This window comes from Nomascus leucogenys, chromosome 6 (assembly GCF_006542625.1).
Source record: "Nomascus leucogenys isolate Asia chromosome 6, Asia_NLE_v1, whole genome shotgun sequence".
In the NCBI taxonomy this organism is placed as follows: domain Eukaryota; kingdom Metazoa; phylum Chordata; class Mammalia; order Primates; family Hylobatidae; genus Nomascus; species Nomascus leucogenys.
This window is the reverse complement of record NC_044386.1, coordinates 70,300,945-71,334,560: the sequence shown is the minus strand read 5'-3', so window position 1 is coordinate 71,334,560 and position 1,033,616 is coordinate 70,300,945. Positions and strand designations below refer to the sequence as shown.

At 45.1% G+C, this 1,033,616-nt stretch overlaps 6 protein-coding genes and 3 pseudogenes across 12 annotated transcripts; 5 read left to right on the top strand and 4 right to left on the bottom strand.

The window, feature by feature from the left end:
- Positions 1-136,071: 136,071 nt before the first annotated feature.
- FAM189A1 (family with sequence similarity 189 member A1) lies at positions 136,072-591,517 on the top strand. 3 transcript variants are annotated; one of them, XM_003280653.4, is made up of 11 exons: positions 136,072-136,404; positions 332,664-332,720; positions 465,605-465,715; positions 520,920-521,054; positions 559,732-559,839; positions 573,863-574,023; positions 574,538-574,673; positions 582,904-582,979; positions 585,298-585,522; positions 587,020-587,094; positions 588,117-591,517. In XM_003280653.4, the coding sequence occupies exons 1-11, from the start codon at positions 136,186-136,188 to the stop codon at positions 588,431-588,433; spliced, it is 1,620 nt and encodes a 539-aa protein (XP_003280701.2). In that variant the 5' UTR covers positions 136,072-136,185; the 3' UTR covers positions 588,434-591,517. The 3 variants fall into 3 exon arrangements, with proteins under 3 accessions (XP_003280701.2, XP_030670265.1, XP_030670264.1); XM_030814405.1 differs by lacking the exon at positions 520,920-521,054; XM_030814404.1 differs by lacking the exon at positions 559,732-559,839.
- NSMCE3 (NSE3 homolog, SMC5-SMC6 complex component) lies at positions 447,851-449,546 on the top strand. The gene has a single exon (XM_012507470.2). The coding sequence runs from the start codon at positions 447,983-447,985 to the stop codon at positions 448,898-448,900; it is 918 nt and encodes a 305-aa protein (XP_012362924.1). The 5' UTR covers positions 447,851-447,982; the 3' UTR covers positions 448,901-449,546.
- On the top strand, positions 483,251-484,718 carry LOC105739864 (annotated as a pseudogene).
- A 1,509-nt stretch (positions 591,518-593,026) lies between the features above and the next one.
- APBA2 (amyloid beta precursor protein binding family A member 2) lies at positions 593,027-822,237 on the bottom strand. Of its 5 annotated transcripts, XM_030814400.1 has the most exons (16): positions 821,916-822,228; positions 785,185-785,294; positions 782,023-782,118; positions 710,748-710,800; positions 651,576-652,566; positions 636,135-636,215; positions 635,037-635,073; positions 617,858-618,003; positions 616,767-616,802; positions 612,512-612,598; positions 609,326-609,511; positions 605,537-605,716; positions 604,270-604,482; positions 602,726-602,845; positions 596,999-597,139; positions 593,628-594,277 (listed from the first exon to the last, which is right to left on the bottom strand). In XM_030814400.1, the coding sequence occupies exons 5-16, from the start codon at positions 652,524-652,526 to the stop codon at positions 594,206-594,208; spliced, it is 2,250 nt and encodes a 749-aa protein (XP_030670260.1). In that variant the 5' UTR covers positions 652,527-652,566; positions 710,748-710,800; positions 782,023-782,118; positions 785,185-785,294; positions 821,916-822,228; the 3' UTR covers positions 593,628-594,205. The 5 variants fall into 5 exon arrangements, with proteins under 5 accessions (XP_030670259.1, XP_030670262.1, XP_030670260.1 ...); XM_030814399.1 differs by lacking the exon at positions 782,023-782,118 and having other exon boundaries at positions 593,027-594,277; positions 821,916-822,237; XM_030814402.1 differs by lacking the exons at positions 616,767-616,802; positions 782,023-782,118 and having other exon boundaries at positions 593,027-594,277; positions 821,916-822,237.
- A 24,928-nt stretch (positions 822,238-847,165) lies between these two features.
- On the bottom strand, positions 847,166-848,654 carry LOC115835496 (annotated as a pseudogene).
- Positions 848,655-855,115: 6,461 nt separating this feature from the next.
- On the bottom strand, positions 855,116-868,858 carry LOC115835563 (E3 ubiquitin-protein ligase HERC2-like). Its single transcript, XM_030815115.1, has 6 exons — positions 868,738-868,858; positions 865,107-865,300; positions 860,561-860,761; positions 858,145-858,373; positions 857,923-858,052; positions 855,116-856,562 (listed from the first exon to the last, which is right to left on the bottom strand). The coding sequence occupies exons 1-6, from the start codon at positions 868,856-868,858 to the stop codon at positions 856,529-856,531; spliced, it is 909 nt and encodes a 302-aa protein (XP_030670975.1). The 3' UTR covers positions 855,116-856,528.
- A 64,138-nt stretch (positions 868,859-932,996) lies between these two features.
- Positions 932,997-934,817, bottom strand: LOC105739874 (dynamin-1). Its single transcript, XM_030815114.1, has 3 exons — positions 934,557-934,817; positions 934,058-934,195; positions 932,997-933,287 (listed from the first exon to the last, which is right to left on the bottom strand). Exons 2-3 carry the CDS (start codon positions 934,124-934,126, stop codon positions 932,997-932,999), a joined length of 360 nt encoding a protein of 119 aa, XP_030670974.1. The 5' UTR covers positions 934,127-934,195; positions 934,557-934,817.
- Positions 934,818-935,518: 701 nt separating this feature from the next.
- Positions 935,519-936,485, top strand: LOC115835562 (annotated as a pseudogene).
- Positions 936,486-937,433: 948 nt separating this feature from the next.
- On the top strand, positions 937,434-978,889 carry LOC100589158 (golgin subfamily A member 8K-like; the record flags this gene model as incomplete). Its single annotated transcript, XM_030815113.1, has 19 exons — positions 937,434-937,480; positions 946,363-946,441; positions 969,507-969,626; positions 970,531-970,590; positions 970,771-970,851; positions 971,703-971,741; positions 972,004-972,051; positions 972,140-972,224; positions 972,318-972,424; positions 973,465-973,551; positions 973,659-973,766; positions 973,962-974,040; positions 974,420-974,655; positions 976,539-976,614; positions 977,046-977,110; positions 977,679-977,779; positions 977,862-977,962; positions 978,058-978,213; positions 978,299-978,889. Coding segments are annotated over 19 exons (1,851 nt in total), but the record flags the coding sequence as incomplete, so codon positions are not given.
- Positions 978,890-1,033,616: the final 54,727 nt, after the last annotated feature.

Sequence of the window (1,033,616 nt, the reverse complement as noted above, 5' to 3'; positions counted from 1 at the left end):
TTATTCTGTTTTAAATGTGTCCTTATTGTAAACACAGACACATATATAAGGCCTAAATAAGACAGTTTTCATTTAAATAGGGAAACAATTTATTGTGAAAGGGACACAACTCAGTAAGTCTGTTTTTTGTACCCCTACCTTTTAGTATGTGGCATGAACACCTGGTCAGGTGTAGATACCTAGAGCTCCTTCCTAAGGACATTTCTGTTGCCTAACCATCTTCCCACAGCACTGAGCATGGTGCAGTGAGTTCATTCAGATGGCCAAGCTTTAGGGTCAGAATTCTGCTTTTGCCCTTCCCCTATACTAACGTTACGATCAACAGAAGGCTTAGTGAACATCCACTAATGCTGCGTGAGTCAGTTCCTCCTCTTGACCTCTGAGCAAATACTTAATGCAGTACACAAGGCACTGTGCAGATGGAGATGACTCAGGTGAGGAGACACAGACGTTGACACTGGGTGGCTTCCGTCTAGACAGGGAGCAGTTGGCTAGGAAGGGATGTGGCAGCAAATGCAGGAAGGCCATCAACAGGCAGATGGGGAGTAAGTTTTCGGTTTTCCTTGACTCGCAGTTTGAAAACCATTTACTGGATAGGAAGCCAGGCTGTTTTCTGTCCAATTTGCAGAAAGCAAACCAGAGAGCTGTGTGCAGATGCATTCTGGGACGTTACTGTGGCTGCCCAGCAGCCCTACATGTAGAGAGTGACCCGGCACTCTGTTTCCCGGCTGCTTAGCCGGGTTTCCCCAGATGGAGTGTGGCAGACCCACTGTTGATGTGCTGATATTTACAGAACCACATTGTTGTCTCCTGATCAATTTGATCACAGCAAAAACTCGGGCACTTACCTACTCGTGTGCTTTCCTTTGGAACTACTTGACAGTGAAGGAGCTATTGCCCAAGATGCAGGAATACCATTTGGTTTAGGGGTGGGGTTTTTTGTTTTTGGCAGGGGAATTCACTAAAGTATATATTAAACTTGGAAGATTTCTGGTTCAAAACTAAAATGGATAAAACTTTAAATGTTTTCCATTTCTATTTTGTAGATAATTAGGGCTTTCTTTACCAGTGGCCATGAAGGTGTCCCCTAGTGCTTGTTTCTCCCAGCTGATGGGTGTTCATTCAGGTTAGCCAGAAGTTGACACAAACAAGGTGCTCAGAAGAGAGGTCTGTAACCAACTACGACAAGCCTTCCACATTCTGGCACTCTCCCTTCCCTCCCTTTGCACCATAGGCTGTTCTGAGGGAATTGTGTCCACAGTTGTCTAGGAAACTACATGCCAATAAAGACTAAAAATTGAGTTTTGTTGCACCAAGTTTTCTGCCTACTGGCACAATGCCAGGCAGGGAAGATGTGTAAGGTTTTCTCTTGGTGCATGAGAGAAGTGCACCTCGTGAGACACAGCAGAGCCCCCATGTGGAACGCCCTCCTCTGGCACCCGCCCGCGGAAAAATCGGAAGAGGTGGGTGCACGGGTGGTAATTTTAGCGTGCTTGTACCTTGGCTTGATTGTCACCATAAAGTTTTGAGATAATTTGACCTATTTGTCCACATACCACCTCCTGGTCTTAAGTGGATTTGAAAACATTCAGGTATAAATCATTTTATACCCCCTTAAAAACAGAGAAGGAAAGAAAATGTGGACACTGACATGTGGTCAGTATGTTGCTGCTGTTTAGTGTTGAGGGGCGTGCCAAGTATTCACCCTAGCAACTCTACATTTCTTGTCAATGGGGGTGTGGCAGAAACCGGCTGGAACGATGGCAGTGGGGTTCCTAGAGAAGACTTTGAGGACGTGGGGTTTCCCACAGCACTTCTGAGAATGAGTGTCTTCCATGTTGGATAAGGACAGCTTGAGGATGAGTGGGAACAAGTGGAAAGGACGAAGGTTGAGACCCAGGGAGCAGCCCCAGTCTTGATACCTACCAAGCAGCAGTTGCAGTTGTAGTGGGAAGCTGAGGGTTTTCAGAAACATTTGAAACCGAGTGCATTAAAGCAAAATTGAGTTTCTTTGCAGCCTGCTTTCTAGTAGAGGACACATGCACCAAACAGTCCCAGGGCTTCATTGGTTTTTTTTCCTGGAGACAGAGTCTCGCTCTGTCACCCAGGCTGGAGGGCAGTGGGGCAATCTCGGCTCACTGCCCCACCATGCCTGGCTAATTTTTGTATTTTTAGTAGAGACGGTTTCACCATGTTGGCCAGGCTGGTCTCAAACTCCTGGCCTCAAGTGATCCGCCCACCTCGGCCTCCCAAAGTGCCCGGATTAATTACAAGCATGAGCCACTGCGTCCAGCCCATTGGTTTCTTCTTGATAGGCCCAGGGAGGAGCGTGGAAGCTTGGTCAGTAGGATCCAGTGCTGCTGCCGCTGGGGGACAGGATTTGGTTGTTAACGTTTTTGAATATTTAAACTCAGTTGAAATGCTCCCACCAAGCCTTAAGGAGTTGCTCCCCCGTTTTAGCAACCATTAATGTGCCACATTTATGACACCACAAACTGCAAATTTTCCAAGGAAGCATCTTGGACCTGAGTCCTCTTGAAACACTTTTGTGGCCTTTCCAAGGAGGACCACAGGAAACACAGGGCAGGCACCAGGAGGAAGCAGAAAGTGCATCTGCGTCCACCGTCCTGACGACTTTGTGGGATAGAGGCAAAAAGAACCCTGTGCAGGGAGGGCAGGACTAAACCAAAGGCCCTCACCTCAGTCAGGGAACCAGGAGAGCACAGCCTCCAGCCCATCACAGCCCAGCAACTTAAGTGTCCACCACCTAGGCAGGGGAAGGTTTAGTTTTTATTTTTTTTTTAGCATATTTTCACACTTAGTTGCAATAACACAGCATTTGCGAGAATAACACAGAGAACTTCCCTTCTCCCCTTGACCTAGACTCCCTGAGTATTGCCAATTTTCCACCTGTGCGGTGCACTCTAGGTAGGTAGGGAGGTAGTCAACTTGGGCTATGGTAACAAAATACCGTAGACTGAGTGGCTTAAACTGAGTGGCTTAGATAAGGTCCAAGATGCTTCCTTGGAAAATGTGCAGTTTGTGCTGTCATTTATTTATTTTCTCATCGTTTTGGAGGCTAGAAGGTGCCAGCATGGTCAGTTTCTGTTAAGGGTTCTCTTCCTGACTTGTAAACAGCCACCATCTATGTGTCCTCGGTGGCCTGTCCTTGATACATGCACATGGAGAGAGCAGACACGCCCTCTGGTGTCTCGTGAGGATCCTAATCCTATCAGATCAGTGCCCACCCTTAGAGCCTCATTCAACCTCAGTTACTTCCTTAGAGACCCCATGTCTAAATGCACCCACAGTGGGGGTTACGAATTTTAGGGGACATAAACATTTCTGCCCATAACAGTATTCTTCTGAATCATCCGAGCATAAGGTTGAAGACATGATGCATATTACCTAAGAACAAGGGTATTCTCTTATATAACTACACTACACAACCTCATAAAGCAGTACAAGAATTGACTTTGGCTTCATCTATTTTCTTCTATTGGCTCTCTGTTTTTCATTGTGTGGAATTTGCACTAGTCTTTATTATTTCTTTCCTTCTCCTTGCTTTGGGTTCAGTTTGTTCTTTTTCTAATTTTTGAAGGAGGAAGCTTGGTTTAGTGATTTCAGATATTTTTTAAATAGGCATTTTAAAGCTATAAATTTCCTCTAGACACTGTTTAGCTGTACTTCATAAATGTTGATATTTTTACATTTTCATTTAGTTCAAAATATTTTCTATTTTCCTTGTGATTTAACCCCTGGGTTATTTAGAAGTAATTTTTAAACTTTTCAAATATTCGGGGCTTTCCCAAATATCTTTCTGTTGTTTTTAATTAATTTTATTCTGATGTGAAAACATACTTTGTGTTATTTGAATCCTCTTCATTGAGGCCTTTTTTGTGGTCGAGTACAAGGTCTGTCTGGAGAGTGCTGCATGTGCTCTTGAAGAGAATGTGTATTCTGTTGTTGGGTGGGGTGTTTTATAGATAGAGGAGAAGTCAGGTTGGTTGCTGCTGTTCTTCAGGTCTTCTATATCCTTGCTTGTTTTCTGTCTAGTTCTCTCAGTTACTGAGAGTGGGGTATCGAAGGCTCCAACTATTATTGAATTGCCTTTTTCTCCCTTCAATTCTGTCAGTTGGGTTTTACATATTTTGGAGCTCTGTTGTTAGAAACATGTATGTTTATAGTTGCTATATCTTCCTTATGACCATTATGAAATATCCCTCTTTGTTTCTAGCAATATTATCTGTCTTAAAGTCTATTTTAACTGATATTAGAATATCAGTTAAATTTTCTTATGGTCCCTGTTTGTATGGTATATCTTTTTTCATTCTTACTTAGTTTTAAGGTATTTGTGTCTTTTAATCTAAATGGTGTCTCTTTATACAAAGCATGTAGTTGGATCTTGTTTTATTACTATCAATTTCTGCCTTTTGATTGGAGTGTTTAATCTCATTTACATTTAATCTAACTATTGATATGGTTTAATTTCTTCCTGCCACTTCTCTATTTAATGATTATATGACTTAGGCTTTTTTGTTCTTCTTTCTCCTTCATTGCTCTCTTTATTCCTAGAGCAACCAATTACAACAAAAAAGTAAGAATGAAGCAATAAAAAAGGAATTAAAAGCATACTAGAAAATATCTATATAGAGCATATAAGAAATATAGATATTTTCTACTATGCTTGGGTTAAATGCAGGTTATCTTCTGGTGTCATTTCTTTTCAGCCTGAAGGAATTCCTTTAGTATGTTTTATAAGACAGATTTGCTTGCATTTAATTTCTTCAGTTTTTGTTTATTTTGTCTTCACTTTTGAAGGATAGTTTTGCTAGCTAAAGAATTCTTGGTTAATAAATATTTTTCCTACAGCACTTTGAATATGTCATTTTAATGTCTTCTTCACTTGAGACAGCTGTTAAACATAGTTCTTCCCTTGTATGTGATAAGGTTGTGGGTTTTTTATTTCTTTGCTGTTTTGAAATTTTATCTTTGTCCGTCAACTCTATATGCATCTAGCTATAGATCTCTTTCTGTTAATCCTATTTGAAGTTTGTTGTGCTTCACTGGTGTATTTTTCATCAAATTTTGGACTTTCTTGCTATTATTTTTCAAATATTTCTTCCCTTTTCTCTCCTTTCCTTCTGGGACTTCTATAACATGTATTTGGTATGTGTGATGAGTCTCAAATTTAGGTCTGTTTTTCAGTTGATTTTTCTTCATTTTCTTTTCTTTCTACAATTTGGATGGGTTTTATTAATCTCCTTTCAAGTTCACTGATTCTTTCTCCTGCCAAATCAAATCTGCTATTAAACCCCTCTAGTAAATATTTCAGTTATTGTACTTTTCAACTCCAGAATTTCCATTTGATTTTTTTTTTTTTACAATACCTATCTTTTTATTGATAGTCTGTATTTGATGAGTCATTGCTCTTAAAAATGGGCTGGATGCAGTGGCTCATGCCTGTAATCCCAGGACTTTGGGAGGCTGAGGCAGATGGATCACCTCTCAGTTGTTTGAGACCAGCCTGACCAACATGGTGAAACCCCGTATCTACTAAAAATACAAAAAAATAGCCTGATGTGGTGGCATGTGCCTGTAGTCCCAGCTACTCGGGAGGCTGAGGCACGAGAATCACTTGAACCCAGGGGGCAGAGGTTGCAGTGAGCCGAGATCGTGCCACTGCACTCTAGCCTGGGTGACAGAGTGAGACTGTGTCACTCCAAGAAAAAAAAAAAAAGTCAAATCAAATTAAACAGTTTATTTTAGGTCTTTAAACATTTTATCATAGCTGCTTTGAAATCTTTGTCTACTAAATTCAAACATCTGGGCCCCATCAGACAGTGTCTATTGACAGCTTCCTCCCCACTTACCACCCAAATAGGGATCACACTTTCCTGTTTCTTTGCATGTCTCATAATTTTTAAAACTGGACACTTTACGTAATATTGTAGCAACTCTGGATTCTGCTCCTTCCCCTTACCCCCAAGGGACTGTTGCTGTATTTTTGTTTTAGTGACTTCACTGAATAAATCCTACACAATCAGTCTCAACCTCAGTGTGCAGCCACTGATGTATCTGTTCAGTTTGGGGTTTTCATTGTTGTTGTTGTTATTTTCAACTCTAGCTTCCTAGTGGTTGCCTGTGGGTTAGCATATGTGGTCAGCCAATGATTGGTCAAATGTACTTAAACACCTTTAACCACTAAGGCTTCCACGCTTCGCCAGTTTATTTGTGTGTGGTTTAGGGAATGAATTTTGAGTTGAGGCAGTGTACAAATGTGCCCCAACTTTCACAGTTTGTCAGGTTTCGCAACTCCTCTGCACAGGCACAAGGCCTCATGTTCAGCCAGAGATATATAGTCAACTCCTGGCATCGACAGGGGATTTGTTCCAGGACCCAAAATTTGATTCCACAGTCATTAAAACTCACAGATGCTCAATTTCCTTACATAAAATAGAATAGTATTTGTATATAACTTGTGCAGTTCTCTCACAGACTTTAAATCATCACTATGTTACTTATCATACCTAATACAATGTAAATGCTATATAAGTAGTTGTTACACTGTATTTTGTATTTGTATTTTTATTTTTATGGGTACTTAGGTGTATATATTTATGAAGTACATGAGACATTTTGATACAGGCATGCAATCTGTAATAATCACATCAGGGTAAATGGGATATCCATCACCTCAAGCATTCATTGTTTCTTCATGTTGTAAACATTCCAATTATGCTCCCTCAGTTATTCTAAAATGTACAACTAATTATTGCTGGCTATAGTCACCCTGTTGTTCTATCAAATACTAGATCTTATTCGTTGTATCTAACTATATTTTTGTACCCATTAACCTTTCCCATTTTCCATGCTCTCCCACCACCCCATGTATTATTATTATTTTTCATTGATTTTTGAGGCAGAGTCTCACTCTGTCACCCAGGCTGGAGTGCAGTGGCACCATTTCGGCTCACTGCAACCTCCCCATCCCAGGCTCAAGCGATTCTCCTGCTTCAGCCTCCCTAGTAGCTGGGACTACAGGCGCCTGCCATCACACCCAGCTAATTTTTTATATTTCATGTAGAAACCGGGTTTCACCATATTGGCCAGCCTGGTTTTGAACTCCTGGGCTCAAGTGACCCGCTCATCTTGACCTCCGAAAGTGCGGAGACTACAGGTGTGAGCCACCTCCCCTGGCCATTTTTTAATATTTTCAATCCATGGTTGGTTGAATCTGCAAATACAAGGCTGACTCAATGGATAGCTGGGACTCTGCAGTCTCTCCTGGGTGTTGTGCACAGCCCTGCACATGCACCTGGTCTTCCAGACTGCCATGGACATGCGGGCACTTATCAAGGCCCACTATGGTTCTCATTCTCCAAATCTCCCAAATTTCTGGCTAGTCTACTGGTCTGATGTTTGTCCAACTCAGATTACCACATCAGGCTAGCTACAATATTCACCTTTCCCAAGATTGCTACTATTCCTGCTTCAGATCCAGCCAGCCCCACAGGGCAGTAAAGCTGCTGGGCTCCATGGCATGCCCTGCCTAGCAGATCTACACAACTGGGGTGGGAAGTGGGGCTATGAGAAGCCCAGGCAAAAATGCCATTTCTCATGCAGGGGGTTTTTCCTTAAGTAAACATGTCTCTACATGCTGTCTGCTTCTGACTGTTTTCCACAGTCCTGGAATGATGGTTTTGACCATTTTATCCAGTTTTGCTGTTACCTTTTAGGGAGAGGATTTGCCAAACTCCTTACTCTGCCGTTCCAACTCCAGCCTTAGGAGATGTAACATGCATGCATGCATCTGGTCTCCTACCCATATTCCAGTTAGTCGTTTGACCCACTGACACCCTGTAGAGCACTTCCCCTCATTGAGACCCAGCGCAGGGCCCATGTTGCCTGCACGTGCCACATGTCTTCACTCTCCTTCACCTGAGCCAATTTCTCAGGCCAGGCGGGGTTTCAACAGTGATGAATTCAATTACTCTAGGAGCAATAGGTTATTAAAACTCATTTGATGTACATTTTGCATATGGTCCAATTCAGAAACACTTCAGGAGCACCTGCTATCCTCTAGACAATGTGGTGACAGGACCCTGACCTGCCTAGGGAAGGACAAATTCCAATGGTCTGCACAGTCAGCACACAGTACGACCCTCAGCAGGGAATGTGGGGTCTTTCCAGGCTGTGGGTGCCAGGGGCTGCAAACCACAGGAAGAGGTGGGGCCAAATGTCCTGGGGAAGCACCTTCCTCCAACTTCCTTCAGAAAGGCAGGTTCCTATGGGGTTCAGTTCATGGGATACCAGCTTGAGATCTCAGTCCAGTGTCAGGGTCCATTTAAAAATGAGAAACTTTTGGGAGGCCAAGGCAGGGGGATTGCTTGAGCCCAGGGGTTCAAGACCAGCCTGCACAACAGAGAGAGACCCTGTCTCTAAAAAAAAAAAAAAATTTTTTTTTAGATGAAGTTTCGATCTTGTGGCCCGGGCTGAAGTGCAATGGCACCATCTCGGTTCACTGCAACCTCTGCCTGCAAGGTTCAAGCGATTCTCCTGCCTCAGCCTCCCGAGTAGCTGGGATTACAGGCACCCACCACAATGCCCAGCTAATTTTTTAAAGATTTTTAGTAGAGGCAGGGTTTCACCATGTTGGCCAGGCTGCTTTCGAACTCCTGACCTCAAGTGATCCAACTGCCTTAGCCTCCCAAAGTGCTAAGATTACAGGCGTGAGGCACCATGCCTGGCTCCCCCCAAAAAAATTTTTAATTAGCCAGGTGTGGTGGCACATACCTGTAGTCCCAGCTACTCAGGAGGCTGAGGCAGGATCATCGATTGAGCCCAGCAGGTCGAGGCTGTAGTGAGCCGTGATCGTGCCACTTCACTCCAGCCTGGGCAACAGAATGAGACCCTGTCTCCAAAAATAAATAAATAAAGACGAGAAACTGAGAAACAGAGAGTCCCATTGGCTGACACGCACATAGAGGTGGGCAGAGCCAGGGCAGGCACCAGGATCCCCTGACTGCCAGTATTCTTCTCAAGATGCCAATCAGGGCAACAGCTCCAGAAGCACAAAAGGGACACCACACGTGTGCTTCATGTCATAACCAGGCAGGATTCCTTAGGGAACACTGAGGCAGGGCAAGACTTAAAACACAACTTCCCAGTCCCAGGGCAGGGCCCAGGTGGAGCTGGCAGGGGGACGCGGTCTCGCAGTGGGAGCAGGACCCATCAGTGTCCACCCAAGCGAAAAGTCTCTGTCTCTGTGGCCATGGGATGGGGCCGTGAGCCCTGAAGGGCCTGGTCTTCCCCTGGTCGTGTACCCCTCTGGCCCTTGCTGTGGGTGATGTGTTCTACAGCCTTACCAGCCTCAGTTTCCCCAAGCACACACTGGGAGGCCATGAAGGAAAAATATGTGGAAATACTCCAAGGTCTGGTCACTTGAGCTCCCCAGTGGATGCAAGGACAGATCACCATGAGGGTGGCAGGGAGCCAGGGGACCTGGAGCCCATGAGTGCCCTAGGCTCCTCCCTCCCCACTCCAGGGTGCACTTGAGGAGGGAACTCTGCAGCTGCGCGGGCAGCCTGTGCCCACACTCCCACCTTCTAGAAAGACAGGCCCCTGGCAGCACAGGGCTGGGCTGGCATGGCGGGTACATTCCCTGACTCCTTACAGAGGGCCGGGCTCACTCAAGAGCAGGAGGTATCCACATACCACCTCTCACAGGACAGGGCCGTGTCCATCCCAGAGAGGGAGGGCTCCAGCCCGTGCAGACCCAAGGCTCGGAGGAAAGTGGAGCAGGACAATATGGTGCTGGACCACCAGGCTCACGCCCTCCCTTCCTCTTCCCCTCATCCACGCATGCTCCAGCACAGTCACTCCTCTCTCCCCAGTGTCCCCATCGTAGAACTGCCGAGACCATGATGATGGCTTCTACTTCACGGAGCAGCCGCGTGGCATGGATGCTGTGTCACAGGTCAAGCGTTTAGAACCGGCCTACTCTCGGGGGGTGCTGTTAACCATCTGTCATCCCTGTGTCAGTGGCTTTATCATCTCAGGAACCAATTCCCAGCAGAGTCACTAAAAATGCCATCTGCAGAATCAGAGTCATGCCAACCTGGCCTGTCCCCGAACCGGTGCTGGGCCCTGGCATGGGTGAGGCCCTTCGGAGTCACATGGCATTGGTGAAGCACAGCAAACCCAAGCCAGCGGCCCTGTCCCAAGAAACAGGCAGCCAGGCCCGGAGAGTGTCTGTAGCTGCCTCTTGGAAGAAGTGAGGCCAAAAGCTTCAGCGATTTTCTTCAAAAGGAAGTTTGAGGCCAGGAGCTGAGAGCAACAGAGCCAGGCACATGTCAATGATCAAAGCCAGGAACGTGGCATGCAGGTTGACGCAGCCAAGCGGCCACTGCTTTGAAAACTTAGACCAAGCCACCTCCTCTGCAGGAGCAGCCCCCGCGTGGCTTCAGCTCCTCTTTTCCACGTGTGTGCCTGCTTCAGGCCAACTTCTCGGTCGTCTTGGTTGGAATTTGGAGGAGCAATGCAACTCCATTTAGTGTGAGGCCAGGAGAGGTCAATGGGGTCCCGGAGCCAAGTTCAGTCTCACCAAAGGCACGTGATTGCTGTGGCAGGGTGGGGCTCTTTCACGTGCTTCAATAAATTCCCCAACAGTTGCCAGCCAGTAGCGACACCGCGTGGCAGGGCGTGCCTTCCTCCCAGGCCATACCTGCCTGCCAGGGGACACAACTCACCTACAGGTGCAGCGTGGCTCCCTACCCACAGGGAAGCCCAGCCCATGCTCGCAGATACCCAAGGGCCTGGGGCGCTGCGTGGCGGGGCGCTGCGTGGCGGGGCTCCCCTTCCTCCTAGGAGGGCACAGCCGGACCTCTCTCCTCCCCTCTGGCCCTTAGTGGTGTCAGGTGATCCATGTCACCCCCTCACTGTACCCCATTCCCAGGCCCGGCCCTGAGAAAGCCTCCCATGCTGTCCTCCCTGCTTTTCTTTCCCCAACAGCAGCCCCACCTGACAGCAGGAAGGGAAGAGACAGGAAGTGTTGGGCTTGGTTCCGGTGGGAGCACACTGACACCACACTTGAGCCTCCACCCCGAACACTGCTCTGGGGTGCTGCTAAGCACACTAGCCTGGCCCGCGCCTCCTTCCAGGGAGTGTCAGCCAACCAAGAAAAACGCCCCCCTACAGACCACATCAGCAGGTTCTGCTCGGGCAACATGAACCCTGAGCTGGGGTTTGCTTAGGGTTGTCTGTCAGTTTCTGGTGACCTTTGGCCACATAGAAACTCTCACCTGGGGAAACCAGCAGATCCGTGCCAGGGGCTCACCCTGCCACAAGCCACACCTGCCTGCCAGGGGTACAAGACTCACCCACAGGTGCAGGGTGGCTCCTTCCCGACAGGGAAGCCCCAGCCCACACTGGCAGCTGCCCGAAGGCCTGGGGCGCTCGTGTGCACAGGCCCCTAATGTCACGCAATGCCAGCCAGCCTTCATGAAAATTACCATGTGCTCAACTGAGATACTGGGTCCATGACCCCAAGGGGAACTCATTCTGGTTGCTGTGGGCACACAGTAACTGAACCACCCTGCCACCTAAAGGGATGACAATGTCGGTTCCCACACTGTGAGAAAAGACCCTCACGTGGCCCTCGCGCTGCCTTCTCCAGCCTTTGCACAAAGAATTTAGAGCTTTTGAGTAAAACCCACAACTCATAGGAGCTTCGAACCAAAATTCGCGTCTGGAGCAATTATCAGACTGCTGCTGGGCGCCACACTTCCTGTATGCCTTTCTTATTATTTGAACAACTGCTGTCAGCTGGAAGGGTTATTCCCTCTTACCGCCCAGGCATTCCTTTCCCTGGATCTGGAACTAGACTGACCAGAAGTGTCCAGATTTGATTGCTGCCCTGGGGTTCACAGTTTTGCTGACTTCAATAATGAAGCCATGGACCTTCCCGGTGAGTGTTACAGCTCTCAAAGGTGGCACGGACCCAAACAATGAGCAGCAGAAACATTTATTGTGAAAAGTGAAAAAATAACCTTCCACAGCGTCAAAAGCAGCCCCGCAGGTTGCCGCTGCTGGCTGACGTGGTGCTTAGGAGGGGGCCAGCTTTTATTCCCTTATTTGTCCCCGCCCATGTTCCATTTCTGTCCTATCAGAGTGTGCTTTTTTCAATCCTCCCTGTGATTGGCTACTTTTAGGATCCTGCTGATTGGTGCATTTTACAGAGCACTGATTGGTGCATTTTACAGAGTGCTGATTGGTGCATTTTACAGAGCACTGATTGGTGCATTTTGCAATCCTCTTGCTAGCAACAGAGAGCTGATTGGTGTGTTTTACAATCCTAGCTACAGAATGCTGATTGGTGTGCTTTACAATCCTCTTATAAGACAGAAAAGTTCTCCAAATCCCCACTCGACCCAGGAAGTCCAGCTGGCTTGACGTCTCACAGGGGCGTCAGGCCCAGAGAGGTCATTTTGGAATGACCAAAGAGTATCATTGGTGGCCCCTTTAAGAAAATATTCTGTTTCCAGAAGGCCCTAGAAACTTCCCTTCCCATGCACAGTCAACTAAATTGGCAAGAATTCTGCCTACTTGGCTGATACTTTCTTGGAAGATGACTCTTATTTGCAGGGGTGCTCTCTCCCCACCTTCCTGCTTTCTCTGTCTTATTTAATGTCCAGGAACAAGAAGGGTGGAAAAAATTAAGAGGTGGCCTCAGTCCTGTCCACTCTGGGCAAGGTGGTCAGACCCTGCTGGCGACTGCAGCCATTTCTCTCAGGTGACGGGGGCTTCCTGCAGGACCACTTCAGCCTCCTAGATGAGAATTTCTGCAAACATTATAATTCTTGTCAAAGTACTGCAATTTGAATTTCATGGCAGTCCTACATTTTATGCTAAAATGACTCATTTCCCCACTGCAGGAGGATGATGAATACCCTACAGATGGCAGCTGCTCCTGTTCTCAGGAGCCTTGTCATTAGGAAGAAAAGGATAAAAACCCCAAACCTGTTATCTACTGAGCAATTCTGAGCTGCTCTGGAAATTTGAAAGGCACTGGGAAGAAAAGTGTCACCGGGCCGGGCGCAGTGGCTCACGCCTGTAATCCCAGCACTTTGGGAGGCCGAGGCGGGCGGATCACGAGGTCAGGAGATCGAGACCATCCTGGCTAACACGGTGAAACCCCGTCTCTACTAAAAATACAAAAAATTAGCAGGGCGTGGGCGCCTGTAGTCCCCTCAGGAGGCTGAGGCAGGAGAATCGCGTGAACCTGGGAGGCGGAGCTTGCAGTGAGCCGAGATTGCCCCACTGCACTCCAGCCTGGGAGACAGAGCGAGACTCCGTCTCAAAAAAAAAAAAAAAAAGTGTCACCAGTTCTGCTGGGAAGGGGCCAGGGTGTGGGTGGGGGATGCGGGCAGGGCTGGCTGCTCACTCACCCCCTCCCTCCCTGGCGGGCCCACTCTGCACTCCTGCCCTTCCTCCTTCTTCTTATCTTCAGATCTTCCTTCTGCTCCTCTACAGCTGAGCCTTCCTGAGGAGGTAAAGGAGTGTCCCTGGTGCTTGGGCAAATGGAGTCAGTTCAGCCCATGCTGTCACCACGTGCAGGGCCCTCTCTCAGTGTGACTGGTGTGACAGGAGGAAGAAGGGCAGTGAGCCGTGGCCCAGCTATTGCAGTGAGAGGGAAGCCAGCCGTGTCCCTTGGTACATGGTCACCACCAACCCTAAGGCCGCAGCCTAGCCCAGACCCACCACCTCGCCATAAGCCAGCTGCCCGCTCCCGCCGGCCCATTCACCGCCCTTGTTCACAGGGACCAGCGGCTCCCACGGGTTTCTCCTCCACATCAATGGAAAAAGTCATTCAAGCTGGAGCTGGAGGCTCCCAACAGCTCTTGTCTTGTTGTCCACACATCACAACTCTCTTCTCTACTCAAGGACAGCAAGAGCAGGTTCCTGCAGTGCAAGCCCTGCCTGACGCCCTTCTGCCTTTCTCATCGGGTCTCAGCTCGTCCTGGCCACACTTGTCCAGGCCTTTCTGCAGGAAATGAACTTTTGCTCAACCATTCATTTTGAAAGTGGAGACTATATCTCCATTCTAACGCTCCTTTTCTTTTAGATTTTTATAAACTTTTTTTTTAAATAGAGACAGAGTCTCGCTCTGTTGCCCAGGCTGGAGTGCAATGGTGCGATCTCGGCTCACTGCCAAACCCCCGCCGCCCGGGTTCAAGCTATTCTCTTGCCTCAGCCTCCCAAGTAGCTGGGACTACAGGCATGTGCCACCACATCTGGCTAATTTTTTTTTGTATTTTTAGTAGAGACAGGGTTTCACCATGTTGGCCGGGCTGTCCTTGAACTCCTGACCTCAGGTGATTCGGCCTCCCAGAGTTCTGGGATTACAGGCGTGAGCCACTGCGCCTGGCCTAAACACAATTTCATTGTGAAAACCAAACTGGAAACTAGATGGTGTAATGATCTCCTATATACAGTCATACCACAGTATTTGTAGGGGATTGACTCCGGGACCCCCAAAGATAATAAAATCTGAAAAGACTCAAATCCTTGATAAAATGGTACAGTATTTGCATGTAACCTCCACGCACCATCCTAAATACTTTAAATCATCTTCAGTTTTCTTGTAATATCTAATACCATGTAAATGCTATGAAATAGTTGTTATGCTATATTGGTTTTTATTTGCATTATTTTTTATGATTGTACTTAACAAATTTTTTTTCTGGAGTATTTTCAATCTGCAGTTGGTTGAATGGGCAGATAGATGCAGAACCCGTGGGTAATGAAGGCCAAATGCACTATCTTGATTCAATAATTGCTATGTTAACATTTCTCCACATTTGATTTAATTTCAACACACACACACTGTAAGTATGTTTGTTGCGCTACCATTTGAGATTAAGTTGCAGACATTGTAGTAAAGTTGGCATTTCAGATGGGCAGAGAAAAGATGGGCTCTTTAGTGAATTATATCGGGACAGCTGTCCCTCCTCTTCAGGGAAAAATAAATTGCAACCCTATTGAACTTTGACCAAAATTAATTCCGGATGAAACAAAAATTTAAATCTGCAAAGTGAAATAATAAAAATGCTAGAGGAGAGTATAGGTGACTATTTTTCTAATCCTGGAACAAGAAAAGCCTTTCTAAACATGCCACAAAAATCACAAGTCATGAAAAAAAAAACCAGATAAATATGACAATAAAAATAAATACATGTGAGCCAGGTGCAGTGGCTCACGCCTGTAATGTCAGCACGTGGGTAAACTGAGGTGAGCAGATCGCTTGATTCTAGAAGTTTGAGACCAGCCTGGGCAACATGGCAAGACCCCGTCTCTACAAAAAATTTTTAAGAAGTAGGCACGGCACGCGCGCCTGTGGTTCCATCTACTCAGGAGGCTGAGGTGGAAGGATCGCTTGGAGCCAGGGAGGTGGATGCTGGAGTGACCCAAGATCATGCCACTGTACTCCAGCCTGGGTGGCAGAGCAAGAATCTATTGCAAAAAATAAATACATATATACACCCATACGTATATATGGGTACGTAAAGTGTAAACTGTGCCTCTTTACTGACTTTAGACAAAAAGCAACACAGACTTTAAACAAAAAGCAATAGTCATGTGTCACTTAACAACAGGGACACAGTCCAAGAAATGTGGTGTTAGGTGATTTCATTACTATGAGAACATCATAGAGGGCACTTACACAAGCCTAGATGGTCCAGCCTCCAACACACCTAGGCTGTATGGTGTAGCCTGTGGCTCCTAGGCTACATACCTATACAGCATGGCACTGTGCTGGATGCAGTAGGCAGCTGTAACACAGCCATGAGTATTGGTGCATCTAAATGCATGTAAACGTAGAAAAGGTACAGTAAAAATGTGATATTATAATTTTATGGGACCAGTGTTATATACGATCTGTTGTTGACCAAAATGTGGTTATGTGGTTCATGACTATATTTATGGATGGCACATCAAGTCAATGGGGAGAATATTTTGTCACGCATTAATAGTAAAAGTAGTTCTCTTAATATACAAAGAGCTCTTGCAGATAGTTTTTAGAAGATGACAAATCTAAGGTCAGAGCTCAGTAACTGACAGTTCCTGGAAGAACAATGGCCAATAAGCATAAAGACATACTCAACTTCACCACCACCAAAGAAATGTCTGGAAAACAGCGAGTCATCAGTTCCCCTCATGAATTGTCTCAGATTGGCCAAGACTAAAATGAGGGATAATCCCTGGGGCTGGGCAGGTGTTGAGAAGCACATTCTCATCTGCCACTGGAAGAGAGTAAAGTGATTCTGCCCTCTTAAAGGACAATTGAGAAAAAAAAAATTGAAAATAAAACTTTGAAATCCTTTAGACTCAGCTCAGCAATCCTGCTGCTGAAGATTTATCTCACAGAAAAAAAATGCAAGCAAGTGTGTGAATTGCGGCCTACAGGGATGTTTGCTGCAGCACTGGGGGGAGACCTGGAAATGGCGCCCTATTCACTGGATGCAAGTAGCAGGCGAGCTCTCACAGTGGGGCTTAGCCCCCGAGGGTTGTTGGCTTCACCCAGGAAAGAATGCAAGGGCCAGCTGGTGGCATTAGGCAGCCACTTTTCCTGAACTGGGCCAGGGCTGACTCCTCAGCAGTGCACCCAGAGTCAGCAGCATGTAGGCCGAGGCAGCTGCACTCACAGCCACCTATACTGACTTCTAATGACATACATGTTAGGGGCAGGGTATTCGGAAATCTCTAGGAAAAAGGCAGCAACTTCCAGGTCTTTGCCGGGGCGTTTGTAAACCGTCATGGCGCTGGTGGGAGTGTCTTGTGCTAATGGACAATGAGGGCAAGGAGAGGTTGCTTTCAGGGCCATGTGCTAGTTCCCACGGGTTTCCTCCTTCATCCCGTGGGGACCAGGAAATACGTCCTGCAGGCCTCCGACCTCACACTAAGATGGGAATAACGGACAAAGGGTGGAGAAAACCCCAGCCTGGCCGTGATGCGTGGTCACAAAGCACAAAGCAGAGGCACACAGTGACCCCTGCAGCTCAGCACAGGGCCTGGGGCTCAGAGACAGGATCCTAGGGTCTGGGTTCCTGCTGTGCGTTCTGACTCCACGGCACCGTCTCTCACTGTGACCTCGTATGGGCTGCTTTGCCTCTGTGTGTTCACATTCTCATCTCGATGAAGGGAGCACAAGTATCCAGCTTGCCATGGGCTGAAGTGTACCCCTCAAATTCGTATGCTGAAGCCCCAATCCCTAACGGGATGGTACTGAAACCTGCCCCAGGATTAGACAGGATTTGTTAACCAGCAAAATTTCTTGAGCTCATTTTGCAGGACAGTGGAGAAGATGACGATTTGCTACAATCCCCTCTATTTGCAACTAAGTGGGCTGCCAGGAGGGACCAGTTGGAGCCAACATGGCTGACTAGAGTCTGCAGAGTGCACTGACTCACCCACGAGCCACCTTTTGATGTCAGAGGGCCCAAAACCCCACTTCCAGGTCATGCTAACGCCAACATTGTTTTTAAACATGCAACCCACGAAGCAGCAGGTAGCGCAACAGTGAGTGCCCGAGGGACTCAACAAAGCTCCTTCCAGCCAATCATCCTGCCCCGAGAACCCACCCTCAAAATCTCTCCCTTACATCTATGGTGGCAAGGCCAGTGGGAAGACAGATAGATAGGAATATTTCCTCCGGCCTCCATGTCAATCAACTGGCAATAGAGCCTTCCTATTGCAAAAACTTGGTGCTTCGGTGTTTGGCTTCCGTTCCTTGAGGGCAAGTGGACCCAGTTTGGTTGGGTGACAGGAGGGGCCCCCAGTCCCTGGGCCACGGACCAGTACCTCTCCATGGCCTGTTAGTAACTGGGCCGCACAGCAGGAGGGGCGCAGCAGGTGGGCGGGTGAGCATGACCACCTGAGCTCTGCCTCCTGTTAGATCAGCAGTAGCATTAGTTCTCATAGCAGCGTGAACTCTATTGTGAACTGCGCATGTGAGGAATCTGGGTTGCACGCTCCTTATGAGAATCTAACTAATGCCTGATAATCTGAGGTGGAGCTGAGGCGGCGATGCTAGCGCTTGGGAGTGGCTGCAAATACAGATAAACATTAGCAGAGAGGTTTGACAGCACAGAGACCATCATAAATCAATTGCTTGCAGAGTCATATCAAAACCCTGTCTGTGAGTGGCAAGTGACAATGAAGCTGCATGCAGTGGCAGGCTTTATCGAGGCGAGTGAGCTTTTGGACTTCAATTGTACAGCTGCATCTGGTGGCCTTCAAAGTATGTTTGCGACAACTTCAAATCTCCATACGTTCTGCATTACAGTCAAGGCAGTATCTCTTGTGATTGTTCCCAAAGCACTGAAAAGCCCACTTCCATTTCCAACACGCTGTCTTTGTGAAGCAGGGTTTTCTGCAATGACATCGACCAAAACAAGATTACAGAGCAGACTGGACATTAGCAACACACTTCGGGTGTCATCGTCTTCCATCACCACCAGATGGGACCGTCTAGTTGCAGGAAAACAAGCTCAGGGCTCCCACTGATTCTACATTATGGTGAGTTGTATAATTATTTGATTATACATTGCAGTGTAATAATAATAAAGTGCACAATAAATGTAATGCGCTTCAATCATCCTGAAGCCATCCCCGCAACCCAGTCCATGGAAAAATTGTCTTCCACAAAACCAGTTCCTGGTGCCAAAAAAGGTTGGGGACTGCTGAGTAACAGTACCAGGAGGCGGGGCCTTTGGAAAGTGATCAGGGTTCAGGAGGCAGTGAGGGTCTGGCCCATGATGGGATTGGCGCTCTTAGAGTGACAGCAGAGGGCTTGTTCTCTCCCTCTCCCTCCCTTTCCCCTCTCCCCCTCCCTCCCTTTCCCCTCTCGCCTCCTCCTGGTCCCCACAGAGGGACTAACCATGTTCCCAACTATCCCATGAAGAGCTTTTTCTTCAACAAAACTTGCCACTTTGAAGTTGCCTCAAGAAATTCTCTCCGAAGCAAGCCTGTCGTCCAGCTCTAGATTCCAGGCTTTGAGGAATCCAAAGATAGAAGAGGTTTCCCTTATTAAAAGAAAAGCCCCTGGTCCTGGTGCCTGATAGCCCAGCCTCTGATGGACGAGATTCATCCTCACTTATCCGTCTGTAGTTGCTTGAATGACACTGATCCATATAAAGGGGCAATGTACAAACTCACCATTTTCAGGAGTAAGGAAAGTGTTTTCCTTCTCTTTGGGTTAAAAAACAAAACAAAACAGTAAATCCTGTGCACCCATCCCCCACCCCGAAAAAAAAAAAAAAAACTATGAGTTCATTGTTGAGAGGGGAAAAATGTATTTCTTTTTATTTAAAAATAATGTTTTGGATATTTAAAAACAATGTTTTGGTTTGTTTACCACATGGAGCCAGCACCCCAATGCACTGGCTAAAGCTTTCTTTTAGTCTCAAAGGAGAAATTCCTATTCCTGATTTCCTTCTGAACGACAGAGTTTTAAAGTTTTTTTCTTACACCACGATTGGGCTTGTAGATTTCTTTATCTGTGAAACGATTTTCATCCCAACCATTTGGACTACGGCCATAAGCGAAAGATAAAAACCTTGAGTTGAGAGGGAAACGTCACAGAGCTCACGACCGACTTCACAGTGGAACAGACACGATCACTGATGGCACCGCCCGTGGAAAAAAACTTCCTCCATTTCAGAAATCCTTTTTTTTTTTTTTTTTTTGAGACAGAGTCTTGCTCTGTCGCCATGGCTGGAGTGCAGTGGTATGATCTTGGCTCACTGCAACCTCCGCCTCCTAGGTTCAAGCAATTCTCCTGCCTCAGCCTCCCAAGTAAGCTGGGATTACACGGGCCCGCCACCACTCCTGGCTGATTTTTGTATTTTTAGTAGAGACAGGGTTTCACCATGTTGGCCAGGCTGGTCTCCAACTCCTGACCTCAGGTGATCTGCCCACCTCGGTCTCCCAAAGTGCTGGGATTACAGGCATGAGCCAGTGTGCCCGGCCTCACTTTTCTCTTTTTAAGTGACCGTTTCTTAGTTGACAATTTGGAGCTTGAGAATGCAGGGACAGCACAGGTAATATCTGACAGCCTCAAGAGTGGCAGGAGGCCATGACAACCCCCTCACCAGGTGCCTACACAGGAGCAGGGAAGTGTGAGCTACATTTAGAGGGAGGATCATAAAAACAGGCCCAAGAACAAAGGGCTCAGAGCTCTGCTGACCTTACAGGCTTCCCCTGCTTCTGTGTTTCCTGTGCAATGCCCTTCACATGGCCTGCTTGAGACCTTCCATCAGCCCAGTCTGAGGTCCCTTAGGGGACGGTGTAGACCCCAGGAGGGAAGGGCTGGCTCTTCTCTGGGATCGTGTCAGGAGGACCAGAGCTGCTGGGGCCCCACCTCGTCTGAAAACAACACAGAGCAGGGCAGAGCCAAGCCAAGGTGAGGAAGGAAAGTGGAGTCCTAATCACACTATTTAAGGATGCCTGGATCCAGCTGCACCTGAAGCATTCCTCAAGTGTGCGGGTTTTGCAGGACAGGCCTTTCCTCTTCTAGGGCCTAGATTTCTATCACTGAGCTCCAAGCAAGCAGACATAAAACCCAAAGGCTGCCCAGCAGTCTGGGCTTGGAAATCGACTCTGCCTCCAGTCTCTGTCTTGGGGATTCCAATGTGGAGACACACATAAGCCCTACTGCTGATGTGTTTACATGATAAGCTTTCGTTTTCCTGCTCCCTGAGGTTAGGTAAGAGCACAGATACTCAAACACCTGCACATGTATTTGCTCCCAAGCCACACTGGAGATTTCACTGTAAGCTTGACGTTTTTATGATATGACAGCAATTGCCACCTCCACCCCCCAGGCCACAAAGGCTGGCCTGGCAGGGAGCCCTGAGCTCTGGGACTGCTGCCCTATGCTGACCCTCCCTTCCTGTCACTGCCAGCCACTGTCTTCCTCCCCCCACAGGCCTCCTCAGCTCCCGGATGCTCCTGTCACTGTGTGTTTGGCAGTCCCCGGTCTCACTCTGCAGCAGGCGTCACCTTCCCTGCTGCCACCGTCTCCTCCCTGCTCCTCACCCTGGGACCTCTCCCTTCACCTTCTGACTCCTGGTGGGTTTGACCTTGTGTGGCAGGGTGAGGAGTGAGGGGAGCTGCAGGAGGCCGAGAGCAGGAGAGCAAGGCGACTAACCCCATGCCACTCCCGGCTCCCTCCGCACGGGGTCCCTGCCATGAGGTCCTCAGCTCCCTGTTTTTGCTACAGGGACCCTGGCCGACACACCTGTTGGTCAGGCAGCCCTCTGGCCTGCAGCCATGGCTGCACCAGCAGTCCGCCTCCCCACCAGAGCAGGCCTCCTGTCAATGGAACCTGTTATTTTCCCTGGGGTCTCTCTGCCTCCCACATGAGCCACCACCATACCAGCCCCTGCCAGGTGATGCCTCTGGTCTTCCCAGAAGCAGTCTCCTCTCCCTGGATGCTCTTCCCTCTCTTTTTTTTTTTTTTTTTTTTTTTTGAGACGGAGTCTCGCTCTGTCACCCAGGCTGGAGTGCACTGGCGCGATCTCGGCTCACTGCAAGCTCCGCCTCCCGGGTTCACGCCATTCTCCTGCCTCAGCCTCTCTGAGTAGCTGGGACTACAGGCGCCCGCCACCACGCCCGGCTAATTTTTTTATATTTTTAGTTGAGACGGGGTTTCACCATGGTCTCGATCTCCTGACCTCGTGATCCGCCCGCCTCGGCCTCCCAAAGTGCTGGGATTACAAGCGTGAGCCACCACGCCCGGCAGATGCTCTTCCCTCTTACCTGGGGACCACTTTCTCACTCAACTCTCCCTTCCTCCACGAAGCCCTCCCAAACTGCTGCCAGGGGCCGACCCCCTGTGGACTTGACCCCACCCCTTCATGTACACCCAAGAGACCTCCATCCTCTATGTTTCCCAGTCACCAGCATCCCCTGCCTGACCTGCACACAGACGGTGCCCAAGCAATGCTCAAGTCAACGGACTCATCTGTTTGCTAAGGCCAAAACTGTAAAGAAAAGCAGTTGGGTTGGTTTTAGAAATGATTATTCTAAGATTAAGGTGCCAAATCAACACATTACCTATGAAGGAGAAGAAATGTTCACATATCAAAACTCATTAGCTCTGATAGGAAAAGAAGACATGGCCACCAGCAGTTTTAAAATAACTATCTCTGAAATGCCACGCAGCTTTCTCCTGTCCCTCTGAATCAACCTTCGTTCATTCTTCCTGGCTGCCTTGGGCTGAGTGCTGAGGAGGTCTAGCAACATCAGAGTGGCAGGAGCGGCTGTCCATTAGCAGCGTTTGGCACGCTGGAGGGAGCTGCAATTAGATTGAGCTATCAGAGGGGGTTTCCATAAATCTCCCAGCATTCTGCTTAATGATTCTCAGCTATCCTTTCTTCCCTTTGCAGGCAAGAGCTGGGAGGCATTTTGTGGACCAAAAGCACTTTGTTCTGCAGAGCACTTTCAGCCTGTGTCGGAGGATGCCCTGGCACATGGGGAGAGGCCATGGGTGTGTGTTCATTATGCACTTTCTCCTGCAGACCTCTAAGAGTCCGGAGCCTCCCCCGCCAGTTTCCATTTGCAGAGACCCCATTCACACGTAGCTATTTTTTACATGCTCCTTGATAATCAAACCAGAACTGCTTGGACATCTGCATGGCTATTTTGGGGCTTCTAGGAGACTGAGGAAAACAACCTTATTTTCAACAGTCTACAAAGATGTGACATCATTCTGAACAGTAAGGCTGGCTGGGCTCGGTGACTCATGTCTGTAATCCCAACACTTTGGGAGGCCAAGGCTGGACGAACACTTGAGCCCAGGAGTTTGAGACTAGCCTGACCTGCATAGTGAGACCCCCGTTGCTAAAAAAAAAAAAAAAAAATTTTTTTCTTTTTCTTTTTTTGAGACGGAGTTTCGCTCTTGTTGCCCAGGCTGGAGTGCAATGGGGCCATCTCGGCTCACTTGCAACCTCCGCCTCCTGGCTTCAAGCAATTCTCCTGCCTCAGCCTCCTGAGTAGCTAGGATTACAGGCATGAACCACCACGCCCGGCTAATTTTGTATTTTTAGTAGAGACGGGGGTTTCTCCACGTTGGTCAGGCTGGTCTCCAACTCCCGACCTCAGGTGATCCGCCCGCCTGGGCCTCCCGAAGTGCTGGGATTACAGGTGTGAGCCACTGCACCAGGCCAAAAAAAAATTGTTTTTAATTATAAAAAGAGAGTAAGGCTTTCTAGGAGGCCAAGCAAGTGTGGTGATTGCTCTGTGAACCATGAGAGACCAATTCCGCGGCATTTAGAAAACCCCCGCTGGGACTCAGGCCCTTCCTCAAAACCTCAACTCCCGCAGGGGTAGAAGCAAGGGACCTGTGAGGCGCATCACTTTGGACACACCACTTGGGTTTGTTTGCTTTGGTTTGACCCCAGGCGGGAAAATCCCAGCCTGGTTCTCCTCCTCTTCCTCTCCTCCTCAGCTCTCCTCAGGACTCCCCTCCTCTCAGCTCTTTCCTGGAAACCGGTCGGGACAAAGCCAGGTCCCCGCTGGGCGTGCAACCTCCCAGACCCTCCCCGCCGGCCTCCCTCGCCCCGCGGGCAGCCTCGGCGCTCACGCACCCTGCAAACCCCTATCCCTCAGGGCCGGAACACCCCAGCTCTACGGCTGAGGGTGCAGGGGCGCCGAGGGCTGGGCGCCCGGGAGTTCCACAGCTCCCTGCACTTGATGATCTTCTGCAGTGGTTCCAGAAGTAAACCGCCGCCTTCTTCATTTTTGCTTTGTTACGGGGTCTGGGCTCTGTCGCCCAGGCTGGCGTGCAGTGGCGCAATCTCGGCTTACTGCAGCCTCGACCGTCCCGGGCTCAGGTGATCCTCCCACCTCAGCCTCCCCGAAAGTGCTGGGACCACAGGCGCGCGCCACTACGCCAGGCTAACTTTTAAATTTATTGTAGAGATGGTGGGCGTGGGGTGGGGGGGCGTCTTCTATGTTGCCAAGGCGGGTCTCGAACTCCTGGGCTCCAGCGATCCTCCCGCCTCGGCCTCCCCAGGTGCCAGCCGCCTCCCTAATTGCTGTTTGTCTGGGGCTTTGCCCTCTGGCGGGCTCCGTAGCAGTGACCCGCCCCCCTCGCTGCGGGTGGACCTGCTCGTGCGAGTCGCGCGGGCTCGCGGCGGCCAGGAGCCTGTGGGACGCTGCGTGGGAGCTCCCATCCCGCGGTCCCAGGACTCCCGGCAGCAGCTGCCAGGCTCAGGGCGGAAAGTGCCTGGGTGGCCAGAGCAGGGGCTTGGGGAGAGAGCCACCCCCGAGAGGACGGCACTGCAGAGGCGTCCAGGAGGTAGGGGCGGCTCGGCTACCCGGGCAGGCGCTGCGGGACGCCGAGGGCGGGGGCGGGGGCGGCGCGCTGGAGACCCCGTGGCCAATCGTGGGGTGAGCAAAGGAGGAGGGGAGGGAGCGGCCGAGGGGCCCAGAGCTGCAGCAGGAGGTCGGGGAAGCGAAAGGCAGCCGCGCCCGGGCCCCGGCGGGGGAGGGGAGGTTCTGAGTCCGGGGCTGCAGAGAGGGGAGGCCAGCGGGGCGGAGGCTGGCGGAGGGGCGGATCCCACGGGAAGGGGCGGAGAGGGCGGGGGACTCGGGGCGAGGAGGCCGGGGGACTGGGCGGAGCAGAGGCGCCACAGGTGCGGGGCGCTAGTGCGAGAGGCGGGGGCAGCGGGGAAGGAAAGGAGGCCGGCAGGGGGAAGCCCGCCCCGTCCTCCGCGCCCCCTCCTCCCTCTCCCTTTTCCCTCCTCCACACCCCCTCCTTCCCTCTGCGCCCCCTCCCTCCATGCCTCCCTTTCCGTAGGGAAAAGTGCCCCTTCTTTTACTCTCCCTTCCATCTCTCGATATTCTTAATCCCTCAGGCGGCTGGTCTCACAGGAATTTAAAGAAAGAAAAATTCTGACTAAAAGTCTGTGCTCAAGCCGGGCGCGGTGGCTCACGCCGGTAATCCCCGCACTTTGGGAGGCCGAGGCGGGCGGATCATGAGGTTAGGGGTTCGAGAACATCCTGGCCAACATGGTGAAACTCTGTCTGAACTAAAAATACAAAAATTAGCTGGGCATGGTGGTGGGCGCCTGTAGTCCCAGCTACTCGGGAGGCTGAGGCAGGAGAATCGCTTGAGCCCGGGAGGCAGATGTTGCAGTGAGCTGAGATTGCACCACTGCACTCCAGCCTGGGCGACAGAATGAGACTGTCTGAAAACAAAAACAAAAAATACAACTCTGCCAATCAGGCAGCAGGACAGGGTGGAGCGTTTGCTGCTTCTGGCTGGGGTAGCGAGGAGTTGATAGAGGCTTCCTGGCCCCTTGGGGCACAGACGTTGACCGCTGGCACAGCCCCCCCCCCCCCCCCGCAGGCTGGGGAAGGGCGGAGTCCCACACACCCTGGGAGGCAGGAAGTATCCCAGGACACATTTCCTCAGTCACCCTCCTGCCTGACCCACTAGAGGAAGGGGGGGCCACACGCTCTGGTTTCTCCAGATTTCCTGGATTGCCTGAACACACACACAGCAACAGGACGGGTACTCAAAGGCTACCACATCCCAAACTCAACCTTCAGAGAAATGGTAGATCTTACCAAAGCAATGTCCATGATACACCTTTGCAAAATTATAACAGACAACTATGACAGTGAAAGAGATCTGACCTAACTGACTCCATCTTGCTTCCAACCCCCAAGCGGTCCTTGTTCATTCCTGGGCATGAACTAACTTTGGGAGGAACTTGGTTTATTGTTTTACTTTGAAACGAAGACAATAACAGCCCTTTCCCAAAACAAACTCCCTTCCTGCCTGGGGACTCCACTGCCTTTGCAGGACTAACAAATTAGCTACAAGGTTACAAATTAGGGTTTAGGAGTCATGCAGCTGGAGACTGCAAGATTTCTGAGCCATCCCGAATTGCTCCTGAGAATAAACTCACTATGGTAAGGCCTAAGATCAGTGCTTGAGATAATTTGTAGACCCTGCACATGATGAGCGATGATTAGCTGGCACCACATGGGGTCTTGTGGCCTCTACCCAGGAGCTGACTCAGCAAAAGAGGACAGCTTCGACTTTCTGTGATTTTGTCAGAGGTGTTTGAACTACAGCGACTCCATCTTGAATAGGGGCTGGGTAAAATATGGCTGAGACCTACTGGGCTGCATCCCCAGGAGGTTAGGCATTCTTAGTCACAGGATGAGGTAGAGGTCAGTACAAAATACAGGTCATAAAGACCTTGCTGATAAAACAGGATGTGGTAAAGAAGCCAGCCAAAACCCACCAAAACCAAGATGGCGATGTCTTTTAATAATTAGAGCAGGCCGGGTGCGGTGGCTCACGCCTGTAATCCCAGCACTTTGGGAGGCCGAGGCAGGCGGATCACGAGGTCGGGAGATGGAGACCATCCTGGCTAACATGGTGAAACCCCGTCTCTACTAAAAATACAAAAAATTAGCCGGGCGTGGTGGTGGGCACCTGTAATCCCAGCTACTCGGGAGGCTGAGGCAGGAGAATGGCGTGAACCCGGGAGGCGGAGCTTGCAGTGAGCCGGGATAGCGCCACTGCAGTCCGGCCTGGGCGAAAGAGTGAGACTCCATCTCAAAAATAATAATAATAATAATAATAATTAGAGTATAATGAGCTGTGGTCGTCCTCACTGCTTATTATACTCTAATTATAATGTTTAGCATGCTAAAAGACACTCCTACCGGCACCGTTACGGTTCACAAATGCCATGGCAACGTCCAGAAGTTACCCCATATGGTCTAAAAGAGGGTGTAACCTTCAGTTCCTGGAATTGCCTGCCCCTTTCCTGGAAAACTCATGTATTATCTATCCCTTGTTTAGCATATAATCAAGAAATAACTAAGTATACTCCCTCAAGCAGCTCATGCCACTGCCCTGCCTATGGAGTCGCCAACTTTATGGACTCGCCCTGAATTCTTTCTTGCGTGAGATCCAAGAACCCTCTCTTGGTGTCTGGATTGGGACCTTTCCAGTAACAATTTTGTCTTCTACCCAACCAGTCAGCATTCCTCATTTTCCAACCCCCACAACCCACCAAATTATCCTTAAACACCCAGATTCCCAAGTTTCCAGGGAGACTGGTTTGAGTAGTAATAAAACTCCAGTCTCCTGTGCAGCCAGCTCTGCGTGAATTAAACTCTCGACTGCAATTCCCCTGTCTTGATAAATCAGCTCTGTCTAGGCGGTGGGCATGGAGAGCCCGTTGGGTGATTACACATGGACCGTGTGTGGTGACTCCATGTTCAAGCGGCCAGAAACTCCCTGGTTGAGGCACCCTGGATAACTGGAATTTCCCATACTTGATTTGACTTTTAGAAAAAAAAAAATAGAGAATGCAACAGTGTTTTTCTTTATTTTTCACCTGGAAATCATTTTTCACCTTTGAGGGTAGTCAAGGACCCATTTGAAAATCGGACAACTGATTTCCTCAGAAAAGCAGACATTAAAAATAAAAATTGTACATGCCATTTTGGGATCCATAGGCCCTCGGATAAGAATCCCTGTAGTAAACGGGGCGCGGTGGCTCATGCCTATAATCCCAGCACTTTGGGAGGCCAAGGCAGTTGAATCACTTGAGGCCAGTAGTTTGAGATCAGCCTGGCCAACATGGCAAAACCTCGTCTCTACTAAAAATACAAAAAACTAGCCAGGTGTGGTGACGTGTGCCTGTAATCCCAGCTACTCGGGAGGCTGAGGCATGAAAATCATTTGAACCCAGGAGGCAGAGGTTGCAGTGAGCCAAGATCGCGCCACTGCACTCCAGCCTGGGCAGCAGAGTGAGATGCTGTTTCAAACAAACAAACAAAAAAAGAATCCCGCAGTCAGCCGTCCCCTTCCAGCCCCTGGAAGCCATGGCAGCCAGCTGTGCCCACTGCCAATTCTGTGCCACTGTAGGTGGAATTCAAGGCAGACGGAGGCTCCTTGGGGGACACTGTGGTGTGTGCTGCCTTTGATGGGGATCACAGCCTCTCAGCCTCTGAAGCTGGGAGAATCGCTGGGATCACCTGTCCAAACAGAGAGCCCACGAGGACCCCAGAGAGGTTCAGGGGAAATGAGTGGCTCAGATCTGGAGCCAATTTTTATGTTAAAAGGTTTCTCTTCTTAATAAAGGCCCATTGGGACCCAGATGAGTAATGAAATGTTGGAACAGCAAAGCAAACAAAAGCCACCCTGCTGAGAAATGAAGAATGGGCTTGAGCTGTTTTTACTCAAACACTCCTCACACCAAATGTGGGATTTTTCCCGCACCAGCCAGTTCTCAGTACCAGCTGAGTGTCCTATGATTCAATTCATTTCTGACACTAATTAATGTCAGACTGAACAGGTTCAAGGGCTCAGTCCCACAAGATCGCCTACACTGCAGACGCCAGTCCCAAGTCTTAGGTACTCAGAGAACCTACACTTCTGTCCGACTTGGCTACAAAGTCAGGAGGTTCTCGTTCAGGTCAATAATTGTCTAGAACAGCTCACAGAAACCAAGGAAACACTTATTTACTATTACCAGTTTATTACCATGGACACAGACGAACAGCCAGGGCTAGGTCTGGAAGGGTCCCGAGCCCAGGAGTTTCTGTCCCCATGGAGTCGGGGTGTGCCGCCCTGTCAGCACATGGGTGTGTCTGCCAACCTGGAAGTTCTCCAGACTTCGTTGTTCAGGAATGTTTAGGGAGTTTTCATGACATGGGCATGATTCATTAATCATTGACCACTGCTGATTAACCCAATCTCCAGCCTGTCTCCTCTCCCCAGAGGAGGTTTGCGGGGAGTGGGGCTGAAAGTTCCAACCCCCTAATCCTGCCTTGGTCTTTCTGGGACCAGCCCTCATCCTGAAGCTGTTCAGGGGTTCCCAGCCACCAGTCATCTCATTAGTACACAAAAAACATTCATTCTTCTCACTGCAGAGATTCCAAAGGTCTTAGGCCCTCTGTGCCAGGAACGGGGACAAGGACCAAATCTATGTGTCTTATTGTATCACCGTGCTTCACATCTTAGCTTTCCCCAGGCATGAGGCCCTGGGCAGCTCATGGTCCTCTGTGTCTAGGGTACTGGGACCCCTCACTGCAGGCCCTTTGTGTAGGCTCCTTGGAGGGACCCGAGCAATTCTCTACCACAATTTTTGTTTTCTTTTTCTTTAAAGAGGGCTCCCGAGTGGCATAAACCTCAGGCCCCACACATCCGCTTCAGCGTGTAATAATTTGGCTTTTCTCATCCCAGAAGTGACAACAGTGCCCTGAATGAGTAACCCCCAGCCCAACAACCTCTTAAGTGGTGACATTGTAAGTCGAGAGCATATTCAATTTCCAACACTGGCCTGTGTTCACAAATACCTAGTCCTCAAAAGGCCTGAAACATCTTGTGACTCAAGCTTCCCCACCCTTCAGGGTTTCCATAGTTCCCTGGGAATCACAGCTGGAACCACTGTTCTGGGCGAGACCCTTCATGCGTCCTGCTCCAGAGCCATCTCACTTCTAGGCAGAGTGGACTTGGCTCTGGAACCCTGTTTGGGAACCCAGGCACCTTTCTCTGTTGCTTACCTTCCCTCTCCCGTCTGCCAACCGCACTGCTGTCGCCTCCCTTCAGTCCCCCGCCCCCACCGTGGATCCTGCCTTACAGGGGAATTTGACAGGCTGCATTTAGCCTAGATTAAAATGGCTTTAGAATAAGATATTAAAAATCTACATGTCACTCAAGTTTATCATAAATGCAAGATGCAATAAACTTTCTTATCTTGACAGCTGAGCTGACATGGCTTCGGAATGAATAGTATCTTGAAGTTCTGACTCATGATGAAAGCGCATGGGGATTGCAAGGACAGGCTGGAGTGTCATTTTTAAGCACAGCCAACATGCTTTTGACAGGGCAGACACACTGTGGGATCGGCTCTTTGCTGCTCCAGACAGCCACTGCCACGTACAGCTAATGCTTCATTATTTATGGTAATAGGGACAGGGATGACATGGATCATTGAAATCAGCATGTCATTAACAAATAAGATGCACTGAGGAAGTAATTCCATCACCTCTCTCCAGGCTCCTTTTAAGGGAGCTGCTGGAAAACCCTCCACAGGTCTTCCCTTTGGGCCCTGCATCCAATGAATGGGGTGGTGGACAGCATCCATTCCTTTCCTCCAGGAGCCTCCTGGGGAACCAGACAAGGATCACCTCTGGATAAGCCTCGGATGTGATGGGGAATTCCTTAAGAATTCTGTCCATTCTCTGTTGCATATAATAGAATATTTGAAGCTGAGTAATTGCTAAGAAATGAAATTTATTTCTTACACTTCTGGAGGCTGGGAAGTCCAAGGTTGAGTGGCTGCATCTGGTGAGGGCATCTTGCTGGTGGGAACTCTCTGCAGAGTCCCAAGGTGGTGCTGGGCATCACATGGCAAGACGGCTGAGCATGCTGGCCCATGTTTCTTCCTCTTCTTATAAAGCCACCAGTTCCACTCTGTGATAACACATTAATCCATTAATCCACCAGTCTATTAGTTCGTGAATGGGTTAATCTATTCACAAAGACAGAGCCCCCATGACCGAATTACCTGTTTTTTGTTTTTGTTTTGATTTGTTTTTTGAGATGGAGTCTTACTCTGTTGCCCAGGCTGGAGTGCAGTGGTACAATCTCGGCTTACTGCAACCTCTCCATCTCCTGGGTTCAATCAAATCTCATGCCTCAGCCTCCCAAGTAGCTGGAATTACAGGCATGTGCCACCACGCTCAGCTAATTTTTGTATTTTCAGCCCTTTGAATCTTCCCTGGTCATAGTTATGGGAGCGGGAGAAAAGGAATTCTGGGGAGGGGCAATAAATGATGACTAGGGAATATTCAAAGGGCTTGAAGAACACACCATGGTCTGTGGTAAAGTCTGTTGGGCCTGCAGAGCAGACAATGATTTGTGACAAAAGTCTGTCCAGGTGTGTTGACAGACTTTAGTTTTCCTTCCTGAGATATGGGTGCAGTTAATGAAAAGTCAGGGAAGTGACTGGAGGTGATTGTTTTTCTTTCGTAGGCCCAGAATTTAGACAGATAAGGGAATGTCAGGGAAGCCTATGCTTTGGGGTGGGAGGGAGGAGAGAGACCTTGAAGCTCCTTTTTCAGTTCAGCATGTACAAAGCATCAAATTTGGGGCATCAGCTTCCGAGCCCCAGCAATGTTTTCAAAGTTAATCCATGTTGTAGTATCAATCAGTATGTCATCCCTATTTACCACAAATAGTCTCTTGTTGTATCGATATATGCCACAACGTGTTCACCTATTCATCAGTTGAGGGGCGTTTGAGTGGTTTCCATCTTTTGGCTCTTACGGAGTAATATTGCTAGGAACATTCATGTACAAGTTTCTGTGTGGACATGTTTTCATTTGTCTTGGGTATACCTAGGAGTGGAATTGCTGGGTCATAGTAATTATATGTTTAATTTTCTGAGGACTCACCAAACTGTTTTCCAAAGTGGCTCCATCTGCCAGAAAGTATGGTTCTCCTTTTCTGCTTTGTTCTTGTTTATTTCTGTTGCGTTTCCCCGGACTGGCAAGAGAAGACAATACAGTGGAGGCTTAGGGGCCCGAGCGGCCTATTGGTTGTGCAGATCAACTGCTCCCTCTTCTGTTGCTAGAGTGAAGGGCAGTTTCTTTAATCAGCGACACCCTTTTCTTCTGTGATTGATTGCTAGGGCGCTCTCTTGCTGGGTCCTTATTATTAGTTTTTTAAGACACTTTTTCCTTTCTCTGCCTTCTAGATGTGGTGTAGACATGAGCAATGGGTGTCTTCTCTCCTTGATCACCTGTACAGTTTTAAGGAGAATGGGTTGGGAGATCCTAATTTAGACAGCTGCCACTATCCTTTGGGGCATAGTTTCAGGAAGTGGAAAATGACATGGGGTGAAGAAAACAGGCCAAGATGTAGAGCAAATAGCGACTCTACATCTATAGGATATACGATGTTTTTATGCATTGAAGTGTGTCTCCCAAAAAGATATGTTGAAGACGGCCGGTCATAGTGGATCACTCCCATAATCCTAGCACTTTGGGAGGCTGAGGTGGGTGGATCACCTGAGGTCAGGAGTTTGAGACCAGCCTGGCCAACATGGTGAAACCATGTCTCTGCTAAAAAAAAAAAATACAAAAATTAGCTGGATGTGGCGGTGGGCGCCTGTAATCCCAGCTACTTGGGAGGCTGAGGCAGGAGAATCGCTTGAACCTTGGAGGCAGAGGTTGCAGTGAGCTGAGACCACACGCCATTGCACTCTAGCCTAGGTGACAAGAGCAAAACTCTATCTCCAAAAAAAAAAAAAAAAAAAAAAAGGCCGGGCGCAGTGGCTCACACCTGTAATCCCAGAACTTTGGGAGGCCGAGACAGGCAGATCATGAGGTCAGGAGATCAAGACCATCCTGGCTAACAACAGTGAAACCCCGTCTCTATTAAAAATACAAAAAAATTAGCTGGGCGTGGTGGCGGGTGCCTGTAGTCCCAGCTACTCGGGAGGCTGAGGCAGGAGAATGGCGTGAACCCGGGAGGCGGAGCTTGCAGTGAGCCGAGATCGCGCCACTGCACTCTAGCCTGAGAGACGGAGTGAGACTCTGCCTCAAAAAAAAAAAAGAAAAGAAAATATATGTTGAAGCCCTAACCTGGTACCTGTGAATGTGACTTTATTTGGAAATAGGGTCTTCACAGAAGTAATCAAGTTAACATGAGGTCATGGTGAATTAGAGTGGGCCCTAATCCAGTGTGACTGGTGTCTTTATAAGAAAAGAAGGTTCACAGACACATAGTGGGAGTGCCAGGTGACAATGGAGGCAGAGATTGGAATGACACGTTTATAAACTAAGGAGCATCAAGGGTTTATGGGAACCACCAGAAGCTGAGAAAGATAAGTAAGAGAGATTCTTTCTCCGAGCTTTCAGAGCAAGAGGGCATGGTCCTGCAGACACCTTGATTTTGGGTTTCTGGCTCCAAAACTGTGAGACACTACATTTCTATTGTTTACACCATCCAGTCTGTGGTTACTGCAGCCCCGGGAAACTAAGATGTCAAGGAGGGCCACTCCAGGAAATGAAAACTCAGGGAAGAGCTTTCTTGGCAGAGGATGTAGCAAGTTCAAAAGTCCTGGGGTGGGGACTGGCCTGGCAGGCCCAAGAAACAGGGATGCTGGAGGGCTGGTGCAGGCATGGCAAGGACTTCAGATTTGATTCCACAAGGGAGAGGAGGTTATTGTAAGCAGGGAGCAGCACAGTGAGATTTTCATGATCAAAATAGTCTAGCTTGTCTATGGAAAATAGAATTCGGGAGAGAAAACAATGGGGGAGACATGACCTGTAGAAGGCCACTGTAACTGTCCAGGAAAGATGGTGGCAGTCTGGGCGAGGGTGGGGGTGAGTGAGGTGTAATGAGGGTGGATTTGGAAAGCAGAATCAGTAATATTGCTGATTGGTTAGATGGGTGAGAGAGCATGAGCAGAGTCAAGTCTGACTGCTGGATCATTGGCCTGAGCTGCTGGTGACACCCCTGCTGGGATGAAGGTGGCTGGGGAGGAGGGATACTGAGAATTTAGTTTTGGGCATGTTACCTTTGAAACGCTGATTAGACATTCAAGTGTATAAACAATTTTTTTTTTTTCACAAAAGATGATGTAGGCCAGGTGGGGTGACTCACACCTGTAATCCCAGCACTTTGGGTTCAGAGGCTGGAGGATCACCTGAAGTCAGGAGTTCGAGACCAGCCTGGCCAACGTGGTGAAACCCCATCTCTACTAAAAATACACAAAAAGTTAGCTGGGTGTGGTGGTGTGTGCCTGCAATCCCAACGACTCAGGAGGCTGAGGCACAAGAATTATTTGAACCCGGGAGGCGAAGGTTGTAGTGAGCCAAGATCGCACCACTGCACTCCGGCCTGGGTGACAGAGCGAGACTCTGGCTCAAAAAAAAGAAGGTGATGTAAACAGGTTCCTTGCATTCCTAACATACACGTGCTTATGATTTGCATAATGCAGAGAGGAACATAGGAACTTTCAAAACAGGTCCTCTAAATGTGTTTAACCACAGAAGCAGGAAAAAAATCATTACGTTAGAGTCCAAGATGTGGCCTCTCAGCTTTCTCCTGTGCTGCCTGGATGAGGAATGGTTGCATGGCAGCTGCATGCTGTTTAGGAAGAAAGAGATCTCAGCCAGCAACTCAGAGTGAGCGCAGCTCTCCAAATATGACTTTAATGACATTTCAGACCACAACCCAGTTTTCCTCCCACGAGGAGATTCAGAGGGGTGTAAGGGTGCCCTGGAAGGTCTCCATCACCAGCAAGAAAACAAGTGGTAGCGATTGATGTCTGCTACCCACCATGAATGATGTGTGTCACCCCTCTAGAGAGAGCCATGTTAGCTAGGGGAGCGTGATGGCTAGTTAACAGACACCAGGAGAGTTGAGCAAGATCTGCATTTTGCCTCTATTGCAAGTACCCAGCAGCTGCTCTGTAAGTGGTATTCAGGGCATGAAACCTATGGTGAATTTTTTTTTAACTGTTGAACTAGGCTCTGCTGATAGAGAACTTCTACACAGCCAGATACACAGAAGAAAGGCACTAGCAGAGAGGAAGGTGCAGGAAAGAGAGGGCATGAGATGGGGCACTGCCCCTGCAGAGGTCTCTCGCTGGGAGCCAGTGCCCAGAGGGCAGGGCTAGCCATGAACTCCGAAGGTGTGGGAGAGGATGGGAGGGTGGGCACAGTTGCTCCTTACTCGGAGCAAGTTCCCAACCAATGACTGCAATGTTCTTTTTGAAGTGGAAAGAGAGACTTAAGGGCTTCAGAAAACCAGAGACTTGAAATAGCCACTCCAGAAGGTGGCAGAGAAAGTTGGATTGGGGACACAACCAGGATTGCTGGGCACAGCTGCATCCCAGACAATGTAACGTCTGACTTTGAGATTTCTCTCTGGCAGTGCCCAACAGTGCCTGCCCAGAAACAGAAAAGGCAGAAGTTTGGTCCATTCAGGCCAAATTTGGCCAGATAAGTATCAAAAGACAAAGGGCCAAGAGAGTTCCAAATATTGCCAAAGACCCTGAGACTGGCTGAGGACCCCGTCAATGCAGGCTGTTATAACCATCACAAAACCCACATTTTAGGGAGTCTTCCCAAGTCCCACAGTCCAATGCGGGTCCGAGTCAGTGGGCGGGTTTGTGTTGGGGATAATGACTCCCTCGGCCCCATCATGCGAGCACCCAGGCCATACCCGCACTGTCATCTTCCACACGCGGCTTCCGAGTCTCCCAGCATCGGCATCCAGCCCAGGGAGGGAACATCAGGCAGTACGCAGGAGCGCTACAAAAAAAAAAAAAAAGAAAAGAAAGAGAAAAATAAAGAGTCACTTTCCACTACAGAAAATTATAGTTGGCTTGCAAACCAACCTCAGATACTGCCCAGACCCATTGAGAAACAGCAGCTGTGGGTTCTCCAGTTTGGTGCAGTGAAGTTTAAAGAGATAGAGGAATTTAGCTGTTGACCACAGACCAGAGTGCACCTCTCACATCTAAGGTGTGGAATGACCACGTGCACATCAACACAGCTGTCCCTACTCACAATCACAGTCACAGAGCCATGCTGCAGAATTAAAAGCTCACAGCATTGAGAAAACGTGGCACTTAACGTTTATAGCACAAAGAAATTCACATTTAAGAATGCATCAGATTGTAATATATGCTGGGAGGAATTTATTGTCAAAATATGAGGCTTCATCCCCCCATGCTATTTTTTTTTTTTTTTTCTTGAGATGGAGTTTCACTCTTGTTGCCCAGGCTGGAGTGCAATGGCGCGATCTCGGCTCACTGCAACCTCTGCCTCCTGGGTTCAAGTGATTCTCCTGCCTTAGCCTCTCAAGTAGCTGGGATTATAGTCGCACACCACCATGCCCAGCTAATTTTTAATTTTTTTAATTTTTTTAAATTATACTTTAAGTTCTAAGGTACGTGTGCACAACGTGAAGGTTTGTTACATATGTATACATGTGCCATGTTGGTGTGCTGCACCCATTAACTTGTCATTTACATTGGGTATATCTCCTAATGCTATCCCTCCCCCCTCCCGCCACCCCACAACAGGCCCTGGTGTGTGATGTTCCCCTTCCTGTGTCCAAGTGTTCTCATTGTTCAATTCCCACCTATGAGTGAGAACATGCGGTGTTTGGTTTTTTGTCCTTGCGATAGTTTACTGAGAATGATGGTTTCCAGCTTCATCCATGTCCCTACAAAGGACATGAACTCATTCTTTTCTTATGGCTGCATAGTATTCCATGGTGTATATGTGCCACATTTTCTTAATCCAGTCTATCATTGATGGGCATTTGGGTTGGTTCCAAGTCTTTGCTATTGTGAATAGTGCTGCAATAAACATACGTGTGCATGTGTCTTTATAGCAGCATGATTTATAATCCAGCTAGTTTTGTATTTTTAGTAGAGATGGGGTTTCTCCATGTTGGTCAGGCTGGTCTCGAACTCCTGACCGCAGGTGATCCGCCCGCCTCGGCCTCCCAAAGTGCTGAGATTACAGGCGTGAGCCACTGCACCCGCTACCCCACCATGCTATTTATTACTAAAAATGATTCTTAGAAGACAAGTCTGCCTCTCCTAAAGCTCTCCCTATATCCTTGTGAAGCACACCGAGCGTGTGTGTGTGTGCTGCATGGAGAGGCTGAGGCCCAGAGCAATTACAGCAGATCAAGTACCCTGGTGGGTACAGAGTTCAGCTGGGCCGGGCATGGGGTTCTGGGCAACTGTTAGAATCAGGAGCCAGTCCTGGCCAGGCGCGGTGGCTCACGCCTGCAATCCCAGCACTTTGGGAGGTCAAGGCGGGCGGATCACCTGAGGTTGGGAGTTTGAGACCAGCCTGACCAACATGGAGAAACCCTGTCTCTACTAAGAAAAATACAAAAATTAGCCAGCCATGGTGGCGCATGCCTGTAATCCCAGCTACTCAGGAGGCTGAGGCAGGAGAATTGCTTGAACCCAGGAGGCAGAGGTTGCGGTGAGCAGAGATCACGCCATTGCACTCCAGCCTGGGCAACATGAGAGAAACTCCAGCTCAAAAAAAAAACAAAAAAACAAAAAAAGAATCGGGAGCCAGTCCTTATGGACTCGTGTGCGTGGCATGGATGGAGAGGGGCAGCAGAGAGCCGACAGACAGAGTTGTGAACACTGCTGGGCGAGGTGCCCCTGTGCAGCCCAGGCAGGCTTCTGAGAAGAAGAGGCAGTCTTCTGCCTGGAGCCAGGTTGCAGGGCGTAATCCACTAAAATGGTGGACCTGTCAAGAATGTCACAAAGACCATACAAAGGAGGGGCGAGGATGGTCATGAATATCACTATGCTGGGATATAACTTTATCCTATTATAAAAAATATTTTTATTTGGGGAAAATCCTCACATCTGATTTTTTAAAAGCATGCACAATAAGACTGCAGCAAAACCAAAACTTTTGGATGTATACACTGTTTCTTCTCCCAGAGTCTCCATTTTCCTGTAGTAACCCATGGTAGAGTAGCTTTGTGAGCACTCAGTTATGCAGCTGCATTTTATTTCTTTTTTTTTTTTTTTTTTTTTTTTTTTGAGACAGGGTTTCACTCCCATGCACCTATCACTGCATCGTGCAATGCAGTTGCACGATATTGGCTCACCACAACCTCCACCTCCTGGGCTCAAGCAATCCTCCGGCCTCAGCCTCCCCAGTAGCTGGGATTACAGGCACCCACCACCACTGCCAGCTAATTTTTGTATTTTTAGTAGAGACGGGGTTTCCCCATGTTGCCCAGGCTAGTCTCGAACTCCTGGCCTCAAGTGATCTGCCTGCCTCGGCCTCCCAAAGTGTTGGGATTACAGGCGTGACACACCATGCCTGGCCCATTTTCTTTAAGTAAATAGTTTTCTGATGTCTTACGTAGACACAGACATGGAAAACATGGGTGTTTTAAAGGTTAATGTGTGTGTCACTGACTACATTTGTATTCAAATGCAAAAGAACAGTTATTCCATTGGGCAACAGTTTTCACACTACTTTAATAATGACCCTTAGAGTAAACAGTAATAATGAAGTGGAGACTGTAAGCCATTGGTTTTATGATTTCTGTGTATTATAGCCTTGGATATTTGTAAATGTGTGTGTATGTGTGTAGCTCATTAAATATTCTACTGAATTGTAATATTCAACCTAATATTACATACCTCTTTTTTGTTTATACTCAGGTTTTAAAGTATAATCTCAGATAAATTAGTCAGCTGAATTAAAACACAATGAGGGTATCTGAATTTTATGAGATAAAATTACATCTTCTCAGCCGGGTGTGGTGGCTCACACCTGTAATGCCAGCACTTTGGGAAGCCGAGGCAGGCAGATCACGAGGTCAGGAGTTCGTGACCAGCCTGGCCAACATGGTGAAACCCCATTTCTACTAAAAATACAAAAATTAGCCGAGCATGGTGGTGTGCGCCTGTAATCCCAGCTACTTGGGACACTGAGGCAGGACAATCACTTGAACCCAGGAGACGGAAGTTGCAGTGAGCAGAGATCTCACCATTGCACTCCAGCCTGGGCAACAGAGTGAGAGTCCGTCTCAAAACAAAACAAAACAAACAAACAAAAAAATCTTCTCAGAGGATGCAATTGTCTGATTCTTTCAAATGAACCTTTAATTTCCTCTTTCAGTTAAAACATCTTTGGCCTTGTTTACTAATTTTCATTAAATGGAGAATTCTTTACAAATCAGCAAAAAATGCTATAATTACAACCACACTCTTAATTCATGTAAATATCATCAATGCTTTGCAATAATTATAGAGTTGTCCCTTGGTATCTGAGAGGGATTGGTTCCAGGACTGCCAGAGGATACCGAAATCTGTGCATCTTTAAATCTTGCAGTTGGCCTTCTGGAACCCACCTATAAGAAAAGTTGGCTCTTCGTGTATGCAGGTTTCACATCCCATGAATACTGTATTTTCAATCCTCGTTGGGTTGGAAAAAGTCCTCATAGAAGTGGACCCACACAGTTCAAACCCATGTTGTTCAAGGGTCAACTGTAATTACTGGATTCTAATTGCGAATGATAACAAAGTGCTACTTTAAAACTACTTTTCACACAGAGTGTATTTACACTACTACTTGTCAGAAAGAAATCCAAAGAAATGCTCACTGAATTTGTTCATTACTTTACAATTTTAATTTGATTCAATTTTGAAGAGGTAATATAGTCACATGGTTTGAAACCCAAAAGATACACATCTAAAAGGTACATGTCTTAGTCAATTTTGTGCTGCTGTGAGAGAATACCTAAGACTGAGTAATTTATAAAGAAAAAGAATTTATTCTCTCAGTTCTGGAGGCTGGGAAGTCAAAGATCAAGCCACTGGCATCTGCTGAGGGCATTTGTGTGTGTGTCCTCACAGGATGGACAGCAGAAGGGCAAGAGAGAGCAAAGCCCTCCATCAAGTCCCTCTGGAAGGGCACCTAATTTCAGTTAGAAAAAGGAGCCCTCATGGTTGAATCACATTTTAAAGGTCCCATCTCTTAATACTATCACATTGGCAATACTTGAATTTTGGAGGGGGCACATTTGAACCATGGCGTAATGGAAAGATCCTTGCATTTATTTATCCTTGCACGTTATTTATAATAGCTCAAGCCAAAAACAATTTAAATGTTCACTGATAGCAGGTACATAAACATAGTGGTGGCTGGGTGTGGTGGCTCATGCCTATAATCCTAGCACTTTGGGAAGCCAAGGCAGGCGGATTGCTTGAGCTCAGGAGTTCGAGACCAGTGTGGGCAACATGGTGAAACCTTGTCTCTACTAAAAATACAAAAAAATTACCCAGGCATGGTGGTGCACACCTGTAATCCCAGCTACTCGGGAGGCTGAGGCACAAGAATCACTTGAACCCAGGAGGCGGAGGTTGCAGTGAGCTGACATAGCACCACTGCACTCCAGCCTGGGCGAAAGAGCAAGACTCTGTCTCAAAAAAAAAAAAAATGTAGTGGCATATTCATGCAATGGAATATCATATGGTAATAAAAATGAACAGCTACTTATGCATGCTGTAATATGGACAACTCCCACAAGCATAAGGTTGAGGCATAAAATTATTTATACTATATGGTTCAAATTACATAATGCTACAAAAAAGGCAAAACTAGTCTATGGTGTTAAAAGTATGATAGTGGTTACCTTTAGGGAGGCAGGAATGTAATATTTTGGGAAAATGCATTATTACCGTGGTTCCAGTCTGTTCTGTTTCATGACCTAGATAGTGGTGATAGTGGTTTTCTGGGTGTATTATTATTATTATTATTTTTTTTTTATTTTTATTTATTTATTTATTTTTTGAGATGGAGTCTTGCACTGTCTCCTAGGCTGGAGGGCAATGGTGCAATCTCGGCTCACTGCAACCTCTGCTTCCCAGGTTCAAGCAACTCTTCCGCCTCAGCCTCCCAAGTAGCCAGGATTACAGGTGAACACCACCACGCCTGGCTAATTTTTTTGTATTTTTAGTAGAGACGAGGTTTCGCCGTGTTAGCCAGGATGGCCTCGGTCTGCTGACCTCGTGATCTGCCAGCCTCAGCCTTCCAAAGTTCTGGGATTACAGGCATGAGCCACTGTGCCTGGCCTCTGGGTGTATTATTAAAGGAAAGATAAGGACCACCTACTGACTGAAAATGTGAGCACTATATTTATTTCAATTGAGTGGATCCCCAAAGGGAAAAAAATGTCAGGAATTTTATGTGCTAGAAAGGAGAGGTTCATTGTGATTTTGCCAGTTAACAATTGCAGCTCACATCCTGGACTGGGCAGAATGCATCCGTCTGTATGTTGTGTGAAGTGAGTCTCATTGCTCTTTAGTTGGGAAAGAGTTTTCAGTTAGGTTGGGTGAGGATCACCTCTTGGTTGTTTATCGCCTTTGCTAGTGTATTGCTCAAAATTTGTAGTCATTTAACAGCTTTGGCTGGTCAAAATAATATTGATGTTTGATTAAACCCCAGGCAAGTATTGCTATAATTATAAAGTTTTTTTTATAGTCTTTTATAATGGCCTTACCTTATTCAGAGATGAAAGGTTGACCTGAAAGGATAAGAAAATTATCAAGCTTTCAGATTCACATCACATTCAGATCAGTCTTGGGTGTTGTATTGAGTAGATTGTTTTTGTTTTATTGATTTGTTTTATATTTAATGAAGTGTGATTTATATACGGTAAAATTCTTGTTAGTATACAATTCTATGAGATTTGAATCTTATACAGTTGTGTAACCATCCACACAAGATACACAATGATTCTATCACCCCTAAAAATTCCACCTTCCCCCATTCCGCTTTTCGATAACCACCTCCTCCTAAATTCCCAGTTGTATTAGTCAATTATCCCTCTGCTATAAGGACATACTCGAGACTGGGTAATTTATAAAGGAAAGAGATTTAATTGACTCACAGTTCCACAAGGCTAGGGAGGCTAAGACCTCAGGAAATTTACAACCATGGCAGAAGGAAGTAAACATGTCTTTCTTCACAAGGTGGCAGGAGAGAAAAAAATGAGTGCCCAGTGAAGGGGGAAACCCCTTATAAAACCATCAGATCTCATGAGAACTCACTCACTATCACAAGAACAGGATGGGGGAAACTGCTCCATGATTCAATTATCTCCACCTGGTCCCCCCATGACATGTGGGGATTATGGAAATTATAATTCAAGATAAGATTTGGATGAGGACGGGGGTGGAGCCAAGATGGCCGAATAGGAACAGCTCCGGTCTCCAGCTCCCAGCCCCAGCGACACAGAAGACGGGTGATTTCTGCATTTCTGCTTGAGGTACTGGTTTCATCTCACTAGGGAGTGCCTAACAGTGGGTGCAGGACAGTCGGTGAAGCGCACTGTGCGCGAGCCGAAGCAGGGCGAGGCATTGACTCACTCGGGAAGCGCAAGGGGTCAGGGAGTTCCCTTTCCTAGTCAAAGAAAGGGGAAGCAGACGGCACCTGGAATATCGGGTCAGTCCCACCCTAACTGCGCTTTTCCAACGGGCCTGGAAAACGGCACACTAGGAGATTGTGTCCCGCACCTGGCTCGGAGGGTCCTATGCCCACGGAGTCTCGCTAATTGCTAGCACAGCAGTCTGAGATCAAGCTGCGAGGCGGCAGCGAGGCTGGGGGAGGGGCGCCCGCCATTGCCCAGGCTTGCTTAGGTAAACAAAGCAGCCAGGAAGCTCGAACTGGGTGGAGCCCACCACAGCTCAAGGAGGCCTGCCTGCCTCTCTAGGCTCCACCTCTGGGGGCAGGGCACAGACAAACAAAAACTCTGCAAGAACTTCCACAGACTTAAATGTCCCTGTCTGACTGACAGCTTTGAAGAGAGTAGTGGTTCTCCCAGCACGCAGCTGGAGATCTGAGAACGGTCAGACTGCCTCCTAAAGTGGGTCCCTCACCCCTGAGCAGCCTAACTGGGAGGCACCCCCCCAGTAGAGACAGACTGACACCTCATTCAACCCGGTACTTCTCTGAGACAAAACTTTCAGAGGAACTATCAGACAGCTGAATTTGTGGTCTCACGAAAATCCGCTGTTCTGCAGCCACCGCTGCTGACACCCAGCCAAACAGGGTCTGGAGTGCACCTCTAGTAAACTCCAACAGACCTGCAGCTGAGGGTCCTGTCTGGTAGAAGGAAAACTAACAAACAGAAAGGACATCCACACCAAAAACCCATCTGTACATCACCATCATCAAAGACAAAAAGTAGATAAAACCACAAAGATGGGGAAAAAACAGACCAAAAAAAACTGGAAACTCTAAAAAACAGAGCACCTCTCCTCCTCCAAAGGAACGCAGTTCCTCACCAGCAATGGAACAAAGCTGGATGGAGGATGACTTTGATGAGTTGAGAGAAGAAGGCTTCAGACGATCAAACTACTCTGAGCTACGAGAGGAAATTCAAAACAACAGCAAAGAAGTTAAAAACTTTGAAAAAAAATTAGAAGAATGGATAACTAGAATAACCAATGGAGAGAAGGGCTTCAAGGAGCCGATGGAGCTGAAAGCCAAGTTTCGAGAACTACGCGAAGATTGCAGAAGCCTCAGTAGCAGATGCGATCAACTGGAAGAAAGGGTATCGCTGATGGAAGATGAAATGAATGAAATGAAAAGAGAAGGGAAGTTTAGAGAAAAAAGGATAAAAAGAAATGAACAAAGCCTCCAAGAAATTTGGGACTATGTGAAAAGACCAAACCTACGTCTGATTGGTGTACCTGAAAATGATGGGGAGAATGGAACCAAGTTGGAAAACACTCTGCAAGATATTATCCAGGAGAACTTCCCCAATCTAGCAAGGCAGGCCAGCATTCAGATTCAGGAAATACAGAGAACGCCACAAAGATACTCCTCGAGAAGGGCAACTCCAAGACACATTATTGTCAGATTCACCAAAGTTGAAATGAAAGAAAAAATGTTAAGGGCAGCCAAAGAGAAAGGTCGGGTTACACACAAAGGGAAGCCCATCAGACTAACAGCTGATCTCTCAGCAGAAACTCTACAAGCCAGAAGAGAGTGGGGGCCGATATTCAACATTCTTAAAGAAAAGAATTTTCAACCCAGAATCTCCTATCCCGCCAAACTAAGCTTCATAAGTGAAGGAGAAATAAAACACTTTACAGACAAGCAAACGCTGAGTGATTTTGTCACCACCAGGCCTGCCCTAAAAGAGCTCCTGAAGGAAGCACTAAACATGGAAAGGAACAACCGGTACCAGCCACTGCAAAAACATGCCAAATTGTAAAGACCATCGAGACTAGGAAGAAACTATAGCAACTAACGAGCAAAATAACCAACTAACATCATAATGACAGGATCAGATTCACACATAACAATATTAACGTTAAATGTAAATGGGCTAAATGCTCCAATCAAAAGACACAGACTGGCAAACTGGATAAGGAGTCAGGACCCATCAGTGTGCTGTATTCAGGAAACCCATCTCACGTGCAGAGACACACATAGACTCAAAATAAAGGGATGGAGGAAGATCTATCAAGCAACTGGAAAACAAAAAAAGGCAGGGGTTGCAATCCTAGTCTCTGATAAAATAGACTTTAAACCAACAAAGATCAAAAGAGACAAAGAAGGCCATTACATAATGGTAAAGGGATCAATTCAACAAGAAGAGCTAACTATCCTAAATATATATGCACCCAACACAGGAGCACCCAGATTCATAAAGCAAGTCCTGAGTGACCTACAAAGGGACTTAAACTCCCACACAATAATAATGGGAGATTTTAACACCCCACTGTCAGCATTAGACAGATCAACGAGACAGAAAGTTAACAAGGATATCCAGGAATTGAACTCAGCTCTACATAAAGTGGACCTAATAGACATCTACAGAACTCTCCACCCCAAGTCAACAGAATATACATTTTTTTCAGCACCACACCACACCTATTCCAAAATTGACCACATAGTTGGAAGTAAAGCTCTCCTCAGCAAATGTAAAAGAACAGAAATTATAACAAACTGTCTCTCAGACCACAGTGCAATCAAACTAGAACTCAGGATTAAGAAACTCACTCAAAACCGCTCTACTACATGGAAACTGAACAACCTGCTCCTGAATGACTATTGGGTACATAATGAAATGAAGGCAGAAATAAAGATGTTCTTTGAAACCAACGAGAACAAAGACACAACATACCAGAATCTCTGGGACACATTCAAAGCAGTGTGTAGAGGGAAATTTATAGCACTAAATACCCACAAGAGAAAGCAGGAAAGATCCAAAATTGACTCCCTAACATCACAATTAAAAGAACTAGAAAAGCAAGAGCAAACACATTCAAAAGCTAGAAGAAGGCTAGAAATAACTAAAATCAGAGCAGAACTGAAGGAAATAGAGACACAAAAAACCCTTCAAAAAATTAATGAATCCAGGAGCTGGTTTTTTGAAAAGATCAACAAAATTGATGGACCGCTAGCAAGACTAATAAAGAAGAAAAGAGAGAAGAATCAAATAGATGCAATAAAAAACGAAAAAGGGGATATCACAACCGATCCCACAGAAATACAATCTACCATCAGAGAATACTACAAACACCTCTATGCAAATAAACTAGAAAATCTAGAAGAAATGGATAAATTCCTTGACAAATACACCCTCCCAAGACTAAACCAGGAAGAAGTCGAATCTCTGAATAGACCAATAACAGGTTCTGAAATTGTGGCAATAATCAATAGCTTACCAACCAAAAAGAGTCCAGGACCTGATGGATTCACAGCCGAATTCTACCAGAGGTACAAGGAGGAACTGGTACCATTCCTTCTGAAACTATTCCAATCGATAGAAAAAGAGGGAATCCTCCCTAACACATTTTATGAAGCCAGCATCGTCCTGATACCAAAACCTGGCAGAGACATAACCAAAAAAGAGAATTTCAGACCAATATCCTTGATGAACATTGATGCAAAAATCCTCAATAAAATACTGGCAAACCGAATCCAGCAGCACATCAAAAAGCTTATCCACCATGATCAAGTGGGCTTCATCCCTGGGATGCAAGGCTGGTTCAACATACGCAAATCAATAAATGTAATCCAACATATAAACAGAACCAAAGACAAAAACCACATGATTATCTCAATAGATGCAGAAAAGGCCTTTGACAAAATTCAACAACCCTTCATGCTAAAAACTCTCAATAAATTAGGTATTGATGGGACGTATCTCAAAATCATAAGAGCTATCTACGACAAACCCACAGCCAATATCATACTGAATGGGCAAAAACTGGAAGCATTCCCTCTGAAAACTGGCACAAGACAGGGATGCCCTCTCTCACCGCTCCTGTTCAACATAGTGCTGGAAGTTCTGGCCAGAGCAATCAGGCAGGAGAAGGAAATAAAAGGTATTCAATTAGGAAAAGAGGAAGTCAAATTGTCCCTGTTTGCAGATGACATGATGGTATATCTAGAAAACCCCATTGTCTCAGCCCAAAATCTCCTTAAGCTGATTAGCAACTTCAGCGAAGTCTCAGGATACAAAATTAATGTACAAAAATCACAAGCATTCTTGTACACCAATAACAGACAAACAGAGAGCCAAATCATGAGTGAACTCCCATTCACAATTGCTTCAAAGAGAATAAAATACCTAGGAATCCAACTTACAAGGGATGTGAAGGACCTCTTCAAGGAGAACTACAAACCACTGCTCAATGAAATAAAAGAGGATACAAACAAATGGAAGAACATTCCATGCTCATGGGTTGGAAGAATCAATATCGTGAAAATGGCCATACTGCCCAAGGTAATTTATAGATTCAATGCCATCCCCATCAAGCTACCAATGACTTTCTTCACAGAATTGGAAAAAACTACTTTAAAGTTCATATGGAACCAAAAAAGAGCCCGCATCGCCAAGTCAATCCTAAGCCAAAAGAACAAAGCTGGAGGCATCACGCTACCTGACTTTAAACTATACTACAAGGCTACAGTAACCAAAACAGCATGGTACTGGTACCACAACAGAGACATAGATCAATGGAACAGAACAGAGCCCTCAGAAATGATGCCGCATAGCTACAACTATCTGATCTTTGACAAACCTGACAAAAACAAGAAATGGGGAAAGGATTCCCTATTTAATAAATGGTGCTGGGAAAACTGGCTAGCCATATGTAGAAAGCTGCAACTGGATCCCTTCCTTACACCTTATACAAAAATTAATTCAAGATGGATTAAAGACTTATATGTTAGACCTAAAACCATTAAAATCCTACAAGAAAACCTAGGCAATACCATTCAGGACATAGGCGTGGGCAAGGACTTCATGTCTAAAACACCAAAAGCAATGGCAACAAAAGCCAAAATCGACAAATGGGATCTCATTAAACTAAAGAGCTTCTGCACAGCAAAAGAAACTATCATCAGAATGAACAGGCAACCTACAGAATGGGAGAAAATTTTTGCAACCTACTCATCTGACAAAGGGCTAATATCCAGAATCTATAATGAACTCAAACAAATTTACAAGAAAAAAACAAACAACCCCATCAAAAAGTGGGCAAAGGACATGAACAGACACTTCTCAAAAGAAGACATTTATGCAGCCAGAAAACACATGAAGAAATGCTCATCATCACTGGCCATCAGAGAAATGCAAATCAAAACCACAGTGAGATACCATCTCACACCAGTTAGAATGGCCATCATTAAAAAATCAGGAAACAACAGGTGCTGGAGAGGATGTGGAGAAATAGGAACACTTTTACACTGTTGGTGGGACTGTAAACTAGTTCAACCATTGTGGAAGTCAGTGTGGCGATTCCTCAGGGATCTCGAACTAGAAATACCATTTGACCCAGCCATCCCATTACTGGGTATATACCCAAAGGACTATAAATCATGCTGCTATAAAGACACATGCACACGTATGTTTATTGCGGCACTATTCACAATAGCAAAGAGCTGGAACCAACCCAAATGTCCAACAACGATAGACTGGATTAAGAAAATGTGGCACATATACACCATGGAATACTATGCAGCCATAAAAAATGATGAGTTCGTGTCCTTTGTAGGGACATGGATGAAACTGGAAAACATCATTCTCAGTAAACTATCGCAAGGACAAAAAACCAAACACCGCATGTTCTCACTCATAGGTGGGAATTGAACAATGAGAACTCATGGACACAGGAAGGGGAACATCACACTCCGGGGACTGTTGTGGGGTGGGGGGAGGGGGGAGGGACAGCATTAGGAGATACACCTAATGACGAGTTAATGGGTGCAGGAAATCAACATGGCACATGGATACATATGTAACAATGCACATTGGCACATACCCCCTAGTATAATATTATGATTTTTATAACCGATTTTTTTACCCCATTCTACCATATCATATGGCCTTTAGAATCTGACTTCTTTCACGTATTAATAGCACAAGGCATTTGAGATTCATTCATGCTGTTATGTGTATCTGTAGTTCATTCCTTTTTACTGCTAAGTAATATTTCATTATACATATATACATACACACACTATAGATAGTATTTCATACATATATGTCACAATTTGGTTATCTAATTGAGAGGTAAGGCCAGTTGGACTTCCAGGGTCGAGTGGAGACTTGGGGAACTTTTCTGTCTCACAAGAGGATTGTAAAATGCACCAATCAGCGCTCTGTAAAACACACCAATCAGCACTCTGTAAAACTCACCAATCAACGCTCTGTAAAACACACCAATCAGCAGGATTCTAAAAGTAGCCAATCACGGGGAGGATTGAAAAAAGGGCACTCTGATAGGACAGAAACAGAATATGGGTGGGGACAATAAGGGAATAAAAGCTGGCCACCCCCCACCCAACACGCACAATCTGCTGGGGTCCATTTCCATGCTGTGGAAGCTTTGTCCTTTGGCTCTTTAAAATTGCTACTGTTTGCTTTTTGGGTCTGTGCCATCTTTAAGAGCAGTAACACTGCTGGACACTTTGGGAGGCTGAGGTGGGTGGATCATGAGGTGAAGAGATTGAGACCGTCATGGCTAATGTGGTGAAACCCTGTATCCATTAAAAAGAAAAAAAAAATTAGCCAGGAGTGGTGGGGGGGGCGCTTGTAGTCCCAGCTACTCAGGAGGAAGGAGAATGGCCCAAACGCGGGAGGTGGCGCTTGCAGTGTGCCAGGACCGTGTCACTGCCTTTCAGGCGCGGGAACAGCAGGAGAATCGGTCTCAAAAAAAAGAGCTGTAACAGTGACCACGAGAGTTAGGATTCATTCTTGCAGTCAGCAAGACCACGAACCCAGTGGTAGGAACCAACTCCAGACACACAATCACAAGGTGATGGACCTTTGGGCTATTTCTGGAGTTTTGTGATCATGAAAAGCTGCTTTAAACGTTTATGTACAGGTTTTTGTGTGAAGATGAGTTTTCATTTCACTTGGCTAATACCTAGCAGTGAGATTACAGGGTCATATGGTAAGTACCTGCTTAACTTTAAAAGAAACGAACTGTTTTTCAGAGTGGTTTTACCATTTTACTTTCCTTCAATCAAGATATGAGAGTGTGTGTTGCACCAGGTCCTTGCTAGCATTTGGTGGTGTCAGTTTTTTAGCTATTCTAATAGGTGTGTAATGGAATCTTGCTGTGGTTATAATTTGCACTTCCCTGGCAAATAATGGTAAATTATGTTGAGCCTGTTTCCATTTGCTGTGCTGGCCCAAGTTTGTGTCTGCTATCAGAATTCTTCTACTTTAAAAATTTGCTTGCCAGGCGCAGTGGCCCACGCCTGTAATCGTAGCACCTTGGGAGGCTGAGGCAGGCAGATTGCCTGCGCCCAGAAGTTCAAGACCAGCCTGGGCAACATGGTGAAATCTCGTCTCTATTAAAAATACGAAAAATTACCTGGCTGTGGTGGTGGATGTCTCTAGTCCCAGCTACTGGGGAGGCTAAGACATGAGAATTGCTTGAAGCTGGGGGGTGGAGGTTGCAGTGAGCTGAAATCGTGCCACTGCACTCCAGCATGGGTGACAGAGTGAGACTCTGTCTCAAAAAAAAAAAAAAAAATTTCCGTTAACAATTCTTATATTAATAGTACAGATTTTCTGGTAATGCATTCTCACAATTTTTGTTGATATGAAAAAGTCTTTATTCTTTATAAGATATTTTCGCTGGGTATAGAATTCAAAGGTGGGAGCTTTTTTTTTTCTGCACTTTAAAAATGTTATGCCTTTGGCCTACATAGATTTTTTTTTTTAATGGAGTCTTGTTTTGTCACCCAGGCTGGAGTGCAGTGGCATGATCTCAGCTCACTGCAACCTCCGCTTCCCAGGTTCAAGCGATTCTCATGCCTCAGCATCCTGAGTAGCTGGGATTACAGGCGTACACTGCTGCACCCAGCTAATTTTTGTACTTTTACTAGAGACAGAGTTTTGCCGTGTTGGCCAGGTGGTGTCAAACTCCTGGCCTCAAGTGATCCACCCCCCTTGGCCTCCCCAAGTGCTGGGATTACAGGTGTGGGCCACTGTGCCCGTTTTTTTTTTTTTTTTTTTTTTTTTAATTCTAGCATTTCCATCTGATTCTTTCTCATAGTTTTTATTTTTTAGTTGAAATTCCTCACCTGCTCATGTATGTGGTGAACTTTTCCACAAGCCTTTAACATATTAATCATAGTTATCTTAAATTTCCTGTCTGACAGTCCCAACATCCAGTCATATCTAAGTCTGGCTCTCTTGATTGCTGTGTTTGACTGGGGATTGCTTTTTCTTGCTTGCTTGTGTGTCTTGTAATTTTTAGTTGAAAGCCAAACGTTGTGTTGCACAGTAAAGGCTAAAATGAACGGCGTTTTACATAGAGATGGGAACACATCCTCTTCTGCTAGGCGTTTAGTGTGGGGAGCTGAGTCAATATAGGTGATATTTGAGTTGGGCTTGGGTTCTGTTGTTGCTATGGTGACTCTCAGTGAACCACAAGATTCAAAATTCTCTAGTTTTACCTTGTGCATAGATTAGGGTTGTGCTACCAGAGAGTTTTTCCTGTTACACTCTCAGCTGTAGTCCTGTGGTCCTGTGTCTCAAAGAGAAAGGGCACATGGAAAAAGCTGAGGCTACTGGAGGGATGGAGAATTGAGGCCATCATCACGCTCTACCAAAGGTGCTAATTTTTCAGTTGTGTTTTTTCAGAGTCACTTTAGAATCTTTTCAATTTAGGATCATTTGATGTTTGTTGAGATGGTGCAGCAGCATTTCAGAAGCTGTTTACAAATCATTTGACAACAGCAATGATTAGAAACAGAGATAGAAACAGCATAACTAATAGATACAAAGTACCCCTCCTTTTGTCAAACTCAAGCCATGAGACTGGGTTTCAACTGTATGCATTATCCCACTTTGGACAACCTGTTGGCTTGTCCTTGAATTTTATGTAAGGAACTCTCATTGATCCAGCTGCAACAGGAGGTATTAGTCAGGACACAAATATCACCTTGCTCTGCTAGTGTATAATCAAAGGCAATTCTGTTGTCTAGTAACACTTCATCAAGAAAGTTCAGGCTCATTTTTTTAGCCTATAGTGCAAATATAGTTTTATTTGAAATGATTACCATGGCAATAGAAATTTTGTATACTGCAAGATAAGGAAAGATATGGATAGAGATATGGATCTCACCAGCTCTATTTCCTCCAAGTAGATCTGCATTCCATTGAGAGCATAGGATGGGTGTAAAACATGCTTGATAGAAATGGGGAATTTAAAAATTCATGTAAGTTCTTATTAATGCAAGTCTTTCCACAAATTAAAAACTGACCAGATTCAGTACAACTTTTATATGAAATCTTTCTGTCAAAGCGTATGTTCTACTTTCAGTATATAATGAATGTTAATTGTTTAATATATATGAATTCTCAAACTGCACAAACATGTTTGCCTTCCTCTGTGTAGTATTGGCACAAAATTTGGTAATTGGTCCAAATTTTAGTTTCCAGTTTTGATTTGGGCCTGATGAAATTTTCCATGATATGAATGAGAAAGTCTGAGAAAATAATTTTACCGTTAGTCACAGAATTTAGTGTACAATTACAAAAATTTAGGTAGAAACATCAAAAACAATTAGAGAAAACCTGATCAGGTTCTCAGTTCAAACTTTGGAAAAGATTTTAGGCCTTGAATGGGTCTAATATTTAAGATAAGTATAATTATAGCAATATTATAAATATTTAAGATAAGTATAGTTATACTGATGTGTATAAATATGTTCAATCCACATGATTGAACAGCATCTTAAGCTTGGAAATCTTGTGCAGAAATGTGGAATGCTTGATATCCAGTGATAAGGGATACATTAGGGGTCAGAAATGCATTTAAAAATCCAGAGTCTTTCCGATTTCTGGAGCTTTACACTGTTAGATGGAAAATGCCCGGGTAAGCATAAGCTCTCCCTGGACCACGTGTATTAAGGACAAGAATAAAAAACATGAGTAAGTCATTGTTGGTGTGTGTATTAGTCCGTTTTCACACTGCTGTAAAGAACTGCCCAAGGCTGGGTAACTTATAAAGGAAAGGGGTTTAATTGACTCACAGTTCAGCATGGCTGGGGAGGCCTCAGGAAACTTAGAGTCATGTCAGAAGGCAAACGGGAAGCAAGGCACCTTCTTCACAAGGTGGCAGCAAGGAGAAGGAATGCAGGAGGAACTACCAAACACTTATCAAACCATAGGATCTCATGACATCTCACTCACTATCATGAGAACAGCATCGGGGAAACTGCCCCATGATTCAGTTACCTCCACCTGGTCTCTCCCTTCATGTGTGGGGATTATGGGGATTACAACTCAAGATGAGATTTTGGGTGGGACACGGCCAAACTGTATCAGTGTACTATCAGCCAGTTTAAATCAACAAAAAGGAATCCAAATCGATATAAGGATTAGAGACAGAAGCAAGAAACAAGAAGAAAAAAGAAAGAAAAGAAAATTTGTGGTTTTGGTCATTGGGTCTTATTCTGATGATCTTGAGTGGAAGCTGCTTCAAGTATTCATCAGTGTGGTGCAAAGTACTTGGGTAGCTGCTGTCAACCTTCAGACAGTTTTCTTCATCTGGAGTTTTTTGTTTTGTTTTGCTTTAAGGTGCAGTTTGAGATACCCAGTGATATGGACTCCCAGTTGGCCCTTGCTACCAAATCAATTTCTTTGTCCATCTTTTTGCACAGGGGATACATGGATCCAAGGATACACTCCTTGCAGTTTTACTGATATCTGTTATTAAGAACCTTTGTTATGGGATCTTTTGGGTGTCATTTTTCTGGCCAGAAACCTCTGTGGTTGGTGGTGCCTTTGTCTGACTTTTGATCTGGTCCATTCGGCTTGTTCCTCCCACTCAGCCTGGCAGGATGCACTTGGCTCATGCTACTGGCCTGGATCCACCCCTGCCAAGTGTTAGCCAGGTGTGGAGTGACAAGGTGCATGAGCAAGTGAGTGTGGGGTCCGGCCGCTGCACACTGTCAAGCAGGCCGGCTCCTGAAGTAGCAGGAGCAGTTTCCAGGTGCTAGTACAGGCAGCAGCTCTCTGCAAGGCTGCAGCTGGACCAGGAACACCATAAGCAGCTTTGGCTGGCCCTGGGGGGAATGCAGGGGTGCCTGGAAGCTCAGAGACTCCAAGAACTGCAGGGTCTCAAAGAGGGAGTCACAGCCCTGGCTTGGGGAGCCCCCAGGTCTGGGCTCCCCAAAGGGCCTCAGCTCTTCTCTCCCACTCTTCACCTGCAATGTGGAGAGCAAGGGGCATATTTCAGCCCTGTTTATGTTACAGCACTTCTAGACTTGCCATTTGGTGCCTTGAGTTCTTGTCCTGCAACCAGGAAGAATGAGGCATGCAGACAAGTAGAGGGTGAGCAAGATGAAGAGGAGCTTTATTGAGCAGTAGAATAGCTCAGGGACCCACTGTGGGTAGCTCCTTTCTGCAGCCAGGGTGTCGTGACGAGTATTCAGCCCTCAGCAGAGAGGAGGAGGCCCTGGGGTGGGTGGCCCCTCTCTGCTGGCAGGTTGTCCTGTCATCTCCACAGCTTTTAGCAGAAAGGAGGCCTTGGAGTGTGTTGCTCCTCTCTGCGGGTAGTTCATTGCTGGAGTGGGAAGGCCCTCTCTGCATCTGGTTGTCCCATTGTCTCTCCTGCTCTGGCTGAACCTGGGGCTTTTATGGGCCTCAGAGTGGGGAAGTGCATGCTGATTGTTCCATGGGCAGCCATGGGTGGGCCCAGGAAAAAGCACCATGAGTTCCCCTTCCAGTCCACAGGACTGGCAGCCTGGCCCCCAGGCTTCAGATCTTCTCCAGCCAGAAGGTGGGGCTTCACTGGGGACCCACCCCCTTCCACCCGGGTTCAAGAACCTGTCTGCCTCCTGCTGCTGTCCATGATGCCCAGGCTGCTTGAACTAAGGGGCACCTGCAGGCCAGCACCAAGCTGCCCTCAGCCCCTCCTTGGCTTACCCTCCCATGCTCGTGGGTGCCCAAAGCCTGTAGGGGGCTGAGGCAGTAGGGAGCTGGTGTGTCGGTGCTGCCCCGAGTGTGTATACACCCAGCTGGGCTGTGACAGTGCCCGGGCTTGACCCCAACCATGCTCCAAGATCAGAGTGGGCGCTGAGCTGGGAGAGGCCAGGCAGCAGAGCAGACACCCCTGAGCCTGTGGAGACGGGGCCTTCCCAGGCCCCCAAGGGTACAGACTGCAGAGATGTCTGGGTCTTGCACCTGGGAGGGCAGCTGCAGAGGTACCTGGGGAGGGCGGGGCTTCAGCCTACCCCAGGAATGGGAGGCCTAGGCCTGCCTCTCTGCTGCAGCTGGCATCTTGGTAGCTGCCATTCTAGATGGGCCGCTTCTGCCATCACCTTCCTAGGATCCTTTCCAGAATGTGTCTAGAGAATATTTCCAATTGGTGTCTTTTCCAGAATACCTAATATCTAGGTTGAGGGAGTGTAGAGGTTCTGAAGGTGAAGTTTTTGAAAATCTAGTTTGCACTCACAGAAGATAAGAATGATTATTGAATCTCTCTTTGACAGTATTTAGCTAGGTCTGCCTGAAGCAAGGTCCAATCAATTACGAGTGGTAAAACTTACAGGTGCATGGGTCTTCTAGCTGTTAATTCATGAGGTTACAATCTATAAGTTCTAGAACAGGCTGACTTGATGGCCACTGAGTAAGATTCTCAGCCACGGATGTTTAAGAGCTTCAGATAACTTAACCAGTTTTATTATTTTTATGTTTTAGAGACAAAGGTCTCTGTCTGTTGCCCAGGCTGGCATGCAGTATTGCAATCATAGCTCACTGCAGTCTCAAACTCCTGGGCTCAAGCAATCCTCCCACCTGAGCCTCCCAAGTAGTTAGGACTACAGGTACACGACATCATCCCTGGCTAATGTATTTTCCACTTTTTTGGAAACAGGGTCTTGCTATGTTGCTCAGGCTGCTCTTGAACTCCTGGCCTCAAGCAATCCTCTTGCCTCAGAAGTAGGACAGAAAGCAAGAAGCAATAAGAAAGAAAAATGAAAAGCTTCCAAGTGGCTGGGATCATAGACACACATTACCACCAATTTAAGTTGTGTACCTACATTTGTACCTCTACCTTTCCTGGAAACCGTGGAGAGTAAGGGTAACAAGAATTTTTTTTTTTTTTTTTTTTTTTTTTGAGATAGAGTCTCACTCTGTTACCCAGGATAGACTGCAATGGCATGATCTCAGCTCACTGCAGCCTCCGCCTCCCAGGGTCAAGTGATTCTCCTGTCTCAGCCTCCCGAGTAGCTGGGACTATAAGTGTACCACCACGCCTAGCTAATTTTTGTATTTTTAGTAGACGTGGGGTTTCACCATGTTGTCCAGGCTGGTCTTGAACTCCTGACCTCAGGTGATCCACCCACCTCAGCCTCCCAAAGTGTTGGGATTACAGGTGTGAGCCACTGCGCCTGGCCTAGATTTTTGATGAAGTAGTAACACCTCGCCAAGTCCCTTTATGACTGCTCCAGTAAATGAGTACCTTTAACATTAGTGAGTATGATTGGCTTCCCAGGTGGGAAAAAACATTGTCTAACTTTATTTTTATTATTTTTTTTTAGTTTAGTTATTGCAGTGGCTTTTCTACTTGAGAAGAGCTCACCTCCAGAGAATTTACAGGCAACCTCTAGCACATATGCATAATCTCATGACTTGGGAAAGTGGATAAAGCCCATTTTCAAGTGTTTAAAAATCCTCTGGGATATGGCTCAGACCTGTGTCCCACCATCACAATTTTTTTGTGGGGGGTGGTTATGATAGTACAGATGAGGCATACGCCTTTCACATCTCTAGTTACCAAGGGGAAACGTCTCCACTAACTCTTATCCATAGTGGAAGCCTTGTTGTGTATTTTGGTCAATTTTTACCTCAGTTTTTTTGGTGTAAACAAGAGGCCATCCTTGCTCCATTAGAGACCACTGAAATGGACAGAACAACCTGATTTTAGCCAGCATTTCTATTTTCTTTTTTCTTCCTTTCTTTTTTTTTTTTTTTTTTTTGTTGTTGTTGAGACGGAGTCTTGCTCTGTCACTCAGGCTGGAGTGCAGTGGCTCGATCTTGCTCACTGCAACTTCCATCTCCCAGGTTCAATCGATTCTCCTGCCTCAGCCTCTGAGTAGCTGGGATTACAGGCACACATCACCACGTCTGGCTAGTTTTTGTATCTTTAGTAGAGACAGGGTTTCACCATGTTGGCCAGGCTGGTCTCGAACTCCTGACCTCAGGTGATCTACCCGCCTCAGCCTCTCAAAGTGCTGAGATTATGGGTGTGAGCCATTGCGTCTGGCCCAGTGTTTCTGTTTCTTGAATCTAGGGCTAAATACTCTGTCTGAAATAAATTGTAGATAAAAAAATCTATTCATGTTTTTACATTTCCTTCATCATAAATAACTCCTAAGAACAAGGAGAAAAGTGCACTTCCTTTGTTTAATATCTGCCAATGCACTCCCGTCACCTTCTTTATTATCACTTGTACTATGTGCCTTCACGTTTAATTGTATGCCTCTTTTGAGAGCATCAGTGCTTCTAACAAATCTATTTTTTTCTCCATTTTTTTAGGCCTCCCTGATGAGGTCAGCTGTTCCTTCAGTCCCATAGCATCACCAAATTATATACAATACCAAAGGCATAATAGCTCTGTGTGTGTGTGTGTACGTACATGTGTCCCTTTTGGCACCAGCTTTGGTAAGGGCTACTAGTTCTACTATTTGAGCTGGCTCAACTTTGGGTGAAAGGTTATCGTCTAGTACAGTTTTGTTTTGTTTTGTTTTGTTTGAGACAGAGTTTTTGCTTTGTTGCCCAAGCTGGAGTGCAATGGTGCTGTCTTGGCTCACTGCAACCTCTGCCTCCCTAGTTCAAGCAATTCTCCTGCCTCAGCCTCCCAAGTAGCTGGGACTACAGGCACGTGCCACCACGCCCAGCTAATTTTTTGTATTTTTAGTAGAGATGGAGTTTCACCATGTTGGCCAGACTGGTCTTGAACTCCTGACCTCAGGTGATCCGCCCACCTTGGCCTCCCAAAGTTCTGGGATTACAGGCATGAGCCACTGTGCCCGGCCCTAATACAGTTTTATGTAGTCACTGCATAACTTCAATGGTATTGACCTTGATCATTTAAAAAGAACACTTGCTCCAGATTCTCTAGGAGAACATCAACTAGATCTTCCTTGGAGATACTCGACTTCATGTTTGCCGTACTACAGTCCTGGGGCTCTTCTTCAGGTAGTGGAAGCAATACTGCAAGACTGAGATGATAACACTGACACATGGTAGGTAACATGAGAGACCAACAACAGCAGCCAGCCTGAGCTAATGGGCTTGCAGAGCAGTACTGGCTGTTGCTTGTCAGTAGTAAGGACTGAACAGCCTGTGCAACCCATGGAGTTAATGGTGCTACAAGGATAATATCTACAGAAGCATTGACCGTTTTGCAACCACTGTTATGGCACATAACAAGGAAGAAAACCCTAGCCACTGAGTCTAGAGAAGTGCCTAAATCAGGAGTGGTTTCTGGTACTTCCCATGTTGTTGAGCTAAAGCCTCTTTTTGGCACCCCATGGCACCTCCTTTTTGCTTCAGCTAAAGGAAATGTGCCAAAAGGGTGTAAGGTAAATGATGATGTTGTTCAGGTAGAGCTGGTATTGGGGCCTGCTGTGATTTAGATTTCAAAGTGACAAGGTCAGTTTCATCAAGGAAGTTTTCTGGTTGTGTGTTTTTGGTAAGTTCGTGGAGGAGTCAAGTTATGCTGGAAAAATTGGGAATCCGTTGCTTTTCATACCTCTTTAAGTTTCCCAAATCCTATGAGTGTCCAATTTTTGGGTAGAGTGTGCCTGTCGGTGGAGAGGTCACTTCCTAAATCATGTCCCACCTCTTGGCAAAATGGTCATTTTTGCTTTGAGGCTTTATCGTATTTAGCCACTTGCTCCTTTAAAAGGTGGATTGAGTCCTCTGGAGGGTTTTCCGGGAGAGGTATATATGAGGCAAAGTCTTCCATATTGAATGAAATTGTACCCTTTTGGGAGTATGTCCTTTAAATCGTGATGTAAAGACTGGAAGTAATATAAGGTGTTTCTGAGGTATTACTGCCCAAATACCTGTATACTGTTAGTCATTCCAAATAAAGAAAATACCTATCGACTATATTTACAGAGATTGCCAAAGAAGGCTGAGAAAGGTCTACCACAGTGAACTATTTGCCTGTAAGTGAAACTGGGGATAGAATAGCATTAGAGTGGGGCACTGTGGGAAACCTAGGGATAACTTTAGGAATGTTTCTTAAGTGTTGAACAAATGAACATCCCATCCCTTTCCATTAGCTTTGTAAAAAGGCAATACATAGACTTCTGTGAGACACTTTTGATTTGAGAATGTATAATTGGTTTTATTCCTTGAATAACTTCTGCTTTCAGAGGACATTAGAGTGGCTTAGGCAAGGACTTGAGAGGATCTACCTGTGTGTTTTTAGGCTCCATTCCTATTGTATGTCCTCCATTAACAGAGCTTTTGCTCTGTACCAACCAGAGTAAGTTATCTACAGTTTCAAGAGTCATGGTCTAGGCAAGTTTAGGAAAGTCAAGTGTAGAAATAGCATGCTGTGAAATTGGGTGGTTCTTGCAGGTGGGCACTTAATCTGACAGCTGCATTTATATAAAGGGCCTCTGCCAGGTGGGTGCAGAGGCATGAAACCAGGGAGGAGAAATCAATGTTTTCTTCTGTTGGTCCTCATATGGTGGTCAAGGCTATGGAGAGAGAAGTGGGTTTGAAATACCCACTGTAGTAACCCATTGATTTCTCTGAGTGACTGATTATTTTATTGCAGTGGGGTTCGGGATAGACAGAGTGGCCCTTGTGTCAACTAGAAATAGGTCTTTGTGTCTCTTTATGTCTATAGATATGGTAGGCCATGTCCTAAAAGTGCCTCCGTTCCCCAAGATTTCCATCCCTGGTTATTCCATCAAATGTTCATCTAGGTACTGCCAACAAGGGATTTTGCAGTTATAATTAAGGTCCCCAGTCAGCTGAACTTAAGATTCAGAGATTAACCTGTGAGATTATCTGTGTGAGCCTAATCTAATTACACGAGTCCTTAAATGTAGAGGACTTTCCCTAGCTGATGGGAGAAGAGGCAGGTAGAAGAGAAGGCAGAAGGAGAAAGAGCCCAACCACAAGAAGGAACTGAAGTGCCATCACTGGTTTGAAGACACAGAGGGCCTCACACAGAGGAGGACAGTGGCTCTTCACCCCTAGCTGACAACCAGAAAGGAAACAAGGTCCTCAGTCCTACAACTGCATGGAACAGAACTCTGCCAGCATCCCGAGTAAGCACAAAATGGGTTATTCCTCGAGCCTTCAGATAAAAACCCAGCCTGGCCAACACCTCAATATCAGCCTCGTGAGACCTTGAGCAGAGAAGCCTGTCAAGCCACATGGACTTCTGACCTCCAGAGTGGTGAGGTGATCAACAGGTGCTGTTTTAAACTGCTAATTTTGAGGTAATTTGTTAGGCATCAATAGAAAGCTAATACAATCAATGATTTCTTTTCTTCTGAATAAGAGAACAGAAGACATAGCCGAGCACTCTTATGGCCTTTGGAATTATGCCAGCAAGAGCTCTGTTGGCTACAACCAGCCTTTTGCTTTCAAGACAAGACCAAAAGCATAAATCTGACATTTGCCCTGCTTCCAGTGTGACCTGCCACAGTCAGGAAAAACCTCACATATTTCACTCTGAAATAAATCACGTCTTATTCTAGTACCCTGAATCAATAAAATACAGAGCATTTCCCACAAAACTATTATGTCTTTCAGAAATATGGTAATCACAGCCGGGCGCAGTGTCTCATGCCTATAATCCCAGCACTTTGGGAGGCTGAGGCGGGTGGATCACGAGGTCAGGAGATCGAGACCATCCTGGCTAACATGGTGAAACCCCCGTCTGTACTAAAAAAATACAAAAAATTAGCCAGGCATGGTGGTGGGTACCTGTAGTCCCAGCTACTCGGGAGGCTGAGGCAGGAGAATGGCATAAACCTGGGAGGCAGAGCTTGCAGTGAGCCGAGACCATGCCACTGCACTCCAGCCTGGGCAACAGAGTGAGACTCCGTCTCAAAATAAACAAATAAATAAATAAATAAGGTAATCACATGAGAAAACGACTGGTTCCCCACCACGAATAAGCTACTGTAATGTGGCAACTTTGGTGAGGTTGCAGGGAGGCATCGTTGCTGTGGTTTTCAACATTCGTGCTTTATGATTTGGTGGGTAAATGCTCCTGATGTCTGACTGCCTTGCATTCTTTGCCTTTTCTTTTCAAAATACTTTTGCCTTTGAGTCCTCCTTTGATAGCTGGACACATTTTTCCAAAGTCCCTGCTGTTGGCAGGATCTACATCTATTTTTTTCACCATTTAGACTTAATTCTAGGTTAACTGAGAAACAGAATTCTCACATGTCTCATCATCCCTGGCTTTAAGGTTTGGAGTGAGCTCTGCAGATTGGAGGGCCATGGATTTCTTTTCTTTCCCATATGCTCCATTTCTAAGAAGTCTCTGATAATGTCCTGCTATAGTGTGCATTTGGTGTTCCTCTAAGTTGGCGGTCTCCCAGTGAACTCGATTTCTTTCTCTTTTTTCAGAGACGGCACCTCGCCGTGTTTCCCAGTCTGGTCTTGAATTCCTGGGCTCAAGCAATCTTCTTGCCTTGGCCTCCCAAAGAGCTGGAATTATGGGATTACAAGCATGAGCTACCATGCCTGGCTGATCCCAATTTCTTCTGATTGGGTTAGTAACTTTGGGACTCACTTCTTTTTTTTTATTTTTCTTCTTTACTTTTCTTTCTTTTTTCTTTTTTTTATGGAGATAGAGTCTTGGAGTCTCACTCTGTTGCCCAGGCTGGAGGGCAGTGGCGTGATCTCAGCTCACTGCAACCTCCACCTCCCAGGTTCAAGCAATTCTCCTACCTCAGCCTCCGAATTTTTTGTATGTTAGTAGAGACGGGGTTTCACCATGTTACCCAGCTGGTCTTAAAACTCCTGAGCTCAGGCAATCTGCCCACCTCGGCCTCCCAAAGTGCTGGGATTACAGGCCTGGGCCACCGCGCCCGGCCAGGACTCACTTCTATGATGAGGAATTCAGGCAGAACCCTTTCAGTGTTTACTTCCCTGTCTGTATATGACTCCTTTCGATAACCGGCTTTATTGAGAGATCATTTATATACTGGCAATCTGCCCATGTAAAGTGCACAATTAAATGGCTTTTAATATATATTCATAGGGTTATCACATAATCCATTTTAGAACGTTTTTATTTTCCCAGGAAGGATCTTTGCACCCCTTTGTCATTGTCCCATCAGCCCTTGGCAATCAGCAATCTACTTTCTATCTGTAAAGACCTGCCGATTCTGGACACATCACAAAAGTAAAATCATAGAACATATGGTCTTTTGGAACGAGTTTCCTTCACTTAGCCTACTGTTTCCAGGGTTCATTCATGCTGAAGCATGTATCAGTTCATTTATTCTTCTTGACAAATGATATCCAATAAAATGTATACCACATTTTATTTGTATTCATACATCAGTTGGTGGACATTTGGGTTGTTTCCACTTTTTGGATATTATGAATAATGCTGCTTTGAACATTCACATACAAGCTTTTATGCAGGCATATGTTTTTATTTATCTTCAGTATATGCCTACAAATGGAATTACTGGGGTATACGGTAACCATTTGAGGAATGGCCAGTCTGTTCTCCAAAGTGACTGTACCAATTTACATTCTCATCAGTAGTGTATGAAAGTTACAATTTCTTCACGTCTTTTTCTTTTTTCTTTTTTTTTGAGACGGAGTCTCGCTCTGTCGCCCAGGCTGGAGTGCAGTGGCCCGATCTCGGCTCACTGCAAGCTCCACCTCCCGGGTTCACGCCATTCTTCTGCCTCAGCCTCCAGAGTAGCTGGGACTACAGGCCTTCCACCATGCCTGGCTAATTTTTTGTATTTTTAGTAGAGATGGGGTTTCACCGTGTTAGCCAGGATGGTCTCAATCTGACCTTGTGATCTGCCCACCTCAGCCTCCCAAAGTGCTGGGATTACAGGCGTGAGCCACCGCGTCCAGCGCCTTCATGTCTTTTTCGATGCTTGTTACCACTTGTATTTTCGAGTCTAGATTTTCTGTTGGATGTGAAGTGCCGTCTCATGTGGTTTAGATTTGCATTTCCCTGGTGGCTAATGATGTTGAACATCTTTTTGTGTGCTTATTGGTCCATTTGTATATGTTGGAGAAATGTCTATTCTAATCCTTTGTCCACTTTTCAGTCGTGTTACTTGTGTTTTTATTGTTGAGTTGATAGGATAATTTGCAAATATTTTCTCCCATTCTGTGCTTGTATTTTAACTTTCTTAATGTTGTCCTTTGAAATAGAGAAATTTTAGTTTTAGTGAAGTCCAATTTATCTACTTTTGGTTTTGCTTCTTGTGCTTTTGGTGTCATCTCTAAGAAAATGTTGCCTAATCCAAGGTTATGAAGATTTAAGTCCATGTGTTCTTCTAAGAATTCCATAGTTTTAACTCTTACGTTTAGGTCCTTAATTAACTTCTACTTGCCTTTCAGTTTTGCATGTGGCATGAGATAGGGGTTCAATTTAATGCTTTTGCATGTAGACATCCAGTTGTCCCAGCACCATTTGTTGAAAAGAATATTATTGGCCAGGTGCGATGGCTCATGCCTGTAATCCCAGTACCTTGGGAGGCCAAGGTGGGTGGATCACAAGGTCAAGAGATCGAGATCATCCTGGCCAGCATGGTGAAATCCCATCTGTACTAAAAATACAAAAAATTAGCCATGTGTTGTGACGTGTGCCTATAGTCCCAGCTACTCGGCAGTCTGAGGCAGAAGAATCGCTCGAACCTAGGAGGCAGAGATTGCAGTGAGCCGAGATCGTGCCACTGCACTTCTGCCTGGTGACAGAGCAAGACACCGTCTCAAAAATATATATATATATATATACACACATATATATATGTATATGTATATAATTGTTATTCCCCACACCCAGTTGAAAAGATTATTCTCTCCCCCCTATTGAATGGTTTTGGCACCATTAATGAAAATCAGTTGAATACAGAGATACACAGGTTCATTTCTAGATTCTTTTTTTTTTTTTTTTTTTTTTTTTTTTTTGAGACGGAGTCTCGCTCTGTCACCCAGGCTGGAGTGCAGTGGCGCAATCTCGGCTCACTGCAAGCTCCGCCTCCCAGGTTCACGCCATTCTCCTGCCTCAGCCTCTCTGAGTAGCTGGGACTACAGGTGCCCACCACCATGCCCGGCTAATTTTTTTTTTATATTTTTAGTAGAGACGGGGTTTCACCATGGTCTCGATCTCCTGACCTCGTGATCCGCCCGCCTTGGCCTCCCAAAGTGCTGGGATTACAAGCATGAGTCACTGTGCCCGGCCCATTTCTAGACTCTTAATTCTATTCCACTGATCTATATATCTATCCTTATGCCAATACCACGCTGTCTTGATTATTGTTAACTTTGCATTAAGTTATGAAATTGGGAATTTTAAGTGCTACAGATTTTTTCTTCTTTTTCAAAATGTTTTCTTTTTTGCTATTTTGGGTCCATGAGTTTCTATATGAATTTTAGAATCAGCTTGTCAATTTTTGCAAATAAGTCAGCTGGGATTTTGATAGGAACTGCTTTAATTTTGTAGATCAATTTGGGTAATACTACTGTGTTAACATTATTAAGTCTTTGAATACATGAACATGGGATATGTTTTTGCATATATTTAGAGTTTCTTTAATTTCTTTCAACAATGTTTTATGGTATTCAGAGCATAAATTATGCACTTCTTTTGTCAAATTTACTCCTAGGTATTTTATTTCTTTTAATGATCTCATAAATGAATTTTTTTTTCTAATTTTTTTTTTTTTTTTTTTGAGACAGAGTCTTACTCTGTTGCCCAGGGTGGAGTGCAGTGGTGCAATCTTGGCTCACTTCAACCTCTGCCTCCCGTGTTCAAGAGATTCTTGTGCCTCAGCCTTCTGAGTAGCTGGGACTACAGATGCGCACCACCATGCCCGGCTAATTTTTGTACTTTTAGTAGAGACAGGGTTTCACCATCTTGGCCAGGCTGATCTGGAACTCCTGACCTCTAGTGATCCGCCCACCTCAGCCTTGCAAAGTGCTGGGATTACAGGTGTGAGCCACCGTGCCCAGCCTGTTTTTCTAATTTCATTTTTTGATTGTGCATGCTGATGTATAGAACTACAACTGATTTTTTGATATTGATCTTGTATCCTGAAACTTGGCTGAACTCATTTATTAGTTCTAATACTAATTTTTTTCTTAGACCCCTTAGGATTTTCTATAGATAGGATTAGATAATCTGCAAATAGTGATGGTTTTATTTTTTTCTTTGCAATTTTGATGGCTTTTGTTTCATTTTCTTGCCTGATTTTGCTGGCTGGAACTTTCGGTACAATATTGAGTAGAGGTGGCAAGAACAGACATCTTGATCTTAGGGGAAAAGTAGGCAGTCTCTCTACTAAGTATGATATTAGCTGTAAATTTTTCATAGATGCTTTTTGTCAGGCTTAGGAGCTTCTATTGCTAGTTTTTAAAAGTGATTTTTTTAATTATGAAAGAGTATTAAATTTTACCAAGTGCTTTTTTTGCATCTATTAAGATTGTTGTGTGTTTTTTCCTTTATTGTAAAGGCATGGTGTACTAAAATAATCTATTGTTAGATATTAAGCCAACTTTCCATTCCTGGGATAAATCCCACTTGATTATGGTGTAAATCCTTTTTACACATTGCTGGATTCAATTTGGTAGTAATTTGTTCAGGATTTTTGCATCTGTACTCATAAGACATACTGGTCTATAGTTTTCTTTTCTTGTGATATCTTTGTTTTTGGTATTGGGCTATTATCAGGCTCATAGGAAAAGTTGGACGGTATTGCCTTCTCTTGTATTTTTTGGAAGATTTTGTGAGAGGTTAGTATAATTCTTCAGTAAATGTTTGGTAGAGTTCCTCAGTGCTGTGCTTTTCTTTGTGGGAATCTTTTTTCTTTTCTTTTCTTTTCTTTTCGGTTTTTTTGTTTTGTTTTGTTTTGTTTGAGACAGGCCCTAACTCTGTTGCCCAGACTGGAGTGCAGTCTCACTGCAGCCTTGAAATCCTGGGCTCAAGCAGTCTTTCCACCTCCATCTCCCAGAGTAGCTGGGCCTACAGGCACACACCACTGAACCTGGCTAATTTTTTTTTTGTATTTGTAGAGATGGGGTTTCACCATGTTGCCCAGGCTAGTCTCAAACTTCTGAGCTCAAACCATCCACCCACCTCAGCCTCCCAAAGTGCTGGGATTACAAGCTTATACCACTGCACCTGGCCTAGATTTTTTCTTTTATTACTAATTCAATCTCTTTTCTATGACTATTTATATGTTCTATGTTTTCCTAGAATCAGTTTTGGAGTTTGTGTCTTTCTAGGAATTTGTCCATTTCACCTAAGTTATCTAATTTGTTGGCATACAGATGTCCATAGTATTTCCTCACAATTATTTTTTATTTCTGTAAGTTGGTGGCAATGGCCTCTCATTCATTTCTGATTTTAGTAATTTGATTCATCTCTTTTTTTTGTCAGTCAGGTTGGCCAACTTTGTTGATCTTTTAGAAGAACCAACTTTTGGCCAGGCGCGGTGGCTCACACCTGTAATCACAGCACTTTGGGAGGCCAAGGCGGGCAGACTGCCTGAGGTCAGGAGTTTGTGACCAGCCTGGCCAACGTGGTGACATCCCGTCTCTACTAAAAATGCAAAAATTAGCCGGGCGTGGTGGCATGCACCTGTAATCCCAGCTACTCGGGAGGCTGAGGCAGGAGAATGGCATGAACCCGGGAGGCAGAGCTTGCAGTGAGCCGAGATTGCGCCACTGCTCTCCAGCCTGGGCGACAGAGTGAGACTCCATCTCAAAAAAAAAAAAAAAAAGAAAAAGAAACTGACAAGGCCAGATTCCCTTTTGATTTCCCTTTCCCCTTCCTTCCTTGCAGAAAGGACTGAGCCAATTCTGATCAGCAGGCAGCAGCCATTACCCTCCGAAGGTCAATGCAGTTAGGTGCAGTGACAGACACACTTGGAGGTGCCACAGCCTCCTGCGTGTCCTTGTACTCTGTGCCCATTTGGTCTTCTTCACTGTGGGGCATCCTCCTGGCCAACAATAACTCCAGACCGTCTTCAGGTGCTTGGCTGAAAACCCACAGAAGAAATAGCTTGCTGTAGATGTCTCCTCTGCCGTCACGGACCAGCTTTGGCAGTGTGACGAGCTTGATATCTCAGACCAGCTAGTTGGTGACTCCTCCACTCTGCAAACTTCCCTCTCATACCTTCACTTCTCTAGCTCCTCCCGCAACTGTCAAGGTCTCGTTCCCATAATAGATCTCTCATCCCATGACCCACTCTGGTTCTGCCCACCTGACGAACCCTGGAGGATGCCCCTGAATATTACCATCTGCAGTGGGCACTGTTTTCTGTCCCTTGAGGTTATGAAATTTCCATCTTATTCCACTTCAGAGAAGTAGACTATGTTCTAACCCAGGAAGGACACTCACTCTCTCACTCACTCTGCTTTTGGCAGGTTCTAAATCTGTCATAACCTCACACATCCAGTTATTCATGGACAAGGGAACATGAGCTCAATCTGACTTTACGTTCTGCTTTTGGAGAGAAAGTGGGTGACCTGATGTGTTTCTGAGAAACGAGTCTAGGGAGGTGTGTGCCCCACTCTCTGCTCACTGCATATGTCCCCATTGCAAGCACATTTGTACCCTAGTGCTCACCTTTACCTTTATGATGTCCTCCCAGGTGAGAAATCACCCAAGTGGTCATTGCCACCTCCCACTATTTCAGTGTTTGGGGTTTTGGAAATGATTTACTGACATTGTATCACAGCATAGTAACATTTAATCAGGGGCTGGCTTTCTCAAGGACAAATATTTTCTGCCATCAGTTCCTAAGCAGAAGAGGCCAACAGCATCTGAGGATCCCTTTGCTGGGTTTCTGGCAGTTACCTCCCTTCCCAGGGTGAACAGTGACTCTGCTGTGAGGATTTACTTATCTTCCTGTCCTGTGTTTTTGACATTCTGAACAAAGTTTCTGGGGAAGTAAACTTTATGTTTAAACCATGTTTATGTTAAGCTTTATCTGTTCAAAAATCAAGTGTATGCAGCTGATCATAAAATAATGACTTATTATAGAAAATGTGAACAAATATAGAAATGTTTTCGGTGGAACATAAGTCACTCTAAATCTCTCAACCCAGAAATACTGCTGTCACCATCTTGAGCATTTCAGTCTCATCTCTGGAATATATTTAGATATATTCATGTCTTACAAAATTAGGGTCAAATTACATATACTGAGGAGGCAGCAAACTTTAAAAATAAAATAACCCCTGACTCACAGACTGAGGGAATAATATAATTTGAAGATGTGAGAGAAAAAAAATTATGTTGGCGTCCGGGTTGTTTTTCAGATAATTCTGAGATGGTGGCAGGAGTGTCGTATTAGGGTCTTGCTTCTCTAAAGTCCCGGATGTGGTGACGGACTATTGGCACAATAATGCTGTGTAACAGACAACTTCACAATTTCAGTGGCTTGTAGCAACCAATGTTCATTCTTCATGCACAGCTGTGCAGGCCACTGGGCTCAGCTGCACTGGGCTCTAAGTTGCAGGGTGGCCTCTGATGTGCCCCACGGGTTCCTCCTCCTTTGATCAGCAGCACCTGGACGTGTTTTCATGGTGAAGGGCCAGAGCCCAGGAGCTGAGCCAACTGTACGCACAAGCACATTCCAGGCCTTTGCCCACACCTCACTGCTAACGTTCCATTGGCCAAAGCAACAGTTGCGGCGTGAGGAAACACCCCTCGTCCACAGCAGGCGTGAGGGGAGGAGAAAATCATCCCGATGGCCACACGCGACGAGATTGCTTTTCCATCCCCATGAAGAGCTACAGCTTTGGTGAGAGTTGCAGGAGCTGGTTTAGGCTTGGAATGAGCTGCAAAGAGGGCCTGCTTTAGCACCAGGCAGAGTTTCTCTTTCTTACTGTCCTTGAAGACAGAACCAGCTCCTCTTTTTCTGTGTCTGTATCTCTGGCTCCTGCATAGGGGGATTTGGCTCACCATGAGAAGGAGACATTTGTTGTCAAATAGATTTATGTTCTGGAGGCCTTTTTCTTCCAGAGCAGGCTTACCTCATCAGAATGTGGAAGGGACCTGGCTCAAGAGGTCCCAGTATCGACGACAGCAGCCAATATTTTAGACAAATCTTTTCCTTGCCTCAGCAGTGGAGGCTCCATCCTGATTTTATAAGACAGGAGCAGGTCTGCAATTAAAGCCCGTAAATCACAGGTGGCTGGAGCAGACACCTCTGTTTCGATTCATGGATAGGCTGTGGTCTCAAATCATCAACAGCGCATGGCCAGAGCTCGAACGATCAGTCTCAGATGACCTGAACTCACAGGGAGAGGCCTACACGGGGTCTGCTTCCGTGAACCCACTAGGTGTGCTGTGGCTGCACCCTGGGGAGCCTTCTCTCGCTATTCCTTGGCAGGAGAGTGGGTCATCGTGGCCTAGTCCTGCCACACCTCTGAGCTCCCCCGTGTCCTCTTTGGCCCCTGTCCCATGCGTGGGGTGCACATCCCGCCCTACAGTGCAGGACTCCTGAGCACACTATGGACAAGGCTGGGTGTCTCAGGCTCATGGGAGCCCCAGCATGGCCCCTGTGATATTGTGAACCCCGTTTCCTGGCACATGACTCTTGAAATCCTTAGCAACTCCACAATGATGTCTTTTTGCACACGAATGAACTGACTGCTGGCTGGCAGCACCTAGGAAGGATGGGGCTGGTTACGAGAAACACCTAGGCAGGATTAGAGGGTTAGGACTTTCAGCCGCACCCCCCAACCTGGAGGTTGAATTGATCACCAATGGCCAGTGGTTTAATCAGTCATGAAGCTTCCATAAAAACCCTAAGGAGGCTGGGTGCGGTGGCTCATGCCTGTAATCCCAGCACTTTGGGAGGCCGAGGCAGGCGGATCATGAGGTCAGGAGATCGAGAACATCCTGGCTAACACGGTGAAGCCCCACTCTACTAAAAATACAAAAAATAGCTGGGTGTGGTGGCGGGCGCCTGTAGTCCCAGCTACTCGGGAGGCTAGATTCCAGGAGCTTTTGGATGGCTGAACACAGGGAGCTTCTTGGAGGGTGGTCCCTGGGGAGGGCATAGAAGCTTTGTGCTCCCTCTTCCACGCCTCACCCTATGCATCTCTTCATTTGTATTCTTTGTAATCAATCACTAAAGGTAAGTTAAGTGTTTCCCTGAGTTGTGTGAGCTGCTCCAGCAAATTAATCAAACCAAAAGAAGAGCCATGGGGACCCCAACTTGAAGCCAGTCAGGCAGGAGTTCTGGAGGCCCCGGACTTGTTCCTGGTATCTAGCGGGGCTGGGGAGGGCGGTTGTCTTGGGCACGGAGCCCTCACCCTCTGGGATCTGATACTATCTCCAGGTAGACAGTATCGGAACTGAAGTGGGGGATACCCAGCTGGTGTCCGCTGCAGAACCAATTGCTTGTTTACTTTTGGGGAGAAATCCCCGCACATTTGGCCATAGAAGTCTTCTGTGTTGATTTTTGTGGGGTGACAGAATAGAAAAAACATTTTGGGTTTTATTGGAGTTTTTTTCTACTTTTACAGCCCCAAACAGGAGTGGGGTTGTAGGAAAGAGGTGGGCGGAGCCTACTGCAAGTTGCAGGGCTATGTCCAAGCAGTGCTGGGAGGGGATTGGGTGCACTTGTCCTGGGAGGGGGTCCTGGCACAGGAGCCAGCACCAAAGGGTGACAGTTCTTACCCTTTACCCCACAGGGCAGGGATGCTCTAAGCTTGTCTGGCAAACCGGCTAATCCTCCTGCACACTGAACCTTAGGGTCTCCACCACCCTCCCCTACAGCAGGTACTCGGCATCTGGGGCACATGAAGGGGCATCTGAAGGCCTCATCTCCCGGGCATCCCCAGCCACCACTCCAGAGGTGCCAGGTGTGGCCAGCTCGGTGCGGCTGCCAGTGAAAAGTAACAGCCCCACCACTGGCAGAACCCAGGCAAGACCCCGAGCAGTGAGCCCCTCATGAGACCCCCCACCCCGTTTTCTTTTTCTTGTTTTTTGAGATGAAGTCTCCACCCAGGCTGGAGTGCAGAGGCACGATCTTTACTCACTGCAACCTCCACCTCCCGGGTTCAAGCGATTCTCTTGCCTCAGCCTCCTGAGTAGCTGGGATTACAGGCACCCGTCACCATGCCCAGCGAATTTTTGTATTTGTAGTAGAGACAGAGTTTCACCATTTTGGCCAGGCTGGTGTTGAACTCCTGAGCTCAGGTGATCCTCCTACGTCGGCCTCCCAAAGTGCTGGGATTACAGGTGTGAGCCACCGCGCCCGGCCCCCTCACCCCATTTAACAAAACTTAAGTGTGTGGACACTAAAATAGTTTCCTTCTGACATTTCTGATTGCAAAATTGTGCATGAACTGATTGAAGCTGATCTTTTCCCTCCCCACCCTTCTATTTTTGTCCCTGCTTTCCTGGTTCAACTGGGCCCTTTTAAAAACACTGAAGGCTGCACTCCATGTCATACCAAATACATTTCAATGCCCCCCCAACATCAAATGCAATTTTATATTCCTACATGTGAGTTGAATTACAATGGATTATTTGACATAAAATACATCTTATAGAGCTATGAATGTTGATGTTGATTTTCTTTTCTTTCAAAAGTTGGAGTCAATACTTTCTCCAACCCCTCCCTCTCCCTCAAGCCTCGGGGACCTTGGAAAGCTGGTACATGTGCTTATTCAGCCTTTTGGGCAATTCAGGGGGACCTGAAACGTGGTCATCCTGCCCTGGAGAAGGCTAACAGTTGGTGGTGCCAGTCTCTGCACTTTCACAGAATCCTGGGGCACCCTGAAGGCAGTTTTCTGAAGAACTTACTCCCACGGGAGTCTGGAGTGGAAATGTTCCTCCAACTGAAGGTTTACTCATTCAGCAATCACAATTCATTCATGCTGGATGCAATCCTAATGCCAACGTTTGTCTCCTTCCTGACATCGCACCTGAATCAGGGTCAGGCCAGACCTCTGAAGCCTTATCCTCATGCAACTTGTCTCACAGTGGAGAGTGGCTGGTCTGTCTGCATTACAGTCCAAAATCACCTGTACCTCCTGCAAGACTGGGCTTCCAGGAAGAAACCAGGTGAGAAACCTGATGTAAAACCAACAGGTAGAGGCAGCAGAGGGAGGATCCAGCCACGGGCTGAGACTTGCCAGGGACCTTTGTGGCTTGCTCTTGGGATCTGCCCAGGCTGGAGCACAGTGGTGGGATCTCGGCTCACTGCAACCTCTGCCTCCTGGGTTCAAGCAATTCTCCCTGCTTCAGCCTAGCGAGTAGCTGGGATTACAGGTGCCTACCACCACTCCTAGCTAATTTTTGCATTTTTTAGTAGAGACAGGGTTTTGCCATGTTGGCCAGGCTGGTCTTGAACTCCTGACGTGAGGTGATCCAACTGCCTCAGCTTCCCAAAGTGCTGGGATTACAGGCATGAGCCACCGTGCCTGGCCTCTGTTAACCTGATTCTTTATCATTTTAGTAAACAGGTTATAAGATATTTCTGTATTTGAAAATCAAAGAAACATTGATTGACTCCAATATCCTGAGGAAAAAAATCCAGGAGTTTCTAGCTACCAAATAAAAGACAGCATAAGAAAGCAGCTGGCTTTCTGGTCCTAGACAAGTAGATTCACTTCCCTCTGCTCCTTTCTGTTAAGTAAAACTAAAAACCCTGGAAATAATTTAATGGATAATCATAAGGACCCTTGGAAAAGTAAAAAGAGACAGGCAGCCTGGCTTGAGAACTCAAGACTTGAGGACTGAGGTGGTGGCGAAACTCTGGGTTTTCTTTTTATCTTTGCTATATTCTGGACTGGGTGCCAGAGAAGCCTGCAATCCAGAACCACCGTAAGGCACAGATGGAAAATAAAGCTTGAAGAAAAGCCTTATTTCTCTAGCAGAGACAGGGAAATGGGCAGCCCACAGGACAGAAGTCCTTTTTGATAATATCCACTTTACCTCCAGCTAAGTGAACACCTCAGCAACTCCAGCACTGCAGTGAAGTCTCAAAGGAGAGTCTAGACTCCCATGCCTCGCCCAGCAGCAGCAGGCAGCCTGGGCTGGTGACATCGGCAGAGGCCAGGGAGGGGGTGTGGACTCCCACTCCCACCCACCAGGGCCAGGGGACTGTTGGCAGCAAGTTCCTTCCCTACTGGCATGGTGTCCACAGAGATGGAGTGGGGAGTCTGGACTTCTGTCCCCACCCCCAGCTAGACATGGGGAAGAGGATCTCAGATAGGAAAAAGCTGGAGAAAATGATTCTTTAAGCCTGCATAGAAGGTCTGGAGCAGACAGCTGATCAACCCAAAGGTAAAACTGACCAGTTCAACACATCAAAAGATTAGAACTGGACCAGTGTGAAAGTTTCACACATGCAGATGTACATACACATTGCAGAATGCCCTGCAAGTAGCACGCTAACAAACTTGACTACAATAGCACTACAAGGGCTCTGAAAACTCAATAGTCATTGGAACCACAGCCTAAGGGACTTGCATCCTAAATCTAAATGGGGAGACTGCCTGCTAAAATGGAAACTTTAAAGAAGACAGACTGAGTCTTCTAACATAGTACCCAAAATATCCAAGATACAATCAAAGACCACTTGTCATGCCAAGAACACAGAAAATAACTTGAATGGCAACAGACAACAAACAAAAGCACACACGAAGATGATTCAGCAGTTGAAATTCGCTGATGAAGATTTTGAAGCAGCCATCACAAAAAGTTTCAACAAGCAATTACAAATACTCCTGAAACAAAAATAGAAAGTCTCAGCAAAGAAATAGAAGATGTAAAAAAAGAACTAAATGAAAATTATAGAACTAAAAATACAGGAACTGAAATAAACAATTTGCTGAATGAGCTCCGTACTAGCTTAGAGATGATAGGGAATAAAATTAAAGTGAATGTGAGAATAGAGAAATAAAATTTACTCAATCTAAATAATACAGGCTTACGCCTGTAATACCAGCATTTTGAGAGGCTGAGGCGGGGGATCACCTGAAGTCAGGAGTTTGAAAACAGCCTGGCCAACATGGTGAAACCCCATCTGTACTAAAAATAAAAAAATTAGCCAGGCATGGTGGTGAGCACCTGTAATCCCAACTACTCAAGAGGCTGAGGCAGGAGAATCACTTGAACCCAGGAGGTGGAGGTTGCGGTGAGCTGAGATCACGCCACTGCACTCCAGCCTGGGTGACAGAGCAAGACTGTGTCTCAAAAACTAAGTAAATAAATAAATAGAGAAAATAGCCTGGGGAAAAAAAATGAACAAAGTCTCATAACCTGCAGGACAATGACAAAAGAACTAGCGTTTATGTCATCGGAGTTCCAGGATAGGAGAAAATTTGTGAAGCTGAAAAGGTGCCAGAAGAAATAATGGCTGAAAATTCCCCAACTTTGGTGAAAGGCATAAACTTAGATTCAAAAAGCTAAGTGAATCTCAAACAGAATAAAACCAAAAGAATCCACATCAAGATACATTATAATAAAACTTCTGAAAACTGAAGACAAAAATCCCCAAAAAACACAACTGAAAGCAGCTAGAAAGAAACGATGAATTAGTTACAGGGGAACAATGATTTGAATGACAGAGTATTTATCATCTGAAACCATGGAGACCAGGAGGAAGTAGCCCAACATTTTTCAAGGGCTGAAAAATAAAGAATTATAAACCCTATGTCCTAAAACTAGTGAAAGTACCATTCATTTCTGAAGGATAAAGACATTCACAGACAAAGGAATAGAATTTGTTGCCATCAGATTTACTCTTTTTAAAAATTTTATTTATTCACTTTAATTTTTGAGACAGGGTCTCACTGTGTCACCCAGGCTGGAGTGCAGTGGCATGCTCTCGTCTCACTGCACCCTCCGCCTCCTGGATTCAAGCATTCTGCTGCTTCAGTCTCCCGAGTAGCTGGGATTACAGGTGTGCACCACCATGCCCCGCTAATTTTTGTATTTTTAGTAGAGATGGGGTTTCACGATGTTGGTCAGGCTGGTCTCAAATTCCTGGCCTCAAGTGATCCACCTGCCTTGGCCTCCTAAAGTGCTGGGATTACAGGCTTGAGCCACCACGCCCAGCCAAATCTACTCTTAAAGAACAGCTAAAGAAACAAAATGCAAATGATAGCAGATGGAGATGACAGAAAGAGGAAAGGAAATACAGAATGAAAGAAAAAAAAATAGAACAAGTAAAAACAAGGGCAAACGTAATAGACTATCCTTCTTATACAATTATATTTGATGGTTAAAACAAACATTATAATGCTGTCTGATATGGTACTCAATGTATATAGAAGAAGTACTTAAAACAATGATATTTAAAAATTGGAGAGGGCAAAGGGAAATAAAGGGAAGTAAAGTTTCTACACTTCACGATGGTAAATGTCAATACCGGTAGACTGTGATATGCTTCATATATTTTTTGTATACCTAGAGCAACCACTAAGAAAATTATTCAAATGAATAAAAAACATTATGAACAAATCAAAATGAAATTCTAAATAACATTCAGGTAATCCACAAGAAATCAAGAAAAGGTACGCAGAGGAACAAGAACTGGAGACAACATACAGAATAACAGTAACAAAATGGAAGACTTAAAGCCCTAATCTATTAATAATTATTTTTAATATAAATGGTCTCTGTAAAATATAATTAGTGACCAACTGAAAAACAGAGATTGGAAGAATGGATTAAAAAATGACCCATCTATGTGATGCCCATAAGAAACTCACTATAGTGACATAAGTAGATTGAATATAAAAGGATGGAAAAGATATGCCAATGCCAACTGGAGTGGCTTCATAACAGATATAGTAGACTTCCAAGAGAAAATTACCAGGGACATTACATAATGATAAAAGATGCAAACTGGCTGAGCACAGTGGCTTACACATGTAATCCCAGCCCTTTGGGAGGCCAAGGCGGGTAGAGCACTTGAGGTCAGGAGTTCAAGACCAGCCTGGCCAACACGGTGAAACCCTGTCTCTACTAAAATTACAAAAATTAGCCGGGTGTGTTGGCGCCCACTTGTAATCCCAGCTACTTGGGAGGCTGAGGCAGGAGAATCACTTGAACCCAGGAGGTGGAGGTTGCAGTGAGCCGAGATGGTGCCATTGCACTCCAGCCTGGGTGACAGAGTGAGGATCTGTCTTAAATAAATAAATAAAGATGCAACCCTCCAAAAACACACAGCGATCTTAAATGTGCATGTACCAAACACCAAAGGACAGAACATCAAAATGCATGAAGTAAAAACAGAACTGAAAAAAGAACTAGACAAATCCCCAATTATGGTTGGGTACTTGAATTCCCCTCTGTCAGCAATTGATAGAAATATTAGATAGAAAATCAGCAAAGATACAGATGAACTAAACATCACCATCAACCAACATGATCTAATGGACATTGATAGAATATTCTAAATGACAACAGCATAATATACATTCTTTTCAAGCACCATGGAACATTTAAGATAGATGAAAACCTGGATCATAAAACAAACCTTCACAAATGTAAAGAGAGTAAAATCACATAGAATAATTTCCTGAATATATAAAGAACTCCTGCAACTCAACAACAATAGTAACAAACCACAAGCAACTCAATTTAAAAATGGGCAAAGGACATGAATAGACATTTCTCCAAAGGAGCTGTACAAATGGCCAATAAACACATCAAAGATGTTAAACATTATTACTAGAGAAATGCAAATGAAAATGTGATATTACTTCGTACCCATTAGGATGACTATTATCCTCCCAAATTGAAAATGACAAGTGTTGGTGAGGATGTGAAGAAATTTAACCCTTGTGCACTGCTGGTGGGAATGTAAAATGATGCAGTCGCTGCGGAAAACAGTTTGAGTTGTGCAAAAAATTAAACATAGAATTACCTTACAATCCAGTCATTTAACTTCTGGGTATATACTTACACGGAATGGAAAGCAGAGAATAAATAGGTAGTTGTTCATTGCTGTTCACAGCAGCATTATTCACAATAGGTGAAAAAAACCCAAGAGCCCACCAATGGATGGATGAATAAACGAAATATGGCACATACATACGATGAACTGAATTATTATCCAGTCTTAAAAAGGAAGGAAATTCTGACATGTGCTACAACATGTGATGAACCTTGAAAACATGTGCAAAGTGAAATAAGCCAGACTCAAAAAGGCAAAGTGTATGATTTCACTTGTATGAAGCACCTAGGACTGGCAAATGTATAGACAGAGAGTAGAATAGAGGTTACTAGGAACTAGCAAAAGGGGGAATAAGGACTTATATTTAATGGATAGAGTTTCAGTTTGGGATAATGAAAAAAATTCTGGAGATGGATACTGGTAATGGTAACATGACTTTTTTTTTTTTTTTTTTTTTTTTTTAAGACAGTCTTGCTCTGTTGCCAGGCTGGAGTGCAGTAGCGAGATCTTGGCTCACTGCAACCTCCGCCTCTCAGGTTCAAGCAATTCTCCTGCCTCAGCCTCCCGAGTAGCTGGGACTACAGGCGTGCACCACCATGGCTGGCTAATTTTTGTATTTTTAGTAGAGACTAAGTTTCACCATGTTGCCCAGGATGGTCTTGATGTCTTGACCTCATGATCCACCCACCTTGGCCTCCCAAAGTGCTGGGATTACAGGCGTGAGTCACCGTGCCCCGTCTAACATGACATTTTGAATGCACTAATACTCACTGAATTGTATACTTCAAAATGGTTTAAAAAGTCAATTAAAAAAATAAAAGTACACATAGCTGCATGAAAACGGAAACACATCACATCGAAATTTGTGACATGCGGCTAAAGCAGTGCACAGAGGGAAATTTACAGCACCAAATACTTATGTTAGAAAAGAAGAAAAATCCTAAGGTCAAAAATTAAGCACCCACCTCAGGAAACCAGAAAAAGACGGAAAAAATAACACAAAACAAGCAGAAGAAAAAAATAACAAAGAGAAGAGCAGAAATCAAAGAAAAAGCTGGCTCTTTGAAAATATCAGTAAAAATGACAAATTTATCGCAAGACTGGCAACAATAAAGAGAGTAAAGACACAAATTAACAGTATTAAAAATGAAAAAGGGACCATCAGTATGGCACCTGCATTCACTAAAAGGATAATAGGAAATACTACAGACATCTCTACGCACTTAAATTTAACAAGTTAGATAAAATGGACACATTCCTTGAAAATCACAAATTACCAAATGCAACCAATTTGAAACAGATAATATGGGTAGTCTTATAACTATTAAAAATTGAATTAATGAATTAAGAGCTTCTGAAAAAATTCCAGATCCTGATGGTTTCACTGGAGATTCTGCCAAACATTTAAGTAAGAAAAAGCACTAATTGTACACAATATTGTCCAGAAAATTGAAGAGGAAGGAACACTTCCTATCTATTTTATGAGGCCAGTATTATCCTAATTCTAAAACGAAACCCACACAAAGATGAAAGAAAAGAAGAAAGGAAGGAAGGAAGGAAGCAAGGAAGGAAGGGGAAGGAAGAGAAAGGAAGAAAGGAAGGAAGAAAGAGAAAAGAGAAAGAAAGAAAAAGAAAGAAAGAAAGGAAAGAAAGAAGGAAAGAGAAAACTACAGACCATTATGTTTCATGAAATTAGATACAAAAATATTTTACGAAATATTGGCAGATCAAACCTAGCAATGTATAGAAAGAATAATACACCATGAGCAATGTATGCAGCTATGCAAGGCTGGTTCAACACTAAATCAATCAATCTAATCCACCATATCAACAGAAGAAAAATCATATGATCATAACAATTGATTTGATCATGCTAAAATTGACATGATCATTTTTAATATGGTTTGATGTAATCAGAATTAATATCATCATTGACAAAATTCAACATCATTTTATGATAAAAACCCTCAGCAAACTAGGTATGAAGGGGAACCTCCTAAACTTGATTAAGATCATCTACAGAAAAACCTACAGTTGACAGCATCTCAATGGTGAAAGCTCATTTTTTTCTTACAAGATATGGAACACGATAAGGATGCATCCTCTCAAGTTTTCAGTCAGTAAAATAAGGCAAGAAAAGAAAATAAAAAGCATACAGCTCAAAAAGGAAGAAATAAAACTGTCCATATTTTCAGATGACCTGATTAGGTAAAAAATGCTAAGTAAGATATTGTAGTAGTCTGTTCTCCCGCTGCTAATAAGGACATACCCAAGACTGGGTAATTTATAAAGGAAAGAGGTTTAATGGACTCACAGTTCTACATGGCTGGGAGGCCTCACAATTGTGGCAGAAGGCGAATGAGGAGCAAAGTCACATCCTACATGGAGGCAGGCAAGAGAGATTATGCAGGGGAACTCCCATTTATAAAACCATCAAATCTCATGAGACTTATTCACTACCACAAGAACAGTATGGGGGAAACCACCCCCATGATTCAATTATCTCCACTTGGCCCTGCCTTTGACATGTCGGGATTATTGCAATTCAGGGTGAGATTTGGGTGGGGACACAGCCAACCCTATCACAAATCTAGGAAAACTCCTAGAGCTAAGTGAGTATAGCAAAGTTTCAAGATACGAGATCAACACAGAAAAATCAATTGTATTTTTATGTACTAGCAACAACATGAAGAAACCATTCTAAGTTTGGGAGGCCGAGGCGGGTTGATCATATAGGTCATGAGTTTGAGACCAGCCTGGCCAACATGGCAAAACCCTGTCTCTACTAAAATACAAAAAAATTAGCCGAGTGTGGTGGCACATGCCTGTAATTCCAGCTACTTGGGAGGCTGAGGCAGGAGAATCACTTGAACGGGGGAGGCGGAGGTTGCAGTGAGTGGAGATCATGCCACTGTACTCCAGCCTGGGCACAGAGCAAAAAATAAAAAACAAAATAAGAAAAGAAAAAAAATTTGTTTTAAATAGCTAAAATATAAAAATAGGCATAACATGAAATCTTGGCAAGGATGTTGAGAAACTGGAATTCTCACACATAGCTAGTGGAAGTGTAAAAATGGTATAACCACTCTGGAAAATAAGTTTCTTTAAAAACTAGGCATGTACAACCAGGTGTGGAGGCTCATGCCTGTAATCCTAGCACTTTGGGAGGCTGAGGTGGGTGGATCACTTGAGGTCAGGAGTTCAAGACCAGCCTGGCCGACATGGCAAAACCCTGTCTCCACTAAAAATACAAAAGTTAGCCGGGCGTGGTGGCAAGTACATGTAGTCCCAGCTACTCGGGAGGCTGAGGCAGGAGAACTGCTTGAGCCTGGGAGGCGGAGGTTGCAGTGAGCCGAGATGGTGCCACTGCACTCCAGCCTGAGCGACAGAGCCAGGCTCCATCTCAAAAAGAGAAAAACAACAAACTAGGCACGTACTAACAATACAACCCAGTAGTGAAATGGAAAGTTATATTCACACAAAAACTTGTACACTCACAGCGATTTTATTCATAATAACCAAACAGTGGAAACAATCCAAATGTCCTTCAAAGGGTGAAGGGTTGAACAAACTCTGGTTCATCCATAAAATAAAATACTACTCAGCAGTGAAAACTATTGATGCATGCAGTAGCTTCGATGGATCCTAAGGGCATTATACTTAGTAAAAACAGCCAATTTGAAATGTTTTTTTTAAATATGGTACAAGTTCATTTCAAAACATCCTCAAAATGACAAAACTGTAGAGATAGAGAACAGGTTAGTGGTTGCTGATAGGGACAGGAGTGGGTGGGTGGGTGAGCCTGGATAGGATGGGTATGAGATAGTTCCCTAGAGATGATAGAATGGTTCCATATCCTGATCCTGACATTACATAAATCTATACATAGGGTAAAATTGCATAAAACTATACACACACACACACACCACCACACACACACACAAATTAATGCAGGGTAAAAATAAGTGAAAACCGAGTAAGGTTGTAGTGTAATGTAGCAGTGTTAATTTCTTGGTCCTTGGCTCTCATGTTGCAATAGAGTTATAAAAGATGTCACCACTGGAGGAAGTAAGGTGAGGGAGGGCTCAACAAACTCTGTTTCTTATTTTTACAAGTCCCTGTGAGTCTGCAATCATTTTGAAATAAATAGTTTTTTAAGAGCCAGCACCGATGCTTGTTTTTCTCCTTTAATGTAGAATTTCTTAAATTCTGTAGTTAGAGCTCATGCAGTTCTCCAAAATAACATCACTGAACTACAGCTAAATCATGTGCTGTACTGGTTGGAGACAGAGTGGCATTTACATAAATCCAACATTTGTAGAGAGACATAACCCTGATCAGATGGAGACATATTGCTTTAAACATAGCACAGGATCAAGAAAATGCATCCTTACACTACTCACACATTCGGTTAAGGGCCAGAAAACCGAGCTAGATGAACATTTTCTAGAAACTATATTGTATGTATGTATGTGTGTGTGTGCGTGTGTGTGTGTGCACACATGCGCGTTATTGGGAGACAGAAGGAAAGAGATAAATCATTTTGATTTTCTGTTATCGCAAAGTTAGAAAAGGTTGAAGTTAAATTTGGTCATAAGAAATGAGAGAATGGATATTGTGTGAATCGTAGAATAACTATCATAGGATATAGACTAAGAAGACACAGAGCGCACGAAAATGTGGATAAACCAAGTCGAAAGTACCAGTGGGCAAAGGGAACTTATATCCTGGATATTTCATGGTTACAATTACCTTTATAACTGGAGGCCAAAAGAAGGGACTGGAAACCTGGCGCGGTGGCTCACGCCTGTAATCCCAGCACTTTGGGAGGCCGAGGCGGGTGGATCACCTGAGGTCAGGAGTTCGAGACCAGCCTGACCAACATGGTGAAACCGTCTCTACTAAAAATACAAAACTTAGCTGGGCGTAGTGGTGGGCGCCTGTAATCCCAGCTACTTGGGAGGCTGAGGCAGGAGAATCACTTGAACCCAGGAGGAGGGAGAGGGTGAGTTGAGGGTCTGGTGGAGATACCTTACCCTCCCTCCTTCCTGTCCCTGCAGGCTCATGCATGTCCCCCAACCTGGTAGTGACGTTTTTTCCCCTAATATCTGATTGCCTCCTTTTAGCACCTTCTTGATTTTAAAACAAAACCAGTGTGACACCTTCTGACACTGTGGTGTCCTCAACATCCTATCTGGAACTGGAGCTTTCATGAGTTCTGTATTCTGATGGTGTTGACATCTCTGCCACCAGAGCCCAAGCTGCATGTAGTGAAGTCTTCAGCCTCTAGACCCAGATTGCCTGGGTTCAAACCTCATTTTTCACATTTACTTGCTGCATGACCTTGAGCAAAACCTAACTCTGTATCTAAACCCCGGTTCCCCCGCTGGAAAATGGTGCTAACTACAGTGTTCATGTCCTCAGCTTTGTGAGGATGAAGCTGAGTTAATTACAGTTAGCTATGGTAACATCTGAAACTTTGGCTGCCTGTAGCTTGGGCACCATGGCCTTGGAAACCTGAACTTGAGCCCATTCAGGACATGGGGGTGCCAAGCTTTTCCTCGCTCAGTTGCTGGTTCTGCAAGAACATGCGTGTGTTTCAGCGCTGAGAAACATTGTTAGGAGAAGACGGCCCCAGGAGCTACCGAAAAACACTGATGCACGCTTTTTATTGTGTTTCAGAAAGGAATCCTTCATTCTTCACCTTCTCCCATAACTCTTTGTCCAAAGATAATTTAACAAAGTGTAAAGGAGCATTATAGCTTTTGCTGTAAAATTTAACTGTTACACTAGGAACTCAAACATCATCATAAAACCACTGATGATGATGTTTGGGGTGGAAGTGTTCACAGATGGTCACCCAGCTTCCCAAAGGAAGTTCTCAGCTTCAGAGTTCAGGGGCATCGCACATCACTATGACAAGCCTCAGCCTCACACCGCTCTCTGCCATCTGGAAGGACTCGTTCATCTCCATGGCCACCTCGTCAGCCTCTGGTGCTGACTTGGCAGAACTAATGAGAATGGTGAACGCCTGGCTACACAATTAGGACAAAATAAAACACATGCCGGGGTTTCAGTAAACCTCCATTTTCCTTTTCACAGAAGTGAACCTTGAAACAATTGGAGAGGGGAGGCTTGAGGTCAGGGCAGCCCCTCTCACCTGCTCCAGTTGACCAAAGAGGACCAACAGGTCTCGGCAGATGGAGTTTATTCTCAGTAACACCTTCTCCTTGGTAGTTTCAACATTTCTCTTTAGGTTTTTTATAAAAGTTGTGGTGAAAAACACATATAATAAAATTTACCATTTTGGCTGGGCGTGGTAGCTCACGCTTGTAATCTTAGCACTTTGGGAGGCCGAGGCCAGCAGAGCACTTGAGGTCAGGAGTTCAAAACCAGCCTGGCCAACATGGTGAAACCCTGTCTCTACTAAAAATACAGAAAAAAATTAGCCGGGCGTGGTCATGGGTGCCTGTAATCCCAGCTACTTGGGAGGCTGAGGCAGGAGAATTGCTTGAACCTGGGAGGCAGAGGTTGCAGTGAGCCGAGATCATGCCATTGCCCTCCAGCCTGGGCAACAGAGCGAGACTCCATTTCAAAATAAAATAAACCATTTTAACCATTTTAAGTGTACAGTTTAGTAGTGTTAAATACATTCACAGTGTTGTGCAGCCATCCCCACCATCTATCTCCAGGACTGTTTTCATCTTGCAAAACTGAAACTGTGTACCCATCCCCTCCCCACTGCATGGCCCCTGGCAACCACCATCTTACTTTCTGTCTTTGTGAATTTGATGACTCTAGGCACCTCATGTAAGTGGAATAATGTGGTATTTGTTCTTTTGTGATTAGCTCATTTCACTTAGTAGAAATATTGTCCTCAATAATATTCCATTGTATGAATCCACCACATTTTGTTTACACACTTGTCTGTGGATGGACACTTGGCTTGCTTCCACTTTTTGGTTAATGTGAATAATACTGCCATGAACGCGGTGTACAAATATCACTTCAAGACCCTGCTTTCTTTGGCATATATACTCAACAGTGGAATTTTTGGATCATATGGTAATTCTATTTTTAAGTTTTTGAGGAACTGCCATCCTGTTATACATAGCGGCTGCACCATTTTACATTCCTACCAACAGTGCAGAAGGGTTCCAATTTTTCCACATCCTCACCAATACTTATTTTCTGGGTTTTTTTGTTTTGTTCGTTTGTTTGTTTTTTGATAGTAGCCATCCTAATGGTGCGAGCTGCCCCCTTACTTTTTTTTTTTTTTTGAGACAGTCTCGCTCTGTCGCCCAGGCTGGAGGGCAGTGGCGTCATCTTGGCTCACTGCAAGCTCTGCCTCCCGGGTTCATGCCATTCTCCTGCCTCAGCCTCCCTAGTAGCTGGGACTACAGGCGTCCACCACCACGCCTGGCTAATATTTTGGATTTTTAGTAGAGATGAGGTTTCACCATGTTAGCCAGGATGGTCTGGATCTCCTGAGCTCGTGATCCGCCCGTCTCGGCCTCCCATAGTGCTGGGATTACAGGCGTAAGCCACTGTGCCCGGCCTATTTTTTGTATTTTCAGTAGAGACGGGGTTTCACCGTGTTAACCAGGATGGTCTCGATCTCCTGACCTCGTGATCTGCCCACCTCGGCCTCCCAAAGTGCTGGGATTACAGGCCTGAGCCACTGTGCCCGGCTGCCCCCTCACATTTTAAGCAGGAGCAACTACTGCCAGAGCCATTTCTCAAATGCAGTAATGGTGGTGCCTAAGGCAAGACCTGGGAGAGCAGCACAATGAGACCCTGAGAGTCCAGCCGGCTCCTCCCACATGCCTAGGATAATCGATACTGTCTGCTTCCAGAGGTTTAGGCTGCATTTTTTGCATGTCTTTATTCTCAGCTTCTAACAAGAAACATCCAATAAATGAACTGATCAAATGAGAGGGATTTGTTCTTCCTTTCTCTCCCTTTCCTGCCCTTTTCCCCACCTCTCAGGAAGATGAACTGCCCTCTGTCTGCCCAAGCAAAGCCTCTGGGACAGGGGACAGTGGCTTAGAAACAGCCAGGCAGTTTCCATGAACTCCTTCTTCCCACTTATTTCTTTGGCCTCATCAGTCAGTGTGGAAAAGAGCCTAGCAAAACCATTATTTTTCCTTTTCATTTATTTATTTTTAGAGACATGTCTCACTCTGTCGCCCAGGCTGGAGTGCAGTGGTGCGATCATAGTTCTTTGGAGCCTGGAACTCCTGAGCTCAAATGATCCTCCTGCCTCAGCCTCCCAAGTAGCTGAGACTACAGGTGTGAGCCACTGCACCTGGCCCAGACCCATTCTGGAGATTTGCAAGGTGGAGGGAAAACAGCAGCCACTTTGCTCAGAATGTCAGTGTAGGCACCATGAGTTCCACAGCCCAGGTGCGCTGTCCCTGACCTGCTGGCCCACCTCCTGGGCATGGGAGAGCAACCCGGCCTGCAGCAACCAACTCCCCCCAGTTTCTCCCAATTCCCTGTCTGCTGGGCCAGGTAGTACATGCTCAGCTCCATGGGAAAGGCACCAGCTTCTCCTGCAAGTCACCTGACAGGTGCTTCCCAGAGGTAGGGAGAAGCCCAGGAGGGTTCCAAACTCATTCTCCAGGGTGAGTTTGTCCTTCTCCTCACTTCACGTCCATCTGTCCTTCCTCACAGCTGACCAGACACAGAAGCAAAAAACGTACATAAACTCTAACCAGTTCCCACATTTGCACGAGATCAAATTCCTATAATAAACCCCCACATTCTGTATCATCCCATTGGTTCTGCTTCTGAGGCTTCACAGACACAGAACCACTCACTGGGACTGAGATACGGGAAAGCTGGGATGGATCCTCCAGTTAGAGTCTGAGGGTGAGATTCAGGGAGCGAACTGTGAGTCATGGGAGGACAGGGCTCACAGAGGCCATGAGAGATGGCCCAGAAACCAGAAACGCCACCTACGGCAGAGACAGGAGAACCTCCGGGCACGTGGCCAGGGGTCGGAGGATGAGCCTGGTGATGAGGTTGGGGTACGGCCAGGAGGGTGGGTGTCAGGAAATCTGTAGCCTCTACCCTGCACCTGCATGGGACAAGTGAGTGAAGCTCCAAAAGCACCAACCTCTCCTTTCCTGAGCAGTCAGAACTCCATTTGTCCGCTACTGCAATGAGACAGATGACACTTTGTCCTTCACAGGCACTTTTCAGTACTGTGTCTCTGTCCCCCTGGAGGCAGTGGATAAGCGCGTAGGCACTGGAGTTGATAGGCCTGGGTTTGTGTGTGTCCCAGCTACACCATGACCAGCCATGGGATATTTAGCGAGTTATTTAACCCTTAGTGTCTCAGTTTCCCCATCTGTAAGTAAGGATGTCTACCTCATGAGGTTGTTGTGACTTATTTATTTATTTATTTTTGAGATGGAGTCGCGCTCTGTCGCCCAGGCTGGTGTGCAGTGGTGCAATCTCGGCTCACTGCAACCTCTGCCTCCCGGGTTCAAGCAATTTTCCTGCCTCAGCCTCCCAAGTAGCTGGGATTACAGGCGCCCATCACCACACCTGGCTAATTTTTTGTATTTTTAGTAGAGACGGGGTTTCACCATGTTAGCCAGGATGGTCTCGATCTCCTAACCTTGTGATCCACCCACCTCGGCCTTCCAAAGTACTGGGATTACAGGCGTGAGCCACGACGCCCAGCCATGCATGCAAAACAGCTAGCACATGCCCGACACACAGAGAGTACTCAGAAAGGGTGATTTCGCTTCGAAACTCAAATGGGGCCCCTGCCAGGTGGCTCTGCACTGGGAGTGTGGTCCTCCTTCACTCCAGTGGCAGCCAGGGGAATCTTCCAGCTCTTGTCTGCTCAGGCTCTGTTTCCTGCATGTAACTTTCTTCCTTTGGTTTCTCCCGGGGTTGTCTTAGCGTCTTCTGTGCTTTCTCACCAATGGTGTTTTGGCCCTTTCTTGAGAGCCAGGCTGAGTCACCCTCCTCTGTGTCTCTCCTAAGTCTGTGGGTGCTGCCACTCTGGGGTGGGAGGACCATGTGACCAGATCAGTCTCCTTCTTCAGGGCACACTGCTGGCAGCCGCCACCCATCAGGGCAGCCTCTGGGGACCTGTTTTCTAGATTGCATTTCAGAGAAGAATGATATTGATAATCATTAGCAGAGAACATATGCTTATCTTACCTAGGACATGTCTGTAAGTTTTGTAAGAAGAACATAGCAACAAAGATTTTCGCATTGATTTCTGTGTTTCTCTATTCTATTACCGGCTGGCAACCTGCTGAGAACTTCAGATTCACAAGAGGCTCACGGGAGGGAAAGCAGATTTAGGACCCTTCAAAGTGCGTTTCCTGGATCATATGTGAAAACATTTTTTTTTTTTTTTGAGACAGAGTCTCATGCTGTCGCCTGAGCTGGAGTGCAATGGCGTGGTCTCAGCTCACTGCAACCTCCGCCTCCTGGGTTCAATCGATTCTCCTGTTTTAGCCTCCCGAGTAGCTGGGATTACAGGGGTCTGCCACCACGCCCAGCTAATTTTTTGTATTTTTAGTAGCGACAGGGTTTCACTATGTTGGTCAGGCTGGTCTCGAACTCCTGACCTTGTGATCTGCCTGACTTGCCTCCCAAAGTGCTGGAATTACAGGCATGAGCCACCACGCCCAGCCTCTGTGAAAACATTTTTAAACCGATAGACGCTATAGACATGGCTACAGACAGATGAACTAGCCGTTATTTCTAAGACTCTAGGAAAGAGATAGGCAGCCCATAAAAATTAGGAAATAGAAACAGAGGTGGGAGTGGAGGAAGCCCAACCTTGGTCAGGAACTAACCAGCTAGTTAGAGAGTCCAGACCAGGACATGAGACCAAGAGGATGAGGATAAAGGGCTCTGGAAATCAAGATGCCATGCTGCCTGGTCCTAAACTTCTGTCCAAGAGGGCTGAGACACAGGCCCTCTGTCAGGCTGCCCTGGGCCTCAGGCTCAGCAAGCATCCCCCTCACCCACCACCTTGTGCAGCCATCGGGATGGGACCCTGCAGAGCTCTCTGAGAGATGTCACACAAGAGCGCCTCCTACCCAATGTCCACCCACTGACCTGAAATTCTACTTTTGGTGACAAGTAGGGCTTGGTGGTTTGAATATCTTCCCCTAAAGCCTCATCTTTTCACTGAAGTTGCACCTGTGTTGATGAATCCTGATGGCGTGGGTTGATGGATTCCATCATGGTTCTTAATATACCAGCTGAAGACATGAAATAAAGAGCTGCAGCAGCTTATGTCACAGGTCAACTTGACTGGATTAAGGGATACCCAGATGGCCTGTAGAGCAGTCTTTCTGGGTGTGTGTGAGGGTGTTTCTGAAAGGGATTGGCATTTGAATCCATTGACTAAGTAAAGATTACCCTCACCAATGTGGGTGGGCATATCGCATCCACTGAGAACCCAGACGAAACAAAAGAGGAGGCAAAGGGAATTCTCTCTCTCTCTTTCTGGATCTGGGACCTGCATTTTCTCCAGCCCTTGGACGTCTGCATTCCTGGTGCTCAGGCCTTTGGACTACAGGACTTACACCATAAGCTCCCCAGGTTCTCTGGCCTTTGGACTCAGGCTGCAGTACACCCCTGGCTTTCCCGGGCCTCCAGCCTGCAGACAGCCTTCCGTGGGACTTCCCAGCCTCCATAATCACATGAACCAGTTCCTATAATAAATCTCATCTTATTTATTTATTTTTATTTATTTTAATTTGAGAGAGCGTCTCACTCTGTTGCCCAGGCTGGAGCACAGTGGCATGATCTCGGCTCACTGCAACCTCCGCCTCCCAGGTTCAAGTGATTCTCCTGCCTCAGCCTCCGGAATAGCTGAGATTACAGGCACGTGCCACCAAGCCTGGCTAATTTTTGTATTTTTAGTAGAGACGGGCCAGGCTGGTCTCAAACTCCTGACCTCAAGTGCTCTGCCTGCCTCAGCCTCCCAAAGTGCTGGGTTTACAGGTGTGAGGCACCATGTCCAGCCCCTAAATTTCCTCTTATTTATCTCTATATAGCCTATTGAGTCTGTTTCTCTGGAGAATCCTGACTAATATAAAAGTTGAGTCATAGGAAGCAAAACACTTGTCTGTAAAGGGGAAATGAGATCCAATGTATTTTAGAAGTTTCCTTTCCCTTTTTGTTATACTTAATGCAGTATGAAAAAAGGAAAAGGCAAACAATCAAAAATTCAACCAATCAAATCATCAAGTCATACACCTTAAATATATGCAATGCAGAAAACACAGCCAGGTTAACATTTTGTGAAGCAAATTTAAAAGCTTCCATAAAAGCTTCTAAAGAGACACTCTGTGAGTGTGACTGTCTCACAGAGCAGGGGAATTGGAAAAGAATCTGCCTCTGAGTGTGGAGTCGTGAGCCCTCTGATAGCCATCAGCCCTGACCGGATCTGTCTCAGCCCCTTGATGTGGTGTCAGAGGCCTTGTCTTCTCACACTGCAGGCTAACTGCCACATCCTGGTAAAAGGAAGGCTGACCAAGAGGTCATCGTCCCCTTGGTTTGTCCAAAGATCTGCCTTAAAAGGAGCTTTTTATAAAGGGTGAGGGAAATGCTCTGTTGCACAAAGGATTTATTCCAAATTGAGGGTAAAACATCAAAAATGACTTTTGTCTGCTCTGATGTTTGCAAAACTGCTGTATATTCGCATTGTTCAAGGTACATTGTCTAGCAACAACATATGTGTGATCCTCCAACAGATACTGCTGCCTGCAGGCTCCAGGTTAGCCTGGGCGATGGCAGCTGCTATGTGAACCGGGGTGGGCGCTGCTCTCCCACCAGGTCCTCTGGTGCCATGGCGTGTGCATGAGGGCCCTCTCTCAGGAGTGCCCACACTTTGAGCTTCTAGGCTCTTAACAAAGGTGGTATTGGACGCTGCTTCCATTTTATCATCCCTGCCGGGTAGGGAAGAAAGACAATCTGCACAGTGGATTTTTTTTCCAATTCCCATTTAATTTTGGCTGTTGGGGCAATGTCACCTTTTCAATATGAGGAAAAAGCAGCAAGTTCAACCCAAAATAGAAATCTTAAGTGTAGGGTAGGACAAAACCAAGAGCAGGGGAAAAAAAGGGAATAGCAAAAGGAAGAGAAGAGATGTTGCCCCATCCCCTCTCATCTGGGGAATGACTCAAACATTTAGGTGGGGGAACACACCTTCCCACATACGTCAGGGATGTTACTCCTTTTAGGGGGTAAGACAAAGTGGGAAGGGAGAGGGCATTTCTAGAGGCTAAGGGACCCAGGCAGATCTGTCCCTCTTAATCTCCTTTACTGATTAGGGAAAAGGAACGGATCCAAAATGTGAGAGGGGGCCAGGCATTGTGGCTCACGTCTAATCCCAGCACTTTGGGAGGCAGAGGTGGGCAGATCACCTGAGGTCAGGAGTTCGAGACCAGACTGGCCAACATGGTAAAAACCCAGCTCCATTAAAAATACAAGAATTAGCCGAGCATGGTGGCTTGTGCCTGTGATCCCAGCTACTCAGGAAGCTGAGGCAGCAGAATCGCTTGAACCTAGGAGGCGGAGGTTGCAGTGAGCCGAGATCGCACCATTGCACTCCAGCCTGGGCAATGGAGGGAGACTCCATCTCAAAAAAAAAAAAAAAAAAAAAAAAATTATGAGGGAGGAGGAGTGGTGGGAGAAGGAAAGACCTCACTTGGTGAAGCAGGGCGACTCCTCCAAAGGAAACTGAAAATGGGATAATGCTGTTACCACCTCTCCTGAAGCTGAGAATTGGAGCACAGAAATACCTGGGAATTATGGCTTTATGGGCCTGGATTTCCCTCTCCAAAACCGTTCTAGAATGGAAAATCCCATCCTCTTCCTTGCAGTAACTTCTTTTTTTTATTTTTACTTAAAAAAATAATAGAGACACGGTCTTGCTATGCTGCCCAGGCTGATTTCAAACATCTAAGGTCAAGCAATCTTCCAGCCTCAGCCTCTCAAAGTGCTGGGATTATCGGCATGAGCCACCATGCCCAGCCCCTTGCAGTAACTTCTTCCTGCCACCTTCTACCTTCCCGGTGTTGGCTACTACCTGGACATAGAATGGTGCACATTATCTGGGTTTTCAGCACCTGGTTGGTTCTAAATGGGATCTGAGTGGGTCCCAGCTTCCTGGAGAATTATTTTGAAAACAGAGGGACATATTAATTGGGCAGATGGGAGGAGGGTACTACAAGGAAGTACACGGTTACCCAGATCGGCAGAAATCTAGGTTTCCTGGAGTGGAAGGAGAGAGGAGAGGCCGGGCGCGGTGGCTCACGCCTGTAATCCCAGCACTTTGGGAGGCCGAGGCGGGCGGATCACGAGGTCAGCAGATCGAGACCATCCTGGACACGGTGAAACCCCGTTTCTACTAAAAATACAAAAAATTAGCCGGGCGAGTGGTGGGCGCCTGTAGTCCCAGCTACGGGGGAGGCTGAGGCAGGAGAATGGCGTGAACCCCGGGGGGCGGAGCCTGCAGTGAGCCGAGATTGCGCCACTGCACTCCAGCCTGGGTGACAGAGCGAGACTCCTTCTCGAAAAAAAAAAAAAAAAAAAGGGAGAGAGACAGGAGACATTCAGCAGACAAATGAGCGCTTACTATGTACCAGGCACTGCTCTAGACCCTCCATCTCCCCAGATAAACAAGGTAAAGGCAGCAAACACGACTACTGAGGGAGAAGAAAGGGGCAGCCAAAGAAGAAGGCTGAGGGAATTGAGATGCCTGAGGTGATGGGAGCTCTGCCTTAGGCCTCCCACTGGGCTTCCTCACTGAGTCCTCCCCCTCTTCTGTGGTGGCATCCTAGACTGTCAATGTTTAGAGATGAAGTCATTCATGTTGTTCTCGGCCTCAGCGAACTCCATCTCGTTCATGCCCTCCCCTGCATACCAGTGGACAGCCTTCCAGCACAATACAGCATGGAACTGCCCTGAGAGGCCATGGAGAGCTTCTGGGTGGCCATGCTGTTGCCGACGAAGGTGACCGCCATCTTGTGGCCATGAGGAAGGATGTCCCACATGGCTGCCTTGACGTTGTTAGCATCCATTCCATGCAGTAGCTGCTGGCGACTCTTGCTCTGCACACTGAGCATCTGCTCACTGACGTCCTTCATGAATGGATGGATATTCATGGAAGAAGGCAGTCCTGGTGGGGCAGCCATCATGTTCTTGGCATCAAAGACCTGCTGGGTGAGTTTGGGCATGGTGAGAGCCCTATACAGCTGGCTTCCACAACTGGTGAGAGGGGCAAAGGTAGCCATGAAGAACTGGAGGCGTGGGAAGGACACTGTATTGACTGCTAGCTTGCAGAGGTCCGAATTGAGCTGGTGAGGGAAACAGAGGCAGGTGGTGACCCCACGCAGATTAGCTGAGACAGGTGGGTCAGGGGTCCTCATAGTTTTGTGTGGTCAGCTCGAGGGTGCGGAAGCAAATATTATAAGGAGCCTCAATGTCTGTGCCACAGGTCTCATCAGTGTTCTCTGCCAGTGGATGGATGGGGTGGGGGCACTGCAGAGCTCAGCTACAGTGCCAAACACTTTGAGTGAGGGCATTACACTGGAGGTGTTCATGATGCGCTCAGGATCCTCTTCTTGGATCTTGCTGTGGAGGAGGGTGCCCATTCCAGAGCCTGTGCCCTCACCCAATGAATGGGTCCGCTGGAAGCCCTGCAGGCAGTCACAGCTCTCGGCTCCCTTCTGCACATATCCAAGAATGAATCAACCAGCCCAGCCCCACTGTGTACTGCTGCCTGCCCCAAACTGACCGAAAGCAAAGTGGTCTGGTCTGGAGATCTGAGGAAAAGTGCTCACTACCTGATGCGCTAGAAGCCAACGCTATGACACTGGGTTTTTGAGAAAAGAAATGCTTTTTATTGCAGGTCTATCAACAAGGAGATAGCAGTCTAGCTCAAATCAGTCTCCCCGTGCTGGGCATAAGGCTGTACTTTTGTTAGAAAAGGTTCAGGGAGTGAAAAGGGTGGTCTGCAAAGTCCTTGGGCATGGGCAATTATCTCTTCCTGCCTTTTTATGGGGCCCACGTGCAAATTCTGGGGGAATTAGGATGAAACATGCAGAGGAAATTCAGGTCGTAGCATCACCAGTCTCGTTCTGCATATACTCCAGTGGGCTGTATTGGTTTCAACTGATTTCAGCCTGTTTTGTTACCTTATAGTTAGCTGTTTCTTTTCTTAGCTGCCATCCTGCAGGCTTAAGAATTTCTGTGAGTCACTGGTTTCTTTAACTCTTTGGGGCACGGTTTCAAAAGCATCTGAGCAGAGTCCATGATCCCAGGTTCTGGATCCACCAGGATAGTGGGAGGAACATATGTGTCCCCACTGCCTTCACTGTGGCACACCGAGATGTGGTCCAGCTACAGATCGTGGTCCCTGGGCAGGTACTGGTGGGGTCCATGCTGTGACCATCACTGATAACTTCCCAGAATTTGGCACTGATCTGACTGCCACACTGTCCTGTTTGGATGTGCACAGTTTCCTCCATGGTTAACATTTAATTTTTTTGCACACCTCAAGGATATATGGAGCAAGAAAATATGTCTTTTTTTTTTTCCCTGCTGGTAGCAGGCTGAAGGTGCACCAGAGGCTGGAGGAATAAGATTTGAATGCGGTGGTAGGAAGGTTCTAAGAGGGGCCACGCTGGGATGTTGCAACAACCCAGAGCCAAACTCACGCCGTCATCTCCTCTCTAGCTGAGCGTCACAGACCAGTGAGAGTAGCTTCTCCTTGTGGGCCAGCTTCAAGGAAATGCCTGGAATTTCATTAGAGCTGAGGAACCCACAAAACATCCTTGTAGCAGAGCTTCATGTAATGAAAGAGGGAAGGACAAAGCCCAGTATTCTGACTGTGGAATGCACGTGAGGAAGACAGCAAAAAATGTCAGAAGGCAAGGACAACAGTCAACAGTGTAAAGCACAAGGCCCTATCTACTGACTCCGAAGGAGGAAAAACACAGAGATGCAGAAAAGCTGGCATCTGATTAAAAATTCCACAGAGTTGCCACGTTTATGAAATAGGAATGCAATCTTCTCTTTTACACATATTTTGGGAATTTGATTGCCCAGATAAAATTAGAGAACAGAAGTCATCAATCCAAGCTTGAAGGAGTGGAGGTGCGGCAAAGGCAGACAGAATGCAGAGGCAGAAATGGTAGCCTTGGTTTAAAGGCAACGAAATAAGCTAAGAAAATGCCTGTTAGTTGCTCAAAGAAGCTTCCTGAATGATGCGATTCCTGTACCAGAGAAGGACACGAAGTGAGGGCTTCATTCATTCACCGAACAAACTCTTATGAAGAGTCAGAAGGCTTGGGAGGTTTGGAGGAGCAGAAAACATCAAACCCTGGAATAAAGCCACTTGAGATAACACTGGAAGGAAAATCAGGAATTGGATGGGGAAGCAGAGAGGAGCCAGAATGCTGGGATCTTGGTGGTGTGGTCAGGGACAGCAGATAAAGTGGCTGGAAAGGGCAGAGGGGTAAGGCTGGGAGGCAGTAGAGATGCTTGAGACATAAGTTAAGGGCACACGTGGAGGGTCTTGACTCCCAGGCCAGGAGCGTGGACTCTATCCATTAGATGCTAGGGGATGATAGGAAAATCTGTGTCAAGGAGCAGAAAAAATTATACATTTACAAAGTGTTTTTCTTTTTTAAGAGTTTTTTTTTTTTTTTATGTGTTTTAATATGCCTCTGTCTGTCCGACTAAAAGAGTTTCCCCACCAGGTTTCTTTCCCCAAGCTCTCTAAGCAAGGCTGGGTCATTTCCCTGCTGACTCTTTGGGCTTTTGTGATGCAAAGACCAGGGAAGGGGAAGGGGTGGAGTGAGAAGTGTCTCAGAGGGGATAGGGGGAGTTTAGAAAAGAAAGCCCATGAGAAGCCCCAGGAAGTGATGGGAGTAGGGGACAGACAAAGAGGGTGTTTGAGGAATGTTTCTATAGGCAAAGTATCCCCTGCATGGGGCTAAAGAGACATAAAGGACAGGAGCAATTTTTAAAAATACAAGTGGATGCTGGACTGCGTTTCTTTGAACATCACATCAGCCTGAGACCAGCCCACATGAATCATGGCTTCAAAGGGGCGACAGATTAATCCGGCAGCAGAACTTATGGAGGATGATCAGAAAGAGTAGAGGAAATATAGAGGTGAAGGGATCATCGGAATAGACTTGGACTTGGGAACTGATTCACTGCAGAGGAATAAAGAAGGAGGAAGAGTCCCAAGTTTCAGTGCAGAGTAGTCACATAGGGGATGGGTGATGAGATTCAGCTTGGATGCCTTCACCTATTTGTAGAGGTTGTCCAGAGCACTATGTTGAAAAACATTACGGAGCCAGTCTGGGAAAATGTTATGGCCAAATGGAGATCATTGCCATGAGCTGAAGAGCTAGCTCTGCATTTATTGACCCCGAACTTAGGGAATAACAGCATTGTTGATGGCATTGATGGCGTTAAGGACATCAGCATGGAAGCTGGGTTTCTGGAAAAGAGAATGAACTTGGATGAAACTGAAGCAATGCACACCACTTTTGCTATTTGTTTTTGTTTTGTTTTTTTTCTTTTTTTCCACCATCGAGGCATTTTAAAATTCCCAGATTTGTACTCCAGTACCAACAGGAATGAAGCATCACAGTGTACCCCTGAAGCAGCCTCATCTGTTTACAGAAAACCTTGGGTGCCTTCTAAAGAGGAGGTTGTAGACTGACTCTCAGAAATGGCATATGACCAAATGGACAGCTGACATCTAAGTATTTATCCTGGACAGCTTTTCTCCCTGTGCTGTGCACTGAAGTTTACCCTGAAGTTTTTCTAGGTGTAGACAAAGATTGTATGGTACGTTTTACGAAGTATTACTCAATTGTGAGTATGAAGAGCAATCATTTAATTCTCAAAGTTGCTCAAACAACAAAGGCATCTCCACTCTGAACTGTGAGCTCCAACAGGGCTAGGACCTCTGCTATATCCCCAAGCCCCAGTAGAGTCTGTAGTACATGAGGCAACACCTGATTGCTAACTACAGGAATGAATCAATGTCTTTTTTTGTTTCCTCTTTCTTCTGCTCAAGGAGCCCCAAAGTTGTACTTAACAGTATTTAAGTACATTGTTCTCAGTAGAAGTCTACCTGGGCTGTGGGCCAGAACAAATTTTATTACTGTTGTGGCAAAAACATTTTCTAACTCAAATTAGCAAATATTTTTGAGCACCTACTGTGTTCATATCCTTTGATTTAACTATTCCACCTCTAGAAATGTATCCTACAGATGTACCTGCTCATATGCACTTGTGTAAAGGGTATGACTTGGTCTATTTTGTGCTGCAATAACTGAATATCACAGATTGGGTAATATATAATGAACAGATTATTATTATTATTATAGATTGAGTATTAGTAATAATTGGGTAACAATAATTATTAATATTATAGATTGGGTAATCTATAATAAACATATGACTGGTGCACAGTTCTGGGAACTGTGTATGGGGTGAAGGCCTTCTTTTTTTTTTTTTTTTAAACAAAATGGGGTTTATGTTTCTCATACAGCAAGATGTCTAGAGGTAGGTATTTGCTAACAACACTGCAGTGATTTTACAGCTAATGTCTCTGCAATTCTCCTAGCCTTTTCCTCCCTCATAATGGCAAGACAGCTGCTGTATCTCCAGTGATTGTATCCACATTCAAGACCAAATGAAAGAGGGAGGCCAAGTGCTAGTTGTATTCCCTACTGTTTATCAAGAAAGTGAACTCTTTCCCAGAACATATGCACCTACACATACCCAGCAGACTTTATTTAAGACCTTGTTGAATAGACTGGGTCACAAGGCCCACATCCAGCCATTAAAAATGCAGAGAAAGCATGTGAAAATCAATTAATGTAATCCATCGTATCAACAGGCTAAAGAAGAGAAATCACAATGATGTAAAACGTTTGACAAAATCTAACACCCACTCATGATAAAAACTCTCAGCAAACTAAGAGTCAAGGAAAACTTCCCAACTGGACAAAGAACATTATCTACAAAAACCCTACCGCTAACATCATTCTTAATAATGAGATATTAGAAGGTTTCCTGATAAGATCAGGAACAAGACAAAGATATATGTTTTCGCACTCCTTTTCTTTTTTTATATTTTTATATTTTTATTTTTTATTATTTTTATTTATTTACTTTTTTATTTGTTTTTTTTGTATTTCTTTTTTTATTAATTTTTTTTGCACACAAAACAAACATTTTCTAAAAATACATACAAACAAAAAGATGCATATCAAACATATTAGGAAGGTTGCACATGGGAAGACGGGGAATAGAAATGGGGGGTGGGAATTAAAGAAAATATATGAGAGAGGGACTTTGTATGGATCAATGATAATAACTCAATCCTCTATTTGACAAAGAAGAGGGAGAAGGAAGAGGAAGAAAAAGAAAGTGGGATAAAGGATCAGAAAGGGAGGAAAATAGAAAACATTAGAGTATGACTCCAGGGTAGACCTGTTTTGTTGTCGCTGGGTTGGTTGGTTGGTTTGTCTGTTGTATTTTTCACATGTTTCGCCATGTTGGCCAGGCTGGTCTCGAACTCCTAGCCTCAAGTGATCAACCCACCTTGGCCTCCCAGAGTGCTGGGACTACAGGCGTGAGCCACCACGTCCAGCCCCCACATTGCGTCTGGCCTCCGTGGTAGACCTCCCAGACAGGGCGGCCGGGCAGAGGCGCTCTGGGGTGAGGGCCTTCTCGATCAGTCATAATATGGCAGAAGGGCAAAGAGAGATGAGAGAGAGATGAACGGGGGTGAACCCACTCCCATAATAACAGTATTAATCCATTCATGAGGGCAGAGCCCTCATGACCTAATCACCTCTTAGAGGTCCCACCTCTTAATACTGTTACAATGGTAATTACCTTTCAACGTGAGTTTGGGAGGGGGCAAACATTCAAACAATAATAGGGCACATTGATTGATTGTGATAGCAAAATTCAGAAACAACCCACATGTCCATCAATAGGGGACTGATTAGATAAATACAGTGCCCCTGTTATAAAGAATAAACCAGATCCCAGGCAAAGGGGTCTAAGTTTTCAGTTTTTCCAAGTCCCCATGGAGACACAGAGAAACATGACAGCAAACCCCACAACCCAAGGAAAATATTTATGACAAAACTAGGTGACAAATTATTCCCACTAATCTAGCATATATAAATGGCCAACAGCCTCAAGATTTGCATGGTATCCGGGTTTGAGGGGTTGAAAGAAGTTAGAAAGCAAAGGGGTGGGGCATGATAGACCTGAGAACAGAAGAACCCCAGATATACCAGGTATTCGCTAGAAAGTATTGTGGGCCAATTTGAGACGAGCAGGTGGAGCTGGAAGAGTTGCCTCTTTAGTGCGAGGTAGTTCAGGTGCCCACAGTAAGAAGGCAGGAGGAGGCCAGGCACGGTGGCTCAAGCCTGTAATCCCAGCACTTTGGGAGGCTGAGGCGGGCGCATCACGAGGTCGGGAGATCGAGACCATACTGGCTAACACAGTGAAACCCCGTCTCTACTAAAAATACAAAAAAATTAGCCAGGCGTGGTGGCGGGTGTCTGTAGTCCCAGCTACTCGGGAGGCTGAGGCAGGACAGTGGGTGAACCCGGGAGGCGGAGCTTGCAGTGAGCCGAGATCATGCCACTGCTCTCCAGCCTGGGTGACAGAGTGAGACTCTGTCTCAAAAAATAATAATAATAAATAAATAATAATAATAAAGAAGGCAGGAGGAGGCAGGAGCAGTCGGGCCCCTAGGAATTCCCAAGACTGATAAGGACAGGGCTCCACACTCAGGAGAAAGCACTGGGAGAGGAATCAAGATTGAGCAAGACAAGGATGAAAGAAAGGAAGGAAGGAGCAGTTTCAGCTTGTACTGGGGGAAAGAAACAGCTAGCAAATCCCAGAAAGCAGGTGGCTCTATTTTTGAACACAGAAGTAGGAGCCCTGTGAAGTTTGAAAAGCATTCCTTAACATGGGCTTTGTGATGCTTAATACTGAGTGTCAACTTGATTGGATTGAAGGATGCAAAGTATTGATCCTGGGTGTGTCTGTGAGGTGTTGCCAAAGAAGATTAACATTTGAGTCAGTGGGCTTGGAGAGGTAGACCCACCCTTAATCTGGTGGGCACAATCTAATCAGCTGCCAGCAAATATAAAGCAGGCAGAAAAACGTCAAAAGGCAAGACTGGCCTAGCCTCCCAGCCTACATCTTTCTCCCATGCTGGACGCTTCCTGTCCTCAAACATCGGACTCCAAGTTCTTCAGTTTTGAGACTCAGACTGGCACTCCTTGCTCCTCAGGCTTGCAGACAGCCTATTGTGGGACCTGGTGACCATGTAATTTAATATTTAATACTTAATAAACTCCCCTTTATCTGTCTATCTCTATCTATCTATCTATCTATCTATCTATCTATCATCTATCTATCTATTCTATTAGTTCTGTCCCACTAGGGAACCCTGACTTGTTCTAAAAGTTTAGGAAAACTTGATTTCACATGAAAAAACAAGCACTAGAAGAGTATCAAGTTCAATCTTATGCAAAGTGATTTTAAAAACTAGAGAGAATAAAGAACAGGATAACACTGTAACTGACAAAGAAGTCATGGCAGAGAGACATAGTCATAAAACAGCAAGCTTCTGTTTGATCTGTTTCAGAAAAAGACATTAAGTACATGATAGACATGGCAGAACAGCATCAATCAGAATTAGAGAAATTTGGAAATGAAGTGACAACTCAGGAAAAAAGTAGAACTAAAAAATAATTATTCTGTAAGGTAGACTAATTATTATGAATCCATGGATTTAAATACATTTGATGGATGTCAATACCTGTGTTCCTGGAAGGAACACAAAAGTAAACAAATACAAAGGGTAATGCCTCAAGAGACATAGAAGGTGAAATAAGAGAAAAAAATAAAAAAGAGATGAAGAGAGAAGGATTTAAGAGAAAGTAATGAACATTGAAGGCTACTGTACATATGAATAATAGGTTTTCCTCATGAAGAAAACCAATGCAAGAGAACAGAGGAAGTACAAAGAGCTATAATCCAAGAAAACTTCCTTGAAATAAAAGATTTGATAATGTATATTGAGATGTGAATGCGGTGGCTCATGCCTGTAATCTCAGCACCTTGGGAGGCTGATGTGAGCAGATCACTTGAGGCCAGGAATTCGAGACCAGCCTGGCCAACATGGTGAAATCTCATTTCTATAATAATACAAAAATTAGCTGGGTGCGGTGGCTTGCACCTGTAATCTCAGCTACTCAGGAAGGTGGGGCACTAGAATTGCATGAACCCGGGAGGCAGAAGTTGTAGTTATCTGAGGTACCACTGTACTTACTCCAGCCTGGGTGACAGAGCAAGAACCTGTCTCAAAAAAAAAAAAAAAAAAAAGAAAGAAAGAAAAGGTTCAATTCACACTTGAGAATATCAGCCCAGGATGACTGCTGTCAAGATATATCCTACTGAAATTATTAGTACTTAAGAAAAAAAAATCGTTTGTACCTCTAGAGAAATTCTTTGGACATCTTGAAAAAGTCTTGTGTGACTTATAAGGAAAAGAAAAATAGACTATCATCAGGATTTTTTGAGAAAAATGCTTTATACCAAAGGAGAATGGATTAGCATATTTAACATACTCAAGGAAAGAAAGTGTAAGCCAAAAATTTTATACCCAGAAGAACTGACCCTTAAGTGTAAAGGGCATAGGAAATTGCTACCAACATGCAATTTGGGAGGTCGAGGCAGGTGGATCACGAGGTCAGGAGATCAAGACCATCCTGGATAACATGGTGAAACTCCGTCTCTACTAAAATTACAAAAAAATTAGCCAGGCGTGGTGGCACACGCTTGTAGTCCCACCTATTCAGGAGGCTAAGGCAGGATAATCGCTTGAACCCAGGAGGTGGAGGTTGCAGTGAGCCGAGATTGCACCACTGCACTCCAGTTTGGGCAACAGAGTGAGACCGTGTCTAAAGAAAGAAAAGAAAAGAAAAAGACAGACATGGGAAATTTGACTAGCCCAGATTTGTCAGCAGATAAGTTGTAAAGAAATGAAATGGGTGGAGGAGGAACCATGTAGGTTAAAAGACACTTAAAAGACGTAGCACACATTTTTTAGAATAGGTAGGACTAAAGTTACAAGGTCTAGGGGAGCAAATTTGGGTAATAAAGCTATAAAAATAAGAATGAAAACAAGTCAGAATAACGTCACTTATGGTGGGAGGGAGAAAACAGGGATTAGGTAGGGGATATGGAGGCGCTTCTGGGGTGGCTGGCAAAGTTCTGTTTCTTGTCCTAGGTAGTGTTTACCTTCAAATAATTCGTTAAGCCATATATTTTATTTGCATTGTTTTCTGAATCCGCATTTTATTTTTTTCTTTTGATATGGTGTCTTGCTCTGTCGCCCAAGCTGGAGTGCAATGGTGCTCTAGGCTCACTGCAACCTCTGCCTCCCAGGTTCAAGCAATTCTCCTACCTCAGCCTCCCAAGTAGCTGGGATTATAGGCACCCACCATCATGCCCAGCTAGTTTTTGTATTTTTGTAAAGATGGGGTTTCACCATGTTGGCCAGGCTGGTCTTGAACTCCTGATCTCAGGTGATCTGTCTGCCTTGGTCTCCCAAAGTGCTGGGATTACAGGCGTGTGCTACCATGCCCTGCCCTGAATCCACATTTTATTTAAAATAAAATGACTTTTAAAAAATAAGTCAGATTTAGAAATACAGATATGGATCAATTTCCAAAGTATATGGTTAAGTGAAATAAGACAAAAGCAGAAGAGTGTGAATAACATGCCACTAACATTTACACATAGAGGAGGTATTTGTGGGTGCATAGACTGTCCTGGGAGGACACACAAGGAATTCAAAGCAAGTTCAGAGGGTGGGAGGCCAACTGACTTTTGATATATACCTTTGAACTTCCACTGGGCCTATGATTATCTCTCAAAAGAATAATTAATTAACTATATTTTAGAAAAAGTAATATTCTCAAAGAGCCTGACAATCTCTTTGCTCCAGTTTTACATTTGCCATTTGCCATACCACATTTTGGTCCACCATTTGTTCACTGCGGAGGATACACAGGCTGGTGGATGGGTGGGCCAGGAAACAGAGCGGCTTCAGCAGCATTTGAGCGTCACATAGACTGCAAAGCTTTTTCTCAGTTTAAACGTTATCTATCGGTACATTTCTAAGCCGAGAGTGTTTGAGGTTAGCCTGTCTTTGAATACTATAAATACCACGGTTTGTGTCACCTGTTCATGTCACCCTGTGTAGACCCCAGAGCACCACCTGCAGGTGCCCACCTTTCTCACCTGCCCTTACTCTGGTGCCAGTAAGGGCTCTTCCACCCTTTGGGGGCCAAGTCACATCATCTTCACGGGACAGCACTACTGAGCTCAGTTCTCCTTCCTAATCAGCTTCTTTAGAATGGACTTGATTTCTTAGGGAATAAAAGGTTTTCTTTTTTTCCTAGGCAAATAGCTCTCTGTTGAGATACTTTGCCAAGAGAAATAAAAAAATATTTTGGTTAAGTTCCACGTTGAATTTCAAAATAAAATATTCAAAATCTGCTAAGCAGATTACTCCTTTTCAATGTATTTTTGTTATTGGTAGATACTATAATTCCTCGGGTGAGATGTATAATGACTTCGGGGATTTATAACTTTGAAAGTAAATTGAGAATTACTTGGTATAACATGTTATGAATAAGATGGTATCTACGTAGAAATTAAACTGTCTTAGTTTATTTTATCACTTTCAAAAATTATTGTTATAGAAATTCTTTTTTTCTGCTCATTTTCAGAGAATGAGCATTTTTAAGTTTTATAAGACACCATCAAATTACCATCACCAAAGAATGTACCAATTTCTATTCTCAGCCACAATGTGGAATATGATCCACTGGATGTTATTTAGTCTAAAAAATTCTTGTGGCCATCTGATAGGCAGAAATCTCATTGCCACTTTAATTTGCATTGCCTTGGTTACTAAGGAGACTGATGATCTTTTTATTCATTATCGGTATTTCTTCATTTTGTGAAATGCCCACTCACATTCTTTATCCAATTTTCTGTCGAGTTTCCTCATGGACTCCTTTGCATATTAGGGATAGTGACCATTTCCCTCGTCATAAATGTTACAAGTGTCTCCTCTCTCTCTTCTGTTCATCTAAATTCTTGATGAGAAATCTACCATATAGATATATTTAATTCATATGTTGTCAAATGTGTCCTTCAAATTAAAATTGGAGTTTCAGGCCAGGCGTGTTGGCTCATTCCTATAATTGGAGTACTTTGGGAGACCAAGGCAGGCGGATCACCTGAGGTCAGGAGTTCAAGACCAGCTTGGCCAACATAGTGAAACCCCATCTCTACTAAAAATATGAAAGTTAGCCAGGCATGGTGGTGCTCACCTGTAATCCCAGCTACTTGGGAGGCTGAGGCAGAATCGCTTGAACCCGGGAGGCAGAGGTTGCAGTGAGCTGAGATCGTGCCACTGCACTCCAGCCTGGATGACAGAGCGAGGCTCTGTCTCAAATAAATAAATTAAATTAAATTAAATTAAATTAAATTAAATTGGAGTTTCACACCATTTTTTGGAGGGGCTTTGCTGTCTGCTTCTCAGTGCTTCCCAGGGTTCTCTCTTGCCCCGGAAGAGCACTCGCTGACACCCAGGCCCTGTGGGAGAGCCCCCTTGCTCAGGAGTCATCTTCGCAGGTTCTTTTCTGTTTCTATCACCTCGTCCAGTAGACCTCACACTTAAGCAAGAGGCAGACTCCCGCAGAGGGCTTGAGAAACCCCAATTGTTCCGAAATCTCAGTTTCTGATTCAGGAAGTCTACGGTGGGCCTGAGAATTCGTATTCTAACAAGTTCCCAGCAGATGCTGATGCTGCTGTTCTGGGACCACACATGGACCACCTGCCTCAAACACTGGTTTGACATCTTGACCTCTCTGGAAGCTATTCCTTTGTTCCTATCTCCCTTGCTTCCACCCAGGGCCAGGTCACGCTACTTCTCTTCTGGCATCCTTTCACAGCTTCTTCCCCCGCATCCTTTGTGACTCTTCTGCCATCCACTCACCACACTGCAGCCAGAGGGATTTCAACAGGGGCTCATGGCACTCCCTCCCAGCTCTTCCCTTGTCGTCATCGGACCATCTCGTGATGCTTTTCACATCTTTCTGCCCTCTGTGCTCTCCTGCATATGGGCTTTTGGTAGCTATGAAATGCCAGGTTCTTTCTTGCCCCAGGGTCTTTGCACATGCATATTCTCTTGGCCTGGAAACCCTTCCTTTGCAGTGATATTGGTCATTTTGGTGAAATCACATTGGCTGTTAGGCTGGTGTGTGGATCAGATCACTTAGTTCTGAATGAATGCAGCTGACAGCCAGCATTCTCCGTCAGAATGGCTTTGTGTTTTGGCTCATTAAGGAGCTCCCAGGAACACTGAAAGAGGGAATATATCCTTTGCAAAAAATGGCCTCCAAAAGAAAGGCATTTTCTAATGGTGGTGATAAAAGTGCAGAGAATATGAAGAGCCTAAGAATCCATAGCTAGGATACTGTAGATGTAGATAAATCAATCATTTATAAAATGAATGAACCTACTGCATGCCTTATATGAAAAGAAGAAAAAAAATCCTCACTATTTTTAAAAACCTTATTTTTGCAGTCAGATAAATTCATAATCAATATTATTCAGTGGTGATATAGTATAAGGTTTATTTCATTAATAGAATCTTTTAATAGCTTTATAAAATATAAAATACTTTATTCCAATATTTATAGACTTGCTGAGGATCTCTGAAAAAGCCACTTGAAATTTCCAGTTATAATTTTAATATTTTAGGGGGGAAATTATATGCCTTCGTGCCACTTTTGGCCCTAAACTGGAGATTTATAAAGATTTCAAGCTCTGTGCCTCATAAATGTTAAGGCTCTAGACAGTCTTTTGAGCAGAACTCTTTTCCTTCTGTACTGGGGGAAGAAATAGAGTACGTATGGTATGGGTTAAAGGGATAGGGATTAAGAGACTAGATGAGTAATACAAAATCGATGGAGAATGGAAAGAGGCCAAATTGTGCCATCTCACAAAGTTCAGGCTCACATAAATGTGCATGCAAGAGAGAACGGGGTCTGCCAGAATGGATGCGGCTGACCGTTTGGATGCATCTTTCAAAGTTCCAACAGGAGAATAAACTGTAAAGCAAAGGCCTGACTGGGCACGGTGGCTCAGGCCTGCAATCCCAGCACTTTGGGAGGCTGAGGTGGGTGGATCGCTTGAGGTCAGAAATTCAAGATCAGCCTGAACAACATGGTGAAACCCCATCTCTGATACAAATACAAAAATTAGCCGGGCATGTTGGTGCACGCCTGTAATCCCAGCTACTCGGGAGGCTGAGGCATGAGAATTGCATGAATCCAGGAGGTGGAGGTTGCAATGAGCTGAGATCGCGCCACTGCACTCCAGACTGGGCAACAAAGCAAGACTCCATCTCAAAAAATAATAAAATAATATAAATAATACAATAATAAAATAAAATAAAACAATTTTTTTCCATCTTGAATATGACTAAGACACAATAGTTTTTAGAATTCTGATTATATCCTTACCATAGGTAGAGATTGTGCTTAAAATACATTTTTTTAAAGAGATAGTGTCTGAAAAATCATACTCAATTAGTTCCAGACCCAGACCAAGGATTGAACTCTCTTGACTTTCAATACTGTGTTACATCTACACAGTTCTTTCTCTGGTGAAGAAAATAAAATTCAGTAAATATTTATCAAGTATTTTTTCATACACAAGGTACTGTAGTAGGTGCTTGGGGTGAGCATGGGGAATATGTGCAGATAACTTCTTGAGTCATGGGTCCCGCCCTCATGGGGCTCACAGTGGACTTGTGAAGACAGAATACAAATACAGGCAGGCTTTGCTTCTCGTGGTTCTGATTAAGCATGAAACGAACTCATTTACCATGGTTTCATTAAATAACTCAGTCTCCCAACAACATGGTTCAAATTACAGTTACTGTGGCATATTAACTGTGAGTCATTGCATGGAGTACAAATTGGGCTGCTAGCTCTTCAGTCCACAAATCACTATGTAAGTAACAGATGTGCACCACAATCAGTTACCAATCATGACATTTCTTCCAACACCTGCAGTGCTTGGTGACCAATCGCAGCAAGTTCTTTCGAAATCTGCAGTAATTGGTCATTGTGCATATGTCATTCAATTCATGCACTGCCAGCCAATTGTGCAGTTGTGCTGCCTCCGTGATTCTCAGTGATAAACCCAGGTGGCATTTTATAAAAACAGATAATCGGTAGGTCAAATTGGCCAACAAAGATGAAAGTACACCAAAGAAACAAAAAGTGTTAAAGATGGAAGTGAAATTTGAATGGGATGTAAATGGAGTTATAGAAGAAGTAGCTGACCATGTGGAGTTATGGAAGACATAGCTGATCATGTGAATGCTGACCCTGCCACCTTTGGAGAAACTCTAGATATACAGCCAGAAGGACTTATTGACAATAAACGTACAGACATAAATGAGGGAAAAGGTCATGACAAAAAGAATGAAGAAGATACCCCAGAGGAAGTAACTCTAGCAAAAAAAAAAAAAAAAGAAAAAGTGGTGGTGGGGAAACACTCTAAGTTAACAGAACTCTCAGATATATTTTATGACATTGAAAGCACAAAGGGGAAAATGTTGGAAGTGATGCAATCTTAGAAAAGAGTATGCCAATTCACCAAGGCATAAACAAATATCAGTTTTACTATTCCTTTTCATTTTCCTTTTGTTTATAACTGCCAGTAAGACAGATTTTAATGTTTTTACAAGCATTAGAACGTATAATTGAAAAATCATATTTTCCCCATTGATTATTAATATTTCTTTGCAAGGTTTCAGATTGCATGGTGATTTTTACAGTTCCACAGTACCATGCAAAGCGAATACTACCTGTATATGAATAATTAAGTCATAAGCTGGGTGTGGTGGCTCATGCCTGTAGTCTCAGCTACTTGAAAGGCTGAGGTGGGAGGATCACTTGAGGCCAGGGGTTTGAGACCAGTCCCGGCAATATAGTAAGACCCTGTCTCTACAAAAGAATCAAATAAATTATAGGTTATACAATAAGACATCATGATACGATAGAACAGGTTTCAAAGCAACATGTGACTCATTGCCAGTTAATTTTTATAGATAGTAATTTCCCTAAGAGGTCAAGTGAGAGAGAGATCATCATCATCATATCTATGATGATGAGATGATGATAATGATGATTGATGATGATGATGATGATGGGAGAGAACTGGGATGGGCTTTGGAGTTTCCAATTTGGACAGACCCAGTGAAAGAAAGGTGATGTTCCAGGAAAGTGGGCAGTTGCTCATAGCAGCCCATATAATATTACTGCCCTGAATGATGTCAGTAAGGCAGACTACTTGACTCTGGAATTTCAAGCATCTTTTTTTTTTGACAAATTGTTTTATTATATCAAAGTGTGTGCCTAAAAAGTGTTTCTCAAGCCATGCATGCTCAGATTACAAAGACTGAAGAATGAAGCACAGTTAAAGTTTTTAAAGGAAGCCATAAATCTTGGCTTAATATGAACTTGAAAAAGTTGACTCAAACTTTTAAAACATATATCATCTAGCAGGGTAAATGGCCTGTCCCTGTGCCTGATCTGGCTGCCAGTTTGTAACTGCTTTGTAAGACAATGGTGCTGTCTTACACACAGTGTTCATCTAATTTGGACAAAGTAGGGATTATAATGCGATTGTTATGACCAATTTTCACCTGAGAAAGTAGGCTTAAGGAGCTTAAGTAACTTGTCCAAGGAAGCACTGGTATTAGGTAGTGGACCCAGGAAGCTGATGCCTAACTTGATGCTTTTTCTCCTCTATATCAGCTTCTTAAAGTTTGCTCTATCAACTGTGAGAATCAAATGAAAACTTCAACCACCAGCCCTCAGAAGGTCCTGGACCAGGAGAGTTCTAGGGAACTGGGAAGCAGAGCCTCATGGTCTGTCTCTTTAGAGCATCAACATTGTGATCAATTTGAATCCATCTCCATCCTTATTAGTCTAAATGAACAGATGGTCAATACAGCCTTCAAGTAATCCTGCATCGTTATTATTTCTCTTAAGCTTTCTGTGCACGCTCAGCAGCAATACATTTGAGCCTATCTTCCCTGACATGTCCTGTGATGCACATTGCCTATTAAGTTCATAGTCACATGAGTTAACATCCAGTAGAGCTGAGAATATGGTTTAAAAATCCTCAAGAAAAATGATGGACTTGCTATCAACATGTTCTAAAAAGATGAACATTCCCTGCATGGAGATGGGATGAGGAAGTACCCTTGGACCGGGTCAAGATTTTAGGTCACTTCAGCCAGGCGCGGTGGCTCACGCCTGTAATCCCAGCACTTTGGGAGGCCAAGGTGGCCGGATCACGAGGTCAGGAGATTGAGACCATCCTGACTAACACAGTGAAACCCCGTCTCTACTAAAAATACAAAAAATTAGCCGGGCGTGGTGGCGGGCACCTGTAGTCCTAGCTACTCCGGAGGCTGAGGCAGGAGAATGGCGTGAACCCAAGAGGCGGAGCTTGCAGTGAGCCAAGACCACGCCACTGCACTCCAGCCTGGGCAACAGAGCGAGACTCCATCTCAAAAAAAGAAAAGAAAGAAAGAAGAAAAAGATTTTAGGTCACTTCAACAATGGATGAATGGAAGCCTCAAAATTTGTTACCATACATTTAGTAGTTTTAGTTTGAAAATTTTAAAACAGATACAATCTTAGTGATAAAATATCTCATTAGTGCAATGATAAAATATCTCATCAGTGCAGTGATAAAATAGCTTTAAACCATGTCATGACCTGATGAACACCTCAAGCAAAACTAGCTGCAAAATGTTCTCTTAAATAACTGACTAAATAAAATTTCTGAATCAATATTATTATTACTGTTAAGCCAGTTAAATAATGGGCATTGGCCCAAAATGATGATTTTAGAATACTTAATCTGTAGTTAAACATAATTTGTTATTAGAGAATTGCAAATCACAACAATAATGACATACCCCCACACATCTACTAGAATGGCGGACATCCAAAAACCAACAATACCAACTGCTGGAGGGGAGGTGGAGCAACAGGAATGTTCATTCATTGGTGGGAATGCAAAAATTGTACAGCCACTTTGGAAGAGAATTTGCGCTTTCTTACAAAACTGAACCTAGTCTTTTTCTTTTTTTTGAGACAGGGGTCTCATTCTCTTGCCCCGGCTAGAGTGCAGTGGTGTGATCTTACCTCACTGCAACCTCTGCCTCCCAGGCTCAACAGATCCTCCATCCTCAGCCTCCTTAATATCTGGGACTACAGGGTGCATGCCATGAGGCCTGGCTAATTTTTGTATATTTTGGAGACACAGGGTTTCATCATGTTGCCCAGGCTGGTCTTGAACTCCTGGGCTCAAGCAGTCCACACTCCCCCGCCTCCCAAAATGCTGAGATTACAGACATGAGCCACTGTGCCCAGCCTAAATATAGTCTTACTATCAATTCAGCAATCACACTCAGGTGATTTGGAACTGATTTGGAAGCATATGTCCCTACATAAAGCAGCATGCCAATGTTTATAGCAGCTCTATTCATAATGGTCCAAAATTAGAAGAAACCAACATATCCTTCAATAGGTGAGTGGATGAACATACTATGGTACATTCATACAATAGAATATTATTCAGCAACTAGACCTGAGCTATCAAGCCACACAAAGTTATGGATGAATTTTTTTTTTTTTTTTTTTGTCCAGGCTGGAGTGCAATGGCACGATCTCAACTCACCGCAACCTCCGCCTCCTGGGTTCAAGTGATTCTCCTGCCTCAGCCTACCAAGTAGCTGGGACTACAGGCATTCACCACCAGGCCTGGCTAATTTTGTATTTTTAGTAGAGACGGGGTTTCTCCATGTTGATCAGGCTGGTCTTGAACTCCTGACCTCAGCTAATCCACCTGCCTCAGCCTCCCAAAATGCTGGGATTACAGGCATGAGCCACCGTGCCCGACTCTAGTTATGGATGAATCTTAAATGCATACTGCTAAATGAAATAAGCTAGTCTGAAAAAGCAATATACTGTATGAGTCCAACTATATGAAATTCTGGAAAAAGCAAGCGACAGAGACAGTAAACAGATCAGTGTTTGCCAAGAGGTTAGAAGCTGAGGGGATGATTGAATAGGTGAAGCACAGGGATTTTTTTTTTTTTTTTTTGTATGAGTGATACTATAACTGTGTATACAAGGATTTGGCAAAACCCTATAGAGGATTTCTATGAACTTTACAGTGCAGAGAGCAAACCCTAATCAGGTAAATTAAAAAAAAAAATTAGGAGCCAGTTGCAGTGGCTCACGCCTGTAATCCCAGCACTTTGGGAGGCTGAGATGGGAGGATCATCTGAGGTCAGGAGTTCAAGACCAGTCTGTCTGGTCAGCATGGCGAAAGCCCGTCTCTACTAAAAAATACAAAAATTAGCTGGGCATGGTGGCGGGCGCCTGTAATCCCAGCTACTTGGGAAGCTGAGGCAGGGAGAATGGCTTGAACCCAGGAAACAGAGGTTGCAGTGAGCCGAAATCACACCACTGCACTCCAGCCTGAATGACAGCAAGACTCTGTCTAAAAAAAAAGTAAAAAAAAAAAAAATAATAATAATAATTAGGATGTTGGGGAACCCAGAATGAGAGGCAGAATGTGACAAAAGGGTCTGAGTGTACTATAAATGTATGAAACAATCTTGTTGAAGGAGATGAGGAATAAAGTGCTGGCTTAGGTATCTTTGGAAATGAATGACTAAAGGCACAGGAAATGTACATACACACTCTATTCTAGCTGACAAAGTTGTGCCCCATAGGGATATGAGCTAACAATTCTGAAACCACTGTACACGTATACTGGGATTAAAGAATTAACTAAAGTAAGTAAATGATGGAAGCTAGGCTCCTCACTGCAGGCATGGGAGATTCCAGATAAACAAGGAGAGCAGTCTGGAAGGATCTATGTGGTAATGGATTAGAGGTGAAGGCTTCAGTAGGAACTCATGCTTCTCAATATAGATGCAGATGGTTACACACAGCATTATATATATGCACAGGTATATCTATAAATGGTTACATATAGAATTATAGCTGCAGACAGTTACATTAAAAGTAACAGCAAAACCGCAATTACTTTTGCACAAACCTAATATGTTTTGCTCTTCTGCCAGCTGAGCAGGCCTACAAGCAATGAAGCAACGACTCCCCAGTAGCAATGAGCATACCTACTGCTCAGAGCTTGGTTTCTAATACCATTTTCAGTAGAAGGAACCAGGGCTTTTTGGAGAAAGGTTGAACCTAGGACTCAGGTTGGAAATATACAGGATAAGCAGGGAGCATCTTTTAGTGCCAGAAAATAAGGAAGTGCTCACAAAATAAATTCCCACAAAGATGGGGTTATGTTAAAGGGACACATAGGCCAACTGAAAGAGCCCCCGATGTCCAAAGCTAGAACAATTTGAACACCAAAATAAAGGAGGCTATAACCCAAAACATAAATATCCATGAGACCATATTTATATAAATAAATATATGTCCAAAATGTCCTTCAATAGGTGAATGAGGGATAGATTAATTTATATAAATAAATAGTCCAGTAAATAAGTAAAGACACAGTGAAGAGACAAACCCGAGCAGAAGAACTTCAATCTGTGTAGCTGCTCTTAAGAAGGTGAAGCATAGATAAGAATTTAGATAAGGAATGCCTGAGAAGCTGACACACCACGAGGAGCTGTAGGAGACGCAACTAATTATACTGTGGACGTGTGTTCTGGATGGGATCCCAAAAAGAACATTAGGGAGAAAAACTGAGGAATTCTGGACAAAGTATGGACTCCAGTGAATAATAATGTGTCAATATTGTTTCATTGATTGTGACAAATCTACCAGATTAATGTAAGATGTTAATAATAATAGGCGAAAATGGATGTGGAACATTTGGGAACCCTATGCTACTTCAGTAATTATTCTGTAATTCTATAGCTACCCTAAAACACAAAAGCTTATTTTATTTTATTTTATTTTATTTTATTTTATTTTATTTTATTTTATTTTATTTTATTTTTGAGATGGAGTTTCACTCTGCCGCCCAGGCTGGAGTGCAGTGGTGCCAACTCAGCTCACTGCAACCTCCGCCTCCCAGGTTCAAGAGATTCTCCTGCCTCAGTTGCCTCCCCGCTGGGATTACAGGTGTGCGCCACCACGCCTGGCTAATTTTTAATTTTTTTTTTTTTTTTTTTTTTTTGAGACAGAGTCTCACTCTGTCGCCCAGGCTGGAGTGCAGTGGCGTGATCTCGGCTCACTGCAAGCTCCACCTCCTGGGTTCACGCCATTCTCCTGCCTCAGCCTCCCCAGTAGCTGGGACTACAGGGGCCCACCACCACACCTGGCTAATTTTTTGTATTTTTAGTAGAGCCAGGGTTTCACCGTGTTAGCCAGGATGATCTCGATCTACTGACCTCGTGATCCGCCTGCCTCGGCCTCCCAAAGTGGCTAATTTTTAAATTTTTAGTAGAGAGGGGGCTTCACCTCATTGGTCATGCTGGTCTCAAATTCCTGACCTCAAGTGATTTGTCCACCTTGGCCTCCCAAAGTGCTGGGATTACAGGCATGAGCTACTGTGCCCGGCCACACAAAAGTTTATTCTTTAAAAAGCAAATCAGATTGCATTATCCTCTGCTTAAAGCCCTTTCAGTCATTCACTCATTCAAAAAATTCATGAGTGACTCCCATGTTCTGGCCACCGTGTACGTTGCTGAGGATTTAATCATGAGCAACGAAAACATCGATTCTTATAGTTTAATAGGGGAGATTAGATCTATTGCACCTCTGGAGAAGAGGTCCAAGGAGCTGGCAGAGCCTGTACAGGGACCTGACCAGGTTCGGAGCACAGGGGAGGCTGCTCCCAGGTGAGACTTGGGAGGCATGTCCGGGAGGAAGCTCCTACACGCTAGAAAACTTGTAAAAGCCAAGGTGGTTAGTGAAGAACAGTAGGAGGTGAGGCTGCCAGGATTGGCAGGGCCCATTAGGGGTACTAACAGACCTTATTTAGGATCCTGGCTTGTCCCAAGAGTGATGAGAACCACAATTTATCCTCCCTATCTGTTTTAATCATATGAGTCTAGAGATACAGCCTGTTTTGCTCATAGCTACATCCTCACCACCTAGCAGAAGGTCAGGAAGAAATTTTGATTTCCTTTTTTTTAAACCTTTTTGGAAAACGATTACAGATTTACTAGAAGTTGCAAAAAAATGTGCAGGAAAGTCCTCTGTACCCTTCATCCAGTTTCCCCCACCATAGCATCTTGTATAACTACAGTACAATATCAAAACTGAGACATTAACATTGATACAATCCATAGAGCTCATTGAGATTTCAGCAGTTTCACAGTATTTATTTGTGTGTATATTAGTTCTATGCAATTCTGCCACATTTGCAGATTTATGTAACCACCACAATCAAGATACTGTTCCATCACTGCAAGCCACACTCACCACGCCTTTCCTTAACAGCCATTATTATGATTCCCTGGTAACCATCAGTCTGTGCCCTTTCTATATACATTATATTGATAATTGACATGCACAGAGTGACCTGATGCAATGTGAAAAGCATTCCCTGTTTTTGATGCATAAAGTAGATTGGAGCAGGCAAGGACAAATATAAGAATATCAGCCAAGGGAAGAAATGATAGTCAAAGGGTGAACATTGCTGAGTGAGCAAGCTGGAAGCCATGGACAGGGCATGGGCTGTTTGTGGATTTGCTATTTTGGAGGTAGGACAGCTTCTGGTGAAGACAAAATCCTAGGTATGCCTATGGGAGGGGGCAGCTGAGATGGAGTGGACTGGGACATAGAGAGGAGGAGTCAAGAGGCTGTCACTGGTGGGGGAGTTGTCATGGGGATGTTACTCAGGGTGACGCAGGCTTGAGTGGAGAAGCCATCAGGAATGAATGAGGGCATACCAGCCACAAAGAGCAGAGAATAGAAGAGTGGATTTTGCCTTGACCTTGGCTTGTTAACTGGCATAGGAGGTGAGCCGAGTGACACAGTGGGAGAGTATGTTACAGCTAAACGGCAGGCTTTAACTATACATATAGTTATATGACGTAGGTGTAGAAACATAGACACAAGGAACAAACAGAAGGAAAGTTCTAGAGCAGTGCTAGTAAGTAACAGATCTGGACTGCAGAGAGATTTGCTATGGCTCAAATGTGTCCCTCTGTCTTAGTCTATTTGTGTTTCTGTAATGAATATCTGAGGCTGGAGAATTTCTAAAAAAAAGAGGTTTATTATTTGGCTAATGGTTCTGCAGGGTATTACAAGAAGCATGGTGCCAGCATCTGCTTCTAGTGAGGGCCTCAGGGAGCTTCCACTCATGGTGTAAGGTGAAGGGGAGCTGCTGTGTGCAGAGATTACAGAGATCACGTAACAATAGAGGAGGCAAGAGAGAAGGGAGATGCCCGTTCTTTTGAACATCCAGCTTTTGCAGCAACAAAGTAGGGCGAGAATTCACTCAGTTCTCCCCCACCCCCCACCTGGGACAGCATTAATGTATTCATGAGGGATCCATCCTCGCAACCCAAACACCTCCCATGAGACCCCAGCTTCAACACTGAGGATCAAATTTCAATGTGAGGTTTGAAGAGGTGAAACATCCAAACTATAGCACCCCCAAGAAGCATGTGTTGTAAATGGAATCCCCAGTGCAACAGTGTTAACAGGTGGGACCTTTAAGAGGGAATTAGGCCCTGAGGGCTCCGCCCCCACAAATGGATTAACGTTATCATGGGAGTGAGCTTGAATTTGGCCTTCTTGCTTTCTCTCACCCTCTCATCATCCACCGTAGGATGACGCGGTAAGAAGGCCCTTATCAGACGTCAGCCCCTCAGTCTTGGACTTCCTAGCTTCCAGAGCCATGAGCCAATGTATTTCTTTGTAAGTTACTCAGTTTCAGGCATTCTGTTATAGCAACACAAAACAAACTAAGACAGGCCCCTTGTCTCCCTCCCTGAACCTAGACCTATAGGAATTTCATGAGCATGACTTACCTGGTTTTGGCACAGATGAGAGATGGGTTGGAAAGATCATACCTGGCTTGAGCAAGCCCTCGCCATGCCTGGGTGCCAGCAGAACCAGGGGGCAGAGAGAGCAAGGATGGTGTATTCATCTGTGAAGGCAGCCGTAACAAAGTACCCTAAACCGGGTGGTTTAACAACAGAAATTTGTCACTTCACAGTTGTGGAACCTAGAAGTCCAAGATCAAGGCATCAGGAGGGCCACACTTTCTCTGAAATTTGTTGGGGAGAATCCTTCCTTCTCTTCTAGTTTCTGTGTTTGCCAGCCATCCTTGGCATTGCTTGGCTTGAAGATACACACTTGATTTGTAGAAACATCTGTGTTTTCTCTCTTCTTCTTCTTCTTTTCTTTTGAGATGGGGTCTCACTCTGTCACTAGGCTGGAGTGCAATGGTGTGATCAATGCTTGAATTCCTGGGTTTCAAATGATCCTCCCACCTCAGCCTCCTGAGTAGCTAGGACTACAGGTGTGCACCACCATGCCTGGCTGTATTTTTTTATTTTTTGCAGAGATGGGGTCTCCCTCTCAAAGTTCTGAGATTGCTGGTGTGAACCACCGCACCCAGCCTTCTCTTTTTATGAGGATACCAGTCATTTTGGATTAGGGCTCACTGTAGTGACCTCATTTTAACCTGATTCTATCTGCAAAGATCCTATTTCAAAACAAAGACACATTCACGGTTACAGGAGATTTGGATTTCAACGTACTTTTTAGGAGGCATAATTCAACCCATAACAGGTAGCAGGTAGGATGGGGGTCACTGCCCTACATATGGGGTCTATTCATCCATGAAATAAGTCACTCCTTTTGAGGAAGAAGTAAGTGAGGAGTAGAGAAGCCTGAGCTGTGTATTCTAATACTGCCCCTTCCAGGGCATGAAAACAGGAAATAAGTTTTCCCTTAACAATAATCTTCTAAAATTGAGTGAGTTCTTTAAAAGAAAATGCAAAACTAATTAGGCATTGATCTCAAGAAAATTAATTATTTAGAAGGAATTGATTTGCCACAGCATCTCCCAGAAAAGACAAGTTTTCTCAAATCTTTCGGTACATTACAGCGTTTTTTAAAGATTTCAGGAAAAAAAGGATGTTTTTAGCTAGAAAGAAATGAGAAATTGTATTTAATAATGTTTGACAGAAGATTGGCGAAAGAACAACTGACAGTAATGTTTGAAGGTTTAATTAACATGTAAGATGAATGCAGAAAGTATTAATAGCTACTAGTTTACACAGCAGTTTGTTAAACTTCTGAAGAGAATCACATTATAGATCCCCTGGGGCGTTATTTGCATATTAACAGGGAGTTATGTTAGAACATTTATAAAGCACAGGCTTCTTATCAGTGTTTATGAATATTTGACTCCCTTAAAAACCTTTTGTGTTGTGTCTTTAAACATACCATTATATCAATCATGTAAAATTTCCCTTCCTTCCCTCTTTCTCCCCTTCAAGTGTACTTTTTTTTCTTTTTCTTTTCTTTTTTTTTTTTTGAGACCGAGTCTTGCTCTCTCGCCCAGGCTGGAGTACAGTGGTGCAATCTCCGCTCACTGCAACCTCTGCTTCCTGGGTTCAAGCAATTCTCCTGCCTCAGCCTCCTGAGTAGCTGGGACTACAGATGCCTGCCACCACGCCTGGCTAATTTTTTGTATTTTTAGTAGAGACGGGGTTTTTCCGTGTTGGTCAGGCTGGTCTGGTCTCGAACTCCTGACCTCAGGTGATCTGCCCACCTCGGCCTCCCAAAGTGCTAGGATTACAGGCATGAGCCACCGCGCCTAGCCTTGAACTCGTACTTGTTGTTGCTGCTGTTGTTTTCAGAACCTGTGAAGTGAACTCTTACTTACAAATGCGCCAGGATGTGGATTGGATAAGGCAGAGCTGCTCTGAAGAGGCAGGGGTGAGGGTCAGAGTGGCCGATATCTACTTCCTGACCCTAAGGTGGTCGCTGAACTTGGCCATGGAACCCCAGGCTCCTCAGAAGGGACACAAGAGAACACACAGGGAACCAGACAGCTCTGAGACCCCCTGAGGCCTTCCCATTCCAACACCATATCTCTTCAAACCTCAGTGGCCCAGCGGCCCCTGCTGCAAGGGCATTCAAAGGACAATAAGCTCTTCTGATCATTTTTTGTGTTGGATGGGGCAGCATGATAATGTGACCCATTACTGTGGGTAATGACATAGAGAAAGAAATTCACTGGGAGTGAGCTGTGTGAGGATACTGAAGACCTCTGAACGGTGAGAGTGCATTTCAAAGTTCACAAGTTGCTTTTTCACGCATCACCTCCCTCACAACAATCCCGTGTATAATCCCCACCTTCCGGATGAGGAAACGGATGCAGGAATATTGAGCAGCCCGTCCCAGGTTACAGAGCTGGAAGGAGTTGACAGTGGGGGCCAGGTGTCTTGATTCCAAGCCTACTGTTTTTCCTACTGTCTGTATCACAGCTGCCTGCCTTGACTAATCTGATGCAGACAAAGTCTGGGAGGAATAGAGTTGACGTCTGAATAGCTATAAATCCGCAGCGGGGCAGGCAGTCTATGTTAGCATCTAAAAGGCTGCAGAGGTAGCGGAGGGAAAGCTGAATGCGGTGTTCATGGCCATGGTGTCCTTTCCTTCTACAAAGAGTGTGCTTGTCAAGCACCATCTGGAAGATGGTATGCAGCCCCTTCTCCGTGACGAATGAAGACACGCAGAGGCAGATTCCAAAACAGCATCTACATCTTTGTTCATTGATGTCAGACACAAAATTGAGTTGTTTAAAAACTTGCTCTCAAATACAGGCACAAAAGTCATGGTGCAGGAAGGTCATATGGAACTTGGACAGGCCAAGAAGGCGAGGTTTTAATGTGAAATTGTAAACAAACATGCTCTGGGAGAGATTTTAAAAACCTTTTTATGGAAAGACAAAACAGACACAGAAATCCACCCAAATCAAGTGTGGAGCTGGATAAGTTATTGTGAGGTGAGTGGGCTTGTAATCACCCTCTCTGGTCAAGAAATTAAACTTTGCCAGATGCCCCAGAATCTCCTCCATGTGCCTGGGCCCAATGACAATCCTCTTCCTTCTCTTTCAAAGTAGTCACTCTCTGATTTGTAGTAATCACTTCCTTTCATTTCTGTATGGTTTTATCACTCAAGCAGCTATCCCTAGACACTGTAGTTTAGCCTTTTCTTTTCTTTTCTTTTCTTTTTCTGAGACAAGGTCTCGCTCTGTCACCCAGGCTGAAGTGCAGCGGCACTATCATGGATCATGGCAGCCTCAACTTCCCAGGGCTCAAGTGATCCTCTCACTTCGTCCTCCTGAGTAGCTGGGATTACAGGTGCGTCCCACCATGCCAGGCTAATTTTTTTGTATTTTTTGTAGAGACAGGGTTTCATTATGTTGCCCAGAACTCTAGGCTCAAGCGATCTGCCTGCCTCAGCCTTCCAAAGTGCTAGGATTACAGACATGAGTCACAGCCCCAGCCTATAGTTTAGTCTTGTCCATTAAAAATTTGTACTATGTCATAAAGTCTCTTTTAATGTACAGGTTTCCTCTTTCTCCCTTCCTTCCTTCCTTCCTTCCTTCCTTCCTTCCTTCCTTCCTTCCTTCCTCTGTCTTTCTGTCTTTTTTTCTTCCTTCCTTCCTTCCTTCCTTCCTTCCTTCCTTCCTTCCTTCCTTCCTCCCTTCCCTCCCTCCCTTCTCCTTCTCTCCTTCTCTCTCTCTTTCTCTTTCTTTTCTTTTCTTTCTTTCTCTTTCTCTTTCCTTTGTTTTCTTCTTTCTCTTCCTTCCTCCCTCCCTCCCTCCCTCTCTCTCTCTCTCAATCTTTCTTTTCTTTTCTTTTTGATACAGTCTTGCTCTGCTGCCCAGGCTGGAATACAGTGGCACAATATCCACTCACTGCAACCCCCGCCTCCCAGGTTCAAGCAATTCTCCTGCCTCAGCCTCCCAGGTAGCTGGGATTACAGGCGCCCACCACCCTCTATCCCTTTCTTTTCCCTGCAAGTTACATGTTGAAGTGCCTAGGACATTTGGAGTCTGGAGTTTGCCAAGTGTACCCTCTTGGTGCAGTTCAACATGATTACTCTGTCTTCTGAGTTTCCTGAAAATTGGTACCTGGAACTGGTCCTGAAAATTGGTACCTGGAACTGGACTGAATTGGAGTGTGGCTTGATCCCCATTGCAGGATATAAATGGCGTGTTCTTTCATCAGGAGGCCTTCATGTCTTGTTTGAATTCATGTCTTTTTTCAATGTTAGCCGCTGTCGATGCTCAGTGCCTGTATCTGTTAACTAATTGTGATTTGCAAAATGATGACATTTTAATTCAATATCTTTTTCAATTATTGTTTGCAGTATTATTACAAAAAGACACTCCCAGCCAGGCGTGGTGGCTCACACCTGTAATCCCAGCACTTTGGGAGGCTGAGGCAGGCAGATCACTTGAGATTAAGAATTTGAGACCAGCCTGGCCAACATGGTGAAACCCTGTCTCTACTAAAAATACAAAAATTAGCCAGGCATGGTGGTGCATGCCTGTAGTCCCAGCTACTCGGGAGACTGAGGCCAGCGGATTGCTAGAACCAGGCGACAGAGGTTGCAGCGAGCTGAGATCATACCACTGCTCTCCAGCCTGGGTGACAGAGCGAGACTCTCTCTCAAAAAAAAAAAAAAAAAAAAAAAAAAAAGACACTTCCTCTCAGCTACTAACTGGTTTCCCAATGATATACTTTGTATAGGAAGGCAAGATAATTGTTTTCTAATTTGCCAGGTTTTAAGATAATGAGTTGTTTTCCTGTCATCCTCTGGGGGCAACCAATGAGTTTCAAAAATATGATTATAAACTTCTGAATTTAAACATATTTGGTAGGTTTGAATGCATTGCAATGAGTATTCTTATTGGCACTCAGAAAAAAATTTTTTTAATCTTTGACAAATAAGAACATCTAAAGTGGGCTCCTGAACCCTTTTGTCATCGCTCTAGTATAACAGTCTTTCACAGCTCTTTTGCAGTCCTGTATGATCCCAAACTTCAGCTCAGTCATTTCTCTTATTGAGAAATGGTGTAATATTTCAGGACCATAGTCGGGGCCCTTGGGATGTTCATTGCTACTGGGTTGGTCGTTGTTTCTAGATTTTTTCAGTAGACAGAGCTATGAAACACACACACACACACACACACACACACACACACACACACACACACACGGTTAGCTACACAGATAGCCTATCTCATGAATTCATATTCCCATTTCTAGTTCAAATTCAGGACTACAGAGTTCTGTATGTAACCTAGCCTGGGTATGTCTCCAACTTCTTTCCTCTACCTCGAGAATTCGGTTTTCAAGAACATAAGGGATGATAGAATATCCCATAATACCTCATTTGCTTAATCTTGTATTATGCTAAGTATCTCCCCATGCTAATACTAACACTACCAGAATCAATTGATTACTGCAAGTAGTTCCCAGTTTTACATATGCTTTCCCCATTCAACTCATTTTTAAAAATAGCCAAATTACATCTACATTGTCAGAGCATATAACCAGAGCATACTATAGTTTCTTTTCTTTTTTTCTTTTCTTTTTTTTTTGAGACAGCATGTTGCTCTGTTGCCCAGGCTGGAGTGCAGTGGTGCAATCTCGGCTCACTGCAACCTCCCACTTCTGGGTTCAAGTGATCAAGTGATTCTCCTGTCTCAGCCTCCTGAGTAGCTGGGATTACAGGTGTGCACCACCACTCTCAGCTAATTCTCCTCACCTAAAGTGATCCACCCACCCCAGCCTCCCAAAGTGCTGGAATTACAGGTGTCAGCCACTGTGGCCGGCCTATACTTTCTTTTTAACCCTCCATTGGTCTTTTAGGAAAATAACACCTTTACGAAATATAATTCACATACCATAAAATTCACTCTTTTAAAGTGTACAATTCATTGTTTTTTAGTATAGTCATAGAGTTCTGCAACCATCACCACTATCCAATTTTAGAACTTTTTTGTCACCTGAAAAAGAAACCTCTACCCATTAGCAGAGATTCCCATTCCTCCTCCTTCCAGCCCTGACAGCCACTAATCTATTTTCCTTCTCTCTGTGGATTTGCCTCTTCTGGGCATTTCATAGCAATAGAATCGTGGCCTTTTGTGACTGGCTTTTTTCACTTAGCATAATATTTTCAAAATTCATCTATGTTATAGCGTGTATCAATACTTACTTTCTGTGGCTGAAAATACTGTCTAGTTGGGATATACCACATTTTGTCTGTTCATTAATCTGTTGAGGGATATATAGGTTGTTACTATTTTTGGCTATTATGAATCATAGTGCTGTCAATATTTGTATATGAGTTTTTGTGTGAAAATACATTTTCAGTTCTCTTGGGTATATACCTATGACTGGAATTGCTGAGTCATATGGTAAATCAAAGTTTAACATGTTGAGAAATTGCCAGACTGTTTTCCAAAGTGGTTGTGCCATTTTTTTTTTTTTTTTTTTTTGAGACAGAGTCTCACTCTGTCGCCCACACTGGCCTGCAATGGCGGGATCTAGGCTCACTGTGAGCTCTGCCTTCTGGGTTCACGCCATTCTCCTGCCTCAGCCTCCCGAGTAGCTGGGACTACAGGTACCCACCACCATGCCTGGCTAATTTTTTGTATTTTTAGTAGAGACAGGGTTTCACTGTGTTAGCCACGATGGTCTCGATCTCCTGACCTCGTGATCCGCCTGCCTCGGCCTCCCAAAATTCTGGCATTACAGGCGTGAGCCACTGCGCCCGGCCTGTGGTTGTGCCATTTTATGTTCCACTGGCTGTATAAAGGCTCCACTTTCTCCATATCCTCACCCACACTTTCTCTCGTCCATAGTTTTGATTATGATCATCTTTTTGTGTGTGTGTGAAGAGGTGTCTCACCATGGTTTTGATTTGCATTTCCCTAATGACTGATGATGTTGAGCATCTCTGCATGTGCTTATTGGCTATTTCTTTTTCTAGAGGGTTTCACACAATTCAATATGATTTCAAAATGATCAGAGATAAATTTCAGTGAATCAATAATTTTGAAAATGGATGTGATTCTCTGAAAAATTAGGAACGATGCTGAAACTCCTATTTAAGTGTATATAGGCGTATAAAAGTATATAAGGATTTCCCAGTTAGCTTCAATCCTTGTTGTCTTATAAAGCACTCATTTTCACGTATTTTTCTGAGGTACATATTAGCTCTCTGATGTAATTAGGTGTATATAAGAGGAATGCAACGTAATTTGTATTCATCTTTAACTTTACATTAAATGGGCAAACAACTAAATCATTCTATCCATCATCTATCTATCTATCTATCTATCTATCTATCTATCTATCTATCCATCCATCGATCTTTGAGTTTACTGTTTATATTTTTCCAGCTTTATTGAAGTATAATTGACAAAATTGTATATATTTAAGATATACAATGTGATGATATACATATACATTATGAAATTGTTTCCACGAGTAAGTAAATTAATACATCCATCATCTCACATAATTACCATTCTTTGTGTGTGTGAACACTGAAGATCTGTCTTAGCAAATTTCAAATATAAAATACAGTGTTATTAACAATAGACAGCATGCTGTACATTAGATTCTCAGAGCTTACTCATCTTATAAGTGAAAGTTTTTGCCCTTTGACCAACATCTCCCCATTTCCCCCACCTGAAAGTCCCTGGCAGCCACTATTCTACTCTGTTTTTGTGAGTTTAACTTTTTTAGATTCCACATGTAAGTGAGATCATACAGTTTGTCCTTCTCTGCTTGGTTTATTTCATTTAGCATAATGTCTTCTGTGTTCATATATGTTGTTGCAAATGACAGGACTTCCTTCTTTTTTATGGCAGAATAATATTCCATTTCTCACATACACACACACACACACACACACACACATACACACATGCACACACACACATACCACATTAAAAAAATTCCTTCATCCATCAATGGACACTTAGGTTGATTCCATAACTTGACTATTGTGAATAATGCTGCAATGAAGATGAAGTGCAGATATCTCTTCAAGATATAGATTTTGTTTTCTTTAGCAGCCATTTCTTTCCTTTGTTGGAGAAATATCACTTCAGACCTTTTGCCCACTTTTTAATTGGGTTATTTATTTCTTTACTGTTGAGCTGCAACAGTTTACAAATATATATGTTTACTGTATTTGTAGGATAAATATATACATTTATTTTCTGATATTAGACCCTTAAGAGATAAATGATTTGCAAACATTTTCTCCCTATCTGTGCATTGTCTTTTCATTTTCTTGATAGTGTCTTTTGAAAAAAGTTTTAATTTTGATGAAGTCCAATTTATCTATTTTTTTCTTTGGTTGCTTGTGATTTAGGTTTCATAGCTAAGAAACCACTTCCAATCCAGGGTCAAGTACATGTACACCTATATTTTCTTCAAAGAGTTTCACAGTTTTAGTTCTCACATTAAGCCTTTCATGGATTTTGAGTTAATTGTTGTATATGGTGTGAGGAAAGGGCCTTCATTTACTCTCAGTTCTAAAAGGAGCAATATATTAATGCTCATCATCTATACTTATGTCAATGCCTGTCTAGTTATTTTGGTTGTTTGAAGCACATTAACACAATTCTTCAGAAAGGGATTATGGGGAACAAGATTCCTTGAATTTTTGCACATTGATGATAGTTTATCTGCATCCTTACTTTTTAAAAAAATTATTAGTAGTAGTTTTTAAGTTCCAGGGTACATGTGTAGGATGTGCAGGTTTGTTACATAGGTAAACGTGTGCCATGGTGGTTTGCTTCACCTATCAACCCATCACCTAGGTATTAAGCCCAGCATGTATTAGCTCTTTTCCCTAATGCTCTCCCCGCATTGCTCTCCCCTGACATGCCCCAGGAAGTGTTGTTCCCCTCCCTGTGTCCATGTGTTCTCATTGTTCAGCTCCCACTTGTAAGTAAGAACATGCGTGCTTGGTTTTCTGTTCTTGCATTAGTTTGCTGAGGATAATGGCTTCCAGCTTCATCCATGTCCCTGCAAAGAACATGATCTTGTTCCTTTTTATGGCTGCATAGTATTCCCTGGTGTATATGTACCACATTTTCTTTATTCAGTCTATCTGTGTCCTTTCTACTTGAAATTTAGTTTTACTGGATATAAAATCTTTGAGTAATATTTTCTTGATTTTCCTTAAAATGCTTTCACATCAGTTTTCTGGCATAACGAATTATTGTCCAATATTTTGTTTCCCTCTTTTTTTTTTTTTTTTTTTTTTTTTTTGAGACGGAGTCTCGCTCTATCGCCCAGGCTGGAGTGCAATGGCGCAATCTCGGCTCACTGCAAGCTCTGCCTCCCGGGTTCACGCCATTCTCCTGCCTCAGCCTCTCCGAGTAGCTGGGACTACAGGCGCCCACCACCACGCCTGGCTAATTTTTTGTATTTTTAGTAGAGACGGGGTTTCACTGTGGTCTCGATCTCCTGACCTCGTGATCCGCCCGCCTCGGCCTCCCAAAGTGCTGGGATTACAAGCGTGAGCCACCGCGCCCGGCCTTCCCTCTTAAGTCACCTGGTCTTTTTGCCTTGATCCCCCAAAATATCTTCTTTTTCTTTAGAGCTCAGAAATTTTATTCCAATATATTTTGGTCATGACCATTCTGGTTTGATATTGTCTGGTACAGAGTATCCTCCTTTAATATGCAGTTTCAAATCTTTTTAAAAATTCAGGGCTGGGCGCGGTGGCTCATGCCTGTAATCCCAGCACTTTGGGAGGCCAAGGGGGCGGATCACGAGGTCAGGAGTTCGAGACCAGCCTGACCAACATGGAGAAACCCCATCTCTACTAAAAATACAAAAATTAGCTGGGCTTGGTGGCACCTGCCTGTAGTCCCAGCTACTCAGGAGGCTGAGGCAGGAGAATCGCTTGAACCTGGGAGGCAGAGGTTGCAGCGAGCCGAGATTGTGCCACTGCACTCCAGCCTGAGAGATAGAGTGAGACTTCATCTCAAAAAAAAAAAAAATAAAATAAAATAAATTCAGCATTATTTTCTTGAGAGACAGTTGTTAATATTTGTTTTGTTCCCTTGCTTTGGTTTCCCTTTTCAGAAACTCCTTTCAGCCACATGTTGGATCTTCTTTAACACTCTTCAAATATGTCACTATCTGAAATCTTTTCTATCTTTTTAATTTCTTTATGATCTTAAAAATTTTCCTCCTTTTTGCTTTTTATTGCTCCTCAGGTTTTTATTTATTGTGTTATTCACTCTTGTATTGCTTTTTGTTTAGTCTTTATTTCTGAAATTCTTTTTTCCTTTCATTTCTGTTTTACATGTAAGTCCATCCATGATTCATTTTGAATACATTGTTGTATAAAGTGTGAGGTTTAAATAGAAGTTGTTATTTATTTGTTTTTGCTTATAGATGTCCATTTGCTCCAATACCATTTGTTGAAACAGTTATTTTGTTCCTGTATTGAACTGCTTTTGCACCTTTGTCAGAAATCAATTAGCCAGTCTGGCCAAGATGGTGAAACCCATCTCTACTAAAAATACAAAAAATTTAGCCGGGCATGGTGGTGCATGCCTATAATCCCAGCTACTCAGGAGGCTGAAGCATGAGAATCTCTTGAACCCAGGGGCAGAGGTTGCAGTGAGCTGAGACCGTGCCACTGCACTCCAGCTTCGGCAACAGAGCAAGCCTCTATCTAAAAAAAAAAAAAAAAACAACAGCATATTTTGGGGGTCTATTTCTGGGTGCTCTATTCAGTTACATTGAACTGTGTGTCTATTCTTCTGCCAACACCACAATATATTGATTACTCTATCTCTATAGTAAGCCTTAATATCAAGTAATTACTCCCACTTAATTCTTTTCCCAGATTATTTTAGCTATTCTAGAGCCTGTGCCTTTTTGCATACATTTAAAAATAAATGTACATATGTCTTTAAAAAAAAAACCACTTTGCTGGGATTTTGATAGGAATTGCAGTAAACCTATCAGGAAATTTGGGGAGAATTTACATCTTTACTATGTCGACTCTTGCAATTCATGAATACATTATGCCTCTCCATTCGTTTAGGAGTTTCAAAAAAATTTCATCATTGTGGTGATTAATTTTATGTGTCAACTTTGCTGGGCCACAGTACCCAGATATTTGGCCAAATATTATTTTGGGTGTTTCTGTGAAGGTGTTTATGGATGAGATGGAAATTTAGCCCAGTGGACTTTAAGTGAAGTAGATTCCCCTCCATAATGTGGGTGGCCCTCACTCATCTAATCAGTTGATCTATTTTGTGGTTATGTCTTTCTGGTATGTTCTCATTGTCTATAGGGATGTTATTGTATTTCTTATTGCCTTTTTTCAATATCCTTCTCAAGAATCTAATGATACTTAATCCCTACAAGAAAAGAGTAGAAAAAGGATTTCTACATCCTTTCCAGGTTAGGAGATGATTATAATCAAATCTGAAACCTCCTAGAAAGTTGTTTTTGTTTAGACCCCACACTTACATCACTAAATCATTTCTGAAATTTCATTACTTGGTCTGTTTATTCTAAAGATATTGAAATAATGATATAATTAGAAGACTAAAACTAATAAAGGCATTACAATAATGACTATTGAATTATAGGTAGTAATTAGCCCATAAGAAATATGAGGTCTGGTGCAAGGTCTTAGTGATCTTTACATGGCTTAGGGCAATGTCTTGTATATTATTTCACTCAATAGATATTTATAGAATAGATGGCTTAAAATGGGGAGCATTTTAAATACTTTCTTAATTTTAAGACATCAATATACAAATATTTACTATAGCTTTTATTCTAATAAGGTGTTATTCCGTGCACTGTGGGAAATTCAAATAAATACCCATTGTGAAGTCTCTTCTCAGTTATACCATATTTGAGGAAACAGCCTAACCTCTTTTGCCTTATGCTGACCTAGAAGATGGCTGTCAGGTACCAAGCCACCTTTGCTGAGTATCTGTACTCTGCTCTTAGTCTACCAATGGTGTTAGATCTCACCTTTCCTCCTATTTTGGTTCAGTCTTGCATTTGAGGTTCTAATATAACTTCGTCTTCTGGATGCAGACCCTGTGGGCCTAATTTTCCTTTTGGTCTTTTCCAGCATAATCTGTTCTGCCGCTATAGGCCAGGGAAAGCTAGACCTAATGGGGGTATTTTCAAATAGAAGTACTGACACAATAATAGAAAAATAACTGGCACTTCGTGTTTGCTATAAGCCAGGTGCTGCTCTAAGAACTCTAGATAAATGAAATCATTTAATCCTCACAAGAAATTTATAAGATAGGTATTATTATTACCTTCATTAGGAAGGAGAGTTGGGGTTTTTACTAAGGCAGTGTGACACTAACATGGGTGCCCTAACCATTCTGCTGCCCTGACTTTTAGATGTGAGAGAAGACCTAAGGGAGGGATAGAATTTGCAAAGGTGATGAAGAAAGTCATTCTCAGCAGAAGTGACCCATTACTGTCCAGAAGCTTAGAAATCAAAGGCCAGGCTAGGCGTGGTGGCTCACACCTTTAATCCCCGCACTGTGGGAGGCTGAGGTGGGCCAACTGCCTGAGCTCAGGAGTTTAGAGACCAGCCTCAGCAACATGGAAAAACCCCGTCTCTCCTAAAAATAGAAAAAATTGGCCGGGCGCAGTGGTTCACGCCTGTAATCCCAGCACTTTGGGAGGCCAAGACAGGCGGATCACGAGGTCAGGAGATTGAGACCATCCTGGCTAACATGGTGAAACTCCGTCTGTACTAAAAATACAAAAAATTAGCTGGGCATGGTGGCAGGCGCCTGTAGTCCCAGCTACTCTGGAGGCTGAGGCAGGAGAATCACTTGAATCCAGGAGGTGGAGACTGCAGTGAGTTGAGATCATGCCACTGCACTCCAGCCTGGGGGATAGAGCGAGACTCTATCTCAAAAAAAAACAAACCAAAGGCCAGTATTTTGCTGGAGCAGAGGATTAGAGAAACATGTTGGAGAGAGTGAAGAGAGAAATGGGTTTTGCTGAATGGTCCAGGTTACCACTGAACATATTGCTTGCTTGCATGAAAAAAGCCAACATACGCCATAAGAATTATGTCTCAGCAATTTGCTGCTGCTGCTCTTGCTGTTGCTATAAAAACATGGGGCCAATCACATAATCGATACCAAAAATGAGTGCATCCTAATGCTTATTTCTCTAAGCGACTTTCCATTTATCCATAGGCAAAGTGTTTTACTTTTGCTTCTTACTAAAAAAAAGTGAAGGAGTTCTGGTTGAAGGTGACTCATACTTTAGAGCCAAATGATAAATTTTACTCCAGTATTTTCTGTTCAGTTGATGGATGAGAATTATCAAATCTCATGAGGCTTGACTCATAATTTTCATAGTTTTTCCCTAAAGGCAAAACATTTCTTTCATGTATAAGTTTGTTTGAGTCTGAGCATATGAATAACTGCTTATTCTAATGAAACCATTAGAATGCATAGGTTTCTAATAACCTGACTTAATAGTGCTAGTTGAGTTAACTGGAACTCACTTCTTAGCCTTATTACCCTCCTTCAATAATTAAGTCATTTACTTCTCAGGGGTTTTTCACAAAATTCTAGTCAATACTATCCCAGAAGTGTTAAAAACTTCAATTTTAACATAGTTTAAGATACAGAATTAGCTTGAATAAATAGTAATTGAATACCACTATCTGCTAAGGACTGTGCTAAGTGCATTAGGATACTGCAAACGTGAATGATTCCTGTCTGTAAGGAACTTACTACTAACGGAATAAGGCCAGCATTCATAAAGTGCATAACGTTTGAAAAATACTTTTCTATATTCATGATCTAACTTAAATCTCATCACAAAACCTATGAAGTAATAAGTATTTCAAGGCCTGTCAAATTAGATTTCTTCTCTCCCTGCACTTAGTTGACCTTTAATTATTTTGGTAGCAACGAGACAGACATTTTAAACCTAAGGAACAAAGACAAGTCAAAATTCTATATGTGCCTGATTCTCCATCAGCGTCCAGGGAGTCCAGCTTGCTTCTAGCCCTCCAATGACAATCACCTGAACAAACATGCTCCAGGACACTGGTGCACACGTATCTGTTCTAGTCACTGCTTTCACTTCCTTTGGGTATATACCTAGGAGTGGAACTACTGGGTCATGTGGAAATACTACGTTTATTTTTGAGGAACAGCCAGACTGTTTTCCACTTTGGCTGCAGCATTTTACATTCATTCCAGCAACGTACAAGTGTTTCAATTTCTCCACATCCTCTCCAACACTTGTTATTTTCGTTTTTTTATTATAGCCATCCTCGTGGATTTGAGAATTTCATTGTTTTTTTCTTATTGTGGTAAAATACACATAATATAAAATTTACCATTTTAACAAATTTAAGTGTGCAATTCTGTGGCATTAAGCACATTCCCATAGTTGTGCAAGTAGCACTACCAACCATCTCCAGGAACTCTTCATCTTCCGCAACTGAAACTGTACCCACCAAACGCTAACTCCCCATTCCCACCACCCCTCTGCCCCTAGCAACTACCACCCTGCTTTCTGTCATTATGAATTTGACTACTCTAGGTACTTCATAAGGTGGATCAGAACAGTATTTATCCTTTTGTGACTGCCTTATTTCACTTAGCCTAATGTTCATGGTTTGTTCATGTTGTAGCATGCGTCAGAATTTCCTTCCTTATAAAGGCTGAATAAGATTCCAATGTATGTATAGACCACATTTTGTTTATCCATGCATCCAAGGATGGACACTTGGTTTGCTTCCACCTTTGGAATAATGATGCTATGAACATGGGTATTATGCCTGTAATCCCAGCACTTCAGGAGGCCAAAGCAGGTGGATTGCTTGAGCTCAGGAGTTTGAGACCAACCAGGGCAACACGGCAAAACCCCATCTCTACAAAAAATACAAAAATTAGTCAGGCACGGTGGTGCGCACCTGTAGTCCAAGCTACCTAAGAGGCTGAGGTGAGAGGATTGCCTGAGTCTGGGAGGTCCAGGCTGCAATGAGCCGTCTTTGTGCCACTGCACTCCAGCCTGGGTGACAGAGTAACATCCTGTCACACACGTTCTCTTTCTCTCTCTCTCACACACATACATACACACACACACACACACATACACACCTCTTTGAGTCCCTGCTTTCAATTCATTTGGGTATTTATCCAGAAGTAGAATTTGTTTGATTTTTTTGAGGGGTCACCATGCCATTTTCCACAGTGGCTGCACCATCTTACATTCCCACCAGAAATGCACAAAGGTTCTAATTTCTCCATATCTTGACTAACACTTGCTCCTTTCTTTTTTTCTTTTTTTTTTAAATAATATAGCTGGCCGGGTCTGGTGGCTCACGCCTGTAATCCCAGCACTTTGGGAGGCTGAGGCGGGCAGATCATGAGGTCAGGAGATCGAGACCATCCTGGCTAACATGGTGAAACCCCATCTCCATTAAAAATACAAAAAAATTAGCCGGGCGTGGTGGCGGGCGCCTGTAGTCCCAGCTACTCGGGAGGCTGAGTCAGGAGAATGGCATGAACCCGGGAGGTGGAGCTTGCAGTGAGCCGAGATCATGCCACTGCACTCCAGCCTGGATGACAGAGCGAGACTCCGTCTCAAAAACAAAACAAAAAAAGTTAATAATATAGCTATCCTGATGGATGTGAAGTGGTATCACATTATGGTTTTAATTTGCATTTCCCCAATGATGAATGATGAGTATCTTTTCAGGTGTTCACAGGACACTCGTTTATCTTCTTAGGAGAAATGTCTATTCAAGTCATTTTCCCACTTTTAAATTGGGTTCTTTGTCATTTTGTTTTGAGTAGTTCTATTCATAATCTGAATACATAGCATATATCTCTGGTCAAGATAAATGCTTTGCATATATTTCTTTCCATGTTATAGTTTGTCTTTTCACTTTCTTGACAATGTGCTTTGATGTACAAAAGTGTTTAACTTTGATGAACTATAATTTGTTTATTTTTTCTTTCATTGCTCATACTTTTGTTGTCATATCTAAGAATCTACAGCCAGAGCCGAGGTCATAAAGGTTTATGCCTATGTTTTCTTATAAGACTTTCATAGTTTTTGCTCTTTTATTTAGGTCCATTTTGAGTTAACTTTTGATTATGATATGAACTTGGGGTCCAACTTCTTTCTTTTTGTAAGTACAAGTCCAGTTGTCCCAGCACCATCTGTTGAAGATTATTCTTTCTCCCATTGAATGAACTTGGCACCCTTGTTAAAGATCAGTTGTCCTTAGATGTGTGGATTTATTTGTGGACCTTCAATTATATTCCAATGGTCTAGATGTCTACTCTTATGCCATTACCATGCTGTTTAGATTACTATATCTTTGTGGTAAGTTTTGAAATCTAGAAGTATGAGTCTTTCAACTTTGTTCTTTTTCAAGACCCTTTGGCTATCTGGGGACCCTTGGAATTCCATATGATTTTGAAGATTGGCTTTTCCATTTCCGCAAAAAGGGCTGTTGGAGTTTTGATAGGGATTGCTTTGAATCTGTAGAGAATTTGGGGTGTTGTCATCTTAATATTGTCTTTCTATGCATGAACATAGCATGTCTTTTCATTTATTTAGGTCTTTAATTTATTTGAGCAATGTTTTCAGTGTACAAGTCTTTCACTTACTTGGTTAAATTTATTCCCAGGTATTTCATTCTTTTAGATATTATTGTAATTGTCTTATTGTTTTCCTTTTCAGATTGTTCATTATTGGTGTATAGAAACACAACTAATTTCTATGTGCTGATCTTGTACCTGGTAACTTTGCTGAATTTGTTTATTAGTTCTAGTAGCTTTCTTGTGAATTCTTTGAGATTTTCTATATATCAAATCATGTCATCTGCAAATAGAGATAGTTTTGCTTCTTCCTTTGCAATTTGGATGTCCTTTATTTCCTTTTCTTGTCTAATTGTTCTGGCTGAACTTCTAGTAAAATATTGAACAGTGGTGGTGAATGTGGACATTCACCACATGTCAAGTTCCTGATCTTGGGAAGAAGCTTTCAGTCTCTCACCATTGATTATGATGTTAGTGGTGGGTCTTTCATAAATGTCCTTTATCATGTTGAGGAAGTTAAGGGAAAGTGAGTTTTAAAAATGCTATTCATAGAAATAATTGGAGGCCTAGAATGATAATATCTTTCTTTAGAGAGAATTTTCTATTGCTTTTGCCAGCTCCTAGGGGCTTGTGCAATGCAGGATTGGGGTTTCTGGGCACCTGCAAAAAGAGGGAAGTTTGACTTATTTCCTGCTCCAGGGGTGCAGCCATTTGGGGTTCTGTCACGAGGCAGGGGACTGGTTTACTGGGTCCCCACCTTTGGAGACTCGTGGACTCAAATTCATCTGATTCTGTGTGCAGCTGTCAGAGCTAGAAAGGCAGCCCACGTGCTGCATACACCTCTCCGCATTCCTTCTCCTATTGCATCTAGGCCTGGTGTTCCCTCATTATCTCCATAATCTTTGATACTTTTAAGGAGATACTTAAAAAAAAATCCCCCTGGTTTCTAAGTTGTCTTTAGTAGGAGAAGTAGCTGGTCTGCCATTCCTAGAAGTAGAGTTTCTCCCCTATTACTCTTCCAGAGGCAGAAATTGTGAGATCCAAGCACAACTCGCTACTGTGTTAGAGAGGCTAGATTCTTTCTCATCCATTATGTATGGAGAGGTACAGGTCAAAAAGAGCAGGAATCTGAAACAAGCATGTGGTGACTGAGGCATTTGTAAGTGTTCCTCATCTCCCCATGGTGCAAGCAGCCCTGAAACCTGTCTTTCAGCAAGAAGCTCAGCCACCTTGTCATGCTTTGCTTAAGAACAATGGTCTTGGGCGGGTGTGGTGGCTCACATCTGTAATCCCAGCACTTCGGGAGGCCAAGGCAAGTGGATCACAAAGTCAAGAGATCTAGACCATCCTGGTCAACATGGTGAAACCCTGTCTCTACTAAAAATACAAAAATTAGCTGGGCATGGGGGCACGCGCCTGTAGTCCCAGCTACTCAGGAGGCTGAGGCAGGAGAATCGCTTGAACCCAGGAGGCAGAGGTTGCAGTGAGCTGAGATCGTGCCACTGCACTCCAGCCTGATGACAGAGTGAGGTCTTTAAAAAAAAGCAAAAACAAACAAAACCCAAAAGAACAGTGGTTTTGTCTATTAGTCCCATCTGATCTAGGGAGAAGAAAAGCCATAACTTGGTTCGAGGGGTCTCCAAGAATCTTCTGTAACACTAGGACATGTATGATTATAATGCTTTTATAAGAGACAAACACTGAAGATCAAAGAGTCAATGAGTTGTCGTGATCAGTGCCAGGGAGGCTAAGCTCAGGTCAGCACCCTCTCTCCCTACCTTTCTCCTTCCCTTCTTTCTGTTCTTTTCCTCCCTTCCCTTTCATTCTTCTTTCCTTTCTTTATGATTCACTCCCATGAAATCAACTCACTTTAACTACTTTTATCTCCCTATTTATATCTCCAAATTACAAGTGTTCATCAAGGTAACTTTGGCTGTTGCATTTAATACAACAGGATTAAAAAATTCTGTAAAACATAGTATGAAATAAAATTTTTTGGAGGCCATTGATTTGGACAGAGCTCCTGCCAACAGGCCAAATTAAAATGGAGTCAGTCATGTTAAAGTCCTAATCCACCAAGCTGAAATTCAGTTGTTTAGCTGACTTTATGAGAAATCAGGAGAAGGAGAGGAAGAGGGGTAGGGGAAAGACAGACACAGAGAGAAAGAGAGAGAGAGAGAGACAGGGAGACAGAAAGAGAGAAGAGAGAGAGAGGGAAAGAGAGAGAGAGAGAAGAGAGAGAATAGACAAATATCCAAAAAGGCCAGTTTGAGCAGACATGATAAGGAAGTTCCCTGTTTTAACCATTATGGGGAAAGTAACTTTGAAACAACTAATCTGCTTTTTGTTCCTCATTTCTACTTTCTTCAATCTTTTTCTGTCTATACATACTCACTGCCCACATGGCAGAGTGGAGTTCTTTGAACCTCTTATGATTCTGAGGGCTGCCTTATTCATGAATTGTTCATTGTTTAAGTAAACTCTGTTAAATTTATTTGTCTAAAGTTTTCATTTTCTCAATAGAACTGCTTATCGATAGAAATGCAAAGTAATTTTAATTTCTAGATCAGTCTCTCCCTCTGGATGCAAACGAAATTTTACAGCGAAGGTAGATCCCTCTCCTAACCCACCTTCACCAAAATCTCCTGCTGTGCTGCTTGGAGCTCTCTTTCCGTACCTTTCATAAATAAATAAATAAAACAAATCAATTCACATATATTTTGGAAGCATTTCTCATTCGTAAATGGGAGATCACTGGAGGTCACCAACTGGCTCCCCCCTCTATTTAACTCATCACTGACACCTCCGAAACATCTCCCAAACACACCCAATTCTCGACATCTCCACTATCCCCACTTTAATCCAAAACACTATCATCTCTTGCCAGCTGACAGTAACAGCCTCTGAACACTCTTTCACTTGGGCACCCCTCAACCCATTTTTGGTATTGTGGTCAGAAAACTCTTTTCAAATCTCCTTATCATCTGATTCTTTTTTTTTTGGCGGGGGGGTGGGGTGGGCGGGTGGGTGGGGGGGCACTGTGTAGTCTCCATAACACTGAACCCAGTGTGCCGCCAGTCTTCCCACTAGACCGAAAGTTCTCTGAGTACAGGGGGCTTGCAACTCATTCTTCGATCTTCAGTGCCTGGCACATAGTGGGTGTATACTATTTTTTGAATAGTATACAATGTCAATAAACTGTAATTCACTGATTTGTTAGGCTATTGTCTGTTTCTCTCTGAGTCCCTTAAAGGCAGGGATTTTTGTCTGTTTGTTCACTGATGTACCCTAAGAACGTAAAAAAAAAAAGCCTTATGATTAGAGAGCTCTTTATGAACTTTTGTTGGAAGAATGAATGAACGGATGAATGAATTAATGAGTGAATGAATGAATGAGGGAGATGATCACAATGCAAACCTAACTTCCTGCCAGTCCAGGGTCATGCCTTGTATTGTTTCAAGCTCTTAAAAAGTGCTGCACTGCGAACTTCTAGGCAGAAAATGTCTCCAGGAAATTGGAATTTGTACTGGAGTGCTTTAAACAATGGCTGCCAGAGGCTTAGTCCCGTTACAGATAAGAACTGGGGGAGAAGGCAGCGTTTGGCCACGGGCCAGCATTTTGAGATCAGCCACTCTATCTGTGGAATTCCCTACCCCCTATTCATCCCTTGGCCATCTCGTTAAATTGGAAAATAAATCCCATCCCTGCTAAGGTGTTGGCTGATAAAGGCTTGAGCTATAGCCCCTTCAAGGGGAATTTGCATTTTAATAGAGGATCGTCAAGCCCCAAAGGAATCAATATCTCTAACGGTGAAATTTCAAGCACCAGCAACCGAGATATTTTGGGACTACACTCTCCAGCGTTTCTCATCAACAGTAAGGTCTGCCAGAAAGCCACGGAAGAATGGTCTCAGGAAATGACCGGCCGTTTCCCTTTATTACTCTAACTTTGCCTTTTCAGGTCTGGTCCCTTCAGACTCCCTAACGCTGGTGATCTCTTAATCTGTCAGTGCAGCCCTTTTCAACACAAGCAGAGTCTTAAAGTTGGCTCATCAACAGGGCCACAAAGGAATTATGGCAATCAAAACTTGCAGGTTTTCCTGGTATTCCAAGGGAGCCAGTACTTAGATATTTTAAACTCTATGTTGGCAAGAGGGAGTGGAGATGGTTTAATCGGTTATTAATGATATTGCGCATTTAAATTCGTTTTGTACAATTTTTTTTTAAAGCCCAAACTTTTAACTTGTATCAAAAGCATGCAAACCAAAGGTGGGTAAGAGACATCGTGTGTGTCCTGGTAATGTTCTCGGAATGTCCTCCAGAGCTGAGTTCTCGGCGGATGGCTTGGGAGATTCTCGAACTGCAGAAAAGCAGCATCTTGGATCTTGGATTTCTGCATTCGAGAGGCTCCTGTCCGCCACACCTGCGGCCCAGCGCTCGGAATTTCCCTCCTGTCTGCTCCCAGCCCGTCTCCCCGTCCTCAGCGCCCAGCGCGCCCATCCCGAGCCGTCCCCAGGCTCTGAGGGCTCGGCTGGCCCGCTGCCGCTCCCGGGCCCCTCCGCGCCGCCGACCCAGGGCTCCGCCGCGGAGGCTGATGCCCTTGCCCTTGATGCGCTGCCGCCCCCGCTCTCCTTCCGCAGACCTGCAGCCGCCAGGGCGCGAGGCGTGAGCGCCGAGGCTGGGCCGCGAGGACCGCACCTGCGCCTTCCCCGCCCCTCTCGGGTCCAGGCTCCCGCTCCCGCCCCAGCTGGGGCCCAGCGCACGGCGGCGGGGCTCGCGCCCGGGGACGGCAGCGGCTCGCGCCCGGTACGGCAGCAGCGGCGGCGGCTCGCGCCCGCGCTCGGGCCGGGGAGCGCGCGGGGCGGGCGGGGGAGGGCGCAGCGCGGCGCGGCCGGCGGACGGGCGGCGCGGCGGCGGCGGCATGGGCGCGGGCACCGGCGGGGGCTGCGGGCGCCCGGCTCCCCGCCCGGCCCGGCCGGCTCCCGGCGCGCGGCCGCCGCAGCCGCCGCAGCCCCCGCAGCCGGCTGGGAGGCCGTGCCTGCACCCGGCGCAACTTGCCTCGGACCCTCTGTGAGGAGAGGCGGCGGCGGCGCGCGCCGGGCCGGGCGGGAGCGGGCGAGGCGTGCGGGCGCCCGGCGCGATGCCTCCGGCCAGCGGCCCCCGAGCGCCGCGTCCAGCCGCGCTGCCCCGCAGCCTGTCCCGCCTGCGCGAGTGCCCGGGCCGCTCCCGCATCGTGCTGGCGCTCGGGGCCACGCAGATGGCGCTCGGATGCCTCATCGTGGCAGTGAGCTTCGCCGCGCTGGCGCTCACCACCTCGGCCCGCGTCCGCCACTCCTGCCCCTTCTGGGCTGGCTTCTCGGTGAGTGTCTGCGACCAGGCGGGGACGGGCTCCGGGGACTGCGCCGGCCGGGGGGCTAGGCGCTGCGGCCGCCGGGACGCCACCGCGGGCGGCAAGTTCCGGGCGCCAACGCCGGGGTCGAGTAGCTGCAGCGCAGGGCGCAGTTCGAAACTCCGAGCAGAATAACTCCAGGGCCCGGCTCGCCGCTCTCGGAGCATCGCGTTCCCGCTCCTATTGCGCTGATTCCCGGAGTTACTTTTCTTGGAGGAAACAGCAGCCAGGCGCCCGCCGTCCTCTGAGCCCGCAGCGGCCGGAGGGAGCGCCGGGGACACGACCTCGCCAGCCAAGCGGCCGCGGCCGAGGCGAGGAGGTGGGATCCGAACCCGGAGCGGAGCAGCGTGTGGGCGCGCCTCTCGCATTCGCTGCGGCTCTGGCCGTGGGGCGGGGCGGGGGAGAGGCGCGTCCCGTCGGGTTTTGGGTCAGCCCGGATATCGGGGACGGGCCGGGCAGCCCCTGTGGCTGCTCGCTGACTTGGCTTCGGGACTTCTGGTTTCCCGCGTCCGCCCAGTACGGCGTGGTTTGTGGGCGACGGGACTGGGCAGGCGACCCGCATCTGGCGTCCTGGGGCAGGGGGCGGGCAAGGGGGGGCGGCGTGCTTTCTGAGCTCCAGACCTTAAGGATGACCGATTTTCAGACTCTTAATCACCAAATCAGAGAAGCCAGTGGTGAACAAATCTCCATAGAAGAAAGACATCTCTACTAAAGTGACTGTCCCCAAGAGTTAATTTTTGGCGTTTTGTAGCATTTTGATGAAAGTTGGTTTTTTTCCTATATTAACAAAGAATGGACGTTATGGGAATGGGAGAGATATATATGTAGAGCAGATATTTATGAAGAGAGGCACTTGTTCTGAGAACTCTTGACATCTGTAACTGCATTTGGTGGATCGTGCTGAAATACATCGCATAGGCTTGTAAACTCGGTATGTTTTACTTCCATCTACAGAAATCCAAACGAATCCTTTATAAGTAATGTTTGCTATTTGTTCTTGAGTTTTAAAATTTGAAAAATTCGTCCAGCTTTGCTTATTTGTTTATTTCATAATGGTCTTTGTTCTTTAAGTTCATTGCATGGCTTTTACCATAAGATCTGAGCAAAATTGCCTCTGGAACACCTCGATCGATACAGGTGTGGTTGTTCATCCTAATGGGAGTATTAATTTTCAAAGTGTATTTCAGATCAAGGGTGAGCCTTGGAGAGCTGAATAGGAACAACAGACTGTGTGGTCATAGCTGGGAGTATTCAAAGAGAGGAGGTTGGAGGCAAGCACACGGGGGCCATGATTTAAATGCCCCTCTCTATAGTTTTCACACATCTGTTGCTCAGTTTTTACCATTATTTGATATGCATTGTTCTCATGTCTGTCTAGCGGGCACTGAGGTTTAAGTCTGCTGGAACCAGCCTACAGGTGGCAGAGTGGTGAATTAGCTCCACTTCCTGGCTCCTCCCTGAGCCCACCCTTCCTGGTTTAGCCTTGGGTTCCCAAGGGTGTGGAGAGAGAACTGCCTTTTAATAATAAACCTAAAGGGGAAAACATTAATTGGACACAGTAGAAAAGCTTATTTATGTGAAAAATGCACATCCCCTACATTTTAGTTTAAAGAGTTAAATAAATGTGTAAAACAGTTAATTCAGTTTGCGTTTGCAGTGTTACTCTCTTCAACAGCTCTAACCTATTTTTTTTTTTTTTTTTTGCCTTAAGAGGCAGGATCTCGCTCTTTTGCCCGGGCTGGAGTGCAGTGACACTATCATGGCTCACGGCAGCCTGGAACTCCTGGGCTGAAGCGATCCTCCTGCCTCTGCCTTGCAAGTAGCTAGGACTACAGGTGTGTACCACCATGCCTGGCTAATAGTAAAAACATTTATTTTTAAGACGTGGGGTCTCGTTATGTTGCCCAGGCTGGATTCAAACTCAAACTCCTTATGTCAGGGGATACTCCTGCCTCAGCCTCCCAAAGCACTGAGATTACAAGCTTGAGCCACTGTGCCCGGCCTATAACCTGTTAGTTCTAACTTCCTATGATTCTGAGTAATTCCACACAGTTCTCCTATGTATGGGCATTCCTCTAGGCTCTGGGAATCAACAATGAACACAGCACACTCTGCTTACATTTTAGAGATTATAAGATGACTTCTGTCCCGGGTCCTCCATCTCCTACCCTCCTGTTTTTTCATGGGCTTCTTTTCTGTCTTCAAACTTACTTTGCTGCAAGCACCTTGAAAGTTCTTTCAGTATGGTACAGTGTATACCATTTTTCACCTGTTGTCTACAACCCTTTGCAGAAATGATTATTGGTTCCTGCTGTGTTGAGACAGGTTTGCATGTTAACATGATTGTGAGTGGGGAACACTGACCCATTGCCATGTATATGCCTGTCATCTGAGATTGGTGCAACTGCCTTGCCAAGGTTGTTCTTCATTTAAGAATGGCAGCTGGGATGGCTGGGCTGGTTTCATACAGAAATCCACACTGTGGGGCTTAGGGCTGCCCTCTGGTTCTCTAAATCTTCTAAAATGAGACCTATGTGCTCTTTAGCAACATATGGCTTTCTAGGCCCTCTCTGTGGTTTGCACATGGTGAAAACCCATTGTAAAAACAACTCTCCTAGATTTAAGAAACAAAATTATTAGCTAAGACAGATAGCCCATGCTTAGTGAGCACTTACTTATTGTGTGTGTAATAGCCTGTTACTCTGGTGGCCTCTGCCTGCTGGTGCTCAGGGTTTTGTGTGGTTCCCTCTCCCTGAGTTTGGACTGGGCCTCTGATTTGCCTTAGCCAGTGGAACACAGCCAAACTGAGCCTGACTCTGTTCCAAGCCAAAGCCTCAAGAAATCTTGGTGCTTCTGCTGAGTAAACTGAGGGGAAGAGGGATGAGTGACTTATCCAAGGTCACTCAGCTATGAAGTAGCTTTGAACTTAGTTGCTCTGACTTTTTTTTTTTTTTTATTATACTTTAGGTTTTAGGGTACATGTGCACAATGTGCAGGTTTGTTACATATGTATCCATGTGCCATGTTGATTTCCTGCACCCATTAACTCGTCATTTAGCATTAGGTGTATCTCCTAATGCTGTCCCTCCCCCCTCCCCCAACCCCACAACAGTCCCCGGAGTGTGATGTTCCCCTTCCTGTGTCCATGAGTTCTCATTGTTCAATTCCCACCTATGAGTGAGAACATGCGGTGTTTGGTTTTTTGTCCTTGCGATAGTTTACTGAGAATGATGTTTTCCAGTTTCATCCATGTCCCTACAAAGGACATGAACTCATCATTTTTTATGGCTGCATAGTATTCCATGGTGTATATGTGCCACATTTTCTTAATCCAGTCTATCATTGTTGGACATTTGGGTTGGTTCCAACTCTTCGCTACTGTGAATAGTGCCGCAATAAACATACGTGTGCATGTGTCTTTATAGCAGCATGATTTATAGTCCTTTGGGTCTATACCCAGTAATGGGATGGCTGGGTCAAACGGTATTTCTAGTTCTAGATCCCTGAGGAATCGCCACACTGACTTCCACAATGGTTGAACTAGTTTACAGTCCCACCAACAGTGTAAAAGTGTTTCTATTTCTCCACATCCTCTCCAGCACCTGTTGTTTCCTGATTTTTTAATGATGGCCATTCTAACTGGTGTGAGATGGTATCTCACTGTGGTTTTGATTTGCATTTCTCTGATGGCCAGTGATGATGAGCATTTCTTCATGTGTTTTTTGGCTGCATAAATGTCTTCTTTTGAGAAGTGTCTGTTCATGTCCTTTGCCCACTTTTTGATGGGGTTGTTTGTTTTTTTCTTGTAAATTTGTTTGAGTTCATTGTAGATTCTGGATATTAGCCCTTTGTCAGATGAGTAGGTTGCAAAAATTTTCTCCCATTCTGTAGGTTGCCTGTTCACTCTGATGGTAGTTTTTTTTGCTGTGCAGAAGCTCTTTAGTTTAATTAGATCCCATTTGTCAATTTTGGCTTTTGTTGCCATTGCTTTTGGTGTTTTAGACATGAGTCCTTGCCCAGCCTATGTCCTGAATGGTATTGCCTAGGTTTTCTTGTAGGATTTTAATGGTTTTAGGTCTAACATTTAAGTCTTTAATCCATCTTGAATTAATTTTTGTATAAGGTGTAAGGAAGGGATCCAGTTTCAGCTTTCTACATATGGCTAGCCAGTTTTCCCAGCACCATTTATTAAATAGGGAATCCTTTCTCCATTTCTTGTTTTTGTCAGGTTTGTCAAAGATCAGATAGTTGTAGATATGCGGCATCATTTCTGAGGGCTCTGTTCTGTTCCATTGATCTATGTCTCTGTTGTGGTACCAGTACCATGCTGTTCTGGTTACTGTAGCCTTGTAGTATAATTTGAAGTCAGGTAGTGTGATGCCTCCAGCTTTGTTCTTTTGGCTTAGGATTGACTTGGCGATGCGGGCTCTTTTTTGGTTCCATATGAACTTTAAAGTAGTTTTTTCCAATTCTGTGAAGAAAGTAATTGGTAGCTTGATGGGAATGGCATTGAATCTATAAATTACCTTGGGCAGTATGGCCATTTTCACGATATTGATTCTTCCAACCCATGAGCATGGAATGTTCTTCCATTTGTTTGTATCCTCTTTTATTTCATTGAGCAGTGGTTTGTAGTTCTCCTTGAAGAGGTCCTTCACATCCCTTGTAAGTTGGATTCCTAGGTATTTTATTCTCTTTGAAGCAATTGTGAATGGGAGTTCACTCATGATTTGGCTCTCTGTTTGTCTGTGATTGGTGTACAAGAATGCTTGTGATTTTTGTACATTGATTTTGTATCCTGAGACTTCGTTGAAGTTGCTAATCAGCTTAAGGAGATTTTGGGCTGAGACAATGGGGTTTTCTAGATATACAATCATGTCATCTGCAAACAGGGACAGTTTGACTTCCTCTTTTCCTAATTGAATACCCTTTATTTCCTTCTCCTGCCTGATTGCTCTGGCCAGAACTTCCAGCACAAGACAGGGATGCCCTCTCTCACCGCTCCTATTCAACATAGTGCTGGAAGTTCTGGCCAGTGCTCTGACTTTTTAGAGGCCAAACTCCTGCTAACCATTAGGCAGAAGGGGATGAAATAAAGCATGCTGGTAAAGGGGTCCACTTCAGCAAGGAGGCTCTCTCGTTCTTAGGAAAAGCATAAAACATGCCTGGAAAGGTGAAGATACAAGAGAAATTTAAGGAGCCATTCTATTGGGCCAAGTTGAAGAAGTTTAAGGTTGCAAGGGGAGGACTCGGCAAGGTTGGAGACAGGAGTGGGTGGCAGGCCTGGCCGGAGGTCTGTGATGAACACAGAGCTGTGCAGTTTCCATTGTTTGAGGACCCCCTGCGGGTGGTTTTCCTGTGCCAGGCTGTGCCAGCCAGTGAGTCAGCAGGTGGATCAGTTCCCTTGTGGATAGACGTCCTGCCCATTTTGAGAGGTAATGAGCTGTGTTCATAGTTTAGAAGACCAAGAGAGCTGGATGGAGGTCTTGAATAGTTATCCTTTAATAGAGTAGTTTCTAATTTTTCTTGGAGATTTTATTAATGCCCAGAACTCAGAGGCAAACAGCTACATTGTGAGTTATCCACATTACCAGTTACATATGTTGGTAAAGACATAGCCACTGGGAGCTGACTCTGTGTGTCTGTGTGTGTGTGTGTGTGTGTGTGTGTGTGTATTTTTCCTTTGAAAAGCAACTCCACTGGATTTTTTTCATACTCTGAAATTAATATATAAAAAATAAAAATAACTGAAAATAAAAAAGTGGCTGGGCACGGTGGCTCACGCCTGTAATCCTAACACTTTGGGAGACTGAGGTGGGCAGACCACTGGAGGTCAGGAGTTGGACAACAGCCTGGCCAACATGGTGAAACCCTGTCTCTACTAAAAATACAAAAAATAGCCAGGTGTGATGGTGGGCGCCTGTAATTCCAGGTACTTGGGAGGCTGAGGCAGGAAAATTGCTTGAGCCCAGGAGGCGGAGGTTGCAGTGAGCCAAGGTCACTCCATTGCACTCCAGCCTGGGGGATAAGAGTGAAACTACATCTCAAAAAAAAATGGGCCGAGCGCAGTGGCTCCTGCCTGTAATCCCAGCACTTTGGGAGGCCAAGGCGGGCTGATCACAAGGTCAGGAGATCGAGACCATCCTGGCTAACACGGTGAAACCCTGTCTCTACTAAAAAAAAAATACAAAAAATTAGCTGGGCATAGTGGCAGGTGCCTGTAGTCCCAGCTACTCGGGAGGCTGAGGCAGGAGAATGGTGTGAACCTAGGAGGCGGAGCTTGGAGTGAGTGAGATCGTGCCACTGCACTCCAGCCTGAGTGACGGAACGAGACTCTGTCTCAAAAAAAAAAAAAAAAAAAAAAAAAATATATATATATATATATATATATATACACATATATATACACACACGCACACAAACAATGTATAGCTTTTGCCTACCCCAATTCTCTACCCATAGACCACCAACATTACCAGTGTTGTTTAATGCAGTCCTTCCATGCTTCCGTTTACAATCATAAAATGTATTAGAATTTGTATATATATGTATGGAAAATGTTTCTTTTCTTTCCTTTTTTTATTGAGACAGAGCCTCGCACTATCATCCAGGCTGGAGTGCAGTGGTGCGATCTCGGCTCACTGCAAACTCCGCCTCCCGGGTTCACACCATTCTCCTGCCTCAGCCTCCTGAGTAGCTGGGACTACAGGCGCCTGCCACCACACCCTGCTAATTTTTTTGTATTTTTAGTAGAGACGGGGTTTCACTGTGTTAGCCAGGATGGTCTTGATCTCCTGACCTCGTGATCCACCTGCCTCGGCCTCCCAAAGTGCTGAGATTACAGGCGTGAGCCACCGCACCCGGCTGGAAAATGTTTCTTTTCGTTTTAAAAACAATTTACAAAAATGACATTATACCACCCATATTACTCTGTAACTTCTTTTAAAAATTTAATGTATAACGAATATTCCCAGCCATAACTCTATTATTATTTTTTAACACATTATTTTTAATGGCTGTAGAGTAGTCCAAAGTATGAATTATTGCAAGTTATTCAGTTATTCTCCTGCTTGGAATAATCTCTACCAGTTCTATGTCTCTACAAACAATGCTGCTTATCCAGCCTGAGATGCCACTTCTTTTTTTTTTTTTTTTTGAGGATAGATTCCCCAAAGTGGAATTGCTAGTCGACAAGTATTCAAATTGGGAGTTTTGTTAGCTATTTCTGGATTAATTTTCACAAAAGAATGTAGGCACATCCACCCACAGAAACCTACAGTGTGTGCCCCTTTTCCTGTCCTCTTGCAGTGTGGGATATTAGCAATGCTGAGCATTTTTATTAATTTGATAGAAGCAGAAAGATATTTCATTGGATCTGAATTTCCATGGATACTTTATTATGTGTTGCAAATATTTTCTCATTTTGCTTAATTTTTGGTGTCTTGCCAGATAGAAAATTTTAAAACTTTTAATATAGTGCATCAATTTTGGGAGTATTGACAGTTTTATCATACTAAATCTTCCAATTCAGAAACAGAGTATGTCTCTTCATTTCTTTGTTCCTTGTTTTATGCCCTTCAGAACATGTTTTATGGGGATGTATTCATGGTGGCAAAGTAGTTTTTCAGTCTCTCCTGAACTCCTCCTGGAAGCTAAACCAATCAGCAAGACAGCCATAGATAAAGCTCAAAGAGGATAAGTCAACAAAAGTGATGGGGACTCTCTCCCCACCCCTTTATTCCCAGCACTGGGTGGGTGTGGCCAAACCACCAGCATCAGAAGGACCTGGAGAAGAGCCACAGTGGCCTCAGGGGAGTGATGTGAAATGAAAGGAACTATTGACAGGTGGTGGAACTCAAAAACTACCATGAGCTGCTCACCCTTTAAAGTAGGATGGAAGTCGGGTGGGCAGACCTGAGAGCAACTGGCAAAACTGGAAAGGGGCTCCCAGGCTTCTGGCAACAGGTGAGAGCAACCAACTGTGTGTGGACCTGGGAGAATCAGCGTCGATATGGTGGCACAGGCCTTGGAGAATCTCAGAAACGTACAGTAAGTCCTCCTTCTAGAAGGACAGCACCTCACCTTGAGCAGAAATTACTGGAAACATACACTAAGTTAAGCAGAAGACAGATGGCGAGAGAAGAAAGGTTCAGATGGTGGAGGTATGGAAGGGGACCCCCAAGGAAAAAGATCTCAAAAACTGCTTTAACAGCAAAAGATAACATCAAAAGCTGAGAGCATATAGCCTTGGAAAAGAAAGACTTCGAAGTTCTAGAGCTGGAGCAAAGGACTAGAGGCAAGAGATCTTTCTGAGCTTTACAAAGGTTCTGGGCTTGATGCTGGGAAACAAGTGGGTACCTGGAGAATTCCTATTTGAGTCTTTCACAGATCACTAGAGCCAAATGGGAAAGCAATCCTAGTCCATATCTTCATGAGGAACTTTCCTGATCTATTAGGTACTTCCTCCTAATAGATCAGGAAAATCCACCTTATTTAATCATGGGCAACAAAAAAGGAATATGATCCAACCTCATGCAACATTTATTCAGTGAAAACATGATGAAAATGAACATAATGGCACTACTGAAAATGAGAGCACACCAGAAAAATTATAAATTAATATTTCAATATAAGCTAAAAGAAAATAAAGTTTCATAAAAGTAGTATGAATCAGAAACTTTATTTTACTTATTTATTTATTTACTTTTATTTATTTATTTTTGAGACAGAGTCTCGCTGTGTTGCTCAGGCTGGAGTCCAATGAAGCAATCTTGGCTCACTACAACCTCGGCCTCCCGGGTTCAAGTGATTCTCCTGCCTCAGCCTCAGCATCCTGAGTAGCTGGGATTACAGGCGCTTTCCACCACACCCAGCTAATTTTTGTATTTTTAGTAGAGACATGGTTTTGCCATGTTAGCCAGGCTGGTCTTCAACTCCTGACCTCAGATGATCCACCAGCCTCGGCCTCCCAAAGTGTTGGGATTATAGGCATGAGCCACTGTTCCCATCCTGAATCAGAAGTTATAAAAACTACAAAAGATATGGCTAGATAACAGGAAATTATGAAAGGAGAACAGAGAGATATCAGAAAAGAATTTGGAAAAGTGAGTTTCAAAAATGAAGACTAAATTAGAAGGAACACGGGAGCAAATAGACATTCTTAGGAAGCACAGAAATAAAAATAGAGGGTGGAAAGGAGAAAAATAATAAAAAAAAGAAGAGGATATAGTGAATTAAAGGAATGTAGGACACAGGCAAAGGAGGTCCAATATATGTATAATTAGTGTCCAGGCACAGAAAAACAAAGCAATAGAATAGCATAAATATTTAGAACTATAATGCAAGAAAACTTTCCTAAAATAAAAGAAGACTTGAAAGGTTACATTGTGTAACTGGGAAAAATCAATGGAGAATAGTCAGCATTGACATGTTTCCCTGTAAAATAATGGATTTTAAAGATAAGGAAAAAAACCTGACAGGGTGTGGTGGCTCACACCTGTAATCTCAGCACTTCGGGAGGCTGACGCAGGTGGATCACATGAGCCAGGAGTTGAAGACCAGCCTGGACAATGTGGCAAAACCCCGTTTCTACTGAAAATACAAAAAATTAGCTGGGCATGGTGGCACACAGCTGTAGTTCCAACTACTCGGGAGGCTGAGGTGGGAGGATCACCTGAGTCTGGGAGGTTGAGGCTACAGTGAGCTGAGATTGCACCATTGCACTCCAGTCTGGGTGACAGAGAGACCCTATCTCAAAAACAAAAACAAAAACAAAGAACAAAAACAAAACAAAACAAAACAAAACACACCAAAAAAACCAACAACAAAACACACACACACACACACACAGAACCCTCCCTTGGGCACGAGGTCAAAAGTCCTAGTCATTTGACGATATGGTACACTGGAGCACTCCTAGCCAAATTCTATGCTGAAAAACAATGAAACTCTATCTTAATATTGTTTTCTGCAAATTTATTGAAATAATTTCTAACTTATAGAAAAGTTACAGAACAGAACCAAGAATTCCTGTGTCTCTTCTCTTAAATTCCCGAATTGTAAACATTTTATTGCATTTACCCCATGGCTTGAGCTTGTGCACATTCTCTTTCTCAAGGTAAAAAATTTCTCAATTATCATTAGTCTTTTTCTCAGTGTTTTGGGAGAAAGCTGTGGACGTGATGTTGCTTCACCCCTAAAAAACTCAGTGTATATTCTCACCACTCATAGATGCTCTTTATGTACTCATCATAAACCTCTCCAAATTAGGAAATTAACATTGGAAGAACATTGTTATCCAATCTGTAGACCCCATTCCAATTTCATCACCTGCCCAAATAGTGTTTCTTTTTCCTCTCTGGCCCAGGGTCCTACCCAGGAACAGGAGTATTTTTCATGTGTCTTCACTCTCCTCAGCCTTCCTCTCTGTTTCACGTTTTCCACAGTTTTGAAGGGCACAGGCCTTGCATTCTGTAGGATGACCCTGAACCTGGATCCATCTGATTTATCCTCATGGCCAGACTTGGCTCATGTATTCTTGGCAGGACAATCCCAAAGATGATGCCATGCTTTTCTCAGTGCATCACATCAGGAGGCGTTGATGTCAGCCCTTCCCACCATTGGTGATATTCACCTTGATCACCTAACATTATTGCTGTCCACCAGGTGTTATCATTTTAAATTCACCATTTCCCCTTTAATTATAATTTGTGTAAGGAAGTCTCAGATTATGCCAATATCCTGTTTCTGGTCAAACCTCTATCTTTCAACTTCACATCTGTTGATGATTGCCACCCGAACCAGCCTCCTCTATGATGATTGCCAAGTCATAATTTTTCTATTTCCATTCCTTGTACATTTATTTATTTATTTATTTTATTATTATTATTATAATTTTGAGACGGAGTCTCGCTCTGTCGCCCAGGCTGGAGTGCAGTGGCGTGATCTCGGCTCACTGCAAGCTCCGCCTGCTGAGTTCACGCCATTCTCCTGCCTCAGCCTCCCGAGTAGCTGGGACTATAGGCGCCTGCCACCATGCCTGGCTAATTCTTTTGTATTTTTAGTAGAGATGGGGTTTCACCATGTTAGCCAGGATGGTCTTGATCTCCTGACCTTGTGATCGGCCCGCCTCGGCCTCCCAAAGTGCTGGGATTACAGGCGTGAGCCACCACACCTGGCCCATTCCTTCTACATTTATTGTTATTCTACTGTAGGAAGAGCTTTTCCATTCTCTCCTATGTATGTATGTATATATGTATGGATTTATGAATTCATTTTAGAACATGGGGGTGCAGATATCTCTTCATTCATACTGGTTTCATTTCCTTTGGATATATACCCAAAGGTGGAATTGCTACGTGGGATAGTTCTATTTTTAAGTTTTAAAGGAGCTTTCGTACTGTTTTCCATAATGGCTGTACTAACTTACCTTCCCACCAGCAGAGAAATTTTTCCCCTTTTCTCCATATCTTTGCCAACATTTGCTGTCTTTTGTCTTTGTGAGAATAGCCATTCTAACAGGTGCGAGATGATATCTCATTGTGGTTTAGATTTGCATTTCCCTGATGATTAGTGATGTTGAGCATTTTTTCATATACCTGTTTGCCATTCGTATGCCTTCTTTTAAAAAATGTGTATTCGTGAACTCCAACCACTCTCTCCTTTGTGTCTACATTCTTCTAGTGGTTACACTTTCCTCTTTAACAATCTATTTAAATCTGTGTTTTCTGTTAGTACACCAGACTAAATGACAGCTGTGATCACAATCCCCCTTGCTCAAGCCAAATGGTTTCTTTATACTTTCACCCCCTCCCCCCTTGTCATCTTCTACTCTGTAGCCCCACAGGAAGAATCCCTGGCCCGGTTCATTTAAAAATAATTCTTCAAAAGAAAACGGACCTTGAACATTATGCCAGGGTCTACATAATTTGAGTGTATGAAAGAGATTTTTTTTCCTTTGTATTTCACCTTTTTGTTTGGGGAGATTTCAAACTGGAATTTTGAAAGGGTCAAAAGTACTGTGTCTGATAGTTTTATTGAAGACTAAGGATATTATAATAAAACCTAGGATGGTTTCTTCAGACTCTGTTGTTTCCATGTTTGATAGTGAGTTTAAACCATGTAGTTCTTTTTTTTTTTTTTTTTTGTCATCACAGAGCTCTTCTCAGGCTGACAGTCAAGGAAGGAAGGATGCTGACAGACAGCAAAGGCTAGAACATGGCTTCCTCTCAGTCCCCAGGACCTCTCCCTCATTGGTTCCCCATAGGCACGTACTGCTAGGAGAATCGCCTGATGAGGGGAGGGGGTCCTCTCAGGGCCTTTGAGAAGCCTACTCTGCCTTTGTGGTGGAGGTGGGATATGCAGTCGCTTCTCTGAGCTTTTCTGGAGCTCTGGCTACATGCCTGCCTATGTGTTGGCCAGGTGCAGCCCAGCCTTGCTCTCTGGAGGCCAGGTGAATCTAAGGTGTGGTTCCTAGGCCCACTGTCCCCTGGCATGCTTGAGCTTCAGGCCTACCTGAATTCTATTCCTGCATTTAGGCATTTTAAATTTTTTCCCCATTTTTTTTTTTTGAGACAGAGTTTTACTCTGTCACCCAAGCTGGAGTGCAATGGTGTGGTCTCTCCTCACTGCAACCTCCGCCTCCCGTGTTCAAGCGATTCTCCTGTCTCAGCCTCCTGAGTAGCTGGGTGCCATCATGCTCGGTTAATTTTTGTATTTTCGTAAAGACGGGGTTTTACCATGTTGGCCAGGCTGTTCTCAAACTCCTGACCTTGTAATCTGCCTGCCTCAGCCTCCCAAAGTGCTGGGATTACAGGTGTGAGCCACTATGCCTGGCCTTTCTTCAGTTTTATTGAGGTATGATGATTGACAAATAAAAAATTTGTCATCCTTAAGGTATACAGCATGGTGTTTTGATGTAAGTATACCTGTGTAATGATTCCCACAATCAAGCTAATTAACATATCCATCACCTGACATAGTTACCTGTATGTGTGTGTGTGAACATTTACAATCTACTCCCTTAACCGACTTCAAGTATACAAGACAATATTATTAACTGTACTTGACAGGCTGTACATTAGAACCCCAGTATGGATTCATCTTTTAACTGAAAACGTGCACACTTTGACCAACGTGTCCCCATTTTTGATATCATGTTTTGGAATTATAGTTTCAATTTATAAGCTTGGACTGCTCTTATCTCCACTTCCAACTGCTGATAAAAGTGTCATGATTTACCTGAAGGACATGGTACAGTGAGATGGAGGGTGATGTAGGCAGCCCACAGGAATGGAGGGTGTTAAAACACTGGCATTTGCGGGGGAAGAAGGGGTGTTGGTGAGTCTAGTATTTAGGGCATAATAAATGTAAACAAACTACTTCTTTTGCATCCCAGCTACTAGAGCCTATGACATAATTATTACACAAACATTCAAGTTATTTGTTCTTAAATAAATCCTTAAAGTTTAAGCTCACTCTTTTGCAGAGAAAACAGAGAACATGTGGAACTTCATGAAAAAGCAAATTTTTATTTGAAAAGTAAACCTCGAAGTTAACTAATTATAAGAGATGTGCTGGCTTCTCATCTGTAATGAGAAATTATAGATAATGGCTTTGGTAGTGAATAGGGATAGTGATTTTGAAAGACAGTTTTGGAACCCTCAGCAGAATTTGAAAGGATTATGATAATGATACCTACTTAACATGTTAATAAGCAACTTAGCCACAATGAGCATATCCTCATCAGTCTCTTGATTTTTAAAAAAACCACATCTTTTTTCAATTATACCCAAGTTCTTTTCTACCATTTGCAAAGGGATACTATGTTTTTAGAAACTGATTTCTGACCCAGTGTCAGAAAAAAGCACAGGAACATAGCATCTGCTTTGCACCTGCCAATTCATTAAATCCAGCATTGGTGACACCCAGGTCCTCTCTCTGGGCCTGCCCCTGTCTTTGGTGCCTTGAGAGGGTATGAGACACCCCAGAGTGGACTCTTCCAGAAGAGGAAGTAACACCTAAGAAATGTGAGCAGGTTAACAGGGCTGTGAGTCTGTCATAACACAGTCAATAGCTGCTCCTCAAGATTGGCTTTCTCTTTGGAAAAAAGAGAATGTGTTTAAAAAGTATACATATAATTGTATGTACATTTCATGATACTTTATTGCTTTATTGCCATATCATCAATAACAACAACAATAAAAAAACAGAGAAGAAAACAACCTTTGAAACCCCCTGAGCAAGGCAACTGCCCAGTGACTTCAAAAGTTCTACCTGTGGTTGCTCCCAGTGGCCCAGATGCATGCCTCTTTGTGAGTGGGGTGACATCTGGGAGAGTTTAAGGAGGTAGAGAAGCACTGTGTCTGTGTGGAGAAAGAGCCCCGCTGTGACATGCTCCCCTGGTACTCAAAGCCCATTATATGTATGTATGTGTATATATATATATGTGTGTATATATATTTGTGTGTATATGTATATGTGTGTGTATATATATGTGTGTGTATATATATATGTGTGTGTGTATATATATGTGTGTGTGTGTATATATATATATATGATGTCTGGATGTGGGCAGAGCATGTCAGCTGGCGGCCTCACCTTTGGATGCTTGGGCTGGGCATAGGTGAGCTGCCTCTCCTGCCATATCTTGGGCTAATATGAAGAGTGTCTGCTCTGGGGCATGACTTCTCAGTTTGAAAGCAGAAGAGGCCGATGGCTCATTTCTTTGGGGAGTGCAGCATTCTTTTTCTTCTGCCTGAGAATGCATACTAGTGCTGTGTGTGTGTGTGTATATATATATATAGTAATGTGTATTATATATAATGTGTGTTTAATATATGTATATTATATATTATATAATGTACTTTTCATATATTCTGTTATCTTTTTTCATATATAACTAATTTTTCTTTTCATATATTACTGATTGTTTTCATATATTACTGTTAGCATCATCATCACCATCATGAAACATACATATACGTATTAAAATATGTATGTATGTATCTGTGCATAAAACCATATATATATGTGTGCTTTACGATGATGATGATGATGATGATGATGATGACGATGATGATGACAGCAATATGTGTTCATGGAAATAAACATTCAGACAGTATGGAAAGGTACAGAATGAAAGGCAAAACCTACTCCTCAGCTCCTGCCCTCCCTATTCCTCAGAGTTAAATATTTCAACCCTCTGTTGTTACTTCTTTGGTGGCAAGCACACCATTGTCTTCATAACCGACACCACTGAAGAAGCATCTAATGCTAATCTGGTTCATCTTCTTTTGCTGGTAACCTAACCTGCTTTTCTGGAAGCTGCTAGGGTCTACTCTTTGTTCTTGGTTTTCTGATATTTTGCAGAACTTAGTGATGGGTCTTAGCTACTCAATGTGTTCTTTCTTTCATGCTGAAAATTTTGTTCCTTGAGTATTTCCTCAACTCTCATTTCTCTTTTATGGAACTCCTGTTAGTTAGGTGTCTGACTTTTTTGTTGTTGCTGTTTTTTGAGATGGAGTCTCGCTCTGTCGCCAGGCTGGAGTGCAGTGCACAATCTCTCTCGGCTCACTGAAACCTCCGCCTCCTGGGTTCAAGTGATTCCCCTGCCCCAGCCTCCTGAGTAGCTGGGACTACAGGTGCCCACCACAACGCCTGGCTAATTTGTTGTATTTTAGTATAGATGGAGTTTCACCATGTTGGCCAAGATGGTCTTGATCTCCTGACCTCAGGCCTCCCAAAGTGCTGGGATTACAGGTGTGAGCCACTGTGCCTGGCCAGGTATCTGAGTTTCTGTGTTAATCTTCCAGGTGTCTTAACTTCTCTCTCACAGTTTCCACTGCTGTGCTTTTTGCTTTATAATCCAAGAGATTTCTTTAATTCCATCTTCTGGACCACCTACTGAATTTTAATTTTTATTTATTTACTTTCAGTTGTATAGATTTATGGGGTAGAAGTATAATTTTGTTACACGCACAGATCGTATAGTGGTGAAGTCAGGGCTTTTAGGGTATCCGTCACCCAAATACTGAACATTGTACCCGTTAAATACATCAGTGACACAGGGTTGGACAGCTGGAAGGACTCTGAGACTCCCCAGGGTATACTTGGGTAAGGCTTTCTTTTTTTTAAGAGTTGGGGTTTCACTGTGTCACCCAGGCTGGAATGCAGTGGTGTGATCACATTTTACTATAGCTTCAGACTCCTGGGCTCAAGCGATCCTCCCGAGTAGCTGGGACTACAGGCACTCAGGAGCATGCCCAGCTAATTTTTAATTTTTTTGTAGAGATGGGTTCTTGCTGTGTTGACCAGGCTGGTCTCAAAACTCCTGGCCTCTAGCAACCCTCCCACCTCGGCCTCCCAAAGTGTTGGGATTACAGGCATGAGCCACTTTGCCTGGCTCTAAGGCTTTCAGAAAGGGAAATGGTGCAGGGCAGGAGGAGGAAGGTCACACAGGCCAGTACCAGAGAGGTCCAGCCCACCCATGTGCTGCTCCCAGAGGTCTTTCTTTCTCTGTCACACAGGATGCACTTTGTCTTCAGATTGTGAATCATTAAGATATTGGTGAGACTCTTGGCTTTGGGAGCAACAGGCTCATTGGAGGAGGAATCTTTCCTACCCCTTTGGTCAGGTATCTAGAACCAGGATGCATGATGAGTTCAATAACAAAAACTCAGAAAACCAGGTGCAGACCATTATGCTGAACATTTTGTATAAACAATCTGACCGTGCAGGTTGCCCCCGGTCAGTCTTGGACCCAAGCATGGGTTGACATTAGTTGCTAGTTGTTACATTTCATCCTGGTTTGGCTGAAGATCTGAGTGGCGGTTCTAAGCCTCCTGGAGACTTAGCACAGGGTTGAAACAGAACAGGTGAGATTAACTTGTTATTTTACACATTTTTTATTCTCATTTATATTTCCTGCTACTTTTTCTTAGTATTTGTCTTATCTTTTGGTTGCATATTTTTTTCGTTTCTACCTGAGGGTACTAATTGGAATTAAGTAAGACACGTTTTCTAGTTTGCTCCAGAGTCAGTTTTTCTGTGTATTGCTCTAAATCTTTATCTTTGATAGTTTTGGTTTTCCTTAACAGACTGGTGGCCCTTGGTTGTCCTTTGATGTTTATAGGGTTGATTAAAGGTGCTTGGCATGTTCTATGTCCCTGACCTCCCCATCAAATGAGGGAGTGGCCTAGCTCTGTCTGGATGTGGGCAGAGCATGTCAGCTGGCGGCCTCACCTTTGGATGCTTGGGCTGGGCATAGATGAGCTGCCCCTCCTGTCGTATCTTGGCTAATATGAAGAGTGTCTGCTCTGGGGGGCATGACTTCCCAGTTTGAAAGCAGAAGAGGCCAATGGCTCATTTCTTTGGGGAGTGCGGCGTTCTTTTTTCCTCTGCCTGAGAATGCATACTGGTGCTGTTAAGTGCTGGTGTGAGACATAGGGGTCTGGAGGCCCAGGGTTAATCTATATTTCTGCAGGTAGCCTTTCGTCACCTGTTTTTTTTATCCCATTTTTTGCTTTAGCTATTGGAACTTGTAGACTCTGAGAGTTCCTAGGTGCAGCTCATCTTATCACTCTAAAGCCTCTCTCCTTCATGTGCTGAGTTGAGACTCTTCTTTCTGTTTCCTCTGCCAGTAACTGATCTTAACTTTTATTCCTAACTCTCAATGGCCGTCTTTCTCTCCTCTTCCACCCAAATGAACTCCATCAGCAGGAGAACTCCAAGGGAGCAGCTCACAGTCTCAGAGACTGATTAGCAGGGCCCATCTCCAGCTGGCTCTCTCTTGAGTTCTGACCTAGTTTTCCAAGTTTCATGCTATATCTGTCTTTCCATAGCCTGGTGGAAACTTTTTGGACCTCAGTCTAGTTATTACAAGAATAATAGTTTTGAAAATTTAAATTGACCTTTTTTTTTCTTTCTGTGAATCATATTACCCTGCAGCTCTCCCACCCATTAAATCAAGGGTGTTCTTATCTTTGGGGGAAGAGTAAGCACTATCTAGAACAAAGAGCTCATTACTCAGCTTGGAGTCCCGGCACTGACTTTCTTCAGTCTCAAGGGGGACTACAGTCGTGAAAACTAGGCTTTGTGGCAAGAGAAAAAGAATCATATTCCAGAAAGTTTCTTTTATATACTGAGAGCAAAGCTAGGAGGCCTGAAAATGGTTTTATTCTTAAGTTCCAAGGTGGTAGGATGGAGGAGATGATTCCCAGGAGAGAAGTTCCCCTCCATCAGGGATTGGAAAGGAAGGGGAAGGAGAAAGCCACATGAGTCTGGGAGGAAGGACTCTGAGCAGGTGGAGAGATTTGGAAGTGAAGAAGCTTCTTGGGTCCCCAAAAAGGGACATAGCACCGTAGCACCCTGTACTACCCCACATGATTGAATGAATGAGGACTGGACATTGGCCATCTGTCCCCTTGCCCTCCATGTCTTCCACTATCATGGAGGAGCCATAAGATAGCACTGGGGGAGGAAAACGTGTAGACCAGAGATGGACCAACTTTTTCTATACAGAAGAGTCAGTGTTTAGGCTTTGTGGTCATATGGTCTTCTGTGGCAACTACTCAACTCTGCCGTCATTGTGTGGAGGCAACCATAGACCATTCATAAATGAATGGGTATAGCTGTTTTCCAGTATAACTTTGTTTATAAAAGCAGCAGGCCAGATTTGGCCCAGGGATCATAGTTTGTTGACCTCTGGTCTAGAAGATTGGGTCTGAAATTTCCCATGGACAGTGTGTGGAATAAAGACATCTGCTAGTTTCCATGTTGCTGTGGGACATGTTGAACATAGCAGAGAGGGAAGAGCCAGGTGCCGCCACAGGGCTCCTCAATGGTGGGCAAACAGACTTCCCTAGATGAGGCTGTGGGGCAGACATCCATAGCTGGAACTTATGGAGACTGTAACCCAGTCTCAGAGCATCCTCAGGGCCACCTAAAACAGAGGTGTGGTGGAGCAGCAAGGGGAAGTGGCCACGCTCCCTGGGAATGATGACTGTGCAGTGAGTGCCCCTGCAGGGGACACCCTGGCAGTGGACACAGCAAGGGCAGGGCTGACACTGAGAGATGGGGCCAGCGGAGCTTCACTGCAGCTGGTCAGCAGGAGGACATTCCTGGGCCCAGACTCCTCTCTCTCTGTCCCACTGGGCACTTCTGTCACTCACACAGGTCTCTGCATTTGAAGCTGTTACCTCTCTCCTCTTGACATACACCATTGCTGACTTTATATCTGCACTTGGACAAGTCATAGACACTTAAAATTCAGGATATCCCCAATCAGGTTGCTCACTTCCCCTCCAAGTAAGTGTCTTCTCCTCTGTTTTCAGGGAGTGGAACCACCATTCACCCATTTCCTCCAACCAGACACCATCGGTCCTTCCTAACATAGCCTCTTGTCATCCTACTGATTCTTCTTCAAAAATACTGACTTCTGCCCGTGGTGTCTCTCTTACCCAGATTATTCTGGTAGCCCCGTAATTGGCTTCTCCACTTCTACTCTTGTGCTTTCAATCTCCCCTTCACAGAGCATCCAGAGAATCTTTGTGATGCAAATGTGAAATGTCATATTCAGTTCCAGTTTTGTGGACCAGGTATTGGGACTAACCCGATGTCTAAGAGCTAGCAAAGCTGGATAGGTTGAATATTGGTTAGGTCAGTGTGATAGGCGGAATTGTGGTCCCCCAGAGGAGTCCACATCCTAATCCCTAGAAGCTGTGAATCTGTGTCTCACATGGCAGAAAGGGACTTTGCGGATGTGATTCAGTTAAGGATCTTGAGAGAGGGAGACTGTCCTGGATTATGTAGGCAGGCCCTGTGTAATCACAGGGGTCCTCCTAAGAGGGAGACAGAAGTAGGAGGTGGGATGATGAACGCAGCGACTGGAATGATGTGAGGAAGAGAGTTATGAGCCAAGGAAGGAAGGTGGCCTCTGGAAGCCCGGAAGGCAGGGAAGCAGATTCTCCCCTGGAGCCCCCAGGAGGAGCCAGGCCTGTGACCCCTTAAATTTATCTCGGTGAGACAGATTTGCACCTCTGATTTCCAGAATGTAGGATGATAGCTGTCTGTTGCTATAAGTCACCAGGTCTGTGGCAATTTGTTACAGCAGCAATAGGAAACAAATGCCACTCAGGCATTCGGGGGACACAGGAGGGGAGGGTTGTTGACCTGCTGGTGGTCCAAAGATGTTAGTCAGAAATCCAGGGGGGCTCAGCCACCTTGCACACAGGACTGTGTGTGGTGAGAGGAGCAGGCGTGGCTTCCACGCTGTTTAGATCCAAGGGCCCCCTCTGGTGAGTGCCGGTGAGGTGGGTATAGTCATCTGTATGTGAAACTGTAACTGGATCGATCACAAGAACTAAGGAATGCTTACTTTTTTGGCAGGCACGATTCTAACAGTGTTTCATATCAACTCATTTAAACCTAGCGGTAACCCCTGAGGACTGAGTACTACGGCTTGTCCTCATTTTGTACAGCTGACCCTTGAACAGTACAGGGTTAGGGGCCCCGACTCCCTCTGCAGTTGAAAATCCACGTATAACTTTTGACTCCCCCAAAATGTAACTACTAGTAGCCGCATATTGACAGGAAACCTTACTGATCACATAAATAGATGATTAATACATCTTTTGTATATGTGTTATATGCTGTGTTCTTACAATACAGTAAGCTGGAGGAAAGAAATACCATTAAGAAACTCATAAGGAAGAGAAAAATGCATTTACTATTCATTAAGTGGAGGTGAATCATCATAAAGATCTTCATCTTTGTCATCTTCCCACTGAGTGGGCTGAGGAGGAGGAAGAAGAGGAGGGCTTAGTTTTGCTGTGTCGTGGTGGCAGAGAAGGAAGAGGTGGAGGAGGAGTTGGAGGAGGTGGAAGAGGGAGGAGGAGGTGGAGGACCAGGTGGAGGAGGTGGAGGAGGGGGTGGAAGACAACAGGGAGGAGGAGGTGGTGGAAGTGGAGGACAAGGTGGAGGAAGTAAAGGAGGTGGAAGAGGAAGTGGAGGAGGAGGTGGAAGAGGAGGTGGAGGAGGAGATGGAGGATGAGGTGGAGGACGAGGTGGAGGAGGTGGAGGGAGGTGGAGGAGGAGGTGGAAAGGTGGAGGAGGTGGAGGAGGAGGTGGAGGATGGGTGGAGGAGGAGGAGGTGAAGGAGTGGAGGATGAGGTGGAGGAGGAGGTGAAGGAGTGGAGGAGGAGGAGGTGAAGGAGTGGAGGATGAGGAGGAGGAGGTAGAGGAGGTGGAGGAGGAGGTGGAGGAAGTGAAGGAGGTGGAGGAGGTGAAGGAGGTAGAGGAGGAGGTGGAGAAGGTGGAGGACAAAGTGGAGGACAAGGTGGAGGAGGCGGAGGTGGAGGAGGAGGTGGAGCGGGAGGTGGAGGAGGGTGGAAGAGGAGGTGGAGGAGGTGGAAGAGGTTGAAGAGGTGGAAGAGGTGGAGGAGGTAGAGGAGGAGGTGCAGGAAGTGGAGGAGGAGGTGGGAGGGGAGTCAGGAGAGGCTGGTACACTTGGCGTAACTTTGACTGAAAAAAATACATATATAAATGCACCTATACAATTCAAACCTGGATTGTTCAAGGTCAGCCATAGATTGGAGATTTCCTGGGAAGCCCCACCTGGGTGAAGTGTTTGAGGGGAGGTTGGGGAGGGATGTGTGCAGAGGATGGGTGGATGGCCGGGCTGGTCTGGGAGGTCGTGAAGAGGGCAGGCATGTACTGAGCCTGGGTGCTGGGGGCCAGCTTGGGCCCTATGCCGTGGTCTGCAGAGGTTAAGCATGTTCGGAAGTCCATGTGGCATCACTCATCCTACCTGGCGGGCTGGGATGCTGGAGTGGGAGAGGGAGACCCCAGGCGTGGGAAACAGCGGACTTATTCTCCCATGGGGTGGCTTCAGAGGCCTGCTAGGCAGCGCGAGCAGTGATCATGTGATGACAGGCTGCTCCTCTCTGAGCACCCTCACACCTCTTTCTCTCCTTTTTCCCTTACCCTTCTTGTTTCCAGGAGCAAGAAGCCCCACCCCCAAATCTTTTGGGAGGTGGGTATTTTATGAGGGGCAGGCATCCCCTGGCACAGGTGGGTGTTGAAGAAAAGTTTGTAGAATGACTGAAGAATGACTGCCTAATTCTTTAACCTCTCTGAGCCTCATTTGATCATTTGTGAAAAGGGGGATTGACTCTTATTGCTGTTTCCAAACCATACTGCACTGTGGCTTAGGAGAGCTAGAGAAAGTTGTTACTTTACCCATTGCAGTTATCCAGGTATCTCATAGTGTGATGCTCCACGATAGGCATGAGCGGTTGGCACAGGCTTCTGGGAATAATGGCTGGGGACAATTCCTGAGAGTTCCCAGTGAGGGGAAACAGAGGAACTTGGTAAGGGCAGGATGAGCTCAAAGGGGAGAACGGGCACCTCCCTAAAGATCCAGGTGGTGAAACAAGGTCCTACTAGGTATTTTTACAACAGATCCTGTAAACAAGTTGTCATTTATTCTTTTTTGGCCCCAAATGAGTGCTACACAGTGCCTGTTAGGGCGAACGTGAAGTAGGTGTGGGTTTGAAGCAGTCCCATCACTTCTCCCCTCCCGTGTCTCCGATGGGGACCCTACGTCACCCAGGTAGGCAGCTTCTTTGTTCCAGCAGCGGTCTCCTGAATGGGCTCTCTGAATTACGCAGATGCAGCAGGTGGCACTTTTGGGGAGGGTGGAGAGAGGGGCCTGTGATCAGAATTGTTTGCATCTCAACCCCTGCTCTGCTTCCTGGGATCCTCAACTGTGGAGCTCGTCCCTGGGAATGAGGTGGAGCAGCTGGCATCTGCGCTTTGGGCTGTCAGAGAGAAGACACTAAAACCCCATCGCTCCTCCCTGAGGGAGAGTCAAAGTTCGGGTCACCTAAGGTAGTATTGATCTAAGTCTCTTGACCTGAAAGAGCCCTTGAAAGCACCATGGGAACTCATCAGGCAGGAGAGGAGCCTGGGCCAGAGACCCAGCATTAACACAAGGGCCTGAGACAGGGCTGGGGTCAGCCAGATTTGCTGGTGAGGGGCTGTTGTAGATTGCTGACACATGATTGGCAGTGTTTGAGAAAGACTAATCTTTTACATCTGTGCTCTAAGTCAGTCAGGCTAGCTGTGTATGCACTGGCTGCCCTTGCAGAGGAACTAGTGGATTATTTGCTCATAGACAAACTTATCAGCTTCAAAGAAAGAATACCTTGAGCATTATGCACTCCCAGGTGTCTCAGGGCAGAATGTCCACCCCTTTGGCCTTGGGATGGAGCGCTCTGGGTCCTGAGGTGGCTGCCCCATCCTGCACCCAGTCACATTGTGCCCCAGTCAACTGGCAGTGGGCGATGAGAGCTGGAGTTGGAGTAGAACAATCATGGGGACCACAGGTGGGGAACTGAATCCACATGTGGGGGGGGGGCACCTGCATGGGACTGAAGCCAAGGGAGAGAGAACTTTAGAGGACAGAGCCTTGCATGGAAGAAGAGACACTGATGGAGACAGCGAGATTTGAGAAGGCAGGAGAGACAGAAATGTGCAGCGGTCAGCTGGCTGTTACCCTGAGAGATCTTGCAAGAAAGGCTCAGAGTCAGTATCCGTTTTTATTATTCTTGGCAAAACTTGTTGTTGACATTTTTTGGGCATGAAAATACTGAGTAAACTAATGAGTAAGGAAACATTTAAAAATGTTCTCTGTTCTTTGGGAATTTCACAAGAAATTTTCCTCCCTCCCTCCCTCCCTTCCTTCTGAAGAATGACTGCCTAATTCGTTAATCTCTCTGAGCCTCATTTGTTCCTTTGTGAAAAGGGGGATTGACTCTTATTGCTGTTTCCAAACCATACTGCACTGTGGCTTAGGAGAGCTAGAGAAAGTTGTCACTTTACCCATTGCAGTTATCCAGGAGATAACTGTTGGAGAGATCCTTCCAACAGGGTCTCTTTCTATAGCCCAGGCTGGAGTGCAGTGGCAGGATCACGGCTCACTGCAGCCTCAACCTCATGGGCTCAAACGATCCTCCCACCTCAGTCTCCCAAGTAGCTGGGGCTACTGGCATGCCACCACTCCCGGCTAATTTTTTAATTTTAATTTTTGTAGAGAGGAGGTCTCGTTATGTTGCCCAGACTGGTCTCAAACTCCTGGGCTCAAGCGATCCACCCGCCTTGGCCTTTCAAAGTGTTGGGATTATAAGCGTGAGCACTGTGCCTGGCCAGGAATTTCTCTTCTTCAGGAAGAAGTTGTCCTACCCATGCAGGAGATTCAGAGGTGGGTGCGGGGGAGCTTTGACAGGGGGTGTGGGCACAGATGGTGGTGAAGAATGAATGGTTCCATTTGTGTACAGAAGTGTGTCTGACTCTGACCCCCAGGTCGTGGGGGGACCCAGAGCACAGTGGGCTCTGTAGAGAGGAAAGAGGTAAGAAAGAAGGATGCAACTCTCAGAGGGGAGTTAGGGAGGGCTTGGTGCCTTTCTTCCTGGTGCCCATCTTTTCTAGTTCTGAGCTGATCTGGCGTATGCCTGCCTGGCGCAGGTGGGGGATCTGGGAATATGTGAGTAGCCAGCTCATTGAGGTGGGTCGCCCTGAGCAGCGTGGAAGGGCTGCGTTTACAGAGAGTGCTGCTCGTCACGGTGGCTGCTGCGGTGAGACCACGCAGGCTTTCTTATAATTCCAATAGAATGAAAATATTTTAACACAGTTTAATACTTTGTGGTTAGAGGGCTTTATTCTTTCAAATTATTTTATTAAAAAAATACCATTCAGTTATTTTTGGAAATACAGAGTACCAAAAGAGAAAACCAACCTTGTCTGGTCTAGTGGTCCCAACTCTTTCTTTGGGGAGAAGCTGTCATACACTGATTCATGGTCCAGGTAACCCTAGTGGGCATTTAAAGGACACAAGTAAAACTTGTACAGCATCTTGTTAGAAAATTCAGGTGCTACGGAGAGGCACCAAATGAAAAACCCAAATCTCTCTCCTCTCCCCAGAGGTGTTCCCCAAGGAAAGGAGGATTTCTTCCAGATCATAGATGAGTATCCTTCCCTCCTCCCCTGGTTCCTTCTCTCTCTACGAGTCAGAAGAGGCGATACTGTGCACACAGTTCCAGCCTTTCTTATTGTCACCTAACAGTGTCTCATGTAGCTAACTGTTTGTCAGTGGACATAGCTCATGTAATTTTTAAAAAGTCTTATGGTGCTCTATTGAATGACTATAATGTAATTTATTTAATAAGCTCTCATTGAGCTGACATTTTTGTGTATCTCATTTTTGTCATAACATACTTGGAAGTATTGCTAACGTTTGTAAGAATGTTCATGGGGTAATTTCCTAGTCAAGAGGTACATGCGTTTTAGATGGAAATAGATTTTTCAAATTGCCCCAAGGACAGGCTGAACCGTTTGCAAACCCCACAGCAGTAGGTGAGAATACCCGGGCCCTTCCCTGTCTCAGCGCCATAGCCACCTCCTCCAAGAGGCCTCTCTGAGCACTCTTATTTTAAGGAGCACTTTCTCTTATCCTGATTTTTATTTTCCTTCAGCACACTTAATACTATCTTAAATTTGTCTTTTTCACTAAAATCTAAATCCCATAAGGACAAAGATTTTGCACAACACAGTGTCTCTCTAATGCCTAGCTTGTGGTGGACCTGTAGATCTTCAATATTTGTTAAATGAATTTATGAATGGATTTTGATTCATTATGTTGTAAAATGTGATAGGGCCAATCCCCTTCAGCTCTCCTTCCCCCTTCCCTCCCCTTTCTTTCCTTCCTTCCCTCCTTTCCTCCCTCTGTGCCTCCCTTCCTCCCCCCATCCTTTCCTTCCTTACCTTCCTCACTTCCTTCCTTTTTTTTTTTTTTTTTTTTTTTTTTTAAGATGGCGTCTCGCTCTGTCGCCCAGGCTGGAGTGCAGTGGTGTGATCTCGGCTCACTGCAACCTTCTGCCTCCTGGGTTCAAGCAATTCTCCTGCCTCAGCCTCCTGAGTACCTGGGATTACAGGCAATGCACCACCACACACAGCTAATTTTTGTATTTTTAGTAGAGACAGGGTTTCAACATGTTGGTCAGGCTGGTCTCAAACTCCTGACCTCGTGATCTGCCTGCCTCAGTCTCCCAAAGTGCTGGGATTACAGGCATGAGCCACCATGCACGGCCCCCTTCCTTCCTTTTAAATGGAATTCCAGTTAGTGTTGTGACGTCACAAGTTATCTTTAAACTTAGCAGTTTAAAACAGATGTTTTGTTTTGTTTATGATCTTGTTGGTGAGGAATTTGGATACAGCTCTGCTGGGTGATTCTTGCTTGAGGTCTCATGTGATTGTGTCGGATATTGGCTGGGGTTGTAACTCATCTGAGGACTCGACAGGGTGGGTCATCCCAGATGCCCCACTCACATGGCTGGCAGTCGTGGCCTGCTGGCAGCTGGGGCCTCAGCCACGTGTATACTTGTAGCTCCTCCAGCACTGTGGTTTCAGGGCAGTTGGACTTCCTACATGATGGCTGCTTCCCCCATAGCTAGTATCCCAAGAGCACTAGGTGGAAACTGCTGGCTTTTTCCAGCCTAGGCTCACAAGTCTCATGGGGCCATTTCCTCTGTACTCAGTTGGCTGAAGCAGTCACAGACCTGCCAGCATTTGAGGGGAGGGGACATGGGCCCTACCTCTTGATGGGAGGAAGGCAAGGGTCACACTGCAGAAAAGCATGTGGAAAATACAAACGGCCACACCTGGTAATTCTTGTGTATTTTTTCATATTACTATTAGTATCATTTTGCTGAGTTCCAAAGTAAGTTCCCAAATCCTCCTGGTATTTTAATTGGTTTGCAGTAAATTTATGAATTGATTTAGGGAGAATTAACAACTTTACAGGTTTTTTTTTTTTTTTTGACAGAGTCTTGCTGTGTTGCCCAGGCAGGAGTACAGTGGTGCGATCTCAGCTCACTGCAACCTCTGCCTCCTGGGTTCAGGCAATTTTCATGCCTCAGCCTCCCAAGCAGCTGGGATTACAGGCATGTGCCACCATAAGTGGCTAATTTTTGTATTTTTAGTAGAGACGGGGTTTCGCCATGTTGGCTAGGTTGATCTCGAACTCCTGGCCTCAAACGATCTGCCCGCCTCGGCCTCCCAAAGTGTTGGGATTACAGGTGTGAGCCCCGCCCCCGGCCAAGTTTACAGTATGAAACATTCCAGTCGGAGCACATGGTGCTACTTTTAATTTCTCCTTTTTGCCTCATTGGAGAACTTTCCAGTTTTCTTCATGTAGGTTCTGCCCACGTTTGGTTCAGATGTGCTGTTCTTTTCAGGAGTTACTGTGAGTGGGGTCTTTTCAGCTGTTTTCTCAATGGTTTTGCTTGTTTATAGGAAAAAGATACTTTAAAATTCTGCAAACGGTCAACTCGCTAACTACTCTAATTCTTTCTAATAATTTAAAAATTGGATTCTCTTGTTTTCTAGATGTGTAACATATCATTTTCCAATAATAATAATAATAATAATTTCTCTCATCTGCATCTATTGTTATCACAGATATTTTAAGTCCTAATTCTTTATAATCTAGTTTGTGGGTTTTTTTGTTGTTGTTGTTGTTGCCAATTTTCCTCGTTTTTTGTTACTATTATTATTTTTAGAGATGGGGTCTTGTTATGTTGCCCAGGCTGGCCTTGAACTCCTGGGCTCAAGTGATCCTGCGACCTTGGCTTCCCGAATAGCTGGGACTACAGGTGTATACTCTGGAGCCCTGCTTCCTTTTTTGTTATTTGAGTGTGTGCATGTACTGTTTCCCTTCTGGTGCTTTGGATGGTTTAGAGTCTACCAGTGGTTACTCATATAACTCTGTATATTTGTTATGTATAACCTTCTATTTCTTGATTTAGCAACTCTTAAATTATATCTATTGTTCACTTGCTATGAAAAATGAAAAAATTATCACATTTCCCCTTCTGTCTCCTGAGTTTTTTTGTTTTGTTTTTGGCTACATTTTCGCTTTAAATCCCAGGCCACCTCTGTTTCTAGGTTTATGAATTTTAGGCCGTATCTTGAGGACTGCTCATCAAGATGGGGAGAGGAAAGGAAGGCCCTTATGTGTCTTTCCATTTCCCACTCCATGCTGTCCAATTTAGGAGACTGTTCCTTTGACATTGTCACGTTTAAGCATTTACCATCTGTAACCACAGGGAAGCGTTTCTTGCTTTCCTTCCAGCAGGGAGTCACAGCATTTTTTCCATCTCTGGAAAAAATGGATGACATGAAGGTTTTGGGGAAAATGCCACTTATTTTCTGGAAGCTGCCTGCCTTCAGCTCTTTCCCTTCTGTTATTCTCTAAGATGGGAGCTGTTAGGGAAATGGTTCAGTATTTTGTTTACTTGCTTCTCCCTTGCTTCTTGCTTCCAAAGAGCCACGAGGACCTGCTGTGTGCTGCAGAGGCTTGGAACCGGCTTTGCTTTGCTTTGCTGTTAGATTTTGGTGAAGGAGTATTTTGATACTGGGATTTGCTCTGCCACCTTCTTGATCTTTTTTTTTTTTTTTTAAAATAGGCATTTGATAATTCAGCATATATTGTTAAAAGTGAAGTAGTCCCGTCATTGTCTTATTTTTTAATAGAAAAGAACCATTTATTTTTTAAAAAGTCGTAAGACTCATATCTTCACTGTGTATCTTATGATGCACAGTGAAGTTTTGAGCAGAGGCTCCCTTTATTTTGTATATAGCTCCAGGCATATGTATTGAGCATGTAATAATGAAGCACAGAGGTCAGGGTTCTTAGATGCAACCCCCACCCCAGAGTCCATTTAACCAGTTTCACAGAATTCTGTATAGCCAGGATCAGTGCCCAAACCTCACCACTGGGCAGTGACAAGTGAAGACAGCTCTGTGACCATCGCTCAGCACAGAAGTGCCAGCTCCCTGCAGGTCAAACACTAGAAGCTTTGCCACTGCTGCCTACCCTGCTTGTGCCCACTACGTCACACTGCTCCCCTGATTGGCAAAGCCAAGCCATATGCCTGAGCTCTAGCTGCAAGGAGGATTGGATGAGCTTTTGCCTCTACGTTTCAGGAGAAGGAACTCATATGGGAGATCTTCCAGTTGTAGGAAGGGTGTTCAGACTATGCTGGGTGGCCATAAATTTGACACCTATTGATATTTACTACAGTAGTGTTCTCTGCTGGAGGCCGATTGCATCAGAGGCCTGCTGTAGCCAAGGAAACATGGCAGGGTGGAGAATGGGTCAGGCCAGAGGTGAGGAAATCTGATTGCACCCATGGATTCTCATATTTGCTGTGTGACTGTGGGCAGATCACTTGCTCTCTCTGACCTCACTCTCCTAATCTGTAAAGGAAGAGCTCAGGAAGGATGATGTGTGAGGTCCCTTCAGGCATGTTTAGAGCACTTACTAAATGTTTGCTGCATGAGTGACTGAATGAATCTGTTATTGATTGGGCTTCAAAGAAGATAAATGACACAAGGAAACATTGTGTTTAGGTGGGTTAACTTTTGGTTATGAATTTTATTTTAAATTAGAATGTCTTTATATTCTAATGGTTTTAAGGTCCTGGAAATTCTTTAGATTTTAGCTTTTTAAAAACAGTTAATTTATGGCAAGAACAAGGAAGCAACAGTTGCCAAGAAAGTTTCAGTTTGGATAAATTATTGATGATTTTCCCAGCATGGAAAGCATCAGGATTTTTACTCGCTTTGGTAACTGTCAGACTTCAGAACATCAAGATAACATTCAGATAAAATAATGGAGAAGATCCTTTCCTAAGTGAGTTAAATTATTTACAATTCTTGGCTTTGCAATAAATGGAATAAATGAGCATTTATTGAGTAAGTTCCTAGAGGACCTTTTCAGCTTCTCTGCCATCTTTGATGGGACTTGCTCATTGGTGATCAACTCTGTTTTAATATGCACTTGCTTTCCCTTAGGTTTTTTTTTTTTTTTTTTTTTTTTTTTTGTGAGTGTTAGGAAGTGAGGGATGATTATTTCTAATTTGTTCTCTTTCTCAGATGAGTGCTATCAAGGTTGTCCTATCTGTGAAGAACCTTGTGCCTTTTAGATGGAAGTCACTATACATATTTGACAGAGTCGGGGCCTAGATATGTCCCCACAGCAAGTCCAGATGAGTCTGATCATGTCTGGAGGGTTTGAAGGAGCTCAGCAGAGGGACAGTGTCTGGAGGGTGAGAAACAGCCACCAGAACTGTGGTCTCTGCTGTCCTTGTTGTGGGTGCCTCACAGAATCCATTTCTCCTTCATTCACCTCAGTTTCCTTTTTCCATTCTTAGGGTTGACTCCACCCCAACTCACTCTGGCTCTGAATCATTGAATCTCACTGTCTTGACACAGGAATTGTTTCAGGACCCAATTTCAGTCAGCCTGAGAGAGAGAGTTCCAGGAGCCTGAATGGGAGTTTCTAGAAGCAATGCCCTTGCTTACTCTGGTTTGAGGATTTAGGCTGGGACTGCTATAGACATTTAATCATGGTCATAGGAGAGCCTGAGGGGTTCTGTGAGGAGTCCAGGGATGAACTTGGCAGAGCAGAAAGTGAAGAAGAATTGGGACTAGGTGATATTGAGCTCCTGGCTCAAGCTTTGCCCCAACAACAGCACTAGTCTTTGAACTCTTCAATTATGGAAACTGCTAAAAGATGAATGAGGCCAGGTGCGGTGGCTCACGCCTGTAATCCCAGCACTTTGGGAGGCCGAGGCGGGCGGATCACGAGGTCAGGAGATCGAGACCATCTTAGCTAACACGGTGAAACCCTGTCTCTACTAAAAATATCAAAAAATTAGCCAGGTGTGTTGGCGGGCACCTGTAGTCCCAGCTACTCGGGAGGCTGAGGCAGGAGAATGGTGTGAACCTGGGAGGCGGAGCTTGCAGTGAGCGGATATTACACCACTGCACTCCAGCCTGGGCAACAGAGCGAGACTCCGTCTCAAAAAAAAAAAAAAAAAAAAAAAAGAATGTATAACAAATCTAGTTTTGCAGATTTTAATTGCCTTTTATTTGTGATTCTAGAATCAGGCAGCCCTCAGAACCAGGGACAGGTTCAGAGAACTCCAGGGCTGCAACGTGGTCTAAAAGCATTTGTGGATAGCAGGGAAGTGAGGTACAGAAACAGAAGTGAGGTAGAGAGACAGCTGATGGCTAATGGCTCAGCGTTCGTCTTACATGAACAGGATTGGAACAGTTGTCCTGCTGCCTGCAGTTAACTGGAGCTCAGCTGCTATGATTGCCTGAGACTCAGCAATTTGTTCCCAAAGTATCCTCCTGAGTTAGGCTTTTCGTTAGTTTGCATACTAAGTTAAGTTGCAGTTCATTACACAAGCACCTCCTCAGCCCAAATTTAGTTTAATTTAACAGAGCCAGTAGGTTCCCTTAATCGTTTGTGGGAATGTGTGATCAAATATTACAAGTGTATAGACAAGTATAGAGGATAATATAACAAATCCTCACTTATGCACCTCTTATGATGAAAAATACAACTCTTTCTTATGTGCTTCATGGTACAGTTGTTTCCCTCTAAAGGATTGAAGCATAACAAATAGTGCTGGAAGTCTCTTATGATTTTGTGGTCCCATTATCCTTTCTTTAATAATTTTACTAGAATATGTCTTGTTATGGCTTCTCTGGATTGTTTTTCTTAGGTATGTGATGTACCTTTTCAATATATAGCTTAATTCAATTTTTAAAAATTGTGGTAAAATACACTTAACATAAAGTTTACTATCTTAACTTTTTTTTTTTTTTTTTTAGACAGAATCTCGCCCTGTCACCCAGGCTGGAGTGCAGTGGCATGATCTCAGCTCATTGCACCTCTGCCTCCCAAGTTTAAGCAATTCTCGTGCCTCAGCCTCTGAGTAGCTAGGACTACAGGCATGCACCACAATGCCTGGCTAATTTTTTGTATTTTTTTTAGCAGAGATGAGGTTTTGCCATATTGACCAGGCTGGTCTTGAATCCTGGACCCAAGATATCTGCCCACCTTGGCCTCCCAAAGCGCTGGGACTACAGATGTGAGCCACCCGGCCCCATCTTATCCATTTTAAGTGTACAGTTCAATATTATTAAGTATATTCACACTGTTGTGCAACTAACCCCCAGAACTTTTTCATCTTGAGAAACTTTTACCCCCAACCCAGCCCCTGATAACTCCCCTTCTACTTTCTGTTTCTATGAATTTGGTTATTTTACATACCTCATAGAAGTGGAAGCATACAGTATTTGTCCTTTTGTGACTGCCTTATTTCACTTAGCCTCGTCAAGATTCATCCATGTTTAGCGTGTATCAGAATCTCCTTCCTTGTAAAGGTTGAATTCCATTGTATGTCTATACCACATTTTATTTATTCATCTAACAGTGAATACTTGGGCTGCTTTCACCTCTTGGCTGTTGTGAATAGTGCTGCTATGAACATGGGTGTACAAATATCTCTCTTGGACCCCGATTTCCATCCTTTTCGATATATACCCAGAGATGGAAGTGCTGGATCTTATGGCAATCCTAATTTTAATTTTTTGAGGAAGAGACAAATTGTTTTCCACAGTGGCTGCACCATTTTTTATTCCTACCAGGAGTGTATAAGGGTTTGAATTTTTCTACATCCTCTCCAACACTTGTTATTATGTTTTATTATTGTTGTTGTTAATGATAGCCATCCTGATGAGGGTGAGATGATACCTTGTTGTGGCTTTGATTTGCATTTCCCTAATGATGAATGATGTTGAACATCTTTTCATATGCTTGTTGACCATTTTATATTTTCTTTTGAGAAATGTCTATTCAAGTCTTTTACTCATTTTTTTTTTTTTTGAGACGGAGTCTCGCTTTGTCCCCCAGGCTGGAGTGCAGTGGCACAATCTCGGCTCACTGCAAGCTCCACCTCCCGGGTTCACGCCATTCTCCTGCCTCAGCCTCCTGAGTAGCTGGGACTACAGGCGCCCACCACCATGCCCAGCTAATTTTTTTGTATTTTTAGTAGAGACGGGGTTTCACCGTGTTAGCCAGGATGATCTCGATCTCCTGACCTCGTGATCCGCCCGCCTCGGCCTCCCAAAGTGCTGGGATTACAGGCGTGAGCCACCGTGCCCGGCCCTTTTACTCATTTTTAAAAATGGAATCAATGTGGGCCAGGTCTGGTGGCTCACGCCTGTAATCCCAGCACTCTGGGAGGCTGAGGCAGGTGGATCACAATGTCAGGAGTTCGAGACCAGCCTAGCTAATATGGTGAAACCCTGTCTCTACTAAAAATACAAAAAAATTAGCCAGGTGTGGTGGCATGCACCTGTAATCCCAGCTACTTGGGAGGCTGAGGCAGGAGAATTGCTTGGACCTGGGAGTGGAGGTTGTAGTGAGCCAAGATTGCGCCACTGCACTCCAGCCTCGGTGACAGAGTGAGACTCCATCTCAAAAAAAAAAAAAAAAAAAATTGATTCAATATGTAGTTTTCAGTGGTTGTTCTGTTTCTTTCTTTGCAGAATTCCTTTTATACATATGTTGAGCCCTCTTTACCTGTCTTCTTTATCCCTTTCTCTTGAATGCTCCATATCTCTTTTTTATTATTAAAATTTTCTATCTTTTCATCTTCTAATTGTATCCGTTTTTTTTTTTTTGAGATGGAGTCTCGCTCTGTCACCTCACCCAGGCTGGAGTGCAGTGGCGTGATCTTGGCTCACTGCAAGTTCCGCCTCCCGGGTTCACGCCATTCTTCTGCCTCAGCCTCCCGAGTAGCTGTGACTACAGGCACCCGCCACCACGCCCAGCTAATTTGTTTGTATTTTTAGTAGAGACAGGGTTTCACCATGTTAGCCAGGATGGTCTCGATCTCCTGACCTCGTGATCTGCCCACCTCGGCCTCCCAAAGTGCTGGGATTACAGGCATGAGCCACTGTGCCTGGCCAATTTTATCTGTTTATATATAGGATAGATTCCTAGTTTCATAGCTCTGGCACACATTCTCGTTATTTTCACAAAGTGGCGATTGGTTTGGCCATGTACTTTTTAAATCTGGCTCCTCTTCTCTAGTCTGACACTTGTTTCATCCTTTTCCTTCTTTTTTTTGCCCCATGACCTATGTTCTTCCCAAGTTGGTTTCTACTCCCAGTAGTTTTATTTTGCAAATTGGACTCTGCATTTTTATACTGGCTCCAGCACTTTGCACTGATTGTCTATTGGTGATTTTGGAGTTCTTTTGTTCTCAGGGTCTGCAGATGTTTTATTGCTTTCCTTCCACTGTGTAGTAATTTTATCTTAAAGAAGATGCTTGCTTTAATATTACAGTGTCACAGGATAGGGCTTTCCCTTGTGTATTAGAGCTGTCAATTTTGGTACCATTTCAGGCTTTCTATTTTGAGTGTCCGACATAAAGTGATCTCCCAATGTGTCGTATCAGAATTCTCCTAAGTTTCATTGTTGAGATAGAAGGTTCTGTGGCAAAGGCAGCAGTAGCTTCCTCAAGTTGTTGAATCTCTTTGTGAAATTTAAATGTCTAGTGGTGATATAGAATTATTACATATCCTTTGAGTCCTTCCTTTGGTTAATCACATGTTTTCTTCTCAGCTAAGCATAGTCAATGACATCAATCTTAAACATTAAACCTTTCTTAGTGTTTATTTAGGATTAACATTACAAGGGGTTTTCCATTGCTTATCCATAGTACTAGAGGTTAGATTTATAGTGCCCACATTTGACTAACTTAAAAAAAGGTATTCTAACTTCATCAGAAGAGTTTGCTTTGGTTTAATAATGAAAAGTGAGAGACAAGGATGGCCTTCAGCAGCTGTTGTACACTGTGGCAAAAATGACGTGGCTCATCACAAACTAAATCACTGCAGCAAAAGACTAGTCATGTACCTACTCTTATAAAGCCTACCCTCCATTAAGCAGCATTGTTTTAGAAAAAAGAAATATTACAATAAACATAGCTTTCATAAAATATCTAACCAGTGGCAGCTACATTTATCCCATACATCATACTGTTTTACTCAAGATCACAAAACTGGACTCTTAAGCTTTCTTTTTCATTCATAGGATAATGTTTTCGTTATCTCTTTTGGCCATTGATAGCTTTGCCTGACAGCTTTAATACTGTTCATATTCCATGCTCATGTTCTTGACCTTTTGTTTCCTTTTAGCATTGACAGCATAATTTCAAGGCATATTAAAAACTACCAGATGTCTGCATTTTTTCTTCGGTAAATATCGGATTTTCACTTTTTCCATAATTGCATGATGTATCTGTGGAAATTAAACAACTGTCATGGAAAGTCAGCTGGAACTTAGGACAGAAGAATGTTCAGTGATAGTCCTTACGGTGTGTGAGTCAGTCTCACCAGCCTGTCCTGACTTTGAACATTTTATGATCTGCCCAAAAGATTTGGCAGTTTTTACTTATTTTAATTGTGGAGCTTAGCCCGATGGAAGGCAACCTTCTGTCCACACAATAGTGTTTAGTCTCAGTTGTATATCATCATGAAATCTTTTTGGAGACATTTACGGGACAATTCAGATTCAACCACATGGCAGTACCAGAGTACTGCCATGCAGATACATGTCACTAGGAACCCTTTATGCCTGGTTAAGTTTATGCATTCATAGGCAGACACAGCTGTTTCTCAGTTTGTTTCTTTGCTTGGCAGATAGCATATTTCTTTTGACATTGCTTGTGTGAGGCACCTGAACATCAGAACTGTTAGCATGTGAAGAATGTCAGTGTTAGACCTGAAGAAATTCAGAACCTAAATCAGTGCTGCACCACTTCTGCTCTGAGGCAGATGTAGCACCTCCCTCTAGTAAAAGATCTCTTTGTTTATTTGCCTGAGGGGTTATGAAGGCTTTCCTTACCCTCAGCCACCTTTGGAGCAGCTTTTTCCTGCTGACCAGTCCTGCCTAGCATTAGTTATTCAAATAACTACCGAATTTTTTATTTGAAAACATTAAGAAAAAAATGTTAATTGTGGTAAAATACATGTATAAAATTTACCATGTTAACAATTTTAAAGCGTACAGTTCAGTAGTAGGTACATTCACATGGCTGTGCAGCCATCAACATCATACACCTCCAGAACTTCTCATCTTGCAAAACTGAAGCTCTGTACCCCTTCAACATTTGCCTATTCTCTGCCCCCAGCTGCTGGCAACTGTTCTGCCTCCTATCTCTATCAATCTGACTACTAACTGTGACTTATTCTGCTCCAAGTATCAATTAATATTGAATGTGGAAATGTCCTTACTCTAATGCCTATTTTTCTGTCTTGGAGAATGTTCTTAACAGTAAAACTTCTTATGTCTTTCTTCTGCAGTGTTACTGTATTTTGTAAAATTATTAAATTCCTTAAAGGGCCATGTAGCAATTTTTTATATTTACATGTATGGAATACAATTATTCAGAGCAAAAATACTTTTAATAAAATCTGTTTTATAAATACAAATTTATATAAGATAAAAATAAAAGAAAATATAAAATACAGTTGTATTTAATAGAATGTGTTTTGTAAACAGCTCTAGTAAAAGTTCAATTTCATTTACATAAAATCTGAGTGGAAATAAAAAGTAAAGAACAAAGAAAGATAATGGAAAATTTGACATTATTTTGGTAACAGACCAAGTCAATCTTTGTTGATCACCTTCTTTATGAAATTTAAAGTCAGATTGTGGGTTTGAAAAAGTTTTTTGGGGGATTTTTTTTTTTTGCTTTTTTTTTTTTTTTTTTTTTTTTGAGATACAGTCTTGCTCTGTTGCCCAGGCTGGAGTGCAGTGGCGCGATCTTGGCTCACTGTAACCTCTGCCTCCCAGGTTCAAGCGATTCTCCTGCCTCAGCCTCCTGGATAGCTGGGACCACAGGTGCCCACTACCACACCTTGCCAATCTTTGTATTTTTAGTAAAGACAGGGTTTTGCCACATTGGCCAGGCTGGTCTTGACTCCTGACCTCAAATGATCCACCTGCCTCAGCCTCCCAAAATGCTGGGATTACAGGCGTGAGCCACCGCACCTGTCCAATTTTGCTGTCTTTTTTTAAGCCTGAGATATGTAATTGGTTTCTGAAGCTAATTTAAAAATTCTTCCATCAAACATGACATTCTTTCTCTGCTAGGTGTCTTTGGAGGAAAAATGGAAACTCTCCTCACTAAGTTCCTGAGACCAAATTATGTTACGTGTTAGAATGGAGGTAGTGATCTATGTCTGCAGTGGTGAGTTTTGTGTGGTCCTGGGAGCAGGTGTCTGCTCCTTTGTTCACTGGCACCGTAGGAGTCCTCTGTGTACGTACAGCATTAATGGACACTATTATGATTCACCCAGCCTGCTCTTACCTCCTGTTGTAAATCACATATGACTGACATGTAGAGAGTCTCATTAAAAGCAAGAAGTTAACATGTAGAGAGTCTCATTAAAAGCAAGTCTGGGTATATACCCAAAGAATTAAAAGCAGGGACTTGAAGAGATATTTGTTTATCCATGTTCATAACTGCATCAACCAAAATAGTTAAGAGGTGGAAGCAACCCAGGAACCCATCCTTGGATGAATGGATCAACAAAATGGGGCCTCTCCATACCATGGAATATTATTCATTCTTAAAAAGGAAGGAAATTCTGACACATACTATGACATGGATAGACTTTGAAGATATTATGCTAAGTGAAATAAGCCAGTTCCCAAAGGACAAATACTGTGTGATTCCACTTATATGAGGTACCCAGAGGAGCCAGACTCATAGAAGCAGGAAGTAGAATGGTGGTTGCCAGGGGCAGCAGGGGAGCAGTGTTCAGTGGGAGCAGTTTCAGTTTTGCCTGATAAAGAGAGTTCTGTGCATGTTTGGTGGTGATGGTTGCACAACAATGTGAATGTACGTTGTGTCGTAGAACCGTAACTTAAAAATGGCTAAGGAGGTAAGTTTTTTGTTGCTTCTATTGTGACACCATTTAAAAATTTTTAAAAATTAACAATAAAAAATTACCAATAATTTTTTTAAAAGCAAGAAGTTAGGAACATTTCCTGGATGGAATGAAATACAGTAAACCGGCAGTGTGTGCTGGCTCACGCCTGTAATCCCAGCACTTAGGGAGGCCAAGGCAGGCGGATCACCTGAGGTCAGGAGTTTGAGACAAGCCTGGCCAACATGGTGAAACCCCATCCCTTCTTAAAAAATATAAAGATTAGCTGAGCATGGTGGCACACGCCTGTAATCCCAGCTACTCTGGAGGCTGAATGAGGCAGGAGAATCGCTTGAACCTGGGAGACAGAGGTTGCAGTGAGCCGAGATCGCACCACTGCCCTCCAGTCTGGCAAAAGAGCGAGACTCTGTCAAACAAAACAAAACCAAACCAATAAACCCTACCAATTCAAGCCAAAAAATAGACTAAACCCTACCACTTCAAGCCAAAACAGGAGAACCACCTAATTCAGAAAAGCATAAAAGATAGGCTTATTTGGAAGAAGAAAGGCCTGTTACACTTTTCTGTGTGTGTTGTAGTTCTGACTGTGTCAGCCCCAGCAGCTTAAAGCCCTTCCCCTTCTTCCCCAGGACCTCGCTGTCCTGGCTCTGCGGCTACCAGCAGACCTGTCTTGTGCAGCTCCTGTGTGTTCTCTGTGCCCAGCCACAGTGGCCTCTCGCAGTCACCTGAACTCTGCCTGTTCCCTCCCATTGTAAGCACGGGTGCCTTTTCTTCCCTGTCTAGAAAACTTCTCATTCCTTTTTTCTAAGACAAGGATGTGAGATTCTGCCCTTATGCTGACTCTGAGGTCCCAGTAATGCATTCGTATGCTTCAGGTCTCACCCAGCAGTCTCTTTCAGAGAAGGCTCTCCCCGCCCCTCCTCTGGATGGCAGGCCCCTCTCCCAGCCCGCATTCCTGCCCTGCATCCTCCCTGCTTGCTCTTTTCTTCTGTTACATGCTCCTCACTATCTGAAATTAAATTCTGTTTCTCATCTGTCTTCCCTCCTGGAACATGGGCTCCCTCAGGCTGAGGCTGAGGCCACGGTAGCTGTGTCCATCCTGTTTGTAGGACCATGCTTGGCCTACAGCAGGTGCTCAGTACCGATTTACGGAAGGAGCGAGTGAACAGATGAGATGAACTGAAATTTCCGCAGTGTGCTCTGGGTCAGTTGTTAGGTCCTCCAAGGTGGATCTGGTGAGTCTTTCTCAGCTTGCTGTGCCTTTTATTAACCATCCACATTATGTCCAAATGCCTGACATAGGGAGGGAGGGAGGGATGCTTTCTGGTCAGTGCAGACCCGGTGAATACCTGGAGGTTTGTGATCCCTAGGCCCCGAGCCATAGCGATGACAAAGAACTGCTCTGGCTCTGTCATTTTGAGAAGGCAGCTGGATTCTTTTAATGGGCGTTGTTATTTTAAAAAATATTTCCCTCATTTCCACAGATAGAGTCTATTTTTAGTTCACTAGGCACTAGGACATCATCTAGGATAAATACTCAAGGCTATAGGACTAACTTGTCTACTTTTCATTTATTTTAAGATAGCTTTTTGATGCTTTTGTTTAGAGAAAGCTTTTTAAAATTCCAGTGGTATTAACTGTGTGATCCCTGGTTGGTGCTGGCACTTTCTCAGATCACACTGTTTAGGGAAGATCCCATGTGCCATTGGTAGTGTTACATCACTTTATCAATGCTTGAGAATAAGATGATGGGACAGTTGTCAGTTACATGATCAGTTATGCTGTCAAGCAATTATAGATGGCAGGCAAAGTGTTAGGTTTTCGTCTCCTGACGTGGTATAGCACCCTTTCTATTTCTATTCAGATAGCCAGATCACCATAAAGTTAGCCGTATGTTTACCTGTCTCGGCGTGTTTATGTCGTGAACTTGTCAGTTTTCCTTCTCTCTTGTGTGATGCCTGAGAAGAGTTTCACTGAGCCCTGTGGGCGAAAACAGAGTTGTCAGTTTTGTGTTTTGTTTTGGAATGCCTTCCATTGGCCTCTTTCTTTCTTTCTTTTTTTTTTTTTTTTGGTACATTATATTTGTACATATTTATGGGGTATAATCATACAGTTGGATAGAAAAAAATAAGTTTTAATGTTTGATAGCAGAGTAGAGGGGCTATAGTTAACAACAGTGTGTATAATACATTTCAACATAGCTAGAAGAGAGTTGAAATGTACCTAACACATAGAAATGGGAAACCTGGCCGGGCACAGTGGCTCAAGCCTGTAATCCCAGCACTTTGGGAGGCCGGGGTGGGCAGATCACGAGGTCAGGAGATCGAGACCATTCTGGCTAACACGGTGAAACCCCGTCTCTACGAAAAATACAAAAAAATCAGCCAGGTGTGGTGGTGGGCGCCTGTAGTCCCAGCTACTCGGGAGGCTGAGGCAGGAGAGTGGCGTGAACCTGGGAGGCGGAGCTTGCAGTGAGCCAAGATCGCGCCACTGCACTCTAGCCTGGGCTACAGAGCGAGACTCCGTTTCAAAAAAAAAAAAAAAAAAAAGAAATGGGAAACCCTAGGGTGATGGATACCCTGGCTTGATTATTATACATTCAATGCACTGGCCTGTCTTTGAGGTCTACTTTCTTTCATTTAAACTGGAAGACTGTGGATAAGGGTCCCAGAAAGGCTGGGATGTCAGGAGTATGGGGTGCAGGGAGGCAATGGGCTGTGATATGATCCAAGCTGAATGATCCCCATACATCCTGGGTGCATGGGAGCCACTGGCCTGCCTGGGCCACATCTGCCTAGACTTTGTCTCTCGGGAGGCAGTGAGGCAAACAAAGTGAGAGAGCTGGTGGTGGCCACGTTTGCAGCTAGGTGGGCTTCCTGGGCAGCCCTGGCATGGTGTGAGGACTCGCCAGGGCTTGGCTTGGAGTGTCATCCGTCATCTGTCATTTGTCACTCAGGGGATTTTGGCTGCTCTGGGCAGGACGTGGGACACTGTTCTTGGCTCTGTAGCCTTCAGCCTTTCCTTTTGCCCTCCTAGCGATTCTAGGCCCTCTCCAACATTGTTTAGGTAAATGCCATTTTCCACCTTGCTCTGCCAACTTGATTCTGTTGCTTGGAAGTCAAAACCCAGAATAAGGCAGGATTGGAATAAGGAGTGGAGGCAGGCGTTAGACACTCCAGGAAATAGGGGCAGGGCATCTGGGACTGGTAATTCGCCCAGTTTAAGGGCAGAGCTAGTGAAAGTACAGCCAGGGTTGAGTGGTGGGCCCCTCACCGTCCATGGCAGACAGTGGGGAATCAGTTATTCAGGGGCTCCCTCTGAACAGCTTAAAGAAAAAGAATGCAGAGCCTAGATTCTGAAACTTTCAGCTCCCGGCATGTCCTGAACATGAAAGGCTTGCAGTGATTGCACTGAAACAAAGGGTGGGGGCAACAAGAAAGGAGCTTCTGAAAGGGTGTCAGAGTATGATCCTTCTGGTTGCAGTTGTGTTCATGGCCTTGCCTGGTTCCTGAACACTGTCGTTGATTTAGGAAGCATGAGGTCTGACACTCTGGTGGATGCTGGTGGGGGTGGGGGTGGGGGGGTGGGGAGAGGATTCAGAAGACTCAGGATCCCTCTCAACTGTGCTTGCCAACCCAGGCAGGCTGGGACCTCTGTCGGGTGCAGCGTTTCCACCCGGCCCCAGTATCTCACCTGGGAAGGCAGTTTCCCGATGTTTCTCCCTCACCACCCCTTGTCATATCCAGACTGAAGTCAGACCCCAGCAGGGAAGGTGCAGCTGCCATTATAAAGTCCACAGGGAGAAAGCTTCCATGCCATGTGCCACTTGAACCGAGATTTTGCTAATTTACATGGATGCAAATTTGGCTAATATATATGCTGGTGGAACCTGAGGGTGTTAGACCAAGGAGGAACAAGCACAATTTTAGATTACACAAAAATTATCAATGTAGGTGTACCTACTCCAGAAAGTTTTTTTTTTTTTTTTTTTTTTGAGACAGAGTTTTACTCTGTCACCCAGGCTGGAGTGCAGTGGCATGATCTCGGCTCACTGCAAGTTCAGCCTCCCAGGTTCACGCCATTCTCCTGCCTCAGCCTCCCAAGTAGCTGGGACTATAGGCGCCCGCCACCATGCCCAGCCAATTTTTTTTTTTTTGTATTTTTAGTAGAGACGGGGTTTCACCATGTTAGCCAGGATGGTCTCGATCTCTTGATCTTGTGATCCACCCATGTCGGCCTCCCAAAGTGCTAGGATTACAGGCGTGAGCCACCACACCTGGCCCAGAAAGATCTTAAACCCCACACTGAACTATAATCCTTTGATTATCTTTTCATGTCCTCCTCTCTTCATGCCCTCTTCCTTCTTTACCTAACTTATAATAATTTCTGAGTTCAGCCATTATGATCAATCATCGTTTGCCTCTTCAGCTCTCTGGCTCTTCTCTTCCTTCCTTATACTCTGTTGGCAAAACTCCAGCCCTGCTGAATTGAACTCTCTGCTTCCTCCAGGCCTGTAGCTGCCCAGCTGAACATGACTGGGACAAAACACAAGGCCATGCTAAGTGACCTAACCAACCACGTGCATAGTCACCTACCTCTTCTTTCCTCTCTTTCTCCCTCATTCAAGCATGCGGCAGACCCTATCCCAGACACTGCTGTGGGATGTAGCAGGGTTGTCAAAAATTCCCACCTTCCTACAGCATGCATTCTAGTGGACAATGAACATGACACATAAATAAAACGTATAGTTTTAAATCCAGGAGAAGGGGTGTGAAGGGTCAGTGGAAAGGGGTTGGGAAGGCCCCTTTGTAGAAAGGATGGCTAGGGAAGCCCTCATTAATGAGGTGATTTTTCAGTAGCGACCTGCAGAAGTGTGGAGAAGGGCAGAGCAAGTGCAGAGGCCAAGGCAGGAACTGCCTTGGGATGTTCACGAGACAGCAAGGAGGCCAGCGGGGTGCAGTGAGGAAGAGGGGGAGCAATGGGAAACGATGACGGGACAGGGATCCCCATGAGCAGGGGCCTCCTGAGTCACTGGGAGGACGGTGGCTTTTTCTCTGAATGAAACAGGAGCTACTGGAGGGTTTTGAGCAGAGGAGTGAACTGACCTAACTTAGATTCTAACGGGATCATCCTGGCAGCTCTGTAGAGTGCTTTGAAGGAGGGCCAGGGCCGCAAAGCAGAGATACCAGTTAGGAGGCTAATGCAATGATCCAGGGAGAGACGGTGGTGCCCTGGGCCAGGCCACGGGTTTGAGGAGAAATAGTTGCATTTGCATGTACTGTATATAGGGTGTGTGGCTGGTCCTCAGCTTTACAGTTTAATCTCTATGTTAGACTAAAAGAAGAATCAGGAGGAAACCCAAGGGGAAGTGGACCTCTCCTGAGGTCCTGCACTTGTTCTGGAATTTGTGGTGTGTGCTTTTGGTTGTATATATAAGGATAATGGCATGCTGTGTGGAGCAGCAATTTGTGTTTGTGTCTGGCAGTGTGAGTTTGGGATGAAGGAAGAATGTTGGTGCTGGCTGGTTAAAGGGGTGTGTGGACTCTAGTGGCCATTGGCTCCTCTAGGACCCTTTCTCTGCTTGGTAGTCCCCTCCCTTGGGACCAGTTGATCACGTTGCTTTCAGTCGCAAGTACTGACATCATCACTCAAAGTGGCTTAAGCAGAAGGAAAATTTATTAATTTACATAATATACATGTATTATGTTACGTATACATAAAAAGGTCCAGAAGAAGGAAGGTGTATTAGCTTGCTAGAGCTGCCCAGATTGGGTGGCTTAAAGCAACAGAAATTTCTTCTCTCACAGTTCTGGAGGCTGGAAGTCCAACCCAAAGGCGTCAGCAGAGCTGCGCTCCCTCTGAGACTCCAGGTAGATAGATCCCTTCCTCCCCTTTCTCCTGGCTTCTGGTGGTGGCCGGCAGTCCTGGGCATTCCTTGGCTTGCAGTCTCAGCAGTCCAGTCTCTGCCTCCGTCTTCACGTGGGCTCTCCTGTGTGTCTTCGCCACGTCCTTCTGTGGTATGTGTGTCCAAATTTCCCCTTTTTATAAGGACACCAGTCATCTTGGGTTAGAGCCCACCCAATGACCTCATCTTAATTTGGTTAAATCTGCAAAGACCTTCTTTCCAAATAAACTCCGAATCTGAGATTTTGAGGTACTAGGGGTTAGAACTTTGACTCTTTTTTTGTTTTTTTTTTTTTTTTGAGACAGAGTCAGGCTCTGTTGCTCAGGCTGGAGTGCAGTGGCATGATCTTGGCTCACTGCAACCTCCACCTCCTGGGTTCAAGCGATTCACCTGCCTCAGCCTCCTGAGTAGCTGGGATTACAGGCATATGTCACCATGCCTGGCTAATTCTTTGATGTATCTTTTGTGGGGGACAGAATTCAACCATAACAGGTTTCCAGTTGGTTAATGTAGTGCCTCGGTGACATCATCAAGTACCCATGTGTTTTCCATCTTTCTGCTCTGCTGGTAAGAGTATCTTAATTTAACCTGAATCCAGCTAGAAGTCTGTGTAGTTTTAGGCACCGGAATCAGAGGACACATGTACACAAAAGAAGAGGGGTTACTGATCCCTGTGTCTCTTCTTAGTGGCAAGGAAATCTTTCCCAGAAGCCCCCCACCAGACTTCCCCTCAGTGGTCAGACCTAAGTCATGTGATCATCCCTGAGCCAATCACTGGCAAGGGGAATTAGCTAATACTGACCTTTTCTTAGAGTCTGAGGCAGAGTCACTTGACCTTGAGTCACATGGGAAAAGGATCCTCTAACAAAGCTGGGGATCTGTCCGAGGGAAGAGGGAACGTGGCTGTTGGGCAGGCTGCTCTGCCGCCTGGGTCTGCCTCCCTGTCTTCAGGGAATGTTTTCCGGCTAGCCCCTGTGTCTTGGATTTCCACTCTTCTTCCTGGGATTGTAGCCAGTGCTTCAAGCAGTGGTTCTCACACTGTCAGATTTTGTAGTTAAAGTGAAAGTTTGAGAATATTTGGGGTTCTGGTGAGCCAAGATCACAGCACTGCACTCCAGCCTGGCCGATACAGTGAGACTCTTGTCTCAAAAAAGAAAAAAAATATAAAAGAATAGTTGGGGTTCGGACATAAAACTGCTAACTTTTTGGGTAGTTTGTTTTTTGAGACAGGGTCTTGCTTCATCACCCAGGTTAGAGTGCAGTGACACAATCACGGCTCACTGTATCCTGCACTCCCAGGTTCAAGTGATCTTCCTGCTTCAGCTTCCCGACCAGCTGGGACTATAGGTGCTTATCACCATACCTGGCTAATTAAAATTTTTTTTTTTTTTTTTTTTTTTTTGTAGAGACAGGGTCTCTCCAGGCTAGTCTTGAACTCCTGGGCTCAGGGCTCAAGCAGTCCCCCTGCCCTAGCCTCCCAAAGTTGTGGGATTACAAGCATAAGCCACCATGCCTGGCCTTACTGTTTAGTTTTTATTCACACTGAAACTATTGTCTTTTATCACACCATTTTATTATATAAAGAAAAAGATTTTATTAGGAGAATATTATAAGGGACACTCTCAGGTTCAGCTTTAGCTTTTTACTTTATTTTTATTATTATTTTTTAGAGATGATGTCTTGCTCTGTTGCCCAGGCTGGAGTCCAAGTGGCACAATCATAGCCCACTGTAGCCTTGAACTCCTGGGCTCAAGCAATTGTCCTGCCTTAGCCTCCTGAGTAGCTGGGACTACAGGCTTGCCCCACTATGCCCGGCTGGTTTTTAAGTTGTTTTTTTTTTTATAGAGACAAGGTCTCTCTGTGTTGCCCAGGCTGTCTCAAACTCCTGACCTCAAGTGATCTTCCTGCATCAGCCTCCCAAAATGCTGGGATTACAGGTGTGAGCCACCATGCCTGACCCCAGCTTTATTTTTAAGGATTGTTCTTCATATGTAATAAATTATCTCTTGACTTTTGAAAAGTATACAGTATCAGTCATTTACTTATCAGTCCATCAGTCTACAGATACTTATTGGTGCCTTTTTTTGTGCTGGGAACTATTCTTATTTTTGTCTTGGCCAGTGAAAACTTTGTACCTGGCCACAGTGTGGTAACAAGGTCTCAGGAATTGGCACCACTGAGGTAGAATTCAGGGTCCATTCCATGATGCGTCGCCCTGGGCTTGCCACGTTTTTATAGGGTGCCTCTGTGGACCAAGAGTACCAGAGGCTTAGCTCATCTCCTACTTAACAATAAGTAAGCCCTCATGCCCTCAAAAGAATTTTTGGAATTTCCTCTTATCTTGGCATTTCATTGCTGAAAGAGATTAAGTATTTTACAAACTTGGAGACTAATCTGGGTCATTTATAGACATTTAAGAAGTATACTTGTTTGCCCTGTTGCTAAAGCAACCCTTTTTTCTTGGTGAAATAAAACCTGTTAAATATTCTTCAGAACCAGGAGGGGTATAAATAAAGTAGCTAAGTACAAAACAGTATAATATCCTGGAAGCCCAGTTTTCCATTTTGGGTGTTGGAATTCATGAGCCACATTTATAAAGTCTAAATCCAATATCTCCACGGAACCCTTTTTAGTGTGTATTTCTCCATCCTCTCAAAGACTCCACCGAGAAAATAGATTCCCAGTAGTTAGGGTTGTAAAAGCTGGAACCAGAGTTTGGTTTGGTTGGCTCCCACATTCCGGTGAGCTCCTGATTAGGAAGGAGAGCAAGGCTACATATCCTTCTTTTTTTTTTTTTTTTTTTTGCCAAGGGGCACTTGCACATGTGACCCACTAGTGTGGTGTTAGGTTGGACATATGACACTCTTTTTGTGGGTCACATATCGTTCCTATAGGCAGCAGCACATGTTACCACCTAATGCGTCTCCATACGTTCCTGAGCCGTGGGGAGTCCTGGGGCCCTGGCATTTCACAATGGAATAGATGTAAAGCAGACCCAAACTCTGTCCTGTTTCTCATTGTTTGGGCCCACTGGGTTCTGCTGCTGGCTCATTGCAGGCATGAGTGGTATTTCCCTTCTTCTTTTCTAAGAGAGTGTTGAATCTTGGTCTGCCAGAATGGGAGGTTCCCTTTCTACAGGGGAGAAATGCCTGACTTCTGTTTTTTACTGATGTCAGACTGGCTCGTCTAAGAAGGGGAAATTCCATGGTGAGGATGGCCACAGATGTCTAAAGACAGAACACTTGCCAGGGTCAGGGCCTCTAGAATGGACCTTATGGGCAGGGAGCTCAATGGTGATCATCATGGACCTTTTGCCAAATTTTCTGGGTTGCATATACCACTTAAGACTCTTGTACTCCGTGAAGAAATGCAATTTCTCACCAGGTGAACAGGTGGAAGCTTAGAAATATTTAATTCTGGGGAAAAATAGAGAAGTATTTCTTATCCCCGAGTCTAGTCCAGCTGCTGTGTCCTGGTCACTTTTCAAGCTATTGCATTCCATGCCCCTTCATCCCACCATTGCAAGTGCAGCATCTGCTTTGCAGAGAGCCTCTTTCTGGTCATAAGTCTACTCCAACCAAAATGCATAATTTTTATGAAACAAGAAAAATATAGAGAGGGTGACTGGACATTTTCTGGAGAGTTGAAGTTGTGTGTGCTGTGGCTTTTAGAGTGGATAGACATGGCACACTGCAAGAGGATGTAGGCCTCGTCAGACCCGCTGGGCGGGTGCTTCCTGGCTGGGCAGCCTTTAGGGGAGTTGGCAGGCCTCAGTTTCCCCAACTGTAGAGTGCTGCTAAGAAGCCTATCCTGTGGGAAATCCAGAGTCAGAGAAAATTGAATAAAGTAGCCTGTGTACAGTCCCTGGATTGGAACACACACTCAGCACATGGCCATCTCCCCTTCCACCTGTAGAGGCTCCAGCACATGGAGGGTCTGCTGTCTTTGGGTGGTAAATATGGAACCGAGTTTCAGTTGGGTAGTTGAGAGTCTTGGCTGTAATCTTTGTCTTGCTGTTTAATGCTTTATATTTATTTTCTGTGAAATGCCATTGAAATTTGTATGTTTTATAAATATTTCAACCTGAGAATTGCCTTTAATTCTTGGGGAGATCTCAGGTTTTGTAGATTTTAAAATCTAGCAGGAATCAATTCTATTGGCAGTCTCTCCTTTTTGTGTTAAAATCAGATAAATCCACATTTGCTAGTATAGCATATACAGAAAGTTTTAAAAATTGGAACTTAGACTTAAGCATTGGTTTAGCTAATTTAACTTGGACAACCCATTTATCAAAGTGAGATTTTCATTTCTGGTTAGAAGATGATGCTGTTTGGCACATCAGTGACCAGGAGTCAGTCTGCAGTTGCAGCTTCTCTCGGTAGATGCTAGAACAGCTGGTGTTGTAATTACTCAAACAACTGTGTGGGATGCACCAGTTTTGTGTCTGCCAGTAGGAAGGTATGATCATGTTTTATCCTTATGATTTTGAATAAATGCCTAAATCAAGTGCATTTTTAAATAGTGTATCTCGGCCATGAATGCTGCAAATCAGAAAACACTGTCTCTTTGTATAACTACATTTTAATCAGATTTTAATGCAGAATATGTGTAAAATATATTTCAAAGTTTTAGTAAACACAGATCACTTCTTGAGCTGTTTGTTTACCAGTGATGTCTTCTGAATGAAATATTTTCTCTAGGTCACAGTTTAGTGAAATAAATTCAGAATTGCTCTGTGTAATATAGGGTAAAAATTAGAAACCGAGGCATACAAAATTTCAGTTCGATAGGAGGAGGAAGTTAAAGAGATCTCTTGTACAACATGGTGACTATAGTTAATAGCATTGTCTTCTTGAAAATTGCTGAGTAGATTTTAAGTGATCTTACTACAAAAAATAAGGATGCAAAGTAATGCATATGCTTATTAGCTCAGTTTAGCCTTCCAAGCCGGGGGGCGGTGGCTCATGCCTGTAATCCTAGCCCTTTGGGAAGTAGGGGCAGGTGGATCACCTGAGGTCAGGGGTTTGAGACCAGCCTGGCCAACATAGTGAAACCCCATCTCTACTAAAAATACAAAAATTAGCCAGGCGTGGTGGTAGGTGCCTTTAGTCCCAGCTTCTCCCCAGGCTGAGGCAGGAGAATCGCTTGAACCTGGGAGGCAGAGGTTGCAGTGAGCCGAGATTGCGCCACTGTGCTGCAGTCTGGGTGACAGAGTGAGACTCCGCCTCAGAAACAATTTTGCCTTCCATAATGTTTACATATTTCAAACAACATGTTGAAGTACGTGCAGTTGTACAAATTGTACAATAAGTATGTACAATTTTTGTCAATTAAAAATGAATTAAAAAATTTAAAAATGGGTTTCCCTCAGCATTTTGCCTTCCGTCCCCATGGTTGGCTCTCCCCAGGGCTGCCCTTCATGTTCTGCCCGGTTTCAGACCTCAGACAGGAGTCGGCCTGTCTTCTAGGCCCTTGTCAGCGTGGGACCTGGCCCTCCCCCACACCAGCCCACTTTCAGTTACCAAAAGCTTCTAATGTGAAATCCTGAAAGACGTTAAATGATGATGGCTAGTTTGAAATCAGTCTGGTGTGTCTGCAAAGAGCCCTGGTAAAATGAATAGTAGGCATTCAGATTGTGTTTCTTGAATGAATCATTGGTGGGTAAAATTGCTGGCTTCCCGTCCCCTACCTCCCTGTCTTCTCAAGACGAGACTGTCACGCATACAGGATTTGCAAAGACAGGAGAAATCAAGAGCCCATGTAGGTAAGAAGAAAACTGGGGGGAAGGTAGAACACAGCCTACCTGAGGCTGAGAACAGTGCACAGGGTAGCCCACGACTCCACGTGTGACCAGAGCCACTGAGGGGAAGAATGCAGGCAGGTGCCTCCCTCTTCTCTCCGTCATTGGTCCCAGACTTGTGTGCAGCACCATTTTGGGATGGGTCTGTGTTTGAACCTTGAAATGCTAACCGGATCGAGATCAAGGACAGGGCTCAAAGGAAAGGCTGCAGGAGGTGTCTGGCCAGAGCCTGCTCTGGGCCTGTGGTTGGAACTCTGTCAGATCCACAGCCCTTTGTCGTGATGTTTTTGCTATATCCCCAAATGGAAGTCATAGAAAGTGCACTGTATTCTCATTTACGATTCCAAAAAGCATTACAAAGCGCTAAATGTAATTTTCACCAAAAATAATGTATGTTTCTGTGCTTAGGCATGTTGACCACTGGGAGACACGGAACGGCTGGGTGCTTGCACCTCCACCCGTCACCACAGACATGACGGCAGCCACACAGCAGGACAGGATGTTGCACTGGAGTGTCCTTGTCAATGGGGACATGATTTTCCAAAGTGGTGAACCGCTCTTGGTAGAGTTCCAGACACGTTGGAGTTCCCTTGATCGATCTGGTGGTTGCAGTGCCGGGCACCTTAGTGTATATAAAAACAATGAGAAAACCCCTGGGGGTTAAAAGTGGAAGCAAGTTTTAGGTTGTGATTATTATAAGTTGGTGTTTCACCTACATTAACATGTAAAGGTTAACACTCCTTGCATTGATGGATGGCTACCATCCCTGGCCACTTTTCCCCAAAGGTCAGGAACTGCACAGCCATTATGACAACCCAGCACCCCCACAGATTCCCAGAGAACCAGTGCTCTGGGTGAGGCTGAGGGAGCACCTAAGTTGTTCAGTCAGGTTCCCTAGGGTGAGAAGGCAGCTGCAGGTGGAATGTAAAGCCTTGTTCTGAAGAGCTTTGCATTTTCTGGAGCATCCCCTCCCCACCTAGGCGCCTTCCGCACATCCGAGCATGGGAGATGTGAGCAGGAAAGACCACCCCAACCAAGACTTATAAGCACGAGGGGCCTTGGGCTTCATCTGTCAGAATGGAGCTTTAGGTGGGGCCCGAGGTCTGCAGAGGCAGTGTGGTGAAGAACCCACGCAAAAGGCTAGACAAGAAGATGTAGCTTCATTTTAGCTCAGTTAGTCTTAAGTCAGACGACTAAAGAAATGCCGCTTCGATTCTCTGAGCTTCGGTTTTCCTGAGATTCAGAATGGCCATAAACCTGTGATGTTTTAGAGTTTTTGCTAGATCTAAAATGAGGTAGTTTGTAAGTGCTGTGTAAACCCTAAGGTAGAGATTTTATTAGCTCATTTGAGCTTGGTCAAGTCAATTAGCCACTCTAGGTGTCATTCTGTGTGAGACAAGGTTTTGGTGTGTGTTCATTGTGCCCTTTTATTTTCTATATTTGGGTGCTCTGGCATCTGGGGCCTTGGCTGATGCTGGAGGGTCTGCCCCTCCCAGGCTAGCTGATTCCTGCAGGTGGTAATGACTCGCCTGTGAGTGAGCCTTTCAGAATGCAAACCAGCCAGCCCAGAGCCCAGTTCCCCAGCACTTCTTCTGGCTCTCACCTTCTGGGCCACGGTCCACCGGCCCTAAACACCTCAGAGCCAAGTACCAGACAACTCAGGACAGCCCCTCCAGCCTAGAGGCTGCTGGATTCTTCAAACTAGCCAATCCTAACCGTGCTTAACCTGCCTCACCAATGGCACTGATCATCCTCAAACTTCTTTTGACTTCATAGAGAAGATACTCAGAAACTGAGTGAGGCGTAGCCTTCCTGTGCCTTTACTGGATCAGCTACCACACACCCCTCCACACCCTCACACACCCCTCCACACCCTCACACACCCCTCCACACCCTCACACACCCCTCCACACCCTCACACACCCCTCCACACCCTCACACACCCCTCCACGCCCCCCATGCCCCCACACACCCCTCCACGCCCCCCACACCCCTCTACGCCCCTTCCACACTCCTCCATGCCCCCCCATACCCCTCCACGCCCCCCCATACCCCTCCACGCCCTCACACACCCCTCCACGCACTCACACACTCCTCCACACCCTCACACACCCCACCTTTATGTGGACCCTCTGCCACTTGCAGCTCTTGCGGGCTTATGTGCCCACAGCTCCTTGACCAGACATGCAAGAGGCTTTTGTTTTGCAGGTTGGAGAATCCCAGGGAAGACTCAGATAGGCTGGTTTCATGTCATGATCCTATCTCTGGACTAGCCACAGTGGCTGGGGAGGGGCTAGAAAGAGGATAATTGGAAGTTTCAAGTACAATCACACGGGACAAAGGAGAATTTACAAGAATAATAGTGTTTTAGGCAGATAAAACAATACATATCACTTGAGTAACATAGTTTTACCCAGTTATTTTTAATGGTTGTATATACAAAATTTTATGAACATAATCTATATAACTGTTCTGTGATTGATGGAGTTTAGATAGTTCCATTTGAAACAAAAAAGTGATTTTCAAGTGCAGAGATCTGAAATTAAGTGAATTACCTGTGAGTGGGCCTTTAAATGAATTACAAAGGAGCGTTGGCATATAGATTTCATGGTGGAGCTAATCCTCCTACTATCTAGAATTACAGTTCTTTGTAATGAGACCTCTGGACTTGATTTGCTATCAGAAGATGTGTTTGGTGAGGAAGTATCATTTGACTCATTTCAGGGGCTCTGTTTTTACATCTTTATTTTTGGGTTCCTTTATCATTGGAAACTGGCTTGTTATCTTTCAAGTGGGCACAAGGCCAGTGGACCAGATGGTCTGTACTGTAGGCTTGCTAGGCAGGGATGTGTCACTCTCACTTGGGTACTAGCGGCTGGATTTCTACCGGGAGTGGGGAGCCAAGAGGAGGAGCATCACTTCATTAGTTTAGAAGGACATGTAGCTTCTCTTCCAACTCATCCTATTTTTTTTTTTTTTTTTTTTTTTGGTCAGCCCTTAACATTGAGACTGTATCTTCTTATTTTGAAGGACTTTGAGGTTTTACAAATCTTGATGGGATTTTTATGGAATGCAATCTCAGATGCTGTCAAATGATACTACTGACTGCCCAATATCAAGGATCTGACCCTGTCAGATGACCCCTTGAATTTTGGTGTAATGCCATCACAACCTGTCATTTGTTGTGCTTATTGTTTGCGTCCGTTCACCAGGAGGTCTGCTTCCCAGGGCAAGGATCATGGAGTTTGTCACCTTCACCTAGTCACCTTCACCTAGCACAGCACCTGGAATGTAGGGAAGCTCAGTGAGTGTTTGCCAAACGGATGAATGCACGGTGTCTGCAGGGCAGATGTGTGCAGAGAGGCCTCAGTTATGATGCACTGGTGTGTTGCTGGAGTGAAGCAAGGTCTCATCAGCCCAGTTTGTCATAATCTTAGCAGCTAACCCAGGAAGCCTGTGAGAATGGAGGCCCTGTGAATCAGAGGGGTCCGCTGAAGCATCCTTACTGAGGGGGGCTTAGTTTGAATTCATGGACCCTGAGGTGAATTTCCTGGGGTGGGACTTTGAGATTACATACAGATCCTTGTGTGTTGTGTGTCTGTTTATTTTTCTGGGGAGAGGAGTCCGGCTTCCATCAGCTTCTCCATGGTTCATGAAGAATTGTGGTGGCAAGATTACAGGGTCTTCAGTGCATGCCTTCTGTTGGCACGTCTCTGATTTCGTGCCCTGGGGGAGGAAGTGAGGCAGGTGATCTTGGGAATTACCTAGGAGTAAAGTAGTAAATTCTGTGTTTCATTTCACACGAGACTAAATTTCAGTGGGGAAGATGAGAAGGATTTTGTTAAATACCTGAGCCTACAACAGGGACACAAACTATTCATTGTTGGGATTATTTTTCTAGGAATGTTTTAGACAGATTTGTTTTTCTAAAGACTCGTCACCTGATCGTGGGGTGGGTGGGGGGCATCATGTGAAGCAGTGTTTCTCAAAGGTATTTTCCCATGGAACCCCCTTTTTAATGGGACATCTACTTAGATCTCACAGACCGATTAGAAAATGTCCTCAAACCCAGCAAAGGTTGGGCCGATGAAACAAAGTGAGCAGGTGCATACAGGTGGCATTGGGTGCAGGCAGGCAACAAATTGAAGAGTGTGGAGAAACGGGGGCATGGCCTGGCCATGAGGAATTTCCTCAGTATTTAGAAGCTTAGGAGAGCAGGCTAAGCTGCCACAGGAAACCAAGAAAGTGTGGCCAGATCTGGGGGAAAAGCAGCAGGATGTGGTGTCAAGGATGTTGAAAGCAGAAAATATCAGCAGAAGGAAAGTGTGGCCAAATGGGTTGGTGACAACTGAGAAGCTGAGCAAATGGACAAACACGTGTCCCCCAGATTCCACAGGATGGAGATCGTTAGTGACCATTTGAGGACAGGTTTTGTGGAAGATCAGTGAGGAGGCCAGATGGGAGTGATGGAAGGGAGAGTGGGAGTGTGGAGGCAGACATGGTTCTCTGGGGGTGTTAGGTTGGCACGATTGGAAAGATGGGAAGCTGTGGGGCAAACATGATCCTTTCCAGGCTGGGCACAGTGGCTCAGACCTGTAATCCCAGCACTTTGGGAGGCTGAGGCGGGAAGATTGCTATGGCCCAGGAGTTTGAGACCAGCCTGGGCAATATCGTTAAGACCCCATCTTTTAAAAAAAAATTATTTTTTATAGTAGCCAGGTGTGGTGACATGTGCCTATAGTCTGTTACTCAGGAGGCTGAGGTGGGAGGATTGCTTGAACCCAGGAGTTTGAGGCTGCAGTGAGCTATGATCACACTATTGCACTCTAGTCTGGGTGATGGAATGAAACCCTGTCTCTGAAAAAAGAAAATACTCTGTACAGGGGGGAGATTAAGAAGTAGCAGTCTGCGGGCTGGGGCTTGCCTCCAAGGTGGGAATTTATCAGTGGGGGTTGGAGGAAAGAGGGAATGATGTGGAGAGTCAGAGGCTGTCCAAGAGGGACACCATCTTTGAGAAGCGTGAGGGGAGCACTTGGTTTTTGGAAGATGGACACTTTCCCTGTAACAAGAGAGAGTTGTGATGCTATTTTTTCTTTTCTTTTTGAACCAGATGATTGAGTTGTTTGCAAGTGCCTTTCAGTTCACTCTACAGAAAAGCTTTTTGCCAGGTGTAGCACTATATCACATACATGGAATTTTAATTTTACTTTTTGCATCCAAGCTTGCACAATCAATTCTTGTACTTCAGGGTATAGAATGTACCTTTCTCCTGCCATAGCATATTAAATCTACCCATTGGAAGTATTTACATTTAATAAATACAGAATTGATTAGCTCATTCTTGAAATGAATCAGTTAAACTTTTCCTTTTTGGAGTTGAAGAAATTACTTTCGTAGTTACTGAAGAATGTGCATGTCAGGAAAGGAGGCCTTATTTCTGTGTTTTTACTTTCTGTTTGTGGTTGGGTTTTTATTTTTGTTTTCTGGGTATACAGTTCTGAGAATTGTAATACATGTATCCATTCCTGTTACCATCACCAAAATCAGGTTAGAGACCAGTTTTATTACCTTGTAAAATGGCTTCGTCTTGTGATACCCCTCTCAAACCCATGCCAGCCACCAACTACTGACCTGTTCTGCATACTATAGTTTTGTCTTTTGGGGAATATCATGTGAATGGAATTATGCCGCATAAAACCTTTTGAGACTGGCCTTTTTCACTCAGCATAAAGCCTTTGAGATTCATCCATGTAGTTTCATGTGCCTAGTTTAGCCCCTTTAATTGCCTAGTAGTATCCCAGTGGGTGGTGGCTCACCACAGTTTGTTACTCATTTACCTCTTGAAAGAATTTTGGTAGTGGTCTGTTTTCTTAACATTTAGCAAAATGTTTTTGAGGTTCGTCCATGTTGTAAGCATCTAATAATACTTTATTTCATTTTATGGCTGAATAGTATTCCAGTAAACAATTGTATATTCCATTGTTTATCCATGCATCGCATGATGGACATTGGTTGTTATGAGTGATGCTGCTGTGAACATTCCTGTACAAGTTTTGAAGTGAACACGTTTTCAGTTCTTGGGTATGTACCGAGGAATAGAATTACTGGATCATACGTAACTCTGGGTTTAACCATTTGAGGAACTCCCAAATTGTTTTCTAAAGTGTCTTCATCATTTTGCATTCTTACTGAGAGACAGGACTAGCTGGATTTCCTAGGCCAACTAAGAATTCCTAAGCCCAGCTGGGAAAGGTTACTGCACCTACCTACCTTTAAACACGGGGCTTGTAACTCAGCTCACACCCAACCAATCAGGTAGTAAAGAGGGCTCACTAAAATACAAATTAGGCTAAAGCAGGAGGTAAAGAAATAGTCAAATCATATATCGCCTGAGAGCACAGTGGGAGGGACAATGATCGGGATATAAACCCAGGCATTCGAGCAGAGAGTGGGCAACCCCCTTTGGGTCCCCTCCCTTATATGGGAGCTCTGTTTTCACTCTATTAAATCTTGCAACTGCACACTCTTCTGGTCCGTGTTTGTTATGGCTTGAGCTGAGCTTTCACAAGCTGTCCACCACTGCTGTTTGCTGTCATTGCAGACCTGCCATTGACTGACACCCCTCCAGATCTGGCAGGGTGTCCCCTGTGCTCCTGATCCAGCGAGGCACCCATTGCCGCTTCCGATTGGGCTAAAGGCTCACCATTGTTCCTGCATGGCCAAGTGCCCAGGTTCGTCCTAATCGAGCTGAACACTAGTCGCTGGGTTCCATGGTTCTCTTCCGTGACCCACGGCTTCTAATAGAGCTATAAAACTTTGGAATCCTTGAGGCCAAGAACCCCAGGTCAGAGAACAAAAGGCTTGCTGCCGTCTTGGGAGCGGCCTGTCACATCTTGGGAGCTCTAAGAACAAAGACCTGCCCATAACATTACCAACAATGTATGAGGCGCTCTACTTCACATCCTCACCAACACATGTATTTTCTAGTTTTTTTTTTTTTTTTTTATTACAGCCATCCTTGTGGTTGTGATGTACTTTCTTGCTATGGTTTTGATGTGCTTTTCCCTCATGACTAGAGATGTTGAGCATCTTTTCATGGCTTATTGGTCCTTCAAATCTCTTTTTGGAGAAATGTCTATTCAAATCCTTGGCTCATTTTCCAATTGAGTTGTCTTTTTATTATTGAGTTGTAACAGTTATTTATGTATTTTGGATACTAGACCTGTATAGACATATGATTTACAATTTTTTTCTCCCAGTCTGTAGATTGTCTTTCACTTTCTTGATGGTGTCCATTGAAGCACAACATTTGTAATTTTGATGATGTCCAATCTATTTTTTTGTTTGCTTGTTCTTCTGGTATCATAGCTAAGAAAGCATTGCCTAATCCAACATCATGAAAATTTACATCTATATCTTTTTCTAAGAGTTTCATAGTTTTACCTTTTATATATTTAGGTCTTTGATCAATTTTGACTTAAATTTTGTATATGATGTGAGACAAGGGTTCAATTTTATTCTTTCACGTGTGGCCATCTAGTTGTCCCAGCACCATTTGCTGAAAAGACTGTTCCTTTTGCATTATACTGACTTGACACTCTTGTTGAAAATCAATTGACTATAAATGTATGGGCTTATTACAGTAGCTTTGTAGTAAGTTTTGAAATCAGGAAATGTGAGTCTTCCAACTTTGATTTCCCAAGATTGTTTTGGCTATTCTGGATCCAAGCATTTCCATATGAATTACAGGATCAACTTGTCCATTTTTGCAAAAAAAAAAAAAAAAATCCAGCTGGGATTTTTATAAGGGTTGTGTTGAATTTGTAGAACATTTTGGAGAGTATTGCCATCCAAACAATATTGTCTTCCAGCTCAGAAGCGTGGGATGTCCTTTCATTTCTTTAAGCTTTCTTCAGTTCATTTCAATGATCTTTTCTAGTTTTTAGTGTACAAGTTATATCTCTTTTGTTAAGTTTATTCCTAAGTATTGTATTTTTTATGCTGTTATAAATGGAATTGTTTTCTTTGCTTTAGTTTTTGATTGTTTATTGCACATGTACAGGAATCTCAGATTTCTGTGTATTGATTTTTGTACCCTTAAACCTTGCTGAACTCATGTATTATCTCTAACAGTATTTTTGTGGATTCCTTAAGATTTTCTAAGGAAGTCATCTGCAAATATTACTTTACTACTCAGCCAGGCAGTTGACAGCCCTGCCTTCGTCTTCGCTTCCTGCTTGTGAAAAGCCTCAAGGTCAGTCAGAGATGAGAGCTTAGGGCCTTCACAGGCCTTTCCTGAGCATGAACACAGCCCTGGGCATGTGCACAGCCCTTTGCGTGCATGTGGCCTTTTAATTTTCAGCACTTTATTGGAGTTTTTCAAAGGACCTACAGACTTTTCATTCCATGGCTTTTTCCTTTAAGCTTTTTGGTTAGCCTCTTTTTGCCCTTTTGTTAACCACCACCTCTAGCAGCTGTTGTGGTTCATGATCACCTTCAACCGTTTTTCAGCAAATGCCCCAAGGCTAAAGACATGTCACACTGAGCAAGGTCTGAGTCAGGTCAAATAAAGACAGCCTTCTAGGTGGTTTCTTCTAAAGAAACATCAGACAGGTCATTTCATGTCAGTTCTCTGGGAATGAGAATTTGAAGGAGCTCCAGCCATGTTTTGCCAGGGTTCTGACATGCACTGTGATTGTGGGCTGTTGGTTTGCAAGGCTCCTGCCGAGATGGGGAGGTAGGAAGGGAATGGCACCAAGCTAATGTGCCACAAAGCTCACCTGTTCTTACCAAGATTCAGACGTTTTTCCTGAGGAAGCACTCATCAGATTGCTGCAATCTGTTTTTAATTTCTAGGGTTCTGCAAAAGTTGATTCTGACACTTTCTGCCAGTTTTCTCATTGATTTTATGGAAGAGAGAATTTTCATTGGTCTTTAACTCTGGCATTTTTGTTGACATCATTTTTATTAAAGTTTGAGGATTCTTTTTATGTTCTAGGTACAAGACCTGTATCAGCTATATGCTTTGTAAATATTTTCTCCTGGAATGTGTCTTGTATTTTCATTCCCTTTACAGTGTCTCCTGAAGATGCCACATTTAAAATTTTGTTGTCATATGTAATCTTTGCCTAATCCAGAGTTATAAAGATTTGTTTCCATTCTTTCCTCTACAGATTTTATAGTTTTATGTTTTACATTTATGTCTGTGATTCATTTGAAACTAACTCTTTTATGTGGTATGAGATATGGATTGAGGTTTATTTCATCTTTTCCCCAGATGGATATCCAGTTTTTCCAGCACCATTTGTTGAAAAGACTATCCTTTCCTCACAGAATTGCTTTTGCACCTCTGTCAAAAGATTTTTTTCTGTATATGTGTGGATCTATTTCTGCAGTAGAGATTATGCTGTATTGGTCTACTTGTCTGTCTTGATGCCAACACCACACTGTCTTAATTAATGTGTTTAAAAAATGTGTGTGTGTGTGTGTGTGTGTTTGAGTGTATGTATATATTCTGATGGGGAACAGTATCTCTGGATCAGAGGAAATATTTTATATTCACAGTGCACCTAGTGTCAGTTACCTATGGAAAAGTGTGGTCAGTGCCACTTACTCCCCTGTGCATGCAGTGCTGTTCAGGAGAGGCCCTTGAATTGCTATAGGGTGTCTAATAACTTTGCCCTTTTTCTGCCCCAGAGACAAACAGGGAGAGACTCTTACTCTGCAATCTAAACAAATCCTCTCTAGGGAGAGGAGGAAAGTTCCCTAGTTTTGTTTTACTGAAAGGTAGCAAATGGTTGCAAGAGAGATATGTCTCTAAATCTCTGCTGGGCGGTATACTACTTCTAGCTTTCAACGCATTCAAATCCTTTATCCTTATTTTTACAGTGCTGCTTGTTTAGAAAAACCACATATGCAGAAGTTCATGGAGAATTGTCTGTTAACATACTTTGACTTAATTCTTGAAACCTCTTGAAAGGTTATGTTAATTCTCTAACTTTGTTCCTCTTCTTCAAAGTTGTTGCGGCTATGCTATGTCCTTTGAATTTCCGTGCGAATTTTAGGATTAGTTTGTCAGTTTTAGAACAAAGCCTGCTGGGATGTTGATTGGAATTGTACTAAATCTGTACATCAGGATTTTTCCACCTCAGCACTGGGAGTGTTGACATTTTGGGCTGGGTAATTCTTTGTTGTGGGGCTGTCTTCTGCATTGTAGGGTGGGTAGCAGCATCCCATCCTTTACTCATTAGATGCCAACAGTACCTTCTGCCACCAAGTAGGGACAACCAACAGTGCCTCTGGACATTACCACATATTTCCCGGAGGGACAAAATCACCCCTGGTTGAAAAGCACTTCTACAGATCAACTTGGGGAGAGTTGATGTTGTAAAGGAATATTGAGTCTTCTGCCCTACGAATACATTATATCTTCCCAATTATTTGGTCTTTAATCTTTCTCTACAGTAGTTTATAGTTTACAGTGTACAGGAGTTACTTATCTTTTGTCAGATTTCTTCCTATTTATTTTACAGACTTTGATGCTATTGTAAATGGTATTGTTTTTAAATTTAACTTTCTGATTACTTACTACTAGTGTATAGAAATACAGTTGCGTCTTGTATATTGCTCTTGTATTCTGCAGCCCTGCTAACCTAAACTCACTTACTAGTTCTTGTAGGTTTTCACAAAATACTTCAATTTTGTTTTTTATTCCAATGCAGTTTTTTAGCTTTACATTGTATGTGGATTACTCTTTTATTCTTCTATTTTTTTTATAGGAAACATGGGCAGTGTTTTGTAGAATTGATGGGTACAATTTAATATAGGGTCAGGTGACCAGACTCAGGATTCCATTGTTTTTTGGTGAAAAATATTGATAGTGAGTAATCTAGATAATTTTGGAAGCATGAAGGTAGAAAGTGAATTCATAGGCCACATATCACAGGTTGAATGGGTCTCTGACCATCAGTTTGCTATTTGATCACCTAAATAAATGGTTGTTTAGATTGGTCAGCTTTAGTTGAGACTTTTAAAAATCTGTATCTGCCTGCTATTTTTATGAAGAATATTATTTTTGTTCTTCAATAACATTTCAGATGAAGCTAGAACTATTCTTCAATTTGTAGGTTGTAGACTTTGCCATTTAGAAAAACATTAATTTTTATCCATGTCACAGAATGCACATTTGGCCCTTGAACAATGCAGGGGTTAGGGGACCTGTCATGCATGTCCGTGTGAAGAGAGTCCACCAACAGGCTTTGTGTGAGCAACAAGGCTGTTTATTTTACTTGAATGCAAGTGGGCTGAGTCCGAAAAGAGTCAGCAAAGGAAGATAGGGGTGGGGCAGTTTTATAGGATTTGGGTAGGTAGTGGAAAATTACAGTTAAAGGTGGTTATCTCTTGCAGGCAGGGATGGGGGTCACAAGGTGCAGGGTGGGGAGATTTTGAGACTCATTGTCCAGGGGAGGAATGTCACAAGGTCGATTGATTAGTTGGGGTGGGGCAGGAACAAATCACAATGGTGGAATGTCATCAGTTAAGGCAGGAACTGCCTATTTTCACTTGTTTTGTGGTTCTTCATTTTGCCTCAGGCCATCTGGATGTATACTGCAGGTCACAGGGCATATGGTGGCTTAGCCTGGGCTCGGAGGCCTGACGAGACCCAGCCTCCCTCACAGTCAGAAATCCATGTATAACTTTTGACTTCCCCCAAACTTAACTACTAATAGCCTATTGTTGACTGGAAGCCTTACCAATAAATACAGTCAATTAACACATTATGTAGGTTACATGTATTACATACTGTATTTTTGCAATAAAGTAAGCTAGAGAAAAGAAATGTTAATATGAAAATCATAAGGAAGAGAAAATATATTTATTATTTATAAGTGGAGGTGGGTCATCATAAAGGTCTTTATCTTCGTTGTAGTCTTCATATTGATTGGGCTGAGTAGGAGAGGGAAGAGGAGGGCTTGGTCTTGCTATGTCAGGGGTGGCAGAGGAGGAAGAGGTAGAGGAAGTAGGAGGGGAGGCAGGAGAGGCAGGCACACTCAGTGTAACTTTGATGGAAAAAAATCCACATATAAGTGGACTCGCACAGTTCAAACCTGTGTTGTTCCAAGGTCAGCTGTATATTTATTGATAATCCTGAAGTTGTACTTGAGCTCCCAACTTTAGCTTAAAGGGGACTTTTTATGTACTCTGTGTGTGTGTGTGTGTGTGTGTGTGTGAGAGAGAGAGAGAGAGAGAGAGAGAGAGAGGTGTATATTATTTTAGAATACCAAGAAATGTAGTGCTCCAAATAAATATGCAGGCTTGTTTTACTGACTTGGTAAGAGGACTTGGTGCTTTTACTGAGAACAGCTTGGGGAGCATTTCAGGCAGTCTCTGAAGTACTCGCTGGTGGAGAGGGATTTTCTTCCACAGAGCAAGGGTCTGCTTTTGTGCTGCAGTAGTGCACACCTTTCTTTGGAAAAGAGTTAGCAGTTCCTCTTGAAACGCCCTTGATCTCTGTTGTCCTTGTCATCTGTGACCTTCCTCTCTGTTCTTGCCATAAGAGGCTTTGTCGGGTGGTGGTCTTTTTCGTTTTGACATTCTGGGAGAATTTCTGAAGCTTTCCCCTGTGTCACTAGTTTGGTTTTCCAGGGCGTAGTTTCTGATTTTTACTTCCTTCAGCATGGGTTTTTCCCCTGGTTATAGCATGTTGTCTCCACAGCATTCCTGTTGACCTCATCTGGCTCCATGCCTGTGGCCTTCCTCCTGCCCTTCCAGGCTCTCTGCCCTGGATTCAGGGAGGTGCTGCCTGCCTGCAGTCCTCAGGGTTGCGGGTCTAGAAAGACTGTCCTGGGTCCTACAGATAATTTTAGAGATGTGTTCTCCCTCCTCATGTCCATGGCACGCCTCCTTTTCCTTGTGTTTCTATAGGAGGTGCATGTATTGGTATTTTCTTTTTTATTTGTTCTTTTAGAAATGTCATTAACTGAACATTTGTTGTATTTTCATAATGAAAATGATTTCAAAAATCATGAATACCTGCTATAAAACATTCCAGCAATACTGAAAAGTAGAAAGAATAAAAATACTAAGTGCCGGCTATGCAGGAGGAATGAGTTCTGAAGATCTAATGTACAGCATGGTTGCTATAGTTGAGAATGCTGTGTTGTGGACTTGAAATATGCCAAGAGAGTAGTTTTTTGTTGTTGTTGTTTGGTTTTGTTTTGAGGCTAGGTCTCACTCTTTCACCCAGGCTGGAGTGTAGCAATCAGAGCTCACTGCAGCCTCCAACTCCTGGGCTCAAGTTATCTGTTTCCTCAGTCTCCCTGCTACAGGCATGTGCCACTACGCCTGTCTAATTAGATAGGGTCTTGCTGTGTTGCCCAGGCTGGTCTTGAACTCCTGGCTTCAACCCATCCTCCTGCCTCAGCCTCCCAAAATGTTAGAATTACAAACATAAACCACCGCACCCAGCAGTGTGGTTCTCACCCCATGTACAAAACGTCAGAGCTATGTGAGGTAATGGACATGTTAATTAGCGTGATTATGGTAATTATTTTGCAAGGTGAATATAAAAACATCACCTTGTACACCTTAAATACATGGAATTTTTATTTGTCAAGTGTACCTCAATAAAGGCAGAGAAAAACAGAAGAAGAAAAATCACATAAAATGTCACCTTTCACAAATAACCCCTCATTGACATTGGTGAGCAGGATTTCTGACATCACACTGTTCATGGATGTAAAGGGAGGATGTGTGTCCAAAGAGTTATATATTATACATTTTACTTTCAGGATAAATGGTAAGTTTGAAATTTACTTTAACAAGAAAAAGAATATGAATATGCTTCACAGTCAAGTAGAAAAGGCTGTAGAATTTTTTCAGTGGTTGGAGTCCTTTTTTTACAACTGGAAGTTCAAGTGTAGAAGTGCAGAGGACATTAGTGCAGGCATACCTAAGGCATACCTAATTTCAAAGAACAGTATAATGTAGGGGTTAACATTTGGGACCCAGGCAGCCTGGGTTCAAATCCCATCTTAGCCACTTGACCTTAGGCTAATCACCGAACTTGCTGTGACTCAGTTTCCCTCTGTTGCGTCTCAGATAGAAGTAATAGCAGTATCTTGTAGAATTATTCTAACAGTTGAGTTATTATAATTTATAATGTAAAGCACTTAGGGCAGTGTCTGGCACACTAATATTATCATTTCCCTCCCGTGGCTAGATGGTTGCAAATTGTTGCATGTGTGGGATGAGGTTGATAGCATTTGCTCTCTGCTGCTCCCCCGCTTCCTGTGGTATTTCCTCATAGTCCTGTGTTTAAGTGCTCAGAGAACCTGCCGACCTGCCTCTCCTCCTCCTGAGCTGCTGCCATGCTGCCTTTACTAAGGCCATTTCTAACTTCTTTATTTTGCCTGACTCACCTTTGGCCAGATTTTGTTGTCCAGTAGTTCTTTTTTTTTTTTTTTTTGGCTCATAATTGTTTTATTCCCTTAAATTCTGGAAGACAATTGGCTTTCCATTTGAAGGAAAACCTGCTAGGAATAAATTCCTCAATATGACATAGCCTAACTCACTCCAGAGAGCCACCATCCTCTGTGCTGCCCGCCCTGGGATAAACTCTTCCTGCCTGGAGACCCATATGTTGGTCTCTTTTGTTATTATGAAAAATGTTGTACACCCAGAAAAGAATAGAGAAAATATGACAACACACTTGTGTTCATAACATGGAGCTACAACAAATAATACCACGTTACCATAATTGCTTCACTTCTTCTAAAGTGAAATAAATTGCTGCATGAAAGTGAAGCTCTTTGTACCTGCGCCCCCCCACCCCCTCCTTTGCTCTCATTTCCCAGCAGGTTTCCCCCAGCCTGCAGTTGGTGTGTGTTCTTCTTGCCCAAGTTTTTATGCTTTTTACTATATGTGTTTATAGTCAACATGTAGTATTGTTGTGTACACTTCAAAGTTCATAGACATGATATTGTACAGTTACTAGTGTTTCTGCTCCTTTCTTAAGTCAACTTTGTGTTTTCTGTATTTACCATTGTTGGTATGTGTAGATCCATGCATTTATTTTAATTGCTGTGGACATTCTATTCCATTGCATGAATGGAAACCTTAGAGTTTGCCATTTGTTGACATTCCAAGGCAGGGGTTCAGTTACCATCCATGTATCTGACTGTGTATACCCTGTGTGACTGTTTCCCTGGGTCACTGGGTCACTGAATCTCAAACTTGGCTGAATGTTGGAACCCCTGGAGAGTTTTAAATATACCAATGCCTGGGTCCTATCCCCTAAGTGCAATCTGATTTAATCGATCTGGGAGGCAGCCTGGGCATCAGCATTAAAACAAAATCTCTCCAGGAAATCCTCATATGCAGCAACATTTAAGAACCTCTACTTGAGGCTCTGCTGTTCATTGTAGGAGCCACAGATCACCTGTGGCTATTCAAGTTTAAGGTAATTAAGATGACCTGTATTATAAATTCATTTCCTTAGTTGCACTAGCCATATTTCAAGGGCTTAACAGCCACAAGTGGCTACCATATTTGACGGCATAGGTATAGTACATTCCTACCACTGCAGAGAGTTCGGTTGGACAGTGATGCTGTCGGTCACACACCTGGGGATATGGCCGGGGATACATCCCCCATCAGTTGTACTAGCCACCTGGGCTGCTCATTAAAGTGGCTGTATTAGTTCCTGCTGCTGCTGTTACAAATGACCACACATTGAACAGCTTAAAGCAACACACATTTATTTTCTTTCCTTTTTTTTTTTTTTTTTTTGAGACAGAGTCTCGCTCTGTCGCCCAGGCTGGAGTGCAGTGGTGCAGTCTTGGCTCACTGCAAGCTCCGCCTCCCGGGTTCATGCCATTCTCCTGCCTCAGCCTCTCCGAGTAGCTGGGACTACAGGTGCCTGCCACCACGCCTGGCTAATTTTTTGTATTTTTTAGTAGAGAAGGGGTTTCACTGTGGTCTTGATCTCCTGACCTCATGATCCACCCGCCTCGGCCTCCCAAAGTGCTGGGATTACAAGCGTGAGCCACCGTGCCCGGCCTCACACATTTATTTTCTTTCAGTTCCGTTGATTAGAATTCCAACACAGGACTCACTGGATTACAGTCAAGGTCTTGTTCCTTCCTGCAGGCTCTTGGGAGGAATCCATTTCCTTGCTCATTCAGGTGCCAGCAGAATTCATTCCTTGTGGTTTGTCATGGTAACTTTATGTGACTGGGCTAACAGATGCCCAGATAGCTGGTGTTTCTGGAAGAGATGAGCATTTGAATCAGCGGATGGAGTAGAGAAGATCATCCTCACCAATGCAGGTGGGCATCATCCGATTTGTTGCCAGTCTTAAAGAACAGAGAGTCAGAGGAAGGGTGTCTTCTGTCTCTCTTCTTGAATTGGGACATCCATCATCCCTCCGACCTTTGGACATCAGCACTCCTGGTTCCTGGGTCCCTAGCGCATCTTGTTCATATTTGGGGTCTCATATCTACCTCCAGAAAGCAGTCCTTGGGTCAGGACTCAGGTCTGACCCACACTGGCTGCTCTGCACTGTCTAGCTGGGGGTCCTGCTCCGCAGTCAGGATTTGTTCCATGGTTGAGTAGGTTGTGTCATGATTATTTGAGACTTTGGGAAGTCCCCACTTAATTTTGAATTCTTGAGATTCCTTTAACAGGTGTCAAAACTGTTCTTTCCAAAACTTCGAAGAAAGTGTTCATGGTAGGTTTTCATGCAGAGACAGATTCCATCAAGGGGCCATTCTTTCCTAGGCAGTAAGGACAGGGGGGCCCTTGGGAGCATGGGTGACATTGTCCTGTCTATCCTGCCGTGTTGAAGGACATGATGGGGGCTGTCTTTTGGGGGAACCGACAAGTGCCTCTGAAAACAGAGCCAACTGCTCACGTTCATGATTCATGTTTTCATTCTCCATTCCTCACTCTTTTATTGCACTCTGGCCCAAACAGCCCTGTGCTTTGAAGAAATCCATCTTTAGAAAATAGGTGATATTGAGTCCTCTGCAGTCTGTGGGAGTCGTTCTGAAAATTCAGGTGTGGGTTGCATAGCTACTGACAAAATAGTGCCAGGAAATAGACTAAAGTGGGAATTTCCCCCTACACAGAAGGTGGACAGAGGGCTGCAGAGGAAAGGAAAGGCATGGAACCACATTGACAGCTCTGTTTAAAACTAGGTCTTCACTGAAAGCAGGGAATCAAACAGATGTTTGCACACCTATGTTCATGGAAGCCTTGTTTACAATAGCCAAAAGGTGGGAGCTACCCAAGTGTCCATCAATAGATGAGTGGATAAACAAAATGTGGTCTATATACACAGTGGAAGATTGTTCAGTCTTCAAAAGGAAGGAAATTCTGACACAGGCTACAACATGGATGAACTTTGAGGACACTATGCTAAGTGAAATAAGCCAGCCACAAAAAGACAAATACTGAATGATTCCACTCATACGAGGCACCTAGAGACAGAAAGCAGAATGGTGGTTGCCAGGGGCTGGAGGGAGGGGGAAAAGGAGAGTTGTTCACTGGATATAGAGTTTCAGTTTTGCAAGATGAAGACGTTCTAGAGATCTGTTGTCAAACAGGGCACATGTAGTTAACACTATAGTACTGTACACTTAAAAATGGCTAAGATGGTAAATCTTACATTTTTTTTACCACATAAAAACCAAAACAGAAGCAAAACACTTGCCCCAGCACTCCCTGCTCCCCCTATCTGGGCTCTGTTTTTCCCCCGGAGCACTCGTCATTCATTTGTGCCCAATTTAATTACTTAGGAGGTCTCTCCCCTCTAGAATGTAGACACTGCAAGGGTGAGATTGTTGTTTCTTTTGTTCACGGATGGTCAAGAACAGCGCCAGGTATTGATGAGGCACTTTATAAATGTGTTGAATACAAGAATGTGCTCCAAATCTGGCTGGGGCCATACTGCAGAGATGTGGACATGGACTCAGAGGTGCTCCTGGCGAGAGCCTCCTTAATGTGTCCATGAAGCTGAGAGCTTGCATTGGGGTGGGGATGCTCCTTGTGGAATAGGGACGGAGAGTCAGGGATGAGACAAGGCTGCCTTTTGTTTTTAAAGTGGAGTACATGTTCATCATTGGCTGAATGAAGATTCTAACAGTCTTGCTAAAATGCGAATTGCCTGTTCACCCCACGCCTTTTTAAATGTGTGTCATGCACTCTCCCCTGTATCATGGCGGTATGCGTATCAACACTGTGTGTGTCTTCCCTCCATGGAAAGGGTGGAGGGGACATGGCTTTTGCAGAGGGAAAAATTCCTCATTTTGTTTGCTTCTTGCTAACGTTGACCAGTAGTTTTCAAACTAGATTCCATGGAACCTTAGGGTTTTTAAATTCCTTTTCAAATAGAGCACATCCACTTTTAGTGGCTTCGTATTTTGATGCAGCCTAATAATTAATTTGACAAAGTGTTCTGTTGCGTTTGGCTTTAGGGTGCTTTGGACTGGGTGTACCGACTAGCTTTGTCACTTGGCCCCTTTACTGCTGGGTAGTTCAAAGCAGGTGGCCCTCGTGGTCCCTAAGATTCTTTATTTTGCCATTTTGAAAGCTCAGGGAGAGCATATCTAAAACAAGGCAGTGAGTGGAAAACAGCTTTTCTTTAAGGCTCAGTACTTGAGGCTAAGACGTCACACAAAAGGTGTGTTTAAAGAAGGATTTAGAGAGAAAATCTCACTGCAGATGAAAAGAGGCTGACTTTTTAAAGAACATGAGAGATTTTAAAGAAAAGAAACAATCCTTGGGTGAATATTCCCCATAGCATTGATACAACATTGGCAGTTCATTATTTACTTATAAAACTTCAATAGAACCAAACTATAGAGTGTGGTGGTGGCTTCAATATCTGAGAGTTGACCAGTGGATTTGTGCATTACCAGCTATAATCACTAGAGATGGAGTATGGGGGTATTTTAGTCAGTTTGGGCTGCTCTCTAACAGGATACCATAAACTGGGTGGCTTAAACAATAGACATTTATTTCTCACAATTCTGGAGGCTGAGAAGTCCCAGGTCAAAGTGCTCGCAGATTCAATTCCTGGTGAGGGCTCATATCCTGGTTTGCAGATGGCCACCTTCTTGCTGTGTCCTTGCATGGTGGAGACAGAAAGCTCTGGTGTTTCTTCCTGTTCTTATAAGGTCACTAATCCCAACATGGGGCCTCCACACTCATGGCTTCATCTATCCCTGATCACCTCCCCATCTCCTAATACCATCCCACTGGGGTTAGTGCTTCAACATATGAATTTTGGTGGGACACAGTTCAGTCCATAGCAGCAGGAGTGATAATTAGGAAAGGGAGAGGGATTATTGGTCTTGTTGCCTTGGTGTGGTTATCTGGGCTTGCTTGTGTCCTCACTTAAGCTGAAATGTTTCTGTTTCTCTCTATCTTTTAATGCAGTCCACGTGGACTTGTTAGGTACCCCATATTTGTTGAATCCAAGAGGGATCATAGCTTTATGGGGCCTGAAGCTTGTGTAGTTTGAGGGGTTGTTTTTATGACAAATAACAAAAAATACAAATACAAACAAACTAGGGCTTCTTTCAGGGGCCTTTGGAAGGCCACAAAGCTTTAGTTTCATTAGGTTCATGGTAGTTCTGGTTGGCTCATTTCACTTTTTTCTTTAAAATAACGTTTATTTACAATTTTTCAAATATTGGCAGTGATATCGTTCACCATAGAAAGTTTAGAAAATACAGATGAGCCAAAGCACTGGCCCTGATTTCATAATTCTGAAACAATCTCTGTTAATATTGTAGTATGCATGAGGTGTTTTGATTGCTGGATGTGCATATTTTCACATTTCAACACTGCCAGGGCCTGCATGCTTCTTTACAATAGATAACACGTCAGCATTTATTGGCAGCATACGTTTTCTCTTGTGGTGTGCCTTACAGTTGTTGGCATCCTAGATATGCTGGGTTAAGGGGTTTGTTATGCATATACTAAGCTCTGGGAGCACCCTTCAAGGCTGGAAGTGATGGAAGACCAGAAACCAATGGTGCAGAAGTGACAGGTCAGTTTTTATCTTTCAGAAGTGACCTGTGAGGTTTCAGGCCAGGATACTTACAGGCCCTTTGACAAATCTCTGACACTCTCAGCCAGGTGTGGTGGCTCACACCTGTAATCCCAGCACTTTGGGAGGCCAAGGCAGGCAGATCACTTGAGGCCAGGAGTTGGAGACCAGCCTGGCCAACACGGTGAAACCCCGTCTCTACTAAAACTACAAAAAAAAACACACACAAAAAAAATCAGCTGGGCGTGGTGGCACACGCCTGTAATCCCAGTTACTTGGGAGGCTGAGGAGAGAGAATCACTTGAACTCAGGAGGTAGAGGTTGCAGTGAGCTGAGATCACGCCACTGGGCAACAGAGCAAGACTCTATCTCAAAAAAAGAAAAAAGAAGAAGAAAAAAAGTAAAATCTCCGACACTCTGGATATAAGGAGGCTGCTTTGGGATTCTTATGTCAAAATGAGCCCTCCTCTGCAGGAAACCCACTTAACACATGGGAGCATGTTTTCTTTTTTTTTTCTTTCTTTTATTTTAAAATTATACTCTTAAGTTCTGGGATACATGTGCAGACCTGCAGGTTTGTTACATAGGTATACATGTGCCATGGTGGTTTGCTGCACCCATCAACCCGTCATCTACGTTAGTTATTTCTCCTAATGCTCTCCCTCCCCTTGCCCCCCACCCCCCCGACAGGCCCCTGTGTGTGATATTCCCCTCCCTGTGCCCATATGTTCTCATTGTTCACCTCCCACTTATGAGTGAGAACATGTGGTGTTTGGTTTTCTCTTCCCATGTTAGTTTGTTGATAATGATGGTTTCCAGCTTCATCCATGTCCCTGCAAAGGACATGAACTCATTCTTTTTTATGGCTGCATAGTATTCCATGGTGTATATGTGCCACATTTTCTTTTTTTTTGAGATGGAGTCTCACTCTGTTGCCCAGGCTGGAGTGCAGTGGCGTGATCTCGGCTCACTGCAAGCTCTGCCTCCCGGGTTCACCCATTCTCCTGCCTCAGTCTCCTGAGTAGCTGGGACTACAGGTGCCAGCCACCATGCCTGGCTAATTTTTTTTGTATTTTTAGTAGAGACGGGGTTTCACCGTGTTAGCCAGGATGGTCTCGATCTCCTGACCTCGTGATCCGCCCGCCTCAGCCTCCCAAAGTGCTGGATTACAGGTGTATATGTGCCACATTTTTATCCAGTCTAACATTGATGGGCATTTGGGTTGGTTCCAAGTTTTTGCTGTTGTGAGTAATGCTGCAATAAACATACGTGTGCATGTATCTTTATAGTAGAATGATTTATAATCCTTTGGGTATATACCCAGTAATGGGATTGCTAGTTCAAATAGTATTTCTAGTTCTAGATCCTTGAGCAATTGCCACACTATCTTCCACAGTGGGTGAACTAATTTACACTCCCACCAATGGTGTAAAAGTGTTCCTGTTTCTCCACATCCTCTCCAGCATCTTTTGTTTCCTGACTTTTTAATGATCGCCATTCTAACTGGCATGAGATGGCATCTCATCGTGGTTTTGATTTGCATTTCTCTAATGACCAGTGATAATTTTTTTTTTCATATGTTTGCTGGCTACATAAATGTCTTCTTTTGAAAAGTGTCTGTTCATATCCTTCACCCACTTTTTGATGGGGTTGTTTGTTTTTTGTTGTAAATTTAAGTTCCTTGTAGATTCTGGATATTACCCCTTTGTCAGATGAATAGATTGCAAAAATTTTCTTCCATTTTATAGGTTGCCTGTTCACTCTGATGATAGTTTCTTTTGCTGTGCAGAAGCTCTTTAGTTTAATTAGATTCCATTTGTCAATTTTGGCTTTTGTTGCCATTGCTTTTGGTGTTTTAGTCATGAAGTCTTTGCTCATGCTTGTGTCCTGAATGGTATTGCATAGGTTTTATTCTGGGGTTTTTATGGTTTTAGGTCTTATGTTAAAATCTTTAATCCATCTCAAGTTGATTTTTGTATAAGATAAAAGGAAGGGGTCCAGTTTCAGTTTTCTGCATATGGCTAGCCAGTTTTCCCAACACCATTTAGTAAATATGGAATCCTTTCCCCATTGCTTATTTTTGTCAGGTCTGTCAAAGATCATTTGGTTGTAGATGTGTGGTGTCATTTCTGAGGCCTCTGTTCTGTTCCATTGGCCTGTATGTCTGTTTTGGTACCAGTACCATGCTGTTTTGGTTACTGTAGTCTTGCAGTATAGTTTGAAGTCAGGTAGTGTGATGCCCTCCAGCTTTGTTCTTTTTGCCTGGGATTGTCTTGGCTGTACAGGCTCTTTTTTGGTTCCATATGAAATTTAAAGTAATTTTTTTTCTAATTTTGTGAAGAAAGTCAATGGTAGCTTGATGGGAATAGCATTGAATCTATAAATTACTTTGGGCAATATGGACATTTTCATGATATTGATTCTCCCTATCCATGAGTGTGGAATGTTTTTCCATTTGTTTGTGTCCTCTCTTATTTCCCTGAGCAGTGGTTTGTAGTTCTCCTTGAAGAGGTCCTACGCATCCCTTGTAAATTGTATTCCTAGGTATTTTATTCTCTTTGTAGCAATTGTGAATGGGAGTTTGCTCATGATTTGGCTCTCTGTTTATCTATTATTGGTGTATAGGCATATTGATTTTGTATCCTGAGACTTTGCTGAAGTTACTTATCAGCTTAAGGAGTTTTTGGGCTGAGATGATGGGGTTTTCTAAATATACAATCATGTCACCTGCAAACAGAGATAATTTGACTTCCTCTTTTCCTACTTGAATACCCTTTATTTCTTTCTCTTGCCTGATTGCCCTGGCCAGAACTTCCAGTACTCTGTTGAATAGGAGTGGTGAGAGAGGGCATCCTTGTCTTGTGCCAGTTTCAAAGGGAATGCTTCCAGCTTTTGCCCAGTCAGTATGATATTGGCTGTGGGTTTGTCATAAATAGCTCTTATTATCTTGAGATGTGTTCCATCAATACCTAGTTTATTGACAGTTTTTAGCATGAAGGGGTGTTGAATTTTATCGAAGACCTTTTTCTGCATCTATTGAGATAATCATGTGGTTTTTGTCATTGGTTCTGTTTATGTGATGAATTACATTTATTGATTTGTGTATATCGAACCAGCCTTGCATCCCAGGGATGAAGCCAACTTGATTGTGGTGGATAAGCTTTTTAATGTGCTGCTGCTTCGGTTTGCCAGTATTTTACTGAGGATTTTCGCATTCGTGTTCATCAGGGATGTTGGCCTGAAATTTTCTTTTTTTGTTGTGTCTCCGCCAGGTTTTGGTATCAGGATGATGCTGGCCTCATAAAATGAGTTAGGGAGGAGTCCCTCTTTTTCTGTTGTTTGGAATAGTTTCAGAAGGAGCAGTACCAGCTCCTCTTTGTGCCTCTGGTAGAATCTGGCTGTAAATCCGTCTGGTCCTGGGCTTTTTTTGGTTGGTAGGCTATTAATTACTGCCTCAATTTCAGAACTTGTTATTGGTCTATTCAGGGATTTGACTTCTTCCTGGTTTAGTTTGGGAGGGTGTGTCCAGGAATTTATCCATTTCTTCTAGATTTTCTAGCTTATTTGCGTAGCGGTGTTTATAGTATTCTCTGATTGTAGTTTGTGTTTCTGTGGGGTCAGTGGTAATCTCCCCTTTATCATTTTTTATTGTGTCTGTTTGAGTTTTCTCTCTTTTCTTCTTTATTAGTCTGGCTAGCGGCCTATTTTGTTAATCTTTTCAAAAAACCTGCTCCTGGATTCACTGATTTTTTGAAGGGTTTTTCATGTCTCTATCTCCTTCAGTTCTGCTTTGATCTTAGTTATTTCTTGTCTTCTGCTAGCTGTTGAATTTATTTGCTCTTGCTTCTCTAGTTCTTTTCATTGTGATGTTAGGGTATTGATTTTAGATCTTTCCCACTTTCTCCTGTGGGCATTTTAGTGCTATAAATTTCCCTCTAAACACTACTTTAGCTGTCCCAGAGATTCCGGTACGTTGTGTCTTTGTTCTCATTGGTTTCTGCGTTAATTTCGTTATTTACCCAGTAGTCATTCAGTAGCAGGTTGTTCAGTTTCCATGTAGTTGTGCAGTTCTGAGTGAGTTTCTTAATCCTGAGTTCTAATTTGATTGCACTGTGGTCTGAGAGACTGTTTGTTATGATTTCTGTTCTTTAGCATTTGCTGAGGAGTGTTTTACTTCCAATTATGTGGTCAATTTTAGAATAAGTCCTATGTAGTCCTGGGAAGAATGTATACTCTGTTGATTTGGGGTGGAGAGTTCTGTAGATGTCTATTAGGTCTGCTTGGTGCAGAGCTGAGTTCAAGTCCTGAATGTCCTTGTCAATTTTCTGTCTCGTTGATCTGTCTAATATCAACAGTGGGGTGTTAAATTCTCCCACTATTATTGTGTGGGAATCTAAGCCTCTTTGTAGGTCTCTAAGAACTTGCTTTATGAATCTGGGTGCTCCTGTATTGTGTGCATCTGTATTTAGGATAGTTAGCTCTTCTTGTTGCATTGATTGTTTTACCATTATGTAATACCCTTGTTTGTCTTTTTTGATTTTTGTTGGTTTAAAGTCTGTTTTATCAGAGACTAGGATTGCAACCCCTACTTTTTTTTTTGCTTTCCATTTGCTTGGTAAATCTTCCTCCATCCCTTTATTTTGAGCCTAGTATATCTTTGCATGTGAGATGGGTCTCCTAAATACAGCACACGGATGGGTCTTGACTCTTTATCCAATTTGCCAGTCTTTGCCTTTTAATTGGGGGCATTTAGCCCATTTACATTTAAGGTAATATTATGTGGGAATTTGATCCTGTCATTATGATCCTAGCTGGTTATTTTGCCCATTATTGATGCAGTTTCTTCATAGTGTTGACAATCTTTACATTTTGGTTTGTTTTTGCAGTGGCTGTACCAGTTTTTCCTTTCCATATTTAGTGCTTCCTTCAGGAGGTCTTGTAAGGCAGGCCTGGTGGTGACAAAATCCCTCAGCATTTGCTTGTCTGTAAAAGATTCTGTTTCTCCTTCACTTATGAAGCTTAGTTTGGCTGGATATGAAATTCTGGGTTGAAAATTCTGTTCTTTAAGAACATTGAATATTGGCCCCTACTCACATCTGGCTTGTAGGGTTTCTGCAGAGAGATCTGCCGTTAGTCTGATGGGCTTCCCTTTGTTGGTAGCTTGACCTTTCTCTCTGGCTGCCCTTAACATTTTTTCCTTCATTTCAATCTTGGTGAATCTGATGATTATGTGTCTTGGGGTTGCTCTTCTCAAGGAATATCTTTGTGATGGTCTCTCTAGTTCCTGAATTTGAATGTTGGCTTGTCTTGCTAGGTTGGGGAAATTCTCCTGGATGATATCCTGAAGTGTGTTTTCCAACTTGGTTCCATTCTCCCTGTCACTTTCAGGTACACCAATCAATCATAGGTTTGGTCTTTTCACATAGTCCCATATTTCTTGGAGGCTTTGTTCCTTTTCATTCTTTTTTCTCTAATCTTGTCTTCACGCTTTATTTCATTAAGTTAATCTTCAATCTCTGGTATCTTTTCTTTTGCTTGATAGGTTGGGCTACTGATACTTGTGTATGCTTCATGAAGTTCTCGTGCTGTGTTTTTCAGCTCCATCAGGTTGTTTATGTTCTTCTCTAAACTGGCTATTCTAGTTAGCAATTCCTCTAACCTTTTTCAAGGCTCTTAGCTTCCTTGCATTGGGTGAGAACATGCTTCTTTAGCTAGGAGGAGTTTGTTATTACTCATTTTCTGAAGCCTACTTCTGTCAGTTCATCAAACTCATTCTCTGTCCGGTTTTGTTTTCTTGTTGGCAAGGAGTTGTGATCCTTTGGAGGAGAAGAGGTATTCTGGTTTTTGGAATTTTCAGCCTTTTTGCTCTGGTTTTTCCTCATCTTCATGGATTTATCTACCTTTGGTCTTTGCTGTTGGTGACCTTCGGATGGTGTTTTTGCTTGGTCGTCCTTTTTGTTGATGTTGATGCTATTGCTTTCTGTTTGTTAGTTTTCCTTCTAATGGTCATCAGGCCTCTCATCTTCAGGTCTTCTGGAGTTTGCTGGAGGTCCACTCCAGACCCTGTTTGCCTGGGTATCATCAGTGGAGGCTGCAGAACAGCAAAGATTGCTGCCTGCTCCTTCCTCTGGAAGCTTCATCTCAGAGGGGCACCTGCCAGATGCCAGCCAGAGCTCTCCTGTATGAGGTGTCTGTCAACCCCTGCTGGGAGGTGTCTCCCCATCAGGAGGCACTGGGGTCAGGGACCCGCTAGAGGAGGCAGTCTGTCCCTTAGCAGAGCTCGAGTGCTGTGCTGGAAGATCCACTGCTCGCTTCAGAGCTGGCAGGCAGGAATATTTAAGTCTGCTGAAGCTGTGCCCACAGCTGCCCCGTCCCCCAGGTGCTCTGTCCAAGGGAGATGGGAGTTTTATCCATAAGCCCCTGACTGGCACTGCTGTTTTTCTTTCCGAGATGCCTTGCCCACAGACGAAGAACCTAGAGAGGCAGTCTGGCTACAATGGCTTTGTGGCACTGGGGGTGAGCTCTGCCCAGGGGGAGCATGTTTTCTAAACACTTAAACGTTCTCCATGCCGTTTTTGTTGCTTTATAAGTATCCACTCTATGTTTATGGTTTGTCTAAGATATTCCAATTTAACAAACAGTTGTTGGACATTTTTTCTCCTTTTTCTCTTGTCATCTACAAGGTGACTTGGCATTGTGCATCCTTGTATCAAAATCTTTGCACAACTTCAGGAGAATATCCTTATGAGAAGTAACCAGATTAGACCTGCTTTTGCAAAGGGATAAATATGTTTTCAAGGCTTTCTAATGACCTAACATGACAGTGCCAGCCCTGGGTATCATCATGGAAGACACAAGAGCTTCTAGTTTGATAGATGAAAAATGTTATGAATGCATTATTATTTTACTTAGCATTTCATGAATTACTCATGATTGCTTTCCACACTTCTTTGTTGGTGAGTTTGATCTTTAAGATTCAACGATTTCCTCCACTCATGTAAATAGTCTGAATCCAGCTTCAAATAGAAAAGGTCAGAGAGTGAGCCTAAGAATCCTAAGAAGTATAAAAGCACGATGCAGAATTCATGGATGCCTAAACTTGGAAACACACGCTTCAGTTCTTCTTCACGGTGTCTCACAATATCACAGATCAAGTTACAGTCTCTCATGTCCTTTTCCAACCTGTCTATTCCCTCTGTAAATGAAGAGGAATTTCTTTTTTACTTCATTTCTCTGTTTCTGGAATCAATATGTAGTACTTGTGTGCATGTTTCAAAACATCACACAAATGGTCTTAACTGTGCATGTCATTCTGAAACTTGCTTTTCACAGTTGATATTGTTTTCCACTTCCATGTGGGTTGATCTGCATAAAGTCATTTAACTCCTCTAGAGTGCCCTTCTGAGAACATATCCCAATCTTCTGTGTTGTGTTGTTGCTGACCATTTAGCCTGTTTCTGGTGTTCTGCCTTTACAACATGCTGCAGGGTTGCATAGGTAGAAACATGTTGGTAGAGCCTGTCTCTAGAAGTAGAGTTCCTGGGGCACCTTAATGTCACTATAGTCTGCAAACTGCTCTTCAAATTGTTTAAATCAATCTGTACTCCTAGTAAGGCCAAGGAGGTTAACATTCATCTACTTTCTCTCCAATACCAAGTATTATTAGACTTTTTAATTTTAGCTACTGTGGTGGTTGTGAAAAGATATCTCCAGTGGAGGATTCAAGTTTTGTAGGGCCCATCTCAGTTCTTTTAACAGAAAGAATACAAAATTGTAAATACAAATTTAGTCATTACAGTGGGTATTTATTTGGAATGAAGAAACAAATCACAACGAATTATAAACTTAAAAATGCTTTAAATGCATGAAATATACCACACAGTCAAGAAAAATAACATTTATAAATTAAAGAATTGCATGACCCATCTTTGTAATAGTTTTTTGCTGCATACTCATTAATTGTCTGTTAGTATGATAATTTTGTAATTTTATTTTCTCTAGATCCTAAAAAGATAATTAGCTTTATTTGCTCTAGCATAGCTGGCTGATTAAGATCATCTTATTACTCTTACTTCTTTTAATTATTGAGGTATTATTCACATAATATACAAGTCACCATTTTGAAGTATACAGGTTAGTGTTTTTTTTTAGTATAGTCACAGTGTTACGTTTATCATCATGACCTAATTCTGGAATATTTCCATCACCCCAAAAAGAAGTCTCATACCTGTTAGCAGTCACCTCCAATTGCCCAATCCTCTAACCCTTGGCACCTCAAATCTACTTTCTGTTTCTATGATTTTGCCTATTCTGGACATTTCATATAACTGGAATCATACAATATGTGGCCTTTTGTATTTGGCTTCTTTTACTTAGTGTAATGTTTACAAGGTTCATCCATGTTATAGCATGCAGTAGCACTTCCTTTGTGTGGAAAAGGACGTTCCATATGTATATACCACATTTTGTTTAACCATTTATCAATTGATGAACGTTTGGTTTCTTTCCACTTTTAGACTATTACGATTGCCGCTGTGAACATTTAGTGTACCGGATTTTGTGTGAACATATCTTTTCAATACTGTTAGGTATATATGTAAGGGTAGAATTACAGAGTCATATGGTAATTCAGTGTTTAACTACCAGACTGTTTTCCAAAGCAACTGCAACATTTTGCATTCCTATCAGCAACGTATGAGTTCCAGTTTCTTCATATTCTTGCCAACACTTCTTTTCTGTTTTTTTTTCTCTTTATTCTAGCCATCCTAGTAGGTGTGAAATTGGTATGTCATTGTGGTTTTGGTCTGTATTTTCCTAATGGCCAATGATGTTGAACTTCCCTAAAGATCTTTTCATGCATTTATTGGCCATTTGTGTATCTTCTTAGGAGAAATTTTTGTTCAAATCCTTAGCCCTTTTCCTAGTTGAGTTATTTGACTTCTTGTTGTTGAGTGCTAGGAGTCCTTTATATATGCTGGTTACTAGACCTTTATCAGACATATGATTTGTAAATGTCTTCTCTCATTCTATGGGTTGTCTTTTCATTTTGTGGATAGGGCTGATTGAAACATAAAAGTTTTAAATTTCGATGAGGTTCAATTCATCTATTTTTTTCTTTGGTCATACGTGCTTTCAGTGTCCTTTCCAAAAAACTTTTCCTTAACTCAAAAGTTGCACAGATTTATATCTATGCTTTTTTTTTCTAGGATTTTATAGTTATAGCTCTTACATTTAGGCCTTTGATTCATTTTGCATTAATTTTGGTATATGGTATAAGGTGGGGTCCAACTTCATTCCTTTGTATGTGCATATCTAGTTTTAGAACCATTTCTTGAGAAAATTACTCTTTCCTTATTGAATGGTCTTGGCGCTCTTGTTGAAAGTTACTTGGCCATAGATCTGTTTCACTGATCTATTTGACTGTCTTATACCAGTATCACACTGTCTTGATTACTGTATTATTGTAGTAAATTTGGAAATCAGAAAGTGTGATTCCTCTCACTTTGTTCTTTTTCAAGATTGTTTTGACTTGTCTGGGTTTCAGGAATTTCCATGTGAATTGTAGGATTAGTTTGTTGATCCTTGCAAAAAAAAATCTCGAGATTTTTGATAGGAATTGCTTTGAATCTGTCCATTAACATTAGATATATTTTCATTTATTTCAGTCTTTAATTTATTTCAACAATGTTTTATGGTTTTTAGTGTATATGTCTTGCACTTCTTTAGTTAGATTTTTTCTGAATATTTTATTCTTTTTACTGGTATTGTTGATGGAATTGTCTTCTTCATTTCATTTTAAAATTTTTCATTGTGTGTATACAAATACAACTGATTTTTGTACATTGAACTTATATCCTGTCACCTTACCGAATTTATTAGCTTTAATATGTATGTGGGTTTATTATTTAGGGTTTTTTCTATATAAAATTAGGTCATCTGTGAACAGAGATACTTTTACTTCTTCCTTTTCAGTATGGATGCATTTTATTTCATCTTCTTGCCTACAACATTCTTTTTTGCCCTGGCTGTAACCTCCAGTAAAATGTCGAATAGAAGTGGTGAGAAGTAGACATCCTTGTCTTCTTTCTGATCTTAGGAGCAAAGCTTTCAGTCTTTCCCTGTTAAGTATGATGTTAGCTATTGGTTTTTCACGGATGCCCTTTGTCAGGTTGAGAAATTTTCTTTTCTGTTTCTAATTTGTTGAGAATTTTTATCATGAAAAGATGCTGGAATTTGTCAAATACTTTTTCTGCATGTATTGAGATGATCATGTGGGTTTGTGCTAATATGCTTTATTATGTTGATTAATTTTTATATGTTGAACCAACCTCACATTTCTGGGATAAACTCTACTTGGTCATGGTGAATGACCCCTTTCATATGCTGTTAGATTCCATTTGCTAATGTTTTGTTGAGAATGTTTGCATCTGTAGTCACAATGGTTATTGATCTGTAGTTTTTACTTTTGATGTGTTTCACTTCCACAGAATGAATTAGGAAGTATTCCCTTCTCTTCTACTCTTTGTAAGAGTTTGAGAAATAATGTTGTTAATTTTTCTTTAAACATTTTGTAGAGTACCCCAATGAAACCATCTGGTCGAGGCTTTCCTCATTGGGAGATTTTTTTTTTTTAGAGAAGTTGACTCATTTCTTTATTAGCTACAGGTCTATTTCTCCTTGAGTCAATTTTGGTAGATTGTGTGTTTCTAAGAATTTGTCCATTTCATCTAGGGTAACTAATTTGATGGTATCCAGCTTTCATAGTATTTTCTTAGAATTCCGATATCTTCTCTTTCATTCCTGATTTTAGTAATTGGAGTCTTCTATTTTTTCTTTGCTCAGCCTAGCTAAAGTTTGTCAATATTGTTGATCTTTTCAAAGAACCAACTTTGGTTTTGTTGATTTTTTATGTTGTTTTTCTATTCTCTAATATATTTTGGCTCCAGTCTCTTTTTTGTGTGTGTTTGATTTAGATTAGTTTGCTCTTTTTTAAGTTTCTTATGGTGGAAGGTTAGATTATTGATTTGAGAGTTTTTTATTTTATTAGTGAAGGCATTTACAGATACAAATTTCCCTCTGAACACTGCTTTTATTCAAATGGATTAAACTCTGATATGAAATATTAAGCTTTAGTATGTTGTATTTTATTTTTATTTTATCTCAAAGTATTTTCTAAGTTCTCTTGTAAATTCTTCTTTGACCCATTGGCCAGTGGAATGTGTTGTTAATTTGCATGTATTTGTGAATTTCCAGTTTTCCTTTTGTGATTGATTTCTTAATTTATTCTTTTGTGATCAGAGAACATGTTTTGCATTATTTGAATCTTTAAAGATTTACAGAGACTTGTTTTTTGGCCCAATATATGTTTCATCAGGAAAATGTTCCATGTACGCTTGAGAATAATGTGTATGCTGCTGCTGTTGGGTTGAGTGTTCTATAGATTGGTTTATAGTGTTGTTCAAGTCTTCTGTTTCCTTGCTGTTACTCTATTTGTTCTATTCATTATTGAAATTGAGGTATTTAATTCTCCAGCAATTATTGTTGAATTCCCTGTTTTGTATTTCAATTCTGTCAATTTTTTGCTTCAGATATTTTTAGGACTCTGTTGGGTAGGTGTGGTATATTTATAATTGCAGTATTTTCCTAATGACTTGACCATTTTATTAGTGTATATTGTGCTGCTTTATTTTTAGTAGCAATTTTTGTCTTAACGTGTATTTCATCTGATATTAATGTGTACACTCCAGCTCTATTTTGGTTTCTGTTCACATGAAATATCTTTTTCTGTCCTTTTACTTTCAACCTGTTTTTGTCTTTTAATCTAAAGTGAGTCTCTTGTAGACAGCATATAGTTCCACAAGTTTCTAATTTATTCTGCCAATCTCTGCCTTTCTCTAAGAGAGTTTAGTTCATTTACACAATATGTAATTACTAATTAGGAAGAATTTACTTACACTTCACTATCAGAAAGTAGTGTAGAGTTTTTGTGTGTTATCAAAGTTAAGTTTTTGGCTAGGCATGGTGGCTCACACTTGTAATCCCAGCACTTTGAGAGGACAAAGCAAGAGGATTGCTTGAGCCTAGGTGTTTGACGTCAGCCTGGACAACATAGTGAGACCTCATTTCTCAAAAAAAAAAAAAAAAAATAGCCCAGTGTGTGCACCAGTAGTCCCAGGTACCCAGGAGGCTTGGGTGAGAGGATCACCTCTCAATAAGTTAGAAGCTGCAGTGAGTTATGATCATGCCACTGCACTCCAGCCTGGGCAACAGAGCAAGCGTCTGTCTCAAAACAAACAAACAAGTTAAGTTTTTATCAGCTTAAACTGTTATAACTATAATATGCTTTATGTAAGCCTCATGGTAATGACAAAGCAAACACATATAGTAGATACAAAAAAGATGAAGAGAAAGGAATCAAAGCATACTGCTACAGAAAATTGTCAAGTCACAAAGGAAGACAGCAAGGGAGGAAGAAAGGATTGAGGCATCCTGGAAACATCCAGAAACAAATTAACAAAATGACAATTGAAAGTTCTTATCTATCAATAATTACCTTGAATGTAAATGCATTAAATTATCCAATCAAAAGACAGATTGGCTGAATAGATTTAAAAACAAGACTCAACAATATGCTGCCGTAAGAAAATCACTTCAACTTTAAAGATGTACATAAACCGAATGTGAAGGAATTAAGATATTTCTTGCAAATGGAAACCAAAAGAGAGCAGGGGTAGCTATGTTTATATCAGACAAAATATAGTTTGACTACAAAACTTTAAAAGAGATCAAAAAGGTCATTATGTAATGAAAAAGGGATCAATTCATTAAGAGGATACAATAATCATATATGTACCCAACATCAGACCACCTAAATAATATACAGCAAATATTAATAGATCTGAAAGGAGAAATAGACAGCAATACAGTAATAATGAGGGACCTCATTACCTAACTTTCAACTACAGACAGGATATCCAGAGAGAAAATCAGTAAGGAAACATTAGACATTACACTTTATACCAAGTAGACCTAACAGATATATACAAAACATTCTATTCAACAGCAGCAGAGTACAAATTCTCCTCAAGTATACATGGAGCATTCTTCAGGATAGGTTATACGTTGGGCCACAAAACAAGTCTTAATGTATTTAAGCAGATTGAAATTATATTTTAATTATATATCAAATGATATAATATTTCTTTCTGATCATAGTGTTATGAAACTAGAAATAAATAATGGAAGGAAATTGGGAAAATTACAAATATGTGGAAATCAAACAACATACTCCCAACCAATGGAGCAGAAGAAATCAGTAGGAAAATTAAAAAATATCTTGAGACAAATGAAAATGAAAACACAGTGTACCAAAACTTAGGGTATATTAGTCCATTCTCACACTGTTATAGAGATACTGAGACTGGGTAATTTATAAAGAAAAGAGGTTAAATTGACTCCCAGTTCCACATGGGTGGGGAGGCCTCAAGAAACTTAACAATCATGGCAGAAGGTGAAGGGGAAACAAGGCACATCTTCATAAGGCAGCAGGAGAGAGTGAGGAAGTGCCACACTTAGAAGCCATCAGCTCTCATGAGAACTCAGTCACTAACACGAGAACAGCATGGGGCAAACCACCTCTGTGATCCAGTCACTTCCCACCAGTTCCCTCCCTCAACACATGGGGATTACAATTTGAGGTAAGATTTGCATGGGGACACAGAGCCAAACCATATCATAGGTGATGCAGCAAAAGCAGTTTTAAGAGGAAAGTTTATAGTGAAAAATGCCTACATGAAGAAAAATGAAAGATCTCAAATAAACAGCCTATCATTACATATTGAGAAACTAGAAAAAGAAGAACAAACTAAACCTAAAGTTAGTAGAAGGAAGGATATAGTAAAGATCAGAGAAGAAGTACATGAAATAGAATTTAGAAAAATAATAGAAAAGATCAGCAAAACTAAGAGTTGGTTTTTTGAAAAGATAAATGAAATTGACATACTGTTAGACTAAGTAAAAAGAAGACTAAAATCAGAAATGAAAGGGAAGACATTACAATTGATACCACAGGATTACAAAGGATCCTAAGAGAGTACTACAAACACTTATATGCCAATAAATTAGCCCAGAAGTAATGGATAAATTCCTAGAAACACACAACCTACAAAGACTTAGTCGTGAAGAAAAAGAAGTCTTGGACTTAATCGTGAAGAAAAAGAAGTCTTAACAGGCTAATAATGAGTAAGAAGTTTGAATCAGTAACAAAAATCTTTCTGTCAAAGAAAAGTCCAGGATCCGATGGCTTCACTGATGAATTCTACCAAACATTTAAAGAAGAATTAATACCAGTGCTTCTCAAACTCTTCCGAAAAAAATTGAAGAGAAAATGTCTTAGTCTGTTTTGTGTTGCTGTAACAAAATACCACAGACTTGGTAATTTACACAGAAAATAAATTAATTTCTTACAGTTTTGGAGACTGGGAAGTCCAAGATCTAGGGGCCCACATCTGGTGAGGACCCTCTTGCTATGTCATTGCATAGCAGAAGGCAGAAGAGAAAAAGAGGGTGAGAGAGCAAGAGATGGAACTCACAGCTTCAAGCCCTTTTATAATCAGCATTAATGCATTCATAAGGATTGAACCCTCATGACCTAAGCACCTCCCATTAGGCCCTACTTCCTAACACTGTTGCATTGGGGATTAAGTTTCTAACACATTAACTTTGGGGGGCATATTCAAACCATAGCAAGAAGGAACACCTTCCAACTTGTTTTATGAGGCTAGCATTACCCTGAGAGCAAAGCCAGGCAAAAATTCTACAAGGAAAGAAAATTACAAGCCAATATCCCTGATGAATATATGCGCAGAAATCTTTAGCACAATACTAGAAAGCTGAATTCAACTGCATGTTAAACAAATAAGTGGGATTTATCCCTGGGATACAAAGATGGTTCAATATAAATAATCAATAAGTGTGGTACAACACATTAACAGAAAGAATGAAGGACAAAAATTATATGATTATCTCAAATATTTAAACCAACATTTGACAAAATTCTACAATCTTTTATGACAAAAACTCTAAACAAATTTAGGTATAGAAATAATATGCCTCAACACAATAAAGGTCATATTTCACAAGCTACCATCATAGTCAACCATAAATGGTTGAAAGCTTTTTCTCTAAAATCAGGAACAAGACAAGGATGCCCACTCTCACCACTTTTATTTAAAGTAGTAGTGGAAATCCTAGTCACAGCAATTAGGCAGTAAAAATAATTTTATTATTTTATTTTATTTTATTTGTTTATTTTATTAGTCATCCAAATTGGGAAGGAGGAAATTGTTTCTGATTGCAGGAGATGTGATCTTGTAATAGAAATTCCTAAAGCCACCACCCCAAAACTAATTAGAACTATAAATGAATTCAGTAAAGTTGCAGGATATAAAAAGCAGCTGTGTTTCTGTACACTAATAACACATTATCTGAAAAAGAAGAAATCAGTCTGATTTACAATAGCATCAAAAATAATAACATAAATAAACTTAAATAAGGAGATGCAAGATCTATACACCAAAAACTATGAAACATTGATGAAAGAAATGGAATGATACACAAATGGGAAGATACCCCATGTTCATGGATCAGAATAATCAATATTATAAAAATATTCATAATACCCAAAGTGATCTACAGATTCAATGCAGTCTATCAAAATTTCATTGGCATTTTTCTCAGAAATAGAAAAAACAATCCTAAAATTCATAGGGAACCACAAAAGACTCCGAATAGCCCAAGCAATTTTTAACAGGAAGAACAAAAATGAAGTCATCACATCTCCTGATTTTAAATTATATTACAAAGCTATAGTAGCCAAAAAACCATGGTACTGGCATAAAAACAGACACATAGACCAATGGAACAGAATAGGAAGCCCATAAATAAACCCATGCATATATGGTCAACTAATCTTTGACAAAGGTGCCATGAATACACAGTGGGAAAAGGATCATTGTTTTCAGTTAATGGTGTTGGGAAAACTGGATATCCTCATTCAAAAAAGAAAAAATATGAAAGGAAACGAAATTGGAGAGTTATCTGACACTGTACACAAAAATCAAATTAAAATTGATTAAAGATTTAAAGGAAAGGCCTGAAGCCACAAAACTCCTAGAAGAAAAGAGAGAGAGAAAGCTCAATAAGATGGATCTTAGAAGTGATGTTTTGAATATTACACCAAAAACACAAGCAACAAAAGTAAAAACAAATAATTGGGCTACACCATACTAAAATATTTCTTTAGAGCAAAGGAAACAATGAAATGTAAAGGCAACTCACAGAAGACATACAAATGGCAACAAGTATGTGAAAAAGTGCTCAACATCACCAATCATCAGGGAAATACAAATCAGAACTACAATGAGATGTGATCTCCCACCTGTGAGAATGGCTATTCTCAAAATACCAACAGATAACAAGAGTTGGTGAGGTTGTGGAGAAAAGGGAACCCTTATACATTGATGCTGGGAATGTAAATTGGTACTGCCATTACGGTAAACAGTATAGAGTTTCCTCAAAAAATTATAGAACGACCATATGATCCAACAATTCTACTTCTGGGTATATATCCAAAGTAATTGAAATCAGTGTTTTGAAGATAAATCTACACCCCCATGTACATTGCAGCATTAGTCACAATAGCCAAGATATGGGAACAACCTAATGTCCATCAATGGATAAACTGATAAAATGTGATACACATACAAACACACATCCAGACACACACACACATGCACACAAACACACAGGCAGAGGAGTATTAGCCAGCCTTCAAAGAAAGGAAATCCTGCCTTTTTGAACAACATGGATAAGCCTGGAGGACATTACGCTAAGTGAAATAAGCAAGGCAGGGAATGATAAATACCACATGGTCTCACTTATATGTGGAATCTAAAAACATGGGTCACAGAAACAGAGAGTGGAATGATGGCTGCAGGGGCTGGGCCTGTGGGAAATGGGTAGGTGTTGGTCAAAGGGAACAAACTTTCAGTTACACAATGAGTTAGTTTTGGAGACCTAATGTCGCTATAACTAAAATAATGTTTTGTATACTTGAAATTTGCTAAGAGAGTAGATTTTAAGTATTCTTACCACAAGGATAAAAATGGTAACTACGTGAGGTGATGGATATGTTAATTGGCCTGATTGTGGTAATCATTTTACAGTGTATATGTGTATCAACTTATGTTGTTCACCTAAAATATATACAATTTTTATTTCTCACTTATACCGCAATAAAGCTGGAAGAGTTGAATACATTTTAATGTATTTTGGCACAATTTTATGTGTATAAAGTTCTTGTGTCTTAGTTTTTTTCTAGGTACCTGGTAGAGTTTATTGCTAATTCTAAAAATTGTTTTTAATTGATTGTTATTGAAATATTGGAAAGCGTTTTTAAAGTTTTTTTTTTCCTATAATCTTTCCAAACTCTTATTAGGTCTGATACTTTGTATATGTTTTTGAATCATTATATGTAATCATTCTGTCAGTAAAGAATGATAATATTGTCTCTTTTCGATCCTTGTTACTTATTTTCTTAATTGTGCTGGCTGGGAATTCCCATGAAATATTGAATAGTAATAGTGAAGGTGAGCATTTTTGCTGTGTCTTCATTGGGAATGCTTTCTTTAAATTTTTTGACACGGAGTCTCACTCTATTGGCCAGGCTGGAGTATAGTGGTGTGATCTTGGCTCTCTGCAACCTCTGCCTCCCGGGTTCAAGCAACTCTTCTGCCTCAGCCTCCCAAGTAGCTGGGATTACAGGCGTGAGCCACCACCCCGGCTAATTTTTTGTATTTTTAGTAGAGATGAGGTTTCACCATGTTGGCCAGGCTAGTCTTGAACTCCTGACCTCAGGCGATTCGCCCACCTCGGCCTCCGAAAGTGCTGGGATTACAGGCCTGAGCCACCACGCCTAGCCAGGAATGCTTTTATTATCTCTGTCTGTCTGTCTGTCTGTCTGTCTATCTATCTATCTATCTATCTATCTATCTATCTATCTATCTATCTATATTGTTTATTTCTATCTGATCTATTTATTTATTTTTAGAGACAGGATCTTACTCTGTCACACTGGCTGGAGTGCAGTGGTGTTATCATAGCTTACTGCATGCAGCCTTGAATTCCTGGGCTCAAGTGATCCTTCTGCCTGAGAATGCTTTTAAATGCTCAGCATTAAGCGTGCTGTTTGCCTCAGGATTTACATAGCTTCTCTTTATAAGGTAAAAAGAGTTGTAAGGGAAGCATTGGAAATACTATTATTGAATTATTAATAAGTTCACTAATTAGGATTTTAACTGAAGTCACTGTTATTTAAAATAATTTATTGCAACAAAAACTTTTTTTTTTTTTTAAGAGACAGAGTCTCACTCTGTCGCTCCAGCTGGAGTGCAGTGGTGTGATCTCAGCTCACTGCAACCTTTGCTTCCCATGTTCAAGCGATTCTCCTGCCGTTCCTGAATAGCTGAGATTACAGGTGCCCGCCACCAGGCCTGGCTAATTTTTGTATTTTTAGTAGAGACGGGGGGTTTCACCATGTTGGCCATGCTGGTCTCGAACTCCTGACCTCAGGTAATCTACCTGCTTTGGCCTCCCAAAGTGCTGGGATTACAGGCATGAGCCACCTCGCCCAGCCTCAAAAAAATTTTAACAATTATTTTAACAATTGGCAGTATGTTTGGTAGCATGTTGAAATAGTAATTGCCTTTTATTTCCTATCGGGAAAAGTTATACCTCTGTATTAACATTTTTAACACTTGAAGGTCATAACTGATAGTGAGCTCATAGAATTTAGCAACCTTCCTATTGAGTCCTCATGGCTCTTGAGGTATCTGCCTGGCTTCGTAGAGTTTTATAGAACACGATTTGTCGATCTGATGTAGAATGTACTTCTCCTTTTACAATGGTGATAATTATGACTTGCTCTCTAACACATGGAAATCATATGATATCATAATCATAATTAGAACCAAAGAATGTTAGACCAAGGTGTTACCCACTATACATATGTGAACTTATTCATCAATCTAAATAATGCCAGGTAATAATCAGTGCATTCCTAACATGAGCTGATGTTTTCCTCATGCTACTGCTAATCCTTACAATGACTTTGCAGTCTCTGAGTATTACTATGCCAGTTTTATACAGGTGATTAAACTGTGGGGTTGAGAAGTGAAGTAAGTTACATGCAATAAATGGGGATGTCTATGGTACAGCCTACTGGAGATTCTTTTTCTCCCTGAGACTTTTAGCTGCCTTTGTCTGCCCTGAAACCCACAAGCTAGGAAAAAAAAAAAAATCAAACCAACAATAGAAATAAAAGCAGTGAATCGTATGGCTTTGACAGATTGGGCCTTGCTATGTGATTGCAAAAAAGTTAAGTTTGACATCCTGAGTTTTTGAGCTTTTCATGGAGTGCAGGAAAAGGTCTGGCTGATGGAAACAGTTTTTTTCCCTCAGTTGAGTAACGAGATTGATACGTATAGTGTCAATCAGAAGGGTGTGGTTGTAAATTCTCTAACTTAACTTTAATGTGTACTGTGAGGCAGGGGATGACCATTACTGGAAACTTGTTTTCTAGTTGTTCTAAGTCAAAAAGGTAAATAATTTCCTCTCTGCTGGCTATCTCCATGAAATAAATCTTCATGTTTTTTCCTTTACCTTCTCCCAACAACTTTGGGCTGTGTGAGAGAAGTTGAAGGAAAATACAGAGATTTCTTTCTTGAATGCAGTCAGATAGCTGCTGTGGGAAACTTCCTGAGATTTACTTTGCCCTTCCATTTATCCAAAAACTCTTCAGATTTAAAGGCCTCTAGAATATGAAATCTAGGGACCCTAGGGCTCACCAGATTGGAACTTAAAATTGTAGGGAACAAAAGAATTGATGGTTTGTTCTAGAAAGTGCAGGTACTCACACTCAACAAGTCTAGATGAGAGGTGACAACATGCTAGCAGTGCTCGCTCGCTCTCTGCACCTCCTGGGTCTCGATGTCTGCTTTGGCCACGCTTGAGGAGCCCTTTAGCCTGCTGCTGCACTGTAGGAGCTCCTTTCTGGGCTGGAGAAGGCAGGAGCTGGCTCCCTCTGCTTGCGGGGAGGTGTGGAGGGAGGGGTGCGGGCGGGAACCAGGGCTGTGCACGGTGCTCGCGGGCCAGCCCAAGATCCGGGTGGGCGCGGGCAGCGGCCCCACACTCGGAGCAGCCAGCTGGCGCCACTTGCCCTGGGCAGTGAGGGGCGTAGTACCTGGGCCAGCAGCTGTGGAGAGGGCGCTGGGTCTCCCAACACTGCCGGCCCGCCTGCGCCACGCTCGAATTCTCGCGGGGTCTCAGCCGCCTCCCCGGGGGTCAGGGCTTGGGATCTGCAGCCTGCCATGCCACCCTCCCCCGCCCCCCGCGGTGGGCACCTGTGCTGCCCGAGCCTCCTGCCTGAGCCTCCCATAGACCCCCAAGGGCTGAGAAGAGCAGGTGCCTGGAGTGGGACTGGCGGGCAGCTCCCCTGTGGCCCTCATGCGGGGTCCACTAGTGGAAGCCAGCTGGGCTCCTGAGTCAGGTGGGGACTTGGAGAACTTTCATGTCTAGCCGGAGGATTGTATATGCACCAGTCAGCACTCTGTGTCTAGCTCAAGGTTTGTAAACGCACCAATCAGTACTCTGTGTCTAGCTAATCTAGTGGGGACTTGGAGAACTTTTACATCTAGCTAGAGGATTGTAAATACACCAATCAGCACTCTGTGTCTAGGTCAGCGATTGTAAATGCACCAATCAGCACCCTGTCAAAACGGACCAATTAGCTCTCTGTAAAACGGACCAATCAGCTCTCTGTAAAATGGACCAATCAGCTCTCTGTAAAATGGGCCAATCAGCAGGATGTGGGTGGGGTCGGATAAGGAAATAAAAGCAGGCTGCCCGCGGAGCAAGCAGCGGCAGCCTCTTTGGATTTTCTTTAAGCTGTGGAAGCTTTGTTCTTTCACTGTTTGCAATAAATTTTGCTGCTGCTCACTCTTAGGGTCTGCATTGTTCTTAAGAGCTGTAACACTCACAGCGAAGTTCTGCAACTTCGCTCCGGAGGCCAGCAAAACCACAAACCCATTGGGAGAGAAGGAAGAAACTCCCAACATGTCCGGACAATAAAGGAGCTAACGACTCCAGACACACCGCTTTTAAGAACTGTAAAACTAACCAGGGGTCCGTGGCTTCGTTCTTGGAGTCAGTGAGACGAAGAACCCACCAATTACGGACACACAGACATGTTCACTGGAGAGCCAGAATGGACCACCTTTGACTGTATAATTTATTTTCCATTGTTAAACTGCTTTGAACCCAATAGAATTACTGACTTTTATTGCTGGGCTATTTCGAGAAAGTTGTTTCATTTCAGAAGAATTAAAATATTTTGATGCTTGAACATTTTTGTGGTGATCTTTGTAGCAAAACTTCAGGATGCTAAAAAGCATCAACCATCTCGAGATCTCTGTCAGCATGGCTTAGTTGGAGGAACTGCACTTATCATGGCCTGTGGTTGTGAAGCTGAGTAATGGTACCCAGATGTGCAAATGTGCCTAGCTTTGTGGACGGCATCAGGCAGTGGCATGTTCACCTAGAGTGCTGTTAAGTTCTCCTTCACAGAGCTGCAGACGCTGATGGACAGGCACCATTGGGGTTGTGCATGGGCTACCCAGGCAGACTCAACATTGTATGTGTAAAATACATATGTTCTTATTTATTGGTTTGGAATTGATGCCAGTAATTGTCACTGGGATGCACCTATGTATAGAATGAATTCAATTAAAATAGTTTTTGAACTGCTCTTACATCCTTGTAAAATACGCACATACAAAATCAAAGAATCAAACTTCAGGTGGCCCTTACAGATGGAATTTTATCCTGTTGCTGACTGTTCATAAAGATCACCCCGCCATGTTTTCTCTCTGCACCCAAGGGCAACGTCTTACTTTGACTGGCAGGTAACTCATGTCCTTGGCAGTTCATGGTTCCATATGGATTAGTCTATATTACATTACTTTTTGATATTGCTACAAACACCCAGTTAGCATATTACCTTAAATCAGTACCCTCGCTCCATATTTATTTCCACCCGGCAGGGAAAGAAGGAAGGAAGAGATCTTAGGGTAATCCATGCTGCTTCTGCTGCTGCCTGTGATTCAGTACTTTGATCAGTTTGTCAGAAGCCATTTTTTTTCCATTTTTAAATTTTTCTTTACTGAGGTGAAATTAACAGTAATATTTTTTGTGTGAATAATTCTTTGACCTTTAGTATGTTCACACTGTTGTGTAACCACTCCCTCTATAAAAGTCCAAAATATTTTCATTATCTCCAGAGGAAATCCCATACTCATTAAATTGTTTCTCCCCATTTCCCATCTCCTAGCCCCTGGAAGCCATCAGTCTGAATTATGTCCCTGTGGATTGTTACCTGTTCCTGATATTTTATACAATTGGAGACATTTAATATGTGGGCGTAAATTTCTCCTTCATTTTTCAAGGGTATTTTTGTAGGATATATCATACAATGCTTGGTTGGAAGCATCACCCCCATCCTGCCCATCACTTTAAAGTGTCATTTCATTGCCTTTTGGTCCCCTGGTCTCTGATGTTAAGTCAGCTGTTAATCTGATGGAGGATCCCTTGTATGTGAATCAGTGGCTCCTCTCTCGCTGATTTCAAGATTTTTCTCTTTGCTCTTGGCTTTTTGACAGTTTGATTATAATGTGTCTCAGTGTGGATTTCTTTGTATTTATCTCACTTGAAATTCACTGAACTTCTTGTGTGTGTAGATTTGTATCTTTTATTACTTATGGGAAGTTTTGGCAATTATTTCTCCAAATATTCTTTGTGTTCCATTCACTCGCACCTCTCCTTCTGGGGTTCCTGTTATGTACATGGTGTACTTGGTGTTGGTATGCTTGGTGGCGTTTCATACCTGTTCATCTTTTTTCATTTGTGTTCTTACTCTCAGACTGGATAATTTTCATTGCCCTGTCTTTAAGTTCACTGGTTCTTTCTTCTGCCTAGTCAAGTCTGTTACTGAGATGCTCTAGTGATTTTTTAAAAAATTCAGTTGGTGTGCTTTTTGACCTTAGAATTTGACTCTCTTTTATAATTTCTATGTCTTTATTGCAATTCACTTATTTGTTCATACATTCTTATCCTGATTTCTTTTAGCTTCTTTTCCATTCTTTCCTTTAAGTCATTTAGCATATTTAGGGCAGTTGATTTAAAGTCTTTGTTTAGTAAGTCCAATGTGTGTTTCTTCAGGGACAATGTTTGTTAATTTCTTATGTGAATGAGCCATATTTTCTTGTTTCTTTACATGGTTCATAAGTTATTGAAAACTGAACATGCCAGGCACGGTGGCTCACACTTGTAGCACTTTAGGAGGTTAAGGTGGGCAGATCACTTGAGGTCAGGAGTTTGAGACCAGCCTGGCCAACATGGCAAAATCCCCTCTCTACTAAAAACAGAAAAATTAGCCAGGTGTGGTGGTGCATGCCTGTAATCCCAGCTGCTCTGGAGGCTGAGGCAAGATAATCAGTTGAATCCAGGAGGTGGAGGTTGCAGTGAGCTGAGATCGAGCTACCACACTCCACCCTGGGTGACAGAGTAAGACCCTGTCTCAAAACAAACGAACAAACACCTGGACATTTTGCATATTAAGCAGAGGTAACTCTGGAGATCAGATTCTTCCCCCACCTCAGCGTTTGTTGTTGCTTGCTATAGACTGTAGAGTTTTGCAAGATCTGTAATTCCTTACCGTGTGTGGCCTCTGAAGTCTCTGTTTAGTTGTTTGTTCAGCTAGTGCCGTCAAAAGAGATTTCCTTGAGCACCAGGTGCCAAAACATGATAGAGAGAGCGAGGGGGTTGGAGAGAGAGGCAGAGAAAAACAGAGAGAGAGAGAGAGAGAGAGAGACAGAGAGAGAGAGAGGAGACTGACTCTGCTTATCTGTATGGAGTGGCTCTGTGGTGGAGTCTTCCTTTAACATTTAGCCTGGCTGTTTACAGCTATGCCTTGACCTTCATTTCTTGTTTATACTGAACCTAGAGCTCATCCAGAGGTGAGAGACTGGGGTCTTCTCAGGCCTCTTCTGAGCATGCATTCTGCTCTGGGCATTCACATGGCTTTCTACATTCCCCCCCATATACATAGGTGCTTTGGGATGCCTGAATTTCTTTTTCTCTTTTATTTTTAGTTGTCAAATAATAACTGTACATATTTATGGGATACAGAGTGATATTTCAATATGTGTATACAATGTGTAATGATCAAATCAGGATAATTAGCATATCCATCACCTCATTTCTTTGTGCTGTGAACATTGAAAACCTCTATTCTAGCTTTTTGAGAATATATAACAAATTACAGTTAACCATATTCACCCTATAGTGCTACAGAACACCAGATTTCATGCTTCCTATCTAGCTGCAACTTTGTATCCATTAACCAATCTCTCACCATCCTCCCCTCCCTGGTACCCTTCCCAGACTCCGCACCCACGATTCTAATTCTCTATTTCCATGAGCTCATTTTTTTTTCAGCCCTCACATATGGTTGAGATCATGTGGTATTTGTCTTCCAGTGCCTGACTTACTTTGCTTAACATAATATCCTTCAGGCTGATCCGTGTTGCCATAAATGACAGGATTTCATTCTTTTTGTTTGTTTGCTTGTTTGTTTTGAGGCAGAGTCTCGCTCTGCCACCCAGGCTGGAGTGCAGAGGTGCATTCTGGGCTCACTGCAACCTCTGCCTCCCAGGTCCAAGCGATTCTCTTGCCTCTGCCTCCTGAGTAGCTGGATTACAGGCACACGCCACCACGCCAGGCTAATTTTTGTATCTTTAGTAGAGATGGGGTTTCACCATGTTGGCCAGGCTGGTCTTGAACTCCTGACCTCAAGTAATCTGCCAGCCTCGGCCTCCCAAAGTGCTGGGATTACAGGTGTGAGCCACTGTGCCCAGACAGGATTTCATTCTTTTTTTTTTTTTTTTTATGGCCAGATAGTATTCCATTTTCGTTCTATCTTATGGCCAAATAGTATATCATATGTACACCACATGGTATTTATCATTCTCTGGCTTGCTTATTTCACTTGGTGTAATGTCTTTCAGGCTTATCCATGTTATTAAAAAAGGCAGGATTTCCTTCTTTTTTAAGTCTAAACAGTACTCTATTGTGTGTGTGTGTGTGTGTGTCTCCCATTTTCTTTACCAATGTATCAGTTTATCATTTTATCAATTTCTTTATCCATTGATGGACACTGAGGTTGATTTCCTATCTTAGATATTGTGAATAATGCTGTAATGAACATGGGAGTACGGATATCTCTTCAACATACTGATTTCCTTTCCTTTGGATAAACATCCAGCAGTGGGATTGCTGGATCATATGGTAGTTCTGTTTTTACTTTTTAGAGAAATCTCCATACCGTTTTCCTTAGCAGCTGTACTAATTTACATTCTCACCAACAGTGTATAAGAGTTCCCCTTCCATCCTCGCCAGCATTTATTACGTTCTGTCTTTTTGATAATAGCCACTGCAACTGGGGTGGGATGGTATATATATCATTGTGGTTTTGATTTGCATTTCCCTGATGATTGGCGATGGATGTCGAGCATTCTTTCATATACTTCCTGGCCATTTGTATGTCTTCTTTTGAAAAATGTCTTTTCAGATCTTTTGCCCACTTTTTAATGGGATTATTTGTTCTTTGCTATTGAGATGTTTGAGTTCCTTGTGTTGAATGCCTGAATTTCTTAAACCCTGTCCCCAGCCTTTCCTTTCGTGGTTTTGGCACTCTCCCGTGTGCCTCAGTGGTAATCTTCTGTCCCAGGGGCTGCAGGTTGCTCATTTGCCTTCCAGTGTTTTCCAGGAGTGCCTGCCACTTTTCTGCCCTGAGTGCATTCTGAGTTACACAGAACAGAGAGGAGCCCCTTGAGTCAGTCCTTCAGCAGCCTCCAGGCAGGTTAGAAAAAACACAATTCTTTGTGAATCAAGTCTACTCTGCACCCTCGGGAATCAGGGGCCAGGTCCTGCACTGGGAACGCTGCTGCTGTCTTCAAGACCGTTGCACTGTGGAGCTGGAGAGGAGGGTGGATTTGGGCAGATGAAAACACCGCAGAGCCTTCCTCCTGCTTTTATTTTACCTTTCTCTCCATTCCATTTTTGCTTGGTTGCTGTGAACCATTTAGTGTTTCCATTATTCTGACAAAGTTGATTCTGACAGTTTTTGCTTGAATTTTCAATGGTTTTGTGGAGGATGGACCCTTGGAGCTGCCTACTCTGCCTTTTTGCTGATGTCCCAGGCCAGAAGCCAGAAATGCTTTAATGTTGCCAACAAAGTATGCTTTTGGCTTGCAGGGTGAGTCTTAGGGTTAAAGCTTTCATACTTCAAACAAGCTAAGTGCCCAATAAAACCCTGCAAGCAATAGACAAATAAAAATTCTAATTCATAACCAGATAACATTTTCTTTCCTGCTGTAGCCCTTAGTTCATATTCTGTATTTACATATGATAATACGTGCTTTTAAAAGGCTTTTTTTCCATATCATAGTCAATAGATACTTTGTGACTTAAGTTCATATTTCATTCAGTAAATAATTTATTCCACAAGTGAGCTCTATGGGTTAAGGTGTAGCAGGCCCTTAGGAAACAAGGTGTTTATAAATGAATAGAATAGCATCTTAGCTGAGTGTTTCTGTTATCATGATTACTTTAAAAAATCTTGTTTTTTACATATTATAATCCCTTTTTTCTCAGTAAAAGACAAATATAAAGTATGTGTATGAGAGTCTGTGCGTGTGTGTGTGTACACATGCATGTACCTATGGCATATGAATGATTATTTTCTGTTGGTAGTGTTTGTGTTTGTTGCAATGCATGTGTACACTGGATCTGACACTTAAAAGGAAGAGAAGTTTAATCTTCATGCAGTACTGCTTCTGGGCCATAGTCCTGTCCCTCCAGAACTAGCTGTGTTGTGGGTGGTGTGACAGATTTATTCCTTCTGCTAGGACAGTGGAGTGCCCTCTGAACCATTGAAGATGTTGAAAGGGACCCCCAAATCCACTTGCAGTCCATGCTGAGGCTCATGGATGGGTATTATGAATGGAAGGCCATAGGGTAGCTTTCTGTTTTAATTGAACATTCTTGTTATTAGATGTGAAGTTCAGTTGTTCTAGCTCTTGAAGGAGCTATTTGCTTTCAACCTGTATTGTGATAAATTAAAACATTTTTAAAAATCTTTAAAATTTTTGGTTCCTTCTGAGCTTTGACATCCTGGGAAAACACTGGCTGCCCTCCCGGGTTGCACGTGTCTACCTGTGCATGCAGCGTGTATCCTGCAGGAGCTCCAGGACTGCAGAGGAGGCTATCAGCAGTGAGGTCATCATAGTTTGAAAGCTTTTATATGAGGACTTGCAGATTTTATAACAGCTGAAATGTAGACTATAGCCAGATAGGCAGTTTCCAACAAACTAATAAAATCAATCATTTTGTAGTTATTTAAAAAATGTAATGATCACAAATCTCAGCAAGTTATTTTGAGGATTTGAATAAACTGATTCTGAAGTTTATGTGGAAAAGCAAAAGATTCAGAATAGTTGACACAATAGCGAAGGAGATCTACCAAGTTAGAGGACTAACAATACTCGACTTCAACACTTACTTAAAGTAATCAAGATAGTGTAGTCTTGATTAAATAATAGACAATTTATTTCTAACTAGTTAGACCACACAATATAGTTAGCTAATATCTGAAACATGGAACAAAAACAATTCAAGGGCAAAAGGATAGTGTGTTCAACAGATGGGGCTGGAACAGCTAGAGGCCAACCTGCAAACTCTTCCCAAAAATGCACTTTAAAATAGATCATAGACCTAAGTGTAAAACATAAAATTATCCAGCTCCTCATAAATTACACAGGAGAAAATCTAAATGACCCTGGGTTTGGTGATGGATTTTTTAGATACAACACCAGAGGGACAATACATGAAAGAAAAAATCGGTAAGCTGGACTTCCTTAAAATTAGAAACTTCTGTCTGCTGAAGACAGTGTCAAGAGAATGAAAAGACAAACCTAGGAGAAGATATTTGCAGAAGTTATATCTGATCAAGGACTTTTATTCAAAATATACAAATAACTCTTAAACCTTGATAATAAGAAAACAAGTAACCTGATTAAAAAATGGGCAAACAACCTGAACAGGCATTTCACTGAAGATATACAGTTGTCAAATAAGCATATGAAAAGATGTTCAACATCATATATCATTAGGAAAATGCAAATTAAAGCAACAGTGAGATACCAGTGCACACCTGTTAGAATGGCTAGAAGCCAAAACACTGATAGCATCAAATGCTGATGTGGAGGTGGAGCAACAGGAAGTCTCATTCATTGTTGGTGGGAACATTAAATGCTACAGCCACTTTGGAAGACAGTTGAGCAGCTTCTTACAAAATGAAACATACTCTTACCATATGAGCCTGCAGTCATACTCCTTGGTATTTACCTAAATGAATTAAAACCTTATGGCCCTACAAAAGCCTGCACTTGGATGTTTATAGCATCATTATTCATAATTGCCAAAACTTGGAAGCAGTGGAAATGTTCTTCTGTAGGTAAATTGATAAATAAACTGTGAGATATCCAAACAGTGGAATACTTTCAAGCACTAAAAAGAAATGAGCTATCAAGCTATGAAAAGATCTGGAACTTTAAATTAATATTACTAAGTGAAAGAAGCCAGTCTGAAGAGGCTACACACTGCTATGATTCCCAAGATATGACGTTCCAGATAAAGCAAGACTGTGGAAACAGTAAAAAGAACAGTGGTTGCCAGAGGTTTGGGGGAGGGAGAGATGAATAGGCGGGGCACAGAGGGCAATGAAACTGTCTCTTAAGATACTACAATGGTGGATACACGTTGTTATACATTTGTCCAAACCCACAGAATTTACAACATCAAGAGTGAACCCTAATGTATACCATGGACTTGGGTGATAATGATGTGTCAGTGTGTAGGTTCATTGATTGTAAGAAATGTACTGGCCAGGTATAGTGGCTCACGCCTGTAATCCCAGCACTTTGGGAGGCTGAAGCAGGCAGATCACCTGAGGTCAGGAGTTCGAGACCAGCCTGGCCAACATGGTGAAATCCTGTCTCTACTAAAAATACAAAAAAAAAAATTAGCTGCCTGTGGTGGCGGGCACCTGTAATCCCAGCTACTTGGGAGGCTGAGGCAGGAGAATTGCTTGAACCTGGAATGTGGAGATTGCAGCGAGCCAAGACACATCATTATCACCCAAGTCCATGGTATACATTAGGGTTCACTCTTGATGTTGTAAATTCTGTGGGTTTGGACAAATGTATAACAACGTGTATCCACCATTGTAGTATCTTAAGAGACAGTTTCATTGCCCTCTGTGCCCCGCCTATTCATCTCTCCCTCCCCCAAACCTCTGTATTCCAGCCTGGGCAACAAGAGCAAAACTCCATCTCAAAAAAAAGAAAAAGAAATATACCACTCTGATGGGGAAAGCTGTGCTTCGGGGGAGAGGGGGAGTATATGGCAACTCTCTGCCCTTTTTTGCTCCATTTTGCCATGAACTGGCAAATAATAATTGCCCTAAATAATAACGTGTATGAATTAAATAAACCTTAAAAACGTCATGTTTGGCAGTATGTGGGGGTAGAAGGCAGGATCCGCTTATTCATCAAGTCAGAGAACCATTGCAGTCCTAACAAGGCAAATGGTGTCTAGGACTAAGTGACTTGATTTATAGAGGAAGACCAAGGCACTGCTCTTTTATGTATGGCCTTATCCTTGCCTTCAACCCCCAGAGTGCACTTAGCCAGGCTATGTTAAGCATATAATTTAATATTTTTAATCTTTATGCCTTATAAATGTTTCCTTCAGAATTTTTATTAGATTATAAGTAGGTGTAGTGGAGTTGCAGAGTGCAGTATTCACACTGATCTCAGATGTGGAGGGTACGTGCGTCTTCCTTATTAATATTACTTTTTTGTGTAATGAGTCTGTCTTCTGCATGAATCTTGCATCTGCTTGAGAGTGGGAAGGGTGTTTTAATTGTTTCATTCACAGAGGTCCCTGAGGGCCTTACTACTCTGAGTGTGGCCCATCCATTAGGAGTCTCTGCATCACCTGGGAGCCGGTTAGAAATGCAGGGTCTCAGGCCCCACCCCAGATATTCTGAAGCAGGATCTGCAGTTTAACGGCATTCCCATGGGATTCCTGTGCACACTTCTAATTGAGAAGTGCCCCTGTAGGTAGTGCTGAACCTCTCAGATTTCTCAGCCTCTGCCTGCCTTGCAGGCTCCTCTTCAGAATGGCATCTGGGAGCGAGGATGGTGTAGCTGTCTGATGTCACTGGGGGCGAGGAGCAGAGACTCTGGGCACAGCATCCTTTGGTGCCATGGACCCCCAAGGCAGCACTCCTTCTCCACCTGCTTACTGCTGCCATCTGTTCTCCCATGCTTGGGTGTGGTCTGGGGACTTTCCCTTGCTGACTCAGTTCCCCTGGGTTCCTCTGCAGGATTCCTGAGTGTTTGATGCATTCCCCCATCTGGCCCTTGGGGGCCACCTCACCTCCTTGCCATGGTGGTCCCCTTGTCTCCCCTCCACGTTGCCCAGCTGTTACCTCCCAGACTCTCACCCCCCAGCTGCAGACATGAGGTTTTCTGGGTCCCACTCACACCTTCGGAAAGTCAGAGTGGCCCAGGAAATGGGCTATTCAGTGCCTCCAAACCAGTGTCCACCAGGTTTGCTCTGGCACAGGTTTGCTCTGAAAGCAGTCCAGGTTGGCAGGCTTTGCCCCCCGTCCCCATCCTAGACGCTCCTCTTCTCTGCTGGGACATGGGAGAGCGGGCCCCATGCTGCCTCCCCATGCCCTGCCTAACTCTCCACATGTTCCTTTCCTTCCACCACATCCGGCTCTTTTTCTCTGCATCACGTCCTTCTCTGACCGTGTTCTAGTGAGCCTGTGGCCTCCTTGTCCTACCAGGGTGCTGTCCACACAGGGAACAAAGGACGCTGCCCACTGGGGGGCCCTCTGTGCCAAAGGGAAGCTATCTCCTTAGGACTGGACACCCACTTATTTCTCAGTGTGCATTTGTGGTTTTTTTTGTTTTGTTTTTGCTATAGTGAATGGTCTTGTATACACATTTTTGGACACTTGTCTGGTTATTTTCGTAGGATGAGCCCTTGAAACTGAAATTGTAGCTTCAAAAGAAATTCAGTGTTTCGAGGCTTAGATATATTCAGACATGTTATTAAAAGCATACTAGTAACTTGAATCAGTAAGAAGAATTCAACAACAATATGAAACTTTAAAGTTGCTAGAAGGGAAAAAAAAGCAGAGATAATTAGAATAATGAGGTGTATTATCTAGTACTATTTTAATCACAGATCACATCAATGCAGCCCAAATTTGCGTAGTGAAAAAGCAAATTTTTTAGCTCATGAGACTGAAAAATCCAGGAGTAGGGGATATATCTGTTGATGCAGAGCTTCCAGCCATGTCCACAGAACCACATTGCTTTTCCTCTCTTCCTGGGCTCTGTTCTCCTCTCTGTGGCTCCATTCCTAGACAGCCTCTACCTCATGGCCTCAAGCAGCTGCTACAATTCCAGACCTACATCCTTTCTCTCACCTTCAGCCCAGTGGGAAGAGTGTTTCTTCTGCAAGATTCCCGGCAGATCTCTCATTGACTGGACCTCTGTGGCTAGAGGGATAGAACAGCTTATTCTGGGTCCCAGTGTGTGTGTGTGTGTGTGTGTGTGTGTGTGTGTGTGTGTGTGTGTGTGTGTTTGTGTGAGAGAGAGAGAGAAAGAGAGAGGGAGAGAGAGAGAGGGAAGGAGAGAGAGAGTGAGAGAGAGAGAGAATTGCAGCCAAAGCTATTCACAGTAGCCCTTAGGGGTGGAGAAGTGGGGAGCAGATACGCCTTCCCATAGCTGTGCTGTCCAGCTGGTTCCGGAGCACTGATGTGTGGCTGGTGCTGATTGCAATGTGCTGCTGTGTGTGTAAAACACCCACTGTATTAGGCCCTTCTTGTGTCACTATAAAGAAATACCTGAACCTGGGTAATTTATAAGAAAAGAGGTTTAATTGGCTCTTGGTTCTGCAGGCTGTACAGGAAGCATAGCGGCATCTGCTTCTGGGGAGGCCTCAGGGAGTTTATTCACAGTGGAAGGCAAAGCAAGAGCAGCCTCATACCATGGGGAGAGCAGGAGCAGGGGTCGGAGAGGTGCCACACACTTTTTTTTTTTTTTTTTTTGAGATGGAGTCTCGCTCTGTCACCCAGGCTGGAGTGCAGTGGCACGATCTCGGCTCACTGCAAGCTCTGCCTCCTGAGTTCACGCCATTCTCCCACCTCAGCCTCCCGAGTAGCTGGGACTACAGGCGCCCGCCACCACACCCGGCTAATTTTTTTTTTTTTTGTATTTTTTAGTAGAGATGGGGTTTCACCGTGTTAGCCAGGATGGTCTCGATCTCCCAACCTCGTGATCCGCCCGCCTTGGCCTCCCAAAGTGCTGGGATTACAGGTGTGAGCCACCACACCTGGCCTGCCACACACTTTTATTATTATTTTTAATTTTTTTTGAGACAAAGTCTCAAAAGATCTCAGCTCACTGCAACCTCCACCTCCCGGGTTCAAGAGATTCTCCTGCCTCAGCCTCCTGAGTAGCTGGGATCATAGGCGCCCACTACCACACCCAGCTAATTTTTGTATTTTTAGTAGAGACAGGGTTTTGCCATGTTTGCCAGGCTGGTCTTGAACTCCTGACCTCAAGTGATCCTCCTGCCTCGGCCTCCCAAAGTGCTGGGATTACAGGTGTGAGCCACTGCGCCTGCCCCACACACTTTTAAATGACCAGATCACGCAAGAACTCAATATGACAAAGACGGCATCAAGCCGTGAGGGATCTGCCCCCATGATCCAAACACCTCCCACCAGGCCCCACCTCCAGCATCAGGGATTATATCTCAACATGAAATCTGGGCAGGGACAAACATCCAAACTACATCGCACACGGACTTTAAAGACTTGAGATGCATGAAAGAATGTACAACATCTCATTAATATTTTTTATGTTGTTTACACATTGAAAGGATAATATTTTTAATGTATTGGGTTGAAGAAAATATATTATTAGGCTGGGCGTGGTGGCTCACGCCTGTAATCCCAGCTCTTTGAGAGGCTGAGGCGGGCAGATCACGAGGTCAGGAGATTGAGACCATCCTGGATAACATGGTGAAACCCTGTCTCTACTAAAAAATACAATAAAAATTAGCCAGGCGTGGTGGCGGGCGCCTGTAGTCCCAGCTACTCGGGAGGCTGAGGCAGGAGAATGGCATGAACCCAGGAGGTGGAGCTTGCAGTGAGCCGAGATCGCACCATTGCACTCCAGCCTAGGTGACAGAGCAAGACTCCGTCTCAAAAAAAAAAAAAAAGACAAAGAAAATATATTGTTAAATTTAATTTCTTTCTATTCTTTTTAATGTGACTATGAAGAAATTGTAAAGTACACCCAAGGCTTGTCTTATGCTTCTGCTGGACAGTGATTCACAGAGGGAAGCAGAACGTGATTTGCAGGACAGTGATTGACCAGTGAGGGCCATCCAGTCCATTCTTACCATGTGCACCTCGGGAATGCCCAGGCCCATGTGAAGTACACCCACCCCCTCCCCAAGTGGGTACAGCCTTGAGTTTGCCCTGTGTAGGGGGTGGGCATGGTCTGTATGGAGATCTCCCTGGACCATTTTCCCTGGCCATGTCTGAGATGGATAGGGTCCCCTCCCCAGGCCTGCAGCTTTTTCTCAGCTTTTTCTCAGACCCAGGTCTGGAGATTGGTAGCTGCAGAGTAATCAGAGACCACTGATGGCCAGGTTTGCTGTTTCTCTGGTCCTAAGATTCCTTGAAAAATTTAATGGGCTTTCAGTGTGTATCCACAGTTCTCCAAGCTCTAAGGGCTAATAACCAAAGCCAGAATCTTCATTTCTTTGTCTCCTAGCAACAGTTTCTCTCCTCAGCCCTTATTTTTTTTTGCACTTTTTGTTGAAGTCTAACATACATGCAGAGAACTGCACAAACAGTTGAGTGTATAGCTCAGTATGTTTTTTACAAACTGAATGTCTCTGTGTAGCCGGCACCCAAAGGCAGAACATCAGTTGTACCTCAAGGTCCCCCTTGTGCTCCCTTCTATTTACTGCGCCCAAAGGTGAACCTTTCTTCTGATTTTTAGCATCCTGTATTAATTTTTCTTGCTTTTGAACTTTATATAAGTGGATTCATACAACATGTATTATTTAGTGTCTGATCTCTTACACTTTCAACAGTGTGTTTGTGAAGAGCCATCTGTATTGTTGAATGGTTCATTCATGTTTATTGCTGTAGAGTGCTCTCTTGTGTGAGTGCACTTACTTACCAGTGTGCTGTTGATGGCACTAGGGTAGTTTCCAGTTTCGGGTCTTAGAGTCAATGCTGCCGACACATTCTCGTACGTGGCCTTGGTGAACATATGCGCCTGTTTGGATGGGTGTATGCCTAGGAGAGTGGAATTGCTGGGGCATGGGGTGTGCCTATGTTCAACTGTTGTCGTGGTTGGCAATCAGTTTTCCAGGGTGGCGGCATCGCTGTCCGCTCCTGCCAGCAGCGTGTGAGAGGTCTGGCCGCTCCTTGCTGGCACTTGGTGTTTCTCCACCCTCACTTCGGTGCCTCTGTGGCTTCTGCTCTAGGGAAGTGTGAAAGACTCACTTGTCCCCTGCTTCCAGGTAGCATTTCTGCCTCATCCTTGCAGTCGAGGGAAATGTCTGTCCTCAGGTCCAGAAGTGTCAGAAAGGACAAGGGTGGTCAGGAGCAGAGGTGGGGTATTGGGGACGCGTGTCCGGGTCTGGCCATGCCTGGTGGTGGTAAAACCTTGGTGGCTGGACCACGAAGAGGGATGTGTCTTTTCTCTTTGTGGGCCCCATGCTGACCTCCTTGGTGTCTGCAGCAGCAGCCACTGAGTAGCTGTTTGGTGAACGGGCATTCTAATGTCATTTTCTTCTCCCACTTTAGCTCAGAAGCCTAAAAATAATGAAGGGTCAGCTAATGGCTTCCCAGTGAGTCCAATAGAACTACAAATAGACTTTTTCCCTTTTATGGGGTGGCAGTGGCAGGTGGTCAACTTTATGGTGGCTTCTGAAGCAGTAAACATATAATAAAATACACAAAATGCTTTTCACGCTATTGAACGTGTTATGTAAATAGCCAGTTTCCTGTTAAAACATCGTTATTTGGGGGTCTAAAAAAGAATTGCAGATTTTAGTTATAAAAATTTAGAGCTAAAGTTTCCTTTTGAAGAATATAATTTGCTGTCTAAAATGTGTATGTGTGTATTATTGCTTTGCATTTCAGGCTGTTGGACTCTTGACATTTTGTAAGTTGGCCTTTGTTTTCACTTCAGATCTGTCACATTTTCCCCAAATGCAATTATCTTGTCTGTGAATATTTCTTAGTGGCTCTTGTCTCATGAGCAGTTCTTACTGTGAACAAGATACAGATGCCGACCACTTGGGCAGGGACGTCCTGAGAAGGGAAATAGGAGACCTGTCACCATGGGTCAGCTCGCCCTTCCGTAGATCCTGCTTCTCTGGAGGTCTCTCCTCTTGGGAAGGCTCGCCTGGAGAGGGTGTGCCATGGACCAGGGAGAGTGGACACTAGGGCTGGCATCAGAGGTGCTAACTAGCTTCTCAGGACCTATACCCCTCTCTGGGACAGCCTCATGTCCCCTCTGCGGGATGGTATGACCCTTCAAGGACCCTTCCTCCTCCTCCTCATTTCTTTCCATTTGGACATCCGGGGACGTGTCTGCCCTTGGTGTCCCCTTCTTTCTGCCCAGCACTGCCCCCTCACCCCCTACTCCTCCTCCCTCAGCCCCTCTTGCCCACTGGGTTGTGTTTTTTCCTCTGCCCTGGTGGGAGTCAGCTTCAGGCCACTGCCAAGTTGAATGCATTCCAAGGTGCGGTGAGTGAACGGTCCTTCCAGATCCTGCTCTGAGGTTGGGACCCTGTGAGGTTGCCAAGGGAGCCGGGTGGAGCACAGAGCATTTTTTAATGGGGCTGTGGTCACAGGACTCAGCCCTGTGCAGGGACCACTGTGGCAGGGTGGGCCTTCCTGCTCAGGCCAGCAGTAGTGATGACACCCAGAGTGTGCACAGATGCAGCCTGCTGTGAGCCTGGACTCTCTCAGCGTTCTATTTCCAGCTCACTCCTCAGAAGCAGCAGTGGTTATTGGCATCTGTGCAGTGAGGATTGAGGGCCCAGAAAGGCTGTCTGGGGTCCCACAGACCATTCTTGTCACCCCCTCCCACACACTCTCTGAGTGCCGCATGTCTCTGCTTGCTTTGGTGTGAACATGTGCTTTTTATGGTGGAGGGCCAGAATCTATTCTGGATCATACAATGTAGGGCACACAGGTTTCTGCAGGATAAAAATGTTCATACATTGCCTTATATAAGGAGGTGCTTCCACATTGGGAAAATGGGGTTTCTTTCCAAGAATAAAACTAGGAAAAATCAATATGTAATGAGCAAGATAAGACAGCTACACAAAAGATTCCCCGAAGAAATGACCTTGGCCGGGTGCGGTGGCTCACTCCTGTAATCCCAGCACTTTGGGAGGCTGAGGTGTGAGTACATCACTTGAGGTCAGGAGTTCGAGACCAGCCTGGCCAACATGGTGAAACCATGTCTCTTCTAACAATACAAAAATTAGCTGGGGGTGGTGGTACATGTCTATAATCCCAGCTACTTGGGAGGCTGAGGCACGAGAATCACTTGAACCTGGGAGGCGGAGGTTGCCATGAGCCAAGATTGTACCACTGCACTCCAGCCTGGGTGACAGAGTGAGACTCTGTCTCCGAAGGAAAAAAAAAAAACAGAAATGACCTTGAACTGTGTGGCCAAGGAGGTAGCTAAGTCCTCACACAGTGACCAGGACATACAGATTGTCAGGGAGAGATAACTGGAAGGACTGGACTTGACCACGAAACTGAAACGTAGTCATTTGTGTTTTAATGTGTTTGAGAAGCATGGCTGTGTTTTCTGAAGGGCTGATCTGTGTGAACTGTCATCTCAGGGCCCCTACCCAGGAGGGGTGCCCTGACCCCGGGCGCAGCCTTTCTGGGGACTCGCAGTAGCTTGGGGATGGCCCCCACCCCAGCCTGGATGGCCCATCTTTGCTGGTTTCCCTGAACCGTAGGTAGCCTCTCTTCTCGCCCACCAACTCTAAACTGGGTGATTTAGGCTTTCTCCCTCCGTTTCAGTGAGGTAGCAGGATGGGCACTGGTCTTTATACAGTGAGGGCCTCTGCTCTCACTCCTAGTAACAGTCGCAAGCCCGTCTGTAACTAGGTCATAGGGTAGGGCAGCACACACTGTGCTTCAGGGTTGCTATCGAAGGCTCTAGGTGGGGGTTTGAAGGTCGTTTCTAGAATCCATGGCTGGGTTCAGTGCTGTCCTCCAAGAGGCCCAGCTTGATGTGGGAGTCTGGACTGCCGTGGCCCACGGGGTGACCTTGGGTATGTTGTTGAACTGGAGCCTCCGGGGGCCTCCTAGCTTTGAGATGTCCTCGTTGTCATGACTGAGTGCTAGAGCAGTAGCATTCAGCCCAGGAGATGGGGCTGGGGCCGCGGCGGCACCCTGAGGTCCATTTGCCAGCAGCCTCAGGCGGTTTCTTGAACTGAGGACAGCTGGTGTCCGATGGTCACTTGCTGCTGTGCCTGGTATTGACGTGACATAAGTCAAGTGTAGACGTCTTTCTGACAAGTTATTATTTCTTTCAAAAACATATTTTTCTGTTCACCCTGAGCACTGAAGGCTATCTTTTTGTTCAGAGGTCCTAAAACCAAGACCACAGGTGGCCTTCCGCTCCCAGGTATGTTTTCTTTAGCTCATGCAGTGTTTAAAAATGTTTATTTGGTAACACTTAAAACTTGGGAGAGTTCACAGTACAGAATGGACTTTTTTTTTTTTTTTTTTTTTTGAGACGGAGTCTCGCTCTGTTGCCCAGGCTGGAGTGCAGTGGCGCAATCTCGGCTCACTGCAAGCTCCGTCTCCTGGGTTCACGCCATTCTCCTGCCTCAGCCTCTCCGAGTATCTGGGACTACAGGCACCCACCACCACGCCCGGCTAATTTTTTGTATTTTTAGTAGAGACGGGGTTTCACCGTGGTCTCGATCTCCTGACCTCGTGATCCGCCTGCCTCTGCCTCCCAAAGTGCTGGGATTACAAGCGTGAGCCACCGCGCCCGGCTCAGAATGGACTTTTAATTCCTTTGCAGAATTGGAAGATCCAGGCATGCTGGGTCTGGATTGCCGCAGGGAATCCTCTACGTGGGGGGAACTGCAGCTGCCACCATCCCTCGGTGGCCTCCTTATTTTGTTGGAAGTGTTATGGTTTTCCAGGAAAAGAGACACCAACGTTCAGCTATAGAAGAGGGCACATTCCAGCTGCCCAGGGACAGGTTACCCGGGTTAGTCAGAGCTGTAGCCAGAGAGGGGAAAGGAGGGGGTGGGAGCAGCCTGGGTATGGTGTGGCTGCAAGAAAGTCATACTTGTCATAGGGTGAAGCTGGGCCACCTGCTCCTTCTTCTTGCCCAAGTGAGATTGCTGGAAAAACACCATCCTGTCCAACAGGTAAACCAGCTGTCCAGTGAGTGCTGGTGAGCTGCTCCTCCCCTGCTTCCCCCACCCCCAAGAACCTACCCTGCCTCCTTTCCCACTTCCTAACTGGCCCCTTGGGATTACTGTGAAGACTTCTCTGGTGACTGAGTATACTGACCAGCCAGTGGCTGTTTTGTCATCCTTCAGCAGGTAGTTACAATCTATTTTTTATTCTCTTTCTAGTGGTCAAATGTAAGTACTTGTATGCTTAAACCTAAAATCTTTAAAAAATGGATAAAAGGGGGATTCTTTTATGTATATCACATGTATTATTACACTAATTTATAAAATAACTTATAATTGATTATAGGCCGGGTGCAGTGGCTCACACCTGTAATCTCAGCACTTTGGGAGGCCAAGGCAGATGGATCACATGAGGTCAGGAGTTGGAGACCAGCCTGGCCAACATGGTGAAACCTCATCTCTACTAAAAATACAAAAATTAGCTGGGCGTGGTGGGGGGAGCCTGTAATCCCAGCTACTTGGGAGGCTGAGGCAGGAGAATTGTTTGAACCCAGGAGGCAGAGGTTGCAGTGAGCCGAGATTGCACCATTGCACTCCAGCCTGGGCAACAGAGCGAGACTCTGTCTCAAATATATATCTGTGTGTGTGTTTGTATATGTATATATAATTAAATATTTTGTACACACACACACACACACTGAAGCCAGAGCTGCCTTGTCTGAACAGTTCATCATGGTGCCATTTTTAAGGTGGGTTTGGATTTTCGAGACCTACCCTTCCAGAGCTGTTTTCCTCCTGGTGCCACCTCTTCCTGAATTGTCCTTGCTGATGCTGGGTGAATTCCATGACAGGCCTGGCTTCAGCATTTAAGCTGTCCCCAGAGTTGGGAGAAGGTAATAAAGGCAACACCATCAGAAGAGCTTTGTTCTATAACATGAGTACATTGAGGCCTCATGATGATTCCTGCTTTGCACTTCTTGGGGGAAGATAGAGCAGGGTTAGGATGACGACGTCACTTGGATCCAGCTAGCCCCCTCCACTCTCCACACTGAGATGCCCTTGTTTTGGGGTGCTCCTCTCCCCAGCTTGTGGGAGCCCACTGCCCTGTTGCTTGGCCCAGTCCTTCCGGGCCCCCACCGTGTGCTGCTGTTCCACCCTCTGGTCCACCCCAGCCCTCAGGGCCACTCCCCCTTGGGTGACCACTGTCAGCATTGATCTTGAACCAGAGAGCTGTGCATCTGGCCTGCAGGTTCTGATTCTCCTGGTGCTACTGGATCAGGGCCCCCAAATCTCCATGTGTGCATGCGGGCTGCCTGCAGCTTGTTCAGAATCTTCTTTTTCAGAAGAAGGCATGAGGTAGAAAAAAGATTGAGAAACAATATGTTGTAGATCAATGTGATGAATTGTTTTCAAAGAGACACCCAGGGTCTTTGCACCAGAGGTGTGCTGTCCTACTGGCGGGGGCGGGGCTCATGTATTGCCCCGGTACATGCGTGCATTGCCTCTTGTGGCCCTTGGCCCCCGTGCTGCCGTGTGGGTTACGGTGGGCATATGGGCTCTGGTGAGCATTTGCTTGGAGCTTTGCTACTCCCTTTATTCCTAGGGATCTGCCAGCCCTTTGTCCCACTTTGTAGCCACTGTCCTGCCTCTGTGCTATCCCGGCACCTCCCGGGGTCTCTCTGTTTTCTGTGCTTGTCTTTCTGTTCTCTCCTGTGCCTACACTCAGCCACCTGTGCCCTCACTTTCTATCTGTAGCACATCCCAGTCCATGCTGGCTGCCCATGCAGCTCGAGGGGTCCCTGTGTGGTCAGAAGTCCTTGGAGCTTTTTCTATTTGCACATTCACTCTCTGCACAGTGCATTAGCCAATAGTTGGGAAACGTTTATACTCTTAGTGATGGAGCCTTTTCTACCAATGAAATTTTATGAGGAAGCTCAGTATGTGAAAATGGAGTTGATCTGGATGAAGATGGGGCCCAGGCATTACAACCCTCTCCACCTAGCAACTCCCCACCCAGGACCATCAACTGTCTCCTAGATCCTCTGGGGCTCTGTGGGGCACTATCAAAAACCAGTGCATTGGGTTGAGCTCTGCTTGATGAATTCAGGAGTTGGCAGGAAAATGTGGAGTAATTCCAATGCCCCACCTCTGTTTACTTAGCAGAGTCACTTTGAGCCATAGCCAGTATTTTGAGTTGGTGTAGTGAGATCACCTGTAATAGTGGTTGCTAATGTGAAACAAAGCATGACGTTTGTCAAATGACTGTGACTTGAGCAATTTTTAATTGTGACTTGGTATTAAGGAATGAACATTAATTACCAATTAAACAAAAAATTAATCTAGGAAGAGAATCAAGGAGGAACTGCTCACTGTCAGGGCTAGCGTATCTTTGAGGGACTGTCTCCTCTCAGACATCTTGAAGGCAGAGCATCCTTCAGCCTCATGAGCCCCGAGCTGGCCACTCTCAGGATGCTGTGGAAGAGTCACACGCATCACCTTGTCTGCCAATGCTTGTCAGTTGATGGTGGGTTCCGGCAGTGTTTGCAGGACTGGGAAGGATTTCCAAGTGCGTCTGGGCTTCCCTGGAAAAGACCATATGGTTGATTAGTAGCGGCAGCCGTGGTGAAGGATGGGCCCTGGTTGTCCGAGTGACGAGTATTTGCCTGCCCTGGATTGCAACAGAGGTGAATTTGGCAGGAAGGAGGGAGGCGTGAGTTGAATGAAGTTTGCAAGGGAGCTGGCAGGAGGCTCCCTGAGATGAAGCGGGAAAATGTACTCTCACCTGCTGATTGACGAGTGTCCTGTAGCCCTTGGCAGGGCCCAGGGCCTGTGGGCTTCACCTGTGACCTCAGTGGGCTGGCACTGCCTCAGGACCCTCCGGATGCTCAACCACACATAGAACAAATGTGGCAGTGGGGGGCACTGAGCAGCCCCTCTGCCAACCTCGAGTGGCTTTGCTGGATCCTGCCTGTGTTCACACACACGCTGTGACTGTCTGTGATATGTGTGTGAAGGTTTTCAGGTAATTTGGGATCCATTCTTTGATCTTGTCTTAGGCTCCTTTTAGTGATTTAAAGAAATCTATTCTGCGGTTTTTAAAGCTGTGTTGAAGATACACGATATTGAATCTCTGCGGCTTGCTTGTCAAAAAATCAGTGGTTTTAGCTCTTACTTCTGATGACCCAGGGGCACTGAATGTGGAAAAGGAGACAAAAGTACTTCTTTAGTGGTAAGGAAAATTCAAGTATAGATAGAAATATGGAGGTGGCCATTTACAACTTTAATGAGAGTCTTACAGGGGGACCTGCTGGGTCCCTTCCAGGAGGCTGTCTCGAAGGTAGCCTTTGGAGCTGGGAGACTTTTTAAAAAAAAATTAATTTATTAAAAAATGTTTAATTGTGGTAAAATACACATATGTGAAACTGATCATCTTAACCATGTTTAAGTGTACAGCTCAGTGGCATTGAGTGCGTTCACACTATTGCTCAACCATCACCACCATCCATCTCTATAACGTTTTCACCTTCTCAAGCTGAAACTCTGTACTCATTCAACACCAACTCCCTGTTTCTTCTCCCCCGCCATGGCAACCACCACTCTACTTCTCTGTGAATCTGACTACTCCAGGTACCACACAGAAGTGGAATCATGAGGCCGGGAGTGGTGGCTCACATCTGTAATCCTAGCACTTTGGGAGGCCGAGGCGAGTGGATCACTTGAGGTCAGGAGTTCGAGACCAGCCTGGCCAACATGGCGAAACCCCGTCTCTACTTAAAATACAAAAATTAGCTGGGCGTGGTGGCATGCGCCTGTAATTCCAACTACCCAGGAGGCTGAGGCAGGAGAATTGCTTGAACCCAGGAGGCGGAGCTTGCAGCGGGCCCAGATCACGCCACTGTACTCCAGCCTGGGCGACAGAGTGACACTCTGTCTCAAAAAAACAAACAAAACAAAACAAAAAAGAAGCGGAATCCCGCAGGATTTGTCCTCTGTGACTGGAGTATTTCCCTAAGCACCATGTCCTCAAGGTTCATCCATTGGTGGATGTTGCATATATCAGCATTTCTGGAAGGGGACTATTGGGATGGGGTGGAACCGCCTCAGATGCTCTTCTAGCCTTATCCTGAGCCGGAGCCCCAGGGAAGAAAGGCCACTGCATTTGGCTGCATGGGGCTGCTCTTGTGGCCTTTTTGCAGGTTTTGTGTGTGTTACCTTACGTTGGAAGAACTTTTTAAAAAATCATATTAATTTTTTTTTTTGTAGCTCCACAGTTGCTTGAAGCCCTGAAAACTGGGGTTACATAAGAAAAATTTCAACAGTTTCAAAACGGATTTAATTATCATATAATTGTTAAAAATGTATGTATTGGCTAATGATTAGAACTATATTTTAGAATCATATTCAGAAGTTTAACAAAAATGCATCCAAATTAATAATTGAAAAGCAACTTCAGACACTATTAAAGCTTTAATTAGTTTAATCAACTCTGCAAATGTTCATTTGGATTATCTGTCTTGTCTTTTTTTTTTTTTTTTTGAGATGGAGTTTTGCTCTTGTTGCGCAGGCTGGAGTACAATGGGGCAATCTCGGCTCACTGCAATCTCTGCCTCCTGGGTTCAAGCGATTCGCCTGCCTCAGCCTCCCGAGTAGCTGGGATTACAGGCATGCGCCACCACCCTGCCTAATTTTTGTATTTTTAGTGGAGACGAGGTTTCACTATGTTGGCCAGGCTGGTCTCGATCTCTGGATCTCAAGTGATCCGCCCACGTTGGCCTCCCAAAGTGCTAGGATTAGAGGCATGAGCCACCATGCCCAGCCTGTCTTTTCTTAATCACTCACATTTAAGTACCATTGGTGGTCTAGTGATGCAAGTTAGATCCCACCCCCAGAATCAGCTTATAAAATGAATATTTGCTGTCTTGGAATTTCTTAATTGTGTTCAATATACATTTAGAAATATTTATGGCTTTACAATCGATCACTATTGGAAGGAGGGTGCTCCCAGTATTGGAAACACTGTCCTAGGTTCTTTGGGGGAATAAAACAATGCACAATGATCTTGCTTTGAAGCAGCTTGTGTTCTGTCCATCAGGTACCATCTACTCACAGGAGAAAGAGCTGTGAGCCATGTGCTCTGGTGCAAGGTCTTTAGGCAGCGGTTTGTTTGGCATCTGGAGGCAGGAACAATGAGAAGAGACTTCAGGGAGGGGCAGAGCTGGAGCTAGCCATGATTGCTGGGCGGCGTTCATCCAGTGGATAACAGAGAAGGGCAGTGAGTTGTGGGTACCCCAAGTTAGGCACAGGGGAGCAGAAACAGAGTGTGATTGAAGGCTGGTAAGTCATGCTGCAGAAAGGCCAGTCTGGAAGGGGAACAGAGCTGGACAATGCCTTCGTGCCTGGCCATGGATGGTCTTAATTGGGCTACGGATGTTCAACTTCCTCAGAGTAACATGTGTTCCTCTAAGGAGTGATGTGATGAAAGCAGGGGGATGTGGTAGTTTCACCGGGTGGTCTCTGTGCATTGAATCTCTTTGACACAGCCTTGGAAGGGCCTATAACTAGGACAGCCCAACCACAAAGCACTGCAGCCTTCAAAAGCATCCTCTTAACCTGCATCTCACACTGTGTTCCCATCGAACACTCAGGTGGCCGTTTCCTTGGCATTTTAGCTGAGCCACCCTGGAAATGGAACAGTACTTTATTCTAGCCATTTAGTGTCTGAAGGGAACAGGCATGTTCTGCTTTTATTCATCCCTGTTTACTGATAGATGAACAGAGCACAAGTCTGGCAGTTTGCATTTTGCATTTTGGCAGTGACTTGGATTTGAACTTTGGGTGGAACACTACCTAAGCACATCTTCAAAACGTGGCTTCCTTTCTTGTCCATTGTTCACTCCAAAAGCCTGAGAGGCATCTTGATTTCTCCTTGTCCTTTAGCCCTGCCCATCGCTTTGCCTGCAGGACACACCCAGGCTGGCTTCCCTCCCTCCAACCCTGCTGCTGCTCCTCTGGAGGAGCTTGAGTTTGACTTGGGGGCTGCAGCGTCCTCCCCTGGACCCTCCCCTGGGGGCTGCAGCATCTTCACGTGGGCCCTCCCCTGGGGGCTACAGCGTCCTCCCCTGGGCCCTCCCCTGGGGGCTGCAGCATCTTCACCTGGGCCCCATCCTGGGGCCATCAGTATCCTCTCCTGGGCCCTCCCCTGGGGGCTGCAGTGTCCTCCCCTGGGCCCTCCCCTGGGGGCTGCAGCGTCTTCACCTGGGCCATCCGCTGGGGCCATCTGTATCCTCTCCTGGGCCCTCCCCTGGGGGCTGCAGTGTCCTCCCCTGGGCCCTCTCCTGGGGGCTGCAGCATCTTCACCTGGGCCCTCCCCTGGGGGCTGCAGCATCCTCTCCTGGGCTCTCCCCTGGGGGCTGCAGTGTCTTCCTTGCTGACTGGTCTCTTTTCTGTCTTTCCTGCCTCTCTGCTCACCACCTCCACTCAGTAGCCAGAGTGACTGTGACAGAAACATAAAGCAGACCTCATTGTTCTCTTGTGTAGTCTCTTTCACTGCTTTCTTGCCCTCCCCTCCTTTCTTCTTTAACTGCCCTTTGAGGCACTGATAGTCGGAGCTGCTCTCACTGGCCCTTCCTGCTGAACTCATGCCTCGCTCCATCATCCCATCATCTTGGTTTTCCTGGTCCTCAAACCATATTCTTCCAGCCTCAGGGGCTGGTTGCCCTCTCTGCCGGTACAGAGAACAGCACCTGGCACATAACTGGCACTCAGTAAATATTTGTTGGATAAATGAATGAACCTAGCAGTTCATCAGTATTTGGCAGAGCGAGGCCTGGCCCAATCTAGCTTCAGCAATGCCACATCCCAGGCCACAAACAAAGGAGCTACCTGCTTCCTTTTGACCTTATCAAATCTGAGCATTGTTAAGTATACCCTGACGTCTCGAAAGAAGAAGCCGGTGTTAGGTGTTAGGACTAATTAAATGTTAGTGTTAGGCAATTTTTATTATAAACTTGATAGATTCTTCCTTTTAAAGAATTATACAATTATTTATAACTGTCATCCCAAAGAACTAATGATTTATATTAAATATCTTTATTTTGGGGGGTTTGATTTTTGATTGTATTTATAATGGAACATACAATTTGGGAATCCAAGAATCAGAGTCAGGAAGCCTTTAGAGTACATCCAGTATTGCCTGGCGTTGGTCAGGACTTAGCAAATGGAAGTTGTTATTTTCATGGCTGTTACTCTTTTACTGTAGGGTATCAGAAGGTGTTTATGGTCCATTTAAGTCAATCCTCTGCAGAGTGCACAGTCCTTCAGTGGCATTTCTGGTATGTGGGCACTCCATTTCCCTGAGCTGGGGATGGGGAGCTTGCAGTGTCACGCGGCTCAGTTGTCAGGCAGCTCTAACTAGAGCCAAATCTATTTTTGGACAATGATTCTGTTTCCCTGGCTCTTCCTGGAGAACCAAGAAATGTCCTTACTTCCCTTCCAACATTGAAGTTCTGCAAATGGAGAAAACCACTTCTGCACCCCATTCCCTGCATAGCTCTTTTTTCTACTTGCACATTTGAAGGCTGGTCACCCAGTTTTCATCTGGTGGCTTCTGGGCATCTTGTCACTTTGGACATGGCACCAGTGCTCAGTGGGGTTTGTCGGGGGCAGACTTTGGGTGGTTTCCACTATGGCCTGGGCAGCTCCCAACCGCATCATCACTGCCTCAGGTGAAGGGGCTGCTCCTCCTCTAAAGCCCCATGCTTTTTTCCTTTCCACTATGTCCTACAGCTCATGGCAGTTAATGAATTGTGGTACCAAAATGCAGAACATTTGTAAGACTGATAAATTCATCTGTTCGCTTTAAAAGTTAGCATTCCAGCCTGTTGAGATGATCTCATCTCGACTGGGAGGCTTGTCTCTGAGGGTACAGGCCCGATGTTGTCAGCCTGTTTTAAACAAGTTCCCCGTCCTGCATCCAGGCTGGGCTGGAACTCTGTGGCTGGACCAACTGCTCCTGCTGTTTCCGAGGTTGTGCCATGAGCGGCCTCGCTGCCCTCTGCCCAGGGGGCCCCTCCACATCACTTCCTCTTCATAGGGTCCGCGAGAGACTGTGTTAACTTCTTGCTGAAATAAAGGCCCTCATCTGCTTAGCATTCCTCTAATATGCCAATCTCATAACCTTATTAAAAGAGAAATCGAGATGCATTTGGCCTGGCGCTTGCTTCCTGAAGTACTCACGAGCCTTCTGCTCTGATAATCCCCTCTTGGATCTGGCCCGTGATTGACATCGGGCTTATTGGTGTGTAGCTTCCATGATTTGATTTTCTCTTCATCTCCACCACTCTCCATCATGTTTTAAAATTAATGGTTAAAAATCTGTCTAGTATACAACAGAGTCAAAGTGAAATTGTGTTGAGAAGCTGGTAATGAAAGTGGCTGTTCTTGCCTCATGCTGTGCAGCTGCCCCCAGTTGCAGGGACACCCACTTCCACATTTCCCAGCTGTCCTTCATTTCCTTTATTCTTTTCTGTGCAAAAATAGCATTCCTTGTCTTTTTTTTAAATATCATGATGAAATATCTATAACATAACATTTACTGTCTTAGCCATTTTTAAGAGTACGTTTCAGTGGCATTAAATACATTCTCATTGCTGTGCAGCCACCACCACAATCCATCTCCAGAAGACTCCCTCTTCCTCAACTAAAACTGTCCCCATTGAACATGATCTCCCCTCTCCCCAGCCCCAGGAACCCCTATTCTCCTTTCCATCTCAATGAATTTGATGACTCTGGGCAACGCATATGAGTGGCATCTTGCAGTATGTGTCATTTCGTGGCTGGCTTATTTCACTCAGCATAACATCCTCAAGGTTTATCCATGTTGGAGCATGTGTCAATATTTCCCTCCTTTTATAGCAAAATAATATTCCATGGTGTGTCTGTGCCACATTTTGTGTATCTGTTCAGCCATTGACGGACACTTGGGTTATTTCCACCATACAGCTACTGTGAGTAATCCTGCTGTGAACATAGGTGCACAGATACCTGTTTGAGCTCCTGCTTTCAGTTATTTAGGGTATATGCCCAGAAGTGGAATTGCCGTGTCACATGGAAATCATTTCTTATTTTTTAAAATAATTCACCTTATCTTGTTCTCAGACTCATATTTTGTTGGGTAGCAGGAAAAAAAATCAAAAACTTGCCAAATTGATAGTACCTTGGTATTTTGGTTACTTCCGTCTCTCTCTTTCGCTTATCTGTGCATTTTTAAAGTTTTGTTGCTGTATAATTTACAGACTGTCCTATTCACCTATTGTAAATCTACAGCTCAATGATTTTTTAATACATTGTATAATTGTGCAGCCACATGCCCAGTTTAGAAAACTCCCATTCCCTAAGTAGCCCGTGGACCTGGTGAAGGTCGGTTGCTGAACTCAGCCCTGGGCTGCTGGACCTTTCCTGGTACTCTCCAGGGACTGGACTGGGTTTCAGTATCCTCTGAGGTGTGTGGTCACAGTGCTTCATGAGACAGATGGAAGCGCCTGGGCCAAGCCTTCTTTCCAACCCCTGGTTTTCAGCCTGGTGGGTGTCTCTGCAGCCTGCCTCCTGGAGCCCCAGTGGCTCCAACCCACAGGCTCCCAAGTTCTGCAGGGGAATCGGCCTGAGCCTCGTCACTCCCCCTCCATTTACCCACCATCTCAGTTGCCATTCCTATGTCCATGTTAAGGCTTTGAAACGGCTGTTGGACTCTTCTACCCCTGGAGGCATCTCCCCATCTCCTTGTCCAAGTGTGTCTACACCTGCGAGGTTTCAGGAGGGAGGAGAGAGGTAGGTGCACAAGATCCAGTTATCACCATTAGCTAGAACTTCCTACCCTTCATTATTTGTAAAAACTATCAACAGGAGTAGAAACTACATATCTTAGGAGTCTGTTTCTGATTTTATTGTAGAGGGTTCTCATTGGTGGAATTTCTTTTTTCTGTGATAAACTGCAGCCACCTGCCCAGAGCCTGGTTGGGCTGACACTGTCCTCTGGACATACGGGTCATGCCCAGAGAGAATATTGCTTTGCTGAAAAGGTTGCGATGGGACTCCTAGTGGTTCTCAGAACTTGCAGAGTACACCAGACACTTGGCCATCACTTTTCATCTTGAGGAATTTAATTGTATTATTATTATTATTATTTTTGAGATGGAATTTTGCTCTCGTTGCCTAAGCTGGAGTGCAGTGGTGTGACCTCGGCTCACTGCAACCTCCACCTCCTGGGTTCAAGCGATTTTCTTGCCTCAGCCTCCTGAGTAGCTGGCATTACAGGTGTGCGCCACCACACCTGGCTAATTTTTTGTATTTTTAGTAGAAACGGGGTTTCACCATGTCAGCCAGGCTGGTCTCATACTCCTGACCCGAGGTGATCTGCCCGCCTCGGCCTTCCAAAGTGCTGGGATTACAGGTGTGAGCCACTGAACAAATGAGAGTAGTAGTTCCCCAAAAAAATTAAAACAGAATTACCATGTGATCCAGCAATCCCACTTCTGGGTGTATACTCAAAGGATGGAAAGCAGAGGCTCAAAGAGATATTTGCACACCCATGTTCATAACAGCATGATTCACAATAGCTAAAATGTGGAAGCAACCCAAGCATCCACTGATGGAAGAATGGGTAAACAGAATGTGGTGTACACCTGTCATGAAATATTACTCCCAAGTGTCCATTGATGGAAGAATGGGTAAACAGAATGTGGTTTACACCTGTCATGAAATATTACTCAGCCTTAAAAAGGAAGGAGATTCTGACACGTACTACAACATGGATGAACCTTGACATAGTGCTGAGTGAAATAAGTCAGTCACAAAAGGACGAATAACTGTATGACTTCACTTCACATGAGGGACATAGAGTAGTCAAACCCACAGAGACAGAAAGTAGAATGGTGGTTGCCAGGGACAGGGCTAGGGAGGAACGGGGAGTTGTTCAGTGGGTGCAGAGTTTCAATCTTGGAAGATTTTCTGAAGATGGGTGGTGGTGACGGTTGCAAACACAGTAAATGTACTCAATGCTGCTGAACCATACACTTAAAAACCTGTGAAAATGATGGCCGGGAGCGGTGGCTCACACCTGTAATCCCAGCACTTTGGGACGCCGAAGCAGGTGGATCACAAGGTCGGGAATTCGAGACCAGCAGGGCCAAGATAGTGAAACCCCAGCTCTACCAAAAATACAAAAATTAGCCGGGCACAGTGGCGGGCGCCTGTACTACTCGGGAGGCTGAGGAAGAAGAATCTCTTGAACTTGGAAGGCGGAGGTTGCAGTGAGCCGAGATTGTGCCACTGCTCTCTAGCCTGGGTGACAGAGCAAGACTCCGTCTCAAAAAAAGATGAAAAAATAAAAAACTGGTGAAAATGGAAAATTTTATTTTCTGTGTATCTTGTCATAATAAAAAAACAACACTATCAAATGAAAAATTACCTTTCTTGAGCAAAATATTGGGATATTTTGGGCCTCAGAAATTTTTTTGAGAAGGAACTCATGTTTTCTGGTGTATTGATACTGATAGAAGCATTGCTTTAGAACAGTTTCAACAGTTGTATTTGGTTAACAAAGTCATGTGACAGTAGATTTAAATAAACTTGGCATTTATAAAATGAAGAGAAATAACAGTCATGGAGGCTTTCTGTGACAATACATTTATCACAAACATCACACAGAACTAGGCAATACATTTACAAAATGGGATAGTGTCAGGCCCATGTCCAACATCCATGAAAATAGATAAATATGGATGTCTTGCAGTCATCCTTGTGTTGATGCCGTAGTTATTGTCTTGAGAAAATCTGATTTGTATAGAATAAATGTTCTATAGTGAGGCACTATAAGAAAGTTGTAACTTGACAAGTTTTTTGTTACATGAAGACTAAAAACAGGTCAGAAGATAACTGTAAAGCTGAATCACTTTTTTTCCTGCTAGAGTTCGTAGAAAATTGACTTCTAGGTTTTATTCACACCACCAATGGCTTACTAATTGGAAAAGACGTGATAGTGGCTTGGATGTTATTCTCTGTTGTGGTAAGCCAGAACATTTGGTTTTGTAGTTAGAATTTAGAATTGTTAGCTTAGGGCCGGGCGCGGTGGCTCACGCTTGTAATCCCAGCACTTTGGGAGGCCAAGGCGGGCGGATCACAAGGTCAGGAGATCGAGACCACGGTGAAACCCTGTCTCTACTAAAAATACAAAAAATTAGCCGGGCGTGGTGGCGGGTGCCTGTAGTCCCAGCTACTCGGCAGGCTGAGGCAGAAGAATGGCGTGAACCTGGGAGGCGGAGCTTGCAGTGAGCCGAGATTGCGCCACTGCACTCCAGCCTGGGCGACAGAGCTAGACTCCGTCTCAAAAAAAAAAAAAAAAAAAAAAGAATTGTTAGCTTAGAAGAATCCTAATAATCTTTTCGTTATTGCTAAATTTCTCAAATGTGTTAATGACTTGACTCCAGTTAGACATGATGATTTAAGAATTGTGTTTTTTGTTGTTGTTGTTTTGTTTTGTTTTTGGAGACAGAGTCTCGCTCTGTCGCCCAGGCTGGAGTGCAGTGGCACAGTCTCAGGTCACTGCAGCCTCTGCCTCCGGGTTCAAGTGATTCTCCTGCCTCAGCCTCTTGAGTAGCTGGGATTACAGGCATGCACCACCATGCCCAGCTAATTTTTGTATTTTTAGTAGTGATGGGGTTTCACTGTGTTGGCCAGGCTGATCTCGAATTCCTGACCTCAAGGTGATCCACCCGCCTTGGCCTCCCAAAGTGTTGGTATTACAGGCATGAGCCACCGCACCCAGGCAGACATGATGATTTAAGAATTGTAACTGACACATACATTGTTTCGTATTTTTAAAGTTAAAGGCTTAGTCTGAAATAGCTGTCTTTGTTGTTGTTAAGAGATAGAGTCTTGCTCTGTCACCCAGGCTGGAGGGCAGAGGTGCGATCATGGCTCACTGCAGCCTCGAACTCCTGGGCTCACCAGATCCTCTTGCCTCAGCATCTTGAGTAGCTGGGACTACAGGTGCGCACCACCACACCTAGCTATTTAAAAAAAAATGTTTCTTGTTGTGACATGGTCTTGCTGTGTTGCCCAGGCTGGTCTTGAACTTCTGATCTCAAGCAACCCTCCTGTCTTGGCCTCCAAAAATGCTAGGATTTCAGGTGTAAGCCACCTCATCTGGCCTGAAATAGCTGTGTTTAGGTGTTTATACCTCTATTAGAAAGTAGATCACTTGATAACTTTTAATGAAGCATCATAATATTACCATAGCTTGCAGGTGTAGTGGTGTTTGTAGTAACAAAGGGAACTAACCTATCAAGTCAAGTAATTAACTGAATTAGAAGTTGTGTTAATGGAAGAGTCACCTCCCAAAGGTTGGATTCCCCACATAGAGTGTGAGAAGGGAGTCCGTGGGCCTCCTGGGCCAAGTTTGTGCTGCATGTGGGGCTCACAGGAGAAGGCCACGGTGCTATGCAAACCCCGGCTTCACTCCCTCCTGGCTTACAACCCTGCAGAGTTACCTAATGTTTCTCAATGTCAGTGTAGTTAGTCTCTGAGGGAGTTAGGGATAATAACTGGCTGTTGGCGATAATCTTTATATAACATCATGTACAACTTCTAGTTTGATTAAACTACTGTACCTGTGAAGACTGGAGAAATGAGGACCTCTTATAGTAAGGGTGAGAAATAATCTATGAGGATGCTGGAACTGGCCTTGCTTACATTGCTCCCTAGAGAAGAGTGCCTGTCCTCAGGGCAGATCATGGGACTCACTGTCCCCTCCCAGGAAATGTCACACCAACGATTTCATAGAGCTGAGCTGCCACTTCTCCACAGGCCATGGGCCAGATGACTGTCCTTGCACCCCATCTTTGAAGGTCTGCATTCTTAAGAAACAGCTGGGTTGACCAGAAGGACCAGGACTGATAGTCTGGCTAGGGATGCAGGGAGTGGCACGGGAGGCTGGCTGAGCCCCGCAGCAGGAAATAATGGAAATCTTAGCATCTTGGGACCCCTGTTGATTGGATGGGTCGGAGAAAGAATCAGTGGGTGCAGAACAATCCCTTGTCAACCCTGCGTGGCAGCTGGCCTGGTGAAGGTTGCCTGCCCTGGAGATTGGGTCTGTTCCTCTTGCTCTGCGCCTGGGAACATGTGGGAATCAGCACCGGACACCTGCTGAATCCACACCTGCCATTAGCAAGCCCTGGCTCTGGATAAGTCTCCTTTGTGTGAGGAAAAGCAAACTGAGAAAATGTACCAAGGAGTCCGTGGAAAAAATACTACCCCATTAAAGAAAGGGAATGGTTTCCTGAAGAGTCAGAGGAGATGTATTCTGCTGAAAGTGAACGTGAGTACAATCCAGAAAAAACGTTTGTGTTCAAGCATGTGTTATCCTCAGCATAGAATCCTCCCTTTTCATATAAAAATGTACTATTAGCTATGATTGTTTGACATTATGGTGCTGGAGAAGTTGGGTCGACTGAGGATCCAGAGGAGGCGTGACCATGACCTTGGCTTATCTCTAGTGCATCACTCCTGGGTCACCTCCAAGTCCAGGGCAGGGATCAGAAGCTTCAAAATTGGGACAAGGGGCAGGGTGGCTTTGAGAAGTACTGGAGGGGTTGGGTAGGAGGCTTGGTGGGCTCAGGATTGCTTTCCTTCTCTACCGTGCCCGAAGCTCTGTGATGGTTAATTTTACGTGTCAGTTTGCCTGGGCTAGGGGTGCTGGTAAAACATTATTCCTGGTTGTGTCTGTGAGGGTGTTTCAGGAAGAGATAAGCATTTGAATCAGACTGAGGAAAGAAGATCTGCCCTTGCCAGATGTGGGCATGCATCCTCCAGTCTGTGGAGGGCCCGGATAGATCAAGAAGGCACAGGAAGGGCAAATTTGCTGTCTCTACTTGAGTTGGGACATTCATTTTCTCCTGCCCTTGGACATTGGTGCTCCTGGTTCTTGGGCCTTTGGACCCTGTCCTCAGGCCTTTAGACTCAGACTGACTGACATGCTAGCTTTCCTGGGTCTTCCTCCTGCAGAGAGCAGATCATAAGACTTCTCAGCTTCTGTAATTGTGTGAGCCAATTCCCATAATGAATTTCCTCTGATATATGTGTCCTATCAGTTTTGTTTCTGTGGAGAGGCCTGACTCATACAGGCTCCAGCTCCTTGCCAGGCCTGGGCTCTGTGGGCTGAGACAGCTGGTCTTCTTGGTTCAGGTGTGCGGAAACCGTGCCTCATCCTGTAGGCCACAGGCAGTAGGTTCCCACTGGCCTGCAGTGTTCTTGTATGGAGTTTGGGGTTCGTGCGGTCCTTGATGGAGGCAAGCAAAATCAAACTGCAAATCTGGAACCCAAGGAGCAGCAGAAGTTTCTCTCGAGTGTGTCTCTCCCGTGTGACACTTTCGACTGTTTTGGGGGACACTTAGAAGCTTCATGCTGATGGGGAAGCGAGATGCCTCCACTGCTAGTTAGGCCCTCATTAACACAGCCAAAGGAACAGGCAGTATAACTGGGCCCTGGCAGCAGGTGCCAGCGCTGACAGGACAGGCTCTGTCCAAGGCTCAGGGCTGCTGTGACTGCAGCTGAGCCTCTGCCCCGAGCACCTGTCTCTCGTGATGCCCCTTTCCAGCAGGCACCAGAGCCAGGGCCTGCCCTCCTGCACAGTGTAGCCCCTTCCCACCATGGAAGGCTCTGCAAGGGACACGGAAGATGTTGCTGTCCTGAGAGCCGTGGATGGATCCTTAGACCAGGACCTTGCTCATGCTTGTATTTTCATTTCTAAACATTGAGGCTCAAAGCTGATATTCAGTATAATTTGAAAATAAGCAAAGACGTCATTTTCTTAGCTGGCCCATGCCTGCTCTGCACCAAGCGATGGCAGGGGCAGGGACATTCCGACTGGATGTGTGAGAGGGCTGGGGTCCCGCTGGCTTCTCAGGCATCTTCCCCTGGGAATCGTGCTGGCTTCTGTGCTTCCTTTCCTTTGGGAAGTCATGCTCCTTTTTGAGAGTTCTAGGGAAGGCAGTTCCTTATGCTGGAACCACTGGGGAATGCTGCATACGTCACAGAACCGTGTCAAGAACACGGGGCCCTGTGAAGGTGCACAACCTGTAGTTTCTTACTCTCGTTACCTAAAAACACACATCATTTGCTCATTTCTCTTGAAGACCAGACCTAACATTGAAGATCTTCCATCAGATTGGCCCCTGTGCCTTCATCAGCGTCACTGCATAGTGTACCTGTTTAGACTTTTTATGCTAACCAAGTAACTGATGAGTCCACATGAATTATGTGTTCCAGCCTCCTGCCTTTGCATACACCACTGTTTGCTGATCTTACTCCTCAGGATCTGAAAACTTTCCTCCAAGTAGCCATCCGTGATTGACCTGTGGGGCTTCTAAACTCTCCTTCCATTCTATATTATTTGTATTATATTAATTTGTGTTCATCTTGGTTTATACATATTTTCTCCAGGGTTTCGTAGGTGGCACTGTCTCCCCTCTGAAGCTGTGAACACCTGGGAGGGGGCACTGTCCCACATGCTCCTTGCACCTTGCCAACCCCTTCACAGGGCCTAGTGCCCTGCTCAGAATCAGCTTGTGGAATTTGGCAGCCAACTGACTTAGAAAGTTAGGGCAGGGTTTGTTTCTGTTTCAGACAAAAAATAGCCTTGACGTCACCCCCACGCCTTTGGTGACTGTGACCATGTCTGTCTCTTGATTCATGTTTCTGCTCTCCCTCTCCTCCTGCACCTGCCCCAGCAACTTCACTACCCCTCCTCTTCCATGCAGTCAGATTACTGAGCATTTCTCCTGCCATGCCTCAGGGGAAAGAACATGCAGTATTATCCTGACAAAATGAAAACAAACCAGCTGTATGGTATTGGGTCAAGATTTACTATTAATACTATACCAATAGAAATGATCACTGGAAATGATATCCCCAAATTCTCTACATCAGCAGTCCCCAGCCTTTTGGGCACCAGGGACTGGTTTCATGGAAGACAATTTTTCCATGGATGGGGAGGGGGTGGGGATGGTTTCAGGATGATTCAAACACGTTACATTTATTGTACACCTTATTTCTGTTATTATTACATTGTACTGTATAATGAAATAATTATGCAACTCACCATAATGTAGAATCAGTGGGAGCCCTGAGCTTGTTTTCCTGCAACTAGACAGTTTCATCTGGGGGTGATGGGAGACACTGACAGATCATCAGGCATTAGATTTTCATAAGGAGCCACAACCTAGATCCCTTACATGCACAGTTTACAATAGGGTTCACGCTCCTATGAGAATCTGATGCTGCTGCTGATCTGACAGGAGGCAAAGTTCAGGTGGTAACACAAGCAATGGGGAGCAGCCGTAAATACAGATGAAGCTTTGCTCACTTGCCCACTGCTCACCTCCTGAAGTGCGGCCTGGTTCCTAACAGGCCATGGACTGATACTGGTCTGTGGCCTGGGGGTTGGGAGCCCCTGCTCTGGATTCTAATATGTGAAAACAAGGTGTTGCAGTTTTATGGAGAAGGGAGAACTGGCTGTGTGGCAAAACATTGTTAGGTCCTCACCTAATATCGTACACAAAAATAAGTTTCCTGTGGATTAGTTAAAAAGCAAAAGCATAAATATACTGTTAAGAAATATGTATGACCATGTAACTGATCCCAAGACAATAATAGTGGTAATAATGGCAGCTGTATTAGATATCGAATGCTGTGTAACAAACTATTCCAGAACATAGTGGCTTCTACCAGCAACCACTTACTCAGTGGGTGATTTGGGTTGGAAATGCAGGCTGGGCTTGGCTTGGTGGCTCTCTTCGCTGAGCTCATTCATGGTCATGCATTGATGGCCTCACATGGTTAGCATGGCTGCCTGTAAACTGGGGTGGGCAGGGGTGATGGGCTGCATGGTTAGGATGGCTGCCTGTAAGCTGGGGTGGGCAGGGGTGATGGGCTGCATGGTTAGGATGGCTGCCTGTAAGCTGGGGTGAGCAGGCTGGGCTTCTTCACATGGAGGCAGCAGAGTTTCAGGAGTTGGAAGAGGCAGGCTCCTGTGTGTAGGCGACTTCACGTTTGCCACAGCTCTATTGGTCAGAGCAAATCACACAGTCAAGCTGAGCTACCCTAGGTGGAGAAGGATTTCCTTTTTCCATGGGAGAACTGTCAACGTGTTAGGCCTTTTTTGTGTGATCTGCCACAGCAACTGTTCTAAGTGCTTTACATGTATAATGCATTAGTAATCTCCTGCTGCACAACAAATCACCCTTAAACGTAGCAGTTAACAGCAACGAATGTGTATTACTTCCCAGTTTTGTGGGCCAGGAATCTTGGCACAGCTTTGCGGGTTGCCTCTGGCTGAGGATCTCACAAAGTGTTGGCTGGAGCTGCGTCATCTCCAGGGACCGCTGGGGAGTATCTGCCTCCAAGCTCATTCCATGGCTGTTCGCAGGCCCTGGTCCCTGCTGGCTGGACCTGCGGGGGTCACATGTGAATGCCATTATAGGAGGTGGGGGGGATTTGGGGCCATCTCTGAGGCTGTGTGCCACATACTAACTATATGGATTAAATGCACTCTCATTATCCTGCACTTTCAATCAAGGAAATTGAGGCAAAGAGAGGGTCACTGAGATAGTGAGTGGGGGAGCTGAGTCTGTATCCCAGGCTGAAGGGCCATGACACTCTACTTGCAATGGAAGTCATAATAAGGGGAAAGATTGATACAATTGACCACACATCCATTAGCATCCTGTGTGTGTCAAACAGCATCAACAGAATTGGTAAATCAGGACATATGCTGTCCACCTGCCAATCCATCCCTATTATACTAAAAGCAGTCATAAATCAATAAGAAAACATTAACATCAAATGGAACAAATCTGCAGTGGACTCTAGTTGGCAAGTCACTGAAGAAAAATAAAAGGCAAATAGAAAAGTACCAAACCTCACAAGTAATCAGAGAAATGCAAATTTAAAAAATTATTTTTTGTTTTTGGGTCCACCAAACTGGTGGAGTCTCATAATTATTCTCAGTATGGGTGAGTGCTGGAGGATAAATACGCTCATCCTCCAGTGGAGGAAATGTCAAGTGATGGAACCTTCTGGAAAACAAACGTTTGTGACCTTTGACTCAATCATCCTCTTTCTAAGGGTTATATTAAAATCTGAGATGTCAGTAACATTTGTGTGTAAAGAGACTCACTGAAGCTTTACTTATCATACTTGAAATTTGGATGCAGCTTGAATATCTTAATAATAGCAGGGTGGCTATACTATGTCATTCCCAGATTCTGTGGCCATTAAAACCGTGCTTTCAAAGAATATTCAGTGGCCTGGAGAAGGTCTCATGTTATTTTAAATGAACACAGCAAGATTCCTGTTATGCAGTAGGATTCCAATTTTGTACAATGTGCATGTACAAAAAAAAAGCCTGATTGGAAACACATCAAAATATTAGCAGCAGTGGTTATTTCCTGGTGATGATATATGTTATTTCTTTTCTTCTTTTCTGTGTGTTCTCCACTTCCTTTCTTGAGGATGTATTATTGATATAATTGGACAAGAAATCAACAGGAAGCATGCAGCCCAGCCTAGGGCACGCTGGCCAGTGGGGGTGCCTATGCTCTGTATTTGCTGGGGCAAAGCCAGCGGGTCCTCCCCAGGCCTTCTGTGCAGACCCCTGTGATGATTTCTGCTCAGCAGTAGATAGTTATTGTATTTTAATATCAGGGCCAAAAGCTACAGTTCACTTTTCAGTGAAGTAAATGTGTGCTTTTCATCCCTGAGTTAGTACATTGCTTGTGAGGCACAGTCCTCCTCCCCTCCGCCACTTCCAGGACATGGCTGTGAAACTGCCCTGCCGTGCCTTGCAGCACCGTGACCACTGCACCGTAGTAACAGTCCTACCGGCCTCTGAGGCTTAAGTGCAGATTCTTAAGAAGTTATTACATTCTCTCCCCCTGCACCGGCGTGTTCAGTGAAGGCCGGTGACTGTGGTGTGGTATTGGCAGGCCACTAAACAGCCGGGAAATTTCTGATCTCCTTTTTTATTGTGATAGAAGACTATGTGTGGTCAGTTGCCTCGAGGTGGTTTTAGGAAGGGCAGGAAGCAGGGAGGCATTTTCTTTCATGTTTGCTCATTACTTGGCTCTGCCTCCTCCAGTTTAATTTCCTCTCGGCCTCTCTCAGCTTTTCCATTCATTTCTGCGTGCTTGTCCTGCATCCCCTGCTGCTCAGCCGGCCTGACCGGGTCTCCTGAGGCCTTCTTTCTCTTCCTCCTGCCCCTCTGCTGGGATATGGCTGATCTTTCCTCCCCCCCACCCCCCACCCTCTGCTTTTGGGTTTTGCTTTAAGTGTTATGTTGAGACACCAGTTAAATATATTCCTTCAGATATGAGAAATGCATTCTGTATTTTAAAGATGAGAGAGCTCCCAGTAGCAGAAAAGACGTGGATTTGGGCAGCATGCTTGCAGAAGCATCTCTGGAGCCTGGAGCGTGGACTCACACCTACCCTGCGACGCTGAAGGATTCCCATCTGTTCTTAAGAATCTGCACTTAGGACTCAGAGGCAGGTAGGACGGTGACTGTGGTGTGGTATAATTGTCTCTGATAGGCCAGATACTACCAAGAAAACAGAAGCAGATGAAACAGCCAGGCAGCCCGTGTTCTGCTTATTCGCCACATCACATTAGTTGAGCCCCATTCCACGCCGTGTGGCATGAGGCCTCCTTCCTGGTGTTTCAGAGGCTTCTGGGAGCTGATGAGAGTGAAGGACTATTGGTTCCGTTCTCTGGTTACTGCTTGCCCCAAATCCCTTCTCTCTCAGGATTCCCCATATCCACTTCCCCTCTTGCCTGCTCCGGGATGGGGAATGGGAGAAGGGGGTGGGTGAGGGGCTGTTAGCACCGGGTGCCAGTGCTGCTGAGAAAGCAGATGGTTGTGGGTAAACACTCTAGGCCGCTCGTCATTTGTGCCTTAGTGTCAATAAAGTGTGTGTTAAACATTTCTGGTTTTGGCTTAGGGTATTAATTGAGAGTTGTCTATATAGAAAAGTGTGTAAAACGTGGCTTAGAAAACATGCATTTTAAAGCAGTAAAAGTTAACAATATAAAAAGTAGGCATTTGATAGTCTAGAACATTTTTTTCAGGAAAAAGGTTTTAAAACCCTTTACTGAAAACATATTTACTTAACTGAAAAGCGAACTGTAGCTTTTGGCCCTGATATTAAAATACAATAAATATCTACTGCTGAGCAGGATTCTTTGCAGGGGTCTGCACAGAAGGCCTGGGGAGGACCCGCTGGCTTTGCCCCCAGTGTTGCCTCCAAGATAGGCTTGCCAGTGAGCAGGACTTGCGGGGGTGTGGGGCCCCTAAGGTCACTGGGATGAGCAGGACAGTAGCTGTGATAGGAGTGGTGGCCCCTCGAGGGAGCCCTGCAAGGTTCCGGTGGGGAGGGGGCTTCGCTGCCTGCAGTCTTAGTTCCTCACTGATAGTGAGGACCCTCCCGTGGTGGGCAGAGGGGAGCTGCTGGGCTGCTCTTGAACCATCCTTTCATGCATTTCAGTCACGCCCCGAGTCATCCACAGCTGCCCTGACCTCTGCCTGCCCTCTGTGTCCCTGTATGGACTTGTCTGACTTGTGACTGGCCCCTCTCAGCCCCTCGCACCCCCGACATGAGCTCTCTGTAACAGTGGTCTGGGAGTGCCTTTTCTCTGTGGGATCTGTGTGCTGTGTCTGCAGATGCTCAGCTGAGCCACCTGCTGGCCTGGTCCTGCAGACTCCTGTGGGAGAGGTGAGAAGGGGTGGGGAAGGATGTGGAGAAGTCCAGGGTACCTAACAGGTGAGAGGCGAGGGCCGAGGGCTGGCCAGAGATATGGAGGGAGGGAACTGCCACCCCCTATCATCAGCGAAGGACCAGGGAGACCGGGGCACTCTTTCTAGACCCCATAGGGATTGGGGTGGGGCCACCAGAGGCTCAGTGGGAACAACTGCAGGGAGTGGGCAGTTACTCTTATTTATTTGGAGCTGTTAACACTTCTTTTTTTTTTAACCTTTATTTTAGGTTCAGGGGTACAAGTGCAGGTTTGTTATACAGGTAAATTCATGACTTGGGGGTTTGGTGTACAGATTATTTCCTCACCTAAGTACTAAGCCTAGTACCCAACAGTTTTTTTTTCCTGAATCTCTCTCTCCTCCTACCCTCTTCTCTCAACTAGGCCCCAGAGTCTGTTGTTCCCCTCTTTCTGTCCATGTGTTCTCATTGTTTAGCTCCCACTTTTAAGTGAGAACATACAGTATTTGGTTTTCTGTTCCTGCATTAATTTGCTAAGGATAATGGCCATCTATGTTCCTGCAAAGAACATGATCTCATTCTTTTTAATGGCCACATCGTATTCCGTGATGTATATGTACCACATTTTCTTCATCCAGTCTACCATTGATGGGCATTTAGGTTGATTCAGTGTCTTTGCTATTGTGAACAGTGTTGCAGAGAGCATAGGCGTGCATGTGTCTTTATGATAGAATGATTTTATTCCTTTGGGTTTATCCTCAGTACTAGGATTTCTGGGCTGAATGGTAGTTCTGCTTTTAGCTCTTTGAGGAATTGCCACACTGCTTTCCACAATGATTGAACTAATTTATACCCCCACCAGCAAAGCAAGCAATGGAGAAAGGGCCCCCTATTCAATAAATGGTGCTGGGATAGCTGGCTAACCATAGGCAGAAGACTGAAACTGGGCCCCTTCCCTTCATCATATACAAAAATCAACTGAAGATGGATTAAGGACTAAAATGTAAGAATCCAAAACTGTAAAAACTCTGGAAGATAACCCAGGAAATACCATTTTGGACATGGAAACTGGCAAAGATTTCTTGATACCACCACCAAAAGCAAAAATTGACAAATGGTACGTAATTAAGGAGCTTCTGCACAGAAAAGAAACTATCAATAGAGAAAACAAGCAGCCTACAGGATGGGAGAAAATATTTGCAAACTATACATCTGACAAAGGTCCAATATTCAGAATCTACAAGGAACTTAAACAAATGTACAAGCAAAAAAACTAAGAAACTCATTAAAAAGTGGGCAAAGGACATGAACAGACACTTTTCCAAAGACATACGTGCGGTCAACAAGCCTATGAAAAAATGCTCAATATCACTTATCATTAGAGAAATGCAAATCAAAACTACAATGAAATACCATATCACACCAGTCAGAATGGCTATTATTAAAAAGTAAAAAAAAAAAACAGATACCGGTGAGTTTGTAGAGGAAAGGGACCGCTTAAACACTTCTTAATACAAATAAATATTAGAATGTTCCCGATTTCACCATAATGTGAACGTGTATTTAAAAGATAGAGAATTATAGTACTCTACAAAATGTTTGTCTAATTAAAACCATGAAGTGGACCTTTGAGGATGAGAAAAATAATTAAAGTCTTGAGTCTTAAGCTACCATGTTGTGCTGTTAACAAGTTTGGTGTAACTTTTGTTGTAACAAACTTCTGTTTTCTTCTTTAATATTAAAGTTTTTGTCATGTTCATCTTACTTTGCTTATTCTTCTGTGCTTCAGAGTGGTTCTTTAGTGTGACTAACATGTTGGTTATTTATTCTGCTGAGGTTTTTGTCCTATAAAGGACTTAAAGGATGATCATTCACATTCATCACATTCTGAAAGCAGAGAAGGGTAGGTATTTGTGCCTGTACTTCACCTGCCAAGCTCCTTCTTCTTCCTGTCCCTGTCTTTCTTTTTTTTATTTTTATTTTTTTATTATTATACTTTAGGTTTTAGGGTACATGTGCACAATGTGCAGGTTTGTTACATATGTATCCACGTGCCATGTTGATTTGCTGCACCCATTAACTCGTCATTTAGCGTTAGGTATATCTCCTAATGCTGTCCCTCCCCCCTCCCCCCACCCCACAACAGTCCCCGGGGTGTGATGTTCCCCTTCCTGTGTCCATGAGTTCTCATTGTTCAATTCCCACCTATGAGTGAGAACATGCGGTGTTTGGTTTTTTGTCCTTGCGATAGTTTACTGAGAATGATGTTTTCCATTCAGTGATCAAGCCTTCATCTTCCGCCTCCCTGGACCTCCCCAAGCTGACCCCTGTCAGCACCATGGCCAGCACCTCAGCTCAAACACATCCGTTCATGGAGGTTGTCCTGTCCCTGGTTGCTTCTTTCTCTGAGCTTCTCCTAGTTTGGATGTCACACTTGCCTTCAGATGTCTCTTCATGCTGCCCTGCCTCCTTTGAGCTTGGCAGCTTCACAGAGACCCCTCTGTTCTCATAAGGTCAGTTTCCCTGATTAAGGGAAAAGCTAAGTCTGGCAATTAAGCTTTAAATGTCCACTATTTCTTTCTCATTCAGGCCATTCTTCAGTGATTGCAACATTCTCTCTTAACTCTTTTGAGCCATTTCATGTAGATGCAGTAACAGTGTTTGTTTCTATGGAAGGAGGTGCTCCACCCCAGGCTGGAGACCTTCAGGCCAGGGGTTGGGAAGAGACCCCTGGGTGGAGCTGCAGGAGAAACATGTTCTTGGAATCAGGCTCCTAGACCCAGGGGCTCCAAGACCCAGATTTCATTTGTGTCTTTTATACTTTCAGATTAATTTTTCAAAACTAATTTAAAATAATACAAGATATTTAGAAAACAGGATGGAAAAAACTGGATTAAATTTGATTCACCTGATTGAGGAGTCTAATTTCCATCTCTACCGATGTGATGTGATGTTTATCATATGGAAGAGTTTTCAAAAGCTCTTGCATGTAAACTGTGTTATTATCTATTTGAAAAAATTAGCCTCTGCATTATTGGTTCGTCTCAATTTGTTCTTGAAACAAATCTTGTGGTCGGTTGATGGTTTCTCTGCCTCACAGTAAGTATGACACTTAGTTTCATAGATTAGTGTCAACATTCAGTACTAGGACACTGTAGGAAACAGTAGCTTAAATGCGTTTAGGGTACGGTACAGAGAGGGCTTTATGACCTGGGTTCGGTTTTAAGCAGCAGGCAGTCAGAGCTGTCCCGGTACCCATCCTGACATTCTGGAAGTAGGTGAATTCCAGTTATGAAGACACTTGTATTAGGACTGAATGTTTGGGAGATATCTGCCAGGGAGATTCTTGAAGGTCAATGGTGTGTCTTCGTTTTAAATCCACAGAATCCCATCATACGTGAAGCGCTGGAGCCCATTGAGGCTCCCTCCCCGAGGTGCTGTTGTAGGAGGGCTTGTGTCAATGGAGAATGGTGACCCATATATAGGCCACTGTTTTTCAAGATGCTCACCTGGTAGCATTAATTAGAAAGGAGAAAGATCTTATTGGGCTTATTAAGTTCAAAAAATTTTAAATAATTGGAAATTGCTTAAGCCCATTTTTTTTTTTTTTGAGAGAGTGAGTCTCGCTCCGTCACCCAGGCTAGAGTGCAGCTCTAGAGTGCAGCGGCTCATTCCCACTCACTGCAGCCTCCATGTCCCGGGTTCAAGTGATTCTCCTGCCTCAGCCTCCCAAGTAGCCGGGATTACAGGCACCTGCCACCACGCCAGCTAATTTTTTTGTATTTTTAGTAGAGACGGGGTTTCACTATGTTGGCCAGGCTGGTCTTGAGCTCCTGACCTCAGGTAATCCACCCGCCTTGGCCTCCCAAAGTGCTGGGATTACAGGGGTGAGCCACCATGCCTGGCCAAGCCCATTTTTTAAAGTAAATTTAAAAATATTCAAAGCCAAGTGGGAAGATCACTTGTGCCCAGGAGTTTGAGACCAGCTTGGGCAACATGGCGAGACCCCCTATCTCTACAAAAAAAAAAAAAGAAAAATCAGCCAGGTCTAGTGGCATGCACCTGTAGTCCCAGCTACTCAGGAGGCTGAGGTGGGAGGACAGCTTGAGCCCAGAGGTTGAAGCTGCAGTGAGCTGTGATTGTGCCACTGTACTCCAGCCTGGGCAACAGAGTGAGACCCTGTCTCAAAGAAAATAAAAAAAATTCAACCTTTTGCATGGGATGTGAAGCACTAGCCCCGTCAGACACACAGGTGCTAGGAAGGAGCCTCAGCCTGGCGAAGACTGTGCTATGCAGAGCTCCCTGTACTGTTTTTCATGAGTAAAGGCACGCCCACTGATTAGCAGAGGTGGTAGAAGGGGCCTGTTCTCATCTAATCCCAGAATGACTTCTTTTCTCCATGGAAATCTTAGCATTCTTGATTCATTGTGCTTTAAAGGTTGGACTTTCTTTTTTGATTTATTGGATTACAGTCCCAATTTTTAATATTCAATTAAAAATTTTTAGTTAAAAATTATTTGATTTGTGTTTTAAATAATAAAAGGAGTTTGCTTGCTGTAAGAATTTGTGATTGGCAGAATACTGACCCCCCTCCACAAAGATGTCCATGCCTTAATCCCTGGAACATATTAGGTTACGTGGTAAAGGGGAATTAAGGTCGTGGATGGAATTGAGATTGCTGGTCAGTTGACCTCGAAAAGGGATGTAATCCTGGATTATCTGGGTGAGAAGAAAGTCCCATAAGTGGAAGAGGGAGGCAGAAGAGGAGAATTAGAAGGAGGTGTGACTGCAGAAGAATGGTCCAAGAGATACCATGCTCCTGGCTCTGGAGGTCAGGAATGGAGGAAGGTGGCTGACAGCCAAGGAATGTGGGTCACCTCTAGGAGTGGGAAAAGGCAGGACAATGGATTCACCCCTAGAGTCTCCACAGGGAGACCTGTGTGGGACTTCTAACCTACAGAAATGCAAGATCATAAATTTGTGTTGCTTTAAGCTGCTGAATTCAAGGTAATTTGTTGTGGCAGCCATACAAAACTAATGCAGAGGTGAAACAGTATCCACATATATCAAGAAGCCATGATCTCACTCCCCACCCCATGGTGCCACTGGGGACACAGGCTCCTCCTCCTATCTGCTGGCCAACTTTGGCATGTTGGCTTTGCTCTGTGCGTATTGTCTCAGGATTACTGCAGGGCTTCTATTTCTCCAAGTAGCCTGTCTGTCTTCCAGGCAGCAAGAATTGGAAACAGAAACGTGGGGAACCTGTTCCAGGAAATAAAAACCTTCCAAGAACCACCTAGCAGACTTCCCCCCTCACCTCTTTAGTCAGAATTGGGTCGCATGGCCACTCCTAAGCCAGTGTGGTCTGGGAAAGGAGCGTTAGTTGGTGTCTTAGTCTGTTTGGGGTTGCTATAACAAAATGCCTTAATGTCGGCGGCTTAAAAACAACAAGCATTTATTGCTCACAGTTCTGGAGCCAGAAGTCCAAGATCAAGGCGCTGGCAGATTCAGTGTCTGAGGAAGGCCTGCTTCCATGTGCATCATGCCTTCTTGCTGTGTCCTTACGTGGTGGAAGGGACGAACTAGCTCTCTTCGGCCTCTTAATTTATAAGGGCACTGTCTGAGATAGAGAAAAACACAGTTTTTCCAGCCCTCACTCTCAATAATTTAGAATGCTTCTCTGATCACACAGATGTGTGTGGGATGTTTTCCCATACAGCAAGCAATTCTCCAGCAGACATCAGATGGGTGTCCTCTAATTCAGTTCAGTCCTGACACCGTCTGCCTGGAATTAGCATCAGATCCCACAGGTTGAGGACTCAGATGCTTCCACTCTAGATGCCAGTTGCAAGTCCCAGGTTGTGACCTGTACCTCTGACTGATGGTCTATAAATTGCGGTTCTTACAACTCCTTCTCCAGGAGTGGGCTGGCTGGCATGGCTCAGGAACTCAGGGAATCATTTTTGCTTACATTTATCCAATTATTATAAAGGATATTACAAAGGATACAGATGAACGGCCTGATGGAGGAGATGCACAGGGTGACCTCTTATATGTGGAAAGGGGTGTGGAGCTTTCTCTGGGTGCCACCCTCCAGGAACCTCCATGTGCTCAGCAACTGGAAGCTCTCCAAACCCAGTTATTTTAGGTTTTTCTGGAGACATCATTGCATAGCTTAATTGATTACATCATTGGTTGTTGGCTAATCAACTCAACCTTTGGCTCCTCTTCCCTTGCTTGAGGTGAGGGGTGGTGGTGGGATTGTGGGCCTGAAAGTTCCAACACTCTAATCACAGGATTGGTTCACTTGGCAACCAGCCCCCATCCTGAGGCTGTCCAGAAGCCCCTCACTACCACTCATCTTATTAGCACACAAAAAGACACATCACTTTGGAGATTCCAAGTGTTAGGAGCTGCATGCCAGGAAACAAGAAGAGCAGATATATATTTCTTCTTGTAAATCCCAGTATCTCGCACTAATTTTATTCATGAGGCCTCCACTGTCATCACCAAATCACCTCCAAAAGCCCCACCTCCTAATACAATCATATTGGGGGTTAGGATTTCAACATAGGAATTTTGGGGGGACCCAAACATTTAGACCATAGCAGTTGGGCACATTGCCACCCCAACACATCTGCTATTCTATGAGGAAGCAAGGTGTCAGTATTGGGCTGGCAGCCCTGTTTCTTCTAGTCTTTGTCCACAGTCTGATACATCCATCCTTGAACCTTATTGGTACCTGCACTTCCTCCCTTTTCTACAGCCAGGGTCTCAGCCTGAGTGGCCGTGGACCGCCTGCCAGTGCCCCGCTCCAGGGACTGTGGAGCCTCTCTAGCCATCTTCATCTCAGGGCTTGCCCAGTGGACCACGCATTTGTGAAAGGAAAATGAAATCTGGGGGCCAGGTGTGGTGGCTCACACCTGTAATCCCAGCACGTTGGAGTCCGAGGCGGGCGGATCACAAGGTCAGGAGTTCGAGACCAGCCTGGCCAATATGGTGAAACCCTGTCTCTACTAAAAATACAAAAATTAGCCAGGCATGGTGGTGGGTACCTGTAGTGCTAGGTACTCGGGAGGCTGAGGCAGGAGAATCGCTTGAACCCGGGAGTCGGAGGTTGCAGTGAGCTGAGATCAAGCCACTGCATTCCAGCTTGGATGACAGAGTGAGACTCCATCTCAAAAAAAAAAAAAAAAAAAAAAAGCTGTGGACCCCAGACTCACTATGCCAAAGGGAAAGTTAAGCTTGAGAACTGAGTCATGCAAAAAACCACTTTCCTTTTTATCCCGCACCCCGCAATGGATAGCCATGATTTCACATGCTTGCTTATATAAAATGTAGATTTGCTGAGCCTGAGAAGAATGCATACTTGACTTTTCCCCTACCCCCTTCTTTTCTTTTATTTTCTCTTTCTTTCTTTCCTTCCTTCCTTCCTTCTTCCTTTTCTTTTCTTTTCTTTTTTTTTTTTGGACAGAGTCTTGCTCTGTTGCCCAGGCTGGAGTGCAGGGGCACAATCTCGGCTCAGTACAAGCTCCACCTCCCAGGTTCACGCCATTCTCCTGCCTCAGCCTCCCGAGTAGCTGGGACTACAGGTGCCCACCATCACGCCCGGCTAATGTTTTCTATTTTTAGTAGAGACAGGGTTTCACCATGTTAGCCAGGATGGTCTCGACCTCCTGACCTTGTGATCTACCCGCCTCCGCCTCCCAAAGTGCTGGGATTACAGGCGTGAGCCACCGTGCCCGGCCCCTTCTTTTCATATGTAAGATGCAGATTCACTAAATGTCAATCAAAGCCTCCGAGGATGTAACCACTTGCCTCATGGGCACCCCTCCCTTCTTTTCCCCTCCTGCTTGCTCTTTCCCAGACCCCTCTTTGGAGAAAAGCCCGAGCCGCAGACCCTACTGTAACCTGTGTTTCTTTTGCTTGGGTACATTCCAACCTTGGCAGAATAAGCCTCTAAAGGATTGAGCTCTGCCTCGGACACTTTTTGGTGCACACCCTCATGCTCACTTATCCATCCCCTAGTGGGCGAGAAACACCCGCCAGACCCGTGGTCCCCATGGGATGTTCAGTGTTGTGGTTTCCTGGAGTCTATTTTGGTGGGCTAGTGTATAATTACTTAATCCTGCTCCTTGGCTATTTCCTAATGTACTCATCCCCAAGGCAGGGCCTCTTCCCTGGATTTCTGGTGTTTGGGAACGCCGGGCATCTTTGGATGTCAGCACAGGGAGAGGTTCCTGGGCTTTGGAGTAGCTGGTAGGAACGATGGCTTCCCACTGCATAAGGTGGGTGGGGAGTGTCGGAAGGATTCCAACGACAGTGGTGCTGTAGGGCCCTTCATTTTGGCTTTTACATGTGGGACAAGGAGGCTGGTGAGCAGCTTCCACTGAAGAGTGACCACAGGAGAGGTGACAAATGTAGAGGCCAGGGGCCAGAACCTTTAGAAACCTGTTGCTCTGTCCCAGCAAGAGGTACCTGAGGAACTCACAGGTGCCGATCACAGATCTGCACTGTATCTCAGCATGAAAACATGCAGCTTCTTTCCTTTGCAGAGACGCTGTCTTTGGTTTGAAAGGGCTGGGACAGAGAGAGGATTGGTCCCGCCCCTGGTTTCTGTCCAGTGAGGACTGAGGCTTTGCCCTGACAGTGCTGTTTTGGGAGCAGGCACCTCTGGGGGCTCCTAAGGGAGGCTTTGTTATGTGAACAGATCAAGTGTGTGGTTTTAATTGGGGAGAGTAAAATATGGATAGTGAGTAGTGCCAGCATTGCTGACAAGTGCAAACAGCCTTTTCATCTTCTGTTTTTCCCATTCCAAGAGGCCCCGAGAGCGCCATCGCTGAGGCTGACTTTCCAGGTGGGGGGTTATGGGGACCCTCCGTGTCGTTGATGTACCCTCCAGTCAGGCCACTGGAGCCTCTTTGGCCAGGTGGGCTCTCGAGGGAATGAGAGGAAGTGACAGCATGCCCTGATTTGGGGCTTTGTGTGCCCTGATGGGGGCTTCCCTGGAACATGTGTTTTCCTGATGGTTGGGACAAGTTGCAGAACAGAACTGGTTCTCGGCAGAGTAGTCTGCCCACAGAGTTCCCCCTTTGATATGAAAAATAAAACGTGATTTCTCCAAGAAGAAAAATTAGAATCAGGGTTGTGTTCCCTTTTTACACTCCTTAGAGCCTCTGATCATTTCCAGCCAAGGAGCATGTGGCTGGGTTTCTCAAAGATAGTTGCACACGGTCTTCCCAAGTCAGAGTAGCTTGCTGGAGGCAGAACCCAGTCTTTACCCAGATGGCGATGGGGTGGTTCGGATAGTTGGTTTGGAAAATGATCTCCACTCTGACCCCATACCAGTTTTTACACCGCTTATCTGATTTTGAACATACTCTGTTCCTGGTGCTACCTACCCATCTATTAACAAGGGGCCCATGCTGGGAGGGTCACTGTGTGCAAATGCTTCCATTAGGAATCCCAGTGAGGAGGCTTTTCCTTTCCCTTGGTGCTTCAGGGGGACAGCAGCAACAGAGGTTATAAAACAAGGAGCATAGATGCTGGAGAGGAATTGGGAGGGAGGGATGGAGAGAGAATGGGGTTGGTATTGGCTGTCCTGACTCTGAGAGGCTCATAGGAAATGCTGGGTGGACACATGGGTGTGGTGTCTGGAGCTCAGCAGATGGGCCTGGACCGGAAAGGAAGACTCAGAGCCATCACCACAGAGATGGCGGTGAGCCATGAAAGTGCGTGAGCTCACCTGGGCAGATGAGGAGGGACAGAACCCCAAGGACTCCACCATATGACGATGCCAGCAAAGAAACCAAGAAAAAACTGGTGATGGTGTAGATGGAGTCAGGAAGCAATACAGGGCAATTTGGGGGGATTATATGGGATGATGCATGTAAATACTTGTGTAATATCTGATAATGGTAGTAGATGTTCAGTAAGTGGAAATATAAAAACATCTTCTATATGCATATATGTACATAAATGCACACCTGGTATAATTCATAACGTATATTCTCTCTCACACACACACACACATGCATAACTGTCCCTCAACAATTGCAGAACGAGAGCTGGGGAGCAGTGGGCTTAATGCTGTAGAAGTTGGTTAGCAGTGTCAAATGCCATGGAGTTCTGAGAATGGGTGATGGGATTGGGCATTTGGGGGATTATTAGTCACCTTAGTATGACCACCACCATCCATCCACAGAATGCTTTTCATCTTCCCCAACTGAAACTCTGTATCCAATTGCCATTCAACACGAATTCCACATTCCCTCCTCTCCCCAGGCTCTGGCAACCACCACTCTGCTTCCTGTCTCTAAGAATTTGACTACCGTAGGTACCTCACAGAAGTGGAGTCACACATATTTGTCCTTTTGTGATTGGCTTATTTTGCTCAGCACAGTGTCCTCAGGGTCCATCCATGTTGTGGCATGTGTCCGTATTTCCTTTCAAGGCTGAATAACACTCCATTGTGTGGAGGGACTCCATTTTGTCAATGCACGCATCTGTGGATGGACACTTGGTTTGCCTCCACCTTTTCACTATTGTGAGTAATGCTGCCGTGAACGTGGGGGTACACATGCCTCTCCCTTCTTTTATCCTTTTGGGTATATATCCAGAAGTGGAATTGCTGGATCATATGGTCATTCTGTGTTTAATGTTTTGAGGAACTGAGGAAGGTTCTTTTTTGGGATGGGGAGACAGTGTGGGTGTGTTTGCTCATGGGTGGGAGGACTGAGTAGAGACAGAGTGGAGGCAGGGGAGGGGATAACCCCTGGAGGGGGCCCTGGAGGAGCCAGTGGTGCTGGGATTCAGGAAAAGGAGGGAGAGCGATGATGGCAGCTCTGAGGCAGAGGATGGTGACAGTGGAAGAAACAGGGAGGCCCCTTGTCATCCTGGGCCCAGCCGACCCTGTGGTGAGAGGCAGGACGGGAACCACGGGTGAGTTGAGTATGACTGAGGAACAGGAACACACAGAATGGCAGCTGAGCTAACGTTGGAAACTGGATATTTGTGGTGACATTAATTGCGGTTTTCTCCAGTAAGATGGGGAAACCTGGGAGTAACCATTTTCTTCATGCTAATGTTGGAAACGAGTGAGGGTTTTAATTTTATAGGTGAAAGGTTAACTCAAGTCTATTGCAGAAAATTTTATGATTAATGCATACTATTCTATGATATGCAGAATAAAAAATATTTCCCCACATGTAGGATGATGCAAAAATGACGTGCTTTGGCTGGTATCTGGCATTAGAACAGGAAAAGGAAGTGAGGGGACTGCTATGTTAATCATTTAACACAGAAGCGGGGAGTTGCTCAAAAATCAGCATCTCATGTGTCCATCATACATTTGTCAAAACTAAAAATAACTAAACTACAGACTTTTTTGGGATTTCTCCAATTTTTCTACTAATGGTCTTTTTATCCAGGGTACCATGTTTCATTTAATCATCATACCTCTTGAATCTCCTCTAATCTCAGTTTATCAGTCTTTCCTTGTTTTTCATGACCTTGACACTTCGAAGTATATGGATCAGGTATTTTGTAGAATATCCCTCAATTTGGGTTTGTCTGATGCTTTCTCATTGTTAGACTGGAGTTACGAATATGAGGAAGACCACCACAGAGGTAAGCTACCCGCTTCATCACATCATATCATGATGTCAACATGTGACTTACTATTGGTGAGTTAACCTTGATCACCTGGCCAAGCTGGTGTCTGCCAGGTGTCTCCTCTGTGAAGTCACCATCTTTCCCTTCCCTTACTCCTTGTTAGAAGCCAGTCACTAAGTTCAGCCCACACTCAAGAGGAGGAGGATTAAGCTTTGCCTCCTGGAGGAGAGCGTGTCAAAGAATTAGTGGACATGAGTTAAAGCCATAGTGATTAATAAATATTCTGGTATTCTGGGGGAGATACTTCCAGGCCATGGAAATATCCTGTTTCTTCTTAAAATTTCAAGCACTGATGTTAGCATTCTAGAGTGGATCTGGGCTCAGCAGCGATCACCCTGGTATTCTGGGGGTGACTTTCTATTTCCTTTGTTTTTCACATTTCTGATTTGGAATTCTTCTTTAAGGAAAATTGGTCTCTTCCTCCATTGTTAATTTAGTCATTGTGACATTAATATGGACTCCTGTCTATTTATTTTGGCCTTTAGGTTGTAATTCAATAGTGTGGGTATTTATTTTGTTGCTCAAGTTATTTGACCTTTGGCCATTTGGCTCCTGCTTCATCTTCTCTCACCCTCTACTGTTTGTGTGTGTGTGTGTGTGTGTGTGTGTGTGTGTGTGTGTGTTTGTAATTCCAATTTTCTGGCACTATAAGATGCTCCTGGTTCATCTTACATTCTGATGCTTCCCCTGCCCCTATTGTCAGCTGCTTATGCATTTCTCCTTTTATCAGAGAATGGTATTAGAAAACCAGGGTGCTAGTTGAGCTCCTTACTATTGGGTATCATTGCCTCTATGCTCTCTTAGGGGACAGAACTAGGAAATATATGTATGGCCAGTTCTCATCATTTGCAGCAGTTTTATGAAGTCATCATGGATACTCCATAAGTGAATACTGAGCCATTGCCTTCAGGGGAAATACACATGTACATGGTTAAGTTCCTGTTGCCTCTGGCCTCATTTTCCTCAACTGGTTAGTACATAACCTTGTTTCATGTGTGTTTCTGTTTAACCTGTTCCTGTGTCTCATGGCATGCATTTCAGTCCTCCAATTCCATCTTCCCTTACAGGTGTTAACAAAAGACCAGTGAGATCTGTGGAGGCAGAAGGAGAACTTTATTTTCTAAAAGCAATCTGAAGATTGGGAGAGACAGCCTTCAGCACAAAACAAAAATGTACTCCAAGGAGAGACTGGGGATAGAAGGTCATAAAGGTGCAAACCATAGGATAGCTGGGGATTCAGGTGCAGGGGCTGGGTTGGATGGCCTTTAAGGAGGACATCACAAGTCTCTCTTCATGGGCTGGCCTCAGGGGGTCTCTGGGTGGTCAGCTGTGGCATTTCCAGCTACACTCTATCTCAGCACTGACAACAGGAACTGGTTTGACTGGATGGCAGAAAGGGAGGTCCTGTGACAGTTTTACAATATATTTCTGAGAACACAGAGAACATGACCTTTCCCTCACCCAACTATGGCCACCTGGCTCTGCTTTCGTTCTGCACACATCAGTTAGCCACGGGGAGTCCATTTTGCCTGTCCACTGAGGACATACTTTTAACATTGGGGAAGCTGCATCTGTGATCTTTGTAAAGCGGTAATTTGTGGAGGCCTGCTATGTGTTGGGGACAGTGCAAGGCACTTCCCCTTCATTATTTCTGTGATCTCCATCCCAGTCTCAGAACTGTGGATCATCTTTCCATTTCTGAAGATATAAACACCAAGCTCAGCTTGTGATGTGTAGGTCTACACAGCTGCCCAGGGCCGGAGGCAGGATGCAGATCCAGGTCTCTTGTGTTCAAGGTTGTGCTGCTCTTGTGTTCAAGGCTGAAGCTGCTGAGTTTGACTCTCCGGGTGGGGTCCTGGCAGCCATATTTTTAACTTACTGAGTAGCTGATACATTGGCTTTTAAAATTTGTGTTGAATTCTTTTGACTTGCACTCCTTGTTTGTAATTAAGTAACTGACATTCCTGAATACCAAGGTCAGGTCAAAGATGAAGCCAAACTGTGATGGTCATTTTCAGAATTGATGTTTAGGACTGGATGGGAGTGTGGGTTCTCTGCCATTCAGGAGGACACCACTTTTTTCACTAAAAAGCCAAGTTCTGATTGGAGCTGTCTTACTTGAAAATGTTCTGGGAATTCATGTCCTTGCTGGATTACCAAGGGGATTTGCATTTACTTTGGAAATTCAAGCACATTTTATCCAACCTACAGGCACTAATGAAAAGCTAATGAACCACTGAGACACTGTTTCAAATAAATGATTATAATCGACAAGAGAAGTACAAACATGACCCTGATGAAGGATAATCAAGAGCCAGAGGAAAGGGGTGATTTTATTAATTATCCAACCTCTCAGTCTAGTTTCAGAATGGTGAATAAGAATAGAAGTTGGAGATGGAATATTATATAAAGTGTTCTGTTACTTTTAAAACAGGCCAATTGATAGAAGACAGTGTTTTTAGGATCATCTTGAGCATGGTTACTGATCTCCTCTTAGAATCTAAATATCAGCTTATTTTTAGTAATTTAGATGTTTACTTTTTAAATTTTTACATTTTATAGCTAGTTGCAACAATATTGCAGTTGTGTTTTTTTTCTTTAAATGTGAGCCTTTGGCTTATATACTTGATGGAGAAAGCTTTATAGTCCATTGTAGACTTTAGGCTTTAAGAAATCATTGTTTACTGGAAAAAGCCATCATTTCTTTTCAACGACCTGATTCTTCATTGGCCTTTTGCACTAGTGGGAGATGTTCGGAAGGGGTAGGAAAAGTCAGGGACAGCTTCATGGGCTTCAGTTTTGGATAATTAATGAAGTGAAATGTAACGTCTAAAAGACAATTTAAGATTGAAGCAGGAAGTTGTATTGTCATTTTTGTTTGGCCCCCACCTCCTGTCCATTTGATCTTTTTGGGCCTTCTGAGTTCTTGGACAGGAGGTTAGGGGTCAGCATGGAAAACAAAGTAAATTTTGACCGTTTGAAATTTTGTCTAAAGACTGGATTGATATTTCAAAATATAACATTGTTGGAAATTCCATAATGTTAACAGATATGTTTGAAAAACATTTTCTCCCAAGTAATATTTAAACGAGTGGATAAGTCATTTATTGATTTCTCTTCATGATTCAGCATTGACATCAGTGTTCCCTTGTATTTTGTTTTCAAGCTTCTGCATGCATTTAATTTGAGGGTATCCTAAAATTACAAAGTAAAACCTGTTTTCAGAATTTTCTTGATACTGGGCAGCCAGAATTAAATTTAGAAGTAGATGACTTTTGTAGGCTGTTATGACTTCAACTGCCCTCTATAATGCCAGTTTCCAACCTTTTTGTTCTCTTGACTGAATATGTAATACATATTTTACATCTGAACTTATAAAAGAAATCTCTGCTCACAGAACACCACTTTTGTCTGTTTTATATATTACATTCTGCATGGGAATGTCTTTGGGGAATAAAAAGTTCTCTTAAAGTTTAAAAACGATTGACCCCAGTGCCAGCTGGGCAGTGCTGTTTTCCTTCAAGAAGTCCATGTCCTCTGGAGGGTGAGTAGAGGCGCTTCCTCAGCGATGGGACCCAGGGCTCTTTGCAGGTAGACGAGACCTGTGGAGTATTGCTAACATATACAAGATAATCTGAGTATGTTACACATTAATCAAACAGCTCCATTTTTCTTCTCCAGGTCAATGTCAGGTGTTTTACAATATGATTCCTGACATTGTAGAGAAAATGACAAATGGCAAGATCTCCAACATCTGAACTGCCCGATGGAATGGCAGGAACTCTGCATGTTCTCACCCCAGGAGTGAAATCACCAGATAGGATCATTTCTTGTACACCTGAGTTCTACTTTGCCCAGATCCCAGATCTTGCTTTGTCGCCATTGGCTGCTCTAGTACATTGGTTGACTCATTAGTAGCAAAGGGCTTAATGGTTCCCTCAATAGGTGCCTGTGCTCTGCTGTCATGTTTCATAAAAGTAGGGTAAGCAACCAGGCCTGAGGGACTGCCCAGGATGGAGGTCTTCCATCTTCCAGCGCTAACACCAGAAACTCCAGGGCAAACTGGGATGAGTTGCTTACCCAGATGTGATACTTACTTTCAACCACAGTGAAAGAGCATCTTTAGAGTTCCATTTACATTTTGTGTGTGTATATACACACACACGCACGTGTATATATGTACATATATGTTTGTGTATATATATATGTGTGTGTATAGATATACATATATATGTGTGTATCTATATATATATGTATATGAAGCTGTCCCTGACTTTTCCTATCCCTTCCGAACATCTCCCACTAGTGCATATATATATATATATATGCAGCAACATTCTCTTGAAAGAATCCAAGGGCCTTATTTTTATGTCCACCTTTCCCTCCCATAGAGTTTGATTAGAACCAAATAACAATTTATAAAACGACACTATAAAGATGGTTTGAAGGCTTGGGTAAGTTTTATCAGCCCCCAAAAAGGATATTAATAAACATAAAAATTAAACAAGCAGTGCTGAAAACTTGCCCCAAGCATCACCCAGGATGCACTATGCTGGTCAAGCATGGTCCCCACTGCTCATTCCTGGGAGTGCTGGGCAGATGTACCAAAATCTGGGTCCAGCTGCTGCTTTAGGAGGGTTTCGTCATTTGAAATTTTTTTTTTTTTTTTTTTTTTTTTTTTTTTTTTTGAGACGGAGTCTCGCTCTGTCGTCCGGGCTGGAGTGCAGTGGTGCAATCTCGGCTCACTGCAAGCTCCGCCTCCTGGGTTCACACCATTCTCCTGCCTCCGCTTCTCCGTGTAGCTGGGACTTCAGGCGCCCGCCACCACGCCCGGCTGATTTTTTTTTTGTATTTTTAGTAGAGACGGGGTTTCACCATGGTCTGGATCTCCTGACCTCATGATCCGCCCGCCTCGGCCTCCCAAAGTGCTGGGATTACAAGCGTGAGCCACCGTGCCCGGCCTGAAATTTATATTACTTCCCCTTTGAGGGTTTGCAGACTGGGAAGACTGCTCCCACCCCAGAGCCACTGGGGCGCACAGAGTGGATGCAGATCTCTGAGCTCACGTTTCTTGCTGTCTTAAAAACACAAGTGCCAGACAAAGGCAGACTTTCCAAAAAAGAAATTGGGAGGGAAAAATCACTGAAAGAAGCAAACACGTTTGTCAAGCAGGATGGAGTTAGTAGGGAGCAGCCTGGAGAGTGACAGGGAAGAGGGGAAAATGGGGAGGAAAGGAAAACAGGTGTCCAGTACTCTCGAAACAGACCACAGTTAAATAGTTGCAGGAAACAAGTCTCACTAGGTTTAGAGCAGTTTCTCAACCTGGATCATAGCTGAGATTCCCTGGGAGCCACAAACTCCCATTTTGAGAGACTCGAGTCTTGGAGTCTACCTAACACTCGGGCCATGGTCTGCCATGCTTTCTTGTTGATTGTTTTACCAAAATTCCATTTTGAAATGTTAGTTTTTAACACAAAACTTTTTTCACCGTCTAAGGCACTGTTTCTCAAGCTTCGTGAGACTCCATATGCACTGCCACCGCCCTGCGCTGCCCCAGTGTCCTCTGATCTCTGCTTGAGGAGCACAGATGGGCTGTAAGGTTTAACTCCAGTGGAAGTAGTTTGGTCATTCATGTATGCTCTATGTATGTATGTCATGTACGCTTCAGGTCAAACCTGCGGGAGCGAGATTCTTTTCTCCTTCACGGTTTATTTTGCACCACGTGGATGTGTCTGTGTGATCTGGATATTCTGTAATTTGCAGCACATGATCCTTCCAGAGACTCTGAGTCTGATTTATGATACATTGCACAGCTGTAGATTAGTGTGGGACACTGAACAGGTGAAGGGATGCTGAGGAAAGGCAAGGATGTGGTTTTAATCACCCAAACATCCAATAATCACATAGCTTCTTATGTGAGGCTTGTTTAGGAAGGCGAAGGAAACAATTTGCAATGTTGACCTATGCACCAGGGAACATCTTTTTGAAAGGCTTAATGAATACCAGACCTATTACAGAACAACAGTCTCTTCCAAAGCAGAAGCAATGAAATGCATAGATACTCGCTCATAGATTGCTGAATTCTGCAATCAGGGAAGCCCCATGACCCCTTTGAAAGATTGCAGGGAATTCCTGAATTCCTAAAACTCAAGATATATCCTAAAGTGGCATGCCAGCTAGAGCCACGGTAACCACACAGTCGTTAGTTCATTCAGCAGATTTCCTTGGTCATCCGTTTCTAGGTACTGTTGTATACTCTCAGCTCACATTCTCTAGGATAGACAGAGGGTAGACAGACAAACAAATTGACAATGTAATGCTGGGTAGTAAGAAGTCTTACAGCAACAAATGCATAGAAGCAGGGCATGGGAATAGAGTAACAGGGTTGGTGGTGTAGAGTCATCAGGTGAATGACGTGCTTTTTGGTTCTTTATGAGAGGATGAGGGTGGTTCGCTTTAGGAAAGGAGAATGCACAGATCCTAGGGCCAGAAGGTAGCTGTTTTTTTTTTTTTTTTTTCCTATGGAGGAGTCTGTGTTTGGTGTCTGAGAGACCTTGAGACCCCTTGAGGGACAGCCAGTGGCAGAGAAGGGGTCTGGGGAGGCTTCCCCTACTGGGAATCCCTACCAGCTGCCAGCGGGGGCCATGGGGCCAGCCTTTGAAGCCTATTATGGGGATTCTTTCTAGACTTGTCAAGAGCCAAATTTGACTAAAAGGGACATTCTGGGAATTATTTCATCTTGGCTTGAAAGAATGCATTTTTAACTAGCTGTTATGTGATGGGGAATAAGATTTGTACCATTAAGTAAATTGGTCTTTCTCTCATGGATATGTGAATTACTATCAGCAGGCTTAAGAATAAAATGTAGCTAAATCGCTGTTGGAGTTGAGTTTCTAGGGGTAAAGCGAATTTTCTACCATTAGTTCAAAAAGGAAAGGAGCAAACCGGGAAGGGGCACCTGTGGTCCATTTGAAACACGGCACAGCCCTTCATTGCATTATTCCATTCTGAGTATTTACTACCATGAAAATGCAACCTGAAGACACAGTGAACTGAGGTTGGCAGAGATGTACCCTCCTAGGCTAGACACTCGCCCACCCTGATGCTGTGGGGAGGAGACAGTCATAGCTACCAGTGCTGGGGCTGGGTCCAGTGCACAGAGTGCCAGGACCGTCGGGGGCTGGCCCAGGCAGATTCCTTGGCTCCTGACAGGGCAATGGTGTGATTGAGACCTGTTTGTGCTGGGATTCAGTTGTAAAAAAGATGCCTCTTATGTTCATGGAGAACTTTACCCAGGGGAGCCTTACACCATGATAGAGGCCTGCAGATGAAGGTGGGGGTGTGATGAGCAGGTAGAGAATAGGTGATTATACCTGGTGCCTCTTGGGGGTAGATGCACAGGAGTGAGGCCGGAGGCAGGAGCCAGGGCTGGACCCGCAGTGGAGCCAGCCAACTCCAGGCCTGCAGGGAGAGCTGAGGGCTCTTCACAGCTACGTGGATCCGAGGGCCTGGAGAGGCTGCAGCTGGGAGTTGGGGGAGGAGGGGAGGGGTGAAGCTGCGCTGGGACAGAGGTGTCTGCCGGGCCCTATAGGTGTGGGCTGCCATGCTGTTTCCAGCCGCTGGTCAGGGGCACTGCCTTGGGTGTGGGCTCCTGCACCCTCAATCACCAGCTGCGGCCGGATTCCCCCAGTGTGCACTGGGGACCCAGGGTCCTGATCCCAGCAAAGCTTACAGTGTTGGGGAGAGGGTCAGATGGGAACAGCACTAGCCAGTGAGAGTAAGATGATCAAATGTGGTGCAAATGTGGGGAAGACATCAGAGCAGTTCTTCAGGCCAAGCCGCTGGGAGGAGATGATGTTTAAGCCCAGGCCAGGATGGCGATGAGGCATCCATGATGTGGAAACCTGGCAAAGAGCCTCCTAGGCATCACAGACCTATGCTCAAGAGCTCAGACATGGCAGGTGTGCGGGGCAGACAGAGGGCCTGGGAGGCTGAGCCCGGTGTCTGGGGCAGAGGTGGGTGGGACCAAAGCCTAGGGCTGGAGGTGGGATTTATTTGAATTGCAGAAAATTGGAATTGAGGTTATAAACAGGAAGGAACAGGCACTGCCTGAAGTGAGCAGAAGTCTTTTGAATTAGAATTAGACTCCATGCGTTGAGAGAACATGTCGCTAATTTCATATTTAACACAATCCACTTTGCCTGCCTATTTAAAGGTAAGTGCATTTTGCAGTGATACGGCATATTACGGCCCGAGAGCCATTTTAGAGCAACAAAGGATGAAATCTCAGGCAATTTGTCCTGGTTTTGCTAACTATCAAAATAGCCTGTTCACATTGAAAGGGAACGCAAATGCCACTGCGTTTCCATTATTTCAGACTTCCTCATCAGAGTGGTTTTGTGTTCATTTCATTAATTTGAAGAATAGAAAATGAGGGTTCTTAGACCTGGAGTGAGAGGCAAATGGATTGATCTCTCTGTCTCCACCTCCCACTCCTTTCCCCTGTAAAAATTGTCATTTAAATTTTGAGTGTGTGAACATAGGCTAAGATTTATTTTACTTTTTAATTTGCTTACCGTTTTTCCTCAAGCTGAGTTCTCTGTGTTCTGTGCTTGCAGATGCCAGGGAGTATAAAATCATATTATGATCAGACTAATGAGTTTACCATTGCTTAGATCTAAAAATAATTTTAAGAAAAATGGTTATATATGTTATATAAATTTTGGGAGAGGGTTTCACAAAGTAACTTTTATTTTGTGGGTTATATTTTTGCTAAAAGCACGTCTGTAAAATGTCTCCGGGGCAAGTTATAAAATTATATTTTTAATTAATTTAAATATAATTTAAAATAAAATTACAGTTTTAGGAGAATGATTCAAAGCATCATCTAATAGTTGTACAAGATTCAAAATGACACAGGTGGATCCCACTCCAAGCAGACCTGTTTCATCAAAATTTTAGATTCATAAAAAATATAAATTATATAGGATTCTTTACTTATCACAATAAACCATACCTGCAGGGGCCAGCGTGGCATCGCAGCAGGGAAATTTATGGCCTGGGTGTAAACCGAGGCTCCCTTGTTATTGCCAGCGTGATTTTACCCGGGGTTACGTAATCCGGCCACTGGTATCCTTAAAATACCAGATTATAATTGCATTTCCCTCTTTAGGTCCTTGTGAGGATTAAACAGGTAGAGTGCCCAGATGTAAAGCTTGAAAAGTGTTTGGGCCCACAGTGTGCCTCAGCAACCCTGAATACATGCTCCTGGAATGGGGTATATTTGGGGCAAGCAGCAGAAGCCAGCTTTGGGTAGCTACGCACAAAGGAGTTACTAGAAAGACATCGGGGAGGGTGGGAGCTCATTGGAGCCATGTCAGTAAGACCAGGAACCTGGTAACCATGAGGATCCCTAGCACGGTTTCATTGGACACTGCCTTTCTCTCCTTATGTCAATCCATCTGACTCAGAGTGGTCATTGGCCCTTTTTTGGGGAGTGGGTGGTCTCCAGGAAAATTAAATCTAAGTCAGATTAGGCCTTGTTTTACCGAGCTTTGGGTGTACCTCCGTTCCTCCCTCCTTCCTCCCATCCCTCCCCCACCCATCTCTCAATGCATTCTTTTTGTTTGTTTGTTTGTTTGTTTTTGAGATGGAGTCTCACTCTGTTGCCCAGGCTGGAGTGCAGTGGCGTGACCTTGGCTCACTGCAACCTCTGCCTGCCTCCCGGGTTCAAGCGATTCTCCTGCCTTAGCCTTCCGAGTAGCTGCGATTACAGGGATGTGCCACCGTGCCCGGCCTCTCAATGCATTCATAATGATCATAGTCCCTGCTATGGGCCAGGCCTGTGCTGGGAGCTGGAGATACTGCTTTGGAGAAGACACACCAGGCCTCTGCCTGGCGAGTACACGTCCTGGAGCAGGAGAGACAGGCAAAAAATAAGGAAACCATTTCATACAGAGATACATGTTTGAGATAAAACTGCAAGGCCATTGAGAGGGACCAGGGCTGTGCTGTGGACTGGGGGCTCAGCAGGGACCTCTCTGAGCCTGTGGCCTTTGAACTGAGGCTGGCAGGATGGGTGGAGCCAGCCATGGGAGGAGCCTTTTATCAATGGGGGAGACAGGTAGTGTCTCTAACTCACCTTCTGAAAGAGAAAGCCTTCTTGCCTCTCCCCACTTCCCACTTTCTTGTTCCCGCTTCCTCCATTCCCAGGTTTTCCCCACGGAATTGATTTCTCCTTAGAGACAATGTGTACATGGTGGTTGAGGTCTGTAACACAGGCTTCTGGGTTTCAGAGGAAATAAAGGTTCAATAGGTATTTGAAAGTCTGCGCCCAGCCCTGTTGTACAGATGGGGTGTGTGGGTGGCTTTACATCAGGCATGGATGAATGAAGCCACCTGGCTCGCTAGGAGTGCCTTTTGGTAATGGCTTCTTGAACTGGGACTCCTTCCCTCATCCTCACCCCATCATGGAGGTGCCCTCACGCCGGCCCGGATCGGGCATTGCACAGCCCTGTTGGCATTCCATACCTGCTTCTCTGTATTCCTTTGAGAACTACGGGGTCCGTAGTTTCAGCTCATGGCTGTCCGTAGGTTTCAACCACAGACGAATTTGTCCCTTCTACCAGATCCTGTCAGAATTAGGACAGAGGGGAGGAAGGACTGCAACCAGCAAAGCAGGTGACATTTTTAATGAGTTACATGTGCTAGAGAGTATACATGCAAGTACAAAATCCCAGCTCCAACATGGGAGTCCCAGATTCAAAAATTAAATATTGGCTGGCCATGGTGGCTTATGCCTGTGATCCTAGCACTTTAGGAGGCCGAGGTGGGAGGATTGCTTGAGGCCAGAAGTTCTAGACCAGCCCTGGGAACATAGTGAGACTCTGTCTCTACAAAATTTTAAAAATTACCCAGGTGTGGTAGTGTGTGCCTGTGGTTCCAGCTACTTGTGGGGCTAAGGCAGGAAGATTGCTGGAGCCTGAAAGGTCGAGGCTGCACTGAGCCAAGATCGCACCACTGCATTCCAGCTTGGGCCACAGAGCAGCACCCCATCTCAAGATGGATGGATGGATGGATGGATAGATAGATAGACATCTCAAGATGGATAGATGGATGGATGGATGGATGGATGGATAGGTAGATAGATAGATAGATAATTAACGGTGCAGGCATAGGATGCAGGAGACCTATCATTTTGACAGCTAATGTAAAAACAGATCTGGGTATGTCAGTTGAGAGCAAGTTCAAAGTGGGCAGATCTCATCAGCCACCCAGCAAATCCTCAATGCTGCAAATTCTGCTGCCTCTCTGTGCAGCGAATGTTGTTGCTTGTGACACTGGTGATCCGTGACTATATTTAAAACCTTTTATTTGGCCAGCCTTAGGGATGACTGATAGCTGCATTTTTGTATTTCCTGGTTTCTAAATGGGATGCCGTTTCCTGACATTTTCATTACACTCACTTTTGTGTGTGCTGGTGAATGGCAGCACAGGAAACCCTGCATTATGAAGTCTGTCAGTGCTGGCGCTATTTATTATAGAAATAGTGACACATTTGGAATTTGTGCATGTACTAAGAAGACTGGCCTTTTAAGTTCTGTTTCCTAATAATGTATTTAAACAATTCAGAAATTTACTTTTTTTGGGGGGAAAAGAGCTTAAGACAAATGGAAAAGTGAAGCTTTAAAACATGGAAGTGGCTGGGCACGGTGGCTCACACCTATAATCCCCGCACTTTGGGAGTGCAAGGAGGGTGGATCACCTGAGGTCAGGAGTTCAAGACCAGCCTGGTCAACATGGTGAAACCCCATCTCTGCTAAAAATCCAAAAAAATAGCCGTGTGTGGTGGCAAGCACCTGTAATAACAACTACTCGGGAGGCTGAAGCAGGAGAATTGCTTGAACCCATGGGGCAGAGGTTGCAGTGAGCCAAGATCGCACCACTTCACTGCAGCCTGGGCGATAGAGCAAGACTCTGTCTCAAACAAACAAACATGGAAGTGTGTTTTTTGAGTGTATCAGAGTCTCCATAGGGTGTCATCTTGATTCTGCTGTAGAAAGCGGACTTGGCTTTTGGTTGGACTTTTTTTTTTCCCCAATGATTCTTAAACATTTCTGTTTTGTCATTTAACTTTCCACTTAAAAATGAATTCTGGGTAGGTCTAGGTACATACTGCAATATTTTATCTTAATAAATTGTCAAGGATGGCGTTTTGTTTATATTATGATATTCACCACTCTGTTGGTTTCGGACTTTTAAGGTGATGGGTCTGAGGAGTGTCCTAAAAGATAAAGCTCCAGCTACCATGTAGTGGGTGTGATTTGGTGTTTCTCACCAGGCAGTCTGCTGGTTCTTGTTCAAAGTGCAGGTTTCTAGGTGTATAGGGAGACTCGTACCCCCACCCCCACACTGATGTCCATGTCCTAATCCCTGGAACCTATTAATGTATTTCCTTACATGGCAAAAGGGACTTTGTAGATGTGGTGAAGTTATGGATTTGGAGATGGGGAGGTTATGCTGCGTATCTGAATGGGCTCAAGGTCACAAAAGTCTTCCTAAGGGAAAGAGGGAGGCAGGAGAGTCAGAGAAGGAGAGGCAAGGATGGAAGCAGAACTCAAGAATGCTGTGGGGCCACAAGCCAAGGGCTGAGGGCAGCCTCTGGAAGCTGGAGAAGGCAAGGAAAGGGACTCTTCCCTGGAGCTTCCAGAAGGAGCTCAGTCCTACCAACCCAACCCATTTTGAACTTTTGACCTCAAAAGCTGAAAGGTGATAATTTTGTATTGTTTTAAGCCACTGAGTTTTTGGTCATTGGTTGCAGCAGCAATAGGAAACTAACAGACAGGGCTATATCTCAGGTACCCCAAGTTGGACTCTGGGGGTTGAGGCTCAGGCAGTCTTCTTTTTCAACCCCACTTCTCCATGGTTCTTATGAACAGTGGAGGAGAGGAAATCATTGCTCTCACTTCTTTGAAAGTTGTGGCAGGATAACAATTAGGCCTGGAAAGCTTTGAGAATGGAAAAATAACAACAGCAATTAATAGTATATATACTCAGTGTTTATAAAGACATACAAATACTTTTAACTATAGAGCAGAAATTGCTAGTTTGCTTTAAATATAACCAAATAAATCACCTAGGATCAAAGAACAAAAAGAAACCAAGCACCCATCAGATAATAAGGTCCATCTGGAGGCCACATGGCTACAGTTTCCTTTGGCCTTCTCTCATCACTTATTTTCTGCAGACAGTAGGTCAAAGCCATCATGTTTAATCCTGATTGGACAATTATCTTCTACTTCTGTATGTAATGCACTGCCCCAAGCTTCGGGCATCACAGTGACCACTCGGCGCTCAGTGTGCATAGCATTTTGAAGCATTTGTGAATGTTTAGGATATATCACATACCAACTCCAAAAGCCAATGGAGTAAATGGCACACAATGAAACAGAGAAATGGAATAAAACTTCAAAACAACTCTGGCTCATGACCTGTGAGATCTGAGAGGTGCCACATTGCAGAAGAAGAGACTGTGAAGTACAGTGGAGGCAGACAGAAGACACGAAAATGTTACTGGGAGAAGGAAACCAGATGACCAACATTGGATTAGTGAATTAGGATATCACCTGGGGGATCTATTTTGCAACTGAGAGGAATGAGACAAGATGGGGAAATTATGAGAGAAAAGCTAAAGGTCGTGGAAAATACATGTAAGACATCAGACAGGCATATAGATGTTTTTGTTTTAGGTTTGATTCATGTAATAGAAAATTTTCTGAATTTCACTAATCAAAAAAATCAAAGATAAGCATTAAACAAGACAAAGCGGGCTAGAGAAAATAATCTGATTAATACTAGATTTTAATCCATAAAGTCAAATGCTAGAAGATAATGCAGCAACATTTGCATATTTTAGAAGGAATAGGTTGTTAAGCAAGAGTCCTCTAGGCTTTCTGTATGCAAGATTTCTAAACTCATTTATGTGAATGGGTACATGAAAGTCATTTTCAGAAATACAGTGGACTCCAAATTTCTGCATACCATTTCTGAATAAAGGAAATTACTTGTAGTGCACAAGCCAAATGAGGAAAATTATTATTAAATATTTAATAATGCCTTTGTTATTAAAATAAATCAATTGTTAAAATAATCAATTATCTTTATGTAATAATATATAAATTTAATAGTAATTATATTTAGTTATTAAAGATAAAAAACAGGAAGCATTGGTATAAATACTGCAGAAGTAAGCAATTAAACCAATGAAATGTAAAGTTAAGTTTGAATTGTTGATGCTAATGTGGTTGTTTTGATAAAATCTGGGGGGGTAGGTTGAGGTAGAAAATTTTGCCATGTTGCATAGAGACTATAGATGTCTATGCTATTGATATATACTTACTAGATATATAATTTTAAACATATTTAAAATTTTGGTTAGAAAATTGATATATAATTTCCAAATCATTAGAAAAAGCAAACAACAAACAAAAGTTGAACAAAATAGCAAAAGACAGGAAAATTAGAGAAACAAAAATTAAGGAAATATAGTAAATAAGCCAGGAAATAATTCAGTTATGTTAGCTACCACACTAAAGGTGTTACTTAATTTCCTCTATTAAAAGACAGTGCTTTTACATTGGGGTAAAAAGCAAAAATCAGACAGGTACTATTGGCAAACAAACAAACAAACAAACACAAATAGCTTAAAATAACAGACCAAGGCATTGGCAAAGAGATATCTGGCAATGGCCAAGTAAAGGAAAGTAGGACTGTCCACATATGATCAAATAGAATGCAATACAAAAATATAACTCCAAACAGGATAAAGAAGATTTAAAACTAGTCATAAAAGGGTAGATGTGGTGGCTCAGCCTGTAATCCCAGCACTTTGGGAGGCTGAGGCGGGCAGATCATGAGGTTAGGAGATCGAGACCATCCTGGCTAACACGGTGAAACCCCATGTCTACTAAAAAATACAAAAACAAAACAAAACAAAACCTGGGCGTGGTGGTGGGTGCCTGTAGTCCCAGCAACTTGAGAGGCTGAGGCAGGAGAATGGTGTGAACTTGGGAGGTGGAGCTTGCAGTGAGCGGAGATTGTGCCACTGCACTCCAGCCTGGGCAACAGAGTGAGACTCTGTCTCAAAAAAACAAAAACAAAACAAAACAACAACAAAAAAAACTAGTCATAAAAGTATAATCACCCTACTACGGTGTTTGCAGATCTGTCATCTCTCTGATGGGTTTTGATGATGGAAATAGAATGTACTGTGTCAGTAGAATTAGAAAACCATGACTTGGTCAGCAAGAACAAGATACTTGGAGACACAGACATGATAAGGACTTGCTGGTCTTGTGCCTGCAGTGAGAGAGACACTGGGGAGGATTTTGATAGCAATTTGTGCAGAAGACAACTTTCAGAAAGACTCCAGTTGTAAAGAAAAGGAAATGTGTTGAAAAAGCTGTGAGCTTGAGGATTTCTGGGGCACTGCCTGGCATGTCTCCTCTGCCTCATGGTTACCAATGGAATAAATAAACCAGGACTTTGCAGGGCCCCTCTCCGTACCTCTTCTCCCTGTTGTGGATGACCTGGTGTTGGGTCACTAGAGGTCAAGACAGCCTTTACCTTCTCTTGCACTCCTTTCACCTGAGAGGTTGGAGCCTACCCAGACTGGGCAGAATAGAGTCAATGGCAATATTGAGAGGTGAAGCCAGGCTGGGCTTCTGGGTCTGGTGGGGATTTGGAGAACTTTTGTGTCCAGCTAAAGGATTGTAAATGCACCAATCAGTGCTCTGTGTCTAGCTAAAGGATTGTAAATGCACGAATCGGCACTCTATAAAAACACAGCAATCAGCGCTCTGTAAAATGGACCAATCAGCAGGATGTGGGCGGGGCCAAATAAGGGAATAAAAGCCACCCCAGCCAGCAGTGGGAACCCAGTGGGGTCTGCTTACAGAGTGCGGCGGCTTTGTTTGTTTGCTGGCTCTTCGGAATAAAGCTTGCTGCTGCTCATTCTTTGGGTTTGCACTACCTTTATGAGCTATAACTCATCGTGAGGGTCTGCAGCTTCCTTCCCGAAGTCAGGGAGAGCACGCACCCATGGGAAGGAAGAAACTCCAGACACATCTGAACATATGAAGGAACAAACTCTAGACACACCATCTTTAAGAGCTGTAACACTCACCGTGAGGGTCCACGGCCTTATTCTTGAAGTCAGCAAGACCAAAACCCACAGGAAAGAATAAATTCTGGACACAGTATCAGCCTCATTTTTTTTTCCCATTGAGACAGTCTGAATGTCCATTATTGGAGGAGGGGTGTCCATATACATCTGTGATATATTTTTAAAGGAAAAACTGTGTACTGTGAACATAGTCCTTAGAAAAAATCAAAAATTTTTTTTTTTTTTTTTTTTTTTCTGAGATGGAGTCTGGCTGTCGCCGAGGTTGGAGTTCAGTGGCACGATCTCTGCTTACTGCAGGCGCAGGCTCCATCTCCCAGGTTCATGCCATTGTCCTGCCTCAGCCTCCCGCATAGCTGGGACTACAGGCGCCTGCCACCTCGGCGGCTAATTTTTTTTTTTTTTTGTATTTTTAGTAGAGACGGGGTTTCACCGTGTTAGCCAGGATGGTCTTGATCGCCTGACCTCGTGATCCGCCCGCCTTGGCCTCCCAAAGTGCTGGGATTACAGGCGTGAGCCACCGCGCCCAGCCCAAATAAACCTTATAAACAAAAAAATCTGGGTATGAATACATTTAAACATTGCCATTGGTTTATCTTTGTGTATGGTGGTGTGGGTGAATTTTACATTCTTCTCTAGAATTTTTCATGTTAACTAAATTTAGCAGCATTAGGGTGTACTGTTTATATGTATAGTCAGAAGAACGAATTTTCATTGTGAAGGAAAAAAACCCTAACTTATCTCTCTCTGAATTCCCACTATAATTTCCTATGCCAGCATTTTCACTAACATGTATAGTAAACAACTGTGTATACAAGATGTTAAATGCATATTCTGAGTTAAAAAGAAGATTCCAAGGTCACATTTGGGGCAGGCGGGGTTATTCAGGGTTGAAGCATTTTCTTTCCTGTGGTGTGCATTTTAACTTGACCGTGTTATTCTCATGTGCACTGTGACTCTGCTTGAAAAGGGTACACTATGTCATGTTTTCAGACCTCGTTGATGTGGAACTCATTTTTATATGTGTTCCTTGATAAACTAATGTTTTGTAAAAACATTAAAGACACACTCACCTATCCCGAAATTATCCATTAGATTCTGTATCTCAGATTCCATCTTGATCCGCTAGCCTTCTTAGGTGCACCAGTTCCATTGGCCACAATGTTCCAAGCTCTCTCCATACTTTCTTCTAATTCCATGGAGTATGAGTTCCATCCCCCTGGATCCGTCATGCTCAGGGGCTGTCTCAGCACTGTTCTTTCTCTCTTACCTAAGTTTCACACTCAAAACCTTTGTGAGTCCCTGTCACCTTCCCTCCACCCTGGTCTACTCTTACAAAGGTATCTTTGTCCAGATAAATTTACTGATGATTTTGTAGGTGACATGGTAGAAGGTGGGGGTAAGGTTACCTTGCATAGCAGAGAGCCAGCAACTTCCAACATTACAGAGCCTCAGGGTTCTTTGGCCTTACAGCCACTGGGATATGTCTCTTGTACTCTTCCCTTATTTAACACACAAACTTGCTGACTTTCCCTCTATAAACTCCTAGAGTTTACCCTGCCGTTCTCTTTATTCAAGTCCAAGAATTTAACCTTTCTTTCTGCTCTATAATTCAGTCCACTGTCACAGTGTTGCTAAGCCCCTGGAGAGGCAGGAGAGCAGATAATGCTATGGGGGGGTCCCCATCCTGGGTGAGAGATAACCTGCTCACCACCAGTCAGTGGCCATGTCCTCATTCTTTTTTTCTTTTTTTTTTTTTTGACACGGAGTTTCACTCTTGTTGCCCAGGCTGGAGTGCAATGGTGTGATCTTGGCTCACTGCAACCTCTGCTTCCTGTGTTCAAGCAATTCTCCTGCCTCAGCCTCCAGAGTAGCAAGGATTACAGGTGCCCACCACCATGCATGGCTAATTTTTTTGTAGTTTTAGTAGAGACAGGGTTCCACCATGTTGGCCAGGCTGGTCTCGAACTCCTGACCTCAGGTGATCCACCTGCTTCGGCCTCCCAAAGTGCTGGGATTACAGGCGTGAGCCACCATGCCCGGCCCCACGTCCTCATTCTGAGTTCTCTTGCAGGCCTCCACCATGCCGTCTTTAGCATCTGGCAGGATGTTGGCTGCTGTCCAGGACTTAGAGTCCATTACTCATGAAGTCATAATTGAAGAAATTAGCTGATCTTAATCCTTTTGGTGTTTTGAGGGTAGAAACATCAGATTTGCTTTTTCCCATGGCACCATGAAAAATTGAGAGATTTGGGAATTTTGGCTTAATTTAGGAGAGTAAGCTCTCTTTATATTAAAAAAATTAAATGTAAAATGATCAGCTGTTTTCCCGTAGGTTTTATAGATGCTGGTGTTAACGTAGTTTTAGCATTTTAAGTTTTATGTTACTACAAGGAAAAATACTCTTATCTATCTGTTTTTAAAGTTAATTTTTATGTCATCTAATAAAATGAAAACATAGTTCAAAAAGTCAAATAGCAAATAGGAAAACCCAGTAGTTCCCTGCTCTGACTTGTGCAGAGGCAACTACTTTTAATTCAGCTTTTTTCCCCGGGACATACTACATCTCCACATTTCTAAATAAGATACAAATTCTGCTATCTTTGATTAATTGGTTGTAGATATCATTGTAGGCTTCTGATTTTGGCAATGAGGATTTAGCTTTTCATTTTCTCTCTGGTTCCCCTTCCTCACCCTCCAGAGTGGGTATATTACAAGTTTAGTCAGTATTTGGATTTATACCTATGCAAATATTACTCACTGCAGAGCTGTGTAGGGTGGTATGTTCACTTTCACTAACTTACTCTTGAAGTCAGTACTTGCCTCGCCTTAATCAATAGCTCCTCTTGCAATAGCCTCCCAGTAATACTGACTCAGCTCAGCTCTAGTAGGTTATCTTTCTGTTCCCATTTTCTTCTCCAGGACTCATTTTCTTCTCTTGGGTTGGTGGCTTTCTAGGCCTGTACACAGCTGTCAGCCCGGGTTCCCTCTTGCTGTCATCTCTGGAATTCCACTGGGTCATTTTCTGGATCTCAGGTCTTCCTCGTTCTGACTTTGCTGCCTTGTTTTGTGGAGCACATTCTGCATTAGTTTCACCTAAAAAGATGCTGCAGGGGCAGAGGGCATGGTGGGACCAGCCTCAGAATGCCTTCTATTGCCTCATGTTGCTGTATTGTGGTATGGGGCTAGTCAGTCCACAGCACAGACCTGTTTTGATGTTTTTAGGGGAACGGTCCTTCAGAATTCTGCTAGGGTGCAGGGAGGGGAAATCTAACTGTTTTCAAGTAGCTGTCCAAGTTTCCATTCCTTATCTTAGCCCTCCTTCCCAAGTGTCATGTAGAGGCCAAAGGTGGCCGCTGTATATTGGCCTCTAGGTTGTTTATTTCTTCATAGCAGACTGAGATCTGTTAGCTCAGAAGCCCACTGGTACCAAACTCAAATTTTTACATGTCTTATTATTTTTTTCAAATAGCCTAAATTAGCAGACTTTTAGCCATTAAGAGCCTGCCTGCTTTGCATACCCAGTGAGCTGGCCTCTGGTAAGATAGAGCCTCGTGGTTGTAAAGCTCCAAGCCATTGCTACCCTCAAAGCTCTCTCACCCTGGGACCCCCTGCTGTGCTGCTACAGACTGTCACCTGGCTATGTCAGCCTTCTCTCTGACTCCCTTTTCCCCAGGAGTTCCCTTGTCCTCTTCCCCTTCTGGATAGACGCCTTGCTTGAAGCCTGTGGATGTGTCATACTGTGAGGGACTTCCCCTCCCACATAACTTTTTAAGAAATCTTGCGTGTGTTAACTGCTTCCTTTCACCATATCTACTTCCTTGATTAGCCCCCAAATCCCTCAAGCCTTCTACACCAAATAAGCCCCACTTCCAGAGGTGCCCACTGAGACTCGTGCCTGAATCTTCTGAGGGTTCTGAGGTGCACACTGGGTTGTTCTCTTTTCTCTGCTGCTGCCGCTGCTGTTGCTGCTTTAGGATCCATCTTTCTTAATTTGGCTAAATCGGTACCGCCTGTCTGTCCTTTTCATAACTTCCAAAGTTTGGTCGCAGTCCATATTCATTCATCCCTTTCATCAATCTTCATTTCTTCCTCCTTATTTGGGTTTTTCTCTGGGTCATTTTTCTTTAGTGTAAGTTTGCTGGTGACAAATTCTGCTGTGATTGTCTCAGAAACATTTTTATTTTAGCTTCCTTTTTGAAGGATATTTTCTTGGTGATAGAATTCTAGGTTGGCAGTTACTTCCTTTCAGGGCTTAAAAGGTGGCTTCCATCAATTTTGTTGGAAAATGACTACCAGTCTTTTTGTTACTTCTTTGAAGGTAATGTGTGTGTGTGTCCAGATCTACTCCTTCGCTGCTTTTAAGATTTTTCCTTTTATTTAGGTTTCTTTTTCTTTTGTGTAAATGGCCAGCTTAGCTTTGCAGCGCTTGGGAATGATTTGAGATTTGCTGTTTTGTTTGTTTTAGAAAATCCTTGGCCATCATTTCTTCTACTCTGTTCTCTTTTTCTCTGAATGGGACTTGAATCACATACACTGGGCCCATTCATTGTGTCCTACATCTCTCTAATACTCTTAAATTTTTTTTTCTCCTTAGATTTTAGTTTGGGTATTTGTTTTAATTGACCTGTCTTCCTGTTTACTAGTCCTATCTTCTGTATCTAATTTGCTGTTAAACCCATCTGTTGAGTTACTCATTTCAGATGTTGTATTTTTTAGTTTTATATTTTCTCTTTGATTATTAATTTTTACCGATTATAGTTATCTGGTGAAATTCTTCTTTTCATTTATTTTATTCATCTTTTTCTCTGTTTTCTTGGATGTAATAACTATAATTGTTTTGAAGTCAGCCAGCTAACTTTATTGTCCAGATTATCTGGTGTTCATCACCTTCACTGAAGCAAGAACTGTGCTGACTCAGAGCTGGTTTGCAGCCCTGGTAAGCTTCAGTCTTGCTGTTGTTTGTCCTTGCCTTTTAGGATTTTCAAATGAGAGTCTTCTATATTCTTCACAGCCCCTCCCTCTTGTGTTTCCCAATTACAATTTTTATTTTGAGGCTGCCTTCCAGTGGCTTTTTGTTAAAATTTAAGTCTCTTACCCTCCGAATTGGAAAGCTATCCCAAGGGAAAACCCAACTGTGTGCTTGGACCCCAAGTCTCCACCCATAGCCCTGCTGGGGTTTCCCTCAGAACTGGCATTCAGCAGGTACATAGCCAGAGTTCTCAGGCTGCTGCTTGTGGCCACAATTGGAACACTTCTAGGATAAAAGAAGCTTCAGAGTTTAGCTCCCTTCTTGGAGGGAGGTTCATTCCTCTCTCAAGCCTGTTTGAATTTTGTCACTCTCAGCCATTTCAGAGTTGATTTCCATATTTTATTGAGCTTTTCCTGTTGTTCTTACTGGGGACACTAATGAGCTGCTAACTACTCCATCCGATCTGGAAGCGAAAGACCTGTGCGACCATGAGCTGCCTTTTAGAATCGTGAATAAGACATGTAACTGCATTCCCCTAGCTGCCCTAGCCTACTTATATAGCGCCTTCGGGTAGGTGGGATCTGGCATGCCAACACAAATTCTAAGTCATGGTGCCTAGAATACTGTGTCAGAAGGATTCCAAGGTGGCTTCTGTACTCGGCATGGAGAGTGTGGTGACAGATGAGCATTGTCCCTCTGGGTCGAGGAAGGGAGTTGCCACCTGTTTGCCACTCCTCTGTTAGTTAAATGCTACCACTTTACTACTTTCTAGATGTCTGGATAAAGCCCTTAAAGAAAAGGAAAGCATATTACAGTAAATGCTAATGCATTTGTACATGGGGAGAGCTGGTAAGCAGGGGGTACTGGATAAAAGCTTTGGTTTTTAGTAGTGCTGATATTAACGTTTTGATAAAATACTGGGCTCCTTGTGCATTCGTAGTTTCTGATGTGCATAACTTGGACTTCACAGTGGACTCCACGATAGTGGGTCTTTAAAACACATTTGCTGTAAATTCTGAACAAATGACCTCAATCATTATTCTAAAATGTTCTAAATGGCTTCTATTCTTACAGTTGTTAATATGCAACATATTATTCCATTCTGATATTTTGCTGAGCAAAACATAATTGCTTTTGTGGAATATAGCTCTATTGATGGTATGATCAAATATTAAAAATAGAACTGCAGAGTTTTCCAGAAAATGCAATTAAAGAAGCAGTGAATGCCCATGACTTCACTCCTGTTCATAACTATACTTTTCAGACCGGATCTATTAGAGAAAATCAAATCTTGATTTGAGATGATTTATATGGAAAATAGCCATGAATTATATTTGCAAGATACATACGTATATATTTCAGCCACATCAACGTTTCTTTTTTACCCAGATTATTGAACATTTCCCTGGGCCATCATCATTTTAGGAAGTCCAGGCAAATTTCAAAGCTGTAAGAAAATTTGGTAGGAAGAGGGGAAGAGAGTTCACAAGCAAAATACCGTATGTATGTAGGGGTTGTGATGAATGAACCCTGGTCACAATGTAGTTTGGAAATTGTAGATTTTTGTGTAATTGTTTGGATGGGCAGATATCAACCAAAAGAATATTGGCAGAGCCATTTTAATATCAGACAAAATAGATTTTCAGTCAAAAAGCCTTGTTAGAGGCTCATTACATATAACAAATAGGTACAATTTTATGCTTATATACTTCTGATTAAACCACTGCAAAGTGTATAAAGAAAAAATAGATAAAAATGGAGGTAGAAATTGATCAATCTGTCATGAAAAGGGGAAATTTCAATACATATTGATTGTTGATGGATCTGTCAGACAGAAAATTAAAAATTATGTAATAATTTAAAGAACACAACCAGGTATAATTTACATATACAGAATTCTGCAGCTTTCAGAGATGTTCTCATGTAAACAGGGACTATCTTTAAAAAATTGATCTTGTGTTTTTTTAGTCTGTAGAGTAAACATCAAAACATTTCAAAGAATGAATATCAAGGAGATCACATTCTCTGACCACAATTTAATTAAGTTAGAAATAAATAACAAAAGGATAAATGGCCCTAACATATTTGGAAATTAAAAAAATTTTTAATAACTCATTAATCAAAGAAGCAATTGTAATGCAAATGAATAGCCTTAGGTACCTAGAAAGATTGACAATTGAAAATGAACGAAGTGATCAGATTTACTTAGAAAAAGAAGAATGAATAAATTTAAAGAACACAATAGATAAGAATAGAAATTAATGAAATAGAATATAAAGCTACAATAAAGAGGATAAACATAGCCAAAAGGTAGCTCCTTGAAAATTCTAACAAAATAGACAAATATGGTAAGAATGTACAAGAACGAAAAAGAGAAGGTACAAATAACCATTATTATGAATGAAAAGGAAGATGTAATTACAGAAGAGATCAAAAAGTTGATGAGAGACTACACATTTGATAACTCAGATGTAATGGGCAGATTTATAGAAAAACATAACAGAACTTAAGTTATAGAAAAAATACATATGCAAACTTAATAGAACTGTTTTATTCTTAATGAGGAAACATTGAAAGTATTCCCTTTAAAATCAGGAATAAGCCATCTACAATCAATTAGAAATAACGAGTTTGGCAAGGTGGTTAGCTAGAAGGTGTGAATATACCAAAAGTCAATTGTATCTTTATACTTCAGCCACAGACAGAAAACGTAAGTTGTTTAAGGATATTATTTACAATAGCACAAAAATAAGGAACTTAGAACTATATCTAAGAAAAAAATGTAAATTGTATATGCAGAAAAATGTAAAACTTTATTGAAAGACATTAAATAAAACCTAAATAAATGGAGGGATATACCATATTGAGAGAGCTAGTCTAGGCTAACTCAATACTGTGAAGATGGCTATTTTTTTTTTCCAAATCAGATTCAATTTATTTCATTAAAAATCCCGACAAACGTTTTTATTGGGAGGGTAAGACTTAACAACCTAATTGTAAAATTATATGAAAGAGCCATAGGCCAAGAAAAGTCAAGAGACTCCTGAATAATTTGGGGGGAATTTATGCCACCACGTATAAGACTCATTTTTAAGCTATAGACAGTAAGTGTAGGTGCAAAGGAAGACAACGCAATCGGCAAAACATAAGATAGAGCCTGAAGCATATATGAAATGACGCAGGGCAGGCCAGGAGCAGAATTGAGGGAGCCTACCATAAATGGTTCTGGGGTCATTGGCTATCCATACAAGAGAATCAGTGTCAGGTGGTTTAAACACTTAACTGTGAAAGCAAAACATTAGAACTTTACAGAATAAAATGTAAGATGTAAGAGATTTGGAAAGAATTTTTTAAACAAGACAGAGAAACGCCAAAGCTGAAAATATGTTTGAAAGGTAAGTACATTTAAACGTTCTTTTTATTGAAAGACATCACGAAGAAAGCAAAAACACGACTGGAAGGAGATGCTTGCAATACACATAACTGATTATGATTTCATGTAGTGAACTCCCACAAATCAATAGGATAAAGGCACAAAACTCAATAGAAAAGTGGACAAAATGCTTACATAGGCATTTCATGGAAGTGGGCATATGTAGGGTCAATAAACATGTCAACACATGCCCCAGTCGGCATGGAAATGTAAAATTCAACTGTGGAGAGAAAGTATTTACACCTACTAGATTGGCCACAATTAAGAAGTTTGACAATGCCAATTTGGACAGAATGTGGATCAGGAGAATTCCTGGTGGGAGTGGAAATGAGTGGGACCACTCAGGAATACAATGGAATACAACTTGGCATTCTTTTCTATAGCTGAACATGCACACATACCGTGACCTGCAATTCTACTCATAAGCATATACCTTGCAGAAACTCCTGCCCATGTGCACCAGAGTAGTCATCAACGAATAGTACATGATAGCAAAAACTGGAAACAGTACAGATGTTCATCAGCAGAAAAATGGGATGTTAATAAGTTCTATAGGCTGGGCGCAGTGGCTCACACCTGTAATCCCAGCACTTTGGGAGGCCAAGGTGGGCAGATCACCAGGTCAGGAATTTGAGACCAGCCTGATCAATATGGTGAAACCACGTCTCTACTAAAAATACAAAAATTAGCTGGGCGTGGTGGCACACGCCTGTAATCCCAGCTACTCAGGAGGCTGAGGCAGGAGAATTGCTTGAGCCCGGGAGGCGGAGGTTGCAGTGAGCTGAGATCATGCCACTGCACTCCAGCCTAGGCAACAGAGCAAGACTCCATCTCAAAAACAAACAAAATAAGTTCTATGGTCTAATGAAATGGACTGTTGTTATACCGCAGTGCAAGAGAATAAACTATAGCTGTGTGCGACAACATGATAAAGGAATCTTAGGAACGTGAATGTTCTTAGCCTGGATGACCCTGAAAGGAGAGATTGAGAGCAGGACTAGCAGGAAGCTCTCCTGTTTGCAGGGAGCACAGTCAGGTAGGCAGAGGGAGGCAGGGAGGAAGGATAGCCAGTCCAGATGTGTTATCCAGTTGGCTACAGCGGGTGATCGTGCTGGCTCCTGAGGGGACTGGAGTGCAGTTACCGAGCACATTTCAGACTTGCCTCCTGTCGCCTCAAGTCTCTGTTGCCTGAGGGCTGCTCCTGGGGCACTGGCTTCCACCAGAGCAGCCCCTGCAGAGGAGTGAGACCTGCAGCGCAGGAGCCAATTAGTTCTCTGCCTGTGAGACACACATGAAAAAATACTATGGTTTTTCTATGACACTGTTTCTGTAAAGTGCAAAAACAAGAAACACCAAGCACTGTCTTGCGGAGATGAGCTAAGTATGCCAGAAAAGTTCAGAGAGAAAGGGAAGGAAATTATCAGTGCAAATTCAAGAATGGGATTCCACAAGCATCTAGGTAGGAGACCTTATTTTCAGCAAAGCAAACACACAAACAAAGAGACAGGCCTTCGAGTTGTCAGCTGTGATAAAGCAGAGGGCAGGCACGCAGCATCTGCAGTGATTGAGGGGAAAGTCTGCGAATCCAGACCTGCACTAGGGTGACCTACTCTTCAGACGTGATGACAGCTGAGCAGGCGAGCAGTCCACATTGGTCCTGGGAGCCCTGAAGATATGCTCAGGTATTAGGGGCTTTGAGGACCCTCACAGGAGTCTCATGAAGATGTCATTCAATGTTGGAGCTATTAAGTCAGCAGCTTGAGTTGGTGGAATCATGGCTAAGCAGAACTAATGCAGAACACTGAAACTAGTTAAAACTTGAAAGTGGAACTTAAAAAAATATCAAAAGACACAGAATATACCAGGCGAGGTGGCTCATGCCTGAAGTCCCAGCTACTCGGAGGTTGTGGCAGGAGGATCGCTTCAGCCAGGGTGTTCAAGACCAGCCTGGGTAACACAGTGAGACCCTTTCTTAAAAAAAAAAAAAAAAAAAGAAAAATAGGTCGGGCATGGTGGCTCATGCCTGTAATCCCAGCACTTTGTGAGGCCAAGATGGGCAGATCACTTGAGGTCAGGAGTTCGAGACCGGCCTGGCCAACATGGTGAAACCTGTCTCTACTAAAAATACAAAAATTAGCTAGGCATGGTGGCAGCCACCTGTAATCCCAGCTACTCAGGAGGCCGAGGCATGAGAATTGCTTGAACTCGGGAGGTGGCGATTGCAGTGAGCCGAGATTGCCTGGGCAACAAAGCGAGACTCCATCTCCAAAAAAAGAAAAAAGAAAAATTAATTTTTAAAAAGGAAAAGATACTGAGTATAATATGAAAACAATGTAATATGAGTTTGAATCTAAAATTCTAGATTATACTAGCAAAGAAAAAGAGGTGGGATGTGTGAAGGGATGAAACCATAATTGTATTAAAACCCTTGCCTACCCTGAAAACCAGAGACATGTGGGTTAAAGAATAAGCTGAAAATTTAAAGCTACTTAACAAAATTACAACCATGTGGGCACATAACAAATTCCTAAGCATTGGAAGCTAGTTTGAACAAATTAACTGCAAGAAGTTATTTTGAGGACAATCTGGGAAATTTGAATAGGAATTGGGTATGAAATCATATGAAGATGATCTATTAATAGTAAATTTTAGATGTATTAATGGCCTCATAGGTTATACAGAAAAATGTCCTTGTATTTTAGGTATGCATATTGAAAAACTTAAAATGTCATGGTTTGTAATTTATCTTGAAAAGCAAAGAAAAAGAGATGAAGCAAATATAGTAAAATTGTTAATCAAGGTGACAGGCTAAGTAGATGGATTGAATATTCTTATTTTTGTACTTTTCTATTTGAAAAAATTCAAAATGTAAAGTTTAAAAATCATCAAAGGCTTGAAAGATGAAATTGGGGGAAATCTCCCAGAAAACTGAACAAAAAAAAAAAGACCAGGAAGTTGGAAATAGGGAAGACAGTAAATGAGAGGGTCAACCAGAGAATAGAAATAGGCTTTTCTGAGACCAAAGGACGTTGAGTCATCACTGCAAAGTGATACAGGAATTATTCTCAGAACTGAAAGGAGATTGCAGATTGAGATCAGTTTCTCATACTTCACCCAGTGAATAAAAACAAAGACCGTCTCACCCTTGTGGAGTCCTGTATATCCCCATCAGGAACTGGCATCCATCCCACCAGGGCCGTTCCTCATTTTGGGATCTGTTACCCCTACAAGCCCAGGATTCCCCAGCTCCTGAGCCCACACTTTCCCACCTTATTTTTCTTCATTCTGTGTAACATGCCATGTGGTTTCATTCTTATTTTTGTGTCTGTCTCCTCTGCTGCTCCCCAGGATGTCATGAGGGAGGCACTATGCGTGTCTTTTTTTTAAACTGCTGGATCCCCTGTGCCTAGAACAGTGCCTGGTAAACAGCTGGTCCTTGCCAATATCTGCTGATGAATCAGACCTCTCAGGAGCCGCCGTGGAGATCAGCACATATTAGATCATTGCCTAAAAAGTTCTGAGACAAAATAATCTGCAACATAAAATTTCTGTCCTTACATGTTAAACATGTAGGGTCCCTCAGATTTCACCTACTGTGAATCCTTTCTCCGAAAGTTATTGGAGGATATGGTCTATCAAAAAATGTGGGCCAGGTGCAGTGACTCAGGCCTGTAATCCCAGCACTTTGGGAGGCCTAGGTGGGTGGATCACCTGGAGGTCAGGAGTTCGAGACCAGCCTGGCCAACATGGTGAAACCCTATCTCCATTAAAAATACAAAAAAAAAAAAAAAAATTAGCGGGGCGTGCTGGTGGGTGCCTGTAGTCCCAGCTACTCGGGAGGCTGTGGCAGGAGAATCGCTTGAACCCGGGAGGTGGAGGTTGCAGTGAGCGGAGATCGAGCCACTGCACTCCAGCGTGGGTGACAGAGAAAGACTCGGTCTCCCCCTCAAAAAAAAAAAAAAAAAAACGGGGAGCAAACCACTCTGGTTTTCTGAGGCATGTCCTTCTTGGACCCAGGTCACCTGCTCCCTCCTTACCTCGCTGTGCCCTGGCCTGGCACACCATGGCTCCTAGGGACTTCCCTGGGTCTTCAACTCCCCTTCGCCTCTCTCCTGGGCTAGAGCTTCTGTTTTCTTGAGCCCATGTCTTCTCTTTTCTTGGTTTGCTCCCTCATTTTTTGATAGACTTCATGTGCTCATACATGATGAGGGAGACCTCAGGGCTATTGGAGAGCTAGGATGAATTTTTGATAGATATACAGTCATACACCACACACCAACGCTTCCCTCAACGGTGGACTGCGTATACAATGGTGGTCCCATAAGATTCTAATACCATGTTTTGACTGTACCTTTATTATGTTGAGATGTGTTAAATACACAAGTGCTCACCATTGTATTACAGTTGCCCACAGTGTTCAGGATAGTAACATGCTGCCCAGTTTTGTAGCCTGGGAGCAGTAGGCAGTACCATACAGCCTAAGTATGTAGTGGGCTTCGCCATCTAGGTTTGTGTAAGTGCATTCTGTGAGGTTCACACAGTGATGGACTCGCCTAAGGGTGCGCTTCCCAGAACATAGCTCCATTGTTAAGTCATGTGTGACTGTGTAGAAGATGTAAGTGAAAAATGAGGCAATTAACCCCAGTTACATATTGTGATGTGATTTTTTTTTTTAAAGGCACTGTAATTGTAGTACTCCTTGTGGCTCAGTTATGGATAACATTTTACATAGTTCTAATAATGCCAATAGTGAATGCTGAAATATCAAAAGGTGGGTTGTTGCTATATTTGGATTGGGAAAGTGAGGAGGAGAGGGAGAGCGAGTGTGTGCATTTGGCTGTGTCTGCTGTGTGTTGGAGGGGATAGTGAGAAACCTCAATTTTCATAGTCAGAAGTCAGTCAAAGCATCAAGTTTAGAAATGTGAAAGTAAATTGAAGAAACAAGCAAAACTATTTTTTGTAAGTGGCAGCTTCTCTACAGAACAATTTTGACTTCTCAGATTGTGTAAGAATGACTAGATCAGAAAAAATGAAATACTTTTTAAAATATATTCATATATTTAATATATTTTTTAATATTCTTTTTTAAAATTTTTGAGACAGAGTCTTGCTCTGTCGCCCAGGCTGGAGTGCAGTGGCATGATCTTGGCTCACTGCAAGCTCCGCCTCCCGGGTTCAAGTGATTCTCTTACCTCAGCTGTCCGAGTAGCTGAGATTAAAGGCATCTGCTACAGTGCCTGGCTAATTTTTTATATTTTTAGTAGAGATGCGGTTTCGCCATGTTGGCCAGGCTGGTCTTGAACTCCTGGCCTCAAGTGATTTGCCTGCCTTGGCCTTCCAAAGTGCTGGGATTACAGGCTTTTGTTTATCTTTTCATAAGCTTGTTAAAAAATATATTTTTCACATATGTTTGTGATTCCAAATGTTTATAGAATAATAGGTCATGAGTATTTTGTATTTTTATACAATGGAGTCCCATTCAGCCATTAAGGTGATGTCAGTGAATACCTACAGGGTGTGCCATCATGATCATGACACATTATATGGTAACGCGAAAAGGTTATCGACAACATGATGACCCAATTTTTATAAAAGCCGATTTATATAGAACCCAGCCACATGTTAACAGGAGTTAGAGGAGAAGCCGTGTGAATGTAGATGGTTTCATTATTTCCTTCAGCTTATCTGCCTTTCCTAACTTGTTATATATTTAATTTGCATTGCTTTGGTTATAAAATAAAGGGGAAAAGTCAGCGCACTGCCCCTCAGGACCATGCTGCCTCCGTGGGGCTGTGGAACTGGTCAGGAGCATGGGCACAAAGTCTCCCTCCCGGAGGTGGGCACTCGCCAACCTTGTGCGTGCTGAGAGCCTTCACTCTCATGTGTGCCATGGCGCCAGGCCCTTGCTCCGGTGGGCACTGTGCAGATGAAACAAGCGTGCTCTGGGCCCCCAGGACCTGCTGAGCAGCCGAAGGCAGGTGCATGAGTGAGCGGCACTGTGGGGTGCTGGTGCCGTAGCCCCGTGGTCCTGTAGCTGTTTGCTACCCATGCTGGGCAATTAGCTGTTTGGGGGTTGAGGGGGAGGCAGAGGTGACCCCACCCATGTAGTGACCTGGATGAGGCAGGAAGGGTGGGCAGGGACCTTCTGAGCTGGAAGATGTGGGACTTATTCCAAGGGATAAAGAAAGCCCCTAAAGGGCATAGTGTCATTGAGTGGGGTGAGTGACATGGTCAGATTTTTTTTTTTTTTTTTTTTTTTTTTTGAGACGGAGTCTTGCTCTGTCACCCAGGCTGGAGTGCAATGGTGCCATCTTGGCTCACTGCAACCTCCACCTCCCAGGTTCAAACGATTCATCTGCCTCAGCCTCCTGAGTAGCTGGGATTACAGGCACATGCCATCATGCCTGGCTAATTTTTATAGTTTTAGTAGTGGCAGGGTTTCACCATGTTGACCAGGCTGGTCTTGAACTCCTGACCTCAGGTGATCTGCCCGCCTCGGCCTCCCAAAGTGCTGGGATTACAGGTGTGAGCCACCATGCCCGGCCAGGTTTGCATTTTAAAAAGATGATTCTGCAGTGTGGAAAACAGGTTAGAAGTGACCAGGAGTCCGGGCAGGGAGGCCTTTGTAGGGCTCTTACAGTAGCTCTGGTGCCAGGTGGCAGCCAGGTACCAGGTGGAGGGAGGAACTAGGGGCCGGGGCCCGGGGTGATCTGGTCAGTAGATGTCCCTGATTTGGATGGATTTGAGCGTGAGATTGGGCGGGGGAGGGACGTGGGGTATCTGGGACCCTGACAGGCACATCTGGGTGAGTGGGGCCTCCTGTGGAGGTAGGGCAGGCTCCAGGAGCACTGGCTGTATTGAGTTAGGCTGCTGGGGAGGTGTCCGTCATGTTTCCATCAGGCCAGTGGGTGGACACAGGGATCTGGGAGGAAGAGAGGCTGAGAGAGGCTTAGGGTACCCTGGAGGATGGAGCCAGGGAGGGAACAGCCTCTCCCAGGATAGATACTGCGAGGAGGGGAGGGGAGGTATGGGGAGATGATGGGCTGAGGGAGTGCTTACTAAGGAGCAGCTGGGGAGCGTGAGTGGGGGAGGAAACAAGGGGGCGGCCAAGGCAGGAGGGTGTTCCTTCTGCAAAGCAGGAGTAAGATCAGTGTTAGCCTGCTGGGTGCTGAAGGGGGTTCCTGGGACTCAGCGACCCAGAACTGATCAGACAGGGGAGTTCTGCCTGTGCCAGTGAGGGGAAAGGGGAGCAGGACGGGGGAGTGGAGATGGCTGTTACAAGGGTGCTGGGACCACTTAGTCAGATGGGGGGGTTCCCTTCATGTCACCAGCATGGCACGGGTTGTCCAGATCCCTGCTGTGTTTGGGGATCCTAGAAGTGTCTAAACCCAGGGATGGACATATGTGATGAGTGAGGGACATATGTGATGAGACACCTGCCCCATGGTGTCTTTTCACCGGGGCTATCGTCAGCAGGAGTGGGTGGCACTGGATGTACTCCTGTGCCCTTGCAGGAATCCAGCCTCCTGCCCCCTTCCTCCCCTGTCCTGGTGGCCCTCTGCCTCCTCTCAGAACCTCGTGGGGACAGGAGATGGGCTCTGCACTCCAGTCTCTGTGTGTGGCGCTGCCTGGTGTGAGAACAGATGGCAGGAGGGCCACCTGGGTGCAGTACCTGCAGCAGGGAGGAGGGAGAGCAGCCTGCGGGCCCTGCAGTGGCCAGCCAGGGGCAGCAGAGCAGAGCACAGCTCCCAGGCTGGGGCAGAGGGCTGAGAGTGTGCGGATTCAGGCAACCCTTTGGGGGTGCAACCAGGCTCCCTTCAGGGTACAACTGGGCTCTCTGGGCAAAAATTCCGAGAAGGGAGCCTGCTTTGGGGCTAAGTCAGGAATGGGAGCACAACCTCTGGGTCTGAGAACAGGATGGTCCTGGGAAAAACCAGGCAGAGGCACCTCTAGGGAACAGTCCTGGATTTGAGAGTTTGCATAAATAGTGTGTGGTTTATGACATTAGTACAGTGGCCTTTATTAATAATGATTTGGAAAAGAAAGAGCAATTTGTCTACCAGACAGGTTCAGTTCCTATTGTATAGTTCCAGTGGATTTAAAAGTTGATGTGGGTCTGTGAATTTGCTTGCGTAATTATACTCTGATAGCTTTTCATTACACATAATGCAATTTTAATGGAATTAATGTTCTGTATCAACAAATACATTGTTTTTATTATTGTGCCATGAGGAGATTTCTAAAAGAAGAGAATAAAAGTCATTTGCAAATGGTTTATGTAATGCTCTTTTTCAAGCAGGGCAATCTACCTTCCCACTTCATACTTTTTTCTGACAATGGGTTGAGAAAGGGAGGGGGGCAGAGGCTCTTGAATATGTTTGGGTGCTGGTTGGAATTTATTCTTGTAGCTTGCATTTATGTCTGAAATTCCCATTATTCTCTATCAAGGAGCAGCAGCCCACATAGAATTGCACATGGCCACCTGGCTGACCACTTTCTGTGCAGATCAGGCCCCGTCCCTCCCCTACACACCTTGTTGGTCATCCTGCCACTCCGGACCCCATCACTGTGCAGGGATTCTGGTTTCCTGCCTCTCACTCAGACTGGCCGCCATTGTTTCCAGAGCCTTTCCATACCTGTTCTGAGGCCAACGGCCCTCACATTCAAGTGGTGGAATTTGTCTGGCCCCGTCCACCTCTCCCGCCTGCTGATGGGAACATTAGAAGGAGTTAGTGCCCACTGGTGTGGGTTATGCCTCCTCACTTAGGAGGCAGAACCAGCTGTCGCTGGCTTGGGTTTTAATAATGGGTTTTCTCTGTTACGTATCAACCATGGGAAATAGAAAAATACAGAGGAAGCCAAAATCTCACTGTCTGGAGATAACCATGGTAACTTTGAGATGTAGCTGCTGATTTTCTTTATGTATTTGTTTGCTTCTCAGAAGGGAAATTATGCACTTTCCAAACCATTTTGCAACCTGCTTTTCCTTCTTCTTCTTTCATTTAGTGTGAACATTTCTACATGGCATTAAATATTCTCCTGTGGCTGGGCACAGTGGTTCACGCCTTTAATCTCAGCACTTTGGGAGGCCACAGCGAGGGGATCACTTGAGCCAAGAGTTCGAGACCAGCCTGGGCAACATAGTGAAACCCTCTCTCTACAAAAGATACAAAAATCAGCCAGGTGATGCATGCCTGTATTCCCTGCTATTTGGGAGGCTGAAATGGGAGGATCACTTGAGCATGGGAGGTGGAAGTCACAGTGAGCTGTGATCATGCCACTGCACTCTAGCCTGGGCTACAGAGGGAGATATACACAATACAATATACATGTATATGTGTATATGTATATATTCTTCTATAATATGATTTAATGGCAGCAACTGGGAAGGACCCAATGAATATATGTAATTCCCTCTTGCTGCACACCTTGGTTGTTTCCAGTTTCCAAAATAAATAATCCTTTGGTTAATACTGGGAATTCTTAGAAGTAGAATTCTAGGTTCAATGGTATGCAGAGTTTTAAATATGCATAACATAATACATGCATGGATTAAAGGTTACTGTTACAGAAAGTTACACATTTAAAAGCAAGTTCCCCCTCGCCTCCTCCTTAATCTAGTTTCCCATTGTTAGGTTTCTTGTGCATCGTTCCAGAGAGCAATGTTTATGTAGTAAATGCATTCATCCATTCCTTCTTGTTTACACAGAGATCCTTCAGTGCACACTGGGTTATGTCTTGCTTGTCAGTTATTTATCTTCAAGATCTTTCCACAGTGGCATAAATAGATCTACTTCCAACTTTATAATGCATATATTCATGTTCTATGTAAATATCAAAGTCTATTTAACTAACCCTTTATTGCTACTCACTGGTTCAGGTTTTTGTAGTAAACGTCCTTGTGTAAATAGGCTGGCCTATTTCTGTGAGTATATCCACAGGTTAAATTCCCAGGATTGAAACCATTGAGTATGGGTATGTGCAGTTTTTATTTTGAGAGATGCTATGAAATTGTCCCCAAGGAAGGCTACATCAAATTATGCCAACATCAGAAATGTTTAAGAGGAACTTTCTTTCCCCTCTGCCCTTTGCCATCACTGGGTTTTACCAAAACTTCACCAAAATGTTTCCAGTCTGGTTGATAAAAATACTTATCTTATTGTTTTCACTTGCTTTAAAAAAAATTGAGTAGGTTTATGCATTCTGTTACATGTTTATTGTTCATTAAAAATCTAAACATCCTGTTCATCATATTCAGCCATTTTTTTCTGTTGTTTCTTTATTAATTTATATGAGCTCTTTGTAAATTAAGAAAATCAACCTTTTGTCTGTTTATGTATTATACATATTTTTCCTATTTGAAACCAGCCTTTGGTTTTATGGGTTTTTTTTAAACCAAAAATGTGTTCATTGGCCCTTTTCAAAATAATGCTACATTAAAAACCACACCAAAATGCAGTGCTTGACAGTAGCGAGCCATTATTTTCTCCTCTGGGTTTGCAGGTCAGCTGGGGTGGCTCCACTTTGGGTTGCAGGCTTCTCATGGGGTTTGTGTCTGTGCCATCTGTCCATTCTGGGGCCCAGGCTTGAAGGGGCAGTGGCCACCCGGGCGAGGGGGAGGGCAAGAGGTAGCACGTAATGCATCAGAAGGCCCAGGGACGATGGCACGTGCCACTTCCACTCACCACCGCCAGGCAAGTCCCATGGCCAAGTTCATTCTGGGATGGGGACGGAACTCCACCCACTCTGCAGGAGGCTGCAACCTCACATGTCAAAGGCACAGACTTGTTCTTCTAATGCAGATGCAGAGAGGCCCTGGGATTGAGAACACAAATTCCTCCTACCACAAACAAATGTGGGGTTTTTTTAGCCATAAACATATACATTTTAAATTCATTAATTGTTTCTATTGTGACTTAAAATTGTGTGGTGCCTCAAAGGGCTTACTTCCAGATTCTTTTACAAATTTCTCAAATATTTATGTTTTAATTTATATTTTACTCTTTGATTTCTCTGGAATTTATTTTAATGTTAAAATGTAGAGATTAAGTTTCATTTCTTTCCAAGTGGCTAGCCAGTTGCCCTAGCACTTCTTATTGCGTAGATTTTCTTTTCCCCTTTTTGGTATTTTAATTAGAATTGCACGGAACTTATACATTATTTAGTCTTTTTATTTAAAAAATGAATTTCCCTCCCATCTAATCATGAAGTCTTTTCGGTTCCCCAGTAAATGTTTAAGGATTCCTTGATATTGCTCCTGCTCACCTCTTGTTAAATCTGTTTATTCTAAGATATCCTGCCTTGCTGCTTACCATTATAAATGGAATTTTTAATTGTATTCTCTTTTCTAACCAGTCTTTGCTTGCACATATGTAGGAAAGCTATTTGTCTATAGTTTAAGAGCTTGTGTCCTAACCCTGCCCATCATCGTAACGTTGGGCAAGTCATTTAATCTCTTTGTGTTTTAATTTTCACATCTGTGCACGGGCACAAGAATCACACATACTAATTAGGGTTGTCAGGATAAAGTATAAAAACTTAGTAAGTATATCTGGCATATATATTCAGGGTACAATAAATATTGATCCTGTTGACCTTGAACAACATGCTAAGTTTAAACAGCATGGGTCCACTTACACGTGGATTTCCTTCCACCTCTGCCACCCTGAAATGGCAAGACTAAGCCCTCCTCTTCCTTCTCGTCCTCCTGAGCCTACTCAACGAGAAGATGACAAGGATGAAGGCCTTTATGACAACCCACTTCCACTTAATGAATAGTAAAATATATTTTCTTTTCCTTATGACTTTCTTAATAGCATTTTCTTTTCTCTTACTTTATTGTAAGAATACACCATATAATACATATGACATCCAAAATGTGTGTTAATCAACTGTTTATGTGATTGATAAGACTTCCAGTCAACATTAGGCTATTACCAGTTAAGTTTTGGAGGAGTCAAAAGGTTATACGTAGATTTTTGACTGCACAGGAGGCTGGCGCCCCTAACACCCCTCTTGTTCAAGGGACAAACTATATATGGTATTATAATTTTCAACATATTGGTTTTGTAACCAGATAACATGCTGAATTTTCTTATGATTTCTTATTCTTCTGAATCAATTCCATTGGGTTTTCTAGTTAGGTGATCACATTGTTTTCAAATAGTAATGATTTTGCTGCTTCTTTCCAATGTTTGTAACTTTCTTTTATTTTTTCCTTTTTAGTTTTATTAGCTAGATATATTAGTTTTCTATTGTTATGTGGCAAATTGCCACAAGCATAGCAAGTTCAAGCAGCTCAACCTTATTATTTCAGAGTTTCTAAGGGTTGGGACTCTGGAGTGTTTTAGTTGGGTCCTGTCCTCAGGGTCTGCAGGCTGAAATGCTGGTGAGGCTGGAAGCGTCTTCATCCAAAAGCTTGACGAGGGAAAGATCCACTTCCAAACTCCTTCAGGTTGTTGGCAGAATTCATTTTGGGGGTTGTGTGACTCAGCCCTGCTTCCTTGCAAGCTGTGGGTGGGGAAGCTCTCAGCACTTAGAGGCATCTCACCACACGGCAGCCCACTTCTTCAAGGCCAGCAGCAGAACTTCTTACACCTCAAATTGGGACTTCACCAAGGGCCCAGAACCAAAGGTCTTGCCTGATTAGGTCAGGCACACCCAAGAGAACTTCCCTTTTGATGAACTCAACAGCAAACTGATTTGGGACCTCCCACCCACCATTGTCACGTACCTATTCACAGTCCCACCCACAGCCCAAGGAAGAGGATTATATAGGGCAGGTACACCAGGGAGTGGGGACCTTGGGGGCCATCTCATAATTCTGCATACCACACGAGTACTTTCAGCATCATTTTGTTTTATTTTATTTTATTTTTGAGACAGAGTCTCGCTCTGTCACCCAGGCTGGAGTGCAGTGGCGTGATCTTGGCTCATTGCAACCTTCGTTTCCCAGGTTCCAGTAATTCTCCTGCCTCAGCCTCCTGAGTAGCTGAGACTATAGCCATGTGCCACCACACTCAGCTGATTTTTGTATTTTTAGTAGAGACAGGGTTTTACCATGTTGGCCAGACTAGTCTAGAACTCCTGACCTCAAGTGATCCACCTGCCTTGGCCTCCCAAAGTGCTGGGATTACAGGTGTGAGCCACTGCACCCAGCCCTAAGAGTTCTTTTTTAAAAGAGGAGATGGAAATCAAATTTTATTGGATGTCTTCCATGCATCTACTGAATGATCAAATTTTTTATTTTTGTCACATTAATATGCAGAACCATCTTTTCATTCCTGGCATGAACCCCCTATGTTCTTTATTCTTTTAAATGTACTGCTGAATTCTGTTTTCTAACCTTTTATTTAAAAATGATGTACCAGTAAAATTATCATTTTAATGCACTGTCCTATGAATTTTTAGCATTCAAATTTGTGTGTTTATATCTACTATGTGTAGTAAATGAGGAATGCTAAGTTTTTGAGTCTCTATCTTTCACGTTTGGTTTTCTTTGGATGTTGGCCCTTGAAGTCAGGGAGAACCTGCTTTGTGAGGGGAGGGAATAACTTAATGTAACTTTTACCAACCAAATAATGAGGGGGAAGGAGTTAAATGTCTGAAAGAGTCCAACAATGCCTGATACATGGGGGAAATTCATTAAATATTGATCCAGCACATGAAAAATAAAATAAAAACGATGTACTTCTGTTTAAAAGCCATTGGTCTGTTCCTTATTTTTGTGATGTTTTACAGGTTTGTGATTGTTATACTGACCTTTATAAAGAGAATTTGGAAGTTCCCCCTTTTTTCCCTCTGTGCTCAGAAAAAATTTAAACAGCTTTGGAAATCTTTGTACGTAGAAGTTTTTGAAGACTTTGCCTACAGCTGTTTGACCATATTTCCAATTTCTTGGTGTTTATAGGAACAGTTAGTGTTTTGGTCTTTTGGGGGATCAATTGTAGTAATTTAGCAAGTTATCTTTGTCATGCTGGGTTTTGAATTTATTTGCATAGAGCCCGTGCTTACTTTGTTTATTATACTTTTTGCCAGTTGACAGCGTCGCACCTCTTGATGATGTACATTCTCTACAGCCCTGTAAGTGAGGACCGCTGTTCTTTCTAACCACTGCTAGCTTGACAGGCAGCAAGGGACCTCTTATTCCACTTTGCATTTTATTGATTACTTGTAAGGTGTTTTTCTGAGTAAATTTTTTTTCTTTTTTTAAGACGGACTCTCACTCTGTCGCCCAGGCTGGAGTACAGTGGTGCAATCTCGGCTCACTGCAACCTCTGCCTCCTGGGTTCAAGAGATTCTCCTACCTCAGCCTCCTGAGTAGCTGGGACTACAGGTACATACCACCATGTCTGGCTAATTTTTTGTATTTTTAGTGGAGACAGGTTTCACCATGTTGGCCAGGCCGTCCTTGAGCTCCTGACCTCAAGTGATCTGCCCACCTTGGCCTCCCAAAGTGTTGGGACTGCAGGCGTGAGCCACCCACCGTGCCTGGCCTCTCAGTAAATTTTTTTGAGGGGCAGTTGCCTTTTTGTGAGTTTTAGCCAGTAACCTGGGTGGTTAATTATTTACGTTTAATATTTTAATCATCTTGTAATGTATTTTGGTTTGTGGGAGGGAACTAAGTTTAATTTCTCTATCTGCCTATTTATTTGCATTTAACAATTATCTCAGAACCATTTATTGAATAGCCTTTTCCCCTATCAGTTACTATGTCATTCCTTGTATAACTAAATTATATAAATTAAATTGTAAAAACTAATTTAATGTGTTCACATGCAAAAAAAAATGAAGTTGGACCCTTAACTAGCATCCTATACAAAAATTAACTCAAAATAGATTAAAGACCTAAACATAAGAGCTAAAATTATAAAACTCTTACAAGGAAGCTTAGGGGAAAAGCTTTACAACCCTGGGTTTGGCAGTGATTTCTTGGATATGATGCCAAAGGCATAGGCAACAAAAGAAAAGGAGGCAAACTGGACTTCATCAAAATTAAAAACTTGTGCATCAAAGGACACTATTAAGAGAGTAAATAGGCAACCCACAGAATGGGAGAAAGTACTGGAAAATCACATATTTAATCAGAAATTATTATCCAGAACTTATAGAAAATTCTTAAAACTCAACAACAAAAAAGTAAAGAACTCAGTTCAAAAATGGGCAAAGGATTTTTGGCAACATGGATGAACCCAGAGGACATTATGCTAAGTGAAATTAGCCAGACACAGAAAGATGAATACTGAATAATCTCACTTGTCCGTAGAATCTAAAAAAAGAAAAGTCAAACTCATGGTAACAGAGAGGAGAAGGGTAGTAGCCCAGGGCTGGGGGAGAGAGGGGAAAGGGGAGATGTTTGTCAAAGGGTATAAACTTTCAGTTATAAAAGAAATACATTCTGGCGACGTAATGTACAGCATAGTGACTATACTTAATAATAATGTGCTGTATATTTGAAATTTTCTGAAAGAGATTTCATATGTTCTTATCAAACACTCAGAAGAAATGGTAACTAGTGAGGTGATGGATATGGTTAACTTGATTGTGGTAATCATTTCACAGTATATGTATACCAGAATCATGTTGTACATTTTATATACAAGTTTTATTTGTCATACCTCAATAAAGCTGGGAGAAAAGCTTCAAAGATAGGCAAAAGACTTGACTAGGCCTTTCTCCGCAGAAGAGATACAGATGGCTAATAAGCACATGAAAAGATGCTCAACATCACTAATCCTTAAGGAGATGCAAATCAAAATCACAACAATGGCTGGCGTGGTGGCTCACACCTGTAATCCCAGCACTTTGGGAGGCCCAGGCAGGAGGATCGCTGGAGCCCAAGAGTTCAAGACCAGCCTGGGCAACATGGCGAAACCCCCATCTCTTGAAAAAAAAAAGAAAAAAGAAAACTAGCTGGATGTGGTGGCATGCACCTGTAGTCCCAACTACTTGGGAGGCTGAGTGGGGAGGATTGCTTGAGCCCAGGAGGTTGAAAGTGCAGTGAGCTGCGATCACGTCAGTGCACTCCAGCCTAGGCGAGAGTGAGACCCTGTCTCAAAAAAAAAAAAAAAAAAAAAAAGAGAAAAAATCAAAATGACTACCACTTCCTACACATTAGAATGGCTATTATAAGAATAATAGCTATATGGTAATTCTATTTGTAATTATTGAGGAGGTTTATACTGTTTTCCACTCTGTATTATTACCAATAGAATTACCATATTTCACTTCTGGGTACATACCCAAAAGAATTGAAAGAAGGGTCTCAAAGACATATTTGCACACCTGTGTTCATAGAAGCATTATCCTCATAGCTAAAAGGTGGAAGCAACCCAAGCACCATCTGTAGATGGGTGGCTCAACAGAATGAGGTCTATACGTACAGAATACTATTAGACTTAAAAAGTAAGGAGAGGCCGGGTGCGGTGGTCAGGCCTGTAATCCCAGCACTTTGGGAGGCCAAGGCGGGCGGATCATGAGGTCAGGAGATCAAGACCATCCTGGCTAACATGGTGAAACCCCATCTCTACTAAAAATACAAAAAATTAGCTGGGCGTGGTGGCGGGCGTCTGTAGTCCCAGCTACTCGGGAGGCTGAGGCAGGAGAATGGCGTGAACCTTGGAGGTGGAGCTTGCAGTGAGCCGAGATCGCACCACTGCACTCCAGCCTGGGCAACAGAGTGAGACTCTGTCTCAAAAAAAAAAAAAAAAGGGAAGGAGATTCTGACACATGCTACATATGGATGAACCTTGAAAACATTATCCTAAGTGATAGAAGCCTGTCACAAAAGGATAAAACTGTGATTCCACTCATATAGAGACAGGAAGCAGAATGGTGGTTGCCAGGGACTAGAGTGGGGGAGGGAATGGGGAATCAGTGTACATTAATGGATACGAAGTTTTAATTTTGCAAGATGAAAGGTTTTCTGGAGATGGATGAGGAGAATGTTTGCACAAGATGAATGGACTTAATGCTACTGAGTGTACACTTAAAAATGGTTAAATGGTAAATTTTATGTGTGTATATTTTACCACAACCTAAAAAATAAATAATTTTTAAAAATCCTAATATATGCCTAAGTCTCTTTCTGGACATCATATTCTGTTCTTTACATGTCTGTTTGTTCTTGAGCCACTTTTAACTATTGCGGCTTTCTAAACTGTTTTTGTTCCTGGGAATTTTTAACTTAAAATAATGAAGGGATGAAAATCATGTCCAGTAATACATAAACCTCTTTCCCTCCACATAGTTCAATGACATTGTTTCTTCTCTACTATCTGAAGGAAAAATTTTTGAATCATTTTGCCAACCTTCAAAGAAACCCATTGGGATTTTGATTGAGATTTCACTAAATTAATTTATGAATATAGAGAAATTAACATTTTTATTATCTTTAGGTTTCCTCATTTGGGAACATGTTATATACGTCCATTTACTAAAAATCTTCCTTCTTATGTCTCAGTAGAGTCTTGTAGTTGTCTTTTAAAAAAACCTTATACATTTATCATGAAGTTAATTCTTGGATAGTTTTTAATTTTTTTGCTTTTGTGAATGGAATCCTTGTCTTAACAGTTTCTTACCAGCATGTAGGAAAGCTACTGAATTAGAAAGGCTTTGGATGGGAGTAATATTTTTTTCCAAGGGAAAATGGAGGGAAAGAATAATTTGGGATAACATTTTGTTTTTTTGAAAGTAAAGTGATTTAAGAAATATAGTTGCTGGGGCTAAAAGAGAAAATAAATAATAGGATATGTGGAATACTTTGGAATTTATAAAGAATTTTATTAGCTAAATAAAGTTTCATATTTTGATAGCTTGTAACAGTTGTTAATTTAAAAAAAATAAAAGTAGCCTCTATTCACTGCTTTATTGGTGTACTTATGTGACCATTAAAAACAGCAGGAATGAGGGATTTCCTTCTGATTCTGGCATTTTGGCTGAGTAGGCACTTCGAAGGATGCTTCTGCTATGGAACGACTATACACCACAAAGGACATGCTCCTTGATGATGCATTGCAGATCTTCAAGGTCCACTGCCCTACTCCCAAACAAATAAATAATGAACTGAGGCCAGAGTGGCAGGTGGCTGGAGTCACAATGACAGGGAGCAGCGTCAGGCAGTATGTGGCTGGAGAAGGGACTTGCCCTGGGCATGAGTGCCCACCATAGCACTGTGGCTGAGCCTGGTGCCCACAGCAAGGTAGGGGCTTGGCCTGGGATTTCTACCGTGCTGTGAGCTGGGGCCCTCGAGGATCACAGTGTTTCCAAATCCTGGGTGCATTCCTGTTACTGGCAGAACTGTACCTCTCTAGGGAAAAGTTTTCCAACTTGGCTCCACAGAAGCTCACTGATGAACACCAAGAAATGCCTGCACAGTCAAACACTTCCAAGCGCTCAAGCATCAAAGAAAGCAAGTCACAATGAGACAACAAAGGGCAAACTTTGGTACCCTCCTGGGACAACATGTCTTGGAATCTAGAACATTAGTGTATGAAACATTTAAAGAAATTATCAACACAGTCATATAGATGAGCACACAACAAGGAACTACTTGAAATAAATAGTTACATTTGGAAATAAAAGTAGAATTTCTAGATATTTGAGATATAATCACTGAAATTTTCTAAACAAGTACAGTTATATAGTTCAACAGCTGATTAGACACAGTGCAGAGACAATTGATGATCTGGAAGATACAACTAAAGAAAGTAACCAGAATGAAGTCATACATGACATGTGTAGGGAATATGTAGAAGAAAAATTAAGACATTTGGAGGATGGAATGTGAAGGACAAACATACAGCTATTGGAGTCCCTGGCAAAGAGAATGACGAAGATACAATATTTGGAGAGATATTAGCTACAAAATTTCCAGAATGAATGAAAAATATAAATTCACAGATGCAGTAGCACAGTATCTCTCAAAGAAGATTAAAAAGAAATCCACACCTAACATACCATGCAGAAAGTTCAGAATACTAAAGGCACGGAGATGATCTCAAAAGTCTTTAGAGAATGAGGACAGCTGACTTTTGGCTGCAACAATGGAAGTCAGAAAACAGTGGAATAATAGTTTCAAACTGTTGAGAGATGCAACTGTCAACCTAGAGTGTTTCCAGAGTAACTATTTTTCAAGCATCAAGGAGAAGTAAGCTATTTACAGATAAACCAAAAATGGGAGTTTATCACCAAAAGATCTTCTCTAAAGGAACTTTAATCAGGCAGGGGGTGGTGGGGGGGTCATAACTTTTGGCATGACAATCTAGTGAAGCCTGTGGATCCCTTCTCAGAATAAGGTTTTTAAAAGCATGAAATAAAACTATTACAGGCCGGGCACAGTGGCTCATGTCTGTAATCCCTGCACTTTGGGAGGCCAAGGCAGGTGGATCACAAGGTCAGGAGATTGAGACCATCCTGGCTAACACGGTGAAACCCCATCTCCACTAAAAAATACAAAAAAAGGCCAGGCGTGGTTGCTCACACCTGTAATCCCAGCACTTTGGGAGGCCGAGGCGGGCAGATCACGAGGTCAGGAGATGAAGACTATCCTGGCTAACACAGTGAAACCCTGTCTCTACTAAAAAATAGAAAAAAAAATTATCTGGGCATGGTGGCAGGAGCCTGTAGTCCCAGCTACTCTGGAGGCTGAGGCAGGAGAATGGCGTGAACCTGGGAGGCGGAGCTTTCAGTGAGCCAAGATCACGCCACTGCACTCCAGCCTGGGCGATAGAGCGAGACTCCGTCTCAAAACAACACCAACAACACCAACAACAAAAACAAAACCAAAAAACCTATTACAAAGGAAACAAATTATTTTGAAATTTTTAAACTAAAAATATTTTTAAATGTATTATGATAATATATGTGCTACCTAATAACCCACTAAATAACAAAATCCAGCAGCTACCCTAATGTCAGAGTAGATACCTGTAAGAGGAGGCAGCATCTTACAGGGCAGGCCCTGGACAAATGAGTTTGTTACCAAGCACTTAAGAGAGAATGTGCATCAAAGAAGCATGCATTGCATCAGAACAGACCATGGTGTATTTCACCTTTCAGTTTCTTTTGACTCATGAGTTATTTAGAATATTTTAAAAACACTTTAACACAATGGAGTTTTTTTTCTTTCATGAGGTGATCTTTGTCATCAATTTATAGTTTTGCTTCTGCTTGAGAAGATAATGAAAGCTGCAGAGTTCTTTTTCTATCAGTAGGTTGAGAAGAAAGGTAACTTTTCTCAGGGACATTGTGAGTGTGATGTGTTGGTGCAGCCCCTGAAGGGAAATGGTGTGGAGGATGTTTGGACCACAGCCTGGGATGAAAGGCTGGGAGAGGGAATGGTGAGTTGGAAGTTGCCCTAAAGAGAGGGGGCAGAAAGCATGGACAGGGTGGAGGTAGCAATGAGTGTGTCCTCAAAGGTAGAGACAGATGGCAGAGGCCTGCATGCCTCAGCGAGCCTTCTGTGGCCCCAGCAAGACCCAGAGAAAGAAAGCCACACCCAGAGCAAGGAGAATTGACGGAGGGTGAAGTAGGAAGATCAGCTGCTCCAGGAGGCTGTAGGAGGAATATTGCACAGAGCTGCAGTCCAGGAGGTTTGGAAGATGGAGGGTTTGTGGACTCAGAATATTATTTGCTCTGTTTTTGCAACAATTCTTTCTACAGACACAGTGAATGCCGGCTTCTTAGTGGTAAATTGATATCACTGTAGCTATTGGGCACCCATCTGTCATATGTTTCATGAAAGTAATTTACTTGGCTTTCAAGACTATGTTCTAGAAGGACTTGCTTCACTGTCATTTGCCTTTGGACCAGACTTTATGATCTGAAGAACATTCTTGAATTTAGGAAGTGAAAGAACTTTTCGGTGTTAGAGGATAAGATTTAAAGAGCTAATTTATTCCAGGCCTCTGTGTCCAGGCAGGGTACCAATCAAATGGGCAGGTCTTTGACTCTAAGGATGCCATTATCTCCTGGCAGCCTGTTATCCGCTGTCATCAGCCTCAACAGCAGGAAATTCTGTCTCTGTTCTGATTTTATCTCTTGCCTCTGTTAGGCTGGGTGGGGAAGTGGAGAAAAGAGTGAGTTGGCGTCCTTGTGACAACTCATGGTGCTCACAAGGTTCGGCCTCCTCCCCTTGAGCAATATCATGCCTTTTCCAATCTATTTGGCTTTTTTTCCACAGCTATTTAATTCTATGTTACTCTTCCTCAACCCTCTTTGGTTTCTCTATATTCTTTGTGAACTGTGGACTCTGAATAATGATACCTGTAAATTAAACGGGATGAAGGTTTCGTGATGCAGTAATTTCATGGCTAACTAGATTCATGACCCTTTTTCTCATGAGAGTGGTGCAAAATCAACCTACAGGATTACTGAGATGTCAGAATGTGCAACATAATCCTTGCTGGTAGCTGGAATTGAGCAGAAACAGTTCAAGATCCGATGGTTTCAGAGCAGGGCCTCAGAGCTTCTTTTACACCAACCGCTCTTGGTCTCCAGTGGGCCAGAGCAGGCCTCTCCAGAAAGGAGGCACCCCAGCACCTGGGCAGTGAAAAGCCTCCCTCAAGCCATTCTGCAGGCCCTCTGTCATTAGGGTTAAGCCTCCTCTCCCCCAGCAATATCATGCCTTTCCCAATCTATTTGGCCTTGGTATTTGGACCTGTGTCAGTGTTTCCGGTATCAGGGAGGGGTGGGGCGAGTGAAGTCTGTGCTGCCCCTCCTGGAGAAGTCTGGGGAGAAAGCAGATGTTTTGAAAAAATAATCCAGTGTCCCACTCCCAAAAAAACAAGTAAACAAATAATGAACTGAGGCCAGAGTGGCAGGTGGCTGGAGTCATAATGACAGGGAGCAGCGTCAGGCGGTATGTGGCTGGAGAAGGCACTTGCCCTGGGCATGAGTGCCCACCATAGCACTGTGGCTGAGCCTGGTGCCCACAGCAAGGTAGGGGCTTGGCCTGGGATTTCTACCGTGCTGTGAGCTGAGGCCCTCGAGGATCACAGTGTTTCCAAATCCTGGGTGCATTCCTGTTACTGGCAGAACTATACCTCTCTAGGGAAAAGTTTTCCAACTTGGCTCCACAGAAGCTCACTGACGAACAGCAAGCAATGCCTGCACAGTCAAACACTTCCAAGCGCTCAAGCATTGGTGTTGGGAGCTGTGTCAGTGTTTCTGGGATTGGGGAGGGGTGTGGGGAGGGAAGCCTGTGCTGCCCCTCCTGGAGAAGCCTGGGGAGAAAGCAGATGTTTTGGAACAAAAATCCAGTGTTCCACTCGGGATGTCGTGGTGTCTTAGTCTACTTAGGCTGCCATAACAAAATAGCATAGACTGGGTGACCTAACAGAAATTTATTTTCTTGCAGTTGGTAAAGCTGGAAACTCTGAAATCAGGGTGTCAGCAAGCTTGGTTTCTGGTGAGGGCTCCTTCCTGACTTGCACTCTTTTTTTTTTTGTCATAGTTCCTGGATATTTTAATTATTATTATTGTTTTTTTGAATTATACTTTAAGTTCTAGGGTACGTGTGCACAACGTGCAGGTTTGTTCCATATGTATACATGTGCCATGTTGGTGTGCTGCACCTATTAACTCATCATTTACATTAGGTATATCTCCTAATGTTTTCCCTCCCCCCTCACCCAACCCCACAACAGGCCCCGGTGTGTGATGTTCCCCTTCCTGTGTCCAAGTGTTCTCATTGTTCAGTTCCCACCTATGAGTGAGAACATGTGGTGTTTGGTTTTTTGTTCTTGCAATAGTTTGCTGAGAATAATGCTTTCCAGCTTTATCCATGTCTCTACAAAGGACATGAACTCATCCTTTTTTATGGCTACATAGTATTCCATGGTGTATATGTGCCACATTTTCTTAATCCAGTCTATCATTGATGAACATTTGGGTTGGTTCCAAGTCTTTGCTATTGTGAATAGTGCCGCAATAAACATACGTGTGCATGTGCCTTTATAGCAGCATGATTTATAATCCTTTGGGTATATACCCAGTAATGGGATGGCTGGGTCAAATGGTATTTCTCATTCTAGATCCTTGAGGAATCGCCACCTTGTCTTCCACAATGGTTGAACTAGTTTACAGTCCCACTAACAGTGTAAAAGTGTTCCTATTTCTCCACATCCTCTCCAGCACCTGTTGTTTCCTGATTTTTTAATTATGGCCATTTTAACTGGTGTGAGATGGTATCTTATTGTGGTTTTGATTTGCATTTCTCTGATGGCCAGTGATGATGAGCATTTTTTCATGTGTCTGTTGGCTGCATAAATGTCTTCTTTTGAGAAGTGTCTGTTCATATCCTTCGCCCACTTGTTGATGGGGTTATTTGTTTTTTTCTTGTAAATTTGTTTGAGTTCTTTGTAGATTCTGGATATTAGCCCTTTGTCAGGTGAGTAGGTTGCAAAAATTTCCTCCCATTCTGTAGGTTGCCTGTTCACTCGGATGGTAGTTTCTTTTGCTGTGCAGAAGCTCTTTAGTTTAATTAGATCCCATTTGTCAATTTTGGCTTTTGTTGCCATTGCTTTTGGTGTTTTAGACATGAAGTCCTTGCCCATGCCTATGGCCTGAATGGTATTGCCTAGGTTTTCTTCTAGGGTTTTTATGGTTTTAGGTCTAACATTTAAGTCTTTAATCCATCTTGAATTAATTTTTGTATAAGGTGTAAGGAAGGGATCCAGTTTCAGCTTTCTACATATGGCTAGCCAGTTTTCCCAGCACCATTTATTAAATAGGGAATCCTTTCCCCATTTCTTGTTTTTGTCAGGTTTGTCAAAGATCAGATGGTTGTAGATGTGTGGTATTATTTCTGAGGGCTCTGTTCTGTTCCATTGGTCTGTATCTCTGTTTTGGTACCAGTATCTGCTGTTTTGGTTACTGTAGCCTTGTAGTATAGTTTGAAGTCAGGTAGCGTGATGCCTCCAGCTTTGTTCTTCTGGCTTAGGATTGACTTGGCAATGCGGACTCTTTTTTGGTTCCATATGAACTTTAAAGTAGTTTTTTCCAATTCTGTGAAGAAAGTCATTGGTAGCTTGATGGGGATGGCATTGAATCTACAAATTACCTTGGGCAGTATAGCCATTTTCATGATATTGATTCTTGCTGTTCATGATCATGGAATGTTCTTCCATTTGTTCGTATCCTCTTTTATTTCATTGAGCAATGGTTTGTAGTTCTCCTTGAAGAGATCCTTCACATCCCTTGTAAGTTGGATTCCTAGGTATTTTATTCTCTTTGAAGCAATTGTGAATGGGAGTTCACTGATGATTTGGCTCTCTTTTTGTCTGTTATTCAACGTGTACAAATCAATAAACGTAATCCAGCATATAAACAGAACCAAAGACAAAAACCACATGATTATCTCAATAGATGCAGAAAAGGCCTTTGACAAAATTCGGCAGCCCTTCATGCTAAAAACTCTCAATAAATTAGGTATTGATGGGATGTATCTCAAAATAATAAGAGCTATCTATGACAAACCCACAGCCAATATCATACTGAATGGGCAAAAACTGGAAGCATTCCCTTTGAAAACTGGCACAAAACAGGGATGCCCTCTCTCACCACTCCTATTCAACATAGTGTTGGAAGTTCTGGCCAGGGCAGTCAGGCAGGAGAAAGAAATAAAGGGTATTCAATTAGGAAAAGAGGAAGTCAAATTGTCCCTGTTTGCAAATGACATGATTGTATATTTAGAAAACCCCATCGTCTCAGCCCAAAATCTCCTTAAGCTGATAGGCAACTTCAGCAAAGTCTCAGGATACAAAATCAATGTGCAAAAATCACAAGCATTCTTATACACCAATAACTGACTTGCACTCTTAATGCTCTTCCTCATTGTGTGTGTGTAGAGAGCGTGAGAGCTCACTTTCTTCCTCGTATGGAGCTACCAGTCCCATCGCGAAGGTGTCATCCTCATGACCCAGTCTAATCCTAATCACCTCCCAGAGGACCCATCTCCAAATACCATTACATTGGGGGTTAGGGATTCAACATCTGCATTTTAGGGGGTCACATACATTTAGTCCATAACAATTGTTTTCTGTTGCTGTGTAGCAAATGACCATAAATTTTGCAGCTTGACACAACACTAACTTAATACCTCATAGTTTTCTTGGGTTAGGAGTCTGGACCTTGCTTAGTAGAGTTGAAACCAGAGGAGTTCCCTTATTCCCCTCACAGGGCATGTGACACGGGTGTGGTTCACTTCTTCGGTGCCCCGCTGTTCAAACTCCGAGGGGGAACATGAAGATGGGTAGGTTTTGGGGAGCGTTTTGGGGCTCCAACTCCACGGCAGTGTCTAGGGTTGAGTGTTTGCAGGTCCCAAAGCCCCAGTGGGTGTGTGTTACAGTGTGCTCTTTCAGTTTTGCTGTCTGCAGGTAGCTTGTGTTAATCAGCTCAGTTAGACCCTCTGCCTTATCATAAGGACAGAGGGCTTTCTGTATCCTGGTTCTTGCCCTAGTGTACAAGAAAAATCATATCACACATGGGCTTGGAGGATGGGTGCAAGGTTTCATTGAGTGGTGGAGGTAGCTCTCAGTGAAGTGGATGAGGAGCAAAAGAGGGATGGAGTGAGAAGGTGTCTTCCCCTGGAGTCAGGCCGGCCAGTGGCTGGACTCTCCTCTGACTGCCCTTGACCAAATTCTGTGTCATCCCGCCGCTGTCAGTGGCCTGCCAGTGTCTGCTGGTATCTGTTGGTGTGCTCTTCTCCTCCTTTCAACATGCAGCTGCTTGTGTCCGTGCCCACTATGGTCTCAGATGTTTATGGGCACAGGATGGGGGGCATGGGAGGCCAAAGTGGTCTTGGAAAATGCAACATTTGGGCATGAAAACAGGAGTGCCCGTTCTCACTTAGGTCCATGGGCACAGGCCTGAGGGTGGAGCCCTCGCCAGGCACCCCACCCTTCTCTACCCAGCATTTCCTTGCCCCCCTCCCATATAAGAGTCACCTGGCCAGGTTTCACAAGGCTGCAACCAGAGTGTTGCTGGGGCCACATTATTTGAACATGTCCCTGGGGGAAGACCACAAGAGTGACAGCCCATCATATTCTTACTCAGGGAGAGCATTCTGTAAGGCCAGGGGTCACCAGGGGTCATTTTAGAATTCTGCCTGCCACACCAAGTTCAATGGCTTTATTCTTTTGCCTTGTGTAGGAGAATTTGATCCATTCCTAGTTGTAGTTATTAATGATATCTGGAAATGCACATTGTCTTCAGTGAGCAAGTCACCCATGTTTGTTGAAAGTCACATTCTGTGAGGGGATTTGTGGAATGATAGCTTTGCTTACGGGAATGGGGAAGGTCAAGAACTCTCCCTGTAGCTTAATAAGATAAAAGCAATATTAACTTCCTTCAGGCTTAGAAGTAGGTGGAGCAGTGGCTACGATTTGGAGGTTTATGTAATTCCAGTGAAATTCCTGCTACAAGCGACTTAGTCACTGTAGAATTTTGATAGTTTAATACACTTCAGCTGAGAAGAGGTCAAGGCGTTCTGAGTTTATTAAAGATGCCTGCAGGACTCTGGTGGTAGTTTGGGGATCTGATGGGCCCCCTGTTCTCTTGAATTCCTAGGCTCTTCGTGAGTGAGGAGGGTGGGGCCATGGTTGAAGAACGGGTAAGGTTTCATCTGGTAGACATGGGAAGTAGAAGGCGCCATTTTCTAGGGGATATTTCTTCTCACCGTCTGTCCAGGCTTAGTCTGGGTGAGGCCAGTGTTGGGCGTGTGGAAAAACAGAAGACACTTTTTGGAAGTTTCATCCTAGGCAGATGGCAGGGTCAGAGCCAGAGCCCCGGAACGTGGCCCTCAACTTGAGGGATAAGAAGAGTCGGGGGCTGAGGCTGGGGCCGGGAGGGCTGGGGACAGGAAGGGAGTGCTGGAAGATGGGGGCTGTCTCGGAGGTTGGGTGTGGAGGGAAGACAGCCCACAGAGCTCTGTGGCTTGTGTGTGAGTCACACAGTGGCTGCTGTGCAGTTTCCTCCCTTGCCAGCCTCCCTGGAGGTGCCCAGAGTGGCCTGGACCGGAGTGGGGCCACCAAGGGAGGTGCCTCCAGTGCTGGAAAATCAGGGACCTAGCTTTGTGGTCTAAATTGTCAGGCCAGGGAGATGCGGTTTGTTTGGTGGAGGCATCCAGGATGGCTTCAGTGGGGAGGGAGGAGGTGGAGACAAGAGCGAGTGGACAAGGCTGTCATTGGGCAGGTGAAACAAGAGAGTGCCGGCAGAGGGGAGAGAGATGAACCGGGAAATGGAGGGTGCTGAGCAGAAGAATGGATCCTGCTTTGTGACGTAGTGGCCCCTGAACTATACCATAAGCTCAAAACATGATGGCATTATGGTCAGAAATTTTGAATTCACAAAAAGAAGGTGGGGGTGGAGGAGTGAAGTCAGGGTCTGAAATGTCAAACATGAAATGATGGTGAGAGCTCCAGCAGGAATGGTCAGCTCCTTCTAAGAAAGGCTGGTGTCCTCTGACTGTGAAATGACATGGGAACATGATGTGCCCACTGGGTTCAAATGTTGGGTACAGAAGGCAAGAGAGAGGTTTCAGGGGCATTTGGAAGGAGAGTTAGTGAGATGCAGCCCCAGAGAGACACGAGAGACATTGGTCAAGGACTTCCCTAGGGCTGGAACTGGACTGCGAGGCAAGGAGCCTGGGTGGCATGGACATGAGAGGGGACCTGGGAGGTGGGAAATGGCTGTAAATAATGTCTGTCGCCGGTAACTGTGTTTGGAGGACTTGTGTGCATTGCAGAAAAAATACACGTGAGAGGCTTGGGAGCAGAGCCCTGGTGTGCTCACTTTGGTTCATGTTTTTATTGTTGTTTTATTGTTTTGTGGCCAGATGTTTTTGAGACTAGACTAGCATGGTGCCGGGTGTGATAGAGGCTGCTGTGTCTGAGACCTGGTTCTGCCCCCTGCGGAGGTGATTGAGGGTGAACTGCAGTCTGTGACCAAGGGAACCTTGGTTTGTCAGCATCATGCCCTCCTCCCAGGTCTGGCCAGTGCTTTTGGAGTCCCAGGGGACATGCAGCCAAGCCGTTCCAGCCAGTGCCTGGATGCCTGGCTTGTGCCCACAGTGGCAAGCTTGAGCAGTTTGTCTTCACAGGAGACCTGGTCTGCAAACACCTTCCCTTTAATTCGGTCTTCTCACATGCTGCCCTGTTGAGTGAGCCTTAGCCTCCTGTTCCTCCCTGGTTGGACATGGGGGTGAGGGAGAGGGAAAGATCTCCAGGATTTGGGCTTGAGTGATCGGGAAGAAGGGGTACTCTTGTGGAGAGCAGAGGTTGCAAGAGGAAGTGTGGGCTTCCGAGGTGGAGGCTGCAGCTGCATTTTTGGACGGTGTGATGCCAGGAGCAGAGCCTGTGGACGGTGTGATGCCGTGGCCATGGCAAAGCCCTGGGCTGAGAATCAGCTGTGCAGACACCAGTGGATGGTACTCGAGGAGCCTCAGGACAGCCACCACAGAGCCCTGGGGAGAAGAGACAAAGGGCTCAGGAGACAGGTCTTGGGAAACCAGGAAGAGGTTGGGGAGAGGGAGGAGGCCAGGAGGGAGGCTGCGGAGGAGAGCGGCCCCCGGGAAGTGGGAAGAACCGCAGGGGAACGAGAAGCCACAGGAGCCCAGACAGGAGGGAGCCTCAGCCCTCAGCCAGGTGATGGGGACCGAGCTTTGTCTGTCGCACTTGGTGACTGCTGGGGAACCTTGGGAGAAGTTTCCTTGGAGTTGTGGGGCTGAAGCCAGTTAGAATGGTAGTGGGTGGGAAGTGACTGTGTCTTCATGATCCATTGGCCCTTCCTGGACACCAGGAAATCAGGAATGTGGGGATCAGAGCCAGTGTCATCCTCAGGGTGCCTGGCCTCAGGAGGCCGCCCAGGAGACAGGCAAGCCAGGAGCTGGACACAGGGCTAAGCAATGGTTCTTCTAAGGGAGAGAAGTCATAGCGTGTTCATGTGATAAGGACAGTAGGGAGGAGGCAGGAGAGGGGATGACTTCTGGTGGGACCTCAGGCAAGGTCAAGGGCAGGACTTGGCCTGGGAAAGGAGTGGGCCGCTTGGAGTGAGGGCCTAGAAAGTTCTGGAGCCTCATCAGAAGACACTGCCTATGTACGGGTGAGGTGGGAAGCTGTGATGAGTGAAGGGGAGGGGCTCGCAGGGGCTGGAGGGTAGAGAAGGGTGTGCATCAGGGGAGCCAAGTCTGTATAGGGGAGAAGGAGCCTGCAGGGTCTGCCGTGCCCAGGGTCCATGCAGCCATGGCAGGTGGCCAGGTGGCCCGTGGGTGGGGTTGCATTTGCCTTTTCCCCAAATAGTGTTCTCTGTGATTTTTTTTTTTGTTTTTTTTTGAGATGGAGTCTCGCTCTGCCTCCCAGGCTGGAGTGCAGTGGTGTGATCTTGGCTCACTGCAACCTCTGCCTCCCAGGTTCAAGTGATTCTCGTGCCTCAGCCTCCCGAGTAGCTAGGAATAGAGGCGTGTGCCTAGCACAGCCAAATCACGTCGAGGACCAGGGTGGGGTGTTTCAGAAAGCCTGTCACTCTCGGGCCACCTAGCGCAGTGCACAAAGTGACCCCTCTATAGCACCCTGGTGCCCTGAGAGACCAATGTGCCTCTCAGAGTGGGTGCAAGCTGTGAAAATGCAGTTCATGGTAGCCCCGCCACTGTGTGTGTGCCGTGTTCCACACATCCTTCTCCAGGTTGAAACGGTTCACAGTGTTTTGATTGCCCATGAAAGGTTTCGGAAGCATCTCACCTCCCTGTATCTTTTGTCCTTCCAGGTGCTGCTGTCGGGACTCATAGGTGTCGTCTCCTGGAAGAGGCCTCTCTCCCTTGTGGTAAGTGGCACCTGTGTCTCCAGGTGGCCTTGGAGCAGGGTTCCACCTTCAGATGCGTGAGCAGGATAGAAGCAATGGCGAAGAGAATTCCAGCTTCTTTTCAGGCAGCGGGAAGCACAGCTTGATAAAATCTCACTGCTGAATGCTGATGGGCTTGTGAGAAGCGCTGTGTTTCTCGTGGGAGGTGCTTCTGAGAGTGCCCTCAGTGTCTTGCTGAGATGCTCCGAGGGCATCCTCTTTGTGTTTGTTTGGTTTTGGTGTCCTCCTGTAAGGACCGAGTGTGAACCAAGGGCATTTTTTTTTTTTTTTTTTGAGATGGAGTCTCGCTCTGTCACCTAGGCAGGAGTGCAATGGCATGATCTCGGCTCACTGCAACCTCTGCCTCCTGGGTTCAAATGATTCTCTGCCTCAGCCTCCTGAATAGCTGGAATTACAGGCGCCTGCCACCACGCCTGGCTAATTTTTTTGTGTTTTTAGTAGAGACGGGGTTTCACCATCTTGGCCAGGCTGATCTGGAACTCCTGACCTCGTGATCCACCCACCTTGGCCTCCCAAAGTGCTGGGATTACAGGCGTGAGCCACTGCGCCCGGCCAACAAGGGCATTTTAAAAGTGTGGATGCAGCTTGACGCAGTGGCTCACGCCTGTAATCCCAGCACTTTGGGATGCCGAGGCAGGCAGATAATGAGGTCAGGAGCTCGAGACCAGCCTGGCCAGCATGGTGAAACCCCATCTCTACTAAAATTACAAAAATTAGCCGGGGAATGTTGGCGGGCGTCTGTAATCCCAGCTACTGGGGAGACTGAGGCAGGAGAATCGCTTGAACCCGGGAGGTGGAGGTTGCAGTGAGCCGAAATCGCACCACGCCACTGCACTCCAGCCTGGTGCAGAGAGAGTCCATCTCAAAAAAAAAAAAAAAAAAAAGTGTGGATGCATGCGTTTCCTCTAGACATTAAAGCCTGTTTATGCACTATGCGTGCATACGTATGATCGCACAAACAGAACATATTTTATCAGAGGTCAAGAAATGTTAGATTTTTGTGTTTTTGGGGGAACCCTAAAATTCTGTGAGTAAAATAAAGAGAGTTATTTGAATTGCTGTGGCATTGTGCTGAGGAGCAGACCACACGGGAGATGGAGAGAGGATAATGGTTTTTCCCTCGGAAAAACACCCTGAGCAGATTTGTGTCTATTGATTTGTATGCCTGTTCTTCTCAGTGTATGCATTAATATATGTATGTGTCTGTGTCAGGACTAGAGGAAGAGGTTTTCCAGGTTTTGATAGATGATGAAAAAGACAGCGTGGCATTTTTCTTCTTTTATATTAATAAATTATTTAAAATCTCCTCTTTAAGTGATTAGACTTGGAGATAATGACATGTAGTAAATATTAATGGGAATAGAAAAATAACCCACATTTGTCTATTGAAAACACCTCTTCCTTCATGAGAGTAACCATGACACCCTGAAATGGTATCAGGGAAGACAGGAGTGGCCTTAGAGTCAGGTGAGGCTCCTCTTCTGCTGTATCTTGGCTCATATAAGGAATTTGCTTTTAGAAAAATATTTTTATTTAGAACTTTTCAAACATACGTAAAAGTAAAGAGACTGCTGTCATGAACCCCTGTGTACTCCTCATCTGGCTTCAACAGATGTCAACATCTGGCCCATCTTGTTTTGTCACTATCTCCCCACCCCCCACATCCCCCCAGCCCCTTGCTGGGTTATTTTGAAGCTGGCTCTTGGTGCCAAGGGGAATGCAGTGAATAGGCTGACTGCGGGGTTGACATCCTTGGGGTATGCAATGTGGTGACTGCGCTGCCTTCAGTGACACGGGGACAGCTGCCTCCTCCCTCCACACCCACCTTCATGGTGCAGACAGATTAAGCTCTCTAAACAAAGGAAAAGCCACCTTCTGCAGAGTGGGTGTGTGGATGAAAAGACAAGAGAGAAATGACGTCCATCACCCAATCACCCCCGCACGCCACCCCCAGCCCTGGCCTCAGCATCAGGAATCTCACGGGGCTGGGCATTTTACCACACAGGATGCATAAGCTTATAGCTGACGAGGAGTTAGGACCCCTTATGGTGGTGGCTGAGGAGTGTCCCAGGGAAGCCAGGGGAGCAGGCTGGGGTCTCAGGACTCATCCCAGTGGGGTGATGTGGCAGAAGCTGGACCTACAGGAGCAGAGTGTTCAGAGCGCTCGCTCCCCAGCCCTGCCGCATGGTTGGAGCAGGGCCAGTCTGCTCTCTGGGAGTCGGTCAGCACTGACCTCCCATGGACTAATTTCCTCCCAAGCCCCAGGCAGAGGAGAAGGGGTTCATGTGGCTTGACTGATTTCCTTGCCTTATGTAGGGAGGTTAGGGTATCATTAGGGTGACACTAACTGCTGGAGCAACCTCCTGACTTTCAGTGGCTCAGTTCGGGGCAAGGCTACTCTGGCCTCTGTCCAGGTCAGGCGTAGCCCGTGATTGTGTCCCTCACAGAGGGGCTCAGGGACCTGGCTCCTTCCACCCAAGGCCCCAGTGTTTCCTAGGGCTGTGGGATCCACTGCAAGTCAATGTAAGGGAATAGAGAACAGAAAAGGAACCCTAGCAGTTTAATTTTCTTGGCCTGAAACTGACATTCATTGCTTGCCTTTCAAGCCATTCAGGAGAGCCTGTCATGAGGCCCCATCTAGGAACCCGTGGCAGGCACTGCCTCTCTGGACAGGCGCTTCCCAGAGGCAGTTCTGCACTGCAGATGGGAGTGTATGGATTTTGCTGGGTAGTTTTTTGTCTGTACCATGAGAATGTTCTTCTGTTGTGTTGACCACAAAAGTACAATCTTTTGATTCATTAGCAAAAACTCACTCTCTGAATCATGACCATTGAGATAGCCTCGGCTTTGGCTTTATGAGGAGTAAAGGCGTTCACAATAGATGCGAGGAAAATCTACAGTATAAAGATCTATTAGGGTGCTCTAGAAAAACGTAACCAATAGGAGATATACAGATACAGAGACAGATATAGATAGATATACGCATGCATACACAGATGTATATATACATATCTAGATTATAACTTTTATATATGTATGTATATGTATGTAGAGAGATTTGTTTATTTTAAAGAATTGGCTCACACAGTTGTGGGAATGGGCAATTCGAAAGTCTGTAGTGCTGGCCCGCAGGCTGGAGATGGAGGGAAGAGCTGAGGCTGCAGCTTTAGCCTGAAGGGAGGCAGCAGGCGGAATTCCCTCCTCCCTGGAGGAGTTCTGTCGTTTTCTCTTCTTTCCACTGACTGGTTGCAGCCCACCTACATTATGGAGGGTAATCTGCTTTGTTTAAAGTCTACTTAAAACTTAATCTCATCTACAAAAATACTTTCACAGCAACATCCAAACTAGTGTTTGACCCCATATCTGGGTACTGTGGTCTAGCCGAGTTGACACTTAACAGGAACCATCACCACAGAGTTTTGGAAATGTGACCAAAGATGTTCTATCCAGAATAATACCAAAGAAAATACTGTAAACAATGATGGTAACCGTTCATCGAGTGGGACCTGTATGTCCTTATCCTCACAACAGTCCTGGCAAGAGTAGGTTTTCCTACTCTTTTTTTTTTTTTTTTTAAAGAGTTTTTAAAGTTTAAAAGAGTTTTTTTAAAAAAGGTTTTTAAAGTGAGGCCAAGGCCTCCACACCTTAAGTAATGAGCTAGGACTTGAACCCAAAGTTCTCTGACTCCCAAATCCTCCTTTTTTCCAGCCAACTGTAGTCTGTGTGGACAGTATCTTTTTTCTCTAATTGTATATCACATGACTTACATTCCTTCAACCTCATCTTCTTGTCCCTTTGTATTTTCTGTCTCAGTTGATGACACCACCACCTACCCATTCTAGAAACTGGGGAGTCACTCAGACATCCTTCTCCCTCCTCACCCATCATACTTATTCACAAGCTCTCTCCTTGTGACTCATTTTATTATTATTACTATTTTTATTATTATTTTTGAGACAGAGTCTCACTCTGTTACCCAGGCTGGAGGGCAATGGTACGATCTTGGCTCACTGCAACCTCTGCCACCCGGGTTCAAGCGATTCTCTTGCCTCAGCTGCCTGAGTAGCTGGGATTACAGGTGTGCCCACCACACCCAGCTAATTTTTGTATTTTCATTACAGACAGGATTTCACCATGTTGGTCAGGCTTGTCTCGAACTCCTGACCTCGTGATCCGCCCACCTTGGCCTCCCAAAGTGCTGGAATTACAGGCGTAAACCCCTGTGCCTGGCCGTGACTCATTTTATTTGTATGCACCTACCTCTCTCTTCTCTCTGCCTTGAGCCACCATTCTAGGGCAGGTCTTGCCTGGCATCTCATGTAGTAGCCTCCTAACAGATCTGTGTGCCAAAAATCTGGCTCTTCTCCAATCCGTTCTCCACACACACAGATGCTGTGGGTGGTATGTAAAGTGTCTGCCGGCCTGTGTCACTCCCCTTCGTTAAGCCCTTCATGGTTCCCCAGGGCCCATAAAATGGAACTGAGGTTTTCCAGATGACATATGAGACCTTGTGCAAGGAAAGGAAGACCTAGGAAGCAAAGTACCCTGCCCTGAGACTTAGCACTAGCATGGCTTGAAGTCTTGATTTCAATGATTTTTAAAATAAAAGCTCCTGCTTTTATTGTCTGTGCTAATGTTTTTTCCTTCCTGGAGGTGTCAACTAAAGATGCAGCAGTGAGTTTTCTAGTTCATTCCCAGGGGGACACTCTGGCCAGTGTGACACAGTCAGTTGACCTCTCTGAAAGGAGAGTATGCCTCAGGATAGTGAGAAGAAGCAGTTTTGGGCCCGTGGCTCTAGGGTCTGTGCAGCCACTCCATTCGCCCTGCAGGCCTGGCTGGCTGAGGGCAGGCATGAGTGGCACCTGCTGCTGGAGCATTTCCTGGCAGCAGCTTTCCTCTGCAGGGCTCCCAAGCACAAGGCCATCCGGAGCCCTGCTGCAGCTCCTTCTTTTCATCATTCTGCACTTATAGACACACAGAGCGAGATGAAGGAGAGCTGTACAGTCCCTGCCGGAGTGACTGATGTGCGAGAGGGTAAAGAGAGGGGAGCAGCAGGCCCACTGTGAGCACTCGGTGAGGGAGGTCTCCCTTTGTAGGCTGGTGAATGCAATGTGAGAGGGAGGGGAAGAAGGGAAATGCTGTGTGTGTGTGTGTGTGTGTGTGTGTATGTGTGTGTTTACCATAGTGTTTTGTAAGTGCCTTTCTAAATGCTGGAAACTAGCAACATGAATAAAGAATATGTATTTTCACATTAGTGGGGTAGTTTTTTTTTTTAGATCTGTGCTTAGTGTCTTCTATGATTGAGATCATTGTCTTCCTTACATTAAACTATAACGGGTTCTATATTATGCTGGATGCCAATTAGAAACCAGATTATATAGCGCTGATTAGAGGATTTTTTGAAAGATTCAGTGAACCATCTTGTGATGGCTTATGTATCAATAATGGAAACAGTTTCCCATAATCACAGGTGGTATAAGTTTTAAAACCTTGAGTACAGTAGCACTGAACTGGATATTAGATTATTCATAATAATACTATGAGAATACTATTGAAACTTTTTTTTTTTATTTTTTTATTATAAAAAAAAAAAAAAAAAAAAAAAAAAAAAAAAAAAAAAAAAAATTACATAAATAAACAATGAGAGATAAATAACCATAAATTGATTGAAAACATTTTTTAGAGTTTATTTTTACCAATAACAAATTAGTTACAGTTTAGGACAGTTTTTTTTTTTTTTTTTTTTTTTTTTTTTTTTTTTTTTTTTTTTTTTTTTTTTTTTTTTTTTTTTTTTTTTTTTTTTTTTTTTTTTTTTTTTTTTTTTTTTTTTTTTTTTTTTTTTTTTTTAAATTAGTTACAGTTTAGGACAGTTTTTTTTTTTAAAGCAAAGTAAATCTACTTTAAGAAGCACTTATCTATGGGAATATGAGTACCATATAGATCCAATAACGTGTTTAGTATTGTTTGTATTTTATATTACATTGTTTGAGGGATCTGGCTTTTTGCCTTACTGAGATGGTGGTTTATTTTTATTGCTAAGCTTTATCAACCCAGACAGAAACGTGTATCCATCACGGCTCAATCAGAGAAACAGGGCTTCTTAGAGCCAACACCAAAGATCTCAGTGAGCCGGCCTACTCTGATCGCTGCTTTGGCTCTCTGTCCTTCACAGTAACCACATCCACCATGCCTTTGGCAATTAAGTGCTGCCACCTGGCCCCTGCAACCCTGGGGTCTCATCATGTTCATTGCATTTAGGGACCCTAGTTAGACGGTAGCACAGAAATTCCAACTGTAATTTGTGGCATCCAGGAAGAGTTCAGGGATGCTGAGGTTCCTCTCACATATTTATTTCTCATAACTGTAGAGAAAGGTGTGCCTCTGGATCCTCTGGGGATAGATGAGGTCAGACATGCCAAATCTACTCTAACATTCCAGTCTCCTTGAGTCTTTAGATCCCTTCGTCTGTGGTATACCAAGAAAGTCTGGCATTTCAACTTCACTTAATGTAGCCCACCTTCGGCTTTGTGTTTTAGCCAACCAAACAAGCTACTGTGGGTCCATAGCAATAAATGTGGCCTGATTCAACTATATATTTTCCTTACTTTGATCTCACACCATTAATGGTAAATCAGGATTGCCGCAGCCTCCTGTTGTGAGAAAGTTTCCGGGCCACAGCACAGGAACCTGGGAAGAGCCTGGCAGTCCTGCTGAGTTAAGGAGGCCATACTGAGCCTGGGAGTCCAAGGTGGCTAGAATTTGCAGAACAAAGTGCCAGAGAGGAAAGACTTACTCAGGCAGAGGGTTCTGGAGATTTGGAGAGGAAGCCCTGTGAATATTCAGCTGCTACTGATCAGCTCTTGCATGTAGGGAAACTGAGGCCATGAAAGAACTGAGAGGGCTAGAGAGAAAAGTGCCAGTCACAAAATTAGGGTTTTCCCACCATCCAGATTGGAAAACCTCATGATTCACTTGGGCATTGTATACAGTACACAGAAGAGTTTTACCTCAGTAGTGAATAACTAGCCTTGAGCTAAATGCTGTTCCAGTTTTGCCTAACAAATATTAAAAGCAAGATCCAAAGGAATCAGATAGTTTCCAACTAATTTACCTGTGTATGTTCATAGGAATACAAAAGTATCCAGCACCAACTAGATAACATTCCTGATGTCTACCATCTAATCAAAGATTACTAGGCATGCAAAGAAGCACGAAACTATGGTTCAAAGTGACAAGAAAAATAAACCCATCGAAACTGATACAAAATTGACACAGATATTAGAATTAGCAGACAAGGACATTAAAATAGTTATTAAAATTGTATGTTCCAAAAGTTAAGTAGACACATGGAGGTATAAAAAAAACCCAGTTGAACTTCTACTGATGAAAACTACAATGTAAGAGAGAAAAAATTCACTGGATGAGATTAATGGCAGATTTGAAACAAGAAAAAAGATTAGTGGACTTACAGGCATTGCAATGCAGTATACATTCTCCAAAATGAAGAACACAGAGAAAAAGCATTTTTTAAACAAAAATATGAAAAATATCAGAGAGCTTTGTGGGATAATTTCCAGAAACACTAATATATGTGGAATAAGGAGTGAGGGCAAACAGAAAAAATATTTGAAGAAATAGTAATTTTTTTTTCAAAATGGAATAAAAACTAGAAACCCACAGATTCAATAAGCTGAATGCATACAAAGAACCAAAAAAAGGAAAAAAAACCACACCAATGTATTGTGGAGTTTATAACATTTGTATAAGTAATTGTATGAAAATACTATAAAGGAGGGCAGATGGAAATATACAATGTAAGATTCTTAGACTATGCATGATGAAGTCTAATGTCACCTGAAGGTAAACTATGATAAATTAAAGTTGTCTACTGTAAAGCTTAAAGCAACCACTAAAATAAAACCAAAAACCCCAAAAGAGTTGGCTAAGAAGCCAACAAAGGAAATGGAATGGAATCATAAAAAATATCCAATTAATGCAAAAGAAGGCAGAAAACAGGAAAAAGGAAACAAAGAATAGATGGGACCGAAACGAAACAAATAGTAAGGTTCCATTACCTATTTGAATTTCTTCCATGACTTGCTTGTACATATTTTTTCTGTGAGGCTGTGTTACATTGATGTGTGAGATTTCTTTTTTTAATTTTTAAACTCTAGCATATTAAATATTCATTGTTTTGAATTTAGCAAATGCATAAAAACACAATAAGACAATTTTTAAAAATCATCCCAAATCCCAACACTTAGAGATAGACATAATTATATTTTGCTGTTTTGCCTTCCATTTTTCCCTGTGCATACACAGATGCATACATATTTTTATGAAAATTAGATTCATAGTGCACCTAACTATTTTGTAACATGCCTTTTTTTTCTGCTTAGGAGTATTTCATGACTGTCACTCCATTCACTAAATATTTCTTAGTACAAACTGTTTTAAACAGTTGCATATTATTTTGTTGTGTGAATGTATTAACATGTAAGCAATTAGAAAGGGACATTTTAAAAATTGCAAGGAAAGAAGTTGTTTTCTGATACCCTTAAGCAATTTGAAAATAACCATTTAAATCCAAACAATTAAAAAATTCTTATTTGTCTACAAAAGAAGATTCAATAAAGCAACTCAAGTAGGAGACAATAAAAATGAAAAAAGAAAGCAAAATAAAAAATAATAAAGAGAATGAAAAAGCAAAACAAAAACACAACACAATCTTATAATTTTTCACATGAAGTCTATAATTTAGTTTTTTGTTAACTCAAATGAATCTGCCTAGTGAGACTAAACTAGAGGAGCCTCCATGTTAGCATTTATCCTACAAGGACTCCAACTCAATCTACTCCAAACACAAACCAATTTCTTTCTGCTCCCCTATCTCATTAGGAATGTTTCTCCCTTTCCTTCAGTTGCCTTATTCTAAAACCTAAACTCAGGTTCCCTTGGTTCCTTCCTCACCCAGACCTGATTCAATATGTTGAACCAAATTATTAATGTATCATTTCCTTACCTTCTAGTCTTTCAAACCACTCCTCTCCTTCACCGTCACTGTCCCTCCTTGGGGGGGACCTCTCCTCATTTCCTTATTTTTTTTCTTAACATCATAATACTTTTCTGTTTCAAGTGACTAATATTTTATCCAAGTTTGTCTTGTTTGTCAGTTTCTTTGTCTTTTAATTTTTAACAAAGTGTCTTTTTAAAATAGACACTTTAAAAGATCTCTCTTGGACCATAATTCTGAAATTATTCACCTGTGTATTTCTAAAATGTTTAATTTTTTTTATGTTTAATTGAATCAAAACTTATTTTTACATATGGTATGAAGACTCTAACTTTATCTTTTTCTAATGGATGGCCATTTTCCCAATATTATTTTTTTGAACGATTCAGTATTTCTCCTGCCATTTGAAATGTTTTCCACCACCTCACTGCTAGATATGGGTCTGTTTGTTAATCTTTATTTTGTGTAATGAATCTATCAGTTCATTTCTAAGACAACACCACATTGTGTTAACTAGTCCAGCTTTATAATAAGTCGAATGACTTATTTTCACATATTTTTTGCTTTTCTGTGCATTCTTCAGTAAATTTAGAATGACTTTGTAAAGTTACACAGTGGTCATGATTTGACTTTTGTGATTGCATTGATTTTATAGATTAATTCCTGGAAAATAATATCTATAATATTTAGAGATGGGGATATACAGTTGGCCCTTGAACAACACGGCAGTTAGGGGCACTGACCCCTCTTGTAGTTGAAAATTTGCGTATAATGTGTGACTCCTCAAAAGCTTAACTACAAATAAGCAACTGCTGACTGGAAGCCTTACGGATCACATAGTCAATTAACATATATTTTGTATGTTAGATGTGTTATATACTGTATTCTTACAATAAAGTAAGCTAGAGAAAAGAAAATATCATTTCAAAAAGTCCTAAGAAATAGAAAATGCATTTACTATTAATTAAGTGGAAGTGGACCATCATAAAGGCCTTCATCCTCATCGTCATCAGTTGAGTAGGCTGAGGAGGAGGAGGAAGAGGAGGGGTTGGTCTTGCTGTCTCAGGGGTGGCAGAGGTAGAAGAAGATCCATGTATAAGTGGACCTATGCAGTCCAAACCTGTGTTGTTCAAGAACCAACTGTATTTTCTGCTATAATTTCTGGAAAAATTATGTATATTGATCTCATACTTGTTTATCACACACCATAGTGAATTATTAGACTAGTTCTAGTTATTTGTCTATTGGATAGTTCAAGAAAAATTGTTGGGGAAATTTCTTCCATTAATTCTTTGATTGTATCTCTTTATCTGTTTATCATCTATTTATTTATTAATTTTTGCCTTCTCTTACTTGAATTCCTAGTGGATAGATGCTCTACCTTCTAAATTGATCCTATGGGATTCTTAACATTTTCTAATTTTTTTTTCTCTTTTTCTTTACTTTCTGGGGCACTTCTATTTTATTTTCTAGATAACTACTTTGGATTTCAGCTGTATCCATTCTACTGTTTGATCCTTCTGTTGAATTTTTTATTTTGACAGCTATGTTATTTTCTAAGAACTGTGTTTTTCTCTAATTGCTTTTATTTCATAGCAATGTGTTCACATTTTATGAAACACTCATTTAATGGGTGCAATCTACCTCAAGTATATTAATTAGAATTCTGTTTATCAGATATTCTCACCTCCCCCACAGGTTAATTGGTCTCTTTAATCATCTAGGTCATTATTCATTCTATTTTTTCCCACTCAATATCAGGCCATCTTTCATTGTCCTATTTATATTTACAAAAGAAGGACTATGTTAATGAAGGTAGAAAGTTGGTGTTGTTGGATTAGTTGGTTTCTTGTGTGTGTGTGTGTGTGTGTTTTGCGGGGGCGTGGTGGTATGGGAGGGTGGCACAGTTTACCTTTCCTGAACTCCACCCTAGTATGCGTGGTCCAGAATGTGAAGGCCATCTTTGAAAGTGGGAGCTCTGTTGTGCTGACTGGCAGGATCCACTTTAGTCTTCCTGGGGGATGAAGCAGGCTCAAGAGGGAAGAGCTGAGCTTATTTTCCACCAGGTAAAGCTGCCATTTGTCTCTTTGTTCACCAACTTCAGTGTCCATTGTGAGGGTTCAGAGGTACCTCAAGTTGTGCCTGTCCTGGGCAAATGATGATGATGACAGATGATGATGATGATGACAACGACAGTAATGGCTAAGATTTATTAACATTCACTGTGTTCCAGACACTCTTCTGTGATGTGGGTACAGCAAGGTTCAGTCATGTTCAAGGTTTTTTGGAGCGAGTAAGAGGCAGAGCTCGGGTTGAAACCCAGGCTGTATGTTTCAGAGCCCATGCGCTCACACTCTAGGCCCATGTCTCCTTATCCTGCCTGAACTTCAGAACACCTGGGGCACTTTAAGAAATGTGACTTCAGACTCACTATATCAGGATTTCTTGGCATAGGGCCGGGGTATCTGTAGTTTTAGACTCCATGGATCATTTCGATATGTAGCCAGGATGGAAAACCTGTGTCTTTCCAGGGTGCACTTGATCTTGGTTGCAGTCTTCTGGTTGTCAATAGTTTAGGCAAATGACATTTCTCATTTTTCAGTATAGAGCTACCAGCTCAGCGGTTCAGTATGTTGTATCTTTGCTAATTCTTTGCTACTCTGGCACAATTGTTATGTACAAATATGTCTATAATTGTTCTGTATTCTTGAATGATTAACCCTTTATCATTATAAAATGTCCTTATTTGTTTCTAGTAATAATTTTTGTCTTAAAGATGATTTTGTCTAATACTAGGATAGTTACTCAAACTTCTTTTGGTTAGCATTTGCACAGTATATCATTTTCTACTTTTTACTGACAAACTCTAGTGAATCTCTTATAGATAGTGTGTAATTGGATCATGTTTTTAAAATCCATTCTGCAGGCCGGGCGCGGTGGCTCACGCCTGTAATCCCAGCACTTTGGGAGGCCTAGGCGGGCGGATCACCAGGTCAGGAGATCGAGACCATCCTGGCTAACACGGTGAAACCCTGTCTCTACTAAAAATACAAAAAAAAAAATTAGCCGGGTGTGATGGCGGGCGCCTGTAGTCCCAGCTATGCAGGAGGTTGAGGCAGGAGAATGACGTGAACCTGGGAGGCGGAGCTTGTAGTGAGCCAAGATCATGCCACTGCACGCCTGCCTGGGCGACAGAGCGAGGCTCCGTCTCAAAAAAAAAAAAAAAAAAAAAAAAAAAAATGAAATCCATTCTGCAATTTCTGCCTTTTAATTGGAGAGTTTAATTTTTTAATGTAATTACTGATGAGGAATTATTATGTCTCCCAGTATGCTGTTTTCTGTATGTCTTAACCTTTTTTTGTATGTTGCCATAACAGAATACCTGAGATTGGGTTATTTATTAAAAAAAAAGGTTTATTTAGCTCATGGTTCTGCAGGCTGGGATATTCAAGGTTGGACAATTGCATCTGCTGGCTTCTGGTGAGGGCCTTGTGCTTCCTCAAAACATGGCAAATAAAGGGAAAGGCAAAAAGGGAAAAACGTGAGAGGCAACCTCACTTTGTAACAATTAACTGTTATCAAAACTAATCCATTCTGCAGAGAACTAACCCAGTCTTGTGAGAAAGACATCAATCCAACTTAAGTTAATCATGTCTTAAAGACACCACCTCCAAACACTGTTGCATTGGCAATTAAATTTCAACCTGAGTTTTGACTGGGACAAACCACATCCAAACCATAGCATCTATGTAGTTATCTTTAATCATGCTTCTTATGTCTATGTGAGTTTAATTTACTATCTATCTAGTTTTGCACATGCTCGTGCACCTGGGTGTGTGTGTGTGTGTGTGTGTGTGTGTTTAATTTCAGCCTAAAAGACTTCCTTTACTATTTGTTGTAGGGCAGATTCCATAGAGACAAATTATCTCGGCATTGGCTTATCTGGTAATGTCTTGATTTTTTCTTCATTTTTGAGGGATAGTTTTGCTGGATATGGAATTCTTGGTTTACACTTTTTTTTTTCTTGCCATTGCACTGCCTTCTGTTCTGCATGTTTTCTAATGAGAAACTAGCTGTTAATCTTATTGGGACCCCTTGTATGTGGTAAGTCACTGATCTTTTGCCTTCAAGCTTCTCTCCTTGGCCTTGGCTTTTGACAGTTTGTTTATGACATGTCTAGGCATGGATCTCTTTGAGTTTATTCTACTTAGATTCCATTGAGCTTGGATGTGTAGATTCTTGTCTTTCATCAAATTTGAGAAGTCTTTGGCCGTAATTTCTTCAAAGGTATTTTCTGCCCTTTTCACTTTCTCTCCTCACCTGTTGATACTCCATTGCATGCACTTTGGTACACTATATGATGGCTCACACACTTCTTAGTATCTGTTCATTTTTCTTCATTGTTTAGTCTGCTGCTTAGACTGGATAACCTCAATTAACCTATTTTTAGGTTAACTGATGATTCTTTCTTCAGTCTACTCAAATCTGCTCTTTAACCCCTATAGAGAGTTTTTTATTTGAGTTATTGTACTTTTCAATCTATAATTTCTGTTTGGTTCTTTTTTTTTTTTCAGACAGAGTCTTGTTCTGTCTCTCAGGCTAGAGTGCAGTGGTATGATTGTAGCTCACTGCAGCTTTGAACTTTTGGGCTCAGGGGATCCTCCCTCCTGCCTCAGCCTCCTGAGTAGCTGAGATTACAGGTGCATACTACCACACCTGTCTAATTTTTGTGTATTTTTTTGGTAGTGATAGGATCTTGCTATGTTGTCCAGGCTGGTCTCAAACTCCTGGCCTCAAGCAGTTCTCCTCCCTCAGTCTCCCAAATTGCTGGGATTATAGGTATGAGCAACCATGCCCAGCCCTATTTGGTTCTTATAATTTCTATCTCTTTATTAATATTCTCTATTTGGTGAGATATCATTGTTGTCTTTTTCTTTAGTTCTTTAGAGAATTTGCTTTAGCTCTTTTAATATGTTTAAATAACTGATTTAAAGTCTTTGTCTTCTAAGTCCACCATGCCTTTCTCAGGGGTCATATGTGTGTGTGTGTGTGTATGTGTGTGTGTATGAGATATGTATATGTGAGATATATATGTATATATACACACACTGTGTATATATATATATATGTACACATATACATATATATGTACATATATGTTATTACATATATTTTTATATGTACACATATATGTATGTGTGTATATATGCACACATATATATGTGTACATATATATACACACATACATATATATATATACACACACACACACACATATATATATATATATATTTTTTTTTTTTTTTTGAGATGGAGTCTTAATCTGCTGCCCAGGCTGGAGTATAGTGCCATGATCTTGGCTCACTGTAGCCTTGCCTCCTGGCAGAGTTCAAGCAGTTCTCATGCCTTAGCCTCCTGAGTAGCTGGGATTACCAGCATGTGCCACCACACCCAGCTAATTTTTGTATTTTTGGTAGAGACGGATTTTCACCATGTCGGCCAGACAGGTCTCAAACTTCTGACCTCAGGAGTGATCTGCCCACTTCAGCCTCCCAAAATGCTGGGATTATAGGCATGAGCCACTGTGCCTGGCCAGGGATCACTTCTATTGATTGCTTTTTTTTTTGCCTGAATATGGGCCATGCTTTCTTGTATCTTCATATTTCTGATTTTTTTTTGTTGAAAACTGGGCATTTTCACTAATATAATATGGTGCCTCTAGAAAGCAAATTCTTCTTGTCCACTATAGTTTATTGTTGATGACTTTTCTGAACAAATTCTGTAAAGCCTATCCTTTGTCATGTGTGGCTACTGAATTGTCTACCAAGTTAGTTTAGGAGTTACCTAGTTATTGGACAGAGATTTCTTTAAATGCCTGGAGCTAGTACATCTCCCAGTCTTTGACAAGGGGATTTGTGTGAATCTTGGGGCACACCTTCAACATTCTGCAAGGCAGTTGTCATCTGAGAGCTTAGAGCCTTCTCAGGGCTTTCCTGGGCATATGCACAACCCTATGCATGCATGTGGTACTCTGCATTCCCAGAGATATGTTGGGGCATTTCAAAAGCCCTATGGGCATCTTATTCCTCAGGATTTTTCAAAGTGTTTAGATTAATACATTGTTTGCCCCAACTATTATCTACTGATTAGGCAGCTGCAAAGTGAAAACACTTGCCTATAAATGTATTTGACAGTCACCCCCAGGGAAAAGACTGTTCACACTGGGTGAGCTCAGGGTCCGGTCAAATATAACTAGGTTTGTAAGTATGGTCTTCTAGGGAATCACCGGAATGGTCACATCATGAGAATTATTTGGGAATGGGACTTTGGAAAAGATCCAGCTTTGTTCCCTTCCCTCAAGTGGCTTCCAGGCTGCACCAGGCATGTGAGCTGTTGTTTTTCAAGGGTACTGTAGAGATGAGGAATGGAGGATGGGACTAGGGCAAGCCAAAATGCCCCAAATCCTACTGTTCTTACCGATATTCAGCTCTTCATCTTGAAGAAATGCTTCCAAGGTTGCTGCAGGCCTTTGATTAATTTCCAGAGTTGTGAGCAACTTGATTCTAACCATTTCATTCAGTTATTTTTTCTTCTTATGGAGGAGTGAATTTTTAGGTCTTTGCCGCTTTTTCTGATGTCATCTCTCTCCAAATATCTTTAATGGTCTTTAGCTAGCAAGATATTTAAAAAATAAATTCATTGTATCTATCACTTAGCAATCTCCTTGCTATCCTAATATAGGAATCACTTGTTGTTCAAGGGTCTCATTTGAGAGGGGTGGAATACAGTTCTTAATCATCTCGGAGTGTTTTTCTACAGTAGCTTTTGCTGAATAGTTTTCTACTTTCCAGCCAGAGTATTTCTGGGGTTAAAAAGATTCTCCTTGTTGATACATGTAATGTGGGTGAATCTCAGAAGCAATTGGCTAAATAGAAGAAGCCAGACACAAAAGACTGCATACTGTATGATTCCATTTTTCTGAAATTCTAGTGATGGAGGAGAGATGAGTGGTCACCTGGTGCTGGAGTGTGGGAAGAGAATGGCTACAGGGAAGCCCAAGGGAAACTCTGGGGACATGGAATGTTCTGTAGTTTAATTGTGGTGGTGCTTCCATGGCCATATGAGTTTATCAGGCTGTACTTTGTCAGGAACTGTGTGCATTTTAAATGGTTGGATTTTCTTTTATGTAAATTATACTTCAATAAAGCTGATACAAATATCTCAGTTTAAATAATACATTAAATTTAATGAAGGTCGGGCGCAGTGGCTCACTCCTGTAATCCCAGCACTTTGGGATGCCAAGCCAGGTGAATCACCTGAGGCCAGGAGTTTGAGACCAGCCTGGCCAATATGGTGAAACCCCATCTCTACTAAAAATACAAAAAATGAGCCGGGCGTGGTGGCATGAACCTGTAGTCCCAGCTACTCAGGAGGCTGAGGCAGGAGAATCGCTTGAACCTGGGAGGCGGAGGTTGCAGTGAGTCAAGATCATGCTACTGCACTCCAGACTAGGCAACAGAGCAAGACTTTGTCTCAATAATAATAATAATAATAATAATAATAATAATAATAATATAGAACAGTATTTATTAGCCAAAACAAAATAGGTTTTATTCCAGTAGATGATAATGGAAGTCATCTAACAATCCATGTCAATGGCTGTTAGATTTGGGTCTACATCAGAGCACAGGACACGTGTTTCAGCGTGAATGCTGGGTTCTGCTGCACCTTGATTCGGGGGGTTGCTGGGTGGTGCTGAGGCCCTGGCTTCTGAGTCTTTAGCAAACAGAACCAACAAAGCTGTGGTCTTCTGGTGTGAAGGTACGCAAGATACCAAGTAAGCATGTTTAGGTTGCAGAAATGTCAGAAGCACCTTTATTAGATTCCGTTTTTTTTTTTTTCTGCAGACTTTTAAAGGACGAAGACAAATCAGAGCAGCCTTCAGAAATACTAAAAGCGGCTCTGTATTTTTTTATAATTTTTGGAAACTATATTCCCAGAGCAGTGGGGTAAAAAAAACACAACCCTGCTCTTTACTAGGTGAATGGATAAATAACTGTGGTACATTAGACAATAGAATATTAGTCAGTGCTAAAAAGAAATGAGCTTGTAATCCCAGCATTTTGGGAGCCGAGGCAGGTGGATCACTTGAGGTCAGGAGTTTGAGACCAGCCTGGCCAATGTGGTGAAATCCCATCTCTACTAAAAGTACAAAAATTAGCTGGGCATGGTGGCAGGCACCTGTAATCCCAGCTATTTGGGAGGCTGAGATGGAAGGATCTCTTGAACTCAGGAGGTGGAGGTTGCAGTGAGCCGAGATCACACCACTGCACTCCAGCCTGGGCAACAGAGCAAGACTCTGTCTCAAAATGAAAAAAAAAAAAAAATGAGCTATCTAGCCATGAAAAGACATGGAAGAAACTTTGCATATTACAGTGTGAAAGAAGTCAATCTGAAAAGGCTATAGACTGTATAGTTCCAACCATATGACATTCTGGAAAAGGCAAAACTGTGGAGGCGGTAAAAAGATAAGTGGTTGTCACAGGTTGGGGGAGAGGGATGAAGAGGTGGAACACAGAGGATTTTCAGGGCAGTGAAACTATTCTGTATAATATAATGGTGGATACAGGTCATTATGCATTTCACCAAACCCACAGTATGTACAACATGGAGAGTGGACCCTAATGTAAACCATGGACTCTGAGTGATAATGGTGTGGCAATGTAGTTTCACCAGTTGTTACAAATGCACCATTCTGCTGGGGGCTGGTGGTAGTGGCGGAGGCTGTGCCTCTGGGGAGGGAGGGAGTATATGGGAACTCTCTGTACCTTTTGCTAACTTTTGCTGTGAACCTAAAAGTGTTCTAAAAATAGAGTCAACTAAAAAAAATTTTAAATTGAAAAAAATTTAAAAGGCACCACCCCCAAACCAGGATACATTCAGTTTATTTGAAATGACTAACAATAGGTAAAGGCGTGATCTATCTCTGTCTCCCACACCAGTTATGACTCACGGCTTGCACTGTTATCCAAAACGGGAGTAAGTGTTCTGCCTTTCAGCTGGGTGAGGGAAGGCACTTAGAATGAAGCGTTTTACTGCAAGAGAGCTGAATGGAAGGACGTCACAGCAGAGAAATCCGACCATTTCTGTGTACCTTCCACAATAACAAGCATGGTGGGAAACTGCTATATGCTGGGCCCCGTTCAGATGCCTGCTGCACTTAGTTCTTATTACACCCCAGTGAGACACCTCCGTTATCATCCTAGCCAAAAGAGAAACTGAGGCACAGGGCAGGTGTGTGGCAGGCAAGTGGTGGGCAGGTTTCCAGCCCAGGCCAACCGGCTCTTAATCACTGCCTTACCTGAGACCTTAAAATATAACCAAAAAAACCTCTTTCCATGCCTTAGTAAGGCATAATCCATTCTCCTCTGCAGCTCATCCTAAGACTTAACTGCAGCACAACATAAGACGTAGTAAAATACGTTTAGGTGCAATTAATTCTTTCATGGTTTCCTTTTAATTAGAAGCTACAAAATAGAGGAAAGTTTTTTTCCTTCCATATTTCTTTTCTCAAAGAAAATAGGGTTTTGCATTTATCCTGCGGATGTTTGGGTGCTTCTTAGGTTACGGAGAGCAATTCTGGGCCTAATAAACCCAGGTATGTGGCACCAAAGGCCCTGGTAGTTCTCCTGTTATCCTGGACACTAGTCAGAGTATTTCTAGTCCCGTGTAGTTTGATTCATTGGTACTGTCCCCGGAGTGGTGGTAATAGGTGTCTGATAATTAGCCCTATTAGAGAAACCAGCCCTTACTTTATGCATAAGTATAAATGCTCGATTCTTGTCATAGCCTCAATTTTATTGGAAACCTATAGACAACTGTTGAAGAAAAATAGCTTCGATTGTCTTTCCATTTGAGTTGGATTCTCTTATTTTTGTTTTTCTCCACTGCAGTATTTAATGTAACATGCAGACGTCAAGGAATTGGAAGTGTGTGATGAATGAACTTCAGCCTGGATTAGTGGTTTTTTTATTTCTCTCTCTTCATTGCTATGCTGATCATTTTTCAATGTAAGAAAGCTTAAAATCTTATGCTGCATATATTAACTTCTTTTCAAAAGTGTCTTTGAATTTTTGCACTTACAGAAATGTTTCCTGCTGTGCCCATCAGAAATTCAGTCCCAGTCACACTACAAAGTCATATGTTTGCCATATTCTGTGGAAAAAAATTTATGAATCATCTTAACCTTTAATATGAGTTATAGGAAGCCTGCAAGGCTTTCTTTCGAAGCCATGAATTGAGCTCAAATATCATTTTAATATGCTATTAAAAATATAGGTGAGTTAAATGTTAATGTTTTTAATGTAAATGTATTTGGAGTCATTATTTATTCAGAAAATTCATTATAAATCCACTTTGGTTTCTTACAGTCAAGGTCGTGACCTTTTTTTTTAAGAGAATGTATTTTGCTTGGTCACGTTAAAGATGAAGCCTTCATGTAATGCAGAAGAAAAGAAGGAAGTAGGGTGAAAACATATTTGTACATATCCTTAAAACAATGCATAATTTTGCTGTGCTCATAAAGCAGCTTACGTATCCCAACCTCCCACCTTGTTTATGAAAATGGACTAATAACGCTTCTTTTAAATTTACTAACAGTATTAAATTTATCAGCAGGGAAAGATAGTCTAACCAGAAAAATGAGACTGAAACAGACTAAAGTATAACATAAGGAAATCACTCAAGACCAAGTGAAATTAAAAATAGTTGTTGATAAAATACTAATTTTTATTGAAACACAACAATTATTTTTTATTTGCTTAAGTCACTTCACTTGGAAGTATAAACTCTTTTAATCCATCAGGCACATTTTTTATTGAAAGTATATAAAAACTTAACTTTTTGCAAGTGACAGCGAGCTGGAATAGAAAGATGAAAAACAAGGGGCCGGGCACGGTGGCTCATGCCTGTAATCCTAGCACTTTGGAAGACCAAGGAGGGCATATTGCCTGAGCTCCGGAGTTCAAGACTAGCCTGGGCAACATGGTGAAACCCCGTCTCTACTAAAATACAAAAAATTAGCCGGGTGTAGCGGCGTGTGCCTGTAGTCCCAGCTACTCTGGAGGCTGAGGCAGGAGAATCTCTTGAACCTGGGAGGCAGAAGTTGCAGTGAGCCGAGATCGCACCACTGCATTCTAGCCTGGGTGACAAAGCGAGACTCTGTCTCCAAAAAAAAAAAAAAAAAGATTAAAAACAAGGTAGACAAAGATACCCAATAAGGTAATTATGTGCTCAAAAATCATAAAGAATTAAATGCGTCATCTTGAATTCACCTGGAAACAATTGTAATCAACTTTTCCCTGATTGCTGCTTCTGACTGGCTGAGAAGCTTCTGAGAAAGAGTGAGTTATTCTCATAGCCCAGTCTGGGTAATGTTACTCTCTTCCTGTGAAGGTAGAGACTGAGTGGGTGGTAAGGTCTGTGGAACAGCACTGAGTGGGGGCCGTCTCTGGGAGCTCAGAAGCCCTGGGATGTGCCTCTGGATGGAGTCCCAGACTCTGTATTTCTTTATGGCTGGAGTGATTTTCTTGTCATCCGTGTCTGTTGGTTAATGTGCTGTGAAGCGAGTTGCTTGTAGCTGGACCCCAAGACCATGATACATTTCTTGATTACAATAAACCACTTAGTATCTCCAGGTCTGGGCATCAGCAAAGCTTAAGGATGTTTCCAGAAAAGGGGAAGAGTTTGTCCAGCTGCTGCGAATGAAGGCTTGGTTACATGTTTCCTGGGGTGCTTCCCCATTGGACCTGTGAGTTTCTAACCCTGGGCTGATTCTGTAGCCTGCCTGGTCAGCAGTTCCTTGTTCTGTCTTTCCTGGATACATAAAGGACGCCATCAGCACACCGTGAGCACAGAGTGGTCGTCAGAATTGCCACAAAATGAGGCTCAGAGCCTGTTGTGCCGCAGTAATGGAAGGCATTGCACAGGGCCCAGGGCCGGTGCAATGACTTGGAAACTAACAAGGTTAAGATATGGTATTTAGGTTTAGGTTCTAGGTGAGGTTATGATATGAGTTGGGGAAATAAAAATATCAATAAAATGTTAAAGATACATAAAGTCATATAAGATAATGGGAGGAAATTGCTGCAAGTTAGAACTTAATAAATCGAGAAATGAATTATGTATACAATTTTTATTTAGAAAGATGAGAAGAAACTGGTGCCTACGTGGTGCTTTTTGTACATTGGCCCGAGACAAGTATTCACAGCTGCATTTGAAGATCATGTCCTTTTCAAAGGGATTATGTACTTGGGTAGTGTGACTACCTGAGCAGGCTGTTTGCTTATGAATGTATGCACTTAGGTAGGTAGGTAGGTAGGTAAATGTGTCTAAGCATGTATTCACATATGTGTATGAATCTATGTCTATGTGTGTATGTATGTTGCATGGAAGTACACACACTGTACCCAAATACTTGGGTAGCATAATACAAGGGTAATTGCTAAAGCTTGGATGGAGAAGTCTAGGTGTGTCTGATTTCAGAGGGCATGCTCTTTTCATTGTGTCATGCTGCTTCCACTAAGGTTGAAGTAGGAGAAAACTGATTCAGACTGAATCTTACAGTGAGAATGGGATTCGGCCCAAATATTATTGGATGGGTGGAGTTTGGGCGGGTAGATGAGAGAGTAGACTCCTTGCAGGCTAGCAGAACAACCAAGACAAAACCCAGGAAGCAGGAAAAGCACCAGGTGCAGGGGTCCAGGAGTAAATCGAGCTGTAGAAAGTTTTGGGAGAAAGGGACAGCCATGGTGGAGCCACCAATGGGTTGTTGAATCTTCTCTCCAGCCTTAGAGGCATCCTCAACCTGTGCTCCAGCACTCCTGGCTTCAGGAGATGGGTGACTGCCCCAAGGCAGCCCAGCCTGTCCAGGGAATAGCTTCTCGGAAGTGCTTCCTGGACATACTCTAGTATCTGGCTCTCGGACCAGAGGAGTGATAGGGACTCTTTTTGCCCCCACACTGAATAATCACCTGCTGCTATGGTCCAGGAGAGAGCAAGGCAGCTGTCAGGGTGAGAGGATCCTCGGTCTCCTGTTCCACGTGGTATAAGCAGGTACTCTGGTCAGCTGGAGTTGTCCAGGGAGGAGCTGTGCAGGGTGATGCCTCAACTGAGAGTGGGAGGTGCAGTGAGCAGTGACATACTTGATGTATGTTTTGCTATGTTAGGAATTTAATTCACTGCATTAATGATGAATATTGCAAATTTCATAATCTTGTTTGTACAGATATCAAAATTCATCTATAGTTCACAGGAAATGGAGGATCTCGTGTTCAGTCTATTGTTGACAAGAATTGTCTGATGTCTACCTTAGAAATTCCTGCCTCCTCTAAAATGCCCCCCTTTCCTAATGGACTTCCTTTGCCCTGGGGTCTTCATGGTCTCCTAATAGAAAAAAGTCATTAAGACAAAATCTAATATGCTGAGGTAGCTCTAATATAAGAAAAGTAATAAATGAAGTGTCACTAGATTCAAAATGCGTATTCTTTCAGAAAGAAGGCAATTACTGTTACAAAGCTATAGCATTAGAAAAAATTATTATAGCTGTGAAGTATGTGATATGTCTGTCTGTGGCACAGTTAATTTAAAAAGTATTACCAAGCATACAAATAAATCATCAGAATAAAATGCTGAACCATACTAATTGAAAGTGAATTTAATATACCATTCTGAGGACCTCTCTCTACGTACCCAGGTTTTAAAAAATTCTACCTTATAGGCTATTAGTTACCAGATTTTCTTTCAAACATCCACCCTCTTTTAATAAAGAATATTATTCATGAACCTTATCTTTGATTCCTGAATAATTTTATGATATACAATAAATAGTGGGATGAAGTTGAAACAATTTTATTTTACCCCGATTTTCATGTGTATTTAATCAAATTGCTGTAGATCTATGTTTCCTTGTCAAAATATAAAAATTCTGATTAGTAAGGGAAGGAAGACTCAAAGGTTTCAAATTTGTTTTGCTCTTTAGTTTGTGTGGTTCAACAATAGATAGAAAAATTGATTGAAATTGGCTGAGCACAGTGGCTCCCAGCACCTTGGGGGGCCGAGGCAGGCAGATCACGAGGTCAGGAGATCAAGACCATCCAGGCCAACATGGTGAAACCCTGCCTCTACTAAACACACAAAAATTAGCTGGGTGTGGTGGTGCATGCCCGTAATCCCAGCTACTAGGGAGGCTGAGGCAGGAGAATTGCTTGAACCCAGGAGGCGGAGCTTGCAGTGAGCTGAAATCGTGCCACTGTGCTCCAGCCTGGGGGACAGAGCAAGACTCCGTCTTGGGGGTCGGAATAAAAGTAGTTTTAAAAATCATGACTTTCAGCAGTGACTTTTGGAGGAAGAAAGGAGTCTGCCTTTCTTAAACGTGTGATATCCTCACCAAAACACAGATCTTTACAGTTATGTTTTTCCTGATAAGTGAGTATAGATGTGTATTACAGAACACCTGGAAAATGCAGGGAAACAGCTTAGAAAACACTCCTTCGTGTTCTGCCCTGGCCCACAGCTACTGTTAGCTTTTGCAGTTTTTTTCCACAACAGCTTTTTCCTACATGATCCATATTCATGTTCATATTCACTGCAGCTCTTTCTGTCACCTTTCGCTCTGTTTGGATGTTGGGATATTAGTGTTCATTCCCTGTAGATTATATCTTTTAATAATATAAAGTGGTCTTGTCTCAATTTAGTGTTTTATTGTCTTGAATTTGGCTTTGTTTAAATTAGAGCACTGAGCTTGCTTTCCTTTTGTTCGAATGTGCCTGATATTTTTGCCCATCAGTTTTTCTTTAATTTCTATCTGACATTTTCTTTCAGGTACATATCTTATTGAAATCAAATTGTTTAAAATAAGGGATTGAGTTATTACGAAATCTCTTTACTTATTTAGGGATTGTGTCAGTCGCTCTTTTTATCTTTTTGTTTTTACACGTTTCTTTGGCACTTCTGTCTTTTATTCTGTTTTTGTTTGTTTGTTTGTTTGTTTCCGATAAATACCACGTTGAGAGTGCTTTACTTTATGTAAATATTTAGACTGTAGGAAGCTAGCTTTTTTTTCTACTGACAGTTATGTTTAAAATGTATTTCATCTTTTCTGTTTTAAATTATGAAATATTTATTAATAAAACATTATTAAACATGAAGTATATGACATGTACAATGAAATTTGTGTATTGTTATGAAGCAGGCAATTGAAGGCCCCACCAATCAGCACCAGAAGTGTAAGCTGCCCACTCCAGGACCCTCCCGTGGGCTCCTTCCCATCTGGTCTCCTGCCTGTCTTCAGAGCAGAGATTCAAAGTTCATCATTCCTTTACACATATGTACACATCCCTAAATAATGTACTGCTTACTTTTGCTACTTTTGCTTTTGAACTTTGTGTAAATGGAATCGCACTTTATGTTCTTTGATTACTTGCTTTTTTTCATTCACCATGATATTTGTTGATTCATACGTGTTCATGTGTAGCTCTAGATCAATTATTTTGATTGTTGTTACAGTATTCCATGGTGTGAATAGATCACAATATATTTGTCTGTTCTCCTTCAGTGGCTACATGGGCCATGTATATAATATTTTGTTCCTGTGACCTGTGTTGCTGTGAATGTTTAAATGCCCGTCTCCTCAGGTACATAGGCATGGGTTCCTCCAGGGCACTCACTTGGACATGAAATTGCTGAGTCATGGGCAGTGTGATTGATGGAATGATGTCGCATGGTTTTCCCAAAGCAACTGTACTCATGTAGATGCCCCAAGTGTTCCGCATTCTTTAGGGCATGCCTTGAGAGGTTTGCCAGTCTGGTGAGTGTGCCACGGCATCTCCAGTCCCAGTTGGCGCTCTCCTTGTTCCTAATGAGATCAACCAGTTTTTTTTTTTTTTTTTTCCTTTCTTTTCTTTTCAGAGTCTCGCTCTCTCGCTCTGTCGCCCAGGCTGGAGTGCAGTGGCGTGATCTCGGCTCACCGCAAGCTCTGCCTCCCGGGTTCATGCCATTCTCCTGCCTCAGCCTCCTGAGTAGCTGGGACTACAGGCGCCCGCCACCACGCCTGGCTAATTTTTTTGTATTTTTTAGTAGAGACGAGGTTTCACCATGTTAGCCAGGATGGTCTCGATCTCCCGACCTCATGATCTGCCCGCCTCGGCCTCCCAAAGTGCTGGGATTACAGGCGTGAGCCACCGCGCCTGGCCGAGATCAACCAGTTTTATGTTGTGTTTCTTCTTCTGTAATATGTGAGTTTATGTGTTTTACCCATTTGTGTCATTTCTCTTTTTCTTACTAATTTATAAAAGTTATTTATACTATATCTTCTGGTGCTGATTTCTTGGTGGAATATGTGAAAATACCCCCTCCGAGGCTTTGACTTACCATGTCATTTTTCTTACGGTTATCTTTATTAATTTATGAATTCCTTCACTGGGGATACTTTCTGTGCATGTATGTGATTATCTTTTATTAAGAAATCCTTCCCTACCTGGAAGTTGTAAAAACATTTGCCTCTTTTTTTTTCTCCCCTACAGAATCAGAAGTGTTGCTTTTCACATTTAATCCTTTAATCTACTTGGAATTAAATTTTGTATATGCTGTGAGACAGGAATTCTCTTTTCTTCTTTTATGTGCGACCAATTGTAGTGGCACCAGAACCTATTTTTTACCGTGACCTGCAGTGCCCACTTTGTCGTAAATACACTTTCTGCCTCTCTGTGTGTCTGTTTCTAGGCACTCAGTTCTGCCCCTTTGGTCTGCTTTGGTAGTTCCTGTACAACAAGATACCTGTGAGGAGGAAGGGCCCCCAGCTTTCTCTTCCCTCCAAGGGCGTCTGGGCTTTTCTTGGCCCTTGCTCTACCATGGAGACTTGACAATCAGCTTGTCGGATTTTATGAAAGACTCCCTTATTGGGATGTTTATTGGAGTTGTGTTTTATCTGTGTATCATTTTAGGGAGAATTAACATCTGTGTGATCCTAAATGGCCGTGACCATGGAATACTATATCCCTCCATTTGTTTTGGTCTTTTACAGAGTATTTCATTGGAGTTTTATGATTTTCTCTGCAGAGGACTTGCATATCTTCTCATGCACTTATCCTTGGTACCTTATTTTTAACTTCTATATCAATATGTTTTTAAAAAATACATTTCAGGCTGGGCGCGGTGGCTCATGCCTGTAATCTCAGCACTTTGGGAGGCCGAGGCAGATGGATCACAAGGTCAGGAGATCAAGACCATCCTGGCTAACACAGTGAAACCCCGTCTCTACTAAAAATATAAAAAATTAGCCGGGTGTGGTAGTGGTCGCCTGTAGTCCCAGCTACTTGGTAGGCGAGGCGGGAGAACGGCGTGAACCCGGGAGGCGGAGCTTGCAGTGAGCCGAGATCGCACCACCGCACTCCAGCCTGGGCAACAGAGCGAGACTCCGTCTCAAAAAAAAAAAAAAATACTTTCATATCTTCTTCACTTCTGGACCATCTTGTTGATTTTTCAAAAGTATCCTCAATCCTACATTTATCAAATTACCAAAACCAAAGATAAAAATCTTCTCATCCTCACATCCTCACATAGAACAAGATGCACTTGTTTTAAGTATAGAGTTCAATGAGTTTCAGCAAATGTAAGCCCCTGGGTGACCACCATCGCTATTGGAACAGAGAACATTGCCTCATAGGTAAGTGATACTCCCAAAAAAAGTCAATTTTAACATCTTTTCCTTATAGAAAAATGAGTAAATTAGCATTTTTTATTCTGTGCATTTAAAACCCCCTTCACATTTTAATTTTACATAGGGAACTCAGGTTATAAAGCCTCCTCTTTGTGGGACCCCTTATTTAGCTCAGCCATTCCACTCTCCAGCATTTGCTTACTATCTGACTTCAGCTGTCTTACGTTCTGAATTTTCATTCATCTCTTCACCATGGGGACATCGGTGATATATATTTCCCACAGTGTATAAATGAAAGTAGCCATCTGTTACTTGCAATGTAAGAGTAATTTGGTTAGATTCAGAATTCTTGAGCAATCAGTTTTTCTGGCATTAGCAATTTGAGGAAAGGTCTGAAGCCAGTGTTAAGTTTCACTCCATAATGAGAACAGAATGATTTGTTCTGGGCTCTTCTCTGGAAGCATGCATTATTAATCATTTAAATCTCAGCTTCTGATCCTCCAAGTGTGAGGTTTTGTTTTTTTTATTTGTATCTGTCCCTTTTTTGGCATTCTCATGAATGCTTCTCAAATTTAAACTTCATCTTTGGTTTTTAAGCTTTTTTTTTAAAAAAAAAAAAAGCCAATGGGACCTTTAAAAACTCAAATTAGGCCGGGCGCGGTGGCTCACGCCTGTAATCCCAGCACTTTGGGAGGCCGAGGTGGGCAGATCACGAGGTCAGGAGATTGAGACCATCCTGGCTAACACGGTGAAACCCCATCTCTACTAAAAATACAAAAAATTAGCCGGGCGTGGTGGCGGGCACCTGTAGTCCCAGCTACTCCGGAGGCTGAGGCAGGAGAATGGCATGAACCCAGGAGGCAGAGGTTGCAGTGAGCAGAGATAGTGCCACTGCACTCCAGCCTGGGCAAGAGAGCGAGACTCTGTCTCAACAACAACAACAACAACAAAAAACTCAAATTACTGTCCAGAACTACAGTTATAAAACAGATCATGATACAGGGGCTCTGTCCTGGGGGGTGCCTGGAGCACTTCATACTCAGTATCCTAGCAGGAAGCAGGTGACATATTTAAATTGGGTAATGGGGAGACTTTACAAAGGTAGGGGCAGAAATGGTGAGGCTGTCAGGGCTAGCCATAGCTGAGAGCTGCCTTGGCTCCTGGACCTCAACAGCACAGGGAGGGAGTGGCTCTAGGGCCTGGAGTGAGACCTGAATTCATAGGATTCACCCTGAGACAGGGGTGGCCTTTGGTGAGAGAGTGCAGGCACTGGTCCTTTCCAGCAGAGAGGAAACAAATACCCCAGTTGCCAACCCTTGCCCACTCCAGTCTCCCCTCAGCGCCGCCCAAGTCTGAACCTGTGGAAAACAGGGAAGCCTCTTCAAGATCAGCCTCCAGGCAGCAGTAAAGGTGTATGGTGGATCTGGAGGGCAAACAGAAGAATCTAGCAGAATGAGGGGAAATGTAAAATACTGCTCTCCAGAAAATATTTTTACCAGTTTTTTCTTTTTTTGCAGTATCTGGCCTGCTCTTGACTATTTCCAGTGCAGAGTTTAACTGGGCCAGTCTCTCTTTCTGTTTTGGGGCAGTCTCCTTTTCTCTTGGTGTGTTTCCTTCTGGTCACTAGCTATTCTCATCTCTTCCTTTTCTATCATTGAAACTTGAGCATGTTTCATAGAGACGGTGTCTCTTTATCACCGTGAGACTCAGAAAATTTCTAAGAATTTACTCTGGTTTCATCAAAATATCTATTTTGGAGCCAGGCCCTCCCCCACCCCCGACCCCCCAGTGTCTTAGAACGTGTCTCCATTCTCTCATGATAGAAGGGTCTTAAATGAGCTGTGAATGTGTGTACACATATGTATGCCTTTTTATACATTCTTAAAAGGAAAGCGTATTAGGAGGATTCTCCAGAGAAACAGAACCAATGGGGTATACAGGACATTGATCATGGGAATGGGTTCATGCACTTGTGAAGGCCAAGAAGTCCCACGTTCTGCCATCTCCAGGCTGGAGACCCCAGAAGGCTGGTGGTGTGCTTCAGCCAAAGCCTGAAGGCCTGAGAACGGGAGGAGGGGTGGAGCTGCTGGTGTTAAGTCCTGGAGTCTGAAGGTGGGAGAAGCAGAAGCTCTGATGGTCAAGGACAGAAGATGGATGTTCCAGCTCAAGGGGAGAGAGACAGCGCCCTTCCTCTGCCTTTTTGTTCTATGTGGGCCTTCAGTGGATTGGATGAGGTGCACCCACATTGGTAAGGGTGATCTTCTCTACTCCAGTCTGTGGATTCAAATCCTAGCCTCTTCTGGAGACACCCCAACACACATACCCAGAAATGATGCTCAACCAGCTCTCTGGGTATCTTTTAGCCTTGTCAAGTTGGCTCGTAAAATTAAGCATCACAGAAGGTGATCTTTCTTTACTGGGAAGCAGTGTGCTGTGCTTAAGGGTACAGACTCTATTTCTTACTGTATGGCCTCGAGTGACTTTCTGAACTTCTCTGTGTCTCAGTCTCCCCACTGGTAACATGGGGATCATAAGAGCTCCTCCACTGGGTGAGTGACTCTATCCCCATGAGGCTCAGTTCATTCATTTATTTCATGGGGAAAATGATAGAACCTACCTCCCAGGTGGTGGCAAGGCTTAGAACACAGCCAGGCAAATGGGAACCAGTGAATATGGGTGGCCATTGGTATTTCTATTGCAAAGGCTGTTGTAATGACTAAATGAGCTATTGTGTCTTGGGAACATATTGCAGAGACTTGCACACAGTAAGTGTGATCAGTGTTAGCCTGCTGCATACATGTGTACTTCCATGCAACATACACACACGCATAGATATAGATTCATACACATATGTGAATACATGCTTAGACACATTTACCTACCTACCCACCTACCTAAGTGCATACATTCATAAGCAAACAGCCTGCTCAGGTGGGACCTTCAGGAATGAGCTCCTCTCCTTCCCAGGCAGACACACAGGGCTCTTGTCCAGCGGGTGGGTCCTCTTCATGGCTGGTTCTCTTTTGCGTGCAGTACTTAGTCCCGTCTTTTCTTCTGGATCCCCATCAAATGCACCAGTCCGTAAGAGACTAAAGAGAGAATCCTTTTCAATCACCTAGGAGAGAACATATTGCCATTCTGTGCAATGGAGAGAATAAATTATTTATATATTTTTAAACATTTTTAAAAATGCCGCTGTGTGTTACCTTTTAAAAGTCTGCTGCTATCCCACATTTTCTGACCTATGAAAGGGAATGGGAGTTTTATTACTGATATTCATGTGCCATAGTGAATATGCTCTAATGTAAGTGTCATCCTCATGCAAATTCTGAGTCACTTGGCACAGAGCAAGATCTGTATGGGTTTAACCTAATAAAAACAAGAGATAGAACTCACGTTATGTATGTTGACTAATAGAATCTGAAAAGCTGTCGAATGATGAGGGGTGAATAATATTGGGTGATAAGCAAATGAGCCAAGTGGTTGGCAGAGGAGAACAAGAAGAAAAAATTCTAAGAGATGTCTGAAGGGAAGTTAATAAGCAAAAAAGAATAAAATAATCTGACAAATGAGCTAATAGCAGCTCCTAAGAAAAGTATCGGTTTGGCTGGCAAACAGTGACAGGCGGCGGTATGTCAGAGTGAGCAGCAGCCAGGGTGTGGGGATGAATGCGGAAGGACAGGCTCATCCGTGGCTGCATGACGAGTGAGTTAGTAAATCTGCCAGGTGATGAATGAGCTGGTGATGCGCATCAGACAGATGACAGGGGAGCGGTTACAGGAAAGAGCGGAGGCAGCCGGGGAATGAGACTGAAGGGCTTCAGAATGTAATCTCATAAGCAGGAAGAAACCGTGTACCTAATCACAGTACCTGATCTGCTTTGGCAACTGTCAAAAACAATAAAACTTCCACTGAAGTTAAAACTAAGACTCTATAATGTGCTTGTGGCTATTAATAATGATTTGCATTATACACCACCCACTTGCTAGCTCTCACCACCTTCATTCCTGGGGATTTCATCTGTAAAGTGGGGAGAACAGTGTTAACCTCCATCATTCTATATGGGATCTTTTGAGGATTAAATTTCCTATGAAGCCAGGTGCAGTGGCTCACACCTGTAATCCCAGTGCTTTGGGAGGCCAAGGCAGGAGGATTGCTTGAAGCCAGGAGTTGGAGTCCAGCCCGAGCAACATAGTGAGACCCCCTCGCTACAAAAAATTTAAAAATTAGCCCAGTATGGTTGCACACACCTGTAGTCACAGCTACTCAGGAGGCTGAGGTGGGAGGATCGCTTGAGTCCAGGAGTTCAAGGTTATAGTTAACCTTGTATGATTAACAAGGTTATCAAGGTTATAGTTAACCTTGTATGATTGTGCCACTACACTGTTGCCTGGGCAACATAGCAAGACCCTGTCTACAGAAAATAAAATTAGTTGGACGTGGTGGCTCATGCTTGTAATCCCAGTGCTTTGGGAGGTGGAGGCAGGGGGATAGCTTGAGACCAAGAGTTGGCAACAAACAAAGTGATACCCCCTACCCCATCTCTACCAAAAAAAAAAAAAAAAAAAGTTGTGTGCAGTGGCATGTGCCTGTAGTCCCAGCAACTTGGGAGGCTGAGATGAGAGGATTGCTTGAGCCCAGGAGTTTGAGGCTGCAGTGAGCTATGATTGCAATGACTGCACTCCAGCCTGGGTGACAGAGTGAGACCCTGTCTCAAAATAAAATAAAATAAATAAATTTCATATGAAATAGTTAGAACATTACCTAGTATGTGAAAAGTAACCAAGAAATTATTTAGTTGCTATTGATATTGTTAATCATCTTATTGTTATTACTTTTAATTTTTCATTTCTGTTTCATTCTTGGAGTATAAACTTTTATCTTGCACATCCTCAGTTCCTAATTAGCATATCACTCATCCTGTTATTATTGATCACACACCTGTTATTATTGATTACAAAAATAAGAAGACTCCCACGTCATCTGTTGAATGAATAAAATACAGTTTTGTGCTGCATAATGATGTCTATAATGGTCCATCGATGACAGACCACATATAGGACAGTGGTATTATATCACATTTTATGCACTTTTTCTATGTTTAGATATGCTTAGATACACAAATACCATTGCATTACAGTTGCCTACAGTGTTTTGTACAGTACATGCTGTGTGTAGGTTTGTAGCCTAGGAGCAATAGGCTACACCATATAGCCTAGGCATGTATAGTAGGCTATGCCATCTAGGTTAGTGCAAGTGCAGTCTCTGAGGTTTGCACAATGATGAAGTTACCATTTGCATTGCTCAGAATGACATATTTCTCAGATTGTATCTTTGTCATTAAGTGACTCGTGACTGCATTGATGTGTTCTCTTATCTCTTATGAAATGTATATATGTATGTGTATTATATATTTATTTATTTATTTATTTATTTTAGATGGAGTCTCACTCTGTTGCTCAGGCTGGAGTGCAGTGGCGTGATCTTGGCTCACTGCAGCCTCTGCCTCCTGGGTTCAAGCAATTGCCCTGCCTCAGCCTCCCAAGTAGCTGGGACTACAGGCGCGCACCACCACGCCCAGCTAATTTTTGTATTTTTAGTAGAGAAAGAGTTTCACCATGTTGGCTAGGCTGGTCTCGAACTCCTGACCTCAGGTAATCCACCCAACTTGGCCTCCCAAAGTGCTGAGATTACAGGCGTGAGCCACCACACCTGCCCTCTCTTATGAAATATTAATAATTATTGCAAAACTTTTGGTGGGAGCTTTAGGAGTTTTTGTTTGTTTGTTTTTGCAGTTTTCAGTTACTTTTCACATCTCACAAACACCAGAGATAAACTTAAATTTCTGTTTGAAATTGTTTAAGTAAATGCATACATTCACAAAAAGAATAATTTAAGTAAGATTAAAGGAAAAGTAACGAAATGGATATCCAAGAAGCAATAGAGGCAATCAAAAATTCTTTGAAAAGAGTTATAAGTACACACACCTGTTATTGATTACAATAAAAGAGAAGAAACTTGAATAATGGAGAAATAGAAAAGGAAAATAATATAAACAAGAGATTTCAGACATGATAATCAGCAACCTTATGCCAATATATTTGAAGATGTAGATGAAATAGCTTAATTTATAGATAATATAGCCAAACTTAACCTAAGAATATAGAAAACCCAGACAGAGAAATAGTCGTTAAAGAACTCAAATTAGAGTTGAAAAATCTCCCTATTTCTTAATAGACACCAAGTTTAGATAGTTTTATAGGCAGATTTTAGCAAATTTTAAAGAAATAGCTAGTAGAAATAGGAATAGAAAGCAATATAATTTATAGATTGGTTGGTAGTGTTTGTATTTCAGGGTGTGGGAAGCCCGTAAATGGAGATGCCTGGAGGCAGGCATAAGATGGTTTTCAGTACCTGCAGGAAAGGGAAAACAGCCCCAATTAATTAATTAATTAATTATTTTTTATTTATTTAATTTATTTTGAGACGGAGTCTCGCTCTGTCACCCAGGTTGGAGTGCAGAGTGGTGCTGTCTCAGCTCACTGCAACCTCTGCCTCCTGGGTTCAAGCAATTCTCCTGCCTCAGCCTCCCAAGTAGCTGGGACTACAGGTGCGCACCTCCATGCCAGGCTAATTTTTTGTATTTTAGTAGAGATGGGGTTTCACTGTGTTGCCCAGGCTGGTCTCGAACTCCTGAGCTCAGGTAATCCACCTGCCTCAGCCTCCCAATCCTATTAATTCATTAAAGGTTAGTGTGCTGTCTTCTCCCCCTTACTATGAATTAGTTGGGTTATCACTATAAGTTTTCCATACTGTGGGAAACGAAAACACTGCCTTCTTCCTATTTCTGGCAGCTTGGGGATGCTTCTAATTTGCAATATCATTTATATTGTTCGTTTACATTCCAGTTTGCCAGTATGCCATGTAAATAAGTCCCATACATGAGATGCAAAAAGCCAAAATTCATTTATTCATGATTGATGCCAATTTGTATGCAATATAGCTTGTACACATTCCTGATTAAACTGTTCTGTTTGTTTCAGCAGATATGTTAACAGTCTGGAGTTCACATCTCTGACTTTTGTTTTGTTTTTGCAGTTGTGTAGACATAAAACTGAGTCTTCTCATTTTATTTTTTTTAATGCGGGAAGTACGTTAGGATTTTGCTTTTCACTGTACCGTGTAGGAAGGAGCCCACACGTTTCCTGACGGGAGCCGGTTTTGCAGGGCCACGGGAGTTGTGTGCATGTGTGAGAGTCTGTGAACTTTTGGGGGTCTGGAAAGAAGACACCGCCGTAGAGGCGGCAGCCCCAGATCAGCTGTGAATCGTTCATCATCCAGGCCCTGCTCTGCCAGCTGGACTTTTTGTTAATTGCAACTTCAGTTGATGAGATATTTGAGTTATGGTATCAAATTTGGTCTCAGATGCTGAGTGATCTTGTTGGCCAATGTTAAGTTATTTTATCAGAATTCAGAAGTTAGGCCACAATTCTGTGAAAGGGAAAAACATGATGATTACATTTTCATTTATACCATTTAACTTATAGGAGACAGGTCCCCACCTGGTGCTGAAATTGAACTGTGTGGTTTTACTCATATGACACCATGGGGCTGAAAATATTCTTCTGTGACTTCTTTATGGCCTTTGGCCATTTTCCTACTGGGGCTGGAGTTCCCAAGGTTGTGCCAAATCGCGGGTCACATTGCAGAAGCCACATACCCCACTTCTTCTGAGCTACTTTTGTGAACCTTTCAAAGCTCATTCCAAATCCTGTCACTCCTGTAGTGGAAATGCTCCAAAGACTCCACATTCTCTCAGGCTAAAAGCCAACTCCTCCATCTGCAACCACCCCTCCCACTCCTGAGCCGGTCTTCCTGGATTCTCCTCTCCAGCTCAGCTCCAGCCACACGCCTCCTCGCTGCTCCCTGAGTCGGGAACGTTCTTCCCCACGTAGCTGCAGCCCTGCGGCCCTCTTCTCGTTCTGTCGACATTTCAGTGAGGCCAGACCCATTCAACATTGCTGCTCCCTGTTCTAGCCCTCCCCATTTCTATTTCCCCCACTTAACCACCTTCTAATACCCTATCTGATGTATCAAGCCTCTTGCCCTCTCACTGTGTGAAATTTACTTGACAGTTTTATTCACTGCTGCATGCCCAAACTGAGAACAGTGCCTGGCACATTGAAGACATACACAGATATTTTTGGACTCAATAAATGCATTCAGGATTCAGCACTTAAAAGTTGATGTTTTTTCAAACCCTAGTGCAAGGTTGGACATGTATTCCTTATAGATTTCCCCTCACTCTGGTAAGCTCACCCACCCTTTGCACCCTGACGCAAAATCTGACAATACTCCCCACCCATCCCAGATGGTGCCCCTGTATATTTGTTACACCTGACTCTCTGTGCCCCCTGCTCCCCCGGAATGCCATGACAGTGAATGGAAGTTTGGTCTCCCAATACAAGGCTCTGGGCTGCAGGAGAGAAATTAAAAATCTGACTGACCTCTGCCTCACTGATACCCTGTGTCTACATGCCTTGATCCTGTCAGTGAGAGAGCAATGAGTGTTGCAGCTGCTGCTGTGTTCGCGAGCCTGCGTAGACTCCTGATGAGCCCTTCTAGGTGCTGACGGACTTCATGTGAATGCTTTGTTCCAGTTGCCCCTTATCTTCTTTTCAATCACAATCACTTTCGTCCATTGTTTCCTAGCACTTACCTTTCTCCATGATTTTTAAGGTAAAAACTATTTTCTTGTAGCAGGACATTGTATTTTTTTTTTATTTGTTTTCTGATTCTGAAGTCCTAAGTGTCTTTGTGACTATGTGTATCTATGTTAAATGAAATAATGATCTCATGTAGAAAAAATAGTGAAAAGAGATGAAAAATTTAAAAATTAAGATGCCATAGGCTCAGCGTGGTGGCTCACACCTGTAATTCCAAGCTTTTTGGGAGTCTGAGGTGGGAGGATTGCTCGAGGCCAGGAGTTGGAGACCAGCCTGGGCAACACAGCAAGACCTTGTCTCTACAAAAAATGAAATAAAATAAAATTAGCCAGGCATAATGGCATGGGCCTATAGTCCCAGCTATTCAGGAGGCTGAGGCAGAAGGACTGCATGAGTCAAGACAGTGAGCTATGATGGTGAAGCTGCGCTCTAGCCTGGGTGACAAAGCAAGATCTTGTCTCGAAAAAGAAAGAAAAAAAGGAAAGGAAACCATCTACAAGACAGGAAATGATTCCTTCTTTTAGAAGAAACATGGAAGGATCAGTTTGGATTGCATTTAAACAGGGCTTCTCTGGGACATTTCAGATGGCTGTGTGTATGAGGCGGTTCTGACATGAATCCAAACTTTTCTTTGGACCATGAATAAGTAGTTACAGATCACATTGGAAGCAAATCAGAAGCTATAGTTTTAACTCTTGGCCTATGGCTTAAAATTCCAATTTATGCCCAGAGAAGCTGGGGAGGACTAGATTTGATCAGAGCTTTCATTTAAGATGTGACTTGTGCCTTTTGGAGGTTAGCTTTAGCTTTAGTGTGTGGCCAAAAATCTTGAAAACGAATAACTGTGAAATTGGAGCATTTTCTGAAGTTTACTGTTATTTATAATTTAAAAAAAAGAAAACTCACTAAATAATGTCATCATAAATCTTCTTGGTTTACACAGAGGATAATAAGCTTTAATTGAAGATGAGAGGGAAGTGAAATATGAATTTGGAAGTCAGCAGAAAGGGCTGTTTAAAGCTAAATAAAAGTGCTCTTTTTGTGGAACCATTCCGTGAAATATCAAAAATTTAGTTATTGAGGATATTTGACTTTAATGGGAGTAATTTATGGAGAAAATGGGAACCAGCAGGCTTGACTTCCCTAGTAAACCAGAGGCTCTACCCACTGACCACAGCCCCTGCCTGGGTCCCTGGGTCCCTTCTCTGCTACTGTCTTGTGGTGGGGCTGAGATCCCAGGCCCTGCGGACAGAAAGAGCAAAGATTCGTGTTTTTGTGCCAGGACTCCTGGCTTGGAGCACAGGCCCACCTGGATTTCAGCCTGAGGCACCTTTAGAACAAGCAGTCCCTGGCCAGCGAGTGGCAGTTCTCAAACCCTCTCACTCAGAGCATGTCCCCAGTAATTGGTGACATGCTCTGCTTCCCTGGCTTCTGCCTTGGTGTTTGTCTGACTTTGTTCTTAGCTTTCGGCTTCCTCCTTGCCCTTGCCTTCCCTGATTTCTGCCAGCCCGGACCCTCCAGCTTCTCTTCTTGGCATCGCTGTGCAGCGCAGCTTCTGCCTTTGAGGGCATGGGCTCTGGAGCTCGTTCGCCGAGCGGGAAGCTTGGCTCTGCTGCTTACCAGCTGGGCAGCCTCAGAAAGTTAGCTTCTCTGTGCCCCAGTTTCCTCTTTTGGAAAACAAAGTCATAGTAATTTGTGGGGTTGGTGTGAGAATTAAAATAGTTAATAATAAGGTGCTTAGGTCGGTGTCTGGCAGGTAATAAATGTCCACTGCAGTCATCATCATCTTGCCTCCCGGGGACATGCTTTTGATGGGCAGTGTGGCCTGCACTCCTGGGGATGTAAGTGAGGTGATAGGAGGGGCCTGAAGTCCTTGGTCTCCTCTTTGCATTCCAAACAGCTCTCCCCACTGGGGTTGTTTTTAGCCCAGAAGCAGAGCCCAGGACAAGGAAGCTGGTGTGAGAAGCTGGGGGGCGGGGATGTGGGGCAGGAGAAGGAATCCCTGGGGGGTGTTATTAGGGCTGCCACTGTGAGCCTGGGGTGTGCCTGGAGCCATACAGAATGTCCCAGAACTGTCCCCCTGAAGAGGGCATGTGGGGCCTTGTTCCCATTCCCCCTGGTTGTTTCCTCTGGGGGCATCAACTCTCCTGTGTTCGGGGGGCCAGGTGGGCTTGCAGGGGTAGAAGGGGCCTTGGTGCAGAAAGCAGACAGCCTTGGTGGGGAGCAGAGGTGGGGTGTGCTTGCCCAGCAGCCCTGTCTGCCCCACCCCAGGGCTGTGCTTGTGCTCTGTCCCAGCCCCATCTCTGCTCCCCGCTAGCCCCACTCGGCTGAGCTGCTCACAGGAAGGACCCTGGCATCACTCCTGAAAGGCCTAAGGGTCACGAGGAACTTCATTCAAGAGATGATCCATGTGATATGTTTCCAAATACAGCCTCTAGAGACAGCTTTCAAGAACTATCCTAATATTCCCATCAGTTACGGAGGAGGAGCCAGCATTTAGTAAGCACTTACTACCTACAGTACGGGCACTTGTAGCCTTAGTGGTCATCATTGCATTAGGATTTCATGACAGTTCTTTATGGTGGGATTATATTGTTCCCACTTGATGCAGGGAAAGGCAGCCTTGGCAAAGGGAAACAACCTCCAGAAAGTTATGTAATAGAGCTGGGATTAAACACAGGCGTGTGTGTGTGTGTGTGTGTGTGTGTGTGTGTGTGTGTGTGTGTGTTTAATCCAAAACACAGACTCCTCACCATGAGTTTACCTGGCTCTATAATGCTGTGCATGCAGTTTCTTTTAGCAGGGCACTCCTCATTTCAATAAATAGCTCTGTCCTCTGCCTCTGTCAGCCCTGGGAGTCAGGCCTCTCTGTGGATGCTGCACTGTGGATGCTTGGGGACAGGCTGTCTGTCCCAGGACCGAATGCAGTCTGAGTGCCCAGTGTTTCTCTGTGGCACTGACCTTCCATCAGAGGACACTCCTCCCCACTCCACCTTTGGTGTGGAGCAGTAGCTGGGTCAACTAAGGCAACTTACTTGAAGAAATGTCATCAGGTGCCAGCTCAGCAGTCACTGGAGTGGTCCAGAAAGCCCCATGTGTTATGATCATCAGCAGGTGCATAGCAGGGTGCTGCTAATACAAGTAAAGACCCTTCTATAAAGTCCCTTCTTCTGAGAGTGAGAGGAGTGTGTCCCAGATGTGTCCCTTCAATCTAGCAGGGAGGAAGTTGCCTGCTACAAACGAGATTACATATGTTTAGGGTTTGAGTTTCCTGTAAAATGGTGTGTACTTCCAGGATGAAGCTCTTGTTATGCATTATTCTTAGGTTTTATCAAACATTTAGAGTTGGCTTAAAAAGTGTTGGTTTACCCTGGGCATCTCTGAATCCTTGCATGCAGCGTGAAGCATTTGGGGGAGGTGGCACCTGTTCCCTGGAAAGTCTCCCCAGCCACAGGCTGGCCACTGCAGCCCAGGTCATGGCCTGGCCTCTTTGCAGATTGCCACAAGTTATGTTTGCCCACCTGGTGGGGTCAGGAGTGGAAGAGTTGGTGGGAATTAAACCTTGTATCAAATGCAGGGAGGATACACCAGATTTGTAGAATATTATATGGATTTAAATATGGTATATAGGTTCATGTTTAAAAGAATTGCATCTCAGTGCTTATAAAAATTGTCTTCTTCCTGAGCAGTTCATCTTTTGAATAAACCTGGATAATTCTCTTTTTTTGTATCTCAAATTTCTATAAAACAAATAACCTTTATTGCTTAATTTATAGAACATTTATTTTATACCTAAAAGTTGATTTTGCCCCAAATTTTACTTTCTGTTTTGAGTAGGTGAGATATTTACATGGCTTAAAGTTTCTAACTATAACAAGGCCTAAACTGAGAATTCCCATTACCACCCTTCCCTCATCCTTCCCACACACAGTTACTGTACTCATTTTTTGTGGAATCCTCCAAGTGTTCCTGTGTTAATCAGGATTCTCTAGAGTAACAGAACCAATGAGAGGAAGAGACAGAGAGAGAGAGAGAAAGAGAGAGAGAGCGCCTGATTTTTTTTTAAAGGAACGGACTCACCTGATTGTGGGGGCTGGCAGGCCTGAAATCTGTAGGGCAGCAGGGAGGCTGGAGGTTAGGTAGGTGTTGAGGTTGCATTTGTGAGTCTGAATTCTGCAGGCTGGAAACTCAGCTGGGCTTTCTATGTCACAGACTTGAAAGGAATTCCTTCTACTTGGGGAACCTCAGTCTTTGCTCTGAGGGCCTTTGACTGATTGGATGAGGCCCCCCTCAGTATGGAGGGTAATCTGCTTAAGTGAGTCTATTTATTGTAGATATGAATTACATCTAAAAGGACAGCCACAGTAACATCTAGACTAGTGTTTAACCAAATGACCAGGCACCATAGCTTGGCCAAGCTGACATATAAAATAACCTATCATACTTCCTTTATGAAAATATAAACAAATAAGAACATATGCGCCCACTTACTTCTCTTTCTCAGAGAAAAAGGGGTAGAATATGTACCTTTGCCTTTTGCACTTCACAATACATTTGGAGATCTTTCTAAATCTGGGCCAAAGAACCACCCCCCCATTCCTTTTTACCAACTCATATAGGATTCTTTGCAGCTATCAAATTTTGATAAATATGACCATATCAAAGCAAAAACTTTTACGTGGCTAAATAAATAAAATAAAATTTCTAAGAAAGTATGCAAACTTAGAAGCAAAGTACCAAACTGGGAGAAGTATTTCTAATTCAGATCATGAATAGTTCCTGCATTCTAGAAGTTTATAAGAAAAAGACCACAAATATCCAAAAGAAAAATGGGCGGGGTCAGAGAGCTCATAGAAATGGCCTAATCACATGAAAACACTGTGAACCTCGTGGTAACAGAAATTACAATGAAAACAACAGTAAGATATTGTATGTCACCTGCCATGTCAGGCAAAAACCCACAAGCTGGAGAACATAATCTTTTACTGAGGCTGGGGTGAAGCAGACCTTTTCACATTTTGCTAAGAGGAGTGTAAAATGCCCCCCCCACCCGCCCCAGGAGGATAATTTTTCAGAATTAAGACAATTATAGGTTAATTCACACTTTCACTCAGGAATCCTGGTTCTGGAATTTGATCCTGCAGAGAGGCCTGTACATTTCGGAAGGGAGACTTCATCACACCATGGCACGTGATGCAGAAGACTGAGAACAACCAGGAATCTCTGGGAAGCACTTATCTCTGGCATGTGCGCGATGGGAAATCTGCAGTTGTTTAGCATTCCTATAGAGCTGAAAGCTTGCATTAGGGCCACAAAGATAATGGAATCAAGATGCATGGAACGCACAGCAGTCGCTTTCCCTCACCTCCCCGCCCATACACATACAAATCCCACCAGCTGTTCCTTCAGAAGTTACCTGCAGTCCATCCCCTCATCCCCATCTGTATGGCCACCTCTTTGGTTTCAATTGCCATCCCCCAACTTCTGCAGCAGCCAGAATCAGGGCACCTTCTGCCCTGCATGGCGGCCTGGCCAAGGGTTGGAATCTGCCTCATCACTTAGAGCAAGGGGTGGTCTTTTCTACTTGCAACATTACCCATCTATGGGCTTGAGGATCCAACCAGTATACTTCTTTAAAGATGTAAATAGGATTCTGTCAATAAAAAGTCGTCTGAAAGCTTTCAGTGGCTTCTTGACATATACAGGAAAAAATTAAAAAAATTTTCCTCCACCTGCAATGCTTTGCTGAAGCTGCTGACTTCATCTGACAATACCCTGTACTCCAGCACCACGGGCCTCCTGACAGTTTCTGTAACTTTCCATGGTTTCTCTCCGTGCTTGTAAGGTGCTTCCCCCGGTTCTTTTCCTGCAGGCTCCAGGCCCAGATGCCACCACCTTCTTCATAGAAGGCTCCCAAGACCCGGGAGCACTTCACTATTCCCTTCCACGGCGCTTGACACAAGATGCAGCCTTTGCTTCCTCGCCACTCCCCCTTTTGACTCTGACTTTCAAGGGGCAGGGGTCCTGTCTGCACGGCACCTGGAACATGTGAGCATGTGTTGCATATTATGTAAATGATCAGGTTTGCATGTTGTGGAATGATTCGCTAGCACTTGTCAGGGCCACTTCTGCAGAGCCTTCATCGAGCTGCCCAGACCAGTTCAGCTTTCACTGGCCAATGTGCCCGTAGCACCCTGGTTATGACCCGTGCAGTGTTCGTTAGCCTTGTTATGCCCCTGTGCCTTGTAGCTGAGCTGAGACAAGAGGGCCTGCCCTGTGAGTAATTAATGGATGAATAACTGATCGAATGTTGAAAGAATGAATGGGCAGTAAACAAAGGTATAAGCAAATGAATGAACAAACGAATAAACCGAAAAATGAATGAGGCAGAGTGAGTAGGGTGGAAATTAGGAATTCTAGATTTTAGTTGTAGCTCTGACACAAGCGACGAAGGTGTGATGGGCAGGACATGTCTACTGTATAAGCCTTCAGAGGCACCTGGCCTCTCCTTGGGAGTATGTGGCACAGTTGTACTTCCCTAACCAGCTGTGTGGTTACTGGTTCTCTCCTTCACTGGAAGGCGGGAGTGATAGTGTGGGATGGTGCTGGCTCCAGTTAATTCACTGTGTGTCCCAGCTCTCCCATGGTGCCTGGCATATTTGAGTCATAAATAAGTGAAATAGTAAATGGATAAAGGGAAAATAGAATGGAAATTAAAACCAGGGTTGGTGGGAGGATACAGAGAAACAGGAGTAGACAGTCCATGACTCTGAAGCTCTGGAAAGCTTGAAATGGCATGGATGCTTCTTGAAGGGGTTTGGGACTTTTTCATCCACCCATCTCTCATACATGTGATTTCCTCGGCCACCTTGCCAGATCTCCATTATCTATTTTTATTTTTTCAATGTATTAGCAACAGTCACACCAACACTGTTGGATGAGAGATAGTAGAAGCTTCCTACAATAATTGGTTTTCTGTTAAAATAAAAAGTTCCGATATTAGAATCATCACAGTTTCACGTATGCTTAGCATTATTAGAACAGCTCTTGTTCCAGGTAGTTTTTGGTGTAGGGTCTAACCCAGCATTCCCAGTGAGGCTACAAACACATTTGGTCTGAAAGCAATGTAGCATTCTTCTAAGTAGTCCCCTCCCCTGCACTGGCCCTCTGCTCATCCCTGCCCTGCTCCAAATCCACCCTCCCTGTTGTAGAACTCGTGACTTCACCACCTTGCTACGTCCCCTCTGATGCTTCCCCATTGTCTACAGAGGAAGCATGAAATTTATCAGCAAACTCCTATTCTTCCTGCAAAACCCACTGAGATGTCGTTCCTGATACCTCCCAAACTGGGCCAACTTCATAAGACATTTCTTCATGCCACTACAAAACCCAGTATATGTATTGTATTGGATACAGGGTGGTTTTGTCCTCATTTGGGGCAAAGTTGCAGAATTATGGCCATTTTGCAGTTTTCTTTGGTTACCATGGTTGCATCTGATTGACAGACTCCTTAAGGCAGTTTTATCTTGCAGCAACTTGGAAGCAGGCTTTAAGATAAACTGTGTTAAACACCAGTGCTTCAAGAGAATCTTAATATCTTATCCTAACACAAATACTAATTCTGAAATATACCCAGCTAGAAAATCAGAATTCAATAAAATGAAATAAGAACCTTGTATGGCAAAAATATCTATCTGGCGACTCCATCTGAAGGCGGAGGGATGGCCGTGGCCAGTGACATCAGGTGATGAATCAGCTGAGCCGCCTACTGGGCAGCATTATCACCCACGTCCCATCTTCAGGACCTCGTTTGACATAAGCAGTTTATTAAACGGGAAGGTTTTCATATGTTAATGAGTGACTTTAGAGTGATGAGATGACATGCCTTACAGTGACAGTTCTTTATATCTGGAAATCTTCTTAATTAGACATCTTTCTCGCAAGTCAAAAGATGTAATTTATCTCGAAGTTGTACATAAATTGGAGTGCTGCTGGGGGCCACTGCTGTTGTCATTAAAACATTATTTGGTAAATTAAATCTGTATTTAGTTCAGATCTAATGATTGAAATATTATGGTGACATACGGTAGAGAGAGCACTGAGCCTGTTACAGCGCACGAATTTTCTTTCTGTCTTCACTTCAAAGTTCATCACCACATCCCGAAGCTGCACACCTGTCCCAGTTAAACATGGGTCCTTGGATGGATCTCTTATATCATGCCTGTCTGTCCCCAGAAAGACCTGGTTACCTGTTCCATCTCCACCCAACTAGCCATTAGAATGTCTTTTCAATTTTCCCTGCTGATTCTCCCTTTACTTGACCCCTTCTCCCTCATGCTAAGAGCCACTCTGAAGGCCTGGGCCCACGGGTCTTGACTGTCACTGGCCCCAGCCCTCTCCCGTGGCATCGAAGCTGAATGGAGGGGTGGGCCGCTGGGCAGCTGCCAGGGGCCCTATCTCGTGCCAGCTCCACTAGTGCTGGGCACCAGCATATCGTTGGACTAAATCACTGAGATTTTGCAGGTGATGGACTTGCAGTAGAGCTGGTGAGTTAGGAGTCAGCACCTTCCTGTTGCTGAGATTGGCAGTGCCTTTGAGGGCAATGGAGAGACACATAAAAACCCACCCTGTCCAAGTGTTCCCTGGTCCCTGATGTAGAGGACTGGGCCTGGCACAGGCTCTAGGGCCCTGCTGCATTCAGCTGAAAATCTGAAACTGAGTGGGGAGTATTATTTGCTGGGAATCAATAATTCATTTTATGATGTAAATTTTAAACGTTTACTATGCCTCCCACAACTGTTTTATTTGGAAATGGTATTTTTAAAAACCTTACTTTGCAATTAAAAAGAAAGGCATAATATTTTTTATTAAAAGAAAACCAGTTTACTCCCATCCCTCCTCATGAGTGTTGAAGAGATATTGAAGGAACATCAAGCTGGGTGGTTGCAGGAGGGAGTGGGTGGAAAGTTAACCCAGTCAGCCAGCCATCTAAGTGATGGCTGGCCGAGGAAATCTTCCAGACACCAGTGCCCTATGGAGGTGACACAAAGAGACATCCGCTGTGTCCTCCAAGGCAGCTGCCTGCATCCATGCTCTTTGCCCAGGCTGTGGTCCAGAGCCCTCTCAGGGGCTGACCTCTCCCTGTGGCCATCTGTGCCTGCCTGTTTTTTTTGTTTGTTTTTTGTTTTTTTTTTTTTTAAGACGGAGTCTCGCTGTGTCACCCAGGCTGGAGTGCAGTGGCGCGATCTCGGCTCACTGCAAGCTCCACCTCCCGGGTTCAAGCGATTCTCCTGCCTCAGCCTCCCGAGCTGCCTGGTTTCTTAGTCTCATCTCCCATTCCAACCCTTGTCCTACCTCATCACCACCCTCCTCCTCACTCCTCAGATGCAGAGGGGCTGTGGCACATGCACTCCTCACTCTCTAAACTGTCCCTTATCAGTGGATTTGATGGCACCTTGCCCACACTCACCACTGCCCTCCCTGTCTCTGTGAGGTTGGTTGGGCACATAGCTCTGCAGTCCCCTGTCTGCAGGCACTGGGCGAGATGATATATGTACATGTATGATGATATAGATACATATGATAAAGATATGTAAGATTCCTTTTTGCAAAGGAATCTTTGCAAAAAGAGGGAGGTGTTGTTGTGACCTTCATTTGACAGATGAGAAAAATGACCCTCAAAGAGATTGAATTATTTGATAAAAGTCAACACAACTATGAAGTGTTGCAATATACCATTAGAGAGCTCAGGCTTTGGGATTCCTGGATGGGAATCCCAGCTGTACCTCTGATCACTTTAAGATCATAGGGAAATTGCTACTGTCTCTGTCCCTCAGTTTCTCACCTGTAACAGGGATGACACCTCATGGGGAAGTTGTGAAAACTGATTGACGTAATATAGGTAAAGAGCCCAGGCAGGGCCTGGCACGTGGAAGCTCTCAGCATTGCCAAACTCTGATTAGCCTCTGTCTTTAACTTTCTTCCTGACAGGATTGATCTCAAAGTCTGGGCATTCAGCCACAGGAGATGTGGAAATGTGGACACGGCCCTCTTGGACCACGCTCTCTAGGGATCTATTTCTCTTGCAGTTTGTGTGTTTCCCTTTCTGTAAATTACAAATGTAATACAATCTCACTGTAACCAGTCATTGTGCCTTCCCCTTCTGGAAATTACAAACGTAATAAAATCTCACTGTCACCAGTCAATCAGTAGGGGAACGTCTACAGAAAAAGGCAGGCAGCCCTCCCTGACTCCGCTTCCCTCCCAGCTCTCTGAGGTGGAGCTTTTTGCATCTCCACCCACACTGTTCTCCATGCCCCCACACAGATCCACAGGCAGGCTTTTCTGTTTTCCAGTGTGATTTCAGATGGAAATGGATTGACAGTCTGCACAGCACTCTTCAGCTCCATGCTTCCCCTTAGCATTTCCACATTCCTCCAGGTCAATAAACTGAGACCCAGCCAACTTGCTCTTAAGCTCCATGATACTCTTTGAACGGGGCAGGGAATTCATAATCTCAAATTAATTTTCCTTGCCACACATAATTTAAACACTGTTCTCTCCCAACACCAAGGTAACTGAAGTCTAACTTCACATCAAACAAACAAATGAACAACCTGAGACCTAGAATTCTGGCCATTTTGCGCGGGATCTGGGAAGGAGATCTGTAAGATGCTTACCCAGCTGCTGGGGTCAGAGAGGGGATGAGAAAAGCCATGCACACAGCACGGATGGAAGGACCTTGGCGCTGCTGGTGGCTGGGGGTGGAGGGGATATTAGGTTGGCACCATCCAGATCCTTCTCTCATGGGTGCTGGCATCTGGTAGATCTGGCTTTGACTGCTCTACCAGGAGCCAGCTGTGGGCCGGGGAGAGCTGCCTGACATTTCTGCCGAAATGAGCATGACATGGACTTGACCTGAGGCTTAAAGGAGATGGCATAGCTGAGCACATGAAAACGGTGAGCCTCCAAGTGCAGGCAGATTCAGGTCACTGTTAATACACTGTTTGCTTTTGAATTTTAAAACATACTAAGGCTGGGAGCGGTGGCTCACATCTGTAATCCCAGGACTTTGGGAGGCTGAGGCAGGAGGATCGCATGAACTCACGAGTTTCAGGCCAGCCTGGGCAACATAGCGAGACCTTGTCTCTACTAAAAAATAAAAAATAAAAGTTAGCTGAATGTGGTGGTGTGTGCCTGTAGTCCCAGCTGCTTGGGAGGCCAAGGTGGGAGGTTGTTTGAGCCTGGGAGATCAAGGCTGCAGTGAGCCGTGATCACGCCACTGCACTCCAGCCTGGGTGACAGAGTGAGACTCTGTCTCAAAACAACAACAACAACAAACCATATTAATGTTGGTTTTCTGTCTATTTGAAAACAGTTTGGCATAGGTTATCTACCCAGCAGAGGCCACGCATCCAAGTATCATTGGCTGTGAACTCACAGTTTGGACAAGTATGATGATAGGAAAAGGGTTTATGTCCCAGCAAGGAATTTTTTTTTTTTTTTTCGAGATGGAGTCTCGCTCTGTCGCCCAGGCTGGATTGCAGTGGCGTGATCTCGGCTCACTGCAAGCTCCGCCTCCTGGGCTCACGCCATTCTCCTGCCTCAGCCTCCCGAGTAGCTGGGACTACAGGTGCCCGCCACCACACCCGGCTAATTTTTTTTTATTTTTAGTGGAGACGGGGTTTCACCATGTTAGCCAGGATGGTCTCAATCTCCTGACCTTGTGACCCACCCGCCTCGGCCTCCCAAAGTGCTGGGATTACAGGCGTGAGCCACCGTGCCCAGCCCCAGCAAGGAATGTTTTTATGAGATAGGAGGAAGATATTTTTCCTCTGAAGTCTATACAGACAACCAACAGAAGTTGGGGCTGTTTCTCTGGAGAGACACAATGGAGAGCCAGCTCTCAGGTTCTGTGGGGACTGTCTTATCTGGGCATTGCCAGCGTGACTGACCCCAAGGTAGCTGACCTCTGGCTGGGGCAGTGACCCCTGGCCCTACTGAATCAGCAGAGCCCGTATTTCCAGGTCTTTGGCCACATTTTCTTTGGCATATCTGATACCTCTTGAAATCAGAGCTGTGAAACCCATAAATGACCCCAGAAGGTCATTTTTATTGGCATTTCTGACCTCTGCTGTGGGGTTGAATCCTGCTTTGCTTGCAAGCGTTGCAGTGACACTGTTCACCCCGACTAAGTCTCCATTTGATTCAGGGAGCTGTTAAAGAGTATGAACTTGGGGTACGTGTTGTACTGGATGACTTCACAGAGTATGTGGTTGGGCAAAGATAGTGCAGGCCTTGCAGTGGGAAGATATATTAGTCCTGCTTCCTTGTTCAAAAGCATCTTTAATGGAATTTCAATTACACCATAGTCTCTGGATAAACCCGTCTAACTGTTCGAGTCTGGAAAGAACATACTTCACAGAAAAGTGTGCTCCAGTTATCTGTGGCTGCACAATAAACCACCCCAAAATTTAGTGGCACTCAACAACCACTTTTCATGATTCTGTGAGTGAGGAATTTAGCAGGATGATGCAGAGACAGACCAGTGACTAGAACCCTCACTGATGGCTGGAGATGGCCGGGGCAGCTGTGCTGGGTCCATATGTTTGGGATCTTGGTTCTGGCTGTCGGCTGGGTTCCCTGGGTCTTCTGCATGTCGTTTCTGCTGTGGTGGAATGTCCAGAAAGGCTCCTTTACTCACATGCCTGGCTGGGATAGACAGAGCAGCCAGGGCTGGCCAGACACCTTTCTGTCTTCAGATGGCCTCTCCATGTGGGTACCTGGGCTTCCTCACAGCGTGAGTGATACTTGCTACATGGTGTCTGGCTTCTGCCAGAGCCAGCATTCTAAGAGGCTCCACGAGGCTTCTTACAACTCAGCCTCCCGTGTCCCAGGGTGTCACCTGTGTCACATTCGCTGGATCACGCAAGTCACAGGCCGGCCGGTGTGCGAGAGGCTAGGAATTAGACTCCACTTCCTTCAGGAGAAGAAGCCACCTTTAATTTACTACAAAAAGTTCCTTTTCAGTGTTAACCTTTAAGTATTTTAATACACTAAGTCAAAATTCAACCTAACGTTCTATTTGAATATTTAATAGGTTGTTCAAATGTTTAACCTAATAACAGAGACTTTCATCGTAGCCCTTAAAATCCTCGAACTATGAAAACATGCCTTTCAGAATTGATTGCGATGAGGAAGAAAACAGCTAGGAAATTCTTACTGCCTTGAAAGCCCTGCTGCTCATTAGAGATAAAGTGTTCTGCCTGCCCTGGGTTGTGTATCTTCCTGAGCTTCTAGTAAAAGTCGCATAGTCTCCGATGGAAGGCCTGGGGGCTCCCATGAGTCAGGCACAGGGACCTTGAAGTGTGATGACAGCAGGGTCCCCTGGGACCTTCTTCACTTGTTTTCTGGGTTATCATGTCCCAGGGAAGTTGCTGGAACATCTCCGTAAAACTGAAGTTCACATTACAGGCTGGATTCCCATCCTTGGGCTCCCATAACAAAGTACAATAGACAAGGTGGCTTAAGCAACAGAAATTTATTCCTTCACAGTTCTGCAGACTGGAAAGCTGAGATCAAGGTGTTGGCAGCGTGGATTTCTTCTGGAGGCCCTGAAGGAAAATCTGTTCCAGGCCTCCCTCCCAGCTTCCTGTGATTTGCTGATAATCTGTGACGTTCCTTGGCTTGTAGACACATCACCCCATCTCTGCCTCCTATTCACGTGGTGTCCTCCTCGTGTTCATGTCTCTGCGTTCAAATCCCCCTTTTCCTAGGGACACGGTCAGATTGGACTGCGGGCCTCCCCTACTGTCATACGACCTCATCTTAGTTAATAGAATCCGCAGTGACCCTATTTCCAATAAGGTCACAGTCTCAGGTATTGGAGGTTAGGAATTCCTGTGAATTTTGGGGGGAAGGACAAATTCAACCCATAACATAGGATAACCACCAAAACTAATAATTTTGATTATTTTTCCTTGGGGAGTAAGAGAAAATGGATAAGGCTATGGGGAAAATCTTATCACTAAACAGAATGCAAATGAGGAGGGCAGATCCTGCTGGAGGGATAGGGTCTGTGTGTAGCTCGCTGCCCACGTGTCCCCACAAAACCGGGTGCCCGGGAGGGCCATGCAGGTACCATCTGCACCAGGAGTGGGTATTCTCATCACAGGTGCTCGCCCTGATGTGCCTGTGTCAAGTGGGGCAGGGGGGTGCTGGATGTCTCTGAACTGCTGGCCAGGCTGCCTCCCGGGCACAGTGCTCCGTGGACAGTAGCCCCGCTCTTCTCTGTAGGCCCTTCTAAGGCCTTCATGAGCCCTGTGTGGACTCACTTTTCTCAGCTCAGAGGTCAGAGGTGGCATCAGCTTCTATTTTCTGCTTACGGTGGCGTTTGATGTTAATTCTAGTTCTGCTCTGCAGACAGACTGTGACCCCTCTCTGGCCTCTCCCTGGTTTCCCAGGACTGTGTCCATAGCCATTTCTTCATGTCACTTCACTCTTCGTGACCTCCAGTGGGTCTCCTCAGGCTCTGGCTGCTTTCTTAGGTCAGTTCTCTGAGGGGGGCATTTTTGGATCTCCCCAGTTTCTGCCAGTCACCCCTATCTAGCCCCATGTGCTCTAATTAGAATGCACTTTAGAAAGACTCGTGCTTAAAGTCCGAGTATGAAGGGTTTTTTGGTTTTGTTTTTTTTTTTTGAGATGGAGTTTCGCTTTTGTTACCCAGGCTGGAGTGCAATGGTGCGATCTCGGCTCACTGCAACCTCCGCCTTGCAGGTTCAAGTGATTCTCCTGCCTCAGCCTCCTGAGTAGCTGGGATTACAGGCGCCCACCACCACACCTGGCTAATTTTGTATTTTTACTAGAGACAGTTTTCCTCCATGTTGGTCAGGCTCATCTCGAACTTCCAACCTCAGGTGATCTGCCCGCCTCGGCCTCCCAAAGTGCTGGGATTACAGGCGTGAGCCACCCCACCCGGCTCCAAGTATGAAGTTTTTAGGAAAATGACTTACACCACATGTTTCATTTCTGACAATGGGCAATGCATTGGACACTATCGTCTGTGGTTTGGCTGCTAGCGTGCTTGCTTCTTACCACCGTTATTTATTCATGCCAGCACCCCAGGCTGCAGAGGAACTCAGGACACCACCTAATCTATTTTCTTCCCTTCAGGAAAAAAAAACTCAAAGCTTTTTAGCCAAATTAGAATTTATTCCTTTTTTTTCCTCTTTAGAAATATTCAATAATCAACTTCCATTAGAAGCTACCTATAAATAATCAGCATAAATAATTGAGTCTCAGTGGTCTAAAGTAACCAGATTTTGCATTTTAAATCCAGTGTTTACATGTAAAGCTACGGCTATAGAATTACACTGGAGTCATGATGATTTCATCATTTTGTTTGCTGAATTTTAAAACCACCTTCCTTTTGTAATTTCCTATTTAACTTTGTTATGTCTTTGAGGATGCGATGAGAAATTTAACAACTTTCTTCAACCTCTTATTTAGCTGGTACTAGCGTAAATTTTATTAAAGTATATTTTCTTTTGTCTGTAGATTTGCCTATTGAGCCGTGCACTTTATCTTACTGTACACCTAAATTATTGACATGGATTATTTATGCTTTAGGTGTTTATATTCAGTTAATCCTGGCAGAAGAATCAGGCTGACAGTGTTGGAGAGGTTCATAGAGACAATTCTGTTGTGGTTTTGGGGATGATTCCGTGTCTTTCCCCTTCGACTTCCCCTGATTCCATCACCTCAGCTGCACTGGTGAATCAATGCTGCAGGTGTGATGGGTGTGGAAACCAAATTCTTGGTCTGTCGGGTGCCTGCCGTTCCCCTGAGGAGCCTGCATTATCAGCCGTGGTTTCAAAGCTTTTGTGCTTCATTTTCTTTACTTATGTAGAATTGTTGGGGTGGGAAGACGGAGCCTGCAAGGGCAAGTGACTTGTCTTCCCAGCTGCTCAGCTTGCATTTTTGGCTGGTGGATTAACGATCGCGCTGTCATTGATGAATATCGGTGCACCAGTGTTCATACAGTATGCTCAGTTCATGGGGATGTTTAGATGTCACAAGGGAACCCTCTAATTCTGTCAGTTGCACATAGATAGATGAGTCCCTCCTGCTTGAAAGTGGATTAGGAGAGTCAGTTTCTAGAGGTATGAAAGACGTTTTGAGCATCAGTGCCAAGGACTCGTCTCAGATTCCTAGTGCCCATTGAGAGGCCCCGGACAGGTGTTCTGACCTGACCTCCCCATCTCCTGTGTTGCACTGTGGCCTTCATGACAGGGTAGTATGAGAGGTGTCCCCAGCCCATCGCTCAGTCCTCACTGGGTCCTTCATGTATGTCCAATGTGCTTTTCCCTCCTCCCTGTGGGCCTGCTGTCCAGCGGCACAGATGTCAGCTATTGATCCTCATGCCACCTGTTGCTGATTGAAAAGCTGCCCTCTTTGGTCCTTCTAAAGGTCATGCTCTAAAATTATTCCTCCCTACATCAGTGTTACACCAAGCAAACGTTAAGCCCTCATTCCGTCAGTGTAAAACTCACACCGCATGTAAAGTAATTTGGGTGAGGGATTAAATCCCCGGCAGTGGCAGCTCAGGGGCTTGCCCTGGGTATAGTGGGGACACAGCCCCTGAGCCTGGCCCTGGGGATTCTGCAGCAACCAGCAGCTGTTGGTTTATAAAAACAACTTACTGTGGGGTGGGGTCTGGTTGGCTGTGATATTTACAAGCTTTGCAATTGCCATTTGGATTTTTAAATAAAGTTCATCCTTTAGAATAGTTTTATAGGAACAGAAAAATTGCAAAGATAGTGTAAGGAATTCCCAGTTTCTTTGTTTGTGACATCTTACATTAGTATGGTGCATTTGTTAAAATGAATGAGCCAATATCGATACATTATGATTATTGAAAGTCCATGGTTATTCATATTTCCTTAGTTTTTACCTAATGTTTTTTGTCTGTCCCAGGATACCATCCAACCCCACATCACATTTCGTCGCCGTGTTGCCTTAGGCTCCTCGCAGTTGTGGCTTTTTCATACTTTCCTCACTTTTTATGACCTCGACAGTGTTGAGCAGTACTGGTCAGTGTTATGTAGGTTGCCCCTCTATTAGGATTTGTCTGATGTTTTTCTCATGATTAGACTGGGTTTGGAGGAAGAAGACCAGAGAGGTAAAGACCTTTTTTTTTTTTTTGAGATGGAGTCTCTCTTTGTCGCTCAGGCTGGAGTACAGTGGCATGATCTCAGCTCACTGCAGCCTCTGCCTCCCGGGTTCAAACGGTTCTCCTGCCTCAGCCTCCCAAGTAGCTGGGACTACAGGCTCATGCCACCACTCCCGGCTAATTTTTTATTTTATTTTTTGTATTTTTAGTAGAGGCTGGGTTTCACCATGTTGGCCAGGATGGTCTCGATCTCCTGACCTCATGATCCACATGCCTTGGCCTCCCAAAGTGCTAGGATTATAGGCGTGAGCCACTGCGCCTGGCCAAGACCATTCTTATCACATCACATCAAGGGTACATACTATCAGTAAGGCATCACTATTGATGTTGACTTGATCACCTGGCTGAGGGAGTGATTGGCAGTTTTCTCTACTGTGAAGTTCTACCTGCCCACCTTCCTATATTGTATTCTTTGGAAGGAAGTCACTATGTGCAGCCTCCACTTAAGGAGTGGGGAATCATGTTCCTCTTCCCTGAGGGTGCGGTATCTACATAAAGTATTTGGAATTTTTTCCCTTAGGAGATTTGTCCCCTCTTTACTATTTATTTACTTACATGTTCAATCATGTATTTATAGAAATATGGACTCATGGATATTTATTTTATACTCACGGTTATAGTCCAATGTTACTTTATTGTTAAAAGTTGGCTCCTGTGTCCCTTTGACACACCCCCATCATTGTGAGGTTATTGATATTTTTATCATGTTCTTACTTGCTGGCACCACAAGAGGCTCCTGACTCATTTTGTATGTTTCCTGCCCTAGTCCATGGGCAAATTGGCCATTTCTCCAAGAAAGCTCTGGTTCTTTTGGTTGGAGGTTGGCATTAGAAACCAAAATCTGGGTGGCAGGTGTGCTTGTTTTATTGGGTGGGGGAGAGGCCCTTGCTTCTAGGTTCACTCAGCTGACAAAACAAGGAAATACACTGGTTCCTCTTTATTTGCAGTTTTTATTTCCATGGTTTCAGTTACGTGCAGTCAACCATGGTCCAAAAATATTAAATAGCAAATTTTAGAGATAAACAATTCATACTTTTTGTTTGTTTGTTTGTTTGTTTTGGGACGGAGTCTTGCTCTGTCGCCCGGGCTGGATTGCAGTGGTAGGATCTCAGCTCACTACAAGCTGCGCCTCCTGGGTTCACACCATTCTCCTGCCTCAGCCTCCCGAGTAGCTGGGACTACAGGCTCCCGCCACCATGCCCAGCTAATTTTTTTGTATTTTTAGTAGAGACGGGGTTTCACCATGTTAGCCAGGATGGTCTCGAACTCCTGACCTCGTGATCTGCCTGCCTCGGCCTCCCAAAGTGCTGGGATTACAGGCGTGAGCCACCACGCCCGGCCAACAATTCATAAGTTTTAAACTGTGCACTGTGTGATAAAATGTCATGCAGTCCCGCTTCGTCCCTCCTGGGACCGGAATCATCCCCTGTCCAGTGTACCCGGGCTGTGCACGCTGCCTGACCTTTAGTCACTTAGCCTTCTCAGTCATCAGGCTGACTGTCACTCTAGCGCAGTGCTTGTGTTCAAGTAGCTCTTATTTTACCTAATCAGGGCCCCAAAGCCCAAGAGTTGTGATTCTGGCAATGCAGATATGCTGAAGAGAAGCCATAAAGTTCTTCATTTAAGTGAAAAAGTGAAAGTTCTTGACTTTATAAGAAAGAAGAAATCACATGTGGAGCTTGCTAAGATCCATGGTAAGAATGAATCTTCCATCCATGAAATTGTGAACAGTATATTGTTATAATTGTTCTCTTTTTTTTTTTTTTTTTTGAGATGGAGTTTTGCTGTTGTTGCCCAAGCTGGCATGCAATGGCATGATCTCGGTTAACTGCAACCTCCTCCTCCTGGGTTCAAGCGACTCTCCTGCCTCAGCCTCCTGAGTAGTTGGGACTGTAAGCGTGCACCACCACTCCTGGCTAATTGTTTTGTATTTTTGGTAGAGACGGGGTTTCACCATTTTGGCCAGGCAAGTCTCGAACTCCTGACCTCAGGTGATCCGCCCACCTCGGCCTCCCAAAGTGCTGGGGTTACAGGCATGAGCCACTGTATATAATTAACCATTAGGGTTCATTGTTAATCTCTTACTGTGCCTAATGATAAATTTTATCAAAGGTATGTATGTATAGGAAAACACATAGTGTACATAGGGTTCAGCATTAGCTGTTTTTTCAGGCATCTACAGGGGTGTTAGAATGTATTCCCCACATATAAGGGAGGACGACCGTATATGAGTGTATACCAACACATGTATCTACACATACCTGTAACTATTTCTATATATAACCATCAATATTCTGTTAAGCCAAACATGAGTTCATAGTGATGTCTTCAATGCCAATCCTTTACAGCGTGGATCAGTCCAGCCTCCTCCACTGTTCGCATTCCAGCAGTGAGAAACCTGGTTCTCACCATCTGCCATCCATTTACTTGATGGTCAGTTCCGGAATACGTGAGTGGTGTTATCAGACCTATTAACCACTACCCGCCTGGGAAACAACTTTATCAACTAGAGTTCAGCACTGATGTACAGCTTCTTTGGCCTTTAGTATTACAGACTCCATTTATTTTCAGAGTTACTTAAGTCAGCACCTTTTCCCCCCAACCCCTTTCAGTGAGGTTGTTTCATAGATTGTTTTTTGTCACATTTTGCAAAATCAGGATCCTGAGATCCTCCCACCTTTTAAATACCTTTTAAAAGTTAGCATGTCTGCAGATCAGCTCTTTGGCCTGTACAGTTCAATGGGTTTTGACAAATGCATAGTCATGTATCCACAATTACAGTACCATAAAAGTCGTTTCACCACCGTGAAAAATTCCCTGGACTTCACTTATTTAATCCTTCCCTCACTCCCTGAACTCTTACTGATCTTTTCACTATTACTACAGTTTTGCCCTTTCCAGAATGCCATGTCATTGGAATTGTGCAATATGTTACTTTTTCAGATCCACTTGTTTCACATAGCAATATGCATTTAAGATTCATCCATGTTGTTTTATGGCTGGATTCTTCATTTCTTTTTATGGCCAAATAACGTTTCATTATGTAGATGTACCACAGTTTGTTTATCCATTCGCCTATTTAAGGATACCTTGCTTGTTTACAGTTTTTGGCAATTAAAAATAAAGCTGCTATAAACATTCATGCACAGGTGTTTTCAAATCAGTTAGGTAAATACCTAGGAGTATGATTGCTGGATCATACAATAAGACTATGTCTCGTTTTGTAAGAAACTTCTAAACTGTTTTCCTAAGTGGCTGACTGTTTTACATTCCTACAAGCAATGAATAAAAATTCCTGTTGGTCTGCATCCTCACTAGCAATTGCATCCTCATCAGCAACTGACAACAAATACTGTCCATTTTTGGATTTTAGCCATTGTGATAGGTGTGTAATGGTATCTTATTGTTGCTTCAATTTGCAGTCCCCTACTGGCAAATGATATTGAACATTATGTCATATGTTTATTTGCTGTTCATATATCTTCTTTGGTGATGTTTGTTCAGATCTTTACCCTCTTTTTTTTTTTTTTTTTTTTTTTTGAGAGGAGTCTTGCTCTATTGCCCAGGCTGGAGAGCAGTGGTGCAATGTCGGCTCACTGCAAGCTCCGCCTCCTGGGTTAATGCCATTCTCCTGCCTCAGCCTCCTGAGGAGTTGGCACTACAGGTGCATGCCACCACACCCAGCTAATTTTGTATTTTTAGTAAAGACGGGGTTTCACCGTGTTAGCCAGGATAGTCTCGACCTCCTGACCTCATGATCTGCCCGCCTCAGCCTCCCAAAGTGCTGGAATTACAGGCTTGAGTCACCACGCCTGGCCACCCTCTTTTAAAGTTAGACTTTTTGTTTTCTTATTGTTGAGTCTTACTTTTGTTTATATATTTTGGATACAAATTCTTTATCAGGTATGTGTTTTACAAATATGTTCTTTTAGTCTGTGACTTTTCTTTTTCTTCTCTTAACAGTATCTTTGAAGAACAGAAACTTTTAATTTTTCTAAAGTCTAACTCAGCACTTTTTTCCTTACATGGATTGTGCTTTAGGTGTCATATCTAAGAATTCATCACCAAAACCCAAATCACCAAGATATTCTGTGTTTTCTTAAAGAACTTTTATAGCTCTGCATTTTACATTTAGGTGCATGATCCCTTTTGATTGAATTTTTTGAGTAAAGTGTAAGTTTTATGTCGGGGTTTCTTTTTTTTTTTTGCATATAGATGTCCAATTTTTCCAGCACCATTTGTTGAAAAGTCTTCTCTTTTTCCATTGAATAACTTTGCTTATATTTCAAAGATCAGTTAACTATATTCATGGGCTTTATTTCTGGGTTCTCAGTTCCTTTAAATTGATCTCTTTGTCTGTTCTTTTGCCAATACCATGTTGACTTGATTATACTATTTTTATTGTAAATCTTTAAATTGGGTATTGTTAGGGCTTCAACTTCTTTTTTCTTCTCCTTTAGCATTTTGTTGGCTATTCTAGGTCTTTGGCCTCTTCATATAAATTTGAGAATCAGCTTTTATCTACAAAATAGTTTTTGGATTTTGATTGGGGTTGCATTGAATTTATAGATCTAGTTGAGAAGAAGTGACATATTAACAATATTGTCTTTCAGTCCATGAACATGGAATATCTCTATATTTAGGTAATCTTTGAATTCTTTCATTTGAGTTTTCTAGTTCTCAGTGTTTAATGGTGCATTTTAAATTTCAAATTCCAATTTTTCATTGCTGGAATATAGGAAACCAATTGACTTTTGTATATTAACATGTATCCTGTGACCTATGCTAGCTTATTAGTTTGGGAGTTTCTTGACAGTTCTTTGGGATTTTGTACATGAACAATCATGTCATCTATGAACAAAGACAGTTTTATTTCTGACTTTTCAATCTATGTACCTTTTATTTCCTTTTCTTGTCTTACTGCACTCGCTAGGACTTCTAATATGATGTTGAACAGAAGTAGTGAGAGAGGATATCCTTGCCCTGTTCTTTTTTGGGGGAAAGTGTTCAGTATTTCATCATTAGGTATGATGTTAGCTTTTTATAAACATTTTTTATCAAGTTGAGGAAGATAATCTTTGTTCTTAGTTTGTAGAGAATTTTCTTTCATGAATGAGTGTTAGATTTTGCCAGATGTATTTTCTGCATCAATTGATGTGATATGAGTTTTCCTTATTAGCCTGTTGATGTGGTATATTGCATTGACTGATTTTCAAATATTATATCAGTCTTGCATACTTATAATAAATCCCATTGGGTTGAAGTATATAATTCTTTTCATACATTTTTAGTCTTGCTAATATTTTGTTGAGATTTTTGTGCTCATGAGAGATCTTGGTCTGTAGTTTCCCTTTTTTATGCTCTGTGTATCTGGTTTTGGCATTAGGATAATGCCGGCCTCATAGAATAAATTAGGAAGTGTTCCCTCTGCTTCTGTTTTGTAGAAGAAATTGCAGAAAATTGATACTATTTTTTCCCTCAGTGTTTAGTAGGATTCGTCAGTGAAATCACCTGGGCCTGGTGCTTTCTTTTTTGGAATATCATTAATTATTGATTCAGTTTCTTTAGTAGCTTTAGACCTGTTCAGACGATCTAGTTCTCCTTGTATGAGTTTTGGTCATTTGTATCTTTCAAGGAATTAGTCCTTTTTCTAATTTGTCAAGTTTACAGGTATAGAGTTCATAGTATTCCTTTGTTATTTTAATGTCCATGGATTAATATTGGTAATCCCTTAATTTATTTCTGATATTAATAATTTTTTTCTGAGTCTAATTTTCTCTATTATTTTTCAATTTTCTATTCAGATTTCTGCCTTAATTTTTAGTATTTTCTTTCTTCTGTTTGCTTTATGCTTGGATTGCTCTTCTCTCTCTAGTTTCCTAAGGTACACACTTATATTATTGGTTATAAACCTTTTTTCTTTTCTGTTATAGGCATTTAGTGCTGCAAATTCTCCTCGAGTATGGCTTTTGCTATACACACCAGTGATAAGTTGTATTTTCATTTTCATTTAGTTCAAAGTATATTTTCATTTCACTTGAGATTTCTTTAAACCATATGCTATTTAGAAATGTGTTTTAAAATCACAAATAATTGGGAATTTCCATCTTTTCCTGTTAGTGATTTCTAGTTTAATTCTACTGTTGTCTAAGAACATACTTCATATGGTTTCAATTCTTTTAAATTTGTCTGGGTGTGTTCTCTGGCCAAGAATGTGGTCAATCTTGGTGAATGTTTCCTGTGAGCTTGAGAAGAATGTGTATTCTGCTGTTGTTGGATGTAGTCTGTAGATGTTGATGATGTATCAATTACTAAGAAGAAAATGTTGCAGTCTTCAACTATAATAGTACATGTGTCATTTTTCCTTTCAGTTCTATCAGTTTTTGCCTCATGTATTTTGATGCTCTGTTTTTAGGTGCATACATGTTAAGGATTGTTGTGTCTTCTTGGAAACTGACCTTTATATCACTATGTGATGCTCCTATTGATCTCTGATAATTTCCCTTGTCCTAAAGTCTGCTTTCTCTGAAACTAATATTGGTACGCCAACTTCCTTTTGATTCGCATAGCACGCTATAACTTTCTTCATCCTTTCACTTCTAATCTGAGTCTTTATATATAAAGTGGATTTTTCATAGACTACGTATAGTTGGCTTTTTATTTTATCTACTCTGATAGTTTCTGTCTTTTAATTGGGATATTTAGGTTATTTACTTTAAAGTGATTATTGCATAGTTGGATTGATGTAGTTAAAAATATCTACATGGCTGAGCACAGTGGCTCATGCCTGTAATCCTAGCACTTTGGGAGGCCAAGGTAGGCCAATCACTTGATCCCAAGAGTTCAAGACCAGGCTCTAAAAAATAATAATAATAAAAATAAAAAAAATAGCTAGATGTGTGCCTGTAGTCTCAGCTACTCAGGAGGCTAAGATGGGAAGGCCACTTGAGCTCAGGAAGGTTGGGGCTGCAGTGAACCATGATCGTGCCACTGCCCTCTAGCCTGGGCCACAGTGTGAGACCCTGTATTAAAAAAAAAAAATTCTATTATGTTTGTAACATTTTTGTTGTTGTTCACTTCTTTCCCTTTTTTTCCCTGCCTTTTCTGGTTTGAATAGAGCATTTTTAAAGAATCCATTTTATCTCCTCTTTTAGCATGTCAATTACACTTCTTTTACAAATTATTTTAGTGGTTGCCCTAGAGTTTTCACTCTACATTTTCAACTACTCTATATTCACTCTCAAACAACATAATACTTGTTCATATCTAGAATAGGTACTGTTTGGGGAAAAAATTCTCAAACTGTGTTTTTCCTCTGCTCTCTCACCACAACAATAATCAACACAGAACCTTCTGTGACCTAAATTGTGGGGGTTTTCCCCACACAGCAAGGAGTGGCCACCAGGTGCTTATTCTCTAATTTTAACATCATCTACCTGGAAATAACCTCAGACCTCACTAGTGCAGGGCCTGGAACCCGTGGCTGCCCCCTCTCCCAACACTAGTCCTAAGTCCAGGCCTCTAGGACTTCTGACCAATCAGCTTTCATTTGGGGTTCCCACAGCTTTCTCTTTGGGTTTGATTAATTTGCTGGAGCAGCTCACGGAACTCAGGGAAACACTTAACATTTACTGGTTTGTTATAAAGGATATTAGAAAGGACACCGATGAGGAGGGTAAGATAGTAGGGTAAGATAGGAGGAAGGTGTACTTGGGTTCCATGCCCCCTTCGGGATGCCACCCTCCAGGAACCTCTGCGTGTTCAGTTATCAGGAAGCTCTCTGAACCCAGTCCTCTTGGGTTTTTATTGAGGCTTCATTGTGTAGGCATGATTGATTAAACCACTGGCTACTGGTGATCAACTTAGCCTTCAGGCCCTCTCCCCTCCCTGGGGTTAAGGGATTGGGCTGAAAGTCCCAACCCTCTAATCCTGCCTCTGTCTTTCCGGTGAGCAGCCCCATCCTGAAGCTGTCAGTCAACATTAGCATCATTAGCAAAAGGACTTTGGGGATTCCAAGGATTTTAGGAATTGTTTGCCAAAAAAAGAGGTCAAGACCAAATATTTCACAGTATCACAGGTACCTTATAAATGAGTATTCTCTGTTTCCTTCTTCCATTTCTTATGACATTGCTATCATTCATTGCATTTATCTATATGCTATAATCACTCAATAGATTTTGACTATTATTTTTTTTTTTTGTCTATTTTAGATATATTTGTGATTTGTGGACATTGCATTGCATCTAACAAGTCCCCCCAGTTCCATCTCTCCCACTTCCAATTGGTAGATTTTAGTGACAGGACCCCTTTCCCAGAAGCAGTAGCTCTCAAACTGTATTAGAAAACTGTATTAGAATATATATATATATATATATATATATATATATATATATATTTTTTTTTTTTTACCATTTTCTCTGCTTCTTAACTACTAACCCTGTTCAAGCCACACATTAACTAATACCTACTGAATAGGTATTAGTTCATTATCCCTATGTTTTCTCACCACACTTTAGGACCTTTATTGCTTTAGTATTGTAGACTTTAAATTTCTGGAACTGATTGCTAGAAGGAAAAGCAATCCTTTTTTCGTAGTTGATTTAAAAACATCTAAGGAAAGATCAATTTGAGGTTCTTTGATTCTTCTGATCTTTGGAAAGTTTAAAAGTGGTTTGTATAATCATAGTTCCTTGCAGTGATACAAAATAGAGTCTTCTCTTCTTTTCTGCAAGCTCTTATCCATTGCTTTCAGAAAACCGGGACTTTTTCTCTTCAACCACAGCTGTGGACTAAGGTCTACCCCATGGAATACTATGCAGCCATAAAAAATGATGAGTTCGTGTCCTTTGTAGGACATGGATGAAACTGGAAAACATCATTCTCAGTAAACTATCGCAAGGACAAAAAACCAAACACGCATGTTCTCTCATAGGTGGAATTGAACAATGAGAACTCATGGACACAGGAAGGGAAATCACACTCGGGGACTGTTGTGGGGTGGGGGGGGGGGAGGGACAGCATTAGGAGATACACCTAATGCTAAATAACGAGTTAATGGGTGCAGGAAATCAACATGACTATTATTACTGTAAACCAAAAGGTATCTGAGACAGGTCTCAAGCAATTTAGAGGTTTATTTAACCAAGGTTAAGGACGCATCTGGGAAAAAGGAACACAAAACCACAGGAACAAGCTGTGATCTGTACTTTTTCCCAAGAGGATTTTGAGGGCTTCAGTAGTTAAAGGAGAAAAGCAGGCAGGAAGGGAAGGAGGGTGGGTGTGGTCACATCACTGATTCAACGTGTTGCACGTGAAAAGGAGGGGACATAGGAATGGTCGATTATATATTCATCTAGTGCCCAGCAAGTCAACACTTTACACAAGATAAAGTAAACACAGAGCAGCACTTGTGGAGACAGCTGGCCTCTGTCTGGCCTTTTATCTTTAGCTGTCTGCTGGGCAACAAAAGGAAAGCCAGCTTCTTGTGTGACTCAGCTTCCAGCTTAATTTTTCCCTTTGCCGTAGTGAATTAGGGTCCTGGGATTTATTTTTCTTTCGTATTACTTTAAGCAAACAGTTATCTTTTAGATCAATTAAGAATAAGAAAATATATGAGGTGTTGAGGAGATGTTGGTCGGGGATAAAAAATTTATCTTAGATAAGAGGGATAGGTTCAAGAGATCTACTGTACAATGTGGTGACTATAGGTAATAACAATGTAGTGTATTCTCGAAAAATTGCTAATAGAATATATTTTAAGTGTTCTTAACACAAAAAATAAGTATGTGAGGCAGTACATGTGTTAATTAGCTCAGTTTAACCACTCAATAATGTATACATATTTCAAAACAACATGATGTACATAATACTTATATATAATTTTGTCAATTAAAAAATAAAATGTTTATATTTGAATTTTTAAAAAATTAAGAAAAATAAGACTTTATTTTACCTTCATTTATTCCTTCTTCAAATCTCTTTTCTTTGCTTATGTAGATCTGAGTTTCTGACCTATTTCATTTTGCTTTCTTCAAAGAACTCCTTTTTTTTTAATTTAAATTTTAATTTTTAGTTCTGGGGTACATGTGCAGGATGTGCAGGTTGGTTATATGGGTAAATGTGTGCCATAGTGGTTTGCTGCACCTATCAATCCATCACCTAGGTATTAAGCGCAGCATTCATTAGTGATGTTTCCTAATGCTCTCCCTCCCCGCCCACTCCCCCAAACAGGCCCCAGCGTGTGTTGTTCCCCTCCCTGTGTCCATATGTTCTCATTGCAAAGAACTACTTTTAACATTTTTTGCAGGTCACATTGCTGGTGACACATTTCCTCCATTTTCCTTTCTCCAAAAAAGTCTTTATTTCTTTTTCACTTTTTTTTTTTTTTTTTTTTTTTTTTTTGTGAGACAGAGTCTCACTGTTGTCACCCAGGCTGGAGTGCAGTGGCATCATCTCGGCTCACTGCAACCTCCGCCTCCCGGGTTCAAGCGATTCTCCTGCCTCAGCCTCCTAAGTAGCTGGGATTATAGGCGCCCGCCACCACGCCCAGCTAATTTTTTTGTTTGTTTGTTTAGTAGAGATGGGATTCCACCATCTTGGCCAGGCTGGTCTCGAACTGCTGACCTCGTGATCCATCCGCCTGAGCCTCCCGAAGTGCTGGGATTACAGGCATGAGCCACCACACCCAGCCTCTTTTTCACTTTTATGGGATAATTTTGCTGGATATAGATGTCTAGGTTGGTGGGATTTCTCCTTTCATCACTTTAAATACTCCACTCTCTTCATGCTTGCCTTTTGATGATAAATCTACTGTAATTCTTATATTTGTTCATCTATGGTAAGGTGTTATTTTTTTCTCTGGTTTCTTTCTAGATCTTCTCTTGGACTTTGGCTTTCTGCACTTTGAATGAGATGCCTCAGTCTAGAGTTTTTGGTAGTTATCCTGTTTGGGTTCTCCGAGCTTCTTTGATCTCTGGTTTGGGGTCTGTTCGGAAAGCTATCAGCTTATTTTATTAAATGAAATAAATTTAATTTATCATTATTAAATTACATTTGGAAAGTTTATCAGTTTACTTATATTACTTTAGATGTGTCATCTATTCCATTCTCTTTTTGCCTTTTAATATTCCTGTTATATTACACTTTCTGAAATTATACAACTGTCGTTGAGTGTTTTATGGTGGTTATTTTATTTTTATTTTTTCTCATTCTTTCTTGCACTTTAGTTTGGGACATTTGTGTTGACCTGTCTTCAAGCTCACTGTTTCTTTCCTCAGCTGTGTCTGGTCTACTTATGAGCCCATCAAAGGCAATTTTCATTTCTGTTACAGTGTTTTTGATTTCTAGCATTTCCTTTGATTTTTTTCTCAGACGTTCCATCTCTGCTTACACCACCCATCTGTTCTTGCATATTTGTCCATTTTTCCCATTGCAGCCCTTAGCATATTCATCACAGTGGTTTTAAATACCCCATTTAGTCATTCCAAATTCTCTGCTGTATCTCAGTCTGGTTCTGTTGCTTGCTCTGTCTCCTCAGACTTTTTTTCCTTGCCTTTTACCATGCCTTCTAATGTTTTGCTGAAAACCAAATATAGTGTATCAGATAATAAGAATTAAAGGAAATAGGCCTTACCTGTGAGGTTTTATATTAATATGGCTGGTATTAGGCTCTTAGTATTTGCTGTAGCGGTAGGTGCCAGAGGGTTCAAATTCACCTATTTCTCTTGTTTTTGTCCTTTCCTTGTCTTTGGATTTCCCTAAGAACGCTTTCTTGTGTCTAGCAGCTCCTCCAACTGTAATTTGTGGTAGTTATACTGCAGCCCTGTTGCTGTGGTGGGAAGGTATGTGTGTGGTGTGTTTTACTCTGATGATGAAATTGCAGTCTTTCAGTGGGCCTGTATCTCTGGGCCATCACCTTAACAAGCGTTTCTAGCCTTTTATTCCTGCCTTAGGTGGGACAGGAAGGCTGCAGGGGCATGGGGTCAGGAAAATGCCTTCCGCCAGATGGAATACTGTGTTGGAGAGCAGGCCTTTGTTATGGAGAAGGTTCTGTTCATTTGTCACTAGGACTAGCCTTTCCCTCCCCTGCTACGGCCATCAGGGCTCTTAACCCTGAGAATCTGGTGATGTTCTTAGAGGCAAAACACACAAAAGTGTAGGGGGTCCCCCTAAAACTGCAGCCCCAGCAGTCTCACTCTGAGGCTGGTCTACCCTCAGCCTCCAGCAATTTGTCAGAATTAACGTTTGGAGGCTCCAACCGGGGGCTGGCCCAGCAGCATCTCTAGGTGGGCAGATCTCAGCTGGGACCCTCTGCTTTCCCATCTCTTCAGATTTCCCAGTGGCAGTTTGTTCTGCAACCTCAGTTCTCTGAGGGGTCCAAGAAAGGTTGCTGAGTGTCTGTTTGTTCAGCTTTTTTCTTGTCATAAGGATGGGAATGACAACTCCAAGCTTTTTACGTGTTGGAACTGAAACTGGATGTCCTTGTTTGGCTTTTTAAAGATAAATTTGTTATTCCAGATGAATTTCTCACCCAGTGGCTTGTGTGTCAGAAATCTGGGCATCTCCGCATTCCTAGTCCAGGGGCACAGATGCTCTGCCGTTGGATTGATGGCAGCAATGAGTTTCAATAGGGAATTAGACGGCACTTGAACAACCCAGGACCTCTGTTCACTCAGCCTGCATTGACTTGCACTACTTCAGAGGAAACTGGGGCTGTCTGAGCTTCTTGTTCCAAAAGAATGGTCAGTGCTTTAAAGCAGGGGTCTGGCTTGCACTTTCTCTTTCTCTCCACTGGTCTCTAATGTGAAAACCCAAGAGTTTATAGAACATGGAAGCCTTCAGATTTCTATTCATCTGAAGTGAAGCAAGAAGCGGCCTGCCATTAACTATTTCTCGTGTCTTCAGTACCCATGGCGGTCATAAGGGTCTCCCTGGCACTTCCTCTCAGGGCTGTGCCTTGATTTGAGTATGCAGTGCAGATGTCAAAATGAGATGTTCTTGATTTTCATAGCTTTGTTTTGAATAGAGTAGGTACTTTAGGTGGTACACAGTTAATCGGTGCTTTTAATTTTACATATGACTGTAAACAAATTGGCTTCTGTTTGGTAACAGTTTTGTAGAGGAAATGGCTTTGTGATGGTAGATGTTCCTGGAGAAAGGGAGCGTTCAGTTTGAAGAAACTGGTTTCTACCTAATCTTTGCCAGTTTGGGTTCATCTTTTGCACTAAGCCAACCAATAGGAAAATGTATAGGCCTACCTTGGAGAGCTTGTGGGTTCTGTTGCAGACTATTGCAATAAGACGGGTATCACAATAAAGCAAGTCACACACATCCTTTGGTTTCCCAGTGCATATCAAAGTTACGATTACACTAAGCTGTAGTCTAGTAGGTGTGCAGTAGCACTGTATCTTTAAAAAGTGTACATACCTTAATTTGGCCAGGCGCAGTGGCTCACGCCTGTAATCTCAGCACTTTGGGAGGCCGAGGTGGGCGGATCACGAGGTCAGGATATCGAGACCATCCTGGCTAACAGTGAAACCCCATCTCTACTAAAAATACAAAAAATTAGCCGGGTGTGGTGGCGGGCGCCTGTAGTCCCAGCTACTTGGGAGGCTGAGGCAGGATAATGGCATGAACCCGGGAGGCAGAGCTTGCAGTGAGCTGAGATCGCGCCACTGCACTCCGGCCTGGGCAACACAGCAAGACTCCGTCTCAAAACAAAACAAGAAAAAGTGTACATACCTTAATTTAAAAATACTTCATTGCTAAAATATACCAACAGAGAGACATGAAGTGAGCACATGCTGTGAGAAAAATGATGCTGATAGACTTGCTCCTTGCAGGGTTGCCACAAACCTTCAATTTATAAACAGCGCAGTATCTGTGCAGTGCAATGCAACGAAGTGCAATAAAACACGGCCTGCCTGCAATTACTCCTGCAAGTTTGTTGCTGGGAATTTTCCATCAACATATGAAGAGCTCTCTGGAAACACGGAAAATTTACACCTCTAATCAGGAGTGTTTTGTTGCCTGTGAGAGCCAAGTTTGGGTGGACATTCAGAAACACTGTCATGAGTTTCAAAATCATCAATATTGCTATCGTGCAAAAGCCACACCCTCATCTCACCTTGAGAGCTAGCCAGAGTAGGCACTAGTCTGTTCATCTCACCACAGCCTCCCGCCTCCTTCTGTGGGTCAGTGCTGAGAATTCTTCTCTTCATCCCACCCGGGTCGGATGAAGGCCTCTGGACCTTGCTGCCATGACACTTTTTGCCTCTTTGAGGTGGGTTGGCCTCAACAGCCGTAAGTTCAATTCTGCATGAGCCTGTAGCAGCACTTTTTGCTTTAGGGCCATTCCCCATGTTTTCTAGATTAATATAGAAACATTATTGGAAGGGGAACATCACACTCCGGGGACTGTTGTGGGGTGGGGGAAGGGGGGAGGGACAGCATTAGGAGATATACCTAATGCTAAATGACGAGTTAAGGGGTGCAGCAAAACAGCATAGCAGATGGATACATATGTAACAAACCTGCACATTGTGCACATGTGCCCTAAAACCTAAAGTATAATAATAAAAAATAAACAAATAAATAAATAAATAAATAAAAAAGAAACATTATTGGAGTGATATTATATTGAATTTTTCTATGCTATGTCTAATGCACTCAAGCATTTTAATAAGCCAGCAGTTATGATAATTTTAATGGGAGATTCGTGTTCCATTTTGCATATGTGATGAACTTGAATTTGATTGAGTCTTTGAATGCAACTCTCGAGAGTATAAAGATCTAGTTCTTTAATGCTTTGAGGTCTGTTCCTGACTATTTTGATTCAAATATTTCTTCATTTTAAAATTATTCTGTTTACCAGGACATTTGAAAGGGAACAATGTTTTGCCTGTGGCTTTCTAATTGACCTAATATGATTACTGTGTGCTTTTTATGAAACAGTAGGCAGAATATGTCAGCAAAGTTTTAGGTACAGCAGGCTTAGCAACTGTGGTCTCACAAATTAAATGTTATTTATGGTAATAGCTATATGTAGTTTTATGGGTGTTACTTAGATTAACATCATTGTATCTGGTATTTGAATTGGGCAATAATTGAGGAATACATTTGGGCATAAATTTAGTTATATTCTAGTATTGCTATTTTGTGTAATTATAAAACCAAAAGTCTTCATTTGTTATTTCCTCTTTAAAGCTCCATGTGAAATCTTACTTTGATGTGATGTTTAGTAAAATATTTTTAGTAATTTGGCATAGTTAAATTTGTACCAAAATAAAAAATAACTGGCCTTTGTTTAGTTCTGCTATATGACAGGCTTTGTAATATGTAATAAGACAAATTTGTAATATTTGTTTCCCCCAATGATTTTAAGTGACCTCTTTATCATATACTAATTTGTCTTGTAACTTAGGTTTATGTGTCTTCTTTTTAAAAAGAAGGAATTGAGGTTCCCAAAACATAGGAAATTTTTACAAACTGGCTGTGTGACTAAGTAGCAGAGTTATTATCTGAACCCATATTTTCATATTTTTTGACATTTACATTGTGGATATCTCAACTATATACACAAGTAAAGAGAATGACATATTGAACCCTATGCATCCATCACTCGGCTATAGCTGCCAGCCACTCCTGGACATTCTTGCGTCATCAGTAGCGCTACCACTTCTCCCTTGGATGAAGAAAGCAAGCCTGAGACATCACATTTTATGTCAAAATACATACATGCGTCCCTCTAAAAGAGAAGGTGGCCCTTATTTTTTATTTTTAAAATGATACAGTCACAATGCCATGATCACAACTAATAGATACCAATAATTTGGTTTATCATCAAATATCTCATGTTCAAATTTCTGTGTGTCTGTCTGTTTCTCTCTTTTTGCATTGGGTTGTTATGTCTCTTAAGTCTCTCTGTCTCTCTTCTTTATTTACCCTTGCTGGCCCCAATGAGCAGAGGCCACCAGAGCTCCCATGTCTCTTGATTATCCTTCAGGAAATAAACCACTTGAGATATACAATTAAATGGTGATATGTTACAGTCAGTTTAAACCACTCTCTGTGGTTAAGGCACCTACCCATTATACTGGTTCACTTATTTCATTTTGCTTTTGATTTTAGGGATTTTAATTAATTTTTGATTTAATTTTGTTTCATAATTATATAAGACATTTACTGTTACAAAGTCAAATCTACGCAGTGAAGTGTTTTCCCCTGAAAATTCTAGTTATCATCTCTATACTGTTTGTATTCCTTGCCTCCCCACCCCCTGCCCCTATAGTAACTACTCTTAGATTTTCGCTTTGTCCTTTCATTTCTAAATTATAAGCAAGCACATGTGCTGTGCACATACTGCATGTACATGTGCCTACCCTGCAGATTGTTCCAGCCTTTGGTTTTATAACTTAGTGATATCGCGTGGGGCCAGTCCGTAGCGGTGTATAAAGACATTTCTTATTCCTGTTTACTGCATAATACGGTTTATCATTTGTCTTTCATTTGTCTTTTTTATTTGCTTCTGGTAGTATTCATATGTAAAGATTTGTATTTTATGTAGTTAAGTTCATCAGTCTTTCCCTTATTACTTTAGACTGTGAGTTATAGGAAATATTTCTCAACTTTCCGGTTAGAGAGGAATTCCATGTTTTCTTCTAATACTTAAGTGGGGTCTCTCTGTCTCCATTTAAGTTTCTAATCTATTTGGAATCAGTTCTGATATAACTGGTGAGAAACAGCTGTGTATTTTTCTTTTTCCATATGGCCATCCCATCTGGTTTTATCAGTACTACTTATTAAAAGTGTATGTTTCCCTTAATTATTTTAAATGACCCCTTTGTCATATACTAAATTACCACAGACAAATGTGTTTGTTTCTGGATATTTCCGTTTTATTTTATTGGTCTGTCAATTCATCGGCCAACAGGGGGGCTTTAAATACATTTTAATATCTGGAAGGGCTAGCCTTCCTTATTGATCTTTTATGGAGTTTCCTTTGTGATTCTTGCTTAGTTGTTCTTCCAAGAACTGTATAATCAGTTTGCCTAGCTTCTAGGAGACGACGATTTTTTTTAATCAATATGGCATTAAATTTATAGATTAACTTTAGGAGAATTAACATCTCTTTGCTGTTGTATCTTCTTATCCAAGAATATATTTCTTTCCATTTATTCAAAATACTCTTTACTTTCACAAGCATGTCACCATTTTCTTTCTTTTTTGAGACAGAGTCTCGCTCTGTCACCAGGCTGGAGTGCAGTGGCACGATCTCGGCTCACTGCAACCTCCGCCTGCCAGGCTCAAACAATTCTCCTGCCTCAGCCTCCCAAGTAGTTGGGACTACAGGTGTGCACCACCACACCTGGCTAATTTTTGTATTTTTGGTAGAGAAGGGGTTTCACCATGTTGCCCAGGATCATCTCAAACTCCTGAGCTCAAGCCATCACCCACCTCGGCCTCCCAAAGTGCTGGGATTACAGACATGAGCCACTGCACTTGGCCTTCTATTACATTTTCTAACTGGTTATCTATGTTATGGATAAACATTATTGATTTTTGTATACAGACATACCTCAGAGATATTGCAGGTTTAGTTCCAGACCAGTGCAATAAAGTGAACATCACAATAAAGCAAGTCACTAATTTTTTACTTTCCCAGCGCATATAAAACTATGATTACATTATACTGTTGCCTATTAAGTGTGCCACAGCATATGTCTAAAAAATTATATATATACCTTGATTAAAAATACTTTATTGCTGAAAAATGCTAACAGTCATCTGAGCCTTCAGCAAGTTGTCATCTGTTTGCTGGTGGAGGGTCTTGCCTAGATGCTGATGGCTGCTGACTGATTGGTGGTGGTTGCTGAAGGTTGGGGTGGCTGTGGCAATTTCTGAAAATAAGACAATGATGAAGTTTGCTGCGTTGATTGGCTCTTCCTTTTACAAAAGATTTCTCCATAGCATGCAATGCTGTTTGATAGCATTTTACCCACAGTAGAGCTTTTTTCAAAATTTGAGTCAGTCCTCTAACCCTGCTGCTGCTTTATCAACTAAGTTTATATCATATTCTAAACCCTTTGTTGTCATTTCAATAATGTCTGCAGTATCTTCACCAAGAGTAGATTGATTCCATCTCAAGAAACAGCTTTCCTTGCTCATCCTTAAGAAGCAGCTGCTTGTCCATTAAAGTTTTATCATGAGATTGCAACAATTTAGCCACATCTTTAGGCTCCACTTCTAATTCTAATTCTCCTGCTACTCCTACCACATCTGTGATTACTTCCTCCACAGAAATTTTGAAAACCTCAAGGTCACCTGTGAGGATTGGAATCCACTTCTTCCAAACTCCTGTTAATGTAGCTATTTTGACCTCCTCCCATGAATCACAAATGTTCTTCATGGCACCTAGAATGGTGAATTCTTTCCAGAAGGTTGTCAATTTACTCCACCCAGATTTATTACAGGATCACTATGTTTGGCATCTCTAGCTTTGTAAAATGCATTTCTTAAATAATAAGACTTGAAAGTGAGTTACTCCCTGACCCATGGGCTGTGGAGTAGATGTATTGGCTGGCAGAAAAATGACATTAACCTTCCTGTACATCTCCATCAGGGCTCTTAGGTAGATTGTCAATAAAAACAGTAATATTTTGAAAGGCATATTTTTTTTCTGAGCATTAGGTCTCAATAGCGGGCTTGAAATATTGAGTAAACCATGCTTTAAACAGTTATGTTGTCATCCAGGCTTTGTTGGGCTATTTCTAGTGCACAGGTGGAACAGATTTAGCATAATTCTTAAGGGCCCTAAGACTTTCAGAATGGTTGAGTATTGGCTTCAACTTTAAGTCACCAGCTGCATTAGCTCCTAGCAAGAGAGTCAGTCTGTCCTTTGAAGCTTTGAAGCCAGGCATCATCTTTTCCTCTTTAGCTATGAAAGTCCTAGATGGCATCTTCTTCCAATATAAGGCTGTTTTGTCTACACTGAAAATCTGTTGTTTCATGTATCCACCTTCATCAGTTATCTTAGCTGGATCTTCTGGACAACTTGCAGGTTATCAGCATTTGCTGCCTCAGCTTCTTAAACTTCAGGAACCAACCTCTGTTAGCTTCAAATTCTCGTCTGCAGCTTCCTCACCTCTCTCATCCTCATGGAATTGAACTGAAGAGAGTTCGGGCCTTGCTGTGGATCAGATTTTGGCTTAAGAGAATGTTGTGTCTGGTTTGATCTTCTATTAGACCACTCATAGTTTCTCCAAATCAGCGATAAGGCTGTTTTCTTGATCATTCGTGTGTTCACTGGAGTAGCACTTTTAATTTCCTTCAAGAAATTTTCCTCTGCATTCACAACTTGCTAACTGGTGCAAGAGGCCTAGCTTTTGGCTGGTCTTGTCTTTTAACATGCCTTCCTCACTAAGCTTAATCACTTCTAGCTTTGGATTTAAAATGAGAAATGTGTGACCCTTCCTTTCACTTGAACACTTAGAGACCACTGTAGAGTTATTAATTGGCCTAATTTCAATATTGTTGTGTCTCAGGGAACAGACAGGCAGGGGGACGGCCAGTCTAGGAAGCAATCAGAACACATGCATTTCTCAGTTAAGTTCACTGTCTTATATGGGCACAGTTCATGGAGCCCCAAAACAATTATAATAGTATCCTCAAGGGTCACTGATCACAGGCCACTATTATCAGATATAGTAATAATGAAAAAGTTTGAAATGTACTGAGAATTACCAAAATATGACTTAGAGACAAAGTAAGCACATGATGTTGGAAAAATGTTGCTCATAGACTTGCTCAGTGTAGGGCTGCCACAAACCTTCAATCCGTAAGAAAACTCAACATCTGTGAAGCATGATAAAGTGAAGAACAATAAAACAAGGTATGCCTATATTTATTGTACAACCAGCTTTCTTATTAGATTTTCTTTCTTTTTTTTCGTGCTTGTTTTGTGGGGATTCTTTTGTTTTTCCACATGTGAGTACATAAACATATGCTCTGCAAATAAAGATAATTTTAACTTCTTCTTTCACGAATGTTATTTCTACAGTTGATTTCTCTTGTCTAAGTATGTGGGCTAATACTTCAGACTCACTGTTAAAGAGTGAGTGCTTGTCTTGTTCCAGACTGTAGCAGGAAAAGTTAGTTTTTCTTTGTTAATTAAGATGCTGGCTTTTGAGGTTAGGTATGTGTTGCATAAATATGTATTTTCTATCTTGTTAGGCATGACTTTATCCTATCCCTCAGTTTCTGTTTTATTGAGTGTTTCTCATAGGAATGAATGCTGATTTTTTCACATACCTTTGGTGCATCTGTAGAGATGATCATGTAATTTTTCTCTTTAGCTCTGTTAACAGGATGGATTATATGCTAATGTTGAATCACTCTTGCATTTCTGGAATGAACTGTATTTGGATTAATGTTTGTCTTCCTGAATCTATAGCCTCCATGACTTTATCTGGAAGCTGGGCAAGGTCTTGGCCTAGCTCATAACACCAGTGCCTAAAATAGTGTTTAATATCTACTTATTGAAAGAATATTGAGTGGATTTTCTTCCCTTTAAAGATCATACTTTTTTTTTTTTTTTTTTTTTGAGATGGAGTCTCACTTGGTAACCCAGGCTGGAGTGCAGTGGCACGATCTCAGCTCACTGCAACCTCTACCTCCCAGGTTGTAGCAACTCTCCTGCCTCAGCCTCCTGAGTAGCTGGGATTACAAATGTGCACCACCACACCCTGCTAATTTTTGTATTTTTAGTAGAGACAGGGTTTCGCCATGTTGGCCAGGCTGGGCTGGAACTCCTGATCTCAAGTGATCTGCCCACCTCGCCCTCCCAAAGTGTTGGGATTACACGCGTGAGCCACCATATCTGGCCAAGATTATACTTTTAAAAATAAAAAACAATGCATGTTTCTCATAAATTATTTAAGCAAATACAGAAAAGTACAACAGCAAAGGCAATGAATTACCCAGAAGTATACCATCCAGAAACGATCAGACTATTATGTGGTCATAAATTCAGAAATCTATTGACCATATAATGATACAAGACACAAGCTATGGAAGAATAATGTGTATGTTTTAAAAAATTGTTTTTGTTTGAAATTAACAGGAGAATTGAAACTGAAGAGACAATACTAAATTTTAGATTACAAGTCTCTTATCACAAAGCACATTTGTTTCTAGAGTTAAAAAAAAAAAATTCCCAATCTCCTTACAGATCCTCTTCATTGTAATTTATCTCTTCCTTCTTCCACAAAATTACTGTGGAGATCTCACACCTTCCCCCATGCCATTACCTTGAATTTTCACTCATGTCTACTCTGTTCCTTGCTGTTTCTAAATTATTTACTAGATTTGCAGTGATGGGGTTTTAATTCTCACATTGTAATTGGTTTCCTTAGTTCTGTCTCTAGCTTTCTTTTCATCGTAGTCTTGTTTTTCTCACTTTGAGTCCTTCCTTTGTGGAGTTTATGTGTGTATTAGGTTCCATGAAGTTCTTGTGGGGAGTTTCGGCATCCGGTTGATGTTTCTTTCCCTGTTTTCAAGCTCTGTTTCTGCTGACCTTCTGTTTGTCGAATATGCTGTGGTGTGCTTCCATGCACCTTGATGTACCCACTCTCCTTGTGCTCCTGGGCTTGGCCCAGACAATTCTTCCCTGTCCCGACAGCCTTCAAACCCACCAGGGCCAGTTTCTCTTCTCCTGTCAGAGGTTCCATTTCAGACATGGATGTTGCCTTTGGCCTTGACTGTCTAACTTAGGACAGGGTGGGGAGATCCCCCAGGGGCTGAGCACATCCTTGCTAGGATGTGCTCTTGGGTTCTTGCTCTTCCCTCTGAGGACATCCCTGGGAGATGTCCCCTTGACCGAGCCGGGGCAGTTCCGCTCCAATGAGCGGCCCTTTCTTTCTTGGTTGAGCTCCTGAGTTGCTGCGTAGGAGCTTCTGTTTTAAAGAGATTTTAAAAAATTGCCCTAGAACTACCTGCGCCCAGCTCAGACCCCATCGCCCCAGACTTGAAGGTATTAGTGCGAATTCTCAGGTTCTGTCTGCTCACCTGTGTTCACATAGGTGAGGGCTGGGGAGGACATGGAGCCTTCAGGATCTCCTTTTCTCCACTTATTTCTGTCCTGCCCCCCCTTTCTAGTTCATGACAGGATGTGATGCCCCTTTCTTCCTGTCTTGATTGCTGCTGGTGACACTCATAAGATGTTTGTCTGGTTCATCTCATGGAAGAGTCAGGAGAGGGACCTTCAGTCCACATCACATGGAAGCAGACCCTCGGAGCATGCGGGGTCTACTCCCAGGCCCCGTGTTTCCCTCTGACAGTCTCAGCCCTATGCCCAGGTCGGTGTGCACATTTCCTGAGGGCCATGCGTGCCAGGCTTCATGCACAGGCGTGATATATGATTGTTCAAAATCTCACAATCGTCCTATGGGATAGGCATTACCACTGAGCACTTTTTTTTTTTTTTTTTTTTTTTTTTTTTGAGACAAAGTCTTACTCTATCTCCCAGGCTGGAGTGCAGTGGCATGATCTCAGCTCACTGCAACCTCTGCCTGCCAGGTTGAAGTAATTCTCCTGCATCAGCCTCCCAAGTAGCTGAGATTACAGATGCCCACCACCACGCCTGGCTAATTTTTTGTATTTTTAGTAGAGACGGGTTTTGCCATGTTGGCCGTGCTGGCCATGCTGGTCTCGAACTCCTGACCTCAAGTGATCCGCCAGCCTTGTCCTCCCAAAGTGCTGGAATTACACACGTGAGCCACTGTGCTTGGCCCACTGAGAGCTTTCTATAGAGAAGAAAGCCAGGGTTCAGGGAAGGTCATCAACACACACTCGACTTGGACCCTGGGAGACCTGGTCTAGAGCCTGCTCTTTTAGCATGTTGCTGCCTCTGTGGGAAAGCAAGTGAGGTGATTTTGTGTCATGGAAACTAATTACTGCGACAGTGGTAACAACACTACAACATGTGAGTGGGCCTTGGTATTACAGGAATTGAAACTATTTTAAAAGGGATTACTCTGATAGCTATCATTATCACTATACTCAAATTAATGACTTCTCTCTGAGTATATTTTTGTGTTATAATACATTCAATTATAGGGGAGACAGAATTTCACCTCTAATCTCCTAGGGTTTTCAGCTGGGCCTGTGAATTAAATTGACAAAAGACAGATTAATAGGAAAAAGCACACAGTTTATGTAAGTTTTATGTGACTCAGGAGCCCTCATAAGGAAATGAAGACCCAGAGAAGTAGCAAAACCCAAATGCTTTTGTACTAGGATGGACAGAGAGAGGCAGCTAGGGACAGGTACACTATGTGGGGAGGCTGAAGGAGTAAGAATCATTTTCACAAGGTCTCTTGGCTCTTCCTCCCCATCGAAGAATGTTTCATTCTCCTGGCGAGGGAGGACATCTTTCACATGGCAATGTTTATCTCCTATTTTCAGGAAGAAAAGGGGTAATTAGAATGTCCTTCTTGCCTCTGCTGTTTTTCAAGGGTCTTTAACTGAAAACAGTCAGTATGCCAGAGCTCCATATGTTGGGGTTGGGTATTCTGAACATCTTCAAAGTCATTCTAAAAATAATTCCTGTTATGTGCAAGGTACCCTGCAGCTGCTTTATATATGTGGATCATTCACTGCCTCCAGTCACCTGCAAGGGAGCTCCTATCCCTGTGTTGCTGAGGAAGAAACTAGGGGTGGGAGGAAATGCAGTGAGCGCTAGGGCCGCACCGCTGGTAAGGGGAGGCAGCTGACTCAGGGGCAGGTCCACTCGGCGCCCAGGCCAGGGTCCGCTGCGGCACTGTGCCGAGTCTCTGCTTTGCCTGGTCCTGTGAACTGTCATTATCAGTAGTGAAAGTGTATAAAACAAGTCACCACACTTTCTTTCTTTTTTTTTTTTTTTTCAGACAGAGTCTCACTCTATCAGCCAGGCTGGAGTGCAGTGGCACAATCTCCGCTTGCTGCAACCTCCGTCTCCCTGGCGCAAGCAATTCTCCTGCCTCAGCCTCCTGAGTAGCTGAGATTACAGGCGTGAGCCGCCACGCCTGGCTAATTTTTGTATTTTTAGTAGAGATGGGGTTTCACCATGTTGGCCAGGCTGGTCAAGCATCAAGACGGTTCGAAGTCCTGTTAGGAGTAATTGTTGAGGTCAGAGTTTATGGAAGAAGTAATCTGTAGACAGGCATCCTAGGGGGAGAAATTTACCAATTTAAAATTTTTCTTTCTCAGAAAAATCATAGAAATATATAAACACATTATTACTTATTTGTTGACATTACAACCCAACATATTGTTTCTCTTCTAAAATAATTTTTAAAAACTCATTAATAGATATTTTAGTCATCTTGGGGTATCATGGATTGACTGGGTGGATTAAACACAAAAATTTAGTTTTTCTCAGTTCTGGAGGCTGGGAAGTCCAAGATTAAGGTGGCAGCATGGTCTGGTTCTGGTGAGGACTTGCTTCCTGGCTTGCAGACGGCCGCCTTCCCACTGTGTCTTTACATGGCCTTTTCTCCATGTGTGTGCAGGTAGAGAGAGAGAGGTCTCTGTCTCTTCCTTCTTTTCTAAGGCCACCAATCCTTGTGGGTCAGGACCCTACCCTTGTGACCTTAGTTAGCCTGAAGACCCTATCTCCAAATATAGTCACATTGGTGGTTAAGGCTTCAACATATGAATGGAGAGGGCACAATTTAGTCCATAGCAATAAGTAAGTTAGTTTTTTCTCTAAATCTAATTTCTCCCTTTTAAATTTTTTGCTATGTTCATATTTCATCCAACATCTCTTGCAGTTGGATAGTAAACACCAATGGGAAGGATCTGTATCCAATGCCTGATCTACTTTAAACCACTAGCAAGTTCTTAATCTTTCAGTGTTAAAGTGATGATTATGATAGAAAGCAATGTTAATTATCAGCATGTTCAGGTTATTTAAACGTTGATTTTGACTTCAGATTTTTTTTATGTTAGCTGAAGCATGACATGATCAACTTTTAAAACATGGCTGTTTAAATTTTCCTGTTTCATCAGATAATTGTCATTTTTTTTGTATAAAAGGAAGGATAGAGCACCCTGTATGATTTTAGTAGAGAGATACATTTGAAATTAATGTTCTTATTTAGTTACAGAAAGCTAGAGAGAAATACCCTATAAACAATTGAGTTCTTGGCAAATGAACTTAAAAATAAAAAAGAATATTTGCCAGCTGGGTGCAGTGGCTCACTCCTGTAATCCCAGCATTTTGGGAGGCCGAGGAGGGTGGATTGCCTGAGCTCAGGAGATTGAGACCAGCCTGGGCAACATGGCAAAACCCTGTCTCTACTAAAATGTACAAAAGATTAGTCAGGCATGGTGGCATGCACCTGTAGTCCCAGCTACTCAGGAGGCTGAGGCTGGAGAACCACTTGAACCAGGTAGACGGAGGTTGCAGTGAGCTGCGATCGTGCCACTGCACTGCAGCCTGGGTGATCACACCACTGCACTGCAGCCTGGGTGGCAGAGCAAGACTCTGTCTCCAAAAAAAAAAAAAAATTGCCAATTATTTGTCTGTATATCTTAGATACACTACTATAACTTCCTCTTGAGAAAAAATATGAAACAAGTGTAAAAAGCTGGCATAGTATTATCAGAAATAAAAGTATATGCTTTTAAAAATGTGCTGAATTATAAAAGTTAATTAAAACTAAGACATTGTCATGTGGTATCCTAAACTTGTTACATATAGCCTTTTCCATGAGAAAAGCAAACCTTTTTCTTCTCTGTGAGTGTAACTCTCTTGGTGTCTTCAAGGCTTCCAGAATTATAGGCTGGCTATTTCCTTTCATATTCAGGTGCACCGCCTTGCACCCTAATGCCCCACATTTAGGAAACACAGCATGCTCAATCCCTTTCCCTCATCCTCCGCAAGGATCCTTGTGCCCAATTCGGGAGATTTTCCTTGTCATCCTGACTCCAAGTTCCTGTCTATGCTGAATGCTCAGGTTTCCCTGAGCACTGGGCCTCCCACAGTCAGCCTGTACCCACCCTACTTGCCCCAGTGGGCACTGCTTCCCATCCCGAAGGATCACCAACAACCCACTGGGGTATCGCAGCGCTGCCTGGGGCCCCGAGGCCCTCATATGGCCAAATCCAACAGTCAGTGATTAGATTCCTCTCACCTGACCCCACAGCAACATTTGAAACACATGCTCCATGTGGCTTCCAGTTCGGTAGAGCTGCTCAGCCCTTCGCTACCTCACTGGCTGCTTCTTTAGCCCCTCTTGCTGGCTTTTCTTCCGAAAGGGGAAGTGCTTCAGCACCAAGCTGAAGTCTTCCTCTCTATCCAGCTTCTTTCTCTAATGGGATTTCAACCAGACCCGTAGCTTTAAAAACTATCTTTAGTTCAGCTTCTTTTTTGAGCTCCAGACTCATGTATCCAACTGGCCAGTCAGCACCTCCATATGGATGTCTGGTAGGCATTTCCATTTTAACACATCCAAAGCAGAATTCTTGATTCCACTCCCAAGTCTGTTCTTCTCCCCTCTGTTCTGTCCCAGTAATGGATACTGCCATTTACTCAGTTTCTGAGGCCAAAACTTTAACAGTTACCCTTGACTCTCACCACTCCCTCTCTTCCTCTCCCTCTCAGCAAAATGCATCAACAAGACCTGTTAGCCCTGCCTTCGTGGTATATCCAGGGTCCAGCCACTTCTCATCACCTCCAGCACGACTTCTCTGGTCTGAACCACTGTAATCTCTTGCTGGACCAAGGCAGCTGAAATACTCTCCCTGGCGCCACTCCTGCCTTTGAATCCTGTGCACCACACAGAAGCCATGATGAACTTTTAAAAACCTGTAAGTCACCTCATGTCACTCCCCAGTTCAAAATTCTCATGTGTCTTCCAGTCTCACTCAGAATAGTCATCTGAACTCATCGTACTGTGCAAGCTCCAGTATGATTTGTCCTCTGCTCACCTTCTGGAACCAGAAACTCTGGCAGAGAATTTAAATGAAAAATTTGTCTTTGCGTTTGATAAGCCCTTTATTTGTTCATTCAACCAATATTTATTGAGTGCTTTTCAACTATTAACACTGTTCTGAGCATTTGAGATAGATCAAGGAACAAATCAGACCAAGACCTCAGCCCTCAATGGAGCTCACATCCTAATGAAGGTGTATAGTAATAGACTAAAAATGGTAATGTCTTCTAGGAAGTAGAATGTGGTACAGTTGGCTGAGGGAGTGATGGGGGCAGAAACTATCATTGTAAATAGGATGGGGACAGCAGAGCTGATTGAGCGTGTGACTCTTGAGCCAAGTGAGGGAGTGAGGAGGTGAAGGAGTTTGCCTTGCAATGTCTGAGGCAGAGGGAATAGTCAGTACAGAGGCCCTGAGTGGGACTGACAGTTCTAAGAGCAACCAGGAGGCCCTGTGGCTAGAGGGAAGTGAGCAGTGGGGAGGGAAGAGAGGGGATCATAGAGGAAGGGAGAGGGAAGGAAACTGCAGGGCCTTCTAAGTCAGTCTAAGTCCTCTGCCCTTTACTCTGTGTGCTGTAGGGAGCCACTGGGAAGTGTCAAGCAGAGAGTGTCATTGCCTGGGCTTAATATTTTAAAGGCCCATTCTGGTTGCTGAGTTGAGAGCAGGCTGCAAGGGAGGTCTTGAAGGAGGGAACAGGTAAGATGGCTGTAACAGTGTCATGGTTGTTGCCATGTAGTCATATGGTTTTGAGTGATTTTCTTAGTGTTAATTTCTATTTTTATTGCACTGTGGTCTGATAGTGTGGTGGCTGTGATTTCAGTTTTTTTGCATTTGCTGAGAATTGTTTTACGGCCAATTGTGTGGTCAATTTTAGAGTATGTGCCATGTGCAGATGAGAAGAATGTACATTCTCTTGATTTTGGGTGGAGAGTTCTGTAGATGTCTGTTAGGTCCATTTGGTCAAGTGTCAAGTTCAGGTCCCAAATATCTTTGTTAGTTTTCTGCCTTGATGATCTGTTCAATATTGTCAGTGGAGTGTTGATAAAGAAAATGTTGTACAGCTGGGTGCGGTGGCTCACACCTGTAATCCCAGCTCTTTGGGAGGCCAAAGCAGGCAGATCATCTGAGGTAAGAGGTTCAAGACCAGCCTAGCCAACATGGTGAAACCCCATCTTTACTAAAAATACACAAAAATTAGCCGGGCATGGTGGCAGCTGTCTGTAGTCCCAGCTACTTGGGAGGCTGAGGCAAGAGAATCGCCTGAACCTGGGAGGTGGAGGTTGCAGTGAGCCGAGATCACGCCACTGCACTCCGGCCTGGGTGACAGAGTGAGACTCCATCTCAAAAACAAAGAAAAAAGAAAGAAAATGTGGTACATATAAACCATAGAATACTATGCAGCCATAAGAAAGAATGAGCTCATGTCCTTTGCAGCAACATGGATGGAGCTGGAGGCCATTATCCTAAGCAAATTAATGCAAGAACAGAAAACCAAATACCACATGTTCTCACTTATAAATGGGAGCTAAACGTTGAGTACACATGGACACAAGGAAGGGAGTAATAGACACTGGGGCCTACTTCAGGGTGGAGGGTGGGGTGGGATTAGGATCAAAACACTACCTGTCAGGTACTGTGCTTAATCACCTGGGTGACAAAATAACCTGCACGACAACCCCCAACAACACGCCATTAGCTATATGACAGTGTACCCCTAAACCTAAAAAAAGTACCCCTATAACATGTATCCTTAAACCTAAAACAAAAAAAAAAAAAAGGCTAAAAAAAAACCCAGTGTCGTGGTTGGTTTTATGTGTCAGCATGGCCATGGGCTATCTGTCTGAAATCAAAGTCAGTTTGGTTGGAATCATCTGAGAAAAGCATTAAGCATTTCTGTGCAGCTGACTACATCAACTAAGAAAACAAATAGTAACTTGTTCAGAATGCATAATACAAATGTAAAAGTCTGAAATAGCTGCAAACAAATACGAACTAAGTGATGACATGAAAATGGACTCTTTCTGTCACCTTTTCAGCAGCTATGCCTGGGGCTGAGAAGGACAGAGCAGGTGCCAGCAGCCCCATATTTCAAGTGTCAGGCCAGGCCACCCAGTCCCTGTAAAGGAGTGTCATGTGGGCTCCGAAGTATCTTAGAAGCTTAGGGTGGAGTGGATGCAAAGTGGCTCCGAGTAGAAGCGGCCCCTTTGAGTCTGCTCAGACTGGCCTGCTCCTCCCTGGGTAATGCAGAGTTGGTCAGGTCTGGGGTCGCTGGGATCAGCCTCAGCTCATGAACCGGATCAGGATCCTCAGCAGGCGGCTGTGCAGCATAGAATCAATTCCAAATGTGATGCCAGTCTTCTATTATTGTTGCATTTGGAAATAAATGTTGTGTAATTGATTTGGAGAATAAACAATATGTAAACAAATAAACATAAAAACAGCGAACATTTCAAGACAGAATGTTCCAAAATTGACACGCCTTGCAGATTGCTCAAGGGTTCCAAAACTGTTCTTCTTTCTTGCAGGATACATCCCATTTGCACCAACCCCCTTTTTCTGTTTTCTGTGAAATGAGTTTAAATGGTTGGCAGAAAAAAATGGGATGTAATTATTTTTGGCAAGCAGGATAGGGTTATAAATATGCCCATTTTGAAGCTATTGTGAGAGCTCTTTTCTCCATTAATTTCTCATTCACTTGAAAATCTAATATAAAGTACTCTCGCTGTTAATGGACTTAAACTTTATCAACTTTCAGTGGAACTAATTTTTATTTTGCTTCAGCCGGCAAAGGATATTGCTGCAGTATGAGTGAGCTGCATCTTCCTTTAAAACATGGGACGCTATACCTCCTTAACTCACCAGCATCATTCTGCTTTTTAAAAAGTCAGTGAATGGGGATTTTCTGTATCAAATACCAAGATGATAAGTTGAATGAACAGCTTGGACTCATGATAAATTTAACAGGAATTTTTTTTAAATCTTGGTATGTACTTTTTAAATTGCTTTTTTCAAAATAGTTTTGGTTTTCCATTTTTGTTACATGGTCTTTTTGGAAGAGAAGCTTTCACTCGACTGTCATATCAGATATTTGCAATATGAAGATGAAGAGTGAAAATGGGCCACAAACTGAGCAAACATCAAAAATGAAAAAAACACAGGGAAATGGGCATGGGTTTAGAGCTTCAATATGCATAGTTAACAAAGACCCCGGTGTCTTAGTTTGTTCAGGCTGCTATAACAAAATACCATAGGCTAGGTAACTTATAAACCATAGACATTTATTGCTCACAGTTCAGGAGGCTTAGAAGTCCAAGATGAAGGCACAAGCAGATTTGGTGTCTGGCAAGGGCTCACCTTCTGCTTCATAGGTGGTACCTCCTCACTGTGTCCTCACGTGGTGGAAGGGGCTGGGAAGTTCTCTGGAGCCTCTTTTATAAGGACACTAATTCCATTCATTAAGGTTATGCCCTCATGATTTAATCACTTTCCAAAGACCTCACCTCTTAATACTATCATATTGGGAATTAGGTTTCTATATATCAATCTCATGGGCCACAAATGTTCAGATTACAGAACCAGGGTTTCCAAAATGCTACTTCCATTGGGACATTCCCAGGGAGCCATCATTGAATGGACAACCATGCCTCTACTTAGTCAAAGGTACTATCTGGAGACACAGAACCAGACATAAAACTTAGTATAAAAAGTTTTAAACCATATTTATTTACTAAGTGTTTTTCTGTCAACTCTGTTATACTGCCTATTACTGTAAAATTACAGAAAAGCAGATGGTGTAGAGAACAAAGTGCTCTGATTATCTGAAATTTTTGTTACTGAAAACTCTAAGGACATACATAAGTAAAAGTACTTCTGCCTTAGCAGATGGAAAATATAGAACATTATCTAATTCTTATGTGACAAAAGAAGACCTCTCAGTGATTCAAGGAAGTCCTTAAAAACTAGCATTGCTTTTCTTGATTCTGTTAAATAAAATTACCCTTATTTTTTATTTTATAACAAGTATTATTTCAGGTAGCAAGAATTGTAAAGAAAAACGGTTTTAAGTAGTCCATGATCATACTGTCAAAAAACTCCTGTTGATATTTTAAAATAAAAATACGAGTAGCATGGTTAGAAAATTCAAACTTTGCAGAAAAGTGCTAAGTAGAAAAGTAAGGCATCTTTCTCACCTGTATTTCTGTCCTCCCTAGAAATTCCATTATGAATAGTAATTTTTACTTCTTTCAGAAAACACTGATGATGCATATCCACACATATTTACCTGTATAGAAATTATTTTTTAAATGGAAATAAAAGGGGCATATTAAGACTATGTTCTGGCCGGGCACGGTGGCTCATGCCTGTAATCCCAGCACTTTGGGAGGCCCAGGCAGGTGGATCACGAGGTCAGGAGATTGAGACCATCTGGCTAACATGGTGAAACCCCGTCTCTACTAAAAATACAAAAAATTAGCCAGGCGTGGTGGCAGGTGCCTGTAGTCCCAGCTACTCGGGAGGCTGAGGCAGGAGAATGGTGTCAACCCAGGAGGTGGAGGTTGCAGTGAGCCGAGATCGCACCACTGCACTCTGGCCTGGCCTACAGAGCGAGACTCCATCTCGAAAGAAAAAAAAAAAAAAGACTATGTTCTGTACCTCGCTTCCTTCTCATAATAAATCTTGGTAATTGTTCGTACCAACACATAGTTTTAATTCATTCTTCCTAATAGCAACATATATTCCATTTTAACCCAGTGATTATCTACCATTGGTGATGCCATGCCTCACATCCATCCATCCCATCCACTCCTCCATCCATCCGTCCATCCATCCATCCATCCATCCATTTATCCATCCATCCATCCATCCATTTATCCATCCATCCATCCATCCATCCATCCACTTATCCATCTGTACATCCACCCACCCACCTACCCATCCATCCATCCATCCATCCATCCATTATCCATCCATTTACTCACCTACCCATTCATCCATTTATCCACTTACCCACCCATCCATTCATTTATCCATCCATCCATCCACCCACCTACCCACTCATCTATCCATCTATCTACCCATTCACCCATCCATCCATCCACGCATCCATCCATCCACCCACCCACATAGCCATCCATCCATCCATTCATCTACCCACCCATCCATCTACCCACCCACCCACCTACTCATCCATTCACCTACCCATCCACCCATCCATTCATCCATCCATCCACCCCCCCACCTACTCATCCATCTACCTACCCATTTGATCAACAGCTAATGTTTGGATGCTTTATTATATGCTAGATTATATGCTAGGCTCTGGGGATACAACAATGAATAAAATTAGACAAAATATACTTGCCTCATGAAGCTTACATCCTCATGAGGGAAGACATAGAATAAAAGTATAGTTAAATAAGTAAACTATATTATATATTATAAAGTGATAATTACATGCAGAAAGGGGGCCAGAGAGGGTCAGTGGGCACAGGATGGGGATTTTGATTTTTCATAGGGAGGCCAGAGAAATCCCACTGAGAAGTGACTTGAGAAAGAAGAGTGTCCAAGCCAGGTGGATGTCTGGTTAAGAAGGCCCCAGACAGAAGGAAGAGCAAGTAAGGTCTGTGATGCTGGAGCCTGGCTGGTGAGTTGAAGGAACAGTCAAGAAGCCAGTGTTCTGCAGCCACGTGACCTGGGGCTGAGTGGTAGGTAAAAGGTGACACCGAAGAGGCAGCAGGTCACCTCCACCACTGCATCTTTCCAGCAGAGGCCCAGACATCATGGAGCAGACACAAGCCATCTCCACTGTGCCTGGAGAATTCCTGACCCACAGACCTCATGACCATAGGAAAGTGGTTTTCAGCTGCTGAGGTCAAAGGAGTTTGTTAAGCACCAGTAAGCTGTAGCCAAAACTCCTAAACCAAGTATGCTAAGAGTTTTTAACATGAATACTTGTTGAACACAGTTCTGTAATTTTCTTCATCTGTCACATAATCATAAAATATTTCTTTAACCTGTTATGGGTAAACCAAGCTTCCTGGATCCAACCTTATGTGGTCATGGTGTGTTATCATTTTTATTTACTTCTAGTTTATTTCCATGGACATTACTCTTCTTTTTTCTTTTTTTCACTTTCAAGTCACGTTTGTTAAACTTTCGTTTAGGATCTTTGCATTTATGTTCATGAGAGAGATGGTTCCTATCATTTTCCTTCATGAAAGGTCTTATCAGAGGTTGGTACTAAGATTATGCTGCCTTTAGAAAACACAATGAATAGTTCTTTTTCTATTTTCTGGAAGAGTTCATGTAAGACTGGTAGTATCTCTTCCTTAAATGGTCATTAGAATTAATTCACTGTTGAAGTCATCTGGCTGTGGGATTTTATTTCATGGAAGGTGCTGAATTATGATTCAGTTTCTTTAATAGTTACAATATATTCAAATTCAGTGTTTCTTCTTCTTGTGTCGATTTTGGTGGGTTGTATTTTTCTAAGCAATCCTCCATTTTATCTAAATTTTCAAATGTATTCTTATAAATTTGTTGATAATATCCTCTTACTAGCTTTCCAATGCCTGTAGGAGAAGTGATACCTCCTTGCCATTTCTGATAGTAGTTATCTGTGCCTGTAGTTTGCTTTCTTCATCAATCTTACCTCAGATTTACCAATTTTATTAATTAGCAATGAATTGTTTTTCCCTTTTTATTGTATTTTGAAATTTTATTTCATTGCTTTCTATATTATTCCTTTTTTTCTCTTTTCTGAAGATTTAATTTGCAGTTCTTTTTCTAAATTCTTGAGATGAATGCTTAGGTCATTAATTTTCAGCTTTACTTCTCTAATAAATGCTCTCAGGGCTATAAATTCCCGCTAAACTAACAGCTTGACTTGTATCCTATTAGTTTTAATATGATCATTCTGTTCAAATTATTTTCTAATATTGATTATTATTTCTTCTTTGACTCATAGGTTACTTAGAAGGACATTAATTTGTGAACATAGGCTTTCTAGTATCTTTTTGTTATTTAGTCCTAGCTTAATTATACTGTTGTCAGAAACTGTATATTTTCTGTTTCAAACCTTTGACATTTGTTGAAGCTTGCTTTTCTGCCCCATGTGTGGTCAATTTTTGTCAATGTTCCACACGTTTAAGAACCATGTGCATTCAGCTGCTAGATTATTTTATTGTTTCAACACTAAATGTGCATCCTTAAGACACTGCAGTTTAGTTTTGTTTTGTTGGATTTTTTTTAAGTCTTTTTGTCTCCTTTTATCTTCATGGGTCCTTTTTCCTTATAGTCTAGCTGTTCAAGAGCCGAAGCATTTCACCTGTAGACCCCGCTTGGATTCACTGATTATCTACTTCTACTGCAGTTCAAAATGTTCCTGTGTTCTGTGTATTTCCTGTTAATAAGCAACAGGATTTAGAGGCCTTATCAGACTCCAGTTCTTTCTCTTTGGTAAGATGATAGGTGGGATTCTGTTCATTCATAAAGAGGCATGCCAAAGTCTGGTGTTCTCTGTGATGTTAGCAACTTTTAATGTGCAATGCCTAGATTCATTAATACACTGAAGGTTGCAAACTGGTGATATTCTAATTCTACAATTTCCTCATCATTTATTAGTTTGATTATTTGATACAGAGATGGTACTAGTTATCTACTGTGCTTTGTTATTTCCCTTTATCTGTCATCAGGAGAATACATTGGTTTTTGAGCATCCTCTGGAAGTGGCCAATTAGTGTTTTTGTAAAGATCATTATGAACTTCATAGACATGTTTTTACTCCCTGCAATTATTATTCCCTATGATGCATACACTGTTCTGTTTGGCCAGTGAGAACTTTCCATTTGTCTTTTGTCAGTGTCTCTTTGGTCATTTTGGTTGTCTGAAACTTATTCTCTAGTGAATTCATCTATTAAGTTTTGAGTGTATGCTGGACATTGTAAATGTGATATGGCTGAGTGTCTGGATTTTAGATTTTGTTTTCTTCAGAGAGTGTGGAATTTTGTTCTGGCAGGTAGTTAGTTCATTTATTTGTGGATCAGCTTGGTGCTTTTGAGTTTGTTTTTAAGATTTTTTATGGTAGATTTCCAGCAGGGGTTGGTAAACTTACTGTAAAGGACCAGGGTTTATGGGTCACAGATGGTCTGTGACATATATTTCTTCATTAAAATGTAAAAGTCATTCTTAGTTCACAGGCTATATGATAACAGGGCAGTAGGCCAGATTTGACCCATGTGTTACAGTTTGCCAACCAATGGCCTAGATTAATCCTTACTCTAGAGCTGAGATAGACCTGCTTTTAAGGGATGGCCTTTCTAGAAAGCCCTGATTTGACCAATTCTCTCCCTAATGGATGCTTTTTTGTTTTAAACCATTAGATATCCCAATCCAGTTGTTATTGTAACTAGGATTACTGGATTTATATGTTATTTTAGTAGAACTGACATCTTTATAGTATTCAATGTATGTAATGTTTAATTTTAAAAACATTAAGTTTTATGATTTTCTGTAGAGTTTCAGTTTTTACTTTGCTTTAGGTTCATAATATTTTCTGTCGATTTTAGGCCTAGTTATTTTGTAGTTTTGTAACAAGTTTTTAAAGGATCTCTTTTTCCAGTATTTGTTCTGAGGATTTCATGTGTTTTTTAAAATAGGTCTAATTCTGCTTTCTATAGCATCTTACATTTGCCCTTCTGTAGAGTCATTCTTAACCCTTATGTTCCTCTCAATCCTATAATCCAAACTTTCAGGAAACCTATAAATCACCCTGAATGTAACTATTTCTCATCATCTCCACTGCTACCCCCTCGTCCAAGACACCATCATCTCTTTTCCAGATTACTGTTTCTATTAATTGGGATTCTCTAGAGAAATAGAATCAGCAGGATGTGTATATATACATAGACAGAGATTGTTTTCAGGAACTGGCTCATGGGGTTGTGGAAACCTGCAGGGTAAGCCAGCAGACTGGAGACCCAGGGAAGAGTTACAGTTCGATCCAAAGCCCTTCTGCTGGCAGAATTCCTCCTTGCTCAGGGGAGGTCAGTCTTTGTTCCCTTGAGGCCTTCACGTGATTGGATGGAGCCCACACACATATGGAAAAGGTTTAAAAGTTTTTTATACAGCAGTCCCCTCTTCCCCAAGGTTTCATTTTCCACAGTTTCTGTTACCTTTGATCAACCATGGTCTGCAAATACCAAATGGAATATTCCAGAAATAGACAACTCCACTGTTCTGAGTCGCAGGATAAAAATCTCCTGCTGTCTTTCTTCGTCCCTTTGTCCAGCGTCTCCAGGCTGTCCACACTCCCCACACGGCCGTCACTTAGTAGCTGGGATGGTTATCAGACATACATCGCAGTGCTTGTGTTCAAGGAACCCTCATTTAATGGGGGCAAAACACAAGAGTAGTTATACTGGCATATTGTTATAATTGTTCTATTTTATTAAAAGCTATTGTTATTCTCCTATTTGCTTAATTTATAAACTGTATCATATGTATGTAAGCATAGGAAAAACTGCTGCGAAGGGTTTGGTACCATCTGCAGTTTCAGGTATCCACTGGGGGTCTTAGGATGTATCCCCCTAAGGATAAGGGATGAGTACTGTGCTGAGTTTTATGTCTGATTCTACATCTCCAGATGTTGCCCTTGACTCAGTAGAGGCCCGGCTGTCAATTCAGCAATGGCTTCCTGGGACTGACCAGGTGGGGGACACCAAGTGGGAAAGAGGTGCAGGGGAACCTGGCCCTCCCTGAGGCCATGCCACTCCTCTTGTCCCACTCCAGCTGTGCATCATCGTCAGCGCTGACTCCAGCTTCATGCTTTGAGGGAGGCAGCATTTCAGAGGGAGCACAGGCAGGGGTTTTCAGTAGACAGTTCCTTCATTATTTCCTCTGGAAGTTAGAATAAGCACATTCACGAAGTCCTGATTTACATGGGTTTTTCACTGTTCTTGGAATGAAATCCAATCCAAGGATCTTAATGAACTGACCCCTGTCACCCTGTTTTCTCCCTCCCGATGGTCTGGCTCAAACAAGCTTCTCTCAGTGCCTGGGCTCTGCACATCCCCCTCCATCCTTGCAGCACCACACAGCCTTCTCCCTGCAGCAGGAGACTGGTGGCTTGGAGCCTGCAATGAAGAAGGCTCCCCGCAGGGTCCCAGCCTCGGGACTTCGCTTTCCAAGATGCCAAATTGTCCCTCAGACACCTCTGACCTGTGTCTCTAGAATGCAGAGACTTAGCTACTTTCATCATTGTTTTCTGGGTAACTGTAAATAAGACACATTCAATCTCCTTGTGGAAAAGAAAGCACAATATTTTCTGTCAACCACGTTGCTGGAATCCTTTTCAGAAAGTCACGGCATTTTAATATCATCCTGGAAGTTATGGCACTTTCATTTCCTCTAAGATTTTCTAAGATTTACCCTTCTTGTTTATATATGGCTGTTTGGTTTCCCAGGTAACGAATAACAGTGAGTGGGTCTGCTGGAGGAAATGTTGTGTGAATGTCTCCTCTTTTGTCAACTAAACCTTTCTAGGACAGTGGACTTGGTCCTGTAGCAAAAGAGACACGTTTGCCTCATTTCCCCACTGTGGAGGCCCAGGGCAGGCTGTCTCCCTACTCATCCCACTGCTGACCTGCAGAGACCTAGGACAAGTGCAATTCTATGCCTGGGCCTCCTTCTGCCCCTCAGGCTCATCACCATCTCCCTCTGTTAGCAGGGAGTGGGCTGAGGTTGAAGACAAAGTTGGTTCCTTCTGGGCTCTGGCCACTAACGGGAGTCTGCCTATACATTGCCTGCTTCTTCGAATTTCCAGAACCTTTCAATAACGCTGCTTCCAGGATTGGTCAATGTGCTTTCCCCTCCCTGTTTCCTCATTCCCGGGCCCTAATCCCAGCTCCTGGTGCTGGGGCTCTGGCTGCCCATACCCACCCTAAGTCTCCTTGTGTTGACTGTCCCCCCAGAGGGCCCTGTTTGCTTCTGAGCACCAGACTTAATGGGCAGAGGCTCTTGCTGTCTGCCTTGGGCTGCAGGATTCCCTGGCAATGACATGGGGGGTGGAGGTTAGGCTGCAGGGAGCATCAGAATCGTAGGCCCAGCTGCTCTTCCCGGAGAATCTCCCCCCACCCTCAGTTTCCCAACAGTTACTGCAGGATGCGCTGTGAGGACAGTATGAAGGCACTGCCTTGGGCATGGCAGCCAACCCCGAAGAATTCCATTCCCTAGAATACCTGGACTTGGCGTGGTGTGCTGGCGGTGGAGAGGGGGTGGAGGGGGTGGAACCCACGCTCCATCTCTCCATTAAGAGAGTTGCTCAGCATGGCCAGCTTCCACGCTTCCCCGTGTGTGAAGTAAGCCATGCTGCGGGATTAGAGCAAAGCCAAGGACAGAGGGGACGGCCTGGACAGAGCGATGCCCACAGCAGCTCACACCTGCTTCTGGGCCTGCTTGCATCCCCGCTCTCTGCCTGGGACCTGGGGGAACCCTTCCTGGTTCTAAGAGTCAGTAAATTTGGCTGGGTGTGGTGGCTCACGCCTGTAATCCCAGCACTTTGGGAGGCCAAGGCGGGCGGATCACAAGGTCAGGAGATAGAGACCATCCTGGCTAACATGGTGAAACCCTGTCTCTACTAAAAAAAAAAAAAAAAAAAAAAAAAAAACCAAAAAATTAGCCAGGCATTGGTGGTGGGCGTCTGTAGTCCCAGCTACTCGGGAGGCTGAGGGAGAATGGCATGAACCTGTGAGGCGGAGCTTGCAGTGAGCTGAGATTGCGCCACTGCACCCCAGCCTGGGGACAGAGCAAGACTCCGTCTCAAAAAAAAAAAGTCAATAAATTCCCCTTTTTGTTTGAGGTAATGGGAGTTGAGTTTCTATCACTTACAACCCGAAGACCTCCCTACCTAGTGCATCTCTTCACTTTGGTTTTCTGTCCTCCTCCAGAGCCTTTGCCTGACTTCAAGATCTTAATTCAGAAAAAGCATCATGTTAAGCAGTGGATGTTGGGCCATGAGCCATATAGGCCCAGCCTTTTTGTGCCATTATCTTTGACACATGGCCACTCGAATAGATTCTTGTAACTACACAGCTGTAGTAGAGAATGCGGCATTGTGTTTTAATACTAAGCAGTATTGAGAAGCCATAAGTTTTGATTTTTATCTTTTTCTCCTGGCAAATGTGTTTGGCCTGCATCTGGTGTTCTTTATGACCACGTATGTAACAGTAGAAAAGAAGTCAGGAATGAAAGAAGCAACTGATTGGATTTATCTTCTCCCTAGCCCTCTCCTTTTAAAACCAAAGATGTACAGCTTCTAGATGGGGACCTTATAAATTTTCCAAGCCATATATATATCCATGGTCTTAGTATACACTTCTGTGTTTTGTGGAATATATGAAAATGCATTGCTGGGCACAGTGGCTCATGCCTGTAATCCCAGCACTTTGGGAGGCCGAGCAGGGCAGATCACCTGAGGTCAGGAGTTCAAGACCAGCCTGGACAACGTGGTGAAATCCCGTCTCTACTAAAAATACAAAAATTAGCCACGTGTAGTGGCACGTGCCTGTAATCGTAGCTACTCAGGAGGCTGAGGCAGGAGAATCGCTTGAACCCAGGAAGCGGAGGTTGCAGTGAGCTGAGACCGTGCCATTGTACTCTATCCTGGGCAACAAGAGCAAAACTCCATGAAAAAGAAGAAAGAAAGAAGGGAAGGAAGGAAGGAAGGAAGGAAGGAAGGAAGGAAGGAAGGAGGAGGGAAGGAGGAGGAGGGAGGAAGGAAGGAAGGAAGGATCATTGTACTCTATCCTGGGAGGGAGGAAGGATGGAAGGAAGGAAGGAGATTCATATATGAAATTATGTACTGAAAGAAAGATAAAGAAAAGAAAGAAAAAGAAAAGAGAAAGAAAGAGAGAGAGAAAGGAAGAAAGAAAAAAAGAAAGAAAAGAAAATTTAAAAAGGTCGATGAAGATTCATATATAAAATTATGTACTGAAGCCTGTCAGTGATGATCAGTAGTCAAACTGGTGAAATGCCTCGTTAAGATCATGAAAGTGCTGGCAAAGTTGCACTAAGTGTCAGGTCTCCAGCAGGTATTCTTTGGGTTATGCAGATAGAATTCCTATGAAAGGTGGGAAGATGGATATAAATGAGAGCACTCAGGATAGTGTCCACTAGTAGAAAATCAGATCATGAGATGGGAGCCTGGATTGTGTCCCAGCATTGGCAAACATTGGGTGGTGGGGCAGTTTTTCAGACCTCACAGGGCTTTATCTGATTTAAAATGGTAATAATAATATCTTCCTTTTGTTCTTTGAACTGATATTTTAAATGTACTCTGAACTTCTTGGAAGAAAAAAAAACCTATGCAAACCTGGAAGTTTTGCTGTTCTTAGCAGTGGTTACAATGAATATTCAAAATAAATAGGTATTCATGAAATATTTATTGTTTATCACTATTTCTCCTGAAGCACCATTAAAATGACAATAAAAGAATAAAAGAAAAAAGATTCAAACTCACAAAGAGGAGATGAACAGATGGGAAATGTCAGCAGCATTTTGGAAGCACGAGGAGCGTATCATTGTGTGGTTGGCTTCGATTTCCTTCTGCTTATCCACCGTGCTGAGAGCTGGGGGTCCAGGGTGGGGCAGGAAGAAACAAGCTGATTTGTGCCTCAGGGCCCTGCAAGGGCTCAGGAATTAGAGTCACCAGATGTCTTTGAAGGCAGGAATGTGGATGGGGCAAAAGGAGCACTGGTTTACAGTCTGTGATATGCAGGCAACCCCCTCAGAGTCCCAAATGGAGCCTGTGCAGCTTTGTAACTATCCCTCTGACCCCAGTAGCAGACAGAGGTTGAACCAGAGAGACATCAGAGTGCAAGGATGTCCAGTACAGCTAAGGCAAGAGTGGGGGTGCCTGATGGAAGATCATCAGGATGAGATAGTCTATGCTGCAGTAACAAAAAAACCCTTGAAATTTCAATGGCTTAACATAGCAAAGGTTTGTTTCTTGGTGACAAATGCATAGTGTGGACTGGATAGCTCTTCAGGCAGCTTTCCTCTGTGTGGGAAGGGGGGTAATGAGACCCCTTCCATGGCCCCCAGAATTGCTGTCTAGGGGGAAGAAAGGGATGGGGGAGGCACCTGATGGTAAGCACCTCAGGCCAGAGGGGACACACCCCTTCCACTCACATGTCCATTCACCAGACTCAGGCACATGGCCCATCCCAGCTGCAAGGGAGGCAGGAACTGCAGGGGGGCACATGGATGTTCTGTGAACACTGGGATTAAGTCACTTGGGATTAAGTGACAGCCTTTGAAGAGATGAGGCCGCATCTCCATTGGCCTCCTCAGCTTCGCTCCCTTTGGCTCCCACAATGCTGGCTGCTAGTCTCAACAATGCCCTGGCAGGAGCTGCAAGAGTCCCTTCTATAGAAATTCACGGCCTAGAGAAAGAAAATCACAGGCTTGTGGAGGAAGAGGAACCTACTGGTGAGTCCCACGGGTAGACAAGCTCTGTTGAAGCAGAGACAGGATCAGTCAGCATTCGTGTTTATGTCTTCTTATGTGGCCATTCTTTTAACAGAATTGTACTGAGCGCCTTCTATGTGTTAGAGGTGCTCTGGCTCCTACGGTTATAACAGTGAACAAAAGAGGCGAAATTCTCATTCTCCCAAAGCTGCATTCTTGTGCAGGGAGATTGATCATACAGAATGGGCAGATAAATCATATACCAGATGCAGGTAAGTGTTACGGTGAAAAAGTAAAACTCGTTCAAAACCTTGGGAGTATGGACATGGGGTGATACCTGAGTATAGAGTCATGGGAAAGGGCTCATCATCCCTAAGACCTGCAGGAGGCAAGGGAGTGAGCCACGTGATTCTTCAGGGGAAGAACTTTCCAGGCAGAGAGGACAACCCCTGCAGAGCCCTGAGGCGGAAGCATGCCTGGCACACTCAAGCAACAGACAGCGAGGAGAAGTTATGGCTCAGGAGAGTGCCCTCAGGGAAAGTAGGAGGTGAGGCTAGACAACGGGCTGCTCGGTGTGCAGACTGGTGGGGGATTTTAAAGAGTTTGACTTTTTTGAGGACCACTGTGGTGGTGAGGTGAGGAGGGACTTGCAGGAGGGTCCCTCCGGTACCTGTGCCCTGGGAGGCCAGGGCCAGATCCACAAAAGCAGTGAAAGAATGAGATCCATTCATGTTGCCGCATTGAGCCGTAGTTCCTCCTTCTTATTGCTGTACAGTGTTTTGCTGTATACATCCTGCATTTTATTTATGCATTTTGTTGTTGATGGACATTTAGATTATTTCAATTTGGTGACTATTACAAATAACGCTGCTGTGAACTTTCACATATATAAATATATATATATATATATATATATATATTTTTTTTTTGAGTTGGAGTCTCACTCTCACCCAGGCTGGAGTGCAGTGGTGCGATCTTGGCTCACTGAAACCTCCACCTCCCGGGTTCCAGTGATTCTCCTGCCTCAGCCTCCTGAGTAGCTGGGTTTACAGGTGCGCACCACCATGCCTGGCTAATTTTTGTATTTTTAGTAGAGACGGGGTTTTGCCATGTTGATCAGGCTGGTCTCAAACTCCTGACCCCAGGTGATCCACCCACCTCGGCCTCCCAAAGTGCTGGGATTACAGACATGAGCTACCACACCCTGCCTCATATCACATCTTTTTGTGCAATATCTAGGAGTGAAATTTTGGGGTGCATAGGTTCAACTTTAGTAGATAATGCCAGATCATTTTCCACAGTGGTTGGTCCAGCTTACATTACCCCACCAATGTTCCTGTTTTTCCCCGTTATCACCCACACTTGATGCTGTCAGTCATTTTCATCTTAGCCATAGGGTGGTGAGTCATGGTGTCTCATTAGTTTTGTTTTGCATCTCCTTGATTGCTAATAAGGTAGAGTGCCTTTTCATGTTTATTTGACATTTAGATGCTCTTTTTCTTGAAGCCCTTATGTTCCATTGTGTTATGTGCATTTTTCTTTTTTTTCTTTTTTCTTTTTTTTTTTGAGACAGGGCCTCCCTCTGTTACCCAGGCTGGAGTGCAGTGGCGTGATCTTGGCTTGCTGCAACCTCTGCCTCCTAGGCTCAAGCAATCCTCCCACCTCAGCCTTCAGAGTAGCTGGGACTACAGGCATACACCACAACACCCAGCTAATTTTTTCTAATTTTTTGTAGAGACAGAGTTTTGCCACGTTGCCCAGGCTGGTCTCAAACTCCCGAGCTTAAGCAATCTGCCCACAGCTTTCCAAAGTTCTGGAATTACAGGCGTGAGCCACTGTACCCCACCCATTTTTCTTATTTATTTTGTATGTTCTGGAAATGAACCCTTCACTGAGTTATTTGTGATTTGTTGGGTGGATATATACATATATGTGTGTATACATACACATGTACATATATAGTTATGTGTTATGTGCTTAACGACAAAGGTGTTCTGGGAAACGCATGTTGTGTAGACATCATAGAGAGTACTTACTCAAGCCTAGATTGGGGTACAGCCTACTACACACCTAGGCTATAGGGTACAGCCCGTTGCTCCTGGACCATAAACCTGTACAGCACGTTACTGTGCTGAATACGATAGGTGACTGTAACACAGTGGTGAGTATTTGTGCATCTAAACATACCTAAACACAGAAAAGGTACAGTAGAAATATTGTACTGTTAGTTACTATACTTAATATAGAGTTATGAGGGAAGATCTCGCCATTGCTGGGGACCTGAAGGAGGCAAGGGAGTGAGCCATGTGGGAAGAACTTTCCAGGCAGAGAGAACAGCCAGTGCAGAGGCCCTGACAACACCAAGTGTTGGTGATGATGGGGAAACAGGAGCAGGAGCACTGTGCTGGGCATTACAGTCAAATGAGACCACTGTCACATACGTGGCCCAGACTTGACTAAAACAGCATTGTGTGGCACATGACTGTATATGCACACACACACGTCTACAAATATACATACATAACAGTATGTGCTTCTTGCTTTCAGAGGCTTGCCTTTTCAATGGTCTTTTTGGTGTCTTGATTTAAAAAATATTTTTCCTACTTCAGGGTCACAGAGTTTTTCTCCTGTTATCATCAAATAGCTTTATTTTCCCACCTATATTTAGAACTACAGTTTACTGAAAGTAAATTTTTGTTAAAAAAAAATGTAATTTCATTTTTCTATATGAATATCCAGTTGATCCTGGGCTATTTATTCAAAAGACAGTCCCTTCCCCACAGCTGTGCAGTGCCATCTCTGTGACGAATGAGTGTCCTCCTAACCATGGGTCACTTTCTGGATTCTCTGTTCGATCTTGTTGGTCTTTTTGTCTATACTTGCATTAATACCAAATTGTCTTAATAACTATAGATTTATAAATAAGACTTGGTATCTATAACATCAGCATTTTGTTGTTCAGACTTGTTTTGGTATTCAGGGCCATTTGCATTTTCACATGAGTTTTTTAGTAAATTGGTCAAATTGTATAAAGAAACCCTGCTGGAATTTTTCATGGGATTATACTGAAGCTTTAGATTAATATGGGGAATATTGATATCTTTACCATAGCATGTCTGCTATGAACATGTATTTGGGTCTTACATAATTTATCTCCATATTGTTTGATAATGTTCTGAGTAGAGGCACTGCATATCTCTCATTAGATATATTTCTGCTTTAAACAAAATAAATGTGTGTGTGGTATTGTGATTGAGTATGGTGTTTCGTTTATCTATTGCTGTGCCACAAGCCACCTCAAAAGGTAATGGCTTAAAACAACAATAGTTTATCATTCATTCCTCAGGATTCCATGGATGTTTTGTTTTGTTTTGTTTTGTTTTGCTGGTCTTGCCTAGACTTTCTTCTGTGATTGCAGTATAGTTGGAGCAATCCAATTGTAACCAAATGCAGGCATGGCTTTTTGCCACTTGCAAAGCCGAGAACAAGGATGAGATACAGTGAAAGGAAAGTGACTTTATCCCAAAAGCTTTCTTTCCCATTCCATGGGGAAATGGCCAAGGATAGTGCCTGAAAGAAACCATTTCAGCTTTTTGGGTCAAGGGTAAGGGCTTAAAAAGGGTGTTTGGTATGAGGGGCATGCAGGAGTGATGAGGGAGGTGCCAGTCTACGTGACTTGTTCCTATGACTATCTTGTGTTATTGCCCCATCTGGCGAATGGGCTGGTGCCATCTTGGGTACAGCGCAGTTGCAAATTAACTGCAGCTCGGAAGTAATCTGCAGGTCAGGGAGAATCCCGTAGTGGCCCGATTGTTTCAAGATTTAGTCTCTGGAACTTCTAAACAAACACATAATTAGATGAGGGAAACATTGTGCCAGGGAGTGCCTGGTAGAAGGAGGGAGAGCAAAGACTATTATCTCATGCTAAGAGCAAGACAAGGAACAGGCAGGAAGGAGAAAAAAGAAATACTTTTAAAAACAGGACACTCAATTACATAATGGTCTAAACGACTTCACTCTTCTATTTGGAACTTTGATGCTGGCTGCTGAGCCTTTCCTGTCATCCCCAGTCAGTGGCGTGGGCTGAGCTCTGTCCGTGCAAGGAGAGCACTACAGTGGTGACCGTGGCCAGTGGATGGAAGCAGCGGTGCCAGCCTCTGAGGCTGGGGCTCCAGGACTCAGTGTCACTACTGCCGCATTCCATTGTTCAAAGCAGGTCACAAAAGGAGTTCACATTTGAGAGGGTGGACAGATAGTCCCTGTCCCTTGATGGAAGGTTCAGCCACCCACATTTTGGTACAGAAGGGCGTGTAGGGGGGAGATTGCGTTGCATCCATCTTTGGGAAAATGTAGCACATATGCTGTTATTTTCATTCTATTTTGTTATTGGAAAATAGAAATAAAACTGATATATGTCTATTAACCTTATGTCCAGCTACTTTGATAAACTCAGTGAGTCTATTAACTTATCTTTACATTCTTTTGAATTTTCTACATGTAGAATCACATCATTTGAAAATAAGATAACTTGGGGTTTTTCCCCAATCTTTGTAACTTTTCTTTCTTTTTTTCTAATTGCACTGACTGAGACTTCCAGTAAAATGATGAAGTGATGATGGCAGCTTTCTTTGTTATTTCTTATCTCTGAGGCAACATTTTCATTATTTCACATATGATGTTTAATGGAAGTTGTTGTAGTGATTGTTTAAGTTCCTTTCTATTTCCAGCCTGCTAAATTTTGTTTTGTTAGTTTAAAAAAAATCATGAATAAATACTGTATTTTATCATATGACTTTTCTTTTTGGGGGGAAGACCATATGAGAGAACTCTCTTATTCTGTTAATATGGTGAATTATCTTGAGTGGTTTTTGAATGTTGAACCAACCTTATTTCCTTGACTGAACTCAGCTTGCTTGAGCTGAATCTTTTGATTCTGTTTGTTAATGTTTTGTTCGGGATTTTTATATTGTATATTCATGAGGGAGATTGGCCTTTAATCTTCATTTTTCAAAATGTCCTTGTCAGATTTTTATATGGAGGTTACACTTCCTTGGTAAGACAATGGGGATTAGTCCCTCTTTTGCTTTTCTGGAAGCATTTATTTAAGGCTGGTGTTATTTCTTCTTCAAATGTTCAGTGGAATTTACTAGTGGAGTCATCTCGGCCTGAAGTTTTCTGGGAAGGAAAGTTTGGAATTCCAGATTCAGAAGCTCCTAGAATTATTCAAACTTTGTGATTCTTCTTGCATCAGTTTTTCTTGGTTGTGTTTTTCTAGGAATTTGCCCACTTTCTCTGTTTTTCAAATGTTTTGAGAAATGCTGTATATAGTATTCTCTTTCAGTCTTTTTCAAATCTGCAGGGAAGTGCTTTGCTATTGTTCATACTTCTGAGAGAGCACAAGAAAGCTGGTTTGGGAGTCCTGAGAGAGGCTGGAGCCCAGGGCAGGGATACTGCCAGGCTGGTACTGACATGGAGAGCAAGAGAAAAGGAAGAAGCAAGTTCATCTCCTGTCCCCACTTTTCAGGCTCCCTCTATTGCCTCTTATGGAAGAACCCAATAGAACACCATCTAACAAAAGAAAACCACAGCTTAAAGAGCCCCCACTCCAGCATCAGGGAGCAGTGGATTTGAAATTGAGAAAACTCAGCTTAATTACCAGCACACCCTTCTGCCTAAATATTTTCAGTGTCTTCTTCATCTCGTCCCACCTGGAGGAGAAACCCTGGGAATCATGTTTCTTTTCACTCCTTCGCCCTTGTCTTCTGCTTATTCCTGGAGTATGCTGAGACTGGAGTTAGGATCTAACTAAAATTTTCATTATTTCATTTCAAGCATCCTCAAGAACAATTGTGTTATAACTTGCATTGATGTTACCATTGTGCATGAAGATTTAAAAATAAATATTACGTGATTCACTCTCACTGTTGATCACTGCACGCTGTCTTCTCCCTTGGACCCTTGTTCTGATCTGGCTCTTTGGTAGCGTATCCTGGAGTATTCGCAGAGCATATGCAGGGAAGCTCTGCTTCCTGACTGCAGGTCCAATCATTGATTTCTCTGTAGTTGCCTGGTGGAGGATTCCTCCTCAGTTCTTTCTTCTCCCTAGCCACTAAATATTAGCCCATCATCTGTTACTTTCTATGATTGCAAGTGAGAAATGTTATATTAGACTGGTTATTTCTTTCTTTTTTTTTTTTTTTGAGATGGAGTCTCTCTCTGTCACCCAGGCTGGAGTGCAGTGGTGCAATCTTGACTCACTGCAACCTCTGCCACCTGGGTTCAAGTGATTCTCCTGCCTCAGCCTCCTGAGTAGCTGGGATTACAGGCCTGCGCCGCTACACCTGGCTAATTTTTGTATTTTTAGTAGAGACGGGTTTCACCATGTTGGCCAGGCTGGTCTTGAACTCTTGACCTCAAGTGATCTGCCCGCCTCAGCCTCTCAAAGTGCTGGGATTACAGGCATGAGCCACCATGCCCTGCCCCTAGACTGGTTATTTCTAAAAGCAACATGTTCTTTCTGTCTGGAAGCTTATATGATTTTCCTCCCTATTCTGGAAATTCAGCAACTTTGTGAGGATGTGTCTAAATTCAGCATTTTCAGAACCCTTTCAATCTTAAGACTCGATTGGTTTTGTTTCTTTGGCATTTCTTTGTTTATTCTCTCATAACTTTTGTTTTGTCCCTCAACTCCTAGTATTTACATAGGATGCCTCCTGCATCCACCCTCCATATCTTGATCTTTAACTCGTGATTCTTAGTTCATTAACTTTTTGTCTTGTGTTGTGGAATATGTCTTTCATTTTATCTTCCTAAAATAGTAATTTGGTTTTTAGTGGGGACTGTTCTTTTATACAGTACCTCTACTAAATTTTTAAATGGAAAAACTCGAGCATTTGGAGTTTCTCTTAGGATCCAGGAACAACAAAACAATAAAAAAATCAAGCATTTTTCTGTTCTGGCAGCATTTTTTGTGCTCTAATAGTATCTCCTTATGTGTTCTCATTGTTTATATTATATAGTCTATTTCTGTTTCTGTCATTAGTTCTGCTCCGTAGTAGCCATCTGTTCTAGAATTTGGCTGTCTCCTTCCTTCAAACCACTGTCCCTCTTAGGGGGCATGTGAGTTTGCTGTGCTGCATGGTTTTGGTGGGTGTGGAGTTTCCCCAGTGCTGGTTTTGGCCCAGCTGCAGGCTATGATAGCTAAAATCCCCCTGCAGGCCATGGTGGGTTGATAGAGATGGGGCTGGGCATGATGGCTTATGCTTGTAATCCCAGCTACTGGAAAGGCTGAGGCAGGAGAATTACTTGAGCCCAGAAGTTCGAGGTTACAGTGAGCTATGCTCACACCATTGCACTCTAGCCTGGGTGAGAGAGCAAGACTCTGTCTCCAAAATAAAGAAGAGATAGAGGCAGATAGGGTGGGATTGTTTTCCCTCCGCAGTTGCACTGGCAAACTACACTGTCTCTTCTCCTTATGGTGAGGGTGGGGATAGTCTTTTCAGAATCAAGTAGAGCTGAATTGTCCTCAGTACTACCTTGCAACTTCTCTTTCAAGTGTGCAGGACAGACTCCCTCTCATCTGCTCCAGAGCTCCCAGATTGGCCAGCTGACCCCACTCTGGCCTGGGGTAGCTGCTTCTCACCCTGGGGTCTGCCAGAGATGCAGACTGTCTCCAGACTGCCTGTCCTTTGGCCCAGAGATTCTTGCTGGACTCTGGTCTTTGGTCCCAGCTCCCTGTATGAGCATGGCCCTCTATCATAGGCCATGGGGAGCAACAGTGGGTCAACCTCTGGACACACCCCCATACCAGGCATCACCAGTGACCACTGGAGGAAAGAGAACATCTTGCTGGTTGGCCTGAGGCTTTCAAAGCTCATCTGTCCCCTGGCCATCACCATATTGAGACCAGTTGTAGCCAAGAAACGGTTAAAGGGCAGACTTGGATGTGCTGGAGGAGTCCAGGCAACAAGAACAGACTGGTATGCCTGAAGCCCTCTAGAGCCTCGGGTTAAAACTTCCTGTCTTCTTCCAAGCAAACACGGGACCAAGATTGTAGCACATAGTGGGGTCTCAAGAGTCAGGGATCAGCGACAGGCAATGTGGCAGGCATCTAAAACATTGAATTAATGAGGTGGGTGGAGAAGAGATGACTTGCTGAAAACAAGAACAATTTGAAGAGTGCTAGGGAGCTTGTGATAACCCCTGAGGTCCAGTGTGCAGTGGGAGAAAACTCCTTGTTGGATACTCAAAATGCACCACTCACTGAGGACAGGCATCATTCAAGTTAGGATGATGTATTAGTCTGTTTTTGTGCTGCTGATAAAGACATACCCAAGACTGGGTAATTTATAAAGAAAAAGAGGTTTAATGGACTCACAGTTTCACGCGCTGGGGAGGCCCCACAGTCATGGTAGGAGGCAAAAGGCACATCTTACATGGCAGCAGACAAGAGAGAATGAGAACCAACTGAAAGGGTTTCCCCTTATGAAACCATGAGATCTCGTGAGACTTACTCACCAGCATGAGAACAATACGGGGGAAATCTTCCCCATGATTCAGTTATATCCCATGGGGTCCCTCCCACAACACGTGGGAATTGTTGGAGCTACAAGTCAAGATGGGATTTGGGTGGGCACACAGCCAAACTATATCACATGATGTCCATGACATATGAGGATACATCTTTATAGCTTCCAAACAAATCCTGTCTTTCTAACCTACAGACTTTAGCTGTCTGGGCAAACCATAGACCTTCCCCCTTTCTCAGGTCCCAGGTAACATTGAAATATCTCTTTGCCTTAGAGAGGGAGGCAGACTACCAACCTGTAGTCTCGCATTCTTGAGCTGTAGTCTACCTGAACTTGAGCAGCATTTCACGCTCACATTCAAATATCTATAGATCTCAGAGACAGGTGGAGTGGGTTGGCACGGCTTCACCAGGTGAAGTCTGTTCCTCTTGTTGGGACTCCCTAGTCTACAGATGTCAGCTGGGAAGCTTTGGGGTGGCTTTTGGCTGCAAGTGGTATAAACCAATTCACACAAGCTTCAATAACAAAGGAAGTTATTACATCAAATGGCAAGTCCAGAGGGGGGCTGCCGCAGGGTTAGCTGGTTCAGCAGCCTCACAAATTCAAGGACCTAGAATCTTTCTAGCTTTCCCCTCTGCCAATTTCAGTGTGTTGATGTGGTGGCTTAGCTCTACTCAGTCATGAGACAGTTGCCCCTGCTTGAGGCAGTACATGCAGATGCCTGGTATGGGGGTCCAGTAGAACAGGAAAGTTTTCCTTCTTTTTTCCTATAAACTTCTTTTTTAAGAGCCAGTAAACATTTCTCAGATGCCCCCAAAAATACCCCTTGCAACTCATTGGCCAGAGCTGGGTCACATGTCCACTCCTAAACCTGTCACTTATTGTATAACCTCCATTTTAATAGGCTGCATCATTTATTTATACATTTAGAAAATATCATCCTTACGTAAGACTAATCAAGTAAAACTGCACATGGATAATAAATTACAATGAGTTCGGCAGAATTTCTATAAATTGCATCTAATAATCACACCTAGGCACAAAGGATTAAGCATAACAGGTGTATTCATATTACTGTGTGAAATTTCCCAATACACAGCTTTTAAATATCCAGAATAATAACCATGTTGAATTAGGTAATTTGCTTAGAGGTAAATGTGGAAGGAAAATAAATGCATGAGAGTATGAACCACTTGGATAATGATAAACAATTGAACAGCTCAAGAAAATTTCACAGGTACATTTTTAATGACTGGTTGAATCCTAGGAAGCAGTTAATTCATTAATACTTGCTTTCCCAACCAGAACTCTCAAACATGTGGGATTAATAAAGTCTTAAATAAAAAAGTACTGCTTCTCAAAAAGGATGCCCAGGTTTATCCATGCAGATGAAGGGATGGTGTTGCCAACTTCAAGGGGCAGCAAACCATCAGAAAACCAAGCTCCTCTGCCTTTCATGCATTTTGAGGAAACGCCTTCCCATGGCGGTTCCCTGGCTGCTGGAAGCAAAGCTGCAGCCAGGCCAGCTGAGACATCACCAGGCAGCAGAGTCCTTCTGCTCTCTTCCTTCCCGATGAATGTGATTCTCACCTGTGTGGGGGGCATTGGCTGGTCTGTCTTTCGTAATCCAGGTGCTGACATGTGTCTGCCAGGGAACATCTTTGTATTTATAAGGTCGCTATTTTTTCCTGAGGTTACAGAGTCCATTCTGTCTTCCCCATATCCTGCCTCTTCCTTCCCCAGGCCTTCTTTGTACCTCCTTCTGTCCAACTGAGATTAAGCTTGTTTATTTCCTGGAATGCCATTCTTCCTTATTTTCTCTGTTCAAGGCTTTTGACAGCTCCACATAGCAGTCAAAGCATATCATGCAAACTCAAGGAAAGCAGCTGGGGAGAAAACTGAAGTTTCCTTTCACATTAGGTTTCTGGGGGCTCCCCACTCAGGGGGCCAGGGACTTTGTAACAAATGAGTTGGTCAGCCTCTCCTAGTGGAGTTGTCACTATGCTGAGCATGATTTACACGTTTTCAGAGAATTCGAGTAGAGATATGTCTTTTAATGATCTAATAGAACTGAACATGGTAGATTGAAATATTTGTTTTTAATCATGGGTACTTCAGGATCACATATATACATAACTCAGGGTTTTTTTTACTGTGAAATGCAGATACATCAAAACAGAAATGTGAGAATTCTAGTTGAGCACAGGCTTTACTCATTTTAACAGTTTTTCATACTAAGGAAAGCAACTATCACATTTCTGCAATACCTCTTTTTTTTTTTTTTCCAGGCGAGCAAAAGAAAGTCTAGATAAGAAATTGGGTTGCCCATGTACAAAGGACACACCACCTGATTTTCTTGCTCCCTCCAGGTAGAAAGATACAACATCATTTCTCATGTTGATATAAAGTTTGTGAAAATAGTTTTTTGGAGGAGTAATAAATTCACTTGTCCACATTAACTAGCATCCCATGTATGTGGATCGGTAGACTTAATTTTAAGATGTCAATACTACCCAAATTGATCTGCAGACTCAAAACAAGCCCTATGAAAATCCCAACTGAGGCCAGGCGTGGTGGCTCATGCCTGTAATCCCAGCGCTTTGGGAGGCCGAGGTGGGCGGATCACGAGGTCAAGAGATCAAGACCATCCTGGCCAACGTGGTGAAACCCCGTCTCTACTAAAAATACAAAAATTAGCTGAGTGTGGTGGCAGGCGCCTGTAGTCCCAGCTACTCAGGAAGCTGAGGCAGGAGAATCACTTGAACCCGGGAGGTGGAGGTTGCAGTGAGGTGAGATTGCACCACTGCACTCCAGCCTAGTGACACAGTGAGGCTCCATCTCAAAAAAAAAAAAAAAAAAAAAAAAAAAAAAAAAAAAAAAATCCCAACGAAATTTTAGCAGGAATAAACAAGCTGATTCTAAAATTCGTATGGAGATGGAAGGGACCCAGAATAGCCCTAATAATCCTGAAAAATAACAGAACTGGAACACTTATACTTTCTAATTTCAAAACTTACTAACACTCTGCAGTAACCAGGCAGTGTAGCGGTGGCACACATCAACATACGTGATGGGCTGCAGTGTCTCCCCCAGAATTCAAAAGACTCAACCTCAGACTTACTGTGTGTGGAAATAAGTTATTTAAGTGGATTAAGTTAAAATGAGGACTTTACAGTGGGGCCCTGATCCAATAGGACTGGTATCCTTATAGTCAACAAAAGGAGGAAGAGACACCAGGGATGTGCATGCACAGAGAAGGGCCAGCTGAGAACACAGTGAGAACGTGGTCATCTGCAGGCCAAGGAGAGAAGCCTCAGGAGGAACCAAACATGCCGACTCCTTGATCTCAGACTTGGAGCCTCCAGAACTGTGAGGAATCACTTTGTTGTTTAAGCCCCCCAGTCTGTGGTATTCTGCTGTGGCAGCCCCAGGAAACCAGTGCACACATAGAGCAATGGATTAGAATTGAGGCTCTAGAAATAAATTCATACATCTGTGGTCAACAGATTTGCAGAAAAGAGGCCAAGGATATCCAGTGGCATAACTGGAATGAGGTCTGTGCTTCTCCCTTTCCTCTGTGGGTCATGTTGTTGGGAGTCACTGGAAAAGTATGAGGCTGGCAAGTAGCAAGAGGCCCAGCAGGTTTTGCTTTTATGGCCACGGTGCACCAGAGGGCACACTGTCTACATGCCTGTTGAAGTACTATGAAGGGCCTCTTGGAGCCCAGGCCTCACAGGGGGCAAACTGCTTGCTCTCCCAACCTTGAGCCCTGGCAGCACTTAGCCTGCCTGTGAGGCTCTCCCAAAGAACGACAGCCTGGGACAGGGTCTTGGAGGACTATTCTCAGAAAAGGGACAGCTGTGGACTCTCTCAGAAGGGAGACACGAGCTTCTGCCAGCACAGACCCCACAAGTACCACACAGTCCTTTCTTTTCCCAGGCCTTGGGAAGGGGCAAACCCTCTTCTCCGCATGAAGTTGCTAAGCTCTCACTTGTGTCTCAGGGAGGGAGGAACCCTGTACTGGATCTCTTCTGCAGATCTTGGAGAACCCATGGCCTCTGATTACCCTCCAGCCCTGAAAGCATGCTTGCTGTTGTTATTAGTCCAAGGGAGGGAGCTGCAGTGGGGTGGGGGTGGGATCAGAGAGGCGGGGCCTGTGTAAACCCAGCTCCCCAGGACTCCTACAGTCACCTGTTTCTCTCTTTATGGTTGTTATCTCCCTCAAGACCACCAGTTATGCATACATGGGGTCTTTCTTGTCTGCCTTGAATATTTTTATTTTTTCTCTAATTTATTTTTTTTTCCATTTCAATGTGTTCAGTTTTCTCATAACCTATCTGCATTGTCCCTGTCTGGATATTAGCTTTGTCAGCTCTCCTTGTGGACATACCTCTGTCCTGTGCATATAGCTCTACTTTAGGCTAAAGCGCAGTCTGGAAGAATGAGGTTTCTGTCATCTTGCGTGGTATAGCAAGTGGGGAAATGCTTTGGGTTAAATATGGAGAACACAGCCACTTTAGAGTAGCAGATGCTTTAAGACAGGGGTCCCCAAACCCTGGGCTGTGGACCAGTACCAGTCCGTGGCCTGTTAGGAACCTGGCCACACAGCAGTAGGTGAGTGGCAGGCGAGTGAGCATTACTGCCCAAGCTCCACCTCCTGTCAGATAAGCGGCAGCATTAGATTCTCAAAGGGATGTGAGCCCTACTGAGAACTGCGCAGGCAGGGATCCTGAAACCACCCTCCCACTCCCGCACCTTCCGTGGAAAAATTGTCTTCCGCAAAACTGGTCCCTAGTACCAAAAAGGTTGGGGACTGCTGCTTTAATTTATATTCCAAGTTGTATAAAACTCCTTTCTGCAAAGGTAAATCACCAGATTAGCTCATTTGTACTTTTTTTTTTTTTTTTTTGAGACGGAGTCTCGCTCTGTGGCCCAGACTAAAGTGCAGTGACACAATCTTGGCTCACTGTAAGCTCTGCCTCTTGAGTTCAAGCAATTCCTGCCTCAGCCTCCCGAGTAGATGGGACAGGCACCTGCCACCAGGCCTGGCTAATTTTTGTATTTTTAGTAGAGATGGGGTTCCGCCATGTTGGCCAGGCTGGTCTGGAACTCCTGACCTCAAGTGATCCGCCTGCCCCGACCTCCCAAAGTACTAGGATTACAGTCCTGAGCCACTGTGCCTGGCCCATATATACTTTCCATATGGAAAAGCACAGTTCTTCATAATTTGTCTCTCCCCTACCCCTGTTGCCACCAACTAAAATGATGAGCACATTCCCCAACCACAGAACACTGGGAAGAAACATAACAAAAATGTCAAATTGTTTTCAATTCACCTCTCATTATATTCAAAACTCCTCATTGGTTTTAACCTTCCTTAGCTCCAAAGTCTCATTTCTTACTGCCCTCTTTTCCCCTGAATAATAGGATTGGCTGCTGATTTAGCCAGACCTTGTTCACTTTCAAGTGACAGGAACCAACTCAAAGCAGATTAAGCAAAAGGAGATGCGCTAGCAATTCATTATCTCCAGGAGTCTGATCTTGAACTCAGCATCCAGGGATTCAAATGGCAGCGTTAAGATTGTTTCCCATCTCTTAGATCTCTTTTGAGTTGGCTTCACCCTGAGGCAGGTTTTTCAGAAGCAAGGGCACAAGTGGCTAGGCTTATATCACCCCTCAGCTTGTTAGCTCAGAGGAGCGAGAATCTGTCTGAATGTCCTGGAAGGATGCTGACTGAACTTCTGAACCAGTCACTGTGTCTGGCCTGAATCCTGTGCACTCAGGAAAAGAAGGCAGCCCTATACTAAGGTCTCCTAAAGGTAGGAAGAGGCTGTTTCTAAAGGGAAAGGATACAGAACAAAGGGGTGAGAAACCAAGCAAACGAAGAGAATCTTAGTGACCACTATCAAGACCTTGGATGTTTGTAATTTTATAACTTAATAGGCCCTAATGATTTTCATAAGTAAAGGGCCCTGGATAACTGGAAGATGCATTTCTTGAAAAGAGAGTGTGAGACCAGGCTTCTGGGCCAAATGGCTGCAGTGCTTGGAAAGCACTATCTTATCAAGGCCCACCTCTCCACCCGCTTCCTCCAGCCAAGGAAAACTCTGTTGCTGCTTCATCAAAATATTCATTTATGAGGGACAAAGTGTTATTAGGTAGTCTACCATGTGACCTAAGCAGGAGGGATCTTTGCTATGAATGAATGTGTATAACTGTTGTAAATGTGTGGACACGAGGGACTTTATTACAACCATTAAGATGTCTGGATTGCTTTTCCTGCTGTCTACCCACCAAAATAGTATTTGCCTCCCAACTCCCTTGCTCACATGCTGCACATTGGCCCACTTTCTTCCACTGGAAAAGGCAGAGAACATCTCATATGTGGTGGCTACATGCTTTGATCATTGCCTTTCTTCCTAAAAAGTCCTCACCTGCTTCTAGAACTGTGTTGCTGTTAGAAAAATTAAAGCCTTTTTCTGATTCACAAGAAATACCATGAATGAAGAGGAGAATCTAGTAGATAATAAAGATGATTAGAGCTTCTTGGCAGGCATTTGCTATCGAAAAGACAAAATAAAACATTTAATTACTATAAACATCTAAAGAGCAATTTGTAGTAGGCATTTCCTTGTTCTTTGCACTTGAAATCTTAGCTAGCTTAGCTTTTGCCTCAAAGACTTTTGATTTTTTCTTTTGGGTCTAGTAATAAAAGCATGAAGGTCATTAACATAAAGTGTTTGAAAATGTTTTGCTTTTTTAATGACTTGTCTTTGTGATTTCACTGCCTGAACAGAAAGTCACAAATGCCATATTCGAATCACACTGCATGTATTGAACATGTGAATGTGCATAGCTGCTATGGCATAGTGTCACTTTGAAGTTAAACTTCATTGAAAGTATATTTTTCATTCATCTCCCAAGCAAGAAAATCAGGGTTGATTTTTATTTTTAAAAGCAAATTAACTGTAATAGCACCTTGATATATATATTTCTTTCCAGCCCTTTTGATTTCTGTGTACATGTGTTTTGCTGCAGTGAACATCTTTCTCATCATTCTACTGAAAGATGGCAGAATATTCTGCCTGCCCAAAATATGCCACTCTGGCATAAGGATTACTTTGAGCTAAAGGCACTTGAAAAATAGCAGATGCAAGAAGGGCATTTGAATTTCCTCTTTTCTTCCTGAAAACAGGAGATAAAAACTCCCATGTGAAAAATAGCTTTACTGTACCAAGAGGAAAGAAACATTTCTCAATGAGGAGTCAAAGCCAAGTGAATTCTGTACAAACAACTTTGTTAAAATAATTATCTCCCTTTATCCTCCCCACATAATTGACTTTTCCCACAATTACCTCTCTTTGTTCAACCAAATATAAAAGCATTTAGGTTTTGCCACCTCTTTGGGTCTTCATTTCCCTAACAAGCGCTCCTATGTCATGTAAAACTTAAATGAAATTTGAATGCTTTTCTCCTGTTAATCTATTTTATATCAATTTAAGTCTCAGGTCCAGCTGGGGCCCTTCGAGGGTGGAGGGAAGGTCTTGCCTCCCCTGCAGTATATACAGCTTTGTGTAGTCCTCAAATATTTTCCTTAACAGAAATCCCTGGAAAGAAGCAAACTGTTATCAAACTACCCTGCCAGGCACTGTGCTAGGTACTGGGTAAACCTATCTCACTTAATCCTTTGATGCAGGTTTAGGCCTCATTTTGTTGACTTGGAGACTTAAACGTGGAGGAGTGTCAGTAACTTTCCCAGTATCATACAGGTTTCTAATGTTAGTCCATCGATCCCAAAGCCCTTACTTTTTCAAGGACACCATGTCTATGTTTGCTCTGAATCAGTATACAGTTAAAAGCCCAGTCTCTGGAGGCAGATTGGCTGTGTTCAGATCTCAGACCTACCACTTACTTGCTGTAGAGCCTCAAAACTTAATAATCTCCTGTGACAGTTTATTTGTGAGAAGAGAAACATAATAAATGCACATGCCTCATGGGTTTGTTGTGGGGATTAAATGAAGTCATACCTGTAAACCACCTGGAATAAGGTCTGACCCACCATTCACTTTGTATAGTAGTCCCCCCTTATCTGTGGAGGATGTGTTCCACGACCCTCAGTGGATGCCTGAAATCGTGGACAGCACCAAACCCTAAATACACAATGTTTTTCCCTATGCATGGATACATACTGTATTAGTCAGGGTTCTCTAGAGGGACAGAATTAATAGAAAAGATGTATATATGAAAGGGAGTTTACTAAGGAGTATTGACTCACATGATCACAAGGTGAAGCCCCACAATAGGCTGTCTGCAAGCTGAGGAGCAAGGAAGCCAGTCTGAGTCCCAAAACCTCAAAAGTAGGGAATCCAATAGTGCAGCCTTCAGTCTGTAGCTGAAGACCCTTGAGCCCCTGGCAAACCACTAGTGTAAGTCCAAGAATCCAAAAGCTGAAGAACTTGGAGTCTGACGTTCAAGGGCAGGAGGCATCCAGCATGAGAGAAAGATGAAGACCGGAAGACTCAGCAAGTCAAGTCCTTCCACGTTCTTCTGCCTGCTTTTATTCTAGCTGCACTGGCAGCTGATTAGATGGTGCCCACCTAGATTGAGTGTGGGTCTGCCTCTCCTAGTCCACTTACTGAAATGTTAATCTCCTTTGGCAACACCCTCACTGACACACCCAGGAACAATACTTTGCATCCTTCAATCCAATCAAGTTGACACTCAACATTAATCATCACACGAACCTATGATAAAATTTAATTTACACCAGGAGCGGTGGCTGACACCTGTAATCCTAGCACTTTGGGAGGCTGAGGTGGATGGATCACTTGAGGTCAGGAGTTCGAGACCAGCCTGGCTAACATGGTGAAACCCTATCTCTATTAAAAATACAAAAAAAGTAGCCAGGCGTGGTGGTACACACCTGTAATCCTAGCTACTCGGGAGGCTGAGATGGGAGGATCTCTTGAACCCAGGAGGCAGAGGTTGCAGTGAGCCAAGATTGTGACACTGCACTCCAGCCTGGGCAACAGAGCGCGACTCCATCTCAAAAAAAAAAAAAAAAAAAAAAAGTTTAATTTATAAATTAGTCATAGTGGAGATTCACAATAATTAATGAGAAATAAAAATGAAATCTTAAGCCCTCCAGCTGACTGAACAGACCCCCTCTTGGCCAAGGGGACCCCGAATAACCTTGGAAACCCTCACCTGCTCTAAATGCCATTAGGCTTTCTTCCCTAAGAGCTAAACAGAAATCAGCCCTTTCAAAAGACTCCACTGCTGGTATAAACTGGTATAAACCAACCACCTGATGCTGCCCCTCCCTTTTGCAGTTTTGGCACAACTGACCAGCAGTTCTTCCTGGTAAAAGACCACCAGCCATGGAGTAGTTCTGGCCAGTCTATGGAAGACATACAGTTGGGGTTTTCATGTCCTCTACTTCACCTTTTGATGTCAGAGGGCTGAAAACTCCTACCCTGGATCATGCTAACACTGCCAATTTTGGAATATGGGTCCCAGGGAGAGACATGAAGTGCAATTGCACACGTGCACATTTCTCCTTGCATAAATGTTCATGACTCCTCCTATAGCTTATTAAATGTGTATATTTGGCCACCCCATTCTGCATAGATTCCTGCTCCCTTTGCCCTCCCTTGAAGTGTCTGTTTCTGTCTTCTAGCATGAGGTTGTGCTTCCCAGCCTGTTGGAATGGCCACCCCAGAGACTGCAACCCTTTATGAGAAATAAAGCTGTTTCCAAATTTATGAACCTTGTCATCCTTCAGTTGACACTAACAATAAAATAGAACAAATATAGTGTAATAAGTTATATTGTGGTTTCTCTTTGAAAATATCTTAATATTTTCGGACTGTGGTTGACTGCAGGTAACTGAAACCACAGAAAGTGAAACTGCAGACATGGAGATGGAGCAGCAACTACTATATAATCATTGGCTGTTGTCGGTTATATATATTGTTACTAATGTTAGTATTGTTAGCACCACAGTTTCTCCCCAAATATCCATGACTTCCGGTATCAATCCAAGGTGGAATGTGGGTCTCGATGACTTCATGCAGGGCCTAAACTTCATTCTAATACTCTTATTTTATGTCTGCATTTTCTCACCTGCATTCCTCTGGACAGACTGTAGAGCGATGTTTTGAGACTTAAAAACTGGCATCTCTTTCCTCTATTTTGAGTAATGACAGTTGGCTATCTAGGTAAGAGTGCTGCTGGAGGACACTGCTGATTTTCACAGTAATGGGGGTAGTCTGACTGGTGGACTGCTTGGTAACGTACATGAATACCTTAGCAAGAAAGAGCACTGAAAAACCAGCCCAATTGTTGACAATAGCTTTTATCTAATTTTCCACTTTCCCCTTATATCTTGGTCACCGAACTTTTTTGACTCAAGGTACTGTAGCAGGACAAGCCACAGACAAAATCTCTCAGACACCGAGTTGTAGAAGGAAGGGCTTTATTCAGCTAGGAGCATCGGCAAGCTACTGCCTTAAAATCCGAGCTCCCCGAATGCACAATTTCTATCCCTTTTAAGGGCTCACAACACTAAAGATTTTACATGAAAGGGTCATGATTGATTTGAGCAAGCAGGCGGTACGTGACAGGGGCTGCATGCACCGGTGGTCAGAGAGAAACAGAACAGGGCAGGGAGTTCCACAATGTTATTCTATACAATGTCTGGAATCCATGAATAACATCGGTTTCTAAGTTATGAGTTAATTTTTAACTACTGGGTTTAGACCAGGCAGGCCCAGGCCTGGTTTCGGGCCTGGCACTGGGCTGCCTGTCTTTGGTTTTACTTCCTTGTTGTTTTTTCTTAAAACAGGTACTGCATATAAAACAATATAAAACAATATGAGAGGGTCTCTCTCTTCCCTCAGTACAACATCCACATCCTGCAGTAGGGACCTTTTGCAGAATTCTAGATGGCAGGAAGCTTCTATGAACCTAAGTCCAAATTTTAATTTGCAAGGAAACTGAAGCAGATGATTTTCTCACTGTAAAAAAACGAATGCCTTGATAATATATTTGTTTTTCGTAGTAGGCCTTTGTCATTAAGATTGATGCCTGAGGATATAGTTGTATCTTGTGTGGAACAGTAAGTTATTACTCATTGCATACCAGATTTTAGCATACTTGCATTAGTTCATGGAATATGATTTTACATTTACTATTGCAGTTCCAGTGCCATTATCAGATTGCATTTTCCTACTGAATTACAAACAAAAGTGTTATGCTACTAACATTTAACAAAATTTTAATAAGGTTGTGTTTGATGCTATTAGTTAGATAATGTGTTCTAAATTGCTTTTCTTTGAATATATTTGCATTAAAGAGGAACTCAATTTGGTTCTTTGAAGAGTTTATCCACTTTCTGGATAGCTTTAAAAAGACACAGAGGGAAATTCAGTTTCTTCTTTGCAAGTCAATAGAGAAGAAACAAATTCGCTAAGATCTATAGAAGTAATGGCAGCAGATTGCTGATAGTTTTAGTTAATGAAATGACTCATTTTGGCTACTTGAGTTGCACAATTAAAATAAACAGTAGAGACTGTATATCACATCATAGATGAGAGATAAATACCCCAGTGTTCTCTTTTCTTTCTCAAAGCTAATGTATTATGAAGAAATTAAAGAGCTCCACATTATTGCAATTCTTGATCAGTGATGCCCAAAATTAAGTGGTAATCTCTTGAGAGTGCACGCTTGTTTGCAGCATTCCTCTTACCCATTTCTGCTAAAATTGTGGTTGTGAGCCAAAGGCAGTTGTTTTCCAAAAGATAAACCCGTGTGACCAAGCGAAAACATTTACTTAATATTGACACGTTTTGTGTGGTCTTCTCATAGTTGTCTATCTAAAGGAGTTTAATGCAGAGAATATAAATACGGAAATAGTGAAACCGAAGTCCTGCTTGCGCGGAAAGCCTGCAGCCGACTTTGGTTTTTAACAGACTCCACGGGGCATTAGAGAAAGTAACTGGGGGCAATAGGATGGAGGGTATGAAATTGGGTGGCGGGACGAAAACTAAGAGCCCTCTGGGTCTTTTATGTCCTTCTACATTTTGTGTAGAAATAAATGCTTTTACTTTACTTCCACGGTCGGCCCTTCCTCTTCATCTTTTTTTTTTTTCTCTCACACATTCATCCTGTGAATTCTTTCCGTTTACAAATGCTTCCGATTTAGAAACTCATAATACTGTCTGTAAAACTTGCCTAAGCCTGTGTGGTCTGAATTTAGCGACACACTTGTTTAGGAGTTTCGGTTCTCGCTCTCTGCTTGCATGGTTTGGTAACAACACTTCTCTCTACTAAAAATCATCGCCCGGGCCAGCAGGGCTGCACAGAAAACGCTGGTCCTTTTGGTACCCGCCGCAGCCGCGCAGGCGCACCGCCCAGCCGCCCTGACGCAAGGCGCAGGCTTCATGACGCAGCACGCAGTCTCAGTCCCTCCTGGGGCCCCGCCCAGGTACGGGCGTTAGTGGGTCGCCCACCCACAATCCCCGCCGCGGCTGCTTGCCTACCGGAGTGTGCGCCAGTACCTGCCGCCGGGAACATGTTGCAAAAACCGAGGAACCGGGGCCGCTCTAGCGGCCAGACCGAGAGGGACAGAGACTGGAGCCATGGCCGAAACTCTGGGGCCTCGCGGGCCGGCGAAGACGCCCGGGCCCCCAGAGACTGCTTTGCCGAGGAGGCCCCAAGCACGTCCCGCGGGCCGGGCGGCTCGCAGGGGTCGCAGGGCCCCTCGCCTCAGGGCGCCCGCCGTTCCCAGGCCGCCCCCGCCGTGGAGCCCATGACCCAGAAGCAGCTGGAGCTGAAAGTGTCCGAGCTGGTGCAGTTCTTGCTGATTAAAGACCAGAAGAAGATTCCGATCAAGCGGGCCGACATAGTGAAGCACGTCATCGGGGACTACAAGGGCATCGTCTTCCCCGACCTCCTCAAACGGGCCGCCGAGCGCCTCCAGTACGTCTTCGGATATAAGCTGGTGGAACTTGAACCCAAGAGCAACACTTACATCCTCATCAACACCCTGGAGCCTGTGGAGGAGGATGCCGAGATGAGGGGTGACCAAGGCACGCCCATTACGGGCCTTCTGATGATCGTCTTAGGGCTCGTCTTTATGAAGGGCAACACCATCAAGGAGACTGAAGTGTGGGACTTTCTGCGGCGCTTAGGGGTCTACCCCACCAAGAAGCATTTAATTTTCGGAGATCCAAAGAAACTCATTACTGAGGACTTTGTGCGACAGCGTTACCTGGAATACCGGCGGATACCCCACACTGACCCCGTGGACTACGAATTCCAGTGGGGCCCGCGAACCAACCTGGAAACCAGCAAGATGAAAGTTCTTAAGTTTGTGGCCAAGGTCCATAATCAAGACCCCAAGGACTGGCCTGCGCAGTACTGTGAGGCTTTGGCAGATGAGGAGAACAGGGCCAGACCTCAGCCTAGTGGCCCAGCCCCATCCTCTTGAAAGGGGGATTCAGAAGGACCCCCGGGACAAGGGTCTGAGACCCAGAGGCACAGTGCAGAGGAATGGGGGAAGGAAGAACGAACCCAGGGAGCATATTGATGTAACGCTTCAATGTGTGTAGCTTCAGGATGTGTTTGCAAAGCTTTGTTTTTTTAATGTTGTGTTATTTGGTTCCAGATTTTCATCTATAAACAAAGGAGCATTTGTTTTGATTTTACTCTTTTTGGTATAAAAAATTTTGCTAGCTTAGTAAAATGAATTGGAAAACTTGACTATGATCTGGAACAGATAATGCAAAAAGGAACACATAAGTAAGTTGCTTTGATGCCAAGAAAATTAAAAAGTAGCTATTATCAGGTCTCCTAACTATTCCAGTTTGTAAGGAAAAATAAAAGTCTTTATAAAATTTGAAAAAACGTAATTGCCTATATCCTTATTATGTTAACCTGTTTTATTTTTCTATATTTCCTACATATATAAGTAGTATGCATGGTTCCAAGCAATAAATGTAATGTATTTTCTCAAAACAGCAATTGTTTATATTCATAATTACTCAGCTCTGTTGCTAAACACGTAGTTCCACTTAGTTTTTTTCTTCTTGCTACTCTAGTTATTTCAATAAATACTGTATTTTTGAAGCACTTAAGCATTGTGTGTTTTTTAAATCGTTAGTCATGAGAGAATTTCATGACTGGAAATCAGCATCTTAAAATTTTTGCTACATATTAAGGTCAATGTTGTTTTGTAGAAGTTGTTTCACTTGTGTGTGAAACAAAATCATGGATCATGAGGTAGAGCTTATGTTTTTGCGACATATTAAGGTCAATGTTGTTTTGTAGAAGTTGTTTCACTTTTGTGTGAAACAAAATCAGGATCATGAGGTGAAATATATTTCTCGCTGTAGATCTCAAAAAGGCTTATAAAACAGTAGCGTAACCATTAACCATGCCTGTTTGGGAATCGGACTGCCTGGGTTGAGATCCTGGCCCCACCATAACCAGTATATGAATTTACGTAGGTTCCTAAGTTTCTATGTAGATGTTTCTTGACCCGTAAAATGGTTTTAGTCCCTGATGTGGAGAATTTTACTTGTTATTCTTTAATGTTTTTATTTTTTATTCTCCTTGGTCTGGAGCTGCCACTTTTTAAATATAACTTTTATCTTTTTTCCAAATCATTCCTAGGAGAGCAATTCCTGGTTCAAAAGATGTATTCCTCTAGTCTGACTCTATTTTATGGGGAAATATAACGTGTATGGTTAGTATAGCCCCCATAGAACGTAATAGCAGGACATAAGATCTACCTCTTAGGGAGTTAGGTATAGGGAAAAGGGTATGGGTCTTGGGGCTGTCTGGCAAACTGAATTTGAATTACGACTCATGCTAACTTGTCAGCATGGTGGTTGTGGGAGTAGGTTTTAAGCTCTCTGAATCTCAATTTACCTGTAAAATGAGAAAAATAATAGCTATATAATAGTTTTATGCACTAAATGAACTAGAAGAGTTCATAGTCCCATTGTGTTCCTCCATTATGTGTAGCAGATGCTGTTTTTAATGCAGAGATTCAACACGTTTTATTCAGTGGGTAAATAAGTTAATTGTCTTAGGGGGAGGTGCTGCAAATTAACCTTGAAATAAGGCAAATACTTTTCACTCAGGGAAAAAAAGTGAACTTCATCAACACTGGACTGAATGTCATTTAAAAGAGTCTATAGTGAGTATGGAAGAATGTGATAGGTTACTGGGTTTTACTTCATTCTGTTGAATTGGGATTTGCATTTGTTTCATCAGTGGAATATGTTTGGCCCTTACAGGCATTTCTTCTTGATCTGCATTTTATTTCAGTGTATAAATTCCTTCCTGCCTCCTGGTCCCCTTACCTCCCTGACTCAGCTTTCTCCTCCTCATGCCCTCTGATACTCGCATTCTCACCTGTATAATAAAAATTATTACCCAGCAGTCACCACCAGTTATATCTGAGGCAAAATTCCCCCGCTTTTCTCAGAGGTGTTGGCAATTTACCATCGATAATCTTGTTTCAAATTTTAAAATGTGAAACATCAGAGGCCACATCAAGGCCTTATATCTTTTCCTTCTCACCCTCCCCAGAGGTAACAAAAGTCTGTGGCTATCGGGCTGTCGTATGACTTTATAATTTTACTATACATGTATATATACATAACCAATATAGAGTTTTATTTTGTGGGCTTTCATGATTTATATAAGCGGTGTTACATGTGTCCTTATGCAACTTGCTGTACTCACTCACCATTATGTATTTGAGATTCAGCCATGTAGATATATGTAGACCTGATTCACTCATTTTAATTGTTCTTTTATGGGGGAAAGATAACTATCCATTCCTTAATGTCTAGACAGTTAAGGTCTTTCCAGTTCTTTGAGATTTGCAGGCATTGTACAGTACTACTTTAGGCACATGTGTGAGTTTCTCCAGCCAGAAACAAATGGAGCAATCAGGGACTATTGCCAAGCTGCTCTTGAGCTTGTGTCAAGTTACACTCCCACCAACATTTTATACAGTTTTGTTTTGTTTTTGTTTGCCAATCCCTCAACCTTCACCCCCTGTGAACACTTGGCCTTTTCAGTATCTTTTCAGCCATTCTGGTACAGCGTGAAATGATAATTTATTACGGTATTAACTTATACCTGTTGCTTACTAGTGATGTTAAGTATCTGCCTATCTTTTGCTCTCCTTTTTTACTGTCAGATTTCATGTCTTAGACCTATTTCTATTGATTTGTAAGACATCTTTATATGTTCTACATGTTAATCCATGGTCTGCTCTATCTATCTAGTGCAAATACCTTCTCCCACGTTTTCACTTCTTTTGGTCATACAGATCATTTGACCTTAATGTGTTAATGATCATTAGTGTTTATAAGAGCTACATTTGTGTATAGTGCTTTAAAAAATTCCTCTAATCCTAAAATTGTAAATATGTTTTCTGCATTTTTTCCCTAAGTGTTCAAAGTTTTGATCTTCACATTTTATGCTTTTAATCTGCTTTTGTGTATGATGTGAGGTATGGAAATAATTTTTGTATTTTTCCTATATGGATAGCCTAGCACCAGTTTTTCGTCATTTATACTTTCCACACTGATTTATGACACTCAGTATTCTATAGCAATGTCCCATGTATAGATAAATTTGTGGCTAGGACTGAATTGGTTTATTTGCTATCCATTTGCAAATACCATACTATAATTCTTTTTTTTTTTTTTTTTTTTTGAGACACAGTCTTGCTCTTATCGCCCAGGCTGGAGTGCATTGGCACAATCTTGGCTCACTGCAATCTCTGCCTCACGGATTCAAGCGATTCTCCTGCCTCAGCCTCCTGAGTAGCTGGGATTACAGGCGCTCGCCACCACGTCCGGCTAATTTTTGTACTTTTAGTAGAGATGGGGTTTTGGCATGTTGGCCAGGGTGGTCTCGAACTCCTGACCTTAGGTGATCTGCCCCCCTCAGCCTCCTAAAGTGCTAGGATTACAGGCATGAGCCACCTTGCCCAGCCTATAATTCTTTAGCATCATATGCCTGTCTTCTTTTTCAATTCTTAAAGCCTTTTATTTTAGTCTTTTTTGCATTGGCTGAAAATGCAGTATATTATCGAAAAGAAGCAGTTACAGCAGGCTCTACGGATGTTTCTGATTCCTTATTCTTGATTTTAAAGGAAATAATTTTTAAGTTTTGCCATGGAGTGTGATGTTTGCTGTTAGAGTTTTTTTCCCCTATAAATACCTTTTATTGGCTATTTAGTTACCCCTTCAGTCCTAGCTTGCTTAGAGATGTTCAGAAAAAAAAAACTATGAATGAATTTGGATTTATATATGCTCTTTATTCACCTGCTAGTATGGTTAAAATGTCTTATTTACTCTGTAAATTTGTTTTTTGGGGCATATAATTTGGTGTAATAACACAGAGTTTTCTGAAATCTAAACATTCTTGCATTTTGGAGACAAACACTTGTTGATAAAATTTTTAAATACATATAGCTCAAAATGTATAATTTTGCATCTTTTGACATAAGGGGGGATTAGTCTTTAATTTCCCTATATTATCATTATTTTTGAGGTTATGCTAATTTACTTAGCGATAACCTTAAATTTACAGAAAAGTTGCAAGCCCAGTGCAAAATAATTTGTTCCCTGAACTATTTAGTTATGTTTCTTTAGTCTCCTTCCTATTGCCAGTAGTTACTCAGTCTTTCCTTGACCATCATGACCTTCACTTGAAGAATATGGGCCTGTTTTCTGTAGAACATCCTTCAGCTGGGGTTTGTCTGCTGTTTCTTCATGATTGGATTTGAATTATGCATCTTTCGGAAGAATATCACAGAAGCAATGCTGTGTTATTTTTGGATCCTATCAGGTGGCACAAAATTTCAATTTGTCCTGTTATTTTGACACTTTGATCACTTTGGTTAAGGTGGATTTCTGTCATGTGCCTCCACTGTGAAATTTTCTCCTTTAAGGTAAACAAATAACTTGTGTGGAGACACTTTGAGACTTTGTATAGACCCATGGGTCTCTTATTATCATTAACTTATTATCTAATCTTTTATTACCATTACATATTTCGATACTCAAATTGTCCCTGATTTGGCCAGTGGGAGCCCCTTAAAGCTGGCTTTTGCATCTTTAACATGCCCCCAACGTCATTTATTGAGCATTTCCTTACTTGATAGCACAAAAAGAGAGGGAGTTTTTTTTTTTTAGACGGAATCTCGCTTTGTCACCCAGGCTGTAGTGGATTGGTGCAATCTCGGCTCACTGCAATCTCTGCCTCCTGGGTTCAAGTGATTCTCCTGCCGCAGCCTCCTGAGTAGCTGGGACTACAGTCACCTGCCACCATGCCCGGCTGATTTTTTGTGTTTTTAGTAGAGACAGGGATTTCACCGTGTTAGCCAGGATGGTCTCAATCTCCTGACCTCATGATCCGCCCACTTCAGCCTCCCAAAGTGCTGGGAATTATAGGCATGAGCCACCACGCCTGCCCAGGAGTTCAGACTTTAACTCTCCCTGCCCTAGGCCTGTAGTTAATCCTTTTCCTAAAGAGATCTGGTTTCTTTTGGTGGAGAATGGAATTCAGAAACAAGATTGCTAGGTTTGCTCATGCCTCCTGGAAATATCATTGCTTCCAGCCTTCTAGGTGACGAAGTTATAGGATATTTATCTATCAGTCATCTACACAGCACTGAAGACTATGAGATTACATTGATACTGCCATTTGCATTACAGCACCACTGTGTGTATTCTGGTTTGAGAAACTCAGCACCTATTATCTTTACCATATTTACTTATTTGATTAATTCCCCTTGTAAATAACCAATCCACTATCCTCGCTGCCACACCATCCCACGTGGGTGCGCTTAGCTTCCCACCTGGGCTCCGATGTCCCACATAACTGGCTTGTCTGTGCAGTCACCCACTACCCATTGCTAGAGCTCTAATCCCACTCAGGTGACCTTGGCCTCTCCCAGGACATGAAAGTTGTTCTGTCCCACTTAACAGCTATTGCACTGAATTGTTCAGGAAATAGAAAAACTTCTGGTCTTATAAATGCATTGGGAAACTTGCCTTTTGCCCTATTACTGGAAGATTAGATGTTTTCGAAAGTTTGGAACAAATCTACCTGTGAAAGGCTGTGGGCCTGGTGTTTTTTGTGGGTAGATTTTTACTGATATTTTTGTCAAGATTATGTTCAGGTTTTCTGTTCTTTAGAAATTTGTTTTGGTCACTTGTATTTTCTAGATGTTTTCATATATTTTCTGATATAATTAGTGGAAAGCATTTCTTAGTATTGTCCTTTGATTTAAAAATAATTCTTTTACATCTTTTTTAGAGAAAAAACTCAAACTTCGTTTTTCCTCTGCTCTCACATCACAACAATCATCAACACAGAAGAAGACTTCTGTGATCAAATGTGTAGGTGGTTTCCCCTACGGAGGAAGCAGCAGACACCACCTGGGTGTCCTCCAATTCAGTTCCAACACTATCTACCTGGAGATAGTGTCAGATCCCACAGGATGGCTCAGTCCGCAAGACTGCCCACCCTCAAGACACTAGTCAAAAGTCCAGGCCTCCGGAACTTTTGACCAGTGGTCTTCAAGTTGGGGTTCTGATGATGTCCTCTTTGTCAATTAATTTGTCTTCTTTGTCCTCTTTGTCAATTAATTTGCAAGAGCAGTCCACACAACTCAGGAAACACGTTTACTGGTTTATTATAAAGGGTATTGCAAAAGATACAGATGAAGAGATGCATAGGGCAAGGTATGGGGAAGGCGTGTGGAGCTTCCACGCCCTCCCTGGGCATGCCACCCTACCGGAACCACCACATGTTCAGCAGTCTGGAAGCTCTCTGAACCCTGTCTTTTTGGGTTTTTATGGAAGCTTCATTACATAGGCATGACTGACAACTGTGCAGAAATGTGATTGGACAAAAACGCACACGAGCTAAAGCCAGCAAAGCCTGTCTGCTCAGAGTTTTCTTGGCCTCTCTGTGTAGTATTCCTTCCTCTAGGGTTTGGGGCAGGACTCTTTTCTGAAATGAGGGTCTTTTGACCCACAATCAGAGGCCTGACTGGGGCAGATGAAAGAAAGACAGGAGAAGGTCAGAAAGAGAGATTCTGTTGCCTGAGGCCTAAAGAACCCCAACAGTATAACGAAGATTATGGGAGTTAGGAAACAGGAACCATGGAAGGAAACCAATGTGTATATAGCATAACACCATGCATCTTTGCTTATAGATTCTCAGTCTTTCTTTTTGTACTCCCAGAATTATTTTTTGCCTTCACTCTTTTTTTTTTTTTTTTTCTTTCTGGAGCCATTTGTGCTGGGAGTTTATTTTATCAGTATTTTCAAGAAATTTTGTTGTATTGATCTTTTTTATTGTTTCCCTTTTTGATTTAATTACTTTATGTTTCCTTTCTTTTTACTTTCCTTGGGTTTACTTAGTGTTTCTTTTTTTTATTTCTGGAGTAGATACTTAGTCAATTGATTTTCATTTCTAATTCATTTAAGGCAATATATTTATCTTGACAATATTACTCATATTTGACAAATTCTCAGATGTATTTTTGTTATATTCAATTCTAAATATTTCCTAATATCTGTTTTGATTTGTCTTTGATTCTAATTGCAAGTGAGTGATCTTTTTAAATTTTCAAGTATTTGGATTTGAACTATGCTTTTTGTTGTTGGTCTTTGATTTTTTAAAAAATTGCTTTGAGTGGGATAAAATGTTGCATATAAAATCAGTTTTTAAAATATTTTAACGTGCTCTTTGGCCTAATATGTGGTTAGTTTTTTGTATGCTCCAAGTGTCCTTTAAAAAAGAAGTGAATTCAGTATGTTTTCTTTTTGTCTTTTCCTTTTTAGAGATAGAAGTTTGCTTGTTGCCCAGGGTAGAGTGAAGTAGATGCAGGCTCAAGTGAGCCTCCTGCCACAGCCTCCTAATTAGCTCAGACTACAGGCAAGCGCCACCATGCCTGGCTAATTTTTAAAAAACTTTTTAGAGATAGGATCTTGCTTGTTGCCCAGGCTAGAATGCAGTGGCACAATCGTAGCTCACAGCAGCCTCTAACTCTTGGGCTCAAGTGATCCTCCTTCCTCAGCCTCCTGATCAGCTGGGATTACAGGCAAGCACCACCATGCCTAGCTAATTTTTAAAACTATTTTTTTAGAGATGGGATCTTGCCATGTATCTCAGGCTGGTCTTGAGCTCCTTACCACAAGCAGTCCTCCCCCGCTAGCCTCCCAAGCAGCTGTGTATGTGTTTTTGATATGTTCACAGTATGTTTATTACCTAAAGCTTGTTAATTGTGTTGTTCAAATATTATATAGTCTATTTTTATTGCCTAATCTATTTCTGAGCAATGGGAAAGATCTCTCATTATGATTTTGTTAAGTCTTGTTTTTTATTTTATATATTTTCAGGCTATATTTGTAAAGGTGAAACAGGTTTAGCATCATTATCTCCTCCTGGTGAATCGTTGCTTTTAGACTCTGTTTATTCCTAATAATGCCTTTTAGTATTATATTAACATATTTCCAGTTTCCTTCCTGCCTTATTTTAAAAGTATCCTCTTAAAATGTCTTTTCTTCTGTTTTTAAATTTTTTATTTTAGAAAATTTCAAACGTGTGAAAGGAGAAAGATGAGCTACAAGATTCAGTATGTGGATAATCTTATTTCGTCTGTATCCCCACCCAGTTCAACTACTTTGTATTCCTCCCCTAGTCCAGATTACTTAGAAGCAAATGCCATATATGATTTTACCTGTAAATATTTTGGCACGTGTCTCTGCAAGATAAGAATTCTCAAATTGGGTCAAATGGTTTTTCTGTGTTGAGATGATGATGTGCTTTTTTTCTTCTTCAATGTATTGATGTTGTGTACTACATTGATCGACTTTCTTGCATTCCTGAAGTAAATCCCACTTGGTCACGGAGTAGAATCCAATTTCCTTTTGTTTCCTTCCAGTTTTCTTTCTGTTACTGATTTTTAACTTCACTTTATTTTGGTCAGAGTAGGTACTTGTATGATTTAATCTTCTGAAATGTATTGAGGATTTTCTGTATATATTCATAAGTGATATTAGTCTATGGTTTACTTTTCTTGTAGTGTCTTTGTCTGGCTTTGGTACCAGGGTAATCCTGCCTCATAAAATGAGTTAGGAAGTGCTCCCTCTCCTTCAGTTTTCGAGAGAGTTTGCGTAAGATTGGTGTTAATTCCTTAAATGTTTGAGAGTATTCACCAGAGACCCCAAATAGGCCCAGATTTTCTTTATTGGGAGGATTTTTGATTCCTGATTCAGTCTCTTTCCTTGATATACAGATATTGAGAATTTCTATTTTGTCTTGAATGACTTTTGTTAATTCATGTGTTTCTGCCAGAGATACACAAAGCTGGACACCAGTTAAAATGGAAAGGGCAGATTTTACTGAGTAATAAACTGTTACACTATGGAAAAGAGTCTGGTGTTGACTGAACTCAACTTCAATTTGTACAGAGGTTTCTGGGCTTTTGTTTTGATTTTTTAATAATTGCATTTTTTCTTCATATATATATATATATATACATGGGAATTCACCATGTTGCTCAGGCTGGTATCTAACTTCTGGGCTCAAGTGATCTGCCTGCCTTGGCCTCCTGAAGTGCTGGGATTGTAGGTGTGAGCCACTGTGCCAGGCCTCACTAGGTGTTTTAAAGGAAGAGTGAAGAATCAGGAGGGAGGGTGAGCAGGGTGTAGGGGGTGGTTAGTAAAGTCAAGGAAGTGAAAAATTACCAAAAGTGGAAAGTAGGGATTGGCCCATGTGAAACCCATCTGGGATTGTTAGCTAGTGCTTATCAGAGTTAGGCTCCTACCCTCCCACAGAGGCTGGGACACAGGGTGTCTTTAAGTGTTGGCTGGAACTAACAGTAAACTCTTCTGGCAGCTTTGAATTTTCTCAGGCAGGGATTTTGAGGGGAGCTAGAGCCATCCTAGGGATGTGGCCTCGAGCTGTTAGAATCTATGTTAATATTTTGTTCAAGTGCTAGAGATTGGTCAAGCAGGAAATATTTGAGAATTGGACATTTTGAATACTGTAATGTGGTGACTCTGAAATCAGACTATCTTCTCTCCTCAATGATGCCTGATAACTGCTTTTTGAGAGCTGTAGCCATCTGTTTCTTTAGTGACTTTTCCAACCTAATTTTGAGCAGATTTTATTCCTTATTGTGTGTGATCACTAAAGTCTCTATTCCATTATATCCATGGTCAGCCAATGACCTGACGGAGATTTCCTTGAATGCCAACCTTTCTTCATCAGATTATCCCTCTGGATGCTACAGGTATTCAGCCAGCTTCCAGAGTTATGAAATAGTTGATTCAAAGTTCTTGCCCACTCAGAAAAGTTGTTTCATTGGCAGGACCGATTTCTGGAACAATGGAATATTATTTGAATAGCCTTGAAATGGAAGGAAATTCTGACACACGCTACAATATGGATGAATCTTGAAGATATTATGCTATAAGTGAAATCAGCCAGTCACCAAAGGAAAAGTACTGTATGATTTCCCGTATGTAACATATCTAGAGTAATCAAATTTCAAGAGACAGAAAGTAGAATGGTGGTGATTGCTAGGGGCTAGGAGGTGGGAGGATAAGGAATGATTGTTTAATGGGTATGGAGTTTCAGTTTGAGAAGACAAAACATTCTCTGGAAATGGATAGTGATGATCATTCCACAACAATGTGAACATACTTAATGTTATTAAACTGCACACGTAAAAATGGTAATAAAGGTAAACTTCATGTTATGAATATTTTACCACAGTTTAAAAAACAAATTAGAAAATACAAGTACATTTTTATTATGGATATTTTACCACAATTAAAAAAAATAAACAGGCAAAAAGATCTTATTGTCTCTTACCTCCTTGACTTTTGCAACATCTGTGTTGTTCAGCACTTACTAAGTCTCAGGGTAGTCTCTTGTTGGCTTCTGTGTAGATTTGCTTTCATGATGTTTTCAGCAATTATTTTTTGACCTCAGTTTCGAAGCTGTGCAGGCCAGTTTATTTACACATCATTTGAATGATACTATGGGACTGCTGTAACTTCTAATATGAAAAATTAAAGTTGGCCCTTTCTTTTTTTTTTGAGACTGAGCCTTGCTCTGTCACCCAGTCTAGAATGCAGTGGCGCAATCTTGGCTCACTGCAGCCTCCACCTCCCGAGTTCAAGCGATTCTTCTGCCTCAGCCTCCTGAGCAGCTGGGATTACAGGCGCCTGCCACTGCGCCCGGCGAATTTTTTTGTATTTTTAGTAGAGATGAGGTTTTACCATCTTGATCAGGCTGGTCTGGAACTTCTGACCTCATGATCCACTCGCCTCGGCCTCCTGAAGTGCTGGGATTACAGGCGTGAGCCACTGTGCCTGGCCTAAAGTTGGCCCTTTTTTTTTTTTTTTTTTTTTTTTTTTTTTAAGACAGGGTCTTGCCGTCTCGCCCAGGCTGGAGTGCAGTAGCGGTATCTCTGCTCACTGCAAGCTCTGCCTCCCGGGTTCACGCCATGCTCCTGCCTCAGCCTCCTGAGTAGCTGGGACTACAGGCGCCCGCCACCACGCCCGGCTAATTTTTTGTATTTTTAGTAGAGACGGGGGTTTCACCGTGTTAGCCAGGATGGTCTCAATCTCCTGACCTCGTGATTCGCTCACCTCAGCCTCCCAAAGTGCTGGGATTACAGGTGTGAGCCACCACGCCCGGCAAAGTTGGCCCTTTCTATGTGACCTAACTTTTCCATGGGATGCCATAAGACTCTGCAGTTATTAAAAACCGTTGCTGAGATACTGCTAACATTATGAACTTGAAATAGTTCCTAAATGAACAAAATATCCTCTTATGAATTCTGTCTCCTGTGTACATTTTTAAGGAAAATAAATTTAACTACATCTGGGGGGTACACATTAGAGTTATGGTACAGAATGGTAATACCAGTTTTTTTCCTAAATTTAATTTAGCTAAAACATTTTTAAGGTATTAACAGAAAATGTAAGATCTTATCATTCTTATACATTGTTAGTGGGAATGAAAAATAGTACCCGTCGTATGATGAGGAATGTGGTAACGTCTAGCAAATTAAACAAACATTTATCCCTTGATCCAGCAATGCCACTTTTAAGAATATATCCCAAAGCCATGCTGGGAAACATATAAAAAGATACATGAACAAGGCTGTTCATTGCAACACTACTTATAATAAATAGCAAAGGACTAAAAATAACCCAAATGTTCATCCATAGGGACCTGGCTTAATAAATTGTGATTTGGCCAGGCGTGGTGGCTCACGCCTGTAATCCCAACATTTTGGGAGGCCGAGGCGGGTGGATCACCTGAGGTCGGTTGTTCCAGACCAGCCTGACCAACATGGAAAAACCCCGTCTCTACTAAAAATACAAAATTAGCCCGGTGCGGTGGCGCATGCCTGTAATCCCAGCTACTCGAGAGGCTGAGGCAGGAGAATCGCTTGAACCTGGGAGGAGGAGGGTGCGGTGAGCCTAGATCGCTGCATTGCACTCCAGCCTGGGCAACAAGAGTGAAACTCCATCTCTAAATAAATAAATAAATAAATAAATAAATAATAAATAAATAAATTGTGATTCATCTGTGCCATGAAGTATTAGGCAGTTGTAGAAGGGAATAGGGTTGTGTGTTCTTATTTCGAGTGATCTTCACTATATTAAGTGCAAAAAAAGTAAAGAAAATATGTGTATTATGCTACTATTATATACTTTTACTAAAAAATGATGGAAGGATAAAACATAAAATTAAAAAATAAATGCTTGCCTATTAATAAATGGGAGGAAATAGAGTGGAGCAACAGAATAAAAGCTAGACTTATGTGAAACTTCATTTATGGACCTGAGTTTGGAATCATTTTATATAATTAGAAATGAAACTCAGTTTTAGAAACAATTCTTACACAAGAAAAAATGAAATAAAAGAAATGAACCTGGGTTCCTGATCAGTAGCATAACCACATATAAAGGAACCATGTGAGTTTAAAACACCATAATTTGACTATTTCTGGTAGAATGTACTGTAAGAATAAAAATAAATATAAATCTTAAACTATTTTCAGTCATTTTTTACAGCAGTTGTATCGGTGTTATTTTGAGACTGTTGCGTGGATATTGTGAAATTAAATCCAACAGATTAATTATGTTGAGAAATAGTTTTTGGCATGGTTGAAAGGAGATACAGATGTAAAATTAATATGGTTACATAAAAACCTTATAGTTTTGTTTGTGGTTTTTTTTGGTTATGTATGACTATATTTATTTTAAGTTTTAGATTCAGGAGGTACATGTGCAGGTTTGTTACCTGGGTATGTTGCGTGATGCTGAAGCTTAGGCTTCTACTAATCCCATCACCCAGTTAGTGAGCACAGTACCCCAACAGGTGGTTTTTCAGCTCTTCCCACAACCCCCGGTTGCAGTCCTCAGTGCCTGTTGTCCCCATCTTTGTGTCTGTGTGTACCCAAAGTTTAGCTCCCACCCTGTAAGTGAGAATATAGAGTATTTGGTTTTGTTTCTGTGTTAATTCGTATAATATGGCCTCCAGCTGCATCCATGTTGCTGCAAAGGACATGATTGTGTTCTTTTTTTTTTTTGAGACGGACTCTCGCTGTGTCTCCCAGGCTGGAGTGCAGTAGTGTGATCTGGGCTCACTGCAAGCTCCGCCTCCCGGGTTCACGCCATTCTCCTGCCGCAGCATCCCGAGTAGCTGGTACTACAGGCGCCCACCACCATGCCTGGCTAACTTTTTGTATTTTTAGTAGAGACAGGGTTTCACTGTGTTAGCCAGGATGGTCTCGATCTCCTGACCTTTTGATCCGCCCGCCTCGATCCCCCAAAGTGCTGGGATTACAGGCGTGAGCCACCACGCCCGGCCATGATTGTGTTCTTTTTTATGGCTGTATAGTATTCCATGGTGTATACGTACCATGGAATTTTCCTTATCCAATCCACTATTGATGGGCATCTGGGTTGGTTCTATGACTTTGCTATTGTGAATAATGCGTGGTGAACATATGTGAAGGTGGGTTTTTTTTTTTTTTGGCAAAACAATGTATTTTCCTTTGGGTATATACCTAGTAATGGGATTGCTGGGTCGAATGGTCATTCTATTTTTAGTTATTTGAGAAATATTCACATTGCTTTCCACAGTGGCTGAACTAATTTACATTTCCACAAACAGTGTATAAGTGTTCCCTTTTCTCCACATCCTTGCTAACATGTTATTTTTTACTTTTTAGTAATAGCCTGGTGTGAGATGGTATTTCATTGTGAAAACTTAGTAGTGTGGAATTTAAATCAGAAACCTAATTGTGAACTCATGATACGTCTGACAACTGCAAACAGTGAAGCTCCAAGTAGCAAAGAGCACCTGTAGCACAAAAATTATGGTGTCTGAGTACCATTCTTATTTAAAGGAACCTGGACTTACTGGAGAAATGGCTGATTATAGGTCTCTTGGGTAGAAAACTGTAAGATGATCCTGTACTATCTTCTCATACAGAAAGCAAGACAGCTGTCGAGGTCTACTGGAGTTGTGTTGAAAGGACCCAGGTGTCAACTTGAGTGGACTCTGTCTAATGACACAGATGATTAAAACGTATCAAATGTGTTTAAGTGTTTAAGTTCTTGGCTCATAATGACTCAAACTCACTCCCCTCTCCACCAAACAGACAAAATACTATTTCATGATATTGTTAATTTTGGAGGATGCTAGAGAAACAGCTTCTTTTTTTTTTTTTTTTTTTTTTTTTGATGGAGTCTCGCTCTGTTACCCAGGCTGGAGATCTCGGCTCACTGCAACCTCCACCTCCCAGGTTCAAGCAATTCTCCTGCCTCAGCCTCCTGAGTAGCTGGGATTGCAGGCGCGCAGCACCATGCCCAGCTAATTTTTATATTTTTAGTAGAGATGGGCTTTCACCATGTTGGTCAGGCTGGTCTCAAACTCCTGATCTCATGATCCACCCACCTTGGCCTCCCAAAGTGCTGGGATTACAGGCATGAGCCACTGCGCCTGGCCAGGAATCAGCTTTTTTAAAAAATAGACATGTGTCAAAGACTATGTCTAACTCATTATTTAATGAGGAAATCAGTAAGATGTTACAAGCAGTTCAAAGGCTCATTCAAACACTGCACACATATAAGCAATCAGGAATGCTGAAATAAATTTACAAATAAATGTAAAAGTGGTCAATATCAGTGGGGCAATAATCAGTTACATTCTACCAGACAAAATTCCTTTACATTTGTATCGTCAAGAATCATCTGCACTACTATCAGTTTTATCCACTATCAGTCGATAAACTATCAGTTTTATCAGTTTTATGCAGAGTTTTGAAATAGCATAAAGACATTGAAAGGCAGAAATAACCCTGAAGTGTGCATTAGACAGAATATCCAGTGAATTTTTTTTTTTTTTTTTTTGCTCTTTAACAAGTTTTAATGCCAGTCTCCCCGCCTCTTGATCAGATTAATCTTAAAGGTTATTCTCCATCACAAAAAGGGTCTTTCTTCATTAGATTTGGCCTAATTATTTACATAGGTGCAGAAAGAGTGCTAATTAAGCATACCGACTTCCTTGAGTTTATTTTGCAAAATTTAAAATTATTTTAAAGCCTGGACAATGAACAGAAAGAGTCAAGTATATATCCTGCTTTTCCTATATGAACTATACCTCAGGGTAACAAAACAGTTGATGAGGAAAAGTCTCTGTCTCTATAAGTATTCTTATTCATAAAGAAAAAATGACAGAGTGAGACTAGCACTATTTTGGAAACCCTAATAAATTAATGAGTCTAAGTCATCATTAAAAATGGCCGCTAACATCACAAAAAGAGAGACAATATTGGCTGGGCGTGGTGGCTCATGCCTGTAATCCCAGCACTTTGGGAGGCCAAGGAGGGCAGATCATGAGGTCAAGAGATCGAGACCGACCTGGCCAACATGGTGAAATCCCATCTCTATTAAAAATACAAAAATTAGCTGGGTGTGGTTGTGCACACCTGTAGTCCCAGCTACTCAGGAGGCTGAGGCAAGATAATGGCTTGAACCCGGGAGGTGGAGATTGCAGTGAGCCAAGATTGTACCACTGCACTCCAGCGACAGAGTGAGACTCCATCCCAAAAAAAAAAAAAAAAAAAAAAAAGAGAAAGAGAGAGACAGTATTTGCCTTTTATTGATCTGAATTTGGCCAAACCTCTGTATTTAATCACCAAATTACAAGAAATAAGAGGCTAGAGAAATGTTAAATCATAGAGGATTATAATCAGAAAGTTTAGACTGTAAGAAACTCTATAGGACAAATGAACTGGTTTCTTCAGTAAATTTCACAGAGGAAAAAGTGGACAGGAAACCCACAGACTGTCTAAGATTCCTAACAGCCAGTTGTACCACATGGACCTGCTTTGTATCCTGTGTAGCCTGATTCAAAGTGTGAAAAAATTTAGACAATTAGGGAAATGTGAACTCAATATCTGATTATATTAATAAATTTTTATTTATTATAGATATGATGACTATTTTGGCTATGTTTTCAGAAAGCTTCTCAATTCCTTTAGAAAGATTTAAGGGTAAAATTATATGATGCCTGGTGTTAGTTGTGAAATAATCCAGATGGTAGGGGCTGTAAATGAAGCACAGTTGGCCATAAGTGGATTAATTATTGATGTTGGGTGATGGGCACATGTGACTTCATTATACTGTTTTCTTTGGTTTTGCATGTGTATGAAATGTTCTGTAATAAAAATTAAAACAAACCTAAAGGCCTTCTAATAAATATACTTCTTTCACTTGATTTCCCTTAATAATGTGTAACTTGTTACTGTTAAGAGTATATAATGCACAGTCTTTCAAGTTTAACTCCTTAAATATTTTATCATCATAGGTTTTAAACAAAATCATGGTACCTTGCTAAGGCTTCCTACAGATCTTACTTCTTCTATTTCAGATCATATGAATTTTGAAGTTTGAGAAATAACTTACCACTTTCCTTTAAAACACATACATGTTATTCATGTAATTATGTGATCAACTGTTGTATAATAAATGAAAGCTGTTGTAAAGCCATGTCATTTTTCCTTTGAGCCTCTCCAAGTGAATAATCAATTTTTTGTTTGGTTTGTTTCCAGATAACCTTTTTCATGCTGCTTTCTGCAGTGTGTGTAATGCTGAATTTGGCTGGTTCAATTCTCTCTTGTCAGAATGCTCAGCTAGTCAACTCCCTAGAAGGCTGCCAGTTGGTAAGTAATGAAATGCAAACCCTTTCATAAAGGTCATAGGATTTGATTTTGCACAAGAGCAATTTTAAAAATAATTTTATTGTACTCTTAAGTTCTCATGTACACTTTCAATTCATTCTGATGTTTTCTAGTTTAAGGTATTTAGGTTAAGCTGATTTATTTCTATAAGTTAGATAATTCGCTTACTGATTTATAAGTAGAACAATTAAAACTTTTTCTTCTTGTAAATCAGCTACTAGTAGTATATTTTTAAGGATCACAATGTAGTGCTATTTTGGAATAAATATCCTTAGTAACTATTATATTTTAGCATTTGTTGCATTGATTCTTATTTGTATTGAATTTTTAAAAATCAATTTGCAAGTCAATTTTAAGTGCTGATGTACATATTATGCTGGATGACGAATATATCAAAACAATATAGTTAGCATTTCTCAATTAAAAAGAATTTTCTTTCAGATCCAGGAAAATTGTAGACAGTGTGCTATGTACATTGCAGAACAGAGGTATTCAATCTTTTGGCTTCCCTGGGCCACATTAGAAGAATTGTCTTGGGCCACACATAAAATACACTAAAACTAGCGATAGCTGATGAGCTAAAAAAAAAAAAAAAAAAAAAAAAAAAAAAAAAAAAAAAAGTTGCAAAAAAACCTCATAATGTTTTAAGAAAGTTTACGAATTTGTGTTGGGCCACATTCAGAAAATTGTAGACAGCATGCTGTGTACATTGTAGAACAGAGGTATTCAGTCTTTTGGCTTCCTCGGGCCACGGTAGAAGAATTATCTTGGGCCACATATAAAATACACTAATACTAGCAATAGCTGATGAGCTAAAAAAAAAAGTCACAAAAAAAAATCTCATAATGTTTTAAGAAAGTTTACGAATTTGTGTTGGGCCTCATTCAAAGCCGTCCTGGGCTGCATGCAGCGTGGTGGGTCGGGCGAGCTTGTTGTAGAAGATCAACAACTTGCTTATTGGATAGAACTATCATTTCAAAATAACTTAGCTCATGGTACTGTAATAGGTACATCTGGCTGTGACAGAAATTGCAGTGTGTTTGGTTGCATTCTGGTATGAATATACTTAAACTCCCGATAGGACTGTGGCTCCTGGGTGTGGGGACATGGGCCTTTGTTTCTTTGTCTTGGAAGCAACAGCAGGCTACCTTTCAGAGCCATGTCCCTCCACAGTTGCTCTCTGCCTGCTCTGCCTGTGGCTATGATTCTGAAAAGTGATTGCTGAATTACCAGAAGCTTTTCTGCTGTGGGACCATGCCTGCTTGGCTTGGGACCATGTCGTTTGGATTCACAGGGGCAGCCACTGGAAAGCCTGCTGCTCTCTGCATTCTTATCTACGAAGGCCAGCAGGACCAGTGTCAGTTGGCACAGTTTCAATGCTGAAGCGCCCACTGAGTTACAAAAATGAATTGTTGGAGCTTCATCTTGTTATTGTCTGTTGAATGTGGCCTAGAGAGCATTGATCAGATTTCATCTCTATATGATGTGCACAGAAGTATTCTCGGTATGGTGTAGACCCCCTTATGATTGACAATTGACACAACCTGGATCCCCATCTCCATCGGTAAGGATAAATCGCCATCTTGTATCCATAACTTGGCCAGCCTCTTTATTCCTAAATACTAGGTGCTATGAGTATAGCAAAATCTGGTGACCTATGAGGAACTGGCCATTTTTTTCTTAGACTCTCATTTTCCAATGCAGGGCCCTGTGTGGAGGAGACAGAGTGATTGGGTGAAGGGAAACCACAGTGCCTGGAGGTTCACACCAAAAAGAAAGCCCACACACAGTGCACAAGCTTGAAGGGCTGACCCCTCCTGGTCTTAATCTCAGACCCTGTTTCCCCACATCGCAGACTGCATGGAAGTATAGGAAAGGGGAATTTGGTCTCCTCAATTTCTTACCGCTTTCTATACCTCCACAGATACATAAAAAGAACATCATATACCACAGATGTGTACTCTCACATACATCTGTTTGGTTGATAGTACCACGGAATCATCAATATTTACCTCACTTTAGAGCTTGATCCTAGGTGTCTCTCTGCCTTGGCTCATACAAAGCCAGAAATCTCAGAGCTACAAACCAGTGTCTTCATTTGCTTGGGGGCAATGTGTGCAGCACAAACAGTACTGGATTTGGAGTCAGCAATACACGATCAAAGCCATGCTTCACCACATCCTGGTTATGTGACTTAGGAAAAGTCACCCTCTGTCTCTCTCGGCCTCGCTTCCCTTTCCCGTTGATATGGTTTGGATTTGTGTCCCTGCCCAAATCTTATGTTCAGTTGTAATCCCCAATATTGGAGGTGGAGACTGCTGGGAGGTGATTGGATCATGGGGGCAGATTCTCATGAGTGGTTAGCACCATCCCCTCCGTGCTGCCCTCATGATAGTGAGGGAGTGAGTTCTCACGAGAACTGGTTGTTTAAAAGTGTGTGGCACCTCCCTTTCTTGCTTTCTCTCTGGCTCCTGCTCTGGCCACGTGACTTTCTGGCACCCCCCCCTTCACCTTCCACCATGATTGTAAGTTTCCTGAAACCTCCCCAGAAGTCAAGCAGGTGCTGGCATCATGCTTCCTGTACAGCCTGCATGAGCCAGTTAAACCTCTTTATAAATTACCCAATCTCAGATATTTCATTCTAGCAATGCAAGAATGGACTAATACACCTGTTCAGTGTGGACATGACCTACCCTGAGTTCTTCATAGAATATTGCAAAACCTATACAACACATAAAAGGTATGCTCCTTTCATATTATAAAAATTATACATTTACTATAGAAATTCAAAAAACAAAACACTTCACAATCCTACCACCCAGTTGATTATGTCCTTCCAGTCTTTTCTGTGCATAATGTGTGTGTATATGGATGTATGGGTATGCACGTATGTATACATATATATTTAATGTATTTAAATGTGCTATCCACTTTATGCTGCCTTGTGGTTTCTTTTTTAACTGATCACTTTGTTCCATGTTTTATTTGTTTATCTTTTGAGATGAAGTCTTGCTCAGTCGCCCTGGCTGGTGTGCGGTGGTGCAATCTCAGCTCACTGCAACCTCTACTTCCTGGGTTCAAGCGATTCTTCTGCCTCAGCCTCCCAAGTAGCTGGGACTATAGGCATGGGCCACCACGCCCAGCTAACTTTTGTACTTTAGTAGAGACAAGGTTTCACTATGTTGGCCAGACTGGTCTTGAACTCCTGACCTCAGGTGATCTGCCTGCCTTGGCGGGATTACAGGCATGAGCCACCATGCCTGGCCTGTTCCATGTTTTAAAATATTCTACAACTTTATTGGTAGTGACTACTCTATATGTATGAATGTTACATTGTTTATTTAACCATATCTCTGCTTTTCACAATTAGAGAGATGGCCATTATTCTTATACAAATTAAATCCTTTTTACAGCTCCTAAAATTAGATATACATGATAAAAATGAATGTATCTTTAGAGTATTTGGTGCATATTGACATACTGCCTTTTAGGAAAGTTTACCCATTTATATTCCCAATCTATGATAATGCTCTTCTCCTACACCTTTGCCAGCACTGAAAGTTGTTATTCTTTTTAATCCATGCTAATTTGAAAGATAGAAGATGATTTCATTGTTTAATTTGAATTTCTTTGAGTACTAGTAAGATTAAACTTTTTATTCATTTATAACTGCATATACATAAGCTTATATATATTTATACATATATGTGTAATTATGTCATATATTTATGTTTATGCACCATTTATATTTTATTTTCTTCTCTGTTTTGTCTGTATGTGTTCTGTACTCAGTTGTAGATTTAAATATTTATCTTAATGATTTATAAGAGCTCTTTATATATTATGGTTTTGAATCCTTTGACTTACATTGGGCAAATATATTCCCTGGATTGTTATTTGCCTTTTAATTTTTGTCAGAAAAAATAGAAAACTTTTTAATTTTTATACAAATTTACCAGTGTTTCTCTTTGTAATCTTACCTTAGAATTATGCTTAAAAAGATTTTCTCCTTTCCAAGATTATGCTACCCCAGTAACTTCCTGGTTATGGTGTGCTTTTTTTAATATAGTTAACTCTTTAGTATTTTGCAATCTACTTGATGAATTGAACTTTTTCTCTCTAAATAGTTTAGTAGTTTTCCTGAAACCATTTTCTGAATACTCCAGTATTTCCCTGCTGATTTGAAATGTTACCCAAATCATTAAGAGTCATTTGCAGCAAGTTACAATTATTAAGAAAGCCACAGGCCGTTTATTGTGAGGATAGTGGGGCCTATTGAATCATCAAGGAGGCTAGAGATCAGGCTTGGAAACTGGCTGGTTCTAAGGAAGCTGCTTCTGTTGGCTCAGAAATCTGACTCAGACTGGGGCCTACAGTGGGAACCCTGAACTTACCAGGGTACAGTTCTGCAGGAGTGGACAATTCCTGTGGTTCTTTACCTCTGGGTCTGTTTGCTTTAGAGTCAAAGTCCTGGGAGGGAGTGTTTAATTGGACACAGGATGATAATTTGCTTACCTGTCCTACCAGACTGAATTCAGTCACACATGGGCTACTTTTTTTTACAGACATAGGCTACTGACATGGGATTCAAGATGTAATACCTGAAACAAAGTTAGCTGCTATTAAGCAGGGTTGGGGGAGGAGAGAAGCTGGATATGTATGCTGGGTGGTGAAGAAACAACCAGTATCAACTCTACCAGCGTTATCATTGCATGCACACATGTGCACACAGATAGTAATGCCCATTTGTCTATTTCTGGACTTTTTATTCATATTCATTCGACATTCATATGTCTGTTTATTCATATTCCAGAACAATACCACTTAAATTACCTTGACTTTATAATCTATTTTTATACATGGTAGGACAAGTTCTACCCCTTATCCCATCCCGGACTTTTAATCTATTTCTTTAAAATGTTCTTGCCTGGTTTTAAATGTTTAGTCTTTTAGACGCACTTTGATTTTCTTTTGCCAAGACTTGGAAAGAATGGATTTGAGATTTGAATTGGCATCATATTAAATTTGTAGATTACTTTGAGGGAAAATTAAAACATCTAAACAATACCATGTCTTTCCATTCCAGAACATACGGTGTGTGCTTTGGTTTATCCAAATTCTTTTCAACTTCTTCACTCCAGTTTTTGTTTTTCTTTAGGATACCTACTACATTTCTGTATGCTTGTGTGGTGATTGTGTTTTTTCCTCTGCGTAATTTAAGATTAGCTAGTGTTCTCTGCATAAAAAGGATATCTAAACTAAAGTCAATCTTTTATTCTGGGCTCCTAGCACCTCCCCTTCCTGCTACAGGTGTGTGTGTGTCTGTGTGTGCGTGTGTGTGTGTGTGTGTGTGTGTGCCTTTCCAGTCATCATCTGCACATATTTTTGTTTATGGACTTTTTTTTTACACACATGGGCTACTCACATGGATTTTGTAGTCAACCATGCAGCCTGGTGACATTTTCACATCAGCACTTGGAGGTCTTCTCTGCTGTTAAACAGGGAGTAGTGGATAATTCCACTGGATGGATGTGTGATAATTCATATAACCACCTCTTAATGAAGGATAAGTTAAAAGGTGTTTCTAGTCTTTTGCTAAAATGAACATGGCAAATAATTTTTTTTTTTTTGAGATGGAGTTTCGCTCTTGTTGCCCAGGCTGGAGAAGTGCAATGGCGCAATCTCAGCTTACTGCAACCTTCACCTCCTGGGTTCAAGCGATTCTTCTGCCTCAGCCTCCTGAGTAGCTGGGATTACAGGCGCCTGCCACCACGCCCGGATAAATTTTTTTGGTATTTTTTGTAGAGATGGAGTTTCACTATGTTGGCCAGGCTGGTCTCAAACTCCTGACCTCAGGCGATCCACCTGCCTCAGCCTCCCAGAGTGCTGGGATTACAGGCATGGGAGCCACTGCGCCCAGCCTTTTTTTTTTTTTGGAAACAGGGTTTCACTCTGCTGCTTAGGCTGGAGTGCAGTGGTGCCATCACGGCTCACTGCAGCCTCAACCTCCCTGGGCTCAGGTGATCCTCCCAGCACAGCCTCCCAAGTAGCTGGGACTACAGGCATGTGCCACCACACCCAGCTAACTTTTTTTGTATTTTTTTGTGGAGAGTTTCACCATGTTGGCCAGGCTGGTCTCAAACTCCTGAACTCAAACTATCTACCTGCCTTGGCCTCCCAAAGTGCTGGAATTACAGGCATAAGCCACTGTGCCCGATTGAATAGTACTCTTTGTACACATTCATTACTCAACAGATACTGAGTGGCTGTTGCTGCAGCTTGGGGAACTGGCCTAAGTGCTGAGGGTGTAGCAGTGAACAAGGAAGGAATGCAAACAGATCTAGAGAAAAAAATCACTAAGACCGTCCCTGCAGTCAGAGCATGAGTGCACTTTAAATTTAGAATCTTATTCCTAAATTGCTCTCCAAACACGAGGCACCCTTTCACACCCTTGCCAGCAGTCTGAGCCTGTGCCTGGTTACCCAGATCCAAACTTGTGTGTTGTCAGAATTGTTTCTGTCTTCACCAGTCTGACAAAATTGTACAATTTTATTATGTAATTTTCATTTCTCTAATTAAAAGTGAAGTTGAGCATCTTTATATTTGTTTAAAAGTTGCTTATATTTCTTTATCTGTTAACTGCCACTTCACGTTTGTTACCTATTTTACTGTTATATTGTTGTTTTTATAATTTACATATTTTATATATATATATATACTTCCTTATGTTAAGGAAACTGGCTATTGTTATATTGGTTGCAAACATATATTTTTAGTAGTTTGTTATGCATCTTTTGACTTTTTGAATGGCATTCTTTGTGTGGGTATTTTCTGTACTCACATTGGTTTTATTCATTTATGTATTTTAACCCTTTTGGTTGCTGGGTTATGTGTTTTTCCTAGAAAAGCCTTTCCCACTCCAAGATTATAAATAATTTTCTACTATCCCCTCAGTATTTTAGGGTTTTATTTTTTAAATATTTATGTGTTTTATCGATCTAGGATTTATTTTGTTATAAATGTTACTACACTTTTATAGTTTTCTAAAATGTATGTATGAACTTTCCATGTTTCAAAGTTAGTCCTAGGTATTGTAAATATTTTCTTGCTCTGGTGGATGCCTGTTTTAATTATTATTTTATACTGAAGAGGCTACTCGCCACATGTAAGACTTTTTGCAGTTTTTTATTACTTGCATTGAACTGTACAAGCAGTTGAATGTACACCTGAATCTTTGATCCCATAGTTTGTTAGAGGAAATGATTACATTTTATTCTGCTTTCCAGTATCTGTACATCTTGTTTTGTTGTTCTGTGTAGTTGCTGTGGCTAAAACTGTTAAAATAACATTGGATAATGATGTTTTGTTAAAATAACATTAGCTGATGGTATTTCATCATCCACCTCTTGCTCCTGAATTTAATGAGAAGCTGTTAGTGACCCACCACCAAGCATGCTGCTGAGAGATGGTTTCTATTAGCAAATCTCCCCATTTGCTGAGCTTCATAGAAGGACACAGGACAGGAGACGCAGCAGGGACAGCGTGTTCACATCACTGGGCAGTCCCACAGCTCCATTTCCCTCTCACCCACACGCGGTGTTCACTGTCTGTGTGGGGGAGACTCTCACTGAGAAGCTACAGTTCACTTTTCCATCAGTTGTTTTTAAAACACTTTTGTCTTCACGGAGGCCCAAGGCCTGCAGACCACCATGCTGCTTCCCTGATCCAGGCGTCCTTCCCAGCACGTGAGATGGCTACAGCCTTCCACATCTATCTCAACACTGCAGTGTCCGAGAAAAGGAAGCAGTGACCTGAGAGGACAGAACTTTTGGGTCATTTTTCCAGGCGCACATGCGTCAGCCCAGACCCGATGTGACCCTTCACTCACAGTGAGGATTTACAGGGAAAAGGGTTGACTAAAACTGGAATTTTTTAACACCCTTATTTTATTCCTGGCTTTCACAGGATTGCTCCTAATGGGTTACCATTTAGAGTAATGTCTGCCGTCAGCTTCTGAGAGATGCCTTTATTAATGGGAGGTATTCGCTTCCATCCTGGCTTTCTAAGTTTTTTTTAATCAAGATGCATGTAAATTTTATCACCATCCTTTTAACATCTGTGAAGATGATCATATGGCTTTCCTCCTTTAGTTTATTAATGTAGTGATTTGCATTAATGGAATCACTTTTGCATTGCAGAAATAGGCAATGGTCCTGGTGCTGAGAAGGTATATACATTAGGTTGCATTCACTTTGTTAATATATTATTTAAGAGTTTTGCATCAAAATTCAGAAATGAGATAACCTACAGTTTACCTTGAGGTGCCCTCCTTGTCCAATTTCATCTTAGAATTATGCATACTTTAAAATGAAAGTGGAAGAATTTGATTTGACTTATGCTCTGAAACAGTTTATATAACCTGGGAATTATCTAGGTTTATTTTAATTTGGGGGAGGTAATTTGACTACTTTAACATATTTTCCCATGTTCATTATGTTATTCGTGTTTTCTTTCCTTTTGAGGATCATTTTTGTTAATGTCTTTCTAACATTGTATATTTCATCTGGTTTTTCCAATTTTTTGTTATAAAGCTACAGATAATATTCTTTTACAGTTTAAAAATAAACATTTTAGCAAATCTTCAGAGATTCAAAGTAGATTAATGGTTCCCTAGAGCTGGGGGTCTTGGGAGGAAATGGGGAATTTGAGGAAAGGGTTGACTATGTACGTTTTTATTTTATTAACCCCTTCTACTTTCTTAATTCACATATTGCTAATTTTCCACCTTTTATAGTTGAGTAACAGTAATAATACTGTATAGATTGGCATTGTTGATACACAGTGCTCTTGTGGACTTAGTTCCACTTGGTTTGTAATTTTCATTTTTGCTTTTCTCTTTAACCTAATCATTGTTCAAAGTGATGCCCTTAACTTTAGGTAGTTAGACTTTTTGGTTTTTTGCTTTCCTTTTACTGTTAATTTCTAATTTCATTGCATGAGAGCATGTGGCCCCTAATTTCTGCTTTTTACAATCCACTAAAATTTTCTGTCACTTTGTATGGGAATAGTTTTTGGATGTATTTTGTGGGTTTTTGTTAAATACAACAAAACATATATTCCCAGCTTGTTGTGATCAAAATTTATTCACATATTTGTGTGTCTGTGTGTGTGTGTTCGTGGCGAGAGAGCTTCTTACAACATAAACTCAGCTATGTGCTTCCCACTGGACGCGGAGCGCTGTCCAGCGTCCTTGCCGTGGCATGTGAGTGCCTGCTTTCATCTGGCCCCTCCAGCTTCGCTAGCCTGCAGTGATACTCCTGGGCGCCCCGTCCCTGCCTTGCCAGCTGTGCTAGAATCTCAGGGTCTTTCTACTTCAGGCTGCTCCTGCATGCTGCACCACAGCTGTTCTTCCTCCCAGCTGGTCTCTAGGTGGCTCCTTCTGGACCTCTAGATTCCGGAGTCGGTGGGACATCCATGCAAGGGCCTTCCCTCAGCCCTCGTCCAAGGGGCTCCCCACCTCTGCAGTTCTCTGAGCATTCTGTCTCTTTCTCCAAGCCCTGACATTTCCCCATCATTCCCTACTTGGCAAAGCAGCACAAGGGAGAAGGCCATGTCTGTGCTGCGCCTTGTCCCACATCCAGGGCCTGGCACCATTCCTGGAGGGAAGCACGTGGGTGAACCAGTGAGTGCCTCCCAACTGTTCCTGTCTGAAGAGCCCCTTAGGAAATTAAAAAGGCATTTTGAGATTTCAAGCAAACATGCTGTTTCACTTAAATTAATTAGAAAAGAGCATTATTGATTTCCAAATGCCCCTTAAAATGCCTCGTTATGTTTTAATTTGAGGCTCCATGCACATTAAAATATGACAGCAACAAAACTTTATTTAAAAAATGGATTTTTAAAAAATTTACATGTTTTTTAATTTAAAAAATTCTTTTGGCCAGGTGCAGTGGCTCACGCCTGTAATCCCAGCACTTTGGGAGGCCAAGGCAGGCAGATCACTTGAGGTCAAGAGTTTGAGACCAGCCTGGCCAACCTGGTGAAATCCCATCTCTACCAAAAAATACAAAAATTAAGTGTGAGTGGTGGCATGCACCTGTAATTCCAGCTACTTGAACCGGGGGGCAGGGGGATGCAGGGGGTGCAGTGGAGGTTGCAGTGAGCCAAGATCATGCCACTGCACTCCAGCCTGGGTGACAAAGTGGGACCATGTCTTCAAATAAATAAATCATAAAAATACAAATAAAACAATTTTTTAGAGACAGGGTCCAGGGTCTCACCTATTGCCCAGGCTGGAGTGCAGTGGTGCAGTCATAGCTCACTGTAGCTTCATACTCCTGGGCTCAAGTGATCCTCCCACGTCACTCTTCCAAGCAGCTGGGACTACAGGTATGCACCACCACACCCAGCTAATTTTTAAATTTTTTGTAAGGGTGGTGGTGGTGGTGGGGGTCTCACTGTATTGCACAGGCTAGTCTTGAACTCCTGGCCTCAACTGATCCTCCTGCCTTAGCCTCCCAAAGCACTGGGAAATAAACTGATTTTTAATGACCCAGTTATTTCAATTCATTCCGCAGAAGTTTGGGATTTCCCATCATACTTTTCTTACTGTATTTTTAAATGAAAGCATAACAGAGGATGCTTTTGAAATGCAATTTAATGTAATATAATGCATTATATGGCTTGATGAATATTTGGTTTTAAATGAATAGAACCATTTTCCCTTTCTTTTTAAATATGAAATGAAATAGTAATAGATTCTCATTGTAAAAGATGCGAGAAGTACACAAACTGGAGCAAAACAGTCTCCCTCCTCTCTCTGCCTCCTACTCCCTACCACACAGGCAATTGCTTTATGATGTATCCATTTTTTGTGTATGCACATATATATTTATGTACTTGTATGTGTACACAGTCATCCAACTGTATAGTTTTATTTTTAAGCAAATATGCTTATACTGTATGCATTTGTCTGCAATGTTTTCCCTACTCAAAGTTCCATTTCATACATTGCTGTATATCTAGGGGGCTGCTTCATCTTCGAAAGACAGCAGAGAGTACTTTACCCCTGCTGAGAAGCAGTTAGCCCATCCCCTCTGTTTTGCTATCACAGGCCTGACCTCACTGAATACACATTCTTTTTCTTCTGTAAATTTAGATATAGTCAGGCACTAATTTCATTATAAAGAAAACAAACAAAATCTTCATTATGATAGTATTGAATTAATTAAAATATTTTTCCTACTTAGTATCGTCACAGAAACTAGAAATTTAGGTGGAAAATTACATAAAAGGTACATATTTAACACATTTTAGTGTATGTTTGGACATAAGCTTAAAATGTGCTCTTTGATATTTTTATACAAACCTAATACTGACTGCATGATGATGATGATGATGATGATGATGATGATGATGATGATGATATGATGGTCGCTAACTTTCCTGAGCCCTTGCTGTGTGCAGGGCACTGCTTGAGCACATTCCGTACATTCATTCATTTACTTCTGACAACTATGAATGGGAGACAGGTAGGGAATCTGAGACCTTGGGAGTTAGGTAGCTCTTCCAAAGTCATGCAGCTAGCAGGTGCTGGCATCAGATTTCAACCTGTGCTGTTAGCCGCTCACAAATCATTATATTTTGGCTTGACAGTGCATCTTAGTCTGTTGTGTGCTGCTATAGAAGAATACCACAGACTGGGTAATTTATTTCTCACATTTTGGGAGGCTGGGAAGTCCAAGATTGACGGGCCAGCATCTAGCCTGGGCCTTTTTGCTGCAGTATCCCATGGCAGAAGGTGAAAGGGCAAGAGAGAGCCAAAGAAAGAGCAAGATATTGAACTCACAGCCTCAAGCCCTTTTATAATCAGCATTAATCCATTCCTGATGGTGGAGCCCTCCTGACCAAAGCACCTCCCATGGGCCCCGCCTCCCAACGCTGTTGCATTGAGGATTAAGTTTTCCTTTTCTTTCTTTCTTTCTTTTTTTTTTTTTCTGAGACGGAGTCTCGCTCTGTCGCTCAGACTGGAGTGAATGGCGCGATCTCTGCTCACCGCAACCTCCGCCTCCCGGGTTCAGGCGATTCTCCTGCCTCAGCCTCCTGAGTAGCTGGGATTACAGGCATGTGCCACCACGCCCAGCTAATTTTTTGTATTTTTAGTAGAGACAGGGTGTCTCCATGTTGGTCAGGCTGGTCTCGAACTCCTGACCTCAGGTGATCCGCCCACCTCGGCCTCCCAAAGTGCTGGGATTACAGGCGTGAGCCACCGTGCCTGGCCAAACTATAAGTTTTCAACACATGCTTTTTGGGGAGCTTATTCAAACCATAGCACATAGGAGTTTTACTCTAGAATTATACTGACAATTAAAAGAGGAGAGCATGAGAAACACCCGACAGTGGAAGGAAGGAATATATCTTATTTAGTTTTGGGAAAAGTCATTCTTTGAATAATGAGAGAAACTGTCCCATACAGATAATTTTAAAGAACCTAAACCAGAGGTTGTGTGTCACAACAAAGAGATGCAAAACTAGTGTGTAGTTTTGTACGAAGTGTGAGCTCTTCCTTCCTGGTCACGTCAAGCATGTAAACGGGAAAAGTATTATTTCCTGTAAGTAAACAGTAAAATGATTTCTGTTGTGCTTACCCATTATTACACCAGTGTTTTTCTGACCCTAAGTCCTTTTTAATTAGATTCAACACACTGCAGGGACAACATGATATATCCTTGTCAGCTGTTTATCCTTGAAAGTCTGGTTAGCCCTGATCCCAGCTGTGTTTGTAATCTGCATACTAATCAAATGTCTCTCTCGACTCGCTCCAGACCTTTCTGGATACACATATTTACCTATGTCCCCCCAAATTAAAGAGGGGTGTCCCTGGGAGATCCGACACCTGGCTGAGGGTTTTGATGGAAACTGATTGCTGCCTTCTTTTTCCTTGTCTGTTTATGTTTCTGATTGGTGAACTTGACCTCAGCCTCTTCCCTGGTGTGTGCCTCAAGTATGATGCATGGTTTCTGGGAGGTGAAGGCTAGAATGTAGCCCTTTTCCTAAAAGTAATTAGCAAAGGACTTTTTATGCAACCCAGGGGAACAGGTGTTAAAAAGAAGTACAAGCATTTGGTGGCAAGGGAAGGAGGCATGATGAGCTTGGTTTTTGTAATTTTCACCTTATCCTTATTTCCACGTCCACCTGAGGGATGTGGAAGGGATTGTGGTTTCCTCCCTTCACGTAGCATAAACATCTCCCGAAGCAGGGGTGTGCTGGAGCTGCCTTGTATTGCCTTTAGAGAGTGGCTTATTAAAATATTAGATTTTTTTTCAAAAAACAAAACAATTTTATATCTCTTTATTGACATGTAAGTCATTGATGTGATTTGGATATATGTCCCCACCCGAATCTCATATTCAGTTGTAATACCCAGTGTTGGAGGTGGGGCCTGGTGGGAGGTGATTGGATCATGGGGTGGTTTCTCATGGTTTAACACCATCCTTCTTGGAGCTGTCATCATGACAGTGAATTCTCATGAGATCTAGTTGTTTAAAAGTGTGTAGCACCTCCCTCCTCTCTGTCTGTCTCCTGCTCTGGCCATATAAGACGTGCCTGCTTCCCTTCACCTTCTGCCATGATTGGAAGCCCCCTGAGGCCTCCCCGGAAGCAGATGCTGCCATGTTTCCTGTATAACCTGTGGAACCGTGAGCCAATTAAACCTCTTTCTTTTTTTTTTTTCTGAGACCGAGTCTCACTCTGTCGCCCAGGCTGGACTGCAGTGGCATGATCTCGGCTCACTGCAACCTCCACCTCCGAGGTTCAAGCGATTCTCCTGCCTCAGCCTCCCGAGTAGCTGGGACTATAGGCACGTCCCACCAAGCCTGAATAATTTTTTGTATTTTTTTTTAGTAGAGATGGGGTTTCACCATGTTAGCCAGGATGGTCTCGATCTTCTGACCTTGTGATCTGCCCACCTCGGCCTCCCAAAGTGTTGGGATTACAGGCATGAGCTACCGCACCCAGCTCCAGACTAATACAGTCATGTATCACATAATTCACCCATTTAAGGTGTACTATTCAGTGGTTTCTAATATATTCACAGATGTATGTAAACATCACTGGAGTCAATTTCACCTTAAAAAGCAACCCTGCACCTTTAGCTCTCACTCTCCTTCCTTGCCCCCATCCCTGGGCTACCACTAGTCTACTTTCTGTCTTTATAAATTTCCCTGTTCTGGACCTTCATATGAATGGAATCACATAATATGTAGTCTTTTATGACTGGCTTCTTTCTTAGCGTAATGTTTTCAAGGTTCATACATATTGCAGCATGTATCAGTACTTCATTCTTTTTTATGTCTGAATAATATTCCATGGTATGGATTAACCACATTTTGTTTATCTGGTCTTCCATCAGTGGACATTTGGGTTGTTTCCACCTTTTGGCTATTATGAACAGTGCTGCTATAAACATTTATATACAAGTTTTTTTTTTTTTTTTTTTTTGAGATGGAGTCTCGCTCTGTCACTCAGGCTGGAGTGCAGTGGCGCAATCTTGGCTCACTGCAAGCTCCGCCTCCCGGGTTCACGCCATTCTCCTGCCTCAGCCTCTCCGAGTAGCTGGGACTACAGGTGCCCGCCACCACACCCGGCTAATTTTTTGTATTTTTAGTAGAGACGGGGTTTCACCATGGTCTTGATCTCCTGACCTCGTGTTCTGCCCGCCTCGGCCTCCCAAAGTGCTGGGATTACAAGCGTGAGCCACCGCGCCCAGCTATGTACAAGTTTTTAATTGCATATATTTTCATTTCTCTTGGGTATATCACTTTTAATGGCAAAAACCACAATTACTTTTGCATCAACTTAATACCTCGGAATAGAATTGCCAGGTTACTTGGTAACTCTAGTTGAATCATTTAAGAAAGTGCCAGACCATTTTCCAGAGCAGCTGCACCATTGTACATTTCCACCAGCAATGCATGAGGGTTCCAGTTTCTCTACCTCCTTGCCAACGTTTCTTTTCTGACTTTGTTTTAGGCCATCCTAGTGGGTACAAAGTAGTATCTCATGATGGTTTTGAATTGCATTTCCCCGATTACTAATGATTCCAAGCATCTTTTCATGTGCTCATCAATCATAGGCAAAACAGTGAACCTCAACCTAAACCTCATCCCTTTTATAAAAACCAACCTAATGGGATTAAATATAAAACGCAAAACTACAAAACTTTTAGAAAAAGCATAGGAGAAAAAATGTTGGAATCTAGTGCTAGGCAAAGAACTCTGAGACTTGACTCCAAAATCATCATCTATAAAAGGAAAAAGTTAAGAAAAATTAAAAACCAGTTCTCTGAAAATCCACCTGAAGAGGTTGAAAAGACAAGCTACAGACAGGGAGAAAATATTAGTGAGCCACATATATGCCAAAGGACTAGTATCTAAAATATATGAAGAACTCTCAAAATTCAACAGTGAAAAACAAGCCAATTAGAAAATGGGCAAAACACATTTCATTTTGTCAAAAGCTTCTTCCTTGTCAATTGATATAATCATGTAATTTTTCTTCTTTGGCTTGTTGATCTGGTGGATTTCATTGATTTTCAAATGTTAATCAGTTTTATATACCTAAAATAAATATCACTTGGCCATGGCATGTAGTAATTTTTACACATTGTTGGATTTGGTTTGTACATATTTTATTGTGGGTTTTTTGCTCTAAGTTCACAAAAGGTATTGGTTTATTGTTGTTTTTCTTTCTTCTTCCCTTCTTTCCTTCCTTCCTTCCTTTTTTTTTTCTTTCAACTATCTTTGTCTGGTTTCAGTATCAGAGTAATACTAGCTTCAGAAAATGTGTTGAGAAGTCTTCACTTCTAGTTTCTGGAAGAGATTATGTAGAATTGATGTTAATTATTCTTTAGGCATTTGGTAGAATTCTCCAGTGAAACTATCTAGGCCTGAAGGTTTTATTTTGGGGAATTTTAATGTTATGAATTCAGTTTCTCTTTTTTTATTTTAAATTTTCGAGACAGGATCTTGCTCTGTCACCCAGGGTAGAGTGCAGTGGCACAATCATAGCTCAGTGCAACCTTGAACTCCTGAGCTCAAGCAATCCTCCTGCCTCAGCCTCCTGAGTAGGCAGGATAACAGGTGCATGCCACAATGCCTGGCTATTTTTTTTTTTTTTAATGTTTGGTAGACAGAAGTCTCACTATGTTGCCCAGGCTGTTCTTGAACTCCTGGGATTCAAGTGATTCTCGCATCTCAGCCCCCAAAAGTGCTGGATTACAGGAACAAGCCATTGTGCCTGGCTCCCCAATTTCCTTAATGGTTACAGGGCTATTCAAATTATCTGTTTCATATTATGTGAATTATGGTAGTTTGTGTTTTTCAAGGAATTGATGCATTTTATCTAAGTTGTGAAGAGTCATTCATATTACTCACTTATTATCCTTTGGATGTCTGCAGGGTCTGTAGTTATATTTTTGTTTCATTCCAGATATTGATAATTTTTGTTTTCTAGCATTTTTCTTGCTAAAGTTCTGTCAGTGTTGTTGATCTTATTAAAGTACAAACTCCTTTTAAAAGTTTTCATACCAATTGTTTTTCTGTTTTTTATTTCATTGATTTGTACTTTTATCTTTGTGATTCCCTTTCTTCTGTTTGCTTTGGGTTGATTTTTTTTTTTTTTTTTTTTTGAGATGGAGTTTCACTCTGTCGCCCAGCTAGAGTGCAGTGGTGCAATCTCGGCTCACTGCAATCTCTGCCTCCTGGGTTCAAGCAATTCTCTGCCTCAGCCTCCCAAGTAGTTGGTATTACAGGCACCCGCCACCACACCCAGCTAATGTTTGTATTTTTGGTAGAGACAGGGTTTCACCATCTTGGCCAGGCTCATCTTGAATGCCTGACCTCGTGATCCACCTGCCTCAGCCTCCCAAAGTGCTAGGATTACAGGCATGAGCTAACACATCCAGCTGCTCTTTATCTAGTTTCCTGAGGTAGGAATTAGCTTACTGTTTTAAGAGCTTTCCTTGTTTCTTATGTAAGCGTCTAGTGCTATACATTTCCCTCTCAGTATTGCTTTAGCTACACTCCACATACTTTGATATGTTATGTTTTGTGTCCATTCAGTTCTCTTGATTTTTTCTTTGAGGCTTTCTCTTTGATCCATGAATTATTTAGAACTATGGTGTTTAATTTTCACATGTTTAGAGACTCTCTTTAAGGTAGCAAAGAAAAGCTAAGGTGCGGCCAGGACTTTCATGTTAAGGACAAGCAAGATGAAAAGACAATAGATGGCAACCACACAGATATCTTACAGCAAAAAAAGTTAAAAGAAGGAGTATACAAAATATCACAACCTATAAACAGGACCAATCATTATTATAGTGCTTTTGGAAAACAGAAGCTTTCCTTATTTTTTTAAATGTTCTATAATGATACCAAGACTATAGAACTATCTGTTTTATGACATTTTGAAAAGATTCACCAGTTAGGGTCTCCCCTCCCACCTGGCTCAGGCAGAGCCATGTCTCAGGGTGGCTCCTGCCCACATCTGTTGTGGGACATGAGGAAAAGGTCCCTTGGGCTGGAGGACCCGTCCCAGCCACTACCTGGGAAGAAGATAATTTATCCAAATATTGAAACTTGAAGCAACCCTAAATGTGCATGTTGGCTGTGTTAATACAATCTGTTGGAATGACACTGGAGAATATATTTTATCTGGCTCAGATGACACCAAATTAGTAATTAGTAATCCCTACAGCAGAAAGGTTTTGACAACAATTCATTCGGGGCACCAAGCAAACATATTTAGTTCAAAGTTCTTACCTTGCGCAAATGATAAACAGATTGTATCCTGCTCTGGAGATGGAGTAATATTTTATACCAATGTTGAGCAAGATGCAGAAACCAACAGACAATGCCAATTTACATGCCACTATGGAACTACTTATGAGATTATGACTGTACCCAATGACCCTTACACTTTTCTCTCTTGTGGTGAAGACAGAACTGGTAGGTGGTTTGATACACGCATCAAAACTAGCTGCACAAAAGAAGATTGTAAAGATGATATTTTAATTAACTGTTGATGTGCTGCCACATCTGTTGCTATTTGCCCACCAATACCATATTACTTTGTTGTTGGTTGTTCTTATAGCTCAGTACAAATATATGATTGGCGAATGCTGGGCACAAGAGCTACAGGGAATTATGCAGGTTGAGGGACTACTGGAATGGTTGTCCATTTTATTGCTTCCCATCTTAATAAGTCCTGCAGAGTGACATTTCTGTGTTACAGTGAAGATGGTCAAGAGATTCTCATTAGTTACTCTTCAGATTACATGTATCTTTTTGACCCGAAAGATGATACAGCACGAGAACTTAAAACTCCTTCTGCGGAAGAGAGAAGAGAAGAGTTACGACAATCACCAGTTAAGCGTTTGAGACTTCGTGGTGATTGGTCAGATACTGGACCCAGAGCAAGGCCTGAGAGTGAACGAGAATGACATGGAGAGCAGAGTCCCAATGTGTCATTGATGCAGAGAATGTCTGATATGTTATCAAGACGGTTCGAAGAAGCAAGTGAGGTTGCACAAAGCAATAGAGGATGAGGAAGATCTTGACCCAGAGGTGGAACAAGTCAATCAGATATTTCAACTCTTCCTATGGTCCCATCAAGTCCTAATTTGGAAGTGAGTGAAACTGCAATGGAAGTAGATACTCCAGCTGAACAATTTCTTCAGCCATCTACAACCTCTACAATGTCAGCTCAGGCTCATTCGGCATCATCTCCCACAGAAAGCCCTCATGCTACTCCTTTTTTATCTTCGCCAGACAGTGAACAACGGCAGTCTGTTGAGGCATCTGGACACCACACACATCATCAGACTGATTCACCTTCTTCTGTGGTTAACAAACAGCTCAGATCCATGTAACTTGACAAGCAACAGGGTGCGTGCAACAGGAGATGCGCTATGCCCATCCATCCATAGCTTTATTGCAGTGCATAAACTAAGCTCTCTCACACCTCATAGCATTTCATTTTGATTATGGTCTTATAGTCAGTATTTTGTGGACTAAATTACAGTAGGTGGTATTGTACACAAAAGGTCTATTTGGCCTATACAGATTATTTTCTATGTAAGCTAATTTCTACCTTTGACCCTTGATGCCAACTTTGAACTCTCTCTGTATAACAAAATTATGATGGATATAAGCTATATCCATTTTTTAAATCCTAGATATCTGTCATAAAATTGTGTAGAATTGTGGGTGTGAGGTTAACACTATCTCGTTGTTTATGTAGGATAAGTTATTTAAACACAGTAATATTCTGTATTACTAGATTGCTTTAGTAATGATACTTGGTTTTATATCTCACTTATCTGGTAGCCAAATTCCTGATAGCTTTAACTAAAGAATACAGTTACGAACCCAGAGGTAAGCTCAAAAGCTATCAATCAGAAGCTCCCACTTCCACTTGTACTTTTCAATGTGGGAAAGTTACAGAGACAATCTCCAAGCTTTAAATAGAGCCTGATGAAATAAACAGGTTACTTATTTATCAAGCTTTATTACTAGCAGATCAAATACAGCACAGAGAAGGATTAGTAGAGGAAGACATTCTGACATGAAGGGACATCTGAAAAGGTTGGAGATAGGAAGACTATTCAAAAACTAAAAAGGCTATTTAGTGTTAGCACAAATGGTTTACTATCTCACCTCAGAATTTAATGAAGAATTTTAAATATATTGTGACAAAGTATGATAAGTAATCTTAGTTAAGTCTTTAAGAATAACTTAACATGATATTCACTTCCTTTATTTAAAAAGGCAGATAGCTGGACGTGGTGGCACACCACCTGTAATCCTAGCTACTTGGGAAGCTGGGGCAGGAGGATCGCTTGAGCCCAGAAGTTTGAGACCAGCCTGGTCAATATAGTGAGACCCCGTGTCTTAAAAACAAACAAACAAACAAAAAACAATTTAATTAGCTGGGTGTGGTGGTGCATGCCTGTAGTCCCAGCTACTAAGGAGGCTGAGGCAGGAGGATTGCTTGAGCCCAGGAGTTCAAGGCTCCAGTGAGCTATGATTGTACCACTGCACTCCAGCGTGGGTGACCGAGTGAGACCCCCCGTCTCTATAAAAAAAAAAAAGGCAGATAAATGCCTTTATATATTTTACAAATTTTCCTTTCAAAAACATTTTTTTTAAATTGGCACTAAAGCCATAATATTTGGTTGGCTGAAAGTTTACATGTTAGATGACTCATATGTCAATAGTAATGCAGAAATTAAATATTGCTGTAGTACTTATTTGGTGTGAAATAGATCGAATTTAAACTATAGTCTTGGAGAAATATTCAGAAACTAATTTTAAAATGAATTAGAAAACTTCCTTTGTACTTCTGATCTTAAATTATTCCTTATGGGGCCAGGCGCGGTGGCTCACACTTGTAATCCCAGCACTTTTGGGGGCCAAGGAGGCAGATCACCTGAGGTCAGGAGTTCGAGACCAGCCTGGCCAACATGGCGAAACCCTGTCTCTACCAAAAACAAAAATTAGCCAGATGTGGTGGCCCACGCCTGTAATCCCAGCTACTCAGGAGGCTGAGGCAGGAGAATCGCTTGAACCGGGGAGGCGGAGGTTACCGTGAGCCAAGATTGCACCACTCACTCCAGCCTGGGCAGCAGAGTGAGACTCCGTCTCAAAAAAAAAAAAAAAAAAAAAAAAAAGAAAACTTATTCCTCATGGACCTAAGATGAATTTCTGATCTTACATTACTCTTTATGGACCTGAGATGAATTTCTGATCTTACATTACTCTTTATGGACCTGAGATGACCTGTATTGCTATAAGGTTTTCTGTTCTTGACAAAGAAAGAATGAATGAATTGGTAAATTAATTTGCAAACGAAGAAATTAAGCATGTTTTATTTTATATGTTTATTATAGAGATACTAACACTGAAGAATAATTAAGGCAAAACACAACTATAGCATATTATATTAGACTACTGTTTATAACTACTCTATAATTAAAGGGAATTTTTTCCTAAGGATATATGGATATAAATAATATATCACTATCAGAGATTTTATAGCCAGATTTATATTCTCATTAATCACATACAATAATTTTCATGGCATTACATTGAATATTATATTCAATTTAAGTTGATACTTAATTTACATATGATATGGGATATGAGAGGAAGAGAAAAATTATGATTAACTCCCAGATTGTTTACATCAGTGCCTGGGTAGGGTAAATGGTAAGGCCATTTACTGCGGAGTTGAGTAGCTTGGAAGTAGAAATCAGGTGGTTCTTTATCTTTTGACTATGTCAAGTATGATATGCATTTTAGTCATGTAAGTAGAGATGCTATGTAAGAGGTTAGTACTGAGTGGCTTTGGCAGAAGCTGCATCGTAGTAGACTATCAGAAATGTAGCTTTGTAATAAGACCTCTGAGCGGAAATGTTCTAATGATGGAAAATGTATCTAATTAATTAAATCCTGAGTTTTTACATACCTTTTTGTTCATCAGCATTATAACTTTTAAAGCACTAGGAACCTCACGTTGCAGGCTCACATTACCTAAAGATAACTTCTAAAAGTTAATAGAGACTGCCCACTACCATTTTTCTCTCCTAGACTAATGGAATAATCCCTTTACTAGTTCTTCTCACATCCACTCAGGCTATAATCTATTCTCTACCAGCAGCCATAGTGAAACTTTAAGATGTAAATATAACCATGTGATTCATCTGCCTAAAACTTTTTAATTGCTTCCCATAGCCTTTCAAAAGAACCCAAATCCATACCTTGGCTTACAAACGCTACATGACTTGGTTTCTATGTCAATAATCTTGTCTCAGGCCACTATCCCATCCTTCACTAAGCTCTTGCCAAATAGACTTACTTTCATTTCTTTTAACACTCTAACCTCCTTTCCCTTTCAGATCCCTTGTACATGCTGTTCCCTCTACCAAAACTACTTTTTTGTTGAGCAACTTCTACTCGTTTTTTAAACTCACCGAGATATTATTCCCTCAAAAATAATATAACTTCACAATCTCTAGTAGGTCTCCTCTTTTTCTTCCTTTGTGACTTGTTATTTTTCTTCATTGCATTTGTCAAATTTGTAATCATACATTTATTTAGGGGATTGTTTAATATCTACCTTTCTGCATATTCTCTAAATATTTTCATTTACTATAATTTCCTCTCTGCCTAAAATCATACGTTATGTGGTAAATAATATTTGTTAAATGAGTGAGTAAATGGATTAATTCTTTAAGCAACTAATTATTTAAGAGCTGTAGGGATTACTTCAGCTTGGGAGAAATGTGATCAGATTTACGTATTGGAAAGATCATTTTGACAACATTATAAGTGATTGATTGGAAGGAGTAAGATTGAAAACGCCAAGAACATGAGGCCATTGCTATAGTCCACCTCAGAGATTATGAGGGATCCAACCTAAGGCAATAGTGGTGAGAAGTGGGAATGGACAGATTTTAAAAATAGTTGAAAGGTTGAATTCACAGGACTTTGAGACTAAGTTAGAAATGAATGAGAGTATGATATCCAGGTGTCTTGACAGGGTGATAATGAACCATCAGCCAAGGTAGAGATTTTAGGAGGAACAGCTGATTTGAGGAGAGAAGAAGGTATGTGAGATTTTTTTTTAATGTTAAGTTTGAAGTGTCTTTGGATTTCCACATGGAGAAATCGCATAGATGGTTGGATGGCTGTATGATGCTGGAAGTCACCAAAGTGGTCTGAGGTAGAGATAAAGATAGTTTATAGATAGCAATTGAAACCATGGGAATGGATGAGATTGTCTAGAAAAAGAGGATAGAATGAGAAGAGCAGAGTCTGCACTACAGGAGCAAGTAGAGAAAAGGATCTAGCTAATGAGACCAAACAGGAATGATCAGAAAAGTATGCAGGGCAGAAAGAATGTCATATCCAAAGCCAGGAGAAAACAAGTACAAGGAGGGACAGGTTAGTAATGCCATGTGAAGCAATGATACCAACTCCCAAAAGGTCTGGGAAATCCTTTTTTAAATTTGGCAACGTGATTGCTTTGACATTTTAGTTTCAGATATGATGTAGTGGAAGCAGAAGCCAGACAGTAGTGGTTTGCAGAGAAAGGTTTGGGGAAAAAAGGTAGAGACATTGGTATGTCTCTTTCCATAAGCTCAATTAAGAATTGAAAGATAGAACAAAGATAATGTCAGGTATAGGGGGTGATAGGTTCAAAACTGAGCATGTTTACAGAGTAAATGGAAAGATTGTGTGTTCAAGATGTAAGGAATAGTTGATGTCCCCAGATACGCTATTATTTCAAAATTTTAACCTTTACCAAGATTCTCATTCTCAGTTTTACCATGGAGAATGAAAAAAGTAGTACATTTAATAAGTTTCCTTTTTGAATATATCTCTGACTAATGATTATTTAAGCATATTTTAAATATCTTTTTCATACTTTTAATGAAACACTAAAGCTTTTTAAAAATTGATAGTTCAGTTTTATATTTATGTCACAAAATATTTCTTCACCATCTTCCTGGTGCCCAAGTGATTTTATATGTTGTTTAATTTAATTTTCCATAGCATTTTCATAGATTTCTTTATTTGGAAGGATTACCAAGGACAAAAATGTTACTAATAAAAATTTTTTAATTTAAAAAAAAGAAAAGAAAAGATTCACCAATTAAACTGTCAGACTGATGATAGCTAAGGATATAGTTATTTGGCAATTTTTGCATTTCTTTTTACATTTGTGATCTATTTGGGCTTTGAATCATTGTTTAAGTCATGAGCATAAAATAGTTCATAGTATTATTTAGTATTTTACAATATTTTTATACATTTCTAATATTTTAAGTTCCTCTGTATGCAAGGTCTGTATCTCACTGATAATTTGTACCTTTTGACTTTTTTTCCTTTTTTGATTGGGCTTCTAAATTAATAATTAAACAGTATATTATTCTACTTAAGAAAGTGAGAGTCCTTTTTCTTTTTGGTTATGGTAAAATATACACAGTATAAAGTTAACTAAATTAACCATTTTAAGTGTGCAATTCAGTGGCACGAAGTACGTTCACGTTGTGTGAAACCATGACCAACATCCATTTCCAGAACTTTTTCATCATCCCTAATAGAAACTTTATACCCATCAAACAATAACTTTTCATTTCTCTGCTTCCGCAGCCCCTGATAACCAATATTCTACTTTCTGTCTCTATGAATTTATCCCATTCTAGGTCACTCATGTAAGTGGAAGCATACAGTATTTCTTTTTTTTTGTTTTGTTTTTTTTTTTTGAGACGGAGTCTTGCTGTGTTGCCCAGGCTGGAGTGCAGTGTTGTGATCTTGGCTCACTGCAACCTCCACCTCTCTGGTTCAAGTGATTCTCCTGCCTCAGCCTCCTGAGTAGCTGGAATTACAGGCGCCGCCACCATGCCCAGCTAATTTTTGTATTTTTAGTAGAGACGGGGTTTCACAATGTTGGCCGGGCTGGTCTCGAACTGATCCACCCGCCTCAGCCTCCCAAAGTGTTGGGATTACAGGTGTGAGCCACCACGCCCGGCACAGTGTTTGTCCTTTTGTGTCTGGCATCTTTCACTTAGCATCATGTTTTCAAGTTTCTTCTTTTTTCTCATCGGTAAATTTTGTCTACTTATGTTTATGAGAGATGTTTGGTCTCAATCCTGTTGACTTCTGTTATATGTGGTGTGATTAAAATTCTCATATCTTGACTCAGAACTGCAGAAATGTGTTCTTCATTTTCTGTAACTGATTTCTACTTGGCATGTAGAAGTGAGTTACTTCTGTAGCCACTGATTTAGAAAAATTGAATGCGACTGTTACCACTGCAGAGTGGTTCCCCCTTTACCAGTTTAAAACAGTCTCCCCAGGATTAACTTTGTCTCTTTCCAGAAGGCATTCAGCCCCTCCACTCCTCTTTTCCTTCCATCTTCTCCTTCTCTCCCTGGTGGCGGCTGGGTGTGGGGGAAGCGAATTTAGCCTCACAACAGCGGGAGGGGTGGGGGTCCCTGTTCTGTGCTCTGTCCTCCCAACCCTCTCTGGCCTGCAATGATGACCCAGCTGATGAGCCTGATGACCCTCATGGACTGTGGGTGTAGGTGTGAGGGCGACATCACAGACCCTCGCACCCTAAATCTGCCGGCCGCTCCTCTCCTTTTCCTGCCTTGCTCCCCACCCCCTGTAAATTCCAGGCGCCTTTAAGACCAGCCTGCAAACACAGGGCACAGATCCCCAGATGCTCAAAAACGTGTTTCAGATTTCTGGGACCCGATCACCTTTGTTTGCTATTCCCAGCCTGGTGGCAGAGCCATGAGGGTTCTGGGTGCCTGAGAAGGGCCCCTGGCTGAATTCCATTTTAATGAACTATATTCCAGTCCTATCTCCCTCTTCCTGCCTGTTCTCTGTATTACTGTCCCTTTCTCTTCGGAAAATCTGTTTCTTGGGCCACATCCCATGTCATTCCCCCTCCAGCCAGTCCTCCGAGCTGCTGTCCCCAGAGCTCTTCCTCCTCTGAGTGTCCAGCACGGGGCTGTGGCATTATATTCACAGCAGACTCTGCTCTCTCTGTGTGTGCAACCTAGTTCAGTCAGCTGAGATCATCTGGTTAAGCGTTTCATGATTCTGTTTGTTACTATTTTTAAAAGGCAATTATTATTTGAATGAGCCAATTATTTATTGTGGCTGAATCTGTCAGGACCACAGGTTAAGACAGTCAGTGGCACATTTTGGAGGAGGACCTTAATTTTGAGACTATCTCATTTTTTCCAAAGCCTGTTTGAATTTCTTCCTGAGGGGGTAGCCACCTCTATTACCAGCACTCTAATCTCAGAATTGAAAGCCTCAGTCTCCAAGCCAACACCAATTATGTCGCCAGGGTCCTCAGAAGAGCCCCATAGTAACCAGGGCAACGCTGATTTAGCTTCCTTATCCTGAGTGATAAATTACAGGAGGACATAGCCTCAGGCTGGGGCTGCTGGACTGTCTGGCTTGAAGTCTTTATCTCTGTTCCCATTGTTGCCCAAAGGCACAGCCTTTATTGTACTAATCACAGGTCAGGGATAGTTTTGGCCTCTCTTGGCTTCATGAGAAATTTAGCATTTGACAGCTATTTGTGCATTGTCATGATGGCCCAGAATTTTTCCCTTTGTAGGAACATCATTCTGTTTTCATTCTTCTTCATGTGAATTTGCTATTATTATAGATAAAGAGATTCCATGGCAAAAGCTGCAATTTGAAAGTTGATTCCAAACCCCCAAAGTTTCCTAGCAAAGTAAACTTTCCTAGCAAAGTAAACATTCCCAGCAAAATAAAAATTGGTATGTTTTAAGTAAGGTAACAGTGGTTCCATAGAAATATGTATCTGTCCATAGTATACATTCACTCATTCTTTGATTCAGTGGATTAATACATTTTGCGGAGGGAGCGCCCCGTGTCCGGCATGTTCTGAGTGCTAGGAACACGGCAGTGTCAAGACACGACAAGTCCTGGAGACAAGACAAGTCCTGGCTCCGCTCCCTTCTGGTGAGCAGCTCAGGCCCCAAAGAAAGACGTGGGGAGCTGTGGTGGACAGTTTCAGACAACAGGAAGTGCTCCGAGGAAAGACGTGGGGAGGTGCAGTGGACATGGCCAATACCTCTCTGAGCACCTGGCCTGCAAGCCGAGGCCTAAAGGATGCAGGGAAGTGGTTGGGTACAAGGCCCGGAGGCTAATTTCAGTTTGGAGAACAGGAAGGCGGGGGCGAGGTGCAGGGGCTGACGTGCTCAGAACTTGCAGCTTCAGCCCTTGCCATGTGTCCCACGGTTCCGTGGGCATTGTTCTCACCGCATGCTTGACTGTGATACTACTTCTCTCCACTGACTTTGCACCTGCCAGGCAGGGAGAGCAATGCGCTGGCCTCTGGTAGTTTTATTTCTGTGATTTCATGATCGGGGCACTTGGTGAGCCTCAGGTCTCCAGCCACCTGTTAGGGGATGCTTTTGTCATCCCTGTAGATAGGTCCTGGTAAGCTGTGGGTGGAAGTGATTCCCTGCCCGATTCCCACAGTTCCTCACCAAAATGCAACAAGATCTTGAAGGTTCATCATCTGTCACAGCTATGTGGACTCGGATGGATCATCTAATCATCTAGCATTCCTTGGGAGATCCCCGAAGGTCAGTGTGTATAGTTTTTATTTTCTCTTGGGCTGGACTCCTCCACAGCGTGCTGGCAGCCCTCACAGCCCTCGCTTGCTCTTGGCGCCTCCTTGGCCTTGGTGCCCACTCTGGCCGGCTTGAGGAGCCCTTCAGCCCACCGCTGCACTGTGGGAGCCCCTTCCTGGGCTGGCCAAGGCCAGAGCCAGTTCCTTCAGCTTGCGGGGAGGTGTGGAGGGAGAGGCGCAGGTGCTTGCGGGCCAGCGCAAGTTTGCGGTGGGCGTGGGCTCAGTGGCCCCGCACTTGGAACGGCTGGCTGGCTGGCCTTCCCACAGGCCCCGGGCAGTGAGGGGCTTAGCACCTGGGCCAGCAGCTGCTGTGCTCAATTTCTTGCCTGGCCTTAGCTGCCTTCCTGTGGGGCAGGGCTTGGGACCTGCAGCCCCTGCCATGCCTGAGCCTCCCCCACCTCCCTGGGCTCCTGTGTGGCCCACGCCTCCCTAATGAGCACTGCCCCCTGCTCCACAGCGCCCAGTCCCATCGACCACCCAAGGGCTGAGGAGTGCGGGCGCACGGCACAAGACTGGCAGGCAGCTCCACCTGCAGCCCCGGTGAGGTATCCACTGGGTGAAGCCAGCTGGGCTCCTGAGTCTGGTGGGGACTTGGAGAACCTTTATGTTTAGCTAAGGGATTGTAAATACACCAGTCAGCACCCTGTGTCTACCTCAGGGTTTGTGAATGCACCAATCAGCACTCTGTATGTAGTTACTCTGGTGGGGACTTGGAGAACCTTTATGTCCAGCTAAGGGATTGGAAATGCACCAATCGGCATTCTGTATCTAGCTGAAGGTTTGTAAACACACCAATCAGCACCCTGTGTCTAGCTCAGGGTTTGTAAATACACCAGTGGACACTCTGTATCTAGCTAATCTAGTGGGGAGGTGGAGAACTTTTGGGTCTAGCTCAGGGATTGTAAACGTACCAATCAGCACCCTGTCCAAGCAGACCCGTCAGCTCTCTGTAAAATAGACCAATCGGCTCTCTGTAAAATGGACCAATCAGCAGGATGTGGGTGGGGCCAGATAAGAGAATAAAAGCCGGCTGCCCGAGCCAGCAGTGGTAACCCGCTGTGGTCCCTTTCCCCAAATGTGGAAGCCTCATGTTCTCGCTCTTTGCAATAAATCTTGGTGCTGTTCACTCTGTGGGTCCACACTGCCTTTATGAGCTGTAACACTCACCGTGAAGGTCTGCAGCTTCACTCGTGAAGCCAGCGAGACCATGAACCCACCAGGAAGAACAAACAACTCCAGATGCGCTGCCTTAAAAGCTGTAACACTCACGTGAAGGTCTGCAGCTTCACTCCTGAGCCAGCAAGACCACGAACCCACCAGAAGGAAGAAACTCCGAACACATCCGAACATCAGAAGGAACAAACTCTGGATGTGCCGCATTTGAGAACTGTAACACTCACCGTGAGGGTCTGCGGCTTCATTCTTGAAGTTATTGAGACCAAGAACCCACCAATTCCGGATACACTTCTGAGTACATAGCTGGCGCTGTGTTCACAGGCAGAGCTGGGAGGGAGCTGGGGGCGGGCAAGCTTCAGACTTTACTTCATGTGCGCTGGGACTTCTCAATCCTCTGTCAGCTGAGCCCTCCCCAGAGAGTGCCTGCCTTTCTTCCTCTGGGATACTTGCGGTGTGGAAGGGTGAGGCCTGCCTGCTGCAGGGAATGGGGAAAGGGCTGCAGGCCCACGGACTCCAGGACCAGCCTCTCTGGCTACCTTTCCGTTCCCTCCACCCCCACCCTGGCCAGGAGTGCCACTACAGGAGGCCTACTGGGCCCGAATTGTATTTAGCAGGGCTTTAGTGTCTGCCAGAAGTGTGGTCTCCAGTGGGAAAAAGGACCATCCAAACTGTTTCTTGGATTTATAGCTCATTTTTAGGGGGTATTAGTGGCTAAACTGATACCCAGTTACACGTAGCTGCGTCAACCCACGCACGTGTGTCTGCGTCACTCCCCACTAGCATGTTTGCAAAGGAACAGGCTCACAGAGACAGATATGACAGAAGGAGAGGTGTCCCCACATGGAAGATGTAGAGCCATTGGAGCTGGGCACCTTTCTTTGCAGAGAGGAAGAAACAGAATCCCAGAGGCTGCCAGGAGCCAAGCCAGACACAAACTCTCTCCAGCCCAGAACCAGGAGGACTTGTCTGGAGGGAGCAGCTGCCACCCACGGCCGAGTGAACCTGGAACTTGAAACTTCTGAAGAGAAGCTAAGAATTGCGATTTTTTAATGTGACGTTCCCCAACTATACCCTCAAATACTATATGATCTCCCCCAAGAATAAAAGAAAGTAAACTTTAAAAGTCACTGTCCATTGGCCGTCAGGTGACCAGTCAGCAGCAGCCATGCCCAGCTTCTTTGTTTGATTTGTTCCTGTCATTGAAGTTGATCAACAGAGAGTAATTGGTTAAGGACTGACCCGGTGTCCAGTGCTGTATTCATGTTTTCAGTTTTGCCTAGAAACACACAACACTGCTATGAGCAGTTTTCTCTTGTATACCTCTGACAGTGATGAGATTGTATCACATGCTATTCTATTGGATTAGAGACCAGACAAAAACTTAAAACTCATAAAAACGTTATTCTTTATTGCTTTGTATTTATGGTATGTTCTAGGAAAGAACAAATACCAACTGGCAGGCATTTGCGTCTGTAAATAGAGTAATTCCTAGTGGGGCTAGCATGAGGGAGCTGGTGGCCCTGCAGGGCCCCCTCGGAAGCTGGAATGTCTGGAGAGTGAAGCAGGCCCCTGAGCCTCTCCTAAACATCTCATTCTGCACTTGTCACAGCACATTCTCCTGAGCATGAGTGACGGGAGATGCAAATGGTTGTTATTTTAAATGTAAGAAGGAAGAGGAGGAGGAAAATGTGGTCCACTCAGCATGCTCACCTCTCTTCTTGAAGAGTGACAGTGTTACTGAATAGGGGTCCCAATCCAGACCCCAAGAGAGGGCTGTTGGATCTCATGCAAGAAGGAATTTGAGGCGAGTCCGTAAAGTGAAAGTGAGTCTATTAAGAAAGTAAAGGAATAAAGAATGGCTCTCCATAGGCAGAGCAGCCCTAAGGGATGCTGGTTGCCCATTTTCATGGTAATTTTGTGATGATATGCTAAACAAGGGGAGGATTATTCATGCCTTTTCTTTTTGACCATATAGGGTAACTTCCTGACATTGCCATGGGATTTGTAAACTGTCATGGCGCTGATGGGAGTGTAGCAGTGAGGATGACCAGAGGTCACTCTTGTCACCATCTTGGTTTTGATGGGATTTGGCCGACTTCTTTACTGCAAACTGTTTTATCAGCAGGGTCTTTATGACCTGTATCTTGTGCTGACCTCCTATCTCATTAGAATGCCTAACCATCTGGGAATGCAGCCCAGTAGGTCTCAGCCTTATTTTACCCAGCCCCTATCCAAGATGGAGTTGCTGTGGTTCAAACACCTCTGACAACAACACCCACTGAAATATTACAAGTCGGAGAGGTCATGCAGGAGAGCTCCTAATTTAATGTTTTTGAAACACTATTTTCCCAAGTTAACTTGATGACAGAACCTCATGTCGATTCTTTCCAATCTTTTGTTATTCCAAGCACTGCTGCTGTGAACATTCTTGCTTGGGTCTCTGTGGTGAAAAATCGTGCGGTGTTCCTTATTTTCATGTTACCCAGCACGATTCTCTTTAGCCCTTTCTCCCTTTCTGTCAGCAAAGTGGAGCTCTACTTTGATGACCGTGCTAATTAATGAAATTTGTGAGTCGGGCCTAAAAGTACAAGTCTACATTATTAACAGAAGAGTCTCAGAAGGAGACGAAGGCAAGACAGGGAGGAGGAATCTCTAACTTATTCCATGTCTCTCGTGTGATAAGAGCGCCTCAGGAGTACCAGTCTTATTTAACTGTTCAAGAGGAGGCTTGTGTGAACGTTACTAACTCAGCAAGCTAAGCTGTCCTTGAAAGTGTCAGTCGTGGTGGCTCACACTTGTAATCCCAGCACTTTGAGAGGCCAAGGTGGGCAGATCATGAGGTCAGGAGTTCGAGACAAGCCTGGTCAACACAGTGAAACCCCGTCTCTACTAAAAATACAAAAATTAGCTGGGCGTGGTTTTGGGCACCTGTAATCCCAGCTACTTGGGAGTCTGAGGCAGGAGAATCACTTGAACCCGGGAGGCAGAGGTTGCAGTGAGCCAAAATGTGCCACTGCACTCCAGCCTGGGTGACAGAGCTAGACTGTGTCTCAAAAAAAAAAAAAAAAGTGTCATTTGCATTAAAAGGTGGTGTAAAAATTCCCAGGGCTGTAGAAAGTGTTGCTGTGTCCTAGGAAGACATGCTTTCAAAGAGAACCCCAGATTCTGGCGTGGTGCTCTCGCACTTGACAATTTCCTTCTTGGCAGGAGTTCCAATTGGCATCGCAGATTCCCACAGTCCTCAGATTTATTCTCATCCTGTCTCTCTCTCCCTGATCACGATGGCACACATGAAATGAAAAATTAAAAGCCTGTGACTCAGATCTACTATTTCACAAATAATTTGAGCATCTGTTGCAGAGCAAGAGATGAATTAGCAAACGGAATATGATGAAATGAAGACCAAAATAAAGGTGAAATATCTGATGCTAGAAATGAAAAGCAGGTAGTTGTTTTTTTTTTTCCCTAAAAGGTCAACAAATGTTATAAGACTTAATTGTATGGTTTATATAATAAAGGTTCTATTTTCTGGAATTAAATAACTTTTTCCTAAATGTTTTGTGTATACACATTCATGCACCAAACAAAACCCTAGATTCTCATCAGATTTGAGATTTAAAAGTTCTAAATTCCTTTAGATATATATTTTTTGATGTAAGTTTCCCACCATTCCTGTGGAGCAGGTAGAAACGCAATTAGCAGATAAAGCACAATTAGAAACAAAGAATGCGGCAGCTCCTCTCCTTCCTCAGCCACATGAGTGCATTTCCTGTGCCACGTGCCTGTGTTCTAATGGGATTTAACTGCATGAAAAGTGAAAATCACAAATACTGATCGGTCATAAAGGCCAGGCTTCTTTGCATAGAATATAATAATAAAAGCAATGCAGAGCCAAAAATAACGTGCGTTTAAAGGGACAGAATCATAACAGACCTGGTAGGAACCTTTCTGATCCTGGTTTCTCTGAATTCACATGTGCTAAATGAAAACTAGTAGGCCAGGCCTTGCACGGGCCAAGCCCCTGAAGGTTCTAGGCTGGGTGCTGGAGCCAGCCCATGCAGACCCCTGAGGCAGCCCAGCGGGTCTCTCCAGCCCACAGCTTCAAATAAGCCCTAGAAATCAAGCAGGCAGCCAGGGCTGCTGCCATTAAGCACAGCGGCTTCTGGCCTACTGTCTTGCCTCTCTACTTACAGCTTTAATTTCCAATTTTCTTTTTCATTTATTTTTATTTTTTATTTTTCCATAAGTTATTGGGGAACAGGTGGTATTTTGTTGCATGAGTAAGATCTTTAGGGGTGATTTGTGAGATTTTGGTGCACCTATCACCAGAGCAGCATAACTGCACCCTATTTGTAGTCCTTTATCCCTCACCCCCTTCCTACTTTTCCCCTCAAGTACCCACAGTCCATTGTATTATTCTTATGCCTTTGCATCCTCATAGCTTAGCTCCCACATATTAGTGAGAACATACAAAGTTTGGTTTTCCATTCCTGATTTACTTCACTTAGAATAATAGTCTCCAGTCTCATCCAGGTCACTGCAAATGCCATTAATTCATTCCTTCTTATGACTGAGTAGTATTCCATCATCCTCTCTCTGTCTCTCTCCCTCTCTCTCTCTATATATATATACCACAGTTCCTTTATCCACTCATTGACTGATGGGCATTTGGATTGCTTCCACAATTTTGCAGTTGCGAACTGTGCTGCTATAAACATGCGTGTGAAGTATCCTTTTCATATAATCACTTCTTTTCCTCTGCGTAGATAACCAGTAGTGGGATTGTTGGATCAAATGGTAGTTCTATTTTAGTTCTCTAAGGAATCTCCACAGTGCTTTCCATAGTGGCTGCATTAGTTTACATTCCCACCAGCAGCGTAGAAGTGTTCCCTGTTTACTGCATCCATGGCAACATCTACTATTTTTTTATTTTTTGATTATGGCCATTCTTGCAGGAGTAAGATGGTATTGCATTATGGTTTTGATTTGCCTTTTCCAGATGATTAATGATATTGAGCATTTTTTCATACGTTTCTTGGCCATTTGTATATCTTCTTTGGAGAATTCTCTATTCATGTCTTTAGCCCACTTTTTGATGGGATTCTTTGTTTTTTTTCTTACTGATTTGTTTGAGTTCGTTGTAGATTCTGGAAATTAGTCCTTTGTCAGATGTATAGATTGTGAAGATGTTCTGCCACCCTGTGGGTTGTCTGTTTACTCTGATGACTGTTCCTTTGGCCATGCAAAAGCTCTTTAGTTTAATTAAGTCCCAACTATCTTTGTTTTTATTGCATTTGTTTTTGGGTTCCTGGTCACGAAATCCTTGCCTAAGCCAACATCTAGAAGGGTTTCTCCGAAGTTATCTTCTATAATTTTTATAGTTTCATGTCTTAGATTTAAGTCTTTAATCCATCTTGAGTTGATTTTTGTATAAGGTGAGAGATGAGGATCCAGTTTCATTCTCCTACATGTGGCTAGCCAGTTATCCCAACACCATTTATTGAAAAGGGTGTCCTTTCCCCACTTTATGTTTTTGTTTGCTTTGTCAAAGATCAGTTGGCTGTAAATATTTAGGTTTGTTTCTGGGTTCTCTATTCTATTCCATTGGTCTGTTTGCCTATTTTTATGCCAGTACCATGCTGTTTTGGTGACTGTGGCCTTATAGTATAGTTTGAAAACAGGTAATGTGATGACTCCAGATTTGTTCTTTTTGCTTAGTCTTGCTTTGGCTATGTGGGCTCTTTTTTGGTTTTGTATGAATTTTTTAATTGTTTTTTCTAAACCTATGAAGAATGATGGTGGTATTTTGATGGGGATTGCCCTGAATTTGTAGAGTGCTTTTGGCAGTATGGTCATTTTCACAATATTGATTCTACCCATCCGTGAGCATGGGGTGTGAAGACAAAGGGCATATACTCTTGGGAGTTCTAGGGCCCTGCCCACCATGGGTTCCTCTCCACACCACCACAGCCAATGCTTTCTGGAAAGTGCCACCTACCGGCAGGAGGCCAACCAGCACAAAAATAGAGCATGAAACCACAAAAGCTAAGAACCCTCACATAGTCCATCGCACCCCGCTGCCACCTCCACCGGAACAGGCACTGATATCCATGCTGAGAGACCCATTGACGGTTGACATCACAGGACTCTGTGCAGACCACCCTGAGTACCAGCCTGGAGCCTGATAGAACTTGCTGGGTGGCCAGACCCAGAAGACAGACAACAATCACTGCAGTTCCGCTCATAGGAAGCCACATCCATAGGCAAAGAGGGAGATTACCACACCAAGGGAACACCCCCATGGGAAAAAAAGAATCTGAACAACAGCCTTCAGCCCCTAGACCTTCCCTCTGACAGAGCCTACCCAAATGAGAAGGAATCAGAAAACCAACCCTGGTAATAAGACTAAACTTTAACACCCCCAAAAAAATCACACTAGTTTACCAACAATGGATCCAAACCAAGAAGAAGTCCCTGATTTACCTGAAAAAGAATTCAGGAGGTTAGTTATTAAACAAATCAGGGAGGCACCAGAGAAAGGCAAAGCCCAATGCAAGGAAATCCAAAAGTGATAGAAGAAGTGAAGGGAGAAATATTTATGGAAATAGACAGCATAAGGAAAAAAACAATAAAAAATTCAGGAAACACTGGACACACTTACAGAAATGCAAAGTGCTCTGGAAAGTCTCAGGAATAGAATTCAATAAGTAGAAGAAAGAAATTCAGAGCTTGAAGACAAGGTCTTCAAATTAACCCAATCCAACATAGATAAAGAAAAAGAAAATATGAATGAAGCTTCCAAGAAGTCTGAGACTATGTTAAATGACCAACCCTAAGAATAATCAGTGTCCCTGAGGAAGAAGAGAATTCTAAAAGCTTGGAAAACATATTTGGGGGAATAATAGAGGAAATTTTCCCCAGCCTTGCTAGAGACCTAGATATCCAAGTACAAGAAGCACAAAGAATACCTGGGAAATCCATCACAAAAAGATCATCACCTAGGCACATTGTCATCAGGTTATCCAAAGTTAGACAAAGGAAAGAATCTTAGCTGTGACACAGAGGCACTAGGTAACCTATAAATGAAAACCTATCAGATTAACAGCAGATTTCTCAGCAGAAACCCTACAAGCTAGAAGGGATCGGGGCCCTATCTTCAGCCTCCTGAAACAAAACAATTATCAGCCAAGAATTTTGTATCCAGTGAAACTAAGCATCATATATGAAGGAAAGATACCATGTTTTTCAGACAAACAAATGCTGAGAGAATTCGCCACTACCAAGCCACCACTATGAGAATTGCTAAAAGGAGCTCTAAATCTTCAAACAAATCTTGGAAACACATCAAAACAGAACCTCTTTAAAGCATGAATCACACAGGACCTATAAAACAAAAATACAAGTTAAAAAGCAAAAACAAAAAAACCAAAGTACACAGGCAACAAATAGCACAGTGAATGCAATGGTACCTCACATCTCAATACTAACATTGAATGTAAATAGCCTAAATGCTCCACTTAAAAGATACAGAACCACAGAATAGATAAGAACTCCCCAACCCACTGCTGCCCTCAGGAAACTCTGAACTTGATGCTTCGGGAGCATCAGAACTCAACAACCATCTGCTGTCTTCAGGAGACTCACCTAACACATAAGGACTCACATAAACTTAAAGAGGTGGAAAAAGGCATTTCACGCAAATTGACACCAAAAGGGAGCAGGGGTAGCTATTCTTATATCAGACAAAACAAACTTTAAAGCAACAGCAGTTAAAAGAGACAAAGTGGGACATTTATATAATGGTGTATTAGTCTGAGTTCTCTAGAGGGACAGAACTAATGGAATATATATGTATATATATATATATATATATATGAGTTTATTATTAATTCACATTATTACAAGGTCTCACAATAGGCTGTCTGCAGGCTGAGGAGCAAGGAGAGCCAGTCCAAGTTCCAAAACTGAAGAACTCGGAGTCCGATGTTTGAGGGCAGGAAGCATCCAGCACAGGAGAAAGATGTAGGCTGGGAGGCTAGGCCAGGCTCTCATTTTCACATTTTTCTGCCTGCTTATATTCCATCTGCACTGGCAGCTGATTAGAGTATTCCCCCTCAGATTAAGGGTGGGTCTGCCTTTCCCAGCCCACTGACTCAAATGTTAATCTCCTTTGGCAACACCCTCACAGACACACTCAGGATCAATACTTTGTATCCTTCAATCCAATCAAGTTGACACTTTGTATTAATCATCACAAATGATAAAAGGCCTTGTGCAACAGGAAAATATCACAGTCCTAAACGTATATGCACCTAACACTGGAGCTCCAAAATTTATAAAACGATTACTAACAGACCGAACGAATGAGATAGACAGCAACACAATAATTGTGAGGGGCTTCAGTACTGTACTGACAGCACAAGACAAAGCCATCAAGACAAAAAGTCAACAAAGAAACAATGGATTTGAACTATACCTTGGAACAAATGGACTTAACAAATATATGCAGAACATTTCATCCAAGAACCACAGAATACACATTCTATTCAACAGCAAGTGGAACTTTCTCCAAGATAGCCCAACGATAGGCCATAAAATGAGCCTCCATAAATTTAAGAAAATTAAAATTATATCAAGCCATCTCTTAGACCACAGTAGAATAAAACTGGAAATCAACTCTAAAAGGAACCTTCAAAACCATGCAAATACATGGAAATTAAATAAGTTGCTCCTTTTTTTCTTTTTTTACATTTATTTTTTTTTTTATTATTATACTTTAAGTTCCAGGGTACATGTGCACAACGTGCAGGTTTGTTACATATGTATACACGTGCCATGTTGGTGTACTGCACCCATTAACTTGTCATTTACATTAGGTATATCTCCTACTGCTATCCCTCCCCTCTTCCCCCACCCCACAACAGGCCCTGGTGTGTGATGTTCCCCTTCCTGTGCCCAAGTGTTCTCATTGTTCAATTCCCACCTATATGTGAGAACATGCGGTGTTTGGTTTTTTCTCCTTGCGATAGTTTGCTGAGAATGATGGTTTCCAGCTTCGTCCATGTCCCTACAAAGGACATGAACTCATCCTTTTTTATGGCTGCATAGTATTCCATGGTGTATATGTGTCACATTTTCTTAATCCAGTCTATCACTGATGGACATTTGGGTTGGTTCTAAGTCTTTACTATTGTGAATAGTGTGCCACAATAAACATACATGTGCATGTGTCTTTATAGCAACATGATTTATAGTCCTTTGGGTATATACCCAGTAATGGGATGGCTGGGTCAAATGGTACTTCTAGTTCTAGATCCTTGAGGAATCGCCACACTGACTTCCACAATGGTTGAACTAGTTTACAGTCCCACCAAGAGTGTAAAAGTGTTCCTATTTCTCCACATCCTCTCCAGCACCTGTTGTTTACTGACTTTTTAATGATCGCCATTCTAACTGGTGTGAGATGGTATCTCATTGTGGTTTTGATTTGCATTTCTCTGATGGCCAGTGATGATGAGCATTTTTTCACGTATCTGTTGGCTACATAAATGTCTTCTTTTGAGAAGTGTCTGTTTATCTCCTTCGCCCACTTTTTAATGGGGTTGTTTGTTTTTTTCTTGTAAATTCGTTTGAGTTCTTTGTAGATTCTGGATATTAGCCCTTTGTCAGATGAGTAGATTGTAAAAATGTTCTCCCATTCTGTAGGTTGCCTGTTCTCTCTGATGGTAGTTTCTTTTGCTGTGATTGTATATCTAGAAAACCCCATCGTCTCAGCCCAAGATCTCCTTAAGTTGATAAGCAACTTCAGCAAAGTCTCAGGATACAAAATCAATGTGCAAAAATCACAAGCATTCTTATACACCAATCACAGACAAACAGAGAGCCAAATCATGAGTGAACTCCCATTCACAATTGCTTCAAAGAGAATAAAATACCTACGAATCCAACTTACAAGGGATGTGAAGGGCCTCTTCAAGGAGAACTACAAACCATTGCTCAACGAAATGAAAGAGGACACAAACAAATGGAAGAACATTCCATGCTCATGGATAGGAAGAATCAATATCGTGAAAATGGCCATACTGCCCAAGGTAATTTATAGATTCAATGCCATCCCCATCAAGCTACCAATGACTTTCTTCACAGAATTGGAAAAAACTACTTTAAAGTTCATATGGAACCAAAAAAGAGCCCACATTGCCAATTCGATCCTAAGCCAAAAAAACAAAACTGGAGGCATCAGGCTACCTGACTTCAAACTATACTACAAGGCTACAGTAACCAAAACAGCATGGTACTGGTACCAAAACAGAGATATAGACCAATGGAACAGAATAGAGCCTTCAGAAATAATACCTCACATCTACAGCCATCGGATCTTTGACAAACCTGACAAAACCAAGAAATGGGGAAAGGATTCCCTACTTAATAAATGGTGCTGGGAAAACTGGCTAACCATATGTAGAAAGCTGAAACTGGATCCCTTCCTTACACCTTATACAAAAATTAATTCAAGATGGATTAAAGACTTAAATGTTAGACCTAAAACCATAAAAACCCTAGAAGAAAACCTAGGCAATACCATTCAGGACATAGGCATGGGCAAGGACTTCATGTCTAAAACACTAAAAGCAATGGCAACAAAAGCCAAAATTGACAAATTGGATCTAGTTAAACTAAAGAGCTTCTGCACAGAATAACTTGCCCCTCAATGAGCATTGGATCAAAAACGAAATCAAGATGGAAATTTAAAAATTCTTGGAACTGAAAGACAATAATGACACAAACTATCAAAACCTCTGGGATACAGCAAAGGTGGTGCTAAGAGGCAAGTTCATAGCCCTAAACGCCTACATCAAAAAGACTGAAAGAGCACAAACGGACACTCTAGGGTCACATCTCAAGGAACTAGAGAAACAAGAACCAGCAAAAGAAAGGAAGTAACAAACCCAGCAAAAGAAAGGAAATAACCAAGATCAGAGCAGAACTAAATGAAATTGAAACAAAAAAATACAATAGATAGATGAAATAAAAAGCTGGTTCTTTGAAAAGATAAGTAAAATTGATAGACCATTAGCAAGATTAACCAAGAAAAGAAGAGAGAAAACCCAAATAAGCTCATTAAGAAATGACACAGGAGGTATTAAAACTGACACCACTGAAATACAAAAGATCATTCAAGGCTACTGTGAACAACTTTACACGCATAAACTAGAAAACCTAGAAGAGACGGATAAATTCCTGAAAAAATACAACCCTCCTAGCATAAGGCAGGAAGAATTAGATACCCTGAACAGACCAATAACCAGCAGTAAGATTGAAATGACAATTTAAAAATTACCAACCAAAAATGTCCAGGACCAGACGGATTCACAGCAGAATTCTACCAGATATTCAAAAAGGAATTGGTACCAATCCTTTTGAAACTGTTTCACAAGATAGAGAAAGAAGGGACCCTCCCTAATTCATTCTATGAAGCCAGCATCACCCTAATACCAAAACCAGGAAAGAACATAACCGAAAAACAAAACTACAGACCGATATTCTTGATGAACATAGATGCTAAATCCTTAACAAAATATTAGCTAACTGAATCCAACAACATATCCAAAAGATAATCCACCATGATCAAGTGGGTTTCATACCAGGGATGCAGGGATGGTTTAACATATGCAAGTCAATAAATGTGACACACCACATAAACAGAATTAAAAACAAAAATCACATGATCATCTCAATAGATGCAGGAAAAGCATTCAACAAAATCTAGCATCCCTTTATGATTAAAACTCTCAGCAAAATCGGGATACAAAGGACATATCTCACTGTAATAAAAGCCATCTATGACAAACCCGCAGCCAACATAATACCGAATGGGGAAAAGTTGAAAGCATCCCCTCTGAGAACTGGAACAAGACAAGGATGCCCACTCTGACCACTCCTCTTCAACATACTACTTGAGTCCTAGCCAGGGCAATCAGACAAGAGAAAGTAATTTCCCATATTCTGAGAACGATTTGTCCTAAAGAATTCCGAAGTGAAGTGAGACACAGATCTGAAGTCACTGGAGCAGGGGCTGGACCATGCTGGGAGGGGCTTGTGGAGCAGCCTCAGGGCTGCAGGGCACACACAGCAAGTGTGTCTGAGAGGTGGTTGGGTGCACTCTGCCGCACAGCACGATGGTCAGAGAACACCGTGACTCTCCACTGGCTTCACCGTAGAGGGGATGATGGGCAGATTTTCATCATTCTACTGTAGGACAAATGAGGCCTCCCTCATTTATAGCAGTAGCAAAAACAAAATGCAGAAATCTTCCTAGTAAAAGACTGAAGAAATAATTTGATTTTTTACTCTTTCCATTATTATGTAGTAACCTGAATAACTGCATATTTTACAGACGATCCCCTTCTATTAATCATCTGATCCTAAGTGTTAAGAGTAACATGTGGTACTTGCACAGTTCATACCCATGGATTGCATTCTGGGACGTATCTTAATGCATTTGAAGCACAGGTGTCTATTGAAAATATACATAGGAAAGAGATGAATTGGGATAAGAGATAGTTAGAGAAGGATGTATCATCTTTAAGTTGCAAGCCTATTTTAAAAGGTACCTGGGATCTGTGGTAGTCCATTATGATGGGATGCCAGACACAGAGACCACTGCTTTGAAAGAAGAGTTTATTACTCACAGTTTCCAAGAAGAAGGGCCGTGCTACCCAGGCAAGACCACACAGAGAAGCTCAGAGGGACCTAGGGCAGCAGTCCCCAACCGTATTGGCACCAGGGACCAGTTTTGTGGAAGACAATTTTTCCATAAACTGGGGGAGGGTGCAGGTCAGGGATGGTTTCAGATGAAACTGTTCAACCTCAGATCATCAGGCATTAGATTCTCATAAGGAGCATGCAACCTAGATCCCTTGCATGTGCAGTTCACAATAGGAATCTCTCTCCTATGAGAATATAATGCCGCTGCTGATCTGACAAGAGGCGGAGCTCAGGCAGTAATGCTCACCACTTGCCTCCTGCTGTAAGACCCAGTTCCTAACAGGTCAAGGACCGGTACTGGTCTGTGGCCAAGGGCTCGGGGACCCCTGATCTAGGAGACAGCATGGGCCAGATCCTTTATTGTGGTTTTTGTGGGGAAGAATGTGCAGGCATGTTTGAACCAGGTTAGAATTGGCGGGTTTGACCTGTTGGCTGTAGGAGTAGCCCCCAGTTGTCTAGTACCTTACCTGGCCCTGGGATGATTTAGGACAGGGGACATAGTGGCTTAGCTGTGAGAGTTAAATGAAGGGCGTGGTTGGAGGTGTGAGCTGTGGATTGGTTGGTCTGCATAGGAAAAGTGGGCTTGCAGGTGAGTTGCTTATTATCTGAAGGAATTAGCTAGCCCTGGGAGGGGCAGTCTCTTCTGGATTAGTAGACCCCAAGATGTCAAAGCATCTTAAAATGCAGAAAGTAAAATGCATTATACAAAACCTTCTTGAAACTTTTAAAATCCAGTTGAATTAACCCAGGTGACACTTTTGCATCCAACTTTTTACTTTTACATCCATCCAGTCATTTCAGAGTCAGTTGTGAGCAGCCACCACATGCCAGGGAGCAGTTTGTGCTCTGATGGGGTGATAGCTGGGTAGAGTGACCCTTCAGGGATACCAGGGCACAGAGAGACTCACAAGGAGAGGGAAACTCAGTCCCCAAGAGCAGAGGAAGATGCTTAGGCTGAGTCTTGGAAGAAGCCCACCTTTCCCTGTGTGAGACCTAACACGTTCTAGGCAGAGGAACCAAAATCAAAATGCAACGTTCTTTTTTGTTTCCAGCATCCCTGGAAGGTCTCCTTATGACTGTGGTCCTCCTCTCTCTGCAAGAAACTGAGGCAGGCCTTGAGGTCCACTCAGTCATAAGCAACAGACTCTCCCCTGGACTACTATGTATTTTTTATTTGTTTTTGTTTTTGTTTTGAGACGGAGTCTCTCTCTGTTGCCCAGGCTGGAGTGCATTGGGGTGATACCGGCCCACAGCAACCTCTGACTCCCGGGTTGAAGTGATAATCCTGCCTCAGCCTCCCAAGTAGCTGGGATTACAGGTGCCCGCCACCACGCCCAGCTAATTTTTGTATTTTTAGTAGAGAGAAGGTTTCACTATGTTAGCCAGGCTGGTCTCCAACTCCTGACCTCAGGCAGTCTGCGCACCTTGGCCTCCCAAAGTGCTGGGATTACAGGCGTGAGCCACCACGACCAGACAGATTTGTGTATTTTTTTAAAATTAATCCTCTGTGTTAGCTCAGACATAGCCAGAGAAGAAAACACACATTGTAAGTATTGAACGCAATAACTCTTGACAGGTGAACAAACCCATGGAACCGACACTTAGATCAGAAGTAAAACACCTCCAGCATCCCCGGGAGCCCCGCCCTTCCTTCTCCCAGTCACTCATACCACACTCCCCATGGGCACCTGCTATCCTAACTTCTAATGTCACAAAAGAATTCTTCCTGGCTTTCAGCTTTATAAATAGAATCATATGTAACTGACCCTTTTGTTTCTTGCTTTTTTCATTCAACATGTCGGTTAGATTCACTTACTGCAGGTATCTCTGGTTTCCAGTTTTCCATCATGTGAGTACATCCCAGTTTTGTTTTCCCCACTCTCCTCCCAGTGTGAGGCTATTGTGGATACACAGGCATGGCTGTCTCGTGTATTGCTTTGGATGAACATCCATCTGTTGGTTACACCAGAAGTGAAGTCTGTAGGTTATAGGATATAAGGTATACCTATAGGTATATAGGTATAGGTATGTTTAGCTTTGGTAGATACTGCCAAACTGTTTGTTTTCCGAAGTTGTTCGTATTAATTTTCACTCCCACCAGGGGTGTATGTGAGTTCTGTTTACTGAGGCATCTGATATCTGTTGTGTGTTGGCGCCTCCCTCAAACCTCAGCTGTCACTTCCTGCAGAAGCACAGAGAGAATTGCTTCCCCTGCCGCTGGGCAGAGGCTTGAGAGCACTCTGAGGCTGCCCTATTCGTCAGCATTTCTTGATCATTTCAAAGTAGATGGCACGTGTTTAAGGAGTCAGCTAGTTCCCTCCTAGCAAGCATCAACATTTTACAATGTCTTTATGTAAATTTTACATTTTATGTAACATTTTACAATGTCTGCCTGGCATTAAGTGCCCAGAACAGTATGTTGAGTAGGATTCTGAGGCTGTTATCTGGACTCATGGTGGAGGGAGGGGAGGGTGAAAGCAAAAGAGGGAAATGGTGGGACATGTGTTCTGTGTTTCCCATCCCTGCTGTAGGGGACACAAAAGGGAGTCTCAGTTCTCAGAAATCCCGGCATTTGTAGACCCCCCAGGGGAGAGGGGGGCTACAGGCTAGGAGGGGCCAGTGTGGGGGTTTGTGTCCCTAGCTTGGCAGGGAAGGTGGGGTGACCCCCACTGATGGCCGCATTCCCAACCTAGTGGGGAGGCTGGGGGGATCCCTGAGTGACACGCCCATCCACATGATTCCACGCCCATTGTGCAGAACAGGAAAACTCCCCAGTGATGAGCTGGCTTTGTCCCCAGGCCTGGCAGGGACTGGATTTAGTACCTCTCCAGGAACAAACAGGTGCCCAGTCCCTGGTGCTCCAGAGTAAGAAAGAGAGAGGTGAAGCCAGCTGGACTTCCTGGGTGGAGTGGGGACTTGGATAACTTTTCTGACTTACCAGGGGATTGTAAAATGCACCAATCAGCACCCTGTAGCTAGGTTTGTAAAATGCACCAATCAGCGCTCTGTAAAATGCACCAATCAGCAGGATTCTAAAAGTAGCCAATCGTGGGGGAGGATTGAGAAAAGGGCATTCTGATAGGACAGAAACAGGACATGGGTGGGGACAAATAAGGGAATAAAACCTGGCCACCCCCGCAGCCAGCAGCGGGAAATCGCTGGCAGGTTGTGGAAGCTTTGTTCTCTTGTTGTTCAGGCTAAATCTTGCTGCTGCTCACTCTTTGGGTGCGTGCCATCTTTAAGAGCTGTAACACTCACTGGGAAGGTCTGTGGCTGCGTTCCTGAAGTCAGTGAGACCATGAACTCACGGGCAGGAGCCAACTCTGGACAGGACACCAGTCCACATGCTTCCACGCCCATTGCGTAGCACAGCGGAAACCCCCCAATGATGGGCCGGTTTTGTTCCCAGGCCTGGCGGGGACCATATTCAGCATCTCTCCAGGAACAGACAGGTGCCCGGTCCTTGGTGCTCTGGAGTAAGGACGGGCTGGATGAGGGCACTGCTTCAGGAGCTGCTGCGGGAATAGATTTGAAGCCCACGAGGAAAAGCGACTCTCTGTCATGCAACTCATGGAGCACGTTTGTGCGAGCCTTGAGTTTCCACGGGGGAGATAGTGGTGAAGGTAGTTTTAATTGGTCTCCAACTTCCTATGTTGGAGACACACGTGTGACTGTAAAACGTTTAGGCAGAACATGGAAGGGATTAAAACCATCCAAACTAAATAAGTTAGTAATCACATGTGGTGGTAATTTTTTTTTGAAACACCTTTATTGTGATATAATTCACATATTATACAATTCATCCACTGAAAGTATAAAATTCAGTGGTTTTTAGTATATTTACCGAATGTGTGTCACAACCACAGTCAATTTTAGAGCATTTTCATCACCTCAAAAAGACTATACAATACCCTTTATGTCCCACCCCTGGATTGGCCACTGTCCCCGACCGAGTCACAGACAACTGCTAAGCTGGTGTCTGTCCCTCTGGGTTTTCCTGTTCTGGATGTTGAATGGAATCATGCGGGGTGTGATCTGTGGTATCTGGCCTCTTTGACTTAGCATAATGTCATCAGGGTCCACCCATGTTGCACTGTGATTACTGGAGTTTTTGGGGTCTTACCAGTGCCTTTAACATCACCAGCATGAGGGTTTTTGCTGTGGTCTGAATGTTTGTGTCTCTCCCCTGCCCCGAATTCCTGTGTTGAAATTCTAACCTCTAAGGTGATGGTATTAGGAGGTGGGGTCTTTGGGAGGTGATTAGGTCATGCGGGTGGATCCTGCATGAGTGGGTTAGTGCCTTTATAATAGAGGTCCCAGAAAACTGCCTTCTCTCTTCTGCCAGGTGAGGACACAGTGACCCATCTGTGAACCAGGATGTCACCATATACCAAATCTGCTGGTGTTTTAATCCTGGACTTCCCAGCCTCCAGAACTCTGAGAAATAAATGTCTACTATTTATAAGCCACCCTGTCTGTGGTATTTCTTATAGTAGTCCAGAGAAAGGCAGTTATGTCGTCCTGTGTCATTGGGGCTGGTGGTGTGGGGACCCTCTCCCGCCACCAGTGGGGATGCTGCAGGACAGTGGCATTCCTGAGAAAGCAGGACGAGGACTGAGTGAGGCAAGTGAGATGCTTACCTCTGCAGCAAGACTTAAGGTGGCTCATTCTTGAGACAAAGGAAGCAAAAATTACTGGGTTAGGGAGAAATCAACAGGTTACTGAGAGTTTTTGTGAAAGTGATGGCAACCTACAAGTATTCAAAACGTTGACTTCTGTTCGTCACAGAACACAATCAACAGAAGAGGCTCCATGGGTGAAAATATTTACTAATCGTATATTTGATAAGAGGTTACTATGCAGAATGTATAAAGAACTACAGCTCAACAAGAACACAAACAACCCAATTTAAAAACAGGCAAAGGACTTGAATAGATATTTCTCCAAAGAATATATACAAATGGCCAGTAAGCACATGAAAAGGTGTACAACATCACTAATGGTTAGGGAAATGCAAACCGAAACCAGAGTGAGATACCACCTGACACCCACTGCAATGACTATGATTTTTGAAAACCCAGAAAATAAGTGTTGGTGAGGATGTAGAGAAGTTGGAAGCCTTGTACACTCTTGGTGGAACATAAAACAGTACAGCTGCTGTGGAAAACATTATGACATTTTCTTAAATCTTTAAACAGAGAATTGCCACATGATCCAGCAATTCCACTTCTGGGAATTTACCCAAAGAATTGAAAGCAGGGACTCAAATAGATATTTGCACACCCATGTTCATAGCAGCATTATTCACAGCAGCCAAGAGCTGAAAACAACCCAGGTGTCCATCTACAGATGAATTATCAAGAAAATATGGTAGATGCATCTGATAGAACATTCTTCAGCCTTAAAAAGGAAGGAAATCCCGACACATGCTACAACATGGATGAACCTTGAAGACATGCTGAGTGAAATAGGCCAGCCACAAAAGGACAAATACTGCCTGATTCCACTTGCAGGAGGTACCTGGAGTAGTGAATCCACAGAGAGACAAAGTAGAATGGGAGTTGTTGGGGGCCTGTGGGAGAGGGAATAGGGATTTGTTTAGTGGGAACAGAGTTTCAGTTTGGAAAGATGAGAAAGTTGTGGAGGTGGATGGTGGTGATGGTAGCACAATGATGTGAATATGTTTAATGCCACTGAACTGTATGCCGACAAATGGTGAAGATGGTAAATCTTATGTTGTGTGTATTTTACCACAATTTAAAAATTAGGGTCTAGTTTTTGTAGCTTTGTTTGAACCTTTGGGAAGAAAAATTAGGGTCTAGTTTCTACAAATCTATTCTTTAATGAAAATAATAGCAACACCAATAACACCGGCAAATAGCGTTGGCACTTTGCATTTTTACCTGTCTAATCTCATTTGATCCTCACTGGGGTCCGGGAACCTGAAGCCCAGAGAGGTCACATGGCTTGTCCTGGGTCACTCCATGGCAGTTAGGACTGTGAGTAGTCTGACTCTGTCGTCCATGCTGCGCCGCCTTCCTCCTCGAAACAGGCACCTCACATCCAAGGATACTGGCCTTGGTGTGCCCACTGTAAGTTCTCGGGCTTGACACATGCCAGTCTTTTCCCAGCCCTCTGCCCTGCTCTGCATGCAGGCTCAGGCTTCCCACACTGCCTTCGCTTTGAGAATATCTGAAGGTCACATACCCATCCCATTTGTACTTCTGTAAGAGAATCTTGGGGGCATCCCCCTCTTTTTGTTGTATAAGCCCTTTCTACTCCCAGACAGGCTGATAGACCATAAATAAGGGGGACAGGCTAGCTGTTAAGTGCCCCAAAGAGATTTGTGAAAAATTACTGTGGCCTCATTTGCAAAGCTCTGCGGTGTCGTTCCCAATGACCCGAACACTGAGGGATACTCTTAAAATAAATCTGTCAGCCGCCTGCACACCCAGATGTCGAGGTCAGGGAACTAATCAGGAGGTTTTCAGAATTTTTCTAAGAATTAATCACAAACTCAGTGAAATAACTGATGGAAAGATTTATTTGGATGTCTATTCCCTGGGGTCATTGAAGGGTTATTTTATTTGATAAATCGTGCTTTCCAGCCAAGCTGATCTCCCCTCCCTTTCCCTGGACGATCCTTCAGACTGAGGAAAATGTCTTGCCATTCATGATAGCTACTTCAATCTTAATGCCTAGCCTAGAGATGTGATCATATGAGATAATTCCTTGCATGTTTTTGAGATGTGGGAGAGTAAACTGTTTCAGGAGAGCTGGACTCCTGTCCAGTTGATCACAGCAAAGGGAAACAGTTGAAGCCAAAGAGGATATAGATCAAAGGGTACGAAATTCCAGTTAGATTGGAGGAAGTTTTAGTGATCTGTTTCACAAAATGATGACTATAATAAATAGATAATGCATTGTATATTTCAAAATTGCTTAAGAGTAGATTTTAAATTTTTCACCACAAAAAGATAAATATGTCGGCCAACAAACATGCAAAAAAGCTCATAATCACTGATAGAGAAATGCAAATCAAAAACCACAATGAGATACCATCTCACGTCAGTTAGAATGGCAATTATTAAAAAGGCAGGAAACAACAGATGCTGGTGAGGCTGTGGAGAAACAGGAACAGTTTTTTTTTTGTTGTTGTTTTTGAGACAGTCTCTCTCTGTTGCCCAGGCTGGAGTGCAGTGGTGCGATCTCAGCTCACTGCAAGCTCTGCCTCCCGGGTTCACGCCATTCTCCTGCCTCAGCCTCCCCAGTAGCTGGGACTACAGGCGCCTGCCAAAACGCCTGGCTAATTTTTTGTATTTTTAGTAGAGACGGGGTTTCTCCGTGTTAGCCAGGATGGTTTCGATCTCCTGACCTCGTGATCCGCCTGCCTCGGCCTCCCAAAGTACCGGGATTACAGGCGTGAGCCACCGTGCCCAGCCCTAGGAATGGTTTTATACTGTTGATGGGAGTGTAAATTAGTTCAACCATTGTGGAAGACAGTGTGGCGATTCCTCAAGGTTCTAGAACCAGAAATACCATTTGACCCAGCAATCCCATTACTGGGTGTATACCTAAAGGATTATAAATCATTCTACCACAAAGACACATGGACATATATGTTTATTGCAGCACTGTTTACAATAGCAAAGACTTGGAACCAACCCAAATGCCCGTCAATGATAGACCGGATAAAGAAAATGTAGCACATATACACCATGGAATACTATGCAGCCATAAAAGAGAATAAGTTCATGCCTTTTGCAGGGACATGGAAGCCAGCATTCTCAGAAAACTAACACAGGAACAGAAAACCAAACACTGCATGTTCTCGCTCATAAGTAGGAGTAGAACAGTGAGAACAGGTGGACACAGGGAGGGGAATATCACACACCAGGGCCTGTCACGGGTTGGGGGCAAGGGGAGGGAGAACATTAGGACAAATACCTAATGCATGCGAGGCTTAAAACCTAGATGACGGGTTGACAGGTGCAGCAGACCACTATGGCACATATATACCTATGTAACAAACCTGTACATTCTGCACCTGTATCCCAGAACTTAAAGTAAAATTAAAAAATTTTTTTAAATGTGAGGTGATTTGTGAATTAGCTTGATTCAATCATTCTGCAATGTAAACATTACTAAGACATCACACTGTACCCCATAAATATGTAACATAGAATTATTTATCAATTAAAAATAAAATTAAAAAAGAAACTAGATAAAGAGCAGCATAATCAACCCAAAGCAAGTAGGTGGCAGGAAGTCGTAAATGAAAGAGCAGAAATCAATGAAATGGACAACAGAAAACCAATGGAGAAAAACCAATGAGAAAGGAGCTGATACTTTGACAACATCAACAACACTGACAAAACTCTAGCAAGAAAAAAAGTTAGAAGACACAAATTTCCAATGTCTGGGAAGAAACCGAGATATAACTACAGACCCAGCAGACATCAAAAAGGATACTAAGGGAATAATAGGAATGGCTTTACACAAATGAACTTCACAACTTAGATGAAATAGATCAATTTCTTGGAAAACACAAACTAACATAATTCGTACACTACGAAATAGAGAATTTGAATAGCCCTATAATTATTAAGGAAATTGAATTTATAATTCTAAAACTTCCAAAAACAAAATCTCCAGGTCCAGATGGTTTCACTGGAGAATTCTATTAAGCATTTATAGAATTAATACCATTTCTACACAATTTCTCTGAAAAAATAGAAGGACCATTTCCAAATTGATTTTTGTGAAAGTAATATTGCCATGCTACCAAAAACCAGACAAAGACAGTATAGAAAAATAAAATTACAGACCAGTATCCCTTATTAATCTAATATAGATACAAAAATCCTTAACAAAATAATAACGAATAAAATTCAACATATCTGAAAGGAGTTATACATCATTGCCAACAGGGATTTATTCCAGGGATTCAAGACTGGTTTGATATTCAAAAATCAGTCAATTTATTCTATCATATCAACAGGCTAAAGAAGAGAAACCACATGGTTGTATCAATTGATGCAGAAAAAGCATTTGACAAAATCAAACACCTTTTCATAACTAAAAAGGAAACTTAGAAAAATAGGCATAGAGAACGTCCTCAACTTGAAAAAGAGCATCTACAAAAGACCTACAGCTAACACACTTAATGGAGACTGAATGCTTTTTACCTAAGATCAGGAACAAGGCAAGCATGCTCATTCATACCATTTTTTTCAACATAGAACATAATGCCGTAATTTCAAGCCAATGTAGTATGGCAAGAAAATAAAATAAAAGGCATACAGATTAGAAAAGAAGAAATGTAACTAACTGTGTTTGTGGATGACATGAGTATCTATGTAGAAAATCCCAAAGAATCCTTGAAAAACAAACAGAACAAACAGGCCTCTTAGAATTAATAAGTGAGTTCAGCAAGGTTGTAGGATACAAGATAAACATACAAAATTCAATTGTATTTCTTGTGTATTAATAGTGAGGTGTATAGTAACAGTAATACTGCATATTAACAGTGAGCATATGGACACTGAAATTAAAAATCACTTAAAAAGATACATAAGTGTAAATCTAACAAAACACTGAAAACTACTTAACAATGAGGAAATAAATAAATTGGAAAATTCAGTGTAGTAAATATGTCAGGTTCCCCCCAGTTAATATGTGGGTTTGGGCCGGGTGCAGTGGCTCACACCTGTAATCCCAGCACTTCAGGAGGCCAAGGTGGGCAGATCACCTGAGGTCAGGAGTTCAAGACCAGCCTGGCCAACATGGCAAAACCCCATCTCTGCTAAAAATACAAAAAAAATTAACTGGGCCTGGTGGCAGGCACCTGTAATCCCAGGTACTCAGGAGGCTGAGGCAGGAGAATTGCTTGAACCCGGAACGCAGAAGTTTCAGTGAGCTGAGATCACACAATTGCACACCAGCCTGGGCAACAAGAGCAAAAATTCCATCTCAAAAAATATATATATATATGGGTTTGATTCAATCCCTATCAAAATCCCGCAACATTTTTTTTGTAGACAATGACAGTCTTATTCTAAAACGTATATGGAGACCAGGTGTGATGTCTCACGCCTGTACACCCAGCACACTTTGGAAGTCTGAGGTGGGAGGATCACTTGAGGCCAGGAATTCGAGACCAGCCTGGCCAACATGGCAAAACCTTGTCTCTACTAAAAATACAAAAATTAGCCAGGCATGGTGGTGTGTGCCTGTAATTCCAACTATCTGGGAGGCTGAGCCACGAGAATCGCTTGAACCCGGGAGGCGGAGGTTGCAGTGAGCCGAGATCATGCCACTGCACTCCAGCCTGGGTGACAGAGCAAGACCTGTCTCAAAAAAAAATGTATATGGAGAGACAAATAATTTTGAAAAATAAGAATTAAATGGGAGGAATTAATTTTTTGATTTCCAGACTTATAGCCACAGTAATCAAGACTTGGTGATTGGTGGAAAGATAGATCAGTGGAACAAAGAGAGAATCCAGATATAGACACATAAATATGCCCGACTAATTTTTGACAAAAGTCAAAAGGAATTAAGTGAAGAAAAGATAGATTTTTCAACAAATGTTGGAACAATTGGACATCTATAGGCAAAAATAACCCATCCCAAGTCTCATATCTTACACTAAAAGTGACTGAAAATGGGTCATGCAATCATATGTAAAAATAAAATTATAAAACATTTAGAAAAAACATAGGAGAAAGATCTAGGGCTAGGCAGAGTTCTTAGATCAACACCAAAAGTGTAGGAGCAAAAATATATAAGTTGGACTTCATCAAAATTTAAAACTTTTACTCTATGAATGATCCTTTTGAGAGGATAAAAAGATAAACTATAGACTGAGAAAATATTTACAAGCCGCATATATAACAAAACCATGAACTATATATGATTTGTCTTTTATGCTGAGTTAAAATTGTTTTATTATTTGTTTAGTGTCTCTGTTTCTAATTTACTCTCAAACTTCCCAGGAGAACTGAAAATCTCCTCTGAATACAGTCCTACCCATCAGGCGTTCTGTCCGCTTCATTTTCTTAGAGACGTTTCCATTGAGCCTCTGTTTCCTGCTTCAGTCTGGACAAGTCAGCCTATAGGCATCTATATATTTACCATGCTAGGACATCCTTTTCCCATTTTCTTAGAACTTCCTCTATCTCTTTTCTGTGTTAGATCCCATCTTCTCATTTTTTCTTGGCTTAGTCCCTCATTTCAGGGAAGAAGTACCTCTGCCAGTACTTTCTTGTCTAAAATTAAAAAGACTAAAACAAGCACAAGCCAGGATGTGGAGTAATGGGGACCCTCGAACAGTGCTGGTGAGTGTGTAAATTGGTACAACCACTTTGGAAAGTGGCTTTGTATTCTCTGATAAGCTGAAAATTCCCAGGGACCCAGCAGCTCTGATCAATAGGTATTTTGTTCCCAAAAGAAATATGCACATGTATGTACCAGCAGACCAGTACAGAATATCAAGCAGCATTAATCTTATTGCAAAAAAATTAGCAACAATCCAAACGTCCTGTGGCAAGAGAATAGATATGTAAATGGCAGCATATTCACACAATGTAATATACAACAGTGAACATGATCAACTATATTTATATGCAGTAAGGTAGATGAATCTTGTAATTTTGAATGAAAGAAGCCAAATACTAAAAATATTGTATGATTCTATTTGTATCAATTTAGAAAACCAGGTGAAACTAAACTATAGTGGTAAATGTATAAAGGTGGAAGCCTAGAAGTGATTATTTAAAAAGTAAGGAATGTGGTGAGCTTTTGGTGCAGTGAGGAGGAGGAATGACAGGGAATGAGGCATGGAAGCCCTTTTAGGAACATGGCCATGTGCCGGTGGGTGCTTGCTTAATGATAAATCATTGAACTGAATATGTTTGCTTTGTGCACTTTTTGTGTATGTGTGTTAGGTTTCACAATATGAATGGTTAAGAAAATGAGCAAAGATGAAAACAAACCCACCCACCCCCAAATTAGATACTATTATATCAGTTACTGCATGGACAAAAATGTCTTAAGTCCAACATTAGCAAGCATTGGTGAGGATGTGGATTAGCCTGAATTCACACCCTATTGGTGGGAGCATAATTTGTTTGAATTGTTTGAAAAATGGTTTGATCTTACCTAGTAATGTTGTGTGTGCATGTACCATAGGGCAGAACAGTTCTGTGGGGGTGCTCCATGGGTCTCCTGCTGGGGCTGGAGAGCTGGCAGCTCCCTGGAACCTGTTCTTTTCCTGCTGTATATTGGAAGTTCCAGGGAGAGGGTGCAGAAACATGAAGCCTGTGGGGGTCTTAAGTTCAGAACCTGCAAGCTGTCACCTCTACCCATACTCTCCTGCTGAAAGCCACTTGCAAAACCCACCTGACATGGATTGGAGCAGGGGGTGGCAAGGGCTAAGTCTTAAGCTAAGCTGAATTCCTCTGGTGAATATCAGCACATTTCTTGGCTCCGAGGATGCTGCATTACTCCTTCCCCAGTATTTAGGAGAGGCAGACACGTTGATACCTGGAGGTTTTATAAGTATTGCCTCAGTCTCAGCAATATTCATGCAATGAAAAATTATTTGTTATGGTTATAAATGGCCAATATTTGTCTGAAAAGTATTTGTACTTCGAGTTGGCTGCTGTTTAAACATATTATCTGTTGGAAAGTAGGGCACTTCTTAGTCTAAGGAAAATAACTTGTTTCATGTTCAGTGTTATTTTGAATAAAATTGCATAGATTTTACTGATTTTTTTTTTTTTTTTTTGAGATGGAGTCTTGCTCTGTCATCCAGGCTGGAGTGCAATGGCACGATCTCAGCTCACTGCAACCTCCGCCTCCTGGGTTCAAGCGATTCTCCTGCCTCAGCCTCCTGAGTAGCTGGGATTACAGGTGCATACCACCACGCCGAGCTAATTTTTGTATTTTTAGTAGAGACGGGGTTTCACTGTGTTGGTCAGACTGGTCTTGAACTCCTGACCTCGTGATCTGCCCGCCTCAGCCTCCCAAAGTGCTGGGATTACAGGTGTGAGCCACCACGCCTGGCCTGATTTTCTTTTTTGGTAGTTTTACATCTAGGACTTTATTATTTTTTATTTATGTATTTTTGAGACAGGGTCTTAGTATGTTACCCAGCCAGGCTGGTCTCAAACTCCTAGGCTCAAGCAATCCTCCTGCCCTGGCCTGCCGAGTAGCTGCAAATACAGGTGGTGTACCACCACACCTGGCTAGGACTTTACTTTTTTAAAGCTGCTTTTCTCCTAGGCACCGGTAACTCTGTTCTCTTCCCTCTCACTGAGACTCTCATACTCTGTCTTCGTCTAACACTGCTTTTTAAAATACTTGAAATGCATTTTTTTTCCTTCCATGGTTTTCCATTTTCCAAGCCGCTTTTATTCATTCAGCATTTATTGAACACGTACAACTTATTGCCATTGTCAATACTGTGGTGATAAGATGCACCTGTAGCTGGATAAAGTCAGTCTTCAGTAGCAGTGAGGCAGGAAAACCAGACAAGGCCTCGAGGGTGGCGCTGGAGTTGGGTCTTGATGGATGAGCAGGAGTTTGATAGGCCATGAAGTGAGGCAGGAAATGTCTGACTGTGGAAGGAGAATGAGCCAAGGCACAGAGCTAGGATAACACATCTCCGTGCATACATCAGCGTGAGTGATTTTCAGTTTATTTACCTTTATCTCATTTTGCAATCCACCTGCCATTTTCTCTAATGTATAGCTTAAGTTTCTTCAAATGTACTTTTGCTTTTTTTATACATTGCTGTTAAGATAGGAATTTGAAGTCCTCCTGATGGCCTGGGTCAATAGAAATTGTTTTTGCTTTACTACTTAAACACACTGAAACAGGCTCCTTTGAACTGAGCCATTTTCCTGTGTTCTGAATTGTGTCACTCACGCGTACCCTCGGGGGCCGAATGCCTGTTAACGGTGAGGTCTGTCTGTGTTCCTCTGTCTAGATTAAGTTTGACAGTGTGGAGGTGTGTGTCTGCTGTGAGCTGCAGCACCAGTCGTCCGGCTGCAGCAACCTCGGGGAGACGCTGAAGCTGAACCCGCTGCAGGAGAACTGCAACGCTGTGAGGCTGACCTTGAAGGTGACCCCGCTGGGCGCTGCTTGTGCATGCATTTCATTCCATGCCCTACAGAAAGTTTAGGAAGCCATATTAACATATAGATTCCTTTCAGCTCTTAACTTCCCGGGGTAGATTCAATGCAAGAGGGAATATCTTTCCAGAGAACATTTGAAAGGATTATATATTTTGATTTTGAAGGTGTTGCTTTCTGGATCTCGCTTTGCATTTTTGCCATTTCATTGTCCTACCTCTGACATCTGCAAAGTCGGGTGCAAATGGTTGAAAAAGGTCTTTACAAATGATAATGGGATCATTCTACGGCTTTTCTGATATTTTTGGCTGTTATACCATCAGGGAACAAATGGGGATTTATTTTGCTTTTTAAAAGATATTTGGAGGAAAAAAAATCAGACAATCTCCTGTGGCAGTCTGTTCTCATGTGTAGCATCTGATCTTTAAAAAAAAGTGATTTGGAAAAATCGTTTATATTATTTTATTTTTTCTTCTGAGTGTTTTATTCTGAAAAGCAAAATTGGCTACTTAAAAATATATAAGAAGAGTGAACCCAATTCTTCTGTTTCCCCTGAATAAAACTGTGCCAAAACTTTTTAAAAAGATGTGGCACAGGCCGGGTGCAGTGGCTCACGCCTGTAATCCCAGCACTTTGGGAGGCTGAGGCGGGCGGACCACTTGAGGTCAGGAGTTCGAGACCAGTCTGGCCAACATGGTGAAACCCCCTCTCTACTAAAAATACAAAAATTAGCCAGATGTGGTAGCGGGCGCCTGTAGTCCCAGCTACTTGGGAGGCTGAGGCAGGAGAATCATTTGAACCTGGGAGACAGAGGTTGCAGTGAGCCGAGATTGTGCCACTGCACTCCAGCCTGGTGACAGAGCAAGACTTCATCTCAAAAAAAAAAAAAAAGGATAAATAAATATAAAAAGATGTGGCACAGTCCAAGGAACTCTTAGTTGGTGGTAAAATTGTGTTTGCAGTATGGAGGGGGTTCTAGCATGTGTGTAGGGAATGCAGTATGCAGGGGATGGGAAACTGCAGAGAGCCACCTCAGATCTGGGGAGAGGAGGAAAGCGTTGACCTTGAGTGCCTGTGATTAGTCCTCCATGGGTGGTCTCCGGCTGGTAGACAAGCAAAGATATATATAGAGAGAGGATGCGGCTCATCTCCATGGTAGGACTGCGCCTGGCTCACAGCACCTGTCATGTTTTGCACGGAGGAATGGTCCAAGTTGAATGGTCCCAGCAGCTCACCAGAGTGACAGATGCAGTGGGGTTGGAGGAATCAAGCACTGCAGCACTCCAGGGCCCATCCCATCATGGGACCAGGTATTTCATGCTGCCCACATTACCTACACCCACATTCTACCTCACTGCATCCTGGGGCCTGCCTGGGTCAGTGCCTGAGGTCTGCTGTGGCCTTTCACAGCCCTCCTGGGAGGGGACACGGGCAGCCGTTGCTCACTCTGTGATCTCATTCTGACAACTGCTAAGTCACTTCTTCAACCTGGGAATGTTTTCTTGAGTATGGGGATGCATTTGGGCCTCACGTTACCTCCCGTTCCTCAGTTGGCTGGTTGGGGTGTTCAACCGGCTCCTCTGAGGTCCTTGTGTCCCCCTTGAAAGCCTTCACTCATGGGAAGCAGGACCCGGTTTTCATGACTCTCCAGCCCCTGCAGCAGTGACTGTGGCTTGAAAGGTAATGCTGGTGAAAAAACAACACTGTCTCTACGAATGCAGTCTCAGGCCTAGGGGGAGCTGGTGACCTTGCAGTCTCACTCTTATTCACTGTTCTGGTACATTGGTGAGAAAAGCCCTTGGTGTGAGGTGGCAAAAACGGCATAGAGTAAAGGCCACTGAAGTCAAGAAGTTCCAGGGAAGGCTGGGAGCCTAGCTGAATGCATGACACATCCCCATGGGTATTCAGATTGCCCAGGACACTGGTAAGAGTTGAAAGCAAAAGAAAGACTACACCATTTTAAACTCCTTAATGAATTTGTGTACAAAGCCTACTTAGAGGTAGGAACTATCAAAACCGGTGGCAGGAGGCTCAAAGGAGGCGGGAGTTGTGATTAAGGTACGAGGCCAATGGTTTGGAAGTGGCAGCAGTGGCTTAGGTGCTAGGAAAAGAGGCAGCCTGCCCCTGTCCCCCACCTGAGGGCCTGTGCAAGGAGCAACAGCCTTGGCAGGAACTGACTTTTATCTGAGATCAAGAGGACCAGGGACTGTTGGAAGTGAGTATCTGTTTATTGCTGTCGTCCAACTTTGTTGCTTTTCAGAATTGTCTTAGCTATCATTTCCTTTGTAATTCCATATAGATTTTAGAATCCACTTGTTCATTTTCTACTAGAATCCTGCTGGGATTTTAATTGAGATTGCATGGAGTCCACACATCACTTTGAAGAGACTGGACATATTCATGATATAGTTCTTCATTTATTTAAGTCATACTTCATTTCTTCAGTGTTTCTTTTTTTCATCAGTCTTGTGTAAATTTCAGTATATAGATCTTAACATATTTTATAATAGTTATGCTTAAAGTATTCCACATTTATTGGTGCTATCCTAATGTTATTTTTTAATGGTCTCTTATTCACTGCTAGCACATAGAAATTTGATTTTTGTTACCAATCTTATATCCTGTGGTCTTGGCTAAACTCACTTAGTTCTGGTAGCTCTTTTGCAGATTCTTTGGATTTTCTTATGTAGACAGTCATGTGCTATGCAAAGAGAGGCAATTTTACATCTTCCATTCTCCAGACAAACAGAGCCAATAGGACAGATACAGATAGGTGAGAGGGAATTTATTGAAAGAATTGTTCACATGACCACAGAGACTAAGAAGTCCTGTGACAGTCCCATCTGCAAGCTGGAGACCCTGGAAAGCTGGGAGTTTGGCTCAGTCCAAGTCAAAAGGCCTCAGAACCAGGGAAACCAATGGTGGAACTCTCAGTCCAAGGCCAAGAACCTGGGGGGAGTGGTTGCACCAGTGTGAGTCCCAGGGTCCAAAGGCCAGAGAGCCTGAAGTTCTGATGTCCAAGGGCAGGAAAGGGTGTCTTAGCTCCAGAAGAGCAAAAGAAAATAATTCACTTTTCCTCTGCCTTTTTGTTCTATCCAGGTCCCCAGCCGATCAGGTGGTGCCCCCAACATTGAGGGTGGATCTTCCCCACTCAGTCCACAGACTCACACACCAGTCTTCTCTGGAAACACCCTCACAGACACACCCAGAAATAATGCTTTGCCAGTTTTCAAGTATCCTTCATCCAGTCAAGTTGACACCTAAAATAAACCAGCACACATTGCAATCCGGATGCCTCTTACTTCTTTTCCCTGTTTTATTGCACTAACTAGACCGCCCCGTACAGTGTTGAATAGATGTGGTGAGAGCACATGTCCTTGTCTTGTTCCTGCTTTTAGGGATTAAGTATAATGTTAGCTCTAAGTTTTTCGTAGATGTTTATTATCAGGTTGTAGAAGTGCCCTCCTATTCCTAGTTTGCTGAGAGTGTTTTTTTGTTTGTTTGTTTTGTTTGTTTGTTTTTACCATGAATGGCTGTTGAATTTTATCAGTCTTTTACTGCATCTGCTTAGATGTTCCTATACATTATCTTCTTGAGTCCACTCAAATGGTGAATAACACTGACTTTTGAGTGGTAAGCCAGCCTTGCATTCCCAAGATAAACCCCACTTGGTCATTTTTTCCTCAACTGTGTCCAGTCCACTGCTGACCCTGTCTATCAAAGGCATTCTTCATCTCTGTGCCTGTTTTTAATTCCTAGTATTTGCATTTGACTCTTCCTCATTGCTTCCATCTCTCTGCCACCTTACCTCGGTGATCTTGCATCTTGTCCACCTTTTCCACTAGAGCTGGTGTCTGACTGCATACACCCCAGGTAAGTGCTCATGTCTCTCCTTGGACACTCTATATTTTCCTTAGAATTTGCTGCCCTGTGACCTCAGCTGTCTGATGGGTTCAACTTAAGTTGGGAATTTGCAGAACCCAGTGTCTTCTTCTTGTTGTCGTAATGGTGGGGCAATGTTCTTTCCAGCTTTCTCCATCCTCAGCAGAATCTGGAGTCATGTTCTACATCATTTTTCCCCCTGGGTGCAGAATTCTTGAGGAAACTTTCTCTTCGGGGTTTATAGGTGATATGTTATTCTCTTCTGCACTGAATATCTGTATAGGGAAAAATCTTAAAGTCAGCCAAATGCTTTCTGCCTTTTAGGTATGTGATGGTCACTAATGCTGTTTTAAAATATGTCTAGCTCTCCAACTTCCTTTTCCATGGTAAGATTGTACTTCCCTGTCCCCTCATGGTTGCTGGGGGCCATGTAAGCAAAACTGATATGTACCACTTTCAAGTCAGAATGTTTAAATGTGGTGTGAGGTCTTCCAGAGCTCTCTTTCCCACTGGCACAGTAATTGGCAGAGCAGAGGTGGTGGCAGTGTCATCAGCCTGGGTCACTACAATGAGCAGAGCCCCCTGCACCTTACCCACATTGCAAATGTAGCATGAATGACTTAACAAACTCTTTTGAGACAGGGTCTCACTCTGTTGCCCAGATTGAGTGCAGTGGCGTGATCACGGCTCACTGCAGCCTCAAACTCCTGGGCTCAAGAGATCCTCCCACCTTAGCCTCCCAAGTAGCTGGGACTGTAGGCATATGCCACCATGCCCAGCTAATTTTTTATTGTTTGTAGAGACAGGTCTCACTGGCCCAGGCTGGTCTCGAACTCCTGGGCTCAAGTGATCCTCCTGCCTTGACCTCCCAAAGTGCTGGGATTATGGGCATGAGCCACTGCCCCATCCCTGTTCGGTTTTTGTAAAGCTTCTCTTCCTAGCTGTTTTCTGTAGCAGGCATTACCTTTTTCCTCTGCTTGTGATGAGATCTTGAGTCCTGGCAACTCCATCCTCAGCTCCTTCTGTCTTTATCTTTTTTTTTTTTTTTTTCCATGAGCCCTTGTGTCTTTGCTTTTCTCTCTGAGATTGTAGCAGCCTTCTTCTCTCCTTGGTTACGGTTTGCACCCATGGATGTCTCTAGCTAGTTAATTACAGTGGAGTTTTCAGTGTATTTTATATCTTTTTCAGATCCCTTTTCTGAAGTATATAGATACTTCAAAGCACTAAGGCAGATTCCTGACCCTTAAATTCTGTCTCGAGCATTATGCTCTATTTAAATAGTTAGCATAATTAAGATTTTGTACTTCCTTCCCATAATTATAGATACTTCTTCCTCTGAGAGTCATGTGCCACATTATCTAGTTTTCTCATAATTAGTGGTGCAGTCATTTTTAATATAATCCTTACTCTTGAAAAGTCATCCAAGCCACGCTGTGCCTGATGACTTTGACTGCAGTGAAAGGATCTTCTGCAGGGATCCGGTGTTGCTTTATTAAAACTCTTGGGCAGCAGAACAAATATGGGCCATTGGAAATGCAGCCACTCTGGGAAGAGGCTGCCCTACTCTTTTGCACGGATATCCATGAGAGCCCCTTCCTATCACCTGCAAAATGTTCTTGACACTTAGCTAAAGAAGGAGCAAAGGAGAACGTTCCTTCGATTAGTTTCCCTTTTGCTTGCTTCTTTTTGGTTGGCAATTAGAGCAGGTCCATTGATCTTTTCCATAGTCTAATTTAAGGCTCTGTTTATCTGATTAGTAACACTCCATGTCTGAATTTTCCATGTTAAATTATGGATTATCTATACTTAGTATGTAATGAACTCAATTTGTGTGGGGGAAATCCTATATAATTGGCTTGGGAATCAAAGCACTTTGATTTTAGTTGTGTTTGAATTAACTGATACTGACTTAATGAGATTTGTCCAACTACTTGCTTCCTGTCAGGCACCCTCCCTCCTTCCTCCCCTCCCATACCTGGAAGGCTGTACAGGCACAGCCCATCCTCAGGGAAAAAAGCAGAAACCAACTTTCTTCATGGCCAAGGAGGAATAAATTTGGAATCCAGAAGAGCATGCAGATGTTGCTTCACTCATCCCTCAAATTGTCTTTTGTTGGTTTGGAGGCCCCAAAACCCCTTGATCTCTGTTCTGCCCTTCCTGACTGGTCCTGCTCCTAGAGATTCTCTGTTTTGTTTTTTTTGTTTTGTTTTGTTTTGTTTTTTTAGCAGAGAACCCCTGGGGGTCAACAAGCCTCTCTCTTGAGGATATTGATGGTTTCTTACCTCCTTATGGGGCTGAGCAAGGAGCAGGGCAGAGGGCACAGAGGGGACCTGGAACTCCACTGCACCGCACAGGGATTCACAGAATTGTAGAGCCAGAGGGAGGGTACATCCTGGGGTCCATTGACTGATGGTGCGGGTGTGAAGGCTGCAGCCCAGAGAGAGGGCAGGTGGCTCCTCCTGGGTCCCTGAGCAGGTCCTGATGGAGGGCAGGGACCCTCTGAGGGTCTGAGCCCTCCAGGACCCATGTCCCTGCTCCCTGACGACAGGGCCTGCCTCTGGGCATCTCATTATGAATAGTCAGGAAATAGGGTCTAAAAATTAGGATTTCAGTATCTGCTTTCTCAAAGCCTTTGACAGTGATGGACAAGTGCTACTGAAAAAGCAAGGCTACAGACCCCCATTCCTGATGAAACAGTGTCTCGGCTTTTGTAACAAAAAATGACATAATAAATGCTTAAACAATAAAAAGATGTTTAGGTAGATTGATGGCCATTTTTGCCAAATCAAACCCAGCACAAGACTGTGACATATTTTTGGACCAGTATTCACAGAATTTTTTTAAGTCACAAAAATCAGAACTGTTAACTGGTGAAATATGCTTCGTAACATGCTGACACTGCATCTAGCCACCTTTAGTGCTTTGCTGTATTCAACAATGTCCTTATAGTTTTATTATAGTGACCTAATTCAAATCAGAGTTAAAGATCTTATTCTTCTTTCATGTACCTGGTTTAATTTACTGAGCCACAATAAACCAAATTACCCAGAGAAACCTTATCAATGGACAAAGAGATAAAAGTTTCCCAAGAAATCAATCAGTTATTGAGTTTATGTGCTTGCTTATCTTTGTCTCTAAGAAAGTTAAAAAAAAAAAAAAAGCAAGACAATTTCCAGCCTCCAGTGCTCTACTCTCACACACCACTCAGCACGAGACTTCTGACACCAGATGTATTCATTTCCCCTATACACCAAACCATTCTCCAGCAGACACCAGCTGGGTGTGTTCATTTCAACTCAATTCTGACACTCTTTACCTGGAAACAGCATTGGATCCCACATGTTAAGGGCTCAGCCCCACAAGACCACACTCGCTTCTCATGCCAGTCACAAGCCCCAGGTCGTGACCTGTACTTCTGGCCAATGGGGTATAAACTGGGGCTTCCACAACCCCCTACTTGGGTTTGATTGAATTGCTAGAGTGGCTCACAGAACCCACAGAAAGGCTTTACTTCTATGCCCTTGTTGATTATAAAGGATATGAGGCAGGATGCAGGTGCACAGCCAGGTGGAGAGATGCATGTGGCGAGGTTGGGAGGGTCCCTAGCACAAGAGCCCCTGTCCCTGAGGAGCTAGGGTACGCCACCTTCCTGGCATGGGGATGTGTTTGCTGACACAGAAGCTCTCTGAACCCCTCTGTTCAGGGACTTTTATGTAGGCTGCATCATGTAGGCAGGATCGATTTTTAACTCCATTTCCAGCCTCTGTCCCTTCTCTGGAGAATGGGGAGTGGGGCTGAAAGCCCCAAGCTTGTCATCATGGCTTGGTCATTCTAGTGACCCAGCACCCATCTAGAATTCCATCAAGAGTCACCTCATTAGAACAAAAGACACTCCTATCACCCAGGAAATTCCAAGGGATTTCGGAGCTGGGGTCAAAGACCAAATACTAAAACAGAAGTTTCTCTACTATGCAGCTATAAAAAAAGAATGAGTTCATGTCCTTTGCAGGAAAATGGATGAAGCTGGAAACCATCATTCTCAGAAAACTAACACAGGAACAGAAAACCCAACACCGCAAGTTCTCACTTATAAGTGGGAGTTGAACAGTGAGAACACATGGACACAGAGGGGAACATCACACACCAGGGCCTGTCAGGGGGTGGGGGCAAGGGGAGGGAGAGCATTAGGACAAATACCTAATGCATGCAGGGCTTAAAACCTAGATGATGTGTTGATGGGTGCAGAAAACCACCATGGCACATGTATACACATGTAACAAACCTGCATGTTCTGCACATGTATCCCAGAACTTAAAGTATAATTAAAAAAAGAAAGAAAAACTAATTATAAACAACAACAAAAAGAAGATTATCTAGTGCCCCTGTCACTCAGGAAATGATAAGGATTTTAGCAGCTCTGTAGCAGAGACTGAGGAGCAGAGACCAAAGATATATAATATATATCTTATTATTAATATTTATCTTATTATTAATATTTCACACAGCCCCATGGTGAGTGCTCTCCAGCTTCAGCCAGACTCCACTGTGCAATACCGCTTCTCTCTGTATGCGTGAGCCATGTCCACTCGTTCAGCCATGCCTGGGCCAGTACCTGAGAGCTCCTTCTCATACTGCCTTTCTGTGGTGCCTCCCTGGCTAGCAGGCATCCCTGGATTAGCCCAAATATCTGCTCTCTGTTTGCATCCTGAGCAACAAGACCAGTGGAGCATACCGCACAGCCTGTGGGTGAGCAGCTTATGTGTCTGTGGTTGCCCGCCTGACCTGGCCTCCTCACTGCCCGGCATTTCTCCTGTCTTCTGGCTTACAGTGGGGGGCGTGGCACAAATTATACTCAGTAACTGTTTTTGAAATCAGTAAGAGTTTTTAATGTATTCATTCAGAGAAAATTTTTGAGCACCCCTTTTGTGTCTGGGTTGGGCACTGGATGTACAGAGATAAGAGACACTGACTCTGCCCTCCAAGTCTACTGGGGGAAAAAGACAAGAAAAACAGACAGTTGGCCAGGAGCAGTGGTTTCCATCTGTAATCCCAGCACTTTGGGAGGCTGAGGCAGGTGGATCACCTGAGGTCAAGAGTTCGAGACCAGCCTGGCCAAAATGGTGAAACCTCATCTCTATTAAAAATACAAAAATTAGCCAGGCATGGTGGCATGCACCTGTAATCCCAGCTACTCAGGAGGCTGAGGCAGGAGAATTGCTTGAACTCTGGAGGAGGAGGCTAAAGTGAGCAAAGATCGCACCACTGCACTCCAGCCTGGATGACAGAGTGAAACTCTGTCCCAAAAAGAAAAAAAAAGAAGAAAAGAAAGAAAGAAAAACAGACAGTGACAGTGTAGTACGTTGTGTTTTCACTATGACAGGAAATTAAAATATTAGAAGTATTTTCAATCCTTCCCTCTGTCTTGAAGGAGAGCCATTATTTTGTTGAGTAGGATGATGGATGCAGTTTTCAGTGGGTATGGGTGATATAGGGGTAGGTTAGCTATAGGAAAAGAACGGTAACATCTAAGAAGCTGAGGAAGTGGGAATATATGAAAAAAATCTGGGATTCTATTGCTGAATGATACCAAACACAGCTCTAGGTATGTGGTAATGGGAACACAGATGGTTGGCCACGTATACACACACCTCACCTCTAATCCTAGCTGAAATGACAGAAAACCTATGCAAAAATGGCTGAAGACCTATACCCTTCCTTAATGGCCAATGCATCATGTGCATTTTTCTAGAATGTTCTAGAATTTTCTGCCAGGCATATTGCATATAAGACCAGAACAAAGAAAGAGAACAACTTTCAACTCAGCTTTATGAGGCCTTCTGGGAGGTTACTGGAAGCCATACTAGGTCTCAAATGTGCCCTCATTTTGAAGAACAAGGAGTGATAGGTGTTTGGTGGGTCAGATGTGGAATCACCTATGGTGCCGGTGGTAATTTATGGGGAGGGTGGGTTCTAAAGGCCTTTATAATTTTTATAAGTAGCTCCCACTGTTTGAAATGGATGGTGGACATTTTTAAGGTCTAATGTAATGTGCTGTGCAAACACAGCTTTAAGATATCCCTCCTTCCCCTGCACACACAGCCTCCTTCCAGATTGCAGTCCCAGAGCCTCTGCTGAGTTGAAATTCTGGAGCCACCACTAAGGGAGGCGCTGCCTTTGGAGGTTTTTGGCAGCTGTGATGTGGCGGGATTTAGGGCAGCTTCTTGGGAGACTCTGGGACTCAGATGGCTATGCCGTACAGACTCCCTCCTTCCCCCAATGCAGGGACCCACAGTTCGGGGCATGTTCAGATAAAAGGAACTACAGAGAGACAGTCCCTCCTTCCTTCCAGCTGTGGGGTCTCTGCCATGCCAGCACAGGCTGGGTTTCAGGATCTTAGGAGAGGGTTCTATTTAGGGTTAGCACACACCGGATGGTCCAGGATGGTCCAGCATAGATATTAGTAGACCGATTTTCACACTCTAAAGTACCCCAGTCACTCTAGTGTCCAAACAGAAAATACGGGAGGAGCTCCACTGCCCCATTCGGGGGCCAAACACCAGACTGGAGAAAGTGCTGCAGATGGATGAGTAAACAAATGGGAGAGGACAGCATGGAGCCTACCTGGAGATCAAAGGTTATTTTTAAAGCATTTGGTAATTTCAGGGCTCTAAATGAGTATCAGAATGAGAGAGAGGAGAAGGAATATTGAACCATATGAGATGTTCTAGAATAAAGAGACCGTGGTGGCTCACACCTGTAATCCCAGCATTTTGGGAGGCCGAGGTCACCCAAAGGTTACCCGAGGTCAGGAGTTCGAGACCAGCCTGGCCAACATGGCAAAACCCTGTCTCTACTAAAAATACAAAAATTAGCCAGGCATGGTGGCGGGCGCCTGTAATCCCAGCTACTCGGGAGGCTGAGGCAGGAGAATCACTTGAACCTGAGAGGCAGAGGTTGCAGTGAGCCGAGATCACACCACTGCACTCCAGCCTGGGGACAGAGCGAAACTCTGTCTCTAAATAAATAAATAAAAAGGGACCATGGGACGAAGGGGCCGTGGAAAAGAATACCTAAAAATGGAGGCAGGGCAATTGAAAGCACAGAATGTGTACTGTGTGAAAACTCATCAGACTCATGCTTCAAATAGGTGCCCTTCGTTGTGTGCCAGTTTTACCTCAGTGAAGCTGTTGGAAGTTTTCATGACAGGTAAGTGAGCAGGGGAAGAAGAAAGGACAAAAGCAAAGGCAGGAAAGAGAGGACTGGAAGAAAGGACAAAAGCAAAGGCAGGAAAGATAGGACTGGAATAATGCATGAATTCAGAGATGCATGGAGGGCATTGGGTGTGATTCCGAAACTGACAGGCACTGGTTCCAGGAATCTGAGCAGGGAATCCTATAGTCACAGGGGAGTGGAGCACAATTGTTCTGAGCAATTTGATATTCTGAGGTGGGGAGTTCAAGACCAGCCTGGCCAACATGCTGGGACAATATCTGGAAGGTATTATATTATTCTCATATTTTCTGTATGTTGAACTAGCTAATAACTTTTTTTTTTTGAGACAGAGTCTTGTTCTGTTGCCCAGGCTGGAGTGCAGTGGCATCATCTTGGCTTACTGCATGCAGCCTCGACCTCTCAGGCTCAAGTGATTCTCCTCCCTCAGCCTCCTGAGTAGCTGGAACTACAGCCACACACCACCACACCCATGGTCTCATACTGTTCAATATTGCCTTCTCTCTCTCATTCTGGTACTCATTTAGAGCCCTGAAATAAACAAATGCTTTAAAAATAACCTCTGATCTCCAGGTAGGCTCCATGTCCCATGGCCCCCAAAGTGAGAGGGGCCACAGGACAGGGCACTGGACAAAGGAGCAGAGCGTCCATGGGAGAAATAAAACCTACTAGTATTATTTTGCGCTGGTCCCGGGCTGGTTTCTCTGCATAGGCATCCTTTGGGAACTGGTTTATGCAGCCCTTTTAAATCCAATGAGCTGTTTTCTCCACCACCACTCCAGCCTCAGTGAAGTCCATGAGGCGGACTTCATGATTTCCATGAGGAGATGGGAAAACGGAGGCCCCAGGACGAGCAGGGGCTGAGCTGCAGACTCATAACTGGTAGTAGATCCAGATTTCCATCTTTAATGCCAGATCCATTGCTTCCTCCACTTCCAACTTGATCCGCTTAGTAGGAGACGGAGACTAGGTGGTGCCTGAAGAATCGCAGCAGAGCAGGGGACAGCCAATGGGTCATTTCCGTGCCAATGACCAGCGGTGCCCTCAGCAGGTCCTTGTTCTGTGCATCTCCTGGCACATCTGAAAGTTGAGCACTGCACCCTTAAGTTGTCAGTGGCTGGGCGCGGTGGCCCACACCTGTAATCCCAGCACTTTGGGAGGCCAAGGCCGGCGGATCGCTTGAGCTCAGGAGTTTCAGACGAGCCTGGCCAATATGGCAAAACCCCATGTCTACTAAAAATACAAAAATTAGCTGGATGTGGTGGTGCGTGGCTGTAGTTCCAGCTACTCAGAAGGCTGAGGCAGGAGGATCACTTGAGCCTGAGAGGTCGAGGCTGCAGTAAGCCAAGATGATGCCACTGCACTCCAGCCTGGGCAACAGAACAAGACTCTATCTCAAAAAAAAAGTTACTAGCTAGTTCAACATGCAGAAAAGTATGAGAATAATATAATACCTTCCAGATTTATTCAATCTTACTATGTTTACAATATTTGCTTCTACTCTTTTTCTTTAAATAAGAAATATATTATCATACATTGTTGCAGACCCAGCTGAGTCCCCTCCACTGCCACAGCTCTCTCTCCCTCCCTCTGTCTGAAATTAGAGATTGTCCAGAAGCAGCCACTATCCTGAGGCCTCAAGGAGTTTTGCATTCCCCTGCAGAGTTGTCTGCTTCACTGAAACTTTACATTAAAGTTGACGCATTTGGTACCATAAGCCAGTTTCTATTCTCACCCCCATCAGGTTTGTGATACTGATCCATATAGATAAGGGTTGCCTTAGTCATCTTCATGTGGCTTCTGCGTGATCTTGCATTGAGCGAGTATTCCACAGGTTGCTTCTCCATCTCCTGTTCGTGGACACTGGGTTGTTCCCAGTTTCTCATTATTCTAACAGTGCTAGAATGCGGAGTGACGTGCATTCGGCAGCATGTGTGCACCTGCTGCATTTTCTCCAGCCTGCAGACTTGCCGGCTCACAGGGGAAGTGCATCTGCAGGACTTTAGTCACCACACTCCACAGTGATGGCAGGGATCCCCGCTCTCCTGGCCAGTGGAAAAGGCAGCCTTGCTTCTCCATGTCCTCAGGCTTTCTGTGTGACTGATGGCTGTTTGTTTTGATCTGTTAACTGCCTGGTTTTTTCTCTTTTCCTGCTGAGTTATTTGCTCTTTACTCTGAACATTTCCCTTTGTCATAAAAGTCTTCTCACTGGATTAAGAAAATGTGGCACATATACACCATGGAATACTATGCAGCCATAAAAAATGATGAGTTCATGTCCTTTGTAGGGACATGGATGAAACTGGAAAACATCATTCTCAGTAAACTATCGCAAGGGCAAAAAACCAAACACCGCATGTTCTCACTCATAGACGGGAATTGAACAATGAGAACTCATGGACACAGGAAGGGGAACATCACACTCCGGGGACTGTTGTGGGGTGGGGGGAGGTGGGAGGGACAGCATTAGGAGATATACCTAATGCTAAATGGTGAGTTAATGGGTGCAGGAAATCAACATGGCACATGGATACATATGTAACAAACCTGCACATTGTGCACATGTACCCTAAAACCTAAAGTATAATAAAAAAAAAAAAGTCTTCTCACTATCAGTGACTCATCACTCAAAGTTGTTTTGGGCATCATTTGTCATAGAGAAGTTTTCAGTTTTAATGCAGGCAAATTCATTTCCTGGATGGTGTGTCCTTTTAGTGTTGCATTTTAAGAACTATTTTTCCATCCCCAAGTGATAAAAATTTTCTGTATTTTTATGGAAGTTTTAAAACTTTGCCTCTCACACTGAGCTCAGTAATCCCCCTGGGGTTTAATTTTGTGTGTTGTGAGATACGGATCTAGTTGCATTTATTTTTTGTGTATGGATAGTCATCAGTTATTATAGCACCAATCTGTTTCTATATTTGAAGATGTCTATTTCTGAGGGCTCTTTTTTTTTTATTGGTCTATGGCTTGTCTCTCTTATTACCACATTACGGGAAATACTGGTTCTGTATTTGTCTTGTAGTTAATAGGGTAAATCTCTACTCTTCCCCTCTTTAGAACTGTCTTGGCCATTCTCAGTCCTCCAAGAGAGATGGAGAGAGAGTTCTCTTCTCTCTTCCTTCTCTCTCTCTCTCTCTCTCTTTCTTTCTCATATATACACACACACTGTCATTGTAACTGTATTGTATTTTTAGGTTAATTTGGGGAGAATTATCATTTTTGGTACATCTTTTCATTTATTTAGCCTTCTGTTTTTCAATAAAAATGTTATCATTTTTAATATACAGTCTTGATCATCTTGTGTTAAATATATTCCTAGGTGTCATATCATTTTGTTGTTATCAGAAAAGTAGGGAGTTTAAAATTTTTTTACTTTAAAATTTATATGCTCTAACAGTTTGCCTGTAAATTGTTTAGGATTTTTTATTTAGAGGGTTCCATCGTCTGGGAATAATGACAGTTTTGTTTCTTCTTTTCCAGTCTTTACATTGATTCTTAATTTTTCCCATCTTCCTGCACTGGTTAGGACTTTCAACACAATGGAGTGGAAGTTGAACCATTAGCCATCCTTGTCTTGTTTCTGATTTTAAAGGAAAGAGTTTAATAATTAAGAATAATGTTTGTTGAAAATTTATAATACTAAATAGTATCTGCCAGATGAAGGGAATCCCATTTTGTTCCCAATCTGCTAAGAGTTTGCCATGAGTTTTAAATTTTAGCAAATGCTGCATCTATTCAGATAAGAATATATGCATGTGTGTATATGTATGTATATATGTGTGTATATATATATATGTATGCACACATTCATACACATGACTGTATTCTGTTAATATAGTGAATACACATGAATCTACATGAAACTACATGAATATATATTCATGTAGAATGGATTTCTAATGTGGAACCATTCTTGTATTTCTGGGATAAAACTTAGGCACAATATTTTCATATAATTATGAAAATACTTTGCTTTTGTTTTATTAAGGATTTTTCATCATTATTCATAAATTATATGAATCACGCTTTCCCTTGTTCATACTGCAATTGCCTAATTTTATTTTATTTTTTAGTTTACACTAGCCTAGAAAGATGAGCTGGGAGGCATTCCCCTCCTCTTCCCTCTGAAAACAAAGATTGCAGAAGATTAAACTTATCTATTTCTTGAATTGAATGTTTGGTAAAAGTTATAAAATCACCAGGGCTTGGTAATTTCTTTTGTGGTCAGTAGATAGTTAAGTATTGATTCAGTGGATTTTAGGTTACTTGAATTTCCTCCTTCTTCTTGAGACTGTGTTAGAATGTTTTGCTTTTCTGGAATAAATTGTCCATTTTGTTTAGGTTTTCAAATTCACGTGTATGCTATGCCTAGTTATCTCTCTTAATTTTTAATATTTTAATTTATTCCTTTTCTTTCTTTGTTAATCAGCTTCTGCCAGAGACTTGCCTATTTTTGTCAGTTTTTTTTTTTCAAAGAACCAGCTTTATATTTATTGATCTTGTCATTGCTTTGTTTCTTATTTCATTAGTTTCTGCTCTCTTCTCCATTTTTTCCTTCCTTCCAAATTCATTTTTCTTTTTCTCACTTCTCTGGATGTGTGCTCTGTTACTAAATTCAGTCTTTCTTCCTCATATAAGCAGGCAAACTGCATACGCTAAGTTTTGATGTCTAGTAATTTTTTTATTCAGTTCTGAGACTTCTTTAATTTTCCCTATGATTTATTTTTCAATCCCTGAGTTATTTAGCAGTATTTTTTTAATTTTGCAGATATATGGAGGGTTTTTTGGTTACTTTTTTATTTTTATTTTATTTATTTATTTATTTTTGCTCTGTCACCCAGGCTGGAGTGCAGTGGCGCTATCTCGGCTCACCGCAACCTCCGTCTCCTGGGTTCAAGCAATTCTCCTGCCTCAGCCTCCCGAATAGCTGGGATCACAGCCGTGTGCCACCATACCTGGCTAATTTTTGTATTTTAGTAGAGACAGGGTTTCACCATGTTGGTCAGACTGGTCTTGAACTCCTGACCTCAGGTGATCCACCTGCCTCGGCTCCCAAAGTGCTGGGATTACAGGTGTGCGCCAGTGCACCTGGCCTACTTTTTATTATTTATAGCAAATTTAATTATACTGTAGTCAGGTAACCTGATTACAGTGTGTCTGATAACAAGTCTTTGGTGTTAGTTGAGATTTTGCTTTGCGCACGACTTTGTGGTGAGTTTTTTTAGTAAGTCCTACATATCTTTTTGAGGACAGGTAAATATATATATGGTACATGTCCATTAGATCTGGCACGTTCAGCTCTTCTCTGTCCTCACTAACTAGCTGTCTGCTGGACACGTTGAGACAAATGTGTTCCTATACTCCTGTGCTGGGTTTGTCCATGTGTCCTCCTGTTCTTGGTTTCCATCTTTCTCTCTGGTCATTCTCATCATGATCGTCTCTGTAGACTCTTCTTCCTGCTCCTGATTCTGGGTCCTTATCCAAACTCTCTTCTCGCTGTATTGAGCACAGCATCCTTGGGCAAATGCATCTGCTTCCATAGCATCAGTCCCATCTCTGCACTGGCCACTCCCAAATTTAAGACTCCAGCATTGATCCATGGAGTTACTGCGGAACGCCACGCAGACTCCAATGACTCAAACTAAGCTCATCCTCAGTACCCCTTTAGCTCCTGGCATTTCCATGCCCCTTCAGCCACCCCACTCTCAGAGAATGGCTTCCCATTGCTCAGACCATGGAATGGCTCTTTCCTCCCCTTTGCTCCCAAGTGCCATTATTCACTAAGTCTTCCTAAATATCTATCATATTCATCCTCTTCTCTTGCAGAAAAAAAGGGATGTGCATTGTGCATTTGCACATGACTCCTATAGTCACCACATTTTGTGTTCTTGCACTGTCCAGGAGGAAAATGAAATTGAGCGGAGAGCAGTTCCAAACCAGCAAGAATATTCATACTATTTACTTAGAGACTGGTTAGATCAAAGTAAAGCCATTACCATCCTATCCTGAAGAGTATTTATTACAAGGTTGGTGGGTAAATTCAATGTCCTAATGGCAAATTTAGCCTCTTATTTCAAGAGAAGAATGGTTCCCATAAACATATAACAAATATAACATCCTGCAGAAAACCTGCCTGCAGGCCACATAAATAGTTCAGTTCTGCAAAGATGATAGCAAAACCTTTCTAGTTTATAGCTCAGTATCACCAGACTGCTTCTTGCCCTTCTCAAGACACAAGATAGGAAGTCTCAAATACAAGATGATCTGATACTGATTAAGTATAGGTTTAATTTCAATAAGACCTTTCCCTTTTAAAAAATGTTCTTAGTTCTCTGTGTCCCTCTGGTCATTTGCATTGTCAAGCAAAACTAATCTTGTCTTAGATAAGGAGACGATTTATTCAAAAAGACTCTTGCAACTAACAGGGGAGAATCCTTGGAACTCAAGAACTGTAAACATCTCAAAATCAATCAGAAAAGGGCTTTTCTTTTATAGGGCAGGGAGGTCAGCAAATCTTAGCAGAAACTTAAGGGGAAGTTGGGTGAGCAAAGTAAGATGACCAGGATATGTGTCTCACTGTGGGATAAGCTAATTACTGGCGCATTCTCCTTTCTAGTGCTCGCCCAGGCCCCAGGGACAAGCAGAATTCAGGGGACTGTAGAGAGGAGAACAGCCTGAATAGCAATTAGTCCAGACAAAAAAAAAAAAAAAAAAACAGAGAGAAGGTAAGAAAGGTGCATTGTGAAAACAGAGAGATGCATTGTGAACACTTGGGCAGGATATAAATATTCTTTAGTTCTGTCTTCTCTAATTCATTGAGATGGTAACTGGTTCTTTTTTCTTTTCTTTTTCTTTCTTTTTTTTTTTTTAGACAGGGTCTTGCTCTGTTGCCCAGGCTGGAGTGCAGTGGTACAATCACAGCTCACGGCAGCCTTGACCTCCCAGGCTCAAGCCAACCTCCTGCCTCAGCCTCTGGAGTAGCTGGGACCATAGACACATGCCACCATATGCAACTAATTTTATTTTTATATTTGTAGAAACAGGCATCACTATGTTGCCCAGGCTGGTCCCCAACTCCTGGACTCAAGTGATCCTCCCGCCTCAACCTCCCTAAGTGCTGGGATTACAGGCATGTTACATTCTTAAAGAAACTGTGTTAACAAAGTTCATTTCTCCTTGAGTATTTTTAGGCACTTTAATTTTGTCACCACCCGGGTGTCCCTGCAGCACATCCACCCTTCTACCTGTATCCCTCCCGCCCTGCCTCCCCTCACCCACCCTCTTCCACTAAGCTCCCTTCACAGCGCTTTCTGCCCCCTCCTATCCCTACCCTCCACCTCTGCACTCAGCCTTCCCTCTCCCAGTAACACTGTCCCCACCAACCTCCGCCACCCTTGACTTGCCTCACTGCCTCATGCCGCCTGGATGTCCCTTCCTCTGGCCCCTGAGAGTGCTCCCTGTGCACCTTTCACAGGCAGCTCTGCCGTGGCTTGGTGCATCAGCCTCACAAGTCCAGATGCTGACCAGGGCATCCCTGTGTCCTTCTAGACTGAGTTTCGTTGGTGCAGACCCCGCGTCTATCTTCCTCTTTTCATCTCTGTGCTTGCTGCGTTGCGGGCTCCATCTGTGTGCACTGGAGGAAGGAAAGGAAGCAAGGAGGGCAGGAGGAAGATACATATTGAGCAAAGAATATATTCCTGAAAACTGATAGTCACACCTGTGAGAGCCCAAAATAAAGCAAGAAAACAACCACCAATATATTTTCTGACATTTGATTCATAGGATGCATTTATGTTCCATTCCAGAAAGCTCGTGCAGCCTTGCTGTTCAGTGTATTTTAAAATAGAAGCCCTGTCCTTCCCGTGGATGAGGATCCTGCCATACAGTTGCTTTTTTGCCAGCCATCACATGTGTACTCACATGACAGAATCCCATACACGAGAGCAGGACCCCTCGGATCACTCCCTGCCATCCTCCCCAATCTGCTCCCAGATGGAATCCATTGGCTCAGCTTCTGCTCCTCTTCCCAACCTTGTCGATGTTATCACCACCACCCCTAGCTGCTCAGCTCCCAGGTGGAGAGCTGGGCGTCCGTCCCTCCAACTCCTCCTTCTCCCACCCTTGGCTCTACCTCCTGAAAGTCCTGGGTCCTGCAGTATCAGAGATGCAGGCAATGTGGAGACACTGAATTGGGGTGTTTGGGGTAGCAGGGAAGAGAGGGCAGTGGCCAGATGCATTACAGAAATAGATCATCCAGCAGCAGCAGGGGACAGGACTGAGAGCCAGGCCCAGAGAGGGCACAGACACCAACCTGGGCAGAGATAATGGGACCAAAACTGCAGAGGCACATCAGAGTAGGAGGAGAGGGCATTGACTTGGTAAATATTTGGAAGATGAAATTAGCAAAGCCCGGCGACCTGGAGGGAAGGAGGGAAAGAGATCTAACCCCTCCTGGGGCCTGGCCTCAGCCTTCAGGTGCACGGTGCTGCCCCATCCAACAGGGTCTGCGGCCCATGGGCTTGGCAGGGATCTTGGCATGAAGTGGGGCCCGTGGCTCCTGCCCTGCATGTGCCACACTTCCTGGGGGCTTCTCTGGCAAAGGGTCCTGTGCCTTCCTCCATTTTATCCTTTGTCTGGTGAGATGGGGAGGGACACTCCTCTGATCTTCCACCCTCTTCTCTCCTCTGGCCTCTTCCCACTTCAAAGTACTGACCTCCCCGCTCTTAAAATTATTGTCACCATCCAGGAGAGCCTGCCCCTCGTGGCACCCAAACTGACTGTGCTGGAGGCCCACCCAGCTGCACACACTGAGAGCTACCGGCTGCATAAATCAGGAAAGGTGGGGGCTCCTTCTCCCACAGTCCAGCCAAATGAATGTGCCCCCCACCACTCATCCCCTATGTGCCATGGCCCTCAGGACATTTAAGGAGAATTGTTTAGTCTGTGAAGCCTGAGGAAAAGAGATGTGCCTGTATCTTTAAGGAAGAGTTAGAATATCAGTTAAATGCAGATTGGAGACATTACTTCTGGTTATGAACATTAACCAAGTACTCAAGAGGCGAAAGGCTAATAAGATCGTTGAAATTACTTCTGCATGTCAGCCAGTATCTCCCACCAGTGTCTCTTCATTCTTTATAGCTTCATCCTTAATCTGCCTGGGCTTTAATCAAACTACTTTCACTCACACTTTACCTTGATGGGAGTAAAGTAGTAGTCATGAGAAAGGACGATCAAGACCCAGAGAGTAGAGCAATGAAAGATGGACAGGCCAGGTATGGTGGCTCACACCTGTTATTGCCAGCACTTTGGGAGGCCGAGGTGGGTGGATCGCAAGGTCAGGAGTTCAAGACCAGACTGACCAATATGGTGAAACCCCGTCTCTACTAAAAATACAAAAGAAATTAGCTGGGCATGGTGGCGGACGCCTGTAATCTCAGCTACTTAGGAGGCTGAGGCAGGAGAATCACTTGAACCTGGGAGGTGGAGGTTGCAGTGAGCCGAGATCGTGCCACTGCATTCCAGCCTGGATGACAGAGCAAGACTCCGTCTCAAACAAAAAAAAAAAGAGATGGACAAACATCAGTGTTCCTGTCCCATCAGTTGAACACAAGGAGCACCCTGGAGAATCAGTTTAGACTGCAGAACGCATTCTTGGATGTTCTTGGATGGGCGTCTCATAATCTTTAGGGCTCTCTTCCTTAAGCATTCATGCATGAGGCCTGAAAGTCCTCTGCTGAATTTGTCTGCAGGAACTGTGTTTTCAATCTGATCAGACACTCAGATGATTAATCGTGTATAATAGTCATAGCTAATGTTGATTGAGCCTTGCTGTGTGCTAAGCATTACTGGAAGCACATTTGTGAAACTAATCTTACCCTTACAAGAACGCTGTGAGGTATAGGTATCATTTATTTCCATTTTACAGATGAGGATACTGACCACAGTGAAATTTAGTAACTCCCCAAGGTCATGCAGATTGTAAAGGTGGAGCCAGAATCCCAGGCCGGCAGTCTGGCTTCGGAGCGCTGGTTCTCACCGCCATATGCAGTGATACATACACCAGGCTGCTACCCAGGACACTGGCTTAGCTTCAGGACTGTGGACCTGAGTGCTCAGAACAAGCTGAGGCCCAGCGAGAAACTGATTACTGTCCGAACTACCAAAAATCAAAACATGTTTACTCTCATATATATTCAGTGTCTTTGTAAAAGATTATTTGAAAATTGATAAACCACAAATTCATGCATTATATATGTGCTTATACTCTGAGCAGAATATTTTGTGATGCATAAGTTTTCTATACCAAGCAGGCCAAGTCAAAGGTTTTAGTGTGTTATGAATTCTACCTATGAAATAGATAACTTGGGCAGGGAAAAGTTCTTGTTTTACAAAACAGTGGCAAAGCTTTATAGTTCCCAGTATGAGCTGTTTCTAGTTTTCTTTCTTTTTTTTTTTTTTTTTTTTTTGTTTAGTCAGAGTCTCACTCTGTCGCCCAGGCTAGAGTGCAGTGGCACAATCTCAGCTCACTGCAAGCCCCGCCTCCTGGGTTCACGCCATTCTCCTGCCTCAGCCTCCCGAGTAACTGGGAATACAGGGGCCCGCCACCATGCCTGGCTAAATTTTTTGTATTTTTAGTAGAGACGGGGTTTCACCACGTTAGCCAGGATGGTCTCGATCTCCTGATCTCATGATCCGCCCGCCTCGGCCTCCCAAAGTGCTGGGATTACAGGCGTGAGCCACCGCGCCCGGCCGTGTTTCTAGTTTTCATAGACTCCTGGGACAAGGCAGTTTGTCTCTTCCTTGTCAGCTGAATAAAATGTCATTGAGGTCTCCCTGCATTTCCACTCTGTTGTCATGCAAGGAATGAGTTGTCATTCTGATACATGGAGAAAAAAATGACATGGCATCTGCCATGAAAGAAACCTTGATGTACAAGGGATGCAGTGACCCAGGGGGATCTCTCATCAAGGGAAGAGACATGTCCCCAAAATCAAGAGTAATATCTGCAAGCAAGTCCCATCTGTAAATGGCCTATACTTAGGAATTGGCAATCATAGCAAGTATTCTTTGGAGTTTTTCCCCCCTAGGGTTAAGATTATATTATATTTCCTTCAAAACAATGCTTAAAATAGAGCCTGCTATTTCCTCGACTGTTCAATATTCCCGTCATCTAAATAAAAGAGTGGGATTTTTTGGCTTTTTTTTTTTTGGCTATCAAGAAATTAGTTTTCACTTACAGATAGTTACAATCAATTGCTTATATAATTGCTAATAAAAAGATTATAAGACATAAAGCAATTAAAATTTAGTTACCCTTCAAAAGTGACTTAGATATAGGTAATTATTACATCTGTTAAATGCCTGAAAATGCTTCATAATGTTTATAGATGAATAACTTACTTATTTTAGTCATTTTGGTCCTCTGGGGTGACTGAAATCAAACCAAATATGATAACCAATCAGAAGATGAATGGTGCCCCAACCCTCCCAGGTGCTGATGACCATCTCCCCCCCGATTCAGAACCTCCCAGTAATGAGATCACTCGCTATGACATGTGGCTCTGCACACCCTGGCGGAATCCTCCCAGGAGGGCTTCCCTTTACCAAGTGCCCCAGGGGTTCACCTACTTCAGTTTAAAGTCTAAGCCAGTCATCCCCTCACAGATGAGATCAAGGCTCAGAGCGATGAGGAAACCCTCAAAGCCACATCCCCAGAAATAAGAGAGCTGAGGCTTCCATCCAGGGGATCTTTTGTGGGGTGTGAGCCAGAAGTGACCAAAAGAAGATCCCAGAGCTTTCTCAGAGGGAGGGCTTCAGTGCCATCTTCTATCATAGTCACGTAGAAGCAGAGGGGCTAGGCAGTAGCCCCATGGTGAGTTGGCTCCCCAGTCACCCAGGTTGGCTTAGAAAGCACGCCCAGCTTACAGCACCCTCCTGTGCACCCTGCCCCGCCCATTCCTGCAGTGGACTGTCCTGGGAGTGGACACGTGCCCAGGCTGGTTCAGTGAGCCCCTTCCCTGGGCGGAGGACTGGGAAGCGGAGAGAGCTAGACCAGTGTGGAACTATGGTAGCACGGTGTGTACTTGGGGGCTGGTCTGCAGAGAAAATGGGAGACAGCTTCTGTGGAAATGAGGCAGAAATAAGCGCAGAGGGTGCCAGCCAGGGACAGGGGAAGGCACGGAGATTTTATCACTGTGGTGGGCCTCCCTGTAACCTGGGAGGGACAGGAGTTGACTTACGCTGAAACAGGTGCCCTGACAGGCAAGAGTAGACCTGAGGTGCTGGGAGGCCATCTCAGAGTCCAGGTGAGAGGGGGAGGTTCAGCCAGGGCAGGTGGAGCTGGAGCCCAGGGAGGATTGCAGGTGAGGTTGGTAGCCGGGTCAACACACCAGGGAGAATTTGGATGTGAGGTATGTGGGATGATCAAGGATGAGGTAGAGATATTGGCTCCACCAGCCACATCCATGGCATTTCCCTTCAACAAGAATCAAGGGCATTATGAAGGGCAAGGGACCCTGTGTTCCTCTCTGTCCTCCCTCCCTCTCCCTTCTCCCCCAGGCCTCTCATCACCCCGGGCTCTACTTATTCCACGCCAGCAATGGGCACCTGCTTAAATTTTTCTCTGTCCATCCCCACTGGCCTGCTCCAAGTCAGACCTCATTCCCCCTCCCCAAGAGTGTGGAGCCCTGTACAATTACTGGGCAAGACACTAGAAGACACTCTTCCCTTCCCTTCTGACACTTCCAACCATCTATGACTCCTGCTCCTTGGAATTGAATGAGAGAAGTGCTGATTGGATACTGGATTAATATGGTGGTTAGCAAGATAAATTACTCAATAAATTACTGTCCTTCACAATCAAAGTTAAATCAGTACATCACGATGGAACTGGAATTGGCTTTTTTGATCCTATTCCTGAAGTCCAGTTGGTCCCTGGCCTTAAGACTGTGTGGATTTTGGAGGGCCCACTAATGGATTCTTCAGTGATAAGATTTTCTTTCAAGCAGGCTCAAATCTAATTGGCTTCCAATTCCTAAGCAAAAGAGGTGCATTACGGGCTGTTTCATGAGTGAAAACACTCTACTACTCTTTGTTTCTTTGGGGAATTATTTTGCCATGGGAGATGAAGCACAGTAATTGAAGTCAATTAAGGTTAAAAGAAATGTGCCCCACATCACTGCAAGAGGAGCTGTTTGCACACCTCAGTCAATATTGGTTTCTCGACCTTACCGTTCAGGATTATAGATGACAGTAGTGTTTTTAACTCATGAAAAAAGATTCTAGGTGGCTTTTTGATAAGCACATCACATAGTGGCTAATGCAAAGCTGCTGACATTTTTCTTTTTTCTTTTTTCATGTATAATTTTCCTTGCCAATTATTCCACATGAAAACCAAGAAAACAGCTCATGGATCATTGTTATTAACCAGTGACTGATTTAGTTGGAGTACTTGAGACCTTTTATGAGTACCTAATCGCCTTTACATGAAATTGCTAATGGGGTATTGCTAATATAAATACAATATTTTCATTGTGTCAAAATTAGAAACTTGAAGGAAAAAAACAATACCTTAAAAAAAACACCTTCCTTGGGTTTTCTTGCTGGGGGCAGGAGGGAGACAGGACCCCACAGTAGACACTGCAGCTGTGCCTGAGTTGGGATCATCTTGCCTGTTACATCCTGGAATGCACAGGGGTGAACAGACAGTAGAGTGTCCAGGATGTGAGTGAGGGTGGCTCTGTCACAGGTATTGTTTATGAGTGAACCTGCATTCCTCAAAATATGAAATGTTGAACTGCTCAGGACAGCTGGACCTGCAATCAGAGGACTAATGGTGTTTTGGATGGTTTAATGATAGAAGATAGAAAAGCCCACTGTCTTAATCAGTTCAGGCTGTGCTGTGGTTTGAATAGTCCCCCAAAAGTTCTTATTTGGAAACATAACCCTCAATGCCACAGTCAGTGTTGGAGGTCGAACTTAATAATAAGTGATTGGGTCATGAGAGTGGAGCACTCATGTATGGATTGTCATTATCATGGGAGAGGTTAGTTATGGTGAGAGTGGGTTGTTATAAAGGAAGTCTGGCTTCTCTCTCTGTCTCACACACTCACTTCAGCTTTCTGCCTTTCACCTTCCACCACAGTAGGACCCCCACCAGATGCTGGCCCCATGCTCTAGGACTTCCCAGCCTCCAGAACTGTGGGCCAAATAAACTTATATTCTTTGTAAATTACCCAGTCTGTTATTCCGTTACAGCAGCAGAAAATAGACTAAGACAGGTTGCTGTAACAGAATGCTTTAGATGGGGTGGTGTAAACAGCAGACATTTATTTCTCACAGTCAGGAGGCTAGAAGTCTGAGATCAAAGTGCCAGCATGGTCGAGTTCTGGCGAGCACCGTCTTCCTGTTTTACAAAGGGAAGCCTTCTCACTGTGTCCTCACATGGTGTGGGGCGGTGGCGGGGAGAGAAGGGAGATGAGGAATTTAAAATTATCCTGTCACAGACTATGCACACACACACAGTCACACACACACACAAAGTCTTGTTGTGGTCGTTGTTGGAATTCCATTAGATTTATAAGTTGATTTGGAAAGAATTAATGTATTTATAGTATTGAATCTTCCTATTCATGACTACAGTGTCTCATTATTTATTTGTTCTCAACACATTTTTCCATCTTTTTCTATATTTATTCTTGGCTACTTCACATTTTTTGCTATTGTAAATCGTATCTTTAAAAAAATTCATACTTGCTGTTTGTTGCTAGTGAATGAATTTTGCATATTGATTTTTTTTTTTTTTTTTTTTTTTTTTTTGAGATGGAGTCTCGCTCTGTCACCCAGGCTGGAGTGCAGTGGCACGATCTCAGCTCACTGCAAGCTCCGCCTCCTGGGTTCACGCCATTCTTCTGCCTCAGCCTCCTGAGTAGCTGGGACTACAAGCACTCGCCACCACGCCCAGCTAATTTTTTTATTTTTAGCAGAGACGGGGTTTTACCATGTTAGCCAGGATGGTCTTGATCTTCTGACCTCGTAATCCCCCTGCCTCGGCCCCCCAAAGTGCTGGGATTACAGGCATGAGCCACCACGCCCGGCCTGCATATTGATTTTATATGCAGCAACACTGCACAACTATTATATTTAGCTCTAAATATTTGGAAATGTTATTGAGTTTTCTATATGAATAATTGTATCATCTTGGACAGTTTTTCTTCCTTCCCAGTTTGAACACACTTTACTTCTTTTGCCTGTCTTCTTCCAATGACTGGGACCTGTGTAGAATAGAAGTGATATTGGCAGCAATCCCCATCTCCTTCCAGATGTTTGCTGTAGGGTTTCTTGAGTTTTGGGAGCTCCTGTCTATTTCAAGTTTATTAGAGGCTTTTACACTAGTGTTGAAATACCAACTGCTATTTTGCATCTATTGAGATTGTCATATAGTTTTTCTCATTTAATGTAGTGAATTCCATTAATAAATTACATTATGTTAAAACATCCTTGCAATATAGGAATAAACCACATTTGGTCATAATATGTTTTTAAAAATGCTACTGTATTTAATTTGTCAATATTTTATTTAGGACTTTTGCATCTAGGTTCACGAGGAAGAATTTTCCTCTCTTCTTTTTATGTCTAGATCTGTCTTTCTTGTTTTTTAAAGACAGCCAATTATCCCAACACAAGTAATATGGTGTACTTCTTTTATTATAACAGGATCTCTATTCTATCCCTTTATTGATGCCACCCTATGCTATTATTGTAGATTTAGGGTGCATTTTGATGTGTGCAAAGCCTTTTTTTTTCCAAAATGTTCTTGACAATGCTTGTTTATTTTTTTCATTCCCATAAATTTAGGGTAAAGCCAAATATTTAAAAATGGTGTTTTGTTCAACATTGTTTTAAAGCTAGAGGCTCATTAAAATCACAGTGAGTTTTCAGAAATCCAGAATTTATAGGAAAGATTTCTGTATGTATATATGCACATATGTGTATAATCTATCTCATATATACACACACAAAGATACATACATGTATATACACACAGAAACTTTTTTTGCCTCATTACTTTGCCTTGAATATCAGAAAAATGGCAAATAGTTTTCTTAAAACTTTGTAGAACTGTAAGAAAATAATTAGTCTACGATTATTTACACAGATGATCGTGTAGGCAATTTACAGCCATCCACTAAAGAGTAAAAGCTATTGTTTTAGATGACAAAAGCCAGGTTTTCAATTATCAAATAGGGTGCAGTTCTGAACCCTTGCGGAAAGTGTGTGAACCCCCTCCTGGGTCCTTGCCCAGAGTTAAAAGTGCCATTGAGCAAACAGCAGGCACCATGTGGGGAGCAATCCTGCCTTCTTGGAGCAGCACTTATGTTACTGGTGGCGCCTGAGTGGCCATAGCAAGGCCAAAACCCATCGACATTTTTAGGGATTGTAAATGGATGTTTGCCTCTTGAAATTATAGCTTCACAGATTTCTCTATGAATCACTTACCTTCTCCATATGACAGCCTAATTTTAGCTCCTTTTGTAGGATCAGTATTTAAGCCAGCCACAGAGACCTCTGTAGACTATAACTGCTTTCTACAGAGACAAATTAAGCGGTCCTAGATCTGCCCCAGGATGTGTCTCATCACTCTAGAAATTTCACGGAAAATTTAAATTACAGATTTTGCACACACACACTGATTGTGCTACCAACAAGAGTCTTTGTGCAGTCTTGCTCTGCATTACTTTTATTTAGGGTTTGTAACTGTGTAGATTTTTTTCAATTCTTTTTTTTCCATAAATTATTGGGGTACAGGTGGTATTTGGTTATATAAGTAAGTTCTTTAGTGGTGATTTGTACCTAGGAGGATTATGGCTGCCTCTGCTGAGTCATGTAGGTTTTCAGGGAAGTGGTGGAAAGCTGGCAGTCACAGGCCTCACCCAGCTCCCAGGCAAACTGAAAGGCCAGTCTCACTCCCACCATGCCCCCATCCAACCGCCCCAAGTCTGTTTTCAGGCAGTGGGGGAGACAGGCTTGAGAACTTGCTGCAGGCTACCCACCTCCCAGCTGCAAAAGAAAGGGCTTGTTCTTCCCCGCCTGTGGAGAGTCTGCACACCAGATTTGCGCCCTCCCCCGAGTTCTGGCCAGGAGGCTTCTAACCCTGTTCAAATTGTTACAAATTTCAGCTAGAGATTTCCTTCTCCCTGTTGAGTTTTACCCTCGCTCCTCTGGCGGCCCTCCTGGTGGATCCCTGTGGTGCCAGACAGGAATGACCTGCTTGGGAACCCAGGGAGCTCCCAGGGCCTTTCCCGCTGCTTCCTCTACTTCTGTATTTCGCTCGACTCTCTAAATTGACTCAGCTCCAGGTAAGGTCGGAAACTTCTCCCGCAAACAGACCTTCATTTTCTCCAGTGGAGGTGTGTGTTTGGGAGAGGATGCTCTCCCTTTCCCACTTCCACAGTTTGGGCACTCACAGTATTTGGGGTGTCTCCCGGGTCCTGCAGGAGCAGTCTGCTTCCTTCAGAGGCCTGTAGGTCCTCTCGGGGTTGCTGGTTTGTTCTTGCAGTCGATCTGGAGCTAAAATTCACAATGCAAGCCTCTGCACATTGCTCTGTTCAGAGCTGCAGTCTAGTCCTGCCTCCCATCCGCCATGATCCTATGTGTGCTGCATTACTTTATTTAAAGGTGAAGGTGAATTTTCTGTGTGTGGTTAGAAACTTGGAAATTATGCATTTCCTTCTAGTCTGAACTTACAATTCAGAAGAGAACAATGAGCCTGTAAAATTTCAAATATTTAGCAGCCATCTATTTTGAATAAGATATTCTACTATACAGAGTAGCAAAAGACTTGGTCTCTGCTCTTGATGTTCTCACAAGATGGAGATGGAAATAAACTGCCAGGAACTGCAGGGTCTGAGCTTTTAACCTACTTTCAAGCTAACAAACTAGTCTGTTACTGTTTACTGTTGCTTTCCTGGCAAAAAGACATGAGATTCCTGGTTCAGAGACAAGGGACTTTATTACTCATGGCAAAAGCAGTAGCCAGAGCTCTAGGCTGGTGTGTGTCAGTTCCCCATGCCCTGGGGTCTCAGGGTGATGTTAAGGGCCCACCACGGATGCCTGCACATGTGTGGTGAGCTGCATTACAGGGCAGGAACACTGAGCTTGGGGAATCCCTGTCTTTGTAGTGAACCTACACTTTGTCTAGGGGAGACGTTACCTCCTTCCTCAAGGTTTCTTGGTGCAAACACAGCCCTGGGAAATGGGTCAGGTAAAGAGCAGTCAAGGCCTTACATTCTTGGCATACCCAGCAGGAACTTGAGGGCATGCTTAGGGCCCATGGCAGACTGCCTCTCCCAACATAGATCTGCACGGAACGTCAGGTCCATGACCAATGTCTACTATCACAAGGCAACAAAGAATAAATGGTGTCGGCATTTAAGATAATAATTCAGATAAAACCTAACACCCATCCCTTATAATTATTACCACGTATACAGCTATTGCTGGATATTTTCTCATCACTTGTGTTTTATGCTGTGGAACTCTCCTTATCATCATACCTTCTATCATTATATCTTGACTGATAATGGATTCCGATGAGACCTCTTTCCTATTCAAAGAGAGAAGACATAGGAAAAAAACTACTGAATGAACTAGCAGAAATAAATGTAAGACAGTTTGTCCTCATTTTGTCCAGCAAGCAAAGGTATCAATGTCCTGAATTTTTTTTTTTTTTTTTGAGGCAAGAGTCTCACTGTGTCACCCAGGCTGGAGTGCGGTGGTGTGATCTCGGCTCACTGCAACCTCTGCCTCCCAGGTTCAAGTGATTCTCCTGCCTCAGCCTCCTGAGTAGCTGGGATTACAGGTGCCTGCCACCACGCCTGGCTAATTTTTGTATTTTTAGTAGAGGCGGGGTTTCATCATGTTGGCCAGGCTGGTTTCGAACTCCTGACCTCAGATGATCTGTCCTTAGCCTCCCAAAATGCTGAGATTACAGGCGTGAGCTACTGAGAGGTGACAGCGTGCTGGCAGTCCTCACAGCTCTCGGTGCCTCCTCTGCCTGGGCTCCCACTTTGGCGGCACTTGAGGAGCCCTTCAGCCCGCCACTGCACTGTGGGAGCCCTTTTCTGGGCTGGCCAAGGCAGGAGCCGGCTCCCTCAGCTTGCGGGGAGGTGTGGAGGGAGAGGCACGGGCGGGAACCAGGGCTGCGAGCGGTGCTTGTGGGTGAGTTCCAGGTGGGCGTGGGCTTGGCGGCCCCACACTGGGAGCGGCCAGCCGGCCCCCACCGGCCCTGAGCAGTGAGGGGCTTAGCACCTGAGCCAGCAGCTGCTGTGTTCAGTTTCTCACCGGGCTTTAGCTGCCTTCCCTCTGGGCAGGGCTCGGGACCTGCAGCCCACCATGCCTGAGCCTCCCCCGCCTCCCGTGGGCTCCTGTGCGGCCGGAGCCTCCCCGACGAGTGCCGCCCCCTGCCCCACGGCGCCCAGTTCCATCCACCACCCAAGGGCTGAGGAGTGTAGGTGCACAGCGTGATACTGGCAGGCAGCTCCACCTGAGGGATCCACTGGGTGAAGCCAGCTGAGCTTCTGAGTCTGGTGGGGACTTGGAGAACCTTTATATCTAGCTAAGGGATTGTAAATACAGCAATCGGCACTCTGTATCTAGCTCAAGGTTTGTAAACACACCAATCAGCACCCTTTGTCTAGCTCAGGGTTTGTGAATGCACCAATCTACAGTCTGTATCTAGCTACTCTGGTGGAGACTTGGAGAACCTTTTGTGTCGACACTGTATCTAGCTGATCTAGTGGGGACATGGAGAACTTTTGTGTCTAACTCAGGAATTGTAAACGCACCAATCAGCACCCTGTCAAAACGGACCAATCAGCGCTCTGTAAAATGGACCAATCGGCTCTCTGTAAAATGGACCAATCAGCAGGATGAGGGTGGGGCCAGATAACAGAATAAAAGCAGGCTGCCCAAGCTCACGGTAGCAAGGTTGCTCCTGGCTTTTTCTATGCTGTGAAAGCTTTGTTCTTTTGCTGTTTGCAGTAAATGTCCTGGTAAGTTTTTGGGTCCACACTGCTTTTTATGAGCTGTAGCACTTACCATGAAGGTCTGCAGCTTCATTTCTGAAGCCAGCAAGACCACGAACCTGTTGGGAGGAATGAACAACTTCAGACACGCCGCCTTAACAGCTGTAACACTCACCGCGAAGGTCTGCAGCTTCAGTCGTGAGTGAGTGAGACCGCGAACCCACCAGGAGGAAGGAATTCCGAACATCAGAACGAACAAACTCCTGAGACGCCGCCTTTAAGAGCTGTAACACTCAGCGGGAGGGTCCACGGCTTCATTGTTGAAGTCAGTGAGACCAAGAACCCACCAATTCCAGGCGGACTACCACGACGGGTTCAATGTCTTGAACTCTTAATGTTCTTAACATGTAGGCACATGCACGTTGTCATTGCTGTCACTTTTCTCTGTTAATTATACTAATACTCCTAATTTACTTTGGAGATATTTTCAAAATAATTTGTCACTTGTAGCTTTGCGTAAGTACCTGAACCTGTTTTTTCACCTTATTTTTGTTATATACATCATTCACTGCACATAACTTCCTTAACTTTATCAGCATTAGTAACATCAAAATGCTAATAACAGCAGAATGTCCAGCAGCAAAACTCAGTACCAGCAATGAAAGACCCGCCTCTTTTACATATTTGCTGTTTTGAATGACCTTGTAAAGGGGTTTTATGGAATGTGGATTTCAGTGTTTGTAAAGGACTGTGATAAAACTTTTAAAAAGCAGAGATAGCCTAGCCAACATGGTGAAACCCTATCTCTACTAAAAAAAATATCAAAATTAGATGGGAGTGATGGCGTGTGCGGGTAGTCCAGCTACTTGGGAGGCTGAGGCAGGACAATCACTTGAACCCAGGAGGTGGAGGTTGCAGTGCGCCGAGATCACGCCACTGCACTCCAGCCTGGGAGATAGAGTGAGACTCCATCTCAAAAAAAAATAAAAAAGCAGAGATAAAGTCATTTAAGCCAAAGGAGAATTCTGAAGAAACACATAAACACAATACCAGGTGGTTTGGGGTTACTTAGAAAAACACCAAGACTTTTAACAGCTGGAGGGGAAAAGTCAGTCTGGCATGTGTTTCAAATGAATACCTTTCATGAGTCGTAAAGCAGGCTGCCTCATGATGCGTATGAAAACAGAGGTCAGAGTTGGTATTTCTGTCTGTGAGTAGTTTCATTTGGTAGCATATGCAAAATTAATATTTTTAGAAAGGCATTCATTTAAATGACAGTGGACTATGTGGTCAATAAAGTTGAAATTTCTAGATTGAGGACAAAGGTATTGCTTATATTTTAGCAATGGTACATTAAGAGATGTCACTATTGGCCAGGAGCAGTGGCTCATGTCTATAATCCCAGCACTTTGGGAGGCCAAGGCGGGTGGATTACCTGAGGTCATCCTGGCCAACATGGTGAAACCCCGTCTCTACTAAAAATTCAAAAATCAGCTGGGCGTGGTGGCGTATGCCTGTAATCCCAGCTACTCCGGAGACTGAGGCAGGAGAATCACTTGTACTTCGGAGGTGGAAGTTGCAGTGAGCCAATATCGCCCCACTGCATTCCAGCCTGGGCGACACAGCGAGACTCCATCTCAAAAAAAAAAGATGTCGCTATTTTAGTTATAACTTTGAATTGCCCTCTTGAGATACATAAAATATATACTGGAGTTCTAATTATGACTTCATTCACCAGCAGGATTGTTTTAAGACTACAATGAGTCCAACTTCCTGCTCAAAAATGTGCTAAAGCTTCTGGCTGAGCCTTAAGACATTTTAGAAGCTCTTCCTCACAGGAGAGAAAAGGCACCCAGCCAGCTACTGCACACATGGATAAATCTGTCAGTTATCTAGAATCCAGCACAAAATTCATGTCACTTAGAGGAAAACTATGCTGAGGTGTATCTTTAAGGTGAGAATGGTAATTTCATCAAAGAAACGCCCTCTTCTGTAGGGAGCCTGCGGAGGCCCCCAGACCCCTGAAGTCTGATGGATCTGGAGAGGGGATTGAGGACACACATGGGCCCGCAGATACATCAAGGACATCTGCAAGGTGAAGGCACATTTGAACTCTGTAGGGATGACTCCTGGTCCACACCCCCAGTTCTGATCTCCATCGTCAGCCCCAGCCCCCAATTTCCAACCATTTGCCAACATCTCAGTGGGTCAGGCCCACTGGTAATTCAGCCTCCACATGTCCCAGACCACTTCAGGTGTTTTTTGTGTGTTTGTTTGTTTTTCTTCCAGACAGACTCTCACTTTGTTGCCCAGGCTGGAATACAATGGCATGATCTTGGCTCACGGCTACCTCCACCTCCCAGGTTCAACCGATTCTCCTGCCTCAGCCTCCTGAGTAGCTGGGATTACAGGCATGCGCCACCACTCCCGGCTAAATTTTTTGTATTTTTAATGGAGACGGGGTTTCACCATGTTGGTCAGACTGGTCTCGAACTCCTGACCTCAAGTGATCCTCCCGCTTCGCGTGAGCCACTGCACCCAGCCTGCTGAGGTGTTAAGACTGCTTCTCTCCCACAGTCCCTGGCCCACGCGCAGGCCATGGGACTCATGTTTCCACTCACCAGACATCTTTCTACTATATCTGCACACTCATCCCTGTCTCCCCTACCCCAGTAAACAGCCACACCCTTTTGTTCTGAACTTCAGAGTCGCCCTCAGACCGGCATCTGCATGCCTCCTCCTGGGCTCTGCTTGACTCCTCTCCGGTACCGCCTCACGGGTCACTGCCCTGTGTCCAGTCTCACTTCAACCGATGTTTACTCCATCTGTAGTTCTGTGTTAGGCCCTCCCTGCAAAGGTGTCTTTCTCAATCAATTCTGAAAACAGATTGCATGGGCTGGGCACGGTGACTTGCACCTGTAATCCCAGCACTTTGGGAGGCCAAGGCGGGTGGATCACCTGAGGTCGGAGTTCAAGACCAGCCTGGCCAACATGGTGAAACCCCATCTCTACTAAAAATACAAAAAAATATATATATATATATCCAGGCGTGGTGGCGGGCGCCTGTAGACCCAGCTACTCAGGAGGCTGAGGCAGGAGAATTACTTGAACCTGGGAGATGGAGGTTGCAGTGAGCCAAGATCACACTACTGCACTCCAGCCTGGGTGACAGAGCGAGACTCCATCTCAAAAAAAAAACACCACCACCACCACAAACAACAACAACAACAACAACAAAAAACAGGTTGTATGACCTCTTTCCCAGCATTACACATCTTCGGTGGCATTCCGTCACCTGCAAAATACAATCTAGGCTCCTCAGCCTCCCTCCAGCCCCACCTGTGCCTGCTGTTTGCCACAACTAAGCCCCCATCCTGCTGCATGTCTAGCAGCTGTAGGAGCAGGGAGGGCAGTGGAGATGCTTATAGTAACATGCACAGGATCCCTAAGGCGGTCTGCCTAGTCCTGCTACAAACACCTAGAAAACGCAAACAAAAAAGCCACTGAGAGCTTCTGGCCAAGATGGAGTAGCAGGACACTGGATTTAACCTCCTGCCTGAAACAGCCCCCCAAAATGGACACAGTGTAGGAAGACACTATCAGGCAATGAAGGATCCTGATCCCTGAGGGGTGGGTGATAAGCAAGGTGAGCCCTTCGATTGCTCCAGCTTACTGCCTTGAGAGAGTTTCCAGGTTCAGTGCTGGAAAGGGAACTCAGCAGGGTCCTTGCAGACTCCCTGGGGTGGGCTTAGAGAGCTGAGAGTCTGAGGGGGATCAAGGCCTGGAGATGAGAGTTCTCAGGACAGAGCACCAGCGAGGGCAGAGCTGCACCAAGAGAGAACCAGGGGGGTCTTCAGAGGGTCTGCCTGGAGTTGTCAGTTGGATGCTGGTTAGCACGTGCATATGAAGAAACGACCTGAGCCTGGGAAAAGAACTGCCCGAAAGGATTAGTGATAATAGTGCCTGGTGCTCACACAGGAACAGTGCCTGTTCCCACATCATTCAGGGACTCGGATAGGCCTTACCTCCCAAGTAGGGAATAGTTAGTCCTAAACTGAGCCTTGCCTTGGTTCTGCCTAACGCTTCTTTTTTTTTTTTTCTTTTTATTAGACGGAGTCTCACTCTGTTGCCCAGGCTGGAGTCCAGTGGTGCAATCTTGGCTCACTGCAAGCTCCGCCTCCCGGGCTCATGCCATTCTCCTGCCTCAGCCTCCCGAGTAGCTGGGACTACAGGTGCCCACCACCACGCCCGACTAATTTTTTGTATTTTTAGTAGAGATGGGGTTTCACCGTGCTAGCCAGGATAGTCTTGATCTCCTGACCTCGTGATCTGCCCACCTTGGCCTCCCAAAGTGCTGGGGTTACAGGCGTGAGCCACCACGCCCGGCCGGTTCTGCCTAATGCTTCTTAAGTTCAGGACTCATTTTTCTGCCTTCACATGTGCACGGGGTTCTATAAACTTGGGAAAGTGTTTAAACACTGTATGTTAACCACATTCCATGATATTATCCTAATCACACTTCTTTACTGTTAGTGTGGGTTTGAGAACTGATGAGCAGGTTCTGAGGAAGAGGATTGGGCAGTGATGTCTGTAGGAGAACAGGGAATTGTCCAGAGGATGTTACAGGTGGAATACTACTCACATGGGCTCCTGTATGCATGAACAAGCCCTGAGGATGCTGCTAGACTCTGTGTGCCCACATCCTAGTGCACGCACAGGGCGTGTCAGTGAGGGCGGCATTCCTCATCTCCTCTTGAGCACTTGCCAACCCCTTGATTAGATAATTGAAACTAATCTGATTAACACCATAGCCTTTGTGGTGAAAGATTCATGTTTTCTGATAGCTTTTTGAGTGTGTACAGTATTTTGTACACTTGTATATGAAAAGATTTAATTGAAGGACATACTATCCTTCTAAATCTTTTTTTTTTCTATTTCTGTCATGGATTTGAGAGTAAGCTTCTCAATGAAGGATATATTGCACTTCGACTGTTAAAACTCCATCAAGTTTACCCTCTAAGATACAGCACAAGACAGAGATGTCTGCTTTCATTATCTTAGTCATCTTATATTTTTATTTATAATGCTCAAGGTTCTAGCTAGAGCTACAAGGCAAAAAAAAAGAACAACAACAATAATAAAATGTAATAAAATGGAAAGAAATCAATAAAACACTTGCAGATGGCCTGATTGTCTACATAGAAAATCCCCTGGCATCTTCAAAAAATTGTTAGAACTAATAATTTCAGCAAAGTCTCAAGATATCACATAGACATACAAAAATCAGTCACATTTCTATGTACTAGCAATGAACATTTGGAAAATGAAATTAAAAACATAAAAAGGAACCTCAACCTAAAACTCACATCTTATTCAAAATTTAACATAAAATGGATGATATTAGCTGGGCACAGTGGTATGCACGTGTGGTCTCAGTTACTGAGGAGGCTGAGGTGGGAGGATCACTGGAGCCCAGAAGGTCGAGGCTGCAGTGAGCCATGACTGTGCCACTGCACTCCAGCCTGGGCAACAGAGCGAGACCCTATCTCAAAACAAAAATGGAGCATAGACTTAAATGCAAACTATGAAACTATAAAAACCTTTAGAAAAAAATGGGAGAAACTGTTCACAATCTGGGGCTTGACAAAGTTTTAGACTTGACACCAAAAGTATGGAACAAAAGTTGATCAGTTGGATCTCAAGAACATTAAAATTTTTTGTTCTTTAAAAACTCAGATATAATGGACTTAATGCTTGTGTCCCTCCAAAATTCATATGTTGAAATTCTAATTCCCAATACGTTATTATTTAATAGGAGGCAGGGCCTTTGGGAGGTTGTTAGGTCATGAGGGTAGAGTCCACATGATGGGATTAGTACGCTTTTAAAAGAGGCACTAGAGAGCTCCCCTGCCCTATTTTCACTAAGCAAGGACACAGTGAGACATTATCCATCTTCAGCCAGGAAGCAGGCCCTTACCAGAATCCAACAGGCTGGCACCCTGATCTCAGACTTCCAGACTTCAGGACTGTGAGAAGTGACTGTTGTTAGAGCCACCTGGTCTATGGTACTTTTGTAATAGCAGCCTGAGCTGACTAAGACTCTATATGAAACATGAAAAGACAAGCTACAATCTGGGGGAAAATATTTGCAAACCACCTATCTGATAAAGAACTAGTACCTAGAATACATAAAGAACTCTCATAACTCAACACCACAAAAAAAAAGTGAGCATTACAATTAGAAAATGGGCAAAAGACATGAACAGACATTTTACCAAAGAGCATCTCTAGATGGCAAATAAGCACATGAAAAGATGTTTGACATCATTAGCATCAGGGAAATGCAAATTAAAACCTTTTATAAAGGAGTATCATTATGCACCTATGAGAATAGCTAAAACACAAACAGTGACACCAAATGTTGGCAATCATGCAGAGAAACCCAATCACTCATACACTGCTGGTGGGAATTAAAAATTGTTCAGCCACTCTGGAAGGCATTTTTGCAGTTTTTAAAATAAAACTAAACATGCAATTACTGTACAAATCAGCAATTGTACTCTTGGACATTTATCTCGGAGAAACAAACACTTATGTTCACACAAAAACCTATAAACAAACGTTCACAACAGCTTTATTTGTAATAGCCCACAACTGGAAAACTGGAATACCAAAAACCCAGATATTTTTCAGTTGTTGAGAATTAAACCAATGTGGTACATCCATACGGTGGAATACTACTCAGCAATAAAAAGGAGTCAACTACTGACACATGCAACAACCTGGATGAGTCTAAAGGGAATTATGCTGAGTGGAAAAAGCCAATTCTGAGAGGTCACATGCTGTGCAATCCACTTATGCAACATTCTTGAAATGACAAAATTATAAAAAATGGAGAACAGACTAATGATTGACAGGAGATCGGAACTGGGGGTTAAATGGGGAGCAGGGAAAGGGAGGTGAGTGTGTCTATAAAATGTCAACACTGGGGGGGACCCATGTGGTGATGGGACTGTTCTGCATCCTGACTATACCAATGTCAGTATTTGGCTGTGATATTGAACTACAGATTTGCCAGATGTTACCATTAAGGGAGAACGAATAAAGGGTACCCAGGATCTCTCTGTAGGATTTCTTACAATTGCATGTGAATATACAATTATCTCAAGATAAAAAGTTTCACTTGAGTTATAGGTTGTGATTGATAAAAATTGCCCACGTCCTTAAATGTTGGCCACCTTATGATTTTCTTAGACATGTTACTGACTACCTAATAATTATCAAAATTGTAAAACACATTGTTGAGTATTATGAATACTTTGATCATCATTGTAATGGAATAAACGAATGTGTTTCTATGAAAGGCCAATTTTGATTATGAGGAAAACACAGACACACACAAAACAAAACCTCCGTGAAGTGGATGGTCATCGACCTCGCCAATTCTGGGCCCTGGCAGGAGAGCTAAGGATTCTGCTATCTGGGATTTCGGGATGAGGCTGACATTCTCCTGCACCTTTCCTCGCAGGATCTCCTCTTCAGCGTGTGTGCCCTCAACGTCCTGTCCACTATCGTGTGTGCGCTGGCCACAGCCATGTGCTGTATGCAGATGGTCTCCTCCGACATCCTGCAGATGGTGAGTGGCCTAATCCCCTCCTCCTCTGCGCGGTTTGAAACCTGTGTAGGAGTGGACGCTTCTGGCTTCAGCCAGATGTGGTGAGGACAGTGGCCCCTGACAGTGCATGGCACCTGGAGGCCACCTTGTGTTGCCCTCTGGAAGACCAAGCATCTGTACACGTGGCGCCGCTGATGTATTTATTTTAGGTGTTGTTGGAGCTCCATATTGACAGGGTTCTACCACTGTCATGTTCTCTAGGATGGCCCCTGGCATGTGCCCTTGAGTCATGTAGTGAAATTCCTGCAGCCCTGGACATACCCTGGACCCAGCACCTCCAAAGCAAGGTGCCTTCCTTGGGCTTCATAATTCTCTTTTAATCTGGGAAGTTTAGAGGTGTTAGAAGATCAGTTCTTTTCCAATTGGAAAATTGCTAACCTGTGCATTTTTGATTTGCTAATGAACCCTCAGCTCATACTCCAGCAGCCAGTCACTGGCCATCATTTGACCCTTTGCCCAGGGTCGTACACAGGAAGACCTGCTACTTGCAGGGGCAGCGAGGAGGCCTGGAGCGTGGTTCACGAACACATATTATAATATGTGGGTTATTAATACACATTTATCAATACACATCTCATAAATAATGAACGCTCTTCCCCTTTCAATGTGAATGGAACACAGCCTACTGATCAGAATGCTACAGAGTACAACAAAGAGAAATTGATGAAAAAATATTTTTTTTCCATGGTAAGGGTAGGAATATCTATGTGCGCGTGCGTGTGTGTGTATGTGTGTGTGTCTGTCTGTCTCTCTCTGTCTCTGTGTGTGTCTTTCTGCCTCTGTCTCTGTCTCTCTGTCTCTCAATTTGCCCCTTTGAGACCTACCCTGCTTCCCACGCGATGTTTTATGCATCTTATGCAAGAAAAGGCAGCTGGTTCTTATAGTGGGTTTTTTTAATGTGCTCTTCTTTGTCATTCACCCTGTGGCAGTCAACATCAGTTAATGAAGATACAGGGCCAGAGAGCATCATTACCAAGACGTTAAAAATTCATTGGTCCTAATTGCATGCCACGGGAGTCTCTCCCTCCCGGTGTATATCCACACAGCTGTCACAGCCAGGCTGCCCTTTCTGGGAGGATGCAGTTTTCTGAAAGGTATCTAATTAAGCAGTTCTTCGGTAGCCATGAACTTCTGCCCTTGTTCATCGGGGCCTCATGTTGGCAATTTTCTCCAACGTGTTCTGTAAAGGAAAGGTTAAGTACCAGGGGCTTCTCCTCACCTCAGCAGATTTTACTATTGATCTGTAAGTATCACATCAATTTGACCAAACTTACAGAACTAAAGGCATGTAAATGCTAAAAGTTTGCATTCTCCTGGTTTTATGCATTAAAATGAAAATTGCCAACTAAATCAGAATAAAGTGAATTCTCTTTATGAGAGCATATACGATTATAACAGCAGTGTGCAGAGTCGTTCTGTAGTTGTGATGGGTGGGGCATGAGCAGGCGTGGAGCCATGCGTCTCGAACAGGCGTCGAGCCGTGCGTCTCAAGCCAGGCGCGCCAGGGTCTGAGTCCCACCTCTTCCGCATTCGAGGCAGGTGACTCTGGGTGTGTCACTGAACCTACCTGTGCGTCAGTTTCCTCACCTGTGAAGTGGAATGAATGGGATGCCTGGGGATCCCTAATACGTGTGATATGTTTGATTTGAAATGTGCAGGGAATATCAGTCTGTCACTGGGACGTCGCAGCAATGTCTGCAGACATGGTGGCTGAGGCTCTTTACCAGCAGAAAATACTGTGCAAGGGAAAGGCAGGCTGCGGCGACAGCGGCTGCCGTCAGAAGCTCTGTTGTTTCCTCGTTGAGTACTTTGTGGGTGAGTTTGCCTCACACCCCTGGCTTGGAAGCAGAAATACCGGGGTTCCTGCCAGCACATCCTTTCCGCTCTGTGACGGGTTCCGCGGGAGCCCAAGGCTCTGCTCTCCTGATGAGACCCCGGCTCTGCTGCCGGGCTTCAGAGTCATGGGCGAGGAAAAAGAGAGCTGGTGATGGGTGAATCCACACTTCCCTGATTCAGAGGGTGGCCATGGCGCCCTGTGGGACTGGCACAATCTTGGGCACATCACTGCCTGTGGGACCCCGTTTCCTCGGCTCTAAAAATGAAGTGTGTGCCCTGCTGTCCTCACAGAGCTGCTGACGGGATGAGTCCGCTCATCTGTGGGAATGGGATTTGAAGGAACGTGGTGGCCACATGGAGGTCGGCTCTTGCCATGTGGGCCGGATGCTTGAGCCAGGCTGACTGTGCGAACCATTCCCTACCAGTAGCTTCCGCAGTTCACCCCTGCGCCATTTCTGCTCCAGGAAGCTGGGCCATGAGCTTTCCAAGGGACAGTTGTAGCTATTCCTGACTACTTTATGCCAGTGATATTTGTTATAATTACATATTCTGGTACTATGTAAAGCCATGAAATATGAGTGCAGAAAGATAATTGTTTCTGGTACAGCACAGTCGAGTTCTTTGGAAAGGTTTGGTGAAAGGGTGCTGCTGAATATATTGCTGTCCATTAGATGCAAGTGAGACAACTATGGCGGTTGTGATAAATGCTGATAAAAATCTAGAGGAGTCAGGCCTGGTGGCTCATGCTTGTAATCCCAGCACTTTGGGAGGCTGGCAGATCACCTGAGGTCAGGAGTTCGAGACCAGCCTGGTCAACATGGTGAAACCCCATCTCTACTAAAAATACAAAAATTAGCCGGGCATGGTGGCACATGCCGATAATCCCAGCTACTCGGGAGGCTGAGGCAGGAAATTGGCTTGAACCTGGGAGGCGGAGGTTGCAGTGAGCCAAGATTGCGCCATTGCACTACAGCCTGGGCGACAGAGCGAGATTGAGACTCAAAAAAAAAAAAAAAAAAAATCTAGAGGGAGTCCACATACACATTGCTTGACAAGTGCCTTTCAGCTCTAACCCCACTTTAAAAACACAGAAAAGGGTTGTTAGATTGGATGCAGCTTATGCAGGAAAGACCACGAGGCACTCCACACAGCAGACTGACTCTCAGAAGAGGCTTTATTCAGGCAGAAAAAGGTCAGTCCATGTATGTACAGTCAGCCCCCATTAAGCCAACCATAGATCGACACTATTCAAAGAAAAAACACAATAAAAATAACAAAACAACAACAAAAATATAAATAAAAAACAATACAGTATAACAACTATTTCCATAGCATTTATAATGTATTAGGTGTTAGAAGTATTCTAGAGATGATTCAAAGTATACAGGAGGATGTGTGTAGGTTATGTCCAAATACAACACTATTTTATATAAAAGACGTCACCCTCCACTGATTTTAGTATCCAGTGGCAGAGGAGGTTGTCAAAGCAATTCCTTGTGGATTCAGAGGGACACTGTATAAATGTTTTTTTTCTTTTACCAGGGATCTGTGAGATGGGGGATTGGGTAACAGCTGTCTTGACATACAATTCTCCTATCATACAATTCCCCCATTTAAAATCCAGCGGTTTTAATATATTCACAGAGTTGTACAACCTTCACCACAATCCATTTTAGAACATTTTTTTAATCCCCAAGAGAGACCCTATAGCCTTTAGCAGTCACCCTATTTCCTTCCCAGCCCTCAGCCCTAGGAAACCACTAATCTACTTTCTGTATCCATGGATTTGCCTGTTCTGCACCTTCCATATAAATTGAATGCTACAATTTGTGGCCGTTTGTGTCTGGCTTCTTTCATTTAGCATGATGTTTTCAAGGTTCATTCATGTTTCTACATGTACCAACATTTCATTATTTTTTACGGCCCAACAGTATATCCCGTTGAATCACTATACTACATTTTGCTTGTTCATCCGTTGATGTTCATATGGGCTGTTTGCCTTCTTGGCTGTTATTAATAATGCTGTTATGAACATCCTTGTACAAGTTTTTGTGCTGACATATGTTTTAATTTATCTTGGGTGTATACCTTGGAGGGGAATTGCTGGGTCATAAGGATGATTCTATTTTTGAGGAACTGCAAGATGGTTTTCCAAAGCAGCTGTCCCATTTTACATTCCTACTGTGAGACCATGAGGGTTCGTTTCTTCACATCCACTCCAACACTTAGGATCTTTCTTTTAATTATAACCATCTTAGTGGTGGTGAAGTGGTATTTCATTGTGGTTTGGATTTGCATTTCCCTGATAATTAATGATGGTGAACATACTTTCATGCACGGTGGCTATTTGTATATTTTCCCTACAGAAATGTTTTTCAGACCTTTTGCCTATTTTTAAAATTGGGTTATTTGTCTTTTTATTACTGAGTTGTAAAAGTTATTTCTGTATTTCAGGCACAACCCCCTTATCAGATATATAATTTGTACATTTCTCTCCCACCCTATGGGTTATCTTTTCACTTGAAGCACAAAAGTTTCAGTTTGGATGAAGTTCAATTTCTCTGTTTTTTTCTTTAGTTGTTTGTGCTTCTGGTGTCACATCTAAGAAAGCAATGCCTAAGAGCTTTATAGTTTTACTGTTAGCTCTTACACTTAGGGTTTTTTTTTTTTTTTTCCCTGAGACAGAGTCTTGCTCTGTCACTCAGGCTGGAGTGCAGTGGTGTGATCACGGCTCACCACAACCTCCGCCTCCCAGGTTCAAGCAATTCTCCTGCCTCAGCCTCCCGAGTAGCAGAGATTACAGGCATGTGCCACCACCCCGGCTAATTTTTGTATTTTTAGTAGAGACGGGGTTTCACCACGTTGGCCAGGCTGGTCTCAAACTCCTGACCTTGTGATCAGCCCACCTTAGCCTCCCAAAGTGCTGGGATTACAGGCGTGAGCCACCACACCCGGCCTACACGTAGGTCTTTAGACCATTTTGAGTTCATTGTTATACACTGTGTGAGGTAGGGGTCCAGCTTTGTTCTGTTTCCAACACCATTTGTTGAAAAAATGAATCTTTCCCCATTGAATGGTCTTGGTAATATTAGTCAGAATCAATTGACCATAGATATACGTGTTTATTTCTGGACTCTCAATTCTATTCCCTTGACTTATGTCTGTCCTGATGCCAGTGCCACATAGTTTCAATTGCTGTAGCTTCATAGTAAGTTTTGACATTTGGACGTGTGAGCCCTCCAGTTCTGTAGTTTTTGAACATTGTTTTGGATATTCTGTGCCCTTTCATTTCATATGAACTTTAGGATGAGTTTGTCAACTTCTGCAAACAATCCAGCTGGTATTTTGATAAGGATTGTGGTTAATCTGTGGATCAGTTTCAGGAATATTGTCATCTTAACAATGGTAGGTCCTCCAACCTATGGACATGAGGTACCCTTCCATTCATTTAGATGTTCTTTAATTTCTTTCAGTTATATTTGCAGTTTTCAGTGTGCAACTTTTGCTTTTTTGTTAAATTTATTCCTGAGTATCTTATTCTTCTTGATGCTATCATAAATGGAATTACTATCTTGATTAAATTTTCAGATCATTCATTGCTAATATATAGAAGTACAAATGATTTTTTGTATTGATCTCATATCCTGAAACCATGCTGAACTCATTTTGAGCTTTATTGTTGTTGGGTTTTTCTCTGGATTCTTTCTATATGCAAAATCATGTCACCTGCAAATAGAAATCAGTTTAGTTCACTCTGGATGTCTTTTATTTTGTCTTCTTGCCTAATTGCCCTGGCTGGAACCTCCACTACAATGTTGAATAGAAGCGGTGAGAGTGGACTTTCTTAGCTTGTATCTAGGGGAAGCATCCAGTCTTTCACCATTAAGTAGTATGTTAGCTGTGGTTTTTCATAGATGCTGTTGATCAGATTCAGGAAGTTCCCTTCTATTCCTAGTTTGATGGGTCTTTTTTTTTTTTTATCAAAAAGTAAGTTAGATTTTGTCAAATGCTTTTTCTGCATCTATTGAGATGACCATGAGGTTTTTGTCCTCTGTTGTCTTAATATGTTGAATTACACAGATTGATTTTTCTGATATTAAGCCAACCTTGCATTCACAAGATAAATCCCACTTGGTCATGATATGTAATCCTTTTTATATTAATAGAAGAGTTGGGAAGTGTTTCTTCCTCTTCTATTTTTGGAAGATTGTTTTGAAGAATTGGTATTAATTATTCATTAAATTTTTTTTTTGAGATGGACTCTCACTCTGTCACCCAAACTAGAGTGCGGTGGTTCGATCTCAGCTCACTGCATCCTCCACCTCCCACGTTCAAGTGATTCTCCTGCCTCAGCCTCCTTAGTAGCTGGGATTACAGGCATGTGCCACCACATCCGGCTATTTTTTTTTTTTTTTTTGTATTTTTAGTAGAGATGGAGTTTCACCTTGTTGGGCAGGCTGGTCTTGGACTCCTGAACTCAGGTGGTCCACCCGCCTCAGCCTCCCAAAGTGCTGGGATAACAGGTGTGAGCCACTACACCCAGCTAAATGTTTTTTGTTTGTTTGTTTGTTTCTGAGACAAGGTCTCACTCTGTCCCCCTAGCTGGAGTGCAGAGGTGCAATCAGGGTTCACTGCAGCCTCTACCTCTTGGGCTCAAGCAATCCTCCCACTTCAGCCTCCCAAGTAGCTGAGACTACAGGCACACGTCACCATACCCAGCTAATTTTTTAATTTTTTTGTAAAGATGGGGGTCCCTCTATGATGCCCAGGCTGGTCTCGAACTCATAGGCTCAAGTGACCCTCTCTCCTTGGGCTCCCCAAGTGCTTGGATGATAGGCATGAGCCACCATGCGTGGCCCTTCTTTAAATATTTGATAGAGTTCACCAGTGAAGCCATCTGAGCCTGCACTTTTCCTTGTGGATAGTTGTATTATTACTAATTCAATCTCTTCTCACATTTTCTATTCTTCTCAAGTCTGTTTTGGTAGTTTGTGTCTTTCTATGAATTTGTCCACATATACGGGATTTAAGTTAAAGTAAAATGGGTTCAGTATGTATGTATTATGTTTGCATGTGTATGTGTGTGTGAAACTCCCCACTTTAAATAACTTTCTTATTCATTAACCAGGCAACCACTAGTCCCAGAGAAGAAGGCGTCTCTTGGCATCTGTGTGCCTTGGTGTTTGGTGCTTTCCTCAGCCTGACTTTCTTCTTACCCTGTCATTTCTTTGGAGTGTGTCACTTCCCTCCTCCTCCCACACCATGGCCAGCTTCTGGGTTTTCCTGCTGTGATTTAAGCCATTTAGTTCCAGGTGGAATGTGTTAGAGTGTAAGCTCTTTGGGATGTCCTGTCTATGTCACCCATCCTTAGCCCTTAAATCACAGCATCCCTTCACATCTTCATGACCCCTTTAGATTTAACCTTATAGAAGCTTTACCGCTCACTGCTGTTTCTGTGTTCTTTACCTTCCTCTATGTTGCCCTCTTTGTTCTGAGCGGGTTTTCATTTCTTGCATTCAGTTGTGGCTTTTGTTGTACTAACTCTTCTGGTGTTTATTTGTATCTGAGACCTTCAAAGTGAGAAGCACTAATTTATAAAGAGAGCATAATTAAGGAGGAAGGTCACTGTGGGCAAGTGTGTATAAGCCCTTCGGCCACCCTTTCCCAATCAACTAATTTCTTTTCTCAGAAAGAACCTGTGGGAAGCCCCCCCAGCCGCAGCTCCAGCCCCGACGGCCCTTCTCTGGTGCCCTGTTGTGCAGCGCCCTATAGAGGGGTGCTGGGCTGAGGGGATGACAGCCATGCCCTGGCCTCCCGCAGGAAGGAGCACCTCTTCCCAGTTTGCCCCTGAGGCAGCCCTGCAGCCTGGCAACTCTGCTCCACTGTGCGGGTCTCAGCCCCACTTCCCCAGCCCCTCTCCCTGCTCCTCCATGTTAGAAGGACGGACCCAGGCTGTGATTTCTACTGTGAGTGATGTGCTGACAACTTACACAATTGATCAAAATTCCAGCCATAACCCTTTTTCAGGAAGAGTCCCGGTTTTGTGTTTACTGATCTGTTCACTTCTTTGCTCACTCATTCATTCATTCAGTTAGTCAGCAATTATCTCAGGGGCCTTGCTACGTGTCCAGTCCTGGTGGGAATCTAAGAATAGCAAGAACAAGTCCTCCAAAGAACCTGAAACTCCCATCTTATTTCTGTGGATCAGCAATTTGGGATCATTAACTGCCGATGGAACTAACATAATGCATGCTTGTATCCATGAGAAGCAAAGCGTTCTGCCTGTTGTCAAAACTGATGAAGCTGAGGTACTCTAATATCTGTGGAAATCGTGGCAAAAGACATTCTGATGATACAATGTGGTTGATTGACATCATTTAGTGGAAAAAGGTTTTTGATCAGTTAAGTGTCTGTAATGTCATTTTTTTTTGTTTTTAGATGTTATCTCATTCTTCCACTTTTCTGTTACATTGTTTTCTTCTTCACTTACTTCCTTGCCAGCTGCTGCAGCCTCAGGAATATCATCTACTATGACATGTATCTCCATTAGGCATGCGCTTGTTAATTTCATCTTTCATTATTGTCATTTAGGTAGCTGTCCGCCCTCCCTACAGAGTTGACCTCCTTTAGACAGTGCAGAGGAGGCACTGTGCCTTCCATAGCGTGGTAACTGTGGGTTTGCCCATGGAGCTGGTTAAGCGGTGCTGGCTGGTCAGGGACATGACACCACCCCATGGGAGCCACAGCATCACCAAGTTCACCAGTATCTTCTCTCTGCCTCACCCCAGCACTGGCTGCACCTGCTGGAGAGGGCGCTCCAGGGACCCACAGTGACCTTGAGGTCCTTGAGGCCTGGGCTCCACAGAATTGTCTCTGGACAGTAGGTGCTACTTATCTATCAGACCAGGAACAACAGGCGGCTACTTCATCCAAACAGCTAATGCAGACAATCATAAAAATGATGTGGACACACCATCGTTTTTCTTTGACGTTAAATATGCTAATGAGCACCTCTCCACAGTCATCTCATTTGGGGCCATGGTCATCCCTTTGGTTATGGGTCTGTTGTCCTGTCTGGGTGTATTTCTTGCAGAAAGTTCATGGAAATCACACCATCAATGATTTTCAGATTCAGTTCCTCTAAAGTGGAGCCAGCCAGGGGAAGCCAGCCAGGGGAAACAGACCTTCCCTAGATTTTTATGATTCTTCTCTGCTCTTAGACCTGCCTTGCCTGGACTTGACTTGGCAGTGGTTTCTGCTTGGCTGCCCTCCTTTATCCAGTCTTTCCAAAGCATTCAACTTGGTTTTCACAGAACGAGCAGCTCTTCCTGTCTGCATTCCTATTTCCTTGTGCAATTACAGTAGTAATGAACACAGGCCTCACCCTGTGCAGTAAGGCACCCTGGAGCCCTGGGTGGGCATGGAACCTACCTGGGGGTGGCGGCAGGACCAGGGAGCCACAGGGCAGGCTCTCCCCAGGGTCTGGAGCACAGAGCAGGAGCTCCAGCTCATCTGCAGGGTTGTCCAGGAGGAAGTTGATTCAGCAAACTTCGGTAGTAACAAGCCTGCTGTTTCTACCAAGTCTAAGGAAGGCAGAGGGACAGGACCCTTCCCTGTAATTCTGAGTCGTTCTGGAAAAACTCAGAGGGGTGTGTGCTCCCTTCAGGAGCCAGGATGTGGCGAGGACATTGGTGGAGGGAGCAGGGAGATTGGGTGCTGGGCAGGAAACCACTAAATATAAAGGGAGGTGAGCAGACCTGGCTGGGACCTGGAGGAATGGGCAGCTCAGAGCTCCACGGTGTTTCTGGAAATCCCCGGCCCTTGTCCACAGACCCCTGACGCCTGCCCTGCCCCACCTTGTTCCTGATGGCAGGAGATGGAGGCATGGGCTGGATGAGCTCATACTGATGATCCAAGCCCTCCTTTCGGCCACACAGCACTGCTGTCTGGGTCTGTGTGAGCAATGGTGCTTCTCAGGGAAGGGGACTGAGACTCACAGGATCAGAAATGTGCTCACATCCTGTGGGGCCTCAGTGCCCAGGCAGGGCCCAGAGACAACTGACTTGCGGTCCGACTCCCGGTCCCAGGCAGGTTGACCTCTTCATGCTGTCCCTCAGATCCCAGACTCTGGGCTGTGTGGATAGACCGAACTGTTTGGGGCTCTGGGTTAAGTGGGCTTTGGGAAGCTGCCCAAAGCCAGGTAGCCTTAGTTCTTATCCTCCTTCACTTCCACATGCACCCAGAAGGACAGCACACACCTGAGTTCGGATCCCCTCTCCCCCGAGCAGACTGAGCAGGGGCTCTTCTCCAGCGGGGTCTCAAATCCTCACTCCTGTCGTGTGAGGACAGCCCTGGGCACTTGTGATGCCCACGTCAGGTGCGTGAGCCCCAGCTGGGCACCAGACACAGGTGTACATTTGTCACCACATGGATCAGAGAAAGCAGTTACAGATCAGGGCAAGCAGAGCCACCTGGGAAAGAAGGGACTGTTCAGAGCCCCTTTTTTGCCCTCCACCTCCAGGTGCAGAGTTGAGCTTTATACCTAGCAGTCAACATGCAGGTGAGGCTGCAGAGCCTGGAGCTTGGGCGGGGTGGGGGAGGGGTGGCTGCCCACTGGCTTTTCAGGGTCACAGGCATTTCCGCTGGTCCTGAAGGTGACTGGGAGGCGCCAGGTGAAAGGGAGGTGGGGAGCTGGAAAGAGGGGAACAATACGTGTTTGATAGTAGGGATTAGAGCAGGTTTGTTCGAAGAGCGGGGAGTTTGGGGGCGCTGGGTTAGGAAGCTGGAAACCAGATGGAGTTCAGTCAGCCAGGGTCTCATTAAAATCTTTTCAACTGCAGTGACCTCATCAGATTGATTTAAAAACAGCTGTGGTAGCAGGATGGTGACCAAATTACAGAGACAGAAAATCAAGGCAGAGAGGCACACAGGTTAGAAGCTCCTGCGAGGAGGAGGTGGACAGGGGCTGAGCGGAGGTGCCCCGCAAGGAGGCGTCTGCCCGTCTCCTCTGCAGAAGTTTACTGAGTACCCGCTGTGTGCGATTGTGAGAGGGCACAGAGGTGGGTAAAATAGATGTGCCCCAGATGGTCAGGAAAAGAAATTGCTCTTAGGATTTCAACACAGTTACGGGGAGCAGGTTACTTGGGTGTGGAAGGCTGAAGGAACAGAAGAGGGTGCTGAGGCTAAGGAGAGAGGAATAACTGCGGAGGGCAGCTCTCAGCCCGCAGAGCCGGGGAACTGAAGGGAGGAAGTGGGAAGGCGCAGGAAATCCGCAGCTCCCCGCCTCGCCCCGCAGGCCGGCCAGGTACCCTCTGGCGCCCCCTACAGGCAGAGCCCGCCCGCAGCCCGGGCAAGGTAGCCTGGGAAGCGTAGTCTGCAGACCTCCAGCCCAACCTTGCATAGCGGAGGACAAAGCTGGCCACCCTGGGCCGCGAGACACACCGTGACCTGATTAAACACACACTGGTGGTGGGGAAGAGAGGGGAGACGTCAAGCGCCACTTGCAAGATTCTCGCTGGGGAGGCTGAGGAGTCAAGGTCAAAGGATGCCTGGGAACGAGTCCAGGAAGGTGGGGCCAACATGCCCCCGAAAGGCGACCCGGAGCAGATGCAGCCGCGTCCTTTAACCTTTACATAGCCTCCAGTGTGTGGCAGCCTCTGCTCACTTGCACCTGCGGAGAGGGTCCCTTGCACCTCTGCCCCTCCTCAAATGCTTGTTCTCCTTCCTGGTGGAATGATGCCTTGGATTGGAAAGTGTTTTGGTGTCTGCATGTCATTAGTTTTGCTTGAGTATGTCATTGATTATTTTCTAATTTCTGATAGAGACTAATTGAAAATATTTCCTGATTAGACCTGAGGGCATTTGCCCTCGCCCTGCCTCTCAGCTCTGTGCAGCAGGCATTAGGACTGACAGCCTTCAAGGCGGAGGACGACAGACGCACATGGCGTCCTGTTCACAGCCGAGGATTCGCCTCTGTTTCGGACAATTAAACACACGCAGCCGTGGGTCGGTCCAGCCAGAGAGGCGAGGAGTGTGCTCTGTGTGTTAGGAGGCCCACGGGAGCCATTTTCCTGTGATGTGTTAGACCTTTAGACGTGGCCACCAGCCTTTCTCCGTCAACCTAGAGCATGCTTATTTCACAGCGCTTGACCCCGTTCAGAATCGTCACCTCACCCCTACCAGTGCAAAAGTGCTTCACGTCCTGGCTTCTGTCAGCTCCAGCCCACCCTACCCCTGCTGCCAGAAGGCACCTCCTACCACGCAGCTCCAGTCCCCCTGCTCCCCAGCTCCAACACCCTTACAGGCTCCCAGTGCCCCAGAATCAAGAATTGACTTCCTGAGCCTTATCTATTTGCTTTTCTTAAACACATCCTTCCCTGGCTCACCTGTTTTGGGGGTTGAGTGTCTCCCTGAGCACCCACTAGATGAAATCCCACCAATCTTTCAAGACCCGTTCAGATGCCTTCTTCATGAATGCTTTGGGGACCGCAGTCCCCACACAGTGCTTGGAGACCTCACTGTTTTCTAATGGAGCTGTCCTTGCTTGTGTAGGGTGATTCTGGGTCCCTGTCTTCCCCTCAACACACACACACACATGCATACACACACATACACATACACACAGAGACACACACACACATCTACATGCACATACACATACATACACATATACACATGCACACACACGCACATAACATACACATACATACAAACACACACATATATACACAGACACACACACACATAACATGCATATGCACACACACATATACACACATGCACACACACAAACATACACACATACACAACACACATACACATACAGACACACACACACACACACACACACTCACCCTTCCTCTCCTTACCTCACCTGCCCTGCGCCCAGAGCTTTTGCAGCATGGATCTTTTTGCTGGGTAGAGCCTCACAGGGCGGCATTGACTGGAGCTGGAGCAATGTCCCAGGCATCTCGCACCACAGGTGACCTCTGGGTAGCAGAGATGTGAAGGTGGAAAGAAAAGCAGTTGGCTGTTGGTTAGTCCTTCAGAAATGGAAAACTAGGCAGAAACAGGTTTCATTTTTGTTAAAGTGATTTCACCTCACTATTAAAGCAGCATCTCAGTGTTCAAGGTTGGCCAATAGAATGTTCTGGAACTCATGAAGTTGTCTGTCTTTCCTCAGAGCAGTGTTTTACAAACTGTGTCGAATCCTGAGAACTGCAAAATATTAATAGATACTATGTGTCCAAAGGGGCCCATTATGAAATATTTGAGAAATGCTGGGTTAAAGTGTTAAACAGCTAAATAAGTATTTCAGCACAGCCCTTCTCAGAGCCTTTAACACACAAATGCACAATGCAGGACTCCAAGAAGGGAGAATGTGGCATTTCCCACAGATTCACCACAGGAATTCTGGGGTGGGGTGGGGACATTTTGAGGGGAGGGTCTAGTGTTTTCTCATGAACACACTCAAGAAATGCCGTCTTTGTTTATTTGTTTGTTTTTTCAGACAGAGTCTCACTCTGTTGCCCAGGCTGGAGTACAATGGCACAATCTTGGCTCACTGCCACCTCCGCCTCCCAGGTTCAAGCAATTCTCCTGCCTCAGCCTCCCAAGTAGCTGGGATTACAGGCATGCACCACTATGCTCAGCTAATTTTTTGTATTTTTAGTAGAGACGGGTTTTCGCCATGTTGACCAAGCTGGTCTCGAACTCCTGACCACAGGTGATCCACCCGCCTCAGCTTCACAAAGTGCTGGGATTACAGGCATGAGCCACCACACCCAGCCGAAGTGCCGTCTTAAACCACAGACGTCAGACAGCCTTCCGTTCTGCAGTCTTTGAGTGCTGTCATCAGAGGGGCCAGGTGGAGCAGTAGGGACAGCATGAAAGACTTCCCAGACCATATGTTTTATTTAAAAAGAGGTATTCTGTATAACAGCGTGGGCAACAAAGCGTTTTGAGACTTCTGAGGCGAGGCGTTCCTCCTGGCGCCTTCGTTTTAAAGTGTGTGCTTAGCAGTCATGGCTTGACAGTTGAAATTACAGGCATTCCAAACTGATCATTAAAGCTTGTGTATAATTAGCTTAATGAGACACAAGCCACACAAGATGTCCCAGATAACTCTGTGGTTGTCTCTGTTTTCCAGTTCCTTCCGCAGAGGTCACATCCTGCCAACCCCGCCTGCGTGACTCCTCATGGCACCGTTCTCCACCAGACCCTGGATTTCGACGAGTTCATCCCCCCACTCCCGCCTCCACCCTATTACCCCCCAGAGTACACCTGCACACCGTCCACTGAGGCCCAGAGGTTGGTCTCCCGCGGCTGCCCCCATCTCGAAACCACTGAGATCGGCAGCAGTGTCTGGGAGGTGGGAGTTGCAGTGGTCCTGCAGGCATGGCGGTGAGAACAGAGGAGGGGCAGTGGAAGGAGAGGGTCTTAGACATAGAACATTCCCCGTGGCACCTTTGCAATGCAACCCGAAAGAAACCGGAGGCAGACAGGTGTTGCTGCCTTAAGTTCTCATGACATGCAAAGCTGCTGTCGCGTTGCAGTCATTCGTGTAACATGTACAGTTTAATGAAAGATGTAATCAGCTGTATGATTATTTGAATTTTAATGGACAGGTCGGTAGAGTTTATTGAAAATGTTGATGTCGTTCCAGAAAAAAAAACAAAAGTGCAAATCGCCCAGTGACTGAAGCTTTTATTTCACAATGATGGGAAGTATTAGAAGAGGTGAAGCCCTTCTAATGCTTTGAGAGCTGTCAGCACTTCTGCCTCCTTCTTCGGGCAATGACGATGTGATGATTCTCTCTTTTCAGGGGCCTCCACCTGGACTTTGCTCCGTCTCCATTCAGCACTTTGTATGACGTGGCCATCAACAGCCCCGGCCTGCTCTATCCTGCTGAGCTCCCCCCTCCGTACGAGGCGGTGGTGGGCCAGCCCCCTGCCAGCCAGGTGAGGCCCGGGGCCCCAGACAAGGCCAGTTCCCATGGGAATGCTAGGGACACCGTCCCAGCCTGCCCTCGGAAGGCACCTCACACCACGCCAGGTACAAGCTGGCTGTGGAGTGAACACTCATGAGCGCCCTGTGCTGAGGCCCCTGGATGCATTCATCTCTCTTGAAGCCTTTCAGCAAACCTGTGGGATGTTGGTCATATTAGCCCTGTGCTGTAGATGAGGCCACAGGCTCAGAGACGCCAGCCTGGGCCTGGGGCACCCAGTGTTGGTGCTTTTCCCCTTAGCTCCCCAGTTCTGTTTCTGCAGCCACAAGTAACAGCCCAGGTGCAGAGCTTCGTGCTGGTGGGTGGTCTGGGATCCAGGCAGAAGGACCTGGGACAGCTCCTGACCCAAGGGGAGAACCCCCAGGAGCAGAGCTGGGTTCATGGACTGAGTACCCAGGGCGCCCCAGCCTGTCTTGATCACACACTGCTGTCACCTCCCTCTGGGGTGGGGAGAAAGCAGCCCTGGGTCCCTGGTCCTGTCTGAGGCCAAGAAGCTTCAGGCCAGGGGAGCGCCTCAGCCGCCAGGTCCTTCCGGCCTTCTCTGAGCTGGGCATGCCAGGCACTCCTGCAGCCTCATGGTGCCTGACATGTGACAGGCAGTATGTTCATGGGGCCTCAGTTTCCTCATCTGTAAAATGGGGATCATAACAGTACCAAAGTTATGGGACGAAATGGGATGTTGTCTGTAATGGAGCCAACAGGACTTGGAACATGGTAAGTTCTAAATTCAGCAAAAGTCAGTCACCCTTTTGGGGTATTGTTTCCTCCTCCTCATCGTCGTTGTCATGACTCAGTGTGGAATGCTGCTAGCCAGGACAGAGAGATGGGGACATCTGGAAGAGTCACGTGGCCCATAGTGCAACGGGTCCTCCAAGGACCCACCCTCCAAGGAATATGGGGTTATGTAAATACACCAAATCGACAGCTCACTGGTGTCCCTGAAATACAGGCAGAGAAAGCAAGCGACTGGAAAACATATTTTAGGATATCATCCGTGAACATTTCCCCAATCCTGCTAGAGAGGCCAACAGTCCAATTTAGGAAATGCAGAGAACTCCTGTGACAGGTGGTCAGGGAGGTCCCGGAGGCCTCGGGGACTGGGGCATGGCTGGGGAACACAGCAGTGAGTTGGAGCAGAGGGCATGGGCAGGGGAGACTTGGAGATTCACCAGGGAGGGGCGGGGGTAGGGGCTGAAGCCAATTCTGAGCCCAAGCAACAAGCAGAGAAGAGCAGACGACAGCATGACCAGAAGCATCCAGGCCCACCCAGAACTGCACCCGCTTTGGGCTTCTCAGCAGCCGTGGAGCCCCGGACAGTTATCTCTACCCAGATCACTGGCCAGGCACTGGTACAGGGCATCAGATCAGGCGTGGCCGGCTGCTCGCTGTCTTTGCTGACTCCTGTAAAGACACCCTAGCACAGGGCTCAGACCTTTTGATGTCACCCCTAATGCTGTCCCTGTCACTTTGAGATCCCGAGAGCCCATGTGCACGCAAGCCAGGTGGCAATGCTGGTCCCTGTCCCAACCAGTGACCAAGGCAGCGCTGACCCTGAGGAGCCTCTGTGGGTGGAGGAGCAGTTTCCATGTTGGCTGAATAAGCTCACAAGCCCTTCTGACAATCACACCCACAAGGACTGGTCACCATTGCAGGCAGGGTGGTCTTAGGACAGGAAGAGATGCGACTTCCTGTGCCCTGTGGAGTCACATATGGACAGCGCATTCAGACGCTGTAAGGTGCCACACACCTGGGGAGTCATATATACCACAGGGACCTCCTTCAGGGTGGCTTCTGGTGGGCCAGATCAGTTTCCAGCTGGCCTGTGAGCCCCCAGCACATCCTCACACAAGCAGACAGTCCCTGAGCAGCCTCCCTGAAACGCCTGGAGCAGCTAGGCAAGCTGCAGACAGTGGCCCCCTGAGCCCCCGCCAGGACCCCCTTTTTACTGTGGGTACTAGAAGCAGATGTGTGGGAGCTGCCTGTGGAGAGGAATCCTTTAGTCAGGAGGCAGGCATGGCCCTGAAATCCCATTCCTGAACTTGCAGTAATGGAAGTGTTCTTAGATGTTTTTATAAAGCTGAGCTGAGACCTCTGCCTTCCCAGTGTTGTTTAGTTTTCCGTTTATGATAAAAATAATTCAAATCAATGTTACCAGTGGAGACAGTTGGCTGTGATAATAGTTGTCATCAGCACTGTGAGGGGAGCCCAGTGCACTGTGAGGCACCTGTCATGATGTCAGGCCCAATTTGGGGGTCCATGGAGGGTCTGGGAGGTCAGGCTGGATGGGCATCAGGCAGGTGAGGTGCAGGGAGTGGGGCTGGAAGGGCTCCTGAGAGAGGGAACAGCCTGTGCAAAGGCTCAGAGGGAAGAAGGACAGGCACAGCATATCCCCCAAACGGAAGGTCGTCCATAAAGAGTCTCAGATGAGTGTGCATGGGTGGTGACCTGTCTGGGTGTGGTGGGTTGAATTCTGAGTGTCCACCAGATGACAGGAGCTGTAGTTCATAGTGATCAGAGTTAGTTGCCGCTGTCACTGGAGCCTGGGAAATGGGAGAGAGGGAGCCCCACAGAATGACACCATTGCAGGTGGCAGGAGAAAGGCACCCCCACACACGACAGGCTACAGGGCACTAGGCAGGGCTCCCAGGAGCCTGGATTTGCCAAAACCAGCAGTTCCAGAAGAAAGCAATGGGCCAGATGCTGTCCAGAAGCTAACACCCAGGGCCACGTGGCTCACCGTGGAGGGGCTGCTGGTGACCTTGGCAGAGCAGCTTTGATGGGATGGAGGGCAGGGCTGGACTACGCCAGGTAAAGGAGTGGACGGCACGTGCGCAGGGGAGCGCAGGTGTGGCTCTGGTTTTCAGACACCAGTGGGTGCCCCCCTGGGGAACTTGATAATCAAATCCTAATGGCTGGGCCCACCCCCAGGGCTCCTGAGTCAGTAATTGGGGTATTGAAGTTGGGGGTATAAAAGCCTCAGCCCTGCTGCTGCTCCCACTTTGAGAGCAGGAGTAGATCACTCTCGCAGGATGTTCAGTAAATAGAAGAGAAGATGGGATGGTAGGTAGAGGGGAGTGTGGATCTAGGACATTGAGGAGGTTACCAGGCAGATGTGGAAGGACCTAGATGGTGGGGATGGCAGGCCCAGGACAGGGCCCTCTGTGAGGGAAGCCCCTGGGAAGGCAGAGGGGAGGCTGACCGAGGGTGCAAGGGGAAACTCCACGCTGTAGCCAGCAGGGGCACCGGGCAGGGCGGCGGGTGGGCCTGGAAACCCCTGAAGGCGGCAGGAGTGTGTGGTTCCCCATGGCTGCCTCGTGGCGAGGGGGCAGCTCTGTCCCCTCCACCGCCTCTGCTCAGTGACCCTGCCTGCTGCCATCACAATTCTAGCCCCACAATGGGACTGGCTCTGAGCCTGCTTCCCGGTTCTCCCTGCCCCTTGGACCCCTCTGCCTCCCGACGACAGGAACCCCTGTCCATGGAGCCCAGGCCCTGGCTTCCCAAGCGCCCTGCCTGCCGGAAGTAGCTTCTGGACCTGGGTGTACCATTCAATGCCCCACCCCACAGCGGCCCCCAGAAGGAATGGGTTCCTGTTGTGTTCACAATTTTACTGTTTTCTCTAAAGAATAGAATATATTGGAAGGGATCTGGCTTGTTCTGAAAGCAATGCGACACCCTTCTCCAAAACTCTGGGGAATTCTCTCAGTTGAGATTTCTTTCTCAGAACTGCAGTGAGAAAAGCTGAAAGGTCAGAGGCTGATCTCGAATTAGCATGTATTGGCTCGGAGACCCCCAGCTCCCAGCGCTGGCAGGGGCACAGCACGACCGCCTGCAGGGCCTGTCCCTGGGCACCTGCCTGGCTGGCAGCAGGGCAGCATCCGGTGATGAAGGGGCCTCTAGAGCCCTCAGGCCCACTCTCTTTGACCCCATGGCCTGGGAGCACTTTTCAATTCACAGCCGTGTCTGGGAGTCTGGAAGTCAAAGAAACCCATTACTGTCCACAGAAAGAAGGCCCTGCCGCCAGCTGCGCCGCCAGCTGTCCCCTCCCCGGGCAGCAAGGCCCCCCTGACTAGACAGCGAGGAGCGCCCCTTCACAGCACGACCCTGCATCCCGGGTGAGGCAGGCTGTTGCTCCTCCTTGTTAGGACAAATGGCGTAGAAAGTGCCCTCAGCACTCGTTTGGATAAAGAGAGGAGGCTGCAGAAGGCGGGCTCTGCAGGGGAGGAGCTGACTCTGGGGCGGGGCAGGGGATGTGCTGGGGAAGAGGTTTAACACAAAGGGGGCAGCCTCCACGAGGGTGGGCTCCGTGAGCACTCGCCTGGGTGATGGGCCGTGCACACTTCCCTTCCGGCTTAGGTCAGATGCCGGGTCAGGGTAGGATTAGGTCAGATGCCATTCTCTTTCCTGTGGTTTGAGGCTGTATTCTTCAGCCAGTGTTCAAGGAGTGAGTTTCTTTTGATAGCAGGAAAGTGATTGAGAAATTACCAATTGGATATTCTTGTCTGGGTGGCAAGTGTATGTTTCAGGGACCACTGATGACAGTGGTCCTCCACAGGATATAGGACAGAATCCCTGTGACGGCACTCTCATATGGAGACCGCACAGAGAAAAACCTCTTTGAGGCTTCTGCAGAGGAATCGGGCCTGGTGATCTGGGTGGGCTGGGGTGCGTGTAGAGGGGGAGGTGATATAGGGGGGCTTGTCGGGGGGCTGGGGTGTGTGAAGGAGGAGGTGATTTGGGGGACTGGGGTGTGGAGGGGGAGGTGATTTGGGGGACTGGGGTGTGTGGATGGGGAGATGATGTGGGGGGCTGGAGTGTGTGGAGGTAGAGGTGATGTTGGGGGGCTGGGGTGTGTGGAGGAGGGGGAGGTGATGTGGGGGACTGGGGTGTGTGTGGAGGGGGAGGTGATGTGGGGGCGCTGGGGTGTGTGGAGGAGGGGGAGGTGATGTGGGGGCTGGGGTGTGTGGAGGGGGAGGTGATGTGGGGGGCTGGGGTGTGTGGAGGGGGAGGTGATGTGGGGGGCTGGGGTGTGTGGAGGGGGAGGTGATGTGGGGGGCTGGGGTGTGTGGGAGGGGGAGGTGATGGGGGGCTGGGGTGTGTGGAGGGGGAGGTGATGGGGGCTGGGGTGTGTGGAGGGGGAGGTGATGCTGGGGGCTGGGGTGTGTGTGGAGGGGGGAGGTGATGTGGGGGCTGGGGTGTTGTGGAGGGGGGAGGTGATGTGGAGGGCTGGGGTGTGTAGAGGAGGGGGAGGTGATGTGGGGGGCTGGGGTGCGTGGAGGGAAGGTGATTTGGGGGGCTGGGGCGTGTGGAGGAGGGGGAGGTGATGTGGGGGGATGGAGTGTGTGAAGTGGGGAGGCAATTTGGGGGTTGGTGTGTGTGGAGGAGGGGGAGGTGATGTGGGGGGCTGGGGTGTGTGGAGGGGAGGTGATGGGGGGCTGGGGTGTGTGAAGGAGAGGGAGGTGGTGCAGGTGAAGGTCACAACACCAGCTAAGGCGCATGGCAGGACGGCCTGGAGCCTGGCTGTGGGAGCTTCAGCACCCCGGGGCTGAAATCGTTTGGGCAGATATTTTATGACCTTGGATGTCAAACTGTAGAAGTGCCCTCGAGGAGTTTGGCGTCTTGGGTGTGACCCAGTGGTGCTTTAGGAGTTTAATTTGGTGGAAGCATGCCGGGTGGAAGGGAACCTGAGTGCGAGACAAGGAGTCGTGAGAAGGGAGAGGGACCAGCAGAGTCCAGGAGCAGCATCAGGTCCTGACACTTACAATCTATATAAAATTTGTTAGCAAAGTGTCTTCAAAGTTTGCCTTGAGCCACCAGCCTGAAATTTTAACTCACATTTTCCATAATCGCTGGAATTGCCCCAAACGAAGAGCTCTTCATAAATCTGTTTCTAATGGTTGGCCTCACCCAGGAGTGGGAAACTACAGAATGGGGCAGAATTTCCATGCAAGTGTCTTAGCCACTGAACTTCATACAATTTGAATTATTTGTTGAAATGCCAACTGATTTTCCAATTATGATGACTGTTCAGAATAGCACATCTGCAAACCATTAAGACCCAGGTGAAGTGAATCCCGCAGCGTCTCCTGTCAACAGCCCTCTCCCTGCTCTCCTTCTGCAAGGAGCTGTGTTTATGAGCTTCCTCACTGAACTCAAATTTCAACTTAAATTCTATGCCACAAATGTATTTCTTCCCCACCCTTTTCTACTGCTGTTATAGTTCATGGAAAATGCTGTACGAAAGGAACCGCTATTTTCCCCATGGCTTAGCGTGGCAAGGTGGCTTCTGACATCAGGGAAGGGCCACATTTAAATTAAAGTCTTGACACTCTGCCTGTGAGAGGCGATAGATACGCTCCCAGGAGCTGCCTCCTCTGGAAACCAAATCTGACTGGGGGCCAGAGGGAAGTGAGTGATGCTCCTGCACAACATGAAGTGAATCCAATTTCCTCCTGACCTTGTCCCACTGTGTATTTTCTTTCTCTTGTTTTATTTATATTTCTTTATTACCAGAAGGTTTTCTTTTAGACAGCGGAGTTCTAAGTTAACCACCCATCTACGATCCAAAAGAAAAGCAAGTCTGAGAGAGGGTTAGATACGGGAGGGGAGACACAGGATGAAACAAACCGTTAGGACATTGTTCACTCCTTGTGATTCAGTGGAAGGTTCTGGACAGAGATTTCCAGAACTGGTTATTGGCACATAATGACTTCACTGAAAAAGCAGGTGGGTGCTGATGGTGGGATGAATTCTCCCTCACCGATTCCCTCCCAGCAGAATGAGAGGGCTAAGGAAGAAAAATAGTATGGACCGTATTATGCGAAAGCATCTTAGTGAGATCAAAGGATGCACTTGGGCAACTCTCCATCTTGTCTTTGTCTCGGAACCACCTCTCAAGCCCCACGCCGTGGGGGCAGCTCACACCCTTTGTGTGGGTGGGAAGGCTGCAGCCCCAACCCCCACCCTGGAGTCAGCCTGGTTGAAGAGGAGAGATGAAGGAGACCAGCTATCTGATTGAAGTGGCTGGAGATGAGGGAGGCAGAAATGTAATTACCTGAGCTGGAATCGGACCAAGTCGCAGGAGCCCCCCTCACTTTCCCAGTCTCCTCTGGAGCCCATTATTTGCAAGTGTATCCCCAAAGCAATTCTGAAATAACACAAGGATTCAAAAAAGTGTTTTCTGAGGTAGCATGGGGTGCATGGGGGTGCCCACGCAACACATGTATAGCTTGCATCACATCCAAACATCGCATCCGAGAGGCCCTAATGCCCTCTGAGGTGGAAACCATGGCCTATGCAGAATGGGCAACATGAAGATGGGGCAGAGAGCAGAGGAGGTATAGCCTTCCCCTTATTCCGAGGCCTCTCCAGGCGAAATCGGAGTACATCCAAGAAGAAAGCTGAAAAAGCAGGGCGTGGTAGCTCATGCATATAATACCAGCTATTCGGAAGGCTGAGGCCAGAGGATCACTTAACCCTGGGAGTTTGAGTCTGCAGTGAGCTACGATTGCACCACTGCACTCCAGCCTGGGCCATGGAGCGAGACCTTGTCTCTAAAATATATAAATAAAGAAAAGAAAAAGAAATCAAAAGCCACAAAAGCTTGATGACCGTGCAACTCAGGCTCAGGTGGCTCTGTGGCCCTGCCAGGCTCTCTGATTGCAAAAGTTCAGAAAAATAGGCTTTCGGCCAGGCGCAGTGGCTCACGCCTTGTAATCCCAGCACTTTGAGAGGCCGAAGCAGGCGGATCACCTGAGGTCAGGAGTTTGAGACCAGCTGGCCAAGATGGCAAAACCCCATCCCTACTAAAAATACAAAAAACTGGCTGGGCACAGTGGTGGACACCTGTAATCCCAGCTACTCAGGAGGCTGAAGCAGGAGAATCGCTTGAATCCGGGTGGCGGAGGTTGCAGTGAGCTGAGATCGTGCCATTGCACTTCAGCCTGGGCAACAGAGCAAGACTCCGTCTCAAAAGAAGAAAAAAGAAAACTAGGCTTTGGCCTTGGCAAGGGCAACTTGAACCCTCACACCCCACCTCATAAATGTAGGGAGAAGAGTGGAGCTGTGGGTGAAGGTCTCTCAGCGCTTCCCACCAGGAGACAAGTTTAAGCGCCTGCACTACTGGAGGCTGCTGTGCTGTGTTCCCACAGACGACCCGCCTTGACGCTTTCCGTTTCTTACTGTAGGTTACAAGTATAGATCAGCAGGTGGCCGACTCCAGCTCTGGGGACCCAAACACCAGTGCTGGCTTCAGCACTCCAGGTAAGCTTACCTCTTTCAGCTCCTGAAGTGGGGTGTTCCTGTTTTCAAATGTGTCTCTTTTCGTCCTCATCCTATTCTCTTCTCTTCTCTTCTCTTCTCTTCTCTTCTCTTCTCTTCTCTTCTCTTCTCTTCTCTTCTTCCTCCTCCTCCCTCCATTTCTTACTCTTTAAGAGGCTGGAGTTTGCAGCAGCGTTTTCCATTAATTTCTTCCCGTGCCTGCATCCACTACAGTCAGCATACCCGGGAGACCTCCCGCACTCTCCGGGGAGACCTTGTCCCCCTCTGCCCCACTTTCTCACTTGAGGGGTATGGATTTGAAGAAGAGCACGACTCCATCTTGGGTCCCCTTTCCAGAGCCAAAGTTGTACCTACTGGGCGAATGTCCACACGGCACCTCTCTCTGAAGAAGGTGGCTGGGCTGGGCGGCTGGCAGGAGGGCGCATGGAAGTCATGTCCTTGAGGGCATTGAAGGACATGTGTGCAAGGGTTAAATCCCCAAACACAGAGGGTGGAAGTCACCTGCAGAGCCGGGGCGGGGGAGGTGGTCTAAGGCTCCAGGAAAGCAGAAGGGCCCTTAGCATCAGAGGGAGCAAGGGCACGGAGGCCAGGTGAGCCAGAGAGCCACCGTCTTGAGGCCCCTGTGAGGGATCACATGGGCTGGCTTATTTGGAGAACAAAGTTAGATAACTCATGCGATCCCACAGAGGGCCAGCATGATCGTCCCAGGGTGCTCTGTCCCCTGCTGAACACTCACTCAACGTCTAAGAGAAACAGGAAAGGGCCGTCTTTCTGGGAGGCCACTTGGGGTTGTAGAGCGCAACGTCTTTGCAGTTGTGGGATTTGGAAGCAATCTTTTCCTTCCTTTGGTCACTCCAAGCCATCAGAGGCTGTTCAAGAAGGTGTTCAGTGACTTTCCCAGGGCCAACCCAGGGTACAGTGTATCTCAGCCACTGTCACAGGGCGGCCACACCTGCAGCATTCCAGGGTTTGGGCTCAGGGGGGCTGGTGCTACCGGAGCCCCTTCCTGTTTCCCATCTCAGGGCAGGTGGAAATAGACAGGGGTGCTCCTCACCCAGAATTCAGCAGGGCTGGATCTTCCTCCCTCCTGGGACCTGGGCGGTGAACTCTACAGCTGACCCAGGGACCAGCAGAGCTTCCAGCACCCAGGCTTCTGCTGGGGTACAGGGGTCAGAACTCTCCTGAGTAGAGGACCACCTTGGTGGCTGTGTGACCCTCAACCCTTCCCTGTCTAAGCCCATTTCTGCAGCTGTAGGGTGGGGGTAACCTGGGGCTGCCTCACAGATGGGCAGTGAGGATGAAGTGGGAGGTGGCCTGAAAAGCCTGTTGCCCATGGGCAAGCTCACAGACACAGGGAAAAACAGAAAGGGATGGCAGGAACAGACCTGAAGCCCCCACGCCTGGAGGAGTTCAGGCTTCCGTGATCTATGAAGTGTCCCCCATGCAGGCAACTCCACTCCGGCGCCAGGAGGGGGCTCTGAGGGCAACTGGTGATTGGAAGGGAGAGTGCAGGAGCAGCTTATCACACTGTCACGTACATGCAGACCCCGTGGAGATGGCATTAAAACAGACTCTGATCCAGCCCCCATAGAGTGGTTCCCGGCAGGAGCCCAGCCCTGACCAGCATCCTGGTCCAGACCAGCAGTTCTTACAGTTTGGAGGGCGTCAGAATTCCCTAGAGGGCTCGCTCCAACCCCGGTGGCTGGGCCCGGCACCAGGGTCTCTCTGCTTCCATGGGTCTGGGGTCCAGCTGAGAGTCTGCATTCCCAGCTCGTTCCCAGGGCAAGGCTGCTGCTGCTGCTGGCCTGGCGTCCACACGCTGAGAGCCAAGGCCAGTGTCTGGTGGGCGGAGTTTATCCCACCTGCCTGCACCACCCTGTCTGGCTGCACTCCAGGCCCGGGGCCGCACCCCTGCAAGGGCGGGCCAGATCTCAGGCCCACCGGGACCTGGTGGGGATGCCTTGATGTCCCTCGGAGCTGCTGTGTACCCCTGCACTGGCCCTGTTCACCCAGACCAAAGCGTATTGTGACCAAATCATCTGATTTCTGACTTTTAGTCTCTCGTGTAGTGTGAAGGGTCTAAGCCCCCGACCCATGCCATTCCTGGAATGATTTCTGGGAGCTCATCTGGTGCCCCCCACTTTCAACAGCATAGAGCAGCATTTGTCAATCTTATTCAGTGTTTCTGCACCCCCAGGGTTTCAGAGTTCATCTAGGTCTGGAGTTTGAGGGGCAGGCCCTGTCCCACGCCAGCGTCCCCTGCAGTCGCCCGCTCTAATGCCATGTCCCTTCTCTTGCAGTACCAGCTGACAGCACAAGCCTCCTGGTGTCCGAGGGCACTGCTACACCAGGTTCCAGCCCATCCCCCGATGGCCCTGTGGGCGCCCCAGCACCCTCCGAACCTGCCCTTCCCCCTGGCTGCGTGTCTCCAGAGGATCCTGGCATGGGCTCACAGGTGCAGCCAGGTCCCGGGCGTGTGTCCCGCTCCACCAGCGACCCCACCTTGTCCATATCTGGCATGGCAGGTAGGCTGGGCAGGCTCACCCATGTCCCCAGAGTGTGGCCAGCTTTCCCTGGATGCTGCAGGTCTCAGTGACCCCTGAGAGTGGAGGTCCGGCCCTGCAAATCCTGTCTGGGGCCACACTGGGAATGTGGTCTTGATGACCCCTGAGCGAGGGGTGGGTGGGGAGCAGCCTGTGGGCCCCTCTGCAGCCCACCAGGCTTGTCACTCTGGCAGGGGAGGAAGGATTCAAGGGGCCCAGGGCCCAGTCCAGGACATTAGCTGTGAGTGCTGCACACGTGCTCCAGGGCTCAGAGAAAGCCTAGAGTCTGGCACAGGACAGATGACCCCCGACAATAGCTCTGGGTATGGGGGTGTCATCGGCTGGAGCCACCCCAGGCAGACACAGGTGCGTTTTCAGCAGCATTGCCCAGGCAGCGTGGCTCTCCACACAGCCCAGAGCTTTCGAAAATTGCCCCCATGCGACTGTGTCCGCGGGCAGTGCCCTGGAGTCTAGGACCTGGCACCGGGTCCCTGTGGCCAGCAGCCCAGGAATTTGCATTTCACACTAGCTCCCCGGGAGTCTTGGGCACCCCTGGCGCTGGAGAACTCACACCCAGGCCTCATCGCTGTCTTTTGAGAGGAGGCACAGTTTCTGCCAATAAAGATTGGTGGACCTTTGACCTCCATGCCATTGCTGTGGGGACTTTTCATGAAGTGGAAGTGCAGGAACCCTGAAGAGGGCGCAGTGGGTCCCGGCTCAGTCTCCCCTTGATGGTCCCCCCTACTGGAGCCCGGAACCAAGTCCCTGTAAGGAACCAGGGCCCGCAGTGGCCAGTTGCCTGGAGGTGCCCTCCTGGTGGAAATACCAGGTTTGGCACGTGTGGACTCCCTAGCTTGGGTCATCTCTGTATTCCTCCTTCCTGCACCCCATTGCCGGCTCACAGGGAGAGAGTCCCGTCGAACCTTCTGAAACACCCCCCTCTGCTGGTTTCTTCAGAGCTCTGGAACCTCTCTCCACCATGCTCACATTCACTCACTGAGGGTTGGAGGAGGATGCCCTGTACTTGGAGGGGCTCATAGGTCCACTCTGTGGCCCCCTGATGGCTTTGTTTGGCCTGTCCCCTTCAGTGAAATTCACACCTCGGCACCCACACACCCACCTGACGCCTCTGTCCCCTCTTGGCTAGGCTGATCTGCACGCCACAGGCACGTGTCTTCCGGGGTGCCTGGAGCCCTTCAGGTGTGGGCAGGTATTCCCATGAAGGGTGCTGGGCTTTCTTTGAGCCACTGGCCCATTGCACTGTGTCGGGGTGGGACCTGGGACACCACTTGACCCACGGCAGGCCTGGCCAGCTGCAGGGCGGTTCCTGTCTGATCTGCCGCTGGATGGGCGTCAGCTCAGCAGGTTTCTCCTGCTTGCTCGCCATCTAAAATGTCTTAGTCGCAGGTGGGTTATGAAAGCTTTCTCAGGAATTCCTTTTTCCTTTCATGTGTTCACTGAATTCTCCTTCTGGTTAAGGCGATGCCTCTTCACACAGGCCATCGTGTAGCCAGGACCTGGAAGCGGGACTGTCCGAGGCTGTGCCTGGGAGCGGTGAGACGCTTCTTTTCTAAAGCGCTTTGACTGCACCTGTTGGGAGGTGGGGCGGGTGTTGGTGGGTCCTTGGCTACATTGTTTCCAAATGCAGCTCCTCACCCCATCCCTGGGAATGGGGGCTGCCCACTCTCTGGCTTTGAGGGCCCTTCTCTTCCTTTCTCTCTTGGTGGGCTTCTATCAAGGGCTAGCACTAATTGAACACGCATGTGACTGCTCAGCCCACTTTATGAGATTTCATCTGGGGTAGATGGGCCCCACCTGGGAGTTTCTTAATTTCTCATGTTTAATTGCTAGGCTTTCCAGTTGCCGCCAAACAAGACACCAGAACAGACCACCCAGAATGTGCCAACTTTGTGTGGCGTGAAGCTCAGGCTGGACAAGCCGGGCCTTCGCTGGTCCTTGTTGGCGTCCCTCGCCACTGACTGCCCAGAGCTGGCCTTCTTAGAGGGACCCTCAGCCCAGTGTCCAGCCTGTGGATCATGCAGAGAGGCTGTCAGCCCTGTGGGGAGCTGGAGCCAGGTCCCCAGCCTCTGCCTGGCAGGCAGTGGAGCAGGGCACTGGGTGGTGGCTGCCTGCACCTGGCATGACGGGGGCGTCTCATGTTCCCTCTGCCACCCCCAGTTCTGATCTTAAGGCAGACCCTGTCTCTAGATGCCATGATTCTGCCCCAGCAAGAGATCAGACCCAAAGGGGCAAAGGTCATGGAGGCGAGAAGACTGGGAAGGACCAGTCCCTGTGCCCTCGGGATTCTAGCAGAGGGCGGAAGTTGGTCCCTGCCTGCTGCGGTGGCCCTTCCCCCCAGGCCTTCGCTCCTGGAGGCTGCAGCCCCTGGAGGTTGACACTAGCTCAGCTTGGGGTTGCGAAGGAGAGGAGGGATGGGGACAGCAGGTGCCCATAGCGCCAGCCCCAGGAACACAGAAACCCCAGCAGGAGGCTCCTCCCGGGAGCAGGCTTTTCTTTGCATTTGAGTTAACTTATTTCAGTGAGTTTCGAATTGCATTTTTGCCCTTGATTTTTAGCTTCCATGTCTCGCTCTGCCACGGCTGCCTGTCGGGCCCAGCTTTCACCAGCGGGGGACCCAGATACCTGGAAAATTGACCGACGGCCAACACCAGAGCCCTTCCCGGCAGCCTCCAAAGAGCGGCCACGCTCTTTAGTGGACAGCAAGACCTATGCGGACGCCAGGGTTTTGGTGGCCAAGTTTTTGGAACACTCACACTGTGCCCTCCCCACCGAGGCACAGCACATGGTGGGTGCCATGCGCTTGGCTGTCACCAGCGAGGAGCGCCTCGAGGAGGAGGCCGGCTTCGGCGCTGGCGTTCTGGACCAGGTATGAAGGAGCCACATTTCTGACCGTGGACACCAACGCCTGGCGCCACAGATATTCTTGGCAGAAGCCATCATGCCTGACAAAGAGGCCTTCAGGCCCAGCTTGGCTGAGGACAAATGTAGGGGGGACACCCAGGATGATCTGGGGGCGGCATGGGCAGGGAACTGTTACCCCCTCTCTCGAGGAGAGCCGAGCAGTGTCTCCTTGGGGATTGCATTTCCTGCCTAGCCCAGTAATTCGGAAAGATGACTCTCATGTCCACAGTGAACTCTCTGGTTTTATCTGGCGTGCAGCACCTTGAACTGAGCAGCGTTGCACAAATGTGAATACAGCAACAGGCAACACTTATGTCACCTAAAGACTCAAAGTATCTCCAAAACCAGGGCCATCCAAAGCAGGAAGTCTCCCATCCCCCATTTAACTTAGTGTTCAGTGGACAGAGGGTGACATTGAGTCATGAAACATTTTCTCATGTGGCTCGATGGCTGTCATTAAATGTTCATCACACTCTAGCCTATTTCCTATGAAAGGAAATAGGTAGTGTTAGCACAGATGGCAGCCTGGGCCCAACTTTCTGTCCACAGGGCTATTGTGCAAACAAGTATACAGTGAGGGCCTCTGCCATAGCCCGGCCACCCCAGGGGACAGGCCGGTGTTGCGGGGGTTGGAGGAACCCACCATCTCCTGGGCCTCGAACTCAGCCTCCCTCCGTGGGGTGCCTCCCCCACCTCCTCGTGGGCCCCCTTTCTCCAGGCTCCCGTCCTCTCCCTGGAGCAGTTGTTTGGTCCGTAACAAAAGCGCCGATTCCCAGCTCCTTTGTGTCTGAGCTCACCTGATTGAGCTCAGTGGGTCACAGTTCTGCGGGAGAGAGGCCAGTTTCTCTGGGAAGTAGCCCCTCCTGATAAAGCAGGTCCCTTTGACCCAGAGCTGACCTTCCCCCGGGCATGCGGCAGCAGACACACCTGCGCAGGAGGATCATAAACCACTTACAAACCCACGCAAAAAGGGAAGCAGACACCCTCCGTGCTGCTTATGGAGAAGCAGACTCGCCCAGGTTGGGGACAGCCTGGGGGCCTTGGACTTTCTTGGCCCCCATCCCCTTGTTTTCTGGTGGCATCAGTGGCAGCTGCTCCCAACAATGGCCGTGGAACAGCGCCATCCACGAGAACTTTCTGCAGTGATGGAAATGCCTGTTCAGGGCCACTAGCAGCAACAGCCCCTGAGCTGCGTTGGGTGGGCCCTGCGGTGAACAAAACAGCCTAGAGCCCGAGGTCTCCCCAGAGAGCCCATGAGCCTGGCATGGGGGCATAGGGGGACCAGAGGGTGCCTTCCACTCCTGGGTGCCAGGGCAGGGGGCTCACGCTGCTCTTCCCTCGGCTTTGTGGGGCTTGTCCTTGAGCTCCCCCAATTCCCCAACACCACTGTGGCCAGTATGCTGGGGAGCTTCTGTGTGGCTGGAAGCTGGAAAGGGGGTGGGGTTCCAGTCCAGGTGCCCAGAGCCTTCCTCCAGTCCTTTATCCCTGCCCTGGGGGCTGCGGTGGAGGACTCCCCCAGCTGTGGTCGGCTGAAAAGGCTTCGATGGCTTTAGAGAGCTGAAAACACATAAACCAGGCCTTTTGATGACAACTTGCACTTTTCCAGGAGAGATGTACTAGAGATGAATTTATGAGCACTTTATTCAGACTATAAAATAGGAAATCTCTCTCTAATTTTCCTCAAGTGGGGGCTTTTGAATTCCCTCAAGGCAAGGCCCTTTGCAGGTGAAATTAATTGGTGGATTTTCAGAATGGCCGCCCTGGAGCTGAGCTTCAGCCACGCCTGACGCCCTGGCCTCCGAATCTCCGCTGTCTCTGAGGTGTGTTGGGGCCATGCCGCAGGGGTTTCACCTGCTTGGGGGGTCCCCGCTAGGGCTTGGGGGTTCACACAGCATTGTCCCTGGGCCGAGCCCTTGGGTGGGCTAGAGCTGCAGTCCTCAGACATGGCTGCAATTCCAGCGAGGCCAAGACCACCAGCCACCCAGTGGACTCGGCCTCTGGGGTGTTTTCCTCATGCAGCCGGGGTGGAGGCCTACTGGACCCCCCAGCCTGCTGCTCAGCATCCTTCCCTTCTCTGCAGCAGGGCCCAGTCCCAATGGCCAATGGGGCTCCTGTCCCAGCAGTGCCTCCCTGCGGGCCTCTCACCTGGACCCCCACCCTCACCCAGCTCTGGGTTTGCGCTGGTGGCAGCTCTGTTTTGTGGATACAGAAACTGTACCCAACTTGATGCCGCTGGGCTGGAACCTTCTGCCCCTTCGAAATGAGGCAGTCGGGGATGGGGTGGGGTGCCCCCATCAGCCCAGCTGCTCAGGGCCACTCATGGGCTCTAGGAGGGTCCAGGTTCTGGGCTTCCTGGGAAGGTCCCCAGAAGAGAGAGGTGCTGGTAGACTAGGGAATGTGCTAGCAACTTGACCCAGCAGCTGTGGTGCCCGTGGCCCTGGCTCCACGGCATCCGGGTACCAGCAGCAAGAGCCCAGGCCCCAGGCTGCACGTCGGCTCACAGCCAAGGAGAAAGCTGGCTGCTTCCCCTCCCTATGCGTCCTTCCGCCGCTCCAATCATGCTCTGTCTGGGATCTGAAACGGGCCAGCTATGGCTGCTTTGGGGGTGACACGCTCCTTCTCCAGCTCAGCTGGACCCCGGGCATCCCCTGCCCTCCCCGGAGACCCAAAGGGGGTTGGCACCTGCTGTGACACCACCATTGACCCCAGCCTGGGGGGCACGAGGTTGTTGAGTGGGGAGAACCTGGACCCCAACTCTATGGCAAGCGAGATCGGAGAAGGGGGAGCATCATCCGCAAGAACTTCACGTCTCCCTTGGCTGGAGATGAGGATCCACATTAAATGCTTGTAACACACCAGGCCACAGAAAGCTCGCTACACACAGATGCTTCTCCCCACCCATGCTGACTCTCAGAGGCTGCTAAGGCAGAATTTATAGGAAATTGTTTTCAAGCCACCAGAGACCTGTTTGTACAACTGGAAAGGCTGTATTTATTTAATGTACCTCAAGGTGTTTTAATAATGATCCGTGTTTTAATAAAAAGTATTTCTGGCCTCTGTGTCTCTGAGGTCTAACTGGGACAGAGGCAGGCTGAGAGCCTGTGTGCACCACTGGCCAGGGGCAGGGTCCTGAGAGGACCTTGCAGCAGCCAGCCGGGGAGCCTGAGAGACCCATGCCACTCAGCTGTGCTTCCAGGAGCCTTCCGGAGAGGGTCAACTCCAGGGCAGAGTGGGGAGGGCCAGGGCCTGGACACACACAGGCCCACCCACGCTGGCCATGGCAGCCCCTCCATGGACATGGCCTTCAAGGGCTGCTGGGAGGAATGCAGGCCATGGCTCAAATTTTTCCTTAAATACAGGTTTTTAAAAGAGGTGTATGATTTGGTGGGAGTCCTGCCTGCATGTCCTTAGCTAGCCAGGGCTCTCTCCCTGGGACCTGCTTCCCTGCCTTGTCCTGGGCACGGCAGGAATGTCCCCCTTGGCCTCCTGAGTGGAATCCCGTTCCCTCCAGCTTTGACTCAGGTGACATTTCTTTTCATTCCCCAAGGATGTGGCCATCCCTGGCATTCTTGTTTGTTGGCCAGGTCAAGAATTGTATTTACTTTTCATTCTTCAGCATATTCAGAGCGAGTGCATATACATTTCGGCATATACACAGCTCTCTGTGACAGTCTCCTACGGAACAGCTTTCTTTGCCTCTACCATGTATACTTTCTGGGAAGAGGGAGGCATGAAGCTGGAGTGCGCCTTGAAAGGCTGTCTCTTTCATATGCCCCTGATGGCCAAGGTCACACTGGAGCAAGCCCTTGGCCCACACCCTCTGGGCGGCCAGGTGAGAGTAAGTCTTCTCCTTACTCTGCAGTTCCCCAAGAATCCTGGGCCCTGAAGGTGGTCAGTGCCCACAGCGTGGAGCTCATGCCGCTGTGGGCAGGCCAGAGAGGAAGGCTCCTGCCCATCCAAGACCCACGGCCTAACCCTGCTGGACACCAGGCCGCCGCCTCTGACCAAAGCCCATGCTTGCTACCTGGCTTTCCCACACCATGTGATACCAGAACGGTGGCCATGAAGAAAGGTAAGTGCTGGCAGAGCTGCCAGAATTGTCACTCTAGACAGGCTGCAAAGGACCCACAGGGTGCAGACAGGGTGCTGGGATGGGCAGTCCGGCTTTTACACACGCACACGCATACGCATGCACACCTTTCCCAGGGGCCATTCACATTGAAATCCGAAGAAGCCCAAGGCTCCCTGATTCCATTAGTCAGTGCTCTGCGGACGTGTCTCCCCACTGGGGCAAGTGGGTCAAGAACCTGTCGCTGACCCTGTGACCTGTCAGCATTGCTGGCACCTCCAGTTGCAGCGGGGCATTGCCCAGCTGACACCTGGTGCCCAGAGCGCCCACCCACCGAACTCATTAGTGACAGCTTCCAAGTTTCAGGATCCAGGAGGAGCACAGAGCAGCCGCAGCTGCCACAGCATAGTGAATTTGCAGAGCTGCATCCAAGCTGTGAATGAGAGGACAGGCAGGCACCCGCCGCTCAGGTAACAGACCAGTCACACACACAGCTTTTCATCACGACTTCAGGTTTATTAGTGATATGCGCCAAGTCTTCCTACGGGTAGCTGCATGCAACACACGGCACTCCTCGAATACAGTCATCCTAAAGCTTTAGTTACTGCGTGGTAAGGCTTCTTAAGTCACAGTGTATTCTTCAAGGCCTGGGCCAAAAAAAGAGACTTCGAGACAGGATGACATCAGATTACATGGATCGCTAATGAACCAAGCTGGACTAGATCTGACTTGATCTACACACATGCCACTACTGCTCAGGGCCGCCGCGCCACGCTGGCCAAGGGGTCTGCACTCATGGCTGGCTGCCTTAGGCGCGGCCGAGGTCGCGTTTTCTAGAGCGGGTTTCGTTTCCTCGGGGGAGCATGTGTGTGGATGTGTGTAGATCGATTTTAAAGAGGGGGCAGATGCCTGTGCCCTCCTTGTCTCTGTGGGAGCCCTGCCCGGGGATACAGCCGGGTGGAAGGGTGCCCAGAAGAGACGACGGGAGAGGCAGGTGTGGTTATTGGTCACATTGGAAAACCCTAGAGTCTGAAAAGCAGCCTGCCAAAATAAAAGTCCAAACAGTAATAATATCTAAATCAATATGGAGTTTTCATGTTGTGGCCATCATCCTTTATTTACAATCAATCACATGTCCCCAAACTTACTTTCATTACAAGTCATGTCCTGGGAGCCGGGCTGCCCGTGTCCCTGCAGTCAGTGGCAGAGGCAGCTGTTTGGGACCATTGCAGGGGCCCCACAGGACCCCAGACGTCCCAGCCAAGGGGGTGGGAGGCAGGGGTGACGGCTGCCCTGCCCCGGGAGCCGCGTCCCTCGGAGGCGCCAGTTCGCTCCGCACAGCTTCAGGGAGGAAAGACACACACTCCACACCACGCACAGCTACCGAGACACACCCTGGCTGGTGCAGGGAGAAGACAGTCCAGAACGTGGCAAAATACTTGAACGCTTTACAAACATTTGTTCTGTGACTCTCCTTTGATAAAGACATACCCCTTTTTGGCAAAATGAAAACAAAAAAAAGAAATCAACTGGGTGGTGAGGGCACACCCTTTGGCAGCCAGCATCTGTGGCTGGGCTGTGGTGTCGGGGTCAAGTCTGCGGCCCAGCTCCCAGCTCCTCTGAGCCCGGGCGGCCCTGCCCAGTGTCCAGGCTGCATGGCCAGGCTGGGGGCACCTAGATGTACAGCGGGGTCTCCTGACCCGTGAGGAGCCTGAACATGGCGGCGGGCATGGTCTTCATGTGGATCTGCGGACAGAGACAGAAGGCTGAGCCGCTGCCCTCCCACAATCAGGTGAAAGCAAACGACAGAGGCAAACCCCCCAAGAGTTTTGCTTCAAATGCCCATCTCCTACAGTGAAGGAGGAAGGCCAGCCTGCCCAGGCCTGGGGGCACTTATGATGCCTTCCAGATGCGGCAGACTGAGACTCCGGGCCCCCACCCCTGGCTCCAGAGGAGTCAACACGGTTGAGTGCTAGTTTTGCTTCTAGTCCAACTGACACCCGGGGGTTGAGAAATTGGACTTCTAGTGGTGACAACAGTTTGCCCCTCCACTGGGGCTGGCTGGGGGTGGCCAGGCCTCGGCAGAAACTGCGAGAGGTGCACTCTGCTTCAGTGAGGAGGAGACCAACGGGGGAAGACACACACACCCCTTCTTACAAAACACACACCGGCCAGGCAAGTGTGCTGGGGGCTGGGAACAGGCTCGCTGGGGCGCAGGGCACCTCAAGTCCTTAGCCTTTGGGGATCGGTGAGCAAATGACCCTTTGGGGCCTGGCCTCGAGCCCTGACTCCAAAGGAGCTGGGTATACAAGCAAGGCCTCAGACCGCCCCAGGGAGACCAACCGTGTGAGTGGCACGCCTTTTAATCCTTCTTTGGGGACACTGGGAAGGAGCAGACTCCAAACGTCTGCTTCAAGAACAGAAGGGGAGCTCTGCTGCCCACTTCTCCTCCCCTGAGCACGACGCTCTCCCCTGTCCTGCTCCGGACTGTGCTGGGCTGCGGCCTCGGGATGGGGGCCCTTGCACTGTCAGGGTCGGCTGCCGCAGGCGCCGCTGGCCTCCCCACGGGGTACAGCCGCCGTGCATCTGCTCCTCCTCGAGCAAGCAGGTCTCCGGCCCTGGGCTGAGCAGCCCAGAAAGCCACATCGCGCAGCTCTGCTTCTGAAGTGTTGCCCGCCCTCCCCCGCCGGGATCTGTGTGGCCAGTGTAGGTTTCCGCTGCTCCTGCCCCCGGCACGGGCTTCCTCCATCAGTCTATTCCCCGGCGTTCCTCAACCGGAAACCCACCCCGAGGCCCCTCGCAACGGCAAGCCTTGTTTGTCAGTGACTCATGTTCCGCGTGGGCTCAGAGCTGCTGGAAACAGGCACCATAACCTCGGCAGGGCTGAAAGGATTCCAACGCCCCGGCCGCCTCCTGCCTCTTCCCCGTTCTCCCGCCCGCTCCTCCACGGGTGGATTTCCTCACAGGTGTAGGGCTCATGGCCGTGGGAGCGGCCGCTTCAAAGCATCTACTTGGGAACACTGGCTTTTCCTTTCTTTGAAGCCATCAAAGGGAGGCTGGTGTCCGCCTGGCCCCTCCTCCTCCTAAGCCAGACCCCTGCCCCCACCAGTCCAGGGAAAACACGCCTCCCAGCTCCCAGCCGACCCTGCAGTGCACAAAATACAAGTGTGCCGATGTGGCTCCGGGAGACCTCATCCGAAAAACAGGAACTAGAGATCCCTCCACCCACCCATCCACCCCACAGGCTGCAAGGATGGTCTCCACGCACTCAGCCTCACAGAGCCACCAGGGGGAGCACCACAGACCGCCCGGCCTGCCGCTGCTGTCCCCAGACCCAAACTCCCTGCCCGGTCCCCAGCGGGCCCCTCTGCAGGCCGGGCTCCTCAGCTCTCAGCCTCCCGCCTCGTGCGGCCACCACGCTTCCCAGAGAGCCTGCAGCCCCTTAGCGCTGACCACCCCTTCACACACCTCCCCCCACACACACACCCCCACTCACACTCTCCTCCACACCCCCATGCCTCACACCCACTCACAGACCCACAGCCACAGTCCCGCACACATACACACTCATGCTCGACACCCCATGCTCACACACGCCCACAGCCACACACCCCTGCACACACCCACACTCGCACTCCTACACACCCCATGCTCTCACACACACGTACATCCACATACACTCACCCCCACACACACACTCCTCCACATGCACACTCTCAGGTACATTCACACAGCCACGCACCCACACCCACCCACTCATGCACCCCTACACACCCACATGTGCACGCACACACTCATTTCCCACACCTGCCCACACTTACCCACACTCGTACATCACATCCCACACACACCCATGCTCTCACACGTCCACATGCACACACCCACACCTGCTCACACTACACACACACACCCCCGCAGCGCACTGGCCAGGCCTCCCCCGGTATATGTGCCACCCCCGCAGCACCATCTCCCCTCCCAATGATCCTGCCGCCTTGTGAGCTCTGGAGGAAAACCTGCACCTCCCCCACACCATCCTCGCACTGCCGTGGAAGCGACGCCAGAAAGAACTGGACTGCGGGGCGTTCAGCCAGTGAAGCGGGACAGGGCAAGCAGCCTGGCTGTGGGAGGGGATGGCCGGCAGGGGCAGAGAGGCAAGCCTGCCAGGGTGGCCATAGCTGTGTGCCCTGCAGAGCTTCTGAACTGGACGTACAGGTCCAGTCCCAAAAGTAGTGTCCAGGGAGCACCCCCAGCAGCCTGTGCCCTCCCGGCTGCCAAGTTAGAGCCAGACTGGGATGGACCCAAATCACCTGCCGCTCCATTCACCCTTGTCACAGCAGCCCCAGTGGGAGAGACAGCCTGGCTGACCTTCAGACGCCCTGTGTCCTCTGGAGCGGGGGAGGCTCATGGAGGGCAGGTGGGAGCACGTGGGCACCGGCATGCAGAGGCACACCCAAAGTCCCTGCTTACCTCTCCGACCGAGTTGGACAGAGCTTGGACTATCTTCTCATGGGCTGTAGCCACCACGCTCTGCCCGTTGATCTCGATGATGCGGTGGCCCACACGGACGCCCCCTCGCTCAGCAATGCCCCCTCTCATGAGGCTGCAGATCTAAGCAGACATGGCCAGGTCAGCACACATGTTCCCGCCACCCCCGACAGGCGCTCCACCATGTCCCCAAAGATGGGACATGCAGAAGGAAAAGCGCCACATGATGAATACGTGCACGTGCAATTCGCTGACTCACAGACAGCGACGCTTATGATCTGGAGTATGTTTCCTTAAAACAAAACACTCAATGCCATGGTGTGTGGGGAGCCAACAAGTTTTCTGACTCCCACAGTGGAACCTGCCCCCAGCTGCACCTCCCCCAGGGCCCCTCCCTTTGTGGTCAGGCTGGAGACTGGTGACACAGCCCAAGGCCACTGCCACCTGGCCTCCTACGGCAGAGCCTGGTTACCATCCTGGAAGACAGGCACTTAGCTGGTGGGCAGGAGGGAAAGGAGAGGCAGGCTGTCCCCTGGCCACCAGAAAGGTGGGGCATCTGTTCTGTCAAGGGAAGGCTCTCTTTGCCGGATGCCCAAATGCTGTACATAGACGGGGAAGAGTCACTTTACTCCTATATCCCCCCCAACAAGTGACATAAGGGCATTTTGTGCCAAACATATTGGTTCTGGTTTTTTTGGAGACAGGGTCTCATTCTGTCACCCAGGCTGGAGTGCAGTCGCGGGGGCTTCCATTCCAGCCTAAAAGTGACACCAAACAGATGGACAGGAGGGCCTGGGAGCACCTGTGACCACAAGACTGGACAGAACGGAAAACAGGCACCCTGCACACCCGTGTTTACGGCAGCAGTGTTCACGGCAGCAGTGTTCACAACAGCCAAGGGTGACAGCACGGACTAGCAGAGAAACAGAATGTGCTCTAGGCCTGCAGGGAAACAGTACTCAGCCCTGGAGAGGAAGGAGAGTCCAAAGTGTGCTACAACACGGACAGACCTCAGGGACACTGTGCTGCGTGACACAGGCCAGGCACACAAACAAACACTGTGTGATGCCACTGATGTGAGGTACCTGGGGTAGTCAGAATCACAGAGACAAAGTAGAAGTGGGGGCCACCAGGGGCTGGGAAGGAGAAATGGGCGGTGGTGCTTAGTGGGGACAAAGTTCTTATTGGGGAGGAGGAAGATGTGCAGGAGAGCGCGGTGGCCATGGCTGCCTGATATGCAGATGGACTGACTGCCACAGAACTCTGCACTTCAAAATGGCTATGATGCTCGATTTTATGTTATAGATATATTTTACCACAGTTATTTTTTAAATGAAAACAAAACCCAGAAAAATGGATGTCCAAGGAGAATTAGGACTAGAAGAGAAGGGGGTGGGGAGAGGCAGATTCCATACTGCAAGGCAGCTCTTTCGCCACCCCGGGGCCCTCTTATCCTGGAGAAAGGAGGCTGCGCTGAGCCCTGGAAAGAGGCGAGTGGCCTGGGATGGGAGAAGCACAGACTCACCTGTCCCAAACACACATGCATGCACACACACATGTGCAGACAGACAATTGTGAGGGGGCCTCCCCCTTTCCTACACACCAGCACCCAGATTTCTGCAGCAGGCCCAGATTTCTGCAGCAGGCCCAGATTTCTGCAGCAGGCCCAGATTTCTGCAGCAGGCCCATATCTCATCTGACTGCTCGCTCTGGGTGCTAAGCACTGCCACCTGCCACAGGGAATGTTTCTGTGGTCATCGGGGAGAACTGCTGCAGGTCGGGGCAGGAGCTGATAGACTCCTAGCCAGGTATCCTCCAGCGCCTGCACATGCTCCCCAGGTGGCTGGGTACGTGGAGGCTGAGGGGACCCCCCAGTCCCTGCCCACCAGCTCCCCGGGATACAAGGTGCCGAGTGGCTGCCCCAGGCCAGGTGGAGACAGGACTTCAGGCGAAGGGCCTGGCAAGGACGGGAGGACACTGGTGAGTGCTTCACTGGGGAAGGTGGGGATGGGGGTGCCCAGAGAGGTGACACCAAGGGAAGCGCCCCACTGCTGCAGGGCCGGGGGCAGCAGAAGCCCGGGGTTCCAGGCTCCTGAAAGTAGAGGCCAGGGCCCTTGGGACTGCAGGTCCCATCCTGAGCACGCTGTGAGGGATGAGGGGCTTGGACCAGAGTAGCCAGCACCCTCAGGTCTCCTGAACGTTATCCCAGGCTCATTGCTCCCTGGAGGTCCTGGCTGGGCAGTGGAGCCCCAGTGCACCTCAGCCAGGCAGATGCCTGGACATGGCCCTGGGGTGGATGAGCCCTGGCCTGCAGGGGCACACGTGGCAGGTGCTGTGACAGCCTCTGTGTCTAGGTGCACAGAGGGCCAAACGGGGACAGCCAGCCCCTACCCTCAACCCTCACCATGACCACGGGCACTCATGGAGCAGGTGCAGAGGAGCAGGTGCAGAGGGTGGGGTCCGCACCTGGGGGCCTGAAGGGCCCGGTGTTTACCGCCAGGCAGCCGAGCTATTCAGAGATAGATGGTGAGTGATCTGTATGGCCGCCTGCATGCCATTTTCTGGATCACTGGGGAGATGGATCATAACCGTGCCAATTCATTTGCTTCATCTAACCCTCCCTGGCACTCTCAGGGTGAGCTGTCCTGTATCCTGGAGAAAGCCCCTGAGAGCCAGCATTTGCCCCTCCCCTCAGCTGCCAGCCTCTCCCCTGCATCCTGAGCACTGGGGCCTCAAGGAAGTGGGACCCCATTTCACAGACAGGGAGGCAGAGGCCAGAGGGTGGAACAACAGCGCATCCACGAGCAGGGCTGGGACCTTCAGACCCTCCTCGTCCCCAGTCGTGACCCAGACCACCCCCCAAGTTTCACAGACGCTTGGCCCCCTCCATCACTCCGGAACTCAGACCCCGGACCCCGGGCAGAGACACCAAGCAGTGGGTGGCCCCTCTCTTTTGTATTGCCACCCCGGAGATTTTTTCTTCAGAATTGCACATGACCCCTTCCTCACTGCAGGCCCCGCAAGTCTGCTGCTGCCCTCAACCCTGCACCCCCTGATCTTCTGAGAAACCCCCGTCTGCACCACCACCCTCAGCTTCCTGGCCACTCAGACCCACATTGCCCCATCTTTGGGAGCTGCTCCAGACCCCTCTGCAGCTGCCCCAGAAGGCAGCTGGAGAGAGCCCTGGTGCCTGTCCGCTGCCCTCCACCCTGGCTTCACACCTGCCCATTGCACTCTCCAGCTCTCTGGGAAGGAAGGCACAGAACCCTGCATCTGGGCTTGGCTGGGCTGCTCCAGGCTGTCCCCTCATTTCCCATTCATGTTAATTTAGCCCCCACAAAACACAAACCAGAGTCCTCCCCTTCATCGTCTCTTCTCCCCTTCTCCCCACCAGTGCTCCACATGGCTGTGTGACCTGGGGCAAGTCACTAAACCCCTCTGTGCCCCAGCTCCTCCAGTTCCTGTGCTCCTCAAGGGGTTATAGTCTGGGGGAGACCAGCAGACTGAGGGGGCATCAAACTCATCCTGGGCAGTGCTATATTCACAGGCCCTAAGAGTAGGCAGCCCTCAGGCCACTCCATGGTGGGGAAAGCCAGCCTCTCCTGCAGGGCTCACAGCGACAGGGCTGTCAGTGAGCAGCACTGGCCACCAACCCAGGCCCACCTGCCTCCTAGGCTGGGCAAGAGGGTGCAGGAACAGGACAAGCAGCTCCCCAGTGCCACTCAGGAGGCAAAGGCGGTGTGGTCACCAGGTTTGGCCAGGCAGGGGCAGCCCTGGGGACACCACACAGCGCCCCAGGCTCTGCACAGCAGGGCTCCTCGTGAGGGCTGCAGGGCTGTCAGTCCCCAGCTTCCTCCACTGTCCCCAGTGCTGGGGTGGGAGGCACACAGGCAGGGCCTGGTGATGGTCGGGGGTGCAGGAGCCCAGAAGGCTGTCCCAGCCCTCCTCCCTGGGGCCCAGCCATGCCCATCCACAAAGTGCTCACAGCAGCTGCAGACAAGGGCCCCAGCTGATTTTCTGAAGAGCCCCCAAATTAGCTAGGGCAACTGCTTGTGCCCAGGTCATGTGTATGCAGAGCAGTCAGGCAGAGCCGGACCAGGCCAGACCACCAGCTGGCCAGCTCCTGCGGCAGGCACACTGTCCTGGACAGAAGTCCCAAGTGGGGTGCAGAAAACTCGTCCTGGCACCTGTGCCAGGTCCAGAGGCCACAGGGCCTCCTCCTTGGCAGAGACTAGGACCAGCGGGCCCACCCTGGATAGCTTGGGGTACCTCATGGATTTTCTCAGCTGATCTTCACAAGCACCTTTTGAGGGGAATCCAGTGAGCGTAAGTGACTTGCCAAGGGTCACACAGCAGGGAAGGTATGGCTGACACTGGTGATGCCCCTGTCCCTCTTCGTTCTGGGGACCGCCTGGTCCCCCCTTCCCAGCCTCCCCATGGGTCCGTGGCTGAGCTTTCTGGCCAGTGGGCTGTGGGCAGAAATGACAAGGGCCACTTCTGCCCTGGCTCTGAAAACCTTCACAAGGTCTTCTGAGCTGCCTTTCTTCCTGCAGTGCCAGCCAGACACAGAGCACCCAGTGGGGGCTGCCAAGGCCCAGCTGAGGGCAGAGCCTGGGCCCCTGAGTGGCTTTGTGGAGTGAAGTTCACCCCCACCACCCCCACTGCAAATTAGACTGCAGCATGAATAAGCAATAAGCTCTCAGTATATGGAGATTTGCAGAATCTTTTTTATAGCAGCAAATTTGCTCTGACACAGCAGGGTCAGAGATGGGCCCTGAGCCCAAGCCCTGGGACTCCACCCTGACGGTGGGTATACCCCTCCACGCTGCTTCACCAGAAAACAATGGAGAAGATTTGGTAGTCCTTCTAGAATGTTCTCCCACTGTCTTTCCTCTCTGGCTGTGGATGGGCACACACCCTCCCCATCATCTCCACATCACTCCCACTCCAGCCCGCAGTGTCTCTCCTCCTGGGCTCCTTCATACTCCGGGCTGGTTTAAACAATTTGGGTATCACCAGCCCTTTTTTTCTTTACTCCACTTAGTTGCCACATCTCTGCCCTCTGGGTCTTTTGCAGGAGGAAAAATAAAGGAAAAAGAATTCAGGCCACTCAAATGCAGGTCAATGAGAGGGTGGAAACTCTGGGCTAAAGAACTTTGGCCTGGGGAACTGGTACAGGTTTTTGGCCAGAACCACACTAACTCAAGCCCAGCATCACCTCCTCCAGGCAGCACTCCTGCCTTCCCATTGCCCGGCACAAAGCCTAACACAGAGCAGGTACTTCACAAATGTCTGCTGAACGGCTGAGTGAACAAGCGAATGATGAGTACATGAATGAATGAACGAGTGAACATCTGTTTGTTGAACACAGTAAATGATGCCACAATTGGCTGTGTCCAAGCTACAGTGGCTGGTGAAGTCTGCTGCCCTCCCTCTAAAGCAGGGGACAACCACCATGGGGACAAGGGAGCCTGGGAAAGGCTGGAGGGGCCCAATCCACAGCCATGCCCTGGCCCTCCCCTTCTACCCAGGACCTTCTGGAGAGCCCTGGAAAGTTCCTGCCCCGGGTGGCCTGGCTGTGGGCAGCTGCACCCACGGGCCAGGTCCTACCAGGCTGCCAGACATAGCCTGTCCCATTGGACGGGAGCTGCTCCCCCTCCCTGGGCCCTGCAGCGGTGGTGGTGGCCCAGGGCAGGAGGGGGAACTTACAATTCCATTCTGCACGCTGAAGCCCAGCTGGTACTTGAGGTCTGGCCGCTTGATGAGGACCGTGGTGACCGGGGGACAGCTGACAATGTTGAGCTTCACCTGTGTCTGGTTCTTCAGGCCCTGCAGAGCATGGGGACAGGAGTCACAGGCTGGGCCTTAGATATCAAGTCCGACCCAGGATGAGTGAGGCTGGCAGGGTGGAGGCCGGGGGCAGTGAGAACACACACCGGGTGAGGCAGGCAGTCCCCTCTCAGCCTCAGTAGCCCCTCTGTGCAGCGGGGAGGAGCCTCGCCCTGGCCCTTACCAGGGCTGCCAGGTTTCCAGGGTGGCACTGCGCCCTCTGTCCCACCATGCTCAGGGTGCCTCTGCCCTGGGAAAGATGAGCCGCTGCGGGAGCGAGCCCAGGCTCTGAGTGCCACTGGGCAGAACCAATGCGCCCAGCACCAGGTCACCCTCAGGGTGTCGAGGGGGCCATCATCCTGCCGAATTCAGGAAAGCTTCCTATGGAAGGATGTGGGGACACCTTCCTCAAAACCCAATGCCCTCCAAGGATGGACCTCCTGCAGGGCAGGGAGTGACCGCACAGCAAATCTCTGTGAGGACGCAATTGTCAGCGGGTGCGCCAGGCCGCCGGGGTCCGGTGGGGGTGAGGAGGCACAGGGAGGAACCCAGGCCTCCACCTGGGAGCTGCAGCCCTGGGAGGGGGGCCTCAGCTGCTGAGCCCTCTGGTGCCACTGGTGGAGGCCTATCCTGTGTCTCTCTGTGTGGCTGCCCAATGGACAGAAGCTCTGCCAGGCCAGCTCCTAGAGCAGTCTACGGGATGCCCTGGCCTGGGGAATGCCCTTCATCTCTCATGCTGAACAAAAAGGAGGAAGGTGCTCCCTCCAGCACCAAGACCACAGCAGGGTGGGGAGGAACATGCCACAGAGGGCTGGGGGCCAGGCCACAGCTGGGTCACAGGAGCCGCCAGCAGCAGGCAGAGCCCACTCCTTCGCAGGAGGCCAGTGTGAAGGCCCCCACCCCACGTGCCGGTGACCCTTCTGCCTGACCCCTCACAGTGACAGGCAGCACCTCCCAAAGCTGCAAGCTCACGAGTCTGATGGTCAGGGTGGCCTCCTTACTTAAGGGAACCTGCGTCCCAGCACCCAACCCATGCAGGGTGCCACACCTCCCCAGCCCAAGAGCACTGAGGGGGTTTCCCAGAAGCGGGACTTTCAGTGCTAACCTGGCAAAGTCCCAGGCAAAGCAGGATGAGCTGGTCACCCTATACTCACTGGTTCCTGGGCCCTTGCCCAGGGCCACATGGCTCGGTACAGGGTTCAGACAACCCCTCCCCTCCCACCCCAGGGCAGCCCGGGTCCACCTCTGATTCAGACATGGGGAATGGTCTTGAGTTCAAATTTTGATGCCATCATCGACCAGTCACCGGGTGGGTCTCCCTGGGCCTCAGTTTCCCCATGGGTGAAGTGGGGATTGCAGCAAAGTGGGGATCAAGTGAGGCAGGGCTGAGGCGACCCCTGGTTGGAGGGTCCCAGGGTGCCCACCTTGATGATGCCTTGGCAGGTGGCGAGGGGCAGCCCCACCAGGCTGGTGCCATTGATGGACATGATCTGGTCCCCGATGCTCAGCTTCCCCGAGCGGGCGGCCGGGCCGCCATTCATCATGTTGGCCAGGATCACCGTGGGCAGGATGGAGCCCCAGCCCGACTCCACCACCACCACGCCCAGGATCTCGCCCTTGTGCTTCTCCAGCTGCAGCTGCAAAGGGATCAGCAGTGTGAGAGGGGCTGGCGGCAGGGACCGGGGCCTCTGCCAAGGACCCACAGGAGGATGAGGCTGACCCTGTCCTGGCACATCCCGCCCTGCCCTGGGATCCAAGGCTGGCTCATCTCAGCCAGGAGAGGTCTTGGGCTGGGAGCCCTGCCCACCCACCCCCAGCCTCACCCACTCTGGCTCCCACACCTTCCTGGGGTCTACCCAGCAATCCTGGGAACCTGGAAGCACAGACCCCCTATCCCCACCCATGCCTGGCATTGACCCCATCCCCACCCATGCCCAACATTGACCTTCCTACCCCAAGAAGGGCTCCAGTGTCCTGGTTCCTGCTCCTTCCACCCCACCACACCCACAGATGCCAGAGGAATGTTCTCAGACTCCCATACCCATACCCTGTCCCTGGCCTTCATTCTTGTTGGAAAAGTCCTTCTACTTTTATTTCCTCTCAAAGGTCACTGTCTCAGAAACTGCCTGGAATGTCTTCAGCAAGAAACCAGGATCACGCATTCACCCATTCAACAAGCAGCAGAGACCATCCACTCATCCACAGCAGACAGAATCATTCAGCCATTTATCAAACAGTCCAGGTATGGGCCATCCCCTGGGAATTTGCTCCTCTGCCCATAACAATTTTCGAAAGTCTCCTGGGGGAAGCCACTGGGACTAGCTAAGGCCTCTGCTACTGGTGGCTTCCAGCCTCCCCTGCCAGAGTCCCCAAGCTCCCTTTAGAGATGCCACATGCTTTTCAGAAAACCTCCTGGGTGCTGAGCGCTGGTTGATGATAATAGCAGCATTAAAAGGTGCATTTTCGAGGTCATTAAAGCTGACTGTAATCAGCTTCTTTGTTACAAACACCTCATTTCACACTCAAGTGCTCAGCTGGAAGGCCGGAGCGAGGTGCACATTCTGGGCCATACTCGAGTCTGATAGGAAAGCAAGGGTGTGCGTGAGGACCCCGGGAGGGCTCGCTCTGCAGGAGCTCAGGGAGCAGAAGCTGGCAAATGCGGCCTCCCTGAGGTCGGTGGGTGTGGCTTACCTCCTTGCAGTTCTCCGAGTTTGAGAAGTGGATGAGGTCGTCGTTGTACATCTCCTGGGTGTTGATGATGTCACTGTACTCCTTCTGGCTCAAGTCTTCGGGGTTGATGCCATTGGCTCGCAGGAACTCCTGGTAGGCCACGCTGAAGGCCTGGCCGATGGACTGGGCGATGAGCTGGGCCTGTGCAGAGGGCAGGCCCGCTGGAGACAGGCACGTGGCACAGGCTCCCCGCAGCCTCCTCAACAGGGGCTGCGGCAGGGCTGGGTGCAGGATGCACCCGTAAGCCTTCAAGGGGGCCCTTGCTCGGGCTTAGAAGAACAAGAAAGAAACTGGGGGCCCTCCCTCATCTGATGAAGGCTGTCTCCCACCAGCATTCCACTGTGAGCGAACCCCAGTGTTGCCCTGAACCCCAAAGGGTCTGCTCCTGACTGTCCCTGCCTAAGCTGTGGCATGGCCCAGATGCTCCAGGTCAAAGCTGTTTCAAAGAAAGTCTGGGACAACAATGAATTATTTACTACATGTCATATTTTTGTTGCTTTTTTTTTCTTTTGAGATGAGGTCTGGCTCTGTTGCCCAGACTGGAGTGGGAATGTAGGTGAGCACAACCACATCCAGCTAATTAAAAAAAGTTTTCTTGTAGAGACAGGGGTCTTGCCATATTGCCCAGGCTGGTCTCAAACTTCTGGACATAAGTGATCCTCCTGCCTTGGCCTCCCAAAGCGTTGGCATTGCAGGTGTGAGCCACTGCACCTGGCCCCATCTGTATTTCCTTTCCACTCATCTGATGCCGAAAATGGACTTTCATTGTGTTTTCCGGGAGCATCGTGCTGCTAATTGTCTACCCTGCATGTATTTATCGGTAGCAGCAGAACCCAGTGCCCACTGGAAGCAGAGGGTGTGCCTGGCTGCTCTTCTAGGGACGTGTGGCTGTGCCAGGCCGGGCCTGCAAGACATGAGACCTAGGACTCTACACAGGCCCCATGGAGCACATCGCTTCTTTCTACTTCCGCTGAGCTGCTTCAGTGGACATCACCGACTCTGACATGGCAGACCTGAACATTGACACAGCACTCAGGGCCTGGCCGGCCGCCTGCTGGTGCGCAGACAGGAGACAGTGGGAGGTGAGAGAGGGCTGTACTGAGCTCCCGGAGGTCGCCAAGCAGGCTGGCAGCTGTGCAGCCCTGGGAGTGCGGAGGGGCTCTTGGCGGCCTCGGTGACTCCTCAGCCCACAGCAGGGCCTCCTGCCAGGCACTGGGCTGTGTGAGCCCTCCTTATGTGCTGTCCTGCTCCTCAACTGCCCTCAAGGGGGTTCTGCACGGGGCCCCCCCAGCAAACCCCTACTCAACGGTATCCCAAAACAAGTGAAAACAAGGGCTTTGGCCTCAATTCCCTTCCCACTCTCCACGTGGCAGAATGTAAGAGTGGCAGATGACTGAATGCATTGGGAAAGGCAAGCTGGGCCGGATTAGAAGCGCGCAGCAGGCGGCCTACCCTCTAGCAGGCGTGGAACTGCCCTGCCTAACGGGTCCTAAGCGGTTTCCAGGACTTGCCGGTTCCCACGCCCAGCATCTCTTCCGCGGCCAGACCCGGCTGGAGGCGCGACGCCCGGGGACCGCCAGATGGCGCCGCCGGGCTGGCCTGCGGAGTTGGTGAGCTGATGGGGCTCGGCGGGAGGGCCGGGGCAGCGCCCGCGCAGGAGAGGGTCGGGCCTCCGGGAGGAGCGGAGGGCTGTCGCCAGGCCTCTGCTTCTGTCTCCGCCTGACGAGGCCACCTGGCTGGGAAGGGCGGCCTGAGAGCACGGGAGCCCTGGAAGACCAGCTCCACCACCCACAGCCCTTGGACTCAACTTGGGCTCCCTCGGGCCACCCCCATTCTTCCTCCCCTTGGAGGACATCCTCCGCCCCCGCAGAAGCTGCAAGCCCAGGGAGCTAGCTCCGCGGGGCTGCGCCTCCTTCAGGCGTCATCCGGGCCGCTGGTGTGCCGCCAGCCGCCGCCTCCCTGTCACTCCACGCCGGGTCCCGGCTGCCTCCTGGGAGGTGTGGAGTTCAGGGGGCTCTCTCTGCGGCTGGCACTTCAGAGAAGGGGTCGCCCTGCCAGCCCCAGCTCGCAGCCAAGCCTGTGGGCGTTCACTAATGTGAGGCCAGGAGCGCCACCCAGGCCCCACCCAAGGGCTCAAGCGGCCTCCTGCAGGTGGGCTGCGGGCAGAGCCTGCAGGCGCTGGAGAGGTGGGGACCTGGAGGCTGCTGTGCGAGCAGGACCACCCTGAGGCCTCATCTACCCTGCCTCTCAGCCTCGCCTCATGTACCCAATACGGCATCCCCTGGCTTTAACCCTCCGCATTGGCTGCACCTGGAAGCTCTCAGTGCCCATCGGAAACTCTCAGCAGTTGACCGCCACCCTTCGCCACCGGGCCTGCTCCTGGCCTCATTCCGCCAGTACCTGTGGCCCACCCCCCATGCCAGGTCTCTCAGACATCCTCAGTCTCAGTCACACAGAAATGCCCATCCAGGTTTCAAGGGATGGAAGGAATGTGTGAGTGCGCTGTTGAAATGCTCTCTCCCTCCTGTAAATCTGCCATTGTGCCGAAGCATTTCAAGTGGACCCAACTTCTTAGAAAGAAGGTGACTGCGCCAGCCACAGGTTTGCACCCTGTCTTCAGTTTCCATGCTGTATGTAAGGATCATGACAATATGGGGACCCTTCCCTATTGCCCAGGTCCCTGAGACACCCTCAAGTCCTTATGAAAAAGAACGCCCTGGCCAACTGCCCATGAAGTATGTATCTTTTTTTTTTTTTTTTTTTTTTTTCCTGAGACGGAGTTTCACTCTTGTCGCCCAGGCTGGAATGCAATGGCGTGATCTCAGCTCACTGCAACCTCCACCTCCCAGGTTCAAGCAATTCTCCTGCCTCAGCCTCCCAAGTACCTGGGATTACAGGCACGCACCACCACGCTTGGCTAATTTTTTGTATCTTTAGTAGTGATGGGGTTTCACAATGTTGGCCAGGCTGGTTTTGAACTCCTGACCTCAGGTGATCCACCCACCTCGGCCTCCCAAAAGTGTTGGGATTACAGGCATGAGCTACTATGCCCAGCCATAGATCATTTTTTAAAATTTCACTCTGGCAACAGCCACAAAACGGGCTCACCATCAGTGCCCCCTGCTGGTCTGAGTAAGATCAGCCTCCAGGAAGGACAGTTCCTCTCTGAGTTCCCCTCTCCGCCCTGCTGCTCCTTCCTCAGCCCCTCTGTCCCCCTCCAGGCTAAAAACAATGCTCTTCTCCAGCCCATGGAGGGAGCCAAAGGGCCTGTGATCTTTTCCTGAGTCTCTGGTATCTTATACTTCAGAATCACTTTTTACTTGCTCGGAAGACATACCACACGCAAAGGCAGAACTAAGCCTCATGTGCAGATGTGCCTTCTTTATACAGCATGCCAGCGCCATGCGAAAATTTGCATTTTAGTAACAAAAGTTACGCAAAGATTAACTTCATTTTGAGTAGAGAAAATGTTTTGTAAAGGGATTTCTTCAAATAGCTCCCTCGTATATTTAACCATGGCTCAATTTATAAACAGCTCCTGAAGAACCTATTTCAAGAAGTAGAATAAGACTGTGTTCACTATCTTTGCAAACCCAGAGAGTAAGCAAAAGATCACTGATCCACAGGAAATGTCAATAACGGCACGGAGGAGGCTTTCCACCTGAGGGTGGTTTCCACAGCGCCTGGATTCTGGAGCCGCCCTGGGCTGTGAACTTTGGGAGGGGAGTGCCCTGGCAAGGGCTTACTTACATCCTCCGACTCGAACACGTGGCAGATCATCTTATACTGCTTCTTGCCTTCCTGGGCCCCAGGCGTGGTCTCGATGCAGTCCTGAGAGGCTGACCTGGGCATGCGGCGTCTGGCCATCAGCACCACAATGTTCCCAATGTCAGCGATATAGGAGATGGTACGCAAGGCGTGGTCCATCATGGTCTCCTGTCAGAAGGGAGATGTCGCCACGTCAGGGAACACTACTGGGACAAGCCATTGAAAAGCACTCCAGGGCCGGGCGCAGTGGCTCAAGCCTGTAATCCTAGCGCTTTGGGAGGCCGAGGCAGGCGGATCACCTGAGGTCAGGAGTTCAAGACCAGCCTGGCAAACATGGTGAAACCGCATCTCTACTAAAAATAAAAAATAAATAGTTGGGCGTGGTGGCGGGTGCCTGTAATCCCAGATACTTGGGAGGCTGAGGCAGGAGAATCGCTTGAACCGGGAAGGCAGAGGTAGCATCAAGCCAAGATTGCACCACTGCACTCCAGCCTGGGCAACAAGAGCAAAAATCCATCTCAAAAAAAAAAAAAGGCACTCCAATTATTTGGGTTTCACAACCCTGATTCTCCTGACATTTGGGGCCGGATCATTCTTTATTGTGGAGGGCTGTCACGTGCACTGCAAGGTGTTAGGAGCATTCCAAGCCTCTCCCCAGGAGATGCCAGTAGCACCTCCCCCTTCCCAAGTGTGAGAATGAAAATTATTTCCAGCCATTGCTAAGTGTCCCCTGGGGGACAAAAATCACACTGGTTGAGAACCACGGCCCTAGTTAACAGAGCGTTTTAGGGTAATGATTTACAGTCAAAGTCACTCTGCCTTCATCTCAGTCCCAGCTTCCAAAATGGACTGTGCAGAACCCAGGGACGTGTGATGTCAGGTGAGCTCTCGGGCTGTCTCTGCTGGAGCAGGGGCTTGCCATATAGTGAAACCCATACACTCCGGGTGAGAGGCCACCCATGGCTCTGGAGAAGGGTCCCTTCTGAACGAGGTGCTCTCCTATGGGCCCAGGAGTGGCCTGGCCTGGCCTTCCTGCCGTGCAGAAGAGGAAAGCATCAAGGCCAATGTTTGTCACTCAATGAGCTCTTCCCAGGGAGCCCAAACAGCCTGGGCCTGGGTCAAGAGACACCAAGGTAGCCCACCTGACTTCAATTCCCTCGGCCTCTGGCAGGCCCATGACTCTTGATGGTTTTTTGTCCTTGGACAAGAATCTCCAGCCAGCATCTTGCCCACAACCCCTACCTAACAAGACTGCACACAAAGCTCAAAAAAACTAATCCACTGGTCTTTTATGCTTTTGTCCTCTGTTCACAAAAGAAACTCGAATGTTTCTGCAACCTCTGCACCTCATTTCTTCCTCACAGAATCCACTTTGCAGTGGATGCTGCTTCACCTTTGTCTCAGCTGCTTATTTTTTTTCTGGCCAAAGCCATGAGGCTGTTTCATAACCATAAGAGTCACCTTCCAGGGAGGGACACTGAAAGGAAACAGCTGGAGTGGCTCTTCAGCATCTCCTGATTTCTGTCACTGAATCAATCCCCAGGTGTCAGAAACACGTTTCTTCCCCAGCTCCTATCAATGGCAGATCCCTCCTCCTCCTCACAGATAGAGGCTGCCTACCAACATGGCCGCATCTGCTCTCCTGCCCTGACTGGCTACTTTGGCCTTCCCAGTCTCTCTCACCTGTTCCCTCCTCTCCAGCTCCTCTGCCCCAACAGCTTTAATTTGCATGCCCTGTTCAGAATCCAAAGATCCAGGAGGGAAAGGAAAGGGAGGGAGAAGGGGCCAGTGGAGTGAACCCTGAACTGGGCCAGCCTAGGAGATTTCTCATCTCTCCTTCACAGGATCCAGTGGAAGAGTTACTCTTTCAGCTGGGGCTGTGGGTATTAGGAGGTTCAGAGATGTTCAGGAACTTGTTTAAGGCTATACAGCTCATGAGGATGGAGCCCAGCTTCAACCCCCAGGCCCATCCTCCCACCCCGGGTGTGGCACCCTCCATGTACACTGGCAAGAAGAGTTACCGGGGCAGGCCTGGCAGCTGTCCCCAGAAAGGCCCACCTGCAAGGCTGGCCCTCTCTGGCATCTGGGAACGTGGATCTCAGGAGGGTTCCCAGCACCCAAACTGACAAACATGGTTCCTTTTGCCTAAACCATTTGTGCAAACAACGTGGTCTAGGCTGGACACCTCTTTTCCCTCTGGGAGTCTGGAATATTGGTAGCTGCCAGGCAGAGGGTGCCTATGTGACCAGCTCCCAGTAAACACCTTGGGCTGAGTGTCTATGAGCTTCCCTGGTAGACACAACTTCATTCTGTTGTCACAGCCCCTTGCCAGGAAGTTCAGTGTGTCCTGTGTGACTGCGGGGAGGGATCTGGAAGCCTGCACCCGCTTTGCTGATTCTGCTCTGGAGCCATCTGCTGAAATAAATCTCAGCTGTGAGTGCACTGAGTCCTGTCAGTCCTCCGAAACCATCCAGGCTGTGGTGGTCTTGGGGACCCCCAGCACAGGTGGGTGGTGAGGCATGGGGCTCGGAGGGTTGGGGGGAATCTAGTCCAGATGGTTTGCCCACAAAAGATTAGAAAATGGAGTCCAAGTCTGTGAAGTGTTGCAAGCCCAGTGCCTGAGCCCTGGCACCTGTCTCCCTGAGTTATCACCAAGTGCCACGCTCCAGGAGGGGGCTGGTTCCAGGGTAGGGGGGTTCAGGACACAAACATCAGTGGGACAAGGCGCAAGCCTGGACACAGGACAGACATGTGACGAGGAAGGGCGCCACTGTGCCCATATCAGGGTATGTGAGGGCCTGGAGGGTGGTCAGCGCACAGCGATGGGTTGGGAATGGTGGGCTGCAGTGTAAGCCACATAGTGGAGGCTGCTGCCTCCTCTGTCCCCAGAGGTCAGGATCCCTGGGAGTGGGGAGCAGGGGAGGGCCCAGGTAGCCCAGCAGGTCTTCCCACCCACCTGCCGCCCGCAGAGCCCTGGGGTGACACCAGTACGACTGCTACCTGCTGTGCACTCCTTGGTCATCCCGCAGCCCGGGCTATGGGCCTTGGGTTGATGGGAGCAGAGGGCACAGGAGAGAAGCTGCTGAGAACCAGGGCCTATACCGTGGGACAAGAAGGAGTCGAACTTAGGAGTTTATCTGATTTTGAGCAACTGTCTTAAACGCTTACCTGCGTGTCTGCATTTAAAACCTTGATCCTCTGGGTGGAAATGAAGAGGTCCACTTCTGTCAGCGTCTGGGCATCCCCCTCAGAATTCTAAGAAAGGACAGTGGATATCGTTAAAGTCCAAAAACCAACTCGGAATAGAGGACACGCAAATAGCATTATGACAAAATGCTCAACATCCCTAATCACCAGATAAATCCAAATTAAAACCACAACAATATATCATTTCATACCTGTCAGAATGGCTCTTATGAAAAAGATAAAAGATAAGAAGCACTGGCGTGGGGTGGAGAAAAGGGAACCCTGGTACACTGTGGGAGGGGGTGAATTAGTGCAGCCACTGTGGAGAATAGAATGGCGGTTCCTCCAAAAATTCAAACTACAACCACCACGTGATCCAGCAATCCCACTGCTGGGCATAGTTCCAAAGGAAGTGAAATCAGCGTGTCTAGGAGACACCTGCACTCCCACGCTTACGGCAGCACTATCCACAACAGCCAAGACATGGGATCAACCCAAAGTCCATTCATGATGAATGGATAAAGAAATGTGGCGCGCAGACACACTGGAAGCCTACTCAGCCTTCACAAAGAAAAAGCCATGTCATGTCCAACACATGGATGACCTAGAGGACATGCTGTGAAGTGAAACCAGCCAGGCACAGAAAGATAAATACTGCACGATCTCACTCAGGTGGAAGCTACAAATGTCAATCTCACAGAAGTAGACAGCTGAATGGTGGTTACCAGGGACTGGGGCAAAGGAGTGAAGCGGGAAGTACTGGTCCATGGACTCAAAGCTCCTGCTAGACAGGAGAAATGAGTTCAAGAGATATATTGTGCATCATGGTGACTACTGTTAATAATATTTCATATTCTTAAAAATTGTTAAGATAGTGAATGTAGTGTTCTCATTACAAAAATTATAACTCTGTGATGTAATTAGCTAGATATAGTCATTTCACAATGTGTATATACTCCAAAATATTATGTTGTACATAGCAAATACAAAGAATTTTATCTGTCAGTGTAAAAAGTAGTAACTCGAAGGAAGGCTCGGCAATTTTAACAATTATGCAGAGTCCACGTAGAAGGAAATGCTGCTGGCCATCAGAAATCTACCTGCACGACACTGGCCACATGCATCATCTAGCTAAGTGTGAGTTCTCCAGGCAGTCTGTAAGAGGCACCCGGGAGGGAGGAGGGCCAGCCCCCAGGAGCTTGACTGAGATGGGGCGGGACGCCTGGGTCTGTCATCACAGCCCCTCCCGTCAGTGGCAAGCAAGGCCCTCTGGCTGACCCCTGTGGAATTTACAGACTCAGGTTACATTTCCTGGATTTGGGATTCTAAGTATCCTTAAGAAATGGGGAAGACATTGTCAGAGAAGCTGAATGAAAATGTCAGCCTTTCCTTCTGATTTAAACAGTCACCACCATGTCCACCCCACAGCGGCCTTGGGGGACTGAGCCCTGGGGCTGGCCTGAGTGCTGTCCTCACAGCAACAGAGAGAAGCCAAGAGAGGTGCCACACAAATGGCCTAATTCGTCACCTGTAGCCACTGTAGTATGCCTGGCATATGGCTGTCAGACGGGTTTCATGGGCTCTTCTGAGCTGAGTGAACTCTTCAGGGTCTGCCCCAAACTAGGATAGCCTTTAATTGGTTTTTACATTTGTAAGAATCCTAATTACCACTGCACAGTGGCAATGAATTTCAAGTTCTATTGGTTTGCCCACCGAGGTGAATAATTCTCCATGGTCACTGGGGAGCCCAGGGTGGTCTATCTTCCATTTCAAAACAGCAAAAACTATGATTTAATTATTCACTAGAAAATCTGAAATAAGAAATCTCCCTGCTGACAATTCCTCAAGAATTTTGAGTTGTAGAGAGGCCCGGTATTGTAATAATGAATGTGTATTTTAGCTCAATTTTCAAGGGAAAGGGTCTTTTGGGCTTTCTTTGCTTTTAACTCATTAGAAAGAGAAAGGAGTTGAAAGCAGCGCAGCTGACAATCTGCAGCCGCGGAGGAACTTTTTCTCTGTTTTTTAAAATTGGGTTAGATTCAGCATCAGCATGCATTTAAAGGTTTTATTCATGGATTGTGGCTCAAACCTCTTGCTAAAAAGTAGGTCAAGCCAGAAGTAAGTGAGAAAAGTTGCAGGTGGACCTTGGCATTAGTGACAATTGTGGAGGAAATCTGAGGCTGGGATCCCTGGATGGGAGAAGTGGGGCAGCCTGAAGCCACCCAGGCTCCAGAGGAAAACCCATCAGTAACAGGGCAGGGAGAGGACACTCGTCATCCTCCTTGGCGGAAGAAGGAAAGGTGTCAACAGTACAGATCCTACAGACACCAGAGAACAGGTCACAGGGTGGGCCTCGGCACGTCTGCGGATGGGGGGCATGACCTGCGGTCATCCCCATGGCTGTGGCCAGGCCAGGAAAGGGACCTTCAGCAATGACACTGAGCATCCCACTTTCCAAAAAGGAAGAACAAACCGTAATTAAATATAATCAGGCAGCCACCTGACTGGCCGCAGAGGCCTTTCTGAGCTGGGTCTGCCTGTACCAAGCCCTCTAGAGGTGACAGTGGCTCTATAGGATTGCTGGACCTGCAGGTCCCAGAAGCCAGCGACAGTCCGTAGGGACTCCCTGCTCCAGCTGGACTAGCAGGCTGCAAGCGAGGGCCCCTCTTTTTTGAGAAAAGCACACCCCAACTGCAAGTCTGCAATGTGTGGCACATTCTGCCTTGCCCGGAGGAAATCAGCCCGGGAAGAGGAGCATGAGCGCGATCCTTCCTCTCCTGCTCCTGAGCAGAATCAAACGAGACGCTGCTGGGCAACAAGTAGACGTCCTAGGTGGACCAAAGTCTCACTGCAGAAGAGGGAGTCCCCACATGTGGTCTTCTGGCCAAAGCGCCAGAAAATGGCATTACTTCAAAGCAGGGAGGGGGAACTAAATCTCCTGCTGTTTAAACAGAAGAAAACTGTGGGCAACAAGCCAGTGCCAAGGTCCCCAGGGTTTGCCCCAGGCCTTGTGACACCAACTATTTTGATATTTTCTGTATGAGGAGGATTAGAAAAGCTCTAGCATTTACTAAATGACCAGGTGACAAACAAATGACTCAATGTCAATCCTTTTTTTTTTTTTCTTTTGAGATGGAGTTTCACTCTTGTTGCCCAGGCTGGAGTGCAGTGGCACGATCTCAGCTCACCGCAACCTCTGCCTCCCGAGTTCAAGTGATTCTCCTGCCTCAGCCTCCCGAGTAGCTGGAATTACAGGCATGCACCACCATGCCCGGCTAATTTTTTGTATTTTTGGTAGAGACGGGGTTTCTCCATGTTGGTCAGGCTGATCTCAAACTCCCGACCTCAGGTGATCCGCCTGCCTCGGCCTCCCAAAGTGCTGGGATTACAGGCGTGAGCCATGGCGCCCGACCTCAATATCAACCCATTTTTAAAAGTCTGCCACTGTTTCAACACTTATTTTCTTTGTTTCTTTTTTTTTTTTCTTTAAGAGATAGGGTCTCACTCTGTCGCCCAGGCTGGAGTGCAGTGGTGCAAACACGGATCACTGCAGCCTCGAACTCCCAGGCTCAAGTGATCCTCCCACTTCAGCTTCCCAGGCAGCTGGGACTTCAGGCATGTGCCACCATGCCCAGCTAATTAAAAAAAAAAATTGTGGAGACAGGGGTCTCACTGTGTTGCCCAGGCCAGTCTCAAACTCCTAGGCTCAAATGATCCTCCTGCCTCTGTCTCCCAAAGTGCCGGGATTACATGTGTGAGCCACTGCACCCAGCCCAAAAACTCATTTCCAATAAAGAAAGCACCACATGGGCAAACTGAGCTACTCACCCTCCTGACTTAGTAAATTAAGCTTAAGGAATCTTTAACTATCAGAAAAATTCAGTAATACTGCACAGGAGGCCCAGGCCCTACTCCACCACGCTGTCATATCAACTAAATGTCATATCAATTTAAAATGTCCACGTAAAACAGGAACATCACAGCATTATCCATACAGTACACAGGAGATGCTAAGAAAGAGGAACTAATAAATCCTTCCATAAATGGGTGGTTAAAAAAATGAAGTGTCTGTAGTTTCATTTACAAACATCTAAAATTCACCTACCAAGGGAAGAGGAAAAGCTGCTTTGCAACATTATTTGGATCCCCAGGGGAACCCCCCGGCCCCCACCGCCCAGGACAAGCCACAGAAACACAAGCAAACAACACTGTCCCAGGGCCTCAAGGCCCTACACACCGCTTTTTTCTTGATCTTAGCAGCCTTTTGCATCCTCTGACAGCATGGAAGAGAAAAGAAAAACAAGTTGGCATGGAGAGAAGGAAGGTGTGTGAGGTTATGTCACTCTGGCGGTTGACGCCCCCACACTCAGGCCTGGTGTCTAGCAAAGCCCAGTAGGGACGGATGGACAGCCACTGCCCACTTCAAGCACACACAATGACCAAGAGAAGCCCACACAGGTGTCCCTGGAGTGCTAGAAATGACTGCCAACCACCCCATCTACAGAAGACGGGAAAGATGCCATCAGCTGGCAGGAAGGCGAGCTGAGCTCCAGGCAGCAGGGCAAGGCAAGGGTCTGGGGTGGGAGGGCCGGGCCTCTGCTGAGGGGCACTGGCTGGCAGGGCTCAGCACTGCCCTGGGTTACCTGGCTTTCTCCTGCCCACCCCAGATGGCCTCATGGTGATCCTCTGCTTCTGTTAGAGGAGGTTGTGTATGGTGAGGGCTGGGGAGGAGGTTGCCACCATTTCTCACCCCTGGGCTGGCGGGCCTCTGCAGATCCTGTCTTGCTCAGAGAGCTGAGACCTCAGATGGCTGCGCCCCCTCCCTCCCGACCCCATTTAGTTTTGCTGATGTGGCCTCATCTTCCCCTTGCCTGGCCTCACCCAATGTTCAAAACCAGACAATCCAATGAGCACTTAGAGCTACAAGCAGGTCAAAGTTTTTCTTGAGGTCCTGAATTTAAATAAAACGTGATTTATTTTTCACCCTTTCTTGAAGCACTCTGAATGGCACTAAAAATACACATACTGTTGAACTGGGATTTGGGACTGTTTTATGACTAGAATGCTTTGGAATGATGATCTTTAAAGGCCGTATTTCTGGGATTCTGTGGGCCTCTCATTAAGGAGCTTGTTGCCTCTGCCCAGCCAGCTTTCTCCCAGCCAAGGCGCAAGCCTGCCTCAGCCTCGTCGGCACCTAGGCCGCTCCTGCTCCGTGCCGAGGGCTGTGCAGTCAGAGCTGGAAGAGGGCCTACGCCCTGCTACATTCCCTCCTGCTAGTGCCCCCCAAAGTGTGTGGGCATCCCCGAGGGGCCCTCGAAGCACCTCTACCTTGACCCGACTGACAGCTTCCTGCGCTTGCATCATTCTGATGTTTTTGGAAGGGTTCCGTTCTGATAGCAGCTGGGTGGACCCCAGGTAATTGGCAGCAAAGATGATCCCATCGATGAGGTCTTCTGGTTCGCAGGGCCCTGGAACTGAAGGAGGGCACAGAGTCAGAGTCTTCCTAGAGTAGAAGTCCCCTGAACAAAGGACTTGTATGCCTGGCCACAGCACAAGGAACACAGCAGCCAGGATGCAGGGCAAACTAGAAGGGCCCAACCATCGCGATCTGCAGCCAGCCACGGCGGCCGGTCTACTTCCCTCACTACACCGTGCTGCAAGTAACTGAACAAAATCAACACTTGGGCCAGAAAACTCTGCACAGTGTCAGGAGGACAATGCCAGCATTCCAGTTGACTGTCACTCAAGATGACAATCACAGGCTGCAAATCCAGAAGGCTTCACATCCCAAACACGACAGCACTTTCCATGCCTTCCCCACAGCCCCAGAACTCATGCTGGTGACCTGAAACTGTGCCCTGGGCTTCTCCTTGGCCTGTCCCTGTGCATCTGTCCTGAGGGGCTCCTGCCTGTCTGTAGCCTCTCAGGACACCCGTGTAGCTCCTCGCACCCATCACACCGCAGGCCCAGGCTTGGCAACATCATGCTTGTTCCATCTGCTGCCCCTAGACCATCGTAGCTAGCCACAATGGAAGGTTCTATCTCTGCAGTGTCCAATACAGGATCCGCTACCCACATGTGGCTTTGAGCACTGGTACTGAGGCTCCTGCAGCTGAAGGACTGGACCCATTTCTTGTATGTAATTTTAATTAATTGAAATATAAAGAGCCACATGTTAGAGTCATATCCAACCAACCCCCAAGTCCTGTCCATGTTGCCCACAAACCAATCTTGAGTGGCTCCTATGCCAGACAATAAGGCTCCAGCTAGGGGTGGGCAAACCTTTCCTGTAAAGGGGGAGATGGTACATGTTTTAGGCTTTGTGGTCTCTGTTGCAACTATTCACCGTTGTACCTGAGGCTCAAAGGCGGCCGTAGACAATATGTAAAAGAGGAGGTGTGGCTGTGTGGCAAGAAAACTTTATATGCAAAATCAGGGGGCCAGGAGGATTTGCCATTGGGGCTGCAGTCAGCCGACCTCTGACCTATCTTAGACCAGGCTTGGCCGTCCTCTCAGACCCACGTTGGCCACGTCACCTGCCTTATCCCTCCCGACTGCCCACCTCCTGGCCAGAGCCCTTTTCGTCGGGGATTTTGGCCCTGGCTTCCTGGCTCCCCTCCTGCTCCAGCTGGCCCCTCCCTGAGTCCCTCCAGTGTCATGGTCACGGGCCCAGCCAACCTGCACTTCCCCAGCCCTCGTGCCAGCAACCTCCTGACCTCTTCCCTCCCTCAGCCAGCTGATCCCTGGTCTCACCTCTAACCTATTCCGTTGCTAAAATCATCAACTGGCCCAGCTTGGGCGCCGCCATCCACCACTTCAATAACATGTGCCCAGTATCCTCAGCTCCCTGACCCCAGTCCTGTATATGTGCCCACGGGAGTTCAGCAAATCTCCAACCTGTTTTCTCTGGACCTGAGGCTGGAAAAAGCTGCCCAAAAGGGCAAATGAGTGCCATGATAAATGTATTATAAATTCCTGACCCCAAATGCCCCCCAAACACCCTCACAACTCTCATCTATCTCTCTGGGAAGCTCAGACTCTTCCTCCATGCAAGAGTTATTCCAGACCCCTCCACTGCCTCAAACTCCTGGCTGCCCCTCCCTCACCTGCTCAGACAGACCAGGTGGGGAGCTTCGCCTCAGTGCCCAGCCCACTTGGCCATCCTTCCTGCTTTCCTGGGCAGTAGTGGGTCTGCGTGCCCCTAGGGTCAGAGGATCACCTGTGCTCCCAGCCATCTCTCCCCACAGGGCCCCCCTATCCCTCCCCTGTGTACCTGGGTCCTCTATCAATGGGGTCCTCCCACGGCTTTTAAATATCCTCCATTCACCCCTTGCCCTGGAGCCGATAAACCTTCTCCCAGCTGGGCAGGGCTGCAGGCACCAATGTGGGGGACTGCAGGATTCAGGGGTGGTAGCAGGGGAGGAACCCCTGCCCACCTGTCCCTCAGAGGGTACACTGGGGCCTGTCACCAGGGGAATCAGCGGCAGCCCCACAGAGGGAACAGGACCCATCTATCCCAATGCAGCACCCCCACCATACCCTGGCGCTTCTTCAGAGTGAAGTATGCACATCTGCCTAGCTGGGGGGCTTGGACAGCGTGTATGACAGCCCTGGCTGCCACAGGCTCACCAGACATGCCCTATGCTCCCTTTTATGGCATCTGGCTGTGGGGCTGGGAAGGCTCCCAGTGCCTGAGGTAGGCCTGTTTCTACTACCTCACACCACCTTGCCGTCCCCAGTGAGCATGGCTCAACAGGCACCCCCCAGTGAAGCCCCAGTCACCCAGTGGGGCCCAATGCAGTAGCTCTCACTGACCACTAGATGGCGTCACTTTGTTCTGCAGGAAAGCTCTGGTTCTTCCAGGCGCCCCAGGTACCACAGCCTCACAGCCCCAGCAGGTGACCAGGGCCTTGGGCAAGTGTCCTTATGTCCTCTCTGTGTCGGGAGCTGCCTGGCACCCTGTCGGCCCCAGGCCCTGGGGAGGCTGGGAGGCCAGCCTTCCCTTTGGAATCTGACTCCTACCTTCCCAGGTGCTGTCCCCTGGCTGCTCCCTCGCCAGCCCCCAGGGTGGCCCTGGTCAGCGCACCAGACCCTTCTGAGGTTCACATTTCCGTGTCAACCCATGTCCTTGAGTAGATTTAGGAAAGACTGGCCTCGTCTCCCCCTGAAGTGAGCGTCACCAGCTCTGGGACCCATCTGGGCACAGACTGCTGCGTGTGAAGGGTGCCCCATCCCAGACAGGGGGTCACCGCTGGCACCCACGGATGCCTGCTTCCAGGATGAGGCCAGTGAAGCACTCAAGGGCCTTGCTGCAACTCCAGCCACCACACACCTCTGCCTGGGGGCCTTCCATGCCTGCCTCGCTCCTTCGTTCAGCGGGAAACAATCCAGTCCAAGGTGGCCCCAGCATCCTGCCTCCCACTCACACGCACCACGGGAGGAGAACCCAGACCCAGAGAAGAGTCCAATGGCGGGGGTATGGTGTGGGGAGTATATCAGATTCATGGGCACAGCTCTCAACTTCCGCAGGAAATGCAGAACCCAAATCCAACAGCTTCGTTAGAAAATGAAAGCAGCTAGCCCTACATGTTTGGGTAGAAATTGCTGTTATTTTGCTCAAGTCTTGCACTGACCCTAAGCTGAGACCACCAGAGGGAGACAAAATGACAAGAGAATCAAGATACAGGTTTAAAGATCTTGTCCCCTCAGAGAGTGATTTCTCCTTTTCACACCGTATATCTTACTCACATAGGTGTATGCACAGTGTATCTGCACAGTCTAGAGAAGAATAAGACGCTCCAGGTTCTCCCCTGCCAGAAGAAGCCTCTGTTTGAAACACCACTTAGGAAAACCCTAGGCCCTCTGGACAGGGAAGGGGAGCGGAGTCCCACAGCTTCAAGCCTGAGGGTCTCCACTCCTGCCACCTTTGGAGAAAATTATCCTGAACATGGGTGGTGGACAGAGGCTTCTAAGGCACCAGTGTGTCCCCAGGGGGTCTCATTAGCTCCAAGACCTGTCCCTGTATCTCCTGGGGGTCTGGGAGGAGGCGGCTGGGTGGAGCTGGAGCACAGGTGTACATGGGAGTGTGGGCGTGCATCCGTAAGGCCCGCTGCTCTCTGCAAAGGTCTTGGAGTGCAGCTCTCATGCCCAACACACCAGACCTCTGTGCAACAATGGTACAGTTCCACCCAGTCCTCAACCATGCCATGAAGCAATCTCAGGGTCCCAATTTTACAAATAAGGACCATCTAAGTGGGTCACATGGCTTTGCCCAAGTTCACTGTCATGAGTTCAGGTGCTCAGCATTTCTGAACCCACTGTATAAAGACCAGTGTTAAGACAGAAACATGAAGCTCACAGGCTACACAGTGAGGCTGACATCAGTCCCACAGCCACAGAACAAATGCATCAGGATGGACCGTGGTGAATGCTCAGAAGGGAGGCTATAGCCCTGGGAAGGAAGGGACGGGGAGGCTGCTCTGGTGAGGAATTTGGGGGTGGCTGCTGTTTAAGCTGAGGTCTGGAGGAGGAGAAAGAATCAACAAGCCATAAAGGCAAAAGGAGGAGAAAGCTTTCCAGGCTGAGGCGGGAGCAGGTGCAAAGGCCCTAGGGTGCAGAGACAATGACACCTTACAAGAGCTATGGGACGTCTGGACTGCCGAGGCCCAGGGCATGGGCCAGCAGCTGAGACAAACCAAGGGTGGGGAGGAAGCGTGGGCCAGATGTGAGGACCCTGGGGCCACGGGTGACAGGCCATAAGGACTGTCACTCCAGGGTATCCATCAGGGAAGTGGCCCAACCACTCCTTTAGAAATGAACTCTGGCAGAGGGGCAGGCAGCAGAGAGGAAGAAGGGAGAGCAGCTGAGAGGCTACTGTAGCCGTCCCAGCACATGAGTGGCGATGATGGTGTGGACCAGGATGATGATGGAGACGGAGAAACAGCAACAGATGGGGATTTAGGGGTCTGTCAACAGGATGGGAAGTTGGACTGGAGTCTGTGAGAGGATGAGGAGGCTAGAAAATGGTTGCACAGCTCAATGGACAGACCTGCCCCTCACTGAGAAAGGGTGCCTGGAAGAGGACTGAGCTTGGGTTGGGGATTCCAGGCAAGTTTACTGGCAGGAGCCTGGACACTCAGTAGGCGGCTGGACTCAGGAGTCCCTGTTAGAAAAACAGATTTGGGAATGAACCATCTGCAGGTGCCAAGTGAAGCTGCAGGCACGGATGAGTCTGCAAGGGAAGGTCATGGGCAAGGGGGCAGGACGAAGCCCCAGGACTCTGTTTTGCTAAGTACCAGGAAAAGAAGGGGCTTAGAAAGGGAGGCCTGCCCATCTGCACCCATGCTAGCAGGAGGCCAACTACAAGGAGACCTCGTGTATTGGGCACAGTGTCAAGGAAGTCAGTCGTGACCTCAAAGAGCTGTTTCAGAGGAGTTGGGCAGGAGCCAGAGAGGGGGCTGAGAGGTGCAGGGGAGGTTCAGACAATGAGGCGGCCACTCCCAGATTCCAGCTGTGAAAGAAAAGGGGCAGGTAGAGCGGGGGGTGGGGTGGATAGATGCAGGGTGGGGCAGACGTGATCAAAAGCCAGTGAAGGGGTGAGTGAAAGGGACAGGAAACAAATGACATCAGATCCTGTGAGGTTCCAAAGCGCAGACAGGACCTGGCCTCAACTGCGAGGAGGGGCTGCAGCTCTAATGGGGCAGGACAGGACTGGGGGGAGGCGAGCCACCAGATCAGCAGGAGAGCCTGCCCCCCTGGAGTGCCCCCTGGGTCTGGAGTGAGGAGAGGAGGCAGGAGTGGGTGAGTATCAGAGTTGTGTAACTGGTGTCTCAAGTGAGACCTTCTGCTGCAGAGCTAAGGCGTGGCCTCCAGGCCCAACTCTCCATTACTGCCAGGGCCTGTGCCTTGAGAAGCTCCCACTGAAGGTGACCCTATAAGGCTGATACAAAAGAGAAGAGAAGACGCCATCTGAAAGCCACACCTATGGGACATTCACCAAGGAGTGGCCACAACTGGGCCTGCAGCACAGGCTTTGTTACTGATAAAAGGGATTTGGGGGTTCCACAGTGTTGAACTTTAGACACCCAATGAGCAAGATTAAGTCACTGGATGCTGGGAGGAAGAGAAGCCACAACAGAGAGTCAGGGAAGGAAGGTCAAAGTCAAGCTCAAGACAACACACAGAGTTGCCCAAGACAGATCCTAACCCTTGCAGCGGGGAGAATGACTTCCCAGAAAAAGCATAATAAATAAATTTTTTTTTAGATGACAAAAATGGGAAAAAGCATATGCATAGGCGGTTCACTGAGCAGCACTATTTGTAATAGCAAAAACCTGGAAACCACCCAAACGCTCCTGAATAGGAGACATCTATCCACACAGTGGAGTTCTGCAGAACATCCTCTCCATGCTCCTGTGAACAGCACAGAGCTGTGGCATCACTGCCAGGGTTTAGTGTGAAGTGAAGAAAGCAAGATGGAGATACGGGCGTCTAATCCACTACCATTTACCTAAGAAAGGGGAAGATATGCTTACAATAAAAATATGTAAAATGCTCAAAATGGTCACCTATAGTGGAAGGGAAGAAATTGGGAGGTGGGGGGACAAATAGGGGAAGAAACTGATCTCTTTGCATACACTCTGTGTTGTTTATTTGAATTTCATGCCATGTAAGTATTTTACATAATTACAAAACAAAATTAAATGCAAAAAGCAAATTCCAAATAACTAAGAGAAAAATGAAACAACTGAATCTAAAGTGTATCCAGTTGTGATCTATTCCAAAATATTTTAAAACACAGTTGTCTGACTGTACATCCCTTGTGGGATGCATTATAAAGACAACAGTAAATGCAAATAAATTGTAATCTGTATCTACAATCATGTGTCCTTGGCAGTGTTTGGTATTGTTATTCTGAGACTGTTGTAAGGTTAACGGAATAAAACCAATGCAAAATTATGCCGGTGTCCTTGAGAACAGGAATTTGGTGCACAGGAAAAAGAAACTACAAATGTTAGAACCTATAAACCTGACAAAGTATCATTAGAAATCATGACGTTATTTTAAATTAAAAATATGTTGTGTGTTAGTTATTGTTGGCTGCATAACAAATTACTCGGGAATTTAGTGGCTCAAAACAACAACCATGGATTATCCGAGAGTTTCTGTGGATCGGGAATCTGGGTGTGGCTCAGCTGGGTGACTCTGGCTCAGGACCTCTCATCTGTCACAGGCAGCGAGGTACTAAGTGGTACTGCAGCCATCTGAATGCCTGAAGGGGGGGCATCCAGTTCCAAGTTCTCTCACCAGGCCGCTGGCCAGAGACATCAGTCCTGTGCCACATGGGCCTCTGGATGGGGCAACTGCCAACCACACCAGGCTAGCTTGGTTCCTTCAGAGGGAACAAGTAAGAGAGAACAAGAAAGGGCAAGCTGAGACAGAAGCCATATCTGTTTGTAACGTGATCTTGGAAGCCATATCCCATCGCTTCTGCCATATTCTATTCAATAGAAGTGGGTCTATAAGTCCATCCCCCACACAAGGGGAGGGGAGGACTCACGGCCATGAATACCAAGAGGCAGGGGTCCCTGGGGGCCATTTAGGAGGCTGCCTTCCACATAGACATATACACTCTCACCAAATCTACAGCAATGAGCAACCGCACTACCCAGATTACAGTCTCTAAATGTTATTTCACAGGGCTCCTTGGAGGAAGAACCAACTGGTTCCAGACCTGGGGCAAGAAATATTTAAGATGATCCTGGAATACACCAGAAAGGAAGGAAACAATCAAAGACTACTGGGTTCACATTGACGGGACTCAGAAAACAACCTAAAGAAGCTCCTATTGGCCATAGAAAACTTGAGCACCAATAATCATGGTAACACACACAAAACACACCAACTGTGCTAACAACAACATACACAGCCTCACCGGTTATCTTCTAAAGGCTGTCAGGGAATTTTGTTTTTGTCATTAATTTTTTTTTTTTTTTTTTTTTTTTTTTGAGATGGAGTCTTACTCTGTCGCCCAGGCTGGAGTGCAGTGGCGTGATCTCGGCTCACTGCAAGCTCCGCCTCGGGTTCACGCCATTCTCCCGCCTCAGCCTCCTGAGTAGCCGGGACTACAGGCGCCCACCACACCTGGCTAATTTTTTGTATTTTTAGTAGAGACAGGGTTTCACCATGTTAGCCAGGATGGTCTTGATCTCCTGACCTTGTGATCCACCCGTCTTGGTCTCCCAAAGTGCTGGGATTAGAGGCGTGAGCCACTGTGCCTAGCCAACTCATTAATTTTTAAATTTTTCAATAAAGAGAAGAAATCAAGCATTTAATCTGCTTCTCTTATATGAACCATATTCGGGGTAACCAAATACTTAAGGGAAAGTGTCTCTACATAGAAGAATTCCAGCTAACTAATGAAGAGGAAATGTTGAAATTAGAACATCACCATTTGGCAACTTCTAATCAATTACTAGATCTAGACAATGATCATTAATGGTTGCTAATATCACCAAAAAAGAGATGACCAGATATCATGTGACTCAACAGAACAACACAATAATATGTATGAAAGTTTTTGCCCAATCAAACTGAATCTGATCAAGCCTCTATGTCTAAAAACAACCACTATTTTACAGGACACAGAGAATAGAGGAACACATTAAACAACACCATGAAGATGCAATCAGCAAAATCCACACTGCAGGAAAATCTACAGGATAAATGACAGATTCTTCCACAATAACACCAACAAAAATTTGTAACACAGAAAAAAGAGATGGACGGACAACCTAAAAGAGACATAAGAGAATTATGACAGGCATTGACCAATCTCAATAGACGGGTTTTGTTTGGATCCCCATTCAAACAGCACCCTGTAAACTGGGAAAATGCAAACACAAACAAATATTTAAAGGCATAAACAAATATTAATTTTACTTTAGTTGTGATAACAGAATTGAAATTATCTTTAAAAACAGAATTCCTATATTTTAGAGATATAATATGAAATATTTAAAGAGGCTATGATGTAAGATCTGACATTTGCTTTAGAATAACTGGGAAAGGGTCAGGGTGTAGATTAAATACCACTAGCCATGAATGGGTAAATACTGAAGCTATTTTTTCATATGCTTGAAGTTTTTATGATAAAATTAAAAGTATAGATCTTTCAAAAAGGTGTTATTTTTAGGAAGCCATATTCTACTATTATGTAAAATTGTTCCTTCTGTTCTACCCAATCTGATTAAGCAAGAAGAAGTAATAGAAAACAAGAAAGGAAGCAGCAAAAATCATTCTTGTTTGCAGATGGTATGATTGCATGCCAGGAAAAACTCAAGAAAACAACTAAAAATCTATTTTTAAAAAATAAGAGAATTCACTAAGGCAATGGTTTCAAATTTAATATATAAAAATCAATAGCTTTCTTTGTACCTACAAACAGCAACATGTTGAAAAATAATGAAATGAAAGTCAGCATTTACAAAAACAGTAAAAGGGATAAAACAACAAGAAACAGACAAACAAGATATGTGTTGAATTTTTATGAAAAAACTTTATTGATGAAGATAAATGAGCTTGAATAAATGGAAAGATAAATCCTTTGTTGTCTAGAAAGACTATGTTGTAAAGCTGACATTTTTTCTCCTAAATGGACAGACTTTAAGCATGCCTAATAAAAATACCAGTAAGAGTTTGTAGTGGGCCAGGCGTGGTGGCTCATGCCTGTAATCCCAGCACTTTGGGAGGCTGAGGTGGGTGGATCACCTGAGGTCAGGAGTTCAAGACCAGCCTGACCAACATGGCAAAACCCCATCTCTACTAAGAATACAAAAATTAGCCGGCCATGGTGGCGCACCCCTGTAATCCCAGCTACTTGGGAGGATGAGACAGGAGAATCGCTTGAACCCAGAAGGCGAAGGTTGCAGTGAGCCAAGATTGCACCATTACACTCCAGCCTGGGTGACAGAGTGAGACTCTGTCTCAAAACAAAACAAACAAAAGAGTTTGTAGTGAATAACCAGACAAGCTGGTTTTAAAGTTTCTATGGAAAAATAAAAGTGCAAAAATATCCAGGAAAAAAATCTGAAATGGAATGATGGCGGCAAGGTCTGAAAGTAGCCCTACCAGGTAATAAAATACACCATAAATCCCCAGTAAATAAAGCAGCCTGGATCTGGAACCTGAATGGACCATCCCTGTATCAGATCCAGAAACAGACCGAGACCCACATGACGATTTGGGTATGGTAAAGGCAGCATTTCAAACCTGCAAAGGAAAGATTCCTTGGATAGCTCTGGCATAACTGGCTAGCTATTGGGACAAAATGCCTAAAATGTAACTTTTCCTGTATCCATACACCAAGATAAATTCCAGATAAATCAATTATTTAAATAATTTAAAACAATACCAAAGTCCTGGAAGACAGCTTTTTATTTAATTTATTTATTTATTTATTTTTTTTTTTTTTGAGATGGTGTCTCACTCTGTTGCCCAGGCTGGAGCACAGTGGCATGATCTCGGGTCACTGCAACCTCTAACTCCCAGATTCAAGCAATTCTCCTGCCCCAGCCTCCCTAGTAGCTGGGATTACAGGCACGTGCTGCTGCACTCAGTTTATTTTTTGTACTGTTAGTAGAGACGGCGTTTCGCCATGTTGCCCAAGCTGGTCTTGAACTCCTGACCTCAGGTGACCTCAGGTGACCTGACCTCAGGAGACCACCTTGGCCTCCCAAAGTGCTGGGATTACAGGCATGAGCCACTGCACCTGGCCAACAACTTTATTTTTAAAAATAATCTTAGGAGTGTGATGGTCACACTAACCTTAAAAACTCAGTAAGCTCAAAGGAAAAAGACTGATATATTTGACTAAATGACGTTTAGCAAAGTAAAAAGCATACCAAAAAAAGAAGAAAAGAATGGTAAGCTGGGGTAAACTTTTACAGTACAAACCAAAGGGTTCATTTCCTTTATATGTAAAGAATAATACAAATCAGTAAGAAACACCCAAATTCCCAAGTGCCAGGGGCTGAGGGGTGGGGGAAATGGGGAGATATTGGTCAAATGGTACGAACCTTTAGTTATGAGATGAGTAAGTTCTGGGGATCCAGTGTGTAGCACAATGTCTGTAGTTAATAATCCTGTACTGTACACTAGTAATCTGCTAAGACAATCGATCTGAAGTGTTCTCACCACACACAAAAAAAGGTACCTGTGTGAAGTGATGGCTATGTTAATGCGCTTGGCTGTGGTAGTCATTTCACCATGTAAACTTCTGTCAATACATTACATTGTATGACTTAAATATACAAAACTTTTATTTGTCAATTATACGCCAATAAAGCTGGGGGTGAAAATCTAACAGAGGAATGAGCACAGGAAACAAATAGGCAGTGCAATGAAAAGAAAAACCACTTACGAACATATGAAATAGTGTTTGGCTTCACTTATTATGAAAGACACGTGAAATCAACAAGACATCTCTTTGCACCCATCGGCCTGGAGCTTACATCAAACAGCTGGTCATGCAGCGTTGGTGACCGTGTGGGAACCTCATACGTAACCAACTCTCATACACAACCAACAGCAGCATACACTGCCCCCCCTTGAGAAGGCATTCTGCCTGTGTCTATCAGAGTTGGTGTGCTCCTGGCCTGTACCCCTGCCATAGCCAGGAACCGCCTCTATAACAGAACCCACACCCAAACACAAAGGCATAGCCACAAGGCTGCTCACTGCTGCACTGACTGGAAATCTCCTAACCATCAGTCCAAGGGGGCTGGTTAATACCCCATCCCACATCCACTAAACCGATCCTGTGCTGCCACTTAAATAATCAGGTGGACCTACTGCTGTTTCCAAGATCTAGCAAGAAAGGAAAAAGCCAAGTACAGATCCATGTGGCCAGTGCAATGTCTAGTTAAGGAAAAGGGCCTATGGATGAGCCGATATAGGTCTAAGAAATTCCTGGAGAAATTCAAAAGAAATGTAAGTGGCTTCCACTATACAGAGGGACTAGGGATCTGGGATGTACAGGCAGAACAACAAGAGGTACTGTGGGGATTCCTCATTTTTAACTCTTGCAGCTCTTGGTCTGATACAAGCACTATTCTGAGAAATCTTTAACAACTACTAGTGAATAAAAGTTCATATTTTAAAACATGACTAATCTCTATTCCTGCTGACTGCATGTAGTACAGGAGAAACATGATCTTGTTTGTAAAAAAAAAAAAAGGAAAGTCATCTGGGTCTTCATAACCCGTCTTTGGAATGAACCACATCCCTTCTGGTCCCACAGGGTGACCTTCTTCCCCTCCATCCCCCACCCAAATACACCAAAGAGGAGGAGGTGGGAGATGTCTTCACTTTAAGAGTCTTATCTGAACAGGTTCACCCCAATTGCCTATTTTAAGAGCAAACTAACTCTCAGATCCCATGTGCCCACTCTATGAAACCAACAAAGCAGCTTTACCACTGTGAAGACCCCTGAGAGAAGGAAGGGGTGATAGGTGAGCTCAGCTCCAGGTCTGGGGAATGTAATCTCCATGCCTTCCACATGACCCGCACGGAGCTGGCAAGTTGATGAGCTATAGACAGGCTGTAAAGGACCCCAGGACCCTAAGGCCTGGCAGCATTTTGGCATAAGCCTCAAGCTGCCGATGGGGTGGTGGGTTTCGAAACATCCTGTATGAGCTTTGGTTGTTAGATGAGGAGAACAAAGTACAAAAAGCAGAGTAAGATTTACCAGTCTTTGTTATTTTGTACTGAAGCTGCCACTGTCAGGCCCCATTGCTTGGGACTAGCATCAGCCTTTTCGTTTTAATGAGCACGTGTTCATCTTTGTAGAAAAGCTGGTCATTCACATATAGTCATCCAGAGGCAGTGACCCTCTAAGCAGCTTGGGCTCAAGCTGCTGCCAGTCACCACATCCTGTAGGAGGGGACATCTTGAGGGTGGCTGCTTTCAGATTCCTCCCCGCAGGAGAGGCAGTGCATCCTCCGTGCAATCCGCACTTTCACAAGGAGGTTTTCTCTGCAGTGTTAACCTTCCCAGTCTGAGAGGGTCACTAGACCCCGAGAGCTTTCCACAGACAGTGATCGTGGCAGGTCCTTCTTCAAGATGCCTCTGCAGAGAGAAGGCTGTGATCCTGAGCCTGACGAGGCCAGGAGCTCTGGCATCTGGAACGTTCCCCTCCACTGAACTCTCTGGCACCTGCATGGTAGGTCTTCTCTAAGTGAAGGCTCTTCCTCACCCACTGCGTGAGGGTCACCAGGCAGTGCAGTGTGAAGGTGATGAGCTCAGATTCCAGACTGGTTCGAATCCTGGCTCTGCCACTTGCTACCTGGTGACCTTCGGCCCAGGATTCACTCTCCCTGAGCTGTGGATATAGTGATTGTTAAGTTGATATACTTAAAACACTTAGATCTGGGCCTGGCTCAAAGAAAGCACCTGACAGGTCTTACCTATTCCTGGTATATGAAGGCATGGTGGGTAGGGAGGAATTACCTTGGCTAAGAGTTTATGTGTCAAGCACCAAGACATGGGTCCAAGTCCAGGCTCTGTCCCCTACACAGCCATGGGACTGCACACAAGTGACTTTGGCCTCACTGTGCATCAGTTTTCTAACCTATCAGATGGGGGAAAGTACTTACTCCTCATGTGGTGGTTGACCAGGCAACATGAAATAGAGAGATGCTGCATGGCACAGGGAGTGGGACACCAAGCCCCAACAAGGGTTCAGAAGGTATCATTTGCATTGTTACTATTATTTTATTTTTCATTATTATCAACAATTATCTGATATGAAATAAGGCACAAGCTGAGACCAAATACTCATGCATACTCCCGGAACATTTCCCTCCGGGGCAATTTCTCAGACACAAATGGGGTGGAGGAGCTGCTCCTCCCTTACACAGGGGCTTCCCAGGAACTCACATACTCAGCCTCAGCACTGGACACGCCAGGAGGCTAGAAGGGCCCGCAGTGGGATGGGAAGAGGCGGCAGGCACCCAGGGCTGATTCCAGACCCGACCTGCCTTCATGAAAAGCCCAGGATTTGATTATCTGGCCAACACTAACATCTGAGAGGCTGGTCATGTGACACAGCTCTGGCCACAGAGAAATAAGCAGTGTGTTGAAGAGGCTTCTGGGTCTTTTAAGTAAGGTTCAACTAGATATTCAGAGGCACGCGGTGTCCTAAGGCTCAGCTAGACACGGGGCTGTCTACTCCAAGGGAACAAGGCAGACACCAGTTTGCCTCCTGGACTCTCTGATGGGAGTCCGCACTGCACCCACACAGCTAGTCTCATGGGCCCCGGGATGGGTCAGCTGCAAGGGTACAAAACTCCCACCAAGAAGGGCATGTGGAACCCATCTGGTCTAAGAGCCTCATGCTTCCAGCAGCCAGTATCTCTCACAGTCACCCCATGGGTGGGGCATAGCTTCCAGGTTCACCTTCAAGAGACATGCCAGTCACGAAAGTCACCACCGTGAGAAGCTCAAAGCCCTGGATGCCCTGCCCCGCAAGCATTAGAATTTTTCCATCTAGATACAGTTTATCAAAAAGAGCATCTCACCGTAAGCAACGTTGCCTGGAGACACAGCTGACACGCTGCCTTTCAGGTTACCCAGGGAGCACACTATGAAAGGTAACAGAGGGTCCGATTCTCATGCAGAGAAGTCATCACCTCTTAATCCACAGAAAACCTTTGCTTTCCTAATGTAAAGGGGAGGATGTCCAGCTGGTGTGGACTTCAGCCCTTCTCCTTTTTTCTTCCTGCCTAGAACAAGAAGCAATGGCTGGGGCTGCCTACACACTGTGTGACGATGAGGTGACAAGCCTGAAGAGGAGGCCAAGAGACACAGCAGTGCCGATCCTGACATCACAGAGCCATCGAACCAGTGGCCTCTTGCCTCTGACATCACAGAGCCATCGAACCAGTGGCCTCTTGCCTCTGGACTTTTTTTTTTTTTGAGATGGAGTCTTGCTCTGCCGCCCAGGCTGGAGTGCAGTGGCATGATCTTAACTCACTGCAAGCTCCGCCTCCCGGGTTCAAGTGATTCTCCTGCCTCAGCCTCCCAAGTAGCTGGGACTGCAGGCACACGTCACCATGGCTGGCTAATTTTTGTATTTTTAGTAGAGACAGGGTTTCACCATATTGGTCAGGCTTGTCTTGAACTCCTGACCTTGTGATCCGCCCACCTTGGCCTCCCAAAGTGCTGGGATTACAGGCATGAGCCACCATGCTGGGCCACCTCTAGACTTTTTTTTTTTTTTTTTTTTTTTTTGATACAGAGTTTCACTCTGTCGCCAGGCTGGAGTATAGTGGTGTGATCTTGGCTCATTGCAATCTCTGCCTCCTGGGTTCAAGCGATTCCCCTGCCTCAGCCTCCCAAATAGCATGACTACAGGCGCATAGCATCACGCCTGGCTAATTTTTTGTATTTTAGTACAGACGGGGTTTCACCATGTTGGCCAGGATGGTCTTGATCTCCTGACCTCATGATCCACCCGCCTCGGCCTCCCAAAGTGCTGGGATTACAGGCGTGAGCCACCACATCCAGCCCTGGCCTTCTTTATGTAAGACACACACCTCCTATTTGTGTAATGTTAGGTGGGGATTTTGATACTTGTGCCCAAATGCATTCAAACTGATAACGGTGTTTAATTTGGAGCAGCTTTTCCCAAATCCATTATATTCTAGGGTTTGACATCACCATGATGATGATCTCTTCCTGTTGCTGAGTAAGATTTTTGGTCCATGAAGGCCTCGCTGCATATAAATGCTGTAATAGTAAAGGATGTTGTTTTGCTTCAGTTTTCTATGTTTTCATAACAATCAAAGGGCTTCTCTCCTATAGAAGAAACTATAAATTCAGGTTTTCCACATTGGTTCCAGCTGGTCACAGCAGTTGTAGCCCGTCTGAATTGGTTTAAGGCATCCGGCCTTGTTTGGATTTGCTTTGGAACAGTCTGAGTGGTGCAGGGAACCGAGTCTTCTGGGATGCCAGGAGCTAGAGTCAGAGGTACCCCAGGCACTGACACTGCTTCCCGATCCCTCGCGATCCCACTCCCTGCAGATATGACATTGGTTCAAGGGTCGGGGCATTTAATGTCTAAATCACCTCCTAGTGTGAGAGTTCTGTCCAGATGACACCATGATACACTGAAAAGTGAGTTTCTTGGATCCAGGAGACCCTGCCTCACTGGAGCAGTGTGACTGGCAACCCCACCCTGGCTTCTGCCTGCCAAGGAAAATGGCACAGTGACGTACTGCATTCGCCCTGCTCATGAAGTGCCAGCTCCTATAAGTCAGGAACCTAATCAAACCCTACGAGCGGGAATGTGGGGAGTGTGGTCTCTTCCAGGAATCATCATAACCTTCTTTGGCCTGAAGAAAACCAGTTTGAGCCAGTTTGAACCAGATAAAATGTACCTAAAACCACATGTAAACTGCTGGGCAAAACCCATTTTAGCCTATTTGAATTGGTCAAAATGGAACCAAGTCTATCTCAATTGCATGATATTAATTCTGATGGTCTAAAACAGATTTTCACCCAATCTGAGCAGCATTAAGCCAGTTATAACAGTCCAAATTGATTTGAGCCAGTTAATCCAGTTTCAACCAATTGGAACTGGTTTAGCCTGGTTCAAACTAGTCCTCTAAAGGCGAATTTGGGGGCTTCAGTTCCCCAGGCTTTATTTGTTTGCTAAAAAAAGAAAAGCAGCATGGGAAGGGCTGAAAGTCATTTATTTCTGAAGACTAATTTACCTTGCTCCCATAAATATTTATAATAATTAATTACCAGCTTATTGAAAGAATTAATGAAATTCACACTGTTTATTGTAACACATTAGCAGGGGCAGGAAACATCCTCCTGGCAAAGAGAGAAATCATACGGAAGAAGCTCTTTACTCTGAGGTTGGAGCACTAAAAGCAAACCCAGTGGATCTCTTACAGGGGCCCCGCAAGGTCTCCAGATGCTCAGCTCCGTCAAAGCCAGGCAGGTGTGCTCTCCACCCCCAAGAGTGACACAGAACATATTGACCAGTTTCATTCTTTATTGAATGTTGAAATGCACTATTAACCTCCTCAAAAAGGGTGGAACAGTAAAGAAAAACAAAGGATCTGAAAAAAAAAAAAAAAGCCTGAATTTGAATGCCATTATATCCACCCTGATCAGAAGTGTTAGCTATAACCAGCTGCTTATAAAGACACATCTCAATCTATTCAGTCATCAGTGTTGTCTGTGATGCAATTAGCCAGGGTGTAATTAAAGGAGATGGTCTACTGTTCCTTGCATCAAAGCGGGCAGACCAGCTGGACCTCCCCTCCCCACTAAGTAGGCCTACACAGTGTTCAAACAGACAATGGCCAAGCACCTTGCTGGTAGGTAGGCACGCTTTGTAAACAAGTTTTGCAGGTGAACGCCCAAACTAAAAGCACCATTTGTTTTGACGTAAAATGCAACTGCCCCTTGAGAGATAAAATTCAAAGTCACTTACCAGCCACAAAACTTGGAAATGATGCCACCTTCTTTGTCTGTTAGGAAATATGGAAAAATAAAACACATATCAATTTTAAGTAGGTAGCCCACCAGGTGAAGGCTAAGCAGGGCTGTGATATGAGCCATAATGAGAAAACCATAATGTGAATACCCCCATGAGTGATGGTGTTCCCAAGATGTCAGCTCCGTACAGCAAACCAGTCTGGTGGAGGCAACATGATGTTGGAGAGTGACCCAAAAGCCCATCATCTAAAACTTAGGAACCCTCAGACTAGCATATCTTGACTAGAAGGGAGCCTAGAGATCATCCCACACAATGGTGCTCCAGCTGCGGGGCATGAGAGCCATCCAGACACATCTTTAAAAGCAAGATAAAGGAGACTGGATACCACTCCACTGGTGGCAATCGTTATTTCATCAAAGTTAAACAATCTCATCTAAACTATGTTACCAGAAAGGGGAAATAACTTCCATCATGGCACTGTTAGTTTATAGGAAATTGTTTGTTAAACCTGTTGTTGATTTAGAACAGTGGTTCTCAACTGGGATGATTTTTGTTCCCAAAGGGACATCATTAGGCAATGTCTGGAGACATTTTTGGTTACCACAAATCAGGGGTGGGGATGGGGTAGGTACAAGGATCTAGTGGGTTGAGGCCACAGATGCTGCTCAACTCCTACAATACACAGGACAGTCTCCAAAACAAAGAATTACCTAGGCCTCAATGTCAATGGTGTCATTGTTGAGAAACCCTAGTTTAGAACATGGTTATCAGACAATGAATAGAATGGCTTTTCATAAAATTAAGAAGTACCAATGGTCTCCACCCCCACACATACACCATCTGCAACACATAAGCACTCCATGGCATGGTCCTAACAACAGGGAGGCCCTCTTCTCCCTCCTCCCAGGCCAGCGTGCCCTCACCTCCTCACCATATGGTGACACCAACTTGGTCTGACCTGGACTCCCTCTCCCCCAGGCACCGGGTGGGACGAGAACATCATGGACAAAGTAAGCAGACCACAACTCAGTGGGCCACTCCATCATTAGATGAGTGTTCCGGCCCAGAACGCTCATCCTTGAGAAAAATTACCTCTGGAATGTTGTTATTGTCAACAGGTCCATTGAGATCAGAGCGCTGCTGCTTCCTTGGCTGCTCCAGACCATTGCAAACCTGGAAACGGGGAAGTTAAAGATCGTGATTTTATATGTTAGAGAAATGCAAGATGCAAAACCTGGATATGCAATGTGATACAATTTTGTAAAATGCATGTGTATGTCTGTATGTGTATAGGTGTGTGTGCAGACATCTATTTAATTATACTTAAACTGCTATGAACTTAATATTCTATTTTCATACTTCTAAAAAAGTTATTTTAAATCATTTTTAAATTTGTTATCTTTTGATTGCAGTAAAATGCACATAACATAAAGTTCACCATTTGACCATTTTTAAGTGTACAGTTTAGTGGCACTAAGTACATTCACACTGTCGTACAACCATGGTCACCATCCACCTTCAGAATGTCTTCCTCTTCCCAAAACTACAACTCTGTACCCATTAAACAAACCCCTCAATACCCCCCAACCCCAACCCCAACCTGAGCCCCTGCCAACCATCATTCTACTTTCTGTTTCTGTGAATTGGGCAGCTCTATGCCCCCCATGTAAGTGGAGTAATTAAGCAGTCAGTATGTGCCCTTTTGGAACTGGCTTATTGCACTCAGCAAAATGTCCTCAAGGGTCGTCCACATTGAAGCACATGGCAGAATTTCCTTCCTTTAAGGGCTGAATCACATTCTACTGTGTGTACATGCCACCTCTTGTTTATCCAGTCATCTATTGATGGACACTTGGGTTGCTTCCAATTCTTAGCTATTGTGAATGGTGCTGCTATGAACGTGGGTGTGCAAATATCTCTTGAGTCTTAGCTTCCACTTCCTTTACGTACATACCTGGAGGTGAAATCACTGGATCATAGGATAACTCTATTTTTCAGTTTTTAAGGACCTTCCATACTATTTTCCACAGCAGTAGTACCATTTATGTTCCCACCAAGAGTGCCCAAAAAGTTAAAAGCCATATTTTTAAAAAACCTAAATTCTTGGATGAGAATAAATGCAAATTAGCCAATCTATTACTACAAAATATAAAATGCCCCAAGTACATGTCATAAGTCTTCTTTTAAAGAAGACACCAAACTACAACTGCTTCTACTTCAATTAATAAAATTTAAGGTTAGGTATATTTTCTCTATTTAGTTCCTTATATCATCCAGAAGATAGAAGCCAGATCCATAGCCCTTAAAGCCCTGTCCACACCCCAAAGGAGGTTCCGGAGCCTGCATGGTAAGTCCAGTTCCAGAACTTTCTGGAAATAAATTATTGAGAAATAACAATATGATGATGGCAAGGAAGACACTGATGATAAAAGTTACATTTACCAGCTGGGTGCAGTAGCTCATGCCTCTAATCCCAGTACTTTGGGAGGCCAAGGCAGGCAGATCACTTGAGGTCAGGAGTTCGAGACCAGCCTGGCCAACATGGTGAAACTCTGTCTCTACTAAAAATACAAAAATTAGCTGGGCATGGTGGTGGGTGCCTGTAATCCCAGCTACTCGGGAGGCTGAGGCAGGAGAATCACCTGAGCCTGAGAGGCGGAGGTTGCAGTGAGCTGAGATGGCGCCATTGCACTCCAGCCTAGGCAACACAGTGAGATTCAGTCTCAAAAAAAAAAAAAATGTTACATTTACCTAATTTATCTAGCACCTTAGGGTGTATAAAAGCCTTTTGCGTACACAATGAATATTCTCCCCCCTGCTTGACAGGTGAGAAAACTGAGACCCCAAGTGTTGGGCCGGCTTCTCTCGGAGTCAGGTGACGCCACGAGGTGTGGCTGCCAGCTCTATCCCCTGTCCTAGTCTATCAGTGTGCTCTTTGATGGAACTCTGCCTCTCTGGGGGTTTGAGAAAAATTAAAGGACCTGGGCCCACCCTCCCAGCACTGATGGGGACAGACATGCCGTACCCCAGGCAGTTGGAATGATTGCTGGCTAAACCTCCCCTCCAGGATCACAGACACCACTGGATTTCAGAGGCAATGGGAGTAGGGGATGCAGGGGAGCAGGCACCAGGGCTGGGCTTTAAGGATGGCAAGGGAGAAGGGAGATCACTGCTGCTACATCTCAAGAAAGCTACACGGGGCTGCCCTTCCTAGAACTGAGGGGGTGCGGGGGTGCAGCTGGGACCCAGCAGTTCTGAAGTCTGGTTGGTCCCTGCCTCCCCCAGTCCTGCTGCCCCTACCCCTGAGCCCCATGAGCTCACAGGCCTAGCCAGACTGCAGCCTGCTGTCCTGGCATGACCGAAGGCCCGGCTCTGGTTTTTCTGGGACTGCTGGCACGCTGCCCTGCTTTTCAAAGCCTAGCATCCCAGGAGCAAAACCCATCCTTCCCCCTACAAGACGGCTGTGATCCACCTGGGACTCCACTGCAGTAGACCCTGCACTGACCAAGCTGAGCAGACAGTGCCCCTTTCTGCAGGGCTGAGACTGGCGCAGGTACCGCTCCTCCAAGGTTTCTTCCCCTCACCCATCCCCGGCACTGCTCTTCCTGCTATGGCCAAGGAACACCAGGCAAAAGCTTCCAAAGGATGCAACAAGAGAATCTCACCTCAGATGCTGCTCACGTTCTCCTAAAGTAAACCTTATTTGGGACATCCCCCAGAGAGCTCTGTTGAGGACACTTTGCTATTTCAAGGTGCACATAGCACACATCAGTATTTTACCCGCTTGTCTGAAAGTTCCCCAACACAGTGCCCTTCTGCATGGACTTGGTTTCCTGGAGGCCTTCCCTGCCTTACTAGTTGCTGGACAGGTGCTGGTCATCTCCAAAAAACCCCAAAGAAATCAACCAGCCCACCAGCAAATGAAATCAGGTTAACAACATCCCTCCTGCAAGCTGGGTGGGATTTAATTTGTCAGGCAGAGGGAGCGCCACAGATGTAGGGCGACAGACTCTCATCAGGCAGCCAGGTAAGTCAGGGTTTGGGGGACACAACCGGGGCTGCATCCACCATGGGTTAGGGCTGGGCCAGCCACTGTACCTTTGTGCAACTTCAAGCCAGGGCCCAAGGCTTGGCTGGGGACACAGACTGATGGCCGCACCCCCACGCCCTACCCATGGGACTCCCCAGTATGGGGGCCATAGTATGGGGTGTCCACAGGCAACACAAGGTTGTCTCTAGGGGTGACCTTTCCTCCACATCAGCGTTTCCTCTAACTCCCTTCCAAGCGGGTGTCCACTCATCACCATGACAACCACATCTCACAATAAACAGCCAGGGTTACTTTCCAAAGAGGCAGGAGGGTGAGCTTGTGATGCTTCTCCTTGGGAGAGCCCATCTGGTGCTATAATTTCCAACTCAGGGGTGGCGGGGTTGGGGGGCTGACAGCATCTGAAATTCACACAGTGGGAGGCCCACATGGATTTGGGGCTCCAGGCATCCTAGATAAAGATGCTATTTAAATCCTGTTATGCCCTCCCCAGAGTACAGCAGCCAGCCACCCCTCAAAACAAGATGCCAGCCAGGGTCACCTCAACTCCCCACAGCCAACAGGGGACACGGGGTCCCATCTCTCGCTGAGTAACTGTAGTGGGGCCTGAAACCCACATCAGCCATCCACTCGGAGCAGGCGGTGGGCACAGCATGAGAATCAGCATGTGTCCCCAGAGCTCTGAGGACAGAAAATTAATGTGTGGTGTGGCACAGACTCTTCGCAGCACATGGGACTCAGGGGCAACTGTTCAGGGCAGAGATAAATGCTTGTAATAAAAATACACTAATGCCAATAAATCTTTCCAATAAACACCTTGGCTCCAGTTGGTGAAACTAAAGCTTGGATTTTTAAAAGTGTCAATACTGATTTTGCCTGCTTGATGAAACTGAAAATACAGCAATATAACCACATTGCTTTGGATGAAACAGCACCCAACTAGTGCACACCCACTCCGCTCAGGCCATCTTCCACAAAGGCAGAATGCTTCCAAGCACTCTCTGGAATGACGGGCATGTCAGGAGTGAGGTTAGGGATAGAGGGCATCAGTGGAAAGCCAGGCTAGCCACAGCCATCCCCAGTGGCCTGTGAAAATTCTCCCCAAACATGACCCTGTGACAGAGAAGTCCTGGGTGGATGAATGACTCCGTTAGATGACAGTCTTCTCTGGGAATCACTTCATGCCTCCTGTTTTCAAAAGAGGCGATCATCCCTACTCATCTGATATTTCAACAGGGCCTTCTTCCTCCATCCAGCTCGGGAGGGGCGGCCGAGACCCGCTACGGCACCAGAGCTCCAAGCAAGACCAGTGAGGGCATGACCCCCTGGTCAGATGGAAGGTCTCACTCAGCAGCACGGAGGAAGGTCTCACTCAGCAGCAGGGACGTCTTCTTTCAGATGCCCTTGGATCCATCCCCTGACATCTGCGTGGCTCAGAAAACATTACGGTATTGTTCTTTTCCTTCCACTCGTCTTTACAATTCAGGTCACTCCTGTGATGTTTATCTTGAGGAGAATGGAAGCTTGGATAGAGTATCTGTTCTTATAACAGTTACTCCCCTGGGGGAGATCATATCTTTTCAAAGCAGATCTGTGGCTTAAAAGTATCATGACAAGACACACTGGGAAAACCAGCCAGTCAGTCTGTACTTAAAAATCTCTAGGCAGGCCTGTGAATGGGAGGAGGAAGGGGAGTCCCTCCTGCATCCCGGTATCCAGACATTTCATGGAACATATTTATGCTAAAAAAATTATTCACTATCTACCTGAAATACAACTTATTTTTTCAATTGCTTATTGTGGTAAAATATACATACAATAAAATATACTATCTTAACCATTTTTGAGTGTACAGTTCAGTGTTATTAAATTCATAATGTTGTACAACCCTCACCACTATAAGTTTTTTCATCTTGAAAAACCAAAATTCTATACCCATCTAAATTCGAATGTAACTGGGCACCCTATACTGTTATTTGCTGAGTCCATCAGCTCTAGGGGGCAGACAGGCTGATAGCACACTCTGGCCTAGCTTTATTCTCCGTGCTTGGACTGCTGAAATCTCTCCTCCATCACCGACCACTGGGGCCACCTGCACACGTCCTCCACTTCATTGTTCACTGTCTCTTCACAGAGCCCTGTAAAGGGCAGGCAGTGGATGGCTGTGTCCAGTGCAGCATTTCAGAACAGAATCATATTTATCTAAACTTGTCACTGCATTTTGAGGCTTTGTCAAGTACCATCCAAAGGTGGGCCCACATGGCCAGGCCTGAACAGGTGCCTGTTGTATGTCCCGTACGGCACAGGGCAGCTCTTGCTAAGGACAGGACGATGCATGCAACAAAGACCCTGACCTAGGACAGCTCACCTTCCAATGTGGAGACAGAACCCAGTGATCCTGCCAGCCTCAGACCCTCCACAGGATGAGCCAGGGTATAAACAGACACACACATGAACAAAAGCAGGCCCTGGGAGATCAGGCCAGAGGAGCTGAAGTGGTGAGGCCAGAGACCAAACCATCAAGGTGACAGGGCTGCTTAATTTTTTTCCTTTGAAAGTAATCAGAACCCTCATGCACTGCTGGTGAAAATGTAAAATGTTCTGTCACTGTGGAAAATATCTGCGGTCAGTGCAGGGTCTACTGCAGTGGAGTCCCAGGTGGATCACAGCCGTCCTGTAGGGGGAAGGATGGGTTTTGCTCCTGGGATGCTAGGCTTTGAAAAGCAGGGCAGAGTGCCAGCAGTCCCAGACACACACACACACACACACACACACACTATGAGCACCTCGGCTTGCCAGCACCTCCTTGGGCCCTCTGTGCAAGTCCCTATAGACACTGTCCATCTACCCTTCCCATGCCTCTGCCTTCCCAATCTACCAGAGCTGCTCAGGCTCAGGGGACCCTGCCAACAGGTGGCCACTGCCAACGGGTGCTTTCTTCCCCAGCAAGATATCTCCTAACTGCCCTGCTACATCTGCCTTCCTAATGTCCCTCCCCTCAGCTCCCCAATTCTCTCCTGGCTCCCCTCCATGCCCCCAGTGGAACCCTCTGTCTCTCTCTCATCACCATCCCCCAACCCATGTCCTTCGCCTTCCCCTTGTCTTGTTTCAGGGCTCAAAGCCACATCACAATTCCAGCCCCTTCCATGCTGAGGACACCCACACACCTCTATGTTGATCCCCACCTTGTCGGCTGCCTTCCCAAAGCCCCTCTCAAAGTCCCAGAGTCTCTCCGCCTGTCCCTAACTCTGGAGTCTGTCCCAGAAGCCTGACTGGAACTCATCTCGAGCCTGGCCACATGTGGATGGGGGCAGGGAGAGTCTCATGTATCCGTCCCCCTCTAGAATGAGTTTCAAATGCAGGATAATGCCACTTTCACCTTTGCAGTCCCAGTGCCTACCACATGGCAGGTGCCAATTTGCATGGGCCACGCAGGAGGGATGCAGGGAGGGCCAGCCCCCCACATCAGGAGCAGCCCAGCAGGGGGAGCTGGCTTTGAAGAGTGTGAATTCGAGGTGGAAACTGGAAAAAAGGTGCCCAAGGCTAAGAGAGGCTTGGCTATCATTTGGAGTCGGTGAGAGACAGGTGGTCCCAGGCCCAGCTTGTCTACCTGGAAGAAGAGGTGTGTGGGCTTCTCAGCTAACTTCCTATTAGATATTGGGTGTGAGAAAATCAGGGCAGCCCTTAGGGCTGTGCAGCTGTTGTCCCATCTCCCAAATCAGTGACTCTGGAGTAGAAAGAGGCGTGTGAGACTTCCCCAGCAGGGCACAAGCCACACTCAGGAGGGCCCTGCAGAGGGGACAGCGTGGGGGCACCTTGGGAGGCCCTTACCTGACCTCACCCTCAGCAGCTCCAGTGTGGCCCTGACCAGTCCTGGTACTCCTCTCATCCTGTCTCACAAGCAGGGCTCAACACCTCCTTTGTGTCACTCCCAAGGACAGGTCCACTAGTGTCCTCACCCCTGCCCAGCGTGGCCTGTGCCCAAACTGGGTGCAGGGCATTGCCCACCCACCTCCCTCCGACCCGATGAGCTTCCCATGGACTGAAAACTCATCATCATCATCATCTGCACAAGCACTCCATGCCCCGCACCATCCATATGGACACTGACCCAGATCAACTCCCCTCCCCACAGCCCCAGGAGATGGGGGGTTGCTGGCACAGGTGGCCCATCCAGAATGTTCCCGGGCCCCGAGCTGCTGCAGCCGGGTTGGATGCCGGCTTCCTGACTGTGGCTCCAGCATTCCTAACCACTGCACTCTGCTCTCTCCCCGAGGACTAGGGTGTGTTGAGGGCAGAGGTACTTTTTAGATCACTATTAGTGGGAGAGCTTTACATGCTCTGCCCCAACAATGTTTTAGAACAATGTTTTAGAAATCCTGGCTTTACCTAGATTTTAAAAGTACTCGAAGCAATCCCAGATCCTCAACTGCTCCCTGATAATAACAGCCACCCATGGTGACATGTCATCAACACATGTCATCAAAAACATGTCACCCATGGTGACATGTCATCAAAAGGCTTCATACAAATCAAAGAAGCCAGCTGTGCTGACTTAGAAAATGTGCCCTGAGCTTCTGAACATCAAGTTCAGAAGCTCATGCGGAGCCAGCCAGGGTTGAAACGTCAATGCACACCTGTAGGATTTTATTTTTCAAGGCAATCCTGGGAATCAGTAGCAGGAGGTGCGGTGTCCACCCTGTCACAGTGCTGGGAGCAGAGGTGCGTGGGAAGGGGTTCAGTACAGATGACAGGGGACACAGGAGCACCCCAAGAACCCTCCTGTGCAGCCTCCTCATGTGCAGAGCAGGAGTGCTAGGCCTGACACCATGGGTGGGCGGGGCAAGGGACACTGTAGAATCTGGGGCATGGCTGCAGAAAGGAGGGAGCCGACTACTCCACTGAGGCCTAGGGGGCTGCAGAGGACCTTCCCCTGCTCAGGCAGGCCATGCCCCAATGCCCCCCATAAGCCCCTGCCCTCAGCACCACCTACAGGCTCTTTCCCAAGTTCCATCCTACTGTGGGCCAGGTTTAGACAAACCCCAGACCACTCCCTCCTGGGCGCAGTGTAAGCCCCAAAGCCCCTCTGTGCAGGACCACCCCATCTGCACACCTGCTGCCCCACTGCACGCTGATGGAGGGAGGAAGCCTGGGTGCCAACAACCCCATGCCACTCCTGTCTCAGTCCTCTTCTGTAAAGCAGATACTGACACTCACTTCATATGCTGCCCAGCGGGGCATGTGTGTGAGGCCCCGGCTCAGAATACACATGGTGCCACTGCCTCCCACCTGGGGGTCACACCCAGTTACCTGTGCTTTTAGCACCTTCTCTCCCTTGGCACCAGACTCCTATCACACTCTCAGAAGGCTCTTTAAAAAACAAGCCTCTAACTGAATGCCAAGTCATGGCCAAAGCGTCTCTACAACGAGCAATGATGCACAATTCCACGTTTGATGTGGCCTTGAGGCCCTCGACCATGCTTCCATTTAACTGTTAATATATTAAGTTGGCTACGATGTACTGATTTTTCTTATTTTTTTCTATTGTCAGAAGGCTCTTTCTAGAAAGCACCAGCTGGGCCAGGGATAAACAGAAATCATGAATACCCCAAATAATCAAAACGTGTATTTGGTTTGCCATTCCAAGGTGTGGAGCTATTCTACACTTGCTGAGTAAATCAAATACCTCAACTCGGTAGCCATGGAGGTCCTGGACAAGGAATGCCTGCAACTCCAGAATCTCCAAGGTCCAAAGGAGTAAGTCTCTACAGGGAGAATTTCAGGCAGGGCTGACCTTTTCAGAGTATGTCCTGATAGACGTCACAAGGTAACAGGTGGGATGGGGCTCCAAAACAATCCGTCCAGCCCTCGCCAAACCCGTATGTTCCACAGGCCACCCAGAAGCATCCAGAGAACATGCCATCCAGGGCCACCCCACAGACCCACAGAACTAGGATCTTTGGTGCTGGACAAACACTCTATGGTTCCCCCCAGGAGTGTGGGTGAGTTGCCCCAGGGAAAGCACTGATCAGCAAACTACTCTCTTCAAGGGAAGGTACCAAGGATGTGCCAGGCCCACAGGCTCGTGGACCCGTGGAGCTCGTGGAGCTGTGAGACTGAGCCAGGCAACGGTGCCCAGCTGGGGTCCTCCCTCCACTCACACTTCACTGCCTGATAGTAGAGGGCCACATGGGTAGGTGTAGGAATACTGATTCCATCAGGTCACTCAATACGAGCCTGGCTGGACCCAACTCATGTATTCCTTAATCACTGCATGTAAAAAAAAAAAATCAATACTTTATGTCAACAAAGCTCAAAAAAATTAAGAAAAATGTCACATGAACAATCTTTACTTGACTTGTTTGATCTGTGGCTTGAGCCCTGGTGAACTCAGGACGTGTTAGCACTGAGATGGGGACATTTTACAGACCGGAGGCTTCCGTATCTACTGGTCACCTCACTGGCACCACATCCCACTCACTGAGAACAACAGAGCATGCCAAGCCTTTCAACAGCAAGGAAACAGACAACAGAGGAGAAGAGACCATCACTCTCCAGGAGGAACACTGCACAGTTCCCCCCACTGACTCACTCTCCACCAGGCAGGCTCAAATGTGGACTGCAAAGAACTGGATGCTTTCTCTTCTAAGGTTCTTCAAGGGCTGTGTTATGCACTGTTTAGAGGCATGGGTTTTGGCATAACACAGTCCATAGTCTATTCACAGAGGAGCTACTTAACTGTGCCATCTGCAACATGGGACTAACCCTAGCTCCCTCTCTCTGGGTTGTTCTAGGATTTACTGAGATCATATTCCTAACACCCCTAACATGGTTCCGGCAGTCACCACCAACACCACTGCCACCTCCACCAGCACCCACGGACTTTACACAAACCACAAAATAAGAAAGGTTAAATCTGCAGAAGCCAAGGGTCCTGATGGTAACACAATGACAACATTTCCATCATCACCATTTGGGGTTACTGAATCATCTTGGAACTGAAGCATACAGGGAGAGGTCTTGGGAGTTCACGTGTACTGGTCCTCTACTCCTCAGGGTGTAAAGCTTGGGTCTCTATTCTCCCATAGACCCTGCATGGAGGGAAAAGGGCTTGCTGATACACCATGTTTGGGAAGCACTGGCCAGGCTGGCTGGTGTCTCCGCTATAGCGAACATGGGACTTTATGCTGCTCGTGTGTGAGAAATCAGTAAACCCCCAAGAAGGGAAAAGCTTTGCAGCAAAGTTTCCCAAAGTCATTTGCCAAGCAAATACAACCAATTCTCATTCACATAGTTATGTTCTGTAAAGCTGCCCTGAGCACTGAGTTGATGAATACTGAATACATTGCTCCTAGGGGAGATACAGGGTTAGGTTCCTATGAGCCTCGGGACACATTTTTGTCAATGAATCAACACAGAACCTTGTTTTATGTGTGTTTATACACACCTTGTTTAATATAGATTTCTTACAAATAATTAATTATATGCAGTATTTCTTTATCATAAAACACTAGCTGAGAAGAGTTTAACATTTCCCTGACCCTAGATCACAAGACAGTAAAGTTCTTGGGTTTTCTACCTGTACACTGTGCGTTTTTTAATCGGTCATTGTCCCATGAATCTGCAAATTTAGCCATTCCTCCATCTTTTCCTTAACTTCATCATACACTACAGAAGTTACTTTAGCACCTCCCAGAGTGGCAGCATAGACGAGTCAGCACTGTTGCTCAGCCCTGAAGGAAGCTTCTCTAGCACATGTAAGGCACATGGCAGCCATTCTGTGCTTAGGATCACTAGGCTTCAGCACCACACTTGAGGGCCATTTTATCACCAACACACACACACACACACACACACACACACACACACATCAACAAAAATGCAAAGAACTCTACATAGATTGTGAAAAGAACAGTTGTTTACAGTATGAGAGCTGAAACAAGAAGGCAAAGCCTTGTTCAACCTCAGTTGGGAACGTTGAGAGTTGGGTGACTCAAATTCTTCCCCTCTCTGTACCTCCGCAAATGACTGGGAAAGTGCTATGAGTACTGATTTCAGGGTTACAAATCAATTTTAGCAAGTTAACAAAGTGGCAAATATGAAATCCATGAATAGTAAGGATCAAATGATACTTTGTTTACAGAACACCTCTAAGAGCGTGTTTTGGGAAATCCTGACCTAGGTTTGTCTCTTTGATTCGAAAACTCTATAGTGGAATTCTATAATGCCACATGGCAAAAGATTTTTTTGCCTGTATATTCCAAATTTTCCTCAGTAAACTTGCAGTGCTGTGAAATACCTTTTTTTATTTTACTAAAATAATTCATGTGTAGATCTCTGTTCCCCATCCTGTCTTCCTACAATTTTAGAAATTCTATTGCCTTTGTGTCTCTCATATCCCAGCCTCCGGGTAGACCTCTTGGTCTCAGCAGAGTTGCACAGGTAGGAGGGCTACCTGCAAACTGGAGCCTTTTCGAAATGAATGGCATCCTACAGCTCAGGAGGGCTCCAAAGGCCACACAACCTACTTCTTAGTACAGGCGCAACTCATTTTTCTTTTCTTTTTTTTTTTGGAGGTGGGGAGTCTCACTTTGTCGCCAAGGTTGGAGTGCAGTGGCACTATCTCGGCTCACTGCAGCTTCTGCCTCCCAGGCTCAAGCGATTCTCCTGCCTCAGCCTCCTGAGTAGCTGGGATTACTGGCGCACACCACCATGCCCAGCTAATTTTTATATTTTTAGCAGAGATGGGGTTTCACCATGTTGGCCAGGCTGGTCTCGAACTCCTGACCTCAGGTGATTTGCCCAGCTTGGCCTCCCAAAGTGCTGGGATTACAGGTGTGAGCCACCGCACCCAGCCGGCAACTCATTTTTCATATCGATCAGACCAAAGCAATGTCCTCTGTGAATACATCCACCAGACAGTGAAGAAGGAAACATCCAATTAAATCCCTCTGTACCCAAAGGAGGTGGAGGGGTCACAGATGAGTCATTAACATCTCAAAAATGCTGCAGAGATGATGAAAATAATATAACCAAAATTCAAAAGAAAATGTACTAAAGAAGAGGACATATGCAACAGAAAGTCACACCTACAGTGTAGAGAGTGCTTCTATGAGCTGGAAATGCATCCAAACCCCAGAAGATAAAGGGCATGCATCCAACATCCACAGAAGAAGGGAAACCATTAGGCAAGGCCATCGAGGGGAAATGGTCAACGCTGACGTACAGCATGGGGATTTATCCTCAGGTAATAAACCAAAGAAGGAAAACAAGATTTGTACAAAGATGTCTGTGGCAGCCTTACACCTAAGAGAAAATGCCACTCACAGTCTGCACGCTCAGTGGTAGAGTGTGTAGAGAGAAATATGTTATACGGCACATCATCGCCCAAATGGATCATGGAAAGGTCACTACAAATAATCATGAAAATTATACGGTGACATGGAGAAACATTTATCATACATCAGATTTTAAAAACTGTATGACAAAAATACATCTGGGTTATGATGACAGCTACGTACGTCATTTATGCTCAATGCTATGGTCTGAAAAGGCACACAGATGAAATAGCTCATCCGTTAGGGTAGTAGGGACCATGGAGAATACAACATTGTTCATCTTCCCATTTTTTTTTTTTGAGACGGAGTCTCGCTGTCGCCCAGGCTGGAGTGCAGTGGCGCAATCTCGGCTCACTGCAGGCTCTGCCCTCCGGGGTTCATGCCATTCTCCTGCCTCAGCCTCCCGAGTAGCTGGGACTACGGGCGCCCACCACCTCGCCCGGCTAATTTTTTGTATTTTAAGTAGAGACGGGGTTTCACCATGTTAGCCAGGATGGTCTCGATCTCCTGACCTCGTGATCCACCCGCCTCGGCCTCCCAAAGTGCTGGGATTACAGGCGTGAGCCACCGCGCCCGGCCTCATCTTCCCATTTTTTCTAACTCTATTTTACTATTGCCATTCGTGCAATGACTAAATGCTATTCAGTCCTCTTCAAAATATCCAGGACACAATTTTTCAAGCCGTAAAATGAGTAGAAGAGAGGGGAGGGTTGCTACACAATTTCCTCCAAGTGAGTCTCCTACAGCATAACAGCTGGAATGTGGCATCTTGTTGAAATGCAGATTCAGATTCAGCAATCTGGGGGCGGGGCTCCCCAGTAATGCCAATGCTGCTGGGTTAGGGTTAAAAAGCAAGAGTCTACAGCATCTAAGTGACCAATATCGCCCATTTCTCCCTTCAGATTTTTTTTTTTTTACTGCAGCCTCAACCATAGGGATCACTACACTATGTGGACAGCACTGGGAACAGAGAGGTGGGCATGGGACACACGGCACCCTGTGCATCTGTTTGAGGCCAGGCCTTTGTTGGCTCATGGTACAGCCTGGCTGTCCCCCAGGGGAGGAAGGGGATTGCTCTTAGGAAAGCGGGTTGTAATTTCAAGCAAGGCAGCACCAAATCTCCCAGTGCACATCCTTCATAAAAAATCTTGCTTTCAAGATGAATTCTACAGCTCTTTCTGGTCAGGTTTCAAAGAGGTCCTCATCCGGAATGGGGTACTCAAATCTAAGGATGTGGAGACCCTGCCCACGTGCAGCAGGCCTGGTAGAGTCTTCAGAAAGAGTAGTCAGGGCCCCTGGCACCAGGGTCCTTGTCAGCCTGGAACTCTGGAACTGGCAGGTGCTCCCCTTGACAGAATTAATTTGTGAATTGATAGAAAAGAAAGAAAGAGAGAGAGAGAGGAGGGAGGGAGGGAGGGAGGGAGGAAAGGAGGAAAAGATAGAAAGAAGGGAAGGAGAGAGGGTAAAAGAAAACAAAACAAAAGCTATACAATCATTAACCAGTTTGAATGAACTTTTCCAGTGTCTCGGACAAGAGCATTTCCTTCAAGGACACACTCTCCTTAGGGGGAGAAGCGACCTACTTTTTCATTCAATGCCTCTTCTGGGAAGAACAGACCTCCTCTTGATCCTCCACAATGGCTGGGGACTTCCCCCACCTCCACCTGCCCTTTTAAACAGCTACTATCATCCATCCATCCATTCATTCCCACTCATTTACCTCCCAGCATTCCAACCACAAGATCTCTGTGTTTTTACCCAAATTACCATATGGTTAGCATGAAGCACAAAACCAGAAAATATCAGGTCTTGCTTACTCCCCACCACACTCTAAAGATAATCTTCTTTGACAAGAACTTGGCTAGCGATGCCATTTGTCACAATAAGACGCAGCATGTCACACGTTCTGCACAGCCCACGTCAATCCTTGAGGTGCCTTCACTACTGTTGTGGGACAAGCCCAGGCCCTGCTAAAGACCAAAGAAACACTTTGCTTTGGCCTAAAGCCCAGACCCACGGTCCAGAGCCTCCTGGCCTTAGGGGTGAACTCTCCCAACATCCACTAGTACCATGGGAGCTCCTATGCAACCCACAGCCCCCTGTAAACATGGAATTGCTGTGAATGACAGGAACACCCCCAAAGCAAAGTCAACTGACACTTAACGTACTTTAGAGAGAATACAAGACATTAAAATACAAGTGCTGAAAATCCAAGAGTCAATTAAAATACAAGTGCTAAAAATCCAATGATTTCCATTCCAAACCCAAGCTCTCAGTACACACACACACACACACACACACACACTCAAATTCATGAACTCTTCTCAGAAAAAAAATATTTAATAGTAAAGGCTTTAAAAAAATATGACAGAAGTCCACATAATTGGCCAAATAGAAGTTCCTTCACACAAGTCCAATAATCACATCTTCTTTATATACTCACAGTGAGGGTCTTTTTGTTTTTTGGAAGGCAGCTTTTCAAATGTGTTTATTAGAATGCATGCTGACTTTGCTATAATTAAAATACAGTTATGCTGACATCCACTGCCCTCATTAGCATGCATTTCTTCCCGGAGGTTTTGTCAAACCTTCAAAAAATCCTTTTCCAAATAGTTATGCACAGCTGATTGCCCATCAGGCCAAGGCCCCTGGGCTTTCAGAGAGGCATCCACTGTGAAATGCACTCTGGCCCCGACCACAGGCACCAGGTCACCCACCACTGGCCGCAGCAGTGTGTGAGCACCAGCACCCCTACGTCTTTGCCACTGCCCTGCTCGCCTGAGTATACCCCTGAGGATTGAGGGGCTCTCCCACAGATACTGCCTCACCATGAGCAGACCCAGGGCAGTGGGCAAGAAATCGAACCTCTCTTCTAGGGTGGAAGGAGGGGTGTCTTCTACGAGACACGAGTCGCCACTCAGCCTTCAACTAGCTTTACTCCTGAGTCTGAGCGGTGAGTTTAAGAGCAGCCAGAGCATCCACATAACATGTCTCCCAACTGGACCAATGAAGAGCTCAGCCACCATTAGAACTGTAAGGCACCCAGCACCCCCCACCGCCTCGCTTCAGCATCTGCGAGGCCTGTACCCTGAGGTCCCTTGCTCTCGGGCCCCTCTGCTCCCTTCGCCGGGACAGCCAGAGTCCTACCTGCTCGTGGGGCCACTTCGGCCTCTCTTCTGGGGTCCTGGTCTTGGGCTTGAAGCCTCTCTGGGGGTCTCCGGGGTGCTTGGCCTCGGGAAGGAGGTTCAGCGACTTGGGCCTCGCCTCGTGCCTGCTGGGGCTGCAGCTGGCCTTGATGGGTGGGCAGGCCTCTGCAGAGTCCGCAGGGCCTGGCTCAGGCCCATGCTCGGGGCTGGCCTCACTGGCGCTGGTGATGCTGGTCATGCTCAGACTCATCTTGATCTCTGCCACGATCTGGTCGATGTCCTCCTCCTGGTCCTCCAGGTCCCCATCCCCGCGCCTCAGGCGGTAGGGGGAGGCACCGGTGTTCCCGTTGGCCTCCTCGGGGTAGTAGTCCTGGTAGCCCTCTTTGCTGGAACAGTAGTGACCGTCTTCTTCCTGGTCATGGGCCTCAAGGACGGAGGGCTCATCCTCTGGAATGGGCAGTTGGCCATCTGGGTAGTCCTGGCTGCCTTCAGCCTCGTGGCTGTGGGGGTGCGGGCCCGCCGAGTCCGTCCACTCCTCCACCGCCTCCTGGCACTCGTCAGTGTCCACAGGGTGCGCGCCGTGGGCCAGGTACTCCTCCCCGTTGCAGTCCATGCCCTCCAGGTAGCTGTCGTCCTCGGGGCAGTAGCGGATGTAGTAGGTGATGCCCTCCTCCTCCTCAGGGAGGCCCTCGTCATAGTCCTCCTCCTCAGAGGTGTTGTTCACGTAGTCGGAGCTGGAGTCCCCATCGGGGCTGTGGTTGTGGCACTCCCGTTCCTCTGGCGTGGGGCTCTCTGGCCGCAGGGCAGCCAGCTCCAGGCCCTCGGGCACATAGCCCTCCAAGGGCAACTCCACATCCTCGCTCTCGGCCTCCTGGCTGTGAGGGACAGGAGCCGGTCTCGCCCTATGGTCCAACATGCCGCTCCCCACGCTCTCAAGCTTCCGGTGGGCCATGGCAGTCGCTCACGCAGCCATCATCACCCAGAGGCAGCCACTGTGGGGAGGAACATTGGGAAGGGCAGAGTCAAAACCCCACAAAGCCCAGCCACGTGTGGGGCCACTTCACCACAGCACCTCCCACCACGTTCTCCCACAGCAATGTGAGGGCACATCCATTCAAACAGTACGCCATCCCCACCCTCGCTGACTCATCATCAGAACAACATGCATCCACACCAAGGAGAATGAGGGCACACAGAGCTCCAGGAAAAGCAGTCAAAGGAGGCACCAGCAACTCGCCAGGACACCTGCCTCTCCCCAAGAACCCACCGGCTGACTCCTGACTTCTCACTCAGTTTGGGTAGCCCAGGTGACCAAGACAAATGGTCATAAGATCAGGTTGTTTGCTCTCAAGAAGAAAACGAGCAGCTTTCATTCAGAAGACGTAATGAGGGCCGGGCGCGGTGGCTCACGCTTGTAATCCCAGCACTTTGGGAGGCAGAGGCGGGCAGATCATGAGGTCAGGAGATCGTGACCATCCTGGCTAACACGGTGAAACCCCGTCTCTACTAAAAATACAAAAAATTAGCCAGGCGCGGTGGCGGGCGCCTGTAGTCCCAGCTACTCGGGAGGCTGAGGCAGGAGAATGGTGTGAAGCCGGGAGGCGGAGCTTGCAGTGAGCCGAGATAGCGCCACTGCAGTCCGGCCCTGGGGGAAAGAGCGAGACTCCGTCTCAAAAAAAAAAAAAAAAAAAAAAAAAGAAGACGACATAATAAGGACCAATGAGGAAGGACATTAACTCTTCTAAATCCATGGCCCCTCAAAGACTATCTTGGGTCCCTTCCACTTCAGGCTTATCCCATCCTCTCCCTCCTCTTCCTCCTCAAACTGAACAATGTTCACAGAGGAACTGGATGTGCAAGAACCATCCAGGCTGAGCAATGTGCAGAATAGCTCAACACAAGTCCCCAGCATGGCAGGCTGGAGGGCTCAGGAGTGGGGACAGCACCGCTCAGCCATGGGGAGAAGAGGACAAAGGGTGAAGCTGCAGCCTGCAGGTATCGTGGGGTGACAGGGCAGCTGCAGAGACCTGGAAGGCCAAACTGGGAGAGGGCCTGGACACAGTGCCCAGGACTCTGAACTTTATCCCCCAAACCACACTGCTATGGCCTTAATATGTCCCCCAAAGTTCATGCATTGGAGACTTAATCCCTAATGCAACAGTGTTGAGAGGTGGGACCTTTAAGAGGTGATTAGGTCATGAGGGCTGTGCTCTCATGAATGGATTAATGTCTTTATCTTGGGAGGAAGTTCTTTATTGTGAGAGTGGGTTTGTTATAAAAGTGAGTTCAGCTCTCTCTTGCTCTCTCTCTCACTCTCCCTCACCTTCTCACCTCTGCCTTGGGATGACATAGCAAGAAGGCCCTTACCAGATGCTGACACCTTGACCTTGGACTTCCCAGGCTCCAGAACTGTGAGAAACAATCTGCATTCTTTATAATCACCCAGTCTCAGGTATTCTGTTATAGCAACAGAAAACAGACTAAGACGTACAGAGTCACTGAGCAATTTTCAACATTTTTTCTTTTAGCCCTGTCTCTCTGGGCCTGGCATGGGGACAGAGGCTAGAGGCAGGGAGACCAGTGAAAAGGCTATTCTCTCTTCTAGGGGAAAGCAAGGGGCTAGCATCAGGAAAGTGGCACAGAGGATGTCCAAAAGTTTGCTTAATGTTCTACTTCTTTTTTTTTTTTTTTTTTTTTTTTTGAGATGGAGTCTCACTCTGTCGCCCAGGCTGGAGTGCAGTGGCACCATCTCGGCTCACTGCAAGCTCCGCCTCCCGGGTTCACACCATTCTTCTGCCTCAGCCTCCCAAGTAGCTGGGACTACAGGCGCCCTCCCACCATGCCGAGCTAATTTTTCATATTCTTAGTAGAGACGGGGTTTCACCGTGTTAACCAGGATGGTCACGATCTCCTGACCTCGTGATCTGCCCGCCTTGGCCTCCCAAAGTGCTGGGATTACAGGCATGAGCCACCGCACCCAGCAACATTCTACTTCTTCAGCTAAGTGTTTCCCCAAATGTTTGTCATATTCTTTAAACTGTACTCTTACATTACACATGCCTTTTTGCTTGCATGATAGTTCAATTATTTAAAAAAACATATTCCAGTAGTCCAGTTAAGACCTTGCATACTTGAAAATGTTTAAAATGGTAAATTTTTTATGTCTATTTTACTGCAATTTTTAAAAAGATAAAAAAGGAGAGCTTAAACTAAAACAGTAGAGAGGACAGTGGAGAAGTGGCTCAGCGAGCACCTTAGGTGGCAGAAGCAAAGGGATCTGGGCTCAGATGGGAGCAGGGAGCGAAGATGAAAGAGGAGCTATCAGTGACCCTCAGCAGTCACTGTCCCGGCTCTGATCTTGCCTTCCTGTACCTCCTCTTCCCCTCTTGTCTCTTTAGTTTAGGCCACAAACTCAAGGCCTTCCATATTGTGTATCCCCCAGAGCTCCAAACACAGCACCTTGTTTGTAGTGGTGCCCAAAACACATCTTGTTATGAGACTGAGTGTACCAGATGGTCACAGTTACAGCAGTATGAATATTCCCAAAAGAATGAAGAAGGAGATAATTATTTCATCCAGTCCAGACACTCAGAGTGTGGGCACAATTACTGATGGAGCCACATGCTTCCAACGTGTGAATTCACTCCAAGGACACTTGACATCTAAAGAAGCAATGTTTACTCCACCACCTGCAAAGGCTTGTCCATGGCCGTGTGTCAGGAGCATCACTAGTATGCGGAGCAATTCACAGCACTCCCCCTAGAGTGGCCCACAGACAGCAAAGATGTCCCACACCAGGAAAACTGTCACTGAGATGGACCCTGCAGGGCCTGTCACCCCATTCCCAAACCCTGAAACAGGACAATTCGAAAGAGCTGTTCCCCAGAAGAGGGCAAGGGGCCAGCACTCACTAAGACATCTGCAACCCATATGTGTCAGAGGACACATCAAGAACACTGAGCTGCCTCAAAGACCACACATAACTTGTCACCAGATTTCTTATCTTCACAGAGGACAGCCAGCCACGAGAGACAGGCTGCAGGAGTGATGTCAGGGACTTAGCAACCACAACTCTCAGACACAATCTCCAGTAACTACATTCCTCAAGATGGTCTCTCAGAAGCATGTGCTGAATGCAGCTGCTAACATGCAACCAGACATCCATGTCTTGACTGTCAGGACAGCAAAGGACAGATGGTACATCACTGGCACATGAGCACACAGCTCCCATTCCTTGCATAGCGGTGCCATCTCTATGGCATCCCTGTATCTCGCCAGGCTCTGACACCAAGCTCTGCACATTGAAGGTATGCACATCCTTGTTAGAGAACAAACTAAAGTACACAGTACTCTTGCTATCTTAACTTCAAATTCTCTGTCATTCGGGGGGATAAAATCTGTAATACGCACATAGAAATATGTATACCAACACTAAATAAAACATTCTCTAGGCCAATATAAGACATAAGGACTAAAATACACATTACAGTAACATGGAACAGTCCCGATCCTATTAATATGTTATCCAAGTTTTCAAAAATGAAAACACTGAGGACATTGTAGGAGAACTGCAACAGAACCAGGAGTTTATTTTCCACTGGTGTTTCCCATTACCTCTCCAAGCCTTCAAATGATTTCACAAAAATTTATTCCAGATGTGTAACACTATGACAACCATATAATTTGGACTATAATTACTCAATTCATAACTTACCACTGCTTCCTATACTTTTTGCGTTTCTTTCTCTTGAACTATTTAGTGGGATTTCATTTTTATTTTGTAAAAATAATTGTTAGAGTCATTTTGTTTAGTTAGGAGGTAAGCCTTTTGTGTCTATAAAATGGCTCTGATCTCACATAGAATGATACCTTTGCTGGGTATAAGATTATTGCATTGTATCCTTTTCACAATAATTTGCTAACACTGTTCACTATCTTCTAGCTTACAGCCTCGCAGATGTGCACTTTAATACTGTTTAGATTCTTTTTACCTTGGTACAAAAATCTATTCCTTCTGTCTGGAAGCTGATACAATTACCTCTCCACTCTTAGAGCTCAGAAATTCCAGCAAACTATGTCTGGATAAGGGTCTTTTTTAATTTTATGAGGGTCTCATTAATTTTATGTGAGATTCATTTGGTGAGCCCTTTCCGAATCAAGTCCCACATCTTACTTTAGTTACAGGAAGATTCTTGCTATTTCTTTTTTATTTCTCTCCCTGATGGCCTTTTTCTCTTTCTGGAATATCTCTGAAATTTGCCCTCCAAATCACTTAACTTTACACTCATAGCACCCATTTCATATTTTTTTTCTGTGTGGTATAAATTAGTTCCTCCATTTGACCTTCCAAAACACTAACTCACTTTTCAGCAAGATGTGGCATGTGACCTGTCTTTGCTCTTGCTGGCAACAAAGGGCCCATGAGATACCAGTGCAGGTCTCTCAGCAACTGGTGGATAGCTGGGCAGTGTAAGATACAGTGGGAGATGATTTTATGGTGAGGTGGAGGCAGTCAGGGTGGTCATCTGGGACTTCACTGTTGAGATGTGAAGAGGTGCCTGTATTTTTTAGGTACGACAGAGATAGGCTGTCCTCAGCCAGATCTGCTTGCTTCCAGGGAAAATGTCCACCCTTCCTAGAGGCACAGGAATAAGGTGCTCCCCTGAAACTCCCTGAGTCGGTGTGCTGCACCTGCCCCTAGCTCCAGAAGTTCCAGACTTTTCATGCGAGGGGTCAAACCTCTTCCCTTGGAGCAAGCAAATCCAGTCGCTGTCTAGAATCCTTTATTCTTGACATGGAAATATTTAACCCATCAGAAAGTGTACACATACAAGGTAGGCAGCAGCTTCGTGTTCTCCACGATGGTTACCTCAGTGATTTTCAAGTTTTGTTACCCATTAAAAATCCTGATGCCCAGGTCACATCTCATACCAATGAACCTGGAATGTCTCAGATAGGAACTAGGCGTCAGTATTCATAAAAGTTTCCCAGGTGATTCCAATATACAGCAAAGTGTGGGCACCACAGCTTGACTCAGGTAACCCAATACCCTTTACTAAATAGACCATTCTGTTTCTCATGTTTTACAGTGACCAACCATCTCAGCTTTAACAATCAAAGTCTCATGTCCCAGGAAACCCTCAGTTCCAGAGGAACTGGGATGGCTGGTCACCCTGCATGTCATACACTAAATTCTTTTTTTTTTTTTTTTTTTTTGAGATTGAGCCTTGCTCTGTTGCCAGGCTGGAGTGCAGTGGTGTGATCTTGGCTCACTGAAACCTCCACCTCCCAGGTTCAAGTGGTTCTCCTGCCTCAGCCTCCCAAGTAGCTAGGACTACAGGTGTGCACCACCACACCCAGCTAATTTTTGTATTTTTTTTTTAGTAGAGATGGGGTTTCACCGTGTTAGGCAGGATGGTCTCGATCTCTTGACCTCGTGATCCACCTGCCTTGGTCTCCCAAAGTGCTGGGATTACAGGTGTGAGCCACCGTGCCCGGCCATCATACACTAAATTCTTACATAAACTTAGATCTGTCCCTGGACTTTCTAGTCTACATCGTTTCTATCTGCCCAGCAACAGTACCATGCCATTTTCATTATTATGACTTTAGAGCATATTTTAATATGACATAAGGCAAGTTCTCTCTCATTATTCTCATTTTTTCATCTTCCCCTACTATTTTCACATTTATTCTCCCAAAAGAACTTAGGAGTTAGTGGTTCCAAGTATTCCCAATATTCCATTGAAATTTTGGCTGGAGTAACTTTAGGTTATAAATTACTTTAGGGATTTTTTTTTCTTTTGAGACAAGGTCTCGCTCTGTCGCCCAGGCTGAAGTGCAGTAGCACGATCTGGGCTCATGGCAGTCTCTGCCTCCCGGGTTAAAGTGATTCTTATGCCTCAGCCTCCTGAGTGGCTGGGATTACAGGCATGTGTCACCACCCTCCGGCTAATTTTTGTATTTTTTGTAGAGATGAAGTTTTGCTATGTTGGCCAGGTTGGTGTCCAACTCCTGGCCTCAAGTAATCAGCCCACCTCAGTCTCCCAAAGTGCTGATTACAAGAGTGAGCCACCGCGCCCCGGCCTCAGAAATTATTCATACTCACAACACTGAGTCTTTTTACCCAATTTCACCCCAAAAAAATCTTCCTATTTATTCAAGCCTTAAATGTCTCTCAACAGCTTTGTAATTTTCTTTATAGCTGTAGACATCTCATATTAAGTTTTTTCTGAAATATAATATTTCTGTGGCTGTTGCGAATACATCTTCTCTTCCTTATATTTTTACCTGGTTATTGTTGGCATACAGAAAAAAAGATATTGATTTTGTAAAAATAGATTTTACTAAGCTATTTTTAAATCCTAATAGTTTTTAGTTGATAATGTTTTTCTAGGTAAATGATGTCACCTTCAGAAGTCACCATTTTGCTTCCCCTTTCCGGCATGTGGTCATCTTGTCCAACTACCCTGCCCTGCACTTCCCTGTGCAGTTAACAACGGCACTAAGAGGCACCATTGACTTATTCCTCATTGCAATGAAAATGCTTTCACTTTACGATGGCTGAACCAGGGGGAGACAAGGAATGCCCCAAAAACCCAAGAAATCAAAAAATAAATAATATTTTAATGCAATGCTTTAGAAATCAAAACTAATGCAAAATAAATCCATGATGAACAAAATATCAAAATTTTAAATGAAGATAGGATTGGTAATCTTGATTTTTCCTGTTGCCTCAGCCTGCAATATGGCTTGGCTGTGGACTAGTAATGATCCCGTTTTTCACCATGACTACATTGCTAGCGCTGGCTAACGGCAGCTCTTTTCCTGAGTTTGACACCACAGACATTCTGATCCAGTTCTCTTTCCCATGAGTACAAAGGGTAAGGGACCCACAGCAGCTGCCCAGGAAGGCAGCCACGTCTTCAAAGACTCCGCAGAATTACACTGAACCTACTGGGGCACTTTTGGTATAAGACAAAGAGCCCGCCTGTTAAAGATGAAAACTGAAGGTCCTTGTTTCAATTCAGACCTCTGTTTACTGTGAGGCCTGGGGCAAGATATTTAATGGAGAGATGGCCTTCCCCTCCTTAGGAAATTGAAAATGACAGTATGTGCCTGCAGGGCTTGAAGTGAGTTAAAGAAGAGAGTAACCAGTGCAGGCCTGAACTCCATAAACACTACATAAAGGGAGTTAAGGAAAATGTCAATGAAACGGTCCAGGAGAGATGCCTGATGAGGTGAATGTCTTGGATGGGAATGAGGAACTCTGCTGACACAGGTGGCTGGGAGTGACTGTGGCCAGGTGACACTGTCCCTGGCTGTGTATGCAAATTGCATCTCTGCAGTGGGATATGGGTGCATCTTGGAGGGACTGAGGAAAGCGGGGAGAGGTCCTTGTGGAAAGCCAAGAGTTACTCCTCCAATGCAGTGATTCGCCCACTTTGGTGGGCACAAGGCCCACCTGGAGAGTGTGCAGGTTCATGGCCCAAGATTCCAAGGTTGTGGGCCAAAGGCCAGGCAGGTCTAGAGCTGCAGGTGGTTCTCATGCTGGAGATCCAAAGACTGCACTTGAAAACTCTGCCCTAAGTAGATGCTTGCAGGTCTCTGATGACGGCCCAGGGAATCGATCTGACCTCCTTGTCAACAAATACAAGGCCCTCCCCGAGAAGCCTAGGCCCACCACATTCCAAGCCTTCTTCCCCTACTCCAGGGGGTGGACAGCAAGGACAACTGTCCCCAGCTTCTTCAAACAAGGGCAAAGGTGGGTGGCCTGGCAGGACGGGGCTATTCAGAGCACAGCAGATAACTGCCAAGACACAAAAGTGGGGTGTGGCCAAAGGGAGGTGAGAAGGAAAGGTGGGCAAAAACGTAGGTAGAAATAAGTGGTTCTTTCAAAGAAAGAGTTCTCCTACTGGATTTCTGGTATCTCATTTAGTTCACTAAAAGCATATTCCTGCAAGGAACTAACACATTGCCTTTTGCACAGAAGCAGTTTGCAGCCTGATGATAAAGAATTCCATTTAAGACACCTCAATGTATAAGCAACTTTTTCAGGAAGCCCTTTAGTGCCTGAAGGAAGGTCCCACATAGCTGCCAAATCCCACCTTTCCAGGCTGCCAGACTCTCAAAACGTCTGGTCAAAGAATCTCCAATTACTTTAACTGCATACTCCTTCTAGGGATACAACTGTTATATGGGGACAGCTGCCCTGTAGGAGGGCAGGAGAGAGCCGGAGATATGACTAATCATCTAGCACATCATTTGTGAAACTGATGTGGGCAGACTTCTGTACTCAGAGGGTGACTGCTTCTGAGGGTGCATTAATTCCCAGCAACGAGGACTATAATCTGTTTTGCTCTGTGTTCTTAACAGGAAATACAGAGAAGAATGGATGCCCACTCAGAGTTGTTCCACCCATAGAAAGCCAATGTTCGTTTGGTGGTTTCTTTCTTTCCAGTCTTTTATCTGTGCATCTCTTTTGCATAGCTGAGACCTTACTGTAAACACAGATCCATGTTTTTCTAACATGCGGTAAGCAACACAAGCTCTCCATAGGTATCATTTTAATGGCTACATCTTATTTCCCAGCTGAATAGATATCATCTGACCACTACAGACTGAATGTTTGCACCCCCCCCCCAAAATTTACATGTAGACATCCTGACCCCCAGTGTGATAGCATTAGGAGGTGGGGTCTTTGGGGAGTGATGAGGTCATGAGGGTGGAGCTCACGAGTGGAACTGTGCCCTTATGAAAGAGACTGCAGGCCGGGTGTGGTGGCTCACGCCTGTAATCCCAACACTTTGGGAGGCTGAGGCTGGCAGATCACAAGGTCTTGAGTTTGAGACCAGCCTGGCCAACACTGTGAAATCCCATCTCTACCAAAAATACAACAACAACAAAAAATAATTAGCCAGGCATGGTGGCATGTACCTGTAATCCCAGCTACTTGGGAGGCTGAGGCAAAGAGAATCACTCGAACCTGGAAGGCGGAGGTTGCAGTGAGCCGAGATCACGCCATTGCACTCCAGCCCAGGTGACAGTGTGAGACAAAGAAAGAGAGAGAGGGAGGGAGAGAGGAAGGAAGGGAGGAAGGGAGGAAGGGAGGAAGGAAGGAGGAAGGAAGGAAGGAAGGAAGGAAGGAAGGAAGGAAGGAAGGAAGGAAAAAAGAAAGAAGAAAAAGACCCCAGAGAGCTGCCTTGCCCCTTTCACCATGTGTGGACACAGAAAGAAGACGGCCACCTATGAACCAGAAAGCAGACAGACCTCACCAGACACTGAATCTGCCCATACCTTGATCACAGACTTCCCAGCCTCCAGAGCTGTGAGAAATAAATGTCTGCTGTTGGAGCCACCAAGTCTTTGGTGTTCTTTGATATAGCAGCCTGAGCTGACTAAGACACTAACTATTCCCCTGCTGAACCCACATTATGTCCTGGTTTTGCATAATAAGTAATGCTGTTTATTCTGTGTTTCCCTCAGAATATACTATAGGCCTTTTCTCCCCTCCCAGAGCCTTTATCCAGGACCCTTTGAAGCTGTCTTTGCTGCATACGTGTCAATCCAAGGCCCAGGTCCTCAGATGAGCCCAGGAGGGGTGTGGCCAGGAGAGAGTTCACCGTCTCTACAGTGGGGGCTGGGGGCTTTGCATTGCAGAGCATGTAATGCAAACATACTCAGGTCCTTTGCTTCTAGTCAATCATATTAAAAATAAATCCTGTACAACACACCATCTGGAAAGCAATTCAAATGTACAGGAGAAGCATGATTACCTGCTACATGTCCAAGAAAATGAGTCCCCATGTCCAGACTCAATTAATTCTACAACAGCACATAAATCAATAGCAAATGCGGCCCCCGACACCGTGCTCACCACTCGCCTCCTGAAACATTCTAATTAGATGTGAGACATAAAGGCTCACTGTCAACAATAAAGAGCTCCAGTGTCCTTATTCTAAACCATGTTTTTCTTTTGCATGGGAAAATAGCATTAGCTGGTGCTTAGAAGAGCTAGTAATATAGCAGACCAGATGAAAAATAGCTATTCAGTGACCACAATACAGGCTGGGTGAAAACGTATTATACAAATGAGAAACAGACTCAGCCAAATTGTTCCTGACACCAGTCTTGTCCCCCATTTGGTCTCACATGTTGTAAAGATAATATTATTTTGTTCCTTTCAAATATAATTTAGTTGCTTTCACTATACACTATACACGATGTGGGTCTGAACAATCCTGGAGAATGCTTGTATAATCATCCCAAATATTCCAGACAAAAGTCACCGAATAAGTATTTCACTTCAAGATCACAGGCAACCGCAAGCTCTGAAAGGACATTAATAAATTAATCTTCCAAAAACCATACTGATATCCAACACTGTCCAGCAAGGCTCTCTAACCTAGCTTAGGGTCACAAAGGGATGTGTTTCTCTTTGGAAAATGGCAGTGAAATGGACAAAAATATTGAGCACACACTAAACCTTCAATAACAGGATGCTAGATAAATCAGTGTTAGCACTTCCACAAGACAATTTTGTGGCATCTGAAATATTTACAAAAGGCTTAGCATGTAATATGCATTGTTATGATTTATTCACAACAAATAAAGATAGAATCAACTGTGAAGAAATGCATTAAGACGTTAGCAAGGGCTGCCTTCGAGTGATGGGACAATGGTACCTATTTCCTTCCTCTCGTCGTTCCTGGCTACGGTACTTCTACAGACAAATAACATAAAAAAGACGAGCACCGTGGACTGCAAGCCCTCTGCAGCCCGGGAAGCCTTGGGCAGCCATACCTGTCAGGTGACATTTCTGTGGTGGGAAGGGTGTTAAGTCTCAGCAGCCCTTGGAAGAGGCTTGGGGTTGATGTTGGGCCTAACTTCTTCCTTCTGGATATTCAATATGCTGGGACATCTGCCCCACTGCATCCTCATCTCAAAATAAGCAAAGGGCGATGATCTGCCCTTTAAATATCATTAAAATTGCTGTCAGACCTTCATCATCAATACTAGTCTCCAGGAAATGGCATTTTCAGTATCTCACAATGTAGTCCACACCTGAAAGCAGCATTAACGCTGTAACAGGAAAAGAGTAACTGTGTGCACTTCTGGCCTGGCAGGTATTTGCTGTTCTTCCTGGGTTACATCTAACAGTAAGAAGTCAACTCTCTCCCACAAGAACTTCTGGAAATAGTGGTGCCTTGGCAAAGTCTACCTCTGCATGCCATGTTTGCTCCTGGATGCCTCTAGGGGAAAAGCAGGGTCCAGATAAGAGTGCAACTGAACACCGAACATTACCAGCACTGACCTTTTTCTTAACATGCTGGAGAAAGGGGCACAGCTTCTGCAGCTGCCAGGACCCTGTGCGAAGAAGTACACTGCTAAATACACCCTCTACCAGATCCATCCTCAGAGACAAAGAAATCTGTCACCCCCAGAGAAGTGGCCACAAGACTCGAGGGGGAAAAATCTGTTTCTGCTTGTTGCCCTGTGATTTTCATACCTTTCTAGTCATTTCCAAGTGCATACAGTACTGTGTAAATTTAAAATAAGCCACATCCGTGTTATGGCTGAATTATGTCCCCTCAAAATTTGTATGTTTAAGTTCTGATCCCCCATACCTCAGAATATACTTTGTTTAGAAATAGGATCACTGTGGCTGGGTGTGGTGGCTCACTCCTGTAATCCCAGCACTTTGGGAGGCCGAGGGGGGCGGATCACGAGGTCAGGAGATAGAGACCATCCTCGCTAACACAGTGAAACCCCGTCTCTACTAAAAATACAGGTGGTGGCACGCACCTGTAGTCCCAGCTACTCAGGAGGCTGAGGCAGGAGACTCTCTTAAACCCGGGAGGCAGAGGTTGCAGTGAGCCGAGATCGGGCCACTGCACTCCAGCCTGGTGACAGAGTGAGACTCTTTCAAAAAAAAAAAAAAAAAAAAGAAAGAAAAGAAAAGAAAAGAGAAGGAAGGAAGGAAGGAAGGAAGAAAGAAAGAGGAAGGAAGAAGGAAAGGAAGGAAGGAAGAAAGAAAGAAAGAAAGAAAGAAAGAAAGAAAGAAAGAAAGAGAGAAAGGATTACTGCAGATATAATTAGTTGACATACAGTAATTTGGGTAGGCCCTAACCCAATAGGACTGGTGCCCTCTAAAGAGGGGAATTGTGGAGACAGCCACAGAAACAGGATAAAGGCAGGGCTCTAAAAGCTAGGGAACATCAAAGATCGCCAGCAAACCACCACAAGCAAATGGAGAAGCATGGGAGAGACTTTCCCTCACAGCCCTCATGAGGCACTAGTCCTGAGGACACCTCGATCCGGGACTTCCAGCCTCCAGAACTGAAACAGTAAGCTTCTGTTGTTTATGCCACCCAGTCTGTGGACTTCTTATAGCAGCCCTAGAGAGCTAAGGAAGTCCATAAGGATCATGTGCCCTTTATTCAAAGTTCAGAGTTCCCTTGTTTTTCATCTTCTGGGAAATTCTCCCAATCAGGAATATTTTTTCACCTGGGATCTAACCATTATTTGCACTATTGATCCCTTATTTTTCTATATAAATTTTAGAATCCCATTATCAATATTTATTTTTTTAATCCTGCTGGAAATTTGATTGGGATTGCAATGAATCTATAGGTAAATTTGGGGAGAATTCACAACTATACTGAATCTTCCAAAATATAAATATATCTTTCCATGAGTTGGGTCTTTGATTTCTCTCATCAGTATTCTTTAGTCTCCAGCATACAGATCTTGCATATTTTCTTATTTATACGTATTTCTTTCTTTTTGGGGGGGGATGCTATTGTAAATGATACCTTTTTTAAATAATTGTTGTTTTTTTTTTTTCTGAGACAGGGTCTTGCTCTGTCACCCAGGCTGGAGTGAAGTGGCACAAATATGGCACACTGCAGCCTCAACCTCTGGGGATCAAGTGATCCTCCTGCCTCAGCCTTCTGAGTAGGTGGCACTACAGGTGTGTGCCACCAGGCTCAGCAAAATTTTATTTATTTACTTATTTATTTAGTAGAGAAGAGGTCTTACCATATTGCCCATGCCGATCTTAAACTCCTGGCTCAATGATCCTCCCACCTTGGCCTCCCAAAGTGCTGAGATTACAGGCATGAGCCATCACACCTGACCTACTCATTTCTTAAACTCATTTTTCTTTTATTCAGGGTAACATTGATCTACTTAGAGCTAACTTAGATTCTTTCTTCTGTCATATACATTTGCTTTTGAGCTCATCCAGTAATATTTTTACTTCATTCTAAAATTCCTATTTTTTTCTTTTTTGTACATATTGCTCTGCTGCGAATTTCTATGTTTCTATTAATTTCAGAAGTGTCTATCTTTTACCTCATGGAACATGGTTATAACAGTCACTTTAAAGTCTTTGATAATTTCAACATCTATGTCATCTCAGGGTTGACATTTGTTAATTGCCTTTTCCCTTGAGAACTTGTCATTTCAAAAATATTTTTAATTGATTGAAGAATTGGTCAGATTTTTTTGCTTCTTTGTATCCCAAATAATTGTAGATTGCATCCCATACCGTTTTAATATGTACCTTTTAAAGCTAATTAAAAATGTTGAGTGAGAGAGAATGTTGAGAATGTAGAGCATGTTGATTTTCATGTGTCTGCTTCATCAGACGATCAATCCACTCAGGTTCAGAACACAAGCTCTGGCTCCCATTCGTTAGGGGATGGTGCTAATGTCAGTGCAGTTTCAAAACCCTTTGTTGTGCTCTGTGAGTTGGCTTCAAGCACGAGCTATTCGGGGATTAAGTCTGGGACCTGGGCCATGGTTTATATTGCAGCTTAATTCCAAAGCCTTTGCTATGGTTCTCTGGGTATATCCCATACATGGAGTTGGTTCAGAAACATAAATAAACCCTCTTTTCCAGATTTCCCCTCTCCAAGATTTCTTCCATATTCTTCTACTACCAGATGCCCCTTTTCCTGGTTCCTCTGCCCATAAAGTTGGGGCTCTCTCAGAGTTTTAGCCTAACACATCACACTCTTTCATAGTTTGTTGCAACTGCAGCCCCTGCTGAGGGAGAAAGAGAAAAAAATGGGGATTCTTCCCACCACCTTTATACAACAACCGGTTCCTCCACCCAGAGAGTTGGATTTTCGCTCAGGGTAGTAGGTGCAGGGTAGTAGGTGCTACTGCTCTGGATCTGGCAGGGCCAAGAGAGAGGAAAAGACAAAACAAAACAGTGATCCCTCCTACTCTTCGGCTTGCAGCGTTCCACTTTTCAACCCTCTGGCCACAAAGACGGGTTTCTCACAGAGTTTTGCTGCCTCTGCCCACTGTGCTATTTCCCAAATCAGTCAGCACTCAGATCAAAGGAGGGAAAAAAACCCAGCCACAGAAACTCAATTCTAATGTGCTGGGCGTTCAAGCTCCAACCCCCTTCCCAATGGGGTTGCTTTTCATTCTGTTCAGAGTTTTGAGTTCTAATCCGTGAGTGGAATGGGCGATAGTGGGCTTACTCCATCCTGGACAGCACCGATGTCCTCCATGGATCTCTTTACAGATTTTGGGAGGTACATTAAGTTAAAACCGCTTATTTTTACTTCATTCGATTCATCAGACACTGCCCATCAGTGTTCAGCTAGGCCTGACATCATCAGCATTATCATCGGCAGGAAAGGTCACACCACACGAAAACTGGCGGGCTCTGGTCCTCAGGCCTAAACCCCAGTTGGATGCTAGAATCAACCTGGGGAGTTTTAAAAAATATCAATTCCTGGATCCTGTCCCAGCTCCATGAGGTCAGAATTTCTGGGTGAGGAGAATTTGGACACTCTGGGTGGCTGACATGCAGCCAAGGCTGAGAACCACTATACTGAATATGACAAAAATGTGAAGGGTCCATGGCCCCATCATCTCTCAGGGTTCACAGTTTTTAATGGGGAGCTGGATGCCAGGAGGATAAGGAGGAACTGAGGAAGGAATGAGAGAGTTACGCTGTTAAGGGCTGGCCTGACAGCCTCTCCTCCACCACTCCCCACTGCAGGTATCCCAGGTCTTTGCGGTAATAAGATGAGACCTTCCTTAATAACACATAAAACCTCAAAGGCCCTGTCTGACCCCCTCACAGTCCCTGGTGGGCCTTAGGGAAGCAATGCAACTCCTCAGCAGCAACCCTGATACACATACACACACACACACACACACACACACACACACACACACACGGCTCTCCCTTCTTTTCACACCCTGACATGCAGCTGAAATAAGACTGCATGTTCAAAGGATACTTTCAAGGCAGCATATCTCCCCGCTTCATATTCTTCCTTCATCAACAATAGTAAATCATCTCAAGGTCCTTCTAAAAAATGTATGCGCCAGGCATAGCGGCTCACACCCGTAATCCCAGCACTTTGGGAGGCCAAGGCGGGCAGATCATGAGGTCAGGAGTTTGAGACCAGTCTGGCCAACATAGTGAAATCCTGTCCCTACTAAAAATCCAAAAATCAGCCAGGTGTGGTGGTGCACACCTGTAATCCCAGCTACTCAGGAGGCTGAGGCAGGAGAATCATTTGAACCCAGGAGGCGGAGGTTGCAGTGAGCCGAGATTGCTCCACTGCACTCCAGCTTGGGCAACAGAGGGAGACTTCATCTCAGAAAAAAAAAAAAAAATGCCTGCATATAGGACAGACCCAAGAAGGAAGTGGGTGCGTGTCCCTCCAGGGCCCCTACTCCAGACAGAGTCTGGGCTTCTGTCCCCACCGTTAACCTAATGCTTCAGTGCTATCTTGAGGGCTCTAATCGCAGACCAGGAAGCTCAACTGTCAAAGTTTCAAAGTGCAGCTTTGCTGATTTGGTTCAGCATTGTGGAGACAAGACACGAAACCAACCCATACCACGGAAAAATGCAAAATTTTTTTCAAAAGCTAACCATTCAAGGATGACCTATGATTTCAATTTCCCAATCCTCTGAGCTTCTCCATAGCTGAGGTTCTGTTAATTCCCAAGTATCCCTCAGAAGATAGGTCACTTGGAGCCAGAAAAGGGGATTTCCCAGGTGCTGTGGAGGGAAGTGCCTGGAGAGGAGCTCTGTGGTGAGCCAGAGTCCCCCAACACCAAAACAAAGAGGAGACCCTAGAGTTCAGACAGTGTGGGGAAGGCAGAAGTTGTTGTCAAAGCACAGAGCTGGCAAGCACAGCACCAGCTGCCTTGGCTAGAGCTCCCAGAGTCCTGGGGGGCAAAACCAGAGGTGCCAGCCAGAGAGTGGACTAGGCCCAGGGTGCAGGACACCAGGATCCATGGGGAAGGCAGTCCCTCTGCTATGGTTCAGAAGTCCCTACCAATACTCATGTGGAAACTTGATTGCCATTATAACAGTATTAAGAGACAGTATGCTGAAGAGGTGATTAGGCCATGAGGACTCTGCCCTCAGGAATGGATTAATGCCATTATCCAGGGAGAGGGCTCCTCATAAGAGGTTAAGTTCAGCCCCTATCTTGTCTCTCTGTCTCTTTGCCACGTGATGCCTTCCACCATGTTATGAGGCAGCACAAAGGCCCTCACCAGATGCTGGCACCATGCTCTTGGACTTTGCAGCCTCCAGAACTTTGAGCCAAATAAATTTGTTTTCTTTATAAATTACCCAGTCTGTGGTACTATGTTATAAGATGACAAAATGGACAAACACACCCTCTAACAAGGAGAGTCAAGGGTCCTAGTCACTCTGGCCTGATTTCTTCCAGCCCCACATAACTCTGGCTATCTCTCCCTGCTTGCCTCAGGTCCTCACCTACAAAAGACATATAAAGACCCTCCTCTCCTGAAAGGTCTGGAAGCTGCCCCTCTAATCCCAACAAACCCTCAGAGGCACTGGCCATGGTGATCGGCAACCTGTAATCTCACACAATGATTCACATCATCCTTCTGGCAACTCACCCCAGGCTGTTTGCCTGGTCCCTAGAACCATCTTTAACTTTCTGTACATGGTGGCTACACACCCACCCAGTCCATAAGCCAATGGAGGCAGGGGCTGCATCTCATATTTAAGTGTGCTTTGGAGCTACCAAGAGAGGTTCAATGATAGCTGCTAAAAGGGTAAACATGAAACTCAAATCCTGAAATTAAACTCAACTGGATAAATTACAGGTTACTCAATCACTTTGATAAATGATTATCTTCTGAATAAAAATTCTCCCAAAAGATGTCTTTAAGTAGCAAGTTTCTCCTAGTTTATTTTAAATAATTTAACTTTAATTTTAAATAATTTTATTTGAAATAATTTAACTTTATTTATGCAAAACTTTCTTTTTTTTTTTTTTTTTTGGAGACAGGGTCTCTCTGTGTCATCCAGGCTGGAGTGCACTGGTGTGATCTCAGCTCACTGCAACCTCCACCTCCCAGGTTCAAGCAATCCTCCTACCTTAGCCTCCAAAATAGCTGAGATTACAGGTACACACCACCTTGCCTGGCTAATTTTTGTATTTTTTATAGAAACAGGGTCTTACCATGTTGCCCAGGCTAGTCTCAAAGTCTTGAACTCAAGCGATCTGCCTGCCTCAGCCTCCCAAGGTGTTGGGATTTCAGGCGTGAACCACCATGCCTGGTCTATTTAATGCACAACTTCTCAACAAATGTTACCACTGTAAGAAGCAGGGAACTCTGGGGTGTTCAGTAAGAGATGATGTAAAAGAGGTGTGGGAGCCACCTGCTGGGCCTCTGGCCACCCCTCCTTTGAAGGCCACCTGAGGTCTCTGCACCCCAAACCCTCACACACAGTTCCCCAGTCCAGTGGGGAGGCCCCACATTGCTTGCTGGGGTGGAGGCTTCACCCCCCACCCCACCAGGTTTCTCCAGAGCTGCTCCCACCACCCCTCAGCTCAGCAGCACTGCCTCCTGTCCTAGCCATGCACCCTGTGGCTGCTAGTGAGGCTCACTTTGAAGTGAGCGTCTCTGCTGAAGCACCCCTTCCTCAATGCAGGTGATGCTCATCCTCCCTGAAGGAGACCTGGGGACATTTGTCTACTAAGCAACATTTTCTTCCCCAAGAAAAACCTAGTAAGGGGAGAGTCTGTAGATATTTTTTTCAAAAAAAAATAGTTTTTTAAGACAAAAAAACATGTATGTTTTCAGGCCATCTGTCAGGCACTGAGGCCTGGGCAAGGAGGTGTGGCTGGTGGGTGGTGGGAAAGCATAGCAGGGTGAGGGCTCTGCCTACAAGGACACAAGGGAGGGACAAGGCGGCCTCTGGCGATGAACCCTGGCACCTCTCCAGCCTCCTGGGCCCAGTCCTGAGCCAAAGGGCACAGCCAGGGTCAGGTGAGGGGGTCACCAGCGGTGGAATCCCTAGGCCTTGGCTTGCAACCGGGAAAGTTGCTAAAGCTTCCCCAGGTAGGAGGGTGCTCCGGGGTGACAGCTGGCACCCTGAGGGGTCCATATTCAGCCTCAGATCTTTGTCTGCTCCTGCCCTCTCTGGCCTGCTTTGCATCCCAACAGTTCCTTCCCATGCAGCAGAGCCACCTGTGGGGCTGGGTCCCACCCCTAGAGCTTCTGGCTCAGCAGGTCAGGGGGAGGCTGTGAGGCTGGGAGTGTGCACTGCTCACACATGCCCAGGGGATGCTGAGGCTGCTGGTCCAGGGCCCACACATCATGGAGAACCCCTGCTTCAAACGTGGAGCACCACATTGATTTCTTGTCACATAATGAGCCAGCAGTCTCACCGTTGAAATCAATAATAAAAATCCCACAATGACGTCCCAGGAAAACAGACTAGCAGCTTCCACAACTGAGACAGACTACAATTAATCATCACATGGCGCCCCCAAGGTCCCCACACATACCCCTAATTCCACCCTCACTGAACATGAGAGAAAACAGGATTTCCAGGCCACATGCACTGTCACTTAACTGGCCTGAGCAGGGTCCCCGCACCGGAGCCCCTACCTGAGATAGTAGTTGATTCATGCTTTCCCCTCAAACTAGGAAACCACACCCAACTGCCCTCCCAGGCTGCTCCTGAACCTACTTTTTTAAGCCCTGATGGCTATTTACTAAGTAATCCTAATGACCCCCTCAATTGCAATCATTCGATGTTTTCTGCCCCGGTGGCAAGCCCTCACACCCCTGCCTGCCTGGCAAGACTGAGGGAAGGGCAGTGGCCCCAGGTGACCAGGCTCCAAGCCTAGCAGCCCAAGTGGAGGCAGCACTCCCTCCCCCACAAGAACAGCCTGCACATGCCCACCAATTGCCATTAAAGTCCAGCCAAAATGTGAGACCTGGGACTTGAATGCTAGCTAGCTGCTACGCAGAGGCACCAGGCCAGGGCCCAGGAAAGAAGGACCTCCCCGGGAGCCTGTGGGTGGAAGTCATCTTTATTCCTGCCAAACTTCCCATTCTGTCATTGTAATGTAAAAACCTATGGCCAAGAATCCAAAGTTGAAACACCCACCATAGAGTCTATTCCAGGGCTTCTTGAAGTGTGGTCCCTGGGCCAGCAGCATCAGTGTTACCTGGGAACTCCAAAAACATGGAAACTCTTGGGCCCTCCCCCAGACCAATGAAAACTCAGGGGCAGGACCCTGAAGTCTGCATGTTAAAATATCTCCAGGAGATTCTGATGCCTGCAAGTCTGAGAGCCACTGCTCTAGGGTAACACCTCATTCATTCTGAATATGCACTTCACAGTCTGTGCCCCAGCAAGTCAGGGCAGCCTGTAAAACTGACATTGGTTCCAAGTGTCACTCTTCAAAGTAAACAAATAGCATGCATACACCCTTCCTAACACTTTCATTTCATGTAGTCTATATCCACCAAGGGGTTGTGTCAGGCCTGAAATCTAAAGGAACCCCAAGCCCCACTCTTTACACTCTTTATTAACCACTAAGTCATGGCAATCAGTTGGTGTATGATAAAGAACTTGGCTGGCCTTCTGGTACCTTGGAGGGAGCCTCTACATCCTTGGAATCTCCAAGTGATAGGAGAGTCCTTGTTATTCATGGTGGGTTCCAAAGTTTATGCAAAAGAGATGACTCAGGATGGAGGCTGGTCATGCCAGAGAGGCCAACTAGCTACTAGAGGGTTGGGGCTTTGAGACAGGAGACACGGGCTACCAGCCTGACTTCTGGGAAGGCTAGATATTGAGCTCAATCACATGGCCAACAATTTAATCAATTCACTGATTCAATTCATCATGCATCATACCTACAGAAAGAATCCCAAATAAAAACTCTAGACATTGAAACTCAGGTGAGTTTCCTTTTTCGGCAATACTCTTTGATTACTGTCACACTTGGATGCTGGGAGGATAATGCATCTCTGAGGATGCCAAAGCTTTGCATCTGGAAGCCTCCCAGACTTCACCCTAGGTGTCCCTTCTTCTTCTTTTTTTTCTTTTGTTTTTTGAGATGGAGTCTCACTCTGTCACCCAGGCTGGAGTGCAGTGGTGCCATCTCGGCTCACTGCAAGCTCCGCCTCCCGGGTTCACGCCATTCTCCTGCCTCAGCTTCCCGAGTAGCTGGGACTACAGGCGCCCGCCACCACGCTCGGCTAATTTTTTTAAAAATATTTTTAGTAGAGACGGGGTTTCACCATTATTAGCCAGGATGGTCTCGATCTCCTGACCTCATGATCCGCCTGCCTCGGCCTTCCAAAGTGCTGGGATTATAGGCGTGAGCCACCGCGCCTGGCCAGGTGTCCCTTCTTTTGTCTGGTTCCAGGTTGTAAATTTTTGCTATAATGAAACTGTCATTGTTAAGTATAGTGCTGTTCTGAGTTCTGTGAGTCATTCTAGCAAATTATCTAATTTAAGATTGGTCATGGGAACCCCCGACCAGCTGGTAAGAAGTAAGGATGGGCCTGAGGACCCCTGAATTTGTGGCTGGTGTCAGAAGTGAGAGCAGTCTTGTGGAAGACTGTGCCCATAACCTCTCACTTGGCTGATTTTGGAGAGCTGGGGAAGCAGGTTTTGAAACACGGATTTAAGGTGCAGGGAACTATTAATACATGGTAGGTGAAGAAGATGGATAAGACCATTCCTGTTGTGGACAGGGAGGTCTTACCACATAAACCAAGGAAAGGGAATGTCAAGAAGGGGTGTCAGGTGCAGAAAGGACATCAAAGAGGAGAGGGCTGGGCAGCAGACGTGGGCCTTGTCTAACCCTGATCCCAGATCGTCCTTCTGGAGGTGTCCAGTGCAGACCTTCTCAACCTGTAGCACATGCACAGATCACCCAGGCATCTGGCTGGTATGCCAATTCTCGTTCAGAGGCTGGGGTGGCGCCCACAGTGCAACCTCAGAGGGGCCAGCCCTGAGTGATGCAGCTTGGATAAGGATGGCAAACGCTCTCATTCCTCTGCACACAAGAAAGCCCAGATCTCACCACAGAGCCATCTCGCCACAGCTGTGGGCAGAGTCCATGCTCCCCATGCTGCAGCTGGCCAATCGGTGTGTCTGTCTGACCTGTCCACATGTACTGTCCGCCTTCTGTGTGATTTCCACAGCAGGGGTGGAGCAGCCCACAAAGTAAGGATCCGGGATCTGGTCTCAGAGGCACAGAACCCAGTGAGATGAAAAGTACTGAGCGCCACAGTCTTGTAGGAACTGGATCTCAGAAAACTGAACAGGGCTGGGCAGCGCTATTAACGTGAAGGCATATTTTGGCATGGGGCTGTGCTTTTGGGATGGAGGGTCCAAGAGACACATGGCTTCTGATTTTCAGGCTATCCCAACTCAGAAGTTAGTGAGATAGCCAAATGGATCACCAGATGAAAAAACTACAGTATTAGGAATTTTCAGAGAAAGAGAACCAATAGGATATATAAAAAGAGATTTATTTCAAGGAATTGGCTCACATGACTGCAGAGGCTGGCAAATCTGAAATCTGCAGGGCAGGCTGGCAGGCTGGGAACTCCAGCAGGAGTTGACATTCCAGTCTTGAGTCACAAGGGGATCTGGGGGCCGACCTTCCTCTTCGGGGAACCTCAGCCTTTGGTCTTAAGGCCTTCAACTGATCGAACTAGGCCCATCCAAATATGAAGGACAGTCTGCTTTACTCAAGGTCTACTATGTTCATCTTACCCAAAAATTACCTTTCCAGCAACATCCAGACTGCTGTTTGAGCAAAGCAGCTGGGCACCAGAGCTGAGCAAAGTTAACACACAAAATTAACCATCACGACCACACAGGAATGACTCTGCCCCTTTGACACACACCAGACACAGGCACTGGGGAGACAGGGGCAAAAAAGACAAAGTCCCTTTTCTTATGGAGGTGTCACCTCTTCCTATCCTGCCCAGAGTTACACACTCTTCTTCTAGGCAGCCTTTCCAAGGAGATCCCCTCTGCTACATAACTCTCACCTCTGGCCATGAAATTCTGTGGTTAACACCATCTTCCTTTTCTCAGTATCAAGACAGCATCCTGTGCATGGCCGGCCCTTCACCCTCAACTTCCTTGGGGTAGCTGTGAGAGGTGAAGCCAGCTGAACTTCCTGGGTTGAGTGGGGACTTGGAGAACTTTTCTGTCTTACAAGAAGATTGTAAAATGCACCAATCAGCACTCTGTAAAAAAAGCACCAACCAGCACTCTGTAGCTAGCAAGAGGATTGTAAAATGCACCGATCAGCACTCTGTAAAACACACCAATCAGCAATCTGTAAAATGCACCAATCAGCAGGATCCTAAAAGTAGCCAATGGCAGGGAGGATTGAAAAGGGCATTCTGCCAGAGGCTAAGGCAGAGAATCACTTGAACCTGGGAGGCAGAGGTTGCAGTGGGCCAAGATTGCGCCACTGCACTCCAGCCTGGGCAACAAGAGCAAAACTCTGTCTCAAAAAAAAAAAAGATAAATTGGGATACACAGAGAGACCCCAGGGGTGCACAACAGGTACAGACGGAAGAACACATGCAGGGGCATCAAGGCCAAGGAGAGACGGCCCCGAGGAGGCCAGCCCTGCTGACACCTTGATGGCAGACTCCCAGCCTCCAGAACTGTGAGGCAATACATTTCTGTGGATTCCGACACCAATTCTGTGGTGTTTTGTTACCACAGCCTGAGCAAATGAATACAGTGCTCTTTATACTCTCTTTTAGTCCATCTGTTGAAAAACATAGATTTTCAGATTATTTTAGAAAATTAAACCATGAGTTGCTTAGTCTCTTGTGATGACACCTGAAAAAAATGGCACGAAGACTGCTAAAAATAAAAGTATAGGAAAAGATACACCAGGCAAGTGCTAATAAAAAGAAGGCTCGTATGGAGATATTAATCGGACAAAATGAATGTAAACAACAAAGTATGCAAAGGCACAAAAAGAAAAATTCCCATTAATAACAAAAATAATCCACCAAGAGCATCATGTACCTTTATAAACTTCACAACATAGCGTCAAAATATAAACCAAGCAAATAATGATAAAAGGTGAAATTAATAGCCATGTTCATATTGAGATTAAAATCAAATTAATCAGACAAAAATAAGATATAAAAATTTAGATAACAATAAGATTTATTTAGAACCCCGTACCTAACAAATAGAGAAGGCAGAGGTTTTACACACACACACACACACACACACACGGTTTTAACCAAAACTGCCTATGTAACATTAGGCCACAAAAGAAATGTGACATTCTACAAAGAATCTGTACTGGCTATGCCCACTGACTACAATGCGACAATTAGAAAGGAATGACAAAAAGGTTGTGTCAGTTATCAATTTATTGCCTCCCAATTCTGAATGCACCCCTCAATATCTTCTCTGAATAAACAACAGAATTCCCTTAAGCATTTCTCCTTTATTTTTTATTATTATTATTGTTATTTATTTATTTATTTATTTTTTTGAGATGGAGTCTCACTCTGTCACCCAGGCTAGAGTGCAGTGGGGCGATCTCTGCTCACTGCAAGCTCCGCCTCCCAGGTTCACGCCATTCTCCTGCCTCAGCCTCTCCAGTAGCTGGGACTACAGGTGCCCGCCACCACGCCCGGCTAATTTATTTTAGTATTTTTAGTAGAGACGGGGGTTCCACCGTGTTATCCAGGATGGTCTCTACCTCCTGATTTCGTGATCCGCCCGCCTCTGCCTTCCAAAGTGCTGGGATTACAGGCATGAGCCACCGTGCCCGGCCACATTTCTCCTTTAAAGTGAGCACATTAAGCTTTCTGGGCAGAGGGTGATGGAGGAACATCGCTGGAGAAAAACGGTTCCTGCAGTTCCCGGCTCAGGCCACAGAGGCACCTAGTTCTTCTGCAACCCTGCAGCCTTGTTTGGGCCACCCGTTGGGCCTCGAACCCAGAGCTCCACATGGCCAGCCACCTCTGGACTCCCTCAACAAACCCCGTGTAGCCTGTGTGGTCTGGAGAGTCCTGCATTGAGCAATCATTCCTTCTGCATATCTGGCACCTCTGGACGTGCAGTGCCCGAACTCACACCGTGGGCCCAGCCTCAAGCCGCTGCTCCCCAGCCTGTACTCCAGAGGGTGGCCTAGTGTGACCAACAGCATCTCTACACCAGTGCTGGACTGCCTGAACCAGCAGCTGTTCCTGCTCTCCGATGCTGCACCACACCTTCCCTAACAAGCTGGTCCTTCCCTGGGGCTTTCTCAGGTCTGTCCTTGCTTAGGTCCCCTCCCTCCGCCCCCATGATACCACACAGAACTTCCACCTCTTAATAGCTACTCTCTCATCATCCCTAATAATTGTATTAAATATGATGCCCCCCCTGGGGTTCCCATCTCCTGAGTGGACCCAGACTGCTACAAAGATAGTTAAATAACAAAAACAAAACAAAATATGACATGCCTGGGAAATTCTTAAACATTAAATAACTGAGGCTTAGAAAGCATTCAAAATGTAAATGATGTATTTTTAGGCATGAACAAAAAATTGGATATCACAACTAGGGGATATGGCCAAATTAGTACTCATTAGGAAATATACACATTTACTACAGAGGGTTTTTTTTGGTAGAAAAGTGGGTTAATGTCATCTGATCTTCAACAGACCTGACAAAAACAAGCAATGGGGAAAGGATTCCCTGTTTATAAGTGGTGCTGGAAGAAGTGGCTAGCTATATGCAGAAAATTGAAACTGGACCCCTTCCTTACACCTCATACAAAAATTAACTCAAGATGGGTTAAAGACTTAAATGTAAAACCCAAAACTATAAAAATCCTAGAAGAAAATCTAGGCAATACCATTCAGGACATAGGCACCAGCAAAGATTTCATTATGAAATCGCCAAAAGCAACTGCATCAAAAGCAAAAATTGACAAATGAGATCTAATTAAACTAAAGAGCTTCTGCACAGCAAAAGAAACTATCATCACAGCAAACAGGCAACCTACAGAGTGGGAGAAAATTTTTGCAATCTAGCCACCTGGCAAAGGTCTAGTATCAAGAATCTACAAGGAACTTAAATTTACAAGAAAAACAAACAACCCCATTAAAAAGCAGGCAAAGAACATGAACAGACACTGCTCAAAAGAAGACATTTATGTGGCCATCAAACATATGAAAAAAAGCTCAACATCACTGATCATTAGAGACATGCAAATCAAAATCACAATGAGATATCACCTCATGCCAGTCAGGATGGTGATTATTAAAAAGTCAAGAAACAACAAATGCTGGCGAGGCTGTGGAGAAATAGGAATGCTTGCATACTGTTGGTGGGAATGCAAGTTAGTTCAACCACTGTGGAAGACAGTGTGGTAACTCCTCAAAGATCTGTAACCAGAAATATCATTTGACCCAGTGATCCCATTACTGGTTTATAGACTCAAAGGAAAATAAATCATTCTGTTACAAAGATACATGCACCCATATGTTCACTGCAGCACTACTCACAATAGCAAAGACATGGAATCAACCCAAATGCCCATCAATGAAAGACTGGATAAAGAAAGTGTGGTACATATACACCATAGAATACTATGTAGCCATACAAAGGAATGACATCATATCCTTTGCAGAAACATGGATGGAACTGGAAGCCATTATCCTCAGCAAACTAACAAAGGAACAGAAAACCAAACATCACATGTTCTCACTTATAAGTGGGAGCTGAACACTGAGAAAACATGGACACAGGGAGGGTAACAACAAACACTGGGGCCTGTCGGGGTGGGATGAGGGGGAGGGAGAACATTAGGAAAAACAGCTTATACGTGTAGGGCTTAATACCTAGGTGATGAGTTGATAGGTGCAGCAAACCACCATGGCACACGTTTACCTACCTAACAAACCTGCTGCACATCCTGCACATGTACACCGAAATTTAAAAATTAAATTAAAAAAAAAAACGAAAAGAGGGTTAATTATAAAATAAGTCTTAAGAAACGAAAGTGAAAATCAAAATGAAGGAATTAGAAAAACATAAGACTAGGCCGGGCGCAGTGGCTCACGCCTGTAATCCCAGCACTTTGGGAGGCCGAGGCGGGCGGATCACGAGGTCAGGAGATCGAGACCATCCTGGCTAACACGGTGAAACCCCATCTCTACTAAAAATACAAAAAATTAGACGGGCGTGGCGGCAGGCGCCTGTAGTCCCAGCTACTCGGGGGGCTGAGGCAGGAGAATGGCATGAACCTGGGAGGCGGAGGTTGCAGTCACGCCACTGCACTCCAGCTTGGGCAACAGAGCGAGACTGTCTCAAAAAGAAAAAAAAGATAAAAGACTAAAAAAAAATTAAGACAGAAATTAATTGAAAGTTGGCCCAGTATAAAAAGAATACATACCATAAGACAAATCAAGAAAAAGAAAGAAAACACAAACATTAGAACTGAAAAGCCCATAATTACAGATGCAGAAAAATTTATAAAATCATGAGAATACTTTTCAGAACTTTATGCCAATGAATTTGCAAATCTAACTGAATGAAATGTAAGATTTTCTAAGAAAATATAAATTACCACAATTGGCTCAATAAGTAGAAAAACTGAATAGCTATAGAAGATATTTTAAAATAACAAGTTAACCTAATAAAGGCCAGACCCAGATGAATTGACAAACAAGTTTTATTACATTTTCAAGGAATAGATTACCGCGATGTCACATCTCAGAAAAAGATGGAAAGCTGAAGCAATTTATTTTATGAAAGGATAAGCACAAACTAGTCTCCAACATGAGAGAGGCAAAGATCTTACCTAAAACTTTAACAAACAGGTTCAGTGTTAGCATTAAAAACTAACAAGTCATGACCAAAAATGGTTTGTATCATAAAGGGGAAGATGGCACACCCTGAGAATGTATCATACCATTAAAATTGGATATTGCCAACTTCTTATTCTGAAAATTAACAATTGAAGAGAAATAAGGATTTGGTTTTTTTTTGTTTTTGTTTTTTTGAGACAGAGTCTTGTTCTGTCACCCAGGCTAGAGTGCAGTGGCACGATCTCAGCTCACTGCAAGCTCCACCTCCCGGCTTCACGCCATTCTCCTGCCTCAGCCTCCCAAGTAGCTGGGAGTATGGGCGCCCACCACCACGCCCGGCTAATTTTTTTTTTCTATATTTTCAGTAGAGACAGGGTTTCACCGTGTTAGCCAGGATGGTCTCTATCTCCTGACCTCATGATCCGCTCGCCTCAGCCTCCCAAAGTGCTGGGATTACAGGCGTGAGCCACCACGCCTGGCCTGCTCTGTTTTAACGATACTGTATTTCAGGGTGGTCTAACAGCTCCAGGTGATGAGGAAAATCTCTTCTTTACAGAAGAGTAACAGCTAATAAATGAAAACAGTATGAGAGAATTGTGAAATCACCAATTTGCAACAACTAATGAATTAACTGATTCAGGCCAGGATCACCAATGGATAACAGAGAGTTAATTGGCCACTCATATACGTGGTGCCAAAGAACTAGCCACAGATTTCTTGTCAGTCTCAAGCATAAGAAACTTTATAAAAGAAGACTCAAGCTGTCACCAGCTATAGGGTAAACGCACCTGATAGCGGTAACTTAAGCCTACCCTCAGAAGGACCCTGTATGGCAGATGCACCTGAGTGTGTGCTCTGAGCTGGGGAATCAGGTGTGGCCAACCCAGAGATTCGTTCCTTGTCTATGAGGAACATTTGAGCCCCTGGAACATCCTATGGAACACAGGTCATACAGGGCATTGAGGCCCTGAGTTTTGGGGTAAATGAAGGTTGCTAGTAGGGGTCATTAAGAGGAGGGTGTTAAGTAGAAATGCTAAATAAACTGCATAAAGTTGGCAAGAAGTTGCAGCTTTCCTGCCCAGCCCACTGCCACAAGACTGTAGGAAGGCCGATGTCATCCAGCCCGCCATTGCTGGGCCATTTCTTTTCTTTTCTTTTGAGTCGGAGTCTCGCTCTGTCGCCCAGGCTGGAGTGCAGTGGTGCGATCTTGGCTCACTGCAACCTCTGCCTCCCAGGTTCAAGCTATTCTCCTGCCTCAGCCTCCCGAGTAGCTGGGATTATAGGCACCCACCACCATGCCTGGCTAATTTTTGTATTTTTGCAGAGATGGGGTTTTGCCATGGTGGCCAGCCTGGCCTCAAACTCCTGACCTCAGGTGATCTGCCCGCCTCGGCTTCCCAAAGTGCTGGGATTACAGGTGTGAGCCACCATGGCCGGCCCATCACTGGACAATCTCTGTACGTAAGGCAGTTCTCTGGTCCAATCTGCCACCATCCGTCTCCCCTGTATGCAAGCCCCTAATAAAATCCCAAGTCTTGGCCGGGCACAGTGCCTCACGCCTGTAATCCCAGCACTTTAGGAGGCCGAGGCAGGCGGATCACAAGGTCAGGAGATCGAGACCATCCTGGCTAACATGGTGAAACCCTGTCTCTACTAAAAATTACAAAAAAATTAGCTGGGCAGGGTGGCACGTGCCTGTAGTCCCAGCTTCTCGGGAGGCTGAGACAGGAAAATTGCTTGAACCCAGGTGGTGGAGATTGCAGTGAGCTAAGATGGCGCCACTGCACTCCAGCCTGGGCGACAGAACAAGATTCCGTCTCAAAAAAAAAAAAAAAAAAAAAAATCCCAAGTCTCGTTTCCTGGCTCTGGGTCTCTTCTTCAGCCTTGAACCTGGTGCTTTCCCCTTTTGAGGTTAACAGAAGTTCATCACAGCATCTTATTAATAAATGGTAACTAGTCAGATCAGTTGCTAATAATGAGACAACCACGTATTACATGTGAATTGTGACATGTTGCAACAGAATGCACACACCACCACTTATGAAGTATTCTTGCCAAGCACTTTTAGTCTGAATCTAAACATGCTTGGGTGGGTTGGATTTAATCATTCAGCAAATACCCCTTCCTCCTCCATGGGACAAGCATACTGCCCACTCCATTGATACTCGACAGTGGAATGTGAATCATCCACCTGCAAGCCCCAAGGCTACACCTCAGGCCATCTCCTGCTTCCGTCCACTCCTCCTGTGTTCCTCTGACTCACCATGGGCAACACGAGCCCCATGCAGCCCCTACCCTCTAGTTTGGGTCTCAGAATAAACATGTCAGGCAGAGCTACCCCAGCAGACCTGCAACCTGAACAAACCTGCCCTTTTACTGACCCTACCTACAAACAGGAAGAAAAATTCTCATCCTATGAGATTCTGCTGTTGTTCCACAGCAAAAACACACAAGCCTTTGGACTGAAATTCCCGTTTATTATACTTTTTTCTCTTTTATTGTGAATTAGAAAATGTTTACTTCCATGAAAAAGGTATAAGATGGGGCCAAGTGCAGTGGCTCATGCCTATAATCCCAGCACTTTAGGAGGCTGAGGCAGGTGGACCACTTGAGGTCAGGAGTTCAAGACCAGCCTGGCCAACATGGCAAAACTCCATCTCTACTAAAAATATAAAAATCAGCCAAGCATGGGGGCAGACGCCTGTATTCACAGTTACTCAGGAGGCTGAGGCAGGAGAATCGCTTGAACCTGCGAGGCAGAGGTTGCAGTGAGCCAACATCACACCACTATACTCCAGCCTAGGCAACAGAGCAAGACTCTGTCTCAAAACAAAAACAACAAAAAAAGGAAAAAGGTATAATGGCCATCAAATTTGACAATCCATTCCTGATTTAAAACAAACCTTAAAAGGTAGGCCAAGAAGCAAACTCCCTGAACTTGATAAAGGATATTTATCAGCCAAGTGCAGCAAAACATCTCATTTTATAGTGATGCCATAAAAGTATCCCCTGTAAATTTAGGGACAAGATTAGGAAGGCTGCTATCACTGTCACCTTTCAGTCTGGGGCTGGTTATGTAGAAGTACAAACACAAAGAGACATCTCAAGAGGTGTACAGTTTGAGAAGGAAGAGGGGAAGAAGGAGGCATTTTTTTCAGACAATATTCCTGTCTTTATAGAAAATCAAGAGAATCAACGGACAAATTATTAGGACTAAGAAAAAGGTTTAGCAAGGTGGCCAGGTATGAGTTTAACATATAAATCAATGGCTCTCCTAAGCACCAGCAACAACCAAATAGAAAATGTAATAATAAAAAAGATCTCATACACAATAGCAACAAAACTATAAAGCATCTAGGGAAAGAACATAACAAAAGTGTACAAAACTTTCAAGAAAAAATACACTGCATTCCCAGATAAAAACAAATAATACTGCATTTTAATATAGTAAAAATTTCAATTTTTAAGTATTTTAATTTGGTCCAAATCAACTTAGAAAGTCAGTGCAATTCCAAAAGAACCTCCAATGAGAATAATAAAATTCAGATGGCAGAGGAAACAATTGCAGAAACACTCTAGAAGAACAATGAAGAATATAATAATAAAATCATAGAACTTTTTATTCCACAAGAGTATACAAATAGACCAGCAGAAGAGTCCAGAACTCATCATCTATAATAATTTACCATATGATCTCTCTCTCTCTCTCTCTCTCTCTCTCCACCACGCCTGGCTGGTTTGTGTATTTTTCCTGGAGACGGGGTTTCGCCGTGTTGGCAAGGCTGCTCTCAAACTCCTGACCTCCAGTGATGGCCTGCCTCGGCCTCCCGAAGCGCTGGGATTACAGACGGAGTCTCGCTCACTCAATGCTCATTGTTGCCCAGGCTGGAGTGTGTAATCTCGGCTCGCTACAACCTCGACCTCCCAGCCGCCTGCCTTGGCTTCCGAAAGTGCTAACATTACAGCCTCTGCCCGGCCGCCCCATCTAGGAAGTGAGAAGGGCCTCTGCCCGGCCGCCCCGTCTGGGAAGTGAGGAGCACCTCTGCCCGGCCGCCCTGTCTGGGAAGTGAGGAGCGCCTGCCGCTGCCTGGCCGCTGTGCAACCTTCCAAGTGTGAAGTGACAGCCTTCGTTGTAGAATGAATGAAGACACTGGCACTGATTATATAACACCTTGGCAGCTATCTCAAGACGCTGATGGTGGAGGTATTGGAATTATAGAAGAAAGCAAACACACAAATTTGACTAAAGGCGATTTTGTGACTTCTATTGGCCCTGGCAAACCAAGGTTATTCTGGATGGAAATAGCCTTGAAAAGGTGATATATATATGAACGTATCTGATTTTTTTCCCCTTAAAAAAAAAATATATATATATATATATTCCTTTCAGAATATGCAAAGTACAAAAAATATATACATAAAAAAAGAAAGTTGAACAGGTTGTATGGAAACCTTTGGAGCAATCTAATTTTTCAATTAAAAAGGAAGAGAGAAACATACAGACCTACTACATTCACTCTGTATAGAAACATCATTAAAGAGATCCATAACCAGGAAAAAAAATAATAATTTACCATATGATAAAGGTAACATTTCAAATCAGTTGGTGGGGGGAAGGGGTTACAAACTTTGCAACTCATTTTTTAAAAGCTATATATATCCGTGAGTTACGCTATTCACAAAAATAAATTTCGAGAGGACTAAAGACTCATTGTAAAATAGGTGACTAAAAGGTTAGATACTCAGTGTAAGGAAGCCCTTCTTAAATAAGACAATAAAAAATCATCAAGGAAAAGACCAATCGGGGAAATGCAAACCACACCATTACCTGTAAGAATGGCTAGTGTCAAAAAGATGAAAGATAAGAAGCGTTGGTGAGAATGTGCAGAAAAGAAAATCCTTGTACACTGTTGATAGGAATATAAATTGGTATCACTATTATGGAAAATAGTATGGAGGTTCCTTAAAAAATTAAAAATAGAACTTCCGCATGATCCAGCAATCCTACTGCTGGGCATACATCCAAAGGAACTGAAATCGGTATTTGAGAGAGAAGTCTGCACTCCCACGCTCACTGCGGCATTATTCACAACACCCAAGATATGTGAATAATCTAAATGTCCTTTGAGGGATGAACAGATAAAGAAAACATGGTATATACTTATAATGGAGTGTTATTCAGCTTTTAAAAAGAAGGAAATCCTGCCATGTACAGCCACACGGATGAAACTGGAGGACATTAAGTGAAATAGGCCAGACACAGAAAGATAAATACTGCATGATCTCACTTATATTCCGAATCTAAAAAAGTCAACTCATAGAAGCAGAGAGTAGAATGGGGGTTTCCAGGAGCTGGGGGTAGGGGAAATGGAAAGGTGCTGGGCCGAGGGTACGCAGTGTCAGCTATCCGAGCTGGGTAAGTTCTGGAGATTTACTATAAAGCACAGTGCCTACAGCTAACAACACTGTATTGTACAGTTAAAAATCTGCTGAGAAGGTGGATCTTCTGTTAAGGTTCTCATCACAAATCATCATCATCATAATAAAGTAGGCAGGAGGAAACGTGAGCAGGTGACGGATCTGTTTACGGCACACACTGTGGCAATAGTTTCATGGGGGTTGGCTTAGCTCCAAACTCACAAAGTTGTACATTAAATATGTACAGCTTTTTGGAGTGCAGTGGCACGATCTCGGCTCACTGCAACCTGTGGCTCCTGGGTTCAAGTGATTCTCCTGCCTCAGCCTCCCGAGTAGCTGGCACTACAGGCGTGCGTCACCATGCCCAGCTAATTTTTGTATTTTTAGTAGAGATGGGGTTTCACCATGTTGGCCAGGCTGGTCTCAAACTCCTGACCTCAGGTGATCCATCCGCCTTGGCTTCCCAAAGTGCTGGGACTACAGGTATTAGCCACTGTGCCCGGCCCCCATCCTCTTTTTTTTATTTTTTAAATCTCTTCTCCCACCATAAAATTAATTTCTTTCGTACTTTTTGGTCAGTCAGAATTGGGAAAGTCCCACACTCTCCTGTTCTCCTATTACCTTAACATCCCAAGCTTCCTTTCCTTTTTGGTCTTTATGAATATATTTATATGGACAGAATTAAGATAAACAAAATTGATTTCCCCAGTCTCTCACTTCCCCATCTTGTCTTCCTAGACCCCACAGAGTTAAAACTTCGGACTCTCCTGACCCCCCAGAGCACTTATATATTGTCTGAGGTTCGTGCTGCAGTAACAGACACAGTATTGAATTGCACATACAAATGTTTGCTGGGTATATTCACTGTAAATTTTATTTAATCTGGTTTTTTGTTGTTTGGGGGTTATTTGGGAGGAGGTTGGTTTTGTTTTTTGTTTTTTGTTTTTTGAGACGGAGTCTCGCTCTTGCCCATGCTGGAGTGCAATGGCATGACCTCGGCTCATTGCAACCTCTGCCTCCGGGGTTCAAGCAATTCTCCTGCCCCAGCCTCCCGAGTAGCTGGGATTACAGGTACATGCCACCACACCCAGCTAATTTTTTTGTATTTTTAGTAGAGATCGGGTTTCACCATGTTGGTCAGGCTGGTCTCAAACTCCTGACCTCAGGTGATCCACCCACCTCGGCCTCCCAAAGTGCTGGGATTACAGGCGTGAGCCACAGCACCTGGCCGGTTTTGTTTTTAAATATATTAAAAAAAAAATCACTGTAAAAAAAATATGTACAGCTTTTGTATGGCAATCTTACCTCAACAGACTGGTTTTTTAAAAAAGAAATAAGTTTCATAATACTAAGAAAAAGGAAAAGAATGCAAATTTACTTTCTACATTTTCTTATAATCCCTAAATAAAGTGAATTATTTAGCTACAACAATAAAGAATGTTTAAACCTGGATGAGAAAAAAAAAAAAAAAAACACCTAAAACAGAAGACAACAGACTGGAAAAAAATAGTCGAAGTAAATGTATCAAAGAATGAGCGTCCAGGATGTATTAAACCTTTTTTTGCTTGTATACCCACACACCCACAAACACACACATGAACGCCAAAAAGACCTTCCTAGATATCAATAATAAAAAGATGAATAACCCCATGGGAAACTGAGCAAAAATTACAAAAGGGAAATTGACCAAAGAGAAAATACACGTGCCAGTAAACACAGGCAAATATACTTGACTTCACAAATAATCCAGGAAATGACAAAATAAAACGGAGATTTTCTCCCCATCACATCCGCAAAGTTATAATGTCAGGAACTGATGACACTGCAGGGACCAAACCACTCTGTAGCCATTTGGGAAGGGAACCTGACAGTATCTGGTAAACTGCAGAATGCAGATGACAGCCAGCACTTCCACTTCTTGCTCTCTCCCCTAGAGAAGCATTAACCCACCAGCATCACTGTTTGTGACAGCAAACATTAGGAAACAACCTAAATGTTCATCAGTAGGAAAGTGTTCATTAAACAGTATCTAGTACTGTACACACGGTCCCTGGAAACCTCTGCAGCAGTTAAAGCAAATGAGGCAGATCTCTAAGATAGACCTATGTGTACAGTCATGTGGTTCTCCACAATACCGTGTTCTGAACAACTCCGGCATCAGAACAATGAACAGAGATACCTTCTATGTGCATAAAAACAAAACACAGCCATCTACATCTACACATGCATACATGCTTATATAAGATAACAGAGGAAAACACACTAACCACAGAGTGGTTCTCTAGGGAGAGGAAGGTTGTAGATGCAGCCAAGGGAGAACTCTGCTTTATCTCTGATGTCTGAATTTTCTTCCAGAATGCACTCCTGTGTTGCACAATTCTTCAGATGATTTACAAAGAAAATGCAAATAATTTCTGCCTAACTATAATATCCTTAATCAAAAATAAGTGACAATAAGTAATGCACCAACAGGGAATGCAAAAGGCCACCTTCCTCCTTCGAAGAATGGCCGTGTGAGGCCCAGCCCTACAGAACAGGAGGGGGAAAGGGAGAGACACGCATAGGCAGGCGACCCCCTCCTGGGCCCTCACTCCAAGAGCACAAGTCACTGGGGGTGAGGGGCTGGCCTGCAGCGTGCCCTGTCCTCTGCTTACTTTTTTCCCTTTCCAGCCCTGGCCTTAGCCAGTCTGCAGGTTTAAGGGCAAACCTGATCCCTACAGCATGGGAGAAGGTTATACCATAAACTCTGAGAGTCAACTTGCTTCCTATGCCCCAGTCTTTACTGCCTCACAACACACATCAGCCCATTTCCTCTCCTGCTTAGCAGAGATGGTCAGGATCCTCACTTCCCAGTTAAAGAAGCCAAAACTCCAAGAGGAGGTGTGGCAGGTGCAAGGTCACTGGCAGCAAGTGGGGGCCCAAGTTCTGGCCACCTCTCTCAGGTACAGAGTATCGCTCACTGGCCTCCTGGTGTTGCCCCTCCTCGCTGCCCTCTCCAACTACAGGTTCCTCCTCCTATGGAGCTACCATATCCTGTCACTCCTGGACCCCACTGTTTTCTCAGAGCTTGGGAGAGGAACACTTGGCTTCATTAGAGCCCAAGAGCCAAGTTACCTGGCCTCAAACTTCCCTGGCAGCTCCAGCTCCATCCCTAGCCAGAGGCTGCTCAGTGGCCACACCTGCCACCAGGTGGCCCCTCCTGGATCCTGCTCTGCACAGCTGCCCTTCCCATGCTTCCTGTCCCAGCCCTGATGACTCCTCTGGCAGAAGGACTGCTGGCCCCTCCCCGGGAAGCCAGTTCATCCTTCTTGCTCATAGGTCCCTGAAACTTCATTCACTGAAGTCTCTGTAGGGATATATAATTCCTCCCAATCTGCAATTTGCCAAAGGCACAGAAAGAGAATCATATGGATGCAATCAAAGTCTCCCAGGTACCCAGCACAGTAAAACGCGGAGTGGTTTTGCTGCACGGTAATTACACCAACTCTCCAGAGGCCCAGCACTGTCACCCAAGACTATACAACGCTCAGCCCTGGTTGCACATTAGAATTGCTGAGGAGGGAAAATCTGTATTTCTACCTACCCATCTCTATCAATATCTCTATTTATCAACCAATCAATACGCAGACCCCAATCCAACAGATTTCATCCAGTGGCCCTGGGACAGTCCCCCAGGAGAGGTAGTTTTTAATGCTTCCAGGTGATGCTAATGTGCAGCCACATTGCAGACACTCCAGTCAATTTTCAGTGCTTCACTTCTCAATGGGAATTAACAACCACAGCTCACAGATCTGGGAGGAAGGTCTCAAACAAGAAGAAGAAAATCCAGGCAAGCAAATGCAAGGACAGCAAAGGAAAAATGATAGTGAAGGAAACAGAAGTAATTGTCAAAAAAGAAACAAAATAACAAATTAATACCTTTAAATAAATAGAAGAAGATATTGCCTCCAAAACACAAAGATACAGTGCTACAAAATAAGAAATTATGAAAAATAGAAAGAGCCCTCAGAGAGAACTCAGAGAGCCACAGTAAAAGCAAGCATAAACATTTCAATACAGGTATTTAAAGTCATTGAAGTATCCCAGAAAACAGAACAGAAAGAAAAGAAGATGGTGCCGGGCACATTGGCGCATGCCTGTAATCCCAGCACTTTGGGAGGCGAGGGTGGACGGATCACTTGAGGTCAGGAGTTCAAGACCAGCCTGGCCAACAAGGTGAAATGCCGTCTCTACTAAAAATACAAAAATTAGCCAGTCACAGTGGCGGGCTCCTGTAATCCCAGCTACTCTGGAGGCTGAGGCAGGAGAATTGCTTGAACCTAGGAGGCGGAGGTTGCAGTGGGCAACGGAGAGAGATTCCATCTCAAAAAAAAAAAAAAAAAGAAAGAAAAGAAGATGGAAAAATATGAAAGAAAAGAGAGACTTCAAAGATAGAATGAATAGGTCAAAAATCAGATAGATGGGAATTCCAGAAAGAGAGAAAAGAGAAAATGGAGAAATTAAAATAGAGAAAATAAGAGGAAACCTCCCAGAAGTGCGTGCAGCGAGCTCTGGGTACATCTGGCCTTGGTTCTGACCCTCTTCCCACCACAGCCCTTCAGATGCCCCAGAGCAGGGAGCAAGGGCCTCAAACTGCAAAGCCTCCTATCCTCAAGCAGGCAGGTACCACTCTATGCACAAACACCCACTGAATCGGGGGTACCCGGGACCCAACACTCCTTCCTCCAAAGCTGTGCCTGGCTGTCATCATTATTGTCTTTTCACAGACTAAACTTACACAGTTATTTTGATGAGCTTTCTTAGAAACAAAAATATAAATCACCAAATGTATTTAATAAGCATCATTTGATGAAAGGAACAGGTTAAAATTTGAAGATAAAAAAGAAAGGAAGAAGGAATAGAAAGAGATGAAATGCAGGGAAAGAGAAACAGAGACAGAAAAGCAAAGGAGAAACAGGCAAAGAAGGAATGGAGGGGAGAGAAAAGCCCAGACACCATCAGAGGAGACACCTGCAGCCAGTAACACACTGACAGGGGGTGACACATGGACAGAAAAAAAGAGCAGCCATTTCTCTCTCCCCGCCAGGCTCACTGCCTGAGTTACAAGGTGCACAAAATAATGACTCCCTTCTGAAGAGCCAGCCAGCTATTCCCAGTTTTCCCCTGGCTCTTGATTTCTAACCTTCCCTCCTAATAATCCAGGCCTGCACGTGTGTAGCACACTGCCAGTGTCACTTAGTCCCCACACTCCTGCAAGTCAGAGGCTGGGATTGTTGTCTCCATACTGGGAGGCCTTCCCTGACTCACCAAAGGTCCCACAGAGAATATCAGGACCAGGAAGTGAGGGATCTTCCCATAAAAATAATAAGGGTGAATTCGTGCTTCCTCGTGACATGCATGCTCATTAAGCTCTGTTGCTTTGTCTATCAAAGGGGATAATAAAAGCTTACCTCGTTTCTGGGTTGACCAGAGGTAGATATGTTTGGTTTGTTTGTTTGTTTTTTGAGACTGAGTCTCACTCTGTCTCCAGGCTGGAGTGCAGTGGCACCATCTCAGCTCACTGCAACCTTCGACTCCCTGGTTCATGTGATTCTCCTGTCTCAGCCTCCCAAGTAGCTGGGATTACAGGCATGCGCCACAATGCCCAGCTAATTTTTGTATTTTTAGTAGAGACAGGGTTTCACCCTGTTGGCCAGGATGGTCTCGATCTCTTGAACTTGTGATCCACCCGCCTTGGCCTCCCAAAGTGCTGGGATTACAAGCGTGAGCCACCGCACCCAGCCAACCAGAGGTAGATACGTTAACCCAGTTCCTGCACATACACGCACAGTTCCTCACAATAATTCTGGGAAGTGGGGGGCCGGGGGGCAGTGGCCAAAACCAAGACCTAGCACTGCAAGACCACCACACGGCTGGTGGCCAGGGTCCCTGCCTCCTGGCCCAGAGTGACTTCCTCCAGAACTCCTTTCACTCTTGTCCCCCCACACACCTGGCTCATGATCTACTATTTGGATGCAGTTGTCACTGAGAAAGCAAGTTTCCAAACAGTGGGTGGATTTTCAAAAATCCCATTAGCATGTGAGCAAGAAATCCCAAGTGCCTGACGAACACTTTCTTATCATTTTTTAAAATGTATTCACTCAACTAACAATGATTTTTCTTCTTCCTGACTTGATAATAAGCCCTCCACTAACAATGATATCCAGGATCTGGGTTCTAAAAGATTCTCTCCCTCTTATCATCCGCCAGCTGATCAAACTGGTGAGTGTGGCTCCTGGGAGACAGCAGGCAAACCACAGACAGGAGAGGGGCTGCCCCCTTAGGATGGGATTTAGCAACTGAGATTGTCAACCCCAGGAGAGCTGGGCACATTTTTTTTGTCTCTTAACACTGGAATTTTATTCTACTACAGATGCTGTAAAGAAATAAATGAAGGACCCCAGGCACTCATTGTACGGTGTGCTTACTCTGCAACTGCCCTGGACAACACCCACTCTGGAAAAGACAACTTGATGGCTGATTCTCCAACAGCATGCCTCTCACCTCCAACAGAACTCAGAAACAGGTATCCTGGGCCAAGCAACGTGGATCCCATTCATTTCTCCTTATTTCCCTTAACAATCATAGCAGTCATGTAAACATCAGCAAGACAGAAAGCACTGTTCTTCAAGCACAAATCCGACAATACCAAAGGTGGCTTCAGCTCATCTGCAACACAGCCTCATTAGAAACCAAAAAAAAGTCCACATCCAACACCTACACTGTAGACTGATTTGGGCAATACAGAAATGGAGTCACCTTCAAGGTGATTTTGAAGGAAATGGAGAAAAAGAGAAGTGACAGGAAAAACACATGTAAATGTTTCTTAAAGACTCAAATAATGGCCAGGACTGGTGGCATGTACCTGTAGTCCCAGCTACTCAGGAGACAGGCAGGAGGATCACTTGAGCTCAGGAGTTCAAGGCTACAGTGAGCTATGATGGCACCATTGCACTCCAGCCTAGACAACAAAGTGAGACCCTGTCTCTTTAAAAAAAAAAAAAAAAAAAAAAAACAGTCAAATGATGACTGAGTAATCTGCAGAAGGGTGAGCTCAAATCTGATTCTAAAACAAGGTTTTAGAACAGCTCTGTTCAACAGAAATTTCTGCAATGATAGAAGTGTTCTATCTGCACTGCCCAATATGGCAGGCATTGAACACTTGAAACATGGTTAGTCCAATAGAGAAACTGCATTTTTTTGTTTGCTTCATTTTAATTCATTCAAATTAAATTTAAATGGCCACATGTAGCAAGTAGCTGCCATTATGGACAGTGCAGTTCTAAAATGCATTTATTAAAGGATTGTTTTGGGATCACATCTAAGAAAAGTGGTAATTATTAGAGCTAAAAATGAATTCAGTAAGAATAAGTTTGTGAAATTAGCCTCATTTCTTTCTCCGATATAGAATCTGCAAAGGCAGTTAAGGGAGATCTGGAAGAGAGCATACCTGGACTTTAGCAAGGCAGGATTTTGGCAGGTCCTTCCCAATGTTCTTGTGGATCATCTGAAATATGTGAGCTGCAGGCAGCAAAGTGAGATGGAATAGGAGCTACCTGCATGAGCACACTAAGCAGGCATCGATTCAGGGAAAACTGTCAGTCTGTGGGGATTCTCCAATTATCTGGCTCTTTTCAGCCCTAGATGATGATAAAGCACATGGCAGCTCTTCAGAACTGTAGATTACACAAAACTGGGATGCAGACTTGAAGCGGATGTAAAAATATCAGGTCAAGTTCAGGGATGGCAGCAGTAAAGTTTACCAAAGCATACACAAAGATCTTAAATATCCTGCTTGATTGAAAAAGATACGCTTTCACTGCCAGATATGCTAATGTGAATCACAAACCTCATCTCAGAAGCAATCTTCTTACACAAGTCCATTATTAACCATATAGGAGGCTTAATTTCTTTAAGGCCTAACTAGAAATCTGCACCAGTAATTACACTGTCCCATTAGACTGAAAAGCCTATTTTACATAGTTCACTCCAATTGCTCCTTTCATCAAGCACTTTTATGATGAATACTATCTTCCAAGGTCATTATTTATTTCCTTACCTTAAAGAGAGGGTGGAAGCCAATTCTTTGCTAAAGCCCTTGTGACTAAGGACATAAATGAATGAAATGCAAAGAATGATTCATTTTCCTATATGACATAACATCTTCATTACTCAGGATAGTTGCTGTATGGGTGCAAAGCATCAGATATTAAAATATTATGAGGCACCATCAACCATGACATAGTGGGTGAAGTAAAAAAAAAATATTATGTCTGAAGAATTCCACCACTCGCTATGATGCACTAGCTTGTGTCAGACTAATCCTCTCACCAAGAACAACTAGAAACTCTTGACGACATTTTTTTAAATGATCTCTGTGGAAGCATCAGAGAGCTACCAAGGCAGCTAGGACTTGAGGGGCTGAGATCATGACAAGTAGATAATTACCCAGAAATAAGCTCTGCATTCTGTGCTGCTTTTCTCATCAAGGCATTTGGGGATTCATGAGTGATGGAAGCCAAAAGGTTAAAAACACGCACAGGAAGAAAGTAGTGGTTAAGAGGCAACAGGGCTAAGCAGAACTTTCAGTAGTCTCAGAGGACTGGGGAAATAAGAAACTGCAATTTATGGCTAATAAGGCAACAAGAACTTGAGGGTCCAAATTGGTAGAGTTGAAACAACACAGACGGGTGAGTCCGCTATCTTAGGAAAGGGCAAAAGCTGGAACTATCTGAACAACAAAATCAATAATGCATTACTGGTTTATAGCCCAAAGTATAAAATAAATATCTGTGAGTCCATACAAATATAAATAAATGAATGAGAAAATAAATGAGTGAGAACAGACCAATCTCCCTGTGCAGAATTGCAAGTAATTTGTGTAGATACTGTCCCCTCATGGAGATGGTACATAACACTCAGATGATTGAGGGTAACATCAGCAGTGATAAATTATGTAGCCCTGATGTGATAGGATAAGAATGGCGCTTTTTCAGATGGGATCTTCTGCCCCAAAGCCCATAGTCCCTATTGAACCATGAGAAAAATGCCAAGCAAACTCAAATTGAAAGATATCCTATAAAATACCTGAACAGTACTCTTCAAAATTGTCGTCATCGGAAACAAGGAAAGTCAGAGGAACTGTCACAGTCTAAAAGAACCTAAAGTGACATGATAACTGAACTCAAAGCAGTCTCCTAATAGAATCCTGGAACAGCAAAAGGATATTTGACAAAATCTAAGAAAATGTGAATGAAGCACGGACTTCAGTTAATAATAATGCATTGGCACTGGTTCATTAATTGCAACAAATGCACCATACTAATGTGAGATGTTAACAACAGGGAAAAGTAGGTACAGGATGTATGGGAACTCTCTCTACCATCTTCACAACATCTCTGTGAATTTAAACTAGTCTAAAGCGGTAAGTTAAAAAAGAAAGTTTATATACTTATATTGGCAATTAGACAAACTAGATTTTACGAAAAGAAGCATTCTTATGGAAAAGAAAGAATTCATAATTAAAAAGGGCAACCTACTATGAAGAAATTCTAAATTTATATGTATCTAGTTAAATGCACTCAGAATTTATAAAGGGAGAATTAACAGGACTATAGTAAGACAAATCTAAAGTATTAGACATTATGAAATTTATGTCTATTAGACATAATGAACAGCGGGATAATTTAACACACTTCTTGCAGTAAATGATAAAACAAAGAAGTAAAAATAAGAATGGAAATATAAGATTTGAACACCACAATTACCCATTTTCCCTCATGAATATATCTAAAGTACTGAACCGAGGAACTACACACAAGGGCACGTGGGATATTCTGTCAAAATTAATCATATGGTGGACAAGTCTAAAGCCAGTGTAAACAAATTTCAAAATGTTAACATTGTAAATAATCTGCTCCTGACTACGGGGTAAGCAAGCTAGAAGTAAATAACAAAAATATAACCAGAAAATATGGAGGCATTTGGAAATCAAACTACTTTAAAATAACCCACATTTCAAAGGAGAAATTTTAAAAAGTAAACACATTTTGAACTAATTAATAATAAAAATACAATGTATCCAAAAATGGTGCTGGACAGCCAGCCATGTTCACAGCAGAACTATTCATCATGGCCGAGGAATGAAAGCAACCCAATGTCTATCGATGGATGATGGATGAACAAAATGTGGTCTATTCATATCACATAATATTATTCAGCCTTAAAAAGGGAGAAAATCTTATCACACAACACAGCACAGATGAACCTTGAGGACATTATACTAAGCAAAATAAGCCAATCACAAAAAGACAAAAACTGTAGGATTCCACTTAACTGAGGTACCTAGAGTAGCCGGAAAGTAGAATGGTGGCTCCCAGAAGCTGAGGCAAGGAGAATGAGAAGTTGCTGTTTAATGGGTATAGATGTTCAGATTCGCAAGATGAAAAAGTTCTGGAGATCTGTTTGACAACATTATGAATTTACTTAACACTACCGAACTGTACACTTAAAAATGGTTAAGATGGTAAATTTTATGCTGTGTTTTTTTACTACAATTTTTTAAAATAGTGGATTACAGCTAAAGCAGGCTTAATAGGCTATTTATAACCCTAAAATCATATATTAGAAAACAAGAAAGGCTGGAAAAAAATAAATATGCTGTTGTTTTCATGTTCGTAGGTATGCACAGATTTCCTAAACAGGGCACGAAAAGCATTAACCTTAAAGGAAAAGATTGATAATCTGGGCCTTCTCATCAAAAGATACCACTGAATGTGAGAAAATATTTGTAATATGTACATCTAGCAAAGGTCTCAGGTACTAACTATATAAAGAACTCCCAGCCGGGCGTGGTGGCTCACACCTGTAATCCCAGCACTTTGGGAGGCCGAGTTGGGCAGATCACGAGGTCAGGAGATCGAGACCATCCTGGCTAACACGGTGAAACCCTGTCTCTACTAAAAAATACAAAAAATTAGCCAGGCTGGTGGCGGGTGCCTGTAGTCCCACCTACTTGGGAGGCTGAGGCAGAAGGGCATGAACCCACAAGGCGGAGCTTACAGTGAGCGGAGATCGCACCACTGCACTCCAGCCTGGGCGACAGAGCGAGACTCCATCTCATAAAATAAAAAAAGAACTACAAAGCACTAAGAAAGAAAATGCAACATAAAAATGAGCAAAAACTTGCACAAAAACTTCAAGAGAAGGTTTCGAAAAGCACAAGTATTCGAAAGAGATATTCAACAGTTTTCAGTGAACTGTAAATCATACCAGAGGATCCCACCATGCATCCACTAAAAGTCAAATTAAAATGACTAACACCACCAGTTATAAGCAAGGATGTGGAGCAAATGAAACTCCTATTTGCAGGTGGGAGTGTAATTGGGTACAATCACGTCAGAAAAAGGACTGGCAGTGTTCACTAAAATAGAAACATACCCAGACCCTGTGACCTATCCATTCCAATCCTGGATGTACCCTCAATAGAAACGCAATCATGTGTACACCAAATGTGTAACGGTGTTTCTAGCAGCAATCATGACCCAAAACTAGAAAAGATGCAAATGTCCATCAAACATAGAATGGATGAATTATTTGTATTTTTACAATGCTCTGTAACAGTGAGTCAATGAACTACTGTCACACTCACCACCTGTGACTCTCACAAACATAATGTTGCATAAAATAAGCTGACACAAAACAGTATATATTGTAGAAATTCATTTATTTAAAAAAAATTCAAACATTTGCAAAAATAACATTTGTTGCTAGGATTCTGATTACCTTTAGGTGGTGGTGGTAGTGGTGGGGGGTGGGTTATGGCTGGGAGAGGACCCTAGGGGAGATTCTTGGGTTGTGGTGATGTTTTGTTTCCCAGTCTGGGTGGTAGTTTCATGGATGTGTTCACTTTGAAAATATTCATGGCAATGAACACTTAGGATTTTTGTACTTTTCTGTTTACATTACGCTTGAATTAAGAAGCTTATTTTAAAATAAGTGGCTTATCATTTGCGCACTGTTCAATTCAAAACAGACTTCAAAAAGGTGACTCTCCAAAGCTTCCTCCCACTTTAGTCTCCGTGAACAACTCCAGGTGCTCGTTCTGAGGGTGTGGATTGTTACAGTGAGGGGAGGGGGTGCAATGTGCTATGAGACTAGAAAAGGCACCATAACTTGGGCAGGGGCTCGTCTTTTTAGAGTCTTTCCTCAGATTCTGCTTTGAACCCCAAGCTCTGCCTGCTGTCATGGTACTGTAAACACTGCCCTAACTTCTGTGAGTCAGATTTTCTGATGCCTTCTCAGTAGGATACCTTGGTGCACTAGGGGATCCAGGCTCTTGGGGAGGATCCCCATGTTAGTATCACGTTCCATAGTCCGGCATCCGGAAGGAAGAGCCTGCCGGCTTCTCTCCCCCGCACATACACACCCTCTGTCCTGGTTAACCCACACTAGAGAACAGCTTCCCACCTGGCCACACTGAAAGAACAGAAACAGTTTCAATTACCTTTGTCAGAGAGGAACAGGAGAAGGGAAGGAATGGAAACCAAGTCCCAGAGAATGGTGGGAAGGCAGACACTCAGGGGCACGAATGACAGTGGGTAGAATTCGTATGTATGGAGTGTCCCTGTGACTGGCTCTGTGCTTTTATTTTTTTGTTTGTTTTTGTTGTTGTTCTGAGACGGGGTCTTGCTCTGTTACCTAGGCTGGAATGCAGTGGTATGACCACAGCTCACTGCAGCCTCAAACTTCCAGTCTCAAAGGACCCTCCCACTTCAGCCTCCTGAGTAGCTAGGACACCTAGCTAATTTGTTATTTTAATTCTATGTAGAGATGGGAGTCTCCCAATGTTGCCCAGGCTGGTCTCGAACTCCTGGACTCAAGTGATCCTGTCATCTATGCTATCAATAATAACATTCAGTGTGTGTTTTACTAGATATGGTGTTGAGTCCCTTCTGTTGTAAAAAAAAAAAAAATTGTGGTAAAATACACATAACATAAAATTTACCATTGGAAGCATTTTTAAGAATACAGCTTAGTGGCACTAAGTACATTCACACTGCTGTGCTACCATTATGACCATCCATCTCCAGAACTCTTTTCACTTTGTAAAACTGAACCTCTGTCCTGATTAAAACACTGACCCCCCTTCCCTCTCCTTCCAGCCCCTGGCAACCACCATTCTACTTTCTGTCTCCATGAATTTGACTATTCTGAGTACCTCATGTCAGTGGAACCACACAGGATTTATGCTATTCTATCAGGCTTCTTTCATTTAGCATAATGACCTCAAGGTTCAAGCTTCATCCATGTTATAGCATGTGTCAGAATTTCCTTCCTTTTCAAGGCAAAATAGTATTCCATTCTGTGTAGACGCCACATTTTGTTGATCCATTCATCTGCCAATGGACTCCTGGGTTGCTTCCACCCCTTGACTATTGTGAATCACGCTGCATGAACATGAATGTACAGATATTTCCTTGAGCCCCTGGCTTTTACTTCCCCTGGGCATATGCCCAGAAGTGAAATCACGCCTAGATTACACAGCAATTCTATTTTCAGTTTTTTGAGGAACTATCATACTGTTTTCCGACGGGCTGCACCATTTACATTCCCACCTGAAGTGCACAATGGTTCCAATTCTGCCACATCCTCACAGACCCTTATTTTCTGTTTTGTTTTGTTTTGCAATAGCTGGCCTAATAGATGTGAGGTGGTATCTTGTGATTTTGATTTGCAATTCTCTAATGATTTGTGATGTTGAGCACGTTTTTCTGTGTTTACTGGCCATGTGTCTATATTCTGTGGAGAAATGTTTATTCAAACCCTTTGTTCATTTGTTAATCAGGTGGCTTCTTTTTATGTTAAATTCTAAGAATTCTTCACACATTCTGGCTATTAACCCTTTACCAGATGTATGAATTACAAAGATTTCCTTCCATTCTTTGGGTTGCCTTTTCACTGCTGACTGTGCCCTTTGAGGAGATTTTTATATTAGATGAAGTCCAACTTACCTATTTTTTCCTGTTGCTGCCTGTGCCTTTGGTGTCACATCCAAGAAGTCATTACCAAATCCAATGTCATGAAGTTGTACATCTGTTTTCTTTTGAGTTTTATGGTCTCAGCTCTTATGTTCAGGTCTTTGATCTATTTTGAGTTGATTTTTGTATTGTCTTCTGTTGTTTTTATATTGTTTTCAGTTTTTCCAACACCATTTGAAGAAACTGTCCTTTCCCCACTGAATGGCCTTGAAATCCTTGTCAAAAAATCATTTGCCCATGTATGTGAGGGTTTACTTGGGGGCTGTCTACTCAATTCCTTTCGTCTATATGTCTGTCTTTATGCAACTACTACATTGTTTTGATGACTGCAGCTTTGTAGCTAGTTTTGAAATTAGGAAGTGTGAGATCGCCAACTTTGTCCTTCTTTTAAGATTGCTATTACTATTCAGGGTCCCTTGAGATTGCATATGAATTTTAGGATGAATTTTCCTACTTCTACAAAAAGCGTCATTGGGATTTTGATAGGGATTGCAATGAATCTGTAGATTGCTTTGGATATGACACAGTTTGGCTATGTCCCATGCCAAATCTTGCCCTCAATTGCAATAATCCTCACGTCAAGGGTGGGGCCAGGTAGAGATAACTGAATCATGGGGGTGGTTCCCCCATGTATGTTCTTGTGGTAGTGAATAAATCTCATGAGATCTGATGGTTTTATAAATGAGAATTCCCCTGCACAAGCTCTCTTGCCTGCTGCCATTTAAAACGTGCCTTTGCTCTTCCTTCATCTTCTGCCATGATTGTGAGGCCTCCCCAGCCACGTGGAACTGTGAGTCCATTAAACCTCTTTCCTTTATAAATTACCCAGTCTCAGGTATGTCTGTATTAGCAACATGAGAATGGACTAATACAGGTAGTACTGACATCTTAACAATATTGTCTTCTAATCTAAAAACATGCCATGTCTTTCCATTTGCTGGTGTCTTCTTTAATTTCTCTCAGCAATGTTCGGTAGTTTTCTGTGTACAATTTTTTTGCTTCCTTGGTTAATGGAATTTTTTTCTTAACTCCCCTTCCAGATTGCTCATTGTTAGTGTATAGAAATGCAACTGATATTTGTGTGTTGATTTTGGATCCTGCAACTTTACTGAATTCATGTATTAGTTATAACAGCTTTGTGTGTGTGTGATGTCTTTAAGGCCTTCTACATACTGCATAAGACCATGACATGTGAAAAGAGAGAAAATTTCACCTCTTCCTTTCCAATTTGGATGCCTCTGATTTCTTTTTCTTGCCAAATTGTTCTGGCTAGAATTTCTAGTACCATGTTAAATAGAAGTGGTGAAAGGGGGCATCCCTGTCTTGTTTCTGATCTTAAGAGGAAAAGCCTTTGCAATTTTTCACCACTGGGTATGCTGTTGGCTGTGGGCTTTGCCTGTATGGTCTTTATTATGCTGCAGTATTAAACTCTTTTCTAACTGTCAAAGCAATATTTATTTATTTATTTATTTATTTATTTATTTATTTTGAGACAGAGTCTCGCTCTGTTGCCCAGGTTGGAGTGCAGTGGCATGATCTCGGCTCACTGCAACCTCTGCCTCTTGGGTTTAAGTGATTCTCCTGCCTCAGCCTCCCGAGTAGCTGGGATTACAGGGGCCTGCTACCACGACAGGTAATTTTTGTATTTTTAGTAGAGATGGGGGTTCACCATGTTGGCCAGGATGGTCTTGAACTCCTGACCTCAAGTGATCCACCCGCCTTGGCCTCCCAAAGCACTGGAATTGCTGGCGTGAGCCACTGCACCCGGCCAGCAATTTTTATTTAAAAAGCAGCAAGAGCAGTGACTCACGCCTGTAATCCCAGCACTTTCGGAGGCCAAGGAGGGAGGACTACCTGAGCTCAGGAGTTCAAGACCAGTCTGGGCAACACAATGAGACCCTGTCTCTAATTAAAAATTTAAAAATTAGCTGGGTGTGGTGGTGTGTGCCTGAGGTCCCAGCTACTTGGGAGACCAAGGTGGGAGGACTGCTTGAGCCCAGGCGGTTGAGGCTGCAGTGAGCTGAGACTGCAGCACTGCACTCCACCCTAGGCAACAGAGAGAGATGCTACCTCAAAAAAACAAAAAAGGCACATTATTCCCATTGTCCAGATGAGGAAATCAAGGCTTAGAGAGATCAAGCGATTTGCTCAGGGTAACACAGAGACAGTTAAGTGGTAGAGGCAGAATTCTGATGCAAGTCTGGGTAATTCTTAAGTGTTTAATTTCAGCCCCTATCTATGCCTTTGCTATTTAAGATGTGGTCTGAGGACTAGAAGCATCTGCACCACCAAATCACAGGATCCACCAAAAACCATGGAATCAGAATCTGCATTTAAACAAGGTCCCTGGCTGGGCGTGATGGCTCACGTCTGTAACCCCAGCACTTTGAGAGGCCAAGGTGGGTGGATCACCTGAGATCAGGAGTTTGAGACCAGCCTGGCCAACATGGAGAAACGCCATCTCTACTAAAAATACAAAAATTAGTCAGGCATGTTGGCACACGCCTGTAATCCCAGCTACTCGGGAGGCTGAGGCAGAAGAATTGCTTGAACCCAAGGGACGGAGGGTACAGTGAGCAGAGATCATGCCGTTGCACTCTAGTCTGGGCAACAAGAGTGATTCTCCGTCTCAAAAAATAAAAATAAAATACATGAGATCCCTAGGAGATTCCAGTGCACACTGGAGTTCAAGCAGCCGTGCGTTATGCCAGCGGTCCTCAACTTTGATGTAGGTCAGAACCACCAAGAAGGCTAATAAAGAACACAGAGGCCCAGGATGGAGGAAGCAGGACATGACCTGCATTTGTATTTTTACCAAGTTCCCCAGGTGATCCTGATACCAAACACAGTCTGAGAACCACGGTGCTACACCAACGTGGAAATGGCCTCTAGGTTTCAGGACTCAGAGTGCCACTAGGCTAAGCTAGGGCTGGGAATAGATTTCTGACAAAATTGTCCCCAGCACAGATCGTCTCTGGGGCATGGAGTGCAAAGAGGCAAAGAGCCCTCTGTCACACGAAGGGGGCAACCAGGGGTGAGACCTTCACTTCCAAGACTGAGCTCAGGAAGGAAGTCTGCTCAGAAGCCGTGTGGGGTCTCTCCAACCCTGAAAGGCCAGATTCTGTCTAGAACTTGGCTTTGAGAAGGGATCCTAAACATATCCCAAGTCTCCAAGACAAAAGCCTGGGCCTCAGTCTCCCTCCAGCATCCCTGAGAGCAGGTGTGGACCATGCTACAACCACCAGCCCACTGTGACCCTGAGGTTAGTGGGAGACAGGAAGTGACAATGCTGCCACCCCACGCATCTGCAGCACCAGCTTTTGGTCCTGGAGCCCCCACGTGTTACCAAGAGTGTGGTCTTTTTGAGGTACTGACTTGGCTAGGCAACCATGCCACTCTTCTAGATGTTGCTGTGAAAGTCTTCTGTCCATGTCATTAAAGTCCATAATGAGTTGACTTTTAGAAAGGAGATCATCCCAGACAATCTGGCTGGGTCCGGATCAATTTGTTGGGAGATCTTAAAAGTAAAGCCAAGGCTTCCTTCAGGAAGAAGAAATTCTGCCCGTGGACTGCAGCTGCAGCCATGCCTGGGAGTTCCAGCCTGCCCTTCCCCATGGCCTGCCCTGCGGGCTTCAGGCTTGCCTGGCCAGGTCCCAAAACCGCATGAGCAGATTCCTCACAATATATCTCCTCATATCCATCCCCTACTGCTTCTCTGGCTGAACCTGACTAATAGACCAAGCCTTTCTCCTATCCATCCCCTACTGTTTCAGTGCACCACTGAAAACTATTCCACCTCCATAGAGACTCTGCAGGTTGATGTCCTATCAGCCAGCTATGAGACCTGGAGCTAGTGGCTTAACTACTCTGAGCCTCTTTCCTCAAACAGCAAGAGTCTAGACTAATTGATGCACAGAAGGAACCCTCATGGTGGAAAAACATTCAGCACCTGCATTAGCTTTTGAAGAGCTATCTCCAGTAGCAGATGTTCTTTGGAGGGTAGATTTGACTCATCTTAAGTAGATTCTGAAGCAAGTTTCCGAAGACAACCTCCATGCCATGAAAACGCTAGCCTGGTCGTCTCTCTATAGAGACTATGAGGAGCCTCTGGTGCACGGGCCTCTACCCCATGCCGCCCCCTCCAAGGTCATCTATGGAAAGCATATATCCCTTCCTGTCAGTCCTCCAACGAAGACCTGCCAGGGCTTCTCCCAGGCCGTCTACACAGGTCAAGCTGGCCTCTGCCACCTCTTCTACCTCACCCCCTGGCTCCTCCATCAAGCCAGATCAAACAATTCCATTCCCGGACCCACCACGCTGCTTCCTCTGTCCCCACTTCAGTCACATATACACGCTTGTTTGCCTGGAATGCCCATCTTCCCCCTCTCTCGCAGAAATGTATATTCATCCTTCGAGATGAAAGATCAACCCTCACTCCCTCCTGGACAACCCACTGGACTGATGAGTCCGCCCTCCCCAGGGTGCACTCTTCGTCTCCCTTGACATTCACAGTGTGCAGCCACCAAGATGTCACCCTTTCCCGTAGTGGCTGACTCTCAAACTGAAGGTCAGGGGCTCTCTTTCCAGCCTCGCATTAACCCATGCCAAACATGCCTGTCTGCCACCATTCTCCTTTTCAACATAATAACTTTTGGATGAACAATGAATACAAATCCAACAATGGACAACACACAGTGCCCCCCACACGTGAGGCTCAGGAGGTAAGTGGTGGTCTCTCCCTGCAGTCCCCCACTCGCTGACCCCCCAAGACCAGCACATGGCAAATGACGTGAACTTTCTTGTAATGAGGGTCTCTTATGAGATGGTAACAGCCACCACTGCTAGGAGACCTCCCACCATCCAGGGTGGCATGCCATCACCCTTTCCTCTGCAGATGTATGAACTGATTGAAGGAGATTAAGCGATTTGCCCAAGAAAGGAGATTAGTTCACAGCAGCCCTAGACTGTATGGAAATGAAATTCTTTGCAGTATGCCCTGCTGCGATATAGGAGACCCCTGTTATGACTCTGGAAGACTTAGAAAATGTCTCCATGACATGTACATTGCTCATCAATTCATCCAAGCACACCTTGCGGTATGAGAGTTAAATTAGCATGTCCGTATGTGCCTAGCAGCACACATGGTGACAGTAAGTCTGGGAAATGACAGGTTAAAAGAAATTTAAATTGTTCCCTTTCTTGCAGGACTTCTGAAGGTCTTTTATATGGTGCTTTGGGAGTGTCCAAGACGGGCAGTACAGACAGCACTTCCCAACCTAATGTGACCGGGGACTATTATATTCAGGAACATCCGCTGGGAATCCTCAGAACACAGTTTGAGAATGCTGGCTTGCACACTAATGTCATTAATTAGAACTGGACATAATTAATTAGAGCTGAATATCATTAATCAAAAGTTACATACAGAAATGGCTAACTTCCCTTTCATCACACTAATTATGTTGGGCTCAACCTCGTAGCAGTTCCTCGTGCTACTTTCTTAACCCATTTTCCATCTTTAAAAAAAAAAAAAGGGTGTTGATGAATTTTTTTATCTTCTAAAGTACAACTTGAAACAAAAAAGAACTGGGTGTCAGAGCAGGAGCTTCCAATTTGAAAGCACACACCAAGTCTGCAAGCAAATGGTAACAGCCAGCTCCTCGTCCTCTCTTTGCTTCTTCCAGGGAAGGAAACCAGCAAGATCGGAAAACTCACATGTGCTACACAACCCCTCTTCATTATGTGGTTCATTCTCACAATCTACCCACCCCCAACTCATGAGTCTCCACTTTGCAGATGGGAAATTGAGCTTCTGAACATTTCTAAAGTCTAGGGGCAGTGGCTCATGCCTGCAATCCCAGCACTGCAGGGGGCCCACTTGAGGTCAGGAGTTCAAGACCAGTCTGAACAATATGGTGAAATGTCCTCTCTACAAAAGATTTTAAAATTAGCTGGGCATGGTGGCACTCACCTGTAGTCCTAGCTACTTGGGGCTGAGGTGGGAAGATTGCTTGAGCCCATTTCAAGGCTGCAGTGAGTTATGATCATGCCACTGCACTCCAGCCTGGGTGACAGAGTGAGACCCTGTCTCAAAAAAAATAAATAAATAAAAATAAAAATAAGAAACTAGAGCTATGTGATGACCACATACTTCTTGAGCATCCACTGTACATGAGGCACTGGGCCGGGCACTGGAGGATACGGGACAAGCAGGCCTGCAAATCCACAGAGACAGAAGCCAGGCAGGAGGGCTGTGGACTGAGATGTCCACCTAAGGTCCCAAAAAGTGAAGCCCATGAGCCTCGTCTGTGAAGATAAAAAGAAGCACCTGAGAGAGGAATCAGCCACACAGGCAGGGCCAGAAGGAGCCTCCCAAGTGAAGGCAGCAGTTCAAGAGGCAAAGCCAGGTCAATGTGCAAAGCCTGGCTCATTCAGAAATTCTACTCATTTCACACAGGGAATGGTGGCTTACACTTGTAATCCTAGCACTCTAGGGGCCAAGGAGTTCAAGACCAGCCTGGTCAACATGGCAAAATCCCACCTCTATTAAAAAAATATATAAAAATAAGCTGGGTGTGGTGGCACGTGCCTGTAGTCCCTGCTACTCAGGAGGCCAAGGAGGGAGGGCTGATTGAGCCCTGGATGTCAGGGTTGCAGTGTGCCATGATCACACCACTGCACTCCAGCCTGGGCAATAGAGCAAGACCCTGCCTCTAAATAAATCAATAAATCCCACCCATTTCAATGAAGAGACAAACAGAACCATCTGTACAAGGGTGAGGCCAGGTAGTCAGCCAAGGTGGAGGATGAACCAGCAAGACAGGAGCAAGACGGCCCCATCAGAGGGACCCACAGCACAGAACACTGGGGTCCGTGTGCCTACATCCAGGTGTTTACCACAACTTCTTTTCTCCTTAACTTTGCAAATACACAGAAGCATAGAAAACAATGTAGCAAACCTCCATTCAGGCTTAACCATCGCTGTCAGTCCCACCCCCTTGAAGTCCCCCTTCTCAGGATCACTATCATTCACTATGCAGAACAAACCCTGATATCTTCTGTTCTAATCCGGTTTATATTTTTAGAAAATGCTGGTTGTGACCCACTTGTGATGGTTAATTTTATGTATCAACCTGACTGGGCCACAAAGTGCCCATGCGTCTGGTTAAACACTGTTTCTGGATAGTCTGTGAGGTGTTTCTGGAAGAGGTTAGTGCTGGAATCGGCAGACTGAGTAAAGCAGATGGCCCTCCTCGGTGTACGTGGGCATCGTCCACTCCAGTGAGGACCTGCATAGAACAAAACAGCAGAGGAGGGTCGAATTCACTCTCTGCCTGACTGCTTGACTGGGACATTGGTCTTTGCTGCCCTCCATGCTGCTGGTTCTCAGGCCTTTTGGCCTGGACTGGAATCTGCACCAGTTCTCTGCTTCCCAGGCCTTTGCACTACAACAACAGGGAAGCTGGCTTCCCTGGGTCTCCAGCTTGCAGATGGCAGATTGTGAGACTTCCCAGATGCCATATCATGCAAGCCAATACCTTATATCAATTGACCAATCAATCAATTGATCGATACATAAACTCTAAGATAAACTGATCCTATTGGTTCTGTTTTCAAGAGAACTGACTAATACAACACTGAATCCCTTTCATGGCCTGCTAAGGTATCTATACCCAGGAGCGGAATTGCTGGGTCATGGGGCATCCACATCTCAACCTTACTAGATAACACCTAATTGTTCTCTAAAGGGGTTTTACTAATTTGCCCTTGATAAACAGGACATGAAGGCCCCCTTGCTTCACACTCTGGGCAACCCTTCGATTATCAGACTTTCTAATTTGCCAACATATGAGTGTGAAGTGGTATCTCATGGTCTCCCAGGCAGTTCCCTGATTAGAAGGCAGAGTTCATTTGTCTATTTGACATTTTCATTTTTTCTTCTTCATAGTATTTGCTCATTTTTCAATTCTATTGTCTTTTTAAAATTAATTTGAAAGAGTTCTTGATACAAACAGAATACCAATCTCTCACAGTAAATTCATCATGAATATTTATTCCAGCCTATAGTTCTCTTAAAGAAGTTGCTAATACTGATGTTTGATTAATCCATATTTTCTTTTATGATGTGTGTATGTTTCCCACCTCAAGAGCAGTTAGAAAAAATCTTCTATGTATTTTAACATTTTTGTCTTTATATTTTGCCTTTTAATTCTTTTTTTTTTTTTTTTTTTGAGACAGAGTCTCATTCTGTCACCCAGGCTGGAGTGCAGTGGCACAATCTTGCTCACTGCAACCTCCACCCCCCAGGTTCAAGCAATTCTTCTGCCTCAGCCTCCTGAGTAGCTGGGATTACAGGTGTCCGCTACCACACCCAGCTAATTTTTTATATTTTTAGTAGAGACGGGGTTTCGCCATGTTGGCCAGGTTTGTCTCGAACTCCCGACCTCCGGTGATCTGCCCACCTCGGCCTCCCAAAATGCTGGGATTACAGGTGTGAGCCACTGTGCCTGGCATAGGCCTTTAATTCTATGGCCATTTACTGGTACATATGCTGTGAGGTAGGGATCTCACTTTATCTTTTCTCTTTTCCTGTGTGGCCAATCAGCTGTCCTGCATCACTTCCCACCTGGTCCATAACACACCTCTGCCACCTCCTGGCTTCCTATACATGTGAGCACTTGCTCCTAGCCTTGCTACCCTGTCCCAGCCATTGCCGTGTCTCTCCCTGCACAAATCTCGCACAGTCTTCATCATCCTGGCTCTCCATCAGGAACCTCACTGCTTGGGGGTCTCATGGCCTCCTGCCTTAGTGCTCTGGCTTTGTGTTTTCTCTTCATGTCTCATAGCTTGGAATTTCCATGCCTTTCTTTGGATCTTATGTTTTAAAGAACACTTTGGGATAGGTTTTACACAGCATTTATATGCATCCATAGTGGGGTACATGCTAGTATCACATCAGCCCATCATTTTCAGGACGTGATGTCTTCTAACTTAATATACGTTCTGAGACTTGCTGTGATTTAAATACAGCTTATTATTCTTTTCTGCGTTCCTTCAGGATAATCACTGATTTTATACATTTCATTATTCACACATTTTATAGGATGGTTATCATAGGATATGGTGAGGCCTAGAATTTAATTCTCAAAAAAAAAAAGAAGAAGAGAGTAAGAAAAGAGCCTCAAACTTTTCCTGTAAGTGGAAGCACATTCACAAATTATCCTATGAAAAGACATCAGGCACACCACGGGTATTAGTAATCTGAAGCTACAGAATGATTCCATTTGCAGTAGAAAAATAAATAAACCCAGGCCCTTTCTTCTCTTTACAGATCTCCTCACAGAGACTCATTCTGGCATAATTGGCATTTAAAAATATCCATCTCCTTGCCGCCTTTCTCTCTGAGAAGGAATATGCTTTTCTGCTGGGAAGCTGCAGAGAATTGTGATGAGTATATTCACTTACATGATAGGCCTATTACACTGCAGATGAGTGAGAGCAATCGGGAAGAGAGCCCAGCACCTTCTCTATTGCAATTGATTTTGATCGTCTAATAGTATTTCAGGATACATAAAAATTCCAGTAGGTCTTTTCTAGACTCAGAAGAAAAAAATATCTTATACCTTACAGGCATAAACAAGACCACCCTATGACTCTATCAGAATGTAATGACACCCCAGGTTCCATAAGGAAAACATCAAGAAGCCAGTTTCACCGTGGATAGTCCCTAGAGGGTGGATGGGCTGAGACAGCTGCTTAACCCTGGGCTCCCTGAAGACTGGAATTTTATGGAATCATGAGCTGCGTCTCCATAAGTAACATCTCCTTTCATAAGCTGTCCTTACTGCTGGTGACAATCAAAATCTCCAGCATTTTCAGAGCTGAGAGTGGATGATGCATCTAATGTCATTATAGCTGAAGTATGTTTACAACCTTAAGTAGAAAGTTAAACAGAGCAGAAAAGGCCTTGTTGAGAGCACAAAAGTACATTCACAAACTTTGAAAACTGGCAACTGAGAAAAATTTCAGTAAACACTCCAGCTTATGTCCAAACCCATTAATAATCACGCAGCTCCTCTACGTTTCATCCTGTCTCATGGACGAGGGCTGATTGTCCTGCATCTCTTAAATGCCTTGTGAATGTGCTCCCTCCACGGAGAGCCACCGCGTAATTCACCCAGGACATTTGTGACAAGAATGCTCCCCAACTGGCTGCAAAGGAATTCCTGCCTCACCAGCAGAACAGGAGTGGTGAGTGGTTACCATGATATGGGAAAGATGCAGGGCAGAAAGTGAAATCAATAAAGCCGCCTTGCTTTACAAATAATGGCTTTTTGGGTGGCTTCAAATAGCCAGACCTGTGGCCTTGCACTGCCCTGGAAGAAAAACTGTGATTCTGAATCTGAGTCTTGACACTCCAGAATCCCATCCTCACCCCTGCTGGTCTTCATCCGTCCCCTCACACAACTGGCACAGAGATTCCCCACTGGGACACATAAAGTGTTCCTTGCCTTGGTCGGGCAGTGGGGGTGTTCCCAAGGCCACTGCTGCCTTGCATGTAACACTCTGAACTGCCTCCCTGTCCAAGCTTACCGCATGCTCCTTCCCAAGAATACATAAGAACCCCCAGAATCCATCAGAAGCTCAGGCCTGCTCTGGGCATCAGGACATGAAGACCATCCCTGGCTCTGCTTCTTTAACTCCAGCAACAATGCCCTCTGCTCCTCGTTCTCCAAACACGCCCCACCCCGTACACCGGCTTCCCTACAACGCCGCCGCCTTGTGTGTCTCCAGCCACAGAAGAAGAGAGCCAATTCATCTGCAGTGCAGAACCTGTCCTTTCCAAGTCTCCCCTGTGTGGAACACTCGGCTGGCACCAGGACTCTGTTCCTACCAGTCCTACGGGGCAAGGGCAAGCCAAATGCTGACCGTGGGGCAGTGTCATCAGGGCTGCAATACTGCTCTATGCGCAGGGAGGGAGGATGGGCCATGCTCCATCCCTGGCAAGATGAGGAGGTCTCTTTTTATCAAAGTTAGATTTCTTCTGCTCAGCTTCCTGGTATCTCACAATGGCTGGTCCCTTCTCAAAGTAGACCAGCCACTGCCCACACTGGAGAGTGAAAGTTCGAGTGCTACCTATTGTTGCCGATATACATGTGTCCGCTTTCGCTGTAACTAGGAACCTAGGTAGGAGTTACACAAATCCATGACTGAGTCTGCTGAGGACCATGGTTTACAGAAACACCAGTATGATGAGGAGAGGACAGATGGGGAGTGCGTGTCTTGCTGTGTTGTCACTGGGTGGCAGGCAGGTCTGTTCCAGGCAAGGTAAGTGCCAGCAGCGTCCCCAGTGTCCATCCACCCCTTGGCTGTGACTCAAACCCCAGCTTCAAACTCCCTGAGCTCACACACACAGGACCCCAGAAAACAAAGAACCATGGCAGTTGCCAGCTCTGCCTCCAGTGTAGCATTTTCCCTCCAGTGAAACAGTCCGCTCCCCACACGGCAAAAGCAAAACCTCATTCCATGCAACGCTGCCTTGTATTTCTTACCGAAAATGAGTGGTTTGGTATGTCCCGAAAAATCTCCTGGTGATCAAATCTTTCTGGAATAAAGCAGAAGAAAACAGAGAAAATTACTTCCGCTTCAGCAATGATACAGGTGCGCACATAGAGCTCCTTCAAGTATAAAAATGTAAATATGAGGCTTTGAATTACCTGTAAAAGTGAACAGATTATAATTCTAATGAGATAATCAGAAATTACCCTAAACAAATAATTAAAATGTTTCTTTAGCCATTCATCGCATAATTATTGCCTTAAGAACAATGTGTTGGGCAAATAAAGAGATGGCTTATGTACCATTTTGAAAGAAGAGACTCTCTGCATTTTAATGAGGCTCCTCAAAGCCCTCATGAATATGTATTTTCCCACAACAAAGCTTGACCCCACGGGTTTGCAGAGCTGGTGCTTTGCGGCACTTTCAGACTGCAGAGGGTGCGCACATGGGGTGGGCAGGGAGAGGACAGCAATGAAAGTGAAGAGAGGAAGGAGGATCACCTCTCCCTTCCAATGCCCAGGGTCTCAGCCCACCTTCTCCCAGGCAAGATGGTTTCATGAAAAGAATGAGAAAGAGGCCACCAGGTCTCAGACTTCCCTGAATAGAGGAAGCTCTGCACAGGAAGGCTGAAGAGGAAGCTACTGCTAGCAGGCTCGGGGACTTCAAGGCCAGGCCCTTGGGTTGCATCAGGAATTCAGGGCAAGGGCATTAGAAGGCTATGGGCAGGAAGCCGGGGTGGAACAGGAGGAGGGGTGTTCAATTGTCTGCAACATCACATCTGAATTCTGCCTCTCCCTCCATGTTGGCTACAGATAGAGAAAGTTACAAAGGGCTTTCTGTGTTCCTTTCAAAAAGGATAGTAATGCAGCCTCCTCCCGGGGGCGTCAGCTGTTGAGCCGGGCCAGGCTGCAAGCCCTTCACGAATGGCTGCACTGCTGGACAGGGCACCTGCAGTCTGGTCCTGGGGTCTGCAGTCGTAGGGAAGAGCCCTATTCACTGGGGAAGGAAACAGGACACAGGCAACACAGTGGCTTCGACTTCATCACAAAGGTTTAGTCTGTACTCAGCGTCTTCACTTCTCTAAGAAAGCGGCCAGTTGCTCTCACTTCCTAGGCAGACACTCCTAGCAGAGGGTTATAATTACGGAATTTCCTCCACCCAAAATGGCCCAGGGCAGATACTTCTGGTCCCCATGTAAAGGAGATGACCTGATGTCTCTGAGGAGGCTAAAGATGTTTCCATGTTGAACAAGCTACCCGTTAAGGGAGCTGCAGAGCTGTAACCTGCTTGCCTCTGCTCAGGGGAAACTGGCCGTTTGCACCGTTGTTCCATTTCTTTCCCAGGGTGTGGCGCTTCTGTGGCTTTTCACGGCCTGTTCTGTGAAGCAACATGGTGCTTCACAAATCCTGGCCCTTTGCAAGGAGGCCTCTTTATCACACCCAAAGTGAGCACCACACAAAAAGCATGTCAATCACACACACACTTTCCGCAGTGGAGTCAGCGTGGGCTGCTTGCTTCCTGTGTGAACCTCAGAAAATCCCTTCACACCATCTCTGTCAGTTTCATCGTGTGTAAAACTGGACAATAAGAACTACTTCAAAGGTGGCTGGGAAGGTGAACTGCAAGGAAACCTCTAGAATGTTGCCTGGAATCACATTAGCCTCGAATAGTATTCCCCTCTTCACTCCTAAGCTCGCCATCTGCGGTCCTCCAAAAATAAGTAATTTCTGGGTGAGTGCATGAACTAAAGGTTAGTCCAACAGCAAGAACCCTCCACAGGGAGTCCAGGGATGCGGCCTCAGTTCCTCGCTCTGTTACAGGTTGGCTCTGTGACCCCAAGCGGATCAGTGAGAAAGTCAGGCCTGCCAGCCCTTGTCCTCTCCAGGCACCCTAAACCCCAGCTCTGGGCAGCTGTCACTTGACCAAGCACTGCAGTCCAGCTTTTCCCACTTGCTCCTGGCCCAGAAGCGCCTCAGGAAACCCGGAGCCTGTCTCAGGACTGCTTCCCAGCCCTGGGAGGCCTGCCCATCGCCCACCGCCTCCTTCCCAGAGTCTGCAAGTCTCCAGAAAGGCCAGAGCTCATCCATCTGCATCCCCCAGCAGCCCCACAGGCTTCACACTGACTTCCAGCAAAGGCACAGAATCATCACACCGCCCAGGAGCAACAGCAGCACTGCACCTTATGTAAGGCCTTTCCATAAGAGGAAGCAGGCCCATGTCTTCACTCCATTTAGAACGGGTTTTGAGTGTTTATTTATAGGCATCACACACCCAGCCTTCGCGGAGGGTGGAGGAATCAGGCCTCTGGGCCCCTGTCCACCACCCTCATTTGCATTCTTTTCATGTTTCTTTTCTCTCATTTCCCAGCAGCATTTTCGCTCAAAAGCCAGGTCACCTACCACTTGGACCCAGCACCACTTTTCATTTTCTGCAGAGAAAAATATTCATTTTCGTTTCCATGAAGGAGTGCCCTGTCCTTGCCCTCTCCAGGGCCCCTGGCTAGCATTCGCTAAAGCACGGCTGTGTGATTCGAGTGACCTATGTCTCCCAGACAGAGGGCTCCCCTGAAAGTCATGCCCGGCAAGGTCACGAGAGCCGGGAAGGCCCTGGGGGCAGCTGACTCTGAGTCACCAGTGGGCCAGGCACATTTGGGGGGCGGGCTCCATCCCAGCGGGCAGAAGGAACACAGAGGATCAGATACTGCTTGGAAACCCTAGGCTTTTCCCACTGCCTGACCATTCCTGCATCTGCCAAGCACATCACTCCATCCTCTTCCTGCCCCTCCAGGGGCAGTGAGGACCAGGCCACTTCCCCAGTCCCCCTCGGCTGTTTCTGATCAGACAGAAAGGCTGGGGCCTGCTCTTTTCTCACCATTTTTGGAACAATTAAATCCTTCTCAATCTTCAGACCATAAATTAAGTACACAGGTCTCCCCATGATATCACAACACTCTGCTCTCTAAGTGTAGCCATTCACAGGTCTTTACTTTTGTTTGGAGGCTTGGGAGCTGGTTTATTCTGTAGCCCTGCAGCCCAGAGGGACACACAAATACAAGGCCAAAGAGGCTCAGGGACTCCCTCCTTCTCCAGGGTGCAGGGCCTCCCTGGGCCCCCAGCCCTGGGAGCCAGTCCAGAAGGAGAGGCAGGCCTTGCCTAGACTAGCCCAGAGTCCACAGCAGAACTCAGCCACAGAAACACGTCCAGTACACAGCCTCAGCTGCCTGACTTCAAACACCACGCACGAGGTTCGCTTCTCTCATGAATATTTTGCTGAGGCTGTTGGCATTTAATTTCAGGACTAATTAATTTTCTCACAGGATACCACAACTGCCATCATAGGCTCTGTATTATTCTATGTGCAAATTTCTGGCAGTAAATTGGACTTGTGATCTAACCGAGCCTTTGAAATACCATGTTTCCAGGGACTCTGGAATGAGCAGAAATGCTAAATATTCCTTAAAGAAGATGATTCATACATTTCCTGATTACCTTTGATTATTATGTCACAGGAGTTGGTGAGGGGGTCCAAGATCCAGAAGCGATCCTCAGGGACCCAAGGTGACCCAAATGGCTGGGGAGGGAGCCCGAGACAGGAAGCCGCTTAGGCTAATAGGGCAGCTCATGTGAGTGTCCCCTCCAAAGCAGGGGACACCAGCCCTGGAGCCAGAAAGGCACATGGGTAGAAGAATGGGTGAAGGAAGCCATCTCCCTAAGCATTTTCTTAGCAAAGCTAAGGCAACACTCACAACATCACAGACTCCCAGACCTGGAAGTTGTCCCGGGAAGGCACAATCACACTCCTTCCTCTAGCTGGCCCCAGAGCTATGGCTGCATTTCCCAGAGTGAAATGGGCAACGCTCCACTTGCTAAGGGGCTGGCACTGGGCACACAGGTTTGGGAAACCCTGGTATACTCTGCCTGGGTTGTAGAGCAAGTGGAATCTGGTGAACAATAATAACCCGAAGGCAGTGACACACTTGTTGACAGGATGCTCTGGCCACACTGAGCAGAGGCCCTGGGATGGGTTGCAAGGGGTCTATGCTGAGCGCCATGGTCAGAAGGATGGGGGAAGCATCAGGGTGCATCAAAGACAGAGCGTCGCCCCAGTGCCAGCTGGACCTGGCTCCTCCTGGTACCAGCCTAATGGCTGCAGCCCGTACCGAAAGGCAGGTATCCCCCAGACTGATCAGCGCCATCTCATGAGGGAAAGCTTGTAATGGGGGTTCACACTCACATGGCCTTTGTGGGCTGGCTGGGCTGCCAGCGAACTCACCTGCATGGGGCGGCCTCACAGTGGGGCCAGGCAGCTGGCAGAGCTCAACACCTGGCACAAGGTGAGCACCAGCACAAGGAGGCCTCCTGCGGCCTGGCCCTGTAGCTCAGCCAAGCTGCCGCAAGAGGGATGCAGTGAGATGGCGGTGTCCCCACAGCTGTGGCTGGAACCCCAGAACAACCAGGATGGGACTGGGGACATGGGGGATGGATGCGCCCCCAGACCAGGAGAGACGTTTTTACTGTGGGGCTTGGGGAGTTGTCTGTTGCTTCCTGATGAGACACACAGAGATGGTGCTGAGACAGGCAGAGCAGGGCCCTTCCAGGACAAGGAAGGCAAACGGTCCCCAGGAACCGCTCCAAGAAATGGCCAAAGACCAGTGACAGTAGGGGGGTGGGGTGGGGGCTCAGAGGGGCTCCAGGTCCTCAGAGCCAGTCAGGGAGGAGGACACCCAGGTTTTGGAGGGAAGGGTGGGAGGGACAGTGACAGTGAAGTTGGGGATGCCCCAGCTGGGGTGGATACCAAAGTGCTCTTTACAAGTAAAATGTTTAAATTCTGAATAACTGAGTCCCTAGGCTGGCTGCAATGTAAAGGACTCCAATGCCATAACTCTATTTATAAACATGAGCATGTATTATTTTTCTCCTGGGCAAGAAGCTGAGCCTTTAGAATAGAAAGCTCAAACCTCAAGACTCTCATTTGTGCAAATGTTTTGAGAAGAAACTGGATTAAAAGTTAAGTCTTCAAGAGTCTAACTGCCAAAAACAATTGTTTTGTTTGGGAAGGTGGCTTGTAAACATGGCATTAAAATTACTTAGTAATAATGTACAAATTGCTATCATGAAAATGGTCACAGAGCTCTGTTCTTGGAAACTTACCTTGAAGTCTAGCAGTGACAGGCCACATGTGATGAATAACATTCTGCCCCCAGGTCCTCACTTTTTACTCCAGATTTGAATTGGGAGACTCTTCATGGGTGATTAGTTCACCCATGGGGGACCAATTCTTTCAAGGAGACCATGGGGGCTCACACAGCCAAAGGCAGAGTTGGGAGTGCAGATATAGAGTATTTCAGCCTGTTTCCAGACTCACAGATGTTATCTAAAACCAAACTGGCTTTTAGAGCTCAGAAATTTGCCCTCAGGACAAATGTTCAATATACCTGACTTTATCACTTTTTACACATTTGCTTTCATGTAAAGTTATCTGAGGCTCACTTAAATAAACCCAGGAACTCCTTGCAGTGGGGCTGAGCTGACTTGTTTGTTTGCTTTGTTTTGTTTTTAAGACAGAGTTTCTGTTGCCCAGGCTGGAGTGCAGCTCACTGCAACCTCTCCCACCCGGGTTCAAGCAATTCTCCCACCTCAGCCTCCCGAGTAGCTGGGATTACAGGCATATGCCACCACGCCTGGTTAATTTTTGTATTTTTAGTAAAGACGCAGTTTCACCATGTTGGCCAGGCTCGTCTCGAACTCCTCACCTCAGGTGATCCATCCACCTCAGCCTCCCAAAGTGCCCACCGCGCCCAGTGGAGCTAAATTCTTCTGTGTGGGGTTGACATTAACCGTGCCCTCTTCCCCCTGGGCTGTAATCTTCGGTAAGTCTGTCCTTGTGTAGCCCACAGCATGAGGTAGACAGAAACGCAGTTCACTTCTCAGCAGGGCTCTGACACGGCTCTCCAGTGATTCTCGATATTAAACCAACCTTGTTTTCTGCAATTCCTGCCTGGCTTTGAGAAATCAGGGAACAGTGCGACACTGAGGTATTAAGAACTGGAACTTGGTGCCAAGACAGCCCACGTCCCAGGATGGACCCTGATGCCCACCGCAGAACAGGATGAAGGGGAAGGGAAGGTCTGCAGGCAGCTTAGCCACGTCTACGTCTGACCCCAGGGAGTGCGGGGACAAGCAGAGGGTGTACACAGCCCGCCAAGGCCGCCTCTGCTGGCTTGCTTCCTCGTCATTGTTCTCTCCTAAGCAAATGAGGCTTCTATTTTTGCTGTGAGGAGCCTGATGCCTTCCAATTCCCAGGCACCCCCTGGAGCGGGGCTGGGATTTCGTTTTCCGTTCAGGCAGCTCAGGGATGGAAGCAGGGCCACCCAGGAGACCGGAAGCCAGAGTGAAGCAGCATCTGCCAATCTTCTCAGACACATCTGAGCTCCAGCTCTGGCCATGGTGACGACACCTGTGCATACAGCCCCATGTGGCCACACAGGGCCCAGCACACCAAGTTGCATTAGTCTATCTTGTGCTTACTACGACAGGCACTAACTGCTTCACAGATACGAACCTGCTCATCCTCCCAGGCCCGCCATGGGGCGCCATCATCCCATGTTGCAGATGAGGACACTGAGGCACACACAGATTAAGCCTAAGGCTACACAGGAAGTGCTGAAGCAGGGATTTAACCCTGGCAATGTGGCCCCAGAATCCACACTCTTAGCTTCTACATTATGTTAGAAGGAAGAAAAGAAAAAAGATATTTATGGTACATAAACTCAACAACAGATCAGATTGATCAATAAGAAAATAGAAAAAAAGGTGCAAAAGATATGGCCAGTCATTCACAGAATACCAAATATATGAAAACAATATATAGGCCGGGTGCGGTGGCTCACGCCTGTAATCCCAGCACTTTGGGAGGCTGAGGCAGGCGGATCACGAGGTCAGGAGATCAAGACCATCCTGGCTAACACGGTGAAACCCCGTCTCCACTAAAAATACAAAAAATTAGCCGGGCGAGGTGGCGGGCGCCTGTAGTCCCAGCTACACGGGAGGCTGAGGCAGGAGAATGGCCTGAATCCCGGGGGGCGGAGCCTGCAGTGAGCTGAGATCGCGCCACTGCACTCCAGCCTGGGTGAAAGAGCGAGACTCCGTCTCAAAAAAAAAAAAAAAAAAAAAAAAAAATATATATATATATATATATATATATGAAAACAGATATATGGAAAGATGTTAGCCTCACTGGCACGCAGGGAAATGCAAATTAATACCTCACGTAGACAGCACTTTCACGCATTAGACAAAAATGTAAAATGTCTGACAACACCAAGTGCTGTCAAGAAAAAGGAGAAGAGGAAATTCATACGCTGTCAGCAGGACCATTCATGAGGACACCCACCCACTTTGGAATAAAATTTAGCTGTTTCTAGTACATTTGAAGATTACTGTACTCTCTTCCATAGCAATTCCAATCCTTGCTAAATATTCTGACAAATCCAGCTCACGTTCACAGAGAGACACATACCTGAGTACTCAAGACAGCCTTGTTTGTAGCAGCAAGTCATAGGAACCCAACTAAGAGTCCATTCATGGAGAACGACAAATAGTCTTATGTTTGTACAATGCAATACCACACAGCGGTGAAAATGCATGAAATACAGCCACCTGTTTTCACATGGATGAATCTCACAAACATAATGTTAAGCAAACAAGGCATGGGCGTGGTGGCTCAGGCCTGCAATCCTAGCATTTTAGGAGGCCGAGGCAGGCAGATCACTTGAGGCCAGGAGTTCGAGACCAGCCTGGCCATCATGCCGAAACCTCGTCTCTACTAAAAATACAAAAATTAGCCGCGTGCAGTGGCGGGCACCTGTAATCCCAGCTACTCGGTAGCCTGAGGCAGGAGAATCGCTTGAACCCAGCCGTTGCCGTGAGCTGAGATCGCGCCACTGCACTCCAGCCTGGGCGACAGAGCAAGACTCCATCTCAAAAAAAAAAAAAAAAAAGGCACACTACAGAAAAAAATACAAGGTGCTATCATTTACATAACGCTTATGGACAAAATGCAGAACTAACAGGGGTAGGAATACTTATACATGTACTAGGCCATAAACAAGGATCAAACTTCAACAGTAGTTACCTCTGTGTGAAAGACAAGATGCACCTGGGGAGGGGCTCTAGCTGCAATGGTGTTATGATGCTTTAAAATATATCCACAGGCTGGGCATGGTGGCTCATGCCTATAATCCTAGCACTTTGGGAGGCTGAGGCGGGCAGATCACTTGAGGTCAGGAATTCGAGACCAGTCTGGCCAACGTGGTGAAACCCTGTCTTATTAAAAATACCCAAATTAGCCAGGTGTGGTGGTGTGTGTCTGTAAATTCCAGCTACTTGGGAGGCTGAGGCAGGAGAATCACTTGAACCTGGGAGGCGGAGGTTGTGGTGAGCTGCGATCACATCACTGCACTTCAGCCTGGGTGACAGAGCAGTGAGACTCCATCTCAAAAAAAAAAAAGAATATATATATATATATATATATATATATATATATCCACAAATTCTTTGACACTCCCTTCAAAGAGTGGAACCTAATTCCTCTCTCTGAGTGTGGCCTGAATTTAGTGACTTGCTTCTAGTGAACAGACATAAGCAGAAATGACAGTGTATGACTAATGAGACCAGGTCATAAAAGGCACAGCAGCTTCCTCTCTACTCTCTCTGTACTCTCTTTTGAATCACTGAGGCTGGGGGAAGCCGCCTGCCATGTTGTGAGGACACTCAAGCAGCTCTGTGGAAAGGCCTATATGGCAAAGAACTGAGCCCTCTTGCCAGCCAACAGCCAGGTGAAGTCGATCTTGGACGTGGATCCTCCTGCCCCAGTCAAGCCTTCAGGTGCCCCAGCCCACATCTTTCCCCTCCACTAGAACCACCCAGCTCAGCTGCTTCCATATTCCTGGCCCACAGACTATGTGTGAGATAATAAATGTTTACTGTTTTATACCACTAAGTGTTGGCATAATATGTTACACAGAAATAGGTAACCAATACGGTAGTATTCTCCACCTTTAGCAGCTTGTGGATACCTAGCTGTTCATCACATTATTCTTGTTACATTTTTGTATGCTGCTACGGACTGAATGTTTGCACCTGCCCTTCTCCAACATGTCCTAATGCCCAAAGTGATGCTATTAGACAGTGGGCCTTTGGGAGGTGATTAATGGGATTTGTGCTTTTGTAAAAGAGACCCCAGAGAACTCTCCTGAGCCTTCCACCAACTGAGGATGTAGTGAGAAGATGGCCTTCTATGAACCAGGAAGCCCTCACCAGACAGCAAATCCGTTGGCGCCTTGATCTTGGACTTCCCACATCCAGAACTGTGAGAAATAAATGTCTGTTGTTTGTAAGCCACCTAGTTTATGGTATTTTGTGACAGTAACCTAAAGAGACTAAAATATATGCCAATTGTTTTGTAATAAATTTAACCCCAAAGACTAACATAAAAATAAGAAGGGGACCGGGAGCAGGAACTCATGCCTGTAATCTGAATACTTTGGGGGGCCGAGGCAGGCAGATCACCTGAGGTCAGGAGTTCAAGACCAGCCTGGCCAACACGGTGAAATCCCGTCTCTACTAAAAATACAAAAATTAGCCAGGCATGGTGGCACACACCTGTAATCCCAGCTACTAGGGAGGCTGAGACACAAGAACCCAGGAGGCAGAGGTGGCAGTGAGCCAAGATCATACCACTGCACTTCAGCTTGGACAACAGAGGGAAACTCTCAAAACAAATTTTTTTAATAATTAAAATTTTAAAAAGAAAAGCAGAGTGGTCAACAGTAGTGACCTGCTAAGTACAGGCTGAGAAGTGGTGCTCCTTCTTACGGAACAGGCTGAGTGTTCCTACGAAACAGGCATCCACTGCAACACTCAGGAGGGCTGGATGACAGGAAGTGACCTGCCAGCGCTGGCACAGGAAACGCTGTCTGTCACATTAACCAACTAGTGAGTCCTATACCTGAATGGGCTCAGCACTTTAGTTAATGTTTGCAGATGTTGGGCAGTGACAAGCAAGTACACACAGTGGGAACATACTTCATCCTTTTGGGTGATCGGGGAATGGCTTCTCTCCTCCAGGAGGTAGGAAACTTTGAGAAGCCTCCTCTACCGGCTAGAGAGCCACCGGGAATTGTAACTGGGCAGGGGAAGAGGAGGCAGAAGGATTTACTGCATTACGATATTAATTTTAATTAAGGAGACTTTTTTAGGCCAAATGAGCATATGCTTGTGCCTCAGAGGCCGGGAGGGCACCACATCCCCCAGGAGGATCTTGCTGGAATGGGGGTGTCTGGCAAGCCCAGGGCAGCCACCTGCTCTGCCGCTCCTCCCAGGTCCTGAAGCCATCAGGAAGGACTGTCCAGAAGCCAGGGTCCGGCCACCAACACATCTGTCCCTCTTTGTCTTTCTATCTCTCTCTTTCCTTCAGATTCCAGAAAGCAGAAGTGCGTTTCATTCCTTAGAACAAACCAGCTGAGCTGGTCAAACAGTCAACCCGATCCAGTTAAAGCAGCAAGAACTCGTTACATCCAGGAGACCCCATCTGTACCAGTCTCGAAGATCCGCTGTGGAACTACTGAAGACCACTTACTTTAAATCCTTTCTAAGAGCAGAAATTCAAAATCTCAACGTGTGCTATTTCCCTCAATTTACTCATTTCAAGAAAAACGAAGTCCAAAATCCATTTTAATTGAAACAACCCCTTTTCTGGCCATGATCTGACAACAGACATCGCCATAACACCTAAAACACACATCCCAACACGTGCTTTCCTTTTTGAAAAACACTCAGCTGAGGTGACAGAAGCACTTAGGCCTCCCTTTCAGTGCTCTCTGACCTCGGCTTGTTAGGAAAATGACCAGACGAATCTGGACCCGACGCTGTTTGTTCTCATTATTCACTGCCCTCTGGCTGGTAGACAAAAAGGGCAAAGAGTGAAGGGGCGTGTGGGGCGCTGGAGCCTAATCTGAAAGCATCGTGTGCCCTGGCCCAGCACATGCTCAGCCCGTGCCCCTGCAGTGCAGCCACAGAGCCACAGCAGCTGTGCTCAGCCTCAGGGCCTCCCAGACCCCCACCTCCTCCTCTTCTCCCAGCCAGTCAGAGCCTGGCTCAGACAGACGCAAGCCCGAAGGGTGTGACAACACCAAACCTTCCTGCCATAGCCACCCAAGCTCAGCCTCAGGATCCAATGTGTACAGACTGGACAGAGGCCAGCTCAACCACTGACGCATAGGGAGCACCAATCCAAGCCGCTCTGCATCCCAGGCAGCTCCCCCAACCTCCAGAGATGGCAGTGAGGGGAGGGGAAGGAGAGAGAGAGAGAGAGAGAGAGAGGAGAGAGAGAGAGAGACGAGAGAGGAGAGGGAGGAGAGAGAGAGAGAGAGAGAGAGAAGCTCCCCCAACCTCCAGAGATGGCAGTTGGGGGAGAGAGAGAGAGAGACACACAGAGAGACCCTGCCTCTCTTCTAATGAGCAGTAACCACAGCACACCCCTCCACTGGTCTGAGTTGCAAACAGGACCAGGAAGGATCCTGGCACTTCAGAGGAAACCACGGCAGAGAGAGTGAGTCAGGGGGCTGGAAGCTGATGCTGGCTCAGGACTGGGTGGCTCTGTGACACTAAGCCTAGGTTCTCCCAGTTGTGAAATGGGGATAATTATAGTCCCCTATAAGCCTATGTCATGGGGTTGCTACGTGGCTTAAATGAGGTGCCGGCAGGTACTCAGTGGGAAACGCACACTGGCTCTTGATCTAAAGCCCTCAGAGCCCTGCCCCCGCAGCTCCCCTGCCCTCACCCCCCAGCATTGCCCGGCATTCAGAGTCCTGAATTACGCCTGAGTTATTATGCCTCGAGAGCTTGCTTTCAACCCCACTGTGAGCCCCTCCAGGGCAGGACTCTACACCCAGACTAGCATCCCCGATCCCAGAATCCCCCACCTTGCCACCTGTGCACCCCACAGCAGCATAACTGATCAACCGAAGGCACGCCTCACACCAAAGTGTGAGCGTCTGCACGGCCTCTGGATACCTTCAGAGAGGACACTCATTAGCCCAAAGAAAGCCAGGTTCCTGGTGCAGGGCAGGGCAGGGCAGGGGTCTTCTAGCACCACTTATACCTCAGCAGGACCCAACCCCAGGGGTGGGGACCACAAAGTGGCCTGGGTGCTTGGGATCACAAATCCCATTAATCTACTCCTAAAACCCTTCCCGCAGATCCCGTGGCCCAACCTTCCCCAGAGGTGGGTTTCTTGGGAGAAGGCAATGTTCTGTCTTGGGCTACTAAGGAGTGCCCTCCACCCAGTGGGGGAAAGAGCCCAGCTGCCTACAGAGCTGACCCCAGGCCAGGTCTCTCCAACCCACTCTGACAGTGACTTGGTGGATCCTCCCACACTGTGAGGTGGGTGGGTGGGGCCCATGAGCCGACGGCGCTCCTGGAGGCCACCTTGTTCACTACATTACATGTCTTGGGAGCTTCGGCATGCCACACCAGCCTCGAAGAGAAAAGTCAAATTTGAATTTGGGGTTTTTCAGTATGCTGGGAGAGACTCCAGAAAACAATGTACTGGCAAACACTGAAAAGAAACACAGAATTGTCACGCATGGACCCAAAACAGGACCCTGGTGTCCTCCTTGTCAAAACCAAAGCCAATTACTCTCCCACCACACACACACCACAAATACATGTCTTTTCATCTGGAAAATGAAGGCAAGGAAATGAATTTCATTTTCAAAATCAGGCTCGACTCAGGCAAGGACCACCTTGCATGATGCCTCCCCAATGTGACGGCTGACTGAAGCACCCAGGGAGACGGCGGCTGGGCTGCAGGTGTTCATGGAAATGTTTACACCTTCCCAACCTCAGAATTCATGCAGGTGACCCAAGCCCACTGAACAAGGAAGACAGTGATGACTCTCCAGGGTCTGCACCAGGGGATCCCCCAGCCAACTCGGTCAGTGGAGACATGGGTGGGCAACAGGCAGTGACTTCCTGTTTCACCAAGTTACCTTCCACTCTGACACACTTGTGACCTCTGTTGGTGCCAGGACCTCAACCTAAATGCAAGCCTACCTTTGGTTTTAACTATGCATTTATTTCATTTCTACATAGACATCACTACAACCTGGGGTCATCATGGAAGCTGGCCCGTTACTGCGATCTCTAATTTGACTTCTATAGAGCAGGCTGGACACCAGCTTTACAGGCAGCCACGCCAGGCCCCCCAAGCTTGGGAAGGATACTTGCGCTGAAGACATCATCAACGTATCCTTGAATTGGTCATGCTGGTCCAATGCCTCTTCCTAGTCTTGCTTTGTCATGACAAATTGCTGCTTTATTTTCTTCAGGTCCATCCTTATCAACTTATTTTCCAATGACTAGACTTTAAATAGGACATGAGGACTTTGAGGATCGAATATAAATCCTCCATTGCCAAAGCAGAAATATATACCATCAGAATATCTTCCCTGAACCAGCCTTAGGATAAAGCTGATATAATACCAGGGAGGACTGAGGGAGAGAAACTGGACCTGTGCTAACAAGGTCAAGCTGCTAGATCAAGCCTTGCCTGCAACTAGGTATTCTGGACTTTCTAATGACATAAGAAAAAGTTTATGTCACCATAGGATGGGTACTTAGTTATATCAAATGTCTTCATGGATAAGGAAACAGCCCAGTGAGATAACCCGACTTAATTAGCCCAAAGGGCAACAAAATTAAAGCCTAGTGACACTGCACTAAGTCCTGCCTTGTGTCAATATGTTGGGCTGAGTTCAACACGGCTTAGAATAAACACAAAATCCTTAACTCTTTATAAGTTTGGGGGGGAAGGCCCAATTTTCCTTATTTTTTGACTAATTTCAACTTTTATTTTACATTCAGGGAGTCCATATGCAGGTTTGTTACCTGGGTATATTGTGTGATGCTAAGCTTTGGGGTATGATTAATCCCATTATCCAGGTAACAAGCACAGTACCCAATAGTTAGTTTTCAACCCTTGCCCCGCTGTCACCCTCTGCCCTCTAGTAGTCCTTGGTGTCTACTGTTGCCATCTTTATGAGTACCCAATATTTGACTCCCACTTATAAGTGAGAACATGTGGTATCTGGTTTTCTGTTCCTGTGTTAATTTGCTTAGGATAATGGCCTCCAGCTGCATCTATGTTGCTGTAAAGGACATGACTTTGTTCTTTTTTATGGCTCCATAGTATTCCATGGTGTATATGCACCATAATTTCTTTATCTAGTCCACTGCTGATGGGCACCTAGACTGCTTATGTGTCTTTGCCCTTGTGAATACCACAGTGATGAACATACAAGTGCATGTGTCTTTTTGATAGAATGATTTATTTTCTTTTGAAAATATACTGAGGAATGGGATTGCTGGGTCAAATGTAGTTCTGTTTTAAGTCCTTTGAGAAATCTCCAAACTGCTTTCCACAGTGGCTGAATAATTTACATTCCTTCCAATAGTGTATAAGAGTTCCCTTTTCCTCAGAGCCTTGCCAGCAACTGTTATTTTTTTTACTTTTGAGTAACAGCCATTCTGACTGATGTGAGATGGTATCTCATTGTGGTACTGATTTGCATTCTTCTGATGATTAGTGATGTTGACCATTTTTTCATATGCTTGTTGGCTTCTTATCTGTTTTCTTTTGAGAAGTGTCTGTTCATGTCCTTTGCCCATTTTTTAACAAGGTTATTTGGTTCTTGCTTGTTCAATTGTTTAAGCTCCTTGTAGAGTTGTGATATTAGACTTTTGTTGGATGCATAGTTTGTGAGTATTTTCTCCCATTCTGTAGGCTGTTTACTCTTTTGCTGTGCAGAAGCTCTTTAGTTAATTAGGTTCCACTTGTTGATTTTTGTTTTTGTTGCAATTTCTTTTGAGGACTTAGTTATAAATTCTTTCCCAAGGCCAATATCCAGAATGATGTTTCCCTAGGTTTTCTTCTAGGATTCTCATAGTTTGAATCTTTAATCCAACTGAGTTGATTTTTTACATGGTAAAAGGTGGGGATCCAGTTTCATTCTTCTGCATAAGGCTAGCCAGCTATCCCAGCACCATTTACTGAATAGGGAGTCCTCTCGCCATGGCTTATTTTTGGCAGCTTTGTCAAAGGGCAGATGGTTGTAGGTGTGTGGCTTTATTTCTGGGTTCTCTACTTGGTTCCATTGCTCTGTGTGTCTGCTTCTGTGTCAGTCCCATGCTGTTTTGGTTACTGTAGCCTCGTAGTATAGTTTGAAGTTCGGTAATTGGTGCCTCTGGCTTTGTTCTTTTTGCTAAGATTGCTTTGGCTATCTGGCTCTGTTTTGGTTCCATATGAATTTTAGAATAGTTTTTTCTAGCTCTGTGAAAAATGGCCTTGGTAGTTTGATAGGAACAGCACTGAATCTGTCAACTGCTCTGGGCAGTATGGTCATTTTAACAATATTGATTCTTTCAATCCATGAGGATAGAATGTTTTTCCGTTTGTTTGTATCATCTCTGATTTCTTTCACCTCCTTGGTTCGCTGTAGTCATAAGTATTTTTGTGTGTGGCGATTGTAAATGGGATTGTGCTCCTGATTTGGCTCTCAGCTTGAACATCATTGGTGTATAGAAATGCTACTGACTTTTCTACATTGATGTTGTATCTTGAAACTTTACTGAAGTTGTTTATCAGTTACAGGAGCCTTTTGGCAAGGTCTTTAGGGTTTTCTAGGTACAGAATCATAACATCAGTGAAGACAGATAGTTTGGCTTCTTTTCCTATTTGGATGCCTTTTATTTCTTTGTTACCTGATTGCTCTGGCTCGAGAAGGTTCACTTTTCAAATCTTACATGACCAAACTCTAGCAGAAATCAGATTAAATTCAATCAGATCTTTTCTGGTTCCCCCAAAACAAGCAGGACAAACCTACATGGTCAGTGCTGAATCTACCAAGTGTTTAGCTAAAAGGCACAATTTACATTGAACATTTCTGCACTTCCTTGTCTCTGAAAGACAGCTTTGACCCTGGCTCACATTATTGTGCTTACAGAAAATCTCCACGCAGCTTTCAAAAAGAAATTTTCTTTTAACTAGCCACATAAATAAGCCCTGCTCCACCAATCAGCTGAGTATGGTTGTGTTGGCTTGCTTTTCTCTTTTTTTAAAATAACTGATGCAAAGACCCAAAGAAGGATCAGAAAAATCATCTCTTAACTCCACTGTCTGTCTCATTTTGAACCTGAGCATGAAGACCCAGAGGTAAGTGACCTGCTCAGAGTCTCAGTCTAGGCCAAACCTATGGGGTCAGAGAGCCCTAGGTCCATCTCACCCCCCACTTGGCTGCCCTGCCAAGAGACTGCACACTCCGCCCAGAAGGCCATCTGCTCACACAGGGCCGGGGGCACTCTGCAAGGCCAAAAAGGGGCCAGGTGAGGACCTACGCTGGACATAGCACCCTGCCGACACAAATGGGGAGGAACTGACAGGAAGAAACTCTGGACTCCACCTCAAGAGAAGGATTCCAAACAGCTTCACCACCCTGCACCCCCAGGGAAGCTTCATTGTCCAAAACTCACAGGGTCTTAGAACCTCTGCCCCAGACAGGCAGGCAGCAGAGCCCTTTGCTGGATTAATCAAATGACGTTAGGAGGACCACACACACCGGCTCAAAACACAACAGAGGCCCGAAGCAAATTCCAGCAGATACCATTTGTTCTCACATGACAGGAGTGGACCAGGACCCAGGAGGACCATGTGATGCTGAGGAATATGGCTTGAGGGACGGAAGAAAATGGCAAGGAGAGGGCTTGGTGATAGGGCCCAAGAGAAAGAGCCACACATAGATGAGGAGGGGGACGAACGGGGAGAGGAGCCCGAGGCCCAGCCTGGAATCGGGGCAGGCCAGGCAGGGGGTGTGGATGGAGATGGCTGCAGGGCACCTGCAGTGCTCCAGGCACAGTGCTCAGGGATCAGCTTGCCTCCAGCACTTCTGGGAAGATAAGAAGGTCACAGCTATTGCGGCAACCCTGGGGACCCGTTGTAGCCAGAGAGAGCAGAAGGGGTCAGACCCATAGGATTTTAAGATCTTCTTGTCCCCTGACCTGCCAGGCATAGAGCCCTTTGGACTAATCAAATGCTTTCAGGCCCATTAAGCAGCTCAAGCTGCTTAAAATACTTAATGCATTTGGAAAAATACAATCCAACTCCTGGTGTGAGCAGAATCCTTTCAACTGCCTGCTGCATTTCAAGTCGTGGAACTCTGCGCCCACCCTCCTGCAGTCCTGGAGAAGAAAGTGACACAATGATTCCATGCCCTGGGAGGCACCTGCCGGATTACTGTGAAAGGACAGGAACTTCATGCCAAGACAACAAACAAAAATCCTCATGGGTGATTCTATTGCAGCTCAGAAGCCATCACGATAGCTCTATGATTTAAAGAAAGGTGAGGAAGAAACATTCCCCCTTTCACAGCATTCACCATCAAGGCTCCTGGAAGTACACTGCAAATGGGCTGCACAGCCCAGCAGCTGGACTCTGGGGAACACCTTGCTCTTCCTTCTGTCCTACCATTAAAGTCACCAGGCCCAGTCCTGGGTGTGCCACCGGCCTGGGGCAAGCCTCACCCCCTTAGCTCTGGCGGCCCAAAGCTCTACAGAACTCCAGAGCTCAGACCAAAGATGACCAAGGGCATCTTCTCATAGTCATCTGTGACAATGAAGGCAAACGCCACTGTGTGGAGGAGCCAGGCTGCAGGGCCAGGCTCACAGATCATGTGGCTTATGGCTTCTGCACTGCAACATGGTAACAGCAAACTGGGAAGCGACATGAATGAGCTGCTGGGTGTCCAGACCTTCCTTTGGCAAACGCCCATGAGGGACAGGGCCCTCATCTTGTAGTGAGAGGGAAGCTGGAAACAGAGCGAGGGAGAATGGAAACTAATCCATCCAAGCCACAGTACACCAGTCCTTTGCCTAAGCCCTCACCACACCCTTTTGAGAGATTGTTTGGTTTTCCCCGTGTTTGGCTTTGGACAATAGATGCAGCCTATCTGCACACACAGCCCCTGAGTGGCAGAGCTGGGATTTGAACCGAGGCCTGCCCAAGTCTACAGCCCAAGCTGTTCACTACCTTTCAGCTGAAGATGAGTGCAGATAGGTACGTGGGTCCAACTGCTCCACACCCGACTGTCTGGGAGAGACACAACAGCCAGTCAGTAGGGTTCTCACTCCTGTGCACCGCTCAGCATTTCTGTACTAGGCAATGAGGTACCTTCTGGAAAGGTTGTGTGCCTGTCACATACGAGAGCAGGAAGGTAGGCCCAGAAGTGTACACATTGGGAGGGTGGCTCACTTTCCGCGAATCCGGAATGCTTCAGGAGGTTTATGTGCTGGACAGAGGTCACCCAGAGGAACTGGAAGCAGCACCAGGCACCCTAGCAGCTGAGCGTGACTCATGTGTTCATCTTACTGGCAGGATGGCATGGGCCTGAATCACGGCCAATGGAATCAGTAAATTCCCATCTTAGCCAACCCCAGTCATGAGAAACCTCCTTCTAAAATGCTGTCAGAGGCCAGGAACAAGGCCGGGGGATGACTATTCATTCACTTAGGAAAATCTTGGGGGTGGGGTTCTGCTAAGGGCTGAATGTGCTCCTCCCAAATTCAGAGGTTGAAGCCTAATCCTTAATGTGATGCTATTATGATATGGGGCCTTTGGGAAGAAATTAGGCCCTCATGAATGGGATGAGAAGAAAAGTCACGAGAGAGATGCTCTCTCTCTCCCCAATGTGAGAGCACAGGAAGAAGGCGGCCATCTGCAAACCAAGCAGAGGGCCCTCACCAAGAATCACCAGCCTCTTGATGTTAGACTTCCCAGCTTTCAGAACTGTGAGGAATGAATGTCTGTTCTTTAAACTAATCTATGACATTTTTGTTGTAGCAGCCTGAACTAAGACGGACTCACATACTCACAAGAAAGAAGAAAAATGGTAGTGTTGAAGGAAGCCAACCGGTGAGGTAAGGTTTATTTCCTCATTGTGAATAGACTTTAAATGTTAAGGAAATTTAATTAGTCACTTAAAATCTGGCCACTAGTAATGCACTGGAACCAGAAGGTGTCACAGGTAAGTTTTAACAATACCAATGAGGAACATATCACCTCAGTCTTATATTAATTGCTCTCCAAAAGAGAAAAGGATGAGATGCTGAATGTTATGGGTCTAATAAAATCTCCATACTAAAACCAATGAAAGGCAGAATAAGAAAGGTAAATTATAGGCCAAACTCATTTATAAACAGGTGAAAAAACATCCTAAATAAAGTATTAGCCAAGTGAACCCAGCAATTTTTAAGAGACATATCATGATGAAATACGGGTTTATCCCAGGAATGTCAACTTGGTGTAACATTAGAAAAGCTACTGTCGCAATCACATAATTCATCACATTAACAGATCATCTCAATTGATGCCCAAAAACCATTTCGTAAAGTTCAACATGCATTCATAATTAAAGGGAGAAAAAACTCCTAGCAAATTAGGACCAGAAAGAGACTTCCTTAACAAAGTGAGGATCTACCACAAGCCCACAGCAAACTCCACATCTCATGGTGGACCATTAGAGATGGCCCTACAAGAAGGAATAAGACAAGAATTTGCAGTATCACTGCTTCTGCTTAACACTGTTCTGTCACTCCTAACCACAGAAGTAAGAAAACAAGAAGAAATTAAAGGATGAAGATTGCAATGGATGAATGAAAGCCAACTGTCATTATATGCAGGAGACATACTGTCCATAGAGAAAAGCCCCAAGCTGCTCTTCAGACTGTTCAACAAGGTTGCTGGATATCAAGTCAAAACACAAACTCAACAAAGGTCATTTCCAGAGAGCTGCCACCGGGACAGTAGCCAAAATTTCATACCTGGGAATCAATTTAATGTAAAAATGGAAGAACTCTATAGAAAAATATCTATTACTTTATTGAAAGACATAAAAGAAGACCTATTAATTTAAGATCCCCATATGCCATGAGCATGTTTGGATTTGGGGTATTGTCTTCCAGGTAAATTCAGGAAGGAGGCATGGCTGAGTCAGGGTCTATGCAGGTGCACCAAGTCCCAAGGCATCCTGTTTCCTCCAGGGGTGGAGCAATCTGAACGGCTGCTCCACAGCCTCACCAATAGAGGGCGCCATTAAACTTGTATTGCATTGTTTTGTGTTTTTTTTTTTTTTTCTCTCTGCTAATCTGGCCCATGAGAAATGGTATCTTGTTATAATCTATATTTTGAAGGAATGAGCTTTGTGATATAAGACGCAAATATTTTCTACTGGTTTATTACCTGGCTTTTTCACTTTGCTTATGGTGTCCCTCCCCCATCATGTGAAAGCAGTTTTTTTTTTCCTAATACAACCAAATTTCTCAATCTTTTTTACATTGCTTTTGGATTTTGAATCCACAGGTTATTTTAAAATTTACCCATTTTTTTGTGGTAGTTTTTCTGGTAACTACCTATCTACAGACATTTGAAATGTATGCTTGTAGATGATGAAAGATATCAACAAAATTTTATCTTTTTCCAAATGGCTATCCAGCTGTCTCAAAACCATTTTTAAAGGGTTCTCTCTACTACTGTTTTACTTAGGCATTTTACATCAATATTCCTAAGTGAGATTGGTGTGTGGTTTTCTTATTGAATAATCTTAAGGTTTCTTTTTCTATGTTCTAGAATAATGTAAGTAGCATTGAGATATCTGTTCTTTGAAGATTTGGTATAATTCTCTTGTGAAAATATACAGATTTGAATTTTTTTCCAGTAGAAATTTTTTTTTAAAGTTTATCTACTGGGGTCAATCTGAATAAATTATATTTTCCTAAAGAAGCTCCCTTTCTATCCAGGTCTTCATACTTATTTGCAAAGCACTATACAAAGTAAGCTTTTAATGATTTTTTTAAATATGCTCTGTTCTGTTAATGTCGTTTCTTATTCTGTGTGTTTGGGGTCTCTCTCCCTCCCCTTCATGATTAGCTTAAATAGAGGTTTGTCCACTTGATTCTTTTTCTAGGATGTAGTATTTTGTGTATTTATTAGTTTCATTTTTTTCTCATTCCTAAAACTCATGAATTTCCAATCTTACTTTTATTTTTTGTCATTCTACTCTCAGTTTATTTGGCTATTTTTATTTAACATTTTTAGTTAGATGATAAATCCATTAATTTGTCTGGTTTCATTTCTGAGGTTATAACCACAGCTTTATGTGTATTCCACAGAGCGATATATTTTAATTATCGTCAAATTCAAAAATTATGCACTTGGTTTGTGTATTTCCTTTCACCTGAAAACTTATTTGAGTTTAATCTTATAACTCTTCAAATTGAAGGGCCTTTTTGGTTTTTAATCTTATGATTAATTTTTAGTTTTATTGCATTGTGAGCACAGAATGTTGTTTGTATTATTTCTGTTATGGAACTCATTGAGGTTGTCTTTGTAAGCTAATATATGTCAACTTTCCTAAGTGTTCCAAGTAGTCTCGAAAGAAAGTTGTATTCCCTGTTATCACAGCACAAAGTCTGATACATTTGGAGGCGTATGTTTTGGTCCCCTTCACATGTCTCAGGCTGAGCAAGGGGGTCACAATGTCCTGGAACTGCGTGTCCCTCATGTCTCCCCGCTGCCCCTGTGGTTTCCACATCGTAGAGGTTCTGGTGGTTATGTGAAACAGACATAACCACACCTAGTGTATCTTCTCTGCAAATTGCAGCCTTTAGCATTGACAGCGGCCCTCTTTGTTTCCATTAATGCTTTTGGCCTGATACTAGCTTGGTTGCAGTCGGGATTAAAACTCCCCAGCTCTTTTTCTCTCTTCGTTGCTATACACCCTCCTGTCATTTTCAGCCTTCTTGGATCACTGTGTTTTGGATATGACTTCTTTATACAGCATAGAGTTGGGTGCCATTATGTGAATCAATCTGAAAATCAGTCTTGCCTTGTAATAAGTGGGTTAAATCCACTCTAATTTACTGATGCGGCTGCTAGGTTTGGTCTCATTCTATTCTTTGGTGTTATATTGACCGTGTGTATTTCACCATGTGGTCTGTTTGCTTCTTTAAAAGTTGTTTTGTTTTGTTTTTCCATTTCTTTGGGTATTTAAGAAGGTCTATATTTTTGTTTCAGTGGTCATTCTTATATACCAAACGATGTTACCACTTTCTTACCTGCAGGGCAATCAATGAGCTGATTCTCTGTTCCTCTTTTTCTCTTCCTACTCCAACTATTATTTGTATTCATTATTTCTATTTTGTCAGAATATATAATATTTATAGCCATTCCTCCATATTTATCCCTACCTTTCTTTCAGTCATACAGATACAATTTTTTAAACGTTTTAAAATACTTGTTTAAATGTAAAAATACTACCAGTGCCTTCGCCAAAGTTTCCCACATCATCTTTTCATTGGATGAAGCCTGTCCCCTGCTATGTGGCATACATAATGTGGCTAATTTTTAACACCTCCATCCTCTAAGTGACAACAGTGTTTTCAGTAATTATCACATCATAACCATTAATAATCACTATTTCCTTAATTGGATCTGTAATTTTAAAAACCATGGACAATTTTAAAAGATGAATTTCAGTCCTAATGGTACAGCTCATATTCAGTAAAATATTTCATGTGTCAACTAAAAGTTGCACCAAACAAAAATATCCAATCTCATCATCTGTGCTCTTACTCTTCAAATTTTACACACCAATAAAAACCCCTAGTGTTCACATAGAATGACAGAATTGAAGAAATCCAAGTTCGTTTCTTTGTCTTTACCTACTGCAATATCACTGGTTATTACTAATCTGCTATCCAAACAGAGGAATACACAGGGTCACAGGAGTCTGGACCTCAATGGAGTTTGCATGATTCTAGATTGCTGCAAACTTCCTCTCAAAATAAACACGTGTGCCTCAGTCTGCAGATGTCAGGGGCTGATTGTATACTTGGGAGTTCTCCAAATTAAATGCCATGTAGAATATAATGTTTATTAAAGCATAAGTAATGCAAATATGCTAATTTGAGGTTTACACATAACATTAAAATGCAATTGTAATAGGAAAAATTGCTTAGAAATTAGACCAACAATAGGTTTTTTTCAGGAGGAGTATTTTTTGGCTGACATTGTTTAAAAGTGTTGGATCACAGTGACATAAAAAGCAGACAGACTTTCAGTCAGTTTTATTACTGTTTTTAAATTATCGACAGATGATGAAACTCCTGATTGCCTGCAACCAGGGCAGACCATTTCTGCCGTCCAGCCCCTGATGCATCACTAATTCCAGCTGATTCTTTAAGTGCACCTGGTGGGCACAGTATTTTTGTTCCTGAATCACTTAAAGAACCATTGGCTGGGCATAAAATCCTTCACTCATGTTTTCTTTCCTTGAGTTTCTTAAAAGTGTTGTGCCATTGGTGTCTTGCTTTCTATGTTGTTATAAGTCTGACATCAGACTTTGCATATAACTTGTAACTTTGTAAACAACTCTGTAAATTTCCTTTGTAAATAACTTGGTCCTTTTGCCTGGAGGCCCTGCTGATATTCTCTTTAGAATTTAGTCTTCCCAGAACATAAGTCTTGAGTCAACCATTTCCGGAATGGCAGTGGACTATATTTCCATGTAGATCTGGGTCTTAATTTTATTTTAGGAAAGTTTTCTTGACTTGCAGTTTTAAATTTTTAGTTCTGTTCCATTGCCTTGTTTTAGTTCTTCAGGGTCACCAATTACAGGTAAATTGGATGTCTTTCCAACAGACACTGGTTTTGATCTTTTCTATTTCTTTCATTTCTATCCCTACTGTGCTTTTAGCTGTAACTGCTATCCCTTTGGGGCACCTTATCATTTACTATTAACTTCAGAGATTATCTTAGACTTTTCTTCATTTGCTTTACTTAATTAGCTCTCATTTCATATCTCCTGTTGTTTATCCACTTCCAGTCTTATTTTATGAAGAGCTGGCTCATGGTGTTTTTTCACATTTGCAATTGCCTATTACTTACATTTCATTTGTGCTTCTTGGCTGTTTTCATGTCCAGCATTTTGTTACACATTTTCTATTTCTTTTCTTACGGTAATATTGTATGGACGCTAGGTATGCTTGGGTTTATATTAATTTACTTAGACTCTCCAAAACTGATTAGTGCAGTCGGTAGGGAGGGAGAGATCTGAGTGGCTTGCTCAGGAACACAGTTCAGCCGTGCACTCTTCTCTTACTTCTCTAAAGTACAGTTTCTTTAATTAGGGAGAGAGATTTTCCTCTTCTTCCACCTCCTCCCGAGAGGAGCTCTTCTTTGTGGATGCTCAGTTGTTTTACTAAGTTCCTTTTCACCTAATTCTTCTCTTCCCTTTCACACCAAACCTCCAGGAAACATCTCCCAGGAGCAGACTCTCCCATCCCATGCACTTTCCAAGACCCTCTCTTTTATTCCTTCAAAAGCCAACACTGAGTGACATTTCAGATGTCTCTTATTATCTCCCGAGTGAGGGTGGGACCAGGCCACCCCTGCACTCTCCTGTGCCCGGTCCAGATGGCTCGGGGCTCTGGCCTGGCCCTGAAACCCTGTATCCTGGTCTTGGGTGGAAACAGAGGTTTGCTACATTAATTGTCCCCTAGTTGTGCTATAATCATGGACTATGGGCAACTATATTTTCCTCCTGATTAACTGTATGTTTTTCAGGGAGATTCTAATTTGGTGGGTGCTGTTATCTTGCAGGGATCCCCCCTTATCCAATCATGATTAAAAAAAAATGGCAAGCACAGACAGAAAAGAAATCGAATAAAAACAACTTCTTACCCATTATAAATAGACTAAGAAAGCACAGCGTTTTTATAAAGCCCTAGAATAATTACTTGTTGAAGAAAAGTGACATAAAATGAAATGAAAATAGAAAACGCAATTTACATGGTGAGAGTGAAATGCGCGTGCGGATTACTGCCTTGGTGTCCTGGGTGTCAGGCGTGGTCTGAGGGGATTCTATGTAGCTTAGGAGACATCAAGGCACAATAGCTGATGACATGCATTTGCCTGGTAACTCCAAGGGGACCCGGTGGTGTCTGTGAGCACGCACATGGGCACACATACGGGTGTGTGCATGGCAAAGAGTGGCACTGAGACTGGCAGGTGGGGGACTCCCTTTCCTCCTTCACCTACTTAACCCCAGCCCTGGGCTTTGTTTTTCTCTTGTTGTTGCTTTTTTTTTTTAATTCAGCAAGACAAAAAAAATGAGAATGTTGTTTTCCCTCATACCATATGAAATTTTCTCAAAGTAGCCTTCCTGTTGACTGTTAGAATTACAAGACACTAGGATGGATTTTCCAGGATGCTTTCAGGTGACAAAATGTAAACTCTTTGCTACACTAGAAAAAGTAAAGTGTGTTTCCAAAATTGTCCCTTAAAAATAGTAATAGGAATAATAATAATAAATTACTATTTTTTTTAGAAACACGGGGTCTCGCTGTGTTGCTCCAGGCTGGTCTCAGACTCCTCACCTCAAGCAACCCTCCTGCCTTGGCCTCCCAAAAGGGCTGAGATGACAAGCATGAACCACTGTGCCTGGCCAGTCATTTTCATTATAATAATTATAATATATTATAAATTATTATATAGTATGTATCATACATTATATCATACATCACTACATGCTAAATAATGTATAATATGTTACATTGTATACATGTATATTAACATAAGTTTTATTTTATAATTTAGAATAACATGATCTATAATAATACATAATAAAACAATCAGCGGATTCGGAAACGACACGTCCCTGTATTCCTTTCAGAACCACTGGCACATGCACCTGCAGTTGTTTTGGGCTGTGGGGTGTGTGCTGCACTATTTGTTTTTTGCAGCATCATGGGAAGGGTTTAATATTATCCTGGTACATAAAGGAAAACACAAGAACAGACAAGAGGCCAAGCTGTCCAGTCTGAAAATCATGTGTCACCTTGCACAAGCAGTGAAGGCTGGAATGTGTGTCTGAAACTTAGGAATTTCAAAGCCAGCAGGCAGCGAGGAGGCTCTGCCTGCCCGGCCTGGCCTGCGAGCAGCTGGCAGCGCCTTGGCAGGCTCCGTGAGTAGGCGCCACGCTCCCTCCAATTCTGGCTTCGGCACCTAAGTGGGAATATTCCAGGAACCAGGAAATGATTCAGACCCGAATCCGCCGCTCAGCCCTCACACAGAATTTTGTCAGCTTTTGGCCCCTTCAATCCTCAGTCTCCTCACCAGTCCTGGGGGCAACAGGATCCTCGGGCAGCGAGCCTCCCAGAGGCCACCTCTGACTCTAGACACCTTGCCAAAGCCCTTTCTGCTCGGCCGAGGGGTTGGGAACTGGCAGTCATGTGTGACATAGCAGGACACCTGCTGATCAGGGAGGGGCATGTTTCAAAACACTCTGTGTGTCCTTCTATCTTTACACTGAGAGCCCACACAGAATTCCAAGTTATCTCCTTTTTATTTGAAATGAAAGGTTAAGGCCAGGTGCGGTGGCTCACACCTGTAATCCCAGCACTTTGGGAGGCCGAGGTGGGCAGATGACCTGAGGTCAGGAGTTCGAGACCAGCCTGGCCAACAGGTGAAACCCCATCTCTACTAAAAACACAAAAATTAGCCAGGCCTGGTGGTGCATGCATGTAATCCCAGCTACTTGGGAGGCTGAGGCAGGAGAATCGCTTGAGCCCGGGAGACAGAGGTTGCAGTGAGCCGAGATTATGCCACCCGGTCCAGCCTGGCTGACAGAGGGAGACTCTGTCTCAAAAATAAAAAATAAAAAAAAGAAAGAAAGAAAGAAAAAGAAATGAAAGGTAAGGTTTTTGTGGACAGGGTCTCCCTATGTTGTGCAGACTGATCTCTAACTCCTGAGCTCTGGTGATCCTCCCGCCTTGACTGCCGAGAGTGCTGGCATTACAGGAGTGAGCCACTGTGGCTGACCCTTAAGACTTTTTGACAACCATGATTACCTCCAGAAAAAAAAAGAGTAGCCTATTTAAGACACTCAAGGATTTCCTGTCCAGCAAAGTGTTCAAGAATGAAGGGCAAGAGACAGCCGTGTTTATGTTCATGTGGAGTCACCACATCTTCCCATCCTCCCTCTGCACGTGTCTGCTTCCACATTTCCTCTTCTTGGAAGAGGCATACTGGATTAGGGCCTGCCGTAATGACCTCATTTTGCTTTGATAAGCTCTGTAAAGACCATTTCTCCAAATAAGGGCAGGTTCTGAGATGCTGGAGCTCAAGACTTCAACAAATGAATTTTAGGGAGACACAATTTTACCCAAAACAGGGGCATTGAGCATCAACAGCTGCCTGCTCACAGAAAGATGGGTGAACAGACATAGAGCACTTCCTCTAATCCTGCCAAAGAGACGGAACCAAGTCCAGCGAAGGTACTGGATCCAGCTGCCAATGTGCAGGAGAGAGAGGACAAAGGGACAGGCTGAACTTCACCAGGAGTGCACCCATCCAAAATAAGACAGGAGACGTTCCATAGGTCAGATGCCTCAAAGTCTTCCACAGGTGTTTGTAAGGAAAAGACAGGGACAGATAGTACAGCAGTTCCTCCAAAAATTAAAAACGTAAATTACCACATCATTCAGCAATCCCACTTCTGAGTATACACCCAAAAGAATGAAAAGCAGGGTCTATCTCAAAGAGATTATTTGTACACTCATGCTCATAGCAAATTATTCACAGTCCCCAAAACGTGGAAACAACTCAAGTGTCCATCATGGATGAATGGATAAACAAAATGTGGTCTACACATACGGTGGAGTATTATTCAGCCTTCACAGGGAAGGGAATTCTGACACTTACTACAATATTGTGAGAACACTATGCTAAGGGAAAGAAGTCAGTCACGCACAAAAATATTGTAGGATTCCACTTATGTGAGGTACCTAGAAGAGTCAAATTCACAGCCAGAAAGTAGAATGGTGGTTGCCAGGGAGTGTGGAAAGAGGGGAATGGACAATTACTGCTTAATGAGTGCAGAGGTTCAATTTGCGGAAGATGAAATCATTCTGGAGATGAATGGTAGTGATGGCTGGACAACAATGTGAATGTCCTTAACGTCACTGACCTGTACACTTAACGCTTAAAATGATACATTTGTATGTATCTCTTGCCACAATTAAGAACTAAAAATTAAAATACATTTTAAAAATAAAGAAAGGGGGCGCGGTGGCTCATGCCTGTAATCCTAGCACTTTGGGAGTCCGAGGCGGGCGGATCATGAGGTCAGGAGATCGAGACCATCCTGGCTAACATGGTGAAACCCCATTTATACTAAAAATACAAAAAGTTAGCCAAGCGTGGTGGCGGGTGCCTGGAGGCTGAGGCAGGAGAATGGTGTGAACCCGGGAGGCGGGGCTTGCAGTGAGCCGAAATCATGCCACTGCACTCCAGCCTAGGTGACAGAGCGAGACTCTGCCTCAAAATAAATAAATAAATAAATAAAATAAATAAATAAATAAATAAAAATAAAGGGATGGAGAGAGGAACCTGAAATTTATAAAACACTTGAAAAGACTATCAACTTCTAGTTCCAGAGCAAGATGGTATAGACTGCTTTTCCTCCTCCCCTCTATCATATGCAAAAAGCCATACTTATAATTTTATTACATTAGATTGTGGTTATGATTCAAAACTCTGTGAATACACTAAAAAACACTGAATTGTACAGTTTAAAGGTAATGAATTACATGGTATGTGAATTATGACTCAATAAATTTGCTGTCAAAAAAAGAAATAAAGGAGAAATGAAGATATTCTCAGGAGAAGAGAGGCAGAAGAATTTATTACTGGCAGACCCACCTTTAAAAAATGGCTAAAGAAATGTCTTCAAACAGAAAAAGAGACTAACAGAAGAAGACTAGACTGTCCTTCACCTCATGAGGTTCTTTAATCATACTTTAAGTTGAAGCAAAAGTTATGATGTCATACGATAAGGTACTCATTGGATATGGAGGAAATACTTAAGACAAATATATTTAAAAAGTGGTGAGGGTAAAGGGTCCAAAGTGGTAAAACTCTGACACCAGTAGGCTGACATAATATTTACAGCAACTATAAAGAACAATATCCAAAGCCGTACATTCAGACACAGTATAAATAAGGAAACACGGGACTCTAAAAAATGTTTGTCACCATAGGAAGGCAAGGAAAAAGAAACAGAGGAATGAGAAAGAGAAGGAAAAAAATCATAAAATGCAGACTTAAACCCTAACAAGTCAATAATCATTTTAAATATAAATGGTCTAACTACATCAAATAAAAGACATTGGCAGAATGGATTTTAAAAATAACCTACAGGCTACCTACAAGAAACTCATTTCAAACATAACAACATTGGTAGACTGAAAGTAAAGGATGGGAAAAGACATGTCATGCAAACATTAATCATGAGAAAGCAAAAGTGGCTATATTAATATCCAGGTAGACTTCAGAGTAAAGAAACTAAATAAAGACAAGGAATAATATTACATAATAATAAAATGCCCAACCTACCAAGAACATACAGAAATTCTAAATGTGTACCCACCAGACAACAAAACTCATACAACAAAAACAAATCTTGCCAAAGAGAAAAATAGACAAATTCACAATAATATTTGGGGATGTCAGTACCCACTCTGAGCAACTGACACAACTACTAGACAGAAAATCAGCAAAGATACAGAAGTGTGCAACACCATCCAACAAAAAGATCGAATTGACATTTATAGAACATTCGACCCAAAAACTGCAAAATACACATTCTTTTCAACTGTCCATGGAACATACACTCAGACCATACCCTGGGTCACAAAAAAAAGCCTTAATAAATTCAAAAAAATTAAAATCATGCAGAATATGTTGACCAAAATGGACTCTAACTAGAAATCAATGACAAAAAAGCTACAGGAAAATCTCCAAATACTTGGAAATTAACCAACACACTTCTAACTACTCCATAGGTCAAAGGGGAAATCTCAAGGGAAATTTCAAACTATATAGAACTGCACTAAAATGACAACATGACATACCAAGTTGGTAGGATGCAGCTCAGACAGTGCTGAGAGGAAAATACATAGTTCAGTAAGGTTTCAAGGTACAAGATCAACATTCAAAAACTGATTGCATGTCTATACACTAATAACAAAGAAGTGGAAATCAGGACTGTTAAATGTGACACCATTTGAAGTTGCTCTAAAGATAACAAGAGGATACTTACAAATATATCTAACAAAACATGTACAGGATCTATACAAAATAAAAATTACAAAATGACAAGGAAGGAAATCAAAGACCTAAATACTGAAGAGACATACTCATGGATTAGAACACTCGACATAGTTAAAAGGTCGATTCTGCCTAAATTGATTGACAGGCTTAACAAAAGTCCTGTCAAACTTTGTAAGGTATTTTGTAGATGCAAACAAACTTATTCCAAAATTTATTAGAAAGAGAAAATCCTGAGAATAGCCAAATAACTCTGAAAAAGAAGAATAAAATTGGGGAAATCACCCTGCCTGATATTAAGGCTTCCTACAGAGATACAGTAATCAAGACAGTGTGGTATAGGCAAAGGGAGAGACACAGAGATCAAATGGAATGGAGTAGATCGCCCAGGAAAAATGATCCCTACAAATATGCCCGACTGATTTGTCACAAGGAGCAAAAATAATTCCATGAAGGAGAGACAGCCTTTTCAATTAATGGCGCCGGAGTACATTTGCACATCCATAGGCAAAAAAAGAAAAAAGAAATTTGACATAAGTTTCATACCTTATACAAAAACTAACTCAAAATGAATCAAGGACTTAAATATAAAACTAGAAAACATGTAGAAAAAAAATCAAAGGAAAGAGCTTTGGGACCTTAATGATTAGGCAGAGAGTTCCTAGACATACACCAAACACAATATCCATAAAAGGAACAAACTTGATAAAACTTTGACCTCCTCAAAATTAAAAACTTTCATTCTGTCAAGGGTCAAGTTAAGATAACAGAAAAAAAAATTATAGTCTGGGAGAAATTATTTGCAAATCACGTACCTAACACAGGACTTGTATCTAGAATATATAAACAGCCCTCAAAACTCAACAGTAAAAAAAATAAATAAATAAAAAATCTAATTAGAAAATGAGCAAAAGTGGGCCAGGTGCAGTGGCTCATGCCTGTAATCCCAGCACCTTGGGAGGCCGAGGCAGGCTGATCACCTGAGGTCAGGAGTTCAAGACCAGCCTGGCCAACATGGTGAAACCCCATCTCTACTAAAAATACAAAAATTAGCCAGGCGTGGTGGCAGGCGCCTGTAATCCCAGCCATTCGGGAGGCTGAGGCAGAAGAATCACTTGAATCCAGGAGGCGGAGGTTGCAGTGAGCCGAGATCGTGCCACTGCACTCCAGCCTGGGGGACAAGAGCAAGACCTCATCTCAAAAAAAAAAAAAAATAAGCAAAAGTGATGAACAGACATTTCACCCACGAGGATACACAGATGGCAAATAATCATATGAAAAGATCCCCAACATTATTACGCATTAGAAAAATGCAATCTAAACCACAACTAGGTATCACTACACACCTATGAGAATAGCTAAAATAAGAAACAGTGACAACACCAAATGCTGGCAAGGATGTGGAGAAACTGATCATCCATACATTGCTAATGGGAATATAAAATGGTACAGCCACTCTGGAAAATAGTTTGGCAATTCCTTTAAAACTAAAAATGAATTTACCATGCAATCCAGCAGTTGTAGATCATAGAGGAATAAAAACTTGTTTTCACATAGAAACTTGTAAGTGAATGTTCATATAGCAGATCTGGGTTCATAACAGCCCCAGACTGGAAACTCCAAATGTCCTCTAGTGGTTGCCATAGGTTAGGAATGATGGAAGAGGGACTGTGCATGTGGCTACAATGGGGTAGCATTAGGCAGTCCTTTGCTGATGATACAATTAAATATCTTGATTGTGGTGGTGGTTACATCAAGTTGCACATGCAATTGGACTGAATCACACAGACACACACACACATTATAACTGCTGGAGTCTGAATAGTTTTTGTTGACTACGTCGCTATCAATTTCCTGGTTTGACTATTGTACTATCGTTATGCATAATGTTAACATTGAAGCGGGGCTAAGTGAAGAGTGTTCAGGATCTTCTTGAATATTTCTTTGCAACCTCCTGTGAATCTAAAAATATTTCAAAATAAAAAGTAAAAAACAAGAGTATATCAACTCCCCCCAAATTCCTTGAGATTTCTATTCTAAAATAAGCCTGTTTGTTGGATTATGTTGTCAAAGAGAACTTGGTCACAGCCCCTGTTTAGTGGACTGTGGCCGGCTTTCTCACCCGCTTCTGCTGGTAACAGAAGTGAGTCACAGCTGAGTTCAAATTCCGACTCTGACACCTGCCAGCTGTGTGGCTTGGAGAACCCATCTGGAAAGTCCTCATCAGTCCTCCACTTCTCATCTTTCAGGTGGGTGGGGAGGATGAAAGGACATCTTTCAGGCAAGGTCCTCGGCAATGTGCTGGGCACAGGGAAGGCGCCTCAGTGGCTGAGGATCTTCAACAATGCCCCTGCCAGGCCTGAGCTGCATGACTTTCTTTTCCATTCTTAAAGCACCTGAGTAACAGAAACATCTCCGACAGAAGGGCATCCCTCCTTCCCAACTCTAGGAAGACCTATACACTGAAAATACCACATCCCACATCAGGCCAGACCAAACAAACAAACAGAATTAGAAAAATATTCTTTAAAATATGAACCTGATAACCAGCTAAAAAATTCACACCAGGCCTTCTTCACTGAAGGCTTTGGGTTTGGTCCTCTCTCCTACAGCATCCCATCCAGTCCCCAGTGCACCTGCCACCCACCTAGTGCCCCACCCAGAGTTTTCAGCCTTGGATTGCCACCAAGGTCTCCAGGCAACTTTCAAAACATACTGACATCTGCGCAGGTGGTATAGTGATGAGTGTAGCTGCCTTCCACACCATACTGATATCTGTATGCAAAGTCCCTGCCTTGTCCAGGAAGCGGTTAAAGTACCAATTTAAAGAAGACCATCATCACTAGCATCTAATGAGTCTGCAGATCACAACCTCTAGGGCAACCTAAAATAATAAATTAACACATACTTAAAGCTAGTGGAAGAGCGATGGGAAATAAAACTGCTTCACTCTTAAAAGGCAAGGAAGTTAGGCTGGGCATGGTGGCTCACACTGTAATCCCAGCATTTTGGGAGGCTGAGGTAGGCAGATGGCTTGAGCCCAGGAGTTCGAGACAAGCCTGGGCAACATGGCAAAATCTGTCTTTATTATTACTATTATTTGAGATGGAGTCTCACTCTGTCACCAGGCTGGAGTGTAGTGGCGCGATCTCTGCTCACTGTAACCTCCGCCTCCTGGGTTCAAGCGATTCCCCTGCCTCAGCCTCCTGAGTAGCTGGGACTATAGGCGCCCGCCACCATGCCCAGTTAATTTAGTATTTTTAGTAGAGATGGGGTTTCACCATGTTGGCCAGAATGGTCTCGATCTCCTGACCTCCTGAACTGCCCATCTCGGCCTCCCAAAGTGCTGGGATTATAGGCGTGAGCAACCGCGCCCAGCCAAAACCCATCTTTATTATTAAAAAATATATACAATTATAATTTTTTAAAGAAAAGGAAATTACCAAAGATAACTAGAATCAGGTCAGAAGGTCTCAGAGGCCAAGCTGAAGACCCTACCACCAGCCACAATGAACCTCAATGAGGATAATGATTGCAGTGGTTTGAAACCTGTGAAACATGTTCACGACCCAGGAGTTCACGACGACAGATTAAAATAAATTTTAAAAAACCACCTTTGGAAGGTCATGGGAAACAAATTCATCATCTTCAAAACTGGTAAATGAAGTGGAAGAATCACATGTCACCCGGCCTTTTCTCTCTGAACTGTCCCACTGGGTGACCACAAAATGGATAAAGGGAGGTATCTCTTTAGAGAAGCAACAAGATGAGAAGTAAAAAGAAAATGACAGAATTAGAGTATCACTTCATTTAAAAATATGCTTAAAAATACTAACGTCTGGGATCTATACCCGAGACCGATTAAATCCAAACCTTCAGGAGTGGAGCCCAGGCACCTGTCCTTTAGAAATGGCAGCTGGAAATCTGCAGTCAGAGTTGAGAAGTGCTGGGTGTCCCTGCAGTTCCCTTCAATGCCCTCACCTTCGACAGGCTTCTCCTTCCATTCACGCCTCAGTGACCCACCCGGCCGCTCCCCTAGGATCCTGTTCCTCCACCAGGAGTCCCCTGCAGCTGTCTCTCCTTACCAAGGACACTCTGTCATTCACATCCAGCTCAGAGCCCGCTTCCTCCAAGAAGACTCTCTTGATTTTCACAAAGCTGAACTGAGTGGCTTCCTCAGCTTTCCTGAGATAGAACTTGGGCCCCACACAGTTCACCCTCCGTCAGCACAGAGGACTTCTAGTGAATGTCGCAGTGGCTCAGGCACACAATGCACTTTTAGAAGCCCCATCACCCCGAAGGCTCCTCATGGCTGCCTGCAGCCAATCCTCACTGACGCCCCAGACCCAGGCAGGCCCTCATCTGCTTTCCATCTCTGTCATTAGGCCCTTTCTAGAAACGTTCTATACATGGAATTGCACCACATATAGTCTTTCGTGTCTGGCTTCCGTCAGTCAGCACACTGTTTCTGAGTGAACTAGGTATTTTTAAGCGTATATGGGGATTTGGTATTTAAAGGAATCCTGGATGAACTTAACAGTAAGCAAATGAATCACTTCCCGGTGTGATTCATCATCTCCCTGGGTCTTCACTGTGTAAGAATGATAGGTGTAGGCCAGGCGCGCTGGCTCACGCCTGTAATCCCAGCACTCTGGGAGGCTGAGGCAGGCGAATCACCTGAGGTCGGGAGTTCGAAACCAGCCTGACCAACATGGAGAAACCCTGTCTCTACTAAAAATACAAAATTAGCCAGGCATGGTGGTGCACGCCTGTAATCCCAGCTACTCGGGAGGCTGAGACAGGAGAATCATTTGAACCCGGGAGGCGGAGGTTGTGGTGAGCTGAGATCACACCATTGCACTCCAGCCTGGGTGACAGTGTGACACTCCGTCTCAAAAACAAAAAAAAAAATGATGGGTGCATCCTGGTTCCTCTCCCAGGGGTGGTCTGAATCCTGGTCCCCATGATAGTTTGGCTCTGATGGGGGCAAAGCTGCTCAGGCCATGCTTCTCATTCCATTTTCATCCATTTACTCCACAAACCCTTCCCATACCTGAAGCCTCAGTTCCTAAAGGGGAACCTAGGAGGGTGTGAGAGTCCATCTGCCCCCCCGCAGACCACTGGCATTATGTGTGATGACCCACCAGCGAGAGTTTCTAAGGTAGACAGATGTCATATGATTATGATTATGAGAATTCAAAGTGCTTTTTTTTTCTTTTTTGAGACAAGATCTTGCTTTGTCACGCAGACTGGAATACAGTGGCATGATCATAGCTCACTGCAGCCTCAACCTCTCGGGCTCAGGCAATCCTCCTGCCTCAGCCTCTAAGTAGCTGGGACTACAGACATGCACCACCATGCCCAGCTAATTTTAATACATTTTTTTGTGGAGACAGGGGTCTTGCTGTGTTGCTCAGGCTGGTTCTGAACTCCTGGCCTCAAGCAGTACTCCTGCCTCTGCTTCCTGAACTGCTGGGATCACAGGCACAAGCCACTGTGCCCAGCCTCAAAGTGCCTTTTTTTTTTTTTTGAAACAAGGTCTCACTCTGTCGCCTGGGCTGACTGAAGTGCAGTGGTGCAATCTCAGCTCACTGTAACCTCTGCCTCCCGGGCTCAAGCAATCCTCCCACCTCAGCCTCCCGAGTAGCTGGGACTACAGGTGCCTGCCACCAGGCCCAACTAATTGTTTGTATTTTTAGTAGAGATGGTGTTTCACCATGTTGCCCAGGCCACTCTAAAACTTCTGGGTTCAAGTGATCCACCTGCCTCGGCCTCCCGAAGTGCTGGGATTATAGGCTCAAGCTCCCACACCCAGCCTCAAAGTGTTGTTAACTGAAGCTTGTCCTCATGAATTTTTCCAGTTTCCATAGAGTGTCAGTTTCACAAGGACAGGTGATGCCTAATTCTCTGCTATAGGCCCCATGCTCCCTGCACGTCGGGAGCAGTCCATGAAGATTGCTTAAAAACTGGAACTGCTGACACTGAACAATAGCACACAGGCACTGCATTAGTTTTCTAGGAATGCTATCACAAAGTACCACAGGCTAGGGGACTTAACAAACAGAAATGTATTTTCTTCCACTTCTGGCGACTGGAAGTCTGAGACCATGGTGTCAGCAGGGCTGGTTTCTCAGGAGGCCTCGCTCCTTGGCTCACATATGGCTGTCTTCCGCCATGTATGTTCACGGCCATCCTTCTGTGCCTGTCTGTGTCTGAATCTCTTCTTATAACGAGATCAGTCAGATTGGATTAAGCTACCTTGATGACATCATTTTAACTCAATTACCTCTTCAAAGACCCTCTCTCCAAATAGGGTCACATTCTGAGGTCCATTTCAACACATGAATTTTCAGGGATCACAATTCTCTCTGTTTTTATGTATATTTGAATGTGGTGGCTCACGCCTGTAATCCCAGCACTTTGGGAGGCCGAGGCGGACAGATCATGAGGTCAAGAGATCAAGACCGTCCTGGCCAACATGGTGAAACCCTGTCTCCACTAAAAATACAAAAATTAGCTGGGCATGGCGGCGTGCACCTGTAGTCCCAGCTACTCGGGAGGCTGAGGCAGGAGAATTGTTTTAACCCAGGAGGTGGAGGGTGCAGTGAGCCAAGGTCGCACCACTGCACTCCAGCCTGGTGACAGAAGAAGATTCTGTCTCGAAGAGAAGAGAAGAGAAGAGAAGAGAAGAGAAGAGAAGAGCAGAGCTCTGTAGAAGAAATAAACTTAAAATGAAGAGATTTGTTTAATGAATAGTTACTGAACCACCAAAGCAGTACTAAAAACAAGACTATAGCCAAGTAAAGAAAACTTGGAAATTTTCTGATATTAAAAAGGCATTTCTGCAGTCAAAAAAAAAAAAAAAAAAAGTCAGGAATAATGCTTAAAAACAACAACCCTCCTGCGGGCCGGGCGCGGTGGCTCACGCTTGTAATCCCAGCACTTTGGGAGGCCGAGGTGGGCGGATCACGAGGTCAGGAGATCGAGACCATGATGAAACCCTGTCTCTACTAAGAATACAAAAAGAAATTAGCCGGGCGTGGTGGCGGGTGCCTGTAGTCCCTGCTACTTGGAGAGGCTGAGGCAGAAGAACGGCGTGAACCTGGGAGGTGGAGCTTGCAGTGATCCGAGATCGCGCCACTGCACTCCAGCCTGGGTGACAGAGCGAGACGCCGTCTCAAAAAAAAAAAAAAAAAAAAAACAAACCCTCCTGCTTTGGAAGTATAATGAGGTCCACAGAGTCTGAAGTTGTCTCCTGAAATGTAAACGGCTCTGGATTTGATAAGCACTGGAAAACACAGAGGCCGTTAAAGCCAGGCAGAGATGCAGGGTTCATGAGTTCTCATTAGCTCCCTGCCCCAGTGGGGACAGGCCTCAGACACACACAAGCCAGAGCTCTGTGCCGCTGACAAAATGAAGCCATTACCAGCTGATAATGAACTCTTCAGCAAGAGATTTACCTACAGAAAAATGCAGCCCCTTCACCAAGTCTTGAAACTGTTGGAGATACTAAGAAGCATGCAGAATTATCCCAAAACGCTACACTTTCATCTTCACCTGTCTGTGCACTTAAAATACTTTTCGGGTTCCTCCTGGAGCAGTGAGGATAGGCTAGGCTGTGCTGCGGCAACAAACAGCTCCCACGCCACAGGGCCTGGGCCCAGTAATGGTTTCTGTCTTGCTCACTCAGAGTCCACTGTGAGTCCAAAGCAAACAACAGCGATGTTGCTATTATGGCCCCTCCTCCTCGGCATGTGCTTCTAGGACCGATGTGACTGGAGAAAGGACAGCATAGAAAGTCCCTTCCAGCTTCTACCCACAAGTCACTTCTGCTTACATGTCATTGGCTGAAGCAAGGCACATGGTCTTATCTAACTTTGAGAAAGCGTAGAGTGCAATCCGCTCATGTTCCCAGGAGCATCGAAAATACTACTGGGCAGTGCAAGTGCTGGCCACTTTTGCAAAGACACCACAGCAAGAGACACGTCCTCCAAATGCTCCCCCGCCTGTCTCCGCTCCTCTGACTTCAATCCAGTCACAGCAGGACACAGTCATAGGGCAAACGTGGTGGGCTTGGTGCAGCACAGGCCACACATCAAACCAGACGGTGCTCCCTTCTGCCTTGGGGATGGCACCCTGGACATATTGTGCTCCCACAGAAGCCACCAAAGTAGCATGGGGGAGGCCTGATGTGCAGGTGCAAGGGGCAGCATCCCCATCACCCCAAACCTGATGCACAGCACTACCCGTCGCCCTCTCCTACAGCCTTCGGCACGTGCCTCCCCACCACAGAGCCCCTGCTCACCAGGCCATAGTGCTCCCACACAGGAGAGGTGCTCCACACCACTGTGAATCAGGAAAACGCCATCCAAACCACAGAGAGCTGCTACCCCACTCCCATCAGGGTGGCCACGATTGAAAAACCAGAAAATAACAAGTGTTGGTGAGGATGTGGAGAAACTGGAACCCTTGTATACAGTGGGTAGGAATGCAAAATTATACAGCCCCTTTGGAAACTGCTATCCTTAAAATATTAAAAATAGAATTACCATATGACCTAGGAATGACTCCACTTCTGGGTGTATGCCCGAAGGAAGTGAAAATGAGAGCTCAGTCTGGGCGTGGTAGCTCATGCCTGTAACCCCAGCACTTTGGCAGGCCGAGGCGGGCAGATCACGAGGTCAGGAGATCGAGACCATCCTGGCTAACACGGTGAAACCCCGCCTCTACTAAAAACACAAAACATTAGCCGGGCATGGTGGCGGGCACCTATAGTCCCAGCTACTCGGGAGGCTGAGGCAGGAGAATGGCGTGAACCCGGGAGGCGGAGCTTGCAGTGAGCCAAGATCACGCCACTGCACTCCAGCCTGGGCGACAGAACGAGACTCTGTCTCAAAAAAAAAGAAAAAAAAAAAAGAAAACAGGAGCTCAAAGTGTACCCCCATGTTCACAGCAGCATGATTCACAACAGCCAAGAGGTAAAAGCAACCCAAGCGTCCTTCACCAGATGAACGATCAACAAAATGTGGTCTATTCATACAAGGAAGTATCCCTCGACCTTAACAGACAAGGAGACTCTAACACGTGCTACGACATGTGTGCACTGTGAGGACGTTGTAAGTGAAATATGCCAGTCACAAAATATAAATCCTATACAATTCCACTCATATGAGGCACCTGAAGTCATCAAAATCATAGACAGAAAGTACAGTGGTGGGTGCCAGGGGGTGAGGGGAGGAGGAATGGGAGTTAAGTGTTTAATGGGGACAGAGTTTCAGTTTTGCAGGATGAGGAGAGTTCTGGAGGTGGATGGGGGCAATGGCTGCACAACTGTGTAAATGTACTTAACGCAACTGAGCTCTACACTTAAACATGGTTCAAGAAGGTGAATTCTATGTTACGTGTATTTTACATAATTTTTAAAATAAAATAGTACTTAATTTTAAAAAGTTTATAGTAGCTTCCATGACCCACTGGATGAAGTCCAAATATCTAAACATGGGACTGAAAGCCTCCAAAACCTGGCCGTCGCCTGCTCCATTCTGACACTGGCTATTCCCTGACTGCATCTGCATCTCTCCAGCCTCCGAGCCTTTCCTCATGCAGTTCCTCCTACTTGGGACCCCACCCCATCTGTTTTCCCTCCTTGCATCTCAATCCAGCCCACCCCTGGGGTCCATGGCATTTGTGCTTTGTAAAACACCATGGTATGCAACTGCATACGCCAGCCCCTGCCTGCCCTGGAGACAGCAAGCCCCAGAGGGCCGGGAGGGCTATGCCCCACCCTTCTGTTACCACAGCACCTGGCATGATGCCCTGCACATGGTAACCAACCACACTCTCTACTGCTGAGGATGACCAGCTGGATGATAAAAACTAGAAACCACAGACCCCAGTCCTCAGGCCAGAGCTGGACCGGCTGTGATGTGCATACAAACCCCCAGTCTCGTTAACATGCAGGTTCCGAGTCAGCAGAGCCATGGTGGGGCCTGAGACTGCGCATTTCTCACAGCTCCTCCATGGTTGCTGAGCTATGGGTCCATGGCCCTGCCTGCAGGAGCAAGCAACCGAGGGCCAGAACCAACACCTACCTCCAAGCACAAGGTTCTGCCCCAAACACGCCCAATGCAATGGAACTGGCCCGAGGTCTTGGCCCTACCCTCGGGGAACCCACCAAGGCCCCCCACGCCTCCCTAGGCACCTGGGAGGGCCTTTGATGAACACCCTAATTCAAATCACTCATATGTTCCTGCAGATGGAACCAGCTTTTGTGTTTAACTTCATTCTTCTCTACAGTTAAATAAATGACTATCAAACCAGCTTCTTAGACCCTCTTAATTACTCAGAAGAAATCCCACAAAAGATGCATTTCCCTGAACAGAGCAGGTGAGCAACTATAGTAACATTTCTTGAACAGAGCTGATGTTCCTCCTGGGGTAATTTAAATAAGCCACAATGGTGCAATCATTAAAATTAATTACACAAGCCTAAAAAAGCCACAGTATGGGAATCAGAGGAGAGGACAGGGTTACAGTCCTGGCTGTTTGGTGAATTCACTGGTGTGACCTTAGCGAGACCCTTAGCTCTCTGCAGCTCAGGTTTCTCCTCCAGAACAGGAAGTATGGCTGAGAAAGCTGTGGCTTATGGACTGCTAGGGACCCACAGGCAGATGGCCAAGTGAGTTTATGGGCCATTGAAACCGAAGACCACAGAAAACGCATCACCTCTAATGAGAGTAAGAAACTCTCTCCTGAAACTTCTGCTTCAGGTCTGTAATATAGAGGTATCCTAGGTGGTTAAGTAAAATGTATTTTTTACGGGGTTGAAAATCAACCTATCTGACAAAGTCCTACAATTCTAGGCTGTGTTCACTGCAACAAATACAGATACACACAGCGTCAGAAAGGCCAGGGGACTGGGTGAAGTGTGAACGATGGGGCTGGAGGTGGGCTGGCTGTGCCTCTGGCCCGGCTCTCTGCATAGGAAACCAACCCTACCAGTTGGTGTTCACATGCACGTGGCCCTGAGGGCCAGAGTGAGGGACCCTCCTGGGCAGAAATCCACAGGACACACACATGGTCATCAAGCAGTCAGGTGTTAGAAAGGTCCCCAGGTTTGGAGGATGCCAAGGCAGATGGGGAAAGAAATTCCCTGTCCTCCAGGTGTGCCCAGGACTAGCAGGAGGCAGGTGAGAGGCCAGTGTGCAGCATGGCAGGAGGCCCTCACTCCTAGGTGTCAACTGTGAATTTGCTGCAGCCTGACCGTGAGCACCGTCTTCAAGCAGATGCCAGGACTGGGAGCCCAGGGCTGAAGAAGGCAGACCAAGCCCCCAACCCCCACAGGCTTCCTGTCTGGAGTGGCACAAACAACAATAAACAAATAAGCTAAAGAATTAATGTGGGGGTGCTTGTGCATGGTAGGGGGTTACCAGCGCAGGGATGTGGGCCAGTACCAAAATCCGCAGAAGCCACCTGGAGAAGGGAACGTTGGAACCAACACAAAGAAGGTGATAAAGTTATTAGCCAGGCAGGATTTTGCAGGATAGAGTTTTAAGAAATAAAGTCAGTTGAGGAGGGGCCTCCAGCATTTACTCTGAGTGGGATGGCCAGAGAATGGAGAGCTCTAGTCCGAGGAGCATTCTCATTTAAGTTTGTATGCAATAAACCAGCTGCTGAGCAGACACAGACTTGGGTGGGAAGGTATGCAGTCAGCGTGGAAACAGGAACCATCAGGAAACTGGCACAGCAATCCAGCAAGGAGATGACAGGCTCTCATCGCACGGCAGCGGTGCCGGTGTGACCAGGGGCAGCTTACCGAACAGATTCCATGTGGGGTTTGAGAGAGACAGGAGTCAAGTTTGGCTCCAAGTCTATGGTCTAGGCGTCCAGAAGCATGGAGCTGCCATTTACTGAGATGTGGAGATTGAGGTTGAGACAGCCAGGGACAGCTTGGTGCCTGTTGTGTGGGGACGTCAATTAGAACTCTAAGGGAAAGTGCTGGGTGGGGAACAGGGTGTACAGTCTGGAGGTCAGGAGAGAAATCAGAGCTAAAAGATAAATGTGAGATCCTTGTGCCACAAGTCGGAATGAGGTCAACCGTGGTGGGAGTGGGGACCGAGCGGAGAAGAGGGGCATGGACTGACCACAGAGACACTCTGACACTCACGGGTCAGTAAAGGGACTGAGCAAAGTCCAGTGAAGCAGGAAGAAAATCCCAGGCACAGAGTGCCCCACAAGCCAAGGGAAAAAGGTGTTTCCTAGGGGGGACGACTGTGGCAAACACTGCTGGCCAGTCACATGGGAAGGGACCAAGAGCTGACCACTGGATCTGGAGACTTGGAGTCTTAGAGATCTTGATCTCTAAGTGATGGGGTCAAAAGTGTCAGGAGAGGTGTCTGTGGAAGGGGCAAAAGTCCGACTGGAGTGGGTATAAGAGAGAACGGGAAGGGAGGAAATGGAGAAAGCCACTGCAGACAACTCTTTCCAGAAGTTCTACAGCAAAACAAAGCACAAAAATAGGCCAGCAGCAGGGGGTGGGGCGGGGGGGAGTGGGAGCAAGAGACTTCTGTTCTCTTTCCTACGATAGGAGCGGAAGGCAGCTGTTTCAATGCTGAGTGTGAAGGCCAAGATCCCATGGACCACAGGCAATGCTGCTGGAGGGCAGCGTGAAGCTGAGGGGCAGCATCTGGTGCTAAAATAAGGAGGGGCTGACTTTTAAGCCAACTATACATTATTTCCAACTCAGGAGGAGAGGAGGATTCTGCACAAACGCTGGTAGGGAGTGATGAGGGGGTGGGAGTCTCAACCAGCCATATGGGTCCTCATTTCATCAAAACTCCTGGAGCCTGCAAAACCCAGACGGAGCCTGGGATTCCAGGCTAAGGGAGACACCAGGACCTCCAGATCCCAGGGAAGCAACAGGGTCACAGAGTAACCAACAAGACCTGCTTGTTCTTCCTTTTCCTGATGAATCTCGACATTTACGTCATACAAAGAGCATGGACTAGGGCTCTGAAGATACGAATGTGAGTCGATCTTCATTAGCTGCTTGAAATTAGCAAAAATCATGTCATTGCTCTGCATTATCATTTTCTCTATCTGTACAATGGAGATAGTGACTCTTGCTTTTCTCAGGATTGCTAAGAAGATAAATACATGTAAAACGTCTCAGTTAATGAAAATTCAACTTGTAGGAACACAGTAAGATATCATTTCTACAAAGTTTGAAAATATCATAACAATAGGATATATCATTTAGGCATACATGCAGTGTAAAAATAAAACATACCTCCAAAAAACAAACAGTAAATTCAATTTACTGGGTTTCACAGGGGTGGCTGGGGAGGCATGCTCATGGAAGGCTGAATCATATTTGTACATGTCTTAAACTGGATAGCAGGTACCCCAGACACTCCTTTTTTCTTAAACAGAATCTTGCTCTGTGAGCCAGGATGGAATGCAGTGGTGCAATCATGGCTCACTGCAGCCTCAACTTCCCAGGCTCAAGTGATCCTCTTGCCTCAGCCTCCCATGGAGGTGGGACCACTGGTGCACATCACCACACCTGGCTTTTTTTTTTTTTTTTTTTTTGTAGAGACAAGGTCACCCTATGCTACCCAGACTGTTCTTGAACTCCTGGGCTCAAGCAATCCTCCTCCCTCGGGCTCTCAAAGTCATTCCTCTTATTATTCTCTGTATTTCTGTATACTTGGAAAATATTCTTTAAGCCTTCCAAGTCTGTCTTGTTGCTGCTGCTCCTGTCTACACAGTCAGTTGTCCAAGTTTTCCTTTCTACTATGTGACATGTGGTCATGGTTCCCATGAGTGATCAGGAGGCTAGGTCCAGGGCTTGGCCACCAGATGGGGTTGTGCATTCAAAAAAAAGCTATGGGATACAAAAATTAGCCAGGCGTGGTGGTGCATGCCTATAATCTCAGCTACTTGGGAGGCTGAGGCAGGAGAATCCCTTGAACCCATGAGGTGGAGATTACAGTGAGACAAGATTGTGCCATTCACTCCAGCTTGAACAACACAGTGAGACTCTGTCTTAAAAAAAAAAAAAAAAAAAAAAGGCCGGGTGCAGTGGCTCACGCCTGTAATCCCAGCACTTTGGGAGGCCAAGGCGGATGGATTATGAGGTCAAGAGATCGAGACCACCCTGGCCAACATGGTGAAACTCTGTCTCTACTAAAAGTACAAAAATTAGCTGGGCGTGGTGACACACACCTGTAGTCCCAGCTACTAAGGAGGCTGAGGCGGGAAAATTGCTTGAATTTGGGAGGCGGAGGTTGCAGTGAGTGGAGATCGTGCCACTGCACTCCAGCCTGGCAACAGAGCAAGACTCTGTCTCAAAAAATAAAAAAATAAAAAAAAAACTATGGGAGATACATATGTATACACAGATTAGCATACACACGTTTCCTAGCTCTGTCTGCTGAGAGGGCCTGGAAGCAATGTACCTCGGTGACAAGAAGAACCCTGTGTCCAGACCTTGGTTTCTAGATACCATTCTTTAATAAAATAAGGCAGGGATCCTTGCAGAAATAGCTGAGTCCAGGACCGGGTAGGAAAAATTCAAGATGAGCCTGAGTATCTTGTGCCAGAAAGAGGTACAGTTTTCTTTGGGTATCTGTAAGGGATTGGTTAGAATCTAGGCCCCCCTGCAGATACCATAATCCTCAATGCTCAAGTCCCTTCTATAAAATAGTGTAGAATCTGCATATAACCTATGCACATTCTTCAGTATATTTTGAATCCTTTCTAGATTATTTATAATACCTAGTACAATGTAAATGCTATGTAAATCGTTGTTATACTGTACTGTTTAAGGAATGATGACAAGACAAAAAGTCTGTTCAGTAGAGATGCAACCATCTATTTTTCCCCCAAATATTTCCCATCCAAGGTTGGTTGAATCCACAGATGCAGAACTCACGGCTACGGCCGACTGACTGTACTCAAAAAAACAAAAAGGTAGGGATCTCTCAAGGGGACACAGGAGGCCACCTAAAAGAGCTTCACATGGTCAAAGCTGGGACAGTTTGAGCAATAAAATAAATAACATAGCACTGGATTGCAAAGCAAGGTATAAATTATATATCCACAAATCCATATTGATGTAAATGTTTGAATAAATAAATGGGGGAGAATAGATAAGTCTCCCATATAGAAATATTCCAAATAATTTATACAGATATCCCCACCCCCATGAAGGAGGTGGAGTGTAACTCCACATTCCTTAAGCATGGGCTCCCCACCTCGACCTCCTTCCAGGGAGGACTATGGAAAGAAGGTGGGGTAATCTTTTTTTTTCTTTTTTTTTTTTGAGACAGAATCTCGCTCTGTCGCCTAGGTTGGAGTGCAGTGGCATGATAGCTCACTGCAAGCTCTGCCTCCCAGGTTCACGCCATTCTCCTGCCTCAGCCTCCCAAGTAGCTGGGACTACAGGCGCCTGCCACCACACCCGGCTAATTTTTTGTGTTTTTAGTAGAGACGGGGTTTCACCATGTTAGCCAGGATGGTCTCGATCTCCTGACCTCATGATCCACCCACCTCGGCCTCCCAAAGTTCTGGGATTACAGGCATGAGCCACCACACTCCACTGAAGGTGGGGTAATCTTACAGTGAGCAACTGGCAAATGCTACCTCAGCCAGGTGATCGAGGTCAACATCAATAGTGATGAGTCACGTTGCTATCATGTAACATTGATGTATGTTGAAAATGGCGCTTCACTTCTGTGGTTTTCCTCCCCCAAACCCGTAACTCCAGTCTAACCATGAGAAGAACAGCAGATAAACCCAAATTGAAGGACATTCCACAAAGACCTGTACTCTTGAAAACTATCAAGGTAATTAAAAACAAGGAAAGCTGAAAAACTGTCACAGACCAGAGGAGGCTAAGGAGACACAAGGACTATAGGTAATGTAGTGGCCTGGACAGGCTCCTGGGACAGAAAAAAAACATTAGGCAAAAACTAAGGAAATTGGTGTAAACTGCAGAGTTTAGTTCATAGCAATGGACCCATGTTGGTTCCTCAGTTATGCCAAATGCACCGTGTGATGTAAGATGTTAACAAGAGAGAAGACTGGAGGAAGAAAGCATGGGAATTCTCTGCAGTCTTTGCAACTTTTTTATAACTTTAAAGCTGTTCTAGAATTAAAAGTTTACTAACAACAACAAGAGGCTGGGCGTGGTAACTCACGACTGTAATCCCAGCACTTTGGGAGGTGGAGGCATGAGGATCACTTGAGCCCAGGAGTTCGAGAACAGTCTGGGCAATACAGTGAGACCCCGTTTCTACAAAACATTTAAAAACTAGCCAGGCATGGTGGTGCTCACCTGTAGTCCCAACTAATTGGGAGGCTGAGGTGGGAGGATGGCTTGAGCCTGGGAGGCAGAGGCTGCAGTGAGCTGAGATCGTGCCACTGCACTCCAGCCTAGGTGACAGAGCGAGACCCTGTCTCAAAAAAAACAACAGAAGCAATGGAATAGGCTCGGCTCCCAGGAGGGCAGGCACCTCTCCTCAGTGATATGTAGGAACTGGCTAGTTAACACATCCATCCATGCACCCTGGAAAGCGCTCTTCTGCAGATACCCCAGGGGCTTCTGCCTGGCCCTGACTTGCTGCCTCCACTGAATCTTGGTCTTCTGGAAGCTCTGCTCCTTGCAAGTATTCCTCTCCCTGATGCACACATAAATACACACCTGCCCAAGTCACTCTCTGGGTGGCTTGCTTTTCAGAAGGTTTCAGTAGCACAGCAGTTTGTATCACAGCAATGCAAACAACGGCACATGAACGGACAACCTGTCTGGGTGATTAATTCCTTTACCACCCTGCCATGACGCTCAGCCAGCCTCACTCTCCTCCCTTCTCGGTGTGCTCTCCTCACTTGAACAACTAACAAAACAACTAAAAGCGAAGCCAAACCTCTGCCATTTCTTACACAGAGCCCCTGGACCCCATGGTGTTTCCTTGAGCTGGACTTGCTGGCTGGCCCACCTCCCGCTTGACAACTCTGCGGCCTTGGACGCCCACCCCTGCCCATCCTCACCAACCCGCCGGCCTCTCACTAAGCAACATTTACTGAACAGCTGCTCTGTGCCTGGCCTGGGACATCCAAGATATCCCACCATGTGGCTCATTCCCAAACAACGGCTTCCTGCCCCTATTTGCAGTGAGCACTAGCAAAGATGCTGCAAGGCCCTAAAAACCACAACCGCAGGGCACACACTGTATCAGCATTTACAGTATCTGCCTATAGTAAAACAACGGGTACAGTAAGACCACAAAACACTGACACAGACAAAACAAGACAAAAGAAAGAAAAAAGAAATTGCTGGTAAATATTCCAGGGCGTAGCTGTAAGCAAAGGCTGTGGCTCTGACAGCCGGTGAAGCTGCGGGGACAAAACTGGACACACTAGGACTCTCCAACGGGCGTGTCCCCATCACCTGCCAAACTCTGAAGTTACACAGGGCAGAGAGCTAACATGTTAGTCCAAAAATCTGTACAAAAGGGGACTCTTCCTCAGTCTCAAGCTCCCAGAGTTTTAATTTTTTTTTTTTTTTTTTTTTTTCAAAAATAAACAGAACTCACCAGTGGCCAAAGGGAAGAAGGATATGGGGTAGAAGGAGGTGGCCATTATGGCAAAGAAAGGAAAAGGAGAATTTCTGTCTTGGAAGAAAGAAAGCGCCTTGGCCTCAGCCCAAAGGGCCGCTCTTAGGAGCTGGTGATCCAGCAAACCCTGAACCTCTGTGGGCCTCTGACTCCTTCTCTACATGAACTAACCCCTGTGGGGATGCTCTGAACATCGAATGAAACCACAGATGCAAACGCCCCCTGAAAACAGTAGACTCTATACATGGGAATAACCACATCATCACCTCTCTGGATGGTGCAAGGACCCAGAAGTCCATGGCCCTGGGATGGAGAACTGGCTCCCTAACACCCTGCGAGGCTGACCTAGAGCCACGACTTGGCTCTGAGTATCCTAACGCGAGGCACTGTTAGTTTGTTAATGCTCCTTGAAAAGCTGCTTTATTTATAAATAAGTTGCCTGACATCAAATCTTGAAGCAGAGGCATTAGTCAGTTTTGAAAATTTCCACTTCAAACATTAGCAGTTTAGAGGAAAAACCCATGAATGAGGTAGTATGTAGTCCTGGTACTGCGTAAAAAGTCAATCGTTCACTCCCAGTGAGATTTATAAGGTGGTTTGAGTCTCTAGAGGTGCTTTGCTGAGGCCTCCTGATTTTAAGGCTTAGTTCTGTGATGACCCAGGCAAGGAGCTCTGGCCCCCAGGAGGCTGCAGGGCTGCCTCTCCATTCTGGATGATGGGGCTGGGCTACAGGCCTCTCATGTCACAGATTCCAGTGGTAGAGCTGCTCCAAAGATATGAAGAAGCCTGCAGAAGCCAGGCCTGAGCACAGCCACCTCATCCCCTAGCCTGAGAGGCAGCTCGAGGAACACAGCATTCATGACAGGGCAGGTCAGGCCAGGACAGGTGATGGCTCCCTGATGGCTCTGGCTCCAACAGAAGCCGAGAGAAGGCATAGCCTCTCAAGGATACTCCGGCCTCCGTCTACCTGCACACACACCAGGCCACACCCATGAGGATGGCCAGTCAGCGTGCAGCCAATACACCCACAGAGGGACAGGGAGCAGCCCTCAGTGCCAGCTCCAAGAGGCCCGCTGCAGGTCCCATCACTGCCCCCAAAGAGCTGCCTTCCATTTCACCTGACATTTCCACTAAGGGCCCAGCGTTTATCATTCCAGAAGAGCAGCAGGCAGAACCTTCACCTCCCAAGAGCTGCGAGTGCACTGTGGCAGGAAAAGAAGATTTGGCATCTGAAGTCAGCTCCTGCTCTCCAGGAAAAGAGGGATGATGACATAGGACGTGAGCAAAATGAGAGCCCCATGATGGGAGAGAACAACTGATCAACCTTGCTGCAATGGAAAGGCTTGGTCCCTGAGTCTCTGTGTTAGCTTCCTACGGCAGCTGTGACAAGTCACCATAAATCTAGTGACTTCAAACAACACCAACTTACTATCTTACAATTCTATAGTTCAGAAATCTCACACAGGGCTGAGTGTGGTGGCTCACGCCTATAATCCCAGCACTTGGGGAGGCTGAGGCAGGTGGATCCCTTGAGTCCAGGAGTTCAAGAACAGCCTGGGCAATATAGCAAGACCTTATCTTTACAAAAAAATGCAAAAATTAGCCAGACATGGTGGCATGTGCCTGTATCCCAGCCACATGGGTGGCTGAGGCACGAAAATGGCTTGAACCTAGGAGGTGGAGGTTGCAGTGAGCTGAGATGGTGCCACTGCCCTCCAGCCTGGATGACACAGCAAGATCCTGTCTCAAAAAAAAAAAAAAAAAGAAAGAAAATAAAAAGAAAGGAATCCCATGCAGGTCTCATTGAGCTAAGGTCATGGTGTCAACTGGCCTGGTTCTTTACAGAAGCTCTAGGCAAGAATCTGTTTCCTTGCCTTTTCTGGCTTCTAGAAGCCACGTGCATTCCTTGGCTTGCAGCTGCTTCCTCCATCTTCAAGGTGCACCACTCCAATCTCCACTTCCATCGTCACAGCACCTTCTCCTCTGACAATTAACTCCTCCAGCTTCCTTCTTATAAGGGTCACCATAATTATAAGGGCCCACCTGAATAATCCAGAATAACCTCTCCATCTCAAGATCCATAACTTAATCAGATCTGCAAAGTCCTTTCTGTCATATAAAGTGACAGATTTACAGGCCCCACGGCTAGGGTGTGGATATCTCTGAAGACCATTTTCCTGTCTACCACAGTCTCTGAATGACATACTCTCTTTAAACTGGAATCCTATCTGCAACAAAATCAAGATCTAAATTAAGATTTTGAAACTCATTAGGAAGAGACACATGCATGAAGAATGCAACTGTGCCGCCCACATTTGCATAACAGTAATAGGCTTGTTATCCGCTGCTTCAACCCATCACACCCAGTGTGGGCACAAACACCAAACAGCCTTGTGAGGCGGAACCCTCATACACTGTCGGCCCAGAGTCCTCCTCCTCATCATGACTCTATCTAAGACGGCTGTAAACACAGGATCTCCTCTGTGGAGAGTGTATTTTCCCTCCATCAATCTTCCTGGCAACGGCAACAAAATTCAAGGAGTGGCACCCTGTAATCCCAGCACTTTGGGAGGCCAAGGTGGGCTGATCACCTGAGGTCAGGAGTCACCAGCCTGGCTAACATGGCAAAACCCTGGCTGTACTAAAAATACAAAAATTAGCCAGGCAGGGGGCAGGCGCCTATAATCCCAGTTACTCAGGAGGTTGAGGCGGGAGAATCACTTGAACTTGGGAGGCGGAGGTTGCAGTGAGCCAAGATGGGCCACTGCACTCTAGCCTGGGCAACAGAGCAAGACTCCATCTCAAAAAAAAAAAAAATCAATGAGTGGGGATCCTGATTTTCAGATGTCTAGCCACCAATAACCCTAAACACACAAAACTGCACTTCTCCCTTTTCTGTAATGTGAAATTTTCATATGAAACCCCCAAATCCTGAGTGTTGACAAAACCATCCCAACGACATCACCCAGAGTGGTTATTTCCAGTGCCTTGGACAGCTGCAAGAATCAATGTGATTTCAAACACGAACAACTGTGAGGGGCCAAGGTCACCCTGAGATGTCCTGAGTTTTGACTTACATTGCTTCTGACTTTCACTTTTTAATGATCGGCTGAATACTTATGCTCTACCAGTCTCCTTCCCTCTGGTCGTCCCCGCACCAAAGAGAAACCTCATTTTTCACAGAGTCCTGACAGTGGCGCCACGGCTGGCTGCGAGGTGCCAGATGGATCTCTGCATGCTCTGCCGCACCTCCTGCATGGCTGCGGTGTGCTTGGAAGAAGCCTCAGGCTCCCTACGAACAAGGAAGGCCCAGCTCTTCAGGGCAAAGTTCAAATGGAGGAAGCCCACTGCCTCCCTAGGCAAAGTGGGAGCAAGGCCTCCGCCAGCCCAGGACCCTCAGGTTCCCACCTTCTAGCAGCTTCCACTCCACCTGCTCTTCCAGGTGCCACCAGACTCCAGAACCCACGTGGGGCAAGCAGCGTGGCAGGGCTGCAGTGCTGCCCGGACCTTTCTGCAGGGCTTCATCCCAAACCACAAAGGAGCATCGGGCAACCACATTTCATGTTCTTTTCCAGTGTCTCTTTTTCACACTGAAGTCTGAAGTGGAGGCTTCCTCCTGCCCCTCTCTGCACGTATCTCTGCACAGTACAGCTGTTCCATTCATTTCCCAACATTGCCTTGGTTCCTTCAGCATGCCAAGCAGCACACCAGATTATAAAAGGCACAGGTTCTCCTGCTCACCAGGAACTCACACCCTAGGGGACATCGACTCTAAGAAACAGATGGGCTTGAGGGCATGTGGCCAGTACTGCGAGGAGCGAGTCCACATGGTGGTCCAGACCCAGCCTGGGAAGGCGTCTTGCGGAAGGGCTGAAGTAGATGCCATGTGCAGACAAAAAACGAGTGAGGTGGGTGATGGAGACCCAGGAGGCATCCCAGGCAGAGGGTACCGGATAGACAGTGACCCGGAGGTAAATCCAAGGGCCACAGCAATTTTCTGGGGTGACTGAGCATACAAAATAGAAGATGGCAAGAGGCAGGGTTGGCAGGTGAGCTAGGCTCCTGCACACCTTTCTGCATGGCTTAATCCCAAACCGCGAAAGAGCTCTGGGTGACCACAATTCGTGTTCTTTTCCAATGTCTCTTATCTGATGTCTCTTTTGGAAGAGACACAATTTGATCCTGAGAGCAGTCGCAGCCATCAGCAATACTCAAGACGTGCCGCTGGAAAAGATCACTTGGCTGCAGGGTGGAGAGTGGGCCAGGGTGGAGAGTGGGCCATGGTGGAGAGTGGGCCAGAGTGGAGAGTGGGCCAGAGGTGGCAGGATGCAAGGGTTAGGGCAGGAGGCTGTTCAAACATCCAGCAGACGCAGTAGGGAGTTGGGGAGCATGGGGGCCACGGCAGGGCACTGTGGAGGGGCCACCCCAGCCTCCCCAAGCAGGACAAAGGGGGCCCTCTGGGATCCATAAGAGCCTGTGGGCACACCATGTAGGGGCGGTGTCTGGTTGGCCCATGGGCCTTTGGGTCTGGAGTGGGTGGAGCCCAGGGTGCAGCCACAGCCCAAGGAGGGGCCAGAGCTGGAGGAGCCAGGGCTGGAGGAGCCGGGGCCATTGATGAGCATCCTGGGGAGAAGGGCCCCTGACTCCTGATGGAGGAGGCCAGGAACACCGTAGGCATCATGTACTCAGTGCTGAGTGAAAAGCTTCCCACCACCCAGAATGGACACGCTGGGGATGGCTGAGACATCTGCAACTCACAACTCTCACCTCCCAGCTGTGGCACTGAAAGCCTCCCTCAGAGCCTTGGTTTCCTAATCCATCAAACAGGATTAACTGCACTTGCCAGAAAGGGTTCGAGGTGGCGTTTCATAGGACAGTGCAGGCCGATGCTCTTTGGAAGTCGCAGATGCGGGGCATAGATGGGAGATGGCATGGACAGGTCCTGCTCGTCGAATAGCTGGGGAGTCTCCCATGCTTCTTGGCCTCCCCAGGCTGGGCCACATGGCAGCTCTGATCCGTAGCACGTGAGCAGAGGGGACCATGTCACTCCTGGGCAGAGGCAGGTCTGAGCTGTGAGCCCTGTAGCCTGGCCAGAACCGGTGTCCCAGGGCAAGGAAGAAGCCTTTAGTACGTTCACACTGGTGGGGCTCACCCAGCCTGACCAGCCAGAAATCAGTCAGACCACAGACAACCCTGTGGCCTCAGGTAGAGGGCCATTGTCTCATTCTGAATGGTAGTTTTCAAAAACTCAAGGAACCGCGTGAGGAAGGAAGGGGGATTTATAAATTCCTGATTCCATTAGCTTTGCTCTGTAATTTTGGGTGAGTCACAGCATGCACAAATTAGAGGGCTGAAAACATCTCCCAGACAGTCTGGTAGAAGCCCCCACTGAGAACGAGGAAACCAAGGCCCAGGAAGGAGCAGAGTCGCTCAGGAGCTGCTCCAGCGGCCACGGGCCTTGGGGAAAACGTAGGCCCAGCCCAGGGAGAAGCCCCACGCCAGCCTTCTCTCTCTCCCTGCAGGGAAGAGGCAGCCACACAACTGGGCGTGTCCTTCTGGCCTGCACACCTGGGAGTCTCCAACAGACGCTCACTCGGGTCCTGGGGTAAGGACGCCTCCCAGGTCACTTACTGGAGAAGGAGCCACACATGTCCCTGGGTCTGATGGTTGCAGGATGAAATGGAAAGTGTGGGATCCCGCGCTGTCAGGAAGACCCTGGCAGCCTGCACCAGGCAGGTGGGTCCAACAATCAACCTCAGGGTGGGCTCAGCCTGGAACAAACCACACCGAGTTCCTCCCCCAAGAAATACTGAAGACAGCAGCAATGAGTTCCACGTGCTCCCCATTCACTCCTCACAGGAAAGGCCAAAAAGCATGACCATGGAATCATCGGACAAACTATTCCCAGCACAGTTCCTTATGGGAAAGAACATGGAATGAAGTCACAGCCAACAACAGAACTCCAAGGTCCCCTAGTAAAGCACAGACCCCAGACAACAAAGATACGAGTGGGTCTGAGTCAAAACAGAAGACAGGATTACACGGGAAATGGCAGCAGTGAGCTGTGTGTGCTGCAGGAAGGCGCCGGGCCCGCAGTGGAGGGAGATGGCGCTCCCACGACGAAGCGCCACATCTTACACCGGCAGACTGTTCACAATTGCCCACTTGCAGCTTCAAGACCACTTCCAGCTTCAAGACCACTTCCAGGAACTTCTTTGACTTTTATGTTGTTAAAATAATTTTACTTTTTTAGAAAACATAGTGTAAATATTTAGCTTAATAAATGGCTATGAGGCCGGGCGCGGTGACTCACACCTGTAATCCCAGCACTTTGGGAAGCCGAGGCAGGTGGATCACGAGGTCAGGAGATCAAGACCATCCTGGCTAACATGGTGAAACCCCGTCCCTACTAAAAATACAAAAAAAAATTAGCCGGGCGTGGTGGCGGGCGCCCATAGTCCCAGCTACTAGGGAGGCTAAGGCAGGAGAATGGCGTGAACCCGGGAGGCGGAGCTTGCAGTGAGCTGAGATCGCGCCACTGCACTCCAGCCTGGGCGACAGAGTGAGACTCCATCTCTAAATAAATAAATAAATAAATAAATAAATAAATAAATGGCTATGAAACAACCTTTACAAACCTTAAGCAGGGAAGAGGGGCCCTACCGGCCGCTCCAGCCCTCGGGACCCGGCCTCCCTGTGTGCCCCTGATCATGTCCTGGTTGTGGGGTAATCACAGCCCCACCTTGCTCCGTGTAGCACATGTCCCTAAACACACACTATGTGTGCCTTTTATGTCCCCTTTAACCGTTGGTTGTGCTTCCATCTCTTTTTTTTTTTGCCTCCCAAGTTATTAACTGAAGAGTCGTTGGTCACACAGCATTTCCTGTGGTTTGGCTTTTGATGGCCAGGTGCCCGAAGCACAGCCAAACATCGTCCTCTGTCCTTTGTGCTCCTGCAAATCGGTGGTTGGATCTGGAAGTCGAATGAGATCCCCGTTAGAATCGGGGCAGACCAGCTCCTGGGCAGTGTGGCTCTTCCTCCCTTCCCAAGATGTCAGCAGGCACCAGGGCCACCAGCGCCCAGCTTGTGAATTCAGATGTGCTGGGACACTTCAGACACAGAGGTTCCATCCTCTATACATGGAACCTCCCAACCAGCCACCTGCTCACCCAGTAGTGCGGCCTGCATAAGAAAAGCAGGATACGTATTTCAGAGCTTTCCCTTATTTACCAATGTTCAAAAATAAATAATTGGTTCCCTAGCATTCTCCAAAGGTGACAGATTAGGTTTGTTTCCTGAGTATTGTTAAAAACTCATGGATTTAAACATACTGTATACATTTCAACCCACTGTGATTTTTACTCTTACTGATGTTCAAATTGTCCATCTCTGGCTTCATCAGGTGAGCTCACGAGTCCTTTTAACGCTATCCTCGTGGTCTTTGACTTTAATAGTTTTTTCCTTCTTTTAATGCTCTCTCTCAGCAGAATCACATCCTCACAGTCTAGGGCGGCTCCTTTATTATCTGCTATGAAAAAGCGTTTAGGTTCAACTTGTACATTTCCTGCCCCCAACCCGGTATCAACCATTTGTCCAAGTAGTCCCAGCTTCTTTCAGCAGAAAACTGAATTTCAAGACACTACCCGGGACTGGGGGTGCTCCGTGTGATTGGGTTGGCCACTGATTCCAGGCCTCTCCAGGGAACGCTCTAGGGTTATTTATGGATTTGTAGTTCTGGATTCCAGAGGCTTTTTCCTTTTCTTTTCTTTTTTTTTCTTTTTTTGATACAGAGTCTCGCTCTGTCGCCCAGGCTGGAGTGCAGTGGCGCGATCTCGGCTCACTGCAAGCTCCGCCTCCCAGGTTCACGCCATTCTCCTGCCTCAGGCTTCGGAGTAGCTGGGACTACAGGCGCCCGCCACCACGCCCTGCTAATTTTTTTTTTTTTTTTTTTTTTTTTTTTTTTTTTGTATTTTTAGTACAGACAGGGTTTCACCGTGTTAGCCAGAATGGTCTCGATCTCCTGACCTCGTGATCCACCTGCTTCGGCCTCCCAAAGCACTGGGATTACAGGCGTGAGCCACTGCGCCCAGCCTCCAGAGGCTTTCTTAACCCGCAGCACCTTTCCTCCATATCTCCTTTCTCCTCCCCACTGAAAATCCTGGTCAAGGTCCTCAGAGTTAAAAGATCACATCAGTAATCATTTGCTTCATCTCACATTACACACAAAACATGCTAGGAATAACAATGCTGAGACTCTCACTACCGACAGGATTCCGGGAAACCACACGGGACTTTTTCTCTCCTGTTTCTTCCATTCTCTTCCCATTTTGTAGGGCTGTAAGCACGGAGATGGAGCACACAGCCACGTACACTACACTCACCCCTCAGCTGCCTCCATGGATCGTGGTTCCACACGGAACTATGGACTGGACGTTCCTCCCAGTCCTTATGGCTCTGTTTCTGTGCTTATCTACCCGTCTGAAGCACAGTGTCTAGTTCCATGGTTCCCAAGCTGCACGGAGGCACCCTAGGGGCCCTGCTGCACCCACAGGGGCATTGCAGTATAGCCCAGATGTCCACGGGGAAGGCAGTAACCCTTGGCACCTGTCAGCACTGCATGCACCACTGCCTTGAGGCAGCTCTCGTTTCCAAGGTGAGATCACACTACATTCCTCTGAAAGACGTCTCGTGAGGCCAGAAGTAGCTGTAATTAAAAGCAAATTCCTGCTATCACACTTGTTGGGATAGTACCATTTAAAAAAGGAAGAAGAAAGAAAGAAAAGAAAAACAAAAAAAATGAAAACACAAGTGCTGGTGAGGATGTGGAGAAATTGGAGCCCTTGTACACTGTTGGCATAATAGAAATGTAAACGGGTACAACTGCTGTGGAAAATAGTATGGCACTTCAAAAAATTTTAAAAAGAGCTACCATATGGTCCAGTAATTCCACTTCTGGGTATATCCCAAAAGAACTGAAAGAAGGGACTCAAGGAGACATCTGTACGCCCCTGTTCACAGCAGCATTATCCACAGTATCCAAATGGCGGGACCAACCCCCGTGTCCAGCAGCAGAAGAACAGATCAACAAAATGTGGCATATTCACACAATGGAGTCTTATTCAGCACTAAAAAAGAAAGCAATTCTGACGCACGCCACAACGTGCATGACCCCTATGGACACCATGGGAAGTGAAATAAGTCACAAAAGAACAAATACTGCATGATTCCACTTACATAAGGTACCTAGAGAGGTGAATTCAGACCAAGGGAAAGTAGAGTGGTGGCTGGGAGGGGCTGGAGGAAGGGGGAAAGGAGAGGTACTGTTTCATGCGCACAATTTAAGTTTTGGGAAGATGAAAACGTTTTGGAGATAGCTGATGGTGATGATTGCAAAACAATGTTGATGTACTTAATTCCACTGAACTATACACTTAAAATGATTAAGATGGTATTTTATGTTATGTGTACTTTGCCACAATTAAAAATTTATATGCTTGTATTAAAATACCACATGTAGGCCAGGCGCGGTGGCTCCTGCCTGTAATTCCAGCACTTTGGGAGGCCTAGGCAGGCAGATCACTTGAGGCCAGGAGTTTGAGACCAGCCTGGACAATGTGGTGAAACCCCATCTCTACTAAAAATACAAAAATTAGCCAGGCAAGGTGGCACACCTCTGTAGTCCCAGCTACTTAAGAGGCTGAGACATGAAAATCGCTTGAACCAGGGAGGTGGAGGGTGCAGTGAGCCGAGATCACACCACTGCACTCCAGCCTGGGCTACAGAGGAAGACTCTGTCATGTTGCCTCAAGAAAAAAAATCACACGTACCTCCATAATATTATGACTGTGATATGTGTATAAAAATTAAAAATAAAAATAAACTTTTAAAAGCAAGTCCCACACAAGTCAGCATCAAACAGGAAATGAGAATGGTGCCAATCTCATTCAGCAGACACACTTCCGTTTGTAATTGTGGTTTAGGATGAAATACATTTGTTTCAACTTATGAGTATTATTTCTCATGCGGCTTTCCAAGTTGTTGGGACATAAATACCATGTGGTTTGGACCTAGCTACTTAAAAAGTAGAGTTGTTAGCTACATGTTTTGGTCTAGAAACACCATGAAATTGCTGAGATCCAGGGCACCGTGGTCTGAGAAAGTTTGGCAAACTCTGCTCTGGAGGCTCCTAAGGGTGCTGGTTGCTTTTTAATAACTAAGTCCAAATCCCTGATGACCTCAGGACACCTGCTTATCAGGTGGGGACATTCACACAGTGGCAAAGAGGCCACAGGATTGGCTGGAGCTAAAGAAACTAAGTCCAATATGCCGGGCGCAGTGGCTCACGCCTGTAATCCATCACTTTGGGAGGCCGAGGCGGGCGGATCACGAGGTCAGGAGATCGAGACCATCCTGGCTAATACGGTCAAACCCCGTCTCTACCAAAAATACAAAACAATTAGCCAGGCGTGGTGGTGGGCGCCTGTAGTCCCAGCTACTCGGGAGGCTGAGGCAGGAGGATGGCATGAACCCGGGAGGCGGAGCTTGCAGTGAGCCGAGACGGTGCCACTGCACTCCAGCCTGGGCAACAGAGTGAGACTCCATCTCAAAAGAAAAAAAAAAGAAACTAAGTCCAACACCCTCCCTCCTCAGTGGAATCCCTGAAGCCCGGAGGGGGAGAGGGGCCTAACTCTAGTGACCAGGCACTTCACAGTGGGGCAGAGTAAGCAGCCACCAGGAGGCCCTTTCTCCTGCAACCACTGGGCTTCAGGAATCCAGGGAACCTGGGCACAGCTCCCCAGAGCAGCCAGGCTCCACCTGACCTGCCAGCGATGTTCAGAGCCACACCCCAAGCGCACTCTGTGATGTGGGAATTCAATCACGGCAAAACTGTCGTGAGAGGGTTCTGTCCCTCAGAAGATGGCATACCTGAATGTGACCCTCTCAATACATCCTTAGGTACTGCCCTTCCTCCCCAGCACCATCTGAGCAAAGCGCCCCCGGCCCACAAGGAACTGGAAGAGGCAGGAAGTGCCTTGAATCCTAGCTCAGCATGCCACTGTATGACACCTCTTCTGGTGCCCCTCCTGGCAGCACACTGTCCCTGGTATACAGGGGTGGATGATGCCTCAGATGACCCTGAGACCAGCACCGGGCACATGGGAGGCCTGTGTCTTGTGAGATAGCAGAGGCATACGATCCTGGAGGTAGAGCCAGGAAGATCTGAATAATGCTTTGCAGTTGCAAACTGCTTTCTCTTTCTGCACAGATTAGTGAGATGCATCATTTCTATTATGACCATTTCGCAGACTGGAGGGAGGGAGACTAAGGCTCAGAGACACACAGGGCTCCCGGTGGAGGCCACCATCTGCATGAGGATAGGTCAAGGACCATTTCTGCCACTGGCCCCTGGTCTCCTGTCTGTCCCAGCAGGGCCCCTGCCTCCCATCCCCCACCAGGTCTCAGTTTCACCAGAGCCTCCAACTCACATCCTGTGCAGGCCCCACTGTGCTTCCCTTTAACTTTACTTGGGGTCTATCTGCCTGTCCCCGGGTGGCACAGCCCAGTCAGGGAGCCCTGGGGCTCTGTGGACACTGGCTGTTACCAGCCAACTCTCTGCCTCGCTCGCCTCAGCCAACTCTCTGCCTCGGCTCGCAGGGGAACAGCCGGGAATAGAGAGGAACAAAGGAGATGCTCAAGCAGGCACCCAGCACGTGCCTAACACGCTGGCACCAGTGCCTTGGGAATAAAGCTGCTATCACTTCTGCGAAATACACTGGGGACTACGCTGGCCTCCAAAACACAGAACCAGTGTATCCAAACCCCCTTCTGACCTGAACAGCCATTCACCAGGTCCACACGGCTCTGGGACAGACCTGGGCCTGGGTGCTCTGCTCCTGGCTGTGCACAGATGCTTTCCCTGCCCATGACTTTGTAGCCCAGTGGGAGGGGCTTATAGCTCCCTAAGCAAAGCTGGCTGGCGGGTCACAGAAGGACAGCAGGCTGGGGACTGAATGGACCATGGCTTCTATTTAGAACATCTCGCTCAAGAACTAAATGTGCAAGAGCGCTGGCAGAAAGAGAGCCACTGGGCACAACTGGAGGAGCAAATGCAAAACCATCACGTCTTCCACATTAAAATGTACAGGGCCGCTTCTGACACCGCAATCAATGCAAGCCAAACTCTGCGTCTATTTTCTACTAGATTGGAAAACCTCTCAGGAGAAAGAAAAATTTTCCAGAGGGCCAAAAAACTTCATTTTTCTGCAAGCAATCAAATAAACATGCAACAAAACAAAATCAAGACTTCAAAAATTGATCTGAACACACATGCACTGCATTTCACCACTCTGGTGTGGGAATAGGGCTTTCTGCCTAATCATACATTTTGATTAATAGAGATGAGCTCTGCATGAATAACCTATTGCTAAAGAACGTGAACTAAAGTAGTATAAAACTTAGCAAAACAGAAATTAGGCCTTTTCTTCTTCTCTTGGACAATTAGGGGACCCAAATTAGGAACAAACTCACTGGCCCTTGCCCTGACTCCCTTCCTGTAACCTCAGCCGAGACCAGATGGCTGTCCTCATGCAGACCTGGCCTTGAATCTATAGTGTCTGGAGAGAGGCTGAGGGGAGGGCTTGGCTGACTCCTCTGCCTCCTCATGCCAGTCCTCCAGATTGAACCCTGCCCTGCTAGGCTGGGCTTTGCAACCCTGAACTTCATGCTGCAACCTTGAACTTCAGCCCCAGATGCCTCTACTTCCTCTGTTCGCCCCCTAGTGTCCTACGCCCTGGACAGCCACTGTCCATTTCCAGAGGGGCTCCCCCAGCAGCTCACTGCCTGGAGGCCCAGACAGCAGCAGCACTGAGCTCTGCTGGCCCTAGAATCCCCCAGGGGCAAATTAAAATCCACCTGTCTGGACCCTAAACTGCAGGTTCCCACTCCACATTCCCATCCTTGCCATGCAGATGACACGTTTCCAAACCCACAGGAAGTGCTGTGCATGGTGAGCAGGTAAAGACTGGGCCACGAGGTGCATCGGATGGAGGGGGCCCTAAGGGTCCAGGCCACCGTGCAGGGCTCTTGCTCTCTTTAAGGCGACCTGTGATTTAGGGAGTATCAACCAGCACAAAAATCCAAAGAAACCTAGTGTTGGAGAAATACCAGTCTCTCCTCATTCCAGTTCACTCTGTGGGGAAGTGGAGACTCCCTGCTTTTTTCTCTTACAACAACGAGGCTACACTGAGCATGCCAGGAACTGTGTGGGAATCATTCATGGATTATAGTCACCATGCCATGGGAGCACCGAGAACCCCTGCCCTCATTTCATAAGCACGCAGCGGGTCAGTACAACAGAGCAGAGGACACCCAGGTCTCTGGGCTCTATCCCAGTTCAGGGACCTGCCTCCCCTCCCACCTGCTCTCCTGATGAGGAAACACTGCCAAAGTAACCACAGCAAGGTGTAAGTGGCAGGGCAGAAATCAGCTCAGCCCACGTGGTCCATAGCCCATCTCTGTGACAGCCCTGGGTGACCGAGCTTACCAGGCACAGCATGGGGCAGTCCTTCAGAGGTGAACCATCTCCTATGGCTCTGGGGAGGCCCCAGGGGATAAAACACTGAGACTGACAAGTGACTGCCCTGAGCCACCACCAAATTCAGCAATCAAAGCACCTAGAGCCAAGGCAGAGCCCAGTGTGGCATTTGTGGCTGGCTCCAAGCCCCTGGTTTCCCACCTTCCCACACAGGCGCCAACAGACCTCGCACACCTAGACCCTGTGGGGATGTCACTGGTCACTGAAAGGTCTTCATTCTGCCTCTAAAGTTTTCCCTTTTCATTATCTCAGAAAGACCAGCGTTTAGCTGCCAGACCTCGACAACAGGGTCTACAGACCAGACAAGGACAGCTGGACTCCAGGCAGATGGGCACCTATTTAGCCCAATCAGAACCTACACTGAGCCCTGGCACTGACCTGCAGAGAGGAGTCCACAGCTGCTTGTCCTGCCTCCCACCCCAAACCATTCCCCACACTCACAATCATACACAGCAAGTCCCACTGAGTCCCTCCTGGCTCCAAAGCCTGCAGTGGCACCAGCCCCAGGACATAGGACACAGCCCAAGCTCTTCACTCTGTTCCCAAGGCCGTGGAGGGCTGGCTGGCCTGCGAGTCCTGCTCTCCTCCACCCCCGTCTCTCCTCCCCAGCTCCCTCTTCACAGGTTTAGAGACCAGGCGGAAGGAGCTGCCCACTCCATGCCTTGTTTTCCCGTATGCAAGCTGCTCTCTCTGCCCGGAACCACCCCCACCCCCAGCCCATGCCCCCCTTTCTCCTGGGCTGCCTCTACTCCTGCAGCCTCGGCACAGTCACTTCTTCCTGGAACTTCCCCAGGCCCTCTGCTCCGCCCATGTGGGCAGCCCCTCCTTGGGCTCCAGCATCAAACCCCAGATCGTGGACTCCTGGAGGAGAGGAGCTGTGCCTGTCATTATTCTACCCTCAGTCCCTGCTGGGCCTGGCACAAGGCAGAGGGGATAGGGGTGCTCTGGAGAAAACTGCTCCACAGGCCAAGTGCGCAACCTGTGGGGCTCCAGCAGGCCCTGACTTTGGACCAATAAAACCTCAGGTCGAGGACTTCGCTCCTAACTCAATGATAAGGTCTGAAAATCCGAGCCAGTGTAGGCTTGCCATTACTCCTACAACTGTCTTTACTAGCAGACTGTGAGCCCCACACTCTCTTTCAAAGAGCGAGACATTTGTTTGAAGGGAGTCTTATTCCATTCAGGGTACTCTCACAAAATACCATAAACTGGGTAGATTATAAATGACAGAAAGTGCTTGTCTCACTTCGGGAGGCTGGGAAGTCCATGACCAGAGAGCCAGCAGATTCCGTGCCTGGTGAGCGCCCACGTGATGGCTCAGAGATGGCACCTTCTCACTCTGTCCTCACATGGTGGAGGGCGGGAGTCTCTCTCTGCAGCCTCTTTTAAAAGAGCATTGATCCCAGTATGAGGGCTCCACCATCAGGACCTGATCACCCACTGCTATAGTTGGAATGTGCCCCCCAAAGTTCATGTGTTGGAAACTTAATCCCTGATGCAACAATGTTGAGAAGTGAGACCTTTAAGAGGTGATTAGGTCCTGAAAGCTCTACCCTCATGAATGTATTAATGCCATTATCGCGAGAGTGGGTTAGCGACTGAGGAGCAGGTTCCTAATAAAACAATGAGTTTGGCCCCCTTCCCTCTCTCGCTCCCTATATGATGCCTTCCACCATGTTAGGATGCAGCAAGAAGGCCCTCAGCAGATGCAACCCTCAACCTTGGATTTCCCAGCCCCTAGAACTCTGAGCCAAATAATGTTCTGTTCATTATAAATTACCCAATCTGTGGTATTCTGTTTCAACAGCAGAATACAGATGAAGACACCTCCCTAAGGCCTCATCTCCTTGGGAATGCGAATTCCAAAGTCCCCCTCCCAAAGGTCCCATCACTTTGGGGATGAGAATTCCAACATATGGATTTGGTGGAACACAAGCATCAGATCACAGCAAAGAACCCCTCATTTTCATTCCCTCAGGAGCCATGATGGGACCTGGCTTTAAACAATCCACTACCACAATAGGCAGCACTGACTACTAAGGCCACACAGGTCACTTCTGCTGGCGAGATGGGACCAACCCCCCATGGGGCCATCCACCATCTCCACTGTCAGGGAACCCTGGCTGTCCTGCCACAGGCTTTGCAGGAGGCTAAGCCACCCTGGACGTTGCTTTTACTGCCCTGGTGGATAAAAAGCATGGCAGAAGCCCATGGATGTCTCTCAGACTGCAGCACTAGGCCCACCTGCATTGTCACATCCTGCATGTGCTCAGAGGAGAGGGTTTCTAAACACCATGGGGCTGTGCTCCAGGGAGGGCTGCCTTCTGGGTTTTAAACCCTACCCCACTGCAAGGGATGGGCACCTCATGGCACTGCACCTGCACTAGGATACAGAAGTCAGCACCCCATGCTATGGGCTGCAGAGGCACTCCAGGTGCCCCCCTCAGCTCTCCAGGGTTCAGAAAAACCCTCTCCCTGGTGAATGTGAACCTCTCTTCTGCCAGCATGAGGGTCTACTCCACCCTGTCACCCTCCTACCCCTCATCTCATTGGCTGGCTCCCTTCCCCTCCCAAGGACATCTTACCAAGGCAGAGACAGTGATTCTGACACCAGGTCAGTCTAGGCAACTGCGGCCTGTGTGGCTGTATTCCCTGGGACGCAGCAGCACAGAAAGGAGGGCTAGACTCAGCTGCAGCCATGCCCAGACCCAGCTGGGAGGGCCGCGTGCTGTGGACGCTGTCCTGGGTGCCCCTCTGCCAGGCCAAGGCTCACACACAGGGACCTTTCTCCACCTGAACGTCTGTGCATTGTAATATAACTTCCCAAAATATTACTCTGCAATTATTTCCAAAGACTTAAATGGGATCTCCAAATACATACAATTAAGACTAAAATTGTAATTTTAAATTACTGATAATGTGAATAAACATAAAACTTTCCTATCTCTAAGCCAAATGCAGACAATAACATCCCAATTAACCCTTAGGTACTGCCAAACTCCAGAAAACAACCACTTTGGACTCTCAGAGGGAGAAACAACTCCTGAGCTGCAGGAAGCCTGGCAACAGACTCTGGAAATAGTCATGATCTTCCACCTGTGCAAAGCCAGATGCTTCCCCAGCTGGACCCTGTGGAGCAGCGCTGCCTTGCTAAAAGGGCAGTGGATGTTTGGGCCCATGGTGGCAACAGCACCAGGTCCCAGTGAACAGGGGACAAGGATGCAAGGTCATCCCTCATCAGCCCCACTTTGCTAGGGGATGGGGGCACAGGAGGCAGTGGCGTGAGATTCCTTCTGAGTCACAGTGGCTTTAGCTAGCTCTGGAACCTCCTTGTGGCCTCCCATTCCCAGGCCCCCGCTAAGATCCAGGAGCTACAGGGGGACCGACTGGAGTAGTCTCTTACCAGAGGCCACCAGCGGTGGGACGAGATGTTCATGTAAGCTGTCCTGCTGCCCTGAGGGCCAGGAGAGGTGACAAGCATGCCTGCATCCCACATCAACAGATGGTCCCAGCTCCCCACCCCAGCATGGTTTCTGGCCTACAGGGGACCAGGAGAGGAGCAGGGACTTCCCGTGAAGGGCTGTGCCTCATGGAGGGGGCTGGGGAGGTGGCTTCACCTTGATTCCCAAACAGGGCTTCTAGCAGACCCCTACGATAGCTGTACCGAGTCCCCAGTGTCTGGGGATGCGGCACCCGAGTTTCCTGAGAATCCAGAGGCAGGAGGCCATGACCAGAGCTGCCTCACAGGGGAAGAGGAGGAGCTGCCCGAGGAGTTGCTGCCCATGGAGGAGCTGCCTGCTGCTCCCACCAGCGTGGGGCCAGCCTGGGGCTGCCTTGAAGGAACAGCCCAGAAGCACTCCCGAGGGGCATGGGGGAGGATAGGGGGAGCAGTCAAGGGCATCAGCCCAGCAAGGCCTCCCACAGGTCTCAGGGATGAGCTGCAAGTTCCCAGCAGGGTCATCTCTAAGAAACCTACCCGAGGGTTGCCGGAGACAGGAAGTCCAAGTGAAACCTCTGCTGGACCCCAGAAGTGCCATTCAGCCCACTTGTGGAGAGAATGCCCTCTCCCCAGACACTCCATCCCTCAGAGCGCTCCCTGGCCAGCAAAAACAGAGGCAAAGGAAGAAGGGGACACACAGCCCTCCCTCCCCAGTCGGCTCCAAGATGGGTCAGGCTCCAGCCAGGTGGGAGAAGCTCCAAAGAGTCTATAATTACTCACTCCTTTTCATGACTGACCAACACTGTTCCTGGGACTGAAAGTAACCAAAGAAGCTTTTATTGCCTTAGAACGACAGAAAGTTCCAGGGCCTGCCTGGAAGGTTCATTTGAGCAAAAAAAGAGCTCACCCCCAGGGCAGGCTCAGAGGGACCGCGAGGGTGAAGATGCTCATGTCTATCCTGCTCCCATCGTGGAGAGCTCAGCGCCCACCCAGATGGACCTTATGGTCCTTATGACTTCTGAGGAGAAGTCAAGCCTGAAACTGGGCCTTCTTCTGGAAACAGCCCTAGCAGCAGCAGGGACCACCACGATGCAGCCCTGCCAGCCCATTCCCACCTATATTGGCCGGGGGCTGGAAGGTCGGGGGGCTGCAGTATCACGGAGGGATGGGAGACAGCCTTTGGCCCCCTTCCACCTCCCCAACTCAGCTACTTCCACCTTTTTCTACCTTGTTTTTATAGAGATGCGAATGGGCCAGTTTTACCCTCTAGGTAAATAACTGCTCAACAGCTTTGAGGATGGGCAGAAGCAACCTTTCCTTTAGTAGGTGGGTGGCAGATCTACACTTCCTCATACAAGAACTGTGGTCTTCAGGAATACATATTCTCCCTCCCCTTGACAGAATTAGGAAAATAATACTTTTTACACTTGAAATTAAGAGCAGAACAGATGGTGATGGTTTAGAAATCTGTTCATGAGAACTGATGCTGGCAATGGGACCATCAACAAGACATGGATAATGGGGGCAAATTGGTTTTTTGTGATGTGCACCCAAGTCCCACTACTGCAATCCCAAAAGCCAAATACTGGGAATGTGGGAAAGGTATGGACAGAAGGTTTAGCCACAGTAAGAGGGCAAAACAACTGGCAACACAGAAGTGACCACAGAAAAGCCCCCTTCTTCTTCTGTGTCGACTGGGCCAACACTGTTGCCCCAGGGAAGCCTGGGCGCCAGCACCATACAAAGTGCCATGCTAAAGACAGTCCACCAGCTCCCAGTGACAGTCGGGAAGTGCTGCACCCTTGGATCTGAGCGGTCACTCCTCTATTTGTTGAGGACATCTGGGAGCCTCCCATTGGCAGCATCACTCATGTGTGTCTCAAATTCACTGAAACCACAAGGCACGAGAAATCCTACGGATTAGCAGCCACCCACAGCCAGGTGGCTTGGCCTCGTTGTTTATCCCTTTTGGTGTATTCATTCAGAATGTGCCAGGCTGTCTTGTGGGTGCAAGGACGCGAGGGAACACTGACACTCCAGTTCCCTGGAGCTTATGTTCTAATTAGGAAGACGGATGACAACTGAATAAACCATCAAATAACAAACACGATTCCCGGTTGGGGTGACAGGAAAATCAAAGCAGGGGAAGGACTGGAGTTTCTGCTCCAACACTTAAAAGAACTTGGAAGTCATCACTCCCATCCTCATGACAAGAAAATGGTGCACAAACTGAAAATCGATGACTTTCTTTAGACTCATCAGTGAATAGTTTGCAAACCACCCCCCTGAAATCTAGAGAGACAGCCAAATCCAAAGATCCACTGACCTGGACCAGAGCCTCCAGGGCCAAACCACAGTAGTTTGGGTAATTCTGACACATTGCTGCAGGCCAAGGGTGGACTCCCGTGACTGAGAAACTCCTAGAAGCCACAGCCTTAGGGGGGCCCAAAACTTTCATGGGCTTTTCCTCCAGGATCCCCACTAGGTTCTCACCATGAAAACCCAAGAGATATCTCCTGGTGACTCTGGCAGAGGAGGAGAAATATCCTGGTGAAATGCAGCCGGAGCCTTCTCTATGACAAAGGCCTGCTCCCCGCAGGGAAAGACTTTACCAGAACCTTGTTGCAGAGCCACGGAGGAAGGGCATTCCTGAGTCCAGCCCCCTCTGGCCTCCTATTTGGGGTCTGGAAAAGCTATATAAGAAGAAACAACCGTGACAGTCACAGCCCAGGGAAATGGGACCACAGAAAGACTGAGACGTAATCAGAAGACGACAGACAGCTGGCCCTCCCCACACCCTACAACCACACCAACAGGACTCCAGTGCACAACAGCAGGTGAAGGCTAGGAGAGCTGCACGACGCTCACTCACTCTCAGGAAGGGAACTTAGGGAAGCCCAGAGCCTGAGGACAAAAACAAGGGCACTGCAGGGATCGGAACACTCTGGCACTCACAGCTACAACAAACATTACACGTAGCCCATAGCCAGATTAACAGAAAACCTCACGTTAAAGGCCTGTTTACCCCAGTTCCTATCACCCTATACATCATATCTAGCTTCAAAAAACTTACAAGGCATGCTAGAAGGCAAAAAGGACAACATATTCTTTTTTTTTTTTTAGATGGAGTCTGGCTCTGTTGCCCAGGCTGGAGTGCAGTGGAGCGATCTAGGCTCACTGCAACCTCCGCCTCCCGGGTTCATGCCATTCTCCTGCTTCAGCCTCTCGAGTAGCTGGGACTACAGGTGCCTGCCACCATGCCCGGCTAATTTTGTATTTTTAATAAAGACAGGGGTTTCTCCATGTTGGTCAGGCTGGTCTCAAACACCCGACCTCAGGTGATCCACCCGCCTCAGCCTCCCAAAGTGCTGGGATTACGGGTGTGAGCCACTGCGCCCGGCCCAAAAGAACCTATTAACAGAAATGAAGAATGCCTTTGACAGGGTCATCAACACGGCTGAAAATAATCAGCCTGAAGACAGGTCAACAAGAACTTCTCAAACTGAAACACACATGCACACAAAGAATGGTGGGAAGGCCAGGCACAGCGGCTCACGCCTGTAAACCCAGCACTTTGGGAGGCTGAGGCGGGAGGATCGCCTGAGCTCACAAGTTGAAGATCAGCCTGGGCAACATGGCAAAGTCCTATCTCTACAAAAAAATAAAAATAAAAAAATAATAATGGGTCCGGGGGCGGGTGGGGGAACAGAACAAAGTATCCAAGAACTGTGGAACAACATCAAAGATGTTCAAAGATGTTACACGTGTAATTGGAATGCTAAAAGGGAACAAAAGAGACAATGGAGAAGAAAATCATTTGAGGTAATCATGGCCAAAATATTTTCAAAATTAATGACAGATCCAAGCCACAGACCATGGAAGCTCAAAGAACACCAAATAGAGTAAATACTAAGAACAAAACAAAACAAAACAAAAAGCAAAATACCCTACACCTAGGCACACCATATTTGAACTATAGAAAACCAAAGACAAAGAGAAAATGACCAAGGGAAATGACCAGCCGGGTGGGGAAACACCTTATCTATAGAGGAATAAAGATAAGAATTACAGCCCACTTCTCATCAGAAACAAGGAAAGAAGAGGGTGGATAGGCCAGGTGCGGTGGCTCACGTCTGTAATCCCAGCACTTGGGGAGGCTGAGGCAGGCAGATGATTTGAGGTCAGGAGTTCGAGGCCAGCCATGGACAACATGGTAAAACCCCATCTCTACTAAAAATACAAAAATTAGCCAGGCATGGTGGCAGGCACCTGTAATCCCAACTACTCAGGAGGCTGAGGCAGGAGAATAGCTTGAACCTGGGAGGTGGAGGCTGCAATGAGCCAAGATAGCACCACTGCACTCCAGCCTGGGCAACAGAGCGAGACTCTGTCTCAAAAAAAAAAAAAAAAAAAAAAAAAAAAAAAAGGAGAGTGGAGTGAAATCCTTAACATTTTGAAAGAAGAAACCACCAACCTAGTATTCCATGTCCAGAAAAAGTATCCTTCAAAAATGAAGGAGAAATAGTTTCTCAGGCAAACAAAACCAAGGAAATTCATCACTGGCAATATATACCCTGAAATAAATGTTAAAAGATTTTTCTTCATACAGACGAAAAATTACATAGGTTGAAAACTTTGATCTACATAAAAAAGGAGATACTCAAAAAGGAACAAATGACAGTGAAATAAAATTTTCTATTTTCCTTACTCTTATTTGATATAAAGATAAATTTATTTACTGCAATAATAGTAACTATACTGTATGACTACGACATATGGATAATTGAAATAATTAACAGCAATGTCACAAGGGACAGGAAGGAGGACTTGGAAGTATTCTGTTATAAGGTAGTTGTACTAAATGGGAAGAGGTATAGTGTTATTTGAAGGTGGGCTTAGATTATTTTGAAATACATATTGTAAACATATATTGTAAAACTTTTAAAAAGAAGTATGAGTGATATGCTAAGAAAGGAGATAAAATGGCATCACATAAAATGGTCCATTGAAACCAGAGGAGAGAGAAAAAGAAGTCTTTGGCAAGTACAGAAGACAGTTACTAAAAAGTCTGATATTAATCTAAGTACCTCAATAATCATTTAAGTGTGAATGATCAAAACACACCCATTGAAATGCAGAGATTTTCAGAGTGGATAAAAAACACAAGTCCCAGCTCCATGCTATCTACAAGATATCTACTTTAAATGTAGAGACACTGGTAGGTTAAAAGTAAAGGGATAGAGAAAGGTATACCACGCTAACTCTAATCAAAGTAAGTTGGAGTACCATTATTAATTTCAGACAAAGCAGACTACCAACCAAGCAAAATTATCAGGGATAAAGAGGCGACATTACATAATGAGAGAAAAATCGATTTTCAAGAGGATGTTACAATCCTCAAAGGCTAACAGATAATTGAAATATATGGGGCAAAATCTGATAGAATTTTAATTCGAAATGAGAAATTGGTAAATCCACTATTGAAGTGGAGACTTCAAGACCTGTCAGTAATTGATAGAACAAGCAGACAGAAAATCAACAAGGACAGTTCACTTGAATAGCACCATAAATCAACTCAATCGAACTGACATTTATAGAATATTCCATCCAACAACAGCAAAATACACATTCTTCTCAAGCTTGCACGGAACATTCACAAAGATAGACCACATTCTCAGCTATGAAGTACACCTTAACAAGTATTTTAAAAATAGAAATCATAAAAATATGTTCTCAGACTACAATAGAATTAAACTAAAAATCAGTAACAGGAAGATAGATTTCACTGGTGAATTCTACCAAACACTTAAGGGAGAAATTACACCAATTCTTTACAACTTATTCCAGAAATTGGAAGAGAAGAAACACTTCCTCACTTTATGAAGCTGGAATTATCCTAACATCGAAACCAAAGAAATTATAAGAAAATGACATACCACTGCCTCTCAGGAGCAAACAACTTAAAAATCCACAACAAATTATTAGCAAATCAAATCTAACAACGTTTAAAAAGAATTATACACTACAACCAAGTGGTATTTTTTCCAAGGCTGCAATGTTGGTTCAACATTAGAAAAACCAATGGCTATAATCTACCACATCAACAGACTAAAGAGACAAAATCATATGATCAGATCAATTGATGCAGAAAAAGCATCTGACAAAAATCCAACACCATTTCTGATTAAAAACCACTCACTAAATGAGGCAGAGACCATCCTCAGCTTGATAAACAACATCTACCAAAAAACTATTCAGGAAATGCCAATAAACAGTCAGATCCCACTTCCCACCCAGTAGGCTGGCCATAATGAAACAAAGAAACAAAAAACAGAAACTAACAAGTGTTGGCTAAGATGGCGGAATATGAGAATCCTCAGTCAGCGCTGGCGGGAATGTAAAATGGTGCAGCCGTGGTGGAAAACAGTTTGGCAGTTCCTGGAAAAGTGAAACAGAGTCACCACAGAATGCAACAATTCCACTCCTAAATACATACACAAAAGAGTTGAAAACAGATACGGAATATAACATTGTCCACACACACTCACAGCTGCATTATTCCTGACAGCCAAAAGGTGGAAACAACCCCAACGTCCATCAATTGAAGGCACAAACAAATGCGGTGTATCTGCAGAATGGAATATTGTTCAGCCTTAAAAAGGACTGAAGTTCTGACACATGTTGCAACATGGATGATCCCCATAAACTTTATGCTAAGCCAAAGAAGCCGGAAAGAAAAGGTCACAAATTATATGATGTCTAATTTTTGGGAAACTCAGAATATGTACGTCCATGGAGACAGAAAGCAGATTGAAGTTGCCAGAGACTGGGGTAGGGAGGCTGGGGAGTGACTGCTTAATGGAGTGTTTCCCTCTGGGATGATGAAAACGTGTTGGAACTAGACACAGACGGTGGGTGCCCAACACTGCAAATGCACTACATGTTACTGAATTACACACTTTCAAATGGTTAAAGGCTACTGTTATATGAATTTTACCTACCTTTTTTAAAAAAACCTACAGATGACATCATATCTCATGGTGAGAAACTGGACATTTTCCTCCTGAGACTGAGAGCAAGGAGGGGAGAGGGAAAGCAACAGCACCAGCACTGCTGGGCACTCAGGAAAGCAAGGACAGAAGTCCTGTGTTGAGTCTGTCCTCGTGGGACGCTGTCACAGCAGGGCAACAGGGCGGGAGGCCCACTAGAATAGGCTTAAGGGTGGCCAGGTTGACCGCTGGCTTTTAGAGGTGGGGTCACAGCCTTTCTGCTTCTCTTGAAATCACTCAAAACCAACAGAGAATGAGAAATGAAAACTGCACCTGCAAATCTTGCCAGATGAAGTGCTGAGGCAGCACAGGGATACGGAGCCCTGGGGGGACGGGAGGCAGAGAAGTCTTTTTGTGCCCAGCCTCACAGCCCACCTCTAAAACCCCAAAAGGCCCAAGCACTGAGACACCAGCACAGAAAGGGAGTGAGGCAGAAAGCAGGGGGCTACTCAATGGTCTAAATAGGGAGCAGTCAGACCCCCAGCCACTCAGAGGAGGACTATCCTGACCCCTTAGCAGGGATGCCCTGGCAAAAGGGCATCACGGGTTCCATATGAGAAGAGGGCAGGGAACATGATGACACCAGTGAGCACCTGTCTGCTAAGCACTGAGGCCCCTCCCCCCACCCCACACCTCCCCCAGACTCAGCACCCACCCCCAGGGCAGGAGGCTAGAGAAACGGAACTCTCTCAGCTCTGGGGATGCTTGTTCCTGCCTCATGAGGCAGCCTATCCTGACTGATACACACTGCATAAGGGTTCACCTAAATGATGACATAACTCTATATGTTAGAGTTAGGGTTAGGGTTAGATGGAGCAGCTCTCAGGAGGGAAATCTATGAGTTCAATCATCTTGACCACAACAGGAGACTAAGAAATAGCAGCGTGCCCATATTCTTTACAAACGTGGAGATAAATCCAGAGGAAGAAGCGACAAGAGCTAGAAGTGGTAATCTATGGGGAGTGGGCAGGGCAGGGGCTGTGGGGAGATGGTTTGGGAGGCCAGGGGCCTGCTATTTTTTTCCATAAAACTTATAAAACTATTTGACGTCTTAAAATATGCATATGTGTCATGCTGACAACATAAAAACTGTGTCTGAAAAGTAGACCAAGCCTTTGAGGTGCAAAGGGGGTGAGGGTGGGTGGTCTGGGTAAGCATCCCAAGGCACAGGCCGCTCCTAGCTGTCTGGTTTCCCCAGTGTCGTGCACAGGGCGTGGTGTGGTGACTGAGGCGTGGCTGAGGCTCTGAATTCCAGTTCTACCACATGGGCAACAACCTCAGTTTCCTCACCCCTAGTGACCATTAGGGGAGTGACCGTGGCTTCCTCAGCACAGTGCATGGTGCATGTGGGATAAATCCTGCTGTCCCTGCTTCTAAGGTCTCACCTAATACCTGAAGGACCTTCAGTGTTCTGGGTTGAGAGGCAGGAGCAGGACAGGCCGGGCAGGTTAGGATGTCCCCTGAGACAGGGTGTGGAACAGGATGGGGCTGAGCCAGCTCCTGGGAACAGGGTCTGGGTTACAGATCGAAACCATGGGGAGGCCAATGGGAGCAGGGTCATCGAGGGAGAGCAGTGTGTCAGAACACGCAGGTGGAACATGGCTCAGATGGCCCACTAAAGGACAAAGCATGGCTGTGACACAGCTGTGGCCCCATTGTGCACTGCACTGAGATATTCCACTGGGCACAGAGCTCCTGCGGGACAATTGCCGGCTGTTGAAGATGCTCCCGCTCTGCCGGAGGGGCTGAGCTGCTCCCATAACCAGACCCTGCAGGCAGCTCAAGAACGTGTCCTGCACAATCGCCTCATGGGGACTAACTGTGGTGGCCACCAGTGTCTTGGGCTGCCCTGCTGCTGCCCCTGGGGAGGGCCCTGCCCACACTGGCGATGCCTGGGACTGGCCACCTGGGTCAAGGCAAGCAGCCTGGGGTGCTGAACAATTTAGGAATTGTAATTGCCAGGTTGAGCGAAAAGAACCTGGCCACTTTCTGCCGGCCCCCCCTCCTGGGTCCCTGGGAAGAACTGACCACCGGGATGCCCCCGGCCCATCTGCACCCCATGGGGAAGGGAGGCTGCCCAAGAAAGCAGCACAGCTCCACCAGGAGGACGGAGGCACTCAGTGCAGCTGGGAAAAGGGACCTGGGGCGTCCCAGGGACAGGATCTCTGAGGTGAGACTGACGGGGTCACAGGGAATGCACAGTCTTCTCCTAGAAACTGGTCCCCTGTAAATGTCTGTTCTTCCCCTTTCGCCTCAAAATAAATTAAGTGTATGTGAAGTTTGTGAAAGCAGAAAGCAAAAATATTTAGCATAGCCGTGTTTAAGCTTTTGTTAGAGAAAGGTGAGGGCCATGGTGGCTATAACTCTTCTTACGGCCCCCAATTAGCACATCAGCCCAGACTCATGCATGAATGCCACATTAAGTGCAGTGGGGATCGTGACGAGTTCTACTCACTCAGAATCTCCAGACACAAGAAGAGGCTCACGCCGTCTGTCCGCAGGACAGTCCTGGCCTGTTGGTGGTTTGTCCACAGGAGATTCAGCAATGCGTAAATATTTAGGAGACTGTAAAGAAAAAGAACACAAACAAATGAAGTGTCAACCAGCTGAGAAAGGAAACCACTGATTCACCCACAGAGGGGCAGGTGTGGATGGCAACGATGGGCCACACGCTCATATGGGAGGCTAACCGCTCCCTCCCCAGAACCTCTAGAGCAGCTGGAACTCCAAGGCTCTCCAGAGCGGCCGAATATCTGAAAAACCAAGAGTCACAGGTTGACCGTGATTCTCCCCCAAGTCTTCAAGTGAACCTTCGTGTTTATTTCCAAAGGTCAGTGAGTATGGACAACTAGTGATTTCGGGCCACAGGTAGCAGAGCTGCATGCTAAGCTTGTGGGGAGTACATTTTTCAAGCCCTTTTGTAGGAAGATAAGGGAAATCTGGTGCCATTAATATTTCAGGTTTCATTTGCTCTGACAGGAAATGAAACACATTCATCAGGGTTCTGTTCCCAGCTTGTTTTTTCAAAGTACAAAATGCTGCATGAGATACAGAGCTTGTGGCATAGTGCATGCCACACCTAGTAGGCTGGGGGATGTTCTACCAAATACACGAAACAAACCCCTTGCAGAGAAAGGGCGATGGTGCCCACGTGCTGGTGCCCAGAGAATCCATCAGATTAGCAGGTGACACTGTTTCTCCTTGAGATGCAGGTGGCCATCAGTGCTCAGCCAGCAACCCTTACTGATCAGCACCATCTGCCTGGACTTCGCACAGAACTGAGCTGCAGAGACAGACACTTTGGTTCACATCCTAGCTCTGCCACTGACATCCTGAGAAGACTATGTAACCTGCCTGTGCCTCAGTTTCCTTACCGTGAAGGATGATGGCAGCACTGAGATAATGGGGGTTCAGGCTCCAGCTTCAGCACCTGCTCCCAACCCCCCTCACCCTCATCTTCCCACCACGTCAAACGAGGGAGCTGACACCCATTCCTTAAGAGGTTCCTCCAGCTTTAACATCCAGGGCTGCTGCCTTCTGACTTGCTACTTCTCTAATCTGTGTTTCCTGCCTGGGAGCAGGCCACCCAGCTGGAGGCCTCCTAAACCTAAACATTTATTCCTACCCCATGGGCCCACTCTGATACTGAAGCACAAGAGGGACTAGTGTCCATCTGGGGGAAACCCAGGCCAAACCCCACCTGCCTGCTCCTACCGTGGTGTGGGCATGAAAGGTACACCAAGAGCCAGGGACTCTAATGGGGCCCATGGAGGCACAGTGCTGCATGACAAGGCCATTGCCTTCAAGTCATGGCGTGCAAAGAGCCTGAGGTCCTGGGCCTAGGCCCTGCCCATTGCTGCCTTGCCTCATCACACCCCAAATCCCTGTGCCATCTGTGCCTCACCTCTTCTGTGCCCATATTTAAATTTTTTGTTGCTGTTGTTCCTCTAGAATCTTCCTGGCAAACACCTATTCATTCTTCAAAACCCAGCCAGTGCAGGCATCTCTGAATTCTGGGGGTAATCACGCTTTTCCCAGCCGTGTCTTCTTTCTGCAGTCCTCACAATCATTCATGACCACTTCTCCCATTCCCTCTCGGGCTCCTACCTGGCCCCAAGAGGGCACACAGTTTATAGACTGCACCTGACGCTGCTGGCCAGTAAACCCTCAAAGGCAGCCTTAAAGAAGGAAGATAAATGAAAGCAAATGAAAAAGCTAAGGAGGGGCCTCTGCTGGGTGAGGAGGGTGCATCGGGCTGGGAGTCAAAGGCATCAGGCTGCAGAGGAAGGAAGCTGCCACAGAACAAGCCACTGTTGCCACACAGAGCACCCACAGCCATGCTCAAGCCTGTTCTTAGGGACAAACGGGGCCTCCGGATGTTTCGGACTGAGGAGGGGATTATCACATCAATATGGAGCAGGATGACCTGGGGGAGCAGGGCTCATCTGGGGGCCCCCAGAAAGGAAATGTAGAGGTTGCCCTCAGGGCCGAACGTACACAGCCCCTCTGGGACAAGAGAGCTGCAGGATACTCACTGAGTCCCCGCTGCAGGGTGTGCTGATGAAGCTGTTCAGGAGACACAGGGAAAGAGCTCCTCCCTGACCTCTGCCACCTCTGGGAAGAACCAGCCCTGCATACTGAGCCAGAGAAAGCCTGGCCTGCCCAGCTGTGCCCCTGCTGGCCCCCACAGCACGCCACACTGCAAAACCACCGTTACCTGCCACGGGGCCATGGGCTGCCACCTGCCATGGGGCCGTGGGATGCCACCTGCCACATGTTCCTGAGGCTAAGCATACAGCCGGTTTGACCCGGAGCAGAGGTGCAGAGATGCGGCCGTCCAGGAACCAGGGAGTCAACAGTTGTTCATTCTCCCTCAACAACCGCAGGCGGGGCTCAGGCTCCTGGCTTTCTGCGTGTCGCAGTGCCCAGCAGATGACTCTCCCTGCAGGGCGTGTGTGGCATCCTGCCTCCTTCCCTTGGCTTGGCCTCTCTCCCGGCCCACCCAGGTAAAAAGTTCGCAGGGAAGTGCAGAACACTCCAGCAATTCTCAGATAATCCCCACAACTGGCCGGGCGTGGTGGCTCACGCCTGTAATCCCAGCACTTTGGGAGGCCGAGGCGGGCGGATCACGAGATCAGGAGATCAAGACCATCCTGGCTAACACAGTGAAACCCCGTCTCTACTAAAAAAAATACAAAAAATTAGCCGGGCGAGGTAGTGGGCGCCTGTAGTCCCAGCTACTCGGGAGGCTGAGGCAGGAGAATGGCGTGAACCCTGGGGGGCGGAGCCTGCAGTGAGCAGAGATGGCGCCACTGCACTCCAGCCTGGGCGACAGCGAGACTCGGTCTCAAAAAAAAAAAACGCAAAAAATTAGCCGGGCGTGGTGGCGGGCGCCTGTAGTCCCAGCTACTCGGGAGGCTGCGGCAGAAGAATGGCGTGAACTCGGGCGGCGGAGCTTGCAGTGAGCCGAGATCGCGCCACTGCACTCCAGCCTGGGCAACAGAGCGAGACTCCGTCTCAAAAAAAAAAAAAACGAACAAAAAATCCCCACAGTTAACTGGCAAGGGGCCCTGCCCAGCCTCACAGTGAGCGGGCAGGACAGGAACCTCTCACTGATGTGGACAACAACCCCAAGCAGGACGCCAAGCGACCGGTCGCCCGCTCTCCAGCTGCCATGGCGACACCAAGGCCAGCAGTAGCCTCTGCAGCCCCCTCCAACCGGGATCCTGCATAGGCCCCGCTGCAACCACCCCCAGCCCCACCCCCACCCGCACCCCCAGCCCCACCACACCCACACGCATCAGGCACTCCTTTAAAATACATCCCGCCCGAGTGTTCCCACATTCATGCGGAGGCCAGGGGGCGACAGAAGGGAAGGCTGGTGGAGAGGAGCACCGGGATTCCTCCTTGCAGTGGGGGAAGCCATCTGCTTCACCTCGCCCACCTGGGAGTCCTGCTTCCTCCAAGGACAGGGACTCGGGGTCTGGAGGGGGCGCAGCGCATCAAGGCTGCTCCTGTGTCCCTCTCCCTTCAGGAGTGAGCCACGCCTCCTTTCATGAGTTCTCCCTATGTGCCAGTTGGCCAGGTGGCCATTCCAAAATAAAGAAGGGGCTTGGCTGCCAAGGGCAGCGGCCTGGGTTGAGACCCGGCTCTGTCACTGACCGGCTCCGTGGCGCCAGGAACACTTCTGAACCTCCCTGTGCCTTTTCCCTCACCCACGGAGACCGCAGGCAACGCTGCAAAACTCAAAGCAGACCGCCTCAGCCTGCAGGCCTTCCCTTCCCGCCGATCCTGAGCCTCCCAAGCGCTCAGCAAACGCTCGCGGTGATTCTTATCCCTATCTGGGCAGAATCCTCGGGGACCGACTGAGGGCAGCTTCCTTGCCCCATAGTGGCATCTAAGCTGTGCTGGGGTAGGCAGGTGAAAAGAGCAAGGGAGGCTGCTGAGACCAGAGAGGAGCAGAATGCGGCAGGGGCAGGATGCAGTGAGTGTTGCTCTCCAGAGACCAGCTGGCCCCCAGCACCCCTGCCCCACGCCACAGTAAGCCAGGGTGCAAAAGGAGTGACAAAGGGGCTTCTCAAAACAGGAGTCAGCTAGTAAGACAAAAAGCAACTAATGATCTACTAAAACAAAGACATGGTAGCTGAGTCATTCCACATTTGTCAAAACCCATAAAATATACAACATGAAGAGTAAACCCTAATATGTTTTAACTATGAGCTCCAGTTAATAATAATACTGCCCCATCAATGCTAAAGAATGTACCACACCAATGTAAGATGTTAATAATGAGGAAACAGGGGAAATGGGGTGAGGGGGTACAGGAGAACTCCCTAAACTTTCTGCTGAATTTCTCCATAAACCCGAAACTGCTGAAAAAAATTAAATCTATTAATTTTTTAATATGGTGGTTGATTGATTCAAAGGGCTAAATGTGAGAATGGGATACCATTAAAGGGCCAATGGGTAAAGGGAAGATGGGGCTATGGGATTCTCCCAGAATGCAGTGCAAGCTGGACCCTAGGAAGGAGCCCTGGAGGGGAGCAGGTTTCTCCTGATGCTGGTGAGGGCCATCAGGTTCTGGGTACCATCTCAACTCCCCTCATCACAGTCCCTCTCTCTCCAAATTGAGGAGTGTTCATGAGAATTCTCAGGATTTTAGTTATTTACTGTCTTTCCCCAGTATTGCTTTCCTGGGAGTTTGGAGGGAGGGCAGGAAGGATGGGAACAGCAAAGGAAACGTTAGTAACCATGCCACCCTTTGCCCGGGTCCCTGGCTTCTCCCAGGCTGCCACATTTCCCACTTCATGGCCTCAGAGAGCCCCCCTCTCTCTATTCAGCTGTTGGCAGCGAATTGCTTTTTTGCTAGCTTTCCCTTTTTTTGAGAAGTGTATTTCTTTAGAATGAAGCCTTTCAGAAAGGCAATTCAGCATTCTGTATCAAAAATTTAAATAGGCATATCCTTGTGCCCAAAAACTCCATTTCCAGGAGGACTCACATATATAAAAAATGATGTCTGAAGATTTTCATTGCCTCAATCTTTTAAAAAACTGGAAACCTAAGTACTCATAAATAAGAGAAGGGTTAAATAAATGACGGCAGAGTTCATGTGCTGGAAGAGTCAAGGGCGTTTTTAAAGAGGCAGGGCAATGTGCACTACAGTGAGGGATCTTACAGGCCTGTTTTTGAGGGAAATGGTAAGTGAGCTACAGCGAGCGCACGTGTGTAGATCCCAGTTACAGGTCCATCAAGATGTCTAGAGAATATACACACTGCCCAGCCCATACACACACGCAAAGGCACACAGAAAGGGGAAACCCCCCAAAGGCTTGTCAGCCATGTCCTCTGGGGAGGGGAAGGGGGAGAGAGGTGGGAGAGGAGAGACAGGTGGGAGCAGAGGGGGCCTGGACATTTTACTTTATTAAAGATGTGTGTACTGGTTGAGTGTTTCACCAAAACGCATTTAATATTCAGCAGCATTATAATCAAACCCACCTGTGTGCCTTTGAGGGTCTCCCCTTAGATGTCAGCACTGAGACAAAATGACCTGTGGGGAAGGGCAGACAGCCAGGGGAGGAAGCAGGACTTCCCGCACGGGCCACTGCTCTGGGCATCAGGAGAGGTGGCAAACAGGCTGGTCTCCTCCAGGAAGGCGGCCACTGGAACAGAGGAGCCAGCCTCCCACGCAATCAGGACCTGAGCATGCCACAGGGCGTAGCCAGACACCCAAAACACAGGAGGCAGTGCTGACCCAAGGGAGGGCAGGACCAGAGGATGTGCCGGCCAGGACTGCCAGGGGAGTGCAGGCGGGGGCAGTATTAATTTGGGGAAAACAATCATTGTTTCATTCGTTGAGTAGTTTACGTGCAAATGTGTGTGGCGGGAGTGTGTGGTGTGTGCGTCAGATACAGAGTATGTGATGTGGTGGGTAGTGAGTGTGTGGTGTGTATGTGGTAACTGTGTAGTATGCTGTGGGTGTGTGGTGCATGTGTGTATGGTGGGGGATGTCCTGGAGGGTGTGGAGTGTGCTATGTATGGTGTGTGGTATGTGGTGTGTGTGATGTGAATGTGTTGTGTGTGTGGTGTGTGTGTGGAGTGTAATGCAGTGTGGAAGAGTTGAGTGTGTGTGTTTTGTGTGCATGGTGTAGTGTGTGGTATATGGTATGTATGGGGTGTGGTGTGTATGGGATGTGCATGGTGTGTGTATATATGCTATTGTGTGGTATGTGTATAGTGTGTGGGGTGTGTATAAGATGTCTGTGTGGAATGTGGTGTGTGGTATGGGTGCTGTGATATGTATATAGAGTATGGTGTGATGTGTGTATGCTGTCTATGGGTTGTGTGTGGTGTGTGGTATGTATGGAGGGGTGTGGTGTGTATGGGGTGTGTATGTATGGTATGTGGTGTGTGTGGTATGTGTGGTGTGGTAGGTATAAGGTGTGGGTGGTGTGTATGGTATGTGTGTGGTGTGTATAGGGTGAATGTGTGGTGTGTGAGGTGGGCATGGTATGTGTGTGGTGGGTGTGTGGTGTGTGGCATGTGTTTGGTGTGTATGGGGTATGTGTATGGTGGTGGTGTGTGGTGTGTGGTATATATGGGGTATGTGTGTGGTGTGGTATGTATGGGTATGTGTGTGGGTGTATGGGGTGTGTGGGTGGGGTGGTATGGGTATGTGTGGGTGTGGGGGTGTGGTGGTGGTGGTATGGGGTATGTGTGGGTGTGGGGTAGTGTGTGGTGTGTATGGGGGTGTGGTGTGTATGGGGTATGTGTGGTGTGTATGGGGTATGTGTGTGGTGTGTGGTGTGGGGTAGGTGTGGTGTGTGGTATATATGGGGTGTGTGTGTGTGGTGTGTATGTGATGTGTGTGTGTGGGTGTGTGGTGTGTGTGGTATGTGTTATGGGTATGTGTGGTGTGTGGTATGTATGGGTATGTGTGGTGTGTATGGGGTATGTGTGTGGTGTGTATGGGGTATGTGTGTGGTGTGTGGGGTGGTGGTGGTGGGTGTGTGTGGGTGGTATGGGGTATGTGTGGGTGGGGGTGTGTGGGTGTGGGGTATGTGTGGGTGTGGGGGTGTGTGGGTGTGGGTGTATGGGGTATGTGTGTGGTGGTGGTGTGTATGGGGTATGTGTGGTGTGTGGTGTATGGGGTATGTGTGTGGTGTGTATGGGGTATGTGTGTGGTGGTATGGGGTGTGTGTGTGATGTGTGGTGTGTATGTGTGGTGTGGTGTGTGGTGTGTATGGGGTATGTGTGTGGTGTGTGTGGTATGTGGTATATATGGGGTATGTGGTGGTGTGTGGTGTGTATGGGTATGTGTGGGTGTGGTGTGTATGGGGTATGTGTGTGGTGTGGTGTGAGGTGTGTATGATATGTGTGTGGTGTGTGGTATGTATGGGGTATGTGTGTGGTGTGTGTGAGGTGGATATGATATGTGTGGTATGTGGTGTGTATGGGGTATGTGTGGTGTGTGTGAGGTGGGTATGGTGTGTGGTGTGTGGTGTGCATGGGGTATGTGTGTGGTGTGTGTGAGGTGGTATGGTATGTGTGTGGTGTGTGGTATGTATGGGGTATGTGTGTGGTGTGTGTGAGGTGGATATGATATGTCTGTGGTGTGTGGTGGGTATGGGTATGTGTGTGGTGTGTGTGAGTGGGTATGGTATGTGTGTGGTGCGTGGTGTGTATGGGTATGTGTGTGGTGTGCGTGAGGTGTGTATGATATGTCTGTGGTGTGTGGTGGTATGGGGTATGTGTGTGGTGTGTGTAAGGTGGGTATGGTATGTGTGTGGTGTGTGGTGTGTATGGGGTATGTGTGGTGTGTGAGAGGTGTGTATGATATATGTGTGGTGTGTGGTATGTATGGGTATGTGTGTGGTGTGTGAGAGGTGGGTATGATATGTGTGTGGTGTGTGGTGTGTATGGGGTATGTGTGTGGTGTGTGAGAGGTGGGTATGATACGTGTGTGGTGTGTGGTGTATATGGGGTATGTGTGAGGTGGGCACGGTATGTGTGTGTTGTGTGTATTATGCACACACATGCACACCTGTGCACTGCAGATAACAGGCAGGCCAGCAGCCCGGGACACACAGTGATGACCAGCTCAGCCAAGGCCGGGCTCAGTTGGGGAGTGGCCAGGCCCCCATCAGCTCAGAACCCTGAATGCACGAAGGGTCCAGGAGGAAAGAACGAGCTGTGTCCCTATCTCCACCCAAAGCAGCTCTCACAAAGGGGCTGATCAGGGTCGTGCAGCCCAGGAATCCTGGGGAAGATATTTTCTGTAACTTTTCCTGGGCAGGGGAGGTCCGGGGTGCATAGGCAGGACCAGTCCTTTATGGGCTGTGCAGCTGAGCGGGGCGGCAGGACCCGGGATGTGCACTGCATGGGAGGAGGAGCAGTTTGTACAACAGCCAACCGAGCTGCAATCCGGGTGGAATATCCAGCCGCACTCTCAAGCCCCATGGGCGTCACAGAAGAACAAAGGCACTCCAAAAGGAAGCCATGTGCAAGATGGCCCCAAACCCCCAGCCATCCTTCAAACTTCTGCAATTCTGAATCCTTCATAGATGAAGGTCAAATAGACAATATTTTTGTATATACAGATCTTCTTCCAAAACCTGCTTTCCCTTCAAAAGTCACCTAATACCATTATGCTTTCATACACCAGGCTCGGAGGTGAGCTGCTTCCCCAAGGTCTACACTGCAAAGTAGCCCCTGCGAGGGCCCCTGGGACGAGGAGGGGGAGCCTGACCACTCCCCTCCCCTCTCTCAACTGCAGCACTAATGGAAAGTGCAAGGAGAACATTTCTGACCCTTCCATTAGGAAACATGTTCGCAGGATTAAAAAGCAAATAAGTTATTTTCAGAATAGACACAATAGAAGACTAAAATATTTTTTAAAAACCCAATGTTTCACCTCAAGGACTTCCACATGGAGGGAGAAATAGCCTGCCGTTGGCCTAAGTATCCAGGGCCCCAGTGTTCCTAGAAGGGTGTGCGTGAGTGTACCCCACCGGCCCGCAGCCTGTCACTGCAGCCCAGGACAGGAGGCTCTAGGGAGGGGCTGAAGCTACTCACTGACCCAGATGTCAGACCAGAGAAAGGACGATTCATGAAATAGAATCTACCAAACTGGCTTCAAAGTCACCAAACACAATGAAAGAAACTCAGTGATTGTAACAACTAGTAGAATTTCTTTTTAATTTAAACAAGTGCTAACGTTCTAAAGAAGATGAGACCCACAAGTGGGGGCTCCCCTGTCTCATGTGCTGCTGTGGCTCCAACCCCTAAGCCAGCACCAGCACATCTTGGGGCTCCGCAAGGATTTCCTGAATCCATTCAGACACTGTTGTGGAAAGACTGGAGGTCAGCAGACTGTCCCTTTCTACCTCCTGGTGGTGGACTACAGGAAGTAGACAGGCACAGATCCCGGAACAGCTTCCCAGGGAGTGGCTTGCAAACCTGGGCCCAGGGAATTGAAGTCAGAGACCCTAGGATCCTAGGGGAAGGGACAGGAGGTGGTACTGTGGCCTGACAGGTCCCGGAGGCGGAACAAGGCGGCAGATGCAGTGGTGGGCATGGGCCACTGCTGAGCAGCCTGGTGGTCCCAGCAAGGTGTGAAAGGGCACCAAGCCTCCAGATGCTGCCCCGCCTGCTCCTCGAGCTACTGTGAGGACAAACCCAGCTGACAGATGTGAAGGCTATGGTGTCACACACAATCAGCAAGGATCCCTGTATCAGGAGGGGTGGCACATGCTTTCACCTCAGCTACTGAGCAGCCTGACCCACGCCAGCCCCTTTTGGCCCAGAAGTTTTTGCATTCAATCCTTGCCCATCTACAGTGGACAAAACTGTAGTGCAGACACATGCTGCTTTATATATGACAAAACGCAATGGTCCCTGTCCCAGATAGTGCAGATGCGTGAAAGTAACTAGAATACTAGAATGCAAGCTCCTTGGAGCAACAAAGCCCTCTGGCTCTCCCACCGCAGTGCCTAGCACACAGCAGGTATTCAACAAGTATTTGCCGAATGACGAATGAATGGATCAATGCATGTCTTTAGAACCTTTTCCTTATAAACATTTAAATGTGTGCTTTCAAAGTGAATATACAAACAAGGTACTCAAGATATCTGCAAGTAAAAGGCCTAAGGAAAAAGAATAAAACAATCAAAATCAGGAGACATTAGGCTCCCCCTCTGACATCCCTGCAGCCTGGAGGATTGCTCAATAACAGTAGCCAGGTGCCTGCCAGAAATGAGGCCAGCTCCTCTCCTGCCTCCAGGGAACCCGAAGAGTAAGGAACAGAGACAACCACTGGAGGGTACTGGGCTATGTCCCCAGGCCTAAGCTCTAACATCCTGTAACAACCAGGCAGCCATCAGGACTCCCCAGCCCGAGCCCCGCTCACCCTGCCGCTCCAGGAGGTAAGTAGCCGACAGCTAGAGCCTGGGGCTTTTATGAGCTCCTTGCCTTAGCAATGCTGTCTAGGAATGGACATGGTACCCAAATACAAGATCCAGTCCTGATCATCTCCCTTGCATATTCTAAAACTCCTCCTCAGTGAGGCCACAGTTTCTACGTTTCAGATTTCAAAGCACAAAAGGACAGATCTTTGAATAACCCACATGTCCTAATCCATAGTATATTCTCAGAAACATAAAGTCTCTCCTCTGGCCCTTCCTTGAAATGGCCTGACTCTTACATGTCACAAAATGGATGGGAAGTAGCATCTCCATGACCCAAAATATGAAAACTGGGAACACTTCCTGGTCTTCCAAATAGCAATAAAAATTATTTAATATAATTTCACATTAAGCCTATTTAATAGAAATCAAAATATCTCAAGCATGTACACTATTAGAGGGAACTGATATGAAACTAAAAATCCAAACAGATACAGCAACATAAATAAAAATGAAAAAGTGAAAAAAAAATCACTTCATTGCTATATAGGATTTCCAAAGATGGTGCTCTTGAAATCGCTTTTAAAACAATATGTTCCAACTTCCCACTAATCCAAATTACTCTAGTGACGTCTGGCTTCAGCAGCTCACTGCAAATACGCAGCCTCATTATTTTACTTGGAATGGTAATAGCTAGGAAGCATCTATTTCCATCCCTCCATCACTAAGGCTAACATAAACCTATAATCTGCACTGAAACTGTTCCACTTCTGATTAGAATCAGAAACACTTCCAGATGGGCTCAGCACAGCCAAGGGGGGACTGTCCTACAAGGCCTTGGTGTAGGGGCGGCGAAGGAATCATGGCAGCAATTACCTTTTGTTTTTTAAAATGTGAAACATTTCTGAATGGCTTAAGCAACATCTATTTAATTTAAAAGCTCTATTGAGATGAACAAAGAAAAAGAACACATGCTCAGCTCCAGAGACATGTAAATGAGATTGGGGGACAGAAGGAAGTGCATTAATTCCCTCCACGACCCCTGAAGAGCAGCGGTGGGTCTCAGCATCTTATCTCCATGAAGCAGGCCAGCAGGCAAGCCAGCTGCCACCTCGTTCACCCTGTGCAAATCACAGGCACCGTCCCCAAAAGCAGGCAAATGACTATCTTATCTGTTCAGGGGAAGCAAAATGGTCCAGGGTTGGTAGCTGTGTTTTCTTCCCAACAAGACCTAACTGCTATCATCTTTCTCTGGGACCCAGCCTCCCTGAATAGAGTGAAAGGCAGCCAGCAGAACCCAAACTGTTCTGCCACAGGCTCCTCCCCGCAGAGCACAGCTCCATGCAACAGAGTCCCCAAATCCAAGATGCAGAATCCACGAAGAGAAAACCTTCTCTTCTCCAGAAGGTACTTACAGGAAGTCAAAATTAAAATCACATCTTCTTATGGTTCTTTTTTCTAACATAATCCATTATTTCTTACTGCAAAACCTAGAAGATGTTTACTATTTATAACCAGAAATAGTTTCTCATAAAATAACCATAAAATGTAAATTATTCAGTGACCCATCTATCTGGAAAAGAATAACACCGTATGAAATTGAGGTACTGCCCCAAAAATCAAGACGATGGGCCCTGAAACTCTAAATATTTGAATTTTTAAATAACTTCATATCAAGCCCATTTAACAGAAACTATGTCAAGCAGACACACTATTAGAACTGATATGAAAATAAAATTTCAAACTGACACAGCTGTATCAAAAAAAAAATGAAAAGAGAAAAATCGCTTCATTGCCTTTTAGGATTTCCAAAGATGATGTTAAGCCCAGCCATGCTTCTGATCTCCAGGAAAGCAATTGCTGTGGTACAAAAGGACAAGGGTTAAAAGAGAACGGTGGGAGCTCTCTTTCCCAACTAACCCAGGCGGTGTTGACACAGAGGCTTTCAGCACAGGCCAGGGTGCCCAGGACTGAAAACTCCTTCATCAACCCGCTCCATGGGTGGGAAATACTCGGATCTTCATTCCTGTGACACAAGACCTTGAAGGTTGCTGAAAAATGCTAGTCCCATCTGACTGGGGCAGCATTTTCATTTATTGCACACCATTAAGATTTTAGCAGGAATCATTGTGCTAGATACCATTATCCCACCAATCACTGAGCACTTCTCACTTCCTGCCCCTGGTGCTGTTGGATACCTTACGGCAAGCTGCCGTCCCTGCCCACCCACCTGAGGACAGAAACCTCCAACTCTGCCTTGCCAGAACTGACCAGTGTGTCTGACAGATGGTGAGTCCTTTGCTGTACATGGCCCTAAAAAAAGGAGACAATTCTTTCACTCAGATCAAAGTAAGCAAATGTTGAAAGGCCTTATAATGAAACATCACATTCCCCAATCTGGACTTCCCCACTCTGCTGGCCATCCTTGTCATTACTTCTGATTTTAATTCTACTGGTGGCTATTTTCCACCTCTCTAAATAATGTTTAAACTCTCTTTCTGGGTATACCAACTTCAGATAATAATTATCAGCATCCCATTATGACAGGTGATCTTTGCAAGCCACGACCTCCCAGGCTCTGGTGCAAGTGACCAGAGGATCGCACCAGCTACTGCAGTCACGCAGAGGGGCTTTCCATTCTTAGCAAGAGCACTGGGATAACAGAGAGCCTTCCAAGAGCTCCCACCTAACTCTAGGAACACAGAAGCATCCTTTAGATGCCCTGTGGTCACACAGCCTTCAGGATGGATACAGGCTCTTTTCTTAGCTTTATAAAGCCCCAGATAGGCTGGCACTAACGTGGCATGTTGCTGCTGCACTTTGGGGGCAGGAATTGGCTCCTGCTTCAGTTTGCATCCTCTGTGCCCAGCACCTGTGCCCAGCATCCAGCTCAATGCAGGATGAGTAGGTAGCTTTGGCCTGTCCACCCAACCCTCGCAGAGGCGATCAAGATGAAGTCCGCATTGGCTTCTTGGATTCTTTCTACTGCGTGAGACATTCTTGATGTCCAAGCGATGAACCGCAAACAAAACATGGTCTATCCATACAATGGGGGCAGTAGTCAGCCCTAAGAAGGAAGGAAGTTCTGACACACGCTACAACACAGATGGTCCTTGAGGACGTCACGTGAAGTGAAAGAAGCCAGCTAGAAAAAGACAAATGATTGTATGATTCCACTCACATGTGGCACCTGGAATCATCAAATTCACAGTGACAGAAAGTAGAATGGTGGTGGCCGGGCGCGGTGGCTCAAGCCTGTAATCCCAGCACTTTGGGAGGCTGAGGTGGGCGGATCACAAGGTCAGGAGATTGAGACCATCCTGGCTAACACGGTGAAACCCCATCTCTACTAAAAATACAAAAAAAATTAGCCAGGCCTGCTGGCAGGCGCCTGTAGTCCCAGCTACTTGGGAGGCTGAGGTAGGAGAATGGCGTGAACCTAGCAGGCAGAGCTTGCTGTGAGCCAAGATTGCACCACTGCACTCCAGCCTGGGCGACAGAGCAAGATTGCGTCTCAAAAAAAAAAGGAAGTAGAATGGTGGCAGCCAGGGGCTGGGGGAGGCGGAAGGAGGAGTTAGTGTTTAACAGACACAGAGTTTTAGATTGCAAGATGAAGAAAGTTCTGGAGATGGATGGTGGTGATGGGTGCACAACACTGAGTGTATTTAATGCCACAGAATCATATACTTAAAAGTATTTCAGATGGTAAATGTCATGTTATGTGTATTTATCACAATTTTCAAAAACTAAAAATATTAAGATATCCTTGATGTCAGATGCCAGGAGAGCGGTGTCAGGCATCTCACCAGCCGATTCTCTCAGAATGTTTCCTCTATCGGGTAACCAGGAGCCTGGGGTATCCCAAAGAGAAGCCTCAGTGTAAAATCAACAACAACCTCAGTGGGCCCGGCGCGGTGGCTCACACCTGTAATCCCAGCACTTTGACAGGCCGAGTTGGGCGGGTCACAAGGTCAGGAGATCGAGACCATCCTGGCTAACACGGTGAAACCCCATCTCCACTAAAAATACAAAAAATCAGCTGGGCATGGTGGCGGGCGCCCGTAGTCCCAGCTACTCGGGAGGCTGAGGCAGGAGAATGGCGTGAACCCGGGAGGCAGAGCTTGCAGTGAGCCGAGATCGCGCCACTGCACTCCAGCCTGGGTGACAGAGCAAGACTCTGTCTCAAAAAACAAACAAACAAACAAACAAACAAACAAAAAACAAAAACAACAACCTCAGCGGAGTGGCTCCATCAGGGAGTGACAGGGGCATGACTTACTATTGGAGGACAAGGCAGGAGTCAGGGAAGATGGCCCATGCCTGCTTTGAACTGTAAGGAGCATGCAAAACCTCTTATCCAGGCCCACAGGGCTGTCCTGTCTATAGCACAAGCAGCTCAGGGACAATGGCTCGGGAAAACCCCAGGTCCAGCCAGGTCACGGGCACAGGCCTGCACTCACAGGGTACTTCAGAGAGGACAGAGGTGCACTGCAAATGCGTAAGAGGATATTTTCACCAATGGTAAAGTGGATTTTTAAATAACATTAAGGTTTTTAAACAGATTTTAGAAATGAAAGGGTTCCCCCTGCATATGTCAAGAACCTCAGTTTTTCTGAAACTTGGGCAGGCCCCTTTAGAGTTGGTTCAAATAGAAAATACACCAGCAGCTGCCACTTCCCTGGGGAAAGCCAGCCTTTATGGCTGAAAGGGTCACCCAAGCGCTCCTGGTTTTCAGCATCACACGGAGTGGCTCAGGTGTCCATTCATTTTATGAGTCAGCCCGGGGAGAGTCCCCACAGATTCAGAGTCATATCTATGATGGGACACAAGCTCTACACTTCCCAAGCATTGATCCTGAGGTTGATCAATCCTGAGCATTGATGTCTAAGAAAACAAATCACTTAGGTGCAGAGACACCGCAATGACCATCCCGCCGGGGGCTCCCGCCTGATTCCTTCCACATCCTGGCCAACAGCTCTGGCCAACTGGGGAGCCCACGGACAGCTGCTCTGCCTGGCTCCTGCTGAAAGGATGATTCTAGTCAAAGGAATATAGAAGAAAGGTTAGGGGGAAAATGAAAAAAGAAGAGGAATGAAGAGGTAATGGCCCTTTAAGATAACAAAGTCTTACCAAAAGCCACAGTAACTTGCACAGTAGATATCGGCACAAGAATAAAGCAGTAAATTAGAATGGAGAATCCAGAAACACAGGAGAAACACTCAGAACACAGCAGCAACTTAACCCATGACAAATCTGCCAAAAGAGAGAGGTCAAAGTGGCTGACTAGGAAATTAGGTTGGAAAACTGAATACTCCTATAAAAAATCTACATCCCCAACTCACACCATATCTAAAATACATTTTAGATTGAATAAGAGATGTAAATGTGGAAAAATCTGGACTATCAAGTATTAGCAGAACATGCAGGAGGGTGCTTATATATCAGGGTAGAGAAACCCTTTCTCTAAGTAAGATACAAAATTCAGGGTAAATAAAGCAAGCTTGATAGATTTAACAATGTAGAAATTCCAAATTTTTGCATTGCCAAATACGTCTTTAAACAAAATCAAAGGACAAGTGGCATCTGAGAAAAAAATACCTGCAATGTATACAGCAAATAAGGAATAACCCTATGTACCAAGAACACCTATAAATCAACAAAAAAAACCTTCACAAGTCAAGAGGAAAAGAGGCAAGGATGAAAAAGAGAATTAGAAGGAGAAATTCAAATTAGTATTAAGCACGCAAGAAGCAGCTTGTTGTCATTCACAATTTTTCAAATACAAAATGAAATAAGCTCTCACTTTATACACACATGACTGAATGAAACCACAAAGACTGATCATGTACAGAGAGTGTCAATGTCCAGAGAGTGTCAGTGGGGACACTGCTGCCCCAGACACCAGCATCATTTAAAATGGCCACCACCTGTCCAGAGAGCAACTTGGCAATATCTGTTGATACTCTGAATGCCCAAACCATTCAGCCAAACAAGTCCACTTCTAGGAACCTATGCTATGAAAACAACCCCACACAGATGCAAGAGTTTAATGTATGAGACTCCACATGTCAGCATTCTCCGTGAGTGCGAAAAATGGGAACAACCCAAAAGTTCAATAAGTAAACGGTCACATATTGTGCAAGTGTCAGACAGAATAATGCTGCTTCCAGCTTCATCCAAGTCCCACCAAAGGACATGAACTCATTCTTTCTTATGGCTGCATAGTATTCCATGGTGCATATGTGCCACACTTTCTTTATACAGTCTATCATATGTTCTGCACATGTATCCCAGAGCTTAAAGTAAAATTTTTAAAAAAAAGAATAATGCTGCTATGCACAACAGACAAGGGACCATGGCTACGACACATGGCTGGGGGATCGAACTGCAAATCTTATTTACAATAGGATCTCATTTTGTTGAAAAATACTTCTAAAACATGTATTTGTGTAAAAGACAAGTAAAATATTTCCACAGACAGAAAGAAAAATGGGAGGAATCTCCACCAAATTGTGAATAATGATTATCCTTGTGGGCACTGAATGGGGCAGTGGTGAAACTTGGGGGGAAGCTTTCATTTTCTATTCTACATGATGCATTTCTGTAAAGTTCGAGTCCTTATAATTAGTACATTTTAATTTCATAATCAGAAAAAATATTTAAAGGATCTTAAGATCTAGCATGTTAGATACCAGCCCCCATTGATGGAGCCAGGGTCCTTCTCAGCCCCAAATTCCACTGCCAGAAAAATGGCACCTTTCTCCTCCAGAGATACAAGATAATTGCTAGAAGACGGGATTTTTTAAACAGAGATATCAAGCCAGGTGCAGTGGCATGTACCTGTAGTCCCAGCTACTCAGGAGACTGAGGCGGGAGGATTGCCTGAGCCCAGGAGTTCAAGTCCAGCCTAGAGAAAACATAGCAACACCTCCATCTCAAAATGCAAAACAAAAACCACAGATGGCAGATCTATTTGTTTTAATGATTAGCTCTGGTGGGGAGTGCTGCCCCTCAGACCTTGACCTACCCAGGCAGCCTCTAGTTGTTAAAGACTTATCAGTATTGGAGAACGAAAGAAAATAGACAAGCACTTTAAAATTCACCAGAAGTTCCCAAGGAATTTGCTTCCACGCACAGAAAATATCGAGTCCGTTTTTCCGAAAACTTGCTTCAAAGTCCAATTTTGGGGAATTGATGTAGATCGTTCCATTTTAACTTCTTCAGCCAGAGGAAATCTAAAAATTCCTCCTTCCAGCTCAACAGAGCAAATCCACCTATTGCTTCTGCAGAAGGAGGACAAAGATCCTCCTGGGGCCGTAGAATTCGGCAGCTTTTCCTTGGATTCCTGGGGCAACCAACAGCTCTGGGACACCAGGCCAAGCTTCAAAAGGCAGCCTGCCAGCCATTAGACTTCCAGGCACCTGTGCAGTCCCAGGCGGTTGAGCAACTGGGGGAGGGCTTGGTTTCAACCTACTTGCCAGATCACCAGCAAAATAAGACATGTTTAAAAGAAACAACTGCACATGAGCCAAGGCTCTGGTCCCCAGCCCATCAGGTCAGCGGCCCAGCCCCTCAGTGTGCTGATGAGCAGGACAATCAGAAAAGGCCTCTCTCCCCGGAGTAACTAACAGTCTCTCTCCAGCCCCACTCCCACTGCCTCGTGTGTCATGGGAAATCTCTGAAATTATCCATGGGCTTCCCCACACGTTCTTGATTTCCTCTCCGAACACCACCAGCCAGCCTAGGAAGCTGGGTCACAGGGAGTCTGCATGCTGCAGACACTGAGGGGTGCTGCAACGCTGTTTGCTGGACACAGGGAGTCTGCGTGCTGCAGATACCAAGGGGGGCCGCCAACACTGTTTGCTGGATGCTGCTCAATGGTGTACCATCAAATGGGTGTGAGGAGGAAGGGAAGAGGGAAAAAGAGGGGAGGGCAACCCTTCCCTCTCACTGTCAGTGGGCAATAAAACCTTTCCGGATGTCAATCAAAAGCCTTAACTTTTGCCCAGCAATTCTACTCTTGTAAATTTATCATAAAGGATCATGAATATCTGCCAATAAAAAACAAGAAACACAACTACAAGGATATTTATTACAGCATTCATTCATAGCAGAAAAACATTCTAAACAAATTCAATGTCCAACCCTGGGGTCCAGCTCCAGAAAGTACAAACTCGTATGGCTGGGTGTGGAAGAAACCGTCCATGATTGTGGAAAGGACTCCTCATATACCGTCCAGGAGAAGGAATGCTGGCAGCCTGGGTGCCCAGGCACAGGGAGGAATCATGGGCGAACAACAGGAGGGCCCCTGGCAGGTGGAGTCTGGCATCTCAAAGCTTCTTCCTTTCACTTTCTGCTATCTCTATTTTCCAATACAATGAATGAATTCATATGTGATAACTAAAAATAATGTTTTTTAAATAAAAGTGTTCTCTCTTGCCAAAAATCGCTGTAATGCTAAACTGCTGAGTTGAGGCATATGAAGTTGCCTATATTGGATCACTTTTTGACATACAGAAATAACAGTTTCATATGGTTCAACCTAATTTTGTCACAAAATCCGGATGAGTGGTAAGACCCATAGGAATCACTTCCTCTGACTTGTCCTTGTCCCTCCTCGGGGACAAGTGAAGAGGCTGTGACTTGCCCAGGGCCCTGGCAGTGTAGGTCTTCTGCCTTCCAGAGGGGTCCTTCCCACCACCGGCCCACCACGCAGCACTGCCTGTCCCTCACCCAGCACCTCCCCTGTGCCAGGTCCCGGCTCAGTCATGACTCACATCATCTTGCAAAGTAGATGTCATTGCCAGCGGCAAGCCGGACTGCAGGGAGCCAGTGGGGTCCCAGGAAGGCCCCTCTGACTCTCCACTAAACCGCAGCTGTCCCTGCTGACTCCACGAGACCACGGGGTCCCCGCCCATTTACAGGACAGCAGCTCTGCCCTCCCTGGGCAATATTTCACTTCATCCTGGGCCTCCACCACAAATACAGGCGCTGATGCTTATGTAAGTTGAAGCTGAAATGGCCACTTCAGTGGCCAGGGCTGTTTTTCTGTGTCCCCAGCAGGCCACCCTTTCTGCAGGAACAAAGTGGATCGACCAGCTACTCAGCTATGCCGTGGCCATAAATGCTCAGGTGCCAGCCCAGTTCATGAAGATGTTGGCTCTCTTTTGCCTCCTCACTGGACAGTCAACCACACTTACAACAGCTTTGGTCACCATCGTCTATCGTGACCAATATCACCCCCCAAAAAAACATGGCCTCTGTCACTGACTATAAGTAAGCCCAGGGGCTGACCTGGGGATTGAGCATCACAGGACATATTCTTCTTTTCTAGTGAACATAAGATAAAGCCAGAGGCCAGGGACACTGCTGCCGGCGTCACCAGACCCATGGAACCTGGCCGGCACCCCAGAAAGTGAACTGGGCCATAGGATGTCAGCAAACCAGGCTTTGATGTTTTGTTTTCAAAATCTTCCATGCTCAAGTCACTGGGCTTCTCTCTCTCCCAGGGATGGCCCCCAGCACCCAGGCAGGCTGCATCTGAGAAACCGGTCATTTTCAAGCACCCAGAAGCTTGGGGCACTAAAACATACACATTCTAAATACTAACATGAGCTTGCGCCCCCCAGTTTTCATGGGAACAGTAAAGAGGGACCGAAAAGGATGACAAAGCTGAGGGTCCTGAGACAGATGGGGAAACTGTGAGGTTTGGAGCCAAGGTCCCACCACCAGGGACATGGTGGAGGGACACAATCTGCCCTCCAACAGTCTTTAACAGACTTCATTTTTAGAACAGTTCTAGACTTACAGAAAAACTGAGCAGACTTCACAGAGTTCTCATGTGCCTACAGCCACCTTCCACGATTATTAACATCGCCATACATCAGCACAGCATATGAATCACAATTAATGAATCTCGATCCACTACTATTAACTAAAGTCCATACTTCATTGGCATTTCCATAGCTTCTCCCTAGCGCCCTCTTTCTGCTCCGGGACCCCCTGCAGGACAGCACATCATGTTCAGCTGTCGCATCTCCTCAGGCTCCCTCCACCTGAAAGGGGAAGAGGGCCCTCCTCTTGGCTGTGACAGCATCTCAGAGTGTCCTTAGTTTTGGTGGACTTGGTATTTTGGAGAGCATTGGCAAGGTATTTTGTAGAATGTGCCTCAACTGGAGTTTCTCTGGAGTTTTCCTCATAATTATGTAGTGATAACGGATTTGGGGGAGGACGGATACAGAAGGAAAGTGCCCTCCTCCCTCCACGGCACCCAGGGCACATGCCACCCACATGACTTGCTGTTGGTGCCAACTGTGGCCCCCAGGCTAAGGCGGTGTGTGTTGGGTTTCCGCTTCCCCTTTCTGCACTGGGCTCTGTGGACAGAAGTCACTGTGTGCAGCCCACATTAGAGGAGTGAGGATGGAAGTGTACCCCCCTTTACCTTCAGGTTTTTATGAGCCCCATCTGTGATGCCTGCTTCACTCAGGCCTGAATCTTCCCCCCATTGCCACACCTTGCTGGAGCCCCATCTGGCCCTTTATTCTTCCCCTCCTCCACCCCAGACCCCCAACGTACACACACACACACACACACACACACACACACACACACACACACATCAAAAGCTCCCCGAGAGTAGGGTCCAGGCTTCCCGATGCTGGTTTGTGCATGTGCCAGAATCCAGCATGATGCCCTCGGCACTGCAAACACTGGAATGCTCACTCCTGAGATGTCCCCAACCCCGCAGGGTGGCCAGGCAGCAGTCCACAGGCCAACATGGGCAGGGAGAGTCTCTGGCCAGTCCAGCTCCCACATCAATCATCCAGGGCAAAAACAGTCAGGGGTGTGGCCACGGCACAGGGAGATGAGAAGGGGCTGCATCCAGGACCACTCAACCCTCCTGCAGGTGCAATAAACAAAGCGCCACCCCCCAAACAAGAACGCGGGAGATGCAGCTGGCAAGCATGCAGGGCACAGAGAAGTCATGCGTCTGTGCTTCTGAACTACACACAGCACCACATACTGAAAACCCACCCCAAATCCCAGCTGTGCTGAAGGCAAGGACAGGCCCATAGGAAGAAAGGCTTTCCATAGTGCAAATGCCAGCCGGGAGACCATGGAGAGAGCCTGGCCCAAGCCACAGGGACCCGCCATGCCAGGCTGTCTCCCACTGGGTCTGGGAGGGTGGGGCGGGGCTCAGACAACCCCAAACCCCAGAGCTGGATGGGGGATGGGGGTAGGGGCAGCACCACCAGGCCCACTCCTCAGACACCCTTTCAGATCCTCAGGCCACAGTGATGGCTGATGAAGCCATTGTGCTACCCAAGCACCAGGACAGAGCCAAGTGTGCCTGCAGTATGGCTGGAGACACAAAATCTCTCTGAGACACAAAATCTCTCTGAGGTCCTAGAATGACCGCATCACATGACACCAGCTTGCTTCATGCACATCCCTGGGAATGACCACCGGAGCAGTGCTGGGCTTGGTACTCTAGTCTCTCTGACATGGGACGGGGTGTGGAGTTGTTGAAACCATTTGACCACTTTCCTGGAGCAGCTACCGAGTTCCAGATGCTGTGCCAGGTGCTGGGATCCAGGGGTCAGCCCCAGCCAGGGGTAGGGCAGTGGGCTGCATGCGTGTGGACGAGGGTAAGTTGTAAATATACAATTTACAATACATATTACAAGGAGGACCTGGGTGAGGGGGGGGTGTGTAAACGAGTGAGTGCCTGCTTCTCTGCCAGGCAGTCAGTCAGCCACAGGACAGAGACACAAGAGAAGTCCCTGCAGGGTGAAGAGGCTACAAATGGGACAGGACATCCTGACAGGGAAACAGGACACACAGGGCCGCCGCCCAGGCTAAAGGGCTCAAAACGCCGGGAAGCGGCCCCCGATGGCTCATCCTCACATTTGTAGAAGCAGCCACAGCAACAAAGGGCACAGCAAAAAAAATCACATTTACAAATGTCACCAAACACACTGCAGTAGTAAAATGCCAAGGTGATGGGGAGAGTCTGTCAGGACAGCTCCCTTGGCTGGAAAGAAGATGACGAAGCCACAGGGAGGCTTCAGTTTGAGCAACTACGATGTGTCACCAAGCATAAAGTGACCTGAGTGAGTGGCCAGGGCAGTGGATGCTGGTCTCTGTCATGTGGGACCCTCAGAGCCCCTGAGAGGGCACACGCGACATTCCCTGAAGATCCACCCGATGCTGCCATCACCACGACGCTGATGCATGGTGCCCAGCATTAGTGATTTGCACTGGGGAGAACGGCACCTGTCACCCATTCCCACACAGCCACACTGCCAGGCTGTTCCGGTCTGATGAGCCTGAAGAAGCCTGAGTCCAGCCGGAGGAGGCCGGGAAGGAGGGCTGGTAGGACCCACGGGGCACAGCGTCAGGGTCTGGTGCAAACAAAGGCTCTGCTTCTGCCGCCTGTGACCACGGCCCAGTCCCCCTGTCTGGGGTTCCAACTCCTCACCTAGAAAGGAACTGACACAACATTGAAGTCCTCTCCCCCAGGGGTCCCTCACCTCCTGCTCTCTGACCTCCACCCCTGCCCTGCCTCCTCCTCATCTCTCCCGACACCCTCCCACACTTCACACCACTGTGTCACAAACCATCTTGGGGGAAAGACTGGTTTTTTCCTAGTATATTACAGATCTCTACTTTTGCAAAATAAAATAAAACTAAATTACTACCTAAATGAATTTTTTTTAAAGACATTCCTCACTTTATTATCCGACCCAACACACAGAGGCAACCATGAAGGTCCCTACACGCTCATTCTGCATTTCTACACCCTTTGCCCTGTGAATCGGAAACAGCCCGCAGATAGCACGATTGCAGGAATGCCAAGAGCAGGCCTGCACGCGTGTCCAGTCCAAAGTCTCCCAGTGCCTCCGTGGGAGGCTGAGGAGGAAGTGAGCTCACATGCACAGATGAGCTGTGCAGAGCAAGGCTGGGCACACACGACGCCCTGAGCATAAGGAAGCCTCCAACCGGCTGCAACGCAACACGGCTTCCACGAAGCCTTAGGTGAACCCACGCCACAGCTGTGCTCACTCAAGCACACTGTGGCCCATGAAGCTGAGCGGTTACGAGGTCAACAGTCGTTGGACAAAGAGTCTCTCTCCTCTGAAGTCAGCGACATGGCCCTATCCTGGTGGGCTCACAGCCAGAACAAGAGCTCTGGGGGCAACCGGGAAGGGGCAAAGTAGAGACCAGAGGGATGAGAAGTTCAGAGGTGGATGAGGCAGGGAAGGCAGGGGGGGAGAGACGTGGGCAAAGGAGAGGGGGCGCCTCTGGAGACCTGAGGGGTTGGGCCCTTGCCTGGGGAGGCAAGTAGCCAGGTGGTGCCATAGAACCTCCACCCACAACTTCTGGGCTGCAAGGACATGGGGCTGCCCCCGAGGAGTTCTCCACATGCCGCATCTCCCCCCGACTACTCTTCTTAAAGCTCTTTGGTTTCCCACTCAACTGCAACCACATAACGTTTGATACTTAAACATTTGCTTACTTGTGTCTAGTTTTCTTTAAAAGCACAGCTTCTTTTATATGCAGAAATAAAAATACATTTCCTGCAGATAACTTATCCACACCAATTAAATCTATATAGATCTTAGCGTCCTACTCGGGTTTACATACCCTGATCTCACTTAGAAAATATAGTGTGCATCTAAATATTTAGTAGCATTTGTTGTAATGGCAAAATCTAATTATCTCACATTAAGTATAATCTCAATTTTGATAGTATTGTTCTAGCAGTAAAAGAAGCCATGACTCATTCCATTCAAATTTCACCTTGAAAACTCCAAGATCATGAACTGCTCTGTTTTTATACTTTTTCTTGAAATATATACATACAGAAAAGTTCCATAGCATAAATGGAACCTTCCCATGCAAACCGAGATGGAGAAAGGGGACATCATCAGCACCTCCAAAAGCTGCGCTTCCCTCCCCCTGGGCCTCCTCTAAGTACCGTCTCCCGAGGGCAACCTGATTTCCACACATGACAGTTGTCTGTTGCCCTTCCCAGACACAGAATCATGCAGTACGCACTCTAGCATCTGGGGTTTTTTGCTCAACATTACGTGGCAAACCCCATTCACACAGCTGCCACACTTGCAGAGTGCTCATTCTTGGCCTGCCGTACAGTGTGCCCTGTAAGAAGACCCTCGGGGTACTGATCTATTCTGCTGCTGATGGCCATCTGGTTTATTTGCACTTTGGCAGTTACCATCACGCTGCTGTGGACACTTTTGTGTGTCTCTTGATGGCTGTATCCATTTCCAACGGTTGCTGTGACAAATGACCACAAAACTGGGTAGCTGAAAACACATTTCTTCTCTCACAGTTCTGGAGGCTAGAAGTCTGCATGCAGTTTCACTGGGCTGAAATCAAGCTGTTGGCAAGGCCACATTCCCTCCAGAGGCACCAGGGGAGAATCCTTTCCCTGGCCCTGTCCAGTTTCTCCTGGTTGCCGGTGCTCCCTGAGCTGTGGCTGCATCACTCCAATTTCTGCCTCCTTGGTCACATCTCTCTCTGCCTCTTTCCTATACGATCCTTGAGGATGGCATTTAGGGCGCACCCAGATAATTCAAGACAATCTCTTCATTTCAAAATCCTTAAACACATCTTTAAAACTACTACGGTATAAAGTAACATTCAGAGGTTTCAGAGATTAGAACCTGATGTCATTTGAAGGCCACTAATGCCCATATGCCCATTTTACTCCATTTCATTTGGATTGAGACTGCTGGTCATAGAGTATATGTATGCTTAGCTTTAGTTAATTCTACAAAAAAGCTTCCCAAAGCAGTTGTACAAATGTCTACTCTGACCAACAATCAGAGGTCCATTTGTTCCACATCCTCACCGACACCTGCTATTTTCTGCTCTTTTTCTTTTTTTTTTTTTTTGAGACGGAATCTCGCTCTGTTGCCCAGGCTGGAGTGCAGTGGCACAATCTCGGCTCACTGCAACCTCCACCTCCCAGGTTCAGGTGATTCTGCCACCTCAGCCTCCCGAGTAGCTGGGGTTACAGGTGCCCGCCACCACGCCCACCTAATTATTTTGTATTTTTAGTAGAGAAAGGGTTTCACCATGTTGGTCAGGTTGGTCTCAAACTCCTGGCCTCAGGTGATCCACCCGCCTCAGCTTCCCAAAGTGCTGGGATTATAAGCATTGAGCCACTGCACCCAGCTTTTTCTGCTCTTTTGATGTTAGCCATTCTGGTGGGTGTGGAATGGTGTCCCATTTACAATTCATTTTGCATCTCCCTGATGACTAATGGAGTGGAGTACTTTTTCATCTCTTTAGTGGACGTGTGTGTGTGTGTGTGTGTGTGTGTGTGTGTGTCGTGTCTTTTGCCATTTTCCTACTGGGTGTTCTCTCATTTTCATGTTGATTACATAGTGCATTATTTTAAGATGAGTCATTTGTTAAAATAGATTCCCCTAAGACACTGGCAGATGGAGGCCTAGTTTCTGGTGTCAGGGCCGGAGACGTGAGGTCCAGTTGTGTTCAAGCAATCAGGTGACATGAATTCTGGACCTTGAACACCCATAATGGACTCTAAGCCTATGCCAGCCTGGAAGGTTCCAATAAGGAACATGATTAAGAGTTTGGGGACCACTGTCAGGGACTGGATGGGTGGGACAAAAATCAGTCCCAAATTAATGTATTATAACTCCAGTTACTTCCTTGAAACTAAATCTCACTGTACTTAAAAGGGTGGCCACTAGAAAGTAAACTCTATTTGGATTTCTACAAATAGAGATGGGTTTTATGGGACTTTTTGGGAGCATCCACTGCTGACCCAGTCAGCACAATGATAGCCCATCTCCATAATCAGGCACTGCCCCCACACCATAACAGGCGAGCCAGGCAGTGATCCCTGCTGTGAAACACAACGCATTAAATACACCAGAGTTTGGTTTCCTTACATCACAATAAAGAAAGAGGCCAGGCGCAGTGGCTCACGCCTGTAATCCCAGCACTTTGGGAGGCCAAGGTGGGCGGATCATGAGGTCAGGAGATCGAGACCATCCTGGCTAACACGGTGAAACCCTGTCTCTACTAAAAATACAAAAAATTAGCCGGGGGTGGTGGCGGGCGCCTATAGTCCCAGCTGCTGGGGAGGCTGAGGCAGGAGAATGGCGTGAACCCAGGAGGCAGAGCTTGCAGTGAGCTGAGATCGCACTACTGCACTCCAGTCTGGGCGACAGAATGAGACTCTGTCTCGAAGAGAAGAGAAGAGAAGAGAAGAGAAGAGAAGAGAAGAGAAGAGAAGAGAAGAGGAATGGGTTTGGGACATCAGTTGACGTGAACTACTAACATAATATTAGATATCTGATTAAAACCATCAAGATGATAGAAAGATCTACTCACAAAGGTGCTTTCCACCCCCAACCCCCGCATCAAATAGAGCTCTCTCTCCTTCAAATCAGGTATTTTTTTTGAGACAGGTTCTCACGGTCACCCAGGTTGGAGCAGAGTGGCACAGTCACAGCTCACTGCAGCCTCAACTTCCTGGGCTTAAGCGATCCTCCCACCTCAGCCTCCCAAGTAGCTAGGACCACACGTGTGAGCCACCACATCCGGCTAACTTTTCTATTTTTTGTAGAGATGGGGTCTCCTTACGTTACCCAGGCTGGTCTCAAACTCCAGGGCTTAAGCGAGCCTCCCTCCTCGGCTTCCCAAAGTGCTGGGATTACCGCATGAACCACCACACCCTGCCTTCAAATCAGAATTCTAAGGATCCTAACAAGCAGCAGGCCTTTCCAGTTATGGCGCATGAAAGTAACAAAGGCAGCCTCAGCCAGTGTCCAGCACAGTCCCAGCAGACAGGGATAATGAGGTGGACATGGGCCTCGTGGGAGGGAATACTGTCCCCCACCCCCATGTCATGACAGTGACAAAAACAGACTGACTGCAGCCCCAAAACATACAACAACTTACCCATGAAACAGGAACCTCTGATGCCTGACATGATCAGGTAAGAGATATTTCTGGCCCAGCAGCCCCCAGAGGATGAACAGCTCCCTCCACCTGAAAGGGGAAGAGGGCCCAAGCTGCAGGTGCCCTGGCATATAGAGGCCATGGACAGGAGGCACTCAAATGTCTCCCCAGACCACCCCTGCTGCAGAGGCCTCTGGAGCCCATCATCCTGCAGCACTGACGCTCCCGCTCCCTTTCCCAAGCCCTCTGCAGGCCCCTCTCCTGACGCAGGGCCAGAAAGTTACTGGGAGCCCCGTAAGGACAGCCTGCATGCCCAGCCAGGCTGAGGCCAGCCACCGGGGGCCAGCAGCAGGGAGGCCACACCTGCGCTGTCACCTGCAACCCTGCACACTGGAGCTGCCTGCAGGACCCAGGCCTCCCTGTGTGCCCAGGGTAAGTTGGCGGAGCTGCACAGGTCAAGGCTGGGTGAGCAAGTTAATAATGTGATGAACGGTTTGTCGTGGATTTTGTCGTTCTTGTAGAAAAACAGGGGCAAGTTAATCTAGAAATCCTGTAAATCTCTAAAGGGTAAAATTAAACGTCCTCACTAGCAAGGCTGGGACTTGGCAGCAGCCGCCGCCTCCTACAGAACACAGTAGGGAGCGGGCTCTGGAGCCCCCCAATGACGCAGGAGCTGCCTTGGCCAGACACCTGCCCCCGCCACCCTCCTGCGTCCTCACTGAGCCCCTTCCCACCCCATGCAGTGCATCTTCCACCAGCACCTCCCCGCACCCTCCCCTCGCTTCTAGATGCACCCCTGAACATGCCCCTGACGGCGTCCTTCTCCCACGCTCTGACCTGTCCGCTAGGGAAGCCAGCTGCAGAAATCACTCTCCTAGAGTTTGCTTGGTAAACTATGCATTGTTATTGGCCCATCTGCTTCACTCCCAACCCACAGCAAGGACTCTCTAGGGCCACCAAGCTCCTAATCGTCAGCAACTGCCCTCCAACCCCCATCTCCAGCTCTGACCTACACAAACCACATAGTCCTCCCTGTGCCCAGGGTGCCCCACTCCAGGCTGGCCCTTCTGCCTGGAGGGCTCTTCTGGCCTGGGCTCTGAAGGGGTAAACCCACCCACTCTTATAGGATGGGGTCCATGATCCACCCCAACCTACCATGGGGCTCTCACATCTGCCAGACTGTGCCTCTCTAGGAGGGCCTTGGACCCAGGGCCAGAATGGGGCTCTGATGCCACTGCACATTCTCCAGCAGCCCCCTCCATGTCCTCCCTCCTGATCCCACCCAGCTCTAAACTGGGAACAAGAAAGCTGGAATACAGTAGCTGCTCAGAAAATACCTACTGAGTAGATGGGTGGATGGATGGACAGAGCTCCAGGCAAAGGGACTCGGGGGTAAGAAAAGTGAAGGGTACCTGCCCCCGGTTCTACCACTGCAGAGTCCCTGAGAGTCAAAGGACTGAGAGGTGAATGATGGGCAAGGTGAGACCTACCACGTTAGTGTCCCGCACCCCTTTGTTTCCACTATTAGATTAAGCCACCCTACGTGACAGATAAAAGGAGCAACACATACAAGGAGTTAGGCCAGAGTTGCCAAAGTGAGGGGTGGGAATGCTGCCAGTCCAGGGGTCCCCCACGGCAGCTCCCCAGACGAAGTCAAGACAAGTTGGAGATGAGGCTGCCTCTGGGTGTATCAAATCAGCTGAAGTAGCACCAGTCCTCAGTGCTGATTAAGCACAGGCACGCCTGTGATCAAGAAGAAAACCATTACTTAATAAAATGCAATTAATTTAGAAGCTGAAATCTGCGAAAGCCCAAGGGAAAGACACAATCAGGAGTTCTTGGTCTGGAGGGGCTTCTGCTCTCAGAGCTTCCAACCCAAGACAGCACAAAGACGTCTTCCCCAACAACCGCACATCCAACCTGCAAAACGATGATATGCTCCTCTCCAGGTACCTGAACCTTAGGACTCAAAGAGTAGAGAAAGTTCACAGGCAGAATCTTCACAATACATGCACAAAAGAAAGGCACTTCCAGTAGGAGCTGTGGGTCAGGAAAACCTTGACTTCACCCAATGCCATTCCCGAGACAATCAGCCATCAATGTGACCCACTCAGTCCTTCCTCAGGGGCTCAGAATATAGCAGTAGGCCAGGTGGGAAGTGCAGGGACCTGTGGCCAAAATCGGTCCATTCATCGCTCAGCTGACAGCTTTCACGCGTACTAGCCAGAATCAGTTAGAGGCTGGAGGTAGGGCCAGGTGTCTGAAACCCAGCAGACAAGTTGGTAAAACACACACACACCCTAACCCTGGTGACTGCACTGACTGAGTGCTTTGCTACAGCAGAACAGTTGCACACATCTCATCTCCTCCATCCACAGTAACTCAGTGGCTGGTGAGGAATGGGACACAGATCTCCACATGCCCTTCTTGGGATGAGTCAAGACAAACTCTGAGCAGTGACGCTCTACAGCTGGCTCATGTGTGGAGGCAGAGCCTGGCTTCCCAGAGCTTCCAATTCCTAACACACGCCTGGCCCCACTGCACCACACTCGTGACGGCTGCCACCAGCTCCTGATAATCCAGACAGATGCTAGAGCACATGGCTCACTTATTACACCAAAAGACTGAGAAACAGAAACGATGTTTTATTTGCACAAGGCACACACTTGCTTCCAGAGAGACCTGAGAAATCCATCATCCCTAAATGCACGCGTTCACTCAATTAGTGGTTTTCCTGTTTTTGAAACAATGGATTTTTCCAAGACAGTTGACAATTAAACCAACTGTGGGAAACCATAAACTGTACTTTACTAAATTAACAATGCATACAACAGTTCAGAGGAATTCATATTTACAGCTGCCCTGCTGGAGAGTCAATTCCAGGAATGTAAAACCAGCCAAATAAAAAAAATTATATATGTGTATATATACACATATATACGTACACATACACACACACACGCACACACACACACACGCACACATACACACAGATATGCATCGCTTAATGACAGGGATGTGTTGAGAAATTTGTCATTAGGCAATTTCATCATTGTGCAAACATCATAGAGCATACTTTATACAAACCTACTCCACACCTTCGCTATAGGTTACAGGCCATTGCTCCCAGGCTACACACCTGGGCAGCATGTTACTGTGCTGAATACTGTGGGCAATTGTAACACAAGTATGTATCTAAACATAGAAAAGGCACAGTAAAAATATGGTATAAAAGATAAAACATGGGCCGGGCGTGGTGGCTGAAGCCTGTAATACCAGCACTTTGGGAGGCCGAGGCGGGCGGATCACGAAGTCAGGAGGTCGAGACCATTTTGGCTAACACGGTGAAACCCTGTCTCTACTAAAAATACAAAAAAATTAGCCAGGCGTGGTGGCAGGTGCCTGTAGTACCAGCTACTCTGTAGGCTGAGGCAGGAGAATGGCGTGAACCTGTGAGGCAGAGCTTGCAGTGAGCTGAGATTGCGCCACTGCACTCCAGCCTGGGTGACAGGGCGAGACTCCGTCTCTCTCTCTCTCTCTCTCTCTCTCTCTCTCTCTATATATATATATATATATATATACATAAAACACAGTACCCCATCTAGGGCACTAAGCATGAATGGAGCTTGCAAGACGGGAAATTTCTCTGGGTGAGTCCAACTGTACACTAGTGTTGACTTCATAAATATTGTACACTTAGGCTACATTAAATTTTTTAAAAAAACAAAGTAACTGCACTACAACTTTACGACAATGTCACTAAGCAATAGGAATTTTTCAGCTCCATAATAATCTTATGGGACCTCTGTCATATATGCTATCATTAACCAAAACATTGTCATGTGACGCATGACTGTACATATATATCTCAACTGAAAATGCCAAATATCAATAGTGTTCTCCAACTCACTATTTACTAATGAGAATTTCCTCAGAACTGTCCTTGCCTGAGAGTTTCAGAACCAAGCGTCTCTCTGCACAGTTGAATCTAGGGACAAGAAGTGCTAAGAATCCATGTTGGCTTCAAGTGCACAACGGAAAACACCTGCGTGTCTTACCAACCATGTCAGCCACCTTCCTGGAGGGCAAGCTCCCAGACCCCTTCCCCATCCCTGTGAAGGGCCCACGTCATCTGTGGCATTTCCATGACTCTCCAATGCCAGCCATCAGTCTCTCAGCACGTGTTGAAAATTAGCCCCTGTACATGCCCACCACTGGTCATGAGTCCTAGTCACGCCCACCCCGTTAAAAACAAATCTGATACAAAATGGGCCCCAGTAGGAGACAGGGAGAAAACACAGACCTCACACTCTCTCCAGCTCAGGCTCAAAGGCCAGCACTGCCCCGTCACAGCAGAGTGCTCTTAGGCAACCCACAGCTCAGCTACCTGTCCCCAGCCTCCTCGTTTCGAAGTTAAGACAAGACCTGCCTTCTGGATTTGTCGGGAAATTATTTAAAATGACAAACAAAGAGGGATGGAACTCAACACACAGAATTGCCCGATGATGTGCATTTCATTCCAGTGGTTTCGCCATCAAAACCATCTTCAAATGTTGGAGTGTTTCCATTTCCAGAAAACTAGAGATGAAAATATTTTCAGTCACTCAATGTAGGAAGGTCAACCACATATTTTTTTCTCTTAATTTTGATCCTTGAAACACAAAACAACAGACATAGCACCTTACATTAAAACAGCCCCTTAGAGTTTATGACGTGCCTCCTCTGCATTCTCTCACTAGGCCATAGCTGTAACTCACAAACCTGACCCTTAAAACTCTCAGGACAGTAAGAGAAGCCGCACAGGCCCGAGGCTACGTGGCCACACCAAATGATTTGCTGTCATAAAATATCTTGCATCAGTTGAATATCGCATCTCATTTGTGCCTCAAAACAACCACAGGCAAGAGGCCTCATGCGCGTATTGCAGATGCTGAGAAAGACTCTCAAGCCAGGTGACTGGTCCTGGGCCCCAGGGATTCGTGGCAGGGCCAGGCTGGAACTGAGCTCTTGTTACTCCAAATCCCATCCTCTTTTCCAACCTCCAAGTCCCTTTCTCAAAAAACCAAAGCATCTCCTCCAACCAGGCCAGGACACAAGCAAGAGAGAGTCAGGCAGGCGGAGGCTTCTGGAAGGTAAAGCAGAGTGGCTGGGAGCACTGGGACAGAGTCTGACATTAGGTACAAGACAAGTTTGGAAAGATCCAGATGGAGTGGGAAGGGAATCTGGGCGTGGGGGTGCCTCCTTCCAAAGTGCATCCACATCCGAGCTGACTGCAGGGAGACGCGGTGCTGACTTTCGCAGCAGGGACCGCCTGGGTGCAGAGAACCCAAACAACTGAAAATCCAAAAAGGAATCTCAGTGCAGAATCAGAAAGCTCATTCTTTGGGCTGGTTACCTTCCCAAACACATTCTCCTCTGGCCTATGTGAAACTGACGTTACACTGTACAACTCTGCAGCTCTTTCCTGACTGCCCACTGAGTGAGGGTCTGTGCTACATGCCAGGAGGATCCAAATGTCAACACAGCTAGGTTCCAGCTCTGGGACTCGGGGAAAGGCGGCGCAGGGAGCTGGACATGTGCTGCAAGGGAGACTAATGCTCCCGTGTCTCATTCACTCGCTCATCCAACGATAGCGCTAAGGCTCTACTGTGTGCCAGGCACTTTTCTAGCTACTGGGGATCCAGAGGTGAACAAAGTCTATTACAATTGAGTGGTAAGAGACTGACAATAAACAAACAAGTATATAAATAACACACTGAATGGTGAGTACTAAGGAGAAACACAAAGCAAGGTTAACAAGAGAAGGGGAAGTAATGGTAATTTATGTAGGGCTGTCAGGGAGCGGGCAATAAGTGAAGGAGCTGGCCAGGTGGGCATCTGGGGGTGGCTCACGCCAACGGGGTGGGAAGAGTAGGTGCAAAGGCCCTGAGGCAAGAGTGGCCTGGCAAATCTGAGGACCAAGGGATAAGAGGGAAAGAGCCCACATTCAGTTGGGATCTCCAGGATGGACATGGGCCAAGATGACAGGTGGGGATGGGGTGGGGACAACCCAGGGCAGATGTGGGCAGTGAACCTGTCTGCCTGGAGCCAGGGCAGCCTAGAGGGGCCATTCTTGGGAGCAAGTAGGGGAACTTGAGAAAATCCAGCCAAGTAACGTGGATATGGAGGAAGCACTGGAAAGCCACTGAAGGCCTGGACAATGGTGACACACTTGGCCTGGGCCAACTTGCAGAGTCAGGGGTACCCCACAGCCCCCAACCTGGGAAACCTCACAGCCAGCACAGAAATTATAATGCACACAGCAATGGCACCCCACCAGTACGTAGGGTTCCACGTACTGGCAGAGAGCCTGGCTGCATGATCTTGAGGTCACCTACCTCCCGGGGCTCCCTTGTGTGTCTGGACAGGGAGAGACGGGAAGATTGGCTTCAGGAGAGGCGAGAAAAGACGGTGCCCACGACAGCTGACTCAGCCTGTGCCAGCAGGCTGCTCTGAGACACGAGCTGGACCCAACCCAGGCGGTGGGCGGCAGGGGGGTGGGGAAGAACTCTGGGAAAGGAAGGAGCCAGAGAAGCCTCCCTGTGGGCGCTTGGCCCAACCACCATCCAAGGGAACAATGAGCACCCCCCGCCCCCGCCGGGCACACAGGCTGCCTCCTGGTGAGCAACCCTCTCAAACTTGACCTACATCGGGAAGGCCTGCCTGGTGGTCAGTGGCTACCTTACACCCTACCTGTGCCTCCACGTTCCCAGTCCTCACAGCCACCTGGCAAGGGTGAGGAACTGAGACTGCGCAGGGAGGGCACACAGCCTGTGAGTGGTACAGCCAGGACCACCACCCAGGCCCAGAGCTCTCTCCACTCTCTCCGTTTCTCTAAGGACCAGGCTGCAAGGCAGGGCATGTGATCTCTGCCGAAGACATTCAAGCCACCCAGTGATGTGTGCTGGGCCTCGATCCCCACCGACCACCAGTCCTCTCCTCCCCTGGACAGTAAAGGTTTCTCCAAGACTTCAGACCATGGTGTCACCTGAGGCCCACACCTGTTGAGTCACCGGGGCAGGTATGCTTGGCAGAGGACAGCAAGGAGCGTCGGAGAGGAGCTGAGGCCTGGAGGGGGTCTCTGAAGCCAGGCTCAGCCCCCACTCTCCCCACTCCAACAGCCCTCACCGCAGCCACCGCCACTCAATCCAAACAAAGCCCAGCCTGATGCCAACCTTATCATCAACTGTTTTTCCTCTGACTTCCGCAGTTTTGTCTAGGAAAAATCAAGGTGTCTTATCACTCCTCTCAGCTTCCAGGGGTGTGATCAGTGTCTTTTACAATTATCTCTTATTTTTCTCCAGTATTTCTTAGCTCAGTTGGCAAACTAGGTATTTATGCACCTCCATTTCACAATCCATCCCCACCAATTATGTCTGTAAAACTAACATTTTGTTGAAAAAAAAAAAAAAAAAGGTTAGAACTACTTAAAAAGGTTATGTAAACAAGTTAACTAGCAGGCCACAACTTGGGTCTAGGGTGTCAGAGAAAACATGCAAGGTGGAAGAGAATGAGGAGCTGATGGTCACCAGTTTCACCTCCATCCAGCGCCCACCCAACCCTCCTGCTCACACACACTCACACCCCGTGGGACTCAGACTGCAGCTTCTCCCATCCCAGGAGCCCAGGAGACCGACAGTAGGGAGGGGCACAGACCGCACTTCCTAACAAATGAGAGGGAAGACTCGGTGCCCCATCGCTAATGCCATCATCCAGTCCCAGCCCAGCCACGGAGCCCACTCCAAGGGCCCCCCTGACAGTGCTGCTAGAGCCCACCGAGGGAGGGCTGCCGGCACAGCCGCAAGCTCCAGCTTTATCCACTCACGCCCTGGACATTGCCCGGAGCCCCAGCGTTCCACATCCGTGTCACCCTGGCCCTCCTGCCCGGCAGATACTAAGCTCAAGAGACCCTCTCCAGCCCAGGCTGCAGGGGGAAGCAGCCCCCACGGTCACCCAGGAATCAGCGCAGAGAGCAGGGCATCCTGGACGCCCCGGCCTGGGAAACCCAGATCCTGTCCCCTGTGTAGCGGCCACACACAGTAGAAACCCTTGCCTCACCTCACTGGAGGGACCCTGACCCAGAGGCCTGAGAAAAAGCCACCTGCAGGCTCCTGGCACCTGCCAACCTGCACCTTAGGAAAACTTGTCCCACTTCAACCTGCAAAGCTCTCAGGTCATTATTTCTAAAACCACTGTCCTTTCTCAAAGAGGAAGGAAAATAGAAAAAAAAAAAAAAAAAAAAAAAAACCCAAAAACAGAAACAGGCACAGGAGGTTGAAGAGACCAGAGGCAGTTTAGCCCAAAAACAGTGCCAGACGTAAGATGCCCAGTTCGGGGTGCCTCACCCTCCACATGCCCATTTAGGAGCTGACTGCACTCAACCACAGATTGATGTCTGGTGCCTGCCAGGTCGTATCTGAATAGATCCGAAAAATTAAGCCTTCCTTCTGCCAGTAAATACGAAGTTAAGACTAGCAAGCCCCTCTAAGGCTCTGCTCTCCACGGGGGTCCTCGGCAGGTCTCGGGGAAAGGAAGTTCGCCCCCTCCCCGCCTGGGCACACCGAGGCCCGCTGCCCGGCCCATGGCCCCCTGCTTGGGGACCCGGGGCCTCGATGTTCTCCTTCACCATCTGCAGCCAGATCTCCCGCCAGCAGCCTTGCCAGGCAGTGCCTGCCATGGGGAAGGGGCCAGGCCGAGGGGCAGATCCGCGCTGTGCCACCAACCCGGCATCTACAGCCCAGGGGCAACGGGGTGTAGGGTTTTGAATTGATAAGTTTTTCCCTCTGGGCCTTATTATAAAGGGAAAGGGAAGGGGGCGAAGATCTGGGCTTGGGTTCTCCGGGGGCAGCGAACCCAGAGACGACCCCAAACTCAGTAGTTGCCGCCCTGCACGGGGACTTGATGCCGGTGCCAAGCGGCCCGGCCAGCCCAGCAGGACTCGAGCGGACAGCCCCGCCACACAGCGCCTCTTGCCCGCGCCGGGTCGCCCCTTGCCGTGGTGCCTCACGCCCGGGATGTGAAAGCCGCCGCCTGGTCCCCGGCCCGCCCGCCCACCCGTCGTGGGAGGGGAAAGAGGCCGGTTAGAGAGGAGTGGGGCCGCCGGGCTGTACCCCCAGATCCCAGCGGCGGCCGCCCCGCAGCCACGCTGAGTCGGGAGGGCAGCGCTCGGGAGCGCTCGGGCCGCAACCTCCGCGCCGCCCCCCACGCGTCCCGGTCCTCGCGGCGACCCGGGCGGCCCCAGGCTGCCGCCGCCGGCGAGTCAGGCAACCCAGGTTCCCCAGCTTACCTGGCCAGGGCGCTGGGCTGCCCCGGTACGCCGCCGTCCCCGGTACGCCGCCGTCCCCGCCCCGCCGCCGCCGGCTCAGTCCGCGAGGCCGAGCTCTTTGTGAGCCCGCGCCAAGCCGCACACCGCGACTGCTAATGAGCCCGGGAAGCTGAATAGCTTCCCGAATAGCGGCGGGCGCGCCCCGGACGCAGCGTACGGCACGCAGGGCCGCCTCTGCTGGGCGCACGCGGCGCGGCTGCGGGGCGCATCCCGCACCGGCCTGCGGCTACCGGGCCTGCGCCCCCGCCCCGGCCGCTTCCGCCTCACCCGCGCCGGGCACACTGAGGCCGGAAAAGATTCCCGGCTAGATCGCGCGCCGTGAAGAGAGGGAAGACAAAGATGCGTCCGCGCCGGGCGTGCGCGAGGCCCTGCGCCCCTTGGCCCCGGCGCTGGGACAGTCGGCAGGGCAGGAGGGTGCACTCGGGACCCGCGTCCCGCCGGGCCGGTCTCCGGGATCGGGGCTGGAACCCAGGCGCTGGAAGGCGAGGCGCCCCGAACGCCCCGGGCCCTGGGGAGCACACAGATTCCCGGGCGTGCCCCGGCCGTGTTGGCTGGGGAGCTGCAGGGGTCTGGTCCCGCAGGTAGAGCCGGTGAACGCGAGGCTCCGCACCTTGCCCCGGCCGCCGCGCCGCGCCCTGCTCGCTTGGCCCCGCGCAGCTGTAATAGGGGACCCTAGAGCGAAGAACTCTCGGGGATCGCGGCCTCCGAAAGCCCTATCCGGCAGGGGAGGCCCCCTGCTGCCTCCCCACCGCAGCTCCCCTAGGCGCATGCTGGACTCCCAAGTCTTCCCTGGCAGTCCCCGGTAACCATCCCAGCACCCCGTTTCTGATACTGTGTGCTGCTTTAGCCCCCAGCCCCAGGGCCTCACTCCAGGCCTTTTTCTCTCCTTGCGGTCCTGAATGGAGAGAACCCTGACCTCCGTGAGGCCCTGGGGAGCACACACTCCTAGACACTCACACGCATCCCCAGGGTAGCCAGTCTTCCGCCCCTACAGCGCGAGAAATGCCCTGGAGGCCCTCGAAGGTCGTGCTGGAGACTCCGGTGTCACCTTCGGCCCTCTGGCCCTTTCACTGAGTCCCAGGCAGATGTGATAAGCCATGGGAGATGCACAGGATGCCTTGTCTAGGCACAGCGGGGGCTCAGGTGCCTCCCTCCCCCCAAATCGTGGTGATTTGCCCTCGTTTTCTTTTCTCCTGTGGCTGGACTAGGCGAAGCTGTGGCATGGGAAGTTCTGCCCATGCCAGAAGGCACAGAAGGGCAGGGGGACGGGGGGTGAGGAGAGCGCATCTTCCTGCTGCCCTGAGGGCCTAAGCTGAGACCCTAAGGAGAAGGGGCTGGGGGAAGCCGAATCCTGAGATGGACTAGGGTTAGATACAGTGCGGACTTGGCCTCTCCACACCCTGCCCCGACCAAACATTCACAGGTCCCCAGGGCCAGAGCCGCCAGTGGGGGCTGCTCCTGGTAGGGAAGCTTTGTAGCCACAGGGCCAAACAAAGGGGCAAAGGCCAGGGCAGGCCAACGAGGTTCCTGACCTATGCCCCTCCCCACTCAGATGAGCACACCTTCACTGTCTACTTTCCACCTGCATAGACATTCTGCTTACCTGGCTAACACAAAGTTCATCCAGCCTCCTGTGGCCCAGCCTTTCACCAACGCCAATAGTGGGAAGCAACAATTAGGAAGAAGTGATTCCGAGAAGATAAATGCACCTCTTCTTGCCCTACTGTTATGTGGTCACATCCCATAGGAAACCAGACACCTGTGCCTGAAGCTGATCCATACAACACCCCCCACCTCCTGAAACCCCCACCCCCATCTGTGTGAATGTGTGTGGGCCGGCAAGTTGCATGCTGTTCCTTCAGCAGCCTCCCTTGAGATCTTCCCATGAGCAGGCTCTGGGCCAATCACTGGAAATTAAACCCCATCCCAGCACCCGGGAGTGATAGTGGCTGATGTCCTCAGTCCACAAGATGAAAGGTACAGGCCTAGGGCCAAGAACAGTGGCTCCCACCTGTAATCCCAATACTTTGGGAAGCTGAGGCACGAGGCTCGCTTGAGCCCAGGAGTTCAAGTCTGCAGTGAGTTGTGATCGTGCCACTGCACTCTAGCCTTGGTGACAGAACAAGACCCTATCATTTTAGAAAATGAAATAAATTAAATAAATTTAAAAATAAAGGTACAGGCCTGCCCCCAGCCTCACTCAGGACTCCTAAATCTGGTGAGCTTGAGCCAACTGCCAGTATTCAGAGAATTTTTGAAGAATCATTAGGACAAATAGCTAGTGCATGTGGGGCTTAAAACCTAGATGACAGGTTGATAGGTGCAGCAAACCACCATGGCACACATATACCCATGTAACAAATCTACACGTTCTGTACTTGTATCCGGGAACTTAAAATTTTAAATTAAAAAAAAAAAGTATCTTGGAATGGGAAAGGCCTTTCTAAGTATGCAACAAAATCAAAAAGTGATAACAAAAGACAGCTAAGTTTGACTTCAAAGCAACTCTGGCATGGCAATCACTACCATAAGCAAAGTCTACAACAAAGGGGGAAAAATTATTTGCAATTCATATCACAAGCAGCTAATTTCCCTAACACAGAGATAGCATCTAGAAATTGATAAGAAAAAAAAAAATCAAAAGAAGGCATAATGGATCATCAGCAGGCCCCCACCGTGGCTCACACCTGTAATCCCAGCAACTCAGGAGGCTGAGACAGGAGGATCACTTAAGCCCAGGAGTTCCAGGCTGCAGTGAACTATGATCATCCCAATGCACTAAGCCTGGGCAGCAGTATGAGACTATCTCTTAACAGAAAAGACAAAGAAACAGGTAAAGGGTAAGAAGCAGACAATTCACAGGGAAGGAAATACAAATGACTTTTAAACATCTGAAAAGCTGTCCTCCCTTATTCATAATAAGAAATGCAAATTAAGCCAGGCGTGGTGGCTCACACCTGTAATACCAACACTTTGGGAGGCCAAGGCAGGTGGATCACTTGAGGTCAGGAGTTCGAGACAAGCCTGGCCAACATGGTGAAGCCCCATCTCTACTAGAAATACAAAAATTAGTTGGGCATGGTGGTGAGAACCGGTAATCCCAGCTACTCAGGAGGCTGAGGCAGGAGAATCACTTGAACCTGGGAGGCAGAGGTTGCAGTGAGCTGAGATCACACCACTGCACTTGAGCCTGGGCAACAGAGCGAGACTCCATCTCAAAAAAAGAAAAAGAAATGCAAATTAAAACTATGCTGAGATGCTATTGTGTTCACTGATCAGAGACCCAGGAGTTCAGTAACACAATATATTCCAGAAGGCAAGAAGGAACTGGCAGATTCCCACACTGCCCATGGGAGTGTAAATCAGTACAACTTTTATGTAGGAAAATCAGATGATGTCTATCAAAATTACAAATGCACAAGCCCTTTGACCTAAGAATTCTACTTCTAGGAATTTTTCGACTTGTATATCACACGTGCAAAATAGGCATGAGTAGAACCAACCATTCATGGTGCTATATTTCCATAGTAAATGACTGCAGACAATCTTGATATCCATGAAAAGGGGACTGTTCAATGCATGAGAGCACTTCCCAACACTGAAATAGAATGCAGCCATAAAAGAAGGAAGAAACGCATAATAAATTAACATGGGAAGTTCTCCAAGATAATTGTTAAGTGAAAGAACAAATGGCAGAAGATGTGTGTAGTATGCCACCATGTGAATAAAAAAAGCAAAAAGGAAAAAAGGGTGAGCCTATAGATGCTCATATACAATCATAAAGCCTTTCTGGAAGGATCACAGGAAACTGAAAAATGTTGTCACCCTTGGGAAAGAAAGTAGTGTCTGGGGCGGGGGTGACAGGAAAACTTTTCAGTGATTTTCCTTTTCTTTTCTTTTTTCTTTTCTTTTTTTTTTTTTTTTTGAGATGGAGTCTCGCTCTGTCACCCAGGCTGGAGTGCAGTAGCTCTATCTTGGCTCACTGCAAGCTCCGCCTCCCGGGTTCACGCCATTCTCCTGCCTCAGCCTCCAGAGTAGCTGGAACTACAGGCGCCTGCCACCATGCCTGGCTAATTTTTTGTATTTTTTAGTAGAGACGGGGTTACACTGTGTTAGCCAGGATGGTCTCGATCTCCTGACCTCGTGATCTGCCCGCCTCAGCCTCCCAAAGTGCTGGGATTACAGGCATGAGCCACCCCACCAGGCCAATTTTTAATTTTTGAAGTATATGATATTATCTATCTCTGAAAAAAAAGTAATTATCATTCTTAACCCTGGTTTTTAACCCTTTGGAAGGTAAAAGATCTCTGAAATCTTTTGTCTATTTTTTTAGGGGGAAAAAGAAGAACAAGGAAGGTCTGTGACTGTATGTTTGGACCACATGGCTGTGATCCCTACCACCACTTAGTGACAGCATACATGAATTGCATGCTTAATGCCAATACCATTCAGCCTAGAGGGGCTCCTGGACCAGGCCAGATTTCCTACAAGGTGTTACCAAGTGGAGTTGGAAACTTGTCAACTCCTCACACCCTAACTTACTTTTTAAAAATAACATATGCCTTCCCTATATAGGACAGAAGATTAATGCATTGTTTTATAGGCTGAACAAGATGTTCCTTTACAAAACTTCCAAATGACAGAATACTAATTTTTCCTTCACTCTTTGGCTGACTGTAAAAATGTGCTTAATTAATAAAGACATGTCCTCTCTTTGTGGGGATGGCAGAATAACTTCCCTCTCATAAAGTTACTGCTTGGCACAGGCCTTGTTGGGCCTGGGAATATCAAGCTCTTAGGCTCCTCCTGCTGACTGCTCATTTTATCCTTGTGGAGTCTAAAGTGGCCTGAACCAACAGCCAAGAGGCCTACATTCTGGTCCCAGCCAAGGCACCAGCCAGGCAGGGGGGACTCAAGTAAATCAGCTGAGGCCTCCATGGTACAGTTTCCTCGGGGTTTAGGTGAGGAAGTTGGCCTAGAAAATCCCCAAGGTCCAGGGTGTATGAGAAGGAAATGCTAAACCCCCCTGTGGGAGTCTGATTTTCTTGCCTTCAGGATTTAAGTCAGTGGAAAAATCACTAACCAGATCACACTCTAATAGGTTTTTCCAAGACCCACTGCTTTATTTTGGAAGACACAAAGAGACAGCATGGAAATGTCTTTGACAACCGTAGAAGCTAGTATCTTCCCGAAAAGTAACTACCATTGATTTATTTGGCTGATCTCAAGACTCAGATTCTTCAAAATCCAGGCTTTGTAGAAATAAATGGATAATTGTAAACAATGGAAACCAGACCCTGGCCTTGGGAGCCACGTAGAACAGTCAGCAGGCCAGACTGTCTGTGGAGGAGCTTGAAGTATAGCCCTTACCCACTGGGAGGGCCTGTGAGGAGGGACCCACCGTGCAGGTGCTGATGTGCTGGAACAGCAGAGGTTTGTTCTTTTCATGAGATAAGTTACCAACTGCATTTTATTTATTTATTTATTTTTAGACAGGGTCTAGCTCTTTCTCCCAGGCTGGATTGCAGTGACACTATCGCAGCTCACTGCGACCTCTGCCTCCCAGGCTCAAGCGATTCTCCCGCCTCAGCCTCCCAGAGTAGCTGGGACTACAGGCACCCGCCACCATGCCCAGCTAATTTTTGTATTTTTAGTAGAGACAAGGTTTCACCATGTTGGCCATCCTGGTCTGGAACTCCTGACCTCAAGTGATCTGCCCACCTCGGCCTCCCAAGGTGCTGGATTATAGGCAAGAGCCACCACGCCCAGCCACCAACTGCATTTTAGTAAAGGTAGGTAGGGTTGGAAAATCACCGCTGTGCTGACCTTTTTTATCCTAGAGACTCTTTTGCATAGATAACAGAGTGAAGGTCACAGAGATCATTAGGTGTGGCAATAGGTAGCATCTATAGTATAGACGGTATGTAGAAGAAAGAGCAAAGTTCTTATTGTATAATATGGTCTAGACAGGCAGTTGAGCATGTCTAGTTACAGGGATGTAGAACGAGTCAGCACCACAAGTATCTTGGTGGGCCAGACAGTGATAGGAACGAAGCCGCCCTCCAATACCCCCTGTGTGAGTCTGATCAGATCAGCAGCAGAGTGTTGGAGGTGAGTCAGTGTTCACATGAGGTCAGGCCTCCTGGGAGGGAAGGACTAAGGCGGCAACTGCTCCTTTCCAAGATACAGCACAAGAAACCTTCCTGGGGGGCCAGGATGACCCAGATCAGAGCTGGGAGGGGCAGAAGGGCAGACAGCCTGGTGATACATATTCCCCAGAGGAAGGACATCCAGGCAGGACCCCGGGACCCAGCCTGAAAGTTCCAGAGAGCACAGCCAGAGGGGATGCTGGAAACTTTTCTGATCCCAGCCCCACAGCAATGTGTCTGGGGACAAGTGGCCAGGGATGGCCGCAGACCAGGAGCAGAGCTGTGAGCCGGGCAGAGCCCGCTGTTGGACTCACCATAGTAGGGAAGAAGGAGCCAGAGGAGAGCAGGCAGGACACATCTGCAAGGCTGCCTGTGGGCATCAAGGGGCTTCCACTGTCAAGGCCTGACAGCCCTGCCCTATGGCCGTGGGGCGTTTGGAAGGGAACTGAACTCCCACGGCAAAGAGCATTTTCAACCCAGGATGGGATGGCTTCCTGCTGGTAGGGCAGGCAGCACGTCAGCGATTAACAGGAAAAGAGAATGAAGCAGCGCCCCCGGATCTACCCTCCCTCATCCTCAGCCTCCTGGTTTAGAAGAACTGGCCTCTGCCCCACTCAACCCTCCTGTGTCAGTTGGGGTGGGCATATGAGTTGGACCTGGCCACTCCATGTATTCCATCCCCTTGACTCCAGGGCTTAGTTGAGGGGTGGGTATGGGACCCAAGACCCTTAAGATTCCATCCCAGGACCTCACTGGAAGCACTGGCAAGGCAGCACTGTCTCCACTGAGATTGTAAGCAGTAAGGATAATTCGAGCCTGGAGCTGCCCTGTTAAGGGGCCGGCAGGAGAGTGAGGCTATAGCAGAGGGAAGCAGAGCTGAAGGTGGACGGCATCTGTGGCTCTGGGTCCAGCCCTGTCTGATCTCCCTTCCTCTAGACATTTCCGTTATTTAAGTCAGTTCAAGTTGAGCTCCTATCTCCTGTAACCTTAAGATTCCTCACCGGCCGGGCGCCGTGACTCAAGCCTGTAATGCCAGCACTTTGGAAGACCAAGGTGGGCAGATCACGAGGTAAAGAGATGGAGACCATCCTGGTCAACATGGTGAAACCCCGTCTCTACTAAAAAAAATACAAAAATTAGCTGGGCATGGTGGCGTGCATCTGTAGTCCCAGCTGCTAGGGAGGCTGAGGCAGGAGAATCATTGGAACCCGGGAGGCAGAGGTTATTGTGAGCAGAGATCATGCCACTGCACTCCAGCCTGGTGACAGAGCGAGACTCCGTCACAAAAAAAAAAAAAAAAAAAGAGTCCTCACTGATATAGTGAGAATCATGGTGGCTATTTGTTGTAGCTATAAGTAGCAGGAAGAAACAAAGCTGTGGGGTTCCAGAAAGAGCAGCGGCATTCATTGTCACAGTGCCTATTTCGGTTCCTGAAACAATCTGATGTGAGCAGCTCCCCTGGAGCCTTAGAACGTGTCCGAGAAGGAACGGAAGGAATTGGGTGCATAAAGTGCGCGGCAGTAATGGCTCAGGGAGCTTTTTTTGAGAGCTGCCTTCCGAGGCTGGACTGAATGTCGTGTGGGGAGACACAGACGTGTGCTGGGGCCAGTGCTGCAGAGGGGTCCATGATGTAGAGGGGTGCCATAAGGAGCAGCTTCACAATGGCTAGTGCTGGGCCGCACAGTGACTTTGAACGTTGCGGGAGCTCGCCTGATGGCCCTGGTGAGCCACACGTGGGGACTCTAAGGACAACCGCACGATGTGGCTTCTCCATGGGCACGAGACCGTGACCTGAATGACCTCACCCCCAGGCTCCCAGTTCATCTCTCCTGTTCTTCAGTCCTGCTTGCGCTTGGCTTATACAAAAGACACCACATTTCTTAGTCTCATCTGAGAACTTGGGGCCTGACTCTGTATGTCAGTGGCTTTCAACTGGGGAAGATTTTGCAATGATCTGGAAATGTCTGCAGATGTTTTTGGCTGTCACAACTTAGGGGAGTGATGCTACCGGCATCTAGTGTGTAGAGTTCAGGGATGTTAAACATCCTACAATACACAGGACAGGTGCCCACCCACTCAGTGAACTGGCCCAAGCCAAGATATCATGTCAAGATGTGCTGAGATTGGCGGGGCGCAGTGGCTCAAGCCTGTAATCCCAGCACTTTGGGAGGCCGAGGCGGGCGGATCACGAGGTCAAGAGATCGAGACCATCCTGGCTAACACGGTGAAACCCCGTCTCTACTAAAAATACAAAAAATTAGCCGGGCGTGTTGGCGGGCGCCTGTAGTCCCAGCTACTCGGGAGGCTGAGGCAGGAGAATGGCGTGAACCCAGGAGGCGGAGCTTGCAGTGAGCCGAGATCACGCCACTGCACTCCAGCCTGGGCGACAGAGCAAGACTCTGTCTCAAAAAAAAAAAAAAAAAAAAAGATGTGCTGAGATTAAGAACCACTGCCATTTTTTTTTTTTTTTTTTGAGATGGAGTTTCGCTCTTGTTGCCCAGACAGGAGTGCAATGGCATGACCTCCACTCACTGCAACCTCTGCCTCCCAGGTTCAAGCAATTCTCCCAAATAGCTGGGATTACAGGCATGCACCACCACGCCTGGCTAATTTTGTATTTTTGTAGTTTCACCATGTTGGCCAGGCTGGTCTTGAACTCCTGACCTCAGGTGATCCTCCCACCTCGGCCTCCCAAAGTGCTAGGATTACAGGCGTGAGTCACCACACCAGGCCAGAAAGTCCAAATATATAAAAGTTAATCACAAGTAATGAATGACTTAGAACAAGAAAAAAACATTGCTATATTTCCACAGTATGGGACAACAGAGACCCAGGTAGTGATGGGCTGTGACCCCAGCCTTGGAGGTCCAGCCAGAGACTCTGCAGGAAGCCCACCCTGGATGAGGCAGGGCCCCCATGCAGTCTGTCCAGTCATCCTGCACCGCTGATCCTGAGCAGAGTAGGCAGCTGTAAGTCATATCCGCCACCCCATGCCTATCCTCCCTCTCAGTACCCCCAACCCAGGCCTGGAGAGGATCATCCCAGATCCAACAGCAGATGCTGTCCAGCACCGGGAAAAGGAGAGGGCTCAGGGGACGTGCATGCACTCTTCTCCCAGGGGCATAGTTGAGTGCCTCATCCACTGGGCGAGGCCCAGATCCTCTGCCTGGCCAGGCCTGAGGGACTGCAGTGCTGGGTGACAAGGACAACCCTGATGCCTGCATTAGGGTAGATGACAGATAGGTGGTTCCTTGGTGAAGAGAAAAGCTGCAGGGAGGGCTTCCTGGAGGAAGTGTGCAGGCTCTCAATGTGGAGCCCACCCCTCTTGCTCCTCCTCCACTGCCCTCTCCTGGGCTCTGTGCCTCCACCTCCTCCCCAGTGCCCCTGCTCTCCACCCTCACCCTGCACCAATGACCGCACTGGGTCTGGGCTCATCTCCCTGGGTCTGACTGCCTGTCTTGGAAGCATTCCTGGGACCCTTTATACAGAATTTAGTGACCCCAGGAAGCTGCCTTAGAGTTTCCAGAGCAAAGGCTTTGTGGCATTGTTCCCCTGTGGCGGGGTTGCTTTCTCTCTGCTGTGGTCTTTTTGATGCTTTCTCAGAGACGCTCTTGTTAAAGCCACTCCCCACAGAAAGCCAGGCCTTGGAGGCTGGGAGTTCCAAATGGGACAGCAGTGGCGCTCCCCACCGCACCAGGCTCCGCAGGCAGGGGAGGGAGGCCAGTGGCCCTGCTCCCCACTGCTCCATGAGGTCCCCACTCACAGCCTTCTCAGTGCCAGGAGCTGTTGCCCTGAGCATGCTCCCCATGGGGCCCTTGGTTGTCCAGGAAATCCTTCACCGACTGCAACCCCACTGGGCCCAGTCCTGAGGGCTGTGTGCTCATGCCAGCCTGCACTGGCCTCCCTGGCTTTTATCACAGCTTGCAATCCTTTATTCGCATGATTAGCAATTCTCTCTCTCTCTCTCTCTCCTTCCCTCAGAGGGACTGTACCTGCTTTGACCCCCACCCCATGCATCACAGCTCATGCCACGATGCCCAGGTATGAGGAGGCCCTAAGTATAGGTTCTGATGACCGAATGAATGAACTAAGAAAAATATTTCAGAAGCACTTCAAGGCCTTCTTGTTCCCAAAGATCTGTCTTAGCCTTGCACAGTGCCTTCAATTCCCACCGCTGATCACCTGTTTAGAGAAGGCGTTGTGTCCAGCTGGGCCCTTCCGTCATGGATCATAAGTCGATTCATAAGCTCAGTAGGAACCCAGGGGCTTCAGCAAAGATTGGCAGAGAGGACAGAATATGGGGCGGGGACTGGGGACAGGTGAGGAGTTCAGACCCAGACTGGGCGCTGCACTGCAGGGCTTCACCAGACTCCAAGCTGTCAGCCTCTCCTGGGGAAGTGGATGGGGGAGGGGACTGACTCCAGGCTGGGGTCTCACCGACTTTCCAGGCAGCAGGAATACTGGAAGAGTCTATCCCAGGCCTCATTTATTTTGCTGTGAAGGCATTCACCTCGTGCCTTAGAAACAGGCCTTCCCAGGCATATTGGGATGAGATCGTTCTCATAGGTGTGGAGGCAGCAAGAGAGAGGACATGGGAAGAACGAGCCTCACCTTGTGAGTTCCAGGTGCCTTCAAGTCACAGACACATGCTTCCTCTGGCAGGAGGCACTGGGGAAAGGGTGGAGTCTTTTGAGTTGTCTGAAGCTCATTCTAATTATTGGTCCCCCCAACCCGATTGTTACTGAGCGACACCTTTTCAGAGGTGCTGGAGGTGTCAGTTCAACCACTGCAATAGGAACACTCAGGATCAAGTTTTCTTTTCTTTCTTTTTTTTTTTTTTTTTGACAGAGTCTCACTCTGTCACCCAGGCTGGAGTGCAGTGGCACAATCTCAGCTCACTGCAAGCTCCGCCTCCCAGGTTCATGCCATTCTCCTGCCTCAGCCTCCCAGGTAGCTGGGACTACAGGCACCTGCCACCACGCCTGGCTAATTTTATGTATTTTTTTAGTAGAGACAGGGTTTCACCGTGTTAGCCAGGATGGTCTTGATCTCCTGACCTCGTGATCCTCCTGCCTCAGCCTCCCAAAGTGCTGGGATTACAGGTGCGAGCCACCATGCCAGGTCAGGATCAAGTTTTCAATTGAGAATCTGTCGCTATTTTAATCCTGTACATAACCACAGGGTTGTATTATGCTTGGGAATATTTTGTGCATTTAGGAGACCAAGTCAGAAATTTTATATAAAGACACATGCAGGCCAGGCACAGCGGCTCACACCTGTAATCCCGGCACTTTGGGAGGCCGAGGCGGGCGGATCACGAGGTCAGGAGATTGAGACCATCCTGGCTAACATGGTGAAACCCTGTCTCTACTAAAAATAGAAAAAGAAATTAGCCAGCAGACACCTGTAGTCCCAGCTACTCAGGAGGCTGAGGCAGGAGAATGGTGTGAACCTAGGAGGTGGAGCTTGCAGTGAGCTGAGATGGTGCCACTGCACTCCAGCCTGGGCGACAGAGTGAGACTCCATCTCAAAAAAAAATAATAATAATAAAAATAAAGGCACATGCTAACTACTATTCGGCTCAGGAGAGTCCAGGTCGTGCCATGTCATCAATTTTAAGACACTCTGTTTTACATTTTAGCACCTGCTCAATTGTGTCCCCCACACACACAAAAAAATTCAAAGTCCTAAACCCCCAGTAGTTGTCAATGTGGCCTTGTTTGAAGAGAAGGTCTTTGTAGATGATCGAGTGAAGTTGAGGTCATGAGAGTGGGTTCTCATCCAATCTGCCTGGCGTGCTTATAAAAAGGAGAAATGTGAACACACAGAGACAGATGTGCGAAGAAAAAACAGAGTGGACACGTGCAGGGAGAATGCCGTCTACCAGCCGAAGAACTTCTGCAGCTACCAGAAACCAGGAGAGGGGCCTCGAGTCGAATCTCACCACAGGCCTCAGAAGGAACCAACCCTGCCTGCACCTTGATCTCAGGTTTCCAGTCTCCAGGACTGTGAGATAATAAACGTGTGCTGTTCAAGCCCGCAGTTCACAGTACTTTGTTCTGGCAGCCCCAGAAAACCAGACAACATCTCTGAAACGAAGGCATCAGCACCACGTGGCAGCCAACATCAGTGTTGCCTGCCCCGTCCTGTGGGCACCCTCTGCCAGCTTTTCTTCCAGGCCTGCACCTCCACTCTCCTTGGATAATTACCCCTCACAACACTGCAGTGGCTGTGCCCTCACCAGCAGAGAGCTGGCATTGCCTGGGAGTATACAGCTTCTTTGCCCCCAGGCATGGAATGGGAGCAGGAACATGGAAGCCTTCTTACCCTGAGGTGGGAAAAGCGCTGAGCAGTCACTGACTCCGGAGCTCCCCAGGGGATCAAGCAAGGCTGGGAATTGCACCTTCCTCAGCCTCTTCTACTATCTGTCCTGCTTCTCTAGGGAGTCTCTTGCACTGGGATCTTCATCTCTGGTTCTGCTTCTAGGGCACCAGACCCAAGAACCTTGGTAAGGAAGTGACCTGTGAGGCTGACTCTGAGGCTGGGATTCTAGAGACAGGTGACTTGCCAGGCAGAGGGCAGGAAGGCCTGAGTCCCAGCGGGGAGTGGAGGGCCGAGACTCCAGCACGCTTCCCCAGCTGCAGTTCTGCCAAGCTGGAAGCCAAGTGGAAGGGCATGCCCTGAATGGGGCAATATTTCTGATAATTGAAGCCAGGAGGGAAGTGAGAGAACAGCATAGGCTCAGGTTGATTGACAACCCACTGAAGGCACATGGCTGCATGTGAACTCCTACAGCTGGAGGAGGAGGCCTGGCCCAGGTCATGTGAAGAGAAGCAGGGCTTCAGCGATGGCCAGATTCATGGCCTCAGCATTCTCCCATGCCAGTCAGGACTCTGATAGGGAAGAAGTAGAGCCCCCTCTCAGGGGGGCCCTGAAAGATAGCGGAGAAGGAGAATCCTCCCATAGGCAGAGCCTCAAGCAGAGCACCTGGTCACTCACTTTGAATGGAATAAGAAATGGCCCAAGATTAGCTATATTTATGGGCAATAGCAAATAGCTTGGCTGCTTGGTCAGGGTCTAAGGAATAAGGCTGGACTTTTTTGACAAGGTGGCTACATGTGGTTGGACCCCTGGGAGTGGGCACCACTTAAAAGGTAGCAATATTGCACATCAATGCCCACCAGAGAAGAAGCATGAAACCACCAATCAGGCAGGCAGGAGGACTCATCGGGTCAATGTCTACCAATGCCTCCCCTCAGGCAGCCCAAGGCTGGCACGAGGGGCCTGTGAAGAGTGGCCATGGTGGCAGAGAAGGAGGCTACGGATGTCCCAACAGCATGGACTTCCTCCCACCAAAGCTGAGCCAGGACTATCACTGCGGAATGTCTGATCTGTCAGCATCACAGACCATGCTGAGCCCATCAGCCACCACCCCTCAAAACCACCAACCAGCCTGCTTCATCCATGTGGGGTGCTGTAACAAACTATCATAAACTGAGTGGTTTCTAAACAAGAGAAATCTATTTCTCACAGTTCTGGAGGCTGGGAAGTCCAAGGCCAAGGTGCTCGCACATCCAGTGCCTGGTGAGTTCTTGATGTCTATTCATAGATGGCGCCTTCTAGCTATCCCCTCACATGTTAGAGATGCAAACGAGCTCTCTGAGGCCTCTGTTGTAAGGACACGAATCCCATTCATGAGGCCTCCACAAGCAAGACCTAATCACATCCTGAATGCCCAACCTCATAACACCATCATATTGGGAATTAGGTTTCAACATGCGAACTTTTTGGAGACACAAACATTCAGACCACAGCACACTCAATGGGCAAAACAATTACACAAGACCTCTTCAGCTGTGAAAATTACAATTCACCTTGATTGGGGTTGCCATATATTCCAGAAATAGATCTGCATTTTTTTGCCAGGACCACTAGTTAAGGATTTACCAATGTGGGATCCTCGGACCCATGACTGCCTTTTTGGCAAGGGCAGTGTAGCAATGGGGCGTGGCCATAAGGTCCACACCCATGCTCCTGCCAGATTCCACACCAGCCAGAAGTTTCTGGCCTGATGGAGCGTAGGCTCAGCCTTCTGAAGTGACAGGCTAGCTGTGTCTGTATCCAAATTTCTTTTTTTACATAAGGACATCAGTCATTGGCTTAGAGCCCATCTAAATGACCTCATTTTAACTTGATCGCCACTGTAAAGACTCTATCTCTGAGATACTGGGGGTTGAGACGTCAACATAAGAATGTTTATAGGGACAAAACTTAACCTGTAATGTGGAGGGAGTTGTTTAATATCATTTATAGCCTCAGGACCAACTGCAGCCATGGGTCTAAAGCTCATCCCTCTAAGCCTCCCAGGCTAGATTTTCCCCATAGACAATGACTGTTTGTATATAATTAACTAATAACAACAAGAGGTTAAGGCTGGCATCTGCCCCACTTAATCATTGGACATCCATGTGCATAAGTCACTGAATATCTGAGATAATTTGGGGAAATGATTGAGCTATTCCAAGAGAAGGGCTATTCAGGACTTCTACTCAGAGTGCCACTTCCTGGTATGTGGCAGATGGCAGAAGACACTACTCCTGGAGAGGAGTTGAGGCAAGGCTTCCCTGGAGCCATCTCCTAGGTTCTAGGGGAAGGTGAGTGTATCAGTATCCTGCCGCTGCTATAACAAATCACCACAAACTCCAGGGCTTAAAACAACACAAATGGATCAGTCCATAGTTCTATGCTTTAGAAGTGTGACATGGGTCTCAATAGACTAAAACCAAGGTGCTGGCAGGACTCTCTTCCTTGTGGAGGCTCTAGGAGAGATGATTTCCTCACCCTTTCCAGCTTCTTCTTTTTTTTTTTTTTTTTGAGACAGAGTCTCGCATTGTTGCCCAGGCTGGAGTGCAGTGGCACCATCTTGGCTCACTGCAAGCTCTGCCTCCCAGGTTCATGCCATTCTCCTGCCTCAGCCTCTTGAGTAGCTGGGACTACAGGCGCCTGCAAATGCGCCTGGCTAATTTTTTGTATTTTTAGTAGACACAGGCTTTCACTGTGTTAGCCAGGATGGTCTCGATCTCCTGACCTCATGATCTGCTCGCCTCGGCCTCCCAAAGTGTTGGGATTACAGGCGTGAGCCACCACACCCGGCCACCTTTTCCAGCTTCTAGAGGCTGTCCACATTCATCTGAGTAGACGCAGGTGGAGTTGCGAATCTTGAACCTTGAGCCTGTCTGAACCCATGTCCTTGCTTTGCTGGTGGAAACTGCCAGCTCTCCCATACCCAAAGAGACTAGCCTCTTACTTAAATACCTTGTGGTTGCTCTCCTCAGTGGACCAGGTCTGAGAGGGGGCAGCGTCACTATTGAGATGGTTCCCCTGGTTTCATGGGTGATGGTGGAATTCCACAATGGCAGGTAGCAGTTCAGAACCACCAAAGACAAGGTGTATTCGTTGTAATGGGCAGGAAGACAGTGATCACCAGAACGCTTTGACCCACATGACCTTTGCCAGTTGCTAATGGGCCTCAAGGAATGAAATACATACAGCAAATTTCCACATTGAAACTAGTTCACAGACTCAGAGTCCCTTGATTGAAGAGGAGGCTCAGTGTCCCAAGGAAGGACGCTGTGACATTGTCACAAATATGTGCTGTAAATCTTCGTCCAACTTCTTCCCCATAGGGACATTTGGCCATGTATTGAGGTCTTGTGTGCGTGGAAAAAAAGGACATGCCACGACCTTTTGGGGATTTCTGGACATGTGCTCTAAAATGACATTAAATCTTATGAAATTTTGGCCGGGTGCGGTGGCTCACACCCATAATCCCAGCACTTTGGGAGGTCGAGGTGGGTAGATCACAAGGTCAGGAGTTCAAGACCAGCCTGGCCAACATGGTGAAACCCCCTCTCTACTAAAACTACAAAGATTAGCCTGGCGCAATGGCAGGCGCCTATAATCCCAGCTACTTGGGAGGCTGAGGCAGGAGAATAACTTGAACCTGTGTGGCGGAGGTTGCAGTGAGCCAAGATCGCATCACTGTACTCCAGCCTGGGCAACAGAATGAGACTCCATCTCAAAAAAAAAAAATTATGAAAATTTTAGAATATTCTTAGGAAGCGAAATGCCAGTGTGTGCTATCAGTCAAAGTCGGGGTTTATGGTAGTCAGGTGATAATGGAGTTTTGCCCCAAATCTGACTCACAGTGGGCCCAGCAGGTCTGCAGGTCTACCCCATGGTTATGCCCCAGTTCTGGGACGTATCATGGGAATGAATATGTGCAGCCCCTCAAAGAGTCCCCACATGGAGGCTGGGTGCGGTGGCTCACGCCTGTAACCCCAGCACTTTGGGAGGCCCAGGCGGGTGGATCACAAGGTCAGGAGATCGAGACCATCCTGGCTAACACGGTGAAACCCTGTCTCTACTAAAAATACAAAAAAATTAGCTGGGCGTGGTGGCGGGCACCTGTAGTCCCAGCTACTCAGGAGCCTGAGGCAGGAGAACGGCGTGAACCTGGGAGGCAGAGCTTCCAGTGAGCCGAGATAGCACCACTGCACTCCAGCCTGGGCAACAGAGTGAGACTCCGTCTCAAAAAAAAAAAGAGTCCCCGCATGGGCTGCTCTGATCCATGGGATGAGGGCCGTTATCGTAGGCAGGGCCGAAGAACTGCTCTTCCCTCCTGGGTTAGTGAACCAGGAGGCGCTGTGTGCAGGGAAGCCTCAGAGACCATTGTCACCACGACAGCCTGGAATGGAGCAGGGTGAGATACCCGTTACGGCCCCCTCTTTGCCCTGTGTAGATGGAATATGAATCTTGGGAAATGACAAAAGATGGTCATAAGCTTGACCTGGTAGTGGCGCCAACTCAGCTGCCATTTCAGAGATGGCTTAGAAATACTCCAGATGTGTGTCCAGACTAGAGCAAAACAGCATAGTCCCTGACACTTAGTATGCTTTGGGTTAGTTAACTCTTTCTTTTCCCCATTTCCTCATATGAACAAAACTGGCTAACATTTTAGGTTCCAAGTGAGAATGCAACTGAATTGACACAATTGTGCAATAATACGGTACTGATGAGACTTCCTCCAGATGCAGGGCAGGAGGGTACGGCGGTGGCTGCATGGGGTAGCTGCTTGCTTGCTCTCCAGACCTCCCCACTGCTCTGCACCTGAAAAACTGACCTCTGAGGACAGACCCATGGGATCCCTGGCCCTCTGGCCTCCAGCTGGGTTTGCCCAGTGGGAGATACTGAAAAAGATTGCAGGGAGTGGAGAGTGATGCTGGTGCATGTGGCCCTAGCTCTCCTCCTTCCCTAGCACTATGAATTGGCCCTGTTCTCCTACCAGAGACTCTAGGTCCTGCACGCAGCCCTCTCCCCCAACTGCAGGCCTCACTGGATTCTAGTAATTCTTCCCTTCACTTGCTCCTTTAGGCCTGGGGGTGCTCATAGCTCTCTGGTGGTGCTAGCCCCAAGGGGCTATTCTGTTGATGGCACTTAACCCTGCCCCGCCTTTGTAAATAGTCCTCTTACTAAAGACTCCTCATTTATCCCATCTGAAAGTACCATCTGTTTTCTACTGGGACTCTGACTGATTCAAGGAAGAGAATCGATTCCTCCACCTAATATTTATTGGGTAGTTACCATGAAATTCATGCTAGGCATTGGGGATGTCATTGAAGCAAAACTAGACATGCTCACTGCCCCCTCAGAGCTTTCTGAGAGACATGGCTATTAATCCAATGACCATTCAAAGGGAAACTACAAATGAGGTGTGCCCAAGGAAGGATGGGAACATGGTACTGTGAAAACTCCTCGTGGGAGAGTGGGTGTTCTTCCCTTCCATTTGAGTTGGCATTCCAGGCAATGGAACAGCATGTGCAAAGGCCTGGAGCTGTCAGGAATAAAGTGCTTTTGAGGAATTTGAGAAAGGCTCATGCAGAGGAGGCCAGAGAGGCAGGAGGGTGTGTGAAGGGCATCCCAGGGAAGAACAGTAAAGCCACTGGAGAAGGTAGTAGGTGGCCATGAAAATGGCCCTGATGGCCCATGCCTCCTGAGATCCATGGTCTTGTGTAATCGCCTCCCTCTGAGTGTGTGCTGTACTCCCTGACTTACTTCTAATGAACAAAATACTCCAGAAGGGGGCCAGGCGTGGTGGCTCACACCTGTAATCCCAGCACTTTGGGAGGCCAAGGCGGGTGGATCACGAGGTCAGGAGATCGAGACCATTCTGGCTAACATGGTGAAACCCCGTCTCTACTAAAAATACAAAAAAAATTAGCAAATTAGCCGGGCGTGGTGGTGGGCGCCTGTAGTCCCAGCTATTCAGGAGGCTGAGGCAGGAGAATGGTGTGAACCCAGGAGGCGGAGCTTGCAGTGAGCCAAGATCACACCACTGCACTCCAGCCTGGGTGACAGAGCGAGACTCTGTCTCAAAAAAAAACAAACAAACAAAAAAAACAAAACTCCAGAAGTGATGGGATGTGAATTCTGACACTTGTTTAGAAAGGAAAGACTATGACTTCCATTTCTGCATGCCCTCTTTTGTTCTCTTTTTCTTGACTCACCAGCTGCTGCATGGTGGGGACACTCATGCACCCTGTGGGGTGGCCCAGATAGTGAGGAACCCAGGCCTGACAGCAACCAGGTGGGTGAGCTTGGACATGGATCTCTTGAGGCCTGCCCTGTGAACACCACTTCCATGTGCATGCAAGGAGCTTCTCCAGCCCCAGGTGAGCCTTCAGGTGACAGCAGACCTCTCTTACAGCTTAACTACAACCTGCCGAGGACCGTGAGCCGCAGGCATCCAGATTCCTGACCAGCAGAAACTGGGAGATACGAGATGTACATCGTTTTAACTGCCATGTTTTGGAGTGATTTGTTATGCAGCTATAGGTAACGAATACAGAGCATATTCCAGAGTGGGGTGGCATATTTCTTTTCTTTTTTTTTTTTTTTTGGAGACGGAGTCTCGCTCTGTCACCCAGGCTGGAGTGCAGTGGTGCGGTCTCAGCTCACTGCAAATTCCGCCTCCCGGGTTCACGCCATTCTCCTGCCTCAGCCTCCTGAGTAGCTGGGACTACAGGCACCTGCCACCATGCCGGGCTAAGTTTTTTGGATTTTCTTTTTTTTTTTTTTTGAGACGGAGTTTCGCTCTATCGCCCAGGCTGGAGTGCAGCTCCATCTCCCGGGTTCACGCCATTCTCCTGCCTCAGCCTCCCAAGTAGCTGGGACTACGCGCGCCTGCCACCACGCCCGGCTAATTTTTTGTATTTTTAGTAGAGACGGGGTTTCACCGTGTTAGCCAGGATGATCTCGAACTCCTGATCTCGTGATCCGCCCACCTCGGCCTCCCAAAGTGCTAGGATTACAGGCATGAGCCACCACGCCCGGCCCTATTTTTTTTTTTTTTTTTTTTTTTTGAGACGGAGACTGGCTCTGTCACCCAGGCTGGAGTGCAGTGGCGCGATCTCGGCTCACTGCAAGCTCCGCCTCCCGGGTTCACGCCATTCTCCTGCCTCAGGCTCCCAAGTAGCTGGGACTACAGGCGCCCGCCACCGTGCCTGGCTAATTTTTTGTATTTTTAGTAGAGACGGGGTTTCACCGTGTTAACCAGGATGGTCTCAATCTCCTGACCTCATGATCTGCCCGCCTCGGCCTGCCAAAGTGCTGGGATTACAGGCGTGAGCCACCGCGCCCAGCCTGTATTTTTTTTTAAATAAAGACGGGGTTTCACCGTGTTAGTCAAGATGGTCTTGATCTCCTGACCTCGTGATCCACCCGCCTCCGCCTCCCAAAGTGCTGGGATTACAGGCGTGAGACAAGGCGGCATATTTCTTTCCTTCAACAAATACTGACAGGCTGCTATATATCAGGTACATTGTGGGTATTGACATGTGCATTAGTTCACTTTGCATTGCTATGAAAAATTACCTGGCCCGTCACGGTGGCTCACACCTGTCACCCCAGCATTTTGGGAGGCCAAGGCAGGCAGAGCACCTGAGGTCAGGAGTTTGAGACCAGTCTTGCCAACACGGTGAAACCTCATCTCTACTAAAAATACAAAAATCAGCTGGGCATGGTGGCACGTGCATGTAATCCCAGCCACTTGGGAGGCTGAAGCAGGAGAATCACTTGAACCCGGAAGGCTGAGGTTACAGTGAGCTGAGATCACAGCACTGCACTCCAGCCTGGGTGACAGGGAGAGACTCCGTCCTAAAAGAAAAAGAAAAAAGAAAAAAGGAAATACCTGAGGCTGAGTAATTTATAAAGGAAAGAAGTTTAATTGGCTGACAGTTCTGCAGGCTGTATAAGAAGCATGGGGCTGTGCACAGTGGCTCATGCCTGTAATCCCAGCACTTTGGGAGGCCAAGGCAGGCAGATCACAAGGTCAGGAGATCGAGACCATCCTGGCTAACATGGTGAAACCCCATCTCTACTAAAAATACAAAAAAAATAGCCAGGTGTGGTGGCAGGTGCCTGTAGTCCCAGCTACTCAGGAGGCTGAGGTAGGAGAATGGCGTGAACTCGGAAGGTGGAGCTTGCAGTAAGCCGAGATCGCACCACTGCACTCCAGCCTGGGCAACAAAGCAAGACTCCCTCTCCAAAAAAAAAAAAGGCATTGAACCAACATCTGCTTGTGCTTGTCTTAAGGCTCCAGGAAACTTTTACTTATGGCAGAAGGCGAAGGGGGAGCAGGTGTGTCCCATGGTGAGAGAAGGAGTGAGAGGAGGAGGTCCCAGTCTCCTAACAACCAGTTCTCCTGTGAACTCACGATTGCAGGGAAGGCAGCAAGTCATTCACGAAGAACTCGCCCCCATGACCCACACACCTCCCACTAGGCCCAGCCATCAACACTAGGGGTCACGTTTCCATATGAGACTTGGAGGGGACAAATATGCAAGCTATATTAGCATGATACATTTTATACATTTTTGTGTAGTTATATTTTGAATGGGTAACACAGGAATGTGGTTTTAACATTTCAGGCCAGGCCGGGAGCGGTGGCTCACGCTCGTAATCCCAGCACTTTGGGAGGCCGAGGCAGGCGGATCATGAGGTCAGGAGATCGAGACCACGGTGAAACCCCGTCTCTACTAAAAATACAAAAAAAAAAATTAGCCGGGCGTGGTGGTGCATGCCTGTAATCCCAGCTACTTGGGAGGCTGAGGCAGGAGAATTGCTTGAACCTGGGAGGCAGAGGTTGCAGTGAGCTGAGATCGTGCCACTGCACTCAAGCCTGGGTGACAGAACGAGACTCTGTCTCAAAAAAACAAAAAAAGTTTCTTCCCTACATGTATGTTTCTATTCGTTTTCTTCTTGGTCTTTCTCATTTAGTCTTGTGTTGTCTTATGGCATTCCTAGTAAACTTTTATCTGCCTCCAGAGAGTATTGACTTTGACTTTATGGCACACAATTGGAGTAAGTGCAGATCACCTTCATCTAGTTTGGGACTAAGCTGATTCAAAGCAGGTTTTAGGTTTTGTGACGGCTGGTCTATGTTTTATTCATTTGGACTCCTAGGGGTGGCCCTTCCAGCGTCCCCACCAAGGTCCCATCTCCTTCCTGGGACCCAAATTCTCATTAGGTCATTTCAGCCCTGTGAGAGTGCCAAACATTCAGCTAGGCTTTCCAGCCTGTTAACTACCACTTCATACTCAGTTTCTTAGCCTCTTAGCCCTCTACTGTTGACCAATCACCATATGTGGAAAAGCACTACAGACTCTCAGGGTCACCTCCTAGGCCTGGTCACTCAAGTCCTGGCTGAGGTCTTCAATTACCTTCCAACAATTGTTTTTGATTGGGGCGGGGCACATTTTTGTCCAGTTTTTCTAACTGCTCTGGTGGGGAGGCTAATCTGTAACAAGCTCCTCTGCCTTTAGTGAAAGTTGAAAACCTTCATCTGTCCTTTTTTTGTTGTTTTTGAGATGGAGTCTCGTTCTGTTGCCCAGGCTCTAGTGCAGTGGCACGATCTCTGCTCACTGTAACATCTGCCTCCTGGGTTCAAGCAATTCTGCCTCAGCTTCCCGAGTAGCTGGGATTACAGGCGTGTGCCACCATGCTTGGGTAATTTTTTTATATGCCTTTCATAGAGACAGGATTTCCCCACGTTTTCCAGGCTGGTCTCGAGCTCCTGACTCAGGTGATCTACCCGCCTCAGCCTCCCAAAGTGCTGGGACTACAAGTGTGAGCCACTGCGTCCGGCCCATCTGTCTTTTAAAAAATGTTTTTAAGGCCGGGCGCGGTGGCTCACGCTTGTAATCCCAGCATTTTGGGAGGCCGAGGTGGGTGGATCACGAGGTCAGGAGATCGAGACCATGATGAAACCCTGTCTCTAGTAAAAATACACAAAAATTAGCCGGGCGTGGTGGCGGGCGCCTGTAGTCCCAGCTACTCGGAGAGGCTGAGGCAGGAGAATGGCGTGAACCCGGGAGGCGGAGCTTGCAGTGAGCCGAGATCGCGCCACTGCACTCCAGCCTGGGTGACAGAGCAAGACTCCGTCTCAAAAAAAAAAAAAAAAAGTTTTTAATTGGAGTATAATTTATATTCAGTGAAATGCATGGATCTGGTTTACATTTTGATGAGTTTTAACTCATTTAACATTACCCATGTAACCTATCTCCTTTGAAGATACAGAGTATTTCTATCATCCAGAAAGTTCTCCTGTGTTTAATCCTGTCCAGCACTCCCCCAGCAGCTGATGAACGTGCTGAGGACATTGGTACTGGATTCTGGCCGCCCCAAAAGAGCCGCTTTGACAAGGCTTACCCAGCACTAAATCCCTACCTGCTCTCTCGAAATTTCCATCTTTAAACTGGTTGTATCTATATCCCTCCCTCATCAAGTCAATAGATAAACAAACCCTGAAAAATAAACACCCCTTCCTGGCCCAGCAGCCCACAGCCTAATATTTACTGTATTCCCAGGCTTTCAGAAATGTAACTCACCTGCCAGTTCACTCTCACTAGGGTGGCAGCTGCACAGGAGCAGCTGGGCTCACCCATTAAGCAAGAAGCCAATAGCTGGACAGTGACACTCAGACCCCAGCCTGGGCGAGCCTGGCTGAAAGCCCCCTTCCTTCCGGTCAGACTGTGGAGAGAGGGGGGCGGAGCATACACAACTCTATTGCCCTCCACATCCTTCAGCTGTGCTTCCTCCTGGGAGAGGGAGCCGCTGGTTAATTTGGCCAAAGCCTTCTTGAGGGCTGTAGGTTTCACAGGCTGGGTGTGTGGGGGCCACCGTGCTAGAGAGAGAGGCTGGTGTGTCAGAAGGCAGCCACCTGGCCAGAGGAGGGTGAACCCCCTTGGTGACCTCCTTCCCCTGGCTAGACACAGCGCCCTGCACTCTCCACATGTGACTGTTCCCCTCAGAGCTGCTTCCAGGGGAGGGGTTCTAACCCTGTGGGTGGGGACATTGTGTTACTTTACAGTGGGCCATGGCTCCCTCTGACATCTCCAACTCAGAGGCAGTAGAGAGAAGATGAGAAATTCCCTGCCCCTCCTCCCTCAGCACCCCCACCTCTGCACACATCCACATATGGAGACCCTGACAATGGGCCCTGGGAGTGCCGCCATCTGCGCCTCCTTTCCATGCCTGCAGCAGCCATGCCCACCCTCCAGACCCTCACCCACCTGGCTCGGTAGACGCTGCACTGCCTGTGGTCCTGCGCCTACACCTGGGCCTCTGTACCCGTCAGTTCCCAGTCTGGTTCTTATTCCCCCCAAAGAGTAGGGAGCCTGTAAGGTCACCTGTTGAGCAAGCTGGGGGAGAAACGTAGGGTGGGGCTGGGAGGATGAGGAGGAGAAGCTCATGGTCATGCTGGAGACAGCTGAGCAGAGTCTCTGCAGGCCCATTGGCTGCCTAGCCAGTGGTGATCCCGCTCCCACCCTCATTTCTTCTTTGTTAACAAAACCATGACCTCATTAAATATTGGACACGTATAAACTTCATGGACCCTCCTCCAGCCTCCCCACCGTGTACTGGTGAGTCTAAGTCAACTCTAGTCATTTCATTCCTCTGGACATTGACTGCTTGGGGCTTGGGCATGAGCTGCCTCTTCACCTGAGCCTGAGCCACAGGTACCCTCTGCACCTACCACGCTGATGCACTGGGCCAGGGAGAGCTCCGTCTCGATGGAGATGAGCTGTGAGGAGCTGGCGGCTGGGCGGATCAGGTTGTTGTAACGGGTTTTGTTCAGAAGGTCATCCATCAGTTTCTGCTCGGCATGGGCCACGCAGCAGTCCCCTGGGTAAACACACAGACATGCTGGGCCGTTGTGCAGCTGTCCCCCACTGCAGCTGACAGCTATGAAGTGGGAGCCGAGAGGGCCAGGGAGCACAGACACCCTGAGAGCTGGCTGAAGCAGTGAAGGCACTGGCGGGCCTGGCTTTCCCTGGGGACTTCAAATGACATTCATGACAGAGCTCAGCTACCTCCTCCCCATGCCATACCTCTTCCTCCTCCTCCTCCCTCGATCAATGAACAGCATCCCATGCTCTACACATCTGATACAAAACTGGGTGTCTCTTCCAGACTCCTCCCTTGGTTTATCCAAGTAGCCACCAAGTCCTGTTTGTCCTCCCATCTCCATGGCTACAGCCAGGTCCCTGCCTCCTCCGCCCTGCCCACCTTCTATTCTCTCCACCTGCACTCTGCCCCTGCCATCCATGTGCCATACAGTGGCAGACTGGTCTTTCTACAGCAAACTGGACTAGGGCCCTTCCCTACCCACAGCTCTCAGAGCTGGAGGTGGAGTTGAAGCTCATGTTCTGGCTTGGCATTCACAGCTCTTTCCCCCCTCGGCACTGGCTTATCCAGAGTGCTCACAGTGCAGGGCAGGAGACTCATGACTCAAATGTGGGTTTGGTGCAGAACTGGGTCTGAGGTGGTGCTTTCCCTATGAAGAGACAGGGCCGACATGGGGGGATTTTCTGGGTTCAGAGTTAGACCTACAGAGTGCAAAGTTTCTCAGAGGCACCATATAGGGGGGTCCAGCTAGCAGCTGGCTCCTGGTCTGGAGCTTCAAGGAGAGGTCTCAGCTCAGAGCCACATTCAATAGCCAGCTTACATGCGGCCTCCTGCAGGGAGCCCCTGGAGCTTCCACAGCCTCAGATATGCCCCTCTGCATACCCCAGATCTCTTGCCAAGTGGCGTTTGGGTCTTCATGTCATCTCCCTCCCATGTCTGGGAGTAAAGGTGAGGTGCAGGGACTTGCGCTTGTGTACTCTGGTGTCTTAAGGGAGAGTGTGTCAAGTAGAGTGGAGGCGGCTTGGAAAGAGGGAGACTCAGAGGAGAGTGAAGGACACGTGACCAGGCAAGCCTGGGAGCAGGAAAAGAGAATGAGCAGAGGAAACTGCTGGGTCAAGGTGTTAGGTAATAGGGGTACCTTAATGGCGCCGGTTCTGGGTTCTTCTCCCCTCCTTGACCGGGCACTGTCTGAACCCGCCGAAGGAGGGCCAATCAGAAAGAAGCATCTCCCGCCTTCCCTTGGGCCCGCCCCACATAGGCCCAAGGGATATACAAACCAGCACACCAGCAGCTCTCTCTCTTCTCTTGTCCTCTCTTCTCTTCCTTCTCTGCTCAATACCTCCAATAAAGATCTCTTGACCGCAACCGGTGTAGTCTGATCCTTGCCCGGCCTCTTTCACAGGGGAGCAGATGGGAAGATCAGGGAATGAGGGGGGCTGGAGAGGTGGGGGTGGGGATGCTGGCGAGGGGCTGCCTGGCTCTCCAGGCTCAGGAGTCAGTTACATCCTCCCACAAGGGCCAACTCACCTGGTCGCCCCAAAGCCCACCCTCTGTGGGTGGGAGCAGACGGCCAAGAGCACAGATAACCCAATTGAGCAGGACTGAGGCGGACTCAGGTGGGTGCTGGGCTGGACTCCTGGCTTTGGGGAGCAGCCGCCACCCTGCCTACTGCATCCACTTTCCAACTCGCTGCCTATCTGAGCAGACACAGTATTTGGCACCTTGTGAAACATGCTCCTGGTGCACCTGCTGCCTGCTGCCCCTCCTGCAGAGTGCCCGGGCTCTCCAGAGGGGATTCCTGTGGAGGCTTGGCCTAGATTCTGAGTCCTGCCTCTCATACCCGGGGCTGCTACCCCAAAGGCCAGCTGCTTGAGTACCCTGGAGGCCAGTCTGTAGCCCCAGGCTACAGCTGGGTCCATTCCACAGCCCTTCTGTAGTGTATCTATTTAGACTGACTGCTCATTTCATAGAGAGGGGTGTGTCTTGCCCCAGCCCATCTGGCATGTCTAAGGCAGCTGTGGGGTCAGAATCGGCAGCTCCCAGCCCTCAGCCCTGCAGTAGTAGGAGAGGCTGGACCCCACATCTCTGAAGTCCCACTGGGCTGGTGAGAGCGGGCTCCCGAGTCCAGAGCTGCTCTGCAGGCTGTGGGGCTCATGCACCAGCTTTGAACCCACCTGATGTGCTCAGGTTGCTCACCTTTGGGCCTGTCCTGACTCTCAGGCATTCGGCTGACCCTGAGGCCCTCTCCCTCATCCTTAGCACCAGCTACAGGCTCTGACTTAGAGGTTCCCAGAACCTTAGACCATTTGGCTGGCCTCCCATTTCTCAGCTGAGGAAACGGAGGCCAAAGAGGGGAAGCAACTTTTTCAAGGATCCCCAGCAATTCAGAGGCAGAACCAGGTCTAGGAGCCTCTTCTCGATAGAGGTTCTCCCTGTCCCCTGAGCCTTCTTTAGTGCCTCATTAACTTCCCTGTAAGGAAACTGCCCCGCTGAGGCTGGAAATGGTGCTGTCCAGAGTGGTGGGTGCCGGTGACTGCGCCTGTGTTTGTACTTGTGAGTGTGTATGGCGGTGGGGATGAGGGGTGGGATAAACGGCAGGGATTCTGGGGGCTGGATGCACTCCCTCACCCCAGAAAGGGGCGCAGGAGAGCCCAGCCAAGCACAGCACATGCTTCGACTTTCCAATCTGCTGAATGCCTGTGAGGCCAGCTGGGCCCAGAAGACAAGGGACAGGCCTTTCCACATAGATGGCAGGGGGCGCCCAGGATGGGTGGAAGCTTCTGCTGCAGCTTTGGGGGTCACATCCCAGCCCATGCGCTGACACTTAAGCAGAAAAAGCCACCTCTAAGAGGCAGTCATGATCTAGTGCTTCCGATGAGGAGGGGGCCCCACCAGCCTCTGTCCAGGGTCTTGTCTGGGAAAAACTGCTCCCTGGCAGAAAGGGGCTAATAATTTGAGAGGAAGCCATAGCTGAAATCCTAAACTGTGTGAGTGTGTGTCCAGTTTGAAAAAGCATATCCAACTTAAACATTTATATTGAAAAAATGGAAAGATATTTCCCTTGTTTTGGAATACAAACTACAGAAAGCAACAGTTAACAGAATCTTATCGGAAAGGTCAGATTCTGCATCTGGAAAGGCACAGTGATTTTCAACTGCGGTGTGTGTCCTTAACTGAGGAAGGGAAGGTGAGATTTATGTTTAATAAAAGGCAGCTATGAATTTAGCTTTTATAAAGAGCTTGCTATATACTATTAGTGCTTTTCAATCATGTCAGAATCAGCCAGATGCCTATGGAAATGCAGATTCCCAGGCTTCATTCCCAGAGATTCTGGTCCTGTGAGCCTAGGGTGGGGCCCAGAAATCTCTATGGGGTGGTGCACGCTGCCCCAGGACCACACCAAGAAACACTGCAACTGGCCCATACACATCCCAGTCCACAAATATGTAGGCAGGCATCTTATCTCCACAGAACAGGCAGGGAAACTGAGGTCCAGAGTGGGGAAAGGAACATCACGGGGCCACCCAGCAAGTAGTAGCAGAGCCACGATAACACCCACTGCCTGCAGACACCATCTCTGATGACAGCTTCACTTCCCCACAGGAACCTTGCCTACCCCCACCCCTACCTCCTGCTGCCCCTATGGTGGGTCTCTGTCCAAGGAAGATGTATCCTAGGTCCTCTGGGCTGACTGGGGCTCAGAGGAAACCTTGGCCCAGAGTGTAGGAGCTAGAGGGGTCCTTGGAATTCATGTGGGGAATTTGAGGCCCAAAGAAGGCAGCCCTCACACTTGAACTCTGTCTGGAGAAGGGCTGGGTCTCCTTCCTGAGTGGTAGGTTTGACTTCACCAGCTTGGCCCTCAGTCAAGCTGGCTGTCCAGGCCCACCACACCTCGGGGTGGGTGACCAGAGGCGGCGGTGGCATAAAACAGGTTTCCTGGGAGATCCACCCCCAAAGCTCAAAACATTCCAGGGCTGGTGATTTGGGCAAGCCCCCTTCCCTCTCAGCCCGGTTTCCCCAACTCTACAGCAGCTGTGCTGGTGGAGACTTCTCCCTGAGACTGAGCCACAGATTTTCTCCTGGGTGCCTACACCACCCAGGTTGCTGGCTCCTCTGTGCCCACTCCAAGAAAGTCAGCTCTTAGGTAAGGAAGGTGCCTTGGCCCTATCAGGAGCAGGAGAAGGTGCACCCCCAGCCTCCCAGACCAGTGGGGATGACCCGGGCTGCCTACAAAGCTGCTGCCCAGCCCAGAGACACCCGCCTGGGAGGGTGGCCCTGGCCCTTGCAGCAGCTCTGAGAAGAGGTGGCCCCCACTCCAAAACTCGCAGAGCCACCCATGCCTTCCCTCAGCCCGAAGAGGCTTTTAGGAAAATGAATCACCTCAAGTTCAAACCCATGGGGTTGCTGAAAGACAAGAAAGTGCGGGGGGAGCTGGCGCGAGGGAGCGCTGCTCGGTGCAGACTTTGCAGGGAGGGCACTTAGGAAATGGGACTGGAATCTGGGAGGGTGACTGCTCAAGGTTAAAGGGAGGGGATGGAGCTGGAGTGAGCTGGCCTCGTCCTCCCCCTTGGGTCTTCCAGCCTGGGCTCAGGTGATTCAAGGGAGCAAGCACCTCCCTTTCCCAGCCAGGGAGTTAAACCATGTTCTGCAATCAGTACCATTCCCTTGGGGGCTGGGTGACAGCCCCCACCTCCGGACCTGGCTGGAACTGCTGTCTCAATTCTAGATCCAAAAGAACCTCTGGCAGCTTCTCCATCTCCCTCTCAGTCCAGCCTCACCTCTTCCCCCGTGGAGGAGCTCCAACAGCAAATCTGACAACTGGAGGAACAAGGCAGGAAGGCCAGGGTCTGAGGAAGTGACCACCTTCAAAAGGCAGCTCTGCCACCTTCTCTCCAGGACTCTCAGGCTTGCTTTCATATTGCTCCCTTGACATCCTTTTGCTATAATCTGGCATGCTGACGTATAGCCTTTAAAAGCAACAACACTGTTGACGTGGAGCAGACTTCCCCTTTGGGATGGTTTGGAGAAGTTAGGGTTGAGGGCATCCTCTCTTCTGCAAACTGCAGCAGCAATAGGTGAGATATATAAAGTAAATAAAGGCTGGGCGCGGTGGTCACGCCTGTAATCCCAGCACTCTGGGAGGCTGAGGTAGGAGGATCACTTGAAGCCAGGAGTTCGAGACCAGCCTGGCCAATATGGCAACACCCTGTCTCTACTAAAAATATAAAAATTAGCCAGGCATAGTGGTGCACACCTGTAGTCCCAGCTACTCAGGAGGCTGAGGCAGGAGAATCACTTGAACCCGGGACGCAGAGGTTGCAGTGAAACAAGATCCCGCCACTGCATTCCAGCCTGGGCGACAGAGTGAGACTCCATCTGAAAAAATAAAAATAAAAAGTAAAGTGAATAAAAAAGACATGCCCAGACTGAAAAATAAGTTAATCATCTCCACGAACGAAAAGCAGAAAAGAAATGCAAAGTGGTTGGAGGCTGAAGAGCCCGGACCCTGCTGGGCTTTGGGAACCAAAGATGGTGGCAGGTCCTTTGGGATAAAGACGGACCAAATGACTCCTAGCTAGAAGCTGGGAGCTTGGGTGTACCCCAGTACTTGAAAGGATGCTGGCCGGGCGTGGTGGCTAATGCCTGTAATACCAGCACTTTGGGAGGCCGAGGGAAAGTAACTCTGATGTCAGTGTGAAAGCAAATCAGACACGACAGGGGAACATGGAGGGGAGGAGAGCCAAATCAGGACCTGGTTCCAGACCCACCCCACCCACCCCGTTGGGCCAGGAGCACAAGTGGTTCTCTGCACAATATCAAGAGCGAGGACATGCTTTCAGCTCCACTTTAACTCAGGTTCCTAATGTGACAGCAGGCTTGTCAATCCCACTTGCCCCCGTGGCTCACACCAGAAAACTACCAGCAGTGTGAGTAAGGACAGAGGAGCCAGGGTTTGGGAATCCCACAGCAACCCACAGGCCCTCATCACACACAGCAAGGATGTGCTCTCACTGGGCTCACCACCACCATTAGACATCACATTCACTACCTGATAACCTGCCTGGGTAACACCACTGTAACACAAGAAACAGGTCTAGAATCTAGCATGTATGCTACAGCTGAAGGACAAAAGATGGTAATAAAATACAATAAAATTTTTAATTTATTTCTTTAATATAAAATTTAGAGCCATAATCAAAATGTGTAATTCTGATGGGGTTCACTACTTATAAAAACTTCACAGCACTCTATTTTCAAATGTAAATGGTATTCTGTGGCTCCTCACCAGCATGTAACTAGAGTTACTCTGAAATCCTTTCCACGGCTTATTTTTGGCAAGCAGCAATTTCTTCAACCCACGTTTTCCAAGGGAAAAAAGGACATGAAATGTCTCCAAAAGTCTCTTACAATCTTTAGATAAACTACTGTTCAACAACTGCATCCGCCAAGTCAACACATCAAGAATCCTTCCATCACAAACACTTAAGGTGAGGAAACAGTGTCTATCCATGCAGGAGAGGGACACATTATCCATGCTTATGAAGACAGCCTGGATATCGGCTACTGAAAAGCTGTGAATGCATTTTCCTTTTTCTACTTTCCAAAATTTTTGTGAGGTGATACTTATTTCTATGTTTGTTTCTATTCTTTTTATTTCATATTTTTTAGTAGGTACATCCTTATTATAAATCTACTGTAGAACCAATGTCCCATACAGGACTCCATGTGCCACAGGAACCAAAAAGTCACATGCAGCAAAGATGAAGACACAGGAGACAACCTGTGTGGACACCACAGAGCCACCTGCCCAGGACACCAATGGAGCCACAGGTGCAATTAAAAATGTTCTTAGTCGTATTAATAAACATGGCCAGGTGCAGTGGCTCACGCCTGTAATCCCAACACTTTGGGAGGCTGAAGTGGGCAGATTACCTGAGGTTGGGAGTTCAAGACGATCCAGACCAACATGGTGAAACCCCATCTCTACTAAAAATACAAAAATTAGCCAGGTATGGTGGCATGCTTCTGTAGTCCCAGCCACTCAGGAGGATGAGGCAGAAGAATCATTTGAACCCAGGAGGCAGAGGCTGTAGTGAGCTGAGATCATGCCACTGCACTCCAGTCCAGGCAACAGAGTGAGGCTCCATCTCAGGGTGGGGAAAAGAAATTGTTCTTAGTCACATTAATAAAAGTAAAAAACAAAAAACACCAACAAAAAAAAAACACATAAAATTAATTGTAATAATGGGCGGGTACAGTGGCTCATGGCTGTAATCCCAGCACTTTGGGAGGCCAAGGCGGGCAGATTACTTGAGGTCAGGAGTTCGAGACCAGCCTGGCCAACATGGTGAACCTCTGTCTCTACAAAAATACAAAAATCAGCCAGGCGTGGTGGTGTACGCCTGTAGTCCCAGCTGCTCGGGAGGCTGAGGCAGAAGAATCACTTGAACCCAAGAGGCGGAGGTTGCAGTGAGTCAAGATTGCACCACTGCACTCCAGCCTGGGCAACAGAACAAGACTCCATCCCAAAAAATAAAAATAATTTTAATAAGGTATCATAGTTATCCCAAAAGATCAAAAGTATTACCATTTCAACATGAAATCAATATAAGAAAAATTACTGAGATATTTTACATAGGTTATTTCATATTAAGTCCTCAAAAACCATCAGGGTAGCTTACATATGTAGCACATTTCAATTTGGACAGTGAAATTTGCATTGAAAATATCTGATCTGCACTTAGACTCATAAAATATACAGTTGACGAAGTAGACTCACAGGGCCAAGTGATTCTAAACATTCTTAAATGCTTCCTAATAATGGAATCAAGTTTTTAAATCTGCATTTTAATTAATAAAAATTAAACATAAAATATTCAGTGTCTCAGCTACGATGGACACACTTCAAGTGCTGATCGCAAACGGTGTGAGTGCCAGGCAAACTGGCCAACGCAGGCTACACAGTTGCAGCTGAAACAGCACAGCTGCAGGTGAAACAGGCCAGTCTCTCTGCGCATGGGAACAGTCTGGGCAAGCAGGAGACGGGGAAAATGGGCACTGCCCTTGTGAGAACAAAGGACCCACAAGAGGAACCGTGCACTCACCCCCTGCCAAAGACACCAAGAGCCCACGACGCAGCCTTCTCACAAAAGGGAGAGGCATTCAAGAACTTAGAAAAGCACCTCTGGAAAATGCTCACTTTAAAACTTTGCATGTAACTTTATATTTTAATTACAAGGTTTTTAACATCCATTTTCTCATGTATTCTTAATTAACTCTGTGAAAGTAAACACAGCTTTTATTCTTACTCCCATAGTTGTGTTGGAAGTTCACCTATGTGAACAAGCTGTTGCAATGAAATTTTCTGAGAACGAATCCCAAGCTCTTTCCGTTAACACAAACTATATTGTTTAGTTCTCTAATTTCCATTGGTTAAAGGCCAGAATGTGTGAAATATGCATTATTAGATTAGAAAAACAAAACGAACTTCAGAAAAATATTTGGCAAAATAGCATTTGCTAAACTCTATGATAGAAACTAGCTCTAAAACTTCCTGTTTCAAAATTTCACTGTGTGTCCACTAAGTTCTTTCTGGCTGTGGACAGCAGGCCCACCCCATGCCGCAGACCCACCATGGCCCCATGAACAGGCCAGCTGAGAGCTGCATCCACTGCCCAGGGCTCCCTGCTCTGTGCTCGGCTGCCTGATCCAACCGGCCAGGGCTCTGCTTTCTTTATGTGTAGAAACAAAAACCAGGAGTACGAGTTGACAAAAAGCAGATTTTTATTAAACAGAGGTACAAATGTGTTACATTTTCTAATAAATCTCTTTCACAAATCACCTCGCTGTTTCACTCTTCTTGAATGATCACTTTTAAACAACACTGTCTGACCATTTTGGCTTCTGCCAAGGTTAGCTTCTGTTCACAGGCTGAGTCTGACTTCTTCCCACCTCCTCCTAGTTGGGCCTTCCAAAACAATGCTCACCATTCTTTCACATTGACTTCAGTTTTGAAAAGAAAAGTTATCTTACAAAGTAGTATGTATAACTCTGTAATATGTAAAGTGAGGCAATGATACAACCAGTTTTAAAAATAACCTTCCATGACGATTTTCATCTGCATCCACCTGCTTATTAGTAAGAATCTTTTTCCAGGTTTACTGCACACCCAATTTCTCTTCTGTGAAAAACTTTTGAACATCATCATGCCCTCCAACTTCTCCTCTCACCTATATTTAAAAGGGCCTGCTCTTTATCCTAAAATTTATACTAGGTAATTTTCAGAATATTCCTTTAATCACCAAACAAATGAGATCCTTGTGCTAGATTTCACTATCTTAATATGAAAACCAATAATCACCTATTAAAATTCAATACAGGCCAAGCACAGTGGCTAACACCTGTAATCCCAACATTTTGAGAGGCCAAGGCAGGTGGATCACCTGAGGTCAGGAGTTTGAGACCAGCCTGACCAATAAGGTAAAACCCCGTCTCTACTAAAAATACAAAAATCAGCCAGGTGTGGTTGCAGACGACTGTAGTCCCAGCTACTCAGGAGGCTGAGGCAGGAGAATAGCTTGAACCCAGGAGGCAGAGGTTGCAGTGAGCCAAGATCGTGACACTGCACTCCAGCCTGGACGATAGAGACTCCGTCTCAAAAAAAAAATAAAAAATAAAATAAAAAATTAATAAGTACATAAATAGGCCAGGCGTGGTGGCTAATGCCTGTAATCCCAACATTTTGGGAGGCCAAGGTGGGTGGATCACCTGAGGTCGGGAGTTCAAGACCAGCCTGACCAACATGAAGAAACCCCGTCTCCACTAAAACTACAAAATTAGCCGGGCGTGGTGGCGCATGCCTATAATCCCAGCTGCTCGAGAGGCTGAGGCAGAAGAATTACTTGAACCTGGGAGGCAGAGGTTGCCGTGAGTCAAGATCGCGCCACTGCACTCTGGCCTGGGCAACAAGAGCTAAACTCTGTCTCAAAAAAAAAAAAAAAGTAAATAAATAAAACACAATACAATACAGCTAATATGATTTACCTAAGAAGCTGTTGTATGAGCTGAACCAGAGGCAAACACTGTTTGCCAGAAGACTCACAGATTCCCATATTAATAAGGTCTTTGTCCAGTGAAGTCCTGCTTCTATGAAATGTTGAGGCATTCGCTTCCTGTTCATCAATTTCTTTTTCCTTCTGTGCTTCTTTTCTGGCTTCAATGTCCCATAATTCATAAACAGAAATTGTTTACAAGTGATCTCATTAGCAGGTGTGAAGGCACACAGGCTGGCGGAGGCCTGACCCCAATGCCAAGCTATCCCAGCCTCTGTGGCTACCGCACACGCCTACCCACAGGCCCCCACCTGCCCTGGTGGAAACCCCAACTCAGTTGTGCAGTTTCAAACAGTGTCTTCTTTTTACAGATCCAAGGTCCAGGCTGCCTCTGCTGATGCTCTCCAGCCTCCTTCTGTGAAGTCCCTAAAATCGTTAACCCTGCTAATGGCTCTCACAAAACCCAATGTGATCTGCTCCACACACGCAGCATCCAGCTGCTTTGTAAGGACAAGAAGGAGCTAGAATTCTCACACACAAAAGTCCTGGTTCAAATGTAAATGGCAAAGCCACTTTGGGAAACTACGAATACACACTTACTCCAGGACCTAACAAATTCCACTCCAAGTGTTTACCCAAAGGGAGAACATATGTTCACTAAAGTACGTGTTCACAGCACAATCGTGGCAGCTCTACACAGCCAAAAACAAGAAAGCCTGGGCGCGGTGGCTCACGCTTGTAATCCCAACACTTTGGGAGGCCAAGGTGGGGGGATCACTTGAGCCCAGGAGTTCAAGACCAGCCTTGCAACACAGTAACACCTTGTCTCTACAAAAAAATCAAAAAACTAGCCGGGCATGGTGACATGTCTGTGGTCCCTGCAACACAGGAGGCTGAGGTGGGAGGATCATTTGAGCCTAGGAGGACAAGGCTGCAGTGAGCCAACATCAGGTCACTGCGTACACCCTGGGTGACACAGAAAGAACCTGTCTCAAAAAAACAACAAAAACCAAAAACAATTAAATGTCCTTCAATAGGAGAATGAACTAACAAACAGTACTACACCTATAAAATGGAAAACTTCCCAATAATGAAAACGAAGTCACAATACACACAACAGTGAGTGAATCTGAAAATCATTCTCCAAAGCAAAGCAGGAAAGAGTGCATACTATACAGTTATATTGCTGTGACACTCAGAGCAGGCAAAATGAATCTAATCTGAGGGCAGGGGAGTATCCTGGCTGCAAGTGCCAAGGGGCACAAGGATCTTTCCGGGTGACAGGAATGGTCTACATGATGAACAGGTTACCTGTTAACTTCACTGAAACAGACAACATGCAGTATTTTTTCAGAAATCATCTCAATAATTTTTTAAATTAGCACATAAAAGAATTTTAACTTAAAAAATACTTGGATATGATAAAAGTTTAGTGTTTTACTGTTTTCTCTTATTCTTCACATGTGTGAGTGTGGTATGTCCGATCTCAGTGCACCACCAGGTCACGTGTGCCTCCAAGGCCATACCTGGATCTCTGCAGTAATGGCTGCGTGTAAGGCTGACTCCAACCCTCCATCAGCCATCAAGCTGCCCACCAGAAGATCAATCATGAATTGATGACCTGGACTTATGTTCTCTTCATTGCCTGAAACTGAAATAGAAAGTGTGTGCCAATTTGAGTGAAACGCCATCCCCTCCCAGCACCCTGACCCATGCCCTCTCCTGTTCCTTCCCCGAGCCCACCTGTGCAGGGCAGGAGAGCAGAGAGTGCCCGGTCTGGCTTCCCGGTAGTGGGCAGCAGCACGGACCAGCCACTCTGCAGCACGGCCTGGGCGGCCGACTGCACGGTGCTCAGCATGCCTGCGCTGCTGGCCAGGGTCACAACTGCCTGCTTCAGGCTATTCAGGAGGACGCTGTCCAGACCTAAACCAAGGAATTCTGGGTCAACCTGGTGACTAATGGCAGCATGCAACTGAAAGGAGAAAAACAATTTTCACTTAGAACCCCTAAAAATGAGTGAATTTCAAAGTCTTATTAAACACTGAATAAAACTCAATTTGAAGTATTATTTAAATAGACAAAATAACTCCTCAGTTTATGTATTTTTAAAAACCAGACTAAAAAAACTCTTACCCACAATAGTTGAAGTATTTTCTAGAGGAATTTTTTTAACCCCACTATGAACACGTATATGGAAAAGCTCAAGATCAGCAGAGGAGCTAAACAACTAGCAACAGCAACCTCCACCCCGCCCCAACAATCTGCACCAAACACAGAAATAATGGCTACAATGTAACCACAAAAGCTGCCACAGGTGGTGGCTCATGCCTGTAATCCCAGCACTTTGGGAGGCCAAGGTGGGAAGCTCACTTGAGATCAGGAGTTCAAGATCAGCCTGGCCAACATGATGAAACCCCATCTCTATAAAAAAATCAACCGGGAGTGATGGTACACACCTCTAGTCCCAGCTACTTGGGAGGCTGAGGCAGGAGAATCACTTGAACCTGGTAGGCCAAGACTGTACCACTGCATTCCAGCCTGGGTGACAAAGTGACACCTTGTCTAAAAAAAAAAAAAAACTGCTAAAAATTAGATTGCGGAGCTGAGAGTACACAAGGAAACTCCTCAAGTGCAAAACCAAAATTCACATGGGCACACACAGCAGGAATCAAGAGGTTCTGGGCTCTGAAATTAGAGCCAAGCCGCCAGGCTTCAGAACAACCTCCCACACGGGAATGCACACAAGGACCCACTGAATCCGAGCTTCCTGCAGAAGGCCGGGAGCCACCCAGGATCACCTGCCTGCCAGCCAACCACAGCCAGGGGGCAACACACTGCCCGTCCCAGGCTTTGGGTAGCAAGAGGCCCCACGAGAAATCAGAGACCCAGCCTTGCTCTGTGAGTAGAAGTGAAATCAAAAGCACACCACTCATCTAGGTATAGATATCACGGGTCAGGAAATGACCACCGAAACTCACCTAGAGTCTGTGAAACCTACAGAACCCTCAGGACCCCGGAGAGGCAAATGCAAAACCATATGCTGGGACACCTCGACAGCCTAAGACATACACAAGGCCATGCTCCACAGCACCGACCAGAACAGAAACATCACTGCAAACCAGGAGGGGCAGCAAACACCTGGGGTGCACCCACGCAAACACCAGGACGCCACAGGTATGGTGATAAATGAGTGCTACAGAGGACTAGGAGAAGCATGCTCCAGATCTCTGCTCAGTTCATTACTGCAACTAAACTCTACACTCAGTTCTGTACATTCTAGAAGCAGGGCAAAAAGCGGAGGGGCTGGAAGAGGGACACGATGGGTTGTTACACAGAAACCACTGTAATAAAAGGGAAAAATTACTCTGTCGAGAAAACCGTGGTTCTGGTCATTAAGTTATAGGGTTTTATTACAAAGACAAAGAAAAGATGATGATCAAAGACTTCAGCTTTAGTTTTGCCAGGGAGGAAGACTTTTGTAGCTTTTATTTTGACCCTAACCATAAACTTCATGGTGAGGAAAGGAAGGTATTGCTGTAGGGAGCCGAACTTACTGAGTAGATCAAGCTTGTCCAACCCATGGCCTGAGGGCAGCATGTGGCCCAGGACGGCTTTGAATGCGGCTCAAAGTAAAATTTCTTAAAACATCATGAGATATTTTTGGGATTTTTTTAAAGCTCATCAGCTATTGTTAGTGTATTTTATGTGTAGCCCAAGACAATTCTTCTTCCAGTGTGGCCCAGGGAAACCAAAAGACTGGACCCTCCTGGAGCAGGGTTTTCACAGTGCAGAGGAGAGACAGGCCAGCACTGGTCTCTCAGCTGAGCACTGTCTCTCTCCATCACCTGTGATCTCACCCAGTCATTTCTCCACACACAACAACAGTAAAACAGTAAGAATGCCAACAAACTAGTGATTATAGCAAAAATAACACAATCCATATACACTCTTCCTGCATGCCGAGGCTGACTTCCAGGACAAACATAAAATAAACAGATAAAGTTTTTTAAGCCTTGCATCCATTATTAGTGCATCACAATCTTACTTTAAAATACTTCACCGAACAGACTAAAACCTATGTCCTTCAAAATGCATAAACCTTCTTACAAATCCCTAAGACACTTATAAAAGGAGCAAGAGGAAGGGAAATCACGAATACCTGAAGTCGGGGAAGATTCAGTGTTGCCACGGCCACGCACTCTTTCTCCTGAGGCAGGGGCCAGTCCACGGAGCCGTCCATCCCCTCACTCACCTGCCGCAGCAGGAGATCCAGCTGCTCAGAAGTCACTGAGCAAATATCTGCCCCAAAAGGGACACGGAGGCCAATGGACCACTCAGAGCACGATGACCAAGCACAGCTCTAAGAGGAAACGCAACAATCTAAAATGAATCTCCAAATGTAGCTGCTGGTCTGTCCCACAGGAGTCACCAGCGTGTGTGATGGAGCTGCCTTAAATTACTACCTGTGATCCCTCGAACTGCCCAGTCCAAAGGCATTCATGGGTGTCTAGCTCACACACTATCAGCTTCCAATTCTCCCGCCCATTTCACTAGCCCCATCTCACTTGGCCAACCTGAAAAAGTAAAAATATTTTTAAAGATCTTTCCACTCTCAAAATGATTAATGACATTAATGGATGGCAGTGAGGACCTCCATCCACTTGAAGTGGTATAATAGCAACTCTAACTAGACAATGAATTGTTAGACACACTTAACACACACACAACCTTTCACAGTGACAGAACAGGTAATCGGCAAAAATCTAGGAGAACTGTAGAACACCTTCAATAAACTGGATCTAACTTATAGAACACTTCACTCAACAACAGCAAAATACATATACTTTTTTTTCTCTTTTTTTTTTTTTTTTTTGAGACGGAGTCCCGCTGTCGCCCAGGCTGGAGTGCAGTGGCGCAATCTCGGCTCACTGCAAGCTCTGCCTCCTGGGTTCACGCCATTCTCCTACCTCAGCCTCCTGAGTAGCTGGGACTACAGGTGCTCGCCACCATGCCTGGCTAATTATTATTATTATTTTTTATTTTTATTTTTAGTAGAGACGGGGTTTCACCATGTTAGCCAGGAAGGTCTTGATCTCCTGACCTCGTGATCCACCTGCCTCGGCCTCCCAAAGTGCTGGGATTACAGGCGTGAGCCACCGTGCCCAGCCATACATATACTTTATATATACTTTTTTAAAATTTTACTTTTTTTGAGAAGGAGTCTAGCTCTGTCGCCCAGGCTGGAGTGCAGTTGCGTGATCTCAGTTCACTGCAAGCTCCGCCTCCCGAGCTCAAGCCAGTCTCCTGCCTCAGCCTCCCAAGTAGCTGGGACTACAGGCGCCCGCCATCACGCCGGGTAATTTTTTTTGTATTTTTAGTAGAGATGGAGTTTCACCGTGTTAGCCAGGATGGTCTCGATCTCCTGACCTCGTGATCTGCCTGCCTCGGCCTCCCAAAATGCTGGACCATACATACACTTTTTAAGCATATACAGACCATACATATACTTTTTATATATATATGTATACACATATGTATATACAGACCATACATATACTTTTTAAGCACATACAGAATGTTCACTAAGAGAGAACATATCCTGACACATAAATCTTAACAATTTTAAAAGAAATGAAATCATATGCAGTTTTTTCTCCAATCACAATGGTATTAAACTAGAAATCATTAACACAACAATCTGCAAACACTTCAAAATTAAACAACATACTTAATAATCCATGGGTCAGGCCGGGTGCAGTGGCTCACGAGTGTAATCCCAACACTGTGGGAGGCCAAGTTGGGGGGATCACCTGAGGCCAGGAGTTGAAGATCAGCCTGGCCAACATGGAGAAACCCCATCTCTACTGAAAATACAAAAAAATTAGCCGGGCATGGTGGCGGGTGCCCGTGTTCCCAGCTAATCAGGAGGCTGAGGCAGGAGAATCACTTGAACCCAGGAGACAGAGGTTGCAGTGAGCTGAGATCATGTCATTGCACTCCAGCCTGGGCAACAACAGTGAAACTCTGTATTGAAGAAAAAAAAAAATAATAATCCATGGGTCAAAGAACAATTCTCAAAAGACATTAGAAAATATTTTGAGCATAAATGAAACGCACCAAAATTTGTGGGTTTAATTAAAGCACTGCTTAGAGGAAAATTTATGGCATCAAATCATTATATATCACAAAAAAGATAGGTCTAAATCAGCAATCTAAGTTTCCACCTTAAGAAACTAGAAAAAGAGCAAAGTGAACGCAAAACAAGCCAAAGGGACAAATGACAAGATAAAAGCAGAAACCAATGAGATTGAAAGCAAAAAAACAAGGGAAAAATTAATGAAACTTAAAGATCATTCTTTGAAAAGATCAACAAAATTGAAAAACTCTAGCAAAACTGACAAAGAAAAAAACAGAAAAGATACAAATTATCAGTATGAGGAATGAATGAAGGGACATCACTGCAGGCCCCACAGACTTCAGACAGTTATCAAGAGAACACTAAGGAAAACTTGACACGTAAAAATCAGACAACTTAGATGAAATAAAGCAATGTCTGAGTGCCACAAACCAGGAAAATCCTCCTAGAAACAAACAGGTCACCTGAATTGTTCTATATCTGTTAAATAAATTGAATTTGTAAAATCTTTTTTTTTTTTTTGAGCCAGAGTCTCACTCTGTCACCCAGGCTGGAGTGCACTGGTGCAATCTCAGCTCTCTGCAATCTCCGCCTCCCAGGTTCAAGTGATTCTCCTGCCTTAGCCTCCTGAGAAGCTGGGATTATAGGCGCACGCCACCAAGCTCGACTAATTTTTTGTATTTTTAGTAGAAACGGGGTTTCACCATGTTAGCCAGGCTGGTCTCAAACTCCTGACCTCAGGTGATCCACCTGTCTCGGCCTCCTAACGTGCTGGGATTATAGGCATGAGCCACCGCGCCCGGCATGAAATCTTTTAGAAAGAAATCTCCAGGTTCAGATGGATTCAAAAACATTTAAGGAAGAAATAATAATAATGCTACATCTACACAATCCCTTATAGAAAATGGAAAAGGAGGAAACACATGCCAATACTTTGTATAAGGTCAGCTTTCCCCTGACATGAAAGTCAGACGAGATAGTATAATACAAAGAAAGAAAACTGCAAACCCACATCCCTGATGAGCATCAACAGAAAAATCCTCAAAAACGTGTTAGCGAGTCAAATTTAGCAATATAGAAACAGAATAGGGCCAGGCGCAGTGGCTCACACCTGTAATCATAGGAATTTGGGATGCCAAGGAGGGTGGATCACTTGAGGTCAGGAGTTGGAGACCAGGCTGGCCAACATGGTGAAACCACATCTCTACCAAAAACAAACAACAAACAAACAAACAAACAAAATTAGCCAGGTGTGGTGGTGCACACCTCTAATCCCAGCTACTCAGGAAGCTGAGGCAGGAGAATTGCTTGAACCCAAGAGGCAGAGGTTGCAGAGAGCTGAGATTGCACCAATGCACTCCAGCCTGGGTGACAGAGTGAGATTGTCTCAAAAAAAAAAAAAAGAAATAGAGTAGTAAATTATGGCCAAGTGATGCCTATCCCAGTAACACAAGGCTTGGTCAGTATTTAAAAATCAGGCTTATAGATTATATGTCAACATATAAAATAATTCAGCTGAAAAACCACACTGCAGTAAGGGGAACAATTCTATAAGGTGTCTTACACCTGTAATCCCAGCACTTTGGGAGGCCAAGGCAGGCAGATCACTTGAGCTCAGGATTTCAAGACCAGCCTGGGCAACATAGTGAAATGCCGTCTCTAAAAAAGAAAAAAAAATGTTTAAGAAAAAAAAAGTAAAAATCATCAATGTAATACACCATACTAACACACTAAAGAAGGAAAACTGCATGACCATTTCATTTGAGATTAAAAGCATTTAACCAATTTTAACATCCATTCAGGATTTTTCAAAAGCTTCTAAAAGGGGGAATTAAGGCCGGGCGCGGTGGCTCATGCCTGTAATCCCAGCACTTTGGGAGGCCGAGGCAGGCGGATCACAAGGTCAGGAGATTGAGACCATCCTGGCTAATACGGTGAAACCCCGTCTCTACTAAAAATACAGAAAGTTATCCGGGCACCGTGGCAGGCGCCTGTAGTCCCAGCTACTCGGGAGGCTGAGGCAGGACAATGGCGTGAACCCAGGAGGCGGAGTTTGCAGTGAGCCGAGATCACACCACTGCACGCCAGCCTGGGCATACAGCGAGGCTCCGTCTCAAAAAAAAAAAAAAAAAAAAATTGGGGGGAATTAAAGAAACTGCCTTAATCTGGTAATAAGGCACCACATAAATATGCGCAGCCAACATCACAGTTGATGGTGAAAGACTGAACTGCTTTCCCCTACAGTCGGGAGCAATGCAGGGCACCCACTGTCACCTCTCCTATTCAGCTTCACACTGCAAGTCCTGGACAGGGCAATTAGGCCGGGAAAAATACATAAAAGGCAAGCAGATTGGAAAGGAAGAAATGAAACTGCCCCTCTATACAGACAGTACTTAATTGTCCATGAAGAAAACCCAAGGAACTACAATGAAGCTCATAATAAATGAGTTTAGCACAACCGCAGGACACAAGAACAACAAACAAAACTCTGATATTTCCTATATACTGGTAATGAACAATTGGAAACCAAAATCCTCCAAAATACCAAATCAAGCTCTATATTCAGTACCTGGGCCGGCCCACAGGTAATTCCCATTATGTGTTTGGCGTCCAGTCCCGGCAATGCCGCAGGTTCTGGCTTGGTCACGCGCAACGTGTCAAAATGCTGGCACTGGTCGTTGCTCCCCCAGCTGTGGACCTCGCTGTCCTCAGTGGGAGCCAGGCAGTGGGTGGAGCCTGCAGCCATATCAATCACCTTCTTCCCTGCAAGGAAAGAGGGATGCAGATGCAGCTTCAAGCCTATGACTTCTGCTGCAAGAAAGATATTTCCACTAGGCCATTCAGGTCAGAAAGCTTTTAATATTAACTTCTTGAGGATAATCTGTTGCTTTAATATTAAGCACAATTCATTTCCTTTGGGTATGTTATTAAAACTCCTGTATTTTGTCAGCTACAATTTGTTAGGACCCACAGCCTACAAAGATCAAAATGCTGGGATACGAAAAGGATCTGTTCTTTTTTCTCCTCCTCATTCAGATTTTCATTCAGAAAGAAACAAGGTGCTTTTAATTAACTATTAGATCATATTCTCCCATCCCAGATATAACAATGCACAGCACACTCTTCACTGAGGAAGGCTTTCTAAGAAGAAATCTATTGTTCTCTCAGAGTTAGGTGATATCACTATTTAGAACGTTGTTTCTATTTAAACACTCAGCAAAATATTCTATTTTTCCTTCCTGGTAAATCTAACATGACCAAACAAAGGGTGTTTCACAGAAATGTCAACATAAAAAATAATTCAGCTGAAAAACCACACTGCAGTAAGGGGAACAATTCTATCCTAGGAGCTTACCATAAGTTAACATCAGCAACAACAAAAGGTGTTTTCAACAGTAATTTAAATACCCTCAAAGTAAACGATTTCTGTATCTAATAATTGTCGTAGCTTTCCTATACTAATGGAGGGGAATATAAACAAGGAGGCAAGTGAAATTCAAATACCATTCAATGACACTGAGTAAACTTCTTACTCTGCAACTTATCTCAGAAGCTTAGAAAATAATAAATACCATATGGGCACACAAAACTCTCAGTCATCAAGATATTAACTCTTAGACATCAAGATATTAACTCTTAGACATCAAGATATTAACAAGATATAAACAGAAACCCATTTTAAAACTCAGCTCCAATCACTTACTGCAGGACATCGCAAGCTACCAAAACTCAAAGAGTGACGGTGTGTTACAAGTGCGTGTCTGCATCTTCGAAAGGTTCACATTTGCTCTTGAATGACAATTTTTCTGATACACTGGCCCAGATATGACCAATGATCTCATGCCATCTGGTGTTCAGAGAAGGTACTCCAATGAGAAGCAAATCCCAATCAAAAAAGTTTTGTCTCTCAACCACTTTATTTTTTTGTTTTGAGACAAGGTCTCACTCTATTGCCCAGGTTGGAGTGCAGGGGCCCGGTCTTGGCTTACTGTAGCTTCAACCTCCCCGGCTTACGTGATTCTACCACCTCAGCCTCCCAAATGGCTGGTACCACAGGTGGGAACCATCATGCCCACCTAATTTTTGTATTTTTTGTAGGGATGGGATTATGCCATGTTGCCCAGGCTGATCTCGAACTTCTGGGCTCAAGCAATCTCTCTGCCTCCACCTCCCGAAGTGCTGGGATTACAGGCATGAGTCACCATGCCCAGCCCTGCTTTAATTTAAAGTGTATTTCACTTGATATTAGTACAGCCACTTCGGCTCTTTTTTGGTTACTATTTGAATGTTGTATCTTTGCATTCTTTTACTTTCAACCTGTTTATTTTAATTTAAAGTGTTTATCTTGTTGATAGCACATTGGTGGATCATATTTTCTTTTTTAATCCTTTCAGCCAGTCGGCTTTACTTTTTTTCTTTTTTTTTTTTTTTTTTTTTTTGAGACAGAGTTTTGCACTCCAGTCACCCAGGCTGGAGTGCAATGGTGCCATCTCAGCTCACTGCAGCCTCTGCCTCCCCGGTTCAAGCAATTCTCCAGCCTCAGCCTGCTGAGTAGCTGGGATTACAGGCGCCTGAAACCATGCCCGGCTAATTTTTGTATTTTTAAGAGAGACAGGAGTTTCTTCATGTTGGTCAGTCTGGTCTTGAACTCCTGACCTCAGGTGATCTGCCGCCTCGGCCTCCCAAAGTGCTGGGATTACAGGCGTTAAGCCACCGCACCCGACCAAAGTGGTGAATTTTTTTTTTCTCAGAAAATCTATTCCAGCCGGGCGCGGTGGCTCATGCTTGTAATCCCAGCACTTTGGGAGGCCGAGGCGGACGCATCACGAGGTCAGGAGATCGAGACCACGGTGAAACCCCGTCTCTACTAAAAATACAAAAAATTAGCCGGGCGTGGTGGCGGGCGCCTGTAGTCCCAGCTACTCGGAGAGACTGAGGCAGGAGAATGGCGTGAACCCGGGAGGCGGAGCTTGCAGTGAGTAGAGATTGCGCCACTGCACTCCAGCCTGGGTGACAGAGCGAGACTCCGTCTCAAAAAAAAAAAAAAAGAAAATCTATTCCATTCCTTTTCCAGAAACCAAATCTGTACAAGTTAACTAAAATAAATATTTATACTCTAATTTTTGTTGTTCTGAGGTCTTATTGAGTTTTAAGAATAGAATTTTATCTTAATACATGTTTAGAAAAATTACAAAATACAGATAAAACATAACAAAGAAAATAATAACATCTTTTCCTTCTGTTCTAAGTTCATTACTATTAGCTGAGTGCAGTGGCTCACACCTGTAATCTCAGCATTTTGGGAGACTGAGGCGGGCGGATCACTTGATTCCAGGAGTTCAAGACCAGCCTGGGCAACATGGCAAAACTCTGTCTCTACAAAAAATACAAAAATTAGCCAGGCGTGGTTGCATGTGCCTGCAGTCCAGCTACTGGCAAGGCTGAGGTGGAGAACCACCTGAGGCCGGTAAGTCAAGGCTGCACTGCAGCCTCTGTCCCCCAGGCTGGAGTGCAGTGGTGCAGTCTCAGCTCACTGCAATCTCCACCTCCCGGATTCAAGCGATTCTCCTGCCTCAGCCTCCTGAGTAGCTGGGATTACAGGCACACACCATCACATCAGGCTAATTTTTGTATTTTTAGTAGAGAAGGGGTCTCACCATGTTGGCCAGGCTGGTCTTGAACTCCTGACCTCAAATGATCCACCTGCCTTGGCCTCCCAAAGTGCTGAGATTACAGGTGTGACCACCATGCCCGGCCAGTATTTTTCTTAGAGGCAGGATCTCTGTCGCCCAGGCTGGACGTGCAGTGGCACGATCTCAGCTCACTGTAGCATTGATCTCCCAGGCTGAGGCGATTCTCCTGCCTCAGCCTCCCGAGCAGCTGGGATCACAGGTGTCCACCACCACACCTGGCTAATTGTTAATTTCTTTTTTTAAGAGATGGGGTTTTGCTATGTTGCCCAGTCGGGCAACATGGGATCCTCCAACTCCTGGCTTTGAGGGATCCTCCCGCTTCGGCCTCCCAAAGCTCTGAAAATTACCGACGTGAGCCACCGTGCCCGAATTATATTGTTTTATATTTCTTCAATTTTGTTTTGTGGTCGCTGGAGGTGTTTCCTTCTTGGATTCCCTGCACAGTGCTTCCACAGCTGCTCCATGTAATCTGCCCAAGACTCTTGCTGCATTCAGTTGAACACACACCAGGAAGCTCTTCAGTCCCCAGCCGACCACACAAAGATCCGTTCTCATCTCCCGGGGAGCTGGTCTCGCCACTCGATCCCTGGACAGCTCCAGTTGGTGTGAGCGCAACCACCCGCCGCATGACTAACAGCGCTCCGGGCCAGTCTCCCGTGGGAGTGCGGGCGTGCGTGCGTGCGTGCGGCGGAAATCCCGCCTTCTGGCGCCCGCGGTTGGCCCTAGCCGCAGCCCGTGAGCTCCAAGTAGGAAGATAAACGGGATTGCGGGAAGTGGAAGAGTCGGGAGGAGCGGCGAAGGGCTTCTCTCCCCCATTGGCTGCGCCCGCGGAGCAGCCTCTTGCGATTGGCCTTACGCGGGGGGCGGTAGTCCCGCGTCCGCCCGCCCCTCGGGCCGCGAGAGGCACTGGGATCGTGGGTGCGGGCTGAGCCAGCGGCTGCTGGGAGGCTGTGTCCGCAAGCCGGCCGGGCGAGGCGGCCCGGCCCTGCGCGTCAGGTACTGGCCTGGGACACCGGGGCGGCCGGCGGCGGGGGCGGTGCGGGCGCGGGGCTGGCGGGCTTGGGCGCGGCGGCCGCACCTGGGCCTGCGCTGACCGCCCGCGGCGCAGCCTCGGGCCTCTCTCCATCTCTAACTGGTGGTGGCTGTGGATTTTTCTACTGGCGATCCTTTTGAGTAATTTCTTTCACGCACGCACCCTGCTGTGGGGTAAAGCGGCAGATTTATGCTGCTGTTATTTGTCCGTTTCCTGTCGTGTGTATGTACTTCTTGGATTTGAGGGCCGATGACATTGTGACCTGGCCTCCTGTGAGCGTCCATTCTCCAGGTCTCGCCAGCGTGGTGCAGAAACCCGGCACACCCTGCCTACCTTGGAGGGAGGCTTTCCCTTCCCCGAACCTCCCTCTCCCTCCATCTCTTCCCTCTTTCCCTCTCTCCCCCTCACTCCCTTCCCCCAGCTCTTCTCTCCCCTCTTTCTGTTCTCTCTCTCTCTCTCTCTTTTGTTTTTCTGCGTTAAACTTTTTCGGGAGTGTCTTCGTAAATTATTAAAAAGCGTTAGGTCTTCAACATGTATGTTTACTTGCAGGCCTGAGAACTGGGAGGAAGCTGGAGAAAAGATGCCCTCTGAATCTTTCTGTTTGGCTGCCCAGGCTCGACTTGACTCCAGGTGGTTGAAAACAGATATACAGGTGGGGTTTGACATGTCTCTCTTGATGTGTTTCTACTTCCATTAAATTTCTCGTGTAAGCCTTTTTTTTAGGGCATGTAAGGGTAAGTCAGTTGCATCTTGCTGTATTAGAGGAGCAGGTTTATTTCCTGTAACTTAAAATGTAACAGTCTTTATGGCTGTTTTTGTAAATTGTGCACGGCTGCCTTTTAATTACTTTCTTGCAAGTGCACGAAACTTGAGATCTATGAATAGGCAAAATTTTTTTCCTGTTTATTATTGCTGGTTAAGAAATCCGCCACACTCCTAACCATATCATGGTGACTGTTGTTACTGATAGTTTTTGAGCTGTTTAGTTAACTGTGGAGGGGAAAATTGGAGAAGTAAGTTCAGTAATTATGGCCTGTAGAAACTCACTCATTTTATGAGATCTTGTGTTTGTGTTTCTGGAGAGGTAAGAGTTAGTTCAGTTGAGCTGTTTGGTTTGTATTTGTAACCAATACAAGGACTAAGGACAATTGTGTTGAAACTGAGGTCATGATGTTAGGATCTTGAGGGCTGAAGGCTCCAAATAAATGGTTTGTATAGAATTCTATCTGATTTGAAATTTTCCCTTTCTGGACCTCCACATGCTGAGGCTAACAGTGTCCATATGACAGTGCCTTCCATGACAGGAATCAGCAACCTTTTTTTTTTTTTTTTTTTTTTTTGGCACGTATCAGTGATTCACTCTGTATATTTTAAAAAGTTGTAACCTCTTCCTCCTAGCCCTCCAGTATTTGTTAATAAATTAAAACGTTTCCCAAAGTGTTTTCTGTGAAACAGTAGTTCCAAAAGATGCTCTTAGAAAAGCCAAGTACAGGGAAAAATCCAAAGTATGTGTTTTATTCATTACGTTTGATGAATTTTTTTGTTGTTGTTTTTTCCTCTCGAGAGGGAGTCTTGCTCTGTCGCTCAGGCTGGAGTGCAGTGGCATGATCCTGGCTCACTGCACCCTCCGCCTCTTGGGTTCAAGCAGTTCTCTGCTTCAGCCTCCTGAGTAGCTGGGATTACTGGCGCCCTCCACCTCGCCCAGCTAATTTTTATGCTTTTAGTAGGGACGGACTTTCGCCATATTGGCCAGGCTGGTCTTGAACTCCTGACCTCATGATCTGCCCGCCTCGGCCTCCCAAAGTGTTGGGATTACAGGCTTGAGCCACCGCGCCTGGCCTACATTTGATGAATTTTTTGTCCTTTGTTCTTTTAAAAATCATGGTTAGAAAGCAGAGCATAATTGTTCTTTACGTAGATCCCAAGTGATTGGGATTTTTAGGGAGATTTTTTTGGCCCTCAGTAAATGTCTTTTAGTGTGGCATGATGTGTGTTTTTTATTATTAGAAAATATTTATAGATAGATTTATACATATTAAATTCCATTTTTTTTTTTTTTTTTTTTGAGACAGAGTCTCACTGTGTTGCCTAGGCTGGAATGCAGTGGTGCCATCTCGGCTCACTGCAGCCTCTGCCTTCTGGATTCAAATGATTCTCCTGCCTCAGCCTCCCGAGCTGCTGGGATTACAGGTGGCTGTCACCATGCCCGGCCAATTTTTGTATTTTCAGTAGAGATGGGGTTTCACCGTGTTAGCCAGGCTGGTCTCAAACTCCTGACCTCAAGTGATCTGCCCGCCTCGGCCTCCCAAAGTGCTGGGATTACAGGTGTGAGCTGCCCACCTGGCTCATTTTCACTCTCCATTAGCTGCTTGTCTCCCCCATTCATTTCCTACCTTTCTGTGTATGATTTCTGAATTCAATGTATTTCATGTCTTAACTTTCTGAATTGTTTGTTCTCTCATTTTCTATGTTTTTAAGGAAAATAAGAGGCTAAGTGAGACTTACAAATTTGCACGTAGTTTCTCAGATCAGGATAAATGCTCACCTGTTGCAGAAAGGGACTCTGCTCTTGCTTCACCCAGGATGCGTTTCCTACTTCCTTCCTAGAGTGGGGCCACACCCTACTCCAGCCCTCCAGACCCAGCTCCCTGCTCTGATATGATTCCACTAGACTGTATTCCAGCTGTCCTCCCCAACCTGGACCTAGATATTTTCTTTTTTTTTTTTGAGATGAAGTCTCACTCGGTGGTCAGTGGTCCAGGCTGGAGTGCAGTGGCACAATCTCGGCTCACTGCAACCTCTACCTCCCAGGTTCAAGTGATTCTTCTGCCTCAGCCTCCTGAATAGCTGGGATTACAAGTGCTGGCCATCACGCCCGGCTAATTTTTATATTTTTGTAGAGACGGGGTTTCACCATGTTGGCCAGGCTGATCTTGAACTCCTGACCTCAAGTGATCCACCCGCCTCAGCCTCCCAAAGTGCTGAGATTACAGGAGTGAGCCACCGTGCCCAGCCCCTGGACCTAGATGTTTTCTCATGACCCTTTCCAAAGCCTGATTTGCATCAATTAGTTCTATGTGTGTGATAGGTTTCTCTAAAGTTTTTTAGAAGTTACCTTTTTACTTTAGTATAAAAGTGCTTTGAATACGCTGAATGTTAAATACATGTTTGTTGAATTTCACTGAAACTTTAATATTAATGAGAACCATTAACTTTTTTTTTTTTTTTGAGACGCAGTCTCGCCCTGTCACCCAGGCTGGAGTGCGGTGGCATGATCTCAGCTCACTGCAACCTCCGCCTTCCAGGTTCAAGTGATTCTCCTGCCTCAGCCTCCCGAGTAGCTGGTATTACAGGTGCGTGCCACCACACCTGGCTAATTTTTGTATTTTTAATAGAGACAGGGTTTCACCATGTTGGCCAGGCTAGTCTCGAACTCCTGACCTTGTGATCTGCCCGCCTCGGCCTCCCAAAGTGCTGGGATTACAGGTGTGAGCCACTGCACCCAGCCGACATTTTTTTAATTAAAAAACATATAAAATTTATTTTATTGTGGTATCTAGTTGACTAAATTTTGACCTCTATAGATTCATGTAACGCCCACCATCATCAGGATGGAGAAGTTTCATCATCTCAAAAGCTCCCTTAAGGTGCTCCTTTTTATCACATGTTCCCTGGCCTCGTACCCTGGCAACCACTGATCTGTTCTCCATCAGTGTAGGGTATTCTTTTTGAGAATGTCATGTAAGTAGAACCATATTTTAAGTAACCTTTTGAAACCATGTTCATTTACTCCCAGTTATATGTTTGAGATTTATCAGTTGTTCTGTGTATTAATAGTTCTTTTTATTGCTGAATAGTAGTATTTCATCATTTGGATGTACCACATGGTGTTTATCCATTCTGCTATTGTAGGACCTTGTGGTTGTTTCCATTTTTCTTTCACAATTGTAATCCTGCTGTGAGCATTTCTGTACAGATTTTGTGTGAATGTAGCTTCCCTTTCCCTAGGATAAAGACCTAGTAGTGTGAAAGTTGGGTCATGTGCTGAACTGTTTTCCGAAGCAAGTTAAGGCATAGTTTTAGATGGACTTAAAAATATTGTGATCTAAAAAGTTTACCAAGATGTCATCTGTGTTAAGAACTTCAGATGCACCACTATTTCTTCATTACACTTTTGTTTATTCTTTGGAAAATACGACTTAAATAGCACACAGTTTATTTGTTACCATAAAAATTCTGACTAAATTTAAAGTTATATATGTGTATATAGCTACATGTAACTATATATAGTTGTGAGTATTAATACTAATATTGTATCTTTGAAATTTCATGATTCTGCCCTATTTATGCAAATGAAAAAAGTTGGTAAATATTTTGCTAATTATTACTTAAACTGATTTTCTGTGTCAGTTTTTGTTCATGTTTATTTCAGATAGCAGAGGGGTCTCTATATTTCAATATGCAAAGTTTTACCACCAAAATATTTGTGTACCTTTTAGGTGTCATTTTGTTTTCATCACCAATGTTATCAAATTATTTAACAATCTTATTGCTTCTAAATAATTTCTATTTGTAGGCCTACCTGTACACTATAATTAAATGTTAACTAATGTTTCTTATAGAAAGAAGCCATCTATACTACATAATTTTCAGTCTTAAGAAACTAATTTCAGTAGAATGGCTTAAAAATCCCATTAGGAAGTTGATGGAATATCATTTTGGAAGACATGCTTTAAATAATTTGATATATTGGTTTCTTTTCTTTTCTTTTTTTTTTTGAGATGGCATCTCGCTCTGTCACCCAAGCTGGAGTGCATTGGCACCATCTCGGCTCACTGCAAGCTCTGCTTCCCAGATTCACGCCATTCTTCTGCCTCAGCCTCCCGAGTAGCTGGTACTACAGGCGCCCGCCGTCATGCCTGGCCAATTTTTTGCATTTTTAGTAGAGAGGGGGTTTCTTTTTTTTTTTTTTTTTTTTTTTGAGATGGAGTCTCGCTCTGTCGCCCAGGCTGGAGTGCAGTGGCGCAATCTCGGCTCACTGCAAGCTCCGCCTCGCGGGTTCACGCCATTCTCCTGCCTCAGCCTCTCCGAGTAGCTGGGACTATAGGTGCCTGCCACCACGCCTGGCTAATTTTTTGTATTTTTAGTAGAGACGGGGTTTCATCGTGGTCTCGATCTCCTGACCTCATGATCTGCCCGCCTCGGCCTCCCAAAGTGCTGGGATTACAAGCGTGAGCCACCGCGCCCGGCCTAGATGGGGTTTCACCATGTTAGCCAGGATGGTCTCGATCTCCTGACCTCGTGATCCACCTGCCTCAGCCTCCCAAAGTGCTGGGATTACAGGTGTGAGCCATTGCACCCAGCTGATGTTTTGGTTTCTTTATGAAAATTTTACTGGATCTGTTACAGATATGATTGATGTATTTTATTTTTAAGTTGTCAAACATTCAGTTAATGATGTGTGTTGTAACTTTTCGGGGAGGGACATTTGCAGAGACTGACTAATGGTATGGCATTCTGAAAAGCAGTTACAGATTAAAAATTTTTTAATTTTGCAGATGATAGTGTCGAACAAAGTGAAACAAAGAAAGAAGATCTGGATGACAGAGAGAAAAAAGATGAAGAAGAAACTCCTACACCTGTATATAGCGCCAAGTCAATTCTGGACAGCTGGGTATGGGGCAAGCAACCAGGTAATCCTCTGAGTTTTGGCACTTTGGAAAGCTTGATCTGACACTCCTTTTCTAAATAACTTGGATGGATTATTAGTAATTTTTTGGTAACAATTTTTTTTTTTTTTTTTTTTTTTGAGGTGAAGTCTCGCTGTGTTGCCCAGGCTGGAGTGCAGTGGCGGGATCTCGGCTCACTGCAAGCTCTGCCTCCCGGGTTCACACCATTCTCCTGCCTCAGGCTCAGCCTCCCGAGTAGCTGAGACTACAGGCACCTGCCTGTACCCACCATGCCTGGGTAATTTTTTGTAGTTTTAGTAGAGACGGGGTTTCACCGTGTTAGACAGGATGGTCTCGATCTCCTGACCTTGTGATCTGCCTGCCTCAGCCTCCCAAAGTGCTGGGATTACAGGTGTGAGCCACTGCATCTGGCCTGTTAACAATTTTTAAAAATGTAATTTAAAAAATTTAAATATTGTGGTAAAATATACATACCATAAAACTTAACCATTTTAACCATTTTTATGTGTACAGTTCATTGGCATTAAGTATATTCACATTGTTGCCCAGCCATCACCACCATCCATCTCTAGAACTTTTGCATTTTCTCTGACTGAAACTCTCTATCCATGAAACACTAACTCCTTGCTGCCCCCAAGCAACCACCATTCTACTTTTGTCTCAGAATTTGACTACTCAAGGTGTCTCCTATAAGGGGAATCATACAGTATTTGTCCTTTTGTGACTGAGTTATTGAACTTCTTAGGTCTTTGGGGTTCATCCGCATGTGTCAAAATTTTCTTCCTTTTAAAGGCTCAATACTAGTCCATTATATATGTAAGCCACATTTTATCCTGTCATCAGTGGGCACTCAGGTTGCTTTCATCTCTTGACTGTTGTGTGAGTAATGCTGCTATGAACATTGGTTTACAAGTGTCTTGAGTCTCTGCTTTTAATTCTTTGTGTCTATACCTAGGAGTGGAATTGGTCAGTAGATTTTTTTGTTTTTGTTTGTTTTTTTGTTTGCTTTTTTGAGACCGAGTCTCGTTCCATCTCCCAGGCTGGAGCGTAGTGGTGCAATCTCAGCTCACTGCAAGCTCTGCCTCCCGGGTACACGCCATTCTCCTGCCTCAGCCTCCCGAGTCGCTGGGACTACAGGCACCTGCCACCACGTCCAGCTAATTTTTTTGTATTTTTAGTAGAGACGGGGTTTCACCATGTTAGCCAGGATGGTCTCGATCTCCTGACCTCGTGATCCACCTGCCTCGGCCTCCCAAAGTGCTGGGATTACAGGCATGAGCCACCGCACCTGGCCAATAATGTGGTAGTTTTATGTTTAACTTATTATTTATTGTTATTTTTGAGATTGGGTCTCACTCTGCCACCCAGGTTGGAATGAAGTGATGCAATCATAGCTCACTGCAGCCTTGGACTCCTGAGCTAAAGTGATCTTTTTGCCTCAGCCTCCCAAGTAGCTAGGACTACAGGTGAACGACACCACGCTTGACTAATTAGAGACAGAATCTCACTGTGTTGCCCAGGCTAGTCTTATACTCCTGGCTTCAAGTGATCTTCCTGCCTCAGACTCCTGAGTTACTGAGATTACAGGTGTGAACCACTGCACCTGGCAGTAGATGTAACTTTTTGAGGAACCAGTAAACTGTTTTCCACAGTGGCTACACTGTTTTACATTCTTGCAGCAGTATACCAAGCTTCCAGTTTCTCCACACCCTCACCAACACTTTTTCTTTTTCTTTTCTTTTCTGATGATAGCCATCCTTTTTTGTGTGAGTAGGTACAGCATCTCGTTGTTGTGATTTGCATTTCCCTGATGATTAGTCATGCTGAGCATCTTTTTACATGGTTATTGACCATTTGTGTACATTCACTGGAGAAATGTCTATTCAAATCCTTTGCACATTTTTTTTTTTTTTTTTTTTTTTTTGGAGACGGAGTTTGGCTCTTGTTGCCCAGGCTGGAGTGCAGTGGCGCAATCTTGGCTCATGGCAACCTCCACCTCCTGGATTCAAGTGATTCTTCTGCCTCAGCCTCCTGAGTAGCTGGGATTACAGGTACCTGCCACCATGCCTGGCTAATTTTTTGTATTTTTAGTAGAGACGAGGTTTCACAATGTTGGCCAGGCTGATCTTGAACTCCTGACCTCGGGTGATCCACCCACCACGGCCTCCCAAAGTGCTGGTATTACAGGCATGAGCCACTGCGCCTGGCCCTTTTGCTCATTTTTTAATTGAGTTTTTTGTTTTGGGTTATAGGAGTTCTTTATCATGTATGGAGTTTCTTAATCTCTTCCCTTTCTCCAACCCTGTAAAACCCATATATTTATTCTTTGCTTACTTTATTTTGTGTAATTAAATTTTTTAAATGTGTGATGCATTTTTGTTCCAATTAAAAATATACATGGATTCTTATAAAAATGTATAGATTATAAAGATTTCACCTGACTGCCCACCCCAATTTCAGTTTTCCTCTAAGAGTTAGCCACTATTATCCCTTCAGTGTGGATATTCAGACTTTCTTTTCCTTGAATGGACATACATGTGTAAATGTACATATATAAAAGTAATTTGTGATGCCAGGCGTGGTAGCTCATGCGTGTAATCCCAGCACTTTGGGATGCTGAGGTGAGAGAATTGCTTGAGGCCAGCAGTTTGCAGCTGCAGTGAACTATGATTGTGCCGCTACACCCAGCCTGGGTGACAGGGTGAGACCCTGTCTCTTAAAAAAAAAGTCCGTATGTGGGGTTAATAATAGGACCTACCTTGTAGGCTATTATGGGATCAGTACAGTAGGCCAGGCAAAGTGCCTATGCAATTATCTTGTGTGTAGTAAGTACCAGCATATACTACCTGTTATCTAGAAATTTGCTGAAATGTGCCTTGTATTTTCTCTCTTTCCATTTTGATCAGTCTTACTAGAAGTTATCAGTTTAACTGAGTTTTTTCAAAGAGCCAGTTGTTGGTTTTATTGATTTTGTTTGTTTTTCACTGATTTCTGTTTACTCTTTATTATTTCCTTTTTTCTGCTTCCTTTGGGTTTCATTTGCTCTTCTGGCTCCTCTAGTTTTTTTTTTTTTTGAGACACAGAGTCTCGCTTTTTCTCCCAGGCTGGAGTGCAGTGGTGCAATCTCAGCTCACTGCAAGCTCCGCCTCCCGGATTCACGCCATTCTCCTGCCTCAGCCTCCCAAGTTGCTGGGACTACAGGCGCCTGTCACCACGCCCGGCTAATTTTTTGTATTTTTAGTAGAGGCGGGGTTTCACCATGTTAGCCAGGATGGTCTCGATCTCGAGACCTCCTGATCCACCCGCCTTGGCCTGGGTGACAGAGCGAGACTCTTGTCTCAAAAAAAAAAAAAAAAAAAAAAGGAATAAGTATAATATAATGTAAATAATTAAAATTATATAATATATATAAAATAAGTGAATACTTATCAGAGAGTTGCTGTGCAAATGACATGAAATAATGCACTTGAAGCTCTTAAGTCAGTGCCTGGCACATACTGTTTGATAAACATTTGTTGTGATTTTTAAAATCTGTTGTTTTGCCTTTCTCCTTTCCCCTCACCTAGGTATCAAAGTACCTACAGTTATGGGTGGGTAACTAGACCCGAAATATACCTTTCTTGCTCAGACTAAAGCCCGGCTTGTTGACTCAGGGCAGCTTTAATGAAGAGGGTTTACTTGGAAGCTCTGCTTGTTCACAGGTATGGAGCTTTCGCAGAACCCACTCTCTACCTGGCAGCCTTGAAGGGGCTTGGATTCAAAGCATGTTCTTCAGCCACATCATCTTTAGTCAAACTGCAGGTGGAATTTGTAGCTTTTAGAATAGCTCCTATTCCTTTCATTCGTTTTTTTCTTTTTTGCTCTTGCATCTCAACCTAAAAAGAAAAACACATTAATTTGAGCCATAGGAATTTAGAACTTGCTTTTTCTTTTGCTTAGATACGTTTGACTAAAGCTTCCTTTTTCACAGGTTTATTTTTTCCAACATTTTATTATGAAAAAATTATACTGCAAAGTTGAAAGAATTGTACAGTGCGCACCCACATATTCACCACCTAAGACTGTGCCGCTGGCATCATCCCACGTGCTTTATCACCGCTCTCTCCACCTTTTCGTCCCTCTATTCATCAATCCCTCACATTTTTTTTTACAGTGTTTCCAAGGAGACCTCTGGACACTTGTTTCTCAACATTGCAGCATGTAGGCCCTTAGCAGGAGTTCAGAAGTGTACATTTCATAGTGAGCCTTCTGGGAGTGTTAACAGATGACAGCTTTTCTTTTTGTCTAACAAAAAGGGCTTGCTGGCCATTTGGTGTTGTAATCTCTTAGGAGAGTAAACTCTTAGTGACTATCTAAATCATTCTTTTTTTTTTTTTTTTTTTTTTTTGAGACGGAGTCTCGCTGTCGCCCTGGCTGGAGTGCAGTGGCGCGATCTCGGTTCACTGCAAGCTTCGCCTCCTGGGTTCACGCCATTCTCCTGCCTCAGCCTCCCGAGTAGCTGGGACTACAGGCGCCCACCACCGCGCCTAGCTAATTTTTTGTATTTTTAGTAGAGACGGGGTTTCACCGTGATCTCGATCTCCTGACCTCGTGATCCACCCGCCTCGGCCTCCCAAAGTGCTGGGATTACAGGCGTGAGCCACCGCGCCCGGCCTAAATCATTCTTAATAATTCTCTCTGCTGTGTAAAGTAGGTCTAGGAGGATCCTTTCTGACGTTGTTAGCATAGGTTTTAGCTTAAGGTTTTGTAAATGCTGCTTATCAAAGTGATGAAGTTCCCATTTGTTACTGTTTTTTGAGAATTTTCATGCATGAGTATTGAGTTTTATCATTTGCTTTTTCTTTTTTTTTTTTTTTTTGAGACGGAGTCTCGCTGTCACCCAGGCTGGAGTGCAGTGGCGCAATCTCTGCTCACTGCAGGCCCCGCCCTCTTGGTTCAAGCCATTCTCCTGCCTCAGCCTCCCGAGCAGCTGGGACTACAGGCGCCTGCCACCCCGCCCGGCTAATTTTTTGTATTTTTAGTAGAGACGGGGTTTCACCGTGTTAGCCAGGATGGTCTCAATCTCCTGACCTCGTGATCCGCCCGCCTCGGCCTCCCAAAGTGCTGAGATTACAGGTGTGAGCCACCGCGCCCGGCTATATTTAAGTCTTTGATCCATTTGAGTTTTTAAAATATAGTGTAGAGTAGAAGTCTAATTTTATTCCTTTGCATGTGGGTGTTCCAGAAGTATTTGTTGAAAAGACAATGTTAACATTAATATCTCTTAGGACCCCTGTCAAAAATCAATTGACCAGAAATGTAAGGGTTTCTTGTTGGACTTTAATTTTATTCCACTGATCTATATGTATATCTGTAGTCCAGAACTTCATAGTCTTGATTACAGTACCTTTGGAGTAAGATTTGAAATTGGGAAGTGTGTGTCCTTCAAGTTTGTTCTTCATTTTTAAGATCCTTTGGGGTATTCAAGTTTCGTTAATATTGAATACCAAGGGCCATGCGCGGTGGCTCACGCTTGTAATCCCAGCACTTTGGGAGGCCGAGGCGGGCGGATCACGAGGTCAGGAGATCGAGACCACGGTGGAACCCCGTCTCTACTAAAAATACAAAAAAATTAGCCAGGCGTGGTGGCAGGCGCCTGTAGGCCCAGCTACTCGTAGAGGCTGAGGGAGGAGAATGGCATGAACCTGGGAGGCGGAACTTGCAGTGAGCTGAGATTGCGCCACTGCACTCCAGCCTGGGCGACAGAGCGAGACTCCATCTCAAAAAAAAAAAAAAATATATTGAATACCAAGGACTTGGATATTCAAGTCCATAGGGACTTTAGAATCAGCTTATCAGTCTCTGCAAAATCCCAGCTGGAATTTGGTATGTATTGTGTCAAATCTGTAGATAAATTTGGGGAGTATTGGCATCTGAAAATACTGTCTCAAAATCCACAAACATGGAATGTCATTTCATTTATTTAGGTTTTATTTAATATCTTTCAATTAAGTTTTGTGGTTTTCAGTGTGTAAACCTTACACTTCCCATGCTACATTTATTCTTAAGTATTTTATTCTTTGTGAGTCTGTTGTATATGGAATTGTCTTTTACTATTATTTTCAAACTTTTCACTCCTACTGGATGGAAAAACAACCATCTTTTTTTGTGTATTGACCTCCTATCCTGCAATCTTGCTGAACTCTTTTATTGGCTCTAATAGTTTTTGTGTGAATTTTTTAGTATTATTTCTATAAAATGTCATGTCATCTGCATACATGTATAATTATAATTATATAATTTATATGTGTACCTACCTTTTTCCCCCATGCCTAATTTCTCCAGTTAGAACCTCCAGTATAACAGAATAGGGGTCACAAGGGCAGACATCCTTGTCATGTTCCTCATCTTAGGGGAAGATTTTCAGTCTTCTTGCAAAAACATGTTGTTTTCTGTGGGTTTTTCACAGGTGACCAGAGAACATACTTTATATGATTGCAGTATTTTTTATATTATTGGGACTTGTTTTGTTATCTAACGTATGGTCTATCTTGGAGAATGTTCCCTGTGCACTTGAGAACAATGTGTATTCTTCTGTTTTTTGTTTTTTGTTTTTTGTTTTTTTTTTGAGATGGAGTCTCGCTGTCGCCCAGGCTGGAGTGCAGTGGTGTGATCTCAGCTCACTGCAAGCTCCGCCCCCCGGGGTTCACGCCATTCTCCTGCCTCAGCCTCCCGAGTAGCTGGGACTACAGGTGCCCGCCACCTCGCCCGGCTAATTTTTTGTATTTTTAGTAGAGACGGGGTTTAACCATGTTAGCCAGGATGGTCTCGATCTCCTGACCTCGTGATCCGCCCGCCTCGGCCTCCCAAAGTGCTGGGATTACAGGCGTGAGCCACCGCGCCTGGCCTTCTTCTGTTTTTGAGTAGAGTATTTCATAGACGTCTGTTAGATCTAGTTTGTTTTTTTAGTGTTATTCATATCTTCTATTTCCTTGTTGATCTTCCATCTAGTTGTTCTATTCATTATTGAAAGTAGAGTATTGAAGTATTCACTGTTATTTTTAAACTGTCTATCTCTTAAATTCTGTCAGTTTTTCTTCATGTATTCCGGGGCTTTGCTATAGGATGCTCATATGCTTATAATTGTTATAGCTTCTTGATAAATTGATAATTTTAACTTTATAAAATGTTTTTCATTGTTGTTAGTAACATTTTTGTTTTAAAGTCGGTTTTATCTTTTATTAGCATCGTCACTCCAGTTCCCTTTGGCTACTATTGGAATGGTATATCTTTTTCTATCCTTATAGTATCCACTTCTTTTTGTCTTTGAAGAACTTGAAGAGCCACAACCTCTTTAGGCTTTCTTTAATATCAAGTTTGTTCTTTACGTTTAAGATCCTTTTTGGTATTCAAGTTCCCTTAAATATCCATAGGGATTTTAGAATCACCTTTTCAGTCTCTGCAAAATCCCAGCTGAAATTTGATACGAATTTGGCAGAATAAAATGTGTCTCTTGTAGATGGAATATAATTGGAAAATATTTTTAAGTCATTCTGCCAGCTCTGCCTGTAAATTGGAGTGCTTAATTCATTTATATTGCATGTAATTTCTGATAAGGTAAAATTTATATCTGATTCTTTTGCCTTTTTTAATATCTTACATTTTTATTTCCCTTTATTCCTCCATTACTGCATTCTTTAGTGTTAGATATTTTCTAACTTACCACTTAAATTCACTTGTCATTTGTTTTACTATAATTTAAAACTTAATTTCTTAGTAATTGCTCTGGTAATTAAAATTAACAACTTAAAAATTTATAGCATTGTAGTTTGTTAATATCAATAAAATTACAATGGTTTACAAGGACATTGTTTCCATATTGCTCCATTCTCTTCACCCTCCTTCGGTCTGTTATTATCATTCAAATTACATCTTAACAAACTGTATGCCGATCAACACAGATTTATAATTATTGCTCTATGCAGTTGTCTTTCAAATTAGATAGGAGAAAAGAGAATTATAATAAAAATACATTTATAGTGTGTTTTATACTATATTACATAAATTTGTTTTATTGTAGGTTAAGTTTGTTAGCAACATTTCTTCCCATTTTTCTTTCCATGAGAGTGTCTTAATTTCTCCTTTATTTTTCAAGGATAGTTTTGCTGGCTATAGGATTCTTGTTTGATATTATTTTTCTTTCAGCACTTTTAATATGTCATTAAAAGTGACATATGTTATGACATATTAAAAGTCTATTCTCCACGGTTTGTGGTAAGAAATCAGCTAGTATTTTTATCGAGGATTCCTTGTACGTGATGTGTTGCTACTCTTGCTGCTTTCAAGAGTCTGTTTTTGTCTTTGATTTTCAACAGTTTCCTTATGATGTGACTAATAGGTATCTTTGATTGATCCTACTTGGAGGTTTTTGAGCTTCATAGATGTGTAGGCTGATTTTTTTCATCAAATTTGGGAAGTTTTGGACAATTTTTTCTTCAAATGTTGTTTCTGTCCCTGTGTTTCTCTGCTATGATTTTTCCATTAAGCTTATGTTGATGTGCTGGATAGTGTAGAGGGTTCTGGTCATTTTTTTTCTGATTCTGGTTTTTTTCTTTCTGTTTCTTGGACTGGATAATTTCAAGTTTGCTGATTCTTCTGCCTGCCCAAATCTGCTGTTGTACTTCTCTAGTAAATTTTTAAATTTTAGTTAATTTTCAACTTCAGAATTTATATTTGTTATTTTAAAATATAATTTCCATATCTTTATTGATAACGATTATTTGGTAATAAATCATTCCTATACTTTCCTTTGGTTTTTACAGACATGGTTTCCTTTACTTATTTGAAAATATTTATAATAGCTTATTTGGAGTCTGTCTAATGAGACCAACATCTGGGCTTCAGGGATAGTCACTATTGGCTGCCTTTTTTCCTGTGTATGGGTGATACTTTTATGTTTCTTTGCGTGTCTTATAATTTTTTGTTGAAAACTGCACCTTTAAAATTATATAATGTGGAAATATTGGGAATAGGGCATATTAAAACACCACAAAATGTACTATTATTGAGATTCTGTTATTTTTCCTGAATAAATACCCTCCAGATTGCTGCAAGCTTTTGGTTTATTCCAATATTCTGAAAATGCTAATTATGATACCTTTTGTTGGCGTTCTCATTGCTTTTATAAAGGAGAAATTTTTTCAGAGGTCTTTACTCTGCCAATTTCAGTGACATTTTTGGAATCTGATGTTTTTCCTAGGTGAAACGTGATGGAGGATAATTTCTAACATCCCAAGTGGACTAAAGTGTTATGCAGGCTCAGAAATGGTAACTGAAAATGGAATTTGGGGTTAATGAGTTTTTAGAAAATGTTCGTTCATATTTATAAAGAGGCTCACAAGCAGAGGCAACCTCTTTTTTGGTACTTGATACTATTTCGCCTGAAAGTGCTAAATGGAACTCTTATTTCAAAGGACAGCATCCTAAATGAGCTATATTCCTGATGCAAGAGGCTCATGTTGTGGACACTTTTGAGACAGAAATCTGCTGCCAGCTAACTGCAGGAATCCTAGAAATTCAGAAGAAGCCTAAGCCATACCATTTGGATTTTCCAACAGATTCAATAAAACTGTCTATGAATATTCCACTTCCTAAAATATCCATTTCTCTCTCCACTGCTAGTGCCACTTGCCACAGCATATCTGTGAATAATGTATTCGATGATTTACACCCTAATATTATAATTTATATTAGCATAAAACACCTAATAAATGAGTTCAAAATCTTGGTTGTGTTTCCAATATGGAAAACACAGAAAAGGCATAAATTCTCATAACCTGGAATAGATTCCTGCACTAATGGTCATAGCATCCTGTATTCCCCATATCAGAAAGCACTCATCACAGTTTGTTATAGTATCTTGTGAGCCCCATGATTTCTGGGTCTATGTCTGTTTCACTCAGTCCAGTTTCCATAGAGCCTCTGATATATTGGTGTAAAGAGAGACACCATCACAGTTGTACAACTCAGCTGTTAGGATGAAGGTAATAGCAGTAATAGCAGATGGAAAAACTTTGTCAACATCAATTTTCTTTTCATCTACCACAAGTAAAGCTGAATGAAAAAGCACAACTTTTTTTTTTTTACTTGGAATGTCACTGGATTGAATGTGGAGAAGGCTCTGTTTTGATGTCCCAAATATAACCAAGATTTCATTCAGGCTCAGAAAATAAAATATTATCTGTAAATGGAATTTGGGAACAGAGCATTTCTGGGAAGGGTTCTCTTGTTGCAAAAGACACACATAAAGGAAGGGACAACCCGTTTTCCTGCTCAAGGAAACAGACCCAGATAGGATTATTAATTACATGAGATTCAAAGCTCTCATGGCACTCTGTACTTTCTCTACCACAACCCTAGTCTTCCTGTGTTGTAAACAAGCAGTTCTTTGTCTGAATAACCCATTAGTCCCAGACCTGCCAAAGGTCAAGGAGTATGTTTCCTTCACCATTGTATCCCCAGCTCTGAGTACAGTGCCTGGTACATGGCATGCATAAAATGAACAGATTATGTCTAGAAAGACAATGGATAAAGAGGTGGTGTGGGCTGTGGTGGGAAATGTGGAAAGAAAATATGCCGGAATAAAGAAATTGAAACATAAATTAGGAAGTGGAAGAAAGAGGTATTAGTCTCGATGATTCCTAAGGTATTAGCTTTTGTCATTGGGTACGATAACAAGCCTGGGGGCAAAGGGGATAAAATGGCAGATATTTCCTGATCAAAGAAGAAAAGTACAGTGGACTAGAAACCAGACACTTGTGTTCTTTTTCACCTTGCACTCTGTTCTACCTAATATCCTTGCTATCAGAACTGTCTGAAACATACTTTTCCGCTAATGAAATGAAGATAATATGCTGAGTTAGATGTGTATATGTGAAATGGCTTTCTAAACACTAGTGTTGTGTCCAGTCATGACAATGGCTACATTTGAATTTTGGCTCTAAAAACAACACCATCATAATAATACTAATTGAGTCCTTTTGATATTTTAGTACTATGCTTGGTGCTTTAATGCTTTATCTCATTTAATTTTCTCAAGAATGTATGAGTTATGATTTTTAGAATATAGAATGTCACATAGCAATAGGTGCACGTGTGATTCAAACAAAAGTCCTAAAATTTCAAAGCCTTTTCCTTCAAAATAAGTGCTTCCAAAAAATGTGGCAGGCAGATAACTTTGGTAATTGAAATGACTTTATTGCAACATAGATAAATTCTTCACTCACAAAATGACAGCAAATCCACTTATCTTTAATTATTGAATTAATTAAAGTTTTGTTTTGACACTTAGAGTAAAATAAATCCAAAATGATGTGTGGGAGAGTTATTGAAGAATATCATTATGGAATGAATCCCATTACATAACATCAGTTTTCTTTATTTCAATGGCATATGTCAAAAATACAAAGAATTAGACAGAATAATACAAGAAAATCCCTCGTACCAACCACCAAGTTATAACATACATCATCGACTCCTGGTGGCTCTTGTTCCAACTATTAGACTTCTAGATCCTAACTTTCTTCCCTACTGGATAATTCTCAACCCAATAAAAGAGTGTCATATCATTTCATATAAATACAATTTTATTAAAAATGGACCTACTCCCCCCAAAAAGAAAGATGTATCAAGTAATTCTTGATTTCTTATTGTGTTCTGATCACTGGATTAGGAGTCAGAGGTAAAAATGGAGCAAAATTGTGGTGACTGTCCTTAGTGAGCCTTCAGTCGTGTTGATAGGAATCTGCCTAATGATACTGTATATGGCAAAACAAAATCCCACTGGGCTTCCCTAAGTGACTTTAGGTCAAACAAAAACTTTGTCACTTCTTACACTACTCCAGTGATGCTTTGTATCACTGGAGGGCAAGTCTGTCTAGCATTCAGAGCACGCTTGCTCAAGGGCAAATAAAACTAATAAAACTTAACCTCCCAGGGTGATAATGAGCATAAGTGCTAGAACATAGTAGAAAGATGGTAGCTGCTGTTATACTCAACACTGAACCAAAGGCCTGAACTTCATGGAGCTGATATTCTATTATAAGGATACAAGGAAAGCGTAGGTACACAAATAAAAATATGATAAACAAGATCAGGCAACAAATGAAAGTGAACTCCGAGGAATAGAAAACGAATGAGGTGAACCCTACTATTGGCCCAACGTATGGCTTTTAGAGCTTTTCCAGGCCATGGCAGGGAGGGAAAACCCAGGTGGAGTGCAGCAGATGCCCTGACCTGAGGAGATAGGACTCAAGATATGGAAGACCAAATTAGCAAAAGTTCACAGAACAAAGTACCAGAGAAGAGACTGCTGCACAGAGAACTCTGGAGATCCGTGAGGAGTCTCCTTTTAGTATGCAACAGTACTTATTGTCACGTTTGTGTGGAAAATAACTAGGGCTAAGGAAAGAATCATCAGAGATTGGAGGGAACACTGCCTGACTCTCACACATGACCATGAATTGTGCCTCTTTCTACCACTCACATAGCAAAACCTAATATTTCACAAAGCAATGGATAAAGTATTCAGAAAAGACTAGCAATAGTAGTGGAGAATTAGTTCTGCACTAAACACAGCTCTGATCTCTCCTTTTAAAAACTTAAAGGCCCAAAAGGATAAAAATATTTCCAAGCATTTTAACTTCATTCCAGAATGAAACTGAAGAAAATGCGTAAAAATATTAGCATCTGGTACCCAATAAGATAAAATTTACAATGCCTGGCATTCAATCAAAGTTTACTAGGCATACAAAGAAGTAGGAAATGATAACATAATTAGTTATAATTATTAATCAATTACAATCAACACACACCTGACACAGATGTTAGAATTATCCAGAGACATTTAAAATTATTGTAAATGTATTCTAAAGGTACAAAAAGTTAATTAGAAATGTGAAATATATAAAAAACACAAATTAAACTTATAGAGATGTAAATCACAATGTCAGAGATAAAAAATATACTGGAAGAAATTAATGGCAAATTAGACATTGTGGAGAAAAATTACTGAACCTGGAGTCGTGCAACTATAAAGCATTGAGAATGAAATGCAGAAAAAAGAACTAAGAAGCCAAATGTATATAAAATTGAAGTTCCCCACAAGAAAGTAGAGGGATGGTACAGAGTAAACTGCTTGAAGAGATAATGCATTAAATTTTTCTATATATTATGAAAAATACAAACTCACACATCCAAAAAGCCCAGCAAATCCCAAGAACACGAAATGTGAAGAAAACTATACCAGACAGTAGCATAATTAAATTCTTAAAGCCAATGCCAAAGAGAAAACCTTGAAAGTGGCCAGAGGGTAAAAACTATCATGTGTATAGGAACAAAAATTAGAATGACAGATTTTGCTTCCGGAAAAAGGCAAGCAAGAAGACAATAAAGCAATAATTATTTAGTATTGAAAGAAAATCAATTTAAAATTCTATATTCATCTAAAACATATTCCATAAATGAAGGTAAATTAATGACTTTTAAGTCATATAAAATATGAAATAATTCATCACAAGCACTTAGAAATGCTAAAAATCCTTACTAGAAGAACAGAGCTTCAAAATACATGAAGGAAAAACAAACCCACAGATAATAGTAAGATATTTCAATACTTTTCTCTCATTAACATGTAGGCAAAACATTGGTAAGGATTTAGAAGTTGAAGATTAGACAACTTAACAAACTTGACATAGCATAAAGCACTGCGTCTAATAGTAGCAAAACATACATTCTCATACATTCTCGTGAAATACTTATGGAACATTTACCATGATTGAATACGTTCTGGGCCTTAAACAAGTATCATTAATTTTAAAATAGATTTAAGTCATACAAAAATATGTTTTCTTACCATAATAAAATTAAACTAGAAATAAATAACAATTTATCTGGAAAATCTCAAAATGTTAGAAACTATGTAACAACATCTGAAAAACTACAGATCAAAGAAAAAATAAACAGGAAATTAAGGAGTATTTTAAAGTAAATAAGCACGAAATTTGTAAGAGGCTGCTAAATCAATACTTAAAAATATATCAGGCTGGGCATGGTGGCTCACGCCTGTAATCCCAGCACTTTGGGAGGCCAAGGCAGGCGGATCACGAGGTCAAGAGATCGAGACCATCCTGGCCAACATTGTGAAACCCTGTCTCTACTAAAAAATATAAAAACTAGCTGGATGTGGTGCTCGCCTGTAATCTCAGCTACTTGGAGGCTGAGGCAGGAGAATCGCTTGAACCTGGGAGGCAGAGGTTGCAGTGAGCCGAGATCGTGCCACTGCATTCCAGCCTGGTGACAGAGCGAGACTAATCTCAAAAAAATATATATATATGATATATGATATATATATTTTAAATATATATGATATATGATATATATATTTTAAATATATATGATATATGATATATATATTTTAAATATATATGATATATATTAGGTGGATATTATATATAATATATGATATATATATTATGTATATAACTAGCTACCTATATTTTAAAAGAAAAAGGACTAAAACCAATTTAACTTCTACCTTAAGAAGCAAGAAAAGAGAGTAGGCGCTCCCGCCCGCCCGGCGTGGGCTTCGGTGCTGGGGGAGGACGCGCCCACCGCCCGCCCGCCAGCCGAGCAGCCGGGCTGGCGCGCTCGGTTTCTCCGCGAAAGCCGGCCGTGTACCTAGGAATTAACCGGCCGGCGCGGGAGGGAAGGGGAGGGGAGCGGGAAGCGGGGCAGGTGGGGGATGCTGAGCGCGCGCGAGAACAATAATAAGATCGTGTTTGCGGTCGCTGCCCGAGAAGGAATTCAGAGCAGACGCGAGGTCCGGCGCTCGCGCCGCGCCCGGGAGCCCGGGAGCCCGGGAGGGAGGCCGGCGGCGGCGGCATGAGGCAGGCGACGCGGCTATGGTGAGCAGCGCGCGCGGCAGCGGCGGGGACCTTGGCGCGGCCGGACGCGGGCGAGCGCCGAACGGCCGGGGGCTCCCCTCCCCTGCTGCCGGGTCGTGATTTGCCTGGCCTGCTGCGCCCCCCGCCCACCCCTTCCCTCAGCCGCCGCCTCGCCGCTTCCTCTCATCTGAGCGGCCGCTCGTCCGCCCGGCTCGAGGCCCGCGGGGAGCGCGGCGCAGTCCGTCGGCCCGCGGGGCAGCGGCCTCCCGGCGTCTTCCATGTACTTCCATGGTGAGTAGTGATTTTGAGAACCTTTTCCCGTACCCGTTGGGCATTTGTATGTCTTCTTTGAAAAAAATAGCTATTTGGAATTTTTGCCCATTTTAAAATATGGTTATTTGTGAATTGTTTTGCTATTGAGTTGTATGAGTTTCTTATGTGTTTTGGAGATTAACCCCTTATCTGATATATAGATTATAAATATTTTCTCCCAATTCATAGGTTGCCTTTCCATTTTGTTGATTGTTTCCTTTTCTGTGCAGAAGCTTTTCATTTAATGTAGTCTAATTTATTTATTTTTTCTTTCGTTGCCTGTGCTTTGGTATCATATCTAAAAATAATTGTTAAGACCAATGTAAAGAAGTTTTTTCCCTACATTTTTTTCTAGGAGTTTTATGGCTTCAGATATTACATTTAAGTCTTTAATCAATTTTGAGTTAATTTTTGTTCACAGTGTAGGACAAGGATCCAGTTTCATTCTTTTGCATATAGATATGTAATTTCTCTAAAATCACATTTTGAAAATAATATCCTTTCCCCATTGTGTATTCTTGGTGCTCTTGCCAGAGATTAGTTGACCATATACCTGCGAGTTTATTTCTGGGATCTAAATCCTGTTTCATTAGTCTCTATATATGTTTTTATGCCAGTACTATACTGTTTTGATTACTATAGCTCTGTAACACAGTTGGAAATTAGGGCATGTAATATGCCCAGCTTTGTTCTTCTTTCTCAAGATTGCTTTGGCTATTTGAGGTATTTTGTGGTTCAATGATTTAATACAAATTTTAGGATATTTTTATATTGTTGTGAAAATGCCATGGAGTTTTTACAGGGATTGCACTGAATTTGTAGATCACTTTGGGTGCTATGGACATTTTAACAATATTAATTTCTTCAATCCAGGAACATGGGATATCTTTTTATTAACTGTGTATTCTTCAATTTCTTTCATCAATGTCATACTTTTCAGTGTATAGATCTTTCACCTCGATTAAATTATTCGCTAAGTATTTTATTCATTTTGATGCTATTGTAAATGATATTGTTTTTTAAATTTCCTTTTCAGATGTTTATTGTTAGTGTATAGAAAATGTTACTAATTTTTGTATGTTTACATTGTATCCTGAAACTTTACTGAATTTATTAGTTCCAATAGATTTTTTGGTGAAATATTTAGCTATAAACAGAGATTATTTTACTGTTTTCTTCATGATTTAGATCTCTTATATTTCCTTTTCTTGCCTAATTTCTCTGGTTAGGACTTCCAGTACTATGTTGAATAGAAGTGAGAAAAGTGGGCACCCTTTTCTTCTTCCTGATCTTAGAGAAAGAGCTTTCAGCTTTTCACTGTTGAGTATGATGTTAGGTGTGAGCTTGTCATAGATGGTTCTTATTATGTTGAGTAAATTTCCATTTATACCTAATTTGTTGGGAATTTTTATTATGAAAAGATGTTGAATCTTGTCAAATGCTTTTCCTGCATCTATTCATGATTATATAATTTTTATCCTTCATTCTGTTAATGTAGTGTATCCCATTTATTGACTTGCATAAGTTGAAACATCCTTGCATCCCAGGCATAAATCCTACTTGGTCATGATGTATAATCCTTTAAATGTGCTGTTGAATTCACTTTGCTGGCATTTTGCTAAGAATTTTTGCACATATATTCATCAGGGATATTATCCTATAATTTTCCTATAATCTCCTATCTGCCTTTGGTATGGAGTAATGTTGGCCTTGTAAAATGAGTGGAAGTGTTTCCCCCTCTTCCATTTTTTGGATGAGTTTGAAAAAGATTGGCATTAATTCTTCCTTAGATGCTTGGTAGAATTCACCTTTAAAGCCATCTGATACTGGGCTTTTCTTTGTTGGAAGATTTTCAATTATTGGTTAAATATCTTTACTCATTACTGGTCTCTTAAAACTTTGTTTTCTTCATGATTCAGTCTTGGTTGATTGTATGTTTCTAGGAATTTATTCATTTCTTCTAGGTTTACCAATTTGTTAGCATATAATTTTTTACAGTATTACCTTGTGATCCTTTGTGTTGCTGTGGTATTAGTTATATATGTCTTCTCTTTCATTTATAACTTTGAGTCCTCCCTCTTTTTTCCTGAAGTCTAGCTAAAAGGTTTGTCAAATTTGTTTATCTTTTCAAAAAACCCAGCTCAGTTTTGTTTATCTTTTCTGTTGGTTTTCTAGTCTCTTTTTCATTTATCTTTGCTCTAATCTTTCTTTCCTTCCTTCTCTTGAGTTTGGTCTCAGTTTGTTCTTCTTTTTATAGTTCCTTGAGGTATATAGTTAGGTTTTTTTTTATTTGAAATACTCTTCTTTCTTAATTTAGGCATTCCCTCTTAGAACTGCTTTTGATATGTCCCATACATGTTACTATGTTGTAATAAATTTTCTTTGTTCAAAAATCCTTTTTGATTTCTTCTTTGACCCATTGGTTCTTCCAGAGTATTTTGTTTAATTTCCATGTATCTGTGAATTGCCAAAATTACTTCTGTTATTGATCTCTGGTTTTATAGCTGTGGGCAGAAAAGGTGTTTGAGAGCATTTAAATCTTCTCAAATTTGTTAAGACTTGTTTTATGGCTGACCATTTGGTCTATCCTGAAGAATTGGCTATGTGCACTTCAGAAGAATGTATATTTCTCTGTTGTTTGATGGAATGTCTATTTATGTCTACTCAGTCCATTTGGTCTGTATCATCATTTAAATACACTGTTTCCTTATTGGTTTTACTGTCCGGATAGTCTATCCATTGTTGATAGTGGGTATTAAAGTACCCTACTACTATTTTACTGCTATTACTTCTCCCTTTAGTTCTGTCAATATTTGCCTATATATTTAGGAGCTCCAATATTGGGTACATGTATATTTACAATCATTATATTCTCTTAATTCATTGGCTGCTTTATATACTGACCTTTTTCTCTCTTATGACAGATTTTGACTGAATGTCTATTTTATCTCTTATAATCATCCCTGTTTCCTTTTGGTTACCATTTATATGAAATATCTTTTTCCATACTTTCACTTTTGGACTATGTGTATCCTAAAGGCTAAAGTGAGTCTCTCGTGGGCAGCATATTGCCAGATCTTGTTTTTCGTATTTGTTCAGCCAACCTGTGTCTTTTGATTGGATAATTCATTTATTTTTAAAGTAATTTTTGAGATAGGAGGGACTTCAAGATAGCTGACTAGAGGCATTTTGTACTCACCTGCTCCACTAAGAAGTATCAAAACAGTAACTAGATGTATTAGTGTGTTCTCACGCTGCTAATAAAGACATACTTGAGACCGGGTAATTTATAAAGGAAAGAAGTTTAATAGACTCACAGTTCCACATGGCTGGGGAGGCCTCACGATCATGGCTGTAGGCAAATAAGAAGCAAAGCCATGTCTTACATGGTGGTAGGCAAGAGAGCATGTGCAGGGAAACTCCGATTTATAAAACCATCAGAACTCATGAGACTTATTCACTACCAGGAGAACAGTATGGGGGAAACTGCCCCCCCACCCATGATTAAATTATCTCCACCTGGCCCTGCCCTTCACTTGCGGGGATTATTACAATTCAAGGTGAGATTTTGCTGGGGACAAAGCCAAACCATATCACTAGATAATCACACTTCAAATAGATCATCAAAAGGAGAACACTGTAATTCAATAAAAAAAAAGTAACAGGAAATATCTAAAATAAGGAAGGAGAAGGAAGCAAGGCAGCCTGCTTGGCTGGGATAAGCTGGGAGCCAAGAGAAAGTCCCCAGTCCTCACCTATCAATAACAATTTTGAATGTAAATGGATTTCCACCATGAACTCCTGTAACCCTAGCCACAAAAGAGCCCCTAGATGCTTGCAGGCCCTGAAACTAACATAAGGAGTTGCCAGGAGATTGTGTAATGGCACTGCTCTATGGAGGGAGCACCCGCTGGATCCCACACACTTCCTGAGACCTAAACAGCTACAGAAAAGTGCCATTTTTAGAGTCCTGTCCCCAACAGACTGCACACCATACTGAGGTCCAATAGTGTTGGGGATGAGATGCCAGAGAAGAGCAGGTTGCTGCTACTGGAGCTGAGGCATGAGTGGTAAGGATGCCACAGCAGGTGATGAGGCATGACAGTCATGCACATTCCCTACCTGCTGGTGGCCCTACCCCAGCCTGGCCACTGCTACCCCCTCAGCATTCTGCTGGTGGCCTAGGTATAGCCTAGCCCCTATCTACTATGGCTGGCACCTGTACATAGCAAAGAGGACAAGCCCTCCCAACCCAGAGCACACAGTCCAGGGCCAGGGGATTACCCAGCCCCATCCACCATCATCAGCACCTGAACACTTCCCAGTTGGGCCTATCCACTGAGCTACTACCACTAAGCTGACACATACCTGCTTATGCCACTTGTGGGTCTGAAGACTTGCCCATCCAGCCAATCACAAACACAGCCAACACCAACATGCACAAACTAGCTCATAGAGGGTTGTCCTGCCACTGTCACTGCCATCACCTATACCATACCAGCTGCCCAGGGACTCAGGAACCCACCCACCCACCCTGCCTACAACTGCCACTATCTCGATCCAAGTAAGCCACCTGGAAGCCCAAGAATGGCCCTGCCTGGACCCACTGACACCACTGCCAGGGTACACTGCCCTGGGGCCCAAAGACAGGCATGCTTAGCTCACTGGTACCACCACTAGGGCCTGAAGACTGACCTACATGGCATCCCAGTCCCAGAGCCTCCACTAAAAACTTCACCCTAAGCCACCAAAAAAAAATCACAGATACCATTAATGCTGTTGACAGCTGAAGAAATCATACAGAGACTACACTACTACATACACTCAGAATCAAAGCCAATGTGCCCTACCTACCTGACATCACAAATACATATTTAAGAAAATGTTTTCCCTATGAAAGCAAATTCATAAAATGGGAAAAAGTGACTGCTACACCATATGTGCAGATATCAACATACGGACACATGAAACACAAAAAAGCAAGGAAATATGGCATCTCCAAAGGAACACAATGATTCTTCAAAAACAGATCCCAATCAAAAAGAAACTCACAACCATTGATGTAGTTTGCATGTTTGTTTCTTCCAATTCTCATGTTAAAATATGATATCCAATGGTAGAGGTGGGGCCCAGTGGGAGGAGTTTGGGTCATAGGGATGGATCCCTCATGAATGGCTTGGTGCCTTCCCTGTGGTAGTGAGTGAGTTCTCAGTATATTAGTAATCATGAGATCTGATTGATTAAAATAACCTGACATTTCTCTTGCTCCCTCTCTCACCATGTGGCATACTAGCTCCTCTTCACCTTCCACCATGAGTAAAAGCTTCTTGAGGCTTCTCCAGACGTTGAGCAGATGCTGGTGCCATGCTTGTACAGCCCGCAGAACCATGAGTCAAATAAATCTCTTTTTACATTTTAAATTGGCCAAGCTTAGGTATTCCTAAGCCTTGTTGTGAGGCCTCAGGAAGGGAAGGGGAGCTGGCATGTTACACCGCAAGAGAAGGAACAAGATAGAGATGGAGGGGTGCCATGTTCTTTTAAACAACTAGCTCTTGCATGAAATAATAGAGTGAGAACTCAGTACCATATGGATGGCACCAAGACATTGATGAGGGATCCACTTCCATGACCCAAACACCTTTCACTAGGCCCCACCTCCACTTTGAGGATCACATTTCAATATGAGATTTGGAGCAGATGAACATCCAAACTGTATCAATAATATTCCATTATGTATATATACAATATTTTATGTATTCATTTATCTGTTGAGGGACACCTAATATGATTCCATAGCTTGGCTATTATGAATACAGCTGCAATAAACATGGTGGTGCAGATATCCCTGTAATATACTAATTTCCTTTTTTTTTTTGATAAACACCCAGTAGTGGGATTACTTGATCATATGGTAGTTCTGTTTTGTTTTTTTTTTTTCTGAGACGGAGTCTCGCTCTGTTGCCCAGGCTGGAGTGCAGTGGCGCAATCTCGGCTCACTGCAAGCTCCGCCTCCCGGGTTCACGCCATTCTCCTGCCTCAGCCTCTCCGAGTAGCTGGGATTACAGGTGCCCGCCACCACGCCTGGCCAGTTTTTTGTATTTTTAGCAGAGACGGGGTTTCACCGTGGTCTCGATCTCCTGATGTCGTGATCTGCCCTCCTCGGCCTCCCAAAGTGCTGGGATTACAAGCGTGAGCCACCGCGCCCGGCCGATCATATGGTAGTTCTATTTTTTTTTTTTTTTTTGAGAAAATCCCACACCGTTTTCCATAATGGCTGTACTAATTTATGTTCCCCACTAACAGTGTATAGTAAGTCCCTTTTCTCTGCATTCTTGCCAGCATTTATTTTTTGTCATTTTGATATAGCCATTCTAACTGGGGTGAGATGATATCTCATTATGGTTTTGATTTGCATTTTCCTGATGTGGAGCATTTTTCACATATTTATTAGCCATTTCTGGTCTTTTGAGAAATGGCTGTCCAGTTTCTTTGCCCACTTTTTAAGTGGATTATTTGTTTGTTTGCTGTTTAGTTTTTAGAGTTCCTTCTATATCTTGGATATTAGTCCCTTATCAGAGGAATCATTTGCAAATATCTTCTCCTGTTGCATAACTTGTCTCCTCACTGTGTTTAATTTTTTTCCTTTCCTGTGCAGAAGCTTTTTTTTTCATTTGATATAACCCTATTTGTCTATTTTTATTTTAGTAGACTGTGCTTTTAAAGTCTTAGCCATAAAATCCTTACCTAACAAATGTCTTTAAGTGTTTCCCACATGTTTTCTCCTAGTAGTTTTATAGTTCTGAGTATTGCACTTGAGTTGATATTTGTACATGGTGCGAGAAAGAAGCCTAGTTTCATTCTTCCATTTATTGAGTAGTATGCCCTTTCCCCAATGTGTGTTCTTGACACTTTCATCAAAAGTCAGTTATCTGTAAATACATAAACTCATTTCTGGTTTCTCAAATTCCTGACCTCAGGTGATCCACCTGGCTCAGCCTCCCAAAGTGCTGAGATCATAGGTGTGAGCCACTATGCCCAGCATCATTTCTGGTTTCTCTATTCTGTTCCACTGGTCTATATGTCTGTTTTGGTAACTATAGCTTTGTTGTATGTTTTGAATTCAGGTAGTGTGATGCCTCCAGATTTGTTCTTTTCATTTAAGATTGTTTTGGCTATTTAGGTTATTTTGTGGTTCCATATCAATTTTATGATTTTTTTTATTTCTGTGAGGAATGTCATTGGTATTTTGATAAGGATTGCATTGAATGTGTAGATTTCTTTGGGCAGTGTGGTCATTTTAACTATATTAATTATTGTGATTCATGAGCATGGAATGTCCTTCCATTTGTTTGTGTCCTCTTTAATTTGTCTCATGTTTTGTAGTTTTCATTGTAGAGCTTTTTGACTTCCTTGATTAGGTTTATTCCTAGGTACTTTTTTTGTACCTATTGTAATCAAATTGGTTTCTTGATTTCTTTTTTAATCAGTTTGTTATTGGTGTGTAGAAATGCTACTAGGGCTGGGCATGGTGGCTTATGCCTGTAGTTCTAGCACCTTGGGAGGCCAAGGCAGATCACTTGAGCCCAGGATTTCAAGACCAGCGTGGGCAACATAAGTGAGACTTGGCCTCTTAAAACAATAAAAAAAAAAACACTACTGATTTTTGTATATTGGTTTTGTATCCTGCAATTTTACTGAATTCATTTATCATTTCCAAGAACGTTTTGGTGAAATCTCTAGGTTTCCGTATATATAAGATCATTTCATCTGTAACCAGGGACAATGGGACTTCTGCTTTTCCAACTTGGATGCCTTTTATTTCATCCTCCTGCCTAATTTCTAGGACTTCCAGTACTATGTTGAATAAGAGTGGTGAACATGTTCATCATTGTCTTGTTCTAGTTCTCAATTCTGCAAGCTTTTTCCCATAAGTGTGATGTTACTTGTGGGTTTGTCATATTGGTCTTTATTATGCTGAAGTGTTTCTTCGATGCCTATTGAGAGTTTTTATTATGATGGAATGTTGGATTTTATCATATGCTTTTACTTGCATCTATTGAGACTATCATTTGAGTTTTGTCCTTCATTCTGTTGGTATGATGTATCCTGTTTATTGATTTGAGTACCTTGAGTCATCCTTGCATTCTTTATCATGATGTTATCATTTTGTTGTGCTGTTGGATTTGTTTTGCTAGTATTGTGTTGAGAATTTTTGTATATATGTTCATCACGAACACTGACCTGTAGTTTTCTTTTTTTGTTGTGTCCTTGTGTAGTTTGGTATTATGGTAATGCTGGCCTCACAGAGTGCATTGGGAAGAATTTCCTCCTCTTTAAATTTTCGGAAGAGTTTGAGAAGAATTGGTTTTATTTTCTCTTTAAAAGTTTGGTAGAATTTAGCAGTAAAGTCATTCGGTCCTGGACTTTTCTATATTGGCAGTCTCTTATTACTGATTTCATTGTGTTACTCATTATTGCCCTGTTCAGGTTTTCTGTCTCTTTCTGGTTCAATCTTGGTAGTTTATATGTGTCCAGGAATTTATTCATTTCCTTCAGGTTTTCCAATATTTTTAGCATATAGTTGTTCATAATAGTCTAATTATCCTTTGAATGTCTGTGGTATCAACTGTAATTTCTCGTTTTTATTTTGTATTTTATTTGTTTGGGTCTTCTCTCTTTTCCTTGGTTTGTGTCACTGACACTTTATCAATTTTGTTTATCTTTCCAAAAAGCCAACTTTTCATTTTGCTGATCTTTTTTTTTTTTTTTTTTTTTTGAGAAGGAGTCTCGCTCTTTCACCCAGGCTGGAGTGCAGTGGCACGATCTCAGCTCACTGCAGGCTCCGCCCCCCGGGGTTCACGCCATTCTTCTGCCTCAGCCTCCCGCGTAGCTGGGACTACAGGCGCCCCGCCACCTCACCCGGCTAATTTTTTTTTTTATTTTTAATAGAGACGGGGTTTCACCGTGTTAGCCAGGATGGTCTCGATCTCCTGACCTCGTGATCCGCCCGCCTCGGCCTCCCAAAGTGCTGGGATTACAGGCATGAGCCACCACGCCCGGCCTGCTGATCTTTTATACTTTTTCTTTAGTCACTATTTTGTTTAGTTCTGCTCTGATCCTTATTTTTTTGCATTCTACTAATTTTTACATTGGTTTGTTCTTGCTTTTTTGGTTTCTTGAGATACCTTATTAGGTTGTTTATTTGAAATCATTCTATTTTTGATGTAGGCATTTATTGCTATAAACACCCCTCTTAGCACTGCTTTTTCTGCATGCCATAGGTTTTGGTATTTTTTTTTCTATTTTAATTTGTTTTTTAAAAAAATTTCTTGATTTCCTTCTTAATTTCTTAATTGACCCAGATCATTCTGGAGCATGTTTAATTTTCATGTATTTCTCCAGTTTCCGAAGTTCCTCTTATTACTGATTTCTAGTTTTATTTCACTGTGGTCCAAGAAGACACTTGATACAATTTCAAATTTTAAAAATTTGTTGAGACTTGTTTTGTGTCCTAACATATGATCTATCCCAGAGTGTTCCATATGCTTATGAGAAGAATGTGTATTCTGCATCTTTTGGATGAAATGTTTTGTAGATGTTCATTTGGTATATGGTACAGATTAAGTCCAATGTTTTTGTGTTGATTTTCTGCCTAAATGATCTCTCCAATGCTGAAATACAGGTGTTGAAATCTCCAACTATTATTGTATTGGAGTCTCTCTGTCTCTTTAGCTCTATTAATATTTGCTTTCTATATCTGTGTGCTCCAGTGTTGGGTGCACATATATTTAGAATTGTTATATCCGCTTGTTGAATTATTCCCTTTTTCATTATATAATGACCTTCCTTGTCTCTTTTTTTGACTTAGTGTATATTTTGTCTTGTATAACTATAGCTACTTATGCAAGTTTTTGGTTTTCGTTTGTGTGGTGTATTTTTGTCATTTATTCACTTTGAGTTTGTGTGTGCCTTTACAGGTGAAGTGAGTTACTTGTAGACAGCATGTAGTTGGGACTTGTGTTGGGTTTTTTTTCCATTCAATTACTCTATGTCTTTTAGGTGGGGAATTTAGGCCATTTACACTCAAACGCTCCAGTCATTTTTTGAATTATTTTATGGTTATTTTGTGTGTCGTTTGTTTCTTTGTTCTTCTTTTTTATTCAGATATGATCTCATTTTATCACCCAGGCTGGAGTGCAGTGATGTGATCATGGTTCACTGCAGCCTCATCTTCTCGGGCTCAAGTAATTTTCCTACTTCAGCCTCCCAAGTAGCTGAGACTACAGGCATGCACAACCATGCTCGGCTAATTTTTAAATTTTATTTATTTATTTATTTTTGGTAGAGATTAGGTCTCAGTATGTTGCCCAGACTGGTCTCGAACTCCTGGGCTCAAGCAATCCTCCTGCCTCTGCCTTTCAAAATGCTGGGAATACAGGCATGAGCCACTGCACCCAGGTGGGTGGGGCTTTTTGTTTTGTAGTGATAATGTTTAATTCCTTTCTCTGTCTCCTTTATGTATCTGCTGTACCACTGAGTTGTATACTTTTGTATGTTTTCGTGATGGTGGAGATCATTTTTTCACTTCCAGATGTAGGACTCCTTTAAGCATTTTTTTATAGGTTCAGTCTGCTGGTGATGAATTCCCTTGGTTTTTTCTTGTCTGGGAAACACTTTATTTCCTTCTCATTTCTTGGCCGAATTTTTTTTGTTGTTGTTTGTTTGTTTCTTTTCTTCAGCACTTTGAATATATCAACCCACTCTCTCCTGTCCTGTGAGGTTTCTACTGAGATATCTTCTGTTAGTCTGATGAGGATGCCCTTATCTATGACTTGATGCTTTTCTCTTACTGTTTTTCAAATTCTCTCTTTGTTTTAACTTTTGACAGTTTGACTGTACTGTGTCTTGAAGATCTTATTGGGTTGATGACTCTAATGTGTCTTGAAGACCTTTTTGGGTTGAATCTATTTAGGATCTTTGAATTTCCCATATCTGGATGTCTATATCTCTTGTAAGATTTGGGGTGTTTTCAGTTATTATTTTATTAAATTGGTTTTCTATGCCTTTGCTTATCCCTTCTCCTTCTGGAACTCCAAACATTTGAATATTTATTTCTCTTATGGTGTCCCATAAAAGTCCCGTAGGCTTTCTTCATCCTTTTTTATTCTTCTTTGCTTTTGTATACTGAGACCTAATCTCTACCAAAAATAAATAAATAAATAAAATTTAAAAATTAGCCGAGCATGGTTGTGCATGCCTGTAGTCTCAGCTACTTGGGAGGCTGAGGTAGGAAGATTACTTGAGCCCGAGAAGATGAGGCTGCAGTGAACCATGATCACATCACTGCACTCCAGCCTGGGTGATAAAATGAGATCATATCTGAATAAAAAAGAAGAACAAAGAAACAAACGACACACAAAATAATCATAAAATAATTCAAAAAATGACTGGAGCGTTTGAGTGTAAATGGCTTAAATTCCCCACCTAAAAGACATAGAGTAATTGAATGGAAAAAAAACCCAACACAAGTCCCAACTACATGCTGTCTACAAGTAACTCACTTCACCTGTAAAGGCACACACAAACTCAAAGTGAATAAATGACAAAAATACACCACACAAACGAAAACCAAAAACTTGCATAAGTAGCTATAGTTATACAAGACAAAATATACACTAAGTCAAAAAAAGAGACAAGGAAGGTCATTATATAATGAAAAAGGGAATAATTCAACAAGCGGATATAACAATTCTAAATATATGTGCACCCAACACTGGAGCACACAGATATAGAAAGCAAATATTAATAGAGCTAAAGAGACAGAGAGACTCCAATACAATAATAGTTGGAGATTTCAACACCTGTATTTCAGCATTGGAGAGATCATTTAGGCAGAAAATATTTCAAAAGATTAGTTTTCGTGTTCAGAAAGTCTTCTGCCTGATGTGGTCTATTGTTGAAGCGCTTGATTATATTTTTAATTTATTTCATTAAATTATTCAGTTCCAAGATTTCTGTTTGGTATTTTTTATCATATCCATCTCTTTGTTGATTTTTCATTGAGATCATGAATTGTTTTCCTGATTTTTTTGTATTGTTTATTTGTGTTCTCTTGCATCTGACTAAGTTTAAGATCATTTATTTTGATTTCGTTTTCAGGCATTTTATAGATTCCTTTTCTTTTGGACCTGATACTGGAGGATTATTGTGTTCCTTTGGAGATGTCATATTTCATTGAATTTTATGTTTCTTGCATCCTTACATTAATAGCTGCATGTCTGGTGTAAGAGTCACTTTCTTCAACTTTATGAATTGGCTTTTTTAGGGAAAATATTTCCTTTACATGTATCTGTAGTGTTGATTTGGTACAGTGATTTGGCTTTGATTCTTGATACACACAGTACTGTAGTATCCATGTGATTCTTCAGCTGTAATCAATATCAGTGTTATCTGTGGATTCTTTAATGGCTTAGGCTGCAGTTGTTAGTGGAGGATGTAGTAAGGCTTTTCTATGTATGTTAACACCACTGGGCTGGTCCTCAAGCATAAGTGGTGGTGGTGGTGGGCTGGGTGTGCTAGTACTCAGGGCCCTAATCAGTGCATGTGGGCACTAGTAGTGGTTGTGAGAAGCCCAGGTGGGCTGGCCCCCAGATCAAGCTCTATGCTTGGGCATGACAATAGTAGTTGCAGGTCAAGCAGGTCAGTCTTCTGGTTTCTGGGCCACATGTGTGATGCCACCTGTGATAGTAGTGTGAGTAGGCCAGTCCTTGGGCCCCAAGTCAATGCATATAGGCACCAGTGGTAGCTGTGGTGGGCCAGGTGAACTGGTACCCAGTTTCCTGAATGGTGCATGTGGGTGGTGGTTGTGGCAGTAATCTGGGTGGGCTTGTTCATGGACTCCTAGGAGTCCCACGTACGTACCAGCAGCAGCAATGGTGTTAGGTGCACCGGCAACGGTGGTGGCAAGCAGGGTGGGCCAGTCTTCAAACCCCTGTTTGGCTCATGGAGGAGGCAGAAGTGACAGCAGGCAAGGCAAGCCATTGATTAGTCTGGTGGGGGCTGGGCTCTCAAAATTGCACTTTGCTGCAGTTGCTTGGGTCTTAGGGGATGTGTAAGACCCAGTGTGATTTCCCTTTCTGGAACAATGCACTCTGGAACATGGACTCCAAGCAGCTCCCTCTACTAGGCTCAGGGCCTGTGAGGGCCGAGGGGCTCTTCTGTGGCTAAAATTGCTGATGTCTACAGTAGGAAAATAAACTACTGGGGATCTCTCACTTACCTTTTCTTTGCAATGGGGAATCCCTCCTGTCTCTGAGCCAGTCCTGTCTTGGCTGGCTGCTTCACTTCTTTCTCCTTCCATGCCTTGGAAAGTTCCTGTCACTTCCCTGCTTAATTACAGTGTTTTCTCTTAGATGTACTATTTGACATGTGATTATCTACTAGCTGTTTTGGTCCTTTATGGAGGAGGAGAGTGCTGGGCACCTTTTACTCAGCCATCTTCCACATATGGGTACCATGCTACACATTCTTGCTCCTACTATGAAGGTCTTCCTTCATGCAGGCATGGTTCTAGCCACCCTTGCCCACAACTAACTCCTCAGTGCCACCAGATGTAGTCTCATGGTTCAACTCCATCATTGATCTCTGTCACATATTTAATTTTTTAAAATTAAGTTCTATTAAACCACTCCTCTTTCATAGACAGGAGTTCCATAGATACCTATATAATGCAGTCTTCCCTGTGTATAGTGCTGGAACTTATATTTGGATTTGGAATATATATTCTCCTTATAGGGACAATAGTTACATTATGGTTTTTCCCATAGTTGTCATATGTTCTGTGTGTGTATGTGTGCCCCATCCCCCCCATTCAAGTGACTCTAGATGAACTTAGGCAATTGTCCATGTTCTAGCAGACAAACTGATAAAGCTTCTTCACTACCTACAGTATTTCAGAGACCCATTTAAGACTCCACCTCCAACTCTTAGACCCTGCATTCTACCCCCAATTGTTTCTGAATTAGTTTCTTATTGCTACTGTAACTTTGCATTTCTGGAGGTCATGAGTCAGAAGTGATCTTACTGGACAAAAATTAATGCATCAGCAAAGATGTGTTCTTTATGGAGGTTCTAGGGGAGAACTCACTCCCTTTTTCATTTTCTAGAGTCATCCTGCATTCCTTGGCTCATGGCCCGTTCTGTACATGTAAAGGCAGCAGCATGTCATCTTCAAGTCTATCTCTTCTCTGACCTCTGCTTCTGTGGTCTCCCTCTCTGACCCTCCTTCTTCCCTCTTATAAGAACCCATGTGATTACATTGGTCTTACCTGGATAATCCATCTCAAGAGCCTCAACTTAGTCACACCTCCAAAGTCTCTTTTGCCATGTAAAGTACATATTCACAGATTGCAGGGATTAGGATGTGGGAACTTTTGGGGGAGGGACATTATTCAGCCTACCACAAAGATTCACATCTGTCCTACATGTAAAATATGTTCATTCCATACCAAGTTCTCCAAAAGTCTGAACCCATCATTGCATCAACTCAAAATCTTATGGCAATCTAGGCTTTTTCTATTATGGTGCTCAAAATTCTTCCATCCTCTATCTATTGCCTAATTTGAAAGCCACTTCTACATTTGTTGTATTTATTACAGCAACACCCCATTTCTGTTACTAAAATCAGTATTAGTTTCCTATTGTGCTGTAACAAATAATCACAAATTTAGGGATTAAAACAACACACTTATTATATTTCCGGAAGTCAGGAGTCACAAATGGTCTTACTAGGCAAAAGTCAAGGTGTAGGTAAGGCTGCATTCCTTCTGGAGGCTCTAGGGAAAGATGTAATCCCTTGACTTTTCCATCTTTTAGAGGTAGCCTATATTATTTTTAGCTCGTAGGCCCTTCCTCTATATTCAAAGCCAGCAGAGTAGTATGTTCAAATTTATTTCTTCTTTGATTTCTGCTACCATGGTCGTCTTCTCTGACTCCAAATATTAATCCCCCTGCCTTCCTCTTGTGATTACACTGGGACTACCTGGATAACCCAGAATAACCTCTCAATCTCAAGATCTTTAATTTAATCACAATGTAAAGTCCCTGTTGCCGTTTAAGGAAATATGTTCACGGATTCTGGGGATTAGGACGTGGATATCTTTGAGGGTTAATCATTCAGCCTACTGCAGTCCTCAGTTACATTCTCCCACCTTTATGTCCTGAGTCTTCAAACTGATCATTAGCAGAACTGTTTGGGACCAATATAGCATTGCTGTTGAACATTGCACCTCAGATTCTACTAATATTAATGCTCTGCAGCAAGTAGTATAATCTGCAGAATCCACTGAATCCTTCCCAGACTCATCTTTGGCTTCCAATACCCTAGCCTGTGGGTATTGTCTAGAAAGGGAGTTTGAAGAGGGTTGGTGGTAGGTAAAATAATTAGGCTGGGGATCCCTTCCTAAGAAAGCAAACATTTCTGAGAAGCATAGGGATGAGAGCACAGATGATAGTCACCCTACACTGAGAGAATTAAGGAACTCTTTAATGGAGACAAAGATTACAGGCTACAAGAGGAATGAAATATTGAGGTAAAGAAGGGGCAGAGAGAGGAAATAAATTCTGGGAAGAGGGAACAGCATGTGAAGAGATGCAGAGATGAAAATGTGGCTGATTCAGGAATCCTACAAACTATTTCATTATGGCTGAAGGGAGAAAAAGTAAGATAGGTTGGAATGAGTTGGAAAATAAGGGGATAGCATCCACTGGTCTAACTGGAATGGAGAGAAAGACAGGAAGAATGTCAAATATGTAATACATATTGGGCAATATGCTAGTTGATTTATATACATTTTCTTCACTAAACGTTCACCATTAACCTGAGTGAACAATTTTATAGAATTACAAAATTGGATGATGTTAGGTAGCAGACTTGAAATTCCAGCCCAGCTCTGCTTAACATCAAAGACCATGGTCTTTTCACAGTTAGTGCTGCCCAAAATGTGGTATGCAGACAATGGATGGAGCCTAAGGAATTGTTGTAGCATACAGACGTTTTTGTTGCTGTTATTTTTTAATTGTAATATATTTGTTTATTATTTTTAAAGCAAGATTTCATCTACATGTAGGCCTTTTGGGGGAAATAAGCAAGAGCATTTCCAAGCATATCCCAAGGGGACAATGCCATAAATTCCCCTCTAAACATTACTCTTTGTTTTCTGATGTTTCTCATTAAGCAACAGCTACCTATCAGAATCCTCCATGCCTTGACATTCCATGCCCCCACAAAGCAGCTCCAAGTCTCTCCTCTCTCCCCACCACTTACTAAATGTGTTTTCCTCATTTTACTAATGTCTCTGTGCCTCAGTTTCCTCATCTATACATTGAATATAATGATAGGAACTACCACATGGATTGTGATTATGACTAAATGAGTTAAAGCTCATAGAACAGTGCTTGAGATATGGGAAACACTATTCAAGTATATTTTTTAAAAATCTTCAATAGACAAATAAATCTCTTTCATAAATATCTTCTTATGGGTGTCTACCACCCCATGTCTGGGTTTAAAGCCTTCATCACCTGCCAGCTATCTGCTGTAACTCCAGTTGTCCCTCCAACCTCCCACCACTAGCCATCAATCCTCATATTGTTCCATGAGTAGGACAATCTGGCTTATTTCTCAGATTTATTACATTCTTCCCATAAATTACCAACTTTGCACCAAAAACCTTCCTCAAAAAACCACAATTCTTTTTTTTTTTTTTTTTTTTTTTTGAGAGAGAGTCTCTGTCGCCCAGGCTGGAGTGCAGTGGCGCGATCTCGGCTCACTGAAAGCTCCACCTCCTGGGTTCACGCCATTCTCCTGCCTTAGCCTCTCCGAGTAGCTGGGACTACAGGCGCCGGCCACTACGCCTAGTTAATTTTTTGTATTTTTAGTAGAGACAGGGTTTCACCGTGGTCTTGATCTCCCGACCTCATGATCCATCCGCCTCCCAAAGTGCTGGGATTACAAGCGTGAGCCACCGCGCCCGGCAAAAAACCACAATTCTTGTTAAATGGCAGGAAGTTGTAAATAACAGTTATCTCTTCATCTCAAAAATACTTAAAAATCAAAGTTGTTTGTTACAAGGGTTAGTTTCAGTGAAGAAAATTAACCCTATAGAGAACGGCAGGGAATAACAAGATGCCAAAGAAGACAACTAAGCATGTAAGCAAGTTGGTTTTGCCAAAAGCAGACGAGTTCTGAAGTAGATGATGAGACTTAACAATATAGAGCAAGACAGTTTATTACTCACAGTACAGCAGACAGTAGGAGCATAAGTATGAGAGGACTAATTTCCCTTCCCTCAAGTCCCAGAAGTCCCAGATGGTGGCTTCACACATACTGTGTTATGGCACAGCTGACAAACCAAAGAGCAAGGGCTCTGCCCCTTTTGTAGCAAACAGATTAGTTCCCTTTCCCAGGGAATGAGCAGTCACACAAATAGTTAAGCTAAGGTCACCTCTGCCTATTTAATTGCCTATGTGACTAGCTACAGAAACTGCTCTATATTGAGGGACAGTTGAGCATTGTAGTTTGGACATGCAGAGACACTTGGGGCTTACAGTGGACTGCCTTTTCCAACAGTTAGAAAATCCATGTACAGAATTTTACACATGGGGTAAAAACAAGAGTCAGTGTTAAGCATGCACAGAATTTGGTCACTTAATATGGAGAGAAGTCTCAGGAATTGGGAGCACCTGCAATTTTTTTTTTTTTTTTGAGACGGAGTTTTGCTGTTGTCGCCCAGGCTGGAGTGCAATGGCATGATCTCAGCTCACCGCAACCTCCGCCTCCCAGGTTCAAGCAATTCTCCTGCCTCAGCCTCCTGAGTAGCTGAGATTACAGGCATGCACCACCACGCCCAGCTAATTTTGTATTTTTAGTAGAGATGGGGTTTCTCCATGTTGAGGCTGGTCTCGAACTCCTGACCTCAGGTGATCCACCCGCCTCAGCCTCCCAAAGTGCTGGGATTACAGGCGTGAGCCACCACACCTGGCCTGCAACTGTTAAAAGGTAGGACGAAAATTGTAAGAAGCTGTAACAGAGAGAAAAGGAGAGTAAAGAGTGGGAATTGCTAGAGCATAAGTTAGGGAGTTCCCATATGATAGGACTCTGGAGCTTTAGAATAAAATAAGTCCTAGGATCAAATTATGGCTCTCCCATATCTATGCAAGAGAATAACAATGCATACATTGAGGAAACAATGTGAAGATGAAATAACACACATAAGACACAATAATATGTAAGATCGCCTGTATTTCTTGTTAATACCAGCTTTCCAAATTTTGCTATTTTTGTTTTCATTGTAATTATTTTTATGGAAAGTGATCCTCTTATATACATAAAAATATGCATACAATGAAATGAACTGTCTTCCTATGACAAAAACCCTTGAGTTAATACAAAATGGACTGAAGTATAAAAAAATGCTGCTTAAGTCATAAGGCATATAGATTATTTTGCTGGTGTCTGTGTAGGTTGATGAAGAAAAATGTGTGAGAATTCTAACCCTCCAACACAAAACAGGTGTCTACAAGATGTTGTACAGTGCCTGATACACAAAGATGTCATATATTGCTACTTACATAGATAGGATCTACTGTACTACTCCAGTTGGAAAATTGGAAAGAGGGCTATTACAATCAGTGTTATTATAAAATTTAATTATTTAATTAAGCATCCATTGATGTCTATTAGATTTCAGGAAGTATCCTGAAAGCTTGATACGCAAAGACCAATCACTCAAGGCCCTCTCAAAGATCAAATATCTTAGTGAAAGAAATAATCATATGAGCATATGGGTCTTAGAGGATAAGTTACTTATTAAAGGTCACAGAACTAGTAGTGGTAGTAATAAGTTGTCCACTCTAGTTTGCCCAGTCTCTAGTCCCATGCAATTGTTTTAAGCCAAACTTTCTCTTATACCATTCTCCAATTTAACTCACTTCCCTTCCCTTGGCTCTGTTTGCCCATAAATTATTAAAATATGCACAATAAGTTAATAGAGTTGGACCAGGAAACAACTTCCAGGAAAGATTGCTGGGAGCCTCCCTGTATTTTCCTGATGCTTCCCCAGAGAATAACTCTGGAAGTAAAGCTCTCCTCATCTGTGAGTGGGGCAGGGCTCTAAGGCAGGGTTTTCACCTCCCTTTCCTAGCTAACAGTTGTTCCAGAAGAACTGCTGTCTCCTAGTCATTGACTCCATTTAAAGGGCAATGATAGAAGGGACAATACCAGCCCCCAAACTTTTCAAATTATGTAAATCCTCCATTATCTTCAGAGGGGGCCTCTAATGCTGCTGTCACAGTCTAAGCTACCTAATCCTTTCTGATGTATAAAAATATCAGATAGTTGTACTTCATGCTGGTTGGTTTCAGTATAGATCTTCAGAACTCTTAAGTTAGTCTTTTGAGGGATAGTACCACTTTGAGAATTCTTGGATTTCCCAAGTATCCTTCCATGTTGGGGGAAGGTGGTTCTGTCATCAGAAATGACATCCACGTCTCAACAACTGTAACATAAGCAATATTTCCAAGGGGAATGGAAAAAGACCTACCTTTGGAGTCCAACAGGTCTGGATGTGAATCCAAATTCCATTTACCTATGTTACTTAACTCATCACCGCTTATTTGTTCAACTGTATAAGAGGAATTGTAATATATATCTCTCAGGTCTTTGGGAAATAACAAAGATAGTCAGGCACACAGCTGATAGGCAATGTAGGTCAGCATCGAATTGGTATATTTATGTGATTCCTCTGTATTGTTAAGCTTCTCGTGGCATGGACCTTGTGTGAATCATCTCTGTGTTCTTCAAACCCCTAGCACAACATTTAAAACACAGTGTCAATGAATTCTTATGGAGCACAGTTGACCAGGCCTCAGAATTTTAGTCTGAAAAACAAATGAGCATTTCAACTCTGGTGTTTTACAGTTCTGTGAAAACTGCTCATATGCCCAATGTAGATATTGATATATGTCATACATAAATTAAAATGTGACCGAGTTGTGATTCTTGCCATGGTGCTTTTCTTTTGTGCTGTTGGGCTACATGGCACTAGGACATGACTGCAGCACTTCCAGTCCTCAGATCCAGATGGGGCAATACACAGAAGCTGAATTATTTGGTCTCTTCATGCAATCTACCCATGTAACAAACGTGCACATTTACCTCCTGAACCTCAAATAAAAGTTGGGAAAAATCCTATGGTAGATTCCTAAGATTTTGTGTTACCTTGACATCCATTTTTGGTCTTCCTCTAACACACAGAAACTCCTTTTAAAAACTTCAATTATCTCTCTGTGTGTGCTTTGAGATATAAATTTGCTGCCCTGTTTTCTCTAAAACTCAAGGCTCTGGTCATGTGGGACTGGTAAACTTTACCCTTTTCCATTTACAAAGGTACAGTTTGAATTCAACTGTCCTTTTAAACTAGTGAGTTTAACAGCCTCACAGCTGAAATTTTAAAATCAATGCTGTAACATATTTGTGTCTTTCTGTAATTTTATGTATACATGCTTGCATGTCTATGTTTATATATTATCTATATAACATTAAATTGACTCATTAAACAAAGATTTGTCTTTTACTGTACCTCTTTTTTCTAAGAGCAGAGAAATAGATCCAAGAAGAACTACAGCAAATATCCCCTCAGGGTGCATTGCTCAGCACTGGGCTACACTTCCAATCATAAATCAGTCAAGGAAAGTTCTTCGAGAGAGGAGGCATATTGTGTGAGGTGGAGAGTGTGATTATGCAAGTGCTTAATGAGTGGCTGATTACTGGGTCCAGTAAAGATAATGCAGAGTAAAAACAGTCCAGTGGTGAGTTCACAGATTTCAAGAATAAGGGAGAGCCAACATGAAATTTGCCTGCCATTTACCTGTTTAATGGCATCAGTATAAAATAGTCCAATATTTAGTAATAGTTAAAACCTTGCAAATGGGAATGGAATGGGCATTGACTATTATTGTTTCCATGGCTGGCCAAATATTTATCTTCTGACTGATTTTTTTTTCTGTAACTATGATAAGATTTTTTATTCTGAAGTTTTAAAGACTCTTTGCAAATATCCTCCTTGGTTTTATAGTTCAAACTTCGAGGACAAATGTATTTACTGGGGATCTCAATCTTGTACTCCTGTCCACCATGAACACCCATTGGATACCTTTTACATACTGGAGATTTCTCCTAGGCTTCAACATTTGGACATGTTCATACAAGAAGCTCTTACCTATGAGATAATCGTGGCTTCAGATCACAAGTGTAAGGACCAAATAAACTAGTGTCCACTTGTCATATAAATCCTAAGAGATATGGAGATGCTGCTATAATCCTTACTTATCTGAAATATGACAGATTTGAGACATGCTGATCAGTGACTCACAGATAGCTAATGTTACTGAACATTTACCATGATACAAACACTTTCTCAAATGTTTTAATCACATTATTCCTTTTAATCAACAATACATGGTACCTATTAGTTTAGGTATAGGTATTATATTCAATTTTATGGATTAAGACAGTGACAGAGAGGTTCAGTGACGTGCTGACAGTCACTCAGCACACAAGTAGTGGAAGCAGGATTTTTATCCAGGCAGTCTCCCTCCAGAGCCCAGATATGTAACTACTGTGACACTGCTTTCACTCCAATGGCTAAGATAGGGGAGATGCTCCAATTCTTTTCTTATTTTAGGGAAGTTATTATGACCCAGTGCAAAGGGCATAGAAAATGTAAATACAAATGTGTCTTCTGATTTTCTCTGAAGATGAATGAAAGAAAATATGCTTAACACCTGGCATTTATGTAGAAGCCCAAAAGAAAAAAGTGACACAACTTTTTTTCATGTTATGTAAGAGTGGTAATAACCAAAGCATAGGAAAATAAACGTTGAGAGTATTTTGCAATTTCTTATCAGATCACCTCCTATGTATCTGGATAGGGTTTCCTCTGAAAAAGAAGAATGGTTCCCTATAAAACATTCTTGATGAAGATGGGTTCTGAGGCCTAAAATGAGGGCACTGTAGAACTCCCCCCCTTCTTAGACTGAGATAAGGGAAAAGTTTTCCAACACTCTCTTTTGGGCTGGTAGTAAGTTTAGTTATGATTCTGAGCTGGAAATGCTTATAGAAAATTCTGGTAGTGGGGGTGGTAAACTGCTGCTGGCCATTTGCAGGCAGGCCAGGAGCCAGGCAGGAAATTAGCATAGTAAGGGATTTCAGGATGCATCTGAAGTCTGCATGGTTGTAAGTCCTAGTGTTTGTGTTATACTTCTCTCCCACAGTTCCAAGAAGTTTCAATAAAATCTCAGTAAATATTACAGCTTGGTTTTTGCTGTGTGATATGGTTTGGCTGTGTCTCCACCCAAATCTCATCTTGAATTGTAGCTCTCATAATTCCCACATGTTGTGGGAGGGACCTGGTGGGAGATAATTGAATTACGGGGGCAGTTTCCCCTATACTATTCTCATGGCAGTGAGTAAGTCGCACAAGATCTTGATGGTTTTATAAGGGGTTTCCCTTTTGACTTGATTCTCATTTTCTCTTTTGCCTGCCACCATGTAAGACGTGCCTTTCACCTTCTGCCATGATTGTGAGGCCTCCCCAGCCATGTGGAACTGTGAGTCCATTAAACCTCTTCTTTAGAAATTACCCAGTCTTGGGTATATCTTTATCAGAAGTGTTCAAAGTGGACTAATACACTGTGCAATGGGAAATCAGGGAAAGCCCCAAGTCCATGCCTGGAGTGAAGAGGTAGAGGTAAGACAGCAGGATTCCCTCCACTGAGGTCTGAGTGCTAATGGCTGAGGCAGTCACCAGCCTAGAACCTAAGTTCCCTAAGGAGGAATATCATGAGGGACAGTGGAGGGTTCAGTGGCAAAGATCGAGTGATGTGGCAGCAGGACAAGAAGTCCAGACTAGACAGTAGGACCCTGAGGAACTTTTCCACATGACAGGAAAAACAGCAGCAGAACCGCTTCTATAAAACCTGATTCATCAAGCCAAATTATAAAAAGGACACCCCACCTCATTGATCAGGAAGATGGCTTGGTTTTCTTGTTTTTGTCATTTTAACAAGGGAAAAATTACCATCAGTACAGAAAAACTCTTGCACAGAGGCTAAAAACGATGTAGCCTTTTAGTTTTGTTTTGTTTTTGCTCTGTTAATCCCAAACCTAGTTGGCAGATCATGGAAAAAGAGATGAAGTATTTAAATAAAGAGTAGATCCAGGTATTCCGGGTAGTAAGGAATGATAATACCCAGAATTTCAATTAAGGTCACTGGCTCAGGGGACAAACATTTCTATGGTAAAAAGTATGGCTCTGCCATTAACCAGCTGAGTAGTCTAGTGATTATTGCTAAACCTCTGGGAGCCTTTATTCACCTGTAGAAAAGAGCTGATGGTGGCACCTATGCAAAAATGTTTAACTAGCGTAGATGTGTTGAAAGGGTCACTCTCATAAACTGCTGGTAGTACTGTGGAGTAATTCAATCTTTATGAAAATCAAGTTGTATCAAAGATTAAATATGCAGGATCGCTGAATCAATCATGTCCCTTCAACAATTTATTCCAGAGGACATAAATGGACATGTGTACAAATATGCAAGTAAAAGATTATTCACTCATGAATCTTTATTAGCATGAAAAAGATCTTAAGTGTACATTATATCTTAGCTTAAAGTTCATTAACTTTCTCTGGGATGCATTTTCTGACTACATTTAAATAAAGCTATTTTCCTTTCTTCCTAGGAAGGTATGTGGCCCTTCCTGAGGCGTGTTCTAAGTTGGTCTCCTAGGGTCCTGAAGGGGACTCCTGGATGGCCTGTGGAAGGTGTTCTACCTAGAAGTGAGAGAGTTGTGGAACAGGGACCTGGGGTTCTAGGGTGTGTGGGTCTCCTTAAACTCTAACACAGGGGTCCCCAATGCCCAGACCACAGACCAGTACCAGTCAGTGGCCTGTCAGAAATGGGGCTGCACAGCAGGAGGTGAGCAGCGGGTGAGCCAGCATTACCACCTGAGCTTCGCTTCCTGTCAGGTCAGTGGTGGCAGTAGATTCTCAAAGGAGCATGAACCCTATTGTGAAGTGTGCATGCGAGGGATCTCATAAGGGATCCTTATGAGAATCTAACTAATGCCTAATGATCTGAGGTAGAACAGTTTCACTGGTTCCTGGTGCCAGAAAGGTCGGTGACCACTGCTCTAACACACATACCCTTCAGCCAGTACCTCGCTGCAATTTCACTGCCTCAGTGGCTCCACATCATTGCCTGTGCACTGGCTGTGTTTGTCACCTGTAGGAAATGTCCCTTCTAGACAAAATGTTTGGAAAGGTTTTCATGGGCTCCTGTGCTCCTGTATAGCAGCTCCATGCTTGCTTGCCTCCCCCTTCACAGGAACCCCTCCATTTAGGGTTAAAAACCCCTCCTCTCTCCATTTTCCTATATCTTCCTTCTTCATCCTCCCGATTTTTTCATTTCTGGAGCCTTCTTCTAAGATGATATAAGTTTCTGAAAGGAACTCAATGTCCAGCTTCTTTATCTCTGCCATAATTCTGGATGTAAAGTAAGATTGAGGAGGAGTGGGGAGATGAAGGGTTAGATAAGGAAGAGCTGGAAAAAAGGGAGAGAGAAGAGAACAGGGGATGAGAAGAAGAGAGAAAAGGAAGAGAGGAGAAGGAGGAAAGGAGGGAAGAAAGAGGAGGGAAGGAAAAGAATAGGAGGAAGTGAAAGAAAGGAAAAGGGAAGGGAAGAGTTGAAGGACAGTGTAGGCAGAGAAGAAAAGGAGAAGGGAGAAAGGAGCATGGGGAAGGATTAGAGGTGGAGAAGGAGAACATTGGGAGGCAGAGGAGAAGGAGCAGAAAGGGCAGGTGATGGAAGAGGAATAAGAGGAGAGGAAGGATTTCATGTCGGGGGGATAAAGAGAAGAAAGGAATTTGTATGTCTGAGGATCCCAGGGACAGCTTTTCCAGGTGAGAGCTGGGTTCAACTATTCTCTGTTTCCCCCATAGGCAGCCTCTTTATGGGGGTGGCTGCTGCCCACCTCTGCTGCTTATGCTGCAGTTGCTGGTGTTGCTTGGAAGCTACTTCCAGGACGTCCTTCACCTTTCTGTTCTCCTCAAACCACTTTCTGGAGGCCAGCCACAAGGATTTTGGAGTTGTCATTCCATCCCTCAACTCCTCCCTTCAGCTTCCCTTCATTGTGCTGTGTGAAGAAGAGCTCTTGCTGAGTGAGTGGATGTTTCCATAGAACAGCTGGCTCATTTGACTCCGTAAGTCCTACTTTACCTGTTGGTTTATCATCAGCTTCTCTTTGGAAGTAAGCAAGGCAGGGTGGGGGCCTCTTACCTCTGAGCCTCACTTTCCTATCCCTTGCATTGCATCAGAAAGATCCTCTGTGTCTCTATGGGGAGAGGAACCAAGGAGGCCCTGTGAGAGCTCACAGGAATAATTGAGGTTGTGCAAATTATGAGGTGGGAGATGCTAAACTAATTAAAAGAATCCTTGTTCTTTGTCTCCGTTTCCAACCTCCAGAGTTCCTATCCCACAGATTGGGCCCCTATTAAGACAAACCTGCATCTGTTCTTCCTGTTGGCCTTGGCACATAGCAAGGGGTCTGGCATAATTGGCATATATTTGTAGGAACTGAACAGAATCCGCAGGTGCCAGAGTAGTCTGTCTGTACCTGCTGCTGTTTCTGTCTTCCACAAACTGACAAAAAAGAGGAACTCTTAAAGCGTCTATCAGAAATGAGCAATTTGTTCTGTGATTATTTATTTTACACACAACACAACACAAACATACAAATACACAACAAAGGTGGTCTAAGAAAAGTCTAGGGTGCTCATGTTTTTTGTCTCTATCTTTGGATGATTTTTCTTTGCTCTCGTCAATGGTGAAGGGATGTTGGATGTATTTATGGATGTATAGTTGGATGAGTAAATGGCTGGATGACTACATGGAGAGATGATAAACACATGCTTGAATGAATGGATGGGTGGTCATACAGTTGGATAGATGAAGAAATGAATGAGTCAGAGGATGTATGGATGAATAAATAAATCCATACATTTATGGATGGATGATGGCATAAATTTTTGGATGGATAAATGGACAGATAAAGAGTTGTGTAGATGACTGTATTGATAGTGGGTAGACAAAGGATGGATGATGAAATGAATGCATGGATGAATGAATGGATAGATGGTTGGGTTAATTGTTGGTTGGATGAATGGATAAGTGGGTAGATAGTTGTGTGGATGAATGGTTAGTTGCAAAGGGCGGAGGAATGGAAGAGTGGAGGGATTGGATGGACAGAGAGAAGAAGGGATGGAATGCTGGGTCGACATATGGCTGCTAGGATGACTGGAGGGTTGAATGGATAAAGAGATAGTTAATTGAACTAAATACTGCTACTCTTAAGTTCCTACCTGGTTTTGGCCTGGCTGGATCTCTATGTCTTTTCTCTATTTCTTACCCTGGTTTTCTCTTGCTATTTTTCTCAGAGAATAGGGATTAAAAAATAATAATTGTTCATTTTGCTGGAAATTGATTCAGTTCATTTATTCCATAAACACTTATGCAATTCCTATACTACATGTCAGACTTTGGGCTTGGGTTGGTTAAAAACTCAATTGAAAAAAATGGGGAGTGTTATTTTCCATTAGGGAATCAACAGACTGGTGAGGGGAGATACTAAGTTCATTACCATACAAGTAACTATGTCATTATTTATGAAAATTATATCTATCAGTGAGTGAAGTGTTTCACTTAATGGCAAATCCAAAGGCTTTGAAATGTGTCTAGCAAATGTCTGGGAATATTGAGGAAGCTAGCAGCATGACTGTGTGGTCTCAGCCAAGAAAAGTGGTAAAAAGAAGTAAATGGAGAGGGGCTAGATAAACATCCTGGTTGCAGCTCACTGACAGGACATCTGTGTATGAGTAAGGTGGGAGGTAGGGAGAGGTTTTTACTGTAAAAGAGATGTGACTTAATTTACGTTTCAACAAGATTCGTCTGTCTACTACAGAGAACTTAGCTTTTTTTAAATTATTATACTTTAAGCTCTGGGTTACATGTGCAGAACGTGCAGTTTGGTTACATAGGTATACACGTGTCATGGTGGTTTGCTGAACCCATAAACCCGTCACCTACATTAGGTATTTCTCGTAATGTTACCCCTCCCCTAGCCCCCCACCCCTGACAGGCCCTTGTGTGTGTGGTGTTCCCCTTCCTGTGTCCATGTGTTCTCATTGTTCAGCTCCCACTTATGAGTGAGAACATGCGGTGTTTGGTTTTCTTTTCCTGTGTTAGTTTGCTGAGAATGATAGTTTCCAGCTTCATCCATGTCCCTGCAAAGGACATGAACTCATCCTTTTTTATGGCTGCATAGTATTCCATGGTGTATATGTGCCACATTTTCTTAATCTTTAGCTTTCATTGTATGGTTAGGGCAGATGCACAGAGAAAGGGAGAGCATGGCTATTAGATACCTTGCTTTTTCCTCAAGACCACCTCTAGGCTCAGCTGTTCTGCATTCACTGGAACAAAAAAAACCAGTGACACTTCCAAACCTTAGGGACCACACCTACCCTGCCTCCACAACTCCAATTTTGGGGAAGGTACTTCTCTGATGTCACATGAAAGGTCTTGTACAGACCCAGGAGAGGCCTACGTTTCTTCCTTCTATCTCATATTCTTCACCTAGTGAAGGTCACTCTGAAACCAGACCTTTCATTTTTGTGTGCCCATGTCCCTACAAGTGCTCAAAGGCTCTGGCATTTACAAATGGTAGTGTGAATATGGTGCAGAATAAACCTGGTTTTATAAGAACCTTAAATTATGTAGGAGAGATATGATAACAAAGATGTAAATATATCAAGTCAGGTGAGGATAAGGGCCATAAAGAAACAAAAATCAAGCAAGGAAAAGGGAATGGGAAGTGACCAGATGCAGAGGGGCAGGCACTATTTTGTAGTTAGGAAGATAAGTTAAGATCTCTATAAGCAGGCGAGGTTTGAGCTGAGAGCCAGATTACTAGAGGCAATGAGAAGATATCTAGATTATCATGGGCAAAGAGCACTACAGGCAGGGGAAACATAATAAAAAGTCCTTGAAGACCAATAAAGAAGAAAACAGAGAAGAGTCAAATAAACACAATTAGAAATGATGAAGGGAATATTACTTCTGACCCCACAGAAATTAAAATAGCCATCAGAAACTACTACAAACACCTCTGTGCGCACAAACTAGAAAACCTAGAAGAGACAGATAAATTCCTTTCAAGACTGAACAAGAAAGAAATGGATTCCCTGAACAGACAAATAATGAGCTCTGAAATTGAATCAGTAATAAATAGACTGCCGACAAATAATGAGCTCTGAAATTGAATCAGTAATAAATAGACTGCCAACAAATAAAGCCCAGGACATGATAGATTCACAGTTAAATTCTGTCAGATGCAGAAAGAAAAGCTGGTACCATTTCTACCGAAACTCTTCCAAAAATTGAGGAGGAGAGACTCCTCCTGAACTCATTCTATGAGGCCAGCGTCATCCTGATATCAAAACCTGGCAAAGACACAACAAAAACAACAAAAACTTCAGGCCAATATCCTGATTAACATCGATGAAAAAATCCTCATCAAATTACTTGCAAACAGAATGCAGCAGCACATGAAAAAGCTCATCCACCACAATCAAGTAGGCTTCATCCCTGGGATGCAAGGTGGTCCTACATATGCGAATCAATACATGTGATTCATCACATAAACAAAACCAAAGCCAAAAACCACGTGATTACTAAATAGGTGCAGAAAAGGCTCTTGATAAAATTCAACACTTCTTCATGTTAAAAACTCTCAATAGACTAGGTATTGAAGGAACATACCTCAAAATAATAAGAGCCATCTATGACAAACCAACAGGCAATATCATACTGAATGGGCAAATGCTGAAAGCATTCCCCTTGAAAACTGGCATAAGACAAGGATGGACTCTCTCACCACTCCTATGCAGCATAGTATTGGAAGTCCTAGCCAGAGCGATCAGGCAAGAGAAAGAAATAAAGGGCATCCAAAAAGGAAGAGAGGAAGTCAAATTATCCTTGTTTGCAGACTACATGACCCTATATCTAGAAATCATTATAGTCTCAGCCCAGAAGCTCCTTCAGCTGATAAGCTCCTTCAACTTTAGCAAAGTTTCAGGATACAAAATCGATGTACAAAAATCACTAGCATTACTATGCACTAACAGCAACCAAGCTGAGAGCCAAATAAGGAAGGCAGTCACATTCACAATTGTCATACAAAGAATAAAATAACTAGGAATACAGCTAACAAGGAAGGTGAAAGATCTCTGCAGTGAGAGTTACAAAACACTTCTCAAATAAATCAGAGAAGACGAATGGAAAAGCATCCCATGCTCATAGGTAGGAAGAATCAATATCATTAAAATGGCCTTACTGCCGAAAGTAATTTGTAGATTAAATGCAATTCCTATCAAACTACCAATGACATTCTTCACAGAACTAGAAAAAACTATTTAAAAATTCATATAGAACCAAAACAAAGCCCGAATAGCCAAGGCAATCCTAAGCAAAAAGAACAAAGCTGTAGGCATCATGTTACCCAACTTCAAACTATACTACAGGGGGCCAGGCACTGTGGCTTATACCTGTAATCCCAGCACTTTGGGAGGCTGAGGAGGGCGGATCACCTGAGGTCAGGAGTTTGAGAACAGCCTGGCCAACATGGTGAAACCCCATTTCTACTAAAAGTACAAAATTAGCCGGAAGCGGCAGTGCTTGCCTGTAATCCCAGCTACTCAGGAGGCTGAGAAATGAGAATTACTTGAACCTGGGAGGTGGAAGTTGCAGTGAACCAAGATCACTCCACTGCACTCCAGCCTGGGCGACAGAGCCAGACTCCATCTCTGAAAAAACAAAACAAAACAGCAAACAAACTATACTACAGGGCTACAGTGACCAAAACAGCATGGTGCTGGTGGAAAAAAAAAAAAAAAACAGGCACATAGATCAGTGAAACAGAATAGAGAGCCCAGAAATAAGGCTGCACACCTATGTCCATCTGATCTTCAACAAAACTGACACAAACAAGCAATGGGGAAAAGTTTCACTATTCAATAAATAGTGCCACGATAACTGGCTAGCCATATGCAGAAAGTTGAAGCTGGACACCTTCCTTACACCATATTAAACAATCACTTCAAGATGGATTAAAGACTTAAATGTAAACCCCAAAACTATAAAAACCCTGGAAGGCAACCAAGGCAATACCATATCGGACATAAGAACAGGCAAAAGTTTCATGAGGAACCAAAAACAAATGCAACAAAAGCGAAAATTGAAAAGTGGGATCTAATTAATCTTAAGAGATTTTGCACAGCCAAATAAACTATCAACAGAGTAAACAGACAACCTACAGAATGGTAGAAAAATTTTGCAAACCGCTTCTGACAAAGGTCTAATATCCAGTGCCTATAAGAAACTTAAATTTACAAGAGAAAGACAACCTCATTAAAAAGTGGGCAAAGGACGTGAACAGACACTTCCAAAAGAAGGCAAGCATACGGGAAAAAAAGCTCAATATCACTGATCATTTGAGAAATGCAAATCAAAACCACAATGAGATACCATCTCACACCAGTCAGAATGGCTGTTAATTAAAAGTTAAAAAATAACAGATGCTGCCATGGTTGTGGAGAAAAGGGAACACTTATATACTATCGGTGGGAGTGTAAATTTCAACCATCGTAGAAAGCAGTATGGCGATTCCTCAATGAGCTGAAAACAGAACTATCATTTGACCCAGCAATACCATTATTGGGTATATACCCAGAGGAATATAAATCATTCTACCACAAAGACATGGTGTATGTTCATTGCAGCATTATTCACAATAGCAAAGATGTGGAATCAGCCTAAATGCCCATCAATGACAGATAGGATAAAGAAAATGTGTTACATATACACTATGGAATACTACGCAGCCATAGAAAATAACAAGATCATGTCTTTTGCAGAAACGTGAATGGAGCTGGAGGCCATTATTTTTAGCAAACTAACACAGGAACAGAAAACCAAATACACACGTTCTCACTTATAAGTGTGAGCTAAGTGATGAGAACTCATGAACACAAAAAAGGGAACAACAGACACTGGAGTCTACTTGAGAGTGGAGGGTGGGAGGAGGGAGAGGAGCAGAAAAGGTAACTATTCGGTTCTGAGCTTAGTACCTGGTTGATGAAATAATTCGTACAACCAACCCTTTGACATGAGTTTACCTATGTAATAAACTTGCACGTGTAACACCGAACCTAAAATAAAAGTTTTTTTAAAGCCCTTGAGGTGGGAGTGTGCTCTGTCAGTGTTTTGTTGTCATCAAAGTGGGAGGAGGGTGAGAGGTAGAAGTTGAAGTTAAATATATGGCAGGGTACCCAAGTGGGCTTTGGGGGCCATATTGAAAAATCTAATTATCTGGAATCCAGAGCTTAGGGAGGGCAGGGGGATTTAGGTTTCAGACATATAATGGGACTTCACTGTGTTCTTCTTGCATCACTTACATGAATCTACTTCCTTCTGTTTGGACTCCCAGAGGGCACAAGTCTCTCTCACCTCTTCACTGGCTTTTGTTTTGCTGGGCCAGAGAAGAGAAAGACAGCTATTGAGTTAGCAAAGCACTCAACTCTCCACTCCCTCTCAAAATGTAACAGGCACCGTCAGATTCCACAGATGAAGATGCAAAGTCATCAAAGCCCAGGCCTTTCTCTCTGAGCTAAGCCAGCCAGCTTAGTCCCTAAGCTCACATTGAAAAAACCTGTTACTATAACTCAGTTAAGCAGATCCTCAATCTTCATATCCAGATTTTCTGCTGTGAAGGAAAAGAGAGATTGAGCCAGATCTCTAAAGCAGGTGGAGATGGAGTGAGTGCTGGCACGGGGTCTATCCTGCTTTCACTCAACATGCATTATTGAGTGTCTGCTGTGTCACAAAACATGTGCAGAACCCTTGTGGGCTTCTGTTATGGGTGACAGAATAAAAACAGTAAACAGAGAAATAGATTGCAATATTTGACATCATGTTGGGAAGTGGTAACCCTGTGGTAAAAAAATAAATAAAACAACACAAGGCATAGGGAGACGGAAGTGGAAGGTGTTTCTTTAAGTACAGAAAGAGCTTCCTAGGCCACAATTAAGGGAGATGAGCAAACTCTGGCTTTCCAGGGGGGAGGGTATTGGGACTTTTCCAGGCAGAGGGAACAGCTAACACAAACACCCTGAGCTAGGGATGTGGGAAGTACATGTTTCAGGGAACAAGGAGGATATACAGTGAGCTAGAGGAGAGTAGCAATATGTAAGGTAGAGTGAAAGGAGATCCTACAGGGCCTTGTGAACCCAGAGAGGGTTTCTGAAATTTTCTGTGGGTGTTGTTAGAAACCAGTGGAGATCTCTGTAGCCCCACGCTATTAAAATTCCCTAGTGGGTACTGGGGAAAACATGACCAATCTGCGACTATGGGATTGGCTTCATTAGACAAAAGGAAAAAAAATGCTGCCACCTGCATGTCAAATGGCAGTTTGCAAGCCAGTGAAGGAAAGCACACTGCCCTTTAGAGGACTTTTGCTCCAGTCTTCTCTCAGTTTTCTCACAGGTTTCCTAGTTTCAATTACTTGGACTGAGAAGCATTTCTCATGCTGCCTCTCTGACTCCATGATCATTGGCACAAAGCCGGGAAACACAAACTTGAGGAAAATTATCCCAACTATTACTGCACCCTGCTGCCAATTCCTCCAATGACCGCTGGTTGTCAAGCACCCAGCTATTTCTGTAAGCCAGGGTTCTGCCTGTGGGATACAGACCTTATGATTTGCTTCTAGGATGGGATATTTTTAAGTATGGAAACTCTCTACCAATAACTTGGAGAAAAAAAAATTTAAAGCATGGAAATATAAGGAAAATTCTACTTTCCATCTATAAAAAATACTGAGGCCTTAAAATGCTTATTTCTTAGGCAGGATCCATAGTTACCTCTAAGGGAGGAACTAGGCATCTTCATCCCTACATCTGCCAAGGGCCAAGCTCACAGAACCCACAAACAGCCTGAGTTATAAGCTTAGGCTTTGGAGTTTTGAACTCGCTAACTAGATTATATTACCTCTGAGCCAGGAAGGACTCTCTGAGGTGCTAATAGTAACTTTGAACACTGCTACCCTGAGGCATTTTGTTTCCCTGAGATGGTTAGGGTGGTTCCTGTGGTTGCTGTCCTGTGGTCTCTCTACCTAATTTTTGCCCAGGCAGCAGGCCTAATCTTTTTGATGGTCTTATCTTTTCTGGACATTAATTCTTAAAAAAATGCACTACTCTCTAAAACAAAATGCACTACTGTTTAATTCCATAGAGAAAATATCATAATCTAAAAATAAAAGAAAAAAGGTTTATCAAGAAGGTCAGCCTTAAGAGATACTTGAAGGACCCTTGCAACATAAGGAAACTGTTTGAAAAAAGTTCCACTTCTAAAAGCTATTGTGAGGACAAAAGAGGAATCTAGGTATGGGCTGAATGTGAGATGATGAAATTGGAGAATTATTGTTAGTTTTTCAGGTATGGTAGTGGTATGATGATTTTTTTTTGAGAAAAATGTCTTTTTATTTAAGACATACATGCTAAAATATTTCAGAGGAAATTGAAAGAATGTCTATGGTTATTTGCTTTTAAATACTTAAAATAGATGTAGCAAATATGGTAAAGTTAACAAGACTGAAATCTAGATAATAGATAGGGATTACGAGAAAATGGTGGTGGCAGGAACATAGTTGGCTAGTCTCCATTAACCTCCACATAAAAACAGGCAGAGCAACTAGATAACAAAACCAAAAATCCATCAACAATGTTTATAACAAAACATCATGATGAATTATTCTTACAGATCTTGAAATCCAAGTAGATAGAGACAAAGCACCAACAGCCACAGAAACACACAGGTATCTGTGTGAGTAAAAGGAGAAAGTAATGGCATACAATCTGATGGACCTAAGACAGGAGAACAACAAAATAACCAGCATGTTTCATGACTCATCTTGGTGAAAGTTCCATTGAGCACTTGTAAAAATGTTAATACTGCTGTTGTTGATCAGAGTCTTCTATAAATCTCAATTACTTGTCTTTCATTTTCTTGATAATAGCCATCCTTACAGGTATGAGATGATATCTCGTTGTGGTCTTGATTGCACTTCCCTGCTGATTAGTGATATAGAGCAATTTTTCTTATACTTACTGGCCATTTATATGTCTTCTTAGGAGAAATGTCCATTCAAGTACTTAACTCCTTTTTCAAATTATGTAATTCATTTTTTGTTATTGAGTTATATGAATTTCACATATATTTTGGAGATTAACACCTTTTCAGATATATGGTTTCCAGATATTTTCTCCCATTCTATAGATTGCTTTTTCAATCTGTTGATTATTTTGCTGTGCAGAAGCTTTTTAGTTTGATGTAATCCCACTTGTTTATTTTTGTTTTGTTTTGGGTTTACCAATACAGCCACTATAAAAAACAGTATGGATGCTTCTCAAAAATTAAAAATAGTGCTACCATGTGATCCAGCAATCCCATTTCTGGGTATATATAAAAAATTGAAATTAGGATCTCAAAGAGCTATTATTTACATATTCATTGAAGCAGTATTCATTTATAATAGCTAAGATGTGGAAAGAACTTAAACGTCCAATGACAGAAGAATGGATAGAGAACATGTTTTATATATATATATATATATATATACACACACACACACACTATTCAACCTTATGCAAAAAGGAAATTCTGCAGTATGCAACAATGTGGGGACCAAGACATCTGCTGCCATCTGATTTTTTTTCATTTTAGATATATTGTAACTTCTGCTTGCGTGCATTTAAAATTTTTCTTTATTCTTTATATGTTAAAAAAAAAACCATATCAGGCCGGGCACGGTGGCATAATCCCACCACGCCTGTAATCCCAATAGTTTGGGAGGCTGAGGCAGGTGGACAGCTTGAGCCCAGGAGTTCAAGACCAGCAAGGGCAACATAATGAAACCTCATCTCTACAAAAAGTTTAAAACTTAGCCAGGTGTGGTGCTGGCACGTGCCTTGTAGTCCCAGCTACTTGACAGGTTGAAGTGGGAGGATCACCTGAGCCCAGGAGGTTGAAGCTGCAGTGAGCTGTGATCATGCTACTGCACTCCAGCCTGGATGACAGAGTGATACCCTGTCTCAAAAGAGAAGAATACCCATATCAGAATATGTGCATATTTAGAGATTTTTTCTATAATTGCTGAAAGCTTCCAATCTAAAGACAGTCCTCTGTCTGGTTCAGGGAACTTTTCCTTTAAATTTTTTTTTTTTTTTTTTTTAGTTGCTTACCCTCTTCTGCTTTCCTTTTCAGAGTTAGTGCTATGCATAATTGTTTCCCTCCAGTGTACTCTCTGTGTCCCTTACTGTTTTTCTAATCTCATTTCTTTCATCTTTGTTTTCTGATTTCTAAGTGAATTCTGAAGCATTTCAGATGAAATTTTGAGATTAAGAGATTATCGGCTCTTCATTGCTTCCATTGCATTTTAAATTTTGTAATTATGTTTTTATTTGAAATCAGTATTTCCTGCCTTCTTCATAGATGCAACAGGCTCTCAAAGCTTGTGTTAAAAACAAATAAGAGATTATTTTAAATTTCCACCTGTTTCTTGAATTAACATCTTTCACAAAGAAATGTTTACTTTTCTTCCCATTGGTTCCCATGTTGGTCCTGCCAAATTACCAATCATTTTCTCTTTTTGCTCATCCTTACAAAATATAGTTCAGTATGGGGAATTAAGATGGACTTTGATTTATTGGAGTCCCTATTCAAATATTTCAATACCAGATAATGAGAGAAGGAGTAAATATGGGTTTGCTGTGTTTTTACTCTTCCCAGCTGCTTACTCACTGTAGAGGGGGCAACCTAGAGATACTTAGAGCCTGCCCTCTCCTTTAATCATTAGGGTTCATGCTCCAGCTTTTCAAGCCAATGAGAAGCCGCACTGACTCCTGAGGTGGCAATTTCTTACCCTGATGTTCATCCCAAAGCTGACAGTAGACTCAAGGTTTAGCTTCACCCATTCTCTCATGCCTTTCCTTGGTTCTACCCTGCAGCCTTCCACGCTGGTGTAGGTTCCTTACGCTTGTTTTCCTAAGTGGATTGGTCTTTCCCCAGCTGGCTAGAGCCTCCCTTAGGTCTCAGCTGCTCATTAACCTGAAGAAATTTGCTCCAGCCAGTGGGTAACACCTTGCACTTGTCTCCAGAGCTGAAGTGGATTTTTACATTTCTTTGATAATTTCAGGGGCTAGTTCAAAGGGAAAAGGAATTAACTATATTTGGCTTAAGGTGGAATGTTACATCCAAACTTTGAAAGAATTCCTTTTGTATTTTGCAACTGATAACATAGCAAAGTAATTAATTTTTATTAGCTTATCTTTTATCTAGCCAATCTACTTATTTTAATAGTGTTTAAGCTGCTTTTTCTAGGAATATAATCATATCATATGTAAATAATAATTATATGTCCATTTTTCTAGGGGTTATAACTCTTATTTCTGCTTCATGCTGTATTATAATGACCAGAACTTTCACACTATTACATTACAATGACTTTGTTAACTCTCTTATTTTTCTGAAACTGCCGCCAGTACTTTATAATTAAGTACATTTTTTGGCTGTTTGTTTCACAATTAAGTGCAACATCAGAAGCTTTGTTGAGAAGGTTGTTTTCCCCTATTCATACATTTTATTATTTTAAGAAGAATCCTTTGCTAAAGAGTTTTATCAAACTATATCAGCATCTGTTAAGAAAATTATTTTTAATATACTCCATGGATAGCAATTACTGTAATTCTATCTCTGTGTCTCTTGGATAAATCTCAGTTGGTCATGAGGAATTATGCTTTTCATATAATGAGTAGTTACATTAGGACTTTCATATCAATATTTTAAAAATATCAGTTAGACACTCTTAGTTAATTATTGTCTTAGTCGGTTTTCTGCTGACATAACAGAATACCACAGACTAAGTAATTATGTATCTATATAAAAAAAAAGAACTCTATTTGGCTCACAGTTCTGGAAGCTATGGCCCAGCATCTAGTGAGGCTCATCTTACGGCAGAAGACAAGTCTTTCTTACATTGCTAATAAAGACATACCTGAGATTGAGTAATTTATAAAGGAAAGAGGTTTAATTGACTCACAGTTCCACATGGCTGGGGAGGCCTCACAATCATGGCAGAAGGTGAATGAGGCGGAAAGTCACACCTTATAGGGTGGCAGGCAAGAGCAAGTGTTTGCACGGGAACTCTCCTTTATAAAACCATCAAATCTCATGAGACTTACTCACTATCATAAGAACAGCAGGGAAAAAAACTCATGCCCATGATTCAGTTACCTCCCACTGGGTCCCTCCCGTGACATGTGGGGATTATTACATTCCAGGTGAGATTTGAATGGGGCCAGAGAGCCAAACCATATCATTTCATCCCTGGACCCTCCCAAATCTCATGTCCTCACATTTCAAAACCAGTCATGCCTTCCCAACGTTTCCCCAAAGTCTTAACTCATTTCAGCATTAAAAGTCCACAGTCCAAAGTCTCAACTGAGACAAGGCAAGTCCCTTCCACCTATGAGCCTGTAAAATCAAAAGCAAGTTAGATACTTCTTAAATAAAATGAGGTACAGACTTTAGGTAAATTCACCTGTTCCAAATGGGAGAAATTGGCCAGAATGAAGTGGCTACAAGCCCCATGCAAGCCTGAAATCCAACAGGACAGTCATTAAACCTTAAAGTTCCAAAAGGATCTCCTTTGATTCCATATCTCACATACAGGTCATGCTGATGCAAGAGGTGGGCTGCCACGGCCTTGGGCAGCTCCACCCCTGTGGCTTTGCAGGGTATAGCTTCCCTCTTGGCTGCTTTCACAGGCTGGTGTTGAGTGTCTGTGGCTTTTCCAGTTGCATGGTACAAGCTGTCAGTGAATCTACCATTCTGGGGTCTGGATGATGGCAACCCTCTTCTCACAGCTCCACTAGGCAGTGGCCCAGTAGGGACTCTGTGTGGGCACTGTGACCCCACATTTCCCTTCCACACTGCCCTAGCAGAGGTTCTCCATGAGGGCCCTGCCCTTACAGCATGCTTCTGCCTGGACATTCAGGTGTTTTCATACATCCTCTGAAATGTAGGTGGAGGTTCCCAAACCTCAATTCTTGACTTCTGTGTACTCACAGTCCCACCACCATGTGTAAGCTGCCAAGGCTTGGGGCTTGCATTCCCTGAAGTATTGGCCCCTTTTAGCCATGGCTGGAACTGAAACAGCTGGGATGCAGGGCACCATGTTCAGAGGCTGCATAGTGCAGGGGAGCCCTAGGCCTGGCTCATGAAACCATTTTTCCCTCCTAGACCTCAGGCCTGTGATGAGAGGGGCTGCCACAAAGGTCTCCGACATGCCCTGGAGGCATTTTCCCCATTGTCTTGGTGACTAGCATTTGGCTCCTTGTTACATATGCAAATTTCTGCAGGTGGTTTGAATTTCTCCCCAGAAAATGAGTTTTTCTTTTCGATTGCATTGTTAGGCTGCACATTTTCCAGATGCGCTGCTTCCTCTTCAATGCTTTGCTGCTTAGAAATTTCTTTCCCCAGATACCCTAAATCATCTCTCTCAAGTTCAAAGTTCCACAGATCTCTAGGGCAGGGGCAAAATGCCACCAGTCTCTTTGTATAGCAAGAGTGACCTTTACTCCAGTTCCCAACAAGTTCCCCATCTCCACCTGAGACCACCTCAGCCTGGACCTTATTGTCCATATCACTACCAGCATTTTGGTCAAAGTCATTCAACAAGTCTGTAGGAAGTTCCAAACTTTCTCACATCTTCTTGTCTTTTGAGCCCTCCAAGTCTCTAGGAGGTTCCAAACTTTCCCACATTTTCCTATCTTCTGAGTTCTCCAAACTGTTCCAACCTCAGCCTGTTACCCAGTTCTAAAGTCGCTTCCACATTTTTGGGTATCTTTAGAGCAGCATCCCACTTTCTAGCACCAATTTACTGTATCAGTCTGTTCTCACTCTGATAATAAAGACATACCCAAAACTGGGCAATTTATGAAGGAAAGAGGTTTCATTGACTCACAGCTCCACGTAGCTGGGGAGGCCTCACAATCATGGCAGAAGGTGAATGAGGTGCAAAGTCACATCTTAACATGGTGGCAGGCAAGAGCAAGTGTTTGCAGGGGAACTTCCCTTTATAAAACCATAAGATCTCATGAGACTTACTCAATATCATGAGAATAGCACGGGAAAAACCTGCCTTCATGATCCAGTTACCTCCCACCAGGTCTGTCCCATGACACATAGGGATTATTACAATTCTACAATTCCAGGTGAGATCTGGGTGGGGAGGGGACATAGAGCCAAACCATATCATATAGTATCTCCAGTTGTACCTCCAATTGTAGTCACTTCTTTACCCTAAGATTTACTTTGTCTGATTTTGATAAAGCCACACTTACTTTTTTGATTAATGTTTGCATGAGATATATTTTCTTCCTTCTCCTTTTAATCTACCTAATTCATTACACTTGAAATCAGTGTGTTGTAGACAACATAGAGGTATATTTTTAAAAATCTACTCTACCAATCTTTGTATTGTATTTGTTGTACTTGACTTTTTTTTTTTTGAGGCAGAATCTCGCTCTGTCGCCCAGGCTGGAGTGCAGTGGTGCAATCTCAGCTCACTGCAACCTCCACCTCCCGGGTTCATGCCATTCTCCTGCCTCAGCCTCCCGAGTAACTGGGACTACAGGCGCCCACCACCACGCCCGGTTAATTTTTTTATATTTTTAGTAGAGACGGGGTTTCACTGTGTTAGCCAGGATGGTCTTGATCTGACCTCGTGATCTGCCCACCTCGGCCTCCCAAAGTGCTGGGATTACAGGCGTGAGCCACCGTGACCAGCCATTGTACTTGACTATGTTTAATATAGTTATTAATATGTTAAGGCTTAAGTGTTCCATGTTTTTTTTCTATTTAATTCCTTTGTTTCTGATTTTTTGGTTCCTTTGTGCTGTCTTCCTCTAGACTACATGAACAGTTTATAGACCTCTATTTTTATTTATAATATTTGAGTATATTGATTTCTATTTTCTTACTATTTACCTTATGTATTGCCATATGCACATGAGTTACGTGTGCATCATATCACAGCCTACTAGTATTGATATTTTACCACTTCTGGTGAAGTATAGAAACCCTATATCGTTTATGTCACATTAACCTCCCCACTTTCCAAATACAATTGTGATAAGTATTTGCAGTACATACATTGAGTATCACATTACATGATGTTATAATTTTTGCTTCAACCATAAAATACTATTAAATTAATTAGAGGAAGTATAGTCTATTATTTTTACTTCTGTTTTTACCAATTCCACCATCATCCTTTTGTTTATATATATATTTCAATTTGGAATGGCTGCTTTAGCTCCTCTTAAAGGGTAGTTCTTATAAATAACTAGAGTCTGTTAGTTTGCCTTTGAGAATTTCTTTCTTTTCTAGTTATTCCTGAAGGATAGTTACTGGGTAGACTATTGTTTTATTTCAATACTTAAAAATATTATTCTCCTTCATTCTGGCTGCCATAATTTCATATAAGAAACCCATTGTCTCTTGAATTATTGTTCCTTTATAGGTAATGCCTTTTCTGTTCCTGTGTTAGTTTGCTAAGAATAATAGCCTCCAGCTCCATCCATGTTCCTGCAAAGGACCTGATCTCATTTTTTTATGGCTGCATAGTATTCCATGGTGTATATGTACCACATTTTCTTTATCTTATCTGTCACTGATGGGCATTTATGTTGATTCCATGTCTTTGCTATTGTGAATAATGTTGCAGTGGACATACACGTGCATGTGTCTTTATGGTGGAATGATTTGTATTCCTCTGGGTATATACCTAGTAATGGGATTGCTGGGTCGAAAGATAGTTCTGTTTTTAGCTCTTTGAGGAATTGCCATACTGCTTTCCATAATAGTTGAAATTTACACTCCCACCAACAGTGTATAAGTGTCCCTTTTTCTCCACAACCTTGCTACCATTACTTTTTGACTTTTTTTTTGTTTTTTTTGAGACAGAGTCTTGCTCTGTTGCCCAGGCTGGAGTGCAGTGGCGCAATCTCTGCTCACTGCAAGCTCTGCCCCACGGATTATGCCATTCTCCTGCCGCAGTCTCCCAAGTAGCTGGGACTACAGGTGCCTGCCACCACGCCTGGCTAATTTTTTTTTGTATTTTTAGTAGAGATGGGGTTCCACAGTGTTCGCCAGGATGGTCTCGATTTCCTGACCTCATGATCTGCCCATCTCGGCCTCCCAAAGTGCTGGGATTATAGATGTGAGTCACTACACCTGGCCTACTTTTTGACTTTTTAATAATAGCCATTCTGACTGGTGTGAGATGGTATCTCACTGTGGTTTTGATTTGCATTTCTCTAATGATCAATGACGTTGAGCTTTTTTTCATATGCTTGTTGTATGCATGTATGTCTTCTTTTGAGAAGTGTCTATTCATGTCCTTTGCCCATTTTTAAATTTTTTTTTGTTTTTCCCTTGTAAATTTCTTTAAGTTCCTTATAGATTCTGGATATTAGACCTTTGTTAGATGCATAGTTTGCAAAAATTTTCTTCCATTCTGTAGGTTGTCTGTTTACTCTGTTGATAGTTTCTTTTGCTATGCAGAAGCTCTTAATTAGATCCCATTTGTCAATTGAAACCAATAACTATAAAAACCCTGGAAGACAACCTAGGCAACCATTCTGAACATAGGAATGGGCAAAGATTTCATGACAAAGATCCCAAGAGCATTTTTTCATATACGTATTGTCCATTTGTATATCTGCTTTTGAGAAATGTCTATTGAGATCTTTTACGCATTTTAAAACTTTTTTTTTTTTTTTTTTGCTACAGTTCTTTGAAATCCTCTTAGACTTATAAGTCTAAGAGGGGAGCCTCAGCTTGTTGGGGGTTGCAGGTCGCATAGGTGAGGCTGGGCCCTTCCTGCTGGGAAAAGCAGAAGAGGGAGAGTCCATGGCAGGGGAAGTGGGTAGGCTTGCTGGGCGGAGCTCAACCGGGCCAGCAGGTGCTGTCGTCCCCTTGGCTGAATAGCAGAGGCAACCTCTAGGAGCAACAGGCCAAGGTGCGTGAGTGTGCTGGCTGGTGATAGTGCTTCAGCAGGGGCCAGGGACCCTGCCTTCAGTCACTCGCTAGCAGCTATGATGGTACCTGGGAGGGAGGGAAGGGGCCTGTGTTTCCTGCCTGGCCTGTGAGGTGTGTTGTGGGTTGACCATGTGTATGGGACTCTCAAGGTTTTATCCTAGATCACCACTGGATTGCCGACAGATAGAGGAGGTGGGACCCTGACTATCACCCCTGCTCTGCAGTGGATTTGGCTCTCAGCACTCCCAGGCTAGGAGCTGGATGCCCTGCCCTGGCAGCATGACTCAGACGGCATAACAGGTACGGCGTGCCCAGGATGACATTCCTAGGCCTCTGGCCGCCTCAGAGTACAGCCCCACACACAACCCCCTCCAAGCTCTCAGCCCTTGCACCACAAACTACGAGCTCTCTGATGGCTCCAGAGAGCACCCATGTCTACCAGCTTGGGCACGGAGCCTGTTCCAAGAGCCCCCAGGCTCAGCCATGGGGGTTGGGGGGCTTTGGGGCCATGGGGGCCAGCCCTGGTACCTGTGTCCAGCAAGGATACTCTGCACCTGCAGGCAGGAGTTGTCCACAGGCCCCTGGGGTCGTGCCGATGGTGGTCGTGTTGATGTCGCCGATGATGCTGAGTGGCTCCTTCAGCACGTGGTACATGCGCAGCATCTGGTCACGCCACTGTGCCTGCTCTGCCAACTCCTCCATCATTGTGTTCTGGTCCCCACGTGAGTACATGTTGGAGAGCAGCTCCAAGAAGATGAACTCCTTGGTCTGAGAGTGGGCAAAGAGGGAAGGAGGTTGGGACCTGATGCCTGTGCTGCCCTGGCCTCCTGCCAAGCCCTGCTGGGACTGTGTGCTGGACTTGGAGCCCTGAGTATGGCTTTTCAGACGCAGCTTCTACACCACTTAGACTCAAAGATGTGCCTCCCCACCGCCCTTTTCTCAGATAGGGACACTGAGGTCCAAAGGAAAAGTCACCTGTCCAAGGTCACAGATCTGGAAGGGGACCCAGGACCTATCATGCACCAGGACACCTGTCTACTCAGTTTTTTTTTAATTTTTTTTTGGAGATAGGATCTCGCTCTGTTGCTGGGCTGGAGTACAGTGGGTGAGATCACCGCTCACTGCAGCCTCAACCTCTTGGGCCCAAAGTGATCTTCCAGTGTCAGCCTGTCGAGTAGCTAAGACTATAGGCACGTGCCACCACCAAGCCCAGCTATTTTTAAAATTTTTATGTAGAGACCAGGTCTCACTATGTTGCCCAGGCTGGTCTTGAACTCCTAGGCTCAAGCTATCCTCCTGCCTTGGCCTCCCAAAGTGCTGGGATTACAGGCATGGGCCACTGTCCCCAGTCCCACATTATATTTCTATGAGACAGCTCTGGTCTGGACTGTGCCTCCCTCCCTGGACCTGGTCCCATAGGATTGGTTGGCATCTCCCCCAGGCCAACATGGCCACCTGCATCCCCAGTGCCACAGGAGCCCCCTGCTCCTATGAGGCGGTGCATGCACGTTGATGATGGTCTTGGGCGTGACACCAACCATGAGGTCCCACACGGTCTTGTTGACAATGGCCATGTAAGAGTCCACCAGGTTCTGCGTGGTTTCCATTTGCTGCTCCAGCTGTGGGTCCACGGAGTGCACGAAGCTGTCGGAGCCATTCTCCTCGGCCTTGCTGTCCTGTCATGGAGAACACAAGGGCATCAGGGTGGCCAGGCCATGCAGCCAAGCTCCAGGAATTCCTAGGATCTCAGCCCCTCCAAGGGTACCTGGAACATTGAGGCACAGAGAGAAGCAACTGGTCTGAACATGCAGCCAGCTCCCTACATGCTCTGGACGATTTCAGGTCTCTGCCTCTCAGGACCCCAGATTCCCCTGATTCAGTCTCCTCTTAGTTCTGACTCTAGTGCCCAGAATTTGCCTCAAGTTACCAATCCAGAAATTGGAAAATAACATCTCCAGGTCCCTTGCTTGGAGACCTGGCCACAGCTTGTGCCAGGCTGCAGACGCCTGGCAGGAGGCAAGAAAAGGGCATACTCACTTTCCCCTTGTCCTGGGAGGCCCATGCACCAACATTGCCACTGCCACTGCCACCAGGGAACACAGCAAAGCAGACGCACACAGAGAGGAAAACGGGAAGGGTTGAGTGAACCTGCGACACTGCACCCCAACTTTAATGTGTTGTGGAATTCAGTTAGCCAATATTTTATTGAGGATTTTTGTATCAATATTCATCAGTGATAGTGGCCTGTAGTTTTCTTTTTTTGTTTGTATCTTTGATTTTGGTATCAGGGTAATGCTAGCCTTGTAGAATGAGTTTGCAAGTATTCCCTCCTCTATTTTTGGAATCGTTTGGGTAAGGTTGGTATTAGTTCTTCTTTAAATGTTTGCTAGAATTCAGCAGTGAATCATCGGGTCCCAGGCTTTTCTTTGCTGGGAGACTTTTTATTACCACTTTGATCCCATTATTTGTTATTGGTCTGTTCAGGTTTTGGGTTTCATCATGGTTCAATCTTGGTAGGCTAGATGTGTCTGGAAATTTATCCATTTTTAGTAGGTTTTCCTATTTCTTTGCATATAGTTGCTGACCACTAGTGATCCTTTGAGGTTTTTTTTTTTTTTTTTTTTTTTTTGATATGGAGCCTTGCTCTGTCGCCCAGGCTGGAGTGCAGTGGAGTGATCTCAGCTCACTGCAAGCTCCGCCTCCCGGGTTCACGCCATTCTCCTTTCTCCTGCCTCAGCCTCCCAAGTAGCTGGGACTAGAGGCGCCAGCCACCACGCCGGGCAAACTTTTTGCATTTTTTTCGTAGAGACGGGGTTTCACGTTTTAGCCAGGATGGTCTTATCTCCTGACCTCCTGATCCGCCCGCGTTGGCCTCGCAAAGTAGTGGGATTACAGGCGTGAGCCACGCCCCCTTGGGACACGGACGGACACACACACACACCCACACACACAGAGTTGGTGGTTGTGCCGCCCAGTCCCGAGTGTGAGGAAGGGACCAGATGGGTCGGGCGGAAAGGTGCTGGGTCAAGAGAGGAAGGGGCCGCCGGGAGCGCGTGCACCCGGGGCGCGTAGGGTTGAGGGGTGAGGGGTAAGATGTGAGGGGCGACGGGGGCGGGGTAGGGGCAGCCCTTTCCCAGGCGGTAGCGGGGGCGATGGTGCTGTTACCCTTTTAAGCTGCTGCTTGAGGGGAGCCGCGCCTGCTGTCAGTGGAGTCGGTTACAAAGGCAGCAGCCTCCCAGGCCGCCACACAGCTCCCGCCAAGTCCTCGGTGTCCCTTGCCATTTTCCAGCCGCGCTCCCACGAGGATCACGGCGGCGGGGAGAGGTGGAGCCGCGAGAGCTCGGCCGGGGGCCCCGCCGGGTGGTCGCGGCCATGACAGCGGCTCCGGACAGGCTCCTTTTCCGCGCCCCTCCCGCCGGAGATGAGGGGAAGATGTCCTCGTCAGGGTCAAGGCCAAACTGAAGTTGCTGGCCTGTATCTTCCACGAGAACCAGGAACCACAGCCGCGGCTCACGCTCCACCGCAACATCAAGGTGAGTCGCCGGGTGGCGGCCTCGCGGGGCAGGGCGAGAGCGGAAAGAGGGCGCCCAGAGTCCCAGGACAAAGGGGAACCTGCCCCACAGAGGCCCTGGTTCCCCGCCCCTTTCTCCTGCAACTGGCCCGCCCCGGCACTGCGCGAGGCTTGGGTGGGAGAAGGCGGAGGGCGCGTCTCTCCAACTCCTAGCGCGGGGCTGGCTTGGGGGCTGCTGGCCTCTCTCGGCCCCTGTCGCTGCGCCTCGAGGTGGGAGCCCGCGTCTGCTGGAGCCCTCTTGGGACCCATGGTCGCCCTCAGTCAGCCGACCTGCTCTCGGGACCGCGACAGGGCGGGGCAAGGCGGCTCCCGCGTTGTTTGAGCCCAGGCGGGGAAGGGGAAAGGCCTTTAAGATTTTCGGTTTTTTGGCCTGGCATAGTGGCTCACGCCTGTAATCCCAGCACTTTGAGAGGCCAACCGGGCTGATCACTTGAGGTCAGGAGTTGGAGACCTGGCCAACATGGTGAAACCCCGTCTCTACTAAAAACACAAAATTAGCCGGGCGTGGTGGCGCACTTCTGTAATCCCAGCTACTGGGGAGGCTGAGGCGGGAGAATCACTTGAACCTGGGAGCCAGAGATTGCAGTGAGCCGAGATCGCGCCATTGCACTCCAGCCTGGGCACAAAGAGCGAAACTCCATCTCAGAAAAAAAAAAAAATGTGATATCATAAGACAGACCTTTTCCCTTCTCATCAGTGACTGGAACGAACTGCCCATGTGGAATGGGTTGGGGGTGTTGGTTCCTTTACTGGGTCATCTGGTAACCTGCAAGGTTTCTGCTGTGACATTGAAGGCAGACATCAACCCTCTAAGACATTTTTTTCCTATCCTCTGGGAATATTACGTTTTGGACAATCTTGGTCCATTGGTAAGCTCATGGGAATTTGTCAGAGTTTTTTTGTTTTTTTGTTTCTTTTGGCTCATGTTTAGCATCAATTTGCAGAGTGTTTGGAATCATCCTCAGAAAGGAATTACGGTGGTTCGGAGGTGTTTTCTGTAGTGGGCCCTCATTTGGGAATTGGCTTGAAAAAATTTAAGTTCATTTGCTTCCAGGATAGTATTAAGGTTACTTTTTTTGATAGTTGATGTGTGTCTATCAGGTAAGGGCAGTCATTTAGAGAATATAAAGTGGTAGAAGAAACTGAAAGTACTGTTCTTAGTTTTTATTTTAATCTTACCAATATACAAGTGTCTTTGTAATTTAGTAAATATCATTTTTGGTGTACAGTGTGAATTTCCTTTTTATAAAGATCTGAGCTGTTAACTTTGCTGTCACTTTCTGTGTTTCGTAACTTAAATATTTTAATTTTTTCTTTTTTTACATTTACATTTTTTATTCTATTTCCAATTGCTAATCCAGCATTTGTGGATAGCTGCAAACTGGGATATGTAAGTAACATTTATATTTTAAAAATTATTTTTCATGACTTTATTAAGTAGTTACAGCACACATATTTATCAAAAGCAGAGTCCTAAATATCATAAATTTTTCTGACATAATGATGACTCTACTCATAGGAATTTTTATGGGCATTCCAATTATAAATTTTGGAATGTTTAAAAATAGCCCTTCTCCTAATATACAATTCTGGGATTATCTAAGCTACTCCTGGAAACTATGAACTATTCTTGTTTTTTTATTTTCGTAGAGACAAGGTCTCTCACTGTGTTGCCCAGGCTGGTTTCCAACTCCTGGGCTCAAGTCATTCTCCCATCTCTGACTCCCAAAGTGTTAGGATTACAGGAGTGAGCCACTGCGCCAGGCTGTTACTGTTTTGAGTATTGGTTATAAAATACTTCAACCCTGATTCCTGTGTATTAATTTAGTTATACTTCCTCAAAGTTTCCCTTGGCCACCCTTATCTGTCCCTCATGTAGCACATAGCTTCCCTATGTTGTTATTTATAATCTAATGACATTATGATTTATAAACTCCCGATGGAAGGAAGTGTCCTTGCTTTTTATAGAAGCAACATACCAGGTAGAAAGCACCGTAGATCAAGTGTTAGAAGGCTCTGGGTTCCGGTTGCCTATAAGACTTGGCCAAATGATTATCTTTTTCTCAATCTCTGTTTCCTGGGGAGTGTGGGTGGGACAAGGAAATGGCATAGGTTTAGGATTCAGACAGACCTGGGTGTGGATCAAAGATCTGCTTTCTGGGCCAATTACTTTAATTGCTGAGCCGCAGTTTCCTCATCTGTAAAATTGGGATGGGGATGAGATAACTACTTCATAGATTTTTGGTAATTATTCCACTTTGAATGAGGTAAATATATGAGATACCTTGTATAGTGCCTGATTCTTAGTGAGTATTTCATTTACAATGGGGTTGGGGTTGTAGAAGTTGCAGTTATTATCATGAAGCTTGCTTATCTCATGATTGTTAGGACAGGCACATGAAAAAACGGAGGTGAAAGGATTTTGTGAATTGTGGCAGTGGTGTAATAATTATTCTTCTATGCTGGTAAAATATGGGTGAAACAATAGGAGTTTAGAAAATGCTTAATAATAAGAGTAGTTCTTGTTATACATCTTCTAATGTTACTCTCCCAAAGTAAAATCTGGTAATAGAAAGTAGGATTTAATACTTTGAGCATTTAATACTTTGAGAAGGCTTATGATATGCTCATTAAAAATGAATCAATGAAATATTTATTTAAACACTTTTATTTAAAATGTGTTATATCCTTGAATGGGGTGCCCCCTGCTGACATTTTCAAACAGACATTCCAAATCATTTCCAAGTACAGTCATCCCTCTGTATCAGCCCGGAGATTGGTTCTAGTATCCCCTTGGATACCAAAATTCACACATACTATTTTTCCTCCGCTTTTAAAAATTGAAGTTTGATTGTAAAACAGTTTTAATTTGAATAAAATGATACTGAGGTAGACAATTTCTCTGGTAGGAATCTTCTTTTATTCTCTTTCTCCATTCAAAGCCACTTCTAGCGAGGTTTTCTCTGATCTCAGGTTATATTACCTTGATAGCATATGATAAAGGGTCCTTAACGTAGTCTGGGAGATAACTGTTATTGAAGTAGGTATATTTATTCCTTAGTTTTGTTTTGCATATAAAAAATTAGAATCACATGATATAATTTTATAAGTTTGTTTTCCCCCGTAACAATTATGTATTTTAAATGTTATTAACATTTAAAAATAAAATACATAATAATTAAGGTAAACTTTTTATATGTTGTGAATATCTGATCATTTTGTTTACTAATTTTGGATATTATTATAATGTTGGAAACAACGTTTTGATGAACATTTTTGAGATTAAATCTTTATGCCCCCTTTTTCTTTTTCCCTTTAGGTAAGATTCATAGAATTAGAACAAATTAGAACAAATGGGTAGAAGGCGGTAAATATCTTTGTGACTTCTGAAAAATTGCTGAAATACTCTTAAAAAAATTGTATCAATATAAAATCTGTCAATGTGTTTAAAATGCCTTTTGTTAGAACTTCCAACTTTTGAGTATTTATCAAATTGTATATCCTTCTATCCTTGCCAATCAACTTTATGAGGTATAATTAATATATAGTAATAGTGTAATACTGTAATTTTTAAAATGTGTTAATTGTAAATATGCATAATTTAAAATGTTCCATTTTAGCCATTTTTATGTGTACAGTGGCATTTAGTTAATTCCCATTGTTGTATAACCATCACCACTATTCATTTCCAGAACTTTTTCACCATCTTAAACAGAAGCTCTTTACCCATTAAACGGTAACTTCCCCTTTCCCTTCCCCAGTCCTGGTAACCTATACTCTACTTATTCCACCTTTGTGAATTTGCTTATGGTGAGTACCTCATATTGCTACCAAAACATCAAGGAGTTTGGTCTAGGTCCTGTTGCTCACAGCACAGAAAACCAATCATGGAGACAATGAGTGCTGCTAGGGAAGAAGGCTTCAATTGGGTGCTGCAGCTAAGGAGATGGGAAATCAATCTCAAATTTGTCTCCTCAACTGACTAAAACCAGGGGTTTATTTAGGAGGGAAGAAATGTAACCATGTATGGAAAAACAGGAGTTAGGGAAGGGTGAGGAAGAGGAGTTGGTCGACAGGAAGCAGGTAGTTGGTTAGGCAATTGTGATGGGTGAGGTGGTCTGGTGTCTTATGGTCCAGATGTGGTGATCTGGTAAGTTTCAGTTCCTTGATAACTATCTGGGAGGCCTGATGGTTGGTTTCCCAAGAAAGGAATTCAGATAAGACAAATGTAACTTTCTCAAGTTTTAATACTGGGAGGGTCAATTTCTATCTTTATTTTAAAAGACTGTAAACATCAGTTCTATAGGACAATTGGGCTGGTTTCATTTGCAAGGTTCATCCATGTTGTAACTAACATGTGTCAGCATTTCATTCCTTTTTAAGGCTGAATCATATCCCTTTGTTATGTATATACCACAGTTTGTTTATCTTTTCATCTGTTGTTGGGCACTGGCTTGTTTATATCTTTTGGCTATTGTGAACAATGCTGCTATGAACATTAGTGTTTTCTGTTTTTGTTTTTTGCTAACAGCTATCCCACGGGTGTGAAGTAGTATCTCATGGTTTTGATTTGTATTTTGTGACTAGTGATGTTGAACATCTTTTTGTGTGATTGTTGGCTATTTTTATATCTTCTTTAGAGAAAGGTCTAGTCAAGTCATTTCCCAGTTTTTGAATTGAGTTTTATGTTGTTGAGTTGTAGGTATTTTTTATATATTCTAGATATTAACCCCATGTCAGATAAATGATTGCAAATATCTTCTCTCATTACACAGGTTGCTTTTTACTGTGGCAAGTGCCTTTTTGAGATATGAATTTAGGAAGAATTTTTCTATTTTTTAAATAAGAGTTTTGTACTTGAATAAGGTAAAGTAAATGCTCATCCGTCATTAATTTTTAAATTAAAAACACAATTTTCCTGTTTCTTTGCTGTAGTTCTCTTGGTTGATTACATTTTATCATTTGATAGGTTTTTTTTTTGTTTGAGATGGAGTCTCACTCTGTCTCCCAGGCTGGAGTGCAGTGGCGTGATCTCAGCTCACTGCAACCTCTGCCTCTTGGGTTCAAGCGATTCTTCTGTGTCAGCCTCCCGAGTAGCTGGGATTACAGGCACCTGCCATCATGCCTGGCAATTTTTGTATTTTTGTGGAGACGGGGTTTCACCGTGTTGGCCAGATGGTCTTGAACTCCTGACCTCAGGTGATCCACTCGCTTCGGCCTCCCAAAGTGCTGGGATTATAGGGGTGAGCCACTACGCCCGGCTGGTAGATTTTTTGTTTTGTTTTCTTTTGAAGAAGGCCTCTCAGTGGCTTACCTCTGTGCCATGCTTTGGAGTTTGAGCTCTCTTCCCTGTACTAACTGTAGCTCTGTAGGACTTGGGGGTCAACCTTACCTTTTTTTTCCCCCCGCTTTTGTGTGTCTTGTTTGAATTAGGATTTCTTTTTATTCCGGGCCTGTAAATTTTACTAGATTGTCTCTAGGAATCTTTTTTACTAATTTGCTTCAGCCTGCCTGCCTGCCGTCTCTTTTTACTAATTTGCTTCTGCCTGCCTGCCTGCCTGCTTTCCTTCCTTCCTTCCTCCCTCCCTCTCTCCCTTCCTCCCTCCCCTTCTTCCCCTTCCTTCCCGCCACTGCCCCCCACCCCTGTCCCCGTCCCTTCCTTCCCCTCTCCCATCCCTTCCTTCCCTTCTTTTCTTTGCATTTATTTTGAGATAGAGTATTGCTCTGTCACCTAGGCTGGAGTGCAGTGGGGTAATCTTGGCTCACTGCAGCCTCCACCTCCCAGGTTCAAGTGATTCTCCTGCCTCAGCTGGGATTACAAGTGTGTGCCACCATGCCCAGTTAATTTTTGTGTTTTCAGTAGAGATTTGTTTTCACCATGTTGGCCAGGCTGGTCTCGAACCCCTGACCTCAAGTGATCCACTTGCCTTGGCCTCCCAAAGTGCTGGGATTACAGGTGTAAGCCACAATGCCTAGCCTCTTCACCCCTCCTTTAGCTTTTATATTACTTCTTAGATTTCTTCCTCTCTCTTTCATCTTTTTTCTGTTCCTGAAACCCCTACAGGATGGGTGTGGGGGTTTGTGTCTCTTGACTCTTTTTTCAAATTTTCTTTTGCTTTCTCACTTTCTGTTGTTTATTGAGATATAATTCACATACCATAAAATTCACCATTTTAATGTGTACAGTTCAGTAGATGTCAGTATATTGAAAGTTATTCAACCATCACCACTATCTAAATTCAGAACAGTTTTCTCATCCAGTGAAACCCAGTACCCATTCTTCTCCAATCCCTGGCAACAACTATTCTGCTTCCTATAGGCTGATTTGCCTATTCTTGATACTTCATATAAATGGAATCATACAGTATGTGGCCTTTTGTGTCTCGCTTCTGTCATTTAGCATCATGTTTTCAAGGTTCCTCTATATTGTGGAATGTGTGAGTACTTCATTCTTTTTATAGCTGAATAATCCTTGTATGGCTATTCCACATTTTGCTTATGTGATCTTGATGGACATTTGGGGTTGTTTCCACATTTGGCTATTATGAATAATGGTGCTCTGAACATTTGTCCACAAGGTTTTGTGTGAACATATACGTTTTTATTTCTCCTACAGTAGTGAGGTTGCTGGATAAAATGGTAACTCTGTGTTCAACCTTTTGAAGAACTGCCAAACTCTCTTTGTTAAACTTTTATTTTAGGTTCAGGGGTACCTATACAGGTTTGTTATATAGGTAAACTCATGTTATGGAGGTTTGTTGTACAGATTATTTGGTCACCCAGGCACTAAGCTTAGTAAGGACCAATCGTTATTTTTTCTGATCCTCTCCCTCCTCCCACCCTCCACCCTAAATAGGCCCCAGTGTCGATTGTTCCTTCTTTGTGTCCATGCAAACTTTCTTCTTTTATTGCTGTTCCTTGACTTTGTCTTTGAGCTCTCAAACTTGGTATTTATCCCCACTCATTTTATTATTTAGGATTTCCAGTTAATTTTTTAATTTCAACAATCATATTTGAAAGTTTTTGTTCATTTTCTTTTTCTTTGATTGGTCCTTTTTCCTAGCTGTCTATATTTGGTGTATAATATAATTTTGAATTTGAGGATAAATATTAGGATTATAAAAATTCTCTTCTTGGAGCAGAATTTAGAATTAAATATTGTTATTAATATTTAAGGCTAAACATTAGGATTATATAATATAAGCCTGGAACCTGGACTTTGAAAAAAAGGGAAAAAAATTAGGATTATAAACATTGTATTGGTGTATAAAGATTCACACCTTAGATCTTTTGTAGGTCATACGGTTTTTAGTTTAAAGGGAATCTTTTTCTCAAGAGTTTAGCCTTGAATTCTACTGAGATTTACATTGGCAATTGTGTTTGCATTTTGTTTGCCTTGTACAGCCATACTTTTATGCACTCCGTTCCTACTAATGTGTTTATTTTGCTTTTGATGTTGATATATTTGTTCAACAAACATTTTTAGATTTCTGAGTGCGCTCCAAGCACTGTCTAGGTGTCACAGTGGCGATCGGGACACAGCCCTGCCTTCATGGATCTTCTGGGCTGGTCAGGGAGACAGATAATAAACAAGTCAACGAATGAATAAGTAACTACAAAATTTTAGTTCTGCTCTAATGTGGTAGCCATTCACTTCATGGGGGTTATTTAAATTAAAAATTAATAGTAGCTTACTCATTCAGCACGTATTGTCAGACACAATGGTACTTTCTGCATATGTATTATATCCTTTGATTCTTTTAACAACATGAGGTATGTATTGTTATTGGTCCTACTTGTTGTGCCTACCAGGCCAATGAAAGATGAGTAATTACCCCAGGGTACTGTCTCCCTCACCCTCAACTGTGGGGGTAATTTTTAAAATCAAAGTTAAGGCCAGATGCAGTGGCTAACGCCTGTAATCCCATCACTTTGGGAGGCCGAGGTGGGCAGATCAGTTGAGCTCAGGAGCTCAAAACCAGCCTGGACAACATGACGAAACCCCGTTTTTACTAAAAATACAAAAATTAGCCAGGTGTGATGGCACACACCTACAGTCCCGGCTATATGGGAGGCTGAGTTGGAAGGATTGCTTGGGCACAGGAGGCATTGCAGTGAGCGGAGACTGTGCCACTGCACTCTAGCTTGGATGATCCTGTCTCCAAAAAAAAAAAATAATAATAATTTAAATAAATATTTTGTTCCTCACTTGCATCTGTCGTATTTTATTTGCTTGATAGTCACGTGTCTAGTGGACACTGGATAGAACAGTGCAGATGTGGGACATTTGTCAGTGCACGAAGGTTTGGTAGACAGTGGTGCCTTAGATGCTGTCTTGGAGATGGGTTGGTTCTGAGGTACAGTGTCGAGTCACTAGGGGCATGTGGAGTGGTGACCTGAGAAAACCTGAATTTTGAGAAGGAACCTATAGTGTGAGGGTGTTGTCCATAGGGCATGTGGTACTTGTATTTAGGATTTTTGTAAAAAGTGACTATTTGTAAGATATTTAAAGTTTCTATTTTAAAAGTATAAGGTTTTTAGGTAGTGTGTTTTCTCTTGTTCTAATAGGAATTGTTTTGGTCATATTAGGGGAAATAACTGGCGTGTTTATACATTTTTATTTTAGTTGATTAAATCTGGTTGCATTATTTACTTTTATAGATTGAAAAATGGTTCAATGTTTCAAAAGTATTTTGAGCTTGTATTTGAAAAGGGATAGACAGGCAGGTGCAGTGGCTCAGGCCTGTAATCCCAGCAGTTTGGGAGGCTGAGATGGGAGGATTGTTTGTCAGGAGTTCAAGGCCAGCCTGGGCATCATAACAAGACCCCATCTCTACAAAAAGTAAAAAAATTAGCTGAGCGTGGTGGTGCACGCCTGTAGTCCCAGCTACTTGGGGGGTTGAGGTGGGAGGATGGCTTTTCCAATTATCCTACAGATATTTTTCAAAATTATTACCTTTAAACTATAATCTTTTTATTCAGAGGTGGGATGCTAATTCTACAATTGCCTAGGACTTCTTTAATTTGTATATGTTAAGAAATTTTAATGGGCAATTTAATAAATGTTGAAATTTCTAAGAATTATTTCTGTATGTTAGAGTTGTGATAATGCAGACCTTTTCTCTGTAGTACTTCTCTGAGTCTGATTTGTTTTCCTCCACGGGTGCCACATAGGTATGTATGTATGTATGTATGTATGTATGTATGTATTTATTTATTTATTTATTTTGAGACAGAGTCTCGCTTTGTCACCCAGGCTGGAGTACAGTGACACAATCTCGGCTCACTGCAAGCTCCGCCTCCTGGGTTCACGCCATTCTCCTGCCTCAGCCTCCCGAGTAGCTGAGACTACAGGTGCTCGCCACCACGCCCAGCTAAGTTTTTTGTATTTTTAGTAGAGACGGGATTTCACTGTGTTAGCCAGGATGGTCTCGATCTCCTGACCTCGTGATCCGCCCGCCTCGGCTTCCCAAAGTGCTGGGATTACAGGCGTGAGCCACCACGCCTGGCCACACATAGGTTTACTTCAAGAAGGTAAAAAATAAAAGCTGACTTAAGGTACATACTGATTATCCCAGACAACATGCAGACATCACTAAATGAGTGCAGTTCTCATCAACTTACCATTTGTTTCAATTAGAAAAAATCTCATCAAAACTAATTTTTCTGCATGAAATACCTTTTCAAATCACACTGAATGTGATTTATTAGTAGTGATTTATCAAATTCAGTTTTCTGCTGGATACTAAAGGAACACCTCATTAAGACTAGTGTTTATGCAAATAGTACAATATTTTAAAAACTTTTGATTGTAAAAATTTCTTGTAAACAATGCATACAGATATGTTATCGTTCAGATGTTTAGCACTTACATAGAAACTCACTGATTTACTAACAAGTAGAAAAGAGACCTTTAGCCAAATGCCTCTGTACTCAGCAATAAAATGATTAATTACTGTTTTGCTCTTTTGTCTGGTTAAGGCTTTTAAAAAATTTTATTTTTCCTTTTACTATTACACCACAACTTGTTTAAATTTTGTTGCTATTACAGAATTGCAGCAGACACTACAGTTTGTGTCTCCCTGTGTATACGAGGGAGAGTTTCTCTGGGCTGTGTAGATGCCCAGAGAATGGGGAGTGTGGGCCTGACCTGTCACATTCAATTTTTATTTCACAGTCTTATATCTAATGCTCATCATTGCACAATGTAACTAGCTGGGGTTAGTTTCCTCAGTCCCTACTCTTCAGAGCCTGTTTTCTCTCCGTTTACAGATGGGCCAACGTTGCTCAGGTGATTGGTTTACTGACTTCGCACACAACTGAGCTCCAGGAAAATACACCTGTTGTTGAGGTAATGTCTTTTATGACTGAAATGTGATGAATGACAAGAAATACTGTTGTTGATTATGTAATTTAGAACATGCAGCTTTCCTTGACCTTCACTTGATTTTTCTTTGTGGGATTGTGGAAATTGTTCTAAAACTATCACCTCAACAGACCTTTAGGCTTAAACACAGCAGCTCATTTACAATGTAGTTCATCACTAAAATGGCACAGCAGAGTTAACAAGGCTTGTGAACTCTATTCATCATTATTTCATTTATTTTTCAATAAGGCTTTTTTCATTTCCAGTTTTCTTGTAGTCTGTCCAACATTTTGTTACAGCTAATGTATTTCCTAGTTAAATCATAGCTTATAATTCAAAATGCAAATTCTTCTGGCTCTTCACCTTGAATTTGTGTTTTCATATGAAAGATTACTTTCTACCTCTTCTATTAATGTATATTACACTTAATTGGTAATAGAGTTTTATCCCTTGAACTGGGAGAGGCTCAAGGGTCAGTGTAGGTGAAAAGAACCAAGACTTTTTAGGAGAAATAGCAAGAGATCCTGAAGGAGATTAAAAAGGGGTATTATGGAGAGGAGATTTTGTAGAGCTGAAGCTGGTTGTGTGGTATTTGGGGCTTTAAGAGGAATTGGAAAACCTTCTATGTCTGTGTTGTCCACTATAGTAGCCAACTGGTATTTGGAGCCTTAAGAGGAATTGAAAACTTTTCTCTCTGTGCCGTTCACTGCAGTAGCCAATTGCTGGGACAGTATCCCAGCTGTCCTTACAGTGTCTGGGTGGAGATTAATTTAATTTCACTGTATATCCCTTGCTTACAATTCCATCTCTATTTCCTGCAAACTGTTGGATCTCTGAGCTACTAGTAAAATGCCACCAAGTCTAATTTTTTCCTTTTTGGTGGGGGCCTAAAATAAATGAATTGTGACCTATATGATTACTGATGGTACCCAACTTGGTCCTCAGAGATGTGTCGAGTAGATTTTTATCTAAAAGAGCATATAGGGCAGTATTACCAGGAAGATAAGAAGGCTTAGCATCTCAAAAATGGTTTCTTCTGATGGCTCAGAGCAAAAGGTCTCCAGTGAGATGGAGTAGCTGTAGGAGATGGGAGAGAACATAAAGTCCAAGACAAAGTCCCAAGATTTTAGAGGATATTCCTGCATTGTCAGAGCTGGCATTTGTTGCTCAGGAGCTGTGAAGAAAGAGCCTCTGAATATGTAAAATATGACTGTTGAATTAAATGAGTAGTTGCAGTAGTAAGTAGGATGGATACTTTAGGAAGCTGAGTTAGTGAATTTGAAGATCAGTTGGATGAATTCTCTTAGGATTCAGAAAGAAAGAGGATAAAGATTATGAACTAAAAAGGCATGAATGATAGTTTCAGATTTGTTGTACTATCCAGTATAGTAGCCACCAGCCACTGTAGCTATTGAGCGTTTGAAGAACAGCTAGTCTGAATTGAGATGACCAACTTAAGAAAAGAATACTATGGGCACCCTGTAATTTCCAAACCCCATTGTTCTACTTGATCTTTTTCACAGCATATATCACCACCTGGCATTTTATGTATTTATTTCTCTTTCCACACTAGACTACAAGCTCCATTGGAACAGGGATTGTGAACTGTCTTGTTCAACACTCCACCCCAGTGCCTAGACAGTGTCTTGTGTATATCTAGATACTCACAAATACTTTGAAATAAATGAATAAAAGTATATCAGTATGCTTTGGACTCCCTGTAGCAGGGCCTGGAAGATGGTATGTTTTGCTGCTGCAGGAATTCTCAAGGGACTGGGCAGAGGGCATGTGAAGTAACCTGGGACCTGCTGGCCACCCTGGGTGATGTGCTGCCCTCGCGTCCTACTGGTACTTGCTGTTTTGTGATGCCATCTTAATTTTATTATTTCTCAACACCTTTTAGTTCTTTAGTTCACTACTTTTAATGGCAAAAACTCTACTTTTGCACCAACCTAATTCCTGCTGAGAGCAATTGGCTGTGATAATTTAAGTAGCCACTAGAGGTCACTCAAGCACTGGAAAAAAAGTTGTGCAAGTTTTAAGAATTTGTTTCAACTTCCAGAAGCAGGATCTGTGGAGGCTGAGCTTCCTGGTTTTTTAGAATTTTCTGCTACAGGATGTGTGGCTCCATTCCTTTGGTGATTTTTACTATTTGAGAAGAATCAGATGAATGAAAAACACTATAGCCTCTCCAGAAAAATGCAGTTAGCACCGAGCACATGATTTCAGGGGATCTGAGAACCCTGTGGAGTCCACTGGTGAATCTTTGGTTCATAACTCCTGAGACTAGGTTTCTATAAAACTCACAGTTGGGTGCTTATAGATAATTTTTCAGTAACCAGTAATAAAATTTCAAGTGTAAGATAAATCCTGAATTCTCTATTAGATTTGCTATGAGTGAACAAGAAAAATTGTGGTTGAAGATCCTATAAGCACTATATTTTAGTTTTTATTTTACTTATTTATTCATTTATTTTTTGAGACATGGTCTCGCTCTGTTGCCCAGGCTGTAGTGCAGTGGTGTGATCTCGGTTCACTGCATCCTCTGCTTCCCGGGTTCAAGAGATTCTCAGCCTCAGCCTCATGAGTAGCTGGGACTGCAGGTTCATGCCACCATGTCCCACTAATTTTTGTATTTTTACTAGAGATAGGTTTTCACCATGTTGGCCAGGCTGGACTTGAACCCCTGGCCTCAAGTGATCCACTTGCCTCGGCCTCCCAAAGTGCTGGGATTACAGGTGTGAGTCACTGCACCTGGCCCCTATAAGCATTTTAAAGGCATAGAACCTCATTTTGTTACTCACCTTTGTACCCCACAGTGCTGAGCCAGCAAAGTAATGTGTATTTCAGGCACTCAGTCAATGCTGAAGGGTTTAATGAATGATTAAAAGAATGTTAGAAGAGTATGATGGTGTAATTTGTTACAAAGAGAAATAAAAAATGGAGCAAAAATCTATTTTACTGTCCTTGTAATATAACTTAAGTCTCTTTCATCTTATTCTCTCATCAACAGCTACAGAAAATAACTGGTCATGATCTCCTTTATGCATTTAGAAGCATTTATTGGCATCTGTATCTTTTTCCCAGAAAAATATAACTATCTGAAGCTTATTTTCCTAGATAACACATTTACCACTGTGTAATCATTGTGGTTTCTATATGTAATAATTTAAATAAATATTTCTGTTATTAAGCCAATATATTTAGTGTGAAGCATGCAGTGGATGTATTTTAGGAAATTTAATACGGACTCATCAAATGCAATAACTGAAAGGATTTTTTTTTTTTTTGGTGACCAAGTCTCACTCTGTCAGCCAGACTGGAGTGCAGTGGCGTGATCTTGGCTCACTGCAACCTCCGTCACCCAGGTTTAAGAAATTCTCCTGCCTCAGCCTCCCGAGTAGCCGGGATTACAGGCATGCACTGCCATACCCAGCTAATTTTTTTTGTATTTTTAGTAGAGACAGGATTTCACCATGTTGGCCAGGCTGGTCTCGAACTCTTGACCTCAAATAATCCACCCATCTCAGCCTCCCAAAGTGCTGGGATTACAGGCGTGAGCCACCACGCCCGGCCAAAAGGAATATTAACACATTTTAGGTTAACCTATTCATTAAATTTATTTATTATCGGTTGGGCAGGATGACTCACGACTGTAATCCCAGTACTTTAGGAGGCTGAGGTGGGAGGATAACTTGAACCTAGGAGTTTGAGACCAGCCTGGGCAACATAAAGAGACCCTGTCTCTAGAAAAAATAGGAACAGTCTGGTGTGGTAGTGCGGATCTGTGGTCCCAGCTACTCAGGAGGCTGAGACGTGACCCTGGGAGATTGAGGCTGTAGTGGGCTATTGTCATGCTACTGCACTCCAGCTGGGCAACAGAGCAAGAACCTGTCTCAAAAATTTTTTTTTATTATTATGGAAAATTTCAACATATATAGAAGTAGAGAGACTAGAATAATGAGGTAGCATCATTCACTTCCAGCAATCATCAACACTGGCTAATCTTGTTTCATCTATGTCTCCTGCTTTCATTCTCTCTCTCCCTTTTTCTCTCCCTCTCTCTCTCGCTGGAGTATTGTAAATAAGATAATATCATTTTATTAGCAAATATATTTTTCTAACAGAAAAGGATTAGAGAAATATATAATCACAATTCCATTATCACTCCCAATACATTCAACAATAGTCCCTGAATATCATCTAATACCCAGTTAGTGTTCAGATTTTCTTGATGGTTTCATACATGTCATTTTGTAATTTTTCTTTGAGCCAGGATTGTGTTTAGATAATGTGACCCTTAAGTCTGTTAATTCCTGGTCTCTTTTTTTTAGTGTCATTTATTTGTTACAAATTGTTCCTTGTCTTGGCCCAAATGGGAACATCAGAAGCTTTATTGCACCCTTTTGGTGTTATTCAACAGAGTCCTTTATCACCTGCCTTTCCTTTCTTGCACGTGGCTGCTTATATGTGAACCCTTGGTTCAGTACTTTTTTGCGGGGATGGCTTGGAGAAATAGGAATTTTTCATAGTTGGTGCTGTATTTTTCCTATTGCTTCATAGAAAGTGAGACAACTAAACGTTATATGCCTCTATTAGAGGGGTTAAAGTTGATCACTGGAGTCAGATGTTGTCAGCCTTATTATAAATATTCCCATCACTCTTTTTTTCCTTCATACCTTCATCTGTGAGCCAGGAACTCATCACTGTTTTATTTAATAGTTTTAACATCAATCGATTATTGTCTACATGTAATAATCCTTTAGAGTTGCAAAATGATAATTTTCTTATTCTGTAATTTCCTTTCTATTTGTAGTTGGAAGTTTTCTTACAGAAAAGCTTTCCCTGATCAACTATTTGGTTATCCTAAAATAGAATTTGTTTCTCAAGGCAGGATAAATGCTTGATTGTTTCTCTTCATAGGTTAGTTTTCAGAATAAAGAGTTGGTACCATAGAAATCTCCATAAATGTCCAGTGAGTTGGTACCTTAGAAATCTCCATAAATGTCCAGTGAAATTGATTTTATATTCTTAAGAACTTACAGATGTATATATGTATATGTATATCATCTAGTCCTTTGCAGTCGTTAGTCTTTTTGATGCTTAAATTGTTTCATCTCCATCCAGTGGGAGCCATTCAAGTTTGCTCCTTTCTCCCTTTGACATAAGCCTACTCCTGTCTCTGATAGCTTGCTGGCTTCTCGGCAGTGAGCTTTCACAGGCTTGTTTTGGGAATAGTTAGCCCCTAGTTTTGAAACCACTTCTATAAGGAATCTTGTTTACTTTTTGTTAGAAGATGTAGTTAGAGAACGCAGTCTGGGTTCTCTAGGATTTTTTTTTTTTTCTTGTAGAGCTTTTCAGAGGTCAGATCTGGGTACTATTGTTTCTTAAAAAGAGAAAAATTCTGAGTTTATTGATACCTTTCCAATTCAGATTTTTTTATTGAGATGGAGTTTCGCTCTTGTTGCCCAGGCTGGAGTACAATGGCACGATCTCGGCTCACTGCAACCTCTGCCTCCCGGGTTCAAGTGATTCTCCTGCCTCAGCCTCCCGAGTAGCTGGGATTACAGGCATGCACCATCATGCCTGACTAATTTTGTATTTTTGGTAGAGACAGGGTTTCACCATGTTGGCCAGACTGGTCTCAAACTCCTGACCTTAGGTGATCCGCCTGCCTTGGCCTCCCGAAGTGCTGGGATTACAGGTGTGAGCCACTGCACCTGGCCTCAGTTCAGATTTAAAATTCATTTTTACCTCTTGATTTACAATTTTTATTTTTCTTCTCATAAGCTAAAAATCCTGGCTGGGCGCAGTGGCTCATGCCTGTAATTCCAGCACTTTGGGAGCCGAGGCAGATGGATCACTTGAGTTCAGGAGTTCGAGACCAGCCTGGCCAACATGGAAAAATCCCATCTTTACTAAAAATATAAAAATTAGCCAAGCATGGTGGTGCACACCTGTAATCCTGGCTACTCGGGAGGCTGGGGCACGGGAATTGCTTGAACCCAGGAGGCAGAGGCTACTGGGATCACACCACTGCACTCCAACCTATGCAACAGAGTGAGACTCTGTCTCAAAAAAAAAAGAAAAATCTTGACCATTAATAACATTAACATAATGATCCTTTTTTTTTTTAGCTTAAAGTTTAGTTTAAAAACAGTAGTACACGTATTGTTACTAACAACAAAACTACAAAGTACATTTTAAGTACTTTTTTCCCTAGTGATACAACCCACTGGATGATATATACAGTCAAAACACTGAGTTTTAAAATCAATTTAAGTAATTCTTCACTTTGTACTTTTGTCACCAATATGATATATAGTTATGTATGTTTCCTTTTTTTTTTTTTTTTTAGATATTTAGAGATTACTTTGTACTTTCCGGTTTGAAAATTATAATTGTTTTTTATTGAAGTGTTAGAAATATACAGAAATATGTACAAAATGTAAATGTACTGCTTAATGAATTATTGCCAAGTGTGAAAACCCAAGAAACTGCCACTGGGTCAAGAAACAGAACATTGAGTAGGACGTTGCCGGCATACGAGGGGACCCTCTTGTGCCCTTCCCGATCACTGTTCTCTCCGTTTGCGCCAAAGGAAGTTACTGTAACTTCCAACTCTATGATGATTTTGCCTGCTTTTGAATTTTATTTAAATTGAGTCATATGATATGTATACTTTGGTATCTGGCTTCTCTTATCTCATATTATGTTTATGGAATCATCCTTGTTGCAGGTACCTGTGGTTCATTTTTAGTACATGAGTATACTACATCACTGGCGATGGGCATTTGGATTGTTTTCTGTATTTGGCTATTATAAACCTTGCACACACATTTTGATGCACTTGCACAAGCTCTCTGTTGGGTATGTGTAGGAATAAAATTTGTAGGTTATAGGATATGTGTGTGTTCAACTTTAGGGGGTAATCCAAACTGTTTTCCAAAAAGGTTGTAGAAATTAAAATGCTTTGACTAATGAAAAAATGTTTGGTGCTGTGTATTCTCATTAATACTTAGTGTTGGCATAAAATCATGTTAATGTTTTTAACATTAATGGTTATTGAGTTTGGTATGGCATCTGAAGATATGAGTATAGAATTTTTCTTCCTATCTCTATTAATAGGTGGATTATATTAATGGAATTCCTAAAAATAAATCACCTTTGCATCTTCAGAAGAAATAACTTGGTGCTCTCTATAATTCACTTTTGGAGTCTCTTTCCTAACGTTTTTTTCTAGAATTATTCCTCTATTTTTTCTTGCCACATTACATTGACTCTTGCAGAGTCCAGGCTGTTTGTCCTGTAGAATGTTCCACATTCCAGATTTGTCTGCTTGCTTTTTCTTGGTATTGCCAACTTATTCCTCTAGTCCACACATTCCCTATAAACTGTAAGTTAGGTCTGGAAGCTTCGTTAGATTCAGGTTAAACCTTTTTTTTTTTTTTTGGTAAGAACATATAATAGGTGATATTGGGTACTTCATATTTCGACTCATCAGGAAGCGTGCAGTGTCAGGTTTTATTAGTTGCGCCTACTTTGACCATTTGATTAAAGTGGTGCTGCCAGAGAGCTCCATTGTAAAGGTACATCTTTTCCTTTGCAGTGCCACTTTACCTTTCATGTGATGTATGCAATAAGAACATAATATTAAAAATCATGTAGATTATAACTGCTGTTTTAACATTTTTCTAAAATAAAACATACAATTTTAGTTCAGGAAATGTTAATCATTTTATAGTGATTAATCGCCATTGCATTTTCTCTTTATTTTCAACAGATTATTACTATTTTTATTTTTGAGATGGAGTCTCATTGTGTTGTTCAGGCTGGACTACAGTGGCACAGTTGTAGCTCACTACTTGGGCTTAAGCCATCTTCCCACCTCAGCCTCCTAAGTAGCTAGTACTACAGGTGTGTGCCACCATGCCTAGCTGTGTTTTGTTTTTTTTTTTTTTTTCTTTTTTTGTAGAGAGATGTAGTCTTCCTATGTTGCCCAGGCTGGTCTTTTTAGTTTTAAAAAAATCATTTTAGCCAAGCTTTATTGAATGCTGAGATACCACTACTGCACTCCAGCCTGGGCGACAGAGTGAGACTCTGTCTCAAAAAGAAAAAAAAAAAAAAAGAACTAACTGTATACAGTTTCTATGAGACGTACTTTAAATAGGAGGTTAGACCTAAAAAGTAGAAGATGATATACGGAAACACTAGCAACAAGAAAGCTTGAGTAGCTTTCTTATTAATATTAATAACAAAGTAGAAATTAAGGGAGTATTACCAGAGATAAAAACAGTTCGTAATAATGAAAGTTTCAGTTCATTAGGCAGCATTAACAATCCTTAATTTGTCTGTGTAAAATGAGACTACTTTAAAATATATGAAGGAAAAATGGACAGAACTAAAAAGAGAACTTGATAATGACAAATTCATTATTATTGTTGGATATTTTAAAAATAAGTAGATAAAAATTCTGTGAGAACATGGAAGATTTGAATATTAATAAAATTGAAATAATTAACATTTATAGAATGCTGATTCCCACAATTGTACAATACCTTTATTTTGAAACCACACTGAATAGTCACTAAAACAGACCATTCTCTTGGCCACAAAACATACCTTTATAACAAAGTATTGAAATTGTTTAGGATATGTTCTCTGACCATGATTGAATTAAATTAGAAATGTCTTAACAAGAAGAAATCTAGAAAATCCCCCAAATGTTAGGAAGTTAAGAAAAATACTTGTAACTCATGGGTCAATAAAATCTCACAAATTTTTAGAAAATATTTAAAACTGAATAACAAGGGGAACCCAACACCTCACCATGTTTGTGATGCTGCTGAAATGGGGGTAAGAGTGAAATAATTCACAGCCGAAATGCTCAGGTTAGAGCAGCCGTTCTGAAAACTGCGGATCACAATTGTCTGGGCGGTTTTTGCTGAAACAAAGATTGTCAGGCCAAGCGTGGCGACTCATGCTTGTAATCCCAGCACTTTGGGAGGTTGAGGCGGGCAGGTCACTTAAAGCCAGGAGCTTGACACCAGCCTGGTCAAGGGGGTTTTAGAAGAAACTCTGTCTTCTAAAAATACAAAAATTATCTGGGCATGGTGGTACACACCTGTAATCCCAGCTACTTGCAAGGCTGAGGCATAAGAATCGCTTGAACCTGTGAGGTGGAGTTAGCAGTGAGCCAGGATCTTGTCACTGCACTCCAGCCTGGGTGACACCTTGCCCCCAAAAAAACAAAACACACAGATTGTCAGACCCCACCTCCAAAGTTTCTCATTCTGTAGGTTTTGAGTAGGGCACAATAATTTGCATTTCCAGTAAGAGCCCTGGTGGCTTTTGATGCTGCTGGTTTAGGGACTATACTTTGTGAGCCACTATATTAGAAATTGAGAATGTTTTTTTTTTTCTTTTTTTGAGACGGAGTCTCGCTCTGTCACCCAGGCTGGAGTGCAGTGGCGCAATCTCGGCTCACTGCAAGCTCCGCCTCCTGGGTTCACGCCATTCTCCTGCCTCAGCCTCTCCGAGTAGCTGGGACTACAGGCACCCACTACCACGCCTGGCTAATTTTTTGTATTTTTAGTAGAGGCGGGGTTTCACCATGATCTCGATCTCCTGACCTCGTGATCTGCCCGCCTCGGCCTCCCAAAGTGCTGGGATTACAAGCGTGAGCCACCGCGCCCAGCCGAGAATGTTTTAAGTTCCAGTTTAAGAAGCTAGAGAAAGGAGAGCAAATTAAACCCAATGCAATTCAAATAAAGGAAATAATAAAATTAAGAGCTGAACTCAGTGAACTGGATAAGTAACAATAGATAAAAAATTATGATGTTCTGTGTTCCCAGAGGAAGAAAAGAATAAAAAAAGAAATGAAACCAAACCAGTAGTTCATATTGATAAATTGCATAAAATTTTTAAATCTCTAGCTAGATTGATCAAAAGAAAATAAGGAGAAAATACAAATTACCAATGTCAAGACTGGGAGATAGCCGTATGAATTTAATGTATACTAAAAGATACTAAGGGGATAATCTGAATAACTTCATACTTGACAACTTAAGTGGAAAAAGGTGCTTGAATAACAACTTTCTGGAACTGATGGAAAAATCTGGGGAGCCCTATATCTGTTAGTACATCATTAAAAACCTTCCCACCATAACAGTTCCAGGCTTAGATGACTTCATTGATGAATTCAACACACATATACCATGAAGGCACGCGCACACACACACACACACGCGCGCGCATTATCATAGATATATTAAAACAAGAGTCCCCAAACTGGCCCGTGGACCAGGACTGGTTTATGGCCCGTTAGGACCCAGGCTGCACAGCAGGAGGTGAGCGGTGGGCCAGTGAGCATTATTGCCTGAGCTCTGATCAGCAGTGGCATTAAATTCTCAACAGGAACGTGAACCCTATTGTGAACTGTGCATGCAAGCGATGTAGGTTGTGCACACTTTATGAAAACCTAACTAATGCCTGATGATCTGAGGCAGAACAGTTTCATTCCAAAACCATCCCCCCAACCCCTGGTCCACGGAAAAATTGTCTTCTACAAAACTGATCCCTGGTTCCAAAAAGGTTGGGGACTGCTGCATTAATATATATTGATAATTATATTCACTCACCATCAGGTCTACTTATCTTTATGAGAAGGTACAAGACAAGCAACACAGCATGAATGATAACAGCATAGCGGAGGTCTTATGATGTAGATATAGCTTGCATGTGGTGGTAGATGAGGCTGAATGGGTGTGGACCAACTCAGTTTAGGGAAGTCATGTCTAAAATTGTTTGAAGTTGTTATGTTACTGAGTTTTGACTGTTACCTGACTTCCTATCATGTCTGTCCTTGTCTGCCTAATACCTGTACCTGAGAGTTTTTAAGATATTCTGAATACAAGTCCTTTATCCAATATATTGTTGGCAATATTTCCTCTGTGGCTTGTCTTTTTATTTTTATAGTATCTTTAAAACGTTCTTAATTTTGATGAAGTCCAACTTACCAATTTTTTCTTTTACGAATGGTCCTTTTGGTGTCTCAAGTCTTTCTAATGCAGGGTCACAAAGAGCTTTTCTCTTGTGTGTTTCTAAAATTTTTGTAGTTTTGAGTTTTGTATTTTAACCTACAATAAAGTTTTAGTTAATTTTGTATAGGGAGTTAGATATGAATTGAGAGTTTTTTTTTTTTTTTTTTGGTATCCAGTCAACAAATATTTAATAAGCACCTTCTTTGAGCCAAGTAATGGGGTAGGCCCTGCAGGCAAATAAGCAAAACAGATGTTGTCCCCGTCCTTGTGGAACTTTCTAATGGGCGAAGGATATTAAACAGAGGAAGTTGAAATAATAAAGGAGACTGAGAAGGAGCAATGGTTAAGTGGAAACTCCAGAGAGTTGCTAATGGAGGGAAAGAGAGGTGTGTGTTCTGTGAAGGAGAAATGGTTATCTTTTTTACTGTTGCATTACATAAATTGAAAATAGACATTTCTTTGGATTTGGTAAGATGGGGTTATTAGTGACTCGTAAAGGACAAATTGAGATAGGAGCCAGATTGGGGTGATTTTATAGAAAACTAGAGGTGAGCAAGAGGTGAATCTACATCTAGATAAGCCTTTTTTTTTTTTTTTTTTGAGACAGAGTCTTGCTCCGTCACCCAGGCTGGAGTGCAGTGGCGCGATTGGTTCACTGCAACCTCTGCCTCTCGGGTTCAAGTGATTCTCCTGCCTCAGCCTCCCAAGTAGCTGGGGCTTACAGGCATGTGCCACCACACCCGGCTAATTTTTGTATTTTTCATAGAAACGAGGTTTCCTCATGTTGGCCAGGCTGGTCTTGAACTCCTGATCTCAAGTGATCCACCCACCTTGGCCTCCCAAAGTGCTGGGATTACAGGCATGAGCCACCACCCCTGGCTATCAATATGTGCCTATCCCGCCAGTAATGCCTGTGTTAGCCTGTTTTGCTTTGTTATAAAGGAATACCTGAGGCAGGATAATTTATAAAGAAAAGAGGTTTATTTGGCTCACGGTTCTGCAGGCTGTAGAAGAAGTGTGGTGCCGGCATCTGCTTCTGGTGAGGGCTTGAGGCTGCTTCCACTCAGGGCAGAAGGTGAAGGGGAGTAGACATCACATGGTGAGAGAGAAGGAAAGAGAGGAGGGAGGTGCCAGATTCTTTTTAACAGCCAGATCTCCTGAGAACTAAGATTACTCTTCTTATTTTATTTATGTTTTTATTATTTATTTATTATTTTTTTTTGACGGAGTTTCGCTCTTGTTGCCCAGGCTGGAGTGCAGTGGCGAGGTCTTGGCTCACCAGGGCGTCTGCCTCCCGGGTTTTGGTGGTTCTCCTGCCTCAGCCTCCCGAGTAGCTGGGACTGCAGGCATGCTCGGCTAATTTAGCTTTTTTTTTTTTTTTTTTGGTGGAGATGGGGTTTCTCCATGTTAGTCAGGCTGCTCTCAAACTCCTGACCTCAAGTTATCTGCCTGCCTCAGCCTCCCTGGGTGCTGGGATTGGAACAGGAATGAAAAGACATTTAAAAATGTGTAAGCAAAAACAGTTGTATGTAAAAAAAACAAAACAAAACAAAACGAAAAACCCCGTTTCCCCCTGAGAATGAGAAAGAGCTGGAGTCCTTTGAAAGAAACTACCTGTTTTTCTGTGGCTAGTGAGCCTTATCTCTTCTTCCTTCCCAGGCATTATAAAACCCTAATTCCCTAACTGTGCAACTGCAAGGTCACTAAACAAATTGGTGCATTTACAATCCTTTAGCCAGACATAAAAGTTCTCTAAGTCCCCACCAGATTAGCTAGATACAGAGTGCTGACTGGTGCACCCATGAACCCCAAGCTAGACACAGAGTGCTGATTGGTGCATATACAATCCTCCCACTAGACATAAAAGTTCTCCAAGTCCGCACCCCACTCAGGAGCCCAGCTGGTTTCACCTAGTGGATCCCGTGCCAGGGCTGCGGGTGAAGCTGCCCGCCAGTCCCGCACCGCTCGCCTGCACTCCTTGGCCCTTGGGCAGTCGATGGGACCGGATGCCGCGGAGCAGGGGGCGGCACCTGTTGGGGAGGCTCTGGCTGCGCGGGAGCCCACCGCAGAGGGGAGGGGGGGGTTCGAGCATGGCGGGCTGCATTCTGACATACAAAAGTTGAGAAAATTCATCACCAGCAGAATTGCACTACAAAAATATTAAAGGAAATTATTCAGGCAGAAAAAAGAAAATTAAATCTATACAAAAAAAGAATAAAAAAGTAAATATGTGAATAAATAGATTGTTTTCCTTAATTTTTGAACCTATTTTAAACATAAGCTGCTGTTGTTTTTCTTTTTGAGACACAGGGTCTCACTCTGTCACCCACACTGATGTACAGTGGCAGGATCACAGCTCACTGCAGTCTCAATCTCCCAGGCTCAAGCAATCTTTCCGCCTCAGCCTCCCAAGCAGCTGCGACAACAGGCATGTGCCACCATGCCCAGCTAATTTTTTTTTTAATTTTTAATAGAGATGAGGTCTCATTATGTTGCCCAGATTGATCTTGAACTCCTGGTCTCAAGTAATCCTCCTGCCTTGGCCTCCCAGAGTGCTGAGATTACAAGCATGAGCTACTATGCCCAGCCAAACATAGCTGTTTAAAGCAGAAATAACAACAATGAATTGTGAGCTTTATAACATGTAGACATAAAATGTATGACAATAGTAGGAAGGCTAGAAGGAGAATGCTAGATTATTCTGGTGTGAGGTTCTCAGGAATTTGCATATCATTATATACATTATATAAATAAGGTTATGATAGAAAGTTCTAATATATATGAGGTTCTTATATATGAATTTGTATATCATTACTTGAAGGTCAACTGTGATAAATTCGAGTTATACACTGTTTAAAAAAGATGTATATGCCAGGCGCAGTGGCTCACACCTGTAATCCCAGCACTTTGGGAGGCCGAGGCAGGCAGATCACAAGGTCAGGAGTTCAAGACCAGCCTGTCCAACATGGTGAAATCCTGTCTCTACTAAAAATACAAAAATTAGCCAGGCGTGATGGCACGCGCCTATAATCTCAGCTACTCAGGAGGCTGAGGCAGGAGAATCGCTTGAACCCAGGAGACAGAGGTTGCAGTGAGCCGAGATTGCGCCACTCCAGCCTGGGCGACAGAGCAAGAATCCATCTCAAAAAAAAAAAAATAATAATTTGGTGCTACTTTATAGATGTATTTAAGGTTTTGTTTTTTTTTTCATATTTTGTATCCAGTATTTTTAGTTGCTTTCAGAGGGATAGGGTTGTCCAGGTATCTTGCCCACTATACTGCAAGAAATGAAAATCCTACATTCTTGGTTCAATGAATTACTAAAACAATAAAATATGTTAAAAAAAAATTCCAGGTACCTTGAAGCCGTTAGAGGAAAGATCAGTCCACAGATGTGAAACAACTAATGTCAGTATTTCAGATGTTAATTTTGGTGCTCTTTGTTGGAAAAGTAGGCATGTAGACTAAAATTATATTTGTGTGTGATGCTATGTTTAGTTCTATTTTTTATTTAAAAAATAAACACAGATAATCAGTTTCCCCATATCACGGAGTCAAAGTGTGTCTTCCCTCCCCTGCTCTGCAGTGTCACCTCTGTCACATCAATGGACGTGTCTCTTTCTAGGCTCTATTTGGTTGTGTTGGCCTACTTATCTCTGTGCCACACTATCTCAGTTAATAGTCTTTACTTTTAATATATATTTTCAATATATGCAGTGTTTTGGCCTACCAATAATATCTTTCTTCAAGAATTTATGTTCGCCCTTTTTCATTTGCATGTAATTTCTAAAATCAACTTTAGTTTACCTATTGGGATGTTGACTGAGAATACATCTATAAATTTGAGGAAGATTGATTGATATTAGTATAAAATAGAAAACATAATGAAAACATTAACAGTCAGAGATAGACACATTTAATTTTAAAAACACTGCAATAAGATGACAGCTGACTGAGTTCCTTTGAATTCTTCATCACATTTAGTTAATGTGTTTATAACTTAAGTTAGCTCTCCACTATAGGGCCAATTCTTTGTAGTTAACATTTATGAAATTATATTTATATATCATATACTGGCTGGGTATAGGAAAGACACTGCCCTGGCTTCATTTATTGGGAAAGAGGAATGGCTTTTTATACTCCAGGTTTTTATTGTTTTGTAACTTCATTTGCTTTATTTCTTTCTTGTGTCATTATTGAATCATTTAAGGCTATGAACTTTCCTTTCAATGTAGTGTTAGCAATAGCCCGTTAGTTTTGACATGTAATGTTTCCATTATTGTTACTATAAAGACAGTTTCAAGTCTCCTTTTAAAATTTTCCTTCATCTAGAGTTGTTTATGAGCTGGTTTAAAACTTTCCAGGTGCATGGGATTTTATTGCCTTTACTCCCCTTTGTTGAAATAAAGTTGCATTACCTAATAGTCAAGAATGTGGTCTGTTTTATTTCTCTGTCTCTTTCTTCAATGTTGTGGCAATGGCCAGGAGTGGTGGCTCACACCTGTAATCTCCAGCACTTTGGGTGGCCAAAGCAGGAGGATAGCTTGAGCTTAGGAGTTCAAGACCAGCCTGGGCAACTTAATGAGACCCTATCTCTTTTTTAAAAATATTTAAGACAAAAATAAAATAAACTTGTGGTTATATGTAAGATAAATAAATAAAACATAAAATTGACGATTTTAACTTAACAGTGTATAGTTCTGTGGCATCAGTCCATTCACACTGTTGGGCTAGTTCTCATTTTTACAGCTATGGAAATGTTAGTTGGCTTATTTCCTTTTTTCCCCCCTCACATTCAAAAGTCAGTAATGTGTCTTGCTGAGCATGGGCCATTATTTCATTCATTCATTCATTCATTCATTCATTTGAGACAGGGTCTTGCTCTGTTGCCCAGGCTGGAGGGCAATAGTGTGATCATAGCTCACTGCAGCCTCGAACTCCTGGGCTCAACCAGTCCTTCTGCCTCACCCTCCAGAGTAGCTGGGACTGCAGGTGTGCACCACTGGGCTAATTTTAAAATTTTTTTGTAGTGATGGAGTCTCGTTATGTTGCCCAGACTGGTCTCAAACTCTTGGCCCCAAGTGACCCTCCCACCTAGCCCTCCCATAGTGCTGGGATTATAGGTATAAACCACCACACCTGGCCTTTATTCATTTTAAAATTTTATTTTTAGAGATGGAGTCTCACCCTGTTACCCAGGCTGGAATGCAGTAGCACAGTCATAGCTCACTACAGCCTCAAACTCCTAGGCTCAAATGATTCTAAGTAGGTAGGACTATAGCTGCACACCCAGCTAATATTTTTCATTTTTATGGTTCTCCTTGGTGTTCTGTTTATCCATTTACTGTTAGGAAGTAAATCCCCAAAGAGTATGTTTGCTTCGCCCGAGGGAGTCTTTTGCTACATACTGCTGTACATAATGAAAACTAAAACAGGGATTAAGTTTTCAGCCTTGTGACCTTATGGTGACTCAAACAGAGGCTTCATCAAGGCAGATTCAGAAATGAACTTGGTGTGTGTAGGTGGTTATGCTTGGCATTATTGCCTGTAATAGTATGATAGGGATGATTTCAGTATCCGCCAACAGGGAACTGGTTAAGTAAACTGTGGTACATCCAAATGATGCATACTGTGCAGCTGAAAAGAAGAATGAGAAAGACTCTGTACTTGTCTAGAAGAACTCGGATATATTGTGTGTGTGTGTTTTTTTTTCAGAGGAAAAAGGAATGGTATCTTATGTGTGGTATGCTACTTTTTGTGTTGTAGAGAAGAGTAGAATAAGAATATACATGTGTATTTGCAAAGATAAATTCTGAAAAGATATATAAGAAACCAATTAAAAGTGTTTGGCTGTGGAAGGAGTATAAGACTGTGAATGGGATTTTACTGCACACTTTTATGGTTATATTTAAAATTTTTCTGAACTATGTATTTGTACACACGACCCTTTTAAAAATAAGTGAATGAAGGAATGAAGTAGGATTATGAGAAAGAGATAAGAACAAAGGATCTAAGGGGCTGCCCATCTTTTTATACCCAGTGAATATTAATACATAACAATAGCAGCAAAAATTGGAAGAGTAGCCCCAGTAGGGTAGGGAGTCAGCCTTTCCTTTGTCTTTTCCTCAATTTCATATATTAAAAAAATATTCTGAGAACAATAAAACAAATTTGAAATAAAAATGTCTCCAGATCTCTTAAAATAAATGAAGATGGGGCAGCTTTATGTGGTGCACTTCCCAAAAATGGGCTGGTTTCCCTGAAGAGGAAGGGATTCTAGCCTAAATGGGATACATACGGGAGAAAAAATAAGAAAAAGAAAAGAGATTTAAATATAAATAAATGAAAATAACACTTCTCCCTGATTATAAAGGAAATCACATTCTTTTTATAATAAGTTGGATGACAAATATTAAGAAAAATCTTTAATTTGCCACTCAAAACATTCTGGTTTGTTGCTTTTTTTTTTTTTTTGAGATGGAGTCTCACTCTGTTGCCCAGGCTGGAGTGCAGTGGCGCAATCTCAGTTCACTGGAAGCTCTGCCTCCCGGGTTGAAGCCATTCGCATGCCTCAGCCTACCGAGTAGCTGGGACTACAGGCGCCTGCCACCAGGCCCAGCTAATTTTTTTTGTATTTTTTGTAGAGACGGGGTTTCTCCGTGTTAGCCAGGATGGTCTGGATCACCTGACCTCATGATCCGCACCCCTCGGCCTCTCAAAGTGCTGGGATTACAGGCGTGAGCCACCGCGCCCAGCCGGTTTGTTGCTTTTTATACTTTTTTATGCATGTAAACATTTTGAAAAGTAGAATCATAATAGATAGTCTTTTGTCACTTACTATATTTTGGGCATATTTCTGTGGCAGTAAATATATCCTGGCATCATCATTTTTAATAGCTGGATGTATATTAAGTTAATCATTGGCACCCCAGAGGTGAATTTTCTTATATATACATTTTAATGGACTCGAGCAAGCATTTTTGGACTGAATTCATAGAAGTAGAATTTCTGGAGGGTAATAATTTTTAGGGTCTTTAATAGAAATTTTCAAATTATCCTCCAGGAAAAGTGGCTCAGTTTATACTCCCACCAACAGGGACAGAGCTCCAGGTTCCCCCTTCCATTTTTCATCGTTGTGCCTTTATACAGAAAATGTCATTGTTTTCATGACATTTCATTGATTTCTAGTGCTTTTGAATCTTTTTTATATACCTATTGGCCATTTTTATTTTTGTGAGAAGTGCCTGTTTCTCCATTGCCCATTTTTTGTTGAAAATCATTTGTTTTTGTTTTTTTTTTTCTGAGTAATTTTAAAGGTTTCTTTATAGGCTAAGGATACAAACTTTTTATTTGTCATTGAGGTTACAAAAACTTTCTCCTAGTAGGTAATTTGTCATTTCATTTTATTTTTTCTTTTCTTTCTTCCTACCCTTCCCTTTCCTTTCCTTTTTTTCCTTCCTTTTTTCTCTTTCCTTCCTTTTTTCTTTTCTTTCTTTCTTTCTCTTTCTTTCTTTCTTTCTGTCTTTCTGTCTTTCTTTCTGTCTTTCTTTTTCTTTCCTTCCTTCCTGCCATCTTCCTTTCCTTTCTTTTCCTTTTCCTTTTCCCCTTCCCTCCCTCCCTCTTTCCCTCCCTCCCTCCCTCTCTCCCTCCTTCCTTCCTTCCTTTCTTCCTTCTCCCTCCAAACTCCAAAGTCACATTTCACTTAATTTTTATCCTGCCATATTGGAAAGCGTTTTAACTTAGTGACCTTTGTGTAAACAGGAGCAGGAGAGAATGTAATTATCTAGGTCTCGCTCTGTCACCCAGGCTGGAGTGCAGTGCCATAATCGTAGCTACTGCAGCCTCGAACTCCTGGGCAGAAGCAGTTTTCCCACCTCAGCCTGCCGAGTAGCTAAGAGTACAGGTATGTGCCACCATGCCCAGCTGTTTTTTAAAATTTTTTGTGGCGATGTGAATTTGCTATGCTTCCCAGGCTTGTCTTGAACTCCTGACTTAAAGTAATCCTCCCACCTTGGCTTGTCAAAGTCCTAGGATTACATGTGTGAACTACTGCTCCTGGCTGAGAGTTTAGTTTTCTTTGCTAGTGCTGTTCTTGGTATCTTTTCATATTTGAGGCTTTGGTGCTAGTGCTGAAGTATAACACTCACCATCCAAGGTTTACAGGACTTTTGTTTTAACATGGCACAGATAGAACTGTTTAGTTCTGCATCTTTGCAGGCATACAAAATGTGCCTACCAGGACACTGCTTTATATCCATTGAAAGCAAGAAGTAATATAGTAAAACTTTGCCTGGCTAGAGGCTTTGAAGGAATGGAGTGTTCTGGTGGAATTCTATTAAGTTGGAAGTATGAAGGTGAAAAAATTTCAGAACTTAAATTTCCTTGGAATGCAATTTGAAAATATAGCCAATGATTCCACTTTTCTTCTCTAGTAAGTTTGGACATTCCAATCTACTTGGTGTTTTATTATAGAACTCTTAGTGTGCCTGAGACTTACAATGTGACGATACTTTTTTAAAATTTTAGCTGTAAGAGGATGTAAATGGTTTTGTATGAGGTCGGGCTGGATGAGAACTAATACTTGTAAATATACTTTTTAGACTAAACTTCTGACTGCCACTTGTTTTCTTATTGAACTCACAAAAATAAAACACATTGGATGGAGGGTGGGAGTAGCAAGGAGAGTTATGTGTTTTAATTGCATGTCATTGTTTCATATTGAGACAGAACATATAGTATCCCTGGCTTTGGACCTATAGAAGGAAACACATTTTTCTACCTGCTGTATGCCAGAGGTTCCTGAGCACCTGGAGGGATTACTGCAGCACAGATTGCTGAGCCCTACTCCAGAGATTCTGATTCACCAGGTCCAGGGTAGGGCCTGAGAATTTGCACTTACAGAAAGTTCTCAGGTGCTGCTGCTGCTGCTGCTAGTCCAGAGACTACATTACTGAGAACCACTCTTGTCTACTAACTGTAAATTGTAGAACTCTAAACAAAAGCTTAGTTTGGTCTGGGATAAGAAGCGCACAGGTTATGGAGCAAATCATGAAAGATTCAACACTTGATCCCAGCCTCATGTGAAATTCAGGTAACAAGCAGTACACAGTGACATAACACAATTCTTGGTTTTCATGATTGCAAGTCATAGCCAAGTATCAAGTGAGAAATTCAGTTTCATTTGCAAGGCTTAGAGAAGCCAAGTGATTCTAGAAAAATGGACCTTGTATTTGTTTTAAATTGGTAAAGAGCTTTGAGTACTTACTAAATTGAAAGCTTTTAAAATTTACTTTGTATTTTATTTTATTTCTTTTGAGATGGAGTCTCACTCTGTCACCCAGGCTGGAGTGCAGTGGTGTGAGCTTGGCTCACTGCAACCTCCATCTCCTGGGTTCAAGTGATTCTCCTGCCTCAGCCTCTCGAATAGCTGGGATTACAGGCACCCACCACCACGCCTGGCTATTTTTTGTATTTTTAGTAGAGATGGGAGTTGGCCATGCAGGCCAGGCTGGTCTCGAACTCCTGACCTCAGGTGATCCACCCGCCTTGGGCTCCCAAAGTGCTGGGATTACAGTGTGAGCCACTGCGCCCGCCCCAAAAGCTTTGTGTTTTTACAGATATTAGACATGTTTCTTAAGAAAAAAAATCTTAACAATAACATAGGAGAATAAGATAAACGTTTTTCCAAAAAAGAGAATCATTGTGATTATTTTATCTTACTGGAATGTTGGATAATATAGTCTGCTTCATTAATCATCAAGCATGCTATGGATTTTCCATTTTTATAGGATCTGTATCTCAGTTAAGGTAATACTGGTAATTTTTTTACTGTATTTGAAGATGAAAAATATAGGCCAAAATCGTAGACCTTGCATAGAAGCTGGGTAATGAAGACAGCTCTGGAGGAACACATAGATACACATACACAGAAACACACACACACACACACACACACACACACACACACACATATATATAAAGTATACACACAAAACATTTTTTAAAATTTTAAAGCAAAAGCTGGCCCCTCCCCTCTCACAAAGTGGGCAGGGCAGCGGTTGCATGGGCAGCTTTCCTTGTGAGCCACAGGTCCCTCTGGACACACTGGGGCCCAGCCACACCCCCTTTCCCTTTCATCTTTGTCATTGACCAATGGGCTTGGAGCATTAAGGCCACACCCCTATTCTGCATTCTACTGGGGCCCTGGTTACGCCGCCTCTGGCCCAGTCACACAGCTGCCTGGTAGGTGACTGGAGGCGTTGATTAGTGCTTGCTGGGATTTCGCTGACGTGGCCCCAACCCTGCCTCCCTACCCACCCCATGATGGCAGAAGAAACTCGACAGAGCAAATTGGCTGTAGCCAAGACAAAGGTAAAAATGCATCAGGTCATCACCCCCAACCCAGCCACAGATCCCCTCCGATGACAAGACCACTGCCAGAGTCCATACCACTCCTGAGGCACACCGGACTGGGCCCCCCAACCCCGGCGCCTCTGGGCTCCACCCACCAAAGTCTTGTCAGTCAGCCCTGCCCCTTCAGCAAGCAGCCCAGTCCCTGCCCTCGCCAATCACCCTAGGGTGACTTTGGGTGGGTGACTCCTGGGGATTCCCACTCCATTACTGGGCCCTCACCTCCTGCCACGCCAAACTCAACCTCCCTGGGCTCTTTGGGCTCGTGTCTCCAAGGACCTCAGTCCCCCAGCCCCAGGCCCTGCCCTCGCCAGTCATCCCTGGGTGACTTTGGGCTGGTGACTCCTGGGGCTCCCTGCTGCAGACTCTGCCCTCCTCTCCTGCTGCCTCAAGGAGGACCTCCCTGGGCTCTTTGCGCTGGCATCTCCAAGGAGCTGGGTCCCAACCCTGTGTTTCCCTCCCCCTGACCAGGAGGAGTGGAATGTAGTGATGTCACAATCCACCTAGGAACTGTCATTACTGCAAGACCAGCCTTTGATCTTATGACCCAGTCCCGTAAGCGTTGTCACCCCATTTCTGATTCCTCTGGTCACAGCACAAATTTCCAGCTGCAAAGGGAATGGAGATGATGGGACCTAGGAGCAAGAGGTTTCAGGCTGCCTCACTCCCTTAACATAGACATTGACAGTGGGAAAAGCCTACACTTCCCCCATGAGCTCAAAAGGTTCACAGTGTCTCTGGGTGGCAATGGGAGAATTGGTTTGGTTTGGTTTTCTCTCAGGCTGCTACTTTCCAGAGAGATTTCAACATTCTTTTCTCAGTTCTCTATCTCATATTCTAATTCTCCATGGTTCTGGGACCAGGCTGCCCTTCAGTCAGTGGTCTCTGAAGTGAGATTTGCTCATCTTCTGTGGAATAGATCTTGGGAAACTGAACTTGACAGCTTGAATCTTGCTCATATTATCTCCACCTTGGGAACTTTGAGTGCCACAGGATAAATGTGGGACATCTTTCTGAAGCATCAGTTTCCCTTGATTCTCTTGAGATCAAGAGAAAAAACATGAATGTCCTTAGGGATGACAGTCACATAGGTTTCTAAGAGTATACCAGACTTCTCTCTGAAATGAGACTTGGTTTGTCCTCTTTCTGATAAATTCCCAGATTTAACAAAAAGGCTGCCTTCTGCCATGAGGACACATTGATATAAAAGTTTGAGAGGTACTGGTGCACTTCTTCACACTAACAGACGTGTGAGAATGTCTGACTCTAAACCACACGGCATACAGTTCCTGCCTACTTAATGTTTACTTTTCTACCTCTGCCCCTGGTTTTGTTCCCTGGCAGCTGCTGATTCTTGGCAAAACCTCAGAGCTTGGAGTCAGAAGACTGAGTTTCAAAGTCCCAGTATCGCCTTTTTCTTTTTTCTAGCCATGATCTCAATCCCTCTCAGTCACTAAATGATTGTGACAACACCTTGTACTGTTGTTGCTGTCATTACATCAGATGGTGTATAAGAGTATTTTGTAAAAACTGTAAAGGAGGATGTGGCTGTAGGGGCTGACAGTTCTCATGAGTATTACTGCTCTTCTTTCCCACAGTTTAAAGAATATTGGCAGAGAAAGAGCGGTAGAGTTACAGCAGGAGCGAAGAGGAACAGGAAAACAAATGGCAGTATCCCTGAGACAGCCACTTTTGGTGGTTGCCAGTCACCTGGGGATGTGAGTCTTGGCTGGCCAGGCTCCTGGGGACAGGGGGCCCAAGGGGCAGTAGAGGGTAATTGTTAAAATTGTGGATGGACTGTTGGGTACTGGTTAAGAATTCTGGGTTTGGCCGGGTGTGGTGGCTCACGCCTGTAATCCCAGCACTTTGGGAGACTGAGGCAGGCAGATCACGAGGTCAGGAGATTGAGACCATCCTGGCTAACATGGTGAAACCCCGTCTCTACTAAAAAATACAAAGAAAGTTGCCAAGGCATGGTGGCGGGCGCCTGTAGTTCCAGCTACTCGGGAGGCTGAGGCAGGAGAATGGCGTGAACCTGGGAGGCAGAGCTTGCAGTGAGCTGAGATTGTGCCACTGCACTCCAGCCCGGGAGACAGAGCGAGACTCTGTCTCAAAAAAAAAAAAAAAAAGGAATTCTGGGTTTGAATCCTGCCTCTCCGCCTCTCCGTCTGGGAGGGATATGATTTACGGCAAGTTGCTTGAGCTCTTTGGGCCTCTCTTTTTACATCTGTATAACAGAGGTGGTATTGTTTGACTTCCATTTGTGAAGTTTAAATGAGATTTGTTATTGTTGTTTTTATGTTAATCCCTAGTACATAGTACATGGCCTGCTGTAAACACCCAGGACACCCAGCATTGCTGTTTGATTTTCCTCATCCCCAGTCTCAAGGGGAAGCCAGGACAATGAGAAGAGTCACTTGCCATCAGGAGTCATTGAAATGGCCCCAGGGTGGGATGGTGGGGAGATAAGAACCATGAGAGAAGTTGGTACAGAGTTATGGGACAAAGGTCCAAGATAGGCAGAAAAGAAAATGTTGCCAGTTGATGGGGAAGAAAGGAAGTCAGAGGGCTCAGACACTGAGGGGGACAGAACATCTCCATATGCACTCTCATCTCTTGTAGTCAGCAACAGCTTTCCACGGAGAGGGCCCTACATCATCGGCTACCCTGAAGGATCTGGAGGTAAGAGGCTCTGGGTGGAGTGCAGTGACCCTGCAGGCCAGCCCTCCAACCTCCTCACACAGAGGGGACTGGGTACTCCTCTGCCAGCTGAGACAGCCCACACACCCCAGCCCTAATGATTATTCTCTCTACCTCTCCCCAAACTCCTGCTCCACCTCCTCCTCTCTGCATGCGCCTCAGAGCCCGTGCCGAGAACCGGCAGTAGTCTGGGATTCAAGGTCCGTAAAAGTCAATGAACTGAAGAACACCATCGAATCTTTGGTAAGAGTTCAGTGGGGTCCCCTGATTCCATGCTGCCAATCCTGGGCTGGTTTCCCCTTAGGGCCCTGAAGAAAGAGCTGGGGGCCCCTGGTGCCAAGGGTAAATAGGGAGCTGGGGTGCCCAGGCCTCACCTGGAGGGACCCCAGAGCATGCAGCGGGGCTCTTATTTTGCTGCCCTCTTTGCCAACTCTCTCCTCTCCAGACATCCCTGCTCAAGTCCTTGCTACACACGCCCTGGGGTTGTTGCCTCTCGGGGAATTGCTACCCTGACTGGTTGTCAGGGGCCCTGTATTTCTGCTGTGACTCAGTCCCTAATTTGATCTTCGATTCTGGACAAGCCACCTCTCCTTTTTGGGCTTGTGTTTCCAGAGGAGGTAGTGAGTATCAAAGGTCTCTGTTAGCTCTGAGAGTCCGAGATTTAAAGGCCCCCTAGAATGGAAACCTCAGGGCCAAGGGCTCTGTCTGTCCTTTTCCATCCTATATCTGCTGTGAAGAACCGTACCTGGCCCGTACGTGCTCAGTAAATGTTTATTGAATGAACGCACTTTTCTAAATCACAAGCTGCCAGAAGGAGGGGCCTTTCTCAAACTCCATCTCTAGGGGTTTATGTTACTGTCCTCTCAAGAGAGTCCTGATTCAGGCTTTGAGTTCTGTGGCTGTGGGCAAAAACCAACAAAGACCCAAATCCTCTGTCCTTGGGAGCTTGAGGAGAGTTTACCGGTTCATGTTCCCATTATGTCTGAGAACTTTGCCTTTAAAATCCATTCCTGGCCCCTGCCTACCACTTCCTGGTCTGGGGAATAGAGTTGAGGGGGCCACCCTCCACCACCTTCATTTGACTCTCCCCACAGAAACAACAGAATAAAGACCTGGAACATCAACTGGAAGAAGTAACGTGATTTCCTTTCCTCGCGACATGACTGCTGGGTTTGGGGGGCACTCAGACATAGAGGCCTCAGTCTCATCTCACCCACTCCCAGCCTGGGGAAGAAGGCTCACTCCTCACATTCCACCCCATCCCCACAGGGCCTCTCATAACCTGGTCCCATGGGTGGGCCTGTCCTGGGGCATTGGTGGCATTCTGGGGGCATGTCTCTTGCTGTGCCGTCTCTGCCTTCCCCTGGTAAGAGCTCTGTCTTCCTCTTCCTATAGGAAAAGAAAGAAAACAACAAGAGACGCCAGGCCGAATGGGGGCTAGAAGTGAGTGGAGGGTGTGAAGTTTCCTCCTGTCCTCCCGAGAATGTTTCTTTCCTTCTCTTTCAGCACTTGCTTGGTTTTTCTCCCAAAGGTTCAAATCAAGGTACTGAATATAGAGAAAAATAAGCTCCACACGGACCTGTGTCGCACAAAAGGTGTTCTCAGACACTTTGAAGGTAGGAATCTGGACACCCTGTCATCCTTCAACCTGGCACTTTGACAGGTCTTCAGGGGGAGTCCTTTGGGCCCCATCTCAACTCTCATTGCAGAAGAGTCCAAGGATCTGGCAGACCACCTGCAATGTTCATCGCAGTGCATAGGAGAGTTGGAGCGGGCTCTCTCTGCTGTCGCCACAAAACAGAAGAAGGATATCAGTGTGAGTGCAACCACTTGCCCTGTCCCCTGGGTGCCCGGCTTCACAGATGGAGGAGTGAGCCTAAAGGTCCCTTCTGCAGGATGGAATGTCCTGCCCAGAAGGCAGCATGGCCATTTCTCGCTGCTTTTGTTTATGGTTGTTAGAGGCAGCATGGGGCTGAGTCAGCTGCCGTGGGTGAGTTGGGGGGCACTGTGGGGAGTGAGCACTGGACACAGAGCTTGGAGGCCAAGTGCCTGCCCTGCCCTTACCTGGCTGTGGTCTTGGCCAGGTCCTGGGTGGGGCATTGGGTACTCGTACTGTGAAGGTACAGAAGAGTACCTTTAGTATGTTACCATTTCTGTAGAGAGGAGAAATGTGTGTGCGTGCGCGTGTTTGTGTATATACTATGATAATAGACATAAAACATGTCTGAGAGGGTTCATAAAAAATTCAGGAGACAGCAACAGGGTGGCTGGGAGATACTTCCTTTCTGTACTTTCTGAGTTTTGGACTATGCGAATGTATCATCGTTTCAAACAGTGCACATAAAGATTAATTTTCCCCTTCTTATCTGTGCCCCCACCCCCAGCAAGAAAAATGGGCTTAGAGAATCAGATAGACCTGGGTGTTCAAATCCCAGCTCTGCCTAATTGATCTTAGGCAAGCACTTAACCTCAAATACTCCCTGTTTTTTCAAATACACAATAGAGGTAATCATAGTAACTGTCTCCTATGGTGGTTGCGAGGATTAAATGGGATTGCTAGCATGGTACCTGGTGAAGCCCTCCATAAAGGTTCAAACAGTGGTAATAATAATAGTAATAACAATAGCAATATTATCTGATCTCTCTGGGCCTCTGTTAGCCAGCTGTAAATTCAGTCTCTTTCCCTGTCCCTTCCAACTTTTCTGAGTTCTTTTAAAAACCAGACTACGGGCTTGGAAATGCCTTGATCTTTACTGACCGAGTTGTTTATTGAGCCTAGCCCTGGCCCTTTTAAGGGGCACTCTGTGGAATGTCCTGGGCTCCCCAGATCGAAACTTCTCACTCTTCACCATCCAGTTCTCGAGCCGCAGTAGAGAACTTAGCTGGTGGCGGTTAAAGAAATCCACAGAGGAGAAGGCACGGCTGAAAACACAGCTAACACGGGTGAGGTTTTGCAGAGGGAAGGATGTGGAAGGAAGATGACCCCAGGTGGCCAGGAGCAGGTGAGGACCAGTGACAGCCCTTCCTAACTTCTGTGCCCATTCTTGCAGTTGAAGGAGTTGCTGACCCAAGTCCAATTAGAACGAGATCAATATGCTTGCCAAATAGAAGGAGAGAGGGCCCGGTGGCAGCAGAGGATGAGCAAAATGTCGCAGGAGGTGAGATCTGACCCTTCAGCCACCCCACCTTAGATAGGTCACTAGATCTTTCTGGGCATCTGTAAAATGAGAATAGTACAGCCAGAGGTGGTCGTGGGTCTGGGCTTTGTGGGGGTGGAGGCAGAGAGGGAGATGGGAGCCTGCCCAGCCACCAGCCCCTCTCTCCAGGGCCCTTTCCCTCTGTGCTTTGGGCAGATTGACACATTGAAAAAATCAAAAAATCACTATACGCATCGGGTAGAGGAGCTGCGATCCAAACTCAAAAATCAGATGGGTAAGATGGGGCTGGCATGACCTGGGAGCAGGACTGGCATCAGAGGGCTGTGGGGGTGGCTTAGAATGCCCTAGGGAGGTGGGTGGATGGAAGGGAGAGGGAGGCAGAGGGAAAGAGGTCTGTGCCAGGAGACAGCAAGTCGTCATCTCTATGAGCCTCAGTGTCCCTATCAGCAAAGGGGGCCCATTGCCAGCCACCCACAGTTCTCTCTATCTGAAAGTGGCTTTGAAGACAGGCTACCATCCAGGTGCAAGGAATCATTAGCAGCGAGGCCAAGTTTGGGGAGCCTGAGCGGAGCTGTGCACCAAGAGGAGGGTTTTTGTTTTGTTTTGTTTTGTTTGAGAATCCGGAGGCCCTTATTGTCTGCTTCCTTTGTCAGCTGAACCCCTGCCCCCGGAGCCCCCAGCAGTGCCCTCTGAGGTGGAGCTGCAGCACCTGAGGAAGCAACTCGAGAGAGTGGCAGGAGAGCTCCAGGCCCAGGTCGAAAAGAATCAGCGCATAAGTCTCCTGAACCGGGTCCAAGAAGAGAGGCTTCAGAAGCAGGAGGAGAGGCTCCAGGAACAGCAGGAGAGGCTTCAGCAGCTGGCCAAGCCACAGAGCGTCTTCGAGGAGCTGGTGCGTTGCCCCAGCTGGGGAGCCTGCCCTCCTCCCTAGCCCTCCGGGCCTTTGTTTCCCCACCTCTAAAATGGGGCAGTGTAGCCCTCACGTGAAATGTTACTTCTAAAGGCACCTGTGAACCAGGTGGCTGTGGGAGAGAGGGGATGATTTTTCTAACCTGCCTCCACCCTTCCTGGTGCCATGGGAGGCAGACACCAAGTTCTGGGGTCTCCAGCTGCAGTGGGTGGTTGCTGATTGCTTTTCTCTGTCCTGAACAATGAGAACAAGAGCACCCTGCGTTTGGAGCAGCAAGTAAAGGAGCTACAGGAGAAGCTGGATGAGGTGGAGACGGAAACCTCCACCCCATCCAAGAAGGGCTGGGAGGCGGGCACTAGCCTCTGGGGAGGGGAGGTGCCAGGCCAGAGGCAGCTCCAGCCTGGGGGCTGGTGACCACAGCACCCCCAGGGCAGTCCTGTGGCTGTTTCTTGCTTCCTGCCCTCTGACTTTTAGAGGTGGGTAGCCCTGGGCTCCTCCCAGGTCTGGACATCATCATCCCAGCTAGAGGCATGGAGCCCCCCAATCACCGGGGAAGAGACAGTGGTATAACAGGCTCCTTATGCCAGGCGCAGTGGCTCATGCCTATAATTCCAGCACTTTGGGAGGCTGAGGCAGGAGAATCACTTGAGGTCGGGAGTTTGAGATCAGCCTGGCCAATGTGGTAAAACCTCATCTCTACTAAAATTACAAAAAAAAAAAAAAAAAAAAAAAAATTAGCGGGGCATGGTGCACGTGCCTGTAGTTCCAGCTACTCAGGAGGCTGGGGCACGAGAATTGCTTCAACCCAGGAGGTGGAGGTTGCAGTGAGCTGAGATTGCACCACTGCACTCCAGCCTGGGCCACAGAGTGACACTCTTGTCTCAAAACAAAACAGAAAGACTTCTTAGATTAAAACTGGATTCCAGCCTCCATTCCACTGGTCACCATTCAAGTACTTTGCATCTCTAAGTCTCTGTTTCTTTTTTTTTTTTTTTTTTTGAGATGGAGTCTCGCTCTGTCGCCCAGGCTGGAGTGCAGTGGCGCAATCTCGGCTCACTGCAAGCTCCGCCTTCCGGGTTCCCGCCATTCTCCTGCCTCAGCCTCTCCGAGTAGCTGGGACTACAGGCGCCCGCCACCACGCCCGGCTATTTTTTTGTGTGTATGTTTTTAGTAGAGACGGGGTTTCACCGTGGTCTCGATCTCCTGACCTTGTGATCTGTCCCGCCTCGGCCTCCCAAAGTGCTGGGAGTACAAGCGTGAGCCACCGCACCCGGCCAGTCTCTGTTTCTTTATAACTTCACAAGGAAGTTAGCATTTTCCTTACAGAGGTGCTGAGGATTAAATGAGAAGAGGGTGTGAGATTTGAGGCTGGGGAAGGAGGCATGGGGTTCTAGGAAAGCGAGGCAGTCACTTAGGCCCGGAGTAAGGGGACAGGGGCCTGGGTAGCAGACAGAGCCCCCACAGTGCCCTCGCTACCCTATTAATGGGCCCAGAATCTGGAAACCAGCCACCACGTGCCCGCACACCTAGGGTCTTCCTGCAGGTGGGGCTGAAGAGCCAAGAGGCTCAGAGTCTGCAGCAGCAGCCAGACCATTACCTGGGTCACCCGCAGCAGTACGTCCTATCAGCAGCAGGTGGCCACCTATCAGCAGCTGACCTCTGAGAAGGAGGTGCTGCACAGGCAGTGACTGCAGCAGACCCAGCTAATGAACCAGCTGCAGCAGCAGGAAGCTTGGGGCAAAGCGGTGGCCAAGATGGCCGGCCAAAAGTTGCAAGAGACCCAGGGGAGGGAGCTGCGAGGATGGGGCCGTGAGGGGGATGACCTGGCAAACTCCATCCCTTCTCACTCTTTCCTGGCCCCTTAGGAGAGCCTGGAAGCTACCAGCCAACAGAACCAGCAGCTAACAGCCCAGTTGGGCCTCATGGCTTTCCCTGGGGAAGGTACGGGAGACCGCTCAGAGGAAGAGGAGAGAGCCCCAGGAGGAAGGGGGGACTGTTAGCAGCATAGGATTGAGGAGTTGGAAGAGACCTTTAGAACAGCTGGTCACTATGCCGACCAGGTGCCTGCACTAAGTCTGGCATCAGTGTGGTGACCTCCTGTGAGCAGGGGGCCACCAAGTTGCCTAAGGATGGCTGAACTGGCCCAGGTCAGAAAGGGAGCAGGTCAGAACTCCCACATCGACCAGTAGTGGGAGTGTGCCTGGGCGGAATAGGAAGATCTTGATTCTTAAAAGTAAAAATAAAGAACAGCAGCTCATTCCTCTCTGGGGAGGGGCTGGCTCAGGGTTACACAGTGAGGGTGGAGGTAGAGGTGGGCCCACGGTACCTCCCTTGTTGGGTTGTCTGAGGACCCCTCTGGCCACCCTCCACAGGAGATGGAGGAGAACCTCGGCCCATGCTGAGCGTCCCGGAGGACCTGGAGAGCGGGGAGGCCATGGTGAGCCTGACTCCCCCTGCACCCACTTTGCCACCTTCCTCTGTGGTCCCTCCAAGACCCCTTTATGCTCTTAGATTCCCTGCCTTCTGATTTCTCTGGACCTTCACCCCTTCCGAGAGCCAGTGGTCAGACACCATTTCACCTGTGACCAACAGGTGCACTCTCTGAGGCCCCAAGGGAAGGGGCTGTGCTCCACCTCTCTGCCCCACTTCTTCTGTGTATGCCCCTACAAGAATGCTCACGTCTTGCCCTCAGGTGGCATTTTTCAAGTCCACTGGAGCCAGTGCCCAGGAGAAGCAGGCACGGTTACGAGAGCAGGTGAAAGAGCAGAGGGTGTGCTGCCAGCACCTGGCTCACCTGGTGGCCTCGGCCCAGAAGGAGCCAGAGGCAGCGGTCCCAGCCCCAGGGACTGAGGGCGAGTCTGTGAGTGGGGAGACCCACCGGGTCCTGCAGGAAGTCATGGAGAAGCTGGCCCACGCCAGGACTCCCCTCCGCCTTCTCCATGACTTGAAAATGCCACCTGAGGGCAGGTCACTGCCGAGATGTGACTACAATATTTTGGCTCCAGAGCAGCTTTATGGACCACCTGGAGGAGAAGGCAGACCTGAGTGAGCTGGTGAAGAAACAAGAAATACGATCCATCCAGTACTGGCGAGAGAGATGCCATCAGTGAGTGGGAGGCCAGGGCACGGCACGGGGAGCTGCAGGGCCGTCAGAGGGGCCCCAGTGTCTGAGCCCTGTCCTCCCGCAGGAAAACCCATCACCTTTTAACGGAGCCAGGGGGCCATGCCAAAGATGTGGCACTGGGAGGAGGAGATCATGAGGCTGGCCCAGGACAGGAAGGAGATGAAGGTAGGGTGTGCAACATCTCTGTGGGGGTGTGGGTGGGGGTGGGTGTGAGGGTGGGCGCAGGCAGTGGCATGACAGCTGAGCACCCCTCCCTCCAGGTGAAGCTGCTGGAGCTGCAGCAGATGGTATCGGGGCCTGTGGCGACGACAACAATGGGCACAGAAAATTCCTGGCTGCTGCCCAGAACCCTGCTGATGAGCCCGGTCCAGGAGCTCCAGCCCCCCAGGAGCTTGGGGCTGCAGACAAGCATGGTGGTGAGTAGAGCCCTCAGGCGGGGTGGGCAGGCAGGAAGAGGGGGGCTCCCACTGTGCTCAGATCCCTGCCTCCCTCTCTCCAAAGATCTTTGTGAGGTGAGCCTCACCTCCTCTGCGCAAGGAGAGGCCAGGAAGGGTCCTCCCTGTGACAACCCTACTGCACAGCCAATCGTGCGGGACCACCAGGAGCACCCAGGCTTGGGCAGCAATGGCTGTCTTCCATTCTTTTGCTGGGCTTGGCTGCCGAGAAGAAGGAGATAAACATCATCATCATCAAAGAGCTGGCCAAGAAATTTTTAAATAAGAAACCAAGTTATGGGGTTAATCTCCGACACAATTCATTTAGTTCATTTGAATGTTAGAGCCACTCATGATTATTTGTGTTTCTAATTTATAGTTTAAGTTTATTTGTAAAAAGTTAAAAGAGAGTGGGCCTCTGTGGCTTTCACTGATGTTCACTCTGGCATCCTTTAGTATTTTTCTTTTTTAATTTCATAATTGTAGGTCATTAGCATGCATATCAAGTTTGCCCTTATGTGGTGGGAGTTCAAACACGCAAAGACCCACTCTTTGCACAAAACTGTTCTCGTTGGTTTGGAATAGGCTGCCATGCTTTTTTAATGTTATTGCAGCATGTATATTCATTACAGAATTCAGATAAAATTTGCCTATGTTCTGCTAGTGTTTAATCTAAATCACAGTGAGCTCTTCATTAGCTCAATATGTGGTCTGCCCCCAAGTGTGCACTGTTTATTACTTTGTAATATGCCACTATGAGTACTGACATTTAGAGTTGTTCAAAGGCCGAGAACTGGAAACAGCCTTTCCTCCATTTTCTCTGTATTGGTGATGGGAGTCATAACCTTTTGGGGGAGCTTTTTAAATCTCACAGAAGAGGAAAGTGGCCTGCTCTGGCAGGTATGTGCAGGATAGAGTGTGTTTTGTCTGTTCCGGTGCCAAGAATTAGCGCTGTATTATGGTGGTTCCCTTAGGATTTGTATGTGCTCTGGGCTCATGAAGATACTGCATCATGAGCTGCAGCAGTTGTACTCTTTTTCGATGACCTAAAAAGGGATGATTTCTGAGGAATGAAAGGTTCCCATCATTGACTGTGGATGTGGAAAACCTTTCCTAGCTTAGAGCATTTGTATCTATAATACGTTTTAAAGTCAGAGTTCATGTTACCTGTTTAAATCACATGACTACATGCCTCAGTACACAAAAGGGCACTGGTTTGCATTCTTCTTAATGTATTTAGTGAAGATCATAAGAAATCCTTTATGAGTTCAAATGTCCCTGGAACAGGCATACGGGCTCTAGCCAAGAATGAATTAGAGTGAAGGAAAGCTGTGTGACGCCTGGCATTCCTCTCTGTTCACGGAGCTTCTTTGAAGCTGATGATTTTACCATCTAGACCTCTCTGGCTAATACCTATTCGTCAACCACCTTGGTTACTCTGACATAAGAATTTACTTCTTTTCCTTGAATGGAAAACACTTTAAAAAATAATAAGAAACATTATTATAAACTAATATATGTGAGAGTACTTAGTTGAAACAAGGAATTTTAGTAGACAGTATTGTACTATCTTTGAAAATGAAGGAGAAGTTTATGAAACTTAAAATGTTTATAAACTGCAGTGCAATCTACTGCTTGTGAATGTCGATGTATTATCAGGAAACGTGTCTATACAATCACACAGTTATATTTTCTCACAAACTTCTTTACAAAGAGAAATATGTTTTTGTACCTCTCGGTTTCAGTTAGGGACATATTTTGTGCAGTATTTATGTGACTGTGCCTATGCGTGATGAATGAATGCATTTCAGTCATATATTGCCTAAATCAAAACTTGATGATTTGGGAAAGACTCAACAGTTCAAACTTCATGAAGTTCTAATGTCTGTGTTCCAGAACACATCACATTATTAGGAGGTAGGGAGATATGTATGTGTGCTCCCTGGGGTGGGGATTTCTAGTTACTAGACCATCTCCAGATTTAGCGTTTGGCATCCTCCTGATACTTCTATGACATTAACAGGAGAGCAACAATATGATTAAACCAATGGAATAACAGATTTGCCAGCATTCACTGAACGAGGGCAAATATTCGGTCCTTGTGACTTCAACTGACTCTTCCAAATTGTATGAATGTATCAATGTATTAGATAAACCCAGTTTCAGAATGATAAAGAAAAAATGTTAGACCAAATAATGCAGCTAATTAACAGCAGTACGATTTCTAGCCCAAGGGTTTAAAATGCACTTAAAGTCCTGTTCTGGCCTTTTATTTTCTGAACTTGCCGCTTTTGCATTCTTTGAGTTCAGTTTAAAGACAGTTACTTTAAGAGCACTTTAAACCCTCGGGCTAGAAATCGGGCCGCTGTTAATTAGCCACATTATTTGGTCTAACGTTTTTTCTTTTATCATTCTGAAACTCGGTTTATCTAATACATTGATAAATTATTTCAAAGGTACTTTTATCGTTGAAGTCACTTCACTTTTACCGTGATAAATATCAGTGACTAGGAATGACCTTCAGCTAGCGTTTAGCATCTGTAACCAATCTGACAATAATGTGTTCATCAGGTGCCTATGGATTAAATCACACACTGGCATATTTAAGCTGAAGGTCAGTCTGGAAAATAAATTTACTATATTGACTGAAATACCACTCTTTGTGTAGGTATTTGTCATATATTTAAGAAAAAGCTAAAAAGAATGGAAATTGTATGACAATAACTTAAGTCTTTCTTCAAAGTGCATGCAGTCTTTTGCGATACCTCATTCAGCCGAGTATTTGTGCTCTTCCTCATTCAGTGTAAGGCAGCTTTCAGTTTGCTTAGAAGGCAACTTTGGAATGTTAGAGTTCATCAGAAACATAGAATTTTAAAATGTGAGTTCCACTGAATACATTTGAATTTCTGTAGGAAGAATCAAAACACCTAAAGATTGCAATATATAATAATCATTTTAAAAGTATTTGATTAAACCTGATAGATTTTCCAGAAATGAAAAAAAATCAGCTCTAAAACCAGAGCTGATTTTTAGAAAATTTGAAAATGTAAATCAGCCCTATCCATAATATAGTTTCTCTAAAACTTTATGTTAAAGAGTCATTTTAAAATAATATAACTATTAAAAAATGTAACTGCTATCTTAATGTTCTGAAATAAGTTAAAATGTTTTAAAATATGAATACTGTAGTATAAAAGAAAGAAATGGTGGGAAGGAAAAGCAGAGAAAGAAATGCCATTCCAGTCCAAAGCTTTATTTGCCAAGTTTTCTTAGAATGAATTTTATCAATTTATGAATTCTTGTAAACAGAATGTGTAATGGAAATACTGAAAGATTTTTCCCTAGAGTGACATTATTGACTGCTGGTGTGATGCTACTGTAATGTAATAAATTATTAAATTGTTTCAAAGTGTTGTTTTTGCCTTAAAATTTTATTTTGCGTTTCTTGAAAACTATAGTATTAAAGGTATTGATACTGTGCAAATGCTGGGCATGCTTGCCATGAGATAATGTGTTTCATTTTTACAAAATTGTATTATAACTATGCAAGTGTTTATTAAAAGAACACAAAATAAAAAAGTTATGGGATTAAAAAAGTTGTGGGGTGAAAAAGTTAGGGGATAAAAAATGTAAAAAAGTTGTGGCAAAAAAACTTGTGGGAAAAAAGTAGAAAAAATTTTATGAAAAGTTACAAAAAAAAGTTATGAAAAAGAAGTTATGGGATTTTTTTTTTAAAGTCATGGAGTAAAAATAAAAAAAGCAGGCCCCTGTCAGCAAAGCCTGGAGAAGTGGGGCTGGAGTCTCCACCGCCACCATGTCCCTACCACCCCTTCCCAGGCACCCCTTTACAATTAGGGTAACAGGATAAGACCTCTGTCTAATGGGGAAAGACAAACAGACCCTTTGCCACCTTGACCAGGGCTGAGTCCCTAAATTTCTGGATGATGATGATTGTTATTTAAGAGCCGGAGGCTGGTGGAGTTGGTTTGTTTGGAGGAGGCCTGATGGCCCCCTTACTCTCACCATAGCAACTTTTCCCTCAGGGGGGCTCCCATCTTATTCAGAGAGGTAGCTGAGGCAGGACAGTGGGGCTAACTGTGGACCAGGCAAGGGCACGGGCTGCTGGGGTGGCCCCCCTTCCCCCGTGTGCATATTGTGTCTGTGTAAGGTTTTGTGTATTCCAGAGGGTAGGGGCCACCCCTGTATCATACCTAGCGGTGGTTGGAGCTGGCACATGGGGAGGATGTTCTAATAATTATTTGTGGCTGGGAAACTTATTTATTGCTAGCATAGGACAGAGGAAGGAGGCGGGGATGGGGTCATGGCTCCCTGGTGATGTGACTCCTGTTTATTTTGGAATAAACGGATTTAGCCCTACTGGTCGGTCTGGTGTGTTCGCGTTTCCCTCACTGGGTCCTGGAGTTTGTGGCAGGAGTGTTTTGAGCATGTCCAGCTAGGCTGTTAGGGACCTTCAGGTGTGTTACCTGTATGGTGCCTGGTGGTGCCTGGGGGATTCCACGGGGACTGCCATGGTGCCTATGGGGCGCAGTCCGGCCCTGCCAGCCAACAGGCCTAGAAGCCTGATCTAGCGGTGGCCGGGAAGACAGGTACCAGCACCTCAGGGCACTGACTTCCACCCACCCCAGGCATCTTCCGTTCTGTCCCCTTGCCTCCCTTTCCTGTCTGCACCTGGTGGCCTGTTCTGTCTGTCCCTCCAGAGTGCCGGCTGCCCTGCAGGCTCCCTCCAGGCAGAGTTCATGGCCCTGCCCCCTGGTGGCCAGAGCCAGCTTCACAGGATAAGAGCCAGCTAAGCTCCAGGGGCTTTCCAGGAAAAGTATCCCTTGGAAAGGGTATGGCCTTTTTGCCGCTTCCAACAGCACCCTAGAAATGGCTTGGCCTTTCGCCTCCCCTGAGCTCCACAGAAAACACAGGAGAGGACACACTTCCCCGCCATCCAGAAATGGGTTTGATTCTCAGCCAAGGGACAGCAGGACTGGTAGAGACTGTCAGGCCACTCAGCTGCCTGCACAGCACTCCCATGCTTGGTGGGGGGGCGGGAGGTATGGCGGGGGACTGGCTCTCCGTAGGCCGGGCTTGACCAGGAGGCTCACTGGAGGTGGCGCACTTTGGAGGAGCAATGTCAGGGGATAGCTTTCTCTTGCTTGGCCACAAGACTCCAAAAGGATAGCACGGTGACTGATTCCCAGCGCTAGAGGTGAGGCGGTCAGCCACGTGTGTGTGTGTGGTGTGTGTATTTACAGATATTTCTAGAACAGGACAGTGTGTGTGTGTGTGTGTGTGTGTGTGTGTGTATTTACAGATATTTCTAGAACAGGACAGGGGCATACCACAGAGGGGGGCACAAGTTTTCAGCAACGGTCACACCTGGATGTGTCAGCTCACAACTACAACAGACTAAGTCACAGATGAAGGAGGCTGGCTTTGGGGCTGGGGGAGCCACTGCCAAGTCACAGAACAGCCGCCCAGGCAGGCTTGGAAAGGGAGGCCTCGGAGAAGAGGAGGGATCTGTTTAGAGGTCAAAGGGGGGCCTGGGGCTCTCAGGATGGGATGGACTTGCCTGACCCGATCGGCTGGCAGTTGGAGAGAAAGCAGAGAGCAAACAGGAGGGGAAAAGCGAGCAGAGAGCTGGTGAGGCAAGTGCAGAGCACAGGTGTGCCACAGCAGCTGTGGGAGGGCCAGGGAGGGGAGGGTGCAGGTGCGGGTGTGGCAAGGTTCCTGGAAAAGAGGGGCTGGAAGGGAAAGGGGAGGAAGACAGAGGGAGGAGCCGGAGCTTCACACATAGTGCCTGGGGGCTGTGGCGGCCCTCCCCACCCCACACATGCTGGCCTCTTCCATGGCACCCAGTGCACCCACTGTTAAGACTGATGCTCAGCCCCTTTGGGCTTCCCTCTTCTCTGGTCACCCTGTCTTCCAACCCACTTGTCCAGGGCCACCTCTCGCCTTGGGGAGCCCAAAGCAACAGCCACCAGGCCTGATAGAGAAGGAACACTGCTTGAACCAGGATGATGAAGCTAAAAGGGATGGATGGCTGGAGTGATCACCGGAGCCCCCACTCTGGGTGGTCAGAAAGCCCAGGAACCCCTGAAGTGTCCCTGGGGGAGGCAGGGAGGTCAGGCAGCTGGATGCCACTGGCTATAGACTTATAAGTCTAAGAGGGGAGCTTCAGCTTGTTGGGGATTGCAGGTCGCATAGGTGAGGCTGGGCCCTTCCTGCTGGGAAAAGCAGAAGAGGGAGAGTCCATGGCAGGGGAGGTGGGTGGGCTTGCTGGGCGGAGGTCAGCTGGGCCAGTAGGCACTGTGGCCCCCTTGGCTGAATAGCAGAGGTGACCTCTAGGAACAACACGCCAAGATGTGTGAGCCTGCTGGCCAGCAATAGTGCTTCAGCGGGGGCCAGGGACCCTGCCTTCAGTCACACACTAGCAGCTATGATGGTACCTGGGAGGGAGGGAAGGGGCCTGTGTTTCCTGCCTGGCCTGTGAGGTGTGTTGTGGGTTGACCACGTGTATGGGACTCTCAAGGTTTTATCCTAGATCACCACTGGATTGCCGACAGATAGAGGAGGTGGGACCCTGACTATCACCCCTGCTCTGCAGTGGATTTGGCTCTCAGCACTCCCAGGCTAGGAGCTGGATGCCCTGCCCTGGCAGCATGACTCAGACGGCATAACAGGTACAGTGTGCGCAGGATGACATTCCTAGGCTTCTGGCCACCTCAGAGTACAGCCCCACACACAACCCCCTCCAAGCTCTCAGCCCTTACACCACAAACCACGAGCTCCCTGATGGCTCCAGAGAGCACCCACGTCTACCAGCTTGGGCACGGAGCCTGTTCCAAGAGCCCCCAGGCTCAGCCATGGGGGCTGGGGGGCTTTGGGGCCGTGGGAGCCAGCCCTGGTACCTGCATCCGGCAAGGATGCTCTGCACCTGCAGGCAGGAGTTGTCCACAGGCCCCCGTGTGCATGCTGATGGTGGTCGTGTTGATGTCGCCGATGACGCTGAGCGCCTCCTTCAGCATGTGGTGCATGCGCAGCATCTTGTTGCGCTGCTGTGCCTGCTCTTGCCAACTCCTCCCTCAGTGTGTTCTGGTCCCCACGTGAGTACAAGTTGGACAGCAGCTCTGAGAAGATGAACTCCTTGGTCTGAGAGTGGGCAAAGAGGGAAGGAGGTTGGGACCTGATGCCTGTGCTGCCCTGGCCTCCTGCCAAGCCCTGCTGGGACTGTGTGCTGGACTTGGAGCCCTGAGTATGGCTTTTCAGACGCGGCTTCTACACCACTTAGACTCAAAAGATCTGCCTCCCCACCGCCCTTTTCTCAGATAGGGACACTGAGGTCCAAAGGAAAAGTCACCTGCCCAAGGTCACAGATCTGGGAGGGGACCCAGGACCTATCATGCCACCCGGACACCGGTCTACTCAGTTTTTTAAAAATTTTTTGGAGATCTCGCTCTGTCGCTAGGCGGGAGTACAGTGGGTGAGATCACTGCTCACTGTAGTCTCAACCTCTTGGGCTCAAAGTGACCCTCCAATGTCAGCCTGTCGAGTAGCTAAGACTATAGGCACGTGTCACCACCAAGCCCAGCTATTTTTAAAATTTTTGTGTAGAGACCAGTTCTCACTATGTTGCCAAGGCTGGTCTCGAACTCCTAGGCTCAAGCTATCCTCCTGCCTTGGCCTCCCAAAGTGCTGGGATTACAGGCATGGGCGACTCTCCCCAGTCTCACGTTATATTTCTATGAGACAGCTCTGGTCTGAACTGTGCCTCCCTCCCTGGACCTGGCCCCATAGGGTTGGTTGTCATCTCCCCCAGGCCAACATGGCCACCTGCATCCCAAGTGCCACAGGAGCCCCCTGCTCCTATGAGGCGGTGCATGCACGTTGTTGATCATGACGTGCATGATGGTCTTAGGCATGACACCAACCATGAGGTCCCACACGGTATTGTTGACAATGGCCATGCAGGAGTCCACCAGGTTCTGCGTGGTTTCCATTTGCCGCTCCAGCTGTGGGTCCACGGAGTGGACTTAAGATTGAGCCTAGACCTAGACCGCTGCTGGGCTTTGCAAAACCCAACTGGGGGATAGGTCCTGGGCTGCTCTCTGTGGTTCTGAAGCACCATCTCCCACCAGTGTGGCTGCTCCCCATTAATCTGCATCTCTGGTGTCTCCTATACAGCCTCTGCCAGAAATTTGAAAGCAGAGAGGGCTTTTATTTTCTATCTTCCAAAATAAATTTCAAAGTATTATTGGCAAACTTGAATAGTGACTTCTGTTTCATAATTTTTCATCACCTTTTGGTTTCATCTTTAGACAGTTTTTTAAGTTATAAGAACTTTTCTTCCCCTGAGAAGCTGACACACATAAACCCCCTTGTTTGCCACATTAGTGGCAGACCCTACTTTCCCCTCCCTGATTCCTGCAGGGGCTCCCCAAAAACCCAGCCTGAAATCTAAGCATGAGGAAAGAGCCCAGCCAATCACATCCCAGTGGTATCCCCACCCTTCTTCACCTCTCCCAGACTCTAGCCTTGCTGCCCCCTCTCAGCCACCAGGGACACTCACAGGGAATCTTGTTGATCTCATTGAAGAACTTCTCCTTCAGTTTGGCAAACATGTCCTCCTGGCTCTCCCCAGCACCCCCACGCTTGGTGGAGTTGTCCACGGGTCCAATGGGCATCGTGGCGGTGGTGCTGGCAGGAGCCACAATAGGCTCCTGGTTCCTCTTGAAAATGTCCCTCATGGTGGCAGAGGGGACAGCTGGGGATGAGAGGGGAAGAGGGCAGGGTGAGCATCCCAGAGGTCGTCTTCCCCTCAGAAAGCCCTGCCCAAAGGACCAGGAGAAGCTCTTTATAGATCAAAGATATTTTGCATAATATTAACAACTGTAGTAAACCAATAATAATAGACATCATCCTATTAGTACAGAGTCAGCCTGGGCAGCATAGCAAGACCCTATCTTTAGAATTGTTTTTTTTTTAATTAGGCATGGTGGAGGCTGAAGTGACAGGATCACTTGAGTCCAGGAGTTTGAGGTTACATGAGCTATGGGTGACTAAGTAAGGTTCTGTCTCTTAAAAAAAATAGTAGTACACATATGTGCCAAGCCCTATGCAAAGCACTTGCCATGCATTATTCATCTAATCCAAAAAATAACCTAATGGTTTTTATTGTTTCCATTTAACAGATGGGGAAACAGGTTCGGAGAGGTTAGACAGTTTTTCCAACGTCACTTAGCTGTAAGTTCTGAAACTGAGGCTTGAACTGATCTGCCCAACTCCGGAGCCTGTATAGCTAATCATTCCCCTATATTTCATTTAAATCTAACCTCACCACTGTAGGAAGGAGACAAGGTTTTACACTGAGGGCTCCTCTTTCAACCTCTCTCCTTGACTTCCAAGGAGTTCTAGATATTACTCTGTCTAGAATCTCTGCCCAGCTCCATGACACTTGAACTCTCCTCATCCCTGACTCCAATTCCTCCTCCTGCCCTCCGAGACTCCTCAGCCCTCTGCAGTTTCTTCACGGGCTCCCTCGGTGCCCACTCAGGGTTTCTTTTGACCTCTCCTGTAGGAAGACAGCACCCTCATCTCCAACTCTAGCCCTTTTCTCCCCGGTCTACTCTGTAGTCCCTACTCCAGGTTCATCTCTAGCCCTGCCCCCACATGCAGCTGCACATTAGCCTTCCTGCATCAAAGATGTGATGTTTATTAATAACATAACCCAGACTTACTGTAGAAAATTTGGGGAGAGAGAGAGAAATCCCCCCATAATTCTACCCTCCAAAGTCAACTAGCATTTGGGGCATTCTGTGCTGGTATTTTTTCTGAGTATGTTTTACATGTTGAGACAATACTATGTATAGTTTTTTTGAAGATTTTTTACATAAAATTTCATCATAAACCTTTTCCTTTATTGTTTTGTATTATTAAATAGCTACATAATGTCCTACTACATGGTAACACCATAATTTGTTTAGCCATTCCACTATTAGACATTTAGGCAGTTTTCAACTTTTTGCTATTAAAACACTGAGCATAAATGTTGGTCTTCATTTAAGGCAATGTTCTTATGAGCTTCCAAACTCTGCCCCCATAATTCTGTCCTCTCCACCAAGGTCTTTCTGCTCCTCGGGGCTATGCACTCATTTCTCAACTGAAAGTCCCATGAGGGCAGACCCTGTGTTGGCAACAGCACCCCTGGTGCCAAGCACACAGCGGGCACTCGGGGTATTTGTTGACTGAGCTCCTCTGAGGCAACATAGCAGCATACACCCACAGGTATTCCAGGATGCAAGAATAAACAGCAGAAATCCCTGAGGCATCCGTTTTACTGAATGGCAATTACAGTATTTTTAAATTAAAACAAGCTGGAAATATAGAGTAGGATGCATACAGCACAAGAATTTAAAGAAAAAATGTGAGACTTTCCTCACTGCATGTTAGGGATGAGTTAACTCTCCTCCGGACTCAGAGTTCTTCTGAAGGAACATTTTAGGAGCTCTTAAGTTCTGTCCCTTCCTTTAAAAACCTGCTGAGATCCCCTCCCCAGCCCTGGATACTGATCCAGCCTTAAGTACTTCTGGTGACCTGTACATTGATGCAATGTAGGTTCATTCACCAAGCATTTATTAAACTCTTACTACCTGCCACGTTGAAATAGCCTTGACCCCAAAACTGTCTTGAAGTGAAAAACCAAGGTCCACTGGACTTCGCTTCTGGGGACAAAGAGATGGGTCGGGTTTGGCGGGAACTGCAAATAGCCACACAAGGGGATAAAGATGTGTGTCCAGGGCCTTCCACCACGTACATCTCCCCTCACTTCTACCAAACTGTTCAGGACTCTGTGACCATTTTTTAAAAAACAGCTTTATTGAGATGTAATTCATATATGTCACCCATTAAAGTATACAGTTCAGTGCATTTTATTGTATTCACAGAATCGTGGAACAATTAGCATAACCTAAGTTAGAATATTTTTGCCACCTCCAAAAGAAACCCAGTCCCATTAGCAGACACTCTGAATTCCCAACCTCTTCCCAGCTCCAGCAACCACTAATCTACTTTCTGACTCTATAGATTTGTCTATCCTAAACGTTTCCTATCAATGGAATTATAAAATATATGGTCTTCGTAACTGGCTTCTTTCATTTAGTATGATGTTTTCAAGGTTCATCCATGTTGTAGCATGTATCAGTATCTCATTCCCTTTTTATTGCCATGTTATAGTCCACTGTGTAGGTAGAACACTTTTTTTTTTTTTGAGGCAGGATCTCACTCTGTCTCCCAGCTGGAGTGCAGTGGTGCAACCATGGCTTACTACAGCCTCCACCTCCAGGGCTCTCAAGTGATCGTCCCCACCTCAGCTTCCTGAGTAGCTGGGACTACAGGTGCATGCCATCACACCAGGCTAATTTTTTAATTTTTTGTAGATATGGAGTCTCCCTATATTGCCCAGGCTGGTCTCGAGCTCCTGGCCTCAAGCAATCCTCCCACTTCAGCCTCTGAAACATTGGCATTACAGGCATGAGCCATCGCACCTTGCCTAGAACATCTTTTATATTTATCCATTCATCAATTTATAAACATTTGGGTTATTTCCACTTTGGGCTATTTTAAACCTAAATATAGCTAATAATATCCCACTTGTGGGATATTATGAATAATGCTGCTATGAACATCCATGTATAAGTTTTTGCATGGACATATGTTTTCATTTCTCTTGGGTATATACGTAGGTATGGAATTGCTGGGTCATAACTATGTTTGACATTTTAAGGTGCCAGCACCAATTTATGTTCCCGTCAGCAATGTATGAGGGTTTCAAGTTTTCCACATCCCAGACAACACTTCTTACTTATTTTTATTATACTTTAAGTTCTAGGGTACATGTGCACAACGTGCAGGTTAGTTACATATGTATACATGTGCCATGTTGGTGTGCTGCACCCATTAACTCGTCATTTAACATTAGGTACGTCTCCTAATGCTATCCCTCCCCCCTCCCCCCGACCCCACAACAGGCCCCAGTGTGTGGTGTTCCCATTCCTGTGTCCATGAGTTCTCATGGTTCAATTCCCACCTGTGAGTGAGAACATGTGGTGTTTGGTTTTTTGTCCTTGCGATAGTTTGCTGAGAATTATGGTTTCCAGCTTCATCCATGTCCCTACAAAGGACATGAACTCATCATTTTTTATGGCTGCATAGTATTCCATGGTGTATATGTGCCACATTTTCTTAATCCAGTCTTATCATTGTTGGACATTTGGCTTGGTTCCGTCTTTGCTATTGTGAATAGTGCCACAATAAATACACGTGTGCATGTGTCTTTATAGCAGCATGATTTATAGTCCTTTGGGTATATACCCAGTAATGGGATGGCTGGGTCAAATGGTATTTCTAGTTCTAGATCCCTGAGGAATCGCCACACTGACTTCCACAATGGTTGAACTAGTTTACAGTCCCACCAACAGTGTAAAAGTGTTCCTATTTCTCCACATCCTCTCCAGCACCTGTTGTTTCCTGACTTTTTAATGATCGCCATTCTAACTGGTGTGAGATGGTATCTCATTGTGGTTTTGATTTGCGTTTCTCTGATGGCCAGTGATGATGAGCATTTTTTCATGTGTCTTTTGGCTGCATAAATGTCTTCTTTCGAGAAGTGTCTGTTCATATCCTTCACCCACTTTTTGATGGGGTTGTTTGTTTTTTCCTTGTAAATTTGTTTGAGTTCATTGCAGATTCTGGATATTAGCCCTTTGTCAGATGAGTAGATTGCAAAATTTTTCTCCCATTCTGTATGCAATCCACCCACCTTGGTCTCCCAAAGTTGCCTCTTCACTCTGATGGTAGTTTCTTTTGCTGTGCAGAAGCTCTTTAGTTTAATTAGATCCCATTTGTCAATTCTGGCTTTTGTTGCCATTGCTTTTGGTGTTTTAGACATGAAGTCCTTGCCCATGCCTATGTCCTGAATGGTATTGCCTAGGTTTTCTTATAGGGTTTTTATGGTTTTAGGTCTAACATTTAAGTCTTTAATCCATCTTGAATTAATTTTTGTATAAGGTGTAAGGAAGGGATCCAGTTTCAGCTTTCTACATATGGCTAGCCAGTTTTCCCAGCACCATTTATTAAATAGGGAATCATTTCCCCACTTCTTGTTTTTGTCAGGTTTGTCAAAGATCAGATGGTTGTAGATATGTGGCATTATTTCTGAGGGCTCTGTTCTGTTCCATTGGTCTATATCTCTGTTTTGGTACCAGTACCATGCTGTTTTGGTTACTGTAGCCTTGTAGTATAGTTTGAAGTCAGGTAGCATGATGCCTCCAGCTTTGCTATCTATGACAAACCCACAGCCAATATCATACTGAATGGCCGAAAACTGGAAGCATTCCCTTTGAAAACTGGCACAAGGCAGGGATGCCCTCTCTCATCACTCCTATTCAACATAGTGTTGGAAGTTCTGGCCAGGGCAATCAGGCAGGAGAAGGAAATAAAGGGTACTCAATTCAGAAAAGAGGAAGTCAAATTGTCCCTGTTTGCAGATGACATGATTGTATATCTAGAAAACCCCATCGTCTCAACCAAAATCTCCTTAAGCTGATAAGCAACTTCAGCAAAGTCTCAGGATACAAAATCAATGTGCAAAAATCACAAGCATTCTTATACACCAATAACAGACAGACAGAGAGCCAAATCATGAGTGAACTTCCATTCACAATTGCTTCAAAGAGAATAAAATACCTAGGAATCCAACTTACAAGGGACGTGAAGGGCCTCTTCAAGGAGAACTATAAACCACTGCTCAATGAAGTAAAAGAGGATACAAACAAATGGAAGAACATTCCATGCTCATGGGTAGGAAGAATCAATATCGTGAAAATGGCCATACTGCCCAAGGTAATTTATATATTCAGTGCCATCCCCAACAAGCTCCCAATGACTTTCTTCACAGAAGTGGAAAAAACTACTTTAAAGTTCATATGGAACCCAAAAAGAGCCCGCATTGCCAAGTCAATCCTAAGCCAAAAGGACAACACTTGTTATTATGTCTTTTTGTTTATAATAATCCTAGTGGAGGTGAAGTGGCATTTCATTGTAGTTTTGATTTGCATTTCCCTGATGTCTAATGATGTTGCATATCTTTTCATGTGCTTATGGGCCATTTGTATGTCTTCCATAGAGAAATACCTACTCAAATCCTTTGGTCATCTTAAAATATTTTGTCTTTTTATTATTGAGTTGTAAGAATTTTTATATATTCTGCATACCAGTTCCTTCTTGAACGTATAATTTGCAAATATTTTCTCCCATTCTAGGGTTAGATTTTCATTTTGTGTGTGTGGTTTTTTTTGTTGTTTTTGAGATGGAGTTTCACTCTTGTTGCCCAAGCTAGAGTGCAATGGCACAATCTCAGCTCACTGCAACCTCTGCCTCCCAGGTTCAAGTGATTCTCCTGCCTTAGCCTCCCAAGTAGCTGGGATTATTATAGGTGCTTACCACCATGCCTGGCTAATTTTTGTATTTTTAGTAGAGACGGGGTTTCACCATGTTGGCCAGGCTGGTCCCAAACTCCTGACCTCAGTTGATCCAGCCTCTTCGGCCTCCCAGAGTGCTGGGATTACAGGCACGAGACACTATGCCTGGTCATATTTTCAGTTTTTAATGGTGTCCTTTGAAGCAAAAAATTTTCAATTTTGATAATGTCCGATTTAGCTATTTCTTTTGTTGCCATATTTTTGGTGCTATATCCAAGAAACCATCACTAAACCTAGGGGCAGTAAGATTTACTCCTTTGTTTTCTTATGGGAGTTGTATAGTTTTAGCTATCACATTCAAGTCTACAATCCACTTATTTTTTAAGACAGGATCTCACTCTGTCACCCAGGCTGAAGTGCAGTGGCATGATCATGGCTCACTGCAGCCATGGCCTCCTGAGCTCAAGTGATCCTCCAGCCTCAGCCTCCCGAGTAGCTAGGACTACAGCCATGTGCCATTACACCTGGCTAATTTTTAATTTTCTTCTGGAAATTAGGTTCCACTATGTGTCTACAATCCACTTTGAGTATGGCATAAGGAAGGGGTTCACATTCATTCGTTTGTATGTGGATATCCATTTGGTATATAACATTTGTTGAAAAGACTATTCTGTCCTCCATCCAATTGTCTTAGTTCCCTTGTAAAATATCAACTGACCACAAATATGAGGGTTTATTTCTGGACTCGCAGTTCTATCTGTGTGTCTAACCTCATGGCAATACCACACTGGTTTTATTTTTTATTATTTTTTTAATAGCACCTGCCTACTATTGACCATACTGTCTTGATTACTGTAGCTTTGTAGTAAGTTTTGAAATCAGGCAGAATGGGTCTTCCAACTTTGTTTTTTTGTTTGTTTTTTGAGCCAAGGTCTCACTCTGTCACCCAGGCTGGAGTACAGTGGTGTGAACATGGCTCACTGCAGCCTTGACCTCCCAGGCTCAATTGATCCTCCCACCTCAGCCTTCTGAGTAGCTAGGACTACAGCCCCATGCCACCACAACTGGCTAATTTTTGTATTTTTGTAGAGAAGGGGTTTCACCATGCTGCCCAGGCTGGTCTCGAAGTCCTTGGCTCATGCAATCCACCCACCTTGGTCTCCCAAATTGCTGGTACTACAGGCATGAACCACTGCACCAGGCTTGTTCTTCTTTAATCAGGGTGTTTTGGCTATTCTGGGTTCCTTGCATTTCCATATGAATTTTAAGACCAGCTTGTTAATTTCTACAAAATAGCTGGAATTTTGATAGGCATTGTGTTGAATCTGCAGATCAGCTCAGGGATCATATCAACAATATTGAGTTTTCCACTATTTTTCCACTTATTTAGACCTTTAATTTCCTTCAAGATTGTTTTGTAGTTTTCAACTACAAATCTTGCACTTCTTTTGTTCCTGGGTATCTTATTCTTTTTGATGTCATTATAAATGGAATTGTTTTCTTAATTTCACCTTCAGATTGTTCATTGCTAGTGTATAGAAATATTATAGATTTTTGTATCTCAGTCTTGTACCCTGCCACATTGCCTAACTCACTGGTTCTTTTTTTTTTTTTTTTTCAGACAGAGCTCACTCTATCGCCCAGGCTGGAGAGCAGTGGTGCAATCTCGGCTCACTGCAACCTCCGCCTCCTGGGCTCAAGCAATTCTCATTCCTCAGGCTCTCTAGTAGCTGGGATTATAGGCATTTGCCACCACGCCCGGCTAATTTTTGTATTTTTAGTAGAGACAGGGTTCCACCATGTTGGCCAGGATGGTCTTGAACTCCTGACCTCAGGTGATCCGCCTGTCTCCACCTCCCGAAGTGCTGGGATTACAGGCATGAGCTACTGCGTTCAGCCTGAAATCATTTGTTCTAATAATTTGTGTGTGTGTGCATGTGTGTGTGTGTTGGTGGATTCCTTAGGATTTTCTGTATACAGAATCATGCAAATGAAGATAGTTTTCCATTTTCTTTCTCTTCCTAATTGCCGTGGCTAGAACTTCCAGTCCACTGTTGAACAGAAGTGGTGACAGTCGGAATTCTTGTCTTTTTTCTGATCTTTGGGGGAAAATCTTTCAATCTTTCTTCATTTAATATAATGTTAGCTGTGGGCTTTCTGTAGATGCCATTTATCAGGTTGAGCCTAACTCCTCCATTCCACCCTTGCCCCTGGATTGGCTGTCCTCCTCCCCTTTCTGCAGACAGCTCCCCATAGCCAGTCCACGGTCCCTACAGCACCCCACCCTCTCACTGTCCACTGCAGGGTGGGCAGGAGGCAGCACGGGCTGGGGGAAGAGGCTGAATGTAGTCCCAAGAATGCCAACCACTTGTCATTTGACTCCAAACAAATCCCTTTGTGAAACTTGATTTCTTCAATATAAAATTGTGGAAAATAATACCTACTTTTCAGAACTGCTGTGAAAAACTTAAAAATAAATTTGGTTGTGTCTGGCACATAGAGGGCATTCAATAAATGTGGGTTGGATGTGAATCTGAGAAGTGTTCATTGAACCTTATCTGAGGCACCTGGAAGTGGCCCTGGCACCGTAGAGGAACCCAAGGTTCATGGTGGATGCGGGCTTTCTCTCCAAGACTGACCATCCAGAAATGGTCCTGTAGCAAAGTAAAGCTGCTTGGAGTGAAAATAAACCAGCCAGGAATGAAGATGCTTAATGCTCCAGAGGTTCAGAGAACCTGCAGGCCAGGAATGAAGGGGGAGAATTGCATCTCAGGAGTGTTGGAGTCCAAGAAAACGAGATTAGACTTCCCTCTATACCCAGCAGGAACCACTGAAGAGTGCTGAGTAGTTGTAAGTGGGGTTTGTGAAGTTAGCTCCATGGGGAGTGGAGCAGGGAGGCTGGTTCCACATACCAGAAATGGTAAAGACCTGCACTAGGTTCACATTCATTTGTTTGTATGTGGATATCCATTTGGCATATAACATTTGTTATAGTAGAGAGAACAGATGTGAGAGACACATTCATTCATTCATTCACTCACTCAAGTATTTATTGAGCTCATATCATGCTTCCCTCATGGAATTTACCATGCACTTCACATAAGTGAATATAAAATTGTAATTATGAGAAGCGCAAGAAAGGAGAGCCATCTGGTGGTGCTGAGCATTTATAATGGGGCATACCTGAACTAATCTGGGAAAGCAAATGTGCTTTCTTGAAAAATTGATGATTGAACTGAGACCTGAAGGGTGAGTATTTATCCAGGTAAAGAGGAGATGAAAGGGCAGCCTAGGCAGAGAGCACAGCCTACGCAAAGGCCCAGAGGTAGGATGCAGTGTGGTAAGTCCAAAGACTGAGAGGAGGCCAGGGCAGCTGGAGTGGATGGAGCATGGTTCAGGGTGAGGCTGGCAGGCCGGGCAGGGCAGGATCAGGGGCACCATAGGCTGCATCAGGGAGTTTTGTCTTTCCCAAAGAGGAATGAGAAGCTGTGGGAGGCCATTTAGGGTGGGGGCAGAGGTAACATGTACAAATGTATATTTTGAAAGTTTCACTTTGGCTGTCATGAGTGAAAAGACTAGGATGGAACATAACTCCAGAGGAAAGGGGGGAAAGAGTTGAAAACAGCCAATAACGAATGTCATCCCCGAGCTCTTATGAAAGACAGACAGCGTTCCTGGGGAATCCGCCAGAGGAAACTGACTTAGAGCTGCAGAGAGGGAATGTGGGGAGTCCATGAAGTAACAGCAGCAGATTGGAGGCTTTTCCAGACTCCACCAAAACCGGGAGGCTATAGCTGCCCAGACAGCAAAGGAATAGAAGATGCCTGAGAAGGAGGCTCTTGGTCAAAGGCAGGCATGGGCAGTGGGCCCAGAGAGTGGATGGGGTGGATTCAGGGCCCACCTCTCAGTTATGCACCCAGTACATGGCACCAGGTGCTGAGACCAGAAGCCTCGGGGTCATCCTTCCCATCCATGTGGGGTCACCCCCCACATCCCAGGTGTCTGCAAACTCATCAACAACCCACAATGCCTTCCAAATCTGGCCACTTTCCACCCTCCACCTGGAGTACCACAGTAGCCTCCTATCTGGAAGTTTCCACTCCCCTCCACTCAGCCTGATCTCCACACTGCAGCCAGACTGATCTATTTAAAACCCTCCTGTGGCTTCTCGTCACATTTAGAATAAGATCCCTGCCTGGCCTGGCCCCTGGCTGGCTCCCACAGGCATTTCCTGTCCCTGCTCTCAGTCACTCAGTTCCTGCCATGTTGGCCTTTTGCTACCAGCCACAAACCCACCAAACAGACCCTCATCCCACAGCCTCGGTACTTATTCTCCCTCAGCCCAGAATGCTCTTCCTGGAGAAATCTCCCTGACCTCCCCGGGCCACCATCAGCCCCTCTAGTCTTCTTTTCCCACCATGGTCCGTGGTGCCTACAGCTTGTTCGCAATTCCCTGCACCCCCTTGGCATTTTTGTGGTATTCACCTGGCAAAGCGCCAGCCCTGGAGAAATCCCACTGACAGCTTTCTCCTTCTCCATGGCTACCCCCGCCTGCTGAGCCCCCTGGTGGGAGTCCCCCCACAGTACGAGGGCAGCCCGTGCCCCATCAGTCCCCAGGATCACCCAGGCCCTCCGCACTGCACAGAAACTGCAGGAAACACCTCCCCACCAGCTTTGCCTCCTCCTCCAGTTTCCGCAGGCTTGTGGCTCCCTCACACCCCTCCTCTCTCTTTGCTGTTATTTTAAAGAAAAATAGAAGTGAGAAATCTCTCAAAATGTCCCAACCTCGGGTCAAACCACAGACCTTTCCACCTGACCCCTTCTCAGTTGAGGGCTTTTCCTCCGGTTAAGCCAGTTCCCACTCCTGCGCAGGATCCCTCCCGACTCCTCAGGAAGTCTTTGCCATCCCTGCCCTTTCTTGTGCCTAACATTTCCCCCTTCCCTCGGCTGAGGCTGGACCAGTCCAGTTTATCACATCACCCACCAAAAATGAGCCCCATCTGCTGCCTTGTTCTCCCCTTCCCTTTGTGACCACGCACGCACACTTGCACATACACATATGCACACACATATACACACGTGTGCACACACACGCACACACATACACGCACACATGGTCCCCATTTCGTCACGTCCACCTCACTCGTCAGCCCCTCTGTTGTGGCTTCTGCCCTATCCCTCTGCTGAAGTAGCTCTTTGTAAAGTCATGGATGATGAACACAAGGTCACTAAACCCAGGGCACATTTTCATTTTCCTTGAGCTGGACCCCTGAGCTGTGGTCTCCAGCTGGCCGCTGCCTGCTTTCGTCATAACTGTGACTACTCCTCCTTCGGTTGCCCCAGGCTCGCCCTTGAGGCCCTTCCCTTCTCAGCCATGGCGTCTCCCTGGGTGTTCCCTTCCGCACCCTGGCATCAGTGCCATCCTCTTCTGTCAGAGTCAAGCCACTTCTGAGCTCCAGGCCCACAGGGCAGCTGGCCCCCGACATAGCCGCCTGACCTGGGTCTCCTCTTGCTCACCTCCAATCAGTTCCGTATTTGCCACCAAGGCAATCTTCATAAAATGCAAAGCCGGTCATGTCGCCATTATGAGAAGCCATCCTAGGGAGACAGGCCAAAAGCCCTAGCGTGGCCTGCAGCCCCTCATGCTCTCCATCCAGCAGCACCTCGGCTTTCCCTCCCTGGGTTGCTAACACCAGCCCATACTCCTTCTTTTGTTTCCCCTAATACACTGTATTACCCTCCTTGGGGCCTTTGCACATGCCGTGCCCCCTTCATGGAGCCAAAGCCTATGATACAGTTTGGATCTGTGTCCCTGCCCAAATCTCATGTCATATTGTAATCCCTGATGTTGGAGGTGAGGCCTGTTGAGAGGTGATTGGATCACAGGGTCAGATCTAGTGATAGTGGGTTCTCATGAGACTGGTCATTTAAAAGTGTGTAGCACCCCCCAACCCCCACTCCCCTGCCTCTTCCTCCTGCTCTGGCCATGTGAAGTGCTGGCTCCCTCAACTTCCCCCATGATTCTAAGTTTCCTGAGGCCTCTCCAGAAGCCGAGCAGATGCCAGCATCATACTTCCTGTATAGCCTGTGGAACTTTGAGCCAATTAAACCTCTTTTCTTTATAAATTACCCAGTCTTAGGTGTTTCTTTATAGCAGTGCAAGATCAGACTAATACAGTCTACACATCTTTCTCAGCTCAAACAGCACTTCCAAGAATGCCTTCCTCCCCACACCCATGACTCCCTCCTCCCCTTCCCCGCATCAAGGCTCCAACCACCTGCTTTCCTGGCTCTCCATTCTCACCCCCATGGCACTCATGCACTTGTGACTGTATAAGCAGCCACCTCATTTCTCTTGCTCACTGCTGTTGCTCTAGTGCAGGCGTTGGCCAACAGCAGTCCAGGGACTAAATCCAGTCCCCCACCTAATTTTTTAAATAAAATTTTGTTGGGATGCTCACTTGTTTATGCATTTATTGTTGTTATTGTTGCTGAGACGGAGTCTCACTTTCTGCCAGGCTGGAGTGCAGTGGCACGATCTTGGCTCACTGCAACCTCTGCCTCCCGGGTTCAAGCGATTCTCTTGTCTCGGTCTCCCAAGTAGCTGGGATTACAGGTGCTCACCACCACGCCCGGCTAATTTGTCGTAGTTTTGTAGAGATGGGGTTTCACCATGTTGGCCAGGCTGGTCTCGAACTCCTGACTTCAAGTAATCTGCCCACATTCAATAAATATGTGGGTCTGTAAATGATCAAGCAGGACAGACTTGAGATTGGGTCACATTATGTCATTTCACAGAAGACACTGAATTCTGTGGGGAAGTGGCCTTCCCAGGGTCGCCCCGTGCAGTACAGGCTGGCTCTGGGCCCAGGGCTCTTTCCACAAACAATGTTAAGACTCAGTCATCATCAGGCTATATCCAGGGGCACCCACCCAAGCATAGATTGGGAAGGAACCAAGGCCTGGTGTGAGTGTGTGTGTGTGTGTGTGTGTACAGTGAGACCCCAAAGCTAGCATGGGAGGTGGGGGCATTGCGCACAGCTTTGGGAACTGCCCACCCTTCCTCTCCTCTTGCAGCAGGCCTAGGACCATAGAGAGTCAGACGTACCCCCTTATAAGCCATTTCTCCTCACGTGGTTTCTTTACCTCTCTGAGTGTCAGACTTCTTAACTATTGGAATGCAGCTTTTATTCCTAAACCCTCAAGGTGAGGCTGGGATTAAATGAGATGTTGCATGGGTGGAGACCGCATGCCTTCCCACAGCCCACATCTGCCCAGCATGTAGAGAACCACTGCTTATTTTTCCAAGGCTGCCCTTGGGTTGCATTTCCATTTTCCCTGGGAGACACGCCAGTAGCTGAGAGATCAAGATTCCCTCGGCTGACTCTCCTTCTGATGTGACCCCCTATCACCCGGCTGTGCTGTCCCTTCTAGAGTCAGAGAAAAAAAAAATGTAAAAAGAAGGAAAACAGCAGGAACCCTTTCATACTCCACATGCCACCCAAGACTCCTGGAGGCCCGGAGAAGTGAAGCCAGTTGTCCAAGTTCTCACAGGCATTTGGTGGAGGAAGAATCGAAATCCCTGGACTCCTAGTCCAGTGCTTCCTTCCACAGCCCAGCAGCCTCCTCTGCCTCCTCTGCCTCCAGGACTATTTCCCCCACTCTAGGAAGCAGGGCTGCCATGGCTGGGGAGGAATGGCGGCGAGAACGGTGTGAGGGAGAGCCAAATTATCGGGAACTCACAGCTGCCTCGCCTCCCGCATGGCTGGGAGCTGCAGTCCCGGGGACAGCAGCCAGCTGGAAGACTTGAGGATGATAAATGGATCAGGGTGCCAGGGCTCCCAGGACAGAGTGAACTCCTGTGTCTGGTCAGAATCACCCGAACAGGAAAGCATGAAATGGCTCCATTAGGTGAAGGCTGCAGCTGTCTGGGGAGGGAGGCTGGGGGTGGGGAGAGATGCCTGCTCCCAGCTTGCAGGGCCACAGGTCAAGGTCTGAAGAGGTAGGGGCCTGGGAGGCCCCAACAAGGGAGAAGACATACAAGGGAAGGGACTGACCAAGGGTCTGTCAGGCTTGGCCTGCATCAAGACCCCCTGGGGAGTTTGTTAAAATGTAGACCCTCTGCCATTGCACCCTGTCTCCCAGAGCCTAACTCAGAAAACTCAGTGGACTGGAATGTGCCCAGGGATCTGCATTGTAACAAGCACCCCCATTTCCTCCTGTGCAGGTGATCTGGGCACCACACTTTGAAAAAATGAGGTTCTAAGTAATTCAGAAAGACTTGCCAGAGAGGTCAAAGTCCAAGCCCAGTTGCTGGAAGTAAAATAAGCCTCAAAGGCACTGCGGACCTGGAGGGCATCAGGGCAGGGCAGGCAGGAGGACACTGGTGGCAACAACAGGTTCAATCACCATAGCTCTGTTTGGTGAGCACACAGATGTTCTCATCTAACCCACCTGGGAGGAGGGCACAATTACCAGCATCATTTCAAAGACAAGGCAAATTCTGCTCAGACAGGTAGTAAGTGACCTGCCCAAGGTCACACAGTTGATCAGAGTAAAGATCCGGGTCTAAATCTGACTGAGGCCAGGTCTCCTGCTCAGGAGCAAGGTAGGGGGCCCAGTCCTCAGGGAAAGCTCAGGAAGGGGGAGTCTCCAATAGTGAGAAATGATGCTGGAGAAGCAGGGGTAGACCAGAAGCAAGGTCACTAAACAGAATCCACGCAGGAATTCCTTTCTCTCCCTGGTCCACTGGCCACTGTCCTTCTGTCTGCCCAGGATGGCCACTTGGCCCCTATGACAGTGTCAGTCCCAAGCACTCAGGCCTCTGCAAGTGGCCCCAGGGCTGGGAGCAATGGGTCCAAGAGGAACCATGCTTGGCATGCATGTCCCTGCACAGACCCTAGAACATGCTGGGGTCTCGGAGTACTAGTTAACTGCCTCTGGCCCCCTTTGCTAGGGAGAACAGCCACATTTGGCCTGGGGTGGGTGAGGAGTTGGGGAGCAGGTGACAACCTGGTTGGCTTATCCTTTTCTTTCTATCAGGTAGAGAGCTGTCAGGGCAGAAAGCAGGACTTCAGGTGAGTATCAAAAAGAATGCTCTCAACAGAGAGCCTAGGGATACACCGGGATGGGGAGTGCAGGGGGAAGGGGCCACCATCTCTCTCCCTGTTATGAGCCCTCTTATAACAAGCAGAAACATGTCTAGAGGCTCTCTCTTTCCTTAACTCCAAATGCCCAGATGTGCTCAGAGCTCAGCCACAGTTCTTGTACCTAAACTAAAGGGAGACTTGATTGACAATCAAGTTGAGTAGGAAGGAAGGGGAGCTAGGCTGGAGGAGGTAGGTGGGGTGAGATGACCTCGCACACTCACCCTCACACTCTCAGTAGTTCTGTGATGTTCTGCTTTGAGGGTCTTCACTCTGCCCATGGTCAGCCCACGTGGGAGAATCACAGAAGGCCCAGATGCCCTGGAGCTTTGCTCTGTGTGGGTGAACAGGGAATGATCTCCAAGGGAGATAGTGGAAGAATTGGTGTGCAGGGGAGTGAGCATGATACCTGTGTAAAAGGGTGGGGGAGAAGTATATGTATGCTTGCATGCTTCTATATTCACAGCATGGCTCTGGAAAGGTGCATAAGGAATTGATGACATTAGTTGTAGTTGCTTCTGGGGAGCGGAGTTGGGAAAGGAGGAGCTGGAAAATATTTCACTGGGTATCTTTCTGTATCTTTAAAATTTTGAACCCCACGAAAATCTGCGTCTGGTACTTCAGAACCCTGGAGCTGGATCCTCAGCCTTGCGAAGGAGAAAACAAATGAAGGGGGGGGGTTGTGTGTTTTAAAATTTATTTTATGTTATTTTTTACAGACAGCGTCTCACTCTGTTGCTCAGGCTGGAATACAGGGGTGTGATCACAGCTCACTGCAGCCTTCAAACTCCTGGGCCCAAGCAATCCTCCTACCTCAGCCTCCCAAGGAGCTAGGACCACACACATGTGCCACCATGCCTGGCTAGTTTTAAAATTTTTTGTAGAGACAGGGTACCACTATGTTGCTCAGGCTGGTCTTGAACTCCTGGCCTCATGTGATCTTGCCGCCTTGACCTCCCAAACTGCTGGGATTACAGGCATGAGCCACTGTGACCAGCCAAAAGAGAGAACAAATGAGTGGGTTTCTGTAGTTCACCCAGAAATCGCCTGACCTGCTCCAGGTGGGAGGCATGCTGCAGGGAGAATGCCACCAGGACCTGCCCCCCTCACCCTCAGAGGACACCTGGGCTCTCACCTTGCCTCTCTTCTTCCCTACAAAAAGTCAGGAGAATGGAAGCCCTGCTGTCTCCTCTAGCAGGCTTCTGGGATTCCCTTGGTGTGCCCCCAAATGAGACTGCCTCCAAAATGGGACCCTGATGCCACATCAAAGATGAGTAAGTTCGATCCTCACCCTCACCAAAAGCATATGTGTGTTCATGTGCACACATGTACACACACTCACTCACCATCAACTGCCACCCCAAACCAATTAAATATGATCTGGGGACTAGGCACTTCCATGGATTATCCTACTCAGTACTGTCCTCGATTAATGCAGATAATGGAGAGCCGACTGGATACAGCTTACAGTATTTAATCTTTCCCGGCATTGTATTTGCAGAAGCCAAAGTAATGAGGTGGAAATAGGTTAACCAGCAAGTCACCTGTCACCGAAGCTCGCGGGCTAAAAAGATCAATACTTAAGGAGAAATGTATGTCTCTATGTTTTGCACCAATGCTTCAGTCCAACATTTGGTCCTGGGAGGCTGAAGATAAAGTTTTAATGAATTAATTTTCTAGCTCATTCTGAAAATAAATTACCCATTTCTTTGAGTTCCTTGTGTACCGAGGCCTGATGAGCCTTCTTGGTCAGTCCACGCACACCTCCACTTTGGAGCGAGGTTGTCATTCCGCACACATGGAAGCAGAGTCTGTTCTTGACTGGCCCTGGGGAAGCTAACAACTCCCAGGTTCCTGAGAGTTGGAACGTCCTTCTAGTGTCTACCTTCAATCTCTCTTGCTGTGGCAGCACTCGTTTTCCTTCTCTTGCATCTATGCTGAGATCAGCAATCCCAGGCCACCTGATGGGCGCCTCAGAATCCAATGACTGAGGATTGAGCCCTGCCTGCATCAATCTTGGGCTGGCCTGTTAGCCTCCCTGCGCTTGCACAGCTGTGTGTGAGGGTTAATCATCCCTGCCCTCCCTGCCTTAAGGACAGCTTCTATGATCGAAGGTGAAGGTTCCTGAGTAAGGATCTGTAAATCTGCAGCACCTCACACCGGCCTCGGATTATTCCTTTTTGAACCTAGACCCCAGGTATGGATACCCTTAAATCACAGACAAATATTAATAAAACCCAGCCTGTGAGGGCTGAGGGACTCTTACAGACAATGCAGTCCACAGCCTCTTTTCAAAAACAAAGCAATCGAGGCCCCAAAGGGAGGTGGCTTACCTCCATCACACAAACAACACCGCTAAATGGTGGCAGCACTGCCTGAGTTGTCAAATCCTGGATTCCAGGCCTTTGTCGCCCCTCAGGCCACCCCACCAAGCCCTGGCTCCATTTGATCCTTGGCTAACTCTTGTAGAGTGCAGGGGTAGCAGTGGTGAGGGGGCAGAGGGATGCCCTGGCCAGGCAAGCCCCTCAGCACACCCTCCGCTCTGCCACCCCAGCCAGGATCACAACTTGAAACAGGACAGAGGAGCCCGCCATCCCCGTGGGAGAGGAGCTGGAGTCCAGGCTCCCTGGAGACAGAGTTAATACTGCAGCACGGCGCACTCAGGCCAAGGCGGAGAAGCTGCTGAGTCACGGTCCAGCTGCCTGGCCAGCCCTGAGCTGCCTGCTGGGGCCCCCAGCTGCTCCCAGCCCAGGGGGCTGCCTCTGGCCCCCAGACAGGCTGCCTTCCCACCTCCTTCTCCAGAGACTCAGAATCTTGGGCCTCCAGGGTTCCCCACTCCCCAGCACCCCACAACATCTCCCAAACCCACAGGCAGCTGTCCTGGGGCAGAGGAGAGGGTCTTTCGCTGGTCGGGTGTCGAGATGCTTAGGAGCATGCCAGGAAGGGTGGGGGACCCCGAATGAGTGATTGAGTGGGGACAGATGGAGGCTTGGGGACCAGCGGGCCCTGGGCTGCCTGGTGTAGGATACGGAAAGTGTGTGTGTGCGGTGTGCACCCGTGGACCCCAGGAGGTCTGTTGTGCGCATGCTCTGAGTGTGAGGGAGGACGGGGAGGACCGTGGGGGTCTGCCCTGGTCGGGCTCCCAGGAGAGGCACTGCTTTCCGCAGAGCGCGTGGGCAACTGCCAGCTGGGGTAGCGCTCACCAGGGGAAAGGGGAGCTCTCTGTGGCTTAGCAGTGATTAACCCACACAATCAATGGATCCTCCAGCCACAGTGTGAGCAGCTCTGCCTCATGTGAGGCACACAGCACCTTCCAGCACAGTCCCCATATCTTTCGTGCCAGATGCACATCTTCAATTTCAGCTACAAACCGTTACAAATGGATGCGTTTTCTTTCTGACTAAATGTTACAAGGTTTGAACACACTAGCTCTGCCGATCACCGCTCCTCTAAGGGATGGGTTTAGAGGTTTGGCATGAAAGCAAAAGCCTTTTAGTAGGAGTGCGTGAGTGTGCTGGTGTGTGTGTGATGTGAGTGTGCCTATGTGGTGTGTGCATGTGTGTGGTGGGTAGGGGTATATGTGGTGGTATGTGTGTGTAGGATGTGTGTGCTGTATGTGTAGTGTGTAATGTGAGCGCTAGGGTGTGTGGGACAGTGGGTTGTGTGTATACGGTGTGTGTGTGATGTAGGGGGTGGTGTGGTGTGGGTTAGGGGTGGAGGCTCTAGTGGGGTGTCAGGGGGTATGTGGGTAGTGGTGGGTAGTGGCATATGTGTGGTGTGTACATATGTGGGGTATAGTGAGTTTGTGTGGGATGTGTGTCAGTGCATCTGTGGTGTGTGTAATATGTGTATGTGTTGTGTGTTGTGTGCAGTGAGGTATGTGTGTGGTGTGTAGTAGGGTGTGTGTGGTGTGTGTGTGTGTTGTGTGTGTTGTGTGGTGCGTGCAGTGTGTAGTAGGGTGTGTATGTGTGGTGTGTGCATGTGGTGTGTGTGGTGTGTAGTAAGGTGTGTATGGTGTGTGTCTGTGTGGTGTGTAGTAGAGTGTGGATGTGTGTGTGCTGTGTGTGGTGTTTAGTAGTGTGTGGGGTGTGTAGTGTGTGTGTGTGGTGTGTGTGGTATCTGTGTGGTGTGTGTGGTGTCATAGGGTGTGTGTGGTGTGTGTGGTGTCATAGGGTGTGTGCGTGGTGTGTGTGGCATGTAGCAGTGTCTGTGTGGTGTGTAGTAGGGTGTGTGTGTGTGGTGTGTGTGTGTATCTGTGGTGTGTGTGTCATAGGTGTGTGTGTGGTGTGTATGGCATGTAGCATGGTGTGTGTGTGTGGTGTCTGGTGTGTAGTAGGGTGTGTGTGGTGTGTAGTAGGGTGTGTGTGTGTGGTATGTGTGTGATGTGTGTCTGTGTGGTATGTGGCATGTAGTAGGGTGTGTGGTGTGTGTCTGTGTAGTGTGTGGTGTCTGTGTGTGGCATGTGTGGTGTGTGTGTGGTGTGGGTGTGTGTGTAGTGTGGGTGTGTGTGCATGTGTGGTGTGTGTAGTGTGGTGTGTGTCTTTGTGATGTGGCATGTAGTAGGTTATGTGTGTGGTGTGTGTGGTGTCTAGTAGGGTGTGTGGTGTGTAGTAGGGTGTGTGTGGTGTGTGGTGTGTGGTGTGTGGCGTGTGGGTGTGTGGTGTGTCTGTGTGGTGTGCGTGGCGTGTAGTAGGGTGTGTGTGTGATGTTTGTGGTGTGTGGTGTGGTGTGTGGTGTGTGTGGCGTGTAGTAGGGTGTGTGTGGTGTGTGGTGTGTGTGGTGTGTGTGGCGTGTAGTAGGGTGTGTGTGTGGTGTGTGGTGTGTGTGGTGTGTGTGGCGTGTAGTAGGGTGTGTGTGTGGTGTGTGTCTGTATGGTGTGTGTGGCATGTAGTAGGGTGTGTGGTGTGTGTGTGGTGTGTGTGGTGTGTAGTAGGGTGTGTGTGTGGCGTGGACTGGGAGTGTAAGGGGAGGGGGTGTTGCCAGTGTGCGGGAGGGGGAAGGGGGCAGGGGCAGGAGCCCGGGCTGGGTGGCAGGTGCCTCCGCTCAAGCTGGGGGAGAGTAACTGGAGAGACCGCAGCCTCCTCCCCAGCCTGATGGCCCGGCGAGGAGACCTAGTGGTGCCCCCTGCTGTCCGTTCAGAAGCCTGCCGCCTGCCTCCAGCCCATCTCCACCCAAGCCAGGCCCACGGCCTCCGCACACAGCCGCACCCCCACCAGGCTCACTGCCTCCCAGGCCCCCAGTCAACGCTCACACCCTGGAAAGGAGGAGGTGGGCAACCGGTGGGAGGCCGGAGGCAGAAGGAGGCTCCATTAACCCAGTAATGGAGCAGAACATCAGTACCGTGGCATCTGCTAGCCGGAGCACCGAGGAGGGGGTCCTGTCTCCATCTCTCAGGCCCAGCTGAAATGGGTGACAGCAGCCAGTACTGGGACATGGCAGAGAATGCCAGAAAGGCTGTGTATGTGTATGTGGGTGCACGTGAACGCCATGTGTATAAACACCATGTATGAATGTATAAACATGCATGAACTGGCACTGTGAACATGTATGCAAACATTGTGTGCAGGTGCATTACACTGCCATATGTAGAAATGTGAGAAGCCCCAAGGAAGGGAGGGCTGGGGGTCTCGGGCCACACCACTAGTCCAGGAAGCTGGGGTGATAGCTATAGGCCCTATACTTGGGTAATGGGAGGGGGTGGACTACGGTGCGGGTCACCTTACAGCCTCGGGGTTGGAAGAGACCACAGGGTCACCAGCCCCCACCCTCCCTCTGCAGCGGCATCTCTTGCCAGACCCTCTGTCTCCAAAGGTGGCAAGAGGTCTGGGACCTGAAAGAGGCATCAGGAGACCTGGTTTCTCTCCACTTCTTTCCATCCTTTGGAAAGTGGCTTTGTATCTCCCAAGATAGCCTCTCAGCTTTCTTTTTTTTTTTTTTTTTTTTTTTTTTTGAGACAGAGTCTCACTCTGTCGCTGAGGCTGGAGAGCACTGGCGCAATCACAGCTCACTGCAGCCTCGACCCCCACGAGTAGCTGGGACTACAGGCGCACCACCATGCCCGGCTCTTTTTTGTAGAGAAGGGGTCTCATTATGTTGCCCAGGATGGTCTCAAACTCCTGGGCTCAAGCAATTCACCTGCCTCAGCCTCCCAAAGGGCTGAGATTACAGGCCTGAGCCACCGCATGCGGCCTAGATAGCCTCTCAGCTTTAAGAACCCAGCCTTCCGAGATGCTTGGAGAGTTCTACCTCTGAAGGCGAGCGGCACAAAGGGTAGTGGGGTCATGAGAGAACATGGGCTTTAAAACAGCCAGGGCTGCTTTCCAACCTGATACTTAGCAGCTCTGCAGCCCTGGGAGATGAGTTCATTTCCCTGGGATCATTTCTTAGCTACAAACCGAGGATCAGGTGCCTGTCTCACAGGGATGTTATGAGGATTGAAGAGGCCACATGTGCTGGCACAAAGTGGACCCTAAATAAATATTCATTTCCTTTCCTCAGTTCTCCTCTCAGCGGGGCTAGGCCGAGTCCATGCTGACCATGGACTCAAGGACAAACCTTCTGTTACCCACAACGAGGGGTGCAGTGCTTGCCAAGTCAGGGACTCTGAGCCAGCCCAGGCTCTGTTCAGGAGGGCAAGAGTTGCTGCAGAGGTTGTGCAGCTGGGGAACCTGAGGCCCAGAATTCTCTTCCTTGGCTCTGTGTGTTCCTCTTGGAGAGACTGTGTCACTTCTTCCTGGTGTCAAAGGTACTTGTGTAAGCAGCTCAGCTCCCAGAGGACCACTAGGGCTGTGAGGCGGGAACGTGTCTTGTTTATGACTCATTTCCTGCCAGCTCCCAGAGGAGCAGCCTGATTGCTGAGCCTGGTAGCAGGTAATGGAGGAGGTGGGGGATCTCACCAGGCACTGCCCCCCAACTCTGGCAACCTCCGTCCCATCAAGCTCCCTGCTAAAGGAGAGAAGAGAAACCCCAAAGCCGAAAGAGGCACCCTGTCTGGGTCAGACCCTGACACCCAAGGCCTGAGTGGTCATGGGTGGGGTGTGGACGCGCAGGCGCACTGCCTTGCGGTGCTCCACTATAGGTAGGCAGGCCCGTGGCTCCCCATGGGGAAAGGAGGTCCAGTGCAGCTCAGGTTCTCTGCAGAGTAATGCGTGAAGGAAGGGCATGAAGACCACTTCCCTGGTTAATGAGGGTTTGACCAGGAGTTGTCTGCCTTACCCAACCTTGAAAATAACCCCTAGCATGTTTAATTGCTTAAAAATCCACTCTTTCATCTGATCTTCACTTTCGTTCCCCCCAAATCCTATGTCAGGCTCCATGCTAAGTGCTGGGAATACAAGATGAATAAAACCCAACCCCATCCTGAAGCAGCGCACGGGGAGACAATAGAGCTCAGGCCTTTGGGAGGTGCAGCAGATGTGGTTCTGCCCCTTGACAGAGGAGAAAACTAAGGCTCAGAGATCAGCTTGCCCAAGGTCTCACAGTGCACCTGACTTCCTAGTACCCAGCCCAGGGCTCTTTCCTTCCCAACAAAGAGCCCCAGGGAGCTCCTCAAGCACACTGGGAAGGTGGGTCTAACGGGAAGATCACAAAGGCACCTGGCTCAGAGGTGGGTGCCGGGGACAGGGAGGGAGACCTCCACTGTGCCCACTCCATGCCAGCGGCGCATTTCATTTCATCCAGGCCCTGTGAGGTGGGGACAGTGATTGCCATTTTGTAATTGAGGAAACTGGGCCTCAGGGGGAGCGAAACAGGTGGCTCACTCACAGCACCCTTCCCCAGAGGATGGAAAATGCTGTACTCCCAGGTAGCAGAGGAGCTCGCTTTGGGCCACACCGGGACCTGGGAGAGGTCATGAGACATCTGGGGAGCCCAGCCTGCTCTCAGTGGGAGCTGGGAGCCAGCACCCCAGGCAGGGAGCCAGCCAAGGAAGGTGCAGTCTGGTCCTTCCGTTTCCAAGGGCACCTCTGTCCTTCCAGATGCTGGCCAGTCCCCAGGGACAGAGATGTGCCCATCACTCTTCAGACAGAGATGCCCATTATCACCAACACCTATGACAGCTCGTGGTCTCCAGAAACTAAAGTGGAGCATGCAAGTCCCGGGGGCACAATTAGGTGCTCCAAAGAAGCCAGCTCTCTCCTGCCTGACTGGGGGTGGGGACAGACATGGGAGATAGGGGCCACGAGGGATGAACCATGGCCTCAAAACACCCATGGGCTGGAGGAGGGGAGCAACGAGCGGGAGAATTCCAAATTGGAAAACCTCAGCTTGGAATTCTATGTGGATCCAAACCTAGAAGACAGCTCCGCTGAGGAAGAGGAGCCAAGTGAAACACCAGGTGCAGCCAAGTGGGGTGAATTAGCACCTGGGCTCTGGGCAGACTGACCTGGACTGGAGTCTCGGCTGTGTCACTTTTAGCCATGGGAACTGGAGCAGGTTGCTTAATCTCTCTTGGCCTCAGCACTCCATCTGCATAATGGGAATGATAATGGAAGCTGCTGCGCAGGGCTGCGAGGCTTAGGAGCACTGTATGTAAAGCACTGCATTATGTCCATGGCCGGTTCCTGAGCCAGGCTGGGCACGGGCCTGTCAGAAGCACACGGGGATGGCTCCAGTGGAGAGGTGGGGCAGCCTCTCTGCTAACCCCCCGTTAAGGACCAGGTTAAGCCACCCTTTTTTTTTTTTTTTGAATTTCCTGGGATAATTCAGGCCTCTCTTAATAAATGGTCCTCCTTCTACCCATGCCTTTAGCTCCAGCCCAGACGGCCTTCTTGATGCCCACCTCTGGGCAAGCCCTCTCTTCTGAGCCATTGCACTATCCCTGGCTTCTTTCCTGCCCCTGTGTCCAGATACTGCCAAGCCTTTCCCCGTCCTCCAGCCCACCTTTCCCAGTACTCAGGCCTCTCAGCAGCCGTGGCTTCTCCAACCGTGGCTGCTGAGTCTCTATTTTGGTTGCTCTAATTCTCAAGTTCTCATTTGTGGGTATCTGACCACATCCTCCTCTCAGAAGTCAGCAGAGTCTAGCTGGTCTTCCTCTAGCTGCCACTCCCATCCTATAGATGACAACACTGGGTTGTGAAGAGGTGAGGTTGCCCAGACTCCCCAAGGATGTCCCAGCCAAAACCTATCCCTAGTGTGGTGGCTCACGCCTATAATCCCAGCACTTTTTGGAGGCTGAGGTGGGAGGATTGCTTGAGCCCAGGAGTTCGAGCCCAGCCTGGGCAACATGATGAAACTATGTCTCTAGCAAAACAACAACAACAACAACAAAAACAAAGAAAAATCTCCCAAAACAAAAATCATCCAGGCACGGCGGTGCATACTGTAGTCCCAGCTATGTGGGATGCTGAGGTGGGAGGATCACCTGAGCCTCAGGAGGTTGAGGCTGCAGTGAGCCCTGATCACACCACTGCACTCCAGCCTGGGCGACAGTGAGACCCTGTCTCAAAAAACCTGAAAACCAAAACCAAAAACCACGGACTAGGGGCACACTAGTTGGCTCAGGACGAAGTATGCATGCAGGAAGTCCACCTAAGTCCAGAAGCTGGGCTGTGCTCTCACCCAGGAGCCATGTGCTGGGGACAGGGACGGGGGACAGGCTGCAATCTGTCTCTGAGCAGCCGGCTCCCCTCAAGTCCCAGCCCAGCCGAGCAGTGGGGAGCAGGCTGAAGGCAGGCTTGGAGCTGGCAGGCTCCATCTGCCCCACTATGAGCAGCAGCTTTGAGAGACTCTCCTGCTGGCTGCTCATAGGTGCTGCAGTATCTCTCCTGGCTTCAGGGCTGGCTGGGCTGAGGCCAGGCCAAGGGCCTTCCTTCTCCCTTTCACCCTCTGCCCCTCCCTCAGTGCCCAGGGCCAAACTAAGGGCTTAGGAAGCTACTCTGGCTTTCTGGTCTCCAAAGACTGCCAGCCCTGATGATCAATTTGGTGGCTGTGGGACCAGGTTTAGTCTTGGGTGGCAGCACTGACCTCCAGGAATGTCACTGTGGCCCCTTCAGGGGCAGGTAACAAATCTGGCTCATTCCCAAGAGAGTAAGGGAGTCCGGTGGATCAACTCCCACGGTTTTCCACCTAGCATATTTGCCAACAGCGGGCAATTCCCCGGTAGGAAGTCCTTCCTTGTAGCTCACATGAGCCCTTCCTGCTGCAGTATAGCCACATTACCTTCTACTAGAAACCCTTCTGCTTCCAAACACACCCTTTGTTAAATTGCCAAGATGTGATTCCATGAGCAACACAGCAATCACAAAAGCCCCATCACCCTACCCTGTTCGCCCCTACCCCGCCCCATCCCAAGTCAGACTTACTCCCCGTCCTTTGCCACTGGGCAAATATTGACTTTCTTTCACTCAGCTGTGCCAATGGAAGTGAGACCAATGGGGCTGGCTATTGTCTCCCTCCTCTCTCCTCTCAGAGGGCAAAGCAAGCTGTCAGCCTCAACAGCTCTGAGCAGGGGCCAACTGAGACAAGCTGAGAAAGAAAAGCGTGGTCTTGGAAGTAATATTTCTGTCTTTTGGTCTTTTGTCTTTCTGTCCTCCCTCCCTTCCCCAAGCCCATCTGGGTTTCTTTTTTTCACATTTGGCTAACCTGCTGCCCTGTCTGGCTCAAGAGCAGCAGCGTGGCATAGCTGGCATAACTGAGAGAGCTCAGGCCTGGGAATTCAAGTGTCTGATACCGGGTCACCTTATGCTAGTTCTTTAATTTTCTTGGGCTTCCGTGTTCTATTCTGCAAAATGGGAAGGTTGGACCCCATGATCTCAGTATCTAGATCAGGAAGTTCCTTCCTATCAGGACCCATGTCCTTTCTGCTGCAGTCAAGGCATTTTACCTTGTGCTCTGATTTTAGAAAAAATGGAAAATAACTGCTTGGTGCTTAACAGGGAGGAAGGAAAGAGTGTTGGATTGAGGGTCTACAACGACTGGCAAGCTCCATCGCTGGTACTAACATGCTGTGTGATCCTGGGCAAGGAGCTCCCCCTCTCTAAGCCTCAGTTTCCCCATAATCAAAACAGAGGGCTGGATGAGATGATCCCACAGCCCCTTTCAGTGCCTCGTCCTGCCGTGTCACTCATCTAACACATCCCTGTGGAAGGCGATGTCCCCTGCTCCTTCAGCTTTTCTCCAAGGCTGCATCTCACAGCCTTTCCTCATGACTAACCTTGAATGGAGGGATGCCATGCCGCTGGCTCGTGTTCCTTCATCATCAGGAGCCACACTTTGCTCAGACTCATGCTTGCTTGGCCTTTGGCCTTTGTGGCTGAGCTCTTCCTTTCTCCAGGCCCCATGACGAAGACCAGAGCATGCAAACTCCTGGAGCCTGTGGCCAGTGCACAGCAGGAGAAGGACACAGGACATTGGGGCATTTTGGGGGATCGTGTGCATGGTGACAACTGCAGGACTGTGAACTGTATCCCTGCTCCTCCTCTAACTTGAGCCCTCTCTGTGATAACATAGAACCTCAAAAACCCATTCCTTGTACATTAGTCAATATCACACTACGGACTTCCTATTGCAGGTTGGTAATATTCCCTTTTCACAGATGAGATAATTGAGGCTCAGAGAGGTTGGTAATTTGCCTGAATTCACACAGATATTAAGGAGCAAGCCAAGATGGGAACCTAGATATATCTATCTGCAAAGCCTTTGCTCATAACCATCAGCGCTCTTACTGAGAAGTGGAGGTCATTGCCTCTCCCCAAGATGACTTACAGGACTGGAATTGCGGGGCAGTGTACACCCAAAGCCTGAACGATTCCAACAAACCTCCCACCCCACCCCACCCCGCCCCACCCAGCCTCGGCAAAGGCAGAGCCAGCAGGGTCATGGATCAACAAAGCCAGATGGACTTTGGGTCATCTAAACCAAGCTTTCACTTCACATACAAGAAAACTGAGGTCCACAGGGGCATGCGACTTGCCTAAGGTCACACAGCAAGTCTAGGGTAAACCTCAGTCCCGGCCATGGGGTCCTGGGAGTCCCCCCCGAGGTTGAGCCAGTCCCTTTGCCACTCCTTCCACCTGGGTGTAGACATGCCTTCAACCACTTACTCCAGGGACATCCGGCCTTACCCCTCTCTGCTTCTCAGTTGGTCCATTCCTAGAAGGTTCAGGGAATGGAGTAAAAGGCCCATTTTGTCATAACCACAGAGGTGTGGCAGAGAGTGGGGAAGAGAGAACCAAAGGAAAACCGGTGTGAGATTATTGGAAAGTCAAGCAGTCTCTCTGTTTCCCATGAAGTTTCTACTGCAGAATGATCCTAATGGTCAGAGAGAGAGAGAGAGAGAGATAGTGCTGATGTTCCCATTTTGTAGGGAAGCTTTGAAGATGGTAGGGGAAGATCACACTGCCAATCTACAATCTTTCCCTGCTCCCCATGGCCACTGCTCACAGCTGCCCTGCCACCTGCTTGCTACACAGCTTGTATTATTATTAACAATAGCCACCACTCATTGAGGACTTAGACAGCTCAGTACTGGACCAAGTATTTACATATGCTTCTTGTTTAATCCTCATAAAAACCCTAAAATACCACCACTATTCTCATTTTGTTTTGACTACTTAGTAACTGAAGCTCTAAGATATGAAGTAATTTGCTCAAGGTCACACAGCTAATAACCAGTAGAGCCAAGGTCTCCTGGGGACTCCCTCCAGGGGTGTGCCAGGCTTTGAAATTCATATACAGTATTTGTCTCAAGTTGTCTCGACTCTGGTGACAGAAGTGGGATGGCAATGCCTTGGGAATTCCTGGAGACCACCTGCTCCCATCACCCAGCCAAGCCCACTTCCTGCTACTCAGACACCAGCCCAGAACTGCAGCCACAGAATCGTGGCTGTTGCAAGGGCCTGAGAAGTTATCTAGTTCTACCTTCTCAATGTACAGGGGAGGAAAGCAAGAAAGGGCCTCGCCCAAGGTCACACAAGGTCACAAAATTGGAGGCAGAGCCTGTAAATTAAACTCAGCTCTCTTGTCTCAAACTGGGACTCGTCCGCAACACCCTAATGCCCAGTATGAAGTTATTGTCTCATCTTAGCTGAAGACAGAACCAGAGTTCATCCCAAAAAGGAGTTAGATTAGACTTTCCTATGGCAAGGACTGTCACTTTGCACAGTGGGGTGCTCTAGGCTATTGTAGTGGAGATCTTTCTAAAACGAGACAATTCCTTCAGATCTTCCTTATCTGAGATGAATGCAGCCCTGTCTGGAGGTAGAAAGCAGACAGCATGACCTTGTGAGGTCCTTGACATCACCCTTTAACCTAGGTCATCTGTCCGTCACAGCGAACCTTTCCCTAGGAAAGAATCTGCCCTCTGCAAAGAGGATGTGCAATGCTGGAAAGCCGGCCTTTCTCCCCATCAGCTGGATTCTGAGAGTGGGGAGAGATGACCAATGAACAGGCTGAGGGTGTCACAGCCCTGCTACTTTTGGATGGGGGGGTGCAGTAGGGGAGCTACAGTCTTCCCAGAGGCTAGGTCATTCTACCCAGCTGCACCCCACCCCCATCCTTTGCAGGGTGTTGGGACTGGGAGAAACCTCATATACCTTCAATTCCAAACCACATTTTCCAGATGAAGATACTGAGGCCCAGAGTGGTCAGTGAGTTGCCCAAGGTCATAGGACAGGTCAGAATGGAAGCTTTCGGACTCTCCCTGGGGTGCTGGGTTCACAGCTCCACCTTGCCACTCCCTGCCCGGGAAGTCAGCACTGAACTCACTTAAGAGAGGCCGGTGACCAAAGGCAGCGATTCCCAGGTGCAGAGGCTCAGGCAGGCGTGCCCATGAGCTTCTTCCCCCGCGCACCCTCCCCCACCTCGTCCCCATTCCTGTCTTGGGCACCATGCGCCTCCATCATCCTGAGATTCAGAGAGGTGCAGCGGCTTTTCCAAGGTCACACAGCAAACTGAGTAGGGCCCTCGTTTCCACTGCCCAGCTGCCCCCTCCCGTCGCCCACCCGGGTCTCTCTGCAAGCTTGCCAGGATCCCCGGGAGCCTGCTTCCTCCAATGCACAGAGCTGTGGCGCGTGTCAAAGTGTGGGAAAGTTCCTGGGAGAGGAAGCGGTGGAAAATGCAGACGCTCATCTCAACCCTGGACGGCTGCGGCAAGGCGGGGGCGCTCAGAAAGGCAGCCAGTCCTGCGCACCGCGGGTGCCTCCGGCACACCCCACTCTGCGCCAGGGGCTCCCCAGTGTCGCGCGAGCATGGTCTTCCAGCTCCTCCTCAGCGAAGCAGGCGCGGGGGGGTCCCACGCGCCCCGCACCCACTTCTCTCCGCACGCCCACTTCATGCACCTTCCCGCGCCCTTCCCACGGCTTCTCTGCGGCGAGTCGCCTTCGCTTGCCCGCAGGTCCCCGGTCCCAGCGCTAAGGCACCGCGGCTTCTCTCGCCTTCTCTCCGCGTTGGACCCGGGCTCTCCACCGGGAGAAATAAGTTGGGGGCGAGGGGTTCCCGAGATAATTCAGGACACCTCCCCTGGGTCTAGCCAGGTAATTCCGACGCCCATGGATTTCTGGATTACAGTTCCCACCGCGGGCTCAGTCCTACTCTTAGTTTATCCCGCGGTGAGCGCCAAGCCCCAAAAGTCGAAGTGTCACCGTTTGGCGACCCCGCGTCTGCCCGCGCCTCAGGCCCTAGACGTGGCCACTGTCGGTCGAGGCACGGCTTGGCTCGGGACTACTGGCTGCCCTCGTGGGGTGCCCCGCCTGGGGTTCCCTCTTATCCTGGGACGTTCCGGGCGAGTTCAGCCAGAGCCGGTGGAGAGGGCGGGGGCGGGGACGGCTGGGGTCCCGAAGTCCAGGTCCCTCTTCCCACTTCCCCGCCGGCCCTGCCGCTGCGGCCCTCGCTCCCGCGCTCGCTCGCTCTCGATTCTCTCCCTCTCTCTCTTCTTTTCCTCTCTCTCTCTTTCTCTTTCTGCAGTAGTAACAACCTGATCCCGCTTCCCCCGCCCGCCTATTGAGATGTTCCTCACATCCGCCTGCACACAGCTCGTGCGGCCCCTCCGAGGGCGATCCCCGCAAACCGCGAAGCAGGGCCCCCGCCCCAGGCAATCCCCGCTGCGGGAGAGGCCACCTCCTCGCGCCCACGCCCCCGTTCTCCAGTCCGGACTGCCGGTGGAGAGGGAAATGGACGACAGGGGAAGGGGAAGTGTGTGCGGGAGGGACTAGGCTGGGGGAGAGGGGTTTAAACTGGAGCGGTCCTGCAGAAGTTTGGGGAGGGCGGGGCCGGCTCTGGGCCCCCGGAGCCCTACGGGACTCCCCCTATTCTGCGGAGGAGTCCCCGCCAGCTCCGTGCACTCCTGCAACACTCCCTACCCCACCCGCCAGCTCCCAGTTTACAGCCTCTCCGGTCCGGGGATTGGCTGGGGGAAGGGACGGCGGGGAGGGGACCCCCTGGCTGTAGGGAAAGGCGTGCGGGCGGGGGTGGGAGGGAAACGATTTGCTTCAGGAGATACGGATGAAGGTTTTCCTGAGTCAAGGGATAGAAGAGAGGGAGAAGAGAGATGAAACAAAAGGCAGATGCTGGAGGGGAAGGGGAGCTGAGGAATTCTCCTCGAGGGCTCCGGCAGCCCGCGGTCCCCTGCCTCAGTCTGTCCCGGAGGGTGAGATCAAGGCTGGTGCCAAGGCTCTTCACGGGCCACCTGGAGAGGGGAGAAAGGGGGATGGAGAGGTACGGGATTGGGGGAGAGGAGGAAGAGCGTCTGCTGGCACAGGACCCTCTGCCTGCTCCCAGATAGGAATCCAGCAGAAGGGCTCTGCCATGGACCCAACACCTCCCACCTCCTCAGATCTGCTTTCTCCCACTTGGGAAAAGCGAGGCTGACACCCACTGTGAGCACCAGGAGGGGCAGGAAGAACCGAGAGCCTGGGCAGCACTCCTGTGCCTCAGTCTCATCCTTGGGCCTCACCCTCAACCCCCAACCTCACCCGATAAGACCTCGGGGCCCCAGCTCGCCAGGTGGAATTTCTGCTGCTGTCTGGCCATTAACTGCCCCTGACCTTCCCAGCTCCACCCCATCCTCGCCGTCTCCTCTCAGCCTCTCCTTCACCCTCCATGCAGCTGCTTTCTGTTTGCCTTCTGCTCTGCACACTCAGGACCAGGACTGGGGTTTGGTGTTTGACGCAGAAAGTGACATTCCTTACCCCCCAACCCACACACACAAAAATCCTGTGTGCATGTGTGTTGCGGGGGGCGGGGGGCAGTCATTCAGGGCTTTCCAGGGCTTCTCATCCCCACAGAGTCTGGGGAACTAGGAAATTCCCAATACCCGCAGTGAATCCCCCTTCCTCTCCTCCGCCAGGCATCCCCGCCCCAGGACATAGACCTCACTCCCGAAGCCAGGGACTGCAGTGCTGCAGCACCCGCGGCTCCTGGCCGGCCTGGAGCCTCTCTTCAGAAGGGCAGCAGCTTGCTTGTCACAGACCCTGGACGGCAGAAAAGCTGATTCAGGGATTTCCAGGCTGCTTGTCCTGTGGGGGAGTGTGCATCTGCATACCTGGGTGTTGGGACGGGTGTGTGTGTGTGTTCATGTGTGGGCTGGGGGAGAGGACCCATGCCTGAGACCCTCTAGTCAGGTCTGCTGACCCCTAACTGTTCTTCAGATGGAAAGGGGGACCTGAGGTAAAGGGCTCAAGGTCAGATGCTCAGCAGGAGGGCACCAGGGGTTTCCCCCCACTCTGCTACACTGCCGTAACCTACCCCCACCACGTCACCCCACACTGAGGAGGGGACCTGTCACCTGAGATGGGTGTGCTGGCTGAAGAGCAGTACCTGCTGCTCCTCTTCGGTTTCTCCCCGGGGAGAGAGAGAAGTGCTTCTGTTTTGAAATCTCCCCCAAACCTTCTTTTGCTAGGAGGAGGGAGGATGGGACTGAAATTTCATTCAGCAGGCTGGATTCAGGTTTGACTTTGGGGTTTCCTGATGCTAAGGGTCTGGGGCAGCATCCTGATTGACAGGGAAAGCTTATGCCTTCACAGTTGGAATGTAGTGCTGCTTAGATGAAAAGGGATAGATGAAATGATCCCCATGGTTCCTTCTGATAAAATGGACCAAGAGACGCCTGAGCCTTACGAAAAGCTGCCTCCAGTAAAATAAAGTCTAATTACAGAAAATAAAGCACTTCTGCAAGGTTATGTCTGCTCCTTCTGAAAATACTGTGTTTAATGTCTATGCTGCCTCCAATGTGCCCTTTCCCCTCTTGGGCGGAAGTGGAATTCTGATGGCCTGTGGAAGGATCCAGTGACATTTGCACAGGCAGAGGCTGGGCCAAAATGGGAGAGGATGGGAACACGGTGGGTCCTTGGAGAAAACACAGCTGTGCTTCACTCAGAGCCCCCTCAGGCCCCAGAGGACCCTTCCCCTGATAGGGATGACAATGACAGCCTGACAGTCTTAATTTCACTTGATTCTTATCGACTTTCCCAGGAGGCAGCAAGGCGAGGAAGGGATAATTCTTCACTCCATTGAGGCACAGGGAGGCCCCCACGGGTGAGTGACTCGCCCAAGGTCCTGAGGTAGGTTCCTACCTTACCCCGGGGTTTTATGTTTCTATTCTCGGCACTAACATTTCTCATTCCTCCACAAGTTGAATTGCTCACTCCAGCCAACTGAAGCATGCTCTTCTTGACACACTTAGCTCGAGGCACACGGTTGGTGTTAAAAAAAAAAAAAAAAAGAGCATTATGTCAACTTCATTGATCAACAAAAGTGATGGCTCCACTGCAAAGTCAAGTTGATAGTGCCTGGGCCTCTGAGTTCTAGACAAAGGGCTCTGAGCTGAAACATGGGCATGCACACATATGCCTGTCGCTGGGTCTGATGAGATAATTTGGATACTTGCTTGTTATCCTTGAGCATTTTCCTGCCTCAATACACGTGTAGCCAACACAATAATAATCATAGCTGATAACGGCTAAAGCTGAGGACTTTCCTGAGCCAGGCAGTGGCTTTAAAACCTTTAAAGTGGCTTTTAAAACTTTAACAGCTAAAGCTGAGGACTTTCCTGAGCCAGGCAGTGGCTTTAAAAACTTTAAAGTTTTCACATAGACTCTCATCAAATAATTTCTGTTTTTCAGATCAACAAACTGAGACTTACTATCACATTTGGGATTAAGTTAAAAAAAAAGAAAGAAACTGAGGCTTAAATACTTGCTTAAAGCAAGTATTTCACAGCCAGCAAGTGGCTAAGTTGGAACTTGAACCCAGGCAGTCTAGTCCCAGGATCCTGTGCCCTTACCCATTATCCAGTGTTGGCTACACAAAACTAAAGTGTACACATTTTCAACTATAGTTTAAATGGCACACACACACACACACAGTTGGTGATTGTGCCGCCCTGAGCCTCCAGTCCGCGAGGCTGACCAGATGGGTCCGCTGAAAGGTGCTGGGTGAAGGGAGGAGGGAGCAGTCGGGAGCGCGTGCACCTCTGGACTTGTGCACCCGCGGAAAAGGGGTAGGGTCGACGGGGTCGGGGGCGGGGTAGGGGCAGCCCTTTCCCAGGCGGTAGCGGGGACGGTGGTGCTGTTGCCCTGTTGCCCTTTTAAGCTGCGGCTTGACAGGGGCCGCGCCTCCTGTCGGTGGAGTCTGTTACAAAGGGAGCAGCCCCCCAGGCCGCCACACAGTCTCCCGCCAAGGCCTCGTGCCCCTTGCCATTTTCCAGCCGGGCTCCCAGGAGGGGAGGCGGCAGGGAGAGGCGGGTCTTGCGGCTCACAAGAGCTCGGCCAGGCGGCCCCGCGGGGTGGTCGCGGCCATGACAGCGGCTCCAGACGGCTCCCCTTCCACGCCCTTCCCACCGGAGATGAGGGGAAGATGTCTGTGTCAAGATTCAAGGCCAAACTGAAGTTGCTGGCGTCTGCCTTCCACAAGAATCAGGAGGCTCAGCTGCGGCTCATGCTCCACTGCAACATGAGGTGAGGCGCCCGGCGGCGGCCTCGCGGGGCAGGACGAGGGCGGAGAGGGGGCGCCCAGAGTCCCGGGACCAAGGGGAACCTGCCCCGGAGAGGCTCCCCACCCCTTTCTCCCGCAACTGGCCCGGCCCCGCCCCGGGACTGGCAGGCTTGGGTGGGAGGAGGTGGAGGGCGCGTCTGTCTCTCCGGCTCCTCGCATGGGGCTGTCTTGGGGGCTACTGGCCCCTCTCAGCCCCCGTCGCCGCGCCCCGAGGTGGGAGCCCGCGGTGGCGGGAGCCTTCTCGGGACCCGTGGTCGCCCTCAGTCAGCTGGCCTGCTCCGGGGACCGCGACAGGGCGGGGCATGGCGGCTTTTGAGCCCAGGCGGGGAAGGGCAAAGGCCTTTAAGATTTTCGGTGTTCGAAACCAGCCTAGCTAACATGGTGAAACCCCATTTCTACTAAAAAATACAAAAATTAGTCCGGCGTGGTGGCAGGCGACTTAATCCCAGCTACTTGGGAGGCAGAGGCAGGAGAATCGTTTGAACCCGGGAGGCGGAGGTTGCAGTGAGCCGAGATTGCGCCACTGCACTCAAACCTGGGAGATAAGAGAGAGACTTCTCTCAAAAAAAAAAAAAAAAGTTGTTTTTGTGTGTTTTTTTAGACAACGTCTCACTCTGTCGCCCAGGCTGGAGTGCAGTGGCGCAGTCTCGGCTCACTGCAGCCTACGTCTCTTATCTCTTGACAGTCCGCGGGTTAAAGCTATTCTCCTGCCTCAGCCTCCGGAGTAGGTGGGATTACAGGTGCCCGCCACCACGCCTGGCTAACTTTTGTGTCTTTAGTAAAGACGGGGGTTTCACCATGTTGGCCAGGCTGGTCTCAAACTCCTGACCTCAAATGACCCACCTCTGCCTCCCGAAGTGCTGGGATTCCTTCAATCCAATCAAGTTGACACTGAGTATTAACCATCACAAGTGTCTTCAGAATTGTCATTCTTTTCTGCTGTGGCCTCCCTCTCCTGGTTTGCAGACCCATGCTCCTCCTGTGGCACGAGGATGGGGAGGTGCTGGCAGGAGAGCTTTCTGGCTCCTGAGTTAAAAGGCAGAGATGGAGTCTGTTTTAAAATTTTGTTGCTGTGTTGAGTTATATTAAAAAACATTTTGTCTTTTCTCTCTGGTTTTCACAGTCATAGTAAGAGGCCATCAAGATAGGCTTCCTATATGGGAGGGTGATTCTTACCAACCGTAGTTGGGACAAGTACGGTAAAGAATGTTAGATTCTTCTGGAAAAAAGTGGTCCATCCATTGTTTGGATTGGGTTTATGGCTTTCTCAAGCCCAGCAGTCTAATTCCATCTGCTTTGTGTCTTCTGGCATGTCCCTGTAGTTTTGGTTCACTAAGGGTATTCTCCTTGTATCTGTTATTTTTCTGCTGCTGCAGCAGACTTACTCTTTTTAGTAAAATACTGTCATTTTGGTGGGGTTTTGGAAAGAGGACCAGGCCACATCTTGAAATGAAATTCATCTTAGGATTTTACAACCCTAACTCACTTTTTGTTTTGTTTAAATTACCCTTTTTGAAGGGTGGGGGCTCAGCCTTATCATTTGCAAAATGAAGGATAGTAACTGGGCTGATGGTTACAGACGTGGATGCATGTCAGAATCACCTCAGAGAGCTTTTTAAAAACAGATTCTCCCCAGCACTTTGGGAGTCCGAGGTGGGCAGATCATGAGGTCAAGAGATCGAGACCATCCTGGCCAACATGGTGAAACCCTGTCTCTACTAAAACTACAAAAATTAGCTGGGTGTGGTGGCACACGCCTATAGTCCCAGCTACTTGGGAGGCTGAGGCAGGAGAATCGCTTGAACCCAGGAGGCGGAGGTGGCAGTGAGCTGAGATCGTGCCACTGCACTCCAGCCTGGCAACAGAGCAAGACTCTGTCTCAAAAAAACAAAAACAAAAACAGATTCTCTGGGTATGCTTTGAAATGAGCATTTCAAAAATGCTCTTTCAATCACTGATGCAACCAAAGTCTTTGGGACTTTTAGGCTAAGTATATATTCTTTGGATACCCAGAATAGTTTAATTTGGAATATAACAATTTAGGGAAATGAAGAAGGGGTGAATTACATTTTGGAAGCTGCTGCTTGCTTCCTTTTTCCATTTAGTTTTTAGAAAACAAATAATGTCTAAAGAGATGCAGATTTAAAGGAAATATAAGTTAATTCTGCATGGGTGTGTTTATCTACATGGCTTTCTCCAGCTGACTAATCCAGAAGAGTTCTAACACCCTCTGTGATCATGGGTTTGTTTTTCTTAAGAATTACTTCATCAGAGTATCTAAGAACAGACACTTAGAAACTGCTGAGACCTTTGTTGGTCTTACTTGATCTGTGGATCCTAGTTTCTTGATCTTCTACATATTCTGGGTTTTAACCAGTACTGGCCTTCATGGTTAAAGATGCATTTATATACTGTGCCCAGGCCAGGAAGCTTATCTTTTGAACTTTGCCCAAACTGGGTATGAAGGCCTTCCTAAAATCCCATTAAATTCATTTCTAAACTTCATCATTGTAAATTGTGTCAGTTGGTAAATTCTGTCTTGTAGGGAGGTATTTTGTAGTAAATAACATGTTTTTAAAACTAAAATTTGCCTTTTATTAAGGTGGTAATCATTTTGTAATTCTTAGTTTTGTCAAGTGTCTATAAATAACACATCTGATCTTTTAAAATGTAAGGCAATTGAATTTATGTAATGATTCAGGCTTTTCAAAGTTAAAAAGGTAGCTATTTTAAGGAATGGATAGTTTGTGATATTTATTTTAAACAAAATAAGCCATTGATCTTATACACATAGCGATGAAAGTAAAATGTTTTCTGATTTTAAATTAGATTATGTTTTAACATTTTTTCGGTTTTGCTTTGTATTTGATTGATTGCTTTTCTTTATTCCTAATTCTTTTATTCTTTGTTCCATTTTCAAAAGCTGATAACTGTTGTTTGTCAAATCAAAGTTGGATTTAAAAATAAACATTTAATTTTAATAAGCTCTCTGGTAGTGGCACTGCAGTGACAGATGGTTGAGAGTTTGTCCCTAAAGCTATGGCACCGGTCTTCTAATGGACTCACCCTGTATTCAGCCTATGTAGCCCTGGCAGATTCTTTCTCTATTTCAGATGGGACAACAGAAGAAGTGACTTCAGAGGAAGAAGAAGAAGAGGAGATGGCTGAAGTAGGTATTTTATGTAAGAATGACATTTCATAAATGTCATTTTTGATTTGAGGAATTCTCTAAATCTGCTTTGTAAACTACTATTAATGTGGAATAATTGAAAGCACATTGTATTTGGAATGGAATATAATTTCTCGCCTCTGGCTTTACCTCTAACTGATGATACACCTTTGAGAAAATTGCTTTATCTGAATTCTTTGGATTTGATTTTCTGGAAAACAAAAGCTCTTAACTTTTAGCACTCAAGTTGTACTTATATTTAATACTAATCAGTCCTTAACCTGTATTTGGTTATTTTTAGGAAAAGGAACTACTAAGTTTAAAAAATGTTATGTTTGCATAAAAGGAGAATTTGAGAACATGTTAGGGACTACTCACCAGAACTAGTGACACTGTCTCTTGTTGAAAAATCGTCAAGGAATTTTCCCTTAGTCTGTTTTATGCTGCTATAACAGAATACCAGAGACTCGGTAATTTATAAAGAACAGACATTTATTTTCTGACAGTTCTGGAGACTGGGAAGTCCAAGATGAAAATGCCAACATTTGGTGTCTTGAGGGCCTTCTTGTTGCATCCTCACATGGTAGCAGGCAGAAGGGCAGCAGAGCAAGCTAGTCCGACGTGCGAAGCCTCATTCATCAGGGCCTTAATCCCATTAAGGAGGAAGGAGCCCTCATGGCCTAATCACCTCCTAAAGGTCCTGCCTTTTAATATCATCACATTGGCAACACCTGGATTTTGGAGGCAACACATTCAAATGGTAGCAAATTTAGTAGAGCACATTCCAAAGACATTGAGCCTAGGCCAGTTGTCAGTCATGGATATAATTTTAGACATTTTCAGGCTCTGAAGCTTTGCATTTAAATTCAAACTTCAGAACAAAGATCTGTGTCTCTGCATTGACCAAATAGAAGGTATGTGAATGTTATGGTCTTGATTGTTTTACAAGATTTTTTCTGTTTGGGGTCTTATAATTAATTTAGGCTTTCATTTTCTTGATTTGGAAATTATTAATCTAAAATATGCTTTACAGTGCTTCAGAACTAAAGAAGTAGTGTTGTAGGCTTGTTTTTGTTTTTTTTTGAGATAGGGTCTCACTGTCACCCAGGCTGGAGTGCAGTAGCGTGGTAACGGCTCACTGCAACCTTGAACTCCCGGGTTCAAGCAATCCTCCAGAGTAGCTGGGACTACAGGTGGGTGCCCCATGTCCAGCTAATTTTTTAAATTTTCTGTAGAGTTTGAGTCTTGCTCTGTTGCCCAGGCTGGTCTTGAACTCCTGGCCTCAAGTGATCCACCACCTCAGCCTCCCAAAGTGCTGGGATTACAGGCATGTGCCTCTGTGCCTGGCTGTAGGCTTGTTTTATGAGTCTGGGAGTAAAATACTTCTTAAAATTGTCCAATTAGAATGAGAGTTTAGGCCGGGCACAGTGGCTCATGCCTGTAATCCCAGCACTTTGGGAGGCCGAGGCAGGCAGATCATGAGGTCAGGAGATCGAGACCATCCTGGCTAACAAGGTGAAACCCTGTCTCTACTAAAAATACAAAAAATTAGTCAGGTGTGGTGGTGGGCGCCTGTAGTCCCAGCTACTTGGGAGGCTGAGTCAGGAGGATGGCCTGAACCCAGGAGGCAGAGCTTGCAGTGAGCTGAGATTGCACCACTGCACTACAGCCTGGGCGACAGAGCAAGACTCTGTCTCAAAAAAAAAAAAAAAAAGAGAGTTTAATGTTTTTATGCACTTTAGCTCAGGTAGAATAAACTGCAAGAAAACATTAAACCTTTTCTGTGGGTCAGGCAGCCATTGTACTAAAGATCATGAACCCTTTCATCTTCCCCTCACAAAATAATAAACAAGGGACTGCAACTTTGAGGGAAATCTAGAAAGGTAGGAGACTGGACTTTGGAGATGTCAGATTAGGACAGGTGAAAAGCAGATATTCTAGACTCCTAAAATAACGGGAGAACAAGCCCAGAACAACCTTGGACATGGTGTGTTTGTGCATTGGATGCTTTTCTTTTGAGATGGAAGGTTGAGGTGTTGAAGTCATGGAAAGAGTTCAAAATATTGTGAGAATTACCAAAATGTGACACAGAAACATGAAGTGAGCACATGCTGTTGGAAAAAAATGGTGCTGATCTACTTGCTTAATGCAGAGGTGCCAAAAACCTTCAGTTGCAAAACAAAAAACAAAACAAAAAAACAAAAAACAATAAAAAAAGGAAAACTGCAATATCTACAGAGTACGATAAAGTGAAGCACAATAAAATGAAGTATGCCTGTATGAAAGATTATGACGTCAGCGAACAAACAGTTGTATGCCTTCCTTTCCAATGTGTATGCCTTTTATTGATCCATGTTGCTTAATCACTTTGGCTAGGACTTCTAGTACTATGTGGGGAAAAAAAGGGGTGAGTATGAGCATCCTTGCCTTGTTCTTCATATGAGTGGGGAAGCTTTTTACCATTAAATATGTTGGTGTTGGGTTGTCATAAATGGCCATTGTTAAGTTGAAATATGTCTTTATTTATTTGTTTGTTTATTTTAACTAGAGATAGGGCTTCACTATGTTGCCCAGGCTGGTCTTGAACTCCTAGGCTCAAGCGATCTTCCTGCCTCAGCCTCTCAAAGTGCTGGGATTACAGGCATGAGCCGTTGCGCCTGGCCGAGAAAAAGTCTTCCCTATACCTAAATTTCTGAGAGTTTTTTCATCATGGAAAGGATGTCAAATTTTGTCAAATGATTTTTGTGCATTTATTGAGATGATGATATGATGTTTATCTTTTATGCTGTTAATGTGACATATCACAATTATTGATTTTTGTATGTTGAATCATTCTTGCATCCCAGGGATAAATCTCCTTAATCGTGGTGGTATGACATGGATTTGATTTATTTGGCCCCACTAAATTTTATGTTGAAATTTGATCCCCAATTTGGTAGTATTGGGAAGTAGGGCCTCATGGCAGGTGTTTGGGGTCTCATGAATGGCTTGGTGCCATCTTGCAATAGTGAGTTCTCATCTTGCAAGACTGGATTGGTTTTTGGGGTAATAAATTAGTTCCCCTTGGAGTAGGTTGTCACAAAGCCAGGATACCCCTTGGGTTTGTTCTCGTTTCACATATGCCTGCCTCCCCTTTTACCTTCTTCATCATGTTTTGACACAGCACAAAAGCCCTCAGGAGAAGCAGATGCTGGCATCATGCTTCTTGTACAGCCTGCAGAACTGTGGCCATTTTAATGCGGTATTGAATTTGGTTTTCTAGTCTTTTATGGAAGATATTTGGATCTATTTTCATCAGGGTTACCGGTCTGTGATTTTTCTCTTTTTTATAGTGTTCTGGTTTGGCTTTGATATCAGGGTAATGCTGGCATATAAAGTGAGTTCGAAAGTGGCCCATCGTCTTCAGTTTTTTTTGGAAGCAATTGGGATATAGTGACATTAATTCTTCTTTAAATGCTTGATAGAATTCAGTAGTGAAGCCATATGATTCTTGTGCCTCAGCCTCCTGAGTAGCTGGGATTACAGGTGTGTGCCACCACACCTGGCTAATTTTTGTATTTTTAGTAGAGTCAGGGTTTCACCATGTTGGCCAGGCTGGTCTTGAACTCCTGACCTCAAGTGATCCACTTGCTTCGGCCTCCCAAAGTGCTGGGATTACAGGCATGAACCACTGTTCCTGGCCCATAGACTTCTTTTTGATGGAGATTTTAAACAACCAAATTGATATCCTTAATCATTACTGGTATGTTTAGTTTCTCCATTTCTTCATGCTTTGGACTTCGTAAGATATAGTTTGTAGGAATTTACCTACTTTTTTATGGCATATAATTGTTCATCATAGACCCTTATGGTGTTTTTTATTTCTGTGGTATTAGTTTTCAAGTCTCCACTTTTATTTATGATTTTGTTTATTTGAGTCCTGTCACATTTTATCTTAGTCCAGCAAAAGGTGAATTTTGTATGTCTTTTAAGAAACAACTCAGTTTACTTTTCTGTTGTTTTTCTAGTCTCTACTTTGTTTTTCAGCTCTGATCTTTAAGATTTCCTTCTTCTAATTTGACTTTGTTCTTCTTTTTCTAGTGTTTGAGGTATAAGGTTAGCTTACTTATTTAATATCTTTCTTTTTTCTTCATGTAGGATTTTATCACTAAAAGTTTCCCTCTTAGAATTGCTTTTGCTCTAGCCCGTAAGTTTTTTGTTTTGTTTTGTTTTGTTTTTTGAGATGAGTCTCGGTCTGTTGCTCAGGCTGGAGTGCAGTGGCACGATCTCTGCTCACTGCAACCTTCGCCTCTTGGGTTCAAGTGATTCTCCTGTCTCAGCCTCCCAAGTAAATGGGATTACAGGCACATGCCACCACGCCCAGCTAATTTTTGTATTTTTAGTAGAGATAATGTTTCACCATGTTGGCCAGGCTGGTCTCGAACTCTTGACCTCAGGTGATCTGCCTGCCTTGGCCTCCCACAGTACTGGGATTAAAGGCATGAGTCACTACATCTGGCCTAGCCTATAAGTTTTTGTATGCTGTGTTTCCATTTTGATTTGTATCAAGATCTTTTTAAATTTCCCTTTTGGAAAATTTACCGCTTACCCTTTGGTTGCTCAGAAGAATGTTGTTTAATTTGCATATATTTGTGAGTTTCCCAGTTTTTCTTTTTACTGATTTCTAGTTTCAAACCATTGTAATCAGAAGATATTCTTGATGCAGTTTCAATCATCTTAAATTTGTTAAAACGTGTTTTGTGGCCTAATATTTAAAGTAATCTGGAAATAATTTTATATGTACAAGAAAAAACAAGTCTCCTGTTGCCTTTTGACAGAATGCACTGTATATGTCTCTTAGGTGCTTTTTTGTCTAAAATGCAGTTCAATTACAATATTTTCTTATTGACTTTCTATCTGAACAATTTGTCCATTGTTGAAAGTGAGGTATTAAAGTTTTCTGCTATTATTGTATCCAGTCTATCTCTTCCTTTGGATTTATTAATATTTGCTTTATATAATTTAAGTGCTGTAATGTTGGGTGCATATGTAATTGAAATTATTATATCCCCTGATGAATTGACCTGTTTATCATTATATGATGATCTTCTTTGCATCTTATGAGAATTTTTGACTTAAAGTTTATTTTGTATAAATTTAGCTATTCCTACTCTCTTTTGGTTTCCATTTGCATAGAATATAACTTTTCTTACTTACATTGACTCTAAGTGTGTTCTTAAAGCTTAAGTGAATCCTTTGTAGGTACCATATAGTGTGTGTGTGTGTGTGTGTGTGTGTGTTTAATCAATTGAGCAGTCTATCTTTAGAGTATTTAAGCAATTTATATTTAAAGTAATTATTGATAGGTAAGGAATTACTATTGCCATTTTGTTAATTGGTTTCTAGTTGCCTTGTAGATTCTTTGTTTCTTTCATCCTCTCTTGCTATCTTCGTTTGTGAACTGATGATTTTTTTGTAGTGAGTGGTATGCTTTGATACCTTTCTCTTTTTCTTCTATATATCAACTAGAGGTTTTTGGTTTATGGTTACCGTGAGGCTTACAGAAAACATGTTTTAGTTATAAAAGTCTATTTTAAGCTTATAACAAATTTGCTTTGATCACATACAAAATCTCTATACTTTTACACCCATTATTTTTTGTTTATGATGTCAAAATTTATATCTTTTTAATATTATGTATCCATGAATACACTATTGTATTTACAGTTTTGTTAATACTTTTGTTTTTAAACTTTAAGTGATTTACACACCATTACAGTATTAGAATATTCTGAATTTATTAGAGTATTAGAATATTATTAGAGTATTCTGATAAACTTACATTTGTCAGTTTTATACTTTCATATGTTTTGATGTCATTAATTAGCCTTCTTTCATTTTATCTTGAAGAACTCTCTAGCATTTCTTATAAAGCAGGTCTAAAGTGGTGAACTCCTCAGCTTTTGTTTGTTTAGAAGGCTTTAGCTCTCCATTTTTGAAGAACAACTTTGTTAGGTAAAATATTCTTGGTTGGCAGTATCTTTCTTTCTTTCACCAGTTTGAATATATCTATATCATTCTACTATCTTCTGGCCTGTAAGGCTTCTGCTGAGAAATCTGCTAATAGTTTTATCAGAGTTTGCTTGTATGTGCCAAGCCTCTTTTCTTGTTGCTTTCAAATTTCTATGTCTTCGATTTTTGACAATTCATTATGCAGATCAAGGATCCCTTATCTGAAATGCATAGAATCAGAAGTGTTTCAGATTTCAGATTGTTTTTAGATTTTGAAATATTTGCATTATACTTACCAGTTGAGCATCCCTAATTTGAAAATCTGAAATCTGAAATGTTCCAATGAGCATTCCCTTTAAGCATCATTTTAGTTCTCAAAAAGTTTCAGATTTTGAAGATTTCAGATTTCAGGTTTTTAGATTAGAGATGCTCAACCTGTAATGTCACTTGTGAGGCCTTCTTTGTATTGAACCTTATTACAGATTGCAAGCTTTGTATACCTGAATGTCCAGATTTCTCCCCAGACTTTGGAAGTTTTCAGCCATAATTTTTTTAAATAAGCTTTCTCCCCTTTCTGTCTTTGTTCTTCTTCTAGAACATCTGTAATGCAAATGTTAGCTGTCTTGATGGTGTTCCACTAATCTCATCAGTTTTCTTCATTCCTTTTTATTCTTTTTTAAAAAAATTTTCCTTTTCTAGCTAGATATTTTCAAATGACTTTTCTTCAAGTTCACAGATTCTTTTTTCTGCTTGATCAAGTCTGTTGGTGTTTTTATTGCATTTTTTGAATTCCATTCACTGTGTTCTTCAGCTCTAGGATTTCTGTTCAGTTTCCTTTTCATGATTTCTATCTATGCATTGGAATTCTTTTGTTGATTCCTATTTTCTGTTTCATTTAGTTGTCTACCTATGTTTTCTTGTAGCTCACTGAACTTCATTAAAATTGTTATTTTGAATTGTTTGTCAGACAATTTGTAGAGCTCAGTTTCTTTGGGATTTGTTTCCAGAATATTATTGTGTTCCTTTGGTGGTGCCAATTTTCTTGATTTTTCATGTTTCTTGAAGTCTTCTGCTGCCGTCTTTCCATTTGAAGGAGGAGTAACTTGCTTCAGTTTTTACTTACTATAAATACCTTCACCAACCAGATTGGTTAGTGATTATAAGGCTTTCTCAGACTTTTTCTGTGGATTCACCCACTCCACACTTCTTATCCATTTTGGGGGAGGGAAATGCTTAAGATTATACACTTTTTCTCAATCTTGCAAAGCTAGGCCAGTGCTGAGAGCTTCCTGTTTTGATTTTCTAGAGCAGTGCACTGAAGTGCTCAAGTTTGTGTGTCTTCCCCCAACCCTGCATAGTTGATACAGATACCTGCATGAAATGCTTGCATTTGCTGTTCACGCAGGTGCATTTAGGGAACCAATCTTGGGAGCGAGTTGTGCCAAACATTTTGAGTGCCCGTGCACCAGTTCAGGGGGTCCAAACACAATGCGTTCCAGGTGCCTTATAGATGCACTTCCTGATGGAGTCACAGAGCAGTAAATTAGATCCCCAACTCTCTTCCCTGTCACTGTTCTCTTCCAGCCACTAAACCATACCAATCACCATTGTAGTTTGGATAAGATGAGAAAGTGGGCATCTTGTTCAGTATCCTACAAAGCTGGGGTAGCTGGGCACTCATTAACTGTGCTTGCACTCTCCCCACCCACCAGGAGAAATCATGGACTGCAATGATCTCTCTTGGCATTGAGCTATGCTGCCTTGGAGGAAAGGTAATGCAGGTAAAGTGAAACTTTTTCTTATCTTTTTCAGTGCATCTATTCTCAGATTTTTTGTTCTGATGGTGTGCTAAAACTTTATCTGCTGGATTCTTGGACCCCACAAAAGTGCTCTCATAGATAGTTGTCAAGTTTGATGCTTCTGCTAGGGGATAATGGTAGAACGCTCTTATTCCACCACCGTGTTGACATCACTCTGCTTTCTCTCTTAATTCTGCCTTATTCTGCACATTAGCATCATTTTCCTCCTTGGAGCTTGTGAAGGAATTGAAGATGTCAGAGACATCAGTCTTATTTTATGTAAGGATGCTCCTAACCCACTAAGGACCTAAAATCTATTGTTGAAGATTCTGAGATATACTCTCAGTCTTTTAGCTGATGACCTCATTCAGGGCCATCACAGCTTACAGGCCAAACGGCCTACTAAAAACATTAGGAAGTGTTCCTCACATAGACCTCTTCTGGAGCTGTGCAGTGTGTGACCAGCACAGCCATATGCATTAGCCATGATACCCCTTACTTCATCAAGATACAGCAGTAATGATATTCAATGTCCCTTATCTTTTCTACAATATCCTTGAATACCTGCCATCTTACATATATTTTATGAAATGGGAGAGTGAAAGAATGTATTTTCAAATTCATATGTTTTATGTAATATGTGGTTTTTACATACACTTATTTATGGAAAATTAATGAATTCAGTAGTAGGTTTTGACATTTTATTATTTTATCTGGTAGGAAAAAGTCCTTCTTTCTTAAATAAGAAGGACTTAATTCATCCTTATTTCTTAAGGCCTGGATTTCCAAGATTGTTTTCAAAATTGCTTTATGCATATTTTTATATTTTCAATTCCATATGAATTTTAAAATCACCTTTCAATTTTATTGTGCTTGTATTAAAGTTTTGGGTAAACTTCAAGATAGCTGACTTTTAGCAGTTAAGACTTTCCAACTAAAAATGTGGCTTTTCTCTCAAATGACAAGCTTTGTATAATTTCTTACAGCTTCTCTTCTTGTTTCCTCTTCAAAAGATTTTTAGAATATTCTTGTTATGATATTATCTTTAGATGAAGGTCAATTTGTATCTTCTTCTTTTATATTTTTAGCTTTGTGGGCCTCTTCTTGAAGACTCTTGTCTTTCTTTAACATTGAAATACATTACCCATTGTTTAGGCAATTTGTACCTCTCCATTTTCTTTGTTCTCTCTTTTGGGAACTCCATTTAGTCAAGCTTTGGGCTCCCTGCTTTGATCTTCATTAATCCTTTAGTTTTGTTCTAGTGTTTTTAGTGTCTGAAGTACTTTTTAAGGTTATACATCTGGGTATGCTAGAGAATGCTGCTCTGGGTATATGTTTTACATGGGCATATGACAGAATCAGCATTACCTCAAATGATCAAGCTGCCTTTCCTGTGATGAGGACACAGAGTTTTTACCTGGAAAAAGTATGTAGACAGAGGAGCAAGAGGAGCCTGTGCTGGGCACTTTCTGTTTGCCCCTCCAGACTTACAGTTGACCTTTCTCAATTCACATCTGCCCTTTGGGAGACTGACCATATCTGTGGGCTCCTTCATCTTTGGGCTTTCTGTGGTGCCCTGGAAGAAGATAAGAGGAGTGTGGGGCTGTAACATTGGTTCCTCCCACTCTCTCTCCACATGGACAGCCCAACTGCCTCCTCTCAGGCCTCCCTCTCTGCCAGACCTCTGGTGCAGGCTTTCTGCAGTTGCTCCTTCCTTTGCCGTTTTAGACCCAGAGGTTGTAACTATAACCCCAACGTCACCCCTCAGGATACTGTATTATCCATCCCTGTGATTTTCCCACCCTAGGCCATACTTGGGTAAAAGTCCTTTTATTATTCTCAAATAATTTAAATTGCATGTTCCATCTAT

What these genes read in the sequence shown, in the direction of transcription:
- FAM189A1 (XM_003280653.4), top strand. Translation starts at nt 136,186, where the DNA reads ATGCCTCCGGCCAGCGGCCCCCGAGCGCCGCGTCCAGCCGCGCTGCCC. An exon ending in CCCTAGAAGGCTGCCAGTTG is followed by an intron (nt 465,716 to 520,919) that starts GTAAGTAATGAA and finishes TCCTCTGTCTAG; the next exon opens with ATTAAGTTTGACAGTGTGGA. An exon ending in CCGTCCACTGAGGCCCAGAG is followed by an intron (nt 574,024 to 574,537) that starts GTTGGTCTCCCG and finishes CTCTCTTTTCAG; the next exon opens with GGGCCTCCACCTGGACTTTG.
- NSMCE3 (XM_012507470.2), top strand. Translation starts at nt 447,983, where the DNA reads ATGTTGCAAAAACCGAGGAACCGGGGCCGCTCTAGCGGCCAGACCGAG.
- APBA2 (XM_030814399.1), bottom strand. Translation starts at nt 652,526, where the DNA reads ATGGCCCACCGGAAGCTTGAGAGCGTGGGGAGCGGCATGTTGGACCAT. An exon ending in CTAAGATCAAGAAAAAAGCG is followed by an intron (nt 612,599 to 616,766) that starts GTGTGTAGGGCC and finishes GTCCTTTCTTAG; the next exon opens with AATTCTGAGGGGGATGCCCA. An exon ending in CCTGCCAAGGCATCATCAAG is followed by an intron (nt 602,846 to 604,269) that starts GTGGGCACCCTG and finishes CATGCTCTGCAG; the next exon opens with GGCCTGAAGAACCAGACACA.
- LOC115835563 (XM_030815115.1), bottom strand. Translation starts at nt 868,858, where the DNA reads ATGCGGCGGGTGGTTGCGCTCACACCAACTGGAGCTGTCCAGGGATCG. An exon ending in TTACCTGTGGGCCGGCCCAG is followed by an intron (nt 860,762 to 865,106) that starts GTACTGAATATA and finishes GTTTCCTCTTAG; the next exon opens with AGCTGTGCTTGGTCATCGTG. An exon ending in TGCTCTCCTGCCCTGCACAG is followed by an intron (nt 858,053 to 858,144) that starts GTGGGCTCGGGG and finishes TTTCTATTTCAG; the next exon opens with TTTCAGGCAATGAAGAGAAC.
- LOC105739874 (XM_030815114.1), bottom strand. Translation starts at nt 934,126, where the DNA reads ATGGAAACCACGCAGAACCTGGTGGACTCTTACATGGCCATTGTCAAC. An exon ending in AGACCGTGTGGGACCTCATG is followed by an intron (nt 933,288 to 934,057) that starts GTTGGTGTCACG and finishes GCCCACTCTCAG; the next exon opens with ACCAAGGAGTTCATCTTCTT.